General features: G+C 39.3%; 11 protein-coding genes and 2 pseudogenes across 57 annotated transcripts; 9 read left to right on the top strand and 4 right to left on the bottom strand.

Annotated features, from left to right (window-relative positions):
- Positions 1-8929: 8929 nt before the first annotated feature.
- Positions 8930-154937, top strand: LOC146406408 (uncharacterized). Of its 4 annotated transcripts, none has more exons than XR_014814573.1 (8): positions 8930-9030; positions 37935-38103; positions 113774-114016; positions 128010-128218; positions 143815-143928; positions 148104-148279; positions 150813-151196; positions 152683-154937. XR_014814573.1 is itself a non-coding variant. In XM_084975174.1 (4 exons), exons 2-4 carry the CDS (start codon positions 37951-37953, stop codon positions 128085-128087), a joined length of 474 nt encoding a protein of 157 aa, XP_084831300.1. In that variant the 5' UTR covers positions 8930-9030; positions 37935-37950; the 3' UTR covers positions 128088-135628. The 4 variants fall into 4 exon arrangements, 1 of the variants encoding a protein (XP_084831300.1); XR_014814575.1 differs by having other exon boundaries at positions 151073-151196; XR_014814578.1 differs by lacking the exons at positions 148104-148279; positions 150813-151196; positions 152683-154937 and having other exon boundaries at positions 143815-144589.
- On the bottom strand, positions 68148-341913 carry LOC102166069 (uncharacterized). 18 transcript variants are annotated; one of them, XR_014814629.1, is made up of 4 exons: positions 341643-341881; positions 340328-340399; positions 152611-152688; positions 68148-70286 (listed from the first exon to the last, which is right to left on the bottom strand). XR_014814629.1 is itself a non-coding variant. In XM_084975198.1 (4 exons), exons 1-4 carry the CDS (start codon positions 341892-341894, stop codon positions 70279-70281), a joined length of 252 nt encoding a protein of 83 aa, XP_084831324.1. In that variant the 5' UTR covers positions 341895-341913; the 3' UTR covers positions 70154-70278. The 18 variants fall into 18 exon arrangements, 4 of the variants coding, with proteins under 4 accessions (XP_084831324.1, XP_084831320.1, XP_084831314.1 ...); XM_084975198.1 differs by having other exon boundaries at positions 70154-70286; positions 341801-341913; XR_014814621.1 differs by lacking the exons at positions 68148-70286; positions 152611-152688 and adding exons at positions 167231-169245; positions 207590-207653.
- On the top strand, positions 322727-325877 carry LOC100514264 (RNA-binding protein 3 pseudogene; annotated as a pseudogene). The gene has a single exon (XR_014814568.1). The product of XR_014814568.1 is annotated as an RNA-binding protein 3 pseudogene (transcript).
- Positions 341914-341924: 11 nt separating the features above from the next.
- On the top strand, positions 341925-350660 carry ZNF770 (zinc finger protein 770). Of its 4 annotated transcripts, XM_003121632.6 has the most exons (4): positions 341925-342025; positions 343595-343771; positions 344533-344645; positions 346414-350660. In XM_003121632.6, the coding sequence occupies exon 4, from the start codon at positions 346470-346472 to the stop codon at positions 348549-348551; it is 2082 nt and encodes a 693-aa protein (XP_003121680.3). In that variant the 5' UTR covers positions 341925-342025; positions 343595-343771; positions 344533-344645; positions 346414-346469; the 3' UTR covers positions 348552-350660. The 4 variants fall into 4 exon arrangements, with proteins under 4 accessions (XP_003121680.3, XP_013848661.1, XP_013848660.1 ...); XM_013993207.3 differs by lacking the exon at positions 343595-343771; XM_013993206.3 differs by lacking the exons at positions 343595-343771; positions 344533-344645.
- A 6057-nt stretch (positions 350661-356717) lies between these two features.
- On the top strand, positions 356718-454646 carry AQR (aquarius intron-binding spliceosomal factor). 5 transcript variants are annotated; one of them, XM_084975059.1, is made up of 35 exons: positions 356718-356977; positions 359551-359716; positions 362003-362097; positions 364898-364933; positions 369826-369946; positions 371669-371809; positions 372610-372678; positions 374009-374109; positions 377929-378005; positions 379665-379729; positions 380815-380931; positions 382328-382441; positions 385042-385145; positions 390179-390281; positions 393026-393146; positions 396419-396560; positions 400301-400479; positions 404181-404348; positions 405703-405872; positions 408734-408975; positions 411284-411430; positions 412194-412263; positions 416308-416418; positions 420047-420156; positions 424642-424777; positions 426621-426830; positions 428562-428699; positions 433028-433099; positions 434517-434704; positions 435622-435793; positions 437765-437935; positions 441736-441821; positions 446989-447163; positions 450356-450469; positions 454021-454646. In XM_084975059.1, exons 4-35 carry the CDS (start codon positions 364917-364919, stop codon positions 454354-454356), a joined length of 4287 nt encoding a protein of 1428 aa, XP_084831185.1. In that variant the 5' UTR covers positions 356718-356977; positions 359551-359716; positions 362003-362097; positions 364898-364916; the 3' UTR covers positions 454357-454646. The 5 variants fall into 5 exon arrangements, 3 of the variants coding, with proteins under 3 accessions (XP_084831185.1, XP_084831180.1, XP_020953930.1); XM_084975054.1 differs by having other exon boundaries at positions 359551-359644; positions 362017-362097; XM_021098271.2 differs by having other exon boundaries at positions 359551-359607; positions 362057-362097.
- Positions 454647-466993: 12347 nt separating this feature from the next.
- On the bottom strand, positions 466994-497477 carry LOC146406409 (uncharacterized). The gene is made up of 6 exons (XM_084975181.1): positions 497285-497477; positions 479240-479379; positions 471610-474760; positions 470382-470556; positions 467584-467734; positions 466994-467301 (listed from the first exon to the last, which is right to left on the bottom strand). Exons 3-6 carry the CDS (start codon positions 471633-471635, stop codon positions 467222-467224), a joined length of 432 nt encoding a protein of 143 aa, XP_084831307.1. The 5' UTR covers positions 471636-474760; positions 479240-479379; positions 497285-497477; the 3' UTR covers positions 466994-467221.
- A 4467-nt stretch (positions 497478-501944) lies between these two features.
- ACTC1 (actin alpha cardiac muscle 1) lies at positions 501945-507378 on the top strand. Its single transcript, NM_001170517.2, has 7 exons — positions 501945-502170; positions 502718-502868; positions 504031-504355; positions 505005-505166; positions 505351-505542; positions 506322-506503; positions 507058-507378. The coding sequence occupies exons 2-7, from the start codon at positions 502740-502742 to the stop codon at positions 507199-507201; spliced, it is 1134 nt and encodes a 377-aa protein (NP_001163988.1). The 5' UTR covers positions 501945-502170; positions 502718-502739; the 3' UTR covers positions 507202-507378.
- Positions 507379-511304: 3926 nt separating this feature from the next.
- GJD2 (gap junction protein delta 2) lies at positions 511305-548900 on the top strand. 5 transcript variants are annotated; one of them, XM_084975109.1, is made up of 7 exons: positions 511305-511459; positions 512288-512380; positions 515924-516057; positions 535459-535556; positions 540589-540679; positions 545129-545301; positions 546292-547320. In XM_084975109.1, the coding sequence occupies exons 5-7, from the start codon at positions 540662-540664 to the stop codon at positions 547184-547186; spliced, it is 1086 nt and encodes a 361-aa protein (XP_084831235.1). In that variant the 5' UTR covers positions 511305-511459; positions 512288-512380; positions 515924-516057; positions 535459-535556; positions 540589-540661; the 3' UTR covers positions 547187-547320. The 5 variants fall into 5 exon arrangements, with proteins under 5 accessions (XP_084831235.1, XP_084831246.1, XP_084831252.1 ...); XM_084975120.1 differs by lacking the exons at positions 511305-511459; positions 512288-512380; positions 515924-516057 and adding exons at positions 531674-531765; positions 543354-543565; positions 544209-544361 and having other exon boundaries at positions 546292-548900; XM_084975126.1 differs by lacking the exons at positions 511305-511459; positions 512288-512380; positions 515924-516057 and adding exons at positions 531674-531765; positions 543354-543373; positions 544209-544361 and having other exon boundaries at positions 546292-548583.
- A 50085-nt stretch (positions 548901-598985) lies between these two features.
- Positions 598986-743197, top strand: ARHGAP11A (Rho GTPase activating protein 11A). Of its 12 annotated transcripts, XM_084975354.1 has the most exons (17): positions 598986-599107; positions 666809-666884; positions 668023-668231; positions 686239-686261; positions 688601-688918; positions 697833-698022; positions 723577-723647; positions 725753-725849; positions 726576-726829; positions 727574-727737; positions 727897-728043; positions 735421-735495; positions 736289-736450; positions 737171-737300; positions 737919-738027; positions 740148-740286; positions 740682-743197. In XM_084975354.1, exons 6-17 carry the CDS (start codon positions 697990-697992, stop codon positions 742259-742261), a joined length of 2961 nt encoding a protein of 986 aa, XP_084831480.1. In that variant the 5' UTR covers positions 598986-599107; positions 666809-666884; positions 668023-668231; positions 686239-686261; positions 688601-688918; positions 697833-697989; the 3' UTR covers positions 742262-743197. The 12 variants fall into 12 exon arrangements, with proteins under 12 accessions (XP_084831480.1, XP_084831444.1, XP_084831474.1 ...); XM_084975318.1 differs by lacking the exons at positions 666809-666884; positions 668023-668231; positions 686239-686261 and adding an exon at positions 600404-600471 and having other exon boundaries at positions 598986-599143; XM_084975348.1 differs by lacking the exons at positions 666809-666884; positions 668023-668231 and having other exon boundaries at positions 598986-599143; positions 686235-686347.
- On the bottom strand, positions 717219-719019 carry LOC110256993 (uncharacterized). The gene is made up of 3 exons (XM_085020655.1): positions 718855-719019; positions 718149-718556; positions 717219-718015 (listed from the first exon to the last, which is right to left on the bottom strand). The coding sequence occupies exons 1-3, from the start codon at positions 719017-719019 to the stop codon at positions 717920-717922; spliced, it is 669 nt and encodes a 222-aa protein (XP_084876781.1). The 3' UTR covers positions 717219-717919.
- Positions 743198-746845: 3648 nt separating the features above from the next.
- SCG5 (secretogranin V) lies at positions 746846-814429 on the top strand. Of its 2 annotated transcripts, none has more exons than XM_021082727.2 (6): positions 746846-746906; positions 748639-748871; positions 794353-794502; positions 798999-799108; positions 806209-806262; positions 810275-814429. In XM_021082727.2, the coding sequence occupies exons 2-6, from the start codon at positions 748646-748648 to the stop codon at positions 810368-810370; spliced, it is 636 nt and encodes a 211-aa protein (XP_020938386.1). In that variant the 5' UTR covers positions 746846-746906; positions 748639-748645; the 3' UTR covers positions 810371-814429. The 2 variants fall into 2 exon arrangements, with proteins under 2 accessions (XP_020938386.1, NP_001098757.1); NM_001105287.1 differs by having other exon boundaries at positions 746870-746906; positions 798996-799108; positions 810275-810487.
- Positions 814430-837928: 23499 nt separating this feature from the next.
- On the top strand, positions 837929-850137 carry GREM1 (gremlin 1, DAN family BMP antagonist). 3 transcript variants are annotated; one of them, XM_021098305.2, is made up of 3 exons: positions 837948-838107; positions 842792-842852; positions 846486-850137. In XM_021098305.2, the coding sequence occupies exon 3, from the start codon at positions 846487-846489 to the stop codon at positions 847039-847041; it is 555 nt and encodes a 184-aa protein (XP_020953964.1). In that variant the 5' UTR covers positions 837948-838107; positions 842792-842852; position 846486; the 3' UTR covers positions 847042-850137. The 3 variants fall into 3 exon arrangements, with proteins under 3 accessions (XP_020953969.1, XP_020953964.1, XP_084831495.1); XM_084975369.1 differs by lacking the exon at positions 837948-838107 and adding an exon at positions 838222-838785; XM_021098310.2 differs by lacking the exon at positions 842792-842852 and having other exon boundaries at positions 837929-838107.
- Positions 850138-876279: 26142 nt separating this feature from the next.
- On the bottom strand, positions 876280-876603 carry LOC110256994 (non-histone chromosomal protein HMG-14 pseudogene; annotated as a pseudogene).
- Between the last annotated feature and the right edge of the window lie 48973 nt (positions 876604-925576).

The raw sequence follows: 925576 nt of genomic DNA on the forward strand, positions 1-925576 counted from the left end.
TATATGACCCAGCAGTACCACTCTTGGGCATATATCCAGACAAAACTTTCCTTGAAAAAGACACATGCCCCTGCATATTCATTGCAGCACTATTCACAATAGCCAAGACATGGAAACAACGCAAATGTCCATTGACAGATGATTGGATTAGGAATGTGTGGTATATATACACTATGGAATACTACTCAACCATCAAAAAGAAAAAATAATGCCATTTCCAGCAACATGGATGGAACTAGAGACTCTCATACTAAATGAAGTAAGTCAGAAAGAGAAAGCCAAATATCATATGATATCACTTATATCTGGAATCTGATATAAGGCACAAATGAAACTTTCCATAGAAAAGAAAATCATGGACTTGGAGAATAGACTTGTGGTTGCCAAGGGGAACAGGAGGGAGTACGATGGATGGGGTGCTTGAGGATAATAGAAGCAGACTATTGCCTTAGGAATGGATTAGCAATGAGATACTGCTGTGTCGCACTGGGAACTATGTCTGATCGCATTATGATGGAGCATGATAATATGAGAAAAAAGAATGTACACTTGTATGTGTAACTGGGTCACCACAGTGTACAGTAGAAAATCGATGAACACTGTAAACCAGCTATAATGGAAAAAAATAAAAATATATATAAAAAAAGAAAGAACACAAAAAAAGGGGAAAAAACCCTATTGGTTTGGCCTCAAAAAAAAAAAAATACAAACCATATGGCATCTTAAAGAACTCCAGTTCCCCAAGCAATCTTGAGAATGCAAAACAGTGATGGAGGCTTTACACATCCCAATTTCAAAACATATTACAAAGCTGCAGCAATTAAAACAGTGTGGTGCTGACATAAGGACAGACATGTAAACCAATGAAACAGAACAGAAAGCCTAGAAATAAACACTTATGTACATGGCCAAATGATCTTTAACGAAATACCAAGGCTACTCAATGGGGACAGCAAGGTATTTTTGCCAAATGGTGCTAGAAAAACTGGATATCCATGTGCCAGAAAGTGAATTTATACCCTCAATTTACATATGTAAAGATTAACTAAAGATGGATTAAATACCTAAACATAAGACCTGAAACTATAAAACTCCTAGAAGAAAACAGAGGGGAAAAGTTTCATGATACTGCATTTGGCAGTGATTTCTTGGATATGATATCTAAAGCAAGGTAACAAAAGCAAGGATATGAACATGGGACAAATAGGACAATATCAAACATAAAAACTTCCACACAGGAATGGAATCAATCACTAGAATACAATCTACAGAACGGGGGAAATTTTTGCAAACTGTATTAGTATTCAGAATATATAAAGAATACCTACTACTCAACAGCAAGAATAATCCAATTTAAAAATGGGCAAAAGAGTTGAATAGACATCTCTCCAAAGATGATCTACATATGGCAAGCAGGCATTGAATAAAATTCTCATCATCACTAATTATCAGGGATATGCAAACAAAAACTGCAATGAGATATCAATTCATATCCTTTAGGACAGCCATTATCAAAAACAAACAAAAACAAAACAAACAAAAAAAAAACAAAAATATCGTGTTGCTAAAAATATAAATAATTTGTAATGTTTGTGCATTCTTGCTGGGAATGTAAAGTGATGCAACAACTATGGAAGAAAGTGTGAGGTTGACTCAGTATTAAAAATAGAACTACCATATGATCCAGGAATCCTGCATCTGGGTATTTATCCAAAATAATTGAAATTGGGATCTTAGAAATTTTTACTCCTGCATTCATTGCATCTTTATTCACAATAGGTGAGATGTGGAAACAAGTTCATCAACAGATGAATAGAAAATGATATGTAGTATATACCTGTGATGGAATATTATTAATTCTTAAAAAAAAAAAAAAGAAGGGGAGTTCCCATCGCGGCACAGTGCTTAACAAATCCGACTAGGAACCATGAGATTGTGGGTTCGGTCCCTGGCCTTGCTCAGTGGGTTAAGGATCTGGCGTTGCCATGAGCTGTGGTGTAAGTTGCAGATGCAGCTTGGATCCCACATTGCTGTGGCTCTGGCGTAGGCCGGTGGCTACAGATCGGATTTGACCACTAGCCTGGGAACCCCCATATACCATGGGAGTGGCCCTAGAAAAGGCAAAAAGACCAGAAGAAAAAAAAAGGGAAATTCTATCATATGTAACAACATGGATGAAACTTGAAAACTTTATACTGTATGAAATAAGCTAGTTACAAAAAGACAAATGCTGCATGATTCCACATATATGAGCTATTTAAAGTACACAAATTTATAGAAACAAAAAGTGGATGCTGGTTGTCAGGGAATGGGGGGAGTTGTTCAATGGGTATGGAGTTTCAGTTTTGCAAGGCAAAAAGGTTGTAGAGATTTGTTGCACAATAAGGTGCATATATTTAACATTACCATTCTACAGTAGTGACCAAGATGGTAAATTTTATATGTCTTTAACCACAATTTAAAAATTGCCAGAAAATCTTCAATTATTTGGAAATTAAACAAATTTCTAAGTAATTCATGGTGCAAAGAATAAACCCCAAGGGATATTAGAATGTTTTAAACAAATTGCTAATGAAAAATTTAGTATACCAAAACTGTGAAATAACATTAAAGCAGTATTTCCAATGAAATGTATAGCTTCATATATGTGTGTGTGTGTATATATGTACATATATATATATATATGGAGAATTGCTGAAAATCCATGAGATAAGCAATAACCAACCATAAGTTACATTAAAAAATATAAGTTTAAGCCAAAGAAACAAAGTTCAAAAAGAAATTAATTAAATAGAATATAAACATAAGACAGAGTTCACCAAAGCCAATAGTGGTTCTCAGAAATGACTAAAGTTGATCAATCTCTGGCAACATTAAATGAAATAAAAAGACACAAATAATCAGTCCCAGAAATCTTAAAAGGAAGATGTTATAATTCCTTTATACAGAAACCTTTCAAGAAACAGAAGAGGACCCTCATTTTTATGAGGTTAGCATCTATATTCTATTACATATAGTTAACGTTTCTTTTGAAAATGTTTTTGTAAGGATGATTGACTGCATGTCCTTTCAGTGTTATTCTGGCGTATTGTTGAAAAGCCTACTCAGGGAATATTTACTTCTCTGGGAAATAAACTTTATTTTCATTTACTGTTTACTGATTGAAGCCTAGACTCTACGAAGATACTAAATAATATATAGATTTTTGTCCAGTAGGGATGTAAATGATTTCTGTGAAGTAGAAAAAGAGAACCACAAAAGTTACATTATTGTCTTTTAGGACATTAACCATTTTTGGTATTTGAATTATTATTCAATCTATGTTTGCATTTGATTCAAGATTCTATTTTTTAATATGCTTGGTAATAATAAAATCCAGTAATGAAATTAAGAAATAGGAAAATTGTGATTTCATCTCACTCATGAATATAAGTTTAAAAATCCTTCACAAGATATTATCAGATTAAACTTGTGATATATAAAATGATAATACACCATGACCACATTGGGTTATTTCAGGAATGCAAGGCTGATTTAACAGCTGAAAATCAGTTAATGAATTCACCATATTAACAGAAAACAAAGGCAAAAATATATGATCATCTGCAGTAGGTATAGCAAACATCATATCAAAAGTATGAAATCATGAAATCGTTTCATTTGCATTTAAGAACCAGATAAGGGTGATTTAAATCACCACTTCTATTCAAACAATGGAGAAGGCAAGAAAAATAAATGTATAAGTTAGGGAAATGAAGAAATAACGCTACTGCTATTTGCAAATTATGACTGTATAAGTAAAAAATGTAGAACAGACCTACAGACATATCCTTGGAATTAATACTGAGTGTTATAAGGTTTCCTGACTCAAGGTTAATTTGGAAAAATGGTTTCATTTATGTATAACAAGAAATAGTTAAAGTGAACCAAGCTGCCTTCTACTTTTATGTTGAGTGACTCTGAGCAAATTTTCGAAACTCTCTACTGTCATGTTCTTCTATAAAATAGGGGTGATAATACTGTATCTTAGTGATTCTATGACACACATTTTCCCATATTTTAACCCCTATGAAATTTTGATGTTTTAAAGTGATATTGTCTTAGAGTTGATGAAGTATGGTATCATATATCTTATAATGTGATTTTGAAGGTTAAAATAGTAAATACAGTACATTTAAAGTATTTACAGTAATGCATGGCACTTAAATGTTCTATAAATGTTAGATATAATTATGATTTTCTTCTATTATGTTTTCTACCAAGTTATTGTTTGCATAATGAAAGCTTCTGTTTTTATAGCTTCTTTTCGTAGAACTAGCTTATTAAGAATTTTATTATTTCTAGTATCTTTTTAAATTGCTTCCCTTGGATTTCATAAGAATTTACACATTTCAATTTCAGTATTTTTATATCTCAATTTATTCTTTTCATTTTTCAGTACAAGTTTCATCATATCAATTTAATTTCAATATTTCTATAGCTCAAATTCATTTAAGTACGTTTCATTTTTTCAGAACAATTACAATTACAATAATAATAGCATGATAATAATAACGAAAGCCAACACTAAGTAGAACTTACTCTTGTAAGTGTTTGTATGGACATCCTTGCCCTTTTTTTTTTTTGTAATAGCAGTAGTTAAATTATAGCACATCAACTCATTGAATACTATACATCCATTGATAGTACTCATTTAACAGGGTATACAATATTGATAATTGCATATTACATACCTTTAAGTGATAAAGGCACAACTGTGCCTATAGTGTGATTGTAGATATGTAAAATTTATGCATCTGAGAAAAAGACAATAAGAAACATGAAAAATAATTTATTAGGAAGGAGTTCTAGATTTTTTTTTTGCGTCTAAATTTTTATTACTGCTGAAATTAGGTAACAATCTTTTAAGAATGTTTATAATGTTTATAATCTCAGGATACTTCCACGTTAAAGGTAAGGTGAAACTTCTCAGTCTGTCGCAAATACAGAAATGTTGTGAGAAACAGAAGAATGTTTTTTTCAATATGATGCCTTTATTGTTAAAAACGGCCTTTTTAATTTATTAAAAGTGGGATGAGGGATTAAAGTTCTTCTAAGCAGTAAAGTAGTTATGGACAGAATAGAAAAAACATATATCTCAAGAAGAAATAATGATTAATGCAATATCTCCTAGAAATAGCTTAGTTTCAAATATTAGAAATTAGCTGCTATTTAATAATGGAAATATTATTAAACAATCATAATAATATGTAATATCTATTCATTAGAAAGTGGCTAATATAATCATAGAAAATGTTTAAATTGTCATGTTATTTGAGTATTTTCACTATGAATGTTAGCAATGTGTGGGGTGTCACATTATATCACGAAATCTATCCTTCTTGAGCAAATATAATCTGGTATGATACTTTGCAGCTACATATTTGACATTCTCTGTTGCTCTATTGTGTGAGTTCATGGATTGTTGATCCAAGTCAATCATGTAAAAAACATTTTCTTCTCAAAAATTACTTTTTTTGTAATAGTTTATTAAAGACAAAAGATCAAAGTCACTTTAAAAAAATAAGATTCTTAACTATTTTAAAAGTAATTCCCTTGGATTAGGTCCCAAGGCAGTTCAAGTTCAGTTTGTAGGAAGTTAGGAACTGATATCTGCTTATATTTTTTCACTTTCTTTAACTGTGACATAATGTAAACAAAGTTCATAATGAAATTATATACTCCAGTAATCTAATTCTTATTTGTTTATAATTTAGACCATAGTGCATGTGTAAGAAAATATAATATTATATACTATCTAATTGCTTCTTTTTTTACTTAGGTTGATTTCTATCACTTGGTCATGATTTGTCATTTATTTGCCTAAATGAGTGAATATCTAATGAGGGAATATAAAATCTTTCAGGAATCTAGTGTCTTCTTAACTTCCTTTTCAGCCTTTCCTGAATTATGTTTCCTAAAAGAATGCGAGGTAGTAATTGAGTCTCCTGAGAACTTTCAAACATAGAGCTTCACTTAACTGGAGACTTTCTTTCCTTATTCATGTCAAATATTTATGTGTATTTTGAATTTCTGGTTTAGACTTTTGACCCAATCCTAGTACAAGCTAAGGGTCAGTTCCATTGCATATAATGGACCCTTTAGCTTATAACAAATATTTTTGTAAAGAGAGAGAACATTTTTTAATGGACTTAGGATTGGCAGTTCACATGTCATCTTTGTGCTTAGTGTATGTCCTTCCAATCCTTCTTTCCAGTCTGCTTCTCTTTCTCATCCGTGGTAATAATAAACCTCTGAAAAGAAAGCTATGTAATAGTAAAACATAGACTGGATTTCAAACTTAGTTAATTACCTCAGGTTTAATTACAAGTTGTTCAACCCACCGTAAACACAGCTAACTGTTATTAAACATGAAAAGCAATAAATGCCTTATCCAAAAAATAACCCAGGTTAATCAGTTTAGTCCCCTTCCTGTTAATCGGATGGCCTCCTATATGCAAAGTTTTCCACCTCTCATCATCTCTTTTTGTTAGTGATATCATTTTCCACATGAGAAACAAATGCTTTTAGAGATTTTTAAAAAATACTGCATTTCCTAAATTTAGAAATAGGTTATATGGGTATTGCTTTTGCATATTTTTACAGTTTTCCCTCTAGACTAGATTATATATAAACTTGATGAGAGAGGAGCTCATGTCTCGCCTATTGACTGCCAACATAATAGTACATATAACATCATGGAGCTTGGCATTTATTAGGCATTTAGTAAAGATTTACTAAGTTGAAATGAATTAGCCAATTTTTTAATTTATCAAGGGATGACAAAGTAGTCTAGGGCCTTACCTATTTATTGCTGCTGTAGATAGAGTAGTTGTTGGAACATGAAGCAGTATATGATAGAAAATGAAGCAGCAATATAATTAGAAAGACATCATGTACTTTTAGTGTAGTGACCATAGAAATAGCATTGTCCCTTTTCAGTTTTGTGCATGTGCAAGGAAAATTTAGAGTGATTATTCACAGAAAAACATGAGCACATTGAAGATAACTCATTGGCAAGTACTGACTCTTAAAGTCAAAGTCCTTCTGTATTGCTTAGTGGCAGTTTTGATTTAAATAATAATGTATACTTAAGAACTTTACCTAATTCATATGAAAACAACATTCAATTAGAAATTAAGACACATGTACAGATTAGGTGTGGATTTTGCTTTGGCCATTTGTTCTACTTGTTAATATAGCATACATTTTGTTGTATTTCATCAAATTTTGATGAGAACATTGACAAAATAATTGATGGTATTAAGTAATTTTTTTTAGGTGTGATAATTGTATTGTGGTTGTATTCACAGAGAAAAAAAAGAGTTCTCTCTCTTCACTTACTGAAATACATACAGATGAGATGTTATAATATCTGGGATTTTCTTCAATATAATCACAGTAAGAATAAGAAGTGGGTGAAAATATAGATGAAGAAGATTAGCCTTGAGTAGATAAATGTTAAAACTGGGTGGCAGGAATACTACTCATTTGACTGTATCCGAAAGAAGGAAATCAAGTAACTGAATTACTGAACCTCCATTTAATGTTACTGAGAATAACAGGCTTGATGAGCATGAATTAGTTATCTTTGACTTTTTCTAAAATTTATTGATTAGTTTTACAGGAAAACATTCAACATTTTTTTTCAGGTTCATAATATGAAAGCCCATATAATAAGAACACAATGTTTTTATGTGAAAACCCAGTTTGAAAAACCACTTCCCAACCACTTTTGAAAACTGGGGGCAAATTGCTTTATTTTCTATCATGATATAGACATTTACTTTCAACATATATATTATGTATGTCTCCCTATTTTAAGCCAAACTTTATTAGAAATTCAGTACATAGTCTGGTGAAATTAATTGATGAAAGTTGTTCTTTCGGGTAACCTTAGTTCTCATCTTTCAAAAAAAGTGATATTTCTTTTAGAGCTACAATTGTAGTATCTCAAAAAAATGTCCTTTTCTGTTCTACTTTTAAATTCAAAATTAGGAAACTTTGAAGGAGACTATTTGGTGCCCATTATATACATGCAGTAATTCCAATCCATTGTGCCAATATGCAATAACAAATTTCTTCCAGATTGAACATAAATTTAGTTTCTACAGGTATGCTCAATGCTTTAAATTTGTTTATTTACATTACTTTGTCCTACTTTAGACTATACTATTGGTTTATATGTTAATTTGTTTATTTAATTGAACTTACATAGTGGTGCTAGTGTATGACTTTCTAATGCTGACCTACCACTGCATGATCAAACTTTTTCCCTATTGGAATTTAAATTTTTTTCTAATTTTTTACTGATGCTTTTTTACTTTGTCTCCTTTGCCTTTAATAGCTTTATATTTTTCCCTTTCCTCTGAGCAATTCACAACCTGACTCTGTGCTATTGTAGTATGATGCTTTTGCTCCTTTATATAATTGCAATACACTAAGCAGGAAGTTCCCGTGTGTCACGGCGGGTTAAGGATCCAGCGCTACTACAGCAATGGCTCAGGTAGCAACTGTGGCACGGGTTCAATCCCTAACCTGGGAACTTCCAAATGCTATGGATGTGGCAAAAAAAAATAAGTAATTAAAAATAAAAACAAAGTGTGTAATACACTTGTGTGATTGTAGTCTGTTATTCCACATTGTTCATTGACTACATTGTGTCACCATATCTACTGTTTACAATTTTCAAATATTGCATTTTCCTGTTAATAGAAAACTTCTTGCTTTTCCCTTGGTTTTTTCTTGAGTAGATGTAAATTGTATTTACCGATACAATTTCAGCTTTTTTTAGCTTCCCAATTCATCATTTCTTATTCTACTCACTAATCTTTATTCTTAGTATCTGACATCCTCAGACAACCTGTTTATGGGTAACTGCTCTTGTGAGGTGTATTGTAATGAGGATAACATCCTTGCTCTCACAGGAAGAAGACCAAAATAAAACTCCACCTCTCATCTGGAAATCATTGACTTCCCTTCTACAAAACAGTGAGTTTATGTTTTACTCAGTTATTTTTTATTACTTTGTAGTATAATTGTATATGAATGCACACATAATTACAAACTTGCTATTATGACTTTTTAACCTCCTAATTTTTGCACGTTATTGACAATACATAACAATAATAATCAGTAATGTTACTGAGCATTTATGAGATGGACACTTTTCTGAGGACTTCGTATGTATTGTATAATTTAATCCTAAAGTACCAATCACTGAATATATAACTAAGTCTTGTCATTGTCACTATTTAGCATAGCTGATAAGTTGTAGAGTGAGAACTCAAACATAGGCATCTGACCTCAAGGCCTGAGCAGTTTTAACCACTATGATATATAGCCTTTTTTTTTTTTTTAAAAAAAAAAGCACAGTTAAGACAATGTGTTTGTTCATGATGCTGAAACAGCTAATTGAAGAATGTGAAGTTGATGCAAACCAGATTGTTCTTTATTGAGATTTTTTTAAAGAATAAAACAGATTGAATTGCTTTATTTTCAATTTAAACAGTTTTATAGTATAGAAATAATGTGAAAAATAGTTGTCATCATACCTATTAAATGATACTTTTTCTTTCTCTCTTTTAGTATCATTGGCTTCTTTTTCTTTAAACTTCAAATTTATCCTCTTGCTATTTTACACATGAAATTCTTCTGAAACTACACACATACTCACACCAAAAAAAAAAAGTTAATTGGAAAGGAAATTGTATCGGTTACAGCAACACATAAGCTATTTTTAAAAATTAGATTGTCTTCAGATTTTTAAAATTAGGAATAATACTGTATTTTAAAATGCAAAAACTTGAGATTTATGAAGTCTTACTAATCTCCATCCTATGAGCTGATTACTTTTGTAGGTGACCTGGCATCTGAGACACAAGGTTTTGGTGCCCTTGTCACATGCCGTGGAGCACTGCCAAATAATTCTGGGCACACTGACAATGTTCTACCAAAACTCAGGCTGTGCATTTCTCCATTCTTCCACTTCAAGGCTTTCTCTGAAACCAAGGGAGCTTACTTAGCCCTTGTGCCAAGGAAGCTTGGAATATTGAGGGAGATACTGCCACTTGTAGCAACACTCAACCAACGGGAGACAGGATATTGTGAATAAATACAGCAGCCTGAAATTCTTCAGATGAGCGATTCTGGGCCACACTCTCCAGAGTTCCTCAGAGAATTCCCATTAGAATTGATCCTTTGTTTCTCAGATCATTAACTAACTCAACAGCATTGTTGGATTTTCTTTTCCTTTCTTACACCCTATACTTTCTAACACTAAAGTATAGGGTGTAAGAAAGGGATTTACCTCCCAAATAAATTTTTGGGATTTACCTCCCAAATAAGTTAACTTTATCCAAGTTCTCATTCTAGATACTCTTCTAGGACAGTCTAAGCTAAGACAAGGATTTAAAATTGAATGTATAGATAACTTAAAAACAGGTTTTTTTGACTCCTGCATCGTAATTTCAAAATTAAATTAAATTTTGAAATTAAAATGGTACTCTTTAAAAATCTTTTGAGCCCTATGCACAAGTTACAGAGTAGCATGATTTATCTGGTTCAGGAATGATATATTTATGTATACCTGAAATGTACATCTCAGACCTTCAAATCTATATTTAAAAGTAAAAACTTTGGGGAGTACCCTGGTGGCTCAGCAGGTTAGGGATCCAATGTTGTCACTGCTATGGCATGGGTTCAGTCCCTGGCCTGGGAACTTCTGTATACCTTAGTGCAGCCAAAAAAAGAAATACAAGCAAAAAACTTTTGAAATCTTGGAGTTCCCATTGTGGCTCTGTGGTTAACAAATCCGACTAGGAGCCATGATGTTGCGGGTTCGATCCCTGGCCTCGCTCAGTGGGTTAAGGATCTGGTGGTGTAGGTCGCAGGCGTGGCTTGGATCCCGCGTTGCTGTGGCTCTGGCGTAGGCCAGTGGCTGCAGCTCCAATTTGACCCCTAGCCTGGGAACTTCCATATGCCACGGAAGTGGCCTAAAAAAAAACCTTTTGAAATCAGAGTTCCGTTGTGGCTCAACAGAAATGAATCTGACTAGTATCCATGAGGACACAGGTTCAATCCCTGGCCTCACTCAGTGGGTTAAGGATCTGTCATTGCCCTGAGCAGTGGTGTAGGTCTCAGACATGGCTCAGAAACTGCATTGCTGTGGCTGTGGCATTGGCTGGCAGCTACAGCTCCAATTGACCACAATTGACCACTAGCCTGGGAATATCCGTATGCCATGAGTACAGCCCTAAAAACACCACAAAAACAAAAAAACCAAAAAAAAAACCACCAAAAAAAAAAAGCTTTTGAAAATATTTAAAAAGCATTTGTTACTGTATATTTACCTCCTTTAACTATGCATAATTTACTTGTTAAAACCCAATGATAAGAGAGGGGATGTGTTTCTTCAACTTGACATTTTATTCTACAGGATGTTATTTTTTTTTTCCCTAGGAATTCTGTTTTATGGAACTATATAAGGAAAGTGTTGACTTGACATCTGTCATTATAGATTTCATTTATTGCTTTCTTTCTTTCTTTCTTCTTTTTTTTTTTTTCTTTTTTAGGACAAAAATCAGTGTGTTCAGGAAAAGTGAATTAAAAAAGTGTTTTAAGTGTGGCTGCTCAAATCTTTTCTTCTCTCCAAGGTGATAATTTAGTTAGTACTTAGTGAGTAAGGAAACTACTTTATAAAATTCAGAAAAAGAATTAATACCTTTTTTTTTTTAGTTCTAAGCCTTCCCAAAATCTGAATCTGTGAATATCTGATATTAAGTGACCTTTAGTGATGAGTATCAGCTGTCTGATGATATGTATTTATTTGAGAATTCATAAATATCAAGGTGATAAGGGGAAAAAGTAAAACCTATAGATTTGAAATATCTCTGAAATGTTTTCTAAAGATTTATGCGAATAACCGTGGCTTCTTTCTATAGTTACGTCTCTTAGATGCATGTGTGTATGTACGCCGGGTGTGTTGTCTGCTTCCTAAAATGCTTTTGTTAACACCATAATTTTAAATTAAGTTTTTCAGAAAGCTGTTCCTGCTGTACATTTTGGCATCTAAGATTAGGTCAGTAGCCATAAATCTCATTTATGTACTTAATGCAAGGGAGACACTGCTGTCTTGGGACTCATGTGAGCCAGATTTCTTACTCTGCCCCTCTTGTAAGATATTGACATATAAACAAAATGCTCCCATTTTGTCTTGCGTCTTTCTTCATTTAAAACTTTAAATAAAGAATGCTTATGCAAGGTTCTTTTTCATTCATAAAAATGGAAATCACTCCTGGTGACTGCATGAGTAGGCTTGTATTCTTGTTCACGAATTCACATGATAGATCACCCCATAAAATCTTTACGTTTGGCTTGTGCAGCTGAGTTCATGACTGAATACAGAATGATAAAGAAGCCTTAGCATTTTGTGGAAAGAAAAGAAATCATGCCTTCTAGATGGCCCTTAAGCTAGCTTTTAACTGCCTGGAAATCAGCTAGAAATATATAATCAAACATTCCATTAAAGGCACAGTGTTCAGTATAAATCGTTAGGTCATAATCTGTAAATTAATGCAAAAGAATTCTTCAAAATTTATTTGGTTTTCATTATATTTGCATGGAAATTTGCCAATCCAAACGTATATTTATATTTTTTTAACCTTTTTATCCATTAGAAGTTAAAATAGAAATGATGGATTATGTCACTAGCCAGTCCAACAGCCTCTTTCCTTCAACACATTGTAGTGTATTTACTGTTTTAGCTATATTGTTTTCACTTTCTGGCAAAATAGTCAGTTTTTGATCCTGGGTAGAAAATGTCAGTGCTCACATTTCCTGTAGGGTTTTGGCCTTTTTGTGAAAAGGTAGGGGAGAGCTAAATGAATTATGATGCTGTCATCTGAAGAAACCACAGTGTAGTTCTGTGCCAAATTTTTGCAAGAACAGAGCTAATCATCTGCTAGTATAAGCCTTTCTTTGAACCCTACCAGCAGTTCACTCAGGCTTCTGCCTGTTCTTTTTCATGCTGTGAGACTGTAGCCTACCAAAGTCCTTTTAACCTTCCCTTTGCAATGTTAATTGATTTAATAACTCCCAAAGAAGACAAATTTTGCCAGGGGAGTTTAGAAATCTAAATTTAGGAATTTAAAATTTTACAACTGAGCTTAAGTAATATTAAAACTGAGTTGCTTCTTAATAAAATAGTTTATGGATAATGCATTTGTCTTGTATTAATTTCTTTGAAAGCTGACACTCTTCTCATCCTTCACAAATCTGTTTTCCTAGATTTTATAGAATAACCTATATTACCAGATAAAATTTGTGTTATAATCCTTGAAATATGTACATTCTGAATGTGAATATAACTAATGTATATTGTAATCATCTGATAATGTAGTTAGCTATGCTTAAGTGCCTGTCAATGATCATTAATTTATATATTCTAATACCTTTTCCTAACCCCTAAGGAAGTATCCTTGCTTGGACTAATGGCATTTTGTCCTTACCCATTTGGAACAATTCATATAGGGAAAAAAATCTTGATATTAAAGATTGTGATCTATGAGAATTCTTCAATTTAATTTTTCAACAATCAATTTATAACACTGTTTTTAGTTTTAAATGATTTTTCATTTGATTTATCTTTCTTGATAAATAATTTTAAGTCTTTGTTTCCTTTTTTCTACCTTTTCTTCTTTTGGCCAGCCCTATCCTAGGATTCCTTCGTTCTGTAACATGTATTCAGTAAACATGTTTTAGTGCCTATTCTGTGCCAAGTACCATGCTACATGATGAGTTTACTACAAAGAATGAAATACACTTATTCTCTACACTCATCGGATTTAGAGTCTAGTGGAAATAATACTCATAACTCTGCAAGAAAAAAGATAAGGGAAGGAGAGAAGAATACACCTAACCTAGATTTTTTTCCAGGTGTCTAGGGAGATACCAGGTGAAGATAGGAGAAAGTAGGAGAAAAATGCTGCCTGTCAGAGGCAATAAATAGCATTTTGAGGCCTAGAAGCAAGAGAGTATGATGCTAGAGAAGACTTGAAAATAGTGGCATAAAAGGGAGGCAGAAAAAAATTATTAATGTAAGTCGACCTACAAGCATGTATTGAGTGTGTATTATGTGTGGTACTATGATATGCCATTGAGGTACAAGGACAGCTGAGGAACAGGTCCTGCCCTCAAAAGGGCTTATGTGTAATCTTCTGGCAGCAGAGTATTCAGTTTGTATCAAGGGATTAAGATGGAGTATTGTGAGGGCTTGGGGCTTTTTTGTTTTTGTTTTTTGCAAAAATAACTCTGTAGACTATTTCAGGAATTGTACTTTTATTCACGAAGTCTCTCACAGCCATCTTACCTGCCTTAGCTGAAGAGGCAGCTGCTTTCAAACTGTCCTAGATATGTTTCTGCCCCCATCTGACAGCTTCTGCTTTTTCACAATGAGGAAAAAAGGAGCTTTCTTTAAATCATTTTTCATATATATATGTTTTTCTAATTTCATCCTATTGCATGGGAGTTTGATGGTTCTTGTTAACAGTGAAGATGAAAGAACTAACAATAGCAATCTCCTAAATCATAATAGAGTTTATTATAAATAAACAATGTAGAGTCTTAGCATCATGCCCTTATAGCTGAGAAGGTCCATAAAAATCATTTGGTCAGGAGTCAGGCAGATAACTGAGGAGTGAAATGGTCCAGGTATAACATGGTAGGCTTGAGAGGCTAGAGAGTGTATGCTGAGTCTAAAGTTATTCAGAATACTCTGTGCATCTAGCAAAACATGGACTTAAGGCCACTGAATTGACTCACCTGTCTCATTTCATAGAGGAAGAAACTGGGGACTAAAAAAGTTAGAGACCAATATCTCACAGCAAGTTAGCAGCAGAGAAGGGACTAGAGCCTTTGAGTCTCCTGACTTTGAGTCCAGTGACTCATCATTGTTTAAAGAACCTTCTGTAAGGATTTTAGATAGAATGTTTTGTGTAGTGAGATTATATTTGATTTCAGATAGGCAATTTTAGAAAGCTTTTACAGATTAACTAGATCACAATTTCTAAGTGAGAACTAAAATGAATAATGCTTCAAAAACTTGCTTGCAGCTGGAATTGCACTATAGAGTAAATGTATAACCAGAACAGGCAGCTTCCTGACAGATTCTCTTTATACCAACTTTGTTGAGAATTCCATATATATACCACAGGTGTGAACTTTAAAAAAAAAAAACCCAAAGTCAGCAGAAGGAAGAAAATAATAAATATCAAAATGGAAATAAAAGAGGGAACAAAACAAACAAAAGCAGTATAAAAGATCAAAGAAACCAAGAGATACTTTTAAAGATAAAAAAATTGATAAACATTTAGCCAGGCTCACTAAGAAAAAAAGAAATAGGATTCAAATAAACAAAATTAGAAATGAAAAGGGAGAAGTTACAATTGTTATCATGGAAGTACAATCATAATGAGAATACTATGAAAATTATGCACCAAGAAATTGCACAACCTAGAAGAAATGGAGAAATTCCTATAAACACATAGTTTTTCAATACTGAATCAAGAAGAAATAGATCATCTGAACAGATCAATTACTAGTATTAAAATTGAAGAAGTGGAGTTCCCGTCGTGGCGCAGTGGTTAACGAATCCGACTAGGAACCATGAGGTTGCGGGTTCGGTCCCTGCCCTTGCTCAGTGGGTTAACGATCCGGCGTTGCCGTGAGCTGTGGTGTAGGTTGCAGACGGGGCTCGGATCCCGCGCTGCTGTGGCTCTGGCGAAGGCCGGTGGCTACAGCTCCGATTCAACCCCTAGCCTGGGAACCTCCATATGCCGCGGGAGCGGCCCAAGAAATAGCAACAACAACAACAAAAAAAAAAGACAAAAAAAAAAATTGAAGAAGTAATCAAAAAAACTCCCAACAAACAAAAGTCTAGGACTGATTGACTTCACAGGGGAATTCTACTAAAAATTTAAAGAAGAGTTAATACCTATTCTTCTCAAATTATCCCAAAAAAATAGGAAAGAAACAATCCCAAATTTATTCTATAAGGCCAGCACTGTCCTGATACCAAAACCAAAGACACTATAGAAAAAAAAAATTTATAAGACAATATTCCTGATAAACATAAATGCAGAAATCTTCAACTAAATATTAGCAAACCTAGTTCAACAGTGCATAAAAAGAATAATACTCCATGATTAACTGGGATTTATTCCAGGGATACTAGAATGTTTCACTAGTCAAAAAAATCAATCAACATGATAAACCACATTAACAAAACAAAGGATAAAAAGCACATGATTTTACAATAGATGCATAAAAAGCATTTGAGAAAATTCAACATCCATTTCCAACAAGAAACTCTCAACAAAGTTGATATAAGGGAACATATTTCATAATAATAAAAGCCACTTTTGACAAACCCACAGCTAACATATAGCATAATAGCTATATGCTTTTTCTCTAAAATCAGGAACCAGACAAGAATGTCCACTCTTGCCATTTATATTTAACATAGTATTGGTAGTCCTAGCCACAATGAACAGACAGGAAAAGAAATAAAAGGTATCCAAATAGGAGGGGAAGAAGTAAAGCTGTCACTATTTACAGATGGCATATTATATATAGAAAACTCAAAAGGACTAATAAACGAATTCATTAAAGTTGCAGGATACAAGGTCAATGTATGGAAATATCTTGTTTTTCTATACACTAATATGTACTACCAGAAATAGAAAGAAAGAAAAAAAAAAAAAACCCAACCCAATTACCATCACATCAAAATAAATAAAATACCTAGGAATAAACTTCCAAGTGAAAGATCAATACTCAGAAAACTGTAAGACACTAATGAAGGAAATTGAAGATGATACAAATAAATGAAAAGTTATCCTATGTTCATGGATTGGAAGAATTAACATTGTTAAAAGTCATACTACACAAAACAACCTATGGGTTTAATGCAATTCCTATCAGAATACCATAACATTTTTCACAGAACTGGAACAAATAATCCTAAAATTTGTATGGGATTACAAAAACTGTGAATAGCCAAGGAAATCTTAAGGAAAAAGAACAATATTGGAGGTATCACATTCCTTGGCTTCAGAGTATGCTTCAGAGTATACTTCAGAGTATACTACAAAGGTACAATAATCAAAACAGTATGGTACTAGCACAAAAACAGACACATAGCTCAATGGAACAGAGTAGAGAGCCCATAAACAAACATACAAATGTATAGTCAATTAATATACAATTATGACAAAGGAGGCAAGAATATACAATGGAGAAAAATGGTCTCTTCAACAAGTGGTATTAGGAAAACTGGGCATCTACATGTAAATGAATGAAATTAGGACATTTTCACAAATCATCTACAAAAGCAAACTCAAAAGAGATTAAATTTCTAAAAGACCTGAAACCACAAAACTCCTAAGAAAAAGCATAAGCATTACACTCTTTGACATAGATCTTAGCAACAAAATTAAAACAAAAATAAACATATGGATCTAATAAAACTGAAAAGTTTTTGCAAAGTGAAGGAAACCATCAGCAAAAAAGGCAATCTACCAAAGATATTTCCAAGTGGTATCTCTGATAATTGCTTAATATTCAAAATGTAGAAAATACTCATAAAATTCAATATAAAAAAAAACCCCAACCTGATTAAAAAATAAGCAGAGGACCTAAATAGGCATTTTTCAAAGAAGAAATACAGGTGACCAACAGGCACATGAAAAGATGTTCCACCTTAGAGTCATCGGGCAAAGCAAATCAATACCACAATGAGAACACCTTACAACTGTGATAATGGCTATCATTTGTAAGACAAGAAATAACAAGTGTTGCCTAGGATGTGGAAAAAAGGGAACCTTAGTACACTGTTGGTGGGAATATAAATTGTTGCTGCTACTAAGGAAAATAGTATGGAACTTCCTCAACAGTTTAAAAGTAGAACTATCATATGTTCCAGCCCCTGGGTATGCATCAAAAACATAATTTCAAGATCTGTGCACCCTAGTGTTCATAGCAGCATTATTTATGATAGCCCAGGGGAGGTACGATGTTTAGTGACTGAATAAAGCCAGAGAAAGACAAAACTGTGTTTTCACTTATGTGTGGAATCTAAAAAATAAAATGAATGGACAAAATATAACAAAACAGAAACAGACTCATAAATACAGAGAAAAACAACAACAACAAAATGGAGCTCCCTTGGTTGTGCAGTGGTTAACAAACCCAACTAGGAACCATGAGGTTGCGGGTTCGATCCCTGGCCTCGCTTAGCGGGTTAAGGATCCAGCATTGCCGTGAGCAGTGGTGTAGGTCGCAGATGCGGCTCAGATCCCAGGTTGCTGTGGCTCTGGCGTAGGCCAGCAGCTACAGCTCTAATTAGACCCCTAGCCTGGGAACCTTCGTATGCCATGGGTGCGGCCCTAGAAAAGACAAAAAAAAAAAAAAAAATGCAGGGAACAAACTAGTCATTACCAGTAGGAAGAGGGAGGTTGGAGCAAGATAGGGGAAGAGGACTAGGTGTAAAGTAAGTAAGATACAAGGATATAATGTACAACACGGGAAATACAGCCAATATTTTATGACAAATTTATATGGTGTATATTCTATAAAAATATCAAATGTTGTACACCTAAAACTAATATTGTAATTCAACTATATTTATTTCAATAAAAAGTTAAAAATTAAAAAATACTAGTATGGGATGAATAGTAAAAAGAAATGTTCTAGGATTTCCCGTCGTGGTGCAGTGGTTAACGAATCTAAGAACCATGAGATTGAGGGTTCGATCCCTGGCCTTGCTCAGTGGATTAAGGATCCGGCATTGCCATGAGCTGTGTGATGTGGGTCACAGACATGGCTCGGATCCCGCATCGCTGTGGCTCTGATGTAGGCCGGTGGCTACAGCTCCGATTAGACCCCTAGCCTGGGAACTTCCATATGCCACAGGAGCAGCTCAAGAAAAGGCAAAAAGACAGGAAAAAAAAATAAAAAAGAACTGTTCAAAACATCAGCTTGGGAACTGGAAGCTTCAACTGAGGAATTTTTACATAACTCAGTGCAAAATCACAAAGGGGTGAAAAAGTATCGGATTGTTATATTTGATGCCCTTTGTTTCTATTTGGTGGGTTGTAGGTTCCTCAGCTTCATATGATTGCATGTATGTGTTTAATCTTTCGGAGACAGAACACAGGAAATGTTTGAAGTCATAAATGGAATTGTTGGAAAGCTTTGAGAATGACAGAAGTCACAATGAGAAGGAATGGTTTTTAACTAACTGATGCATATATCTTTAGTATATTCTTCATCCTGTTTTTGTTGGATTTAAGGAAAAGTGCTGGTCTGTCTTTCCTTTCATTCCCCTTACTCCCTTAAGTTTCTATTTATAGGTTTTTGGAGGATGATCTGACTTTATACAATAAATACACTTATATCTCTACTGTTGTAGCATCTTCTGAGATTCTTTATAATCTCCTCACTATAAAAAGTGAATAATTAGCTAAATTTTATTTCATATTTATTGTATGCCTGACCCTAACTCATTTATCCTTACCCTGTGAGTTAGATACTGTTATCCCCACTTTACAGATGATGAAACTGGGGTACTTAGAGGTTATCTGGACCAGGTTTATACAAGTAGTCAGTTGGTGGGATACACATAAACAGCTGGCTCTTATGCTTCGGCTTTTAGCATCTATTCTGTATAGCCTCTTCAGTGATACACCTATAATTTAACTCTGTTATTGAAAGGTTAAGTAAATATAAAGGTACTTTTATCTAGCTATGTAGCTTTAAATTTTTAAGTGAGAAATTTAAGTATAGACATTTGTCATAGGTTATAAAATAAATTACTTCCAATGTAATTCTAATAGCAATGGCTTCTCAGTGCTGATGCAAAACAAATACTTACTGGATGAATTCTGTTGGTGAATTTTAATTAGTGATTATGAAAATAATTTCTCACTGTTACTAAAGCAGTTTAGCAGCAGAATCACTTTAGAACAGTAGCTCATAAATAAATTCACCTTGGACAAACAACAACAACAACAACAAAATGGAGCTCCTTTGGTTGCTGGGAACCTCCATATGCCGTGGGTGCGCCCTAGAAAAGAAAAAAAAAAAATGATACCACTTAGGGTGAACAATAGACTTTTGTAAAAGTGTCTAAATGGAGCAGTAACTAAAAAGGTGAGCTGTCAACTTCACTATTTCGGAAAGCCTCTGACTTTGGGAACAAAGCGATGCTGACAAAGTCACCTCTACTATTCAGAAGTGAAAGTTTGATAGCACTCTGTAAGCAACAATATCCCATGAAAAAAAAACAAAATGTTTCCCCACTTTCCCCAAGTTGCACATTTTCTTTGTTTTTGTCCCATAGATATGTCCATTGAAACACAACCAAAAAATGTTTCAACACAGACATAAAACCCAAATCTCTATAAGACAGCTTGTTTAAAGGCATTCATAGGAAAATGGCATGTCTAAAATATGTTATACCTTAATAACATCATCCTTAAGTAGAATGTTTTTTAAATGTCATGTTCAGAAATTGACCTTAACTTTTTACAATTCCAGTTTAATTACTTTATGTATATACTATATAGGATTGAGGAGAGATAGTTTAAAATTCTTCTTAAACTCATTCAGAAGCAGTGTCTTCATTATTTTGCCTTTATTCTTTCATTAACTATGTTTAAATAAACTAATATGTGAGTGAAATTTTTAAAATTTGGTGAAAATTAAGATCTTTCCAAACATTCAAATATATTCATAAATTCATTAAAAAATTATTTAGGAGTTCCCGTCATGGCGCAGTGGTTAACGAATCCGACTAGGAACCATGAGGTTGAGGGTTCGATCCCTGGCTTTGCTCAGTGGGTTAAGGATCCGGCATTGCTGTGAGCTGTGGTGTAGGTTGCAGACGCAGCTCGGATCCTGCGTTGCTGTGGCTCTGGCATAGGCCGGTGTCTACAACTCTAATTCACCCCCTAGCCTGGGAACCTCCATATGCCGAAGGAGCGGCCCAAGAAATGGCAAAAAAAAAAAAAAAAAAAAAATTTGGATTCCTACAAGCAAATATATTTAACCTGAGATTAACATGTTGTCTGTAGGCATATAATATGGTTCAAAGCACAAGTACAAATTAATAATCTGATAATTTTTACTAGTCAAGGATACGTCCCAGAATATATAACAAATATTTTGGAAAATATGGAAGAAAAATTGAGAGATATGGAAGGAAAATCTGGGAGGCCCCCCTTTAAATAAATAGAACAGAAATAGATGGTAGAGCAGAGGTCATTTTTGAAAAATAGAAGACAATTGTTTTTAGTTATTAAGGACAAAATTATTCAGAAAAAAAATCCCACCCAAAGCTATTGGATGGTATCAAGTTACATTCCACCACTCTAGGGCAAAAGAGAAATGAAGTAATACAGAAAGGGCAGTGAGAGAAAATATTAAATAATACAGGTATAATACAACCAAAACTTACTAGAAGATGACATCAATGAAGATTGAGAAGCAGGAAGATATATGTCTGTTCAGAATTGTCTTTTTTTCTGAGAAGTATTCCATTGTATGAATGTACTATAATTTATCCGTTCTATGATGGACATTTAGGTATTTTATAGGTTTACAAATAATATTTCTGTGAATATTCTAGTACAGATCTTTGGTTCATATATGTATGCATTTTTATTGAGTAGAATTCCTGGGTTTTCTAAAGTAGTTAAAACAATTTACACCCCACCAGCAGTGTATTAGAGTTCCATTTATCACATAGCCTCACCAACACTTTGTCTTATCAGTCTTTTTAGTATTTAATATCCTAGTGAGTACATAGTGATATCTCATTGTATTTCTAATCTGTAGTTCTCTGATCATATTTTCTGGCCACTCGGAGGTCTTCTTCTGAAAAGTACCTGTTTAAGTTTCTTGTACATTCTCCTACAGGATTATCTGTCATAATTTTTAATTAATTGGTAAGAATTCTTTTTCTGTTTTAGATGTGAGTTGTCAGATATGGGTGTTGCAAAATCATCTTCTATACTCTGGCTTCCCATTTTAATCTCTTAATGATGTCTTTTGATGAACAATTCATTCCTTTTCTTGTCTTTTAAGGTTAATGCATTCAGTGTCTCATTTAAGAAAAATCTTTCTCTGTTTCAATGTTATGAAGACCATATGGTCTTCCAAAAGCTGTATTTTGTCTTTCACATTACAAATATGGACTATGAACACTTTGTTAAATTACTCTTCAAAATTACTATTCAAAAAGTTTGAACCAATTTATATGCCTACTAAAATGTGTGTAAGAGTTCCAATTTACTCAGACTTGCCAAATCTGGCCCAAACTTCCTATAATTAATATCTTTTATTTCTATCAATATGGCAATTATGATGTAGCTTTTTATTGTTATTGAAATATGAGATATTCAAGACATACAAAAATGTTAAAAAATATTATGTAAAAAACACATTCATGTATCCATAGTCCAGAAATTTTTTTTTGTTATATATAGACTAGTTGAAATAGTTTTCTAAATGCAAGAGATGAAGCACTTTCAGAGTCTTGGTCAACCATCTCTTATTTATAACGTTAGTGTGATAACAGTTTCTAACAAAATTACTGGCAAAGTAAATTTTCACAAATGTCTGTCTCAAATCATTCTGGGGGTGAGAGGTTTACATCTGTATAAATAAACGAAATTTTCACTTATGAATTGATACCTGGTATGAAAATTATGTTTCTATGTGAAAATCACTCAGTTTAAAACTCTTGGCATTAAAATGTCATGAACCTAAATAGTGCGATGGAATCATGGGAAGGATCATCTCCAAAGGATTAAAAAGCAATAGAGTGTCTTAATGGTCCCAAAATAGCATTGCCTAGCACACTTACTCGATATAGACTTGCTCAGAAAAAAAGAGATTGGCCATAGTAATAGATGACGTTCAACTTGTGAACCTTTGGCCCATATCTTGTCTACTGCTGTTTGGGAGTAGCTGTTGGTAACCAGAACACCTCATTTTACCAGAATGATAATACAAAGACATCTGTGTCTCCCAGTCAACATGAGTAGAAGCAGCTCCATTCTAAGGGTATTAAAAGCAAGCAAACCAGCCAGGTGTTGCCAGAAAATGGGTCAGGAAACCCTTAAAACCTGAACATCTTCCTCAAGGAATAGCTCTGGGTTGGGAGCCCCAAGTCGCAAATGTAGACACATTCTGTGTAACATGATTTCAATTCAAAATCTCTCTTCAGCTATTAGACACTTTTTAAACCACAGATGTGAGAGTGGAAAGTTTCTAATTCTCCTTACTACTTCTATACAAGAGAAGTTGTAGAAGAATTCTTAAAATCCTTTGACTATTAGTGGTATCCTCTGTTTCCTGGGTATAAATTATGTTGAGTGTCGTATTTATCAAAGACTTTCAAAACAGACAGGAATAGTAAAAGCTCATCTGGGCCAAATCTTTACTCTTTGGCAAAACTTTACTTGAACTCTGAAAAATAGCAGTCTGTTTTTCTTTGAAATGTACAAAAAAATGAGACTCAAAAATCTTTCTGATAGTCAAATGTTTCATAATTCTTAAAGCAAGAAGTTCCTTATGAATGGGATTTTTTTTCAGATTTTAACACTAAATCTTTAATACTTCCTTAGGGATTTTCCTTTACCTTTTTTTTTTTTTTTTTATCTTTGGTTCACTTTTAAGTATTAACTTGCATGTCAGGCTATAACATTTCAGAATAATTGAAATTCATTTTCTTAGTACTTCAAGAAAGAATGTAGTCAATGTATGTTGAATAAGTAAATTTAGTGGCCCACAAAAGAAATGGATGCAGCATCCCAAGAATGGCTCTTTGCTGGTGCATGAAACAAACTGGTTAATATATTTGACTCAATTTTTCAGTGTAAAAAAATAAAATAATGGTAATTTTATTTTTATTAGAGTAGTTGATTTACAGTGTTTTGTCTATTTCTGCTATACAGCATCGTGTATATGTATGTATGTATACACATTATTTTTTTCATACTATCTTCCATAATGTTCAGTCTCAAGAGATTGGATATAGTTCCCTGTGCTTTACAGTAGGACCTCATTGCTTATCCTTTCTAAATGTAATAGTTTGCATCTACCAATCCCAAACTCCCTGTCCTTCCCACTTCTTCCCCCCTCCCTCTTGGCAATGACAAGACTGTTCTCTAGGTCCTTGAGTCTTTTTCCATTTTGTAGATAGGTTCATTTGTGCCATATTTTAGATTCCACATATAAGTGATATGTGGTATTTGTCTTTCTTTTTCTGACTTGTTTGTTATTATGAGAATCTCTGGTTGCATCCGTGTTGCCACAAATGTCATTATTTTCTTTTTTATGACTGAGTAGTATTCCATTGAATATATGTACCACATCTTCTTAATCTGTTCATCTGTTGATGGACATTTAGTTTGCTTCCATGCCCTGGCTATTGTGAATAATTCTGCAATGACTATAGGGGTTCATGTATCTTTTTGAGTGAAAGTTTTGTCCAGATATATGCCCAGGAGTGGGATTGCTGGATCATATGATACTTCTATATTTAGTTTTCTGAGGTACCTCCATACTGTTTTCTATAGCAGTTGTATCAATTTACATTCCCACTAACAGTGAAGGGGGATTCCCTTTTCTCCACATCTTCTCCAGCCTTTGTTATGTGTGAATTTTTAATGGTGGACATTCTGACAAGTTTGAGGTGGTACCTTATTGTAGTTTTGATTTGAATTCTCTAATAATTAGTGATGTTGAGCATGTTTTCATGTGCCTACTGGTCATCCATGTGTCTCTGTGTCTTTGGAGGAATGTCTATTTAGGTCCTCTGCCCATTTTTCAATTGGGTTGTTTGTCTTTTTTGCTGTTGAGTTGTATGAGTTGTTTGTATGTTTTGGAGATTAGGCCTTTGTCTCTTGCTTTATTTACAACTACTTTCTTCCATTCTGTAAGTTGTCTTTTTGGGGTTTTTTTATGTGTTTCTTTTTCTGTGCAAAAGCTTTAAGTTTAATTAGGCTGCAAGGTTTATTTTAGTTTTTAATTGTCATTATTCTAGGAGGTGGATGAAAGAAGATGTTGCTGTTATTTTTGTCAAAGATCATTCTAGGACTTTTATAGTATATGGCCTTACATTTAGGTCTTCAATTCATTTTGAGTTTATATTTGTGTATGGTGTTAGAGAATATTCTAATTTCATTCTTTTACATGTAGCTGTCCAGTTTTTAAAGCACCTCTTATTGAAGAGACTGTCTTTCCTCCACTGTGTGTTCTTGCCTCCTTTGTCATAGATTAGTTGACCATATGTGCTTGGGTTTATTTCTGGGATTTCTATCCCGTTTCATTAATTTGTATTTCTGTTTTTGTGCCAGTACCATACTCTTTTGATGATTGGAGTTTTGTAGTATAGTCTGAATCCAGGGAGTCTGATTCCTTCAATTCTGTTTTCCTTTTTCAATATTTCTTTGGCTATTCAGCATCTTTTGTATTTTCATACAAATTTTAAAATATTTTGTTCTAGTTCTGTGAAGAAAGCCCTTGGTATGATAGAAATTGCATTGAATCTGTAGATTGCCTTGGGCAGTATAGTCATTTTGACAATATTGATTCTTCCAATCCAAGAGCATAGTATATCTTTCCTTCTGTTCATGTTGTCGTTGATTTCTTTCATCAGTGTCTTATAGTTTTCAGGTCTTTGCCTTTTTAGGTAGGTTTATCCCTAGGTATTTTATGCTTTTTGATGCAATGGTAAATGGGATGGTTTCTCTGATTTCTCTTTCTGATCTTTCATTGTTAGTATATGGAAATGCAATCTATTTCTGTGTATTAAATTTTATATTCTGCAACTTTACCAAATTCTCTGATGAGCTCTAATAGTTTTTTGGTGGAATCTTTAGGATTTTCTATGTTCAGTACCATGTCATCTGTGAACAGTGATGGTTTTACCTCTTTTCCAATTTGGATTCCTTTTATTTCTTTTTCTTCTCTGATTGCCGTAGATAGGACTTCCAAAACTCTTGAATAACAGTGGTGAAAGTGGACATCCTTGTCTTGTTCCTGATCTTAGCAGAAATGCTTTCAGTTTTTTACCATTGGGAATGATGTAAGCTGTGGGTTTATAATATGTAGCTCTTATTATGTTGAGGTGGATACCCTCAGTGCCCACTTTCTGGAAAGTTTTTGTCAGAAATGGGTGTTGAATTTTTTCAAAAGCTTTTTTGCATCTATCAAGATGATCATTTATTTTTCAGTTCGTTGGTGTGGTATATCACACTTAATTGCAGATAAAATAATGTTCATTTTAGGATGAAGAATTCTACTAGTATCCATGAGGATTTGGGTTTGATCCCTGGCCTTGCTCAGTGGTCTAAGGATCCACCATTCCCACAAGCTGTGGTGTAGTTCGCAGAGCTGGCTCAGATCTGGCATTGTAATTGCTATGGCATAGGCCATAGCAGCTCTGATTCAACCCCCAGCCTGGGAACTTCCATATGTCACAGGTGTAGCCCTAAAAAAATAAAATAAAATAATGTTAATTTTGCAAGCAGCTTCAGCACTTCATACAGAATTCTTTGAAGGTTATTTTGTTTTCTATTTTCTTCTATTCAAAATATATAATATATATGTTAAAACCTGCTTCTTTTACCTGCTTTATTGATGATTAGCTCCTCAGCTATCTTCCAAGCATTCTTTGCCTGAAATTCTCAGTTCTAACTGGAATATCCTTCAAGAGAGTACTTTCCCTCACGTTCCTTAATAATTAAGTCCCATAAAGTCACTGATCATCTCCAGGTTCATTTCATCCCAAGAATTTTACTGCTATTTTTCTGTTTTATTCATAATATTCAGTCTCATAAGATGTGATTCTGGCTTCTTCTTTTCCATGTTAAATCCTCTTTGTTTTTTTGTTTGATGAAGATTTATCTCATTTCTAGTTCTGTGGAGAAAGTAAGGGACAGCAGTATGTGGAAACAATCAACAACCTTTAAGAAAATGGTGTTAACATTTCACTGTTTACAATCTTTCATTGACAGTGGATCTGAGAAGTTCCAAATCTCAGATCTATTGTACAGGACACTATAAGCAATTTCAGAGGTCAGAAATTAGATCAAATTTGTTTTAAATGAAATTTGGGTAATGATTTATTTCCTTACTCTGACTATTGTTTGCTGAGAAATAAGCTATTAAAACCATTGAGATTATTCACTGAAATTATTAATTCTGAAATACAAAACAATGGATTGTTTTTTGCATAAAGTTAGCTTTTTAAAGTGTATGCATTGATTTTATCTTATCATAATCATACAGAAAAATGTATACAGGCATTTATATAGAAAAAACCTTGACGAGTTGCTGTAGCTTTTTTCATAAAAATCTAAAGTTTATTTAAGTCACACTTCATAAAAGTGTGACTTTTATAAATGGCCAAATTGTGATAGCTTTAAACTCATTACTGTAGAAATGAGTAAACTAAGACCCACAGACCAAAGACAGCTTGCTAACATTTTGATACCACCTACAAGCTAAGAAGGCTTTTACAAATGAATATTTGCAATGTATTAATGCCAGGGAATACTAACTTTTAATACTTATTAAATGAATTGTTATCCAAAAGAAAAAAAGAACTTCATTTTTCTCATTAGTAAACGTGTAGATTTATAATGTTCTAGGTTATTATCATTATATTCTGAATTTTGTTAATTAAGCAATGTGTTTTCTAAATTTTTTAGATTTTCTATAATTTGCTAAGTTCCATGTGATATACTCAATTTTGCCTCTTGCTTTCAAAGCTTAAAATATTTACTATCTGGTCCTTTACAGAAAAGTTTGCTAACCTCTGCATTATGCCACCTCTAAATACTGAATCACATTAATCCATGATCAAGACCATAAACATTATAAATGGAATATATTTTGCATAATTTTCTTAGCAAAGTTATAATTTTCCCAAACTGATAGATATATCTTTTCTTCTGCAGCTACTATTAAATCTAAGAGATTAGAATTGAAAGGTATTATTCTGGTCCATCTCCATCTGAAAATTGTGAAAGATTTCTCAGTTATTACTTCAGCACATGTGACCACATTTAAGCACTGCTTCCTTCAGGGTATATAACTATTACTGTTATGTGGAGTGAAGGCGGCATGAATGCCTGACACCAGTCACTTCTCTGGTTATCTCCTTTAATCCTCATTCAGAGTTCATGCTCTGATATCCCTGACTCTGAATACTGTTCTTTATCATGCTCTTTCCTATTGGTATGGTGATTATGTTGCTTTTCCTACTGATGTGGCTTTTGTGCTTTCTAGCATGGATTATTATCACAGGTTTCTTTTAATTCCCTTTCTTACCTTTTCTCACCATTTCTTAACAATTGTCAGTAATTTAAAAATGAAGATACACATTCATGGTAAAGCTAGATAAATAAAAGGATTCTGAAATATAAGGCAAGAAAAATTAATATTGGAAAGTGGCATTGGCCATGAGGTAATGAGTGAAACCTCATGGAACTAGTTCACTTTTCCTTTTACTCCCTTTTAGTTTATCTCCACATCTCCGGTCTATGGTCATTTTCATCTGGTCTAATTTGGCCTTGTTTCCTTTATCCTTAAAATAAATTATTTCAGGCATAATCTTAAACAGCAGAACATCAGATGTTTTGTTGTTGTTTTGACTATACAAGACTAACCAGGAAAATTTACTAATATTTGATTATCTTTTCCAAGTATTTTGAAATATATAACCTCCAAATTAAAACGTGAAAGAAAAAATAAAAAGATTTTGATTGTACAATATAAAATGCTTAAAGAAAATTCCAGTAGCTTGACAGAGAAGTCAGTTTTTATAGGAAGTTTTCTAGAAATAAATCTTCATTTAATTTTGGTACAGGACACTATGCTAGGGACATACATTTTGAAAAAAGAGTAAAAAAGGATTTTTCTATGACAAACTTAGGGAAAATTATAAAAATAATCTTTCTATAAAACAACCTAAGTCCCATCAGAAGTAAATAAGCAGAAAAGAATTTTTGGCGAGAGAATGCTCTAATACTTAGTAGACATGGGATACAGGAATAGAGTATTGTGGCATTAACCAGGGAAACTTGTACTTTCTCCAGGATATCTGCCTTGCTCTAGGCCCATTCTGGGTAGCACAGTAAGCAGTATCCAGCCATGAGCAGGCTACCCCATCTGCCCCCAGAAGCAGTGGAGGACAGTGACTCAAGATTTGAGAAGCTCTTTTCCCATCTGGCAGATAAAATTAGAAATGCTCATTTGATGCTCTGCACCTAAGGGCTTAAGTGCCTGACATCTACCAGCCATTTAATATGTAGGGAACCCTAAGATTACACAGACTTCATTGGCTCTGAAACCTAGTTATTTCTGCTTTGTTTCCTAATGAATGGATTAGATCCACCTTTGAGTTCATATTGCTTCCAACACTGTTTTCTCAGGCCTTATCCTGTTTTCCAATGATTCCTTCAAATCTTTGATTAATTTCAAGAAATTAAAAAATCTTTGATACTCCTAATTTTAGAAGCCTCCCCCACTATATGACTCCCTTCAAACTAAGAAGGAATTATCCAGGTGATAGGAAGAAAACCAAATTCAAGTAGGATCATGGAATCCTAGAGAAGATACCTTCAAAGGTAGTCAAGTGTTGAGTAGTAGTCATTACTACTCAACAGATGAAGGCTAAGAAGAGAATATGTTTGTCTTATGCAGGCCTCAGTGGTTTTTTTTATCCTTTTTTTCCTATTGCTGATAAATTTCCATGATCCTTCTCTATCTTCACCATTAGTACCCTTTTCACACAACATTGATGGAATATCCACTATATCACCACCTTCAGACTAGAGTTATTATAGAGGAAGAACAAGGACCACCATATTGTAGGATCGTGGAACTCCAAGGAAGGCTTCCATAGAGTGAGTGTTTGGCAGTGTTTATTGCTGTTTGGGCTTAAAAGTTAGGGAGAGTGCTGTGAAGGATAGGGAGGTGAAATAGAAGAGATATTTTTAGGATTGGGAAGATTTTTTCATCCATTTTAAGAGAAGAGAAGAGCCCACAGGTGAAAGATTGAAGATACAAAAGGAAGGAGTGGGGAAGGGAATGGATATGCTTCTTATGCTGAAGCAAAATTGGGAAAGCAGAGTCCAGATGAATTTACTAAAACATTAGTGGAGAGTTGGAATTAAGATGAATGGCTACCATTCCAGTAAACTAGAAACTTCTATCAGAACATTTGTTTAGAGAGATGTGATTGAGATGGTGGAATAGAAGGACTGGAGCTCAACTTCTCTCCTAAAAACAACAAAATTTACAACCAAATACTGAGAAATCTTCAACCAAATGGACCAGAAACTTTCAAAAAGATATCCTACTCCAGAAGAAAAATAGGAGGCCACATCAAGAGGTAGGAGGGGTGATTACCTGATATAAGCAACCCTATACCTTACAGGTGGGAAGCCCTACAGACTGGAAAGTAACTGGTTCACAGAGACTCACCTACAGGAGTGAGAGTTCTGAGCCCCACATCAAACTCCCACGTGTGGGGATCTGGCACTGGGAGAAAGAGCCCCTGGAGCCTCTGGCATTTAAGGCCAGTGGGGCTTGTGCACAGGAGCTCCATAAGACTGGGGGAAACAGAGACCCATTCTTAAAAGGCTCACACAGACTTTCACGTGGACTGGGTCCCAGGGCAAAGCAAAGTTTCCATAGGAATCTGAGTCAAACCTGACTGCAGTTTTTGGAGGACATCCTAGGAAAATAGGGGTGAATGTGGCTTGTTGTGGGGGAAGAACATTGGAGGCAAAGCTTTTGGGAATATCCATCTGTGTGCCATTCTCTGGAGGTGGCCATTTTGGGAAAATATGGCCCCACCTATCAGCACTCAGAAGTCCCAGGCCAAACAGCAATCCAGGTGGGATCACAGCTCCACCCATCAGTAAACAGGCTGCCTAAAGACCCCCTAGGCACACAACCAGCTAATCTCACCCAGAGACAAAGCCCCATCCACCAGAGGGATAGGTATCAGCTCCACCTACCAGTGGGCAGGCATCAGTCCCTCCCATCAGAAAGCCTAGAACAAGCCCCAGTTCCAACTTCAGTCTCAAGGGGGGAAGATACCAGAAGTAAGAGAGGCTACACTCTATTATCTGTTAAAAGATCACCACACCAAAAACCTATAAAAATGAAAAGACAGAGAACTATAACTCAGATGAGGGAGAAAGGAAAAACCCCAGAAAATCAGCTAAGTGATGAGATTCTCAGCCTCAAGGAAAAAGACTTTAGACTGCTGATGCTGAAGATGATGCAAGACATTGGAAATAAACTGGAGGCAAATATGGATAACTTCGAGGAAACACTGAGCAAAGAGGTACAAGATATAAAACTTATATAACACTTAAACAAGAAGAGATGCAAAATATAATAAGTGAAATTTAAAAAATCACTGGAAGCAGCTAAGAGCAGAATACAGGAGGCAGAATGAATAAGTGAGGTGGAGGACAGATTAGTAGAAATTATGTATGCAGAACAGAAAAGAGAAAGAAGATTGAAAACAAATGAAGAGAGTCTCAGAGAAATCTGGGACAATTGTTAAATGCACCAACATCCCTATTATAGGGGTACCAGAAGAAGAGACCAGAGAAGGGGACAGAAAAAATATTCGAAGAGGTAATAGCCCAAAACTTCCTAAACATGGGAAAGGAACCACTCACTCAAATGCAGAATGTGCAATGAATACCATATAAAATAAACCCAAGGAGGAATACCCCAAGATGCATATAAATCAAACTGACCAAAATTAAAGACAAAGAGAAAATATTGAAGGTAGCTAGGGAAAAGAAACAAATAACATACAAGGGACCCCCAATAAGGTTATCGGCAGATTTTTCAGCAGAAACTCTGCAGGCCAGAAGGGAGTGGGATGATATATTTAATGTGATGAAAGGAAAAAACCTCCAACCAAGATTACTCTGCCCAGCAAGGCTCTCATTCAGATTTGAAGGAGAAATAAAAAGCTTCACAGATAAGCAAAAGCTAAGAGAATTCAGCAACACTAAACCAGCTTTACAACAAGTACTAAAGGAACTTCTCTAGGTAGAAAAGAAAAGGCCACAACCAGAAACAAAAATACCACAAATGACAAGGCTCACCAGTAAAGATATATATACAGTAAAGATACGAAATTATGCCAACAAAATCAGAAATCATAAGAGGAGGGTAAAAATGCAGGACACTGGAGATGCACTTGCAATTAGAGACCAACAACATATAAAATCTCATATATATATAGATTCGTATATCAAAACTTCAGAATAACTGCAAACCAAAAATCTACAATTGATATACAAACAAATAAGAAAAATCAACTCAGATACAACACTAAAGATAGTCATCAAACCACAAGAGGAGAAAAGAAGGGAAGAAAAAACAGCAACAGAAACAAATCCAAAGCAATTAACAAAATGGCAATAAGAACATTCATATCAATAACTATCTTAAATGTTAATGGACTAAACACCCAACACAAAGACATAGATTGGCTGTATGGACACAAAAACAAGACCCATATATATGCTGCCTTCAAGAGACCCACTTCTCTTCTAGGGACACATACAAATTGAAAGTGGGAGGATGGACTAAAATATTCCATGCAAATGGGTATCAAAAGAAAGCTGGAGTAGCAATAGTTATATCAGACAAAATAGACTTTAAAGTGAAGAATATTTTAAGGGACAAAGAAGGACACTACCTAATAATCAAAGGATCAATCCAAGAAGAAGATATAACAATTTTAAATATTTACACACCCAGCCTAGGTTCACCACAATATATAAGGCAACTGCTAATAACCTTAAAAGGAGGAATCGACAATAACACAATAATAGTGGGGGACTTTAACACCCCACTTACAGCAATGGACATATCATCCAGACAGAAAATCAGTAAGGAAACACAGGCCCTGAATGAAGCATTAGACTAGATGGGCTTAACAGATATTTATAAGACATTCCATCCAAAAGCAACAGAATACACATTCTTCTCAAGTGCACATGGAACACTCTCTAAGATTTATCACATCCTGGGCTACAAATCCAACCTCAATCAAAGCTTGGTAACAAGAAAATTGAAATCATATCAAGCATCTTTTCTGACCACAACCCTATAGGAATGGAAATTAACAATGAGAAACAAACTGCAAAAAACACAAACATATGGAGACTAAAATACATGCTACTAAACAACCAATGGATCCCTGAAGAAATCAAAGAGGAAATTAAAAAAATACCTAAAAGCAAATGACAACAAAGATACAACACTCCAAAACCTATGGGATGCATAAAAAGCTGTTCTGAGAGGAAAGTTTATAGCAATACAAGCCCACCTCAGGAAACAAGAAAAAGCTCAAATAAACAAACTAACTTTACATCTAAAGCAGCTAGAGGTAGAACAGACAAGACCCAAAGTTAGCAGAAAGACAGAAATCATAAAGATCAGAGAAGAAATCAATGAAATAGAAATGAAGAAAACCATAGAAAAGATCAATGAAACGAAAAGCTGGTTCTCTGAAAAGATCAACAAAATCAATAAACCCTTAGCCACACTTATAATGAAAAAAAGACAGAGAACTAAAATCAATAATATTAGTAATGAAAAAGGAGAAGTAACAACGGACATCACAGAAGTACAAAGGATCATAAGAGACTACTATATGCAACTATACGCCAATAAAATGGAAAACCTAGAAGAAATGGACAAATTCTTAGAAAAGTACAATCTTCCAAGAGTAAACCAAGATACAATAGAAAAGATGAATGGACCAATCACAAGTACTGAAATTGAAACTATTAAAAAACTTCCAACAAACAAACGTCCAGGACCAGATGGCTTCACAGGCAAATTCTGTCAAACATTTAAAGAAAAGCTAACACCTATTTTATGAAACTTTTCCAAAAAATCACAGAGGAAGGGAAACTCCAAAACTCATTCTGTGAGGCCACCATCACCCTGATACCAAAACCAGACAAAGACACCACAGAAAAAGAAAATGACAGGCCAATTTCACTGGTGAACATACGTGCAAAAATCCTCAAAAAATACTAGCAAACCAAATCCAACAATAACATTAAAAGGATTGCACATTGTGATCAAGTGGGATTTATCCCAGTGATGCAAGGAGTCTTCAATATCCAGAAATCAATCAGTTTGATACACTGCATTAGCAAACTAAAAAATAAAAACCATATGATCCTCTCAATAGATACAGAAAAAGCCTTTGACAATATCCAACACCCATTTCTGATAAAAATCCTTCAGAAAGTGGGCATAGAGGGAACCTACCTCAACATAATAAAGGCTATATATGACAATCCCACAGTGAACATCATTCTCAATGGTGAAAACCTGAAAGAATTCCCGCTGAGATCAGGAACAAGACAAGGATGTCCACTCTTGCCACTACTCTTCAACATAGTTTTGGAAGTCCTACCCACAGCAATCAGAGAAGAAAAAGAAATAAAAGGAATCCAAATTGGAAAGGAAGAAGTAAAACTATCACTATTTGCAGATGACATGATACTATACCTAGAGAATCCTAAAGACTCTACCAGAAAACTGTTAGAGCTCATCCATGAATTTGGCAAAGTTGCAGGATACAAAATTAATACACAGAAATCGATGGCATTTCTATACACTAACAATGAAAGGTCAGAAAGAGAAATTAGGGAAGCAATCCCATTTACTATTGCATCCAAAAGAATAAAATACCTAGGAGTAAACCTACCTAAAGAGACAAAAGAACTATACTCTGAAAACTATAAGACACTGATGAAAGAAATCAAAGATGACACAAATAGGTGGAAAGACATACCATGTTCTTGGATTGGAAGAGTCAATATTATCAAAATGACTATCCTACCCAAGGCAATCTACAGATTTAATGCAATCCCTATCAAATTACCAAGGACATTTTTCACAGAACTCGAACAAAATATTTCAGAGTTTGTTTGGAAGCACAAAAGACCCAGAATATCCAAAGACACCCTGAAAAAGAAAAACGGAGCTGGAGGAATCAGGCTCTCAGACTTCAGATTATACTACAAAGCAACAGTCATCAAAACTGTATGGTACTGGTATAAATATAGAAATATATATCAGTGGAACAGAATAGAAAGCCCAGAATTAAACCCACACACCTACAGTCATCTAATCTATGACAAAGGATGCAAGAACATACAATGGAGAAAAGACAGCCAGTTCAATAAGTGGTGCTGGGAAAACTGGACAGGCACATGTAAAAATGAAATTGGAACACTCCCTAACACCATACACAAAAATAAACTCCAAATGGATTAAATACCTAGATATAAGACCAGATACTATAAAACTCTCAGAGGAAAACATAGGCCAGTCACTCTCCGACTTAAATGACAGCAACATCTTCTCAGATCCACCTCTTAGAGTAATGACAGCAAAAACAAAATAAACAAATGGGACTTAATTAAAGTTTCTGCACAGCAAAGAAAACCCTAGACAGAATGAAAAGACAACCCACAGAATGGGAGAAAATCTTTGCAAATGAAGCAACTGACAAGGGATTAATCTCCAAAATTTATAAACACCTTCTGCAGCTCAATACCAAAAAAACAAACAACCTCATCAAAAAATGGGCAGAAGATCTATCTTGACAGTTCTCCAAAGAAGACATACAGATGGCCAAAAAACTCACGAAAAGATGTTCAACATCACTCATCATTAGAGAAATGCAAAACAAAACCACGATGAGGCACCACCTTACCCCAGCCAGAATGACCACCATCAAAAAGTCTACAAACAATAAGTGCTGGAGAGGGTGCAGAGAAAAAGGAACCCTATTACACTGTTGGTGGGATTGTAAATTGGTGCAACCACCATGGAAAGCAGTATGGAGATTCCTCAGAAAACTAAAAACAGAGCTACCATTTGACCCAGCAATCCCACTCCTGGGCATCTATCCAGAGAAAACCATGACTCACAAAGACACATGTACACCAGTGTTCATTGCAGCACTATTTTCAATAGCCAAGACATGAAAACAAGCTAAATGTCCATTGACAGAGGAGTGGATCCAGAAGATGTGGTACATATACACAATGGAGTATTACTCAGACATTAAAGGGAAGGAAATAACGGCATTTTTAGCAACATGGATGGACCCAGAAATTATCATGCTAAGTGAAGTCAGTCAGGCAATGAGATACCAAAACCAAAAGCTATCACTGACATGTGGAATCTGAAAAAAGGACACGATGAACTTCTTCGCAGAACAGATACTGACTCACAGACTTGAAAAACTTATGGTTTCCAAAGGAGACAGTTTGGGGGGTGGAGAGATGTGCTGGGGTTGTGGGATGGAAATCCTATAAAATTGGGTTGTGATGATCATTGTACAACTATAAATGTAATAAATTCACTGAGTAATTAAAAAAAGATTACATTTGTTTAATTGCTCAGATAATTCAAGTGAATTACCATAGAAATTTATATATTCATTCAATGCACATTTTAACAGCTTATATTTTTCCATCCTACCAAAATTTCATTGAAATGACACATGAAATGAAAAACAATAATAAATCTATAGCAGCTTCAGAAAGCAGGGAAGAGTGCTATTAGACGTGCAAATTTCTGGAAGATATAAAACAAATTGGATAAATTGATGGCATATCTCAACCAAGGGGAGGCTGCAGCGCCACAGAGATAGAAAATATCCTCCCAAAGAAAAGAAACCTATTAATAAACCCAAGATTAAAGGGTGCAGGGAACTGAGAATGGTTATTTTTGGTTGGCAGGATGGTAGAACAGCACCAGTGTCCTGCTGTCAGTGTAGCTGATTCTTCGTACAGGATGAAGCCACAAATCTGGAAATCCAAATATGATCTATTAGAATCCCAAAGGAGATTTTAATGGGATAGGATCTGTCCTGATTGCTGAACCCCAAAAGTCAAGGTAGTGCACCCCACCAAAAGACATGCAGTGTTACACAAGCCGCCCTGACAGTGTGGCCAACACCATGTAGTCATCAACATCCATTGCTTTCAGACTCAGGGAAATGCTGTCACATTAAATACACTCTATGTAACAATGGTCAATAATCCTTGCTTATAAATATGAATAGGTAACCAAGACCAAACATTCAAAAGTAATCCAAGCCCAAAGAGGCATCAAAGTCAACAGCAAAACAATACAAACTTTGAGGAATTTGATTTGGGAAATTATAAAAAAAAACTTTTGGAATTATTTTATTTACTATCTTTAGTGACTTTCAGGTGGATAATGGCTTTTTTAAAAAAAATTGCTGTGAAAATGAAATCATTAGTGATCTTTAAAAATCACACAGGTTAGCAGCCAAAGATCAGCTTAGCGAACTGTTGGAAGGTTGAATGGACTAATTCTCACATAACCTCACGTAAAATGTCAAAGAGGTGAGAAGTATAGGAATTTATTGCACGTAATATCCTTCCTGTTTCCTTTTTGGATTTGCAAATTCTCAACTTTATTGCAAGTCTTTTTTAATTTTCCTTTCCCAATTTTATTTTATACCTTCCATAAATTCGTTCCTGTTCTTGTATGGTAGTAGCACTCTTTTAACTTTGCAGCATTGCTACAAATATATTTTTAGATTTATATTTCTACAGCCACTTCAGTAGAATATGGAAAGGGATAAGAAATAAAAATTTAGATTCTATCAGTTACTTTGAACTACAGTAATTAAGGAAGATCCTTTACACATTGATTTTCTGGATTTTGGTTTTGATTTTTGTTTTACCTTGTATCTTTGAATTTGGTTTATTTTTCAGAATATGTGTAGAAACTATGTTGCCAGAAGAAGTACTTTTCTCAGTAGACTGCCTTGTCCATCAGAGTGATAGGAAGATTGGTTATGGGCTCTCTCATCCTAAAGAGGTTCTGCATGTTCAGAGTATTTCTCATTGGACACCTGCTAGCATTGGACCATCAGTCTATCAGGTTAGTAGACATGCTTAAGATTTTCTTCTCTTTGTGGCAATTAACTAAATATGCGAAGGAAGTTGACAGGTTTGTTCTTTTTTAATAACAAGGTTTTCAATTCAACTATAGTCTTTATCATATTAGTGATCCCAGGTATGTATAGTGACATCTTTAAAAAGGGAAAGTTTTAGAGGGATACATAATTAAGAAAAGCAAGCCTATTTATTATTTCATCTATGAAATGTTAAAACACTATTTAGATTTTTTGGTAATTAACTGAAAATAAATATAAGCATATTCCTATGTCACAGTCTTAGTTTTGAACATGAAACAAAGATTTTTTTATTTTTTTGGCTATTGTTTTCTAGCTTAATTAAATGGTGGTCAGAGAATGTGCTCTAGATGATTTTTGGTCTTTTGCAATTTGTTGAGGCTGGCTTCATGGCCCAGGACATGATCACTTTTGGTAAATGACTCATATGCATATATATTATTTTATTATTTTATGAATTAATATATGCATATTGTATATATGCTAATTACGATAGGTTTATTAAAAGTATTCTTTAATACATGCATCCCAGTGTTCACAGCAGCACTACTTACAGTAGCTGGATATGGAAACAATACAGGAGCCCATCAATGGATGATTGGTTTAAGAAGATGTAGTATATATATTTACACATGTATGTACATATACATATACACACACATATGCACACAATGGAATATTACTCAGCCACAAAGAAGAATGAAATCTTGCCATTTGCAGCAACACAGATGGACGTAGAGAATATTATGCTAAGTGAAATAAGTCAGAGAAAGATAAATAACATATGATACCACTTGTATGTGGAAGCTAAAAAATAATGTAAATGAATCCATATACAAAACAGAAACAGACTTGCAGACATAGAAAACAAACTTATGGTTACCAAAAGGGAGAGGGAGGAGGGACAAATAAAGAATATGGGATTAACATGTACAAACTACAGTACATATAATGGATAAACAACAAGGATTTACTGTATAACACAGGGAATTATATACTATATCTTATAATAACCTAAATGAAATACAATCTGCAAAAAAAAAACCACTAATCACTGTGCTGTATACCTGAAAATAACACAGTATTGTAAATCAACTATACTTTAATTTTTTAAAGTATTCTTTAGATCTTCCATAGCTTTGATTATTTTTTTCTTTCTTTTCTTTACCAGTAATTGAGAGAGGTAGTTTAATGGAGTTGTCTTCTCCTTTAAGTTTTATCAATTTTCGCTCCAGATAATTGAAGGTAAATGAGATCAAGTTTAGAAGTGTTTTATCTTTCTGATGGATATCCCTTTATCATGCATCCACTTTCAATGTAGAATAACTAACTACACTGAACCAAATTTTTGGTTAGTGTTTCCATTGGTATGCATTTTTTCATTCTTTCACTTCCAAATTTTGTCTCTTCTTATAATTAAAGAATATCAACTGTAAGCATCATCTAGCTGTATTTTTAATGCAGTTTGAAACTATTTGCCATAATCGGAGCAATTACTTTTAATGTAATCAGTCATGCATTTGTGTTTATACTTATCATCTATTTTCTCATTTTCTCACTGGATTCATTTTTCTCCTTCTTTACATTATTTAAGCTTGATCATATTTTGTTCATTTTATTCATTCTTTTATATGTTTTATTACAAATCCCAAAGAACACACCATTCAGCTTGTACTTATTGCAACCTAAGGTAATTTCATATATTTAAAACTTCCTGGACAATGCTAGGACTTTAGAATACTTTAAGTCCATACATCACTGTTTTTTATGTTATTGTTGTCATTCATTTTAGTCCTGTTTATCTCTTATTCCTCAGAACACATCATAAGTACTATTTTATCAGTATTCATTTATATTTACCCACATTTTACTGTTCCTCTTGAATTACTGTTTCCTTGGAATCATTTTTCTTTTTCCAGAACTCATTTTGTATTTATCTTAATGACCATATGCTGGCAACAGTTTCACTTACTTCTTCTTTGTTTGCTAATGTCTTTATTTTACTTTCACTTTGGGAGGGTATTTTTAGTGGGTATAAAATCTTAGGATGACAGTTTCCTTTCAGCAGCTTAAAATATCATTCCATTATCTGTCTTTAATTATTATCGTTGAAAAGTCAACTATCATTCTTATTTCTGTATTTTGAAGGTAAAATACAGTTTTCCCTTTCGCTATTTTCAAGGCTTTTTTCCCCCTTTGTCTGTAGTTTTCAGCAGTTTTACTATGATGTGCAGTTTTCTTTGACTTAATCCTTTTAATTTGGAAATTCTTTGCCTTTATTTCTTCAGTTTTTTCCTGTACTGTTTTTTCTCCAAGATGCCAAGTAGGTGTAATTTTTATTCACCAAATTTTAGCCCAAATACTTTATGATATTTCTTCTGGATACCTTATCCTCTTCTCAGCTTCCAATATTCTATTTAACCTACCTATTGAGTTTTTAACTTGTTACTACATTTTCAGTCTTTGAATTTCTATTTGATTTTTTTTTTTAGAATCTGTAAGTTCATGCTATTTATTTTTTGAAGCTATTAATCATAGCTCTTTTTATCCAACCTGATAAATGGATCATCTATTGATCTGGGTTTTTTCTCCTGTCCTATTTTGTGCCATATCTGTTTTCTTGTTTTTTATTAATGCTAAACTGTAGTAACTCTGGATAATGCTATGTTCTCAATGGATCTGTTTGACCAATAAAATGTTGGTAGATTACCTTATTCTAATTCTTGTACTCAATTTCATATTTGGTGATGCTCAATCTACCTTTTGGTTAGCTCTGCTTTTCTAGTATGTGGATACCGGGGTTTCTAATTGAGATCCTGGGGGTTTCAATCAGGATTTCTCCCCCTTGGAAGTGTCTGAATATTTTATATATTTAAAACTTCTTGGACAATGCTAGGACAATGCTATAGTTTTTGTACCCTTTGAACTGTGACACTATAGAAAATCTTACTCGGCCAGATCTTCATTGGCTTTCTTTCCTAGCCTCTTTTTCTCCTGTTTTGCATAATTTCATAATTCAGCAAATGATTTCTTATTCTTTAGTTCATTTATCTTTTGGTGAAATGCACACTTTATTGTTGTACTAAATCTTATAAAATAATTGCATGCATCATAAAGCATGTACTTTTAGAATATACTAACTTGTCTTATCTTAGCTTTAAAAAAAAAAAAAAAAAAAAAAGGCTTCTTAATATAATCTGCTTTCCCTGGAACCTAAGTTAAGTTTATTTGTTTTACTTCACTTTCATTTTCTTAACCAGGCCCCCAGAACTTATATCATTAAAGTAGTTATTCTTGTTTGGAACAGTCATAAGATTACAAAATTTAGCATTGGAAAGAACGTAAGACATCATTTTCTGTTGGCTAATCTCCCACACAGTGCAGAAATGTTTCCTGCAGCATCCTTGGCATATGCTTATCCGGTCTCAATTTGGATATCTTCAGCAAAGGAGCTCATCATTTCCTGAAACAAACCATTCTGTTGGACAACTCTATTTTAAAAATCCTTATGTTGAATTTAAATATGCCTCTTCATAACTTATACTCATTTACTCATTGTTTTAAGTTTCCCTTCTGGAATAAGTCAAAACAAGAGAACATTTCAGATAGCTATATTTAAAGCAGATCTAAGTGCCATTCTTATCTTTTTTATTTTATTTTATTTTTACTTTCTTTTCCCAAAACATTGAACATAATTTGCTAAACTTGGGTAATAATCATAAGGAATGCTATCTGTTTGGTAATAATTTAAAAGCTATCTTTTCATTATATAAGTCCTGACATTTTTGAAGACAAAAATCCTCTTGTAATTATCTTGAACTACATTTTTACATACAAAAAAGAGTAAGAAGACTGCCATTTATTTTCAAAGATGACACTACATGACCTTATGTGAGAATATAGAGAAAACCAATATTCAATTGTAGAGATGTGATTGAAATCTGAGGGAATACATTTTTGTTTCCTTTCCATATGTAAACTATCCTTAAAACCTATTGCTTGTGGGAGTTCCCGTCGTGACGCAGTGGTTAACGAATCCGACTGGGAACCATAAGGTTGTGGGTTCAGTCCCTGCCCTTGCTCAGTGGGTTAATGATCTGGCATTGCCGTGAGCTGTGGTGTAGGTTGCAGACGCTGCTCGGATCCCGCGTTGCTGTGGCTCTGGCGTAGGCCGGTGGCTACAGCTCCGATTCAACCCCTAGCCTGGGAACCTCCATATGCCGCGGGAGCAGCCCAAGAAATAGCAACAACAACAACAACAACAACAACAACAACAAAGACAAAAGACAAAAAAAAAAAAAACCTATTGCTTGTGAATTAATAATAATGACAATAATCTTATAGTAGCTAATAATTGTTGAGTATTTACTATGTCCTTCATGTGTCTCGTCTCTACTTTTAGACAAGATTGGGCATGTTCAGTGTTGTATGGCTGTAGATGATCTTGTCTCTACTTTTAGACTGAGTTCTCTGCTCAGTAAGAACTCTCTAATCCCTTGCAATGTAATTTATGATCCAAACAGAATATTTTGAGAGACAAAGAAGGTAATTACTCTGAGACAATACGTGGTAACCTGGAACTCTCCAGGGAGAGCCGAACTTAAAGTCACTCTTCTTAAAGTTGAATTCCGATTATTCCATTGGCTGACACTTTGCCCAAAAATCTGCACATATATGCCACACTGTTTCATAAAGCTCCAAAAGGCATTTTTAAAACTGTATTATGTCCTGACCTCCTTATGACTTAAGTGCCGCCTAAACCCCACCCTCTCCATCACATTCATGATGTAATTTAATTTTTCTATGTAGAATTTACTACTTTTTTCATTATTTGTCAAAAATGAAAAAAGAATTGTTCTTGTTCCTCTGTCCTTCAGCTAAAATGGAGGAAAGAGTAGAGCTTAGAAGTCTATCCACCTGTCCACCTGTCTACCCATCCTCGGACAGAAACTTATCAGCCCTTAAGATAGTCTCAAGATGAGAGAAGAGGTAGAGTCTGAAGAATCAAAGTTGTTGTGTTGGCAGCACAGCTGAAATGAATCCAACTAGGAACTATGAGGTTGTGGGTCAGATCCCAGGCCTTGCTCGGTGGGTTAAGGATCAGGCATTGCTGTGACCTGTGGTGTAGTTCACAGACGTGGCTTGAATCCAGTGTTGCTGTGCCTCTGGCCTAGGCTGGTGGCTACAGCTCCGATTTGACCCCTAGCCTGTGAACCTCCATATGCTGCAGGTGTGGCCCTAAAATGACAAAAAAAAAAAAAAAAAAAAAAAGAATACAAAGTTGTGTTTATAATCCCGAACTTCCAGACGCAATTAGAAGTCTGGAACAGGAGGAACAATTAGTACTTCCAAATTATTTTGGAAAAATTCTATTTTTGCAAAAGTAATCCCATAATCCCTAAAGAATGCCATCCTCATTCTAAGCAGGGTTCTAAGTCTTGGCTGCATCATCACATGGGACTGGTTCCTGTGTTTTGCTCTGAATTAATTGGTCTGGTGTGGACTTGGGTTTGAGATTTTTTTATATACATCTAAGGTCAAGAACCACTAATCTAAAACTACATAGGGAAAAAAATATTTTTTTTTTCCCTAGGCCCAAGATTTGTAATTCCAAGTGCAGAAGTAAAGTGCATACAGGAAGATCACAGATTGTCCCACCTTAAGATCAATGACTCACTATGAAGCATTCCTTAATTCTAAAGGAAAGTTTCAGAATCTTGCTGGTCAGATTGACTTGCTGGTGGAGGAGATAACTTATTTTTCCCCCCCAAAAATATGTTCTTTTAACCTCAACCTGGAAGAAATCACTTTAAGATCTTCTCTTCATAAACTAAAGAACTTTGTGAGTTAGTTCCTTTCTGTAGTATTGCATACTCTAGAAACTGGATCAAAGCAATGATTGGGTAAACTTTGGGAAAATAGTATATACCCATTTCCTTTTGTTAGTAGAAGAGAAAAACAGTATAGAAATATTTGTTTCCCTCTGTTCTTGCCTTTATGTTCTTTCAAATGGATTCAAGATAGTTACTGTTTATCCTGTCGCTAAGGAACTAAGTCTCATGCAATTAATTTACATTAGGAGCAATATCAGATGATGATCCTACAAAAGTGCCTCCTCTTTTCATGCTGTATTTTCTAGTTCATGCATTGCCACAAGCAGTCAGATTACCTGTACTAGTCTAGGATATGTTGAGGAAAATAATTTTTTTCACTTTAGTATCAAATACTTTTCTCTTAATGTCCTTTGCTCTACTTTTTTAATCTGTTTATAATTTTCTTTCCTGACTAAATTATGTCCAAAAAAAGGTACCTGCTAAATCATGATGTTTGATTAGATATTTCTGATTCTACTTACGAGAATGAAACGAATTTCACATGAGCCAGTGGCTCAGCTCTCACACCACATACTGATCCATAACACTGCCAGAAGGTTGTACAGCAATTAGACTTCAGTTCTGAGAGTTAATAGTTTCCTCACTCTCCTCCCTCTGTCAAGTATATTTAGCTGAGCTTGTGCATATGACTTAAGTTCGTAAAAAGTTTACAAGTGCAGCTGGAATGCTTAGCATTTGATTGTTACATAAATAAGTATTTGAGAACATATGGAAACTTGACAGTGTTAGTACCAGATGTTCCAGTAACACAATAATGTACTTTGAATGTCCTTTCTCACTTTTGGCTTGTTTATTTTGGCAGTCTCTCTTTATCTGTGAAGTTTCAGATTAGTGCATATTAACTCTGTCCGAGTAGTGTTGATCCTCTTATTGTTACATTTGAGTTACATGTATTACATTTAGTGTGTAGAATTACAAATAACATAGACATTAATACACAAAGTCATTTTTTTACACATCTCCGTAAAATACAAATATTTCAGCTCCTAAATGTTTATGGTATTTAAAGAATAAAGAAATCTTCTCTGGGCATATGAATGTACTCTTACCTCTATAGGAATTGCCCTTCCAATTATGAGTTATCCAAGTATTTTCTTTCCCTTTCTGACTACCAGGCACTTCAGTTAAGAGATTTCTTGAATGAATTCTCCTTCCTTCCTCAGGTCTTCTCACCCCCACTCCATAGCTGACTGTATCTTGATATGCAGAAGCTATTGGCATTCTAAAGCACAATTTTTGTTTGTTTGTTTGTTTGTTTGTTTGGCCATACCCATAGCATGCAGAAATTCCTGAGCCAGGGATTGAACCTGAGCCACAGCAGTAACCTGAGCCAGGATAGTGAAAATGCCAAGTACTTAACTGTTAGGCCGTCAGAGAACCCCCAATTTTTTTGTTTCTTTATGGTTTTATTTTGCAGTTATTTCAACCTCCCTGAAGGATTGTGAGAATAGGAACAGGACATAGAATACTCATATATCTTCTAGCCAGATTCACTTATTATTGACAGTTTTCCTCATTTCTCTTTTCAGATGCATATGCTCACTCACTCTCTCTCCCTCTCCCTTTGCATGTGCGTGTGTATAAAATGTATGTATTATGAGTTTATTTATGAATGTGTATATATATATGTGCACACACATTTTTTGAACCTTTTGAAAGTTAGTTGAATGGCCTTTTACTCATATACTTCAGTGTGTATTTTTTCTAAGAATAAGAATATTGGCTTACATATAAGTTTAAAATTGATATGTTTTTCTAATCTTCCATCTGTGTTCCAGTTTTGCTAGGTGACCCAATGGTATCTGTTATAGGAAACCTTGGCCTTACTTCCAGAGTTAGGTTGCACATGTTGGATGTGTTCCCTGTAGGGGCTGTATTGAGGTAGTTACCAGGCTTTGGAAGCTTAGTAGCCCAGCAGTTTACTGAAGGAGGTAACTTAAAGAAAATGTCCAAATATGGTCAAGGATGAAAGCAAAATGTTGAAGCCAAAAATTCAGTTCTAAGCCTCAGAATGAGTGGTCAGGTCCAAAAAGGACAATCAATCATGAGATTAGTTGGGAAAATGTGATACAGTATGTGCGAAGGCAGATGATTTAGAATTAATGCCCTGAGATCAATGGAGGTCTGTCTTTTTGTAACATCTCTAGTAAGGAAGCAAGCTTGACAGCCTAAAAGAGCCAGACACTGCCTTGCTTGGGCTTTGACTGATGGAAGAGTGCAACTCAGTTAGTGGCATGGCTTTTGTGAGATGAGAGTCTCTTGGTGAACCTCTGGAGCAGAACCTAAAATGGCCTTTAGGGATGGAGGAGTCTAGAACCTCCTGGACTGGTTGCCTCTGATCATGAGGGAAGGGGTAGAGCACCATCGAAATAAGAGTAAAAACAGCATGAAGTAGCAGGGAAAAGGAGTAAAGGGCAAGTAAGTACATGATTTCTATTTTTCAAAGTGGACCTAAAGAAACATCCTTCAGGTTTGTAGGATGGATGAATGATACAGGTCTGGAGAGAAGAGAGTCAATGAAGGTCACTGCTTGAATTGTTTCCCTTGAAATGTGTTTTATTTATATGTAATAGTGTAAAAAATATTTTAGAAATACACTATTATAAATTTCAAGTTTGCCTCCAAAATATAGGAACACAAGGAAAATGTGTATGAGGTTAAATAAGAATAGACCTAATTAGCATTCTTATAGAATGAGCTGTAGATTTACTGGAGACTTGCGAAAGGGAAAAATACCAGAGCACCAGACTAGCACATCGATCATTTGAAATTGTCCGACAGTCTTGAAGAGGATATCCTGGCTACAGAAAGCACATAGCTGTCTTAAGGCCTGGCGCCCAGGTCAAAACTTAATAAGAACAAAAGATGAGCAATTTTGAGAGGAACCAGCTGGCTTAAGGTGATCCAAAGTGCACAGATGTTAAAGGCTTACTGTTCCAGCAATACCATTACCTAACACAGGAATAGCAGAATAACCACTAAAAAAATTACAAAACTTGATTTACCATGTTGACCCTTGAGATTTAATAACATATGTGTTTCCATTTCACCATACTAATTTTTAATTTCTACTTTAATGTTATTTTATTTTGTGTTTCCTGGTTGATGGCCATAATAAAGAACAGAATCTCTTATAAAGGTTGAAAAATAAAGTGTAACTGATCTATCTTAGAAATGTATATAGAATCCCACTGATGTGAGATCTTTAAGTAGGTCTTTTAAACGGTCTAAGTATAATAACCTAGAATTTATCATTGCCTCTATGCTTGCATCAAAATTCCTCAAACTCTTAGCACAGGTGGTTTCATGGCAAGTAGAAAGATGGTAGATCTCAAATCAGTTATGAACCTTCTGATGTGGTAATCAGATGTAAAATGGAGTAATCTAAAACATAAAATCTAAATGGTCTGAGTCATGGGAATAATCAGGAACTGAAGACAGAAGTGGTTTGGAAGATGTTCATTTTGCTAGTGCAGTTAAATTCATGAAAGATATTTCTACGTTCTTTAAAACTGTGGTCATTGTCTTCTCTCAGTGATATTGAACACTTTGTGAGTGTAAGGAATGTTACTGATAATTTTATGGAGGCATTACATACCCTAGAAAAGAGTTATTGAGTACCTCTTAAAGACATTTAAAATGAATCACCCACCATGTATAGTAGAATCAACTTTTTGACTCAGAGGTACCCAACTTTATTTATTTAACAGATAATATTAAGTACTTAATAATAATAATAATAACTTTATGCTTATCTCTATGGCATTACTGAGAGCCTGGGTTGACCATATGAAAATTCCTCATTGCAGTTCCATGCCATACAGGAAGACGTCCCCATTTGCTCTTACTTAAAGATGTGACAACAGTAAGACTAAAAGTACTCCTCTGTGACTAGTTGTCTCTGTTTTCAATTCTAGGACATAGTAACTGTATAAATAAGCAGAATTTCAAATTTGATTATCAAATTCTGTAAGTACATCACGTTCATTGTTATTTGTATTCAGAGAATGTGAGAGTGAGACTAATTTAGCTGCAGCTTGCATCCTTAAAAAAAAAAAACTATCAAAATAGCTTCATGGAGATGAGCTTTGAAGAATGGCTTAAACATACTCTTTTTTCCTTTCTCCTCAGGTTAGTGTCACTTCAAAAATAAAAATAAAAATAGGCACTCTTATTGGAACTTTAGAAGTGATGCTGGATATAAACAGGTTTAGAATATACTGAACTGCAGTAATCCTTCCAGACACATATCGAGATGAATTGATAACCGGATTTGGCATTTCAAATATTTTTTACCCAAGGCAAGGGCTTTAAGGTGTTTTCTTGGTATTAGAGAGTTTAGAGATGAAAAAGGTGCCATTTATTATTTTCTCTTCCTGTCAGCTTAGGACTTCTCTTTGCAATCATGTTTATAATACTGGGCCTAACTGTTCTTAAATGTTTTACCTGTCGAGGAATGTTCCATTCCAGTGTGTACCCAAAGTTTTGCCTGAATAATAGTAGGATAAAATCAGATAAGGTAATTTATTGGAAGAGAACTTGGACTTGGAATCACAGGTGAGTTCTAGTCAGGCATCTGCCTACATAATTTGTGTATGATCTTGAGCAGATCACTTCCTGTCTCTCGGTTCCCTATTTTATCATATGAGATGTGAGAGGTTTTGGCTAGACTGCCATATTCCTCCTGTGTGAAATGGATTCCATCAGCTAGGCATCAAATAAAGAAGTCATTTCTCATGCTAACCACATCAACTGATCAGTTCAGTCAAAAATATTTAAACCATTTACAATAAGACTATGAACAATCAGAAAACTACATAGTTATAGCCTGAGAATGTCAATATCTGCTTTCCTAACATTGGCCTACTTTACTAAGTAATAACAATTTTAGAAATCTTCTGCTCAAATATGACAATAGTATATAGCATTTTGCCACAGTATTATCTTCCAGAATATTACCACAGCTTATGATTGCCAGGGCCATAAACTATAAAGGAAAAAAAGGATTAACTTTCACAATCCTACTTTTTCATGGAATTCAAGGAAGAAAATAACTGTCCTCCTTTGAAAAACATGGCTACATATATTCCTATTTTTCCAAAAAGCAGAACATCCAAATGAAAATAGGTAGGTATTAAACCCTTTTTTTAACTTGATAGCTTACTCATTTGAATAATTTTCCCTTTACCAAAACTGATAGAATATTTCATTATATCAATAGATTGTTTCTGACTGCAAAGACATAACCTCACAGTATTTTTAAAATGAAAAAAGCATCTCAAGTCAGGAGATTCAGCTGCAAGACTTTGTTCTATAACCTCTCATATACATATGGATAGGGTGGTTCCTTTAATATCTATGAGCTCAGTCTCCTTATTTTTAATAAGGTGGTATCAGTAATACTTATCTTTGGAGCTGTTGTCTGGATGAAATGAACTAACAAATGTTAATCATAAAGCATTGTTAATATTAACTCTTACAAAAATACTCAAAAATAATTAATTTTTCATAAATTATGTTGTTTCCATCTGACTACATAGATAGTAGTAACATAATACATTTACAGGTAGTATTATTAAAGCTCAAATATTGGAGTTCCCATCATGGTGCAGTGGAAACAAATCCAGCTAGGAACCATGAGGTTGTGGGTTTGATCCCTGGCCTCAAACCCACAGCGGGTTTGAGGGTTAAGGATCTGGCATTGCCAAGAGCTATGGTGTAGGTTGCAGACGCAGCTCGGATCTGGCATTGCTGTGGCTATGATATAGGCCGGCAGCTGTAGCTCCCATTGAATCCCTAGCCTGAGAACTTCCATATACTGCAGGTGTGGCCCTAAAAAGCAAACAAAAACAAAACAAAAAGAAGATAAAAAGACCCTCAAATATTAAAGGTGGAAGAAAGGAGGGGAATGGAGCCGACATTTCTTGAGCATCCTGCTGCAGCATCAAGAAAAGCTAGACAATAGCTTTATTTTCTAACCTCTGTGTTTCAGACAAAGCCTTGCCATGTTATCACTTTCATAAGAGAAGGGAACTAAATACCTTTCTGGGTGCTATAAATTGTGGAACAAAGAGCAGTTGCTCGGATATGGAGAAACTATAGGTTTTCCTCTATCACCTCTCTCCTGTGCCATTCTCCAAATTTTATTTTCTTAATATATAAACCAATCATAAGTATATAGCCTATAAGTCTAATGGATATGGCGACACACCAAGCCAAGAACAGATTTGCTTATCAAAAGATTGCTATTCAAGTTGGAATCCAGGTGGATTTTTAGTTGAAATGCTATGAGAAAAGGAAAAATGAAAAAAGCAAAACCTTCTTCATTATGAATATGAGATAATTACTTTTCAAAAATCATTGCAGCCCTAATCCAAGAAGGGGCCACAAGGTTTAATTGTGGGTGTGCTATTTACAGATTAATTAGGACATTTAACTTCATTTTTTATACCACAGAATTAATCCCATAAAAATTAGTGATCTCGAAGGAGTCAGTTGTCAACTCTGACAGGATCTCTTTGCCATAATCTATTAAAATGCTGCTTTTATCTTGTCTTGCCGGTGTCATATTTTATGGATTTTTTCATAAACACTGCCTATACTTCATAAATGTCTCAATTTTCTAGTCTATTAACATTACTTCAAAAGCAATTGATAAAAGAGTAGGGCATGCATGAAATAATACACCAATAATGTGAAGTGCTGGAGGCAAGAACAGTGGGTAGGATCTGCACAGCTTGTGAGCAGAAACAATGAAAGGATGTTTTATCTACTACAATAAAGAAACAAATGATCATTTTTGATAGTAGAAAAAAGATTGCTAGTAATTGGGCAGATGAAAAATGAGTTACAGAGAAAATACAGCATATTTTGAAAATGAAACTGAAATGAGAAAATAAACATCTCCAAGTATATATTTACATTATGGGGAAACTTTTCCCTTTGGTTACTAAAGATTCAGTATTTGGCTTGATGTAGCTTAAATGTGATAGTTTTGTTCTATTTGTAAACAGTATTTCCTTTGTATGTATATATTTAACAAATCTATTAATATGTATATTTTGTTTTAAAATGTTGCAATTAGTTTTATAAATCTTCATAATTTTATTATTTTGGTTTTTGAAATCTATTTAATTTTTCTTTTGAATGTATAGATAATATGTCTGTAGCATCCTCTTTAAAGCACTAATGTATGACCTAGGCTGATATAAGGAAATTAGTATCTTATCTAGATTTGTATCACAAATTTAATTCACAGGTACATAATCAAACTGACTTTTCAAAACTTAGTTAATATATATTTAAATCAATTAGATGAAATGAAGACAAAGAAGACTAAGTAGATGCAGAATTTCTGATTTTCCTCTTATTTATATTTTTGCCACCTGATTTAGCTAAACAAAGCCATATACTGTTCTGGACTGTCATTCTTAAAATATCATGCTTTATAAAATGAGTGACCATAAGTCACAATATGGGACAGTCTCATTGTTTTTCTGTAATTATCAAAAACTTGTTTCACTCTCAAAAAATGTACTAGCTTGGATGACAAAGTATATATGGTCACCTATTGAACTATGTGGTCAAATTGATATTGGAAGGGATGTTTTAGTAAAACATTTAATTTTAAATTTCTAAAAGTACTATCTGAAAGAATTAGTGTTAAATTCAGTAAAGTCCTTGGTTCTTGGTTCATATTCTTTTTTTAACTTGGAAATAAGACCATTTTGTGGTTTCTCAAGTCAAGAAATAGTCTTGACTAACTCCATTATGGTCATTCAATTCTAACACTTGGAACGTGGATGGTATTTCTCATTTACTAAGAGATAGTGATAGAATAGATTGTTGAATTTTACTAGTGCTACTCTATGAAGCAGGAAATGTTGTTGAATAAAGTACAGGATCCAGCATAATGATAATATGTGTGCCTGTGATCTTACAGAGGCACAGGAGATCATGATCAAGGAGAATCTTTAGTCCTCAGATGTTGAAAAGAATATTTGAGAACCATGGCCCTCAGTACTAACATAAGGGAACAATCACCAGAATTTTGTGCATAATATCCAGACTTACTTGCTTACTTATGTAAGCAACATAACAATTTATTAACCTGCCCCAATTTCCACCCATCTCACAAACTCCTTTCTTTTTCAATCTTTCCCATAGTAGGAAACTTCATAAATATTCACCCAGTTGCCAAAAACTTAAGGATTTTCCATTTCCTCTTTTGTCCATTATATGCATCAATGTATTCTGTCATTTCTACCCTTAGAACCCAGTCAGAGTCTATCTGCTATTTTTTCCCCACCCTTACCAAGCTAGTCCAAGCTACTTTAATCCTCCTTCATGGTTTTACAAAAGCTATGTTATCTGATTTCCCCACTTACCCTCTTGCCTTTTTCCCCACAATTCATTCTCCACATAGTATTTGAAATGACTTTTTAAAAAATGTAAATTGACAAAAAGAGACAAGTGAGATTCACCAAACTAAAAAACTACTATACAGCATAGAAAACAATCAACAGAGTGAAAATGCAAACTATGAAATGGCAGGAAATATTTGCAAGCCATATATCTAATAATGAGTAGATTTCCAAAATATATAAAGACCTCCTACAACTCAGTAGCAAGGAAACTAATAACCCAAATTTTAAAATGGTCTAAAGACTTAAACAGACATTTCTTCAAAGAAGATACACTAATGGCTAACAGGTATGAAAAAATGTTCAATGTCACTAATCATCAGCAGATTGCAACTCAAAACCACGAATTATCACCTCACACTGATGAAGACAGTCATTAAAAAAAAAAAAGGGTTGGAGTTCCCATCGTGGCACAGTGGTTAGCGAATCCGACTAGGAACCATGAGGTTGTGGGTTCGGTCCCTGCCCTTGCTCAGTGGGTTAACGATCCGGCGTTGCCATGAGCTGTGGTGTAGGTTGCAGACGCGGCTGGGATCCTGCGTTGCTGTGGCTCTGGCGTAGGCCAGCGGCTACAGCTCCGATTCGACCCCTAGCCTGGGAACCTCCATAGGCCGCAGGAGCGGCCCAAAGAAATAGCAAAAAGACAAAAAAAAAAAAAAAAAAAAGGCAACAAATGTTGATGAGAACATGGAGTTGAAAACCTTGTACTCTGTCAGTGGGAATGCAAAATGGTGCAGCTGCTATTGTCAACAGTATGAAAGTTTCTTAAAATATTAAAAATAGAACTACCATATGATCAAGCAATCCCACTCCTGGACATTTATCCATAAGAATGGAAATCAGAGTCTTGAAGAGATATTCATTGCAGCACTATTCACAATAATCTAATACTGGAATCAACTTAAATATCCACCGATGGATGAATGAATAACAAACATGTGATGTATACATACAATGGAATATTAATCAGCCTTTTAAAAATAAAGTCCTGTAATATGTGACAAATGTCCTCACTTGAGGACATTAAGTGAAATAAGACATTCACAGAGGGATAAACACTGCATAATTCCAGTTATATGGGCTATCTAAAATAGGCAAACTTGGAATTCCCATTGCAGCTCAGCAGGCTAAGAACTCAACTTAGTGTCTGTGAGGATTCAGGTTAGGTCCCTGGCCTCACTCAGTGGGTTAAGGATCCTATGCAGCATAGGTCACAAAAAATGCAGCTCGGATCCAGTGTTTCCATGGCTGTGGTATAGGTCAGCAGCTGCAGCTCCAATTCATCCCCTAGCCTGGGAACTTCCATGTGCGGCAGGTATGGCCATAAAAATAAAAGAAAAGGAATAAAATAAAATAAAGGTAATAAAATAGTCAAACTCATAGAAGCAGAGAGGAGAATGTTGTTTACTAGAGGCTGAGGGGCAGGTAGAAATGGGGTGTTGCTAATCAACAGATGTAAGGTTTCAGTTATGCATGATAACTTCTATAGATCTGCAGTATAACATCAAGCCTATATATAACAGTACTGTGCTGTACACTTAAAAATATGAGATCTCATGTAAAGTAGTCTTACCACAATATTATAAAAAATTTATGTACATCTGATTACATATATCAGTAAATTTACATTAAATTGAGGATAAAATCCAAGCTCTTCACTGTGGCCTCTGAGCACTACATGATAGAATCCATCTCCCTCATTTCTTACCATTCGCTCCCTTTCCCTTTCTTCTAGCCACACTATCTTTTATTTATGCCCATCCAGCATGCCAAACTTTTTCTTGCTTGACATTGCCACTGCATGTCTGCCTACTCTTTGTCAGCATATTATCTTTTATGAGGCCGTCTCTGACTATCCTACTGAGTACTATTTTAACTCACCTCTCATTCAGTCTCTACCTTCCCTTCTCTAGTTCTAGACCAGTGATGATGACTTGAAGGTAGCTTTGTCATTGACTTTGGCAGATATTATCAGAATAGCTAACATTTACTGAGCACTTGCTATGTATGTGACAGAACTAGTCTAAGGGTTTCGCATGAATTCTGCTTCCTACAATAATCCTATGAGTAGATGCTGTTATTATTTTCTCTTTATAGAAGAGAAAAGCAAAGCACAGAACCGACAAAACCAAAATTTGAACACAGATTTTTCTGGCTCTTTGCACTGTGCTGCTTTCTGTGTAGTAGGGTGAACCGTGTCATGTCGTCAGGAAAGTCTTTGAGGGCTTTGAAGGCTAACATTAGTAGGGAAAAGATCAAACCACTTGAGGACAAAGACCAGAAACAGCATACGTGAATCACCACTACTAATTATGGACAGAGCAAAAGCAGAGCCTGGCACCAGCCAAGATGAAAAATTATGTCACCTGGTAAGCAGTCAAGGAAGTGCAGGTAGGAGGATGAAAGCAGAGGTAGGCATGCAGACTCTAGGCATGCTGAGCTCTTGTTTGTTTGTGAGTTCAGCTCTGGGCCCTCTTTTCATGCTGCACTTCCTTCCTAGATAATATCATCCATACATATGATTTCAGACACCACCTGTATATATGCAAATGACTCACAAATGTATCTCCATAGCTTAGACCATTCCTTAGGGTTCCAGCTTTTATATCTAATGGCCACTTTGTCACCTCTTCACAAACATGTCAAGAGAAATCAAACGTAGCATGCCAAAACCATAGTTCCCTTAAACCTTGGCCTCTCTCAATGTCCTTAGGTCAGCAACACATAAACACAAAACCTAGGGGACATCCTTCAAATATCCCTTTCCCTTACCCTCATTTTTCATATTCAAATGTGATAAGACATCAAATGCTCTTCTTCCTAAATATCTCCGGAATCCATTCATTTCTTGCCATCTCTTCCCAGAGTCTTATTGCAAGCTCCCATCGTCACTTACCCAGATAATGCTGACAGTTTCCTCTATTAGCTTGGTATCAACTTTGGCTCTCCAGGCAAAGTGATGTTGTTTGAAAAGTGTGTATTTGATAGTGTTGATCCCTAGCTAACAGAATTTGCTAATGGTTGGTAAAATAAAGTTAGGAATTAAGGATGATGGCTAGATAGTTGGCTGGACCATCAATGAATGATTGTCCCATAGATTGAGATAGGAAGAGCAGAGGAAACATAAGTTGGTAGGGGTGGGGGTAAGTCAAGTTTTTGTCTTTGTTTTTGTTTTGGCTGGAGTGGGTTGAATTTACAATATCTGGTAGGCATCCAAGTGGCTATTTCAAGCAGGTAAATAAGTGCATGAGTTTGGAACTCAAGGGAGAGGTCAGGGCTATATATATAAAACTGAAAGTCATAGCATGTAGATGGGAATTAAAATCTAGAAACTGAATAAATTGACCTATAGAGAAATGACAGAGAAGCAAATAGGAGAGGGATCAAATCCTGAAACATTCTTAATAAGATCAGTTGATCTCATTTTGTGGATCTCTGTCTATTACAGACAAAAACAAAACCAAGGAAGCATGGTACCTCAGAAGTGAAGAAAGTACTTAAAGATGAGAGAGGAGGAAGTGGGGAAAAAAGAATTACATAGTAGGACAAAAGCTGTTTTAAACAGGAAAAAAAAGAGGATGGGGAACTGACCTCCAGATTTGACAAAATGGGGCTAATTGAGAACTTAGGCAAGACTGAATTCAACAGACTGGTAGAGATAAAAGCCTAATAGGTATTGGTTAAAGTGCAATGGGAGAAGAGACAGGGGATACAAACTATACTTTCAAGGAGTTTTACCATAAAGAGGAACAGAAATATGGCAGTTGCAAATTGGAATCAAGAGATTATTGTTTTAAGATGTAAGTCCCTATAGCATATTGTTCTGTTAATGGGTATAATCCAAATGAGAGGATAAAACTGAACACATAGGACAGATAAATAGTATTTTCAGAATCCAAGCCTTTGTTTTGGCAAGATGGATGGGAAATTTAATTAGAGCGGTTAATCTTAAATAGGAGCACAGATGATTCTATTGTGGTCTAAGGGAAGGTGCAGAATACAGGCTCATCTGTTTGTAGATCTGGTACTGGAAAAAATGAAATAAGAAGCTTGGTGGCACCAATGAACTATCTACAGAAAAGAAACAAATTCATGGATATGGAGAACATACTTGTGGTTGCCATGAGGGAGTGGGAGGGACTGGGAGTTTGGGGTTAGTAGATGCAAACTATTGCATTTGAGATGGATAAGCACCAAGATTCTGCTGTATAGCCCAAGGAACTATATCTGATTACTTGTGATGGAACACAATGGAGGGTAAGGTGAAAAAAAGGATGTACATACATGTATAACTGTGTCATTTTGCTGTACAGCAGAAATTGACAGAACATTTAAATCAACTATAATAAAAAAAATTTTAAAGAAATAAGCTAGGTCATTAGCTTAGAGAAGATGAGATATAAAATAGTTGTTAGTAGAAATGGAAAGTTAAAAATACTAGGGAAATATAGTAGGACTGGGCAACATGAAAGACCTGCTTGAAATTTGTGATCATAAATTTAACATGGTATCTGTCTGCATAGTCATGTGTTTTTCTCCAGTGACATTCAGATCTTGGATAGTGGCGCAAAGTCTTTAGAGAGTTGGGTGTAACTTTTGGGGTTTTGACAAGAAAATCCAAATGAGCATCAAGGGGCAAAGGAGTTAAAGTTATGATTAAAGTGATGGAACCTGGAATCTGAGATAGCCAAGGAAGGATATGATCATATGAAGGGGAAGGTAGGAGTACAGTAAAAAAAAAATGGTGAAGTCAATGGATTGGAAGACTTCTAAAAAAATTTAGAAGGAGAAGACCAGAACAAGTAGGCTCTAAAATGTGGTAGTAACCAAAGAGGATGCTAAAAATCAAGATCCTGGAAGTAATGTGGTTATTGATGATGACGAAGTCAGTCAGTGTTTCTCACACATTTTGGACTGGACACAGTAATATGATTTTTGAACCAACTTAGTGTGCTCATACATGAAAGAAATGTTCATGAAACAGTGTTTACTTAATATGATAAACTGTTATTTTAAAATCTATGTTATACTTAAAAGAAAAAAACTAATTATAACTCATTCAGTCAATTCAAATGTTATTGATTTTTATGGTTACTAATGAACTAAAACTAACACTTTAAAAACACAGCTCTAATGACTCTCAGAATGATTAGTTAAGGTGGGTGGAGTGGTGAAATGGGTGGTTGAAAATGTAAGATTCAGACACCTAAGAGTCCACAGGGCCAGGTGAATTATCTGTCTCCACATGGAAGCCACCAAGGATGATAGGAATAATGGACAGTGGAAGACAGTGAAATAGCCGCTAACTTAGTCCATGAATGAGTTCAATGCCAAGGTGATAGGTGCTCGACAATGTCAAGTAGGGAAGTGGTGATACAATCTGTTGGTGGTCTGTGCTTCTAAGAGGCCATAGGTTTTAAGAAACTAGAGAGGACACAGTAGTCCCAGGTCTTACAACATGTGGTAGGAAAGAAAAAAAGAACTCCCCTTTGAAGGCCTCAGGGGAAGATGCAGACCTGAAATATAACCTGGTTTCACTGTAAGCAATAAGGTGAAGAGACATTTGCAAGAAGAGATTGTGGATATGGGGGATTTTATTGCTATGGGATTGTTTCATTAAGTTTGGGTCTTCTGGGGAGTTCTCGTCATGGCTCAGCAGAAATGAATCCAACTAGGATGCAGGTTCCATCCCTGCTCTCACTCTGTGTTAGGGATCCGACGTTGCCATGAACTATGGTACTAGGCCAACAGCTGTAGCTGTGGCTGTGGTGTAGGCCAACAGCTGTAGCTCTAATTTGACCTCTAGCCTGAGACCTTCCATATGCCATGGGTGTGGCCCTAAAACAGGAAAAGAAAAAAATAAAAACAAAAATAAGTTTGGGTCTTCTGTAGAGCTCAGGGAAAGGCTTTGCGGGGTCAGAGACAGGTAAGAGATGGGATCAAATGAAAATGACTTGAGAGGCTTAGGTGGATCTGATTAGTTTTGATGGTAACATTAGAGAGAAGTGGGTGGTCAGTCCAGATGAGCCTTCTTCACAGACTGTTTCATAACAAGTTTGTAGAGGTGAGATGGTAGCATTTCAGTTGAGAAACTGTGAGCAAGGCAATTCCAGGGACTTCTCTTCAATCCTGACGTAGCTGATGTAGCAATAGGACAGGGTCACCTCTTGTGACTACACTAACTCCTTCAGGCCAAGAGGCCACTGGCCAGCCCTTTGGAGGAACTAATTTGCTAAATTGTGCCTTGTGGCCAGAAAGGCTTAACACATATAAAAGAGAGAGACCATGAATTCCATTTCTCCTCTTCAGAGTGTTGGAAACAATTAGGATTAATTATGTGGTTTTGTGTGGAAGTGATGATATGAATTTCAATGATATAGAAAAAAAAAAGATAAGCCTATTTTTAAGGGAAATAGTTCTAGTTTAGGTCCATTATAGCTACACAATATCACTATGAGATATGAGAAGGAGATAACTAAATTATTCATATTATAATTTTATTTGTATTCTATTCTTTATTTTTCCTGTAAAATGTCCCTATTTGTTATTAAAACTAGCATGTTTTGTGAAGAGATTTATGTTAATTACATAGAAAGACGCCTTAGTCAGAATAGCAAATTCTGTAGTGAATTTCAGGGTTTTTAATGTGTGATCTCTATGGTGTAGAATATTTCTTGCTAATGGTTCATGCCATCTATATATCTAGTGATCTTTGAACCCTATATTCATTATTATGGCTATAGCTGTACCGAAATGGCAACATGTTGTTAAAATATGAAGCACTGATTGAAGAAACTAGATATAATTATGCTTGTAAAGGAAAACAAACCTTCTAGGAGTTTTTAGGAGACAAAATAATACCTTTAAAATGTTATACTCAAGGTAAACACATTACGACAGATGACAAATGCCAGGTTTTCTAAAAAAGGAGAGAGAGACAGAACACAGTATCAAAGGCCCTCTCAAAAAGTCACTCACTTCAATAAACTTTTTTTTTAATAGGAGGTTTCTCAGAATTTTCTTTCGATGGATTTGAACATTCTTATTAAAGAAATGAATAAATATATAAAGTCACTGTTATTTCAGCAAAATCTGAAATCCTACCAATGGGTAGCATCATTCCTCAATTTGGGCTACCAACTTTTATCCCAGTAGGTCTATTTCTGTGTCATGAAGCCTGAGAGCCTAAAAACATAATGAAAACTAGTTCCTGTCACCAGCTGAACCAGTATCATTATCATATTAATCCTAACAATTCAGGGGGGAAATCAGTTATCAAATACTCTCATACTAGGCTGCAGAAATACTCTCACAACAGAGGACCATATATGGAGGGCTGAACTTAAGCTAGCTGTCTTAGAGACTGAACAAGTGTTGATCATTTGTCTATTGAACTTTTCTTGAAGGGGATATATTCATTATTGTTTAGGATCAGGTAGACAATTTATGTTCGTATATTTTCACTGTAATAATAGCTTAATAACACTGCCAGATGTTTGGAAAGTGTGTTTACCTTTGGATACAACTGTAAGAAACACACACACACACACACACACACATATATATATTCCAATACAATAACCTTTTATCTATGTATATTTTTATCAGAAATTATTTATGAAAATGCATTTTAGGATTACACAAACATTTGAGTATTTGTACCTTTAACACTAGTACTCATTTTAGGGCTCAGTTCTGAAAGCTTCTGGAAAAAGGACCAAAAAAGTACTTATATGAGGAAGCAAGCAAGCTGGCAATGAATCAAGTGTTAGGGAAAGGAATGGCAATGTCTACGTTCAGAGAAAAAGAGTGAGGAAGAGGATAGAATAAAATTACAAAAAAAGATGGCAGTGGAATGTAAGATCAGAAATGAAGGGGAAACTGTCTCAGCAGAAAAGTAAAATAAGACCCAGGAAAAAAAATTGTATATATCACAAGAAGTTACCACCCTGACAACATGATTCCCCTTAATCTGTACCCAAACACCTTTCTTCATATCTGTCTGGTCATTCATAAGCAGACAAGGCTGAGCTATCTGCCTTAAGCCCTAAAGTCTCACAACATCATCTTTTGTAGCTGAGATGCTGGAAGTAAATCCTGGAAACTTGGGAAGGGCTGCAAACATTGAGTTTATTAAAAAACAAACAAACTTATGCCATTTACCCTCTAAGTTATTCCAAATAAGTAGAAAATACAAAAGAGCCAAAAATTAACAAATCACAGGATTTATACAGAAAAACAAGAGTGTGATATTGTGAAGTTTTATTATAACATAAAAATCTATAGGCTGAACTGTGTTATAATATCATGCTTCCCTTGTTTACCTGGATTGCTAACCACTGTTTAACATTTCCCCTACTCGTTGTTGATTGTCAAGTCAACAACATGTAGGTTTTTATTTTAAATTACCGTGAAATTATAAAGACAAAAAAAACAATGTCAGTGAGGTGTTTTCTAGAATGCTCCTGATTTCACTTCTGTGAGGAATAGATTAATTTTCTGCTAATGGTTTTGTAGCTAGGTAAGCAACTTCCTGTATTGCCTCTAAGTAACTTACATCGTGGGCATTGTTTCTTTTAGACAAATTTGACTTATGTTGGGAACTGTTAATGACCTGAGAATGGGATGTTTGTTTATTTATTTTGTCTCCTAAAATCTATGGTAATTAATTAGTTTGGATTATGCATGCATAAAGAAACAAACAAAGAAAACCACATTTATTGCATAAACCAAAAGAAAAAAACATCCTAACCTGCTAGCTTCTATTAACAAATACTATAGCAAAGGGCAAATGCATTAGGTGGCAGAGGGAAAGACGGAAGTGGATAATTATTTGTAGCAATGCTTTTACTGTTGTTCGAAGGAGACAGACTAACAGTGGCAGCAGTCATTTTGCTGAATCAAAGTCCATGTTAGTCGCATTATACACTGCCACAAAAGGTTGTTAAGGCTGGTATTAGCATGTACCACTGAGGACACTGGAAGGACTCGGTCTGTCACACTAAATCGCCTTCTTGCCCTCAACCATTGAAGTCTCCAGCTCCTCTGACATGTTCTTTCATTAATGGCCTGGCCTTGACAACTGATCCTAATTGCCTCTGAACCGCACTTCATGTATTATTGGTGTCTGCCTGCCCTGGTTCATGTCAACAAGCCACGGCATGCACACGGTGTGCCCAGTGCCTTTTCGGAAGCCAGGCTCACACTGTCTATTCCTCTGCGGGGCCTGGGTCTCCCTGGGAGTAAAGCAGAAAGCTAAAGATCTTCCTGTCTCTTCTTAGTCATACTTTAATGTCATTTCATGCTGGGTCCCATGAAACTTCTGTGAGGACTCACTCAAATATTCGACCAATAACGTAACATTCTATTAAGGCACAGATACCAATGCTGACTTAAATCTGGCCTTATTTTAGTAACTAGTAAAATGTGTGTTTATTGTAAAATCCTTTTTCAGCTTAAGACAATACGGTTTACATTCTTTTTTCCTTGATTATGTGTGACAATTTCAATTTGATATGTTATAATGGCCAAAAAGGTCCCTAATGTTATGTAGTTTCTAGGTGGAATTACACATTAGACCAGAATTCCCCCAAAAGTAAATTATTAAAGGTTTGAGAGGGATGTTTTACCTCTAACACTTGCCAACAAATTTATATTTACTGCATTTTCTAGAAGTAGTTAAAATAAATTTAGTGCATTGCATGTATTTAAAAGTCTTTGTTCTGACATTTTCAGAAGACATTTGTAATTTAATTTACTCTTCTATAAGGTGAGTTATTTGCTCACAGTGAAATATTTTAAAATCTGAAATATAACATTACAAATGCTCAAGATATTCACCATTTGGGGGGGGGGGCGGAGGCTGTGTATCAGATTTTAAATTTACCTCATTCCTGTGGCAGTTTTTTACAATCACATCACCAAACAATAATATGAGATTCTTTCAATCTTTTCATCCTTTTTTATTTATTGAAGGCAGTTTTCTGGTGAGCTTTTTAAGCATGCAAGTTCTAGCCGTGATCATAAAAAATAAATCATAGAAGCTCTTCCGTGCTAGGTATCATTTAGCCTAATCTAGACAGTGACATTTGGGCCACTAACAGCATAATCATGGTTATTGCTACAAATTGCTCCATGTTTGAGTTTTAATGTTATAAGTAAATTATGCCACCGGATAAAATATATGTTTCTTTGGGAATTAAACATGTTTATTTCAGCAATGTGGCCGTGGAATAGCACGTAGACTTTTGACTTCTTTCATGTAGTAACACTGCCACCTTCTGAAGCACAGAGGGATTGTCCTCAAGGTTAGCTGTCTGACTCTAAAGACTTCTCAGGTGGCCATTTGCTGTGATTCAGCAGGAAAAAACTTCCAGTCAAAAGCATTCAAGTCTAGAAGCAGTCTGGTTTTTATCATATAAATTATGAGTTTGTTCTTAACTCTTCATTTTAAATAGCTAAAAATGAATCTGAGAATCCAACAGTCAGTAAAATATTATTTTCTCTTTTCACTTTACCACCAAATGCCTTTTCATTTTCTGGACTTGAGAACTATCTTGACTGGTGATATGTAGTTTTCCTGTAAGACAACCCAGTTTGATGTGAAGTTAATAATTCTGGTATGGAAGTCACACAGCAAGAGCAGTTGCCTGGCAGAAGTGGGGCAGTGGTGGCCACAGCTGGGGTTGTGAGAAAGGATGGCAAATGCTGTTTTTCTATCATTCAATCAGACAGTATGCCCTTCAGCAGAAGAGCAAGCCCTCCTGATTCTTTAGAATTAGTGAGATTAGCATGAAGCACATAATGCAGGATGATGGAATTTGTCATAATTTGCATTGTCCTGGAAAAATGCGGGTTGATAGAGCGACGCATTTTGGAGCATGTCATGTCCCACGGGCAGGTCACAGGGGAAGCTTGGCAGAAATAATTTTGTGATATGTGCATCAGTTGCAAATGCTTCATAAATGATTTGTCAAAATAAAATAAATAGGAAGAGGTTAGAAAGGTAGAGAAAGTAGGGTCATTGTGGAAGCATCTCAAAGATTTGGATATACCATCCTCTGGTATCACATTTTCAGTGAACAAACAAAAATGCATAGGACACATGATTTCACTCTTTTTTTGGTTTTAAATTGCCAACGCCTTCTGGTAAGTCTAAGAGTCATCTAAGAGTCATATCTTAGAAAATGTATATGTGTTCCTACCAAGTTTATTGATCGAAGCCCCTTACAGAAATGATCAAATACAGCCACATTAGGAAAGGTTTTCTGAGAGATTGCTTCTGACCTTGATAATGTTCCCAAACTGCAGATAGGAAAGGATAATCGGCATGTAGTTGACAAAACGAACATGACAGTGTTACTTATCCGCAGCAGCATTTCTGGAAATGGGCATGTAGAATTCAGACAGGCAAGGAGAGCATGCTTATTTAGCCTAGCACTGAAAGAAGTAAAGGTCCAATGTCAGGAATTGGCCATGGTTTATTTATGGAGGACCTGACAGTGATGCCACTGCCTTTGATATTTAGGAATTTCTTCTACCCAAGAACATTACAACTAGTGTTTGCAGGTTATGTTATTTATCATATACTTCACAGAGACATTCTGCAATGTCCCCTTTATTTGTCTTTCTTTATACATTTCAAACAAAAGATTAATGCTGGCAGTTCAGTAACACTGATCTTTTATGACAGTTGAACATTTGTGGGTTGAGGGTCTAATAAGGAAAAAAATTAAGTAAGGAGTTTAGGGAAAATGAAAAAAATAATCGCTTGTGAGGATCAGGCTTCTAATAAAAACGTTTGTTCTTACTACAGTGTTAGATAAGAAGAAGACTCATTTTCTCAGATGGTTATAATTGTAAAATCAGGTTTTATGAAAACTAAAATTACCTCAGGGCACAGCTCAACATGAATAAATCTTTCAACACCCAGTATCTGGAAACATGATACACATGAAACTAATAATGCCCTACAATTACAAGTAGATCAAGAAGAATTGTGTGAAGTTTTTTAAAAGTATTATTTATTGAGTTCTGTAACATGAAAGTGACTCCAAATAATTGTTAGTTCAGAGCATTTTAAATCATTTGTTGTTTGTAAAATAATAGCCCTCTGTATAAACCTCATATGTTTTAAAACTTGCCCTCCTGTCTGTATTCTTCAAAACTGATTGCTTTCAAACAAACTGTTTTACTAATCAAACATAATAACTGCTTTATGGTGCCAATTGTCAAAAAATGTTTTTTTATGAACATTATTTATCTAATATATCATTTCTTGACTCATATTGATTTCTTTAATGAACCCTATTTGCTGGGTTGCAACATTTCAGCCCAGTTTCAGCATTGTGGCCATAAGTAGATGTCTTATACAACATTTGTTGCATTAAGAATTGGGATTGTAGACTCCATTTTTATTGTCTATGTCACATTTTTGTATTTTTCCATTGTCTTCTTTTCAATGGTGACTACTATGCCAAAAAAAAAAAAAAAAAAAAAAAAAAAGGCACCTGTTGCTTCTGTGAAATTTCTTTCCTTGCAGGAAATGTGCTCGCAGTGCCTGATAGTTTGCCTAGATTAGAAATTTTTTAGCGTTTTTCTCCTAAGTGGCAAAGCAATTGTTAGCTTTCTTTGCAGAAAATTATGAGAAATAATAAAAACATTTTTCAAATATATGTGTCATCACTCACCTCCCAAAATGTTTAATAAAATAAGAGTTTATATTTTCCATATAAAATTTTCTAAGTTAATTAACCAGGGTATTGCAGAAGGTAGAACACATTTTATAGTATCTTTAAGCTTTATTATTCTTGTATTCTATCTAGTGGCCACTAACCTCACAACGCTAATTTCACTCTCTGTGTCTTACGAACTGTTTATTCAGTCCTTTGTTCACTCAATCAGTGTATGCACCTACTATTTATGGTACCTATTCTGTGTCCTGTGAAGGATACCATGCTACTTCCTTTAGTGACAGAGGGAGCAGAGAAGGCCTAATCAGGAAATTTAATCAAAGAGTGTTTATTGGGCAAAGCATCTCATCCAGAGTTAATGGTATTGCCACTCACAAATGAGCCTCAGCAAATGAAGAGGTAGGTAAAGGAATTAGCTTATTAATGTGCTATCATCATACTTGCACTGGGTCCAGTTCTTGGTGCTTGCCTGGAAAATGTATCATCAACATGCATGGTAATCTTCATGTTAACGGAAGGATATCTAATCTATGGTTCTTTGTCCATCTAGTTTGTGATGCAATGCAAATCACCAGTTTATTTAGGAATAAAGTGATATTTTTTGCCCAGTAAAGTTGACTTAAGGAAGAAAGCTATACTTGTTTCACATTCTATTTTCATTGACCCATTTTCTCCAACATACTTAATGCCTTAAAAATTATTACTGGGTTTTGGATACTTTTTCCATTTTGCCCTAGCTTCAATAGCTGCCTCTATAAATTCTGTTATTTTAAGTTGTTCTTTGGAATTCGATATGGTAGGCAAGATGTCTCAAGGGAAAAAAATCAAAGACAAACTGGCAACTGAGTCAGCCAAGAATGTCATTGAGCTAATATAGCTTATGGAAGAATGTTCCATAGGGATATCTATTGTAGACATTTCAAGGTAGACAGGTAACTTCCTTGAGTAAATGAGAATATTAGCTAAGCCACTATCCACAGAATTTAAGGCTAAATATTTTTTCTAAATATAAAGGAAACAAATTAATTAATATTTATTAGAATTTTAACTTGAATGTTATCTTTCAAAGAAAAATATTTGGTTACTATCAATTCTTTGAGAAGTTGTTAGTAATGGAAAATAATTAAAAAGAAATAGAGGCAAGAAATAAAATACACTGATTTTAAATACAGTCTTTTTTCCCATCAGTGTAGATGTCTCTAACACACCTCAACATACATAACTTTTGGAGGATCACTCATGAATTTTCCTTTTGTGTCTGTCATAGGTTGTAATACAAAAGTCACTGTACTAGTTTCTGGCTCAAACTTGCACTATAAGCCTCGATGTCCTTTTACTAAGACTATGGGGGAAAGAAAGTATTTTTTCTCTCACTTATTCTTCCTCTTCCAACCTCACCATTCACTCCTGACCCCCCTAAAAGAGTAGTGGTCCATTGCCTATTACAAAATAATTTGTATAATTATACTATAAAATACTTTTGATGTTATAAAATAAATAAAACAATGCATTCTCTTATTTTTTCTTCATTAATTTTTAAACCACCATTTTTACTGCCCAGACAATTTTTTCAGTCTATTAGTCCATGATGTAGATGAGGCTCCTTGGAGAATTTCGGATAAGAATTTAACAGAATGATAGTCATTTTACCTTAGGGGGAAAAAAAAGCATCACTTCATTTCCTTTACATATATGCTAATTTTATTCCTCACAGATGATTTATAGGCTTTATTCTTGCATATACTACATGGTAAACATATTTGTAAATATGTAGTAAGATCATACTCTACACTTATTGGGGTAGGACGTCATCAAGCTCTCAAAGTTTCTGAAAGTGCATAGCATTTGATGAGTGAGAATTGATGACAAAAGGAAAAAAGCTACTAGTCTTACTATGGAAGGTGATCAGATCACACAACGGACAGCATACCTGTTGGCAGAACAGAGCTGTGTCCAGAAAAGAAACAGTGTTCCTATGTCCTATTGGCACCTCAGAACTGTATTAAAACTAGTGGATTCTAAAATTTATGCATGATGAAAGAATAAAACATCTGAAATTACCACAGCAGAGATAGAGCCAAAAGAATCCTAATGTAACCCTTGGAAAACTAGTTTTCTCCGAAGCATCAATTTATATTGCTGTGGCATATATCTTATATATAGGATGTCAAAACTAGCTTTCCAAGGTACTCAGAGGTCTAAGGCCATGTGCTCACACACATGCATGTACACATGCTGTCTGCCCAATGAGTAGAAGCAGATCTTTCTTGCAAGAAATGGTGGCTATTGGTTTTACTTTAGGTTGATGATGGGTTCTATAGGATCTTTCCCTAGAGCTAGAAGAGATAGACAGACCATATAAGTGATGTGTCATTTAGGAGCCCCAAGAGAAGTGGGGAGAGCTGATCCTGTAAGAGTAAGACACATAAAGCTTGCTTATGGCCAGGAAAGGGAGCTAATGTGATAATGTCAAGGGCAGGGGAAAAGATGACATTCCCCTTCAAGGCCATGTGATTACTGAGAGAGAACATCTAGGAGAATAAGGAGTGAAGAAGCCTGGCTCCACTGAATAGCTGGACCTTTCTTAACTGCAAGTTAGTACAGACCTAATAAAGAAACTGGTTGGGGGCCAGAGGCAAATCTATTGAGACAGTATTATCCTCATCCTAAGATAAGCATTTATCATTTAATCTTCACAGCCATTCTTTCAGTTGAATATTATTGTTCCCATTTTCAGGTATGGAAACTATATTTCAGAGAGGTTGTATAACTTGTCCAGAAGCATACAGCTAGTAACTGAAGGGATAAGGGTGTTAACTTCAATTTTACCTGACTTCAAATCTATGTTATTATTATTATACATTATTTTTCAAGTTTGGGAAGGAAGGAAACCAATAAATATGTAAAGACAAAGCTTCTTTAAAACCTATGTGCAGAAACTGCATCATGCCTTAGGAATAGCAAAAGCAAGGACAGATCTGGAAATCTAGATTATTAGTTTCTTTCTTTTTTTTCCTCTTTTTTTTTTTTTAGAGCCACACCTGTAGCATATGGAAGTTTCCAGGCTATGGGTCGAATCAGAGTTGCAGCTGCCGGCCTATACCACAGCCACAGCAAGGCTAGATCCAAACTGCATCTGTGACCTATGCCAAGCTCATGGCCACACCAGATCCTTAACCCACTGAGTGAGCCCAGAGATAGAACCCACATCCTCATGGATACTAGTCAGGTTCTTAACCTGCTGAGCCACAATGGGAACTCCTGGAACATTAGTTACTTATGAGGAGAGAACAGAAGAATTGAGGATTATCTTGGAGAAGCAAGGACTAATAAGATGAGTTGAATAATATACTTTTGAATATTGTTTATGTTGTCTAAATTGTGAAACATTTTTGTGAGAATAATACCAGGAAATGAATTTAAGTGAAAACGAACAATAAAAAATAATTTTGTTGCATATGAAAATATCTTGACCAAAGGGTATTAAAAGGCTGATGCAGGCTACCCAAAATACCTACAGTATATGTCTCTACTGTGCATTTCTCCTCAAGCTGTACTGGCTCTATGAGATTTTTTACTTAGAATCTTTACCTAACACATACAAGATAATCAGTAAATGACTAAATGAATGCAAAATTTTCCCACCCAGTCTGGGAATTCATGAATGCCTTCCTAAAGGGGATGACACCTGAACAGTGGGCCAATTTTTTGGAAAGGAGAACGGAAATTGAGAGGTCATGACTTTGCTAAAAGCCGTAAAAAGAAAATGACATCCCTGCCTGCCAGCCACCTGCTAGGGTCAAAAGGCATGTCTCCTCTAGGACATTTTAAGTGACACTAAAAAATGTATTATTAGCATATGTTTTCTGAATTTTATAAAATTATTTGGGGTCAAAATATGTTAATTCATATTTAAATGACAATATTAAACCATAGTTTTCAGGCAATGTCTTTCTTGGCTCTTATGAGCTATTGGGGAGAATATACCTGATAATTTTGTTTTAGAATGGATTATCTTTAAAGTTTTCAAAGGAAGAAGTGATGAAATTCATCCTTGAGATCTCCTGTAAGAGTTTGCTTGAGGGAACAAGATTTTGGATGCCCTTTTGAATTTTACAAGATAGTTCACTCAGAATTGTAAATGAAGTGGTACAGATAGGCAATTATTTGTCTATTTTAATGTTGCATTTGAAGAAGCACTCATCAGGAGAAGGCATAAAATTATCTGTCCAACAAAGATCTAGAAGAACTAACAAATTTGCTGCAGTATCTGAGAGAAACTGACCTTTTAAAAACTGATTCTTTGTAATGAGAATTATGAATAAAGCTGAGGGAGTTGCATTCTCACTGAACATAACACAAAAGAGAAAAATAACTTTTACCTTACCTATTTAGTAATACCTTAGGTTTTATTAAAGCATCTAGATATTTAAATTTGAGATTTGTGCCTTTATTTGACATGTTTAAGAAATGTTGGAAAATAGTTCTTCATAGCTTTAAAAAAAAAATCCAATTTTCAAATTCCATATTTGGATTATTACCATTGAGCCTGATGTGTATTGCTGTGGTGTGCATAACACATGCAAGTCTATGCCGTGGTCTCTGTTATCAAGGCATTTTCTCTCTCTCTCTCTCTCTGCCTTTGAAAAGCTTAGCTATTTTTAAGTTCCAGCTTAAATTCCATCTCTTCCATGATACTTTTATCCCAGCCTTGTGCTACAAGTGACTTTTTTTTCCTTAACCTCCAATATCATTTATTCACAACACTCTTTAGTTATCAATTACAAAGGCCTACTTAAGCTATTTCAGCAAACAGGAGAAAATGTATTATAATGCTGCTGTACTATCTCCTAGAACCTCAAGGTAGGAATTGGCTGGCCCTCAGTGAGTCACTAGGATTTAGAACTAGAACAAGGAACTAAAATCAGAAAAATAATGAGAGCAAAGGTTTACCTCAGTTATACTGGTCTGATCAGGCTGCCAGAGAGAGTGGTGGAGACTGGGTGGCTTAAACAACAGAAATTTCTCACAGTTCTGGAGGCTGGGAAGTCCAAGGTTTTAATTCCATTCAGTTTGGTTTCTGGTGAGGTTTCTCTTCCTGGCTTGCAAGCAGCTGCTTTCTCTTTTTGTCCTCACATGGCTTTTCATCAGTATATGTAAATGAAAGAGAGAGGAAGAGAGAGAGGGAATCTTCTTAGAAAACTACCAATACTTTCAGACTAGGACTCCATCCTTATGGCCTCATTTAACCTTAATTACATTATAAAAGCCTTAACTCTAAATATAGTCACATGACGGGGTGGGGGTAAGGCTTCAACATAGGAATTGTACAAGAAGACAAGTCAGTTCATAACATCTTTACTTGTAGATACTAGGCCTTATTATAAACATCTTATATATATTAGGTCATTTAATGCTCACAAGGATTCTATAAAGTAGATACTACTTTATCATTCTTTTATAGATGAGGAAAAGGAAGCAGAAAAAGGTTAAGTAACTTGCCCAAGGTCACATAGCTTATAAATGATGAAGCAAAGCTTAAACGCAGCTGTTTGGCTATAGAGCCTGTACCTTTGATCCCTGAGCTGAACTACCCCTCTAGAAGCCAATAGGTCTCCTTCTGTCATCTCTGCTTCTATTTCAGTGTTTGTTCTACCTTGCAGCATAGCTGCTTCTGCTTCTTCTGTCTGCATAGAGGAGTATAGCCAGCCCTCAGCCCCAGAGTTTCCTTTTTACAGTTCTTTCAGGTCCCATCTCATGTCTGAGCAAGAGCATACTATTTCCAATGTGGATCAGCTTTTCCCTGCATAGTACCTGACAACATTGATTCAAGAAGTGGAAAAATAGTCACTACATGTTACTCTAACTGCTTATACTCAACATGTGTTACGCTAGCAGCCAAAATGGATGAATCATGCTCTTGTTGTGTTCACTCATTTTGTTTTACTGTTGTTCCTCCTGGAAATGGCATCTTGATTCAGATGCTTTCCTTTGAAGCAAGTTTAATTGTTGAGGGTGTTTTCATCAGATCTTTGTTTTATCTTCTTGCCTAAGGAAGTATTTGCAAAAGATATGTTTTCTTCCTGCTTTTATTCAGATTATAAGAAAGGTATCCAGCTGGAAAGAAAAAAACCAGGAAGGATAAGTAATGCTTATTTAACTCAGTGGACATCTTTGAATCCCTCTCTACTAAGGGAACTGTCATCTGGGCAACTTTGTGGGGATAAGGGTTTAGCTTCATGTTGTGAAGAAGTTTGGCTGAACTAACTCTTTTCACGAAGGCCTTATGTTTGGCTGTGAGTTGTTTCATAGGAGTGTTCATACCCTACCTTAACTTACCCTCCTTTATGCTATTTGATTAGACAAAAACTAAAAAATAAGGATTTGTAGGTAGACAATCTTGGCCTCAACTCCCACTTTGGCCATTTTAGAATCAGTGCTACCTTTGACAAGTTTCTGAACTTCTCTGAGTCTGTTTACTGAGCTATAACATGGAAATGATGTTTATATCATAAAACTGCTGTGAGATTTAAATTAAAATGTATCTGAGTACCTTGTCTATGTTAGAAGCTCATTAATAGTGGCTTTGTTTCCTAGTTTCTTTATCAAGAAAAAAATGACCATAATAAAAATATGTGGTAAACTGCATCGTTCTAGGCAATTGCCATTTTCTTCATTTTCTACAAGAGTGTTTTGAAGGAACAGTTAGTACTTCAGGATATCAAAGGGTATTGGAGAAATAACTCAGACTTTTCCTCCATGGCCTTAAAGAAATAAAATAAACAAAATTTCTACTCTTGTAAGCCAAATGCATTAAGTCTAAGAACTGTACAGAAATAACTATTGAAAAATAGCCATGGCTGTATTATCAGCATACTACTATTTGAGGTACAATTTTTTTCTTTTTTTTTTTCCCTTTTTTGTCTTTTTAGGGCTGCACCTGTGGCATATGGAGGTTCCCAGGCTAAGGGTCCAAGCAGAGCTGTAGCTGCCAGCCTACAACACAGCCACAGCAACATGGGATCTGAGTTGCGTCTGCAGCCTACACCATAGCTCCCAGTAACTCCAATTCCTTAACCCACTGAGCAAGGCCAGGGATTGAACCCATGTTCTCATGGATACTAGGCAGGTTTCTTAACCACTGAGCCATGACAGCAACTCCAGAGGTGCAATTTTTGAAGGCTAGGAAAAATTCTTAAGATTCAACCCTGCATACTTCCATCCAAGATATGAAAACCAAAGTCCAGATGTTTCTGTTCACCTTTGAAATTATCTTATCTTTACCTTATAATGCAAATAACAAAATAGCTAACAAGACTAGCAGAACTAGATACATACAATATTGTTGACTGAAAATGACTTTCCACTTCAACATAGCACAGACTGAAGATTATAGAAAGATTTATTTCCATTCTTTCTTTTTATTTCATATTTATTATTTTTCTAATTGTTGCTGGTGAATACTATTCTTTTGATTGCTAACAGCTCTATGGATTTTTACATCTTGTATTTCAGTTGACATTTTTAAGAGTTTAAAAACATACCCTTTGCAACATTGTAAATCATCTATAAAAATAAATTTTAAAATAAAAATAAATAAATAAAAACATACCCTTGATAATGTAGGAAAAATACAGAAAATGAGGTCCTGAAACTCATTGAAATAAGTGTATTCTTACTGACTAATAAGTCTAGACATTTCATTGTGTGGAAAGATTTCAGAGATTGCTTTAGTTCTCCCTAGTCCTATAGCTGTAGAAAGACCCTATAGTCACATATTTTATCCTAGGAACAATCAATAGCTAATAACTATGGAGGAGGTCATAGAATAGCATTGAAGAAAAATAAAGAGTATAGTTCTTAAGGAATTGAAATAGTTTAACTTAGAAAGGAATGACTTCAAGAACAATTAATAGTCTTCCAATATATGAAAGGATTTCATTTAAGTGGTCCTTACCATGTGCTTTCTGCTTTTATAGGCTATAGGGAATGAGTCTAAATAGCAACAAAGGATTTGGGGATTGATAGGGAGAAGTAATTTTAAATGATCCAACAGTATAATTCTTTGCTAAAAGATTTGTATTATCAAAAGGTAGTTTTCAGAGTTCCCCTCATGCCTCAGTGGTAATGAACCTACTAACAACCATGAGAAGGTGGATTAGATCCCTGGCCTTGCTCAGTGGGTTAAGGATCCGGTGTTGCTGTGAGCTGTGGTGTAGGTCTCAGACGCAGCTCAGATCTGGCATTGCTGTGGCTGTGACCTAGGCTGGCAGCTGCTGCTCTGATTTGACCCCTAGCCTAGGAACTTCCATATGCCGTGGGTCTGGCCCTAAAAAGCAAAAAAAAAAAAAAAGTAGTTTTCATAATGAAAACATCTATCTTGACATTGTTTTACATGTAACCTACTTAATATTCCTTGTTTTAATTCCGTATATCATTGTCCTTTAAATAATGGCCTTTCCAGGCTCTCCTCCTACCTTACCAACTTTGTTTCTTCTATCTTCTTCATACGCCCTACCTGTGGTTACTCTCACAAAGTTCAATTCCTGACCCTTTGTTCTTTTTTTACATCTTCTATTCATTTTTTTATACCTTCTATTAATTAGCCTGTCTGTCCTTGTGGTTCTATAGCATGACTTAATGTATGACTTTGTGACTTCTAATCTTATGTTTCAGAAAAATATGATTGTAGAAGATATCCTGTAGTCACCTTACCTTCACTAAGTTTTGTTTTTTTTTTTTTTTTAGCATATCTCTTTTAAAAAAGAAGGGGATAAAAAAAGACCCTCCTTCCCCAATGTTCTCTTTAGTGATATAAAGTCACTAATCTTCCAGGCTTCCAAAATAGGAGCCCTCAAGTCACCTCTGAATATTTCATCACCACACCTATATCGAATTTGTCACCAAGTTCCACCACTTTTTCCTCAATCATCCCTCTCACATCTGTATTCCATTCTCTTCCTTCCATCACCATCCTTATTGCCTTATATCTACATTACCACAATTGTCTTCTCTCTGGTCCACCTGTCTCCATCTCCTTCTTCCAAATTCTTCCTGCAGATATATCTGCAAAATTATTTTATTATTTATACTCTTACTGCTCAAGACCCCTTCAGTTTCTTTTCAAATACTATATCAAGTTCAAATTATTTTGCCTGGCTTCCATTAGCTTATATTGGTAACATTAGGATTCTGTTAGCGCATTGGCCTAAAAGATCCAGGAGTTCCCATATCCTATCTAATCATTCCCACCATGTCCCATAAAGTTCTCAAGGGAGATAAATACACAAATAGCAATGGCAAATGAGAATATGAGTTATATGCAATATTAGCAAGGTGTCTGAAACCTTAAGATTATTCTAGAAAACTGATGAACAATTGGGGATTTAGGCCTAAACACTGTTTCTCCATCCTGCAAAGGCCAGATATTGCTATAAACAAATCATAAAACAAAGCCTGAGATAATAAGAACTCCTGGAAAGCTGAGTGCTGGTAGAATTGGAGAAGACAGAGCCAGACAGACTGAGAGACAAGAATAAGTATCTGTCTTGAGAAGGGCTTATTCTTCAGTCCGATGGGTGAGAAAATAGCAAAGAAGCAGAGAGAGAGGTGCTAGTGGACCCAAGAAGAAGCCCTTAATTCTTTTGCAGATGGAGTTTCAAGGATAGAAGAAAAGCAGCAAAGACCTTCTACTTTTGCATGTGACCTTAAGGCACACACACATAAGTAAAAGTGGTCCAGTTCAGGTCAGGGTATCTCACCCAGTCAGATCGGCATCACCTCCCTGCCCACTCACCAAAGTTTACAAGTCTCTTTGGAGTCACGCTCCTGGCAGCCATATTTTTCAATGTTCTTGGTTTTCTTTTGTTTTCGTTGCACTTTATACTGTCCATGGATATTTCTACTTCCTGGATTGTTAACATTTCATCTTTCCTTTATCCAGATCCTTTCAGTCTTTCAAGACCAGTTTGTGACTGGCCTTTTCATTAGATTTTAATGAAATCACTCTGCCCACAGTGATTATAAATTCCTCTGAATATCTATGATTTTCATAATTGTTTCTACTCAGTTTAGCATTTAACTGTCCTCTAACCATTTTATAAATCTTAGTAAACTCCTGAGTGTGTGAACCTGCTAGGAAATTTTCTCCCTATTTTTCTTGAGTTTTCTTGGCTGATCAAATAATAAACAGACATAGATTCGTGGGAGAAAAAAAGCAAATTTAGTATCTATGGACAGAGGTCTCATAGAAATAAGACCTAAAGGAACAAACAAAACAAGCAGTTTTAGACAAACAATACATTTATGAAAAACTGGTAAGACAAAGAAATTTGGGTTTGAGGTAGTAAATTAGTAAAGAAGTAACAAGCTATGTATATATAGCCTTCTCTGCCCTGAATTCTCCATCTCTTGGTGATAAGGATTCTGCTCTACTTCCTGGTGCAGGGAGGGTACTTTTCACATGGGAGATTTATTTCCTGCTTTTGGAGACAGATATGGGTCACTGGTTATTTCTTAAGTAATTTTAATTCAAAATAATCAATATGCCACTTGGGCATATTTTTAGGGTAGTCTATGCTGAGCCCCAACATTCTAGGTCTTTTCTTGCAAAGCTCTTAGTATAGTACCTATTACATTGTAGAAACATGGAGCTATAAAGGAAAATAGAGAACAGTTATAAAGGATTAGCAGTTGGTTAAATATTCTTTTTGATTTTTAAATTATGTGTATATGGTACTGTAAAATAAAATTATAAATAAAGTATGTAGTCTGGTCTATCTCTTTTTTAAAAAAGACATATATTTATTTCATGGCTTACACCACAGCCATGGCAACACGGGATCAGAGCCACATCTGTGACCTATATCTCACCTTGCAACAATGCCAGATCCTTAACCTGCTGAGTGTGGTCTACCTCTTTTAGATATTTAATACCAACATGGAATAATATTCAAAATATGGTAATCATTACTGAACAGGCACTGACCAACCAGAATGGATTTTGACTGGTGCAGTATCAAATTTATATTAATCAATTAAAAGTGAAAAATCCAGCTAGTTCATAACTAAAATAAACTGTTTCCTGATTTGCCACAGATTAAAGATTGGTATATAGCCATGCTTTATATAATATTAACTGATTTTTTTATTAGATCCATCTATAAACTCAATAAAAGCCAATCAAGCTAATTTAATACTTAATCTAACAATACTTTCTTTTCCCCCTCCTGCTACCTATGTCTTATAGTGTGATTGCCTATTCCATACATTGTCTATTTCAAGCTTTTGTAGAACTATAGGCATCATATTTGGAATGTCATGGTTCGCAGTACATAATAAGTATCTCCATTGACTACTCTCATAACTGAGTGATTAGTACAATAACAAACACCAGTGAATAGCAGTCCATGCCTTTCATGATATAATGAAGTTCTTTTGGATTATTTTTTAATGTAGCGATAACTTTGGGCCTAGATGTTTTTATATTATACTTACTTTTACAAAAATGTATTCCTTACATGTGTCCTTAAATACTTTTATTGAGTCAACCAGTTAAACTATAAACAAAATTGAGTATTGAGGTAGCCATCAATACTCTTCAACATTAACAAAGCAATTTAGGTGTTCTGTTACATTATTTTCAAATACTGATAATGCCACAACTATCTTATGACAGAAACCTAAAAGAAAGACTATGTTGGGGTTTTTTTTTTTTTTTTTTTCAACTTGTCAATTTCCTTTTTTTTTTTTTTTGGTTTGTTTTTTGCATTGGTTCTGTATTTTACCTGTCAAGTGGTGAAAGTTAGTGATTCTAAACTAAACTCTAACATAGTATGTGGATACATGTGTATGTTTTTTAAAGACAATAGACTAGTCTCAATCCAAAAGTAAAAGCTATGTAATTTTTTAAAGACAGAAAGATGTCTTTCTGGGTACTAACACCTTCAGAAGCTATTATCACAGCGTAGCAGAGAAGGACTATCTTGCAGATGGGAGAGAGTAATGTTAAGATTCCCACCAGACCTTGTCCTTCTATGCCTTTTCCCCCTGTGCAAAGGAATCTGTCAGATCTTATTCCTTTCTTTGAAGAAATGCCTAAAGAATGTCACTTCAGTCTGGCTACACTTAGGCATCATGTGGAAGATTGTGGATGCCTTCAAGAAAAAGACACATTCTGAAAAATGTAATTTAATTTAAGGATTACCAAAAGGAAGTTTTTTGGCTTTTTATGACTGGATTGAAAGTTTACTCCTTTTTCATAATAATGGTTTCTTACATTGTATTCTGCTTTTTCCTTTTTAAAGCACTTTAGAATTGGGTATCTTATTTGATTCTCCTTATATTCTACATTTAATTTAAAGTTACCTTATCATGCTTATTGTCAAAAACAGAGCTATTATTTTGTGTTTTCTGATCACTTGAGCCTGTAGCTTATGTTGAATTATTTTTCTAGTAGCCATAATAGATTATTTTTCACCGTGTGGACTACAGACAACATGGTCCAATCTAGAGGGGCATAATTGTTTCTCTTAACAATAATTGTGAACATTGATGTGCAATACACTTTCATTCAGTAATTTCTGAATGTCTAGGAGGATTCTCCAAACCTTTTTTTTTTTTTCATGTTATGTTCATAAGCAGATAATGGAGTCCAAATATCTCATCAAGGAAGTCTTCCCTGACTCCTAACAATGCCTTATGCTCTCAGAACACTTCACACACAGTATTGACACTGTACTGGGGTTCCATTAAGGTCCTGACTATGTTGTATTTATCTCTATGTTCTCAGTACCTAGCTCAGTAAATATTTGTTGAATGAATGCATGTACAAATGAATATGTGTGTTGTGCTGTGTTTTGTTAAACTGATTATCTTGTTTAAAGGCCACTCCATGTGACTATTGCTCCATTCCCACCTACTGAGTCTGAGGATAAGTTCAGCAACATGCCTGGGAAATGCAGAAACTACTTAAGGAATTTCTTTATTAACTACAATTAAAATTAAAAATATAAAACCTTTTTATTTTTCACACAACACTTGTATACCCCTATTGCCTGAGAACAAAAGAGAGTCTCTCTTCTGCTTATGCATAGCTACAGGGTAATATAAAAGAGATATTAAAGTACTGGATTAGGTCAGAGTAGAAACTTTAAATGCTATTTTGAGCAAAGCTTTGAAAATGTTGAAAGAGTGGTATTGCTTATAGTAGAAAAAAGAAATTTAGGTGGAGTGAATGTCAAATGAAATCTAATTTCTAAAGGGCATATACTACTGAAGAAAACAAACAAAACTTTATTCTTTATTTTTATAAAGCATTCAAGAAACACACTGCATAAGTTCATGAAATAGATTTTTCTCCTTGCTCTAGAGGAAAAAAGAAAAGTATAACATTTAAGAAAGACTTATTTTTCCTTTTATCCTGAGGTTTAAAATGAAGCTTGATTCATATGAGTGAAAAGTCAGAATGGAATAGGGAAAAAAAGGTGGTTAAAAAATTATAAACTATTATGTTCCATTTTTTAAAGTTTTTTAATAATGATTTTCATTTTTTCCGTTGTAGCTGGTTTACAGTGTTCTGTCAAGTTTCTACTGCACAGCAAGGTGACCAGTTACCCATACATGTATACAGTCTTTTTTCTTACATTGTCATGCTCCATCATAGGTGACTAGATATAGTTCCCTGTGCTGTATACCAGGATCTCATTGCTTATCCATTCTAAAGGCAATAGTTTGCATCTATTAACCCCAATTTTCCAATCCATCCCACTCCCTCCCCCTCCCCTTTGGCAACCACAAGTCTATTCTCCATGTCCATGATTTTCTTCTCTGTGGAAAGGTTCATTTGTTTTGTATATTAGATTCCAGATATAAGTGATATCATATGGTATTTGTCTTTCTCTTTCTGACTTACCTTACTTAGTATGAGAGTCTCTAGTTCCATCCATGTTGCTGCAAATAGCATTATTTTGTTCTTTTTTCTGGATGAGTAGTATTCCATTGTGTATATATACACCACATCTTATTAATCCAATCATCTGTCGATGGACATTTGGGTTGTTTCCATGTCTTGGCTATTGTGAATAGTGCGCAATAAAAATGTGGGTTCATGTGTCTTTTTCAAGGCAAGTTTTGTCCAAATATATGCCCAGGAGTGGGATAGTAGTTCTATGTATAGTTTTCTACTCCATATTGTTTTCCATAGTGGTTGTACCAATTTTTATGTTCCATTTAAAATAATTTATGGATATTATCCTCTTATTAATTAAGAAAAAAAGATGAAAGAATCTTTCTAGAGTTAATTTTTACTTGTAATATCCCCAGGTACCATTGTCTCACTGGGGGTTTATAAAATGTCTAAGATCTTTGGATAACTTGTGATATATAGAGTATTATTATTAGTTGGTATGATAAACTTGTGAATAAAATATCTTAGTTACAAAAATAGTGAGTTCAAATCCATTAAGATGTCTCTCTTCATTGGAAAGTTTTCATGTCTTTTTTTATTTATCATATCAAATAGAGATCTTACTTATGCACACTGAGCTGAAATTCCCCAAGGCCCAGATATTTTAAAGGAGTAGTCCTTATTTGAAGGCAAAAATTTAATTTTCTAATTATTTGTAAGGGCAAAATTTTGTTTGGTTTCCCATTTTAGTTTTCTACTTTAAGATGTAAGCATGAGAGTTATCTAGTGGCAGACTCTTGGAAAGTAAGATCTTGCTACAGAGATTGCCAAGAAAACAAATATGTATTTATATAATTAATAAGCAAAGAAAATCTTGCATAAATGGCTATTCATCGAGATTTCTAAAAAAAATCATTTAGAAAAAATATTTTTAAAGAGTTAAGAAAAATTATGGGATTTTTTTCTATTAATCTAATTTTTTTTCAAAATTACTATTAATAGGTTATGTTGCCTAAAGGTATTCTGAATCATTATTATATTTAGAAATTTTTATGATATGTGTTTGTCTTATGTTTGAGGCACTTTGGAGATTACACGAAAATATTTGATATCACTTTCAAATAGGAAATTTTAAGAGTATTGACTGAAAAAAAAAAAATACTGCACAACCTGAGAGCTGTGAGTTCAGTTTTATTTGGGGACTTACTGAGGACTATAGGCTGGGAGACAGCCTGTCAGATGACTTTGGGGAATTTGTCCAAAGAGGTAGGGCAGAGGTCAGAATCTGTGTGATTTCACAAAGTGGGTATTTGCAATCAAGCACACGTCTCAGTAGAAAGTTACTGCTAGTCACAAGGAGCAGATGTCTCCAGTAATGATTTTAATGCTCTAGAAAAGACTCAAGAAATTGTTATATTTGGAATGGATGGGTGATGGCCCTACTCTATAGCTCAGGGAACTCTGCGATTAGATCACTTTACTGTACAGCAGAAATTGAAGAAATATTGTAAATCAACTATACTTTAAAAAAAAAAAGAAAAGATGCAAGAAACTGGCTTCATAAGATTTCCTCCTAAAATTATGTACCTAAAGGCCTGTTCTGCTAGTTTATTCCCAGGGTGCAGAGTGCCTCATTCCTCATCTTCATCCGGAATTCCTTTCAGGATTTGTTGGAGTCAGCATCTGTGGTGGCTAGTGACCTAATTCTTATAGAGCCAGATGGCAAGTGACATTCTTTAGTTGGCAAGGGGCTGTCATAACAAATCTAACTTAAATATTTAATGAAATTTAAAAATGGTACAAATGTATATAAACTTATTGGCGCTTATAGAATCTTGAATTATAAATAGTCTTTACAATATATTTATTAGTTGTATTATACAAAATTCCCAGGATAGTGAACACAGAAAAGTGCAAGGGCCATACCCAGTAGTTCTCAAGAGGACCCTTTATTATATGACCCAACATCATCTCATCTTTTATAATAATAGTATTCACTTTATAATGATACTGGTATCACTTTATAATGGTAATCATGTCTCTTTCAGTACAGCAAATTCAGTTAAAACTTTTTATAATCCATGTTTTGTGTTATTGTAACTTAAAATTTTCATTCTTTTCTGAAAAAGAGTTCAAAGCAGAAGTTTTCTTTTTCCACCAACTTTCTAGATTTATATTCCTACTTCATCCTGAAACATCAGTTGACCCAAACCCTTCCATTATATATGTAAAGTTTATGTCTAATAATTTGGAATAATTAAATCTATTTCTGTGACTACATTAATGATCAAGGTGAAACTATTAAATACTGAGAAATTATGGAGTGGCATCTGCAAAATATAGCCAACATGAGAAACAGTCATCATAAAGAGAATTAAGTTCCATTTAAAGACAGGGCGAAAAAGATCTTTAAGAGGAGGATGGTAAAAAATGCTTAAAGCCAATAATATTTCTCAGTAATACCGGATTTCAGACTAGCTGAATGTTTCTGGTTCTGCATGACAGTAAAGAGAGTGCTGTGATTATGGGCACCATGCTTAGAGGCATGCTTTATCACTGAGCTGCATCAGGAAGGATAAAGTTTCTCTATAAAAGCCTAGAGAAACTGCATAAGGAATGTATCTGGGGCATCCCATTAAAGAAGGGGAAAAAAAAAAAAAACCTAACTTATCTGGCTAGGAGATGGGGTAAGAAGTTATGCAGAAATGACTTCCAAGAGGAAATGATTTAATAGAATGTGGGTTTTCATTTCTGAGATTTCTTTTTATAAATCAATAGTTAAGCCGTGAGTAACTATAAGGATGAGCAGGTATTAAAATGCTATATAGAAAATATATAAAGTGAAAAGAATGCCTTAGAGTTCTTCCAGAAAAAATAATGAATATGGCTAAGTAATAATTTTGCTAGAATCCTCTACAGATCATGTTGATATCCTTAGGCCCAGTGTATTCAGAAACAAACGAACAAACAAATATACTTGGAATTGAGAGGCTTTCTCAAATGAATTGCCTGAAGTCAAAGGCTAAAAAATGAGAACCAGAAGATAATCCAGTTGTTGTAAAAGAAATCTCCTTGAGACAGGGAAGGGGGAAAAGGAGCTATGTTAAATAAATGAAAATTCATGTCATCAAAGCAAAAGTGAATTGAGGAACCATTGTGCAGACCACTTCATTTATCCTAAATTCAGAAGAAAAAAATATTATATGTGAGTATTAAGATGACCTATTATTACTTATTTAGACTACATTTAAATATTTTGAGCAAAAAATCATTTAAAAACTTATTTCACTTTACCCTGCATTTAAAAAAGAATACACTGAAGATTTTATTTGTTATTAAAGATTTGTGACCACATGATGAATATTATTTTACTCTAAAGCAGTAATTCTCCCAAAGGCAAATGAGGTTAATAGGCCTTGGGCTTCTGAGCATTTGTACCTGCCTTACATAGTCCTTGTATCTCCTCACTGGCCCCTAGTTGACCTGCTGTTATTTCTCAGTATCATTCATGAGATTGAGCTTAGTGACTCCTCCCTGTTTCTTTCCAATTTGTTGCATATAACTTATTGTGGGCAGAAAAAACAGACAAGAAGTTTAGTGTAACCATAACTAATGTAGAGGGAGTTTTAAAGAGACATCTAAAAACTTACTAGGATTGTATAAACTTATGCATCTGGCTATTTTAGAACAGAGCTTGGCTGCTTAGTGGCCTTATTTTGGAGTGGAAAGAGGGAAGGCTCTTGTTTCAAGGCTCTTGACTACATTCTGCATAGAAAACATCATGACATCACTTATTTCTGTATATCAGCTAACTTGTTTGAAACTGTCCATGTATTCGCTATTGCAAATATAAAAGGGAGCTGTAGAACAGACTCTAGAAGCTGTGCTTCATAATTGAAATCTTTATTATCTATGTTATATTACTTGTGAACAAATACTATTATCATTAATTACAGGAATCTATCCTTTCTTTATATGATATATGCTCTCAATACAGCATCTCCTCATGGGAAGTGTGGTATCCTTGTGTATTATATACAAATAGTTATATTTGTAACAAAATCTCCACTTTGAATAATTCACAGTTAAGCCCACAATCCTCTTCTGTCAGTTGCCACATAGATTTTGAGAGAAGTAGGACAAAAAGTATTGGCTTAAGCTTGCCTCTCCAAAGGTATGATAGGAATTAGAACCATACCTAATAGATTTTAAGAAAGCAGAGGGACAGAGGGATGATCATGTAGGAGGAATCCTAAAGAAAAGAAGAATACTGAGTTCTAGGGGCAGGAAAAACAAGGGAAGGCAAAAGGATTTGGAAGCTAAAGGAAGCGCAAGTGTGTGTATCATCATCTAGTGAAAATTGAGTCTTTGTGAAGCCATGAAAAGGAAAAACATCCAAGTACTGGCACAAGAAAAGAGTAAGCATGTTTCATAGAAGTTGAATTTCTATCTTGATAAAGGTTTATTGCTACATTAGCCTACATAACATGTCTCTAAGCTTCCTGAGACAGTGTGGAGTAGAAGAGACATTAAGCTCTAAGCTCTGTTCTAAAGAACCTTGTGACCTATAACAGACACCCAGACTTTAGTTTTTCTCACTAAAAAGTGAAATGAAAAGTTGATATATAATGAAAAATGACATATTATTTTAATTTTATCCTTCACTATATATATATTTAATGAAAAATTAGAGTATTAGCTTAGAATTTGTATAGCCAACTGATATCACTAGCAAAGAGTCTTCTTTATGATTTATACTAGTCTTAACTTCTTGGAGGCTGCATGTCCCTGAATCCTTTCTAAGAGGAACTGTCCTGTTCATCTCCTTTGTAGAGGAAAACAGTTCCAGATTGCTTCCTGTGTAGTGTATGCTCCCCACCCCCACCTCTCACACTATCAGTTGTTTTTTGTCCAAGGCTCAAGGATAGTCATTCCATCAGTCATCCAATGGCCTTATCAGATGACTTGGAACAAAACTAAAAAGCAGCAAGAATAACATCTGCCCCAAAATATATGGGTTTTGACATCTTCTACACTATTAATTAGTAATGGGGGCCTTTCTGTTTTACGCACACAGGTTCTTTTGCAGATGATTCTATAACTTGCTTTTATTTCTAAATAAACAAAATGTTATATTTTACAAGCAATGAGTGTCCTAAGAAACTTGAAAGATAAAAATGTATTACTTATGAGAATGGTAGTTTCCTTCTGTGATCTTCCTCGCAAAAATCATGAGGAAAATAACGGATAAACTCAAATTGAAGAACAGTTTATAAAATACCTAAGGAGTACTACTCAAAACTGTCAAGGTCATCAAAAACAAGGAAAGTCTGAGGAACTGTCACAGTCAAAGGACTCTGAGGAGTCACATTATGACTAAAAGTGGTATCCTAGATGGACCCTCCAACAGGAAAAGAACATATAGGTGAAAACAAAGGAAATCCCCCCCAAACATGAACTTGACTTAATAGTAATGTATGAATAATTGTCCACTAATTGTGACAAATATATCATGAGAATATAAGATATTAACAATAAGAGGAACTGGACATGGGTTATATAAGAATTTTCTGTACTATCTTTGCAAATTTTCTGAAAATCTAAAATCATTCTAAAATAAAAAGTATATGTATATGTATAATGTATATATGTGTGTGCATTTGTATATATTTATTACATTTATATGTAACAATTTGTATATAAATCATATATGTGTAGTGTATATTACTTTTATGGCATATATATTGTTGCCTAGGTGCACAAAATTCATCCTAGTTAATAGAATGGATTATCTTGTAAGGATAACATTCAATTATTTAGCAGTACCCTCACTTTAATAAACTCATTTTCTCAACTAATTAGCAATAGGCAATAACTTGAAAAGTCAAGAAAAAATTTTAATAGAGGTTTAATGAAGTCAGAGTAAATGGGCACATCCCAAACTCTGAGGACACATTCAGATCCTTCAGGATTACTCAACAAAGTTTGAACAATTCTAGGTGATGTCAAAACAATGATCAGAGAAAAATATCAGAGACAAAGGTAACTTTTACCTCTGTGGGAAACAGCTTTGAAAAAAAACCTGTTAATTCTTGAAGAGGTCATACAAGTATTTGAAAAGAATATTTCCATGCTGATAACCACTGAATTACAGCTCATTTCTCATGAAGCCTTCTGGTAGGCATAATCTTTAGTCCTCATTTATCTTCACTTATACTCTCCCATTGATTCTCCCACTGATGGATGATTGAAGATTTTGAAGTATGGTTTCAGAGCAGCAGGTCTCTTTAAGTAGATTCCAGTAATCTCCAACACGATACTAGCGGTACTAGCGTATAACCTCCTTTTCATTATATTAATGTTTATTTGCTAAATATCTTGTCATAATGGATCATTTGGCTATAACCTGAGGAGGTGTGATACTGTCATGTTTCATATTTCTGTTTTCAAAAACTCCAAATAAGGCAGGAATACTTTTGCATCACCTTTCTATACCTTCTATTTTCTGGAACATCAATGCTTCTAGACTGCAACTGTAAACCATAGTTGCAAATTGGGTTGCAAACAAATTTTGCTTAAGGCACAAACCATAAATTAAAGTAATGATCACTTCAAGATGAAACTTTTTTCTGTCTTTTAAAATCAGAATGAAAGTAGGTCAATGAAATTTAGGATATTTTAGAATATGTACAGTATTGTATTGTTTGCCAGTACCTAATTTACAATTACAGAGCTCCATGAATATTGAAATGATTCAGCTTCCCATTATAAATGTATGTGGCAGTTTGGTTGTTGATCAGTTTATGAAGTTAATGCAAATGGAACTGTCTTCCTGTCAGCATTTGAAATCTATAATGCAGTCATGTTGTATATTCAGGGACAGGCCATTGACAGTCAATTAACAAGTTTGATTGGTATGTCAACTCATTCTTTTGAATTGTTAATAGTATGTTAATAGCATTCATTTCTTTGTGCAGTCCCATTTGCAGCTTCACAGTTACAGCTATTTTTTATAATTCTGAGTAACCTAAAATAGTGCCTTAATAATAGATTATTAAACACCTGTCTAGTGTAGCTTAGGGAGGTTTTTCTAGACTGGGAGTTTGCAGTGGATCCCTTTGATATTCAAATCAACAAATGATAGCCTTTTTATTCAAAACGTAAATTCTTTTGATGGTTAGCTTGTTAAGAAATATTCAGCTCTAGTCTGTCCTGATCTGGTTTCCCATGGAAAAGATCTGATGCTGTTTGAAGGTTCATAAATGGAATGCCAATGACAATTTGTTGTTGACGTTCTGCCGCCTCAGCCCTCAGATGCTGCTGGTTGATGTGCTGCTTTAGCTTCACCAAATAATCCTTGCAGGTAAATGATCTATGGATTGATCAGATAGTTTCAAAGCAAAGAGGGCTCTTCTGTGGTCTGGATTTTTAGGCTTGGAGGGGTACTTAAAACGATGCATCAAAGTTGACAGATGAATCTTAAGGCATCGAATGATGGGAGAAAGCAGAAATGTGGGAATATTTTTAAGTGACTAGCATATTACTTAGAGTTTTGAAAACCTTCAAATGTCGATCAAATCTGTTCCCCATAGCAGATTTATTTCTACCTTGGTTTTTGTTATGGTTGTTTTGTCTGTGTGCACAGGTTTACTCTCACTTTTCTGGGGAAGTTGATGAGACATTAAACGTATTATTCCCGAATGGTGCTTTGGAATAAGGTTGCGAGTTCATTTGCACAGCCATGTTTTATTCATATAGTTCCTGTACACCAGAATATAAGAATCTGCCATTTCTCTAGCCTAAAAAAATTGTCTTTACCAAGGAAGCAGTAAAAATTTTATTCCTTTTACCTCCTGTTCTTCACTCCTTTTGATGATGCTTTCCATGACCTACTATTTATATTTAATTTCGTTGGTAGAAGTTTCTTTATAATATGGAGGAAGTACTTCCACCAATGTAGTCTAGATATTTAGTTAATATTTTTCTGTTCTATGCTTCAGTGAATTTAGAGGAACAATTTGCTTGTATTTGAATTTTAGAATTAGGTGGTAGATTGAGAGATTGCTATTCAAAAATCCTTAATATACAGATAAAGAAACTGAGGCATATAGTAAGGATCTAACAGCTAGTTGTTGCATACCCAAGTCTCTTTATTCCTAACCCTGTATACATCCTGCTTGCTGCCTTTAGAAACACATCGAATCTCAACTGAAGACTAACGTAATTGTAATGTACATTTCTCAACTGGACATAGAAAGTTGCCAAAGTTTTCTAGCTGTAACATAAAAAAACTTTATGCTATAATTTAAGATAACTATATTTAACATCAGTTTTTAAAAATCGTGAAGAGTATATATTTCTTAATATGTAATTAAAGTATCTGCCAATCCCAAGGAAAAAACGAAGACAGAAAATTAACTGCTGTCTTTGATAGTTTATTTGTTTACCTCTGCCCTTAGGCAGAACCACAGAACTTGTGACCTAGCTCGGGACTGAGGGGAGAAGAGGAAAAGAAAGAGGCATGCAAGTATTAATTGATAACAGATTTTATTTTGTCACCTTAAATAACCCTCCAGCAGCGTTTTTCAAAATGTGTTTCATGGATCACTATTTCCACAAGACTCTTGGCCACCAAAAGGTTCTGTGTCTAAAGAATCTGGGCATATATGCCCTTAATGGAATTTCACGTTATCACAATATTTGTTGGCAGAGTAAAGACTGTAAAGTCTGCAATAAAGAATCTTGTTTATCCTTATTTAACACAGAATTTCCAAAAATAATTTGAATACGAAGCCTTTGTCTGTGTGTTTATATGTTGATTTCTTTTAAAACCAGTAAGCATTATTCATAGAAATTTGGGGATGCTTGAATATCCTTGAGCAAATACTTTAATTTCTCTATGGTTTAATTTCCTCTTCTATAAATGTAGCTAATAATAGTACCTATTGGCGTGAGGATTAAAAAGCTAATATAGGTAGAGCAGTTAGAACAGTGTTCGTCACATCATGTTAAACAAGTATTTGTTACTGGTATTATATATCAATTGTAATATTGTTAGTATTACTATTGAGACCAATGCCATAGTTTTATTTGCTTTGGTTACTGGATGTACCTATGTAGTGCACAAGGCACTGGGTTGGAGCTGAAGATTTTGAGTCTAGAGTCAGCTAGAGATGGTAAGTGACAGGAAGGGCCTTGTTGTTTACAAAGAAAACCTGACAACTGAGGCTGGGAGGACTTGAGAGAAGAGAGGCAGGAAAACATGGTGGGAGTCTGGACTGAGGCAGAGGCAATGAGAATTGAGGAGACCTTGACAAATTAAAAAGACATTTCTGAAGTAGAATTGACAGAGTCCATGACTGAAGAATTAGGAGAAGAGGGAGATGAAGTGGAGAAATCAAGGATAAGGCTGGTATGTGTAGTTTGGGAGGTTGAGTTTGAGTCAATTTAATTTTGCAAATAAATAGAGACTGGGGGTTTGGGATAGAATCTCATATTAGGTTATGGTAGTTGTAAAGCTGTAAATATAATAAATTCATTGAATTATTTTAAAAAATAAAATAGAGACACTGTCTTTCAAAATTGGTTTTCAAAAAGAATCTTCCTGTGTGTCCACAGCTTGTCATCAATTTTATAACAGTGACCTTCTTCTCAAGAAGGATTATTAAGTGAATATATATATGGATTGCTTGATACAACTCATGAAAACCATTGGCAACACACAAATCAAAAGTGATTAACTCACTAAGTGTCTTAACTAGAAATATATAGGAATACACATTTAAAAAATAAATGTCAAATGCCATATGCAAAGTTCAAAATCCTAGTGAAAGATTATTTCTTTACCTGTATGATCACAAAATGTTGCACATGACCCAGCTAAAGCAGTTGCACATGACCCAGTTAATACATATAATAAAGCATGCTTTTATTATATGTATTAATTCAATGCTTTCCTCCACTCTCCTCTGCTCCTTTCTCATCCTAAAATCCTGTCTGTGTTTCCAGATTAATCCACAAATGATACATGGTGCTTAATGAAAGGTTTAGTTACATGATACTTGAAACACTGTTACTCTAATTGTATTCTAAAAAGAGAAATGTAAAAATTATTCAGCAATATTAGTTATAAAATATCATGTAAGAACTTTTGCATAATGCGTTTCTTGTAGTTTAAAACCTTGAGATTATGTTGTCATGCAGCGTAAATTTCAGCTGCCATGTTACATGAACATTAATGGAAAAATAAGTCCAAACTCTTAGTTTGATGTTCATTAACTATCAAAAAAACTGACATCTTAAGTCATCTATTTTAACAGTAAGCCTCTCTTCCCTGTGATGGGACTCCTTATTGGCATGGCCTTCTGTTTGAAGACACAGGAAGCTCTAGTCAGCTGGAGATGTTAAGCCATTAGGTTATATTGTATACAATTTTATCAGAAGTTTGTGGACTGCTCCTCCTATCACCTCATGCCATGTTTAGAAGTATTTTAATGTAATTTTATGTTGTGCCATTTGTATTCATTCCCTAACACATCACACACTTAAATAATAGCAGAAAAGACATTATCAGGTCCAAATTCAGAACTAATATCCACTTTTAAAGTTGTTCTTAACACCCAAATTGGGCAACATATTGCTTTCTACTCTTCACTCTGTTTAAGCAGTACCATGGATATAAATCTGTCCTGCAAAGAGGCAAGAAGTAAAAAATAACCAATGTAAAGTCTGTGGAAGGTCTTAAAGTTTTAATAATTATTCATTCTACCATAAAGAATTTTACATAAAATAGTTTTTACATAAAATAATTTATCCATGCCTTCGTTACTGCAGGGAATGTAGATTTATACCATGCATCTTTTTAAGTATGTTTAAGATTTCTTTTTATTTTTAGGAAAGGAATTTAGGCTTTGCAAAGGGAATGTAACCATGAAAAGATTTCTTTTTATTTTTAGGAAAGGAATTTAGGCTTTGCAAAGGGAATGTAACCATGAAAACTTCTCTCACTACCAAACCTCTTTTAACCTAAATACTCCACTTTTTTCAATAAAGATTGTTGTTCTCTAATCACAAGTCTTTTCTAATTCCCTGTAATACGCTAGGTTTTCTCCAGGAAGTGGAGTAGTTTCATCCACAGTAATGAAGATGGTTCACAAGAGGCTGCTTTCCCGAAGAATAAGTTTAGAGACTGTAGTCCCTGCTTTTACATAGGCCATCTTATTGTTCGGTGACAGGAGCACCATTCTAATTTGTTAAGCCACTACATTAACCTTTGTCCTGATATGAACCACTTCTTCAAATGATTATAAAATATTCCAAAGATCTGGAATTTTGTACTATAATTCTACAGTTTCCTGTAGTCTTAAAAACTTACTATCTTTACTCATTGTTAATTCTGATGCTTTGGATATGTTTTCATTAGAGATATTACTAGAGCAAGGAAGAAAAATGATAATGCATAAAAAATTTATGAATTACTTGCCCTTTAATTATATAACCATTATTGGGAATTATATAAACAGCTCCTTTTGACTGGATAAAATTCTAATTGTGTTGGTATATATTGTTTGTGACCCAAAACTCTTGCCATTTAAATAAGTTGGAAATAGTGTGTCACTTGTACAGCATATAGTTATGCATGGATTTCTAATGTATTTTTTTTTTGTATATAAGGATTGTATCATGGACAAACTGATGTGTTATGCCCTTTGCACTATTTATCATTGACTTTTTTACTGTCATCCACACATTTCCCCTTAAAAAATCAGTGAAATTTAACTGTTATACAGTTAACCTAGGTTTCAGATTTGGGTCTATGAATGTATGACCACTAATGCAAAACAGTATATGCAGTGATCAAACCCAGCCCCTTTGAACTCTACCTGGTTTTTACTTCTTGTTTTGATGCAGTTTTTTACTTTTATTATTACTATTTTTTAAACTCGAACAATGAAACCAGTTGAAAGAACCAGAAAGAAGTATGTCACGGGGGCAAAGAAATACAGTAAAGATTTAGAAATCTAATGCATGTTATCTTTGGCAGGAGAATAACTGCAAACTAGAGAAAGAGTAAGAGATCTGCATCTGGGTATTTCCCCTCTTCTCCCCATCAAAGCAGATCTACTGCAGTCCTAAAGTTGCTATCAAATGCTTGGGGCAGAAGAGGTTCATTTTCAGTGAGTTAAGAAATCCAGATTTATTTTGTGACTTGGTAGAAGTTACTTGGTGGCAAGAAAGTGAGTTCCAGTAATGAAAGCTGGCAGGCCAGGATTTGTGCTTCACTCTGTTGGCGTATGAAATTACAGCACATCATTCAAACAAAATCAATAATCCAACTTTTATGTCCTTAGCTAGGTACAGTGAAAATTTTATTATTCTGTGATCATTTTATTCTTCCTGGATTAGGTCATGTGCTGAGGCAGTAAGAAGCATCTTAAGTAGATAGAATATGCAAGATCAAAACTTGTGTTTTTACCCACATACCATAATGATCGTAGAATATTCAAGAAAGGTGCTATAAAAGTCAGCCTCCTATTTCCTTAAATCATCCCTGTAATATCCTGAGTGATAATTAGAGGTTCAGTTTATCTAAAGAAAGGGATTTTGCCCCTCAGTGTGGAATGAGGTTTATAAACTGTGGTATTTCTTAATTGAGGCCAACAGAACAGCAAGAGATAGTTTGTTTCAAATCAGATTTGCTCTACATGAACAAGGGGAGAAAATCTTGATCATATTCTTGCTCCCTTGATTTAGCTGTTTCTGTGTAACTCTTTTTCTACAGAACAAGGGTATTTTTATAGAAAAGACAGATTGTTCTTAGGGACGGTCTACGCAGCCATAAAGCCAGGTAATAAATTTACTTTAAAGCATGGTCTCCTAAAGTATGTTTGCATAGTAAAGTATGGACCAGGCCAAGATCCAGGCTTAAACATTTTCTCCTTGTTATCACCTCGTTAAGCTCCCCATGTCTGAGCCATGCCTCCTACAGTCACAGGTATGGTGCCACTAATTAAGAAGAAGGGGCTCATTACCAATTCTCATTAACATCAATTGGAGTTTTAAAGCCAAATCCCTGGACTGAAAATTTACCCCCTTAATGTTCAACACAGGTGAACGAATAAAATCGTTTAAATGCCTGTATCATGGGGTAGTGCAAATGTGCCCTCCAAGGATGAACAAATTGCTTACTGCAGTCTGGCACTAATCCCATTGCTCAGTGAAAGACAGACAGAGCTTTGAAGAAAAATAGTATTCAAAAGGGAGATTTTGAAGGGAAATGGGTAGAGCATGGTAAGTGATATCGCAATATCCAAATTATCATCTGAATCTGTGTCATCATCTCCAGTAAGGATATTGGATGAACACCTAAGCACTTAGCAAATATTATCTGAATTAATGATTGAAGAAATAAATGTTCACCAGTATGTTTTAACCTGCTAATGAAACTTATTCTCTCTCAGACCCTCTTAGCATTTTCTTCAGAACATGCTGTATGATATTCCTTAAGTCTTCTTATGTGATCGTAATTTCTTATAGATAACACTGTAAGTTATTTTGTTGTGGGAGGCTCTTAAGACATTTCAAAATGCTTAATTTCATGAAAAGTTAAAATGTGTTGATTTGGTTGATTTGAAAGAGCTGTTCTGCAGTTCATTGAAGTGATAAGCCATATGGAAATAAGTCTTCTCGGAAAATAAAAGCAACCTTCTCTTGCATCAAATAAGGCTTTCTCTCCTTTGTAAACTCAAAAGCTAACCAGTTTTTAAACTGAATTTCTCATTTCCTCATATTTTTTCTTCTTTACCATGGTAAACAATGACCCAGAAATATTCGTTAAGATTAATCTTTGCCCCTAAACTATAAGTGGATTGGAGACTTTTCCCCCCTGGTTTTATAGAAGCTTGAGTTATATGAAAGATTATTTCATCAGTCACCTATATTATTCCTGAATGGGCATGTTGGTCATATCCAAATCACAGTAACAATGTGTAGGATGATTAGCCTCCCCCTAAATGTGTACCGACCTTGGTCTAAATTTCTCATGAGTGTTGGATTTCTTCACGCTGTTACTACCTGTCAGTGGCACTTAAGGAATCATAGAACATTATAGCTACATGGAACATTTAGCTCAGTTATCACATTTTACACATAAGGAAGCCGAACTCCAAGAAGTTTAATTTACTTTTCCAAGCTCACAGGCAACAACAGGATCCTAACTGGAATTATGGTCTCCTGACCCCTGTTGTAGCACTGGTATTAATAGCTAACTCAGTCCAAGTATGTAGTAGAAGTCTGTAACTTCCCTTCCCCTTCCCATACTAGCTTCTTTCATAATTCCAAAGTTGTTTTAAATGTGTGATTAATCAGAGTAAAAGAAACCCTTGAGGAATTATTCTTCTGGATATATATGAAGATCAGATATTTTACCTAAGATATGCCTGCCTTATAAGCCTTATAGCCTTATAAGTGTTAACTTTTCATCTTTTCACCTGCTTAAAAATTGAAAGACAGTGATAATGGATGCATAAATGCATCATGGGATGAATAAATTGTGTGAGTTAGAGAAGAGAAAATGAATGTGTTCGTGAAAGAGCGAGCACATCAATCAGTGGTTGCATGGTGTTTGCACCAGTGTGTCCAGGGGACACCTCACCCATCAATCATTCAGGAAGCTCCCTCCAGCTCTCAGAAGGAGAAAAAGATTTCACACTGAAGTGCCATAGAGAAAGCTCAGCATCCAAAGAGGTCATTCTAGGGACTCTTCCAGTTCCCAGAAAGAAGGAAAAAGAGGGTAGGGTACAAAATGCCATAGCAAGTTTATAGTTTGGATTTTTAAAATGCTGATTGTATAATGAATCATTCTCATTTTTCTATTGACTCAAAACACTAATTAAACACGATCTGGTATATTTCACTCTTCTGAGCATAAAAAATTTTTATTTGTTCATAGCTTTTGCTTTCAAGAAGCTTAAAAGCTAAAAAGTGTTTTCTCCTCAAAGCTTTCATGACTGCACTGAATTATAATCCAGTATTGCTGTTTTTCTTGAGCATTAAACATGTAAACATTCATTGGAAATATTTTAGTTTTATCAGCAATTCCTCCAATAATTATTGGTCATGTGCGAGTTAACTACTATCCTGCTGCCTTGAAGTGGTTTACATTGGTAAGGCAAATAATAGTAGTATGTAAATGATTATGATGCCAAATAGAAAGAAATTAAATGACAGAACTGTATAGGCAACATTATCTATTCCCAAATTTCCAAGGAGATAAAGAAAACCACAGAAATATGAACAAGTTTGTCCAAGATAACCTCATTACTTAATTGCAGAGCTGGGAATTTGCTTCCCAAGGAGCTTAGTTCTCAGTAGTATTGGCTCCTTAAGGGGGTGCACCATTTGCATAGCTAATTAAAACAGGAAACATATTGAAATGCCTTAATAAAATGTTGCCTGGTAGTGAGGAAAGGCAACTCTTGCCAATAAAGTGATTTCATAAACAGGAAGTACTTCTTGCCACACAGTCCTGACAGCATTTCCTCATTTACTACTCACAGTCATTCTTTCTAGACTGGCTTTTCAAATCAAACTGCTAGAAATTCAATGTTAGGATTACCATCAAATCATAATTGTAGAAGAAAACTCAAGCAACCCGGCAATGACAAAGTATATCCATTCCAACCCAAGAAAACCAATGCTAATTGTGATGTACAGTATGAAAACTACAGCATCTCAGATAGTGTACAGTGTTTAGGACAGAAGCTGAAAGTATCAACTTGAGCCCTGGACAGAGAGGGTTTGAATTCTGCCTCTTCCATTTGTTAGCTATACAGTCAAAATTTCCATTTCTCATCTGTATTATTATCACAATTAAAGATGGTAGTGGTTGGAGCTCCCTGGTGGCTCAGTGGGTTGAGGATCTGGTATTGCCACTGCTATGGCTCAGGTTGCTGCTATGGCACAGGTTTAGTCCCGGGCCATAGCCAGGAAAAAAAAATATGGTAGTGGTTGTTTCTTTCCTTCATTTCCCTCCCTTATCCTTCTTAGAATAGAGAACAACCATTTATTTAAAAAAATATGAGTACTTATACTTTGGCTCATATTATAGATGCTGTAGTCTCATCTGTTGCCCTGCTTGTAAACTACCTGGGGATAAGAATCTCTTAAATTCTGTTAGTGCCTAGGCAGTACTACACACACAAGAGGCACTGAGAAATGACTATTGATTTGAATTTTATGGATGATGACAAAGAAGCCAACTGTATCTAAGGCCATGTGAACAATCCATAAATCCTTATCAAACATCCCAGTTTGATTAGTATCCCTATAGATCAAGAGTAGTATTCAACCCATAAGTAATTGTCTGATCTCAAGGGTTTTCTGCCACTAACAACAATAACTATCATTTATTGAGAGCCAGTTATAAATCTGGCATTTTCCACTCATTAGCTCACATAGTCCCCACGATCACCCTTCACAGAAGATATTTTAATCCCCTTTTCAATATCAAAATAAGACTTAGCAGGATGTTTAACTAGGTGGTCCAAGGTCACTTGACAGTAGAAAAAATTGGGGAGTTCCCACTGTGGCTCAGCAGATTAAGAACCTGGCATAGTTTCCGGAATGATGCAAGTTTGATCCCTGGCATCACTTAGTGGGTTAAGGATCCAGCATTGCCACAAGCTGCCCCATAGGTCACAGATGGGGCTTGGATCCAGTTTTGCTGTGGCTATGATGTAGGCCAGCAGCTGGAGCTCTGATTCAATTCTAGCCCAGGAACTTCCATATGCCTGCAGCTGCAGCCCTAAAAATAAAAAAAGGAAGAAGAAAAAATTGGATTTTAACTTGTCTTATCCTAAAGGCCTGTGTTTTTTTTTTTTTTCTTATATTCATATTATATTGTCAACATCATGAGTCTTAGGTTGAAAACTTTCCTATGTTTTATTGAAAGTATGATAGCCACTAGTGAAATTGACAAGTGAGTATAATTTTTATACCACTTACAAATAGCATTTTATTTAAATCTCCCTGACTTTTTAACCACTTAACTATTAACTTGAGAATTCTTGGACCCAGTGTCCTCCACAACTCACCAGATGATATAATTTGGGTGAACCACTTATTATTTACCCATTAATTTTTGTCCACTATGAATTTCAAGTAATGTTTACTAAAAAAATACATTGTGTGTCACAGAAAGCTGCATGTAAGAATCTAGCTTTTAAAGATATTGAGTAACTAAATGATTTTCAGGATATATTATTTAATTAAAGCAACTATTCATATTACTGATTATTTATCTAAACTCATCAATTTATACCAGTTTACAGGTAGCAATGTTCTCTGGAAAAGACATCAAAATCATGGTTGGATTACCGTAATAATACATATATGATACATATAAATTGTAGATACCTAAATGTCAACAACTCTTACAGTTTTCTTTTTTTTTTTTTTTTTGGCTGTGCCCACAACATGCAGAAGTTCCCAGGCCAAAGATCTAACTCATCACAGAAGTAACCAACACTTACAGTTTTCTAATCTATGATTATAATAAGGCAGATTCCTTTAAGAGATTCCATGGCTCATAATTATTGCTTTTTTAACCATCCAAACTTATTCCTATTTAAAATCTCACCAAAATCTCACTTAAACCTTTTTACTTTTAGACCACTAATATTGACCTATAAGTCAACTTTGTAAAATGAAATGATTAGTTGTCCATGAATAGTGTAATGCTGAATTAATAAGATACATGGCATCTCATATTTATACAGATAATGAGACTAACAACATAAAACTTAAACTGAAAAACCTTGCTTCTTATAAATAGAAGATTAGAAAGCATGTAGTTTTTTAATTCCGTCTAATCACACATTAAAATCAGCATATGTGCTGGTGTTATTTCAGTAAACTATTAGTCACAGGGTTTTTTTTGGTTGTTTCTTTTTTAACTAAGAAAATATTCATAACACAAATTAAACTTTGAAGGCACCATCAGGAATTTCTAAGTTGGATAGCCTGCAATAGCAGTATATTTTCCTAAAACTCAGACAGCAAATCTCCCACAGTGAATATAGCATACTACGGGAAAGAATAATGTTGCAAGCACTGATTTGGTACATAAGGATATGAGTATTTAAGAAATAACTCTTTATTTTAAAAAGTGAAAATCTGGAATACCATAAGTTTTTACAAATTTGAAGCTTTAAAACATTGTATATTCTGGGGGAATACACACACTCAAAATTGAATTTTCGATAATAAGAGTCTATGAAAGTGCATTGCAGTCAGGCTTTCTCTGTTCTCTCTGGAGCCAACTTAAATTAGGCAAAAGAGGAATTCCCATTGTGGGTCAGTGGTAACAAACCCAACTAGTATCCATGAGGATGCGGGTTTGACCCCCGACCTCCTTCAGTGGGTTAAGAATCTGACTTTGCCCTGAGCTATAGCCGGCAGCTGCAGCTTGGATACAACACCTAGCCTGGGAACTTCCATTCTCCACTGGTGTGGCCCTAAAAAAAAAAAAAAAACCTAAAAAATTAATTAGGCAAAAGAAAAACTTCTCTTATCACGGTTCTAATATTGTTAGTGGTGCGTTTCTACCAGTGATTGACCTTTGCACGCACATTGAAGTGTCTTAGAAACAGACCCTGAGGTAAAAATTTACATGCAATTGATTTAGGAGGGAAGTGCCAGACAGGAAACAAAGGAAGTCTGGCATGATCCAGCCTTAGGGGAACTCTGGAATACACATTATGCTGCAGAGTTGTCCCAACCAAGGCAAGGCAACTGGACTTCCTCACCCCTGGACTACATAGTCATTAGGAAACTCCAAGACTCTCTGCTACTTGTGGGTCAAGTGACTCCAGTAGCCCAAGATAATGTGGATATTACATAAAGGGAGATGAGTGCACAGAAACAGAAACAATAAAGGGATTTTTGAGCAAAGCATTGACATTTTCTGCAGCATGTCGTACCCTAGGCAGTAGAGATGGAAATAGAGCCCAACTTAAGATCTAGGTTTTCCTTCATGTTCATTAAGAATATATTTTTTTTAATTTTTGTTTTTTTTTACTCAAATGAATTTATCACATCTGTAGTTGTATAATGATCATCACAATCCAATTTCACAGGATTTCCATCCCACAACCCAAGCACATCCCCCCACCCCCCAAACTGTCTCCTCTGGAGACCGTAAGTTTTTCAATGTCCATGAGTCAGCATCTGTTCTGCAAAGAAGTTCAGTCTGTCCTTTCTACCAGTGATTGACCTTTGCCACATATTCATTAAGAATATTTTTGACTTTAGGATACATACTGTATAGTAAATCTTTGTTGCTTTTCTATTTTATGTATAATAGTTTGAATCTGTTAATCTTATACTCCTAATTTGTCTTCCCCTCTACCCCTCCCCTTTTGTAACCATAGCTAGTTTTCTATGCCTATAGGTCTGTTTGTTTTGTGTGTAGATTCATTTGCATTATTTTTTAGATTCCACATATAAATTATATCATACAGTAATTTTCTTTCTCTGACTTATTTCACTAAGCATAACATTCTCTAGGTCCATCCATTTTGCTGCAAATGACACTATTTCATTCTTTATAATGGCTGAGTAATATTCTACTGTATACACAAGTACACACACACACGCACACAAAATCTTATTTATCCAATCATCTGTTGATGGGCATATGGGTTGTTTCCACACCTTGACTATTGGAAATACTGCTTCCACATTCGGTGGGTACTGCCAAAAAGAAAGAAGGAAATAATGACTACTGAGGTAGATGTGAAGAAAATGAAAGCTAACATTATGCAGTTATTATATACTGGGGTGGGGCCAGGGGGTGGACAGAATAAATGAAACTCACAAAAATTTAAAGAAAAGTCTCCAGGAGTGAAAAAACTCTTAGAGCTAATAGATCAAAAAAGTTCAGTTTGTTTTAGAACATGCGTATAAAGAATGGCCAATATCAAGGTACATCTTTAAGTTATCAAACTGCAGGGATAAAGAAAGTATTTAAAGAAAGATGTGAAGACACCAGAACATTGTCCATAGAATTTTCAGGTTAAAACTAAATGCATCAGCCAAACCAATACATTGGAAACAAATTATATTCTCCAATGTGTAATGACTCAGTAAATGTATCACCCATATCTGATTTCTCAAAATTGTATTTAAAATATAACCCGACTTCCATTTCCACCAATATGATGGATTAGATTCTAAAGTTGCCAGTTATAGCAAATAAAAATATAGAATGCCCAATCAAATTTAATTTCCAATAGACAAGGAATACTTTTAGTATTAAGTATGGCCCATGCACAATATGGGATATACTAAAAGAGTTTTCCTTATTTATCTGAAATCCACACTTAACTGTGCATCCTGAATTCCTTGCAACCTTAGGTAGTCTGAAAAATATCCCAAAACATAAAATTAAAAATGCTGGATTAAAAATAAAAAACAAAAATATCCTTTAAATTTTGTGACTGAGCTCATAAGAAAGTAAAAAATTATCTCTAGGGAAACAAATGGAAAGGAAATTGGTAAGGTAAACCTGAAATGATAGGAATTTGCTAATCATGATGACCAAAATACTATGAATGACCATTTAGGACAGAAAACAACAATTTGGGACTTTATTGAATTCAGAGTAGTCTCTGAGCCCTCTCTATTAACCTTCATTCTTGGAGGGCTATAATCTCTGAAATGATAATCTAAGAAAACATGCTTACCCACAAAAGCAGACAAGAAACTTGTCTGTCTTGGCTTAGGCTCTGAGTAGAAAACAAAACAATTACTGGAATTCAAACACACAGTTGCCCTTAAATAAATTTGGAGTTGAAACTGCATGATCAATGAGGTCCTGGAGATCCCAACAAAGTAAATTAATTTCAAGTAGTTCCACTTTAAGTAAACTGGTAGTGTGGAGCAGCTGGAAGAATCAGACACAAATTCTTCTGAAGAAATGCACACTGAACCCAGGCTTTACAGGAGTTGCACAGAAAAATCCATGCCAAACATTAGTTCACCATACAAAATAACAGAATCCGTCAAGAAATAAACTACTATAGAGAAGAGTCACCAGAGTCATCAGGACAATAAACAAATGAATCAATAAATAAATTCAAAAGAAAAGACAAAGAGAACAACAGAATTAGAACTCTAGGAACTTTCTACATTAGGATGATTGCATATATAATATGAAGTTTTTGTTAAAAAAAAAAGAGAGACTGCTTAAAGTGGGCAAATGTTTGAAAGAAAAAAAATAGAACCTATAGAAATAAAAACTATAATCATTAAAATTTAAAATTCTGGGAATAAATTAAGCAGAAGATTAGACACAGCTGAAAGAGAAGAGTAATTTGAATACAGAGCTGAGTAATTATCCAGAATGCAGCACAGCAAGACAAAGTATGGATAATATGAAACAGAGGTTAAAAACATGAAAGATTGGAGTTCCCGTCTTGGCGCAGTGGTTAACGAATCCGACTAGGAACCATGAGGTTGTGGGTTCAATCTCTGGCCTCGCTCAGTGGGTTAAGGATCCGGCATTGCTGTGAGCTGTGGTGTAAGTTGCAGATGTGGCTAGGATCCTGCGTCGCTGTGGTGTAGGCTGGCAGCAACAGCTCTGATCGGACCCCTAGCCTGGGAGCCTCCATACGCTGCGGGTGCGGCCCTAAAATGACTAAAGACAAAAAAAAAAAAAGAAAAAGAAAAGAAAGATTGATAAAGGAGTTTAAGATGTCTAATTATGCTCTGGAAGAAGAGAATAGGGGGAATAGGATAAAATCAATACCCAAAAAGATCATGAGTGGGAGATTTAAGAATTGAGGGAAGTCTTCTTATGCAAGACGAGTAAGAAATCCTCAATCATATGGTATTCTAAATTAAAAAACAAATATAATATTTTAACCAAATAGTTTGTTGAAAAGAGTGTGCATTGATCAGCCTTTCCAAAGGACAGTTTAACAATGTTTTTTCACAATCAAAATGTTCATATCCCTTTACCCTGTCATCCTATTCCTAGGAGTTTATGCTAAGGCGATGCTCTGACAACAAGGATGTTGATCTCCATATATTTTATAACAGCAATACTTCAGATGCAAGTTAAATATCCATCACTAGGAAAGCTAATAAATAAATTATACCATAATGGTTCCTTGGGATATTATAGAACATTAGAATGGCTGGTATATGTGTATATCCACATTTATTGATAAGGACAGATCTCCATTCTTATCAATAATAAAGCAGGTAGGTGGTGTAAGTTGCAAATAGCATGTGGCCTCATTTCTGTAAAGTTACATATGCATTTATGTTTATATTTAGGGTCTTAGTATATTGTGTGATATGGGGGGTATATAAATAAAACGAGGTCTAAAATGGACATTGGAATTGTCTAAAAGATAAAAAGTGGTTATCTCTGAGTAGTGGGATTTCAGGGAATTTGAGTTTTCCTTCCTATATATGTCTTCAGTGTTTTATTTTTCTTAAGCATGTTAAACACACAAACACATACACATTTCTTTTTTTTCTTTTTTTTTTTGCCATTTCTTGGGCCACTCCCATGGCATATGGAGGTTCCCAGGCGAGGAGTCCAATCCGAGCTGTAGCCACCGGCCTATGCCAGAGCCACAGTAACGTGGGATCCGAGCCGCGTCTGCAACCTACACCACAGCTCACGGCAACGCCGGATCCTTAACCCACTGAGCAAGGCCAGGGATCGAACCTGCAACCTCATGGTTCCTAGTCGGATTTGTTAACCACTGCGCCATGACGGGAACTCCCAAACACATACACATTTCTTGATTCCCAGGACAGTTTTCTTTCCACAAAGCATAAGACCATTTTGATGATATACCATTTTGACTGGTATTGATAGGCATATCCATATAATTATAATTGTGCCACACTTTTTGATACATTTTTAATGTATATAGGAATCACCCTTCATTACCACCTCCAAATGTAAGGTAATGAATGAACTAGGGGTTTTTTTGTTGTTGTTGGTTGGTTGGTTTTTTATTTTTTTTAGGGCCACACCTGAAACATATAGAAGTTCCCAGGGAATCGGAGCTCCAGCTGCCAGCCTACACCACAGCCACAGCAACCCCAAATCCAAACCGCATTTACGAACTACACTGCAGCTTGCAGCAACACTAGATCCTTAACCCACTGAGCAAGACAGGGATCAAACCCACATCCTTATGGATACTAGTGAGGTTCTTAACCCGCTGAGCCACAGAGGGAATTCTGGGTTACTTCATTTCAGTTTAACATATGTATGTAAAGACAAAAGAAAGATATTCAGAAGTTTAAGGAAAAGGAAAGTACAGAGAATTATACCAAAAGACCATAGTATTTTAACTAAGAAATAAAACAACTACTACCACACTACGCTAATAAAATTGCATAAAACTCAATGGATACATGAACATTTACAACTATTCCTGATGTTTCTGTCATTTTTAATAATTATTTTTTATAAAGGTAACAAAAGACAATATTATTGAGAATAATATATTTTTTTTCCTAAGACCTTAGCTAAAATAGAACAATTAATGGTAGTTTTCTTTTTTTTCCTCAAGTATTTAAATTTAAGAGTTGAATTTTCAAATAGTACTTCTTAATGGTATGCTTTTAGTTTTTAAAAAAAGTCACTGCTGTAAAACCTCAGTGACAATGAGCACACTGGCACCTGGCTGGATCTTGCTTTCTAAATATTCCCCAATACAAAGAACCAGAACTCTTTGAAGAAATGGCTGACTCTGTAACTAAAACAGGAAGGGTGCAAAATAAGCTTGGAGAATCTTACAGAGTCAAAAAGTAAAGAAGTGCTCAAGGGAGTTCCCTGATAGCCTAGCGCTTAAGCATTCAGCATTGCCATTGCTGTGGCTTAGGTTGGATCCCTGACCCAGGAAATTTTGTATGCCACAGCACTGCCAAAAAGAAAAAGGAAGTGCTCAAAAACAAGAGGATGAAGACTTATCAAGTAGACAGGGGAGCCATCCTGAACAAACCTCCAGTTGTCAAAGCTGGAAACATTTTAGCAACAAAGTCCAAAGTACAAAATAAATATGCTCAAGTCCATACCCACATAAATTCCTACCCTCAAGTATGTCCTGGTCTTACTGACTCCCTTCTAGAGAACAGAGTATAAAAGGGAGTATCAGTAACTTTACAGTGAAAAAATCTGGCAAATACTACTTTAATCAAAAGAGCCAGGGAATTGCAATTGTGGCTTAGTGGTAACGAACCCAACGAGTATCCATAAAGATGAGGTTTCGATCCCTGGCCTCACCCAGTGGGTTAAGGATCCACTGTTTCCATAAGCTGCGGTGTAGATTGCAGATGCTGCTCAGGTCCTGTGTTGCTGTGGCTGTGGTGTAAGCCAGAAACTGCAGCTCCGATTTGACCCCTAGTCTGTGAACCTCCACATGCCACATGTGTGGCCCTAAAAAGCAAAAAAAAAAAAAAAAAAAAGTTATGTTCACTGCATATACCCCATTGGATGATGTAATAAGGACACTTCACCTCTGTGATATTCTTTCCAAAAACCCATAACCTCAGTCTAACCCCAAGTAAACATCAGATAAACCCAAATTGAGAGGAATTGTACAAAACATCTGACTGGCGCTCCTCAAAGCTGTCATGGTTATAGAAAACCATAAAAGACTAAGAAACTGTCACTGACTAGAGGAGAGTAAGGAAATAAGATGACTGAATGCAATGTGGTGTCCTGTATGGGATCCTGGAACAAAAGGGTGACCTTAGGGGAAAGACTGATTGAAGTTTAGAGTTTACTTACTAGCAATGTGTCAATGTTGGCATTTTCATTTTGATAACCTGGTAATTTAAGGTGTTGATATTGGGAGACACATTAAGGTATATGCAGGAAGTCTCTGTATTATCTTTGCAACTTTTCTTTTTAGTGCTGAAAAGTATTCACCTAAGGATATCTTGGTGACTTCTAATTTTTAGCAATGATGAATCAAGTGACTGTAGACATCCATGTACAGGTTTTTGTATGAATGTAAATTTTCAGCTCATTTGAGTAAACACTAAGGAGCATGATTGTTGGATCATATGGTAAAAGTATGGTTAGTTTTTAAAGAAACTGCCAAATTATCTTCTGAAGTGGCTGTACCATTTTTGCATTCCTACCGGTAATAAACAAGAGTTCCTTTTGTTCCACATCCTCGCCAGCATTCAGTGTTGTCAGTGTTTTGGATTGAGTTATGCTGATAGTTGTGAAGTGGATTTAATTTTTTTCAAAGCATTTTTATTTTGGGTTAATTTCAGACTTAGAGAAAAGTTGCAAAGATAATACAGAGACTTCCTGCATATACCTTAATGTCTCCCAATATTAACACCTCTGAGCTATCAAGCCACAGGAAGACCTTGACCAACTTTAACTGCATATCACTGAGTATAAAAAGCCAATCTGCAAAGGCTACATACTATATGATTCCAATGATATGACATTCTAGAAAAGGCAAAACTACAAAGATAGTAAAAAGAGAAATAGTATCCAGGACTTCCTAGGGAGGAGGGATGAATAGGCGGAGCAGAGGGTGTTTTCAGGGCAGTGAAACTACCCTGTAAGCTACTATAATGGTGTGTAGTGTCATTATATCTCTGTCAAAATCCATAGAAGGTACAACACCAAGAGTGAATACTAATGTAAACTATAGGTGTTGGTTAATAGTTTGTATCAATTTTGGTTCATTGACTGTGCAAGTATACTACACTAATCCAAAATGTTAATAGAGGAAGCCAGGGAGGAGGGCTTAAGGAGGGCTTTATGGGAACTCTGCACTTTCTGCACAATTTTTCTGTAAATCTAAAACTGCCTCCCAAAAATAAAGTCTATTTTAAAAAAAATACAAGCAGGCCAAGTCTTAAAAAAAAAAAAAGAAAACACGTGGTGGTAGATGGAAAGATATATGATACAGCAAGTATAGTAAAATGTTAATAGTGGTGGTGTATGTGGATGATCAGTATGTAACTCTTTCTACTTTGCCCTGTCTTTGACATTTTTCAAAATAAATATGGGAGGAAAGTCCTTGTGAGTAGTATTAGGAGAAAACTTATCATGGTAACATCAAAATAAGACTTTAATTTAAAGGGTTTTAATTTAACTCCGTTATGGATTTCTCATGATTCCATACAAAATGAATGACTTAATTTAATGACCTGAATTACTAATCTAAATTTCGAAACCTTGCTGGTCCTGTCCTCAAAACCCAGATTCTAGATTAAATTGCCTTACTGTTTGAGAAATACAACTAGATGTTAACTAATTAATATTGTTTGGTAAGTACAGCTAGTTAACATTATCTGAGAAATACAACTAGGTATTAACTGTATCTTGTCACATCAGTAGAGGATAATGAGCTGTGCTTTATAGTTTTTTAAAACAATACTGGTGACATGGTAGTATAATCTGCACAGCTACTCCACTCTCCTGGACCTTGTCAGTGACCGTGTTAGGATTTAGCATCATTATACTTATATGTGTTTGTGTTAACTCACTACAATATGACAATAACAACAATGGCGCATAGTTCTCATTGTGGATCTAAATACACAGAATGTTTGCTTTGCTTTCAGTCACTATACTGTGTAAAAAATGGTGTATTAAAAATAGTATGACACATTTGCGTATTTAACCTGTATTAAAAGCCCCATGAAACAGTTATTGCCGATATACAGCTGTCGCTTTTCCTATATTTTTTTAAAGGAACCGTATCTCTTCTCCTATATAAATTACATACATTTTCAAATATATCATCTAAGCCAAAGGAGTTTCAAAGCTTTAAACAGGAAAACTTATTCAGAGGAGAAGAATGCTAAAGGAGAGGAATTGTAAATTTTTAGCCATTGTGTCTGAATGATAAATTTTTAACCTAAAATGATAAACTTGTTCCTTTGCCAAGTCAGATATTATACACTGTAAACAGAACATAATTCTGGATGCTTCTACAAATTATGGCCTTATTTCAGCATGGAGACTGTTTACAGAGTACATAAAGTGATTTTGCTTTATATTGATTAAGTTAGTAAAGAGAAATCTCCACTCTGTGACTTAAAAGTGACAAATTCTGTTGTAAAGAACTTTTCCTTTTAATAGCATTTCCATATCTTCATAAAAGCCAATAGTAGCATTTTACCTTTTATTTAAAAAAGAAGCTTTGCCCTTGAAATGCCAGCTGTTATCATCGTGTAGTTTCCAGAAAAGAGACCCAAATTGAAAAACAATTCTATCAAATTTCATTGTTTTCTCTATAATATGAATATGTACTCTCGGTTTTATGAAAACATGTATATTCTTTCAACTCTGACCATATTCAGTTGATTAATAACATGAGTTCTCATTTTAGTATCTGAATTACAGGAATTTTTTCTTTAAAGAAGGGCTTTTAAATATAAATAGTTGAATCAAAGACTTTACATTTCATAGTTCAATTTCACCATGTTAGCTAAATAAGAGGGCATTAAAGAAAGGATTATCATATATTAAACCTAAAGTTTGTTACTTTGCAGCCTTAATCCTGTTGAAAAAAAATTATTTCTGTCCAGTTTAATCAGCAAGAAGTCTTTATTGCCTTAAGTATTAATTGATTAGGTTCTCATTAAGGTCAAAAGTACACGTGGCTGCCCAGAGACAGCCAATTAGCACATTGTCAACCATGCTTATTTACATTGATCGAACATAATGGTAGTTATTTGACTGTCAAGTCAGAAGGTCACTGAATCTTTTGTACACTTTGCCCTCCAAAAGGGCAATAGTCATTTAGACACCAGAAAGCATTCATAACAAAGATTTAGTTTATTACTTATTGACTTAAATCACTCTTAGAAACAGGTGTTTCATTCTCCTTGGACAAATGATATATCATTTCTTTGTAAAAAATACTTGAGGTCCAATTGAAATCCTGTGTTTGATTGTGTCTAAAGATTTTTGTTCAGCAAGCAGCTTGCTCTTGAAACTCTAAATAGCTTTTTTAAGGGCAAACTAATCCAATGACTATAACCCTTTGCGACATAGGCTTTTCTCCTTGTAGGTGATTGCAGCCAGTTGGAACAAGTTGGACACACAGGTGCTGAAATGCCCCTGGGGCACCAGTCTCAAAGTTGAAAGTTAGAACCACATTTGACTCTCACCTTAATGAGGACATTGGTGCTTTTTGTCTTTTTTTTTTTTTTTTTTTTTTTTTTTTTTTGTCTTTTTGCTATTTCTTGGGCCGCTCCCGTGGCATATGGCGATCCCAGGCTAGGGGTCCATTCGGAGCTGTAGTCTCCAGCCTATGCCAGAGCCACAGCAACGCGGGATCCGAGCCGCGTCTGCAACCTACACCACAGCTCACTGGCAACGCCGGATCATTAACCCACTGAGCAAGGGCAGGGACAGAACCCGCAACCTCATGGTTCCTAGTCGGATTCGTCAACCACTGGGCCACGACAGGAACTCCTGGTATGCTTTTTGTATACACTGGTGCTGCCATGGTCATTGGACATTTGCTACAGAACAAAAGAAAAAATGAAAATTCAAGGACATTCATGACCCAGGTATCTAAAATATCTGCCTAAAGTGCCAGTGGTTTTTATCCTCATAAATTACTACACCTAATTCATCTGGTGGTGATATAACTAGTTGCATTTGTTAGCACCTTATTTAATTTTTTTCTACTTATCATCTTCAACTTAAATTTAGCATCATTCTTTCTTATGCTTTTCTATTATCGATTGAAATATCACTGATGATTCCATGAGTTAGATTTTAAGGAGAAAGTATTTTTGTTTACCACATCACTTTTACAACTTATGCCTCTGGATCAAACTGGAAATCCATGAGGCAACCTAGACTCTTCCTTTTATACTCTGCCCTCCCCAAATATGTGTCTCATCAAGCATCCCATCCCATATTCAGTTCTAGTTTCTGAATATCATCAATGCATATAAGTACCCTATACTTCAACACACTGCCACTGCCTCAGTTCAGCAACTGTTGTCTCTTGATTAAATTGCTATAATACATTTTTACAGATCTTCTAAATGATTCAATGGCCTTCTCTTGGCATAACCATCTTCCCACTAGACTGGGAGGCCTTCAGAGTAAGATGGTATATTTTCATTGTATCCCCAACAAACAGTGCTTGACACATATAGGCATTCAATAAAAATTAACTGAATAAATGACTGACCACAATTAGCTTTATGCTACATATAAATGTAAATCTTGATAGAGTAATGATTTCTTATGATTTAAGAACTCATTAAATCTGACTTTTCACTGGTATTATATCATTCTTATTTTCTCAGACTCTTATAACAAGCAATAAGTTATCATTCAACCATATGGCTAAACCAACAGCCTAGACTATGAAAACAGAGTGAGGGCCCAAAGGAAAAAACTAATACCATAATTCCTGAGTATTTAGGCTACCAACTATATACAGAAAACAAGTCCATATACTATCAAAACATGTGCCTTATCTGTGATATGATTAGTTACTCTTTATACATTGTGCACTTCTTATACATTATCTCAAGAGTTCCTATTTTGGCGTAATAGAAACGAATCTGACTAGTATCCATGAGGATACAGGATTGATCCCTGGCCTCACTCAGTGGTTAGGGGATCCGGCGTTGCCATGAGCTGTGGTGTAGGTTACAGACATGGCTTAGATCCAGCATTGCTGTGACTGTGGCATAGGCCAGCAGCTGTGGCTCCAATTCAACCCCTAGCCTGGGATCTTTCTATCTATGCCACAGGTATGGCCCTAAAAAGGCAAAAGAATACAAATAGAAATAGAAATTAAACATTGTCTATTGTCCTCTCAAGAACCATGTAGTACAGATATCATAGTCATTTTACAGATAAGAAAACTGGTTTCACAGGATAACTTATCCAAAGGCACATAACCCAGGTCGTGCTGGCTCCAAAAACCCAAGTTCTAGCTACCATAGTAATTACCATAGTAATCTGACTCTAGGTTTGCATCCATCTTTAGAATTTTGGACAACCTATTTTACATTAATTCAAAAACTTTACCAAATGTTGTATAGAAACGTTCCATATCTATTGTTGGTTTGGGGAATGGTGGGTATGGGAGAGATAATCAGTAGAGGCAAAGATAAGAAAAATGGAAGTGGATAAGAAAAGTGGAAATTCAAGATAACATAACTTAGTAGTTAAGACTGCCTGGGCTTTGACATTATGCAGCCCTACATTTGAGTCCCAGGTCTGCTATGTACTATCTGCATGAACTTGAGTGAGTGATTTGACCTCCAAGTTTCAATGCAGTGATCTTTGAAATAGATATAATAATGGTAACTTCCAGTTAATTTGTGAAGATCAAATGAGATTAGGCAAATAAAGTGCTAACCACAGTTTTGACTTAAAACAGTTCTTATTGGAGTTCCTGCTGTGGATCAATGGGATTGGCAGTGTTTTAGGAGCGCTGGGACACAAGTTCAATCCCTGGGCAGGCACAATGGGTTAAAGATCTAGCATTGCCGCAGCAGTGGCATCTTAGGGGGCAAATGTGGGTCAGATCTGATCCCTGACCTGGGAACTCCATATGTCATGGGTGGGGTGACCAAAAATGGAAAAAATTCCATTCCAAGGTTGAGGACCCGAGCTACAGAAGAACATAAGAAGTGTAAAAATTCTACACACTCTGTGCTCCTAATGATTCTATATGACAACTTTATTTATAAAACTCTTTTAACTTCTCTCTTACTCTTTATTATTTAAGAAGTAGAGACAAGACCCAACCAACTTGAAACTTTTAACAGCACTTTGCCTATTCTTGGTAAATTTAAAGTAACTCCATGTAAATCAGTACACGAGCTGTCACTTCTGAGGACACAGCCACCTCTGGTAATTACTGGACAACATACATCAACATGGGAATGTTTGGAATTCACAGAAGAACTGGATGGCCTGGCTCCTGTTTAAGTTTATCATCTGTCTCACCATCTAGGTAAACAAAGATCCAAGACTCCGCCTGTGTTTGGATCTTAGGTGCGGGGCCAGGATGTAGGGGTAGATGTTTCAGTTGATCTCTTGTGATGTAAAGGGTGGTCCAGGCGAGAAATTCCAGGTGAGATGGCTTTAGGGAAGTGAGAACCACTATAAAATATTCAGTCTCAAGTCAAGAGATCAGGCTGACCCTAATAACCAATCAGAAACAAAAAGACTTGCCCCAGGACACTCTGTGTATTTGTCCAGTAACTCAGAAGGCATTCTATCTCTTTTATTTCTGAGTGTTTAGGAAAAGCCTTGCTGTGGCCTTCAAGTACTAACAAGTTTACTGCAGAGGTGGGGGAAAGATGAATAAACGTAAAGAGAAATATGCATAGATGTAAATAAACATAAAAACATATGGCATCACAAAATTCGTATCTACAATGAATTGTCTTTATTATGCTTCTTCCTTTTTTATTTTATGGACTGACTTTACTGTCATTTTAGACAGCTGCTATTGACAGCATCTTATTTGGTAATTTCAAATTTGTTGACATTTTTTTCTAGATTTAGATGACCGTAGAGAAAAACAACTGAAATTCAAATAATTGATCATTTCTCCCAACCCCAAGAAGGTTGGGAACATGGCAAACCTTGAATCAGTCTTGGAAAGAATCATCTAATTCCAAGAAAGTAGAGGAATCTCAGGTCTAATCCTCAGACAGATAAGGACTAGGTGAACATGAAATAACAAACTGTAGCTAACTTTGTTTCCTAAATCAGATTTTCATGACACATTTTCATTTCTTTGAGACAAATGAATTTTTCTAATACTTTATAACATTGTTAAAATTCAATTAAAAAACAAGTCGACAGTCAAATATAAATTATTTTGTTATGTTTAATTTTGGATAATCCTCTTCTCTTTTCTTTGGCATTAGAACAAATTGCAATTACCGAAGTCTGAAGATTATAAAGCACTATTTAAGCATTCATATTAGATATCAAGATTAGAGAAGAATACAAAGACTAACATTAGAGGATAAAGTTTCTGAGATCAGATGGGGCAAGTTTAAAAAGGTTTTAAGGATAAAGTAAAATATTCAATTTTAGAAGGGAAAGAGGGGAGATGACATAGTTTGGCAGTAGCTCAGGCTATTACCACAAAGGACATTATTTTAATTGTCTTCATCGTTGAAAATAATAATACACTTTGCCCCTTTAACATAAAATTCTATTTCCCATACCTCTATGAGTATACGTCTCTGTGGCTAAGCAAACTATTTGTAAAACAGGAATTAAAGAGGGATCATATTATTTTTTAATGTATTTTATTGACATAGTTGATTTATGCTGTGTTAATTTCTATTATATAGCAAAGTGATTCAGTTATACATATCCGTACATACATATATATGTGTGTATATATATATATATGCATATATACACACACACATTCTTTTTTCATATTCTTTCCATTATGGTTTATCACAGGATACTGAATATAGTTCCCTGTGCTTTACCGTAGGACCTTGTTGTTTAGAAGAGGGATCATATTCTGCTAAATGACTTTCCTCAGCCCATTCATCAGAGAGTATGAGTCAGCCTAGAGCACTCAGCCCTGGGTCAGACCCTACCTGCTTGTATTGCTTTGGCTGCAGCACCCAAACCCATAATCCTGAACCAGCATTTAGGAGTCTCATTCCTCCATCTACTCAAGTTGACCTCAAGCAGAATTCTGCCTGTTCTTCTCTCCATTTGTCTGTGAAGAGAGATTTCACTTTAAATTTTTCCAATTTAACAGAGCGAAAAGGTTAAAAAGAAAGTCAACCTCCACCCCCATGCCATTCAAGAAAAAAAAAAAAAAAAAAAAAAAAGTTGTCCACAGTTTCCCACTGAATTGGAGCCAAAAACTCTGCCAATTTTGCTCTCATATCTCCAAGTTGTACCCTGACCCTTCATGTGACCAGCAGGGCTTGTTGCATAAGATCTATCTGGGCGCCTTTCTAAAAGTGCTATCTTCGTTCATATTTCAAAACACTCACAGATATTTTATCATTAATTAGTATTCATATTATGTCTCAAACAATCTGTTCACGAATAGGGGAAGTGAACCAGTTGAACAGCTCTTCTGTTTGTCTAGTGATTAACATGGATAGTGTATATAGAGCCCAAGACCTTTTAAGGGAGAAGGTGGTCAAATGTCGAGTAGGTGACTCCTGGAACGTTTAGAAGCTTACCTATTTTGGAGGCTGGACTTCTCCAGAAAAACTAGACTTGGCAAACAGAGTAGGGAGACACAGACCTCTTTAAAAATAGACCCATGCCTCTTTGATTCACAGCATCCTGGATTTGCTTTTCATCATGTTAACATGCCACTTGGGAGCTGGCTGGACTCCCTTGTTCAGTGACATATATTTCATAGTATTTAAAAAAAAAAAAAAAACCATTTGTTCTTTCAACCACAACATGCTTTGCATTTCTCTTTCAAATTTGAGGGTGTATATATAGATTGATCAAAACAATATTTTTAACATTCCAAACAATTTAGAAAGATAGTGGATGGGTGTCAGTTAATCTATTATGTTCATCTCTTCCTCCTCCCCCTCTTCAGCTGCTAATCTTAGAACTTGTGTGCCAAATTGTGTAAGATATTCTTCCAATAGCTACATGTGTGACTCTTTTGTGAGCTCTACAGACAGTTATGAGGACAGATTTGGAGTTGCATATGGGACTGTCACATGGTTTGATTGCCTTGTCTTCCAGGCACTGAGATTTCTTTTCACTGAGCTTTAATACTGAGGAATTTTTAGTTATGATAAAAGTTCAGCAAAGTCTTTATTAAGGAATTTGCACACCTCAAGAATGAGAAGAAAACAAGGTTTTTACTCATGACCCCTCTGTATTCAGTGTCTATATATACTGAACAGTTCATATGTTTCCTTTTTCCAATAGTGAAGAAAAAATTCACAGAATTTTTGTGAAAATCAGAGAGTTAAAAGCCTTTATCATCCTCCTTGCTCTTTTGGAGCAAGATCTAGTAGATGTCTCAACAGAAAAGAAAGCAGATGCTTTGTTAAAAGGTCTCATATAATTCATATCCAATTATAGAGGATGGTTTTCAGGAAAATGACATTTATCAATTGGTAAGAGCCAAAAATCCTATGTCTTTAGTCTCTGAAACAGTATGGTGCAAATCCATTTTCAACTTTATACACACATACTGAACACCCTCTTTGAGGACCCAAACACCACAGCCACTCATCCCGCTGAACCACAGAGCCATCCTTGAGGGACACACAGTCTTACAACAAGGTCTTTCTCCTTATCTTATTTCAAATGCTTTTCAAGAATAAACAATTTCCTAGTGATATGTGTCCAATGAGTGAAGATATGTAATATTATAAAAGTGTTAATCATATATACTTGTATTAATTGCACCTTATAAAACAAATACGGTGGTTAATTATTCAGTGCTGCACCTTTATTTGGTTCAAAGTTTTAATTCAGAAATATTCATCATGGCTACCCTATATTGATTGCCACTCAGAGCCTAAACTTTATAAAATAGGTATCTTACCCATGTTACTTCTAATCCTCAGAATAACAAACCAATGTAGGTATTATTATTATCTCCTTCCCAGTTGAGTAAGAATTCAGAAACTGCTTGGATGAGGAGAGAATTCTTGTATATTTTCTTGTTTCAGACCTTACTTTCCTTCTCCTGTATTAGGTTGGAGAAGTCATGTACCTTGCTGGGCAAATTGCACTAGTACCTTACACAATGAAACTTGTGAGTGATGGAATACAAACAGAAGCATCCATGTCCTTAAGCCACACCCTGAAAATTCTGGAAGCTACACATAGAGGCGATGGACTTCACTACATTCTCATGACTCACTGTTATGTAACGAGCAGCAAGTTGATTGCAACTGCTCTGGATACCTGGCAGAAGAACTTAAGGACACACAAAAAGGTACCTACAGTATCTATTTTATTTCTAGTCTACAAAAGAGCAATTTCTAAGAGGTTTTCTCCAGACAAATATCAGATCTTTTTCAGTGCACTTCATAAGTGTTTGAACTAAATCCGGCATAATAAACTTTGATTGAGCTGTTATATTCTGCCTCGTAAGTGGCTGTGCACAATTGAGAAAGAAAATTGCTTAATAGAAAGTTATAGTCATCACTAACTTTATCTTAATTCCCCAAAGCAGTAACTTAAAAGTTCTTTAAGAGTTGCCTAGAGTTCTTAGAAAATGCTGAAAAAATACTCTATTTAGAAACATTTCTGCCCATATGTCACACTGTACTTTCTGGGGATGGGCATTTATCATTCTGATATTTTGTTCATTTAGGGTAAGTTTTATATAATTTCTCCAAGCACATTTTTTAAAAAGCCTTATCTATCCATTCTTCTGAAGTATTTAACAGAAATTCTGTTTTTCAGCATGCCATCTGTACCCTGGTTTAGGGTTGTAATTCCTGGTTATCCCACAGACATCAAAAGCTATTTCTGAAATACATTGAATTTAGATCATAACATTATTTGTACAACTGTGTCATCATAAAGTAATGGATTTTTTTAAATGAAAAATAGATTAAGTTGGTGAGTGGAATCTATTCTAGGAAGGACTTAACAAGAATCTATTCTTTTTTAATGTTAAAAGTTATACTGGCAGTATAGTCATCATTTGCAGATGATATTATCTACGTAGTGAACATATGAGACATGTGAACCAGTAAAACTAATAAAAGCTGTAATAAGTTTAGAGTTTAGTAAGATTGAAGAAAATTTCAAAAAATCTTTTGCTTTCTAAAAATCAGCAATTACCTATTTAAAAAGATAATGAAGGGGAAGACAACATGTACGGTAGCATCAAAAACTGTAAGAAATTTTAGGACCTCTATAAAGAAAACCATAAAGATGGTTTAGAGATGAAGCTTTTAAAAATTGGAAAAGTATATTATATTTTTGAATGGAAATAATTTATGTCTGTTATATTTTTGTTTTTGAAATAAATTTAATTTCATTAGAATCAAATCTCATAGGAAATGTACTCAACACAATGATTCTGAAATAGATATAGAAGACTAAAGCAGGCAAAAATAGCCTGGAAATTTTTATCAAAAGAAGAAACTGAAAGAGGAGTCCAGGAAAGAGGAAGAGTAAGAAAGGCTTACATTGCCAGATATTAAATTATAATGTAAAGAGCCAATTTAAATTGTGTAGCATTGGTTCAGTAACACAATAATCAGTGGCTCAAAAACTTGAAGTTTCTCTTAAAATTATGTGCTTTCACATTTGGAGAGATGGGAGCGTTTCCCTGGATCCAACAGAAACACAGAGGTCATGCTGCCTGTTTGCAGATCTGGCAAAGCTTGCTTGGGAGACGCTTTGTCTTCCATTACCGAGCCTGCTCACTGCACTGCCTATCAACACGGTGGAGTTTGCCCACAGGCCCCACCAGTGCCTCTTCCTTTGGTTATGACATTTGGAGTTTCTCTGAACACACTAGGGTCTAAGACTTGCGTATCTGAGAGCCTTTCCACTCCCCATGATTCCTGGAATCTGTAGAATTCTTGTGAAATTTACCTTCTTCAACTGATAGGGACAATATTTCTTGGATTCGTGCTTTATTTTTTCTGTGGCTGAAGGATTTGAATTGGAGCTGTTTCATGGATACCTCCGCCCCCCCTCGCCACCCCAGTGGCTTTATTTGGTATTGAGTGCAACTAAAAATAAAACAATATAAACTTTTAAATTATTTAAGCTAAACTTAAGACTTAAATAGGAGTAAACATATTTATTCATAATGTATTTATTCTCCCTTATCCAGAGATGTGGGTCCCAGTTAGGAGTTTTACCAAGGAAAATTTGTAGAATATTTTCAGTGAAGCTAAGGGGCAAAGTAAATACTGATCATCTTTATAGATTTTGAAAAATAAGGTAATTACCTGATTTTGAAAAATAATTTCTAACCATACCCACCTTACAACTAAATGTAATGCAAATTACCATATCAAAGAGAAAATTTGAGTGTTCCAGTTAGTGGTATTTAGTTTCCTGCTTAGTTAATGTCAATTTAGGTACTGCTTATAGTAATTTGCTACAAAATCATTGTATGTCATTATTTTGCTGTTGTAAGAGAGTACATTTTTAGCAAAAAAGAAAATGAGTTTGGAAAAGATCGTTTTGCTGAGTTGAAATTTATGGCCAGTGTTATAAGGTATAAGAAATGTGTCTAGTTTTGCTTTAAAAATGACTTGCTATCAGAAGTTAAGGGATAATTTTATAATTTTCTATAAAGTGAAAGAAAAGTGTTTTTAATTTAATTACCCATGCCTGAAAGGATTTTTGAGTATATTCTTATTGGAATAATTAATAATTTGAACAAATCATAGCAAGCTGTTAGACTCTTTCCAGATATTTTTTGGTTCTTTGGTTTTCTTTCAAGGTGCTAGGAGAGTACAGACTGACATAATATTATTCAACATGCTGATACTTCTCAGGATCATAATGCTGGTTGTTAAAACTTTACTAAATTGACTTGACAGTTTCAAATTAAGTATCATCTTGTGTTTTTCCTTTTTCCATATCTTTTTAATGACAATGTCATATAATATGATGGTTTTATGAGTGGTTTTGCTATCTCATTCATCAGAGTAATCAATGGGGAAAGAAGCCATATGGGTTGCAGTCCATTTGTATTGGACAGGACAGATGGCATTATTGATAGATGGAAATATTCCAAATATTTATTGTATAATGATATCGCAGGGACTCTGACTTCTGAATTTTAATACTTTACTTTCTACAGTAACTGGCAAATTAAGTAATTTATTCAGTTACCATGTATCCATTTGATCATATCAATGTGTGAATTGTAGCATTAATTACCTTTCACCTAGTACTATATTTTATATGATCAGCATTTCTTTTTATAAGCCTTTGTGTTTACTTCTCTCATTTCTGACCAAGCTATCAGTTTGGTCTTGAGGATTTTAAAGCTAAAAACAATATTTGGAGCCAATTGTATGTGAAGATAGGATGCCAAAAATAATCAAGGTGAGGATTCCATAATGATTCTTTCCCAATATCACCTTTGTCCTATGGGAGGCCAGAGGGAAAGAATCTTTAAGAATCTTTTTTTTTTCTTTTAATGATTGTTATTTTTTTCCATTATAATTGGTTTGAATCTCTACGTTTGTCTCTTGCATAAGTTATTACTCTCAACAGATTTCCTAAAAGTATGTTCTAATATAACTGTGGACATAAGGACATAATCAGGTAATTCAGGTTCTTGTTTATGTTTTTTTTTAAGTAATGATTTTCATTTTTTCCCATTATAGCTGATTTACAGTGTTCTGTCAATTTTCTACTGCACAGCGAGGTGACCCAGTCACGCATACATGTATATACTCTTTTTTCTCACATTATCATGTTCCATCACAAGTGACCAGACATAGTTCCCAGTGCCATACAGCAGGATCCCATTGCTTATCCATTCCAAAGGCAATAGTTTGCATTTCTTAACCCAGGTTCTTGCTGTGTTTTATTTTCTCAATTTGAAACTGAGTTATTCCAGGAAATGTTGCTGCTATTGTAGTATCATTAATACACCATCCTCCCAAATGTTTGACACCATTCCAGAATCATGTTTGCATAACTAGAATTAAATCCAGTGAGAAAGAGAGTTCTTCACTTTTTACTTTGGTGTTTTATATTTTTATATTCTTTAAATGAATACCAAATACATATGGTAATCATGCCTTACTTTTGCAATTGCTAAGTTAAAAATGATAGTTTGAATCATTCTAAAACTTCTGTTGCCAATGTTTTATTTTTAAAATACTATCAACCCTTATTATTGCAGGCCTATTATTTATTTAAACAGTCCTGGGAGCTCTCTGCTATTACCTCCAGGTTACTTACTGTTTTACTTAGGAAGAAAGGTAAATTCCTGAGTAGTGACCTTTTTTTCAAACTAAAAATTAGGGCACATTGTCCAGTGTTTTGTTTTTTAATTGTGAATTTGTTACTGTGAAAAATTTACAAAGGTATTTAAAAACTAAAGGTCTTTTACATTTCAGTTGTAAATGTATCAAGTTACCTTCATTACTGACTGACATTGCTAAATTCCCAGTATATAACTCAAAATTCAGTGTTTGTTGTGATGCTGATAAACAAGGTAGGTAGTGTACATCCACAAAGACAATTGGAAATAAAAAGTTTCGCTGTCTGCTTTCAAAATGTTAGCATGATCCCACTAATGAAATAGCAACTTTATACTGAATTTTGAAAAGATCAATCTTTTGAAAAAGTTCTTGTAGAAATAAACTATGTAATTGTATTGGAAGAGTAAATTGACCATGCTTTATTTAGTCAAAAATATCTAATAGTGTTCACTGGAGCCAGAGGACAAGATAACTTAGACATCCAGAGACATCCCATCCAAATAGACTCTCTATGTATGATTTACAGCAAAAATGCTTGCATTCTTACTGCCCTGCAAGTACAGATGGGCTAAATACACCCTGATGATCCTAGATTTCTCTAGCACTCTAGGACAATTTCAGAAGCATTGATTAAACTGGCGTAGATAATATTCTGATAGAAATCTCGGGACCAAAAATAAACCAAGAGGAAAAGTAACACTAATTGAAGTGATATGGAATTTGAAGTTGTCTACCTACATTTACTGTTTCTTTAAACAAGTCAAAGTCAAAGTAAAATAAATGACTATTTTCTGCCTATTTTGTTGTCAGTAAAGCCTTCCCTTTCCTTTATTTATGGTAAAATATATGAGTGCTTTCCAGTAAAATTTGAGAATAATTTTTAATCTGAACTTTGTATCAGAGTTGCCACTTTTTAACTTTCCCTGATCTTTTCTCAACTTGCTCATTATCAGTGTTTGCCTCTCTCCCTCTCTCTATTCTGCTTTCATACTCTTTCAGGCATTGAGAGACAGAGAAATTAAAGACAGAGAGACAAATCAGCTATTACTTTGAATCACCAGATAGGGAAACTTCCTCTCCGGCAACACTGCAGTGTGGTTATATTGCCATGTGGTCATTGTTATTTTAAGGTTTTATTCCTCTCTTCTTACTTTGTGTTGTATATTTGGAGAAATTTTGTTACATCTTTCCATTGATGGAAAGAAAGAAAAAATATCTAGAACCAAGCAGTTTAATTGCATTTATAGTGGATGAATGACTTTCTTCACTGTATTTTGCTAGAGAATTTTCTCATGAAAGTTCTTATCCAGAGTTTTGGGTATGACCCGCCCTCTCCCCATGCCCCTAAGGAAGCTTATACATTGCTAAAAGTAAGACATGGAGACTAAACCTCAAAATTCAATTTGTGTTCCATTAATTTCATATAGTCCCAAGTTACTTAGAGACAAACAAGAGGTATTACAATTATGGTTTAAATAAGCAAGGCCTGTGTAGAAGCAAATTTTTTAAAATAATATTTTAAGAGCCCAGAATATTTATTCAACGAATCTTCTTTAAAGTTGTAATGCGCTTATAGAGGAAATAAAGTAAAGGTGCTCAATAATAAATTTCTAAATCTAGTCCTGTCGTTCGAACTTTAATTTAATCAAATTTATCAGAAAAAAAATTATCTATAGGCCCCCCACTTAATCTCTGAAGACAGGATGATAGTAACTGATCATGCTAGTGAATAAAGAAAGAAATTTTGGCATACTAAGGCAATATATAAGCTGCAGTTCTTGAACAAAAGCAGCCTGTCAACTACGGTGCATTTAAGTATAAGAAAGATTGATGTTTGCCAAATGTCAAATCAAAGAGAAGAAAAATGTTTTCAAGCTTAGGAGATTGCCAACAATGAAAGGGAAAATAAATAAAAATTTAGATGTACAATATTGTTATACCTTGTCAAGGAAATGTTAATTGAAATCAGGCCTCCTTTTTGAAAAATCTATTTCCACCAAAGACTACTCAAGATCTGACAATGCAAAAGTAGAATTTTAAAAGGTACAGAGGAATGGCTGACATTAACAAAAATTGTGCAGTTAAATTATCAAAAAGCTATGCCCTGTATTTCATTGTCAATGATCTCCTACCGATTAATTAGTGTAATCGGTTGTATTTTAAAAGAAAGCTAGGAGTTTTGAAAAATATCGACATGAACCATGTGAGACTCCATCATCAGTTCAGTAGTTAAAATATGCAGCTTTCTGTTTATTTCTTCTGCGTTATCAGGTTTATGACATTTATTTGGTAGCTAGATATTGTTTTGAATGTGCAATGATTTGAGTTATTAAAATACAGTTCTCTTATGATCCATGTTAAGAGCATGCAATGCATTCAAATAACTGGGTAACATTAGGCCTTTCATCTCAGAGCAGTATGTTTCATTTCCCTAGGGTTAGGATTAAATTGAGATTTTTGTATTCATTTGAAGTATAATTGTAATGAGAATATTTAACATGGGTCAAATGGAGAATAGCGGCACCCTGGAAGTGCTTGGAAATCATTTGCTTTTTTTATACCTTGTTCCACAGTGGGATTGAAAATGATTACCACGCCTTGTTTAACGATGTCATATTGTTCTATTTGTGAACCTAATGAAATCTTTGGCAGAAAAGAGCACAAATTGCTCAAATGAATTTTAGAAAATAAGAAGGCATTTGAATCAAATAATTATACATTTGAAATACATGAGATACTATTAACAGTCTTTACCTACAGAAAATCAGAGATATGTATATATATATATTTCAACTCTTAATGTGTCCTTTTTATTCCCATAATGGAAAGTGGGGGGAAATAGTATTTTATTTGCCCACAGACATGGGAAAGAATTACCCAGCAGAGCTATATACCCACAGCGGATTTCTCCAGACTCCTTTGTCCCCTGAAGCAGTCTTTTTATTTGAGCACCGTAAGTGATTTTCCATCTTTCTCACTGGAATGCTCAGGTATATTAGCACCACTCTCCCTCTCAGGACATTGACTTTGTTAAAGCCAAGAGGAAATAAATTATTTCTTTGTGCTGGTTGTTTGTGAGAGCTAAACTGGATCAGCCTGTGAGATAAAATTGGCCTGCCACTGAATGACCAGCTACTGAAAACCATGTAAAAATTATACTAGTTGGGTAGTATCACAGATCTTAAAGAAAGTTTCTTTATGAAACAATGCAAATGTCAATAAAATTCGTTAAGCTCTACATGATATCCAGAAGCTGTTTTAGCACTAAAACATACCCAGTGATTGCTTAGGGCTAGATTACACAGTCTCTGAAGAAAATGATAAGTTGGGTTCATGTAACAAGCTAAAATAATATAAAATTTTCCTAGAGAATTATGGAGTTTTGCCCCAAGTGGAAATGTATTTATGTTGAGCACATTCTGGGATAGAAGCTTGTTTGAATGGCCTGATATATCCAGTCATTACTTCAGGAAACAAAGAAGTATTGTTTATCCAAGAATTATTAAAGAGGGGAAAGTATTCCTTTTGATACACTCCCTGTGGCAATGTGGAAGCTTCTGTGACCACCATCCTTGGTCTTCCCAATACCACTGGAAGTAAGTTACTATTCATTGTTTATGACTGATGAAGGCTTTTCAGATGTCCTAGAAAACAGCCACTATACTGTACATAGTAGAGGTAATCCACATCAATATCTGGAGTAAAACAAAGATGCCTAGCCATAACATTGTAATTTAAGATTATTCTGGAGGTTCTAGACAATTCAGTAAGGCAATGAACTGATACAAGATTTATTAGAAAAAAAAATGAGAGCAAATTTTTATTTTCATGAAATATATAATTTACATCAAACAAACTAAAATTGCCCAGGGTTTATTCATCCTAAGAAGAACATGATAAATTGGGCTGACATAATATGTCTTTTCTAATACATTTTCAGACTCCTACTTTAAGTAAATGTTTGTTTTGTTTTGTTCTGTTTTTGTTTCTGTTTTGTTTGCTTTTTAGGGCTGCACCGTGGCATATGGATGTTCCCAAGCTAGGGGTTGAATCAGAGTTACAGTGCCAACCTAAACCACAGCCACAGCAACACAGGGTCCGAGCCACATCTGCGACCTACACCACAGCTCAAGGCAACGCCCAATCCTTAACCCACTGAGCAAGGCCAGGGATCAAACCCACAACCTCATGATTACTAGTCAGATTCATTTCTGCTGTGCCACAACGGGAAATCCAGTAAATGGATTTTTATGTCGAGCACATTATAACATGGAGAAACTCACAGGAATCGACTGGAAAACTACTTGAACTAAAAAGAGAAATAATTAAGATAGCAGGATACAAAAATAATATACTTTAAAAATCTTCCATCTATCAAGAATACTTTGATTTGAGGGTAGGAAAGAGGAGAAGTAAATTCATGTTAATAGTAACAGTTATAAAATATCTAGTAATATCCTTAATACAAATTGTGTAAGACCTTTGTTTAGAAGGAATGACAAAACTTTCCTAAGATACAAGACAAATAAATAAAGAATTATGCTTCTGAATGGAACTGTTGTAAAGATGGTAATTAGTGTACAGGTGTAGCTTGAGCACATCAGTCAAAATTCTAGTGGGATTATTTTAGAAACATGAAAAAATTATTCTAAAATGTTTAGGGTTCAGAATAGCAAAGGTATTCATAAGGAGAAATATCATGTATTAAATGAAAATATTTTCTAACACTGTATTTTAAATGACGTAGTATGACTGCAGCCAAAATCTACACTTAGATCAGTAACATGGAACAGATAATATAAAATTAACCCTAACATTTCTATGAACCAAATACAACAGAAGCTCCAAATGATGTAGATAGGATAGATTATTCAGTGAAGGATATTAAGAGATTTGGCCAGAACTGAGAGAGTGAAAAAAGTGACACAATGGAATTCAGACATTAAATATAAGTTTTGAAAATTTTTAATTACATAGGAATGTTCATGAAATGGAAAAATACATGAAAATATTTATTCAATATGAGCCTGATCTGGTAAAATACATAGACACACACATGCAAAATAAATTGATAGGAATTTTACCAAAATGATATATATGGGGAAAAGGTGAGGGGATGCTGCTATGACTGCAGGTGATTATAGTTTTATTCTTTTTTGTATACTTTTTCCCCAACTTTTTCTTTCAATTATTGTACATTACATAATCAGAAAGATGAAAGATTTTGACTTTGGTTTTTAAAGCAGACTTAATGCTATTCAAGTATAATCGTCCCTTGGTGTCCCTGAGGTATTGGTTTGAGGGCCTTCTTCAGATGACAAAATCCAAGGATGCTCAATTCCCTTATGTAAAATGTTGTAATACTGGCATATAACCTGTGAATATCCTCACATATACAGTTGATCTTTGAACAGTTGGGTTTGAATTGCACAGGTCCACTTATACATGAATCTTTTTTAATAAATGTACAATCAGCCCTACACATTTGCAGATTTAAGTAACTGCAGATCCAAATTGTCATTCGTGATTGGTTGAATCTTTGGACGTGAAACCATGGATGTGAAACTGAAGTCATTGTACTGCACCACTTTATATAAGGAACTTGAATATCCATGGATTATGTTACCTGAAAAAGGTGCTGGTTTCGGTCCTTGGTGGAAATCAAGGCACCACTGTACTTTAAATCATCTCTAGATAATTTATAACACCTAATGCAATGTAAATGATATGTAAATAATTGTAAATAACATATGTGTTATGTAAATAGTTGCTGTTGAGACAAATTTATGTTTTGCTTTTTGGACTTTCTGGAAATTTTTTTTTCAAGTTTTTTTTTTTTTTTTTTTTGTCTGCAGTTGGTTGAATCCATGAATGCTGAACCTGCAGATATGGAGGGTCAGTTGTACATAACAATAGTATATATTTTCTAGCATAAAATGCTTACAGATTTTCTTCAAGAAGATACAGTTCTTTTGTTATTTTTTGTCTCTAAAACCAGCAAGCCTTTATTTTCTTTTCCTTTTACAGTGATGGACAGTTAGAATAAGATCTGTAAGCAGAGAACATACAGCAATGCTTATCATTATATTTTCAATAGCTAGCATACTGGCTGACACATACAAGGTGTACAATAAGTATTTGACTAAAGAAATAACTAATCAATACAAAACTCATCTATTTCCAAAAAGTATTAAGAAGTTAATTATTTCAAATAATCTGTTTTAGGAGTTTTTGTTGTGGCTCAGCAGGTTAAGAACCTGACATAATGTCCATGAGGATGTAGGTTCAATCCCTGGCTTCAGTCAGTGAGTTAAGGATCTGGCATTGTCGTGAATTGTGGCATAGGTCACAGATGAGGCTTGGATCCCGTATTGCTGTGACTGTGGCATAGATTAGCAGCTGCAGCTCTGATTCGACCCCTAGCCCAGGAACTTCCATATGCCACAGATGCGGCCCTAAAAAGAAAAAAAAATGTTTAAAAAATAATATTTTTCTAGGTTGTCATTTTTTTAAGGGTACAGTCTAATCAAGAAATGTGAATCATTTGATTATGTAATTTGTACTAATTAAAAATGTTCCCATTTTTATTTAACCTATTTAGATGTGGTATAATACACAAGGCAAGAACTAAGAAGACTAAAGAAACATTTTTTTTAGCTTACATTTTCTTCTATTTCACAGAGTTAAGTACATTTTTCTCTACTTCACCTGAGATAGCAAAGTGTCATATTCACATCTCCTAACTCATGTGTATCAGACCCTCAAACAGAATCTTTGAACTCCATGTCCAATGAGTTCTTTTTTAAAAAAATTTATTATAGTTGACATAGAAAGTTGTGTTTCAGGTGTACAGCAAAGTAAATCAGTTACACATATACATATATCGATTCCTTTTCTGATTCTTTTTAGGTTATCACACAGTATCAAATAAGAATTTCCTGTGCTATACAGTAGGTCCTTGTTATCTATTTTACATATAGCAGTGTGTATGCTAATCTCAACCTCCTATTTTATCTTTCCCCGCCACATTTCTCCTTTGGTTTCAAAGTCTTTGAGCCTGTTTCTGCTTTTAAATGCTTTTGTATCATTTCTTTTATGGGATTCTACGTATTAGTGATTTCATCTGACATTTGTCTTTCTCTGTCTAACTTCGCTTAGTATGATAATTTCTACCAAAGAAACATCTTATCACCATACACTTTGCCCTAAAATTGTGTAATTTTCATGGGGAATCTAACGTATTTCTTTGGGGGAGGCTAAAATTTCTCTCGTGGGAAAAGAGAAACGCTTCTTTTTTTTTTTTTTTTTTTTTTTTTGTCTTTTTGCCTTTTCTAGGGCCGCTTCCGCGGCATATGGAGGTTCCCAGGCTAGGGGTTGAATCAGAGCCGTAGCCAGAGCCAGAGCCAATGCAGGATCCGAGCTGCATCTGCAACCTTCACCACAGCTCACAGCAACACCGGGTCCTTAACCCACTGAGCAAGGCCAGGGATCGAACCCGCAACCTCATGGTTCCTAGTCGGATTCGTTAACCACTGAGCCACAACGGGAACTCCAGAGAAACCCTTCTATCGCACCTCTCCTTTGAAGAGCTCAATATTTAATTCTTAGAGAACCATTTTGCAGTAAAACAACTCCCTGAAATCTACATTATAATGACATCACAACATGGAATCCTTACCTTTCTCCTAGTCCTAGTGTCCTCATCTTGAGATTTTGTTCGTCTTTCTTCTATTATCTACCCACTCTCCTTCTGCCTCCTTCCCTAGAGTCATTTATATTCAGCTACTATGCTGAATTATATTAAGCCATTGTGTTGTAAATGAATTACCCCATGCTTTTTTTAGGACACAAGAACTCTCCATATAAAAGCTAGATAATCTGTCATCTTTGATTTACATTATTTAAAAAAAAATGACATGAAAAATAATTGATCTAGAAGTCAAGAAATTTGAGTTCTAGTTCTTACTGTTTTTCTCTGAGCCACAAGTTAAAATAAATCGCAGTTAAATCAACTGTAGCTTCAACTTTAAAAAAAAAAATCTTAGTTTTTTTAATATATAAAATGATTTTTTTCCATTATACCTGATTTACAGTGTTCTGTCAATTTTCCACTATACAGCATGATGACCCAGTTACACATACATGTATACCTTCTTTTTGCTCACATTATCAGGCTCCATCATAAGTGACCAGACATAGGGAGTTCCCGTTGTGGCGCAGTGGTTAATGAATCCCACTAGGAACCATGAGGTTGAGGGTTCGATCCCTGGCCTTGCTCAGTGGGTTAAGGATCCGGCGTTGCCGTGAGCTGTGGTGTAGGTTGCAGACACAGCTCGGATCCCATGTTGCTGTGGCTCTGGCATAGGCCTGTGGCTATGGCTCCAATTCGACCCCTAGCCTGGGAACCTCCATATGCCGCGGGAGCGGCCCTAGAAAAGGCAAAAAAATAAAATAAAAAAATAAGTGACCAGACATAGTTCCCAGTGCTACACAGCAAGACCTCATTGCTAATCCATTCCAAAGGCAATAGTTGCATCTATTAACCCCAAGTACCCAATCCATCCCACTCACTCACTCCCCTTCCCCTTTGGCAACCACAAGTCTATTCTCCGTGTCCATGATTTTCTTTTAACAGTCTTTGACCATTTCATTCATTTATTTACCCAACCAATGCCATTTATTGAATTCTTACTAATTTCTCAACACTGTGCCAGGTATTTATTTGGCATATAGAAATGATTGAGAATTCTCACCATCATGATACAGTTGCATTGCTTTCTTTATGAAACTATGAAGGAAATGTTTATAACTGAGATGGCAAATCTTAATTTCTGATTGAGCTTCCTAGACAAGGGCTTTTGAAATTAGGGCATTAAATTGTGTGGTATCATTTTATCATGAGGACGGCATGTAATTTTAAAATAATTTCTGTATTTAAAAGCATTGGGAATGTTATTTTGTAAGAATGCATTTATATTTTTATAATCTCTTCCTGGTTGTACTCACAGTACATACTACCTATATTCAACTTTTAAAAATTATTGAGCAGGCAACTTTCTTCCACAACACCTTTTCAGATTAAAAACATGACCCTATTAGGCTTGTTATTATTTTCAAAATATAGGAAGGTATGGTTTTGGTGTCCCTCAAAAAAAACTTACATTTCATTTTTGTTCACCTGAGCAAATTGCTTTTAAAAGAAAATATCCAGATAGTTTTCCAAGATGAGTAGTGCTTCCTGCTTTTCACTTGACTTCAAGGGTGGAATAAATGAATAATTTTGTATGCAAGTTTCTTGGTTTGCTTACAACTTTCTGCTAAGACTCCAGAGACCTTTAAGCAAAAGATTCCACCAATTACATTTGTTGTATGTGTATGTGTGTGTACATTTTTTTCAGAAAGCATATGTTAGTAGGGCTATTAAGCAATTAGCTTCATGCATATAGATAGTTCATTTTGCACCAAACCATATGATGTGATTGGAATTTATAGAAAACCATCTTTCTTGCCAGGAATTGAGGCGAGTTAATTCTCTAGTTTGGAGAAGGGTGGTCTTATGGCTGCAATCTGTACCCTTGAAAATTAGGAGCCTAGAATTCTATATTAAATAGCTTAGAAAGGCATATAAAATATAAGCTTTATTTTTATTAAATGCAGAATTTAGCAAGAGAAAACCTTAGCAAGTAGAGTACCTGATTCATATTGCATGCTCACTACATGTTTAACTTACAATAAGATGAAAGCAGCAGGGGTTGAGATTAGGGTTTGGGGTTTTTTTAATAAAATATGTGCCGTGAGGTCTTATGTCTTTGTCAGATTTGGCTCTGAGCTTTCTAGCAGTCTATGCAAAAAGGGAAATGCAATCAGTGAAGGAATCTGTGATGTCAATGAGATAAAAACAAACTGGCTGCTCAGGAAAAGCCCAACTATTTCTAAAGATTTAATAACTATTTCCAGAGTGAACGAATGATGCTGAAATCTGAGAAACATTTCTCCTATTTGTATTTTTAGGAGGTCGCTTGGCTCTTCACCAACTTTACAGCAAATGGTAGAGAACTTCATCAGACTATTTTTAGGATCAATGTCTAAGAGCTGTTCAGAAAAACTGCTTCTATGGAAGTGAAGCACAGCCACAGCCTGATAATACCCCTTAATTCAAACAATATTCTGAAAAACCTAGAAATCCTGAAGCAGAGGTGGGTCAGTTGTGTACACTTCAGGTATGTGTACGTTTTCCATGTGTAAAGTAAAATTCATTGCCACCTTTTGAAGCTCTAGTTGCACTTTACAAAAAGAGCATGTTACCATCTTGTCTCATTTTTATAGCATTCATATCCCCAGCCACAACCATTAATCAGGTTTTTTTTCCTCTTTTGGGAATGGTGGAGATTATACTAAAAATCCTTGGAATGTCTACTACAGGATGTAAAATTCTACATGATTAGCCTTTTGTAAATATTAAGCAAAACCAGTAAATCAAATGATCAGATTAACATATTTTAGCAGAAGTATCCATATGAAAGGAAATGTTGACATTCTTTATGAAAGCTACTTTTTCCCTTTACTGCTGCCATTTTTATTGTGGATTTCCCTGTTCAGCACTTAGTTCCAATGTTTTAAATGATCCATTTCAACACTAGACAGCAATATTCTTCCAGTCATATGAGTTTTTGGTTGCATTTTATTACGTTAAAAATTTCAGAGCTCTACTGTGAATTACAGTATTAACATTCCCTATATTTTAGAGGACTGTGTTCACAAGAATTAGTATGATTGGATTGGGTCCACGAATTCTTTGTTTGGGTCTTTGATGAGAAAAGTCCAATGCAATTTAGTCTTTGGTAGTAACTAGGCTATGAATTTATTGCACAATTATAAAAAATTTAAAAGTGTAAAAACAATGGATAATTCATTCAAGAAACCCAAAGAAATGTTTGATTTAAAGGAGGCACCCAGTTGAAGATGGTAAAGTATTCAAGTAATAACCAACCCACCTAAATATAGTTTCTCAGGACTTTGTTTATAACTTTGTTTAGCTCAAAATGCAGTTTTCTTAGAAACAATGCTATAAATTCAGGTCCATCCTGAATGGATGTTTCAGTGCCAACACTATATCTACCCTTAAGAACTTGCTTGCTGGTGGTGTGGAAAAAAAGGCAAGGACACAAATAACTCAGCAAACCTCTTTTCAACACATTGTCAAGTGCCTTATAAAGCAAGCTCAAACATGGCAGAAAGCCACCACTGAATTTCAGAGTTGAAGAATGCATAAATTGTTACAAACTTTTTCTATAGATCAACTACCCACAATTTGGGAGGTTTGTTATTCTCAACCCCTTGTTATATCTTCTTCCAGCATAAGTACCTCACTACCCGCTTGCTCCCCAAAATGTAGGGGGCAGGTATAAACCTGTAACACCTAATGTTCCCACTGATATGGTAATTGGAACTTGACAGGATTTCAGAACTTTACCCTTTTTATTAACCTTAGAATCTCTACCAAGGACTCCCCTGTCACTTTAGTAAATGATTAATATTGATCCAAAAAATGACAAATTGACACACTTAGAGATTTCTTTCTATTCACTACAAGTGGTAGAGTTTCTGAACCATAATCTATTATCACTTGTAGTAATTCCATTTTATGATCTATTTAGCATAGTGCATATTCTTGTTAATATTTTGAGCATCGTATATACTGTTTTACCTTAAATTTCTTTCCCTTCTTGTTCCTCCTCCTCTTCTTCTTCCTCTTCTTTTTCTCTTTTTAGGGCTGTACCCACAACATATGGAAGTTCCAGGCCAGGGGTTGAATCACAGCTGCAGCTGCCAGCCTATGCCACAGCCACAGTAAAGCCAGATCTGAGCTATACCTGCCACCTACATCACAGCTCATGGCAACACTGGATCCTTTAACCAACTGAGCAAGGCCAGGGATCAAACCCACATCCTCATAGATACTAGTCAGATTCTAAGCCCACTGAACAGCAACCGGAACTCCAAATTTTTTTTTTAATTGAAATATTGTTGATGTATAATATTATATGTTAACAGGTGTACCATATAATGATTCACAATTTTTAAAGGTTATACTCCATTATAGTTATTAAAAAATATTGGCTGTATTCACCATGTTGTACAATATATTCCTTTTTTTTCTTTTTTGGCCACACCTATGGCATATGGAAGTTCCTGGTCCAGAGATCAAACCTGTCCCAGCAGCAACCCAAGCTGCTGCAGTGACAATGCTGGATCTTTAACACACTGCACCACAAGAGAGCTCCTCTTGTAGCTTATTTTATGCCTAATAGTTTGAACATCCTAATCCCCAACCTTTGTCTTACCCCTCAACCCTTTCCTCTCCCCTCTGGTAACCACTAGTTTGTTCTCTATATCTGTGAGTCTTTACTATATCTTTTCTGTTTTATTCATTAGTTGGGTCTTTTAAATTCCGCATATAAGTGATATTGTACAATATTTGCTTTCTCTGCCTGACTTATTTCACTTAGCATAATGCTCTTCAAGTCCGTCCATGTTGTTGCACATGGCAAAATGCCATTCTTTTTTATGGTTGAATAGAATTTCATAGTACATACATCTACTTTATCCATTTATCCATTGATTAATACTTAGGTTGTTTCCATATCTTGGCCATTATAACTAATGCTGCTATGAACATTAGGACTCCCGTGTCTTTTCAAATTAGTGTTTTTTGTTTTTTTGGATATATACCAAGAATGGTACCATAAATTTCATGTTTGCATTTTGAGAATAGTTTTTCTTTTTCCTGAAGATCCAATTTAAGTGTGATTGTGAGCCCTATCCTGTTAAAGGATGAATACCTCATTTTATCAATACTTACATTTTTCTCCTGGTCTCCCAATCAGAGGTGCTATTTAACATCTATAATAGCACCCACCCCAACCTACCAGCCAGCCCAAACCTCCAGTTCTTCTGTCTCTCCTTGGCTCCCTCAAAGTCAAATTCCTAAGACTGAAGTTCCCGCATTGATAGGGACAAGGAAAAGTGCCAGCTGGCCTGTGAGGATCCCTGTGGGAGTCACCAGCAGTGACCAGGAGACAGACTTTGAGACACTGGCTCAGGCATAATCAGACCAGGTTTCTGGAACCTGGTTAACTGGGCCTAACTCATTAGCTGTTATATGAAGGAGATCCCCGGGTGAGAAGTCAGTGTAGCCAGGGCACTTTTGCCAACCCAGAGAGACCTTTAAAAATATTTTAATAATCTGGAAAATCTGTAGAACCTTACCTATAAATATCATCTGAGATTCAGACCTGCTCACAACCTATCATAAGAAACTGAATCTACAGACTTAAAGCAGTAAGGATAAACAATCACTTCAGTCTGCTATCTAAATGTTTCCTTGTCTTCCATACTTGAATTAGACCTTCTGCTTTGAATGTGGGTTCAATGCCTATAAGACTTTTTTTTTTTTTTTTTGGTCTTTTTTAGGGTCACACCCGCAGTTTCCAGGCTTGGGGTCTAACCAGAAACGTAGCCACTGGCCACAGCCACAGCCACAGCAATGCCAGATCTGATCCATGTCTGCAACCTACACCACAGCTCACAGCAGCACTGCATCCTTAACACACTGAGCGAGGCCAGGGATCGAATCCGCAACCTCAAGGTTACTCTTCGGGTTCGTTAACCACTGAGCCATGACGGGAACTCTCCAATGCCTATGAGACTTTCAATATCTGTTTACCCAAACTTTTTTTTTTAACATTTCACTCAAAACTTAAAAAGATGATAATGTCAACATATTACAAGAGAAAAGTTACAGACTTTCTTTTAATAGTTGACTTAACAATGTTGCATTAGTTTCAGGTGTACAGCAAAGTGAATCATTCACACATATAAATATATCCATTCTTTTTTCCCATATAGGTTTTCACAAACTATTGAGTAGACTTTCCTGTGATATATAGTAGGTTCTTGTTAATCATCTATTTTATACAGTAGTGTATGTATGTTATTCCATCCTCCTAATTCTTCCTTCCCCCCAACAGTTTCACCTATTGTTTACCCAAACTTTTGACTTTTTCCTTTTAAGCCTCAGTTTCCTTTTCTGTAAAATAGTTATATTAATAGCTTTTCAATATACTGTTACCTGAGGTTTAAATGAAACAATGCAAGGCAAATTCCTAGCACAATACTTGGAATATTTTAATGCCAGCTATTATTCACTTTTCACAGGATCTTCAATTAATGAATGTTATAATCCTATATGCAGGTACATAGCTAATTAATATGTTTGGGTACATGAACACATGCTGTGCACTGTGTTAAAATAAAAAGATGACTAGAAAAATAGTTTATTATTGGGTATGAGGCGTTTTCATGCTTTCAGACACTATCGGGCTATTGTGTACTCTGACGGCTTGAAGAAGCCTAGGGTTGCAGAGACTCGTGTCAGCTTGTGGCTTCTGGGCTTTTATCCCTAATGAGGAAGAGGTATTCTCTCTCTCTAGAAAGAAGGAGATCCTTTGTCAAGCTTCAGGTCTCCCTGTACTCATATATTATCTTTTCCTTTGACTTTTGCTCAAAACTGGGGAATAGAGCATATCTTAAAAGCACCAATGTCAGGAAACCCCGGGCCTTTTTGTTTCTGGGCAACATGAATGAGAAGACTGTCATAAAAGATATGGAACCTTAGGAGGCAATAAATAAAAATGAATCCTAGAGGGCAGCATGAAAAACTGCAGAGAAAAACTCTGTTAACAAGTAAATGAGTATTTTTAACGAGGTTTTCTTGTCATCCTCTTAGTCTGGCATCGAGTCTTCATTTGAACCCTGTCATATTAGGTGCTCTGAGCAAAAGTCAATTATATTCTAGAGACCCGATGAAACCTAAACATCAAAATAAAAGTTTGAAGGAAGCACTGTGGCACACCATTTGCTGGGAGCTTCTTTGAACCATGTCTATTTGCTTCCTTTTGCCCCTTGGTGTTTTATCATATTCACGATATGCATTTTTTGTTTTCTGATTGTGCTTCTCGAAAGTCTCATTCACAAGTGGGTGTCATTGTCCCAGTCACTTACTGGTATGGCATGGACTAATTACTGAACTTTCCTGATGTTTTCTTCATCATCCCCGAGGTGGGAAAAAGTCCTCAGATGATATCAAAATCTCTCACCTAATTCTCTAGTGATTTTTAAACCAAAATTCTTTGCATTATTTTAACTATAAAATTTTCTAGCCTGGAAAACACATATATGCTGATGGCCCATCTTTGAAACAGTCTTTTTAAACCACTTTCCTCCTGTTCTTTCCATGCAACTATCTTCATTACTGCCAGTGAACAGCCTCCATGACAATCTAGATTAATCAGTGAAAGACAAAAATAAAGAAAAAAAAATGTAAAGCTGGACTTATATATGAGAAATTATTAAACAATAATTACAGAAGTTAAAGAATAACCAAATACTGTTTATTCAGCTTAGGCTTGCTTGTTTGTTGATAAGATGTTCTTGGTTAAATGAAAAATCCCTGTCTTTTTTGTAAAGTTAAGATCATTTAGCAAAGTCAGATTTAGTGAATGTCCCAATTTCTGTCTTTGCATTGTTCTTAGAAAGAGAAGAGGTCTGTTCTTTTCTTTTAATGATACAATTTATGTAAATATTTTACTATGGGAATATTAATCATAGATATTTTTACTGTCTCAACAGATACATTACATTTGCCCTTGTTACTGGTATTAATTTTGAGTTGGAAGAGGATTTAGTGTTATAAATGTGTGAAACACTCTCTTTGATCTATTAGAACTTTTAATATAACTTAGTATAAGCACATATCATTTTGAGTTACAGCATTAACTTACATCTCTGTTTCTTCCCCCACTTCAAGACAGGTGGTTTCTGGATAACAACACCTTGCCTGCCTTATGTTCATTCCTTATCATCACATAGGTTCTTGGCATGGTGCCTGGCAAATAGTAGGTGCCCAATAAATGCTCTGTCATTAAATAGATGAATGATATCGATGTTAAAGGGGCATGCAGATTGTGTAGGGTTGCTATAAATGTTCAAATTCAGTGTCTTATAAAATAGTGTCAGTTAGTTACCTGCATCTTAGTATACGTCAATAAGTGTCTGAGCACCCTATAAAGGCTGATACTCAAGCTTAATCCCAAGCTGGTAATGTGGCTCCATCTTATGTAGCAAGAAGGATTTGGTCACTGAAAATCTTTCCTTGGAATGGGACTTATAGTTGTTCACACATGTGGGGAAATAACAGTTAACTTTATAGTAATTGTCAATGGGGAAATGTAGAGCTAATCTGATTTCAAATGGGACCACCCCCTTGAAGGAGGCAAATCATGGTCAAAGGGTAGGGTAGAATGAAGAGGGAACTGATACATACGATCTACTTGGTGCCAGCCACTGCGCCAGGGGCTTTACATGTTACTTCCTGTAGTTCACAACAGCACTTAGAATAGGTAGTCTTATTCCTTCTTATTAATGTGGAAACAGATTCCTCACAGCTATCAAATAGGAGTCCTGGAATTTAAACTCAAGCTGTATAATATTTAAAACTCATTTCTTTTTCTTTGCTTTTCCAGGGCCACACCCTCAGCATATGGAAGTTCCCAGGCTAGGGGTTGAATTGGCGCTGTAGCTGCCAGCCTACACAACAGCCACAGCAACACAGGATCTGAGCCATGTCTGCGACCTACACCACAGCTCCCAGCAATGCTGGATCCCCAACCCACTGAGTGAGGCCAGGGATCGAACCCGCATCCTCATTGATACCAGTCAGATTTGTTTCTGTTGCGCCAAAGTGGAAACTCCCTAAAACTCATTTTTCCCCACCATATCAGAGTGCATGATTGTGTTTCACCCTTGTCTTAAATCCTTTCTAGAATAAGGCAGAACACAAATCAATTTTACAAATTATTCCCAACGGCTTTACCAGAAGTCACATCCATCTTAGTAATGCAGAGGGTAAGTGTCAAGGAGGGTCTTCGTAGTGGAAGAGCACAGACTTTGACTTGAAATGAACTTTTATTTGTATCCCTGTTCTGCCTCTTAGTGATCTTGAGAAAGTTTCTTAAGCCATGCTGATTTTTAATTATATCATTTATGAAATGAAGGTATTCATAGAATTCCGAAATGGCAGTGCAATGCCTAAAGCAGAGGACCTTCCAAATGGTGCTTATTCACCCTTCTTTCTGAGGATGCCACTTAAAGAAGGACATGGCCATTAAAGCAGCTCAGAAAAAGGAAAATATTGTCTCTAGGAAGGGCTTAGTTGGTTTTATGACAAAGGGATATCCCTCAAGGTATGCGTCAATTTAATGTAAAATGCCCTTGACACAGAATGAAATATGGCCTATTATAGTGAATTTATATTTTTGCTTGTCATTTGCTTCATCAGAAACTGATTAATGATACATCTTGAGATTCATCAAAATTTAAAACTATTTTTATACACACTACTATATATGAAAATAGACAATCAACAAGGACCTACTGTATAGCACAAGGAAATGTACTCAACACTTTGTAATAACCTATGTGGGAAAAGAATATGAAAAAGAATGTATAATATGTATATGTATAACCAATTCACAAGCACAACACTGTAAATCAACTCTACACCAATAAAATTTTTTAAAAAATTAAGATTACAAAAGTACCTTCAAGGAATTTGCAAATATTCTGTAAATTATAACCAATGCCATAGTAAATGCAAATGGGGATGTCAAAACAGGGAAAGATAACTCCAGGTTTAGAGGATACTTCTAGATTTGGGGTTTTCTGGGTCTTTAATCATTGGAATGCACCTTCGGAAGCTAAAGGAATATGAGAAAAATAGAGAAGGGACACCAAGAAAATTAATTACCTTTGTGGTACAAACATAGGACTAGTGACAGAAAAACTAAAATGTAGTGTGAACAAAAGCTGGTGACAGTGCTCAAACATTTAATCAAGACAAGTCATTTAAGTTCAACTTTTTTTTTTTTTTTTTACTTATTTATTTATTTATTTTTGTCTTTTTGCTATTTCTTTGGGCTGCTCCCACGGCATATGGAGATCCCAGGCTAGGGGTCGAATCGGAGCTGTAGCCGCAGGCCTACGCCAGAGCCACAGCAACGCGGGATCCGAGCCGCGTCTGTGACCTACACCACAGCTCACGGCAACGCCGGATCGTTAACCCACTGAGCAAGGGCAGGGACCGAACCCGCAACCTCATGGTTCCTAGTCGGATTCGTTAACCACTGGGCCACGACGGGAACTCCCTAAACTTAAAATTTAAAACTACTTAGCCACAGAAGCTCAAAACTGAAGCAGATAGCAAAGTTCAACACCACGACGGGAACTCCAAATGCAACTTTTAGAGTGAGAGAACAAAGGAGTGATCATCTCACTGCTTGGAAAGCATACTACAGAGTTCAAAGTTGAAAGAAAAGGTCATCACCATTCACTTTCTAGGCTGTTTCTGTCCTCTCAAACCAGGATGATTTTCAAATTGGAAAAGGAGAACAATAAACCCGCTGATAACAATAGTACTCTATTATTGACACCGGGCTTTTAATGCTTCTTCAAATCCCAGAGCAAATGTTCTCCTGAAGTCAGAGTGGACAGAAATCATGAATTCTAACTTTTACTGGTGAAAAGTAGGATGGTGCCCTTGACACTCTCTTCTTGTAAGCTTCAAATTAAATTAGAATTATGACTACATTTTAAATCAGAAAGTATACTAAATCAAAAATAATAATAAAAAACAGCAGGACATAAGTCATTATTGACCCCCCCACAATAAAAACAGCTAGGCATAAACACTTAACACTAAGGAAATTTAAAGTATTGCATCTGGCAGATATTCGCCAACTTATAAATGGACACCACTAAACAATTCTGTCCAGTCCATTTTCAGCAGTTATATCAATGCATTCGGCTATTGGCAGTACATTTACAACTTAACATAGCTAAACCATTCAGACTGGAATCCCACTCAGAACTAGAACATAGTTAAACAGTGTCCTGTAGTAGAAAGGCTCAGGCTTTAGAAAGACCTGGGTTTGTACACAGTCTTTCCAAATGACTAGCTGTGTAATTATAAAATAAGAGTAGGAGTTCTCATTGTGGCTCAGCAGGTTAAGAATCTGACTAGTATCCATGAGGATGTGGGTTTGATCGCTGGCCTTGGCTTGGTGAGTTAAGAATCTGGTGTGGGTTGCAAACTGCGGCATAGGTCACAGATGCGGCTCAGATACTGCACTGCCATGGATGTGGCATAGGCCAGCAGCTGCAGCTCACAGCAGCCTGTGAACTTCTGTTTGCCCCAGGTTCAGCCCTAAAAAAGGAAAAAAATAAAATAAAATAAAATAAAACAAGGTTAATAGTACCCACTTGTCAGTTGTCATGGTAAATCAATGCAATATTTGAAGAAATTGATATTTATTGATTATCTCCCTTGAGTCAAGTAACTTAATATTTAATATTCTTGGCAACTTAATGAGGTAGATATTATAGAGCCAGGCTTTGAACCCAAGTTTTAGTTCAAATTTCATGTGCCTTCCACACCACATATAAGGTGCCTATTATATACAGTGTTGTACATCAGGTGTTCAGGATTTTTTTCATTTTGCATGGCTAAACTTTATACCCATTGATCAACAACCCCCTCTCTTCTTCTTCTGCCAGCCTTTGACAACTGTCATTCTGCTTTCTGCTTCTAGCAGTTTCACTACCTTGGATATCTCATGTAAGGGAAATCATACAATCTTTGTCCTCATCTGACCGGCTCATTTCACATCACATGATGTCCTCTAGATTCATCCACATTGTATCATACGATAGAATTCTCTTCGGTAGCTAAATAATATTCCATTGTGTATATACACCCCATTTTCTTGATCCATTAATTCCCTGATGGACACTTAGGTTGTTCCCACCTCTTGGCTATTGTGAAAATGATGCCATGAACATGAAAATTCAGGTATCTCTTTGAGATTCTAATTTTAATTCTTTTGGAGAAATACCCCAAAATGGGATTTCTGGATCATACGGTATTCCTCTTTTAACTTTTTGAGGAACCTCCATACAGTTTTCCATAGCAGCCGCACTACTCTACATTCCCATCAACGATGAAAAGGAGTTCCAATTTCACTGTATCCTCACCAGTACTGACAGCATGTTATTAAAAATAGCTCACTTTTGTCAAGCCTGTCCAAAATATTCAACTTAATTTTTATAGAAACAACTCTACTTTGTTTCACATTCATATTCCATAGGAATATTTAATACTAAAGTGAAAGTACAAAATGTCAGTAACAATTGCAACTAGCATGTTCAAGATCATTTGTAAATGCACAACTCAGCTGATTGGGATGAAGTGACGAGAATTCTGGAGAAGAGCTAGCAGTCTAAATAATTCATCCTCCATGAGTGTCAGTGCAGTGTTTTTAAAGAAATGGAAAGGACAACTCATGTGGAGGTGAGTTAAGAGAGAGCCTACTCCTTGAAATGAAAGGATTGGACAAGAGGACCTCTGATGCCCTTCAAGATCAAAATAAGCCTTTGGGGTTGACTAAAAAGCACAGAATTGGATTCGAATTTCATCAGGATCATATATTAAATAATCCTTTGTAGGTGTTAACTGAGTGTACAGATTTCACATCTTGCACACTGACCCCTCCCCAGATTTTCTTTGAAGACATTAGAGGAATTGTACAGGCTTTCTTCTAGTTTAAGAGGTTACACCTCTATTTTAAAGCTGATGCATCTAAAATGCACTGTGAGGATGTGGCTTCAAGTGCTAACTCTGCTTCTGGCTGGTGAGCAAGGCAGATTTTTCTGCAGCTGTTTCCTTTTTACCAAATGAGAAGATGGAAGAGATGATGACTGTGGCTTTGTCCAAACCTACATTTTAGTAAGTCTCTGACTTTTAATACTTTCCATGCTCAGAAGTTCTCATGTGAAAGTTGTCATTTATTTGGTAACAGCTGCCACCAAAAAGGTTTATCACAATTTGCAACTCTGCCTTCTAAGTAGTAATCAGCCTGAAGTTTTTCACTGAATATCAACAACTCCATTCCTTGTAACTACACATCAGGCTACTCTGTCGTAGTCATCCATAGTGAGTACCAGATTGCCCTAGTTTCTGCTTCAGTAGTAATTTAAGAAGTTCCTGCTATGTCACAACAGGAGCAGCAGCATCTCTGCAACACCCCAACCGGCACAGTGGGTTAAAGGGCCTGGCCTAGGTCACAATTGTGGCTTGGCTCTGATCCCCATATGCCACAGGGCAGCCGAAGAAGAAAAGAGAGAGAGAGAGAGAGAGAGAGAGAGAGAGAGGGAGAAAGAAAGAAAGAAAGAAAGAAAGAAAGAAAGAAAGAAAGAAAGAAAGAAAGAAAGAAAGGAAGGAAGGAAGGAAGGAAGGAAGGAAGGAAGGAAGGAAGGAAAAAGGGAAGGAAGGAAGGAAAAAGGGAAGGAAGGAAGAGAAGGAGGGAGGGAGGAAGGAAGGGAGGGAAGGAGGAAGGAAGGAAAAAAAGTATAGTAATTTAAAGCACTTCTCTGTCCACAGTTTGGAAACATGAAAATAGCATATGTTATAAGCTATACTCCAGTTCATTGAGTACCCAGCTGATGTCTCCTCCTCTTTCACGACAAGTCAGCTGATCTGGGTTTTGATGAGCAGCCCTTCAGTCCTGGTGGCCTGGTAGCTTTCAAGGACTTTGTAGTTATTACTCTTTTCTCAACATTTGATTTTTCAGGTGGGATGAAATCATTTCAAAAGTAGATATAATGCCAGCAATTGTTCATGTTTTATACAGCTATTGAACACTAGACAGTGCTGGTTTTTTGTTTGTTTATTTTTGTCATTTGTTGTGGATTGGGTTTTTCTACCACATTAGGGCTGTATTTTCTGTCAAGTTTTCTACATATGTATCTCCCCTGTCAATGCCATCCTATTACTCTTAGTCCATATCTTATGAAAGCTTAAAGCAGAATACCCTGGAGGTTTTCAGTTCCATATTTCCAATGGAGAACCTTAATCTACCCACACGATCAATGCTGGAGATGGCTAAAGGAGCCCAGTTGTGTTTAGAGTTATTGAAACTGCACACCAAAATGCGAATACTACTGTCTGAATACCCTTTAAGAACTCACACAAGTCCATGACTTCAAATGTTACTTACAGCCCTTTGAGTTGAAGAATAAGCTAGGTTTCCAAGGGCATGATCTAACTGGTATAAACTCATGTATCTAAAGATACACAAAAATCTTTTGTATTAAAGGAGACACAGCAGGAAATGCAACTGCCTTCCTTTTCCAGTGGAAAATGGGTCAAGCAATTCAGAGCAATCAGTCAACCTTAGTACATAGGTAACTTTTTTTACATCAATGTTTTCATACTATAATGATCCTCCAGACCTTGCCATTTGAATTTCCATGAAATGCGGGAAGTTTTAATCCTGCTTGTAGGTTCAGATCTGCTCCAGGCTTTGTTGCCAATCCTATTACTTTACAGGATTTTGTGTTTATTTTCATAACCTAGAAGTCTCAGAATATGGATTCCTACTCTCCCAGTTATTGCACTTCTAAGTTTCTTTTTCTTTTTCTGAAAGATTTAGAGTAGCTTTCCTAGAACACTGTTGATGTCATTCTTCTAGAAATATCTTGTCTATCAGACTTGGCAGAATTAATCCACTGCAAAAACTACATCTACACAAACACAACAAATACAGAGCATGAGTATCAGCTTTGAGAATATGCAGATACATTTATTGATTGTTACATTTACATCTGTTACAGTTTGTTTTATTGGAAATTGCATGAATTGGATTCTGCAGCATGTATTTTTTTTGCTGAACCAGTCGTATCCCAACAATCTATCCTTGGCCTCCAGAATCTAGCAGGGGAATTTATGCTGATGATTTGTCTTTCCAGCAATGTTTTTGGCACATCTAAGTACTACTTTTAGCCCCAGGAAAGGATTCTAATATCCAGGAAATATTTGTAAATAAAGCCTTACTAATATTCATCTCTATAGACACCTTAATTTGGTTGATGCTACTGTTTCCTAAAAGATGGTTCTATTGTAATGTTGCACAGGAAGGAAGAAATTCTAGCTTAATAATTTGAGATTGGGTTTTTTCTAACATAATTCATTTGCTTTTAGTTTATATAATAATCAGTGTATTGCTTTGGTCCTTATAGATGTCTTCTGTCAGTTGCATAATCAATTTTTATACTGAACATTAGACAGTGTATGGTATTTCAAAGAAATTTAACTTGAGCAATTACTGATTTGATCCAGACTCTGGAGCCTCTGTTTGTCAAGAAGTTAATATTTTTTTTAAAGATAAAATGACTTTATAATTATTTTCTTATCAATTACAATTTTATAGTCTCCTGATTAGCTGGCTTTTGGTGCTTAACTTTACATTTGAGCTCTGCAGGGTCCTTTTAGACATTATTATTGCAAAGAAAAATCAAAAATCAAAGTGAATTCTTAGTATTATACTTGAAGCAATAAGGTGCAATTGCTGAAACAGCAGCCAAGCATTGTGCTATAGAACTAACTCACAGCTTGGTGCCCAGTCCCTGCTGAGAAGGAAATGTAGGGAACTGGCAGAGTTTTACTACATCTGCTCCCTGCTGCTAATGACCTTTAACCTGTTTCATTCCTATTATGCTTACTGTTTAGATATTTTGCTTGCAAAATTAATTCTTTAGCTGGGAGAATGCATGAAAGAGAATATGGTTTGTAAAGTAGGACTGTTTAAAAATTAAAAGCTATCAGCAAGGGAGATTAAAGGTGATAATGAGTGATATGGTTACTTAATATCAATTCAAGGGGAGAAGCCAGGTTTTAAGGCTGGAATTTTCTCAGTTTCAGTTCTTTCTGTAATGTGGGCTACAGCTTTAGGAGGTGTGGTCCTTGTTTTGCATTGTGCATCCACACCATGCCATATAAAAATATTTTATGTTTACCAAAGAGATGTAACAGTATTTTTTGCTTTGAAAGCTTTGTTGCTCTTCCAAAAGGTGCCAAAGTTTTAGCTATGCGTAGCCTCTGAAAACAGTCAGGTTTCAGCAACAGTATTTTATCATAGCCAAGAACTAATGGACTACCTATGCCCAACTCTTAGAACCTATGCCTGATCACCCAAACAAAATCAACAAGAACTCAAAGAATAAGTTGGCCCTGAGACTATTCTTAACGAAATAATAATGTCATTTCTACAGCTATAGGCTCTTGCTGTTTCAATAATTTTCACACATTTCTTTGTTCCTTGCCTTAACTTTCTAAGACAGTCAAATAGGTGTGGGTTTTTAGCTGTAGAACTGGAAACTTGCAAATGTGAGTTATTTATCATAATTGGACAAAAATTCTCAATGGGTCCTCATAAATCAGTGCACATCCTGTCGATGGGGAGCCAGGTGATCATCTTTAGAATCGCAGAATCATCCTCACCACTTACTCTCTTTGTTGTCTGTCAATAATCATTCACAAAGCCATTCTACTTCCTGAACAGAAGCCAAACATATTAGCTTTTCAGCCAAAATTGCACATTATTTTTGGTAATAACATGATTCGAAACATTCTGCAAGGAAATGCAGGTTATTCTACTACAGCATTTCTCAAATTTTTACTCTAAAAAGAAAAATGCTTGCCAGATATCCAGTTGTAGCCTGCATTCTTTTTAGTATACTGTTACTTTACATATAAAACTATAAAATTAGCAATGAACTCCTTTACCTATAGCTTTTTATCAACTATACAACCAAAACGGACATAAAGGGAAAGAGTTCACATTGTGGCTCAGCAGGTTAAGAACCTGACATAGTGTCTGTGAGGATGCAGGTTCAATCCCTGTCCTTCCTCACTGGGTTAAGGATTTGGCATTGCTGCAAGCTGTAGTATAGGTTGCAGATGTGGCTTGGATCCTGTATTGCTGTGGCTGTGGCATAGGTTGGCAGCTACAGCTCTGATTCAACACCTAGGCCAGAATCTTCCATATGCTGCAGGTGCAGCCCTAAATCACTTTATTGTGACACATGCTCTAATTAATTTAAAAATTATTTTCACAAATATATACATACCTTTATTTAGAAGGACGATCATTTTAATAACCATAATACTGATTAGTAAAGAAATATCACTAAACAAAGATGTCCTATTAGATATCTATTTCTGCATACTGCTAATGAGCTACTGCAAATTAATTCTTAAAAAGTAGGACTCATGATATATGTCTTAACCAAATAAGTGCTGACTCCTATGGTTTGACTTCTTTTCTGGCTGGTATAGCTATACTGCAAAGTGACATGTAAGAACTCATTTCTTCCACTATTTTTCTTTATGTGAACCATTGTAAAACCTTCTTTTGAACAGAATGTCATGGTATCATTTGGCCTCTTCTTCATACAAAGGTGATATTTATATGTTAAGCCTGCCTAAGTTCTTTTCCTGTTAGTATGATACACAAGGTACATTACTGAACTGCAATATAATTTCTTGATGTCAGATCATAATCTCAGTTTATTAAATGTTAGAAAGCTAAAGTTTTATCCTATTAAAATATCTTCAGTGATGCATTTTTACTACAAAGCAGAGTTTTGTCCTTATAACCGAGCAATAATAGTGAACAAGAATGACTGTAATATTCAGTGCCCAAGTTTGTGTATGTTAGTGCCAAATGAACACTTTAACCATTGGTATTTTAAGTGTTTACTGGCATCAACACAAATGCAAGCAAGGTCTTAAATATATGTAGCAGTATCCAAATATTAGGTGATTGTCTAGATGAGCCTAAATGTGCTTATGTTATTCTCATAGTGATGCTGAAATGGGAATTGGTATTATACTCATTGACAAGTGAGGAAATTGAGAAGTTAAGTGACTGTCCTAAGATCACACAGCCAGTAAGTGGCAGAGCCAGGATTCAGTCTGGTGAGTATCAGTGTTCTCATTCATCAGAAGAGACAATTGGGAGCTCCTGTCGCAGCACAGAGGAAACAAATCCGACTAGGAACCATGAGGTTGCAGGTTCGATCCCTGGCCTCGCTCAGTGGGCTAAGGATCCAGCATCGCCGTGAGCTGTGGTGTAGGTCCCAGACGTGGCTCGGATCTGACATTGCTGTGGCTGTGGTATAGGCCAGCAGCAACAGCTCCGACTGGACCCTTAGCCTGGGAACCTCCATGTGCCATGGGTGAGGCCCTAAAAAGGCAAAAAACAAAAAACAAGAAGGGGCAATTGGAAGAACAGTAATGTCAGCATGACTGCATTCATTAGTTGCTTAAATGCACCTGCTTATTTTTGTATGTTCCCCTTTTAAAGGAAAATATATAGAAATAGAATTTTCAAAATTACTTTCAAATGCCTACTTAATTGAGGGCACCGCTAATATATGTTAAATTTTTTACTAAAATAAATATTTCAAAGGGTAAGATCCCTCTTTTTCTTTTTTTAAGAAAATTAAGTAGGCAGATTTATTATTTGACTAATCAGGGAAATAATTAGAGAACTCATTATACAAAAATACACGTGTGTATATATATTTGAAAATCAGGTATCTTATTTCAAAAGCAATAAAAAAAACTGAAAAGAGGATCTGGGATTTCTTATATTTGTCGTAAGTAGAGCAATTTCCGTTTGAGAATATACTTCAAAGTGTTTCTCAAAACTTCTCCTTTTTAGGAGTTTCCTGGTGGCTCAGTGAGTTAAGGATCTGGTGTTGTCACTATTATTGCTCAGGTCACTACTGTGCCACAGAAACTTCTGCATGCCACAGGCACGGCCAAAACAAACAAACTACCACTTTTTGGGGGGTTTTCATTTTTTAAAATTTTATTGAAGTATAGTTTATTTACAGTGTTAATTTCTGCTGTACAACACATAACTACCACTTTTAAAGTCATTCATTCATTGACTTTTTCGCTTATTCCTTCATTTGACATTTTAAAAAAAATTTTTCCTGAAATAATAGTACTGCGTATTCGTTATGAAATTTAGAAAAGCCATTAAAGTACAAACAAGGAAATGAAAATGCCCTTTTCCTTTCTGTACTCAAAGCTAATGACCATTTCCTGTTTGGAGGCATTTTCCTTCATAAAGATATCCTCCCTGTGGTCAGGCCCCTTAGGCAGCCTTGCTTCTTGCTGCTGAGTGTGACTCAGCATTGGTCACCACTCCTCAAAGTAATATCTACCTTTACAAAATATAAGGGAAAAATAAAGAGTGGTTTCCAGGAGAAGGACGCAATATACACTGCCCAGAAAAACATAATAGAGAATCTCCATCAGACACCTGGTCCTTTGCCACACCCCTAATTCCTGTGAACTGCCACACTTCCTTGCCCATCTTTAGTCCTGCCCTTGGCTCCAGCCTCTCTTCCCTCTGCATCCCCACACACAGCTCTTTGTTCAATGAATAAGGACCCATCTTAGCATTCTCTATATTTATAAGCCAGTAGAGTCTTGCAAGAAACTGCATTTGTTGTTGTTGGTTTTTTTCCTCTGATAACAGATCATTTTTTTTCTTTCTCATTCAGATATGTATGCAAATATATATTCACATACATATTATCTATGCATTTTAAAAAATTGTACCTGCTGTTCTTGGAAGGGCTTTTTCTCCCACTCGATGCATTTTATTTTCCCTGACAACGAAGTGTTCTTTGTAAACATGGCTTTTAATAGTTCATCTATGACAAGATTTCATTATCTGATACACTATAATGTATTTGACTAGTACTCTATTGCTGGATATTTTGGTGGTTAATTTTTGCTGTCATATATAACACTACAGTAAACATCCAATGTAGCTCCAATTATTTTCTTGGTGAACATCTCTAATTATTTTATAGATTAAATTTTCAAACTTGGAATTTCAGGGTCAAATTGAATGAGCATTTGGAAATTTGATATTAATTTCCTTCAGAAAAGTGTTAGCATGAAACATTCACTGAGCACTTACTGGTACCAGGCGCCATGTTCCCTGCTGAGGAGTCAAGAATATGTAAAATGTATTCTCTGTTATTGAAGAGCTTGTAGTTGAGTATTTGCTCTAATTGGATAGTAGGCCTCTGCTACTTTCTCTAAAAAGTCTATTTGAATTTGCACTCAATGATATGGTTGAGAAGCTGCTGGCTCTGGGCCTAAATGTATTGCTTAAATATATATATACCACCAAAAAAAAAAAAAAAAAAAAAAAAAAAAAAACCCTCTCTAATTCCTGAAGCCAAATAAGCTTTCATGTACAATGTTTGCCAGCATATAAAACTGTGGGCATATAAAATAGTTCTCATTTTACCCCCAAAATTATATATTTTTAAAAACATATACTACTTTTTATTTATGACTTGAAAATTATTTTAATTTGGTCTTGGAGAGGAAACCATTGTTTTATTCATATAAACATTATATATAAAAGCTACCATTTTAAAACTTGGTTACAAATGAATGGACATCTGCTAAACCCATGGACTTTAACGTTTCAGTAGAAATGTACTTAACACTTGTTTTCTCCTTAAGTCTGGACACAGTAAACATTTACAGACCATTTTCAGGATTATCAGAATGCAAGGGATATGAGGAGGGGTGGACAGAAATGCATTAACCTTCTAGGTAAAGCTGAATAACAGTGATTCCCTAGATTAGTAGAATAGTAATGTAAATTGGCAAATACAATTACATTTAACCCTATGAATAGAACTGTAAGCCAAACAGTCTTCATCGCCAACATTTTTAGGCAGAAGCATGTGTTACATGTTGTCTCCAATTATCTCTTACAAATGCATAGGGACAGTAGTCACATTTACATGTCATCTAAAAAGCATTAGGGTCTGAATTTAGTAGTTAAGATAGACTGTCTTCTGCAGTGGGGACCTTAAAATTCTTGAATGATGGTATGATATAGAACTTTGAAAGGCTAGGAAAGAAGATGGACGGACAATGGCAAAGGTGGGCCTAGCGATAGCCACATTTTTTAGGTGCCCCCTCCCTCCCCTTTTTTCCATTTTAGATGACTAAATAGTCCTCCTTTCTCTAAGTGTGACAGCATTTTCCTTATGCCTAAATGGGGGATAGTTATTTTAAGAGTATCAAAAAACATAGTAGTAAGAGTAAGAATAAACGCAGATTTAATTTTAACAGCTCTACCACAATGGTGTACACAATACCTTACATTTTAAAAGAGCTTACCATACCCAAAAGAAAAGAAGAGAAGCAAGAAATATGTCTTTTGTGTGTACAGTGGCTTACACAGAATGATTATCATTTGCTCTCTGGAAATGAACTCCATCTTGGCCTTAAATTCTTATATTTCTTCACAGACTTGAAATGCCAGTTGAAGGCATTCAGAAATTTAAAGGAACTGATTTAACAACCTTGGACAAAAAGAACATGTCTAAAAGTTTGTCTCAATGTTTGACTTGACCTAGGAGAGTTTCTCTGAGACTTATTTTCTAAACAGTACCCTAGCACCTTGGGCCAGCAAAATGGCCTTTAAGCTTGAATGAACAAGGTATTTCTTTTCCTCTAGTGCAAAGCTTCACTATTTCATCTTTTCAAACTCTTTTACTGCACTCAGTGGGGAATTATATTGACAAGGGTAGAATTTATCTCCTAGAGGAGAATGCTATGCTTCTGTTAAGTGCTAATATAACATTTATGTGTTGGTACCTTAATAACAGCCCCAGCTTACCTAATGAAAGTTGAAAGCAAACAGTACTCTCTGAGATTTTATTATGACTGAAGTGACTGCAATTTGAGGCAAATTATCCCTATTTTTGTTCCCATATCAAAAACAGAGATGCTAAAGCAATTGCTACATGTTTGGTATGGAATTAGGTTCCACTCTCATTAATCTACAAGGAAGAGCATTTTTCATGTAAACAGCTCACGAGGGTCAGAGAGAAGAGCTGTTTCTGTGAAAAATGCTTGTCAATAACTTTGTGAGTGAATTTTGAAATAAAGTGCCTGTAACCTGTCATTATTCCTTCCTCTCAAAGTCAGGAGTGAGTGGATGAAAATTGAGCATGTGAATTGAAAGCAGGGTGAGTGTTATGGCCTTATCGACTTCAGGTAAAATGACTGTTTTAACTTGTTATTATTTTTCCATTCAGAGGTCAGGCAATGTGCAGTATTACCAGCATAGACTGCAGCGTAAGCAAATTGGTATACAAAAAGGCTATTATCCACACTCACAAAGCAGAGGAAAGTATAAGTCACTAATACCAAGTGGACTTGTGATCTCTGCAAAAACGAAACAAACAACAGTGCTTAAAAAAGAGTGGCATAGGTATGTACGTATAAAGTACATAGGAAGCAGAAAATATATACCTGTTTAAATAAAGGTGCATGTGTTTAGAAGGCAATGACCATTTTTAAAAAATCATGTATGATCTTACTTGTTTTGCAAAGGAATTATGGGACCTGGATACTGAATGTTAAGCACCCATCTCTACATCACCTTAAAATTTTTTCCTGCCTACGAGCGTCTCAAAAGTAATTAGCTGCTGGATTTTGAAGTCCATCTGATATGTTCTTAGCAAAAGCAAAATACTACTGTGGTTTTCCTTTTCCCTAGAAAAAAAGGAAATTAGCGAGGCTTCAACTGATCAAAAATCCTTTCCTTGTCTTCTAGATTTTTATTTCTAATTCTGAAGAACAAGTGAAAAATTTAGCATGCCTATTTTATTTTATTATGTTTTTTGGGGGGTGCACCCACAGCATTTGGAAGTTCCAGGGTCAGGGATCAAATCCAAGCCACAGCTGCAACCTATACCACAGCTTTAGCAACACTGGATCCTTAACTCATTGCTCCTGGCCAGGAATGGAACTGGCACCTCTTTAGTGACCCAAGTGGCTGCAGGGACAATGCTGGATCCTTAACTTGCTATAGCACAGTGTCAAAAGTTTGAGTTCTTTTCCTTCTAAACAAGTTTTCCCTGGTTTCAAAATAATTATAATGACCTAAGATAAAAAAGAAATATATTGGCATTTCTTTGCTTTGAATTTGCTCAGTTTATTCATTTCTTTAAACAAATGTTTGCTAGTTGTGACATTGTGCCAACCGTGAGAGCCCTTGCCTTCCTCTAGTGAGAGTCAGGCAAATGGTGAGCTAAGTTGCCATGATAACACTAGAAGAATGAAAGCTCCATGGAGGCAAAGGATCTTTATCCATTTCTGTTTAGCAGCATATCCTAACCACCCAAGCCAGGACCTGACACACAGCAGCCACCTGAGAGATATTTGTTGAATGCTGCATGGATGTAACTAGGGCATAAACACAGGTCTAAGAGGCTATGGGTGGGGCAGACAGAGTTGGATTAAAACCTGAAAAGTCTTATAAGCCATGCCAAGGAATTTGAACTTGGATCAAAAGTGGTTGAATGATATTAAGCATGCAGGGGCTTTCAAAAAAAAAAGGTAGCTATATCTTTAAAAAAGATTCCTCTGGCTGAACTGTAGCTAATGGATTGAAGAAGAAGATGGGAACTGAAGAGGCCATTTAGGAGGCTGCACAAAAATCCAAGCAACACATAAATGACAGTGGCCAAAATTAAAATTAAAGTAAGAGGACAGAAATAAATAGGCATATTTTAAGTGATTTAAGGAGTTAAAATGATAAGACAGTGGCTGCTTAGAATGAACTAGGGGGAAGTCACTAAAAAGACAGAAGAGACAAGGACAAGACTCTGCTTCCCAGCCTTGGACAACAGAGTGGCTAGATGACATTTCCCAAGATGAGGAAAATGTATTTAGTAGGGAAGGTGGCAAGTTTATTTTTGGATATGCTAAGTTGTTTAAAGCATCAATTTGCTATATCCTGGGTTTCATACTGATTCCCTTTTCCTACATCCCCAAACTAGATTTGCACACATCCACTGCAAACAGACAAAACAAACTCAAGTACCTATCATAGTAGTTATGAGTGTACTTTGCTTATATATGACATAAATTGCATGAAAATATTCTTCTTCCCTCATAAAAGCATTTTTGAAATGCAAAGGTATACAAAGAGTAAACTATTTTTGAGTTAATCATTGTAACTATCCTGAGTTGTGCTAGTCAGTGAAAAGCATGATACCACAAACCAAGTCACAATAAATGATGTGCTATGCCCTTAAAGGGTTATTTATAAGTGTATCTGTATAGGTAAATATACTTCAGTATTTTTGCATTTATAGTTGTATGACATGCAGGGATGGAAGTTATAAGTTGAGTTGAATGTATATGTCTACATATGTTTTTGAATATAATATCATTTTAAATTTTTTCTGGTTTTTGGTTCTACAAAAGATATTAAAATAAAGATACAAAACGTACTCAAAATGAAAACATACAGAGTTCCTGTCGTGGCTCAGCAGTAGCCAACCTGACTGATATCCACGAGGAGGCAGGTTTGATCCCTGGATTTGCTCAGTGGGTTAAGGATCCAGCGCTTCTGTGAGCTGCGGTGTAGGTCACAGATGCAGCTCGGATCTGGCATTGCTATGGCTGTGGTGTAGGTTGGCAGCTGCAGCTCCAATTAGGAACCTCCATATGCTTTGGATGTGCCCCCCCCAAAAAAAGCAAACATATGTAAATAGACTCTTACTTTATCTTGGTAATTATGGGCAACAATTATTACTCAATTGATTAAAATTAATTGAGCTAGTAACAGAAATACTTAATATGTCACCTGTATTTCAAACTGTTTCCATTTATTGGATAATTAATCAATTTACTAAATTCTTATTCAAATATGTATATGTAAAGCTAATACAGTTTCTGAAATATAGCCAATCCATGCTGACATCAATGTCCTGATTGTTTTCTTTTATTTCTAGAAAGAACACAAGTGTCATGGCAATGCCAAGGCCACAGGTAGAGTCCAGGGGGTAGTGGCAGTTCCTCAGCTCACTAGAGATGCTGCCTTTGAGTGGCATGTCATTGTGGTGGCAGATGAACCATCTAGAAGGAAGCATTTTGCTTTGAAGAAGAACTCTGAGGGTTTTCAAACTAAATGTGAAGCTATGACTTCCAGTGAGTCTGTGTCCATTACTTTAATGTGGACATCAACATTTTTTTCCTCACCTGACTTAAACAGGACTCTGGAAGACCTGATGACTATGTTTGTGTATGTAAGAAGACTGAAGACAACCAAGCTGCACCATTGTATTTTAGAACATTCTGTGAAAAGTATAGCATTAATGTCCATGTACTACCAGCAGGTAAGAGAGCTATTAGAGAAGTGAATAGTAAGTACAGACTATGGAGTCACATCATATATGCTTCTCAGAGAGAGTTTGAGAGAAAGAATAACAGAAGTAGCATGTAGATATTTGTCCCCAGTCCAGTTAGTGAAAGTGAGCGTGAGACGGGAGATGGGAATCCAGAGTTGCCTCTGTTGATCTCAGCTCTCATGCCTTTGTGTGAACTTCTCACTACCCTACAAATGATTCTAGTGTTTAAAGATATTTTTCCTACTGTATAACCCTCTGTATTATATCCAAACCATGTTGTACACATAAGCACTTAGACATACATATTAGTGAAGAGGTTTGTGTGCACAGTACCATGAATGTTCTGCTTTAAAGACTTATTGGATTTAGAGCAACAGCATGGAAATCTGACTCCATGATATAGGCACATATAAATGGGAGCTGCAATGGGAGCCCCACTACTCGTGTTCCAAAAGCATTTTACTAATATGGCTTTGATACATCCTTCTAAGAGATAGAAACAACAAATGTGCACTTGCCATATTTCAGCAGGTGGCTTAGTTATCAAAACAAGGGGTCTGCATGATGGCAGATAATACAATAAAGGGAATGTATATACACATATATAAATACGGCTGGGTCATTTGCTATACACCAGAAATTGGCACGACATTGTGAATCGACTATACTTTAAAAAAGAGATAATTCTATATATGTCTGACCAGTTTAGGCTTCAGTGGGCATCTATGAATAAAATCTTGAAAATTTTGGGAAAACAAAACAAAATAAAACAAAAACAAGAGGTCTAAACCAAAGGGTACAACTCATTCTCATCAAGCAAGTCATGGTCAAGAGTCAGAATGTGTACTTACCAACTGGTTAATTTCCAGTTTGAGTAGTGGTGAGATCATCTCACTAGTTTTGGTTTTCATTGGACCAGTCTCATGTAAATAGGACTGACTGAATTTGATTCAGAATGATCAATGCCAATTTGATATACTACTGCTTTATTGTATTAGCCTAAATTGTGTGCAAAGCACCTTAGTGGGTTTCCAAATGCAGTTGTACCCCGGGCCTTGCTCTAGGTGAATCTGAATTCAATTATTTGCAAAGTGAATGGTGTTTTGAACATTTTATGGAAGTTAGCTTTTAAAATGCATTGCTTCTTATATCAGATAATTCTTAAGATAACTAACTCTCTGCTCCTTTATTTTTTCTTTAAATACAGATTTAATATATAGAATCTGTTTAAAGCAAGAACCTTTCTGTAGCTAACATCTTCTCTCTAGTCTTTTGGTGATTGTTTCTGGCAGACTGAACAGAATAATAACACTATATCACACTAATAATAACATTATCTTTATAACATGAAGAAGAGACCAAGTCGCAAATGGTTCTGGTTACCATTCCAAGAATTAGTCACCTGGTTCCTTAGTGGCTGGTAAGATGTCCTTGTTATCTGAATTCTGATTCAATGTTCTCTTCACTACTCCAGGGTCTGCTACAAAGAAGAAAGGGGAAATAAGTGTATGGAAAATGGAGAAGTGGCTGCTTCCACATGATATAGGAAAGCCTATTGATGGCTTTAAATTGTCTCATAAAGGGAAACACAGAGACTATACTAATAAACTCAGTGCCTAATGAGCATAACTACATCTTTTTGCAGCCTTGGGATTTTCCACAGTTTAATCTTTTGTGAAATAAAATGCACCATAATGGCTGTAACATACCACCCTTGAACAACTTCAGTTTTGGAGAAATACTTACTACATTTGTCTTCATAAAAATAATTCTGGACATATCTCTTTTACCTGAATGCTAGTATTTAAGGAAAGAGTCTGTTCGCATTTTTATGAATATGAATATGACATGAAATATTGATCTGTTTTAACTTAATAATGTAAAAGATGGTGCTCTAAGGGCCCAGTATCCTATTTTTTCCTACTTAACCTGAAGCAATATTAAGAGGAAATTCAACCTGACATTCTTTAATATACTTAAAACATAAGATAAAGAAAGCAATGAAAATGTAGCAAAGAACAAGCTCCTCTCATTCAGGAACAAAGGAGTAAACAGAGCCTGACAGAATCTGGTGGTTGTTCTACAAGGACTAGTTTTAGGAGAAAAAAAAATCAACCAGGTAAAATGTATTTTCTTACTGCAGCATACCTGCTTGATTGCTGACAATCCGTAATCTCTCGTAAGATTTTCTGAATAAATTATCCTCACTTTGTTTGAAAAAGAAGTTTAACATATATTTAAACAGGGCAGTTTTGTGGTGGAGAGGAACTGTGCTGAGCTATGCGTTATACTAATGGCATTGGGTGTAGAATGAGTCATCATGGTTTTTATTTATTCATTCATCCTTAGATCCTTTTAAAAGTCTCCAAGGCCCTAATGACCATCATCATTATCATCAGTAAAAACTGCTTTCTGGTGAAAAGGCAATAGGCATTAAATTTAGAGGCAGCATTAAATTATCAGTAAAAAGGAATTGAAATAATACTGCATGCTTATTCCAGGACACAATACATCGAAAGTTCACACAGCACAGTCAGGTACTCTTCTTTGGAAAATCTGAGATTAAGTTGTCCTCTTCTCCTTTACAAGGTAATATCATTTGACTCAGGAGAAAATAAAATATAGGACAATTCCTTTCCAGCATTGAATTTTGGAAGTCAAAAGTATCAGTCATAAGAAGGTTCTTAATTAATAATAAAATTTTAAGAATTATCAGTATCAAAACTTTATTTTGATCCTTTCCTCTACCCACTATAGTTCCTCAGATGTATTAAATAAACACTGTCTAGTGAGTGAAAAAAAATCTGTGAGAAGTGTTTTGAACTAAACCTTAAGTACTTTCTGTCTCAGAAGTATTTTAAATATTCCATTGTCATTCAGCAAACATAATAGAGGCTTTACTTCCCTGTGTAATCTCCAGCAAAAGAACTAAAGCTAATTTCAAAGGGTCAAATCCCACTCGTTTGGGGATGAATTTAGTGTGTTATCTGAAAACAGGGAAAGTTACTGCCTAGTGATTAATCCAGAGGGTCGTAATGCTTGGCTGTCCCTATCCATCCCCTTCCTCATAATCCCACCACAATTTGGGCAGTAGATGCAGTTATGAAGTTATCATGAAGAGAGCAGACCAGAGAAGATGACTTCATTCCAACATTGTAGGTGAGTGCAAAGTGTTCTGAATTTGGAGCAAGGCTGTTAGAAATCATTTTCTGCTGTAAATGGACCAGTCCCTTAAACTCTCCATCTAAGCATAGGGTTGTCGGATTTCTGATTTTGAAGCAAGTGGACAGGTATTTGAACTTTCTGCTTTATAAAGACACACAAAACGCCATCAGACATAAAACCCCATTATAAAGCAAAAGAAATAATACCCTGTGATGTAAAATATAACTTTTAGTACAGGCTATTGGTAAATTTTCCATCTCTATGAATATGGCTCTTTTTAATTTGATCAAACAGTTTTTTAATCCAGAGTGACAGAACTGGCAATTTCTTCAAAGCTGCATTCAGTGTCCTTTTTTATAAAATGAAAATGCTAACAAGGTGAACTGAGATGACATATATGAAAGTGTTCTTATTCATTGTTAAGTATTGTACAAATGCAAATTGTCCTTGTGTTTGCTGCTATTCTTCTGAGATTCATAATAGCTCTAAAAAAGATATCACTGGGGTTTCACTCTGTATCACATTCTCTAATAAACAGGATTTTGTTTGCCACTATATTTAAAAGCATAGTTTAAAGACACATTTAGTTTTATTGTTGGTCTTTATAAATGAATTTTCCTAATCCAGGCCTATACTGAAATAGAGGTCCTCAAAGAGAACTGACTTCCATTCACACTCCTAATGGCTCCTTAGTACTTCTAAAAAGACGGAAAATAGGAGTTCGCATTGTGGTTCAGCAGGTTAAGAACACAACATAGTGTCCGTGAGGATGTGGATTCGATCCCTGGCCTCATTCAGTGGGTTAAGGATCCAGCGTTGCCATAAACTGTGGCATAGATCACAGATTCAGCTCAGATGTAGTATTGCTGTGGCTGTGGTGTAGGCCAGCAGCTGTAGCTCTGATTTGACCCCTAGCCCAGGAATTTCCATATGCCATATGCCTCATGCCACACTGTGGCCCTAAGAAGAAAAAAAGAAAAAAAATGGAAAATATTTCCTTCTTTGATTAGAACCTTTCCTTCTATTGCCATTTGCAAAGAGGCTTATTTCCCTTAAACTCCTCTTTCTCATTGCTTGAGAGGGATAGGATTTCCAAGGTCTAGTGGGCCTGGGCTTCTCTTACTAGAGCAGACTGGCCAGTGCCTTTTCCCAGGTAGCAGACTTATGACAGGCTCGCTCTTGGGAAAAGAGACCTGCAATTCGATGTTTTCCAATATTCTTTTCATTGGGATTCTTAACATCAGAATCCCAGCATTTCCTCTTTTTTTTTTTTTTTTAACCCAATGAATGGTATTACATTAAGAGTTGTACAATGATCATCACAACCCAATTTTATAGCATTTCCTTCCCAAACCCCCAGCCTATCCTCCCACCCCCTAACCTGTCTCCTTTGGAAACCATAAGTTTTCAAAGTCTGTGAGTCAGTATCTGTTCTGCAAAGAGGTTCATTGTGTCCTATTTTTAGATTGCACATGTGATAGCACATGATGTTGGTGTCTGTCTAACTTCACTTAGCATGATAATTTCTAGGTCCATCCATGTTGCTGCAAATGCCATAATTTCTTTCCTTTTAATGGCCGAGTAATATTCCATTGTATATATGTACCCCATCTTCTTTATCCACTCCTCTGTCGATAGACTTTTAGGTTGCTTCCATGTCTTGGCTTTTGCATATAGGGCTACAGTGAACACTGGGGTACATGTATCTTTTCAAGTCATGGTTTTCTCTGGAGTGGGATTGCTGGCTCAAATGGTAATTCTATTTTTAGTTTTTTGAGGAATCTCCATAGTGTTTTCCTCAGTGATTGCACCAATTTACAATCCTACCAACAGTGTAAGAGGGTTCCCTTTTCTCAACACTCTCTTCAGCATTTATTGTCTGTAGACTTTTTGATGATGGCCATTCTGGCTGGTGTAAGGTGGTACCGCATAGTAGTTTTGATTTGCATTTTTCTAATAATGAGTGATGTCGAACATCTTTCCTTGTGTTTTTTGGCATTTCCTCATTTTTTTAAAGGAACTTTGAACAAAGTGTAGAGAGGGCTTCTTTCTGCATTCTTCCCCATACACTGGAGTGTTATTATCTTTTTTGTGGTTTTTGTTATGTTTATTGGCATGATTGGGTTTTTCGGGTGCTGAAACCCAGGAATTACCCATTATTGTCTTTTTTAGCTCTATAAAATGTTAATGGGGGCATAAGTGAGATGTATTTCTGTGATTAATGGTTTGGGGCTGGAAAAATTATTCTTAATTACTGATTTCAAATGTGAAATAATGCCCCATTTTGTCATCAATTTTAGTGTGTGTTAAGAATCCAGTCTATAAAAGTCCTCTTAATGATGTTTTGACAGTAATTGGATTATTTTTTTACTATAAGACTCAAAGTTATTTGAGATGAGATGTGTAATAGACTTTGTAGACACATAGAACTTTACTAAACTCTGGAAGTTTCTGAACAGCTCAGAGCTTTCTAAATCTTATATGTGCTTCAGTCTTCTGAAGTAAAATTGCAGTTCTGCAATTTAGGTGTTTCAGAATTTTAGGCTAAGATTAGCTGGCTAGGTAGACTTCAGTCTTCAAATTACTGATCATAGTGACTTAACCAAACATGTTTAAACTAATTAAAGGTTTAAGCTGTGTTTGCAGTTAAAATAACCTCTGAGCTCAGCATTTGGTTTATTTTACCATACTAGGAGCATGGCAAAAGAATCCTCAAAATAGAATGAGTGCTGGCAAATTCAATTTAATTCAGAATCTACAAGTATATGTATATAGAACTGAAATTAATTTGTAGAACAATTTGAGTTTCAATCTCTGTGGTTATGAGACTTGAAACTCTGAAAAACAAAGAGTATTTATTATTATTGATATACTTGAAAAGTTCCCCACTAATCCTACCCTGCTTGGCAGATTTTTACATGGTTTTAAAAAAAGTTCTTCTCTCCAAAATTAATTTTAGTTTCCTATCAGTAAATCAAAGGGTATTTTCTGCCAGAGTGAACCATGTAAGATGAAGTGTTGTTTCAACTGCACAAAACTCAGAATTCAACTTAACAAAATTTACTGTGATACAAAGATTAGTAACCCCTTCCCACTTGTAAGTCTTATGAAAGTGTTAGACTGAGGGTTTAACTCAGTTTGTATGGCTACTGTGTGGGGGCAATACTAGTCATCTTAATACTAATCTGGAAGTTGGCCTATAAAGCATTTATCAACCATTCCTTTACTCATGATGAAAGACAATTCTTATTTTAAGCCCAGATAAGAAAAATTTAAACATAACATTTTTTTCTTTGCCTGTTTGGGCCTCCTCCCTCCCCTGTAATGTGCCCTGTTGTATGGTCAGGCCACTCAAGTTGGCCCTTCTCTTGCTCTCTGCACAGCTCCTGCTTGACCAGGCCCTGCTTCTGATCCTTTTAATCATAGCGCTTAATTAGTAACTGCCTACGTGCTTGCTCTCTGCCCTAGCTGTTGGTTTCCCTGGTAACTGATGAGCCAACCTGAGTTCCCTTCCCCCTATAAATGGTAGCCTCCTCTTCAGAGTAGGGGGGGTTGCGGCTGTGTTCTGTTCTGTGTCGTACATAGCACTATGTCTCTCCAGGACCTTTGCCTCTGACAAGTAAGATCCCCTGTCCATTAAACCATTGAGGTCTCCATCGCTGACTCTAGGATCTTTCTTTGGTCTTGACGCAGGACAACTACAAGACTGGCAGGCCTGCAGGGTGCCGCCCAACAGTTGGCAAGCCAGCTAGGAGGCCAAGAAAGCTCCCATGAGTGCCAGGATGTCAGAAAATAAGAAGGGGAAACAAAGTTGGTGGCCTATGCCCGACCATCCACCAGCGGCTGAATGGGGCCCTGTAGCAGCTGAATATAATGAGAGAAGTCTTTTCTTGTTCATTGTATTGATGATGTTTGTGGCTCATCTGACTGCACAGGGATGGCTGGTCAATACAGACAAAATGCAAGGACCTGGATTATCTATCAAATACTTAGGTGTTATTGGCTTGGGCAAGGCAAGTATACCTCCAACTCACCCCCCTTAAACAATTACAGACACAGGCATTAGGAATATTAACCTGGGGTCAAGCTTGTGAATTGGATGTGGCCAGCTACCAGGAAGGGTTGGGTTGACACCTGTGGCAACAGCAAAGTAATGAGTACCCTTGGGCTTCTGGTGCCAGCTCTGGAAGCGGGCAGAGCCCCAATGCAGCATGATGGACAACAGCTACATGCTGTCTGCAGTGTGTTACAACAGGTGGAAGACATTACCAAAGGCCCACCTGAGTCATTGAGCCACACAAAAAACATGAGCGGCATAAGGGACCCCACCCACTCATGGTGGACATTGATAGCAACCAAGGAACCCGCTTTACCGTCCCTGAAGTTCAGGAATGGGCCAGTAAAAGTGCCACACACTGGTATTTTCACTGGTTCTACAATCGCACTGCTGCCAGGCTCATGGAGAGGATGAATGGACTACTTAGACAATTATGAGATGGGACAGCCCCTGTTCACTCGACGTGTGAACCAGAGTCTAACTCAAGCTCTATCAACTACAACCAAACATCCCAGGAGCAATCATCCCAGTCTCAATCATGTTAACCTAGAGGCAACTAGTCAATGCCAAGTTCAGCTGTTGACCACCGAAGGACTGTTGCTAACTCTCAGAAAGGACAATAACTCACTTTGGGCCTTACTGCAGGATCTACCCTCAGGAGAGCACACTGTAAAATGGCCCTGGGACTGACAGGTAAGTGCCAGGCGGTTTGGGGTTTGCTACCTCATGAGGAATAGGATTAGAAAGGGACTAAGAGTTGTTCCTGTTGTGGCTCAGTGGGTTAAGGACCCAATGTTGTCTCTGTGAGGATGTGGGTACAATCCCTGCCTTAGCTCAGTGGGTTAAGGATCTGGTATTGCTGTGCCTGTGGCATAGGGCAGCAGCTGCAGCTCTGATTCAGCCCTGTTCTTGAAAACTTCCACATGCCATGGGTGTGGCCCTAAAAAGAAAAAAAGAGAGAGAGAAAGAATGAAGGGGACTTAGAGGCCTCGCCTGTCTTCTACCTGCCCCAGCTAAACTACTAAGGTAATTAATCAGGCTCCTATTGGAGAAAGGCACCATTATATTAACCCTGTGTTCTGTTGTTACACTGCCACTCCAGTGTCTGGCACTGGCTGTGGGGACTGGGAGTGGCCAAGTGAGGTGGTACTATGGGCCAGCACAAAACCACAGATGGGGCGGGTATTATCTCACAATGCTGTTACTGCTTGTATTTTGCTTAATGGTCATAATTTTCCTGTATTGCACCTGATAAACACCTTACATGTGGTCTGTAGTCTGTTCATGGCCTGGGTGTCGATGGTGGCGTCACTGGGAAATGAGTCTGACTGTAGAATCTATACAGGGATTCCATGGTTGTGTTCTTCTGGACTCCCATGAAATAAGCGACTGGATAAGCACCTGGCTTACCCTTAATACTCTGTAGCTGCTGGTCTTTGTATTGCATTTGTGGTATTTGGTGGCAGTGCACCTCTATATACCCGACCCACGGTATTGTCGAAGAGGGGCCAGCCAAGGTTATAAGAGTCATGCAGGGTCAGTATGGGGTGGAGTGTATGGCAAGGCCATTCAGTTGGCTGTTCTCTTGTTCCTTGTACATCCCCTGCTCTACGAGGCCCTGCTTCACTCACATGACTATCCAATCCTCTTTAATTACAAGGTTTAATTAGTAACTGCCTACACACTGGCCCCTTGCTGCAGCCGTTGGTTCCCCTAGTAACTAATGAGCCAATAAATGATAGCCTCCTTCTCCTCCAAGTAGCAAAGATTGCTGCCATGTCCTGCCTGCTATCGGCAGTATATGGTAGGGTGTCTCTCCGGGACCTTTTCCTCTGACATGGGGAGGAAGTCTTACAATAAACCATTGATGTCTCTATCACTGTCTTGGGCTCTTTCTTAGGTCTTGAGGCTGGGCAACTACAAGGCTGGCAGGCCTGCAGTGTGCAGCCCAACAGTTGTGCATGTTCATTAGCCAGACCTCACCAATGGCAGAAATAACTGCTCAGCCATAATGATCAATTTATATTTCTGGCACTAGCCATGTAACTCTGTAGAAGATACCATTCCTTTCTCAATCCTATAAGGGGTCATAATGACCTACCACTTGCTTTTGTACATGAATAACTTTATTACAATGCCTATATATTATTTCCTATAAAGATAGTAATTTGTGTGGAACAGACTGGGTCAGACAACCTGGGGAAATACTGGGCTGCACCTAGCAGAAGTTCTTAGCTTAAATACTTATGACCTTATTAATGTTACTAGCTATATCGCTTGTATTCTGCCTATTTTACATTATTGTTTCTTGTATTACCAAATGTGTGACTGAGCCGCCAATACAAACAACGATGACTAGACAACTTGAGACAATTGACTAAATATTTATCTATAAGATCAGTGGTTGTGGAGTTCCCATCGTGGTGCAGTGGTTAATGAATCCGACTAGGAACCATAGGTTGCAGGTTCGATCCCTGCCCTCGCTCAGTGGGTTAAGGATCCGGCGTTGCCGTGCGCTGTGGTATAGGTCGCAGACGCGGCTCCGATTCCGTGTTGCTGTGGCTCTGGTGTAGGCCAGCGGCTACAGCTCCGATTCAACCTCTAGCCTGGGAACCTCCATATGCCACAGGAGTGGCCCCAGAAAAGGCAAAAAAAGACAAAAAAAAAAAAAAAAAAAATCAGCGGTTGTAAGAGTGTAACTCTAGATATGGGAAATAGCAACAAGAGGAAACCATTTCCCAGACCATAAGAGACTAGTAAGACAGGAGATCCAGAGGCTTTGGGCTTCTATCAACAGGGCCTAGTCCAGTAATAGCACAGTGAATGGCTTATCAATGAAATCCTCCCCTGACCTGGGAATGAGCAGTCCTAGTGCTAGGGGACCAATTGATCATGAAATATCTCCCAAATCTTGGTCAAAATTATGATCCAAACGGGAGGGGACTGTAAAATAAAGAATGTTGTCCACCATCCAGTTCTACAAGAATCAAATCATTGGCCACTGCCAGTGCTGACCTATATAGCACACACCCTAGAAAGGAATTCAAGGTGAAGTTCAGGATGAGGCACTTTGTGCTCTGGGAAAACTGGCAGAAATGGCCCTTAAGTCGTTAGGTATTTTCAGGAGAAAATTTTATGAACCCGGTTTGTTGTATCTTCCCATATATAGAAAAGCACTAAAACCATTAACTAAAATGCCTGCTCCCTGTGAATAGCAATAACCAAGACTAGTGCTTGATTGTATAAATCCCTTCACCAAAATCTCATATATACTCTTCTCTCTGCTTACCTCTTCAGGACAGTCCTCAGAGTTCTCTGAAAGACTGTCTCCTGGGTTATAATCCTCAGGTTGGTGTGAGTAAAATTCTGTGTCTTATAAGTTGACCATTAATTTTTCATCAACCCTCACAATTGAGATTGGCCTCTCTTTTTGCAGAAAATGTTATATATGTAAATTTACCAAACAGATAAGGTGGGGGGAGAGGAGGGAAAGGGTAAACTTCCTCCATTATAAAACAGGGAGGTCAAGCTCTTGCCTAAAAATTTTATTGTTAAGATCACTTAAGTAGCAAATGCCTGTGGTGGCATTAGCATAGAATCAATTTTACAAAAATTCAACTTAATTCAATTTTCTAAAAGATGAAGGCTCATAAGAGCAAAGCCTAGAATGGTGATGGTTATAGAGTGAAATTCTGTAATAAGGGGACATCTTTCATAAGACAACATACTTGGTTGGCATTATTAACTCAAACTGGCAATATACCTAATCACCTCAGCCAAAGCTAAAGGATGGCGATAAGACACAGGGCAAAAATATGGCATGTGACCCTTCTAAAATTTGGCTTTTCTTCCCACCCCCTTAAAAAAATATTACATTATGACTGAAAACAGAATATGGGCAATGAACCATTTTTCATACCAAACTGTTAAGATGAAAGCCTTTAAGATTAAAAACTGGAAAACAGTTGCTGATTGCATAAAGGAGGAAATTTCACTGCTGATTCTTAGTTTTTTGTTAAGAAAGCAGTGATTTTGCCAAGTTTCATAGTTCAAGCATCAGAACTCTGCTGCTGTTCCAAAAAATAAAAATAAATAATAACTAGTTAAATTAGTGTTTGGGGAAATGGATTAGATTGTAATGTATGCAAGCAATTAAGCAACACGGACTTGATTCACTGTGATGTCTAAAATGGCATTTTAAAAAATGAAAGTAGCTAAATTTGGCCCTGATAAAATATATAGCAGCAATGGGTTAGGAATTTTGCGGTTTTGCCCAAAGAGTCCAATCAAACAACCCATATATTAGGTGGCTGTTAACATGCTGGCAGCTGAATTTTTTACATCAGTTTCCAAGGTTGCACAGTAATTACATCTACTGTGAGTCATTTTTGCAGCATATTTTATAAAACTTTTACAGGTTTGCTGGGAAGGGATTATTCAAAGTCACCTTTCATAGATTCTGCCATGAATATTAGACAGTTCTTTGAAAATGTTAGTGTTTACCACTTACATTGCTTCTGGTTTAAGCCTAGTAGGCATTTGAGGGTTCAGTATACTATATTAGTGGAGCTTCCTTTTCTGTGTAGACCTTCTGTTGCCTAGCATGGCTAGTTTATGTCTCCACTGAGCTGCCGCCAGAGCAAAATAAATCCAGTTGTCTTTTGCTCAAGGCCAACTTAGTAACTATGGAAAGAATTAGTTCCTCTGAGCACTTGTCCTAGGATGTCATTAGAAGGTAGTGATGTGCAGTTTCATGATCAATACAGTCCACAAAGGGTTTACTCATTTGAACAACTAATTTAGATTTAATATTTTTGTCCTTTCTCTTTATTATTATTCTCAATTATATCCAGTCAGTGCCCAGCGATGTACTGAAGACTGTATTGGATAAACTACTAAGCATAACGTTTAGATCCACTGCTCATTAAATCAATTGTGCTTTAGTTTATACTACTTGCATTAGTACATTTTCACACCTGAGTGAAAAGTTCTGGGTTGTTTATTCAAATTAATATTTTAAACTTATATTACTGTTTTATTTCATGGATGGTGTTGTATGTATTTTAGAATAAAAGGACTGGTAAGAAATGTAATGTTACACCTGATCTTACTGGCAGTACTGGAGTTTAGGATGGAGGAAGATAAATGACAAGGAAGCTGGGGCTCTACAGAAAGCTAAAAGACAAGAGGGAAGGAAGCAAGCTGGTCTTCTCTGCTGGAGTCATTAGCATCCTCAACACAGTCTTCAGAAAAGCTCAAATGAGATGTGATGACTCTAGTTCAAAAGACCTACAGGTGTGGTTGCACAGTAGGACCAACCTCTTTCACTCTGCTGTTCACTCAAGGATCAAAAAATATGTGTACTTTTTGTGACAAAAAAAACACATGTAATTTTGTTTTCTACATTTAACTTTGCATTCTCACAGTTTCTGTGGACATTGCAAATTCTGCTGCTATCTCTACCATTGCCAAATTGAATCTTTTTGTCTGACAAATAACTAGTCCTGGCTATTGTGCCATTTGAATTTTTTTTTTCAATTCAAAGGAGAATACATTTCAAAGGGAAGCATACTAATACATTTCTGAAAATTTCAAACCTTAAAATTCATAATTAGTCATTTCAGTATCTTTGGCAACACATTTGAAAGCTTCATTCAACACATACTTATTCAACACATCTGTTCTTTAGTGGATGTTCTTCCAGGCACTGGGGATTCAGACATAAACAGGACAGAGATCTTGGCCTCATGGAGCTTATATTCTGGTGGAAGAGAAAGTTGATAAAGAAATGTGTAAGTGCAATGGAGGTAAGTAAGTAGAGCAGAGCAAGGGAGAAATACAGGATGGTGACTATTTTAGACATGATGCTCAAGGGAAGCCTTTGGGAAGAGGTGCCACTTGAGCAGAGACCTAAAAGAAATGAGGGCATGAGTGCAGCATAGCTCTGGGAGAAGAGTGTGTCAGAAGGAGTAAGGAGCTCCCACCAAGTCCAAGGCAAGAACGAGATGGGCATACTTGGAAGCAGCAGATTGAGCAAGAAGCAGCAGATGAAGCAAGGGCAAAGCAAATACACAAAAAAAATAGAAGGAAATAAGGATGGAGATGTAAATGGCCAGATTATGGAGAACCTTCAAGGTCACACTTAAGCATGATTTTAAAATCCAACAGATAGGTTGGATTTCATTCTGAACATCTTAAGATAACACAGAATTTTTCATGCAGAGGTAACAGTTTCTGATTTAACTAATATATATATGCCTGTTGTGTGGAGAATATTGGGTTGGTTTGCAGGGTGGAGATATGAAAGAGTGGAAGTAGGAAGATCTGCTGAGAGACGTTGCAATAGTCTATGCTAAAGATGTATATTGGGTGAGGCTGGCAGCAGTTGAGGTGCTAAGAAAAGGTCAAGATTCAGGATATATTTTAAAAGAAGACCTGATAGGATTTGTTGGTGGATTTGGATGAGGAGGGAGAGGAAGAGTTGAGGATGACATCTGCCTCCCTGGCCCAAGCAAGTAGATCCATACTGGTGCTGCTCATGAAAATGGGGCAGGCTGGGGAGGAACAGGTTGGAAGACAAAGGGAAGCATATTAATCAGCACAAACTGCCATAAGAAGATCCTATATACTGAGCTTAAACAGTAGAAAAATATTTCTCATAGTTCAGAGGGCTGGGAAGTTTGGAATGAAGATGCCAGTCACTTTTGGTTTCTGTGATGTGCTCTCTTCCTGGCTAGTAGATGGCCACCTTCTTACTGTGTTCTCACATGGCAGAGAGATAGTGCAAGCTCCCTCATGTCTCTTTTTATAAGGGCACTGATCCTGTCAGAGTAGAGCCTCACCCTCAAGACTTCATTTAGACCTAATTATCTCCAAAAAGCCCATCTCTGAATACAATCACCTTAGGATTTAGGACTTTGACATAGTCATTTTGAGCAGTCATTTGGAGGGGACATGAAAACTCGGTCCTTAAAAGGGAGATTTGGTTTTGGCCATTTTTCTGCTTTTCTTTGCTTCAGATGCTGACATATATATCAGCCATTTAAGTGAAAATGCGTATACATGAGTATGAAACTCAGGGAGAGTTTGAAGCTGGAAATATAAACATGGAAGGCATCAGCATTTAGATTTTAAACCAAAAAAGGGATGAAACATCTAGGGAGTTGAAGGCAAAGGAAACATGTTAAGAACCAGGGCTCCTTTTAGAGGTGAAAGAGTTGAAGATTCATCAAAGGAGGCTAAGAAGGAGAAGTAACAGGAATGCTAGCAATGCATGGTGTCTCAAAAACCAAAGAAAAAAGATACTTTGATAAGTTATCAGATACTGTTGATAAGTAAGATAAGAACTAAGAACTGACCATTGGCTAGAAGGAAAACACTGGAGATGCCAGCAAGGATGGTGTCTGTGAAACACTGGAGAGAAAAGGCTGAATCAAGTAGGTTGAGGAGAAAAGGAAGTAAGGAGCTGGATATAGAGAGTATGGACACAGAAGCCTCTTGAAGTTTTTACGCAAAGAAATGGGATAATGTTTAGAGGTGATGTGGAGCCTAGAGAGAATTATCATTATTATTATTATTATTATTATTATTATTATTATTATTATTTGCTTTTTAGTGCTACACCCATGGCATATAGAGATTTCCAGGCTAGGGGTCGATTCAGAGCTGTAGCTGCAGGCCTGGGCCACAGCCACAGCAACACGGGATCCGAGCCACATCTGCAAATTACACCGCAGCTCACGTCAATGCTGGATCCTTAACCCACTCTGCAAGGCTGGGATCAAACCCACAACCTCATGGTTCCTAGTTGGATTCATTTCTGCTGTGCCACAATGGGAACTCCAAGAGAGAATGGTTTTTTAATAGGGGATGTTACAGCCTATCATTGTGCTGATTAGGAATAACCCAATAGAAAAGTAAAAACTTAGGATGCTATCAAAAACTAGGATAAGTGTAGGAGTGAAGATCTGGAATGATCCAGAGGGAATGTGATCCTTATGCAAATAGAGGGGTCGGGCTCACATTGGAACAAACTTCCCCAATATAAAGGGAGAAAATGCAGGGTACAGGGAGGCAGATTTCATAGTGGGAACATGAAGTAATTCTCTTATTTCTCAATTTTGAATTGAAATCAGTGGTAAGATCACTAGCTGAGAGTAAGAAGAGACAAGTGTTAGAAGTTGGAGGAAAAATGCAAGAGTGTGGGTGTGGCACTGTTAGCTTAGAAAATAGAAGAATAAACTGACTAGGTAAGTATGGCAGGACTGTTGAAGGCCCATTTAAAACCAGTGAATATAAATCTAAGACCTTGAGAATTTCTCTATTTTAAATTAGGTTACCTGTGTTTTTTTCCTAACCACCTTTGCTGTTTGGTATAGGCAGGGGTAGGTAGGAAGTTGAGTTTTAAGAGAATTAAGGTTTTACTAGGTGAATAAGATCGGAGTGGAAAGAATGGATTTTCTTCTTTTATCGTTTCTAGTTGTCTTTTGCTAAAACCAATTTCACTAACTAAACCCACTGTGTATGCTGGTATGTAGGCGTTCGATCTTTTTTCTTAGTCATACCATAACTAAAAATCTCAAAAACTGAAAAATAGCTTTCCCAACATAAGTACTATAATTTTTTTCTCTCTCTCACTTATTTAATTCAAGTTGAGGACTCTATTTTTTAAATTCTTTTTTACCAGTTTTTCTTACATAATACATAACAGCATAAGTCATAGAGAAATAATTATGGATGTTATTAACATTGGTACTTTTGAGTTTCAAAACAACTTGTTAAAAGAATGTTCAGAAAAATATGCTATTCATACAAGGAAGTTTATTTAAAATTATTCAGATTAGACTAAGTGAATTCATCTAACTCCATAATTCCATGAAAACTAGAGTGAATGTAGTTTTATTGAGCATGTGAAGGCAGCAATTCAAAACTGATCAAGCAAATTCAGGGGGTGGGAGTGGGGGAGGGGCTGTGGCTATACAGCCTAACCAAGACATAAAAAGCAGAGATCTTAGTTCATTTGAAATGTGGCCTTTTGGTCTCACCTCTTTTTTTTTCCCCCTCATTCCTGCCCTTCTGTCCCCTCTAGAGAGGGGCCAGGATGCAAACTGGGCACATATAAAGAATTGGATACCAGAGTAATATAAAGACATTTGTTGTCACAATTGGAGCGTAGGCATTGGCAGATATTCCCTTTCCTTCCTGCCTTGTTGGAATATGGTGGTATTTAAGTATTAGGTAGGGATCCTAAGACTCAAAGGGAAAGCTTTTTTAATAGGAAAATCAAAGAGATTATAAATCTAGAACACTTGATAAAGGGTTTTTTGTTGGACAGATTTTGGGTCCTGTTAGTAAGTGCCTTTGACTTTTGATTACTGTAGCTTCATGTCCAGGCCTAAAATTCAGAAAACTGACTTGCTCTAGACTATTAACTTAAGAAGGGGAGTGTAGAAGAAAACTTCCTTTCTTCGTTGTCCAACTAATTCATCAAAAGCAGGAATGACAGTTACAATTCAGGGGGATACCTTATTCAGAATTAAAAAGTAGGCATCCGATAGAAGTAGCCATTCTGTATGTCTCTCATTATTAACTTGATTATGCTTGCATAGAAGCATCAAACCAAGAATGAACCTCAACACTTAGCACAGTGGAGAAGATTGAAAGAAGAGCCAGGAAATAAGGGGAAGGAGTAGCTAAATAGTCTCTAAGAACTTCTGTTTTAATAGTTTCAGGCAAACTTGTCTGCTTATTTATTATCAGTGGTTCTTAACTTCTGGGGGGTAGGGGCAGTCATAGATTCCTCTGAGAATCTAATAAAGGCTATGGTCCACTCATACACAAAATTTTATACATATACGCAAAACTTAATGTCACAAGTTCATGAACCCCAGAGTAGGAATACCTGCATTATGTTCTTAAAAATGCAAATAGCCAGGAGTTCCCATTGTGGCTCAGCGGGTTAACAACCTGACCAGTATCCATGATGATGCGGGTTGGATCCCTGGCCTTGCTCAGTGGGCTAAGGATCCAGTGTTGCTGCAAGCTCCAGCACAGGTCTAAGAGGCAGCTTGGATCTGGTATTGCTGTGGCTGTGGTATAGGCTCCAATTCGACCTCTAGCTTGGAAACTTCCATATGCTGTGGGTCCAAGTCTAAAAAAAAAAAGACTAAAAAAAATGCAAACGGCCAGTAAGTTATTTATGATGTGACATCCTGAATTTAATATGAGGATATAACGATGTCTTGGGTACATGTTTTTGTGAATCACTTTTTTTAATTTGAAAGGTTTATATGCTAAAACAGAAAAATTACAACAATAAGAAACTGAAAAGTTTATAGCAGATAAAAGAATACCATCAGAAACATTCCCAGATAGTCTTAAGTCCTAACAATTTGTATTGCCCTTCTCAGTCCCACCTAATGCTACAGAAACTGTTTTTCTGAAATAGATTGTGTAATAATTCTGGGCAATCAAGATCCAGTCTCCAAACTCAAAATCAGAGTAGTGTCTGTCAAGGACCTCAAAAGATAATGTTTTTTCAAATCTCCAAAACAGAGTTAAAAGGAGCCTTTTCTCCAGTGGAATGGACCTATTCGGGTTCTGTAAACTGTGATATTCAGAAAGTTCCAACTCTGTGACAGACATCTGCCTCACAAATGTTTAAATTAACACCTATCTTCAAAACAAAGCACCTGTAAACTCTATTCTCCGTTCATGGCCCACTGGGGGCTTTCCTGTGCATCAGACTTCAAATAGCGATATGATTGTTGGGACAAAGGGAAAAAGGATAATCAGATCCAGGCAGATGATCCATGTCTGAAAAACAAAACAAATGTATAAACAGCCTTTCTCAAATGACATGAATGAGTTTGCATTTCCTAGTCTTTATACCACCATATAGGCCTCATGTAAATGTGCCTATTCCATCCTGTACCCCTCCCCCCACAGCCTTGCACATTCAGGTAGAAAGTTCAGTAGTGCTGTCTTAACCTTAAACTAAAGAGAAGGTATTATTATTATTACAACTCTTTTCTCACATATCATCTACTTCAAATAAGAGGATTTTTTTTTTTTGGTCTTTTTGGGGCCATACCCACTGCATATGGAGGTTCCCAGGCTAGGGGTTGAATCAGAGCTACAGCTGCTGGCCTACACCACAGCAATGCCAGATCTGAGCCTCATCTGCAACCTACACTACAGCTCACAGCAACACTGAATCCTTAACCCACTAATCGAGGCCAGGGACTGAATCCATGTCCTCATGGATACTAGTTGGGTTCATTAACCACTGAGCCATGATGAGAACTCCCAAATAAGAGGATTTAAATGTTAACATTCCAGAAGTTTAAAAAAAGAAACATTTAGTTTAAGCTTTAGAAATTAATTTTTGTGTTTTTTAATTGTAAAATAAACTTGATATAGGCCATGTATTTCATATTTAATATGAGAAAAATGTCATGGTTTTCTTAAGTCTGGTCTGGGTTTCTGTAAGAGGGAACCAAGGGTCATTAAGCATTCCAGATGCCCTTGACTTCTCAAATGTGAATCTCAATAGAGGTGAAAAAAGATAAAGTCATTTGAATGTTGCCTGTGGAAGGGACCTTAGTCAGACACCAAGTTTGCTCTGTATCTTTAGAAAAGATGGGTGATTCTGTAACAGCTTTCAACATAAATTTTACTTAAACTATTTCAAATGATGCCCAGAAAATATAAACATTTAAAAATTGGTACAGGTCCAAGTAATTCAGTGAAGCAAATACATGATTCCAAGTAACAATAGTAGCATCTCATAAAATAGTGCCTTTCTCATGAAAGAATACATGATTCAAACAAGATTGAACTTCATCTGTACTTACCTTTTTCATAAATATGACCCTCAAGCTGAGTGTCACTTTTACATGCACATTCAAACATGATAAATGTCATCTTGGCATGTGTTTCACATAAGGACAGTCAAGCCCTTGGCTAACCCGTGCAGGCCTAGAGATGTGGTCTCCCTTTGCCCTTTACCCTGGGGATTCCTGGACCAAGACTGGAAAATGTGCTAGAAAAAGCAGTGGACCAAGAGTTGAAAGACCTCATCTGTCCCACCTCAGCACTTTCTAACCACATGAAAGTAGATGAAACCTTTCATCTCTCGGTTTCTATATGCTTCTCTGTAAAATGGAGGTCAGTTACGCCTGCCTGCCTCATAGAGTTGTTACAGGAATCAAATGAGATAATGTAAACAACACATTTTAAAAACTGCAGTCCGCACACATACAAGGTAAAGGAAAATCTGTACTCAAACTTTTATAGTTCTCTGGCTCTTATTTGAGTTATGAGGAGTTTCATAAATCCAGTCCTTTTTTTATGGTTAGCTCTAATACTTTATAATGATGCAAAAAGGATTGGAAATGTGTGCTATTATCATGCAGGAGATCTGGCACTTTTTCTTTTCCATCTCAATTAACCTCTGCTGAAGGTCACAGACAGGCCAGAGCCAAAGGTCTGCTTTCCTTTTTGATCTTGTCACGCCTTGAAATGTAAAGAGAAGTAGCAGCCAGTTGTAGAATGCTCAGTTTTCTGAACTACTCTGAGGGAAAAAAAGAACATTTTCCTCATGTGGCTCCTTTATTCACGTTTTTCTTAAATGAATAGATTTTTTTTCTGCTATCTTCTTTGCCTCTTTATCTCAATCAAACTTGTGAGTGTCTGATTATAGTCATCAATGGTCTGTGATATTTCTGCGTGATATCTTAAAACAGTGTAGGGCCAATGTGTCTCCAGGGCCTCATAGGCTTGATAACGTTAAGGCTACTGTAAGTAAAAGGAACTTACTACTATAATAATCCCAATTTCATAATGGTTCAGGCAATTTGTCTTATTGGTGCTCCTTTCAGTCATAATCAAAATGTAAAAGCGCAGCACTTTTTAAAAAGTATACATTGTTTCACACTGGTTTAACATCTGTCATGGAGAGAAAATTTTTCTAATTTATGTGCAACAAATTCTATTTGAACACCTACTATGTGCTTGACAATATGCTGAGAATGATGAAATCCAAGAGTAATGGTAACAATAATATTAACTTAGTCAACACCCTACTATGTGCCATAATCAGGGCTATAAGCTTTATATGAATGATCTCATTTAATCCTCACAAGTAAATGTTCTTGTCCCCACTTAGCAGCGAAGAAATTAGACTTATCAAAGTTAAATAACTTGTGCAAGCTCACTATTCAACAAGAATTTATTGATCGTACAAGTCAGATATCAGCTGCGCCATCCTTCCCCTGGAGAGCTAGGTGAGACTGTCTTGAACCACTCAATTGTGCAGTTTTTGAATCCCAGTACCTCCACAAACATTCCTACTAATTCCTGTCTTTCTATGCCTCTTGGGTTCCAGCTATGCCTCATCTCAAATAGGAAACCCCATCCTTTCTGGCTTTTCACAACAAAATCCCCTGCATTAAGCACTGATGTCATCTGCTGACTTTTGGCAGGTTTTGAGGACTCTTCTGAAGGGCTGACATTACTCAAAATCTTCCATTCATTCATATTCTCTCTCTTCCTCTCTTCTCTTTTTGCAGATTTTTCTTCCTTTCTTCTACAAAGCTCTATCACTCTCCACAATTCCTGGGTCAAACTTAGATTCTAAACCCACTGTGATGCTCTGCAGAGCCAGAGGTCTTCCATCTTACAAGCTCTGTGCTTCTTCAGAAATATGTTGTAATCACACAAATAACGTGGATTCCTGATGTAAATCATATACAAATACTGATTAAACCCAGAAATAATCATATACAAATACTGATTATACATTTTTTTTTCAGTTCAACAACATTATTAAACAAAAGACAGGGCCAGATTCTACTGATTCTCAGGAAATAAATTGTTTTTAAACTTAAAAACTGGGAGGAAGAAGAAAAATAATATATCAAAAACCCATATGTCCTCCACCTTTTCCTCTTGTTTTTTTTTTTGTTGTTATTGTTCTGTAGGTCCATTATGGAATTAGCACATATTTTTCTGTAAAAGAATAAATAGTAATTTTTTATTGTTTAACTTTCAGGCCATAGTCCCAGTTTCAGTGACTTCTTTCCTACAGTGGCAGCAGCCATAAACAATGCATTGAAAAATGGGTAGGGCTTCAATAAGACTTTACTTATAAACACTGAAATTTGAGTGTCCCATAATTTTCCATGTCATTAAATACCCTTCTTTTGTTTTTTTCCATCCACTTAAGATATGAAAATTTTAACATAAAATTTATTTAAATTTATATTTAAATAAAAGCCATCCTTAGCTTCATACCCCAAAAATGACCATGTGGGCTATTTTGCCAACACCTATATCATAATATCTTTTATAGTTGTGAAAGAAACATACCAACCATTGTTAAATTTTTTTCCTGCCCTGCCCTAGCTAAATCTCAGAAGAGTTCATATACATTCTAGAAAAAAAAATTATACTCTTCCCTCTAAGTACAAGAAGCCCATCATTTTTTACCCCTTCCTCTCATCTCAAAAATGCAATATAATAATTTTTCTCAAGAAATAGATTTTGGAGTAATGGCTTAAAATGGATATACTCTTCTTTGGGCTAGTGTCTTCTAAAGTGTATACCCTAGAACTCATACTCCCCTTGATTTTAATGTGTTACCAAAAAAAGTATGCTATAGTAGTTACCATTTAAGTTAAGTAATGCTCACAGGAGTAAAGCTAAACATGTGTTCTTTTTACAGACCCTTAGGTTTTCCAGAGCTTTTAATATCAATATCAGTTATGACTAATATCAATTATGGCTCTTCAGTAGATGATAGAGTGTTCAGTGATTCCTGACTACTAGCTATAGTACTCCCCTTTCTTGAAGCATTTCAAGGAACTAATATTCTCAAATCTAGATGTCTGATGCTCAAATGTGGTCCATGAACCAGCAGCGCCAGTTATATCTAGGAACTTGTTAAAAATCCTCTCAAGCCACACCCCAGATCTACTGAGTCAGAATCTTCATGTTAATAGGACCCAGGTGGTTTGAATGTACATTAAATGTATAAAACACTGCTATAGACTGTTATTTTGTAAATGGTACTTTAAACTAAAAGAAGGGCAGAGCTCCAGAAGCTAAAACAAATGACAACATGAATTACTAGAAGTTTTGGCTACTATGAACATAAAATCCATTTCCATGGGTTAAAGTTTAGTACTTCAAACTTCTTACTTATTTTTTAACTTTTTTCTTTCTCATCACATGCTAATACATGCTTTTATTTCTTTTTCGTTTTTGTAGGGTTAGAGCAGGAGAGAGAAAAGGCAATTGAAAAATACAACTTAACAAAAGATACAGTAATTGATTCCATGTTCTGAATATCTTCAAAGCCTTAAACAAAAATCATCATCATCTCAGAGCTAGAAATGTAAACTAGAAAGAAGTCTCTGTTTTTGTTTCTGATTCTTAATAGAAACACTAATCATCATCACATCATCATCTTTGATATATCCACAATTCTCTCAAGGAGCATCTAAATCTTTATTATTTGTATTACTTTGAGTGAATACAATGATTTTCCAGGTAAAAGTCCTAACACATGTATTTCAGCACAAGCTTGGGTATGTAGTAGGAGTAGCAGCTAAATTTGCCTATTTACAGAGAGTAAAATTCCAAGGGCCTTGTATAAAATTTACAACACAAGCTCTGCCTTCCAGACATATATCTGTTAAAAACCTCCATGATCCATGGGCAAATAGGTTTCTTATATTTATAAGTGCTTATTATGAATAACAACTGTGAGGTTGTTCTGTGCATCACTATTGGCAGATACGGTTTGGAAACCAAATGAGATTCTTAAATGGATTCATATAAATTCTCATTGTGTACCACTAGTTCAGATAGCTTAAGGAATTTCTCTATTGCTATTCTCAAGACCCCCTTTTGTTAATACTGTTTTTAAATTGTACCACATGATAAGAAATATGTTCCTGATTTTATTTTCCAGTTGTAACTTTGGTTTTGTCATTCCCTCTCTCTCTCTGATACCTAGGAAAAAGTAGTCAGACTTTAAAAGGGGACCTAGGGCACAATTGAAAATACATTCACATTGTCTGTATTTGTGAAAATCTTTCCAATTTCCAATTTGTTGGTCCCTTTTGTAAAAATGGTTCATCACATAAGATTAAAAAGTCCTCTATCTAAGACTCCCAATGGACCATATCCTCATACTCCTTAGAGAAAGTCATTGAGAGTCTTCAGCATTAAAGAGATGCGGGCGATGGAGCAGAATAAGCATCTGGGCCACATATGTACTTAACATGGATAGATATATGTAATAAAAATATGTCTGCATCCACTGTGCAGTAGTAGCACTGAAAAGAACCTAACTCTAGCAATAAGTCTTTTACACAACTCTAGTGCAATGATAGCCTGTGAACAGTTGACCCTGGCTGTGGCCTATTGCAGAATACTAAAGTGAGGCTTGTTCTTGTGTACATTCTCTGATGTTTAAGGTTTTCAGTTATTATAAAGCTCATCTGCTCAAATAAGGTTCCTATAAAACTCGAACCTTTGGATTATATTTGACCATTCTAAAATAGTCAATAACTAGTTGTTCAGGTATCTTAAGGGGGCAAAACTGAATTAAACCTCAAGTTCATAAAGGACAAACATGTGACCCATGCTGATGTTTTTTTTTTTTTATTCAATTTATCTAAACTAGAGAAGAAACAGCTCACCCACTTTTCCTACCCTCCATCCCCCACCTCAGGCAACCACCAATGTCTTCTCTGTATCTGTGACCTTGATATATATGAAGATATATTTTATATTCCACATATAAGGGAGATCATACAGCATTTGTCTTTTTTTATCTGACTGATTTTAGTTAGCACAATGTCCTGGAGGTCCATTACATGTTGTCACAAACAGCAAAATTTCATTTTTTCTATGGCTCAGTAATATTCCATTGTGTGCGTGTGCATATGCACCTGTGCACCCGCACACACCTCACAATTTTTTTACTCATTCATCCATCTCTGGGCATTTGTGTTGCTTCCACATCTTGGCTATTGTAAATTATGCTGCAGTGGACATGGGGGTACATATATCTGTTCAAGTTAGTGTTTTTTTTCTTCAAATAAATACCCAGATGTGGAAATACTGACACATATGGTAGTTCTATTTTGTATTTTTTGAGGAACCTCCATACAGTTTTTGATAGTTCCTGCACCAATTTACATTCCTACCAACAGTGCACAAGCATTCATGTTTCTCCATATCATCACAAACACTTGTTACAGCTAGTCTTTTTGGTAATAGCCATTCTAATGGGTGTGAGATAATAACCTCCTTGTGGTTTTGATTTGCTTTCCCTGATGGTTAATGATGTTGAGCATCTTTTCATGTACCACTTGGCCATCTGTATGTCTTCTTTGGAAAAAAGACTACTCAGATCTTCTGGCCATTTTTTGATTGGATTGTTTAATTTTTTCCCTTTGAGTTGTATGAATTCTTCATGTATTTTGGATATAGCTCTTATCAGCTATCTGATTTGAAAATATTTTCTGCCATTCAGTAGGTTGCCTTCTCATTTCGCTAATGGTTTCCTTGGCTGTGCAGAAGCTTTTTAATTTTATTGGAATATAGTTGACTTACAATGTTATATTAGTTCAGGTGTATAGCAATGTTAATCAGTTACACATTACATATATATAAGGAATATATATATTCTTTTTCCCATACAGGTATTACAAACTATTGAGGCAGAAACTTTTTAGTTTGATGTAGTTCCACTCATTTTTTCCTATTTTTTTGCTTTAACTTTTGGTTTCAGATTCTAAAAATCAATGCCAAAACCTACGTCAAGGAGCTTACTGCCTGTGTTTTCTTCTAGGAGTTTTAGAGGCTTTAGGTCTTAATCCATTTCGAGTTAATTTCTGTAAATGGTGTAAGATAGTCCAATTTCTTTCTTTTCTTTCTTTTCCTCTTTCTCTTTCTTTCTTTCTTTCTTCCTTTCTTTCTTTCTTTCCTTTCCTTTTTTTGCATGTGGTTGCCCAATTTTCCCACCATCATTTATTGAAAAGACTTCCTTTCTCCATTACAATTCTTGGATCCTTTGTCATAAATTGATAATTTTTGTGTGGGTTTATTTCTGGACTCTATTCCATTAATCTATGTCTGTTTTTATGCCAATACCATATGTTTTAATTATTATAGCTTTGAAATATAGTTTGAAATCAAGGAGCGTGATGCCTTTGCCTTTGTTCTTTCTCAAGATTACTTTGGTTATTTGGGGTATTTTATGGTTCCATACAAATTTTAGGATTTTTGTTCTATTTATGTGAAAAATGCCATTGGCATTTTGATAGGGATTGCATTGAATCTAGGTTATTTTGGGTAGTATGGCCATTTTAACAATATTAATTATTCCAATTCATGAGCAAGGAATATCTTTTCATCTATTTTTGTCTTCTTAAACACTTCATTAATCTTATAACTATCAATATACAGATATCTTACCTTCTTGGTTAAATTTATCCCTAGGTATTTTGTTCTTTTTAATACAGTTGCAAATAGGATTTAAAATTTTTTTTCTTTCTGATAGTTCACTATTAGTCTGTAGAAATGCAACATGTTTTGTGTATTGGCTTTTTGTATCCTGCAACTTTACCGAATTCTTTATTCTAACAGTTTTTTGATGGAATCTTTAGAGTTTTCTATACATATATAATACCATGTGATAAGCAAACAGTGACATTTTATCTTTTCTTTTCACTCTGGATGCCTTTTCTTTATTTTTCTTGCCTGGTTCCTCTGGCTAGGACTTCCAGTACTAAATTGAAGAAGCATGATAAAAGTATGCACCCCTCTTTTGTTCCTGATCTCAGAGGTAATGCTTTCAGCTTTTCATCACTGAATATGATGTCAGCTATGGCTCTGTCATATATGGCCTTTATTATGTTGAGGTATATTCCCTCTATACTTTATTTACTGATACTTTTATCATAAATGAATGTTGAATTTTGTCAAATGCTTTTTATGCATCTTTGAGGTGACTGTATAATTTTTATCTTTAATTTTGTCAGTGTTATGTATCACACTATCTGGTTTGTGTATGTTGAACCATCCTTGCATCTCTGGAGTTTATGATCTTTTTAATGCTTACTGTTAAATTCAATTTGCTAATATTTTATTGAGGGTTTGTTATTTTTAATCTGGTTCATCAGGGATATGGGCCTGTAATTTTCTTTTCCTTGTCTGGTTTTGGTAATCAGGGTAATGCTGGCTTTGTAAAATAAGTTTGGAAGAGTTCCTTCATTTTCTGTTTTTTGGAGGAGTTTGAGAAGATTGGTATTCTTTTTTTAATATTTGGTAGAATTCATCACTGAAACTGTCTGGCTCTAGGCTTTCATTTGGGCAAAGGTTTTGATTACTAATTCAGTTTCTTGTAAGTAAGTAATTGATCTGTTCAGATTTTCTGTTGCATCATGAATTAATCTTGGTAGGCTGTGTGATTCTAGCAATGTATCCATTTATTCTAGGTGGTCTAATTTGTTAGCATATAGTTGTTCATAGTAGTCTTTTATTATCCTTTGTATTTCAATAATATCAACTATAATATCCCCTCTTTCATTTCTGAGTCCTCTCTCTTCTTTTCTTGGTGATTCTACATACAGGTTTGTAAATTTGTCTTATTTCTGAGAAACAGCTCTTAGTTTCAATGACCTTTTCTATTGTCTTTTCAGTCTCTATTTCACTTATTTCTGCTCTAAAACTGTTATTTTACTTCCTTCTACTAATATTGGGCTTTTTCTTCTTCTGGTTTCTTGAGGTGTAAAGTAGGTTGTTTGAGATTTTTGTTTCTTGAGGTAGGTGTTAATCACTACGAACTTCCCTCTTAGAACTAATTTTGCTGCATACTACATATTTTGGTATATTACATTTCCATTTTTATTTGTCTCAAGGTTTTTTGTTTCTCTTTGGACTTCTTCTTTGACACACTGGTATTCAGTTACATTATTTAATCTCCACATATATGTAAAGTTTCCAGGTTTTTTTCATGTAATTAATTTCTAGTTCCAAACTGCTGAGGTCAGGAGAGATACTATGATTTAATGCCCTTAAGTTTATTAAGATTTGTTTTGTGGCCGAATGTATGATCTACTTTGGAAATTTTTTCTTGTGCACTTGAAAGAAAAGTTTGTTGTTTGCTTTTGGATGGAATGTTCAGCAAATATCTGTTAAGTCCACCTGGTCTAATGTGTAGCTTAAGCCAGATGTTCCCCTCTTGATTTTTATCTGGATGATTTATCATTGATGTAAGTGGGGTATTAAAGTCCCCTACTATTATTGTAATGCTAGTTCCTCCTTTTGGTCTGTTAAAATTTGCTCTATATATATTAGGTGCACCTATATTGGGTACTTAACTATTTACAAATGCCTCTATATACCTTTTATTACAGTTTTTGTTTTAAAGTATATTTTGTCTGATATAAGTATCAGCTTTTTGTTTTGTTTCTCTTAGCATCAAATACCTTTTTCTTTTTGGTTTGTTTATTTTTATTTATTTATTTATTTATTTGCTTTTTAGGGCCACACCTGCAGCATATGGAGGTTTCCTGGCTAGGGGTCAAATTGGAGCTACAACTGCCAGCCTGCGCCACAGTCACATCAACACCAGATCTGAGCCACATCTGCAGCCTACACCACAGCTCACAGCAATGCCAGATCCTTAACCCACTGAGTGAGGCCAGAGATCAAACCCACAACCTCATGGTTCCTAGTCTGATTTGTTTCCAATGTGTCACAATGGGAACTCCAAATATCTTTTTCCATTCCTTCACTTTCTATCTGTGTGTGACTTTACATCTAAAGTGAGTCTCTAAATACTGTAGGCAACGTATAGATGGGTTTTGTTTTTTATACATTCAGCCACTCTTTGATTGAAAATTTAGTCCATTTAAGTAATTATTGATAGGTATTGCTTATTGCCATTTTGTTCTTGCTTTATGGATGTTTTTATAGTTCCTGTTTCTTTCTTCTTTGCTTGCTCTTTGTAGTTTGATGACCTTCTCTAGTGGTATACTTATTCCTTTCCCTTTTTGCTTTGTGGTTACTATGAGGCTTACATATAACAACTTTTATCTACAACAGTCTGAAGTTAATGACAACTGACGTTCGATCCTATTGTAAAGCTCAATATTATTACTCTCCCCCACAACATTTTGTTCTTATGTCACATTTTACATCTTTTTATCTTGTGTATCTCTTAACTAATTGATGTAATCATGGTTATTTTTTACTGCTTTTGTCTCTTATACTAGCTCTTATACTAGCTTTATAAGTGATTAATCCACTATCTTTACTATATATTTACCTTTACAATAAGATTTATTACAGTGTTCTTGTTACTCATTAGTGTCCTTTCTTTTCAGCTTAAAAAAGTCCCTTCATGACATTTCTTGTAATGCTAGTTTAGTAGTGATGAACTCAGGTTTTTGCTTGTCTGGAATACTATCACTCCTTCTCTTCTAATGATAACTTTGTCAGGTAGGATATTTTTGGTTTGAAGTTTTTTGTTTTTGTTTTTTTTTTTTTTTTGGTATTTTCTAGGGCCACACTTGTGGCATATGGAGGTTCCCAGGTTAGGGATCTAATCAGAGCTGTAGCTGCTGGCCTTTGCCAGAGCCACAGCAATGCCAGATCTGAGCCACATCTGTGACCTACACCACAGCTCATGGCAATGCTGGATCCTTTACCCACTGAGTGAGGCAAGGGATCAAACCTGCAACCTCATCGTTCCTAGTTGGATTTGTTAAGCACTGAGCCATGACAGGAAATTCCCTGAAGATGTTTTCTATAAGCACTTTGAGTATATCATGCTACTCCCTTCTGGCCTGCAAAATTTCTTCTGAAAAATCTGTTGATAGATTTATAGAGGTTCCCTTGTATGTAACAAGCCGTTTTTCTCTTGCTGCTTTTAAGATTCTCATATTCTCTTTAAATTTTGCGTTTGAGTTATAATGTACCTTGCTGTGGGTGTCTTTGAGTTCCTCTTATGTGAACCCTCAGGACTGCCTGGATATGTATATCTGTTTTCTTCCCCAGGTTAGGGAAGTTTTGAGCCATTATTTCTTCAAATAAGATTTCTACTCCTTCCTTTCTGTCTTATTCTTCTGGGAGCCCTATGATGTGAATGTTAAACCATTTGATATTGTCCCATAAGTCCTTTACACTACCTTCACTTTTTTCATTCTTTTTTCTTTTTGCAGTGGGTGAGTTCCACTGCCTTGTCTTCAAGTTAACTGATCCTTCCTCTGTTTCATCTAGTCTACTGTTGAACTTATCTAGTATATTTTTCAGTTAAGTTTTTATATTCTTCAGCTCTGTAACTTCTCTTTGATACTTTCTTAGATTTTCCATCTCTCTGTCGGAGTTGTTCTTCCCAGTTCAGTGAGCATTTTTATGACCATTTCTTTGAATTCTTCATCAGATAAGTTAATTCTCTCTTTCATTAAGATTTTTTTCCTTAGTTTTTTTTTATTTGGAACATACTTCTCTGTTTCTTCATTTTTCTTGACTCTCTGTGTTGGTTTTTATATAGTAGATGAAACAACCACCTCTCCCAGTCTTGAAGGAATGGCCTTGTGCAGGAAATGAAGCTTGACATTCAACCCTGCCTCAAGTCTTGCTTGTATCTCAAACATCTGTGTTTGTCCAAGCAGCCTACTACACCTTTAATAGCTCCCAGTAAGTGAGGATGTGCCAATACCTGTCAGTGCCCCAAAAGGGATAACCTTAGCACATAGATTCAGGCTGACTGGAAGCCAGATCTTTAGACATAAGCTTTTAATAGTATGCAAATATATGCAATCCTGTGGGGCTACAAGTTTTGTAAGTCCCAGTGGCCACCACAGCCAGGCAATCTGGAGGTGCCTGGCAGTAGTCATAGTAACATGTCTTCAAACAAATACAGAATCTCTTTTCAGGGTGATACCAAGCAAGCTGGAGCAACACAGTGGGAAAGCCAAGATGGTGGTGCTCTTGAGAGCACTGAGATGATATCCACAGCCTTCATTCCTTGAGAGCAGTTTGGTAGCCTAAATATATGTCAAATCTGAAGCCTACTCCTCACAATGAATCTCCAAGGCAAGCTAAGAGAAAGACTGTCTGTGCAGGGCCCTAAGGGGGATAGTTAGCCAAGAATTCTGTCTGCCATAGTTGTGAGGGATCCAGGAATATAAACCTCTTCAGCCACTTGAGCCAGGAGATCAAGGAATGTCCCTTGGATAGGAGCTGGAAAAACTGTGGCATCAGACATACAAGCCAGAATACCTAATACATGTAAAGCTTCCCTCCAAGAGACACTGGTGCTCAAGAGCACAGAAGAAGGTGATCACAAAGATAGAACCTGCCCTCTGAGGTCTTTGGAAAGGACTACAGTTGGCCTCAAGATTCAGGTTTAATTAGAAGCCTGCCCCTCAAGCCATATCATGATGATTAGCTAGTAGGCCTCCTTCACAGAAAGACTGAGCTCTTAGTTCTGTTGCCTCTTGATGTGCTCTGGGGGTGGTAGTTGTTTAAAAACACTTTCTCTTCTGATTGTAGTCCTGTGGGTCCCACAAGAGTAAGCCCTGATGACCATCAGAACCTGGTGATATAGAAGCATACCCTGGCAGCAGTCACAAAAATTGCAGCACAAGGCAGGGGTATGAACTCTTTTTTGTGTGGCTCTGATCATTACAACCTATGAGGTCAGTATCACCAGTTTTCCTCGCCTCCAAAGCCAAGCAATCAAGGTATCACTATGTGGCAGCCACAAAAGTTGTAGCATCAGACATATGTAAAAGCTCCCTTCCAGGAGATACTGATGTTCTAAAGAACAGCAGAAAGAGAGAACCAAGATGGTACCCACCAGTCTCCACTCCAAAAGTGTTCCAGTGGGCTCTTAAATGTGTGTGTTAAATAAGATGCTGGCCCCTCAGGCTAATACTTTAATATAAGCAGGAGAGCTTGTTACTTCAAGTCTGGGTGCAGTTGGGTGCCTCAGAGTTGAGCCCTGGTGTGGGTGAGTCCAGGTGAGTGAGCATTTTAAGAGGCATTTCTGAGATCACTACAATTTTTTGGGTCTTGGGATGCAAGCCTTGCTGTTTTTCAGAGTTTCATGTTTTGAAGGCTCATTTTTCAAGTATATGTCTTAGAAGTTTTGATGCCAGACAAGGGGGTTGAATGCTTCACTCCTCAAAGGAGAAGCTCTAAGTTCTCTTCCAGTCATGGGGTGTTGCACTAAGTGTGGGGTTTATGGCAAGATTGTGACCCAGTCTCTCTTACCCACTTTGATGTGCTTTTCTTATCATTTGCCCAATATGTAGTCATCACTCAGCCAGCCTGTGGGGTTTTTTAAGAGGAAATTATTCTGTATGTAGCTATAGACTCTGTGTCCATGGGATGTGAGTTTGGATCTTCCTATGCCTCCACCCAAGCACTTACACCTGGGATACCCTATGTTGACTGAATTAGGACTTAGACAGGATTTTCACCCTTTTACTGACCACCTTACATTTTTTTGGACCTACCTCAGATTCTGCTGTTTCCATTACATTATTTTTACTTCCCCAATCTGATAGCTATTCCTCTTTTGAATCATTAAAATATGTGGTGTCTCTCTCAGTGAACATATAATGGCGTTCTGCCTTGTCCTATGTTTATGTTCATATGGAATTAATAAGAGTACCCAATTCAAATGGTTGTTACAACGATTAAATAATATATGTAAAATTCTTAGAACAGTGTCTTGCACATAGTACTTGCTATGGAAGTATTGGCTTCTAACATCATCAATTGTAATATTTTGGAGATTCTGACATGGCTCAGTGGAAATAAATCTGACTAGTAACCATGAGGATGCAGGTTCAGTCCCTGGCCTTGCTCAGTGGGTTAAAAGATCCAGCACTGCCACGAGCTGTGGTGCAGGCAGCAGATACAGCTCAGATCCCACGTTGCTGTGGCTGTAGCGTAGGCCTGGCTATAGCTCCAAAGCAACCCCTAGCTTGGGAGACTCCACATGCTGCAGGTACAGCCAAAAAATAAAAAATAAAAATAAAAACCCCAAAAAATCATTGATTGTAATATTTAGAAGGCTCTTTATCCTTCAGTTTTGGAAAGGAATTTTCTTTTTTTTCCCTAGAATGCTTTTTAAAAAAATTTTTTATTAGGATGTTTGATCTGTTTTTACATTTAAATATTTGATTCACTTTGTCTTTTGTTCATTGAGTATAAATTTTCTATTTCTCCACACTACCGTTACACAACTTCACAATCATTTATTGTCTTCTGCTTCTCCCCCACTCATCTGAGAAGTCATTTTATATACTAAATTCCTGTAGGTAACCTGAGTCTTTTTCATATGCCAGAATAACACAATTCTTAGTTTATATTGTGTCTGGGAATCTGACAGGTAGAGTCTCCCCATCATTGATCTTCCACTTGTGACCCTTGCAGCAAGTTCACAAATGACTGGAATTAGCTTGTTTAGATTAGGGGGAGGGGAAGAACAACAAAAACTGGTAGAATATTTTAGGTGAGGATATTATTACATTTACAAACATGTTTGTGTCACTGTGCTTCCCTAAGTACATGACTTGTCTGCACATTTGTTTCAAGTGTATGTCTGTTTGCGCACATGGGTCTCTTACATATTTTGTAGTATTTATTCCTAAATGTTTTACCTCTTTGCTACTTTTTTTATTTTTTTAGGGCTGAACCTGAGGCATATGAGTTTCCTAGGCTAGGGGTGGAACTGGAGTTGTAGCCACTGGCCTACACCAAAGCTACAGCAACACCAGATCTAACCTGCATCTATGACTACATCACAGCTCAGGGCAATGCCGAATCCTTAACCCACTGAATAAGGCCAGGGATCAAACCTGCGTCCTCATGGATACTAGTCAGATTGGTTTCTGCTGAGCCACGAGAGGAACATCTTTGTTACTATTTTAATTAGTATTTCCTTTATTTTTATCTTCTAAATGGATATTTGTGTCATGAAGCCTTTTTTTAGTATATCGATTTAACACCAACCATCTTCCTAAACTATCTTATTGTACATTGTGGTTTTTTCAGCCAAGTTTCTTGGGTCTTCCAGGTATATAATCATATCATCTACAAATAGAGAGCTCTGCACCCTCGTTTACAACTTTTACACCTCTTATATGATTTTACGTCTTTCTCTATACAGCTCAATAATATAGTATAATGTAATATTATTATAATCTTATATAACCACCTTCTCTTATACAACCGGGTTGTCTACTATCCCAGGTGACTGTTAAATATTAGTATGATGGTAGGTATCCTTGCCTTGTATCTAACTTTAGGAAGTATCTCCAGCATTTCCCCATTAGGTTAGATGTTGGCTTTGGGCTGAGATATATGCATTTTGTTGTCAGTGAAGTATATTGATGCGTTTTGTATTGAGTGCTTTAAAAAATAGGTGTTTAATTCTGTCAAATGCCTTCTGAGAGTCTTATGGAGATGATGATCATGATTTCCTCCTTAGATTTGTAAGGACGATGAGGATGATAATAAGGATTTATAATAATGAATAATAACTTATTTTCTAATATAGAACCATTCTTGCATATCTGGCCATTATTATTCTTAATCAATACTCAAAGTATCCCATTTTTGGCCAGTGGAAGTTTCTTCGGCTTGGCTTCAGAGCCTTTGATTAGTGTCCCTGCTTTCCTGTGTGTCTAGGTTTCCAGATTCATCTTGTACAATTTTCCTCTTAGAAAAAAAAAAAAAAAAGGAGTTCCCGTCGTGGCGCAGTGGTTAACGAATCCGACTAGGAACCATGAGGTTGCGGGTTCGATCCCTGCCCTTGCTCGGTGGGTCAAGGTTCTGGCATTGCCGTGAACTGTGGTGTAGGTCGCAGACGCGGCTCAGATCCTGCATTGCTGTGGCTCTGGCGTAGGCTGGCAGCTACAACTCCAATTCGACCCCTAGCCTGGGAACCTCCATATGCCGCAGGAGCGGCCCAAGAAATGGCAAAAAGACAAAAAAAAAAAAAACAATTTTCCTCTTAGGCCAGAGCAGCCAGATCTTCTCACTTACCCTTGCTCAGCCATTGGATCTCGTCCTACAAGAGAGGCAGTAATATTTAAATGATGAATTCAAAGCTAGGCGTCATAGGTAATCTTAATAGTCTTTTACATAAGCTATTACTGGTTAGTATTTCAGTGCCTTTTTTCTAATGCTTGCAAGGAACTTGTGTTTATACTATTTTTTATTGCATAGTTACCTACTGAGACATGAGAATGAAAACAAAGCCCTTCTCTAAAAACATTAGAGCAAAAAAAAAAATTGTATATAAATAAAAATAAAAACATCATAGCAGATCAGAGAGGGCTGAACCAGGAATCAGAAAACCCAGGTTCTAGGCTCAGCAGGACCACACAGGCCTCTGGGTCCATAGAAAGGATTAGCCTATATGAATTGTACACATTTAAAAGATGTTTAAGAGATATAATCAAGAGCACATGTTGTTAGATATGAAATGGGACGGGAGAGGTGAAAATCAAGAATGACTTCCAGTTTATAATTTTGAATAACTAGATGGGTGGTAGAAATACTGAAGAGAAAATAATAATACCAGATTATTAGGGTCAATTGAGATAATATATATATTTAATCTATACATAAATTCTCCAAAAGACAGTAATGTTAAGAAACTGATACATACTGTTCACTGAAAATATGAAATATATAGAATAAATTATAATGAGCTAAAATGAGGAGCCAACTATAATACAGTCTTATAGCATGTGAGGTAAGTGGAAGAAAAATGAACTAATCTTACTGTTAACTTAAAAGAGACGGCAGGAATGGATATAGATGATTTCTAATGATTTAAATTTTCCTACATTTTTATTTATTCTCAGGTGCCATTGGTCTTGTTATTTAACTTACCCATTATTTCATCTGAAACAATTGCATCACAGTAAGAGTAGTTAAATACAGCCCTTTAGCACTGTAGATCACTGAAATGTTGGTTGCTTTAAACAGAAAGAAGTATCAAACCAAGTCAGTTTCTAGATTGCTATTCTTCTGGGCACTGGTTCATTGTTCTGGATTGTCAAAGGGTCTTGTCACTTCCAAGCTTCTGTGACATGAAGGACTAATTGTCTGCAGCCCAAGGCATTGCATGTCCCACTTTTAAAGACATCCAGCATCTTCTGAAATATCTGATCACTCTAATTCTTCTGTATTAATGGCACAGTAATGGTGTTTTAAATTCCTTTGTTTTTTCGTTAGTAATTCTCACTCACCTGCTAGGGTTTAATCAAGTACTCACTCTACCCACAGATGATTCAAATTATTTCAAACCATCTGTCAGTGATTTTCAGATGCATTTTTAGGCTATTCATATTTTGGATAACTTTCTTTATAGAGCATAAAAAGCATCTCAATCCTGTGGTCCAAACCTATCAAAAGTTCTGATATATAAAGTATTTCCAAATTTCCCCCTGCCTTTAGTGATCTGGCTACTTTCAAAATCCTAGAGAACTCATCTGAATAATTCCTTTATCACAGCTTCTACTGCCTGGTACTGTTTATAGCTTTACATTGTTTACCCTGTCTAACTAGATTGAAAACATTTAAGGACAGAAAAAAAACTAATACCTTGTTTTTACATCCTTGCACATAGCATAATACTCTATACTCTTTGTATCTTTAAAAATATGACCAATTGGAGTTCCCATCGTGGCGCAGTGGTTAACGAATCCGACTAGGAACCATGAGGTTGCGGGTTCAGTCCCTGCCCTTGCTCAGTGGGTTAACGATCCGGCGTTGCCGTGAGCTGTGGTGTAGGTTGCAAACGCGGCTTGGATCCCGAGTTGCTGTGGCTCCGGCGTAGACCAGTGGCTGTGGCTCCGATTCGACCCCTAGCCTGGGAACCTCCATATGCCTCAGGAGCAGCCCAAAGAAATAGCAAAAAGACAAAAAAATAAAAAAATAAAAAAAGTAAAATAAAATAAAATGTTTAAAAAAATATATATATGACCAAATACTTAACTGATAATATAATACTGTAGGATAGCACTGGGATTGAGAGAAGAGCCTCTGGAAGTCAGCTGTCTGGTATGAAATGCTGCTCTGCTCCGTAGGAGCACCTTGACTTTGGATAAGTTCTCTAAGATTCCTGCTCCTTGGTTTCCTCATCTATTAAACAAGGATTATACTGTACCTATTCATAGGGCTATTAGAGGAAGAAACAAGTTAATATTTAGATCAAATTATTGCCATATACAAGTACCATATAAATGCTTGACAGTGATAATAATCTCTATTTAGCTCTGTTTAATTTTAGAGCTTAATTTATTCAATAATGTGACACCACTATATGTAATATACATTAAGCATTATTTCTTTCAGAAAAAAAAAATAATCAGGAGCATCATACCCACATAAATTTTTCTAGAATTAGCAACAACTGTCCCCAAGACATCTGTGAACAGACTAACATTAAGCTAGATCAGCGGGATAGTCTGATTAGCTGCTTGGAGACATGTTGGATGATAAAGTAATGGTGGACATTCAGCAAATTAACACCATTTTAAACAAAGGAATCTACCCAATTGAGAGGCTTAATATACCACTAATGTATAGACCAAAGCAATGCCAAGACTCTATGATGACAAACACTGTCAAGTTTTTCCAGTTCACCTTTAGCAGCACCATTGGTTGGTCAACATGCTTATTCTAGGAAAGATAGGGAAAGGGGGAAGGAAGAGAAGGGAAAGAAGATATAGAAGGGCAAAGAATGGTAAAAAGGACCCAGACACATGCACGCACACACAAAACCATGTTATATGCATCTAACCTTTATATACATTTTGGTGTTTACCTTAAAGTGCTTTGGGTTTTTGTTTGTTTTTATTTGGGTACACATCTATGAAATATTACACAGATACTACTGCAAAGAGGACTTAAATATGTCATTACGCTATTTGTTTTAAAACCATTCCTTATTTTCAAAAATGAAGCTATTTAAGAGAAGTGGGAGTTCCCATCATGGCTCAGCAGTTAATGAATCTGACTAGTATCCCTGAGGATGCAGTTATGATCCCTGACCTTGCTCAGTGGGTTAAGGATCTGGCATTGCCATGAGCTGTGGTTTATGTCACAGACGTGGCTAAGATCCTGAGTTTCTGTGGCTGTGGCATAGGCTAGCAGCTACAACTCCAATTCTACCCCTAGCCTGGAAATCTCCATATGCCGAAGGTGTGGCCCTAAAACAGCAGGAAAAAAAAAGAGAGAGAGAGAGAAGTATTTTGTACCTCAAAAAAGTACATAGATAGATAGGTGGGTAGATAAAAATATCTCCAGCCATCCCTTTCATAGGGCATAAATAAAATTGTTCTTTGACTGCTGGTTAAGGTCACTTTGGAACTTGAAGCTATTTTCATTTCTGTGTATTCCAGTGCCAACAGTAACTGTTAAGTGTTTGGGACTATCATGCAGCAAAGGGAGAAATGGCAGAAGAATTTTGACAAACTGAAGGGATTTGTCACAAGCAGACAGGAAGAGGGAACATGTGTTTCTGAGAAAGTGTGTCCTGAGGTTTCTAGAGGAGGCTGCCAGCTTGAGAACACAGCAAGAGCTGTCTCCCCAGAACATTCACCTTGTCTGTATCGGCTAGCCAGCTCCCCACACAGGATGTCCACCTTCTAACTCCTCCAAAGGAAAGTAATGTCAATCATTGGTCTTTTAAATACAGGCCAGTTGTTTTATATAGAGAGGAAGTTTAGTTAAGGAACACAAGGAAAGCAAAAAACAAACAAACAAAAACAACAACAAAAAACCCCCACAAAAAACCAAAAAACTAAAACTCACTGCAAGTGTAAAACATATAAAACATAGAACCTCCATGCTATGAAATCTACAATGAGTCACATGGTAATGTAGGCTTGCACCCAAAAGGCTGAAAGGAAACTCACCAAATGTTAAGAGGTTATCTCTATAAAGGTGGAATTAAGATGATTTTGTTTTTTTCTTTATATGTGTCTGTATATCACAGAGAGAACATACTATAACAAAAAGAAGAATTATTTTCATGGATAACCTAGAGAAGAAACAAGATTAAGATGTAATTAACCATAAAGTTCAGGTTACTTCCCCATACTTAGATCTCAACAAAAATCTTTGTCTTGGACTCCTTAAAATTCAGAGTTCTTATCAAGAAAACGAAAAGGAGGAGTTCCCGTTGCGGTGCAGTGGTTAACGAATCCAACTAGGAACCATGAGGTTGCGGGTTCAATCCCTCACCTTGCTCAGTGGGTTAAGGACCTGGCGTTGCCGTGAGCTGTGGTGTAGGTTGCAGACACGGCTCGGATCCTGCGTTGCTGTGGCTCTGGTGTAGACCAGCGGCTATAGCTCCAATTAGACTCCTAGCCTGGGAACCTCCATATGCCGCGAGAGCAGCCCTAGAAAAAGCAAAAAGACAAAAAGGAAAAAGAAAAGGAAAAGGAGAAGCCAAAATTCACTAAAAACAATATACGTTTATTATAGAAAAAGCTTTACTCATTGCTTTTGTTTTATTTATGTTAACCATTTTAGTCAGGTTCTAACTAGGCCAAGAACTCAATTCCTAAAGCCCTTGGTTTGTTGGTTAATATGGCCCACAAGCCCAGATTAACAATTGTGGAAAAATTCCTATTTATTGGCCTTGGTTTGAAATAAATTAAGTTGGATTTCTGAGAAAAAGGAGACAGAGAGGGAAAGTCTAATTCTCAGGGTAAATGAAAAAGATATCTAACAAAAGATAGCTTTCCCATAAAATAATGTGTACTTTACTGGAGGTGATAGAAAGTAAGGCTTTGGGGAATGGCCCCTAAAATAAGAAAATAATTAATATTTTAAATTAAAACTAAAAACCTAAGAACCCTAAGGCAATTTCTAACCTTAAAAATCTTAGGAATTTAACAGCTTCATAAGGTTATTAATAAAACAGATTTCCATTTTTCTTAATAGTTTACACTTAAAAAAAAAAAAGAATCCTGTAGAATATAAGTGATTTTCAACTACGCTAAGCCTCTCAGAGTTAACAGTGAGGGCTTTTCTTTTTTATGTTGTTTTGTTGTTCTTGTTGCTGTTGTTGGTGGTTTTTTTGTTCGTGTTCTGGTCCAGTTTATATCAAATTTAAGTTAAATCAGTTCTTCAGTCATTCTCAAAATGAGCCTTCTTCAAGGAAGAATTGAGGGTAAGACCTAATCACATTCTCCTTGTATTGCTATGATGAGATTTATATTTAGACCAGGTATATTTTAAGTCTAAGTTTATTTAAAGTTGAATGTAGATGGGTTTAGTGGGCCATGAATCAATCCTGGGTGCCTTCATTTTTTTTTTTTTTTATCATTTCTTTATATATATATATATATTTTTTTTTTCCCTCCTTACTGTACAGCATGGTAACCCAGTTACACTTACATGTATACATTCATTTTTCTCACATTATGTGCTCCATCATAAGTGACTAGACAGAGTTCCCAGTGCTACACAGCAGGATCCCATTACTAATCCATCCCAAAGGCAACACTCTGCATCTATTTACCCCAAGCTCCCAGTCCCTCCCCTTAGTTTTGAAATTTCATTTAAAAATCTTCATTTTTGGAGTTCCCGTCGTGGCGCAGTGGTTAACGAATCCGACTAGGAACCATGAGATTGCGGGTTCGGTCCCTGCCCTTGCTCAGTGGGTTAACGATCCGGCGTTGCCGTGAGCTGTGGTGTAGGTTGCAGACGCGGCTCGGATCCTGCGTTGCTGTGGCTCTGGCGTAGGCAGGTGGCTACAGCTCCGATTCAACCCCTAGCCTGGGAACCTCCATGTGCTGCGGGAGCGGCCCAAGAAATAGCAACAACAACAACAACAACAACAGACAAAAAAAAAAGACAAAAAAAAAAAAAAAATCTTCATTTTGCCTGTGAAATGTCACAGTAAGAAAAAATCCCAAGGCTCATACCAACAAAGGGAGGATGGTTAAGTTAGAAGATCCAATATGAAGGTCTTAGATCAGGGTCGGGGGCAGGTGAGGTCCCCAGAGGCAATAAAGGAGATGGTAAGAGGGTCAGGTGGGCCTAGCAGTAGGAGAGAAGAGTCTGTCAGTGTCCACACACTCCCTTACTCTCGGAAATCAGAATTTCCTCCACTCTTTGAAGAATGTAAATTTTTAGAATATAATTTTTAGGGTAGAAATTACATACTTGGTGAAACTATTGTTCTGCTAATCTTCGCAAGGATCACATTGTTCTTGAGAAACCAAGGGAAACTGAATGATTATGAAGTTGCTTGAGAAGTCTGTCCTGAGGTCCCTGAAGCACGCGCTTGGTGGATTTACCCCAACCTTGCTTTCATGTGTCCTCAGTCCTCTCTGCATTTATGCTGTGAGTCCGATTTCCACTTTGCTTCGAGGGTATCAACCCTGAGGGCTTCATGATAGAGACAAGTTGTGTGTACACATGCCCCACACCTTGAGGAAGGGCCCTCCAGTCCCAGCCCTCCCTGAAGAGGGCTGGCTAGCTGAGAAGTGGACACCTCACCAAGCACCTCACTACATCATCTGACCTAGTCTCCCTCCTTATTTCAAGCAGATTTCAGGCATCTCTGTCTGGGTCCCAGTCTCATTTAACTCACACTAGCACTTCAGCAAAACTGTTGTATCTTTAACTTTTAAAATGTAGGGTTTTCAAGGTTTTTATTTCTTTTTTTTTTTAGAGTAGTGCATCTATTGGAAGAGCTATATAGCATTGCCCAGTAATAAATAACTCCTTGGGGGAAAAAAGAGATGCTTAAGATGGATATTCTACAAAACTCCAGAATTATTGTGAAATCACATTTTTATCTGCCATTTTTAGAGCCCATTTGATTTATCCCAGCTCGGTATATTAGAATAGACATGGGGATACAAACAGCCTGATAGTTAAAATTTTGTCTGCATATGAATCTCCTCTGGCTTCCTTCTCTGCCAGGAAAATTTTTCCTGTTGTCAGTCAACTGATCCTAATATCTTCTTGGAACAGAGCAAACATTTTAAAGTGCAAAGAAAAAGTCCTCCCCCCAGCCCTGGAGAGAAAACTTTTTTTCCTTAAGCTGTTGATGTCTTTAAGAGAAATGACTTTAGTTGGTTCAGTCTGATGATAGAGGACACAGCTAACTCCATATAAAGGAAAAATGTTGAATACCAGTACCGCTGATTTCAAGGAAGGTTTATTTGGGCAACACTGTTTAAGAAGATAATCTGAGTCATAAATTGCCCGGGGGCTAAATCCCTCTTAAGCAACAGCAGAAGACCAGTTTTGCTGTAATTTTGAATTTTATATCTATACTTTGAAAAAGTCCCACATTAGTATGTATTTTGAAATAATTCATCAGTTTAGAAAGGAACTCAGTCATTCTGACCAGGGACTGCATTGCTTTAACTGATCATTTTAATTAACTGATCAATTCTTCCTAAGAGTTTTGGTCAGAATTAGTCACTCTGAACCGAAAGAAGAAAATGAAGACAAATTTTTATCTTAAACACGAGTAAAGGGTCATGTTTTAAGGCAGACAAAGCAACTCTTCTCAAGACAACCTTATGGTAATTGATCCAGAGTCTTTGAGCTTATTTCAGCTATTGTCCCAGCACACATTATTTTAACTATTGGCTAAACATAAATTGATAGAAAATAGTCACCAGGGAAAATACTTAAAAACCAAAACATACTAGTCATAGTCACAGAAAAGAAATTTAAACCAAAATAAAACAAAACAAAAACTATGTTTGAATGTCTGTACAGCTCTGCAATGATCTTGTACTTTAGAAACATGAAGTAAGTGTTAGGGATGATTCATGGACTGGACAGAAAAGTGGTGAGGAGCTGGGTGGAGGTGGAGAAAGAAGCTCAGGGGACAGAAATATTGGGTAGAAAGAATAAACTCTTTTTAAAAGTTTTCATCATTAGTTTGAGTTAAAAGGAGTAAAATATTTTTGATTCATTTAAATAAAGCAAGTGAATGGTGCCCAAAATTAGACTATAGAAATTTTTTTAGAAGTAACTAAGGTTATTAGCTCATTTGCAAGATATCTGGGCAATAATATCTATTTAGGCAGGGTTTTCCTGAGGAACAGAACCACTAGGAGATGGATCTATCTATCAATCTATCTACAGAAAGAGAAAGAGATTTTAAAGAACTGACTTAGGTGATTTAAGGGGCTAGAAAGTCTGAAATCCATAGGGCAGGCCAGCAGGCGAGAAACTCAAGTAGGAATTGATGTTGCAGTCTTGAGTCAGAATCTGCAATGCAGGCCAACAGGTGTGGAGCTCAGGCAGTGTTTCTATGCTGCAATAAAGAATTAATTGCTTTTTACTCCAGAAACCTTCGCCTTTGCTCTTAAGGCCTTCAACTAGTTAGATGAGGCCCAACCAGATAATAGAAAATAATCTGCTTTATTCACAGTATACTGATCGTAAATGTTAATTACATCTAAAAACTATTTTGATAACAATATCTACACTGGTGTTGGACCAAATATCTGGGCACCACAGCATAGCCAAGTTTACACATCACAATAGCTTTTAGAGACTAATTTCATACATTTTAGTTTCTTGCAGTGTCTAGGATGAATGAGATGCTGTAGTAAGTACTAAATAGAATGTTAAATAGTATATTATTTCTGAGATTTGGGAGTTTGGTGCACATCTGTGTGTTAAAGTCTGTGTGCTGAAGTTTGTGCTGTATGTTCAAAATTATTAGTGGGTGTCTCTAACTTATACTCTCAAAACAACTATATGCTACCACAGCATTTCTCCTGCAACTTTCCAAAGGAATAGAATCTATATGTTTCAAATATACAGTTGAATATACCTCTAATAATAACATTTAATAAAACTTCACTCCAGATTCTGAATCGTATGGCTAACATCATCGAGGGGGAGGGTACCTAAACATAAAAGAAATAAATGGTCCATTAGAATACATGACTTTAGAAATTGAGACATTGATCTTTTGTCCTTTGTTTTAACATTAGCAAGATGAAAAATATGAGAAGGTTCATTCAAGCCACTTGCATGACTTTTCAAAAGTGCTTATAAACTTTAAATGCTTTGCTTTATTTCATTTTATTTTTTTGTTTTTACTTATGTTTATGTTTGCAGAGTGAGTCATTTGGTTGGTTGAGTGATTGGTTGGTTTGTTTCTAGGCTTGAATTAAATACTTTATCCAGACTAGAAAAAAGGAACCTATGAATATAAATGGGAATTTAGAGAATTATTTTGAAGAAAATGATCATAGATTTTAGTTGGTTTTATTGAAAGTACCATATCTTAATAAGTATAAACAATTTCACTAGCATCCATAAAATAATGCATTTTCTCTCTCCAATATTTACCATTTTGTTAAAACTGGATAAATAGTATATAAAGAAAAACCATCAACAGTAATCATAATACATATGTTAAATAAACCAAACCTATCTTACAATTTATATGATGGAGATAAAGTTTTTAAAAATGCACCAAAAGATCAGAATAATGGGTTTAAATCATTTAAATGATTAATAAAATTAATCACATTAGTAATTTAAGTATCGCTTTAAGTTTGGTACATATATTCAAATCTTTTCTAAGTATTCAGACTTATATCCATCCATATTGTAGTTCAAGCCAACAAATAAAAGTATTGTCTTTCTTTGCTAAGTTTATAAATATTTATTTTACTTGAAAATACATATAAAGAAAATTTTAGCATTATCCTTAGGGATTATTTTATTCCCTTCATACTGTGATAATATTTCTATTTTTTAAGTATATTTTCCATAGCTGTTATAAAAAATTACCTTAAACTTACTGGCTTAAAAAAACATAAACCATAAGTAAGAAATCTGAAATAGACCTTACTAGGCTATGATCAAAGTGTGAACAGGCCTCCGATCTATCAGGACACTGAGGGGAGAATCTGTTTCCTTGCCTTTCTCAGCTTTTCCAGCTCATCAACATTCCTTGGCTCAAGGCCCCGTTTCTCCATCTCCATTCAGAAACATCAGGCTGACACCATCTCACGCGGCCTTCTCTCTGGGTCTCTTACTCCTCTGCTCCCTCTAGCACTTACAAAGATGCATGTGATTAGATTGTTCCCACCTAGAGAATCAGGATAATCTGCCCTATCTCAAGGTCAACTGTAGAGCAACCTTAATTCCATCTGAAACCATAATTCTTGCTTACCTGTGTAACCGAACATACCCACAAGTTCCAGGCCTTAGGACATGGATGTCTTTGTGGAGGGCCTTTATTCTGCCCTTTTAGTTAATAATTCTTGCAGGTGATGGGCACATAGGATTCATTAAACTAATCTATCAGTTTTTAAGGGGTTTAAATTTTCCAAAATAAAAAGGTAACACATAAATAAATTTAGGTTCCTTTATCACCCAAGGAACTGTGTCCAGAAGAGAATTCTAAATTCAGTTACAACCTCATTAGTATTCAGCCTCTTAGTAAATTTCCATATTTATTTCCAGTGAGCTATCTGAAAAAGAGAAAATAATGCACAATTTTAAAACTTAAAAGTATAAAAACATAGGCATGCATTTTGCCTCCAGCAAACAGCCCTTCCTCAGATTTCATGCCAAAAAAAAAAAAAAAATGTTTAAAATAATTTTTTTAAATACTCATTACAGATTCTTAGAACTTTTAAGTTTAGAGAGCTCTTTCATATCATCTGGTCCAAGTATTCTCTGACACATGACTTTTCTGCCAAATGATCATCCACACTTTACTGAATATCTTCAGGGGTGGGAGGTCTGGGAGTCACACCCTCCGAAGTAGTCTAATGGACAAATGCGATTACTAAAATTTTGTCCCACCTATATGGGCTTTGGAAAATAAGTAGTCTACTACTTTTTTTTTTTTTTTTTGCTTTTTAAGGCCACACCTGTGGCATATGGAGGTTCCCAGGCTAGGGGTTGAATCAGAGCTACAGCCACCGGCCTTCGCCACAGCCACAGCAGTGCAGGATCTGAGCCACATCTGTGACCTACACCACAGCTCATACCAATGGTGGATCCTTAACCCACTAGCAAGGCCAAGGATCAAAACTGCATCCTCATGGATCCTAGTCAGGTTTGTTAACTGTTGAGCCATGAAGGGAACTCCTAAGCATGCTACTACTTCTAAACAGTCTACAAATATTTGAAAGTAGCTCATATGACACCCTGAGGCTAAATACCTTTAGGTCCTCTAGGCATTAGTGACAACCTGAAATTGGTAAAGAATGAAGACAGTGTCCTTATGGAACTTCATATTGAAGGGAAATTTGCTATTTAAATAAGAATTCCTCAACAACTCATTGATTTGAGATATTAAGTAACAATAAATTGGGGAAATGTAGAGAAAATTTTACCCATGCTCTACTCCAAAAGCCAGCCCCACAGATTTTCTGGGATTCTTACGTTCCATGGAATGGATATTCCAACTGTGTGGTAAGTAACCACTTTTGTCCTGAGTTAGTCCTGCATATAGCTGCTATAAACATAGATGATTGAATGAAGAGGTCAGAGGAGCCCAAAGTGTGGTATGATAGACTTGAAGGGTTTTCAGCCTTCACGAGGATCTTCATTTAATAAAGACCAACTGAATTTCTGCCCTTGTAACTTGAGAGAGAAGCTGATCTCTTTCCACCAATTAGATGATGTGAAAACCAGAGTTCCCACTGTGGTGCAGTGGAAATGAATCCAATTAGGAACCATGAGGCTGCAGGTTCAATCCCTGGCCTTGTTCAGTGGGTTAAGCATCTGGCATTGCCACGAGCTGTGGTGTAGGTTGAGCTGTGGTGTAGGTCACAGATACAGCTCGGATTTGGTGTTGCTATGGCTGTGGTATAGGCTGGCAGCTGTAGCTCTGATTAGACCCCTGGCCTGGGGACCTCCATATGCCACAGGTGCAGCCCTAAAAAGCTCCCCCCCCCAAAAAAAGATGTGAAAACCAATTTTACCTGAAAAATAAAATTAGACAGAAAATGCAGTAAGATAGCTAGCTTGACAAATTTGTTGAGAAGCTTACAGTAACAAAACTAAAGAGGCCATGGCCTTGCAAAAATTTAAAGCTTCTGAAGTTTAACACACTTTATTATCACAAGAAAGCCCTAGTTCTAATAGAACCTATAGAACTATAGGCAGACCAGAGCCATGCCATTAGATTTCATTAGACAATGCAGATAAATTATAAACAGTTACAGGTATGAAATGAGTGGGGGGAAAATTATGGAGACCCAACTGATAGGTAGGAAGCTCAACTTCTGCTAATCAGGGCCTGATCCTGTACAGCTGATTGAAAATATAAACCAATAAAAGCCCTGGTTAAGACATTTTGCCCTCAAAGCCACTCAACGACTTTTCAGAACTGAGACCTTCCACTTCAATGGCACGTTTTACACGTTTATTGACTCTGGGTACAGTAGCTCCTTGTTTCATTTATTCCATTTTCAGAAAGGATCACATCTGTTCCCCCAAATCATACACAACCCACATGCCTGACCAAGTAGTAGCCTTAGTTACTCAGGCCTTTAAACTTAGCTACAAACAGCTACCATACCATCCTGCCACTTGCCACTGCATGGCAATAGCTACCAGGAGTGTTTTCAGAGTACAAATAAGTACAGCTTTTATCAACTTTTGCCTCTGTGGACATGAATTAGTTAGGAGTCAAAAAACGAGCTCAACATATACCATTTTCCTCACTCTATTCCTATGTTTACACCAAAACAGTCGGATTACTGATACAAGAGTTAGCATTAGTCAGGATGATCTTTTAACACAGCACTTTATTTTTTCAGTTTGTGTTCCCCTCTTCTTTCAAATAAGCTTCTAAACAATCTTAGAAGTATGTCTGGATATACTCCATTAAAACTTCCTTATAACAGAAGCTACTTGGCTGATGCAGTTTAAGTCAGACTAGCCTGAACAGTCAACTGCCCCTGCTGCTAATCACTGTCAAAAGGAAAGATTGCATGTCAGCCATCCTAAAACCAAAGTTAGTGTATTTGTTAGGTGGTGTTTAAAAATAACAAGCCAACAAGTAAGTTAACATATTTATTTGGATTAGTGTAAATGTCAAATTAAGTCATCTTGGCAAATAGGCAGTAGAATTACTAAAGATAGGCATTACATGAGTACTTTCTTAAGATTACGTTTTGGTGAAGGGGATATCTGGTTATAACTCCTTCAAAAAAAAATCTTTTCAGAGTTCCCGTCATGGCACAGCGGAAACGAATCTGACTAGGAACCATGAGGTTGTGGGTTCGATCCCTGGCCTTGCTCAGTGGGTTAAGGATCTGGCGTTGCTGTGAGCTGTGGTGTAGGTCGCAGACACAGCTCAGATCTGGTGTTGCTGTGGCTCTGGTTTAGGCTGATAACAACAGCTCCGATTAGACCCGTAGTCTGGGAACCGCCATATGCCATGGGTGTGGCCGACAAAAGACAAAAAAATATATATTTTCACACAAAAAAATCACATCCACTATCCTGTAAGAAATAGCACATTAGAGCTTCTATCACCCATCTGTCCATCTTTTAAAATGACTCCAAAATCATTATTTTGTAATACCCTGGCTTTTCCAGTGGGTACAATTTCAGCTCACTTGGAAGGGGTTGGGGGTAGCTTGGCTTTCTCTCCTCTTGGCTTTTTAAAGTCCATGCAGAGATGTAAAATAACTCCTGTGTCCACCAAGACTGACCAAAGTCTGCTCAACTAGCCTTATTCTTAACTCCATTATATCATCTCCGTCATCTTTTTCTCTTCTTTCACTCTCATTTTTACTCATTCTATATAAGTTTTCTGTGTGCTGCTAAAAATCTTCTACGTATATATTTAATAAATGCATAGATGCACAGAGGAGTAGATGGAAAAATTTTTCCTGCTTAAGAATGAACCTGAGCCCTCTTCTATAACACAACTTCGTGTTTACTATACACACTCCTGAAGACCTTGCTAATCTCATCTCTGGACATTTTCCACCACAGATTTGCTCAACAACCAGTACAGTGAAGTGGTCACCACCTCATGAACATACCAGTTCTTCTTTAGGACAAGTTTTGTAACTATTTGGGACTTGAGAGTCTATTAGAAAAATGGGATTACACATACCCTTCAGGGTGGTCGTAAAGATTAAAAACAGTAATTTATGAAAAGCTTATAACCTGGTGCCCGGCACATACTAAGTGCCCAACATTGTGATTGTTGCAGTAGTGATGATGATGGTGTTTTTCCCAAATCCATGGTTTTGAACATATTGTTTTCTTCTTCCTAAAATATTTCCTTGTTCACATGGCAAATCTGTATTTTTTCTCAGTGAGGCCCGTCCTAATCCCTATAGGACAAGTTAGGGTCTTCCTTCTCTGTACTCTAAAACGTTTTTATAGACATTGTTGTACTTAACACATTGTACGCTACTGAGGTCTGAGGTCTTCTTTTCCCCACTAGATTGTTAAAGGTGGGGGACATGTCTCTTTAAGTGTCCCTGACACTTAGACTATCAATATAGGGGAAGAACGGAAGGGAATAAAGGGAGGAAGGGGACTGGAAGGGTAGAAGGAAAGGAGGAAGGGAAGGGAGAAAGGAAAAAGAGGAAAGAAGGAGCAAGCAAATACACGAATCCAGTCTTCTGGCAGCTATCCTGTCCTCCATCATTCCTGGAAGATCCCCAACAGTGATGCATTGATCTCATTTACAAATTCTGTCAGTGCGCTGATGAACAGTTCCCAAGTTTATCACTCAGGGCATAAATAACTCTGGTTCTGCAAGATATTAATTCATTTGCAGTGACTAATTTGCCTCCTATTTGATAATAATGCCAACTATTGACTAAGGCAAAATCCCTCAGCTTGCCAAACCCCAAAAATCACTTATTCAGAATATGGCTCGTATAGGAAAGATGCAGCTGCTTTTGAAATTGACAGAAATGAGCCAAAATTTGTTTCTTTAGGAAGAAAATTTTATTCCAATGATTCATTTAGCTACAGTGGTGAGGTTTTGGTAAAAACAAGTAGAAAATGAAGGATAAGGAAGCACGGAGTAAGTAAGCATATCGATTTTCATCATCATTTGCTTTCGCTCCGATGATTTTCCCTGTCTAGGTTTTCTAAGTTACAGATGCAGGGTTCTTATTGATCTAGCTTGTTATAGCAGTGAAATAAACTTCAGTCAGAAAAATGAAATTAATTGTAAACTGGAAACATTTTCTCATAAAGAACAACAGTTTTTTTCCCTTGATGTGATGAAGATCCTCTTTACAAATATCTGGTTTTTGGACACACTCTTCATTGGCAATAGAACACATGAAAGTGTGTAAAATTTTCCCATTTTGTGAACCAATATTTCAAGCTCTGAAAATGCTACAAATTATAAATTTTATCCGATAGCCTATTAGATGATATTAATGGTAATAAAGATTGCCAAATTTTTTCCTATGTTGAAAAGTTGTGTGGTAACTAAAATGTAAATGAGGCTGCACCACACACACACACACATATTCTCTTGCCATCAGTGGTGGGAATGACCAAATGTAGATCACCAGGTCTTCTCTATTCTTTCAGTCCAGGTTCTTTTCCAGGCCAGTTTGTCTGTGGGACCCAAGCATAGCTGGTGAATTGCCACCCTTTGGAGCAGGCTCAGCCCTCCTCTCAGGAGCTTGCTGTACTTGCTCCTTTCTGCTTTCTGCATCCTCGTCTCAGAAATACCAACTAAGGAGCCTTTTATGGTTAGTCCTAGTCCATTATTACTCTTTCATCTTCAAATAAACACTTGTGTTTTCTATCTGTATTTTGTTTGACCTCTTTTCCTAAAAAAACTCTTTTATGATTATTCTTGTGACTTTTAACTATTTCTCTCATATCCTCTTCCTCCTCCCTCCCAGTCTTACTCCCCAAATCCTATTACAGGCATATTATTTCTACCCCTTGTAGCCCATACTATGCATAATGGCATAGTATGTTTCCTAAGTCACAATTCAGAAAAGAGAACAAATTTCTTAACTCTTATTGTAAGCCTTTTGCAGTCTGGCCACAGTAGCCTATCATTTCAGCCACAGCACCCACCTTTTGTACTGCTGATTTCCAACCTCCTCACCCAAACCTTCTCCCTCTCCAGTCTTCTCTAGATCGGTAATGATATGACCAGCCAGCCAGTTACTCAAGTGAAAAAAATCTAGGAATTTTCCTTGAGTCATCTCTTGCACCCCGACCTCCAATCCATTCCCAAGCCCCTTCACACTACCGCCATAACATGCTCACCCTGTTCATTTCTGTCCATTTGCACTATTGTCTATCTAAGCCACCGTCATCATTCAACAGGCCTGTGACAGTATTTCCTATGTGGTCTCTCTTGCCTCTCTACAATCCAGCTCCCAGACAACATCTGAAGAGAGCTTTGTGAAAACAGAAATCGCATCTTCCTCTGTGTCATCTGCCTCATGTGAACCTCTTTGACCCCAGCCTTTGCCACTTTATCTTCTCCTACTTCTCCATCAGCCACACTGGCCTTCTTTACATTCTTCTTATACACATTTTCACTGACAGCCTTGACACTAGCTGTTCCTTCTTCCTGTGATGCTATCCCCCCTAAACTTTGCATGGCCACTTATCCTTGGTATTCAGGCATCAGCTTAAATGTCACTATATTTTTTAACTATCAATACAAAGTAGCTGTTACTGCACTGTCACCATATTCTACATGAAATTTATCTGGTATTTCTTTTTGGTTTTCATTTGTATGCTTATTTTCACTTGTTCACTACTGAATTCCCTCATATCTAGAACAGTGCTTGGCTCTCAATAAATGTGTCTTTAATGAATGCATGAAACTTGCTTTCCCATCTCTATGCCCTGTCCACAACACTGGACAATATTCCTGATGGAGAATAACAGGATTCACAACCAGAGGTGAGTTGAGTTAGTATGGAGACAGTAAAGTTGAGGAAGAGGAAAAGAAAAACAGCCTGACTAGATTAGAGCGTCTTTGTTGAATGACAGTTATGAAACAGGATGAAACTAGGATCTTCAACATCAGATTCAGAAAGTTTGGATCAAATATGATGTTATAGAGGATTCTTCTTAATCCTGAGGAAAGAAAAACTATGAACTCCATGAGGTCAGTGATGTTCGTTTTGATCAATACTATAAGCCCAATTCCTAAAACTGTACTTGACACACATTGGGTGTTCAATAAGTGGTTAAGGACATAAATGAGTAAATGAATGAACATGATCTAATCTTCAGGACTCTTATTTAGAAAGAGTTTATAAGACTCAAAAGAAATAAGACTGTAGAAATTTCTCAAAATCTGGGAAGCGGATTATATTAAAGTGATTTCCTAAAATTCAGTTTGCTGTGCCTTTCCTAAGGCCTACTGTGTCATCTTAGACTGGGATCAAGAGTTGAATATTACGAGTTTCCTGTGTATTTCTTATATGACACTAAAGTTTGCTAATGACTGCCCTAGAAGGGGTAAGATGATGAAATATCCAAAGTAGGATCTATATTTGAGGGAATTAGTGAAAGACAAGTTGCCAGACTTTTGTGAAGTAGGCGAAAGAGTCAAAATGACTATTTTCAACCTGGCAGGCAGAGAGAATTACACCACTATTGGTTAAAACAGAGGAGACTTGTGTATCATTTAAAAAACATATAAGGGCATAGATTTTTACCTTCTGGAATACAATGTAAAGGCATATGTAAAGATGAGCTGTGAGACTAAACAAAGAAAATTATGTGTTCCCAAAACCAAGGGAGTATTGCACTATAGCAAGCAGCAAAGGTACTGCCACTGCGTTCTGTACTGTGAGAGTGCTAAAGACAAATATGTCTCATTTCTTATTGTCAAAACCTTATTAAAGTTATGTTACTCCTGTTTATTTCATAGCAAAAGCACTTCATATGTCTCAGGGAATAGTTCTTTGTGCAATAGATCCTTGAAATTGGCTTCCTCCCAGCTATAACATTGGAGCACTGCTAGAAAGCTGGAAAGGAATGCCAGAGATCTAATTAGAGAAAAGATCTGAGTGCAAATGTCTCCTGTAAATAGTAACATTTTAAAAAGTTGTTCTATTTTCCATAGTTTGGATTTTATTCATAACTTGTAGGCTTCAGAATCTAGAATCCACACTTAGAATCAGATTTTTTTTTTTTTATGTAAAGATTGGCTGAGGCCAGTGAATGTGGCTTATGAGAAGAAATCTTAAAACTTGACTACTTTCAGCACGTTAGCCTCTGTATTTTGTGTTATGAGTAGACAAAAGTATTCTGACATTTAAAACACCTAGTAACTTTAATACCCAAAAGTAAATTAGCTCTTCCCACCATGATGGACAGATGTTCAATATATACTTGCTGAATGATCATCACGAAACTACAAGTTCCTCTTGCTATGTTCCAGTTAATCACTACCATGTGAAAGAAGTAAAAGAAAGGGCAGCTGATAGAGGCAGGGTTGCTCCATAACTTGCACCTACGCTCATGAGACCACTTCCTTTACTGTGACCACTGTGGAGACTGATTTTTTGAGTCTGTTGCAAAAGTAAAGGCAGCATATTAAGAGATTCTATATGAACTGCTCTGTTGTTAAGACTTTCTGGGAGTTCCCATCATGGCGCAGTGGTTAACAAATCCAACTAGGAACCATGAGGTTGTGGGTTCAATCCCTGGCCTTACTCAGTGGGTTAATGACCAGGTGTTGCCGCGAACTGTGGTGTAGCTCGCAGACACGGCTCGGATCCCGCATTGCTGTGGCTCTGGAGTAGGCCATCGGCTACAGTTCTGATTAGACCCCTAGCCTGGGAACCTCCATATGCCGCAGGAGCAGCCCTAGAAAACGCAAAAAGACAAAAAAAAAAAAAAAAAAAAAAGACTTTCTGGGCTTTTTTTTCTCTAACTTAAACAAGAAGTAATGTTGACCCCAATTTAAAAAAAAAAAAATGAGACAACCATAATGTAAAAAAATAAAATCATTAAAATATAAATTAAAAAAATTAAATAGATTTACAAGGAGATCCTGCTGAATAGCATTGAGAACTTTGTCTAGATACTCATGTTGCAACAGAAGAAAGGGTGGGGGAAAAAATGTAATTGTAATGTATGCATGTAAGGATAACCTGACCCCCTTGCTGTACAGTGGGAAAATAAAAAAAATTATTAAAAAAAAAAAAAAAAGACCGAACGAGTGTCTCATCAAAGAGTATTCCCAAACGGCCAGTAAACATTTGAAAAACTAAAAAAAATAAATTAATTAATTAATTAAAAAAATTAAAACAAACAAAGAAACTACTGCTGGAAAATTTATGCCACAAGATTTGGGTCATAGAGTAGTAAGGTGTGGGACACAATAACTAATCACTTCATTGCTACTGTCAAAGTAGCTATGACTGTATCTTGCCAAAAAAAAGCCAAAAGCTACATAAGGCAGTATACCTGACAGTAACAATTCTCCCCCGGCCAACACCCAGTAATATCTGGCGAAATCAACGTATCAATGAAGAGAACATATATTTAAATATAAAAGAGGACCAGAATTTGCTTCATGAAGTTCTTTGCTTCATAGATGACCATTCCTACGGCACCTTTCATATAGGAATTTTAGATCAAGAAACTGACAGCTAATGAAGGAAATTTAGTTCAAACTCTTTTATTTTTTTAAGTTCTGGGTTTTCTTTTTTTATAGGTTTTTATTTTTTCTATTATGGTTGATTTACATTGTTTTGTCAATTTCTGCTGTACAGCAAAGTGACCCAGTCTCTCTCTCTCTCTCTCTCTCACACACACACACACACACATTCTTTTTCTCACATTATCCTCCATCATGTTCCATCACAAGTGTCCAGAATCAGTTCCCTGGGTTATACAGCAGGATCTCATTGCTTAAAGTGTGCTAACAACTACTACTGAACAACATCCATTCAAATACTGAAAGAAGGATCTTGAGGTTATTTATACATGCTGTCAGGAAATATTTGTGTACAACTTTACCTCTGCATGAATATAATTATGTTTCAGTATCAACTATCAGAATCTTACTCAGTTTGATCTGCAAAAACAAGAAAATTACTCCTTGAAGATCCTCAGATCCTTCAGATAGCCTAAACCACTAATCAGCATACAGCCTGGGGCCTCTTTTGCTTGGTTCCCTCAAGTGCCCATGCTATCCAGGGGATGTCCAATGCAAGAGCAGAGGAAGAGGAAGGAAGGGATTCTCATCCAGAGGCTCAGACCATTGGGCATAAGGTTGAGTCAAATGTTTCAAAAGAGAAAGCGCTTCTCTGTGTCCTTGGCTTGTTGTGAAATGGCTAACTTAAAAAATATGATGACTCTCTTCCTTCATATTAATACTATAATCTTCTATCATTTTTATCATTTTCCACCACATGGATAAATATCTAGTCCTACACCAGAAGAAAAAAAGTGTTTTCTTTCTGAAGAGAGATGTTCTCAATGTGTAAAGGACAACTAAACTCAGAAGGCAGAAATTAGATTTATTTAGAGGCAGTTAAATTTATACAAGACTAAATTGTGATATTTTACTTCCCCCAGATTTGGCCTTAAAACCATGCCACTTTGTTTTGAGGTATATTTTTGTATTTATAGATATTATACCTTTTGTGAATGAAAGTTTAATTTTATTAAGTTTATGTATATTTTAATAATTTAGCAATGTGCCAATGGCCAGCTACATTTAGTGAATGAATTTTTTTTTAAACTTCAAAACTTAACTCTTTTTAAATCTGCTGTGTTAGTATTTACATTTGTTCTTCAGAGTGGTTGTGCTACAATTACCTGGAAATCAACAGCCCCCTAACTAATTCTGCCTCATGTCCAGTCCTCCTTTCAACAATACCCAAGCAAATATGTTTAGAAAGTGAAAATTAAAAGTAAATTTCCTTCATTATGCTTGAGAACTAAAAAACGCTTTTTAAAAAAATTTTAGGCAGAAAATTATACTGTTTTTCAAAAGGCATTAAAAAGTACAGTACCAGAGACAAATATAAGAGAAATAAGTCACTTTCAATAATTTAGTTTAACAACAATTAACTTTGGGTAATTTCTCAAAGTCAGCCTTCTAGGTCAGGGAGACACAAAGTAATTTAGAGAAGCATAATACCTTTTGCTAAATATTTCAAACCCAGGACTTCTATCTATATTATAAGTAGGTAGAGAAAGAATTATTTAACAACAGTTCAGGCACTACCAAGCTACGAACACCCATCTTGCACACATCAACCTATGAGTAATGGGGTGTATACTTTCCTCTCCCCACTGCAACAAAGCAAAATTGGTGCTGGCCATGAAAAATTTGTTGCTTGCATCTCTTCTCTATCTGTCCCATTCTTTATCGCCAGGAAGACTGTGCACAGCCAGCTGGTTAGCAGGCTTCTCCAAGGTCGAGAGGTACTCAGAGCCCTTCCGTTTCTTGAGGCTCCCAGTATGTTAAAAATTCAAAATGCATTAAAACGAGGTTACAAAATTTGCAGTATATTTTAAAAGTTCCATCCTGAAAATGAATCTCAGTGACAGTGTGGAAAACCTCATTAGGAGACAACTTCAAGAATCTGAATTTGAGGCCCTCATGCAGATGAGAACAGACCAAATGGCTCTCCAAGCTCTCTCTATAATTAGCCCTGCTATTTACTCCCAGCTTTCCTGCTCTTGCGGTTTTCTAACAGGTTTCCCTGCCACCAGTATTTCACACCTTCAATCCATCCTCCACAGTGCTGCCAGAGTGATCTTTCTCAAATGCTCGTTTGATCGTGTTATCCACTGCTGAAGTCTCTCCTTAGATTTCCAGGCATCTGCAGTATAAATCAAGCTGCTTCACATGGGGACCACAGCCCAGCCTCACTGACTCTCGTTTCCATCTCTCAGCACTCTGCCTTTCTTCTATCCTGCTCAGCCTCTGTACTCTGCACACTTTCATTTGCTCACACTGTTCCCGGAGCCTCCATTGTTCTTGTTCTCTTCTTCTGCCTGCAAAGTCGCCACTCCTCCTTCGGGATTCAAGCACTCCTTTGGGAGGCTCTGGCCACCTTTTCTTTTTTCTGCCCCTTGTAGCCCAGTTACATTTATTACAGTGTGTCATGACTATTGTGCTTTGTTGCTTATGTATTTGACTCACCTTACTGAACTTGAGGTTTCTTGAGGGCAGGGATTGTGTTTATCCATTTTTGTATCCTCAGCATCTGGAGCACAGAGAGTACTATATTAATTCATATTACAATCTTTTCATGTCTGTTGCTACTGCTGTTTATTTGATTTTTCTTTACATGTTTCTTCCTTTTCCTCATTTCACCATTCTATTTTTGAATTTTAAAAAGCACTTTAATCTTGGCTGATAAGAGTTAAAATAGTGTTATTCAAAGGCTTTTTATCATGAAGAAGCAGAATTATGTTTTGAAGGGGAATTCTACATAATTTTTTAAAAGCCATCAGCTTCTAAGCTCCTTGAGAATATAAGCCTCCCTATGATAATTTCCATACATCTCTTCATCTTCTCATACTTAAATCTGCTTGCCTTCAAGCACTGAGAGACAAGAAAATTTTAAGTTTTTATTCGGTTTTATTATTTCTATCTTTAGTTTTATTACTGCAGTATTTTTTTTCCTGCTACTTGTTCATTTCAAATGTATAATGTTTCTGCTACACTATAGATTAAGTGACTTTAATGGGCTGGCCTGCCAACCCCCATACCATTCATTATAGCTTTTCCTGTGAGGAAATATATCTTAAGTTGCAAATAATATGCCTCAAAATTCTCTTGGAATTTAGCACATTGGTAGGTTGTGGATTCTGCACTGAGATTAGAAAACTTGATATGTACTAACTTGTTATTCAGTCAACAAGTATTTATAGATTAACAACATTTGTCAGGATGAACTTTAGGCTCTGAGGATAGTAAATGAGATGAATTAGGTCCCTGCCTTCAAGGGGTTTGCCATCTACCCACAAATTTTGCTAAAAATCAGCCTGCCTCTCCAGTATTTATTGCCCCTGTGAAAACAGATAAATTCTATTTATGATCTTAATGATAGAAAATAGCTATTATGAGAATAATAACAACTTTCATCCTTCTGAGAAACACTTCATAGATACAAGAAATATTTTGTCATGTTTGTTTCCTTAAATACTCAGTTGAGTCATAATCATCCCAGAATGTTTTCCTTTTTAATGAGCTTCCTTTCATCTCAAAGAAATTTGTGATATTTTGTTATTTCATAATATCTACATTGATCCTTTCCTGGATGGATTCCTCAAAGTGTACACTTATTTTTGTAGCCCTCATTTTCCTTGGTCTCAATGGATGGATGCATCTACTATTTAAGGCTCCCGTTTATTGTCTTCTACCAAGAGAAAAAGGATAATGGGTCTGGAGATGTATGTATCTTTAACAATGTACAATCCTAAGCATTTAATATGTGAATTAGTGGTCTTAAATGGTTATCCTTTAATCATATCAGAATTATTCTTGGCAACTAATGGATGTATCTGTAAAATGAACTTTGTTCATTAATGATAGAAAGGTTTCTAAAGATCTTTTAACATCAGATAAATAAAGCAATAGATCAAAAGAAGATAGGTATATTTCATAATAATCACTCTGAAAGAGCTATTTCGAGTAGTAATTACCTACTCAGGAATGATGGGGAATTTTTAATGGCTATAAGAATCACTTACCATGTGGCAAGAAAAACCTGCTATTTCTCCAAGCTTAAAATGGAAACATTCTTTAATGGGGAAATAATGTCTTAATTCACTCTCCTAAAATGTTTTAAATAAATTTTAAAAATGCAGTGTTTTCATCTATACAATTTTACTCATTACTTTCCTAAGGGTAATATTTTTTTAAATTTATCCTCCCAAGAATTAAAACCTGGCAAAATAGTACATGCCTTTTCTGTTTCCATGGAAGCCTTCCTTAAGACATAGCTTACTCCTGATAAACTTTAATCTTTGCAGCTTTTGATAGTCTTTTCCCCTAAATCTTCAGTTTATGTTTTGTGGCTTGTCTAATTGTAGAGACCTCCTTCTCTGCAACTGGTCACAGTACCCAATAAAAAACAAAGAATACAGGTTTTCTGGTGCCTGTCCAGGAGCAACAAAGAGGTCAGCTCCTACTATTAGAGTTGAATAAAGTGAAGGAAAGTAGTGCCATCTTTCTTTATTCATTCAACTAGTATTTACTGAGCATCTATTCTAGATGAATACTATGAGCTCAGGGAACTGAAGTGAAGCCGGGGAATGTTAACACACAAGGAAAAATACCGTACAATACAGGACCAAACACTGTAACTTTATGTGTAGTCTCTATCTTAAGGAGAGAGCACTAAACTTTCACAACACTGTCATAATTATTATTAGTCTTTGTCCACTTACTAGATTCTATTCTTCCTCAGATTTCATGGCTTCTCTTATCAGGGAACTTCTTAATTAAATGAGTTTGTCAAAAGATAGAGCTGATTTCAGAAACACCTTGGAAAACTTCTAAAAATAGCCTTTCATAAGATTTTAAGATCTTCTGTAGATCTACTTTCCACTGTTACCCTATCATTTTTATTGAAATAAAAAAGCATAGTTCCTCAGCAATCATGTATTGAATATAAATGATTTTTACTGTTCTCAGGTGACCTCTGTTATAAGAAATGCACCAAATTCCAAGTATGTATACATATGTTTAAGGCATCCATCGAATGAATCTAGCAACACCCCTTGGAATCTTATACAACTAACTCAAAACCAGACTTGTTTGAAACCAGGTATCTCAGTGTGGGTGTGATGGAACCTGAAAGTTATTAATTGTAAGAAGAGTTAATCTACCTCAATGGGTCAATCAGAAACCTGAATTCAGAACCGTTTCCTATGTGTTGTACTTCCTCGTTTTGCACTACTTCTAGCCCTTGAATTTTGGTCACGAAGACCTTCATACCTGTTCTTAGTGATGTGGCTCCTCCTGGCCTGTCCTGCAATAGACCCAGCTTTGGTATTTTTAGCTCTGATGATCTTTTATATATTGGTTTTGCCATGTAGTTTTAATATGCATTTCTCTGATAATTAGTGATACTGAGCATCTGTTTCGTGTGCCCATTGGCCAGCTGTATGTCTTCTTGGGAGAAATGTCTAGCAAAGCTTAAATTTAAAAAATAATTATCCCCACTACTGATTTAGTAAACTAATTAAAACAAAAGTCACACCCACTCTTTAATGGCTCTTATTTGCTGGTGCAAACATTTTGTGCACATTCCATTGTTTCTAGATGAGGACGTCTATAGCCATATGTATTGTTCTCTGTCTCTCTGGAAGCTGTCCATTGATTTTTCTTGGTGATTCATGGCCTCTGATTCTTAATTATTAACTCCGTTTTGATGACAGAAACCCAAAAGCTGCAGGATTATCTACTGTGAAACTTGTTCATCAGAATTTAGGCTCATATTTTCCTTAGCCTGTAGTTTTTACTTATTTTCTTACATAAGTCAGAAATAAATGACAGCTATGATCATGGTCTGTTAACTTTTGATAGTTTATTTTGCTACGTTTTTCTGTCCACATTTCTAAGGAAATAACTTACTTAAATGATTGGGAATCTTTTTTCTTCCTTTGATTATAGCTCCATCAATTATATCTTCAGTTGGTTTCCTAAGTGTTTAAATGTAACAATACAAATATCATCCATGATAAAGCCTTTTTAGAATCCTTTTAGATCAAAAGCCTTACCCAAATATTCAATATTCACTAAAGTTAAACTTCTGCAGGAAGTAGTTTTTGATCTCAAAGTCTGTTTAGGAATCAAACGTCAGACAAGCTGTTTTTTGTCTCTCATTAACAGCGAAACTGTGGTTTGTTTTAATACAATAATTTTAATGATGAAATATGCAGGGAAAACAAGGAATTAAAATAAAATTTAGTGAAACTTTTTTCCTAACTTATTTTATTTATGGATTTCACTACAGCCAGGTAATGAACCAGATTTCTGTAATATTTACTTCACTCTGAAAATATGTGTAGTATTACATGTTGTGATAGTATAATAAAGTTGGATGTAATATCCTGGGGTCCAAATTTGAAACTTGCTTAACTTTCTTTGCTTCAGTGCCTTAAATCAACTCAGATCTATTAAGTGTGTAGCTTCATTTATTCTGAACCAAATCTAATTTCCTCTTAGGGAGGGAGTGTCTTTAAAAGGCTCATTAATAAAATCCTAATGAGGTATCTTGGACTTAGAATACTCAGGTCATTTTTATAAGTTAGGTATGAAAAGTTCTAAAGTAAAGATAAGATTTCCTATCAAATACACAATGGCAAAATGTTGCTGACAAAGTCAGAATATTCTAAAATAGTTGAAAACTTTCCTAGTGCCTTAAACACCAGAGCAATTATGCTGATACTTTATAAAACAAAAGTCTTATTTTCTCATCAGGACTCGAGTTCAACTTACACACCTTTAGAAAGAGAAAGTGGCACTGTTTTGTATCTGTAGCCCCGATGGCCTTACAACTTTAACTTTGAGGAGATAAGTGCTCTATTTCTAGGACCAGGTAAATACACAAATAAAATGCATGCCAATTTTCAAAATGAAAGGACTAGCTACAGAAATGTAAATACAAAAACATTATTAGGGATCTAAGATTTGTAATAAATTAAGGCTCAAGCCAAAATAATATATATTAGACTATGATAAATAATTGTTGTGAAAAGAGCAGAACTTGAACCCAACAATAAAATTACCAAAGGCTATTAGGTGACATCAAATGGAGGATCAGTGATAATAGGAAACCTAAGAAAGGCATAGCAATTTTGGAGGCTGTTAAAATCATCTAAGGTCAGAACAGTTTATTTAATTTAGTAACAAGTCCATATTCTAACTAGGCTCACACATAGCCTTATGCCCATTGCAGTTTCAGATTGGTATTTTATTATTGGCATCTGAAATACTGATAGAAATAATCACAGAATCATTGATCTGCAAAGACATTATCTGCTCTGCCCCCCTAATCAGGAAGACACCTAAACCATTTAAGACAAAATATCAGTTCTCTAATTTTAGAGGTCTTCATGAGAATTGCAGCTGCTGTTCTTTCTGTTCAAAGGTGATTTAACACATTTACTGGTTTTGCTTTGTGGCCCCTGAGTACAGACCATAAACTACTATTATGTCTAATTAAACCAGCCTGGAAAGTTTTGATTTCTGCAATTTCTCTTTCTTTATTTGATCCTCAAAACTTCTGAGCTGATTTTAATACTAAAAAAAAAAAAAAAAACATACTCTTAGGCTATAACCCTGCATGACGAATTCCAGCCCAGAGCAACATTTTATGATCTAGTGTCAAGTTCTTAAAAAATGAAAAATGAGAGGAAAGAGAGGTTTAACCATAACGTGGATACATTTTGGACTGGATGTTAGCCACTTGAATAAGGTGTGTGTGTTTAATCATAAAAACTGACTATATTTTCCTTTCCTGGTTTGAGCATGCAAAACCTGTTATTTTCGTAATCAGGGCCAAATGTATTTTGTACTCTGAAATTGAACCAGAACTCAAAAGGGGGATGAAAGAGCATTACCCATGCAAGCAGTAGATTTGAGGCAAGTTTTAATTGAAAAGAAAAATCCCACCATCTATTCATTTTTAAAGCATGAGCTGCATTCAACACACAAATCCTTCATTATTCATACATGGAAGTATGTGTTTAATGATTAAGTCTCTAAGGATTTATTTGATAGAATAATCTAAATTTCTTTTTTAAAAAAGAGGCAAATGAAATGTGGTTTTTAATTCTTTAAAGGACAAGTTACAAAGCATGTAAAAATATAACACAGGCTCTTAGTTTTTAAAACTATATCTACAATTTGCCTATCCATTGGTTTGTTCATCTGGATATCAGTAACATACAGACTTGATCTAATAATGGCTAATTATGCAGTTGTTTATCAGCTCATTTGAAACATTTTGAGATTCAGTCTAGCTCAGCAAATTACTGTGCTTAAGGCAGTTCTATATTCTAGAAAATTATAATATCCCCAGAAGGCAAAGAATTAATAAAAATCCTCTTTTGTAAAAGATTATCATTGCAGAGCAAATGGAGCAGATCTTCCCTATCCTACCACATTTAATATTCTCATTTTTTTCCCCTAAAACTTTGATGGAGATGCAATGAGAATATCTCTGTTTTATTAACTTATTAAGAGGCACATTTATAGAATTCATGCACTCTATTGATTCCTAAAGCTGAGGCATTGCTAAGAGCCAATAATCACACAAGAGCAGGATGATTCAATTTGTTATCCTAGAGTGTTTCCAAAAGTCGGTAGAGCCCAAGTTTTCACCCAATTCAGAAAGCCTGTTTTTTTTTAACTTGTGAAAGCCTCACTTTATTTGTCTGTAAAAGAGAGGTAATAGCAAAAGGCAACCTCTGAGTGTTTTGAGGAATAAATGAGACAATGCATGCAATGCACCTAATATAATGTCTGCATATAGTAACTAATGTTCGTTTAGGTCATCATTATGGCGAATGTTATCATTACCTCTTGTGCTTCAGGAATCAAAGATGTATGGATTTAATTTGCCTAAGTATTTATGCAACTTTTCAATATAAACATTTTCACATCATCTTAAAGTTTAACATGAACTTTCTGCTCCAGCACTTTTTAACCCAGAACTGCCTCAACAAGCTAACATCAAACTAGCCTGAATAGGTGAGCTACTACTGTATAAGATTAGTCACCTAGCTGTAGTCTGGAATCATTCCAACCTTGTAGCAGCTGGGCCTGACAACATAGAATTTAAAAAAAAACACTTGATGCTACTCTATTGAACTGTGTGAAGAGTTTTGAACATTTTCTTCATGATTCAGATTTTGTTGTAGATTTTACCACCTCCATTTCTCCCATGTTGGATCACTGCATCATATTTTAAGAAAAAAGCATCTTTAAAAACTATCCAGATACCTTAGCTGAAACATATGAGACTATTTGCTTTATAGCATTATTTGCACAGAATTCATGCACCACTTCATTTATTTTGCCAACTATGACTACTTTTGGACCTCCTGGTAAAATTCAGTGTGCTACCTTTAGTTTATAAATATACATACATATGTATGCATGTGTGTGTGTGTGTGTGTGTGTATACGCAATTTTTAAAACAAACCACACTTTCATTAGTATATTTGAAAAATTCAGTTAATAAGTGCTCCTCAAAAACCAAAAATCCACCCTTAAAGTAAACTTTGGAATTGATGGTGGCCCAGCTTCCTAATTATTGGCTTCTAGATATCTCTGGGTCTCTTTCTTTTAAAGTTTTTTTTTGGCTGTGCCCAAGGCTTGAGGAGGTTCCCAGACCAGCGATCAAACCTGTGCCACAGCAAGTGACCTGGACCACCACAGCAGTGACAACACCAGATCCTGAACCGACTGAATCACCAGGGAACTCCTCTCTGCATCTCTTGGTTCAAGAAAACAACTCAATGTAGGGCATTTCAACTAGTGAACAATGGACACACAATTAAGCTTTTTGCTTAAAAATGTGAAAAATCAGAAAATCCAAACAGCAGGGACTAACTATAGGATTTAGCTGCTTTTTACTCTAATTCCCAGTGTTTGACTTTTTTTGATTTTAAAACATGCAAGCAATTTTTCTTAAATTTTAAAATACCTAGGAATAGCCTCTCCATTATTATTCCTCAAATTTTCCTAGGGAAAGTGGAATCCATTTTAGCTGCCACATATGTAGAAGAGAAAAATGAGACCACACAGATTAAAAATCCATATAGGATGCAGAAGCTAATAGCTGTAAAAAGTGAAGACTTGCTGGAAAGCAGTGACTCTGCAATACATGTTTACTCTGTAGGCTAATGAGACTTCTGCATTGTGGAGGAGAATGTTTTGAGCCCTTTCCATTACTAGAAATTGTTAAACTGGGTTATTGTCACTCTACTTATTAAAGAGGTGGTTTAGGAAAAAGCCAGCCTGGAAAGGGCAGGGTGTCTTTCACCAAAGGTTTCCAGAATCCCAATCAAACCCATTAGCAAGGGACTGTGAAAGCACACCTTTTCATCACTACCATCACAGCTGTGGGTGTGTTGTTGTTATTGTTTCATCTCTCCATGTTCAGCCTGCTATAATCGCCATAATTCACCCTAATGTTATGTGACTAGCAGCCTCAGTCGTGGTGAAAATTAAACACCACTCACATAGCATCTGTGACCTTTCACCCCTCAAGGAATGGGCCAGGGTTGCATTGGCTGAGAGACAAAATGCAGAAACTCACACAGTGCTGCCTGCACTCTCTCAACCTAGGGAATCAATGGAAAATTTCACTTTTCAATCGTATGTGTTGATCCCTCAGCAGCCACACTATGAAAGTTAAATTCCTCCATTTAATTTATTCTCATCCTGGGAAGATTTCAAAAGAATTTTGTAAAGTAGTGCCTTGCACAGAGGCAAAGTGTCATTTTTAATAGAAAGACAAAAGTTCTTAAATTTTATTTACATCACCTGTAGATTAACTGCATGTTGGACATATTAAGAGGTTTGGAGAACTTCATGTTTCTTGGTCTTACACTGAAGTCAGTAGAGACAAGACAAGTCCACTGAATGACAACAATTGGCAAGAATGTACAAATAACTAACCATCATCTTTTTCTAAAAGGAATACATTTCCTTCCATGCTAGAGTCCGAAGTTCTGTGAAGCAATTAAGTTATTATAGGATTCTGTTTTTAATTTACAGAACTTTCAGATTATAGCAGCAATTAGTCAGAATTAGAAAATCATTTCCTGACAACTAATATGACAGGGTGAAAAGGGTAAATTTTTAAATATATGAAAAATTAGGCATTTATAAAATGTTGCTATTTATTACATCCATACTTTTAACCATATTGACAATATGTGGCATGATGAGTTTAATTTTCTTTTTTTTTCTTTTTCTTTTTTCTTTTTTTTTTTTTTTTTTGGCCACATTCATCGCATAGGGAAGTTCCCAGGCCAGGGATCAAACCCAAGCCACAGTAGTGATCCAAGCCATTCCAGTGACAATGCCAGATCCTTAACCCACTAAGCCACCAGGGAATTCCCAAGTTTAATTTTCTATAGCATAGTACAAACTCTGCTTGTTTTTCTAATTACCACTTCCAACTTGTCAGCTCAAATAGGAATAGACTCACTTGGTTCAGCTCAATTTCCACAGCTTGACAGGCATTGGTATCAAAATTAATTCTAAAATGAAACTTCATAAAAGAAAATCCCATTTGACAAAAGAACCACTGGGCTTAAATTGCAGTTGCATTTGCATTGTGAAGTCCCATTTTTACTTTTATTGTACATAAAATAACGCCAAGGGGGAGATTGAATACCCAGAGAGAGTTCATTTGAGGCATCCTGATAGTATCTGCCATATGCAAGTAAAGCAGAAGCCATTTTTATGACATCTTCAGAACTTGAAGACTGAATTACAGTTTTAGTAATCATCAGTTCCCCTTCTCCAGTGTCACTTTTTGGTAATATATTGCACAGGAAAGACTTATGGTTCCAGTTTTATAAGCTTGCAATAAAAATATAACAACTGTTGTATTAAATTATTTAAGTTGTAAACCATTGTGAAAAAGGAGAAAAAGTTTTATCGACATGGAGGCTGAAAAACTGATTATAATGGAGAGCAAAATGTATTGTGCTGATTATTCTCAAGTTTTCCCCTAGTTTAGCATATTGTAAATCTTCAAGATATCTTTTAAATCAGGGTCTCAGTAGATAGGATTCTTTCATTTGTTGCTTACTTAAAACTGGCCATGCCAACAGAAAAACAAAACCTATATACTTCCAGGTACCAATTTATTTTAGCAGAGTTGTAAGTGCAAATAAAGTGAGGGGCGAGAAAGATAATATAAGGAGACTCAAGGTTAAGTAAAAGATGTAACTGAAAGAAACCTAAATATGAAATGACTACCTTTCTCCAGAGCAATATAAACTCAAGGGATTGTCTAGTCTTCCCAGAAAAGTTTATTTTATATTGATTTTATGTTTACTCAGTACCCTCTACTTTCTAGTGTCCTATACTATTTTGCTGCTGTACACAAAAGGTACTAAGCTGTTTCCTTTTCTCCAGAGTGCCTCCATTCCTTTAACAGGTCTTCTCTTCCCATGCTATACTTTTTCTAGAACTTCCTGTCCATAAGATGCTGCCTTTCCCTTGAATTCCTAACCCCCACCTAGGAATACTAGAGCATTCTCTGTCTTGGTCAGGATATTGGCATTCCACATTTTTGCCCTTTCACACTCCACTACTTCTCTGCCTCCACAGTTGCTGGATATTGACACATAGCTTCAATCAGCCACTCATACCCCACCTACCCCTCCACCCCCACCACACACACAAACACAGACACAGACATACACCTCTTGGCCACCTGGAAGGAAAAAGGGATCCCCTTGGCTAAATCAGATTTTATTTCACTAAAGGAAATTAGAATAAGGGAGCTCCATATTTCCACCTAGTAAATCAAGTCAACAGAGAACACACAATAACTATGGATTAATAGATTTTTTAGTCTTATCTGCAACAAATAATTCTGGCACTTTAACCTGCTACTCCGATGTTTTCTCTTTCATCTAGACTCAACAGCAACAAGCTGGCCATATTCTCATTTTGATTGTAACCATAATAATAACAGGAGTTCCCGTTGTGGCTCAGCGGTTAGCAAACCCGACTAGCATCCATGAAGACGCAGGTTCAATCCCTAGCCTCACTCAGTGGATTAAAGATCTGGCGTTGCTGTGAGCTATGGCACAGGTCACAGACAAAGCTCGGATCCCACGTTGCTGTGGCTTGGTATAGGGTGGCGGCTACCGCTCCAATTGGACCCCCAGCCTGGGAACCTCCATATGCCGCAGGGGCAGCCCTAAAAGACAAAAAGACCAAAAAATAAAATAAAATAATAATATAATTTATATGAACCAGGCCCTATATGTTGAATTATTTAATCCTTACAACATCCCAATGAAATGAGTATTATTCTGATTCCAGAGACATTTAAGTCATTTAAGTCTTGCTCAAAATCACATAGCTAAAAAGTGTCTGAATCATGGTTCAAGTTAAGCACATGACATTCCCATGCTTACTAGCTACACTATAGTAATGTGGAACAATTCAGTCTCTAAGCCATCATCATCAAAAGGAAAGAGTATGATAAAAAGAAGTATGAAAGACCTGGTGTTACTCTCTGGTTTCTCCTATCACTCATTGTCATACTTTTTTTTTTTTTTTTTTTTCGGGCCACACCTGCAGCACACTCCAGGCTAGGAATGTTCCCAGGTTAGGGGTCCAATCGGAGCTGTAGCTGCCAGCCTACACCACAGCCACAGCAAGGCCAGATCCAAGCCGCATCTGCAACCCACACCACAGCTCATGACAACGCCTGATCCTTTACCCACTGAGCGAGGTCAGGGATGAATCCATGTCCTCATGGATACTACTCAGGTCTGTTACCTCTAAGCCACAAAAGAAACTCTGCCATACATTTGTTGAGTTCAGGTAATGTGCCAGTCTATCCTTGGTCTGAGAATATAAAGATGTATAACATATGGTTACCACCCTCATTATCCATTTAGAAGGAAATGTAGGTGAACAGCTGTAGTGCAGTATGATGCTGTAATTTAAATGCATACAGGGTGTTATGGGAAGACTGAGAAGAAAATAAAACCCATGGAATTCAATGCTTTTACTATACTTATCTACAGCCTATCTCTAGGAGAAGAGTAGAGATTCTAAGGAAGAATCCAGGATAGCTCTATCCTCAAGAAGTTTATGAAAGCAACTGTCTGCTTTCCCTTCCCTAGACTAAGAAGAAAAAAAAAAACAAAAACAAAACTTAGCTACGTCAGCTCCATTCATTTACTTGAAATCAAATGATTGTTCTTCTTCCTTCCACATCTATAGCTTTATGAACCACGAGGACTCAAATCAATTTGGAGTAATTTCTGTCAGTAATCTGAAATTGGCTACTTCCCTAACATCTGGAATACATGAAGCTCCCCTGCTTGGTTTAATGAGAACCTACACCTTTACTTCCAGTTCCATAGCAATGAGACCTCAAATTAAGTAGCCATGGACCTGTGGATAACTAGTAATTCCCTTGGCCCCTCCAACACATGATCTCTATTTTTGAGACATTCTCCCAAGCTGGCTTCATTATATATGCACAGCCCAGGAGTAGAGAACCAGGCTGTTTCCTCCAAAATACCCAAAGGTTACCATGAGCTTCCTCTGAGAATACTAAAGAAAGCACTAGATACTTCCTATTTTTCATACTATTAAAAACCATGAACTTGAATTCACAGTACAGTAGTCAGTATAGGTACTATCTCTAGCTCAAGTCACTATGTTTAACTTCCTAGATGTATAGCTTCATAGGTGAGCCAGATATTGAAAAACTTTAGCAAAGGAAAGTAGCAAAGCTTCATAAATGATCCAGGATAGTTAAATCTCTTTTCTTTTATCCTGAGTAACCAAAGTTCTTTCTAAATAGCCATTTTAATTATAATAGAAGTCTATTAATTTTTTTTTTTTTTTGCCTTACCTTTGGCATGTGGAAGTTCCTGGGCCATAGATCGAACCCATGCCACAGCACTGACAATGCCGGATCCTTAACTTGCTACACTACAAGGGAACTCCTCTAATAATTTTTCAACCAAGTCAAGAAAGAACAGGGTGTTTGGCCCCTGGCAACAAAATCTATAATACTACAGTTGTAAAAGATCTAGAAAACAAGATTACCTGATTCACCCTGAATAAAGTGAATAGTCTTAGCAACTTCAACCAGGTTGAGGGCTGAAAGAAAGAGCAGTCTTCAGATCTTTGACCTCCTGTGATGAGATCAAAGATCAGGGCCTATGTGCTACCTAGCAGATCACCATGCATGCCCAGGATAAGGTTAAAAGCCTCCCAACCACTAAGAAAGTGAAGGATAATCATCTAACCCAAGAACTGCTAGGAATAGTATTTCTCCAAGGAAGCCATCTATCTGGAGGACATGGACCTGGAGTTTTTATTTAATAAGAAACATAAGAACATTACAACCGGCACCTCAGAAAAGACCTTGAAAGGCAAACAAAGGAGATACACACAAATAATTTCCAGAAAAGAAACATTTCTACAGTTTATTCTGCAAAGGAAAGATTATATAATTGTCTGAGGAGCCAATCAGAGATCAGCTGGTTTCCTTTGCAGGAAAATGTCATACTGAGATAAATATTCAATAATTACATACAGCAGGCCTTAAAGATAACAACTGTTACTGTTTACCATAGGAGATTAGAAATATGAACATATCGATGAATAATAACCAGGACTGCTGATAAGGCAATAATTTTTCACTTTACATAGACTATCAGACAAATAAGTGATAGTGTCTTTGAATATAAGGAACGATGAATCTGTGTGAGGGACTTAGTTGAAAGTACTGGTTTGTTTCACACCAGCTGTCAAATGGGCCTCTCAAAACTCCTTTAAGTATTGAAAACAGTGACCTGGGGGTGAAAGGCTTGTAGCCCAGGAATGGATCCCTTGAGCCACCCAGATCTCAATTCCTAACAATTTTGATTAATCCATGCTGACAAACCAGATTTGGATCAATAGAAATTATCTGTAACAAGAAACTAATTGTGTATTAGTAAATTCAGTGAACTTTTTGGTGGCTTTAAATTTATATGGAAAAGACTTTATTGACTTTTGACATCAAAATTCATACCACATAGGAACATTGCCTTGGGTTATAGTAACATATGGTGTACACTTTTTCTCTTGAGTAGTATGTGGTCTGAAGGCATCTAATCTGTTTACTCATAAACTCTGAATATTCTTTGTTATTTCTGGAGACTTTAGATCTATTTACATAATGTAAAAAAGCACAGAACATGTACCTCTTAACACTACTTTCATACACCGTCCCTGTTTAAATGAAGCCGCAAATCACAGCCAATTTCAAGCCATGCTACAATCTCAGCTCAAATTGTGCAGGGGCTTAGAATAGTAAAAAGATATCCCTAAAGTTGCATCATCTTTAGGAGACAGGAGACCTCAGGTGTTAGAGAGCTGCTGAGAAGCAAAGTGGATGAACCAATGAACCAGTGCTGAATTTATATTGTACTTTTCACACAGGAAGATTATCTAGGCCTCTAGCACACCTACACGTGAATCCATGTGTGACATCTCACTCTTTTCACTTAATTTCCTTATGGACCATTTTTCTGGAAAGGAAGATGGAAAATTTCAGCTAGCCACAAATGGACTGAGACCTGCCAGTATCATTTCACATCGAGCAGGTGTCCCAGACAGGGTTTAAAACTAAGCTACAAAGGTGAAAAAAAAAAAGAAAATACTATTAGAGCTGAACAGATGGCCCTTCTTTAGAGCTATGGCATCAGCTTAAACTGGGTTTGTCTTAGTGTCTAGAATCAAGCCTTGCCTCATATTCTTTGAAATTCAATATTATTAAAAACTTCTTTCTAGCAGAAACTGCTAGCGTATCTAATAGAAAGATCTTACTAATCATTTTTCTCTCAAGGAGGAAAGAAGTCTAAAGGTGAGGGCTTGAGATCACAGGTCTGTGAGGCGATGCTGCAAGGTCTGTATTTATCAAATGCAGGAACCATAAGAAGCCTTCACTTCTTACCCAGATTGCTCTTTTTGTGGCCCCAAACAGAACTGTTCAAACCATTCTTTGTCTTAAATGGATTAAAAAAAAACAAAAACAAAAACAAAAACCTTTGAATATTCACCAGAACCCTTTTGCACACCTGCATTAGTTATAATAAGGATTTTAAGCAGACTATCAGCATTTGTTCTGAATAGCTGCACCCTGTACCAAGCACATGGAGGGCAATAGGTGGAAGGGTAAAGAGCCCTTGTTTATTAGAATTTACATGCTGTGTGAGTCTAAATTGTTTAGCTGCCTGATAGAATTTTTATAAAGCCTAAAATAAATATCCATAAACTTAACAGATATGCAGGAGAACTAAAAAGCTGCTTGTTTTATTTCTTCAAAGGTCACACTTTTTTCCCATGACATAACAGTAAAGAGCATGATAAAATGCCTTCAACATATCATAAATTGTGGAAAATAACCACTGACTTTTCAGGATAGTTTGGGATATAAATACTTGGAGATTAATGTTATAGATGCACTTCAAATATAAGCAAGAAATACTGCCAAACTTATAATTATTCAAATAAATCATAAATGTGATATACATTAAAAATTAGGATATTACCCACACTTAGAAAAATGGTTCTAGAATAGTCCAACTTACTCATGAAATACATTGGGTTGAAATTGTATAAGTTTGAAAACCACTGACAATGGACCCAGGACCATTATTAATATATCTGAAAATCCATTTGATTTTGTCCTCTGGATGTCTCCAGATTATAAATTCCCTGGTTCACTGGCACCACCTAAAGATTCAAGTAATCCCTCAGCCCACTAATGTGTTTACCAACTATCCTAATATCATTTAAAAGAAATAACAGGAGTTCCCGTCGTGGCGCAGTGGTTAACGAATCCGACTAGGAACCATGAGGTCGCGGGTTCGGTCCCTGCCCTTGCTCAGTGGGTTAAGGATCCGGCGTTGCCGTGAGCTGTGGTGTAGGTTGCAGACGCGGCTCGGATCCCACGTTGCTGTGGCTCTGGCGTAGGCCGGTGGCTACAGCTCCGATTCAACCCCTAGCCTGGGAACCTCCATATGCCGCGGGAGCGGCCCAAGAAATAGCAACAACAACAACAACAAAAGACAAAAAAAGACAAAAAAAAAAAAAAAAAAAAGAAAGAAATAACAAAGTAAAAGCAAACTTAGGAAGATATAACAGTAGTATCCTAGGCTCTCTTCAAGAATATTTATCTAAATTCCAATCCACATCTCCAACCCTGACTTGTCATGAAGCCCCATTCCTGTGCATCAACTATGTGTAGCACATTTCCAGTTGAATTTTCCTTAGTATCTCACACATTATAAAACAAGGGTAAGCAATCTATGACCCACAGCCAACTTTGACCAGCAGCCTGTTTTTATAAATGAAGTTTTATTGAATCTCAGCTATACATATTAATTTACATATTGTCTATGGCTTCTTTCACCCCACAATGACACAGTTGAGTAGCAGCAACAGAGACAGCACAGCCCACAAAGCCCTGTACAGAAAAAAAATTTTGGTTAACTTGTTGTAAACACAAAGGAAAACTTAGGATCTTTTTCCCCAACATGTCCCTCTTATCAGTTTCTACTACTATAATTCTAATTTGAGAGCTTACGACATGTTCCGTTTATTACATTGCCTCCATTCTAGTTATACATTGCTGCATAACAGAATTCTCCAAAATTCAGTAACTTACACAACCACCACTGTTTTATATCTCATGATTCTGTGAATCAGAAATTTGAGTGAGATTCTGCTGAGCAATTGTTCTGCTCCATATGGCATTAACAAGAGTCACTCATAGGAATTTATATGATAGCTGACTGATCCAGAGGGCTCAAGCCAGCTTAACTCACATGTCTGGTGCCTTCATGAAGACAGCTGGACAACTGTGTTCAGCTGGGTCCTTTAGCCTGCCCTGTAGTTTCCAGTTTTTGCTCATCTAACACCATTATTTCTTGGTGACTTTCAGGATGTACATCCTTCTGGTTTTTGAGTTTGTTAAGGATGCTTGTACTTGCTTCCTATTCCCCAGAGTTCCCAACACAGTGTCACTTAAGCACTCAAGAAAGGTTGTCCTATTTAATAAGCTTTAACTTATGACCTATTTGCTTCAATAGAATATCTTTCAGGTCTGACTAATTTCTGTTAGGTATCAGGGCTAAAATAATCTATCCTTCAGAACCACACCCTACGTGAATTTAGGAGTGCTTTTCTGTTTAGTGCTACTGTTACCTCTCACAGTCTGGATGAACATGTTGTAACAGAGAAAGACAGTCATGTGGGGTGGGAGTGGAGGAATAAGGATACAGTGTCCTGTATGAAGCGGATACCAAATAAATATTAAATGAAGAGGATCAGCCCACATCATGGCTGATGGATTTGTGCGGAGAAGCCAATGAATGCAACTTTTTAACACAGTCCTTTGGATACTTTTGTTATGTACAGTTAATTCTGGTATTAAAGAGCAAATATAATTTATTTTAAATCTCTTTAAATAAAGTCATAATAAAGGGGAGAAAGTGGCATGGAAAAGAAGTAGATATAATTTGCTAATTTAAGATTGAGTCTCTTAACTACGTCCCACATTTCTTATGCCCTGGATCCATACTTTATTTTGTTTCCCTAGCACCTTAACAGTGCTGGAAACATGAAGGGTATTCAAGAACCATCTTGGTTGTTTAAAGCTGTCTACTTACCATGCTAGTATTCTATCTGCTGTGCAAATAAATGAAATAGATGATGTTCCTGCCATCTAGTTGCAAAACTACCTGAAGAAAGAGACTATTTTAGGCAAAATTGTTCCATTTAGGAGTTATATTTTGCAAAATAATTACAAATAAATTTTTCTACAGATAATACAAAAGAACTTATAAACCAGAAACAAGCTCACAGATTTTGAGTTCAAATTTATGGTTACTATAGGGGAAACCATAGGGGAGGGATAAAGTAGGAGGATGAGAATAACATATACACACTACTACATATAAAGTAGATAACTAACAAAGACCTACTGTACAGCACAGGGAAATCTACTCAATAGTCTGTAATAATCTATATGGGAAAAAAGAATGGATATATGTATATGTATTACTGATTCACTCTGCTACACACTTAAGACTAATACAACTTTGTAAGTCAACTATACTCCAATAAAATGTTTTTTAAAAGTCTGCTGTAATATTTACTGCTTTAGAAACAAACAAATAAGGGATATCTATTTTGTAACAGAATACGGCTCAGTTTGAGTTCTTAAGATCCAGTACTACCACCTTAGCTTCTGGTATTCCAAGACGGCATCAGAAGGAGCCTTGCCTTCTCTTACAGAAAAGCCTAATGGCTAGCTAATTTGGAAAACGAATTTCTTCCCTGCTGCTCTCCTTAACCACAGAGTCATTTGAGTGCTTTACAAAAAAGGCCTCAAGCCTCCTCGTGTTTCACCTTTTCACTGTTCTGCCGATCATTTAGAGGGCAGACTTGTTCCAGACAGCTTTAATTAAACTGTACCAAGGACGCAGATAGATGTCAATGGAAATGATCCATAACATGAGGCTAAGCATGTATTTAACAGTGTTTCGTCCAGTTCAATCACCTTCTAGCATTTCAGTGGCTTTATATTAGCGTAGCAAAGACAATGTGTATATGTGTTTTTTTAATCCATCCCATTAGTGGCCATATGCTTGGGCTTCGATGGATACAAGAACTGTCTGCAATCTGCCAGGGATTTAGGGACATCAATAATTTGTGAATAGTCATGTTGGTACTGGTCGAAGGGTTAAGTGCTCTGCACACCAGGGGCATCTCTTACGGGATTTGAACTCATAGTTGACTATTAGGAACCTTATCCCCTGTGAGGTTTCCGACTACACACTGCTTGTCAGATGCTTCCAGCTGTAGCTGGGAAGCATTATTAGCTCTGGGATGTAAAGATCTGTGTTAAGTACTGATAGAATGGTGTCTTTGAGTTAAAAGGCAGGGAGAGCATGTTGTGGCAAACTCACGGAGGTTTGCATGTTCCACGTGAAGCATACATTCTTTCCTTTTGCTATTCTTTCATACATTCCTCGTGGCTAGATAACACAGCATCCTTTGGAGAAAGAGTGTATATTTAACATTTATTCCCAAAACTTTCGGGTAGATTAGACTATCTCAGCCAAAGTAGAAAGACAAATGTCTCCTCCAAATAAGAGAAATTGTACCATGAAAAACTTTTCTTCCCATTCTCCCACCCAGAGGGTGAGGAACAAGTGACATGAATTAAATTTGAAGTTTGGCCTACAAAAATTTTTGAAGTACTTGTCTTCCATGAGGATTTCTCAAATATGGTTACTTTAAATACTGACAACAACATAGATCACACAAAATCATTTACTTCAGAAGCTAGCCTGTAACTTCATGTACACCTAAGCATTGACTGGCTTTGTATTGTAGCCCCTGAACTTGGCACAGTACCTGGCAGGTAGTACTTAATAAATGCTTGCTGGATGAAAGGATTGGGGGATGGAGGATGAATGGATGGATGCAAGGGAATGGAGGGAGAAAGAAAGAAAGAAACACTTTGGAAAATACTTCTGTAAGTCTGACCTGCATGCAAGTAGTTGCTCTCTAGTATTTTCTAGAAGCTGCTTTGGATATGAAAGTGGCTATTTAGCAATAAAACATGTTTCAACAGTTTTAATGGATTTCAGACCAAACCCACATTATTATGACCTCTTAGTATATAGAGACTTAGTTTCTGGATGGGTAAATGATAGGAATAATTACGTTGTGATGACAGGTTTCCATCAGATTATTTTTTCTACCACATATCTAGATGTGGTTTTGGTTTAATATGACTGAATACTCCCAGAGTAAAGCATATCGCAGTTTTTTAAAGAAAGGTAATGATGATTAAGCAGAGAGATCTTTAGTCTTTCTCTCCTTAAATAGCTAACTGATCTTAGAGATAGTTTGTCTAGTTTGCAGTTGATATTCTGTGTGTTTGTTTCCAGTAATTCCAGGCTTCTTACCCTGAAGGAGTTTTACCCACCCCTTAATTGTCCCTAGCTGATGTCTAAAGGTCTTTTTAAACTTCTTAACTGCAGAATGAGGCCTCAGTGGACACCTAGATTGTGTCTGCTTGGGAAAATGCCAAGCACTAATGAGTATTTTGTTTAATGTAATGGAAACTGAAAGTGCACAGTTTCTTCCTTGAGTGATCAATGCCCACTTCTATTGTATGAATGTATCTATACATTCTGAATTCTAGAAGAAAGGTCGCAGGAGGGCAGACCACTTAGTGTCTACCCAGGAAGGATTTGAAGATTCAGAAGTTGTGACTATATGGGGCTTAGAACAGGCAGAAGGTACTGGAGTTAGTACCTTAGCCCCTCCTCCTCTGTTCAGATATGCTATCCTTTCTTTCAAACCCAAATTCCACATTATCAAACTTCTACATTTTAATTTTTAAAATTTTATGTTAATGTATTCCTTAATTATTATTTTTTTAAATTATGCTGTTGAATTCTAGGCCAAGCAATATATACGTCTACATAATTATCTATTTCATCACTATTTTATTATTATAAAGTATTTGTTATATTTTATATTTACATTACTGTTTGCTTTTTTCAAGTTGAAATCACAGTATGTCCAACACATATTTTAAAGTAAATAATTAAAACACTATTTTGTAGTTACATAAAAAGTGAGATTTGGTGAAAAACGAAGCCTTAAGCAATATGATCAAGCATGTTTGAATAAAAAATAATGATTTCCATGTGCTACTAACGTTCCACACACAACTAAGTGGAAAGTGTGGTGTTTCTGAGATTTCATTGAACCATATCTGGTTGAATAGATACAGAGCTCCCTTTGGTTGTGTTTACAATTTATAGCCTACTTGAATGTGCTAGATAATTTTCAAAAGTAAAGATTTCAAGCCACTTAAAAACTCAAAAGAGATTTACCTCTCATCTAAAGCTTCCTGGGTTTAAAGATTTCATAAAAGGTCTGTGGAGATGTTAAGAAAAGATGGGGTTTGAATCTGGAGAATGGAAATAATTCCTCAACTTTGAGTATAATGACTCACTTTCTTTGTTTATTTCCAAACCATCATCTTGCTTCAATCATCTATCATATGCCTTTGGAGACTGAAAGTATGCCTCCCCAAGCCTCCCTGAATTAGAGTTTATAACAGAAACCTTGCCTGACCCTTAATAATTGTTACTTTACTGAAATACTGTAATACCTATACTAAGTTGCTTATTACACCAAACATGAAGTCCTTTGACCCTGAAGGTTCAACATTGATCAGCCCTACTTCTGTCAATATTCAACTGCAGTGTCAACAATTTTCAATGTGGAATAAATTTAGGAATATTCAGGAACAAATTCATTCTTCTTAATCCACAGAAATTCAAAATATTTAATTCCTATACAGTATAATTTTCATCCCATTAAATAATTTGCCTATTTCTTCCATACTCTGCATAACTGGAGATTGTGTGTGAGTATATCACAGATGTGATTAAAATAAGATAGCTATAAATGATCCTTACATTGGGTACAGGATTCATGTAAATATTTTCCCTGATAAAATGTTACTCCAAAAAAGACTTAAAGCAAATGTATTGCAACTTCGACAAAAATGGTTGAGCTATTTTTTAATCCTCAGATCATGATGGAGGAAATGCTTTTAAAAAGAATATTCAAGTGCTTGCTTTGCCCTTGGATAATGCAATAGCAGGTTCATTTTTTTAAGCTGTCATATTTTTCAGATTGTCAAATGCGTATCAAAGAGCTATTCTCTTGGCAAATTTTATGAATTTCAGTTCCGTTTTCTTGACAATCTAAAATTCAATTATTCCAATTATAACTAAAGGTCATTAGTCTAATGTGGCAACTTCATGACAGTTTTAGTTACAAGAGAATTTCTCAGTTTAGAGAGGAAATTCTGCCATATGAGAAATTTTTATTGTACTAAGAAGTTGGATGATATTTGAAAAGATTTTTGTTTTCCTCTTGTGTTTCTATTATTTAGTAATAAAATACATAACTTAATATTTCTTCCAACTCCATATTTTTAATGTCAGCATCTCATATTTCACTTCCATGATTAACATCATCAAATTAATAGCAAATGTGCCTTCTGATATTGCTGGTTTTATCAGCATTAGATTTGGTCTTAAATGTTTCTTTAAGGTTGCTTTCCTTTTTTTACTTTAAATAACCTTAACCTTAACATCACTTTCAGATCTAGGGAAAGACATTTTCATTTCAATCATGTTAAAAGTAGAATTTCTGTTAAGATGAAGAAATCTGAAAATTTGGAGACCTGGTAAATATTTTAACATTGGTACCATTTGGTATGATAATGGAGATTTCCTTAGGCAAAACATAACACAGAACCACACACAGTGGGTTCTTGGGGTCGGACATGTACAAGATACTAGAGTCTTTATCCCTGTCCTACCCCCAAGGAAACTGACTTTGCAGTGGTAGATAAATGTATTCAGTAGCTATTGACTGTGCACCTGCTCTGTGCAAGGTCAACAGTGAAAACTCATAATTTTTTTTTTTTTTTTTTTTTGCATTTAAAGTTCCAGACATTTGTTAGAGATGGATATGGACAAAATGGCACCTGCACTATTCTGGTACCTGTGAACCCTGTGGCATGCTGGCTTAGCACTTAGGCCACCAGACAAGAACGGCACCACTCTGCTTGAGGAATGAGCTCTTCACACTAACTGTTCACAGCACCATTCTGAAATGTCTTTGTCTGAGGCAAAGCTGCCCTGAGGATGTTAATACTGCAATTCACAGACCTTTTGTTAGGCAATAAGACCCAAAATGACCTTTTCTACCTAGGTAAGAACATGTTTTCCTTCAAGAGTTCAAAAATATTCTCTACCAACACAAACTCTCTGAACTTTCAGCTCCCTGATAGAACTGTGTAAAGTCAGCTGCTTCTGAATCTCTGGTTGAAACTTGTACATGGACTGATTTTTCTTTTTCTTTTTCTTTTTCTTTTTCTTTTCTTTTTTTTTTTTTTTTTTTTTTTTTGTCTTTTTGCTATTTCTTGGGCTGCTCCCGCGGCATATGGAGGTTCCCAGGCTAGGGGTCGAATAGGAGCTGTAGCCACCGGCCTACACCAGAGCCACACCAGAGCCACAGCAACGCAGGATCCGAGCCACGTCTGCAACCTACACCACAGCTCATGGCAACGCTGGATCGTTAACCCACTGAGCAAGGGCAGGGACCGAACCCACAACCTCATGGTTCCTAGTCGGATTCGTTAACCACTGCGCCACGATGGGAACTCCTGATTTTTCTGATATTACGTTTTACCAATTACATCATCATCATTTCTTGTCCACCGATCAGAGAGGTTATAGTTGTACATGACAACTGTATTTGGCATCTAGTATGGTTTCCTTATCAACTCACTTTTGAAGCCCAGCATTTAGCAGAGAATGTTCTTTTCTATATAGCAGATTGTTATTTTCACTAATTATCGTGCTAAGCATGCATTTTACCTCCATCATTTGATTTAATCTTCACAGTGATCTTCTAAGGTACAAAGAGATAAAAATGACTAAAACACATCATTACAAACTGAAGAACTGAGACTTGAACTAGGGTGATCTGACATCAGAGCCCTTATTCTTAACTATGTCATTTATCCTTCTTCTCTAAGAATGGCCTTTCTATAAATGAAATTATATACTGAATTTTAAAAATCTGTTGAAGAATAAATTCTAAAAACATAAAAACTAACTCCATCAAAAAACTTCCAAGTTGGAAGTTTTTTTATTAGTGTAGTGAAGATAGAGAAGCATATACATTTACTTCCAATTTTCACGTTGTTACACAGGAGCAGAAAATGAGATAAAAGACAATTTCTGTCTTTTTAGACATTTAACATGTTCTTCCACCACCTAATTGTTTGGATGCATATTCTGCAGTGTCCTTCAGCTTCCCTACGACAGTCAAAAGGTTCTGTGTAGCTATTTGAGTACATGTGATGAGGTTTATTTTGAATAAAGGGTGAATGTGACCTTCATTTTTCCCTGTGATATATAAACATGAATCAATAAAAATTCCCACTGAAACTTCTCCAAGGAATGGCATGTATCTCCAATTAGTCTCATAACTTGTTTCACACTGTTTGGCATGCTCCATAATTGATAGATGTTATTTTAATTCAGATCCAGAGAGAGAGGGAATGAATAAGCTCAGGCCAGAGAACGGGGTATACATCAACTTTTAGACACATTTTGCTCACCCAGTCAATCAATGTTTCTTGCAACCCAACATACTTTGACTGATCTCTCTGAGTAACTCTTATCGTCAGTTCTTAACAAATTACAAAAATGACTTTCCCTAAAAAATCCATCAAATTCGGTGACAAAACTTGCACAAGGTCTAGGACATCCAGGCCATCAATTACCTTTCAAGGGTCGGGGTAGATGGAAAATCTCTTAAGCCTCTATAAGAGACGGCTTTTAAGGAGCAGTTTGGCTGATGGAAACTGGCAGACTGGGAGAGAGAAGGCACTTGAAATCTGAATAAAGAGGTACAATGGAAGTGAGAAAAACATAAGGGCAGAAAGCAAAGAAATATTGAGATAATAAAAAACAACACGTTTTTCTTCATTGTTGCCTACATGATAGCATCCAGCTCCCTTCACACGGCATTCAAGGCCCTCTACAACTCTCCCATGTGTTTTCCATACTACCAGCACACTGTGTGCTTTTTTCCAGCAATATGGCATACCTCGTGTGTGTCTTTCTGATGTCTTTCCTCCTCTGCCCCCATGTCATCTGCTTGGCAAAGTCTTACCCAGTTTTTGAATCTTTTATTTTTTTATTTTTATTTTTATTTTTTTAGGGCTGCAGCCATGGCATATGGAGGTTCCCAGGCTAGGGGTACATCAGAGCTGTAGCTGCTGGCCTACACCACAGCCACAGCAACACAGGATTCGAGTCATGTCTGCAACCTACACCACAGCTCATGGCCGGATCCTTTAGCTCACTGAGCAAGGCCAGGGATTGAACCTGTGTTCACATGGATGCTAGTCAGATTAGTTTCCACTGAGCCATGACGGAACTCCCCAGTTTCTGAATCTTTAAATGTGCTCTCTTTATGAAAACTCTGCAAGCTCTCCTCTCCCCTACCTCTATTCACCACACTCAGCAAGCTGAAGTAACTGCCCAGGCTTCTTAGTACTTTCAGTACCTTCCTTATCAGGCTGACATTTGCTAGGGGTAAAAAAAAAAAGCCTATCTGATTATCTTGGTACACCTAACACATACTCAACATTCAATACACCCTTATTGATTGTATTGATTTTGTGTGTCCAGGCAGCCTTCCACTCTCCATCTCCTCCATGACACCCCTTCTCCCTCCCTCTTATTTTTAGTATGTTCTTCATAATAAAATGATGATAACTAGCATGTGAATAATACTCTATAAATCACAAGCACTTTCAAATCTGAATTCATCTTCTAGGACTGCCATAACAAAATACCACAGACCGGGTGCCTTAAATGGCAGAAATTTGTTTTCTTATAGTTCTAGAAGCTAGAAGTCTAAGATCAAGGTGTCAGCATGTTGGTTTCCTCTGAGGCCTCTCTCCTCGACTTGCAGATGACCTCCTTCTCACCCCCTCACATAATCTTAATCTGTGTTGTCTGTGTCATCTGTGTCCTAATCGCCTCTTGTTATAAATTAACCAGTCATATTGGATTAGGGTTCACCCATATAACTTTATTTTACCTTAATTACCACTTCAAAGGCCCGGTCTCCAAATCCAGTCACATCATAAGATACTGGAGGTAGGGCATCACCATATCAATTTGGAGGGAATACATCGCAGGCCATAATAATATACACTACCTTGTTTATCCTCACAATTAACAGCTGTAGCCTTTATGTACCTTTACGTTACTTTCATGGTGAGATTCTTTAATATACAGCTTCTATGCCTAACTTCTTCAGGCTTCTATAGTCTAGACCTCAAGTTGAAAAGGGACTTTGTTCCTTAATGAGTAAATAAAGACAATGCTTCCACATTCTAGGGTTTCTTACAGAATTAAAATAGTCAAAAGCCAAGGCCCAATGTCAGTACAAGAAGGAAATGGGGAGTTCCCATTGTGGCACAGTGGCCGACTAGGAACCATGAGGTTGCGGGTTCAATCCCTGGCCTTGCTCAGTGGGTTGAGGATCCGACGTGCCGTGAGCTGTGGTGTAGGTTGCAGAAGCGGCTCAGATCCCGTGTTGCTGTGGCACTGGCTTTGGCCAGCAGCTGCAACTCCTATTCGACCTCTAGCCTGGTAACTTCCATATGCCAGGGGAGTAGCCCTAGAAAAGACAGAAAGACGGAAAGAAGGAAATGGAAAAGCTGCCCCCTTTTTAGCACTGAGAAAACAGGAAAGAAAGGTAATACTTTTTTGAAGGGTCATTAAAAGCTTGAGTAAAGATTTAACGAAGGTACATATATGAACCATTTCAACCAGATAAATGCTGGCAGTTAAGAAGGGTGGCTAGTACTTACCCCAAGAGTATCAGCCTACATTCTGACCCTAGGACCTGTGAAATACCCATTGACATGAATGGCTCCTTTGCCGTGAAGAAAAGTGCTACCTTTTCAAAAGGGTCTCAGTTCTAAGCCAAAGTGGGGAATATTGTATGAACTACAGTATATGACTAAAGCCTCTTGAGAGTTCTCCAAATTTCCCTTGTTTCCATGTTAATCAGGGGTAAGTATGGGACTCTTTGGCAATATGAAGACACTATGTTCTACAAGGATCACCCATTTCTGTCTCCTCCCTTATAAATTACTCTCATACTGGGCTCAGAAAAAGCAAATCACCTGCAATGTGATGCATTTCAGCACTGCATTTGAGCTCCAGGTGGAAGGTGCAGTGGAGGACACATTAATTATGACCTAGATTTGGAGCTGGCCCAACCCTAGGCCTGCCTTGCTTCAGAAGGGGAGTCACTATCCCCTGTTCTCTTTTCACTCAAGTGCTGAAAAGTGGAAAAACAATGCAAAGGTTCAAGACATAATCATAAATGATAACTCCTTCCCAATCAAGATTTATTCCCTTCCTTTTACAAGGTAGGAAAATTTGAAATATCCCTATGAGAAGGATAGTTTTTGAACTGTTTTGGGGCTGCTGATTCTGCCCTTACCAAACCATTTTTTTTCTCTCCCCCTTTCGTCTCCCTTTCATTTCCTCAGGGTTTTAACAGAAACAGTTTCTATCAATATGATGATGGAACTTATATGTGTAAATAAATGCAAACAGTTAATAGGTGTAACTGTCTTTTAGGACAATTTATACTGGTGGATGTTTTTTCATAATTTCCCAGATCTGCTGCTGCCAAAGAGAATGATCCAGAGATCTTTGGAGCAGTGTATGCACTTAGACTATAGTAGCAAGAAATCCAGGATGCTGTATAGAAGGTAACACTTTCCGGATTTGAAATTTAAGAATATTTCCATTAGGTTATAGACTTTCACACTGATATTTAACTAGCAAGGTTTTTATACTGGGATACACAAATATATATGTATATTTGATTTTGAGTTCTGGAATCATCTAAAAATACAAAAGTAGGCCAATTTTATTCTCTTTCCTTGATTATATTAACCATGACCTCTTTTTAGAAGAATTTAGGATTTAGTGATTGTATCAAAGTTAGTCTATGCTGATGACTACTTCAGCATCCAAAATACAAAGCTGTGTTAGAAGACTATCAGTACACAAAGTTACAGGCAGTTATAGGAAAGTAAGCACTTTTTAAACGAGCCTTGATTTCCCTCTTGCTTATATGTATCAGGCTGTGAAAATACCTATTAGAATTTTTTTTTTCAGATCTTTGTTGTATATGTGCATGTCTGCCTAGTGTGTCTCATCCTCCCTCTTATCACTCCTTAGCGTTCTTGCTCTTTTTCTAATCATTGGGTGGTAAGAGAAATGGACACATCAGGCTAAGCAAGTAGAGCTTGGAGAGAGCAGAAACAGATTTACTAACTTTGATGATGGCTTCTAGTGAGTCCTTACCACACACATGGCTGCGTTGCCATAAAGCCAGCTGAGCTGATCACCCTAAATAGATTAAAAGATGACATCGACAGATTTTAAGCAGAAGTGATTTCATTCCTTCCTCTCACCAGTTACATGGTTAGCTGGCTCATGCACTGATTTGTTATACCATATAGGGTTGCCTCACAGTCCCTGCCAGCCTTCTGAAGTCTTGATGGCATCAGAAACTGACTTGTCTCCTGGGAATGTACAAGAAAGGAGACCTGAGCTTCTCTCCTTCAAGGACACTCTCTTCAATCCATTATCTCCTACTCATGTATAATGGTCTACTCTATCAAAATACAGTGATTGAATAAAACTTCTATTTCAGATAATGAATGCATTGATTTAATAACGGATTTATTCTACATGGTATTACAGTTCCCTAAATGAACACTGAAATGCTAAAATGGAAAAACTTATCATTGGTCCAAGTTAAATCATAGCCACTTCTTTTAACTGCACACCCTAATAAGATACCAACCCATCTGATACTTCTTTAAAAATGTGTTATATAAGTGCTTAACATTTTCCAGCTGTTTTAAAGCCAGCTGTTTTTCCTATCATAAGTACATCTGGCATCAGGCAACAGATTATAGCCATGGACAACTGACTAATTTATTATGTTTTTATATTTTCATATTTTTGGCAGACTAATCCAGGTTGATTTATTAGCCTAGCTTTCAGAGATGAATCTTGAAATTGTTTGCTCTTAACAACCCTTTTACCTTTTTCTCTTCAAAATCCTAGAATATTTTTGGTATGTCCTAAAATTTAATTAAGAAACATAGACAGGGAGAATGCATTGAACCTTTATGCCCTGTCCTCTGGTGTCCCTTCTGCAGTTGACTTCCTAGAAAGAATTATGGATTTGTGTACCAATGTTGATTTGAAAGATCTTTGTACTTTTGATCTTTCTCCTTCCTAAATTCATTAGGCATGTGGCACTTGTGTTTGTATCCTATTGTGAGAATTCCATTTTGTCCAAATGCAGTGGGAGTTTTGCAAGGCAAACCCAGCAGGAAAAGAATCTGTTGCCTGCCTTTGCAAAAGAAATATGAAGTTTTAAGCCATAGGGAATAAAGGCAAGGCTATTTTCTGTGGTAATTCTGTTTCTGAACCTTGAGATAGAAAGCCCAAGTCCACTCACCTTCTCAGAGCATCTTTTTAATCTGACATCCCCTAGTGGGCCATCCTTTAGCTATTTATGGGAAATCATAACTGCTGGGTTGAATATGCCATATTCTTCCTTTTACTATCCACCCAAGACCCCAAAGTGATGGACGTGTTTTTAATAAATCTAATATATAAATCATTCATCAGATACAGTTCAAAACAGAGCAGCTATCAGAACACCCTGAAAGATTCATTAGAACATTTTTTTTCTGCAGACATGTCACCAAGTTAAATAAATGTATGTCAACTCAAAACCGAGATGAGAAATGGCAGAGTGCTTTATGGGTTGGGTCAAGAAGGAATTCTAGTCTTGTCTCTACTGCTGACTTGTTTAATGACTGTATTGATGTTTATGACTTATTTCTAACTATTCTTCCTTCTGGCCAAAAAACAGACAATGTCTACAGAAGATTTTGAGCTCCTGAGAGAATGGCCCTAAGTACGTTCAGCAGGCACTAATAAAGCCTGGCCTTTATATGCATGGAGTTGGCTTGCCTGGATTCAAGTCCCAGCCCCACCACAGCTTGATACTCAACCTTGGGTGAATGTTCCACTGAAGTGCACCAGGTGGTCTTCTGCTATTATACATAATACCACAATGAACATCTTTTAACATGTAGAAATGATTATGTACTTATATGATTATATCTGTAGAGAGAATGTCTAAAAGTGAAACTCTTCACTATAAGGTTAGGCAAATTTTAAATGTTCATGTATATTGCTAAACAGCCCTCCCGAGAGGCTATACCAAATTTGTACTCCAGGCAGTATGTGTAGATATTTCTCCACACTTCTTTCTATACTATTCACTGGCAATTTTAATTTTTTAATCTTTATCAGTCTCAAAAGTGAAAGGAGAAATTTGACTTCAATTTGCACTTTAATTTTTTGTAGACACCCATCTTTTCACATGTTAGTAGCCATTCATTAGCTTATGCATACCTCATTCCCCATTTTCTATTGGATACCTGGTGGGTTTTTTTAAATTGATTTATAAAGTACCTGGTAGATTAACATCTTTGTAAAAGCAGATCATTTTGGAAAATAATTCTGATTAATTTCAGCCATGATGAATATTTATAATTTTGAGAATTTTATGGCAATTGGCATTACTAAATGAAAAATGATAAACCCTCCCCAGGGATGAATAGTGAAAGGATATCATCTAAGTTATTACAACAATAATCATTGAAATAATCCAGATTACATGTAAGGCACAATGCAAAGAGGTCCAAGGTGTGATCTCTGCCATGAAGACATTCACAGTAAAGAAGAGATGATGCATTCACATGAATTGATAATAATCTGAGACAATAAAAGAAATGAGTGATATGACCATCAATACTCTAGGAATTGAGGAAAGAAAGCTAATTTTCACTGGTGTGGCTAAAGAATATTACTTGAAAGAGGACACATGCTTGAATAGACAGAGAGAAAGATTTCAAGAGTATAAAAGTGAGAAGCAAAGAGAGGAAAGAGTAAATAGACAAAGGTGAATGGGTTAGAGGCTTGGATGAGGGGACAGGGGAAAGTCTATATGGGGAAAGGTGAATTGGAGTCAAACCACTGAAGGGCTTGGGTATCTGGTTTAGCTTGGATTCTGTGCTATAGGAGCAAATGAATGTTTTTGACAAGAGCACTGAAATAACAAAAATAATTTTTAGGATGATAACTTTGGCCAGTGAAAAATAAATGAAGAAATGAATGAATGGAAAATATTGAGTTGGGACAGGGGATGACTATTGCATTTATACTTTCTGTAAGAGAACCAACAATTTAGAGGAAAAGTGGTTTATATTTTCTTTAATTTATAATACATAAAACTGCTATGGAACTAATGCTACATAATGTTACCTGAGAAAAGAAGACTGATCCATACCCAGAATTCTTTGTGTATATGTTGAAGATTCCAGGGCAGTGCCTTTTTCTAAACCTGTGATTCAGCTTTCATACCCCTCCACTTACTCATTCTAATGACAGTAAGCATTTCTTTGTTGGGTCTGGAATTCATAGCAGTTTTTTCACAGACCTAGAAGTCCCAAACATGCTATTGTCATTACACCTCATCTGTCATCCTAAGGAATGGCTTTATTTATTATTGTGATTTGGAGAAATAAGGTGATTGCAGACGGGGCTTAGAATAATGATAGGAAGGTGTTGGCTTCATAGAACCAGAAATTCCTTTCTTACTTCATTTCCCGTCCATGTTGGTAAGGGATAGGTAATTGATCTGAAAGCCCCCTGTACTGTAAATGCAGCATTCATTCAACAAGTATTTATTAAGCAACTACAATGTGTCAGGCACTGTGCAAAGCACTGGGGAACATATATCACTGACTGGAGGAGAGTTTAAAAAATAGAGCCAGTCTTTGCTGTTACAGTCTGATGGGACAAATATAAACAGAGCCACATTCTATTACTGCTCCTCCTCACAGGTGACAAGGGGCAGAGATCGTCTCTCAAAATTTTCCCACATGTAATAACCCTATTCTGTTGTTAGGGTTCTGAAAAACCCATCTCTAGTTAATTCCATGTATTCCAATGTGTACTGAGGTATAATTCACTTCTGACTGGCCTAAGAGAATAAAGGATTCAAATAATAATATCTGGCAAACACTGCAAAATACCAGACATGCTAGTGGCCATGGGGATCACCAAAGAGTAAAACATGGAACCAAACTATAGAATTGCAGAGATACAGTAAGTGCATTTGAAAAAGTAAACTTTTTAATGTGGGAGATAAGTACTAACTAGATAACACAAACAGTATGTGTTCTGGGAACTTAGAAAAGCAAGCATCACTTTCAGAAGGCACTGTGCCTCAAAGGATGGGTTGGGTTTGAATAGGTAGAGGACTAAGGTGGTGTCTGTGGGAGTTAGTGACAGCCCTTCAAGTATCAAGGAGGAAAGCCCAATACAAATTGACTTCTGCAGAAGGAGTGGTCCTGGGCACCCCAGCATGGCTGCAGTCATGGGGTCTTACAATTTAAATTGGTTTATCTTTATCTCTCCATCTCAAGGTTCTGCTTTCCTCTGCACTAGCTTTAGTCCTGGACTGACTGTCTCTCTGTGGTAGCTGCCAGGCTTACATCTTGTTCCCTTAACCATCCAAAACATAGACAGTTTCTCTTTCCCAAGAGTTCTAAATGAACTCCTGTGATTTACCCTGATTAAACCAACTTATATCATCTTCCCACTGCTGAGTCGATCTCTATAACTAGGCGGGTAGAATTCACAGATTGGCTAGGCCTGGGTTAAGCCTCCACCCCTGGAACACAAGCAGGTGGGGTCAGCCCCATCTAAACCCTACTAGAAGAAGAGCAAGAAAGTGGTAGCACCCCAGAGAAAAAAGTTATGCTGTAATTAGAAAAATAACAACAATCATCATCATTATTGCAAACACTCTATAATAAAAAACTTAGTATGAACTGGGTACTGTTCTAACCAACTTTTGTAGGTTACTTATTTTATCCTAACATCCCTGTGAGGTGGGTAATCTTATCCCATTTTCAGATGGGGAAACTGAAGCATGGAGCTGTTAAGTAATTATCACATAGCTAGTAAAGGGCAGATCAGGGGGGGTGAACACAAGCCATCAGACTGCAAGTCCATGGCCTTACCCACTACAGCATATTAAAATTAATTTCTATACACAGAGAAAACAAGTTATGACTTAAGCTCAAAAATGAACAAAGTATATGAAGAACAATGAGAAGATGGGCAGATCAGAAAGACGGTAATTTTGGTCTACTATCACAGCTATAGAAACAATATCCAGGAAGCTGACAGGTTGTGCCATCTTCATTAAGAGGTCAAGTTCTGACTAGATCCAGGCGATCATCAACTGAACTTCCAAGGGGAATGGAATGGTCACCACAGAAAACTCAACTATTCCCCAAAGGCTATTCCAGCTCAATCTTCTCAACAGCTTGTGGTTCACACTTTTATACAATTTACCAAGGACTGATTTCACATCTACGTCTGACTCTCTCTCTCTCTCCTGCTCTGAAACAGCATTCATGCAACATATATAGATCTTAGTTAAAACTAACAATGCGTCTAAAAACACACACGAAATCAAACAATTGCCATTTGGCACTGAGAAACAGCAGATCCAGGCTTGAGTCTGTTTATTGTGCATTTCCTGATGCAAAGAAAAGCAAGCACAGTCAAGAAAACACCACAAAGCATTATATGGCGACAGCTTGTGTGCTTCAGAAGAGAAATGGATACATTAGGAAAAGTTTTTCTCCCTTTGATGTAGAATATGCTATCTTTTTTTGCATTAAAATGGGAGTTAACTTTAAATAAATAAAATTCAGCCTGTAGGCTTCAGAAAACTAATGCTCTCTTTTGACAGTGTCATTTCTCTGATCCCTGAAAGCATTATGGGAGTTAACCTGGGCCTTCATCATGCTTTTCCTTTATGGTATGGAGAGCACATTATTTTTTCATCTCTCTTTTACTGGTTTCCTCTTACTTCCTCTCACATTTTCTCTTTGCCAGCTGTTACTCTGCCCTTTCTGCTTCTCCAAGCGCTATGAGGGCAGGTAGAGAAGGAGTTTCTCCTGTGTCTTTGTTGCAGGTGGTCCAGGAATGGCTGCCTTAGTGCTCCATCCTCAGAAGAAAACCTCTTCACTGCTTGCTTTAAAATACATATATATTTATGCCAAAGGCCCTAGACCTGCCCTCAAGAAAAGATGAGAATGAGCCTCACATTCCTACGATGAAGCGGTGGAAAAATCTGCAATTTGTACTTAGCACATCTTTAACTGGACTTAACAATGTGCCCCCTCCATTCAGGATACAGCATGCATGAGCCTGGTAGATGATGAAACTGCTGTTTTCTTTTGTGGTTTGTATTTTCCCAAAGAGCCTTGAATAGTCAAATATCAGGTGATTTGAACCCGCTAGAATATGGCAATGAAATGAAGTCTTTTTTCTTTGAAACAAAATTATTTTAGGTAAGTGAGTATGTAGAAATCTCAAATAAGGTGTGGTATTCAACAAAAGAAAAAACACTGATAACAAGTGTTTTTACCCTTGTAATTGTCCATTTTGGTCATTCTTAGTGTTCTAGCAATTGCTTTTAAAAATGAGTGTATTTGAAACATGCAATACTACAACTGGAGAAAGAAAATCCTTTAATATAAAAAGTTGCCACGATTAAAGAGTTTTGCAAAATTTCTTGGTTATTAATAAGATTTGGAAACTTTGAGCTTCCATAGTCTAACTTTTTAAAATGAGAGGTGTTTGTGTGTAAGGAAGGGGGAATTTATGAAACTATATGCAAAACTGTGCATGCATATGCATATGTTTGTGTTCTAGAGAAAGGCTTCTTGGCTTTCATCAGTTCCCAGGAGGGTTTGTGACAGGAACAATTCCCAATGTGCCTGTTTCATTTTTCTTTCCCACACCAATCCTCCCTTTCTTCTTTGCAGTCAATAGTGCTCTATTTTTCCCTTCCCAGATGAACTGCTCTTTTTGTTTTCTGATCAAGTGAGGCTGAGCCAGGGGAGCTCAGGAGCTGGAGCCCTGATGGTGCTGGTGGCAGACAGATGGCAAGGCTGCTAGGAGTTGTGCAGTGAGTGGCCTCTGGATGAGCTGTTAGGAAGATGGACGGTGTCACCTTGACCCACCCTGAATAGCATCTTCCAGAAGGGAAATGGGGCATCCAAGATGCCACCCATGTAGCCAAACTTCCATTACACTGAGGATAGGTCAAATAAGACTGTCAAGGGGAAAAACTGACTTGGACAGTAGTTTTCCCTAAATACTTTACTGTTATCTTTTTTTCATTCAATTTTATTTTCACTTGATGTCTGGATATATTAGTTTTCCCTAAATACTTTACTGTTATTTTTCTTCATTCAATTTTATTTTCATTTGATGTTTGGGGGGATATTTTCCCCATTTTCCTTAGTTTCTATATCCACTGCAACATCCTAACACTCTAATTTGCTTTCTATGAGACAAACAGGAAGTATTGCTTCTGGCAAGATAGGGTTTTCTGTCCTGTTGATTGATGGGTTAATTTTTATTGAGCACAGTGTGCTACCAACAGAACCAAAAATCCAAGACAGAATTCCAGCTCTAGGAATTTATGTTCTAATGAAAAGTAAGACAGACAACACAAGCAATCCTCCCAGTGTATTTTTTAATGAATATTTCCTTCTATTTCTCTCTCTTAAAGTGAGTCTACCTAAGCCAAAAGTACATAATAAGGCAACCATACAGATAAGTTGGGCCCCAAAACATGCTCTTTTTTACAAAAAGAGCCAACTGGATCAGGAAGCCAGAGGTGGGGGGGCAGTTTCATCAAAAGAATTTCACTAATCATATTCGCTGAGTGTTGTTCTGTGTTGGAATTTAAGGGTCAAACATTTCTCTAGATTATTTTGGTTCTATTCTATGTCAAGTTAAATTATGTCAAGTTAGATTAAAGAAAGTTACATTTTTGGACTATGTAAGTAGTTTAACCCCACACAGAAACCCCTTCACTGAAATACAACTCAATACTGTATGGCTTAAATTCATCAAGGAGCTGATGATTTTAAAATAGTTATTTGAACAATGTTTCATTGTCCCTCATTTCTGTGTCTATGATATAAGGATTCATATGATCATGTCTTCAGGAAGTTAGTGGTCCCCAAAAAGAAGTTACCCATTCCACACCATTCTCTTTCCTTTCATCAAGCACTCAAAGCTAAATAATCCAGAGTGTTTTCCAATTTTCTCAGAGCGGATTTCAGTGCTTAAATGAAATGTCTCACCTCTGAATCAGACACAATATTTCTGAGCCACCATTTCCTCATTTATAAAATGAAATGTATTGGAGATGATGATCTTTTAAGATTCATTCCAGCTCTGAACCACCATACACACACACACACACACACACACTCACTCACTCACACACACACACACACACACCCTCTTATATGACTTCTGATCTCATTCATATCTTTATTTAATTGCAACAGAAGCTACATAAGAGCCTGGGCCATGTCTGTCTTGTTCACCCATATATTCCCCTGTTCCTGGCACATAAATGGAGTACACTAAATATATCTTGAATGAATAAATTACCTAATGCTCATAGCAATGTGTTCTGTTGCGAGATGCCTTGAATCCTTCTTTGGAAGGAAGCAAAGTCCATATTATAAATTATCATGACCTATTTGTATATAAATCTTACATCATACTTAACAATCTTACATTTACTCTGCCTGTGTAGCTACAGATAAAATTCTGGCATTTCTTTCTCCTACCTTTTTTTTGTACTGAAGTCATCCTGTTGCATACCTTTTTCATAAAATTTCAGTTTAAAAATAAAGCTAAAACTCAGGACATGAAACTTGCATGCAGGTAACTAGAGCTTGGGCTGCTGGGAAAGACCAGTGAGGCCATGTCTGCTGCCACCAAACCTACCAGCTGACAGCTGGTCCAACAACAACACAAAGGGAACAAGGCTCCTTGCTCCCTAACCTAACAATGTTAAATTGCCCTGCCCCCCAATAATGGGTCTGATCCTAAAGAACTAGGCAGAATGAGCCAACCACAGCCCCAGAGGCCCCCAAAGCTCACACTGCTCATTGAAAGGGTCCATGGTGAGGGGTAGGGTCAAGACACCTCTAACAAGGTTAAATATGCTGGTGTTATTTTTTTCCTAATGTGTCTGAGATTCTTGCCTAAACAGCAATCTTAGCCAGAACACGGACATTGTCTCTAAGTTAGGTGGATGGCAGGGAGTTAAGGGATGGATCATGAGGAAGATAAAGTAGGACTGGAAATAGAGGTGGGAGAGTTAAAGTACCTGTGGAATTCATTTTCTGGCCCTAAACCTCTAATACATTTGATGGGCAATGCTGCTATCTAGTGGCCAAGTGAGATGAGCACAGGTTCCAATTAAATGGCCACACAATTTAGGGGCATTTGTTGTTTGGGATTTCGTGTCTAGTGTTAAGATTATTTTGCTTTTAAATTATAAAATGAAAAAACAGACATTTTGCCCAAGCACATAACTTTGCATAAAAGAATGCTTGTGACTTTTCTCCATTCCTTCACTTTTTCTCCATGATGTCCTTTGAGGCAGTGTAGGGCCTTCCCAGCAAACCCCTTAGTCCTTTTACCTGAAATGGCCTAGGAAAGTTGGCACCTCTCATACCCTTTAGGTGCATCCTTCTTAAGAACCACAGGGGAAGGCGTGGGGTGGCAATGTGCCCTCACTTCTCCCTTCCATTGGAAGACTCTGACCTTATTTCCTCATATGGCTGCTTCCTTCTCATCACTTAGCTCCGTTCAGAGCCCACCTGACTACAGCAGCACCAATCCACCCCCACCTTCCCAGGGTATCAATCCTCGGCACATTAACATTCTTCTGGCTTCATACAGCTCATCGCCTTTCAAAATTGTTTACTTGTTTCTTTATTTTGCGTCTCTCTCTTTCCCATCATAATACAAGCTTTATAACAGCAGGGACCTTATCTGTTTTTTTCACTGATATCTCTCCAAACACTGGGAAATATTGTAAGTGCTTGGCAGACAGCAGACTCTTAATAAATACTTTTGGATGAATGAATGAGTGATTGAGAGAATATCTATCTCCTAAGCCTTTTCCTCCAATAGCAGTATTTTTGGCTAATATCTTACCACTGCTAATGTTAGATAAATGGGATGTGGAGGTGTAGAATTTCACTTGGCAACTGTAAGGTATGAAATCTCTGACTATGCATTGGCAGAGGTAGCAGATTATGATTAAAAACTATTAGTACCAGGTTTAATTTAATTGTTTAAGTCTGATAATTATGTTTATCCCTGTATACTCAGCAAAAAGTCCTATAATATACAGGTACAGTTTTTCTAAAACAATAGAAAAACACAAAAAAGATATACAAAAGAGTAAGAAGATAAAGGAAATTTTCATGGTCTTGTTACGAATCTTGTAAATACATGTCAGTTGGTAGTAGACACAATTTAATTGATTTAAGAAGATTTTTTTAAAGAAAGGAGTTCCCTGGTGGCCTATCGGATTAAGGATCCAGTGTTGTCACTGCTGTGGAATGGGTTCAGTCCCTGGCCTGGGAATTTCCACATGCTGCATGTGCAGCCAAAAAAAAAAAAAAAGAAGAAGAAAAAGATAGACAACTCCACCATCCCAGGACAGTTTTTTAAGAGCACTGTACCCCTTCTTGGTAATACCAGCATATACTATGTTGTAGTCACCACAATATCTGCCTCCATTATATCTTTTAAAGCAAATATTTCAGTTTCCTTACTTAATTGTAGAACCATCTGTATAAGACCTGTTTTGATAGCCCGCTTATATCAGGGCTTTTTGTTTTCTTTTTGTTTCATTTTTCCTTCCTTCTTTTCCTATATAAAACATAATACGCCAGGCCAGTGCACAAAAAAAAATTCTGAGCTGCTCTGGTGAAAGCCATGTTGGGGACACAGAGTCTCACCCAATGGGCCTCTTCCACAATTCTGTTCTCTCTCTCCTACCCTCCTCTCATTATGAAGCCCACTGAATCCCCTCCGTGGGGCTGAAGGATTCCTAAATACAGAAAGAGACCAACAGGAATATATCACACCCATAGTGATCCCAATACTTCTGAAAAATATTTTCATATCGTACTCTTAATTATGGCTAAAGAACATCACTTATTAAACAAGCTAATGTGTGATTTCCATACATTGTTCATTCAGTAGATACTTTATTTGTGGATTCTGTTCTTAGCGTGTGTTGGGCTTTGATAAGTGCAAGGAATACCTGCAAAACAGACAGGGCCTCTGCTTTCACAGAGCTTAGTGTAGTGGGTGATAGTGATAAATTAGCACAGGATTATAATACAAGGTAGCAAGTGTGATGATAGGGAAAATATAGAGGGCAGTATGTATGTGTATATAGAGAGAGAGCATATCCAACAGGAGTTTGAAAGATCAGGAAAAGCTTTTTGGAGGTGGAGATACAGATAAAGGAGGGGAAGAGTCTGAAGAGAAATTTCCACTAAGAGGATAACAAGCATACATAGGCCTGGGGTGAGAAAGAGCCTGGCTCAATCTGAAGAACTGGAAGGAGCTATTTCAGTGGAGCATCAAGTGTGTGGTGAAAGTACAGGAGAGAAGGGAAAGACAAAGCCGGAGAGGTGAGCAGAGTCTACATCATTAAGGGTCTTATAAGTCACTGTAAAAAGGTGAGACTTCAAGAGTTCCCTGGTGGCTCAGAGAGTTAAGGATTAGACGTTGTCACTGATGTGGCTCTGGTTACAGCTGCGGCACAGGTTTGATCCCTGGACTGGGAACTTCCACATGCCATAGGTGTGACAAAAAAAAAAAAAAAAAAAAAGAAAGAAAGAAAGAAAACAGTCTAGACTTTTTCAGTCTAGACTGAAGTATAGACTTGAACTGGAAAGCAATATAAACCTCTTGAAAAGAATATAATCAGGAAAATGAGGTGACCAATTTGGCTGTAGTGTGAAGAATGGCACAAAGACTGATTAATGTGATCAATGAGGGGGATGTTGTAGCAATGTAAATGAAAAATGATGGTGGACTGATTCAAAAAATGACCACTGAGATGGAGAGACAGATAGATTCAAGAGATATTCAAAAGGAAGCCTGCTTGATTGAAGATGGCGGTGGGGTGAAAGTAAAGCAAAGGAAAAGGATAATGCCCAGGTTTCCAGCTTGAGCCACTGAGTGGATGGAGACCCCATCACTAAAATAGGGGAACTAACATGTGAAGAAAAGTAATCAGTTTTATTGGGACATGTTGTGATACATATCCGTGGGACAAGCAAGTAGAAAGAATCAGGATGTAGTTGTGTGTGTGGATTTGAAACTCAGAGAAACTATGGGCTGAAGATAAAGATTCAGGCATCATCAGCGTATATGTCAGGTGGTTCTTGAAGCCATGCAAACACTTAAGACATCCAGAGGATTTTGTAGAGGGAAAAAAAAGAGGGGGGGGCATAGAACTTTGTGGGGAACAATACATGTAAGGGGCAAACAGAAGAGGAGCCCCACATGAAACAGGGAAGGAAGACTAGAAGGTAGAAGGTAAATTTTTGGAAGCCAGAGGAAGAGTGTGTTTCAAGAAGGAGAGAATGGTTGACTATGCTGGATTTTACTGAGATATAACTGAGAAATGTTTTTTTTGGATTTTTTTCACTAAGCGACCTTAGTGAAAACAGTTATCAGTGGAAGTCATAAAAATTAGAAGTCACATTATGATAAAGTCAAAGGAAGAAGAGAAAGTAAAGACAATAGTGAGACAATTCTTAGGAGGTTTAACTATAAGAGATATGGTAGGAGTTCCCATCGTGGCTCAGTGGTTTACAAACCCGACTAGGATCCATGAGGACACAGGTTTGATCCCTGGCCTCGCTCAGTGGGTTAAGGATCCGGCATTGCCATGAGCTGTGGTGTAGGTCACAGATGCAGCTCAGATCTGGCGTTGCTGTGGCTGTGGTGTAGGCTGGCAGCTGCAGCTCGATTGGAGCCATAGCATGGGAAACTCCATATGCCATGAGTGCGGCCCTAAAAGACAAAAAAAAAAAATAGAAGTCACATTGTTATAAAGTCAAAGGAAGATGAGAAAGTAAAGACAATAGTGAGACAACTCTTAGCAGGTTTAACTATAAAAGAGATATGGTAAGAGTTCCCATCATGGCTCAGCGGAAACGAATCTGATTAGTATCCATGATAGTATGCATGAGGATGCAGGTTTGATCCCTGGCCTTGTTCAGTGAGTTAAGGATCCGGCATTGCCCTGAACTGTGGTGTGGGTTGCAGACTCGGCTTGGATCTGGTGTTGCTGCGGCTGTGGTGTAGGCCAGTGGCTATAGCTCCAATTCGACCCCTAGCTGGAAACCTCCATATGCTGTGGGTGTGGCCTTAAAAAGACAAAAATAAAAAATAAAAAAAAAGTAAAAGATATATGTAATAACAAAATAGAAATGTGAGATCAAAGGAGATTGTTTGGTATGGGTTTATGTAGAAATACTGATGGAAAGGAAAGTATTATTTCTATTTTATAGAGAATCAAGGAAGTTAAGCAGTATGTCTAAATTTATATAACTAACAGAGCCAGGATTCAAACCTAGGTCTGCCTGGTTCCAAAGTCCTTGTTCTTAATTATAAAGAGTGTACAACTCAATTCTAGGTGCTGGCTTCCCAAAAGAATTTACTATATTAGAGTCATATTCCAAGTAGTACTATGGGGAAAAGGCATAGATCCGGTACCCCAGCACTAATTTTATAGAGCAGGAAACTACATCTAACAGTGTCTGGCTTAAGCTTACACAGCTCACTGGTGGCAAATCTCAGCTCTGAAGTTCAGTGTTCTTTGTCTTCTTTTATTCTAACTCTCATAGCATTTCCACTTGGTTTAGAAGCACATTTGGAGTTTGGAGAGTAAAGCATAAAGGACCTTGATAAGACAACCGACTGGGTTATGCGATTTAGATTTGCTGTATGAATATCTATGTCACTCTTTGTGAGGCTAAAATGATCTCTAAAAACTCTGCTTAGCATGCTAAGATGTAAATAAGTAGAATTCTGAAGATATATAATGAATCTCCTATATATTTCTAGTAAAATATATCAAAATCACACTTTCAACTCAGTCTTGATTGGTGTTGTTCACTCAACTCTGCAATTATTGCCAAAATTATCCTCAGGGAAACGAGTGTATCAATTTTGCATTCCTTGTTTAATTTACCCAAAAGAGGTATAAATACAGACTGTATAATTAAGGGGGTTTTAAATATGGGAGAATGTAAAACCATAATGAAATAGAAAACAACTATATACAAAATTCTGCAGTAGAGGTGGTAAACCTTTTTGTAACACAAAGCTCTTCGGTTTGTGCATGTATCAGATTCAGCTCAGTGGCACAGTGGTTTAAAACATGTAAATTCATAAGTAGGTAAAGGGTGCCATCCAGACAGGGTAAGCCCTTGATGCCCATCCAAGTGCCTCCTCAGTAAACACAGCTGCACCCCAAGTATAGATTCAGCTTTCAGCCATCAAAACACTATATGTGCTCTGGAATCAAACTGTCTAGTTCAAATGCTAGTCACATATGTACTGATTTTGTGACCTGATGCAAGTCTCAGTTTATTCAGTGGTACATGAAGATATTCACAGTACCGATTTAGGCAACACTGTTCTCCATGAGTCCCTTGTATGTCTACATACCTTGTAAGATACTGACTGCCCTTTGTTCCCGAATAACTTCCCAAGGATTTTGTAAAGCAAGCAACTGTGGACGACAGAAATAGCATCTCCCTCAGAGCAAAAGGCAGGCATATTTACTGCCCATTATACAAGATTTAGGTTTCCCATAAACAAAACAAAAAGACAACCTATGAACTGGGAGCAATATCTACAAACGATGCAACCAAATTTAATTTCCAAAATTTGCAAACAGCTCATACAGTTCAATACCAAAAAGACAAACAACCCAATCAAAAAATAGGCAGAAGCAAAGGAAACCCTAAACAAAACAAAAAGACAACCCACAGAATGGGAGAAAATATTTGCAAATGAAGCAACTGACAAGGGATTAATCTCCAGAATTTATAATCACCCTCTGCAGTTCAATACCAAAAAAAAAAAAAAAAAACACAACCCCATCAAAAAATGGGAAGGAGATCTAAACAGACAATTCTCCAAAGAAGACATACAGATGGCCAAAACACACATGAAAAGATGCTCACCATCACTAATTATTAGAGAAATGTAAATCAATACTACCTTGAGGTACCACCTTACACGTACCAGAATGACCGTCATCAAAAAGTCTAAAAACAGGAGTTCCCATCGTGGCACAGTGGTTAACGAATCCGACTAGGAACCATGAGGTTGCAGGTTCAGTCCCTGCCCTTGCTCAGTGGGCTAACGATCCGGCGTTGCCATGAGCTGTGGTGTAGGTTGCAGACGGGGCTCGGATCCCGCATTGCTGTGGCTCTGGTGTAGGCCGGTGGCTACAGCTCCGATTCGACCCCTAGCCTGGGAACCTCCATATGCCGCGGGAGCGGCCCAAGAAATAGCAAAAAGACAAAAAAAAAAAAAAAAAAAAAAAAAGTCTATAAACAATAAATGCTGGAGAGGGTGTGGAGAAAAGGGACTCCTCCTACACTGTTGGTGGGACTGTAAATTGGTGCAACTACTGTGGAAAACAGTATGGAGATTTCTCAAAAAACTAAAAATAGAATTACCATTTGATCCAGCAATCCCACTCCTAGGCATCTATTCAGAGAAAACTGTGACTCGAAAAGACACGTGTACTGCAGTATTCACTGCAGCACTATATTCAATAGCTAGGACATGGAAACAACCTAAATGTCTATTGGCAGAGGAGTGGGTAAAGAAGATGGGGTATAGATACACAATGGAATATTACTCAGCCATTAAAAAGAAAGAAATAATGGCATTTGCAGCAACATGGATGGACCTAGAAATTATCATGCTAAGTTAGTCAGAGAGTGAGACACTAATGTCACATGGTATCACATGTGGAATCTAATAAAAGGATACAATGAACTTCTTTGCAGAACAGATATGGACTCACTGACTTTGAAAAACTTATGGTTTCCAAATGAGACAGGTTGGAGGGTGAGGGGATACACTGAGGGTTTGGGATGGAAATGCTATAAAATTTGGTTGTGATGATCGTTGTACAACTATAAATGTAATAAAATTAATTGAGTTAAAAAAAAAAGAATGTTCCTTGAAACACTACTACTAGGAAAAAAAGTGCAAAACAACCTAAATGTCAAAAAGGAAGAGATTTATTAAATAAGTTAGCATATTATTAGTAAGGAAGCCTATAAACTATTTTGGGGGGTACATTATCTTTTTATTTAATTTATTTTATTTTAAAATTTTATTAACACATAGTTGATTTATAGTGTTGTATACAAACTATTTCTTTAAAATTAAGTAAATATATGTGCATAAGGAAACATGGAGAAAAGGAGGCTGCATAACAATATGTATACTATGGTTAGATTTTTTAAAATAAAGCCCTACATAGAGATATCAAAAAAAAAAAAAAATAGGCAGAAGGAGTTCCCTTGTGCACAGCAGAGGGTAAGGATCTGACATCACTGCAGTGGCTCAGGTCACTGCTATGGTGCAGGTTCAGTCCTTGGCCCCAGGAACTTCCACATGCTGTGGGTGCAGGGTTGGGGGGATGTGCACAGGAGTTCCCACTGTGGCACAGTGGGATTGGTGGCATCTCTACAGCACCAGGCAGGTTTGATCCCTAGTCTGGGACATGGGTTAAAGGATCCAGTGTTGCCCCAGCTGTGGCATAGGTCACAACTGTAGCTCCTATCTTTCCTGGCCCAGGAACACCATATGCCACAGGGCAGACAAAAAAGAGAAAAAAAAAAAAATGCGGAAGACCTAAACAGACATTTTCCCAAAGAAGACACCCAGGTGACCAACAGGCATGTGAAAAGATGTTCAACCCTGCAAATTATTAGATAAATGCAAACCAAAAGTACAATGAGGTGCCACCTCATACCATTCAGAATGGCCATCATCAAAAAATCTACAAACAACAAATGCCGGAGAGGGTGTGAAGAAAAAAGAACCTTCCTACACTGTTGGCAAGAATGTAAATTGGTACAGCCACCATGGAGAAAGAATGGAAGTTTCTTATAAAACTAAAAATAGTTACCATTGATCCTGCAATCCCATACCTGGGCACATATCCAGAGAAAACTCTGACTTGAAAAGCTACATGCACCCTAATGTTCATAGCAGCACTATTTATAATAGCCAAGACATGGAAACAACCTAAATGTCCATCGACAGATGAATGGATTAAAAAAGATGTGGTACATATATAAAATGGAATATTACTAAGCCATAAAAAATGAAATAATACCACATGCAGCAACATTGATGGACCTAGAGATTATCATACTGTGTGAAGTCAGTCAAAGACAAAGACAAATATCATATATCACCTATATATGGAATCTAAAAAAAATGATACAAATGAACTTACAACAAAACAGATATAGGAGTTCCCCATCGTTGCTCAGTGGTTAACAAACTTGACTAGTACCCATGAAGATGCTGGTTCAATCCCTGGCCTCACTCAGTAGGTTAAGGATCCAGTGTTGCTGTGGGCTGTGGTGTAGGTTGCAGATGCAGCTCGGATCCCGTGTTGCTGTGGCTGTGGTGTAGGCTAGCGGCTACATGTCCAATTTGACCCTGGGCCTAGGAACCTCCATATGCCTTGTGTGTGACCCTAAAAAGACAGAAGACAAAAAACAAACAAAAAAACAAACAAACAAACAAAACCCAGAAATTTACTCACAGACATAGAAAACAAACTTATGATTACCAAAGGCAAAAGTCAGGGGGTATAAATTAGGAGTTTGGAGTGAAGAGATACACACTACTATATATAAAGTAGATAACCAACAAGGTCCTACTGTATAGCACAGGGAACTATATTCAATGTCTTGTAATAAACTATAATGAAAAAGAATCTGATAAAGAACATATATACCTACATATGCATAAATGAATCACTCGGCTATACACCATCAACTAAAATATTGTAAATCAGCTACACTTCAATTTTAAAAAAATAAATTAATTAAAAGATAAGAAAGAAAAGATTGAGGTTTCCTAAGCTCAGGGCTCCTCTCCTATTAACACCACACTATATGCTGCCATGGAACTTCAGGGCCAGAGGAACTATGCACATGCACCGATGCACGTGAGTAATATGAGCTGAGGTATATGGGCTGAGTCATGAGTAATAAAATTCTTTGTCTTTGACCCAGCAGTCTTATGTCTTCTGCCAGCACCCAAAAGCCTATAAATAGATCACAATTTCAAATCCTCTGAGTTCTTGACACCTTATAAAATTTAAAGATGAAATGAGTTTGTTCATTGAAAATGTTTAGCATACTTCTTGGTTCTTGGTAAGCACTCAATAAATGCTAACTCTAATTATATTGTAACCATCAAAATATGAGTATGCCCTTGGGAATGCCATATATGCGCATATGCTTGAAGTCTCCCTACAGAAATTCAAACCTGTGTGTTAAGGCTTTTTATATTTCCAGGTGTATACTTTTATACTTTCCAAGGAGGTGACTTATAGAACACTTTGCCATCAACACCTCAATAACTACCAGTACTCTTTAGCAGAGCCTGGCAGAGGATATCTTAGGACATATTCACTTTATGTGATTAGGAGAGAGATTTTGTACATGAGGTATTGCCCAGGTAAACAGACTTGAGTAGGAGTCAAAGGCTTCATCATGAGAATGCTATCTATCAGAATCTGTCTTGCTTGGTGCTGTATTTCCAATACATAGCATAAGGCCTGATACACTGTAGAGGCTCAGGAAATCTTTGTTGAATGAATGAATGCTATGCAAGAGGAAAGTTGAGGGTGAATTTCCTTGCCATCCAGAAGTAGACTTCTGAGTCACTCAAGTGTTCCTATCCTCAAATTATCCTCACCAAATATGACAACCATTTTACCCACTCAAAGGAACTCCATCAAAAGTCTAAGATAAAAAGAAGCAATTAAATAATAAAGAAAACTTTTGACCTACTTTGTTAGGCAGTGAAAAGCACACTTCCAGCTCTGTGCTATGTAACTGTCATCAGTGCTTCACCTAATAATTTAATGAGCTGAACAAGTGACATCTTGGGTGAACACATGCCTTTTGCGGGTCTTGTTGCTATGCAAAAAAAAAAAAAAAAAAAAAAAAAAAAGCATATAAAAACTGGTCCTTGGTGTTCCCTCATTTTGTTAATGAACCTGACTAGCACCCATAAGGACATGAGTTCAACCACCAGCCTTGCCCAGTGGGTTAAGGATCCAGTGTTGCCAGGAGCTGTGGTGTAGGTTGCAGACGACTACAGCTCTGATTCGACCCCTAGCCTGAGAACCTACATATGCCACAGGTGCAGCTCTAAAAAAAACAAAACAAACAAAAAAACCACTATAATTTCTTAAAACACAGATACATTCCAACAGCCACTTGGATTTATACAAAGATGATTCCTGTCACTCTTCCTCCTTCCTTCTCAACCAGCTCTTCTCGTATTTTCCTTCTCCTCCCTCAGAACTGCTGAGTTGGGTTCTAGATTCCTATGCTGGTTCCTGGATTCAAAGCAGATCCTTCTGAGCCAAGACATGTCTGCCAGGACGGGCAGTACCATTTTTAGCTATGTCTCCCTCCTCTCCTCCCCAACCCCTACCAGAGAAACACTGATACATTTAATGTTCCTTCTTTCCTTTCAGCTGGCAAAGTTTTCTCTGTATCTGATGTTTTTCTCTACTTGCTCCATGCTCTTCTTTTTTCTTTTCTCTTTTTTTTCCCTCTTTCGTGTTCCTCTCTCAGGGAAGGGGTGATTGATAAGAAACTGCAGGAACACCAAGAGGCAATTTTAGAGAAGGAGGGAGCCCAGTAACATGATTCTAAATTGGGAGGGAACAACGGAAAATCGAATATGCTTTAAGCAATGTCGTATTACATTCCTTCTTTGCAGGCCTTTGAAGATAAGTGTTAAAATTCTTCCCATCATAGAGATGGAAAACAAAGGACTGAGAGGTTAAGCCACAATGCCAAATCTAATAGAGTAGCACCAAGATTTGGGCCCAGACAATGTGATTCCAGGGCCTATTCTTACCCTTGTACTTCTCCCTTGAGCTCAGATTTGAGGAATGAATATGAGTTACATAAACAAATAAATAAAGGAGAGTAAGTTCTTCTAGGCAGAGGGCACAACATTATACGGAGGGCTAAAGAAGTGAACCAGCTTAAGAAGTCTGGGGAACCACAATGTCCACAGGGAAGTAACCAGGAAACAAAATACCTTGCCAACTTCAGAGACTCTTTATGACATAGTTTGGGAGTGGTAAAACACCTCATATTTAGGAGACCTGGGTTGGAATGACATCTCCATTGCTGGTTAGTGTGTTACCTAACCCTCCTAAGCCTCTAGCTCCACATCTCTAAAACAAATGACACATATTTCACAGTTTAATAGAAATGATTTTAAAAGACAACACATGAAAAAGCTTGTAAACCATAGTGTTCTATGCATTCTCTCACTCTCTCTCCTTCTGTAATGGAAAGTGGGTCCAGAAGAGGGACTCAGGAAGCAACTGGAGAGTAAAGGACATTCTAGGGCCTGGGAAAATCCTGAAGCAACCTTCAGTCTGGAAGTTATTTTTTTCTAGCCTGAAGTCTGGGAGGTTTATGAGGCCCATCCTAACCCAGCAGTACAGAGAAAATAGTTTGCCAAAGGCATTAGTCAAGCAGTTTTCCATTACAGGAAAGCTGCACCTTTGACCCTCTTCATTTTATGGATTTTATGAAATACGATAGAACAGAAATGACTAAAACAATGAAACAGAAGACTTTATATTTTAAAAACTGAACTTTGAGAAAATATGGAGAAACTCCAAAATTTGTTTATCCACTGTAGTCCTGGTGGAGGAGGCAGGGTCAGGCTGAAACACAGTCTGAGTGACAGCAAGGCTGACTAGAAGGTGACGAAATGACCTATGACAGAAGATGCCAAGCCCAACATAAGAGTCACTTCCCTTGGCCACCACTGGGTTTCAGTACAGGGAATTATTTGGAGCCATTTGCAAGTTGTGCAATACTAGTTGGAGTAAAGGTCAATATGTCAAGTGCTGAGGGCTTTTCTCTATTCCTAAGTTCCACTTCAGGTGCTAAAGAAACAGCAATAAACAAGACAGGCAATGTTATTGCTCTCTTGGAGCCTACATTCTAGGACCAAGTTGGATGGGGGTATAAATGTACTAGAAAATTTCAGATAAAGTACTAAGCAACACATAGGAAGTGCTCAGTGATATCTGTCAACTGAATGGATAGATTAATGAGGCCTAGGATTCTCTCAAAAGATCACCTTTGTGCAGCAAGGCAGTAAAACCACCTTTCTTCACTGGTAATGCCATTGAAAGCAGTCATTCAAATTCATTCAGTCATTCAGCAAACTGTTCTTATGTGTATAGTCCATGCCAGGCACTATTAGGGGCAGTTGGGGATATGAAATATATCCTAGACACTCAATCACCCTTTTATTGAGAAATCTGCTTCTGTTTGTTCTATCTTCTACTAAATTTCCCCACTTTCAGATTCAGCCTGCAAGAACCTCCTTCTAGGAGGGACATAAAAAGCTCAGGGCCTAAACACATGCAGAGCCTGGATGATCCAGGCTTCCCGAACAGGAGAAGTAGGACATTTTCACAAGGCAGGTGGTTCCTCACTGGAGTGTCCCATCATGCTGAAAATCTCATGTTGAACTAGTAGTGACAATGAAAGTTAAAGGTCAGGCAGGGCAGTGGTCAATTCTTTCTCAAGCATGAGCACACATGTCATTTAATTTGTAGGTGGGTCACCCAACCACAGAATGTTCTGGAAGCCTAAGATGTCTAGAAGTCCAGAATGTTCTAGAAGTTTACCTTCTATACAGAAGAGTGGAAAATTATCACGGAGGAAGAGTCTTACTGCTACTATTTCCACAGAGTAGAGTAGAGCAACTACACTCTAAGTCCTCTTACTGCTGGCACTTTCTAGGCCCACAAACATGCATATAGAGACAAATAATTAGGATGGCTTACTATTAATATATAAGATATGTGAGGAAACAAATCCAGCCAATTCTGTAGTGACTTTTCTTCTCTAAACCCCACGATACCTTTGAGAAAAGCCTAATCTTTCTTGCCAAAATATAGAGCCCTCTTCCAGGTGCCTGTTAATCCTTCTTTTTATGATTATTTTTTTTAACCAAAGAAAGTTTATTGAGCTGACAAAACCGTTTAATTTATGATTTCAAAATTTTGACCAGAAAAGGTTAAGATTTTTAGTTGTTTAAAGGTTTGGAATGTGGAAAACAGCCCAGACAAGCAGCCAGAAAAGGCTAAGGAGGAAACACAGGTTCTGAGAGTGGAAAATAATCTACCCCCAGAGACTGGATAGAGAGCAAATGAAAATCACAATTTAGAACAAGAAAGAGCACATGTATCTACCTGTAAATTGTTGTCAATTTCTTCTATCCCCCCAAAAAAGACTTAATATGCAAGAACAAATGTATATGTCAACTGGGATTGCCTTCTGGAAAAAAGTCAATCCATAAATCTAAGACAAAAATAAATAAGCCACCATCTTAGGCAATGTTATTGAAAAACTGATATGGCAAATCTGGGCTTCAAGCTGATAAGCTGAGGTTGGAAAACTGGCCCAGGATTCTGTTTGCTTCCCCCAGATTTGAGAGAGGTCTATAATTGTTGTTCTTCCTAACCTCCACCCCTCCTCTCCCTCCCTCCCAATACAGGTCCCCTGCCCAGAGATTAATGTGACTGCCTTTGTAGCAGGTTGAGATATGCTGAGGTATCATACTGGCCTCCTTGGCCCTGTATTAGTTACAGATCCTAAAAGTCAGCAGTTTGGTTTTTCTAGATAGGCTTTGGTTAGATTTCTTACTATTACTTCACTTCAAGTGGTGGGAAACCGTTTTTCATTTGAAATGTACATACATCATCATAGATCATGAGTGAGAACAGTAACATGACCAGTGTAAATGTTACATCCTAATATTACTAGCCTAGACTTTGATAACTCTGTGGGTTGGTTGTTTTGATTTGTTTTGTTTTGTTTTAGCTACAGAGGAAAACTGATTATGACTTAAGCTTTTCTTCAAGGTGGAAAATTCTATCATGAACCTTAGATTCAGTACTCTGAATGGGAAGTTCAGCCCTTTTTTTTTGGATACTTGGTGGGGTTGATGGATTCCTGGACAGATGGTGGTGGGAGGCCACCACTACCCATTCCTCCAGATCAGTAGCTCTATTTCAGGCTGTAGGTAACAGAACAAACTCATTCGTAGAAGGCTGGTTCTAAAAAATGCAACTGAATATTGTCCTAAGGAATGAATCCTAGAGGGGAACAAGACAGCCCATGAAGGAGAGGGCTATCTTATCTTCAGAACTAAGGGCCTGACATGGAGGAAATGTTCTATAAACAATATTTTGAATAACTTGAAGTACCCTTTTCCTCACTGGTCTATTTATCAAGCATCTGAGAAAACATCAAAAGCTGAAATCACACCTTTGTTCAAATATCTCACCTTCCCTCACTAATGAATATTTTGCTGGCATTCCCAATGGCTAACAGAAAGAACTGACTGAACTCTCCTGTGCTCAAGCTCTCTTTCATCTTTAAAAGCTGAAGGATCCCTCACCTGTAAAACCTGTACTGGCCTTGGCTTGATATTGGTCCTTTTCTGTTCCATCTTTCTGTTTCTTTTCTGATGGTGTTCCATCACCACATCTTTACTTTCTGCAGAAGATCAGTAACGTATCTAAAGGCTGGAAACACAAAGGTCTAGACAATTTACAAACACCCCAGTCATCTTCTGAATAATAAAATGCCCAAGGCAATATATAGGTCAAGGAAGAGGGTGATTTTCTGTTGATCTGTGCTCCATTGCGTGTATGTGGCATTCTTCTTCTTCTTCTTTTTTTTTTTTAAGAATACTCTGTTTGAAATGTGGGTGCTCTACTTTTATCCTACCCAGAAAAGAAGATTTTTTACTTAAAAATATTTGTTTACTTGATAGAAGCAAAAAAAAAAAAAAAAAAAAAAAAAAAAAGGACAAAGCCACTAATAGCTTATGTTCACTTAACAGCCTTCCTAACCCTCTACTCAATTTGTTTCTTTGCAGCTATTAAGTATATTTTGCTTGAGTGTCACCAAGATGGTGAGCACACACTCTGCCCCTCCACACCCGCCTTGAGGCCAGACTTGATATTCCACTGAATGAAAGAAGGAAGGATATAAATTCACAAAGCCCTGAAGATTAGCTTAGACCTTTTGAAGAATGTTCCAAGAATAACACAATAAAATTTCATCAAAACCCACCAACCACCTGGTCTTCCTTTCTATACAATTGTTTTCAAAAATAACTGACTTTGGATTAACTGGGACGGAAACTCAGCTTTCCTAGTTTTAAAAACTCCCCAGGTTATTACAATATGAAGTCAAGATGGAAGACCATGCTAGTCTCTGCAGGTTTAATTTCTTAACAGGTTTAACAATTTAACTCTCCTCTCTCAGAAATTATATCCTCATCCCCTTTATCCCACACCACAAATGAAGATTCCTCACTAAGATCCACCCTCCTTTGAAGGCTATAGGTAAGTGGAAAAATAGTTTTCCCCATGACAAATAATTTCCTTCTGGTCATATGTGGAATCAGTATCTTTTAAAATGAGCAAGGTATGTCTCCTTTTATTGGCTCCAGGAGGCAGAACTTGTACATATAGCAAAGAACTTGGTGTAGCGTTTTACAAAAACATCCTCAGACTAGATGTGAAAGATGCACTCACTGATTCTCAGGCAGAAGGATTTGCACTTGAGTCCTGCTAATAGGCAGCTATATATCCTCTTTGCAAATAATCCAAGAGAAGAGATTTTACATTCCTTCAACAAACTTCTGATAGTGTCAATTTAGTTGGTCTGAGAAGAAAAGAAGCCATCAGATTGGATTCTTTTTTTTTTTTTTTTTTTGCATTCTCTTTTTCTTTGTTACCTTTCTCCTGAATTAATTGCCATATTTCTATACTTAGGAAAGGCAATGAGCTTTAGCAGAAGGGACAAGGGGCCACTCAGAGTTGGGGATTGTAAGACTGCAAAGAACAGAATCCTATTCTGTGGCAGGGACTAGCATGGTCTTCCATTTTGACTTCATATCATAGGATTCTCAACTCTTGTGCAGAAGAAGGCTGGAAGACTCTAAAAACATCCCTGGTGATTTTCATTCCATGGTGTGGGAAGGGGATCCATGCATTCATAGTTTCAAATGCTGCACTACACCTGACCTTCAGTGGCCTCTGGCCTCTCCTTCCTCTTCATGTGCTGTTTTCCTGCCTTACAGAGCTAATTCCTTTGCTGATTTCTATACTATGAATGCTTGTGGCTTTGGTTTGCCAGGGCACCAATTCTGACCCCCACTCTGCAGAACTTTTCAGAACTGTCTCTCAGTTCAAATTACAGAGCAAATATGTCTGCTCACTGTACAACTAATATACTAGTTCTTCTCTGATCTTTGTTCAAATGCTGGCCCCACCACTTCTAGATGTGTGACTTTGACCATGATACTTTGAACAGAAAAACAACTGAACAACAACAAAAAATTCCACTTCATTGGGCTGTTATGCAGATTAAATGCACATTTACATATTGCGACTATCACACTTCTGGCACCTACTAAGTTAGTCTCCTTCTTCCTCCAAAGACAGTGGTAAGCCTAAAAGCATTTGCTATTTCTCACACACACTGACACATGCGTTACCCACCCCCCACCTATAGAATATTTCCACAGACACTCACAATGTGGTCTAATGAGTCTTGTTGCTTCTCCCTTTCGTCACTTTTGGAAACAGCCATTTTTGTAACTTAGTACAGAGATAGAAAAGAAAGTTTCTGAAACTCAGAATAGCTTCACTTACTTTTGTTAGTCTCTCTGGTTGAGAAGAAAATTAAAACTAAAAGCCAAAATGAAATTTTGGTTTTGACTGTCTGGGTATTTTTCTTTTTTTTCTTTTTTTTTTTTTTTTTTGTCTTTTTGTCTTTTTGCTATGTCTTTGGGCCGCTCCCTTGGCATATGGAGGTTCCCAGGCTAGGGTTCGAATCAGTGCTGTAGCCACCAGCCTACACCAGAGCCACAGCAACGCGGGATCCGAGCCGCGTCTGCAACCTACACCACAGCTCACGGCAACGCCGGATCGTTAACCCACTGAGCAAGCGCAGGGACCGAACCCGCAACCTCATGGTTCCTAGTTGGATTCGTTAACCACTGCGCCACGACGGGAACTCCTGTCTGGGTATTTTAATTCATCTATGCTGTGTTAGTTTGGGTACTATAACAAATTACCACCCAGGTAGTACAAACAACAAACATTTATTTCTTACAGTTCTGGAGGCTGAAAGTGGAAGATCTAGGTGCCCATAGATCCAGTATCGATCGGATGAGAACCCATGCCCTGGTTTGCAGATGGCTGCTGTCTTGCTGTGCCCTCCTGTGGCAGAGATCTGGGAGCACAAGCTCTCATGTCACTTCTTATAAAGGCACTAATGCCATTCTTAACGGCTCCACCCTTGTGACCTAATTACCTCCCAAGGACCCCACCTCTAAATGAAATCGTATTGATGGGTTAAGATTTTGTCATATGACTTTGAAGGGGATATTCAGTCCATAACCAGTGCCATCTGTCAGCCCTGTGGCCTTTATTTTTAAAATAGAGACTTTGCATGTATTCTAGGTTTTCATTTTTACTTGTTTTAAGTTTTGTAAGTCTCTGAATGTAGACAAGGTTAAAAATAGGTAATAAGTCTTAAGTTATTTTCCCTCTTTTTTTTTGCTTCATTTCCTGACATGTTTCCTGTCTCTTTGTTGGGTAAAATTAGCATCTTCCCTTAGTTTTTAAGAGCTCCATAAACTCTCAGTCCTCCTCAGCCATACTTTGGGTTAGTTTGTCTTGTTGCTTTTTGCTTTTGGTCAGTGGAGAGACTACAGCTTGTCAGGATATGCCTCTGCAGGATGGAAACTAGAGAGAAAATTCTGACAAGTAGTTTTTATTTGATAAGCTCTCTCATGTTAAGTTGAGTCCTCTCTTTGCCTTATCAGGACAGGAGGTAGAGAAGCTTTTTAGATCTTTTTTCTTCTAGGAAACTTTGCACATCTGGAGCAAAAGCCTCCTTTCTTATATTTTGCCATATTGTTCAAAGCTTTTAAGAAAAAAAAAAAAAAAACAGCAAAGATAAAATCAGTTTTCATCCAGAGATAGCTCCTTTTGGAAGCCCTGGACTGAAGAGAGATTTTCAGGAGGCAGGAGGTCACTTTCTTTTGAAGTCAGACAGCTGTCTCTTTATCATATTGACAATTTCTGGCTGGGAAGAACATCTGAAAAACATATTTCCCAACATGAAAGTTGAGGCAGCTCTTTACCCTGCCACTTCCTGTTCTAGTCTCTACAGGAGTTCCTCCAAACAAACCTCATGTTATAAGAGTGGCAGGCCTACTCTTTCCATCCCATTCTGCTTTACAGCCTTTTAAAGGTCTGCCCTCATCCTCCTCTCTCTCAACCCCACTTCTATAAGTGTTTTGAATTTTATGCTTTAGAGATGAGAGAAAAGTCTAATGTCTCAATGACAGCATTTGAAGGGCATTTTGGCCCCTGCAGAAATAAATAAATCATCAGATCTACTTTGAAACTGGGAACTGAGTGGGACTGTAGACCGTATGAACTTTGCAGACCTTGCTCAGAATCCTCAGTAAGGTTGAGTGATGCTTTAAGAAGGCATTTTACATAGATATGCCATGCTCCTGCTTATGACCTTGAAAGGAACTAGGGACACCATTTTCCCTAGTCAGAAGGCCCAGGGATGGACCTTCTCTGCAAAAAAAGAAAAATAATTTATGGAACAATTATTTAAATAATAACAACAAGCAATTTTATTGAATATCTGCTCTGTAGTGGGTACTATATAAAATGCTTTTATAAGCATTACCTCATTTAATTCTGCCACCAACTCTGTGATTTCTCCATTTACAGATGAAGGAACAGAAATAAGTGAAGCAGAGGCAGACATGTATAAGCATTGTTTGTAGTAGTCATAAATGAAAATGACCTGACTGCTCATTAGAAATATTTAGATATGGTTTTTTAAAAAAGTAATTTGTAATATAATATTGATTTTAAAAGCAACCCTTTTTAAAATAGCTAGATAGAAATGAGAGAAGGACTGAAAGAAATTTGGTTATAATTTAAATTGAACACATAGTATGAACTAGGAAGCCCAATGCCTCTCAAAGAAAACTCCTGCCCAATTCTAGATCAGTCTCTTGGTCCATAAGAAGCTTTTTGTACATGTTTTACTGGACTGTCAAGCATAGCACCCTCTTGTGATGCTGACAGAATGTCTAGTGAGGCAAACACATAGGGTGACGATATAATTTATCATCCAAATCAGGACTCTTTTAAGAGTGAAAGTGGTGCTATCAATAACTACTCTGGACAACAGGCATAACCCCAGGAGTATCCTGAGCAGACCAGGATACATGGTCCAGTCTCATGCACAGGAGACCCTCCAGTGGACAAGTTCCTGTCAATTCCACATATGGCTGTGATTCTGAGTCAAGGTTCCACCCTTCCTTGGCTCCAGGGCTCCATCCTGATTTAACATCCTGCTACTTCATCTCTGTGTTCATGTGTTATATCTTTTTCCTTCTCATTCCCTGACTGACTTCAGGTACCTCTGCCCCAGCAAACTCCCTGGGGTTAATAGCCTCTTTTATGTCTCCAAGGGGATGAGCTCATCCTCCACTGAAGACAACAGAACCACAGACCCTGTTTCACTATCATCCTCTGTAAATCGCAACATGACCACTACCATCTGCACAGATTCATGCAGGGCAAAATAAAGCAGAAGCCTGGACTCCCTGAGGAGAAGGAGGCTGGCTCACAATCTCCTCAGCTTCACTCCAGAAGACCAGACAGTCCTAAGCTCCAGGGAACAAAAGAGAAAACCAAAAGAAAAAAAAAAAAAAAAAAAAAAAAGCTGAGGAAATCCAGAAAGTAAAGCAAATTCTAATTCACTCAAATTGCCTCTCATTTGTCAGGAAGAAAGCACAGAGCCCTGACCCTAAAATAAAAAATCCTCATCCTAGCCTCTTCAAAATGAAACAGAACATAGATGGGAGACTGATCCTCTCCTCTCTTTCCTCTCCCACCACCATCCCATGTCATAGTAGTCACCAAAAGCCTTTGCCTCTGCAGTTACACCCTCATTGCAAGGTTGAGAGTGGACACAGCACAAAGGGTCAAATTTAAGGAAAATCATCCTGTGGTGGGGGATGAAGGAGGTAAGTGGACAGGCAGAGTGATCAGTGCTTTCCCTTCTCACACATCAACCCCTGTGCTTTATGAATAATCACAAACACAAATGGCTGAGCTGTCTTCCATAGCTTCAGCCTTAACTGGGTACAGAGGAAGATTCAGAGACATCTATAGGTCACAGTTGGAACTGGATTAAAATAAAGTGGTATATGCTAATGTGTCAATGCTCTAATTTGGATGATTCCATCAAACACTAAGGTAAATTTATTGGCAGTTAATTGGACTAAATTAACTAGGAAACAATTCGTCATTTGTTAATCAGTGTGCAAATTATTCAGTGTGGGAAGAAAAGACATTGACATTTATTGAGCATTTACTGCATGACAAGCCCTGCACTGATTAACTCTACATTCAGATGCCATTTGATTTCAGAACAGGCCTTGGAGGTAAACTATTAAATTCCATTTTACAGACAACCACAGCTCATAGATGTGTCAAGTAACTCAATAAAGTTCCCACAGGGAAGGAGCCCAATGGAAGAGGCAGGCTCAACCTTAGATCTAATGAGGCTTTCGCCCACTTCCTCTGCATTTCCACTACAGACAGCCAGAAGCTTTCAAACACATGAACTGACTAAAGAGGGCTACCAACAATCATGTCTCCTTACAATGAGGTTGTGGAATTCCCATTGTGGCTCAGCAGATTAAGAACACAACATACTGTCCATGAGGACATGGGTTTGATCCCTGGCCTCATTTAGTGGGTTAAGGATCTGGCATTACTGTGAGCTCTGGTGTAGGTTGCTGATGCAGCTCAGATCTGGCATTGCTATGGCTGTGATGGAGGCTGCAGCTGCAGCTCCGATTAGACTCCTCCCAGGAACTTCCATATATGTCACAGATGTGGCCCAGTTAAAAAAAAAGAAAAGATTAACTATATTATGAGGTTGTAATATACTCTTCTTATCAGATATCAGATGGGTTAAAAAAAAAACACCTGGTAGTTTTAGACAAACAGGTAAACATCTTTGTGAACTCTTAACTGCTGAGTAACAAGAAAAAATAATTAAGGTCTAGTCTGGTATAAAACCTTGATCCCGAGCAACCATTCCGGGTCCCTTTGTTTAATGTTTTGCCTTTCTAGATAAAGGTACTTGGTGATTTCTGTTTTCCACTCCCTTCCTGGCTCCTCTCCAAGATGGCACCTGAACATACAGTATACATGGGGTTGGGTTTTTGTCTCTAAACTTTGCAACTTCGTGGTAGGCAGGTCAGGGGCCTCAAGCATGACATCCCCTTGCTCCCTGGTCTGCAGGTCCTGGTCATTTGTCTACCAAATTGCTGTGGTCCAGCTAAGGTCTGCTGCTTGCAGCTTGTTCTCTGCTTTCTCTTTGGCCAGACCCAGTGATGCCTCCTAGCTACCTAGAAGCCTCACCTCACACTCACTGGAGGGCTTGCTGGAGACCCTGAGTCTTCCTATAAATCTCATTTGAGCTCCATACCAGTGCTGCCCTGAGCCTCTCCAGACATACACACTGACATATATAGACACAAATGTGCCAGGTGCCTCAGCGCCATTGGGATTGTCAGTGTTCCTCCCAGATAAACAGCCACCCCTGGATACCTTCAGCATATCGTGAAAGCTGGGTGAGACCCATGGGGAATTCCGGCCCTCCCGGTATCCCCACTTGAGCCTTGACATCACCTTTACTTTGATGTGGTTGCCCCCTTCCTCCAATATCAGCATAGAATATTCCATCAATTCTTCAGACTTCTGTACCCACTCTTAGGTTTATTCAGAGCCCAGCCAGCCCTGGAAAATATGCTCCTTAATATTTTTATATAAGGCAAAAATGAACATCAAGAGAGGTTTTCTGTGGTGGGAGGAGTAAGGACCTCAAAGATGGCAATCTCTGGTTTGACAGATGACTGGAAGGGGAGACAGGAAAAGCATAATAGGTTATCAAAAGCAGCTGGAGGGAGGGAAGGGCATGCATTGTTTCTACTTAATGTATTAGAGTCGTTTTTCTCTCTCAAAGAAACGTCTATCTTTTTCTTAGTGCCAACAAGAACCCATCACGAGGCTTCAACAATTATCAATTCAGGCTGATTGTATTCATCTATATCCCCACCCACAACTCTTCCTCTTATATTATTTTTAAGAAAACCCCAGACATCATATCATTTAATCTGCAAATTTTTCAAGACCTATTTCCAAACTATAAGGTTAAATTTTTTACATATAAATTCAATACCATTATCACAATTTTAAAATTAACAATTCCTTAAAATCATTACATTTCCAGGAGTTCCCGTCATGGCGCAGTGGTTAACGAATCCGACTAGGAACCATGAGGTTGAGGGTTCGGTCCCTGCCCTTGCTCAATGGGTTAACGATCCGGCGTTGCCGTGAGCTGTGGTGTAGGTTTCAGACGCGGCTCGGATCCCACGTTGCTGTGGCTCTGGCGTAGGCTGGCAGCTACAGCTCCGATTCAACCCCTAGCCTGGGAACCTCCATATGCCGCGGAAGCGGCCCAAGAGATAGCAACAACAACAACAACAACAACAAAAGACAAAAGACAAAAAAAAAAAAAAAAAAAAAAAAAAAATCATTACATTTCCAGAAAGAATTCAAAATTTCCATTGCCTCATGATCATCATAATTTTATTTTATTTGTCTTTTTGTTTTTTAGGGCCGAACCCGCGGCATATGAAAGTTCCCAGCCTAGGGGTCCATTCGGAGCTGTAACCGCTGGCCTACAGCACAGCCACAGCAACTCGGGATCTGAGCCGCATCTACGACCTACACCACAGCTCACTGCAATGCCAGATCCTTAACCCACTGAGTAAGGCCAGGGATCAAACCCATGTCCTCATGGTTCTTAGTTGGATTCATTAACTGCTGAGCCATGACAGGAACTCCCATAATTTTATTTTATAGTGAATTTGTCTGAACTGGAATCCAAATAAAGTCTACATGTCATTATTTATTAGTAAGTCTTTTAAGTGTTTTTTATAGGTTCTCCTCCCTCCTCCCCTCTCTCTCACTCATTTTGCAGTTTGTTTGCTGGATAAACCATTTGTGGTCTGTAGAATTTCCCATGATCTGGATATTATCACTTCTCCGTGGTACAGTTTACCCCATACTTCCTAGTATATAGTAGATAGAGCTAGACACTATTTAGCTTCTTTTAACATCACATTTGCAGCCTACTTCAGTGCTATTTCCACTATGAAATCTTACTATTTCTCATATGTTGCATTTTATCTAACATTAATGTTTTTCAAATCTTACAACTACCATCAAAAGGACTAACCATTTTAAATCAAATATTAAGAAAAATTATTTTAGAACAAAAAACTGATAACTTTTGGCACAAAAGGTATATTCACATTGAGAATAAAAAATGTCCCAAACCTGGTCCAGGGCAGAACTTTTTATGTGATGTAATTTACAGCCTCCTCTGGGATATAATCACTGTTAAAACGCTTGAGCAATTTTCTGATGGATCTAAACAAGATTAAGGGCTTCTGGGAAACCAGGGTTACCCACCCAGCTGACTGGCTAGCCTAATAATCTTTAACCAGACATTATTTTTTCTTGTATTCAGGTCTAACAATTATTAACCATTCACTTTTCTCATAAAATCCCTAAAGGGAATCTTGAATCAGCACATTTAAAGATCTCACCCCTTGTAGCTAGCTTGAAATAAAGTTTTGGCCCAGCCTTATAATCCATTTGTCCATGAAGTTGCTTTAGCATCACTTAGAAAGAAATATTGTATTTTTTTTTTTACTAATTTGTGTGGCTAAGACTTTTCACTGAAAGGAATTAAATGTATATATGAGAATCTTTATGTTTACGGAAAATTGGTTGATTTGACTAAGGGAGGGAAATTTCTTCTGTTGTTTTTTTTTATTGAAGTATAGTTGATTTACAACATTGTGTTACTTTCAAATGTACAGTGAAATGATTCAGATATATATATTACATATATATATATACATATATATATATATAATTTTCAGATTCTTTTCCCTTATGGGTTATTACAAAATATTGAGTATGGTTCCCTGGGCTATACAGTAGGTCCTTGTTGGTTATCTATTTTATATATAGTAGTGTGTATACATTAATTCCAAACTCTTAATTTATCCCTCCTCCTCTTTCCCTTTGGTAACCTTAAGCTTGTTTTCTATGTCTGAGTCTGTTTCTATTTTATAAATAAGTTCATTTTTACCAATTTTTTAGATTCCACATACAAGCAATATATATTTGTCTTTCTCTGCATGGCTTACTCACAGAGTATGATAATCTCTAGGTTCATCCATCTTTCTGCAATGGCATTATTTCATTCTTTTCTATGGCTGAGTAATATTCCACTGTATATTTATACCACATCTTCTTTATTCATTTCTCTGTTGATGGACATTTAGGTTGCTTTTATGACTTGGATATTGTAAACAGTGCTGCTATGAACATAGGGTTGACTATATCTTTTGAATTATGGTTTCTCTCCAGATATATGTTCAAAAGTGGGATTGCAGGATCATAAGGTAACTGTATTTTTAGTTTTTTAAGGAACCTCCATAGTGACTGAACCAATTTACATTCTCACCAACAGTGTAGGTTTCCTTTTCTCCACACCCTCTCCAGTATTTATTTGTTTGTAGATTCTTTGATGATGGCCATTCTGACTGGTGTTGAGGTGATACCTCAATGTAATTTTGATTTGCATTTCTCTAATAATTAGTGATGTTGAGTATTTTTTCATGTGCATCTGTAAGTCCTCTTTAGAGAGATGTCTATGTAGGTCTTCTGCTCATTTGTTATTAAGCTGTTTCATTTTTGATATTAAACTCTATGTGCCATTTTTATATTTTGGAAATTAATCCCTTGTCAGTAGCATCATTTGCAAATATTTTATCCCACTCTATAGGTTGTTTTTTCATTTTGTTTATGGTTTCCTTTACTGTATAAAAGCTTTTAAGTTTAATTTGGTCATATCTGCTTATTTTTGGTTTATTTCTATTACTCTGTGAGGTGGATCAAAAAAGATATTGTTGCGATTAATGTCAAAATGTGTTCTGCCTATGTTTTCCTCTAGGAGTTTTATAGCATCCTGTCTCACATTTAGGTCTTTAATCCATTTTGAGTTTATTTTTGTATATGGTGTTAGAGAATGTCCTAATTTCATTTTTTTACATGTAACTGTCCAGTTTTCCCAGAACCACTTATTGAAGAGACTCTCTTTTCTCCATTGTATATTCTTGCCTCCTTTGATGTAGATTAATTGACCACAGGTTGTGGGTTTACCTCTGGGCTTTTTATGCTGTTCTATTGATCTATATTTCTGTTTTTGTGCCAGTACCATACTGTTCTGATAACTATGGCTTTTTAGTATAGTCTGAAGTTGGGGAGCCTGATTCCTTCAGTTCCATTTTTCCTTCTCAAGATTGCTTTGACTATTCAGGGTCTTTTGTGCTGCCACACAAATTTAAGTTTTTTGTTCTAGTTATGTGAAAAATGCCACTGGTAATTTAATAAGAGATTGCACTGAATGTGTGGATTGCCTTGGGTAGTATAGTCATTTGACAGTCATCCAAGAGCATGGCATATCTTTTTATCTGTTTGTGTCCTCTTAAATTTCTTTCATCAATGTCTTATAGTTTTCAGAGCACAGGTCTTTTGCCTCTTTAGGTAGGTTTATTCCTAGGTATTTTATTCTCTTTGATATGATGGTAAGTGGGATTGTTTTCTCAATATCTCTTGATTGTTCTTTCTTAGTGTATAGGAATGTAGGATATTTATGTGAATTAACATTGCATCTTGCAACTTTACCAAATTCATTGATGAGCTCTAGTAATTTTCTGGTAGCATCTTTTGGATTTTCTATGTATAGTATCATGCCATCTGCAAACAAGGACAGCTTTACTTCTTCCTTTCCCCAATTAACACTCCACTTACATCAATGAACAGGTCATCCAGATAGAAAATCAATAAGGAAGTAAAGGCCTGAAATGACACACTATACCAGACGGACTCAACTGATATTTATAGAGCATTTCATCCAAAAGCAGCAGAATACATATTCTTCTTCTTCTTCTTCTTTTTTTTAAGGGCTGCACCTGCAAAATATGGAAGTTCCTAGGCTAGGGGTAGAATTGGAGCTACAGCTGCCGGCCTTTGCCTAAGCCACAGCAACGTGGGATCCAGGCCACATCTGCGACCTGGACTACAGTTCACAGCAATGCCAGATCCATGGCCCACTGAGTGAGGCCAGGAAGTGAACCCACAACCTCATGGTTACCAGTCAGATTCACTTCTGCTGCACCACAATGGGAACTGCAGAATACATATTTCTTTCAAGTGCACATGGATAGTTGTGGATAGATGACACACTGGGCCACAAAGCAGGCCCTGGTAAACTTAAGAAAACTGAATCATGTCAAGCATCTTTTCCAAACACAATGCTATGAAATTAGAAATCAACTACAAAGAAAAAAAAAACTGTAAAAAACCCACAAATACATGAAGACTAAACAACATACTACTAAACTCACTGAAGAAATCAAATAGGAAATCAAAAAAAAAAAAAAAACCTAGCAATAAATGAAAACAAAAATATGACAGTCAAAAACCTTTGGGACACAGCAAAAGCAGTTCTAAGAGGGAAGTGTATAGCAATACAATCTCACCTCAGGAAACAAGAAAAAGTTCAAATAAACAACCTAAACTTACACCTAAAGCAACTAGAGAAAGAACAAACAAAACACAAAGTTAGTAGAAGGAAAGAAATCATGAGAATGAGAGTAGAAACAAATGAAACAGAGACTGAGAAAATATCAATGAAACTAAAAGCTGAACATCTGCAAGAAAAACAAAATTGATAAACCAGACTAATCAAGAAAAAAGGGGGAGGGCCCAAATCAACAAAATTAGAAATGAAAAAGGAGAAGTTACAACTGACACCACTGAAATGCAAAGGATCATAAGAGACTACTACAAGCAACTATATGCCAATAAAAAGGAAAACCTAGAAGAAATGGACAGATTCTTAGAAAGGTACAAATCTCCCAAGATTGAACCAGAAAGAAATATAAAATACAAACAGACCAATCACAAGCGCTGAAATTGAATCTGTAATATTACAATTCCCATAAGCGGAGTTCCCTTCATGGTTCAGGGGTTAAAGAACCCGACTAGGATCCATGAGGATGCAGGTTCGAACCCTAGTCTCACTCAGTGGGTTAAGGATATGGCGTTGCCATGAGCTGTGGTGTAGGTTGCAGACGTGGCTTGGATCTAACATTGCTGTGGCTGTGGTATAGGCCGGGGGCTGCAGCTCCAATTCGACCCCAGTCTGGGAACTTCCATATGCTGTGGGTGCAGCCCTAAAAAGCAAAAAACAAATAAAAAAGTTAAATTTCTACAAGCAAAGTCCAGGATCAGATGGCTTTACAAGCAAATTCTATCAAACATTTAGAGAAGAGTTAGCACCTGTCATTCTGATACTAATTCAAAAAATTGTTGAAGGAGGAACACTCCAAACTCATTCTATGAGGCCACCAGCACCCTGATACCAAAACCAGACAAAGACACCACAAAAAAAAAAGAAAATCACATGCCAATATCAATGAATATAGACACAAAATTCCTCAAAATATTAGCAAACCAAATCCAACACTACATTAAAAGGATCGTACACCATGACCAAGTGGGAATTGTCCCAGGGATGCAAGCATTTTTTAATATCTACAAATCAATCAGTATGATACGTCATATTATGAAATTGAAGAATAAAAACTATAATGATCATCTCAATGGATGTAGAAAAAGCTTCTGATAAAATTCAACATCAATTTATGTTTAAAAAAAAAAATCTTCAGAAAGTGGGCACAACTATGGAGAACAGTTTGGAGATACCTTAGAAATCTATACATAGAACTTCCATATGACCCTGCAATCCCACTCTTGGGCATCTATCCGGACAAAGCTCTACTTAAAAGAGACACATGCACCCGCATGTTCATTGCAGCACTATTCACAATAGCCAGGACATGGAAACAATCCAAATGTCCATCGACAGAGGATTGGATTCGGAAGATGTGGTATATATACACGATGGAATACTACTCAGCCATTAAAAAGGATGACATCATGCCATTTGCAGCAACATGGATGGAACTAGAGAATCTCATACTGAGTGAAATGAGCCAGAAAGACAAAGACAAATACCATATGACATCACTTATAACTGGAATCTAATATCCAGCACAAATGAACATCTCCTCAGAAAAGAAAATCAATCATGGACTTGGAGAAGAGACTTGTGGTTGCCTGATGGGAGGGGGAGGGAGTGGGAGGGATCGGGAGCTTGGGCTTATCAGTCACAACGTAGAATAGATTTACAAGGAGATCCCGCTGAATAGCATTGAGAACTATGTCTAGATACTCATGTTGCAACAGAAGAAATGGTGGGGGGAAAAACTGTAATTGTAATGTATACATGTAAGGATAACCTGACCCCCTTGCTGTACAGTGGGAAAATAAAATAAAATTTAATAAAAAAAAAAAAAAAAAAAAAGAAAGTGGGCACAGAGGGAACATACCTCAACATAATAAAGGCCATATATGACAAACCCACAGGTGACATCATAGTCAATGGTAAAAAGCTGAAAGCATTTCCTTTAAGGTCAGGAACAAGACAAGGATGCCCACTCTCACCACTTTTGTTTAACATAGTTTTGGAAATCCTAACTGTAACAATCAGAGAAATTTCTTCTTTAGGTAACATAATTCAGACTTAGCTGCTATCATGGAATAAGGAGATCTTCCTTCAGATTCTATGAGTAAATTTGTGCCTTGGACTTGGGATTCAAGTGCCTTGAGCAGACATCTCTTAATAAGTGGAAACTGGCTTACCCCCATGATTTAATTGTTTTATCAAATGCATCATAGATAAAGGTAGACTCTAATGGATCTAACAGGTGAACGCTGAATTGTTAAAAAGTGAACTTTACATCCAATTTTTTAAAAATACATTAACTCATTGGGAAATAAAGACAAATGCTTGGATAAATTTTAAACTTGAATATAAGTAAAAACTGAATGAAAATATAATACAAGGATAGGATGTATATACAAATGTGTATTTTAGAGATTAATTTTTATCATGTCTTTGCAGTAATTTTATTGACATCATCTGGAAACTATTTTAATTACCAAGGAAAAATATAAAAGCTTCCAAATATACATATTACAATGGAGTTGAGCCCATACTCCTATTCCTTTCAGAATGCCTGATTATGCCAATCGGCTTACGATGGCTAAAATTAGACCAGCAGATGGACCTCAAGCTCTGAGCAGGGCCACCAAGAGTAGGTTGAGCCTCACTTGATCCTTCAGACTTGACCAGGTAGAAGTCTTTACACAGAATTTATACTGATACGCAAAACAGCTGCCCCATTTTAGGAGCCAGCCCAGGTAACTGATACTGGCTCATCTGCTTTCATCAGCCCTGAGTTTACACCAAAAGAGAACAGGAATTTTATTATTAAGAACAGGATGAGGGGGAAAATAATTATTGCTTCACAGAATTTTTAAAGGGATTAAAAGCAATACTGTATATAAAGTATTTTGCACAATGTTCAGTGAACACAGCAGGTACTTTTTATTTTTTAATACACTGAATTATTAATAAATGTATCAAAATATTAATGAACAAAGTTAATAGTATTTACTAGATCCTTTTCTTTCCCAAAGTTGAGAGATCCACATGTGCTCAGGATCAGGAATTATCAATGGAAAAAGAATGACATAACCAAAATAATTATGTCTGCCTAGTGCCTTATAGTCCAGAAAAAACTTTAACATGCATTCTTGCACTTGAACCTCAGTTCACCCACAACCACCCAAAGTGCTCTGTGGAACATGAATCCCTGGGAACTGATGAAGAAGGATGTGATGTTGCAGCCACATTCCTAGTGGAAATCTGACCTCTGCAGGTTCTGACTTTCCGGTGTCACACCCACAGTCCAGGCCTCCCTCTACATTTCACAGTCCCAAGATTCCAATGTGGATGACTGAGTAAAGGGATTCCCAGGACACCAGACTTCTAGTGTTAAAACCAGGAAGGTTACAGGCAAACCAAGAAAAGTCAGTCACCCTAATTCGAAGAGAAATGAACACCAAACTCCACAGACCAAGAGTGCACAAAACATTAGTTGTCACAGCCATAGGAAACATGCTGGTTAGCAGATACTGTAGAACTCCAAGGTTACTTGGTGTAAGAACTTTACATGCTGCTCAGTTTAGGAGGACAGCTTCTCAAAGCTCTCAGCTCTCTAAGGGAGGCAGGGAGCAGGCTACAAAACTTTTCTCACCAGGCCGCTGTCAAGGGGTCAGCATTGGTGTTAATCTCCCTCCATGGTTTAATTGCACTCTTTCGGAGGCTTGACCCATGTGTCTCAGCATGAGCTGGGTGATTACCCACCTCAGGCTTCCCCTCACAGAAGTAGATGTCTGCAGCAGGGACAAGCAGCCCTGCTACAGCTCCTTTAGAATAGCTGTGATGAGAAACTGCATCACAGTGTGCCATCTCTAAACTTTCCCTTTTAGAGAAGCCTAAAAATTCCCACTCATGTTCATGCATTAAAAAAAAAAACTGACATCTGGAATTCCCATCATGGCTCAGTGGTTAATGAATCAGACTAAGAACCATGAGGTTGCAGGTTTGATCCCTGGCCTCGCTCAGTGGGTTAAGGGATCTGGCATTGCCGTGAGCTGTGGTGTAGGCTGCAGACGTGGCTCAGATCCCAAGTTGCTGTGGCTGTCGTGTAGGCCAGTGGCTATAGCTCCAATGAGACCCCTAACCTGGGAACCTTCATATGCTGCGGGTGCAGCCCTAGAAAAGACAAAAAAATAAAAATAAAAAAACTGACATCCTTTGCTTTCAATGCTATCCCTGACCCCAATTTTAGAGTCTATTTCTGGAGTTCCCAGTACATTTCTCTGCCCCTTTTGGTGTAGGTGAGTTCACCTAATTAACTCCAGAAGAAATGCTGAATCCTAAAGATGTACAAGCTCAGATGGAGCTTATATATTTAGGTGAGTCTCCTGCCACTCAACTTGGCAACATCTCGGTTCCCATCCAGAGAATCTGCTTCTCTCTCCCAAGATCAAAAAATCCTGTTTTCAAATTCTCCCCAAGCTGGTGTGTGAGTGCAGGTGTGTGTCTGTGTGTACTCTGGTGGGAGGGGGAGTAGAAATCCCTCCAAGGCTTCCTATAATGACTAGGAATGTCTCACAAAAAAGGTTGATCTCTAGTGAAAGAGTGAAGGAGAGGAATTTGGGTAGTGGTCTGATATCCACTGCTGAAAAACAACTGAAAAGGGCATCAAAGAAAAAAGCAGTTCTGTCATCAATGCAGCTACCAGGGGAGCAATTTCTACAAGATGCTGGAGGGTGAAGAGCTATGAGACAAATCTACAAGCCAAAGACCCAGGGAGACCCTAAGGCTGTAGGGAATTTTCTACCTATCATCTTATTAGACTATTTTAGAAAAATATCTATTCACAGGGGGAAAACAGCTATATAAGCTTCTGAGAGACTTCAAGACATATTCTACTCACCAGAGTGAAACCTTCTTACTGTATATAGAAGCAACCTCAGCTGAGGATCAATTACTCAGTTGCCAGACATCTTTAGCATCAGTCCTCCAGGTGCACGTTCCAACCCTCCCCAACCTTCTCTGTCCCATGGGAGGCTGATTTCTGTTCTTTGCATCATCCTAGCTCCCTTCTCCTCTGCCTTCTGGTTGAATTCAGCTGATAGAAGGCATGTGCAAGAGATGGGGAGATGTGAGAATGAGAGGAGAAGGAGGCAGAGTGAGGCCAGAGGTCCTTTCTTGCATGGGCAAAGGTTGGCAGTTGCTCTTTCCCTCCAGAGAAGAACACAGCTCCCATCATCCTACAGCTATGGCTCTCAGAGTTCTCTTACCTTTTCCTTCCTCTGCCTTTACAAGCCTTGGTTGGTGAAGACTCCCAGCTGCTGCTAGCCCTGGGGATATTTCACCATTCTCTGCTGGTTTCCCTTAAAGTTGCAGTCACCCTTACAAATAGCCTCTTTGTTAAACTCCCCTAATAAGCCCCTATGAGTGTGCTGCTGCTTCTTGTTGGGATTTAAATACTCTCAGCATATCAAGGATGGTACTAGTCTGCATGAGGCAATGCATCAAAGTACAAAGGCCAATGCAAGCAAGTGAGAGACAACACAGAGGTACCTTCCTCTTCTTTCCTGCTTTCACTGATCGGCCAATCAATGCATACACTGAAGGGAGAGTTTGGTAATAAACAAGAGCTATAGGGGATCCTTGTGAGATTTTTGTCCCAGGATCCTAAATTCCTGGCCTTAATGACCTCTGAATGAAATGATCCAGAGAAGCTTTTCCAAGTACAGTTAAAAGATTCTTGCATAAATCACCATTTTGAAGACCGTGAGCACAAAGCCCCCAGGCTTCCTGGAGCCTAAGGACTGATAATGTGAACCTCTGTGACACTGCCCTATCACCTCACCATCAGACAATGAAAGAATTGTGCAGGAGCTGATCACTTACCTTGTGACCTCCCCCTCTTTACCTGGCTTTTTAAATTGCTTTACAATTTTGTCCGGGAAGTCCAGGCTTTTTGTGGGGCATGAGCCACCTGCCTCCTTGCATAGCCTGCAATAAACCTTTATCTGCTTAAAAAAAAAAAATCACTTTGCAGACCCTGAAAAAGCTAATTAACCTTCCTCTCTTTTTCCAATAGAGGAGCACATCTGGGTTTCTCTTATTGTCTCAAACATAACTGAGTGGGACAGCCAGACAAACTGAGAAGACTGAAACCATGTGGGGAAAATGGAGACTTTCAGAGATCCACCTAGCAGGTCATCATAGCCAGAAGATGAATGTTTTAAGAAATGAGATGTGAGTCTCAGAAGTGGGCCTGAAACAAAACATCAGCCTAAAGGAGAAGGGACAAAGATGACACAGTGGTAAACTCCTGAGGACTAGAGAGCAGGTAAGCTCAGAGCAGGCAGTTAGCAAAGATCCTCACTACAGGTAAATGGTGGTATCCGTGAAGGCACACAGTCAGCAGCGGGGAGGGCCAACAGCTGATAATATTTCCCTATCAGATACCTACCCTGTGGAAAACATGAGGAAAACAACTAAAGCTCATCCTGGTAGAACCAACAGAGAGGGCCAACTCAGAGACGGCATAGTGCTCCTTACTGACTACCTTTTTTTTTTTTTTCTTTCTTTTTGCCATTATCTTGGCCGCTCTCGCAGCATATGGAGGTTCCCAGGCTAGGGGTCAAATCGGAGCTGTAGCCGTCGGCCTATGCCAGAGCTACAGCGAAGCGAGATCTGAGCCGCATCTGCAACCTACACCACAGCTCAGGGCAACGCCAGATCCTTAACCCACTGAGCAAGGCCAGGGACCAAACCCGCAACCTCATGGTTCCCAGTCGGATTCGTTAACCACTGAGCCACAACGGGAACTCTGTCACTGACTACTTATTAAAGACCACATTAGATCACCATTCCTGAACAAGCAAAGTCCTTAAGTGCAGATTAGGAGCTCAAATGCCAGAGCCAGAGGAATAGAAATAAAGCAAACACTGCAACTAAACTGATGTGCCATAAATAAAGTTAGTGTTGAAATGTATTCTACCCTGCCTAGATAAAAGGCCACAGTACAAAAGTATCCTTTTAGCAGTCTTCACAAAAAGGAAGGGTATTCTTATCTTACTTTCTGCATTTATTTAAGGAAAATGAGATAAAGCCCAACATTTTTCCAAATAATGACATATCAAAGAGCAGAGGAAAGGAATGACTTTCTGCTAGTAATCTAACCAGGTGTTTTCTTCTTTTTGTTTCTAGGACTGCATTTGCAGCATATGGAAGTTCCCAGGCTAGGGGTCTAATTGGAGCTGTAGCTGCCGGCCTACACCACAGCCACAGCAAGGCAGGATCTGAGCTTCATCTGTGACTTACACCACAGCTTATGGCAATGCCAGATCCCTAACCCACTAAGAGAGGCTGGGGATCAAACCCGTATCCTCATGGCTACTAGTCAGGTTCTTAACCTGTTGAGGCACGACGGAACTCCTGACCAGCTATTTTATATGCAACTTAACAGGTGTGAAATCAAGATTCTGAATTCATATTTTCCTGCTGAGGTCAGTTAGCTCTCCTTCCCCCCTCCCCCACCATCCCCACCCTCCAAACTGTCAATCGAATTTAGATAGGATGGTGGTCAGGAGGCAGATGAAGTTGAAGCATCAAGCAGATGAGGAAAATACACATAAAACAAGCATGTGGCACATAACTAACAAGTTAGAAGTATTTACTAATTAAAGATAGAAGATACTATACGATCCTAAATGAGACATGAATTTTAGTCATTTTGGGGAGGAAGAGCAAGAGTGAGAGATCTGAAGAATCTTACTTCTTAAAATGAAAGGAATTTTGGGAATTTGATCTTTCTTAGAAGTCTGACCTTGAATCCTACATCATCATAAGGGGTTGAAACCAGATATAGCCACCTATTATGTATTGGCTTTGTATTAACACAGAGTACTTCTGTTCACAAAAAAAAAAAAAAATTCTTTTCCCTTACATGAAAGACTCTTTCTGGGAATTCTGAAGTCAAACATATATATGTTAAATATATTTTTATATAAAAAATATATAAATGAACACATATCCATACATGTATTTATAATATATAAAATGAATGTCTAAATATCTATACTTCAGCCATTCATTGAAGAGTAATTGGCTATCATGTTCAAAGCCCTGTTTTTGATGTGGGGAATGCAGAGATGAGTAAGACATCTTCTTTATCAATTTAGCTGGAGAAGCTGACTGATTCAATATATCAAATTAAAATCTAATGTTACAAGTGCTATTAGAGAACAATCTAGTTAATAATTAGGTACCCAGTGTCTGCATAATACCATATACATACAATTTTTTTTTACACTAACCACTATAGCATAACACAATGTGGTAAAGTGCTTTTAAATCTTAACCCAGGACATGTGGAAGTTCTCCAAGCCAGAAATCAAGCCCCCACTGCAGTTGTAGCCTGCATCACAGCTGCTACAACACCAGATCTTTAACCTGCTGTGTCACAGGGAACTTCCCATACAAGTATTAAAGCTCATAACACATTACTCAAGACATATGCCTTCAAAGGCTCTCCCTTAGCCTCTCAAAGTAGACGCTGTAAAACTTTTCAACAGGACTACAATACCTATTACAGTGCCCAACAAGTGTCCAGTGTTTTAATAAGAATTAGATAATGCTATGAAAATTCTCCGAAAAATATAACATGTGACATACAGAGAGCTGTAGCTGTTTACTCAGTGGAGTTGAAAATAGAAGAACTGATTTAAACCCATTAAAAGATAAGAGAGCCAACTCATTTTCTTTTTTTAATAATAGCACTGAGAAGAAGATAGGTAATACACTAACCCGCCTAGGCAAAATGAATCAAAATGGACCAAAGTCTACTAGAGACCTGATGATCAGATTTTTAAAAGATCACTCTGTTGAAACCCAACCTCATCCCCAGGAAAACTGTAAAATTTTCATTATTCTAATAATTGTGTTATGGTTTAAAAAATTAAAGAAATCACCACATTCCAGCTTGCCTAACATTGCCACAGTGGAAATAAATGATAATACAGGTTTTACTGAGAATTTCCATTTGTTAAACACAGCAGGAAAGCTGGTGGCAGCTGAGCTTTGCCAATGAGAAACCAATTTGGGTTAGACTGATATGAAAATTACACTACTATAGTGTAACAGAATGTGGTAAAGTGCTTTTAAATCTTAGCCTTAGCAATTTATTGAAAAGAAAGAGATGACTTTTTGGAAAGGAAGTGATGAGAGTAGTGAGAGGAGTTAATGATGAAAGATGGAAGAAACAATGTTGAAACCAACTAATTCCATCCCTCAGTTTTTGCACCTGTGTTTTGCTGCTCTAAAAGGGAGAACACAAAAGCTGGAATTTTTTCTCTTTTTAGGCTTGGGAGAAAGTGAATAAGAGAAAGAGAAATGGTAAGATAGAAAGAATAAGGGAGAGTTGTGAGTAAAAATAAAAGAATTGGTAAAGAGAAGCAAAGAAAAGGCATAGAAATCTGAGAAGTTAAAAAAAAGGAGGGATAAAAGTAAGAAATTGACCAGGAACTAGACAGATTTGGTCCCTCTGTGTGAAATCTTTTTGCCCCTTAAAATTGTGAAACAAGTATCCTGATAAAGGCTTAATATTTTCTTTCTTCTTTTTCTAAGGGTTTTTCTAAAACCCTACTTATTGTTTGAGAATGTTTAACGCTAACCACAATTATCCCCTCCTTCCCACTCTACCCTTTGATATTTTAAGTTTTCTTCAGGCAAAAATTTCAAGATCCATGTAACTTGAAGTTTGGAGCATTGCTGTGTTGGGATTATTTTTTCCAGAACAAGAACATCAATTGAATGTGGTGAGACAGAGCATCAAAAACTGGCAGTGGCCCAAACTGTTGAAGTCTGAATCATCCAAAGATTTTAGAAATGGCATCTTCCCTAAAATTGGGATAAATATAGCTGTAGGGTACAGAGCCTTTCTAAGAATGAAATGAGTTAACATTTATTAAGGCCCCAGCAGGGCTAGACAATTTCAAGAGCTGGACAGTTGGATTCTGAATTTGATTCACTTTAAAATAAGCATTTGTACTTGAATTGTTTCAGTAACTGAAGTATCATAAACCTAAACTTTCAGAGTTCCTGTCATGGTGCAGTGGAAACGAAACTAACTAGGAACCATGAGTTTGAGGGTTCGATACCTGGCCTTGCTCAGTGCGTTAAGGATCTGCCATGAGCTGTGGTGTAGACTGCAGACGCAGCTTGGATCTGGCATTGCTACTGCTGTGGTAGGCCAGTGGCTACAGCTCCAAATAGACCTCTAGCCTGGGAACCACCATGTGCCTTGGGTGTGGCCCTAAAAACAAAACAGAAACAAAAAAACCCTTAAATTTTCTTTAATCCAGAGAAATGTTTATTTTTAATACCTTTTTATCTCATTCCTTAATGCCTTAGAGATGTAAAATTCACAAAATAAAAGCTACTTAATAGAGGTGTTCAAAGAAGGAGTAATGGGAGCTTTTTCCTAATGAAAACCTGGTCCAAAATTTCCTCCTTTTTCAAAGGAAAATCTGCTCTTACACTCATTTTCTGGCATCATGACATTATAATCCTTCCTGTCAAGAAATGATCACCAATCTTATATTTTGTAACACACATTTAAACAGCACAGGCGGAGTTCCCATCGTGGCGCAGTGGTTAACGAATCCGACTAGGAACCATGAGGTTGCGGGTTCGGTCCCTGCCCTTGCTCAGTGGGTTAACGATCCGGCGTTGCCGTGAGCTGTGGTGTAGGTTGCAGACGCAGCTCCGATCGCGCGTTGCTATGGCTCTGGCACGGCTACAGCTCCGATTCGACCCCTAGCCTGGGAACCTCCATATGCCGCAGAAGCGGCCCAAAGAAATAGCAAAAAAAAAAAAAAAAAACAGCACAGGCATGATAGCATCTCTCCAACTCCATCCCAGCTCTCCCCTAAGCAGATAGTGTAGGGAGATGCTTATACATCTAGCTGCCTTGCTGGAGAAGTGCTGTAAAAATTAATTCATGATAGCAATTTCCTCAAAGGAAAGGGTAAAAAAATGTGCCACGTAATTTAATTTTAAAACTGACAGGAAATCAGGAGCTAGTTTGTGAGTAACTCTGGGAAGGCTGAGGATTGCGGTGAAGGCACAGATCCTCCACCACTCTAAATTTGGTAAGGTTGACCCCTGCAAGAGAAAACATGTCAGACCTTTGTAGAGCAGTATCTTACTTTCAGGCCTCTGACTGTCAGTCCTCTGCTCTGGTTAATATCATCAAGGGAATCCTTGCCTGACAGAATGTAATTTAGGATCTATTAAATATGATTACTTGGCCTTGAAAATGATGGATATTGGACAGAATTATAGAATCACTTTACAAAAGAAAGGTCTCTTTTACATCCTTTCTTGTGGAGCCTAAAATGAAGCTTGGGGAAATCCCCCGGTGGGGTTGTGGCATTTATAGGTTGGGTTTATGAAAAAGGGAATTGATATTCATATTAAAAACTGTAAAAATTGTGCAAGGTGAAGATAGTGAGCATGCAGACAGCTGTGACGTGTGTCTGAAGGGTGAGTGGCATGTTGCCCAACTGATTTACTTGCTTTAATTATATTAGTAATGTGAAAGTCACCATGATTCGAAACAAGCTCTTTGAGTTTTTCATTCAAATACTAGCCCCCAGTGACTACATTTTATGGCCTTCCCAATTTCCAATTACTTAAATGTTCATAGCTGAAATACTTTAGAGTTCATTGCTGGGTTTGCTTTGGAGGTGGCCTATGCTTGAGTTTTTATTTAATTACATTTTGCCCATGGTTATAAAAGTAATATATAGTCATTGAAAAACTGCAAAACAAAAAATCACAAAGAAGATATTAAAATCACTATAATTCTGCCACCTAGAGATTGCCATTAACATTTTGCTATATACCTACTAGGCTTTTCTTTAATATGTATGTATATATCTGTATTATATTTTTATTACTTAATTGATACAATGTCATATATACTGTTTTTAAAACCTTTTAACAATATGACATTATGACCAATTTACCATATTTTTAAGTATTATTCCATGATGAGGTATTTCGCAGTTATAAACTACTCATTGTATCTATGCACAATTAATTTTTTTTTTTGGCTGGAAGTTCCTGGGCCAGGGATCAAACTCATGCCGCAGCAGCAACCCAAGCCGCTACAGTGACAGTCCTGGATCCTTAACCTATTGCACCACAAGACAAGTCTGGTTGTACCATTAAGTTTTAAACTGATCTGCAATTAATGAGAATTTAGGATATCTATTTACATTTCTCAATCATTATCAGATAACTCTTTATACACATCCCTAGTTATTTCCTTAGGTTACATTTCTAGAAGAGTTGTTATATCCAGAAATTTTCAAAATATTAAGCCTTCTTACATGTGACTGAACTGCAAATTTCTTCTATCATACAAAGTCTACATCACAGTAGTTTTTCACCAGTTCTTCTGACAGTTTATCTTGACAGGACTAAAACAATGGAAGTTTCAGATAGACTTGAAATGACCACCATTGCATTTCTGGTTGCCAGTAAATTCTGTGTTAGGGATAAGGTGGGAGCAGTATTAGAATTCCAAATTATCTCAAAGTGAGGAAGCAGAAAGGGAGGAATGGGGAGTTATTGTCTAATGGGTACAGAGTTTCAGTTTTGCAAAAGGAAAGGAGTTCTAGTGGTGGATGGTGGTGATGGTTACACAACAATAAGAATGTAGGTAATACTACTGAACTGTACACCTAAAAATGGTAAATTCTATGTTATGTGCATTTTACCACCAAAAAAATGGGGAAGAAAATGAAACAGCACATGGGGAAAAAAAATCTCCACTACTTGTGTTGCAGAGTAGCACACTGGGAAAAAAAGAAATAAGCCCCTCTTATTCCATGGTGTTTTCCTAATGTTATGGTAGAAGAAGCCATAATCATAACATATAACTACATGGTACTTTACAGTTTACAAGTGCTTCTGTGTACATAATTTCATTGCTGTAACAGCCTTGCGAAATACTTGATTGTCCTCATTCTGAATATGAGAACTCTGAGACTAAGGTAAAATAACTGCCCAGAACGATATAGCTGGCAAAGAGTAGAAACAAGACATCATTCCAGGGCCCCAATTCCTTGTTCAAACTGTCTTCTATGAAAAAATACCAAGAAGGCAGCAAGACTCTTGCACCAGCAAAACTATCAAGTGTTTTCACTTGACAAGTCAAATGTTTCATACATAAACTGAAAAGGGCAAACACTTTAAAGTTGCACTTAGAAAAGACTTAGCTTTGGAAAATAACTCCTTTTTGTAACACCTTTAGATTATTTAATAAAATATTAATTTACTAATATTAACAACAAATAATACCCCACTGTTTCAATCCTTGTTTTGAGTTTTTTGCACTTTCAGATATGGATTTAACCAATTTTTCCCTCTTAAACATAACACCCTAAAGGGAGAAACATGTTACATGACTAGTTATTAGTGTAGCCAGGCAAACTGTAGAGAGGAAAACTGAGAAATATACAATTTAGAGTTACTAGTCACCCTCTTAACTACCTCTTATCCTGTTAAAATACAAAAAGTTACATAGTTCCACATTAATTATTAGCATAAATATAGATTTTTAAGTTAGTTTTTCCCTTTTTCCTCATGTTTTCTTTTTTTTTGGTTACAGTAAGTTTTTTTTAATATTTATTTTTTCCATCATAGCTGGTTTACAGTGTTCTGTCAATTTTCTACTGTACAGCAAGGTGGCAAGGGCTTAATATCTAAAATATACAAACAACTTATAGAACTCAACAGCAAAAAAGCCAACAACCCAATAGAAAAAAGGGCAAAAGACGTGAATAGACATTTCTCCAAAGAAGATATAAAGATGCACAACAAGCACATGAAAAAACATCACTGATTATTAGAGAAATGCAAATCAAAACTCCTATGAGGTACCACTTCACTCAAGTCAGAACGGCCATCATTAATAAAAATAAATTATTAATAAATAATAAATGCTGGCGAGGGTGTGGAGAAAAGGGAACCCTTCTACATTGTTGGTGAGGATGTAAACTGGTACAACCAATATGGAAAACAGTATGGAGGGTCCTCAGAAAATTAAATATTGAACTACAATATGACTCAGCAATCCCACTCTTGGGCATATATCCAGACAAAACTTTCCTTGAAAAAGATACATGCACCCATATTTTCACTGCAGCACTATTCATAATAGCCAAGACAAGGAAACAATCTAAATTTCTGTCGACAGATGAATGGATTAAGAAGATGTGGTACATACACACAATGGAATACTACTCAGATATAAAAACAAACAAAATAATGCCATTTGCAGCAACATGGATGGAACTAGAGACTCTCATGCTAAGTGAAGTAAGTCAGAAAGAAAAAGACAAATACCATATGATATGACTTATATCTGGAATCTAATACATGGCACTAATGAACCTTTCCACAGAAAAGAAAATCATGGATTTGAAGAAGAGACTTGTAGTTGCCAAGGGGGAGGGAATGGGATGGACTGGGAATCTGGGGTTAACAGATGCAAACTATTGCCTTTGGAATGGATAACCAATGAGATCACTGGGAACTACATCTAGTCACTTATGATGGAGCATGACAATGTGAGAAAAAAATGTATATATGTATGTGTGACTTCCTCATGTTTTCTTTGCCTATTTTTGGATGCAGAATCTGATCGAAGATTAAAAAGATGTCATTGGCTCATTTCTGTTCAACATCATCTTGAGTTGTAATAGATGATTTATCAGACTTTTCAATATCTTTTAGAATTTTGCCTTTAGATGATTTCCAAATAATTTAATCTGACAAGGAGATGTTTTTGGTAAACAGAAATCTGGTCTGTGAGATTTATTTTGCCTGTCAGCCCATTTATCTTTGGAATTACAAGCATCATACACATGATGAACATTTCTTGCTCTCATATATTGACTAACCATATGCATTCAATATTCATTGCCGTGGACCTGCTATGTGCCTAGTACTGTAAAATAAATAAGACAAAGCACCATATTAATAAAGAAACTAACACATACACAAATTATAAGAATGAAATGGAGTGTAATACTAAAATTATGTGCACATACTCTGGGGGTCACAGAAGTATTATTTTTGTCTTTGTGAGTAAGAAAAAGCTTCACAGAGGAAGAATCATCTGAGTTGGCACCAAAAGGATGAAAAGGTTTTCATAAGGAAAGTGGGAAGGTTTATGCACACATATTACTTTATCCCTTGCTTTACGATTAGATATTTTTTCTTCAGTTATTATTAGTCTGGAGCCACACAATATTGGATGCTCTGACTATCACATTAAAAACCTCTTTAGATTAATAGCCAATTCATCATTCTTTTGTAGAGTCTGCATACTCTTTAAATTCACTAAACTGTCTATCATCTTCCACTAAGCCTGTCATTTAGTGGATTGATAATTTATTTTCGATCAATAAATCTTATGCTTGAGGGTGTAGCAACTACTTTTTTCTCTCAAATGTTTAGACCTAGCTATGAAGTATTAACTGGCAAAAAAAGCCTCGGCAAGTGATGAAAAAGAGAGAACAGGCTGGATGGAGAATGAGGCAGTGAGAAGCCCAAGCCAAAAGATATAAAGACTTCCAGCACATCACCGGGACAGCAAACAGTAAAGGAAAGGTGTTGTTCTGGTGCACAGCTGAGAAGGCATTTTTCTAGGATGAATCATGCCTTGAGTCTCAACCATACCTGTTTTAGATGGTGGAATAGGAGGAATTTCACCTCTTCCCATCAATACCTCAGAAATACATCTACAAATGGAACAATCCTCAGGACATCTACTGAACACTGGCAAAACTCAAACACCTGAAAGGACAAGAGTGATCACCACATAACCAGGTAGGATGAAAAGAAAAAAAAAAAAAAAAGAAGCAGAAGCAGGTCAGGACCTACACCCCAGGGAGGCAGCTGGAGGAGAGGATAAGCCGTGATACCTGGGAGAGTCCCCTTACCAGCAGGGAGACAAACTAGGACAGGAAAGGAGCTTTGGAGGCTTGGAGGAAAGCACAGTAACAGGCCTGTGGCAGGCAGGACAGAATGAAACATAACAGATGGCCTGCACAAGTACCCTATGAGACCCAGCCTGAGATTCGTGTCCCCAATATGGACAAGGGCTGAGTGTTGGATTGTGGAGCTTGGAGAACATACCTAGGGATAGGATGGCTGTTGGCTGTGTGAGACAGCCTGGAGGAGTGGAAGGTTGAAGAGCCACAACTAGGAATATTCAGGGAGGGGCCCACACCACCATAGAGGCAAAGTGACATTGTTAGGTAGTATGCAAGGAGTGTGGCTGCCATTGCAGCCTCCTTCCCCACACAGGGCCCTGCCTCTATAGGCTCTGGAGGAGGCCCCCACCTGGGCTGGACCATGCTTCCCTATCACAGCTCTGCACCCCTCCTGCCAGAAAAGGCTCACTAGAACCCTAATCACTGCCCTGTCACACTGAATAGGCTCTTGGGCACCTGATGTCTCAGGAGAGATTGCCAATGGGTTGCCCACACATAGAGGTGGGGCTGAAGCCACAGCTGAGCCCCAGGGGCCCTGAAACTAAGGAGGAAGAGCTGAAACCTCTCCTCCCAGCTATGTGAACCACCAATTTACATCTCCACTGCCAGCCTTATAAATTTAGCACTGGTAGAATATCTCAATGAGCAACAAATGCTCCCAAAGCTGAATGGGGTCTGGATTTAGCACCTATGGGCTCTGTGGTCACATATACTCAGGGGATGGACTAAGCCAGAGTCTGAGTTGAGCTGCCTCCATAGTTCCCACAGCAGTGCAAGAAAACTGCAGTCCTGGGTCCTGACCTTAGTGGATCTGTGCTGGTAGCCAAGTGAAACCAATGCCTGAGAGACATGAGGGCCAATTACTGACATAACCATGGTTAAAGTGGGGCCAAGAGCAATGCCAACAACAGTGTCCTTTTGAGCCCACACAATGAGTGAAAGGTAACACAACAGCACACTTACAGGTGAACAGCTCCAGCAGAGGAATACTCCATGGTTCCTCTCCCAGTAGGAATGCTACAATCCTGCCTACCTCACACTACAGATCAGAAATAGATCCAGCAACTAGATAGACCCTGTATAGGGCTATGACAACCACAAAGCAAAGAGGAGGCCCCATTCAATACCCAGTGCAGGCTTTGGTCACCACAAAATCATTCACACGTCCTCTCAAGGGCATAATGGCCAGAATACACTGAAGTAAGAGATGGAAAGGATCCAAAGTAAAAACAGCCCAAAAACATATTAAACCCAGGCAGGCTGCCTAAAGTCATACTGAGCTCAGAGCCACCTCTAAATACACCCCTTGACATGACCCTGTGACCAGAGGAACAAGACCCAGCTCCACCCATCATGGGGCAGACACCAAAAGCAAAAGGAACCTTGCAGCCTGTGGAAAGGGGACCACAAACAGAAAGTCGGACAAAATGAAATGACAAAGAAATATGTTTCAGACAAAGGAACAAAATAAAAATACACAAAGCCAACAAAATGAACAGGAAATAGGCAATCTACCTGAAAAAGATTTCAGTGTAATGATAGCAACAATGATCCAAGATCTCACACAAGAACGGAGGCATGGAGAAATTACAAGAAATGTTTAGGAGTTCTCATTATGGCTCAGAGGTAATGAACCTGACTAGTGTCCATGAGGATGTGGGTTTGATCCCTGGCCTCACTGAGTGGGTTAAGGATCTGGCATTGCCATGAGCTGTAGTGTAGATTGCAGACCTGGCTCAGATCCTGCATCAGTATGGCTGTGATATAGGCCAGCAGCTACAGTTCCGATTTGAACCCGTAGCCTGGAAATGTCCATATGTCATAGGTGAGGCCCTAAAAACAAAAAAGAAAAAAAGTTTAACAAAGAGCTAGAAGATTTAAAGAACGAAGACAAACAATACAATATCTGAAATGAAAAATACACTAGAAAGAATCAATAGCAGAATAACTGAAGCAGAAGAATGAATAAGTAAGCTGGAAGACATTGGTAGAAATCACTGCCACAGAAAAGAATAAAGAAAAAATAATGAAAAGAACTGAGGATGAGGACAGACTAAGAGACCTCTGCAACATTAAATGTACCAGCATTTGCATCATCGGAGTCTCAGAAGGAGAAGAGAGAGAGAAAGGGCCTCAGAATATATTTGAAGAGAGTATAACCAAAAAGCTCACTAATATGGGAAAGGAAACACTCAAGTCAAGGAAATGCAGAGTTCCATACAGGATAAACCCAAGGAGGAACATGATAGGACACATATCAATCAAACTGACAAAATTTAAAAAAAAAAAAATAGCATACGAGGAACCTCCCTCCCCCAAGGTTATCAGCTGGTTTTTCAGCAAAAACTCTACAGGCCAGAAGGGAGTGGCATGATATATTTAAAGTGATGGAAGAGAAAAATGTACAACCAAGAATACTCTACCCAGCAAGGCTCTCATTCAGATTCAGTGAAGAAATTAAAAGCTTTACAAACAAGCAAAAGCTAAGCAAATTCAGCACCACTAAATCAATTTCACAATAAATGCTAAAGCACCTTCTCTAGGTTAAAAGTAAAAGGCCACAACTAGAAACAAGAAATTTATGGGAAACTTTCCCACAGAATGGGAAAGCTCACTGATAAAAGCAAACATAAAATGAAAGTAGGAAATCATCCACATACAAATACAAATATGATATCAAAAGCAGCAATTATGAGGAGAGGATGAATGCAAAATATTGAAAATTCATTTGAAACTGAAAGACCAGTAATTTAAAACAATTATATATATATATATATATATAGATAGATAGATAGATAGATAGATAGATAGATACATATGTGTGTGTGTATACGTATATATATATAGTGCTATATCAAACCTCATGGGAGCCACAAATTGGAAAACAATTGATGCACACATAAAAAAGAAAAATCAATCCAAATACAACACTAAAGATAGTCAAAAGAGAAAAGAAAAAGTCCAATAAAAACATAGCCAAAACAGTAAAGAAAATGGCAACAAGTACATATATATTGATAATTACCTTGAATGCAAATGTCTTAAATGCTCCAATCAAAAGACAGAGACTGGCTGAACAGATACAAATACAACACCCATACATATGCTGTCTACAAGGGACCCACTTCAGATCTAGAGACACATGCAGGTTGAAAGTGAGGGAATGGAAGAACATATTCCATTCCATACAGTGGAAATCAAAAGAAAGCTGAAGGAGCAATACTCTTATCAGACAAAATAGACTTTAAAATAAATAATATTATAAGGGAAAAATATGGACCCTACCTAATGATCAAGGGATCAAAGAAGATATAACAATTGTAAATATATATATATATATACACACACCCCAACACAGGAGAACCACAATATATAAGGCAACTGCTAACAACCATAAAAGGTGAAATTGACAGTAACACAATAGTAGTGGGGGACTTTAATATTGAATTTACATCAATACACACGTCATCCAAACAGAATCAACAGAGAAACACAGGCTTTAAATGACACATTACACCATGTAGACTTGATTATTTATAGAACATTCCATCTAAAAACAGCAGAATACATGCTCTTAAGTGCACATGAAACATTCTCCAGTATAAATCACATCTTGGGCCACAAATCAAGCCTCAGTAAACTTAAGAAAACGGAAATCATACCAAGCATTTGTTCGACAATAATACTATGATACTAGATATAAATCACAAGGGAAAAAACTGCGAAACCCCCCCAAATCCATGGAAGCTAAGCAATATGCTACTGAACAACCAATGGATCCCTGAAGAAATGAAAGAGGAAATCAATACCTAGACACAAATAACAATGAAAACACAATGATCCAAACAAAACCTATGGGATTCAGCAAAAGCAGTTCTAAGAGGGAAGTTTATAGCAATACAATCTCACTTTAGGAAACAAATGAACAAACAAAAACAAACAAACATCCTAACCTTACACATAAAGCAACAAGACAAAGAAAAACAAACAAAACCTAAATTTAGTAGAAGGAAAGAAATCATAAAATTTAGAGTAAAAATAAATGAGACAGAGACAACAAAAGCAATTTAAAAAATCAATGAAACCAAAAGCTGATTTCTTTGAAAAGATCAACAAAACTGATAAACCTTTAGCCAGACTCATTGAGAAAAAAAGAGGGAGAGTGCTCAAATCAAAAAAATTAGAAATGAAAAAGGAGAAGTCACAACTGATACCACAGAAATGCAAAGGATGATAAGAGACTACTACAGGCAACTATATGCCAATAAAATGAACAACCTGGAAGAAATGGACAAATTCTGAGAAAGGTACAACCTTCCAAGCCTGAAGCAGGAAGAAACAGAAATTATAAATAGACCAATCACAAGAACTGAAATTGAATCTGTGATTTTTAGAACTTCTAAAAAACAAAAGTCCCAGACCAGATGGCTTCACAGGCAAATTTTATCAAACATTCAGAGAAGAGTTAATACCTATCCTTCTGGAACTATTCTAAATAACTGCAGAGGAAAGAACACTCCCAAGCTCATTTTATGAGGCCACTATCACCTTGATACCAAAACTAGACAAATCACAAAAATGAGAAAATTTCAGGCCAATATCATTGATAAACATAGCTACAAACATCCTCAACATAATACTAGCAAGCCAGATACAACAATACATTAAAATGATCATAAACCATGACCTAGTGGGATTTGTTCCTTCCAGGGATGCAAGGATTCTTCTTCAATATCCACAAATCAATCACTGTGATATACCACATTAAAAAAAACCTGAACCATACGGTTATCTTAATAGAGGCCAAAAAAGACACATTTGACAAAATTCAATATACTTTCATGATAAAAATTCTGCATAAAGTGAGCATAAAAAAAACCTACTTAACATAATAAAGGCCGTATGTGGCAAACCCCCACCTAACATCATTCTCAATGGTGAAAAGCTGAAAGCATTTCTTCTAAGACAAAGATGTCCACTCTCACTTTTTTTTTGGCCACACCCATGCATGAAAAAGTTCCTGGGCCTGGGAATTAACATATGGCATAGCACAACCCAAGCCACAGCAGTGACAACACTGAGCCACCAGGGAACTCCAACTCTCACCACTTTTATGCAACATAGTTTTGGAAGTCCTAGGCGCAGCAATCAGAGACACAAAAGAAATAAAAGGAATCCAAATTGGAAAAGAAGAAGTAAAACTATCACTGTTTGCAGATGACATGACATTATACATAGAAATCATAAAGATACTACTAGAAAACTACTAGAAATCATCAATAAATTTAGTAAAGTTGCAAGATACAAAATTAAGTCACAGAAACTCCTTGCACTCCTATACACTAACAACAAAAGATAAGATAGAAAAATTAAGGAAAACAATCCCATTTACCATTATATTGAAGAGAATAAAATATCTAGGAATAAATCTACTTAAATAGGCAAAATACCTGTACTCTGAAAACTATAAGATACTGATGAAGGACATCAAAGAGGACACAAGCAGATGGGAAGGTATAACATGTTCTTGGACTGGAAGAATCAATACTGACAAAATGACTATAATACCAAGGCAATCTACAGATTCAGTGCAATCCCTATGAATTATCAATGGCAGTTTTCAACGAACTAGAACAAAAAAAAATTTAATTTGTATGGAAATCCAAAAGACCCCAAATAGCCAAACCAATCTTAAGAAAGAAAAGCAGAGCTGGAGGAATCAGCCTCCCCAAATCCAGATTATACTACAAAGCTATAGTAATCAAAACAGTGTGTTACAGGGGGGTAAAAAAAACAGACACATAGATCACTGGAACAGGATAGAAAGCCCAGAAATAAACCCATGCACATATGGCCAATTAATCTATGACAAAAGAGCCAAGAATATACAATGGATTGGAGGGAAATGGATACATATATATAACTGATTCACTGTGCCATAAAGATGATGCTAATACAACATTGTAAATCAACTATACTCTTTTAAAAAAGAGAATGTACAATGGAGAAAAGACAGTCTCTTCAGTAAGTGGTGCTGGGAAAACTGGACAGCTGTGTAAAGAATGAAATTAGAACATTCTCCTATACCATACAAAAAATAAACTCAAAATTGATTAAAGACCTAAATGTAAGGCTAGATACTATAAAACTCTTAAAACATAGGCAGAACACTCTTTGACATAAATCACAGCAAGATCTTTTTGGATCCACCTCCCAGAGTAATGAAAATAAAAACAAGAACAAACAAATGGACCCTGATTAAACTTAAATTCCTTTGCACAGCAAAGGAAACCATAAAAAAAAAAAAAGACAATGCACAAAATGGGGGAAAATCTTTGCGAATGAAAAAACTGACAAAGGACTAATCTCCAAAATATACAAACAGCTCATACAGCTTTATATCTAAAAATCTAATTTAAAAATGGTCAGAAGATCTAAATAGACATTTCTCAAAAAAAGACAGATGGCCAAAAAGCACATGAAAAGCTCAATATCACTAATTATTAGAAATGTAAATCAGGGGAAGAGGTTTAAGATGGTGGAGTAGCAGGACGTGAGGCTCACCTACTCCCACAAAAGCACTGAAAATACAACTACATGTGGAATTATTAGCACAGAAAATTTGTGAAAAACTGACAAAAGACCTCAAGATTGTGACAGAGCAAGAAAAACTTTACAAAACCAGATAGGACAAAAGAAAAAAGAAGAACAAGAGATAAGGGAAAGGAAGTGAGACAGGACCTTCTTTTTCAGGAGGGAGCTGGAAAGAGGAATAGCTCATACGCCCCAGGAAGATCCCCGACCAGTAAGAAGATGAGCCAAGAATGAAGAAGGACCTCTAGACAAACAGTGTGAAGAAGTTAACAAGGAGACAGTCCTCTACAAGCAGTCAGTGGTATGGGCAATGGGCAACTGAAGGAGGGTGCAAGCAGGTATTGGGAACTAAAACTCTGGCCTTAGAGATCAGCCCCAAAGAAGGGGCTGGGGCTGGCTATGTTGGGGGAAAAAAAACCAGAGGTGGCCATGCAGAAACAGCCTGAGGAACTAGAGTATAGGGCAACCACAATGGAGAGCATTTAAACAGAGGCAACCCAGTCAGGCTTAGAGACTAGATACCATTGTTTGGAGGTGCTGGAAAGAAGGGGTAGGATCCACCACTACAGCCTTGTTCCCTGCATGCACCTTCTCAAGCTGCAGGACACTGCCTGCTTCAGCTCGGGGAACCACTTGGCAGCAGTGGCTGCCTAGCAATGGCTAGGAAGCAGCACCACCGTTAGGGCTACAGTCTTCTTTGGAGCAGATGAAGTAACCACCTGAGGGAATAACACAGGTACCCAGTTCCTGCTGGTGGCCCCTGCACTAGTGGACCCAAACCTGCAACAGAAGAGCTACTGACAGTGGTGCACATCCCCCATGAGAGCAGTAATCTGCTCAGTCAGGAAAAACACAGGTGTCTCAGCTCTGCCCAGAGACTCTGCAGGGGCTCACACCAGCAGTGCCTGATCAGCGCCAGAAGAGCCGTCAGCAGCAGCAACCAGTCCTACAAGAAAGGGCCACCAGTACCCGCTCCTTGCCAGAGCTGGGGGTTCCAAACTGGAGAAAAGCACAAGATACAGGGTCCCTGCCAGTGGCTTTGTGCCATGTCAGTGGCACTTGTTTCACACCAAGGGAGTTGGGGGAGCCCCATTAACCCATATTCCAATCCACAATGGCTACAGAGAGCACTCCTACCAGCAGCAAGTCAGGGGAAGGGACTGCCAGAAATACAAGTCCTGCAGCTACAGAGAGAGCCTTTTAGCAACAATCAGAAAGAATCCCCCCACCCCTGGGGCTTTGAAGAGAGATTGCTAGAGTGGCCAAGCAAGGGGGGTTGCTGGCAGAATGTAGCTACAGAGAGCAGTCCCTAGAGCCTTCCTGGCAAAAGGAGGGGCAGCAGAAGAAACTGCTGACATTGCAAGCTACAGAAAATGGCCCTGAAAGCTACCTGCTATCTGGAGGGGATGCAAGAGAAAATACTACCCCCCCCCCAGAACTACAAAAGCAATCCAGTGAATCACTGCCACCTGTCTCACAGATCCTATCACTAGAAGCCACCCAGCTCCGGGAGAAGAAGTGTGATACTGCTGCTCCCAACACATGCTCTGGGTACATGTGAACTGCTACCACCCCTGAGAACACCAGGACTGGGCACTTGTTTCAATATCTACATACCAAACTGTCAAGGGGATGATAAACAGAAAGGTAGATACTATGAGATGACAAAGAAGCAGTTTTCAGACAAATGAATAAGACAAAAACACACAAAAAAAAACCCACTAAATGATGAGGAGATAGGCAATTTACCTGAATTAGAATTCAGAGTGATGATAGTAAAGATGATCCAAGATCTTGGAAAAAGAATGGAGACACAGATCAAGAACTTAAAGGAAATGTTTAACAGAGCTAGAAGATTTACAGAGCAAGGTAAATTACACAATAGCTGAAATGAAAAATAATCTAGAAGGAACCAACAGCCAGTTAACACAGGCAGGAGAATGAATAAGGTGAAAGACTGGTGGAAATCACTGCTGCGGAAAAGAATAAAGAAAAAAGAATGGAAAAAAAAAAACTGAAGAGAGTCTAAGAGACCTCTGCGACAACATTAAATGTAACAACATTCACATCATAGGGGTACCAGAAGGAGGAGAGAGAGAGAGAAAGGGCCAGAGAAAATATGTGAAGAGATTATAACCGAAATTTTCCCAAATATGGGAAAAGAAACACTCACTCCAGTGGAGGAAGCACAGAGAAATCCATACAAAATAAACCCAAGAAGAAACACAGCAAGACATATACTAATCAAACTGACAAAAATTAAATTCAAAGAAAAAATATTAAAAACCACAGGGGAAAAGCAACAGATCACATATAAGGGAACACCCAAAAGGATCACAGCTGATCTTTCAGCAGAAACTCTACAAGCCAGAAGGGAGTGCAAAATATATTTGAGGTAATGAAGAGGGAGAAACTAGAACCAAGAATACTCTACCCAGCAAAGCTCTCATTCAGATTTGATGGAGAGAACAAAAACTTTACAGACAAGCAAGAGCTAAGAGAATTCAGCACCTTCAAACCACCTCTACATCAGCTACTAAAAGAACTTCTCTAGTCAGAAAAGGAAAAGCTGCAGTTAGAAACAAGAATATTACAAATGAAAAAGCTCACTGGTAAAGGCAAAGATAATATAAAAGTAGGAAATCACCCATTGTCAAATATATCTAAACTTGCAAGCATGAGAAGAGGAGAAGACAAATGCAGAACACTGAAAATGCATTTGAAATTAAGATACCAGCAAGCAAAAACAATTCTGCACACATATAGGTGGATATATAAAAAAATAATGAGAACCACAAATCAAATTTAATGGTCACACACATGAAAAAGAAAAAGCAAGCCAAACATAACACTAAAGATAGTCAGCACATCTCAAGCGAAGACAATTAAAAAAAAAGGAAGGGAAAAAAAGACCCAAAATAGCAATCCCAAAAAATTAAGTAAAAATGATAATAATTACATACTTAACCATAATTAATTGAATGTAATGGATTAAATGCTCCAACTAAAAGACTGGCTGATTGGAATCAAAAATAAGACACATATATATATGCTGTCTACAAGAGGCCCACTTCGGATCTAAGGACATATACAGATTTAAAGAGAGGCGATGGAAGAAAATATTACATGCAAATGGAAATTACCAAAAAGCAGTAGTAATGCTTATATCAGACAAAATGTATTTTAAAATAAAGAAGATCAAAAGAGACAAAGAAGGACATTACATAATGATTAAAGGATCAATACAAGAAGAAAAAATAACAATTATAAATATACATGCACCCAACATAGGACAAGCACAATATATAAGTCAACCACTAACAGCCATAAAAAGAGAAACTGACAGTAACACAATAATATTGGTTCACTTTAACACCCTATTTATAGCAATGGACAGATCATCCAAACAGAAAATCAATAAGAAAACACATGCTTTAAATGATACACCAGAACAAATAGACTTAACTGATATCTATACAACTTTTCACTGCAAAGTAGCATTATATACTTTCCTCTCAAGTGAGCATGGAACATTTTCCAGGATAGATCACATCTTCGGCCATAGACCAAGCCCTGGTAAATTTTTAAAAACTGAAATTGTTTCAAGCATTTTCTCTGATCACAATGTTACCAGACTAGAAATCGATTACAGGGAGTTCCTGTCGTGGTGCAGTGGTTAACGAATCCGACTAGGAACCATGAGGCTGCGGGTTCAGTCCCTGCCCTTGCTCAGTGGGTTAACGATCCAGCATTGCCGTGAGCTGTGGTGTAGGTCACAGATGCTGCTCGGGTCCCACGTTGCTATGGCTCTGGCATAGGCCCGCGGCTACAGCTCCGATTCGACCCCTAGCCTGGGAACCTCCATGTGCCGCAGGAGCGGCGCAAAGAAAGAAATCAACTACAAGGAAAAAGACAGCAAAAACCACCAACTCCTGGAAGCTAAACACTATGCTACTAACCAACCAATGGATCATTGAAGAAATCAAAGAGGAAATTAAAAGATAAGTAGAGACAAATGACAATAAAGATACAACAATCCAAAACCTATGGGACACAGCAAAAGCAGTTCTGAAAGAGAAGTTTATAGCAATACAATCTTATCTCAGGAAAAAAGAAAAAATTCAAATAAACAACCTAACCTTACACCTTGAACATCTAGAGAAGAACAGACAAAGCCCAAAATTAGTAGAAGGAAAGAAATCATAAAGATTAGAGCAGAAATTAATAACATAGAGACAAAGAAAACAATTGAGAAGATCAATGAAACCAAAAGTTGGTTCTCTGGAAAGAGCAACAAAATTGATAAACCATTAGCCAGACCCAATAAGAAAAAAAGGGAGTAGTTCCAGTCGCGGCGTAGTGGTTAACGAATCCAACTAGGAACCATGAGGTTGCGGGTTTGATTCTTGGCCTTGCTCAGTGGGTTAACGATCCGGCATTGCCATTGCCGTGAGCTGTGGCATAGGTCGCAGATGTGGCTCTGGCGTACGACAGCTCCAATTAGACTCCTAGCCTGGGAACCTCCATATGTCGCGGGAGCGGCCCAAGAAACAGCAAAAAGATAAAAAAAAAAAAGGAGAGCATTCAATCAATAAAATTAGAAATTAAAAAGGGAAGATAAAACTGACACTGCAAAAATACAAAGGATCATGAGCGACTACTATGAGCAATTGTATGCCAATAAAATGGACAACTAGAAGAAATGGACAGATTTGTACAAAGGTACAACCTACCAATACTGAACCAAGAAGAAATAGAGAAAAAGAATAGACCAATCACAAGTGTTGAAATTGAAAATGTGATTTGCAAACTTCCCAAAACACCACCTCACCCTGTCAGAATGGCCATCATTAGCAATTCAACAACTAAATACTGGAGAGGGTGGTGGAGAAAAGGGAACTCTCCTACACTGTTGGTAGGAATGTAAATTGGTACAACCACTATGGAAAACAGTAGAGAGATACCTCAGAAAATTAAATATACAACTACCATATGACCCAGAAATCCCACTCTTGGGCATATATCCAGACAAAACTTTCCTTGAAAAAGATACATGCACCCATCTTTTCACTGCAGCACTATTCACAATAGCCAAGACATGGAAACAACCTAAATGTCCATCGACGGATGAATGGATTAAGAAGATGTGGTACATACACACAATGGAATACTACTCAGCTATAAAAACAAACAAAATAATGCCATTTGCAGCAACATGGATGGAACTAGAGACTCTCATACTAAGTGAAGTAAGTCAGAAAGAGAAGAACAAATACCATATGATATGACATATCTGGAATCTAATATATGGCACAAATGAATCTTTCTACAGAAAAGAAATGCATGGACTTGGAGAACAGACTCGTCGTGGCCAGAGGGGAGGGGGAAGGAGTGGGATGGACTGGGAGCTTGGGATAATAGATGCAAACTATTGCATTTGGAGTGGATAAGCAATGAGACCCTGCTGTATAGCACAGGGAGCTGTATCTAGTCACTTGCTTGGTTTTTGGATTTTTTTTTTTTTTTGCCATTTCTAGGGCCACTTCTGCGGCATATGGAGGTACCCAGGCTAGAGGTCTAATTGGAGCTGTGGCCGCCGACCTACACTAGAGCCACAGCAACGCGGGATCGGAGCCGCGTCTGCAATCTACACCACAGCTCACGGCAGTGCCGGATCCTCACTCCACTGAACAAGGCCAAGGATCAAACCCACAATCTCATGGTTCCTAGTCAGATTCGTTAACCACTGAGCCACGACGAGAACTCCCTGTATCTAGTCAGTTGTGATGGAACATGATGGAGGATAATGTGAGAAAAAGAATGTGTAAAAATGTGTGACTGGGTCACTTTGCTGTACAGTGGAAAATTTAAAGAACACTGTAAACCAAGTATAATGGAAAAAATAAAAATCATTAAACAATAAATAAATAAATAAATATAAAAACTTCTGAAAAACAAAAGTCCAGGATCTGATGGCGTCTCAGCTGAGGTCTACCAAACATTCAGAGAAGAGTTAACACCTCTTCTTCTGAAACTTTTCCAGAAAACTGCAGAGGAAGGAACACTCCCAAGCTCATTCTATGAAGCCATCATTACCCTGATACCAAAACCAGACAAAGATACGACGAAAAAAGAAAATTACAGGCCAATATCACTGATGAACATAGATGCAAAATCCTCAACAAAATATTAGCAAACCACATACAAATATATATTAAAAAGATCACATATCATGACCAAGTAGGATTTATCCCAGGGATGCAAGGATTCTTCAATATCTGGATCAATGAGATACACCACATCAAAAACTGAAAAATAAAAATTATATGATCATCTCAATAGATGCAGAAAAAGCTTCTGAAAAAAATCAATACCCATTCCTGATAAAAACTCTCCAGAGAGCAGGCATAGAGGGGAACTACCTCAATATAATAAAAGCCATTATGACAAACCCACAGCTAACATCATTTTGAATGGTGAAAAACTGAAAGCATTTCCACCAAGGTCAGTAACAAGGCAAAGATGTACTCTTCACCAATGTTATTCAGCATAGTTTTGGAACTCCTAGCCATGGCAATCAGAGAAGAAAAAGAAATAAAAAGAATCCAGATTGGAAAAGAAGTAAAACCATCACTGTTTGCAGATGACATGATACTATACTATACCTAGAAAATTCTAAAGACACTACCAGAAAACTATTAGAGCTTATCAATGAATTTGGTAAAGTCACAGGATACAAAATTAATACACAGAAATCAATTGCATTTCTTTATACTAATAACGAAAGATCAAAAATAGAAGTTAGGGAAACCATCCCACTTACCATCACATCAAAAAGAATAACATACCTAGGAATACACCTGCCTAAAGAGACAAAAGACTTGTACTCTGAAAACTATAAGACGCTGATGAAAAAAGTCAAAGAAGACACAAATAGATGGGAAAATATACCTTGCTTTTGGATTGGAAGAAACAATACAGTCAAAATGAAAATACTACCTAAGGCAATCTATAGATTCAATGCAATTCCTATTAAATTATCAATGACATTCTTTACAGAACTAAAACAAAATATTTTAAAATTTTTATGGAAACAAAAGACCTCAAATAGCCAAAGCAATATTGAAAAGAAAAAATGTAACTGGAGGAATCAGGCTCCTTGACTTCAGACTCTACTACAAAGCTACAGTCATCAAAACAGCATGGTAGTGGCACAAAAACAGAAATATAGATCAATGGAACAGGATAGAGAGCCCAGAAATAAACCCAAGCACCTATGGTCAACTAATCTATGATAAAGGAGGCAAGAACATACAGTGGAGGAAAGAAAGTCTCTTTAAAAAATGGTACTAGGAAAACTGGACAACCACATGTAAGAGAATGAAATTAGAATATTTTCTAATGCCATACACAAAAATAAACTCAAAATGGATTAAAGACCTAAATATAAGGCAAGATGCCTTAAAACTCCTAGGGAGTTCCTGTCGTGGCTCAGCAGAAAACAATCCAACCAGTACCCATGAGGATGCAGGTTCGATCCCTGGCCTTACTCAGTGGGTTAAGGATCCAGCATTGCTGTCAGCTGTGGTGCAGGTTGCAGATGCAGCCTGGAGCCCAGGTTGCTGTGGCTGTGGCATAGGCCAGCAGCTGCAGCTCCAATTTGACTTCTAGCCTGGGAACTTCCATACGCCATGGGTGTGGCCCTAAAAAGCAAAAACAAACAAAAAACTCCTAGAGGAAAACATAGGCAGAATGAATGCTCTTTGACATAAATCACAGCAACATCTTGTTTGACCCACCTCCCATTCTACAAATAGAAACAGATCTTGGACAAGGAAGACAGACTTGTGTTTAACTGGGGGGAGGAGGAGGGAGTGCGATGGATTGGGAGTCTAGGGTTAGTAGATGCAAACCATTGCATTTGGAGTGGATAAGCAATGAGATTCTACTCTATAGCACAGGGAACTATATCCAATCACTTGTGATGGAACGGATGGAGGATAATGTGAGAAAAAGAATGTATATATATGTAGAACTGGGTCACTTTGCTGTACAGCAGAAATTGGCAGAACATTGTAAATCACCTATAATTTTAAAAAAAGAAATGCAAGTCAAAACTACAATGAGATATCACCTCAATCAGAATGGCCATCTTCTAAAAGTCTACAAACAGTAAGTGCTGGAGAGGGCATGGAGAAACAGGAACCCTCCTACACTGTTAGTGGGAATGTAAATAGTACAACTACTTTGGAGAACAGCAGGGAGGTTTATTAAAAAAAAAATGTAGAATGTATACATGTATGTATAACTGGGTCACCATGCTGTACAGTGGAAGATTGACAGAACACTGTAAACCAGCTATAATGGAAAAAATAAAAATCATTATATTAAATAAATAAATGAAGAACTACCATAAGATCCAGCAATCCCCCTGGGCACACATCTGGAGAAACCCATATTTCAAAAAGATGCACGCACCCCAATGTTTATTGAAACACTATTTACAATAGCCAAGAAATGGAAGCAACCTAAATATCCATCAACAGAGGAATGGATAAAGAAGATGTGGTACACATATACAATGGACTACTACTCAGCCAGAAAAAAAGAATGAAATAATGCCATTTGCAGCAACATGGATGGAACTAGAGATTCTCATACTAAGAGAAGTAAGTTAGACAAAAACAAATATCCTATGAAATCACTAATATGTGGAATCTAATAAAATGATACAAAAGAACTTATTCACAAAATAGAAACAAACTCAAAGATTTTGAAACCAAATTTATGGTTCCTAAAGGTGAAACATTGGAGGGAGGGACAAATTAGGAGGTTGGGATTAACGGATACACACTACTATATATAAGACAGAGAAGTTACAAGGACCTACTGTATAGCACAGGGAAATCTACTCAATATTATGTAATAACCTATATGGAAAAAGAATCTGAAAAGGAATTGATATTTGTATATGTACAACCTATTCACTTTGCTGTATACCAGAAACTAACACATTGTAAAGTAACTACACTCCAATAAAATTTTAAAAAATGAAAACAATATATGAGGCAAATAAGTAAATATTAAGCTTAACTATTAACTTCTTGATTTACCACCACACTGGTAGTGTCAGGACACCCAGCTCCAGATGACACCACTTATGTGAACACTATCTATGGGGGCCCTGAGCAGTCCTGTGCACATCTATTTCATTCAAGGCATTTATCTCCATCTTCCTTGTACACGATTCTGCTTTAACTATTGCATTTTCTCTTCCAGTTGAGCTATACTTAGAGCAGAATTTTAAGAAAATGAAAATTGCTACTGATTATTTATGCTGAACATTTGTCCAGTTATTTTGGCTGAATAGAATTTTTAGAACAGTAGCAATGACTTTCTAAGATACTGTATCATTCATTACCTGCCATAACCTCTTACTGGAGTTGATATAACATGGATCACTGGACAAGAAGAGTCTCTATTGTGTAGTTGATATTGATGTTTCTAGTCAATTGATATACACCAGATTTGTTCAGAAATCATGCCAGAAAAGAAAAAAAAATAGAGTTCCCATGTGGCTCAGTGGTAACGAGCCCAACTAGTAGCCATGAGGACACAGGTTTGATCTCTGGTCCCACTCAGTGGGTTAAGGATCCGGCATTGCAGTGAGCTGTGGTATAGGTGGCAGATATGGCTCGAATCCTGCACTACTGTGGCTGTAGCATAGGCCAGAGGCTACAGCTCCAATTTGACCCCTAGCCTGGGAACTTTCATATGCTGCAGGAGCAGCCCTAAAAAGATGAAAAAAAAAGAAATCATGCCAGTTTTGAAATTCCTGATCAACTATGCTAAGTACTCTCTTTTAACCATTAATTAAATTTTGGAAAGGAATTTGATACATCTCTAACTTCTGATGGCAAATCCCAGGCCATAAAATATTATTATGTAAAATCCTGAATAGCATTTACCTTTCTTGTTCTTTGCTAATAAATATTTCAGGTAATTTTAAGCTATGGCTGATTTGGAGTTTTGTTATATTTTTCTACATATTTGAAACAAATGGATAACAGACGAATACTTAGATGGTTTTTCTGTACAACCTTACTTCGTTTTACAAAGTTTTATTTTAAATACCCTCTATACCATTAGGTTCCTTTAATTCTGATGTGTCTTCCTGGGAAGAGCTTTAAATAATAATATTTTCCCTGATTTAGGTTTTTGTCCATCAGAGGCTATGAACTTTTTCTAAGAAAAAGAAATTAATGTGAAGAGAGTGGTTTGAACACTGAATATTCACTTATAAGAATGAGTTCTGCAGGATTTTCCAGCTCCAGGATACTGTTTTGTATAATGACAGAGTGAAAACAACAAATTGTAATTGTAGGAATGTTATCTGTATTATGTCAAGGAGAAAAACATCAAATTTATCCTGACTCAGATCAAAAAGAACAGTCCACAGAATTCTGACAGAGGTGAAAACTTAATCAATTACTTGAATTGTGAATTATAACTTTCATTGTTTAGACACCACTGAAATGTCTTACTGTGGGGCACATCAGTTTTGAGGTGTTTGTGCAGAGCCATGTGTAATCGCCCCACTGTAATGCCTCTGAATGGGGTCCTTCACACAGTGACCTGTGCCCTGAAGAATCAGGAAGTCAAAAACTGATGATTCTTACATGACTTCAAACAGAGGATAACAGATTTTTCTGTCAATAGATCAGCCTCTTTCCAAATTTTGGAGGAGAGTTTCCCTGCAAGTTATTTAGCAACAAATGAAGCACTTAGTCATCGCAAAATGAAATCAATCATGGAATTATTTTTTTTAAGTCAGTAAAGGAGTGGCTTTTTTCCTCCACCCAGGAAAATATGTCCATTTTCCTGTTATTTATTATGCAACTACATGGAGTGCCTAGAGTTTCATTCGCAACACACAGTAATGTTATAACACTACAGGACCAATAACCCACCTAATACCAACTTGTTCTCTTCTCAAGACGATCTAAGGATGAACAATAAGAATAATAATATCTTTTTTTGTTTTTTTTGTTTTGTTTTGTTTTTGCTTTTTTGCTTTTTGAGGCCGCACCAGCGGCATATGCAGGTTCTCAGGCTAGGGGTTGAATTGGCGCTATAGCTGCCTGCCTATACCACCAGCACAACAGTGTGGGATCGGGAGCCGCGTCTGCGACCTACACCACAGCTCACAGCAATGCCAGATTCTTAATCTATTGAGCAAGGCCAGGGATCAAACCCACAACCTCATGGTTCCTAGTCAGATTCACTTCTGCTGCACCGCAACGGGAACTCCAGAATAATAATATCTGAAAAATAAAACTTTTTATTGATATCAGGTTGATGACTAGCTCACAGCCATGGCTTCTTCGATACCTCTCAGCAAATGCCAAATCTCACCTGAGTTGCCTGTTCTTTTCAGATGTTTCTCTAATGTTGATGGACTCATTAAATTTCTTATCTAACAATAATAAAAGCTAGCTCTTGTTGAGCAATCAATATGTATAGTCCCAAACACATGTATGTATTATCTCAATTAATCTTCAGTACAATTCTATGAGGCAAGTACTATTAACAATCCATTTTACAGATGAGTAAAGTTACATTGAGGCACAAAGTAGCTTGGTGACAGCTTGGGGTTACACAACCAATAAGTAGTAGAGAATGTGTTTAAAGTCAGATTGTCTGAGATTACTGATACTCAGCATCACACACACAAAAATCTAGTCTTATAAAACAGAAAGAAAATTAAAGAGTTTTCCTAGTGCCATATGAGGATCATATTGGAATTTTTCCTAAAATATTTTATTTTAGAAAGCAGATGATGCACCATCAAATTATATATGCTAAATTGGGGAGAAAAAATTCCCCCAGGCAGTGACCTTTATTACTGAGATTTGATTTGGAAGCCAACTTTTATAGCTCAGTTAAAAACTGCTAAACCCAGGCACTTACATAATAGAAATGCTGACATGACCTTAATTCCAGAGGTGCAAATGGTATAATTAAATTTAAGAACAATGTATCTCCTCCACTCAGTCATTAAATAGATTGTAATAATCTGACACATTTGGTAAGTACTACATGAAAGTGGTTAACAATGGTATGCAAATAAAATGAGCTTGCGCTATTAGCTATTGCACTTTGGTTATGTTTGCCAAATATTAAATTAAATTACAATACAGTCATTTAGGAAATATTATGGCAATATATTTTAAATGTTCCTGAACATGATGCCAACATACAGAGAGGAAATGCTAGAACATATAGGATATTGCCAAGTGCTTATGCGTAATTTAGATAAGTTATATTTACTGTTGGTAGAATTAAACTTAGTCAGAAATACATTCTTTTGACCCAAACTTCTAGAGTTGCCCCCGCGGTGTAGTGCATCTGGTCTAACAGCATATATAAGGATGCCAATTAAATGCCAAAATCAGAACATTCCTCCATACAGATGTATATCTAGCATTGTTGAGAAAAAAAATCCATATGTTTGGCATTATGCAACTAAATGCATAAATCCAAGTGAAATCATGAGTTAAATATACATACAGGGAATTTAATCGATGTAGACAATCCAGTTGGACTCATTCTAGTTTAAACAAAACAAAGCTAAAACCGCTCTCTTCTTTCTCAAGGGCAGGGCTAGAGACCTGGATTTTCAATTTATATTGTCAAAAATCTTCATTTAATCTGATTGCCTATAGAACCAATAATGAAGTGTGCTAGTCATTTAGGTACAACAGAGAATCCAGTAACACAAAACATAATTTCAACAATTATTTTAACTAGTCCTTCCGTTGTTTTATTTCCTTATATGCTAATATAGCAAATAAGAGTTAATAAATAAGAATGTATCTAAAAGATTTTCCAATTAACAGTTGGTCACAATAACTGCAAATATATTCTTTTTTTTCTTTTTCCTTTTTGTCTTTTTAGGGCTGCACCCACAGCATATGGAGGTTCCCAGAGGTCTAATTGGAGCTACAGCCGCCGGCCTATTCCAGAGCCACAGCAATGCCAGACCAGAGCTGCATCTGCAAAACTACACCACAGCTCAAGGCAACACCAGATCCTTAACCCACTGAGCGAGGCCAGGGATCGAACCAGCAACCTCATGGTTCCTAGTTGGATTTGGTTCTGCTGCACCACGATGGGAATTCCCGTAACTGCAGATATTTTCAAATGTCTTAAGTTTATACACAGGCAACAAGCCATGAATATGAACATGTGTACTTATGTAAGAGATATAGTACAATGCTGTAAAAATTGAAAATCACTGCCATCATGAGATAGATAAAAACAATCAAGGGTTTAAATTGCATAAATTCAGCGGGATAGATATTAGAAAAATGGCTCCAATTTCCCCCCACTCCTAGTGATGTCTCTATACAGCTCCCCCCATCACAATGTGACATTTATTTGTCCCATACTCCCACCCCTTGAATTAGGCTTTGCAACTTGCTTTGGCTTCTAAAATGTGGTGTATCTGATGACGTGTCATATTCCACTGAGGCCTTAGAGTTGTGACGTACACTCACTCCCTCTCTTGCTTCTTCTTTTGCCATGAGAAAAACTCTGGCCTGGTCTGCTGAGGAATGAGAGACCCTGTGGAAGAGAGCCAAACTGTCCCAGATGGAGCCATCCTAGACCAGCTAGCCCCCAGGTGGCCCACCAGCTAAACACAGATGCACAAGCAAGTCCAAGAACAGCTGAGCCTGACACAGACCAGCAGAACCCACTCAGCTGATCTGTAGGCTTATGAGAAATAATAAATGGTTGTTTTAGGCCAATAAGTTTTGAGGTAGTTTCTTATGCATTAATTCAAAACTGATACAATTAGTGCCAGATATTTTTATATCAAAACAATGCATATATCTACAAATAGTAATAACTCTTGAGATTATAGACATTTAATATTTTTGATGTACTGTCACAGACATGGCTTGTGTGATAGGTTAGACAAACATGATTATCCTCATTTTTAATTGAGATGCAGAAAAATTAAATCATACAGCCAGCTACTGCTGAGGAAAGGACTAAGGGTAAGATAAAGAGGAGAATTCAGGTCTTTTCTCTCTAAATTCACATCAATTTCCAATGATCCTTATGATCTTAACTGGCTTCATTGTGATTTTGACTTCAGGATTAAAAATATCAGCAGTCTAGTACCCCAGCTAAAACAGCAAGTTCTATCATCACTATTAGGAAAACTAGGGTATCACTGACTCCAATAAACCTGCTAAAACAAAAAATTAGGAGATCCAAAAAACCTGCACATAATTTAATATTAATTGTTGTTGTTGTTGCTGTTGTTGTTGTTGTTGAATATCTTAGGCTTCCATGTTACCCTTCACTGGAAGAAAAAGGAACACAGGGAAAATTCACCCCTTTCTTTGGTGTCAACTTTTGGACCACTTAATAAACCAATTACATTAAAGATTCAGAAGTGTACCAATCTTCACACTGAGATAACCACTGAGCAATCAATGATAATTAAAAAAATCAATGAGTCTTCTGTAGTAATTAAATTTGTCCACTTAGATATAATTGATATTGTTCGCAACTAATTATCCAAGTGAAAGCTCTGAGGGACTTTTAGAGACTAAGGATTGAGCCAAAGATTCTTCCTAATTTGAAATTGGACTGAATGCCATGTTTTCTCAAAAAGTGATTAAGTCTTCCCTGGAAACACAGTATTGAACACATTTAAATACAGTCAGGAAATCAGTATTTCATTAGAAGCAGTTTAGCATACTCTTCAGTACTCTGTTAATCACTTAACCCCTGTTTTTTTGGTGCCCTTGATGCCGGAAAGATGTTACTGGAATCTGGGTTTTTGTTCACGCAGTCAAAGAATGAACTCCACGAACACACAGGCAGCAAGCAGGCAAAGTCTTTATTACAGGAAAGCAAATAGCTCCCAGGGCTGCTGGGAGGGGGGAGAAGAGCCCCAACTCTCTATTGTCCTATAGGGGTTTTTATCCCTTAAAGATGGGGGTGTACCAATGTGGGGTCCAGAAAGATGTGGTTTTCTCCCATTGGCCTTGCCCAGTTACCTCTATCAGTCCTTGTCCAATAAGGGTTTAAGGGGTGGAAACGTCCCATAAATTTTATGATTTCTTTGCCTTCTCTTCCCTTAGACTGAGTCACCATTCCTCTCATTCCTTTTCTATCAGTTGGGGAGTGGGTTAGAGATTAAGGTCCATGTGGGGGAAGGCTCACTTCCCATAGTAAACAATGCCTGTGGGGAAGGCACACTTCCTATAATAAAACAGGCCTGTGAGGAATTACTCTCTGGAGCCCTTAAACCACAAATGCTAATCAATGGCCGTATCAAGGAATGTATCGAAGCCCATTCTCCTACACGGACTACCTGGGTTTGTATTCTGCCTCACCCTCATCCATAAAACCGAGATAATAACAGTATCTCCCTCATGAAGCTGCTGTAAGCATTAACTTTCGATTAGTAAAGTTCAAAACGTGAGTACTGTATTAATAATCTTGTCTCTTGGAACTTTTTTTTTAGACAGAATGGAAAAATAGTCACCATGTACAAGTTTATTCCATTGTTTTACTCTCACTTGCACCTAATTCCTGGAGGCATTTTGCATTCAAGGGTTATGACAGCCCTTTCCCATGTCTTGAGATTCAGTTGTTCTTCTTGGGATAAACAATGACTGAAATAGGGAAATAGGAATTCACATTTGCTGTGTGGTAGATCTGATTACAAGTTATTAAGCCAATCCTCCCTTCCCTCTCATAAGCAATTCATTTCTCAGCACCAGAGGGGAGGAATAATAATAAAATAAAGCACGGGATGATCTTATCACTGATGCTTAGCATTTGTATATTCACTTAAAAAGGTGGCAGAGCAATTTACTACAGCCCTCAGGCGGCCTAAATGACATGTTAGCAAGTTATATAGATATGCTATTACCTATTTATTCTGATATTCAATGCAAAAATGTCAGGGAGATCCCTACTTAAGTACACTAAATTACTGACTCCTGGGGCTGGAAAGTACACTGAGAAGCTATTAGCTATTGAACCCATCCCCCAGATAAGAATTTATGGCCCGTATACACGCAAACCTTTCCAAATTCTAGAGAAAGCTATTAAACTATCTTCTACATTATGATCCTCACTCTTTCAGGAAATTCTTTCCAAGGTATTCTGGCTTCAGCTTAAGTACATGTGCATTTGTTCTATCATCTGAGGGAATAAAACAGCTGGTGACCCTTCTGACCTATGCAGCGTTTCCCTGAATTCTCTCCTTCATCCCAGATCTGCATTTCCCAGTACCAGCAGAAGAGCTTTAGCTGAATGTCATTCATTTATCCTATAAACTGTCATCCCATGTGAGATTAAATTTAAAATATCCTATGCACTCTGATTCTGAAAATACAAGAATCATAACCAGAGCTTTGCAGTTTAGATATGCCTTCTCCAACCTTCTGAAATAACCATCAGCCAAATCAGGGTTAAGGAAAAAGAAGAGCCACATGGTCAAATACTTCTCTGTTGTTATTGCTAATAGTAAGTTAAGCTATCTGGCCAAGGATCAAAAGTTGAGCCAGAAGTACAGCAACAACAGATCATATCAGCACAGCTTATGGCATACTGTAGTTCCTAAGTAAATGTATAATTGAAAAAAAAGGAGATGTATAAATGTAATAAAATTAAAAACAAGCTCTTGGGTTTCTAAATATACTTCTAAATTAAGAAATTCTGGCTTTAAACAACTGGAAATAACCTGATGTTTCATGTGAAGAAAAACAAGATTTTTTATTTTTGATCATACTAAGAAGGCTTTATAAAGCATCTGTTTCAAAATGGAAGACTGAGACAGCATCTACCTCCATTTCTTTTCAATGTCATTAAAATTTCTATTTATTAAAACACATACCGTGCTAGAAAACAAAGATCCAGTATCAGGCCAGAAAGTTTCAAGAAATACTAGAGGAAAAAGTAGGATAAACAGAGAAAATAGAATGGGGAAATCTATAACCCAAATCCTCAAAAGATTAAAAAAAAAAAAAAATCATTTTCTCCCATGTTGCTGCAGCTGCGTCATAAGTCACAGGTGTGGTTTGGATTCAGTACCTGGCTGGGGAACTTCCATATGCCATGGGTGAAGCAAGCAAGCAAGCAAGGAAGAAAGGAAGGAAGACTTTCCTAGGAAGCCCTGAAGCAGGCCCAATTCAGGAATGAATTAATAAGGCTTGAGATACTGGTCAAGGCCATTAATTTACAAACTTCATCAGAAAAAACAAGGCAGGTTGGATTTCTGCTCTTTGTCTTTCCCCATTTTCTTGTAAGCAGCAGACAGAAAGCCAGAATCTGGTTTTTGTTCAAGAAGAAAACCCTAAACTTTTAAGAGTTCATTTTAGCTTTCAAAAAGTAGAAAGATAATTCAGGCAACAAAAAAATGTTTTAAAAAATTCTAATCAGAAGGTGATAATGTAAGGTCTACACATATGAAAACCCGCACAGAGCTACACACACGCACAAGTGATTATAATCTGAGCAAACCGTAGGATGTCTGTTTTCGGTTTTGATATTGACAGGGATCAGAATATGCCACCACAAAATAAACCATTTTGGCATACTGACTATTTTGAGGTGAAGGCACTTGAGAAATAGCAGACGCACGAAGGACACTCTAACATCCCCCTTTCTATCTAAAAGCAAGTTATAACATTTCCCATGAGAAAGGTGCCCTCCCTATATAAAGAAGAGAACATTCTACCACCAGAGATTAGGAATCAACCTGTACAAACAAACCTACTAAGATAACTCTTATCTTCCGTTAGTTTCTCCATTATATTTCCTATTCACTTTCCCAAAATTTACCACCCTTTGGAAGCTTAGCTCTCTTTTCCTTTGTCTGGTCACTTTTTCACAAGTTTATTATTATTTGTTAAAATGATACATAAATTCTCAGGTTTATCCCTTTCTTTTTTATTTCTTTTCATTGAATCTATTAAACAAGAAATTTTTTTAAAAAAACAGTAATTAAAGAATAATAACACAGAGTGTCAAAAAATCAGAAATACGATTTTTGAAATTAAAAAATTCAAGTTCTGAAAATATCTAACAAAATAAAAATGAATTGGACATTAATGAAAAGACAATACAAAGAATAAACTAGACAGCACTAAAGAGCAAATGAACAATAACGAAGGTAAATGCAAGGAAATTTTCTATTATGTGAAATAGAGAATATGAGACAAAGTTGAGAGGCAAATGAGATATGGGGAAAGGATCAAGGAATTTTAAGATCTTTTGGCCCAGAGATAATAGTAGGGAAAAGAAGAGAAGAGAAAGAAGAGGAGGAAAAGAAGGAGGAGGAAATTTTTCTGACCTCAAGAAAAATATGAGTCTTCAGGATAAAGATACCTACTGAGGTAACTGGATAAGCACAAGGAAAAAATAAAATGGATCCACTTTTCACACAAAGGAAAAATCCAAATAGAGATTAAAATTAAGTGAAACCATATTAAATACTAGATGAAAATATGAATAAATTCCTCCATAACCTAGGACTGAGGGAAATTTTTCCTAACTATAACCCCAAATCCAGAAGCATTAAAAGAAAAGACAGATAATTTTGATTACATACAAATTTTAAATAATGTGTGTTTGTATGGTTTGGGAGGGTGGTTTTTGTTTTGTTATGGCCAAAAAATATACCACAAACAAAGTAAAGGTCAAAGGACACATGGAGAAAAAAAAAAAAATCTGCAACTTATATCACACAGGGTTAAAATTTAAATGGTTAAAATTCCACAACTTATATTACTCACAATTAAAATTCCTAATAAATAAAGAGCTTCTAAAAATATTTTTGATCCTGCTGTACAGCACTGGGAACTATATCTAGTCATTTATGATGGTGCATAATAATGTGAGAAAAAGAATGTACAAATGTATGTGTGACTAGGTCACCTTGCTGTACAGTAGAAAATTGAAAGAACACTGAAAACCAGCTATGATGGAAAAAATAAAAATCATTAAAAATAAAAATTTTTTAAAAATAAAAATATTTTTTGAGAAGATATAAACCAATGATCCTGCTAAAAGAAAAGAAGGAATAGAGATATGAACACACATTTCACAGGAAATAAAATGAAAATTGTTTTTAACCATCTGAAAGGATAGTAAACAACACATTATAAAACAAATACAAATTAAAACTACAGTGAGATACCATTCTGACCTTTGCTCTTGGCAAAAATTCAAATGAAAATTCAAATCTTTAACAACACTTTAGGAAAAGTTGTGGGAAAACAGGTACTCATAAATATTGTTGATTGAAATTTAAAAAATGATACTATCCTCTGTAGAGAGAAATTTGGCAATACCTAGCAAAAATACATTCATTTACCCTCTAACTCAGCAATCTCATTTCTATGACTCTATTCAAAATACACACTCTCAAAAAGACAAAAAAAGTAATGTATTCCCAAGGCTATTCATTGCACCATTATCTGTAACAGCAGAAGACTGGAAACAACCCAAATGTCCATCAATGAGTTGATTAATTAAAGCAAACATCCGAACAACAGAGTACTATGCACGTGCAAAAAGGAGAGAAGACTATCTCTGTATGTATTATTATAGAAAGAACTCCAAATTATAATATCAGGTTAAAAAAAAAGCAAAGTAAAAAAAAAATACTATTTATCTAATAAAGAGGGGAAATTGGAGTTCCCATCGTGGCTCAGTAGTTAACGAATCCGACAAGGAACCATGGGGTTGCACGTTTGATCTCTGGCCTCACTCAGTGGCTTAAGGATCCAGCATTGTCCTGCGCTGTGGTGTAGGTCACAGACTCAGCTTGGATGCTGTGTTGCTGTGGCTCCAGCATAGGCCAGCAGCTATAGCTCCGATTAGACCCCTAGCCTGGGAAACTCCATGTGCCGTGGGTGCGGCCCTAGAAAAAAAGACAAAAAAAAAAAAAAAGAGGTGGAATACAAATATATATTTTTGTATTTGCTTAACTAAAAACAAAATTAATGGAAGTACAAACCATAAAGAAATGCTAATTTATTGGGGGAAAGAAGAAAAAAATAATAAAAGAACAGGGATAGAAGCTAAATTTCTCTAAATATACCTGTTTAACAGATCCGACTTTGGAATCATGGAAAAGACTTGTATAGTTGACACCAGCCAGTTTCCTCAGTCCCAGTCTCACCATAACAAAGCATTGGATGTATTACAAATTTATTAAAGTGAAAGCACATTTTCAGACAGGGAGGACCCGTGTGTGCCAGTTAAAAAGAGGACATGACTCACTCTGCAATAGTATTTATACCCCACAATTCAACCTGAGTGGAGACCCAATTTGCTCTTCTGATTGGTGTTGGGCAGGATACCTTATTTGCAGGGGGAACAGGATATATGGTGGCTGGATGAGGAATGGGCCACATTCCTTCTCTAGCAGGGAGTAAGCAGCCCAGGCTGGTCAAGGTGGGGGAAGGGGCAGTACAATGAGACATGGCCAGAGCCTTTTGGGTTTAATCTCCTTGAAGGGGCCTTGAAGCCAATGACATAGATAGTAATGACAAAGTCAGGTAAAAAAAATTTAAAGGTATTTCTAACACTTAAAAACAAAATGATAAAATTGAACCTAACTGTATATCAAGTTGGTGACTTAATGCAGAGAAAACATATCTCAAATGACTTTAAAACACGGTAATTTGACTCTGTATCCCTGGTGAGAGCTGATGGGGGGGTGTAAAATCTTCAAAAATTCTAAACTTTTCTCAGTAATTACATTGTTAATATTATAATTCAGGAACTAATATACATATACAGAAAGAAGGACAAAGTGAGTAAATGATCATATTAAAGTCTGAAGTACAAGAATATCTGAGGAGAAAAGAAATATGAACTAAAATAGGTTTCATAAATCCCTGAAATTTAAAATTCAAGCTAGAAACACCAGTGAGGAGTTCGTGATGTATTTCTCTTTTTAGAAATGTGTGTGCTTCCTAGCTCCTTAAACACAAAAGGCTGAGTAATAACCAACTCCCTAACAGTGAAGACCACTTGTAATCAGACTGCGGCCTCTAAATATGATATCTCCTTAAAGTTGCCAGGAGTCCTTGGAGAAAAAGCAATTTGCTAATCCTGGACAAAAAGTGAATTGGTAAGAGCCTGGATATTCTGTCATTAAGAAAGCAAGAAGGCTATCAAAAACTATTGGGGATCATGCCAAAGGGTTCATGGGCTAACCTGAGGAGGTTTCCCCTACCTAGGGACAGAAAAAGGAATAATTACTGTGGCAGAGTGCTAATACAACAAATATGTTGAAATCTATGAGTTGATGATAAAACAAAACAAAACAAAACAAAACAAAAAAACCCTCACTGCTAACTTCTGGAGAATGCTAAGGAGCCAGCTCATAATTCTAAAATCTGGTAAATAAAGAACCAAGCATTTAACCTGACTTTTTGTGTTAGATACTTCAGTGCACCACCCAGATCCCCCTTTACAACAGAGACACTCATTCAGCTGCCAGAAGTATCCCCAGGAGTTGTCTTTGGGTAAAGGAAACTATCTTACCTAAAGTTACATCCTCAACCCAAGGGCAGCCCACAAAAAAGCCAACATGATGGTGGGAGGGGACATAAAGGCATAACCTCCACTCTGCAGGGCTACCCCAGCTTCAAGCTCCCTGTGGGACTGAGTGAGTACTCCTTTGGAACTCCATCACAGTTCAACTCTTCCCTCACTCTCTGGCAGGAGCTATTCCCTGGTGTTCTGCTTTTTAAGCCTCTGACGTGCAGTCTTCATCTCGGAATTTGTTTCCCAGGGAACTGACCTATGATACTTTCCCCTAAGAAATACAGCCCAGGGTAACAAAGTAGTTAATGACGTAATAGCACAAAAAGAGAGATTAAATGGGTCCGACAGAAATACACACTACAATGTATGAGTATTCTTGCAAAAAAAATTTTTTTAACCTAAATTAGACTAAATCTCTAGATCCAAATATCAGTTTATTAAAAAATACAGAGACAGAGGGTCACATTAAATGATACCATGGGGATGAGGACACAATTAAAAAAAAAAAATCCAGAATGTAGGACTCAACTGGATAACTAAGTTTCTTCAATAAATATTTTGCAGGGGAGAAAAAAAAGGAGAAACATATCAATAAATTACAACAAAGGGACTTTATTTGGTCAGGTTTCTGATTTAAAAAAAAAAAACATAAACATTATGAATATAATCAGGGAATTTTGAAATCTCATTTGATATTTGATAATATTAAAGAAATGCTAGAGTTTTTCAAGTGTGATCTTGATATTGTGATATTGTGAGTAGCTTTTAAAAGATTTTTTATCTTTTTAGAGGTATTATAATGAAATATTTACCAATGAAATGATTTGATGTCTGGGACTTGCTTTAAAATAACAGAAGTGGTGGTGGCAAGGAAGAATGGATAGAGGTACGGATAAAACAATATTGGCTGTGAGATGATAATTATTGATGATAGTTGATGATACATGGAGATACATAATAATATTCTTTCCACTTTTATATACACTCGAAAATTTCAGTACACTATAAAATATTATAGAACAGAATGAATGAAATGCAGTGCCCAAGATTCTCCACTGTGTACAGTGATGATTTCTGTTACGTGCCTTCAAATAATACATAGTAATATGTGGTATTGAACTATAATATAATAAAAAAAGGCATAGTGATAAAAATCCTTATTGACTTAAGGTTAAAACACAGATCACAGAAATACACGGAATAATTGAAAGGTAAATTAACCCTAATGTCCTATATAAAAAGATGAATAAAAAACAATGGCCATTTTGAAGGGAAACATAATTTTAAAGACACTGAATGAGCTGCAAAATGAATATTTCAACAGAACATTTTATTTTTTCACTATGGAATAATTAGAATAGAGCTACAGAAAAAAAGGAAGGCCTTCCATGAAAGGATAGCTGATAATATACAGTCTACCCAATTAAATTTGTTTATTTATTAAATAATTCTTTAGTGTAACTATGTCGCAAATATTTTTATTTGCTAAATCTGCTACTTCTCTTTACCTTGTTTTTTTCTAGCCTTATTGAGATATAATTGACATATGATATTGTGTAAGATTAAGGTGTAAAACTTGATGATTTGGCATACACATATATTGTGAAATGCTTTCACTTGTTTTTATAGTTGATTTTTTTTCTTTCCTATCACCATTTGACTGCCCGTCCTAAAATGTTATCCAGGAGTTCCCGTCGTGGCGCAGTGGTTAACGAATCCGACTAGGAACCATGAGGTTGTGGGTTCGATCCCTGCCCTTGCTCAGTGGGTTAACGATCCGGCGTTGCCGTGAGCTGTGGTGTAGGTTGCAGACGCGGCTCGGATCCCGAGTTGCTGTGGCTCTGGCGTAGGCCGGTGGCTACAGCTCCGATTCAACCCCTAGCCTGGGAATCTCCATATGCCGCGGGAGCGGCCCAAGAAATAGCAACAACAACAACAACAAAAAAAAAAAAAAAAAAAGACAAAAAAAAAAAAAAAAAAAAAAAAAAAAAAAAAAAATAAAATGTTATCCATATGGTACTTCATTAAAGCAACTATTATTTAAAACCTCTCATGAGAAGCCAAGGGGGATTTCTAGCACTATCACCTTGAAGATGGCAGTTCTGGTACAAGCATTTAATTTTAAAATATCAGCAGAAAAATTACCCCCTAGAGAATGAGGAATCTGGAAAGTGTTTTTGACAATCCACTATATTCTTATACCAGCACATGCTGCCACTTGATTCACTCTCCTCCTCTGCTTTTTTCACAGTAACCCACAAACTGTATTAATCAACCAGATAATGGCGGTGGTGAGTGGGGGTTGATGAGGGCTCCACTGTACTGACCGCACTAACTATACTAGATATGGTTTGAGGTGGGAAAAATGGGAACCAGAACACAGTCCCTCAGTCCCAACCATAGCCTTTTAAAGATGATCCCATCTCTTCTATGTCTCTACTACTACGGACTCCTATTGTTTCCAAAGAACTTTTCCTACACTTTCTTTGCCACTCAGAAAAGCTCTGAAAGATAAAGACGTTAGGCAACTGGCTAAAAGTCACACACCTGGGTGAAACCTGTAGTCGTGATTTTCATCATGGGATTAATCATAGCATAATTTGGATAAGGCTGGGGTTTGGTAGAGTTGAGGATTCTCTCCTCTGGAATTCCTGTGACTTGATTGCAGTTCCAGTCCCAGCCTTTGATCCTTCTAAGAGAGGGGCTCACTATGCACACAGCCTCAGACTCTCCTCAACACATACTTAATGAACACTGGGCTAGCTATGAGTAAACTGTGGTGGACAACAGAGAAATGGTTCTTGTGTTTGTCGAACACACAGTTTATGGGGCAGTAGGCAATTAGATATGTGATAACAATGAAATGTGATGAGTACTATGGCAGAGAGCTGTCAGAACATAGTCTAAGAGCCTCTAACCTCCACATTGGGGTAGACTCCCTGAGAAAGGGATGCTTATGATGAGATCCACAAGACTAATAAAAATAGTATAAGTGAAGGGAAAGAGGGTGAGAGAGAACAGAAAAGTATTCCAAACAATGAGATTAGATGTGCAAAGACCTGGAGGAGAGAGGAGGTGATGGGGAATGGGATAGTAGGAGAAACAGGGCAGGAATAAAACATGGGGACGCATGAACCAGGTCAGCAATTTTGTACTTTTTCAAGACAATATTGTCAATATATTTTTTATGTATTTATTTAAGAAAGAAGTTGACTAGCACAGAAAAAAAAGGAAGGAGTGGACCCTCTGGTACCTCCCTGTGGTCCTAAACATGAACATGCTTCGGCCCCAAACCTGCAAAGCCTCTCAACCAAATAAAAGGCATGCACCCAGCAAGACCTGCCCTCCTCAGAAGCAGTTTAATGACCATCTATTGTTACTGAAGCAAACTTCTTGGGAGGCTGGTCCCTCTTCCCACTCACTACCTCAATAGGTTTCTTCTTCTCAATTTAAAAAAAAATTCAGGTCTAAGTGAAGAGTTCTGCTAAGAACAATCTCCTCTATCTTGGTACATTTACATGTTTTGTCTTAGCAATATTTTCAATCGGCTGGCTTTCACCAATTCTGACCTTGTGAGAGAGACATAGGAAACTGAAGAATTGGCTGGGGGCCAGAAGTGGAGGGTTTTGTGCAGGGTGTGCAGGTCACATTATTTCCTTGGCACAGCTCACTCACTGGGTGAAGTCTAGGTCCATGCACAAGAACACGTCATGCCTCATAGCTGATACGGAAAGGAATAGCAATGTGGACTGGAACAACAGTCCTCCAACCTCCCTGACCAGCAAATCAATGAGGCTTTGAAAAACATGGATTCCTTGGTTCCATTCCTGACCCATGAAATCATCAGAATTTAAAGGGATAGGACTTAGGAATTTGTATTTCCAAAATTCTCCTTGCACCTAGTGTTAAAACAATTTTGGGAATCACTGGACTTTATTGCAAAAAGCACAAATTTCAGAGCCAGTAAAACTTGAAGTCAAACTCCAACTGTAGCATTTGTTAGCTGTGTGGTCTTGCACAAGATTTTTTTTCCTTCTCTGAGCTTCAGTTCTCTGGTTTAAAAAAGAAGGAGAAGGAGAAGAGGAAGAAGCAAAGAAGGAAGGAAGGGAAAGAAGAAGAGGAGGAGGAAGAGGAAAAAGAAATAACATGATTCACCTCTTACTTCAGAGGACTGAATGAGATGGTGACGTAAAAGTACTTGACACAGTAGTCCATAAATGGTAGTAGTCACCTACCTTACCTTGTTTTGACCTTACCAGGATACCAAGCTAATTCTGGTCCCAGCCCAATTTGCAGCTCTTCTTTCTGCCTTTGTGTATTTCCTAAGAACCTATTTTAGCCTCTTCCTACAGACAAACAGCTTCTATGGGGAATGACATGAGTTAACAATGGTCATTGCCTGCTGAGAAGAAGAGCTGAGGCTGAAGCCTCAGAAAACAAGTCTGTCTGAACACTTCCTATCTCAGGCACAAAGACTCCCAAAGAGCCTTCCTTCCTGATGACTAGATAAAGTTGCTATATAATAACCAATATATTTGACTTTTCTTGGACACCAAGGTCAGCATACAAAACTACTTCTCAAGTGTCAGTGGCTATACCTGTGCCCCTCAAATGAGCAGGAGAATGACTTCCAGGCCCCTCCACTCATAATTAAGAAAAAAAAAGCTATACATGAAGACATACATCAAAATTTTCCCTTAACATAAGTACTTGGATTGTTTAGCACATGTCTGATAGAACTCAATTTTTAAATTTACATGATTTAACTTTCTTCATAATATCTTCATGAATTAAGCTAAAGCACACTTTTTTATTAAAAACAACATCTTTTCCTAATGGTAAAATTAGCATTAAACACAATTTGGAAAGTAGTGAAAACACTATATAAAGAAGAAAATTAAAACTCATCTCTAATTACCACCTAGAGATAATAAAATTAACATTCTGATATATTTGTTTCATGTTTTATATAATCATCTTTTTTAAATTGCCATAACTCAATATATATAATTTCTGAATCATGCTCTTCTGCTCAACATTAAATTGTGAATACTTAATATACTGCTAAAATTTTTCAAAACTGGCATGTTTAATATTAACAATATTGTAGCATATAAATATTCCATAATTTCCTGTTGTTGACATTTGGGTTGCCCCTCTCATTTTTTTTTTCTGTCATAAATATTAACAGCTAACTTTCTTATTTGCAGTGTACCTTTGGGAAAGCCAATGTACAAAGGTTAAATGGCTTGCTGCAAGGTGAGGTCTGGAATACAAATTCTATATTCCAGTCTTATTCTTTTTCTCATAGACCACAAGTATTAATTTGTTTTAACACTATCAATCAATGCTTACACCATACTTATCACTTCAATACATTTTATTTCCTGCTATTCATTTTTAAAACAAATATTACTGACAGTGTAGGAGGGTATGAATGACACTGAAATAGAGTCCCAAAGGGGGGGGGCAAACAGGAGTGAGGGACTAACTCAGACACCCTACAGCTCCCATCTTCATTTCTACCTTTTCTCATTGTATCAACTTCGCCAAGTGAATTATCTAATGATGACATCACTTCTTGGTTTTGACTCATAAAAAGAAATAAAGCTTCTCTGATGCTCAGTATCCCTACCAAGACATGGGTCCCTGTATTTCAGTGCCTCCCCTCTTCTTCTTTACCAGATTTTCCATCTCTTTCTCTGTCTTTCTCATACACACACACACACACACACACACACACACACACACACACAGTCTGACTGGTTTTTGATTTCTGTAGAAACCGTTGGTATTTTCCATGCTGTTTGGTCACACTGCTGAAAAGGGCTGCTTACAGTGTAAGAGCTCCCTGTGGCCATTCTTCTTCCATGTTGCTTCAAGTTAAGTTTAAAGGAATTCAGCATAGGATTGTGGGGAAAAAAAACCCAGTCCTGAGAACCTGGAAACCCAAGTTCTAAGTTTTTGGTTGAGGTCTTTTACTAACTTGCAGTCTGAACCTGGGCAAGTTGCCTCTCTTTGTAGTCTCAGGTCATGTTTATTAGATGATCTTGAAGATTCCTTTCAGTCCTCACATGACATACTTTTGAACAGTTTTATCCTTTTAGATGTTTTTTCTTTTTTTTTTTTTTTTTTTTCTTTTTGTTGTTGTTGTTGTTGTTGCTATTTCTTGGGCCGCTCCCTCGGCATATGGAGGTTCCCAGGCTAGGGGTCTAATCGGAGCTGTAGCCACCGGCCTACGCCAGAGCCACAGCAACGCGGGATCCGAGCCACGTCTGCAACCTACACCACAGCTCACGGCAACGCCGGATCGTTAACCCACTGAGCAAGGGCAGGGACCGAACCCGCAATCTCATGGTTCCTAGTCGGATTCGTTAACCACTGCGCCACGACGGGAACTCCCCTAGATGTTTTTTCAATCTCAAACCTTCCCTCCTTAAAAAAAAAAAAATGACTTGTTAAAGGTGGCTTCTTTCTGGCCATCAAACAACTTTGATTCCATTCTTTGTATAGGAACAACCCAAGACAATGTCTATAGGAGGGTTCCACCCCAGAGTTTTTGTTTGGTTTTGGGTTTTTTTTTGCTCTTGATCCAATCAACCAGAACTTCTCTCCTGGGTCCCATGCATTAGAAGGCCCTATACTGGCCTTCCTCCTCCACACACGAATGATGGTGATGGGTCTGTGAGGCCAAGGCTATTTGACCACCTGTAACCTTCTTTCCCTCTTCTAGACCAACCTGTCCCTAACCAGGATGTCAAGAATGTCCTGCTTATGAAGCTCTGAGCCTGCTTCCAGGGCCTACCTGGGCTCCTGCTACTTTCTGTGCCATTAAGGGCATACCACCTTGACTGAAGTGTACTTAGGAGATAACTGTTTGTGTAATTTGTGTTTGGAATTGTAGACAGAGCTTAGATATCTAGGCTGAAGTCTGCACATATATACATAAATTTCTTTGAGGTCAATATGAATAGAAGAGTAGGTGGCCCATTTAGTGGTAGGGGATGTGTGGAAAAGCCATTTGTGCATTCACCTCAGGCTCACAAATGTTAGGGATGGGCCTGCTTGTGGATACACTATCTTGTAAAGAGAGGCACAGAGCAGTCAATAAGAGTGGTTCTTCAAAGATTCTGTGAGTTATTTGTGGCTACACAAACTCACTAACTGGAATGAGTGGGCAGTAGAAAGAAAAGGGAAGCCACAGACTTTTCATCTTTAGCTCTACCCAGACACAAGTTCTGGACATAAAGGTAATTTATAACTTCTTACTGGTCTCTACATTGCCAACTACAGTTAGGATCCTGTGGGCACAAATTGTGATATTATATTAATAGTGAGGCGCGAAGGTGGTCCCCCAAAATGGCTGTCTCGCTGAGCCAGCCCGGCAGATTCCCACCTTTTTGGCTTTTTTTCTTTTCTTTACTTTTTTTTTTTTTTTTTTTTTTTTTGTCTCCTTATTTAGTCCTTTTTGTCTATTCTCCATTCTCTCTTTTCGTCCCTTCTCAAAACTCCAATCTTTTCTTTCATCTCTACTGTCTATATCCTCTCCAAAGGACTCAGTTTATTGACATGTCCTCTGAAGAAGGGAAGCTCTTCGTGGGAGGGCTCAACTTCAACTCAGATAAGCAGGCTCTGGAAGACCACATCAGCAGTTTCAGACCTATTTCTGAGGTGGTCATTGTCAAGGACCGGGAGACTCAGCGATCCCGGGGTTTTGGCTTCATTACCTTCACCAATCCAGAGCATGCTTCAAATGTAATGAGAGCCATGAATGGAGAGTCTCTGGATGGTCGCCAGATCCATGTGGACCACGCTGGCAAGTCGGCCCAGGGAACAAGAAGGGGTGCCTTTGGGGCCCGTGGTCGTGGCTACTCTAGAGGTGGAGGGGAGCAGGGCTCTGGAAATGGCAGATATGACAGTCGACCTGGAGGATATGTCTACGGATATGGATATGGAAAGTCCAGAGACTATGGCAGCAGAAGCCAGGGTAGTTATGACAGCTATTCAGGAGGAAATTGCAGGGACAATTACGACAACTGAGATGAAGCAAGTGCACCTAATGTAGATACACAGGAATAAAACCTCTGATCCAGGACCATCCTTCCAAATGGCTGTTTGTAAAGAAACATCTATTCTAGTACATCAACCTGTTTTTTTGAAGTGAGCTCCCAAAGTAGCTTGTTAAAGATGTTCAAAAAAGCTCCATGTTTAGAAAAAATTTTTCCCCCGTTTAAAGACAAATTGAGACATTCATAGGGTCTGGGTAATTTTTTTCCCCCTTTTTACCAGTTTTCTAATTTGGGCTCTCAGGATTATTGGTTCTGGCAAAAAAAATGTTTGGCCAGACCGATAGATTTTTTTTTTTTTAATACGCATCTAGGAACATTTTTAAAACCTATACACAATGTTTAATCATGGTTAGGAAGCAATTTCTGACTGTAAGTGTAAGAAATCTAGAATAGGATTACTTACAGGTGTTTTTTTCCTCCAGATCTCTGCCTTGATTATACAGAAGTTTCTAAAAATATTTATGTATGTATGTCACTTTTCTGATACTGGAAGAAAAAATATTCAGTTGTGTCTAATGTAGTGTTTAGGATGTCCTTGACAGAGTCGATTAAAAAGATAAAACCTGAAAACAAACCAAAAAAATAGTAATGACAATAGATTATTGAGCCTAAGCTGATTCCTATGTTGACATTTCTCTATTTTTGTTGGTTCATTTTTTTAACTCCCTCCCTTGCCAAAATAAAGGTCATTAACTAAAGCAAAGGAATCTCTTTGGGCTAACCTAGCCAACCCTCAGTTAACTCATACACCTGAGATCAGAGTTGTAAGAAATGGCCTATTAAAAAGCAAGTTAATGGAGAAGAGACTTATGGATGCGAAGGAGGAGGAGGAGGGAGTGGGATGGATTGGGAATTTTCGGTTAACAGATGCAAACTATTGCCTTTGGAATGGATAAGCAGTGAGATCCTGCTGTATAGCACTGGGAACTATATCTAGTCACTTATGATGGAGCCTGATAATGTGAGAAAAAAGAATGTACACATGTATGTGTAACTGGGTCACCATGCTGTACAGTATAAAATTGACAGGGAGTTCCCGTCGTGGCGCAGTGGTTAACGAATCCGACTAGGAACCATGAGGTTGCGGGTTCGGTCCCTGCCCTTGCTCAGTGGGTTAACAATCTGGCGTTGCCATGAGCTGTGGTGTAGGTTGCAGACGCGGCTCAGATCCCGCGTTGCTGTGGCTCTGGCGTAGGCCGGTGGCTACAGCTCCAATTCAACCCCTAGCCTGGGAACCTCCATATGCCGCGGGAACGGCCCAAGAAATAGCAACAACAACAACAACAAAAAGACAAAAAAAAAAAAAAAATTGACAGAACACTGTAAACCAGCTGTAACAGCAAAAATAAAAATCATTATAAAGGAAAAAAAAAAAGAAAAATAAGGCGAACAAAAGATTGCAAATTTGTGACCAATAAAAAAAAATTTTTAATTAAAAAAATAAAATAAAAGCATGTTAAATCCAAACCAATTTAACTATTTCTCACATCACAGTGTTTTTCAGAATTAGTAGTCATGATTATATAAATTTGATAGTGTAAATTATATTCATATGATATTTCAAAAGGCCCAAGATGAAAATGTATGTTGTCTCTAAAATGGTTTTAGTTGTATGTCTACCCAAGCCAAAAAAAATAGCTTGGGAAAACTCTACCCAGTTTACAAATTAGCTGGATGACATCGAACAAGTCATTTATCCTCTTGGGGACTCAGTTTCTTTAACTATAAAATAAGGAGGTTAGATTAAATGCTTTCTAAGGTTTCTTAAAAATCTAAGGTTTTATGTTTGCCTATGATTTTATAAGCAGTTATTCCTAGAGCTATTTAGCAGAGAAAATTGCAAAATGTTAAAACCTTTAGGACTTAGTAAATAAAAAGACCATTCATCAGGAAATGGGGTCAAGTTAGAGAGCCAAGAGTGCAGTCGCCTGAGTGGCTCTAGTTTTAAAAGAAATTATTAGAATTAAACACAGACTTATGCAGGCCAAGGAGAAAGAAAAGAAACAAGAGCTCCATCTTCTCCTGTTGTTATCCTGGAAGAGGAATCAGATGATAAAAGAAACTAACACATATAATACTGAAGTATAAGACGGCTATGGTTGTATCTGCAACAGCTTCTTTCCTAGTATTTTAACCAAGTCTAAAAGTTTGAATGCCAACGCTCCATGGGTATTTCCAAGGATACTCACTGCATACTAATTTTCCCTCCCTTTCAGTATCAGAAATCCCTTCCAAAATCATACAAGTATGATTCTATGCTGAAGCTGGCATTAAAACTTGATGTCAAGTCCCCAGATCCTGTTAGGATAATATGAAGAAGTCAGACATTCAGCTTTGTTATGAAACTAAACTATAATATATCAGACATCAGACAAGAGTATAAAACTACTTGATCAGAGGGTTCAGCCCAAGGTTACAGTCAACCACTACAGAGAATACAGAGGCCCCCAGAAGGAGAAGTCCTTACATCCTGTTTCTTCCCAATAAAGAGGAAGTCAAACACTACACAGTTTGCCTTGGAAGTCTAATCATATTAAGAGAAACATCTCATACCTGACTTCCCATACCTTGTAACTGATCAAAATGCAGGAAATTGCAGGGGCAGGATGGGAAGAAAAGAGTAATGAAAAGACCTGTAAAATCTCATTATCTGGCTAACCAGCTCTTGATTAAATAAAAACTGGGTGTATTTATAATAGTTATATTAAAATTTGAAAATGTGGGTTATGGGAGTTCCCATTGTGGCTCAGCAGGATAAGGACCCAATGCTGTCTCTGCGAAGATGCCAGTTCAATCCCTGGCCTCACTCAGTGGGTTAGGGATCCAGCATTGCTGCAAGCTGTGGCATAGGCTGCAGTTGTGGCTTGGACCCAGTGTTGCTGTGGTTGTGGCATAGGCTGCAGCTACAGGTCCAATTCAACCCCTGGCCCAGGAACCTCCATATGCCACAGGTGCAGCCATAAAAAGAAAAAAGAAAATGTGGGTTATAAATATATATTGTCAATGAATTTTCTATTATTTTCTTATGTTCAGAAAGTTATGTTTCCTAAGAATCTAATTTGTTTTGTACTTATATTTCGGAAAATCTGACTCAATTTCTTCTATTGAAATCTCCTGAACACAAAAAATGTTCTAACAACTGTGAAGAAATAGACACTCAATATCTGCCCATTTTTAACCTGCTTTTTTTTAACCTAAATAAAAATGCCATTTCTCATTAGAAGTTTAGACATCCAGCACAAACCACTGAAATACAGGGCTCCTGTGAGCACTGAATAGAGAAACTTATACAGTGAAGGGCTGATAAGGAGGAGAAGGGAGGTTTTTCACATGACATTTTGAGCAACTTCGGTTATATTTGAGCTTTGGGAAAGTTTCACAAACAGTTGCTTCTTCAGGAGCCTTCATGGTGCATATAACATTGTGTATTATATCTCACAAACAATTATATAGTGCTTATTATGTGCCATGCCCTGTAAATGCTTTACAAATATTAATCTTTGATTTTTCACAACAACCCTATCATCATGATCATCTTACCACACCCACTACCACCACTACCATCATCCCTGCTTTAACAGATGAGGAAACTGAAGCATAGGTAGAATAAGTCACTTGCTTCAGGCCCACAGCAATTGAGCACATGTGTCCATGCTCCTAGCCACCATGTTCCGCTCCTCTCCGAATAGCTCATTATTTGAGGCAAAGGTGGAAGCAGAGTTAGAAAATGCCCTGGGTGCCAGAGCATGTCACTTCCCTACAGTGGAAACACTGCTTTAACTTCTAGCAACTACCACCTCTTTAACCTGGCAAATCTTTATCAGATCTGTACCTATTAGATGTCCTTAAAAGATATGATGAAGTAAACACTAGAGAAGAATTTTAAGAGTAATCTCCAGAATGACCTTGTTTAAGAAATAGATTACTCAACAGAACAAAGGGTGGGGGAAAAATGTAATTGTAATGTACACATGTAAGGATAACTTGATCCCCTTGCTGTACAGTGGGAAAAAAGAAAAAAGAAACAGATTACTGAGCTAAAGGAAAAAACCATAAAATATTAATGGTTTCTACAGGACCCATACCCTCTTATCACTTTTGTCACTTTTGCCTAAAAATCAACAAAATGGTTTTGTTATTACTGTATTCATAGGATAATATGAATGACTTCTAAGAGAAGATATGAGGAAAAAGAAGTTGTCAGTTCCTACAAAATATATACTTTGGCCACGGACCTTAGGAAGCAAGGTCTTCAACTACAGCTAAGCAGTACAAAGATTTTAATCTGAAGGATTATTGTCATAATAAAAACTTTGAGCCTATTCACCATCAACTAGAGAATGGTTAAATTAAAGAATATCCATTAAATAGAACACAAAGCAATAAAACATATTAAGTGAAAAAAGCAATTTGTAGAACACTCTTATAGTATTATGCCATTTTTGTGGGAAAACAATATAAGAAACATTGATATATTTGCATAAAATACAGACAGGTTTGGATATAAATCTGAAAGAATATATGCACATCTCTTAAGAATGGTTACCCCTGAGTAAGTGCTGAAGGGGGAGGGGAGGAGGGTGGTGAAAAGGAGATAAATCTGTATTTTATAGATTTCCACTGATTTATATGAGGGGAGATTCACCAAGTGCACATGAATTAAAGCACAAGCAACCATATGGAAACCATTAAACTAGAGAAAGATTAAAGAAATAATCACTTATAAATAAGCTGTGTAATAAGTTTGACAAACTGATTCATGAGGTATAATCATATAATCACTTTACGCACCAGTTCTTCCATAATTATGTAGAAATTACTAGGCTAGCTTTACCAGATTTTTACTTCACTTAATGCTATGGATTTTAACGTTTCATTTTCACTAAAACTTAAAGAGGAAAAATTATCCCTTACAAAGACTGATAAGTCAGGAGTTAATGTACTCGTCTTTTATTTTCTTTCAGAAACTTGAATACACCTTTACATGGACCATCACCATATTTCAGACTGATTGGATGACAGTGTGGTATGATAAAAACAATATAGCACAGAGGTAGAAGACCAGTCCAGATTCTAGCACAGACTCACTGGGTAATTACTGCCACTTTTAACACCTATGAGTCCCTATTTGTTCCTCTTTAAAAGAATCCGTGATTCAAAAAAACAAGAGAATGGTACCTCTCTTTGCTGACAAGAAATGAAATACATCTCCAATGCTGGCAAAAGCCTTGTGAAGCAGCTTACTAAGCAGTGCTGAACATGACATCTGCAACTGTTATAGCATCCTCTTCTGGTCCCCAGAACTTGTTTCTTGTTCCTTCCATGTTCTGTTCAAGTGTCATCTGTGCAGTTAGGAGAATCACAAGAGTTGGCCTGTCACCCCACTCTGCCTCCCTTCCCTGCTCCTTCTCTACTCTGAGGTATGAGAGAAATGCCAAACCTAAACCATCCTGTGCTTTGCTACCCAGGACAATCCAACCCAACCTGCGCATTATGGCCAGAGTGACCTTTGTAAACACATGTCTAACAATGTCATCCCCTTTAAAAGTCTTAATACAGATTCCCACCATTTACAACCAAATTCACACTCTTGGCCTGACTAAAAGCCCTTTACTCTCATGTCTCCAGTCCATGATGGCCCCAGTTCACTTTTCCAGCCTCCTCTCCTGCCTTCTAACTCCCACCTGATATCCACATACAGTATCTTCTAGTCATATGGAAATGTCTCCAGTTTACTGTTTATAGGTATTCTCTTAACAGAAACCCTAGAGACCACGAGTGTTTCAGAATTCAAAACTTTTTAGATTTTCAACAGGAAATTGCATGCTTTTATGCATACATATGCTGTATTACATCCCAAAGGGTCTAAGGCTTCAACTAGTATCAAAAACATAAATATCTCTGCAGCAAACCTAGACCATTCACATTAAGTGTGATAAGGTCATAAATGATCTCAGTCAATTCAGGTTGGGCTTTGCCACTGGGCCACTTCCCTTGTCTCCTCCAGATCTGCAATTGCCCTTTTCCACTTGCTCTGTGCCCGGGACACTGACCCACCTGAGCTTCAGTGCCCCTACTCCACTGCTCCCAGGCTTCTGATGGGATACAGCCAATCCAGGGGCCTGGGATGTTTTGTCTCCTAGAGACAGTCATCTGTAGGCTCTTTGGGCAATCTTCTTGCCATGATTTCTTTCTTCTGGCCTCAAAGAACTATTCTCTCCTCTTGTCTCCTAGGGACACGTGTCTCAGGATCCTAACAGCCCTATTGTCCCACTACCACACTCCTATCCCTTGTGCCAGCACTCCCACACAACCCTTGTAAGTGGTCTCAATTAAATCCTCTTCAAAAGATCCCAGTGTGAGAACATCATTTGTTTCCTCATGGATCCCTGACAAACACAGCACCAATGGGTGCAGACTGAGTCAGGTTTTCCTGACTATAAGATAAAGAAAGAGCTTTCAGCTTTTACAGCATTTTGAATTTTGGAATTATGTAAACTGTTGTGAACTCATACACTCTACTGTTTCTTTCTTCTGTTTAATATATACTGTTCCTTCTACCTGGAATGCCCTTCTGTTCCTGTCCAATTGCCTAATTTCAATTTAGTCTTTAAATACTAAACTGCAGTGGTGAACAATTCCACTGACCAATCCCCTGTCAACAATTCCTCATCTAATAGTCCTGGACACTTATAAAGTCTCTGGAAGAGCTCTGGAAAACTTATGTGAGTATGGGGCTTGAAGGGAAAACCCCACCCAAGCAAGTGATGGAATCACAAGTACTATTACTGTAACATATGTTTAGTATATGTTAATGAAAGGTTTAACATTTCTTAATATTGCTGTATAATTGAAGAAACACAGGGTGAGTGAAGACATAAATAAAATCTAGTGCTTTTTTTTTTTTTTTTTTTTTTTGCTTTTGTTTTAAAAAAATTTTTTTTAGGGCTGCACTTGCAGCAAATGGAAGTTCCCAAGCTAGGGGTTGAATCGGAGTTGCAACTGTCAGCCTGGGCCACAGTCACAGCAATGCCGCATCCAAGCTGCATCTTCAACCTACATCACAATTTACAGCAATGCCAATCCTTAACCCACTAAGCAAGGCCAGGGATCAAACCTGCATCCTCATGGATACTAGTCACACTTTAAACCCACTGAGTCACAATAGGAACTCCTAAAACCTAACACTCTGAAATTTCATTTATTTACCCTCTTGTGCAAAGACTCACAGATAAAACAGAAACAGAAAGTTTTGAAAAATACTCATCCTGGAGTTCCCATCGTGGCGCAGTGGTTAACGAATCCGACTAGGAACCATGAGGTTGCGGGTTCGGTCCCTGCCCTTGCTCAGTGGGTTAACGATCCGGCGTTGCCGTGAGCTGTGGTGTAGGTTGCAGACGCGGCTCAGATCCCGCGTTGCTGTGGCTCTGGCGTAGGCCGGTGGCTACAGCTCCGATTCGACCCCTAGCCTGGGAACCTCCATATGCCGAGGGAGCGGCCCAAGAAATAGCAACAACAACAACAACAACAACAAAAGACAAAAAAAGACAAAAAAAAAAAAAAGACAAAAAAAAAAAAAAAGAAAAGAAAAATACTCATCCTTAGTGTGTGCAATGCACTCTGGCATTTCCTAGCTTACTGTAGTCAGTATTGCTTTTTAAGAATACTGATCACACTTTAGAAATGGGTCATGCAATGCACAGTGTGAAAGACTAAACGACGTCCATGACAAATACTTCCAGGCTTTGTCAAACAAAGAATCATTTTTTGCCATTTAAACTTTCAAGTTGTTTCCCCCCATTTTCAGTGACTTGCTGTCCTGGGCAGGGGCAGGAATTCCTGTCCTAAAATTGGATGACATCTGGCTAGAACCACAGGACGTGTGCTGAGACAGAAACCAGAGTAGCTGGCAATCTGGGAGTTAGGACTGTCTTAGCCAATTTTGGATATTTGGTCACCTTATCTAAGATTACAAGTAAACTCACTTTTTTCAGTCTCTCAGAAGGCAGCTTTTATTGTGTCATTTTAAAAGAATTTTTTCTGCGTTGTTTAATTATTTGGGTTAATTTTAAAACAAGGGTTTATGAAATGTGAGCTAGTGCCAGGAAAATGTGGATCAATTGTTGCCTCCCTAGAGAAAATAGCGGTGCTTTTAATAATAGATCCTAGTACAGTATCTATAACTCTTCTAGGACTTAAAAGGCAAGCAAATATGGGTTGGATAGAGAGGTTTTTTGGTGTGTATGCCTACAATATTACATAAAGCCTAAGAAAAAAAAATGTTCTAATTAGACTCTGATTTGTACCGAGCAGGCATTCATTTAGATGCCCCTGAAAGAAAAGGAGTTAATTATACAGATACTGTATCATTTAGGATTAACACTGGCTACATGTGACAGAAATCAAAATTAATGGTGGATAATAACCTTATCTTAAATAAGACAGTTCTTGTCTCTCTCGTAAAAGACAAGTAGGCAGTCCAGAATCGGCATGGATTAATGATGTCAAAGGACCAGGATTCTTTCTTGCTGGGATTCTTATCAATGAATATAAACTCTAGACAGCCAGGAGGAGGAAGGGAAGAGCAATGGCATGCCTCCTTTCTTTAAGGTCATGTCCAGCAAATTACACAGACCCATTAAACAGAATATCACCATATGGCTGTACTTAGCTGCATGGAAGGTAAGGAGGTGCAGAGTTTCTAAGAGAAGCCCAGCTAACAAAGGAGGAGGAAGGTGGCAAAGACAGATGTTGGGGAAAACAGATTTCCCCCCACAAGTATACACGTCCTAAAATTGATAAAACTTTAGGCTTGATTTCTGTAGCCTTTGCTCTCCTTCTCAAATAGTCAGTTTTCTCCTTATTCTAGGGTAAACAGGAATTTCAAAATAGTTTACTGAGCTTAGTTGATTATTTTGCCTCTATATGGCAAAGCCTGCCATGTCAGGGCAGTGTGTGGATGGCTGGAACTAGAGCCAATCAAACCCTAACCACAAGGCTGTAAAACTAGGTCTAACTAGGAAAAAGAAGAGGGAAATGAATGCCGGGCAAGAAAAACAAACATCTTACCACAATGTCTAAGAGGTGGCTCTATGTTAACATGTTCAAATCAAAATTCTTTCTCTCTCAAATTCCACCTCCAATGTACCACCATCTGACCAGCTATTTTTTTTTTTTTTTTGTCTTTTGTCTTTTTTGTTGTTGTTGTTGCTATTTCTTGGGCCACTCCCGCGGCATATGGAGGTTCCCAGGCTAGGGGTCTAATCGGAGCTGTAGCCACCGGCCTACGCCAGAGCCACAGCAACACGGGATCCGAGCCACGTCTGCAACCTACACCACAGCTCACAGCAACGCCGGATCGTTAACCCACTGAGCAAGGGCAGGGACCGAACCCGCAACCTCATGGTTCCTAGTCGGATTCGTTAACCACTGCGCCACGACGGGAACTCCTGACCAGCTATTTAACGCAAGAAAACAAGTGTACTCCTTGAGCCTTTTTCCCCTCACTCCACACATCCAATCAGGACCAGCTACATAATATGTGGGGTCCAATGAAAAATGAAAATGCTGGTCCTCTTGATGAAAAATCATTAAGAATTTCAAAATAGCAACAGCAAAGCATTAAACCAAACTGTGTAGACCTTCTACATATGGGGCCTGCTGCAACTGTGCATGAAGCCAGACCTGCATCCCACATATATCCATACATTTTGTAAGTTCTACCTCTGTGATATTAATTTTATGTGTCTACTTGACTAGGCCACAGGGTGCCCAGACATTTGGGTGAACAATATTCTGGGTGTGTCTGCGAGGATACTTCTGGATGAGGTTAACATTTGAATCAGCAGACTGAGTAAAAAGCAGATTGCCCTTCCTAATGCTGGGGGGGCCTCCTTTAATCAACTCAGGGGCTGAACAGAACTAAAAAGAAGAAGAGAGAAGTCCTTCTATCTGTTTGAGGTGGGACATCAGTTTCTGTCTGCCTTTATTTATTTATTTATTTACTTGCCTTTTCAGGGCTGCACTCGTGGCATATGGAGGCTCCCAGACTAGGGGTCCAATCGGAGCTATAGCAGCCAGCCTACACCAGAGCCACAGCAATGCCAGAACCGAGCCACGTCTGTGACCTACACCACAGCTCATGGCAACGCCGGATCCCTAACCCACTGAGCGAGGCCAGGGATCGAACCTGCAACCTCACGGTTCTTAGTTGGATTTATTTCTGCTGCACCACCATGGGAACTCCTCTGCCTGCCTTTAGACTCAAACTGAAACACAGGCTCCTCCTGGGTCTTGAGCCTGCCAGCTTTCCACTGGAACTTATACCATCAGCTCTCCTGGGTCTCCAGTTTGCCCACTGCAGATATTGGGACTTCTCAGCCTCCATAATTACATGAGCCAATGCCTTAAAATAGATTTATTTATTTTTCTATCTCTATATACATCTTATCAGTTCTGCTTCTCTAAAGAACCCTAATATGACCTCCAAAACAATTCTTAAATTGGACACCTCTCTCCATCTCCATGATGACATATCTGGATTTCTGGCTCTGGACTAAATGGTACTGGCCTCTTAAGTGTGCCTGCTTTCACTTTTGCCCCCATTTTAGTGGCGTTTAATCAGAGAAACAAAACTACAAGGATGGATACACACACAGACACACAAAATATCTGTATGCAAAATTTCTATGTAATAAATATTTAAATATAAAATATAATATTTAAATGCACAACATATAAATATAATAAATAAAATGTTTAAATATGTAAAATTATAAGTTTCTAATAAAACGTATTTATATAAATATTAATAGTATATAAATACACTATATAAATGTTTATATAACTATAAACATTTATATAAATATATAAAATATATAACACACATACATACATGAATTTGTTTTAGGTCTTTGACCTTACACAACTGTGACAGCTGATTAAATAGGCTCTGGCTGGGACATCAGTTTCTGTCTGCCTTTATTTATTTATTTATATAAAGAGACATGAAGTTCAAATGAAACCTGTGAGGGCAGACTTGAACCTACAAAGATGGACTTGGAATACTGTCAGTCTCTCATCACCTCTGAGCCTCCAACTCTGATAAGGGTATGTGTCCCACAAAAGAAGCTGATGCCCTTAGTCATGGAGCTAAATACGCTCCTGGCCTGGGACTTAGAGCGACTGAAGAAGAAAACCTGGCAGGAGTTGAAGGTCTTGTGGGCCAGATGTTGTCTGAGGCCAGTAAGGTACGCCAGCAGATTACAGCAACATGGGTGCATTGCAGTTGGGCCATGTGCCCTGTTCTGACCTTCCAAGTGTAAAAGCAATAGGCTAGTGCTTCCTTTCTCCTTTCCAAATAGCATACAAAATGCTCCTTGAGAAGCTCATCAACGCTGAGTCATGCAGGGAAGGAAATTCTGGGAAACATAACTTGGGTTTAGTCAAATTGACACCATACAAATCCTCCACAGCCCTTCAATTAATTCCAATATGGTAGCAACAGATAACATTTAAAAATCAAAATCAGACCATTTTTTTCTTCTTTTAAATCTTTCAAATGCTTTCCCCTGCATATAGAATAAAATCCAAACCCATAATCATGGTTTACAAGGCTGCCTGTTCTCTGAACTCATTTCATTTTATACCATTTTATACCACTTCCATTCCTGAGCTAGTAAGCCATCTACATGATCTTCAAACACATGAAGGTCATTCCTATCTCTGTCTTCACATGGCCTTCTTCTGTGTGTCTGTGTCACTTGGGGTCCTTTCCTTTTCTTATAAGGCCAACCATCACTGGATTTAGGGTTTACCTTAAACCCAGGATAATCTCATATCAAAATAATTCATCTGCGAAGACTCTATTTCCAAATAAAGTCCTATTCACAGGTTCCCCGGGTAAGGAAATGAACATATCTTTTGGGTGGACACAGTGCAACTCATTACAGGGCTAACGAAAGTTTCCTATTATGCCTACTTCTTCTACTGAAACAGGGTCACTCAGAGATCTGAACTTGGAACTATTAATTAGGGCCCCTAGCAAACGCTATATGCCACAAGAAATACAGACATCATCAGGTAATACAGAAAGGAGGATCCTTACATTCCCTGAACTATTGAGGAATGACAGTTGGGATGCAGACAAGAATTAACTCAAAGTTTGCAGGATCCAGAATTAGGAGTTTGTGTGATCACAAGGCTTCCAATGCATCCCCTGAGGTATAGTGGGTAGCTGACTGCTTAACAATACTCAACAATGTGGTAAATTGCCTGGATTTGTAAGTCAAATTTTGACAAGGTAATAGCTGGAAGGAGAAATGATCTTTGCAGTTGTCTTAAAACTTTAGCAGCTTTTGGAGTTCCCGTAGTGGCGCAGTGGTTAACGAATCTGACTAGGAACCATGAGGTTGCGGGTTCGATCCCTGCCCTTGCTCAGTGGGTTAACGATCTGGTGTTGCCGTGAGCTGTGGTATAAGTTGCAGACACAGCTTGGATCCTGTGTTGCTGTGGCCCTGGCATAGGCTGGTGGCTACAGCTCCGATTAGACCCCTAGCCTGGGAACCTCCATATGCCGAGGGAGCGGCCCAAGAAATGCCAAAAAGACAAAAAACAAACAAACAAACAAAAAAAAAAAACCTCAGCAGCTTTTGCCTCAAAGCACTCCATGATGTTATCAGAAACAGTTTGGGAAAAGCTGCCTTGTTGGAGAAAAGTTGCTATAGTAGGATTTTAAAGCAAAGCACTACAGGAGAAGCTCAGAACTTCCTATGAAAAACAGGAATTATCCTTCCCACTCCTTGCTCTCAAAGAAGTTATTCAAAGGGAGGATACCTTCAGGGTTAGAAATAAAGGTACGAATCCATCCATGCAGGTTGTGGAGTTCAGACACCCAAGTTCAGATTTCTAACTACCAAAGCTCCCTGACTAAAGGGTAAGTGACTTCCTCACTTTGGGTCAGGAAACACACTAGAAAAAGCCCTTGGCCTTAAACACAAAGCATGACTACTGTATTTTTACCTAGTTGGGAAGACAGGTCCTAAATAAAAGATCAGTAATATCTCACATATTTGTTCCTAGAATCTAGCAGCCACTGGAGACAGATTTAACATCCACAGCGCCACGTGGGGGTGGCTAAGAAGAGAAATACCTCCATATATTTTGGCTCTTGGGAAGACAGTCATTTTTTGATAGAATGTGCCTGTGAAAATCTATTACTGTCCTCCAGAAATTAAGATCCAGAAACAGGAAAGATGTCACAGTGTCAAGCTCTCCTGACCCTGTAAACAAAAAAGCTTGGTAGATAGCACAGATCTGCCCTCCCTCCTTGGTTAGCCTAGACCCTGGTATTAAATTAGTTGGGAGTTACCATTGTGGCTCAGTGGTAACAAACCCAACTAGTATCCATGAGGACGTGGGTTTGATCCCTGACCTCAGTGGGTTAAGGATCCAGCATTGCCGTGAGCTGTTGTGTAGGTCTCAGACACGGCTCGGATCCTGCGTTGCTGTGGCTGCGTGGGTAGCTGCAGCTCCTATTCGACCCCTAGCCTGGGGATTTCTATACGCTGTGGATGCAGCCCTTAAAAAAAGAAGAAGGAGAAGAAGGAGGAGGAGGAGGAGAAGAAGAAGATAAAAACTAAAAAAGTAGTTGGAGGGAGAGTTTTTCCACAATGACCCCCAAATCTTCAGTAAAGTATTTAGACACACACACAGACATAAAAACTCACAATTGAGTGTGAATGAGTGTTTTTCTAGAAAATTATGAAGAAGTTCTATGTTCAGTGTGTTACTGCTAAAAAGAAGATAGATAGCTCTACAGGTTAAGGACTACAGAGGACAGACCCTACCAGGAGCAGCTATGAGAACTCAAAGGTGTCATGGAGAACTGGGTTTTCATCCTGGTTAACCAGATGTTCAAGGAGTAGGAAGCCTCCAGCTGACAGCATGGCTATTTTTTTTTTTTTTTTTTTTTTTTTTGGTCTTTTTGCCTTTGTTGTTGCTGCTATTTCTTGGGCCGCTCCAGCGGCATATGGAGGTTCCCAGGCTAGGGGTCTAATCGGAGCTGTAGCCACCGGCCTACACCAGAGCCACAGCAACGCGGGATCCGAGCCGCATCTGCAACCTACACCACAGCTCAGGGCAACACCGGATCATTAACCCACTGAGCAAGGGCAGGGACCGAACCCGCAACCTCATGGTTCCTAGTCGGATTCATTAACCACTGCGCCACAACAGGAACTCCAGCATGGCTATTCTAATTTTTCTTCCTCCATTTCATTATCCAATTAACTTCTGAGCGAGCTTTCTAAGACACAGACAGATCTAAGGATGCCATACCTGTGATCAAGATTCTTCAATAATTTCCCATTGCTTACTAGATTAAAAAGGAGAGGGAAAGAAAATCTTTGCAAGTCATTTAAGGCCTTTCCCAGCTTCCCAAAGTACCTGGTAAGCAATGAGTGCTTTAAACATGGGGCATGAATGAACAGGATGGGCTCCCTCTTTTCTATCAGGCCTCCACGCAAAAATCACAGAACTTCTCAGAAAAGTCACCCCTGGCCATCTACTAGAACTCCAACAAGGTCTTTCCCCCAAATTTTCATAGCCTCCTTTATGCTTATCTTCCCTCCTCAGTTCTTATCAATATCTAACATATTATATATTTTACTTATTTAACTTACTGTCTTTCTCCCTCAGTAGGCATACATATTTATATATAATATCAACTATAATCTCTACATATTTATATATAATGTCAATTAGAATCTTTAAGTACGTGGAGATTTTTGATTTTTTAATGTGTCCACTACTTTGTCTCTAGTATTTAGAACAAGGCTTGGCACATAGCAAGCACTTAATAAAATACATATAGGGTGGATGGGTGGGTGAATCATTAAAACCTCAGCACAGAGACCATTTCCACCTGAAGCCTTCAGGAAGATTTAGATAATCCTACCTCCCACTCTTTCCCTGTGCATGTCTTCTCTTACCATATTGTACTTCTTTGTATGTTGAGTTGGAAGTCAAGGACCTCACTGTTTCATTTCCATATACTTAGAAGTGAGTCCTTTGTGCTTGGTACATGACGCGTCATTGAATAAATGAATGATTGATTATATCCCTATTTTACTTTATTTATTTATCTATCACTTGTTAGGGCTGCACCCACAGCATATGGAAATTCCCAGGCTAGGGGTCAAATTGGAGCTGCCAGCCTATGCCACAGCCAGAGCAACTCAGGATCCGAGCCCTGTTTCCAACATACACCACAGCTCATGGCAATGCCAGATCCTTAACCCACTGAATAAGACCAGGGAAGGAACCCGCATCCTCATGGATACTAGTAGGATTCATTTCCACTGCACCACAACAAGAACTCCTATACTCTTATTTTATTTTTTAATTTTTTACTTTTTTTTTTTTTTTTTTTTGCTTTTTAGGGCCAGACCCACAGCATATGGAGGTTCCCAGGCTAGGGGTTGAATCGGAGCTACAGCTGCCAGACTGTGCCACTGCCACAGCAACGTGGGATCTGAGCTGTGTTTGTGACCTACATCACAGCTCACAGCAACACGGGATCCTTAACCCACTGAGCGAGGCCAGGGATCGAACCTGCAACCTCATGGTTCCTACTCATTTCATTTCCATTGAGCCACGACAGGAACTCCGTATTTTCTTATTTTATTTTATTTATTTTTTATTACTCAATGAATTTATTACTTTTGTAGTTGTACAATGATCATCACAATCCAATTTTATAGTATTTCCATCCCACAACCCCAGTGCATCCCCCCACCCCCAAACCGTATTTTCTTATTCTAAAGATGAGGAAACTAGGACTTAGAATGGTTAAATAACTTTTAAGGACACTGGTAAACTGCAGAGCTAAGATACTAACTCAAACATGTCAAGCCATTCCTTTCTTTTTTCTTGTCACCACTACCATCTCTCCCTATAGTGGTCTATCTTGTCCCACACTTTTCTTTTTTGTTTTTATTTTCCTTTTTTGTCTTTTTAGGGCTGCACCCGTGGCATATGGAGGTTCCCAGGTTGGGGATCGAATTGGAGCTGTAGCCGCTGGCCTACACAAAAGCAACACCAGATTCAAGCCAAGTCTTCGACGTACAACACAACTCATGGCAATGCCGGATCCTTAACCACTGAGGGAGGCCAGGGATCAAACTTGCATCCTCATGGATGCTAGTCAGGTTCGTTTCCACTGAGCCACAGTGGGAACCCCCCTGTTCCATGTTTTTCTATTATTCTTATTGAACCCATTACTAAGTCCCTGTTCAAATCCCACTTATTTAGTGAAATCTTCCAGACGATTCACAGTAATTTCTACCCCACCTCCCCCTCACTTTTTTTAATGGAACATTCCTGAGATAGCCCTCAGGGTAAACGGGGGAGGTTATGAGATTGGGTATGTGGCCTTGAAGAAAGGCTTATCCATATCCCATTTCCACACTTCATAGTCAGGCCCTTGGTGGAAAGGGCTATTCATTTTGCAGGTAATGCACCTCAACCTCGGGTAATAGTCTATCATGATCTACAAATCTCTCCTAAGATTTATGTAGCTGGTAAGGGATGCAATTGTTTGCATGGTTTGACTGAGCTAAGCTTCCAAGAGGAGCCACAGAATGAAGCAAATCTAAGCAAACAGCATCCCCATCCTGGGATTAACACTCAGGATCCCCAAAGCTTTCCCCCTCCCCCTCTGTCTCTGCTTCATTGGAAGTAGGGGCTTCAGAAACCTTCCCCAAATGTGCCTCCTCCCTCATTGCTTCATGAGAAGCAAAATCTTGTTTCCTATTAGCCATTTCTTCATGTTACCGCATCAAAAATAGAGACTTTTCATTGGCCCAACTTCTCCCTTTTTAAATAGAGGTGCTTATACCAATTAGAAATAACAATTTTTGTTGTCAACAGTCCTTGAAAAGTAATGTAAAAAGATACTTACAGGTGTAAAAAATGTGCTTGTTACTTGTTCTCAGGTCCTCATCTCTTAAGCTGAAACAGCTACAATCAGAACCTGCAAAAATCCACAATAAATTCTTCTCTGATAACTTGGGGGTATACTTAAAACCTTCAGTACCCAAACATCTTATTCAGTAATAACGTGCCATCCTAGTTTGTAACTGTATTACAACATTTAACCCTTAATTGTGTTTACATACAATGTTGAGATAACTACAACTGAGGAAGTAGTAAGAATTAAAAGAGCAGGACTACCTGTGGTCATACCCCACCTCCATCAGCTGGATGACATTAAGCTTCTTACCATCTCAATCTCGTTTTTCCTCATTTTAAAATGTGGGCTTATCACTTCATAAGGTTGTTATATTTACTATAAAACAGTAATTAATAAATGATAATAGCTCTTTGTGGGCTTAATACGCACAGGGCATTATGCTGAGCACTTTACATCTATTTCATCTGTTAGAGCTAACTGAAGCAACCAGGAAGCACAGGGCTTTGTGTTTTGTAGGTGAGAAATAAAATATTGCCTCCTATATCAGTAAACAAAAAATTGCCCAAACATCCCTGTAGGTAGCCACCTCCAAGGCTGAGCTGGTGATCCCCAAGGGAACTCAGGAAGGAAACAAAGGAACCTGCCATCTAGCAGCCATCAAAATGCAACTACTCCTAAGAGTGAGCCCTGAGGAAACTCAGGATGTGAAAACATAGGATCCTGGCCCCAAGGAGCTGAGCCACATATCAAAAAAATGATTTCAGCAAGCCCAGACCTTGCATCTTCCCAAAGAAAAGCGCTAAATTTCTTAACTTGAGATATTTGGCTTTCTGTTACTAGCACCAATCTTTTGTTCTTACAACCTGCCCTTTGTTGCAAAACTTCTATATGCCCTGGCTCCCCCCTCGCATCCTTGGAAAGGTTTTTTTCAGGGTTGCTTCTGATGCTGCCTCCCTGGCTTAACTTCTTAGTTTTGTCCACCGTTTAAAACTTAATTCTCAGCTTTTAGGTTATGCATATTTTTTTTAGTTAACATAGACAACCAAGATAACCAAGATAAATCAAATGAACGCAACTCAGAAAAGAAGCTAAGAAAGTCTGCTGCTTTCTTAGGATATTGATAGAGCAGGGAGTGGAGCTCAGGTACATGACGGAAAAGCCCAGATCCCTGACCCCTGTCCTGTGTTCAGGAGAGTGTTGACACTGAAAGGCCCTGATACATGACTGATACATGATATTCTGTTTATCACAGGTCCTCTGAGTTAGAAATGAACAGAAGAGTGGACTTTAAACAGCGGCTCACCAATTTTCAGCAGAGCTTTGAGGCCCACTGGTCAAGGCAAGGTGGTTTCCCTAGCTGAGGTTTAAGGTTAAATGGAAAATGCAACCTTCTTCACCCCTCCACTCTCTTCCTCCCTCAAGTGCTGAGAGGGGTAACCGACGCTGGACTATGGGACGCACCTCTGGAACCTCTTTTCTCCCTGAATTTCACAGGCCAAGCAGAAGCGACTGCGGCCCTAGGAGGCGGAGGAGGCTGTTTCCAGCCGGACCGCATCCCCGAGCGGCTCCCGGACGCTGCGCCTGCGCACTCAGCCCGTCGCCGCGCCGGCCTGAGGACGTGCGCACGTTTCCTTCGCGGCTCCCGGGCACTGAGATGCGCGGCACCAGGGCCCGTGCCAGCTCCAGGTGCGTGAGGAGGAGTTCAGGAACCCGGGTGTGAGAAGGAGCGACCCCTGGAAAGGGTCGGCCCTGCCTCGGTCCTTCCCAGGTGCCCGGGGCCCCAGAAAGGGGGCCCCACGACCTCAGCTCCTTTGCCTTTCCCTCTTCTCGGCCTCCAGACTGGGGAGCAGGAATCTCTGAGAAGAAGGCACAGAAATTATACTTTCCCTGCAGTGGATCGTATCACATGTGGCATTTTCCCTCTCGCTGTAGCCAAAGCAGTTTTCACCCTTGCCTTTCCTTTCCTGGTGTGGGATTTTCCAGTCTCTGGATTCTGGCTCGATTCCTAGGTGCTTACCAGTTGTGGAAGATTGGGGCGACGACCAGTTGTCAGGGTCCCGTGTCTTTTGCAGACGCCCATGGGAACAAAAGGTCAGGGTTCAGGGCCAAGAGAGTGGGCCGACTGGGGAAAGTGGGGCAGAAGAAGCTACGGAGAGGGAAAGGCTGTGATAAATGTCGCCAGAGATCATTCTCTATCTGAAAGTTACCTAAGTTTCTCTCAGTTCTTGCGTTTCTTGCTCATTTATTTTTGTGCCATCCTCACTTCATTTTAATGATGTTCGTTAGGAGCGGTAAACCAACAGGCTTTCAGACCTGACGGATCCTTGGAATTTTTTGAGCTCAGTTTTTACAGTCTTACAACAGTGTATCTTGCTGTTAGGGTAATCTTGGGATTGAACCGTTGAGATTTACTATTTTTCGTTTTCACTTTAACATAGGAAAAAATGACAATTTTTTTAATACTACCGACAAAAAAAAAAAGTCATTTGAGAACACAGAATCAGTTGAAGTGGCATTTGGTGCTCTATCAAATTAACATGCATGTGTTTAAGTACATGTGGGACCACACTTGGAGCTTGGGAATCCCTGAGCTGTCACTTATAAATAGCTGGTGAGATCACTGCTTATCACCAATTGTTCTAACAATATAGGGCTTCTAGTAGGTGCTTTCCCACATGGTGTGGACCCAAGTGACAATAGTAGCCAGTCTTAGTGCTGGTATTAGGTGATAAGCCCTAGTCTCATTTTGGCACAGTAACTGTAGGTAGTAGTTACCTGTTAAAATCAGAGACGGTTGTCATGTGTGCTGTTCTAGTGCAGGATTTTTTTTTTTTTTTTCAAGAGTGTTCCGTAGAAACTTTAAAGAGAAGAAGAAATACACAATAGGACTTGAGAAGCTTTGCTCCAGGCCAAAATCCTGTGTGTGATCTTTCAGGCCTGACCATAGACAATTACATGGCTTTGCCTGGCTGGCCTCATAGGGGGAAGCTGTTCTGCCCACACCAGACTGGTACATGGCCAGTGCATGGCAGTTTTCTGGAGGGAGTCAAAGTCAAGGACTCACCCCTTCCCTCCCACTAGCTGTGCTCATACTGTATTGCATTTCTGGCTCAGACACTTGTCTTGCAAGGGCCTTGGCCAAGGTACTTCCCAGGTGCCTCTACCAATACCTCCTATTGCAAGGAGAGGCAAGGGGGAGGGGGCATCCTTGACTATACTTTTCTCCATGTTGACTCACATTCTTTCCACTCACAGCCCTTCCTTCCTGCTCCCCTGGCCCACAGATCCATAAAGCAGCAGAAGCCTTTTGTTCCAGCCTCCTCTGCAGGGAGATGATTGTGTGCATTGAATCCACCTAACTCTCACCTAGTGTTCTGATTAATGGACCACTGGGGAACCAATACTTTTTTGCCTCTTACTTGCACTGTGGCAGTAAGTGAATAGAGCCTTAATTATTACTTTCAGTTTGACTCATTGTCCTAATTGATCACCTCAGCACCTGACCTCCTGACAGGAATTAACTAAATTGCCAAGTTCTTAGTAATTCACTTAATTTTAATCCTCATAGCTATGTTAGCATTTTCAGGATCTGGAGACTCTTCACCTGTAACTTCTCTAACTCAGTGTTGTGAAAATGCGTATTAATAGCATCAATAGCTGATTGTTGCTAACATGGACATCTGGACTTACAGTATATTTTATAAATTAATATAGTGGCTTGTAGTCAGATTATTTCTGAGGCATATTACCTTTGGCCTGTAATTAGATCGTTTTGATAAATATTTTGGGCTTATATAGGCCAATTGAGAAAAATTAGTAATCCTTAGTAATCCGGTTTCATCCTGTGGGCCCCAATCTTACCTAATAGATTACTTGGCCACTTTGAATAAAGTGATTGATTTGTTGTGGGTTCCTGTCTTAGTGTTGTGTGAAGAGATATGTGAAGAACAGGTTTCACAAATTTTTTAGTTCTTCCTACAGAAGTTTCCCAAAACAGTATTTATCCTTATTGTATAGGTTATGCAATCTGATATGTTATACTCTGTTAAACAAAAATGCTGATCATGACCGCTAAATTGATGCTACAATCCATTAGTAGGTAGTGGCATACAGTTTGAAAAACACTGTGATAAAACAACTAGTAGAAGATAATGTGCTCAATAAATGATTTTTTTTTTCTGTTTTTCAATCAGATTGCTGAAGAGAACCACAATGGGTGTATTTGTGATTTTTGTGTTTATAGTGTCTTCTAGGAGAAAACAGTAAATAACAAACAGCGCATATTGGATATTCATCAAATCAGCTGGTAAAAGAACACTGTTTCTGGTAGAGTTATCAACTTTGATCTCAATTAGGAGATACAGCATTAGAATGAGAGAGCTAAACAGCTCTGTTAAATCTCTGCCTCCATTATTTAAGGTAATGCAGTGATAGAAGGATGAGAAAAAAATTGGCTTCTCTGCTAGGAGAATATGTGGTATAAAATGGGTGTGAAATTTCCTGGTAAATTTTGCTTGTGTCCTACAGAAGTGTATGAGGGAAAGTATCCTTATATTAACTCTGAGACCAAAATGACCTTTTTTTTATATTGCCTAAAAAGTAAACCACACTCAACTTTCAATTACTTAGCCATAGATAAGTATATAAGTAGCCAACCTGTCAACCTCATTGCCTCTGTACTTGGCTTTTGGAATTTTACAACAAATTGGAAAAGAGAACTAGAACTGTAAATTTAGTTAGTTTGTTTATCTCTTAGTTAGAAACCCTAAAATGATATTAAGTAGATAAGGATAAAGTTTTAAATTTTAATTAGTATTTAGCTAAGCATTATCTTACATTTATATAACACTTCCAACTTCCAACACGTTCAGATGGTTTATCTCCATTGATCTCACCCCTTGATATAGTTGGTGGGCCAGGAAGCACTTTCCCCAATTTAGAAATGAGGGATCTGTAGTTCCTTCTTGCCACCAAGATCACTTTGTGGCAAATCCAGGACTAGAATTTCTGAGACATTTTCTCCCACTTGTCCATATTATCTTTGTTGGTCCAAAGAAACAGTAAACTGAGAGTAAACAGTGTAAATGATGTGACTAAGAACTTTGATAACCTAAACATTCCATTCTCAAATCATGTCCATGGTATGCTTTAATTGAACACAAATATATCTTATTTTTAGTATTATATTTTATTTCTTATTCTCTTAACCTTTCTGGCCCAATTTTTGAAAAATGACAAAAATAAATAGGAGTTCCCGTCATGGCGCAGTGGTTAACGAATCCGACTAGGAACCATGAGGTTGTGGGTTCGGTCCCTGCCCTTGCTCAGTGAGTTAACAATCCAGCGTTGCTGTGAGCTGTGGTGTATGTTGCAGACACGGCTCGGATCCCTCGTTTCTGTGGCTCTGGCGTAGGCCGGTGGCTACAGCTCCTATTAGACCCCTAGCCTGGGAACCTCCATATGCCGCGGGAGCGGCCCAAAGAAATAGCAAAAAAAAAAGACAAATAAATAAATAAATAAATACGACAAATCTACTTAAGAGCAAACTAGGAAAGTTGGAATTAAAAAGTCTACTTAATTTTAAGAAATTCAACTCAGTCCTCCCGCTTTTGTTTGTTTGGTTTTTTTTTTTTTTTTTTTTTTTTTTTTGATTGTACACGCAGTATATTGAAGTCCCCAGGTCAGGGATCAAATCCAAGCTGCAAATTATATAGATTTTTAAGTATTTCTTTTAAAGATTCATCATTTCTCTGTATTTATGAAATTAGTTTAATGATTCTATGGTGTTTAAAACAGTCATTAACTTACTTTACTTTTTTTGGCTCTATCCATGGCATGTGAAAATTCCCAGGCCAGGAATTGAAACTGCATCACAGCAGTGACCCAAGCTACAGCAGTGACAACACCAGGTCCTTAACCCTCTAGTCCACCAGGGAACTCCTTAACTTTTTAAAAAGGAAAAGTCCAGGTTTCCTATTACCCTTGCTATCTTTGGCCAAAAGACAATTTATATTATTTCTTTTTATACGAATAAGTAATTTTTAAATTAATACATTTTTATCTTTAATTTTTAGACATCTGTGGAGTTTAAGAACACTATGGAGCTCATCAGAGTATATCACTGAAGAATATGATGGCTGAAAACAATTTTAAAATGCTAAAAATTCAACAGTGTGTAGTAGCCAACAAACTACCTAGAAACAGGCCTTATATTTGCAATATTTGCTTCAAGCATTTTGAAACACCATCAAAATTAGCCAGGCATTATCTCATTCACACTGGCCAGAAGCCATTTGAATGTGATGTGTGTCATAAAACCTTTAGGCAACTAGTTCATCTGGAGAGACATCAACTAACTCATAATCTGCCTTTTAAATGTAGTATTTGTCAACACCACTTTAAGAATCTGAAGACATTTGTGAAGCACCAACAGCTTCACAATGAAACTTACCAGAATGATGTTAAACAGGTCAGAAGATTGTTGGATGCCAAGCAAGAAAAACCAGTATATGGAATGTATCATAGTTTTACCACAGAAGAGAGATGGGCATTGCACCCACACTCCAAGTCCGATCCCACATACAGCCCTACAAAGAAAAAAAAGAATATTCACGCATGTACAATCTGTGGCAAGATGTTTCCGTCACAGTCAAAACTTGATAGGCATGCACTTATTCATACTGGTCAGAGGCCTTTTAAATGTGTCCTGTGCAATAAATCTTTTCGACAGTCAACTCACTTAAAAATCCACCAACTCACACATTCAGAAGACAGACCTTTCCAATGTTGTTTTTGTCAAAAAGGATTTAAGATTCAGAGTAAACTTCTGAAGCATAAACAAATCCATACCAGGAATAAAAGTTTTCCAACTCTGTCATTAAACGTGAAGAGTGCAGAATCATGCCCCCTACCTAATAAATTAAATGCAAAGCAGGATGGTTCTGAAAATGGTGATATAGGTGAAACTGAGGAGAATAACCAACTCGATGTCCACTCTATTTATATTGTCCCTTTTCAATGTCCAGAGTGTGAAGAGTGTTTTGAATCAGAGCAAATTCTCAAGGGACACAAGTGTTTTCCTGCCAGAAGTGGCAAAATTCCAAGCAGGCTCAAAAGGAGCTACAACTATAAAACCATTGTTAAAAAAATCTTGGCTAAATTTAAACATGCTGGAGGTAAGAAATTTGATAATTTTCGATCTGAGAAAAAAATATTTAAGAATAGTTTCTTGAAAAAGTGTGATCTTATTTCTGATGAGCAGAGCTCTGAACAAACCCAGAAAACATTTATGGGTTCTCTTGGCAAACGTGGGACATACAAGACAGCTGTCAATAAAAGGAAGAAAACCTTGGCTTTGCCATTTTCTTGGCAAAAGCACTTCCAGAGCCAAAATATGGGGAAAAATTTTAAAGGTATCCTTACACCAGAAAATGTGTTAACTATGGATAATTCTGTGATTAATAAAGACATATCTACCTATGGGTCATCAGGTGAGGAATTCTTTGATAACTGTGAAGTGCTTCAGTGTGGTTTTTCGGTTCCAAGTGAAAACATACATACTGGACATAAGATATGTCCTTGTGACAAATGTGAGAAAGTGTTTCCTTCTGTATCTAAACTACAAAGACACTATCTAATTCATACTGGACAGAGGCCTTTTGACTGTAATGTGTGTGGGAAATCTTTTAGACAGTCAGCTCACTTGAAAAGGCATAAATTAACTCATATTGATAAGATTCCATATAGAAAATCTCTTTGCCAAGTAGAATTTGTTCAAGAAAACTTGAACAAACTTTTTGTTCATCAGGGTGATAATGTTAACTATAATGCTTCCCAGCAATGTCAGACTCTTGGTTTTCAAAAATATGAGGTCTCAGAGTCAGATCAAATATCAGAAGTTAAGGCAGAATCAGAGGATTTCATTGTTGGTCCCCCCTATAGGAACAGGCAACCCTATCTCTCCAGTGTGCTTCTGGAATCAGAGCAGAGTTGTCATAATCATTGTTGTAGTTATTCAGGGCGTACTGAGAGGAATGATGGCCTTCTTTACCAATGCAGTGTTTGTTCTAAAAGTTTTAGGTCCCCATCTAAACTGGAAAGACACTATCTAATTCATGCAGGGCAGAAGCCATTTGAATGTTCAGTTTGTGGCAAAACTTTCAGACAGGCTCCTCACTGGAAGAGACATCAACTTACTCACTTTAAGGAATGATCACAGGAGAAAATGGTTGACCTTGTTCTTTAGCCTGTTAATCGTTTAAAATACATATTTTTATCAGCAGGCCTGCATTAGATTGAACGATTTCATAGGCAGTTGTTTGTCCTGCATGGTAAGAGGTAAGATACAGAAATTTAATGCAATGTTTTAGAAACAACCAGATTAATTATTAGAGGGAAGAGCATGATTTGATGCCATAAAGCAAGCATTTATTTTATTTTAATATATACTTTGGCTCTATTAAAAATGTTGAAGTCCATGATATGGTACAAACAATTCAGCCTCATTTTTAAAGGAATTATTACTTAAGATCTGCCATCTCCTTTTATATTATACTCAGAAGACTGAGAGGCAAAAATTGGTTTTGGGCCACAGCCCCACTGTATTTCGTGTATTTTATACCTATGGCTCAAATTCCATTGCAAGATTTTTTTTTATAAGTTTAAAAAACAAAGACAATAAAAATGAAAATGGATGAGAAAACTGTAGCATTATTTTCATTGGTCTTTTCTAAGCTATTTATTCTTAGGACTCTAGTAGCTTCACCTCCTGTTCTACAAGTGATTCAAATTGGTTTTTTTTTTTTTGCCCAGCTTGCTGTTGTATTTCCCCCAAAGGTTAAAAGTAGGAGAGAGGGTAGGCGTTTACCATGTTTACTTATCAAGAATATTGTCCAAGTGCCATCATCTTTTTGATGATATGTGTGCAGTGTTATCTTTTCCAAGGAATAAATGCAATTCATCTACTTGCTTATCAGTGACTGATAGCAGTAACTGAAGATTTAAGACTCACCTGTTCCTCTGAATCTCCGTAAAGACTTTTACATTGACCTTAGTAAAACTTTCTTTTAATAAACCTTTAACTGAGTTGTCCTATGACTTAACTAAATCTAAGTTTGATCAAATAGCAGTGACTAGATCCACTTCTAGTTTTTATTCCTCTGTTTTTTGCGAGACTCTGATGCTGCAGTGAGTTACTTGGACTGTTAGTAAATTGTTATTTTAATTCATAAAGTAATCCTATATAGGAATAAGATACTTATAGAATTGGGGGAGTCATTCTAAACAATATTGTCATGATTTGGGAGATATTTAATCTTAAACTGCAAAAGATTTATAATCACAAATTGTCCTTCATACTTGCCTTTTTAAATAAAATTCTTAAGAATGATAGTTCCTAATGATAAGGGAAAATGTTATCTTTCTAAGGTAAAAAGAACAGCGGATAGTTGTACTAGCACACTTAGATATACATAGTGACAAGCCCCCTATTGAGAATGAATAAATAAACAATTTTAAGTTTTACGTCATACGTTAAAAACTGTCTTTCTGTGGAGAAAGAGGGAAGGAGAAGTTGGTCTGCTTATTTTACAAGTGAATTTTGAAAAACTTGGGTTGAATTTCTAGAGATTAAACATAAAAGTACAGATAAAATCCCAATGAAGTACAATGTGCAGGAGAGTCATGTTTTAAAGAATAATTTCTCTTAGGTTTCCTTGAGGTATGTTCCTCCAGGGCAAACAAGGTGACGGTTTACAGAATTTTCTTTACACAAAACATTTCAAGAACATACCCATTACATAAAAGCAAGGAATAACTAGTTCATGTTTTCCAAGAGTAAAGGTTCAAGGTTTTTTCCTTTAATAGCTCTGTAATTATGTATTTGGGGATTTTCCTAAGCTATTTATGTAATTTTATTTGAAGTAAATGTCTCAAATACTCCTTTCCCAACCCAAACAGGGAGAATTCTGTTGATGTTGTGCTTGTATGATTATTAAACTTTATTTGCCTGATACTACTGCATTTTTTTGGCCCATGCCTTTTTAAGCTGTTTCATATTGAAAGTTGGAATATTGTAAAAATTTTGTCAAAGATGTACCATAGTGCTATTTGAAGTACCCGTAACAAAGTACTTATTTACTTTTACTATCACTGCAAGCTTCTTGTGGACACTTTATAGGAATGAAAATAAACTATACATACATCCATGATAAGATTAAACATTAGATGTTAAATGATGATTTGCTGCATGCTAGAACTGTTGTTATTGTTGAATCAATTACTTTGGTTTTCTCAAGAAAATAAACTTTTAAATATCTTTCAAGAGAATTAGAAGAATTTTTCATCTGGGGAATTCCAGGCTATAGCATGATTATTTAGTAACAGAGTTTAATTAAGTTAGTGGGATTATTGTTTCTGTTTTGTACAGCAATAGGGCCTATAATTTTAGTACAAAATAATGTGTTGAAGGAAAGTAGATGGTAGTAAAGATTCTTGAAAAATTCAAATTTCAGAATATTTTTAAAATAAAGTTTCAAATTACACAGTTTGGACTTGTTTTAAAGGGAAAATCACATAATACTGGAACGAGGTACTGATTGCCAAATGCTTTCCTGAGCCTACTCCAATCTACCATCTACAATGAATTTTCTAACATGGATCATTTATTTCCTTGTTCATACTGTTTGTTCCATAGCTCCTTATCACCTACAAAAGGATATGTCAACTTCCTTGCATGTCACATGATCTATCTGCTTATCCACTTATCATCCTCTTGGTTTTCCTCTCTAGAATTGTATTAAACATACAGTCAGTACCTCTAGTGCATAGTCCTATTATAGTTTCCTCCATCCTGTCCACCTAGTATTTAAATTAGATACAGACTCATACCCTATTCGAAGAAGAGATTTGGTCGAAACAGGTTTTATTTGTTTTTCTTCCAGGACTTTTGGTCGAAACAGGTTTTATTTGTTTTTCTTCCAGGACTATGAAAGAAAACTGAAGTGTTTTAACTTGTGGAAAACAAATTTAAACTTATATTATGTAAGATGAGCAATCAGAAGTATAGACATTTTTCAAGGATAGCAAGTCTTTGAAGTCTGTTTATAAGAATCCTTTGTTAGAAGTAACAGTGGCAGGACTGTTTCATGATGCAAAATATCTGCTCCTTAGAAAGAGTGAAAGGAAGCATTGGTTTCCTTTCTTGTTGAGAATTTTCCTATTGCCAGGTAGAAGGGCTTGGAATTTCAGAGTTAATTGTTGGAATTCTATTAGCACTGTTCTTTTAGAGAATAGAGTTCTATTAGAGAAAAGAGAGGGAACAGAACGGTAGGACAATAGTATTATTAATCAGAATATGGAACATGTCATATTTTGCATCTATATCAGCTAACTTCTGTTCATTCTCTGAAGTTTGAACTTAAACAGTACTTCCTCTGGAAGCCTTTTTTATTTATCCAAGCACTCCAGCCCCTGTGTTCCCAGTGCTTTTTGTTCATAACCTCTGTTACTCATTAGTGTTGGTTAGTGGTTTTCAAACTTTAGTGTGCAGTGGAATCATCTAGAGGTCTTATTAAAAGCATAGATTGCTGAGCTGCACCCTCAAGTTTCTGATTCAGTATCTGGGGCTGGGCTTGAAAATTGCATTTATACAAATTAGCTGTTGCTCAATTGACACTACACTTTGAGAACCATTGAGCTAAACCACATACTTCTGGAAAGCAAGGAATGCATCTTTTTATATTTCATAGTACAGTATAAAATAATGTTTTTACATCCTCGAAATATTCTGAATATATGAAGGAAGAAGTGAATGGAGTCATTATTACAAATGTAACATTCCCTGTTAATCTGTCACTTCACTTAGAGCCTTTCATTTACTCTTGAAATGAGTTTGCCTTCTAATGTGAGATCAAAGCCAATCCAGTAGTCTCTAAACTTCCCTCCTCCTTCCTCAAAAACATCTATCTTTACTTCTGTTTCTCATCATAGATCTCTTAACGATGTTCCTCCACCTTTCTGATGTTAGTTTTCCTTGTTCTCTTGCCTCTTCTGGAAATTTCATCAATAGTCCCTCATTCTTTTTCTGACATTTTTAGTTTTTCCCTCTCATTAGTTCCTTCCCCTCTGCCTAAAAAAGTAAAATTTCATGTGTTCCCTATTCAGTTATGGTTTTGGCTGAAAGTGGAAGAATGCCTGACTCAAACTGCTTTTTGCATTAGTGACCTTTATTGGCTCACATGACTTGAAGTCCAGCAACTAAACTCCAGGGTTTTTTTGTTTGTTTGTTATTTGTCTTTTAGGGCTGCACCTGTGGCATATGGAGGTTCCCAGGCTAGAGATCTAATCGGAACTGTTGCTGCCGGCCTACACCAGAGCCATAGCAATGCTGGATCTGAGCCGCATCTGTGACCTACACCACAGCTCACAGCAACACCAGATCCTTACCCCACTGAGCAAGGCCAGGGATCGAACCTTCGACCTCATGGTTCCTAGTCAGATTCATTTCCGCTGCGACACGTCAGGGACTCCTCCAGGGTTTTTAAATCATAGTTGAACTGACTTGTTCCTTCCATCTGCTCTGCCTTTCACAGTGACAAGGCTATTTCCCTTGTGGGTTTAGGATGCTTTGCAATTGGGGCTGTATGATTCCTTCATGGGGGGCGGAGGTGGGGCAGGGAGTGAGTGAGAGATCCAGAAACTCCCCCAAAAGCAAGGAATGACTTTCCTAGAAGTCGAAGTGAAACATACCTCTTCTCACCTGTCAGAATTACTTCACAGGGATATTCTTGAACCAACAACTGACAAGGGAGATCTGGAGCTGAACCTGGGGCTTAGCCTCCTTCTTTGAAGCACAAGTTTGCCTGAGGATAGTACAGAAAATTGTCAAATTTGAAGCCATGTTTGGAAAGAAGGGAGGAGTGGATAGGCAACAATTTCCACTGCACTTGGCTTAAAAAGAGAGGACAGTTGAGAGAAACAATTTTAGTTTTGCCTATCATTTTTATTTCACCTATTATCATTTCAGTTTGTGCCTTTTATGTTCAGAATTGAAAACCCATTTTACACCTACTTCCTCCACTGCCTCTTCGTTCACTAGCTCTTAGCCCTTTGTACCTAGTGTTTCCTCACCACCTCTTGGGAGTTGTTCTACACATGACCATTGTAGAGGGCATTATTAGTTTCAACCACAACATCCCCTCTCACGTATATCAGTCAGGTGGTCTGGGTAAGATTGACTTTAACTGCAGCTCCAGCTATGGTTATGATTGTCCTATCAGAATATTCATATCTCTCTTTCCACCATGACTGTAAAGGGGTGAATAACCCAAGTCTAAGCCAGTGAATGCATTAACAAGCACTACCTTGGCCAGAGTAATTGGTTTGGAAGCAAGTACTGACCTAAGTTGATCTGATCAGATTGAAGCCTTATTTCAGAGATGGAGGAAGGAGGAGTGTGGAGAAGCTTTCTACATTTTGGTACCTTGAAGAATGACTGTTTAGTGATGAAGTCAGAACACAGAGCAGGGCAGGGTGAGAGGGGTAGGTGGAGCAGTGCCAAAAGAACGGAACTAGAAGCCTGATCAAACTGTCTGAAGCCTAATTTATTTCTAGTCTTAATTTTTTATACCTATAGATTTCCTTTACTTTAAAATAAATTTGAGTTAAATTTTTCTTCTTCATATAATAACAAAAAAATCCCAACTATAATGGTCACCAGTGGTCTCCTAATTGCCAAACCCATGGACTTGTTGAAGTTCCATTCCTTTTAGATTTCTTTGAAACACTTGACACTATTGACAATCTTAGCTTTTGAAAGTCCTTCTTAATTGCCTGGTTTGTTTTCTTCCTTCCTTATTTACAAAGTATTATAGAAAGCTTTTGAAAGAAAAGGAAAATTATAAAATGAATACATTATAACTTTAGAAGGTCTAATACCATCATTCAAAAACTTGGCTAAGAGAAGTGATATGAAAAGAGAGAGAGGGAATAAGAGAGGGAGAGTTAGAGGAAAAGATTATGAGATTGCATTTTGTCATAAACCTACTTGGCATTACAAATCAGAATTTTCACATAGATCACTAGAAAGCTACATATGAGCTGGAGCTTATTAGCTTAATATCCTCTTGGCCACAAAATCATAAGTTATAAATTTAAATATATAAATTGGCAGAAGTTCCTGTTATAGCTCAGTGGGTTAAGGACACAAAATTGTCTCTGTGAGCATGTGGGTTTGATCCCTGCCCTCACTCAGTGGGTTAAGGATCTGGCATTGCCACAATCGCAGTGTAGGTAACAGGTGAGGCTCAGATTTGGGGTTGCTGAAGCTATGGCACAGGCCAGCAGTTGTGGCTCCAGTACAACCCTTAGCCCAGGAACTTTCATATGCTACAGATATATATTTTCTTAAAAAGGCAAATAAATTGCTCATCACCACCTGGAACTTCTTCTCCTGCCACTTCAGGCTGTCTATCTAATGGAATCCTCTTTTAAAACCTACTCCATCTCCTGTCTGCTCTATTGTTGCAGAGTCCCACTATCCTTTTATTTACTTAGGATGAATTTCTCTTTACTTTTTCAGTGTCCTCCATGTCTATTCCTTCCTCTTCGATTTTACTGCCAGATCCCAAATTTAGGCATTGCTTTTGCCTTAGATTTGCAATAGTCCTCCAAGTGGCCTTCCCATCCCTGTGTTACCTACTCCAATCCATCTAATAAACTACTGAAAAGTCATCTCCCAAAAGTAGACTTCCAATCAGTGGTTTCCCATTGCCTTCTACAATAAACAGTCTCCTTTCCCTAGCTTGTAAGGTTTTGACATGTTAAGCTTTATAACTAACTCCCAACATTCTCCCAACATGACCTGCTTTCATGGCTTTCTCTGTGCTGACTATATTAGAAATATTGTCCTTGGTTTTGCTTGTCAAAAATTTATATACTAGTCAAGATTTGACATAAAACTATTCGGAAAATCTTATTTTAACCTCTTGTTTTATAGACCATATAACCCAGATATTCCACTCCTAGGTTTTTACTTAAGAGAAAGAGAGCAAGTTCCTACTAGGGCTCAGTGGGTAAAGAACCCAACATAGTGTCTGTGAGGATGGAGGTTCTATCCCTGGCCTCGCTCAGTGGGTTAAGGATCCATCATTGCCACAAGCTGCAGCATAGGTCACAGATGTGGCTCAGATCTCGTGTTGCTGTGGCCGTGGCATAGACTGGCAGCTGCAGCTCTGATTCGGAACTTCCATACGCCACAGGTGCAGCTGTAAAAAGAAAAAAAGGGGGATTACATATCTGCATTAAGACACATATACATGAAAGCTCATAGCAGCATTATTTATAATAGTCAAAAACTGAAACAATTCAAATGTTCATCTATAGATGAGTAGATGAACAAACTTGGGTATGGCCATAAGATGGAATACTACTCAGCAAAAAAGGAATGAACTACAAGTACGTGCATCAACATGAATGGATCTCAAAATCATTATGTTGAGTGCAAAATGAAAGAAAAAGTGTTCATACTGTATGTATTATTTCATTTTTATAAAATTCTGTAAAAGTATACTAGGCTGTACATATATAGCGAAAGAAAACAGATCAATGATTGCATGAGAATGAGGGTAGAAGTGGGATAGGGATGGATTGCAAAAGGGAACAAGGAAACTTTTAGTGGCATTGAATATACTTATGACTTTGGTGATGTTTTCACAGGTGTATGACTATGAAAAAAATCAAATTTTACAATAGAAATATGTGCAGTTCATTGTATGTCAATCTGTGTCTCCATGATTCTGCTAAAAACAGTTAAAACCAAACCTCAAATTCCCTGTTTGTTTTTCTTCACTACTGCTTTTTTTAATGTATTTTAAATTTTTTAAAAATTTTTTATTATTTTTTTTTTTTGCTTTTTAGGGTCGCTCCCGCAGCATATGGAGGTTCCCAGGCTAGGGGTCTAATCAAAGCTACAGCTGCTGGCCTACACCACAGTCACAGCAACGTAGGATCCAAGACCCGTGGGCGACCCACACCACGGCCCAAGGCAACACAGAATCCCTAAGCCCTACTGAGCAAGGCCAGGGATTGAACCTGCAACCTCATGGTTCCTAGTCATATTCGTTTCTGCCGCACCGCGACTGGAACTTCTGCTGCTTTTTAAAATTTATTTTATTTTATTTTTTAGACTGGAAAGGAACTTCACGTCTCCGCTTTGCCGCCAACCCTACCATCTGGTCGCTGAGACATCAATTCTGTCTCGCAGGGTGTTTTCTCTCAGCTTCCCGTTAGAGGGCAGAAGCGGAGGAGGTCAAAGCCCTTACCTCTCTAGCTCAGAGCCAACGCCTGCACGCATTTCCGGCCCTGTGCTGTTCCGCTTCCCGAAGTCTGTACGACCTGCTGTGTGCATTCTTTGTGGAACTGTAAGGTTTGAGGATAGTCTGGTCTGCGGGTTGTTACATCTCAGAGTTAGCAGCCACAGCCGCCTTTTAGGGGAAGTGCGTCGGGTTCACCGCTGCTCGGGGCGGTCTTTTTTTTACCCCACTGGAGCGGAGGGACAGTGCTGCCATGACGGCCCCTGCCCAGCCCAAGAAAATCGTGGCCCCCACGGTTTCCCAGATAAACGCGGAGTTCGTGACGCAGGTGAGCCCTGGTGGATCTGGTGGGGGATGAGGATGTTGAGGCTTCAAGACCAGGGGGATGAGATTTTCCTTGGGAACGGGAGCATCCAGGAGGCATTCGTTCAAGTCATTCACTCAAGTCTTTTTATTAAAGACTGTCAACTGTGCCCCGGCCACTGTGCTGGGTGGTAGGGACACCTTGGTGGAAGAGGCTTTACCCTGAGGAGTTCACGTACCAAGGAGAACAGACACATAAAAAGAAAGCTATTTTAAGAGCTTTGCTGTATTAGTTTGTCACAGGAGCGATGGGTTCACAGAAGGAACACCCCTTCTACCCCGGTCTACCTGAGGCTGGCAAGATTTCGTAGCGGAAGTCATGTTGAACTAGGGTTGAGGGAGGGAAAGGCTTATTCTTAGCTTTAGGGTAACTTAGGTCTTTGAGCAGAGTGACAAGAATCTGACAGAACATTTTCTCCAAATAAATGCATCTGCGAAGAAAGCAATCCTGTTGTCGGAGAGGATTCCTTTAGCACCCGTTAACTGTGTTGGATTGTGAACCTTGGTTGAATACGGAAACCCGACCCTGTAGCTCTCAGCAACGTTCCTGATCCTTGTTTTTTTGTTGCTTTGGATGTTGGATAAGAGTGCAGAACTTGTTATTCACCTGTGTTTTCTCTCAGCAGATTTGGCAAGGCAGAAGCCTAGGAGTCATTTTGAGTCCTTCTTTTTCTAACTTCCACATTTCTGCATTCTAAGTAGCTCTTAAATCTGCCTGCTTCTCTGTGCCCTAAGCCAGGTTGCCCTTGTTTTCTTCCTGGACCTAGACATCCTAACCTGTGTTCTTGTCTTTCCTTTTTGCTCTCCTCAAACTCATTCTTCACATTGTTGTCAGAGGGATTTTACATAAGCGCAAATCTGATCATGTCACTTATCTTTTAAAAGTCTTCTAATAGTTCTAATTGCCGTTAGGATAATGACCAGAATCCTTCAAAGTGTCTTGTGATCTGGTCTGTGCTTATATCGAGTTTCCTCTTTTTTCTCTACTTTTCTAACTGTGCTTTAGCCATACTGAACTGAAGTATTTGTGCCTTGCTGTCTTTCATCTCCCGGCCCTTCAGCATTGTTCCCACTACTTAGAATACTCATCCCCCCCCCCACCTGTCTTTATAAACTCCAATTCCTTGTCATCCGTCTATATTAATTTAAAGAGGTTTTTCCAGACAACTTAAACTGGATTAGAATTTCCTTTTCCCATACACTTAAATTTGTTGATAAAAGTCATGTGTTAGTTTCCCCTCCCCTCAGGGAGCTTGCGTTTTTAGAGGGGTTAGTCAGGCAATGACCAGTATAGTTTCAGACAGTGATTATTGTTGTCAGGAAAATGAAACAAGGCGTTGTGGTAGACTAGGTGAGGTGTATGAAAAGCAGTCAGGAAAGCCCTCTCTAAGGTGATATTTAAGCTAAGACCTGAATGCAAAAAAGGAGACAGTTTGGGGAAGAGCGGAGAAACAGTCCAGGGATTAGCAGGTGCACATAGCTTACAGTGTAAATGTACAGAAGCCAGGATAGTGACCTTAAGAAGTGAGAGGTGGTGGAATCAAAGGAGATGAGGATAAAGTATGTGGGGCGCCTACCATTTCCCTGCCCCTCCTCCTTCCCTTCCTTCATTATTTCTGAACACCTGGCACACCTGACCAGAGAAAGTGCTTTTTAATTATTATTGAATGAATGAGATTAAAATTTACTTTTAAGACGATCAGATATCTGAACTTTGTGGTCTCACTTTTTTTATGATGATTAACATTTTTTACCAATCATGTGTTCATTTAAGTGTGTACATTGGTTTTTTTTTAGATGTAATGTTATTGCACACTTAATAGACTGCAGTATAATGTATATATATATGTTATGTGCACTGGGAAACCAAAAAATTCATGTGGCTTGCTTTATTGAGATAGTTACTTTATTGTGGTGGTCTGGTACCAAACCTGCAATGTCTATGTATTTAAAATTCACAGTTTTCAGGTTAAAACCTGATGCTGAAATATGACAAACTATTTTATTCTCTGTAATAATCCACTGGGAAACTACTTTTTTTTTTTAGGATTTATTTAGGTGTGCCTGAATGTGTAGTAATCGCTTAAATATCTTTTGTTTCACAAATCAACATTCCTGAAGATTTTGAATCTGATTTTTAGCACTGGCTTACCTGTTAACTAATGGTAGTCTTGAATAGCTCACTTAATCTTTCTGGATTTAGGTTTCCTTATCTCTGCTGAAAATATTTGACTGTAAATGTTAACTTCACTCTATTGTTTCCCTAGGGATAGTTAGAAAAGTGTGTTTTGTTTTTTTAAAATAGCAGTGGCAAGGTGCCATGCAGGGCATTACTGGCATTCAGGTGGTCAGGGACAAGGATGCTCACTAGTCTGCAAGCCTGTATAGTCCCCTTAATTGAATGAATTACTCTTATCTCCCCACCCCCCTACCAGTAGTGCCTTGTTAAGAAACAACTTGTCACTGAATGATCTTAGTCTTTTAGCTCTGCAATGGTACGAATGTGTGACTTACTATTGATACTATTTACTTTTGCAGTTAGCTTGTAAATACTGGGCTCCGCATATCAAGAAAAAATCACCTTTTGATATAAAGGTAAGTATCTTTGGTTTGCAGAATACTTTTTGAATAGGTATGCTCTTGTTATCTCTTTTTCAAGAGCTAATTTAACAAAAGTTTTCAGTATTTTTTCAAATTCAAAATCGTTTTCTAATTATCAAAATAATTACTCATAATAGAAAATTTGAGAACTCCAGAAGCTGAATAGGAGAAAATAAAAATCCCTAGCCAGAGAAAACCTTTATTATCATTTGCTCTATTTCCTTTAAGTGTTTTAAAAAATGTGTGTGGATTTTCCTGTTTCTTAGATTGTTTATTAGATTCTTAGATTGTTTTTGATTTATCATTATTATGGATGACCATGTAATTACTATCTTTGTAAATATAGAGAAAATTTCCTACAGTTTTTTGACAGTTCATTTAGGATAGAATCTGTTATTTTCTCTTCTATTTTTAGGTTGATGAACTGAGATAAAAATCCATAATAATGGTGGAAGAGGCAGAAGTTGTTGAGTGTAGAGGATTAGATGATTAAGGACCAGTCATATTCAGTTAGGGAATGGGCTTATGATTCAGGTGACACAGTTTAGAATAAATGAAAGGAAAATTCTTAAATGTTGGATTAATTCTCATTAAAATAGATTCTTAAAAAGAGGTCTTTAAAGGAATAGAGCTGACATATTGCATGCCATTTAACAAGTATTGAAGACTCATTTTCAACCCTGCCATTATAAATTGAATTGTGATACTTTAGGCACTCTTAGTAAACCTGAACTTAATCCCAAATTTCTTAAATTATTTGAGCTTAAATGTTTTATTTAAAGTATATTTTTGTTTTGCTGAAAGTTCCATTTTGTTTATCGGTAGGTTATTCACAGACTTGGTATACATTAGTTATTCCTAATTATTAACAGGATTGCTTTATCTTACTATATGCTGTTTGTATATATTTATGCTTGTGTATGTTGAGTCTGGGGGTTCCTTGGGTCATTTTTCATTAATAGCAAAAATACCATGATGACACTACTATATTGAGTCGAACCTAATTAATTAGAGTAATGGGTCTTTTAAGAGATAAAATTTATATCCACATCATTCTGGTTAACACTAGCAATAATTCCACACGAAGTTTAGAAAAATTTTATTTTAGGTTGGTATTTAAAGATGGTTATGCCCTTCATTTTATTATTTAATTTGGATTTTGATAAAAATAAATACAATAACAATTTTACTTAATTCTCAGCAAGACTTGCTTGCCTCATTGTCTTCCTCCCTTTTCCACCCACGAATATTTATTTGACAAATATATTTTTAATGTTAAAAAAGATTATAGTTGCCTTAAAATAAAATTATATTATACCAGCAAGAAATGTTTGTCAAATGAAAAAAAAAAATAATGTTATACCATGTTAAAGCACTTTATAGTTTTACAGTAATTTTTTTTTTTTTTTTTTTTAAGGCCGAACCTGTGGCATATGGAAGTTCCCAGGCTAGGGGTTGAATCAGAGCTGCATCTGCTGGCCTGTGCCACAACCACAGCAATGCAGAATCCAAGATGCATCTGGGACCTACTCCACAGCTCACGGCAACACCAGATCCTTAACCCACTGAGCGAAGCCAGGGATACCCACATCCTCATGGATACTAGTTGAGTTCATTACCACTGAGCTACAATGGGAACTCCTACAGTAATTTTTTTAACTGCTCTAATTACTAATGCTGCTATTACTTCTGCTACTGATAACTCCTGTTAAAGGCTTACCATGTGCCAGGAATTGTTCTGAATTCTTTATGTATTGTCTTAAAGCAACCCCTGGGGTACTTTTATTATTAGATCCTTTTTGTTGATTGGGAAACTGAACCTTAAAACAGTCAGGCACTTGTAAGAGTTGAAGCCATCAGCAGTGAAGGTGGATGGTGCGAACCTGGATTCCAACTCCAGAACCTGAATTAGTACATATTTATACTATCTTACCCACCCTAATCCAGATAAATAGGAATTCTGAGGCTTTGTCATATGCATTTGGAAAACAGGATGTAGTGATTAGCATTTGCTTCTATTATGTCTTTGCACTTCTAGTTTACTTTCTGGCTTTTGAAAGTATATTGTTAAAACTCTTAGATGGTGTCTGATAACATTGTATACCTTATTAAAATTAAGCTTTAAAAAAATGCTGATATTGTGAATTTTTATTTTCCCTAAAAATAAAATGAATATATCATTTTAACAATTCTTTCTAGATTATTTTACGTAGGTATATCTTATTACTTATTTTTTCCTACTACTTTGCTTTCTGTTATTTCACATTTTGAGGAATGTAATGGGATTATAAAAAAATCTCAAGTATTATTTCAGTAGCAGTAGTATGGGATGGCTTTCCTAAACCAGATTATTTTGTTTAATCACAGTAAGTGAAAACTCTCACTTTAGAGTCTGAAAAAAAGCTGTTTAATATACTAAATATTTTTATATTTTTAATAACAGGTGATTGAAGATATATATGAGAAAGAGATTGTCAAATCAAGGTAGGAATTAATTTTCATACATAGGAATTAGATGGGACTGACTTGGATCTCATCTGAACTTATAAACTAAATGTAATCATAGACTTAGAATTTTCTTTTCTTTTTTTGATTTGATCATTGAGGCCAGGTGGCTAGAAAAACTATTATCTAACTTTATACTAAAGAGTCATAAGATATTTCTTTGCCTTCTGATTTCTTTCGCAGATTAGAGGGATTAAATTCCTTAGGGTTTATTTTGTTTTTGAAGGAATGTGAGGAAGAGTCAATACAGAGATTTCAAAATTTCAATTCAACAATTACTACTTCTCATTATTTTCTGATAAATCTTTTTTTGTATGATTTTTATTTTTTCCATTATAGCTGGTTTACAGTGTTCTGTCAATTTTCTACTATACAGCAAGGTAACCCAGTCACACATACACATACACATTCTTTATTTTCTTTCTTTTCTTTTTTTTTTTTTTTGTATTTTTGCTATTTTCTTGGGTCGCTCCAGTGGCATATGGGGGTCAAATCGGAGCTGTAGCCGCCAGCCTATGTCAGAGCCACAGCAACTCGGGATCCGAGCCGCATCTGCATCCTACACCACAGCTCACAGCAACACCAGATCGTTAACCCTCTGAGCAAGGCCAGGGATTGAACCCGCAACCTCATGGTTCCTAGTCGGATTCGTTAACCACTGAGTCACGACAGGAACTCCACATTCTTTATTTTGATAAATCTTTTAAAAAATATTTTAAAATTATAAAAGTAAAACATGTAGTAATAATGAAATACAAAATAATAAAAGGGGAGTTCCCATCATGGCGCAGCGGAAATGAATCCCACTAGGAACCTTGAGCTTGTGGATTCAAACCCTGGCCTCGCTCAGTGGGTTAAGGATCTGGCGTTGCCATGAGCTGTGGTGTAAGTTGCAGATGCAGCTTGGATCTGGCATTGCTGTGGCTGTGGCGTAGGTCAGCAACTATAGCCTTGATTAGACCCCTAGCCTGGGAACTTCCATATGCTACAGGTGCAGCCCTAAAAAGACAAAAAAAATTAAAAAAAAAAATTACTGGCTCTCTCTGTATGGTTGCAGAAGAGCTGCTATAGCTCTAGACCTCATGTTTCACACAAACGCATTCCAAGACAGGAAGCAAAAGGCAATTATAGCAGCAAAGAAACTCCCTTTTGCATACTTCTCCCCACTTTTTTCAAAAAATCAAATTTAATGACCTAGTTAACAATACAATTAATAAACCCAATTTATTGTGCATAAATTATCCAGCTTTGGGAAGATTTAATGAAAAGCCTGATAAACCCTTTATACAGGGTCAGGCTTTACAAAGCCCACTCTCAGTAAATACTGGTAACTTAATAAAATAACCATTTCCAAATCCTTGGTTTATATTTGTTATTTTTACTTGCAACTTTTCATCCTTATCTTTAAAGGTTTTCTGCATGATGTCTAGTCCCTAGACTCATTTGTATATCTTATATATATACTTTGTTAAGCTCTTCATAGTTTCTCTGCTTTATGTTGACCTATCAAAACTGATTTTTCACTTATCTAGTTATCCCAAAAAGGGGTGGGGGGGATACTCCACCTCTTTTCTGCCTGAGGAAACTGAGTCCCAAAATGTTTTAAGATGTTGCCAAGGTAACGATGAATCATGGCTACAGTACTGATCTATCTTGTGAGTCCAGATTTTCTTTCTTTTCATCAATGAAGTCCTATTTGTGGCTGGAGAAATTGAGTGTGAAAGTATTTGCATAGTGGGCTCTGAGTTCTGTTGTCCAACATGCATTTAAAGTGAAATGCCAAAAAAAAGTAATTAAAAAAATAAAATTTAAAAAAAATGCAAAAAAATAAAAATAAACTGAAATGCCCGCAGCTGGAGATCTGGGGTCTGCCACACCAGCTGTTGTGTCCTCTCAGTGGCCTGGTTGGCTGTAGAAGCCAGTACCTTGGCAATGTTCTGTCTCTGTGGTATTGCACAGTTAAAACTTTCATTTCTTTCTCATCAAAGTTCTATGACATTGCTTGCTCAGTAAAACTATTTAAGAAATCAGAAATCAGTGAAATTGAATTTTCACAGGATAATGGTCTCTTCAGCATTATAAATTCATAATGCATATGCATTTAATTTTCAAGGCTGAAGGCTAATATCCGGTGGCATGGTTCTGGTCTGGCTACTTTATTTCCAATATACAAAATGACAAAACTAAATCAGTGGACACTTGAACCTACCTTTTAAAAGTAGATATAAAGGGATATCTGATATTCCTTCCACAATTTTCTCATATTTTAGACTTAATGACAAGACCACAAAATGTGAAAAGTCTGATTTCCATGTTTGCAGTATAGATACATGTGTCCCTGGTGCTTTTGGGAGGTCATGACTTCAGCAGACTGTTTCCATTTGATTGCTAAATGAAAAAATGTTAGGGCTTAAGAAATTGAGACGGGCTAGTTTTTGGCAGTTATGTTCCAATGTTATGAATATCTTGAACATTTGTCTCTTGATTAAAACTATTGGGCTTATTGATCTGTTTTTTTATATCCTTGTATATCATAGTACTGATTGCGTTTGTTATATGGGTAAGGTATAACTAACTGTTCATAGACAATTTTAAAAAATAAACTATCCTAGAACAAAATACAAACAAAAATATAAAAGCAATATTCACTTCCTTTAATGCATAAATACAGTTACTCTGACATATCAATATTAAAACATGATTCCAAAATGTATCTGCATTAGTATCTCGGAAATGTTTATATTCTCTATTTAAATATTTTTACTATTTATTTTTTTAGGTTTGCCATCAGAAAGATAATGCTCTTGGAATTTAGGTGAGTTAAAAGACTACTTTGATGAAATTCAGGACGACAAGGTGGCTTGACTTTTAGCTAAGTTTTCTGTACATTTCTGTGAGTGGATAAGGAAATCATTATAAATTTTTGAAGATTGATATTTTGACAATTACCTTATTTTGGAATACATGTATGATACCCTTTGTTTTCAGAGATTGTCAGTGTAACTTCTATTTTGAGTCATTTCTCACTAATTAAGATAGTGTGTGCTGAGGAGTTCCTATCGTGGCTTAGCAGAAACGAATCTGAATAGCATCCATAAGGACACAGGTTCAATCCCTGGCCTCACTCAGTGGGTTAAGGATCCAGTGTTGCTGTGAGCTGTGGTGGAGGCTACAGACTCGGCTCGGATCTGTCGTTGCTGTGGCTGTAGTGTAGACTGGCAGCTACAGCTCCAATTTAACCCCTATCCTGGGAACTTCCATATACTATAGGTATGGCCCTAAAAAGACCCCCCAAAAAAAAAAAAAAAAGATAGTGTGTGCCAAGCAATTTTTTAACTCTCATATGGTTTCCTCTAGTGATCAGTGACAGTAAATTGCAGTTCATTCTGTAGCCATTTTTTTGCCTTCCGGTTAACGTTTTATTACCAAGACAGCTTTGTTCTAACCTAAGCCATTTATAAATATTTCTGATAGAAGAGAATTATAATTTTTAGATTTTAGGACAAACAGGTGTGGCCAGTAGGCTGGAACTAAAAGCCAAGGTTGTTGTTGATAATAGTAATATGCGCCATGTATTGAACCTTGTGCTGGGCACATTGTTAAGCATTTTACATACAGATCACTTAAAGCAACCCTACAAGTCAATATTATATTCTCTTTTTAGCAAAGAAAGAAACTGAGATCAGGGCAGTTAAGTAATTTGTTCATGTAATGCATTTAAGTAATTGGCAGAGCTGGGATGCCAATGTTTGATGCCAAAGCTCGTGGTTTTTTTGCTTCTCCACAATCTCTAGTGGTCTCGTCTGCATCAGAAGTCATTCTCTGTATTAACAGCTGTTTACTCCCTACATACACTGATTTGATCCTCACCAAAAAAAATAGCATAAAGTAGGTGTTCTTATTTTTATTTATTTATTTGCTTTTTTTAAGGGCCACACCTGCGGCATACGGCATACGGAGGTCCCCAGGCTAGGGGTTGAATCGGAGCTGCAGCCGCTAGCATGCACCACAGCCACAGCAATGCGGGATCCGAGCCGAATCTGACCTACACCACAACACAGCAATGTTGGATTCTTTAACCCATGAGCAAGGCTAGGTGTCGAACCCACAACCTCATGGTTACTAGTTGGATTTGTTTCTGCTGCGCCACATGGGGAATTCCTTTATCATTTTTAAAGGAAGAAACTGAAATTTATAGTTATAAATTAATTTGTAAGTGGAGTGCCTACTTTATCCTAAGAACTGTATTATTATTGAATACTTAATCGAATTTAACCCTTACAATAATCCAAGTAAGATCATCTTTTTTTTTTTTTTTTTTTTTTGTCTTTTGTCTTTTTGTTGTTGTTGTTGTTGCTATTTCTTGGGCCGCTCCCGCGGCATATGGAGGTTCCCAGGCCAGGGGTTGAATCAGAGCTGTAGCCACCGGCCTACACCAGAGCCACAGCAACGCGGGATCCAAGCTGCGTCTGCAACCTACACCACAGCTCACGGCAACGCCGGATCGTTAACCCACTGAGCAAGGGCAGGGACCGAACCCGCAACCTCATGGTTCCTAGTCGGATTCGTTAACCACTGCACCACGACGGGAACTCCCATCTTTATTTTATAAAGAACACTGAGGCTTGAAATTGGATCTGTCTGGCCCTTAGATTAATATGCTGTTTTCATCATATCATGCCATCCTTCAAGAAGATAAATAAAAATCAAGAGGATGCTGGTATACAATTAGGATAAAACCAGAATTCCACGATCCTGGCAAATATCAGATACCAAGAAAATTATAGGAATTGAAGGAGAAATCAACAGAACAGACCGAAGGCACAAGTGACAGTGAAAGAGTTTTAGTAACTAAAAAAGTGGGTTGTTACCTTCCAGGAACTCTTAGGTCATTTCTGTTTGGAAATGCCATTTTCTCTTTGCCAGCCTCCAGACATAAATGAGTCTAAAGTTGTAGTAGAGGTATGCCTGCTGTGGTACAGTGGATTAATGATCTAGCTTGTCTCTGTGGAGGCACCAGTTTGATCTGCAGCCAAGAACAGTTGGTTAAGGCACCAGCGTTGCTGCAGCTGTGGCGTAGATGACTGCAGCTTAGGCTTCTTGGCCTGGGAACTTCCATATGCCATGGGTGGCCAGCAAAGAAAATAAATAAGTGAATAAAGTTTGTGGTAGAGATAATTGATGGTCTTGCTGGAATGGAAAGTAAGGTGACATGGAGGAAGGGGCTAGATGCAGGAGAGTGAACTGAGTCTTTGATGAAACTCATCAGAGGGACATATTATCATACAGATTATATTTGCTGCAACTACCAGGATAGGATCAGAGAATTATTGATCAAACCTAAAGTTTGGATTAAGAGAGGTAGTTTAGAATGAGTTCTGTATCATCTGTGTGTCATGTTGATAACTGCATCATCCTGGGCAAGTCATTGACTCTCATAGTCTCAGATTCCTCTTCTGAAAAATGTAAAGATAGGTTTGGAATTTGCTGCATTGTCAGGTAATGGCCAAGACATTACTGGTAAAGACTGTTACAAGCCAGTGATATCCCTGGAGTATCTTGGTGAAACAAATTATGAAGATACTCTGAAAGGATAATGTATTCTAACCATACCAAAAAAAATTTCTATAGATAAAACTCTGATAAAGGTGAATTCAAACTTCCAAATTGCAAAGCACATTAAAGTAAGATTCAGTTGAAACAACATAGAATTAGAACCCCCCTCCCAGAAAACCCCAGGTAATTAAATAATTGATATGCACTGTCAAATCATTTTGTTTAAAGTTATTATGGATAGATAAGATCAAATATCATATGTGAACAAGGAACAAGACAACAAAAATGGGAAGGTTTGGAGGAAAGTGGAAATAAAGGTCACTGAAGTTAAAAAAACTCAATGGATGAATTATATAGCAGATTAGACACAACTAAAGAGGGAGTGGGGATTTAGAGCTGAGGAAATTAACAAATAATAGCAAGACAAAATAGAGGTGGAAAATATACAGGACATTTAAGAGATATGGAGGCTAAAATGAGGTCCATTAGGAGCTTCAGAAGAGATTTAGAGAAAATGAGGGAAGAGCAGTTTTGAAGAGATGATAAAGAATTTTCTGCAGTTGAAACGTATAACTCTTAGATTCAGGAAGTGTATATAGCAAGTGGTGAATAGAGCAACAGAGAGAGTGAAGATCTTAAAATCTGTTAGAGAAAAGAAGATTACTCAGAGGAGAGAGAACAAATAGAATGATTGTAGACTTGTCAAGTGTAATAAGACGATAGTACAATGAGACTAATACATAGGAAAATATAACTATCAACCTAGGAAGAAATCTATCACCAGCTAAACTGTCATGAAATAAAGAGATTTCAGATAGATTCATACCAACAAACTTGCTAACAGAAGTTCTAAAGGGCATGATTCAGGGAAAAGGAATTTAAACTTGTAAGAAATGAATGCTATAAAGTTTACTGCATCTTATTTATGAAAGTATAGTTTCTAACTTGGAGCCTGTGGGCCATTATTTTGGATAAAATACTCTTTACTAATTTTCAGGTTCTTGCTAATTAAGCAGGATGGAGTGCTAAAGATAGACCTGTGGAAATACCAACATGATCTGACCTTTGAAGCATAAGAGGAAGTAGAAAAATTATATGCTAGAGCAGAATCTAAAATGCCTAACTGTGTGTGTGCACGTGTGTGCATGCATGCATATATAAGTGATCGAAAGGTTATGCATGTGGAGTGATGTAAGATAGGTACAAAAAGTCTTTTTTTTTTTTTTTTTTTTTTGCATTAGTGCTTGAGAGTATTTTACAGCCCAGTACAATAACTGGTTTATAACTACCCTGAATAAGGAATAGTTAAGCTTTGTTTTAGAAATCAGAAATATTTTGTTTAGGAGTATTCAAGAATTTTGGTATTTTGACAGGAAAATGTTAGTTACCCTGAAAACTGACTTATGTTAAATACCTTGTAAATTAAGAAACAAAGCCTCTTTTTAAGTCTTTGTCTTAGTTTCTGGAAATCATTTGGTCCAGATACAAGTGTGTGAATTTCTCAGATAAATTTATCTGTGAAGCTGCCCATCATATTATTTTGTTTTAGAGCTGATATTTATCAGATATTTTTGCTTTTTACTCTACAAAGAGCCTTAGATAAGGGAATATCCAGTGTCTTAGTGGTGATAATTATGTATATCAGTAACATTTTGTGTCTTCCTACTTGAAAGTATGAGCCTCTCACTCTTTTTTTTTTTTTTTTTTTTTTGTCTTTTTGCTATTTCTTTGGGCCGCTCCCGCAGCATATGGAGGTTCCCAGGCTAGGGGTCGAATCGGAGCTGTAGCCACTGGCCTACGCCAGAGCCACAGCAACTCGGGATCCGAGCAGCGTCTGCAACCTACACCACAGCTCATGGCAATGCCGGACCTTAACCCACTGAGCCAGGCCAGGGACCGAACCCGCAACCTCATGGTTCCTAGTCAGATTCCACGATGGGAACTCTGAGCCTCTCACTCTTAAAGCTACATTTGCTATGTATGTTTGTGGTAGGTAGCACTAATCTACATTATAGGTAAATTTGTGAAGAATTCTCTAACTATAAATATAGATTTTCAAAATGTTTTCAGAAAGTTGTAAATGATTAGCCATTTTCAGAGGAATGAAATATTCATGAAATATTCTGTGTTTTTTTTTTTCACTTTTCTCAGCCAGTATCTTGAAAATTACCTGTGGATGAATTATTCTCCAGAAGTGTCCAGCAAAGCTTATTTAATGTCAATCTGCTGTATGGTGAATGAGAAGTTCAGAGAAAATGTCCCTGCATGGGAGGTAACAGATTTAAATTACTTCAAGCTTTCTTACTGTGCTCACTTAAGCCATTACAAAGTAGCAAATTTTTTACTGATAATAAATAATGTTTTTAGAACAGAACTTTATTCAGTAATAAAGTAAATGTTGAGGAAAAAAGTGAATGTATGAAAAGCACTATTAGATTTCTTTCAGTATCAGTGCTTTCTTTATTAGGAATTGGAAAATTATGAACATGGAGTTACGGAGTTATTTTTCTGCTTCATGCTTGAAACAAAGAACGACATAGTTTTGTGGATTATAAAGACTTTTACATCAGATAGAGTAAAATTTATATTAAGAGGCACATATAGATAATGCCCAAATGAGGTAGTATTTTTCAGTGCCTTGTTTCACAACAGGAGTATATATTTGTAAGTTTCACATGCATAAAGTAGTATTTCCAAAATTAAGAGCGAAGTTCATATTGTAATTTCAGTTTTCTCTTTGATCTGAAATCTGTTTTCCCTTTTTGAAATTTCTAATTGACTGACATTTTCTCTTTGTGCTAGTGTAATAGAGGCTTGATCAGCTAATAGAGGTCCAAAATCTAGGTTTTCTTTAGCCACCACAAAATGTTCAGCTCATCAAGAGTTTCTTTCCCTCCCTTTTTTAAGTGAAGGAAATGCATGGATACATGTCATCTCTTTTGAGGGGATGGTCTCCAAAATGAAAAAGTGTTAAACACTCTTTAAGGTAAAACCGTGGACACTTGGCTCAGATAATCATTAAGTAACTACCATCTTATGGCAGATTAGAGCCCAAAGAAAACTAAGGTTCTTCTGTTTCATTGAGAGATCTTAGGGATTTCTTAAAGTTGATTTAAACTACCATAGGAAGCACGAGGGAAGCTAGAGAATGACTTGATCAGTTTGCATGTTTTAAGGACCACTTTAGTGATTAGAGCTTGAAAGAGAGACATGACAGATCAGATTAAAACAAGAGGTTACACAGATTTGGAAAGTAGAATTGATTGGATTTGTTAATTGAAGTAGCTTTAGGGAAGGGTATTATTTTCAAGAAGGAAGCTAGAACCTTTGAACATTGTGGGGTAAAATAACAAAGGAAGAGGAGCCTTCAGCACACTGTAAAGGAGTTGAGGGTTAGTAATGGTCCTTTTGACTTGACAACTGTAACAGCTTCCAGGTAGTGCTATGGGTAGAAGCTTGTTTTAGAGAAGTGAAAACAACTAGTGCAGACCATACATTTGGACCACTTGCCTATGAAAGAAGAGAATGGTAACAGAAACTAGGTGGGGAGGTAGATATTTACTTTTTTTTTTTTTTTTTTTACATTATTTACATGTTAAGAGTAAAAGGATAATATAAAGAAAAGGCTGTTCTTGAGATTAATTAGACTGGGAAGACTAGTTTTTGAAGATGTTTCTTTTAAGTTGGAAGAGTTTAAACACTTCGGATCTTTAGTAAGAAAACAAAGCCTGGGCTAATTACTGGCATAATCCTTGAAGAAATAATAAAGGAATTGAAGCCATTATTTTATTAGCTGATGGTTTCTGCAACTCTCACATAGTCCTGCAGAAACCTATATTTGCCTTGCTACCGTTAATTATAAGTAAGCAGATAATCTTTTGGTGATTATTAGGTTTTGTTAATAGACTCCTAAAAAGTCTTCATTGTTTGCTTAAAGAAGAAAAAGAGGTGAGCAAGCCATTTCAAAATGAATTTTTATTCTTTCTGTTTTCAGACTTTTAAGAAGAAGCCAGATCACTTCCCATTCTTCTTCAAGTGTATCTTGAAAGCGGCATTAGCTGAAACCGATGGTGAATTTTCACTCCATGAACAGACAGTCTTACTGCTCTTTCTTGATCATTGCTTCAATAGTTTGGTAATTCCACTTCATCTTTCAGGGGAATGTTCAAGTCCTCTTGTTCTTTTAAGTTGAATGTAGATGAGATTACCTCTGTAGCCAACTTCTTCATCCACAGTAGTTGGGAATGAAGGATAATGCACACAGCTTGATTTTAGCCCCTTCTCGGTGAAATCATTTTATAAGATCTGTTTACTTTTTAATAGATTTGTTCTTGATCTCTCCTTTTTTCTATCTAGCCTCTAAGTGAACTGATAATAAGAACTGAAATTCTCCAAATGTAGAGCAGCAAAGAGTCTATTAGTATGTACATTGAGTAATGAGATCTGTGTTGTAAACTCTACACAAAGACATAGTTTTATTACTTTTCAGTCATACTTCATGCATAAGCTGGCAGGTCAGCTGGAGAGTTATGTTTTGAGTTGACTGTTTTGGGGTGGTTGTGAATGATCTTTGAAAATCTCTTGGCTATGTATGATAAATTTTTCATTCTTCATAAGATTATCTCCAAGAAATAAATATTTAAATATTTGTAGTAATTAACATTTCATTTGTGCTTCTCTACTGTGGTTATCTGAAAGGAGAGTGGAGTTTGGGGTTACGAAAACATTTCTGCAAGTGGATGGAGTCTGTAAATCGTGAGGCTTGACTATATCTTTTTTAAAAAGTATTGAACATCTTAATAATAAAATATTAATTTAAAAGTATTGATAGCATGTTTTCCCCCCAGGACTTAAAAAGGCAGATGCTCCTTATATAAAGATTTAGGTTAAAATGATGGTGTGTTTATAAACTTTGTTTCTTCATGCTTTAAACAGGAAGTAGACTTGATACGGAGTCAAGTACAGCAGCTTATCTCGCTCCCAATGTGGATGGGCTTACAGCCTGTAAGTATCTAATCTCAGAAACTTATGTCTATTTATAAGGGAAATGTGGTTTTAGACTGTAGCTTTCATATGGATATAAAATGGTAACTAAAAATCCCCACTTTTGCTCACAAAATTTATCTAATTTACTATGCATTAACTTATCAGAGATGTAGTTTTTTTCAGTTTTAAGGTTTTTATGTGTAAGCTAATATGTGTTTCACCTAACTTCATTATTGTAAAATAAAATAAGGTAATGTCTGTTGAACTTATAGAGAAGAGGACTTAATGTAGTAAAATATTATTCATATGTATGTCATTGGGTGAAACTAAATACAGACTTGAATTTTTAATTTCCCTTGATTAGAATGTACATACAGCTATAGGAGAAGATCTGAATGATGTTTAATATTAACAGCTTCATTTTTTTATCAAATTCTTATTGAATAATATGTGCCAATATCAAAGTCAGATTAACAGATCTTAGTAAAGTTAAAACTGTCAAATTTCAGTATAATAGTATATTTAGAATTCCATTTCCTGCATATGGGTGGTTTTACAGACATTTAGATATGCAAGCTCATTCATAGTTACCAGTTGTTAGGGATAAAAACAGGAACATATAAAAATAATTAATACTAAGTTAAAAATGGATAAGTGCCTTAAGAAAGAATGGTGGTGGTATGGACATTTCCTTGTTCACTTGTGATAGCTGTTTTACGTTGTTTCAGACTGATTTTTTGAATTTTTGGGAGGGAGGGGTCTTTTTAGGGCTGCACCCACAGCATGTGGAAGTTACCAGGCTAGGTGTTGAATTGGAGTTATAGCTGCTGGCCTATGACACAGCTACAGCAATGCGGAATCTGAGCCACGTCTGTGACCTATACCACAGCTCATGGCAACAACTCTGGCTCCATAACCCACTGAGCAAGGCCAGGGATTGAATCTGCATCCTCATGGATATTAGTAGGGTTCGTTACTGCTGAGCCACAATGGGAACTCCCTAATTTCTTGAACTTTAACGATTATGTTCACAAATGTTAATACTTATGTTTTTCAAACTGAAGTGCTTAGTTTTAGAAATAAGAAACTTATTATTAAGCTTAAAATCTTGACTAGAAAAGGCAGTTTCTTTTGTCTTTTTTTTTTCTAGTAAGTGTCAGAATTGAATAGTTTTTAAAAATACATCTCTTTGTTTCTTAATTTTCAGTTTTAGTTATGCTGCTTTCTGGTTTTATCCCATTGCTCTCTATTATATCCATACATTAGAAAACTAGCTAATAGTTGATCTAGTTTTTATCCTTGTAAGCTTTAGAGTTACTGGTGATTTAATGTCACATCACTTTTTCAGGCACGTTTGGAGTTAGAATTAAAAAAGACACCTAAACTAAGAAAATTCTGGAACTTGATTAAAAAGAATGATGAAAAGATGGATCCAGAAGCAAGAGAACAGTATGTTGCAAAAGTTTTGTTCCATGCTGATTCATTATGCTGGGTTGTGGGTCTTAGATGATGTTGACTGATTTGTTATTTCCTTTACATAGGGCTGAACCAAATAAAAGATTAAGTGCTTTTACTTGAACTGTCATAGGAATATTTTTCACAAAGGCCTAAAGGGGAAGCCAGAATATCACCATGTTTTTCTCCTTTCCTTTATCTCTGCTTCAGTAATAAGTGTATCACTGCTCTTCTCCCTGCCTATTGTCCATCATAGTCTGTCTGTCCTAGATGGTTCTCAATTTTCTCTAGTCTTGAAGCTATCAATCCAACTTTCCTTTCTTTTTTAACTCTCTCTCTTAACAGTGACTTTTTTTTAATTACTTAATGAATTTTATTATATTTATAGATGTACAACAATTATCACAACCAAATTTTTACAGTATTTCCATTCCAAACCCTCAGTGCCTCCCCCTCCCCGCCCCCCCGCCAAACCTGTCTCCTTTGGACACTGTAAGTTTTTCAAAGTCTGTGTCAGTTTCTGTTCTGCAAAGAAGTTCATTGTGTCCTTTTATTAGATTCCACATGTAAGTGATAGCATTTGATGCTGGTGTCTCATTGACTGACTTCACTTAGCATAATAATTTCTAGGTCCATCCATGTTACTGCAAATGCCATATTTCTTTCAATAGCTGAGTAATATTCCATTGTGTATATGTACCACATCTTCTTTATCCACTCCTCTGTTGATGGACATTTAGGTTGTTTCCATGTCTTGGCTATTGCAAATAGTGCTGCAATGAACATTGGAGTACATGTGTCTTGTTGAGTCATGGTTTTCTCTGGATAGATGCCCAGGAGTGGGATTGCTGGATCAAATGATAATTCTATTTTTAGTTTTCTGAGGAATCTCCATCCTGTTTTCCACAGTGGTTGCACTAATTTACATTCCCACCAATAGTGTAACGGGGTTCCTTTTTCTCCGCAACTTCTCCAGCACTTATTGTTTGTACTTTTTGATGAAAGCCATTCTGGCCGGGGTAAGGTGGCGCCTCATAGTGATTTCGATTTGCATTTCTCTAGTGATGAGTGATGTTGAACATCTTTTCATGTGTTTTTTGGCCATCTGTATGTCTTTGGAGAATTGCCTGTTTAGATCTTCTGCCCATTTTTTGATGGGGTTGTTTGTTTTTTTGGTATTGAGCTGTAGGAAGTGTTTATAAATTTTGGAGCTTAATCCCTTGTCGGTCGGTTCATTTGCAAATATTTTCTCCCATTCTTTGGGTTGTCTTTTTGTTTTTTAATGGTGACTTTTATACAGTCCTTTCATTCAACAAGTATTCAGTGTTTATTATTTTGCTGGGTACTGTTGTAGGTACAGGGGATATATCATAGAACAACACAGAAAATAAGTCCTGTTCTGTGGAGCTTACATTCTAGTTGAGGAAGACAGCAATAAAGAGATGAATTATATGGTATCTTAAATGGTGGTCCATGCTAAGGAGAAAAATAAATCAAGTATAAGGATTAAAGAAGCAGATGAGGGTTTTGGATTATTATCATTTGGATAAATGTCTGGTAGCAAGCATTTATTTCATCAAAGTGCTGTTGGTGGAACGCAGGACAGGAGTCTGTATGCCCTAAGAGGTTCCTTCTCTGTCTGAGGCTGACTGGACTTCCTGTGTCCTCTTGCTTTGTTTACTCCATGACTATTTTAGCAGTGATCCTTTTTCCTGCTCCATCTTTTAAGTGTTCTTTTCTACTCACTTTTTTTTCCCTCTGCTTACATATATGTGCCTCAGACTCACTTCCCTTGGGCCTATGATAACTTCTTTTGACTATCTTATTTTTTCATCCACTTAGGAGAGTTCTCTATACTCATCTACAGATAGTAATTGAAGACATGAGTATTAGTGAGATTATTTAGTAAGGTATGTAAACCATGAAAAGAGGGTGGAGGACAAAAATAAGTGAACCTTGGAGTTAGTCTGGTGGTTACTGAAAATGAGAAGAACTGAAAAAAGCTGGATGTTAGAGGAATGAGTTTGGGAATAAGTGTGAGCCCTAAGGACAGGATATTAGGGTCAGAGTAGGACTATCCTTTCTTTGAACTCCAGTTTGTCTCTTTCATGATATCTTTCTATCTAGTAGCCTCTTGATTGGACTAATTACTAGTTATCTTTTCATTATTTGGCTATGTTTTAAAATTTTTTTTTGTTTGTTTTAAAATTTTAAACACTGTCTTCCCATTACCTCGATATGACTTAATTCCATATCAATCAAGTATTCCTTGTTTCTTTAACATTTCTCTCCTAACTACCCTTTTCACTCCACTCCACTTAATGAAGGTTAACCTTCTAAACATTCTTCTAGACCAATTACTTTAGGCCACAGTGCTTTCTTCTCCTGAACTCCTTAAACACATTGTGTGTTTTTATTGAAACACTGACTCTTTTTGTAATTATTAGACTGCTTATAATTGCTTAGAGTACAGGTTCTACAATTAGAGTTAACTAGGCTTCACACTCATCCATCGTGCAACTTGGGGCAAGTTAACTCACCTCTTCGAGCCCCAGTGTGAAATCAGGACAGTAGCACCTGTTTCATAGAACAACAGTCAATATTCAGTGAGATTACTTTTTTTTCTTTTGTCTTTTGTCTTTTTTTTTTTTTTTTTTTTAGGGCCACACGTACGGCATATGGAGGCTCCCGGGCTAGGGGTCTAACTGGAGCTAAAGCTGCCGGCCTGCAGCACAGCCACAGCAACGCCAGATCCGAGCCGTGTCTGCGTCCTACACCACAGCTCACGGCAACACCGGATTCTTAACCCACTAAGCAAGGCCAGGGATCCAACCTGCAACCTCATGGTTCCTAGTCAGATTCGTTGCTGCTGCGCCACAACGGGGAACTCCTTGCTGATTTTCAAAGCCAGGTTCCCAGGCTAGAGGTCTAATCGGAGCTGTAGCTGCCAGCCTAAGCCAGAGCCACAGTAACGCGGGATCTGAGCCTTGTCTGCGACCTACACCACAGATCATGGCAATGTCGGATCGTTAATCCTCTGAGCAAGGGCAGGGATCGAACCCGCAACCTCATGGTTCCTAGTTGGTTTCATTAACCACTGCGCCACGACAGGAACTCCTCAGTGAGATTACTTATATGAAGTACTCAACAACTCAGATCCTGAGTAAGTGCTCAATTAATGTCAGCCAGTTTTATTAATGAATACTGGTTTGAGTTACTAATTATATGATTTGGCATTTCAAGTGTATTTTAGTCCCTCCCCTCCCCATCGTTTGTATTTCCAGTGGGACGAAATAATTAATTTGTAGCTGTTTAATAACTAATGATTCTTTTTTGATTAGTGGTAACTAATGCACCTTAAATTAGTAATGGGTAAAAAAAATTGTTTTTTAACTAACATTTAATTTTTAGACATTGTAATACTCTATTATAGGTAATAGTTTAAACATATTACAGTACGAAATTGCTTATCTCGTTCTAAGTAACATTAGACTTTTAATGTTAAGGGAAGACTATAAGTGAAATTTTGAAAACTCATTTCTAGTCCTGACTTTGAAAACACAAGTAAGAACTTCTAAGTAAGAAGAGGTGCTTTCTTAGCAGGTTTATTAGGCCAGTAATGCAGCTCTTCATGTAGCACTGTACTTATAGACAAAGAAGAATCTATTTGTTCAAATTGTAATACTGATTTCAGAAAGAAATGAAACATTTTGAAAAATGTAAGACAGGCTGTTTCTTTACACATTTAAATTTTACATTTCAAATAATTATTTCTCAAAAATAATTTGCCTACTGTTATCTTTATGTTTTTAGAGCCTATCAAGAAAGAAAATTTCTTTCACAACTAATCCAGAAGTTTATCTCTGTGCTGAAATCAGTCCCACTTTCTGGTAACTATCTTCCCTTTTCCAGCTTATTTGTGAAATTACCATTTAGATGCCTGTATAGTATTTACTAATCCTTAGTCTAAAAACTGCTCTTAGAAGGATTTTAAATTATATTGACAAAAGGTATATATCCTTCCCTTTTCAGATGTGTTACCAGTCTGAGTATTGTGACTACCTTAGAAATTCACACAATTTAAAGGCACCAGTATGGTTATTAAAAAATTCCTTTATTTAGCAAATATTTTTTGAGCTTGCTTGTAAGACACAGGTCCTGAACAAGGGTCTGGGACATGGTGAACAAAACAGTTACAGACGCTGTCCACATGCAGCACCATTCTTTCTCAAGATTGCCTTGGCTATTTGGAAGTCTTTTGTGTTTCCATACAAATTAAAAAACTTTTGTTCTAGTTCTGTGAAAAATGCCAATGGTAATTTGAAAGAGGTTGCATTGAATCTATAGATTTGCCTTGGGTAGTACGGTCATTTTAACCACACTGGTTCTTCCAGTCCTTTCTCCACATAAAGCCTTCTATTTTCCTGTAAACTACAAATAAATAAGTGGATTTATTTAAGCATTTGTAGGGTGCGTTCTCTAGGTCTGGCACTGAGTTACTCACTGCTGGGAGTCCTTAGACTAGGAACCCTGAAATTATCTCCTTTTCAATTGCAGCAGCCTTGGCAGGGTGGTTTCAGCTGAGAAAATAGTAGAACATCTTCTGGCATGAAAAAAAAGAGATTTGTACTCTAAAAGTATGTTATGTCACAAGGTTGTAATTATTTTAAAAACAAAAGTAAATGTTTTTAAAAATAGTATATTACTCATGAATAATATAAGATAGTGATATAAAGAATATTTTATTGCTTTATTTGTCATTGGCATTTTAATGTCAGAGTTAATACAAAGTGAGGAGTTCCTACTGTGGCGCAGTGGGTTAAGAATCCAACTGCAGCAACTTGGGTCCCTGCAGAGGCACAGGTTTGATTCCTGGCCCAGCGCAGTGGATTAAAGGATCTGGCATTACTGCAGCTGCGGCATAGGTCACAGCTGTGATTTGGACTCAATCCCTGGCCCAGGAACTTTCAAATGCTGTGGTGAGGCCATTTAAAAAAAAAGTTAATACAAAGTGAAAAAAAGTCACAAAATTGTCCCTTTAATTAATTTGTTGTATGTCTTTCCCACACATTTTTTGTGCATTCTAAAGATACATATGTATCTTTGTATGAGTGTAGGTACGCGTACGTGTATATATTTTTGCACATGAAAGAAGTTCTAGATGTTTAGTCTGAAGAAAATAAGTAAGAACTGAGATACAATTGCCTTTCTGATTTTTCTGTCTCCAAGTTTTTTTTTGAAATCTAACCATTCAGTACAGATTTTTTAAAATTAACATGTTAAAAATATTTTTGGAGATAATGATTTTTAAAATATGTTTCTGATCCAAGCTAGGTTTTTCATTTCCTAATATTTAAAGAGCTTAATATGAGGTTAAGGCCTGCCTTTTTCAAAATATATGTGAGTTCTGTACTCTGAATCACAGTCCAGTCCTGATGAATAAGACAAATAACCTTGTTTAAGTAACTAAATAACTGCTAATTTTAAGATATAGTACCATAGAATGACTTAGTGAGAAAATTCTAACATATATTCTCTGTTATGTGTAGATCCTGTCACTATGGACAAAGTTCATTACTGTGAAAGATTCATTGAACTTATGATTGATCTAGAGGTAAGAGGTATACAGTGACTTTTCAGTTGTATAATCATTAAGGAGGCTAAGATAAGCATATGACGTTACATGAAATGTTTATTGCCTCAAGGTTACTCACAGAGAAGAAAGTCAAAAGCAGTTGACCCTTGAAGTTTCAGATGACTGTCAAATAGCTGCTGTTTATATACAAAAAATTATTTAGTGAAGTTACTAAACAAGAGTCCGCCAATGACAATTTATTTTCTGTCACATTTTATTGTCCCTTTAGAGTTTTAAGTAGGGGCTGAAGTTGCAGGTTTATGGCCATTACTTTAATAATCTAGTGTTTCTAAGTGTACCTGATATTGTTGATGAGGAAAGATATAGCCGCTTGCTTTAAAATTAAGATTCTTAAAAACGATTTCATACTATTAGATGCAAAATTTTGATGCAGAAGTTCAGATGCAGAGTTGGAGCAGTTCAGACTGAATTCATTTCCTTTGCTGTCCTCTCCCTCTTATAATGCAGGAAATTGAAAGAAAATGCAGTCTATTGGTCCCTTATCAGGAGAGTGGGGTTTGTTTCCAGACATGAGGGTTAGAAACTGGAACTAGCAGTCCTTCATGAGCTCTTCACTCAGATTCCAACTCTGCCAATAACTAACCTCTGAGGACCTCAGTAGCCTCCTCTTTAAAATGAGGTTATTTGACTAGATTACTGGTTTCCAAGCTGTGATTGTCACAGTTTCTCAGCATCATCTTACTGGCTATCACAGGGTGGGTGTGGGAAGAGGAAACAGAAAAAGGAATCTCCACTTAGGGGTTTCCTCTCCCCTTTCTCCATTTTAAACCTCCACACAGTACATACCGGGATTTCATACAGGATTTTGTTTGAAAACTACTGGCCAAGATATCTGAGATTTCTTCCACTTCCAATGCTGGAGTTTATTTAGAAGCATACTGGAGTTCTTTATAACATAGACCAGACCCCTTGCTTTATGCCCAGAGTCTCTGCAGGGCTGAGGGTACTTTGTAGGTGACTAACTTCTGAGCTAAGTATCAGTAGACTTCCCCTCTAGCTGGAAGAACAGGCAGACTTATTTCTATGGTGTTTATTTTCTCTAGGCCCTACTCCCTACAAGACGCTGGTTTAATACCATCCTGGATGACTCCCACCTTTTGGTTCACTGTTACCTTTCCAATCTTGTTCACAGAGAAGAGGATGGCCACCTTTTTTCCCAGGTGAGCACTGATATATCTGAACATACTTAATTGTTTTCATTTCTAAATTGATCTCGTCTTTCTTTGCCATGCAACTGGGAATATGGGGCATGGCATAAAGTAAATTTTGCTTAATATTTAATTAAATGATGTAAATTAGTCATTTTAAAGTTAAACCAAGTCTTAATATACAAAAAGAATGCATTCTTGTGTAAATGGCCTCTAGTAATTTTAACCTTTATTATATTATATATAATATAATAATTATATATAATTATATAATAAATAATTATAACTAGTATTATAACCTTTTGTTAATCATATGTTATTTTGTTATTGGACTAAATTATGTGCAGTGTAGTCTCACATACTCATATTTTGATTTTATGTCAGTAACTACTGTGCAGTATAATGGATGATGAACATTAATTGTGAGCAAACTGTGCCCTAATACCATGGCTGTATTTCCATAATTTGATGGTGACAGAGGCAGTTGATAGTGTGGAAGTACGTGTATGCACTTGGTCTGCTGCCTTCAGTCAGAACGCAAATGCACTTTGTTTATTGCCTTGGGTAGGAAGACAAAGTATTAGGATTTCCCATAACCTGTAGTGCCATCCAGAGGAAAAGTCTTTAACAGACTTCTTACACTTGCCTTTCAATGAGGGCGTAGTTGGAGATACAATTTGTGTGTGGGTTTGCATACTCTTAAGTTCTTTTATCTTGTACCTTTGAGCATTCATTTTTCCCCCATTCTCTTATTAAATCTCTATCCAGTGATTTTTCACATGTATTCAGATCCTAGTATCTGATCTGCCATAGATTAGAATGAAGAGTAATAAAAATATGGGGTGAATGTAGTTCCAAGTTCTGTTGATGCTGCCACCACAGTAGGAAGGCAGGTCTTCATTAGCAGCAGGAACTAAGCCAAAGAAAGGACTTGATGGCCATGGAGACTGAAGAGAGGAATGAATAACCTATCCTTTCCCACCTTGCTGTTTTTCCTAATAGAAACACAGAGCGAACTGTGAAACCCTCATTCAGAAAATCTAACTGGCCTAAGTAAAACACCTTAGGAGTTCCCTCTAGTGGTATCATTCTGTAAATTGCAGTGATACAATTTTTTTTCCCATTAAAATGATGGACTTCCTTTGATTAGATCCATAATACCTCTTTAGTATTGAAATATGTAGTTTTCTATAAATAGACTTAATTTATTCACAAGGCACATATTTTATTATCACACAAATAAAACGTGTTTGTGTATGTTCTGAAATGTTTGTCAATTTTTACATTCCAAAGCTTTTCAGTGCCTCTGAGAAGGTATATGAACTTGCTTATTATTTTTAATAGTGTTTGTTCATGCTTTCTTGCTCTTGTGTTTACACAGTTTATTAATTTAAATGTATCCTTTCAGCTTTTGGACATGCTTAAGTTCTATACTGGTTTTGAGATTAATGACCAGACTGGAAATGCTCTGACAGAGAATGAGATGACTACAATTCACTATGATAGAATTACTTCTCTACAGGTAATTGAAATGTTATTATAGCTTTTGCTTCTGCTTCATGAAGATGGATTGTAAATAATTTAGGGTTTGTGTAATACAAGTAGGAAAAGATACTAATTTAATGGTGTGTTCTTCTTGAATTTTTAAAATATTGCTAATTCTGATGAATTCATGAAAAAGAAGGCTTTCTGTTATAGTCCTCCATCTTGAGAATCAATATACTGATACTCAGAAGTATTAGTTACTGGGCCAGTTTGCTTCGTTTAACCATGGGCATTTGTTTGTTTTAATGGCTGTGCCTGAAGCATATGGAAGTTCCTGGGCCACAGATTGAATCCAAGCTGCAGCAGTGGCAGTGCTGGATCCTCCAACCTACTGTGCTAGACCAAGGATCAAACAGCTGTCTCCCTCAGGGACCTGAGCCAGTGCAGTCAGATTCTTAACCCTCTGTGGGAATTCTTAAATATGTTTTATTTTATGAAAGAATATTTCAGCTTGACAAAGTACGGTTCAGTATTTTGTACATTTTATAGATAAACATGTACAATAGGACTGAAATTTACCAGTCTGGCTTAGGTTACCCCCAAAGTACCTTTATTTGTTTTTATCACTCATCTTATTTTGTTCTTAACCTCAGTTTTGTCTGGTGGCAGAAAGAAGCTGTGTTTTTGTTTTTGTTTTTGTTTTTGTCTTTTGTCTTTTTAGGGCCGCACCTGTGCATATAGAGGTTCTAATCTAATCTGGCTAGGGGGTCTAATCTGAGCTGTAGCCGCCGGCCTGCACCACAGCCACAGCAACAGCAACGCCAGATCCGAGCTGCATCTGTGACCTACACCACAGCTCACGGCAACGCTGGATCTTCAACCCACTGAGTGAGGCCAGGGATCGAACCTGCAATATCATGGTTCCTAGTCGGATTTGTTTCCGCTGTGCCACAACAGGAACTCTGAAGTTTTTATTAAACCTTAATTTTAAATGATTTTAAAGAGTCTTTTTTTGACTAATGACCCAGTTAAACTTAAGTTCAAATTGTCTTTCATAATCAGTTCCACTATCTCTCAAGGGGTCTCTGCTTTACCTCTTCTTTCTCAAAATGGCATCTGGGGAGGTGGAGACACTGAGATAGCCTCCTTGTTTGGAAGAGGAGTGATTTACATACTGTCCCAGCTCAGACATCTTCCTGCTTTTTGCAGGGTATCAGCATTTTTGTGCTTCCGCCTCTGCCGTTGAAGTGACCATGGCTGGTGTAGTGTGTCATTCTCTTGGCACCAGTAAGACATGATGACCTACTGATGAGGCCCAGCCTTGTTCTTTTTTTTTTTTTTTTTTTTGTCTTTTTTGTTGTTGTTGTTGTTGCTATTTCTTGGGCCGCTCCCGCGGCATATGGAGGTTCCCAGGCTAGGGGTCCAATCGGAGCTGTAGCCACCAGCCTACGCCAGAGCCACAGCAACGCGGGATCCGAGCCGCGTCTGCAACCTACACCACAGCTCACGGCAACGCCGGATCGTTAACCCACTGAGCAAGATCAGGGACCGAACCCGCAACCTCATGGTTCCTAGTCGGATTCGTTAACCACTGTGCCATGACGGGAACTCCCAGCCTTGTTCTTGATGGTGCTGGAGTCCTCTTGAGAGCTGACTTGGCTTCATTTCCAAACTTAGGTCACTTTCAGGCTTGGACTGCAGTGTTGCTTTGCCATTGCCTGTACTAATTTCATGGCAGACTCATCCATCACCTTGGCAACCTTTTGTGTCATCCACTATGGAGCACTTGAAAATTTTGGTTCATCTTTTGTACCACATTGGCATTAAGGAAGTCTAGGATGTTATCTCACACACACTTAACCAAATCAGCACCATGCTTCTTTTCGTGTTTTATAGCAGCTCACCCCATGTTGGTTGGAGGTGTTACTTACCCTTTGAGGTTCTCTCTTCCCAGAGTTCCACAGTAAAGCACACTATGTTGTTGGCCTCTCCCTCAAGATACCTCTTGGGTAAGAATTGCCCTTGGGACTTTCTTTTAGTTTTGTTAGGCCAATTGTTTTTTTTTTAGGGCTACAGGTACAGCAAATGGAAGTTCCTAGGTTAGGGGTCAAGTCACATCTACAGCTGCTGGCCTATGCCACAGCCGCAGCAACGTAGGATCCGAGCTACATCTGCGACCTGCACCACAGCTCACAGCAACACCAGATCCTTAACCCACTGGGTGGGGCCAGGTTCAAACCCACATCTTCATGGATACTTGTCCTGTTCATTTCCACTGAGCCACAATGCGAACTCCAGGCCAATTCTTGGTAATAAAGTGCTTTGTTTGGTTTTTCTCTTCTACTGTCAGTGAAGCTGGCCTTTATGGCTACTTTCATGTATGTTCAAAATACAATTTTAGAAAGCAAAAACTAAATGTTGAACTCTTTGTTTTTATACTCCTACTAGAACAGTTCTGTTTTTTTTCCCATTGTATCTGTTGCTTTTGGATAAGGCATAGTTCACATATGAAAAGCATATAAGAAACAGAAGTGCCTGTGTTTTTTAAAAAATATTTTCCATTATACAGTATATAGGTTGCAATTTACTATATTAATATGTAGACATTAATTTTTTTTTTTGGCTGTTCTTTTCTAGAGAGCTGCTTTTGCGCATTTCCCTGAACTCTATGATTTCGCCCTCTCAAATGTGGCAGAAGTAGATACCCGGGAATCGTTGGTCAAATTTTTTGGACCTCTTAGGTAAGGCAATATGAAGGGACAGCCAAATTTTAATGTTCTTTTTTGCTCTTAGTTATTTTTGCAGTGCTTAAGTGATGTTACTTGTTGCATGAGTGTTATTGACAGCTAGAACTAGTGCTTCTCTCTAGCATTTGTTATCGTTGATTCATTTAAATATAATTATGCATCTCTTTTTTTGGTAAAAAGTTTTTTTTGGGGAACTTACACATTTTTCTTAGTTAAATTTTTTAGAGTAGAAAATAAAGTTGGTATCCGTCATTCATAAACAATATACAGCAGAAACTGGTAAATTTCATCATATGTGATATCAGAGGCAAGACATAGGAAAGTTTTTACATGTTTAAAATTTATTAACTTGGGAGTTCCCGTCGTGGCGCAGTGGTTAACGAATCCGACTAGGAACCATGAGGTTGCGGGTTCGATCCCTGCCCTTGCTCAGTGGGTTAACGATCCGGCATTGCTGTGAGCTGTGGTGTAGGTTGCAGACGCGGCTCGGATCCCGCGTTGCTGTGGCTCTGGCGTAGGCTGGTGGCTACAGCTCCGATTGGACCCCTAGCCTGGGAACCTCCATATGCCGCAGGAGCGGCCCAAGAAATAGCAACAACAACAACAAAAAAAGACAAAAGACAAAATTTATTAACTTGTTAATATTCTCTGACATCTCTGTCTACTAATAAACTTTTTTGAAAATAGCAGTGATAGCATATATTTATTTATTTTGTGGTAGGTACTCTACTGGTATGTAAATAATACTCTGAACATTCATGTGGGAGGAGTAGGTACCATTTTACATATGAAGTAACTGAGGTACAGAATAGTTAAGTACTTTGCCTGAGTCACACAGCAACAGCAATAAGTGGCAGAGATAGGATTTGAACCGAAGTAGTCTAATTTCTGAGCCCTAATACTTTATATATATAGTTACAAGGTATAGTTGACATAAAACATTCTATTAGTTTCAGGTGTACAGCATAATGATTTAATACTTGTATTTATTTTGTGAAATTGGTCACCACGAGTCCAGGTAACGTTCATCTCCATAAATATGGAACTTTCTTGGTCTTATGGTGAGAATTTATAAGATATACTTTCTAAGCAACTTCCAGATAGGCAATACAGTATTACTGATTACAGTCACTGTGCTGTACATTACATCATTTATTTTATTTTATAATTGGAATTTTGTGCCTTTTGATCTCCTTCATTATTTTGCCTACCCTCCACCTTGGGCAAGCACCAGTCTGTTCTCTGTTTCCGTGAACTTGGTTTTAGGGCTTTTTTTTTTGTTGTTGTTTTGTTTTGTTTTGTTTTTATTAAATTTTGGTTATAATTGAGATTATGCAATATTTCTCTTTCTCTTTCTGACTTTATTTCACTTAACATATTGGTCCCAGGATCCATCGATGTTGTTGCAAATGGCAAAATGCATTCTTTTTTATTCAGAGCCCTAACTTTTGACCACTGTGTTCTGTTATCTCCCTGTTTTCCTTAACTCTAGGGAGAATTTATGTTTAGTTAATTGGCTGTTTATTTGAACTGAACTGAAATTGGTTTGGTTGTTGATTTTCATATGAGGGTATAATAACTTATAATATAAAGGCATTGAGTTCCATTGAACAGGCCCACAATGCTATTTTTTTAGTCACTCTCTTTTGATGATCTTTAATTTTTTTTTTTTTTTTTTTTTTTTTTTTGGTCTTTTTGTCGTTGTTGTTGTTGCTATTTCTTGGGCCGCTCCCGCGGCATATGGAGGTTCCCAGGCTAGGGGTTGAATTGGAGCTGTAGCCACCGGCCTACGCCAGAGCCACAGCAACGCAGGATCCGAGCCGCGTCTGCAACCTACACCACAGCTCACGGCAACGCCGGATCGTTAACCCACTGAGCAAGAGCAGGGACCGAACCCGCAACCTCATGGTTCCTAGTCGGATTCGTTAACCACTGCGCCACGACGGGAACTCCCGATCTTTAATTCTTAATTTTTTTTTTTTTTTTTTTTTTTGTCTTTTGTCTTGTCTGTGACATGTGGAGGTTCCCAGGCTAGGGGTCTAATCAGAGTTGTAGCCACTGGCCTACGCCACAGCCACAGCAATGACAGATCCAAGCTGCATCTGCGACCTACACTACAGCTCACAACAATGGCAGATCCTTAACCCACTGAGCGAGGCCGCAACCTCATGGTTCCTAATCTGATGCGTTTCCACTGAGCCATGACAGGAACTCCTAATTCTTAGTTTTGGCTATAATCAATAATGAACATTCTTTTTACTTATATTTAAAAACTTTTAATACTGATTCTTGGAAGCAGATGACCGACTCAGAAGGGCTATGTGTTTAAAATTTGTTATATATCACACAATTATCTTTCAAAAATTGCCACTTACAGACTTAAATCAACAGTGTATGAGGATTTATTTCTCTCCCTACCAACACTAGGTAAACTAGTCTTTCATTTTTGCCAATCCAAGGATAGAAAAATTCTCATTGTTTTACTTTGCATTCTTTGATTATATGTAGTTTTTTGGTTGTTAGCCTTTTCTATTTTATATTCCATTGTTTGTCATTTTATTGTTTGTTTGTTTTTAAAATAAGGAACCTTTATGGATTCTGGATACTAATGTTTTGTTTCATTTGTGTTGCAGTTATTTTCTCTTAGTTCTCATTTAACTTTTAAACTTTGTTTATGGTATATTTTGTCATTACACATATCTTACTTTTCAGTCACATCTTGGAATCGTCTTTTCTTTCTTTCTTTTTTTTTTTTCTTTTTCTGCTGCACCCACAGCATATGGATGTTTCCAGGTCAGGGACTGAATACAGGCCCAAGCTGCAACCTATGCCTCAGCTGCAGCAATGTGAGATTCTTAACCCACTTTATAGGGCTAGGGATCAAACCAGCGCCTCCACAGAGTAAGCTGTGTTGTTAATCCACTGTGCCCCAGCAGGAACTTCTCAATCTTCTTTTTAATAACAATAACAAATACTTTATTTAGAAGACCTTCTTCACCAAAAGATTACAATAATAGTATATTTTTAAAGCATTTTTGTAGGGTTTTTTTAACATTTAATTTAGCTGTATAATCTATCTGAGGAATTCAGAGAGCTCCTTTACATGCTTACAAATTACTGGGTATCTCAACTTTTTTTAATGTGGATTATAGCCATTATATTTACTGTACTAGAAATTAAAACTGAAGAAACTTTAAATAGTTATTTAAAAAATCAATTAAAATCCATTTTATATTAGCATACCTATTGTTAATGAAAAATATATTCTCCAAAATGAAGAAAGTACATAATAAGAGTAGCAGTGTTTTACATTTTTGCAAATCTCTTTATTGTCTGCATTAATTAAAGACACTTGGATTTGCAGGTCTGCTGCTGGATTCAGTGTTGTAAGGTGTTATTTTGACTAAAATAAATGAAGAAAATCCAGTCTTACACAGAGGGAAGTGTATTTTAATAGCTTTTACAAGTCATTAGGAATATTACTCTTTGATAAATATCAAAACTTAACAGTTGTAGTTTCTTAAAAGTTAGTTTCATTGTGGTATCTGAAACCATATCAAGGAAGAGTCATTGCAATGAAAGTTAATTGATTTTAAAAATGGGGAGATATAAGATATATATTTCGTGGATGAGAAGACTCAGTGAAGGTGTGAATTCTGCCCGATTGATCTATAGATATAGTTCAGTTTTAGTCAGAATCTCAGCAGGATATTTTATAGGAACTGACAGGCTTATTCTTAAACTACTATGAAAAGTTAAAGGAATTAGAATAGTCAAAACCATTTTGGAAAAGAGCAGCGTTGGAAGTTTCCACTACCTAATTTCAAGACTTACTGTAAAGTTACAGTAATCAAGACATTGTGGTTTTTAAAACAGGGTAGACATATAGATCACTGAGACAGGGTCAAGTTCAGAAATAGACCACATATGTATGTTAGTTGGTTTTTTGACTAAGCTGCGAAGGCAACTCAATGGAAAAAGGATAATTTCAACAGTGGTGCCAGAACAATCGGACATCTATATGCAAAGTATGAAACAACCCATTCCTCACATCATATACACACATTAACTCAAAGTGAATCATGGACCTAAATATCAAAATTAAAGCTTATATTTAGAAAATGTAGGGGAAAATCTTGTGATTGCACTTTGCAGAAAGATTTCTTTAGACACCAAGGCATAGTCCATTAAAGGAAAAAAAAAACTGGTAAATTGGACTTCATTAAAATTTGAAATTTCTGTTTATAAGACATTGTTAAGAGAATGAAGAAAAATCCCAAACTCGGAGAAAATATTACGTACGTATTTGATAATGCACTGGTATCCAGAAGTCTGGGATCTCAGTAATAAGAAAACAATTTAATTAAAAAATGACTGTAGATTTGAATAGATACTTCACCAAAGATGATATATAGATTTCAGTAAGCCTATAGAAAGATACCTAGCTAGCATCATTAGGCATCATTTGTAATTAGGGAAAAGCAAGTTTAAATGATAATGACATCCCTTACATTTTGCACTATCACTGTTCATGTTAAAACAGTGAAAATAAAAAACCTAAATAATGTCTTGAGATTAGTAGGAAAAAGTGCTGTCTTTGCAGACTCCCCGAAACCATCTTGGGGACCACAAGAGGTTTACAGAAGATACTTTGAGAATGCTGTACTACGGGTTTAACTTTCACTGCTGATTTCATGTATTTGTTGTTCATGTCACAGGCTTATATTTTCTAGGCAAAACTTTTTAAACAACCTATAAAACTATGTTTCAAAAATGAAGTATGTTGAGAGTTCCCACTCTGGCACAGTGGGTTCAGAAGCTGACTGCAGCAGTTTGGGTCATGGGTTCCATCCCTGGCCCTGTGCAGTGGGTGAAGGGATCCATTGTTGCCACAGTTTTGTTTTAAGTTGGAGTTGCGGTTCAGATTCAATCCCTGGCCTGAGAATTTTCCTATGTTGCGGATGTAGCCATTAAAAAAAAAAAATCAAGAACAAAATATTCTGATCTGAATATTCTTTATTCTGCAGTTCAAATACACTGCACCAGGTGGCATCATACCTCTGCTTGTTACCAACGCTTCCTAAAGCTGAAGACACAACTTTTGATAAAGAATTTCTTCTAGAATTGTTGGTAAATATTAATGCTCTTTGCATTTTACATGTGGTGTTTCCTCCTTTATGAATCATTCTTAAGGAGGTAGGTTGTACAGATAGATTTTGGGAGATGCTGAAAATTAGTAGGTAATTCCTTCTCGTTTTGTATTTATATCATCATTTGATTTTTATCACTTTTTTTCATCTCTTAGATTTCTTTTTTCAGGTCTCTTACCTCTTAAAACTGCTTTATGGCATGGATTCATTCTATGCAAATATTTATGAGCAATGTCTGCGCCAGAAACTGGATTCAGGCACAGAGATAACTGGTACCATTCCTGCCTTTCAGAGATCGCAGTTATACCTACACACACACACACACACAAGATAATACATATGTATTTGTGTCTATTTATTTTTACAGTTATTATTTAAATATAGTACCTTGAATATTAAACCATACTTGTATCACTAAAGAACTCAGGAATGTTTAGAAATAGTAAAAGTTTTCACTAAGTGGCTTAGGAATTCTAAGGAATTTCCCAATCATTTTGAGAAATGAGTATTAGTCTGAGCATTAACTCTCAAACTAAAACATTTTTGGTTTTTGGGGGGTTTTTGTTGTTGTTTGTTTTTTAGGGCTGCAGGTGTAGTGTATGGAAGTTTTCAGGCTAGGGGTTGAATCAGAGCTACAGCTGCTGGCCTACGCCACAGCCATAGCAGCATGGGATCAGAGCCTCATCTACAGCCTACACCATAGCTCATGGCAAAGCTGGATCCCTGACCCACTGAGCGAGGCCAGGGGTCGAACCCACATCCTCATGAATACTAGTAGGATTCGTTTCCACTGTGCCACAATAGGAACTCCAAGTTTTTGTTTTTGTTTTTGTTTTTGTTTTTAGTGCAGTTTTAGGTTCACAGCAAAATTGAGGGGAAGGAATATACCTTATTTTTTTAAACTTCCATAAAATATTTTACAAAGTGAATGAGTGTTTAACCATACCCCACTGTAAATATCTAAGTTGTTTGCAATTGTCACTATTACAAATAATGATACAACCTTTATACATGCCTCTTTGAGCCCGTGTGTGGACATTTAGAAGAAGTACCTAGAAGTGAAATTATTTGATTAAAGCATTTATAAAAAGATAAAAGATACAGCCTAACTATCCTGCAAAAGCTCTATATTCCCATCAACAGTGTATTAAAGTATGTCTCCTAAGCTTTTATCAGCCTTGGATGCTATGAGTTGTCCCAATCTTGTCAGTCTCATGGGTTTAAAAAAGTAACTTGTTTTAATTTTTGGTTACCTGACTGCTATAAGGTTGACTTGTCTTTTAGGTGTTTCAAACTATTTTTATACCTATACAAGCATACACTGCATAGTTGTGTATATACATTTTTTTTTTACACATACAATAATGGACATATGGTTTTGTGATATTTCAAGCTAGTACTTCTAATATAGGGTGTAAAATACAGTTCCTTGCTGTAGAGAGGAAGATGATATGCTTGTTTTGGAGTAGTAACAGGAGCAATTTGTAGCAGGTGTTTTAAGCCTGGGGACAGATGTTTAAGTACCATTTGGAGAGAAATCTTTGGGAAGGGTTTTAAATTAACTCAAGTATGGAAAATACTTTTTTACTGATATATTTACTTGCATGAAATGTATGTCTTGCCTCTCTTCTTACAAATCACTTTTCATTGTCTCTGACTGCAAGTGCTTTCTAAAAATTCCTTGTCCTATTTTCTGACAATGTAAAATCTTCTCTGGTAGGTCAGCTTTTGGAGATTAATAATAAATCCTTACTATAGAAAGAAATGAGGGTTTTTTTTTTAGGAACCTTTCTAATGGAAAATGGGTTTGAGTATAAAGTTGATCCTACCTATGCTTTTTAGGGTCTAATAGTTAAGATTTCATCCTTAAAATTTATATAATTATGTCCAAAGAAAACAGTTTTAAAAATTTATAGCACCTACAGCATTATCTTTCCTCCCCTCTCTTAAAGGATTTTCTCAGGCTTTAGAGTCTTATAATATCCAACCAAATTTTGATTAAAGAGTTGAAATATGCATGTTGTTTAGATGATACCACACAATCTTCTTTGCTAAAACAGTGCTATCTCTACTGAAAAGAATGTGACATGTTTCTCAAATATATCATTATTTTAGCACCTCTTAATTAGGTAACAAACATTTCTGTGTCCCTATGAAATTAACAATGGAGGGGGTACATAGAGATCATCAAGTCCAACTCTCAGTGTTCAAAGAAAACTGTAACAAGTTCTTAATTAAACTTACCTGGATCTTATATAGTTTTAATAAAAACCGTAATCTAGGACCTAGGGCTCCTATTTTTCCTTTACATTGGTGAATGCTCTGTGCTGTGGTTTCTAAGGTGCCCGGCACTTTGACACCATTTTACAGTGTTCCATTTCATTTTCATAAGAAACCTAGGAAGAGGATGGCATTCTAATCTGTTCTACTGAAGGGGAAACACAGACTGGGGAGGTTGAAGTAACTTGTCCAGCTTTCACATAGCTCCTAAGTAGAGGTGCTGGGAGTTGAATTCAGATCTGTCTGATTTCCAAATCTGTCACAATCAGTACTTTCGTCTTTGATTTATGGAGAAAATAGAAAGGGAGGGGGAGAATCTCTTGTTAAGTGCAACAGTAACTGAAAGACACGAAACTTCTCATTCTATGCTTATGGTGAATGTCTCCATAAATTATTTTGATTAAGAAAAAGATGCTTCTAACTCTCTAAATCTGTTTCTTTTAGGTATCTCGTCATGAACGTCGAATTTCCCAGATTCAGCAGTTGAACCAGATGCCTTTGTATCCAACTGAGAAAATCATATGGGATGAGAATATTGTTCCGACTGAGTATTATTCTGGGGAAGGTATGATAAAGAAGTACAGTATTCAGATGTGATAGGAAACTTAGTTTAGAATTCAGCATATGTAGCAGAACATACTCCTATTTGCTATATACAATAAGGTGATTTTCTGGTACCCTCAAGTTCAGTTTTGGAAGCTAGAAACTATTCAGTATTTAAAATGCTTAGGATTAACATTTTTATTAAATTTAACCATCCCCTAATAATTGTGTGTGTGTGTATTATCCTGTATAAAATATTATACATTTTAAAAGACCTAATAATACAAAAAGTATAGCCTTCATTATGTTACTGTAATAGGTTTTGTTTGGTAGTGTTTTATTTTTCAAAGCCTTTTTAGAGGCTCTTGAATTTCTTGTAGAGTCAGCTAATGACCACCAAAATAAACACATTGTCATTACTTAATATAAACCCTTAGTTTTGATCCAAAATGATGTTACCTAGTATATTCACCTACCTCTTTCAACAGATATGTTTCAAAATGTTTTCACTAATTCTCTGATGGTGATGATTTGCCACAATTTAGTATGTGCCAAAGTGCATTCTGACACATTTTGAAGGTGTATTTCAAAAAATTTTCAGGCAGTTTTCTTAACGACAGTATTGTTATTAGAAGAGATAGGGCCGTTTTAAAAACATCACCAGTATAAGTATTGGTATATTTATTTAAAAGAAAATTGTTAACTTCAGAATCATGTGCTGGAGCAATAATTCCTATAAACCCCATGCATGAAAATTGTCCTGGATTTCAGAAGTCAATCTTCGTATCTTTTCATGTTCTGACAGTGGTGAATGTATTGTTTTCTCACTTTTTTAATTTGTTCATACTAAAAGCATTTATGACCATATATGTATGAATCTAATCCTTTGACTAATCAGTCCCTAAAAGGCGAATAACACTTAAGGATATTTTGCTTTTTAATAAAAAGTTTGTGTCCTTAAAAATATAAACAGTCTCATATCTAGCTTTTGGTACTATTCAATGATGCTGGCCTGCATTTAAAACGTATTTTGCTTAGTATAAAGTGTTCCTTTTCTTTTCTTTCATCTTTTTAGGACCACACATGCGGCACATGGAGGTTCCCAGGCTAGGGGTCTCATGGGAGCTGTTGATGCCGGCCTACGCCAGAGCCACAGCAACACCAGCTCCGAGCTACATCTGCAACCTACACCACAGCTCATGGCAATGCTGGATCCTTAACCCACTGATCGAGGCCTCATGGTTCCTAGTCAGATTCACTTCCACTGCGCCACGACAGGAACTCCTGACTTGGCTAAGTCTTGAATATTTGGCCCACAAACTCAAGTTTCCGTTGACCAGGAAACTGTATTTTTGGTCCCAGTGTTCTGTGCTATGAAACAGGCAAGATCAAAGCTAATACTGCAGACTCCCTCCAACTCCAAAGCAGAGAATGTTAGTGTAAAATTGGGATAGATTTAAAAAAAAAAAAAACAAAGCAGAAGACATGTAAAGAAAGTCTTTGCAAAGTGTTGCCTTAAAAAAAAAAACAAAAAACCTTTTATTATAAAATAAACACAAGTATGGGAAGCCCCACAAAATATAGATAGCGTAACATAACACAAATTATGTTAAGGGAAATCCCATAAAGCCTTTGTAATTACCTTGTCAGCTATTCCAGAACCCTCCCATGTGCCCCTTCCTTGTTATTGCTTCCTCCCTCCACTTGAAAGCAACTATTTATTGACTGTTACAGCAATTACTGTCTCACATTTCTTCATAGTTTCATCACCCATGTGTTCATCCCTAGACATTGTAGTCAGTCTTGTACATTTTTAAATGTCTTTTACTTACAGGTACCCCTTCTATCCCTTTCTTTTCTTTCTGTTCAAGTATCTGACTTGTTTGATCTCTGTAGTTTTCCACGGTCTGTATTTTCTCTGACTCCTCACAGTACTGTTCAGCATGTCTCCTTTTCTCCTTACTTTTCCTGCATATTGCCTTGATCAGGCTAGTCGCTGTATGGCAAGATCCCTGGTGGTGGTGTATTCTTTCATCAGGAGGCCCATAATGTCTGGTTGTCTCTCTTTTTGTGATATTAGTAGCCGTCAGTGATTAATGCCTAGATTGTTGATTCATTGAAGGTTACAAAAGAGTGATGTTTTAATTTTTTTAATGAAAGTATGTCATCAAAAGAGACCCATGAACTTTTCCTCAGCTCTGGCTTGAAAGAAATTGAATTAGATTATAAGTCGGAGTTTACTAACATTAATGATATGGAATTTTTGTGCATTCATGTTTCTTGCTTTTAGGTGCATTATTTCTTTGGTAAATATGGGTAGGTATGATGAAAATAATACAATTTGCTAATAAAATGTGTTTTGGGGTTCTTCTTTTTTCAAATTTTTGGTATTTCTGCTGAGAGCATGGTTACTTACTATCCAAGGGAAATAATGTTAGTGAAGATAATGGAAAGAATATTGTTTGTTAATGTTGTCAGAGAAGGGAAGTAACTCGAGCCAACATTTTATCCTTAAAGTCTAGCAAAAAGGCAAAGGTTCAGAGCATTGAAAATCATTAAAGATGGTGTTGTGTAATGTAATATACTAATTCAGTTTCCACAGTAAATTTGATCATGGGCTATGTTTATGGTAGCATTATTTACTTTGAGATTTGTTGGATTTAAATTAAGCGGTAAAGTAAGAATTTGAAACTGTTAGGTTGTTTTTTTTTTAATGATTTTTATTTTTTTCTGTTATAGCTGGTTTGCAGTGTTCTGTCAATTTTCTACTGTACAGCAAAGTGACCCAGTCACACATACATTTATACATTCTTTTTCTCACATTATCCTCCACCTGAAACTGTTAGTTTTAAGTATCTTTAAATACTTTTAGAAGCACTGTTTGCCTATGAATCATTAGTATGCAGGTTACATGTATTAATTAAATGCATTCTTTATTCCTAACCTTTTTTTTTTTTTTTTTTTTTTGCAACACCTGTGGCATGTGGAAGTTCATGGGCCACAGATTGAATACGCGTCACAGAAGCAACCTGAGCTGCTACAGTGGCAACACCAGATCCTTAACCCACTGTACCACTAGGGAACTCCTATTCCCAATCTTAATAGATGGCATATATTAAGTTGGTTTCAGTTTCTACGTGGAAATAAAAAGACCTTATCAAATATGCTATATTTTAGACACCATTAAATTCGATTCTTACCAATCTGTGGTGCTTTTTAATATATGCGTATATATATGAAATCAGATGTTTGATTAAACAAATAAATCAAATTTGAATTTTTTTTCCTTTTCAGGTTGTCTTGCTCTTCCCAAATTGAATTTGCAGTTTTTGACTCTTCATGATTACCTCCTAAGGAACTTTAATCTCTTCCGCTTAGAATCAACTTACGAAATTAGGCAAGACATCGAGGATAGTGTCAGCAGAATGAAGCCATGGTTAGTAAATTGGTTCCACTTGCAATGAATAGATGCAAATAGGATTGACATACTTCTGTCAGAAACTTCACGGGTGTATCTAGAAATAATATATGTGGTATAAAGAGGCCCTTTAAGAGATAAGATATTTACTCTTTGAAAAATTCTTTAATATGAGTTAGATATATGCAGAGTGTTAAAATAGAAAATATGTATCTGGGTACTAGAAAGTGGGGCTGAGGGTAAGGGAAGAGGGGTCGTTGTTCTGTGGGGTGGGGTGGGAGGGAGAAATGTAGCAGGGAGTAGGTTGGGCATTAGTAGAAGGGTAAAGAGGGAAGAGTGTGGCTGTCCAGTAGACCTGTGTGAGGGCAAGGCAGTTTCAGTCCTGGGAGCAGCTTATGATAAAGGGGTACTCTTTTACCCCAACTGCCCTTGTGGCTGTCACCACCAGTCTCAGTCAGCCTCTCTAAAGGACCTGGCAGGAGATGAGGGGCATAGTTGAACATCGCACAGAGAGGAACATTAGAAGAACTGGCCGTCCATCTGTAGATTGCCTAGATTGCCTCGAAGAGACTAAATCATGAGCATTTACTTTTAAGGCTTGTTGAGTAGGTTTTGTTATTTGGGGAACTTTTAAACTCTCTGCCTGCCAATTTATGTTTGGAACTCCTTCGGCTAAGAAAAGACTCTCACGTTGTTGTAGGCAGCTCTGCATCATAAGATTTGTGAAGGTTTGGGAGTTCCCATCGTGGCGCAGTGGTTAACAAATCTGACTAGGAACCATGAGATTGCGGGTTCGATCCCTCAGTGGGTTAAAGGATCCGGCGTTGCCGTGAGCTGCGGTGTGGGTCTCAGACGCGGCTCTGATCCCTCGTTGCTGTGGCTCTGGCGTAGGCTGGTGGCTACAGCTCCGATTAGACCCCTAGCCTGGGAACCTCCATATGCCTCAGGAGCAGCTCAAGAAAAGGCAAAAAGACAAAAAAAAAGATCTGTGAAGGTTTATGCTTTTTAGATATGACTGACTTTGGGTAAATGCCCATCATTCACTCTTTCATTCTAAGTATGAAATTAGTAGACATAAGTTATATGTGACAAGTGACTATAAATGAGTAAAATAATTCTGTAAAATTATTTTACATTATTGTCACACCATACATACATATGTACTTGTACTGCATTCTGTGTGAAAAGCTTAATGTATTTTGAGTGTGAACAGATTCAGGTGCCTTCCAGGCTTCTCTCCTTACTAATTACAGAGAGCTACATGGACATTGTGATTATGATCTGTTTTTTTCACTTCCATATTTTATTTCATACAGAGTTCTATTTTTTTAATTAATTATTATGTGAAAAGTTATTCTGGGTGAGACTGTAAAACACAACATAAAGTATTTTTGACTTAATAATCAGTTGAGTCAGTAGGCAGGCCAGCCCTGTGGAATTTGTATACCCACTGGCTGATCATCCCTGCCCACAGCTTTGCTAAAATTATTGCCCATTGTTTGGGCCCCGGGGGAGTGCTTGATCAGAAAGCTGCCTTACAATTTATGGTTACCTTGCATTTATATGCTCCGATTCTGGACCTAATTTTGGTCATTTTGCAAAGTAGGGACTTAGTAACTAGGAATTCATCAAATAGGATTCACTTATATTATAGTTAAATGCCAGATGAAGCAATAATAATTAGAGTTCTATGGTTTATTAATAAAGTAAATTTTTTTAACTTATATTATTTTCTGATAGGGGAAGAAAATACTACTTTTTGGAGATAATAAATTTTTTCTTACTTTTCAGAGTTTCCTTGGTGTCTGAGCAGGTTAAGGATTTAACGTTGTCATGGCTGTGGCTTACGTTGCAGCTGTGGCAGGGGTTCCATCCCTGGCCTGGAACTTCTTCATGTTGTGGGCGTAGCCAAAAAAAAAAAAGCCTAACTTTTCATTCCTAATTGCCTGTCATTGAAAACTATTAAAAGTAATGAGATCTAAAAGGAGTGTGGCTTTGATTCACATCTTGAAGCTGGAAAAGTAGCAGAGGCATTTTTACCCATTGCATAGTTCTAATGTTTTCAGGCTGCTGAAACTGCTGAGCAGTATAAGAGAGGATGTGCGTATGAGGGTCAGAAATCTAACGGTACAGAGTATTAGTGGGCCTATATATATACTTATAGAATTTAATATGAATAACAGATTTTTTAATCATTTGAAACACAAAACAAAAAGGAAACAGAATTATCTTATGATCTTAAGATAAAAATTATGTTATTGATGTTCAGAATGATATGCTCGCCAATTTCCTCCTCCTTTTCCTCCCCTCTGCCGACCCTTAGCAGACCTAAAATTTACATGTAAATACAAAGAGATGAGGATGGCCAAAATAATGTTGAAAATGAAGAACAAAATTGGAGGACTTATATTCCCAGATTTTAAAACTTAACTTTAAAGCTGCAGTAATCAAAGGAGTGTTTTATTAGCTTGTGAACGGAAATATAGATCAACGCAATAGAGAGAAAGTCCAGAAATAACCCCTGATATTTATGATCAGTTGGCTTTTGACAGAGGTTCCACAGCACTTCAATGGGGAAAATAATGAAAATGATGTTCTTAACACTTGGTATCAAGATAATTGGATATCCGTATGCAAATAATAAACTTTGACCTTTACCTCACACCGTACACTAAAATTAACTCAAAATGGATCATTGACCTTAAAAAAAAAAAAGAAAGAAATCTAGACTTAGTAAGGCCTCATGTTGCAGATAGATTTTATAAACAGGGAAAAGAGTAGATTGGTTGCTTGAGAATAGGAACAGGGGTTGACTGCAAGTGGATGAGAGGGATCTTTTCAAACTATGATGAAAATGTTTGAAATTGGATTGTGGTGATGGATGCACAACTTAAAGTTTTTGAACGGTATATTTACAATGAATGAATTTAATGGTCTGTCAACTGTATTGTAGTAAAGTTGTAAAAATGGGAGAGGTGATAGAAAGTTATTACAAAAGCTTTTTTAGACATAGGGTAATGCCTTTTAAAAATTGTTTTAGCACTTAACCAAGTCATCTGATTGCAGAACTTTTAAATTAGTTTTACTCTTAGATGTTATAAAGTGTTACAATTTTTTGTTATTTACAAAAGCCTTTGCTTAGAATATAGTTTATCTATGTGAGCATGTCATTTTTGACAGTACTTTACAATTTTGAAGTATTGTTGTAGTTGTTATGTTACAGACTTCCCAAATATGCTATTTAATACAAAAGCTAAACCACCAATATAAGAAGGAAGAATGCCCCTAATCATGGCAGCATATTTTTGGAGATTTAAATATTATGCCCTAAAGAAAGCATTTGCATTGATACTATCATTTGCTTTTTTAAAAATTTTTTAAATTCTAGCTTATTCCAAAATATTTTTACAACAGCTTACATAAATACTTATAATACATAGGGTAAAATTAAACAGTTGAGACTGTCTTGATAAAGAGGGGGAAGTTAAGAATATAAAATAAAACTGTGCTGGATTATTTCATTCTTTGACAAAATGGCTCAGCTCTTACATACATGGAGTTATCTATTTTTCTGGGAATGTATGAGGGATATTTCTCTACTTCCCTTTCTTTTCTGGACCATGTTGTCCTGTTTCATCCTCTTATTAGGGCTTAAGTACTAGCTAAACATGTATTCTTAGTTACTACTGTAACTTGTCCAAAAGTTGGGGAAAAGTTATTTTTTTGTTTGAGTAATCATCCATTTTTTTGATTTCCAGGCAGTCTGAATATGGTGGTGTAGTATTTGGTGGTTGGGCACGAATGGCCCAGCCCATTGTGGCTTTTACTGTGGTTGAGGTTGCAAAACCCAACATAGGTGAAAACTGGCCAACCCGAGTTCGTGCAGATGTTACCATCAACCTGAATGTCAGAGATCACATCAAAGATGAATGGGAAGGTAATTTTAAATTTCAAGAAGTGGTTACCTTTTGCCTTTTTAATTTATAGACTTGCACTTAGAGCATTAGCAAAGCAGTCTTCCTAAGTACTATCCCTTTGAACTTATTAAATGTTATGTTTAAAATCTGGCTTAAAAAATGACAATTGAAGTTCCCATCGTGGCTCAGTGGTTAAAGAACCCAACTAGTAACCATGAGGTTGCAGGTTCGATCCCTGGCCTCGTTCAACGGGTTAAGGATCCGGCATTGCCGTGAGCTGTGGTATAGGTCACAGATGTGGCTCAGATCTTGCATTTCCGTGGCTCTCGCATAGGCTGGCGGCTACAGCTCCGATTCGACCCCTAGCCTGGGAACCTCCATATGCCTCTGGTGCAGCCCTCAAAAGACTAAAAATAAAAGTAAAGAATACTCTGTCTCCTAATTTAGGAAAAAAAAAAAAAAAAAAAGACATTTGATTTATAATTATTACTAGTAAAAAATACCAGGAATCATACAAGAATAATCAAATACCTTAGTACTTTTATTAAAAGCATGAAGAGTTCCCGTCATGACGCAGTGGTTAATGAATCCAACTAGGAACCACGAGGTTGCAGGTTCGATCCCTGGCCTTGCTCAGTGGCTTAAGGATCTGGCATTGCCATGAGCTGTGGTGTAGGTCACAGACGCGGCTCGGATCTGGCGTTGCTGTGGCTGTGGCGTAGGCTGACGGCTATAGCTCCAATTAGACCCCTAGCCTGGGAATCTCCATGTGCCGTGGGAAGTGGCCCTAGAAAAGGCAAAAAGACAAAAATAAAATAAAATAAAAACATGAAAAAGCATTCCTATCAAAGTGTTTTGAAAGTTGCAGTTGGAGGACATTTTAAATCTTAAAACTCAGGAAGAAAGTGTTTATGCATTTATAGGATCAATATAAAAAGAATAAAGTACTTGTGTTCACTAAAAAAGGGGACAGACCTACATATAACTTGCACACTTGCAAAGCAAGTGAGGAAAATTGGTATCTTTTAAAGATAAAAGCAACCAAAGTAGAATAGGGATGCATACAGTTTGTGGAAAATAAAGATACAAAATCAAAATTAGACAAACTCAGAAGGACATTAGAGGTAGTTAATACAGCACCCCAGAAAGAAATAATAGTTTATTTGTACCAAAAAGAGGAAGTTTATTTGTACCAAAGAGAGAAAGTCAGATGAAAATATCAGTGAAATCAAATGTAGTCAAGAATAAATAATAAATACAGGGAAATTAAATGAGCTTATTTTCTCTGTTCTTACTTAAACAAGAGTTTAGGGATGGGAGTTCAGTGTCACAATTAATTTTACTTAGAAGCGTGCATGTTCAAAGTTACTAAGCCAAATGAAGTTAAAATGTCTATAACACCTGTGCTAGAAATAGCATGTAGAACTGATTTTGAGTTGGCACAGTTATATTTTTCTCCCAGCTGTTTATGAGAATACTTGCTGCCCTGTTGTGAGAAACAGGAGCTGGTAGATTTTATCTCCTTCTGTTTTCTTGGCATGCCAGAAGGAAAAGGATAGTCCCTTAATGGATCAATTTTCAGAAATTATTGCTCTCAATATAGCTGTTATAACCATAGTAGCTATGTGATATATTTATCAAAAATTCTGAAGGAATCCAGCAACAAAGCTGGCTACATGTTTAACAAATGGCCACCATAGCGGGTATAGCTTTTGACAGATTGTTTTTGTGACTCCTGTGTCCTTCAAAATTGTTCCAATCAGGTGGAATAATATGTAACTTTATTATTGTTAAATCTTAAAAAAGACATTAAGTTGCTGAAGAAGGTCTTATATGTATTGCCCCTTGGAGTTTAAGGAGGTATTAAACTTTATTTTACATGATGGGTCATAACCTGGAGTAACTTATTGGCTGGCCCTAGAAGTAGTGATGACTAGAAATAAAACTTGAAAAAATAAAAAAAAAAAAAACTTTTATGGAAATGTATAAATGACAGATGACAAACCTCCATTATGGAAAAGAAAGTTGCATTACCCAGAGTTGCTTACCTCCATTACTTTGGAGACTGCTAATCAGAAAACCATCAAGTAGTCTTTTTTTTTTTTTTTTCCTTAAACATGGTAGATGAGAAATAGAATGGGTAAATTTTGATGGACAGGGATAGAGAACAGTAGGATATTGTGTGACAAGTAATCCATTGGGGCATGATGGGAAGAAAAGTGTGTTCTGGGAGGCCAGAGCCAAAATTCAGCCCCCCTTTTGGATCCCAGATAGAGTAACCAAATAAAAAATGAGAGGGAGGTTCTGTAAACAGTAGCAAATATTGTCCTATAAAAATAGAAGAGTTTTGAAGAGTTTAAGATGAGTACTTTCTTGTCCCTTTAAGAACGTGTGAAACTCAGGTGCTTATCTCCTCCATTACCCTATTTAAAATAAAAGAAGCAGCATTAATGAAACAAATGTTAGCTCCTGCTCTCGAGGCACAGCCAGAATGGAGTAAATATGGATGGTTGAAAGGACAATTGAGCTTAGGGTAATATAGGTATTTTTAATGTGGATCCAAGACATCCCACAGTATCCCTCTGTGATACCAAAAAGTGACATGGGTAGGGACTAAATTACTTTTCAGGGCCATTCCTTTGGCTCTAAGACTTAGAAATTTTAATGCATTATACAGATCAGAAGTCATAAAGGAAGTTCAGCTCACAAAGTAGATCATTTACCCTTAGTTTTCATTCCTCTCTTGCTTATTAGCATAGAATTTGTTGGGAAACAAACAATCAATTCATTATTTTTTATTACTTTTAGCGACTTGAACCCCATTCCATATTGAAACAAACCAGAATGGTGCTAATACCATTAGCCCCACACTCACACGGCTAATTTCATTTAGTTATGTCTCTTGTTACCAAGGTTATCAGCAAGCAAATTGTTTAAACTTGCATTTATACTATACAATTACTAACAAAAATGAGTTGGGGAAAAATGAACATTAAGTGGGATAACATTACATGCTGTATGGTCTCATTTTATGTCCCTTACCTTCCAGTGTGTCTACTTTTAAGAGAGCTGGGAATCCATTTCAACCCATTATTTGACCTAATGACTGAAAATTGTGAATTTTGGCATAAATTTCCTATCCCTTGACATTCACTTTTTAAAATGTCAGTATTTGCCAACTGCAACTATATGTATTCAGCTGTCTTCTTAAGATGCTATCTGTAAATAATGTTTTTATGCCTTGATGAATTATTCTAGAGTTGACCTCTTCTGATGAAATACAGTTAGACTGTTTTGAAATGACACTGATGGACAGTTTTTAAACTGATGTTAGAAATTTGCTAAATAGGATATAGATGGATTATATGCCAAGCATATTTTTGGTTACTTATTAAGAATGTTAAAAATAAGAGTGATGATGAGCATCCAGTTTTGGAGCTGTAGCATGATCTGGAGGATTTAGTAAGTATTCATGGCATAAAAGTTTCTAATTTTAATGTAAAGAGAAATTTTCATTGAATTATTGCTATCAAACTTTGACTAATAAAGATTATAGGAAAACCTGTAGTTGTATTATAAAGCAAGTATAATCATTGATAACATCTGATATTTTAAATGTTTTTAATATCTCATTTCCGAAGATAGGAGGATGAGAATTTGCCAACAGAAGACTGAAAGCAACCTCATTCTAAGAAGTGAAAATGTCTTTGTGTTTTACTAGGACTCCGGAAGCATGATGTATGCTTTTTAATTACTGTGCGCCCCACAAAACCTTATGGTACCAAGTTTGACCGGAGGAGACCTTTTATTGAGCAGGTTGGCCTGGTTTATGTCAGAGGCTGTGAAATCCAGGGCATGCTGGATGATAAAGGGCGTGTCATTGAAGACGGTATGGTGATCTATATTTTTGAAAGTGTGTGTACATAATGATAAATTTCCTTGCCTTTTTTCCTTTTTGTGCCCTGGGTAAATTTTTTTAGTTTTATATACTGCATTGACAGAAAGGTTTACATATAAAAGTGTGTAGGGTACCTACTACCTAGTTTCAAAAATAAATAACATGGTTTCTAAACTTCCGTATTAGATATTGGACAGGCTCTAGTGAAACTGCCTATGTTTAAAACTTTTCCATTCATACTTTACAGTACTGCTTTTAAAAATCTTGAAATATCTCTTACTGTTGTTCAAGGATATATATTCTCAACTTTTCCTTTTTAAGTTTTATTGATTTGATTCATGATATTGATTTCAGTGATTCTCAATTGAAAACAACCCTACCCTCTGTTTTAAAATACATGGTGATATTTATGCTGTCATATGACTGGGGTAGAGGAAGGGGATGGTGAGCTCTTGGTGTTTGATGGATGTGGGCCAAGGATGCTAAGCACCTAAGCAGAACTCTCTCCTAGAAGGAATTGTCCTGTCCACAGTGCCAGCATTATTCCATTTAGAAACACTTTCTAACAAAGTTGGTTAGCAGTTTGATTTCTTAGGCTTAACTGTTTTTGGAAATTCTTTTTTCGTCCTTTATTGGTAATACTTACTATTAAATTATAACTGCATCTATGTCCAGTTCTTATTTTACACTTCGTGAGAATTCTCTCAGAACTTAAATCAGCTTCTATCTGTGATTTTACAAATCAAATCATTGATAAGGTGTTAAAATTAGGCTACACTTATCACTAGAATAAAAAAAATAGGAAAAGAGAATGGAGAACAGGTAGAATAACCATAAGACCACATAATGGGACTAGAGTTGAAGGTTTGAGACCCAAAAAATGAGGGTACAGGAGCAAGAAAAAGCCTCTAAGCTTTCAGCCACTAGTATATGCAGTTTCCTGTTATCCTCACCATATTAAGTATGGAATATGGAAGGACAAAAAGAATGGCTGAGTCCTTACTCTTTGTAAAGCAGTAGTAGGAGCTATGAGTAACTGACACAAGTAAAATTCTTTGACTTCTAAGGCTCCTGTTCCAGTTGAGGGGATCCACAAATCATTGCACTTCATGGCATTGCATCATAAACATCTCGTATCTGTTCTAGGAAGAAGTGATAAGTATTTAGAGGAGAAAATATTTTCAGCTAAGAATTCACAGTGGATGACAGGAAGACATTCTAGTGGGTGGAATGGCTAGAGTTAAGTCTGGACACTCTATCATTTCTAGAAAAGGAATACTACTAACTTACTTTGATATTTAAAAATTAATGTATTTCATTTAACATACTTAAAACATATTTCTAGGACCTGAGCCCAGACCCAATCTTAGAGGAGAATCAAGGACATTTAGAGTGTTTTTGGATCCAAACCAGTATCAACAAGATATGACCAATACTATACAAAATGGAGCAGAAGATGTGTATGAAACTTTCAATATAATAATGAGGAGGAAACCAAAGGAAAATAACTTTAAGGTAATTTTGTGTTTATACTTATTAGTGGAAAAAAGGAAGACTAGAGGGTTTTACTTTTATAATAACTTTATGGAGAGTAGTTTTAGTCAAGGAAGAATTTGAAATTATTGTTTGAAACTATATTGTAAAACTTAAACATGGAGCAATTCAACCATTTGATAACACTAGCTTTTGCACAAGTGCCTTTCTCTTCTTTGTCCTCCTCTAAGCAGTGCTTCTTATATATTATCAATTTATTACCTTTTTTAACCCATTTTTGTGATTTAAAAAAAAAAGACTCACACATAAAGGCTTTTATTATTCATCTCACCCTGTTGCTAGAGACGGAACGGTAGAAGTTTTCTTCATTTCTCTGTCTCACCTTTCACATCCAATCCATCAGTCTGATTAGCTCACCACCTGTATTGATGCCATGCTCAGGACACCTTCATCTCTCACATCTCTGCTTTCACTTTCACTGTTGTCCACATAGTGCTGAATGTGAATTGTACCTTGATATCCCTGCTCACGCTCTGTAACAGTCTCCTATCACAGTAGAAAGTTGTGACCATAATCCAAAAATCCCTTTATCATCTGTCCTCTGGCTGCCTCTCCAACATCATTTGTCATCTGTCCTCTGGCTGCCTCTCCAACATCATTTCCTAACACTTTTTCCTTTTTCCTCCATACCAGTCATACTGACCTTTTTGCTTCTGTTTAATAACCCAAGCGTGTGTACATGGTGTTTCTGCTACCTACTCAGTTAGGTATCTAGATGGTTTGTTCTCACTTTACGTGGGCAACTCTGTTTAAATGTCACTTCCCATGAGAAGTCCTGTCTGACAACCTTATCTGAAGTAGCATCTCCCTTTCTCATCATTCTTTATCTAGTTACCTTTCTTTTTCCTCACAGCTTTTATTATACCTGATGATTATTTGTTATTTATCTGACTTTAAAAGGACTTTATATTTGTTATTTCTCTGGCATTAGAATTAAATTTGTGAAGGTGGGGCCTCTGTTTTGTCTGTCTCTCTTTTTTCTCAGTAATGAATAAATTTCACTTAGTTCACTAAAAAAAATAGTTCCTTTCTTAAATTCATTTCTCTTGCCTTTTTATTCAATGCCCCTTGTGTGTCTGGTATTGTGCTAAGTTAATATAGAGCTAGTAAAGGTGAGTAAGACACCGCTTACACCTTTAGGGAGCTTAGACTACTAAGAAGCAAAGTTGGAAATATAAACAAGTAACAACTGTGAAAGATTAGAAGGTACCAAAAGCCATAAGAAAGATACATGGAAGTTCAAAAGAGGCTTTGGGGTTCTGACTCGAGAAAGAGGGGGAATGATGAACTTGCCTGTGTTTGGAAAAGGAAGAACACTCTTTAAGTATCTTTGGTATTTTACTATTTAGTTGGGCAGCATCCCTCATCTGCTTCCTTTTCTTTTTCTGTTAGTGCAACTTGTCTTCATCTGGATACTTTACCTCTTGCCTAAGTAATTGCATTAAATAGCAACTGTCTCTACCCCTGTTTCCCTCATAGTTAGTCACCTATTTTATATACACTTCCACGAATCATTTCGTTCTGCTTATCAAAACATTTCTGTGACTTTACATTAATGATGAAATAAAGCTTTCTCACACATGTTTTACTCAAGCTAAACTGAAATGCCACTTTTTCCTTGAAACCCTTCCTAATGTCAAAAGCCTCCCCTACATCCATTTCTCACTCACCTTGAGCTGTTTTCCAGTTGTACTTGTAATATTCTTTACTATTTGCCATATTCTGCTCTTCGTATCTTTGTTAAGGACATGGTTTATCTCCCTACCAGAGTCGTAGTTACCTTAGGAAGTAGAGCCCTCATCTTATCCACGATTACATGAACATACTTATCTGTCCATCTATCCATTTTCCTGTCCCATTGCTAAGCTGTTGTAGATCCCTGCTCTCATTGGAAATTGTATTCTGATGGGGATTAGACAAATGCTAAGCAAGTAACCAAGTATGCAGTTAGGAGAATGATAGGTAGAAGTAAGCCCAAGAAAATAAAACAAGTCAATACAAGTGTGATTAACATACATTATCCTGTTATTTTGTTATCCTGTTAAATGTTTAGCATTTATGATATAAATATGGTTGGTTTGGTTATTTTATTCTTTAAAATTAATAGCATAGTCTTCTCATTTCCAGATGTGGGATAGATCACTTCATCAAAATAATTATTGGAAAGTCTAAAATTTGCCTTGGTTCTTAGTAATAACTTTTCACAATGTATATATTAACTACTATAATGACTTTTTGTTGTAGTCCTAATTCTTTTGTTCTGAAATTTTGACATTTCATTTTTATCATTATTCACTTTATTTTTTATTTCTTATTTCTAACAATGCTAATTATAGTATTCTAAATTTTGGTGTGTTTTACCATCGAGGCATACATTAATGTGCTTATGGTTGTGTGTGATCTTAGCATTGAGGAACTATGGATTGTAAAGAGGAGGAAACTCCAGTAGTTTATAAGAGGCAGCATTTTTTTTAAAAGGTTTGTTCTGTAATGTTTTCTTACTCTTGTGTAGACCTGATCAGATTTCCATCCTATTCAACAGAAGTTAAGTGGTAAACTCACTTATGACATTCTGTCTAAATGAACTCCTAATGGATAAACTGTTCTTGCTAAGTTTGGTCTTTTGTTTAACTCAGTGTATGGTATCAGCTGAAAATATAGCTGTTGATTCAGTCTAGCCAAGCACCTGTCAGCGGAAAATAGCTTCTTACCCTGAAACACTTGGGAATTCTGGATTAGCTCAGCCAGCTCTGCATAGCATGGAAGTGCAAATGCTTGAGATGTCTTCTTAACAAAATCTGTTTTTGTCCTCTTACTGACAGGCGGTGCTAGAGACTATTCGGAACCTGATGAATACCGATTGTGTGGTACCTGACTGGCTGCATGACATCATTTTAGGCTATGGGGATCCAAGCAGTGCACATTATTCCAAAATGCCCAATCAGATCGCCACCCTTGATTTCAATGATACATTTCTCTCCATTGAGCATTTAAAAGCCAGCTTTCCTGGTCATAATGTTAAAGTAACTGTGGATGACCCAGCTCTGCAGATACCCCCTTTCAGGTAACGTCACAACTGGATATATTCCTTTTCATGCTTTCTGTAGTCATTCTGAGGCCATCAGGATTGTAACTAATACTGTGTCATATCTGGGTATTGTTTGACAGTCTGTACCTTCACCATAAAATCATCTGGATGAATTTGACTCTATTTCCAATTCTTTGTATAGTACCTATTTTAAAATCACAGTAAAAGTAGCCTCTTCTCTTACAGTAATTGCTTTTTGTCTGAAGAGTACTATCTAAATATATTTGCAGCATTTGACTGAAGAAATAATGTCTTGGCCAATTATACACAGTCTGGTGTATTCCCTAATTAATACACATAGCCAGGTGATTTTGAACTTTCTTTGGTTTTTAGGAAAAAAATTCTCTTCTTTTAACTCTGCTAGGTTTCACAGATTTTAAGTATTTGTATTATAGTTACACTCAAAGGAGCTTTGGTTTTGAGTAGGAAAAAAACCACAAAGTACCTTAAGCACTGATTGCTTCGTGAATTCCATCCTCTGGATTGATGGCAAAGCACTAAGTGTACCTACAATGGTGGCAAAGGACTTACTTTCTCAGTTGCAAATTAGAACAGACAGCTTTTAATGGGCTATTAAATATAATTAAATATAAATATAATAATTCTACATATAAAAAACATGTATCCTTTATAACTCCCAAACCCAGTCTTCCTTCATACTTTCCTAATCTTATTAATGGTGAAAGCTTCTTGAAATCTCAGCATTATTTTTAATCTTTTTATTCTCATAACTCCTGCTGTCTTACAGATTCTGCCTTAAAGGATGCATTTTTTTCCCCTTACATCAGTCCTGACTGCTGTCTTCCTAGGCCCTCAACACCTTCAGTCTTTGTAATGACAGTGTCCTTCCTCCCTCTCTCCCTGCTTAAACCTATTACATGCCTTACTGCTAGAGTCATTCCATTGTCTAACTGAAAATTTTTATTTCTCCTGTTGCTCTTCAAAATAAGGACTGACCTCCTAGCTTTTTTGGTTCTTAGCTTTTTTTTTTTCTTTCCTTTTTTTGGTATTACCTGTTTTTCAGAGTGTGAACAAAGACTGGACAAAGTGCAGATAGAGAATTAATTTTTTAGCTTAATTTTAGGATGTTTGTTGACTTCCTCCGGTACCAATGGGAGTTGCCTTCTGAGGTATCCCTGACCCCAGACTGAGAACTTCTGCCTTAAAAGCTTGATCCCAAAGGTGTTATAACAAGGCTCCAGCCTTTATCTCTTTCCGTATTTTCTCTTTTGTATTCTGCACTCCAGCAAAATGGGCTACTTGTACTTGAGTCCCTGCTATTAATTCTTTCTTTCTGAAATGTCTTCCCTCCCATGTTTGTATGTCTAAATCCATTGAAATTTATTTTATTTGCCATCTTTTCCATAGTGTTTTCTGATTACAAGGACAATGTGTATAGCACTTTACAGTGCATGTGCCATAAGAATATAATTTTTTTTTTATAAACATTATGCTAAGGAAAGATAGGAGACAGAAGAGAATAAATGCTGTATGATTCCATTTACTTGAAATATCCAGACTAGGCCAATATAAAGACAGAAGATAGATTATTGGTTGCTAGAGGATGGATTTAGGTTGGAATAATGGAGTAATTGCTTAATTGGCATGGGGTTTCCTTGTGATAATGAAAATATTCTGGCATTAGAGAGTAGTGATGACTATATAATTTGTGAATCTACTAAACTTTAAAATGGTGAAATCTATGTTATGTGAATATTACTCTGATTAAAATAGAGTAGTTAGGAGTTCTTGTCTTGGCTCAGTGGAAATGAATCTGACTAGCATCCATGAGGACACAGGTTTGATTCCTGGCCTAGCTCAGTGGGTTAAGGATCTGGTGTTGCCGTGAGCTGTGGTGTAGGTCGCAGACACATCTTGAATCCTGCATTGCTGTGGCTATGGTGCAGGCCGGCAAATGTAACTCCAATTCAACCCCTAGCCTGGGAATCTCCATATGCCTTGAGTGTGGCCCTGAAAAGACTAAATAAATAAATAAATAAATAAATTGAAATAAAATCATTAATTATTTCCCCTAAAAAACTAATTAAATGTTTCTTCTTTGATTCACCCTTAGTCAGATGACTTTCTGGATCTCAACACCTTTAACATACATTTTAGTGCTTTTAAATTTACTTTTGTCCAAAATTTGTATACAGATATTAAGTTCCTTTAAACCTTAAATGTTTATTACTCATCTGAGTATCCTCTCTATGATGTCATGCATAGGATTGGTGCTTAGTAAATTGTTGTTTACTAAAAATGAACAAAGACTTTGGTCTTGTAGGATAACTTTTCCAGTAAGAAGTGGAAAAGGGAAGAAAAGGAAAGATGCAGATGGGGAAGATGAAGACACTGAAGAAGCAAAAACCTTAATTGTTGAACCTCATGTTATTCCTAATAGAGGTCCTTATCCTTACAACCAACCCAAACGGTACTTTCACTATCTCTGCTAATTGTAATAATGAATAATAATAGTTTGATATTTCAAATGAATTAGAAGTATTCAAAAATTTTTTCTGATTCTTTAAAAATTTTAGGAAATATATTTCTGGATCCTCTTCTATTCTGTCAGTTGACTAAATAGTTCATACATTTTTGGCCATTCTGTAATAATAATTCAAAAAGAAAGATTTCAGGTACAATGATAAATAAATATTAGAGGGCTATCTTAATATAATTACGGGGTTCTTACTTCATGACCATTTGTTACATTTAGCAGCTACCCTTGTGCATATGTGCCATGACTGAAAAGTGGTATTATATTTGATATTAGACTGGAAACTAGAACTTTGACACTTCACACGAGGTCTGGGCCTGGCTAAATATATTGAGAAATAACGGTAGTCTTTTCTTTCCACAATATCCATTCAGTCTTAATTCGTCTGTGTTGGGTCAGAGGTGAGGAGAGTCATTAGAAGACTTTGGGTCAGTCACTAGAAATCTGCCATTCAACATTGTGCTTATAGTTAACAATGTGCTGTAATGTACATTTAAAATTTGTTGAGAGGGTAGATCTTGTTTTATGTACTTTTTATTGTACACAAAGCCACAGAAAGGGCTGCATGGGAGGAAGTAGAGATTGGGAGACCAGGGGCAAATAATAGAGTAGACATTTAGCCCTCTTGTCATTGTTGTCTAAATTTTTACTAATGTCATTCATCTTTATTTTTAACCAACTTGATTTTTATTTGCAGTAATACAATTCAGTTCACTCATACACAGATAGAGGCCATCCGTGCTGGAATGCAGCCTGGGCTGACTATGGTAAGAGAATTATTGTTCTACACATTCTTAAATGGATTTAGACTAGACGTAAGCATCAGATTATCAGAGTATGTTCTATTTTAAGCACAAAACCCCCACTGAATTAAGTGTTTATAAGTATTTGTGGCATCTTATATGTGTCGACCCTACTCATACCAGTACTCATAAGTTTTATTAGAACTAGTTAGGCCATTTGTTTATATATTGCCTCTAGCCATTTTTGTGCTGCGGTAGCATAGCAGAGATTGTATGGGCCACAAAGCCTAAAATGTTTACCTGCTGGCTTTTTACAGAAAAAGTCTGTTGACACGCATATGGAAGTATCTTTAATTTCCAAGTATTTGGAGATTTTCCTGTTATCTTGCAGATCCTGATTTCTGGTCTAAGTCCATTATGGTCACAGAACATGCTTTCTATGACATCAGTTTTCTTAAATTTGTTAAGGTTCATTTTGTGGCCTAGGACACCAGTGAATATTCCATGTGCACTTGAAAAGAATGTGGTGTTCTATTGTTTTCAGGTGGAGTGTCCTATTTATGTCAGTGAGATCCATTATGTTGAAGTATTGATCAGTACTTCTCTGTCCTTGGTATTCTACCTACTATTCCTGTTGATAACGAGAGAGGAATATTAATGTCTCCAACTATAATTGTGAATGTGTTTGTCCTTCCAGTTCTTTCAATTTTTGCTTCTTGTATTTTAAAACTTTATAAAGAATGTATATATCTTATACATTCACTTTTAGCATTGCTATGTCTTCTTGGTGAACTGATGCTTTCATCATATGTAATGTCTGACATCATCACTGGTAATTTTCTTTGCTCTAAAGTCTACTTGGATATTAATATAGCCACTGCAGCTTTCTGTTATATCTTTTCCCATCATTTTACTTCTAACCTACCTATATTTGAAGTTTCTTATAGACAGCATATAGTTGGGGCATTTTTTTAAATCTATTCTGACAGTTCCTGCTTTTAATTGGTGTGTTTAGTTCATTTACATTTAATGTACTTATTAATGTGTTTGGATTTAGGCCTACCATTTTATTATTTGTTTTATGTTTGTTCCCTTTTTTTGTGTGTTCTTGTTTCCCTTTTCCTCTTGCTTTCTGAGTTATTTGAACAGTTTTTAGTGTTTCTTTTTTTTTTCCCCCGCTCTACAGCATGGGGACCAAGTTACTCTTACATGTTTACATTTTCCCCCGCTTTGTTCTGTTGCAATATAAGTATCTAGACATAGTTCTTGATGCTACACAGCAGGATCTCCATGTAAATCCATTCCAAGTTGTATCTGATAACCCCAAGCTCCCGATCCCTCCCACTCCCTCCCTCTCCCGTTGGGCAGCCACAGGTCTATTCTCCAAGTCCATGATTTTCTTTTCTGTGGAAAGGTTCATTTGTGCTATATATTAGATTCCAGTTATAAGTGATATCATATTTGTCTTTGTCCTTCTGACTCATTTCACTCAGTACGAGAGTCTCTAGTTCCATCCATGTTGCTGCAAATGGCATTATGTCATTCTTTTTTTATGGCTGAGTAGTGTTCCATTGTATATATATACCACATCTTCCGAATCCAATCATCTGTTGATGGACATTTGGATTGTTTCCATGTCTTGGCTATTGTGAATAGTGCTGCAGTGAACATGAGGGTACATGTGTCTCTTTTAAGTAGAGTTTTGTCCAGATATATGCCAAAGAGTGGGATTGCGGGGTCATATGGAAGTTCTGTGTATAGATTTCTAAGGTATCTCCAAACTGTTCTCCATAGTGGCTATACCAGTTTACATTCCCACCAGCAGTGTAGGAGAGTTCCCTCTTCTCCACACCCCCTCCAGCACTTGTTATTTGTGGACTTATTAATGATGGCCATTCTGACTGAGGTGAGGTGGTATCTCATGGTAGTTTTGATTTGCATTTCTCTAATAATCAGTGATGTTGAGCATTTTTTCATGTGTTTGTTGGCCATCTGTATATCTTCCTTGGAAAACAGTCTATACAGGTCTTTTGCCCATTTTTCCATTGATTGATTGGCTTTTTTGCTCTTGAGTTGTGTAAGTTGCTTATATATTCTAGAGATTAAGCCCTTGTCCGTTGCATCATTTGAAACTATTTTCTCCCATTCTGTAAGTTGTCTTTATGTTTTCTTTTGGGTTTTCTTTGCTGTGCAAAAAATTTTCAGTTTGATTAGGTCCCATGGGTTTATTTTTGCTCTAATTTCTATTGCTTTGGGAGACTGACCTGAGAAAATATTCATGATGTTGATGTCAGAGAGTGTTTTGCCTATGTTCTCTTCTAGGAGTTTGATGGTGTCTTGTCTTATATTTAAGTCTTTCAGCCATTTTGAGTTTATATTTGTGCATGGTGTGAGGGTGTGTTCTAATTTTTTTTTTTTTTTGCTATTTCTTGGGCCGCTCCTGTGGCACATGGAGGTTCCCAGGCTAGGGGTTGAATCGGAGCTGCAGCCACCAGCCTACACCAGAGCCACAGCAACGCTGGATCTGAGCCACGTCTGCAACCTACACCACAGCTCACGGCAACACCGGATTGTTAACCCACTGAGCCAAGGGCAGGGACCGAACCCGCAACCTCATGGTTCCTAGTCGGATTCGTCAACCACTGTGCCACGGTGGGAACTCTGGTGTGTTCTAATTTCATTACTTTGCATGCGTCTGTCCAGGTTTCCCAGCAATGCTTGCTGAATAGACTTTCTTTTCCCCATTTTATGTTCTTGCCTCCCTTGTCAAAGATTAATTGACCATAGGTGTCAGGGTTTATTTCTGGGTTCTCTATTCTGTTCCATTGGTCGGTCTGTCTGTTTTGATACCAGTACCGCACTGTTTTGATGACTGTGGCTTTGTAGTATTTCTTGAAATCTGGGAGAGTTATGCCCCTTGCTTGGTTTTTGTTTCTCAGGATTGCTTTGGCAATTCTGGGTCTTTTGTTGTTCCATATAAATTTTTGGATTGTTTGTTCTAGTTCTGTGAAAAATGTCATGGGTAATTTGATAGGGATTGCATTGAATCTATAGATTGCTTTGGGTAGTATGGCCCTTTTTACAATATTGATTTTTCCAATCCATGAACATGGAATATCTTTACATTTCTTTACGTCTTCTTTAATTTCTTTGATTAAAGTTTTATAGTTCTCGGCATATAACTCCTTGGTCAGGTGTATTCCGAGGTATTTGATTTTTTTTGAGGTGTAATTTTAAAAGGTATTATATTTTTGTATTCCTTTTCTAATATTTCATTGCTGGTATACAGAAATGCGACTGACTTCTGAATGTTAATGTTATAGCCTGCTACTTTGCTGAACATATTAATCAGTTCAAGTAGTTTTTGGGTTGAGTCCTTACAGTTTTCTATGTATAATATCATGTCATCTGCATACAGCGACAGTTTTAGCTCTTCTCTTCCTATTTGTATGCCTTTTATTTCTTAGTGTTTCATTTTTATTTATTCGTTTTGTTGTTTTACTATATCTCTTGTACAGTTTTCTTCCTAATGGCTGCTCTAGAGAATTACAATATACATACTTTTCACAGTCTACTTAGAATCAGTATTTTGTCTCTTAAGTTGAATGGAGTATCCTTGCTTTCATGTAGGTCCATTAATCTTCCCCTTTTGTGTTGTTGTTTTCTTACTATTATGTATAAATACCTTGAAAATACCATCAGGCAGTACTAGAACTTCTTGCAAACATCAAATATATTTTAAAGAATTCTAGGGAAAAATAGTCTATTATATTTAATATTTATCCTTTATTCCTGGTATCTGTCTATCCAGAACTTCAGTGATATGTTAAGTCTTTTAATATTGCCCCATGGAGTCACAAGGCTGTGTTTATTATTCTTTTAAATTTTTTTTTTTCCTATTTGTTGTTTGGATTGGGTGATGTGTATTGATTTGTCATCAAGCTCACGACTCTGTCTTGTCCATTCTGCAGTGAACTCATCCAGCAAATTTTTTAATTTATTTGATCTTTCAGTTTTAAAATTTCAGTTTTAACTTAGTACTGTGCTATGTGTTCATTGCCTTTTTAGGTTGTGGGACCACCAGGTACAGGAAAAACAGATGTGGCAGTCCAAATCATATCCAATATCTATCACAATTTCCCAGAGCAGAGGACTCTGATTGTTACTCATTCCAATCAGGTGAGAGAGAGAAAGAGAGTGAGTGTGTGGGTGTGGGTGTGGGTGTAAGAAGTAGACATGTAAGAAGTATCTGTATGTAAGGAATGGACATGCATGTATGGAGCAGGAGATGCTTAAAAGCACAATGGAGATTTCTTCTTATATGATAACCTGATTATGGGCACACAAAATACCAGGAAAGGCTAATGAGCATAGTGTTTATTATTGATTTAATCTTGGATTATCACTGGTCATGACCAGACCATATTGAGAAAAATATAAAAACAATCTTTTATTTCAAATGGAGGCAGTCCAAATGTGGAAAACCTAAGTATATTTGGATAGTTGGTAATTGCCCTTTTCCCCCTTTCCCCATCTTCCATGCTAAGCTAGACCTTTTACTTTGAGATCAAAAGCATTACCCCTTACTAGTAGTATTTCTCTACTAGTAGAATAGATATTCCTCAAAGACTAAACGTAGATCATATTAAGACTGGATTGAATTTTAAATCCTTATAAAATATACATATAAATATGTATATTACACAGAAGGACTATTGTTATGTTGCAGATCCAATACATAAGGTTTTTATAAATAGCTAAAACAAAGAAAAACAAGCTCCTTTCTTGTAAATACTGGCTGAAAAAATGATCTTTATATATGTATGTGTTCTGAGGAATTCCGAAGCTGTCACTGTCATAGAAATGAGGAAGAACAAGTAATATTTACTAACTCTCATGTGAAATGTGACAGGCAGCGCTCAGAATATTTTGAAACATGTTATGAAACTTGCACGGTAATCTAAACCTCCAAAGGTACTTAATTTCTCTGATTGCGTATTAACAATAGTGTCTGCAACCTAGAATAGATTTACAAGGAGATCCTGCTGAATAGCATTGAGAACTATGTCTAGATACTCATGTTGCAACAGAAGAAAGGGTGGGGGAAAAATGTAATTGTAATGTATACATGTAAGGATAACCTGACCCCCTTGCTGTACAGTGGGAAAATAAAAAAAAAAAAAAAAGAATAAAAAAAATTAAAAAAATAAAAAGACATATGAAGAAAATTAAAAAAAAAAAAATAGTGTCTGTGGTTAACCAGTCCTTTAAAAAAGTTAGTCTACAAAGAAACACTGGGTTTTTAGAATGCTAAATGTCATTTACTCTGTTATTCGTCAAATTTTAATCTCACGATTTTAAAAGTAATACTGGAGTTCCCGTCGTGGCGCAGTGGTTAACGAATCCGACTAGGAACCATGAGGTTGCGGGTTCGGTCCCTGCCCTTGCTCAGTGGGTTAACGATCCGGCGTTGCCGTGAGCTGTGGTGTAGGTTGCAGACGCGGCTCGGATCCCGCGTTGCTGTGGCTCTGGCGTAGGCCGGTGGCTACAGCTCTGATTAGACCCCTAGCCTGGGAACCTCCATATGCCGTGGGAGCGGCCCAAAGAAATAGCAAAAAAGCAAAAAAAAAAAAAAAAAAAGTAATACTATCCAATTCATGCATTTATGTTTTTATATCTTTAAAGTTTATAACAGGGTTAGAGTTCCCGTCATGGCACAGAGGAAACAAATCCAACTGGGAGCCATGAGGTTGTGGGTTCGATCCCTGGCCTTGCTCAGTGGGTTAAGGATCTGGCGTTGCCGTGCTCTGGGGTGTAGGTTGCAGACACAGCTCGGATCTGGCGTTGCTGTGGCTGTGGCATAGGCCGGCAGCTACAACTCTGATTAGATTCCTAGCCTGGGAACCTCCATATGCTACGGGTGCAGCCCTAAAAAGACTAAATAAATAAATAAATAAAGTTTATAAGGAAAAATGGCCTGGTGTATTAAAATCGTACAGGGGAAAAAGTTGAGACTTTATTTTTTTAAGGGCTGCCATGTGGCTCAGTAGGGGTCAGTAGGGGTCAAGTAGCAGCTGCAGCTGCCAGCCTACACCACAGCCACAACAATGCCAGATCTGAGCCACGTCTGTGACCTACACCACAGCTGAACCACAACAGGAACTCTGAGATTTTATCTTGTTAAAAGGAGCAAACTATGTAAAGACTTTTTTTTCCTATTTAATAAATTTAGTCTCTAATAATTTTATCAATATATATTGAAGATTCTTAGAATGATTAAAGAGTTATTCATGTATTGTTTTAACATAATATTTTTTAGTAAAATTTGTCAAAGTTTAATAATGACTTTCTGTAGTATCCCCTGCTTATGGCTGACTTGTGTAGCACAATTGTAGAGAAGGTTATTTTGCAAAAACAGCCAAAGAGTTAATTGTTTGCTAATGGCCTTTCTTGTTCCTTTGACAATCAAATCATCCTCTTCAATGCAAACTGTTTCTTTTCCTTTTTCCTTTTTCTTTCTTTTTTTTTTTTTTTTTTTTTTTTTTTTCTTTTGGTCCACACTCAACAGTATATGGAAGTTCCCAGGCCAGGGATTGAACCCATGCCACCACAAGTGTGGCAAGACCAGATCCTTAGTCCACTGTGCCATAAGGGAACTTTCTAATGCAAATTGTTGGTTTTTCACAACTGTTTTGTTTGCCAGGTCTTGGCTCACATATATAATTTAAACAGTTCTCCAATATCACTTTAATTCAGAATGAAGTTTTGCAGTTTTTTCTGAGATTGTAATATGTGAGTATTTTTTGCCCCTTAAATCTATGTGGTTCATGAATTTGGACAGGGAAGGTTTGGATAGTGAGTAATGCCATAGAGTCTGATTTAATGGGTCTCAAGTTTGGGATGTAGATTATCAAGAATTGGGATAGTGTGAATTTTTTTTTCTGAAAATTTGTTTATCTCTTCAGTTTTTGAGATCTAATTGCTAGAATTTTGATAACAAAAGATATTTGTATACTCTATATAGCCTGGATGTTTACAAGTCTCGATATTGGCTTCATGGGCAGGTTTAGACTAATGGTAAATTAGGAGAAATGCTTGAGTGGGAGCTAATTTTTAAATGTCATCTTTTCTTGTGTATCTTTCCATGCAGTGAAACTTTTGCCTTTCTGCAAACCCTTGTAACTGCATATTCTCAGATAATAAATACTAGGATATCAGGGAGCCCTAAATAGGAACACTTTGTGGGCAAATGGCTTTCATCAGGATAGTCTGCGATGAGTACCTTGCTCATGGTTGTATACAGAACTAATTTGGATTTTTAGCTTAAGATTGGAATGATGCAGTTTACCATTCCTCTCTGTAGTCCTCTTGATGTATTCTACCCAGACACCTCCTAAGAGGCCTTACACAACTAGAGAAACTCAGTTTTTTGCAACTCATGGAAATTGTTGAATAAAATGAAACTTGATGTGGTTATTATTTAAATAATTATTACCACTTGAGGGAAGTAGAAACTGAGCCAAAGCCTTCTCTTTTCATAAATAAGCAGAAATGTAATTGCTGGTTTTTATGATTTCCAGTTATTAATTTGACAAAGTATACACATGTAGCAATATCAGAAATCAATAGAAATACTATTTTGTTTAAACGGCCTAATGTAAGATGTTTCTTCTGTGTTTTGACTTTGATTATCTGACTAGGCAATGCTCATTCTTTTCTGTCCATCTGATTTTTAGTTGTTGCAACTTTTAAAAGGAGCCTCCTGATTCTTTAAAACTTACTATCATCCTTTTTTTTATTCTTCCAGGCCCTGAACCAGTTGTTTGAGAAAATCATGGCTTTAGACATTGATGAGCGCCACCTCCTGCGTCTTGGTCATGGAGAAGAAGAGCTGGAGACAGAGAAAGATTTCAGTAGGTGAGCAAATGGGGATGAGTTTTGAAACAGTATATGAGTTTGTAAAGAGTTTTTAACCTTCTCTTATTGATTCCTTTTTTTTTTTTTTTTTTTTTTTTTTTTTGTCTTTTTGCCTTTTTAGGGCCACACCTGAGGCATGTGGAGGTTCCAAGTCTAGGGGTCCAATCCGAGCTACAACTGCTGGTTGATCTACACCAGAGCCACAGCAGTGCAGGATCTGAGCCTCGTCTATGACTTGTACACAGCTTATGGCAACACTGGATCCTTAACCCACTGAGCGAGGCCAGAGATCGAACCCATGTACTTATGGATGCTAGTCAGGTTTGTTAACCACTGAGCCATGACAGGAACTTCCTCTTATTGTTTCTTGAATGAAGAAACATTAGAAGAGAGCAGTGAATAATCTAACTGAATTCTGAAGGGTTCTACCATAACCTTCATAGTCTATACTCAGTTGACCCCAAGCCTGGTCATGATCTCCTTCAGCTTCAGTTCTACGTGTTTATGCCATTTTACCTCAAATGTACAGTTACTTCGGTGAAGAGAGTTACCTTGTTCATTCTTTTTTAAATTGAAGATTTCCATTTGCTTTCTATTTATCAAAATAATTAATGTTGCCAAACCAAAACTGCACAGCCTAATGCAATTCCTTTTCATGTTTCATCCTTTTAATTTGTATATGTTTTAGATACCAATTAAGTGGTTCATTTAACAAAATGCAATTGGAGATTAATGATAGTATAAGCTTTGAAGTTATAAGTATTATTTCAGTATGCCAGTTTAGCTGGACTTTATATTTAGTATTATATAAAGTGATTAAAGTTTTTACAAATCAGATTTCTTCTGCTGTTAGTATTTTGGTGTTTTCCTTCAAAATTGCTTTATAATAGTTCATTACATTTATACTTAAATTCATTTTTCAGCACAGTTTCAAACAATAGGCATAATTAACAAGCTGTACATATTTAATATAGTTTTTGACTATTGAACATTACTTGTAACTAATGATAGACATCAAAAGACTAAAAGAGTATTAAATTATTGTGTTGCATTTATTTTGGGGTTATTGTATTAAAGAGCTCACCAAACATTTTTAAGCTTCTAAAAAAAAAGTCAGGGGGCAGGATCAACTCTGATTAAGTTATTGGGGCTCTAGGTTTTTCATTTTGGATCGGCCAGTAATGCTGTCCATGTGTACTTTTTTTTTTTTTTTCCTTTTTAGGGCCACACCCATGGCATATGGAAGTTCCCAGGCTAGGGGTCCAATCAGAACTGCAGCTGCTGGCTTATGCCACAGCCATAGAAATGCCAGATCCGAGCTACATCTGCAACCTATACGGTTAACCTACACAGTTATCCAGCAATGCCGGATCCTTAACTCATGGAGAAGGCCAGGGATTGAACCTGCATCCTCATGGATACTAGTCAGGTTCATAACCCACTGAACCACAACAGGAACTCCCATGTGTACTTCTTATTAATCCTGACTTACACAAGTGGGCTGAACTTTAAAATCTAATAATGCAAAATTCAGTCAATGTATAGGTGCTGATGGAATGCTTTAAATTTTGTAATTATAGTCGTATTATAGTAAAGTTTATAGTTTTTAAATATAGTAGAATTTTTTAAAGTGATTTCAGGTACTACCAACTTTCTCAAGAAAAAAATACTTTTTGCTTTCAGATACAGAAGTCAAGCCCCAGGTCTTAGTAATGTGTGTTTGTGCATATTATTTCATTTCTCTCTGTTTGTTATAGTTAAAAAGAAAAATAGTGACTTTCGTTTCACAATAAAAGTACTATCACTTTTCCTAAAGGAAAATTTGTATATCTAGTAAGATAGTAAAGAGGAAGTGATCATTCATAATCCTGCCTCTCCAAAATAATTTTTTGTTAGTCTCTTCCAATAATCTGCTGTAATTACGCCATCATTTATAATTGTGTACAGGCATACCTCAGAAATACTGCAGATTCAGTTTCAGACCACCATAGTCAAATGAATATCACATTCCCATAGTTTAACTAAAAAATACTTGATTGCTAGAGTTCCTCTTGTGGCTTAGCAGGTTAAGGACCCAGCATTTGCTCCTGGCCTCACTCACTGGGTTAAGGATCCAGCATTGCTACAAGCTTCAGTGTAGGTCATGGATGCAAGCTCAAATCCAGTGGCTGTGGCACAGGCTTCAGCTGCAGCTCTGATTCAACCCTTAGCCTGGGAACTTCCATATGCTTCAGGTGCAGCCGTAAAAAGAGGGAAAAATAACTTTTTGCTAAAACATGTTAACCACATCTAAGCCTTAAGTAAGTTATAATCTTTTTGTTGGTGGAGGGCCTACCTTGATGTTGATGGCTGCTGACTGATAAGGGTAGTGGTTGCTAAAGGTTGGGTGGTTATGGCAACTTATTAAAATGAGACAACACTGATGTTTGCCAAATGAATTGAATCTTCCTTTCATGAAGGATTTCTCTATAGCAGGCAATGGTGCTTGGTAGTATTTTACCCACAGTAGAACTTCTTTCAAAATTAGAGTCACTTCTTTCAAACCCTGCCATTGCTTTATCAACTAAGTTTATGTAAGAATCTGAATACTTTGTTGTCATTTCAACAGTCTTCATAGCATCTTCACCAGGAATAGATTCCATCTGAAGAAACTACCTTCTTTGCTCCTCCATAAGAAACAACTCCTCACCTGTTAAACTTTTATCATGAGATTGCAACAATTCAGTCGCATCTTTTTTTTTTTTTTTTTCAGGAAGGCAGGGGACCCGTGTGAAGAGAACTACAAAACCACAGGCCCCTCCTTCCTTTTTTTTTTTTTTTTTTTTTTTTTGGTCTTTTTTGTCTTTGTTGTTGTTGCTATTTCTTGGGCCGCTTCCGCGGCATATGGAGGTTCCCAGGCTAGGGGTCGAATCGGAGCTGTAGCCACCGGCCTATGCCAGAGCCACAGCAACGCGGGATCCAACCCGCATCTGCAACCTACACCACAGCTCACGGCAACGCCGGATCGTTAACCCACTGAGCCAGGGCAGGGACCGAACCCGCAACCTCATGGTTCCTAGTCGGATTCGTTAACCACTGCGCCACAACAGGAACTCCTCAGTCGCATCTTTAGGGCCTAGTTTCCTTGCTACTTCTATGACAACTACAGTTTGTTTTCCTTTACTGAAGTCTTAAAACCCCTCAAAGTCACCCAGGAAGGTTAGGATTGACTTCTTCCAAACTCCTGTTAATTTTGATACTTTGACCTTTTCTAGTGATTCACGAATGTTCTTTCTTTCCTTTTTCTTTTTTTCTCTTGATGGCTGTACTCATGGCAAATGGAAGTTCCCACGCCAGAGATTGAATCTGAGCTGCAGATATGATCTACACCACAGCTGTAGCAATGCTGCATCCTTTAACCCACTGTGCCAGGGCCAGGGATTGAACCCTCACCGCTTCAGTGACCTGAGCCACTGCAGTCTTAACCTACTGTGCCAAAGCAGTAGCTCCAAATCATGAGTGTTCTTAATGGCCTCTAAAATGGTGAATCCTTTCCAGAAGATTGTCAGTTTACTTTTGTCCAGAACCATCAGAGGAATCACTGTCTGTGGCAGCTATAGCCTTTCAAAATGTATTTCTTAAAGGATAAGACTTGAAAGTCAAAATGACTCCTTGATCCATGGGCTACAGAATGGATATTGTGTTAGCAGGCATGAAAGCAACATGAATATTGTTGTACATCCCCGTCAGAGCTCTTGGGTGTGTTGTCAGTGAGCAATGATATTTTAAAAGGAATCTTCTTTTCTGAGCAGTAGGTCCAAACTGTAGGCTTAAAATATTTAGTAAGCCATCTTGTAAATAGCCAGGCTTTGTTCCATTAACAGAGCACAAGTAGATTCAGCATAATTCTTAAAGAATTTCCTAGGATTTCTGGAATGGTGAATGAGCATTGTCTTCAACTTATAGTCACCAGCCTCATTAACCCCTATCAAGAGAGTCATCCTGTCCTTTGAGGTGAGGTATTGACTTCTCTCTAGTTATGGAAGTCCAGGATGGCATCTTCTACCAATAGAAAACAGTTGGTTTTTTTTTTTTTCTACATTGAAAGTCTATTCTTTAGTGTAGCCACCTTCATTATCTTAGTAAGATCTTTTTAGGGCCACACCCACGGTATATGGAGTTCCAAGGCTAGGGGTCAAATCCGAGCTATAACTGCCGGCCTACACCACAGCCACAGCAATGCCAGATCCGAGCTGCGTCTGCAGCCTACACTACAGCTCACGGTAACACTGGGTCCTTAAACCACTGAGTGAAGCCAAGGGAGCAAACCCCCAACCTCATGGTTCCTAGTTGGATTTGTTTCTGCTGTGCCTCAACGGGAACTCCCAGCAAGATCTTTTGTATAACTTAGTTTCTGTTAAGATTTTCTTAAATATTTTACAGACAGTTTCTTTGAAAGTCTCTTCATTATGTAATTTTGCCTTTTTACTTAATTGAAATTTTTAGATATGGAAGAGTTAATTATGTCCTAGCTCGAAGAATAGAACTTTTAGAAGAAGTCAAAAGATTACAGAAGAGTCTGGGGGTTCCAGGAGATGCTTCATATACTTGTGAAACTGCAGGCTATTTCTTCTTATATCAGGTAAGAGATTAAGGGTTTTTTTAAATAATGCTTTATTATAGTATGGTCTCATCTGGGAACTGGTATGGGCTCTTAGTTCCTTCTTGAAAGCTTATTTTTCTTTGAGTAGACTAAAATGTTTGCTATTGCCAGCGCTATATTTGTGAATGTTAAGCGTTTGTGTTTCCTGTTACCTTCAATTTTCTTTACTAAATAACTTTGCTTGATGACTCATTCAGTGAAAGGCCAGTGCTACTACTTTTAATTTTTTTCCCTCTTTTTCTAATCTCTTTTTTTTCATTACGGTAGAAATATAACTAAATAGCCTAGGTACCCAACAATAAGAAATGCAGTTCTCTAACTTACCTTTAATATGCATATTAATCAACTAATGAGGGAAAACATGTTCTTTTTAAATTTCCAGAAATACATTTTTTTTTTTAAGAATTCATTTCAAAGTAGGACTTTAAGTTAAAACATTGTTTGACTTCAGTTTATAGAGATATGTTTTTGCTTTTGTTAGGGTTAATATTTGGGATATGAAAATCAATGAGAAATAGAAAGCCAAGTAAAATGAATAAAAATAAATTTTAATAGTCGGTTTACAGATAATTTTTAAATGGATTAAACATAAATAATGAAGTTTTTTATAACTATATTCTCTTTGTACTATTTGTATATTTTAGGTATAAATTATAACATTGAAATTTTAAAATGTTTATTAAAAAAAGAGTTTATGCTTGTTATAGGCAGATAGACAAACCACTTGAGTCCATTCAAAATGAGCAGGTTTCATAGGTTCTTGTAAAAACACAGAGCATATGCTAGGTCTTACAAAGTTGTATACATTAGACCCAGACTGTTTAGAAGTTTGAATAATGGAGTAAAGATCATGCTTAAGTGCATATTTGTCACAAAATAAGTCTCTAGGCTCTTAATGAAAACTGCTTTTTAAAAGTAGTAGAAGTAATATATAAATCGCAAAGGCTTAGGTAATTTGGGAAATATGAACTTGAGGCCTTATGGTGTGGATCAACATGCAGTAATCACATTGGGGAAGTTGTTTAAAAAGGAAATTCTCAATCTCAATCCCCAGCGACTTTCTCTCCATAAGGGATGGCATCTAGGAATCTTCATTTTTATTTAGCTTCTCAGATATTCTGCCTGAGGACCACACTTTGAGAAACACTGCAGTTATAACAAATTTTGAGAGAATTACAGAAATTGAGATTAAATACGAACTGAGCAGAGGTGTAGTTAATATTTATACCAAGATGTAATTAAACTAGCTATCTTAGAGAAGTTATAAAAGGAGCTTTCAAATATATGCTTAACTTAACCAGAAGTTCTTTGTAAATGTATTAAAGTGAATTGGAAGAATTATGAAGGTCCAGAAGAAGGGTTGACAAGTGTTAAATTGACTAAAAACTGCTAGAGCTGGACCTAACCATATATGGAGAAATACCAAGATAGTGAAAAAATAAGGAATTTCTTTGACCAAAGAGGGTTTTGTTTTTTTTTTTTTTTTTTGATCATCAATAATAAACTGTTTTAATATATGTGGAAAATCTAAGTATTTGAATCAAAGTCCTATGAGATGATCCTTAGTTTTTTCTCCATCTGTACATTTTTGATTAAAGACTTTTTTTTTTCTTAGACTCTTAAAAATTACTTTTATAAAAGAAAGGCAGTCTTTCAGTAACTTGGATAAGAAATAGTTCCTATTGAGTAAAAGATTGCTTTTCTTTTCCTTTTCCTTTACCTACCAAATCTTATTTTTACTTGATGTCTTTTTAATTTTTTTTATTTTATTATTTAGACATAATAGCTGATAAATTTAACCTAAAGTCGCTTTTTCTTACAGGTAATGTCTCGTTGGGAAGAGTATATAAGCAAAGTGAAAAATAAAGGTAACACATTGCCAAATGTTACCGAAGTTTCCACTTTCTTCCCTTTTCATGAGTACTTTGCAAATGCCCCTCAACCCATTTTTAAAGGCCGATCTTATGAGGAAGACATGGAAATTGCTGAAGGATGTTTCAGGCATATCAAGAAAATCTTTACTCAGCTCGAGGTAAGGATTCTCAAGTTCGTTTAACTTTGCTTTAAAGGTTTTAAGCTTAATTGGTTTTCTTTTATTAAATGTGGTAAATAGAATATTCACACCTAACAAACCAATGTAATACTTTTAAGTGAGATTATTGGAAACATTTATTGTTGTAGTTGAAGAAATAAGTGAAAATTAAGATACATATTGAATCCCCATTATCCTGGCTTTTCTGGTGTGAAAGTCTTAGTATTTACAAAAGAAATGCTTCCATTAGTAGATTTAATAATGGTTCTTTGATTTGGAATTTGGCCATTCTAGGTTCTTTATGCCTTAGACCAGCGGGCAAAAAATGAGATTTCTGTTTTAACCAGGATGATTGTTCCTGCTTATTAAGGTGAAATAAGAATCACCACTATACAAAGGGGACAGAGAATAATATGTTTGGAACCCAGGGGCCCACTGGGATGCTTCCCTAGTTTTCTCATTCCTTATGGGAAACATCACTGGAATACTACAGCCATCCCGGAAAAGGATCACAGTCAGGCTCAGATTCCTCAGTAAGAAGGTTTAGGATTACTTCCAGTAAGAAGGACAAAGACTGTGTCTTTGTACCTTTTAGATATGATTATATCCCTACTTCCTACAACAATGTCTAGAACATAGTAGATGTTCAGTAAACAATGATACATGGTGTGGGTAAGTGGATAGAAATGGATGGATGGCAGGTATAGAAAAATAAATACACATATACATATTAGTATATGTATAATAATGATAAATTTAAAAACCTGCAAAACAGTATTATATTTATGATTATGTAAATAGAATATAAAAGGATTAAAACATAGGATTTATAATAATAGCTGCTTGGCCTGGGAGATAGGGGGGGAGATATATACACAAGATAGCTCTGCCTGTACCTGTAGTGCTTTAATTACTTAAAAAAACAAAACAAAAAATGTTTAAAAGTCAGAAGCGAGTATGATACAATGATCAGATTTGGTAAAACTTGACATTAGATATTGTTTGGGCTGGCTCGCCCCTCATATCCATCTATTGTCTACTCTCCTACTTCACTCTGTGGAGGATCCTCTGCTGCAGCAGGGCTAAGGCTGGTCCTTGGAGGATTAATTTCCCAGCCTCTTATGCAGCTGACTTCTGGCAGGGTTTAGCCAATGAGAAATTTGGCAGAAATAGAAGAAAGGGAGAAGCCAGGATATGTCCTCACCAGCTCCCTCTACCTCCATCTCTTCCGTAGGTCCAGTTTCTGCTGGCCTGGCCATTGTGGTTCCAACTTATTCTGGTACCCCAGTTTCTGGGCTCTGATAACACTTCCTCCCCTTTTTATACTTCTTAGCCTAGGAATGGCCATAATTTCCTACTGTTGCCAGTCTCTGTGTTAACTTCGCCTTTCCCTGGTTGGCTTTTCTGCTCCTCCAGCCTGTATAACCAGTTCCCTGCAATAAATTCCCTTTGGTCAGAATGCATGTGGTAGTGTCCATTTTCCTGGATTGCCCTTGAGTAATATAGGTACCATGGTAATTAATATTCAATATTCTCATTGATATTATCTTGGATATCAGCTATTATATGAACTCAATTAGTACCTTAATAGTGGACAGAATTATGATTCTTTAGGCTTATTTTGAGATCTTTATATTAATTTCTCACATTGTCTCATGAACTGGATTGTATGAATGCATGAACTTTTTAAAATTCCTAAAATAGTTTCTCATTATTCTCTTACTCTCATAGGAATTCAGAGCCTCTGAACTACTTCGAAGTGGGCTTGACAGATCTAAATACCTTTTGGTGAAAGAAGCCAAAATCATTGCTATGACCTGTACTCATGCAGCCCTAAAACGACATGATTTAGTAAAGTTAGGTTTCAAGGTAAAGGCTTAGATTTTAATTCCTTAATTCATCATCTATGCAGCTATTTGTTCTGTTCTGTTCCCTTCTCATCTTTTCTCATACTAGGTCATTTCCTTTGGATATAGCTACTTACTAAAGTTTACATTTATACTTACTTTAAGTGTCTTTTTTTTTTTTTTTTGGTCTTTTTGCCATTTCTTGGGCCACTCCCATGGCATATGGAGGTTCCCAGGCTAGGGGTCGAATCGCAGCTGTAGCCACCGGCCTACGCCAGAGCCACAGCAATGTGGGATCCAAGCCGCGTCTGCGACCTACACCACAGCTCACGGCAACGCCGGATCGTTAACCCACTGAGCAAGGGCAGGGACCGAACCTGCAACCTCATGGTTCCTAGTCGGATTTATTAACCACTGCACCACAACGGGAACTCCTAAGTGTCTCTTTTAAAAGTGATGATAACCTCCCATGTTTATAGGATTAGTAAGCTCAAAATCTTATTTTTCTAAATTTAGTTATCAGACTTACGTCTTTTAAAGTAATATTATAATCATATAATTATCTAACCAGTTTCTCATACTTGCTTGGTAAGGTAGGATTAATTTATTTTTTCCACGTTAAAAAAAATCTCCAGAACTAACAACTTTATAAAAACAACATTTGACAGTGGTTTTTTGCCTGTTAGACATCTATAAGCTTGCATTGTTTACCTTTTAAGCACAAATCCACTTCCAGTCATCTGTTCATTCATTAAATGAAAAGCCTTCTATGTGAGGATATGGAGTCTGCTTATTTATTTAAACTGTCAAAGGAGATATTTAAATGACTTCATCCTTTGATAAGGACTAGAGAGCTAAAGGGCAAGACAACCTGTTACTTGTGACTCAGTTGAAATGGAATCTAATAATTGAGCAGTAAATTTGAATTTACAGGCTCTTTGACTTTGCTAGTGCTACTGACCTAAACTCAGATTGTAGTGCAAATCATTTAACTTACCTGCCACTGGGTTTATCTGTTATTTATAATAATGTTTGTGTACTTGTTTGAATTCAGAGTTTACCAAAGCTTTTGTTAATGAAAATAACTGACAATTTTAAATGTTATGAGCTAACTGAAAGATAAGTGCTAAATAAATTCAAGGTGATAGAATTGTTGTTATCTTGGATTAAAGTTTCCTCAGCTGCAAGGTAGGAGAAATACAACAATTTATTAAAAGATAGTGTGAACTTACCCTAGTGGTGAGAACTTACCTTTTGCAAATTATTAGTGCGAATTTTTCACCTAAATATTTTGTTCTTAGGGCTGACTTTGATATTAAATCATATATGCATAATAACAAGGGGAAATGATGCAGCCTAAATTGAGTATTTATGCTTTCATGCAGCTGTTCACTTGCATACTCTAAAAAACAGTACTTGTAAAAAAAAAAAAAACAAAACAGTACTTATAGCTTATCACATTTTCATTAATCATTTTCTTACACTGTGCTATACATCTAAAGATAGTTAATGGACTTCCCGTCATCGCACAGTGGAGACAAATCCTACTGAGAACCATGAGGTTGTGGGTTTGACCCCTGGCCTTGCTCAGTGGGTTAAGGATCCGGCATTGCCGTGAGCTATGATGTAGGTCGCAGACGCAGCTTGGATCTAGTGTTGCTGTGGCTGTGGCATAGGCCTGCGGCTACAGCTCTGATTAGACCCCTAGCCTGGGAACCTACATATGCTGTGGGTGTGGCTCTGAAAAGACAAAAGACAAAGATAAATAAATAAAGATAGTTAAGATGAGTGCTGATGGTATCCCTCATATATTTTTATATTTTTAATTTTGAAGTTTTATTTTTATCAAACTTATACATGTATCTGATTTAGAGCTTTGTCCTTCTCACTTATATCAATAAAGAATATTACATTTCCATTTTATTTTATTTTTATTGTTTTCATTTTTTTGGCCATGCTTGTGGCATGTGGAAGTTCCCAGGCCGGGGATCAAACCTGAGCCACAGCAGTAACAACACCAGATCCTTAACCCAGTGGAACTCTTAAGGGAACTCCTTAGGCATTGTCTTTTGATTCTGTGTTGTCCCGGAAGAGACATGCAAGCACATTCATGTACATTTTTTCCTTTCTTAATACTTTCTTGATATAGTTATGTCATAATTTTGCTTTGTGACTAAAATCTCATTTTTAACAATCTATAGATATATTTTTATAGGTTAAATTGCATTAGATTTTCAGTTATTTCTCAGAAAGCAGGTTCTTTAAGCTGTTTTCTTTGAGCCGCTCCGCTCTGTTTTGCACATCTATCCTGCTGTTATCTTGAGAGTCCACAGGGGAACTTCTGAGAAAATATGGCTCCTTGAACCCTCTTTCTCTTAGGTTCCCACCAAGATGACCTAATTAACCATTGTAATAGGGAAATTTAGCATCACGTAGAGCTAAAGAAGACACCCCTCCATATGCCTAAAATTTCAGGTAGTTTCAATAAGAAACAGTGCAGAATTGAACCTTAACTTTCATCATGTCTAGTGGAAATCCAGCCTGGCTACCAATCTTGGACAAATGTAGATAGAAGCAAAAACATATTTTGGTAAAAATGAGTAGCATAGAAATTATAGGATGTATGAGCAATTAGTTTAAAAGAAAAGAGTTAATTAAGCATTAAGAGTAAATATGCTCCTCCTACTTTCCACTTTCCTGGAAAATAAAATAATCAGAGAAAACTTTAAAAATAGAAAACAGAGGAACTCTAATTTATGCTTAGTGGCATTCTCAAATAAGGTATTTTACCAGTAAAACAAGGAATAGGATATCATACTAAGTACCAATCCAAAATGGAAGGGAAAGGTAAAGCATGTTGAGAATAAATCTAGAGGAAAGGCAGATAAAAGAGAAGATACTACATGAAAGAAAGAATGAAGTTTCCTTAGGTTGGAGAAATACTTAATTTTTCATTATTTTTCAAACATGCAGTCCCTACCATTCCTGGAAACTGGGCTAGCAGGAAGGTACAGGCATTAAACAAGTATGTGACTATACAGATAGAATTGTAGATTGTAATGTGCTATGAGACAGAAGAAGAGAGTACTGTGCAAGCTGTCTTAGATTGAGAGGTCAGAGAAGGCCTGGGTAAAGTGGGCTTTAAGCTGATATTTCAAGAATGAGAAAGAGCCACTCAGACAAAAAAAGTGAAGAGAGAATAGCAGGTGCTGAGGGCCTGAGGCAGAAATGGTTTTATTTACCATTTCTGAGAAAATGAAATAGGTCAACATATTTGAAGCTTTAGAAAGTAAGGAGAAAGGTGACATATAAAGCAGAAGAGGAAGGCAGGGGCCAAATTGAATATAGGTCCCAATTAATACCTCTTTTGCGGTCCACACTAAGGGTCCTTTTTTCCTAAGACTATTGGAGGCCAATGAAGGGTTAGAAACCAGGTGATGTGATGTGATGACTATCATGTGAGTGGTTTAGAGGAGGCAAGACAGGAAGGGGTGGGACGAGTAAAGAGGTTGCTGGCAGTAGTCAGATCCTGGATTAGAGTGGTGGTGGTAGTAGAAATGGAGAAAAATGAATGGATTTTGAAATTTTGATGGTAAAATTGACGTGTTTTGGTGATGCACTGAATGCTGATGGCAGGGAAACAAAAGGGGATTGTTGAGTGCCAAGTAGTATTCATAACAATTACTGCAAAATACTACCCAGGGTAAGGGTACCAATGGAAATGACCACATATATAGGTGGATTTTTACTTATATGGAACTTAAAGAATTCGATTGAAAATAGCTAAGTTGGAGTTCCCATCGTGGCTCAGCGGTTAACGAATCTGACTAGGAACCATGAGGTTGCGGGTTCCATCCCTGGCCTTGCTCATCGGGTTAAGAATCTGGCGTTGCCGTGAGCTATGATGTAGGTGAGCTATGATGTAGGTCGCAGATGCGGCTCGGATCTAGCGTTGCTGTGGCTGTGGTGCAGGCCAGCAAGCTACAGCTCCAATTTGACCCCTAGCCTGGGAACCTCCATATGCTATAGGTGAAGTTCTAAAAAGACAAAAGACAAAAAAAAGAAAGAAAGAAAATAGCTAAGTTGATATTGCATTCCAAGAAATGATAAGCAAGATCTCCTCAATGCAGAGAGTTCCATAGTTAGAGGGCTTCTCTGAAGTTAAAGACTTGAATTGGAGAAGCAGCAGAATAATGGTAAATGAGATCATGAATTTTCCGTTTGAATAATTTGTGTGTTATTTTTGCCTGAAATTATTTGGGGTTATTTTGGACGGTTGTTACCGTTGTGATAGTTGTGTGGCTCTTAAGCAGTCTTTTTGACAAGGTTTCCCTTTTCTCCCTTTCTCAGTATGACAACATTTTAATGGAAGAGGCTGCTCAAATCCTAGAGATAGAAACTTTTATACCTCTTCTTCTACAGGTAAGATATTGAGTCTGAAGCAAAGAAAATAGAGTTTTAAGAATTAGGGTGGGGGCAGCATCAGAAAATTACATAGTTTTGGGGTGCTAATTGCCATAATTATATATTCTTCTTAACTTCATTACGTTTGATATTCTATTTTAAGATTGTAAACTTCCTTTAATCTATTCACTGGTTATTTAGTGTTTTGTATTGTATCAGGGGTACTATTTAAAAATTCATACTTTATCTCAACAAAAAGAGTAATTTTAATCAAGAAAATTAAATTGTTATTAAGTTCGGAGAGAAGACGGGTTATTTTTTGCATTTCTTTTGTTAGAGCTGTTTCTAGAATTGCTTATGATCTTGGTTACATTGCTTTTCTTTATTTTATGCCTGAATTTTTGAGTTAAATGTTGATGTTTAAAAATATTTTCTTACTGTACAGTAGCCTTTACTATTTATGGAAACATAAACAAAGTATGGAATTTTCAATTGCATAGAAGCTACTCTAACTTATAGGTAAATTGGGTTGCAAAGTTGTTTTATAAGCCAAATTATTTGGACCTTGGAATGTATTTTATCAGGATGTTTTTCAAGGAACAGGGAGACATGTAGAGTAGGAAACTGAAGTAGAATATAGGAAATTGAAGAAGGTACAATTATTACTTCTTTGAGGGTTCCAGACAGGCTCTTGGAGTAATTGTGATACAAGTACTTGAACATCTTTCCAGTTCCCTGCTTGGGTATCTGGTTTTTTTTGTGCACTCTTTGGCTGATTCTTTTTTTTTTTTTTTTTTTTTAAGGGAAAAAAATTGTATTACTAGAGTTGATTTACAATATTGTGCCAATTTCTGCTGTACAGCAAAGTGACATTCTCTTTCTTATATTATCTTCCATCATGGCCTATCTTAAGAGACTGTATTTAGTTTCCTGGGCTATACAGTAGGACCTCATTGCTCATCCATTCTAAATGTAATAGTTTTCATGTACTAACCCCAAACATCCATTCCACTCCCTCCCACCCCCCTCAGCAACCACAAGTCTCTTCTCTTTGTCCACGAGTCTGTTTCTATTTTGTAGATAGGTTCGTTTGTGCCATATTTTAGAGTCCACACATCCCTTTGCCTAATTCTAACCTAAGTGTCCCAGACCTCTTTGGGTTACCCTACCTGTTAAAGTGGGATAATTCTGTGCTTGTCTTCTCAATCCCTTGATCCTTTCCCAAACACTGGCAGTCAAGAGCAATTGTACCCATACAGGTGACTATAAATTTTCCAGATTCCTCTCTGTGGAGCTGGTGAGTAACAAGAATTAGTAAACTAATATAGCTGTTTTGTGAATAGCAAGAATCTTGTGTAGTCAATTGGAAATCAACAAGCCAATTTGTTAATTGGGGTATTTTGCCATTTCCACATTTTCTTTTGTTTGTTTCTAGAACCCTCAGGATGGTTTTAGCCGACTAAAACGATGGATTATGATTGGTGATCATCACCAGTTACCTCCAGTCATTAAGAACATGGCCTTTCAGAAGTATTCAAACATGGAACAATCTCTGTTCACTCGCTTTGTCCGTGTTGGAGTTCCCACTGTGGACCTTGATGCCCAGGGGAGGGCCAGAGCAAGGTAAAGAAGACAGGGGTAGGCCGGGGCTTGGTAGTAGGGATAGAATTCCTGTTAAGGACATCAGTTCCATGATCCAAGTATTTGATAGCATTTTTTTTTTTTTTTTTTTTTTTTGGCTGCACTCACAGCATATGGAATTTCCCAGCCCAGAAACAGAATCTGAGCTGTAGCTGCAACTACACAACTGTGGCAACACCAGATCCTTAACCCATTTTGCCAGGCCAGGGATCAAACCCACACGGACTCAGAGACAGTGCTGGATCCTTAACCCCCTGTGCCACAGCAGAAACTCTGACAGCATTTTTTTCATGTAGATGTTTAGCATTCCCTGCTATCCAGGAGTTTGGCTGGTGACAAAACTACAGGTTGGAAATTATCTTTATTGTCTTCATCATGGTGTATGAATTGACCAAATTATTTCCTTCATTTTACTCGTTGAGATTAATTTAAGTGAATTACAACTAAGGGGCTTCTTTTCACTGTCACTTCCCTTCATGCCCCCCAAAGATGTATGATTAATATCATTTTGAAATCTAAAGCTAAAAATGAACAAGAGGAGGACACATCAGTTCTTACTCACTTTGTAAAATGTATCCATTTCATAGTTACCTCAAAAATTTTCTTACGTTACAGACTCCTCCCAGATTTTTTTTAATTTAGGGAGTAAAGATAGCATCTACCTCAGAGAACACTGTGGATCTGTCATTTCTGTAACATTATCAATCTTTTATGATTTGGTTACCTGTTGGGGGGCGAAGTTTGAAAAAGCATTGTTGATAAAAAATGAGCATAAAATGAGTAATATGAAAATTAAAAGGACGAGCACAGTTCTTTAGAAACCCAAACCCCCTTATGTGTAGTAAAATGGATTTTGCCTTGCTAATATTTCCTGCTTGGGGGGAATTTGTCTTTGAAAGCTTATGCAACCTCTACAACTGGCGATACAAGAATCTAGGAAACTTACCCCATGTGCAGCTTTTGCCAGAGTTTAGTACAGCAAATGCTGGCTTGCTCTATGACTTCCAGCTTATTAATGTTGAAGATTTTCAGGGAGTTGGAGAATCTGAGCCTAATCCTTACTTTTATCAGGTAAGAAAAACATGAAACTTTTATTTTGCATTTGCCTGATTGAGTTACTTCATAACTCAGTGTTACTAAACCATTTGGCAAGCCATTGAATAAAGGAAAGTTAGATCTCCACTGCACACACAACACACAGATTTCTATTTCAGATGGGTTAAAGATACATACATCAAAGAAAAGAAACTATAACCATACTAGAAAGAATAAAATATTGAGGAATATACAATGTCAGGGTGAGAAAGGTCTTTTTAAGCTTGTTATCAAAATGAAAAACGATAAAGAAAAATATCGAATGACTTGAGCAAAATTTATTTTAAGCATTTAACAAACAATGGGTTGAAATCTGACTGAATCTGAATGTACATAGAACTCTTATAAATTGCTAAAAATATGTATAACAAACATCAACAGAAAAATCTGATAAGAAGAAGAGTATGCAGTTCACCAAAAAAAGATAGATTTATAGCAAATATAAAAAACTGGATGTATTTTTACCTCTGATAATACTCCTTTGGGGTAGGTTTGGGGAAATTCTATACTCATACAGTACGAATAGGAAAGTAATTTGGTGCACAAGTAAATTGTTAGTATGTATTAAAAGCAGGGTTCTCACTTCAAGGAATTTATCCTTAAAAAGAATGGGTAAATTTGCAAAAATTTATGTGGTAAAATGTTTACCACATCTTTTTCTTTTACTGGAGATTATTTTGAAAAGAAGAAACAACCTGAATGTCTTATCAATAGGAATTAATTACATGATTATTCCCTAAAATGAAACACTGAATAGCTACTAAGAGTGCTAATCCCATCATAACTTGGTTTACTTTCAGGAAAAATGTTTATGCTATGTTAAATGGAAAAAAAAAAAATCCAGTTACAGAATATATCTATAGTGTTCCACTTTATTTTTAGAAAGGAACAGCAAAACATATATATAGAAATATGTACAAATTATAGCAAAAAATCTGACAGCACGTCCCCCAAAATTGTTCTTTTATCTGTATTAGAGTTGATGCTTAGATAAATGTAGTTTGCTTTCAGTTTAGAAAATAGATTTACACTGGCATAAGGTTCCTGTCTTCTGAAGAACTAGAAAATTTAAATGAAGAGATAACTCAAGCTGTGTGTCACTGTGTCACCAGAATATAAATGATTTTTCTGAAGGTCCTTCTGTAATTTTCCTATTGCCTTTACGTGAAATCCCACTTTTTGTCTCTTTTTTGATTTTCATATTAAGTTTACTTTCTCAATTTGCTTTCTTCTCTCATCTGTTACTTCAGTTTAATCTCTACGAACTGGACAAAACAGTCTTGTATATGCTTCCTCACTTTCAAGTTAAGCCTTGGTTTTAAACCCCTCTCCGTCAGTCTTTAACTAGAGTCTCTACATTTCCAGTAAGCCAGGATGATTTATTTGAGGCCACATCCTCTTCACACCTAAAGTGGTCTGGTAGAGATGGCAACTATCAGTAAGAGAACAAGCACAAAACATACAAAAAGTACTAAGATGTATGAGGAAGAAGGAAAGACATTGTGTAAAAGTAGAGGAGTACAGTACTGCTCGATGTATATGCTATTAGACTTGATTTTCTACTGGCTTCTAAGATAGTTACATTGCTTCTTGGTGTTAATTTTTTTTCCCGTAACTGTAGTTGCAGTATGCTGTAGCAGAGCACTCTTGATCTGCATTATAGCTGTTGTGCTCTCAGAAATATTAAGCCTTTAAGTGGGTAACTTTTATTTTATGATTGTTCCATATATAGCAGATATCAAAGGGAAGTAATTACCACATACTGTTTTTTTATTTATCAGTGTTAACCTAGGGTAAGTTACTTCTCAGTTTTATGAAAGGTGTTCACTTGTCCAAGTTATTAACTTTTTACTTCTTGAGATGTGATAAATGAACAAATTGTGCTAGTTAACTATTTTCTCTATAAATGGAAATAAATACACAATCTGGTTAATGTTTGCATTACAGAATCTTGGAGAGGCAGAATATGTAGTGGCACTTTTTATGTACATGTGTTTACTTGGTTACCCTGCTGACAAAATCAGTATTCTAACCACATATAATGGGCAAAAGCATCTTATTCGGGACATCATCAACAGACGATGTGGGAGCAATCCATTGATTGGAAGACCAAATAAGGTAATTTTATAAGTATAGTATGTTCTTTTCTTCATTTTGTTGACAAGATGGAAAGATTTATATGTCTGTTCTACTTGGTTTCTTTGCTATCTCCTTTTAAGATATGTGAGAAAATCAAATAATAGAAACTCTATAAATTACAAATTCTCTGGGAATTAAGTCTGACAGTCATTGGTTTGCCATGAATGTCTATCTCAACTATCACACTGAAGATTTTTGTTGATGGGAATCAGAATAAATGTTTCCAAAACTTTTTGTTGGTGAAGTGTCTAATGAAACTGTTTATATACTGTTATAGTAGAAACAGTATTATAGCATTTTTTATTTTCTTTTTTTTACAAAGGTATAATTTTTACTGCTTCTTATTGTATATAGGAAAGTGTTTTTTCTTGGGGATAAAGAAAAATCATAAAGGAAGGTCCCGTGTGGCACAGCCAGTTAAGGATCCAACATTGCCATGGCTGTGGCACAGGTCGCAACTGCAGCGCAGGTTCAGTGCCTGGCCAGGGAACTTCCACATGCCGCAGGTGCAGCCAAAACAAAGGGGGGGGGGGGTAATAATAAAGTACATTCATACTTTAGGAACTTTTTTCATACTTTTAAAATTTTTTATGTGATAAGATAGATTAATATGAATAAAAATGAGAATGCTGGATTTATCAATAAAGGTTTGAAAAATGAGAAAGAATAACAAAATATAAGTATTAGTAATGATGAAATTAGGACTTTGGTTGTGAACATGGCTGTATAAAAGCTCTTTCAGGGAGTTCCCTTTGCGACACAGCAGAAACAAATCTGACTAGTATCCATGACGATGCAGGTTCAATCCCTGGCCTCGCGCAGTGGGTTAAGGATCAGGCGTTGCCATGAGTGTGGTGTAAGTCACAGATGTGACTCGGATCTGGAGTGGCTGTGGCTGTGGCGTAGGCTAGCAGCTGTAGTTCTGATTCAACCCCTAGCCTGGGAACCTCCATATGCTGTGGGTGTGGCCCTAAAAAGCAAAAAATAAAAATAAAAAATAAAAGCTCTTTCACCTTTTCCTTTTTTTTTGGTCTTTTCTAGGGCTGCTCCCGAGGCATGTGGAGGTTCCCAGGCTAGGGGTCCAATTGGAGCTGTAGCTGCCGGCCTACACCACAGCCACAGCAACACGGGATCCGAGCCTCATCTGTGACCTACACCACAGCTCATGGCAATGCCAGATCCTTAACCCGCTGAGCAAGGCCAGGGATCGAACCCACAACGTCATGGTTCCTAGTCAGACTCGTTAACCACTGCACCACGACGGGAACTCCTCTTTCACCTTTTCTTGGAAATCATCCACAAGTAAGAGGAAAATGAGAGGAGGAGAAAACAAATCCCATTTTTAGTGAAATGATGCAGGTCAGGTGACTAAGATCAGGAAGAAAATGTGGGAAGAAGAAAATGTAGGGGACCAGTCTTCAAAGTGCCAGCAACAAAAACATACTTCCTTAAAGTGAGGGCATACTTTGAAATATAAGAGCCACATCCCTTTTATGCAACAACAGATGCAGGAATTGGGGTGAGCAGAAGCCTTCCTGGTCCCAGATTGGTTCTGAGAAGACTACAAATGAGCTCTATTTGAAAAAAAATAGACTGTCTCTATAGTAGCAGTGGAAAGGAGAACCATCTGTTGTGAAAATCACCAAGTCTTTAAAAAATAGTCCTCTTCACCCCAGCTTAACCTTTTGCATGTTGCTAACCTAAGAAACCCAGGTATGCAGTAGTGAAATAGAGGGGAAAAGGAAATTAGCACAAACTCAATTTATAAATGAGTGACAGAGCATCAGCATATATTATTTGATGAGATAATATGCTTCAGAAAACATGTCAGCCTAGAACAGATGGAAATTTTGAAGGCACATTTGGTATGAATTTTAAAATAATGAAGTACCCATTTCTGTGAGGGAAGGCTGCAAAGCAGAGAAAGCGAAGAACCCAAGAGAGGCAAAATGTGAGCAGGAAGAAAATAAAACAAAATTAAAGAAATGAAGACAAAACTAAAAGGAATATGGGGAGGAACAGACACTGTAGAACTATCATAAAGGATAGTGAAGATGAGAAACCAATAGCCTTGAAATTTTGAAAGTTTAGGTAGAAGAACCTAAGTGTCTGAGTCCTTTTATTTATAAGTAACAGAAAAACAAAACTCAAACAATAAGAAAAGTTACTCTCTCTCATAACAAGAAGATGAAAGTACCGTTCGTGGCTCCAGGGTTGGGTTACAAAGCAACTCAATGATGTCATCAAAGACCAAGGTTCATTTCATCCTTCTGCTCTGACATTCTCAGTGTATGAGCCCAGCCCTCAGACAAGCTCTCCACCTGGTCAGGATGGTAGCAGGACTTCCAGGTTATAATATCAACACATATGAACAAAAGGACTTATACCCAGAATATATCAACTCCTATAAAAGTCATTGTAAAACATGGGTATCCCAGTACAAAATTGGCAAGTGAATTGGACAGATACTTCATACAAGAAGACATATAGACTATTTATTGCCTTTGGAATGGATTAGCAATGAGATCCTGCTGTGTAGCACTGGGAACTATGTTTGGTCACTTACAATGGAACATGATAATGTGAGAAAAAAGAATGCATACATGTATGTGTAACTGGGTCACCATGCTGTACAGTGAAAATTGACAGAACACTGTAAACCAGCTATCATGGAAAAAAATTAAAATCATTATATATAAAAACGACGTACAAATGGGCAATAAGCACATGAAAAAATGCTTACTGTCACTAGTTGTCAAGGAAATGTAAATTAAACTTACAGTGAGGTTCTGCCACATACCGATAGAATGGCTAAAATTATAAAGACTGATAGTATACCAAGTGTTGGCAAGGATGTGGAGCAGCTAGAACTCTGAAACTGGAACATTGCTGGTAAATGTGTAAAGTGGTACAGCAACTTTGGAGAACAGTTCGACAGTTTTCTTATAAAGCTAAACACTTACCACATAGTTCAGCAGTTTTATCCCCAGGTATTTATCCAAGAACAGTAAAAACATGTATTAAAAAAATTTATACATGAATGTACATTGCAGCTTTATTCACAATAGCCCCAAACTAGAGACAACCCAAATGCCATAAGCAGATGAGTGAATATATTCATTCAGTGGAATACTATTCAACAGTGAGAAGGTATGAACTTTTAATGTGTGTAACCCATGGATGACTCTCAGAAGCATTAATGTTGAGTGAAAGAAGCCAGACAAGAAAGAGCACATACTTTATGATTCCATTTTTATAGAATCCTAGAGTTGGCAAAAAAACTATCTGTTGTGACAGAAAGCACATCAGTGGTTATATGGGGCCAGAGGATACAGATTTGATGACAAAAGGGACTAAGGTGATGGAAATTTTGATTGTGATGGCAGTTATGTGGTTGTATATATTGTCATATTTTATCAAATTGTGCACTTAAAATGCTGCTGGGCATCAAATTGGGATCCTAGGTATACAATTAGCTAAACACAGTTCCTGCTTTCATGGAGCTGAGTAATCTAATAGGGAGAAGACTGTTAACTCCACGAATAGGTGTTTAGTTATCCAGAGGAGTGCTGTAAGTATGAATAACATAGGAACATAGGCTAATCTGGTTATCATGGTTTATTTCATAATGTTCATTAACTTGTTCTTTCAATTCCAAGTATATGATAGTTGTGTTCTTTTGGGAGAGTAAGATTTTTATTTCTAGAACATTATTTAAATCATCCCTCTAGAGCTTTTACTTTTAAAAATACACCGTATTTTCCCTTTTATCCCCCCAGGTGACAACTGTTGACAGATTTCAAGGTCAACAGAATGATTATATTCTTCTCTCTCTAGTACGAACCAGGGCAGTGGGCCATCTGAGGTATGTAAGGAAAAATTTTCATAGTGGTGTTGAACTTTGCTATCTGCTTCAGTTTTGAGCTTCTGTGGCTAAGTAGTTTTAAATTTTAAGTTTAAAATACGGTTAATTCTTATGGCAACTTTTGGTGCTTTTTCTTGGAATATAAATAGTATGAAGTTCTTCGTGTAGTTAGTTAATCATTGCCATTGCTTCCAAATTTTTTGAATCTTAAATGTTTTGGTAATTTTAACTTTTTTACTCTTCAGGAACATTCAGAGATAGCATTTAATCATAAAGTCTTAATATATATATAAATATATGTATTTATCGCATAGTTGTTGGAATGCCAGAAATTAATGGAGGTGAAGTTATAAAAAGTCTTGAGACTTTTAAGAGTCATCAGTTTGTCATTGCACAAGATTTCTGACTTTCCCCCATACAGTCTTTTAGCTTCAGTGTTAGAGGATAAAGGAACCATTTGTTCTCCCAGGATTAAGGATTGTCAAAACAAACAGTAATCTATTTTTATCATTTATTGTGATGTATTTATGTGCTAGAGATTTATGGAAATAATATCTTCTTATTACAGAGCAGCCATTTAGTTTTATACAAAACTTTGTCTCACATATCTTACTAGAAAACTCTTAAGAGTTCATTTTATTTTATTTGGTGGATATAAAAAGAAAATTCTGTAAGCCCTCATAATGTTGTCATTAAGTCAAGATCTATTGGGTGCTTAACCCAGAGTGATTAGGTTCCGTTAGACTGATAACTTTTATGTAAAAGTAAACAAAGTTGTAATGTTTCAAGAAATTGTTTCAAGACTACAGCATTCTGGAATATAGTATATTTTTGCTTAAGTGTCAGATGTGTTTTTGGGAGACTTTTCTAAAAAGCAGTTCCATTTCTGCATTGAAATTTATAGCTGCTGTCTGAAGAGGGCATCATTATGATTTACATAATTAAAATCTCTCAACCAGACTTGGTGTGAATATGTGAATACTGCTTCCTCTCCTCTTTTTTTCTTACTCTGTAATGCTTGTGTCTTTTTCACATTCCCATGACTTTATTCCCATGCTGTTCTTTGACTAACTTCTCTGGAAACTTAGATGACAATGATAAAATGCTTATAAATGAAGGCTTAAAAAAGAACCTGACTTCATTGTTGACTTACATATGCAAATTTTCTTTATGCAGATAAATTAATCTGCTTTGTATTGGCAAGCATTTGTTTTGGAAGTCTAGCTGCTTCTTTGAAGGATGCTGGATAGTGTAATATTCTTAAAGTATAAAGGGGAAATGTCAGTTTACCCATTATTTATGATTCAGCTATCCAGATAGCTTAGGTATCTTAGCTAGAATTTTATCAACTTCTTCATAGAATTTTTTTGCTTTGTAGATAGCATCATCTTTCGTATCTTTCTTTTTCCAAGAAGTAGTAAAATATTTTGTTTTTCAAGTTTCAAGAGACCAAGGGAATCAATTTTCTTCCGTCTCTCTCTCTTAATAACAGCTTTATTGAGATATAATTCACATACCACATAATTCCCCTATTTTAAGTGTACAGTTTAGTGATTTGTAATATTCATAGAATTATGCAGCTATTATCACAATTTTAGAACATTTTCATCACCCTAACAAGAAACTACTTATCACCTTTCCCTCAAGCCCTTGGCAAGCACTGTTCTGCTCTATGCCTATAGATCTGCCTATTCTGGACACTTCATATAAAAAAAATAAAATCACTTAGCATGATATGTTCAAGATTTATCCATGTTGTAGCATGTGTCAGTATTTCATTCCTTTTAATTTCCAGATAGTATTTCATCGTGTGAATACATTACTTTTTATTCATTCATTCATTAGTTAATGGATACTTGGGTTGGGCTTCCACGTTTCGGCTATTAGGACATGAACATTCATGAACAAGTTTTTCTGTAGAACTATGTTTTCCTTTCTCCTGGGCATGGACCTAGGAGTTGAACTGCTGGGTCACATGGTAACTCTTAAGTTTAACCCTTTAAGAAGTTGCTAAGCTGTTTTTCAAGTGCCTACCATATTTATTTTACCCAAATCTTTCTTTCAACCAGGGTAGACTAATCAGGCTATTGTTTAGGAGCCAGGCTATTCAGCCTCAGTTCCAGAGACCTGTTTTAGGATACTGTGGAGCTGTTTAGATGCTAGAACAGTGAGACATTTCTAGTCTCTTTTCCAGCATTCATTGTTCTTGTCCCTGCTGACTTGAATAGCCCAGCTACAAATAGAAAGGCTTGTGGCTGCTTCAGAGCTAAGTGGTAAAACTGTAACTTTGCTGTGTTGTCTTTTCATAGGGTTCTATCAGAGTGGTGGCTTATTGTTTAACAGTGCTGTTTCTATCCAACCACCTTCTGGGGGCTGTGAAAGAAGCTGGTAGTTCTCATTGCCCTGGTTTCAAGACAGAGCTCTAAGGAACCTTAGAGCTGTCATACTTTACTGTTTTGCCTGGTAGTTTATGATGTGTGTAGTGTTTGGACATTCATTTAAGCAATTTTCTCAGATCCATCTCTTTGGTGAAACTAGCAATGTGCAGGATTCTTTATAAATAGTAGTAAATCATTATCTCTGCCCCATGGAGCTTAGAAACCAGTGGGGGAGACATTAAACCTATCCTTGGAAAATACCTACATTTGAATCCGCAGAAGATTTTAGTCTAATTCGCCTCATGTACGGTGGAGATCAAGCTTACTAGAGCTGTTTCACTGCATTGCAGCACTGAGGACTAGAGGGAAAATTTTCCTCAGAGGAGCAGGTTCATTGTCACTGCAGCAACACTGTGTCTGTGTTCCGCCTAGGGATAGAGCCTTCTGGATGAAAAGGGGAGAACTGAATATCATTATATAGGGGTTACCATGAAAACAACAGTTTGGGTCACCTCCTTCCACCACACCCCCGCCCCTGACAACATGGTTTTAACCATGATTTCCTTTATAATTGTGTGAGAACTCATGCTAAGTATTTCTAGCATTGTACATCCAGTTACTCATTTTGGAACCACCCACCTATAGCAGGACCCCTTGGGTTTCTAAGGGATGTAGAGGAAATAAAAAATGACTTGCAGTAACCTAGAAGATAACATTTTCTTTGTGAATCCTCTGTGTGACAAATGTAGAAATTCTTCAAAGCTTCTGCAGAAGGGTATGTTTTCTCCTTTTTAACTAAGTGAACATCTCTTAGTTTGGGTTGGTGGGGGGTAGGGATATCCCCCCAACAAAGCTGCGATCACGTACTGATGTTGCACAGTCCCTCCTGATAAGGGACAATAGATCCTTATCAAGGCCATAAAACACAATAGAAAATGAGGCTGAATTAGAGATATTCCCCAGATATCTCACAATATGCAGAGACAAAGAAAAGTGATTTGATAAATATTCCAATTCCCAGTTCTCTGTCAGGTTATTTTATGATCTCTGTAACATTTGATCTAACACTCTTTAACACTTTCTTTTAGGAATTAGGAATGATTGTACCAGATTTTATTATTACTCATGAAAGTCTTCTCTTTAGTAGAATAATTACAAATTTAAATAGCCATCTAAGGAGTTCCCGTTGTGGCTTAGTGGTTGGCGAATCCAACTAGGAACCATAAGGTTGCAAGTTCGATCCCTGGCCTCACTCAGTGGGTTAAGGATCTGGCGTTGCCGTGAGCTGTAGTGTGGGTCACAGACGCGGCTTGGATCCTGCATTGCTATGGCTGCGGCGTAGGCCGGCGGCTACAGCTCTGATTAGACCCCTGGCCTGGGAACTTCCATAGCCTCAGGAGTGGCCCTAGAAGAGGCAAAAAGACCAAAAAAAACAGAACAAAGGGTGGGGGAAAAAATGTAATTGTAATGTATACATGTAAGGATAACCTGACCCCCTTGCTGTACAGTGGGAAAATAATAATAATAAAAAAAAAAAGCAATCTAAGAGCATTTAGAAAAAACAACTTGCCCTCTGTATTTGAAACCGAAACTAGCTTTTCCACAGAAACACGGTCTAAGTAATAGTGAGGTGAAATTAGACTAACATAGTCACTCTTGTATAAATCTATTTGATTCAAATACATTCAGATAAAGGGTTTTTGTGGATTTTTTGTTGTTGTTGTTTTGCCTTCCCGCGGCACATAGAGTTCCCAGGCCAGGGATTAGATCAAGCCATAGTTGCAACCTACGCCGCAGTTGTAGCAACACTGGATCCTTCAACCCACTGTGCTGGGCTAGGGATTGAACCTGTACCCTGGCATTGCAGAGATGCCACTGATCCATTGTAGGATCCCACTGATCCCATAGCAGCAACTCCAGATAAAGTTTTAAGAACATATTCTTTTTAAAAGATAAAGAAAACTGCCATCATTCATCATATAGCCAGCTACATGTATAGTTGGATCATTCATTTTGGCATTTTTATATGTGAACCTTGAATCTTATGGGCCAGACATTGGGTCTAGGTACTAGAGTAAATGCATGAATAAAACATGGTATTATTATGTTACATCATGTCATCATTACTATATTTCTGTTTGTATTTGTAATTATTACTATAAATAGTATAGTATGGTAAAAAAGCTATCTAGGAAGTAAAATTTGACCTTTTAAACTTGACATGGCCTGGGAATTTGGAAAGGACTGGTTCAGATAGCCTCAGTGGTAGTGATTTAGTAAGTTGGTAATTGACAGATGAACTATACCATAATACTTAATATAGCTACTTAAACATTTTTAATCATTGCATTGTTTTTTGTGTGTGTGATATTCTCCTCCCCTCTCCCTGTTTAAAAAAAAAAAACCAATATAGAGTTTAGCAATAAAGCAATAACTTATTGATTTACTAGAAACATTGTGTTGATTAACTTAACTGTTTATTCCGTTAAGTTTTTTGGTTTTTGTTGTTGTTCTTGTTTTGGTGTGTGTGTGTGTGTTTGGCCACACTTGGAACATGTGAAAGTTCCTAGGCCAGGGATCAAACCCATGCTATAGTTACAGCCTGCACCACAGCCATAGCAACACCAGATCCTTAACCAGCTGTGTCACAAGGGAACTCCTGTTCTGTTAAGTTTTTATCAGACTTAACTTTTTATTGCCACAGCTCAACAGGAATATTTAGTGGAATTATTTTTAAGGCTGCATAAATATTAATCTTGAAATATGTTAATTTTGTTTGTTTCTCAAAGGGATGTTCGTCGCTTAGTAGTGGCCATGTCTAGAGCCAGACTTGGACTTTATATCTTCGCCAGAGTATCCCTCTTCCAAAATTGTTTTGAACTAACTCCAGCCTTCAGCCAGCTTACAGCCCGCCCACTTCATTTGCATATCATTCCAACAGAACCTTTCCCAACCAGTAGAAAGGTAAGACTTCTTTGTTCATTGTAGAGGGCAGCATTTCTCAGAGGAGACCATGGTTAGCAAGAAACATCATCACGTAGATCATCCAGTCCCTGGTTTAGAATGCTCCTTACACTAAGGAACTAAATTAGATCGTCTATGTAGAAATAGTAACACCAGCTAACATTTGTTGAGTACCCACCACTGCATATCAGACAACTTGTCTGATCTATCCTGCTGTACATAGCACAGGGAACTATATCTAGTCACTTATGATGAAACATGATGGAGGGTAAGGTGAGAAAAAGAATGTGTACATATGTGTGACTGGGTCACTTTGCTGTACATTAGAAATTGACAGAACACTGTAAACCAACTATAATGGAAAAAATAAAAATCAATTTAAAAAAAATTCTCTGATCCTGTTTCAAACATATGGAAAATGGGGTTAATAAGAAAACCTATTGAATAAGTTACTGTGATGAAACAAGGTAGTGTATGTAAAAACTACTCAATAAATGTTGTATTACATAGGTTTTCTTTTTTCATCTCAGTAACAGCCCTTTTCAGTAGGTTTTCTTATTAACTTCACTCTCCACACGTTGTAAACTTGGATCAGAGAAGTAAAGTAGTTTGGCTATACCACTAGTAGGTGTAGAAATCAAGATTTAAAAACCTAGGCAGGGGTTTCCAATGTGGCACAGCAGGTAAAGGATGCAGTGTTGTTGCAGCTGTGGCATTAGGTCCATAGGTTGAAGCTACAGCTTGAATTTGAGCCCTAGCCAGGAAACTTCACTATGTTCCCTATGCTCGGGGTGTAGCCAAAAAAAAAAGAGCCCATGCAGTCTGACTCCAGAGTCCATGTGCTGTAATCATTGTACTATATTGCCTCTCTTCAGCTTTGTGAGAAGAACTTAATTGACTACTTGATAACAGAATATAAATTAATTAGCTTTTAGAGAACCCATAAGAAGCTTACATTGTGGGAAAGGGTGGGAGGGGGACAGCACATAAACTTAACAAAAAAACTTACTCAGAGAAGTTCCATGCTCTCCTCATTCCTGCTGCCCTTTCCTATCCCCTCCTACTCTCCCCTTTCCCACCACCACTTCCCAACTCCAGTAACTTATCTCTTGAGTTTTTGCCTCATCTTTGTTTTCCTTTTGCACAAAGGAGCAGATGCCTCTTTATTTCCTTATATTGTTTTCTTTCCTACATAAAGGTCAGCATACTATAGACTTTTGAGTTTTGTGTTTTTCATTTAATGAAATGTCTTGAAGGTCCGTTGAGTATTAAACAAAACTGTCTTAAATGTTCACAGTATACGTCTTTTCCTTACCCTTCTTTAAACAGACAAACAAAAAAAGGTAAAATTCTTTGTTTTATAATGCTATGGACTTTTAAAAATTTTTTATTATTTTTTCAAGAAATGCTGCTGCAGAGAAATTCACGTATAGCCTCACGTGTCAGGCTGGCGTTCTCAGTCTTCCATGGACTGACTGTTAAACAGGCACAGTCCTGGTGAGAGGTCTGAGGCAGAGCTTCAGGGTCTTCAGGTTTAACACACTCTCCAGGTGCTTCCTAGCCAAGGGTTGTAGATATACCTAGAGTCACCAAGGAACAGAAGGCTTGGAAACTGGTGCTCCAGACAGTACTATAGACTCAAGTCCTGTGGGACTGAGAGCTAAGAGCATCTTATGGTCCTCTGCTCCAGAGAGTGTGAGTGGGAGGAGAGCTGAGCAGCACTGCATCTCGGCAGAGTCGGCTCTCAGCAAAGCCACCAGAAAATAAGCAAACAAATAAAAACAAAAAGCCTTCCATACTTTGAAGACAGTATTTCATCATTGCAACAGTGTGGCAGTCTTTACACACAGAAGTTGTGACCATTGCAGAAAGTGACCATTATCAAGAGAACACCTGATCACATGCAGTATTGCCATCCTGCTTAATTCTGAGAAATGCTGTTTAGTGAACTAAATATTTCTGATTTTATGTACTTTAAATAACTTGTCACTTTAAGGTAAAATCTTTTTTCTTGATACAGTTTTTTACCTTTCTGGTTTTCTGAATTGTTCCTACATTAAGAAAGGGTGAGACTTTGTAAAAAATTTTATAATCGACTTTAAAAGTTCTTAATCATTATTCTAGGGTGGTTTCAGAAGTGCAAATTTTGTGTTTTCTTCATTTTCTTTACCACTTTACCTACACCAGTAGAGTGGTGTTTTTCAGATTGTTACCAGAAACTTCTCCTTCAGAATCACCTCATTTTTGTTTCAGATCTACTAAATCCTAACCTCTGGGTCTTAGAGTCCAAACCTCTGTGATTTAACATTCTCCTCACATGGTTGTGATGGATATCACAAACTTTACACCTTGAACTACTATTTGCCAACATTTTTGACTATAGACATTATTAGTAAAAAACAAACCAAAAAAACCTTGGCAAATATTCACCTTTGTTACTGATATTCTACATATTAAATAATAATAGGAGTTCCCATCGTGGCTCAGTGGAAACAAATCTGACGAGCAGCCATGAGGATGCAGGTTCGATCCCTGACCTCGTTCAGTGGGTTAAGGATCCGGCATTGCCTTGAGCTGTGGTGTAGGTCGCAGATGTGGTTCAGATCTGGCATTGCTGTGGCTGTGGCATGGGCCAGCGGCTGTAGCTCTGATTCGACCCCTCGCCTGGGAACCTCCATATGCTGCGGGTTCGGCCCTAAAAGGACAGATAAATAAATAAATAAATAACAAATGTTAGCTTCTTAATTTTTAGAAAACCATAAATGAGAAGAAGAATTTTAACATTTTATTTCTGGATAACCTTGAGAATTTCCTTTGGAGCATATATGGTATTGGACCACTACTTTAGACCATGTTGGTTTTTCTTTCTATTCAAATAATTGCCTGTTTCTTATTAATTCTTCCACATGAGTTAGTAGACCAAAACTGATGTTTTACTTACCAGCCTTAAATTATTTTAAAAGCTGGCGACTCTTAGCTCTCTCCTAATCTTTGCTAGGTTTAAGTTGAATCATTCCTCTTCATGAAATCCTTATTGGACTCTATCATTTACATCTCAATGTCCTCTGACTATTTTCTGTCCTTTGAGCCCTGATAGTGTTCATACATAAGATGGAGACATAAGCTTCTGTTGAAATGTTAGCTTTCAGCATTTTTCACTCTATACTTAACTTTCTTTTTGCCTTCTTCTAGAATGGAGAAAGACCATCTCACGAAGTACAGATAATAAAGAATATGCCTCAGATGGCAAATTTTGTATACAACATGTATATGCATTTGATACAGACCACACATCATTATCATCAGGTGAGTTTTCTCAAAATTGACTCATGTTTTTCTTGCTGAAGAATGTTCTCTGTTGCAGAATACATCTTTAAAGTATTTGATTCCTTGTGGGAAACCAACAAAACCAAAGTAAATTGTTACTGTTCATGTGACAGTCTCCTTTTTTTGGCTGTGGCATGCAATGGCTTGATGTGAAATCTCAGTTCCCAGACCAGGGATTGAACCCGGGCTGCAGTGGTAAAAGCCCGGAATCCTAACTACTAGACCACCAGGAAACTCCGCCACATCCCTATTTTAAAAACAGCTTTTTTAGATATAATTTGACATACAATAAATTCTACGAATTTAAAGTATACAATTTAATAATTCTGATTTTGTCTATATCCATGAACCCATCCCCACAATCAAGGTAATGAACATGGAGTTCCTATTGTGGCTCAGCAGGTTAAGAACCCAGTGTAGTCTCTATGAGGACACAGGTTTGATCCCTGGCCTTGCTCAATGGTTTGGAAATCTGATGTTGCTGCAAGCCGTGGCATAGGTTGCAGATTGGGCTCAGATCTGGCATGGCTGTGGCTGTGGCGTAGGCCTGCGGCTACAACTCCAATTCACTCCTAGCTCAGGAACTTCCATATGCCACAGGTGCAGCAATTAAAAAAAAAAAAAAAACCAAGAAAATGAACGTATCTGTTATCGCCAAAAGTTTTCCTCACGCACCTTGATAATCCCTCTTGTCCTCACCAATTCCTTTTCCACCTTCTCCAGGAAACCAAGGATCTACTTTCTGTCATGATAGATTAGCCTTCATTTTTAAGACATTTATATACATAGACTCATTTAGTATGAACCCTTTTTATTCCCCGCTACCTACAGTTACTCAGCATAATTATTTTGAGATTCATTTATGTTTTGGAATGTATGGGTATTCCTTTCCTTTCTATTGCTGAGTGAGTAGTCTATTATATGGATGGGCTAAGTTTACCCATTCTTCTGTTGCTGGACATTTGGGTTGCTTCCAGTTTTAGCTATTACAAATAGAGTTGCCGTGGACAATCTCGTACACGTTTTTGTACTTAGGTAAATTTCTAGGAGTGGAGTGGTTGGATAGTATGGTAAATACGTATTCAGTTCTTTAAGAAACTGCCCACTTGTCTTACAAAATGGTTGTACCATTTTGTATTCCCACCAGTAGTGTATGAGAGCCCACACACTCTAATTATGGTTGGGTTTCTTTTAATTTACATTTCTCTAATAGCTTTTGATGTTGAGCATCTTTTCATATGGTTATTTGCCGTCTGTATCTTTGAGGATGTGTCTGTTCAGGCCTCTCGCTCATTTCAGGAGGCTGTTTTATTGTTACTGAGTTTTGTGAGTTTTAAAATTTATTCTGACTACAGTTTCCTTTTCAGATGTTTGTTTTATGAATATTTTATCTTAGTCTATGACTTGTGTTTTCATTTGTTAAGTGTCTTTCAAAGAACCGGAGTTTTAAATTTTGACAGTCCCAGTATATCAAGCTGTTCTTTTGTGATTCATGCTTTTTATGTCCTAAAAGAACTTACCCTGACCCTAAGTTACAGAGGTTTTTTTTTTAATGTTTTCTTCTAGAAGTTTTATAGTTTTGACATTTAGGGATATGATATGTTGTGAGATGGATGGTATAAAGTAGGGTTGAATTTTACTCATTTCCATTTGGATATTCAGTTGTTTCAGCACTGTTTCCTTAAATAGGGTGTTTTCCCCCTCTGTTGAATTGCCTTGTCTTTTTTTTGGAGATTAAAAAGCAGTTTTAAAAACTGAGATAAAATTGACATAAAACTTTTTATTAGTTTCACATATATAAAATAATGACAATGAAGTTCCTGTCGTGGCTCAGTGGTTAACGAATCCGACTAGGAACCATGAGGTTGCGGGTTCGATCCCTGCGCTTGCTCAATGGGTTAATGATCCGGCATTGCCGTGAGCTGTGGTGTAGGTTGCAGACGCGGCTCGGATCCTGCGTTGCTGTGGCTCTGGTGTAGGCCGGTGGCTACAGCTCTGATTCGACCCCGAGCCTGGGAACCTCCATATGCCGCGGAAGCGGCCCAAGAAATAGCAAAAAGACCAAAAAAATTAAAAAAAAAATAAAATAAGATAAAATAATGACAATATCTCTATATATTGCAGAATGATCACCACCATAAATCTGATTAACATCCATCACCACACATAGTTACATTTTTTTTTTTATCTTGAGTACTTTTAAGATCTTACTTGTTGTCTTAGTTAAAAAAAGAAAAATTAATTGGCTGTGGATGTGAGAGTCTATTTCTGGACTTTCTATTCTATTCTATTGATCTCTGGTATCTCCTTTTGCCATTACCTCACTACCATTATTAGAGTTTCTTTATAGTAAATCTTCAAATTAGATAATGTGAATCCTTCAGTTTTATTCTTTTTCAAAATGTTTTTGGCTATTCTAGTTCCTTTGCTTTTCTTTATACATTTTAGAACCAACTTGCCTGTTTCAACCCCCGAGAAAAGCTTGTTGAGGTTTTGATTAGGATCTTTGAGTATTATTGTTTAGGATCAGTTTGGGAAGATTAACATCTTAACAATATTGAGGCTTGCTTTCCATGAATATGATCTCTCTCTCCACTTACTGAGGTCTTTGAATTCTCTCCTCAGTGTTTGTTAGTTTTCAGAATTTAAGGTTTATACATTTGTTACTAGTTTTTGCTTGTTTGTTTTTGCTTTTTAGGGTCCCATCCACAGCATATGGAAGTTCCCAGCCTAGGCGTTGAATCAGAGCTGCAGCTGTCGGCCTACACCACAGCAACTCAGGATCTGAGCTGCCTCTGTGACCTATACCACAGCTCACGGCAATGCTGGATCCCCAACCCACTGAGCGAGGTCGGGGATCAAACCTGCATCCTCATGGATACCAGTTGAATTCGTTTCCACTGCGCCACAACGGGAACTCCCCATTTGTTATTAGTTTTATTGCTAAGTATTTCATACTTTGTACAGTTGTTGTGAATACTGCTTTTAAAATTTTTTGTTTACAACAAGAGAAGTAATTCCTGAGGAGAAAAGCCATGCCTTGGCTGCAGACTACCATCAGTAACAGGGAAGCCAGACATGAGAGGTCTCCAGTGTTCTTGCTGAGTGTGCTCTGCTGCTCCTTCCATGCCATGGCCTTGTCTCAAGGCTTGTTTCCTCCTCACGCCTCTCAGGGCCCCTTGATTGAGCTGGGGTGGCAGTCAGTCCTAACCGGCCACTGTTTTCCCAGAACATTACAATAAATTTCTTTGCTAAAAAATTTAATAGCTTTTTCTATTTTTCTCCCTGAAGATTTAATATGTACTCTGGTCTTATTATCTGATTCCTACATGGACATATTCCATAGAGTCAGCAAAACCTAGGCCATTGTCATCAGAATTATTTCATCTGTAATATAAAATGCCCAGCAGCATCTTGGAGAATTCTAAAGTTGACAGTATCTTTTAGGAAGATAATGTTAATGAGACAGCTTAGCTTTGTAAACCATTGTTTTTGCACTGGTGTTCATTGGTGTTTTTTGTTTTCATTAGACTTTATTACAGCTACCACCTGCTATGGTAGAAGAAGGTGAGGAAGTTCAAAGTCAGGATACAGAATTGGAAACAGAAGAAGAGGCCATGCCTGCTCCAGCTGACATCATGCCTACTCTAATGGATGCCAGCTCCAGTCAAGAAGCCTCAGCCTCTCAGACTGAACCCACCTCCAATGAGACTGAGACCACCTCCAGTCAGACAGGAGCTGATTCCAATCCAGAAGCCACCCCTGCCGAATCTAAGATCACTGCTACTGCGGCAGGACCTGTAGCTACACCAGCAGAGAATAACACCCCTCCTGATGCCACATCTGCCCCTGGAGAAACCAAGTAGCCAAACTGTAGCCCTTCTTAGGGAGGACATTTCATTTATAAAGTCTAGGTAAAGTTACTTTTTGCTTTTTTGTATATGCGTCTGCCATTTTAATGGTACTAATTAATACTAAGTTGTTTTTGGTAGCTGATCTCAATGTTTATCTTCTTGGATATATTTTTTAAAATGTGTTTGTATGAACAACTCCAATTTTATTTGTTCAGCCAGAAAGTAAATAACCATCTCTTTTATATTTTGATCATTGAGTGACTATATCTGTAAGCATACCTGCATTAAAAGAGTTTTCTGGAGTTCCCATTGTGGCTCAGTGGTTAACGAATCTGACTAGGAACCATGAGTTTGCGGGTTCAATCCCTAGCCCCGCTCAGTGGGTTAAGGATCCAGCGTTGCCATGAGCTGTGGTGTAGGTTGCATACTAAGCTGTGGTGTAGGTCACAGATGTGGCTCGGATCCTGAGTTGCTGTGGCTCTGACATAGGCCGGCAACTACAGCTCCAATTAGATCCCTAGCCTGGGAACCTCCATATGCTGCAGGTGCAGCCCTAGATAAGACAAAAAAAAAAAAAGAAAGAAAGAAAAAAGAGTTTTCTATAGAATAATTGTTCACATTTTTAGTAAACTTCTCTAAAGAAAAGGACAAAATATACTGGAATTAACTATAAATGACCTTAAGCAAATGTCCGTATTGGGGAGGAAATCATTTCTTCTAGCATAGTATAAGGTGCTCAAGTAATTTTTTTTTTTTTTTTAGGGCCACACCCGCAGCATATGGAGGTTCCCATGCTAGGGGTCAAATCGGACCTGTAGCTGCTGGCCTATGCCACAGCCACAGCAATGCAGGATTCGAGCTGTGTCTGCAACCTACTCCATAGCTCATGGCAATACTGGGTCCTTAACCCACTGAGCAAGGCCAGGGATCAAATCCGCAACCTCATGGTTCCTAGTCAGATTTGATTCCTCTGTGCCATGATGGAAACTCCCAGTAATTTTTTTAATTCCTCCTTTCTTTGCTGTCTTCCTTGATGGAAAGGCGTTAACACCATTGGAAATACATGTTCCAGTCCATCAAAAATGTTACATGTATTTCCCTCCCCCAAATCTCAGAATGGGTTAGAATGATCTAGAATAACTATTTATTCTTGGGGCCGGTCCAGACCTAATGAATCAGAACCCAGGAACTTGCATTTTTGCAGGTGCTACACCAGTGTTTGAGTTACTGGCCAAGTGGAATCAGATAAGGCTGCCAAGTGAGGCTGAGCCAAGATATGTCATTCAGCTACGCAAGAAGAATCTGGCAGATCCATCTAGGCAGGAACAAAGATCCAGATTTTGGGCAGTGAGAATCTGTGAGCTTAATTAACTCCAGTGTACATGATGGATCTCTCCCTGTGCAGAGGTTCTGAGTTTTCTGCCCTGTTTAGTTCTCTTCTCTCCCTGTCCTAGTTCTCAGCTGCAAGGAGACCTGAAGGTAAAATGTGTTCCAGGTTTGGGAAGGTGATGGTACTAGGACCTTGCTACTCAAGTGTGGTTTGCAAATCAGCAGCAACATCACAGCTTTGAAACTTGTTAGAAATGCAGAAGTTTGGGCTCTACCCCTGACCTGTTAAATCTGAATCTATTTCATCAAAGTCTTCAGGTGATTCATATTACTTTGTAGTTTGAGAAGCATTGTACCGAGATGACCATGCTGTCCTCATGTCAGTGAGAAGTAGAATGATGATTCTGTGATCGTAGAATTGACAGTGAGTGTGACTGATGTTTTCTGACAAGGGATCTCTGCTTATAAGTCCCAGAGCGTGGTGACCAGAGAAGAGGTAGATATGTCTATGTGGGGAGGGTGAAATTGCCCAGTAGTTGTCTCTTCACCATTCTCACATCTGCTAGAGTGGCTAAGAAGGGAGCATTTCCCCAAATTGTCTCCTCTACTGCATCTACCTCTAGGCTTGACCATGTCCAATGAAGCTTTGAAGAATTAAATGAGAATTGCACACTGCCAGTGAAACACTTCTGGTCTTGACATTTTGAAGGAATGATGAATTCATGAGGAAATTAAACCCAGGATGTCAAGTCAATGATATTTTTGAGTGACCAGTATTTGCTTAACTTTTACCAGACTGTGGTGGGTATGATTCTGACTCTTAGCTTACAGTGCATCTTGCTGCATCAGAACACTTGAGTATAGGAGTTCCCATCGCGGCACAGAGAAAACGAACCCAACTAAGAACCATGAGGTTGTGGGTGCGTTCGATCCCTGGCCTCACTCAGTGGGTTAAGGATCAGGTGTTGCCGTGAGCTATGGTGTAAGTCAGACGTGGCTCGGATCTGGCGTTGTTGTGGCAGTGGTGTAGGCTGGCAGCAACAGCTCCGATTCAACCCCCAGCCTGGGAACCTCCATGTGCCTCGGGTGTGGCCCGAAAAAGCCCAAAAAAAAAAGAACACTTGGGTATAAATGTTGGGTGGGGACAGAGAAAATGAAAGTGATGGGTTAACAAGCTGAGTAAAATGCCAAGGAAGCTAACCTGTTTGTTATCAGAGTCACAATGGAGCCAAATAGTCAGTTACATAATGTCTCTGATTATAAGAATTTGAAAGCAGGTGTTGTGGCATCTGTATGAGGACTAGCACTCACAGAATTATTTTCATTTGTGGATATGTAGTATCAGGCTAAGCAAGAGGGAAAGAAGCTTTACGGTTTTACTGTCTTTCCTGGAAAAGATTGATTTTTTTCTCTCTACCCTTTAGAGGATATGAATCATGATACCTGCCACCAAAATAAGCAAACTGTTGGTGCTGCTTTCTCCTTAAATAAACCATTTTCCTAACACCATGTATCATTTTGTCTGGTTGGGTAACTGAACTTTTATCTTTGCTGCTTGATTTTCTTTCACACTAAAAAGAAAATTTAACCTGAAGATGAGTAAGTCTTTTGCCTTTGTCAGATTTAAAAAGGGGTAATGAAAATGGGACTTGAATTATTTTAAATTGTGTATTCACTGAAAAGGCCAGTAGAACTGCAGTTGACTATAGAGTTGTGGAATTTTTAAAGCAATTTAAGAGCTCTCTTCTTATTTTGAATAATGAGGAAAGTGAATCTGAGAGTCTTAACCGGGACGGTAACTGTAGGAGAGTGGGGTAGAAACCAACCTGTAGTATTAGGGCAGTTTTTTTGCTTATTTTTTCTTTTAATCAACTGCACATGGGTGATTTCTTCATAAATTCAAGAGTTTTCTGTTTAATTTGGGATTATGACAGAGACAGGTACTCTAGCCATTTCAGATTAGTGTTCCCATTGCTCTCATCCTGTTTTTCATATCTGAATATGTCATGATTTTGGAGTTTATTTTTAAAAGCAAACCAAAAAGATGCATACCAAGAGAAAGAGCATGAAATGAAGCAATTGAAGTATTTTGACTTTTTTTTTCCCTGCAAAATGCTGAGTTAAGAAAGTTCATTACCAGCAGTTGAGAATAAATAGCGCCATTGATTTCGGCAAATGAATGAGAAGATCTAAATATTATCAGGTCTCTTGAAGTTAGTGTGATGATACAAGTTGAGATGTTTCTCTAGATACTGAGAGAAATGGTATAAATAGACCATCTATGCTTCTATAAAAAATGTTTTTTTATGATCAATAGACAGCATGATATTATTGTAAAACAGACTTTGGACTCATCCATATCTGACTTGGATTTTACCTAGTTTGTTCATCAGCATTACGTTTGACATTGGACAAGTGTTATAACTTCTCAAAGTCACACTTTTATCTTCAAAATGGGAGGAAGATCTGTTTGTTTGCTAATGGGGTAATGTTTATGAAAATATCTGGCACCTGGGTGCTCGGTAAATACCAGTCCCCCTCTTTCTTTCTCCCCAAATCTTTGAGACAGTGTAGGATACTGCCAGCCAGTCTTCTGACTTAGACACTTAGCTATGCCCCTATCCCGGGAGCCTGGAGGATGATGAAGAAGGTGACACATGGTGACAGTTGACCTTCGAGGATGAAGGATCAAACCTGTGGATTGGGAACCTTTACATCAGTCCATGGCAACACTAAGGATGGTCTCTGATGAAATTAAAATTTTAGCAGAACGGCATAACCAGATGAAGACATTAGGTACCGTTTTGCTTGTCATCTATCGATAACATCAATTTTGTGTCCTATACTCCCCACCCCAAGATCATCTATATTATCGCACTCATCTAGCTTTGTGGCTTGCATGTGCTTTCTCCTTTTTAACTTGCAGTCACTCATTTGGTATTTTTAGAGATGTTTCTTCAATTAAAATAAGATTAAAAAAAGATTTTAAAAATGCTGACCCTTTTGCATGCACCAGAAGAGCAGTTAAAAACAAGCAGTGCCTTGCTTCCTGTGAAAAATGCTTGGCAGTTAGCCTTTGTAATTATGAAGCAATCATGTTAATAGATGTTTAAGAATAATGCAACTAGAGCTGTACTGAGCCAAGGATAGAAATGAACACATGAGACCATTTTTTCTCTATCCATTGGTACTATTCAGTGCCCAAGAAGGGGTTTAAATTCGGTAGTATCCAGAAGCTCTGAACGCTCATTTTTCTTCGCAGGGACAAACCTGCACTCAGTCTCCTTGAGCGTGGCTCAGAATGCAGCACAGTTACTGCTGACTGACACTGTGCCAGCTTTCTTGCTAGCTCTCTACCTTTTTGCTTATACTTATTTCATTGGCTACTTAAACTTGTGCACTTATATATAAAGACAGCTAATCCCAGTATTTCACAACATATATTACAGAAACCACTAGACTTGAAAAGTACTTTGAAAAATATGTTCTATGATCAAATAAACTTGAGGAACACGATTATTTATTATTCCCCATTTTCAGAGTGACAATGCATTGTTAGCTAATTAAGGGTTCTTTTCTGCTAGAAAACATCGTGTCAACTTTGGCCATGGGATGCTTTCTTTCTTTCTTTCTTTTTTAAAAAAAAAAAAATAAGACGTCTTAGGGAACTGGCTCCTCATAACAGTTTGGGAACCAGTATCTTTACATTTAGCAACTGAACTTTAATTCCCTCTTAGAAAAAACAAGGGGATCAGAATATACTAGCCCCAAATATGCTCCTTTGGCATAAGGATTATTTTGAGCTGAAGGCAATTTAGAAGCAACACATAAAGGAATACTCTGTCTTGCTTCTGCCTGAAGGCAGGGCATAAATTTCCTTTGTAAAGGTGTCCCCTTTCTCCTGTACCAGGAAGAAGACAATCCTTATCACTGACACAGGTGGCACTGAAACGAGTCTGCATAAACAAACCTTATTAAAATAACCCTTATCGTCAATTAATTTCCCCATATATTTACTTTCCTGCAATTTACCACCCTTAAGAGCCCAAACTACATTTTTCTTTGCCAAATGTATTACCCTTTGTTAAAATGGTATATAAGTTTCCAAGCCTACTTGCTTTGGGGGGAATTTTCTTTTTTCTGTATAGCCTCCTTAGAAGTAAAAGTTTAAAACATCAGTTAAGTATATATGCTTTTTCTCTTTTTAATCTGTCTTTTTTCAGTTTAATTCACAGGGCTTAGGTACAGAACCTAAGAAGGTAGCGGAAAATTTTTCCTGACTCTACAAAAATAAGGCTGTAATACAATGTTTTTCTGTAAGTAACCAGAGGCTAGAGTAACACAGCTGAAGAAGAATCTAGAGGTGAAGTGATTCATATAAAGTGTAATTTGTTGAGTGTTGTGAGGTATTAATAACAGCATCCTAAAATGCAAGTGAATAAAAATTTGATCAGTGTACCATGACGTTCCTTCATGTGAGCCTTCTAAGAAAAGGCCACTGAGCATTCTGTTTACATTTTAATTTTAGACTCCAGCATTTCACACTAGCCTTTTCTCATTTCTTACTATGCAGTAAAAGAACAGTCCACATTTCCAATATGTCTCGTTTTCTCAGTTCTTTAAATGTTTGTTTTTATTTTAAAGTTTTAAGTTTCAAAAAGAGGAAGAGATTTAGCATGTTCAATAGAGGTGGACCAGAAATAATAGAAGAAAACTTAGGCAAATTAAAAAAATGAAGAAAATTTCCCTTCAGAAGAATGTTTAAGATAGAGGACCCTATAAGTTATCTTGTCAGACATGTTGAATTCTCTCTTGGTTGACCTCCAGAGAAGACTGCCCCCACCACCCCCTTTCTCTCCATCTTTGACTTAGATTGTATGTTCCCCGACACTTACCTCTTCTTGCAGTAAATTTAGGTGCAAGAACCTCAGTGATAGCTGCTTCTCCTTGGAAGATGCCTGGTTTAATATAAATAGCTCTTTTGAGAAACTGATTCTCTTGACATTTTTCAAAAAGTTGGGAGTTGTTGATAGGAAGTGGTCTTATAAAATACATCTTTCTACTCTAGTTCATTGGTTCATTGTGAAAGGTTTCTTTCTTCTGGATTTTAGTTCAGCTGTTTACAGTAAATGTGGTTACAGTATAACCATGCTTTCATTACCCCTTTGCTTCTAGTAGACCTTCCAGTGCTGATTTCTTCTAATTTCAGACTTCATCAAGAATAGTAGTGTAACAAGAATAGACCTAGTTACTTTGCGTTTATTTTGCTGACTGACTGCTTTTCACAGAAGTAAGTTGAATGAGATATGGTAAAAATTTGGAATGTATCTCTGAAATTATCAAATTCTTGTGCATTCATTGAGTTCCTCCTATGTGACAGGCAGTAATGCCATAAATAACCCCATTAGTTCATAGATAAGAACACGGAGGTATTCGGTGATTTGCCTAGGACAACACAGTTGAACTGGAACCAGAACCACCATCTGACATTCAGGAAACATCTCTTACCTTGCCATCCTTTTTTGGGGGCCACATTTGCGGCCACATCTGCAACCTACACCACAGCTCATGGCAACATCTGGATCATAAACCACTGATGGAGGCCAGGGATCAAACCCATGTCCTCATGGATACTAGTCAGATTCGTTTACACTGAGCCACAACAGGAACTCCCTACCTTGTTGTTCTTCAAACTTAATTGCTGAAACAGAGTCTAAGGAGCAACACTTATACTTCACAGATGATTAAGGCCAGCCTACTAAAAAATTCCTCTCAGCCTTTGAATACCAGAGAGGAGACTAGGTTGCCAGAATCAGGACAGGAAATAAAAGGTCTGTAGAAAGTATGCATCAGTATTTACAGTGTTTACACTTATGGGTGGAAGCCAAATTAATACCTGTTTTGGATTGAAAAAGGCATGAGAAACATATGATGGTAAGGGACTCTATTAAGTAGTGTTTAATCTCTGAAATGCTAGTTAATAATCCTAAACCTATTTTTAAGCAAAGTTAGAACAGGTTAAATAACAGTTTTAAAAGAATGTAATATATTGGACTTCCCATTGTGGCTCAGCAGTAATGAACCCAACTAGTGTCCATGAGGACACAGATTTGATCCCCGGCCTTGTTCAGTGGGTTAAGGATCCGGCATTGCTGTGTGCTACAGTGTAGGTTACAGATGCAGCTCAGATCTGGCATTGCTGTGGCTGTGGCATAGGCCGGCAGCTGCAGCTCCAATTCGACCCCTAGCCTGGGAACTTCCATATGCTGCGAGTGTGGCCCTTAAAAAAAAAAAAAAAAAAGAATGTAATATGTGATGAGGGGAAAAATAGAATATACCAAGACCTACACTTTAAGTTACCATTTCAGGCATACCTCAGAGATACTGTGGGTTCATTCCAGACCACCATAATAAATTGAGTATCGGAGTAAGCAATGATTTTTCGGTTTCCCAATGCATAATAAAAGTTATGTTTATACTATACTGTAGTCAATTAAGTATGCTGGATGGCATTATGTCTTTTAAAAAAGTACCTTAATTTAAAAACGCTTTATTGCAAAAAAAAGAAATGCTAACCGTCATCATCAATACATCTTGAGTGTATTGTAATCTTGCAGTAGTAACATCAAAGATCACTAATCACAGATCACCATTGTAAATGTAATAATAATAGAAAAGCTTGAAATATTGTTAAATGTCACCAAAGTGTGATACAGAGACACAAAGTGAGCAAGTGTTGTTAGAAAAATGGCACCAATAGACTTGCTTAACACAAGGTTGCCACAGATCTTCAATTTGTCCAAACAAAAACCATTGAGTATCTGGAAGTTCTCCTGTGGCACAGCGGGTTAAGGATCTGGCATTGCCATAGCTGTGGCATAGGTTGCAACTGCAGCATGACTTTGATCCCTGGCCCAGGAATTTCCACATGCCATGGGTGTGGCCATAAAGCAAAGCGCAATAAAATGAGGTATGCCTGTATATGTGAACTTGGTCAGCCTTCCGGTATAACTGTACCCACCACAAACCCAGCATTATTAGCACATTTGGGAGCTGAAAAGAGCATCTATATGAATTAAAGTTCCTAGGAGTAAAAGTCTATTTTTAAAACAACAAGATGCTCTTATTACTATTAGAGAAATTAATTATGGCAAAAATTTTTAGAGGCTGCCACTGCAACTCTTAGTCTAATTAGACTCATATTAAATGAATAGGCTCACCTGAGCAAGTAGAGAATGTGTTTCCTCTGCAGAAATACAGTGCTAGCTTTGGTGAAGAGAGTCATGAATGTCAGCTGTCACTGATACTTAGAAATTAAATTGGGCAAGTGGTTCTCTTAAACTGATGTAGTACTATTAATATTGCACATGGGTAGTTTTGCCTGTTTTTTGATCTATATATAAATGAATCATACAAATATACTTTTTTGTGTCTGCCTTCTCTCATAGATTTCTCTGTAAGACATGAGGTGTAGGGATCAAGATTAACTGAGTACTGTTTACTAGAAAATCACTCTTTGCCTCAATGCATTGTACTGTAATCTTTGTCATAAATCAAGTAATTGTGTATGTGTGGGTCTGTTTCTGGAGTTGTTTTCATGGGTGTATTTTCCTTGTGCCAGCATTTCACTATTTTAATTACTGTAGCTTTATAGTGAATCTTGACATCTGATTGCTATATTCTTTAGTTATATTCTTTAAGACATTGGCCACTCTTAGTCTTTGTATAAACTGTAGAAACATGTCAATTCCAAAAAAAAAATTTGCTTAGATTTTTATTGGGATTGCCTTGACTCAATAGATCAATTTAGAAGAACATTGACATCTTTACAGTCTAGGAATATGACATCTCTTCCCATTTACTTAAGCCTTCTTTCATTTCAATAATGTTTTCTAATTTTCTGTATAAGGGTTATGACCATCTTTTGTTAAATATATTCCTATTTGATTTTTTATGCTATTGTAAATTGTACTTTCAAAACTATATTTTATTGTTACTATTATTTTTTGTTTGTTTTTTCATCTTTTTAGGGCCGCATCTGTGGCATATGGAGGTTCCCAGGCTAGGGATCTAATTGGAGCTATACTGATGGCCTACACCACAGCCACAGCAACACCAGGTCCGAGCAACATCTGCGACCTACACCACAACTCACAGCAACACTGGCTCCTTGACCCACTGAGCAAGGCCAGGAATCAAACCCACAATTTCATGGTTCCTAGTCAGATTCATTACCGCTGCGCCATGATGGGAACTCCTATTTTATTATGTTTTGTCCTTGTTTGTTACTTGTATATAAAAATACAGCGTATTTCTTATATGTTGACCTGGTACATAGTGATCTTGATGAATTCACTTATTTCTTATAGTTTGACTGTCGATTATTTTGGGTTATCTACATACATAATTATATCATCTGTGAATAATGATAGTTTTATTTCTTCTTCTTCAATCTTTATACTTTCTATTTCCTTTTTAATCTCTTGCCTTTTATTTCCCTTTTTGCCTTATTAACCTCCAGTACAGGCTTGAGTAGAGGCAGTCAAAACAAGATCTTCGTTTCCCTCCCAATCTTAGGGACAAAGCTCTCAGTATTTCACCATTAAATATGGTGTTTGCTATAGGTCTTTGTGACGCTCTTTATCAGATTTTAAGAGTTACCTTCTATTCTAGTTTGCCAAGTATGTTTTTTTTTAAAAAAAGGAATTATTTGAATTCTCACAAATACTTTTTCTGTATCCATCAACATGATTATATACTTTTTCTCCTTTATTCTGTTAATGGAGTGAATTACATTGATTTATTTTTCTATTGATTTTTTTTCTTCTGGTCATGAGCCAAAATTGCTGCTTTACATGCCTAATAATATTTTGTTGAATACTGGAAATCACAAATGCTATCTTGTGGAATGTTTGCATTTTGTTATCTTCCTTTAAAGACTACTGAAGTTGGTTTTGGCAGGCAGTAACTTGTGGATATTTGGTCAGTCTTTTTGATGTTTGCCTTTACACAGGTGTAGAGTAACTTTACCCATTTTTTTAGTTTGGTTTTTTTGGCTGTCCCCATGGCATGTGGAAATTCTTAGGCCAGGAATCTAACCTGAGCTCAGCAGTGACAATGCCAGATCCTTAACCCACTAGGCCACCAGGGAACTCCTAATTAAATGTAGCTTTTAAATTTGTATACACTTTGGACCCACCAAAACCCATATGCTCTGAGCCCAGTGGCCAGCAGGGGTGACCTGAAGCTGTGGATCATGGGGCTAGCTTTGTGTGTCTTACTTCACCTTTCCCAAGATTGGTCAGAGATCAGGAATAAGACTACACCTGAAGGTGGGGTCTAGATATTCCTTGATGAAAAGAAGAGCCAGTGGTATCAGGAATGAGCCTGAGTCTGACCAAGCTGAGAATTAATGGTAATTCTACAGGCTTAGAGATCAGTAAGGGAGATGGGACCTTACAAGACAGGCACAGTGAGGTATTAAATCATCATCTTTCAAATGTAGTCCAGTCCAGCTATGATGGAACAGCCTGATCAATACTCATCAAAAACAACTAAAAATGCTGGATAAAAATAGAAGGAAAAAATCTGTTTGAAAGCAGATTTTTTTCCCTGTTGAGCTAGCCAGGGAAGGGTATTTACAGAGGCGATCCAGTGTTTTTGCACACTACTTTACCCCTGGGGACATGCCGTGGACTGAATGGGTATCCTCCCAAAATTCTTATGTTGAACACAAAATTAGGTGTAAGGTTTTGGAAGGGGCCATTCGAGAGAAGTCTTGAAACGTGACCTTCATTAGCTTCATATTAACTCTGTCTCTGGCTTGGTTTTAAATTTTTGGCCTGAGCTTTGTTTCCTCACCCTGTTTAAACCCCTGTCCTAAGGAGCAACAACTCTAGAACAGTTTCTTTTGCACAAGGCTTAGGGTAATGACATGGAGTTGGGTTCTAATTCTATTCCTGGCCTAACTGTATCCCCACAAGTGGCTGATGAGAAGGAATGTCCTAAGATCCTTTGAAAGAAAGTCCACGGAGCCAGGAAAAGGAGGCTTAGAATCAGTGAGAGATACTGAAGACAGACTTTCAGACCAAATATTAAAGATATTTACTGAGTATATACTCTTTGCCCAGTACCATGCTTTCACATGTTTTCTCTCATTTAATCTCAGTAACTCCAAGACTGAGGTATTTACTTTCAAATAGCCACTGTACAGAGGAGAAAACTTCTCTTTTGGCCTGATTTGTCCAAAGTCACAAAATTTATAAGAGAACTGGGATTGGAACTTTGACTCCAAAGTCCATCATTCTCTAAACTGCTTCAAAATATAACTGTTTTGGAGTTCCCGTCGTGGCGCAGTGGTTAACGAATCCGACTAGGAACCATGAGGTTGCGGGTTCGGTCCGCGCCCTTGCTCATTGGGTTAACGATCCAGCGTTGCCATGAGCTGTGGTGTAGGTTGCAGACGCGGCTCGGATCCCGCGTTGCTGTGGCTCTGGTGTAGGCCGGTGGCTACATCTCCGATTGGACCCCTAGCCTGGGAACCTCCATATGCTGCAGGAGTGGCCCAAGAAATAGCAAAAAGACAAAAAAAAAAAAAATATATATATATATATATATATATATATATATATATATATATATATATATAACTGTTTTGTTATTTTGACCTCTAGAGGCCTGGCTCAGAGATAGGTTATATTGTCTGTGATGATATTGGAAAAGTTGCTATATGGTGTTTGTAGGTCATAAATCTGCATTTCTCTCTACCAGCTGGAGATGGTAATGTTTTGCTTGTAACAGCCATAGAGTTTGCTTTAGGAAGGTCCTCTTTGGTTCAAGTCACCATGGTTATGAATTTATTCACATCTGTCTTATTCGAGCATTTTTTAGTTACTTTTGAATCCAGTGTCAGAAATCTCTGTTGGGATGTATTCCTAATTTGTACCATAGTGTATTTAATTTGAAATCTTATAGGGCTATAGGCTCATGATCATTTCATTTTTACAAGAAGAATCGGTATTCCTCCAGCACCAGAAGAGAAACCAAACAGACGCTATTTCATCTAAGCAGGATCTGGAGTTGTACTGTTGCCTTTTGTGGAGTTGTACTGTTGCCTTTTGTGGAGTTGTACTGTTGCCTTTTGTCAGCTCTGCTTATGTAATTCAGAAGCAGGGCACTTACCACTGTTTAACAGACTTTTTCTCAGAGAGGGCCTGGCTGTGCAGCACCCTGCCAAGTTTCCCATTAGTTATAGAGAAAAGCCATTTGTATTCTGAAATTGCAAATCAGCCAGGCAATCACCACACAGAAATAGCCCCCATGAAAATAAAGCAGTGCTATATTTGAAACCTTAATCATGTATATTTATAGACCTGAGTTTAGTGCTATTTGGAAATTTTCACATTATACAGTAACATTGTGATTACCAACACGCTCAGAGGGGGAGGGGAGGGGATGTTTGCGCCACTTAAATTTTCTGAGTAATGAGGAGTTTAGTCACAAAGAATTTTTCTGTCTATCCTTTGCTGAATGCCTGTCAAAAAATGGCTCATATGGAGATCAGAAAGCCACATATGAGGTGTGTAGAGATGGGAGGAGTGGGGCAGTGTGTCTTCACCAGATTTGGCACTGAAATATAAAAATCCACCATTAGAGATTCAGTCTTAGGGCGTAGGACCTGTTCCCACATTAAGAAGAAAAGTACTAGGGTTGGCTATTGCATTGCACAAATTAGTGTTTTAGAACTCGCAGGTTTATCAGGACATATCCTGAGAGATTTGAAAAGATGCAGGGAACCTGAGGGCCTTGGGTACCTGGAGTTAGAGAGCAGCTCCCCTGTTTCCAAATGCTGCCCAGGGCCAGGCCTCTTGGCTATAGACTGCCCCTCTTCTGGGAACACTCACCACTGACCTGTATGACTCAGCATTTGTTGGCCCCTCAGACTTGCACACGCAAAGTGACTCAGTAGCTTCTGCACCCTCGCACCTGCTTCTGTGACAGTCACTGTCTCCTTGTCTCCTAGGCACTTGTGCTGGTGAGGGAAGGCCCCATTGAGCAAAGGCTGGAAGGAGGTGAGGCAGAGAGACATTTGATACCTAGAGAGGAGTATTCCAGGCAGAGAGAACAGTAACAGAAGGCACTTGACTCAGGATGTGGCACAGGTGTTTAAGACTATGAGGCTTAGGCTTTTGGAGACGGGTGGACCTAAATTAGAAGTCACTAAAGGAGCTTCACTGCTGCTTGTTCGCTGGGTAACCCTGAACAACAGAGCTTTATTTGCCTCATCTGCATAATTGGGGTAATAATACCTTCCTTGAAGAGTTGTTATATGGATTAAGTATGCTGAAATTTGTGAATTAACTAGTATAATGCTAGACACACAGTAGGAATTCAGTAAATAGTAGCCGTTGTTGACTAAAAAAATATATGCACAACATAAAAGTTGAGAGTTAAGTTTTTTTTGATGGACAAAACTAAGGACTTAAGCCTGGGAGGCAGTATCTCAAGTAACCCTGAGAAAACTGCTCCCAGGAGGCAAGGGGGAGCTAGGATACATAAAAGTTTTGCAATGAAGGGCAGGTTGTAGGAACACAAGGTTACTGTTAACAAGAGAAAACCAGATATCTCAAGTTAAGGAACTTAGCACTTTTCTGGGAAGCGCAGGGGAAGATGCAGGGGTCTGGGCTCACTCATAACGTTCCTTTGATATGCACCTCAGCTGTCTGGGGCTGGGATCCTGTGTTTTCACATCCTGAGTTTACTCAGGGCTCATGGTTAGGAGTGGCTGCAGTCTGATGGCTGCTAGATGGCAGGTATTCTTCGTTTCCTTCTTGAGTTCCTTCAGGGCTCACCAGCTCAGAGGTGGCAACAATCACTGATGACTATGACAGCCTTTGTTTACTGATATGGCAGGCAGTATGTTATTTCTCACTGTCATTACCATTGTTATCTATCTGAATAATGATGCTCCTACATGATGCCACAGTTCCTCGTTTACGAGTCCTCTCTCTCACACTAGATTGGATTCCAGAAGGGCTTTCCTGTTTGAAGCAGGTTAGAAGCCACCTGGTATAAAGAAGGAACATGTGACTTGGTTTGCTAAGGAACATTTATTAGTTTCAGGGGTCATTTCTTTGGCTAAAAATGTTTAGGGCAGCCTTAGAGTGCAGCAGCATCCTTCCATCAAACCAATAGTATAATATGTACATCCAAACCTGCTTTGCATGGTTTAAAATATTTGAAAAGATCTGGTCAAGAATGTTCCTTCTTAGTCCTGGCATTGTTCAAACCCTCTGCTTTCTGCATACCTTGGTTTAGCAGAAAGATGTCAGAGAGCAGCACGTGCGTAACAGGGCTGCTGTTGTCTAGCTCTCTAACACAGAGCAGGCATAACCTGAGTGGGGAAGAGGTCTGAGATGAGGACTGTGACGATGATGGTGTTCATTGAGCATTTGTACATCAGGTAGTCCAATGTGTATTATACACAGGTGATTACATTCGATTCTCACAGTGACCCCAGAGTAATAGGGGTCATTACTCTGTTTTGTAGATGAGGAAATTAAAGCTTAGAGAAATTAAGAAACCTATTCAAGGGGTTCCTTACGGCCTAGTGGTTTAGGATTTGGCTTTATCACTACTGTGGCTCAGGTTCAGTCCCTGGCCTGGGAATTGACACATGCCATGGGTGCAGCAGAAAGAAAGAAAGAAAGGGAGAGAGAGAGAAGGGAGGAAGGAGAGAGAAAGAGAAAGGGAGGGAGGGAGGAAGGAGAAAGAAAGAGAGAAAGGAAAGAAGGAAGAATGAAAGAAAGAAGAGAGGGAGGGAGGGAGGAAACCCATTCAAAGTTTACACAGCCAACAAGTGGTGGAACCAGGATTTGACCCATGCCTATACCTGTGACTGGTTCATTCATGGAGGTGCTACCCAAGGGTGGACCCAGATTTTGGGAAAGGGGAGGAGTTCTCTACCACCAGGAGACAAGGTGGAGGCCTGGGGATTTGGAGAAGGGCCTGCTGAGACCCAGGTGGCACAGTCCATTTTTACCTGTTCATGAAGTATATAGGTAGTAAGTGAGCGGAGCACCACCTGAAATTATTTCCGGTAGGGATAGTGCACTGACAGAACCTCACGTGCTGCCGCTGGACAAACCAAACCTGTCCTTTGGCACCATGGGCAGCATCGCCAACAGACAAAATGTATTCCAGGAGCATTCACTCCTCAACCCCACACTGCTCTTAAGATGTGATTGCTTTTCTTAGTAAAACACATAATGGGTCCACTCACATCCGTTCCAAAGGGGAAAAAAGCCAGCTCCTCCTCAGTCATTTTTCTTTTTTCAGAAATGACTGGAGACTTGGCTTCCAAAAAGGATGAATGACTGCCCGACACTGACTCACCGCTCAGCTGTGGCTGCCCGGCCGAGCTGGAGAGGGAGGCCACAGGCATCCAAGTAGCGGGAGGCAGGTGCTGCTTAAAGCCCTCTCTTCTGCTTCTGGCTCACAGCCCAGGCTCTTGCCTGGGTCCCTTTCTGCTCCTCCTCATCACCATTTGCTGCAACCTCCCAGCATCAGAGGTCTTGAACCCCTCACTGAGCTCCTCAGATCCATATTCGTCACCCGTCCTCACCAGCCCATTTCCCCCCCCACTGAGCCTCCACTCCTGCATGGGGCAGGGAGCCATCACTCACTTCCCTTTTCCTTCCCACTCCCACCTCAGCCCAGCTGCAGTGTTCTCTTCCTCCTTCCTCTGCTGTGGTAGAGAAGGTGTCCAATGGCATTTTAGATGGAGAAGTCCTAAAGCTCAAGTCTAATCCCAGTGGCCGGGCTTTGAGTAGACCTCTAAGGGCCATTCCAGCCCTGAGCTGCTTGACTAAACACTGCCTGGAGCTGCAAAACAAAGAAGACCTTTGCCATTAGGGACTAACTAAAATATCGAGCATTTGAGCCCTGGGAGGAAAGTGGTACACAAATTGACAGAATTGTTCATGAGGGGAAGGGGGCTGTAAGAAAGCACATCGGCTGAGGTCACCTGTTTGGCCTGTGGGCTGAGCTTTGCTAGGATGTAATTGCCTGAATTTCCATGAGCTTCCCAAGCCTGGGAAGCTAGCACAGCCCCATTTAACAACTCATCAAGGACAGTTTACTGATCACGTGCCCATTTGTTTGGTGCATCAGAAGGGTGCCAGCCATCCTGCAGTGTTATAGTTGCCCAGGGTCAGCATCAGTCATGACCTTGTGGGTCCCAGATGCTCACTCTCCTGAAAGCAGTGATGTGCTAACAAAATCTTGAAGTGGTAGAATTTACAGTATCTTAACTTCTCCCCAGTCATCTTAAAAAATTCATTCTGGTGTTTCCTGGTAGCCTAGCACTTAAGGATTCAAAGTTGTCACTGCTGTGACTCTGGTCACTACTGTGGCTCAGGACACTGCTGTGGCTTGGGTTTGATCCCTGGCTGGAGAACTTCCATAGGCTGCGGGTGTGACCAAAAAAAAAAAAAAAAGAAAATCATTCATTCGTTCCCTATCCATTCATTCCCATACCTGGGGAGCCAAAGAAATGCCATAATATTTCTGGGCATCACTAGATTTCACTCTCATCACCACCTTTAGAAAGGATGAAGGGAGACCAGTCAAGGATCCCTCTCATAACCCCTCACTACTCCAGACTGCTTGCACTGTATATAATCTGCACAGTTTTGGTAATGAGTTAAATAGAAGTTCTGTGCTATTGTTGATTGGAGGAAGCCTCACAGTTTTGCACAAAAGCCTCTTCAAATAGAAAGAGACTTGTATAAGGAAACCAGTAGGAAAGTCTTCCCATATCTTTGTCCAGGAAAACAGCTCATCTCCAGCTCCAGAGAAATTGAAGACCCATCATGCCCCTGTTAGAAACGTGAAGCAGCAGGACTTACTCAGGTTAACAGAATGCTAACAACTTACTGCTTGAAGACCGTCTGTAAGTGCATCCTGTGGAGACCAAATTTGGAAACTGATCCTTGAAGAAGAAGAAGAAGTCAGCATTTTCGCACAGTTCCATGTCTACATGACAGAACTTGTAGCATAAAGATGGGATCAATCAGAGGCCTTTCCTTATCCACACTGGTTAAGGGTTACCAAGAGCTTCTTAATGAGGCAGAACATGAGATTAATACCAGGAGCCTTTGTATTCACTTCACAGTACCATAGAATGTGGGTTGAAATTCTCAGAAAATACCCTTTGTCGTTATCATTTTTGTCATTAAATTTCATCAGAGGTAAACAACGTTTTTAGGCACAGTTATTTTTAGATACTTGGATATTTCTACTCCACTGTTGAAAGAAGCCTTACATAAAAGAGTACATACATTATGATTCCATTTATATAAAATTCAAAAGCATAGCAATAGGAATTTACAGTGATAGAAATCAGAACAGTGATCACTTGTGCTTATAGAGATTGACTAAAAGGAGGCCTAAGAAAACTGGGGTGATGGAGACATTCTGTATCTTGGCGTATTAGTTACATGGATGTATACATTTTGTAAACTCATCAAGCTACACACTATAATGTATGCATATCAAATTTGTAATTCTAACATAAAATTTAAGAATTTTAAGTCAACCCAAAAGGAAAAAAAAATGACTCAAGCCCTTTGGTTACTATAATGGATAGATAGCATTTTCTAGAATAGCCCTTTCATCAGAAAAAATTCTTACCTCTCAGGTTTTCATTTCCCTCTTCCTTTCTAGCATCTGGAGATTTTCTTTTTTTACAAAGATCTAACTCTTATTTAAAAAAAAAAAAATGTTCCCATATTTTATCCAGCATTTCTAGTTGTTTGCCATGGGTTAGTTTAAGTTTATCTTAATACACTATCTTCTGGAACCAGAAGTCCTTACGTTCAGTAATGACTTTTTCTCTAGTATCTTTTGCTTTGCATTTGAAATATATAGATATTTTTATGTGTATATGTGTAATGTATTTATATAATATGTATATTGTGTGTGTGCATGTGTAAAAAGTCTCTCTTTAGTAGCTTTGAGAGTCTTATCTTGGATTAAAACATGTGCTTTTAAACCACTGTCCAAAATCTGCTAGTGGACAAGCCAGGCTATATATCAAGGATACCCAGGAGTTCTCTGGTAGCCTAACAGGTTAAGGACCTGGTGTTATCACTGCTGTGGCTCTGGTCGCGGATGTGGCTAGTGCTTGATCCCTTCAATCTCTAGCCCAGGGAACTTCCACATGCCATGGGCGTGGCCAAAAAAATGAATAAAAGGGGAATACCTAAAGGCAGTTACCTATTATCAGTAGTGTTCATCTCTCTCCTATGCCTGAATGTCAATAGCTGAGCAGCATGCTGCTGGATAAAGCATTAAAAAAGAAAACAGAAAACACCCTCATGAAAACCAAAGTCTCCTTTGGGAGCTGACAGATGGCTATGTCATCTTCTATTCTTGTTTATCTTTTCTCCTTTGCCTTATGTTTTTCTCCTGTGGTTAGGAGCCATGTCTAATTCCCCCCACCTACTTTCCCCTGCAAATGTCACATCTAACCTTTTTATTGAGTTTTAGAAAGTGATCTGTCCTAAATAATTAAGATTATATAAATCAGATCACAAATGGATTTGATTTATATGATTTTCCATTTGTGATTTGATTTAAATGCCTCTAAACACAATGAAAATTGCCATTGGGATCACCTTTGCTGTTTATACTTAGCCTTCACGTGCACATGTGATGTTTAGAAGTTCTTCATCTACTTTGGGAATTTCCTGACTGCCGTGAATTTAAACTTGCCATGATATCATCAAACTGAAATTCTCATTTGCACTACAATATCTAAAGAAGGGAGATGGCACCCAAACTGTGAAAATTGCTTCACTTATGTGAGAAGTGTGCTTGTAGTGATGGCATCTGTTAATCAGGATGTGAGATTGAAATATATTTACTGTGATGTTGGAGGTTTTCCCACATAGATAATGATGATGATGGGGTGTGTGTGTTTGAGAAAGAGGGAGAGATATTAAAATATATATAGGTATGCTTATGAGAAAAAGTACATATTAGATATGTATATATATGTATGTTTACAAGAGCATTATGTTACCTGTATTCTAAGATGTACCTTTCTATTTTGGCATTTATAACCATATGTACCTTTTATAGAGTGGCCTCTTTTTTCCAGAGTATCTATTGTTGAAAGGATGGTGCATTTACAATCAGTAGCCTCCTAGTCACGGGAGCACTGTTTGCACAGCTGGAAAATTGAGACTTTTGGTAGAAAAGGTGGCATGCTAGCATGCATTTCATAAACACCCAGATGCTCATACCTACTCAACAAGTGGGAACGTCACATAATCAACAATTTCTGTTTGTCAGGTTGTGCTTTCTGGGGACTACTTTGAACATGCTTTCCAGATCATTCAAGCCCCCCAAAATACCGCACTTAAGAAATATTTAATTTTTAAAAAAGGTGAATTGGTTTGGCTAGCATTTCTTCAAAGTTGTGGCCCCTTACTTCTTCCACTTTAGTTAGAAAGGACTAATAAGCTACCGAAATCATGAGCAATATTGTTTTTCAATACAAACTTCCTAAATTGATTCAGTAAAGTGATAATAGGATGATAGAAAATAACAGTGATTAAAATAAAGTGTGGGCAGTTTGAAAACACTAACTCTCAGTGGGAAATATAACTATAGTAGAGTGTAGGTGCTGGCTTTTTTTATTTCAACTTTTATCCCTAACTGCCCACAATATCTACTGAGATTAGCATATCAGAAATAAGACCCTATGCTAAAATAATGTAATGTAACTTCAGACCTCACTGCTTTATATGTACTCTTAGCTGTAATGCTGAATAGAAGAAAAAAAAATAGGCTGATAAATTTCCAACAGTGAAGCAATTACAAGACTCTTAAAAAACTCGCCCAAGATCCAGCCATCTTTCCTAGTCTGTTGCTTGCAAAACTGTGCATTATCCAGTTCATTCCATTCGGTTCAATTAATTTCATTCCTCCCGTATTTTTGAAACTTTCTAGGGAGATTGTTAGCTTTGGCTTCTCTTCCGATTCCACACAATCTTGTTGGTTTTGTGGTTTTGTTTTATTCCTGAAACATTAACAAGGCAAGTTAGATATGCATCTCATCTGCTATTTTGGAAGGAATTATGTTTCTAGCAGACATTTTATAGTCACCTCTTTTACTCAAATTTATCTTTTTGCCAGTTTTATAATCTATTTCATGACAGTATTACCCTTATCTTTATTCTGTCTTGATTGTCTATAGCATATCCTGCAGAAACAGCAGGCCACTGCTATGGCCTGTTGTTATATCTGTGGTTCAGGTTTGACCTTTGGCCTGGGAACTTCTCCATGCCACAGGTGAGGCCGAATAAATAAATAAAATTTTAAAGTTGCAGTTCTATTCCCCTCAGATTACCTTCAGTGTGTTCTTATTATGAGTTTTATTCCACAAAGTTTGTGATACCTTTGGAGACACATTCCAAGTTTATTTTCCACTTGTGTGGAAATAAAGAACACCCAAATGAGAACAAATGGTGGCTAATTATTCAGAGCTGTCTCTAGCAAGAGATACAGCCATCTTCACTGGTGTTTGGCAGAGAGTCTAAGGCAGATAGGGGAGTGGAAAAGCTTCATAGTGCAAAAAGGAGAAGGCATTAGGTAGCTCTGGTTGGAGGCTGTTGACCTGGGGAAGCTGGGGGCAAGCTGACTAGAAGCAGGGAATCTTATGTTATTAGCTTGGAGAGCATATTTGACTTTCCCTGGTTGGTCCTGCATTGGAAGCAGGGATCAAACACAGGGAAGCTGGCAGTCATTGACCAAGTGCTGATTATCCTGGGCTGAATGCCACAGAGGTTGAGGTTGGGCTTCCCGGATTGGTTGCTGCTGTGGCTCAGAGTTCTATTGTCATGTATATGGCCTTACTTTACCAGCATCTGTGATCTGTGTACCTTTTCAGTCTCAAGTGTCAGTATTCTGGCTTAGTAGCTGTTTGGACCAGACCCAGGAATGGTTGGTACTGTTACCAATCCGGACGCTAAGGTTCCCAGCCAGAACCCAGGCACTATTTATAGAAAAGGCTATGAGGTCCTGCCTGATGCTGAACTACTCTAAATTCCTTGTGATTAGAAACTGCATGGGCCCCCAACCACTTTATGTGAAACGGGCTGCCTGCCCAGCACACACCGTCTCTCCTTGTCTCCTTTCCAGACTCTTCCACCAGATCCCCAGTTCCCCCAAACCTCTTATTCAAATGCCTCATCGCCCCATCTCCTCTCCTTTCTCCCTGAGCTCTTCTGACACTGGCCCATCAGAGGGGCATGTACCCCTCCTCTCACAGTCCACCCACCCCAATCGTCTTTTCCCACTAGTCGCCATTGCTGCCTTTCTCTTGTAACAAGCCTCCTTCTTTGAAACTTTTTTATAGCATCCTCTTCCTTCCTCTAAATCCTTCTGTATCTTCTAATTTCTCTTAAGATAAAGACCAACATCCTTGGAGTTCTTGCCGTGGCACAGAGGGTTAAGAATCTGACTACAGCAGCTTGGTTCACTGCGGAGGCAAGTTCAATCCCTGGCCCAGCACAGTGGATTAAAAGGATCCAGCACTGCCACAGATGCAGTTCGGATTCAGTCCCTGGCCCAAGAACTTCCATATGCTGCAGGTGTGGCCATTAGAAAAAAAAAAAAAAAAAAAGTCCTTAACAAGGCCACCTAAGGCCCTAAGTGAGCTGGCCCCTGCCAGCAGCATTGACTGAGGATGAATAAGTTCCCATGATGCATATGAATTTATGCAGTGAGTTTATCTTTAACCTAAATGAACATGATCCCTATCTCTGGGTATAGAGATCTCCACCTTAAATTCTGGGGCCATACATCCATTCATCCAACAAATCTTTATCAAGTGTTTACCTGACACCACACTGAAGCAGACATTGAGAATATAGTATTTAAAAAAGAAAGAAAGAAAGAAAGGAATTCCCTGATGGTCTAATGGTTAGGATTTGATACCTTCACCACAGCAGCCCAGGTTCCAGGCTAGTCTGGAAGCTGACATACCCAGCAAGCAACTGCACCCCATGTGCAAATAAATAAATTTTTAAAATAAAAATAAACGTTTTATTTAAAAAATAAATAAAGGCAGATGTGATCCTTGCCTCTCAAGGAGTTAAGACTCTAGCCCATTAGCTCTTAAACTTCATTGTGTATCAGAATCACACTGAAGGCTGATTAAAAGCCAAAATGCTGGGCCCCACCCCCAGAGTTTCTGATTCAGTAGGTCTGGAGTGCAGTTGGAAGGATTGATTTCCTAATAAGTTACCAATGATGCAGATGCTATTGGTCCACAGGCAACACTTTGAGAGCTCCTGCTCTACCAAGGCATATAGGCAAAACACAGTTTATTACACAATCCTTTATTTACTGACAATAGATGCTGAGGAGAAGCGTAGAGTACTATAGTCTAGGTTAGCCAAGGCTTCTTTGAGAAATCATTGAGCTGAGCCTTGAGAATGAGCTAGAATGGGATGGATGAAAAAAAGAGAAGGGGTAAGATCATTCCAGGCAGAGGTCTCTGTGAAGGTTTGGTGCATTTGGAGAATTGAAAGAAGGCTTTGGCCGGAGGTCAGAACAAGACTGAGAGAAGGCCCTCTGATGGAGCTGGACTCTTACCTTCCTTTACTAATCTGCTTAACAGGTTGTGTTTACTGTTGGTCAACTAACAGAGCACATCACCCAGGATGCACATTGGAATCACCCGAGGAACTTATAAAACTACTAATGCCCCGAAATTCTGACTGAATTAGTCTAGGATGGGACCTGGATTTCATTTTTAAAATCTCCGCAAGTGGGAGTTCCCATCATGGTGCAGTGGAAATGAATCCGACTAGGAGCCATGAGGTTGCAGGTTTGATCCCTGGCCTCTCGGGGGTTGAGGATCCAGCATTGCTGTGGGCTGTGGTGTAGGTTGCAGACAAGGCTCGGATCCTGTGTTGCTGTGGCTGTGGCTGTGGCATAGGCCGGCAGCTGTAAGTCCAATTCAGCCCCTTGCCTGGGAACCTCCATACGCCACAGGCAGCCCTGAAAAGCAAAAAAAAAAAAAAAAAAATCTCCCCAAGAGATTCTACTTTGCAATTAGGGTTGAGAATTTAAAAAGATTACAGGAGTTCCCTGGTAGCCTACCGGTTAAGGATTTGGCATTGTCACTGCTGTGGCTTGTTGTCACTGCTGTGGTTCAGGTTCAATCCCATTTTCAGGTGTGGCCCCCCAAAAAAAGAAGATTGCAAATTAATTTCCATCTTTTGTATCCCTTCTCTAGAGTACCTCTTATTATTTTTCTTTTTTTCCAGTGAGTTAACATATTCCCACATACTAATTCTTCACCCTTCCCTCTAAAATATATCCTCTGGGATCTATTGTAAGATGAGAGAAAGCAACACAAAATTCACTAGCAGTTTCTCCTGTTAAGCAGTCATCAAAGTAAACATTGAAGCAGGAGAGAAAGAGAAAGACTGATTTTAATCAGCTGGGAATCTTAAGTTGGAGCCGTTGCTGTTTAGGCCATTGAATTTGTTTGAGGTTAAATTTTTCCACAATGTATCTTAAAATAAGATTTTTTTTGAAAAATTCTTTTTTGGTGACATTATAAGCATCTAGAGAGAAGGGCTGTGTCTTATAGAGTCAGATATTTCCCTTAGAGCCTGGTTTCCAGTGACTGCATAAAGAATGAATGTAGAGGTGGTCATTATTTTATATTTTACCCCGTTTGCCTGGAGGCTCATGATTTCCCCCATTATATCCCTTTAAGAGAGACCAAGAATATTATTCCCCTCACATCGTCGCCGGAGTCAGTGGATGCTTACTAAGGGAAAGAAGAGGAGGAAGGAAGCCTAGGAGAATGGGAGCAGGGGGAGGAGGAAAAAAGCACCAAGAGCAAACCTGACCTCAGGAGTCACCCAGATGGCAGGAAACGAGAAGCAAGGGGGGCCTCTGCGGGTGGTGTGTTGAGGTGGCATTCCACACACACTGCTTCATTTTATCCTCACAAATACCTTGTACCGTGGGTGCTATTATTTTTTTGGCCACAAAGAGATAGAGAGGTCACATAACTTCCTTTTTTTAATGGATGAAATACTAATTTATTTTTTTAATTAAAGTATAGTTGATTTACAATGTTGCGTCATTTTCTGCTATACAGCAAAGTAACCTAGTCACACATACATATACATTCCCTTTCTTATATCATCTTCCTTCATGGTCTATCGCAAGAGACTGGCTATAGTTCCCTGTGCGGTACAGCAAGACCTCATTGCTTATCCATTCTAAATATAATAGTTTGTATCCACTAGCCCCAAACTCCCCTGTCCATCCTACTCTCTCCCCACTCCCTCTTGGAAGCATACATAACTTTTCTAAGGTCACAGCTTTTTACTCCATGCCAGATGCTGTGATAAGTATGTTCCATGAATTCTTTTCTCAAACCCTTAACGACTGCTAGAATTTAGCACCGCTATCCTCTTTTTACAGAGAAGCTGTTGGAGACAGGCAAAATCACCTACCTGATCATACATACCTATGAAGAAGTGAAAGTCGGACTTGAGCTCAGGTGGGACCAGCTCACCCCAGTTCTGGGCTCTTCATACTCTGTTACTTTACATGCTGAAGCTGGGTTCTCTACAACGCAAATTCCTTGGCTTTTTCAGTGCTACCCCACTGCAGAGGAAAAATAGGTTTGCAGCATAGAGAAAGGAGGGTCAGGCAAGGAAACTTAGGACCAGGGAAGGTGAGACAGAACTATCAACTGACACTGGTTGACGCTTAATGAATAGTCTCTCTGGGACCACTTATGTGGAGCTCCATACCTGGCTTGGAGCAGAAGTAAAAAGGTAGAAAAGTCCTGCCTTCTGTTCTTGAAGACTCGAAAGAGGATGGAAATGGATATTATGTGCATAAGAATACAAATGGAAAAGTGACATCATATAAATTAAAAAAAAAAGCCAATTAAAAACACATACGTGCTAAGGACACTGCTAAAACTGGACCAAGGATCTGGAGCCAGGGAGTGTTAGCTGGGGAAATGAGTGTGAGCTGGAAAGGAGGTGGGTTGCTGGGAAAGAAGGGGTAGGCAGGAGAAATGCTTTGAATTTGGCTGTGTGAGGAGCAGAGGATGTGGGCTTTGCCAGTAGGGGATACAGCGGAGATGTGAGCCGAGATGTGGCAAAAGTGACCTCACCAGACTTCTTAGAACTGTTGAGTGTCAATGAAGAGCCCCATACAGCAGGCAGAGGGTCAAGATTCTGCATGGGGTGCACAACTAACCAAAGTTGGATAGGATCTTAGAGGTCATCTGGTCTGATGCTACTCAGAGTGTGGTCCTTGGAGCTTGTTAAAATGCAAGTTCTCAGTGTGCTCCCTATTCCTGAATTAGGATCTACATTTTAACAAGATGTCCAGGCAGGAGCTTGTTATGGCTCAGCTGTAACAAACTCAACTAGTACCCATGAGGATAGAGGTTCCATCCCTCGCCTCCCTCAGCGGGTTAAGGATCCGGTGTTGCTGTGACCTGTGGTGTAGGTCGCACATGTGGCTTGGATCTCGTGTTGCTGTGGCTGTGGTGTAGGCTGGCAGATGCAGCTCGGATTCGACCCTTAGCCTGAGAACTTCCATATGCCTTGGGTATGACCCTAAAAATAAAAAAAAGGAAAGAAAAGATCCCCAGGCGATCATATACACATTGAAGTGTTATCAAGCCCTGAAGTAGATAGAATGCATAAGGGATAAGAGTTCTCGCCTTTGGTCAGCATGCAAAAGAACTATTCCTGGCATGCTAAGGAACCAGAAGATCATTGAAGAAGAAAGAGGCTTAATGCTTCTTGTTTAATGCTTCCCTAACATTACCTGGTCCTGCTAGAATACTCAACTTCATGAGGGATGAAAGGTGAGTCCGAAGCTGTGGGACAGTAGAAGACATGGCTTAGCATCCTACAGCTCCAGTGTCAGTGATTTCAGAATACTTCAGCCAGCTGATCCTGGTGGCTATGACCCTATTGTCAAGCCCAAAACCCCTACAAAGGCCAGCAGGTAAAGGCTCCTGGGAAGAGTTGTCTGAGGAATGAGAAGGGGGCCCAGTGTCATGCAGGCAACCCAGAGAGCCAGACCCAGCTCACAGGCCCTGCCTGTCAAATATTTCAAACTGGTGGTAGACTGAGATCAACTATGGTGGGGTCTTTCCACCACAGAAATCAACAAACTACAAATTCAGGCTTTGTTTTTGTTTGTTTGTTTGTTTTGTTTTTGTTTGTTTGTTTGTTTTGTTTTTTTCAGAGATCCAGTTTAGCAGCAAACTGTGGAAAAGTACAGGTCAGAGAGAAAGCCTTAGGAATAGTATGTGTGAAGTGAGGAGGGAAGAATTAAGGAAAGAAAATAAGTGAAGTCCTAGGAAATGATGCTACTAGAGGGCCCTCATTCCAGACTCCTAGTAACAATGGGAATTTATCTACTAGCCTCCTTTCTAAAAGTCCCTTTCAGAGTTCTCACTGTGGCACAGCAAGTTAAGGACCCAGCATTGTCTCTATGAGGATTCGGGTTTGGTACCTGGCCTCACTCACTGACCTAAGGATTCAGTGCTGCTGTGGCTGTGCCATAGACCTGCAGCTGCAGCTCCAATTTGACCCCTGGCCCAGAAATGTCCATATACGGCAGGTGTGGCCATAAAAAGAGAATAAAAATAAAAAAATAAAAGTACTTTTCATGGGCCTGTCTCAAGAGTGGAAATTCATTAAGGAAGAAAAAATTATGAGCTAATGTGGAGATTAAAGTCATGAACTGACTAGAAAAACATAAAGATGACTGCTGTTGCTCTGTGGGGTGAATGTCCCAGTAAGCTTTCATCTGCCGGGGTATAAGCCTGGAGAAGATGCATGGCGGCTTCATCTAGGGTGGGGGCTTTTTGTCAGTCACATGGGTTTGTGTTTAATTCTCATTATATTTGCATCCAAACCAGCCTTTTCTGATGACTTAGATTTACCCTTGTGCTTCTGATATTATCATTACCGCTGATTAAGAAACAAGTTTCTGGAGAATCCAGCATTGTCATTGTCAATCCCTGGCTGGAGAACTTCCCATGCCACGAGTGCAGCCAAAAAAAAGTTTCTAATAAAGAAGCATGTCACTGGAATGCCTCTCTTCTCTCCTTTTAACTAAACTGTCAAATACATTTAATAAACTCTATATTGCACACATCTCTTGTTGGCTAGACCACTGGCCTTAGTTTCCACTGAAAATGTCTTGCATTTTCCCACCTCTATGGTGTGGCTTTTTTTACACCTCTTATTTTGGATGCCTCTCCTTTTCCAGTCCTCCTGGTCAACTCTACTCAAATTTTAAGACCAAATATTAGCTCCTCCAGGAAGTCTTCCAAGATCACTCTAGTCTGTGGTAATCTCTCCAACACTGATTGTCTGGACAAAGTCCTTGGGGATTGCTTCTTGTAGTTTTTCAAATGAATATTAGAGGCATGGTCTATCCGGTTCAGAGTTCCAGCTATAGAGATTTATGACAGTCAACAGTTGCTGCAGAAGGGCACTTGATAAAAATAATATATATTTTTAACCTCCACAAATCTTCTCTCCACTGTAAAGTTCTTCAGTAGTCTTCTAAGTATGCCTCCCTTGTGCCAGTTAGCATGCTTCTCCATCCCTTTGTTGTTCTAAAACTAGACATTGTGACAATACCAATGGCACCATCATCCCTCCTTTCATCATACCAGCCAGCCCAAGCCATTACAAAGGATCAGTTGACTTTGGTCCCAATCTAAATCTTTACTTGTAGATGATCAAATTGCATAAAACCTAATTTAAATGAGCAACAATAAGGTATTTGTAATACAATAAGCTTACCTTTACTGGGGCAAAGAAAAAGAAAATTACCTTGATAATCCCAAATGAGTGTCTAATAAACAGAAAGAGATACAGTTTTGAAAACTGGAGGAAGGGGGCAGGGCAAATATCCCCAGACCCCTTCCTTGGCAGTGTGGGACACCCATGACAGCACAGGCAGGTGGTAGGGTGGCCTGATGGTGTGGGCGTCTTTCTTACATGAACAGGGCTTTTTCCTTGAAGAGAGGATTTTGTATTTTTTTCGCCTCCTGATGCCTCATGAAATGCTCAGACTATATTGTATCACACATGGACGTGACTAGATCTCTGGAAGAGCTTCTAATTATAAACATGGTGTTTATTTTCCTGGCCTTGTGTCATCTGATTTTCTTTTCATTTATATGAAATAGGAGACACCAGCTTTGAAGACTTGCTGACACTTTAATGAAAGAACTTTGGTTGCTTTTTATTTCTGTTTCCATGTAGTCCTTAAATTGAATATCTCAAATTCACTTTGGAGGTGAGATTAACATCCTACTTTCTACCAGAGAAAATCCATAAATTATCACAGGATAGGGATCTGGCTCTGACTCCAAAGGCGGGGCAGAGTGACAGGTCCGGCATAGGTCTCTGATACACTTGTGATTTTCCCCACCATTTTTGGGCCAAGATTAAACTGTTCTCCTTTATATTGACACGATGTTAAATGTAAGCACCCAGGTTATACACCCTTTCCTTGCCTTCTCTCAACTTAAACCTTAATTTTTTTTCAATGTAACACAATAGAATCTAGAGATAATTTATCACAGGATAAGAATTCTTTCTTAGTTCATTCCTCAGAAAATGTAAAATGATTTCAATGTTTTCCAAGACCATCAAAGAAGTAGAAAATAAGCAATAACAAAGACAATTAAATTTTTAAATTGTTGTTTGTTTGTTTTTTTCCACATCCAAATGTCCTCAAGAGTCAAAATATAGACTAAAACTCTCTTGGAGTTCCTACTATGGCACAACAAAATCAGCAGTGTCTCTGCAGCACTAGGACACAGGTCCATTCTCCAGCCCAGCACAATGGGCTGAAGGATCTGGTGTTGCCGTAGCTGCAGCTCCGGTCTTATCCCTGGCCCTGGAACTTCATGTGCCACAGGGCAGCCAAAAAGGAAAAAGAAATTGCCACTTTGTAGATCAGAAATTATCACATATTTTCAATTTCATATGCTTCAATCTAAAAAGAAAATAATGAAACTGGTTTTGTTTTGGTTTGTTTTTTTTTTTAGGGCCACAGCCGTTCCCAGGCTAGGGATCTAATCAGAGCTGTTGCCGCCAGCCCATACCATAGCAACACCAGATCCGAGCCGTGCTGCGACCTACACTACAGCTCACGACAACGCCCAATCCTTAACTCACTAAGCAAGGCCAGGAATCAAACCCACAACTCATGGTTCCTAGTCAGATTTTTTTTCCGCTGCACCACGACGGGAACTCCCTGAAACTTTCTTTTTAAAACAGATAAAAATCAGGAGTTTCCTGGTGGTCTAGTTGTTATGACTTGGTGCTTTCACTGCTGCAACCCTAGTTCCGTCCCTGGTCTGGAAACTGAGACCCCACATCTAAGTGCTGCATGCTGCAACAACAACAGCAAAGTAAAACAGATAAAAATAACCTAAAAACCATTGTATTTTTCTTAGCTTCATTCAATCAAAACTCTAAATCTGGGAGTTCCCGATTGTGGCTCAGCAGTAACCAACCCAACTAGTATCCATGAGGATGTGGGGTCTATTCCTGACCTCACTGAGTGGGTTAAGAATCCTGCATTGCTGTGAGTTGTGGTGTAGATCACAGATATATCCTATGTTGCCGTGGCTGTGGCATAGGCTGGCAGCTATAGCTCTGATTAGACCCCTAGTCTGAAAACTTCCATATGCAGTAGATGCTCCCCCCCACCCGCAAAAAAAAAGTTTTCTTCCTATTCTTTGTTTACTAAGAGCTTTTATTATGAACAAGTAGTAACTTTTTTTTTTTTTTTTTTTTTTTTTGTTATGGCTACACTTTCGGCATATGGAAGTTCCCAGGCCAGGGGCCAAACCTAGCCACAGCTGTGACCTATGCGACAGCTGCAGCAAACACTGGATCCTTAACCCACCATGCCATAGTGGAAACTCCAGGTAAGTTTTAACTTTTATTAACTGTGTTTTCTGCATATATTGTATGGATCATATTATTATTCTTCTGTATTCTGTTAATGTGTTGAATTCCATGAACTCATTTTTAAATGTTCAACTAACCTTGCATTCATTTGTTCTCTTTGCTTTAGTCTGAATATATTTTACTGACTTACCCTAAAGCTCATTAATCCCCTCTTCAACTTTGTCAGTCTCCTTTTAAATTTATTCCAGTTATTATTATACTTATTATGGTTTTTTTTTTTTTTTTTTTTTTTTTTGTCTTTTTGTCTTTTTGCCTTTTCTTGAGCCACTCCCGCAGCATATGGAGGTTCCCAGGCTAGGGGTCGAATCAGAGCTGTAGCCACCAGCCTACACCAGAGCCACAGCAGCGCGGGATCCGAGCCACCTCTGCAACCTACACCACAGTTCACAGCAACGCCGAATCCTCAACCCACTGAGAAACGGCAGGGATCGAACCTGCAACCTCATGGTTCCTAGTCGGATTCGTTAACCACTGAACTCCCTATACTTATTATGTTTTTTAGCTTTACAACTTCACGTGATTCTTTTTCATGGATTCTCATTCTTTGATGAAATTCTCAATTTTGCCATTTATTTTCCTGAACATATTAGTCAGTTTTTTAAAAAATACATTTAATATATATGTCAGATAACTTCAGTGTCTGCTTCTCTTGATGTTCTCTTTCCATTATCTATTTTTGCCTTGTGAGTTTTTAATTATTTGATCTTGCCAGGTGCTCTTTTATTAGCTATCAGACATTATGTATGAAAAATTGTGGTGATAATTCAAAGCTCTATGGGATATCATCCTCCAGAGGGTATTTACTTTTGATTTTGTCAGATAAGGTAAGGCCAATCACTTTATCCTGATATTGAGCTGACGCAGTCTGTTTACAGTCAATCCGTCTTACTCCTGAGGTGTAACACTCTGTGGGTCTCAGCTGAGGCCTGGATTGTCCACCTGGGCCCGTCCTCCTCAGCAGACCCTATACTCCAGCTGTGCCTCTCCCCGCACCCCAGCCCACGAGACTGTTTACATCTCTGCTCAGTTCTCGGCTTCTGCTCTCGCTGCCACCCCCAACTCCTTACAAGTTGGCAAGTGCCTCAAGGAGGAAAGAAGCAGCAAATATTGAGCTCAAGTCTTTATTTCACTTGTCTCTGAGATCTTGGCCCCTAAATTCTTCCCTGCCTTGAAGTTCTTCCGTGCCTTCAAAGAAATGTTTTTTGGTTTTTTTTGGGGGGGTTGTGTGTGTGTGTGTGTGTGTCTTTTTAGGGTTGCACTCGCAGCATATGGAAGTTCCCGGGCTAGAGGTCATATTGGAGCTGTAGCCTCTGGCCTACACCACAACCACAGCAATGCCAGATCCCTAACCCACTGAGTGAGGCCAAGGATTGAACCCGTATCCTCATGGATGCTAGTCAGGTTCGTTAACCACTGAGCCATGACAGGAACTCCAAAAAAAAATGTTTTTTAAGATGATTTTTCCAACTTTCTTAGTTGTTCTGGATGGAATCATGCTAGTCCAGTTCAACCAGAGTGGTGGTTTATGTAATTCACAATTAGGTGCTCACTGACAACATAGAAGCAGAGGAATTGTTCAGGTGAGAATAGTTTTCTGTGAATTGTCACTGGGTCAATAAATCTTATGTTAAAAAGTCTTAACTACTCAGCTGCTTAAATTGAGGAAATACAACAGGGAGGTCAGAAATGTAGCTATACTGTTTTTTCCCCTCTAAAAATGAAATGATGTGCCTATTTTATTTGTCGAGATGGGTTCTCAAGCTATTGTGGATGTAATGGTCTAGTTTTTAAACCAAATATTTCAGATATTATTTTCTTAGCATACTTATGAAAGCTTGAATGATGGACTTCATATTTTTCTCAAACTGTAGACCATTCTACTTGAGCTGCTCCAAATAATGTATTATAAATTCATTTAAGGAGTTCCCATCATGGCTCAGTGGTTAATGGATCCAACTAGGAACCATGAGGTTGCAGGTTCGATCCCTGGCCTCTCTCAGTGGGTTAACGATCCAGTGTTGCTGTGAGCTGTGGTGTAGGTCGCAGATGCAGCTCCGATCTGGCATTGCTGTGGCTGTGGCGTAGGCCTGCGGCTACAGCTCTGATTCAACCCCTAGCCAGGGAACCTCCATATGCCACAGGGGTGCGGCCCTAGAAAAGACCAAAAAAAAAAAAAAAAAATTCATTTAAAAGTAGTTTTGACAGGAACATGAGATCAGTCTAAGAAATAAGACCGGAATAATTACAAAATATTTTCAGTTTAAAGCATGTGATGGAGTTCCCGTCATGGCACAGTGGTTAATGAATCCGACTAGGAACCATGAGGTTTCGGGTTCGGTCCCTGCCCTTGCTCAGTGGGTTAACGATCCGGCGTTGCCGTGAGCTGTGGTGTAGGTTGCAGACGCGGCTCAGATCCCGCGTTGCTGTGGCTCTGGCGTAGGCCAGTGGCTACAGCTCCGATTCGACAACTAGCCTGGGAACCTCAATATGCCGCGGGAGCGGCCCAAAGAAATAGCAAAAAGACAAAAAGTAAAATAAAATAAAATAAAAATAAATAAAGCATGTGACTCAGACCTCTGTCTCCAAGAGAGCATGATTCCATAGATTTAAGGTAGGAAATTTCCAGATGTTTCCTTTGCAGGTAATCAGAAGATATACTTTGAGAAACACTAGTATATAGATTTAATCCGAGCAGGTCCCAATATCCACTGCTACTGAACTGTGTTATGTTTGTGTTTCATGAAAACCAGAAACTGTCTTTTTGGAGTTCCGTTTAATTATTAATGTAATAAGTATCCAAAATAGTATTTGTTGCAGTAGTATAATACTTAAGTGTATGAGTTTTGGAGTCAGCTTGCCTAATGTTCAAATTCTAATCCCATCCTCATTAGCTGTGTGATTTTGGACAAGTAACTTCTCTGAACGCTAGTTGGGCATTAAATTGCTACAATGTATGTAATGTATTTATTAGTGATGAAAAACACTTTTAAAATACTAATTACTGCAACAACCTTATGAGTAGATTTTTCTTGCTTTTCTGATGGGGAAGTTTAAGTCTGGAACATTTGAGGAAGCTATTTAAGATCACATAGTTAATGAGTGTCAGAGGCAGCCATGAGGCACAGGTCTTTGTGAGCCTACTCATTCGCTTTTATACTAACCACTTCTTCCCACTAGCCAGTTCTCCAGCACTCACACCACCTGGTGGGTATAAATGTTATCTCAATAAATATTTATCCTAGGCCAGAGCCACTTAGAGTGTGTTCCTTCAGCATGAGCACCATGCAGGAGTATTTTAGGAAAGCAAATTCTCATGCACCACCTCAGACCTACTGACTCAGAAACTTTAGGGATGGGGCCCAGCAATCTGAGGTTTATCAAGTTTTCAGGTGATTCTGGTGTAAGTTTAAGTTTGAGAAGCACACAGTTAGGTCAAGGTTCTCACCTTTGGCTAAACATTAGGATTACCGGGGGACCTAAAAGAAAAAAAAAAAAAATGCCCAAATGCCAGTGCAGCCAGACCAATTAAATCAAAATCTATGGAGGCAAGACAGCTGTCAGCTCCTCCGTTGATTCTCTGCATGGCCAAGATTGAGAACAACTGGCCAAGACTTGTGTCTGCTTAATAGCCCCATCTGCAAAACCGATGGTTCCCTTCCCCATCCCTCATACACTCCTGCCTTTTTCAGGTTTCCACCTCTTCTACATTTCCAAGAGTCCCTAGGAGTATCTCATAGATGTTCAGGGTAGAGTGGGGACTATGACCTCTGGCTGCTGCCAAGCCTCGTCCACTCTGGCCATCGTTTGCACAGCCTGTGCCACTTGCTCCTGGCTGCCAACACCCTGGCTTCAGAGATGCCTCCTCCTGGTGCTGCGTCTCAGGCCAAACATCATTCCCTGCTCCGCTGTGGGTATAGACCAGAGTGAGACACTGGCTCTCCATCCTCTAAGTTCTGTTCTTTCACTGTGGGGTGGCTCTCTTTGCAAAATTGGTCTTTCAGTTCAAGGTATTCACCCGCCCTTGGAACAACTCAGCTGGGATGTTTAAATAGCTACCCTGCTATGAATCAGGAGTGTCACTCCTCTCCATCTTTAGGCCCTTTGCCGAGTCTGCTCATTGTGACAGATTCCACCTTAAATAGGTATAAACCCTCCTTCTGGGGCCTTTCATCACACTAGGGTTTGCTGCTGTCATCAGCACCTGATTCATCAGACATGCCCACGGCCACTGGAACCTTTTCAGCCTCAATGGCGCCTAACTGCACCTGCCAGATCTAAACTGGGCCAGCCAGTACTCTTGCTATAAATATAGAGAATGTGATATATTTAGTGCAACTAGTATTTGAAATTTCATAGCTATGGTAAATTGACCATAGGAACCAATACATTCAGAATCTAAACCGAATGAAAAACTGAAAGAAAAAAAAAAAACCTGGATTTGGGGGCATGTACCTTATATTTTATTTTCAATCCTTTTATACTTTGAGGTAATTATAGGTTCATATGCATTTATAAAAGATAACCCAGAGATTCCCTCCATCCAGTTTCCCCCATTGGTAATGTCTTGTATAATCGTGGAACCATATCACAGCTAGGAAACTGGCACTGATACAATCTGTTAACAGCATTCGGATATGACCAGTTTTACTTTTACATGCACTCTCACATGTGCATCTGTATGCATATTTAGTGCTATGTGATATTATCACACATGGATTCATATGGCCACCAAAATAACAAAACAGTTCCATCACAAGGATCCCTCAGTCACCACCAGTTCCAACAGGCAGGAAACATTAAGATCAGCCCCTGGACCAGTGTCACCAACACCACTGGGTAAGAGAATCGGAGCAGCACCATCTGACTTTGGGGACAGGGGTGGGGAGGAAGATTGGCTCCCCGTTTTGCCCCATTGACATGAGAGGGGAGCAGGACGCAGTTTTCCCATTCGTGTTTTGTTAGAGGAGGGCAGATATTGCCAAAAAGGCTTTCCACTGTGAGGCCACTCTTTCATTGGAACAGACTTTTCTAAGAGCTTACCTTATCTATGCCTATTGGCAGTTCCATGGTGGAGGCCACCACAGGTCCTGTCTGGGATATATGAAAGACAAAAAGAAAACCTGAGAACTCATCACTGTGTTGTTTCTCAAGTACCACAGTCCCTAGAAGTCCAACTTCTTCTCTCCTCTCTTCAGTTTTCCTCTGTGTTTTGCTATGTCCACAGTTGTAAGAAGGAGGACCTGGGCCAGATAGGATGCTCCATCTATACTTTTTTTTTTTTCATGCCCACGGCATGTGAAAGTTCCCCAGCCAGGGACTGAACCCAAACCATAGCAGTGAATCCCCAAGGCACAGCAGCAGTTATTCCACAAGTGAATTCCTTATACTTGATTTTTAAGAGGAATAATTAGATAAAGGTATGTTGAACATGCATACAACTAATACAAAAAATTAATTCACATAGCAGCTTTTCAGGATACTTTTAGTTTAGGTCAATAGTCTGCATCTGTCATATATATTATGCCATCGTATGAGACAAGAATTCATTTTCAAAATGAGACTATTCTATAAATAACTCCTGAAACATCAAAGAAAATTAAATTATCCTTTCTGTAGTCTTGTGTGGGCATACCTAGATGAGTTGAATACTCTAAACTACTATTTTCCACTTAACAAGAAACCCAATGCCACCTAACCAATTTGGCTAAAAGAGATGTTATTGCACATGGAAAACTGGGAGCAGGGTTTTAAAATAGCACCGCTGGAGAAAAAGATCCTAAATAACACTCCAACACTCAGAGATGCAATGTCTTTCTTCAAGTTTGTAGAGGTTATTGTGCAGAAATCTCTACTGGCTAAGCAAGACAAAAGGACTGATTGAATAAACCACATCTTGATTGCAAGGGAACCCCATTTAGCCACAAAATTGGATTCTTCCTCTTGTTCATATCGACATTTGCAAAATAAGCATCACTGTTTTGATTCTGTTTAGTTAGAAATAATGAGTTTTCAAATCGGCGAGTTTATTCATTTAAAATATTTTGCTAAGTGGTTTGTAAAATGAGCAACTAAGAACACATTTGAGTTTCCACATAGGTGAAAGCAAGCCTGAACCTCCCAGAGAAATTATTTCAAACCCTGTGTTCAAAATCAGTCACTGAGAACTGAATATCTTCTTGGTTGATGCTGAGAATTTAGATAATGTTCAGAGAGACTAGGAGGGTTAAATGTACTTTATTGGAAATGACACAAGCTCTGACAACAGGATATTGTGTTTTCCTAGCATGATGCTTTTTTTTTTTTATGGTAAAAAGTATATTGGTACACATCACAGTCTTAAGATGGTGACATTATGAAATGTTATCTAGACCTTCTACTCCCACAACTATCTGAGTCAATGAAGAGCATCCATCCATTCTTAGCCTCTGTCCAACACCAACTTTTTAAAAACCCTGTCCCCTGTTGCATTATTTGCAAAGATTTTCTGCCATTCTATGGTTTTTCATTTTTTAAATGGTTTCCTTTGCTATGCAAAAGCTTTTGAGTTTAATTAGGTCCCATTAGTTTATTTGTGTCTTTATTGTAACTATTCTAGGAAGTGAATCAAACAAGATGTTGCTCTGATTTATGTCAAAGAGTGTTCTGCCTATGTTTTCCTCTAGTTTCATAGCATCTGGCCTTATATTTAGGCCTTTAATCCATTTTGAGTTTATTTTTGTGTATGATGTTAGTGTTCTAATTTCATTCTTTTATGTGTAGTTGTCCAGTTTTCCCAGAACCATTTATTGAAAAGACTGTCTTTCTTCCATTGTATGTTCTTATCTCCTTTGTCATAGGTTAGTTGACCATAGGTGCCTGGGTTTGTTTGTTTTTGTTTTTGTTTTTGTTTTTTAGGCTTTCAATACTGTTCCATTGATCTATACTTCTATTTTTGTGCCAGTACCATGTTTTTTGTTTGTTTGTTTGTTTGTTTGTTTTTAGGGCTGCATGTGTGGCATATGGAAGTTCCCAGGCTGGGGATGAATCAGAGCTACAGCTGCTATCCTACACCACAGCCACAGCAATGTGGAATCTGAGCTACATCTGCAACCTATACCATAGCTCATGGCATCACCAGATCCTTAACCCACTGAGCAAGGCCAGGGATCAAACTCGCATCCTCATGGATGCTAGTCGGGTTCGTTACCACTAAGCCACAATGGGATCTCGATAATTGTAGCTTTGTAGCATTGTCTGAAGTCAGGAAGCTTGATTTCTCCATTTTCTTTTTCAACACTGCTTTGGCTATTCAGGGTCTCTTGTGTTTCCATACAAATTTTAAAATATTTTGTTCTAGTTCTGTGAAGAATGTCCTTGGTAATTTGATAGGAATTGCATTGAATCTGTAGACTGCTGTGGGTAGTATAGTCATTTTGACAATATTGATTCTTCCAATCCAAGAGCATGGTATATCTTTCCATCTGTTTGTGTTGTCTTTGATTTCTTTCATCAGCATCTTATAGTTTTCAGAATATAGGTCTTTAAATAGGTTATTCTTTTTGATGTGATGGTGAATGGGATGGTTCCTCTGATTTCTCTTTCTGACCTTTCATTGTTAGTATATAGAAGTGCAATTGATTTCTGTGTATTAGGCCTAATCTCCAAAATATACACGCAACTCATACAACTCAAAAAACAAACAAAAAAACAAAATAATTGAAAATGGCCAGAAGACCTAAGGTGACAATTCTCCAAAGAAGACATATGGATGGCCAACATGCTCATGAAATAATGCTCAACATCTCTGATTATAAGAGAAATGCAAATCAAAACTACAATGAGGTACAACCCACCAGTCAGAATGGCCACCATTAACAAATCAGCAAATAACAAATGCTGGAGAGGGTGTGGAGAAAAGGGTACTCTCCTACACTGTTGGTGGGAATGTAAATTGGTACAACCACTATGGAAAACAGTATGAAGGCACCTCAGAAAACTAAATATAGAACTACCATATGATCCAGCAATCCCACTCCTGGGCATATATCTGAACAAAACTTTCATTGAAAAAGATACATACACCCCTATGTTCATTGCAGCACTATTCACAATAGCCAAGATGTGGAAACAACCTAAATGTCCAGAAACAGATGACTGGATTAAGAAGATGTACATATATACAATGGAATACTACTCAGCCATTAAAAAGAACAAAATAATGCCATTAGAAGCAACATGGATGCAACTAGAGATTCTCATACTAAGTGAAGTTAGCCAGAAAGAGAAAGACAAATACCATATGATATCACTTATTTGTGGAATCTAGAATATGGCACAGATGATCCTGTCTACAAAATAGGAAGATATCATGGCCAAGGAGAACAGACCTGTGGTTCCCAAGGGGGTTTTGTTCAGAGAGTGGGATGGTTGAACAGTTCGGGGTTTTTGTAAAGCTGTTTTATTTGGAATGGATGGGCAGTGGGGCCCTAACATGCAACACAGGGAACTGTGTGTGTTTGGGTCACTTTGCTGTACAACAGAAATTGAAGAAACGTAAATCAACTATAATAAAAAGAGAGAATGCAAACATCACACACACACACACACACACACAACAAATTAACAACAAGAACAACAACAACCCTGTCTCCGTGATTGTGAGTGAATCAGATACTTTGGGAAGGTGTGCTTGATCTCTCACATGACCTCCCTATGAAATAGTGGAAACAGAAGTAATAAAACTCAAGTTGGATTTTCTCAGATTTATACAAACATAGTCCAAGTGAGAAAGTAGGTAAGCTTAACACTTAAGTTTTCATATTTAGTCAGAATGAAGGTTAGTTTCCAGATAGATGAAAGCGAACTCTGATGACACAAAGATATAAACTGTGGAACAATATTTTAGGGTTTGGCCTGGGGTGTGGGAACTCCCAGAATACTTGAGTGTCTCTCAGAAACAAGATTTTCTGCCTCTTGGGATCGGTTTTGCCATTTCCATTCACCATTTGGGGGTCCACAATTGGACAAAATGAGTGCGGTTTACCTAAAATTTTCCATTGCCTGGGGTGGAAACAAAGCCTTAGCCCCTGCACCAGCATCTACCTGTATTTCCAATTTATCAGTTTCAGTTTTCTATTCAACTAGAAACTCGTAGGAAGGATGGAGGGGATGTAGGTCTGTCCCATCACTATCTCCTTCCTGCTTTCCTCATTTTCACTCACCACCCTGTGCCAGCAGTTTAGTGGTGCCATCCTTGAGTGAACACAGAAGGGACCAATTGCCCCCTTTAAAGGCACCCTTTCTGCATCCTCAGAAGTACACCTCTGGACAGAGGATACAGAGAGAAGATGGCTTATACCCATTGGTGGAGAGAGAAGCCAGCATGACTCTTTTGTGACAGTCACAAATATGAAGCTATAATATTAAACAGCAATGGAACTTCCCACTGGCAAATATCATACTTAACTGAGTTTGCAAAAGGGTTAAATGGACAGAGGACACCATTCCTGTTCACCCACAGAGAATGTTCTCACTCGAGGATCACCCAGTCCTTGCGGGTATTTCTTTGGTGAGATAATACTTTATGCAGTTACATCCTTTGGGTCATGCTCAAGATTGTTCTGATCATTTTTCAAAGCCACCTTGTGACAGATTCTTTTCTCTTCTCGGCTCCTCAAAGCCTGGCTTGTCTCTCTGAAAAGCCATATGCACAGAAACCCACTTATTTCTGTGACCACCAGCATGCTCACTCAAGTAACAGACTTTCCAGTTGTTTCATTGTGGAGGGACAATCTCTGTTTCCTGCCTCTGGTTTAACTCAGGTGATGAGTTTTAGGCAAAGCCTTTATTTGTATTACTTTTTAACTTATGAAATTAAGTTAGAGGCTGTAAAGGTAAAAGGAATTGGTTATACGCAGTCCTAACCAAGAGGAGTTTGGAAATACTGATCATAAAATAGCTGCATAGACCCTAAAGTATGTTCCCTGAAACAAAAGCCTTCAGACTCCCCACATAAAGACAAAGCCTTCAGCAAAATACGTATGTGCTTTAGTTTTATGTTTGTGATAGATTCTTCTCTGTAGACTGCAGTTTTTGAAAGAGTTCGACAGCTGAGTTGGCAACTAAAACCCATCCTCTAGAATACATGAGATGTGGATGCTGTCATCCTAAGGGCAGAGCCTGTTCCTGGTTGGGCATTCTTTGGTTCCAGCTGTTGACTAGAGATCATTTAGATTATAATAGTAAAACCCCAAAATGCTTTTAATGCAAATTCCTTGCATTGTATGTCTCTCTTTAAAGAGCCAGTGGACATTCTTGCAAAAAATGACCAAAATAGGAGGCTATTTGTCTTTTCTCAGCCCAGTGGCTGTAAGTAGATAGGAAAGCCAAGGCCTCATGAATTTTATATCACATTTCATTTTATTTAAGGGAGGTTAAAATAGAGGACTTTAAAGACTCAACCAGACATGTCATTTTTTCTTTGTCCTTTTCTGTTTAGTGTCTCCTAGTTTGCCACAATAAACACATATTAGTTTTATAGTGAGGGAAAGATTATTTTAGATTGCCAATTATACTTAACATGATATCCAGAGGAAAATTCAAATGATACAGTCCTTTATAGGCAAAGGATGTTTTCATTAAGCAATACAGGCTTACCTTGGGATGGAAGAAAACTTCAGACATATGCAAGACATTTTGGACTCTTGGCTTCTTGTACAGTGATTGCCACAACTTTAATGTCAAATATTCCCTCCATTGTCCCCATAAGTTCATTTTTATTTATCCATCTACCCATTGTTTTCTTACAAAATATGAGTGGCAGCTTACAAAGATGAATAGACAAATAAAATTTAGTGATTTTTTAAAAAATTATAGTTGATTTACAAAGTTGTGCCAATTTCTACTGTACAGCAAAGTGATCCAGTCATACATATATACATTTCTTTTCTTTTTTTTTTTTTTTTTTTTTTTTTTTTTTTTTTTTTTTTTTTTTTTTTTTGTCTTTTGTCTTTTTGTCTTTTTGTTGTTGTTGTTGTTGCTATTTCTTGGGCCGCTCCCGCGGCATATGGAGATTCCCAGGCTAGGGGTCGAATCGGAGCTGTAGCCACCGGCCTACGCCAGAACCACAGCAACGCAGGATCCGAGCCGCGTCTGCAACCTACACCACAGCTCACGGCAACGCCGGATCGTTAACCCACTGAGCAAGGGCAGGGACCGAACCCGCAACCTCATGGTTCCTAGTCGGATTCGTTAACCACTGCGCCACGACGGGAACTCCCATTTCTTTTCTTATATTATCTTCCATCATGGTCTATCCCAAGAGATGGGAGGTAATTCCCTGTACTATACAGTAGGACTTCATTGCTTATCCATTCTAAATGTCACTTAAATTTAAAAGGAGAAGAAAAAGAATGATGAAAACTAGTGGTGAGTGTGTAAGATAGATCATAATGATTTGTAATCATGTAAACAACTGGGCCACAAATGTAATTTTCTTTTCTTTTTTTTAGGGCCGCACTTGTGGCATATGGAAGTTCCAGGGCTAGGGATGGAATTGGAGCTGCAGCTGCCGGCCTACACCACAGCCACAGCAACATCTGCATCTGCAACCTATGCCACAGCTTTCGGCAGTGCAAGATCTTAACCCACTAACCGAAGCCAGGGATCAAACCTGCATCCTCACAGAGACTATGTCAGGTTGTTAATCCACTGAGTCTCAATGGGAACTCCACAAGTGTAGTTTCCTAGGGTTTCTCTTGGCCACCACCAAAAGAAAAACCTAGTTGGTCACTGGATTCACGACCTCCGGGACCAAAACAAACCAGTTACTTGGTGGAAGTTTACTGTTTTGCGTACAAGAACCAGTCAGGAAATTCTTCTAAGAGGCCCATAAGGAAGACTGTATCTATGATGAACACTAGTAACAAAATCCTTGCAATAGAGGTGGTGACCTACTTCTTACACAGCCCCTCCCTCTAGGCTTGGCAACATCATACCAAGGAGCAATTCTGTAAAAACAGATTTTGCAGCCAGCAGTCAGTCTAGCTTCACCTAGAAGGTGATGTGTGGACCCTGTGCACGTATGAAGTCTCAGGCTAGTGCGTGGTCCCCAGTAGGTACTTCATGTTAGCAATTAGTATTACTGCTACTACTGGTGTGTGTCAGTTGGGTATCTGCCTACTTTTTGAAGGGGAAAAGGGGGCTCCACATGCACAGCTGAATGAATGTGGCCGCCGGGGGCATCTCTGAGCTCCCACCTCCCATCTCGCACGCAGTCCCCCTAGTAGTTGTGGATGTGCGAAATGCAGCCAGGCTCTGGTTGGACCACATGGCATTTGGGCTCTCCAGGGAAGAGAGGCTTGCTCCAGGTCACACTGGAAAAGCCGAAACTCTGTAAATAGTTACTGCCAGGGCGGAGCAAACCAAATCTGGGCTAAGAGGAATACCTTCCAAGCAGAAACCTGCGAACTTCAGCACTTCATTCCTAAAGGACAAACTCCCTTTAAGGAACTAAAAAGACGATTAGAAATTTTTTATGATTTCCCCGGGCTCACCCCAGTATAGAAGAGAGTGAAGATTCGGCCTTTCCATCACTGGGCCCAGGTGACTCATACATCCAGAAGGTTCTCCCTTCTACATTTTGCTGCCCTTCCTTCCGGCACCCTTCTTGTCTTGCCCTCCTTTTCTAAATCTTATTAAATGGTTCATCACAGTTGGTCCTATCAGGTCAGAAGGCGGCGACTGCCAGAATCTGCCCAGAACAGAACCCATTTGGAGTTGAAATACCCTCCCCCAGGGTTAATCTCTCGGTGGTTGCATGTAAAACACGGGGTAGCATGTGGCGGAGATTAGGCACGCCTGGGTATTGAATTCCGAGTGCCAGGATGTGTGGGGGCCTCTGCATCCCTCACAGTCACGTCACTTTCTTCTTTTAATGAAAACTGAAACCCAGCTCCTGCCAGAGGGCAGGGGGAGTGAATAAACGTGTAGGGAAAGAAGAGAGAAATGTTTCCGAAGGCTGGCTCCCCGATGCCGGGTCTGGGCTGGAAACAGCGTCTCCACCCCCAGCCTGGGGAATGCAGGATGGGCTGCGAGCGGAGCCTGGAGGGCTCCCGGGGAGGAATTAAGTGCGGCTTGGTCTCTTTCTGGCTTCTCTGTAAATACTGCGACACCTCCGAATGGAGGAACAGCTGAGATAAGTGACTGCTAATCCCCCAGTGCCGGGAGGAGGCTGGCCGCTCCCTCCCAGATCCCAGCAGATGGTGGATGAAACAGCCTTCCCTCGAGGCAAGGGCAGTGAGAACTGGCCCGCCGTCTGTTCCTTCAGCTAGCCCTGCACATCTCCCTTGCGGCTTGGCCCTGCCCAGAAGGGCCTCGCTGTCCCTCGAGAGCCCTGGAGACACCTCGGCTTTGGCTCTTGCCATCCCGCTGAGATGCTCAAGGTCAGCCAAGCTGGACTTGGGCCAGCACTGGCAGCTCGGGACAGCCTTCTGCAAAGTTCCCAGGGCCTGGGGAAGAACAGCCAGGCAGGGCCGCCAAGCTTCTCCCTCCGTGAATCACCTTGGGAAGAGAGGTAGTGAGTTATCTAAAAGGCAGATTTACTCTTCCAGGATGTAACCTGGGAATCTGAATTTCCCTTAGGCAGCCCAGAGGATTTGGCTGCAAGTGGTTCTGGCATTCCACTGGGAGAAACAGCAGTCCTGGCAGACTGGAAGGCATGTGGGGGAGTGGTTAGGAACAGGGCGTGGTCAGGTGTGGGGATTTTAAGCCTCAGTCTTTCATTTGCTCATGCCTGTGACCTTGGGCAAAACAGGCACAACTGTTCCCTGTCTCATGGGATACAAACCAGTCTTTCTCAAGTTGCAGGGCGCAGCCATTCCTGGGGTTTGAAATCAATTTAGTCACAACTAGCGTCAAAAAAAAGAAAAAAAAAAAAAAGACAAGTAACTCTGTCCAGTCTCTTGGGATAGACCATAATGGAAGAAAATATAAAAAAGGGAATATATATATTCCCTTTTTGAATGGGTCACTTTCTGTACAGCAGAAATTGGCACAACATTGTAAATCAACTATACTTTTTAAAAAAAGCCTCAAAAGGGAGTTCCCATTGTGGCTCAGTGGAAATGAATCTGACTAGTATCCATGAGGATGCTGGTTTGATCCCTGGCCTCACTCAGTGGGTTAAGGATCCTGTGTTGCTGTGAGCTGTGGTGTGGGCTGCAGATGTGGCTCGGATCTGGCGTTGCTGTGGCTGTAGCATAGGTGGTGGCTACAGCTCCAATTGGACCCCTAGCCTGGGAACCTCAATATGTTGTGAGTGCTCCCCTAAAAAGACCAAAAAAAAAAAAAAAAGGCATTTAAAAAAGTAATTGGGAGGTTGGCTGCTCAGGAGTGTGAATTACTTAACACTACTGAATTTTAAGTGGTTAAGATGGAAAATTTGTTATGTATATTTTACCACAATTTTTAAAAAGGGAATATGTAGAATGCACCACAGAGGATAAGTAATTTTTATATACTTAAGTGGATCCATTAAAACCAGCAAATGAAAATCAGTCATTGAATCTCATTTTCCCATTTACTTATATTTTAAAATATATAAAAAGAGGGTTTAGGAGTTCCCACCGTGGCGCAGTGGTAAACGAATCCGACTAGGAACCATGAGGTTGCGGGTTTGATCCCTGCCCTTGCTCAGTGGGTTAATGATCCTGCGTTGCCGTGAACTGTGGTGTAGGTCACAGATGCGGCTCAGATCCCGTGTTGCTGTGGCTCTGGTGTAGGCCGGTGGCTACAGCTATGATTTGACCCCTAGCCTGGGAACCTCCATATGCCGCAGGAGCGGCCCAAGAAATGGCAAAAAAAGACAAAAAAAAAAAAAAAAAAAAAAGAGGGTTTAGAGTTTTAAAATGTGGCCATTGAGCTGTATTACAGTGAACAAATATCAAACCATCATAGATCTGTCAGGGAAAAATTATTACCATAAATATAATGCATAAGAAAATATATTTTGTTCTAAGTGGGAAAAGGTGGAATTGTTTTTAAACATTTTGAGGGTGAAGATTAATTCACGAACCTGGTCTCATTACTCCACTGGACTAACTCCCCACTACTACCCTTCAGGGCCTATATATCCCTAGGTGGGTGGGCTGGAATTAGCCCCTGAGCCCTGGAATTAGTTTCAAAGGATTCAGGGAATAACCACGGTGTTCAGGGATCTGCTAGACTTCCCAGGAGTTCCCCTTACACATATGGCAGTGAATGTGGAAATCTGCCATCAGCCACTCCCAAGGAGAAGAAACTCTTTCACACAAGTGTTTGTGAATTTCAGCCCTACTCTACTTTAAAAATATGAAATAATTCCTCAAAAAGGCTTTCTCTGAACCCTCTTTTGAATCCCTTTTTTGTGACTGTCCCAGTGGTTCCCTCCTTGTCCTTCCCAGCATGTACCATAACTCCCCCTGACTTGTCTGTAATTGCTTTGTTATGTTGATCACCGTCACTCACACAGTTCTTGTCCCATAAATACTTGCTGAATCAATAATCGCTGAGTCCTTTCACAAGTGAGAGTCACAGCTCCCTTCAAAAGAATCACTATGACTGAACTGTAATAGATACAGTTTGCTTTGTATCTTCTATGTGGCTTATATCACTTGTCTGCAATTATTATAGTAACTAATAGTCCCTGCCTGAAAAGAGTTACTGTGTCCTTTTTTTTCAGAGGAGAAAATTGGAGCTTAGGAAGTTGAAGGGACTTGCCTAAAAGCAAATGGGTAGTAAGTGATGGAGGCAGGATTCAAACCCAGGATCAGTCCCACCAGTCCTATTTCTCCTTTTTCTTGGTCTTCTGCATCTGTCTGAGCCAAAGTAGCCCTGCTCTTTGCATCCTGTCAAAGGGTATTCTCATTAAAAAAAAAAAAAAAAAAAAGCCTACGATGTGGTGGAGTGTGATCCCACCCTCACCTGGCTCTGTCCCTCAACTGCCCCCACATGTTCTTCTCCAGATCAACCCAAACATGGTTGGGGAGCTTTGAGGGGAGGACCCAGCATTCCCCAGTCTGCACAAGTATCTAATCAGCAGGCCTCCTTAGCACATCAATCCAAGACCACTCCAGAGATGGATGCCTGTGCCCAGTTTTCTATTTTTAACTGGTGTGAACAGGAGGAAAAAACACAAGCATTAAAAATCCAAGTGCCAGTCAAGAACTGAGAATACAGGGCACCCCAGGCAAACCAGTGATCTGTGTCCTTCTTATGTCTCTCTGTTCCTTTCTCCTCTCCTTGATTCATATCATCTTTTCATCCCTTTCTCCCAAGTCCCAAGATCCTTCAAAATCTGTTTCCACAAAGCAGCTGATATCATTTTTACCAATGAAGCTTCTCACACATCCATGCACATCAGCTGAGCATCTTGCTAAAATGCAGATTCTGACTCAGTAGTTCTGGGATGAGGCCTGAGACTCTGCTCTTCCAACTCAATTCTGGTTAAGACCATACTGTGCAGCCATGTGATCTGTTCATACAGTTGAAGTTGCTATTATCTTCTTGACAAGAATATTTCTCTTTGTCTTTTCTCCACCTGGAATAAAGGCTTTTGCCCCAGTTTATGGATGTTGTCCACCAGCAAGTGGACAAGCCAATTTTGGCATTTGTTCCTTCATTCACTTTAGCCACAGGTGATCCTTTTCTGGACTAAAGACAGGAGTTGTGCATAAATTGGGGACCAAGGTGGCCTTGGTTAATCTCAGCTTCCCTGCTCTAGAGGAGCACAGCATCCAGGTTGGTGAGGGCTACAACAGGAGGGTGCTCTGTCCCCAATGCCCCTTTTTTGGCTGCCCACATGTACTGCTGTGGTGCCCTTTGGGCCCCAGAGGACTGCCAGTGCTTTGCTCCTCCAGCTCCCAGTCTGGGAAGATGAGAAGCTGCTGTCACTCCCCTGCTGCCTTAGCCCAGCTGTCAGGACCCCTCAGCAGAGGGCAGGGCGCCAAGCCTTCCCACTCGTGTGGGGCTTATTGTTTCTGAGGCTGGCGGGGCTGCGCAGGAAACTAGTCCACAGCACACCCAGGGAGCACCCCCACCCAGGAAGGGGGAGGGGTGGGCTGGCGTCACTTAGTCTTCCCCTAGCCCCTACCCTTCCCCGCCTGCCCCTCCCTGGGTCCCTATTTGGCCATCCCCCAGGCTGCCCCCTCCCCTTCCTTACATGGTCTGGGGGCCCCCCGGCTGATCCTCTCCCCTGCCCTTGGCTCCATGAATGGCCTCGGCGCTCCTCAGTGGCGCGAAGGCGACCAAATAAGGCAAGGTGGCCGACCGGGCCCCCCACCCCTGCCCCCGGCCGCTCCAACTGACCCCGTCCATCAGCGCGCTATAAAGCGGCGCGCCCCGCGCGGGGCACCAGCGCCTGCCGCCGCCCGAGCCCAGCCGAGCCCAGCGCGTCCCGCGGACGGTGAGTCGCACCGCCGGCCCGCGCCCGGAGCCCTTCCTCTCGTTCCTGTCCCTCCGTCACTTCTTTAAGACCAAACTTTCCATTTAGTTCTAACTTATTTTGTCCTGACTCTAGGTCCTCGCAGAAGGGGGGGGGGGGCTTGGAAGGGGAGTCTTGGGCCCCAGTGGGGGCATTTGGGGTCCCTACCCTGTGCTTTTCCCTCCAACTGGAGCTCAAGCCTGAATGGGGTGTGAATGGGACAGAAGTGGGTTCCCGGTTTGTGACAAGGCGAAGATGTAAAGGGCTGAGGAGCACCTGCTAAGGGGTGACCGCCCCTTTTGAACCAGAGCAGGGGCTGAGCCTTCTGCGGGGGAGCCGGAAGGTTCCTCTCCTCCCCGCAGCTTCTTCCCATCCTTCTTTCCTGCCCGAAGGAGAAGGGAGGTGGCAGGCGTCGCCCACTCCCTTCCCTGCCCGCGGATCCCCCGCCCCGTCCCCTCCTCTCCGGGGCGCGGACGAGGCCAGTTCCGCATCACTGAACGTGGGCCACCTTGCTATCCTCCCCCTGCAGACCCTGCCAAAGCTGTACAAAGATGTGCGACGACGAGGAGACCACCGCCCTGGTGTGCGACAACGGCTCCGGGCTGGTAAAGGCTGGCTTCGCAGGCGACGACGCTCCCCGCGCGGTCTTCCCTTCCATCGTAGGCCGCCCGCGCCACCAGGTAAACTTGGCCCCCCTCCCGACCTGCCCTCCCCCCAGCCATCTCCACAACCCCTCCTGGCACGTCTTCAGCGAGGAAATCTCTCACTTGACCTTCCTGCGTCATGACCTCTTTAGGTCAAAAAGGAAAAAATGGATTCGCTTCCAATCGGAGCCAAGGCAAAGCAATACTCACACTCTCCAACACACCAGGAAATGTGCGTTTTCCCCAGTCGGCTTCAGGCTTCAGGCTTCAGGGACTCAGCACAGCAAGGGTCCATTTCCCTGGTATAAAAAGGCAGCAGCTTCTCTCTTCTGCTCCTGACCTGAATCTTTAGTCCTGTGTCTTCTCTACCTCTCAGACTCTTCACTTTACCCCTTGGCTTCCCTTTTCAGTACTGTTCAAAACTCATAATAATACACTTATTATTAATACCAACCAACCCAGGGCCAAGCCACATTGCTCCCTCTTGTTCACAGCTAGTTCAGAGGACTCCCAAAAGATGTCATCCATCTGCTTCCTAGCTGTTGCATTTTTAGAAGCCAGGCGTGACAGAGGCAGTAAGTGCCATGGTGATAGTTACATACCACCTTATTTATTAAAAGAAATACCACCGTCTCGGGCTTTGCCACAATGCCTGGCCAGACAGAGTGCCAGGAAGGAGAGTGGCATTCCTAAATGTGGATGGATGATGGGTACTCCAGGGCCGCTCTGGGCGGGCTGGATTTCAGTGACAGGGTGATAATGGCATATCAGTCCATCTTTTTATGTTCACTTGATGGATGTCAAAATCTTTTCTTAGGACAAATACAATGGGTCATTAATTCAGTCATTCCACAGTGTAGTCATTCATATTCCAGTTGACATGGGTGATGAGCTTAATAATTTAATGGAGGCATTATAATATTTTAAAAACGAGGTGAGGCTCTGCTCCTTCAGTGAAATAGCTTCATTCCTTCCCATCCCCAGTTGTATTCGAAACAATAGAATAATACTTGGAATGGGGAGAAGGCAGAGGGCTGATTTTAAGTGATATTTCTGAATGGGAGTGAAATCCATATTGTTTATTATTTCTGCTCTCCATAAGATGTCCCTTGACTTTGGCAGGTAGGTATAATTGATAAGGCATCGATTATTTTCCTGACACTGTGGAAGCTGATTTTCTCATCTTTCTTCTTGTTAGGGGGTCATGGTGGGTATGGGTCAGAAGGATTCCTACGTGGGTGACGAGGCCCAGAGCAAGCGAGGTATTCTGACCCTCAAGTATCCCATTGAGCATGGCATCATCACCAACTGGGATGACATGGAGAAGATCTGGCACCACACCTTCTACAACGAGCTCCGTGTAGCCCCCGAGGAGCACCCTACTCTGCTCACTGAGGCCCCCCTGAACCCCAAGGCCAACCGCGAGAAGATGACCCAGATCATGTTTGAAACCTTCAATGTCCCTGCCATGTATGTGGCCATCCAGGCGGTGCTGTCCCTCTATGCTTCTGGCCGTACCACAGGTACGTTTGGATGGTGGGAGAGTCCCTGCTTAGTTGTACTCCCAAGTCATCGACCTTGCTGTGACTCACTTCCCCCAACACAAAAGGAATGGTCCCCGGAAAGGTGTCTGTGCTGAGAGAGGTAGCAGTAGTACCCTGAGGTTGGTTTCAGAGTACACTTATTTGTAGGAGTGGAAATACAAGAACATGGAGTTAGATCCTTCCCTTGCCCAAAGTATATAATGTCCCATATGGAGGCTCCATATAACCTATCAACCTGGAATAATCACAGCCTCTGGGCAAATATCCCCAAAGAGAACCCACATTCCCTACAGGGTTGGAGTCAAAAAAGAGAGACGTATAAGTTAGATGGGAGGAAAGAAAAACATGCCTGGACACTTGCAGAATGTACTAATGTTTCAGTAAGAGGGACAGGCATTTGAAAGTATCCTGTTTTCTACTACAGTATTTAAAAGGATGAACTGGTGTTGACTTCAGATTTAGTGTCCATGATGCTCATTTTTATTCTTCATGTGTAAGAGATCTAATTTTATCTGGATCCTTGCCCTGTACTAGTATCTCTTGGCCAAGATTGGAGATCGGCTTGGCCATGGCCAAAGCAATGGTGTCCTCAGAGATTTACATTGTTCTGGTCTCTTTCCTCTGACAGGCATTGTTCTAGACTCTGGGGATGGCGTAACCCACAACGTCCCCATTTACGAGGGCTATGCCTTGCCACATGCCATCATGCGTCTGGATCTGGCTGGTCGGGATCTCACTGACTACCTCATGAAGATCCTCACTGAGCGTGGCTACTCCTTTGTCACCACTGGTAAGTGTGTGTATGTGTGAGTGTGTGTATGTGTGAGTGTGTGTGTGTGTGAGTGTGTGTGTGTATACCTCATCTGTCATGGCGTGTGTCTGCTTTTTGTCTCCACCAGCGAATCCACCTGCCTCCCTAAGTTTGACTTCATTCCTCAGAGGTTAATTGTGACCCTCTCCCCCATTGTTTGCAGCTGAGCGTGAAATTGTTCGTGACATTAAAGAGAAGCTGTGCTATGTTGCCCTGGATTTTGAGAATGAGATGGCTACAGCTGCTTCTTCCTCCTCCTTGGAGAAGAGCTATGAACTGCCTGATGGCCAGGTCATCACTATTGGCAATGAGCGCTTCCGCTGCCCTGAGACGCTCTTCCAGCCCTCCTTCATTGGTGAGTTGTAGGGTCTAGTGCAGAAACACAGCTTGGGGGCTCCCAGAGTAAAACCTATTATGATCAACAACGATTATGGGGCCCTCACAGTAAAAGAAGTCATAGCTTGGAGTCCCACACAGTTTGCTTCGGGTCTCGATGCCTCATTACAGGACTGGCTGTCACTGCTCTGCAGCAATTATATAATAAAGGATGACACATTAGCTTCATCTCAGAACAAAGAATGAGGCAGAGTGGTAACTGATTAATCCATCTCTGTAAGGAAGAGATGATGACTCAAGAGTGCTGCCTTGTTCCAACAGGTTCCATCACCAAATAGCTGGACTTTACTTTCAAGTTACTCATTATTAAGTGTAACAACAATCCTACTGACAATAATAAATGGACACTTGTGTGTCACTGAATGTCTTTCCTAAGGAATGATTTCCAAGAGGAAGCTTGTCAGGGTCTTATTTTAATCCATAAATATGAATCGCATTAATTAATTTAATGGAAATGTGTGTCTTATCCTCTTCTAATACACTTCCATGCATTTGATGGGTACAGCAAACAGGTGTTAAACAGGTGTTAAACACAGTTGTGTGTTTCTTGGCAGTCTGCTATTGATTTACTCTCAGACATCTGTTCCACAAAACCCTGCAGTGTGTCTTATAGAGGAACATATGTTTCAGAGACAAATGGTGACAGTTCACCAACACAGAGGAGTCCTGTTCTCTTTCCTCCACCCTGGTCCCCTGGCCTAAGTGCACTGTGACTTTTTTTCCTTAACTTGTTCCTAGGTATGGAATCTGCTGGCATCCATGAAACGACTTACAACAGCATCATGAAATGTGACATTGATATTCGCAAGGACCTGTATGCTAACAATGTCTTATCTGGAGGTACCACCATGTACCCAGGTATTGCTGATCGCATGCAAAAGGAAATCACTGCCCTGGCTCCCAGCACCATGAAGATCAAGGTAAAGAACTTTGTGGGTGGGGTGTGTTGGGGGGTGGGGGCAAGGCAGGTCTTCATATTCCAAGCAGAATTCCTAACTTCTTTCCCCTCACACTTAGTTTCCTGTCTTACCTTGTAGTTTTTCTAGCACTATTTCTAACACTTTTTCTGATTTTTCTAGCACTTTTCCCAAGATAGGAGATTTGAAAACACTTCCAAGTAGTGGATAAAAATAAATCTTTAAAGAAAAAAAAAAAAACCTAAATCTTTGAACACATTTTGAAAGTCCCCAACTTTCAATCTAGCCTCTACCATGTACCAAGCTTATTGTCACATTACACCTTGGTTCAAAGAAATGGGGAAGTTCTGTTTTACAGAGACTTTGATTATGGGAATGGTGAAATAGAGGAAAATGCATTAAATTTCCCTCAGCCATATTCATTTGTGATAATGAAATATCACATTACAGTGAATTGATCATGAATATATTTTTTGTGAATCTCCCTAACAACATGTTGGTTGCTTTGTTGCTTGGAACTTCAGAGTTCACTGGAGGATTTTGGTTTTGTTCTGCAGATTATTGCTCCCCCTGAGCGTAAGTACTCTGTCTGGATTGGGGGCTCCATCCTGGCATCCTTGTCCACCTTCCAACAGATGTGGATTAGCAAGCAAGAGTATGATGAGGCAGGCCCATCCATCGTCCACCGCAAATGCTTCTAAGGTGCCTTGTCTCTTAGTCTACTTTACGTTCAGGATGACAGGTTAATGCTTCCAACCCACCCTTCTTTATCTCTTATCCATCATTGTACAGTTTGTTTACACACGTGCCATTTATTTGTGCTTCTAATATTTATTGCTTTATAAATAAACCAGACCAGGACTTGCAACCTCCCAAAACAAGCCTCTCATTTCATTTGGGGGTTTGGGGTGGGGGTGGGAGTGGGGTGGGGCCAATGTTTGCTTACTCAGTGTATGAGCACATCGATTGGTGGCTTTGAAAACCACATGCATTGTAGTATCACAGCACTACCAAGTTCATCAGATGAGTTAGTGTGACTTTTAGCTGGGAGTTACAAGATTAAATTTTGATTTTACCCTTTGGGACAGAATCATGAACATATTTCATATCTGAAAAGCAGATTAGGTTTAGCTCCACATAAGCAAGAAATGGAGTTGGATGACACAATTCCATAAGATTAGTTTCTATGGATGACACTGGAAATTGTTTTAGCACAAGGTCCAGCTGTTTATGTAACTTTGCAGAAACCACATAGATATTGGTAATGAAAAAATCAAAGACTATTTTAAATAAATTAGTTCACATTCTCAATTCTTGTTCTCTTCAGTTGTCTTCCTGAGGGCCATGCTTGTTAATGGTGAAACACTGAGGCCAGCTGACAGATGAGCCCAGCTGGCTTCCATTCCAAATACTCCCTAAACCAATCAAGACCATTGTGCATGTTCAAAACAAATGTGAAGAAACAGGCACCATTTACCTCTGCCTAATCAGCAACTGACTTGTGGGACAGAGGTCTTTGAAATCTTGGGATCTTGGGTTTTTTGAAATCTTGGGATCTTGGGTTCTTTGAAATCTTGGGATCTTGGGTTGAGTGGAATGAAGGCAATGAAGTCCCAAGGGAATAAGGGGAGCAAAAACCCATGATATTCCTTTTACTCTGTGCTGGGCTCTTTACAAAGTATGATGGCAATGCATCTAAAAGAATTTACTGTGCTCTGTCCTTGAGGAGCTCACATACACACTACTCATAAACCCCCAGGCTTCAAGGAGATGGACCTGAATCTGGGTCTTGAAGAATGGTTAAGAATTAGAGTGGTGAGGAGTTCCCTGGTGGTGCCATGGGTTAGGGATCTGGCATTGTCACTGCAGTGGCTCGGGTCGCTGCTATGGCACAGGTTAAGTCCCTGGTCTGGAAACTTCCACATGCCACAAACACATCCAAAAAATAAAAAGAACAAGAATCAGAGAGATGAGCTGAGCCTGGAGGAAATCTTAGCAGAAAGAAAGGAGGCAGAAGCCATCATATAAAGCACAGGGCAGGCTTGTGGGAGCTGATGAATTTTAGGAAATGAATTTGGAAAGGCAGATTTCAACCTGACTGCAGAAGCTTAAAAATTTGCACTTTCAAATTAATTGTTCATGAACTGTTACAGAATTTACATGGACCTAATTAAACTAATTAAACTTGCATGGACCTCATCTATTGCATGGACCTCATCTATTGATGAAGGAATCAAGACAGAAATTAAGCAACTGGTACAATGTTCTGCAGCTTGTTTGTGGAATACCCAAGACAAGTAGGCAGATTTTTTTTTTTTTTTCTTTTTAGGGCCATAACCAAAGCATATGGAGGCTCCCAGGCTAGGGATTGAATTGGAGCTGCAGCCGCCGGCCTACGCTACAGCCATAGCAACGCAGGATCCAAGCCAAGTCTTGCAAATATGCCACAGCTCACGACAACATTGATCAAGGCCAGGGATCGAACCTGCAACCTCATGGTTACTAGTCTGATTCGTTTCCACTGAGCCATAATGGGAACCCCCAGGAATGCAGATTTTTTTGACATCTAAACTAACGATGCTTCTAAAAGAATCTTTTCTAACTTTGTTATAGTTTATCAAGAGTAACCCCATTTTATCACATTCTCCTTTGAGAGTCTGGATTCAAAATGTAGAGTACTTTAAACTTATCAGACAGCTTTAATAAGTTGCCAATGTCATTATCATTCAAGGTAGTAATTGTGTTCAATTATTCATAAAACATCTCTTGATCCCGGATCCTGGCCCAGGCATAGTAGTAGGTGTGGAGCATGCAGAGGTGGATCAAGCACATTTTCTGTGCTTACAGAGTTCAAAGTTTAGAGCTCCATATTCAGCACAGCTGGGTAGAAGTCTTTCTCTGCATTAAGGGTTAAAGAATGAATTAATGAAGTTTTCTTTAGATAAGATATAAACTTTATTGTAGATGTTCCTTTTTCTCCCCCCCAACTGTATCATGTAGCACAGATAGACTGATTTAAAAGGTAAGTATCAGCCAAAGACAGATTTGGAGCATATATGGGGAGATATGATCTAGTCAGTCTCTGTGTCTTTTTTCTCACCTCTCAAATTGAATATATTAAATGCTATGAATTTTATCCTCTGAATACAATATTAATACTTTAAGTTTAGATAACTGGCTGGGTATTCTGTGAGTGAGTGTAACTGGAATGGGTATTGTTATCTCTACTTGAAAGAAGAAACTTTCATAATCAGCTTCTGGTATTTGTATCAGAAGTGATCAGACTCTTGTTGAATTCTGAGATTTTCTCATCTCTGCATGATGATAGAGTGTAAAATACTAGAGCAACTGACTCTTCTAATAATTGTGCTTAAGAAAGGCACTAAGGTAATAGAGTTTTCTTTTTCTTCTTTTTTTCTTTTCTCTTTCCCTCTCTCTCTCTTTCTTTCTTTTGTGCTTTTTAGGGCCACACCTGCAGCATATGGAATTTCCCAGTCAGGGGCTGAATTGGAGCTTCAGCTGCTGGCCTATGCCACAGCCACAGGATGGTAGATCTGAGCCACATCTTCGACCTACAGCACAGCTCATGGCAATGCTGAATCCTTTAACCCACTGACTGGGGCCAGGGATCGAACCCACATCCTCAGGGATACTAATCGGGTTCATTACTACTGAGCCACAATGGGAACTCCCATTTTTTTTGAAACAGAGTTTTTCTTTTCTTTTCTTTTTCTTTTTTTTTTTTTGTCTTTTTGGCATTTCTTGGGTCGCTTTCGCGGCATATGGAGGTTCTCAGGCTAGGGGTCGAATCGGAGCTGTAGCCACCGGCCTACACCAGAGCCACAGCAACACGGGATCTGAGCCGAGTCTGCAAACTGCACCCCAGCTCACGGCAACACCGGATCCTTAACGCACTGAGCAAGGCCGGGGATCGAACCTGCAACCTCATGGTTCCTAGTCGGATTCGTTAACCACTGCGCCACAACGGGAACTCCAAAACAGAGTTTTTCTTAAGGCTGCCTTCACATGTGTAAAATAATTGAGATACCAACATATATCCTTGGTTAAAATGCAATGTAAAAAAACTTATATAGGTCATGTTATTTCTTCTCAGTGTATAATAAAAAGTGTTTTTATTTATTTATCACATCCCCAAACGCAATTTCTTCATTTTCCTCCACAATGGTCACTTCTTAACAATGGTTGTTATGTAGAGGTGTTTAAATAAACAAGAGAGTAGAGTTAGAAAAAGAAAATAACTGAAAAAAATGAAATATTTAGAGGGGTATGATTGGTTTACTATACTCAGGGCCTAAAATGAAGTCACTGGGTCTCCACCTTTCTCTCCATTTTCTCCTATGGAATCTGTTATGGACTAAATTATGTCCCCTAAAATTCATATGTTAAAATTCCAACCCCCAATGTGACTGTATTTGGAGATAGGGCCTTCCAGGAGGTAATTAAGATTAAATGAGGTCATGAATACAAGGTTTGTCCCCCTCTTGGATATGATGGCTCAAGATTCACAGTCTGAATTCGTCAGCCTCTGGAACAAAAAGAGCATCTTCCCATGTAGTTTGACAAAAACTTCAGGGAGTCTCAGGCCAGGCTGGAGAACTGAGTCGTACCATTCCCACCAGGAGAGCCACAGTTATCTTGAGCTGGGGAGGGGTAATTCTCCAAAGGAAGGAACCAAACACTATTCCCAACGAGCTTGGGCAGGAGAAAAATTATTGTAGTTGGTTGGGGAGGAACGGTTAGAGGGCTCTAGCTTCTAATTCAGGGTTTTTATTTGACTAAACAGGCCCTGAGAAGGACTCGGGAAAAGCAATGACTTCATTCAAACACACAGGGGGCAAGACTGAGAAGACTATGTGATTGATCAGAGTTTTTCCAGATGATGCAGTGGCCCCAGGGACCCAGAAACCCGACCATCTCTATACGACCAGATGTTGCAAAGTAAATAACAATTCAGTTTTGCTTTGTGATTAAAGTGATAGAAATACTATAAATATTTCCAAAGAACTAATAGGGAAGAAATTCCAAGTCCTTTAGGCCTTAAACTGCAAAGGTTGTCTATATTCAACTAGAGGTCTTCCAGGCTCATTATATAAGAAATCTCTCCTTCAGGCAGAGCTTGAATGTTGCTATAGCAACCAGGCTCACACTAGGAAGACAGAGGGAAAGGCTCTTGGGAGAAAGCAAAGGATACCTTTGGTCGCTGGTGAGCCTGATGCTAGATGTTCCCTGAAGTTCACTCATCAGCTCTGTGTGCAAGAGATGCAAACAAGATTGACTAGGAGCATAAAGAGCTTGGGTTCAAGCCTGGCTCTCTGCGTCCTTGTGGTTCTGGGCCCTCTCTTCTGCTCAGTGAAGGGGAGCTGAGTCCGCTGAGAGGTAGGCAGGGGTGGTCTGCATGTCCCTCAGCAGCATCCTTCGCTTATTGCTCTTCATTATTTTACTGCAGCTTCCGTGGGAATCAGGGTTGGGAGGAGAGATAGAAAAGAGATCCAAGAGAAGATTTCAGTAAAGCTGCACTGAAATGTGGCATCCATTGTCGATGAGAAGTGGACTCTAGAGTCAAGAGTAAGCAAGAAATTCAGTCAATGGGTTGAGGGCCGAACACAGAAAAATGACCTGAAGAACTTTGTAAATACTATTGGATGGGGATGTCATGTAGGTTAGGATATGAGAAAGCAGACAAATGCGGGAAATTTAAAAGCAAATATTGAAATTTTCCCAGGGCATCTTTAACTCTAGCATCCACCCTTTGGACTTCTTTTCCAGGATCTTCCATACAGTGCCCACTACCCAGGATGGTCTTCCCATCTTGATGACACCAGCCTGTCCTCGACTTGCATTCCTTAAGAGCTCATTAAGGTAGTAGTTACCTAGTCTATGTTCCAGAGGAAAAGTCAGAACATATTTTCCCACTAGAGAACACATTCATAATTTAACAATAATTTTTCTGTATCTGGATAATTTTTTCATTTTATGGACCTGAAGGATAGATGCTGCATGGGCTTTTAGTCAAAAAGGTTTGAGTGCAGATAGTTCTCGATGACTCAGTGGGTTGAGGATCCAGAGTTGTCACTGAAGCAGCTCAGGTCACTGCTATGGCACTGGTTAGATCCCTGGTCCTGGAGCTCCCACCTGCTGCAGGTGTGACCAAAAAAAAAAAAAAAAAAAAAAAAAAAAATCCTAGTTCTGCTGTTGACTAGTTGAGTGGACTTCAAGTAATTAGCCTCTCTGAACCTCAGAATAGAAGGGCTAATTAAAATCATGGTCCCAGAGCTATCTCAAGAATATGAAGACATCATGCATTTAAGACACTTGAGCTCCAGATAAACGTCAACAAAGGTTACTTCTCTCCTCTCCCCCTTTCTTTCTGTCTAGTACAGACTTTGAAGACTGGCTTGGGAAGGGTGGGTGGAGGGGGAGGTGAACTGTAAATGCCTCTTTACACTGCAGTGGTTTCTCTATAATCCTGAGTTTTTCTTGAGCCAAAGAAATAGAATAGGAAGAAATGAAGGAATAGAAAGCACAGGAGTTCCCATCGTGGCTCAGTGGAAACGAATCTGACTAGCATCCATGAGGACGTAGGTTCCATCCCTGGCCTCGCTTAGTAGGTTAAAGATCTAGCATTGAAGTGAGCTGTGGTGTTGGTCACAGACATGGTGCGGATCTGATGTGGCTGTGGCTGTGGTGGAGGCCAGCAGCTATAGCTCTAATTCAACCCCTAGCCTGGGAACCTCCATATGCGGAAGGTACAGCCCTAAAAAGATAAAAATAATAATAATAATAATAAAGCATGGGAAGGAGAAAACATTTAAAGAGGATTTTTATGAGGAAGTGAAGGAAGGCAAAGAGGGAACCAAGCTTCTTCTCTGGAGAATTGGAAGACAAAGTACAGAGAGATGGGGTAGGGGTAGGAAGAGCAGAGGCTGTGTGTGTATGCACGTGCACGCATGTTGTTGCATGTGTGTACGTGTGTGTGCCCTCATAGGGAACACACATGAAAGCAATCACCAGAGTGCTAGGCTGTTCGCCATGGCCATGGGAAGAGGATTTCCTTTTTGTTCTGGGTTCAACTCCCACCATTCTCCTTACCCTTTCTTTTCATCTCCATTCAAGAGCCTAGGTTTCCATCCTTCACTTTGCAGCTATAGAATCAAACAGATGGACAAACAGATGCACAGTTTTATCAAGAAAAGTTGACATGAGAGAATTTGGTCCCACAAGCCTGGTCTTCCAGCTAACTCCTTTCCTGCCAACCAGACCCATGCAGAGGTGGGCACTTGGGAAGAAACTTTGTCCCCATCCCACCCCCACTCAGCTTCCTGGCTCTGTGCCAGGTGTCAGCATCACCATGTTTCTCATTTCTCTAGGACTTTGGATTCTATTCTTTGGCTCCAGCTTCTGGTCAATGCCCTTCTATCCTCAAGGAACAGAACCTTCCTTAAACTAGCTGAAGTTAGGAAGTTTATTAAAAATACATAGAGGAACTCAGAGTTCCTGTTGTGGCTCAGCAGTAATGAACTCGACTAGTATCCATGAGGACTAAGGTTCGATCCCTGGATTTGTTCAGTGGGCTAGAGATCCAGCATTGCTGTGAGCTGTGGTATAGTTGACAGACCCGACTCAGATCTGGCATTGCTGTGGCTGTGGTGTAGGCCAGCAGCTGCAGCTCCAATTCGACCCCTAGCCTGGAAACTTCCATATGCCATAGGTGAGGCCCTAAAAAGCCCATCTATCTATAGGAATTCCTAGAACATAAAGGCATCATAGGAAATGGGCACTTAGAACTAAAAAGCCATCAGGAACTGAGGGCATTCTCTATCCCTTCAGTACCAATTCTCCATGAACTTGACCTATCTCTCACAAACTCCTCCCAAAGGGATGGCCCTCGGCAGACAGGTGTGTGTCACATATGGCCCCCAAGTCCAGCAGGATGGGAGGGGTACATCTGACATGAAGACTTATACATCTAAGGGCCGGCAGCCCACCAGACATTTTTTTTCTCTCTCTCTCTAGTTTGAAGAGGCCAGACGGTGCTGTCAGTTATCTGTGGTTTTCAGAACTGACAATGAGTAAGTGGTGGCCAAGATGGATTGAGAAAGCTAAAACGTACGGAGAGGAGTGAGAAAACGGAGCTGTTGTAGCTCAGGGAACAAACACGACTACTTTAACACATCTCTTGTGTTTAGGGGTTGTGTGTATGTATGGGTAAGGTGGTTTCTTTATTACAATGGAGTTTGGGTGGAATAACACCCACATAGGTCTTAAGTCCATGTCAAAGATTTAGCTCAAGAAAGGATTAGAAAGATATTCCCACTAAAATCTGAATCAAAGTCACTCATGCTGTCACCCTTCCTGGAGGAACAATACATACTCCAAGTCAATAAAACAAGACAAGTTAAGCAAGAGGGAAAAATTAGAAAACAGGGTAAATGGTGGGCAGGGCATCTAAAAAGTATTTTATTTCTCAGTAAGTCTCACTCAATTTTTTTTCCTTTTTTTTTAAATTAAAATATACCTGATTTACAATGTTGTACCAATTTCTGCTGTACAGCAGTGCCCAGTCATACATATATATACATACATACACACACACACACGCACACACACGCATTCCTTTTCTTATTTTATCTTCCATCATGTTCTATCCCAAGAGACTGGATATAGTTCCCTGTGCTATACAGTAGGGCCTCACTGCTTATCCATTCTGTGTGTGTGTGTGTGTGTGTTTTAAGGCCACGTAGATAGCATATAGAAATTGAATCGGAGCTGCAACTGGCAGCCTATACCACAGCCACAGCAATGCCAGATCCAAGCTGCATCTATGACCTACACCACAGCTCACTGCGATGCCTGATCCTTAACCCACTGTGCGAGGCCAGGGGTTGAACCCTTATCCTCATGGATACTAGCTGGGTTCTTAACCCACTGAACCACAGCAGGAACTCCTGCTTATCCATTTTAAATACAATAGTTTGCACCTACTAACCCCAAACTCCCAGTTCATCCCACTCCCCGCCCCTTCACTCAATATTTTAACTCTATTACTTAGAGCTTTACTTCATTCCTGCCCTCCAGACTAGCTTCTAGATCTGTAAAACTCAGACCCTAAATTGCCCAGATGCTCATTTACCCACTTTTGAAACACATCATCTGTCATAGAGAAGGTATAGGTGTCAGAGGTATCACTTCTGTGTCCCCACAATCTGACTCTGTCAAGCACTCACCTCATGTGACTGTAACATTAATGGCCTTATGAATCTCCTTAGACTATGAACTTTGCGGTGGTGGGTGGACAGAGGTCTATGTTATTCATACAAGTACACAATACTGTGTGCTCAAAGAAGGGTTGGTGATGGTGAGACATTGAAATTATCTCTCTTTTTTTTTTTGCCATACTCACAGCATGTGGAAGTTCCGGGGCCAGGTATCAAATCTGCACCATGGCAGCAACCCAAGCCACTGCACTGACAACACTGGATCCTTAACCTACTAGGCTACCAGAGAACTTCGGAAGTTATTTTCATTAATGTTCAAAGGTGCTTTTACACATTACTCTGAGCTGCTCAGCCTAATTAACCAAAATAGTGAAGATATTTTCTTTTTTATAGCCAACCATGAACTTGGCTCTGTGCCCCCATCTTTGCCTTTGGGTAAGTTACTCCATTCACAGAGCTTACTGAGAGGCTGGCCAGACATTTTTGCCCCATGGACAATTACAAATATAAAGCAAGAGGGGTCAGTCGTTGGCAGGGTGATAGGGGTTTGAGTGTCCTTTGACCCCAGCCCTTTGGGGAAATATTTTCATTTCTAGTGTCAGGTACTTGGTGTATTTTCCTCCTTTATTCCTCCCCACTTACTGGTTCCCATAAACTACAAGAACAGAGCCAGAGTGGAGGAACTTTCAAGGCAGCTTCAAGTCTCTTTTTAACCCCCCCGCCCCGACCCCAAACAGATGCTTGTACACACACTTCCTATAGCCGGATGATGTACTTATCAGCAAGAAAAGCTAGTATACGGGATATACTTATATTTTGTCCAACCAAGTTGGGTTAGAAACAAAATGCTCATGTAGAGAGAATCCTTCTGCTTCCTGGAGTAAAGGAAACATTGCTTCTTCTTTTAGGTGTTTACTTTTGATCTTGGTGTTTTTCATATTGGCTGCCTTAGACTGGAGGAGACTGAACTCACCAATGGGCTGGGTACCTAAAATAATGATTATGATGCTAATACCATTATTTACCAATGAATGAGTATTTACTATGACCCCCCACTGTACTAAGACCTTCAGATATATTATCTGATTTAACAAAACAGGGAAATACTACCCACCTCCTTTGGTGAAAACTAGGATCTGAAGAGCCTATTTGCCTTAGGCTGCTAGTAAACGGCAGACCCCAGAGTCAGCACTCTTGGGGCATCTCCACCAGCAGCCCAGTGGGTCTCAGTGTCAGCAAGGAGAACTGGAAACCAGAGGACATTCTTTTACCATGTATTCAAACCATCAGCCCAGTAAGGAGTTTCTGAGTCCCTGTCATACTCTCCATGTGCAGATAGAGGCTTTAAGGGAGTTCCCATTGTGGCTCAGCGGGTTAAGAACCCAAGAGGATGCAGGTTCAATCCCTGGCCTTGGTCACTGAGTTAAAGCATCTGGCATTGCCATGTGCTGCAGTGTGTATCGCAAATGCAGCTCAGATCTGGTGTTGCTGTGGCTGTGGCATAGGCCAGCAGCTGCAACTCTGATTCAGCCCCTAGCCTGGGAACTTCCATATGCTGCAGGTGCAGCTCTAAAAGGAAAAAAGGGGGGTGGGAGCTTTAAGGAGAAGAAAAACAAAAAAACAAACAAAAAACAATGAACCTATCAAAGAATTTAAATCTGTTTTGGGGAATGGATTGTTTGTTTGACTAATGGATTAAACCAGTGCATACTTACTGAGATCTTTCTTCTGGGGGCTGAGGACAAAACAGACATGGTCACGGTACTCACGTGGCCTCTAGTCCAGTAGTCCAGTGCACATGTGCATGTGTATATGTGCTGTGGTGGGCGGGCAGCAGATGAGCAGCAGCCAAATCTACAAGCAAGAGAGAGAGGGTGATCTCAGCCCATGGACATGATAAGAGGGCAGTGAAAGGAGATTCCAGTGGAGAGGAGGATTCTACTTAGACAAGGCTGTCAGCAAAAGCCTGTTTGAAAGGTAACATTAAGTCTGGGACCTGCAGAAGGGAAAAAGCAGGCAGTGAAAATAGCATCCACAAAGACAGGAATGTAGGAGACTGTCTCAAGTTTAAAGACTTAAGAGGCCCCAAGTGGATGGACAGCACTGGGGGAGCTGAGGAGGAGTAGAGTAAGGGATGGTGGAGAGGTGGTCAGAACACACATCACACAGGGCCTTTAGAATGGGGTTAAAAGTGTAGATTCTATTCCAAGTGTATCAAAGGGATGCTAAAGGCTTTAAAACATGGAAATATGAAATCTGTGTGTGTATTTTTTTTGGTGGGGGGTACTGCCCACCACAGCAGTGACCTGAGCCATGCTGGATCCTTAACCCACTGAGCCACCAGGGAACTCTGAAAACATTTATTTTTTATTGTTTTATTTATTTTCTTTTTTTGTTGCACCTGTGGCATATGGAGTGCCTAGCCAGGCATTGAATCTGGCCAGAGTTTTGACCTATGCCGCAGCTGCAGCAATGCTGGATCCTTAACTCACTGCAGCAGATGGGGGATCAAACCCTTGTCCCTGCTGCTGCAGAGACACCATCAATCCTGTTGCGCCACAGTAGGAACTCCCAATGACATATATTTTAAAAGCTCATTCTAAGTGCCATGTGGAGACTGGGCTAGAGTAGCAAGAGTGGAGGCTCTTATGTTGATGCAGGTAGGAGACCGTGGTGATTGGACCCAGAGGAAACTGTGAAGACGGAACAAAGTGCAGACTGAGTCCAGATGAGTCTCATAAGCAGCAATGACAGGATGTGGTGGTGGGCTGGAGAGGGCCTGGCAAGAAGGGGAGGGGCCAGGGAGGCTGCCCAGATCGCTGGCTTGAGTGGACTGTGTGTTTTCAAGGAATTGAAAATGTTAAGATCATTCAAATGCAGCTTCAGTCCAGCACTGGAGAAAAAGGTTTTACTCTCTCAAACCTCAAAAATGCGGATTACTCTGGGTCTTGGAAAGTGCTTTCTGGAAGAAAGGAAGGGAGGCTGAAAGAGCAGAGAGTGGTTTTGGGGACAGGAGGGTGGTGGGCAGAGCTGACTGGAGCAGGAGTGTGGGCTGAGAAGCAGCAGTCAGGTGGATAGGGACCTGGTACTGTGAGGGCCAGAGTGTGGGTTTTGGAGACACAGGTGGACTCTGTTCTTGCCAATAAAACACAAATGATGATAGTACTGCCCCGGTGGCTCAGTGGGTTAAAGGATCTAGCATTGTTACTGCTGTGGCTCAGGTTGCTGCTGAGGTGTGGGTTCAATCCCTGGTCCTGCAATGTCCACATGCTGTGGGTGCTGGAAAGAAAGAAGAATGAATTGCCCTTTGAAGTTGCTGTGAGGATAAAATGAGATAAAGTCGATACTATGCTCAGGTCTTGGCACATAGCATTACCTTAAGTAATGCTCTACAATCATTATTGTTAATTGTAATATTTATATATAGCATATATAATATGTATTCTACATTAAACACACATCTGTGTTTTCGTGTATTGTGGAAAGATTGAAAGACAAATGTGGGAATTTGGATTTGATATGAAAGAATATGTGGGTTTTGCTGATGACACTTCCTCAGAGAAGTGGTTCATTGAATTGTTAACAAACCAAACCTGGGTCTGCTCACCCATGTGCAGTGAAGCCAATCTACTGACTGGGTTGAGGTGAAGCAAAGTGCAGCATTTACTGCAAGGCCAAGCAAGGAGTACCTGCGGCTCGTGCGCAAAAGGCCTGAACTCCCCGAGGGCTTTCAGGGAAAGGGTGAGGGAGAGGGTTGCAGGGTGCCTGGTCAGCTTGTGGACATTCTTCTGACTAACCAGGTGTCAGCATCATCAACCTTCTGGTTCCACCCAGGCTGGGGTCTACTGCTTGTAGGCAGCATACAGTTAACTTCTTCCATCTGGTTGGAGTTTCAGTATTTGCACAACAGCTTGAAGGATATAGCTCAGAATATTATCAATAGCCCTTGAGGAGGAACTAAATGTCCCTGACTTTGTTGAATGGCTAAACTATTATTACTTTGTCTGGCTTGTTTTCCTTTCTTTCTGCATTTTCATACTTCTCTGATTAAGTTTACTCCTTGGCACTCAGGAAGGGCCTAGAATAGGTTAAAGTTTTTCTGTAAACAAGAGGCAGGTGGAGGCCATGGGGGAGGGGGTCTGTTCTGGGAGGGCCCCCAGAGGGTCCTGCTCAGTTACAGAATGATATTTAAAGAAGGTCAATTCCACCATCTGGGTCCAGACGGTCTAGTGAGCAGAGATCCTTACTGAACGACCCACTAGTCAAGAGCAGCTAAAGAATTTAGGGAGCACATACTCCAAAGGGCAAGACTGCATAGCTAGAGTCTCTTTCATCTGCCAAAGCAGAGACTGACCTAAATAGCTTCAAGAAGTGAGGGCTAGTATGGCTTCATGATACAGGGTTTAAAAAGTTTGATTAATAATCACCATGGCCTGGAGTTCCCGTCGTGGTGCAGTGGTTAACGAATCTGACTAGGAACCAAGAGGTTGCAGGTTCGGTCCCTGCCCTTGCTCAGTGGGTTAACGACCCGGCGTTGCTGTGAGCTGTGGTGTAGGTTGCAGACGCGGCTCGGATCCCGCGTTGTTGTGGCTCTGGCGTAGGCCGGTGGCTACAGCTCCAATTCGACCCCTAGCCTGGGAACCTCCATATGCCGCGGAAGCGGCCCAAAGAAATAGCAAAAAGACAAAAAAAAAAAATAATAATCACCATGGCCCTACATTACAGGGACTATTAAGAAAGTCTAAACTGGCTTCCTGAATTCGCAGTGTAGGAAGCACTTTTATACTACTTTGAGCCTCCTCTCATGTTGAAACAATTTATTTTAAAACTGTTTAAATCCTACAGCAAAGGGTAGCCATATTCTTTTATGCCCATTACCCTGGAGTGTCAATTCCATTGTGTTATAATAACGGGTTTGATTTTAATACATAAAAGGAAGCTCTGTCACTGAAATGTAGTATGAGGATTCCAGTTTTTAAAAAGAAAACCGTAGGTTGGTAGGCATAAGAGGTTCAGCAGGAGGAATCTGATGAGTGTTTACTCCAAATATAAATCTTAATTGGGAGGCTATAAAATAGAAAATATGTATCCACACTCTAAGAGAGTGAAATATACAAGGAATTAAAAATCTACTCCAGGAGTTCCTGTTGTGGCTCAGTGGTAACAAAACCTTCTGGTATCCATGAGGATGAGGGTTCAATCCCTAGCCTCTCTTAGTAGGTTAGGGATCCAGTGTTGCCATGAGCTGTGGTGTAGGTCGCAGATGTGGCTCAGATCTGGCATTACTGTGACAGTGGTGTAGGTCGGTGACTACAGCTCTCATTTGACCCCTAGCCTGGGAACTTCTTTATGCCATGCGTGTGGCCAAAAAAAAAATCTACTCCACTGCTCACACGTTGAATTGAGGCCTCCATCAGCCTGGGTCCCCACAAGATTATAATGAGCAGCGACCCCTGCAGACAAAAAGCATGAATGAGGAATAAACTGTTAAGTAACCAAAGAGATTGTGTTTATTACCATGGCAAAACTTAGCTGATTCATATTGTCATAACTGGCTTTGGACACTCAACTCCACAGGATTTCACCTTACTTTAGGGCTCTGAGGAAGTTTCATGCCAGCTGAATAATAATTTCAAACAATAAACGTAATCCAGAATTTTTGTTATTTCAGTTGGGACAGTTGTTCAGGATATCCAAACTGCCACACTGTCAGAAATGAAAGTTTAGTACTGGGTAATTTCATTTCATTTTTGGAGGGGAGGGCATGGAATTTTGTTTTTCTTTGCCATTTGAATGAAACAAAATACTCTCTGACTAGTTACCCCAGATACATCTTTCTGGTTCAACATGTGAGTTTTACTAAGTAAAAATGAAGGGTTTCATCCAGGTTACGTTGCTTAAGTCTATATTTAACTTTTGCACCTGAACTGGCCTCATCATGGAATTTTATCACCTTATTTTTTTAAGCTTCAAGATATAATTCACATGTACTCATTCAGAGTATATAATTCAACTGGGTTTTTTTAATAGATTGATAGATAATGTGCCATCATCGCCACAGCCAATTTTAGAATATTTTCATCACCTTTAAAAAAAAGAAGCTTCCGTCCTAAAAGAAGGAGGAAGAGGAGGGGGAGGGGGGAGGAGAAAGAGAAGGAGGAAGAAGAGGAAGAAGAGGAAGGGGGAGGGGGAAGCGGGGGAGGAGGACGAGGAGGAGAAACCTCAGACTCTTTAGTTCTTACTTCTCTGTTAGAAGGAATTGGTGGGATGATCTGGTTGTGCTTACCCTCTCCAGGCAAGAGTAAAATTAGGAGTTCTGTCTTAATCAAGTCCTTTATTGCAAGAAACATAAAGAGAGCAATCAGGGCCTTTGCTGGTGTCATTCCTTCTGCACCAGCCTCTTTCCTGCTTGTAGCCGAGAGAGAGCCTCATCTATAGAGAAGACTTTATGAGACACTCATCTCAGCTGGACTCCCACCTCATTCTACTTTTGGCTTCTTTCTTTCATACCCCATGTGACATTACTTTTTCCTTCCACTTAACTTGATTGATTCGTAATTTAAATACAATAAAATGTGCCCATTTTAAGCATGCAAGTCATATACTGGGTTATACCCAATAACCACCACCCTGAGCAAAACATAGCACCCTCCATCTCCCCCCAGATCCCCTTCTGCTGCTGCAGACTTCACCCTCTTCAACTTAACTCCAGACAACCCTTTTTGTTGCTATAGATTAGTTTTGTCTGTTCTCAAATTTCATAATAACCATAGTTTAAATTGTTTGCCTATTTCTTTTCTGTTTCTACTACTAGACTTTATTTTTAACCCTGATTTTCTAGCATAGAGGGTCTAGCACAGGGCCAGGCAGCATCAGAATGTGTAAAGCCCAAATCATTCTATTTATCAGCTTTAACTTAAAAAAATTGAAGCATCTAAATATTTGATGGTAACAGGATTTTATTGCGAGGGTTAACAAACAAGAATTTCTTATATATATCTTTGTTGCTTTCTTGCTTCCCTGCCCCCATTTTCATTTCAGCAATGGCAAAGTTAGTCTGGAATTGGGAGAGAAAGCTGTGATAGAAGTCACATTCCTCTGCCTTTGGGCAAAATGTATTATCATTTTGAAGGAACAGTCTCATTTTTTTTGTAACTTTCAACTTTGAGCTTTCAACATCCTTGGTGATTTTTTTTTTTTTTTTTTTTTTTTTTTTTTTTTTTTTGCAGCACCTGTGGCATATGGAAGTTCCTGTGCCAGGGATTGAATCTAAGCTGCAGCTGTGGTAGCACCAGCTCCTTTAACCCACTGTGCTGGGCCAGGGATGGAACGCATGCCTCCGCAGCAACCGGAGCTGCTGTAGTTGGATTCTTAAGCCGTTGTGCCACAGTGGGAACTCCTGTTGAAGACATTTTGAGGGCATTTTACAAATCCATGGCTTTGATAACAACGTATGAGATCCACTTGAACCACATCTCTATTTCTGAAAATACACCCAAGATTTGTGATCTCCCATGGAAGCTCTGTTAACTTTTGACAAAAGATTTCTTTTGCTATAATGCAATCAAACCTCCAATCACACACTTGTGAACTGGCCGCTCTCATTCAGGCAGAAGGAAGGAAGGGCACCTCTACCTTATAGAGGGAGGAGCTAAAGTGCAGACCCTTTCTTGGGCTGCTTCTCGCTTCCTTTGCATGCCTTCATTTCCGGTTTGGAGTGTGTGCATCCCCTTTAGCCCAAGTTCTAAATCTCTTTCTTGCTCACTATCTAGGACACATGAGAATTAACCTACTCACGTAGATTACAGGGCCCCAGCCCTCATTAACCTTAATATTGAAAGAAATACAGCGTTTGCGGGAGAAGTGGAAATGCCCTTCCATTCGGCACAAAAAGCCATGTGGGCATGAACCAAGGAGATGGGCTTTTGAGGAGGGAATCTGTCCAATAAAAATTTTGTTTCCAGATGATATTCCTGGATTTGTGGACCCCTTTGGGCAGCATTGTAAAATTGTATCCCTGAGGCTGTTATTTTAGAGCAGATCCAAGGTGCTATCTACTGTGTATTTTATTGACGACCTTTGAATTAATGACTCTGTCCTGAAATTCTTGTTGTCCTTCCCAATGGGTATCTGTTGAACTGCTACTGTTGAAGCACTGAACAGGTGACATCTCTTTCTGAAATACAGTAGTGAATGTACCCTTGACCTCCTTATTTCCAGACATCAGGTGCTCTGCCTGGTCCCTGTTTGCTGGGACCTTTGCTTTAATGAGATTTAAGTGCTGAGTAGATCTCAGCCATGACCTCGTCTCTCCTCTTTGGAAGAGGTTGCTTTTGTCGATGACACTGAGTTTGGCGGGGCGGGGTGGGCAAGGTGGGAAGACAATCTCCATTTGGGAATGGAGAAAGGGGGAAGAAGGGAAAGGACATAAATTCGTAACCTGGGCAAATTGGAGGAATGCTAAGAATAGGCAAAACCAGGAGACAGAGGAAAGAGAAGCTGCTTAGAGCAGCCCAGGCCATGACCTCTGGCTAGTTTCTAGAAGCAGGTAAACCTGGGTAAGAAGAGTTTGAGAATGGGCGCAGGTACAGAGACGTGGCAGCAGGTGATGCTCTCTCCTTTTGCTAAACCTGGTGACACCTCTTGCCAGATGAGAACCAGGCTTTTCCAAGAAGGCTGGGCAAATTTCCATTCATTCTATTCCATTCCTTCCCAAATAGTCACTGCTCTTCTCTTGATCCAGGACAATAGGCAAATATTTAATTGCTCGCCACAGTGATCTGATGCTGTTTACAGCTGTGTTTTTCAAACTGTAGGTCATGATCCACACTAAATGGGTCTTGAATCGTTGAGTAGGTTCCAGCTAGCATAAGAAAACAAAAAACAAAAAACCCCACAAAACAAAAACCAAAACAAAGCAAAAAACAAGCAGGGCAGAGAATAGAAAATATTTGAGTGGGAGTTCCCTTCGTGGCTCAGTGGTTAACGAACCTAATATCCATGAGGATGTAGGTTCGATCCCTGGCCTTGCTCAGTGGGTTAAGGATCCAACGTTGCTGTGACTGGCTGGTGGCCTCAGCTCTGATTCGACCCCTACCTGGGAACTTTCCTATGCTGCGGGTGTAGCCCTAAAAAACAAAAAAAAGGAAGAAGCCAGAAACAAAAAACATCAGACTATACTGTATAGTGAGGGTAAGTAATGTTTCATGGGACTTTGTTTTAGTCTCTATGTATGTGTACCAGGTTGCAATATAATTTTTTTTTTTTTTTTTTTTTTTTTTTGTGGATCATGGTGAGAGAAAGTTTGATTTACAACAGTCCATCTGCAGATTTTTTCTTTCTTTTTTTTTTTTGCCACACCCAGGGCATACAGAAGTTCCCAGGTCAGGAATCCAACCCAAGCCATATTAATGACAATGCTGGATCCCTAAGCACTAAGTACCAGGAAATTTCAGATATTCTTTAACAATTTTTTTATTAGGAAAAATTTCACATATGCATAAAATAGCAATAATAATAAGCTAGACCCCATATATCCTCATCTAGTTTCTAAATTATCTTTTGTTGGTAGTACGATCCTATTTATTTCCTTCAGTAATTTCTTTCTTTTTTCCATCCTACCATATGCAGGGGTGATTTCAGTAGAATTGAAGTAATCCTTCCTAATGGTTCAAGCTATGAATATTTCAGGTCAATTGGGAGCCTTTTGTGGCTACAGGAAACCACTGGAAAGAACAAGATTGGAAGAAAAACTGAGGCAAACCTTACAGATGCTGCTTTAGACCCAGATGCTGTGCTATTTCTGGAAGAGACAGTCATGCCACCTGTTTAGTTCAAAATTCTCTCTTTATCCCATCACCCTTACAGAATTGAGAAAGGTAGAGCTGCGTGCAATCTGGGAACACTTAGTCCAGCTTTTTAGTTTTACAGATGAAGAAACTGAACTCTAAGAGTGGGACTGGGTTACCCAAGAAAGCCTCTCATCTAATGCTGTCTCTCACAGCCCAGCTGATGCCAGGAGCCTGTATATTTCAGACACAATGAAAGTTTATTTATACTCATCCTCAACCCCCTTCTCTGTTTTTCCTTCCTTCTTCTGAAATGGGTGCCTGTTCTTCTAATCCACAAGTCTGTATTTTTTATACATTTACCAAGTATCCCTACATCTATTCGGTAGCCACATGGAAAACATAGGCTATTGTTTCCCGTGTTTAACATGCATACAAATGGAGTTATATTCTACTTATTATTCTGTATCTTGGTTTTTGAGGTCTACCCTTATTGATATATAGATATATAAATTTCATTCATTTCACTTATATATATATAAATTTCATTTATTTTCACTTCTAGGTATTATGCCATCAAATGAATAAATTGCATTTTGATACTTCAACCATTGAATTTTGTGTTTTTCACTTATTGTACTTTTTGTTTTGTTTGTTTTCTTCCTTTACTGACAGTCATGGACTGACTATATCCTCCCAAAATTCATATGTTGAAGTCCTAAACCTTAATATGATAGTATTTGGGGTTGGGCCTTTGTGAGTAATTAGAGTTAGGTGAGATTATGAGGGTGGGGCCCTCATGATGGGATTAGCGCCCTTATAAGAAGAGACACCAGAAAGCTGGCTTGCTTGCTTTCTGCTCTGAGGACACAGCAAGTAGATGGCCAGCTACAATTCAAAAAAAGGGCCTTCACTAGGAATGGGCTGACATCCTGTTCTTAGATTTCCAAAGAACAGTGAGAAAATTAATTTCTCTTGTTTGAGACCCCAGTCTGTGGTATTTTGTTATGACAGTTGGAGCAGACTAAGACACTGATTTCTAATGAACTGATTTTTTCTCTACTGGTCTGGAAGTTTTATGTTCCATGTTTATTCTTTTTTTATTTGCTTTAAAGCTTTTAAAACATATTTAAACACAACTTAATTTCTATGCTACTCTTGGTATGGTTGCTTTGTTTTTTATACCCACTCTGCTTACATAAAGTATTTACAGTAGATACTTACTTTCACACACAAGACTATCTTTTTCATAATTTTTTCTCACATACCACTCTGGGTTTGACTTCTTTCTTGATTGATCATTCTGTGTAATTCTTCTATAATTCAGTCGCAGTCTATACACAGGGCACCCTTTCATTCTTTGTCTCAAAAAATATTTTTCTCTCCCTCTTTAATGTAGTTGGGCATGTAGACATAGAAAAACAACTGCAAGGCAATGCTTACATCTGAATGGAAAAAACTACTGGTAGTTTTTTTAGTTACAGATTCTAATTTTTCTATACTGAATATTATTTGTGTAATTTCTCAAAAGTTAAAAAATACCCAACAAAATGCAGTAAGACATGAAACACTTTGATCACTGGCTCATCGAATCACTGCCAAATCTTCATGTATTCTGGTCCTGTTTCTGCAAGATTTTCTTCAGGAGAACCATTGAAGGTGATGCTGTTGCCATGGCACCATACAACTAGTCCCCTTAGATATTAAAATGGAGGAGTCACATCATTCTAGGCTCAGGTTTCAGCTGCTCTGGGCTGCTTTCATTTGCACAACTTCAATGCAAATGTGCCTTTAATCCTGCTTTCTACTTGACATTAGAAATTCTTCAGTGAGGGGATGGAAGTTCTGTTTTCATGAAAGACTTGAAGCTGGAGTATGAAAGAATCGCGGTACCTGGGAAGTGTTGCTATATCCCCTCCCTGCTTTCAAAGCAGCTTGTTTTTTTTAAATGCAAATAATGTTCCAGTTGGCCTCAAGAGCAGTATCTGTGCTTGAGATGGAAATCCAGAGCACCATCCAGGTCCCCTCCAAAGTCACCAAATTTCAAAGGACAACAGTAAAAATTAGATTTCTAGAGAGAGAGAGAGATCACAGACAGTGACAATGAGCTAACATCATTTTTCCCAGCTGCTTGTGAAGTTGGTCAGCCGGAGAAATCTGAATTTTTTTCACACAGAACTTCAGTTAGTCACTTAGTCCACACTGCTATTTTATTTTTAGCAGATTATGTTTGGATTCTTGTTTTCTCGTGGGTTTAGATTTTTCTTGAAAAAAAATGTTTTTTCCTGGCTCCCATCATACTGCATCCTGCAGATTAAATGGGCTCTAAATTAGCTTCTCTTCATATTTGTAGCCAGTGGATTTATTTAAGAAAAACACTTGACATCAAAATACATTTAATGGAGTTCCCACTGTGGCATAGCAGGTTAAGGATCTGGCATTGTCTCGGATGCTCCCTGGATTTGATTCCTGGCCCTGTGCAGTGGGTTATGGATCCAGCACTGGCGTAGCTGTGACATAGGTTGCAGCTGTGGCTCAGATTTGATCCCTGGCCCAGGAACTTCCATATGCCATGTGTGATACCAAAAAAGAAAATCAAAATCAAAATCCATTTAGTAATATGCACCTCCAAACTGTCCATGAGAGATTCAACATTTACCTGGTATTCAGTACAGATACATTGTTTCCAGGATTCCCTTAATGGAGAATACCAATGAATGAGTCAGCACAAAAAATAAAATTGTGGGACCTGCACATAACAGACGTAGGCTTACATGCATTTACACTCATTTTCATTCCCTCACTAATAAGACAGTAAAAGGATTTTTTTTTTTTTTTTTTTTTTTTTGTCTTTTTGCCATTTCTTGGGCTGCTCCTGCAGCGTATAGAGGTTCCCAGGCTAGGGATCAAATCACAGCTGTAGCCGCCGGCCTACGCCAGAGCCACAGCAACGCAAGATCCGAGCTGCGTCTGCAACCTACACCACAGCTCAAGGCAACGCTGGATCCTTAACCCACTGAACAAGGCCAGGGATCGAAACCGCAACCTCATGGTTCCCAGTCAGATTTGTTAACAACTGCGCCACAACGGGAACTCCATTAAAAGGATTTTTAAGACATAATCTATAAAGGCAAAGAGAATAGAAAAGTGGAAAGCTGATAGATGACTGATATAATCAAGGTCTGCTGTAGAAAAAGCTGAGCAGTAACTATTTTATTCTGCTGAAACTCACCTGATGGGAATGAAGAGAAGGTAAGAATGTAGCTAAAATCAGGGTGATTGTTCAGAAATCTATTTAAGAAGAAATAAAAATGCTCTATTTCTGTTCCCATTCCATCCAGTCAAATCACTGCCTTTTCTTCACCCTGGCAGAAAACTGCATGTTTAGCCACTGGAGGGGGTCTCAGGGTTAGAGGAACGTAGCTACAGTTGATGGTGGGGAGGCAGTACTACTATTCAACAGAATGGTTAAGTGACATTTGCCCATTGACTGTTAAAACCACCAGCCCACTGGGTTAGGCCCCACCCTAACCCTAACTCCTAACCCTAACCCTACTCCTGGCTTTCAGATTATTGGAAGACAGAGCTGTACCCACGAGGCAGGAGCCTGGTACAAACCTGTCTGCAGAATCTGACTAGCCCAAGAGATTTTTTTTAAAAATCAGAAATTTCCTAACTATACAGCCCAATGAGATAGTCTATACCAGGATTTCTCAACCAAAACTACAAACCTTTTGGGCAGGATGACTTGTCATGGGGCTGTGCTGTGCATTGCAGGATATTCAGCAGCATCCCTGGCCTCTACCCACCAGATGCCAGGGGCACTGCTCTACACTGAAGCACACAGTCAGCAGGCCCCACTCATGCACTTGGAGTTTCCAATCATTCACTCTCAAAGGTGAACTGTCAGCCAAAAATCAGAAGGCTCTGTCTTGTGGGTACAGAGATGAAAGATACAATCCTTGATTTCAAATCCAAGAAGAGAGGCACACAAGGAAGCTGATGGAGTGTGTGACTGAGAGAGCACAAAGGGGGAATCCATTCTAACATTTACTGAACACTTCCTATGTGCCAGGTAATGCATCATGTAATGTTCCCAGCAACCCAGTGATACTACAGACAGTTGGCAGTGGAGGAAATCAGTGCTCAAGGTTAACTGCACCTGAGTATTACAGCTAGAAACTAGCTGCAGAGCAAGAGTTAGGCCCAAATCTTTCATCCTCCCATGTCATTCTCTCTTCAAAAACCTGTGCTGCTTAAGAGCACTGAGCTTAGACAAGGAAAAGGTTAAAGTCAGAAAGGCTTCCTGGAGAGGGTGGTTGCAGAAGGGAGGGTGGATGAATGGATTCTGCTGGCCATGGGAAAACCTGGATGCTAAATCTTTCACTCCTGGACCAGTATCCTATGGGTAATTCTATTTATGAAGCTTCACTTAGCATATATTTGAGTGCCTATTATTTTTCATGGACTGTGCTAGGTACACGGATTTAAAGGTCAAAGCAAAGCAAACAAACACAGTTCCTGTTCTGGATAAGCTTGCTGTCTGTTTACGAGGATAATTAGAATATAACATGACAAAAAAAATTTTTTTTTCTTTTTTGGCCACGTTATGGCATATGGAGTTCCTGGGCCCAAGATCAGATCCAAGCTGCAGTTGTGACCTTAGCTGTGGCAACACCAGATCCTTAACCCACAGTGCTGGGCTAGGGATTGAACCTGTCTCCCAGAGCTCTAGAGATGCCAATGATCATGTTGTGCCATAGCAGGAACTCAAAAAGAAGAAAAAACTTTTTTTTTTTTTTAAATAAAAGGAGTTCCCTTGTGGCTTGGTGGTTAAAGGATCTGGCTGTGTCACTGCTGTGGCTTGGGTTTGACCCCTGCCCTGGGAACTTTATGTCACAGATGTGGCCAAAAACAAAGAAACAAACAAACAAACAAACAACTGGCGAAAGTGCAACTAGTTTAGTCTGGCTGGAGCTGAGGATTTAAGGAGGAGTTGTAAAAGATGAAGTTAAAGAGATAAACCAAAGCTAGTTCACTGATGGCCTCATGTACCATGCTGAAGACTCTGGACATTTAAAAAACTTTATATGACTATGTAGCAATGGGAACTCTATCCAATCTCTTGTGATAGAACATGATAGAAGATAATATGAGAAAAATAATATATGTATATGTATGACTGGGTTACTCTGCTATACTGGAGAAATTGACACCACACTGTAATTCAACTATAATAAAAAACTTTATATTAATATTGAACATTAGATAGGAGAGCAAGAATCAGACTGCAAAGTAGGAAGATCCCTCTGGAGGCAGAATAAAGGGTGAATTAGAGAGGAGTAAGACTGAGGGCAGGTAGTACAGTGAGGACTAGTGAATGATTCAGGGAAGAATGGGTTAGAGGCCTGCACTAGGGGAGTGACAAAGAGATGAGAAAGGCAGATGCATCTGAGAGCATAGAGAGGCATTTAGCTGCCAAGGATGCTCATCCGAGGGCTGCATAACATTTCTGCCCAAATCCCCCTCACAGGAGCTGGTCTGGAACCTGTGAGAGCAGGGAAGACCTATCTGCAGCACCGTTTTGTCCATTATGAGCTCTGATTCCTGCCAGAGCACCCCTCTGAGGTTACAGCTGGGAGGGAGGTCTGGGGCCAAGGAGTTAGAGCCAACCAGTGGGCAAGGGGAGGCCTTCTCAGCAGAGACTAGCACCTGTAAAAGCAAGGATATGTGGGAGGGGATGGTGCAATGGGGAACTGCATGGGGATCTGGGTGACTGGAGGGTAGGCAGTGTGTGGGAAGAGGACAGGCCATTAAACTAGAGAGGTAGGTACAGGCCAGATCTAAGGAGCTCTCCTTAGGGGCCTGGGTCTGCTCAGGCCACTCATGATGACTGTTCTCTGGCTCCTTCGCCTGCACCCTACTCAGCTGACCAAGTTTGCCCCCAGCCCCAGCTAATGATCATTAGTCCTGAGGCCAGAACAAGCTCCCTCTGCTGGATCATTGAAGGGAAAAATCTGCCCTCGAGAAGGTGGTTAACCTGAGGGGCTGTGCGGGGATATGTCCCAGCTGCTGGTTTCCCTGGTAACTGATGATCCCACCTGACATCAGCGTCAGCTCTCCTATAGATGGTAGCCTCCTCCAGTAGCAGTGAAGGTTGTTGCCACGTCCTGCGGTCCTGCTCGCCACTGCCAGTTGCCACGTACGATGGAGAGTTGCTCCAGGACTCTGTTTTAGACTTGTAAGATACCTTTTCTGATTCACCATTGATATCTCTGTCGCTGTTTCTGGGGCCTCTCTTTGGACTCCAGGCTGGGCAATTTCTGGGCTCGCAGGCCTGCTGAGTGCAGCCCAATAGCTTGCTAATGTCTGGCCTGACCAGAAGGCCATAGAAACCACTGAAAAACTGTCAGTAGGTTGGGTTATTATTGTAATCATATTCCGGGGAAATGCACTTTGAGTAAAAGATGAAGCTATCCTGTGTGACCTATGCATTTATCCAAAATACTATGTTGGACTCTCACCCCCATCCTATCAACACACACACTCAGTACTGACCACACTGTGTATTTCAAAGTAGCTCCTCCTGTGTACCACCTGGAAGGTTCCATGTGTGCATTACAGCCTACCGCCAGTGCATAGGACATTTTAGGAACTCACTTGTGTCCTGGGGCTGGCAAATATGCATGCGAATATATTCAGTGATGGCAAACCCACTCTTCGAAGGGGAGTTTGTTTTGTAAATAGTCAGAAGTCATTGGATTTTTTTTTTTTTTTTTTTTTAATGGCTGCATGTGGTATATGGAAGGACCAGAGCCAGAGCTTATGCTGGATCCTCTAACCCACTGCACCAGGTTTGGGATCAAACCTGAGCCTCTACAGTGACTCAAGCTGCTGCAGTGGGATGATTTTTTTTTTTTTTTTTTTTTTTTTTTTTTTTTTGTCTTTTTGCCATTTCTTGGGCCACTCCCACGGCATATGGAGGTTCCCAGGCTAGGGGTCCAATTGGAGCTGTAGCTGCCAGCCTACGCCAGAGCCACAGCATGCGGGATCCGAGCCGCGTCTGCAACCTACACCACAGCTCACGGCAATGCCGGATCCTTAACCCACTGAGCAAGCGCAGGGGTCAAACCCGCAACCTCATGGTTCCTAGTCGGATTCGTTAACAACTGTGCCACGACGGGAACTCCTGCAGTGGGATTCTTAACCCATTGCGCCACAGTGAGAACTCCAGAAGCCTTTGCATATTAATGGACAACACATGGAAACCTTCCTACTTGAATGCTGGAGAAGCAAGAGGAACTCGGATCCCAGCTCAAAATTGCCATGAAAGAATGTGATGCAGGTGAACATCATTTTGTCTCCCTCTTTTAAATTCAGACTCATGAAAGTATGTATTACCAGAAGCCACCAATGAAAATAAATTGGGTAATCAAGGTGGCTCATGCAACTCAAAGTAAAAAGCAAGGTGCAAGTTTTCAAGCAATGAGGGTTTTCTTACCTGTTAACAAGGGGCTCTGAAGAGCCTTGGAACTTGAGTTAGGGCACTAAATTTGGAGTAAATTAATATTCTAGGGAGAGAATTTTCATTTATGTCCTCTTTCCAGGGTTCAATTATCAACAGCAGTTTTGATCTCCCTTGTCCTATTTGATAGTTTTACTGTCTTTAAACACTGCTATTTAAAATGAATGGAAAAAAAAATGAATGGGCAAATATCTTTGGAAATGCTTAAATATTAATGTCTCAACATGTTCTTCTTCCTGCAAAGAACCCCACCCTCTACCTGGACTTTGCTGTAGCTCCTGGTGAACTGTAGAACTCAGGCAAAACCTGGATTTCTTTCTTTTTTTTTTTTTTTTTTTTTTGTTTGGCTGCGGTGGTGGCATATGGAAATTCCTGGGCCAGGGGCCGAATCTGGGCCACAGCTGCGGTGACACCAGATCCTTAACCCACTGACTGGGCCAGAGAGCGAAAACGAGCAGTGATCTGAGCCACTGCAGTGGCAATACCAGGTTCTTAACCTACTTTGCCACAGTGGGAACTCCAAAATGTGGATTTCAAAGGCAAAAAAAGAGAGCCCTGGCCTCCCTGATTAGAGGACCCACTCTTGCCATTTCTTTAACGTTGCTAGTTTCCTGGAGTTCCCTGGTGGCCTAGTGGGTTAAGTATCCAGCATTGTTACTGCTGTGGCACAGGTTCGATCCCTGGCCTGGGAACTTTCACATGCTATGGGCATGGCCAAAAATAATAAAGTTGCTATGTTCCAAGGGGCTGTCCACTACAATTTGTTTACCATGCCTAAAGATGGGCATTTTGAAATGGACATCAAAATTTGTAATTCAACTAATCATGGAGGTATTATGTTGACCAGGGCCCATTTATTTCCTAACTAAAGATTACGAGTTTGGTATGGTTCCTGAGGAGGTCTCTAGTTCATTTCCCTGAGAGCAGACAGGGTGGAACACTAGAGATGGTTCGTTGGTGGGGCCACACAGTCCCCAAGGGAAGGAAGTTATTACTGAGTGGAACCCGTTAGCAGTGGCAGTGTTGTTTCTAGTTTCCCTCCAACCACTCTTGTCCAGCCCCTTCAAATGATTCTCTTCATCATGCAAAGAAATTGAGCTTCAAAAAAGCCCAGGAGTTCCCATGGTGGCTCAGCAGAAATGAACCCTAATATCCATGAGGATGCAGTTTCTATCCCTGTTTGATCCCTTGCCTTGCTCAGTGGGTTAAGGATCCAGTGTTGCTGTGAGCTGTGGTGTAGGTCACAGAGGCAGTTTGGATCTGACATTGCTGTGGCTGTGGTGTAGGCCAGTGGCTACATCTCCAATTCGACCCCTAGCCTGGGAACCTCCATATGCCATGGGTGCGGCCCTAATGTATTTTAGAAGCCTTCAAAAGCTACACATTAGTTTCAGGGGAAAAGCCACCACCTTTGGTCTGTAAGGCTTCAAAAGCTACACATTAGTTTCAGGGGATGCTTAAACAGACCCCAGCATCCCCTCCTTGCTCAGTGAACCACCTGTGGAGACCTTGCAGTTCTCTGTGCTAATTTCTCCAGTCTCAGGGTCTGCTTACTCCTGTTCCCCCAGCTCAGAAGTTCTTCTTTCCCCCCTTTCCCTGGTTTACTACTATTCTTCTTTTGGATCTCTGCTAAAGAATGTCTTTTACCCCCAGCCCTTCCCCACCAAGTAGTCCAGCCCCTTCCTGCCGCATTCTATACGCAGCTCTGAGAGAGATCTCTAGCCATGTCTACTGATTGCACTTAGCCTGGTTTTAAGGTTAAATATTAGTCCTTGAGATTTGATTAATTAGTATGTCTCTCCCACTTTAAATTCCATGAGGTCAAGGACCATATTGTTTTTCTCACACTTGTATCACCCTGGCCCAGAGCAGGAAATGAATAAATCTTCACTGAACAAACAAATAAATGAGAGGGCCAAGAACTCATATGTACAAAGATGAAATCTAATGGGTTGGTGGAATGTGGTTGTAGAAATGCATATATATACACATGGTAGATAGATGGGCATCTCTGTTGATTTTTAAAAATGTATGTTATAGGAGTTGCTGCTGTGGCTCAGCAAGTTAAGAACCCGAAACTTACTCTCTGAGGATGCAGGTTTGATCCCTGGCCTTGCTCAGTGGGTTAAGGATTCAGATTGTGGCAAGCTGTGGCATAGGGTGCAGATGCAACTTGGATCTGATGTTGCTGTGGCTGTGGTATAGGCTAGCAACTGCAGTTCCAATTCAACCCCTGGCCTGGGAACTTCCATATGCTGCAGGTGCTGCCATAAAAAGAAAAAAATAAAAACAAAGATAAAAATGTATGTTCTGGGAAAGTAAAGGGGTAGGAGAGGACATGACTAGTTAATAATAAAGCATGAGTAGCATGTTATTTATCCATCCTTCTTTCATTTTTTGTTCTTTCAGATGTCACAAGACAGAAAAACTCTATTTTTATTTGAACCGTGGGCACTATAATTTCCCTTGGAAGAACAGTCTTGACTGCAACAACACAGAAGACTATGGTAAGTATTCAAGTTAAGAAATGGGTCCCCTTCCCTCCTCTGCTTCTCTACTCCACCAAGAAAGGGCAGAAAAGTATAGAATAGGCAGGTAGCTTTCTGACCATCTGACCTATTGCAGAGATAAAGCCTAGTGAAATTAAGAAAAAAGTGATTAACTTAGCTCTTAAGTGCTCTTAGGTAATCCTTCCTGTATACCAATTGGTTATTAATGTGAACTATGTGATGAACATTTAAAAATGGAAACCATGCATGTAACTATAGATTATCATAGTAAATGAAGTAAGAAAGAGAAGGACAAATACCATATGATATTACTTATATGTGGAATCTAAAATATGGCATAAATGAACCTATCTACAAAATAGAAACAGACTCAGACATGGAGAATACAAAATATAGTGACTTGTGATTGCCAAGGGGGAGCAGGAAGGAAGGGAGATGAACAGGAAGTTTGGGGTTAGTAGATGCAAACTATTCCATTTAGAATGGATAAGCAATGAGGTCCTACTGTGTGGCACAGGTAACTATATCTGGTCTGGGATAGACCATGATGGAAAAGAATATGAGAAAAGGAATGTACATATATGTATGCCTGGCTCACTTTGCTGTACAGCAGAAATTGGCACAACATTGTAATCGGCTATATTTTAATTTGAAAAAATAAAAATGGAGACCAGTAACAAATGCCTTATGCTCGTCACTGAAACATCTGTATTATATGAAACAAACAGCATAATTGAAGTTTATTGAAAGCAACAGCATATTTGATTTATACTCTCACCTTCATGGAAGACCATCCCAGCTCTGTAGGAAATAGAAAGAATGACTTAATTATTGACATCATATCAGAAATGGTGATGCTGGAAAAAATACACAGACTGTTCTTGTGCTCTGAATAAAAGATGTAATCAGATGCAATCATTTCATTAATACACACATGGCCCTGTAATGGGAATACAGAGGACCAGATGGCCAGGAGTGGACTGAGATGAAATGAGATGGGTGTTTGCAGTTTAGCAACTAACTACTTAGCCTGTATGGATTAAGTACTTACAGAACCACAGGAACACATTTTCAGAATGAAATTCTGGCTTTGTGTCCAGAAGCACCATTCCCAGCACAAGGAGAAAGCCTATTTGACTGGAGTTCTACGGGGCTGTTGTGTCTAAGTAGCTGATAGGGAGTATAACTGCACTTGTGCTCAAATGTGACTGCATATTGAAATCACTTGGAGAGTTTTGTTTTGTTTTAAATACCAATACATGGGGCTCATCTCCAGAAATGCTGGTTTAATTGGTCTGGGTTATAGCATAGGCATAGGGATTTTTCAAAATCCCTCAGGTGATTCTAAAGTGCAGTAAAATTTAAGAACCACTGCATTAGTGCAACTCCTGGATTTCTACAAGTAGGCCCACTTTATAGATCAATAAAAGAAGCACATAGAAGCGTGTGTGGTGTGATTTTGGAGGGCTCCTTGCCCTCCAATAGCTCTTCTCTCCTGTGTCGTGTTTGCAAAACTACCTAGAAAAATTCATTTCTTTGAATGAAGGCTTTGCAACTTAAATGAGGATAATTCCTCTGAGAAGGATAATACATTAAGTGGTTATCAGTTATTAACACCCTGGTGTGCCTGTTTATCGGATTACTTCCTTTATGGTGGTGGATTGAGGGGTGGTGAGTGGGTGAAGCCCAATGATGGGAGGGCCAGAGGTCAACAGGATGTAGATTCAAGGTGAGTTCCAGGGGTGGGAGATGTGACCAAAGGCAGTCTGTAGTCAAGGTGAAAGGATGAGTTTATATCAGAATGAAAAATATTGGTTTGGAGTTCCTGTCTTGGCTCAGAGGATTATGAATCTGACTAACATCCCTGAGGACCCAGGTTCGATCCCTGGCCTTGTTCAGTGGGTTAAGGATCCAGCATTGCCATGAGCTGTGGTGTCGGTGGCAGACACGGCTCGGATCCTGTGTTGCTGTGGCTGTGGCACAGGTCAGCAGCTACAGCTCCGATTAGACCCCTAGCCTGGGAACCTCCATATGCAGCAGGTGCAGCCCTAAAAACCGAAAAAAAAAAAATTGGATAGGGTCCTGAAAGTCCAAGAAGATTGTGAACCAGAACCAAACCCTCATCTGACTGTCAAAATACTGTACCCAGGGAGCTGTACACATGGTGAGTGACAAGTGAGGGGTGGCCCCTTTCCAGTTCCAGAAATAGGAGGCTCTCTGGACCAGATTTGGATGTTGGTGTCCAAGAGAGATCAGAAGGCAGGTAGATGGACAAGAACTGGAAAATCACAGAAGATTTTGGGTTAACAATGCCTGATTTGATAGTCCTGATAAAAAACAGGAACTGGCTAAATTTCAAGAGGTCAAGATACTAGACAACCAAAACATCCCTGTATGATTATGAGAGCAAGGAAGAGCCTTGAAAATCAGCTCCAGATCTCAAAGGAGGTTCCTCTGGGGACGAATGTTATCTTGGCTGTAGATATGAAACAACAGGATGGATTCAACTTTTAGCAGCACACTCTGATGTAGGAAAAGTACAGGAAGGGTGCATATGGGAACTAACATATTCTCCCAGCTAGCAGTTCTGTCAAGGGCAGGTCCTACCCATGTGCATTTCCCCTGCAATTTCAGCTCTTTTATGCAGATTGGAAATAGACACAGCAGGAAGCCCAGTTATATCCCGCCTGGCTGGGACTCTGGCTGGGACTCTGGCTGGACGGTGACAATGAGAGTGTGAAGAGGAGGGTGCCCAGACCTCAGGCAGGTTCTCCCTGCACTGGAGCTGGGTAACTCTGAATAGTGTTGACTTAAATCTCTTTCTGCATGTTTAATGAGCCCCCCTGGGAAGCTCCTGATGTGAATGGGAATCACAACTTGACATAAACATGAAAGATTATGTGTCAGCAGGGCTGATTTGATTCTTAATGAGTGTTAATTTATTTGCTGTGATTTCACACATCTGCTCTGGCCACAATGTCATATTATGTTAATCCCTGAGATATTACTACACACACATATATTCTCTATGTACAAGGTGGGGAATGGGGAATTTGTGTATGTGATTTTTTTTTTTAAAGGGATACATACCCTTTTATTCAAAAAATTGGAAGGCAGATGTAGATTTCCCTGCTATTTGGATATATAGTCTCTTGAGGCCAAAACATAACTTGGCATTTGTGTCCATGACACTGCAGAACAGGGTTTGTTTCATTGGTCTGTTTTTTTCAGACTAGTTTTGGAGGTAACAGGCTCAGGAGAGTCCTAGGCCACACAGCAAACCACCATATTTAGGGCTACTCATAACTGGCGAGTTGGACAGCTCTGCTCCTGTATGGAATACTGGAATATCACTCTCTAAATTCTGTCTGGACAATGCAAACAAAAAGTATTTCCCTAAACATTTAAGCTGGGGCTTAAACATAGGGAAGGAAACATGTACATGCACAGAAAAAGAAAAATCAGTTTGCAGCAAAAAGGAGTAAATTTCATCTGCCACTTACATTCTTTCAAGTCTCTTAAGACAGGTTGGGTTTGCCCTGTCAAAGGACAATTTGATGGTTTCATTAGGAAACAGATGTATGTAGGCCACTGGGGGAGATAAAGCTTAGTTAATCCTAGCTGCTTGTGAATGAAATGTGGAGGACTTTAACACAGAGACCAATCCCAAACCAAATGCAGTCCCCCTCAAGCCACACAAATCTCAGAGGCTACAGATGCTGGTGCTTCCTTGAGCCGGTGTATCCAGGGCTGTGATCAGCTTTCCGAGGGTGCCTCTCTGGTGCTGCAGCCCAAACTTTGCATGCTCAGCAGCATTCTCCAGGTTAGCTCAGCAGGCCTTCAGACCACAGTGAGTGAGAGGAGCACAAAGTGAGAGCAGGGGGCTGGATGTCAGCAACAAGGCTAGCTAGTGAGGGGTCCAGCTGCCCCAAATGCATAGGGACTTTCACTTAGCAAAGGGAACCTTTTCTTTTCTCGGTCTAAATGTAATTTATGGTCGTGGGGGAGCCAGGACCCACCTATACTCAAAGAACACACAGCTTTCCCAGGTTGAGGAAAAACCTCACTCCTTCAACAAACTAAAAGCTTCCACAATGCTAAAGACACTAAGTGTGTGTATGGAAAGCACTGTGTATAAGGCATGCCTTCTGCTCCCCAAGAGTTTATGGTCCAATAGAAGAGAGGTCAGTGGATTCAGTTTCATTTTTACACCTTAACAAAACTCTTAGAGGGGTTCATTTACCAAATATTTGAAGCTACTAAGCTAACAGGTTCACCTGGGAATCTGATTGAAAAGAGAATCAAAAGGTACAAACCTCCAGTTAGAAGATAAATAAGCACTAGGGATGTAATGTACAACATGATAAATATAATTAACACTGCCAGATGTTATACATGCAAGTTAAGAGAATATGTCCTCAGAGTTCCCGTTGTGGCACAGTGGTTAATGAATCCGACTAGGAACCATGAGGTTGCAGGTTTGGTCCCTGCCCTTGCTCAGTGGGTTAACCATCCGGCGTTGCCATGAGCTATGGTGTGGGTTGCAGATGCGGCTCGGATCCCGCGTTGCTGTGGCTCTGGCGTAGGCCGGTGGCTACAGCTCCGATTCGACCCCTAGCCTGGGAACCTCCATATGCCGCGGGAGCGGCCCAAAGAAATAGCAAAAAGACCAAAAAAAAAAAAAAAAAAGAATATGTCCACAGAGTCCTCATCACCAGAAAACATTTTTTTTCTATTTCCTTTATCTTGTATCTATATGAGACGATGGATGTTCATAAACTTATTGTGATAACTATTTCATGATGTATGTAAGTCAAATCATTATGCTATACACCTTATATGGTGCTGTATGTCAGTTATATCTTAGTAAAACTAGCAGAAATAAAAAGAGAGTACCAAATTTTAAGCACACATAAGGATAAGAGCAAACCCAGATGTAGCTGTGTAGAAAATTGGATTATTCTTGGTAATTCTCCATTCCTTCCCTGTATTAGAATATTTAACTATGTCCTTTGCTATGTGCTTTTAGTTTTTTCCATTTGACATGGAGAATATCTTCCTGATCTGTCAACGGAAATTCCTGTGTGGTGAGACCTGGCTTCATGAAGTCAATAGTCCAGGTATTATTTTCCTTTAGATGCTTTCAGATAGTTCTCTCTCTATCATCCACATCACCTTAATTCCTCCTTCCTTCCTTAAAGGTCACATTTTCCATCTTTTAAAATTACTTGGTCCTCTTCTCCAGGGCTCTTAATAGAATTTTCTTCATAGATTTTTTTTCCTTAGCTACTTGCATGACTTTAGGCACTTAATCTTTGGGCCAATTTTAACATCTGAAACAAGGGGATAGGATTTCCTGATTTCCAGGATTACTTCCAATCTTAATACACATAGAAGTAAATGTTTTCAACTTTTTTATTTTATTAGATCCACTGGTGAGAACTGAATAAAAATGCAGGTACTTAAACCTCACTTCTACAGATTTTAATTTAGATCTGTATCATCTGTATCATACCTGGCATCTGTATTTGCAATGAGCATCCCCAGATGGGCTAATGTACACCAAAGTTTATTCTATGATTTCCATTTTTTTTTAATCCAAAACTATTACTTTAGTAGAGTAGAATGAGTTTTAAATAAAAGTTAAAGAATTTCCCTTTTGGCTAAAATGGGGATCTTTAATCAGAGGGCAATTGAGAGAGTCAGAATCTAGCTGGTTGAGACAATGTGCTGAGGAAACTCAGAGATGCCCAGCTCTACACAGAACCTTTTCAAATTGTTACAGCACTGTTGGGGCAATTAATTAATTGAAAGTGACTGGCCCTCAAGAAAAGGAAATACATAAAAAAGAATGAAATGTTGCCATTCGCAGCAACATAGATGGACTTGGAGAGCATTATGCTAAGTGAAATAAGTCAGACAAAGACAGATACTGTATGATATCACTTATATTGGAATCTAAAAAATATGACAAGCCAGTGACTATAACAAGAAAGAAGCAGACTCACATAGAGAAGAAACTGGTGGTTACCAGTAGGGAGAGGGAATTGGAGGGCAACATGGGACAGGGGATTAAGAGGTACAAGCTAGTAGGTAAGCTACAAGGATATATTGTACAATACAGGGAATATAGTCAATAGTTTATAATAACTATAAGTGGAGTATAACCTTTAAAAATTATAGATCATTTTATTGTATACCCATAACTTATATAATAGTGTATATCAACTCTAGTTCAATGAAAAATGTTTAAAAAGATAGAGGAAACAATGTAGTGAAATAAAATAACTTATGAATGATTAAAAAAATAAAAACAGGAGTTCCTGTTGTGGTTCAGTGGTTAACGAATCCGACTAGGAACCATGAGGTTGCGGGTTCGATCCCTGGCCTTGCTCAGTGGGTTAAAGATCCAGCCTTGCCGTGAGCTGTGGTGTAGGTTGCAGATGTGGCTCGGATCCTGCGTTGCTGTGGCTGTGGTGTAGGTTGGCTACAGCTCGGATTAGACCCCTAGCCTGGGAACGTCCATATGCCGCAGGAGCAGCCCAAGAAATGGCAAAAATAAATAAATAAATAAAAATAAAAACAGTTCATTGTTTTCAAAGGGTAGTAGTAAGAATAAAGTTTTTAATATAAAAACAGACTACCAAATCTAATGAGTTTTAAAATATAATTTCTATATAGGTATTTTGTGTGTTTACACATGTGTTGTATACACAGGTGTTCATATGTTGAATTTTTGTCATGTTAATGTATATTTTAAAATAGTAAACTAGGAGTTCCCATTGTGATGCAGTGGTTAACGAATCTGACTAGGAACCACGAGGTTGTGGGTTCGGTCCCTGGCCTTGCTCAGTGGGTTAAGGATCTGGTGTTGCCATGAGCTGTGGTGTAGGTTGCAGACCAGCTCAGATCTAGCGTTGCTATGGCTGTGGTGTAGGCCGGCGGCTACAGCTCTGATTAGACCCCTAGCCTGGGAACCCCCATATGCCGAGGGAGCGGCCCTAGAAAAGGCAAAAAGACAATAAAATAAAATAAAATAGTAAACTAATGATCAATAATTTAGTTATAGCCTAATGCCTCAAAATTGCGCTGTGAGAACATTCAAAATGACTTTCCTGCAATCTGTGTCCTTAAGACCACCATCTTTAAGGGTTTGGGAAAGCCACATAATGAGTTTGAATCGTGCAGTCTATTTTGGGATATTTAAATATGTGAAACAGATTTCTCTTGGGACTTTCTCTTTCATTCACTCCTTGTCTGAAATCCTTCACTTCAAAGAATCTACCAGAGAAGGAGGGAAAATAGGGAGCCAGGGCCTAAGGGAGCAGGCAGCAAGTTTGAGAAAACATGCCAAGTCTGAGTTGGGGGATCACCATCTGGAGGTGGATTTTTTTTTTTTTTTTTTTAAAAGGGCCTCATCCGAGGCATATGGAGGTTCCCAGGCTAGGGGTCCAATCAGAGCTGTAGCCACCAGCCTACACCACAGCTATAGCAATGCCAGATCCAAGCTGAGTCTGTGACCTACACCATAGCTCACAGCAATGCCAGATCCTTAACCACTGAGCAAGGCCAGGGATCGAACCTGCTTCCTTAGGGATACTAGTCAGATTTGTTTCTGCTGAGCCACGACAGGAACTCCTGGAGGTGGATTAGATCACAGGATATCCAACTATTCCCATTTTTGCACCCCCTCTCTACCCAGCAGGAAATATGGAGCACCTGCCATAGCCCTAATGTTCCCTTTACACCCTATATCTTTCTCTATTTTCAATGGACTCTTTTGCTCCTTTGCAGGGAGAAACTGCTTCCTTGGGGTAAGGGTGTCAGGGATCTCACTGACCCCACTTCTCTCTCACTCTCATTGAAGCTTGAGTTGTGCCTTTAAACGTATTTTATGCAGAGGTGCATGGTGAGTGGACTCAAGCCTCTGCTCTGTAACCCTCTTCCCAGTCCCCGTGTCACCAGCTACCCACCCATCTTGGGTCTAGAACTGAAGGACCATTAAGGTATGGCTTGTGTATGTGCTATGATCCCTGTGGATAATTAAGGCTACATTACCTGTCTAGAATAAGTCAGCAACTCTTTCATAGTTGTATTTTTTAAAGGGTGGGAACCCCTTAACCATTGTGCTTTGGGTACATATATATGATACACTCCCAACTATTGTGTTTCCTAATATCTGTCCCTTGAGCTAATCGGCAGCCTGGTGTGATTGTTTCAATTTTCTAGCGACCAGTTAAGCAGTTGCTCTCCATAGAACTGACAGCAAAATGTAAATTTAAAAACAGAAAGCAGAATCTGCTGGTTGAGGGGGGAGAATTCTGAGGCCAAAAAAACCAGGTGGGGTGAGATTGTGAATTCTAGCTAGTTGAGTAATTGGCCTCCTTAAATTCAGATTAGATCACGGTTTACTTGAGAAGTAAATACCCCTAAATAAATAAATAAATACGCGATAGACATTAAGAACAGCACATCGTCTGGTTTGCGCTGGGGAAGCGAATCTTAACCATGGCCACTCGCTCGCTCACGTTAGGCACCTTTTTAGTACAGTCTTGTGCTCAGACCCCAGTCCTTAGAGGCAGCTTCATACCTACATTTAAGTTTCAGTCTAAATGGACTCTCATCAATCTTTCCTCACCTCTTCATCAGATCCATAGAGGCAAAGACCGCAGACTCACTCTTAGTCCTCTCCAAGGGATATGGAAAAGCGTCTTACAGTTGCCCCCATTCTCCTCCCACCCAACCAGCATCTCCGTTTAAAGAGGGCTTTTCAGTAGTACCCCCAAAGACAAAAAGGAAAAGGTGAGGGATGCAGCGACAGACGCTAAACTACCTGCTCACGCCCCTCCCCACTCTCCCACGCGTCTGCTCCCGGCTGCCCCTTCTCCTGCCCGGGGCTAGTGGTCAGGTGAGGTTACCTGCGCGTCCGGAGAAGCCCCGAGGGGCGCTGTGATCCATCCTCTCGAAGTCGCCCCACTCCCCGCCAGGGCCCCAGGACTCTTGCCCCCCTCTCTCCCAGCGCGCGTCCCCTGCCCCTCGGGCCCCGGCACGCAGCGACAGCCGCACGCCGCGCTCGTCTCCCCTCCGCCGACCTGGCGTGACGCAGGCGGAGACTACTTAAGGCCGGATTAGAGGCGGCGGCCGAGGATTCCCGAGCCCTGCAGCCAGCTCCGCGCGCTCCGCCCCGGCTTCGCAGGCGGCAGCGCGGGAGCGCCCGGTGCCTGCTGAAGTGCTAGGCGCGGGGGCTTGTGCCCGGACCCTTCCTCGGCTCCCAACCCCCCGGGGGGTGAGTGCAGCCCAAAGACCTCCCCCGGGCGGGCGAGAGCTAGCGGACCTGCACGCGGCCACCCCCGTTCCGCTCCGCCCCGTCCCTTGCCCGGGCATCCATGGGCTCCAGACCTGACCCCCGGACGGCGCGAGAGGTTCGTGCCTGATATCCAGACTGCGCCAGCTGCCCATCAGTCGGGCGCGCTTGGGTTTCCTTCACCATCTCCCTCTTTTAAGTACGATAAAAGGGAGAGGGGAATAGTGGAATTTTTAAATTTTTTGTTTGATTCTTTCATTGGGAGGCAATTCGCTCCTACTTGGGTGGTGCGGCCCGGGGAGGGGCCAGGAGCGGGAACGTGCCCTGCGCTGCCCAGTCTTTGTCTGCTGCCTCCGGATGCACAGCGATGGGGGAATGGACCATCTTGGAGAGGCTGCTGGAAGCCGCGGTGCAGCAGCACTCCACTATGATCGGGAGGTAAGGGCGCCGAGCCGGCTGTCAGCGGGACCCGTCGGGCGGTCCCCGGGAGTCCTTTCTAACGTCCAGACAGAGCCCCAGCAGCCCCCAGACCACCCTCTGCCTCCTTCCCGTCATCCTTGGTCCACGCGCTTGTGTTCCTGTCATTTAGGGATTGCCTAATGCCCAGTGATGTTCCCCTCCTCCAGCTGCTCCTCATCAGCTATCCATCCCTCCCCTATGAAACATTACCAGGGGAATCACTCTTCTCCTATTAGCAAAAGAGTTACTGGCTCAGTCGTGGTTCCCCCACTCTCCGCAGTCAGAGCCAATCTTCATCGGATTCCCTAAATAGAATCTACAAAGAAGGCAGGGTTGTGTTTGGACAGAGAAGGACAAATGGGGAGATGGATTTGCTCTTCGGAGCAGATGTATCTTTTCCCAACAAATATTTATTAAGCTAGACTGATTTGCCTGTTAAAACTGTGCTAGCAACCCACACGTGCAACTGATAACTGTCTTCATATATATTCACATATATATGTGTATATATATTCATAGCTATCTGTCTATATAAAACATTAAGTTCAATTTCATATTGAGAAACTAAATATACACTTGGAGTAGTTATATACATATTATGTGTGTAGACTATGAAACATGTGCTCTCTGTGTTCAGCTCTTCTGGATGCATTTGCCATATCCAGAGTGAAGGTGTGTTTTGTGCCTCTGTACATTCCATATACAGATGAAATTGATCTGTTGCAAATACACCATGTCCAGTGTATGGAGTTGCACATACTTGAGATCCATGTAAAATGAAGTGTTCCCAGTCTACCAACAACCAGCAGAGAGGAAAGAGTCAAAAAGGCTTGCTGGATTCCTAGTTCAGTACCACTTAGAATGGATAGCTCCCCAGTCAATGTCAGAGCTGGGAAGGGAGGAGCGGGGTTTCTTAAGTCAGTGACTCAGCCCCTGAGAACCTCTCTTCCTCCCTTTTCCCCTGCTCAGGATCCTGTTGACTGTGGTGGTGATCTTCCGGATCCTCATTGTGGCCATTGTGGGGGAGACGGTGTACGATGATGAGCAGACCATGTTTGTGTGCAACACCCTGCAGCCCGGCTGTAACCAGGCCTGCTATGACCGCGCCTTTCCCATCTCCCACATACGTTACTGGGTCTTCCAGATCATAATGGTGTGTACCCCCAGTCTCTGCTTCATCACTTACTCTGTGCACCAGTCTGCCAAGCAGCGAGAACGCCGCTACTCTACTGTCTTCCTGGCCCTGGACAGAGACCCCCCTGAATCCATGGGGGGTCCTGGAGGAACTGGGGGTGGGGGCAGTGGTGGTGGCAAACGAGAAGATAAGAAGTTGCAAAATGCTATTGTCAATGGGGTGCTGCAGAACACAGAGAACACCAGCAAGGAGACGGAGCCAGATTGTTTAGAGGTTAAGGAGCTGACCCCACACCCATCAGGGCTGCGCACTGCAGCTCGATCCAAGCTCCGAAGGCAGGAAGGCATCTCCCGCTTCTACATTATCCAAGTGGTATTCCGAAATGCCCTGGAGATTGGGTTTCTGGTGGGCCAATACTTTCTCTATGGCTTCAGTGTTCCAGGGTTGTATGAGTGTGACCGCTACCCCTGCATCAAGGAGGTGGAATGTTATGTGTCCCGGCCTACCGAGAAGACTGTCTTTCTAGTGTTTATGTTTGCTGTGAGCGGCATCTGTGTTGTACTCAACCTGGCTGAACTCAACCACCTGGGATGGCGCAAGATAAAGCTGGCCGTGAGAGGGGCCCAGGCCAAGAGGAAGTCAGTCTATGAGATCCGCAATAAGGACCTGCCCCGGGTCAGTGTTCCCAATTTTGGCAGGACTCAGTCCAGTGACTCTGCCTATGTGTGAAGGGGCAAGTTTAGGGAAGGCCTGGGGGATGACAAGCAGCCCCAAGGCAGATGATTGCTTGGGAGTGTCTCTATCTGCTCTTATTTATGTGACAGTCATCACTGAGATGTAGAGTGTGGTTGGTTAAGAGAAGATCTTGCATCAGTGGGAGAGGAGAGAAAGTAGAACCATTACCACATCATGTCGCTGGTTCCAGAGACAGTTGGGTAGAGTGATGTGATGGATGCATTGGACTTCATTGGGACCTTTTCTTTTGTGGTTCAGTTTGATCCTGATCATAGTGGACTTGCACAGCTACCAAGTAGACTTAGCTCTGCTAAGCTCTGTATTCTGGTGAATGGCATGAGTCAAATATTTCATTGGTACAAAATTTACGACCTTTCTCAACACATCCCATCATCCTGGGCTGCAGGACAAACATTCCTGAGGCATCCTTCAAGGACCTCCCTCATCAGCATGTCCCTCTCCCTCAACCCAAGATAGCATGCCAGCTTTTTTCTCAATCTGGCCTTATGGTAGACCTAATATGGTTTATCTGAAAGCAAGAGGGTTCCATGGGGTGCTTTTCGAAGAATGGCCAGGGCAGAAGTTTGCATCATAGCCCCATCTGACCGGCCCTTATTCATTATGAAAACCTTCGGAATGTCTCAATATTTCCAGTTTTTTAACTCAAACTGCACTGGTGCTGTTTATTAGGGGCAGGGGATGGGTGGGTGGGAGGGAATTGCAATATGCAACTACAACACTCCTGTGGGTTGGTTGTTGCACTGTTAGGCATGTGGTTATGAGCTTTGGGATATTTCTGCCTTGCAGCTTGTGGACTTTGGACAGCATTAAAAATATTTTTGTTGTTGTTAATATCAAGGGTGTCTACCCGAGCCACAGAATTTCTAACTGGTGTATTTCACTTGTTTTCTTGTATGGTTTTGTTGCACAACACAGCTGCACTTCATTTTGCCATGGTTTGAATTTACCTGTGTGCTCACACCAGAGACCTTAATCAGCCCATGTCAATCCTGATTTATTATTTTATCAGTTATTTTTGAAACACACATAATCACCGGCTAAGAAATCTGAAAATAAACACTATTGGCTAACATGTGTTTACGGATGCTTATTTGAGACATATACCAAAGGTTCAAAAACCTATTGCTTTGGACTGTGAATATATTTCCTTCTCTTTGCTCTTATTTATTTAAGTGCCATACTGTACCTTTCATATCCACTGTGTATTTAGTTAAAGCATTGGCCAAGAGTAGTATTTGGATAATGTGCTTTTATGAAGCTTTCTGTTTCCTTTGCATCATCATTATGATTTTTTTTTTGGTTTAGATATGGATATGGTGTAATACAAACCTAAAGATTTGTTTAAAATAAAGTTCTTGCCTTTTTTTTAATGGGGAGAGTCTGCAATTTTCTATTTTTTATTGGGGTTCTGTTTATTTAAATATATGTTTAAAATGTTTTGTTATATATTCAAAAAACCAGAACTTTGGGGCAGGAAGTTAGGGATGGATGAATATTATTTGAGGGATGACTGATAAAATCCAGCCACCAGCAGATAAGAAGAGGCTGGTACATTTTGTGAATGTTTTGAAGAGTGTGAAGAGGTATTCAAATAGTAGTATTTACTAACTCATTTTCATTTTAGCACAAGATTTCTCTGCCTGTCTAAGGATGTTTCTTACAATAAAATGTCAATGCTGTAACATAATAGTTTATTCCAAGAGTGGAGTTATTTTTTTTCCCTTTCCACCTTACTTTCCTTCTATCAGCTGTCATTTTTGGCAGCATGTTGTGCTCTGTTTCATCTCTTTAAGGCCTCATGTTTAAGTGATGTTAACCCAGTAGTCAAACAGAACCCTCTAAACCAACACCGTCCGATATAACTTTGTATAATGATGGAAACTTCCACTATGTTTCCTGCTCAATATGGCAATGACTGTTGAGCTCTTAAAAAGTGGCTATTGCCACATTAGAAGAACTGAATTTCTAATTTTATTTAATTTTAATTAATTTAAATAGCAAGTTATGGTTAATTGCTACTGTACCATACAGCATAATTCCAGACTTTTAATCAAGCATTTCTTAGTGAATTCTTTCAAAGAAGACTGATCCTTTGCTTATACATCATACAATATTACTTTTCAGCCACACATTTTACTATCATTTTTGGCATTTTCTGTCTACAGGTGGTCCCAGTAGTTCAGGAGACTAATGCTTTTCCTCACTTCTTAAATGCTAGTCACCTTTTCATTCCAGTGCACACTTAGTCTGAATATTGCAAAGCAAGGTGGAATTTCCTGCATGACAGTTTTTCAAACACAGTTGTTGCATCCTTTAACTATGGCAGTGCAGATGCCAATTTTAGAGTGAAAATATCTTTATTTCAATCTATAGGTTTCCATCCGAAGTATAAATAGGCAGTTGAAAATGATTCTTCTTGAGTAAAGAAGCAGATCCTCCACTGTCTTGTGTTTGGTGAGCTAAAAATGTTTTAAGGCACCTTCCAGAGTTGGAGGAAGAGTGTTGCTTGAGAGCTCTTAGCATATGCTTGGGTGTGAAACAAGTAGGAATCTGTGTGGAAAACAAGGGCTGTTGTATTTATGCCATGAAGTGAGATTGGAAGAACGATAGTGTTTCCTGGTAGAAATGCATCTCATAACAGTGGGGCTGATCTATTTCAGTCCTTCGATGTTTCCAAACACCCACAAATGGCAAGATTATTAATTCACATGTCGATAGTGGAGAAGGGAACACTCCTTCCTCTTGGCACAGAGAGTCAGCCTTTAGAATGACTGATATGTGTCAGTCTGATTCCTTTGCTTTCTATGGAATGAAGGAAATACTGATGATTTGATGGTTTGTATAGCTATGTGGTGGATGTGACCTTAATCTGTACTTTGCGAGAAGATAGCACCAGTCTATTCTCTTACCTTTTAGAGACTCTTGGTGAACTTCAGGTCCTTTTGGCCTGTGTGTGCCTGTGTGGGTGTGTGCATGTGTGCACATGCACATTGCACACCATGGGGTGTGGGCTATTAATGTGTGAACTGGCTTTAAATATTTGAAGAATATCCTGGAGAGACAAGTTAAAGCTGAAAGTACAGAATATGTCATTTTTTAAGTCCTCAAATATTTAAATTTAAAGAGTTAATAAATATAAGAGATAACAGTTGTACTCTCTAATCTCTTAGAACAGAGGAAAAGGTCTGGATTTAAAATCAAGGGTGTGGGAGGTTAAGAAAGCACTGTTGTGGTCCATGTGCAGGTTGGAAAAGAATTCCCAGACTCAGAGCAGGGTGATGAATAGATCAGTTTTATTGAGACAAGAAACACTGCTATCACAGCAGGCTGACTTCCTGCTGATCAGGGAGAGCTGACCCCTGAGCATATGGTTGTGTCTGTTTTTATAGCCCAAGGACGAAGGAGAGAGAGGAGAGGTCTTGCCGGCTGACCTTCTGATTAGGTGGGGAAAGAGGGGTCTTCCTATACACTGGCTGGTTAGGGTGTATGATGCCCCTATGTGGGCAGGGTAAGGAGTGAGCCAAATACCTTTCCTCATAGGAGTCAGGAAGGAGTAGGCCAGGTTGCTCAAGGGAGAAGGGGAGGGGGCATTACAATGAGACAGGTGGGATGATAAGGGTCTGATCATTTTTAACCCAGCCAGAGGCTTTTTGAGTTTTTTCTCATTGGAGAGGACTTGAAGTCCCACAGGCACCAGGGAGGGCATGGTTTCCCTTTATTTCTTCCTTCCTTCCTTCCTTCCTTCCTTCCTTCCTTCCTTCCTTCCTTTCTTTCTTTCTTTCTTTCTTTCTTTCTTTCTTTCTTATCTTTTTTAGCTGGAAGTTCCCAGGCTAGAGGCCGAATTGAAGGTTCAGCTGCTGGCCTATGCCACAGCTATTGCAACGTGGGATCAGAGGTTCATCCTCAACGTACACCACAGCTCACAGCAATGCTATATCCTTAACCCGCTGAACAAAGGCAGGGATCGAACCCAAATCCTCATGGATACTGGTCGGATTCATTACCTCTGAGTCACGATGGGAACTGTTTTTTTTTTGTTGTTGTTGTTGTTTTTAATGCTAGTCCTTCTGTTTGAAATACCTGTCCCACCACCTCCTTTCACTGGGAGTGTTCCTCTTCACTCACTAAAAATTAGTTTGGCTGTCTGTTCACACAGGAACCTATTCTAAATGCTTTTCTAGGCTGACTTAATGCACCTGAGCTGAGCCTCTGTAGAAGTCACCCTGTCCTTTGATGCATGGAGATGAGACATTTCTAGATCCATGTGTGACTCCTTGAGGATAGGAACCATGTCTTACCCATTGTAACCGTATGTGACATTTATTTGCACCATCTTATCTACTACCAGAGAGATGGGTGCCTCAGTTTTCCAGCTGGCAACAGTCTCACAGACTCAGAATATATGGAAGCTAAACACATCTTGTGAAGACATTAAGTCAAGCTCTTTAACGTATGGTTGAGGATACCGAAGGATTTAATATCAGAACAGTAGGTTTCTTGGAAACGGTGTAAGCATTCATCTTGAAGGATTGGAATATTTAGGAAACAAAATTTATATTGGATTTACTTTATATTTTACCAAATGTTGTTAGTCTGCTTGGGCTGCCATGACAAAATTATCACAACTGGGCGACTTGAACAGCAGAAAGTGTTTTCTCACAGTTCTGGAAGCTGGAAGTCCAAGAGCAAGGTGTTGGCAGGATTAGTTCCTTCTGAGGCCCTCTCCTTGCTTTGCAGATGGTCACCTTCTCTCTGTGTCCTCACATGGTCATTCCATGTGTATCCCTAGTGTCTCTCTGTTTGTCCTAATCTCCTCTTCTTATGAGGACACGAGTCAGATTGAATTAGGGCCGACCCTCATGGCCTCATCTTAACTTAATCACCTCTTTAAAGGCCCTATCTTTAAATACAGTCTGACCTAGGGGGACACAATTTAGCCCTCAGTACTAAGTATTTTTGAACCTTTAGTACACTTACATTTTGGGGGAAGCTATGTAATTTATTATACAAAACAGGATAGTTCTGAGGATGAAAGGGGCAGGATTGCTAATTGAGTGGAACAAAGGAAGAATGGGTGTAAATTGGATCTGTCCTGAGTGAAACAAGTTGTGTGGCTACTTTACTTAAGACAATAAACAGCCATTGAGCTCCTGCTCCAGGGCCTGGAACCCTGGAGATAATAACACCTAAATCTCAGCTCTTGAGAAGGGCTGTCAAAGCTGCTTCTCAGAGAGATGAAAATTTATTTCAGTAATAGTGGGAAAATAATAATAAAAATAATAATGCCTTTGGGCTACTCCAGAAAACCTAAATTAGAATCTCTGGTGCTATATCTAGTCTTCTTGGATCTGTATTTTATTTTCCCATTTCTAGGGGATGTCAACTAAAAAAATGCATGACTTCCAAGCTGAGAGGTATATTTTATTTGGTGGACATTCTGAGGACTTCAAGCTTGGGACACCGCATCTCAGATAATGCGGAGAAACTATTCTGAAGAGCTGAGGCGGGGAGCCAGGACATATAGGAGTTTTTGCAACAAAAGCCAGGTAGTCAGAACATCAAACGGTTATTGTTAATTAAAGAAAACCGGACATCTCAAGTTAATGAGATTAGTGCTTTTTTAGGTATGGGAAGATGCAAAGCCTGGGCTCATTGATTTACACCTCGACTATCTGGGGCCAGTATCCTGTGTTTTGTCATCCTGAGTCTTCTTAGGGTGCACATTGGGCAGGGGTTGGGCAGTGGCTGCAGCAGCAGTTGACTGCATCCTTTTTCCATCCTGAGTCCCCTCAGGGCTCACCTTTGGGGAGGCAGTAATGTGATGGCTTGATGGCTGCAACCTCCTTTGTTTACCTATATGCGGGCGATATTTTCACAGGGATAAAATGTACAGTCCCGATAGAGGAAAACTGAGTCAGAGATATTAGCATGCAATTACAAGAATCAGATATTCAGAGGAGTAATTGAAACGGGGAGGAGGGAAGCACGAGGTTCTCTCCACAGAGCTGCTTTCATTTACATCACACGTGAGGTCAGCAATAATACCAGAAAGAGAATGTATATATCTGTATGACTGGGTCACAACGCTTACAACAGAAATTGACATAGCACTGTAAATCAACTATACTGTAATAATAATAATAATAAAAGAAAATGTAGATGGAAGACTTACAATTCTTAGGGCTTTAATAGTAGAAGCAGTGACCTGGAGGGGAGAGGGGCTGACCAAGGATAGAACCTGGAGTGGACAGAGGAGGAAAGGCTCAGGATGGGGGCTGAAAAGGTAAGTTGCAAAGTAGTTTCATAAAGTTCAGGGAGGTGGAGTCTCAGGAAGAAGGTCTGTTATGAGTATTGAACTTAGTGAGCCTTCAGCTAGATAAAATAGCTAAATATAAGCTAGCTACAAGCCTCAAAAACCATCCACTAGACTTGGCGATTGAGTGGGAAGTGAGAAAGCAGAAACAGTGAGCGCAGACCATCCTTTGCCTTTGATTCTTGCAGACTTCCTACAGGTTCCCTGGAAGAAATGAAAATAAGCGCAGGCAAAGGGGAAATTATCCATCTTATCCCAGCCAAGGCTCTGATAATCAATCAACTATGGCCAACTTTGTGACCACCCAAAAGTTATGTTCATTTAGGAGATGGTTACACACCAGATAGATTGTATGTTAGCTCAAGCAGACCTGGTAGAACCCAGCCTAAATGAGTAGTTGTAGCTAAAATGTGCTCAGTGGCTCTTGTCATCTTGGGGTCTTGAGGGTTGTTAAGCAAGGACATTGTAAAAATATAGAGGCCTCTGAGAAGACATTGGTGCCAAATATCAGTGCACCCCTTGCTGTTTTGAATCAGATCAGTGGATTACCCAGAGCAGTGTTTTGTGTCTCTAGCAGCTGCAGCAGACACAGTTCTGAGGAACTTATCTCTGACTCCAAAGACTAGATGGCCTCTAAAACATGTTTGTTTAACTTAATAGGGAGTTCCCGGTGTGGCTCAGCAGGTTTAGAACCTGACTCACATCCATATGGATTCAATCCCTGGCCTCACTCAGTGGCTTAAGAATCCGGCGTTGCCACAAGCTGTAGCTCAGATCTGGTGTTGCTGTGGCTGTGGTGTAGGCCTTTGATCTGATTCCTAGCGTAGCAACTTCCATATGCCATAGGTGTGTCCCTAAAAAGAAAAAATAAAATAAAAAAGAATTTTTAAAAAGCAATTTCAAATATTATTTTTAAAACTTAATAAATAAAGGACCTATCTTCTGTAACTACACCCCAGGTCCCCAATCCCCAACTGCTCCCTTGAAAGTCCCAATCTCCAAAAACATCAAGCAAAAGAAAGTCATTCAGTTTAAATCTCTGCTTTCTTGGGCTTCGATGGTGGGCAAGGTCTTGGACTATGTGTTAAAGGAAATAATACAGAGACTGGTGTGATGCCTTCCCTACCCTCCCAGGGCCTATAGTCTATCTGAGGGGAATAAGATGACTTCATAGGGCAGAGTGTGTACTGTGCCATGCTCAAGGCTCCAAGTGTTCTGAGACCTAAAGAAGAAGCCATCACATCCAGTGTGCATGTGTGTGTATTGAAGGCGAGGGGAGGCCAGATACAGAAAAACATCACCAGCAAGGCAGTGTTGAGATGCATCTCCTTGGAAAATAAAGAAGGAGGTAATATAAACTTTCACCTCCAGCAGAGAGCCTGGGACCTAGTAGAGAACTAGGGGCTTTGTTTTGCCTGGAGTTCACAGAGAGACATTGTGGGATGTGAGTTTGGAAAGTGGGTGGTGTGGACTGCTCTGTGCATCAGGTGAAGGGAACTGTGCTGAATTGGGTAGAACTGTGAAGACATCCCTGTCAACAAAGCTCCTTACTGCCATTGTTTTGGGTACGTTCAGGTTCCTGTGCCTCAGCCATACTGTCCCTTTCTGACCACGTAGAGATTCCATCGCAGGATCAGACTTGATCTGGAAAACACATTTCAATCTCAACAGTAAGGGATTGAAACAAATATCCAGGGTGAAGGTTGGGGATTTGGCAGCAAGGCCCCATTAACATTAGTGGGAGTTAGTCTGCTAAATCCCAGACACTGAGCGGAATCCTCATGTTTATTCATCACTATGACCTTTCTGCTGTAAATTGATACAATATTTCAGCATCACTTAGAACCCATTAAGCTTTGTAGCATCTCTCCCTCCCTCTCTTTTTGAAAATTACTGCTCTGTGCTCTGAAATATCTGTATTTGTGGGCAACTCTGGCCAGTAGGAACATATGGGCACCTAAATATAGAATTGGTGAATTTTGATACCTCTGAGACATTTGATCTGGGGAACTTTATCTGTTGTACCTGTTTCCAGGTAGGGGGCCAAGCTTTTTGCAAATGATTGCTTTCTCCATCAAAAAAAAAAAAAAAAAAAAAAAAAAAAAAAAGAAACAAAACAAAGAAAATCTTTTCCCTTTTGCATAATTTTCTATTTTCCTCCCTCCGTATTTTTTAGTTACCCAAATTTAATAAAAGAAAAATATTCTTGAAGCCTTTTTATATGAAGTCAGAATATTCTAAGATTTCTATCTATGATCTCAATAACAGCAAATACACAGTAAACAGTTCCCCCTTAACCTTCACAAAGGCCCTGGAAGAAGAGTGCTAAGTATGATAACAACCACTTTTCAAATGAGGAAACCAAAGTATGTAGATGATAAATCAACATGCCTAGGTCATACAGCTCATCCAAGGCTGTGTCCAGACTTTAGCCCATTCCATGTGATGTTGAAGCCTATTTCGAACACTTCATGAAAGTGACCTTCGAGAAAACTCTGCTAGATGAGGTCTCAGGACCTGGTGTATTGGTCTGCGGTCTTGCTCTCAGTTCATCCTTCACTGGGACATTTCTCTTCTGCCTCCTCCCTAATAAAGTTTCTTTTCTTGGTGTGTCTTGGTGAAGCATGAAACTGTGAGGTTTTTCCAAGGCATTGCCACATCATAGTCACCTTTGTTTCTGCAGTTCCCAGTTATAGACAGAGCAAGGATTCACAAATGTCTATTGGTTAAATAAGTAAATATAAACTAAAAACTCACAGGACATAGGAAAAGGTCATCCCTTTCACTCCTTCATTCTGTAGATACATCTTAGGTCCAGAGTAGTAAGTCCGGATAAAGAGCTCCAGGTTATATGGAAGTTGAGAGAGGGTGGGATTAAGAATGTAGTTTGTCTGGTTGTCAGGAAAAGATGGCCTGGGTGGACAAAGGTTGCTAGCAGTGGCTGGCAAAGTCAGAAGCCCTCCAACTCCTAGCCAAGATATCTCCAAGCATAGGTCATGAGAATCATGAGTTGGCCACAGTGTTGGAGAGAAAGAGATCTTGTTTTGGTTAAGCACATGACCCATCCAGCTCTGAGGCACCATATTCCTGGACTTGGTCTGGGTCAGAGGATTAATGTAAGATCACAGACCTGCAGCCCGGGCCCCCATTTGTGTAGGTGGTGAGTGTCTATCTCTGGGAGCACTTTGGACATTTCTATATCCCCTACTCTGAGAAACCATGTCCTTGAACGTTTCTTCCAGAACCCCTGGTCACTATGGTGGGTGGGGCGAGGGGATTCCAGATAGAGCTCAGGCTCCCCTAGGCTGGCCCTGAAGAAGACCTCTGACTCCCACCCAGCCTGACTGTTGCTTCTCTGCAGGCTTTTCTTACTTTCTTCCAGGAGCCCCTGGATGACCTGTGCTGAATTCTCATTGGCCAGTGTTCCCCAGTGCTGTTTAGAAGCTTCTCTCCTTGTCCCATATTTTCCCATCACTGTGCTTTGCTTAAAAGGTACTCAGAAAATTCCTTTATTATTTTTGCTCATCTATATGGAATACAGTACTTATACATGTTCAGCTCTGAGCTTGGCACTAAGGACACTGAAGTCCTATTGGAGAAAACCGAAGAAAGCCACTCGGAGCTGGTCCTTCTTTACCAGGAAAAAAGGCAGAGGTGAGAGACAGCCAATCACAGATGGAAAGGTGCATGAGCAATAGAGTTTCAGGGCATTCCTTCAGAGAAGCTAGCATATTATATGCACCTGATACCATAAGGCAAGTCTTTTCTTTTATAAAAATGTATAAGTGTGTAACCTCAATTTATGCTGTAGGCCAAAGATAACTTGGTGACCTGGACATGGGGATATTATTTCTCCCTGAAAAAGAAACTAAAATCAAATTTTAATCTTAGCTACTGGTTTCTTCAGTTATAAGAGCTGTAATAGTGACAGTAATAACCATGATAACAATCATGATAGTGATAGTAAACATTTGAGTAGATGCTTTTTCTCACCTTTTCCCTGCGTATTATCTTATATAATTTTTTAACATCCTGAACTACTACTGTATTATCTTATTTGGGCTTTGCAACCTCTGTCAGGAGTGGGCAGACTATAGAATGGGTGATTTTTTTTTCCCTTAGGGCAGCAAAACCTCAAAGCTTTACCTTTGGTGGCTTGTCCAAAGCCATGGTTATTTTTTTTCCTTTTCTCTTTTTGGCTGCACCCACGGCATGTGGAAGTTCCTAGACCAGGGATCGAACTCATGTCACAGCAGTGACCCGAGACACAGCAGTGACAATGCTGGATCTTTAACCCACTGGATCTTAAAAGCCATTAGTTTTAAGACAGGTGAGACAGAACCCAATTCTCTGACTTACAGTCTTTCCATCTTGACTTGTTAAATGCTAAGCTTTAGATTAACAAGAGAGACACCTAGAAAAGTTAGGAGAAAAATGAATATATTCTCATAATGTGGTTTCCTATATTTCCAAAGAGATCGCAAAGAAATGTGGCTGGCCAGTCTTTTAGGGAAGGATATCAGTCTTGGTCTCTTGGGAACTGTGATTTGTTGAGAAGAGAACAGTGTTCGTTCACCTGGACCACAGACCTCAGGAAGCTAATGTGAGCATCCTGGCAAGGTAACTGGGTCTGACATGGGATCATCCTCTTAGCCGTTTTCCATAATTTCAAAGATGAAGAGGAAATAAAAAGCAGCACTTTTTCTTTTCCAAAACCCTCATCATTTATTTCCCCTAATTGCAAAGTAGTACATAATCAGGGCAGAGAAAAGCACAACAAAAAAATTCTGTCACTCAAAGAGAACCATTGCTACCTGGGTCTGTTCTTTGGTGTGCACCCATGTACGATGTCTACTTATTAGAGAGATGGGTACACATAGGACCACAGATGTGGGGTACCTGGAGGTAACATCACAGTGTCCATGCTGTTTTGTAGGCTTTTTTCCACTTGAAATAGGTCAATATTTTCCACATCAATAAAAACCTTTACAATGTGTTTTTGTTTGTTTGTTTTTTTGTTTGTTTTGTTTTTTAGGGCCAAACTCCCAGCATATGGAGGTTCCCAGACTAGAGGTCGAATCAGAGCTGTAGCCGCTGGCCTATACCACAGCCATAGCAATGCAGGATCCGAGCCATGTCTGTGACCTACACCACAGCTCATGGCAGTGCCGGATCCTTAACCTACTGAGCAAGGCCAGGGATCGAACCTTCAACCTCATGGTTCCTAGTCAGATTCGTTTCCACTACGCCACCACGGAAACTCCAGAACATGTTTTTAATTAGTAGATATATGTTCTATAATACGAAGGAACCACAGTTTATTTGAACAATTCCCTAGTTTGGGATATGTGGGATGTTAACCAGCTGTTACTGTCAGGCACAATAGTGAGGTGAACATATTTGCACACTTTTTAGATTCCTGCTTCAGGAAAACTGGGTTACAGTGCAGGCACTTAACGTTTATTGATGCATTTTGCAAAATTTTCAGAAGAGGAATATGAAGATATGAGTAGATGTTTGTAGTTAACGAGAAAGTTCAAGAAGCAGATAATTTCTGAAATTCTGGCAAAACTAGCTTATAAGACAGGAAGATACAGAAAGTCCCCTCAAATTTGATTTTGAGGAAAAAGGTAAATGAAAAAAATATTTTTTAAGGTTCATTTTTAAAAAAATTGAAAACAGCAAATGTGTGTGTGTGTGTGAGTGTGTGTGTGCATGTGGGTTTGTTTATAATGTGTAGGTGTGTATGTGTAGGTCTGTTAACTAACCCCCCAAATATAAGATAGCAACACTGAAACACTGGCTGGCTGTGACTCCTGAATCTGAGACAAAAATTTTGGTCCAAGTGTTGAGAATGAGCATAATGCAAAACCAGGTCAGGGAAGCAGCCTGAAGTATCCATAAAAGGATGGCAAAGTTGTGAGTGAGAAAACAAATGGATATAATTTAATCCTGAAGGCCAACTCATGCATTAGGTCATGAAGCAGTCTTGGCTAAAGGAATCATATGGTTGTAACCAACACTGAGTGATCAAAACCCAGTTGGTGAATCACAGTGAAGACGTGAAACTCCAAATCCTGGTCACAGAGAGGGCACTCCATTTAGCCACAAAGTTGTTTTTTTTTGGCTTTTGTCTTTTTAGGACCACACCTGAGGCATATGGAGGCTCCCTGGCTAGGGGCCCAATCAGAGCTGTAGCCACTGGCCTACACCATAGCCACAGCAATGAGGGATCTGAGCCACATCTGTAACCTACACCACAGCTCATGGCAATGCCAGATTCTTTTTTTTTTTTTCTTTGTCTTTTTGCTATTTCTTGGGCCACTCCCACAGCATATGGAGGTTCCCAGGCTAGGGGTCAAATCGGAGCTGTAGCCACCGGCCTATGCCAGAGCCACAGCAACGCGGGATCCGAGCCGCGTCTACAACCTACACCACAGCTCACGGCAACACCGGATCGTTAACCCACTGAGCAAGGGAAGGGACCGAACCCGAAACCTCATGGTTTCTAGTTGGATTCGTTAACCACTGTGCCATGACGGGAACTCTGGCAATGCCAGATCCTTAACCCACTGAGCAAGGCCAGGGGTTGAACCTGTGTCCTCATGGATACCAGTCGGGTTCATTAGCCACTGAGCCACAATGGGAACTCCCACAAAGCTTTTACATACACTCTTTTTCTAAAAAAAAAATTCTTTTCCATTATGGTTTATCATAGGACATTGAATATAATTCTCAGTGCTATCCAGGAGGACCTTGTTGTTTATCCCCTCTGTATATAATAGCTTACATCTGCTAACCCCAACCTCCCACTCCACCCCCTCTCCCCTCCCCCTTGGCAACTATATATCTGTTCTCCTTGTCTGTGAGTCTGTTTCTGTTACATAGGTAGGTTTATTTGTGTCCTATTTTAAATTCCACATGTAAATGATATCATATGGTATTACGTTATTTGTCTTTCTCTTTCTGACTTACTTCACTTAGTATGGGAATCTCTAGTTGCATCCATGTTGCTTCTAATGGCATTATTTTGTTCTTTTTAATGGCTGAGTAGTATTCCATTGAATATATGTACCACATCTTCTCAATCCATTCATCTGTCAATGGACATTTAGGTTGCTTCCATGTCTTAGCTATTTTGAATAGTGCTGCTATGAACATAGGGGTGCACATAACTTTTTGAATTACAGTTTTGTTTGGATATATGCCCAGGTGTTGAATTTTGGCTACAAAGCTTTTAATATTTCCTGTCAGGCCTATGTGGGGACTAGAACCCCAAGGCAAGTAATTGAGATGGAGATTTCATAAGGAAACAAATGTAAAACCTTACGCACTATATATTTGGAGATAAAAACCAGGCTAGAAAGAGTACATAAGATAACCAGTCCTTAATAGAAGGAACATATATTTCCAAAGGAACCCTTTTTCTATCAAGTTACTCGGAAATTTATTTAAATGAAAGTTCATTTGATAAAAATAGCAGATTCCTTCTCTGTGCCTGGGTGCTAATGAGCTTGGCAGGCATTGATTCCTCACTTTGATATATTTGCTCTCCTTACCACACCTCTCTCTGGCACTCCTAGGGTCTCAGGGTGTTGAAATGAGGGTGGCTTTTACATAAAAAGACTTTCCTAGGTGAGAAAATACAATGACCTAATGATTTCTTTTTTAAGGAATGAGGGAAAAAGGGAGGTGAGGGGTGGGTAGAAAAAATATTGTTTCAAGAAAATTGGAAGACTAACTTCATTTGTCTGCATACTTTGTGGGGGGCATGCAGATTTCATATCTAGCCTGTTCTTGGGAGGTCTCTGGGGTCAAAGGCATTAGCTGAGGACTACAGAAGAATGACAGGTAGCTGGAGAGTAGCTGCAAGCATAGGCTTTAGAATAAAATGCCCTATAAAAACAATAGTGCTCAGGAGTTCCCTGGTAGCTCAGTGGGTTAAGGATCTGGCATTGTCACTGCTGTGGCTCAGACCACTGAAGTGGTGCAGGTTTGATCCCTGGCCTGGTAACTTCTACATGCCATGGGCACCACCGAAAATAATAATATTATAATAGTAATCTGTAATATTGTAGTGTCTGGTGATCATCTCTGAGTAGTATTGATGCATTCATTCCACAAGACTTAACTGAAACTCAGTGGTGGGTTAGACACTGAATTAGCTTCTTGACTTCTTTCACTTTCTAGTTGTGTGATCTGGGCAGTTATTGGACCTTGCTAAACCTCAGTTTCCAGATCTGTGAAATGGAAATAATAAAACCATCTATCTCATCAGGTTGTTGGAAGCTGCGAATTTGATTATGAACTCTTCATGTTGCTTGATACTTACTAAGTGTTCAATGCGTGTTATTGATGTTTTATAATAATGATTATCACTATTAATGAGACTCTAGATGATTGGAGGTAGTCAATGGTACATTGAGTTTATCACGGCCCTGTCTGCAAAAGGAGGAGTTACAGGAAGAGGCATGTGGCAAGGACATCAGCTTTTTCTCATTCCACAATTTGTCTCAGACCCTTGCCCTGACTCTGAGGGTCCGTTTGACAGGAGGACCAGGTGATGTATAGGGAGCACAGGATAGAATCCAGCTTGGACACCAGAGAAGGTGGACTGGGAAGCCAGGAAGTTGGGCTCCTTGCTGAAGGAGTAGTAAGGAAAGAGTTATGGAGGAGTTGGAAATACATTTTTTTTTTTCTTTTTACAGCCATGCCTGCAGCATATGGAAGTTCCTGGGCCAGGGGTCAAATCAGAGCTGCAGCTGCCAGCCTACGTCACAGCCACATCTGCAGACTGTTGCAGGTTGCAGCAACATCGGATCCTTAACCCACTGAACAAGGCCAGAGATCTAACTCAGCCTCACCGCACTATGATGGGTTCTTAATCTGATAAACCACAATGGGAACTTTGGAAATCCCTTTGTATTTACCCAGAACTTGGCTCTGCTGCAAGATCAAAATAAACTAATTCCATTTGTGTAGACTTTTATGTTGTCCAGCAAGATACTGTCATCCACATTCTCCAGTGATCCTCCCTCAGGAAACTTGTAGGACAATAGGAAACAGCCCCATCTTTTGGATGAGGAAATGAAATTTAGAGACACTTGTTCTTCAAAACCAAACAGTGAGGCACAGAGTCAGGATTGAAACAAACCTCCAGTTACTAGAATGTTCTACTGCTCCTAATACTGACCCCTCTGCAGTTCATGTGAATATCTGTGCTCTCCAGAGGGCTTTTCTGGACAGAGGGAAGCTTATTTTAACCTTGGCCAGGCCAAAACATGATGAAATAAAACTTTTGGAGACATTGCAAAGCACATAGAACAGATTCTAAAACCACAGAGAAATTTAAATATTATTTTTGTTTATTATCCATGACTCTGATCTTGGCTCTTGTTGAGGCACCGCTAACGGACTCTTTTTTTTTTTTTTTGTCTTTTTGCTATTTCTTTGGGCCGGGCCGCTTCCGCGGCATATGGAGGTTCCCAGGCTAGGGGTCTAATCGGAGCTGTAGCCACTGGCCTACACCAGAGCCACAGCAACGCAGGATGCAGGATTCGAGCCGCGTCTGCAACCTACACCACAGCTCACGGCAACGCCGGATGGTTAACCCACTGAGCAAGGGCAGGGACCGAACCCGCAACCTCATGGTTCCTAGTCGGGTTCGTTAACCACTGCGCCACGACGGGAACTCCCGGGCTCATTTACTGAACTAATAGATGTGTAGCTCTTAGAGACAATGTCTAGTATAGAGTATGTCCTCAATGAACTCCTGTATTGTTGAGTAAAAAACAAATAATTTTATTTATTAAGCACTTAGTAAGAGTTTTAAGTGTAATAATACATTTGGTAGTCACAACAACCCTTGGGGCCCATTTTAGAAAAGAGGAAGCTGAGGGAGTTGCCACTGTGGCTCAGTAGGTTAAGGACCAGATGTAGTCTTCATAAGGATGTCGGGTTGATCCCTGACCTTGCTCAATGGGTTAAGGATCTGGAGTTGCTGCAAGCTGTGACAGAAGTCACAGATGTGGTGGATCCGGCATTGCTGTGGTTGTGGTGTATGCTGGCAGGTGTGGCTCCAATTTGACCTCTATCTTGAGAACTTCCATGTCCTGTGGGTGTAGAGATAAAAAGGAAAAAAAAAAAAAAGGGAAAGAGGAAGCCAAATACCGGAGAGGTTACAGAGCACTAAGTGTGGTTTGAACTTATTTTTGACTGTATGTATTTGCACATGTAGGGAAATCTGCAAGGAATATACCTGTCCCTGAGTGGTAGGGAAATTGGGGAAATTTAATTCAACCTATGGATTTTCCACAAAAAAAATTTGTCATACTTAAATATGATATAATCATAATGTATTTAATTTTGCAATCTTCAAGAATTTTAACTTACCACATTTAGAGGAAAGTGTAAAATTATCCGCTCATACCGTACTAATGTAGTATTCTTGTGAGGGAGGTATTTTTAGACCCAGTTTATAGGTGGAAAAACAGAGGTAAGCAGCAAGCTTGCCCAAGGCAGCAAGGAGAGAATGCCTAATTACAAGGTCTTTTGCTAATTTTGTCTTTATCAGAATCTTATAATTGGCTTAAGGGAGCAGGAGGTGGCAGGGCAGAGATAAGAACTCACAGACATGTAAAGAGGAGAAAGCTCTTGGTTGAATTTTCCCTCCCCATTGATGATCTTAGAATTCTAAAAATGTGTTCCAGGAAGCTGGGTGGAGTAAGAGGGAAGGTGGGGGAGGCAGTAGGTAGATATAGAAGCAGAATCTCTAGGAGATTGGCAGGGTAAAATTGCTTGTTGATTGGCATGTTGGGGAGGAAATACTTGTAAGACATACTCCAGAAATATTTGAGAAATTCTAAAGATGTCTCAACCCTTGTCAGACTTGGTTCCAAATAATTGTGGGGTGGACAAACTTTTTCATAGGGTGGGCTGGCTTTCTTTCTTTCTTTCTTTCTTTCTTTCTTTCTTTCTTTCTTTCTCTCTCTCTCTCTCTCTCTCTCTTTCTTTCGCACCTGTGGCATGTGGAAGTTCCTGGGCCAGGGATCAGACCCATGCCACAGCACTGCCAATGCCAGATCCTTTACCCACTGAGCCATGAGGGAACTCCATCTTTTTTTCTTCCTCTCCCTCTCTCTCTCTCTCTCTCTTTCTCTTTCTTTCTTTCTTTCTTTCTTTCTTTCTTTCTTTCTTTCTTTCTTTCTTTCTTTCTTTCTTTCTTTCTTTCTTTCTTTCTTTCTTTCTTTCTTTCCTTTTCTTTCTTTGCCTCTTCTTGGACATTTGAATTCCCTCTGAGTCCTTTCCCAGTGGCTGCTCACATGTGCTGGTGAGAAACTGGTTCTCTACAAGAGGGTCCACTCTCTGTTCTGGCAGCTCTGATTGCTTGAAAGTTCTTCCTTATGTTGAGCTGAAATCTCCTCCCTGGAGCTGAGGTACATTTCAAACAAGAGCCCAGTAGAAAAGGTATATATATATTTTTTCTTTCCATTCAGATTCACCCATGTGGTTTGTGGCCTGAAGTGGAGTTAATGGCCACATGCTTTCCCTGGAGAAAACTGTTACTGCTGTGATGCCTGATGCAATGTGCTCAGGAAGGAAGAAAGACTTTTGGAGTTGAGGGTTTGGAACTGGAAAACGCAAGGCATAGAGATGTGTTGGAATGTCATAGGACATACACACTAGTTTCAATGGTTTTCCCTCTTTGCCAGTATAGTCAGGCCACTCAAGATGGCTGTTCTCTCGCTCTAGGTACCTCCCATTTGACCAGTGCCTGCTTCATCTACATCCCATTCACATGACTGACCTTCTTCCATACTGGCCCCTAGGCCCCAGCTAATGATTATTCTTATCAAAGAGAAGGTGAGGGTATGCCCCTCTGCTAGTTTTCCTGGCAACTGCCCAGCCAAGCTGATGTCAGTTCCTCCTAGTCGCCATCTCCTGCCCACTGACCACCAAACATGGTGGGGTACCACTCCAGAACTTTGCTTCAGATGTGTGAAATTCTTCATCCATTAAACCACTAATGTCTCTGTCACTGACTCCAGGCTCTTTCTGCTGGACCGTTTCGGGCTTTGCAGGCCTGAAGGATGTTGCCCAACATACAGGAATAAAAACTTCATTCTGAAAAACTAGAGATGATAAAATTCAAGTAGCAAGAGCATTATTGACTCCCCACAAAAGCAATAATACTTGTAACCAGGTTCACATTTGGAAAAATAGACCCATTTGTTTGTTCATTCAGATCAAGTGGGTATCAAATAACCAGAAATTCCATATGTTGCTTTTTCTGTTTTGGTTGCTAGGCACAAGGAATTCATGGGGAGCTTACTCAATATGTTTGACACATTTTCACATGTGAATTATAAATATTGGTGGATTCTTTTCAGGAGCAGCTGTCATTCAGAAATAGATCCAGAATGGAGCTTTCCTCCTCAAGATAAAGACCTGGATTTGGGGCTGAAAGAAAGCCTGACTGAGTGTGGGAGGCAGGTTCCCCCTGGTATGATGTAAGAGTGGTAGAAATGTGAGTTCTTTACAATTGCCTGGCATTTTGCAGTTAAGAAATGCCTCCCCATTCGGAGTTCCCATTGTGGCTCAGGGGAAACAAAACTGACCAGTATCCATGAGGATTCAGGTTCAATCCCTGGCCTTGCTCAGAGGATTAAGGATCTGGTGCTCCTGTGAGCTCTGGTGTAGGGTCTCAGATATGGCTCAGATCCTGCATTACTGTGGCTATGGCATAGGCTGGCACCTACAGCTCTGATTTGACCCCTAGCCTGGGAACTTCCATATGCCATAGGTGCGGCCCTAAAAAGTGGGGAAAAAAAGTTTCCCCATTCATAGTCTTATTTCATCTTCCAGCTCCCCTGTGAGGTAGGCATTAGGGCTGGCAGCTGCCTCTATCCTAGAAATAAAGTCGTGGGCACCCAAGGCCATGGTGGGAGGAGAAACCCCCAGCACAGGGATCTCCTAAGAATGACTCTAGCTCATCTTGGCAGTTCTGGGACTGTGCCTCTTCAATGTGGGAAAATGCCCTCCACTACCCTGCTGAGTCCAGCCATTTCATTTCTTATCTTGATTTACTCAGTACCAAGCCAGTAGTGCTTACATAAATGTCCTTCTGGCGTGAGGGAGAGAGAGAAAGAGGAGAGAGAGAGAGAGAGAGAGAGAGAGAAGGGAAACAGCAGCTGTCAGCAGAGTGTCAGGCTGGGGACCTGCCATCTCGTTGAACAGAGCTCTGGTCAGCTCCAACAGTGTCCTGGGTACAGCTCTAATCATGAGTGATGGGATTGTCCCCCAGGCTCAGGATAACTTCCTGCCCTTACAGAGAACAGGGAGAGAGGGTCCTTTAGCTGTTACCTAGGTGTCACTTGTAAATCATTAACCAGGACAGAGAGGAACCAGTGCAAGGTCAAAACAAATGAGTCCTGACACTGAGACCTCTCAAGACCATATCTCATTGGTAACACCTGAGCATTAATCTTACTTGGTTATTACAAACAGGTAATATGTTTGGATGGGAGGGTGGGAGCTGTATTTCATATTTCTTTTAACTCCGAAGAGTCTTCCAATATTTATCATTTTCCAGCAGGGCTAGAAATGCTCCATCTTGGGTGATCCAACCTCTATTCCCACCTCTGATAGCACTGTAGACTCTTGGCCTCCAGTGCCTCTTCTTTTTCTGCAGTTTGCCATGAAGGATCACTGAGCAAACATCTTACAGACTCACTCTTAGGCCCCAAACCCTATGGACTTTTCTTTTCTCTCTGAGGGCCCACAGTTTAAAAGGCTATCCAGAAACAAGAGTGGTGCGTTCCCTTGTGGCACAATGGGTTAAGGATCCAGTGTTGTCACTGCTGTGGCCCGGGAACTTCCACATGCTGTGGATGTGGCCATTAAAAGGGAAAGAGTAGGAGTTCCTGTTGTGGCACAGCAGAAACGAATCTGACTAGGAACCATGAGGTTGCGGGTTCAATCCCTGGCCTTGCTCAGTGGGTTAAGGATCTGGTGTTGCTGTGGCTGTGGCGTAGGCTGGCAGGTACAGCTCCGATTAGACCCCTGGCCTGGGAACCTCCATATGCTATGGGTGCGGCCCTAAAAATTCAAAAGACCAAAAACAAAATTGAAACCGAGAACTCCAAGAACATCAGGACCATGCTTGGGTTCATGTCTCTGTGTCTCTCTGTGATTATTCTACTTTTCACTTTGCTGCAGACCACCTTCCTATTTGCCAGTCTACACAGCTGAAAACATGGTCACTGACAGCAGCTGCCACATTTACAATATCTCAATAGCACAGGTAGGCTGAGTTTGGATCCCCTGGTCTGGATACCAAGTTTTCTGGGGCTGGTCTTTTGTCTAGCTTGAAGAAGTTTACCCCTAGACCCAACAATGAAGGCTGGAGCTGAGATCATGCTGTATTAAAGTGGTGGCCGTTGTGGCCATATGGATGGAGTTGGCTGGGAGAAGTTCCCAGAGGCAGAGAGAGCAGTTTCCAAAAAAATAGTTGGTGGTGGTGGTACTGGCAGACAGCGTGATGAGAGTCAAAATGCCAAATACTCAGAGCATAGCAGTTTATAGATACAAATTAGCTCCTACACTTTTGAATTAACCTATCTTCATCTCTCAGGGCAAAGTCTTAGGTTAGCCCATCTAACAAGACAGGAGGAAAACTATAGTATCCATACATGCCTTCATTCCTGCATGCCTACTCTGTGCCAGACAAAGAGGATACAGCAGGGAAAAAAGACAAAAGTCTCTGTCCTCTTGGAATTTATAACAGGGTGATACAATTACAAAAATTTAAAGCTATCAGATGATGCATCTCCAAGGAAAAATTGAACAGGAAAGTGAGATAGGAGATACTGGGGGCTATAATTAAAAACAGGGTGGACAAGAAAGTGATATCTGAACAACAGCTTGAGGAAGGTGAAGAAGTGAGCCACAAGGCTCTCTGAGAGATGCATGGTCCAGGTAGAGGGACTAGCAGGTGACAAAACCCTAAGTCAGAGGGAAGAGCAGGAAGCCTAGTGCAGCTGGAGTAGAGTGAGAGAGAGGAAGCATATGGGATGTACAAAAGCAATGACTTCACCAGGGTCTTGAGGATTTTCTATGTGGGGAAGAAGAGGGGAGATGTGGTAAAATACTGATGCTGGTGGACACAGAATCAGTCTCATCCATTTCTTTTTTTTTTTTTTTTAATTTTTGTCTTTTTAGGGGCACATATATGGCATATAGATGTTCCCACGCTAGGGGTCAAATCGGAGCTAGAGCTGTCAGCCTACACCACAGCCACAACGATGCAGTATCTGAGCCACATCTGTGACCTACACCACAGCTCATGGCAACACTGGATCCTTAACCCAGTGAGCAAGGCCAGGGATCAAACCCACATCCTCATGGATGTCAGTTGGATTAGTTTCTGCTGTGCCACAATAGGAACTCCCGAAATCATCCATTTCTAATGGTAGATAAACTATAGTAAGTTTCTCACACTTTAAGAAAAGCAGGAAATTACAGAGTCACAATGTTCTTTATCAAGCAACTGAGATAGTTTCATGGTGCTGGTGGGAGAACTGAGGTTTTGGTGAAGGGGGAATGTCCTTTTGCACCCAGATGGCCAGTGAAGGACGAAAATGGAAGGCTAGGATTTCTGGTGAGAAAGAAACCTAATGACCACATCTAATAGATGCCAACATAGTAAGTTTCTCAGTGCCTTTTAATCCTGAATATTAATCAAGAGATGATCCAAGTAGCACCAGAGGAGAAAGCCCCTGTTATGTGATTGTGTTCCACAGCCCTTTTGGCAATGATCACAGCTGAATATTTTGAGGGACCACATTAGCTAACGAATAGCCAGGAGGAACTGGAAAGGGAGAGCCAGAGAGCAGCCCTTTCCTGCTCCCAGGAAATCAGTATCAACCCAAAGCCCACACTGATGTGCTTTTCTCTGAAAGCCATGTTTTATACAGTACAGGGGCGATCTGTACTCTTGAACAAAATGTCTTTTGCTTCTGAGCCTCAGGTGACCACACGCAAGAAAGAACATGTGACTGTCTGGGGAGGGATTCCAGAAGTTAAGCACCTGTCAAACATCTGGGCAGAATGAAAGAGGGCCATGAAATTTAAACAGAGGAAATTAATTATAAAGGAGAAGCACAGTGTACCCAATCCTCCTATAGCAGGTGGCCTAAGAAAAGGGAGGAGGGGTACAGAATAAGCCTCTTAACTGACCTAGATTAGTCATGATATTCCCCCCTCCCCGCCTTTAATAACCGATTCTGATGGTCAGGATGGGGAACATCTCTCTGTAGTTTAGAGTAGGTGGTGTTTCAAAGAAGAACCATGTCTAACAGGTAATTTGCATCTATCTTAAAACTCATGTGACAAAATATATGTGCAAGCTACACAAAAATATTGTTTACAATGAGGAATAAAATGAGGCAAGGCAGAGGAAGTAGGACATTCTTTCTTTGTCTTTTTTTACATGTTCGCTTTGGTACGTTGACCCAGCATGTGCATTTGGTTTTCTGATTATGATAAGGATTATAATAACTACCATTTCTTCCTCCTGGGCATTTTGATGCCAAGAGCAGAGGATTGGGGAGAGGGTAAAATATGCCAGATCACACTATATCACAGAGCATATCATTGTTAAAATGTGGGTTGGTCTATCATCTATCTATCTATCTACCTATCTATCTATCTATCTATCTATTTATCTATCTATCTATCTATCTATCTATCTATCTATCTATCTATCACCTATCTATCTACCTAATAAGCGATAAAAATAAATGGTACAAAATTAAAAGTTATATATTCTTTCTCCCACTCTATAGTCAGTCGCTATCCCTAGAGACATGAGGCATTATAGACATTCTTTGTTTAATGGTACCATATTGCCACGAGACATGTTTTTACACTGTTTTCTTAGCCTTTTTGCTGAAAACTCCATCTTGTCCTGCTTTACTTTACCCCATCTTCCTGCGTGGAAAACAGTCGCAGTGCTGGTAAAGGACTTAAGCTTAAGAACAAAGACCTAAAGGCATAAGTTATTCATAGGGTCAGCTGAATGAGGACTTAATGCGTTGGTCTAGGCACGCCGGACCTGTGCAGATTGGCACACCCGTTTGCACAGCACGATATGTCCTCTTAAGAATAAAAGAAAGAGGAGCCTCATGGCCCCAAGGTGTTTATGAGGGGTGGTTAGCAGGATCTGCATTAGCAAGGAGAGGTGCAAACCTAGGCACGCTGGTTGCTGCAGATAGGCATGCAGTCTGCAGAAGCACAATGGTGATTCTCTAGATGCTATGCATAGATAGCTGAAGCCAAGCTTCCTCAAATGCTAATGATTGTTCAATGCCTAAAGGTCAGAATAAAAGCTTAATCAGCAACCGGCTATGTGACTTTTAAAATAACTTAAAAAAACCTATATCCTGCACCTACAACCCCCTTCTCACTTGACATAATCCTAAAGAACACAATAAAAGCAGTGTGGTTTCGGGAGGCGGTGCTCTTGGTCCCTGAGACCTTGAGTCCCCCTGTTCCTACCTTTACTTAAGATAACTGTCTCTGTGTCTTGTTTTATGTTAACTTTTTTTCCTTAAGTTTCACAGCACCCATTCTTCAGCCCCATCCTGCTGAGCTGGTCTCAGCACCATATACACTCTTCTCACATTGTCCTCCCCTCCCCCCTTTATTTTACTTTTTAGGGTCACAAGTGTGGCATATTGAAGTTCCCAGGCTAGGGATCGAATCCAAGCTACAGCTGCCAACCTACACCAGCCACAGGGGATACAAGCCGTGTCTGTGACCTACATTGCAGCTCACGGCAACGCTGGATTCTTAATAGACTGAGTGAGGCCAGGGATCAAACCCACAACCTCATGGTTCCTAGTCAGATTCGTTTCCACTGTGCCACAATGGTAGCTCCTTACATTGCCCTACTAACTTAACAGAATAGCATTGGGATGGCTCCACATTAGTATATGCCTCATTTTTTCCCAAAAGCTGCATAGTGTTCCATTGCATGTTGGCTCCCTAATTTATTTAACCAAGCCTTTAGTTTCCAAGTTTTTGTTGCTGCAAATAATATTCTACTTTGGGATGTTAGGCATTAGGTAAGACAGCCAGTTGAGAAACTCCTTGGTTTTTTTTGATAAATAATGCTTCACAGTTGAACTGAAAAAGTGGGCTGGCAGTCCTGAGACTCAGCTTGATATGATGGGGAGAACAAACTATTATTTTCTACCATCAATTGCCACAAGGTAAATGAACAGTGTCAGGAGGGAAGAAGTGAAATATTCTTGATTATTTTTAAATCAATTTTTAATCTTTTATCCATCGGGACAGGCAGAAGAGGATGGGTAAGTGCTTTCTCTATTCTGATTTAGAGAACCCTTTTAATGCCTTTACTTAAACTAAGTCTAGACATTAGTAGGAAGATAGAAAGGTGACACAACATGCTAGGTAGTGCTATTTCAGCTTGGGTTATGCTGATAACTACATGGTCCAGAGTTAGAATTGGTCAAAGAAGAAACTTGTGTGAGATTTGGAAGATGGAAGCAAAGAAAATCATGAAGGTTGAGTGGTTGTAATATGGTGACAGACAAAAGCAAGGTATCCAGCAGGTTCCAGTTTGTCCCTGCTCTCCTCTGCTTTGCTTCCCAGTCATCTTCTCTCTCTCCCTCTCTTTTAATGGCCACACCTGTGGTGTATGGAAGTTCTTGGGCAAGGGGTCTAATTGGAGCTGCAGCTGCTAGCTTACACCACAACCACCGCAACACCAGATCTGAGCCACATCTGTGACCTACACCACAGCCTGCAGCAATGCCAGACCCTTAACCCATTGAGCAAAGCCAGGGATTGAACCTGCATCCTCACCGACACTGCATTGGGTCCTTAACCTGCTGAGCCAAAACAGGAACTCCCCCAGGCATCTTCTTAACCTCTGATTTTGCTGAACAACAGTGACACAAAGCCCTCCATGGTGCTTTGTTATGTCTCTAGAGAGCTGCACAGAGGTGCCACCTCCCTAAGAACACCCATGGTTTTCTTCTTAAGGTCCTACTTTGTCAGCTAGACAAGCTTGGCTCCTCAGATTTCCCTGATGGGTTCAACATGTCTGTTCATGTCAATTCTTCAGCTGAACTGGTTGGTGACTGATGTTTTATCCTCTGACTCTTCCTTCTAGACCTTTCCAACTTCTCCCATATTAGTGACGGTCTCAATCCTATAATGAATCCCTGTTGTCACAATCATCTTGGCATTGCTTTCCTTCCTGAACTCTGACTGCTACCTACGGGAAATGCACCATTTGTTATAGCCTTCCTAAGATGCCTTATTCATTTCTGGGCTCTGTGTTGTGAGACATGGATGGGAAGCTTGACGGTGACAACAGATCATGATGGCTTCCCATTTAGTTCCAATTAGGTAGGAAAAAAAGGAGCAGTTTTAAGCTCTCACTTGGAGATGTGTATGAAATAGGCAAGGGATTTTGGAGGTCTTTAAGAAGAATGTAAGTTCTCAGCTTGAGGGGGCTTAATTGCCATTCTGCTTCAAGTCAAAGGGATGAATAAATGGCCATGAGAGTTCTTTCTAGTACTCATGTCATACCATAGCCACATAAGACTCAAGAAATGCCACATTAAGTCAGTTCACTGGTCCCATCATTCTTTTTCTCCCCATGGACCCAAGAGACATTTGTAGGAGGATAGGGCTATACTTCAGTATATCACTTAAAGGTGAAGGATGCCCTCCAGCCACCTTTCCCAAATTCTATTGACATCCTTTCCTCTGCCTCCTATTTAATGCCTTTGGATATTATTTCACTGCTGTTGCTGGGGGGACGCCCTTGTTTCCCTAGCATATGTTACTTGTCAAAATCAAAGTCCAGAATTTTAATGTTTTCTATATGACTTTGCTGAGCCAAATACCTGGGTTAAACTTAGCTGTTGACCTCTCCCAAAGTGTGTTGTTTTTCTTTTGAGTGAACTGGCTTACCCAATTTTTTTTTCTTATTATGATAAAAATATGTGTAACATAAAAATTGCCATTTTAATAATTTTTAAGTGTAAGATTTAGTGGCATTGATTACATTCATGATGTTGTGCAACCATCACCACTATCTATTTCCCAAACTTTTTCATCTTCCCCTACCCCCACAAACAGAAACCCTGTAACCATTAAGCAATCCTCCCTATTCCTTCCTCTCCTCAGTTCCCAGGAAGCTAGGATCTATTTTCTTCTTTTTTTAAAAAAAAAAAAAAAAAGGGAGTTCCCGTCGTGGCGCAGTGGTTAACGAATCCGACTAGGAACCATGAGGTTGCGGGTTCGGTCCCTGCCCTTGCTCAGTGGGTTGACGATCCGGCGTTGCCGTGAGCTGTGGTGTAGGTTGCAGACGCGGCTCGGATCCCGCGTTGCTGTGGCTCTGGCGTAGGCCGGCGGCTACAGCTCCGATTCGACCCCTAGCCTGGGAACCTCCATATGCCGCGGAAGCGGCCCAAAGAAATAGCAAAAAGACAAAAAAAAAAAAAAAAAAAAAATGTATTGGATTTCCTGTCGTGGCTCAGTGGAAACGAATCTGACCAGTATCTATGAGGGTGCAAGTTCGATCCCTGGCCTTCCTCAGTGGGTTAAGGATCCAGCGTTGCCGTGAGCCCTGGTACAGGTTGCAGATGCAGCTCAGATCTAGCTTTGCTGTGGCTGTGGTGTAGACTGGTAGCTGTAGCTCTGATTCTGCCCCTAGCCTGGGAACCTCCATATGCTGTGGGTGCGGCCCTCAAAGACAAAAAAAAATTTATTAGTGTATAGTTTACTCACAATACTGTATTATTATCAAGTGTATTACAAAGTGAATCAGTTATACATGTACATATATCCATTCTTTTTTCCCATATAGGTTATTACAAACTATTGAGTAGATTTCCCTGTGCTATACAGTATGTTCTTATTAATTATTTGTTTTATACAGTAGTGTCTATATGTTATTCCCATCCTCCTAATTCCTCCCTTCCCACCAGTTTCCCCATGGTAACCACAAAGTTTGGTTTCAAAATCTGTGAGATTGTTTGTTTTATACATAAGTTCTTGTATGTAATTTTTAAATATATTCTACCTCTAAGTGATATTATATGATATTTGTCTTTATCTGTCTGACTTACTTCACTTAGTATGACAATCTCTAGGTCCATCCATGTGGCCACAAATAGTGTTATTTTGTTCTTTTTTAGGACTGGGTAATGTTCCATTGTATATATGTACCACATCTTCTTTATCCACTCCTCTGTCAATGGACATGTAGGTTGTTTCCACATCCTGGCTATTGTAAATAGTGCTGCCATGAACATTGGGGTGCGTGTACCTTTTTGAATTATAGTTTTCTCTGAATATGTTCCCAGGAGTGGGATTGCTAGATCATATGATAGCTCTATATTTAGTTTTTTAAGGCAACTTTATGCTGTTCTCCACAGTGGTTGCACCAACTTACATTCCCACCAACAATGTAAGAGTTGTCTCTTTTTTCCACATCCTCTCCAGCATTTATTGTTTGCAGATTTTTTGATGATGGCCATTCTGACTGGTGTGAAGTGATACCTCACTACAGTTTTGATCTGCATTTCTCTAATAATTAGTGGTACTGAACATTTTTCATGTGCTTTTTGGCCATCTGTCTTCAGAGAAATTGTGTATTTAGATCTTCTGTCAATTTTTTAGATTGAGCTGTTTGTTTCTTATTGTTTTTGATATAAAGCTATATGAGATATATGTATAATTTGGAAATTAATTCTTTTTCTATTTTTTCTTTTTTTTATTATAGTTGATTTACAATGTTCTGTAAATTTCTGCTATACAGCAAAGTGACCCAGTTTACACACACACACACATACACTTTCTTTTTCTCATATTATCTTCTATCATGTTCTGTCACAAGTGATTGGATATGTTTTCCTGTGCTATACAATGGGACCACATTATTTATCCATTCTAAATGTAATAATTTGCATCAACTAACCCCAAACTTCCAGTCCATCCCACTGCCTTCCCCTCCCCCTTGGCAAACACAAGTAAGTTCCTTGAGTTTGTTTCTGTTCTGTAGATAGGTTCATTTGTGCCACAGTTTAGATTCTACATATAAGTGATATCATATGATATTTGTCTTTTTTCTTTCTGACTTACCTTATTTAGTATGAGAACCTCTAGTCCCATCCATGTTGCTGCGAAAGGCATTATTTGTTCTTTTTCATGGCTGAGTATTATTCCATTGTGTATATGTACCACATCTTCTTAATCCATTCATCTGTCGGTGGACATTAGGTTGTTTCCATGTCTTGTGAATAGTGCTGCAATGAACATAGAGTGCACATATCTTTTTCAGTGAAAATTTTGTCTGGATATATGTCAAGGAATGGGATTGCTGGATAACATGGTAGTCTTATGTTTAGTTTTCTGAGGTACCGCCACAGTTTTCCATAGTGGTTGTACCAATTTACATTCCCATCAACAGTGTAGGAGGGTTCCCTTTTCTCCATACTCTCTCTAGAATTTGTTATAATTCCTTTTTGGTTGCTTCATTCACAAAGATTTTTTTCCCATTCTGTGGGTTGTCTTTTTTGCATCTATTTTCTATCTCTAAGAGTTTGCCTATTCTAAGTATTTCATGTAATTTGAACAATACAATATTTGTCCTTTTGTGTCTGGCTTACTTCATTTAGCATAATGTTTTGGGGTTACTCAATTCTTAAGATCCAAGACTCCTGTTTGGAAGTTTCCCTTCTCCTCCTGTTTTGAGAATCTTCTTATGATTTCATTTTAATCTTGATTTCTTAATTGTCATGATAGGAAGAATAAATTGACCCAAATATATAAGGCCTTCTTCAAATGTGGTGTTTTAAAAACATGAAATGATAAAGAAATAAATTTGACAACATTAAGATAATTCTTTTACAAGTCTTAATACCCTTAAAAACAACTATCATTTAGATGAAATATCAATAAAATATTTCCTTCTATCTTTGTACCCTTGAGGCCATTAAGCTACTTACATAAACATTATTTCAAAACTGCCAAGCCCCTGACTATCTCATGATGGTCTACAAGTATTTAAGCACAACCTAGTCCTTCGATATATGAGAGGGATAACATGTCCATGCATCTTTAATGCATGATTAATCTTTTTTGACATTTCTCTTCAGTGCCAAGGAAGATGGTTGAATTTGCTTGTGGCTGCATTGACAATAACTTATCTCTTCCTCTCTCATTCCTGAAGGGAAATGTCATAACGAGAACCCACCATTAAATAAAGCATGTACATCACAGGGTTTTTTTTTTTTTAAATATCTGAAAAATAAAAGAGGCTGACCTCAGAGTCAGAATGAATTTATATTGAGCAAAGAAAAAGTGAGACCTAAATATAGAATCTGGTTTGTTTTAGCATTTGCTGTTTTTCCTGTAGCAAGAAAATTATTCCACAGTATAAAGCAACAGGAAAGTAGCTACTGCCCAGCTATGTAAGTAGATTATAAAATTACCTACCCGTAGAAATATCAGCACTGTAACATGTATAGTGTATGGTTTGGTTCATGCGATTACTTATTCATACTTTCAGCAACTAAACGTTACAGAGTGTCTACTTCGTGCAAAGTGTAGGCATTATCTGCTCTGGTCAATATGGTAGCCACTAGCCACTTTGGACTTTGTAATGTAAACTCCATGAGTTAAATTAAGTACAAATAATCAGTTCCTTTGTTGTACTAGCCATTTTTCAAGTACTCAACATGCATATGTAGCTAGTGGCTACCATCTTGGGCGACACAGAGGGTAGACCGTTTTCATCACAGCAGAAAGTTCTATTGAGGAGCATTGTTACAGAGTATAAAAAAGTATAATACAAAGTTATTTCTTTAAAAGATTCTGCAATTTAGTTGAGACCGCAAATATGAAGAAAAAGAGTATAATTCTTTTTTCATTCTGCAATCCATGATACCAACAAAATAGTGGGCACTGCCTTCTGGGGGTATGTATAATGTGCCAAGTAGTGCTAAATTCTTTATAATGTGGCAGAACTAAAAGAACATGTGAGTGTCTGGTCTTTTCCTTATGTTTGTTGGCTTTTCCCCCTTCCTCAAGCTCCAAGTGTGTGTGTGTGAAAATACACACTTTTGTCATACCTGACTATATTTTTCATACAGAGTCACAAGAATGGAGAGACAGATACAGGACTGGAAGGGAGAGAGGAAAGGGGTGGGAATAAGATGCAAAGTTCTTATGGTCTAAAACTGGGAGAGGAGTTCATTGAAAGTTATGAAAAGAAGAATTCAGAGCAGCTATGGGGTATAAGAGAAGTGTATAGGAAAAGAAAGTGAATTATAAAGGGTTTGTTGTGGGTCATATAGTCCTTCTAGGTACAGAGTAATGTGAGTAAAAATTTGAACTATTTTGAGGCTAATATTTGAAAAAAAATTTTTTTTCTTTTTATGGCCACACCCATGGCATATGGAAGTTCTCAGGCTAAGGGGTAAATCAGACCTGGAGATGCTGGTCTATACCACAGCCACAGCAATGTCAGATCCAAGCCACATCTGCAACGTACACCACAGCTCACGGCAATGCTAGATCCTTAGCCCACTGAGCAAGGCTAGGGATTGAACCTGCGTTCATGGATGCTAGTCAGATTAGTTTCCGCTGAGACATGATGGGAACTCATAAGGCTAACATTTTTTAATTGGACTGTGTTCTTTGATCACCACACTCTAAGACCATGAGTCATGTATAAAATAAGGTTATACAATTATTATTCCCTTTAATTATTCCCTTTTCTACTACTGTGCAAAGTAGGCCATTATTATTCTTATTTTATCAAAGCACAGCCTGAAGTTCAGAGAAGTTAAATACTTGCCCATGGTCACACAGCCAATAAGTGTCAGTGTCAGATTTGAACCTAGGTGTATTTGACTCAAATTTCCATGCCTTTAATAATTCTGGCTTACTGCCTCAATGCAAGACGAATCAGGTAGTATGTGACAAAGTGCCAAGAAAGCCATATGCACAGTACTATCGGCTGCGAGATCCAAAGAAACAGAAGTCATTGTGAGCTAGAGTGACTAGTACATGCTTCATAAAGAGGGTGCAATATAAGTTGCCCTTGGAGAATGACAGGACTTAGATGGGGGGTAGCAAGAGGTAATGAAGGCAGGCATATACAGGATGTGAACAACAACCATGGGTTCTGGTTGCAACAGGGGGCTTATGGTGTTTTGATGATGATATTCTAGAAGCTGGACCAAATTAGACCCAATAAATAAATAAATACTTTTTGATAGAATTGCCATTGGGGAATATTTGCAGATAATGTCTAAAATAGTACTTAAATTTCAGCTTAGTTGCAAGTTGTTCAGTCCTTCCTAGCAGGCTCTCTTGAGGGATAGTAAATAGTGGAGCCAGCTCCAAATCCTCTTTTTCTTTTTCCTTCCTTCCTTCCTTCCTTCCTTCCTTCCTTCCTTCCTTCCTTCCTTCCTTTCTCTCTCTCTCTCTTTCTTTCTGCCACACCTGTGGCATGCCAAAGTTCCTGGGCTATGGATCAAACCTGAGCCGCAGCAGTGAAAATGCTGGATCCTTAACCATTTGGCCACCAGGGAACTCCTCCAAATCCTCTTTTGATGAGACTGTGATATGATGTTAAATTTTATGTGTCAAATTGTTTGGGCCATGGGGTACTCAGATGTTTGGTTAAAAAAATTACCCTGGGTGTTTTTGTGAGGGTATTTCTGAATGAGATTGATATTGGAATTGGTAGACTGAGTGAATCAGGTTGGCTTCTCCTTTATGGGTGGACCTCATCCAATCCTTTGGAGGTCTGAACAAAATAGAATTTTTAGTAAGGGAAAAGTCATTCATGCTTTCTCTGCTTGCCTGTTTTTGAGCCAGGACATCAGTTTCTCCTGATTTCAGACCCAGACTGGAGCCACACCATAACTCTCCAGGGTGTCCAGCTTGCTGACTCCAGGTCTTAGGATTTAGCCTCCATAATCACTTAAATCAACTCTTTTTTTCCCTTTTTTTCTTTTGGCTTCCCTACAGCATATGGAGTTCCTAGACCAGTGATCATATCTGAACTATAGTTGTGACCTATGCTGCAGTGACAATGCTGGATTCTTTAACACTCTACCAGGTGTGGATTGAACCTGCATCCCGGAGCCGCAGAGACATCCCTGATCCTGTTGCAATACAATGGGAACTCAAAATCAACTCTTCATTGTAAATCTCTTGTACACCTATATATTCTATAGGTTCTGTTTCTCTGGAGAACCCCAATATAGATGGTTCCTGAGGGTTGATCATGATGAAACAACAAATCAGGAAGTTCACCTAGCTCCATACTACCCCACTGTGTAGCCCCTCAGGGCATGAATTCAGAGCAAGGAGTAAACACTTCTGCCATATTAAACCTCTATGTCTGGTCTGGAATGTGAGGGACTTGTATAAATCTGGATCAACAAGAAGATCTGGGTGGAGTTTTCTGGTGGTGCAGCAGGTTATGGACCTGGCATGGTTTCTGCTATGGCATGTATTTGATCACTGGTCTGGGAACTTCCACATGCCATGGGCATGGCGAAAAAAAACCCCAAAAAACCCAAGAAGATCTGGAGGTCAAGGATTAGGTCCGAGTGATGTTTCTTTGGCCAAAGTCTCCCTAGACTTCTAAGGGAAACTTTGTCAAATAGCATGACTCTTGGTAACAAATAAAACAAGAAAGGGAAAAATAGACTGAAGAGGGGCAAGGACATTTTGTCACCAGACTTGGGCTGGGGACGTTTTGTTCTGGGCCTACCTGGTATCACTCTGAAAATCATCTACAAGTAGAGCTCAGCAACCCCCAAATAGCAAAATGACCAAGCTTCAGTTCCTCAGCTAAGTAGGGCAACTTGTGCTGTTGAGTCAGACTCTGGGGTGAACCCTGTTCCAGACAGAGTATGGACTTCTTTGTCCAGAGTAGGCTTTGCCACACAGAACAGTTAGACCAAGGGTTCTCAACTGGGAGAGATGAAAACCAACAACAAACTTGGAGCTAGGGACCTACCTCCAGTATTAAGATTTAATTCTTTGGATGGAAATCCAGCATGAAGAAATTTTCAACATGCTAGTGATTCTAAAAGCACATATCTAGACCATTCTGTAGCAATAACCAAGGACCAAGACATCCCTAGAGGAGCCCACATATTCTGAGTAGAATTAGAACCTTGCAATTCTCTTACATGTAATTTTGCCAGAATAAAGCAAAGCCCACTTCTTTCCCTTCCTACATTCCCTATTTTATAGCCACTCAGGAGTGTCTTTGAAGGGCCTGCTTTCCCTGTACTTCCTCCATATTCATCTAATCCTTACCACCCTCTTCTTTCTTAAGCCTTTGCTACTTGAATTATGGTCCTCAGATAAGCTGCAGCGTCATTACCTGCTTGATAGAAATGCAGAATCCCAGGCCCTACCTAATGAGTTGAAATCTGCATTTTAATAAGATCCCAAGGTGATTTCTGTGCACTTTTACAATTTAGGACTCACTGCTCTACACCACCTGTAAATGGAGGCCTGGGATAAATGTCCTAATGAGGCCCTGACGTTAGACATTTATTGTGCAGAAAGGATGGTACACTGTTTCTTCTTTCATCTCCTAAGAAATGAGGTGATTTGTTCCCTCCTTAAAGCCTATTTTTTCATGTTAGTCGCTAGGTGAAATTCATCTGTACTCAGAATGAATATATATATTGGAGAGGGAGAGGGGCCACCAGTTGTCTCTGCAGTTGGCCAGACAACTGGCTAATGGAGGGTTGAGTGTGGGAAGGAGGAGAGGTATCGGAATGCAAAAGCTCAGCACTCAGTTATGTACTCAATGCACAACAGCTGAATGTGTGGCTATTTCGATGCCATATGTAGTTCTCAAGTCTCTTGTTTTCTCCTTAATTTGGCTGGGGTCGCTCTTAGATTGTGTCAGGTGGGATCTCTTTCCTTTATGGCTTAGTGATGCAGGGCAAGCACTGGCAGCTGGGTCTGAGCAATGCCTTAGGCATTTGACTAATTCAATAGGACATGCCAAGGGACAGCTGGCTCCAAAATAAATCTCTGGTGTACACATTGCTCTTCATCTCCTAATTTTCAGTTGAGGAAGGAGTCTCTTGGTACTGAGCATAGAAGCCCAGATAAGTTTAAGTAAGATGAGGTTCCTAGATTCCCTCGTGGTTCAGTGGGTTAAGACCCGGCGGTTTCTCTGTGAAGACATGGGTTCGATCCCTGGCCTTGCTCAGTGGGTTAAGGATCTGGTGTTATTGTGGACGTAGCTCTGATTCAACCCCTGGCCCAGGAACTTGCATGTGCTGAAGATGAGACCATTAAAAAAAAAAATGAGGTTCCTTTCTTCTCATGCTCTCCAACTTGATGACCTCCATTTAGCGAGTTCTTTGCCTGGTTCCAGTGAGGGCAGCATAACAATATATAGCTTTGGAGTTCCTATTATGGCTCAGTGGGTTAAGAACCCAACTAGTATCCATGAAGATGTGGGTTCGATCCCTGGCCTCGCTCAGTGGGTTAAGGATCCAGTGTGGCCATGAGCTTTGAATAGTTTGCAGATGCAGCTCAGATCCAACATTGCTGTGGCTGTGGTGAAGGCTGCCAGTTGCAGCTCGGATTTGACCCCTAGCCTGGAAACTTCCATATGCCACAGGTGTGGCCCTAAAAAGGCAAACACACGTGCACACACACACACACACACACACACACACACATTTATATAGCTCTGAGATTAAGAATATGGTTTTTGAAGTCAGATAATTTTTGCCTGAATCCCACTTCTGCCACATCTAAGCTTTGACCTTGAATGTGCTTCTTCTCGTGCCAAATATACAGTACAGGGAGTTCCTATTGTGGCTCAGAGGGTTAAGAATCTGACGAGTGTGCATGAGGATGCAGGTTTGATCCCTGGCTTTGCTCAGTGGGTTAAGGATCCAGCATTGCCACAAGCTGCGATATGGATTGCAGAAATGGCTTGGATCCTGTGTTGCTATAGCTATGGCTGTGGCTGGCAGCTGCAGCTGCTATTTGACCCCTAGCCTGGGAGCTTCCATATGCACAGGTGTGGCTGTAAAAGAGAAAAAAAGAAACAAAGTATGGTACATAGCATTTCATTGGGTACATGGAAGATCTCCATAAATAGTACTTTTAGGATCATCACTATTATCATGCTTTGAGTCATATTCATTAGCAACCACTAGTTCCAGGAGGGAATTCCCTTGGAAACTGTAGTTTTTTTTTTTAAGTAAAATATAGTTCATGTGCAATATTACATAAGTTACAGGTGTGCAATATAATGATTCACAATTTTTAAAGGCTTTACTCCATTTATATTATTATAAATATTGGCTATATTCCCCATGTTGTACAGTATATCTTTGTAGCCTATTTTATACCTAATAGTTTGTATCTCTCAATCCCCCATCCCTATATTGCCCCACCCCCGCTTCTTTCTCCCCACTGGGAACCAATAGTTTGGTCTCTATATCTGTGAGTCTCCTTTTTTGTTATATTCACTAATTTACTATATCGTATCTTTAGATTCCAAACATAAGTGATATTATAGAGTATTTGTCTTGTATAATGCCCTCCACATCCATTCATGTTGCTGAAAATGACAAAATTTCATTCTTTTTTATGGCTGAGCTGTATTCTGTTTTATACTACTTCTACTTTATCCATTCATCTGTTGTTGGACACCTAGGTTGCTTTCATATCTTGGTTATTGTAAATAAATGCTGCTTTGAACAGTGGAACACATATATCTTTTTGAACTAGTGGGTTTTTTGTTTTTTTTGTTTTTTGTTTTTTGATATATACCCAGGGGTGGGATTGCTGGGTTATATGGTAGCTCTCTTAGTTTCTGAGAAAACTCCATGCTATTTTCCATAGTGGTTGCACCAATTCACATTCCCACCAACAGTGTGCCAGGGATCCCTTTAGTATACACAGTGTTCCGTGTGAGTTGCTTTCAGAGTAAGGAACATAGGCATTGCCCTCCAAAAAATAGCAGATATATTTAATAATACACAGGCATCTAGGCTGTTTCTGAAGAAAAATGTACAAGCTGAAGCAGATTTGGGTGTCTTATGAATGCATGAGTATACAGAAACAAAATTCAAGTCCTAATACAAAAGGATTTAGCACTGGGCATATTTGTTTAAAGAAAGCTGACACCATGGTTTATTCATTGCGATCACTTTTGAGCCACACTCTAGTTTCAACCAAGTGCCAGACTACGTTTACTGTCCTCAGTCAGCTGAGCTTCCCTGTGACAGCTCCACCTCAGCCTTTATAGGAATGCAGAGCTTTAATGCAAAGCATTTGAATTTTCCAATGCCAGGTTACTCTTGGCAATAATCCACCTTGCCTGGGAGGGAGACGTGAGGCTCTGTCCTCATTGTTTGGGGCTGGAACCAGGAGAGATCTCTTCCACTAGGAGTAACACAGGAGTGGGAATCCCACTTGGGCACACCCGGGGGTCCCCTTGTGAATAACAAAAGGGTAGAATGGAATCACTTTTTAAATCATATAGAATCCTTCATCACACAATGAAGTAGCCCAATACCTAAAACAGATAACAGTCTTTCTGGTTGATAAATATGTCTTCTCACATAAGGGACTTTTAGAACCTCTATTTTTCCTGATACAGTCAACCTTCCACATCCATGGCTTCCGCAGGCACAGTTTTGACCAACCGGGCATCAGTTTGTTGAATCAGGGAATCAGTTTGTTGAACAAGCCGATGTTGAACCCAAGGATGCGGAGGCCCCCCCCCTTACGTACTACGCCCTTTTTTATAAGAGACTGGAGCATCCCAGGATACTGGTATCCTCGCTGGTCCAAGAACCAGTCCCCTGCCACACCAAGGGACGATTGTACTTCCTTCTGTGAGTATTTGCTCACTCATACGGGTACGCATACTCAGTGGCCTCCGTTGCTTGCCATTGAGGAATCCAAAGGCTCCTTGAACTGTTTAAAAATCGCTTCAGTAAACTGGTCTCTAAGGCACAGTCAACTCTGGTTTTCTGTTATACCAATGAATTAAATATAGTTTCGGGGGTATAAGAAAGGATTCCACGTGCTGGGGTGGAGATGGGCGGATAGTCGGTAAGAAAAGCCAGAGCTAAGAGAGCGAGGCTGGGGCTGACTCAGAGTCGGCAAAGGGCCAAGGGAAGGGCTGAGTGTTAGTGGTACAGGTGAGCAGCATTTTAAAAGCAAATGAGGCAGGAGGGGATTATTTCTGTGTTCTCATGCATGAAACACATGCCATTAGCTCTCCTTAGGCAGTGTTTGTCATCCATTCAGGCCCCGAATTGTTCATGTGCCATGAAAGTAGCAAATAGCCTTCCTGCGCCCAGCTCGGGTAAGACGTCCCTCCTCTCTGGTCTGTTTCCTTTATGGGCCAGCGGAACCGGGAGGCCAGGAGGTTGGCAGAAGGCAGAGGGTAGCAAGAGGTCCAAGTTTCCATGCACAAAAGTCCAGCTAGTACCCCAAATCTCTGGTCCTCTTGAGGTATTTATCATTCATTCCTATAAAGTGTGTGCTTGAGAGCATTTTAAGAAGCTTCTTATACTTACTCCCTACCCTGAGATCTGTAAGATATAAGTCTGACATTTGGCCAAAGAGCCTCACTGACTAATTTTTAGAAAGATTCTTATCTGATTGTAGTGGCTAGGTCTCTGTGGAGGTGCAGGTTAGATCCCTGGCCCAGTGCACCGTTGCCACAGCTGTGGTGTGGGTCATAGCTATGGCTCGGGAACTTTCATATGCAGCAGATGTGGCCATAAAACTTAAAAAAAGAAAAGAAAGAGTTTTAGAGAAATGGGTGGTCTAGGTAGAAACAGGGAAAACATGAAGTAGTAATTGGCTTAGGCAAATACACTGGAAGAATTAGAAAATTTACAGAGAAAGAATCCCAACTGACTTAAAAAAAAATTGAAGTATAGTTAATTTACAATATTGTGTTAGTTTCAAGTTATACAAGCCAAAAATACCACAAAACCAGGGACAACCCTTTCCCCCTCTAAATAGTGTGCTAACTTCCATTTTAGATATTTAGATATTTAAAGCTTTACATTTGTAAAACTCTCTCCTAGAATCTCAAAAAAAAAAAAAACCAAAAAAAGCAAACAAAAAAAACCCACAAAAAATGAAAAACCCAAAAAACAAAAAACCGAAAACCACCACCAACAAAAAAAGCCACAGTTAAAATCCTCCTCTCCATGATTCCAAATATACTTCCTCTGCCTGGGAGGGACTGAAACCTACAAAGGAGTTATCAAGCCACCAAGATTGATTTCCAAGGCAATTTCATTTCAAAATTGGGCTTTCTAACTGCAAGTGCCCAACCACTGTTTTTCTCTCCCCACCCCCAAACCTATCTTGGGAGTATAACCACTGAAGGAATCACTGGGCCCCTCTGTCCAGTTCAATGTAAACAGGGAAATAAATGGTCAAAGGTGAGGCCAAAAAAATGTTTGTGTGTGTGTGTGTGTGTGTGTGTGTGTGTGTGTGTGTGTGTATTTAGGAGTTCCTGTTGTGGCTCAGTGGTGACAAACCCAACTAGTATCCACAAGGATGAGGGTTCGATCCCTGGCTTTGCTCGGTGGATTAAGGATCCGGCATTGCCATGAGCTGCAGTAAAGGTTGCACATAGATGCATCTTGGATCCCACGTGGCTGTGGCTGTGGTGTAGGTTGGCAACTGCAGACCTAATTCAACCCCTAGTCTGGGAACTTCCATATGACTCAGATGTGGCCCTAAATACATATATGTATTTAATGATGGGAGGGAAGAGGCAGAAGGACATACTCGCCATAGCCAAAAGTGCTGCTCCACATCAAAAAGTAGGCTTCAGGCCACTGAAATGCCCTGAGAAGGGACTGCCTGGGGGTGGCAGCAGCATTTTGATTTCCTTTTTCTAATTTAAAGGCTGGGGTGGTGATGTACACCCAGGCATCAGTTCCACCCTGGAGTCTGGACTTGGGGAGGCTCCTGTGGGGATTTAGGAGAAAAATCCACTGTGATGGGAGTGGAAGTAGAGTGGCAGGGAGGCAGGAGGGTGGATCAGGAGGTAGGGAGTGGGTTGGATTTGTAAGGAAAGAGAGGCAATGGAGATGGTCTCTATGGATTCTAAACATAGTCAAGGAAAGAGATGTGGGTTTCTCAAAAGGGCCCACCTAGGAAAGTCCACTGGCGCCCACAAGTCTGGTTTTGATAGTCCTGAGGCTTCAACAGGGAACCGGCTGCCTCTGTCCATCCCCTTTCTCCTCATCAGGCAGCAGAAGGGAGTCGTGGGCCCCTCCCTGTGCACGCTGCCCCCACGATGGATGTGCAGGCACCAGGCATCTGCTCCTGCCGCCTGCCCAGAATAGAACGTCTATTTTGTGATGGATTAGTCCTTTGGCTCGGATCCTGCCTGGGTCACCAGCTCAGCCTGCGAGGTGCGCTGGGAGGGTGGTAGGGTGGGGACGGGGGCACTTAACTCATTCAGCACATTGCCTCTTCTCTGCAGTGGGAGTGCTCTGTCCAGGTGCTCAGACCTTCTGGAGGATCAGAGATGGGGTTGGCAGGTGTTCAGACATACCTCCAGCAAGAGGGTCATTTGCTTGAAGGGCCTCGTGGACCCTTGGGGACAGAGAACCAAATTAAAGGAGATCCTTCCTTTCTCTCAGAACATTTTCTCCCTCTCCCTAAACCTATTTATATTTCAATTTCTTTGTCTGTAAAATGGGATAATCATTTTACTTACCTTATAGAACTAGTATTATGATTAAACGAGTTAGTTTAATAAAGTGCTTAACTTCGCAAAAGGACAGAGACTGAAGAAGTCCAGTTACCTGAGGTACCTAGAATAGTCAAGTTCACAGAGAGAAAAAGTCAGAAAGTAGATGGGTGGTTGCCAGGGGTGGAGGAGAGGGGGCAATGCAGGTTATTTAATGGGTACAGAGTTTTGGTTTGGAAAAGTGAAAAAGTCCTGGAGGTGGATGGTGGTGATGGTTGCACAAAATGTGAATGGATTTAATGACACTAGATGCTACCCTTAAATATGGCTTAAATGGTAAATTTTCTGAGTGTTTTACCACAACAAAACACACACAGACAAACTTTCCCAGATATATAGAAGCTATGTAATTCTGGCTTTTATTTATGATTATTATTATCTTCCTACTTCATTTTACACACACTGATGTATATTTTTTACTCTAAGAAAAAGCCTCTCCCTCATATATAAGTGCCCCTGTCACCTCTCTTATAGACAGCTTCAATTTACCTACACAGAATGAAAGAATATGTTTTGGGCCAGAAAATAGAATATCCCCCAAATAAACTCTGGGACCCTTAACCTCCTGACTTCAGAGAAGATAATGTTTTCTACCAGTGGTAAGCCTGAAGGGAGCCCAAACAAGTCACTTGGAAAGGCTGCAACGGAGTGATGGCTGGTACTGGTTCTGTAGTTTAGTTGGTGAATTAGTTCTGAAGTTTAGGAAAAATCAGGGTTAACCTGTGAGAGCTCCTCAGGGACCTACCTCAGGTCATCCTATGTTTGGAAGACTATTCGGAGATAGAGTCAGGAGGGCAGGTACTCCAAAGTTTTCAGTTCAGCCTCGGGTAAACGTGAGGCTCCATTCAAGAGTCACTGATGCCAATCTCCCCTTAAGCAACCAGCCTTCGGAGGAAGAGGTTGAGCTGTGTATCCTGCCACTCACTGTAAATACACCCTTTCAGAGGGGTGTGCTCTCATCTTTTTGACCACCTTACCACCCATCCAGAGTCAATGAGGAAAAAGAGCCAGTGTGTAGTTTTTAGTAAGTGTTCCAAACCAGTTGTGAGTCTTAGGAGACATTGTTAAAAAAAAAAAAAAAAAAAAAAAAAAAAAAAAAAAAACCTTCACCTCAGAAAATTCTTTGGAAAGGTCCAGAAACCATGGATTACATCTTGTAAGCTTGGAGGAGAACTAGAGGGGAGTGATTTGGGGCTGAGGACGTGAAAACTCTTGAGTCTCACACAGTGAGCATGAGGCTATTTTTGTGTGGAATATTTTCACAGGCTCGTTGGGGGTGTGAGGCTTCATCAGAAAACAGCAGTTCACCTTGTGGGAGACTAAAGTGAATCTCCAAGGACCTTAAACAACCTTTGGCCTTGGCTCAGGAGGCTGGGGAAGGAGTTGAGTGACACTGGGCAACAGAAATGAAAAGCTACAAGGCCAATGATTAAAATGGTGGCTGAAAAGGGCAGTAGAGCGCGATGAGCCAAAGGCTTGAAGATTATGAGCGCGCATCAGATGCCGCTGGAAAAAGTTTAGGCTTTGGCCCCAGCCCTCCCACTGACGTGAGTGGTTTCTGCCCCAGACTGACCTCCAGTTTCACACACTTTGGGCTTCTAAAGCGGATTTTGCTTAAATTCCCTGTTAGCTAGAGATTACAGATGAGTCACTGTGCATAAAGTGTTGTACCCTCTGTGCCACCTTGGGAAGGCACATTCTGCTGAGTAGGTCCAAACGCAGCGGGTGACAAGTCGATTCCTTGTCAGCCAAAGCCTTGCTTTTGAAGCCTCCCCAGGGGGCCTCTGCAGGGACAAGGGCAGGGCAGCTCCTAGGAAGCAGCTGGGGAATGGGAACCAGATCTCAGCTGCGTGACTTCTGCTGCTTTGTATAGGACCATATATAAAGATGCTACCCTCACAGGGATCCTGGACACATTTAGGGTCCAGGATCAGCTTGATGTACATCCACACCACTCGTGTGTGCTGGGACCAGCTTCTGAAGCCAGGCCCGGGGCCCCGTAGAGCCCTGTTCCAGAAGGGGCTGGAACTGCCTGCTAGAAATAGCAAGCTGCTGCTTTCAGCCATGGAGCTGAGAGATACAGTCCCCGTGTGCACTTTGCACTCAGACACAAACCCCAAATAAAAATGGATTCAACTAAAAACATTTGACATTTGTGCTCAATGAGGAGAGGCAGTGCCCAGAGAATCCAGAAGTGTAGTTTCTAAATCCAACTCTGCTGTTGGTGACCTTGAGCAAATAATTTAACCTCTTTGTTTCTTGATATCTCCAAATGTAAATCAGGGACTGTGAGTCTGATCACTTATTCAGCTACACAAAGAATAATTGGTGTGGCAGTGAGGTGGGAGAGAGAAAATGTTAGTAAAATTCCTTGGCTGTGTACAAAAGCAAGAAGTGTGGAGGAGTGCAGTCAAGCCTTTAGAGGTACATTTGGATACACATGTTGTAATTTCATGTCTCCATTTCATATCTTTGGGCTAAGTTTTTTCACTGATTCAGGCTGAGATATATTCACCTTCATGGCTGAGCACCCCATAGGCACTGCCTCCCCCAGTGATGACAGACAGTGTAATGAAGTAGCTCGCACAGCCTCACACCTTATACCCTTTCCTGCCAACTGATCAGGTGAGTCTTTGTAAGAGCCCAGGATTATCATTCATAGACATCTGTACTTGAGGCTTCTTGTTGGCTCAGGTTTCTTAGAGATTTAGCTCTCTCCATATTTCCACCACTCTAGTCTTGATGTAAAAATGAATATGTTGTCATTTTATTAAGTTAAATTTATCTAAGAGCTGACCACTTTGGGATTTGGATATGGACATTTTCAATTATTCTGCACTTGTCTGAAGCAGAAATTATGGTTTCTCTTGAGGGTCATATTGTGTTCAACAGGATGGTGAATTACAAACTAGTCTTTATTCATTCTGACAAAATTACATCTGCTATGAACCTCTTCTTAATGGTTTATGTATTTGGATCTCAGGGGGATGGATTAAGAGCTACAGACTGAAGAATATCTATAGGACCTTAGAGTTCCGTCATGGATTGATGGATTAAGGAACCAGTGTTGTCACTGCTGTGGCTCAGGTTCAACCTCTGGCCTGGGAATTTCTGCATGCTGTGGGTACAACCAATTAAAAAAAATTATATGAAAAAAGAATATGTATAAGATCTATAGCCTTCTGTCAAGGAATGGGGTAATGGATGTTACTGATGTAAATATTTCACCTATGTCTGATAGCCAGTTTAAGACAGTGAGACCTAGCCTTTTTGCTCAGTCCATTATGGAGCGATAAATCTGATATACTCCTGTTTTACTTAGAGTCCATGATCCAAAAATAAACCGTTAGTTGCTTTGAAGTGAAATGAATTAATTTCTCTTTAGCCAGTGCAATTATTCTCATTGACTTGAATATTCGGCATGTCTGTGTTGTCTGCAGCATTTCAATATAAATGTCTTAACAAGGTGACCAGAAATAATAAGCTCTTGACATTTTCCTCCCCCTCTCCAACAGAACCTAATTATTCCCTGACACCAACCTTACTTGTCAGAAGAGTCCCACAGAGCCTAGAAGCAAGGACATTTTAGACTTTACAGATTAGCGGAGCTGAGGAATTTGTATGTGTAGCTTTAAAATAGCTGAGGTGTCAAACAGGGGTCAGTTTTCACATAGGACATTTATGGTGAAGAGTCTGGTAAGTAACACATTGCTTAGCATATTTATTTATAGTAAATTAACTCTTGCCAAGCTTAGCCCCGTTTATTTCAGGGGCTGTGGAGAAGTGTACACACACACACACACACACACACACACACACACACACACACACACACGAGATATAGACCTCATTGAAACACCAGTTCTTTGAGTTTATTCTACGTTCTAATAACACTTTAGAGAAATTTAGAGGAATTGTCAGAATCAAGTATTCAAAGACTTGCTGTGAAAACAAGGCCTTGTACTTACAAAGGGGCATTTCATTAGCTGGTTTTGGGGATTCATGTGTGTTTTAGCTTGGGACTGCCTTGCATGGAGCAGGGACTGCTGTTCCCAGTTCCCTTTCTGGGGCTTTTGTCCCCCTTCACTTATCCTAACCATCACCCTTTTCCAAAGACCCAGAGCTCTGCTCTGGAATCAGGACTGAAAGCAGGCTGAGAAGGTCATGACCAGTAAGATATTAAGAGTTGCAGGGGACCCCTTTAAAGGTCCTTACATGCTGAAGGAGAAGCCTGGAAAAGGTGAAACTTGGAAGAACTCCATCTCTAATGCTGGAATAGTGGGGTCTTGGGATGGGGATGGGGGAAGAGGGGTGTGATTGTTCTGAAAAGGGGGGCACTTTCCTGTGACCTTGAAAATGCCATAACTGTCATATGCTAGTCTCATCACTTACAAAGCCACTGCTTGGCCATCCTAATGAAATTTGGTGTTTTCACAAACTAGATTCAGGTCCATATTGCTTTATTCTTTCCCAAGTGATGTTTGCACAACTCTGAACATGTTTATTGGTAAATATTGGACATACTTTTAGGAACAAGCTGTCTGATAAACCTTTTCAGGGTTTCTGGCACATCTGTTCTGTGTACCCCATTTCTGTTCTTTTTAAACTCTTTCCTAATAGGAAAATTCACCTAGTCCTGCCTGTCCTGTTACTGTTGTTCCTGGTCTGTCTAAAGCAAATGGTTCAACATGCCACATTCAAGGGGAGACGTGTGTAGGTCCACTGCTCACAGCGACCTGCACATGAGGACAGCAGACGTGATGTGCCAGGTCTGCGGGGTTCCTGCCTGAGGAGCAGCAGGGTCTTGTTCTGAAAGACAGGGGATAGTGTGGTCACCAGGGAGAGCTGAAGGGCAGGAAACACCATGTACTTTCCAGTCTCTGTCCAAGCCATCCTGGCAGCTGGACAGGGCAGAGATGGCTGGAGGCAGCGAGGGCACGTCTGTTCACCAGCTCTGCGCCTCTCAAGCTGCAGAAACAGTTCAGTCGTGAGGAAACATGTGCTGGTTCATACACATGGCTCCCCTCCCCCCACCCCCGCCCATGCACAAAGAGCACAGTCCTCAGAAACGATCATCATGCATTTCTAGCTTTTCAGGTTAGAGCTGGTTTTTATTTTTATTTTTTACCTATTTATTTATTTATTCATTTTGCTATACCCACAGCATGCAAAAGTTCCCAGCCCAGGGATTGAATCCACACCACAGCAGTGACCAGAGTCACAGCAGTGACAGTCCTGGATTCTTAACACACTGAGCCACCAGGGAACTCCTAGAGCTGATTTTTATACTCGGCCAAAGCCAGGGGAGGGTCTTAAGATACTGGGCAACAAAATTTAAGGGAGGAGTTCATTTGTGTTACTGAACATGTTTTATTCAGTGTTGGTCTAAAAACCACCAAGTTCCTTGGAGACATTTTGGTGGATGCAGCCTTTACCACCTTCTCTGCAATTTAATTCAAATTCCTTTGCCCCAGAGTTTTTGGAATGAGCTCACACAATGACGGATTCTTTTTGGTAGATGGATGCTGTCTGGTTAACTTGACTGTCCTTCACTTTCCTTCCCATATAATTGATATTTCTCTAACATTGCTGAGATGGCGGAACTTGAGAAGCATTGATTGCTATTATTATCTACGTCTTGGCTGGAAACCATTTTCATGGAGTCCCCTATGATGCAGCTCACAAAGCTCGAATGCTGGTTGGGACTCTGTCCTTCTATACCACTTGAGAAAACCTCTTCCACTTTTCTGTCTGGTTCCCCCATGTCTGAGATGAGTGGTTTTTGTTTTGTTTTGTTTTTGTTTTTGTTTTTTTCAGTCGCCCCTCTCAGGGATGCTGTCGGGTAGGGAGAGAATAAAGTGCCAAGACTTTGACACTGAGGCCTTCCAAGAAGGTGACATGGGTTGCCAGGGGAACGTTACTTCAGCTGGGAGACATGGCCATACCTTTAATGCCACCTCTGCAGCTACTGCTAAGGTAGGGGGGATCAAGCAGCCTGGAGTTGGGTGTGGTGTGAAGTAGTCTTAGATTTGCAAGCTGTACTGCAGGTGTGTGTACTCTGTGTTGCTTTCTTTCACTGGGACCTCAGCTCCTGGAAGAAGTTCAACAAGTACTTGTTGAATAAATGAACGAGTGGCTGAATGAAAATAGCTTTTGCAGGACTTCATAGGTAGTGCCCTATATCACCTGCCACTCAGGAAGTGCTTGGTTGATCACGTTATTATATTTCAACTCCTTGTATGTACAGATCTTAGAGACTGGCATTGGCTGCTTTGGGATTGTATCAATCCTTTTTTTTTTTTTAACCACTTGAAATTTTATTTATTTAATTAAAGTATAGTTGATTTACAATGTATTTTTTTTCTTTTTATGGCAGTACCTCAGCAGTATGGAAATTCCTGGGCAAGTGGTCGAATCGGAGCTGCAGCTGCCAGCCTAAGCCCCAGCCATAGCCACAGTGACAACACAGAATCCAAGCTGCATCTGTGACCGACACCAAAGCTTGAGGCAACACTGGATCCTTAACCCACTGAGAGGCCAGAAGTCGAACTCGCATCCTCACAGACACCATGTTGGATTCTTAACCTGCTGAGCCACAATCGAAACTCCTTGATTTACAATGTTGTGCCAATTTATGCTGTAGAGCAAAGTGACTCAGTCATACATACATACATATATATTTGTGTGTGTGTGTGTATACATTCTTTTTTAAAAATATTATCTTCCATCATGGTCTATCACAGGAGATTGGATATAGCTCCCTGTGCTATACAGCAGGACCTTATTGTCTATCCATTCTGAATTTAAGTTTGTATCTATTAACTTCAAACTCCCAGTCCACCCCATCCCCTTCTCCCTTGGGAACCACAAGTCTGTTTTCCATGTCTGTGTGTCTGTTTCTGTTTTGTAGATAGGTTCATTTGTGCCGTATTGTAGATTCTACATATAAATGATATCTTATGGTATTTGTCTTTCTCTTTCTGACTTCACTTAGTATGAGTTGGATCCATGTTGCTGCAAATGATATTATTTCATTCTTTTTTTTTTTTCTTTTTTGGTCACCCCACAGCATATGGAGTTCCCGGGCCAGGGATCAGATCCGAGAGGCAGTTGCGACCTAAGGCATAGCTGCAGCAATGCCAGATCCTTAACCCACTCTGCCAGGCTGGGAGTTGAACCTGCATTGCTGTGCTCCCACTGCACCATAGCAGGAACTCCTATTTCATTCTTTTTTGTGGCTGAATATTATTCCATTATGTATATGTACATCTTCTTAATCCGTTCATCTGTTGATGGACATTTAGGCTTGTTTCCATGTCTTGGCTGTTGTGGATGGTGCTGCAATGAACAGAGGGGTGCATTTATCTTTTTGAATTATAGTTTTGTCCAATATATGCCCAGCAGTGGGATTACTGGATCATATGGTAGCTCTATATTTAGTTTTGTGAGAAACTTTCATATGTTTTCCATGGTGGTTGTATCACTTTACATTCCCACCAACAGTATATGATGGTTCTCTTTTCTCTACACCCTCTCCAGCATTTGTTATTTGTAGACTTATTAATGATGGTCATTCTGACTGGTGTGAGGTGGTACCTCATTAGGTATCATTCTTAAATGGATAAAGGGTGGTGCTCAGGGCCACCCATACTAGCACCCTCTTAGCAACGAGGGTGCAGATAGCACTGCAGTGCGGTGAGAGGCAGTGCAATTCTCTGGCTTCACTTGGGAAACCCAAGCTGTCAGGAAGTTGCTAGGAAGTCACTGTTGGTTCTAAGGAACAAACAGATCCATTCTTTCAGCTTGTTGAGCAAAACAGCTGGAGATAGCCATATCTAGCTACACCTAGCTAACACCCTCGCTGAGCTCCTGCTCTTTGGTATTTATCCAGAAAACCCAGAACTGTATTTACATTTCTTTCTAGGTCCTTATCCTGGTTGCACAGTAAGTAAGCCCATCTTACTTACGGCACAGCTTGGGTCCCCCAGCACCTGCATGGCAGAAGGTGCAGGTTCAGACACTGCTCACATGCTTCCCCAGGTGAGTGCTGTGTCTGGTCCTGTCTCATGTGCAATTGTCATATGAACGTGGTCAAGACAGTGCATCAAGGAATACCTTTTACTTGGACACCTCATGTCCATGTGTGGTTGCAAGTATAGCCGTGCTGTTTTTGTTTGACGAAGTTTATTAAGCATTAAATGGGTATTAATTGAGTATGAAAGAGGTAATTATTCTGGTTGCCAACAAATTCACAGGCTTAGTATTTGTTACTGTAAATGACAACTGGTCATAGACGTAAGGAATGGAGTAAACAGAAAAGACATTGGAGGCTTTCCCGTCGTGGTGCAGCAGAAACGAATCAGACTAAGAACCATGAGGTTACGGGTTCCATCTCTGGCCTCACTCAGTGGGTTAAGGATCTGGCATTGCCATGAGCTGTGGTGTAGGCTGCAGATGAGGCTCGGATCTGATGTTGCCGTGGCTGGGGTGTAGGCCAGCAGCTGTAGCTGTTTCGACCCTTAGCCTGGGAACTTCCATATGCCGCAGGTGCGGCCCTGGGGGAAAAAAAAAGGCATTGGAGTAAACAGAAAAGACACTAGGTTTCAGGACTTTATCATGAAGTGAAGTGGGAAAATAATAGTGAAATTGGGATGGAAGGCAATGGGAAATTGCAGCTGGATTCACATAATGTGACATGAACGTGAATGTGATGATTTTTGAAAAGCTTAGGCATTTTAGTTTTAACCAGTAGTGCATTGCAATATATATTTTATAATCTCTGAGTGAGGCTGCATGAAGGCCATGACTCTTTCCAGCGAGGAGAGCACAGCTTGTCTGCATCTCCGAGTTGTGATGTGTATGGAGTCTAGCTTGTAAATGCTTCATAGGAACAATTAATATCAAACTACCGCAATAACAGTGAGTTTTCCAAAATCCCCTCCCACCTCCTCTGCTTCCATCTGCTGAATGTGCCAGAGGCCTTGCACGGTTCATCGTTTAGAACACTCTAGCCATCGAGGGCAAATTGTCCTTCCCCCAGGTTGGAGCACTTGATGCTGTGACCCAGTGAGGACATTCCCTTCAGATCTGAAAGACAGGACCCCTGTCTCTTCTGATGTTTTCATGTCACCTGAACAGCTTGGCTCCCACCCCTGTGCGTCCTTCCACATAGTCTGGTCCATCAGCAATTGAGTGATGCATGCTTTTCACCTGTGCCTGCACCATAAGGAGGGTACTTTTGTACCTGCATCTGAAAGTCAGTCTCATCCTTATTGTTATGTGATATGCTGCTGTCAAACTGAGAGACTTTACAGTTTCCAAATACAGATTCTCCTTTCCCAGTCCACACTCACCCAATTTCCCAACTCCTTGTTTATCTTCTGAAGTCCGCCCTAGCTTCAAAGGTAAGTTCATGTCTCCTTTTCTCACAAAGCTTTCCTCATTGCTCCAGCTATAAGAAAGCACGTTCAAATTCTTTGGTTTTGTTTTTATTTAGTTATTTATTTATTATAGTTGATTTACATTGTTCTGTCAGTTTCTGCTGTACAGCAAAGTGACCCAGGCATACATCTATACACACTCTCTTTCTTATATTATCTTTCATCATGTTCCATCACAGCATGTTCTATACAGCAGGACCTCATTGTCTGTTTCCATTTTTAAATTTGAGCTTGAAAACACGCTTGTGGGAGTTCCTTGGTGGCTCAAAGGGCTAAAGATCTGGTATTGCCACTGCTGTAGCATGGGTTTGATCTCTGGCCTGGTAACTTCTGCCTGAGGTGGGTGTGGCCACCCCCCCCCCCCAAAAAAAAACCAAACATAATTTGCGCAAGGATTACATATTCATTGTAGACCAACTTTTATTTATTTATTTATTTATTTAGTCTTTTTGCCTTTTCTCGGGCCGCTCCCGTGGCACACGGAGGTTCCCAAGCTAGGAGCAGAATCAGACCTGTAGCCACTGGCCTACGCCACAGCCGTAGCAATGTGCGATCCGAGCCATGTCTGCCACCCACACCACAGCTCACAGAAACACTGGATCCCCAACCCACTGAGCAAGGCCAGGGATCAAACCCGTAACCTCATGGTTCCTAGTCGGATTCGTTAACCACTGAGCCATGACAGGAACTCCAGACAAACTTTTAAAATAGAAACATAAAATAAAAATTATTCATACCCTTATTTCCAAAAGATAATTTCATCTCAGTAGAACATTTTGCTGTTTCCACTTCCAGATGTTTTCCACACACATATATACACATACTTCTCACACTTTCTATATCACCTAACTGGTCTTGCTTAGGTATTGTTTTGAATGGTAGATGTGCATTATTTACAATGCAGTGTACTTGTAGTTTGTATAATTATACAACAAAGTGCTTACAGTGTGATGTGGCATATACTAGATTGTGGAGCTCACAGTGTGATATAGTCTGTACTAGACTGGTTTCCCCGTATGCTGTGATTCTTTTTATTCCCCCAGTGCCAGTACAGAGGTGTACTGATTACAGTGATGTACATGCCTGTTGAAAGCCAGAATGAATTAATACACTTCCCTGAACACCTGGGGGAACTCTCAATAAACATTATCCAGCGGCAATTAAAGAGCTGTCATAAAATGTTTATTTCTTTTATTCTATGAACTACTTCTATTAGTTAATTGTGCTAAGATGTTTAAGTTTTGGACCCTGTAAAGTCACAGGGAGCCAACAAGCTAAGGCAAGCAATAGTCTGAGTTGATTTCTGGGTACCTAGTAGATTCATAGGCGCCCATCTTACCTTTTTTTTTTTTTTTTTTTTTTAAGGGCTGTACCTGTGGCACATGGAGATTCCCAGGCTAGGGGTCCAATCAGAGCTGTAGCCACCAGCCTACGCAATAGCCGTGGCAACATGGGGTCTGAGCTGTGTCTGTGGCCTACACCACAGCTCAAGGTAACACCGGATCCTTAACCCACTGAGCTAGGCCAGGAATCAAACTCACGTCCTCATGGATACTAGTCAGGTTTGTTAACTGCTGAGCCACTACAGGAACTCATCTTACCTTCTTAACAGAAGTGGGAAAGATGTAGGAAATGTGGGTCCTGGGTGGGAGCATGTTCTGAAAACTCTGCTCCTAGGCCAGCTTTTTAATGTCCTAAGTAAGGACAAAAGTTCCCATCTCCAGACCTTCCATCTTTCCTGGGCAATATGTGATTCTCAATGCTCCTTATTTTTTTATTTTTTTTGCCTTTTAGGGCTGCACATGCGGCATATGGAAGTTCCCAGGCTAGAGGTCAAATTGGAGCTGCAGCTGCCAGCTTACACCACAACCACAGCAATGCCAGATCCAAGCCTTGTTTGCGACCTACACCACAGCTCATGGCAATGCCAGATCCTTAACCCACTGAGCAAGGCCAGGGATCAAACCTGCATCCTTGTGGATACTAGTCGGGTTTGTTACTGCTGAGCACAACACAACCCCCTCATTGCTCACGTTTTTAAAGTATCTACCTGACGTTAGAACTGCCTTCTTCCTGGGCCTTCTAAAGCCATCCCTTACCCTGCTCTCAAGGAAATGCCTGTGTCTCATTTTTCAGCTGAGGCTCATGTGGATGCTGAATGCTTATTCAGAAAATATCTTCACATGTGTGGAACGGCTATTCAAGGATGGAGCTGCCCGGTTCAATTTTTCTGATGATTCCCGTGGCGAGAGCTGAATTGACCTGAGGGAGCCGGCCCTGCTGCAAGGCTGGTAGGTGAGGCACTGCCCTGGCATTGGTTTGGATAGGTGAGTCCACGCTGTCACATCCCTTTTTTTAGGAGCTGTGGAAAGGGAAAGAAATGTGGCTCCCAGAGTCACTCCAAGCATTTCACAGGAAGGGGGAGAGGATTCTAAAATGGGGTTGCTTGGAGTCTGCCAATGTGGATTGAAAAGGAAGGGCTGAGACTCATGAACTGTGAAGATACTGATGGTATGTTTTATCGTCCTTGTTGTTGTGATCATGTTTATTTGTTTCAGAAATAATACTTTTTAAAAACCAATTCCAAGTAAAGTGCAGGGGAAAAAAAGAGCAATTCTGACTTATTTGGAGAAAATGTGTGCTTCTGGCAAGGAAGAGGGAGAAGGCATGTCTCATTATTTTACAGACATTCAGAGACATTTTTTATTCTGGAAGTATTAAGCAAAGTTCAAAATAAACACATGGGGAATGCCCAGTTATCTGGGGAGACACATTACAAGAATTGTAATGATAATTTCTTGGTCAAATTCAAGTAGATCTAAGTGAATCTCAGTTGCTGGGACTGGGCTGCTATTTTGTTCTGAGAAGTTCTGCAAAGATAGACGTATGTGGCAGGAAATCACAACTGATGCGTTTGCACTGGTGAGTCAGTGCCTGTCAAGGAACAGTGCCTCTTCCTTCAGGAGAGGAAGGTGAGAAGATGTCTCCAGGATGAGCATTTTCTCCTCGGAGGCAATATAGGTAGCTTGCTGTGTTCCATAGAGACGAGTTCACAAAAATGAATCCTTCTGTTTTCACTCGTAAGTTTCCTAAAATTAAGAGAGGGATGTAATATTCCTAATATTAAGAGAGAGCTGGGAGTTCCCATGGTGGCTCAGTGGTAATGAAATTGACTAGGATCCACAAAGATGCAGATTCTGTTCCTGGCCCTGCTCAGTGGGTTAAGGATCTGGCGTTGCCATGGGCTGTGGTGTAGGTCACAGATGAGGCTCAGATCTGATGTTGCTGTGGCTGTGGTATAGGCCGGCAGCTATAGCTCCAATTCAACCCTAGCCTGGGAACTTCCATATGCCTTGGGTTTGGCCCTAAAAAAAAAAGAGAGCTGCTCTCAGTAAGACCCCATACCTGGTGTTATCATCACCCGTGTCTTGAGTGAAAACCATTCTCATGGGGTCCCCTATGATGTAGCTCACGAAGCCCATAATGCTGCTTTGGCCCTTGTTCCCTTTTAAGCTCCGTGAGAAAACCTCTTGCGCTCTTCTGTGTCAGTTCCCCCGTGACTGAGATAAGGGTTTTCTTTCTCTCAGGGACACTGTCACGCAGGGAGAGAAGCAAGGGAGGAGGTGCTGAGGCTGTGACATTAAGATGCTTCAAGGTAACATGGGTTGCCAGGGGAAAGTTACTTTGGCTGGGAGACATGGCCATAGCTCCAGTCCCACTTCCGCAGCCTCTTCTAAGTCAGGAGGGATCAAGCAGCCCAGAATTGGTCTTTTTACATGAGCTATACTGCAGGTTTACGCCATTGTTGTTTTCTTCTTCACTGGGACCTCAGCACCTGTGAGAAGTTGAACAAGTACTTGTTGAGTAATTGAATGACTGGCTGAGTGAAAGTACACTTTTTTGGACTTGAAGTGAATGCAGTGCCCTGTGAGCCTGGACATTGAAGTGCTTGGTGGATGATAAGCTATTACATTTAAACCCACTATACGTACATCATTCAGAGCCTGCTCTTGACTGCTTCAGCATTTTGTCATCTTTAAGATGAAAAAGAAATTGACACAACGCTATAAATCAACTATGCTTTAATTTTAAAAAAATGGATACATGAGATGAATGAGGGGTGGTGCTTAGAATACACCAGCACCCTATTAGCAATAAGGGTACAGGTACTTATGTTGTGAAAAGTAGTGGCGTTCTGTGGCTTCATTTGGGAAGGGAAAAGCTTAGTTGTTGGTATTTCTTCCACTTCCCTGGGTTTAGGGCTTGGGCTTTGCAATGAAGAGTTCTGCTGAAACGCTAGTAGCTAGGAGACAGTCACACTTAAGAAGTCCTGTTGAGATCTGCTAGGATTCTGCATCATAATGACCATGTTCACATGATGACAAAGGAGCCCCCTTAGATAAGAGCCAATGGCTCTGAGCAAATGAGTTAATTACCGGGTGAGCAGCACAGTTGGAGGAGAGATGGAAAAGTCTGACGCCTAGTGGTCATCAGGAAGGGCCTGGGAACTAACCACGCAGGATTCAAGGAGTAGAATGTCAAAAGAGCATCTCTGAATCTCAGGTCTGGAAGAGACTTAAAGGGAGCCATTTTCATCTTAAGTTTTTGTTTGTTTCAAGACACTGGGTCTGAGATCCTGTCTGTACGCTAACTCCTGGTGAGATGATACATAGTGAGGTGGGCTAGAATTGTGGTAGAAAGGACTGATGACCACGAAAATAGACACACTTTTTAAATTTTATTTTTTTTATATAATGATTTTTATTTTTTCCCATTATATCTGGTTTACAGTGGTCTATCAATTTTCTACTATACATCAAGGTGACTCAGCTACACATACATGTATACATTCTTTTTTCTCATATTATCATGCTCCATCATAAGTGACTAGCTATAGTTCCCAGTGCTGTACAGCAGGATCTCACTGCTAATCCATTCCAAAGGCAGTAGTTTGCACCTATTAACCTCAAATTCCCAGTCCATCCCACTCCCTCCCCCCTCCCCCTCGGCAACCATAAGTCTGTTCTCCATGTGCGTGATTTTCTTTTCTGTGAAAAGGCTCATTTGTGCCACATATTAGATTCCAGATATAAGTGATATCATATGGTATGTCTTTCTCTTTCTGACTTACTTCACTTAGTATGAGAGTCTCTAGTTCCATCCATGTTGCTGCAAATGGCATGGTTTTGTTCTTTTTTTGTGGCTGAGTAATATTCCATTGTGTATATATACCACATCTTCTTAATCCATTCATCTGTTGATGGACATTTAGATGGTTTCCATGTCTTGGCTATTGTGAATAGTGCTTCAGTGAACATACAGGTGCATGTGAGACCCTTTTTAAAAAGAATCTAGAGCTTGCAGCACTGGAAGGGCAGGATGGCTCTGTGTCAAGCTGCAGACACCACTCTCCAACTCAAGGAAGGACTGAAGAGAGAAGCTCTTTAATTCAGAAAGCACACACCTTCCTTATGGAACGATTAGCCATTGGTAACCTGCTGTATAACACAGGGAACTCTGTCCAGTGTTCTGTGATCATCTATATAGGAAAAGAATCTGAAAAAGGACGGATGTGTGTATATGTATAACCAAATCACTTTGCTGTACAGTGGGAATCACAATGTTGTAAATTAACTGTACTTTTATAAAACTTAAAAAAAGCAGTTACACAACTTCCTTCCTCAACTTGCCTATAACAAAGTAGACTTAGATGAAGTGATTTCAGTAGCTATCTTCAGCTCTAAAACATCACAGTTACATTTTTAACAAATGGATATGCTGGTACCTCAGTGAGTAATTGAACTGTCCTCAGAAAGCCTTTGCATCTCTCTATGTCACAGTTCATGAAAAAGTGAAAAGTAATTTCATTCCCTAAAAACCTTTCTGGAAGGGAACTTAGCTGTAGTTAACACAGGAGTTCAAAAGTGCAAAAACCTTTTAATCCAGAATCTTGGAATACATCCTAAGAAAATAATCAAACAAGTGATGAAAGATGAATAGATGAGTAATTTATTGTAAAAAATGTTAAAAACAGTCTCAGTGTCCATCAGTAAAGAACTGGTTAAAGTAATTCAGGTACTTTTATATTGTGGAATACTATAAAGAAATTTTTTAAAAGATTAAAGTAGGTCCATATGTTCTAATGTTGTAAGATGTTAAGGATATCTTTTTTCAGTTGCATTTTCTTTTTACATTTTAAAAATTATAGTTGATTAAGGATATCCTGATAAAAGGAGGCAATAAGACATGATGATCATTTTTTGAGTATGTTAAAACAGATACGGAAATACTTGAAAATTTCAATACTGAACAGTGGATTATTTCTATGTTCTTTTAACTCTTTGTGCTCTATTGAATTATCTGATTTATTTTTGGCAATGAGTCTGTATAACTTCACAACAACAAAACAACAATAAAACATCTCTAATTTTTTGTTCCTATCCTTTTATCACCAAGATGAAAGGATAAGAAAAGACAATATCTCTGAAAACTGTTAAGCCTTATTCTAAGGCACATGACCTCTGGTAAGGTACTTTTACCTATTTATGTTATTTTTTCTTAATAATGAAATTTCTTGTAGATTTCAAAAAGTATTTTACCAAGACAAGCAAGGCAAGCCACAAGATATGTCTACCTGTGATAGGTGAATAGACCCAACACTGATTTCAACAGTATCTGCTCTGCTTTTGAAGGTCTGTCTTCAGGGAAGTAGTGATCCTGTTCCTGCATTGAGCAGATAACCACAAGCCAACTGTAAACTTTGGAAGAGGAAATAGAAAAATGTCCCCCACCAAAACCAAGTAGACTTAGTCTTTCCCAGTAGTCTTCCAGTTGGCCACTGCACACTACAGATAACGTGGTTCCTATAGTAGCCCCTCTGCTCCACCCAGCAGGACCATGCTGTCTTTTATTTGTACTTTACGCCCAGGCAGAACTTTGGTCCCTGAGTTCACTAGGAAATAGCCACCAGTCTTAAGTGGGGTACCAAGGAGTTCCCATTGTGGCTCAGCAGGTTAAGAACCCGACCAGTATCTTTGAGGATGTGGGTTCGATTCCTGGCCTCACTCAGTGGGTTAAGGATCCAGCATTGTCACAGGCTTTGGCATAGTTCACATGTGGCTGTAGCATAGGCTGGCAGCTGCAGCTCCAATTTGACCCCTAGCCTGGGAACTTCCATATATATGCTGCAGGTGCGGCCCTAAAAAGAAAAAAAAAAAAAAAAAGTGGAGCACCAAGGAATTGTCCCTTGTTCTTCTGCCTTTGGGTGGAGGTGCTAAGGAAGAGAGGAGAAGTGAACTTCAGTCCCACTGTGAGGGAAGGGGGTCTGTGTATGAGCATGCCACCCAGAAGAGGTTGGCTGAGTGTCATAGCATGGAAAGTGACACAGTGGCAGGAAGAGGGGTGATGGAGCTGTGGCTGACACCAGGTATGGACCAGCTCAAGGAAATAGAAGTAAGAGTCTAAAAATTGCCACCTAGACTACATTAGAGGAGAAGCAAGGTCCAGAGAGCTCTTTCCTTACAAAGAATGGGTCCACAGAACTGAACTGTCTCCAGATGACTTCTCTGAGCCCCCTGTGCCATATCCTCTTCCATGTGTGGGGCATGAGGAGGGACAAACACTGATGTGCAGCTCGCCTCAACCTTTGCCTTTGAAGCTCTTCTGGGCTGATTACTTGCTGTTCGGAGGCAGCCCAAAGCCAAAATCTCTCAGGTTGCAGAGATTTTGTTAATTTCCTCTTTTTCTTTTTTGTTTATACATGAAAATCATATTTGTTTACCCAGAGTTCCCATCATGGCTCAGTTGTTAACAAATCCAAGTAGGAACCATGAGGTTTCGGGTTCGATCCCTGGCCTTGCTCAGTGGGTTAAGGATCTGGCATTGCTGTGCGCTGTGGGTGTAGATCGCAGAAGCAGCTTGGATCTGAAGTTGCTGTGGCTGTGGCTGTGGCCGGCAGCTACAGCTCTGATTCAACCCCTAGCCTGGAAACCTCCATATGCTGCAGGTGCAGCCCTAGGAAAAAAAAAAAAAAAAAAAAAAAAGGAAAAAAAAAAAGATTTGTTCACCAAAAATCATCACTAAAGAAAACCAAATTCTCTCTCTCTCTCTCTCTCTTTTTTTTTTTTTTTTTTTTTTTTTTTTTTTTTTTTTTTTTGTCTTTTTAGGGCTGCACTGGCAGCTTATGGAGGTTCCCAGGCTACAGCTGCCGGCCTACACCACAGCCACAGCAACGCAGGATCTGAGCTGCATCTGCAGCCTACACCACAGCTCACAGCAACGCCATATCCTTAACCACTGAGAGAGGCCAGAGATCGAACCTGCAACCTCATGGTTCCTAGTTGGATTCGTTTCTGCTGCGCCATGATGGGAACTCCAAGGCAACCAAATTCTTTGAGTCTCTGTAAACTTTGGGTCATGATCTGCCTGTTTTTATAGGCGTTGTTGGTAGTGATACTGATGATTATAATTCCCAGGCAGCTTGCTAAGTGCTTTTCATAGCCATCTGTTTTTATTTTATTTTATTTTATGGCTGCACCTGAGGCATATGGAAGGGATTGAATCTGAGCCATAGCTGTGACCTACGCTGTAGCTGTGGCAATGCCAGATTCTTTAAGCCACTGCACTGGGCCAGGGATTGAATTCTTATCTCTGTAGCAACCTGAGCAACTGCTGTAGGATTCTTAACCCACTGCAGCACAACGGGAACTCCCATAACAATCTGTTTTAACCCTTACACAAACCTGAGGCATAGATAAAACCGTTTTTCAGATGAAGAAACCAAGGCTCCAAGAGGGTTACCATAACTTCTCTAAAATAGCATTTGTCTCTTCTCACCCACGTTCTACACCTGAATATATTATAGACTTCTCTAGAGGAAGGCCTATATCCTATTCATCCTTCAACCTTTGGGCCCAGGTACTTCAAAATCACTACTGCAAAATCTAGGCCAACTTTCGAGCTTATGTCATGAGTTAGTTAACACTAGTAACAACCTTAGCAGATAATGTTATTGGACAAAATGAAGGGCAGTTCAGCAGAGTAGTAATGAGTTTGGCTTCTGAAATAAGAATTCTGGCTCTAGCACTTACTAGCTGTCCAGATGGGCACAAATTACCTAAGCTCTCTGTCTCTGGTTTCCTCAGTTGCTAAGTATGGAATGGAATCCACACAGGGTTGTTAGGGGGAGTCAGGGACTTAGTGTCTGGAAAGTGCTCAACAGAGGGTAGTACACATCAATAAACATGAGTCATCTTTATTATCATCATTACTATGTTCTTAATGCTTAGTGTTTTGCACGCATCATCTCCTTGAACCCTTTTCAATAAGTCTGTTCAGATAGGAAACGAAAGTTCGGGAGGTTAAATAACCTGCCACAGAGGGACTAACCAGTGAAAGGGTTGGGATTCCAACTGAGATCTGATTCCAAAGCCCACCCTCTGCTGCCTGCCTGCTTGCCCATGTTGCTCATCTGACCAAGACCGTGACAAAATATCACAGACCAGGGAGGACTGTTGAATTTACTCTCTGTGTTATAACAGGAAGGTTTGTTTCAGAGTCCTTTCACACAAGAAAATATTCCTTTGTTCCTGAGGCTAGAACTATGTGATATATTTTTAAAATGTCTTTATAAGTCAGAACTTTTTCAGTGGAAGTGACAGCAGCCAGTTTATTGGCTGACTAAATGAAATGCTTGAGGATAGATCTCCCCTGTTTTCAGATGTGACTTGATCCAAGTGTCAAATGATGCCAACAGGAACATTTGTCTCTCCATTTATCAGCTATATTTCCCTCTACTGGTTTCCTCTTAGAGGCAAGATGAGGGCTCTGAGCTATATCTTAATAGTCACCTTTACTGAACAAGGGCTTGTCTTTCCAATTGGTCCAGCAAAATCTCGGATGACATCTCATTAAGCTCGAGGCACATGCCCCTCCCTGAAGGAAACCTAGTGACCAGGATCAAATGCTCTGATTGCCCACGCTTTGGTTAAGTGACACTCCCTCGCTCCCCCCCAAATAAAGTGAGGCACGTGGACTAAGAGTGGGGGTCAGGAGTTCTCATTGTGGCTCAGCAGTAATGAACCCAACTAGGATCCATGAGGATGCAGGTTTGCTCCCCAGTCTCAGTGGGTTAAGGACCCAGCATTGCCATGAGCTGTGGTGTGGGTCGCAGACATGGCTCAGATCTGGCATTGCTGTGGCTGTGGCATAGGCCAGCAGCTGCAGCTCCAATTTAACCCCTAGCCTGGGAACTTCTGCATGCTGCAGGTGTGGCCCTAAAAAAAAAAAAAAAAAAAAAAATAGTGGGGATTAGATGACTTTCCAAAAAGAAATCTTAATCTGCTGTTACAAGAAGGAGGAATGGATGCTGTTTAGTCAGAAAGGGTCTGTGTCCACTACACCACCATGCTGTTCACTGGTGGAAGATGGCATCTTGGACTGGAATGAGGAGATGAGTCCATTGCTGACTACCTGGGGAAACATACAAACCCCTTAACCTCTCACAGCTTCAGTTCTCATATTTGTAATGCCACCTAACATAAACATCTAGCCCCATTTACTTCTTATAATAACCCAGGACTATAAATACTTTCATTAGTCTATAACTTTCATTTTATAGTTCAAAAGAAGTACAGACAAATAAATCACTTGGTCAGGGTCACACAACTAGAAAGTGTCTGAGCCAGAATTTGAACTTGGTTAGGCTAACTCCTGAGCCTCCATTCTTAACTACTACGCTTTGTTGCTATTTATCTGTATAATAAAGATAGTGGACAAGATGAGCTTATATCTTAAAAGTCACCTTTTTTTCCCCCCTCAGTCAAGAAGGGGAAGAATAATTAATAATAGAATGGAAACTCCCCAAAGACCCATTTTACAATAAATGCTCATTTAGAGGGACAATTTAGACCTGGTTTCTTGGTTTCATGCGTTCTTTTTTTTTTTTTTTTTTTTTTTTTAATTTTACTCAAGCATAGGTGATGTACAATGTTGTGCTAATCATGCATTCTTTAGTGGATGTTCTCTGAATCTTTTAACAGGAAAACAGTGGCTCTGTCATTTCCAAATGAATTTGGGGTATCTCTTTTATAACACCAAGGGCTTTACTCATTGTCAGTTTAGTTGCAAAAATATAATTATTTCTTAATGCAATTGTGTAAAACACACTACTTAATGAAAACTTAATAGCTGAATATGACAATGAAGAGGATATATTTCTGCCCAACAGTAACTTCCATTTTATTGTTTCCTTTGAATGAATTATTGAGTAAACATCAAGCTGACTTAAATATCCTCCTGCTTTAAGCTGCTTATCTTCAAAATCTACTTCTGGAACAGTGCTTTGTCACCAGATGACTTAAGGTAAAAGCAGCCTATAAATTAGTAACTTACATCAAAGTGAAAAGTAGCTACTTAATGTTGAATAATGAATAGGGCATAGCCTCTTCAGGTTGGCAATTCATGGTTAAATAAATAAAAATAGTCATGTAATGTGAAAAGTTATTTTAGATGGTTCGATAGTATGTAAGATTAAGCTATAGACTTTGTTATAAAAATTTCAACATTAAATATATATTACATTCATTTTTTAACTTGTCTAGCAAAAGAATACTTACCTTAAACTTCTTGGCATCTTGAAGAGATTTTTAAGTTTATAGATTGCTCTGATGGTGAGGTATATGTTCCAAATTGTCTTTTTCTTATTTGGGATTATTTGATCAAGAGTTTAAAGAGGTTATTGCTGGTATCATGATTATCATTTTCTATGTGATAGTCATGTGACTTGTTCAGTACTACGAAAAATTAAGCAACCATAAATAATAGTTTTCTTCTGATTTCCCTTCCTAAAAATGAAGAAGGTATATATAATAATAACTACAAATACAGCATCAGCAACAACTACTATTATGTAGCACTTTCACTGGGCCAGTCTTTGTGCTAAAATATTTTACTTACATTCAGTCATGTCATCCTAACAAGTCTATAAAGTGGATATTACTGGAGTTCCCACTGTGGTACAGTGAGTTAAGAATCCATCTGCAGTGGCTCGGGTTGCTGCAAGGTTGCAGGTTCAATCCCTGGCCCATTGCAATGGGTTAAAGGATGCAGCATTGCCCCAGCTGTCGCGTAAATGGCAGCTGCAGCTTGGATTCAATCCCTGGCCCAGGAAGTTCCGTGTGCTGTGGTGGGCCATAAACAATAAAAAATGAAGTGGATATTACTGTACTTTTTTTCTTTCTTTCTTTCTTTTTTTTTTTTTTTTTTTTTTTTTTTTTTTTTTTTTTAACAGTGAAGGTAAGAGAAGTTAAGTAAAACCACCCAAGCCACACAGCTAGTAAGTGGTAGACTTAGGATTTAAACTTTCTTAAAATCCTATTCTGAGGCTAACATCTCTTTCACAAGTTTAGATAAATTTAAATTTTGGACTTTAAGGCAGGCCCTGTATAAAATATCCCCTTGCCAGTTTCTTAAGAGCTGAAGAGTTCCTGAGTAGAGAAGAATTTCTCTTTCATGGCTCCCCAAGGACTCATTCTATAGACTATTTTGTCAGATTAGTCTTGAGGGTGAAAAAAGGTGACCATGAATTGGATCCCACACAGATCATATGTCATATTGAAACTGTGCTTGAATCACTGGGAAATTTTGCTCTTTAAGCCACTGGCATTGATTTTTTTAGCGCAAAACACCACATGTATTATGCTGTCAGCAGAGCCATCCTCGGTGATAATTGCAACATGCCAGCAATGCAAACACCCAGCGCTGGCTCCCATGGCCTACTTTTGAAAGGAACTGCATGGCTTTACAATTATCACTCAGACTGGCAGGGAGAAGGGGAGGGTGGGAGAGCAGCAGGAGAAGAAATCTTTTCAATCTGGATGAACAGATCAGCTGCCTTGGACCCCATGCTGTTCTGGCCAAGCCAGGGTTCCTGTGACATCATGCCCCACTCTTATACTGTCAGCAAAATTCCCTCAGAACAACAGCTGCCGCTGCCTACAAACGAGGGTTTCTGCTCACTCCATTCAAGAATGAATGCCAGTTCCTCCTTCCCATGAGGCTGCTCATCTCCTTTCCACTCCCCGAAAATGCTGAGTTCAGTGAGGATGCTGGAAGAACACGTTTTCCCAATAGTTAGGGAACCACAGGCAAGGGGGCCCCAATCTGGCCACCTCCAGAGCTTCCCTATCAGGTGCCAAGGATAGGTCTGAGGTGAGCATAGATACAGATCTCTTTTACCATTGATCCAGCAAGAAGAGGCACCAGGAGACCAGAGCCCCAGCAACTTCCTCCGTTTTTTCAGGATGTCATTCACAGATCACTAGTTACCATTCGTGCCAGGATGTGCAAGAGTCTGGGAAGTCCTGATAAAATGATGAGGCAACACTCAACATTTACCTGTTGATATTTATCAGATATCTGTCTGTCTGTCTGTCTTTCTATCCTATCTATCTATAAAACAGTATAAAAGTACAAAGAATCTTATTCTCATTTCCTGGAAAATAGGGAAAGCATGTCAGATATCTAAATTCTACCTCTTAATTATTCACTTTGTGATCTATGTTAAGACTGTAATTATGTCCAAAGAACCAGAAGATGCAAATATCCAGGTTTTACTGGCTCAAAGCAAAGGTTCTAAGGCATAATCCTGGAGTGTGGTGGAATTCTTAAGGCCTCTGGATTATTAAAGGCTAAGGTGTTTCCTGTCATTACTGGGTATTTGTAGTCTAATGTATCACAAAATTGTAATCCATTAATGATGTGACATTAAAATATTTTACAGGTTTATCCCTATAAATTTAGCTCTTCTGAAGTACTTTGATTGTGATTAAGGTAATCTGCCCAAATCCTCAATAATGAAACAATGATTAGGCCCTGGTCACAGAGTCATGACTTTATCATGTAGATTTCCTAACTTTCTCACTTTGTCAACCAGGTTAGTGGAGAGAGTGCCTTTGTCTTCTACTCAATGGTCATTACTTTTTCTTAAAACCAAGTATGGAAAATTTAAACATGCAATATTTCCAAAGGATGATGCCTAAGGAGAAAGATATAAAAAAATCAAGACATATTATCTATTAATCCACAGCTTCTGGCTATTAGGGCTTTTAAGTCCATCATTGTCTCCACAGTGGATTTTTTAAAAAATTTATTTTATTGAGGGAGTTCCCGTCGTGGCTCAGTGGTTAACGAATCCGACTAGGAACCATGAGTTTGCAGGTTCGATCCCTGGCCTTGTTCAGTGGGTTAAGGATCCGGTGTTGCCATGAGCTGTGGTGTAGGTTGCAGATGCTGCTCGGATCCCGCATTGCTGTGGCTGTGGCATAGGCTGGCGGCTACAGGTCTGATTCGACCCCTAGCCTGGGAACCTCCATATGCCATGGGAGTGGCCCAAGGAAATGGCAAAAAGACAAAAAAAAAAAATTATTTTATTGAAGTGTGGTTGGTTTACAATACCGTGTTGATTAATTTCTGCTGTATAGAAGTGATTCAGCTATGTATATAAATGTATATATGTGTGTGTGTGTACATATATATGTATACTTTTTCATATTTTTTCCATTATGGTTTATTACAAGATATTGAATGTAGTTTACTATAATATACAGTAGGATCTTGTTATTTATCCATTCTCTATATAATAGTTTGCATCCGCTAATCCCAAACTTGCAATCCATCCCTCCCTCCCCCTTGGCAACCACAAGTCTGTTCTCTATGTCTGTGAGTCGGTACCTGTTTCACAGATAAGTTCATTTGTGTCATGCTTTAAATTCCACATGTAAGTGATACCATGTGGTATTTGTCTCTCTTTCTGACTTAACTTCACTTAGTATGAAAATCTCTAGCTGCACCCCTGTTGCTGCAAATGGCATTATTTCATATGGTTTTTTTTTTTTTTTTAGATTTATTTTTTTACTTTTTGTCTTTTTAGGGCCACACCTGTGGCATATGGAAGCTCCCAGGCTAGGGGTCATATTGGAGCTGTAGCTACTGGCCTACGCCACAGCAATGCGGGATCCTAGCTGTGTCTGTGGCCTGCACTACAGCTCATGGTAATAATGGATCCTTAACCCACTGAGCAAGGCCAGGGATTGAACCTGCATCCTCATGAATACTAGTCAGATTTGTAACTGCTGAGCCATGATAGGAACTCCCTATTTCATCCTTTTTAATGGTCAAGTAGTATTCCATTATAGAGACCACAGTGAATTTTTTTCCTTCACTCTAAAAACAAATCATTCCTGGGAATTTATCCATAGATTCCTAGGATTCTGGACCAATTTGGTATCAAAAGTATCTGGGAAGATTTTCCCAGACAATGAATAACCCACCATTGTCCACACTTGACTGCTGTTTCTAAACCACTGCTCTTGTCATCCTCTGAGGTTCCACCCATCTTCCTGTTATATACTTAACTGCAAATGTCAAGACAGACTGTCATATTAATATGATTTCTATATGTAATATTCACCACTGTTATCTCTTTAAATCAAGATTTCAGAGTTCCCATTGTGGCTCAGTGGTTAACGAATCCGACTAGGAACCATGAGGTTGCGGGTTCGATCCCTGGCCTTGCTCAGGGTTGCCCTGAGCTGTGGTGTAGATCACAGACGCGGCTCGGATCTAGCGTTGCTGTGACTCTGGCATAGGCCAGTGGCTACAGCTCCAATTCGATCCCTAGCCTGGGAACTTCCGTATGTCGCAGGAGCAGCCCAAGAAATGGTAAATAGACAAAAAAATAAGATTTCTTCTACTCAATTTTCAAATAAAATTTCTTCTCCAACTCTTCCTTTTGTATTCAAGAATCTAGTTTCTAAATTATGTTTACTAATACTTTGTATATGCTTATGTCCTAAGTAACTGACGTCTTGCCCATGACAAAACATTTGTTACGCTTGTTTAACAAAACCTTAATTTACACTAGAGACTTTTCTAAAAATGCTAATGTTTGAAAAAATAGCTAAACACAGATTTTAAAACACCTCATATCATAGGTACTGCTTAATACTAAATTACATATATACAATTTATTTGATATTTATTTTGCTCTCAATAAAAATTTATTAAATTGTAGCCTCTGCACTCTAGGAAAATGGTGAAGTATAAATATTTACTGAATTGTCAATGAGTTGGTAAAAACCAGTGAGGCTGGAGTTCCCATTGTGGCTCAGTGGGATAAGAACCTGACATAGTGTCTGTGAGGATGCAGGTTCAATCCCTGGCCTGGCTTAGTAGGTTAAGGATCCAGATTAGCCACAAGCTGCAGTGTAGGTCACAAATGTGACTCAAATCCAGTGGCTGTGGCATAGGCCTCAGTTGCAACTCTGATTTGACCCCTAGCCTGAAACTTCCATATGCTGCAGGTGCAGCCATAAAAAGAAAAAAGAAAAACAAACAAAAAAAACCCAACAGTGGGTCAACAATAAAGAATACAAAATAGGAGTTCCCTTGTGGCCTGGCAGTTAGGGATCCAGTGTTGTCACTGCTGTGGTTTGGGTCAGTGCTGTGGTTCGATCCCTGGCCTGGGAATTTCTGTATGTTGCGGACATGGCCAAAAAAAATAAAAAATAAAAAAGAATACAAAATAGTTTAGAGTCAGCTGCTGAATGTGTGGCAGAGACTGTACATATTGCAGAATGTGGAAGCATGGCCAGCTTTCTGAGACCTGGAGCAAGTGGTCAAGTACAGACTTGAAGGAAGATGGATGGGCCCAGGAGAATCTCAGACACAGGGAAGAAGAAAATGAAAGCAGAAGGGCAAGAGCACATACAAAACCCACCACAGATCTTAACCATTTTCAATAAATTTGGGCTAAATTAATTGAAGTCAACTAAAAAGTGACATATTACTTGATTAGAAATGACTTTGAGGAGTTCCTGTCATGACTCAGTGGTAACGGACCTAACTTGTATCCATGAGGATGTGGGGTCAATCCCTGGCCTCGCTCATTGGGTTAAGGATCTGGTGTTGCCATGAGCTTGTGGTGTAGGTTGCAGATGTGACTTGAATCCCAAGTTGCTCTGGCTGTGGTATAGGCTGCTAGTTGCAGCTTCAATTTGACCCCTAGCCTTGGAACTTCCATGTGCCTCAGGTGCGGCACTAAAAAGACAAAAAGAAAGGAAGGAAAGAAAGAAAGAAAGGAAGGAAGAAAGAAATGACTTTGAAAGGCTGGGTAGTACACCCTCCTGTCTTCTGATATGTCGTTTCTTAGCCTACTTCCAGGCAAATACAAAGTAGAGCTATTTTTAAAGACTTAAAGTAAGGCTATTTCGCAAACTTCTTGGGTGACTTGGCCTGTTTGAGACCTTGTTAAGAAGTAAGCTCGCCTGTGACAAAAGTGTTACAGTCCTGCTACCCAGTAAGCTGGCTTCTTGTTCTATCCTCTGTGATGTTGCACAGATATGCCAATGGCTCCTCTTTTGGTTGAAAGCCCTTTGTGTGATTCAGACTCCCCTTGGTTTTTTTCTTCCTCACTCCTAAACTATTTCTGAGTTCAAGCATCCCCTTTCCTTTCCTGCATGGTTTTCCCTTGTTCATTCTGACGGTGGCAGGGAGAGGCCCACATTCCCTCCATTCCCTGAGGGTCTAGTAAGGAGTGAGACCTGCCTGAGTGAGGACCATCCACTCAGGTCACACCGTGCCCACCCCCACAGGCACCTGGGACAAGCAGCAGCTGAAGCAGGCAGTCCAGTCTCTAGCAGAGGCTAGGAAAGGAATAGATTATAGCTGCATCTCATTATCGGCCTTGGGAACATCAAGCAAACCACATCATCATAATCTAGAGAGGAGGGTTACAGAGAAAATGAGAGCTATGAAAGCAGAGAGAATTGCCTTCCCGTTTCTGTGCTGTGCATCTAGGCCACAGGGATGTTCATTTTCGATTTTTTTTTTTTTTTTTTTTTTTTGTCTTTTTGCTATTTCTTTGAGCCGCTCCCGCGGCATATGGAGGTTCCCAGGCTAGGGGTTGAATCGGAGCTGTAGCCACCGGCCTACGCCAGAGCCACAGCAACGCGGGATCCGAGCTGCGTCTGCAACCTACACCACAGCTCACGGCAACGCCGGATCGTTAACCCACTGAGCAAGAGCAGGGACCGAACCCGCAACCTCATGGTTCTTAGTCGGATTCGTTAACCACTGCGCCACGACGGGAACTCCTCATTTTCGATTCTAATTGGATATCTTTGTCTTCATTAGATTGTCTGTATAATGGGAAGGAAGTTTATCTTTCACTAGTGATAACTCTGGTTTCTTCTTTTTTTTTTTTTTTTTTTTTCCTTTGGACATACCTGCAGCATATGGACATTCCCGGGCCAAGGATTGAATCCAAGCTGCAGCTATGACATATGCTACATCCTTAACCCACTGCACCCCAGCAGGAACTCCAACCACTGGTTTTCTTATGCTAAAGAAACTCTGTTCTTCACAGTGTCCCCTGGCTCAGGGTCATGACAATGGCTGTCTCTTGCCTGTTGTACCGACTTGGAATTCCTCTGCCTGATTTTGAAGGCATCCAGTAACCTGATCTGGTCTACCTTTTCAGCCACTTTCTCATGATTTTTCTGGAGAAAATTTTTTGCTCCACTGGAAAGATCTGTCCACCCAATCTAGCCTAAGCCACTATTGTTCCTACTGGTATCCTTCATTAACAAGGTAAGGAAAGCTGTCCTTTCTGGTCTCTCTGAAGAGTCCCATGAATTCTTCCAGACCCACTTCCATTTCCTCTTGGACTTACCAATTCTCACAGCTGGAAGGGATCTCTGAGGTTATCCAATCCAGCACCTAGCTTATAACAGAAACAGACATTTTGTAAATATGCAAATACTTACATTTTTTAAATATACAAGATATGCATTTTGTAAATAGAGTAGGCTGCAGTTCCCCTAGAAACCCCAGCTGAAAAGTATATTTTACATCTATTCAAAAGATATCATGAATCAGAACTAAGGCTAATTAGACTCTCCCAAACAACTCACCCTGAAAACTTCAGTTCTACTTTTCACAGATCTGGGAAATGCAATTTGATGGCTTGTATTGATAATTATAATTCATTGCAATTATGAAAATGTGCTACGATTACTTCATATGGTTAAAATGGACCATGGAGGGTGCCTTGGCTCAATGAGGTCTCCGTCACTATTTTAGGAAGTTTAGACCAGGGACCTTTGTTAGGGACATTTAGTCCTGGTAATTCATTCTCTTATGTTGCTACAAAGGGAGGATAGATAAGGTGAGGGATGCCAGCCATGGATGTGACTGAATAGACACCATCTCATCTTTTAGAGAAGACATGCCAGAGTCGGAGGAGATATTGGAGTTTCCTCATATGTAAAATGAGAAAAATAGCAGCACGTGGTAAAAAAAAAACCTACTTGTTTTGGGGAAGGGAAACAATGACAAGTAAAAGGAGAAGAGTAGGTGTTCCCATCATGGCTCAGTGGTAACAAACCTGACTAGTACCTGTGAGGATGCAGGTTTGATCCCTGGCCTCACTCAGTGGCTTAAGGATCTGATGTTGCCATGAGCTGTGGCGTAGTTTGCAGACGTGGCTTGGATCTGGTGTTGCTGTGGCTGTGGTGTAGGCCGGCAGCTGAGGTTCCAGTTCGACCCGTAGCCTGGGAACTTCCATATGTTGGGGGGGTGTCCCTAAAAAGACAAAAAAAAAAAAAATATAGAGAGAAAAGTAGTTCTTCCACTTTCTGAAATCACTCATCTTATTGGCAGGGACAGGGAGCAAGGCTCAGGAAAAGAAATAAGTATTTTTCCAGGGGGAATGGTGATTATGAATTAAAGATTTTGTGGATCAGGAGACATGAGTTCATGTGAAATAGTGTGATGTAGCCTTAAACTGAAAGCTCAGTGTTGTGTAAATAATATGGAAGGTTATGGGTGTGAAGTTAGTAAAAAGTAAGAATAGGTCCCTTGGGGGCTGGGGCTGAGGATTCCAGCAGAACAGTTGCAAAAAGGGACAATTCCTGAGTATGAGAATACGAAGGGGAGGAAAATCAAGTTTTTTATAGACTAGTGGCCAAAACGCTTGAGGTGGAATCCTCTCAGTGACCATTGTATTGGCCCAGCGTAAATACTTAACCCTCCTGAAAGTAGTCCATAGAGGAGATGGGGCAAAGGAATGTGCATTGAAGCCAGGTGGAAGAGGCGTGTGGTCAGGAGGCTGGCTCAGTCCCACTGGTTTAGGGACCTGAGCTATTGTAATGCTCTTCTGTGAAGGTTTGATGTTTGGAAAATGGCGTCTCAGGGAAGCAGTGGCCCCAGGGAAGTCCAGTATGGATGGAATTCACCTCCCCTACTCTATAGATGTGTTCCTCCTAGGGCCTGCCCCAGGTCACTGCAGGAGTTCTGAGCAAGGCATATATGCCTAGGTTCATGTTGGGTGACTCACACACTGAAGTCACTGACACCTATTGGTCCATCTTTGCCCTCGAGAAAAGATTTTGCATTGCAAACTCTGCTTGGACTGTTCCCCGAGAAACCAGAAGATCGACGGGTGTCAACGTCGACTCCTTGAGAGAGGTCACTTTGCTTGGTGAGAGACTATAAGTAAAAATAGAAGCCCCACTGTAGCCTCTTGGGCAAATGACTTATTCATGGGTTCTAAATTATTGAGGTCATTGAAGAGAGTGCTATTTTTAATCTGGGAGAGAGGGGGAAAATGGGGTGAACTGGGTTTTAAGAAAGGCTATGTCTTCATAGGGCAAAAGGGTGGATGATGCAAAGAGCGGCTGAAAGGAGAGGGGTGGTGTCCCACCTGTGGTGGGCATGTACTCCTTGGGTGACCCTCAGAAGCCAGGTGTCTGTAGACCAGTCTGCCTCATCCGTGGCCCTTGCAGAGCCAGACTGGCAGGCAGGCACTTGAGCTAGAGCGATTTTACAGAATGATAGGAGGAGCTCTCTGCCACCATGTACTGTACCTACCTTGTGTCACTCCACCAGAACTTGAAGGCTTTGTTTTCATCTTGAAATGGAAATGTGTCCTCAGGAACTGTACATGTTGATGATTGGTTTAGCAGCTACATTATCAGCTCCATTATTGGTGAACACCTTTGGAAAAAAAAAAGTTAATGTTGATTAAGAGCAATAGCAGAATGTGGAATATTCCTTGAGCTGAGGGGAGGGGAGGAGGGTTGCTGTAGGTGCAGGGCCTAGCATGTAGGAACATAGAAACAAGGACCCAGAAAAAGGGGGAGAAATTGACAAAGGCAACCTTGTGTTTGAAAACATGGTATTTCCCTGGCACTATCCCCAAGCTCCTTAAGGAATTCCAAGTGATTTTCTCTTCTCTTCATTTTTCATCCTCTTATGACAACTTCTCACCCATATTGATCTATAAGTACTGTAGAGAGCCTACAACCTGTCAAGTCTATGTGTGGATTTGCTGATTCTTTTCATTCAATATTCCTATAATCCTTCTTTCTTGGTACCCAATGCCCATTTAGCATTCCTTCTGACTTCCCACTGAATTTCATTTCCAAAATGGAGAAAGCCCCAAATCTGTGAGGCAGAGCTTACCTCCCACCATAAAATCTCCCTTGCAGCAATGACAGGAGCCCTCATCTACCCAGCCCCAAACATGAGTTCCCGACTGAGGCATGGAATTGGAGAATGATGGCCCAAGAAAGAAGGATCCTATAGAGTCTTCTCTGGGGAGAATGGAGGCTACCTGCAGTTTTCAGGGGCAGCATCCTGGGTCCAGCATTGTGGCATCAACAACCTGCAGTGTCTTTGCCCCTTCACGCCTGTCCTGTCTTCATGGGACAGCTCTGTGGCCTGCCCATCTATTCCTCCCAGACATTCTACGAGCTGGCCAGTACCCTCTGAATAAAGTCCACATCTGCTCAAATTGACAAGGATTGGTATTTGTTGTGTGCAACATAGAGTTCTGATTTTCTATTTATCTAACACATACAAATTTTTCTATGAACCAGCACTTTACAAATATGAGCTCATTCAAATCACTTAACTCTTTAGTCCTGATACTAAGGAGGGACAATTATTATCCCCATTTTGTACCTATGGAAATCAAGATACAGAGAGGACACTTAATTTACCTTAGATAATGCAGTAGAGCTGGGATTCAAACACAAGTTGGGAACCACTATGTTCCCCTGCCTCCACAGCAGATCTTTATTCTTTGTGTTCCTTTTAATTTTTAATCCTTTTTAGAAAGAAGAAATATTGCTGTCAGTTAAGAGCAAGATTCAAAGTGATTCTTGATATTTAAGCCAATTTATGAGACCTTTTCCTGTGTGCAATAGCTTATGATGAAATTTTGAATAAAGTAGGTTAATTCTATGTAGGATGTTGAAGAAAGTAGGTTATTACTATGTAGGATAATATCAATGCTGTTTCTGATGGTGTTTTGATTTTCTTTTCTCATTGTCTTTGTCTTTCTCTTTCCAAGCCTTCTGACTTCCTATTAGTTTGCTCATGATCCTGAGCAAAGCACTAACTGGCATCTCAGGGTACAGGTTTTTCATTGGACAGGGAGCCATCCAAGAGCACTATGGTCCCAAGGACCTGTCAGTACTCTGTTGTCAAAGCCTCCTAACAACTTGATTCCTTATGCTGGCTTTTGTTTAAGTGTTCGTCATTCCCTCTTTTTTTTTTTTTTTTTTTTTAGGGCTGCACTTGTGGCACATGGAAGTTCCCAGGCTAGGGGTCAAATTGGAGCTGTAGCTGCTGGCCACAGACACAGCCACAGCAACACCAGATCTGACCAACATCTGTGACCTACACCACAGCTCATGGCAACACCAGATCCTTAACCCACTCAGCAAGGCCAGGGTTTGAACCAGAATCCTCATGGATCCTAGTTGGGTTCGTTTCCACTGCACCACAGTGGGAACTCCCCACTATTCCCTTTGAAGAGGATAAAAACCAACCCCTCTGTGGTGATGTTGAAGGAGATGAGATATTGGAACACAAGGAAGAAGAGAGAATGAGCACTGTGTAGACAAACAGTGTGTACTGGGACCACCTTGTGCAGGCTTATAAAAGCCAACTGTTAGATTCCGAAATTTTGAATACTGGTGGGTTAACACAGTCATTATAAAAATTGAATTATAGGAGTTCCCTGGTGGCTCAGTGGGTTAAGGATCTGGTGTTATCACTGCTGTGGCACAAGTTTGATCCCTGGCTCATAAGCTTATACATGCTGTGGGCATGGCCAAAAAAAAAACCCCCAAAAAACAAAAAAAACAAATAAAAATTAATTAATAGTTCTGTTGTGGCTCAGTGGTAACAAACCTGAGTAGGATACAAGAGGATGCATGTTCAATCCCTGGCCTTGCTCAGCAGGTTAAGGATCCAGTGTTGCTTTGGCTGTGGTGTAGGCCAGCAGCTATGACTCCAGTTCAAGCCCTAGCCTGGGAACCTCCATATGCCACAGGTAAGGCCCTAAAAAGTGAACAAAAATTGAATTATGTATTTTTACAATTAGAAAATGTTGAAGCAAATGTAATAAATATTCAAAAGTCATCACTTGCTGATCACTTTTACTACATCATACTCTTATCTGTGCTTCTGATGTTATTTACAGCTGTGCATCTGTATGGAGGAAGTACTATATAATTGGGTATCGTTCCCAGCCCTGCATTCAGTAACATCATGTTGGCCATTTGAAAAGGGCTGCGGTTACAAGTATTCCACCATGTAAATAGTCAAATGGTACAAATCAGGGCTTGATTTATTGTTTTGCTGATTATCTAGATTGAAGAAAGTGACAGAGAGAATGTTACTACTGAGGATTAAATTTATTTATTTATTTCTAATTTTTTTACTTAATGAGTTTTATTACTTTTATAGGTGTACAACAATCATCACGACCAAATTTTACAGCATTTCCATCCCAAACCGTCAGTGCATCCCCCCACTCCCAACCTGTCCTCTTTGGAAACCATAAGTTTTTCAAAGTCTGTGAGTCAGTATCTGTTCTGCAAAGAAGTTCATCGTGTCCTTTTTTCAGATTCCACATGTCAGTGATAGCATTTGATGTTGGTGTCTAATTTTCTGACTTCACTTAGCATGATAATTTCTAGGTCCATCCATGTTGCTACAATTGCCGTTATTTCTTTCCTTTTAATGGCTGAGTAATATTCCATTGTGGATATGTACCACATCTTCTTTAGCCACTCCTCTGTTGATGGACGTTTAGGTTGTTTCCATGTCTTGGCTGCTGCAAGTAGTGCTGCAATGAACGTTGGGGTACATGTGTCTTTTTGAGTCATGGTTTTCTCTGAATAGATGCCCAGGAGTAGGATTGCTGTATCAAATGGTAGTTCTAGTTTTAGTTTTCTGTGGAATATCCATACTGTTTTCCATAGTGGTGCACCAATTTACACTCCCACCAACAGTGTAATAGGGTTCCTTTTTCTCCACACCCTCTCCAGCACTTCTTGTTTGTAGACGTTTTGATGACGGCCATTCTGGCTGGTGTAAGGTGGCACCTCATAGTGGTTTTGATTTGCATTTCTCTAATAATGAGTGATATTGAACATCTTTTCATGTGTTTTTTGGCCATCCATATGTCTTCTTTAGAGACTTGTCTGTTTAGATCTTCTGCCCATTTTATGATGGGGTTGTTTGTTTGGTTTTTTTTTTTTTTTTTTTTTTTTTGGTATTGAGCGGTAGGAAGTGTTTATAAATTTTGGAGATTAATCCCTTGTCAGTCGATTCATTTGCAAAGATTTGCTCCCCTTCTGTGGGTTCTCTTTTCGTTTTGTTTAGGGTTTCCTTTGCTATGAAGGAACTTTTAAGTTTAATTAAGTCCCACGTGTTTATTTTTATTTTTACTGTCATCACTCTAAGAGGTGGATCTGAGAAGATGTTACTGTCGTTTACGTCAGAGTGTTTGGCCTATGTTTTCCTCTAAGAGTTTTATAGTGTCTGGTCTTATATCTAGGTCTTTAATCCATTTGGAGTTTCTTTTTGTGTATGGTGTTAGGAAATGTTTTAATTTCATTCTTTTACATGGGGCTGTCCAGTTTTCCCAGCACCACTTATTGAACAGGTTGTCTTTTCTCCATTGTATATTCTTGCTTCCTTTGTCATAGATTAGATGACTGTAGGTGCATGGGTTTAATTCTGGGCTTTCTATCCTATTCCACTGATCTATATTTCTGTCTTTATGCCAGTACCATACAGTTTTGATGATTATTGCTTTGTAATATAGTCTGAAGTCCAGGAGCCTGATTCGTCCAGCTCCATTTTTCTTTTTCAGGATGTCTTTGGCTATTCTGGGTCTTTTGTGCCTCCAAGCAAACTTTAAAATATTTTTTTCTAGTTCTGTGAAAAATGTCTTTGGTAATTTGATAGGGATTGCACTGAATCTGTAGATTGCCTTAGGTAGTACAGTCATTTTGATAATATTAACTCTTCCAATCCAAGAGCATGGTATGTCTTTCCATCTGTTTGTGTCATCTTTGACTTCTTTCATCAGCATTTATAGTTTTCTGAGTTCAGGTCTTTTGTCTCTTTAGGTAGGTTTACTCCTAGATATTTTACTCTTTTGGATGTGATGGTAAACAGGATTGGTTCACTAATTTATCTTTCTGATCTTTCATTGTTAGTATAGAGAAATGCAGTTGATTTCTGTGTATTAATTTTGTAACCTGCGACTTTGCCAAATTCGTGGATGAGCTCTAACAGTTTTCTGGTAGAGTCTTTAGGATTCTCTAGGTATAATAGCATGTCATCTGCAAATAGTGATAGTTTTACTTCTTCCTTTCCAATTTGGATGCCTTTTATTTCTTTTACTTCTCTGATTGCCGTGGTTAGGACTTCCAAAACTATATTGAAGTGTAGTGGTGAGAGCAGACATCCTTGTCTTGTTCCTGATCTCAGTGGGAATTCTTTCAGGTTTTCACCATTGAGAATGATGTTTGTTGTGGGTTTGTCGTATATGGCTTTTATTATGTTGAAGTAGGTTCCCTCTATGCCCACTTTCTGAAGGGTTTTTATCAGAAATGGGCGCTGGATATTGTCAAAGCCTTTTTCTGTGCTGAAGATTAAATTTAAAAGTGTGTTTGTAGCCACTTTATTGTCAATAGCACAAAATACTAAAGAAGTAACATTCCAGTTTTCAAAAGCAGTCACTTGAACCAACAGTTATTTACATTGACAAATGAGTGAAGTTGTGACATGTGTATCTTTTTTGTTTCATTTTCATATTACTGAGTGACGTCTACCATCTTTCAGATGAGAATTACACTCCTTTATTATTTGCAATCATAAAATGGTTATAAGAGATCCTGTCATGGTTCAGTGGTAACAAACCCGGCTAGTTTCCATGAGGACTTGGGTTCCATTCCTGGCCTCACTCAGTGGGTTAAGAATCTGGCTTTGCTATGAGCTGTGGTGTAAGTTGCAGATGTGGCTCGATTCTGGCATTGCTGTGGCTGTGGTGTAGGCTGGCAGCTGCAGTTCTGATTCAACCACTAGGCTAGGAACTTCCATATGCCTAAAAAAAAGACAAAAATAGGAGTTCCTGTCATGGTGCAGCAAAAATGCGTCTGACTAGGAACCATGAGGTTGCAGGTTTGATCCCTGGCCTTGCTCAGTGGGTTGAGGATCTAGTGTTGCCGTGAACTGTGGTGTAGGTCACAGACATGCCTCTGATCTGGCGTTGCTGTGGCTGTGGTGTAGGCTGGTGACTACAGCTCTGACTTGACCTCTAGCCAGGGAACCTCCATTTTTTTAGGGTGTGGCCCTAAAAAGACAAAAAGACACACTCACACACACACACACATACACAAACACAAGATTGTTAATACAAGAGTTCAGAAAAAAAAATCAACAAGAACATACTGTGAGAATCAATTGGTTTTATGGAATTTTCAATGAAAAGTATTATGTACTTTATTCTTATTTATAAATTGTATGTTGTACATCTTTTATATTGGTAAAATTTATAACTTATGTAAATACTCATCTATATAGCATAATACTATGTATAGCATGTATACCTGTGTGTGTGTGTATCCCCCTGAAAGCCTGTTATTACACATTTACCAGGACAACACTAGGGCTATCAATACATTTAAAATCTATAACATCCTCAATGACCAGCCAACTCTAGTTAATTTTGTTTGGGTGCCATTTAGAAAATATATAAATCTAATTTTAGATTTTCTCAGTAGGTTAAGAGAGGCATTCAAAATGGTTCACTAAGCTTATATTTGTGGAGGTTAGAGTTTGAGTGGACAAGTCTGTTTTGATTTAGTTTGCTGGTGATTTCAGCGGATCAGTGAGGTTTATTTCCCTATTGGGTCCGTAGTTTGAATCAATTCAAGTTTCTGACAAAGAGATTTACTGTAATCACATTATTCTCTCTTATCATGATGAATCCTTCAGGACATGGCCTGTCTAGGCATTTTGACACCCACTAAGCCAGTGCTCAGCTCTGAGCTTATACCACGGGAAGCAAACAACATTCATAGAGTGTTTCTGCCTCCTTTTGACTTGCTTTTTTCCTGGAGAACAGATTAGCCTTCACTTGGCTGTTCAATACCTTTATCATGTTACCCAGTGATGGGAGGAAAGAAGAGGTTTTGACTCCTTGGAAATGCACATTGATTTGAGTCTCTTGTCAGGCCAGACATGACTTGAATATATGCCCTCTTTGGGGAAGTTGCCCTCTGTGCTTTATTCTTGAGAGATGGTTTCTCTTCTCAGAAAAATTTCAGCAGTTGCATTTGTGTAATATTCACCAAAAATGCACATTGGGACATTCTTACTTTAAGTTTGACCATTTGCTAATGAGTTGAATGGGTATTTTTTTTTAATGCACTTTCAGTGTCTTTTCAAGTCTACAAAGGTCAGGAGAAGCCAGATCAATAAGTGCTTAGGGACACTTCCTGATGACCTAGTGACTCTCTGTATCCACGGGGCAGAGGTCCTCTGTTTCATTGGTTTCTTGATATTTGAAAATCAGAGAAAGTAGGCTGACTCTGGGAACTTCCTGGTGGTCTAGTGGTTAAGATTTGGCACTTCCACTGCTGCAACCTAGGTTTGATCCTTGGTCTGGGAGCTAAGATCCCACAGGTACAGCCAGGGGGGAAAAAAAAAATAGGCTGACCTCAATCTCTTAAAATATGCCATAAAGAATTTTTTCATTGTGTAGGTATAAAGCTGTGGAGGTCCAGCAACTCCAGAAAGGAAATGTGCTCCTGCCTAAGGAAACTAGTTTTCCTGGTGGAATCTCAGCTTTCAGGTCAGAAAAGGAATGCATTAGGTGTAAGGCCAACCAGATGAGGAGCAGGCAACCTTTCAACAAGATGATCCTGTACTGGTTACAGAATATCCTTTTAATTCCTTCATCACGTAATCAGAAGAAATTTAAAAGGCCAAAGTGCTGGCATACAATTGTGGCGATTCCTGGCACCCGCAATCAAGTGGCATGATGCCTCCAAAGAGAGAGGCTGTCACTGGCATGCTTTTACTTCCATGGATTACTTCTAAACATCAGAGTCAAAATCAGACGGAGATGCTTTATATCATAACAGTTGAGATGCTCCACAGTCATTACAGGTCAGGACAAGTTGGTCCAAATTTATAAGCTCAACACAGTCCTCAGACACACAGGTAGGTTCAGCCCCATCCAAGAAGCTTCTCTCCTGGAGTTCCTGTTGTGGCTCAGTGGTTAAGGAATCCAACTAGGAACCATGAGGTTGCGGGTTCGATCCCTGGCCTTGCTCAGTGGGTTAAGATTCCAGCGTTGCCCTGAGCTGTGGTGTAGATCACAGACATGGCTCGGATCTAGCATTGCTGTGGCTCTGGCATAGGCCGGTGGCTACAGCTCCAATTCGACCCCTAGCCTGGGAACCTCCATATGCCACAGGAGCAGCCCAAGAAATGGTAAATAGACACATACACACAAAAAAAGAAGATCCTCTCCAGCCCCAATCAAATCACTGAAGTGAGCAGTCAAGACAGCCCCAAATGTGTAAGCTTTTCAGTTTTACAAAATAAAAATTCAGGATGCCCGCTAAATTTGAATTGAAGATAAACCATTATGAATTCTTTTATTATTGTAAATAATTCAGGAGTTCCCGTCATGGCTCAGCGGTAACGAACCCGACTAGTATCCAGGAGGACGTGGATTCCATCCCTGGCCTTGTTCAGTGGGTTAAGGAACCGGCATTGCTGTAAGCTGTGGTGTAGGTCCATGGACGTGGTTCAGATCCTGTGTTGCTACGGCTGTGGTGTAGGCCGGTGGCTACAGCTCTGATTTAACCCCTATCCTAGGAACTTCCCTATGCCATGGGTATGGCCCTGAAAAAAAAAAAGGATAAATATTTCATGGGACATATTTATGCTAAAAGAAATTACTGTTCATCTGAAATTTTTTCTAACAGCATATATTTTTCGGTCAGCTCTCCTACGTTCCTCAAAATTTTGATCCTTCAGGGCTTGGACACTAAGTGGTAAGTTAAACTTTGCTCTTCCTGAAACAGTTAAAGATACACTGGATTTATATAGTAAACTCTTCTCAACTATAATTTGAGACTTTGAAAGTCAGCCCTGACCGATCTTATGCAACCTTATTTTTTTTGGCACATTTTTGCTACAGAAGCACAGATCAAAATAATTTCCCAACTGTGGAAAAATGAGAAACTCTGTTCTCAGTGAGAGACAAGAGAACTGTGAAATGTCACTGTTGGGCTTTAAGTTGGGATTCAGTGTAGAACGTGTGTGTTGGGAAAAGAAGCTCTGTAAGTGGCTGCCGGGAAGCAGTAGCTGGTGGAGGAGAGAATCATGGCTTGAAAAGGCTTGGGTCGCTGGAGTGAATACGAGAGAGTATGTCTCAATTTTAGACCCTGACCTACAGTGAGAAATACATTTCCCATAGTGACCCAAAATTCACCTCTATATATATGTGATTGAACCAAAGGCTTTGTGAACCACTCACTACTACATGTGTAATTACAGTGTGTAACACACACTGATATTTTCTACTATAATATGTTTGATTTTTTTAAAGAGATAATCACACTCAGTTGATTTCACAACCAACTGATGGATCACAAAGTGTGGTTTGTTTTCTTTATTTAAAAAAATTTTTTTTGGCCACATTCATGGCATGCAGAAGTTCCTGGGCCAGAGGTTGAACCTGTACCATAGCAGTGACCTGAGCCACCACAGTGACAACTCCGGATCCTTAACCCATTGAGCCACCAGAGAATTCCCAGTGTGGTTTAAAAACCACTGCATGAAATGAATGCTACTGAAAGGAACTGCTCAGGGCACAGATTCTGTTGGTCTCCAGTAGAAAAGGAGCTTGTATCAAAGGTAAATCAATGAGCTGCTTTCTTCATTGAGAAAATCTTTCTCTGAAAACGATGGCAGCTGAAGAGCACACTGAGGGACTGTTGGGTCTGGTATGAGGTCCTTGTCCTGTCACAGTGGGTAGCAACAGTTTGCAGGTGAGGGACCGTCCTCGGGTGACCCTTTGAGAATCATTGTGAGCTAGAATGTGACACAAAAGAGATGTGTTGAAGTCATGGAGCAGGGGTTCAAAGGAGCCCCGAGTGAATGCAGTCTAGAGTCTGCAGAATATCCATGAGTACATGTCATTGAGACCAAGGAACTTGCTTTGGAGAAGGGAGGACCCGTTTCCCAGGATGCCATCCAAAAAAGAGAACGTCCTTTTCAGACAACTGGCCCAACAACAGAAATTTTAATTCCTGCCTTCAGAGGAATGGGTTGGAGAACATGTGAAGATTTCACTGTCAAAACCAAGATTGGTTTCTCTTTACCCTGAAAAAACATAAACCTCATCTCTCACTCTCTCTAGCATCTATGCCAGACCCTCTCCTTAATCCTGGAATCACCCACACTTTCATCTGGTCCCCCTCCCTCTAACTTAAGGACCTTTCTTTATGTTTCGTAGAGAAATTGGAAGCCCACATAAAGGAATTCTTTCATATATATTTTTCTCCACTAAACCTACCACTCTACCAGCACTGCTCTCAGTCTGCCTTCCCAAGGAATGTCCTGCCTGGTGACATGAAGAATTATGAGAACGTTTATGATCCCCATGACAATGGGAGTCTGTACTCTTCGAGCCCAGTATTCAAACCCTAGATTATGTTGCTGTGTTCATTAACAGGGAAGAAGACTGGATGATTAACACTTAAGAAAATAGATCCAGGAGTTCCCATCATGGCGCAGCGGAAATGAATCTGACTAGGAACCATGAGGTTGCAGGTTAGATCCCTGGCCTCGATCAGCGGGTTAAGGATCCAGCATTGTGGTGAGCTGTGGTATAGGTCACAGACATGGCTGGGATCTGGCGTGTTGCTGTGGCTGTGGCGTAAGCCGGCAGCAACAGCTCCAATTAGACCCCTAGCCTGGGAACCTCCATATGCCACAGGTGCAGCCCTAAAAAAAAAAAAGAAATATATGAAATAAAAACAGATCCATTCTGGTTGCCAGACAGCTTTATTCTCATTGCATTCAATGTCTCTGAATTTGAGAAAAAAATAGCATGGAACCCCAACGCCCATTTCTCTTTAGGTACCAAAATATGTTTACCACACCTTTGGGAAATTGTCTCTGTGTCATCTCAGTTGGGAGAACTCTATCAAATGCTAATCCTTCCATCTGTGATCAGATCTGGTCCCATCTGACCTTTCAGGCCCTTGCACTGATGATTACCTTCTCTCTTTTGCATCTTCTATCATTCCCTCTCTACCAGATCCTTCCCCAAGCACTCAGCATATTCCATCTTCTAAAATATGCCTCCATTTGTTCCATGTCCTCCTTCAGTGACTTCACTCTCTCTCTCCTCTACTTCACAGATGATTTTCTCTAAAGAGCTGCCATTTCCATTTATTTACTTTTGTTAATCGGCCTTCGGCACCTACCACTTCACCAAAAATACTTTTGCTATGAAAGTCACTGGTGACTCCTCTATTGCTAAATCTGACAGAGACTTTTCAATTCTCACTTTCCTCAACATTTTAGTAGCTTTAGACACAGCTCCAGCTCCCTTCTTGAAAAACTCTGATCTTGGTTTCCCTAATAACATACCTACTCCCCCAACTTTTCCTTCTGTCATTCGGTCATCTTTTCTTTACTGGCTTATTCAACTTTAATTGATCTTTGCTTGTGGGGAGATCTCCTACCATCAATAGAAAGATATTCCTTGGAGTTCCCTGGTGGCTCAGTGGGTTAAGGATCTGGTGTTGTCACTGCCTGAGGCTAGGATCACTGCTGTGATGTGGGTTCAGTCCCTGGTCTGAGAACCTCTGTATGCCATGGGTGTGGCCAAAAAAAAATAAAAGAAAAAGGTACTCCCTTTGTATTCCTCACCCAAGTAAATGGCAACTCCATTCGTATATTTGCTCCCTAAAACAAGCCTTCTTGATTCCACCTCCAATATATATGTCAGGTCTGTTCACTTTATTCTGTTTCTGTTGCTCCTCCTCCAGATAAAGCCACCATCATGCTTCACCCTGCAATAATTTCTTTCTTGGTCTCCCTCTGTCTACTTTTGCCCCCATCCCCAGCAATCTGTTTCCCATGTAACAATCATAGTAACATTTCTAAAACATAAATCAAGTTATGTCGGTTCCCTGTTTGGAAATAATAAATCATTTCCCACTGAACTTCAAATAGAATCCAGGCTCTTGCACATGGTCTACAAGGATACAGCCCTTGCCCACTTCTCCAGCCTACCTCCTTCCTCTTCCCCTTCCCTTACTGCTCTCCTGCCAGGCAGCCCTTTTGGTTTCTTATAGGATCAAGATCTTTCCTGCTGCAGGTTCTTTGTACACACTGTCCCCTCCTCTGGCATAGCCACCTTCCTCCACTTTACCTGCCGCTCTCCTGCTAACTCAGGCTCATCTGTCCTTCAGGTGGAAGTGGAAACATTAATTCTAGAGAGAAATCTCTCCTGAGTCACTCACTCCCACCTCATCATCAATCTGAATTAAGTTCCCTTGATTATACTCTTTTAGCTTCCTGTATTTTCTTCATAACATACACTATGATTTATAATTAAACCATTAGTTCTGTGCTGTTTTGTTTGTTTTGCTCATTTAACATAGGTCCCATAAGGCTAGTGCCTAGAACCGTACCTAAAACATTAGTAAATGCTCAACAATTTTTAATCTTTTTTTTTTTTTTTTTTTTTTTTTTTTTTTTTTTTTTTTTGCTATTTCTTGGGCCGCTCCCGCAGCATATGGAGGTTTCCAGGCTAGGGGTCTAATCGGAGCTGCAGTCACCGGCCTATGCCAGAGCCACAGCAAAACCAGATCTGAGCCGCATCTGCAACCTACACCACAGCTCACGACAACACCGGATCGTTAACCCTCTGAGCAAGGCCAGGGATGGAACCCGCAAACTCATGGTTCCTAGTTGGATTCATTAACCACTGCGCCACGACGGGAACTCCTCAACAATTTTTTAAATGAACAAATGAGGAATATAGAGACTAATATTTTAAATATACGCTGAACTCTGACCAACTGTATCTCTTTCAACCCCAAGGTTTCTGGCAAACGTGCTTTACACAGAAGGTGTATAACGGGTCAGACACTTGTTTATTACTATCTATCCTTGGTCTGCTGGAGCAGGCATGTGTAGGCATCCCCCCCCCCACACATCCATGGCATGCAGAGGTTCTAAGACCAGGCATCAAACCCAAGCTATACCAGAAATCTGAGCCACTGCAGTGACGATGCTAGATCCTTAACCTGCTGCACCACAAGACAACCCCTTGTGTAGGATTAAGAGAGCCAGGTCTGGGTATGTTTCTTCTCATCTTCACATTTAGTAGCCATAATAAGAACACATAGACCACAGAGTTCCTATTGTGTGGCTCATCAGGTTAAGAACCTGTCTGGTTCCCATGAGGATGCAGGTACAATCCCTGGCCTTGCTCAGTGGGTTAAGGATCCTATGTTGCTGCAAGCTGTGGTGCAGGTCACAGATGTGGCTTGGATCTGGCATTGTTGTGGCTGTGGTGTAAGCTGGCAGCTGCCTGTCCAATTCACGCTCTAGCCTGGGAACTTCCGTATGGCATAAGTACAGCCATAAGAAACAAATAGAGAAAAACAAAAACAGGAGTTCCCGTCATGGCGCAGCAGAAACAAATCTGACTAGCATCCATGAGGATGCAGGTTCAATCCCTGGCCTTTCTCAGTGGGTTAAGGATCTGGCATTGCTGTGAGCTGTGGTATAGGTCACAGATGCTGCTTGGATCCTTTGTTGCTGTGGCTGTGGTCTATATCTGCAGCCATAGGTCCGATTCAACCCCTAGCCTGGGAACCTACATATGCCACAGCCCTAAAAAGACAAAAAACAAAAAACAAAACCAACAGAAAACAAAACAGAGCACATAAACCACAAAAATCAGCAGATCTTGGTTTCCCTTGGAAAACCAGTTTACTGGCCCACCAATTGTGTCTCTATATATCCAAGATGGTAGGTTTTATGGAGCTACCATTTAAAATAAGTCATAGTCCCCGACCACCAATAGTTTTTAGTCTTATCTAGGGAGTGTAACATACTCAGGAATCAAGGAGATTTAGGGTACAGCTGTTCTCTGTGAGTGCATCTGTGGTCAGAAAAGGATGAGATCAGCAGGAGTTGGAGTAAGTACCAGTGGATATCCAGGAGGTGGAACCAACACTGAAACTGGTGGATGGAGAGCATATCTATGTAGCTGAACAGGACCACAGATGGTAATCCCAGTGGAGGAGCTGTCAGGGCTGCTCATGAGCCAGGGAAATGTAATTGGAGTGGGAGTAGGAAGAAGTAGAAAAGATTGTCTTAGTTGCAAAGAGTTTCTCTCGAAATTTCTTTTTCAATGTAATTCTGGTAAATCAGATAGTATTTTTTATATGAGGAATCCAGATGTTATAGAATTCTTAAGGCGAATCTGTTTTTTTGTTTTTGTTTTTTTTTAAGTTAAACATAAGGACTCTACCTTCCTTTATTTATTTATTTATTTATTTAGGGCCACACCTAGAGCATATGGAGGTTCCCAGGCTAGGGGTTGAATAGGAGCTACAGCTGCCAGCGTTCCCACAGTCACAGCAATGCCGGATCCAAGCCACATCTACCACCTACACCACTGCTGTAACAATACTGGATCCTTAACCCTGAGTGAGGTCAGGGATCTAACCCATGTCCTCACAGATACTAGTTGGATTTGTTACTGCTGAGGCACAATGGGAACTCAGAATCTTCCTTTATTTTTCAGATTTAGGTTTTGCTGGAAAAATTTTTCCTTGAAGCCATGCACGTCTCTGCCACATACTCCCAATCACATCTCCAACCTGCTGGATGCTCTGGCAGGTGGGGGACTTCCCCTGTATTGGCCCTCAGTTCCTTTTCTGTGAAATGAAATGGCACAACTCAATTGTCTCTCAGGCCCTTTATAGCTCAGAAACACTGCATTGTTCTAAATGATTAGACATGTAAACCATGTTTATAAATGAGTCTAAGAAAAAGGCCAGGAAAACCCCATTCTAAAAGGTCCTTTCCTGGAGTTTCCTGGTGGCCTTGCAGTTAAGAATTTGGTGTTGTCACTGCTGTGGCTCAGGTTCAGTCCCTGGACTGGGAACTTCTGCATGCGAAAGAAAGAAAGAAAAGAAATGTCCTTTCCTGTGACTAAATGACACTCAGGGATTCCATTTGGAGATAAAATGGTAAAGTAACATGACCCTCTTGCTACAGAGTTAGGTCAGTTTTCTTTTAACTGAAGATTTTTGGCATCTAAGGATGGCAGAAGATCTCATGGGTTTTCCCCGTGAGCATCATCAGGCAAATCCAGTGACCATTTGACAGGAAAATAGAGCCACCATTTTTAAATCAACAGGAAAAGGACAGAATGGCAAGAGAGAAAGATGATTTATCCTGTGGCCAGAAGTGCACAAAATTGACTGGAGAAACTAATCGAATCAGACTTGATAAAGCTGATGCTGCCTTATATCCCTGGTGCCTAGAAGCCTTGTCGGAGCAAGCCTGCCATGGAGCCTGATTTAGGGTATAGGCTGACTCATTCACCTCTTCTGAGTAATAGTTCAGCTGCATGCATTTCAAGTATTGGGTTTTTAAAATTACTGTGAAATATAATGCGAGGCTTTGTTGATGCTACATAGCAGCAAAGGCTGTTGTGTGTTGAAGGGACGTGTTTCCAGGTGCCCGTGGAATCCCCAGATAGGGCTGGTTCTGGGCTTCCAAGGCCCTCTTTTCCCTCTCCCTCTCTGCCTCCTCATCCCTAGGGCAAGAACAGCTGCTGCCAGTTTACTTAGTTCAGCCCACTCATCTCAAGTCGCCCTGAAGCTGCAGGACAGCAGGAAGCCGGAGTGATGCGTATTCCCCATCAGCACAGCCAGGCTGTGGCTCTGAGCTGCTGCAGGCAGCCATGTGGACATCTGGCTCAGAAAGAAGGAAGGCTGAAGTATTTTCAGCCTGTATTTACCCTACCCAGATGGCTGTAGCCCTGGCAGAAAATGCAGGGCTGGGCTCAGCTACCCCAGAGGGCTACTAAACATTTGTTTGGGCCTAAACCTTTGGATCTTTCCAGTTGGAGGATGAAGACAGTAAAGATCTGGTGCTCAGAATGGTTCACTTCACCATTGATTTAATAGGTGTTTGCACCCAGGGTAGACAGATGAGTACTGTGGGCCAAGAGGAATAAGGACACCATTTCTGCATTTGAAGAGGTCACAGTCTCATGTGTGACATTTTACATGAACCACTGCTTTCGATGAAACAGGCTAAGTGCAAAGATAAACATATGCACAGGTTGCTATGGGATCCCAGAGGAAGGACCTTAGACCAAAAGGAGCTGGCACCTGAGCTGTGTTGTGAAAGAAGAGGAAGAGTCATTTAAAGCAAGTTAGAAAGAGAGTTCCAGGCAGAGGGAAATGCATAAAGCATTAACAGCATGCTCGGTTGGAAACTCACAGGCAGTTTGGTGTAGGAAGGGTGTAAAGTGGAAGGTAGGGCTTGAAAGACACAGCTAAGGAGGGAGCCTGCAGCCAGGTAAGGGTGAGACTTGAGAGCCTTGGTAAGGAAACTGAACTCTATTCTGTAGGAGTATGGGCCATCAAAGGACATCTAGTCAAAAAGTTATATGATCTGTTGCATGGTCAGATCCCTCTGCATGGAGAGGATGGATTTAAAGAGAGTGATGCAAAAGGCAGGCAGATCCACTAGGTTCGTGCAAAGGTATCAGTGTGCCTCGGCAGTCATGGCAGAGATAGAAAGGAGTGGGTGAGTCTGAGAAGTATTGAGATCAGAAGAACTTGATGATGGACTGAATGTCTTGGGTGGGTTGATGGGAAGAAGGGATTTGCCTAGGATGGCTGCCAGGTTTCTTACATGGGTGATGTGGGTAGATCTGCATTTTTCAAAGTATGTGACTTGTAACACCAGCTCTATTGGATATAAAAAGGTATTATGTCAAAAGTGGCTACATCCTCAAATAAATTTGAGAAATGCGGGCTTAAAAGTAAACCAGATCTCCTTACTCTCAGACTTCCCAGAGCCTTCAATATGCTATTACTGCTGCAGATCATAATAGCTACCATTATTAAGTACTTACATGAGTTCTACTTATTATGTCTTTGAACAATTTAGAAAGTCCTGAGAGGAGTTCCCTTTGTGGCGCAGTAGTTAATGAATCCGACTAGGAACCATGAGTTCGCGGGTTTGATCCCTGCCCTTGCTCAGTGGGTTAAAGATCCGGCGTTGCTGTGAGCTGTGGTGTAGGCTGCAGACGCGGCTCAGATCCCGCGTTGCTATGGCTCTGGCGTAGGCCGGGGGCTGCAGCTCTGATTCGACCCCTAGCCTGGGAACCTCCATATGCCACGGGAGCAGCCCAAAGAAATAGCAAAAAAAAAAAAAAAAAAAAAAAAAGAAAGTCCTGAGAAAACTCTTGTGAAACTTGACAACAATTTGTGAGCAAGAACACAAACTAATAATGTAGTGATTTTGGTCACCAAGTGAGAAGCTTCTAGTACAGGTGGTAGGAGCCAAAGGCATTGTGGGGCATGGCCAGGTACAAGAGTAAATATTTGATACATGTATTTCAGGTTCCCATAGCAAAACTCTGAGGTATGTATTTTGTACTTATTTTACATGTGGGGAAAGTGGGCCTCATAAGGATTAAATAACTAACCAAAGATTAACACACATTTAGTAAAGAGTAGACTCTGACCCTTAACAATTATATCATATCATTTCTATGTGCTAACGTATAAAAAGGATCTGCAAGGAAGGGAAGTGTACGGCCTACTGTGTCTCTTCTTGAGCTAAAACAGTAAAATCTCCAGGTAATTTACCGGCAAATGGGTTTATTCATGGAGTTCCTTGGTGGTGCAGTGGGTTAAGGATCCAGCATTGTCACTGCTGTGGCATATGTTTGATCCCTGACCCAGGAATCATGCTGTGGGTGCTGCCAAAAAAATAAATGAGTTTATTCAGTTACAGCAGAGAGTTGCAATTCAGGACTTGCGATCTATAGAAATCACTGGCAAACCTGGAAAACAAAGGAGAGGAACATATTTTAGTAGAAGAGAAGGGGCTGTTATAAAGAGACTCTGTTGCAGGAAACTGGGAGTTCAAAGTGTAATAGCTTTTCAGTGGTTGAGGTGTGAGAGTTTCTCACTGGCTGGACTGTTGCCAGGCAAGGAGAAATTCCTTCTTCCTCCTGCTGAATAGTAAAGTAGTAACCTTCTTCCTGTTGGAGGTACAAAGGTACAGCTCTTCCTGTTGGCTCCACAATAGATGTTGCATGGTAGGGCGTCAGAGCGCCCCCTTCTGGCCTCCTGACTGCATTTTATTTTTTTATTTATTTAATTTATTTATTTGTTTTTTATTTTTTTGTCTTTTTGCCATTTCTTGGGCCGCTACCGTGGCATATGGAGGTTCCCAGGCTAGGGGTCAAATTCGGAGCTGTAGCCGCGGGCCTACACCAGGGCCACAGCAACATGGGATCCGAGCCGCGTCTGCAACCTACACCACAGCTCACGGCAACGCCGGATCATTAAACCAATGAGCAAGGTCAGGGATCGAACCCGCAACCTCATTGTTCCTAATCGGATTCGTTAACCACTGTGCCACGATGGGAACTCCCCTGACTGCATTTTAAATGAGCCTTCATTTTATTAATTTTCGTACTCCCAAACTTGTAACCCCAGAACCCTATTGTCTGTGGAATGTCTCACAGGATTGGTGACACTTGCAGACCATTTTGTGGAGAATAATGCTGTTAACTAAGATCAGAAGTACAGACTGATAAGAGGGAGATTATATTTATGTAAGTCATAGTAGTATAAGGCTGAAACTTGCCATAATGGAAATATAGATAAAATGTTGTAGAAATTCAAAGTGGTCTGAGATTATTTCCAATATTAATGTTGAGGGAAAATTTTCAGTTAAAATGTTATCAGTTTTGGAGTTCCTGGTGTGGCTCAGCAGGTTAAGGACCCAATGTTGTCTCTGTGAGGATGCCTGTTTGATTCCTGGCCTTGCTCAGTGGGTTAAGGATCCCAAGTTGCCACAAGCTATGGAGTAGGTCACAGCTGCACCTCCGATTCGACCCCTGGCCTGGGAACTTCCATATGCCGCAGGTACAGCCATTAAAAAAAAAAAAAAAAGTTATCAGTTTCAAGTAGCAGAAAACCCAACTAAAATGGCTAAACAAACAAATTTATTAAAGCATATAACAAAAGTCCAGAAGTAAAACAATCCACTATTGGTTAATTCAGTGGTTTAACATCATTAAAGATGAAAGGTTTTTGGGTTGGGTTTTTTTTTTTTTTTCTGTTTTTCTGCCTTGCCATTTTCAATATGTTAGATGGTCCTCCGAGGCTCCCAGGTGGCTGGCACTGTTCCAGGTGTTGGTTGGATGCCAACAGCAGCACAGGATGTCAGGACTGATATAAGAGGACCAAGATTGCACATCAGGCTCTCAGAAAGAGTGATGATATTAAGTGATGCTACTGAGAAAATATCTCCTTATACTCCAAGAAGAAAGTGATGTTTCCTGCTAAAAAGCATTTCAATCATCTTTTGAGTCCATTGCATACGCGGACTGAACTGGGCACAGTGCACCCAGACACAGGGCACTGGGAGGGAGAAAGACAAGTTGCCTTGAGCAATCAGGCAGCCAGTGCTCCTGGGTGAGTACTGCTCTGAAAGCTGATGGTGAGTCAATGACAACTGATAACTTTGAAATCAGGGTCTTCCCAACGCAGGAAGCATCCTGCTGCAGATGGCCTGGGCCAGAGATACAGAGATGGTCGAAGTTCATTAACAGTTCCCAGTAGATTGTCACACAGGGCCTCAGACAGGGGGTCTGTAAAGAGTGTGTCAGTTCTCAAAAGTCCTATTGTTATCTTCATAACCATGTGATCAAAACACTTCAGAGTTTGTTATCTGAGGCATCCAGACTTGGTGAGTCCTATCTCTGGCTCAGATTCATTCTAAGAATTAAGGGGAGCACAATATAAGAATTCTGGGACGAGTTCCCATTGTGGCTCAGCAGTAACAAACCTGAGCAATATCCATGAGGTTGCAGATTTGATCCTGGCCTCGCTCAGTGGGTTAAGGTTTTACTGTTGCCATGAGCTGTGGTGTAGGTCACAGACTCGGCTTGGATCCTGAGTTACTATGGCTATGGCTAGGCCAGCAGCTGCAGCTTGGATTAGAGCCCTAGCCTGGGAACTTCCATATGCTGCAGGTGCAGAAGACCTAAAAAAAAAAAAAAAAAAAAAAAAAAGGAAAGAATTCTGGGAGTGCTGCTATGTTGCAGATTAGATCCCTGGCCCGGGAAATTCCACGGGCTGAGGGCATGGCCAAAAAAAAAAAAAAAAAAAAAAAAAGAGAACTCTGTGCTGTGGAGGTTTATTTCTGAATTACAAGAGGGCTTGGTAAACTGTAAGCCCCCTTCCCTATTATTAGGAAGCATATTGAATGAGATCTTGGCATGCACTTTGGAAACAAGAAAATGCACAAAAATGGGGGGAGGGAGATTTAAAAATAAAAGAAAAAAAAAAGTAAATGTGGAGTAATCTAAATGATAGAAAACAGAAGAAATCTAAGAGCACATCCTGGTGTCAGTTTTCTCGTAGATTATTTCTGTTTTTCAGTAGCATCAGTGACATGATAGAACTGACGGGCTTTTTTTTTTTTTTTTTTTTTTTTTTTTTTTTACGATGCACCAATCACAATGTAATGGAGTGTCAGGGCAAAAACTTTCAGAAGGCATCTCACACTGCAGCCTCTGGAACAGCTCTATCATCTTGTAGTTTGGAGTTTCAAGTTTTAAGGCAGGGGATGACAGTAAAATGTACCCAGTTCATATTTCATCTGCAAGTGTTGAAGAGGGGTGAGAAAGGAGTGCTATGTTGAAGAGCCAAATTTGCAAAAACAAAACAGCTCAACCTACAAAGTGGTATTGGAAAGAAGTTGCAAGAGGGGCATGCCGAAGGCCAAGGACCTAAAAAAGGAAAAGCAGACATGGGGGAATGGGGCTGGGGCAGCAACAGACGTTTGTGGGCATGCAGCTGCTCTGCTAAGTGCTTTCACATGTCAGAGCATTTATTCAGGAAGGTATCATTTCAAGGGCATATCAAGTAACATTTAGGCTTATAAAACAGAATTTATGTTGCAGTCTAAAAGCAATATCAAGTTCTGGAGGAAGTGACACAATGTCTGCCCAAGAGACAGATGTGGGAAAAACATGGCAACAGTTTGTCTCAGAATGACCCATAATAACCAATCACTGGCCAAAGTTATCAGGAAAGCAGTGGATATGCTGTGTTTGGAAGGAAAGACATTTTGGCAATCTTATTAAGAAGCAGGTGGGAGTTCCCATTGTGGCTCAGTGGTTAACGAATCCAACTAGGAACCATGAGGTTTCGGGTTTGATCCCTGGCCTTGCTCACTGGGTTAAGGATCCAGCATTACCATGAGCTGTGGTGTAGGTGTAGTTTGTAGACTCGGCTTGGATCCCACATTGCTGTGGCTCTGGTGTAGGCCGGTGGCTACGGCTCCGATTGGACCCCTAGCCTGGGAACCTCCATATGCTGCAGGAGCGGCCCTAGAAAAGGCAATAAGATTAAAAAAAAAAAAAAAGAAAGAAAGAAAGAAAGAAAGAAAACAAAAAGAAGAAGCAGGTGATGGAGTCCCTGGTGGCCTAGCCACTAAGGACTTCCATGGCTTGGGTTTGATACCTGCATGCTGAGGGTGTAGTCAAAAAAAAGCAGCTATTGTGGCTTCTGAAGAGATTTCTTTTTCCTGGTTTCATTACTAGTGGAGGGAGCTAAAGCTTTTTATCTCATCTATCCCTCCCTATCTTCTTCAAGAAAGGAGGAGTAGCTGCTGTACATGATGAGCTTGGGAGAAGCTAAAACTGCTTGTCTCAGCCCTGTTTTCCTTCCTCTTTGGGGATCTGTCACCCAGCAGGGAGCACACACCCAACTCTGCTCCTCTCTGGTGCCCACAGGGGAGACCTGGGGACCTGGCACTGCTGTGACTGATTGAGGAGTTAAATCTGAATTAGGGAAGCGCATTGAGGAATCCTTTGTTGCTGCACTTAAAAAACCATGTCCTCCAAGTCCAGCCAACCCTGTAGCAGAAATATAGGTGAGATTTTTATTGCCACCTGTCTGATTCCTACAGCTATTTCTCAGTTGTTTCTAAACTAAGACTAGGAAGGAGTACCATTTCTGACCTCCTCAAACCCCAGCATCCAGAACTGAGGAAGAAGAACCAGAATCGAATTTTTTTTTTGTCTTTTTTTAGGGCCACAACCAAAGCATATGGAGGTTCCCAGGCTAGGGGTCAAATTGGAGCTGTAGCTGATGGCCTACGCCACAGTCACAGCAATGCCAGATCCGAGCCACGTCTGTGACCTACACCACAGCTCACGGCAACCCTGGATCCTTAACCTACTGAGTGAGGCCAGGGGTGGAACCTGTGTCCTCATGGATGCTAGTCAGATTTGTTTCCACTGAGCCATGGCAGGAACTCCAGAATCAAAACTTTTAAGAATACAACCAAGGAGTTCTCTTGTGGCACAGCAGTTTTCACTGCAATGGCTCAGGTTGCTGCTATGGTTCTGGTTTGATCCCTCACGAAGGAACTTCCACATGTCATGGGCGTGACCAAAAAAAAAAAAAAAAAAAAAAAGCAAACAATCAAATGTAGTGATTTTAACTTATTTTACTAAATAAAGTCCTGACTGTATTGCCTAGCATTCAAGGCTCTTTATGATCCAATGCTATAAACAGATAGGGTAGGAGGTCCCCAGAGAAGGAGAACCAGATATGGTTTTCTTAACATAAGAGCAGCCATTTTTGCTTTAAGTCATTTTGTGATCTAAGCCTGGCCACAATGCTTGACCTTGATCAGGTTTCAGTAGTAATGATCTTAAGGGAACAAAAGGACAAGCTTATTAGCAGGCAAGAGATGTAACAATAGCAGAGACAACAAATCTGTTGTAAAGACCCTCAGTTCTGCTTCAATGATAAAGACTAACCTGAAGCACCATCTTCAGCTCTGGCAGAATTTAAATCCCCCTCAGGCATTCAACCACCAGATCAATTGTAACCTAAGGGCTGATGATAACCTTTTCTGACTCCTGCCTTCCATCATCTAAAGCTTGGACTCTTTTAACCACCCTAGCCCCTTCATGAATATGCATGTACCCTTAGCTTAAAACTTCCACAATTTTGCTATTCAAGGAGACACTGCTTTGGGAAAGTTCCCAGGTGTTTTTCTAACTTGCAGCAATTAATGAATCTTTCCTCTACCTATCTTTGACTTTGTTGTATTTTTTGCTTGATACCCACCAAGAGGTTAACCCACTTTTCCAGGTAACAATGCCAATGCATCCTTGGAGTAATCTAACACTGCTTCCCTGTACACACACCACTGTCTAATAATAGTAGGCACTTTTCTGTCTCTGTGCCTTCTCTCGGGGTGTTCCCTCCAAATGGAAAGCCCTTTTGCCCATTTTTTAAATCTCTTTAGTGGACCTATTCTTCAAGACATGGCCCAAGTATCACCAAATCCATAGGTGCTTCTGTAGCAGATTCTATGTAGAGGTTCCCTCCCCGTCACCCCCACTTTCTGCTTTTCCACAGAATTCCAGTTTGTTGTTGTTTTTTCTTCAGTTCGTAAATGCTATATGCTTCAGATGAGGCAGCACCCATGACTGCCTGGTTCAACGACGTAGTGCCATTCTCCTTGCTAATGACTGGTTTAGGGATGAACATGTGACTCCGGTTTTGGACATGAGACTTTTAGAGAGAAATCCAAGGTTGGGAAGACATTTTCCACCTGACTCTTGGTACTATGAAAACATTCTTATCAAAACTCTTTCAATACTGGAAGTTTCTCTTTTAGCAGCATTTTAACCTTCCTTTTCCTGTTGGTAAGCTTGCTACCACCCTTTCAACTTTCCTTTTCTTATATTCTTAGGGACATTCCATTTTAAATCTTGAATGTGATGAATGATTAAATTGCAGTTTCTCTAAAGTCATCCTCTAAATTTAGCAGATAATATTCCATGAAAGTTCAGATAAACAGAAACAAGTTAATTTCCTTTTGCTATTAGGTCTTTCTGACTTTTAAAATTAACTATTCTATTTTGAATAGACGATCTTTTAAGTGTCCCCATATCCTAAAATAGAAAACACTTATTGTTTTAGAAAAATGTAATAAAAATTGAATATTGTTGATTTTAAAAAAGAGGAGGAGGGGGACATTCCATTTGATTTTTCCTTGTCCTTCCCTGACTTTCTTTTCTCAAAACTTTGACTCCTGTTTTTGTACCTGTTTTCTTTTTGTTTTGCCTACTCACTTACCCCTCACCCCTCACCCGTTAAGTGTGTTGCAGGGAATCCTCTCCCAGAAATGTCTATTTTGGTTTGTAAAGCCTTTGGCTCTACTCTTCTCCTTGAGAGATTTCTATGTATCACAAGTCCATATGTTCCACCTCTTGGATACTTTTTAATGTATTTTATTTGCTCTCCTTTACAGAAGAAGTGTGCTGCTGATTTCAGACAGGGTTCCTTTGCTTTTCCAGGCCCTTATCCTTTTATTTACCACTGACAGTCTCTTATCTTCCTTGCATATGAATTGTTATCAGTTTACCTCCTTACTCCCTTTTTTGTTTTATTGAAATATAGTTAATTTACAATGTTGTAATAATTTCTGCTGTACATCCTTACTCCCCTTTTTATTTTTAAATTTTTCTTTCTTTCTTTTTTTTTTTTTTTTTTGCTTTTTAAGGGTCTCACTTGTGGATATGGAAATTCCCAGGTTAGGGGTCAAATCAGAGTTGTAGCTGCCAGCCTACGCCATAGCCACGCAATGGCAAATCCGAGTTATGTCTGCAACCTACACTGCAGCTCACAGCAACTCGGGATCTTTTAACCCATTGAGTGAGGCCAGGGATTGAGCCTGCAGCCTCATGGATACTAGCTGGGTTCTTAACCCCCTGAGCCACAACAGGAGCTCCCCTTACTCTCTTTTTAATGTAAAGTACAAATGGCCAAACCACAATAAACGAGTAACCTTTAATCTTGTTCTTTAATATCCCAATTCTAAATATTTGGTTTCATGGGCCACTTTGTTACTTCCATTACTTTTGCTACCAGTCTTCTCCAGTCAGTCCTCACCAAGGGTCCTTCTGCCCAGTGTTGCTTGTGCCAATAGAATGACACCGAATTTGGTTCAGAAACAAAGGAGACCTTTATTCTTGGATCAAAGAATGGAGAGGTGCAAGCCTGTGCTATAGAGGACAGGCTTCGGGTGGGACTTCTTTATAGGATTCCTCTTGGGGGGAGGTGGCGGGGGCTCTGCACACGGCCTGCCGCCATCTTGACTCCGCAGAGTCCTGAGCAGCTTCTGCTCACAGCCCAAGTGAGCTGAGGTGTCTGAAGCAAAGGGCATGAAGCCTCTGCACGGGGGACCCTGTGAGCAAGTGACGCTAGACTCAGCACAAAGGAAAGGAAGAAGAAAATAGGTTGGACTGTATTTTTTTATCCAGGTTCTATTTTTATTTCCCAGGAATTGTAAATGGGCTCTGCCAGTGACACTTTTGCTTTTGCCCAAGGTTAAGTTTAAAATTTTGTCCTCAAAGCACCTTCCTGGTCTCAGTAGGAATGTCTCCCAAACCTTAAGAACCTGAGATCATTTTCTCTTTCAGATTCCCTTACAGGTTGTGGACAGAGATGTTTCTTCCTAATTCAAATTGCAATCCTGTGTTCTCACAGTGGGGGAATGAACAGATCTGTTAGTACTGGTATCATGCCAGCTTTCCTGTACCATTCTCCCCTCCCCTGCCAGGACTAGGTAAAGGAGAATGTGCAAGCTTTCTTTCCCTAAAATAGAGAATACTGAGAGCTGAGAGCCCCTCGTAAAAGCTGGAGAAAGGGGTGAGAACATAGCAGAAAACTAAGGTGAATCATAGAGTGAAAATCTGGCTGAGGAGGAGAGAAGACTTGAAGAATAAGCCAAAGGGGAGGAGGAGCAGGGCAGGGGAGAAAGAGAAAAATGTGTGTTTGATAGGCTGTAGGACATCTTCCCTCATAACAAAACTAGGGATGGAGAGGAGAGCTTTTGAGAAGTTCCTAGGAAGAAATTGCCAGGAGTGGAGTTCCCATTGTGGCACAGCAGAAACGAGTCCGACTAGGAACCATGAGGTTGCGGGTTCAATCCCTGGCCTTGCTCAGTGGATTAAGGATCTGGCGTTGCCGTGGGCTCTGTTGTAGGCCACAGATGTGGTTTGGATCCAGCATTACTGTGGCTGTGGCATAGGTTGGCAGCTGTAGCTCCTATTGGACCCCTAGCCTGGGAACTTCATATGCCATGCATAAAAAAAAAAAAAAAAAGAAAAAGAAAGAAAGAAAAGAAAGAAAAAGAAATTGCCAGGAGTGTAAGCCCATGAGAGGTCAATCCTTGGTATGATCTTTCCATTAGCTTCACTTAAAAGTGAAAAGAGTTCCCTCGTGGTGCAGTGGATTAAGTATCTGGCATTGTCACTGCTGTGGCTGGGGTCCCTGCTGTGGTGCGAGTTGGATCCCAGATCCCAGAACTTCTGTGTATTGCAGGTGCAGCCAAAAAAAAGTAAAAAAACAGTGGAGATCTAATCAGAGCAGAAAGCTGTTGGCCCCCCAAATCCTAAATTTGCATGAATGTGTGAGATTCACGTTCGTTATTTTTAACAATGAAACTTGTCCTTAGTATGTAAAGTGCCTTCAGGGATTTGCTGATGTCATCGTGGCTACCTCAAGGTTAAAAATATTTCATCTTTAACTCATCCCTTCAATGTGTTTGATTTAAAACGAGTGGAGTAAATTAATATAGGAAAACATACATGTGATTTAAGAAGAAAATATAGGAGTTCCCTTTGTGGCTCAGCGAATAACAAACCTGACTAGGATCCCTAGGATGCGGGTTCCATCCCTGGCCTCATTCCATGGGTTAAGGATCCAGCATTGCCATGAGTTGTGGTGTTGGTGCAGACATGGCTCTGATACCGTATTGCTGTAGTTGTGGTGTAGGCCAGCAACTACAGCTCTGATTCGACCCCTAGCTTGGGAACTTCCATATGCTGAGGGTGCTGCCCTAAGAAAAAAAAAGGAAAGAAAAAAGGAAATATAAGTATATTTGGTGGGCAGATGCACAAATCGTTTTATTGATGGGGTTCATAGTCAGTTTATATATTTATGTGTTTATTTATCTGGCCATGTCCACAGCATGCACAAGGTTCCCAGTCTGGAGATCAAACCCAAGCCACAGCAGTAATAACAGCAAGTCCTTAATCGCTAGGCCACAGAGAACTCCACAGTCAAAATTATTTAAAGGTCACTCCTTTATATTCTACCAGTGGTTGTAGGTCCAGTCTCCACTGTGTGGCCGGGACTTTTCAGGCCCTTTTCTCTCTGAAAAAGAAGTGGCATGAAGAGAGAGAGATAATAAGAGGCGATGAATCCTGAAGTGACGCTTCCCTGACCCTCCTATTTAAAGTAGTAACATGTGCTGTTCTCTATGCCTTTCCTAATTTTCTTCTACACTGTTTATTGCTTATCATATTCTATTAAATTCCCTTACTCATTCCATTTATTATCTGTCTTCCTCCCACTAATCTCCTTCGAGGCTGGTTTTTTGCTTGTTTGTTGTTTTGTTTTGTTTTGTTAATTGCTGTATTCCTGGTGCCTGGAACATGGCCTGGCATATAGCTGACCCTCAATTAATGTTGGCTTAATAAAATCATAAAATATCCTTTCATCTCTGAGAAGCAATTCCAAGAACAAAAAGACTAAGTAGATCAGCAGTGTTGAGCCACTGAGTCTTCAGCTGGGTTGGCCTTAAAGTTGTCCAGATGGGAAGTCTTCTCTGGCATATTTCTGTCTGTGTGGTGTGCCTTCTTATAATACTCTCTGGCTGTCAAGAGGGGGTGTCATGCTTCCCCACACCCCATTCGGGTGCTCAGTGTGCTGTATTTCCATTTCTCCTCCCTATCCCGATTCACACGCACCTTAGATTTCTGTTTTGAATATCATTTCTAAATGAATTAATGTGCTGTACTGGGCCATGGCCATACCTACATCATGACCTGTCACTGATGAAGCAAGACTGCAGCTGGGGAGTCTCACTGATGTGAGCATTTCAGGAGAGTGCATAATCCAGAGCAGAGAGATCCTTGGTAATTTAGGGTTTCTTCAAATCGTCCTCTTTGGGCAGCTGCCCTAGTGTCAACCTTGACCCTCAGTGGTATACAGCCCACCTTTTCTGACTGCTCCTGGGTTTTCAGGAATTGCTGAGTTGAGAAATGGGCTGATGATGATGACCAGTGGGCTCTGGGGGCTGTGGGGCAGAGGTATTTTCCCTACAGAGTATCTTTAAACAAAGGGCCTGAGGCTGAGATTCAAATTTTTTTGTGTTCTGGGTGTTTGGTATCAAAAGAGGCAGAGAAAGAAGCTCTTGCTGTGTGTCCTTCCGCTCTACTTGGTACCGAGCGCTGCAGACACTAACCAGGACTGAGCATGGTGCTCCCTAAGTCAAATTTTATGGGGAAAGGCATTTGAAATCTCCACATGCCTGAAAACCAGAGACTTGTTTTTCTGGCACGTGTTTGGTTTCTAAATAAAGCAACAGATGTTTTGTTTTTGCTTCTTTCTGTTCATGGCTCCTATCGTAGGTGATATTAACTAAGTGTGACAGGTTTCATGTTTTTATTTATAGCGGCGGAAAACGGTTTTCATGTATTTGCAGAGTTTTGGGACTCTGAGGCTGTCTTTCTATAGCCTTAGCCTAAAATTCTGAAGGTTGGGAGTGCAAGAAGCTTGAAGGTTCTAGAAGTTTGGAGTTGCATTCCAGAGGAGGAAGAGAGCATGAAGAAGCTGAGGGAAATTCCTCATCCTTCCACTAAGGCAAGATACATAATGGCTGGCTTAGCTGGAAATGTGGGGCTTATAATTACAAAAAGCTTTACATCATCATAGTAGAAGGCCTCATATCTGATACCATTAAAACTGCTAGCAAGACTGAAAAATTATTAAATTGGGGAATCAATATGATGCCTACCTTAAACATTTTATTTTAGGTCACATAAATATACATATTCATTTAGCAGTTATTTGATACACAGCCAAAGCCTTTTACTTTGAGACGAATCTGCTGGTTATAGTTCTATTTATCTTTCTTAAATAAACCACCGTAGATGGTTGAAATAGATATTACCAAATGCTATATATACTATGTCATACACACACACAGACACACAGACACACACACACACACCTAACTATGGTAAAGTTTAACTTATAAATTAGATACAGTAAGAGATTATCTGAATTGCAAGCATCACTACTTGTACTTTGGTGCCATTATTCACTAAAATAAAGGTTACTTGGACACAAGCACTGTGATACCATTGTAGTAGGTCTGATAGCTAAGACTACAGCTAAGTGACTAAAGGACGGGTAGCATCTATATGGTGCATATACTGTACAAAGGGAAGATTCACATCCCAGGCGGGATGGAGCAGGACAGGGTGAGATTTCATCACCCTCCCCAGAAAGGGTATGCAATTTAAAACATGAATTGTTTACTTCTGGAACTTTTCATTTAATATTTTGTATTGCAGTAGACTGCAGGTAACTGAAACTATAGAAAGCAAAACTGTGGATAAGGAGGGTTTACTGGGAGTTCCTGTCATGGCACAGCGAAAGTGAATCTGACTGGCAACCATGAGGTTGTGGGTTTGATCCCTGGCCTCGATCAGTGGATTAAGGATCCAGAGTTGCCATGAGCTGTGGTGTAGGTCGCAGATGTGGCTGGGATCTGGCATTGCTGTGGCTGTGGTGTAGGCTGGCGGCAAACAGCTCCAGTGTGACCCCTAGCCTGGGAACTTCCATATGCCTCGGATGCAGCCCTAAAAAGACAAAAGACAAAAAAACAAAAACAAAAAAAATCTAATATTGAAGTTCCTCAGCACCAATCCCAGGTGCTTTGCTCTTCTCTCCCTTCACTCTTTCTCTAGGCAAGCTCATCTAGTCCCAATGAAGCTGATGATGTCCAATTTTTTATCTCAAACTCAGTTCTTCATCTAAATTGAAATGTACATACCCATATCGTCTACTCATTTCCTCCATCTGGCTGTCTCATTGTCATCTCAAACTCAGCACATCCAAAACTAAATGCTGATTTCCAGCCTTCTCTTACAAACCTGTCCTCCTTAGCCTACTCTACCTTGGTAGCTGATACAACTACTACCAATCCATGCAGATGCTCATCCAATTTGATAGTGCTTCTGATCCAGTCTATTTCCAACGTATCTTAAATTTGTCTTCTCATTTTTATTATTATTATCTTTTAGGGCCAAACCTGAAACATATGGAAATTCCCAGACTAGGGGTCAAATTGGAGCTGCAGCTGCCAGCCTACACCACAGCAGCCTCAGCAATGCTGGATCAGGGTTTGATCAAAGGCGAGGGATCAAACCCTCATCTTCATGAATGCTAGTTCGGTTCGTTTTTGCTGAGCCACAATGGGAACTCCTAATTTGTCTACTTCTTAATCTCCACAGATCTCTTAGTCTAAACCACATTTGTGTCTCTAACACTACTCAATGCCTTTTTAAAAAGTTGAAATAGGAGTTCCTGTTGTGGCTCAGTGGTTAACGAATCCGACTAGGAACCATGAGGTTTCGGGTTCAATCCCTGGCCTTGCTCAGTGGGTTAAGGATCCAGCATAGCATTGCTGTGATCTGTGGTGTAGGATGCAGACATGGCTTGGATCCCACATTGCTGTGGCTTGGGCTTAGACTATAGCTCCAGATTAGACACCTAGCCTGGGAACCTCCATATGCCACAGGTGTGGCTCTAGAAAAGATAAAAAAAATAAATTAATTAAAAAGTTGAAATATAATTGATTTACAATGCTATTACTTTTGACAAAGTGATTCACTTATACACACACCCATATATTATGTGCATGTTCATTTTCAGATTCTTTTCCATTATAGGTTATTACAAGATATTGAATATTGTTCCCTGTGCTATACAGTAGCTTTTTGTTGTTTACCTATTTAATGTATAGTAGTATGTATCTGTTAATCCCAATCTCCTAATTTATCCCTCCCCTCCTTTCCCCTTTGATAACCATAAGTTTGTTTTCTATATGGGTTTGCTTCTGTTTTATAAATAAGTTCATTTGTGTCTTTTTTTTAAGATTCCACATAAAAGTGATATGATATTTGTCTTCGTCTGAATGACTTCACTTAATATAATACTCTTTAGGTTCATCCCTATTGCTGCAAATGGCATTATTTCATTATTTTTTATGGCTAAGTAATATTCATATATATATATATATATATATATATATATATATATATATCACATCTTCTTCATCCATTCATTTGTCAGTGGTTTTTTAGGTTGCTTCTATATCGTGTCCATTGTAAATAGTGCTGCTATGAACATTGGGGTGCATGTATATTTTTGAATTATAGTTTTCTCTAGATATATGCCAAGGAGTAGGATTCCTGGATCTTATGGTAACTCTCTTTTTAGTTTTTTAAAGGTACCTCTATACTCTTCTCAATAGTGGCTGCACTAATTTACATTCCCACCAACAGTGTAAGGGGGTCCCTTTTACTCCACACTGCCTCTAGCATTTGTTGTTTGTAGACTTTTTGATCATGGCCATTCTGACTCCACTCAGTGACCTTTAATGTGCAGTCATCATCCAACGCCTCTTCTCTGAAGCCTTCCCTGACTCCTCCTTCCTAGTTTGGGTTAGGTGTATGTCCTTTATACTTTCATGCTACTTTGTTTTTATAAGTAGCATTGTCCCTATTATACTACTGCATTATACTTTTATATTTACTTGTTTGTCCATCCTGGGAAACTGTGCTCCTTAAGAGCAGAAAAATGATTTTTAAATTTTTGTTCCTAGTGTCTAGCATGATGCCTGGCAAGGAATATGTAATCTATATATATTTGTTGAAAGTTCAGTAAATGAAGCACAGACTATTGCCATGTCCTGCCTACTGCCATCTGCCACACACAGTGGGGTGTTGCTACAGGACCTTGCTTCAGATGTGTAAGATCCCCCATCCATTAAACCATTGGTGTCAAAGAAAGCTCAGTGAATGAATGAATAGCATAGCATATTTGGAACTTGTTGCTACTTCATGTGGCTTCAAAGATTTCTATTTTCCATATCTTTCTGAACATCTATAAAAATGAAATTCCTTTAGCACTCTTTATCCAAGATGTATAAATTCTCAGACTATGATTCATTCCCTAGGCAAGACACCTTATTTTTTGAGACTTAACTTTTACCTCTTAAAGTTCAGTCATAGGGGTGTCCTCTGAGCTGTTTCTATGCAGTTACTAGAGTGTCCTTTTCTCTTTTTTTTTTGGTCTTTTTGCCTTTTCTAAGGCCGCTCCCATGGCATATGGAAGTTCCCAGGCTAGGGGTCGAATCGGAGCTGTAGCCGCCGCCCTAGGCCAGAGCCACAGCAACTCAGGATCCAAGCCATGTCTGCGACGCCGGATCATTAACCCACTGAGCAAGGGCAGGGATCGAACCCACAACCTCATGGTTCCTAGTCGGATTTGTTAACCACTGAGCCACGACAGGAACTCCAAGAGTGTCCTTTTCTTTCTTGATGAAACATAGAAATATGACTTAGAACACAAGGAGAAAAGTCAGGACACATTTTTTTTTTTTTTCTGTTTCGCAGGCTACCCATGTTGATGAGATTTTCTGCTTTAGAGTCATTCTGTTGTTCTGTTAAATATGTTCTCTTGCCTGGGGCAGTATTCCTGAGAAGGGGAAACTTGCCTAAAATCTCCTTAGCAAGTTGTAGAATCTTGAGCAACAAGTACTTCTTCCTGCCTGACCCTCATTATGTATACATACCCTCTGCAAGTGCGTAATCTCCACATATTTTATTTCAGGTATTCAGGCAGAGCAATTACACTTTTCAAGGATTCAAACAAAATGACAATTCAATTTCCAAATCTTAGTCTCCATTATGTCTCAGTATTTGGTTATTAGTGATTTTTATCTGCATTGGACCAACTTTATTAAGCTTTGCAGAATGAGTAGCAGCTACTAAAGCGGTACCAGTTGATGTCGGGAGACTGGGACAGAATGGCTGAGTGGGAAATTGCAGAGCCTGAGAGCAACTGTGGCAGTTAAGGAAGCAGAATGCAGGCACTAGAGAGTGTTAAAGGGTAATTGTTAAAAGAGGATCTGATCATGATTCTCACAGAAATATGACATAAACATGTATCAAAGATTCTATTTAACTCACTAATTAAGGCAGGAACTAGTAAGATGTTATAGTAGGCTCAAATGAGGATTTGACTTAGAGAGATTTATATTCTTTTTTAGAAAAAAGTCCATTTGCTTTGCCACATACAGAAATCATAAGAATGAGATATATTTGCATTATTATTGGTTTTCTACAACTTCTCTCTCTAAAGAGCTGTGAAATAAGCCTTGTTAAGGACAACCAAAGACCCAGATGGATGAACTAGACAGGACATCAACTAACCTTTTGTTGCCCAATTCAAAGTCTTTCATAATTTTTCTTAGGAGAAGAATTATAAGCATATGGACAAATGGTAGGCTCCTAAGGAGAGACCAGAGGATGTTGGAATAATATTATTCTTAATGGATACTTCATTTATTATCTACCAAGAACTGTTCTAGGCCCTTTGCTTATACTGTTTCATGTTCCTTAAACAAGCTAGTAAGGAAAGTATTACAGGTAGGACAATGAGGCTCGTTGATATTGGGTACCACGATCAAGGGCAATGGTGGAGTCAGGACTGAAACTCACATCATCACACTGGATTATAGAAAACCTAACATCCCTCTCCCCAACTGTAGCTTTTATATTAAGAGTAACAAAAAAGCTGTCATTTTCAGGGTTGCAAGTCTCCGAGCCCAGAACTCTTCTGACTCACCATTTTGCCTCTTAGATCTGTTGATGAAAGAAGCAGATTAGTGCACAGGAGAGATAGTTCTACCCTCTTTATCTAGCTGTGTGGTCTTGGGCAAATCAGTTAGCTATTGAGGTGTTATTTCAATTTTGAAATGGGGGGAAATGTCAAACCTACCCAGGTCATAAGATTCTTTGAAACTCAACTGAAAAAAAATGTGTGTGAACTTTGAAAATATAACATCCTGGGTGGGTGTTATTCTTCCCTATTATTTGGCTTTGAAAGTGAAGGTAAATGCTGGAAGTGGGATATTTAGTGGAAATAGGCCATAGAAATCATTAAAACAGAAAGATATATATATATATATTTCTCCCCATCCCTTGGTATATAGCCAGTAACTTCTGAAAAAAAGAGAGAGTATCTGAAAACCAAAAGACCCTATAGGAATGCTGACAATGCCTCAGAACTCTTCAATCCAAATGAAGGATGCAAAAGTAAGGTTGATAAATGTAAGTAGGTGCCCACACTTGGGGTCCCTATTTTTAATTCATGGTTCATGGTACTCTCTGGGAAAACCTCTCTCCTTTTTTTTTTTTCTTCTTAGGGCTGCACCTGCAGCATATGGAAGTTCCCAGGCTAGGACTCAAATCAGAGCTGCATATATTGTACACAGGCACAGCAACGTGGGATCTGAGCTGCATCTGCAACCTGTACTGCAGCTTGTGGCAATGCTGGATCCTTAATCCACTGAGTGAGGCCAGGGTTTGAACCCATGTCCTCATGGATACCAATCGGGTTCTTAACCTGCTGAGCCACTTTGAGGACTCCTCTGGGAAAACTTCTGATTCTGATCCAGTTACCTCCCCATGGAACTCATTGGCTCAGCGATAGACTCAACCAGCGGCTACAGAGGAGCCCTCAGGGAGCCCTCAGCCCTCAAATTAGATGGCAGGGTTGTACCTGGGGGTCACAGGAAGATTCTATAAGGTGTTGACCCAAATGAAGCAGAGAGAACTTTAATAGGCATCTTATCCATCTAAGCACGGAAGGTTCTGGCTTAACTCTTCACAGACCTTCAGTACTTTCCATCCCTCTAAGCAAGAAAATTCTGTACTACTTGATCTGGTGGGATTGCTGATTCTGTGTTAGTACCCATACATTGTACACGATGAATATAAAAGGGATTCATTTTTTCCTGATGAAAGAGCCATTTATTCTTACATTAGAGAACCATAATTTTTAGTAAAAAGTGTAAATTCAAATTGTTTTCCTTAAATGCTTTTGGATTTAAGTGAAAGACGCCATGGTGTGCTGTGGTGCAGTAGGTTAAGAATCCAACTGCAGTGGTTTGGGTTGCTGTGGAGACGTGGGGGTTTGATCTCCCACCTAGCCAGTGGGTTAAAGGTTCTGGCATTGCCACAGCTGTGGCTCAGATTCAGTCCCTGTTCTGGGGACTCCCACATGCTGTGGGTACAGCCATTTAAAAAAAAAAAAGAAAGAAAGAAAGAAACAGGAAAGTGGGTTCAATTCCACCCTAGCACCTAGTAGTGAACTGTGTGATTAGAAAAAGCACCCACTTCAGGCGACAAATTGTAAAAGGGTGCCCCCACCAGACATGGCAATTCGACCAGAGCTTGTGGCCTGGTCCAAGGGCAGAGGTGGGATTCAGTCCCTATCCCTTCCTTCTTACCTACTGGCAGGAACCCAAGCAGCACAATCTAGCCCTGTATGCTAAACAGTATTTCTTAACACTCAACCTTCTTATATGGTCAAGAATGGGAGATGAAGAGCTATATAAATAAAGAATATCCTTTCTTCCTGTCTCAATGCTATGACTAGCACAACTGCAAATGCTGAAGAATAATAACAGGAATGATGATAGTGTACCCTGAGGAGGAGGGATGGGTGAGAGAGGTGTCAGAGGGCTGCAGGTTGAGTCAACCTCACGGGGAAAGGGATGTGGACTCTGAAATGAGTTTTAGTGAAGGGGGGCAGCAGGAAGAGAGGTGGTTCTATGAGCTATTTGGATAAAAGCTCAGAAGTGATGAAGAGAAGAAGGTCAGATTGACTGGGAAGGAGACGAGCTGCACTTAACAATGGAGAGGGGGAAGGCTAGACAGCATGTGCCTTGAAAAGATGGCCAGGTCTTCTTCAATCTAACATCCCCATTGCTTAGCATGGAGCCTGGTTCAATATACTTACTGAAAGGACTGATTTGTTAATAGATTTTTAAGCAATGTCAGATTAACCTGGAGGGCCTACTGCACAGCAGGTGAAGTCATGCCCTACCCTTTGTCGCTGGCTCAGCCAGTCCCCTCTGCATTCACTCTGCATTAGTCACATCTGTCTGTGACAGCTGCACATCCAGAACCCTCTGCTTCAGTTCAGCCATTTCAGCCAGGGGTCATAAAAACTGAGTAACCCCTGGAACACTCAGGAAGCATTTACCAGTACAGCTCCTGGGCCCCCAGATGCTTCTCATCATCAGCCAGGTTGAGCAACCATTAAGTTAACCAATAACTGGAGAGAGGAGAAATCAGAGACCTGCAGCTGAGGGAGTAGCATAGAGGGAGCTCGCCAGCCTCAGGCTCTGAGAGCATATTCCCTCCTTAGGCCCTCCCCCTGCACATCTCAGTTTCGTGTACACGCTCCAGCAGCATCTGGGCTACTTCAGGTTGACAACCTTCAGGGCCACAGCATCATGTCAGCTGTCACTTTGAATTCACCGTAGGTCGTCAGAGTAATTGTGCAGAAAGGCAGCAGAATGCTCAAGACCCAGCCCCTCATACATTTCCATCTTCCAGTCTTCCTTATTCAAAATTCAGCCTCTGAGCTGAATAGCTATTTCCTCCCACTTCCCAAGTCCATCCCTGATCTTCGATTCCACTCTGAAAATCTTCCTTCCTGAACTGCATGATTGTTATATCTCTAAATTATTAGATAGAATATTACATATTCCAAAAATTCCTATGTTGGAATTCCTTAGGAACTGAAAGCACATTTCCCAGAAAAATGATGTCTGACATTCCTTTTTTTTCTTTTTAGGCCCACACCTGCAGCATATGGAAGTTCTCAGGCTAGGGGTCGAATTGCAGCTGCAGCTACACCGCAACCACAGCAGCACCAGATGTGAGCCACATCTGCGGCCTACACCACAGCTCACAGCAATGCCAGATCCTTAACCCACTGAGCAGGGCTAGGGAGGATCGAGCCTGTATCCCCATGGATCCTAGTTGGGTTTGTTACCACTGAGCCACAATGGGAACTCTGATTGACAGATTCTTAAATCACCCGTAAAGTTCTGATTAATTCATGACATTTTATTCTCTATGGTTGCTACTGATTTCAGTGATGAGTAAACCAAGGCCCAGTGAAAGTGATGCTCAACCCAAGGTTGGAGTGAGGACAGGGAATGCTTGGTGGTTGTGTGACAGGCGGCTTTGATGGACTGGAGCTCAGACAGTGGAGAGCAGGCTAGAGACAGGGTTGTATGGACAGATTTGAAAGGCATCAGAGAAAAGGGGCTGGGTGGCCGCCTGGATTCAGTAACCAGAGAGAGTACTACTTGCACAGTATGGTGATCACTCCTCTCCCCTGACCTCTAACTCCATTCTTCTCATATTTATAATAACAGGTCATAACACAAGCTCACTTGTGTTTGCAGAGTTTTCATTGTGCTGCGAAGTTGCTATCCCCACTTTACAGATGAGAAAAGTGAGGTATAGAAGGTTTCAGTAAATAGTCAAGATTGCAGCTTATGGTTGATGGCACCAGGAGGACTCTTTAACAACCACAAAATTTGCCCTGTTTGTATGTGGCTGATCTGTATTAATCTTGGCTAAACAGTTTTCCATAAAGATCTGGAAATCTGTTGACAAAATGCACTGTCAGGGGTGAGGTAAAAAAAGGAAAAGCCTTTTCAGTGATTCAGAATAGGGCATTCTTCTGAAGCATGGAAACCTGGAATCTGTCACTAATTATGAAACCTAAAACAAACCATTCCACTTCTCCAAGTGCCAGTTTCTCCATCTGTTCAAGAAAGGCATTGAATGAGATGATCACTTCCAGCTCTAAAATACTGTGATTCCAATTTACATGAAAAATAGGGTGTAGACAGGCTCTCATGCCTGTCTGAATGTAAATACTACATTTGTCTCTCTACAAAGAGAGCTCCAAGCCTCAGTTTTCTCATCTGTAAAATGGGAGTACCAATAATATTTATGTCTTAGGGTTATCGAGAAGGTTACATAAGAAAACAAATGTAATGCCTTTCATAATGTGATTTCACTTTAGCTATGTGATTAGCACATAGCATGTGTTCAAGAATTGTTCCCTTTATCATCACCACCATCATTATCACCTTATACTATGTAGGTGCTACTTATCTAGGTGCTCCAATTCTAAAGCCCTGCACACTGAAGATACAACAAAGAGTTGGAAAATTCTCAGAGTTGGCAAATTTGGAACCAAGTACATTATGGCTATCTTCGTTTTACATTTTAAAAAAATTTTGTTTTTATTTGGCCTGCACTTTTAGAACTGATATTTTCGAGGCTGGGTAAAGTGATCATCTGAAATCAGTTCCCTTGAATTACCTTTTCGTGTATCTTTTGCACAGTCCATGGAAAAGGAAAGAATTTATGAGCATTTCTAGGAATGTCCCTGATCATAATCCTCAGCCTCCAACCCCAAATAATAAGTCACAACTCTTCAACAATGAATTAAAGGAAGGCAGACTCCCTTTTTCCTTTTTCAGAAATTCTCTATGCTCTTTGGTATTTCTATCTTATCTTAAAAAAGACACTGAGCTAGAAACTCAAGTTCTAATCTCTTGTTTTCCACTAAGTAGCTCTGTGACCTCAAGCAAGTCATTTCCCCTTTCTGTGTCCATTTTGCATTCTCAAAATGCTGCTAGACCATCTATCTCTTCCAAATCCAAGAGTTCTTATTTGAGGAATTCCCGTTGTGGCTCAGCAGTAGTGAACCTGACTAGTATCCATAAGGTTGTGGGTTGGATCCCTGGCCTCACTCAGTGGATTAAGGATCCAGCATTGACATGAGCTATGGTGTAGTTCGTACACACAGCTCAGATCTGGCGCTGCTGTGGCTGTGGTGTAAGATGGCACCTGTAACTCCAATTCAAACCCTAGCCTGGGAACTTACATATTGCTACAGGTGCAGCCCTAAAAAGACCAAAAAAAAAAAAAAAAAGTGAGGGGGAGGAATAAATTAGGAATTGAGGATTAATTATATAAATTAATGTATATATACTACTATACTTATTTTTTAAAAAAGGTTTAGTTGATCCCTCATCAGGTAATTTTATCATTCTTATGACAGTGTTCTCTTGCTCTCTTTCCCCCAGATCAGGGTGAATCTAAGTGCCTAAATCTATACTCAGGGCCCAGTTCATGTAGCAGCCATAGGCCATCCACTAGAGGGGTTTCTGGCTATTACAACTTGGAACCTGAATGTCAGTGTCATTGGGGCCAAGATCTCTGACCTAGAGAATCTATAAGAATGCATAGAATTTCAACACTGAATTTCACAAGCTTTATTCCCCAATAAAGACATAAAAAGACCTAAAGAATGCAGATCCAGTATGTAGAAAATGTCATGGCAACTCACACGAGGGTCATAACATTACAGGAAAGCAAGCATCTGAGAGCTGCATCACCCTGTCCTCTGACTCTGTATCAGGGCACTGGGTGACTGCTTCAGGAGAATAAGAGGGCAGCAGTCGATACAATCTCAACAAATGTCTCCCCTTCTTCCCTACCCACCCACACCACCTCCTAGTCAGTCAGAAATATCTCACAGTGGGGCCTTCCGAGACTGATCATCACCCTCCTTTGTGGGAGGAGGTAGTTTCCCATTCTTGCCCTGACTCATGCCTAATGTGTAAGTGTCCAGAAAGCTGGAAGGCCCTGAGTGTGTAGTCACACCGTAGTCATCAGGACAACTGCAACACTGGAGGAGAAAGAGGCTGGGGAACGTACTTGCACCCAGGAAGAAGTGGTATAGTGAATACAGATGTATGTATATACATACTTCCCTCATTTCTTTAAATTGGGGTGGGCAAACTACAACCCACAGGTCAAAAGCTAGTGTTTTTTTAACTGAAGTTTTATTTGAACACAATCACCCCCAGTCATTCACACACTGTCTGTGGCTGCTGTTGCCCTACAATGGCAGAGTTGAGAAATTGCAGCAGAGATGTAGGATTGGCCAAACCTAGAATATTTTCTATGTGCCCCTTAACAAGGTTGCTGACCCCTGTTTTAACTGACTACCTAATGTACTGTGTATAAAGGGTCATAATTTATTTTAATAGTCTCCTAGTAAAAGGCACTTCAGTTTTTTTCTAATCTTTTGTTATAAATACAGCTGTAATTGACATATTAACATTTGTGTTATTCTCAAATATGTGAGTATATCTGTATAAGTATCCAGGAGTGGGATTACTGGGCAAAAAATGTCATAGGTTTTTTATGAATATACATTAATGATGTAAAGGAAGGCTAAGGCTAGAAAATAGACCAATATCAAGAGTCATTTGAGACTGTGCTGCAGGAGATGAAACGAAGAACACTGTTTCAAAGGAGAATAAATGGTGATTGCTTTCAGTTGTACCCCTAGAATGGGACTGTGGGAATCTGATGGATGGAGAAAGTATGTATCTCCATTCAGATAGATCTTCTGATGTATCACAATTGTGGAAATCAATGCAAGAGCATTCACTCCTGGGAAGGTCACTCTGTCCTAATTGCATGCTCCTCCCCACCTCCCTCCCTGTTCTCATTCCCCAAAAAAGAGCTGCATCAGAGCCTTGGAGGCAAACATGTACACATTTGACTGTCAGAGCTGCTGCTTTTGGGGACAGCTGTGTAGATCATTGGGGTCAGAGTTTGACTTTGTGTGAACAGGCTTGCTTGACTTTGACTTTGTGAGACCAAACGGGTCTTGGCCATCGGGCTCTGGGTTTCTTGGTCCTGGGAGGCCAGTTGAGCTTATCCTTAGAAGGAGGAATCTAGAGTCAATAAGCTTTGGGAAGAAAATCATTCCAGGAGACTCTGAAGACTCAGATCTTCTCTGTTGGGAATAAGAGGTGGATCCAAGAACCAGGAGCAGTTCAGGCCTCTGCTTTCACCCACTAATGCCCTGCTACCTGCCAGGCCCTATGTGAAGGGTGAGTGTGTAGGGATAAAGAAGAGAATTTGGCTGCCTGTCAAAGGTCTCACAGCCTAGTGGAGGGAAATAGACCTGCAGTTCCCAAACTGTGTGCACCTGCTAAATTTTCAAGTAAAGCACAATCAGTGCTTGACATCTGTCAGACATGGCACAAACAGCTAACTCAAAATAGTTCTCAGCTTCAACATTAGATTGACACACTCCTTTCAATAATGCCATATCTTTTCAAAGCTAGATTTTTAGCTAAAAGGCAAGTATTACATAAAACTCAACATGGAAGAGAAAATGAGGGTGGTGGTACCCAGTTTGACTCCAAGTTTGAGAAGCTGTACCTGCCAAAGAGTACACATATCCCACTAGTAAGTGACTGTGGTAAGAATGAAATAAAACATGTTTTTTTGTTTGTTTTTTTGGGGGTTTTTTGGGTTTCGTTTTGTTTTTGGTTTTCTTTATTTGCTTTTCAGGGCCGCACCCACAGCATATGGAAGATACCAGGCTAGGGGTCCAATTGGAGCTACAGCTGCCAGCCTACACCACAGCCACACAATGCCAGATCAAGCCGCATCTGAGACCTATACCAACCACAGCTCATAGCAATGCCGGATCCTTAACCCACTGAATGAGGCCAGGGATCAAACCCGCAACCTCATGGTTCCTAGTCAGATTCGTTTCCGCTGCGCCACAATGGGAACTCCAGAACATGGTATTTTTCTGTCCCAATTTATATGTGTTGTTTTTAAAATGACTACTAATTTGTCACAATAGAAATATAAATAAATGGAACTGTTAGTTTTCTTTTGGCCTTTGTGCACTGTGAAAAAAATTAATTAAACACTAGGGCACTATGAACTGAAGAACATGTAACACTGGTTCCAGCATTGTGGCTTTTGGAAAGTTAACACTCTAAGCTCAGCCACCAGTAACTCAACTGTAAAATGGAGATAATAAAACTAAATACCTTGGGGGCTATTGTGAAAGTTAAATGAGATAACACAAGTAAAGAATTTAGCACAGGGCTTGGCACATTGGAAATGATCAATATACACTGGCAAATATAAATATACAGAACCTTGGGTACCATGAGAAAAGTAGATTTTAGCCCTAACTGCATCAGCTTCAAATTAATTTTTAAGCCTTCAACTTCTCAAATCAAGTGCTGTTGCCATGGTAACTGTTGTAAGGTCTGTAGTATCTGGTGTCAACTAAGTCATTCTGAAAGCAGGAAATTAACAATCCCCTTGAGATTTGTCTTGGCTTCCTGTGAATGATTTCACTGTCGGTCTTCCATTAGGGCTTTCCTCCCTACATTAGTTCACAGATTGCTGATTCTGCTTGATAAATCTAAGGCTCCTTTAAGAAGCAAATTTAAGATAAATTGCATCAGAATTATTCTCTGGTGTCTCTGAAATATTTGTTTCAAAAAGCTCTCCAGGTTTGACTATGGTACAGTTTTATTGTGGTTTATATTTTTGAAAAAACTAATTTTGTATCTAATATCTTATTTCCCTCCAAAAGATAAATTTATGGTAAGATTTAAGATACCTCATTTTTTTTTTTTTTTTTTTTTTTTTTTTTGCTTTTTAGGGCTGTACCCGTGGCATATGGAGGTTCCCAGGCTAGGCATCTAATCACTGGATCCTTAACCCACTGAATGAAGCCAGGGATCGAACCTGCAACCTCATGGTTCCTAGTCGGATTATTTCCACTGAGCCACGACGGGAACTTCTAAGACACCTCATTTTAAAGAAGAAACAAACACAAATCCTTCCATTTTGGATGCTACCCTAATTCCAAAGCATCCAGGAAGATGGCTATTTCTATCATTAAACAGAGTCACCCTGAGTTCCCATTGTGGCTCAGCGGAAACAAACCTGACTAATATTCATGAGGATGCCAGTTCAATCCCTGGTCCTGCTCAGAGGGTTAAGTATCCCGTGTTGCTGTAGCTGTGGTTTAGGCTGGCAGCTGTAACTCAGATTCGACCCCTCACTTGGAAACTTCCATATGTGGCACCTGCAGCCCTAAAAAGCAAAACAAAACAGAGCCACCCAGACCTTTCAGCAAAGCTGTTAACTTTTCTGCTAGTTCCTTATGAGTTTTAAGACTCATTAGGCTGGTTAATTTTAGGAAAGATAGATCAGATTAAATAAAAGAAAAGAGAAAATCCACATTCTAATTGTCTAAATCAATGATTCTCAAATGAGGGGTGGTGGGGGAGGGTGTTTAAAAACTAGGAGACCTTTGGCAATGCCAGGAGACATTTTTGGTTGTCACAACATGGGGGTCAAGAGAGCAGGGAGGTGGCATTACAAATGGCCTAGAAGCCAGGGATGCTGCTGAGGTTCTTACAGTGCACACAGGGAAGCCCCCACAACAAAGACTTATCTGACCTCAAATGTGAAGATTACTGAAGTGGAGAAACCCAAGCTAGTATTGATATTCCTTTTCTTCACTGAATCACACTTTTTTGGTTCTTCCTTCTAATACCTCTTCTCTTGACCTTATGGATTCTTTCGAACAATTAGCTTCTGAAATTAGGTTACAGTAGCTGCAGAAAAATACCAGATTTTTCTCCAAATCAGTGGTCCTTAACATTTCTGCACATTATATCACCTCAGGGAACTTTCAAACTATGTCAATGTCTGGAATCCAACCTTGACCAATTAAATCCAAATCTCCACAATTAAGACCTAATTGCAGTATGTTTCAAAAGTTTCCCAAATGATCCTAATGGGCAACCAGGGTTGAGCACCATGAATCTAAACAAATAGATTATTTACAACACTAATCATACACTCACAAAGAGAGAACTCAGTTGCAGGAGGGGGAGATAGTGATGTTTCTATCAGTGTAGAAATACTTTCCCCCACCCCAGGGGTCATGTTGACTATTTGAATCAAGGGTGATTTGAGATTTTATTCATGTGGATTAACCACCTGTGATATTTCACTTTTTGTGGCTGTTTTATGCAAGACCAAAATTTTATGTACCTGTAAGTTCTCAAGGGTTTCTTTAATCTTTCAAAAAATTACAAATAAAAGAGAACTATAGCCCTCCTCCAGTGCCCCAAAAGTTGACTTTCACCTTTACTTGAGTCTAGAGAAGACAGGACTATTTCTTATTTGGATCTCATGCACCAAAGGAACCCAGATGCCACTTAGCCTCCTGAATGGCCAAAGGAAGCTTTTCTAGTTTACTTTTTCTCTGTCCCTTTCACCCTCACTCCCAATCCCCTCAGCAAATACCACTTGAGCAGATGGTTTTGGTGTGATGCCCCCAGAGGTTAACAGATGTGAATTCTGGTAGAAAAACAAGAGGACAGAACTCTTCCATTGCCACATTCAAACTAAACTAACAGTTCTTCCTCCACTAACAAATGGTGCTTTGGATGACCGACTTTAAAAATCCAAGCCAGGGTCAAAGACTTCTCAATAAGAAGAGAAATAGAAGTCAGTAAGAGAGAACTGATTTCAGCATCACAAGAAAGGAACTTTTTTTTTTTTTTAGTGGACAATCTATTTCTCATTTCCCAAGGGTTATGTATTAACATAAGGAGACTGGAGATTCAAAAAAATGGAAGGTTCAACCCTCCATGTTCACTGCCACCTTCTGGCCCTGTCCAATGCCCACCTGAAGGATGCCAGATGTTCAGGGAAACAGGCCTCTTTCTCTTGATGGACTGTGAGAAACTGAAAGTGCTTTATCAAAATGAGGCATAGCCCCACAGATATATCCTCAGGGATTTAAGAGTTTTCTTTTAATGAATATTTTATTTTATTTTATTTTTTGTCTTTTGTCTTTTTAGGGCCACACCTACGGCAGATGGAAGTTCCCGGGCCAGGGGTCCATTCGGAGCTGTAGCTGCTGGCCTGCACCACAGACACTGCAACACAGGATCTGAGCCACGTCTGTGACATATACCACAATTCACAGCAATGCTGGATCCTTAACCCACTGACTGAAGCCAGGGATCAAACCCGTGTCCTCATGGTTACTAGTTAACTGCTGAGCCATGACGGGATCTCTTAATGAATGTCTTAAATATTATGCTGTCTTGCCATTCTAAACAGTATGTTTAAGACAATTCTGGTCATCTGAATAACTACCTTAAAATTAAGATGCAGCGCGCTGATAAGCGCCGGAAATTACGTTTGTGTTTATGTTCAAACCCTGCAAAGGGTCAAGGATGTTGCTGAGTGCTTTGCTAAAGCTTTGGTTGTAGTTTGACTGCAAAAAGATGGCAGAATGGTGTCATCACATGGCATATAGCATAGCAATCCTAAATATTTGTTTTGTGAATGGATACACTGCACAGATAACCTTTGTAAACATACTCCCTTGAGACGACAGGTGATTGACAGTGAGAAGAGTGATATAATATCTTCTTATGAAAAACCAACACTTGCTGCCTTTTTTTTTTTTAGCCACCCAGTGGCATATGGGGCTTCCGGACCAGGAATCAGATCTGAGCTGCAGTTGCAGGCTAAGCTACAGCTACAGCGGGAATGCTGGATCCTTAACCCACTGTGCCAGGCCAGGGATCAAACCTGCATCCTAGTGCTCCTAAGACACCCCTGATCCCATTGCACCACAACAGAAATTCCAACATTTGCTGCTTTAATGCTTTTTTTTGGAATATAAAAATTACTAAATCTGGAATTGTACCAGAGGCTACTTCTTTCTAGCATTAAAACCAAAATTGAGAGTTCCCTCGTGGTCCAGTGGTTAGGACTCACTGCTGTCACTGCTGTGGGCCAGGTTCAACCCCTGGTCTGGGAACTAAGATCCCACATTAAGCTGCTGTGTGCTGAGGCAAGAAAATAAGCAAAAAACAAAAACAAAACCTAAATCATCTGTTTTGCTTCTGCAAATCATTACATATCATATTTAATTGATATTTTAAATTTAGTTTTCATTAGTCTTCATTTATTTTATTTGTACTTAATGTATGAATTTTGGGTTTGTATTTACAGAAGATCAATAAGCATATACATGTTTATACTTAAGTAACATTAAAAATGTTAGTTTGTGGAATTCCCTAGTGGCTCAGCAGGTTAAGGATTTGGCGTTGTCACTGCTATGGCTCGAGTTGCTGCTGTGGTGTGGGTTTGATCCTTGACCTGAGAACTTGTGCATGCTGCAAGTGTGGCCAAAAAAAAAAAGAAAAGGTTATTTTGTGCTGGAATTCTGTGAGCATTTATTTTTTCCTTTAAGAAAGATTCACACATTGGTCAATTTTGAGAAATGCAGGAATAAAAGATTTCTTTTGAAAAAAAAATAAATAAAATTTCAGATTAGCAATGAGGTCCTGCAGTATAGCACAGGGAACTATATCCAATCATTTATGATAGAACATGATGGAAGATAGTATGAGAAAAAGAGTGTGTGTGTGTGCGTATATGTGTGTGTATATATATATGTATACACACACACACACATATGACTTGGGTCACTTTACTATATAGCAGAAATTGACAAAACATGGTAAATCAACTATAATAGAAAAAAGAAAAATCTTTGAAAAAAAAGAAAAATCAAGCTGGTTGAAATCTCAGATTTAGACTAGATCTGAGCTTGGAGGCTAGCTGAGCCATCTTAGATTTACATTTTCCACGCCGTTGAAAGGATATTTACCCAATTTCTCCTGCTTTCAGTAGGCGAATAGTCATATTTTCTTCCATTCCAGGTAGACTTGCTAAATACTTTCTCAATTATAAAGAGAAAGAAGTAAAAAACAAACAAACAAACAAAACTGACAAATCTGAAAATAAGATTACAAACAGGAAGAATACAGATTGTAAACTTTACTTCCCATTGGTATAATTTCAAAACTAATACCCATAATCCTTTTATCTAAAATCTGCTGTAACCTATTTCACTGCATGATCTCGACCCCCAGCAAAGTCCTAACCAAATATTTCAGAGTGTTCTCAGTCTCACAGATGCTCGGAAACGCATCTGGTCAGTTATCATGGGCTCGCTGTTCATGGCTTCTTTCCCTGCCCCTCCTGGTTGTTCAGTAGCAACTGGTCCTCCTGTCACAGTTACCACTTTGCTGGACACTGCCCTGATGCTCTGTGCTCTTGAGTTCAAAGCATTGGGAATGGCTCTCACCTCTTTTTTATGTAACATTTTATTAGCAGGATGCCAAAGCCCTTATGTTTAGTGTCTTATAGATTTTCCATTTAAAGGAAAAGAAAAAAAATTACAGTTTTTACCTACAATGCTCTTTCCCTGGAATCAAGAAGTAGAAATAAGCTATAATTGAAATAAATAATGATAAATTTAAAAAAAGAAATAGAATTATTAGCACAAAGATGGAAGGGAGAAGACAATTATCTGTAAGGCAAGGAGAGAGTCCTCAGAAGATGCCAGGTCCACTGACACCTTGATCTTAGATTTCCAGCCTCCAGAATTGTGAGAAGTAGATTTCTGCTTAAGGCACCCTGTCTGTGGTACTTTGTTGTTGCAGCCTTAGCAAACTAGCCCAGGAAGAAAGAGCTTGGGACTTTCTGAAATCCCCAGGTACTATTGGGGGACCTACTATGTGGTGTCAATCTTACTGTTCTTCAAAATTCTGTGTAACCAAATGACTCATCAATAGCTTTACTTAGTACCTAGTGAGACATTACTTCCCACCATTTCCACCCCAAGCTCTAAGTGTTCTCCGAGTTCCCATGGGTGTCTTACTTGTATCTTTATTATAAAACTGTGTCCTGTGTTTAAACTCTTTCAACCATTATCTGTTTCTCCAACCTTTTTTCTCCCTGAAAAAAAAGGGACTGTGGCTGTATTTCAGTCTTATTTGTATGTCTTGTACCTAGTACATAGTAGGTGCTCAGCAAATGTTTATGGAACAAATGACTTAATGAATACATTAGTTGAAAAAAGCCTCCTTTATCTAAAAGATAACTTGAAGGCATTCCCCGCCCCAGGAGATTTGGACATAACAAGTTAAAATTATTTATGCAGCCCTTAAGTCAAAATGGTGGTGGCAGCCGGGCACCAGAGTACCACTTTTTGGAAGCCACCCAAAAGCCATTGCACACTGGCCCGCCTGTGGATGAGATCACCTACCCCCTGCCTTAGCAAGTATTTTGCAGGGAAGATGCCCCTAGGTCCACTGCCCTGGGATATCTACAGCCTTCTATGTCTGGGGATTAAATATATGCTAACAAGGGTGAAGCTAACTGAAGTAAAAGCTTTCCTCACATTTGTTATTTAAAGGGTATATGGTTCCCCTTCTGAACTGCTTTCTTCTTGGAGCTACTTGCTTGCTGCTGAACAGTTTACTTAAAGGGGTGGCAAACATTTTCTGTAAAGAGCCATATAGTAAACGCTTTCGGCTGTGTGGACCAGGCAAATATTCCACATGTGAATATTTCTAGAAAGTAATGGACCTTCTCATTAGTTATTTCCAGCTCAGTAGGAATGAGTAAATTTCAAGGCCTTCCCTCAAAGGCTGGGAGAAAATTAAAATTAAATATACTCAAAAAGAAAGAAGATAGGAGTTTCCATTGTGGCTCAGTGAGTTAAGAACCTGACATAGTCTCCGTGAGGATGTGGGTTGGATCCCTTGCCTCACGCAGTGGGTTAAAAATCCAGCATCGCCACAAGCTGCTGCATAGGTCACCATTGTGGTTCAGATCTGGTGTTGCCATGGCTGTGGCTTAGGCCCCAGCTGCAGCTCCAATTTGCCCCCTAGCCTGGAAACTTCCATATGCCACAGGTGCATCCCCTAAAAAAAAAAGAAAAGGAAGAAAGAAAGAAAGAAGATAAAGCCAAGTTTAACACAACAAAGCCTTCCGTGCCACCCTTAAAACAGAGTTCATGGAGTTCCCTTGCGGCTCAGTGGCTTAAGGATCCAGCATTGTCACTGCCGTAGCTGTGGTTACTACTGTGGTACAAGGTTCTATCCCTGGCCCAGAACTTCTGCATGCTGTGGGCCAAAACGAAAACAAACAAAACCAAAAAAACTGAGCTTGCCTTGATTCCTGTTCAAGTCAAGGTGATTTTTCAATGAAAAAAATGAGCTAATTTCTGTCATCAGAATAAATGCTCGCATTTCAGATCAACCAAGGAAATGGGCGATGTTGTCTTGGGCTGCACACTTCTACGTGTGTGACTCACTGACCTCAGGTTCAGTGAGTGCTGGTGAGGGGTAGGTCTGGGCCTTGGTGTGAAGGAAGGAGGACTCACAGCTGATATGACCTGGTATTGTGCCAGTCTGTGCAGAATTAGAAGATGGATTATTGTGGATTTGTTTTCCTTTAGGAATTAGGGTTGGCACTGGCTTAGCTTCAGTGCAGCTGAGGTATTAACTGAAATGCATTTCTATCTTAACAGCCACATCCCATTTAGCCACAGTGACTTTGGGGTGACTTCCAAAGCAATCTCATCAGAACGAGTCGGCAGATTAAGGGTAACTTTCATGTCAGAACTGTAGGCAAAGAGAAATGAAATGTACTACATGAAACCTCCTCCCTCTGCCAAAAAAAAAAAAAAAAATGAAGCTGAACTCTGTGAGAAGGGCTAATGAATATTGGTTGAACTTTCAAATGGATCTCTGTTAGTCAGTGAGCTCCAAGAAGATTCAAAGCAATGTAACACATTCACAACAAATGTGCCACTATGTCTGACCTATGCTGGGGGGGACTCTCTTGGTTCCATGTCAGTTTTGATTTGAAGTCTTTCCCCTGTCTCCTCACCTATTTGGTAAATTCCCTAAGCTCAGTGGAAGCAAAGGTGTCATGTGGACTGAGGTTGGCTCCCTCTTGATGGCCCTTCCCTTCACTGAGAAGTCGCCTAACTCTGGGAGCTTCAGTTTCCTCAGCTGCAAAATGATACTTAACATCTACATCTCAGGAGTGCCACAAGGATTACATGAGAATACATGTGAAAGTGGCTTATAAACTCTACAAATACCAGCTTTTTCTTACCCTCTCTCCTTGCCTAGAAATTGTTGGAGGCTTGCCAGATATGCATGTATACAGGCCATAGTGAATCCAAGAAACTAGATGGCGCTTGAAGAATGACGCTAATCTAGGCTTGCAAAATATATAAGACTTTTCCAGACCTCTCAGGGAAAGGGAGTGAGATGGGAAATGTACATTGTATGAGTGGCTGCTTGAAAGCAAGTTGCCAAATACTGCAGATGTCGTTGCTGGAAAGCCATTGACATTCTTGTTCTCATGACCAAAACCCTAAGGGAGTTGGAGGAAGGGGCATGATAGCCTTAAGCATAAACAATATAATCTTTGGAGGGTTAATCATTTATAGCTTCTATGAATACAAAGGGTCTGTGCCTTGTATATCTGTAGCCTTGATCAGTAACATTGTAAATGCTATATGTGATCCTGTACATACAAGGAAGTAGAAAATAGCAAATAAAAATCATGACTTGGCTCAGAGGGTTGCTCTTGCCTCTCGAAAGCGGTAGCCCCCTGATCACCACTCATTTCTTTGTCTCTTCATTCTTAATTCTGTGACACTGCTGAATTTGAGACCTGGGTTGACAAGCAGGTCTCGTCAAGAAATAAAACAGAATATGTTCTCTTCAGCTGCTTAGAAACTGGGGAATGGTTAACTGAGTCAGCAACCCAAAGAAGAGTGACTCTCTGGTGGTCTTCTTGCCTTTTGCCTCCATCGGTCAGCAGTTATCAAAAGGACATATGCATAAAAGCAGGAGATATTTGACTTGAAAATCATTGACAGAAAGATGGACTTCTTGAAGACAAATCCATTGGCAGAAGCGTGGATTTCTTGAAGGGTCAGTGCTGAAAATATTTTTTTCCACACAATTCAATTTGTTGGTGTCCCCTCATCTTTACCTGCCCATCCCTGCCAAACTACTGCCCAGATCTATCCTTTAAACACACATAGAATAACCCCAATCTGCTAACATGCAAATAAGCACCACATACATGCAGAATCCACCTGGCAAGTAGACAGCTAGGTGATAACCTCTATTCTTGTAGTATAGGAATGCCAATAAGGTTTCTCTGCTATGAAATGCCTCTCTGCTAACTTGGGATGTACACCCAAAATGCCGCTATTAAGGAGTTGTTCATATAAACCATGGAATTACTCCTTTGCAAATACAAATATTTCTCAGAAAGGTAACATTTTGTTATGGCCACATATAACAAATTCATGTAAATATATCTTTTCTAAAGTAGGCAGCCACAGAGTTCCCATTGTGCTTCAGAGGGTTAAGAACCCAACTAGTATCCATGAGGATGTGGGTTTGATCCTTCGCCTTGCTCAGTGGGTTAAGGATCTGGCATTGCCGTGAGCTGCAGCATAGGTCACAGATGAGGTTCAGATCTGGCATTGCTGTGGCTGTGGCATAGGCACAGCTCCAATTTGACCCCTAGCCTGGGCACATCCATATGCTGCAGGTGCAGCCCTAAAAATAAAAATAAAAAAGTAGGCAACCAGGGGCTCCTTTGAAGCCAGTAGAATGAGAAGGATGGCTGGGGGCACAGAGATGGAGGTAGGACATATCAAAGAAAGGAGGACTACCAGAAAGATCCAGCATCCATACTTCCCTTCAGATTTTGTCTTGGACTATCTCTAGATACCCATATATAAAGTACCATGTATAAAAGGATTTTTTTTTTTGGTCGTCTTTTTCAGGGCTGCACCCATGGCATATGGAGGTTCCCAGCCTAGGAATCTAATCAGAGCTGTAGTCGCCAGCCTATGCCACAGCCACAGCAACGCCAGATTCAAGCCACGTCTGTGACCTACACCACAGCTCATGGCAACACTGAATCCTTAACCCACTGAGGAGGGCCAGGGATCAAACCCTCAACTTCATGGTTCCTAGTCGGATTCTTTAACCACTGAGACACAATGGGAACTCCTATAAAAGGATTTTTGGTTGTAAACAATGCATCAGGCAGAGTTAAACCTAAGAGGAATTAATTAAAGGGATATTGGATGACTCACAGCATCACCCGAAGGCTAGAGAAAAGGACTGAGAAACAGGAAAGAGTAAGGAAGACCCAAGTATATCCAGGGCCACTTCTGAAAAAATTATATCATAAAACCAGCTCTGAAGGGAACACTGGCCTACTGAACCCTTGGAGCCATCTTTTGTTGGCTCCGCCACTGCTTTCCTGCTGTTCTGCAGAATGTTCCAGTGGATGCTTGGCTAACTCCGCAGTTTTGTGTCAAGTGCACCCTGGGGAGTGTTCCTTTGATTGGTCAACCCCAGGCCTCATGCCCATACCCTATCTGCAAAGCCGAGGCTATAAAATTGACAGAGGTTTTGCTTCTTGAGTGGGAGGTGTATTCTGTCTTCAACTGTTAAAAAGCAGAATTCTACTGAATAAACTTTAAAGATCTTACTGGCTCTATTTAGCAACTCCTGAATCAGGCAGCATTCAATCTAGCAGAGAGAAAGGCATTCTAAAGAGTTGTGCAAGGTGAGAGATTGTTATAGGCCAAAGTGAGCAGGAACAAAGAAGTTATCCTGGGCATTTGCTGGTTAGTTAAAGCAGGGTTAGTTTCCTTATATGGAGCAAAGGGAAATCTTAGAGCCAGGTCATGTAACTTGTGCTGGGTAGGGGAGAGCTGACTGGCTGACCTAGGCTTGCCTTTTCTGGGAGCATTGAGCATACAGTCTTAGTTAAGTTTGGGTTTGCTGATGCAGGGCTTAGCACGAGTGACTTCATCGTGGGCCCAATCTGATTGTTTAACAGCATCAAGACTCATAAAATGAATAAATCCCCCCCCCCAATTTAGAAAGAAAGTGAAATGGTAGACAGTTTCCAAAATGACAGATGTTCTCTCCTCACCTGTAAGGGATCAAGAACTCTGCTTGAGTCCGGGGATAAGACACAACCATTGTCCTCAAGGAACTGATAGTAAATTGGGAGAGACAGACACATCAGGGGATAGCTTCACTGTTGTGTGCATTACAACAGCACTTAATACAGTATGAATAGCTAGATGCAAACTATTGCATTTGGAGTGGATAAGCAAGGAGATCCTGCTGTATAGCACAGGGAGCTATATGGAGTCACTTATGATGGAACATGATAGAGAATAATGTGAGAAAAAGAATATTTGTATATGTGTGTGAATGGGTCACTCTGCTGTACGGTAGAAATTGACAGAACACTATGAACCAACTATAATAGAAAACATAAAAATCATTATAAAAAATAAATAAAACCAAAAAAATATATATCATGCAAATAGTGCTGTTGGATCCCACTGCAGGGAGTAACTAACCCAGAAAATAGGAAAAGGCCACAGTAAGGAAATAGCATTTGAAATGAGTCTTGAATGATCAGTGGGATTTGCCTCCTGAAGACAAAGAGAGGTAATTACCTTTCTTGTGTGGGGGGAGGAAAGCTTGTACAAACATATCAGGTCGGGAAAAATAAACCACTCAGAATTCTTTGCTTCCACTGATTCTGGCCCACTTAATTTGAAAAGGAATTCCTGAGCTGCATGGTTGATAGCTCAGAGTCAACAGAAAGTCTGGGAACTGAGGCTGGAAAACTGGCAGGAATCAAGGGATTAGAACTAATGAGCTAGATTGTACCCTGGGAGCAGCCTGTGGAGACCCCAGTGTCACTGGACCAGGCCCCCAGTGCTGCCCTTGCACGCAGAATGCCACTGCCCCTGCCACCAGCAGAATGCATTATCAGTGGCCTCTGCATCTTTCAAAATCCTGGCCTAAAACGCTCAAGTGACCCACCTTAGAGTACACCTGTGCTCTCACTGCTCCCAGTGAGAAAGCCTAGGACCACCATCCAGACTCACCCCTTGGGATTCTCCCCAAATAGTAAAGAGATTCATAAACTGAGCAGCCAACAAATAAATAAATAAAGCTGACATTCTCAGCAAAGGGTATGGCCTAATCTGAGAATATTCAGAAATTCTACTTGTTAGATCCTAGTGTGTATGGAGCAGAGTGATGCTAGAAGAGGTTGGAGAGAGCAGAAACCAAATTTTTGAAGACTTGCATGACCACTTTATTCATCTGAGCTTTCTCCTATACTCAGTGAGGGTCAGCAGAGGTAGCAACAGCCAAATGACTATGTGTGCATTCTTTTTTCAGAAAGATAATGTTGCTGGCAATGTGGACAGAGAATAGGAGTGGAGAGTCCTGGGGATCTGGCGTCAGCCAGGGCTTGTTGGTGTATTACAAATGAGATACACGCAGAGCTTGGGCTAAGGCAGTGGTTGGGCTGGAACTGAATTACAATCGATGGGATTTCATCAACTTGAGGTTTCACAGATTTTATCAGCCTCACTTCCCTGCTCAGGGACTTCACCCTGAAGCATAGTGGAGGGTCAGGAGAAGCTGGGGATAAAGAAGCCTTATCTTCCACTTATCTATGCCCACTCCAGGAACAGGAAGATGTACTTGTGGTTAAAGTCAGAGAGGAGATATTATTAAGGCAGGAGCCTGTATTCTGAGGCTCCTCGAACACTCAGCTGGTGAGCCTTACTGGCCTACAAGCACTGAGGGTATGGCATTGCCCTGGTACCCTGCTGAGAACTCCATGCCTGCTCCACAGCCAGCTTGTTTTAGATGAGTGAACAGCCTTTGGTTCTCACCAATCTCTGTCTGTCTTCCAGCTTCCCATTAGGGTGGAAGCTAAAAGTGTCAGGCAGATGGGGCTTATAAGCCCCCAGGAGCTGAGGGAGGAGGAGGCTCTAGGACCTCAGGGTCCAGCTATTTCCCTTATCCATGCATTCATAAACATTAATTAAGTTTCCACTACCAGTGGAGCTCTGCACTAAATTCTATGGGGGGTATCAAAAGCATGTAAGACACAAGCATCCCTCTAAAGAAAACTGCGGGAGGAGACAAGTCACGAAGTCAAGTCAACAAGTGTCTGTTAACTGTGTGTTGTGTTCCTGGCACACTAGAGAATAATTACAGGGCTCCATATGACATTGTGTGCTAGCAGTGCATGGCTAACTGCTAAGGATGCACAAAAAAATTAAAAAATAATAAAAAAATAAGGAGGATATTGGGCAAGGTAACTCAGAGAAGTCTTCTTGGAGAAACTTATTCTTACTCAGGACCTCAAAAGAAATGCAGGATATAGGTTCCTTAGTAGAGAAGAAAGGAGGAGTATTCCAATATGGAGAACCCTCCAGGGCAAAGGCACTAAAGGGAAGTGAACAGGCAATGGACAAGAGATGGTTCGGAGACTGGCTTCACTCTACCTAGGTGTCTCCGCAATAGGAAGACAAGAGGCTGGAAAAGGCAGTGGGCCCAGCCCTGAAGAACTTCCATTTTCTGGCTAAGGGATTTCTGATGCAGCACCTCTGAGAGTTCCTAGGTGGGTGAATCTCATGTCAAATGATATTCAAAAAGAGTTAATTGTGGAATGAATTTGCAGCACATCCCAGACAAGAAAAATTCAAGATCTAACTGCTTGAGGAATGGTGTAGTAATTTGGGTATGAGTGACCAAGGACCTTTCTAGGTTTGGGGTATAGAAATGAAAAGAGAAAAGTCTGAAAAACACAGAGTTCCTACTGTGGCACTGTGGGTTCAGGGGCATCTCTGCACACAAGGATGAAGTTTCCGTCTTTGGACCCTGGCCCAGCACAGTGGATTAAAGGATTTGGCATTGATACAGGTGTAGCATAGGTCCAAACTGTGGCCATATCTGATCCCTGGGGGGGACTTCCATATGCCATGGGGCAGCCAAAACAAAATCTGAACACATTGAAGAAAGAGCAAATATTCCTGATAGGATCAGGGTTTGGAGAATAATAACACTGATCTGGGAGGGAAGGGAAAACTAGGCATTTTGATATGTCCTACCTGGAAATAAGGAACTACTTCTTCCTCTCCTCCCCCTCCTCCTCCTACTTGTTAATTTCTACTGTACAGCAAAGTGATTCAGTTTTATACACACACACACACACACACACCACACACATTCTTTTTCATATTCTTTTCCATTACAGTTTTTCACAGGATATTGAATATAGTCCCCTGTGCTATACATGAAGACCTTGTTGTTTATCCATTCTCTATATAAGAGTTTGCAGGAGTTCCCGTTGTGGCTCAGTGGTTAATGAATCCAACTAGGAACCATGAGGTTGTGGGTTCGATCCCTGGCCTCGCTCGGTGGGTTGGGGATACAGCATTGCCGTGAGCTGTGGTGTGGGTTGCAGAGGCAGCTCAGATCCCACGTTGCTGTGGCTCTAGCATAGGCCGGCAGCTGCAGCTCCAATTAGACCCCTAGCCTGGGAACCTCCACATGCCGCAGGAGTGGCCCTAGAAATGGCAAAAAAAAAAAAAAAAAAAAGAGTTTGCATCTGCTAATCCCAAACTCCCTGTCCATTCCTCCCTCACCCCATCCCACAACCTCGGCAACCACAAGTCAGTTCTCTGTGTCTGTGAATTTATTTCTGTTTTGTAGCTATGTTCGTTTGTGCCATATTTTAGATTCCATGTATAAGCAATATATGGTATTTGTCTTTCTCCTTCTCACTTAAATTAGTATGATGATCTCTAGATCTATCCATGTTGCTGCAAATGGCATTATTTCATTCAGCTGAGTAGTATTCCACTTTGTGTGTGTATGTGTGTGTGTATGCATAACACACACATCCATTTTCTTTATCCATTCATCTGTTGATTGACATTTAGGTTGTTTCCATGTCTTGGCTATTGTATCCAGTGCTGCTATGAACACTAGCATGTATCTTTTTAAATCATAATTTTCTCTGGGTATATGCTCAGGAGTGGGATTTTGGGATCAAATGGCAACTCTATTTTTAGTTTTTTGATGAATTTCCTTATTATTCTCCATAGTGGCTGTGCCAGTTTACATTCCCCCCAGTGGTGTAGGAGGGTTCCCTCTTATACAAACCCTCTTCAGCATTTATTATTTGTAAACCTTTTTTTTTTTCCCCTTTCTTGTTAGGGCTGTACATGCAGCATATGGAGGCTCCCAGGCTAGGGAGAATCAGAGCTACAGCTGCCACTCTACACCACAGCTCATGGCAACGCTGGATCCCCCACCCTCTGAGCAAGCCTAGGGATTGAACCCTCCTCCTCATGGATATTAGCCAGATTCATTCTCACTGCACCATGACAGGAACTCCTATAGACTTTTTAATAATGGCCATTCTGGAGTTCTTATTGTGGTGCAGCAGAAATGAATCTGACTAGTATCCATGAGGATATGGATTCGATCGCTGGCCTTGCTCAGTGGGTTAAGGATCCAGCATTGCTGTGAGCTATGGTGTAGGTGGCAGATGTGGCTTGGATCTGGCATTGCTGTGGCTGTGGCGTATACTGGCAGCTACAGCTCCAATTAGACCCCTAGCCTGGGAACCTCCACATGCTGCAGGTGTGGCCTGACCAAAAAAAAATAGAAAAAAAAAGACAACAACAACAAAAATAATAATGGCCATTCTGACTGGTGTGAGGTGGTACCTCATTGTAGTTTTGATTTGCATTTCTCTAATAATTAGTGATATTGAGCATCCGGCAGTTTTCATATGCCTGCTGGCCATCTGTCTTCTTTGGAGAAATGTCTACTTAGGTTTTCTGCTCATTTTGTTGTTGAGTTGTAGGAGCTGTTTGTATATTTTAGAAATTAAGCCCTGTTGCATCATTGCAAATACTTTCTCCCAGTTCATAGGCTGTCTTTTCATTTTGTTTATGGTTTCCTTTGCTGTTCAAAAGCTTGTTAGTTTGATCGGGTCCCATTTGATAAGCACCTCTTCCATCTGACCTGGTCATGTCACCTCTGAAGACAGCAAGTGGTTCTCTTCTAACTATGGAGAAAAGAATAATAATCATTTTCATGCTTACATTTTCAAAGATGAAACCCTAAAATATTTAGACCACACATTTCAACCTATACACTATCCCATCATTTCTTGTAAATCTTTTGCATTTGTGACCCACTTTATAATTTTTTTAAATTCCCTCATATTATTTCCTGTGAGTTTATAATAGCTCTGTGAAATAAACAGGACAGGAACCACTGTTGGAACCAAAATGACATAACTAAAAAACACTGATCTATTGATTTCTGGTGTTGTGTTTTTACCACTAACTCAGGTTGCTTTCCTCCTATGGCAAAATGGTACTAATCATTATCTTATGATATAGCATTTCTAAGAGTCTAGTGTGGGCTGGCTGCAATGCTAAGCCCTTTATATACACTAGCTCATTTCATTCTCCTACCAGCCCTGCAAAGGTTTAATGAATCTTTACAACAACACTTTGAGGTAAATACTATTATACCCATTTTATGGGTGAGGAAAACAAGGTTCATAGGAATTCGATCACATGCACAATGTCATGAATCTAAAAAGAGGCGGAGCTGGGATTTGAACTAGGACATTCTGGTTTCTAAGGCTGTAGTTTTCCGTTATTTGACATCGCTTCTAAATTAGTAGCTAAGAGATGATTTTAAAAATTAGTCTGCATCACATAGTGTTATATTGTCAAATGGAGCTGGATTCTGGAGGCTGTGCCTGGTGTGCTCTGTAACCAAAGTGCTGGTGATATTGGAGGATTTTTTTTCTGTGATGGGGAAAATGGTTTTAATTTTCCTCTTCCACTGTTGAAGGCTACAGATCAGTTCAGGATACTCCTACTACTGTTCTCTTCCTTTCACTCTTTCTTTCTTTTTCTTTTTTTTTTTTTTTTTTTTTTTTTTTGTCTTTTTGCCATTTCTAGGGCCACTCCTGTGGCATATGGATGTTCCCAAGGCTAGGGGTCTAATCGGAGCTGTAGCCACTGGCCTACACCAGAGCCACAGCAACTCGGGATCCGAGCTACGTCTGCAAACTACACCACAGCTTACCGCAATGCCGGATCCTTAACTCACTGAGCAAGGCCAGGGATCGAACCCACAACCTCATGGTTCCTAGTTGGATTCATTAACCACTGAGCCACGATGGGAACTCCCTCACTCTTTCTTTTTCTACTCCCTCCCCCAAACTAAAGCAAAAATGCTCACCTGCAATGATTTTATCCTCTAAATTAAAAAAGGAAATAGAAATGTCATAGATGACTTCCTTGGTCATTGTGTACCTGGCATCCAAGATCCTTGTTTCAAGAGATCACCCTGAAAGGATATGAAGGTCCTCATAGCTTGGAGACTTTTCTAATACCATAGATCTTGTTGCAATAATCGCCTCCCCTCAGAATCTCTGTTTCAAGAATCACGGTCCATCACCATCACCTCCTGTCCTTTGAGTGAGAGCCTTCACAGGGTCCACATCCTTTACTCTGTTCTCTCTGATGCAAAAGCATAACTAGCCTAGAGAACTGACCATGTGAGCCTTCCTGCCACAGCATGGCGGCCTCTCTGCTTCTGCTACTTACTGGTCAAATTACTTCACCTCAGAGAGCTTCCAAATGGTATCATGATAGAACCTACATAACAGGTCCATGTGTGAGTTAAATGTTTTGCATAATGCAAACCACTAGAAAACATTCATTAAATGATTCTTACGCTAAGAAAACATCAAAAAATAGTCCCTGGGACATGGGGCAAATGGCTTTGGGAATCATCTGCCCCAATGCTGAGCCTTGGTGGATGTAGGCTTTTAGAAGTCAGAATCTACAGCTAGATCTGTAGTGAACAGTCCCCATTTAAGCTCTACTATCCTGGGGGGCTGAGTTCATATGCATACCCCAGCTGCATCCCCTTTTCTTGGAGCACAGCACGTTGGGCACTTCTAGAGGCAGCCCAGTGCCAGGCTTGATCGAGGAGACCAAGGGTGCAGCAGCTCTGCAGCTCAGGCAACTCGGCCTGCCTCAGATTGCACAGAGGCTGCAGAGACTGCCACCAAGCCCACACTTCCACCCTGACATCTGCTGAAACAAGTGGAGGGAAGGCCAAAGGCAAAACTGGGGGCAACAGGGAAGTGTTTGATTTTTCAGTCAGATTTAGAGAAACCGCAGAGCAGGAGTTATTTATTTATTTATTTTTATTTTTAGGGTGACACCCTCAGCATATGGAGATTCCCAGGCCAGGGTTAATTGGAGCTGTAGTTGCTGGCCCACACCACAGCCACAGCAACACCAGATCCTTAACCCACTAAGCAAGGCTGGGGATCAAACTCATATCCTCATGGCTACTAGTCGGGTTTGTTAACCGCTGAGCTATGACGGGAACTCCAGGAGGTTTTTTTTTTTTTTTCCCAAATAATTTTGAAATATCTTGCTGTATCATGAGTGAAGTTAATAGGGCCTCCATCCCTGCCTCAAAAGATGTCAGTTTCTCTGTTGACAGACTCCCCCATGAGGAGCTTAATGCCTCTATTTAAGGCCTGACTCAGCCCCAGGAAGCAACCCCAGTGCTTCCCTAGGACCTGTGAGGAGACACTACAAGGTGGGGACAGGGGTGTGATAGCTGTCTTCCAGTGTTCAGGAGGCAGTCCCATGAGACACAGAGTGGATTGTGTGGTTCCAACAGGCAGGACAAGGACCATGTGTTAAAATTACAGGACAGGCTTTTTTCTGTCTTTTTCCTTTCTTCCTTCCTTCCTTTCTTTGGTTTTTAGGGCCACACCTGTGGCATATGGAGATTTCCAGGCTAGGGGTCAAATCTGAGCTATAGCTGCTGGCCTACACCACAGCCACAGCAACACAGGATCCAAGCCACACATCTGCGACCTACACTACAGCTCATGGCAATACCAGGTCCTTAACCCACTGAGCGAAGCCAGGGATTGAACCTGCAACGTCATGGTTCCTAGTTGGATTCGTTTCCGCTGCGCCACCATGGGAACTCCCCAGACTTCTTTCTTTTAACCTAATAAAGATCTTAGAAAATCTGCCACAATTGAGCAATTGACAGGCGGTATTGTGATAGAAAGAATGCCTGCATGAGGCTTTCTAATTCTAATCTTCTGTAAGTCAGGATGGACTTGACTCTCTTGAATAGAGGAGAAGGAGTCTGCACACCAAAAGCTCAGAAGTCAAATAAATGTTTCATGCTTTTTAAAGTATGTCCAAAGTGTTCTGTGAGAGCAGGACACACCTCGGGAACCTGGGATAGCCATGAATTAAAGACCTCGGAAACACAGCCTCTGCTGGAGCCCCATATGGAAGGCTCCCTGATGTGTAACTGCCTGGCTTGAGCACATTCTCTAGCCCCTCTGCCTGTCACCTGTGTGATCAGCCTGTTTCTGCTACATCTGGAACTTATCTGTACCTGCCTGGCTCTGCATTCTACAACGTCTAACCTGACTTTTCAAATAGCCCCTGTCCTAATTCCCTCGCTCCCAACCTAGTCCAGAGCAGTGGTTAAATCTGGTCTAAAGTGAGTGTGTGTTGGGGAGGGAAGAGGGGCAGATAAGGAGGGAATAGCCCCTGACATTCAGAAGTGACCTGGTACTCACACATAAGTCATGTTTTTCTCCTCTTAGGTATAAACATCTTATAGACCACCGACTTCAGACACGGTCACTCTAAGAGCATGATGAATAGGGCCATGCCATAATTCTGTCTAAGCACAGACAAAAACAAGGTCACCATGCCAACTGCCAGATACCCCTCTTTCAGCCAAAATGAGTGACCATGACCCTTTTACCAATGACAGCTTTATATTCATTGCAGTCTCCCTCCCTCTATGTAAGACTTACTGAGATACCTAATCATAGAATTGCCACCACTGAAACCATCCAACCTAGAGTAAACCTTCTGTTGGCCTAGACCCTCCCCTGACCCAACCAAAGCCCAAATCCCAAAACAGGTTCTTTCTACACCCTCTTACTGAGCTGCCCTAAGGCTCTCTGGGGTGTGTGTGTGTGGTCCTTATTACTGCAATGAATAGTAAGTCCAACTTGTTCAATTGCAGGTGTCTTCCTGGTATTCTTTGGTTAGAGTGTATTAACAACTCACCCTTTGTCTGAAGAATGAGTGCCAAACCTCCTGGTCACCATTATATTTTGTTTTAAATTTATAGGTGGCTTCATAGGACTGTGTCACCACACAGCAGACTTAAAACCATCATATTTGCACTTACTGATCTCCTCCAGGTTGCCCATTTCCACAGCTGGCCTTTCCCTCGTCATGATTCCCCCATTTGCTGGACCCACTCTCCTAAAGTCCCTCTGCCATCAAGACCTGCAGGAGGTGATGACACTCTCACAGAGCTCTCTTTCAGTCATGATGAAGAGGATCAGAACCAATATTTCCAAATCCTTAACTATTGTCTCATTATTGACCGCTGTTGTCACTTCACCGCCATCGGTCCTCCAAACTGTGACTGATTTGGGGATTTTTTTTCTCTCTCCCACAGAATGGGAGTCATTAAGGCTTCTCAGGGTCCCGAGGTAACATAGAAAGAGAAAGGTTTCTTTCTTTCTTTCTTTTTTTTTTTTTTTTTGTCTTTTTAGGGTAGCACCATGGCATATGGAACTTGCGTGGCATATGGAAGTTCCCAGGCTGGGGGTCAAACTGGAGTTGCAGCTGCCAGCCTACACCACAGCCACAGCAACACAGGATCTCAGCCATGTCTGCGACCTACACTACAGTTCAGAGCAACACCAGATCCTTAACCCACTGAGCAAGGCCAGAGATCAAACCCTCGTCGTCATCCTCATCCAATACTAGTCATGTTTGTTACCACTGAGCCACAGTGGGAACTCCTGCTTTCAAATTTTAATCATTTCTAGTATGGGGGCAAAGCATGAATGTCTCCCTCCTTGCTCAAAGGGGAATACTTTGACTAAGGTTTATATAAATCACCAGAGCCCTTCTCTGGTTGCAAAAATTCCTAATTCCTTACCAGTTTAAACTTTTCCAATACCCCAACTGCCTGTGTACCAAGCAGAGCAGCAGGGGAAACAGCAAATGAAAAAGACAGAGTCAGCCTAGCAATACACAGTTTGCCACTAATTTGGAGATGTTTGTTTTCACATATCCTTCCCCTTGGGAACCCTCAGCATCTTATGACATTAATTTGTGGATCCCTCAGCCTAACTCACCTTCTGCCACCAAAGTTATATCCTCTATCCCCCCCAGTGCCCAGCTCCAGCAGATTAGAGAAATGCAAACTTTACCTAAATGCTAAGTATTAACTAGCCAGAAGCCAAAGGCAAATTATTCTAAGAAAAAGGAGGCAAAACCAGACAATTTACTTTGTTGAGCAGATAAGGAAGTGCAGAATGATATATGGATGTAAATATGATTAATGCTGGAGAACAAATAGAAGAAACATTAACCTGCAGTGTTAGCTTCAGCCCCGTGAGCTTAATTGAGGAGCCCAGTGTAGACTTCCCAGTTCTATCTGAAGAATATTCAACACAAGCAAATGCCCACTCTTCGTTATAGATCAGCAGTTTGGTTCCAGTTCCTCCAAACTCACAAAAGCTCCTTGTCTAAAACAGAGGAAATGCAAGTGGTTGGTTTCTTGATTCTTTTCCTGAGTCTGTTGTAATCTCTTCTCTTAATATTTGTACTCCGTGGGCTTCGGGTATAGAAATTAGAGTCTTCTTCTTAAGAACAGACCACAAAGGCCCCCTTTCCTTTGGACCCACCCTGGTCCTTCTAGGCCTCCCAGGATGGAGGGCAGGACTCCCCCAAAAAGGTACAGGAACCTCTGCAATAGTTTACATTAATTGAGTACTTATCAGATGCCAAGCACTATTTTTTTTTTTTTTTTTTTTTTTTTTTTTTTTTTGTCGTTCTAGGTCTGCACCCACTGCATATGGAGGTTAGGGGTCCAGTCAGAGCTGTAACTGTTGGCCTACACCAGAGCCACAGCAACGTGGGATCTGAGCCACGTTGGTGACCTACACCACAGCTCACGGCAACGCCGGATCCTTAACCCACTGAGCAAGGCCAGGAATGGAACCCACGTCCTCATGGACACTAGTCAGATTCGTTTCCACTGCTCCACAACAGGAACTCCTGGATGACGTATTCTTTAGAAAATAAATGTTTCCAATTCTTTGATTTCAACTAACTGTAGCAGCTCTTAGAGCTGATAGATCATTGAAAATTATTGATGATACTGGAGCACTACATGACTTTTGGCATGTAATTCAAGAGTTCAAGAATGGAATACATTGTTAACAAAAAAACTCTTCAGATGTGTATGTGTGCAAGATTATTTATGCTTATATCTGTTAAATTGGAACTAGGAATATAATTTTACCTTCATTTGTATTATTCATCCATGCATATGTAGTACTGTCCATCCACAGATCTATGACTAATGGGGGAAGGTGGCACCCATTATATATGTGTATCCAAAATTTTTTACTCCCCTATCTTTAATAATCATCAAGGTTTAGGAGTTCCCGTCATGGCTCATCAGAAACGAATCCGACTAGGAACTATGAGATTGCAGGTTCGATCCCTGACCTCACTCAGTGGATTAAGGATCCGGCGTTGCTGTGAGCTGTGGCATAGGCTGGTGGCTACAGCTCTGATTCAACCCGTAGCCTGGGAACCTCCATATGCTGTGGGTTCGGCTCTAAAAAAAAATATATATATATCAAGGTTTATAATATAATTATATTGTCTTGACGTATTATATGCTAATAATCATTTTGATAATATCTCAATCTAGAAGACTGTTTTTAACAATTAGACCAAAGGTTCTCAAATTTTCTTGTTTCACAGCACCTTTGATGAACCAGTATTTCCACTGTGTCCCCAGCCCAAAAGAATTACCTATTAGTTCCATTTATTAACTGCCTATATCCCAAGTTAATAGGTATTTATAGCTTAACAACATAGTACCCATTTGCAAAAATAAAACATATAAAGTGAAAGGAAAAATATTTTGATTTCATTCTTAAGTAAACACAATTACTTACTAATGAGATGTATGCACCTGATGTATGCAGCATAGCTTCTCAAACCTGGGAATCAGGTTAGACACCACCCCCTCACTTCCAGTTCCATACTGACTTGTGCTGACGTGTTTTCGAATCACAGCAACTGCCAAAATAACAGTTTTTCAAAAATATAATGTCATCAAAGGAATGTAGTTTGATCTAATATAGAAGCTTCGAACTACTTCTAAATTGGCAGTTGATTCTGTGTTTCCCTTGCAAATTTAAAACATCCCACAGTTCTCCTGTGAATTCACTGAGGAGCCCCTGGTGCACCTGAGTAAACAGTCTGGGCATATCAGACTTAGAGCCTTAGATTCATGAAAGTAATTTTCTTAATTTCAATTTATGTATTTCTTTTGTTGCAGACAAAAATAGTTGTGTAATAAGTAAAACTTACAAGCATAAACTATATTACACTGGAATAATATTCCATGGAGGAAGTGGAATGGAACTACCCTTTTTCATTTTATCTTTTTTTTTTTTTTTTTTGTCTGATCAGGGCTGCGCCCACGGCATATGGAGGTTCCTAGGCTAGGGGTCTAATCAGAGTTCTAGCCACCAGCGTACGCCAGAGCCACAGCAACACCAGATCCGAGCCACGTCTACGACTTACACCACAGCTCACGGCAATGCTGGATCCTCAACCCACTGACTGAGGCCAGGGATTGAACCCAAAACCTCATGATTCCTAGTCAGATTCGTTTCCGCTGCGCCAAGGTGGGAACTCCTTTCATGTATCTTTTTTAAAAAAGATATGTTGATATCTATCTGATAGCATGTTTAAATATCATTGGATACAAGAATGATATGACTTTTAAATGTATTTATTTTTTAAAAATCACAATTAATGATATACCAGACATTGCATCTTTTGCTGCTGTTTAAACTTAGAATGAAGTATTTTACTTATCAACCTATGTGAATGGGTCAGATTTTTTCAGAATTCTTAGGGCAGGGCTTCTCAACTTCAGCACTATTGGCATTTGGGGCTGGGTGCATCTTTGCTGTGAAAGGAGGCCCTATATAGCAGGATGCTTATTAGTAGCAGCCCTGGCCTCTTTCCACTAATGCCTATAGTATTTCCCCCCCTCCCCATTGTGACAACCAGAAGTATCTCTAGATATTGCCAAATATCTAGGAGTGGGGGTGAGGGTAACAAAAGCACCCCCAGCTGAGAACCATTGTTTTAGGGGTGTTTAAGCAAAAGGTTTAAAGACCAAGCTAGACTTGACTTCTGTGAGAAGCAATAAAGCATAATCCTTAGGAATTCAGGTTTCAGAACTTCTGATCCTAAAGTTACTAGCCTTGGGCAAGATAGCTAATTTCTCTAAGCCCATCTCCTTCATCTGTAACTGGGAATACATTTTACTAGCTCTCCAGAGAGTTGTGGAGCCTTGGATAAGACTATTCATCTGAGAGCCTTGGCAGAACCTGACATACAGTAATCTGGTAATAGATCTTAGGCATTATTAAATAGTCGTTCCCAAACTTCTTCAGAATGTACTTCGCTACTCCTTGTCTATAGCATCATCTGCCTGAACCCCTGTGTCTGATATTCAGATCTTTTTTAATCTGTCCCCACACTGTCTAGCTAGCCTTATGCCCTAGTAAGAAAGGCATTGCAGGAGGCTCAGCAGAAAAGAATCTGATTAGTGTCCATGAGGACGCAGGTTCGATCTCTGGTCTTTCTCAGTGGGTGAAGGATCTAGCGTTACTGTGAGCTGTGGTATAGATCGCAGATGAAGCTTGGATCCTGAGTTGCTGTGGCTGTGGCTGTGGCTGGCAGCTATAGCTCCGACTCAACCCCTAGCCCGGGAACCTCCATATGCTTGGGTGTAGCCCTAAAAAGACCAAAAAAAAAAAAAAAAAAAAAAAGACAAGAAAAAGAAAGAAAAGTCTTGCACACTGGACTCAAAATTATGCAGTTTAATTTCTTGTCTGTGTTTAATTTTTGATTCTGTCACCAAAAACTTGTGTGAGCCTCTTGGCTTATCTCCTGGTATGTGTGTGTCTGCATGCGTGTGTGAATGCGTGTGTGTTGAGAGGTGTGTGGCAAAACTTGGTAATCTCAAATTCTCTCTCTCTCTCTCTTTTTTTTGTCTTTTCTAGGGCCGAACCCATAGCATATGGAGGTTCCCAGACTAGGGGTCTAATTGGAGCTGTAGCTGCCAGCCTATGCCACAGCCACAGCAATGAGGGGTCTGAGCTGCATCTGTGACCTACACCACAGCTCACAGCAACACCAGATCTTTAACCCACTGAGCGAGGCCAGAGATCGAACCCACAACCTCACGGTTCCTAGTCGGACTCATTAACCACTGAGCCACAACGGGAACTCCTCAAATTCTCTCTTTAAACTTTAGAAAGAGAAGGGGGAAAAGGAAAAGAAGAGGAAGAAGAAGAAGAAGAAGAAGGAAGGAGAATTCTGTAGACCTAGGCATGAAATTCTTTTCTAAAGGGGACCCTCAGTTTGTTCTCTCATAAGCCAGCCTTCTCTGTCTTTATCCGGGCTGTCCCCGCTCCTCTCTGCTATTGTCATTCTCTCGGGCCCAGCTTAGATTCCACTCTCCTAAACCGGCTCTGCTCACCCAGCTCACCCAGCAGTCTCTCACGTCTCTAGGCTTCCTTAGCACTTATGATCTGTACCATGCGGTATAGCACTTAATTATATACCATCAGGTCATAATGGTCTTCACTCCTTTCTTGTGTCTGTCATATGGCCCCACTGAGATGATGACTTCTTTAGGACAGAGAGTTGCTTTTTTAGTATATGTGTATGATGCTCACATCACATCGCACAGTGTTGCATCAATACTGGTTAAGCAGCTACTTGTCTAGATCATTATGTTTTGGTATATACTACACATGACATCCATGTCCTAAAAAAGTTTATTCAGAAATTATCATGGGGGAATTCCCTTTGTGGCTTAGTGAGTAACAAACCCATGAGGATCCATGAGGATGCAAGTTCAATCCCTGGTCTTGCTCAGTGGGTTAAGCATCCCTTGTTGCTGTGGCTGTGGCTGTGTCATAGGCTGGCAGCTGTAGTTCTGCTTGACCCCTAGCCTGGGAACTTCCATGTGCCGCAGGTATGGCCCTAAAAAGCAAAAAAAAAAAGAAAAGAAAAAAGAAAAAAGAAATTATCATGGGGTTTGGAAATAAATAGCCACTCAGTTTTGTACAGGCATAATCGGAGAGGGCTCTGTTGTGGAAATTCCCCAGTTGTTTCACATTTAATATGTCCTACCGTGACTGAGCAGTGATGGGAAGGACAGGGAACATTAGACACCCACGCTACTCTTGTTCATGTACTTTGACAGTCTCTAAGAGTGCTCTCCTAAGTAATTCCCTCAACTGTGGTTCATTAACAGCTGTTAGCAATCCCCTTCTGGCCTTAATTAATTACCTTGCTTTGGAGTTAAGGAGGGAGAATGGTTGTCAAGGGCATTATTTGCTCAATTACCCAAAAGCCATAGATAATGTGTGGTAATGAATTGAAAGATGGAATACTCAGCCCTTCTCCAATCCCACAACTGTACAACCTTGTTCTGCACTTTAAGGTGTGTGACATCAGCTCTTAGAAAGCACTGAGATTCAGGGAGACCCTAAATGGGATAAGAAGGTGGAATGGCTTTGTTTTCCTTCTAGCAGAAATGCTAAAATTCCACATTAATGACAAGGTTCAGCTTTTTAGATGATCCCAGGACCAATTACCAAGGCATCTTGCTTTTCTTTCGTTGTTTCCTCCTCCTCATGGTCTGCGTTTTGGCTGTGTTATGGCTATTTTATAGCTGACTTCATCCATAGGCTAATTATATTCTGTGTGGTGTAATTAGACCTCTGCTTGCAGGGGCTTCTGTTCTAAAACTACATTTTACTTTTGTTTGCTTTTTAAAAGCATGTTCTATTAGGCTTGAATTTGTTTTACTGGAAAAGGAATGCTTTCTTCTTTTTTAAAGATAGAAGTCATCTTCATCAGACCAGAGGTAATTGATCCTTGTTGAGATGGTTGCTAAGGAGAGACTTGGTGTCATGTTGAAAATAACAAAGCTTCGGGGGATAAAGAGCCAAGGTGAAGAGCAGTAAATCAGAGGCCAAGCACCTCTTCTCTAACAGGAAAGTGAAGTCATGACATTTTCCTTCTCTCAAAGGAAAATGATATACTTGTTTATGTGCTGGAGATCTTTCTCTTTTTACTTGAACCAAGGAACTGGAAAACAAATTTTTTCTGATTAAATCATGAGTTGTCAGTAGTTTGCAGCTTCCTTCTGCTCACCTGTAACAGATTTTGAACTGACATTGGCTTGGATCCTAAAAATTATTACAGATCCAGGGTCAGTAGAAGTGGGTAAGTGGGGATGGGGTTAGATGAAGCAGTGGTTACAGACCACTTTGGAAGTTGCACCACTTGAAATATTCTAATTGTGTATAATTTTTAATATAATTATAAGGAAATTGTTGTTTAAACTTGTATTATATGTGTAACAGTAGAAGTGTGTCAACTTGCATGGCTAACACTGAGGAAAGAATTTTTCATGTGTGTGACATGTGAGGATGTATGTGTGTATGTGAAAGCTTCACTCAGAAGGTGACTTGAGCTGAGTCTCCAGGGATGAGTGTTTCAGGTGGATAAGAACGGCGGGGCCCTTCAGTCAGAATAAACAGCACTTCATCAGTAGAGAGGCATTGAAAACAAAGAAGCTTGTCTCCCCAGACCTGGGCAAAATATGACACTTGAGAAAAAGGCAGCAAGTTTGATCACTGATCCAACAGCTATTAAACTGGCCATGTGGAGCTTACCCTTCTGTGCTTAGGCTTGGCCTGGCTGCTCCTTGTTCATGACCTTGGGTTCCCTGATCCTCAGGAGCTGACCAAATCCACCTTGTTTATACTCACGGGATTCAAACTTTGGCCTGTTACTGCCTCTTTGGCAGACACTTGAGTCTCTGCCTCCAGCTCTCCAACTCTGAACCTGTTTCTTTTTAGCAGAAAGGCACATCTGGATCCCTCCTTAAAATGAAGACTTCCAGGGAGTTCCCATTGTGGTTCAGTGGGTTACAACCCAAATAGTATCCATGAGGATATGGGTTGGATCCCTGACCTCGCTCAGTGGGTTAAGTATCTGGGTTTGCTGTGGCTGTGATGTAGGCTGACATCTGTATTCCCGATTCGACTCCTAGCTGGGAACTTCCTTATGCCGCAGGTGCAGTCCTAAAAAGCAAAAAAAAAAAAAAAAAAAAAAAAAAAAAAATATATATATATATATATATATATATACACACACAGAGATTTCCAGATCATTCCTTTTGTGCATAGCTCATTTCTGTGTCTTTCATACCCACCTCTCCAACCTGGTGTTTATTTTGGACATTCTTTTCAGCCCATAACACAAACTTCAAATAACTCTGCTTATCTGTTTGAATAAAAGTTTGTTTTGTTTTATCCTAAAGGAAAATAGACTGGAAAACTATATGCCATCCCTTTCCCACTGTGGTACAATAAGAGATACATTTGATCTTTGTCCCCAGTTTCCTTGCACAAAGCTCCCCAAACGTGTGGGATTTCCTGAGTGATACAAGGGTCTTTTGTCACTCACCTGGAACCCCTTTTGAGCCCACCTGAGTTTATGCTAAGGAGATGACTTAGATGCCCACAGCTAGTCACAGAAAACCTGAAAGATTAGAGGGCTGGAATTTTTTGGTCCCACCCACCAACTTCTGGGAACTAGAAGTGAGTGGCTACAGATTAAGCCCTATAAAATCTCTTGAACAAGAGTTGATAGGCTTCTGTGTTGGTGAAGGTATTCCGTGCTGGTAGGGTGGTGCACCCCTATTGTGTGTGATCGGAAACTCCTGTGTGGGATCTTGAACCTCACCCTTTGTACCTCTTCATCTGGCTGTTCATTTGTATCTTTTATAATATCCTTTATAATAAACTGATAAAAGTAAGTAAATGTTTATCCAACTTTTATGAGCTGCTCTAGCAAATCATTTGAATCCAAGGAGGGGCCATGGGAACTAGCAATTTATAGCTGGTAGGTCAGAAGCACATGTAACAGCTTGCTCTTGTGAATGCCATCGAAAGTGGGATAGAATTGAATTAAATTTGGAGACTTGGTGATGTAAGAAACATATATCAAACCCACTGATCTATTACATTTGGCCATTTAGGCCCAAAAATCTCATCATCAATGATCCCCCATCCTTCATCAGTCATGGTTTGGCACAGTCCTTTTTTTATTTTTTTGATTGTTGATACATTGTTATGCCTTGCAAATTTCCAGCAGCATAAGATTCACAGTTTTTTTTTTTTCATTCTTTTTCAGATTATTTTCTCACAGTGTGGCACAGTCCTTGAAGACAGAAAAGCAAATTTGGAACATATAAAAGTTCTTCTAGTTCTCGTGGCTTCATGGTTTTACCCTAAGATTTAATTATCTGCAGCCCATAAATTCTAATAACAAAAGCTAAATAATACTTTTGCATTATTTCTTTTCAAATTTCTGATCCTTGTGGATCACTTTTCTGTGTCGGAGGAAACCATGTTGACCCTCTTTCCTGTAGAAAGAATGAAATGTCACCAAGAGTTCCCCTGCTGCCACCCCCTGAGGATGATGAGTGCTGATGCACCAACTAGCATCAAGGTACCATCAGTCTGCAATGCTTGCAGGGGGCTCCCTCATTCTGGGTTATAATGAAAAGAGATTTTCTGATTTCATTAGGTGCTCGACATCCAAGAAACTTTTTTTTGGAGGGGTGCACTGCACCCAGGCATGCAGAAGTTCCCAGGGATCAAACCCGTGCCACAGTGTGACCTGAACTACAGCAGTGACAATGCCAGATCCCAAACTCACTGAGCCACCAGGGAACTCCCCCCCAAGAAACTGGACTATAGTCTTGTGAGATGATTTTTGTCTCCCAGTTCAAATGTTATCACATCTTAACACCTGGTTCAGCTCTGATAGTGTCACCATTATTACTGGAGGCCTGGCACAACACCTTGGCACCTCATCCAGATTTCTCAGTAAATCCACGTGTTTGCAGTTTGCAAAATGATCAGATCTTGTCTTAGTCATTCAGGCTACCATAACAGAAATACAATAGACTAGGGGGACCTAACAACAAACATTTATTTCTCAGTCTAGAGGCTGAGAAGTCCAAGGCCATGGTACCAGCAGAAATGGGGTCTGGTGAGTCCTCTGCCTAGTTTGTAAATGAATGCCTTACTACCATGTCCTCCCATGACGAAAAGTGAGATTGAGAAGAGACAGTATTATAGGCTGAATTGTTCTCAACCCCCCTCCCCCAATTCATATGTTGAAGCCCCTTCCCCCAGTACCTCAGAATGACCATATTTGGAGATAGGGTCTTTAAGGAGTGATTAAATTGAGGACTGTAGGGTCAGCTCTAATCCAATCTGCTTGATGTCCTCAAAGAAGAGGAGATTAGGACACACAGAGAGACACTGGGATGCACTTGGAATGACCATATGAGGACACAGAGAGAAGGTGACCTTCTCCAGAGGCAAGGAGAGGACTTAGAAGATGCTAATATCCTGCCAACATCCTGATCTTGTACTTCTAGCCTCCAGAAATGTGAGACAATCAATTTCTGTTTTTTAAGCTCCCAGTCTATGGTATTTTGTATGGTAGCCTGTATGGTCGGGCCATTCACGATGGCTGTTCTCTTGCTCCCTATACATTCCCTGCTTGATGAATCCATGCTTCACTCACCTGACTATCCAATCCTCTTAATTATAGGGGTTTAATTAGTAACTGCCTACGTGCTTGCTCCCTGCCCCAGCCACTGGTTTCCTTGGTAACTGATGAGCCAACCTGACATTAATGCCTCCTGTAGATGGTAGCCTCCTTCCCTGAGTAGCCAAGGTTGCTGCAGTATCCTGCCTGATGTCTGCTGTTCACAGTGGGGTGTCGCCGCAGGACCTTTAGCTTCAGACTTGTAAGATTCCCTACCCAACAAATCATGAATGTCTCTACTGCTTGGTCTCATGGCTGGGCAATTGGAAGGCTTGCAGGCCTGCAGGGTGCAGTCCAACACAGCCCTAGCAAATGCATACATAGAGTAATAGACAATTGTTAATAAGCATTTAAACAAATAAAATAATACTTCTTTTGGGGGCTACAGTGTGAAGCAGAAATAGAATGACCCAATGATCTTACAGTTTCACCCCTGTTTCCAGGGTATTTGGAGGATAAAAGCATTGCCCATGAGCCCTCTGAGTAACTGAATTGGGCTGATTCCAGATCTGGATTACTGCTGCTACCCAGGTGCCTTAGCAGTAAACTATTGACCATATGTCCCAGTTTTCACCTATCCTAGGTCAGTTACTGTCTCTTCTTTTGAGTGCCCATTTTGACTTTGAAATATGTCCTGATTTATATGAGAAGTGATATAGGTAATTCGGAGTAATGTGCCTCTCTATATAAGAAACCTCTTTGAGCTGGGGTCAGAAAAGCAAGCAGTATCCTCCCTGGATGATTTTCTGAAGGAAAAAAGGAGCCAAGTGTCAGCAGCAATGTGGGAAGTCCATACCTCAAAACAATGAGCAAGCTAACAAAGAAAACGCAAGATTTAGTACATTGTCATAGACCTCTATACCATACACAAACACACACACAGCATCAGCCTAGAAACCCTCCACCATCCCCAAGTCCAAGTGCATGGGGTTGCATTGCACCTGATCTCTCTTCCTCCATATTCTTTCAAAGGGTTTCCAAAGTTTTGGTGATTTCTCCCATTAAACCTGCTTGTTAAAGGAATTCAGTTTTACTTGCTCTATCAGCATAAGTACATGTGGGCCTATGGAGGAGATCCTACAGTATAACAGACCAGCCCACCTCCATTTTCTGCTTCTGTGCAGAGGAGGGAATGATATTTCATGTAAGTAAATTTGCTTACAGGGAGAAGTGGATGCAAATGAAATTTTAAAAGAGTAGCTGCTTAGAGAGTAGATCCTAAATGTTCTCAGTACACACACACCAATTATAATTATGTGCAGTGGATGTGTTAACTTTAGTGTGGCAAGCATTTTGCGGTATATACATGTATCAAACCATCCCCTTGTACACCTTAAATTTGCACAATGTTATATGTCAATTATATCTCAATAAAGCTGGAAAAAGAAAAGCAGCTGTAATGAGGAAGATGGCTAGCAAGCAACAGTAGCTTAAGGAAAAACAAAATCTTTATATGAAATAACAGCAACCTAGGGAAGTGGCCTCCTAGATGCTATTTTTGTTTTCAGCATTTCAGGTTAACACAGATTGAGTTAATGATGTTTTCCTATAGCTCCCAGGCAACTCAGAAACGGCAGGGCTCAGACTAGCAGAGATGCACTTCATGCAGATTTGGAGGGAATGAGAAGCCAGGCCCAGGGGTTGTGCTGAGTCTCCAGTCTGCAGATACAGAGGAAAGTAGTATTATATCAGGGATTCTCTACTGTACCCTAGACACGTGGCAATTTTCACAGGTCTTCTCCTTGTCAGTTTAACCAGTTTGAATCAGCTACCCAATTTCAGTGGCTAACAGGCTTCTTTATTAAAGTAACCCCAGAGGTTCAATGATGGAAAATGAGCCATATTAAAGTAGAGGATCATTTAAGAATCCTGACTTCCATTTCACCCCTGGTGTTTATGTTTTCCGGGGGAGAGATAAAAATGTGTAGATTCAGAAAAAGGAAATTTCTGAAACCCTAATGGGAAAGTTTGAGATGTTTCCTGCTGCTAACAAATTGTTAAAGACTAAAACATCAGCTCAAACTGAGGTCCACTTTTTGGATGACTGGTGATTGCTACCTGGAGACTTTATGTCAGCCCATTTAAGTAAATGAAAATTGTTAGAGACATTTCAAAGTTCCAGCTCCATTTTTTCTTTAGAAACATTTTCTTATCCTATGCCTTTTTTTCAAATCATTTGTTTTCTCAACATTATTATTAAAAAACCTGATTCATGAATGCTTCATGAACCTCAGTAAGTGTTGTATACGTGTGTACATGTGCATGTGTGCACATGTGTGCTCACATGCACATGTGTATATTTTCCTGTGTACCTTTTGGACAACTCTCTGAGTTTTGTAAATAATTATCTGCATTGGGGTCGTATTCTTTGCATCATAAGCTCCAGGAGGACTCTTCCTAGGTCTATGAATATTGAATTCTATTACTATATGATGCTTAAAATGTAAGCATTATAGAGATGGTGTAAGATAGAGGACTGTTCCTGAAAAGAAAATTGGAATTTTTTGGTTATTCATATTATATTATAATTCATATTATCAATGCACGGTGCCATATTTTGTTATTATCTTAAAATATTGTGGGTTTTTTTCCCTTAGTATAGCCTTTTTTTTTTTTTAACCAAAAACAATTGCATTCAAGTTAGATAAGATAAAGACATTCAGCCTGATATAAAAGCAGAAGTCATGAATGTTTGGTCTTCCTGTCAAACCTTTGGCCTCCAGGCAGCATCTATTTCATGCCAAATGCACTGCGTGTTGTGTTTTTTTGTTAATTTGTTTTATTGTAGCAAAAAGCACATAAGATAAAATTTACTGTGTTTACCATTTTAAAGTGTACAGTTTAGTAGGGTTAAGTATATTTCCACTGTTGTGCAATGGATTGATGGAAATTTTTCATCATGTAGAACTGAAACTTAATACCCATTAAATAACAACTCCCCCAGTCCTCTTTTCCTCAGCCCCTGGTAACCACCATTCTGCTTTCTATTTCTAAGAATTTGACTACCTTAGATATCTCATATAAGTGGAAGTGTGTGGTATTTGTCTTTTGATGACCGATTTATTTCATTTAACATAATGTTCTCAAAGTCCATCCATCTCATAGCTTCTGAGAGAAAGTCCTTCCTTTTCAAAGGTTGAATAATATTCCACTGCATGCATACCTCACATTTTGTTTATCCACTCATGCATTGATGGACATTTGAGTTGCTTCTATCTCTTGGCTATTGTAAATAGTGCTGCTATGAACATAGACATGCAGAAATCTCTTTGAAATCATCATATCAATTCTTTTGAATATATACCCAGAAGTGAGAATGCTGGATCATACTGTAGTTATATTTTAAATTAAAAAAATTTTTTTTTCTTTTTACAGCTGTACCTGGTGGCATATAGAAGTTCTTGGGCTAGGAGTCTAATTGGAACTGCAGCTGCTGGCCCATGCCACAGCCATTACAATGCCAGATCTGAGCTGCATCTGTGACCTATGCCACACCTTGTAGCAATGCTGGATTCTTAAACTACTTAGCAAGGCCAGGGATCGAACCCAAATCCTCGCTGACACTGCCTTGGGTTCTTAACTCCCTGAGAACTCCGTATTTTTAATTTTTTGAAGAATCACCATACTGTTTTCTGTAGTGGTTTACAGTCTATTTTATAGAACCTTTTTATAGTCCTACTAACAGTGCATAAATCTCCAACTTCTCCACATCCTGATTAACACTTGTTACTTTCTGTTTTTCTGATAGTAGCCATCCTAAAGGGTATGAGTCTTACTGAGTTTTGACTAACAGTTTCCACAACTTCTATAAGGTTCTATTCCAGTGTCCTATCATCTTCACTATTGAAATAACTTAGGTTATGTTTGTTCACTCAGCCTTTATGTAGCACTTACTTTGTGCTAGGAATAAGTGAATAAAAGACTATTTAAAAAGACATCTTGCATGCCATCAAAGAGCCAAAAGTCTCATCAGGGACAGGCCTGTAAATACATAATCGTGTATTTACATATGATACAACATGTCACATTTATATCACATAAGCAATGTGGTTAAGTGTCAAAATGCACCCAGGTACAATGTTGCAGGGCTACAGGGCAGTGCTAAGGAGGGAGTACTTAACTGCTTGGGGAGAGAACTCCAAGGAGATGATGACTAAGCTAATTCTTGAAGCATAGGGTTCCTAAGACAGAGAAGGAGAAAAGAAAGGCCGAGGGGAGTTTGCATGAGAAGAGGTATGAAGGAATGGAAGAATCTTCAAGTTTAGGAAATCACCAGTTTTTTTCTATGGATATGGTCAGAGCATAGGATATATGCTGCAGTGTGACAAAGGAAATGGCAGAGTTCATGCCAAAGTGTAGGCAAGAACCAGATGGGAAGAGTCTTGTGAGTCATGCTCTAGAAGAGGCTCTCACGTCCATGATCAGGAAATTGGCATGGATGCAAAAATGTAATGGGGTTGGGGGAGGGGAGAGAACAAGAAATTCAGACATTTCAATTGTCCTTTACAGGTTAAATTAAATAGAGATGTTAATGTAAGACCAGATTCAAAAGATCCTTAGGGGTTGTATATATGGGCTCTGATGAGTCTTTTGCTGTGGTACATAATGGAAGGTGAAGAATCCAGGATGGCTCAGATTTCTGATTTGGGTGGTTGCTGATGGCATTGACTGAGATGAGAAAATAGAAAGAAGAACAAGCAGGCTGTTGGTGTTTGTTGGTGGGGGCAGGGGAGGGGGAGAGATGCCAGGAGGTTGACAAGGAGAAAGAAAGAGAAGAGGTACCTGTTAGATAGAGAGAGATATTTAAAATTGGAAAAATGAGCCCGGAGTACCAGAACAAGGTCTGAGCCAGAACAACATAGATTTAGAAGTCACACTGATAAATTAGTAAAGGCATGAGGGAAGGGGTGACATTACCCAGACAGACCACGCAGAACAGGAGAAAGCTGGCTACAAAATTCTGGGGAGCCCAGCATTCCCGGGGTGAGAGATATAGGAGAAGGTTAGAAGAGCCAGAAGAAAGGGACTCCCTGGTTGACCAGAGAAGTGAGATAACTGAAAATTGTTCAGTGAATTTGGCAACCAGATTATTGTCACTTTGGCAAGAGTACTTTCAGTGAATTAAAGGCCAGAGGACTCAGATCACAGTGATCTAAGGGAGGTGAGGAACTGAAATCCATAAATATAGAATACCATTTCAAGGTTTTTGTAAAGAGAGGAAGAGACTAGGAGGGGATAGCTGGAGACCCAAAGGAAAGTTTTTCTTTTTCTTTCCTTCCTTCCTTCCTTCCTTCCTTCTTTTCTTTCCTTCTTTCCTTCTTTCCTTTCTTTCTTTCTTTCTTTCTTTCTTTCTTTCTTTCTTTCTTTCTTTCTTTCTTTCTTTCTTTCTTTCTCTTTCTTTCTTTCTTTCTTTCTTTCTTTCTTTCTTTCTTTCTTTCTTTCTTTCTTTCTTTCTTTCTTTCTACTGGTTGTTTTTCTGAGATGAGTATGTTTTTAGTATTAGAGAAAGGAACCAGTGGAGAAGGAAAAACTGGAAATGGAAGAGAAGGGGGGCAATTGATGGAACAAGATCCTGAAGTAAAAAGCTGGATGAGGAGTTCCCGTCGTGGCGCAGTGGTTAACGAATCCGACTAGGAACCATGAGGTTGCGGGTTCGGTCCCTGCCCTTGCTCAGTGGGTTAACGATCCGGCGTTGCCGTGAGCTGTGGTGTAGGTTGCAGACACGGCTCGGATCTGGCGTTGCTGTGGCTCTGGCGAAGGCCGGTGGCTACAGCTCCGATTCAACCCCTAGCCTGGGAACCTCCATATGCCGCGGGAGCGGCCCAAGAAATAGCAACAACAACAAAAAGACAAAAAAAAAAAAAAAAAAAAAAGCTGGATGGGCTCAAAGTGCAAGTGAAGACATTAGCATTGGAGGGGTCCCTTCTTCCTCAAGAAGATAAAAACAGATGTTCTGGGGCACACATCTCTATGTGTAAGTGGGATCATTCCTTTTTTTTTTTTTTTTTTGAGGGTGGGGGGATCATTTCTTTTTATTCTTGACAGCAAGTCTTAATTCTCAACAAAGATGGAAAATGGATAAACCTCTTTCTCCATTATTAAAACCACAGAAATATAAATCCTACTGTCTTGAGTTTCCCCTCCTCTTTTAGTTATTTGAACTCCAATTAAATCTGTAAAAGTCACCTTTGTTGGAAGGATCCAAACAGCTGGAATCTCCTAGGCATTTCTCCTTAGGATTTCCCAGCCAAAAAAAAAAAAAAAAAAGGATCCCCAGTTTATTGATGGCAGGGTTGCTAAGCAACCATGTCACTATCCAACATTATTTACCAAAATGGCCTGACACAGAAAATAACCTGTCTTTAAGTGCAAATATAACTCCCAATTTCATTTTGCTCTCTCCTCTTTCCCCATAAATTTGGCAGTCTTTATTCAAATGGAATATTTGCCATAAAACACAAAAAATATTTGTTTCCTTAACACTGGAATTTAAGTCATTTAGCCCATTATGCAAAAATTTAGCCTATATCCATTCCAGAACAGAAACCAGGGAAATTCTTAAGAGTTGTGTGACTTCATTTAGAAACAGTCCCATCCATTATGCAGTTGCATCAAGCTAGAGAAAAATAGAAAAGATTTGCCATAGAGAATTATAAATAGGACTTAAGAATGAACATTTTTATAAGCTTCGAGGTACTCGTTTCTTGAGTATAAAGCATCCTTGTGTGATGGAAAAATATAATATTTATTATTATTTTGCTTTTTATGGCTGCACCCACAGCACATGGAGGTTCCCAGGCTGGGGGTTGAATCGGAGCTACAGCTGCTGGCCTACCCCACAGCCACAGCAACTCGGGATCCGAGCTGCATCTACCACCCACACCACAGCTCACAGCAACACTGGATCCTTACCCCACTGAGCGAGGCCAGGGATCAAACCCTCGACCTCATGGTTCCTAGCCAGATTTGTTTCCTCTGTGCCACGACAGGAACTCCTATAATATTTATTATTTATGCTTATATTTAGCATTAAAATTCGTGATGATAATGTACTTTGCCTGATACCGTGATTTATAACATTTAATGCTTACCAACTTTCATTTTGGGGGCAAAATTTTATTTCTGAGATAATTATGATGACTGGGGGAATGGAGAGGGAGCTAATATTGATTAGGTCCAACTGTACACTGGGAACCTTGCACACATAATCTCACTTACCTCCCAAACCCATGAAATAGTTCTTATCTTTATCTACTTACCTACTGGAGTTGCTCCCAGGTGTGTAAAATGTTAGATCCAGGACAGTCTCCTCTCTTTCTTCCAGGTTTTCTAGTGCAGCATCACTTCAACTCAGGAAGACTAAGTGAACACTACTAGTTGAGCTTTCTCATACTCATCTTTTTTTTTTTTCTGCTTTTTTTTTTTTTTTTTTTAGGGCCGCACCTGTGGCATATGGAGGTTCCCAGGCTAGAGGTCAAATTGGAGCTACAGCTGCTGGCCTTTCCCATAGCCACAGCAACTCAGGATCCAAGCCATGTCTGGCACTTACACCACAGTTCAGAGGGAGGCCAGGGATCGAACCCTCATCCTCATGGATACTAGTTGGATTCATTTCCGCTGCACCACAATGGGAACTCCAAACTCATCATTTTAAAAAAGAGCTTATTAGGCACTATCTGGTATATAACCAGTTTCTTAGTTACCAAGCACTCTCTCCTCACTGGACTGATTTTTTATTCCCCCTTTAATGTCTTATTTTTACTTTATCTTTGAAGCTCACTATCATTCCATTTCTTATCAGGCCCTCTCCAAAAGTCCCAGAATCCCTTGATTGCCTGGCCTTCACTAACAAGTCTAGCCTATCTTATCAACTGATAATGCATTCTGAAACTATGGTGGGTCAATAAAGAAGATATAAAGTCTATCGAGATGATGTTCTGGGACTGGAAAACATCAATATGAATAGAAGACCTTCCAAGTTGCTAAACCAAGTAAGTAACAATGTATGCAATATATTCATTAAAGGAAAGAAAATAGTATTAATCCTAGATCCTGTATAAAAAGCCAATGAAGATGAAATTGATGAGTGGACATTTCATGAAACGAAATCTGAAGCTAACATTTCCAGAGTTCCTTGGTGGCTCCACAGGTTAAGAATCTGGTGCTGTCACTGCTGTGGCTTGGGTCACTACTATGTTGTAGGTTCAATCCCTGCTCTGGGAATTTCTGTGTGCTTCAGGTGCAGCCATAAAATTAAAAAAAAAACAAAAAACATATATGTCTGAGGTATGGTCTTTGAGAGTCACATTTCCATCCACAATGACATAGAGCTGCTTTAAAATACATTTCACTGAAATTTCATTCTACGTGAGTATTCAAAACTAGCCATGCAAAATTAAGAAAGAAAATCAATTTCAGTATAGTAAAATAGACTTTACCATCGTTCCAAGAAATTTGGAAAATAGAACTTCACACTTGGTACACTCTTGGCCATAAAAAAATGCACTAAGGTGGTTTATTCATCTTATCAACCATACATTTTAATCAAAAGTCAGTGGCTTTGTGACATAGAGATCTGTTTGTTTGCCTCTGCCAGAGACTGGACTGTTCATAAAATTTAATGTGTTCACGTGGATCCATTGGCTAATAAAAAAAAAAAAAGTGTGGATTTGAGGATTATGCTGCCCTGTTTATGCAGGAAAATTATCCTAAACTGAAGATGTTTTGTGTTCCTTTACTACCCTCTACTGGTACGTTCTAAGGTAGTGCTTAATTTTTAGGAAGTTGATAGAAACCTCAATTGTGTTTTTAAAACTATAAGAAAATATATTGAAAATTGTGAACAGTGTATTCAGTATTTTTCTACAGTGCAATTCTTTCAGCTTGAAATATTTAACATTATTTTCTAGAATAAATCATTGGTCTATATAGTTTGTTTTTAGTGTCCACATACAATTTTTTCCACCCACTTATATTTGATGCGTGGCCCAGAGAATGGAGCCACGTGAAATAGGAAGAATGCATTTTGCCATAAGACTGAGTTCATTTACAAATTGAAATAGTACCACACCTGTTTGTATTAAGCCATTTATATTATAAAATATTCTCCTGTCTGTATAGCGTGAGATAGGTATGCCCATTCTAAAATATAGAGCTTACTCTTCCTAAAAAGCAAAAAGGATGTCTGGGGTCAGCCACAGGTAAAATTCTGAAATAGATTCATGTACTTGGCTCCTCCAGCTGTTCTCTTTTTTGCCATTTCCTCTATAAACCCCTCTGTCTCTTCCCCAGGTGACCCAATGTTCTAATGCTATCAAAGTCTTCCTTTAGGAAATCAAGTGTCTGAAACAGAAAGTGTCTTGTCTGTCAGCATAATTTGCATTTTAAAAGAAAGTCGGAAGGAAAGTCACAGCCATCAGCCCCTAAGAGGAAATTACAGAGACTAGTGAGGGTGACATTTTTAGATAGAAAGATTTTCAGTTGCCACTCAAATCAAGAGGTGGTGACTTTGAAATCAAGACTGCTCCCAAGTTCACCAGCATCCCCCACAGGAAGCAGGTTGTAAGCGTGTTGTGTGTGTGTTAGACTGAGCATGGATTTTGGAGACAGGTAGATCCACCTTGGAATCAGCTCTGCCATTATTAAAGTTTAGGACCTTGTACAATCTTCTAACCTTTCTAAGCCTCAGTTTTCTCATCTGTAAAATAGGGACAATACCTACTTCATAGGGCTGCCATGAAGATTAACGCCTGGCACATCATATACAATAAATGCCAGTTCCCTCTGCCCCTTCCCTTGATGGAGCTTCTCAGATGTCAGAGTATTTAAGCTTTGCAGAAGGTTAGAAACACCACTAAGAATTTCAAGTATTAGGTGGTCCGGGTAGATAAGATCTTTCCTAGAAATTTTTCATAAGAAATATTGCCTAGAAATAGTTACAAATCAGGCTTCAGAGCTGCTTCACCCAGAATTCCTGTGCGTATCATGGGCTCTCATCTGGATGTGAGATATCCACAGAGCTTCATGTTTCTTTCTGTACACTCCTTTGGGGCTGCAGAAGCACTATTGATATGCCATCTCAGACTCCCCGGTCCCTGTCTCACTGTACCAAAGCCTTGGAACGGGGGATGTTTTCAAATTTATTAAAGCAAAAGTACATTTTCAGAGAGGGAGAGGGAACTCAGGTGTGTGCAGGTTAAAAAGAGGACATGACTCACTCTGCAGTAGTATTTATACCCAAGAGTGCGACCAGAGTGGAGCCCCAATTTGCTCTTCTGATTGGTGTTGGGCAGGATACCTTATTTGCCTGGGGAACAGGATATATGGTGGCCAGGTGGGGAATGGGCCACATTCCTTCTCTAGCAGGGAGTGAGCAGCCCGGGCTGGTCAAGGTGGAGGAAGGAGCAGTACAATGAGACATGGCCAGAGCCTTTTGGGTTTAATCTCCTTGAAGGGGACTTGAAGCCTATAATACTGTCTTTAGTTAACAACTACTTCTGCTTGGTGTGGTACAGAGGGGCAGCATGCATGTGGAGCTGTCCCTGCTGCAGTTCAGTGGAAGAAAGGGTCATGCATTTAGGTCAGACAGCATCATAGACCCAGGGGGTTAGGTGCCCAGTACCCTTCAGAAACCATCAGCTCCCCCTTAACCATCATCCTCAAAGGTGTGAAGATGTCTCACCAACTGGTCCTATTATCACTCATTTCTTATCTCACATTTTGCCTTCAGGGAAAGTTCTAAAGCAATTAAGCTCCCCATTATATTAAGTTCCATAGAGACAGAATTCTATGAACATGCAAGGTGGTTCAATGAATTTAAGTCTGCTGGCAGGGGTTAAGCGAATCTACCCCTCTTTTAATTTTGGCCATAAAAGTGCACTGAGGTAGTTCATTCTTCCTATCTCCAATAAATTCTGATCAAAAGTCCAGGCATTAGAATTTTAACACCTCATATATTCTGTGGATTATAGTGATGTACTTTACTGCCATGACCTTTTCAATATTCTGTAATTTGCTTGACTGAGCCTGGAGGCATTATTGACCTCTGCCCAAGGCATATGGAATAAATAGATAAACACATTAAACTCTTCAAGGGAAACTTGCAAAGGGGAAGGAAGCCTCACACCAGCCATGTCAGTCTATCAGGGAAATGGGAGTGTCTTTCTTTCCCCTTCCTTAAGCATTTGGAAGTGAATGCCTTTGTTCTAAGGTGCAAGGAAAAAGGATCATATTAGAAAGATGCTGGAGAAGAGTTCTACACACAGGATGGCACAACATGCAGTGTAAGGATTTCTGTCTTTTAGCATTTTCTCCAGCTGTCGGAATTCCCTGAGAGCTGAGGCTTCTGAGATGTCTACACTGCAAGTACCTATAATAACAATAGTTAACATTTATAGAGGTCTTCAATGCACTAGGCAAAAATACTAAGACTTTCATCTGAGTCATGTTAGTCTCATAAAAACTCACTGAGGTGGATACTTCAATGATTTCCATTTGATAGAGGAGGAATGTGGGGCTCAGACAAGTTAGATAACTTTCCCATAATGAAGTGGTCGAGCTGGAATTCAAACCCTGGTCATCTGACTTCACTCTCCCTGGTGGTCCTAAATATTCAGCTCTCAGGAGTTCCTGTTGTAGCCCAGTGGTTAACAAACTTGGCTAGTATCCAGAAGGGTGAGGGTTCAACTCCTGGCCTCGCTCAGTCAGTTAAGGATCCAGCCTTGCCATGAGCTGTGTTGTAGGTTGCAGACATGGCTCAGATCCTGCATTTCGGTGGCTGTTGTGTAGGCCAGCAGCTGCAACTCCAATTGGACCCTAGCCTGGGAACATCCATGTGCCATGGGTGCAGCCCTAAAAAGCCAAAGGAAAAAAAAAAAAAAAGAAATTTCTCAGATTTTCTGCTGGGAGGAGGTTAGCTGAGGAACAGCCCGTGGCACTGGCCCTCTGGATCCACCACAGCTTTTACACCTGGGCTGCTCCTAGCCAATGACTGAGGGTTACAAGAGCAGGCCCATTCCTATGGGGTACCAGACTCTTATAACATGTGACTTTGAGTGAGGAATTCCCAACTGCCTGACCAAAATTTCTCAGAGCTGTGCTGCAGTTGGAGGTTCTTCTTCTCCATTTCTCTTTCCTGGCCTTCCTCACTCACAGGTGTCAGAACTGCACCAGGACCTAAAGGTTCTCTCTGCCTACTCTGGCTTCCTCTCCTTTATCTTTCACAGAACATCCCCCATAAATCTCTTGTATGTCTAATCAGGTCTTGGCATTGGCTTCTTAAACACTACCCTTGCTTTGTTCTGAAGAGTGGCATAAACCTCCCTATCTTTGTCTTCTTCCTTCAAGAGTCAGGTAAGAATTGCCAGTGATATTTTGGCTTGATAGAATGTCTGTCTTTCAGACTATTTTCCTCACACACACACACACACACACACACACTTTTCCCCTTCTTTTAATGAGTAATGTATGTTGTCTGCAATTATGTGCAAACTTTTTCCTCTTTTTTTTTTTTTGTCTTTTTAGGGCCATACCCATGGCATATGGAAGTTCCCAGGCTAGAGGTTGAATTGGAGCTGCAGGCCTACACCACAGCCACAGCAACAGCACATCTGAGGCATGTCTGTGACCTGCACTACAGCTCATGGCAACACCAGATCCTTAACCCACTGAGGGAGGCCAGGGATAGAACCTGCGTCTTCATGGATACTAGTTGGGTTTGTTACTGCTGAGCCACGATGGGAAATCTTGTCCAAACTTCTTAGATCCGAGAGACCATATAAACATTTGACTGAAGGTTGGAGACACAGTGTGAATGCAGAGAGGAAAGCCCACCAAGTACAAGAAGAGCATTGCTGAAGGGTGTTCTCCATGGGTTTACATGAACACAGTACACAGTGCGCCAAAGCCCGCTTGGACACCAACCACAGTGTGCTTTGAAATAATGAGAGAAAATATAACTTCACAGTCAAATATTAAGAAGGCAGTCCATTTCCTCTAAGTACACTTAAAAACCTGTATCATCATGTAAACAAAACCTGTATTAATATTTATGGATGTTTTAATGTATATAGATGTAATCTTCCTGAAGTCAAAAGCATAAAGATTGCAGTGCGTGGCATGTGTTACTCTGTTTTACTTTCAATGAAGAAATTTTTGTTCAAAATAAATTGAAAAATATAAGAATTAAAAAAAAAAAAAGAAGGCAGTCCACTTCCCTCCTCTCATTGCAGAGTCCCAACATACAATAGTGTATTAAAGACCCTAAACCATATCCTTGGGGAAACTGGTTTAAATCCCCACATTTATTTGACGGGAGATCTGCTTTTTTAACACTCCACGCAACTAGAGATCTGGAGTCTGTGCCCATAGACATGTTGGCCTGTAGGTTCCCCTGCCTTTCTCTCTTCCCAAAACTAGAGTCTTTCAATTTTCTTCCTGCAGGTGTTTTCTTTGCCTTTGTTTGTTTATCCTACTCCATAAGAGTGGGAGTTAAAGCATTCTTGCTAATAGGAAGTCCTCATTCAGTAATTCAAAAGATCTTTGATTGAGATCTTTATTCAAAGTTTATGGCTCCACTTCGTGGGCAGTGAACATGAACCCGACCCCTGCCCTCTTAAGGGACTTAGATCTGGAGGAGGAAAGGCAATATGTGCAAGTAGATCACTCACCAAAAGCTGCTCCCAACAAGGGTTCTAGCACTGACTTTCAGAACCGTCAGGGAAGGTTTTGTGGGAGAAATCAACTTTGTGCTAGCTGACAAGTGTCATCTTCTTTTGTACTGATTATAGTTTCATTTAATTTTCAAAATGGAAATGACTTTACTTTTCAAAGACTTCTAGTAACACATGTGTGTTTGTTCTCTAGGACTACCTTAACAAAGTACACAAACTAGGTGGCTTCAAACAACAGAAATTAGTTTTCTCACAATTCTTGAAACTAGAAGTCAAGGTTGGCAGGGCAGAGCTCCCTCTGAAACCTGTAGGAGGGAACTCCTCCTCACCTCTTCCTAGCTTCTGGTAGTGGCCATCAATCTTTGGTGTTTCTTGGCGTGCACATGCAGTGCTCCAGTCTCTTTCTCCATCATCACACAGCATTCTCATCTCACGTGGCTGTGTCTCTCTTCTTCTTATGAGGATACTAGTGATATTGGATTAAGGGGCCACCTTACTCTGGTATGACCTTATCTTAACTAGGTACATCTGCTAATAAGGTCACATTTTGAGATACCGAGGGTTAAGACATCAACATATCTTTTGGGGGGAACAGTTCAACCTCTAACAATATACCCATTATAACATAATTCAAATATCAATAGCAGAAAAGCACAAGGAAGAATGCAAAAGTCACTTGTGATGTTACTACTCAAAACTGCTGTTAATATCTTTCTATTTTTCTTTGCATATACATGTGTAAAGCACAATAATCATATTATATGTAAGTCTTTGTGACTTACAGAGTTCCCATCATGGCTCAGTGGAAAGGAATCTGACTAGCATCCATGAGGACACAGGTTTCATCCCTGGCCTTGCTCAGTGGGTTAAGGATCTGGCCTTGCTGTGGCTGTGGCATAGGCTGGCAGCTATAGCTCTGATTTGACCCCTAGCCTGGGAACTTCCACATGCTGCAGGTGCGGCCCTAAAATAAACACACACACACACACACACACACACACACACACACACACACACACACACACCACTTTGTGACGTGCTTTTTCCCAAATAATATCCTGGAAACCCTCCAAATCAATAAATATGTATCATCTGTGTAATTGATGCACAATAACTTACCCAACCAAGTGTGTGCTATGGTTGAAGACACCATTAAACTGCCTATTTCATAGTTTTGTAAAAGAAAATTTCTTAAGGCTTTATATACTCAATAGTTCTTCTTTAATTATTTTGCTTTATCTATCATTATCTTTTTCTGTCTCATTTTTCCTACCTTCCCCCATGCACCCCCAAAGCAGCTTGAATTTCTTGCTCTAGAATAGAATCAAAGTTTCTATGTCTTTTCTACTCACAAGTCTTAGAAGGTTATTATTCTATGTTTGACATTTTTGTTAGTCATTTCAGAGTTGACACAAGTCTTGGATGGTTCTTTTGGATGTTCTTTTGGGTATCGGAACAGCACACAACCTCAAAGGTAAAAGAAAATCCTGTGACCCAAGAGATTAAGGCACCTATTCAAATGATGACATTTACACCCTGGATGCTCTCTACTTTTATTTATTTAATTTGCAAAATATAAAGTATAACGAAATATTTTGTTTGGTTTTCCCACATAATAACTCAGAGTAAGAAACATTTTTGAATTGTCCTTTAAACGTTTTTGTTTGTTTTTGTTTTGCTACACCCATGGCATGTGGAGGTTCCTAGGGCAGAGATCAAACTTGTGCAACAGTAGTTACAATCCAGATCCTTAACCTGCTGAGCCACCAGCAAACTTCAAGACCATTGAGTGTGAGTCTAGCCCAGAAATTCTTAAACTTAAAAAAAAAAAAACTATTTATTTATTGGCTTTAAACTCAGTGAATTTTATTATATTTATAATTGTACAACAATCACCACAACCCAATTTTACAGCATTTCCATCCCAATCCCCCAGCCCATCCCTCCCCACCCAACCTGTCTCCTTTGGAAATAAGTTCAAAGTCTGTGAGTCAGAATCTGTTGTGCAGGTAAATTCACTGTATCCTTTTTTTAGATTCCACATATAAGCGATAGCACATGACGCCTGTGTCTCACTGTCTGATGAACTTCACTTAGCATGGTAATTTCTATGTCCATCCGTGTTGGTACAAATGCCATTATTTCATTCCTTTTTGTGGCTGAGTAATATTCCATTTCATGTATGTACCACATCTTCTTTATCCACTCCTCTGTCAGTGGACATTTAGGTTGCTTACATGTCTTGGCTATTTTATTAGTGCTGCAATGAACATTGGAGTAACTGCTTCTTTTCGAGCCATGGTTTTCTCTGCATAGACGACCAGGAGTGGGATTTCTTGATAAAATGGTAATTCTATTTTTAGATTTTTGAGGAATCTTCATACTGTTTTCCATAGTGGTGGCAATAATTTACATTCCCACCAACAGTATAAGAGGGTTCCCTTTTCTCCACACCCCCTCCAGCTTTTATTATTTCTAGATGTTTTGATGATGGTCATTCTGTCTGGTATAAGATATAGTAGTTTTGATTCACATTTTTCTAATAAGTAGTGATGTTGAAGTGTTTTTTTTACCATCCATATGTCTGCTTTGGCGAAGTGTCTGGATCTTCTGCCCATTTTTTTGATGGGGTTGTTTGGCTTTTTTGGTATTGAGCTGGAGGTGGTGTTTATATATTTTAGCAATTAATCCCTTGTCAGTTCATTTGCAAATATTTTCTCCTATTCTGTGGGTTTTCATTTTGTTTAGGGTTCCCTTTGCTGTGCAAAAACTTCTAAGTTTAATTATGTCCCATTTGTTTATTTCTGTTTTTATTATTACTCTAGGAGGTGGAGCTGAGAAGATATTGCTATGGTTTATGTCAGACAGTGTTTGGCCTTTGTTTTCCTCAAATAATTTTATAGTATTTGGTCTTATATAGAGGTCTTTAATCCACTTTGAGTTTATATTTGTATATGGTGTTAGGGAATGTTCTAATTTCATTCTTTTACATGTAGCTGTCCAGTTATCCCAGCACCACTATTGAAGGGACTGTCTTTTCTCTGTTGTGTATTCTTGCCTCCTTTGTCATAGACTAGTTGACCATAGGTGTGTGGGTTTAATCCTGGGCTGTATCCTGATCCACTGATCTATATTTGTGTTTTAGTGTCAGTACCATGCTGCTTTGATGACTATAGCTTTTTAGTATAGTCTGAAGTCAGGGAGTCTGATACCTCCAGCTCCATTTTTCTTTCTCAGGATGGCTTTGGCTATTCTGGGTCTTTAGTGATTCCAAACAAACTTTAAATATTTCATGGTAGTTCTGAGAAAAATGTCCTTGGTAATTTGATAGGGATTGCATTGAATCTGTAGGTTGCCTTGGGTAGTATAGTCATTTTGACAATATTGATTCTTCCAATCCAAGAACATGGTATATCTTTCTATCTGTTTCATCTTTGATTTCTTTCATCAGTATATTATAGTTTTCAGAGTATAGGTCTTCTGTCTCTTTAGGTAGGCTTATTCCTAGGTATTTTATTCTTTTCAATGTGATGGTAAATGGAATTGTTTCCCTAATTTCTCTTTCTGATTTTTCATTGTTAGTACATAGAAATGAAGTCAATTTCTGTGTATTATTTTTTTACTTTGGGGTTTTTCCAGATATAATATCATGTCATCTGCAAACAATGATAGTTTTACTTCTTCCTTTCCAATTTGGATGCCTTTTATTTCTTTTTCTTCCCTGATTACCATGGCTAGGACTTCCAAAACTATGTTGAATAGTAGTGGCGAGAGCAGACATCCTTGTCTTGTTCCTGATCTTAGTGGGAATTCTTTCAGCTTTTCAACATTGAAATGATGGTTGTTGTGGGTTTGTCATAGATGGCCTTTATTATGTTGAGGCACTTTCCCTCTATGCCCACTTTCTGAAGAGTTTCTCATCAGAAATGAGTGTTAGATTTTGTCAAAAACCTTTTCTGCACCTATTGAGAGTATCACATGGATTTTATTCTTCAGTTTTTTAATGTGGTGTATCACACTGATGCATTCACGTATATTGAAAAATCCTTGTATCCCTGGGATAAATCCCACTTCATCACTATGTACAATCCTTTTAATATATTGCTGGATTCAGTTTGCTAGTATTTTGTTGAGGATTTTTGCATCTATGTTCATCAATGATATTAGCTTGTAATTTTCTTTTCTTTACTTTTTTTTTTTGTGTGGTATCTTTGCCTGGTTTTGGTATCAGAGTGATGGTGGCCACATAGAATGAGTTTGGAAGTGTTCCTTCCTCTGCAGTTTTTTGGAATAATTTCAGAAGGACAGATGTTATCTCTTCTCTAAATGTTTGATATAATTTGCCTGTGAAGCTATCTGATCCTGGACTTTTGTTTGTTGGAAGTTTTTTTTTTTTTTTAATTTTTTTTTTGTCTTTTTTTTGCTATTTCTTGGGCCGCTCCCACGGCATATGGAGGTTCCCAGGCTAGGGGTCCAATCGGAGCTGTAGCCACCAGCCTACGCCAGAGCCACAGCAATGCCAGATCCGAGCTGCGTCTGCAACCTACACCACAGCTCACGGCAACGCCGGATCGTTAACCCACTGAGCAAGGGCATGGACCGAACCCGCAACCTCATGGTTCCTAGTCAGATTCGTTAACCACTGCGCCACGATGGGAACTCCTGTTGGAAGTTTTTAAATCAGTTTTAATTTCCGTACTTGTGATTGGTCCATTCATCTTTTCTATTTTGTCTTGGTTTAGTCTTGGAAGATTGTACTTTTCAAAGAATTTGTCCATTTATTCTATGTTATCCATTTTATTGGCAAATAGTTGCTTGTAGTAGTCTTTATGATCCTTTGTATTTCTGAGATGTCCATTGTAACTTCTCCTTTTTCATTTCTAATTTTATTGAGTCCTTTCTCTTTTTTTCTTGATGAGTCTAAGTGTTTATCAATTTTGTTAATTTTTTAAAGAACCAGCTTTTTGTTTCATTGATCTTTTCTATGGTTTTCTTTGTTTCTATTTTATTTATTTCTGCTCTGATCTTTATGATTTCTTGCTCTCTGTTAACTTTGTGTTTTGTCTGTTCTTCTCTCTCTAGTTCCTTTAGGTGTAAAGTTAGTTTGTTAATTTGAGCTTTCTCTTGTTTCCTGAGGTAGTCTTGTATTGCTATGAATTTCCCTATTAGAACTGCTTTCACTGCATCCCCTAGGTTTTGGATTGTTGTGTCTATGCTGTCATTTGCCTCTAGGTATATTTTTAAATTTCCTCCTTGATCCATTGGTTGTTTAGTAGCATGTTGTTTAGCCTCCATGTGTTTGTGTTTTTTGCAGTTTTTTCCTTATTGTTGATTTCCAGTCATGTAGTGTTGTGGTCAGAAAAGATGCTTGGTATGATTTCAGTTTTCTTCAGTTTACCGAGGCTTGAATTGTGGCTCAGAATATAATCTGTCCTAGAGAATGTTCCATGTGCACTTGAGAAGAATGTGTATTCTGCTGCTTTTGGATGGAATATTCTGTAAATATCTATTAAGTCCATCTGGTCTAATGCATCATTTAAGGCCTGTGCTTCCTTGTTGATTTTCTGTCTGGATTATCTGTCCATTATTGTAAGGGGGGGTGTTACAGTCCCCTGCTATTATTGTTTACTGCAATTTCTCCTTTTAAGGTTGTTAGCAGTTGCCTTATATATTGAGGTGATCCTATGTTGCGTGCATATATATTTACAATTGTTGTATCTTTTTCTTGGATTGATACTTTAATCATTATGTAATATACTTCTTTGTTTCTTATACTGTTCTTTATTTTAAGGTCTATTTTGTCTGATATAAGTATTGCTACTCCAGCTTTCTTTTGATCTCTATTTGCATGGAATATTTTCTTCTATCTTCTTACTTTCAGTGAGTAAATATCCCTAGAACTGAAATGGGTCTCTTAAAGACAGCATTCAGCCAGTCTATGTCTTTTGGTTGGGGTAATTTGTCCATTTATATTTAAGATAATTATTTATATGTATGTTCTTATTGCAATTTTATTAACTGCTTTGGATTTTTTTTTTTTTTTTGGTCTTTTTAGGGCCACACTCATGGCACATGGAGGTTCCCAGGCTAGGGGTTGAATTGGAGCTGTAGCTGCTGGCCTACACCACAGCCACAACAATGCGGGATCCAAGTGTGTCTGCAACCTACACCTTGGCTTTGGCAATCCTAGATCCTTAACCCACTGAGCAAGGCCAGGGAATGAACCTGCATCCTCATGGATGCTAGTCAGATTCGTTTCCTCTGAGCCACAATAGGAACTCCCTGGACTTGTTTTTGTTGGTCTTTTTTCTTCTCTTGATCTCTTCTCTTGTGGTTTGATGACTGTCTTTAGCGTTGTGTTTGATTGCTTTTTCTTCTTCTTTTTTTTAATCTATTGTAGATTTTTGGTTTGCAGTTACCATGAAGTCTATGTGTGTGTGTGTGTGTGTGTGTGAAGTCTCTCTATATATATGAAGTCCATATATATATATATATATGAAGTCTATATATATATATATATATATATAGGAGTCTATATATACAAGATTGGTTTAAGTTATTGGTATCTTATTGCAAGTGCATCTCCAGTGCCCTGTATTTGTACCCTCCTCTCCTCAGGATTTTTGGTTTTGGTAGCATATTTGTGTGTGGATGATTTTCTACTTTTACTGGTGATCCTAGTCATTTGTAATATTTTTGTCTCTAGTTGTGGCCTTTTTTTTTTTTTTTTTTTTTTCTACCTAGGGAAGTTCCTTTAAAATTCGTTGTGAAGCTGGTTTAGTGGTGCTGAATTCTCTTAGTTTTTGCTTGTCTGTAAAGCTTTTGACTTCTCCTTCAAATCTGAATGAGAGCCTTGCTGGGTAGAGTAATCCTGGTTGGAAGTTTTTTCCTTTCATCACATTAAGTATATCATGCCACTCCCTTCAGGCCTGCAGTTTCTACTGAAAAATCTGCTGATAACCTTCTCGGGGTTCCCTTGGATGTTATTTCTTTTCCCTAGCTGCTTTTGGTGTTTTCTCTTTGTCTTTAATTTTGATCAGTTTGATTAATATGTGTCTCAGAGTGTTCCTCCTTGGGTTTATTTTATGTGGTACTCATTGTACTTTCTGGATTTGAATAAGTGATTCCTTCCCTATATTAGGGAAATTTTCAGCTATTATCTCTTTAAGTATTTTCTCTGGCCCTTTCTCTCTCTCTTCTTCTTCTGACACCCATATAATACAGATGTTGGTGTGTTCAACGTTGTCCCAGAGTTCTCTTAAACTGTTTTCATTTCTTTTCAATCTTTTTTCAATTTTCTGTTCAGCATCAGTGGTTTCCACTAGTCTGTTCTCTACCTCACTTATTCATTCTTCTGCCTCCTGTATTCTGCTATTGATTCCTTCTATTTAATTTTTTATTTCAGTTATCGTATTTTGCATCTCTGCTTGCTTAATCCTTAAATCTTGTATTTCTTTGCTCAGTGTTTCTTGTAATGCATCAATCTTTGCCTCCAGTTTATTTTCAGTGTCTTGAATCATCTTTACAATCATCAGTCTAAAGTCTTTTTCATGGAGGTTGATAATCTCCAGTTCACTTAGCTGGTTTTCTGGTTTTTTTCTTGCTCCCTCATGTGAGTCATAATTCTCTGCCTTTTCATTTTGTATAGATTTTTAGTGATCTCCTTTTTGCAGGATATAAGGTTGTAGCCTCTCTTGCTTCTGATATCTGGCCACCTTGTGGCTGAAGTTGGTACAGAGGCTTGCTACAGGCTTCCTGTTGGGGGGGACTGGTGCCCGTCCACTGGCAGTGGAGATGATTCTCATCCCTCTGTTTGGTGGGGCTTTGCCTTTGAGTGAGATTTGAGGTGGCTCTGTGCTTGGTGGGTCTTTAGGCAGTCTGTTTGTTGATGGATGGGGCTGTGTTCCCACCCAAATAATTGGCTTGGGGCTTCTCATCCTTGATGGGTGGGGCCAGATTTTTCCAAAATGGCTACCTCCAGAGAAACACACAGTGATGATTAGTCCCAAGCATTTTGCCTCCAATATCCTTCCCCCCACAACAAGCCACAATCACCCCCTGTTTTCCCAGGAGATCCTCCAAGAACCACAGTGAGGTCTAGCCCAGATTCCTGTGGATTCTCTGCTTTGGCCTGGGACCCAGTGCACATGAAAGCCTGTGTGCACCTTTCAACAATGGAGTCTCCATTTGCCCCAGTCCCATGGAGATCCCACGCACAAGTCCTGCTGGCCCTTAACGCTAAATGCTCTGGGGGCTCCTCCTCCCAACGCTAGATCCCTAAGCTTGTGAACCTGACATGGGGCTCAGAACTCTCACTCCCGAGGGTGATACAGTTACTTTCCAGTCTATGGGCCACCCGCCTGGTGGATGTGGGGTTGCTTATATCATGTAGTCACCCCTCCTACCATCTTGATGTGGCCTCCTCTTTGTCTTCTGGAGTAAGATATCTTTTATGATAGTTTGTAGTCTATTTGGTTGAATGCTGTTCAGCAGTTTTTTGTAATTTTGTTGCTTTTATGAGAGAAGGTGGCTCTGGTTCTTCTACTCCACCATCTTAATCCTGTCCCCCAAACTCCAGAAATTCTTTTATTTATTTACTTATATATATATATTTTTGTCTTTTTGCCTTTTCCAGGGCCACACCCATGGCATATGGAGGTTCCCAGGCTAGGATCTATCAGAGCTGTAGCCACCGGCCTATGCCACAGCTACAGCAATGCCAGATCTGAGTCATGTCTGAGACCTACACCACAGCTCATGGCAATGCTGGATCCTTAACCCACTGAGCAAGGCCAGGGTCAAACCCGCAACCTCATGGTTCCTAGTCAGATTCTTTTACCACTGAGCCACCACAGGAACTCCAGAAATTCTTAAACTTTAATGTACAGACAAATCATCTGGGAACCTTATAAAAAGGCATATTATGATTCAGTAGGTCTTGAGTGAGGCCTGAGTTATTCTTTTCTAATGTTTCCAGATTGACACCAATGCTGCTGGTCCATGGACCGCACTTTGATGGCAAGGCTCTGGTTGAGAGCGAGGTCAGGAATTGAACCTGTGTCTTCACGGACATAGTCAGAATTGTTTCCACTGAGCCACAAGAGGAACTCCAACCCTGTATCTTAACTGATTAATAGACACTGAGATGGAGATTTTTGAGCAGGAGGTATGTTGGGTCTTGCAATAGCAAGAGTAAAAGAGTAAAGAAAGCAGAATTGGACTGATGGGAAGGCAGAGCTGTGATATATTTGCCACATCATCCTAAGTCCATTCCTCAGAAAGCTCTGAAGCTGAAAGGCCCTTCAGCTGTACTGAATTGAGGCCAGGGGCAAGGCCTCTGTATCCATGCATGGCCCAGATGCGGCATGAGCACTGGAGTTTGCCCTCAGGAGGAGGCGGCATTTGGGCTGAGGCAGCTCCCTTCTCTGGGAGCAGTTCTCAGTTCTCAGGCTGTCTGTAGCCAACACTGCTGTGAGCAGGGAGAGCAAGCATCTCAGCCCTGGTGGGGGTCTAGATGAAGCATCGCCCAGTCAATTATTCTGCAGAGAGCTCCAGTGACCTGAGAAAATCATTGTATTAATTTCTACTTTGGCCAAATCTGAACTTCAGACATTTCCCCAAATGTTTTTTGTTTTATTAATGAATGAATAAAATCCATAATGTCTCCAATATGCCAGGCCTAGGAGGCAGTAATTTCAAGGACAATCATTTTGGCTTTACAGAGAAAATCTCTGGATCTAATATGAAAAGCTACCCAGGTCACCTTTTCTTGGATGCAAGAGGAAAATTTAGGGAGGAACTTTGGCAGACACTTATGGATTTCATAGAAAAGAAAGTGAAGTATCTAAAGAAAAAGATAGGTGCCATCTAGTGGCATTAACTAAAAGCAAAGTCTACTGTTCCTGTAAAAGTGATATTCCTTTACTTAGTCAAGGTGCTCTATGGGCTCTCAGTAGCAGTGTAAAAGTCCTGGAGTTCCCTCAGGTTAGAGATCTGGCATTGTCAGTGCTGTGGCTTGGGTCACTATTGTGGTACTGGTTTGATCCCCAGGAACTTCCGAATGCTGCTGGTGTGGCCAAAAGAAAAAAGAAAATAAAAAAGGAAAAGTGCAATAAAGGTTACTTTTTAAAAGTGAAACCTACATCACATAGGGCTAATATATAAAAAGTTTCTAATTTTTTTTAGAAGTCTATATTCATGGAAAATAGGTAATGAATGCCTTTTTCAAATACAAAGAAATAAAATTCAAATAAAAAGAAACAGATGAGGAGTTCTCGATGTGGCTCAGCAGTAACAAACCTGACTAGTATCCCTGAGGAAGCGGGTTAGAACCTGGTGTCATTCAGTGGGTTAAGGATCTGGCATTGCCCCGCCCTACCATTTGTAGGTCACAGATGCGGCTTGGATCCTGCGTTGCTGTTGCTCTGTTGTAGGCCAGGAGCTACAGCTCCGATTCAATGCCTAGCCTTTCATATACTGCAGGTGCAGCCTTAAAAAAAATAAAAAAAAGAAGAAGAAGAAAAACAGAAACAGATGAAGAATTCCTGTTGTGGCTCAGTGGTAACAAATCCAACTAGTATCAGTGAGGATGTTGGTTTGATCCCTGGCCTCCCTCAGTGGGTTAAGGATCCAGCGTTGCCTTGAGCTGTGGTATAGCCTGGCAGTTGCCACTCTGATTTGACCCCTAGCTTGGAAACTTCCACACGTGCAGAGTGTGGCCCTAAAAACCAAAAAAAAAAAAAAAAAAAGGGAAGAAAGAAAGAGAGAAACAGATGAAAAGTTTGATTCATTTACTTCAGTTTGTTTTCCATTTTATTTATTTTATCTTTTTATTTTTTGTCTTTTTAGAGTCTCACTTTTGGCATATGGAGATGCCCAGGCTAGGGTTTGAATCAGAGCTGTAGGTGCCAACTTTCACCACAGCCACAGCAACTCAGGATCCGAGCTGCGTCTGTGACCTACACCACAGCTCATGGCAATGCCAGATCCTTAACCCACTGAGCAAGGCCAGGGATTAAACCCATGTCCTCATGGATATTGGTTGGGTTTATTAACCACTGAGCCACGTTGGGAACTCCATTGTTTTCCATGTTAGAGGTTGCTTTTAAATTTTAATTTGTATTTTAAATATGTTAATCACTTACATGGTTCTAAGGTCAAACTCTAAAACAAAATCTATTCAGAGGTCTAGCTTTCATTCCTCTCACCTCCCTCCCCTTTTTCTTCCTCAATGGTTACCATTTTTGTTATTTATTTTATTTTTTGTCTTTTTAGGGCTGCACCAGTGGCATATGGAGATTCCCAGGCTAGGGGTCCAATTGGAGCTATAGCTGCCGGCACACGCCACAGCCACAGTGACTTAGGATCTGAGTTGCTTCTGCGACCCACACTATAGCTCATGGCAATGCAGGATCCTAAACCCACTGAGCAAGACCAGGGATTGAACCTGCATCCTCATGGATACTAGTTGGGTTCACTAACCGCTGAGCCACAACAGGAACTCCGATTTTTGTTATATTTTTTATTTACCTTTCAGTTGTTTATTTTTTTAAATATAATCAAACTTGCATTTGCATATATATTTCTACCCCTCCTTTCACACATACTAAAGTCTTCTGTGCCTTGCTCTTTCCACTCTACTTCACAGCTATGTATCTTTCATATTCCTTAACAGATTCATCCTTACACTTCATCATATGCATTCACTATATGCACACACCATTAAGAAAATACTCCATCTCATTCATAAAAGATAAACGCAAAACTATACAGAGATACCATTTCCCACCTATCAAATTAGCAAATATCTAGGAGTTTGACAGTTCATTCTATGGGAGGGGCTGTGGGGAAATAGGAACACTCATACAATTTTACTATGAATACAGAATCATACAACTCCTATAAAGGTGAACTTGGTGATAATAAGCAAAATAATATTTTCTTTTACTCTTTAACCTAGCAATCCCATTTGTCCCAATCTCTGCTAAATATCTATTAGCAAAAGTCTATTATATGTGCACAAAGACCTTTTTGTAATAGCAAAAGTCTGGAGATAGCCCATGTATCCGTCAATAGGGGTCTGGTTGAATAAACTACAGGTACATCCACAATGAGCAAAAAGATGTATGTCCAGTTCATTTAAAACAGAGTATGTTGTCTGTACATTTCCAATGCGATATAATATGAAGGAGGAAAATAAGCCACACAAATATAAATTTCATTCAGCCATCTTATGTTAGCAATATTGTCATTCTGTTTTATATATATATGTATATATGTATACATATTTATATGTGTATATAATTATATATGGATAAAGCAAATAAGTAACTATGATAGTATTATTAAAAACTAATATTGTCATCTTAAGAGAAAGGAGATAAAACACAAAATCAAAGAGCTCAGCTTTAAAAAAACATTAAGAAGAATTCCCTTGGGGCTCAGCAGGTTAGGGATCTGGTGTTGTCACTGCTGTGGTGTGAGTTTGATGCCTGGTCTAGGAACTTCTGCAAGCCACAAGCACAGCCAAAAATTTTTTTTTGATTAAAAAAATTAAAAAGCATTAAGACAGAAGAATTAATATTCAGGAGACAAAGTGGGTCCTAAAACCCATAATAATGTGAAGTTTGGGGAAAGTAGGAGGGTAAAGACAATACAAGTAATTTAATTAATTAATTTATTTATTTATTTAGCTCTTCAGGGCCGCACTCACAGCATATGGAAGTTCCCAGGCTAGGGGTCTAATTAGAGCTACAGCTGCTGGCCTACACCACAGCCAGAGCAACATGGGACCCAAGCCATGTCTGTGACCTACACCACAGCTCACAGCAATGACGGATCCTTAACCCACTGTGTGAGGCCAGGGATTGAACACTCATCCTCATGGATGCTAGTTGAGTTTGTTAACCACCGAGCCATGAAGGGAACTTCAAGACAACATAAGTAATTTCTTATAGTTATGTCTGAAGCAGGAAGAGAGGAGACATAGGTTCAATATAGCCTCTGATGCACTGGTTCCTGCTAAAATTGTTTTTTTCTGCAGTGCCTTTGTCTCTTGAATGCTGGTCCCACTCCACCATCCCACCTTTACTTTTTACTAGTTAATTTCTCCTGATTCTTCAGATAAGTTAATTGATATAATGCCCCTCCCTGATCAAGGCTCTTCCATCATACTCTTATCATAGAATAATATTCTTTTCCTTAGTGCACTTCTTGCTGTTAATAATTATGCCCCCATTAATATAACTCCTTGGTTAATATTTGGCTTTTGCTCATTATCCTCTACCATACTACATAGGAGGGGCACAATAAACAATTGTTAAAATAAAGCAAAATGCTTAACTTCCATTTTGTTCTCACTTCTTCAGGAGAATCTTTAGACTGCGGAGGGTAGAACACCTAAGGACCTGAGCTCCAAAAGGAGCAAAATGATCTAAGGAAACTGTTCCCCACTTAAATCCCTTCATTCAGCAAATATCAGTTGGCCTCTGGCACACAAACAGAGAAGGCAGACAAAGTTCTGTTGCTACTTTGTTTTATTTTTAAATTATTTTTTTAGTTGAAGTACAGTTGATTTACAGTGTCATCATTTAGTTTCAGGTGTATAGCACAGTGATTCAGTTGATACATAGAGAGAGAGACAGAGAGCTATATATGGTTATATATGTGTATATATGTATTCTTTTTCTGATTCTTATCCCTCATAGGTTATTACAAAATAATGAGTGTAGTTCTCCGAGGTATACAATGTTGCTATTCCTACCAAGCTTGCATGGGGGTGAGGCAGGGTGATAGTAAATGTATGCTATATTGTCTGCAGTATTTGAGTGCCCAGCCTTAAATGAACTACATCCCAGAAAACAAAACACCCTGATGGGATTGCTGGTGTTTGAGAGTGGAAAAGGCCCGGGGACTACGGCTGGGTTGGTGAAGTCTTATCTAGCAACAAGTTAACAAGACAAACCAGGCTCTGCAGTGTGTGGCCCCAGAGCCGCACTTCTCCTGGGTCAGCCAAGTGCAAATCCCAAAGAAAGAAGCTTGCGCAGCTGCCGCCTTCCGCGGAGTTCGGACTTCTCCCGCATTCTACTTTCTCACGACATGTCTTTTCTGTTGTATTTAACTACCTAAGTGCTAACTTTTGGCCGTCACCATCAGTCTCCCAAGTATGGGACCAGTTCCTATAGCCGAAGTCCCCACCAAACGCCCTGTTTTAGAGTTACTAAAATAGCGTTTGTGCATCCTGACCCAAATTGTCTCCGCTCCGGTTCCGTAGAACCGGTTTCTTCGTAAAAGGGCCTCGGGCCTCGGCCAAGTTCTGAAAAAAATGAGAATAAGGTGTCTATTACATTTCCCAAATATATTGTCTCAAAGTGCCAGGTGTTTTAAAATACACAACAAACAGTATTTTCCTCCAAAAATATGGCTAAGAAGGAGTAAGTGGAACTTACGTTTCTCTTTGTGTTTCTTAGTTTTGCCCGCCACCCCCTTTGTGGTCTCCTCTTCTCCCTCACCTCGTTAGACAGGCATCTTCTGGCCACCCTCCGGGGTCCTGATTTTGAAAAGAGGAGCGGACCAATCAGAGTGCGGAGCGCTGTTTGGCGCTGCCTTTCGAGCCTGGCTTGGAACTGAGGGAGTACGGGCCCGCAGAGGCTGCGGGTATCTAAAGAGGCGGTGGGAGCGGAGGCATGAGAAGAGACGCTTGACTTCAGTGAGGGCGCAATGATGTGCTGGTCGCGGGTCGCAGGAAGGCTGATGGAGGGAAGGAGCAGCCTGTGAAACGGGGTGACGGCGGCGACCAGCCCGGGCGGGGACCGGGACTGGAGGAGGCCCCCAAGCCGGCTGGTCCGGCGGCTGGGCTAGGGTTGGGGGGAGCGGGGCCAAAGGGACGGACGCCCAGCCGAGCCTGCTGGGGTAGAAGGGGCAAGAAGGGTCGTTTTTACAGCTCAGAGATAGAAAAGGGCAAAGGAAGGCTTGGAGGAAAGTAGCCGGAAGTAGTGAGAAGCTGGTAACAGGCGTGGTACTAGGAGCCGAAAGGATTAGGGAGAAAGGAGCGAGGTCTCTGTAAGTAGCTGAAAGGGTCGAGTGACAAGAAAGAAGGCCGGTGTAAGTGAGGGAAAGGTGAGGTGTGGCTAGGTCAAAGGGCTGGGAGAAGACCGTCGGTGGAAGTGTGTAAAGGATCAAGGAAGAAGCCGTGGAAGTGGCTGGGGTCCGGGACCGGAAGAGTGCCAGACGTGGCCGGGAGGCAGCGGAGCTGAGAGCAAAACTGAGAGGGTTTGGAAATTGGAAGACTTGGTGGCGAGCGAGGGTCAGGCCTGACATCCCGCCTCGGAGAGTGGGCGACGTGTTCGGGATGTGGGATCAGAAGCTGGTGCGGTTGGCGGTGGTACAGCAGCTTCGGGCTGTCTATGGTATTAAAGTCAAGGGTGGCCGTGGACAGTGCGATCGGAGGAGGCAGGAAGCAGCATCCACGGAAAAAGTGGTAAGTAAGCCATGGAAATGATAGTACATGGGGAAAGAGGTTTAGGTTTTTTAAAAAAGGCACATTATGTACCATCATTTATTACTAGGTCATACCAGTTCATGCTTCATGGATCTAAAAAAGAATGTGTTTAAATGTGTCAACCTCATCAACTTTAACATTTTGAAGTAGGTAATTCATTGAGGGGTGTTGGGATTAGCTGTCCTGTATCCTAGGATGTTTTGCAGCATCTTTGGCTTCTACCTACTAGATACCAGTAGCATGTCCCAGTTGTGACAATTTAAAATGTCTACAAATATTGCCAATTTATTGTTTTTTGAACAAGTTATACATTTGAAGGGAGAAAAACACTACCCCCATCATCACTGTTTTAGAATAAGATTTGGAGACAAGGGGTGCCAGTACATTTTCTAAATGAATTAATAGATGAGGGGCTGTGACTGCATTGAAATAGGCTTCAGATAATAACTTTATATTCACCAATTTGGAAAAAAAAACATGCCTGCTTCTTGGCTGTATCATAAAGCTTTTTTTTTTTTTTTTTTTTTTTTTTATAATGAGTAAATTGAGAAACCATACTGGAATGATTCAAAAGCTGTTGATTTTGGGGTGGTCAAGGTAAGGGGATTTTGAATGAGATTTTAAAAATATGTGAAAAATATGTTGAATATAAATCTTTTATTTCAGATTTATTTGTCTAATTATATGGTGCTTTCTTTCCTTTTTCTTTTTGTCATTTTAGGGCTGCATCCACTGTATATGGAGGTTCCCAGTCTAGGGGTCGAATCAGAGCTGTAGCAGCTGGCTTACACCACACCCACAGCAACGCCAGATCTGAGCTGTGTCTGACCTACACCACAGCTCACAACAATGCCATATCCTTAACCCACTGAGGGAGGCCAGGGATCAAACCTGAGTCCTCATGGATACTAGTCAGATTTGTTTCCACTGAGCCATGACGGGAACTCCATGTGTTGTGCTTTCTAAATACTTAGTGATTACAACTAAAATTAATTTGCATTTCTAGTCTTAATAGTCTATAGTTTCTGAAAGAAAATAAGTTATTGGAACAGAAAATTTATCAAAAAGCTTAAATACCTCTTAATAGCTTATACATTCTGGAGAAGTTGTTTTTGTGGTTTGCAACTTAATGGCAACATATTTGTTTATATTTGTTTTTTTAAAAACTAAGTGATTTCTTCTGATTGTAAAACTGGCTTTCCATGATCTCAAGTATAATAGGTTTTATAAGTACATGAAATAATTTGTATTGAGATTTTCTTAACACTCAAAGAAAGCTGACACTTGGCCTTTGAAGTCAGATCTGAGTTTGAATTCTGCTGTCTCTTTTCAAAGTGTGGTCTTGTTTAAGCAGCTTAGGCTGCTTGTCCTAAGCTTCAGTTTCCTGTTCTATAAAATGGGAATTATGGTGACTTTTCTTGGGTTGTTTAGGGGATTTAAAGAATGGTAAGATCTACAGGTAGGACTAGTACAATGCCTGTCACATGTCACTTATTCAACTAAGATAGTTGTTATGATAATCAGTGGTCTACATCCTAATTCAGAAACCCTAATAAAAATATTCTTTTTTGGGGGGGCGGCACCTGCAGCATATGGAGGTTCTCAGGCTGGGGTCCAATTTGAGCTGTAGCCACTGGCCTACACCACAGCTACAGCAACATCGGATGCTTAACCCACTGAGCCAGGCCAGGGATTTAACCAAGTCCTCATGGATACTAGTTGGGTTTGTTAACCGTTGAGCCACAACGGGAACTCCAATAAAAATATTCTAATAAAGAAATACAGAAGATCATTGTGTTTCAGGAATGAGATCTGTTACTTGAAGACTAGATTTCTTTAGCTCTTTGGTGTTTGTTATCTAATGATCTAATGATAATTTTAAGCTCTTTAAGAAAAGTGTTAGAAGTCTTTTAAAGATGATATTGTAGTGATGTTCTAATACATAAAATTTTAAAAGCATGTTATTAGTTTTATAAGATTAAATTATAGCACCTGTTAGTAATGAGACTTAAAAAAAGCCCTCTGAATGCTAGTTATGTATGACATTTGTAAACTTTAATCAGCTCAGCATCTGACTTACTTTTACATTTTGTTTGGTCGGACAGTATCAAGTAAATTCTGATGTGCCCAAATAAGGGGCTGTCCATGCTAACTTTTTAAAAATAGCTCTCCTTGAAATGATAATTGTAACAGCAGCAGATACTCGTTCGGATGCTTGTTCTGTCAGACACCAGTGTTTTAGATTTTTTAAAAAAAAATTTTATTGGACTATAGTTGATTTACAAAGTTGTGTTACTTTCAGGTGTACGGCAAAGTGGATTCAGTTATTAAATATATATTATTTCTTTTTTAGATTCTTTTCCATTTAGGTTAAAACAAGATATTGAGTATAGTTCCCTGTGCTGTACAATATGTCCTTGTTGGTTATCTATTTTGTATGTAGTAGTTTGAATATGTTAATCCCAAACTCATAATTTACACCCCCACCATGTTTTCCATCACTTAATTCATTAAATTCTCTCTACAACTCCATGACTTAGTTCTTATGTAAGGATACTGGGGCAGTTGATTCACTCAGCTGATAAGTGGTGGGAGAGCTAAGATTTAAAACCTAGCAGTCCTTTCTCTTAGTAGCCTGGTCTAAAAGCACCACAGTCTTTTCTATATTTGTCAGTTAAATTGAGCCAGATACTTGGAAGAGGACTAGTGAGATTTTGTCAAATCATTAAGAATACTGAATGATTTCTTATTGTAAATAGAAGGTTAAATAATATGCTCTTAAAACATAAGTGCCTCAGGAGTTCCCAGCGTGGTGCAGTGGTTAACCAATCCAACTAGGAACCCCGAGGTTGTGGGTTCAATCCCTGGCCTTGTTCAGTCGGTTAAGGATCTGGCATTGCCGTGAGTTGTGGTGTAGGTTGCCGACGTGGCTCGGATCCCACATTGCTGTGGCTCTGGCGTAGGCCGGTGCTACAGCTCCAATTAGACCCCTAGCCTGGGAACCTCCATATGCCGCGTGAGTGGCCCTAGAAAAGGCAAAAAGACAAAAAAAAAAAAAAAAAAAAAAAAACACGAAAAACATAACTGCTTCAAGATCTTGCAGTTCCTGTCTTGGCTCAGCAAAAACGAATGTTACTAGCATCCATAAGGATACAGGTTCGATCCCTGGCCTTGCTCAGTGGGTTAAGGATCTGGTGTTGCTGTGAGCTGTGGTGTAGGTCGAAGATGAGCCTTGGATCCAGTGTCCCTGTGGCTGTGATGGTAGACCAGCAGTTACAGCTCCCATTCAGCCTGTGGCTTGATCTTCCATGTGCCATGGGTGTGGTCCTAAAAAGACAAAAAAAAAAAAAAAGATCATGCTTGGAGAGCAGATGCTTCTAAGCTAAATTAACATATGTAAGATAAGGTATGTCCACTCATCTAATTTTATATAAGCAGACATGTACAGTCTTGAGTTTATTTTTAAGTCCAAAGCCAAAACCTTAATCACTGACTAATTTTAATAAGTTTGAACATATGCTCAAAGATACTGGCAAATTTTTCATTCTGAGGTGTGTATTAAAAACTCAAGTTATCCAGCATGCAAGTGTACTCTTGGTATCTTAAGATGTATTAAAATTTGCATGTAACACATTCAAATGTGACTTTTTAAAAAGTTTTCAAAGTATGAAATGCAATTTGAATTAATCCCTTCCTTGAGTACCTCAGAACAGTTTGACTAGTACTCTCCCATAGAGTGTGGAAAAGATAATCAGGTCTAAAAGTAACCACCCTGATATAATTTTAGGAAGTACTTAATGAGTGACAGGAATTACCTGTTATTAGTCAGTTTAGCCTTTTGTTCAAGTTAATGTTTATAAGGTAGCAGACAAAAAATTTAAGGTTATATATAATTTGTAATATATATTTATATAATTTTTATAAATGTATAGTTATGTGAATTTTATAAATATATATAGAATTTGTAGCATATATTTATATAATTTTTATAAATGTATATAGTTACTGAAGGAACCTGTAGTATTTTTCCAGAAATGTTAATATTTGGGGCCAGATTCTGTTTAAAAATTTCCTGACTCAACACTAAATGGATTGATTTTCCCATTATGGGATTGGAAACTGACAGAATTTTCTGCATTGCTTAAGGGGAATGACTTTTTATCTTGACCATTTTTGAACTCCCAGCGCCTAGCATAATGTCTAGTATATAGTTACTTTTTAACAAATGTACTTGATATAGTTATTTTCTGTCTTGATTGATAGTTTATTTCTGCTATCTTGTTTTATTTTTTGAGGTTTTTACTTTGCCTAATGGTTAAGAAGACTTATATTGAGCCTACTATTTGTATTAGAGTAACTCCAATTTGTCATTTTAGGGTAAAATATTCGGAGTACCTTTTAATACATTGCCCCAGTCTCTTGTACCAGAATATGGACATATTCCAAGGTAAGCAAAGTTTGAAATGCAGAAGAAATATTTCAAACTGGTATATGAATGTTTAAAAGGAGATAGTTGATTGAAACATACAATCAGTTGGAACTAGCAACTGATTTTGTTTCTCAGCATTAACTAATGTAAAACTTGTTTTTTGTTTTTGTTTTTGTCTTTCTGCCCTTTCTAGGGCCGCACCCGCGGCATATGGGGGTTCCCAGGCTAGGGATTGAATTGGAGCTGTAGCCGCTGGCCTACTGGCCACAGCCACAGCAACGTGGGGTCTGAGCCACATCTGCGACTTACACCACAGCTCAAGGCAACGTTGTATCCTTAACCCACTGAACAAGGCCAGGGATCGAACCCGCAACCTCATGGTTCCTAGTTGGATTCGTTAACCACTGCGCCACAATGGGAACTCCTGTAAAACTTGTTTTTAAACTTTTACATATTTTAACTTTTTAATTTGTACTTATTTTCAGAATTGAATTTTAAGGTTCAGTGATGACTAAGTGTTGGAAAGCAAATTATTTTTGTTCTATTAAGTTAGAGTTTTCAGTTCTGTAGCATTTTTTTTCCATCGCAGTTCTGATTATACTCAGCAATATACTAAACTACCAATTCAGATATAATTTTCATATTTTTTGTTTTAGAAATGTTGGATAAAAGAGTATTTAAGCTAAAATATTGATGTCTTTGTGAATATAAATTGTGTAACACTTGAATTTCTCTGTGTCACTATTTGTAAATAACCTGGACTAACTACCTCAGAAATTACTAGGGAAGTTTACGTATTAAGAGAATAGTTTTCAAATACATATAAAGAAACTATTTTAGCTCTTACTAATTCCTGTCCCTCAATCCAAAGTAGGGTTCATCTGGCTATAACCTAGTCTAATAACTTAGGTTTTTAATTGATGCATTGTCCGAAAGTATTTATTGAATACCTTGTTGCCTTAGAAAAGTTTTCCCTAACTCACCCTGTAGGTACAGATTCATTGTCTTTCATGAGGTAACCACTTACTATTTTGCTTTTCAAATGGCTAATAAAAATTTTTAATGATGGTTTTCAACATTTAGAATTGCAGAGTCATAGCCCTAGTAATAAAGACTATTTGTTGTAATTTCTTTGCCTGCTTCTTAAAAAAGCAGACTTTTCTGTCAGTTACCCTCTGCAACATTCATCCACTTTGCATCAGTACAGGGCTTTCATTTGCTTGCAGTTGATGTCCATTCAAATTTGTTGTTAACAGCTGTTAACTAAGCCTTTAGAGCCAGTATTGATTGTTAAAAATTGTTCGGTATAAAGAAATTGAGCACACACCTCTAAACGTGGGAAGGATTCTGAGGACGGGGATACATTTGACTTTCTGAGAAGTAATGTTGGTGAGGGAAAAAACCTTGCCTTATTTTTGGGCAAATGTAGTAGTAGATGGCAGGTTTTTAAGCTGTGTGTGCTGTGCAAGATCACTTGAGAGAGAGAATAGCTAAGGAAGAGGAGAAGGCCTTAGAGCACCGGCTGATCCTAGGATGTTAAAGTCTGGCAGAAAAAGAGGAGCCAGAAAAGTTTGAGAAGGAGCATTCAGGGAGACAGCAGGAAAACCAGAAGTGTAAGGAAAAAGCATTTTCGAGAGCTTCAAGGAGTGGTCTGGTATGTCAAATACTTGGTAGGGTAAGCAAGATGAAGACAGTAGGTTGACTGTGGATTTGGCAAGGCACTGGCCATGAGTGACCTTGATGGAGTAATGGTGTTGAGTCTGATTGCAGAGGGTTGAGCAACAACTGGCATGTGAGGAAGTGAAGGCAGCAAAAAAAAAAAGAAGAAAAAAAAGATAAATCTTATACTCTGAACAGAAGCCGAGAAATGGATTAAGATTGACAAGGATGTAGGATTGAATGGGCTCATTGAAGTTGTGTGGGTAAAATGACGGCCTTTAGAGGATTAAATTTAGGAAGCAAGAAGGAAAACTTAAAGTAGCCTTTTATCAGAGATTATAGGAATTTGTAGCATCAGAGCTTCTGAAAGGTATGTAGTACTCCATCTGCTCCTGTATCTTGGCAGGAGAATAGGATTTAGTGAGATGTGTGTCTCACCACCTGAAAAGAGTTCTCTCTTTCAGTTTTCTTGTTGATGCTTGCACCTCTTTAGAAGAGCATATTCATACAGAAGGGCTTTTTAGGAAATCAGGATCTGTTATTCGTCTAAAAGCACTAAAGGTAAGAATATCTTGAACTATACTTTTTCATTTGTACTGCTTTTTGATTTGGTTTTTAGAATTGAAATATTTAGACTTCTTACATGAAGAACCGTTGACAGAAAATGAGTTTGCAAATACCTTTTTTGTTTTTAATGGTGGAAGAAATTTTTTCTAAAACATGTATCATTAGCTTTTTTAAGAAATTGAGATATAATTAACAAATGCATTTAAGGTGTGTAACTTGATGTTTTGATATACAGTATGAAATGATAGTCACAATCAAGCTATTTATATAATTCTTTAAAAGTTTAAAGGTTCCCAGGCTAGGGGTCTAATCAGAGCTGTAGCCATTGGCCTACGCCAGAGCCACAGCAACAGCCACATGGGATCCGAGCTGTGTCTGAGGCCTACATCCCAGCTCACGGCAACACCGGATCTCCAACCCACTGGGCAAAGCCAGGGATCGAACCCATAACCTCACGGTTCCTAGTCAGATTCATTAACCACTGCGCCATGACGGGAACTCCTACAGAGTACTTTCAAATGCATGGTCCTTGTTTCTGTAGTGTACTATATGAAATGAAAAATTTTTTAAAATTTTGTTTAGCCTTCTAAGAAAGAGTGATCTATATACTAAAACAAGTTAAGTTTATTAAAGAAAGCTCTTTAGAGTATAAGAAAGGATACTTTATTTGCAATAAACCCTTAAGCCCCTGAATGCTCAAGATTATTATATTTATTTCAGAATAAACTGGATCATGGTGAAAGATGCCTATCTTCTGCACCACCTTGTGATATTGCAGGACTTCTTAAGCAGTTTTTTAGGGAATTGCCAGAGCCCATTCTTCCAGGTGATTTGCATGAAGCACTTTTCAAAGCTCAACAGTTAAGAACAGAGGAGAAGAATACAGCTACATTATTGCTCTCCTGTCTTCTGGCTGACCACACAATTGATTTATTAAGATACTTCTTTAACTTTCTCAGGAAAGTTTCTCTTAGGTGAGTAGCCTTGGGAGATGATAGTTATATTTCTCAGCTAGCTAGATTTACCTTTATGATAATAAATTTCATTTGGAATGGAAATAAAAATATTATATTTTTCCTTACTATAAAAAGTATACCCTTCTCATTATGAATACTTTAATGGCTAATGGGTATTTATAGGATTCTTAGACCAGTGAATGGCTTTGGATTACTGTGTTTTTAAAATATTTGTCTCCCCCCTCTTCTTTTAAAATATTAGTCCCCTAGCCCCACCCCCCTGTGGCATGTAGAAGTTCCTGGGCCAGGGGTTGAACCATCGACTTGAGACACTGAAATGACAATGCTGAATCCTTAACCTGCTGCGCCACAAAAGAACTCCAAAATATTTGTGTTTTGCTATTCAAATTTGTCCCTTCTCTCTGCTGTCATTGAGCCTCCTTGTTTAGACATATTTGCTGCCTTCAGTACTTTGATATTCTCTTGTGAGTTTGAAAATCAAAGAAACATGTGCAATTTGTATGGAAAAACAAAGTGTGTACTGTGTGGGTAACAATGTTTTTATCACATCTAGGTACTCAGAAGCTGTGTATTTCTGATTCTGTGTTATTTCAAGTCTTTCGTGTAGATGGGTAGATGAAGGATAACTGTATCTTGTGTTTAATTGATAAAGTAAGAAGTTTCCAATGTATACTCAATGTGTTATTTTAATTTTATATTTTTATCTTTGGCTCCATCTCCTAAAACCTTTTTTCATTTAAGGTCCAGTGAGAATAAGATGGATAGCAGCAATCTTGCTGTAATATTTGCACCAAATCTTCTTCAGACAAGTGAAGGACATGAAAAGATGTCTGCTAACACAGAAAAAAAGCTGCGATTACAGGCTGCAGTAGTACAAACTCTTATTGATTATGCATCAGATATTGGTATGATGTCACATTATTAAGTAATGGGATTTGTTTAAATGAGGGAGATCCCCACTTCTAAGTGAACTCTGAAGGAAACTGTTAGAAAGTGGCTATATACTATTTGAACAATTTTGGGGGCGGGTAGAGGAAAGATCTTAATTGTGAACAATTTTTTAGGGCATGTTCCAGATATTATCCTAGAAAAGATACCAGGTATGTTGGGTATTGATGGTCTCTGTGCTACTCCATCGCTAGAAGGCTTCGAAGAAGGTGATTACGAAACTCCTGGTGACTATAAGAGAAAGCGAAGACAAAGTGTAGGAGGTAAGTGGTCATGACAGTCCCATTTGTGGGGGTGTAGCAGTTTGTTTTTTCCTGAAATGTGTTTGAACATAAAAAAGCATAAGCTATGGTGTATGCCTTTTTGGTCCTTATAGCATAATTGAAAAGACATGATACATGCACTGGAAAATAAAAAGGACACCACAGTCTTAACATGCTCGATCTTTAGCACAAACATAAAAGGAGAAAAGTTCCCTGGTTGTAATGACCAGGGACTCTTCAAGAGGAGATTAGACTGAACCTTCTTGAAGAATAGGTAAAATGTAGGAGAACTGGGTGGAGGGTCATAGTATTTGTGTCCTATTTATTCTAGGATATCATGAAGAAAGATTTGTGTAAGGTAGAAGTAATCAATGTCTGTATCTGTAAATAGACCAGCATGATGTGAGTGGTTCACCCTAGGGATTAAGATGATATTGTGGTAAGCTTGATATCAAGCTAAAGAATTAGAATGTTAAACTGGGTATTGAAGATCCATTCAAAGTTTGAGGAGAGGCATAACATGATTCAACTATTTTAGAAAGTAATCTGGTTTGGAGAATTGAGGCTTACAGAAGTAGGGGAAATAGTCAGAAATGTGTGGCAATAATCCAGGTGTGAGATCATGATTTGAAATAGTGATATGAGAGGTCCTGTGGTGGCTCAGTGAGTTAAGAACTTGACGTAGTGTCTGTGAGGATGCTGGTTCAATCCCTGGTCTCGCTCAGTGGGTTAAGGATCCAGAAAGATACTGTTAAGACTAATGTCACGTCGCTTACTGCCTGTTTTCTTCTGGGAATTTAATGGTTTCAGATCTTATATAAGTCTTTAATCAATTTTGGGTTGATTTTTGTGTGTGGTATAAGATAGTCTAGTTTCATTCTCTTTCATGTGTCTGTCCAGTTTTCTCAACACAATTTATTGAAGAGATTATCGTTTCTCCATTTTATGTTCTTTGTTCCCATGTCATAAATTAATTGTCCATGTATGTGTGGGTTTATTTTTGGATTCTCAATTTTGTTCCATTGATATGTATCTGTTTTTCTGCCAATACCAGGCTGTTTTGAGTACTATATAGCTTTGTAATCCAATTTAAAGTCTGGGAAGGTGATACCTCCAGCTGTTTTCTTTTTTCTCACATTGCTTTGGCTTTTCAGAGTCTTTTGTGATTCCATATAAATTTTAGGAATTTTTTTTTAATTCTGTGTACATAAAAAATGTCTTTGAGATTTTGATAGGGACTGCATTGTCTATAGATTGCTTTAGGTAATATGGACATTTTAACAATGTTCATTCTTTTTAAAATTTTTAAAAAATTTTATTGACATACAGTTCATTTATAGTGTTGTATTCCTGCTCTACAGCAAAGTGACTCAGTTGTACATATGTACATTCTTTTACATGTTCTTTTCCTTATGGTTTATTACAGGATTTTGAATATAGTTCCTTGAGCTATTATATAGTAGAAACATGTTGTTTATCCATTCTCTGTATAATAGTTTGCATCTGCTAACCTCAAACTCCCAATCCTTACCTCCTCTGTTCATCCCCTCCCTGCAACCACAAGTCTGTTTCCTATATCTGTGAATCTATTTCTGTTTTATAGATAAATCCTTTTGTTTCATTTTAATTAGATTCTATGTATAAGTGATATCATATGGTGTTGTCTTTCTGCTTTCACTTAGTATGGTAATCTCAGCGTCTATCCATGTTGCTGCAAATGGCATCATTTTGTTCTTTTTAATGGCTGAGTAATGTTTCTTTGTATATATATACTACATCTTATCCATTCATCTGTTGATGGACATTTAGTTTGTTTCCATGTCTTGGCTATTGTGAATAGTGCTGCTATGAACATTGGGGGTGCATGTATCTTTTTGGATCATAGTTTTGTCTGGGTGTATGCCCAGGGGTGGGATTGCTGGATAATATGGCAACTCTTATTTCTAGTTTTTTTGAGGAATCTCCATATTGTTCTTCATAGTGGTTGCACAGTTTATATCCCTACCGACTGTGGAAGAGGGTTCCCTTTTCTCTACATCCTCTCAAACATTAATTTTTTTATGGACTTTTTAATAATGGCCATTCTGATGGGTGTTAGGTGTACCTTATTGTAGTTTCAATTTGCATTTTTCTAATAATTAGTGAAGATAAGCATCTTTTACTTGCCTGTTGGCCATCTGTATGTCCTCTTTGGATAAATGTCTATTTAGGTCTTTGGATCATTTTTTGATTGAGTTGTTTGATTTTTTTGTTGAATTGTATGAGTTTATTTATGTGTTTTAGAAATTAAGCCCTTTTTGGTCACATCATTTGCAAGTATTTTCTCCCAGTCCATAGGTTGTATTTTTGTTTTGTTTATGGTTTTCTTTGCTGTGGAAAACCTTATAAAACTTAGAAGTTAGCTTAAGTTCCATTTGTTTGTTTTTGCTTTTTTTTTTTTTTTTTGTATTTTTGCCTTTTCTAGGGCTGCACCAGTGGCACATGGAGATTCCCAGGCTAGGGGTCCAATCGGATCTACAGCTGCTAGCCTATACCACAGCCACAGCAATGCCAGATCCAAGCCACGTCCAAGACCTACACCACAGCCCACAGCAACGCTGGATCCCCAGCTCACTGAGCAAGGCCAGGGATCGAACCTGCAACCTCATGGTTCCCAGTCGGATTCGTTAACCACTGAGCCATGACGGGAACTCCCGTTTTTGCTTTTGTTTCAATTGTCTTTGGGAGACTTACCTAAGAAAACATTGATATGATTTATGTCAGAATGTTTTTCCTATGTTCTTTCTTTTTTTTTTCTTTTTGGGGCCAGACCCACAGTATATGGAGGTTCCCAGGCTAGGGGTTGAATCAGAGCTGTAAGTGCCAGCCTACACCACAGCCACAGCAATGTGGGATCCTAGCTGTATCTGTGACCTACACCACCGCTCATGGCAACGCCAGAACCTTAATCCACTGAGTGAGACCAGGGATTGAACCTGCATCCTCATGGATGCTAGTCAGATTCGTTTTCACTGAGCTATGATGGGAACACCTCATGTTTCATCTTATATTTGAGTCTTTAAGCCATTTTGAGTTTTATTTTTGTGTGTGGTGTGAAGGTGTGTTCTAACATCACTGATTTACATGCGGCTGTCCAGCTGCTTGCTGAAGAGACTGTCTTTTCCCCATTGTATATTCTTGCCTCCTTTGTTGAAGATTAACAATGTTAAATTATTTATTTATTTATTTTGGCCACACCTGCAGCATATGGAGGGGTCAAATCAGAGCTGCAGCTTCTAGCCAATATTCTGTTGAGGATTTTTGGATCTATTTTCATCAGAAATACCGGCCTGTAATTTTCTTTTTTTTTTTTTTTTTTTTTTTTTGCATTGTCATGTTTGGCTTTGGTATCAAGGTAATTTGGCCTCATAAAATGAGTTAGCAAGTGTTCCTTCCTCTTCAGTCTTTAAGAAGCATTTAAGAATAGGTATTAAATCTTTGACTGTTTTGTAGGATTTACCTGGTTTTTTTCTCCTTTGATTTCTTCATTGACCCAATAGTTTTTTGGTTTTTTTGTGTGGTTTTTTTGTTTTGTTTTTTTTTTAGGGCCGCACCTGTGACATGGAGGTTCCCAGGCTAGGGGTCTAATTGGAGCTACAGCTGCCAGCCTACACCAGAGCCACAGCAACGCCAGATCCAAGCCACGTTTTCAAACTACACCACAGCTCACAGGAACGCCAGATCCTTAACCCACTGAGCAAGGCCAGGGATCAAATCCACAACCGCGTGGTTCCTAGTCAGATTTGTTTCTGCTGCACCATGACTTGAACTCCCAATGGTTGTTTCATCTTCACATTTGTAATTTTTCTAGCTTCCTTATAGTTGATTTCTAGTTTCATACTATTATGATTGGAAAAGATTCTTGGTATAATTTCAGTCGTAAATTTATTGAGACTTGTTTTGTGTTCCAAGTTATGGTCTATCCTTGAGAATGTTCCATGTGCAAATCTATTAAGTTCATCTGGTCTAATGTTTCATTTAAGACTGCTATTTCTTTGTTGACTTTCTTTTTAAATTAACTATCCATTTATGTAAGTGAAGTGTTAAAGTCCCCTACTGTTACTGTGTTTCTGTCAATTTCTCCCTTTAGTTCTGTTAATAATTACTTCATATATTTGGTTTTCATATGTTAAGTGCATACGTATTAATAACTCTTGTTTCTTCTTGCTGAATTATCCCCTTTATCATTATACAGTGTCCATCTTTGTCTCTTGTTACCTTTTTGGCTTGAAATTTGTTTTTTTCTTTTTTGTCTTTTTAGGGCCACACCTGCAGCATATGGAGGTTTCCAGGCTCGGGGTTGAACCAGAGCTATAGTTGTCAGCCTATGCCATAGCCACAGCATCGTGGGATCTGAGCTGCATCTGTGACTTCCACCACAGCTCACACAATGCCGGATCCTTAACCCACTGAGCAAGGCCAGGGATCGAATCTGTATCCTCAGGGATACTAGTTGGATTTGTTGACCACTGAGCCACCACAGGAACTCCCAAAATATTTTTTTTATCTAAAATGAGTATGGCTATACCCACTTTCTTTTGACTATCTTTTGATTGGAATAGCATCTTACATATCTTCACTTTGAGCCTGTTTTGTCTTTAAAGCTGAAGTGAGTCTCCTGGAGACAGCATATAGTTGGGTCCTGACTTTTAATCCATCCAGCTACTCTGTGTCTTTTGATTGGTGAAGTCAGTCCATTTACATCTAGGATGACTATTGGTGGAGAAAGACTTAGTACTGCCATTTTATCTTTTTTTCTGGTTGTTTTATATCTCCATTTTTTTTTTTCTGTGTTTCTATCTGCCATTTTAGTTGGGTGGCTTTCTATATGTTTTATTCCTCAGTTTTCTTTATTTTATATCTCTGTTGTTTTATATTTTGTGGTTACTATGAGGTTTGTATAAATTGTCTTATAGGAGTTCCCATTGTGGTGCAGCGGAAACGAATCTGACTAGAAACCATGAGGTTGCAGGTTCAATCCCTGGCCTTGCTCAGTAGGTTAAGGATCCAGTGTTGCTGTGAACTGTGGTGTAGGTCTCAGACACAGCTCAGATCTGGCATTTCTGCAGCTCTGGTGTAGACTGGCAGCCACAGCTCCGATTAGACCCCTAGCCTGGGAACCTCCATATGCTGTGGGTGTGGCTCTAAAAAATAAATAAATAAATAAATAAATAAATAAATAAATAAAAATTGTCTTGTAGATAAAGTAGTCCTTTTTCTGCCAGTAGCATCTTGTCTTCATTTTGCCTATAGGAGTTTCATCCTTTTCCGCTTTTATGTTTTTGTTGTCTCAGTCTCAAATTATTTCTTTATGTTTTGAGTTCTCTACCAAATTGAAGTAGCTAGGATTGGTTTTACTGCTTTTTTTCCTTTAACCTTTATTTTTTGTTTGTTTATTTTTTTAATTTTATTTTTGGTGTTTTTTTGTCTTTTTAGGGCCCTACCCATGGCATATGGAGGTTCCCAGGCTAGGGGTCCAGTTGGAGCTGTAGCTGCTACCCTACTCCAGAGCCACAGCAATGCAGGATCTGAGCCGCGTCTGTGACCTACACCACAGCTCATGGCAATGCCGGATCCCCAACCCACTGAGTGAGGCCAGGGATGGAACTCAGGTCCTCATGGATACTCACTAACCTCTGAGATGGGACAGGAACTCCTTAACCTTTATTATATAATTGTTTGACAACTTGTTTTGGTATAGAGTTGCAGTTTTCTGATTCTGTCTATTGATCATCTTACTCAAAGTTTTGTGTACTTTTGCCTTTTTGTTTCTGGTAGAATAGCTCTCTTCCACATTTCTTGTAAGGCAGGTCTAGCACTGATGAACTCCCTCAGCTTCTGTTTGTCAGGGAAAGCCTTCATTTCTCCTCCATAGCTGAATGATAGGGCTGATAGTTTTTATCTTTCAATATTTTGAGTATGTCATTCCACTCTCTCCTGGCCTGTAGAACTTCTTTAGGTGGCACCATTGTCTACTTGGTCATCAAAGTCAGAATTTCTGATGTCCTATCTGCTCTTTCCTCATTCCTATATCCCGCTGTCCACCAAGTCTTATCACTTTGATCTCTTAAATGCCTTTATTCCTGCCGTCTTTTCCGTAGCTCCTACCTCAGTTCAGACCTTCATCTTTTGCCTGGCTAATACCCACTCTTCCTTCAGGTTTCAACTTAAATATCATTTCCTCAGGAAAATCTCTCACTCTTCAATCTAAGTCTGTTGTTATATTTGTACTTCACACTACCCATTTGACAGTAGGTATTTAATTCCTTAGTATATTTAGTGTTTATTTCCTCCATTGGAATGTTTCATGCAGGCAAAACCATGTCTTTTTGGTCACTGTTGTATCTTCATTGTGCCTAACACGCAATAGGTAGAAGATAAATATTTGTTGAATGGCTGAATAGCATACTTAGAAGAGCCTTTACCTAGCTTGCCTGTCTCCAAATCTGTCACTGCTACCAAAGTGATTTTTCTAAAGTGCAGAAATAATTTTGCTCCTTTTTGCCTTTGGTGAAGTTCAGGTTCTTCAAAATGATATATAGGAGTTCCTGCTATGGTGCAGTGGGTTAAGAATCAGACTGCAGTGGTTTGGGATGCTGTGGAGGTGCGGGTTTGATCTCCGGCCCAGTGCAGTAGGTTAAAGGATCTGGCATTTCCACAGCTGAAGCTCAGATTCCATATCTGGCTCAGAAGCTTCCATATGCTAAGGTTACGGCCATAAAATGAGGGGGAAAAAATGATATACAGCTCTGTTCTGCCTAATATACAAGACTTAGCTCTTCCCATATCTACTCTTCACTATTCTCTCTAGCAGTATCAAATTCCTGGTTTCTAGTATATGTAAATTCTGCTTTTCTTACATGCCTTTGGATATGCAAGTCACCTTGTCTGCGTTTTACTTTCCTACCTAGTCAACACCTACAAATCCCTCAGGACACTCTCCAGGCTTTTCTTTCCCTTGTGAAAGTTATTTCTCTTGATGCCATTTCTTCTTCCCTTCCTCAAAAAATAATGATTTCTTCTTCCACACTCATTCTATACATACATATACATACTTGTTTTACAATTCATTCTGTATTGTATGTCTTCTTATTTACTAATTTATTTTTTTGAGAGATTTAGGAGTATAAGTGGAGAACAGAATAAAAATGTATCCTTCAGTTTTTTTTCCTATTTTAAAATAATTCCTTTTAAATAACTTTAAGTGACTTTAAAATATATATGTTGATATAAACTTAGGTGCTAGAAGACCAAAAATAGCAACATGAATTATTGGTGAAAGATAGATAAATGTTAAGTTATAATTGATTATGTGATTATACATGCCTTGCATTTCAGATTTTGTAAGTGGAGCATTAAATAAACTTAAATCTAGCAGAACACCTTCTATTACACCTCAACAGGAAAGAACTGGTAGGTATTATATGAAGTTATTTAAATAGACATTTCTATGTATTATATAGAAATTAATTACTGTGCTAAGTACCTAACTTGTTTAATTGATTTCAAATATAATTTTCAGTGAAGCTATTATACTATAATATAACATTGGATATATAAATGTGTAATTATATATAACATATAATTACATTGGATATAATGAACCTAAAATTATGAGTAAGAATTTATTTCAGTCTATTATATCTTTAATCTTCTAAATCATATCCTGTTTGTAAATTGGATGCTGTTGGACATGTGAAAATAACTCAATCTCTTTTATTTTAGAATCAGAAAGTTATCACTGTATGTTCATTTTTTATTTTGGTTTGCTTGTGGCTAAATAATTCAACCCAACAACAGAAAACATGATTATTTGTTTTGTTTTACAGATTGAAGACATTAACTGGTTGATAGTCATGATGAAAAGCAATAATATTTAGATCAGTTTTTGTTTAACACCTTGATTATAATTTTTTTTTCCTGTTGAATACTCTTTACTGTGTATTATATGCATCTTTTAGTCTATTTGGTGTTTAAGTTATACTGTTGTTAAGAGTCTTGCCACTTTGCCAGTTCACTATTTTTAAGTAATTGCATAGTGTTAATTTAGTCATATAATCTATATTTCATAATGTTAATGTGAACATATCCCGCCCCCAAGATAGGTTAGTGCTAAGTAATAGCTTTATAAGAAGAAATTATATAAAGTGTTTGTATTTTATCGATTCTGTGGGAGAAACAACAAATCACTGTCATTTTTTTTCAGCCCAGCTATCCGAATCACCGATTCTTACACCAAATGCTAAGCGTAAACTGCCAGTAGATTCTCATGGTTTCTCAAGTAAGAAAAGGAGGTCCATCAAGCACAATTTTAACTTTGAGTTGTTGCCAAGTAATCTCTTCAGCAGCAGTTCTACGCCAGTATCAGGTAGCAAATAGAATTTATATAATTGAGTCATAACCATTAACATGAGTGCCTCTTCTGGGCAAGGTGCTGTTTCATATTAATACCAACCTTTGGGAGCCAGAGTTTTATTCTCCGTTTTGTCAAATCTCTCAATTTTTATAAAGTCCCCTAACTTAAAATAGACAGTGGTTCAGTATAATTAATGTGTGTGTGTGTGTGTGTGTCTGTTTTACTGCCATACCTCTTGAAACTTATGGGTCATTGTGGATAGCACTGGTGCTCAGATTTTATGTGATTGAACACCTTGAATTCTTCTTTAGTTACTTCTGGATTTCAAGCTGTGGCTGGATTGCTGTCTTCTGTTGATTTTTTTTTTTTTTTTTCTTTTGTCTTTTTAGGGCTGCACCTGCAGCATATGGAGGTTCCCAGGCTAGGGGTTGAATCAGAGCTGCAGCCCCTGCCCTATACCACAGCCACAGCAATGCCAGATCCGAGCAGTGTCTGCTACCCACACTGATAATGTTTAATGTTTAATCTTTAATTGGCAACTAAAAGTAAGAAATTGATACTTTTTAAAGTTGAGTTGGGTTATTTGACCCCTAAATATTCTAACCAGAAATTACGGGATTTTGTCATTGTTTAGGGGTAGAAATTAAGACTTTAAATCTAATTGTTTTAATATTTTATACTTTGAAAAGAAAGTAAGTATGCATAATCTCTTACATGTGGTTATTTTTATAGTTCACTTTGATACAAGCCCAGAAGGGTCATCTCAGGGTTCACTCTCTCCTGTAGCCATCAGTGGAAACCATTTGATCAGTACAGGCATGCTAAGGCGAAGTAAAAGGATTGCAAGCAAAAAAGTTTGCAGGTAATTATCCAGGACATTTATTTTGTTTTCACTGGATAAAAATTTGGTATATATAGTTAATAAAATATTTTGTGTCTTCCTATTGAGAGTCATATTTGAGTCATAATTTTAAAAAAACTCCTTTGCCTTTATAGTTCTTATTAATCAAGTGCATATTCTCCAGGGAAAGATTCCTACTTTGAGTCCATTTTACTTGTCCAAAATCCTATTTTGGAAGTTCCCGTGTGGCGCAGTGGGTTGAGGAACCATTGCTTCAGTTATGGTGCAGGTCACAACTGCAGCTTGAGTTCAGTCCCTGGCCCCAGAACTTCCACATGCTGACAGTGCTGCTAAAATAAAAAAATCCTGTTTTATGATGATGTGTGTAATTTTTAAATTTCCTATTAATGTAAAAAACTAGTGTATTCTAACCTGATTTATATGTGACTAAACTCTTAACAGGAAAGATCATTTTTATATGCAAATACAACATACATATATGGTATCTTAAACCTAGAAAATTATTACTCTGTTCAACTGCTAACAATGTGATTGGCTCTGGACTTCCAGTTTTTATTGTGTAGAAATTCCTTCAGTTCTTATGCTGTGAATTGATGTTTTTAATCCCATTCTTTCTAGGGTGGAATCAGGAAAAGCAGGCTGTTTCTCTCCTAAAATCAGCCGTAAAGAAAAGGTTCGAAGATCTCTTCGTTTGAAATTTAGTCTGGGGAAAAGTAGCAAAGATGGAGTAAGTGTCTTCACCATTTCATTGATATTTATATTAGCAAACGCTGAAGACCTGATGCTAAAAGACTCTCACCCCTGCCTCTCCTCCATTTACTGTCCCATTCTCTACTCCTCTTTATACCAAACTTTTACACTTGTGTTATCTCCAGTTCCTCCTTTTCTATTCTGCCTAAATCAGTTCATGTAGCTTCCATCTCCAGCACTCACTGAGACACTTCTCACAAGATCCCTCATGGATTGCTCAGATAGGTGAACAGATATCAGCCCTTGTTAGACTTGATCTGTCAGCAGCATGTAATGCGGCTGGTGACTTGCTCCTCTTTGGCATGCTTTCTTTCCTTGCTGCAGGGACACTTTAGTCTCATGGTTTTCTTCTTCACCAGTTAATTTTCCAATTCCCTTACATTGGAAGTCCAAAGCTTTGCCCTTGGATTTCTCCTTTCTTGACCCACTCTCAAGGTGATCATAAGCTTTAAAGGTCATGTATCACTTAATGTGTCAAGTTTATATCTCTAGTCCAAAATGTTCTCCTGAACAACGTGACTGTTTAACATCTACCCATTTGATCTCCTTACTTGGATGTTGATCCATTAGACATCTCAAGTGTAACCTACTCCAAATGGAGCTCCTGAGATGCATTTCTTCACTGCTGCTCTTTTTCCATTCCCCCACCCCCACTTTTACCTACAGTCTTTACCAATTCATTCTTCCAATCACTTGGTCCAAAAAACCATGCAGGCATTCTTGCCCCCTCACTTTCTCTCACATGCACTGTCTGAGCCATTGGGGAATCCTGTCTCACTTCTGCTTTCAGAGTCTATCCAGACTAACCATTTATCACTGGTTCTACATTTCTAATCTTCTCTAAGGTATGTCATTTGGAACTCAGATAACTACAGAAAGTTCCTGCTGGTAGGTCTACCTGCTACTGCCTTGATGCGGTACTAGAGCCAAAATTATTCTCTAAAAACCAGAGTTAAGTCATGTCAGTTCTTTGCTCAGAACCCTCCAGTCACTTGTTGCTTCACTCTGAGGGGGAAAAAAAGCCAAAGTCCTTACATTGACCTGCAGTGCTCCACATGATCTGTTCCTGGCCTCCCTCTCAGGGCTCTCCTGTTGCCACTTTCCCTTGCTCACTTAGCTTCATTCACGTTTGCCTCCTGCAGTTTCTTAAATGTGCCAGGCCTTGCTTCATCCCTAGAGACTGAATTGGCGTTTTCTTCTCCCTGTAATGTTCTTTCCCTTTTATACCTTCATGACTCTCTCTCTTGTTTTTCTCTACTCACAGATCATCTTCTGATCACTGTGGGTTTTGTTTTGTATTTTGTTTCTTTAATTTTTTTTTTTTTTTAAGGGCCGCATTGGTGGCATATGGAAGTTCCCAGGCTAGGGGTCAAATCGGAGCTACAGCCTCAGCCTACACCACAGCCATAGCAATGCCAGATCCAAGCCAAGTCTGCAACCTACACCACAGCTCATGTCAATGCCGGATCCTTAACCCACTGAGCAGGGCCAGGGATCAAACCCATGTCCTCATGGATATTAGTTGGGTTCTTTGTCACTGAGCCATAATAGGAACTCCTGATCACTGTTTAAAATTACATCCCCATCTTTCATCATTCCAAATGCTTACCTTGTTTGACTTTTCTCCATAGCACTTTTCATCTTATGTATTGTATAGTCTGCATTTATAAAATCTAAATCTAAATCTCCCTATTGAGAATATAAATTCCACGAGGGTAGAATTTTGGTCTGGTTTTTGCTTTTTCTTTTGTTTTTTGCTTTCTTTCATTCTTGTGAACAGGCCCTGGCACAGAGTCATCACAAAAAAAATTTTTTTAAGTTAATGTGTGAGGTTTTTATTTTAGATAGTAAAATATCCACTAATAGTCAAATCAAATGTTTACACTTTAATCAGCACGCATGCAAGTATATTGTGTTTGCTATAAAATTGTTCCGAAATTATATCTACCTATCCATCTAGCTATATACTTTTTAAATTAGCGATAGAGGATTTTGATAACTCCAAAATTTTACTTTGTCTTAATATTTTGAATTGACTAGGTTTAATTAACTATAGGCTAACCAAAACTTTTTCTTTTGCTTTTTTTTTCTGTACAGAATGCATGTTCTGGTGTCGATAGATCTGAAAATGTTGGTCGACGACTTGCAAGTCAACAAAGTTTAAAAAACAGGATTGAATCTGTAAAAACAGGTCTGCTTTTTAGCCCAGATATTGATGAAAGATTAACAAAAAAAGGTACATTTAATGGTATTGTTGGAGTTTCACCCCAAAAGACTAGTGTAGTTGTTTTTTAAAACTTTTCTTCCTGTTTTATTGATATAATTGACATATAACCTTTCGTTGCTTTCTTAATGATAAAATAAATATTAAGTAATTTGTTCTAGAAATTGAAAATTTGTGTTTGAGTAGTGAAAATATTTGAATTGGCAGTGTATTTTTTTATGAACCAATGGAGTATTTTTGTAAATGTAAATATAAAAATGTTCGACATTTATATATAAAAATTATTTATTTTAACAAATCTTCAATTCATCAGAATTAAATGCTTAGTATTTAATTTTTCATATATTTGAATAACATTTCAAAACTGGGTTAAATATAAATGATTAAAAACAACTGCTTTATTTTAGGTTCAAAAAAGATCAGTAAGTCTGAGGAAAACTTATTAACTCCAGAGCGGCCAGGTGGGAAAAGTTACCGGATGTCTTGGACAGGACCTAGTGGTTCAAGTTTTCAAGAAATAGATGGAAATGAAACTTCTCCAAAAGATGGAACTCTTGAGGTGGAAAACTCTTCTTTGGAGCCTGATATAATGCTTGAAAAGTCACCTGTTAGTGCCTATGAGCCCACCCCTTCTAATGTACACAATAAGCATAATAACAGCATAACTGGAAGCTCTCTTAGTGGGGATGAAAATAACTTGACAACAGAGACTGTGATGAAAATTCAGAAAGCATTTTCTGAATCTGGTAGTAATCTTCATGCATTGATAAATCATGGGCAGTCATCATTAACTAATGTGGAGAAAGTAAAATTCAATGAAACATCTTCTATTGAATATAGCCCAGAGAAAAATCTATTTGAAACTAATAATTTGACTGTGATAGAATCAAATGAACATCACACATATAAAGATGAAAATAGTTTTTCAGAAGGAGACTTATCACTACATCAAATGCAGAAATTGGATAGCGAAATCACTATAAAATGTTACTCAACTCAGATGAAGATAGAGCTAGAAAGCAGCATTCATTCACATATACCAAAAGATGACGTAAGCAAGCAAGAATTGCCCAGCGATGAACAAATAAAGCAAGAGTCCCCAGGGGATACACTAAATACGAAATTGAAGGAGAATGAAAATGTGATTGAATTACTGAAAAGCGCAGCTTCTAGGGAGGATGTGGCTAGCACCTCTTCCTCAGGGCAGCTTACATGTAACAACGCAAACGTGTCAAAGCCTAGGCCTGTGAGAATCGCTAAACAGCAGTCATTGGTGGAAACATGTGCTAAAACGGTTTCTGAACGTTTACAAATGACAGAGCATGGAAAGGTTTCTGACCATATACAGTGGTTTAACAAGCTTTCTTTAAATGAACCAAATCAAACAAAAGTTAAGTCACCTCTTAAGTTTCAGCGTACACCTGTCCGTCAGTCTGTCAGAAGAATTAATTCTTTGTTGGAGTATGGTGGACAACCTCCAAGGCATAAATTAGCAAGTCTTGGTGACACTGCTTCTCCTCTGGTTAAGTCAGTGAGCTGTGATAGTGCTCTTCCCTCTCATATAGAAAGTACTTCAAAAGACTCGTCTATTCCACGTACCAAATCAGGTCCAAAAGAACAGAAGTCTACATCATGCAAACAGACAAACACGGACATGATTTCAAAATCAAGCATGGAGTTAACTTGTACATCTTTCTCACAAATGAAGAGACACCCACACTCTGTGAATGCTTCTGTTAGATCTACCAGAGTTTGTAAACAGGAAGTGATATCTAATGGTCAAATTAAGGTTCCCTTGGATGATCTGACGAATCATGATATATCAAAATCTGTTGTAAATAATGATATGGGCTTTTCCATTGGCATAAATAATAACAAGATCCTTAGAAAACCTTCAGAAAAAGAGAGGGTCTGGTATAAAGGTTCCCCAAAAAATCCTATTGGAAAAGCTCAACTACTACCATCAAGTAAACCTGTAGACTTGTAATTGGTAAATGTTACACCTGTCATTAATGTAAATAAAATTAGCAGTTGATGATATGACTTGCAAGGTAATCTACACATTAGTTTGTAGCTCAGAATGATTGTTATGTTATAGATTTTAATTTCATTGCACAAACAACTTGAATTCTTAAGCTTGTATAAATGATGACTTTGTTATTCTTAATTATGGCAATATTTGAGCTTTTTAATTTTTTTGTGATCTCTTAAAGCAGAGGTTACACTTTTTTAAAGAAATTGTTGAATGGGTTTATAAGAAATTAATATTTGAAAATTGCATGAACTTTATTTTTTAACTTGTGATAGGAAGAATAGAATGAGTTGTGCCTATTACCTGTTACTCCTAAGGCAGACGGGGTTTCCCCAAGAAATTTCTAACACAGAGATGAGCCCTGCAAATCTAATTTCTCGAATTCCATTGATGTTTATTGTCTTCATAAAAATCCCTAGAAATGCATTTGCTTCAATAGCATCTTAATCCTTTATTCCTTTTGGGGACAGAGTGCTTAGGTTTATATTGTCTATAGTTGTGTATGCTGTGTTCACTTGAAGTAAGAATAATGGCTAATGCAGAATGATGAAAAGTATGCCCATATAGTATGATGCTGCAGAAGTAACTGATGACTTTTTAAGCCATACTGTATTGTTAAAGTTAATTTGCACAAGAGATACATTTGTATCTCTTTTGTTCAACAAAGAACTTAAAATTATTTAAGGAGGAGTAATTAAGCTTGGAAGATTTTAATCAAGGTGATTGCTTACCTGCAGATGCTTGATTTTAGAATTTGAAGTGGTTGATACCCCTCTGTACATATACTTTAGATTTTAACACTTTGGATTCTTTCAGGAGCCTGTGATGGTTTTGTCTTGTGTGTAAATGTTATTTATTTAGTAGAGACATTAAAGATAACATTCTGGAAAATGACTTGCCTGAGATTCTAGTAAGATTTTCAAGTACCTTTTAGAATTTGACCCAAATTGTCAAGCAAATCTATATAAATTTACATTTTAAATTATTAGAAATAAATCTTTAAGGAAAGAATACTATCAACAGTAGAGATAGTATTGTCAAGCAATACTATATAAATTTACATTTTAAATTATTAGAAATAAATCTTTAAGGAAAGAATACTATCAACTGTGGCTAAGTGGAAATGAATCAGACTAGCATCCATGAGGACGCAGGTTCAATCCCTGGCCTTGCTCAGTGGATTAAAGATCCAGCGTTGCTGTGAGCTGTGGTGTAGGTCACAGATGTGGCTTGGATATGGCATTGCTGTGGCTGTGGTGTAGGCCAGGGACTACAGCTCCAATTCGACCCCTAACCTGGGAACCTCCATATGCTGCAGATGCGGCCCTAAAAAGACAAAAACAAACAAAACAAAACAAAAACAACCCAGTAGACCATATTCTCCAAGTTTTAGAGGAAGGAATATGCATGCAGAATCAACCACTAAAGATAGTTTTGCTGGCCAGTTGGTAGAATACCACATTCAAAGGTTAGGGCAGCTTGGGCTGTCGGATGGAAATCCTGTGAAGTCAGATTGTTATGATCAGTATACAACTATAGATGTGATAAATTCATTTGAGTAATAAAAAAAAAAAGTTTAGGGCAAAAGAGAACCATGTTTCACACCACGCAGCAACCAGGCAGCGTGTGTGTGATGTGTTAGGAATTTAAAGTCCTCAGAGGATTGTTTTAGTAAGCTCTCCTTGATAGAAGTACATATATGTTATTTCAAAGCTATTTCCTATTTCTATATTCATTAACTAGGAACTGACCCGTTCTCAGAACTAACAATTATTTACTTATATAAAGACTGTAAAAATCAATAGATATAAACATCATGTTTATCTGACATCAGAATAGGTTTTTTTAATATAGAATGGGTATGCATTTCAGATGGTTTTGGTATATTTCTAATAGTGGATATAGAAAATATTCAAATCCTGAGATGTTTATTGTCTAATTCAAAGCAGTTTTTTTAACTATAAAAAGTGTATTAATACCCTTTTATGTCCACTGGTGTGAGTGAAATGTTGAAAGACTAATTCAGTAAGAAGGCATAATGAAATTAGCTGTACAAATCACCTGAATTAGTGGCTTTTCTGAGGGATTAATCAGTAATCAATAATGGAAGATATTTATAAAAACTTTCACACATCATTCCCATTTTTTGTTAGCTGAAAGCTGTAATTTGGGTAAAGGATCATGAAGGTGAAAAACTTGCAGTTACGGTAATTGGAGAGTCAGGAAATTTTAGTTTTAGCCTTGATTTAATACCCCTATTTTTCTTTTTATTTTTCTTTTTTTTTTTTTTTTTTGCTTTTTAGGGCCGCACTTGTCCCATATGGAGTTTCCCAGGCTAGGGGTCAAATCAGAGCTACCGCCTCTGGCCTATGTCACAGCCACAGCAATTCGGGATCCCAGCCGTGTCTGTGACCTACACCACAGCTCACGGCAAGGACAGATCCTTAACCCACTGAGCAAAGCCAGGGATCGAACCTGTGTCCTCATGGATCCCAGTCAAATTCATTTCTGCTGCGCCATGGCTGCAACTCCCTGACAACCTATAGCCTCTTAACCAGAAGGCTGGGTACCAGGTTTCCAGAATCCTCTAATATTTATAGGCTTGAAGTCTAGTTGGCCCCCTACTGATTTCATTCCATAACTGCAAGAAGTCCTTCCCGTTTCTCAATAGATTGCCGGACAAAAGGCACAAACCTTGCACTCTGGTGATCAGTAACACTTTATTTTGCTCAGCACATTATTCTTGGCGAAAACCTCTAGGTAGTTTTTTTTGTTTTTTCCTTCTTTTTAGGGCCACACCCTCAGCATATGCAGGTTCCCAGGCTAGGGGTCCAATTGGAGCTGCAGTTGCCAACCTACACCACAGCCACAGCAACACAAGATCCAGGCCTTGTCTGTGACCTACACCACAGCTCACGGCAATGTCAGATCCTTAACCCACTGAGCAAGGCCAGGGATCAAACCTGAAACATGGTTCCCAGTCAGATTTATTTCTACTGCACCATGACAGGAACGCCAATATCCTTATTTTCATTTTTTCCATATACAAAATAGAGATAATTTTACTAATCTCATGGGGATACTTGATCAAATGATATACAAACAACAAAGTTAGTGTCTGGACATGTGCAGAAACTTCAAGGACTATTTTCACTTAGTTCTTACAGGTAAAGATCTAATATTAATTTGATTATTATGAGCAACAAATTATATATAGAACTTAATAGACTGCTTGGCAACATTCTAGTCGGATTCGATAACCACTGAGCCATGACGGGAACTCCATGGCAACATTCTACAATCACTAAAAATTTAATATAGGATTTTGAAAATCACCAGGCCCAGGCCCAGATGTCACATGAAGCATAAACATTTTAGTGTATTTCTGTCAACTTTCCATTCCACACAAAGGCAATAAATTGTAATGGATTCTCCATTTTTCCAAGCACAGAATGAAGAAACAAGTAACATAAGGTAAAATTCAGAATTGAAAAAAAAAAAAACTCAGGATGTGTGAATAAAAAATATATTAAACCCCAGCATGGTCTTTGAGCCTAGAAGCAATAGACAGTACTTGTCCTACTGACTTAGCATGCACTGAAACAAAAGCTGGAAATGGAAGAGCACCCATGGAAGAAAAGGTGGTAGGAAGGAGGCTGGCTTCAAACCAAAAGACCACAGTGTCTCATAAATGAATTCTGCAGGTGCCTCTTCACTGCATAAAATAACTGTAGATGATAATGGATTTGGGGACTAGAGCCAGGTACAGAGTTCAGGATTCAAGATACTTATTCTTGGACCTCCAGGTACTTTACTCATCCCCAGTCTTGAAAGAGATACTATGTTCACGGTATGGTTTTACACTTCGATTCCTGTGTTTGAACAAAACTCAAGTGTTCAAAATTTTCCAGTATTTTAACAAGGAGCATTCTGGATCTACCTGGATATATTTCTGCCATGTGCAGGGAGTATGGCTTCTCTTGAGGCCAAAGAAATTCTCCTTGATAGTTGGAGTGGAAGTTGGAAAATAACACTCAAAATTAATATTCTTAGAGGTTTTCACATGGTTTTGATTTATCATTTAACAGGAATTTCTAGCATCTTGTATTAAATGTCCCCCTAGTTTTTCTGCTCAATGAAAAGTCTTTAGAAAGCACTCCCAGTAAATTCTCAGGGCCTTTAATTCTTGTCTCCCCTGTCATTGCCACATGGCCTCTTTTCAAGCTAAAAGACTTTAAAACAACATAAAAAGGCTGGAAGACGACACAATTAAGTACTCTATTGAGGGCAAAGGGCAGAAGTGGCCAGGCGATCTGGGCACACTGTTTAGATACCTGCTAGAGAAAATGTTAATTTCCGTAGGGGTCGGTAGCGGGAGAGGGTCTCCAGGAGGTGTACTTAGAACCCGTGGGTGGATGGAACAAGCATCTCGGTTGCTTTCTGAGCAGTGCTGGCCAGGCGGCCTCCACCTGCTGGAGGAGGGGCTGGGGCGGGGCTAAGATGAGAAAAGAGGTGACGCAGGAGCTACCCAGATTACCCGACTTCCCGCCCGACCCCTACTGAGGCACAGACCGTTGTGGGTTCCTCCAGCTGCCACTCGGTAAGTCCTGCGCTGAGGTCGGCTTGACCTCCTGCCGCCTCTCCGCCCCCAAGAAATGGGTTTTTCTCCGCGATCCGGAGTGGGGGAGGGCGTCCTGATGGAATCCTGGAGCTGAAGGCTGGGGGCAGACAAAGGATGGGTGAGGGAATTGGAGGTTCGGCTGTAGATAAGAGAGAAAGAGGAAGAAGATTGGCTAGCTCAGCAGATCAGAAAGATGTTGGCTGGGGGGTGTTAATGAAACAAAGATATCCTGCATTAAGGGTGGAGGAGGGGAAGATGAAGATGGCTGGAGAAGCTGGTGTCTGCCTCCGGCCTTTTTGTCAGAATTGCAGGCTTTGCTCTCAGCTCTTTGGGGGACAAGGTTTTCTATCTAGTAGTGGCTTTTAAATAAGACTTTTCCTCTGCAGAAATTGAAATTGGGGTTATCAATATTGCCATTTCGGGGAAGAAATGCATGCCACCACCACCTCTCCCTTCTCTCATAGAAGAATGGTCAAAAGAGAGTCTGCCTGCCCCCCTGCCCACCCTGCCTGAAGTGTCCACCCTCAGGCTCAGCAGCTGCAGAGGGAAGCTGAGTGAATATTTGTCCTCAGTTTCCAGCAGACTTCTGCCTCCATAGAAGCCAACATGCAGGGCAGGTTGACTACCCTGACTAGTTTTTCTCTCTCCTTCACCCATTCTTTCTCACCACCTTCAGTCCCCCAAATTCTAACCTCCAGAACAGCAAGGCAATATTGCTAACATGACAATAGCAGTTGAGGGGGCTTTGTGCCTGGCATTGCGCTGTTACATGTGCTCCCACATGTACCTTCACAGTAACCCTCTAAGACAGACGCTTTCTCCTCCCTTTTTGCAGAGAGCTGAGGCATTTGCCCAAGCTCCTCCGGCCAGCATCCCTTATCTCCCGCACCAGAGGCCTGAGCTATGTGTATTCTCAGCCCCCCTCAGGATCTCAAAAGTGTTAGCTGTTGGCTCAGATGTTCCCCTCCACCACTCCTAAGCTTTCTGTGCTTCCTTACCATTTGGTCTTCCAACTGCTTCCCGTGAATCTTTTCTTCCTCGAGACGAGAAAAGTCAAGATGTCACTTTCCCTGCCTCTTTCTCAAAATTAAAGCAAATGTTTGTTGTTGTTTGCTTTAGTAAGAGAGGGAGCGAGTGGCAGGGAAGGGGAAATGCAGAACTTCCAGGGAGCTACAAGGACAGTAAGAAATGAATGAGAACTGCCTTTCCAGTCTAGTCTTCCTGAGAATGAGACAACAGAGGGAACTGGCCATCTTGGACTGTTCTTTTTTCCTTTTTGTTAAAGACTTTTATTTTTTTCTATGCTAGTTGATTTACAATGTTCTGTCAATATCTGCTGCACAGCAGTGACTCAGTCATATATATATATATATATATGCATGTGTGTGTATATATATATTTATACACATACATACATTATTTTTCTCACATTGTCCTCCGTCATATTCCATCACAAGTGACTAGATAGAGTTCCCTGTGGCTGACTGTTCTGTTCTGTTTCTTTAATACCTTCTCACAGCAGATGTCCTGGCTAAAGTGGGCACCTAAAAGGCCTAAGCAAACTCTTAAGGATTTTTCACTGCAGTCCCATTCTGGGTGGTCCTTGAATCACTTCCTGGAATGACTGTGTGATTGCATCATCACAGTTGCCAATTGTGGCCAATTGATATATGTTTGGTCTTTTTTTTTTTTTTTTTTTTCTTCCCTGCAGGTTAAAAATGGTCTCCAGGATGGTTTCTACCATGCTGTCTGGCCTAGTGTTGTGGCTGACATTTGGATGGACTCCAGCATTGGCTTATAGCCCGAGGACCCCTGACCGGGTCTCAGAAACAGATATCCAGAGGCTGCTCCATGGCGTGATGGAGCAGCTGGGCATTGCCAGGCCACGGGTAGAGTATCCAGCTCACCAGGCCATGAATCTTGTGGGCCCACAGAGCATCGAAGGTATTTACTGTATTCTGCCAGTTTGCAGTTTCCATTAGCAGTGAAATAATAGCTAGTACAGAATCTCTACTTTCTCCCTCTGTTTTCCCTTTTCTTCTTTACTGCGCAGTATATACATACAGCCATCCACGTGAGAATATAAGTCCTGTGAGAGCAGGAGCCTTGTCTAATTCACAGCTATAGCCCAGCATCTAGCACAAAGTCTGGTATATTGACACTTATGAAGTGAATGAAGGAGCATCTAGTGTTATCACTAAAAAAGACTAGAACCCAGACCCCACGTCTTTTCCTAAACTGATCTCTGGCAAGTTGTGCCCTTAGCTGGCTACCCAAGTGATCTGTATTTGTAAAAGATCCTCGAAATACAAAGATCTTAAAGGATCTGATTTGATTCATAGGGACGACATCAGATAAACCCAAAAGGAGCCAGAAGAGGTACTGACGTTGAATTGATGTTGGAGTTCCCAGGTGGAGCAGTGGGTTAAGGATCCAGCATTGTCACTGCTGTGGTTCTGGTTGCTGCTGTGGTGTGGGTTCAGTCCCTGGCCCTGGAACTTCTGCATGCCAAGAGCATAGCCAAAAAAAAGTTTATGTTAAAAAGTTTTAAAAATATTATTTAAAAATGTAATAAATATTAATGTAATTGTTTTAGGATAGTAAGACCACTTTCCCCCTGAAGTTTTCTAAGTTTCTGGCAATGTGGTTGTAATACTTTTATTAGAAAGTAGTACTCTTTTGTTTAGTGGTTTATTTATAGAGAGAATCTGAGTCTAGTTCTTATGAAGTGGTAATGAGCAGCTTTTAAGAGCAGATGCCTTATTTCCATGCCTTGCTTTGTATCGCTCTGATTCTGAACACACCTTTTCCACCGAGGTGGAGCCCTAAAGCAGTAGCATGATTAGTTTAAACACAAGCGAGTACCTCAAGTGTTTGCTCACAGGAGTGGGTCCTAAGGAAAAAGTTGAATTATTTCTCTGAGCCTTGTCAAAACACACACCCAGCAAATGCTATTTGATTTTGCATAATTTTGCCTGAGCCCATAATTTCCTAAACAGCTCTCTGCCTTTGAGTCCTGGGAATGCCATGAATATTATGGATGTATGATTCTCACTTCTGTCTTGTTACCTAAAGTGTTAAGACATCAAGTAACACTAACTCTGTGGGATTGTTGTCTGTTTAGGCTGACATTTGATTTCAGGAATGGATTAACACAGATGATTTGAATCAGAAGCCTGCAAACCTAGCACAGGTCTTGAAGCAAAACAAATCAGACAGAGCTACACACCATCCCTTCTGGGAAGAATTTATATCCTTTCCAGCACCTGCTACCACCTAGGGCTTCAAGTTCACCTGCCCATTTCAGACCAGCTCTTTCGAGACAGTAAATATCTGCCCTTTTAACAGTGTTTGTTTAGTCATCCAGTTGTTGCCATGGTGATGGCTTTCCGAGGTTCCCATTAATACTGGAGGCCTGATTATCTGTGTGGAAAAAAACCCCAGAAATTCTCTGGGCATCCAGAGCCACATTTTCTTCACTCAGTGGCCAGCTCTTCAGCATCGGCTCTATGCCAGCTCCTGTATAGGATACTGGGGTGCTTCTGCCCCAAAAGAATCTCACTCTGGGGTGCAAGGGGTGAGAGGTTATTACAGTGCCTCATGGTCAGTGTTTTGATAGATCATAGGCAAGCTGCTGCCATGGAAGAGAAGAAAAGAGGAATTTATTCTGCTCAGGAGTGGTGGGGGTAAGGAAATACTTCTTTGAAGAAGCAACATTTTGGAGTTCCTGTTGTGGCTCAGTGTTTAATTAACTGACTGGCATCCCTGAGAACTCAGGTTCGCTCCCTGGCCTCGCTCAGTGGGTTGGGGATCCGGCATTGCTGTGAGCTGTGGTGTAGGTTGCAGACGTGGCTTGGATCCTGCATTGCTGTGGCTGTGGTGTAGGCTGGCAGCTACAGCTCCAATTTGACCCCTAGCATGGGAACCATATGTTGGGGTGCAGCCCAAAAAGGAAAAAAAAAAAAAAAGAAGAAGACGAAGGAATGGCAAGTGAAAAGGCATAGAGGTCTGAACAGGCATAACAGGCATGATTTAGAACAATTCTGAATTTAAAACTGTTTTCATTATTACCCTTGGGCTAATGTGACATCATGTTTGGTCTCCTCTAACAGTGTCTAGAAGGGATGGACATTGGCTTTTGTTTTAATATTCTGTTACTGTGTCAAAATGTCCATATATTTCATAGCTTAACACAATACCCACTTACTGTCTCACAGTTTCCTTTGGTCTGGAGTTGGACAAGGATTACCTGGGCCCTTTGCTCAGTCTCCTCAGGCTGACATCACAGTATTGACAAGAGAGGCAGTGTTGGCTGGAGCTTGGGGTTTTCTTCCAATGTCATTAACGTTGTTGCAGAATTCAGCTTTTTTGCTCTTGGGGCACCAAGGTCCCCTTTTTCTTACTGACTTTGAGCGGGGTCCCTTTCAGCTCTTGGAGGCCACCTTCAGGTTGGTTGTAAGCCACTGGCCCTTTTGCAACATGGCACTTTATTTCCTCAAAGAGAGAGGGAGAAGATCCTTTCAGTCTGCTAACCGAAATATAGTATAATTATGGGAGCGACCACCCCACTGCCTTGTGTCATTTATCAAGGGAGTGGTAGCCCACTGTAGGCACAGGGCCTCCCCGTGCTCAAAGGCAGAGGATTCTAGTACACAAATAAGTGAGGATCTTGGGAGTCATCTTAAAATTCTGCCTATGACAGCTTGAGTGCAAGCCAACAAAGAAACTAGTCCAAAGACATGAGGGGAAAAGGAAACAAGAAGCCCAGGTTTTTTTCCCCAGTCCTGGACTTTGGTATTTAATGTATGGGGTGGTCTGCTTCTTGTTCATGTGAATGTAGGATTGCTTCAAATCATCCATTTATTTGCATTGTCTCTGCTCAGAAATTCGGTCATGCTCATGCCCAGTTGTCTGACGGATGCAAGTAATATCTTCTATATCCCTTCACTGCTGTTGTTTTGAGGATTTTATTATGAAGGACAAAGTGAGAAACGTTTTTCTAATTTTTATAGAAAGAATACACATAATAAGAGTTCCCATTGTTGCTCAGTGGTAACCAACATGACTAGGATCCATGAGGATGCGGGTTCAATCCCTGGCCTCGCTCAGTGGGTTAAGAATCTTGTGTTGCCGTGAGCTGTGATGTAGGTCGCAGGCACTGCTGGGATCCCACGTTGCTGTGGCTGTGGTGTAGGCTGACAGCTGTAGCTCTGATTCAACCTAGTCTGGGAACTTTCCATAGGCTTTGGGTGTGGCCCTAAAAAGACCAAAAAAAAAAAAAAAAAGAATACACATAATAGGCATCATGTGTATTCTGGCATGAATTTTAACACACATGTAATATCAACTCTTCCCAAAGATACCTGGATTTAAATGTCAGCTCCATCATTTATTAGTAATGTAACCTTGAGCAAATTACTTAACTTCATTAAGCTTCTGTTTAGCTGGGGGGGGGAATAGGATTTATTTACTTATTTATTTTCATTTCTTAAAATCTTACTGAAATATAGTTGATTTATGTTATTGTGATAATTTCTGCCTTATGACAAAGTGATTCAGTTATATACATCCACATATCCATTCTTTTTCAGATTCTTTTCCCATATAGGTTATCACAGAATATTGGCTATACAGCAGGTCCCCACTGGCCAGTCATTCCATATACCTCAGTGTGCATATGCTAATACCAAACCCCCAGTCCATCCCTTCCCCCACCTGTCCCTTTTGGTAACCATAAGTTTGTTTTCAAAGTCTGTGAGTCTGTTTCTGTTCTGCAGATAAGATCATTTGTATTTTTTTAAGATACCTCATATAAGTAATATCATGTAATATTTATCTTTCCACTGTCTGACTTACTTCACTTAGTATGATAATCCTTAGGTTCATCCATGTTACTGCAAATGGCATTATTTCATTCTTTTTATGGCTGAGTAATATTCCATTGTATATATGTACTACATCTTCTTTTTCCATTCCTCTGTTAGTGAACATTTCGGTTGTTTCCATGCCCTGGCTATTGTAAATAGTGCTGCAGTGAACATCAGGGTGCATGTATCTTTTCAAATTATGGTTTTCTCCAGATATGGGAGATAGGATTTAAATTTACTCACCAGCAAGCAGGTAACATTCCAGTTCAGAGGAACAAGAGTAAAGTTTTAGCCGACCTGACTACACTGCCACGAGATCATTTCTAAATGAATCCTCATCATCATTTTAGGTGACTTACTGGACTTTTAAGTTACTTGCATTCAGGGCTGTTCATTGTCTAATACCTGACACATAAAAGATAATTTTCTCTTATTGCGCCTACTCTGATTAATTGTGTAATTCTTAGACTAATCTCGTTATTGAAGTTGATAGGATTGGAAACTAACCTTTTAATATAGGATGTAGTATAAATCACTGTGAGGTCCTTGAAGTTATAGAGCCCATTTTATTTTATTTTATTTTTTATTTTTTTGTCTTTTTGCCATTTCTAGGGCCGCTCCTGCGGCATATGGAGGTTCCCAGGCTCCGGGTCAAATCAGAGCTGTAGCCACCGGCCTACACCAGAGCCACAGCAACGCAGGATCCAAGCCACGTCTGTGACCTACACCACAGCTCATGGCAATGCTGGATCCTTAACCCACTGAGCAAGGGCAGGGATCGAACCCAAAACCTCATTGTTCTTAGTCGGATTCGTTAACCACTGAGCTACGACAGGAACTCCCCTAGAGACCATTTAAAAAAATTCTCTCCTTTGATCCCATATCTCTTCTCATTACTTTCGCGGTAACCTTTTCACACATGCTGATAAACTTCCTCACCTCCCGTAATCAGCTATTCCTACCACTCATTTGTCAAGTCAACAAGTATTTTTTGAGTGCCAGGCACTGTTTTAGGTACTGAGGAAATGAACATGAACCTGAAAGATTGTCAGGGCAGGGGAGGTGTAGTCATTATATAAACAAGTAAATATGTCATAAGTGCTATAAAAATATAAAGCAGAAAAAGGGTGGGTTCCCTGGTGGCCTAGCAGTTAAGGACTTGGCATTGTCACTGCTGTGGCCCAGGTCACTGCCATGGCATGGGTTTAATCCTTGGCCCAGGAACATGTGCAGGTGCAGACTCAGAAGGGGGGGTGAAGGAAACAAAAACAAAACATTACATCACTGTGATGGTAAGCACAGCTTTGAGAGCTGAGAGAGTGAGCCGTTTGATCTCTGAGGACCTCTCAGAAAGGCTGCAACTGCAGAAGCCATAAAGGCCTGGAGGCTAGTGTGGCTACAGCCAAGGGCAGGAGGAGATGAGACTCGGGGAAGGGTGGGGTGGGAGGGCGATGGGAGGTGGTGTGTGGGGCCAGATCTCAGCCCAGGGTCTTGCAGTCCTACAGTGACTTTAGCTTTTCTCTGAGTATGTATCTGAAACCACTGGAAACCTTGGGCAGTGATGTGATCATCTTTTTTTTTTTTTTTTTTTTTGCTTTTTTTAGGGCTGTGCCTGTGGCATATGAAAGTTCCCAGGCTACAGGTCAAATTGGAGCTGCAGTTGCTGGCCTACACCACACCCACAGCAACTCAGGATCCAAGCTGCATCTATGAACTATACCATGGCTCATGGCAATGCTGGATCCTTAACCCACTGAGTGAGGCCAGGGATTAAACTGAGTCCCCAGGGATACTGGTTGGCTTCGTTACCACTGAGCCACGGTGGGAACTCCCAGCTGAAAATATTCTGGAGGGAGGGAGGACTGCAGTTGGGGAGATGCGTTAGGAGACTTCTCCTAAGAGAAATGCAAACAGAGGCTTTTCAGAGGAAGATCTCAAGTTCAGTTGTGCACATGTTAATTTTGAGATGCCTTTTATTTATTTATTTTTTTTGGTTGCAGCATGCAGCACCAAATTGACTTGGGATCTCAGTTCCCAGACCATGGATTGAACCGAATCCTGAACCTAGGATTAGTGAAAGTGCCGAATCCTAACCACTAGACCACCAGGGAGCTCCCTGGACATGCCTCTTAGACTGTGCTTGTCAAGGCCAGCTTCCTTGCCAATTTCCCTGCTGTCTGCCTCCATCCTTCCCAGCCTCCTTGCAGTCCCTCGGCTGCACCAGTGTCTTCCCTTCGCTCTCACACCACTTGCTGTTCCCACTCTGCATAGCCCTGTCTTCCTCTACAGGGCTTGCTTCGAGGTCATCTTCACAGAGAGGCCTGCCCTGGCTCATCTATCTGAATAGCCCCACATTCTCTGCCACAGTACCCCTCCCCCCTTCTTTAGGGCCGCACCCATGGCACATTCCCAGGCTAGGGGTCAAAGTGGAGCCGCAGCAGCTAGCCTGTGCCACAGTCACAGCAATTGCCAGGTCCAAGCCGTGTCTGTGACCTATACCACAGTTCACAGCAACGCCAGATCTTTAACCCACTGAGCAGGGCCAAGGATCAAACCAGTGTCCTCATGGATACTAGTCGGGTTCATTACCGCTGAGCTACAATGGGAACTCCGGCTTCTCCTTTTGTTTTTGTAAACTCCATAGCATTTAAAAAATTTATAAGGAGGCTTTCCCTAGTGGCCTTGCAGTTAAAGATCCAGCATTGTCACTGCTTATGGCACAGGTTTGATCCCTGGCCTGGGAACTTATCCATGCCATGGGTGCAACAACAACAACAAAATTTTTAATGAATGTTTGTTTCCTTGCTTATTGTCTATCTACCCACTGGAATGTCAGCTCCACAAAGCTTTATTTGTTTTATTTGCTGCTTTGTACCCAAACACATAGTAGACACTTGGTAAATATTTGAAGAATGGATGTGTATTTGAATAAATATTTGAAAACTAAATATATCTGGTGACAATAAGTATATAAATACTATTTGTTCATTTTTTTAATTTATTTTTTGTCTTTTTGCCTTTTCTAGGGCCGCTCCTGCGGCATATGGAGGTTCCCAAGCTAGGGATCAAATCGGAGCTGTAGCTGCTAGCCTACACCACAGCCACAGCAACTTGGGATCTGAGCTGCATCTGCGACCTACACCACAGCTCACGGCAACACCAGATCCTTAACCCACTGACCAGGCCAGGGATCGAACCCGCAACCTCATGGTTCTTAGTCAGATTCGTTAACCACTGAGCCACGACGGGAGCTCCTATAAGTACCATTTGATATCCAGATCTTCTGAGACTTTTTTCCTTTCAGCTCAAGGCAAAAAAAAAAAAAAAAAAAAAAAAAAAAAAAAAAAAAAAATTCTACTTGGAGGTTTTCACCAAGAACTAGGAGATAATGTGCTGAACAAAAGTTAAGTGTTTGAATATGACTGATCACCAGAGTGCAAGGTTTGTGCCTTTTGTCCTGCAATCTATTGAGAAAGGAGAAGGACTTCTTGCAGTTATGGAATGAAACCAGCAGGGGGCCAAATAGATGTCAAGCCTATAAATATTAGAGGATTCTGGAAACTTGGTACCCAGCCTTCTGGTTAAGAGGCTACAGATTGTCAAGGAGTTGCAGCCATGGCGAAGCGGAAATGAATCTGACTAGGATCCATGAGGACACAGGTTCGATCCCTGGCTTTGCTCAGTGGGTTAAGGATCTGTCCTTGCCGTGAGCTGTGGTTGTAGGTCGAAGACATATCTCCGATCCCGAATTGCTGTGGCTGTGGTGTAGGCCAACAGCTATAGCTCTGATTTGACCTCTACCCTGGGAACCACCATATGCTGGGGGTGCGGCCCTAAAAAAGCAAAAGCAGGAAGGAAAAGGGGGGTGGGTTGCAGGTTGTTAAGCCAGCCTCCTGGCTGACCTGCTCTAAATGGTCAGTGGGGAGGAAGCATTTGCTCAAAACATCCAAAGAGGATGGGGGAGGTTATTTTTCTCTTCTCTCTAGACCCTTTAAACATGACTTGGTAAGGAGCATCTTTCAAAGGTGTACATTCTTAACCCAAATCAAATCGAAAACACAAAGGAAAAGCAAATGGGCACCAACTTGTTTTATAGGGAAGAAAACTTCCTTGCATAGATGGCAGGGAAGACCGGGCTTGAGCCTTCACCGTGCTGTTGACTAGCTGCACGTGATCTTGGCAACTTTTCTGAAACTTGGTTTTCTCACACATGATGTGGGGTTTCAGTCCACTCTCTCACATGCAGAGAGGGGCTGCTGTTAGTCACTGCATTCTCTCACTTTGTGTTTTCCTCTTTCAGTGGCTTTTCTGGATGTTGTCTTTGATGACTCATCCAATTGGCAATACAGGTCACCTGTGCTTCAGTGCACCTTGTGTCTTAGCAGTGCCCACTTTCCCCCAAGCTCAGGTGGCTCATCTGTCCCCATGACATAGCTAAATGGCTACTGTTGCCACCTGAAACAAGGAAAGCCACCTGCTGTCCAAGGGATGGATTCAGAGAGCCATTAACTGTGGGACAGAGACCCTTGGGAGTCAGAAGTGGCTCTGCCAGCTGACACTAATGTTAGCTCTCGATGACTCCAACCAGAAAATGTGCTTCTGTCTTCAGAATAACAGCCTCAGGTAAAAGAGGGTCTCCTCAGGTTCATGGGTGTATTTTCCCTACCACTCTAGGCCACCTGGTACTAGCCTTGTGATGCCACAAGATATAGAACTACTGAGAAATTTATAAATACTGGCACTTTATGGATCCCTGATAAATTTATACCAATGTTGCCAGACATAAAAATACCAAAATTCTTTTTTTATGATACTGAAATTTTTTTTTGTTATGACACTGAATTTTGGACTTCAGATTTTTAAAGAGAACTGACTTCAGATTTTTAATTTTAAAGAGAACCAAGATTTTTTTTCTTAATAAATACCAGGTGGAGAATCTGTAAGATAAGGTCAATTTAAAGGGGCAGATCCTAAGGAAACGCTACTTGGCTGGCCCTTGGCCTCCTAAAGGAGCTGCAGTGCCTCCACTTCGCCACATGGTGGCAACAGTTGCTTCCCTATTGAAGGTTGGAGGGCAGAGCCTTAAGCATTGAACACCCTCACCTGGGCCTCCCTAAGTTTCAGTCTAGCCTCTCTCTGATTTGGAGGAAGCAGTGGGGCTGATTCTTGACCCAGGTATTGTAATTAAAATCGGTTCCTGTGTTATCCTCATCCTGGGAGAGCCAGTGAGAACCATGGGTTTGAGGGTTGCCTTTGACTGGATAAGGGCCTCCAATTTGGCCCATGTCCTTTGGGGTTTCTGCTGAGCCCACCCTGAACCCTAATCTTTAAAATTTCCCTGGATGATTTCCAGTTTATTTCTTCTTAAAAAAAAAAATTGCACAGATAGTGATAAGAAGTGGAAAAGCAGTAAGGGGAGGGGGGTGTTGTTACCGGTGGATGGGAATGAGAATGATGACTTATTTTACTGTTGGGTTTAAGGTGTCCTGGGGCGTCCAGGTGCCGGTGTCCAGAAGGCACTTGGATGTCTTTGACCCAGGAGTGATGTCTGGGTGAGGGAAGGGATTTGGGAGTCGTTCCCATATTAGTGGTGGCTGATGCCCTAGAAATGGATGTGGGGAGTTCCCGTCATGGCTCAGTGGTTAACGAATCCGACTAGGAACCATGAGGTTGCGGGTTCGGTCCCTGCCCTTGCTCAGTGGGTTAATGATCTGGCGTTGCCGTGAGCTGTGGTGTAGGTTGCAGACGCGGCTCGGATCCCGCGTTGCTGTGGCTCTGGCGTAGGCCGGTGGCTACAGCTCCGATTCAACCCCCTAGCCTGGGAACCTCCATATGCCGCGGGAGCGGCCCAAGAAATAGCAACAACAACAACAACAACAACAACAACAAAAAAAGACAAAAAAAAAAAAAAAAAAAAGAAATGGATGTGGTTTCCTGGGTAAGTATCAGGTAAGAAGAGCAGAGCATCTGAGAGAAGGCCTGGAAACCTTAGTCCACAGGGCCAGGTAGAAGACTCTGTAGTGAAAACAGAAAGATCGGGTATTAAGGAGAACCAGGAAAGTGCCGTGTAAATAAGGAAAAGAGTATTTCAAGAAGGGGCAGAGGTCCCCACTGTCAGAATAAGCAGGGAGGTCATGTGAAATAAGGATGGTTGGGTGTAAAGTGTTCTCTGAGTGTAGCAACACCAAGGTTCCTGGGGACTTTGGGCTGAACAGGTTCTGCGGAGTAGTGGGGACAGAAACCACAATGCAGTAAACATGAAAGGAAACATGCTGTAAAAATCTGTTCCAGCACATCGGGCTGTAGGGAGAAGACTGAGTCATGGTTGTGAAAGGACAGGGGCCATTGGTGATGTAGAGATGAGGAAGGTTTTTGTTAGGTTGTTGTCTTAGAGATTTGAGCTTGTTTAAGTACTAATTGGCAAGAACCAATGGGGAGAGAGTTAAAGATGTGGGATGAAGAGCAGATGACTGAAGGGTTCATTTCAACTGAGGAGGTGGGGGCTGGGGGGGAGACCAAAAGCTCAGCTGGAGCCCTGGGTTTAAATCTTTCCTCAGCTCAGAAAAAAAAAGAGACCAGGCAGAGGTATATCAGAGATGCAGTGAAGTTTGGAGGTTTTGGCCTCAGTGTTTTCAGATACTCGGTACTATTTCAAGCCACTCACTCAGAAATACAAATGAAATGAAGTCAGCTTCCAGAACCTCCCTTCCTTTTTATACATCTCACCTACATCACATATATATATGTGTGTGTGTGTATATATATATATGTATGTATATATATTTTTTGTCTTTTCCAGGGTCACACCTGAGACATATGGAGATTCCCAGGCTAGGGGTCTAATCGGATCTGTAGCTGCCAGCCTATGCCAGAACCATAGCAGCGCCAGATCTGAGCCACATCTGTGACCTACACCACAGCTCAAGGCAACGCCGGATCCTTAACCCACTGAGCAAGGCCAGGAATCGAACCTGCAACCTCATGGTTTCTAGTCAGATTCGTTAACCACTGAGCCATGACCGGAACTCCACCTATATGCTTTTTGATATTTTAAAATTTCATGGAGTTCTCTTGTGGCTCAGCAGGTTAAGGGCCTGATATTTTCTCTGGGAGGATGCGGGTTTGATCCCTGGCTTTGCTCAGTGGGTTAAGGATCCACAAGCTTCAGATCAAGGTCACAGATGTGGCTCAGATCCAGTGTTGCCATGGCTGTGGTGTTGACCATAGCTGCAGCTCTGATTCGACCTCTGGCCTGGGAACTTCATATGCCACAGGTATGGCCGTAAAAAGAAAAAAAAATTCAGACAAGTGGTTTTCACTTTTTATGCATATCATTTAACTACTAGTTCTTTACCAATTATATTAGAAACCTTTTCTGTTTACATAATGTAACTCCTAGGTAGCTTGTAAAATATAACCCAAGGTCAGAAGATCTAGAGAATATCATTTTTGTCTTGTTTCTTTTTTGCTTAAGGTAATAAATGTTTTACCAAAGCACAAATCAAGAACAAAAATGTAAAATAATCTTAATGGTCTGTTGAGGTGCTGTGTGTGCTTTTATGTGACTTAGCAAAACTAGGAGATAAAAAACTGAGTCCAGGAGTTCCTGTGGTGGCGCAGTGGTTAATGAATCTGACTAGGAACCATGATGTTTTGTGTTCGATCCCTGGCCTGACTCAGTGGGTTAAGGTCTGGCGTTGCCGTGAGCTGTGGTGTAGGTTGCAGACGCAGTTCGGATCCCACGCTGCTGTGCCTCTGGCGTAGGCCGTTGGCTACAGCTCCGATTAAACCCCTAGCCTGGGAACCTCCATATGCCGCAGGAGCGGCCCTAGAAAAGGCAAAAAGCCAAAAAAACAAAAAAACAAAAAAAAAACAAAAAACTGAGTCCAGTCTCACTGCATATACAGAATGTGGGGTCATATGAATGCCCACCAAGCAATAATTTGTCAAGAATCACCGTTTCAAAGAAATAAGCTTAGTAATTGTAAAGAATGCCTACTGCATTTTAGCTGAATAGCAGAAAAAGTCATCATCCTTGGGCAGGATTGTTCTCAAATTATGTGAATTTTGAATCATGTGAGATTCAGTTCCTTCCTTCAACAAAAGTGACTGCCTTATAAAGGCAAAGAGGTGCATGGAAAACCAGCACAACTACAAAAATTAAGTTTACTGTTTTAACAGCTGCTAACTGCTGTGTCAGGTTGGCATATGACTCTGGAACCACTGTTGTGAATGCTCACTTCCATATACATTAGAGCCTGGGTGAGTCTGAGCCTCGGTGTGTTTTCATGGAATCAGTAGAACACAGATGTATTAGGGTTCTCCAGAGAAGCTGGAAAAATTAAATATATGTATGTATTTTTACTTATATATACACACATATACACATACATACATATATATATATATCTAATATCTAAAACTGAATATTTGTCTTTTTAGGGCCACACCCGTGGCATAGGGAAGTTCCCAGGCTAGGGGTCAAACTGGAGCTGCAGCTGCCAGTCTACACCACAGCCACAGCCACACATGAGCCAAGCCTCTTCTACAACCTATACTACAGCTCACGGCAGTGCCAGATCCTTAAGTCAGGGATCAAATCTGCATCCTCATGGATACCAGTCGTGTTCATAACTTGCTGAGATACAAGTGGAACCCCCTATTTATGATTTATTTGTAAATAGATTTTTTTTCTGTCTCTCTGATGTGTATGTACACACACAAACACACATCTAGTTCTGTATAGCCTAAGGTGTGTATATATGTATATGTACAATAACTGACATGTTCAAAACTGGATGTATGCATAATTTATCAAGGTGTCTAAAAATCATGACGTTTATCACTCTCCAGGAGTGGAGGTAAAAGCAAATTGGGAGCTCCTCAGAGTTTCTTTTCAGTTCACCATGACATCACCAAAATGAATGCTGTAATGTTACAGGGCTTTCAAGTTTGTAAAAACACAAGCCTAAATTTTACTGATATCAGGTATGAGTAGAGTATCTATAAAATATCACATGATCTCAAAAATATTGAACTGCTGTTTGGGAACTGGATATTTACTGCATAATTTTCTTCTACTGTCCCATATCATTATGGAGAGAGAGCTTTAATGAGATTTGAAATGTGCAGGTGTCTAAATAAGACACAAATAGAAGTCTGCTGGTGGCCTGGAAGTTAAGGATAGGTGATGTCACTGCTGTGGCTCAGGTTGCTGCCGTGGTGCAGGTTTGATCCCTGGCTCAGGAACTTCCTCATGGGCGTGGCCAGGAAAAGATGCAAATAAATTATGATTAAGGTAAAAAAAGAGAGAGAAAGAGAGACAGAGATTTATTTTATATATTTAACTGACTCATTCAGTCGTGGGTAGGGGCCGTAAAGTCTGAAATCTGCAGGGTTGACCAGCAGGCTGGAGACCCAGGAAAGAATTGATGTTGCGATTTTTTTCTTTAAGGTGTAATTCCTTCCCATCCAAGGAGACCGCAGTCTTTTTTCTTAAGGCCTCCAACTAATTGGGTAAATCTCACACGCATGATGGAAGGTACTGTCTTTTACTCGCTACTGATTTCAGTGTTAATTGCACTGAAAAAAATACCTTCACAGCAACATCTAGACTGGTGTCTGAGCAGACAACTGGATTATAGCCTGGCTAAGCTGACATACACAAATAATCGTCACAGCAGGAGAGATGGTCAACACAGCGATAGTGGCCATTGAGCCCTGATTTTCTAGGGAAAGTGATTATAGTCCTTAGAAAGACAATACTGTGCCTTTGAGAACTTCCTTACAGATTCTGGCTCAGACTCTCTCCACATGCAGTGTCTTGCTTACCCCTCACCATCGCTTCCTTGATGCAGGCAAAGAAGGCAGGTGTTCTTTGCCGAATTTTACACTTATGGAACAAGAGACGGTCAGAGATCTTACTTCTGCAGGGATTCAGCTGGTGTTTGTATGGGGTTCACCTGTGCTGGATGCTGGGGGACCCTTTTGTTCTGTCCCACAGAGCACGCTGCTCCTGAGGCTAGTTGGTTAATAGTATGATTGAACACAGGCTTGATCCTGGACCAACCTGGGAAATAGGTTTATCTTTGCAGGTGATCCTTGCTCCCAGGCTCCTTGTTGATCTTTGCATTTGCTGCTTGGGTAGAGACTGCCTATGAATTGGCATTTACGCGGAAGCGCTGCTTGCTGTCCTTGCTAGACAGCAAGGTCCATAGGAGCAGATACAGCGTCGGCCCTGCTTTTTGTACCCACCAGGCTTGGACAGGCCCAGGCGCGTAATAGATGTTCATGAAATATCTGTTGCAATAACCTCGCTGTATTTATTTGCTTCTTGGAAACAACATTGATCTCCCAAGATGCCCGCAGATGAAACTAGTGTTATTTTATCCAGTTCGTGCCTGCAGATGAAACTAGTGTTATTTTATCCAGTTCGTACTGCTGTAGCATTGTAGCATCGTAGTAGCAACCTACTACTACACAGTACTACATAGTAGTACTATTACCTATGCAGTAGTACTACTTAGTAACATTGTGGTAGCAACCTTTCGAGCATTTTAATCCTAATAATCCAAAATTCACTGGCTTTTCTCTTCTCACACCTACTCACTCAGGACCTCAGCTTCTGCAAAGTGCCCTAGAGCCATGGATGATCCTGAACACAGTGACTCAGTCCCTCTCGTGGGGCACTTCCCGTGTTCCCTTCTTCCTACCGCTTGTCCCCTTCAGCTGAGCACCACCTCAAACTCCAAGACTCCAGCCACTGAACCCAAAGCCTTTGCAACCTCAGGGAGTCTGTTGTAAAGTATTGGGTGCTGAGGGCGGGGGGAGACCCCTAAATGCCCCTAAACTTAGCCCAGAGAGTTTTAGGAAAGCAGAGCTTTCCATTTTCTTTCTCACTATTCCCAACAAGCCTTCCATCCCTGATGCTGTGCTTTCCATGGGTTCACAAGAGAGGCTGGACAGGGAGAAAAACCTCACTAAGCCTCAGCCACAGCAGGGGTTAACAATCCGCCCCCACCCCCACTAACCACGAAGGCTAGGACATATCCAGCTAGACTCCTCCTCCCTTTAGTTTAAGCTTTTTCCCAGGAGGCATCTCAGCGGCTCCTGCAAATAGGCTTCTGGTAGGTGTTCTCCCAGACGCGCTGTCCTATGGGAAGCAGGTTGAAGCTGGGACCTTGTTCCACGTTGCCTGAGACCTGCCCTCTGGAGAAAGGGAGCACCGTGTCACCACAGGGCATGATTTTCCACAGATAATTAATTGACCCACGCGGATCATGCACCTGTGGGGGAATGCAATAGCGGTAACGGAATCTTATACAATTCTTTTTGGTTTGCAAAAATACTTTCCTGAACCCTGTCTCATTTGATGCAAGCTTTCTAACAGTTTTTTTTTAAAGTGTCATGTTGCCCACCGTCCCACAGCTTTAGCGTTAGTTGGCAAGCCAGCTGTGTTAGGTTTGACTGCCTCTCTCCAACCAGCTGTCTTCTATCCCCATAGACGCATATAATCCTGTGATACTTAGCTGAGAAGCTGTAATGATGCCGGGAGTCGTGGTAAACCACAGGCGGATTTGGGCAGATGGTGTGTCAGGGACATGAAGCTTCAGTGAGCCAATTTTCTGACAAACTGCCCTCTTGGAACAAATTGGTGCCAATACTTTGGGCACCACGGTTCGTAAAGAAAGCTATTAAAGCTGGCTGGAAGGGTTTAGCAGACCACGGCTTGGCACCACAATGAAAACTCAGCATGACTTTTGAGCGTGGCATACTGTGGGGTTGGAGGAGCAGAAGGGGCATGCGGTGTGCCTGATGGGGCATGGTGGTCATTGTGTGGTGTGGCCGGAAGAGTGCCAATGCCCAAAGCCCAGGCTCAGACCAGCCTTGTGGCACTAAGCAAGTCCTTTGAACTCTATGAAGTTGAGTTCCCCAGTCTGAAAATGGAGGTGAGCTACCCAGACCTTCTCATGGGATTGATGTAGCAGTCAAGTTAAATAATGTATAGACAAGTGTTTTGGGCAGCCTGAAATGTTACTCATCTGGGATGCATCATTGTCACTGTCATTCCCTCTTCCATCCTACCACATATATATCTCCAGATGTGAATGGCTTCAGGGCTGGAAGATGGTCATATCTATGGTCATGTCCTATGTTCCTTGTTCCTTTTCCCCCGTGTCCTCCTAGGCTTGACTTGGGTAAACTGCCTACAAGAGTTGCATGCTAAACTTTGGAGGAACTAGTTCTCTCCCTGCCTAACCCCCACCACCTGACAAAGTGCTCTGCTGCCTATCAGTGTTGACCTTAAGAGTTCAGAACCTTTAGAGTTCCTGTTGTGGCTCAGTGGTTAATGAACCCAACTATATCCATGAGGACACAGGTGTGATCTCTGACCTTCCTCAGTGGATTAAGGATCCGGTGTTGCCATGACCTGTGGAGTAGGTCACAGACTCAGCTTGAGTCCCACATCACTGTGGCTGTGGTGTAGGCCACCAGCTACAGCTCCAATTTGACCCCTAGCCTGGGAACCTCCATATGCCATGGGAGCAGCCCCCAAAAGACAAAATAAATAAATAAATAGAGAGTTCAGAACCTCAGACTGTAGTGAGGATGGATGTTTCCTGAAAAACAGTAAGTGGCAACTTCTCCAAACTCAACCATGCTATTGTTTTTTGACCATGACATTGGTATAGAAGTATCTTCAAAGTCAAGAAGACAATTTAGTCAGTTGCCAAGCCAAGAGCAAAGCTTGGTCGTGTCCACATAAGAGATGTTGGCCTAAGGGTGGTGTGTGGATGGGTTGGAAAGCGTGTTCTCAGTGGCTTGAGAGCCGGCTGTCCACGTGCTGGTGTGTCTGGCAGGTCATGATTAGTGCACTTACCGTGAGCCATGCATCCTATCAAAATATCATCTTTTCATTTCCATTTTTACTCAATAAATAATTATAAAATGCCTACCACATGCCAGGAACTGTGGCCTTGATACATTTGAAAAACAGCCAGCACACATCTAACTTATTTGCTTGGGATCTTTGTGAAATAGGTAAGAGAGTCAGGCTTCATCTTCTTTTAACCTATAGTAAAGGTTAAACTGACCCAAGGAATTGAGTGGTTTTACTGAGTCGGGGACAGAGCAGGATTGAACTGCCTTTCTTCTCACTTCTCCATCCCTGGATGCCTTTTCCATTGGTGCTTCAGTCTCAAGGCCTCTAGAGTTGTTTGAAGGTGAAAACACAGCAAGGTCAGGAACCAGGTGTCACACACCCCTCACTCCAGGGGTGGGTCGGCTGAATGGGTGTGATACAAACAGGGACCAGGAGATGCAAAGAGGAGTAGCAGGGCCCATGTTCTCTTATTGTGATTAGAGCCTCCCTTGTTTAAGGAGCTTAGGTCTTGGGAGTTCCCTGGTGGCTCAGTGGGTTAAGGATCTGGTGTTGGCACTGCTGTGCCTCAGGTTCAGTCCCTAGTCCAGGAACTTCCTCATGCCCATGCCATAGGTGCAGTGCAGTCCAAAAAAAAAAAAAAAAAAAAAGATGTAAGGGAAAAGGGACAGATATAAATGTTGAAAGACACACGTACAGCATGCCAAGATAGAAGCTGTGAGCCCAGGTTGTGGTTGAGATAGTCACCATGACAGGAGCTCTGGAGGGAAGTAAGGCTCTGGCCTCAGGGAAGCCTTCTCAGGTCAAGTGGAGTTTAGCTGCATGCCCTTGAGGAGGTGGTCACGTGGATCATGGGGGCTTAGTTTCAGGCATGAAGAGGTGGGAGGAAATAGACTCGTTATCTAGAATGTGTTGAGTGCAGAGTGGTTGGGGATCAAATAGAGGGTGGCAAGAAGGCTGGACACTTTTAAGATTGTCGCCACATTTCTCTACTTAAGAGTATCTGGGGGGAGTTCCCCGGTGGCCTAGTGGTTGAGGATTCGGTGTTGTCACTGGTGTGGCACGGGTTTGATCCCTGACCTGGGAACTTATGCATGCTGCAGGTGTGGCAAAAAAAAAAAAAAAAAAGAGTATCTAAGGACAGGAGCCCATTGTCCATGTCAGTTGGGACTCTAAGTTCCTGCCTCACACAGCCTGTCCCCTTGTCTGCAGAGTGTTCCATGCAGATAAAAAGGCTGCCCCACATCTGCAGATGCCTTTGACGGCAGCCGAGGTAGCAGGTGGGAGTGGGACTTGGGTAGTTCTTTTGGTTTTGGTCAAATACATTTGCAGTTAGGCACCAACACCATTGGGACTTCCGGGGATGGGGCAGGTGTTTCTTCAGTCACAAAGTATGTATGGATGTCACAGGGGGACTGGAGCAGACACGCCTCCTGCCATGCTCAGCATGTGCTGGATGGTCCCTAGACCAGCTCCTTCTACTAGCTGCTCCACTTTCCCTGTGGGGTTATTTATTTATTTATTTATTTTTAGTATTAGATGACGATTTTATTATTTTTTTAAATTTTTTGATTTTCATTTTTTTAAGTTTTATTGAAGTATAATTAATTTACAAGGCTGTGATCATTTCTGCTGTGCAACAAAGTGACCCAGTCATATGTATACACACATTCATTCTCTTTCAGATTCTTTTCCCACATGGATTATCACAAGATATTGGGTAGAGTTCCCTGTGCCATACAGCAGGTCCCCATGGGCCAGTCATTCCATATACCTCAGTGTGCATATGCCAATCCCCAACCCCCAGTCCTTCCCTCTCACCCGCGTCTGTGGGGTTATTTGTTTGGACACACTGACTCGGAAGCTCCCAGGGGGCCAGACACTGACCCCTCCCAGTACTGTGGGGAACACTGGTCCCACCGGGGGGTGCAGAGTACATGGCATTCGGTCTGATCAGGATGGAGTGACACTCACCCAGGGCCCTTCCAAGCAGGGATCGGGGGCCGGCTCGGGGCCCTCCTGGTTGTCGCCCCCACTAGCCTGTCAGAGTTTATCTTTGCATGAGACAGATTGTGGTGAAGGAGACAGTCAGTCCAGGAGACTGGCCTGCCCTGAGGAGGCTCAAGGGACCTTCCTGGTGCCATCTTCCTGGTACGCGAGAGCTCGGCAGCCTGTGTCAACAAGCCCAGCCCTGTTTGGACAAGATGTGGTTGACTAACGTTTTCCTCTTGGGCAGTAGGAGTGGACGGGCCTGCTGGGAGGAGCCCCTTTGCTGTAAACTACAGAGATGCCTGTCTTCTGAACCGAACCAGCGGGTCACTTCTGCCTCATTTTTTTTTTTTTTTTCCAATCCTTCAGCAGATGATGGGAGACACCATTTGTTGAGTTTGTGCAGACTCTAAATACTCCTTGGTCACTGGACTGTGCAAAAATATGGCAACAATGCAGGTGCTATGGCCTAGAAATGTTTCCGAAGGCAAGGGAGGAAAAAGCAGTTCTTCTGACAGTAAATGATACATTATACTAATATCAGAAGAATTTTTTTTTGCATGTGTGGTCAGTGAAGAGAATTTTTGGCAGTTGGTTCTCATTGAAGGAGGTCTGTATACAGCACGCTGGAGCCTGGTCAGCGCCTCTGGCTTTTTTTTTTTTTTTTTTTTTTTTTTTTTTTCACATGCAGAGCTGTGGTGCCTAGGGGTCTGGGCTGTGACAGCAAGACGTGACTGCAGGCAGGGAGTGGTCAGCTTGCGCTCAGCATTCCAGATCCTGGCTGTGAGCAGAGTAAGTTGCTGGTATCCACACAGCTTTCTCCCCAGCGCCCCTCCCCAGCCAGGCCTCCCAGCCTTGCTTCAGTGTGTTCATCTGTGGTCCAAGACAAGTCACATCTCTAACCCCCCAGTTACAGCAGCCAGGAGAGCATGTGGATGCCCATCAGCCTTGCTCCAATTTAAGCAGAGGAGTTGAGCGGCAACCAATGGGATCTCCATTGCCGCAAGTGGTACCAAGGCTCTTTTGATGCAGAAGCAGTAGGAATATAGGTTTAGACTTCTGCTATTTCCAGATAATTTTTAATTTCTCCAAGCATATTTATAAATAGAGCTCAAATCATTCATTGGAGAGGGGAAAAGTGCAAGAAAATCAAATGCATTCACCTGTTGCTTTGTTCGATAAGAGATGCACACACAACATCTGTGTGTCCTTTGGTGCCTGGTGTCCTCCTCTGGGCCCAGCCTTTTGGTCCCAGGTGGACCCAGTGGGCAGTGCCAGGACAGGACATCAACTTCTCACTTGCATTAGCCCTGGTACTTAGAACATTTGCCTCTATGAGTTTTGGATAGACCCACATTTTCACCCTGCCAATCTGATTGTAAAGCTCTAGAATCCAGGGAGAGCACAGCACCTCGAAACTGGCTTGACTCCCAAAGTCAAGTACCCTTTGAAAGAGGGCAATTTAGTTTAATTAAAGGTTAGGAAGCACTCTCTTTTGATACCTACAGAAGGAAACACAAAATGGAATATGTGATCATGTTCTTTCTTTAAATGTGGTTCTAGGAGGACAACCAATAATTTATTTTGTGCCTTCTATGTACCAGACACTCCATATGTAGTTATTTTTTAACTAAGAAATCCTGTGCTTCCCCCTCACAAGGGTAGGTTGGGGTGTAGAGTGGGTGAGACCTTGGCCAGGACTGACCATCTGATGTGGCTGAGGGTCTGGATTCACATCATGATTTTGACTCCAGAGCATGGCTTTCACTCTCAGCACCCATGACATTGGGCCATGGAATTCTTGGTTGTGGGGCCTGCATCCCTGACATCTGCCCCCTCCATGCCTCCAGAACACCAGCATCGCCAACCCATAATAATGTCCCCTGCCACTTGTGACAACCCGCAATAATATTATCCCCTGCCAACCAACATCACCCTTTGTGGAGAACCAGTTCTCTGTGGGCTTTATTTTTTCCTGCTGCAGTGCATTCAGAAGGCAATTTGTGGTACCTTTAAAGACTCTCTGTGGCTGGCTTACTTATGTTTATATTAATTGTTTGTATTATAAAATTGATAAAGGCCATTGTGGATGATTCAGAAAATAAATTATTGACAATCTTACCACTTAGAAATACCTACTTTCAACGTTTGGTGCATTTCTTTCCAGGCTCTCTTTCTATGTGTATATATATATATGTGTGTGTGTGTGTAGTAAAAAAAATCATACTGTAGGAGTTCCCTGGTGGCCTAGTGGTTAAGGACGATGTGTTGTCACTGTTGTGGCTCAGGTCACTGCTGTAGCATGGGTTCAATTTCTGGCCAGGGAACTTCTGCATGCCTCAGTTGTAACTCCCCAAGAAAACATACTATAAATATTTTAACGTGGATTTTTATACCTAATATGTTGTCAAGACCATTTTCATACATTAAAAGCATTGCTGTAATTATTTTTACTAATTGGATTATATCCTATGTTTATCCCACAGTTTAGTTAGGCATTCCACAAATATTGGACATTTAGTTTTTCCAATTTGTCCCCAGCAAAAGCTTTGCTTCAGTGGACATATTTGCACATGAATCTTTGTGTAGATTCCTGATAAATTCTCTAGGGTATATATTTCTATGAAAAGAAAAAGTGGGTCATGTTCCATGCATATTTTTAGACTCTGTTTCCTACATACTGTCAAATTGATTTCTGTTAATGTTGGGCTCTCTCTTCCTCTGTTTGTAGGAATCTCAGCCGGCTTGTTAACTATGAGCATTACCTTTTTAAATCTTTTGACCGGCAAAAATGACATCTCATTGTTTTAGTTTGTATTTATTTGATTACCAACCACATAGACCACCCTTCTATTATATAACTATTTGCTTTTATTATTCTCCAAGACATTTGTTAATGAGTTGCATTGTTAGTAGATTAATTAGTAGACTTAATTGTGTCTAAGATTTACTGCTTGCCTTTTTCACAAGGCAGACTTGTAACTGAAATTCCTTAAGTTTTTAGCAGCAATAGAGGGGTTGAACTCTGGGCAAGGATTGGGAGAAGAGGTGGAAAGGAATTCTTGTGTATAAATTGGAGATTACCTAAATTAGAATTAACTGAACCCTGAATTTGGCAGAAGAAAAGAGAATAGCTTATGCCTGAGGTCCTCCAATGGTGAGAGAGATGTTCAGAAATACCTGGTCCGAGAGTTCCTGTGATGGCCACCAGGTGGTGCCATTGGCCCAGGACCATTTGCTATCTGGTGCAGGAAGGGTGGGGGGGTGGGGTGGGCAGAGAAGGTGTTAACAAGTGAGTGAGGTGATAAGCTGCTGAGTGCTGGTCAAACTCTAGGACATTCACTCATTGAGTATTTGTAAGTAAACTGCTTGTGATCCCGTGTTGGCATGGTACGTGTGTGTCTGCGTCTGTGTGTGTTTATGTGTGTGTGCAGAGGAGGAAGGGAAGGTTAGGGCTGGTTATTTACTTGTTTATTTACTAATTGAGACATAATTCACATACCATACAATTCACCCATTTAAAGCATACACTTTATTGGTTTTCAGCATAGTCACATCACCACAACCAACTTTAGAACATTTTTATCACCTTCCAAAGAAAGGCCATTCCCCTTAGCCATCACCCTATCCCCATCTCTGCCCCCTCTCCTGCTCCCTTCACTTCCTATTCCCCTTTCCCAGCCCCTGGCCTCAACTAATCTCCTTTCTGTCCCTCTAGATTTGTCCACTCTGGACCCTTCCTGTAAGGGAGTCTTCAGTGGGTAGGCTTTGGTGATAGGGCTGTTCTTGGGCTGGTATTACTTGCCCCAGCTGACACTGTCCCAGCTGACTTTGTAACAAGAGGCATCAGGGCAGCTAGATAGACTGTTTCAAGTACTGTGGCATTACCAGGCCTGTTAGGCTAGAGAAAGCTACCTAGAAAGCAGTTTTCTCACCTGATGGATAACCAGAATCTCCTGAGAAGCTTTTATGTTATTTATTTTTTGGTCTTTTTAGGGCCACACCTGAGGCATATGGAAGTTCCCTGATCAGAGCTACAGCTGCCAGCCTACACCACAGCCACAGCAACATGGGCTCCTAGCCGCATCTGAGACCTACACCACAGGTCATTGCAACGCCGGATTCTTAACCCACTGAGTGAGGCCAGGGATCGAACCCATGTCCTAAAGGATACTAGCTGTGACCTACACCATAGCTGAGGCAACACCATATCCTTAACCCACTGCACTGGGCTGGGGATCAAACCCATGCATCTTCAGTGACCTGAGCTGCTGCAGTCAGTTTCTTAACCCACTGTGCCACAGTGGGAACTCTGAGAGGTTCTGAGTCTTGTTTCATTCATTTCACTGTAAATTCACTTCTAGGAACAGTTATTGCAAGATCCCTAGTCATGTGTGTTCTGCTAGAATTTTTTATTTATATAAATAACACATGACCTGCTGAGAACCGTTTAGTCACCTCCAGTCTCACAGAATGTTTTGAGTGTCTGCGTACGTGAAAAATACTGAAGGGGCCCAAGAAAGGTAAGGAGGCTACAGTGTCATTAAATAGGGCTCCAATGCATAATAAATCCTGAGGAAGGTCCCTGGTGGTTCCAACATTGTAGCTGCTGTGGCATGGGTTCGATCCCTGGACTGGGAACTTCTGCATGCCATGGGTGCAGCCAAAAAACAAAAACCAAAACCAAAACCCAAAAAAGTTTAAAAAATCTGAATAAAATAAAATAAATTGTGAGACTAGTCTCTCTTCCCAACTGTGATCTGGGCCAGGGATGTCAAAGGGAACCCAGTGTCTATTTGTCTTTCTGGTTTTGGTCTCAGAGGATCGTCTCCCTCGAGAGTCATTCTTCTCTGCCTATCAAATGGGAGATGGACATCAACATGAGTAAAACCCTTGGAGTTCTTGGGTGAAAAGCTTTTCACAGTGTAAATGACATTTCTGTGGTTGTGCACCCCTCCCCCACCCAAGAGTCCCTTAAATATCAAATCACTGCCTTGAATTGAAGTAGAAGTAGAAGTACATTTATTCATCAGGGCTTCTTTCCTCCAAAATGTGCCTGATGCCACTGCAATAATTAGGATAACATGAGTGTCCTGAATAATCTCTCTGCAGATTCTCAGGTTATTTACTTTATTTTGGTAAGACTATCTTTTTACCCACTTCTGTTTATGTTTATTTAAATAATCATATCAGCATTAGCTCCTGTATTAAAAAGAGTTGCTTCTGCCATTGTTTTTTTTTTTTGGACGCACCCACAGCGTGTGGAAGTTCTGGGCTAGGGATTGAACCTGCATCCCAGCAGCCACCCCAGCCACAGCAGTGACAATGCTGGATGCTTAACCCACTGTGCCACAAGAAAACTCTGTCACTTTCTGAAAGATAGAACATGGCTACAGAGAGAAATTTAGGGTCAAGAGGGAACCTAGGTTATTGGAGGGTCTTTTTGTGCTGTTGGTTTTATTTCATTTTTATTGTTACATTTGTTTTATTGAATTCCTTGGTGAAGTGGGGAGTCAGAGTTGTGAATTGTAAAACCAAGTAGGGATGGTGTCTTAATGAAATTTGCTTTTGCATTGATGGGAGAAGTGGCTGAGCCCTTGGTATCATCCATGGCTCCTTTTGTTTTTCATGGAGGTCCTATTATTCAAAACTAAGCCTTCTGGAACGTTAAAGCACGAAGGGGCAGTCAAACCTTGGACTGGTTTACAACATCTCCTTGAAGTACAGGGTGGAGGGTTCCCAAGCCCTGCGGTGAGGAATGGCCAGTTCCTTCTGGTGTCATAACCAATCCCGTCACTCTGGTGACCCTCCCGGTTTGAATCATGGGTTTCAAACATTCTCAAAAGCTCTTCTCCGGTAATTCCAAAACTCTTAACAAATCAATCCTAAAAAAAAAAAATAAACAAATACACAGACGAGCAGAAGGATATTTAAGATATGGTTTTAATTAAAATCTTAAAGCTTTCCATCTCAAAATCTTGTATAAGCCATTAAATATGAAAAAACAAACCTTGGAGTAGGAGAGCAGTCAAGGCCATTACCATTAAATATTTTGAATTATATAATAAACCAATAGTTTGTTTTTCTTCTTATTAACACCAGGAGGATCAAGTCATGCTATAGTTTTAAAATCTGGAATGCCTGTGTGTTGAATTGGGCATATTCAGGGATGCATTGAATAAGATTTAAATCCATCGTCCATCAGCCTGTGAAACTATATGCCTGCTTGCTCTTAGCTTCTAGCAGAGGGACTGCAAAAGAAACCCGTCTCATGGCACTCTCAAACTGCCTGAGTGAAGTAGGGTGGAGTGCAGCACAATGACCTTGTGACATCCAGTTTGCCAATTACCTGGCTCATTTACCTCTGTTCCTGCTCTGCTGGCCCTTTGGCTGTTTCTGTTTGTTGACGCCTGAATTCAAGGGGCAAGCAATTTATTAAGTGCTATATTTGTACCAGTTAATCTTCTCAATGAAGTATTATTATCACCTCTGTTTTACAGAAAAGGAAAATGAATATTGAAAGAGGTAAGATAATTTTTCCAGGATGACATAAGTTTTTAAGGATAGAGTTCATGCATTGTAAAATGACAGCCACTTAATATTTGCCTGAATCCATGCAAAAAACACCTTCCAAAGTCTATTTTATTTTATTTATTTTTAAAATTTATTTGTTTCATTTTTATATTTTTTATCATTTTACTTATATATTAAAATTTTTAATTTAATTTAATTTTTTAAATTTTTATTATTTAATTTATTTCATTTTATTTATTTTTAAATTTTTAAAATTAAAAAATAATTTTATTTTATTTTTTATTCAATTTTATTTTATTTTAGCCTCATACCAACCCCTTACTTGCACCCTCATTTTACAGATGAGGTGATAAAGCTAGTGTGATGGAGCCAAGATTCAAACTTCAGCAGTCAGACTACAGAGCTCCCAGACCAGCTCTATGAACCTGAGCTGTCCACACAGAGCCTAGCCACAAGTGGCTACTGCACCCTTGAAATATGGTGATGAGGATTGCAATGTACTCTAAGTAAAACTGCATGTCAGATTTTGAAGGTAGTACCAAAAAAAAAAAAGCAAAGTATCTCATCTGTCATTTTTTGATATCAATTATATGTGGAAATGATAGCAATTTGGATATATTAGGATATATTTCAAAAATTACTGAATTTAATTTCATCTGTACCTCTTTCCTTTTGGAAATGAGGTTACTAGGCAATTTGAAATTACCTCTATGACTTTCAGCTTTCATTGTGTATATATAGGATAGAGCTGCTATATACTCTTGCAAGTAAAGAGACTGTAATTTTTATTTATTTATCGTCTGTAGTTCTAGTTAAAATTTTGGTTGGTAGAATGGGTGGGGAGGTTGAAGCCATTTAAAATTTTTAAAAAATAAGTTTAAAGCTATTTTTTATTTAAAAAAATTTTTATTGGAGTATTGTTGACCTACAATGTTGTGTTAGTTTCAGGTATACATATACATGTATAGATTCTTTTTCAGATTCTTTTCCCACATAGGTTATTACAGAGTATTGAGTAGATTTCCCTGTGCTATACAGTAGCTCCTTGTTAACTGTTTTATATGTAGTAGTGCATATATGTTAATCCCAAGCTCCTAATTTATGCCTCCCCCCTATGTTTTCCCTTTGGCAACCATAAGTTTGATTTTGAAATCTTTGTTTCTGTTTTGTAAATAAGTTTTTTTTGTATCATTTTTATTAGATTCCACATATTAGTGATCTCATGTGATATTTGTCTTTGTTTAACTTACTTCACTTAGTATGACAATCTCCATATCCATCCATGTAGCCGCATATGGCATTATTTTGTTCTTTTATGGCTGAGTAATATTCCCAGGTAAATATATGTACCACTCTTCTTTATCCATTCATCTGACATGGGACACTTAGGTTGCTCCCATGTTTTGGCTATTGTAAATAGTGCTTCTATGAACATTGGGGTGCATGTGCCTTTTTGAATTATGATTTTCTCCAGAGAGGTACCCCAGGAGTGGGATTATGGGATCATGTGGTAGTTTTATATTTAGTTTTTTAGGAAAACTCCATACTGTTCTCCATTGCGGTTGTACCAATTTACATTCCCTTTTCTCCACACTGTCTCCATCACTTACTGTTTGCAGATTTTTGATGATGGACTTTATGATTGGTGTGAGGTGTTACCTCATTGTGGTTTTGATTTACAGTTACCAATAATTAGTGATGTTGAACATCTTTTCACGTGCTTTTCGGCCATCTGTCTTATTTGGAGAAATGTCTGTTTGGACCTTCTGACCATTTTTTTGATTGGGAAGACAATTTTTAAATGCAAGTCTGGATTTATGAATACATTTAAATTATGCTTTCTTCACTCCCATTACCATTTATGAGCAAGAAGGATTGATATTTTTAAGGTTCTGAAGAAACACACATGTTATAATTTCAGTGTTAGGAGTGCTTCAGCTATCTGAGTATGTTTTACCAGACATCCCTCTTCTGTACCCATAGTTGGAGCTGCTTTCATTTTCTACACAGCTTTGTGACAACCATCTTTGTGTCTCCTCCAGTATGCCAGGGGGTCCCAGCTCCAGGTATGGCACCTGGCACTTAGTTTACTCAATAAGTAGCTAAGCATTTTTTGTTAGTTTTGATGTCTTTTTCTTTTTCTTTATAAATTGATGGACATTTAGTTTATTTCCATTTTTTTTTGTTATTATGAATAACGTTGCTATGAACATTGAGTTCAAGTTTTTGTGTGGTAATATGTTTTAATTTCTCTTGGTTATATATCTAGACATGTGCTGGTTCAACTGTTTGAGGAACTGCCCGATTGTTTCCCAAAGCAGATGCAACCTTGTACATTCCCATTAGCAGTGTGGGAGGATATTGTTTTATTCTTAGTAACTGTTGCCAGGCAGAGATCCCATGGATATGAAAGGAAGAAGTTGGTAGCATCCTGATGCTACTGACAAGGGATTAATTTCCAAAATATACAAACAGCTCATGTAGTTCAATATCAAAAAAAACAAACAACCCAATCAAAAAATGAGCAGAAGACCTAAATAGGCATTTCTCTAAAGAAGATATACAGATGGCCAAAAGGCACTTGTAAAGATACTCAGCATCACTAATTATTAGATAAATGCAAGTCAAAACTACAATGAGCTATCACTTCACACCAGTCAGAATGGCCATCATCAAAAAGTCTACAAAAAATAAAAATGCTGAAAAGGGTGTGGAGAAAAGGGAAGCCTCCTACACTGTTGGTGGGAATGTCTATTGATGCAGGCACTATGGAAAATAGTATGAAAGGTCCTTAAAAAACTGAAAATAGGAGTTCCCGTTGTGGCTCAGAGGTAATGAACCCGACTAGTATCCATGAGGATACAGGTTTGATCCCTGGCCTTGCTCAGTGGGTTAAGGATCTGGCGTTGCCATGAGCTGTGATGTAGGTCACAGACGAGGGCTTGGATCTTGTGTTGCTGTGGCTCTGATATAGGCCAGCAGATGTAGCTTGGATTCGACCCCAGCCTAGGAACTTCCATATGCCATAGGTGTGACCCTAAAAAGCGAAAAAAAAAAAAAAAAACAATAAAAAACCCTAAAAATAGTTTTACCATATGATACTGCATTCATACTCCTGGGCATAAACCTGGAGGAAACTATAATTAGAAAAGATACATGCACCCCGATGTTCATAGCAGCACTATTCACAATAGGTAAGACATGGAAGCAACCTAAGTATCCAACCCAAGATGAATAGAGAAAGAAGATGTGGTACATATACACAATGGAACACGACTCAGCCATTAAAAAGAATGAAATAATGCCATCTGCAGCAGCATGGATAGACCTAGAAATTATGATATTAAGTCAGAGAAAGACAAATATCATATGGTATCACTTATATGTAGAATCTAAAAAAAATGATACAAATAAACTTACTAACAAAACAGAATTAGATTCACAGACATAGAACACAAACTATGGCTACCAAAGGGGACAGCAGCGGGTAGGGGGAAATAAATTAGGAGTTTGGAATTAGCATATACACACTACAGTATATAAAAGGGATAACCCACAAGGGCCAAGTGTAGAACACAGTGAACTCTACTCAATATCTTGTAACAAACTATAAAGGAAAAGAATCTGAGGAAAAAAAAGTATATGTATAACTGAATATATATGCATATATATGTATAACTGAATTACTTTGCTGTACACTTGAAACTGACACGTTGTAAATTAACTATGCTTCAATTTAAGGAAAAAACAAAAGAGAAGTCGGGACTATCTGTGTGTGATGGGAAAACTACGGGTCAGAAAAACTATACTAAACATTTGCAAAAGATTTAGCCCCAGGGCCCCCCCCACCGCCCCCCGCTCCAGTACACACACCCACCTGCCCTCTCCTCCTGAGACTGGAATTAAAAAGTAAAAAAGAAAGAGAAAAGATACTAACTGCCAGAATCTTAGAAAAGAACATCCTATAAGCAGATCACTGTCCAAAACAAATATTTATGCTAGCTCTTTATAAAAGATGCTTAGTTGCTTACAGAGGATTTTGATGGAGAAAGGGAAATAGGGGATTGAAAATGCAGGTACCAATTTGTAAAGCCAAGTGGGAACTTTTTTTTTTTTTTTGCCTGCTCCTGTGTCATGAAGTTCCTGGGCCAGAGATGGAACCCAGGCCACAGGAGCCAGAGCAATGACAATATCAAATCCTTAACTCCTGAGCCACCAGGGAACTCCTCAAGTGGGACTATTCTTTGTCATACCCCAGAGGCCTTCCCTGACCCAAATTTACTCCCCTTGTCTTAATCTATAGATGAGGGAACTGCTATGTGAGATGACTGCCTTCCTGAGCCACGTACCTTCTGGGCCAGGATTCTGCTCCCCTGGCCACTGTAGAACCTCAGAAAGGAGACTCTTGACACCAAGCACAAGATTGCCAAGCCCTGCCCCCTCCCATCTTCATCCCATCCAGAATGAACCTGTCATGGCTTCTGCTACCCCTTATCCACGTGTTCCCAGTGACCTGCTTCCCCTGTAAAACTCAAGCTGCTGAGAAGGAAGCCATCAGAGAACTTTATGTCTGGGGCAGAAGACTACTTCCATGATCATGATGGCTTGGTGTCACTGTCACCTAGCAGCTCACCCTCTCATTGCTTCCCTATTTCCTGTGCTTCTGCAGGCCTCCTTCACTTTCTTTTGTGTCGGAAGCTATTTCTTTGGATGCTTGATCACTAATTATGAACCTTGTGGCCATTTGTTTGGCTTTGGCTTGGCCTCTGATGTCCTACTTATGTGGCTTTCTGGCAGCATACCAGGACTATCACTGCCTTTCTGCCGACCTAAGAAACTGACATAGCCTTTAGCTGGTCCACCAGCAGGCCCGGAACTCCTGTTGGTAAAGTTGTGATTTTAAGTTAAAATAATTAATCCCAGGAATTCTCTAAGGTGCAAATATATTATGCAAGAGCAGAGGGCCATATGTGAGATCTCACTTACCTTGTTAGAGAACTTCACCCACTGGAATGACACATAGGACTTGGCATGTCTTTGAGAGCAGCGAGGTGGGGCCCAGGCTCTGGACAGAGGATGTCATCAGTAAAGTTGCAGAAAGGAAGATGCAGTCGGGGCCTTTGAATCAGTGGAGGCAGCAGGACTCTAGATGGAAACAGGCGCTAGAGGGTCCAAGTTCATAGTTGGACTTTTTGATGGTCTTGTCCATGTCCTCACCTAATACCACCAAAATTTTATTTATATGTTTTGTTTCTATGTCCCATTAGTTTTTCAACAGTGGTTGATACTTCAACTTAAGCTCCACTCTGCCTCCCGGTTAAGTCACATAATTTCAGCAAGAATCCCAGACTACAGATTATAAAGGACTCCAAGTCAGCCTTAACCTCAGTACAAAAACATACCTGGTCTCCATACAAATTGCCAAGTAGAGACTTCACTGCAGGCAGCAAATAAAGTTACATGAAGCGACTGAAAGTGCCACTGCAGTTTACCTATTAAAACAATTTTTTCGAAAGCCACAAAATTCACAGCTATCCCCCAAATGCTTCATTTTTCAAATTAATGTATTTTACTTTAATTTGGGGGCTTGGGTGTATGTGTTGGAGGAGGCGGGGGCGGGGCTTGTGGTGGCTACGGGAAAATGAGTTAAATCCACAGACTAGAATTTGAACTTTTGCAAATGAGTAAACAGCCAAAACAAACACCACTTTGGAAAAAAATACACATTTTCTCCTTTCGAAAAGCAAGCAATGCCTAAGCAAAATACCTTAAAAGTGAACTAAAAAGCTTTGCTAAAATAAACAACTTGGCTTGTGATCCTAAATTGGAACCATATGGAGATGTGAAAGCTACAAATGCAGCACACTTTGATTCTGAGTTTCTGCCTTCACTGTTTTCAAGCTTCGGAATAGATGATAATAATGTTGCCTTTGGTCCCAGAGGAGCCTGAGTTTTTTTAGATCCTAGGATGAAGGGGAGAGGCAGAAAAAGAATGAAAAGAAATGCCTTTCAAGACAAAACATCTGAACAGTGAGTTTTATTTTTGCTTATTGGCCAGCAGGCGCAACTCTATTCAGAACTCAACAAATGTATAGGATGATGCATTTGCCAATGATGCAGGCTACATGGGGAAGTCCCGGTTGAGGGACCAGGCTTGCACTCAGAGCACTAGGATAGCGCTAGCAAGCCTCCTGGACCAGCCCCCTGCCCTGGGGTAAATCAATGAATAAGCCAATTCAGCACAGATAGAATCATTCCTTTGTTTTTCTCAATTACCAAATGTTGTGTGCTTTGGGGTCACTCGTCATGAGTTTCAAGAATGTGGATATTGCAACATACGTCCTCCCCATTCTAAATAGCTTAAACTAAACTGTGTGCCTAGGGAGGAGGAGAGTGGAGGACATAGCGCCCATCTCTAACCGTACACCGTCATACGCTCACTTTCTCATTCTAGGTTACAGATTTCTTTTCCCCCCCAGAGCATGTGGTCTCTTCTGTGAAACTGGCCCTTCCATTAGGTTTGTGTTTTGTCCCCTGTAACTGGACAGCAAATCCTTGAGAAGGAGATTATGCCACCTGCATAATGGGGGTTGGGGATGGAGGATGCTTATGCTAAAAAAAAAAAGAATAGGATGAATTCAAGCATTAATTAGTTTTAAGTGGATGAGGAGGCACTGCTGTTAATAAAAAGTGCAACTGTTTTGGAGCCTCTCTTGCTCACTGCCAAGTACAGAACTATGGGCATCGGAATTAAAAAATGTGTAGGATCATTCATTTGGGTTCTGTTCATTGTGCTATTAGGAAATACCGGTTGGAATATGAAAGTAGTTAACATTTATTGAGCACTTACTACCTTCCAGGCACTCAGCTGCTCACTGAGCATATTATCACCAAGTTAAAAAGGAATTTTTTTTTTTTTTTTTTTTGTCTCTTTAGGGCCACACCCATGGCACATAGAAGTTCCCAGGCTGGGGATTGAATTGGAGCTACAGGTACCAGCCTACACCACAGCCACAGCAATGAGGGATCCAAGCCGCATCTGCAGCCTACACTACAGCTCATGGCAACGCTGGATCCCTAACCCACTGAGCGAGGCCACGGATTGAACCCAAGTCCTCATGGGTACTAGTGGGTTTCATTACTGCTGAGCCACAAGGGGAACACCAAAAGGGGGAAATTTAAGTCCAAAGAGTTTTAGATGTTATCAGATGTGTGCCACAATGTGAACTTGAACCCAAGATCCAAACAAAGGGAAGCTCTAAAGGTTCTTATGAAAGGTGGTCTCTTGTCTGTGAAAGCATCCCAGGAAATGAAAATCAGTTGCTTCTCATTGCTAGGTTTGAATTTTAGGACTCTTATTTTTCACCAGGAATCAAGACCAAAAAGGCCTTAGTGCATGGAGTTAATTTTGAGAATGGACATGTGTGAAAACTAGTCTTAATTCTTTCCATTTCTTCCTTGTAGCTCACTTAAATCATTGGGCTTGAAGGAAGAAGAAACATAGATATTAGACATCAAAAATGTAAAAATCCCACCCGTTAAATTGGCCATTGCTTTCAGGTGCTTTTCCGCATTAATAAGAACTACGTTGTCTTTTTCTGGTCCTTTCTCCTGGCTCTGTCTTCTTTGCTACAGTATAGAGAGTCATGTGCAGTGAAACCGCCTGAATGCTGTACTAAGGAGAAACCCAGGCATGCTTGTACAGCAGGTGACAGATGATAGGCATATCTCCTTTTATTGTACTGCACAGATGTTGCATTTTTTTTTTTTTTAACAAACTGAACATTTGAGGGAACTGTGCATCAAGTCTATTGGCACATTTTTCCAAAAGTTTTTGCTCACTTTGTGTCTCTGTGTCATGTTTGGTAATTCTCACGATATTTTGAACTTTTCCATCACTATTATATTATGGTGACCTGCAATCAGTGATCTCTGATGTGACTCCTACAACTCGCTGAAGGCTCAGATGATTATTAGCATTTTGTAGCAAGAAAATATATATATTTTTTCTTTTTTGGCTGGACCCACAGCATATGGAAGTTCTTGGGCCAGGGACTGAATCCAAGCTGCAGGTGTGACCCACACCACAGCTGCAGCAAAGCCAGATCCTTAACCCATTGTGCTGGGCTGGGGATTGAACCTGTGCCTCTCCAGAGACAAGCTGGATTATTAATCCACTGGGCCACAGTGGGAACTCCAAGAAAATATTTTTAAATGAAGGTATGTGCCTTGTGTTTTTAGACACAGTGCTGTTGCGCACTTAACAGACCACAGTGGGAACATCACTTTTGCACGTGCTGGGAAACGAACTTTCATGTGACTGACTTTATTGTGAAACTCTTGATTGCGGTGGTCTGGAACCCACCCCGCCACATCCCCAAGGCCTGCTTGTAGTCCTGCAAGCTCTGAGAAGTGATTTTGCTTTTTGCAAAAATGTGTTTACCTCAAGTTGTGAGGCAACCTCCCCTCCCCCCAACCTTTTGGGGCCAGCCAGCCCTTCCTCCTTAAGGGCCTCACTGTCCCCTCGCCTCCAGCCAGAGCTGCCTCTTCACCACCCACACCTGTCCTGCCACCTCCGAGCCCATGTTGGGTACCCTCCTGCTCAGCCCTGCCCAGGGACCTTTTCCCTCTGTCCCCTTTCCTCTCTCTCAGGTGCCCCCTCCTGTGTGCCCTCAGCTGTCAGGTGTGGAAGGGAGAAACCAAAGGAAGTGAGACTTCATTCGAGTCTAATAGTTAGAATTCGTTAGAATCACCTATCTGACTGCTTCAGTCTCCCAGAATGTTAACAAAAGGAGAGCTGGTCATCGCTTTATAAATGATGTATGGGGACACGCCAGAGGCATGAAGGCCCAGACCGCAGTGTATTTTTAGTGTCTGCTGTTTGTGGTAACATAAGTGAAAACTGCTGGCTCCTTTCCCTTCAGCTGAATGGCTGGTATTCAGACGAGTGTGCCCGCTGCCTGCCAGCCTCTCCTTACGGAACTCCCTCTTTATGAGGTGGGTGACTGGCTCCTTGGCACCAGGCTGCCCCACCACAATTCTCCTTTATTGCCTGGTTGCATGGTTCCCCAGGCGGCCCCAGCATGGGGCTGTGGGTGAGACCACTGGCTGCGAGCTTGTCAGGGTGTTACCAGATTGTGGGGCCATGTCTGGATGCGCTAAACCTTCTGGCATGAGGCTGGCACCCAGACCCGAAGGAACCGTGCTGATGAGGCCCACGGCTGGCGCCCCATCTCAGAGTCACCCTGTGGGTGCCTGGCTGGCCTGGGGATGTGCCCCCTCCCCCCTCAAGTCACTGACACCTTGGAGCCTCAGTGTGAGCTAGAGTGAGAGAGGAAAGGCATCTATTATGCTGATAGGTTATTCTACCAACTCTTGCTCTGGTGCTCAAGCTGATCTCTGGCTGATGGATACCACTGGAAAGGATGGGGATGGGCTGCATGAGGCTCCTTGGGGCTCTCCTGGGTCTGGAAACAGTGCTAAGATCCCAGGCTCCAAAGAGCACCTACTTGCTGGGCAGCTGGAGGCAAGTAACGATGTCCCAGGATGTACTTTCTCACAGTTACGAGCAATGACTTTTGTCCTACTGACCTCATGAAAATGTTTTTAATAAGGATATTAGAGTACTTTGAAGCCTCTGAAACTGTAGTATTACAAAAAGGTAGGGAGTGGTGCAGACCTCTGTTTCTTTTCTTCATTTCTGATCAACCTGGACTTCTACCAAAACTATCCTCCTCAGCAGCAACCAGAATTGGCCCTTGAGTGAGACCTTCAGTCCTGCGGAGGAGAAAGTCACTTAAACTTCGAGAATGTACCTTCCTGAGCAAGCGCTTTACTTCCGGTCCCCAAGAGAAAGTAGTTTGAATGAGAAAGGGGACGGGGGTGGGGTGCGGGTAGGGCTCCTTTTCTTGTGGAATGAGAGGCAGTGCTTCTATAATTAGAATGAAACCTTAAATAAAGGGACTTCAGCTGTAGCTACAACTCCCTTATCTGAAACTTCAAGCGGCTTTTTAAAAGCCTCTCAGCACCAACACTGAAGGTCACCAAGTGCTAATTTCATCTTACTTTGCATATAATTTGAATAGATTTGGCTCACGCATTGTCTAGCCCTTGCTACTGAAAGTGTGATTTATGTATGGGCCAGTTGCATCAGCATCATCTGGGAAGCTTGTAAGGATTGCAGTCAGGTCCACCTCTCCTGTGTTGATCAGAATCTGCATTTTTTTTGAGGTCTTCATGCAATTCATGTGTGTAGTAAAGCAAATAAGAAGACAAGCCTTGCAGGGCCTAGGCCCACTCTCTATTTATGCACTGTTCTTGATTATGAAAAAGATTGAGGATGACTAAGATTAATAGCTTGCAAAGAGGGAGGAGACAAGGAATTTTAAAAGCCATAGCAGCTGGGGCCATTTAATATAGTTGTGTCATTGTATACACTTGCATGCTCTGAGAACACACTGCTATGACACTATATAGTCATGGATATTCCCAATAATAATCCCAAATTATCAGGAAAAAGTCAAATCATATTCCAAAGCTGCTGTTTAAAGTATTTACCTAGAGGAGTTCCCTTGTGGTTTAGCAGATAAAGAACCTGGCATTGTCACTGCTTGTGGCTCAGGTCACTGCTGTGGTGTGTTTGATCCTTGGCCCTAGGAACTTCCGCATGCTGCAGATATGGGGAAGAAAAAAAGATAAAAATAAAGTATTTACCCAGAAATCCTAGTGACATTTCCCCCTTAAAATGGTTAAATAAATGAATATTCATATCAATAGGGATATTTCAGGGACCTGGATAACTATGTGGAAAACCACATTCTCAAGTAAAGAGATAAGTGAGATGTTACTATAATTGGAAACCTCAGTTCACTCAGATTTTGTTTTTTATGAACTACATTTAGGAGAGTTAAATGACATCAAGATAAGGTGTGATACCAGAGATTTACTCTATAACTAAACAACTAAAAAATGCAGCCATTATAACCAAAAACTCATGACTCTGTGGAGCTGGATAAAATTTTGGGGGTCAGAAGGTAGTATCCAGTGTTCATATTTTCACTTACTTGATGATGGCAACTGATCATCAGAAGCACTATATTAGGAAAATGAGTTTGAAATTGGAGTTTTTAATTAACTGGAAAAGAGAGTGCCTTTTTCTGAATAGCTGATTATTGGAGATGCTAGGCCTTGGCTGGTGGTCCACTGGAGTCTGGCTGGGAGCTGCCATGTTGAGACCGACCAAGTCTGTGGGAGGCAAAGCATGGTGTTCAGGTTGACCAGATAGCTATATGAAACCAACAAGCTCAACTACCCAGCAGAACTGCCAACTTAAAAGGGCATGTAGAAGAAGGAGAGGCCCAGCACGAAGCAGGGATGGGAATGCCGAAATGAGCTGAAAGACAATGGAGAAATTCCACAAGGTATAGCAAGAGCCTTGAGAAGTTTTTATGGGGCTCCAGTGTAGGCCAAGAACAAGATTTAAGGGCCCTAGCCTAGATCAGAAAACCCAAGTCTCTGTCCTTTCTTCCCACTCCATGCCCTCCCTTGCCTCTGAACATCACGACTGATTGGCACTTTATTGCTATAACCATGCAAGGAAAACCCACCAATGATTTGATATCTAGAGTTTGAAAGTACACAGCTGTATGGTACCCATTTTATTATAGAAAGCAAGGTTTATATAAACAAAATGGCTCAAAACTTCTTTGGCAAGAATTAAATATTTCTGTCTATTCTAGAGATATTTCTGGAATGCTGTGGTTGTGATGGAAACAGATACACAGAGCATCATCACAGGATAGGATTAATTAATCACCTGAAATAATTTAAAAGCTGTAGCGAAAGACACTGTCTTTACCAATGGCCTTATTTCTCCGAATCAGGGGGCCTCTAGACTTTGCAAGCCTCATGGACCCTTGACTCATCTCTCCCTTGAGCACTATTTGAAATTTCTCTTATTTCTACTTAAGTGGTGGGGCCACCCTAAGGCCAATCCTTATCACTTCTCCCCTGAGTTTCTGCAGTAGCCTTGTAGCAGGCCTCCTTAACTCCCTTTGAATCTTCCTTTGTACAGTGGTCTTCAGAAGGGTGCTTGGGTACAGTGGATCTGATGTAAGGGGCACTGGAATTTTAAAATACTCCACAAGTGATTCTGACGTATACCCCTAGGTAGGAAGAAGGGCTTTAAACTGTTGCTAAAATAATGTTCTACACAACATCCAATTTTTTTTTTTTTGCTTTTTAGGGCCACACTTGCAGCATATGGAAGTTCCCAGGCTAGGGGTCCAATCGGAGCTACAGCTGCCAGCCTACACCACAACCACAGCCACAGCCACGTGGGATCTGAGCTGCGTCTACAACCTACACCACAGCTCACGGCAATGCCAGATCCTTAACCCACTGAACAAGGCCAGGGGTCGAACCCGAAACCTCATGGTTCCTAGTCAGATTCGTTTCCGCTGAACCACAACAGGAACTCCAAGAGAATATATCTTATCACATACCACTAGCTTATTGTGTTGAACAACCAACTAGAATGAAGAATGAAGAGAACAGGAACCATGTTATCTTCACAGCACTGACTGCAATCATTGGTACATTGCTTCCTGCAGGGAGTCCTCCACTTCCTAGGTCTGGGTTAGATGTTTCTTCTCTACACACCTGTGGTATCTTGCTGTATCTCCGTTACATTACAAGTGAGTTACAGCTCTGCATCTTAAATACATTTCTTGACTTAGCTCTTACACACTGTAAGCTCTGTGAGAGAAAGGCTCCCATTTATTTGCTTCATTGATCCTCTAGTCCAGGTCTTGGTATGTAGTAATGTTCAATACATATATTTTCTTTCTTCTTTTTAATTGACGTATAGTTGATTTACAATGTAGTAGTAATTTTCAGATGTATAGCAAAGTGATTCAATTATACATATACGTACATATATATGTACTTTTTCAGATTCTTATAAGGTTATTGTAAAATATTGAGTTGGTTCCCTTTGCTATACAATAGGTTCTTGTTGTTTATTTATTTTATATGTAGTAGTTTGTATCTGTTAATCCCAGGCTCCTAATTATCCCCCCTCACTTTCTCATTTGTTAACTATAAGTTTCTTTTCTTCTTTTCTTTTTTCTTTTCTTTTTAGGGCCACGTCCATGGTATATGGAAATCCCAGGCTAGGGGTTGAATCAGAGCTGCAGCTGTCAGCCTATGCAGCAGCCACAGCAATGCCAGATCTGAGCCATGTCTGTAACCTACACCACAGCCCATAGCAATGCTGTATCCTTAACCCACTGAGTGGGGCCAGGGATCAAACCTGGCCTCATGGAATTAGTTGGGTTTGTTACCACTGAGCTACAATGGGAACTCCAGAAGTTTGTTTTCTACGCCTGTGAATCTGTTTCTTTTTCTTTCTCTTTTTCTTTTTGGTCTTTTTAGGGACACACCCATGGCATGTGGAAGTTCCCAGGTTATGGGTTGAGTCAGAGCTGAAGCAGCTGGCCTACATCACAGCCACAGCCACAGCCACACTAGATTTTAGATCCCAGCCATGTCTGCAACCTACACCACAGCTCACAGCAATGCCAGATACTTAACCCATTGAGCTAGGCCAGGAATCAAACTTGTCTCTTCATGGATGCTACTGAGATTCATTTCTGCTGAGCTACGATGGGAACTCCTATTTCTATTTTGTAAATAAGTTCATTTGTGTCATCTTTTAAGATTCCACATATAAGCGATATCATGCTATTTGTCTTTCTCTGTCTGACTTACTTAGTAAGATAATCTACATCTATCCATGTTGCTACGAATGGCATTATTTCATTCTTTTTGTGGCTGAGTAATACTCCATTGTATATATGGTACCATGTCTTCTGTATCTGTTCCTCTGCTGATGGACATTTAAGTTTCTTCCATGTCTTGGCCATTGTGAATAGGGCTGCATTGAATATTAGGTTGCATGTGTCTTTTTGAATTATGGTTTTCTGTATTATATGCCCAGAAGTGGGATTGCAGGATCATATGGTAGCTCTATTTTTAGTTTTTTAAGGACCCTCCATACTGTTCTCCAGAGTGGTTGTACCATTTAACATTCCCACCAACTGTGTAAGAGGGCTCCCTTTCCAGCATTTATTGTTTGTAGACTTTTTGATGGTGGCCATTCTGACGGGTGGTGTGAGGTCAGTACAGATTTTTAAGCTGATGAATAATGATTTTTAAGTGTATGTTTTATTGAGAGTGAGGCTAATAGACCAGATCGCATCCATGGGTTCAAAGCAGTTTGTTTGACTTGTTTTCAGGTACGAAATAGATCAGCATACTCTAAACATTATACTGAACCAAATAACTGGCATTAGGTTGTATCCTCAATCATATCCTCTCTGATTATTTTCTATATATGGTTACTGTGCTTGTCTATAAAAGTCAAGCTCCTGGAGAGCAAAGAATTGCATTTTTTCACTTCCATTTCTTCCATAGTTCCTACCTCAGTGCATTTTTCTTGATTTGATGTCATTAAATATAGTTTTAAAAGAGCTTGTGTTATAATGTATCTGCCTGGTGCTAAACATCTGTTGCTGCCTAACAAGTGCTCCATTCATTCTAATGGCACTGGTGCACAGAGGTAAACAGAGCCCTGGCAGGCCTTCCATAAAGGAAACTGTGTTTGCTTCCTTCATTAATTACCAATGGAGCATTAAGACATGCATTCTCCCTTAAGCCAAGTTGGATAATTCCTGGCACTTAAGGCTAGGGTGCTTTCAAAAGTTGAGACATGTATTGACACACCAGAAGGCATGCCCTATAGCAAGCATGGCGGTGGCTCTAATGCCAAGATTGTACAAAGCTTCATATATATCAATGCCAAGTGTATCTGTCTCTGTAAGCTTTTGCAGGTCTTGTGTTAATGTGGGATAACAAATATGAATTTCTTGAATGTCTCTCAAGGCAGACACTTCAATATGAATTGGGAAGATCTTTGGAAAGGTACATAAAAGTTAAAAGAATGATCAAAGGTTTATCAAACAAAACAATACTGTAATACTAATAGAAGAAACATGACTCAAGATATGATCGGTCAGGAGTTCCCTGGTGACCTAGCAGTTAAGGATCCAGTGTTGTCATTGCTGTGGCATAGGTTCAGTCCCTGTCCCAGGAACTTTTGTATGCCACAGGCACAGCCTCTCCACCCCCCAAAAAGAAATATGATTGGTCAATTAATCATTTAACTTAATCAATTAATAACACAATTAAAATGTAGAATTTATACTCTTGGGCATGCCAATTAGCATAGCATCAAAATGCTAAAGCAGAGTTCCCGTTGTGGCACAGGGGAAATTAATTCGACTAGTATCTATAAGGATGTGGGTTCAATCCCTGGCCTTACTCAGTGGATTGGGGACCCAGCTTTGCTGTGAGCTGTGGTATAGGTCACAGACATGGCTCAGATCCTTTGTGGCTATGGCTGTGACCAGCAGATGTATCTTGGATCTGATCCCTAGCCTGGGAACTTCCATATGTTGCAGGTGCGGCCCTACAAAAACAGTAAGAAATAAAAAATACTGACAGACAGTTATTGGTAGTAATAGATTTTAGTACATAGCCTTCAGATCATGATAAAGAGATGAAATATGAATGAGGACATAAAAGACTATGATTAAGAAAGTTGAATAATTAGCTCTATTTAAATGTTTATGGGTTATATAAAAATACGTCGTATTTAAATATTCACATGGACAATTTACAAAAACAATACCTTTTTTTAAATGCAGAAGTTTTGCAGGCTACTCACTCACAAAGCCATGAACTATATTATAAATGTAAACCAAACAACCCAGTCCCTTGGTGGTATCTATATTTGGAAGCCAGCGGAATTTGGAATTAAAGGAGGTACAGTGATCCTTTTGAGGATAAACATTAATCAAATATAATAAATTAAGACAAGTACGCAAAGTCACTTGAAAGAGACAATATGATTCCAAGGACATGAAGATCTAGCCACGATCCTACTGAATATATTAATATTTCCAAACAAAATAATGTGTCAATCCAAAGGGGAGCTGGTTCAACCAAAAAAGAGGAGAAAAAGCAAGTGTCCAAGGCTATACCTTGGCACAGCTCATCCAGGGCTGAAGGGACCCTTACTCAGCTAGACTTAAGTAATAGAACCTGTCATCAAGACCATTCTTCCCAGGAAGGTGGAAGTATGGTTATTTTAGCTTGATTTTGGTTCTAATTTCATGCACATGAAAGTCCAGAAATTGACATGCATTATATGTAAGTAAAACAAGTTATACAACATAAGTTTTTCTTCTTCACTGCTGTGCCTTGGTGCTCAGATCAGGTTTTGGTATCTCTGGGGCACTTAAATATTTGTTGAAGGAATGACATAAATGGGGAAAAGACAGAAATACTTAAATGCTGATGGAACAATTCATTAATTACTTACATGCACTAAAACATATAGAATATAGGTTAAAGAATTAATTTTTTGAAGTATAGTTGACTTATAGTATTATATGTTTTAGGTGCACAGCATAGTGATTCAATATTTTTATAGATTGCATACTATACAAATTTATTATAATATTGTTGACTGTATTCCCTGTGCTGTACATTACATCCCTGTGACCTATTTATTTTATATTTGCAAATGTGTGCCTCTTAATCCCCTTCACCTGTTTCACCCCAAACCCCCTATTCCCCTCTGGCAACCACTAGTTTGTTCTCTGTATCTGTGAGTCTGTTTATGTCTTATTATATTTATTTATTTTGTCTCTTAGATTCAATACGTAAGTGAAAAATACAGTATTTCACTTAGTATAATACCCTCCAGATCCATCCATGTTGTCATAAATCATGAATGGCAAGATGTCATTCTTTTTTATGGCTGAGTAATATTCCATTGACTATATATATAATCTTGCATCTTCTTTATCCATTCCTCTGTTGATGGACACTTAGGTTACTTCCATATTTTGGCTATTGTAAATAGTGCTTCAGTGAATATTGGGCAGCACGTATCTTTTCGAATTAGTGGTTTTCTTTTTCTCTGGATAAATACCCAGGATTGGAATTGTTGGATTGTATGGTAGTTCTAATTTTTATTTTTTAAGGAACCTCGACACTGTTTTCATAGTGTGGCTGCACCAAAGAACTGATTTTAAAAATAAAATTTGGCTGCACTGAAAGAAATATCTAAATGTTATGGTTCTTTTGAAGAGGCAGTAGTTTTGTAAGTTCAGAAAGTGAAAATAAATCACAAAAGATAGTAACAACAAATCTTACTACATAAATATTAAAAGCTTATGTTAACTAACCTATGACAAAGGAGGCAAGAATATACAATGGAGAAAAGACAGCCTGTTCAATAAATGGTACTGGGAAAACTGGACAGCCACATGGAAAAGAATGAACTTAGAACACTTCCTAGCACCATACACAAAAATAACTCAAAATGGATTAAAGACCTAGATATAAGACCAGATACTATAACACTCTTAGAGGAAAACATAGGCCAAACACTCTCTGACAAATGACAGCAGCATCTTCTCATATCCACCTCTTGAGAGTAAAGATGGTAAAAACAAAAATAAACAAGTGGGACTTAATTCAACTTAAAAGTTTCTGCACAGCAAAGGAAACCCTAAACAAAACAAAAAGACAACCCACAGAATGGGAGAAAATCTTTGCAAATGCATCGACTGACAAGGGATTAATCTCCAAAATTTATAAACTCCTCCTACAGCTTAATACCAAAAAAACAAACAACCCCATCCAAAAATGGGCAGAAGATCTAAACAGACAAGTCTCCAAAGAAGACATATGGATGGCCAAAAAACACATGAAAAGATGTTCAACATCACTCATTATTACAGAAATGCAAATCAAAACCACTATGAGGTATCAGGTACCACCTTACACCAGCCAGAAGGCCATCATCAGAAAGTCTACAGACAATAAGTGTTGGAGAGGGTGTGGAGAAAAAGGAACCCTATTACACTGTTGGTGAGAATGTAAATTGGTACAACCACTGTGGAAAACAGTGTGGAGATTCCTTGGAAAACTAAAAATAGGACTACCATTTGATCCAGCAATCCCACTCCTGGGTATCTATCTAGAGAAAACCACAACTCGCAAAGACATATGTACTCCAATGTTCATTGCATCACTATTTGCAATGGCCAAAACATGGAAACAACCTAAATGTCCATCGATAGAGGAGTGGATAAAGAAGATGTGGTACATATACAATGGAACATTACTCAGCCATTAAAAGGAAAGAGCAGCATTTGTAGCAACGTGGTTGGACCTTGAAATTATCATGCTAAGTGAAGTCAGTCAGACAATGAGACACCAACATCAAATGCTATAACTGACATGTGGAATCTAAAAAGACACAATGAACTTCTTTGCAGAACAGATACCAACTCACAGACTTGACTAAACTTATGGTTTCCAATTGAGATAGGTTGGGGGGTGGGGAGATGCACTGAGGGTTTGGGATGGACATGCTATAAAATTTGGTTGTAATGATTGTTGTACACCTATAAATGTAATAAAATTCATTAAGTATAAAAAAATAAAAGCCTATGTTAGCAAGCTATTACAGTAATGACCAGAATTCAGTCAGACAACCTGGGAAAATGTTTGCAGGAAGTGCAACATTCAAAGGCTTCATGTGTTAATTTTGTCAAATGTTCATGAAAACTGATAGGAGAAACACTAAAGAGCATAAACAGACAACTCACAGAAAAAAAATTAAAGCTTGTAAATAAACATGCGAAAAATATTTGGCTGTGCTAGTAATCAAAGACATTCAAAATAAAACAGTAATTTTTTTCTGTTTTTCTAGGGCCGCTTCCCGCTGCATATGGAGCTTCCCAGGCTAGGGGTCTGATCAGAGCTGTAGCTGCCAGCCTACACCACAGCCACAGCAATGCCAGATCCTTAACCCACTGAGCAAGGCCAGGGATCGAACCCACAACCTCATGGCTCCTAGTTGGATTCATTAACCACTGCTCCACGACGGCAACTCCCTAAAACAGTAATTTTTCTAAAAACCTTTTAAATTAGCAAAGAAAACATAAAACTTTATCTTTATAAAACCCAGTGCTGGTTAGGATGTTATAAAAATGGTATTCTCAGATTTTGTTGATGATATTTTCTTTTTGGAAAACAGTTTGGCAATATAATATAAAGAGCCATAAAAATATTTATAGCTTTTGACCCAGTAATTTCACTTCTGGGAATTTCTCCTTGTGAAAATTAATCCAAAATATGGAAAAAATTAAATGCCCAAGAGTAAATTGGGAAACACTAAATGTCCTGCAATGAGGGAATGATTAATATGTTGTGATAGAGCCCCTGGGTAGAAGATTGCATAGTCATTTGTAATCATGAGAACAGAGACCATGCAGCCACATGCTATAATAGAAAGTAAAATAATGAGTATACACAGATATAAAAAGATATGCTGTGAAGAAGGGATCGAAGTAAATACACCTGATTTTAAGCGGTTGTTCTAGAATTTCAGGAGGACAGAGACTGCTTCATCTCCCTTTTTATCGTAATTGGTTGCTGTTCAGCCTGTTCTTTCCCCTGGATGCCAACAGCCTCCTTTTCTCTTCCCCAAGGTCCACATCCAGCTTCCAAAGCCCTCCCCATCTGTGTCAATGCCACTCAATCTCTAGCTTATCCAAGAAGCCCTCCCCATTCTATCAGTCAGATGAAACTCTCCTTTATTCTACTCCCATTGCTATATTTAATTTTTTTATTTTAAAATGTATTGTATTTTTTTGTCTGCGCCTGCAGCCCATGGAAGTTCCCAGGACAGGGATTGAACATATGCCACAGCAGTGACCCAGGCCGCAGCAGTGACAGCATTGGATCCTTACCTGCTGAGCCACCAGGAAATTCCACTACTAGATTTTAACATGTCTATTATAGCACATACAGTGTGCCCTGTGTGGAAATGATATATGTGCCTCGTGTCTCCATGACGAAATTTTTAGCCCCCTCAAGGGCGGCAACTGTTGTATCTCTTTTCCTCTCTCCAGAGCAAGGAGCACGGTGCTTTTTCTGTATGGTTTGCCTGAATAAAGATTAGTTGAAGTGAATGTCATGGGCCTGAAAGGAACTACTTCTGATTCCCCGGCAGGTGGAGCTCATGAGGGGCTACAGCACTTGGGACCCTTTGGCAACATCCCAAACATCGTGGCAGAGTTGACTGGTGACAACATTCCTAAAGACTTCAGTGAAGACCAGGGCTACCCGGACCCTCCAAATCCCTGTCCCATTGGAAAAACAGGTAATGGGCATGCCCTTGGGTTCCCATGGGAAGTACAGTTAAACATTCTAACACAGGGTGCACATACTCAGAGAAATAGTACTCCTAGTCAGATGAGCCCCCGTGTAATAGTGTGTAGCTTGGGAAGGGCAGTTGATTCAGTTGTTCAGATTGTCCGACAGAGGACTCCCTTGAAGAGGCTTTATCTTCTGCCTCTCTCCCTCTTTGGGAACTGATGCTTTTTTTCTGCACCTGCTCCACTTTTCTTTTTTGTTTTTTAATTTTTAATTTTTTTTTCTTTTTAAAGCCACACGTGCAGCATATGGAAGTTTCTGGGCCAGGGGTCGAATCAGAGCTGCAGCTGCAGGTCTATACCACAGCCACGGCAATGTGGGATCCTTAACCCACTGAATGAGGCCAGGGATCAAACCTGCATCCTCACAGAGACTATGTTGGGTTCTTAACCTGCTGAGTCACAATGGGAACTCCTAATTTTTAAAATTTTTTAACACCTTTTAAAAAATTATTTTTAACCCCCTTGGTTCAGGCCAGGGATTGAACCCAAGCCACAGCAGTTTTCGGCAAGGTGGAATCCTTAACTACTAGGTCACCAGGGAACTTGCTGCACCTGCTCCACTTTTAATAAAAAGAGAGAAGGATTTTTCTCTTTTGGCCTCTTCTGTGATACAATTGCTGCCCATTTTTAAGTCTTCAGAACTAATATTTGTGGATGATCCATGCCCAATTGTTTTCCTTCCTTCTCTAGACAATGGATGTTTCAACTATGTCATAACCAGTGAGAATCTATCCTGAAATATTTCTTGGGGGTTGGGGGCGGCATGAGAGAGAGAGGACCCAGGAAGGTAGGAGGGTGATTAAGGAAGAAGGTGGACACTTTCCTTGCTACTCAGGGATCCCTTTCACTTTCCTACCCCTAGTGCCAAAGAGAATGAATGGACAGTGGACTACACAACATGCTGGGCTTCGAGCAGTTTACCTCAGTAGTTAAGGGTCATGGTGAACAAGGCATGTGATCTTGAACAAGTTAATGAACTGCTTGCAACTGTTTCCTTATTTGCAAAATGGGGTTTGTTGTGGGGATTAAATGAAATTATCCATATTAAGCCCATGGCACACCACCTAGAACTGAGTAAGGGCTCATGAAATGGCATCCTGGTTATAAATAGCTTTGCCACTAGGAAGCAATGCATTTCTTTCCTGGGCTTGTACTAACTTCCAGCATCAGAATAGTCTTTCCCTGCCAGCCCAGTAATAATAATGTTAGTATTTTTTTTCCATTTTTTTAAATTACTCAGATGAATTTATCACATCTGTAGTTGTATAATGATCATAACAATCTGATTTCACAGGATTTCCATCCCACAGCCCAGGATGTGGAATGTTAGTATTTTTTATCCCTCCTTTACATATAAGGAGAATGAAGCTTAGAAAGTAAGCTGCCCAAGGTTATACATGTAGCAAGTAGCTGAGCCAAGACTCAACCCCAGGTCTTCCTGATTCAGGACTGTTCACCCAACCGCCATGACATACTGCCTTGCTCTGAAAATTCTGACAATATTGGCCTCTCAACTTTTTTTGGGGGGTGGGGGGCACACCTGCAGCATATGGAAGTTTCCAGGCTAGGGGTTGAAACGGAGATACAGCTGCCAGCCTACATTACAGCCACAGCAACATGGAACTAGCCTTGCCTGTGACCTATACCACAGCTCATGACAACGCTGGATCCTTAACCCACTTAACCCAGTGAAGCTAGGGATCGAACTTGTATCCTCACAGATACTGGTCGGTTTTGCTACTGCGGAGCCATGATGGGAACTCTGGCCCCTCAACTTTTTGTGAACATAATCCAAGCTTTCTCTGATAGAGGCTCTCTCTGAAAGAGAGTCCTCTTTTCATTTAGGGTGAGGTCTCTGTTTTCCATGGGGGACAGAGATTGCATCCTGGGATGGGACAACCAGAGTAGATGTGACCAAGCCAGTGCAGGAAAATCTGAATCATTGCACAGAAGCAACTGCTTTAGCCACCTTTCACTTGCTTGTGGGGCTTTGGATGGGTAGGAAGAAAGGCCAGTTCAAAGTCTGAAGTGTAAACAGTCTCTATGGGGACTTGGTTGAATTGATCAGCTATAACATAATACAGTGGTTCTCAAGGTATAGTTCCAGCAGCATGAACATACCTGGAAAGTTATTAGAAATGCCGATTTTCAGACCCTACTCCAGACCTGCTAAATCAGAAACTCTGAAGGTGGAGCCCAGGAAGAGATGCGTGGAATCAAGCACTAATGTTGTATCCTTAGGAGCTCTGGGACAAGCTGGTAGAGCTGGCTTGAAACCTGGCTCCCAGACCCTTTCTTATCTGAAATTATCTGCCATCTCCTCTCCTGTCTTTTCATTAAGCTACTGCCCTTCTTTGTTCTACCATAATCTGCATTCTAAAAAGGAACTCAGAGTTCCTACTGTGGCTCAGCGGGGTAAGAACCTGACAGTGTCCGTGAGGATGTGGGTTCGATCCCTGGCCTCACTTAGTTGGTTAAGAATCTGGCGTTGCCTTGAGCTGTGGTGTAGGCCGGCAGCTGCAGCTCCGCATCAACCCCAGCCCGGGAACGTCCATATGCTAAAGGTGTGGCCTTAAAAAGACAAAAAAAGAACTTACTTGCTAAATTTAGCCATTATTTGTAAGAAATTGCTGGAGACACACCTCACTGAGAATCAGGACACCACACCATCTTGCAATCCAAGAAGAGAATCTTGATTTCCCCTCCCAAGCTGTACCCGCCTCTGAATCATGGCCCTTCCACCCCTGCAGAGCAGCAGTCAGAATTTAGAGGGTCTGTCCTCATCCTCGTCTTCAGGGATGGGATGTGAATTCCAGGGCATGTGTTTAGGCCCAGATACCTTTGATTCCCAGAGCAGGGCTTTATCTCTATATCTTGGTCTGGGCCCACTCAGAGGTACTTGAGAAACAATTAGGAAAAGGTTGTAAAGCTGCCATATGCAGCCTGCCTGACTTCTGTTGCTTTGCACTTCCTTTCCTGCATGTTCATTGCTGTAGATGAAGTGAGATAAATAGTTCAGTAAGAAGTGAGGAATCACGTTAGAACCACATCAGGGATTTCATCTGAATGCTCATGCCATCCACATGAGCTTCATGCTGCTAAGTACTGAGAGACTGGATGCTTAACACTGATGGAAGGTGTCAGAACTGTCTCTAGAGACCAGACTACCTGAGTGTACCAGGCCCCCTTTGGCCTTGACTTTGCTGCCTCACTATCTCTTTGAAAGGAAGTCTCTTCCATTCTCCTGGTCCTGTACAAAATTCACAATCTCTCCCCTCTCTTTTAAAATGTACTGTCGTCGAAAGCACATTAGAGATAGAAAAAAAATGGCTCTTCTTTTCCGAGCATTGTGTCCAGTGATGACAGGGCTTAGGAATAAAGCACTAGCCCAAAGGAATAAAGTTTCTTGGATTTGAATGGAAGACATGCTTTATTTCAAAGGGCATTGATAATTCGAACTGTCATTTAAAAAGAGATGGTGAGGAGGGAACTAAAACATAGAGGAAACCTATTATGTGATCATCTCTATTCCTCACAGCTACCCTGTAGGGTAAGGCCATGATCATTCCCATCTCCTTGATGAATAAATACATGGACTTAGGGGGTCTAGGTTAACGTTCCCAAGGATCTAAACCCATCTGTCACTTATGAACTAGGATTTAAACCCTGAGCTCAGGTCTGTCTGTCTGACTCCAAACTTACTGTTACCACTACAACACATACATCAAGTACTGTCTAATTAAAGTATTGTTCTTATATAATGAATTTTCTCCAAGAAGCCAAAATCATTTCTAAACAGCTTGCCCCAGAGAAAACTGAGTGAGTCATATGGATTGAAAGCATATTCGTGAAGGAAATGTTTGCTGTTATGACAGATAAAAGATGATAGTGGCTTAACATGGTAGAGGTAGTTCATTTCTCATCCATGTGAGGTCCTGCCAGAGGTAGGTGAGTGTGTGGTGGGGGGTGGGGGCATTCGGCAACCCAGGCTGCTGACTACTGTTTTAACACTTGACATCCACAGTTGTCCCAGTCAGCAAACAGACCAATAGGTGGTGGGGTGAGGAGGGAGGTTAGGAGGAAAAGGAGAGGGGCTCATATTGAAGGCTTTTATGGGCCAGGCCTGGAAGTGAGGTACATCACGTCTGCACACATTCCACTGGCCCAAACCCAGGCACATGACTCCACCTGACTGCAGAGCAAAGTTGGGAAGTTAGCCATATGCCGATGGGGATTGGGAAGTGGTTTTGGTGAGTAGCCAACCAGCCTCTGCCATGGGTGGGAGTCTGGGATGAGCAAATCCCTGCAGGAAAGTGACTGAGAGTAACTGATGTGAATAGATTTTGACCTTTGGGTGTCTGATTGTTTTTAATCAGTTAACTCTTAGAATAACAATAGATGCCTTGGCTGTTTCTCAGAAACCTTCTGTTGTTTGCAGTAGATGATGGATGTCTAGAAAACACCCCTGACACAGCGGAGTTCAGTCGAGAATTCCAGTTACACCAGCACCTTTTTGATCCAGAACATGACTATCCAGGCTTGGGCAAGTGGGTAAGTCCAATCTTAATTGCTGGTAGGTCTTATACACTGGTACTCTGAAGGTACTGATGGCAGAGGTGAGCAGTATGGCTGGGCAGAGACAAGAAAATTTGTTTAGAAGCTGATTTTTTTAGCAATCTCTTGTTGAGAGGGACCTTGAATAATTATCATTCCAAACCACACTCAGTGTCTTGGGCGAAATACACCAACTCATCTGAAGTGTTAGTGAACTGAATCAATCTCATCTTCTCTGGTTTCCAGAGGCTTATTCTAGTTTGGTCTACACCACAGCCTATGTAATAACACATCCTAAGATCTCACCAGTGTTTCACAAGCTCTTTTAGGAAGTACATGATTTTTTTCTCTTTAAAAAAAAAAAGATACCAAGAAAATTTGCAAATTTTATCTCTAGACTGAAGAAGATGCAGAACTAAGGGAAAACCATACTAGAAGCTTAGAGACAGACATTCAATTCTGCTTTATAAACAGAGAAGAAAAATTCCAAAATGGGTAGCAGTGAACTTGCTGTCAATACCAGGCAAGAATCTATAACTGCCGGTTAAGGAAATTGTTTATAAGCACTTGGAAAGAGCACTCATGACCATTTGGCACAGGTTTGATAAAAACAAGTTTTGTCAATCTAATTGTAGCCTTCTACTTGCCAGCATTATTCATTGACTTGCCAGCTTGGTGAGGGAAATGAAGTGAGTGTGGTGCATTTGGACTTGATTGAAGTATTTGATGAGCTCTCTTCTAGTCTCCTGTTGGAAGAGGTGGAGAGATACAGCTCAGGCAGGAGAACAGCACCAGAAGGGAGCTTGTTAAAGAGTCCATATTAAGAGGGTGAATTCACATGGTATCCTGCGTGTCTTAGTGCTATCCCACTCCACCTTTTTATAAATGTTTGTAATAGAAAGTATAGAACATGTACTTATCAGATTCTCAAAGGATGACACAACATTGGACAGGCTAGCCCTGGATGACAGAATCAAGGAGATTCCAACAGGCTGGAACAATGAATTGAACCAGATCACAACTGAATGTTTGTGAATCTATCGATCTATCTTCCTGTGGTTTGGCTGATGTAATCAAATGCTGAAGCCACGTGAGAAAAGTGGAAAAATACTCAAGAATGTTCGTTCACATATACATAGGTGGTCAGTACATCCGTGGAAGGAGTGAGTGAATGAGGGATGAGCAGAGACTCTTGACTGGCTAAGCCTGTTTAGACCTATAGGTCTCTTCTCAGCTCCCAACTGACAGCCCATCTGACTCCCTACTTTACTAGGAATACTGTGGTCTCGGGACTAAACTCTGTCTCTTCCTTATTCATTGTTTCAGAGACAGAGGACCCTCCTCATTAATAACCACTTTCTTTTCCATCATCTTTTCCATCACCCAAGCACTGAGTTGACGCCCTCAACTGTCAATGTGCACGTTTCCTGTCTTAAAGCAACAATACCCTTTTATAAGTTAATTTTGCTTCCTCTACTATGCGTTGTTCTATTTCTCTTTCCTTTCATAAACAGTTCTGTTAGGGAGAAGTTGTAGCGCCACTATGAAACCTACTAGTAGAGCTTAACGTGTTGCGTTACATAGGCAAACATCTATAGGTTTTTGAATAAGAGACTGAAATCATGAAAGTCTTCTATAAAAGAGTTATTCTGGTGACTTATGAGAAGATGAACTATGGAGAGAAGCCACTAAAGGCAGGAAAAAATAGAAGAAGTAATCCCAGGTACGAAGGCTGTAAATGTAGAGAATTTAAGTGACTCTCACCAACATAATGAGAATCTAAGACATTTCAAAGGGGACCAGAGAACTGATGAGAATTGACACATGGCATAAACAGAACACCAGGAAGGGAAAAAAAGCACTATGTCAGGATTATATGAAATGGAAGGTATGAACTTTTCCTCTGAGGAAATTTTTTTTTTTTAAAAAGGGGGTATTCCCTTCATTCTTCAGCAGTTAATGAACCCAACTAGGATCCATGAGGATGCAGGTTTGATGCCTGGCCTAACTCAGTGGGTTAAAGACCTACTGTTTCCATAAGCTGTGGTGTAGGTTGCAAATGAAGCTTGGATCCCATGTTGCAGTGGCTGTGGTGTAGGCCAGCAGCTGTAGCTCCCATTGGACCCCTAGCCTGGGAACTTCCATATGCTGCAGGCAAGTGTGGACCTAGAAAGCAAAAAAATAAAATAAAATAAAATAAAATAAAATAAAATAAAATAAAATAAAGGAAGAAGACAGAGAGGTAAGAAGGATAGAAGAGAGCAGAGAGAAAGAGTAGGAAAAAAGTAGACCCCAGTGGAGCACTGGGAAGGAATCCACAAGAGATGGGCAAGAGTATTGCCAAACAGAAGCAGGTGGCAAGATGCTTTGTTGCAGGCCTTGGTGCTCCATATAAAGTGTCATCAACATGATCTTCTGTGAGCTTACCATCTTGTGGTGGAGATGAATTGCACGAAAATAAAATGGAACCTACCTTAGCACTGTTCAGCTTCAAGATCTAGCTATACTGTGAGTACAAGGTGCAATTACTGGGGAAGGTGGAAAGGAAGGGTGGAAGAGGACCCAGAACTGAGCACTCACATGGCCAATTGGATAGTAACCCTTGAGGGTGTCAAAGGCACTGAAAAGGGCAGCATTGAAGTCTAAGGTGACAGGTCTACCTCACGTGACCGTTAGGCTGGAAATGAGAAAAAGGAAGCAAGGGGAAGAAGAACAGCCTGAGTGAGGACACAGAGCCCAACTGAGGAAGAGGAGAGATGGAAACTTCTCTTTTGCCAACATTCCTCACTTCTTCTTGAAAACCTTTACAGATATCTCTTACTAAGCTCTGCCCACTCTAGGAAGAGGGCAGCTGCCATCTCCATTCTCTTTGCTTCCTTCTCTAAATCCTGAGTAGTTTTCTCTCAGTCACTCCCTGACCATATCAGAGCCAAAGACTAGAAATTAGGATTCTTAGAGATCAGTGACCAGGAACAATGTTTACACACCTTTTACCATCTGTAATTATGTGCATGTTTAAACATGGATTTCCTTTCTTTACTTTCTCATTACCACCTAGGAGTCAAACATGACTTGCTTGATCTTCACATGGAAGTGTAAATTGAGTATGTCTTGCTTTTCTGAGTCCCCAAGCCTGCCTTAGTGTTTGTAAAGAATGATGAGCTTAAGCTTGTCTTAAGCTCCACCATCCTTTAACTAAGGAGTTATCTTTCATCAGAGAACTGCACCCAAGACCCTGATTCCTTATTTGCTAATAAGGTTTCCCTCTCTTAGATATTAGCTGGAGCTCAGCTGGGTCTTGAGCAATGATTCATATATTCTAAATATCAGCATCTGTCTGACTTCCTGCATTTCTCTCTCTTTGTTAATGCATCAAGACACATGAACAAAATGCACGTCATGTGTCTTCCAGGCCCTGTATTGGGTGATGAGAATACAAAGATGATAGTAATAGTCATTGTATGTTATAATAGGTAGTAAATGGTCATATTTGTCGAGCATGTACTGTGTGCCAGACACCATGCTGAATACTTTACATGAATTATTTCATTCAGTCTGCCCTTCCCTATCATGCTCGTTTTACAGATGAGAAAATACAGGCTTCGGGAGTTTGAATAACCTTCCCAGAGCTGGGATTTGAACCAGACCATCCAACCCTACAGGTTCTGTGAAAACTGGATAAATTCCTTATCTTTTCATGGCTCATCACTCAGAGTATGTCCTGTATAGCGGTCCTGTCGAGTCCTATCTAGGACTGGTTGTCTTTCAGACAGTGTATCCACAGCATTGAGCAGCCACAGCATTGAGGCTGGCTACCGTAGTGTCAGTCACTCCCTCCTTCGCACATTAATTGCTGAACGTTACTTAGAAAAGTGAGGATGCAGCTGAACCTGAGCCATGGGAGAAATGAAAGACAGGACCTTCTATCTTTCTATCTCTCGTGCCCCTGACATATCTGCAGAGTCAAATGCTCTTCAGTTTGGATTTCTCTTGTGTTTTTATGTGGTTAAACATGAGCTATGCCTTTCTTTCTTTTTTGGGGGGGTGCACCTGTGGCATGCAGAAGTTACCAGCCTAGGGACTGAACCCATGCCACAGCAGTAACAGCCACAGCAGTGACAATGCCAGATCTTTAACCCGCTGAGCCACCAGGGAACTCCTGAGCTATGACTTTCTGTTATGTTCTTCTTAGTGTTTCATCTCAGGAGGCACATGTCCCAGAATTGGTGGTGACTTGGTCAAAGTGTTGTCTGCCAGGTTTCTCCAGAGTGAAATTACTGTTTTTTACTTTGAAATTAATAATTAATCTGTGGTGATTTACTTCAAGATTGTACAAATATTCTGTCCGCATTTCCCTTTCAACTAACAATTTTAGTATCCATTGATGATATTTGCTCTGAATCGGTTATAACTATGATAGTGGTAAATGGTGATTTTTTAAAAAAAACTCTATGATCCTTGCACTTATTTGTTGGCATTCTCTTCTAAGCAAGAGTTTCCCCTGCTCCCCTATTTATTTATTTATTTTTATTAATTTTTTTTTTTTTTTTTTTTTTTTTGGCTACACCCATGGCATGTGGAATTTCCTGGGCCAGGGATCAAACCCATGCCACAGCAGCAACCTGAGCCACTGCAGTGACTATGCTGGATCCTTAACCTGCTATACCACAAAGGAACTACTATTCAAATATTTTAAATTTTGTTTACTGATTATCAGTGTGGATTTACTGATTGCTGTTATTTATTTTGCGTTCAAACCGTTCCCAATTTAGCCAGTGGGAGTCTCTGCAAGCTGGCTCTTCTTTCCTTTCAACACATCTCATCACTTTTTGAGTACTTCCTTACTTTTCTGGTGCAATTAGGTATCCCAACTTCATTCATCCTTGTACTTTCCCAGCCTTTGCCCTGGAATTAGACATTTTTCCAAGAAGCCTCCCTGGTTCCATTTAGGAATGGAATTTGAAACCAAGATCTGGGCAATTGTCCAAAATCTTGATGGCACAATGGAAAGCCCTCTTTATGAACTCAAACCTGCTACTCATATGGAAAACAGGCTCCCCCTCTCCCCTCCCCACCCCATCTCTGAGGAATGCATGTCAGGAGAGGGGCTGGCTTCTCATTCATTCTGTGTACTTCTTTTACCTACACTAGACCTGCCAATTCCTGCCTTTATATCTATGCAATAGCAGGGCTGGTCAGGAACGCCACAGCCACTGTCAGGCAAGGATGGGAAAACACCCTGCTGTGATCCCAACCTGAGCTGTTAGGGAAACCCAAGGACCAGCTTTGAGAAGGAGACTTACCAGACCTTTGCATTTCTTTTTGAATAAAGGCTCTTATGGGCCTAACCTACCCCATGACCTTCTAAAGGTGAGGAAGTGAAATGCTGCTGCCTTTACCCGGCTGGTGGCAGAGTGGACCTCTGCCATGACTGATTGGCTTCCCACCCTTTGGCACCAGCTGGCAGGCCCTGTGCACTCCCTTCCATGCAGGCAGCTGATTCTGATGATGCACAGGGAGAAGCATGTTTCCTGGCTGCCATCTCCCAGCCCCCCAGCACAAACTCCCAGGATGTTCTCTGTGCATCAGAAATTGTTACATTCACAGAAAGGCAAGTGCAGATGACAGGAATGAACTTCACTGTGACATCTTCATTCCTCAAGTGAATGATCTGCCCGTCTGCCTTTTCTCCCTTCTGAGAGTCACTTGATTGGTTCTCTAAGTGAGTATGAGATGGAGGCCAGACCAGCCTTTGGGACTTTGGATGCTCCTTGATTCCCTGGCATGGGCTCTGTGCATAGTTGAAGTTGGGCAAGAGATAACACATTGTAAATTGTGGGTGGAGTAGTTTTTAATGAACACGAAAACTATGCAGCTTGTTCTTGGCATTTGTCATTTTCATTTCCAAATCTACCATTAAAAAAAAAAAACAACTTGATACAAGTGTTATAAACTTGCTCCTTACCAAAACTCTATCTCCTTAAAAAAAAAAGTCAATGTCAGGGTATTTGATTTAGAGTAAAATGACTCACCTCTTTTATATATTATCTTCCATCTGATTAAAAAATCAAATAGGAGTTTCTACTGTGGCACAGTGGGTTAAGAATCTAACTGCAGTGGCTCGGGTTGCTGTGGAGGCACGGGTTTGATCCCTGGCCCAGCACAGTGGGTTAAGGATCTGGTGTTGCTGCAGCTGTGGCTCAGATTCAATCCCTGGCCCAGGAACTTTCATATGCTGTGGATGCAGCCAATAAAAAAAGAAAAAAAAATCAAATTAAAAAAAAAAGAAAACACAAATAAAGCCCCCATTTCCCTGTCTTTTTCGGCCTTCAGGCTGACTATTCTGTCTCTTATAATCACAACAGAAGGGACATCTATTCAACATGCATCTGATATTCTAGAGCTCATTCAAGTCCACTGTGTGCTGGGAATCCAGCATTATGTGGAAACACTTACACAAACTGTGGTAACAGAGCCTGTTTTTCCCCCCACCCCACCCCCACCCAACATAACTTCCCTTATGCCAAGAAGTTTTTTTGGCAGTTTTTAAAAGGTTCACTCTATTAAAAATGTTATAGACCAAATGATTTTCTGATTGTCTTGACTAGGGGCACAGACTTAAGCCCCAAGAGGAAGGGTTACAGGAGTCAGATGTCTCGTTTATTTACATAGAGGATTGTTACTAATAGTCAGATGCTACTCTAGAGAACAGTTGAGGTGTATAGCTCATAAAAGGGGAGTTAGATCCCAAAGTAAAATAAGACAAAATTTGTTTGTTTGAAACAAAGGCCGTTCACAATGAAGAGATGGGTCTCGGGGGTTCCTTGTATGTTAGAATGTCGTATTTTCTTTTTTTATGTGATGGTCGATGATGCTGGTGTGCCTCGGGGCCTTGCAGATAACTCTATTAAAAGCTGCCCAACCACCAGCTTTTCTCTTGTGGTCTGTCTTGCCGACACGACATTCCTTTCATCTAGTTTCGTTTCCAAAATATGTGTATGCATACGTATCCAGGGGGATGCACCGATTATAAAATAGATGTTGACCAAGTGCGATCCATGCTTCTGCATTTGTGTTTTCTTTTCTCCCCATTCTAGAACAAGAAACTCCTGTATGAGAAGATGAAGGGAGGACAGAGACGCAAGCGGAGGGTAATGTCTGGCAAGCTGTTACCCCTAGTTGTTGGGAAGTAGCTGAATCCTTTAATGTGTAGTCCTGGGAGGGCTCAACTGTGGGCCAGAGTGACAAGGGCCAGGCCTGGAAAGTCTGCCCTTGGTTTCTGGGATGTCTTCCCCAAGCTTTGGCAACATGATTTTCTGAGGAGCACCAGGTTTTGTGACTTTTCCACCACCTCCATCACATTCATGAAATGCCTGTTGTGTCCCTCCCATGGGTCTAGGGATGCAGGGAGTACGTATTTCCTCAAAGGGTCTGGAGGCCACTGGGGGAAACTGCTCACACATCTGCATTATACAGACACGAGACAGGAACCAGAAAGTGTTGAATTCTTTGCTATAGGCGGTAATTTTGAAGGAATGTGGGGGCAAAAGATGAGATGAACAATCCTCATTCCTTCTACATACCTTCATACCTTTTTTCCTTGGCCTAACCAGATTGATGTGAAAAAATCCACTAGATCCATTGCATTTGTTTGCTGACTGGTGAAGTACCTGCAGGCTTAGTTATGAACCGTCTCAGGGCTGCCCAAGGTGGTCCGGACCCGGGCTGGGTGCTGTTCATTTAGCCATTATAGTGATACCTCTTATAAAGCTGAGGACAGTTTTCTTTGGATGTTCAGTGCAATTTATGGTGTTGAAACTGAACAAGTGGTCAGTGTCCATTCTTCTCATCCATTGGTGCCTTACTACCTGCCTGGCCACCTGCCTTTTTTTTTTTTTTTCCTGATCAGATGGAAGAAAAAAGTCAAAGTCCTGCCATTACATAGCAAAGTGCTACCAGATAGTAACCCTTTGAGTTAGAATATACAAACCAAACAGTGTACCCCAGGCCACTGGCTGTTTATGTAGACCAGCAAGTGCCTAGATACTGGCAAAATTTGGGAATCTGGACGGTGGTCATTGTGGCCATTCTGAATGGTTTTAGCCAGTCTGGGCAGCGAATGTTTTAAGAGGTGTGGGTTTTCTGGACTCAGCATTCATTCCTCAGGCCCCCCAAAAGGCAAGTTCCCAGCCCCTGTGCTGCCTGACAAAATACAGAAGACCCATGACCAGTTTTCTCTTCGAGAAGCCAAGTTTTGCTTTGGAAACAGACTATCGTCAGAGAGTTAATGGGGTTATTAGGGCTTTTTCTTGGGTGATTACAGTTTTCAATGGCAGATGGTAGAAGGAAGAGTCCGAAGGTTGTCCTGTGATCCTGTGAGAGAGAACATCAAGAAATTCTCTTCCAGGAGCTCAGAATACACATAATTTACCAGGAAGATGGTTTGAATAGTTTTCTGTGGCATGACAAGGACATTTCCAAATGAGACCAACAACCACACCACAGTGAGGAACTTAGTGTAAAGCTTTCATTGTCCCTACTCCTGGCTCACTGTTCCTTCTGCCCTGACTCGGTTAATGACCATGGGTCATGCTTTAGGTCATGTTTCCATGAGACCAGTGATTACCAAAACTCAGGATTCTGGCTAGGGCACATTTTATAAAGGATTTTCTTTTGGCCTCAACTTCTTCCACATAGGAAAAGCTTAGAATTTAGGAAAACAAAGGTCACTTTGACCCAAGGGTATCAAGTTCTTCCTATTCTCAGGCATCTACAATGATCCATGCTCAGGCTGTAAACCACGGGCCTCTCAGGGCTGATGGAGAGACAGAACTTGCCTCCCCTGCCGTCAGATGGTGTTCTCATTTTGATTGAAGACTTCAGCCACTCCCTCAAGGGTGTGGATTGGTAGAAAGAAATTCTGCCCTGCTTTTGTGAAAAAAATCAAAGCTTTCTCCAGTGAGGTCCAGCAGGGATCCCATCCCAGTGGTTCAGCCAGTTGTGAAATGGTAGTAACATTCCCTGTATAACCTAGCCAGTCTCTCACCCAAGGGAGAAGATAAATATCTAAGTGCCTTGAGTTCTTCAGAGGATAATTAAAACCAAGTATCATCATTATCATTACTCTTATGTGTAAGATTCAATACTCATAGACATTTATCAAAAAAGTTCAAGTGGGAGTTCGCATCATGGCTTGGTGGTGAACGAACCCATCTAGTATCCATGAGGCCGAGGGTTCGATCCCTGGCCTTGCTCAGTGGGTTGGGGATCCCGCGTTGCCATGAGCTGTGGTTCAGGTCGCAGGTGCAGCTTGGATCCTGAACTGCTGTGGCTGTGGCATAGGCCAGCAGCTGTATCTCTAATTTGACCCCTAGCTGGGAACTTCCATATGCAAGTTCGACCCTAGAAAGAAAAAAAAAGTTCAAGTGATTTCTCCTTTTACTTCCTCATTAATTTCCTTCCTCTCCTTCCCACTTAACATTTGGCATGTCCTGGGTCTGAGCAGAAGGGTTTCCTCCCATCAAATCCCCTACCAAGAAGAATTCTCCCCAGAATTACAACAGAGCCCATGTGGTTTTATGTAATTTTCTATACTTGCTCAAATCCAATTGGATTCTTAGTTGCTTAGCGAATAAAGGGTCCATTCACTTTTAAATGACTTTGCAAATTTTCTAACTCTTAAGATATATCTTGTTAATATTTGAGATCTACTATTTCTTGCATTTATAGAGTTTATCAACTCTTTATTCCCATATTTGAGAAATATGAAAATCTCATATCGGTTTAACATATATTGGGATTATTTTCAGGAAATATACTGACTAAAAATCAAAATATTTATAATACAAAAGACACTTTTTCAGTCCACAGTTGCTCCACGTAGCCAGAGATTCTGAGTGATTGACTCCCTGGGGAAGGCCAGGCCATTCTCCTTGACAATTCCTGATATAAAAAGTACTTTAGTTACTTAAAATATTTTAAAGATGCTTCCCAGAAATACTATTATTTGGCGACATAGCACTTTTCAGCTATATGAGAGCATTGCACACTTTATAACTCTCAGCCTGTTTGTGATGCATTTTTGCAAGATGAGAGGGCCTTTCATCATTCATGCTTTTACCTATCAGAATGTGGAAGGGCATTTATAAATACTAACCTCAGATTCCAGGCCTTCTCTTGGAGAATGTCTGTTCATCCTTTGAAAGTCATGGTAACAATGTCCTATAGACAAGAGAGACCCCTGTGAAATGCCTCCATTTATCCCTGGGCACTAGGCGTGCCATGGGATTGCTGGCCATTTGAAACTACAGTTCCTCTTATATTTTTGTTCAGTTATTGGAAGGCAACTTCAATAAATATCTTCCAAAACTTTTGAATGTTTTTCTGCTTGCGAAATACTATGTTGTAAAGCTCCAATTACTAGTTCACATCCAAACCTCAAAAAAAAAAAAAAAAAAAAAAAAAAAAGGTATGTATTAGACAAGGAATGGAAAAACCTTGACTCATTCAGAATACCATCAGATGAACAGGATTTCAGATGATGGAGTCCTGAGTCAAAAATAAAGGAGCTTTCTATATGCTTTCCTTCTTTTCTTAGGCTCATGAATTTGACTGAGGGAAGGTGAAAATAATTGCCAGGGGCCCCTGATGAGTCCTCTTTAAGTAGGATACTGTTTTGCAAGAATCAATCACAGCAACAGGTGATCTGTGACCAGTCTGCAGATGCTAATTCCCATTTGGCCTTGCTCTGTCATCTTCTTTAGAATATTCTTGTAAAATAATTTAGTACATTTTGTTCTCTCTCGCCCCCTAAATGGGGCCACAAGATAATAATTTCTCTTTCATATGGGGCTTTGTATCTAAGTTAATAGGAAGAGTTTATCAGCTTGTTCACTTCAAATCTTTATGCCAAAAAAGGGGGTGGGGCCATTATTACATCCAATACTAGTCGTGTGAAAGACCTAATTAGACACATCTGTCAGTGTTTCTCCAGTCACTGGGGTACTGATTAGTACGTAATCATTTGGTAGGTGGTAGGTACCACTGTTACCTTTTAACCCAGGGGGCAGAAATGATTCTTGTTCTCCTCTTCTGTGAGACGTCTGTATCTGATGCTTGCATGGGATACCAAACCTTGTTTTTTTTTTTTTTTTTTTTTTTCAGAGTGTCAATCCATATTTACAAGGACAGAGACTGGACAACGTTGTTGCAAAGAAGTCAGTCCCCCACTTTTCAGATGAGGATAAGGACCCGGAATAAAGTGACGATGCTGGTGGAAACCCCCACGACCCCTTGGTTCTCCTTTGGTATTGCTTATGCGCACGTGTCTCTAGAGGCCATGTGAATGGCAGCCTGTTTCTAATTTAAACAAGTATGGTTGCACAGCAGCTGTAGTTTGATATCGTGTTGTCCTTCACTCTCATAGCTCTGCTTACTGCTAATTTGGGGTAAGCGCTTTTCTTTTCTTTTCTTTTTTTTTAATGTGAGTCTGCAATGAGCATTAAAATTGAAGTGTATATGTCAACAACTATAAAAAGCCAATGAATGAAATGTCCTCCAATTTCTTGCAGCTTAAAGTGGTGTTTAGGGCGGCACTGTTGTGGCCAAGTCTGTAAGAAGCTGGCGTTTGATTTTGATTATGTAGTTCCTCCAGCCCTTGGGCGTTGTTACACACCAATAAAGGAGATCTTGCCCCAGAGGAGGAGCGGACACATTTCACTTGGCTGCATCTCAATAAATGTGTATGCAAGCATGTGTGTGTGAAGTTTTTTAATTTAGAGCATCATGAAAACAATTTCCTTGCTTACTAGAACAAACTCACAAATATGGTTGTATCTGATCTTAATAATACTGTGAAGTAAATGGGAGGGTGGTATTACTATTCCCATTTTACAGAGAATAGGACTGAGTTTCCATGAGAAGCTGAAAGTGGCACAATCAACACATAGGGACCAAGGTTATTAGTCTCTGAGTTATTTTATTCATTCAGCAAACATTGGGTTTCTACCATGTGCCAGGCACAGGTCCGGGCTCTAGGGGCACACTGGGGACTCAGATTAACACAAACAAACTCCTCAAGCAGCAAAGCACCCAATCTGTGAGCTCCAAGTAGGTCATTCAGCCCCATGCTGCCTTTTTTTTTTTTTTTTTTTTTTCCTTTCTGTCTTTTTGCCTTTTCTAGGGCCGCTCCTGCGGCATATGGAGGTTCCCAGGCTAGGGGTCTAATCGGAGCTGTAGCCACTGGCCTTTGCCAGAGCCACAGCAACGCAGGATCCGAGCCGCATCTACACCACAGCTGATGGGCAACTCCAGATCCTTAACCCACTGAGCGAGGCCAGGGATCGAACCTGCAACCTCATGGTTCCTAGTCAGATTCGTTAACCACTGCGCCACGACAGGAACTCCAGCCCATGCTGCTTTTAAAGCTTTGGGTGAGAAAGCACTTGGCGAAAAAGATCATCCTTGATTTTCATTTTTATCAGTGCACATTAAATCTAGCTGTCATTGACTTGTCTGAGAGGAATAACTTGACTGAATTCGGTTAGCATGTGAGTCTGTTGTTATCAACTTGGATAAATCAAGAAAAGTATTGGCACCTGTTTCATAGCAGGAGGTGGTTTTCCTAGAGGGCTTCCACAGGCAGTTTTTTTCACAACCTGCAGCATGATTTCAGAAGTGCCAATGCCACCTGATTCCAAAAGACACTTCCTTCATGTTCTGGAGACTTACAGAGTTGGGAGGGTCTACCCTATGGATTCTGTGTCTTACAAGCATTTTAATTACATTTCATACCAGTTCCAGCTCTCTTGGAAAAACCAAAGCATGTCTCTTTCTCTGAGATTGGACAGAAGGAAGGAAAAATGGCTCAGGTCATGTTCTGAGGTTATGATGAAGGACATACAGGTGAAGCAGGAGGAGAAAGTGAGGTCCCTGTGCCTGTGTTTGGCTTGTTTGCCTTCAGATGCCTTTTCTGCCCTCCCTTGTTCTCCAAGGCTCCCTTGTCAGCTGACTTCTATCTGGGGTTAACGTGAAGTCACGGAGGGCCGAGCAGAAGGTGAGCAAAGGGAAGAAAACAGGTAATTCATTTTTTTCTCCCAGCAACTGCATCTTCTTTGAGGCTCCATCTCCTGCCAGGTAAGCCTGGTCTCTGGGACCCCAGTCATGCTGCCTCTTTCCCTGGCCCCTGCAGCCTAAGGAGGCCATGGTTTCTGTCATATGGTTCATCTCATGGTTATCTCACCAACTCCTGTTTGACTTCCTGGCCCTTCCATCACTATGTAACCAATTTTCTTTACTGACTTCTTTCATTCTGAAATCAGAGTGTTTTCTCTTTCCCTGCTTAGACCCTGGCTGATTGATACATGTGGGAATCAAGAATTAAGTATTGTGCAGTTCCTGTTGTGGCTCAGTGGGTTAAAAACCTGACATAGTGTCCATGAGGATGTCAGTTCAATCCCTGGCCTTGCTCAGTGCGTTAAGGATTCGACATTGCCATGAGCTGCAGAACAGGTTGCAGATGTAGCTCGGATCCGGCGTTGCTGTGGCCTAGTAGCTGTAGCTCTAATCCGACTCCTGGCCCAGGAACTTGTGCATGCTGCAGGTGTGCCATAAAAAGAAAGTTTAAAAAAAAGTTCTGTGAGAAAAATTTAGAACAACTTTTTGTGAGGAACAGATAGGACAGTGCTTAATTTTTAATGTGGATATGATTCACTTGAGGATATTGTTAAAAATGCACAGTCTATTACAATAGTTCCAGGAAGGGCCTTAGATTTTGCTTTTAAGTTCACAGTGATGTTGATGCCATTGGCCCATGGACAACGTCTTGAGTAGCACAGAAACAGAGAATTAGGAAAAGATGAATGAAAGTGCATGAACTCTTCTGAGAGACCAGTGTAGTAACTTAGTCTGAATTTGTAAGGACCCTGCCAACATTATTTATTAACCTTATCCAGCCCCTTTTTGTGCCCTGGGAGGAAAAGCAAGGCAGACACGAGAGTGAGCACCACAAGTTGGCACATGGGTAGGACATCAAGGAATCAAGATTCTAAAACATGAGGGAAAGTGACACTGAGGTACCCATTCTAACCATGGGTCAGACTGGACTAGTGATCTGAGAAAGATCAAAAGGATTGCGGAAATGATGTTGACCAAAATAAGCTTCAACAGGTACAAAGGAAAATGAGAGGGAAAGGTAAATGGGTTGGCAACCAGAGGGAAGCTGAGTTTGGATTCACAGCAAAAGAAAAGTTTCAAGAGATAGTGAAAGACAACTTTGTGGTGACAACTACAGGAATCAGAGTTGAGAGGAGGTAAAGATCAAAGGACTTGAGGAAATAGAAAAATTGTAAGGTCAAGGAACAAAAGACAGAGTCACTAACATGAGCGGTAGTCTTGGAGTTAGAGTGTGAGGTCAGGGCAGCAAGGTTCTGTACAAGGTCAAAGTTGCCCTCGACCATATAAGGGTGAAGGCTGAATCTGAAGTCCAAAAGCCTGTGATGCTCAGTGGAATTCTGTGTGTCTATGCATATGTTGTGGGTTGGGTTTTTTTTTTTTTTTCTTATGAAATTTCAGATTCTCAAGGGGATCTGTGATCCCCAAAAGGTTAGAAAATTACTGCTGAGGATGGTAATGTGAGCGATGTTGGCCATCACTGAGGAATAGAAAGGTTTGTCATGAGAGGCCTTTGAGAAAGAAAGAAGAGGTTAGAGTGACTTAAGTGGCTATCACGAGGAAATTGTCATGGCCAGTAATCAATAGCTTCTAATCACCAGGTGAAAGACCAAGGGCTTAATTGCTAATAGATTGGTCAGGCCGGCAGCACCTGAATCCACTGGTCAATGAGATCAAACAGACAGATATTTTGTACCTCCTGGTGTGATCAGTATGAAGCACTGTCAGCAAAATGTTCTTGCCCAATCTTATGTGGACCTCTAGATTTAACTCCCTCCTAACAGAAATGGGTTAAACACACCATTGGGAAGCAATCGCAAAAATCTAGGTTAAAAGAGACTCTACAGGACAAGTGACCTAGAGTTTTTCAGCAAATAGCAGGAATAAAAAAAAAAAGATGGAGAACAGTTATTATAGAAAGACTTAAATGTATAAACCAAATATAGTAATATGTGAGTCATATTTGTATCCTGATTCAAATCAAATGAAAAAGACATTGATCAGATAATGGGAGAAATTTGAGTTGTGACTGGATATTTGCTGATATTTAGTTGTTATGCGGTTTTTGTGGCTAGATTTTTTTTAATTTATTTTATTGAAGTATATATGATTTATGATTTATAATAAATGTATATATTTTCTTTCCCAGATTCTTTTCTGTTATAAGTTATTACAAGGTATTGAGTATGGTTCCCTGTGCTATATTTTAGGACCTTGTTGTTTATCTACTTTATATGTAATAGTGTATATCTGTTAATCCCAAACTCCTAATTTATCCTTCCCCTGCTTTCCTCTTTGGGAACGATAAGTTTGTTTTCAAAATCTGTGAGTCTGTTTCTGTTTTGTAAATAAGTTCATTTGGATCATTTTTTAGATTCCACATATATGTGATATCACATGATATTTATCTTTGATTTACTTAGTATGATAATGTCTAGTGCCATTGCTGCAAATGGCACTACCTTATTCTTTTTATGGCTGAGTAATATTCCACTGTGTGTATATGCGTGTGTGTGTGTATGGTATCATGTCTTATATTTGCCTTTAAGCCATTTTGAGTTTATTTTTGTGTATGGTGTGAAGATGTGTTCTAACTTCCTTGATTTACATGTGGCTGTCCAACTTCCCCAGCACCACTTATTGAAGAAACTGTCTTTTCTCCATTGTATATTCTTGCCTCCTTTGTCATAGATTAATTGACCATAGGTGTGTGGGTTTATTTCTAGGCTCTCTATTCAGTTCCATTGAGCCATATGTCTGTTTTTGTGTATGGCTATATTTTTTAAAACAGTCCTCCCACTTAGAGATAAATATTGAATTATTTACCAATGGAATAATATCTTGCAGTGGTAGTGATATGAGGGAGGGAATTGGAGGGTATAGATGAATCAAGACTGGCCATAAATTATAATTGTTGAAGCTGGCTCATGGGTACATGGGGGTTCATTGAACCTCTGTCTCTACATTGGAAATTCCACAATAAAACCACAATTAATAGTTTATGAATAAGAGTAAATTAAGGTAAGCACTGACATAGAAACAACAATGTAGGACAAGGTATGAAGCTTTACTGGGTAAGGCTGTGGAAAATGTGAGGAAGCACAAAGGGAGACTGATCAAGAGAATTTCCCTGGGGGGCTGTGAAAGGAGATAGCAGAGGGTTTCACGGGAGGCAGAATCCACTGGTGGCAGTGAGCTGGATGGTGAGGGTCAGGGTCCTTGGCAGGAGCAGGGGTTCTCCTGGAGAGAGGAAAATGACTTGAGGCAGGAAAGAAAGAGGACTTTTATGAGACCAACAGGACTCAAAAAGGCCATTTCTTTCTGATGGAGTCTGGGTTCCATCTACAGCAGAAACACACGAAATTACTGGGTGCCAGAAGGGGCATCACCTCACCTCTGGGGTCCTATCCGTTTTTCCACAATGCTTCAGCCAAGGATGGTTGAAACCAGGAAGATCGTTGTAGATCCCTGCACCATCCCCCAACACACACACACACACACACACACACACGGAGAGCAAAAGAAGACTGTGCTGGGCACAGTGACCTGAGCATAGAGTGTAAGGTGCCAGCACCATCAGCTATCAATCCTGATTGGATTCCCACTGTGGGCATGGCCAGCTGGAGGTCCCTAGGGAGCAGTTAACCCAGCGGGGGGTGGGGGGAGGGGTGGCCACAGCCCTTGGCCCTGGAGGAGTTTATGGTGGGGCCATTACAGATGAGAATTTCCCCCATTCTCACTGTGGGGGGGTGGGGGGGCGGGGAAGCCAGAGAAACTTTCCTGTCTACCCAGCTAGACACAAGGGCACAGTGATCCTTCTTCTTTTCCTCTTTCTTGAACATTTTCAGAGACACTCAGCTTCACTGAGAAATGGCACAGATATCAGCTATAGCAGGGGTTGGGCACCAGAAGTCTTCAGGCCCTCAGGGTGATCTCTGGGTGCCACACCTTGGCCCAGGGGGATTTGGGAACCAGAAGGCCAGGAATGTTTATTTAAAGTAGCAGACATCAGCTAGATCATCAGCTAGAGGAAGTCAGTCCTCCAGCAGGGCTGTGGGGCTGCTGTTGTTCATCCTTATACCCTCTACCTGGCCCTTGATCTGGCACCAGTGAGAGTGAGACACCCACGAGGTGTGGGTTGCAAAAGATTGAGAAGCCTTGTTTCTGGGGATTCTGCATTAAATGACTTAGAGGGAGTACTGACCTAGGTATTATATCATCTGTGTTGGGGGGGTGGGGGGAGAGGAAAGTAGCAGCAGTAAAGCAAAAGCCATAAAGCTGATGCACAGTGCAAAGGCACACAAGGGTTTACAAGCCCACACCCACATTTCAGGGCTGGCATTGTGAGGTCAAATGGAATTGTGAATATAGATGATAGAGTCTTGGATTTGGGGGTGGGGGTGTGCAGGGAGCAGGGTCAGGGAGGACAGAATGCTGTAGCAGCTCCAGTTTAGAACCTAGTTAATTCCACATCTGCAAAAGCCCTCGCTTTTAGGCTTGAGTCATCTTATGATTACCATAAAATTAAAGCAAAACAAAAGAGATACTGCATGGGGTCTGACACCCAAGAACTGCATCTTCTCAGCCACATCTCACCTGGAGCCCTTTGGGAGTCAGTGAACACATTTTTTTTTTTTTTTTTTTTTTTTTTGGCCACGTCTGCGGCACGCAGAAGTTCCTCAGCTAGGGATCGAACCCACGCCACAGCAGTGATGAAGATCCTTAACCGCTAGGCAACCAGGGAACTCCCAGTGAACACCTATTTAAGGCTAGAAGATACTCCATCAGAGATCAGAATTGCAACAGTTCCCCACCACAGTGCAATCACCATCAACTCTTCATCAACTCAAGAGTTCTTTCATACATTCAGTGATCAATCAAGCACATACCTGGCAAGTGGTCTAGAATCTCCTTCCTCAGGACCTCTCCAAATAACAGTTTAAGAACCCAGGGCACTTCCTCAGTCTGAAGTGGGGTGGGATCTGGATCTTTGTCAGCCACCTCAGGCATCTTGCTACCACACAACATTTTTGGTAAAGCTTGGTTTACCTAACGCCATACCAGGCTCAGGCCAAGGGCAGCTGATGTGGGGCCCATGACTGGGCTATAAAGTTAAAATATCAATTCACAGTCATAGCTGCTTTCTAGAGCACAGGGCAGCTCACAGAGCAGGCGGAGCTGCTCCCATACCTGCCACCTTCCTACCTCTCCCCTCAAGGGCCACGCTCACACAGAGGAGGTCCAGCTAACACCCTTCCCCAGAACACTTCTACAGTCACAAAGAGCCTGTGGCCCCTCTCCTCAGAATAGTTCTCATCTTCTGTCTCTGCTCCATGTGGGCTTCACACTTCCCTGCTAAATACAGAAGAGGCTGGCATTTGAAGCAGCCCTTTCATTAGACACTTGGTTTAGTTTCGGCACAGGGCATTCCTGCACCTCCGAGTAGTAGGATGGCTGAGAGTCTAAGGTCCTGTGATTCTGTCACAAACATGTGATGAGTTAGGACCGGCCGAGCCAGGTGGGGAGACAGGCATGATTTAGGAGCCCAAGGAATTCACTGTGTAGAGAGGCTGATAGGGTGACAGCCGTCGTGGCAAAATCCGTGCAGGTGTAAAGAGGTGGCGGAAGTGGGGGGGGGTGTGTGGCAGCTGACCCAGAGGGAAAGGATCTGGAAAGGAAGCCACAAGGTCATTCCTGAGCTGAGTCTCAAGAGAGTTCCTCAAACCCACAATGGAGGATGGAAGGCAGAGTGTTTTAGGCAAAGGGGTTGCATGTTCAAAACTACAAAGGACGGAAAGAAGCAATAACTTGTGGGAGAGCCTAGTCTGATGAGAGCTTTTTTTGTTTGTTTGTTTGTTTTTAGGGTTAAACCTGCAGATGGAAGTTCCCAGGGTAGGGGTCACATCAGAGCTACAGCTGCCAGCCTACACAACAGCCACAGCAACAGGGGATCCGAGCCATGTCTGTGACTTAACACCACAGCTCACAGCACTGCCGGTTCCCTGACCCACTGAGTGAGGCCAGAGATTGAACCCACATCCTCATGGATCCGAGTTGGCTTCGTTTCTGCTGCACCACAGCAGGAACTCTCTGGTGATAGTTTTAAGGGTAACATAGGAGGGAGAGTCAAGAGGGAAGTCTGGTGAGAGAGGAAGAGACTGGCATGAAGACCTAAAGTGGATGGATTTTGTCCTGGAAGATGATAAGTCCCAAGAGGATTTCCTAAGAGGCAAGGATGTTATCAAGTTCACTAAAATGTCACTGGTGATAGTGGATAGACCAGGCCAAAGGCTGTTCAAGTTTATAATCTAGACAAGAAAAAAAATAGGCAAAGGGGGAAAGGGAACTAGAAATACCGAAATGTCAGGGCACATAGAAATTCCAGGTCTTATGTGCCCTGGGAGATATTTGTAAAGCAAGGTGGACTCAGGGCTGGACAAGCCTGTCATCTCCATCTCATCATGTCAGAGGGCCAAGGCTAATTCTAAGACAATGTGAACCCCAACATATTGGGTAGATGTTCTTCCCAGCAACTTTCACTTGGACATACGGTCAAGTCAGAGGTCACTCTTTCCCTCAACATCAGGTAGTGTTGACACTTTCATAACTCTTTGTGTTCCTAGGAGACCTCACACATACTTCTCCGCAGTCCCTGTAACAGGACATGGTAATAGGAGTCACTATATAAGTGGTTATGTATACTTGGTTCATTTAATTCTCCCTCCTGACATTTTCTAGATGAAGCAATTGAGGATACATAACTTAACCAAGAGTCCACAACTAGTAAGTGACAGAGTTGGAACTTGAATTTTGGTCTCTTGAGCTTCACAAGTTAATACTGTGGTATCGCAATATCTAAATACAGTGCGTTTAGGTATCACACTGTTGCCTAAAATCTTTATTTGCTTATTATGTGTCTGTCTTACTCTACTGGGTTATAAACTCCTTGAGGCCATGGACTGTGTCTTATTTTTCATTCTGTTCTAGTACTTACATAGGACCTGACAAATGCAATAAGTGCTGAATGGATGAACACTATGGAATGTTTTAAAGAAGTAATATAACGTGGATTATCTTAGACTATATGTTAAGAAGGAAGGGTGGAATTACCTCTTATGTTGTGCTGGATTGACAGATTGAATTTAAGTTGTGGATATGTTCTTTTAAAATCAGCCAGTAGGGAGTTCCACTGTAGCTCAGCAGACTAGGATCCAGGAGGATTCGGGTTCGATCCCTATCCTTGCTCAGTGGGTTGAGGATCCAGTGTTGCCCTGAGCTGTGGTACAGGCAACAGATGTGGCTTGGATCTGGCATTGCTGTGGCTATGGAGTAGGCCAGCAGCTGCAAGCTGCAGCTTCGATTTTACCCCTAGCCCGGGAACGTCCATGTGCTCCAGGTGTGACCCTAAAAGCAAAAAAAAAAAATCAGGCAGTAGAACTGCTCCTTGCTTCCGTGAATCACCACCTAGATGTCAGAAGTCAAGAAGTATCAAGACACAGAGTTCTGGCCACATGCCTCCATTTACTGAACTCAGACAATAGCTGTGCATGACTGACTCATCAGGGAAATAGAACAGACCACCATAGTGGTCCTGCTTACCACAAAGGCAGATCTCTGGGTAGCCTCAGCCTCAGGTTAAGCCATGGCTGTTCATCTGTCAGTGCTCCTTTGATCAGGGGAATGTCTAGTAGCCATGTGGGCAGCACACAGGGCATATGCCAGTCTTTACATCAAATGCTATGGCAACTGCTTTGGAGGTTAGAACTGTGAGCCTGGGGAAGCATTGGCCAATCCATGAGGAGCTTGCTCAGAGCACAGAGGAGCCCCTGGGAGAAGCCAGTAGGGTGGGTCAGTTCCCTCACCTCTCAAAGGCAACTCCCAGGACATTAATCATGAGAAGTATTAAAAGCCAGACCTACTTAAAGAGACTATATTTGGAGAATGTAACATTCCTTGAAGCTTTGGTTTTACCAAGAGCCTAAGCAGAGCAGGAACCAGAGTGCTTGCTCATCATATACATGACTTCCTAGTTTAAAAAAAAAAAAGATAATTCCCTGGTGGCCTGGTGTTAAGGATCCAGTGTTGTCACTTCTGTGGCTCAGGTCACTGCTATGGCGCAGGCTTGATCCCTGACTCAGGAACTCAGGAACTTCCACTTGTCATGGGCACAGCACCCACATCCAAAAAAAAAAAAAAAAAAAGAGTCTTCCAGGACTTTTTGGCTGTCAGGTTGCTCTTCCTAGTTTGGTTACTTTACTGTAGAGGTATCAGAAACAGATGGATCAAATTTCCTCCTAAAATACACATGGGCTTGGCAATTAAAAGAAAATGTGTGGAATATAGTAGATCTGTAGATCTGGTAACTCCTAGCCCTGTGAGAAGGCAGGGGCCACTGAAAATTGTCATAACTATTTAGTGAAAGAAAACATGATTGCTAATAGACACAGAGGAAACCATGGAGAAAACCAGCAAGAGACTTGTGGTTGTCACACCTTGGCTTCTGAAGTTCATAAGCAGGCAAGGTGTTTGCAAAGATTCTAGTAGAAACATGTCCTTGAATTTGTGTTTAGAAACCTTACTTGTAAGTTGTAAAGCAAGAATATCTTAGGAGTTCCCATTGTGGCTCAGCAGTTTAAGAACCAGACTAGTCCCCATGAGGATGTGGGTTCAATTCCTGGCCTTGCTCAGTGGGTTAATGTTCTGGCATTTCTGTGAGCTGTGGTGTAGGTCTCAGATGCCACTCAGATACAGCATGGCTGTGGCTGTGGCTGTGGCATAGGCTGGCAGCTGTAGCTCCAATTTAACCCCTAGCCCAGGAACTTCCTTATGCCTCAGGTGTGGCTCTAAAAAGAAAAAAAATAGAAAGAAAGAAACAGGAGTTCCTGTCGTGGCGCAGTGGAAACGAATCCGACTAGGAACCATGAGGTTGCGTGTTTGATCCCTGGCCTCACTCAGTGGGTTGAGGGTCTGGCTTTGCCATGAGCTGTGGTGTAGGTGGCAGGCATGGCTCAGATCTAGCATTGCTGTGGCTCTGGCGTAGGCCGTCGGCAACAGCTCTGATTAGACCCCTAGCCTGGGAACCTCCATATGCCATGGATTCGGTCCTAAAAGGACAAAAAAAAAAAAAAAAAAAAAAAAAAGAAAGAAAGAAAGAGAGAGAAAGAAAGAGTGTTTTGGAAAAAAAGGCACTAAAACAATGGGATAAGATAAATAGACCTAAAATCCATCCTAACAGACTGAATCTTCTCATGTTTGATGACTTTGATGAGGCAGGAGAACTTGTCAATAAGCTATTCCTCCCCACAGAAAACAAAAATACACACAAAGGAAACAAAAATATTTGTAATAGCTCTTAGTAGAAGCAATAGAACACTTGAGAAGTGAGAAACATCTTAATAAAATCAGTTTGACAACTTAATTAAATCACAAGCAGGCCAGCATATGAGTTATCATCTTTCAGTGTCACTTTCCTTGGTGGGACTTGTCACAAGACCATTCATTTATTCTTTCAGCAGTAACTTATCAAGGACCTATTCTAGGTGCTAAATACTGAGCCACCCCCATGGGATTTGGGAGTCTTGTACAAAGATGTACAAGATTTAAATGATTCCTTCATGTGTTTTATAGCAAAATCCATCCATCCATCCATAATAAATAAATCTTCAGCTATTTGTACATAATTATTATGTATCTGATCCCAAGCTATCAGAGTCCCTCAAAGTAGTTAGGCACCAAAACTTTGTAATTAGACTGGCATTTGACCTTGTCTTCTGCTACTTACAAATTGAGTGACCTTAAGTTATTTTGTCTCACTAAATTTTAATTCTTTCATCTGACAAATGGGAAAAGGTAATACTTAACTCATTAAATTGATAGGAGGACAAATTCTCTGTAATACAACACCTGCATTAAACCTTGATTTGGATGCCAAATTCAGAATTAGATTATAGTGCAAGAATCAAATTCTTTACCCTGGATATTTCCAGGTGAAAGCAATTTAATGCAAAGCATTAGGAGCTTACAAAATTATTTGAAGATGTGGAAGAGCAGGCAGGAACCCATGGCTGGGCTTAAAAAGTTCAAGGTCATCAGCATAACTTGAATTCAGAGGTTCAGAAGTGGTAACTAATGTCCTTGCCATCACAACCCTGCTAAGGCTGATGATGGCATCCTCCTCCCCCAAGCCATTGTCTTGACACAGGTGAGCCAAGTTTGCCTGCAGCAACTGTTTCTCAGCAGAAACAGCAGCAGAAGAATAGTTTTTTCTTTTTTCTCTTCCAAATCTTGTGGGAACCCATTTATCTGATGTTCTATTTTATTTTTGTTTAATTTTTAAAAATTTTATTGGGGTAAGGTTGATTTATAATGTCGTGTTGGCATAATGTTTACAGCAAAATGGATGTTATACATAAATACATATATCCATCCTTCCCCCACCCCAAACAGGTTATTACAGAACACTGAGTAAACCTCCCTGCATGGTATAGTAAGTCCTGTTATTTATCTAATATAATAGTGTGTGTATGTTAATCTCATCTTCCCAATTTATCTCTCTCCTCCTGCCATGGTTTCCCTTTGGTAATCCTAAACTTAATTTTTAAATCTTTGAGTTTGCTTCTGTTTTATCAATAAGTTCTTTTGTGTCATTTTATTAGATTTCACATATAAATGATATTATATGATATTAATCTTTGTCTGGCCTTCTTCTCTTGGTATGATAATCTCAAGGTCCATCCATATTGCTGCAAATGGCATTATCTTGTTCTTTTTTGTGGCTAATATTCTGTTTTATATATGTGTGTGTCGTGTGGATATATATATATATATCCACACGACACACACATACTAAATCTTCTTTATCCAGTTCTCTGTTGATGGACATTTAGTGTTCTATTTTGCTTCCAGAATATTCTCTGCTAATGAGTTAGCTAATGCAATTTTTGGCTTTCCAGTCCTTGCTATGCAAGAAGGCACATGGAAGGTGATGGGAATAAATACTGTGTGCCAGTTGACCATATCCAACATTTAAGCTACTTAGCACGGAGTTAACATTATATGATCTCAAAAGTTAATTATCATTATTAATAGATATACAAATTTAAGCCAGTATTCATAAGCCATTATTCTTAGAAGTGGAGCTAGTCTGTATCATCATTCCCTGCTCTACTCTGTCAACTAAATCATCAGGAAATCTGTATTTTCCATCTAGGAGCAGTCGAAGCCCAGGTCAGTTGAAGGCTCCATCAAAGGTCAGAGTAAGATCTGTTGGCCTGATCTCAGTTTAGCCTTCCATTTACCATTTTATAATAGATCCATGGGGAAAAGTGTGGCCAAATGGTAGATTGTGGAGTTTTAGACCACTTTTTTTTCTTTTTATGGCTGCACCTGTGGCATATGGAAATTCCCCAGGCTAGGGGTAAAATCAGAGCTGAAACTGCCTGCCCAGACCGCAGCCAAGGCCACGCTGGGTCCTTAAGCCACTGAGCGAGGCTAGATATTGAATCCGCATCCTCACAGAGACTACGTCGGGTTCTTAATGTGCTGAGTCACAACGGGAACTCCCTAGACCACTTTTTAAAAAAATTCTTGGGGAGTTCTTGTCGGGGCTCAGCAGAAACGAATATGACTAACATCCATGAAGACGCAGGTTTGATCGATCCTTGGCCTCACTCAGTGGGTTAAGGATCTGGTAATGCCATGGGCTGTGATGTAGGTCACAGATGCAGCTCAGCCTATGTTGCTGTTGGGTAGGCCAGCAGCTACAGCTCCAATGCAGCCCCAGCCTTGGAACCTCCACATGTCGTGGGTGCAGCCCAAATAAATAAATAAATAAATACATAAAAAAATTCTTGAGAGTTCCTGCAGTGGCTGTGGTAACCATGAGGATGCGGGGTTGATCCCTGGCCTTGCTCAGTGGGTTAAAGGATCTGGTATTGCTGTGGCTGTGGTGTAGGCTGGCAGCTAGCTGCAGCTCCGATTGCACCCCTAACCTGGGAACTTTCACATTCTGCGGGCATGGCCCTAAAATGACAAAAAAATTCTTATTTGATAAAATTAAAAAATGTATTCAAAAATAAAAATCATTATCCAAAAAAAGAGAAAGAAATGTATTCTAAGGAAAATGAATCATTGAAGAAAAAAATGTAATTGAACTCAAGCTTAATCATTGATATTGACCTGGGAAGCCATTCCACTCTCCCCTCCAGATGTAAAATGGCATGGACAAAGAAAAAGGTGAAGATGGAGGTGTTTTGGTTTTTCTTTTCATTTTTCACTATACTTTGACATTTTTTGGTTAAGGTTTGGATTGGGCCGTTAGCTTATTTATCCTCCGTAGCTTCTGTAAGTTTCCTGATTGGCTGATGCTATTTTTGAGGGTCTGATGGGGAATCATCATCCTATCTAGGTGGTACCCATTATCTAAAAAATTCAGATTACTTTTCTACTAGTCATCCATACCCCCAGAAAACTCTGAGAGAGTGACATTGGAGAAGGGGAGTTCTTTTTATTGTTAACAGTGAATGAACTTAGAGAGTGAGAGGGGCTGATGGAAAAACCAGAAAGAGTATGGAGAGATGCCCCAAGGTTCTATTCCCATTTCCCCTCCCCACCCCGACCCATAACCCAGAAAAATTTCCAAATCACTTTTTATGTATGCCTTGACTGTTGATTCAACAAAGCTGTTTTCAATAGATTTACAACTCAAACCACACTGCAGAATTTTACTTTAAATAAAGAGGAAAATTGGACATATGAATAGAGTATTTCTTTTATTTTTACAAATGGATGTGTTCAATACAAAACACTGTCAGCGGCTAATACTCCCCTTGTTAATATGCTCAGATCAACTCTGAGTGCACATTCCCACATGAAATATGATCAGATGCTTCCACATGCAGTTTGCCTTCTTCTCTCACATTATAAGAGGAAAGGGCTTGCTTATTTATTTATTTATTTATTTATCTTTTTTAGAGCTGCACCTCCAGCATATGGAAGTTCCCAGGCTCGGGGTCTAATCAGAGCTGTTGCTTGCTGCTGGCCTATGCCAGAGCCACAGCAATGCGATCCAAGCTGCGTCTGCAACCTACACCACAGCTCACAGCAACGCCGGATCCTTAACCCATTGATCGAGGCCAGGGATCGAACCCACAACCTCATGGTTCCTAGTCGGATTCATTTCCACTGTGCCATGACGGGAACTCCAGGAAAGGGCTTTTTTAGATACATTTTGTCAACGCTGAACAGTCTTAACAGCTTTCTTCAAGAGGCTAGAGTGTTTTCCTCCTGATTCATTGTGAATGCCTACCAGAGTATTTCCTTTTAAGTTAAAGCATTTTATAAATTCTTCCTAATGAATCAATTTACATACTTTTCTCATCCCTATTTTTAATAAGTAATTATCTTACTGAAAATTCATTTCATTTTGTCCCAACCTTTTCTGTGATGCTTGGAAGAAAAGAAACAGAGTTCATTTAAAACACTTTTGTTTATGATTGAGAAAACCACAATTTTTTTGTGATGTTAACCCACTCACAGAAAGAGAATCTGAACTTCAGAATATTTTGTGTTTGGAGAGAAGGCATACCAAGGAGAATGGGCTCCTTTGAATTCAATGTATTACAGGAAGGAAAAGATCAAGGAAGAACTGGTCTTAAAACTGTCAAAATATGAGAATTTGATGGGAAGAAAGAAGGAAAACAGAGCAGTTGGAAATGCAAAGATAAAAGAGTTGGATCCAGACATGTCTATGTAATTTCCCAGAAATGGAAACTGTACTGGCAATTTGGAAACAGATATCGAGAAACAATATGCATTAAATGTTGAGCATTTCTTGCAGCAATGAACTTGGAAGGCTCTTAGAACACATGGTATGATGGTCTTCTGATTCATCTGCATATGGCCTTATTCTTAGTGACTGACAAAAGGAGGAATGAAGTTTCATAAGGAATTAAACACAGAAGAGGAAGCTAAACACTATTTCATAAAAGAGATTCTGGGAAGCCTCTAGGTCACCAGCAGAGTATTAACTAACTTGACTTATTAAATACACATAGGATGAGATCACAGATGTCATTTCCTTTAATTCTGCAGCATCAGTCTTCTGTAGGTGTCATTTCTTCTGTTTTCCTGATAGTTCAAGAGGTGACTTGTCTAAAGTTGGTTAGATTGTTGGTGGTTGAGCTTCAGTGCAAATAATTCTTTCTAATATGTCAATGACCCCCAAACTTGGCTACCTGTCAGAGTCATCCAAAGAATATTGTGAAAATAAAGATTCTTGGGCCCTAGCTCAGGAAACTTTGATTCAGTAGTCTAGAGCAAGAAAAGAAATGAATAAATTGGTAAGTCCCTCCAGTGACTTCGATGGATGGTCCCTTTGGGGAAACAGTGCCCACCACAACAACCAGAGATAGTGTGAGGATGGGTGAAGAGGCCAGGCGAGGAACCGACAGAATATAGGCACCCTGCTGCTGTGTGAGTAGCCTGCAAATCTACACCCAGCCACAATCAGCCTCATACCATTCTGCTATATCTGAAAAACATGCCTTGGCCTCACTTGAATATATTTCTGAGACCCCAGACCTTCCTAATCAGCTCGCCTCCTTCCAGGTAGCCATCAGGTACTCCCGTGGTTCAGAATTGTACCTTTAGAAGCCGCAACAGGAGTTCCTGTCATAGCGCAGTGGTTAACAAATTCAACTAGGAACCATGAGGTTGCGGGTTCAAGCCCTGGCCTTGCTCAGTGGGTTAAGGGTGCGGCGTTGCTGTGACCTGTGGTGTAGGTTGCAGACGAGGCTCAGATCCCGCATTGCTGTGGCTCTGGTGTAGGCCAGCAGCTACAGCTCCAATTCGACCCCTAGCCTGAGAACCTTCATATGCCACGGAAGCAGCCCAAGAAATGGCAAAAAGACAAAAAAAGACAAAAAAAAAAAAAAAAAAAGCCACAACAATCATAATAAAATGCTGTTGCCCCGCCCTGTCTCCTCAAGATGAATTAGAATTAGAAATGTAGGTCTACATCTATAAATAGTAAAGGAAGAGGCCTTTGGAAATATGGATGCCCCGCTTCAAAAAAAGAAATAAGTAAAAAATAAAATCAGTGGCAAAACATGCATCATTCTTGGCCACATAGGCAAATGTTCTCTCATTCAACATCACTTCTTCTGGACTTCCTGTGTGGCTCACAACAATATCACTTCTCCTCCTCCTTCTTCTTCTTTGTAAGCTGTGCCCACAGCATGTGGAAATTCCCAGGCTAGGGATTGAATCCGCACCATAGCAGCACCCCAATCCACTGCAATGAAAATGCTTAACCTGACGCCCCACAGAAGAACTCCTCACTCTCCTCTTTTGTACCCTATTTCATCAGGCTAAGAAAATGAATGTATCCACAGACAGTAAATCTTTATTAAGGTTTCCCCAAACACAAACAGAACAGCACATTATTAATTTCTCATAAGACTTTACCATGATATTTATTTATTTATTTATGGTCTTTTCAGGGCCACACCTGAGGCATATGGAGGTTCCCAGGCTAGGGGGTCCAATCAGAGCTGTAGCCGCCACTACGTGGGATCTGAGCCACATCTGCAACCTACACCACAGCTCACAGCAATGCCAGATCCTTAACCCATAGAACCTGCATCCTCATGGATGCTAGCTGGGATTGTTAACCGCTGAGCCACGATGGGAACTCCTACCATGATATTTAAAGTGGAGTGGATGCTGTCCTATCTGGCAGGTAATGAAACTTACTCACTTCTCTGGGGTCTTAGGAATGTTGTCTCAGGATTGGCTTTACAAGGGAAGTGTGAATGCAATTGAAGTGCCCAGAATAAGCCTGAGCCATCATTGCTGGCTGTCCTTAGTGTGTGGGACACACACACAGCACAGAGATGTGCTCTCTGATTCCACAACAAAACTAAGAACTGAGGTTCCACTGGAAAGCTCAGATCCAGAGCCATACCATGCTCCTCCGTTCATTGAATTCCAGGCAAAGTATAGAAACCAGGAAAACAGGAGGTGGAGCGAGGCTTCTAATGTCAGGGAGAATGATAACAACTCTGCACTTTTTAATCTTGTCCTTCAACACATGTCCGTGAGGCTCTATTATATTCCATGCACCGTGCAAGAGCCTGGGGAAACATAGAACCCGACGGAGATGGTTGCCCCATGGAGCTCGTAGAAGAGAGAGACAGAAATGAGGCAAAATAAGCTGAATCATTTAAAAGTTTGGCAAGAGCTAGGGAGAAGAAGGGCTTTAAGGCAAGGGAAGGACATGATCTCCTGTGTGATTTAATTTGACTCCAGCAGCTGTGTGTCAACGGCAATGGAAATGAAGACAGCAGTCAGTAAAGAGGCAGGGCATGCGTGCGGATGAGAAATGAATGTGACGTCAACTGGGGCGGTGGTGGCAAAGTGATGGGATGGATTCAAACTCAATACCTGCTACCAAGTTTGGATGAACGCTTCTGATCCAGTTCCCATAGGTGATGGGATAAAACAGGAGACTGAAATAATGAGATTTGGGGTATTTTTATTACAATTCAACTCAGCCTCCTTTAAGTGAAATCCTTGCCTCAGGTTCAACAGACATCTGCTGAATGAGTGTCATCTTTGCTTAGGACGCAGCCCTAGACCTATAAGGAACTCAAGGATGAGGAAAGAAAGGGCGCCAGACCTCATGGAGTCTGCAGTACTTTGATGAAAGTGATGTCAAGTAGACATGCAACTAAGACAAAGTAAAAATCCAATCAGAACCACAAAAAATGCTAAAGCATCTGAAAAGAGCCTTGAAGTAGAGGCAGGAATTGCAAAGAAGGAGGTGAGGGTAGGAAATCCTAAGTGGAGGGGGCAGCAAAAACAACAGCCTGGAAGTGGGGATCTGGAGATGTGCTCAGGGACCAGTCTGTGGTCTACTTTGGCTTGAGTGTTGGCTGTGCAGAAAGTGAGACTGAGTGCCTCCCCTTTGTGTTCAGCCTCTGGCTCTTATGCCATCCTCAGCTGTATTTGTGCAACTTTGTAACAAATGTTTGTATCAAAAACAAACTTTAACTCTGAAATTCCTCTTCCTGATGGCAAGATTCTTCTCCCTAGATTGACAGCACAGAGCTCACATAGAAATAATTGCTATTAAAATAGACTCTTAGAAACACAGAGCCAGAATTTCCCCATGGCTCAGTGGGTTAAGGATCCAGTATTGTCACTGCTGTGGCTCAGGTCGCTGCTGTGATGTGGGTTCGATGCCTGGCCTGGGAGAACTTCCACATGTCAAAAAAAAAAACCCCAAAAACAAAACAAAAATAAAAGGCAAAGTTTACGTACCAATTAAGGGAAGCTATTGTTTTCCAAAAATAATTTGTCTTTCTTATTTAAAAAGAATGCTCCCTTCCCTTCCTCCTTCCTTTTCACCCTTTCAAGGAATATTGGAAACATAACTAGAGGCTTAGGCTAGTGTCCTGAGGCTTTGGCTAGGCAGGCTTTTTGAGGTTGCTAGTGTTGAGAGGTGGCCTTAGAGATTTGCCTAGGGAAAGTATATCCTAATCTGTCCATGGACACTCATGGATTGCTCTGACTAGCAGTGTAGCTGCTGCTGGAACCATGCTGATTGCTTTTCAGAACGTTTTTCTCCTTTGGCTCTATGTGACTGTGACTAAGAACCCTGCTTTACAGTCTTCGAGAGCCTGGGCTCAGCCCTGCATGTGTCTACAACACAGTAGGCATGTGGGCAGGTGGACGCCTGCTCCTGGGAGATCCTAGGGTCCCCTCACCACTCAGGCTGATGGGGATTATCAGTCACTGGTATTCCCCTGGGAGATCATCAGAAAGCCAGTATGTGGGGATGTATGGCCATGTCATCCAATCCAAAGTATGACCTCTGTATTTCTCTTTCTTTTCACACAGAGAAGTAACATATAATCTAGAAACAAACATTCCAGGCCAGGTTACCTAGTCTCTTTGGAAATTTCCTCCTCCTGCCATGGTCTTCAGCATAGGGGGAAATGCAGTTTGATGCTCATCTTGGAGATTTCCTTTCACATTCGGGATATGCCTATAAAGGAATTTCTCTTCTCATTGGTTTCTCCTTCCTCTGATCCTCTTTCCAAAGATACCACATTTCTCTAGAGAGTGTGTCCCAAATGCCTTATGTCTAAGAAGCTCTTTACAAACATTAATAGACAAATGGTTAGTTTATATAAAGCACACATGTATTGCTCTGACATAAGCAGCGAGGAGCCCACAGTTTACATTTTTTGTCTTTCTTTTAAAAAGGAATGAGAACTCATATTCCAGATGATCCAACCTTTTAAGCTAGGGAGGGAATGCATGAAAAGGAACCAAGACTTAAAAGAGATTTAAATTTGGACTCTTTGTAAGCCAAGTGCAAATTGACATAGGCACTCCTGTTGATCTTTAGGAGAGAAAATAAGTCTTGAATTTACTTTCTCACCTTCAGCTCTGCACTTCTCTGCCCTGAGCAGAGCCCCTAAACACTGAGCTTACTTATGAGCTCCTATTTTTTTTTTTTTTTTTGGCCATGCCCCTGGCATGTGGAAGTTCCTGGGGCAGGGAATGAACCTGTGCCGTAGCAGCGACCTGAGCTACTGCAGTGACAATGCCAGATTCTTAACCCGCTGCACCATAAGGGAATTCCAATGAGCTCCTAGTTTTAAAAAGGGACAGATACTATCTGTCGCTAATAACATTTGCAATAGCAGGAAAGTGGTTTTTATACAAAACCCCAAAACACAGAGCATATCTGAGTTTTCACTGACCACATGTTAAGAATTTTTTATAAGTAAAGTCATGTACAATCCAAAACTCACATTTCTCATGCATATGTTCATATCTTATACAACCATATGTCTTAACAATACCCAAGCTCTTGCATCATTTACATCACTCGGCATTTAGGATGCTTTTTTGTGGGTGTGATCATGGTGTTCGAATCCCAGCTGTAAGACAGTGTGCAAGGTAGACTCTACGCAGTGTATGGTGTAGAAGTTAAGTTGGAAGCGGCCTAGGTATTAGCTGGCCATGAATATTTCCTCTGCCTTATATGGCTGTGTGCCCTTGAGACATTTTGATAAAGATTAAGTTCAGTAATGTATGTAAAGCCTAGTGTTTGGTACATATTAAGTAGGTAGTAAAAGTCAGCTTTAAGATATATACACACACTTTCTATAACTGGAAGGAAGTTCGTATATGGATATATGTATCGTGTGTGTGTTATAGATGTATAAGCAAGTAGTGGTAATTTGGGGGTTGTGGGATGATGAAAAAATTTTATTTTTTTGTATTTTCTCTGTTTTCCAAGTTTTCTATGATGAGTTTATAATATTTTTACAATGTTATACATTCTTTATCAAATATATAAAGTGACTTAGTAGGAGTTATAACAAGAGCGAAATCACATATGCACTTCCATGCCTTAAAGGACAAAAAAGCTGAAAAAGTAAATCTCAAAACATGGCTCCTAGTAAATAGCAAAATCTCAAGGGAATAAAGATTGTAAGTGAATTAAATGAGTAAAAAAGTAAAAGAACATGGCAGCCAAAGAGAAAGGGGTAAAGCCCAAAGACCTTCAGTTTAATAAACACCTTGGGTGGGCTTTCTCCAGGGCACTGGAATTTAAAATTTGCAGTAGAGGAGTACCCTGGTAGCACAGTGGGTTAAGGATCCAGTGTTGTCACTGCTGTGGCTCAGGCCACTGTGGTGGCATGGTTTCCATCCCCAGCCCTGAAATTTCCAGAGACCACAAGTAAGGCCAAAAATTAAATAAATAAAATGAAATTTGCAGTAAAATGAGCTTTTCTTGAAAAAGATTTAAAAACGAAGACCCACAGCAGCCCAAGCACTAAGGGAAAGCAAAAAAAAAAAAAAAAAAAAAAAAAAATCAATCACTGATGAACATCCCATTCCATTTTTTCCAAGAGCGAGGTCACGTCACAGAGCTCAAACAAAGGGAAACTTTTCAGGCTTCACGAGTCACCCAGGCTGCACACAAAGCTGGGAGCCTCCTTTCCAGCAGGTTCTGTTATATTCTGGCACTGGGGATGTGACTTTTTGGTGAGAGATACATTTCTGTCTCTGCCTTTGTCCTATTTCCCTCCCATGTCTCTGCCGGCAGACGGCCTCTAGCTCTATGGTCAGGCATCTTCTGGCCTCTTTTCCTCAAGTTCTGTTACTGCAGTGAAAACATCCTGAGGATTGTCAGTTTGGGTTAAAGTGATTCTGATGACATAGTCAGAAGACAGCCAGAAGAGTCTGCTGTTTTGCCTGTGCCCTTCTGTGGGGGATTTATACCATTCACTGGTTTTACCAAAAATAGAAGTTGTTGTGCCATTTACTGGAATGGGATGGCTTCTTTTCGTTTCCGTTCTCTTTTTTTCTCTCTCTCTCCCTCCCTTGCTCTTTTCCTTTCTCCCTTTCTTCCTGCCTCCCTCTTTCCCTTTCTCCCTCCCTCTTGTTCTTCCATTCCCCTTTGCAAGGATCCATTTAGTAGCTTCATCTACCACCTATGATGTGGCATCCAATGTGCCATGCACGGTGAAGTTAAGATACGTCAGACACCACCCATGCTAATCTTATACTTTCATTGTATTGTTTTAGCTCCCAGTTGAACTCCAATATCCAAGCAGACACCACTGCTTACTAGGCATCTATTGCATGTATCTTATTTTACTAACTTCCATCATCCACCCAGAGAGGGGTATTATTACCATTCCTATAAGTCATGATTGAATTTAGGTTTAGGGGGTTTAAATATCCAATTCAGGGGCACTCAGTTCCTTTGAGGAGTTAAGAATTCATTCTGATTTTTCTGACTCCAAATTCAGTGCCTTTCCCAGTGTGCCTACATATTGACTGTGAAGGATTTTTTTTTATTTTTTATTTCTTTTGGCCACACCCATGGCATGTGGAAGTTCCCAAACCAGGCACTGAACCTGTACCACGGCAGCAACTCAAGCTGTAGCAGTGACAATGCTTGATCCTTAACCCACTGCACCACCAGGGAACTCTCAGGACTTTTATCCTTTTGTCTATACTTTCATGCTTTCACTTTTTCTATACTGCACTGCACAGTTATTAGGCACAATAAATACTTGCATAGAATTAGGTCCAAATTGTATTAAAATTTGCATGATTGAGCCTTTCATATGCTTGTATTTGGCAGCATTGTTCAGAAATTTCACATACACATGCATTCTTTTTATACAAAAAACTGGTGAAGGTTTTACTGCTAATGTGTAAAGAGTAGGGTGACTAGCTAGGAGTCAATGCTCAGACAGATCTGCAGACATATACATACATACCAGCAAGGGCTTGTATGTGTTCTGAAAGCCTGCCTGCCTTGATTGGACTTGTTTACAGAGGATGCCCAGGAAGGAAAAATCCTCAGTGTCCAAAATAACTCCAGAAAGCATGATATAAAGATCAGGTTTTGTTTGTTTGTTTGTTTGTTTTTTTAATGCTGGGAAGTTTTTACACATTACCAAAATGTAAAGGGAATAATCTAACAAATATCCACATACCCACACCCAGAAATTGAAGTTGTCAACGTTTTGTCATATATTAGTTTCAAGATTTTTTTTTTTTTGTCTTTTCTAGGGCCGTACTCGTGGCATATGGAGATTCCCAGGCTAGGGGTCTAATCGAAGCTGTAGCTGCAGGCCTACAACACAGCCACAGCAACGCCAGATCCGAGCCGCACATGTGACCTATGCCACAGCTCACAGCAACGCTTGATCCTTAACCCACTGATTGAGGCCAAGGATCGAAACCACATCCTCATGGTTCCTAGTTGGATTCGTTTCCGCTGCGCCACAACGGGAACTCCAATCTCAAGATTTTTAAAAAATAAAAATTTAAAAAGCAATTGTAAAGTTGCAATCTCTTTTGTCTTTTATCTTCAATCCTACTCCCTTCCCCCCAACTCTATTCTGGTGGGCACCTTCAGGGGTCTGGTTCCCAAGCCACTGTTTATATATTTACATGAACACATATGTTTCCATAAACAATTTATACTTTTGTTTTATATGTTTATTATAAAATATGCATAATGGTGTCAAACTACTTGTATCATTTTACAACTTGCTTTTTTTCCCCCAAACATCACTAAGTTTTTGAGCTCTGTGTTGAGATAGAAAAATCTAGTCCATTCCTTTTAGTAATTGCATAGCCTTTTGTTATACAACTAAAATAATTTCTTATGCCTTTCCTACTGCTGTTAATGGGCATTAAGATGGTTATCAATAAACCACAATAGAAATGCTCACCCAAGTTTCTATGCCTTATACATGTCACTCAAGTTCTAAGGTGTTTACCTAGAAGTGGAATGGTTGAGTGGTACACTAGTTGTATGTTTAATTTTATCACATACTGAAAATTTACCCTCTGACATGGTTGTACCAATTTACAGTGCCACTGGCAATACATTTAAGTACTTGCTTCTCCGTACTTTTTTCAGTGCTGGATACAAACAGACGTAAGTCTTTGCTAATGTGCCTGCTAAGCAAGGGAAACTTCCTACTTCAGTTTGCATTTCACAGTTGTATAATCTAGCATCTTTTCACTTTTATTGGTTGTTCAGGTTTCTCCTTTTGTGAAATGCCTGGTCATGTGCTTTGCCAACTCCTATTGAGTTATTTGTCCTCATTAATTTATAAAAGAAATCTTTTATGGATATGATCATTGCAAATATCTTTTTCTTTAACCCTCATCAAGTTCATTATCACATTTTTTAGGAGAGGTATATAAGGTCAATTCCAAAAGGATAAAGGGCTTTATTCTTTTTTTAAGCCAATGCAAGATGATATACATGGTCTCTGCAATTAGGGGAACAGGCATAAACAGCTTTTGCAGATCTAAGCAAAAACTTCCCTACAGAGGCCTTCAAATTTCTCCCCCAAATCTAGAGAGTAGCCCCCTCTTAACATTTTGTGAATTAGATGGACAGAATCACGTTTTATATATAGGTAAGCAAAACAAGAGAAATGGACTTAATTTTTACAAACCAGTAGCTGAGGGCATCTACATGTCTCCCAACAGCCTCAGATTAATTTGAAAGTGGTTTCTGTAAGTGAAATGTATCATTTAGTGATCATTGTTTTGGCATCTTAGATTTCAAATTTTAAGTTTGCCTACATGGAGTCAGTCTACTCTCTCTTACTAAGAGCAGGTTCCAATTATGTAATTATGGTTAAAGAGGTCTGAAGAGTTTTTACTCTTGTGCCTTCATCCTGATTGGATAATGGTTTGCAATGACTGGTTGAGAGTTTTGGAAACACAAATATGAGGCAGAAAGTTTGGCTCTCTGTATAAATATTTACCAACATACTAGATTATAAACTCTGTGAGGCAAGGGCCGGTCTTTATCATAGGCGTGATGGTTAGAGCCTCAGCACTGGCCCAACTGCTAATCCTACTCAGTGGGCATGTGCTGAACATTCCACTCCATAGCTGTTTATTGAATCCCAATTCTGTGTTAGACACTCTGTATTTTATAGGCTTCATGCAATCAAAGTGACTAAGACAAAATACCCACCCTCATGGTGCTTACATTCCCATGGCAGAGACACTTTAGTGACAACGAAGAAAAATGATGCAGTGCAATGTGGCAGAGAGCTGTGGGGTGGTGGGTGGTGAGATGGGGGTGGCAGTGTTTCTAAAGAGTGTGGTTGGAGAAGCCTCTTTAGGAGGGACCTCAGTGATTAATTTACTAATGATAGAAATAGATTGAGATATGTAAAATCACGGTGTCCGGGCTCTAAAACAATGACTTCCAAAGTAGCAGGTAAGCTCTGTCTCTTTGTATTTGCAGCTGTTTAATTGAGTTTTGGAAAAAAAATAACATGACTAAAGTGTTGATTTTAGATCAGAAAGAGTTAATGAATTTGTAAAATATGCTTCCTTTTCTTTAGAGGAATAGTTTACACACTGAGAGAGAATAGGGGTTCTTACAGCTTGATGATAGGCTTTGACTGGACAGTTAATTGCCTAAGTATTTTGTGTATTTCTGACCATATATTTCTTCTGCAGCCCACTTGTCCAAGATAATGTCTTTGAGCCCTGCTGAACGTCTGCATCTTGCTGGCAACTACAAAACTATGGCTCACAAGGATGATTTAACAACAACAAAAAAATTAATGAAAACATTTGAAGTGCAGCACTGCATTCATGAGTAGTATGTCGTTTACACAAAGAAAACATTCAGATGATGAAGATTCCCTAGATACTGATTTAATGCAGACTTCCTTCTTGTTTCATTTACTTTGTAAACTCGATTTCAAGTTCCTAACATTATCTATTAGGCATTCAACAGTTCTTGCCATTCCCCACACCCCCTAACTAAAGGAAAAAAACCATGCTGCTTGGGGGTTTTGATTTGTTTTCTTAGCCCAGTACTTAAATCACGAATGTTCCATAAGCACCTTTTGATGGGCTTCACCGTTTTGTTTATTTTGCTGTAGTCAGTACAAACACCTTCAGATTTCCTTCTGTAACAAATGTTTTTAGAAGTCATCATCTGATGGAGCTGACAAGCCGTCTGCAGACCATGCAGCCGGCTTGATTTTTTACACGGGCTCTAACCTCGACACACAAAACTTTATGGCCTCTTTGAGGAACCAATTTTCAAGTTAAGAGAACAAATGAAAGTGTTCGTTCATCTTAAAAATAAAAAAAATTCTGCGCTTGGTATGTTCGCCACGATTCATCAGGTTCTCAGTAATGAATTACAGAATGTGACATCGGTTCTTCACATCCGTAGGTTTTTTTTGTCTTCCATTCCTGGGAAGTTATTTTCCTCGTCTGAGGTTTTATTTTCCCGATTTATTAATCTTTAACATGCTACAGAAAACCTCTTCGAGCGACTGTTCTCCCCCTTTTAAAAATGACTTAGCAACGAAGACTTTGACTTTCCATTTTAGATTTTTAGGGTCCTTTTAGGATTATTCTGTCCCCCGTTTCTCCCTTCTGTACACTCACAGCCGAGGAGGCCAGCATCTGAGCTGAAAGAACCCGTGGCGGGCGAGGAGCGGAGGGTGTCATGTTGGCGACAGGCTCCTGCTGGCAGCCGGCGAGCCCGATGGGTTTAACTGGGGTGCCGGGGTCAGCGCCCTCGAAGTTGGGGGCCTTGGGCGGAACCGCACCAGAGCCGCGGAGACCGCTCAACCAGAGCGCCCTGCAGTCCCGCTTCCTCCACGGGGAAAGAATCGCCTAATCTGTCGCGGAGATCTTGATGTTCCCAGTGCAGTCTCAGCGACCTAGCGCGTCGCGGGGCCGACGCGGGCGGAGGGGAGCCGGCGAAAGGAAAAGCCCTGGCCTGGGGCGGAGGAGGAATGAGGGGCCGGGAGCCGGGGGGATTTCCTCCCGCGCTTCCCCCTCCAACGGGAGCGGAAAATGTGATTTGCTGTGCATTCCAGGCGCGGTTCCCTGGGGTGACCTCTCCCAGCCGGCCTGGGCGGGGGGAGCAGACAAAGAGGCGAGGCAGGAGGAGAGGGGACCCCGCGGGGAGGCAGGAGGGGTGCAGGGGGCGGGGGCAGTACCGGGAAAGGGGGCGGATAGCGGGTCCTGCGGCGGCGGCGGCGCCTGGCCAATGAAGAGGCGCGGCCCCGGGCGCCGCGCTCCGCCGCCGGCATTTAAACGGGAGACGGCGCGATGCCCTGCACTCGGTGCGCCCTTCGCGGACCGGGCGACCCAGTGTGTGGAGAGAGTGGTACTCTCTGTCCCGCTGAACCCGCGCCGAGCCCAGGCGGCTCGGGCCGCGGCCGCGCACACCGCCACGCGTCGAGAGCGCAGGCCCCGAAGGCTCGCCGCACTGACAGGTGAGCGCGGAAGCGCGGGTGTGTGTGTGTAGGTGGTTGTGTGTGTGTGTGTGTGTGCGCGCGCGCGTGTGTGTGTGTAGGGTTCGGCTAACCACTCTTGCATCTCGCCTGGTTCAGACGTGCGGCAGCCCTCAGTGCTCACAGGTCAAGCGCCCACTTTCCCCAGGGTGAACCCTGAAGACCCATGGCGGGGTCCTTCGTGCCAAGGTCTTGGCTGCCGTGACCTCACCTTGCGCTGTCTGGAGGGAAAGACTGGGAAAGAGGATGTCAAGAGCCAGAGCCCCACATCCCATTTCCACCTCCCAGAGTTCCGCTAATGCGCTCCTGGTGCGCGTAGCAGCCTCTCTGGCCAGCGGCGCCCGCTGGATGAGGGCGCGGAGTCTGGGAGTCGAGAGCTCAGGAGCAGAGGGACGGTGAGCTAGAGCAGCGGGGTCCTTCGGCTCCGCCGCAGACGCTGGGGCAAGTTGCATTGAGGCGTTCCTCTGTGTTTGAGGCGGGTCTCTAGGTCTGGAGATTTCGAGGGACGCCAGACAGAGGGCTGTGAGTGAGTCTGCCTCGGGGTGAAGGATTCCGAGAATCAGCGATGCATCCTTTTGCCCATCTGCAAAGTGAAATGGAGACTCGTGAAACTCGGGAGCCGCTGAGTTCGGCCGTGGCGGAAACCCGAGGGTCAGTCAGGTAACCGGACAGATGAAGTGCGGGCGCGCGGTTCCTGGACCCCGAGTCCAGCGAGCCCGCGGTGCTCACACTTAAAATACCGAGTATGCTGGCTGCACACTCATGGGCGTTGGGTGCCCTTTTCTTGGATTCTCCCTACCCCATGGGCGTCTTGACTGAACGGCGGACGCTCAGGAGACGCGCAGTGACAACCAGTCGTCTCCCACTTCCTCGAGTACTCAATTTGAGTCGGAGATGCCCTCGCCTCGCCTCGCTGCGCCTTCCTAGCGACTGACAACGCGGGACTGACGGCAGGAGGCTAGTCCCCGGCTTGAACGTCCAGGTCTTCCCTCGTCCTCTCCGGCCACTTTCCTGACCCTTCTGCAGCTCAGGAGCAAGGCCGGGGGTAGGGGGGAGGGTGGGCGCTGTGGGTTGTCGAGACTGTCATTTTTCTGGCTGTAGTTATCTATAGATTTCAGGCTTGGGAAGAACAGACATGTCACCACTCCGGCTTGCATTGTCTTCAGATCCCACCTCCGCCTTAGGGGCCCTTCAGCCTGGCATTTCCCCGCACCAGGTTCTGGCGACAGTCTTCCAGGCGAGGCGCGAGGCAGACAGGAGCCTCTCCAGTGAAGCCAGTCCAGCGCGCCTAGAGCGTGCCTGAAGGAGCTCCCGGGCCAAATCTGGCTGCTGCCTTCTTTTCCCATGCCGACTCTTAATCCTGGATCCTTTAGACAGAAATATAGCCTTGAAGTTAGGGGTTAAAAATCTCTTCTTAAATGGTAGAAAGGCAGAGAGGCGACCATGGGTAGGTAACTGGATCTCCCACTGGAAAGAGCAGATCCGAGAGAGGTGCCCTCGTCTGTTTATGTTCCCCTTCGAGATGGTGCCCGGACACGAGTTGACTAAAACAATCTATTGTGTTAAGTGGGTCACCAGGGATTTAAGCTGTCGCAGGGACCCCAGAGTAGTGGCTTCCTTCTGGCTGTACACACAAGTTAAATAAATAGCGGAGAAGAGGTTAAGATAACCCGATTCCAAGGCCAGGAGTCTTCTTTCACCCCAGGGCTTTCCAGCCCTCCCCTTTCCTTCTTTCTTTTTTCTTTTTTTCCTTTTTTTTTTTTGGCGGGGGTGGGGGGAGGAAGGGAGCTCATGGGGAACTTGAAAGGACAGACTTTTCAGAGCAAGGAGGGAAAGATCTTTTAAAAAAAACCTGCATTCTCACCTCCTCCTATGCACACTCCAGTCGACAAGAGTAGGTGGTTTGATTACCATCACTGGATAAATTTGCACGCTTCAAATTGTTAGTATTAACTAGTTATTTAAGGGTTCTTTAGAACTTAGTTGCTGTGTGTGTGTGTGTGTGTGTGTTTAACCCCCAGGTCATTGTAGGAATTAAAGTGTTTTGTAAACTTTGTAACTTCACAGGTTTCCTATTTTCTTAAAGGTTCATTTTGAGTGAAATGTTTTGGTAACCCATACGCTTTCTATAGAACATCCAAGCTGGCTAGCATAATCTTTATATAAATGGCAACTTAGAGGAAAAAAGAACCCTGTTACATCTTGCATCTCTGAATGAGAGCAGCCTGCCTGGTCTTCTAAACTGAAGCCCTTTATCTTAAGATTTAAGTGTTAAAAGTGATGTTATGCCAAGAAATATTATTCCACAAACCTCTCTCCCAAGAAAAGCTTGTCAGCAGCAAAGCTGTGGAGCAGCAAAGCTGAGAGTAGAGGACAACCCCGGAAAACTTAAACCTTTCATGTAAAGGGAGTGGGGGAGGAAGGGGAGGTGACTGTAGCTTCCAGCTGAAAGGAACAGATCAGGTCAGCGTTATCAGCCTATGTCTTACATCTGCAAGGAATTGTCTTTAGTTTTACATATGCTCTTAGAAATGCAAAGTACAACAGTTATTCCTGGGATGAGAAAGTTTTCTTTGACTGTGAACAAAATTGAGAATTGAGTTAATATTATTCTTCAAACTTCACTGCATTAGAAACAAGTCCATGTGTCCCTTATTAAATACCATCCTGAGTATCCATAGAATAGTGGGTAAGGACATGTGTTTGGGGACTTCGCAGAATGGGCCCCTAACCTTGGCTTTCCCACAGAGGAGCTGTGTGACCTTGGACAAATTCCTAACCCTTTAGAGTCTGGATCCCTTGACTTGTAAAAGGAAGATATTATCTACCCTGTATTTTGTTGCAAAAAATGATTCTAAAATTTGATCAGAATTGAGCATAATGCCTATTGAGCATAGGGTTTGAAAATACAGATAGCTCTGATTATTACTGGTGGTATTGGGAGAGGCAGTAGCGTTATGTGGCATCAGGGCATACCACAAGGTTGTTCTGAAATTAAATCCCAAATTCTACTCACACAGGGATTAACACACATCTTTCACTACAATACAGAACCTTTGACTTGGCTGTCTCTCAAGAGTGCTGCTGTCCAGTGAACATTTAACATTTACTACTTTCTTACTTGTTTCTTGTTGACCACAAGAATTGTATGCAGTTATTAACTTCACCAAAAAATCTTCCAATGAGCTTGGAGAGCCCCTCAGATCCTTAACTACCAGGTGGTCTCCTGCCTGCCTTATATGATGTTGGGCCTCAGCCTGATTTAGCCTGAATGGTCTTCAGAATAGGGAGGTGGCGGTGACAGTACCTGTGATATATACAGGATGAAACTTTATCCTCTGCTAGTTTGTCAACCATTAACTCTTATCTTGATGCAAATTGTCTGAAAAAAAAAAAAAATCAACCCAGTATATTTTTAAGAAATTCTCTGCTCCATCTAAAAGTTGACTATCTTTAAAAAAAAAAAATAGAGATCAAATTAAAAACAATCTTTGCCCTTCTCAAAGATTTAGCCCTGAGAAAAAGGAATAGATGAGTCTACTACCTGGCCCACACTTAGAGCATTTGCTATCACTTCCATTATGTTTTCATGCGAAGGAAGCATTTGATGTCCTGCCTGTTAAATATCTTTTAAACTTAATTCATTAGGAGGAAGTGATCAGATATTCAGCCCCAGGCATGTTGTCTCCTCACTGTTAATCCCACTCGATACTCCCTTTAACTGATTCTAAGCAGGTTGCTTAGCTAAAATGAAAAAATACGGCAAGAAGAGTGCCAAAAGGAGGTGGCCTAAACTTTCCAAACACATCAAGAATATTGAAAACAGGATACACATAGCACTTTTATTTCTGATTCTCCAGAATTAGATGATTGGTTCTTATGGCCTTGCAAAAATTGGAATCAATCACCATGACCTGCACAGGACAGAGGTGGCCAGTGTGACTTTGTGAAGATCACTAGGGGAACCTGAAAGAAATCGCCAGGTAGAGAAGACATGCTCTGGGAGTATTTATGTCCCTTGGGACATGTGGATTAGAGGGGAAGACAGTGGTAAAGGAAAAAATGGTAGGGGTAGGTGGGGCTTGCTGGTGGGAAACTGGGGCAGAGAAAGCTCACTATGAAAGTATGAGAAGCAGAAATGCATTAAGGGGAAATTGAGGCAGCATTTGAAATAAGAATATTGTCTGTAAAGGAGGATAAAGGGAGGTCCTCGTGGGCATATGATGGCCTCTGGGTCCATGAGATGCAGCCTTCATTTGATAATATGAGTGGATCATTTCATGAATGCAAATTTTCAGAAATCTTTTTCAGCTCATGGTTGGACATGGGTGATAATTCACAAGAATCTAAATCTGGATTAGCATTCAGATTGGTTTTTGATAGTAGGGCACTCTGCTAGATGTCTACATGAAAAAGAAGTATCCTCAAGGAATTTGCATTTTCTTGGTTTCCTGCATGCCCATGATATTTACGAAGTACAAATTATTTGGGGGCAATACAGATGGGATTTTAAGAACAAAAATTGTCCGATTTCCTTCACTGAATGACCCACACCATTTTGGTATGGGGAGAGGTTGGGTGGTTGACCACAATGACTTGCCAGAGCCCTGGTTCTAGAACTAATTAGTATTCTCATCCCTCATTCTTCCTCTTGTGGAATATGCAGGGTCCTGCGGAGAGAGCACAGCTGTTCTCCAAGAAGCTGAGTCTCTATTGAGATTCCTAAGGTTGGTTGTTTTCTTCCCTCCAAATAACTAGTTATAAAATTTAAGAATTCAAGGAATTCCCTGGTGGCTCAGAGGGTTAAGGATCCAGCATTGTCACTGCTGTGGCTTGGGTCACTGCTGTGTTGCTGGTTTGATCCCTGACCCAGGAACTTCTGCATGCCATGGGTGTGGCCCCCCCCCCAAAAAAAGATTTAAGAGCTCAAAAGCTGAAGATCTTTAAAGAATAGCCTTTTAGAAAGTAAAAAGGCATTTCTTTTTCACACCTAATAAATCTTATTTTGAGAAAATTTTCTTCTCTTAAAAACAAACAAACAGCCTGTTACTCTTGACCCCTTTTTCTTCTGGGGTTTGCACACTCCCCTAGAAACAGTTAGCTGGTCCACATTAAAAGGGAAAACCACAGTTGACTAATTTTGAATTTACTGCTTTAGTGTTGGTTTCTGCCATAATGAATACAATGGCTTCAATTAGAAAATAAACCCCGCAGTGTCCTCCATGGGACCAGATAAAAAGTAGTGGGTATTTGGAGTTTTCCTAGAAACAGGACAAGAAGGATTAAGAAGCTCCCTGGGCTAGAAGGGGTTTCCTATACTGAGGGTCAGAAATGCAAAGAATTGCAAGTCATTGCTGCAGATCATCAGCACACAAGAAGGTATTTTAAATGCAGAGAACAGAAACTCTGTTGGTCCATGTGGTCCATGGTAATCATTCATTGAACAAAAGAGCATCTCCTCTTCCTGGTACTGAGGATGAATTGATAAATAAGCCCTCGTGACTCTCAGTCTAGGTGTTTACTTAATGTCAGATGGGAAAATGCCAGATAGGGAAAGTTGCGTATAAAGAGGGTCCCACGTGGTGTCAAGAAGAAAAATTGCAAGTTTTTGGACAGATTTGTGGGAAGGTCTGGCCCCATGATATGAAGCTGTCCATGCAGGCAATATACACACTTTCTGGTCAAGTCTCAGATTGGCCTCTGTGATGTTGGCTCTGAAAGTTTTGCTCTGGGAGGGTCAGTTTGTACTGAGGCCATTTTTAGGAGGGATGGGAGAGGATGACGGGTGGAAGCCTAGGGCTGTCCTAAGTGTTCCTCTTGGAAATGGGCAGAGGCTGAATTTTAGTTTAGATCCTGGCCCTGAACTGAATAAAGAACAGAAACTTATGAAAGCTTCTCATATTCACGATATATTTGTCCTGGAGACTGAACTGTCATGGCTCAAGTTATCCTGGTCTCTGGAGAAAATCAGCAGTGTTTTATAACTGGACTTTCCTCATGAGTGATTTTTTTTTTTTAAAGAGAAAACAAGGAAATTAATTTTTTGTTGTTGTTGAGGCAGAAAGGGCTCTGTTTAAAGAACAAAGATGTTGTAACATAAACTGACAAAAGCCAGGAAGTCCACAGTCAGAGCAGGAGAGAAATGTCACATTATCAGCTCCAAACTGGAACTTGCCCCAGAATATTAGGTTAAGGTTTAAAAGGGGATGCCATATAAGGAGAGTTTGAATTTAATATTTAATTATCTTAATTTGACGTTATCCCTAGGGCTGCATGCTCGTCACTTACAGGGGCTGCCCCTTTAAAACTTCCCCCTGCCTTTTTCTTTGAAAGATAATTATTCCAGAGGATAATCCCAATTCATCCAGTTCCTTGGGGGGTGGGGGGGAAGGCATGGCAAATTGCACTTGGTGGATATGACGTGCCACAATGGCGGAAGAAGAGGGAAGGGTGTTTCACAGTTGTGACCTTGGGTTCAGAACCATGGTTGGGGTGGGAGGCAGGAGGAGCCTCAGGCTTCAGGTTCCATGTGTGTGATGGCCTGAGCAGGAAGGCTGTGAATTTGAAACCACACTCACTGAAAAGACAACTTTTCACATGTTTCACAACTCCCTCCGTGGCTGCCAGTGCTGCCACCCTTGATGCTCAAAGCATGTTAGAAAGGCAGGCATGGTGAATTTGAACCCACATGTTAACAATATCCCAAGGATTGTCTGCACAGGCAGGTATGAGAAGCACTGTCTCAGGAGAATCTTAGCTCTCTGATGCTTCTCCCTCACATCCTTCTTTTGAAAAAATATGCTTCTGCTTCTCTTCCTCCTCTATCTGCCCCACCTTCCCTGAACACTTCACCTTAGAACAGTCCTCCTTTCTCTGATTTACAGTTCCCACTCTATGTATTATTTTCTCTCTCCATTCTTGCTTTCTTGGTTTTTTGGATCAATTTTCCCTTTGTCCCCCCCCACCTTTAATTTTTTTGGTCATTGTTCATATGTCATTGTTCCTACTGACCCACATCTAACTCCAGACCTATCCATAATAATTCACTATCAATAACTTATTAAGCATGTTTGTGGCACTTACTAATGTAAATATTTGCACATACCTGTTCTCTTGTGCCCATTTTCTACCCTCTAAATTTTATACATACATACATATATAGTGAAAGACATTTCATTGTTTAAAAGTAGAAAAACGTGTTTCTTGGTGTAAAGGAAGTGATATAATGAATATCTGTGTACAGTTTAAAAATGGGAATGAAAGATCCAGGAATCTTATCTTTCTGATAAACTAATTTGTTCTGTCTGCAGTACTGTCATATATTCAGTTAGTTCTCAAATTGCTTTCATTTTTACATCAAATTTGAACCTATCTGGGGAGGTGAGGTATTTGCATCTTTGCTTAAGTAAAGTCACTTATTGAGAAGTAAAGTGACTTTCTCAAGGTTGGATAACAAACTGTTGCCCTAGGACTTTGATCAGAAGCTCAGTCTTGACTTTTTGCCTTGTGCTACTCCTGTGAAGGATTCTCCTCCCTCTCTCTGGTCTCTGTGTATCTCCTTTCAAAGCCTGATAACAGTGAGCATCTTCTAAGCATCCAACCAACCCAATTCAGGAAGAGCCCAGGCTAGTCAGGGAGAAAAGACTGGGACCCCTTCCTGGCCGATGAGCCCTCTGGACAGCAAGTCTAGTTCACCTTGCCACAAAACAAGATGGAAAATAAGTTTCCCCCCAAGAGATTCAAAGGCATCCTAGCACTGACATAGTAGCGACTGACTAAATATTGTCAGGTACAAGAATGAATAACTATATGTAAAATAGATAAATAGCAAGGGCTGTATGGCACAGGAAACTATATTCAGTATCTTGCAATAACCTATAAGGGAAAATAATATGAAAAAGAATATATATATATATATATATGTTATAATATATATTTTAAAAACTGAATCACTTTGGTGTATACCTGAAACCAACACAACACTGTAAATCAACTATACTTTGATTAAAAAAAAGAAGGCTGAATACAGTTAAGTGACCATAATACAAAGTTAAACTTAGGTTGTGCCAGAAGCCAGGAGGAAATTCCCCTGGGAATATAAGTGGCCAAGACATAGGCCTGGTTGGGTTCACATCTTGTCTTATTCACTGTAAACCCGGCAAGCTACTCCCTGGCCTGATGGTCCAGAGGGTGAAAAGAAAAACAGTCCCGAATTGGTGATGCTATTGTGAAAGTAAATGAAATCAATTACAGCAAATGTTTAGCAAGCACCTGATAAAACAGTAGCTGTTTCATTAACGTTTTCCTTAACTCACGTTTCCATTTTTCACGTCGCCCCTCTCTGTGTCTCCTCCCTTTAGCATGAGCCGCACGGCCTACACTGTGGGAGCTCTGCTTCTCCTCTTGGGGACCCTGCTGCCAGCTGCTGAAGGGAAAAAGAAGGGGTCCCAAGGGGCCATCCCCCCGCCAGACAAGGCCCAGCACAACGACTCTGAGCAGACTCAATCTCCCCAGCAGCCCGGCTCCAGGAACCGGGGGCGGGGCCAGGGGCGGGGCACCGCCATGCCCGGGGAGGAGGTCCTGGAGTCCAGCCAGGAGGCCCTGCACGTGACGGAGCGCAAATACCTGAAGCGAGACTGGTGCAAAACCCAGCCGCTGAAGCAGACGATCCACGAGGAGGGCTGCAACAGTCGCACCATCATCAACCGCTTCTGCTACGGCCAGTGCAACTCATTCTACATCCCCAGGCACATCCGGAAGGAGGAAGGCTCTTTTCAGTCCTGCTCCTTCTGCAAGCCCAAGAAATTCACCACCATGATGGTCACGCTCAACTGCCCCGAACTCCAGCCACCCACCAAGAAGAAGAGAGTCACGCGCGTCAAGCAGTGTCGTTGCATATCCATCGATTTGGATTAAGCCCAACACACTCAGCCTGTACTCGGGACGCAGCCCCGGGCGGGCAGAGCCATACCTAAAGCAACCCAATTCTTACTTGGCTTAAACCCAGAGGCGAGAAGAACCACCAGCTGCCTCTTGCCGGGAGCCTGCTAGTGCGTAGTTTGTGTGCGTGAGTGTGTGTGGGTGCCTGTGGGTGCTTGCAGACACCAGAGGAAACACAGTCTCTGCTAGAGGCCACTTCCTAGTATGTAAACGTATCTGCTTCCATGCAGGGTGGCACAGAAAGGCACATTCGGGGGGGCAGGTCTGTGGTCTGGTTCTGCCTTGGTCTCCTCCCCTCCTGGGGGCCAGAACCCCCAAACGTGGCCAACCCCAAACGTGGTGGGACCCATGCTTTAGCAGATCTTTTCCTGGTATTTAAAAAACCCAAGGGAACAGAGGAGAAATGAAATTGCCCCCCCGCCCCAGGCGCCCACCAAATCACTAACTTTGGCAGTCACTGTGACTGTTGAAATTAGCTGTAACCCATTAGCAAAATTAAAACAAGCATTGACCCCCTCCTATTTTCAGAACCAAGTAAGTGAAGGAAAGCAAAACAACCCCTCCTGCTTTGTCCCTTAGGTGGACAGAAGATGTAGTTCAGAAACACCACCACAGCAATAGGAAAAAGATAAAACCCTCATAAGCATAAGGTCCTATTATCTCTCCTTTTGCCTTGGTTATAAAACCTTTTTCCTGGTTCATTATTTCTGTGTAATGCTTCTTGAGAGCCACAACCCTGTATTATATTCTGCCTCTGCTGAATGCACCTGCCAGTGAAGGACCAGGCTACAATAAGAGAGTTTAGGGCAAACTTCTGTTTAGCTTGAAGTAACACTGGGGTCTTTTTGTTTTAGCCTTTGATAGCTGGAGAGCCAAGGGGTGGAGGAAAGGAGAGGAGGGAGATTGTCTCTGGCTAAGGGGTGGTTAAAAGGCAAGGAGGAAATGCAAGGGTATGACCTGCCCTTCTTCCTTTGCCTTCTGAGGGTCTAATGGGAAGCCCTTAGTTAAGAAATCAGAGCCTTAGCTGTCCTTCTGCTGGTAGGATTTATGTAACATTGTAGCCATTTAGAACCTATTGGCTGAGGTTGTTCTCTGATTAAACTTGGGCTGCTCTCACTGCCTATTTAGGATTTATCTACTGGCCAGAGCTCAGGATTGGGCGGACCTTCCTGCCATTTTGGATTTGGCTAGCCTGCTCTTTTCAAGCCTGAAGTTTCATAAGTAAACCCCAACCCCCACCCCGATGCTCTTTTTGCCTTTGCATCTTCTCAGCCTCACCAGCCAAATCATGTGTAACATGGGAAACAAACTCTGTAGGCTTGCATTTCAGTTGCCCATCAAGGCTCCAGCATTCAAAGAACTATTGCAACTAAAGAGGCTGCTTTTATTTTATTTTTGTTTTGGTCCAGTGCTCTCCCAACTAACAACTAAATAGGAACCATGCTTGGAGGCAGAAGTCATCTTCAACACTCAAAATATTGGGTCTAATTTTAAAACTTTTAAACTCACTACTGATGATTCTATACCAGGCGAATTTGTGCAAACACAAGAGTCTGTGCTTTTCATATACACTGTACCCCCTTGCCCTAAATCCTTCGATCATCTGCATCCTCCAACAATAAAGCACAGAATGGATTTAATTAAGCATGCAAATCCTACGCCAGAATTTTGAGGGTGGGGGAGAGGAAAAGAAAGGGGAAGGAGCTGAAAATATAAAACCACACTAGAGAGGAAAAATGACATTCAGAAACCAACAGACAGTAAATCTCTGTTGTTGTTCTAACTCTGCCACAAGCATGCAGTTTTGTTAAAAAGAGATGACTTAAGTTGGCAACAGGAATCTTCTTTTAGTAGCTTGTACCACAGTCTTGCATGTAAGTCAGATTTGGCTTAAGTAAAGAGACTTTCCTCAAAATGAACTTCACTGGGATAATCAGCAGCATAACTGCCCTAAAAGCACAGCACTAGCCAAAGAAGGAAATGTCTGCTTTTCTTATTGTGCCTATATTAAGACCAGCACAAGTACCGTGTGTTTTCCAACATTTATTGAACATGCCATATCTGTTACATATTGTATTGGAGTCACCGATGATGTAATGATATGTTTTTCTCATTACTATAGTAGAAATCTTTTAATGGCAAGATATTTGTGATCTAGATCTTTCCTATTAAAATAATGCCAAACACCAAATATGAATTTTATCATGTACACTTTGTGCTTGGCATTAAAAGAGAAAAACACACATCCTGAAAGTCTTTTAAGTTTTTTTTTGTTGTTGTTGTTGTAATTGTAGTTCTTCAAAGTTAAAGATATAAGCAAAAAAGTCTGGAGGAAAGGATAATTTCCACTGTGTGGAATGTGAATAGTTAAACAAAAAGTTATGGTTATTTAATGTAATTATTAACTCAGATCCTTTGGTCACTGTGATTTTAAGCATTTTTTTTTTTCTCCTTTATATGACTTCCTCTGAGTTGAGCAAAGAAGAGGCTGGCATATTGTATGTTGTTGGAGGCTTTTATCAGGTCAGAGGGAAACAATAAAATCTTGATACATCTGAATAGAGTCAAGATCTGAGCTTTAATTTTTTTAATTGAATGTTCCTTAAAGATTAACATTTCTGAGGCAATTTAACGAAGATTTTAAGTGTTATTTTGGAAGAATTAAGATGTGTGTGTACAAACAAATAGCAGATAATAATGAGTAGTTCACCAGTCCTTTTAAGGAGAAAATCTAAAATAAAAATTGTTATGTACAGAACATTTATAAATGACCAGCTAATACTTAAGAGTGAAAGTAGTTCTACTGATTTGTCATTCTCAAAATATTTAATATCGATTGCATTATGTATTATGTTTACTTTAATCATGTAAGGACAACAGAGAATTCTAAAGACTATGATTGGGGTCCTTTGCTGTGTGAGAGAATGAGAGGGGATTTGGTAGTCTTATAAAAGCTAATTTGGTTTAAGCAAAGTTTTATAAATCTGTAACTAGAATTTAATTTCACCCCAATAGTGTTCTATATAACCTTTCCCAAAGAGCAATCAATAAATTGAACCTCTTTTCTCTGTGTGTGCGTGTGTGTGTGTGTGTGTGTGTGTGTTTAACTGGTATTGCTCACAGGGTAGGGCTGGGGCAGGGATTCACTTGTCATGGGAGGGGAGGTAGAAAAGAGATCATGAGATCTCTTGTGATCTTAAAGGGAATTTATTTCCTCCACCCAGAACTTCCATATCCCACTTCACTTCAGGAGGATACCTCAGGCCATGGCAGTGGGAGGCAGGGGAAAGCTGGTAGCAACCTCTTCCCAAGAGCTAGAAAGAAGAGTTAGTAGGCTCATGAGAAGCCTTCAGATAGTGGAAGAATTGTCGCACTGAAATGATAATGGCTTTATTTTGAAGAGTTCAAGGGAAAAGGGGGAGAAAGATTTGGAACTTAGCAGGAGAAAGCTTGCTAATGATGAGAGTGGTTCAGCAAGGCAATGAACTACCTTTGAGAGGATAAACTCCCTGTCCTTAGAAATATAAGAGCATATGCTAGATATCATTTGTTAGGAATTTGAGGCATTGTGAGTTATTGCCCTTGTTGTACAATTGAATAGGTGGATTTCTGAGATCCCTTCCTACTCAAATGTACAATGAAGGATTTCTACTAGGTATTGGTGCTCTGACAGTGATAATGAAAATGCCAGCAACTATGTATGGAGTATTCATGCTAGATGCTGTCAAAGATTTTATTTTAATTGTTTTCCATTTGATCTTCATAGGCTCCCAACAATGTGCATACCATTATCATCACTGCTAGGAGGCAGTGAACTCCTAAGTCTTACTGCAGCACCTGTGCCCTTAAACACCTTGGAAAATTGTGAGATTTTCAACTCATCAGTTTGTGCTTTTTTGAGGACAGAACACAGAACCCAACAAATCGATCCAACTCTTGATTATTTGTATCTAATGATTAAGGCCACCTTGAGTTTGCACATGGCATCATCAGGAGCCTAGCTCTGAGGCATTCAAAGCCTATTAGCCCCTTCTCTTTTTGTCATGGCCTTCTTGGACTTGGAGGGCAAAGAAGGAAACAAATACCAAGGAGACAGTGTCCTCAGAAAAGTGACATTCACACATGGGAGGTAAAATCCGGACAGGATTTGAAGGGGTAGTGGGACTGGAAACAGGCATTCCAGGTTTCCAAAAAAAGAGTATGTGACAGAACATCAGCAAAAATGTTGGGATAAGGAGTTTTGAAAATTCTTTCCTCCATAAAAGCAATGAGAAACCTGCAAAAATACAAGCAAATTTTTAGAACTCTGGAAATTAACCTAAGGCTTTCAGAAGTCAGGAGCATTTATTGAAGAAAAAGACTAAATCTCTATGAGAACAGTGAACATTGTGATATTGTAACTTGCCCCCTATTCTTATCTCCCTCTCCAGTTCCAAAGAAGCCTTGAAAACCAACAGCCTGCAATTATGGTGAACACCAGCAGTCTAGCAGCCACTGGAGGAGGTAGAATGGGACTGGAGTTCTTTCAAAGCCAAATACCCAGAGAATTCTAATTATTTGACTGGTCTTTCAGGCCCTGGAGCCCCACTTGCAAATCTATCTTTACTTGACCTAATTGGAAGCTGTCCAGTGTGAAAAGCTCTGTTGAAAACAATTAGAGGCAATTGGTTATTTTTGTGGCTGCCCCAAGTGGATACCAGTTGGGGCAAGCAATAGGCTAAACAAAAAGCTTAAAAGGAGACTGCAGAATGAGATTTTGGGGACTTTGAAAAGCTCTAACATATTCCTGGGAATCTAGAAAGCCAAATCACATATAGGACTGTGTGCATGCCCAGGGCTGTGAACATGTTTAGGAAGAATATGAGAAAGCCCTAAGCTCTTACCTCAGGCTAATTTTGAGGCTCTCCATGGGCAGAAAGCAAAGGCTAAGGCAGAATTGTCAACTCTCTGGTGGAGTGTTGCAGGTGTGCCCCAACATTCACATAGAGCCCCTCAGCAAAAACTGGAAGACTTATCTGTTCCGAGTGTTTAAGAAAATTGCTGTTCAACTATTAGATGACCACTAAGCTAACCAAGCAGAGACTTCAGTGGCTATATACAAGAAAAAATATAGACTTTACATTACTAGTTCAGAAAACTTGCTAAACAAAGAAACAATAGCAAAAAAACAGCAGCAACAACAAATCCTGGGGAAGGGGAGAGACATTTATTTTCAAGAGTTACCACATCATATTACCTAAAACACCTACTTTTCAACCAAAAAATATGAGAAATGCAAAACAAAAACAACTCAAGAAAGTATCACCCATACACAGGGAAAAAACAAAGAAACTGTCCTCTAGGAAGCCCAGACATTAGACTTATTAGACAAAAACTTCAAATCAGCTCTTTAAATATGTTAAAAAACAAAGAAAATCAATTTCTAAGTAACTTAAGGAAAATAAGAGAATGGATTCTCACCAAATTCTATCAATAAAGAGGTAGAAATTATAAAAGAAGAACCAAATAGAAAATTTGAAGTTAAAAGTATAGTAAGTGAAATAAAAATTGTATGAGGGGGTCTGAACATCAGATTTAAATAGGCAGAAGAAAATTGAGAAATCTTTACTTAGACTGATGAATGAGCCAGAGACAGAGAAGAGGGAGAGAAGACCTTGTTAAAATCAGGAATAAAAGAGGAGTTCCTGTCGTGGTTAACGAATCCAACTAGGAACCATGAGGTTGCAGGTTCAGTCCCTGCCCTTGCTCAGTGGGTTAACGATCCGGCGTTGCCTTGAGCTGTGGTGTAGGTTGCAGACGCGGCTCGGATCCAGCGTTGCTGTGGCTCTGGCATAGGCTGGCGGCTACAGCTCCAATTCGACCCATAGCCTGGGAACCTCCTACAGCTCCAATTCGACCCCTAGCCTGGGAACCTCCATATGCCGCGTGAGCGGCCCAAGAAATAGCAAAAAGACACACACACACACACACACACACACACACACACACACACACACACACACACACACACAGAATCAGGAATAAAAGAGGGAACAGTACTGCAAAACTTACAAAAATAAAAAAGGAAATTAAGGGAATACCATAAACATTGTATGCCAACAAATTAAATGAAATGGACAAATTCATAATGTAGGAAAGTCTGGTTCCACTTTTTTGATGTTTGACTGCTAATGTCTTTTAGGCCTCAATCCTTCTTCCCCTTCTGCCCCAGAGCTGGGCACGCTAAGAAAGTCAAGGTTTTTTCATTAGGCACTGATTAGATGATTAAACAATACAAAAGCCCATCTCCTCCAGGTGGGAACCCTCATCCCAGCCTCTTTCTTTAACTATTATAAAAATTCCAAGTCAGTTTCCTTTCCCTGCTCTTTCAAGCCATTTTCCGAACAGGTTGGAAGACCTGTCCTCCTCTCCACAAAAAGCCTCCTCAAGTGAGTAATAACTCTTTTTATACACTCTTGGGGGGTGTGTGGTGTCACTGGTCTGAATCAAACTTTGAGTAAGGGTCTACTCTGTTCAGGTATGTGTCCATAACACCTAGACACACACAAACTCTTGCAACTGACTCAAGAAGAAACATATATTTGAGTAGAACTATCACAAACAGATTGAATTTGCAATAAAAAAAAACTTTGCCTAAAGAAAAGCCCAAGACCATATGGCTTCACTGGTGAATTTTACCAAATATTTAAAGAAATATTGCCAATTCTTTATAACCTCTGCTTAAAAAATAGAACAGGAAACATGTTCTACCTCATCCTATGAGACCAATATTACTATGATGATCAAAACCAAACAAAACATCATAAAAGAAAACTATAGACAAATACCTCTTATAAATATAGATGCAAAAATCCTCAGCAGAATACTAAGTAACTGAATCCAGCAGCATATAAAAAGGATTATACACTATAATCAAATGAGATTTGCTCAGGAATGTTAGGTTGATTTAATCATCAATGTAATTGCTACATATTGATAGAATAAAGGAAAAAACACAACCATACAGAAAAAAACACTTGACAAAATCCATCACCCTTTCACGATAAAATCTTTCAACATACTAGGACTGTAAATGAATTTCCACCACCCAAAAAAGGCATCCATGGAAAACCCACAACTGACATTACTTAAAGGTTAAACAAAGACTAAAATCTTTCCTCATTTAGATATCTTTACCACCTCTTTTCAGTATTGTAATGAAGGTTCTAGCCAGGGTAATTAGGCAAGTAAGGGGGAAAAATCATCCAGATTGGAAAGGGACAAGTAAAATTATTTTTACTTTCAGATGACATGATTTTGTATGTAGAAATTCTAAGGAAGCCACAAAAAGAGTATTAGCACTGTCTTAGTCCATTCACGCTCCTCTAACAAAAGTACACAGACTAGGTTGCTTATAAATATCAAACATTTATTTCTTTGCATTTGGGAGGCTGAAAGTCCAAGATCAGGGTGCTACTATGGTCAGGTGAGGGCTTACTTTCAGGTCCCACACTTCTATGTATTTATATGGTGAAAGTGTCCAGGGATATTTCTGGAACCTCTTTTATAAGGCACTAATCTGTCTTATGAGGGTTATACTGTCATGAATTAAGCACCTCCAAAAGACCTGACCTACGCATACCATTATCTTTGGGGGTTAGGATTTCAACATACAAATTTTTTTTAATGATATTCATTTTTTTTCCATTATAGTTGCTTTACAGCATTCTGTCAATTTTCTACTATACAGAAAAGTGACCCAGTCACACATGCACACACACATATTCTTTTTCTCACATTATCCTCCATCATGCTCCATCACAAGTGACTAGATATAGTTCCCACTGCTATACAGCAGGATCTCATTGCTTATCCACTCCAAATGCAATAGTTTGCATCTATTAACCCCAAACTCCCAGTCCATCCCACTCTCTCCCCCTCACCCTTGGCAACCACAAGTCTGTTCTCCAAGTCCATGAGTTTCTTTTCTGTGGAAAGGTTCATTTGTGCCATATATTAGATTCCAGATATATTATATCATATGGTATTTGTCTTTCTCTTTCTGACCTTCTTCACTTAGTATGAGAGTCTCTATTTCCATCCATGTTGCTGCAAAAGACATTGTTTTGTTCTTTTTAAAGGTTGAGTAGTATTCCATTGTGTATATATACCACATCTTCTTAATCCATTCATCTGTCAATGGACATTTAGATTGTTTCCATGTCTTGGCTATTGTGAATACTGCTGCCATGAACATGCAGGCACATCAACATACGAATTCTGAGGGGACAAAAACATTCAAACAATAGCCAAAGTTAGTAAATGAGTTTATCAAGGTTGTAGGATCAAGATCAATATACAAAAATTAATTGTATTCTATACAATAGCAATGCAAAATCTGGAAGCAAATTTTCAAAAATAATTCCATTTGCAATAGCATCAAAAATACGTATGAATAAATTTGACAAAGGAAGTACAAGAAAACTATAAAACATTATTTAAAGAATTTAAAGAACACCTAAATAAATGGAAAGACACCCTGTGTTCATGAATTAGAAGAATTAATATTTCTCTACAGATTTTACACAATCTCTATCAGAATCCAACGGGCTTTTTTGCAGAAATTAACAGGCTAATCCTAAAATTTATATGAAAAATGCAAGGGACCCAGAATAGCCAAAACATTCTTTAAAAAGAATGCAGTTAAAAGACTCATACTTCGAAATTTAGAACCAAGGGATGTTATAAGGAGAACACTCTTTCAACTGCCATTAGGTTAAGAAGATAATTTTTCCAGTCTCTCCAGAAGCTCTCCTAATATGCTCCAGCTCAATTTTTACACTTTTTCACACCATAATAATAATCACTCTCCAAACCTTCGTAGTAATTTCTTCTTTGCATATCCTTAGTTTTATTGCCAAATTGTGCATCCCTAGGTTCTACTAGTCTGGTTGCAAACATTTTAAGCAGGAAAAGGTAAAATCCTGGATTACAGGAGTGTTAAAGCCCTTACTACAATCTTGATGGTGATTACCAAGTAGAGGATTACCAGTGTTCATGCCCTCCTTGCACCAATTTTACTGGGCCAAAGGTCAAAATAATTGGTTATATCAAAGTATTTAAAAATATTTTTGTTAACCCTGTTCCTATTGTCATAAAAACAGGACTTAGATTCTGATGCGCACCAAAGGACACTACCATCCTCAATGTTTATGATCAAAACCACTTTCTCTCTCTTATTTATCATTTATACATGTAACACGACTCCCCTGGAAACAAGCTTCACTGCCTTCTAGACAATCCATTCCATAACTGCCAATAGTGATTCCTTGAATGCAGAAGTTTATTCCTATGTGCGATGACAGCAGCCTACAGTTAAATATGGGAATGGCTTCTGAGTAGATACTTTATTTTTTTTTTTAACTTCTTTCATCTTTTTTTTCCTTAATTTTTTTTTGTCTTTTTGCTATTTCTTGGGCTGCTCCTGTGGCATATGGAGGTTCCCAGGCTAGGGGTCGAATCGGAGCTGTAGCCACTGGCCTATGCAAGAGCCACAGCAACGCGGGATCCGAGCAGCATCTGCAACCTACACCACAGCTCTTGGCAATGCCGAATCGTCAACCCACCAAGCAAGGGCAGGGATCGAACCCGCAACCTCATGGTTCCTAGTTGGATTCGTTAACCACTGTGCCACGAAGGGAACTCCGATTTTTTCCTTAATTTTTTATAGACCTACCCTTCCCTCATCTCATGTGGTGTCATCTAGGCATCTAATCACTGTGTCTTTTGTCCCTGCTCCCTCTCTTGGCACAGGGGTGACATAAAACCACAGCAGAAAATTAGAATCCTCATTTCACTTGACCACCATGATTGGCTTTAGAAATGGCCTTGAAACTCAAACTGAATCCATAGAATCTTCCTTAAGATTTGAATATGAAGGCTGGAAGAAAAAAGATCTATTTCCTCCTCTAAGATTACAAGTCACAATAAGCCTATAGAACAAAATCTGTTGACAGTCATTTTTCCAAAGTGTATGGATAAAACTTTCTGAAGAATGAAGCTTCTACACAAAAAAGTAGAGCCAAAAGATGAAGCGAAAATCTTGATGACAGAATTTCCCCCCCTGGATCAAGCTATGATGGAAGGCAGGCCAACCTCTGAGTCATCTCATATTAGTTATACATTTCTCTGTAACAAATTATGCCAAAGCTTAGTAGCTTAAAACAACAAACATTTATTATCTCACACATGTTCGGATAGGGATCTGGGAGCAACTAAACTGGATGGATCTGGCTCCAAATCTTTCATGAGTTTGCAGTCAAGGTATCAGCAGGGACTATGAACATCTAAAGGCTGACTAGGGCTAAAGAACCCACTTGCAATACAGTTCACCCACATGGCTGTTGGCTGAAGGCCTCAGCTCCCCACGATGCAGACCTCCCCTCACCACATGGGAAACTGCTTCCTCCAGGGTAAGTAATCCAGGAGAGAGCAAAGAGGACGCCACATACCTTCCATGACTTAGTTTCCGCAGTCACATACTTTTACTTTATCCTATTAGGCAGAAGCAAATCACTAAGTTTGCCCACATTCAAGAGGAGGGTTCTTAGGTTTCAGCTCTATTTTTTTTAAAATTTTACTTTATGGCTGCACTTGCAGTATATGGAAGTTCCCAGGCCAGGGATTGAATCTCAGCCACAGCTGTGGCAGCACTGGATCCTTTAACCTGCTGTGCTGGGCTGGGATCCAACCTGCACATCCATAGTGACACAAGCTGCTGCAATTGGATTCTTAACCCACTGCACCACAACAGGAACTCCCTAAGTTTTAATTCTTAAAGGGAGACTTATCAAAGGATTTTAAGACCAGCACACTTGCACATGACCAAGTTCCACTTTTTGGCTTAGTTTGTATTGGACTTATGTCACTTAAAACCAAAAGGGTCTTGACCATCATCTATATGTGAGGCACTAAGAAAGTTTTATATATTATAAGCTATTGCTTCTACTCTAGTGAATTGATCTTTCATGATCTAATCAGGCAAAGCAGTATTAATTTCTCTCTCTTGTACCTGTATTGTCAGTAGCACCCAAACTGGTCTAAGGTAGTTGAAACCTGAACATATAGCAGAGGTAATGTGTCTTCTGGAAGGCTCAGAGCATGGCTTGGTAGATAGGAACTAACATTCAGTGCTATGGAGGAACCTGTTACATTGCCTTCCAATAGCTTCTGCAAATCCCAAATTGAGGCATCCTCTTCACAAATCAAAAGTTTTGAATCTGGAGTTCCTGTCGTTCCTCAGTGGAAATGAACCCGACTAGTATCCATGAGGATGTGGATTTGATCCCTGGCCTCTCTCAGTGGGTTAAGGATCCGGCATTGCCTTGAGCTGTGGTGTAGGTTGCAGATGTGGCTCAGATCTGGCACTGCTTTGGCTGTGGTATAGGTCAGTGGCAACAGCTCCGATTCAACCCCTAGCCTGGGAACTTCCATATGCCCCAGGTCCAGCCCTAAAAAGGAAGAAAAAAAATTTTTTTGAATCAATTTTTATTTACAGGAAGAAAAGTCCTAATCAGCACTTCACCTTAAAGCTTTCAATTTAAGGGCCCGGAAAGAGGATATTAATATTGAAGTATAATTTTATATTGAAATGTTAATTCTCTTGAAAGAGAATATTTAAAGTTGAAGATTCTATATACCACATTTTTAAAAATTTATTCCAGAAGAGCAAAGGATGCTTTGAATGGAAGGGATCATAAACCATGGAAAAGAAATTATCCCTTGAACTACATTTGTAAACTAGTTTACTAGAAAATTATTACAAATTTTAAAAATTCTTGTTTTTATTAAATATATCAGTGGGTGTTCTTGGTTATAAATAAAAGATCAACTCTCGGTAGTTTAATCAGAAAAAAAGTATATTAAAACTTATTCGGTAGCTCACAGAATTTCTTGAGGTGGGGAGTAGAGAGGAGGCAAGGATCTTGTTTGGATGCTATATAAGAATATAAAATTCAGAAATGAGCTAGCCATGGACAATATTCAATACACCATGGGTCTGTTGTAGGAAAACCCCACCATTTTGCCCACTATTCACATTTATGTCCCTAGGGAACTACTACAGAAACTGTAACCCAGCTGCCCAAGAACCCAATGACTCCTGTTCCATACTTGATAGAAACTATGAGTGTCTATGAATGGTGGCTGGCTCAGGTTGGTTGCTTCTGCCTACAAGCCTTGTGTTGTAATATGCTCATTGGGAACTAGCACAAATTATTAACTTCATGAGAGTCTAGGAAGTATAACTGTTTAGCTTTCTAGCTCTATAGACAGGCAGTGATCTAAAAGGATATTGGAATAGATGTCAAAGTCATTTGTAAAGACAGGGGTGGGGAAAAAACAACAACAATGGGTTTTAAAGGCTTATAATGAACGACTCTTGTCCCATCTCTTCTACCTGACTTTACTCAGTCTCATTTCTCAAGGTCAACTGTTTCCAATTCTTTTCTCTGTTCTTTTCTGCCATTGCATCCATCTTTTCTGTTTCTCATTTTGTAATTGAAATAGAGTTGATTTACAATGTCGTATTAGTTTCAGGTATACAGCACAGTGATTCAGTTATGCATATATCTGTTTCTTATTTTTAACTTTACATATTGCCTGTCAACAAAGTGTTATGGGAAAGAATCCTTAGCTCATTTCATTTTTCCACTTAGCTCACACTATCTGACTAATACAATTATATCACAAATTTTGCTTACATCCGTAATCACAGTTCACGTTGTTATGACAATTTATTATTTACTGCTGAATTTCTTTTATTTGTTCAACTTTTGTGTGTGTGTGTGTCTTTTTAGGGCTGCACCCGTGGTGCATGGAGGTTCCCGGCTAGGGGTCCAATCAGAGCTGTAGCTGCTGGCCTACGCCACAGCCATAGCAACACAGGATCCGAGCTGCGTCTGCAACCTACACCACAGCTCACGGCAACACCAGATCCTTACCCACTGAACAAGGCCAGGGATCAAACCCCATCCTCATGGATACTAGTTGGGTTTGTTAACCACTGAGCCACAACAGGAACCCCATGTTCAATTTTTTGATCCTAGAATTATTTGATGTTTTTTCACCCACTTTCTTTTTTATATACTCCATTAGTTTTTCATATGTCTATGATACTGATTTTTGGTGTTCAACTATTCCATAGAATATACTAGTTCCATTTTGATCACTGAACTCCCTTTCAGGACCCTCTACTAACCTGCTTCTGTGTTTACTGGTTGTTCTTTACTTAAGAGTCTGAGTCCTTGTACCTTTTAAAATATCTCTGGTTTCTCTTCACCTGAGTTATGAGCATAGAATTTTAAAGCCCTCAGAATTTTCAAGGCATTCCTCCACTGTGTTCCATGTTCTGCCACACTTCTAAGAAGTTCAATGGAATTCTAATTTTTCTTTCTGGAAAACAAAAGAAGTTTTATCCCTTGTGTGTAAAAATTCACAATGATGTGCTTTGATGTTGAGTTTCTTCTTAATTTCGATAAGGACTCAATGAATTCTCTTAATCTATAAAATCATGTCCTTCCATTCTGGGATATTTTCCTGTATTATTTCTTCCTAAATTTCTTCTCCACATTTTTTTCCCTCTGGTTTCTCTTTCTAGACATACTATTAGATAGATATTAATTTATGTATAATATATATATATTAGACATCCTAGACCACTCCTCTTAGTTTCTTATATTTTCACTTCTATTTCCATAACTTTTTCTTTTTCAGTGATTTCCTTAATGAAATATTACCACTATTCTGTGGCAAAACAGATTTGTGAGTGACTGCCACAGTGATTTTTGTTGTGGGGGGCTGTGCCCACAGCATGTAGAAGTTTCTAGGCCAGTAACCACACCAAGCAGTAACCAAAGCCTCAGCAGTGACACCAGGTCCTTAACCCACTAAGCCACCAGGGAATTCCACCCCCCCCCCACACACACACTGCCCCTATATTTTAAGTCATTCCTCCAGGAATACCATTTCCTGATATTCAATATTTGCATGCTGCCCTTCCCTTCAGAGTGGCTGGGTCCTGGTTCTTTCTTCTAATCATTGGAATGTGAAAAGGGGAATAAGATCCATGTGATCATCACATGAGTGTGATTTCATAATAGTGTTACTCTCATCTTCCTAGGTTCTTTCTCTCTCCTCATTGTTGATTTTGAAAAGGCAAGCTGCCATGAATCCTATAGCTACAAGGTAATGCATTTTGCAAACTATTTGAAGGAGCTTAAAATTAGATCTTTCCCCAGTCAAGCTTCTGGTAAGAACTTAGTTCTGGCTGATACATTGATTGTAGCCATGTGAAACCCTTAGCAGAGGATACAGCTAAGCTGTGCCCAGACACATGACCCACAGAAACTGTGACTTAATAAATGTGTGTTGTTTCAAGCTGTCAAGTTTGTGGTAATTTGTTTTGCAGCATATAAAATATATTTTTTCCTATGAATTTTAAATTTGGGGTGTTATGTTTATCCTTCCAAAGGCTCTCTTGCTGGTTGTCCTTCTCTCTCTTTCTTAAAGTAATATCCTATTCTTGTTTCATGGATATGACATCTTTTTTTTTCAATTTTTTTCTTGTTCTTTCTGTTATCTCTGTTTACCTCTGGCTCTCTGGGATGTGTGTGTGTGTGTGTGTGTGTGTGTGTGTTTAGTTTCTGGCTTTCCTAAGATGTCCGTGATCCTTAGCAGTATGTTGTATTTGAGTGACACTCTAATGAGCTGATGAGACGATCTGTTGTGTGGGAAGGGTCATTAAATTGGTATCCTTTTCTCTAAAATAGTATCTGTGGAGGCAACTTTTTCATTGGGGGAACTCCCAGATGTCAGTATTTAATGATTTTTTTCTGGGGACATTCAGTTTCATAAAAGAAGGCTCTATTATTATTATTATTATTTTTTTTTTTAGGGCCACATACATGGCATATGGAAGTACCTGGGCTAGTGGTCAAATTGGAGCCATAAATGCTAGCCTACGTCACAGCCACAGCAATTTCATATCTGAGCAATGTCTGCGACCTACACCAAAGCTCATAGCAACACCAGATCCTTAACCCAATAAGCAAAGCCAGGGATCAAACCTGCATCCTCATGGATACTAGTCAGGTTCATTACCACTGAGCCACATGGGAACTCTCTCTCTCTCTCTCTCTCTCTCTTTTTTTTGGAAGTACTAGTCTCCTGTGAAGATGGGAGAAAAAGGATGAGTGAGTTCTTTGTTTAGTGTCAAGACTTCCATTTATTTCACTTTTTAACACCATGGCTCATTCCAGTCTTTAGATGGTCTAGTTGCCCTGAATTCAGAGGTTATTTTCTTAAAATAATCAACCTTTTCAATGGTTAAGTTAGGTGACATGAGGTTGCTGTTGCCTGGTGTAATCTGGTGTTCCAGTTATCTTCTGTTGCAGGAAAAACCACCTAAAACTTAGTGGCTTACTTTTAAAACTTATTATCCCTCATGGTTCTGTGAGTTGACTGAACTCAGCTGATTCATTCTTAACTCAGGGTAGGGGTTTCTCATGCTGGGGCAGTCAGATCGCATTTGGGGCTGGAATCATCTGAAGGCTCAACTGGGGTAAATATTCCATAAATAATTCACTCAGATATTTGGCAGTGGATACTGGCTCCAGCTGGAGGTTTAGTTTCAAGCGATCCCTTTATGGGTCTTAGGCTTCTGAGAGCAGAGTGGTTGAGTTCCAAGAGCAAATGCTGTAAGAAAAATGTGAACACTGCTAGTTTCTCAAGGCTGAGCCTTAAAATCTATACGGTATCACTCCCATCATATTTGATTGGTCAAAGCAGACTAGCCTTTACCAGATTCAAGCAAGGAGCAGTCCCTACCTCTTGATGAAAGAAGTGTCAAATAATTTGTGACTATCTTTAACCTATCATATCTGACTCTACTGGCTGGGGAGGGACATCGGAGATCAGCCGTCCTGCATACAGAAGACAAAATCTTCTTGTGTTTGGCCCTGCAACTCTCTGTGATAGCTCTCTTCTGCTGCATCTTGCTTTGAAGCCTTGATTCTCTTAGGAGTTTTAATTCAGTTTGAAGCTTCTTCTCTGGTACTGTCAATGTTCACTCTCTTGTCTGCCTTCCATTTCCTAAATTTTTTAATTTACTGAAATCACTCAATTTCTGTTGTTTCTTATTCTTTGTCCTGGTATGTTCATACTCTTCAGTTTTTATTTTCATTTTAGTGGAGCTCCACAAAAAGAAAAAATAAAGTCATGTGGTGCAATTTTCTGAGTCCAACAATAATTTATATCTATTGTTATATGATAACAACTCGACTGTGTAGAGTGCTTTAAAATTTAAAAATCCACTTTGGCACACATCATTTTGTTTGATCCTCATTAATTTTGAAAGAAATGTAGGACAATCGTGATCCCTATTTTAGAGGTGAACAAGCTGAAATCAGAGACACAAAATGAATTGAACAATGTTGCTCATGGGATTTGCTTTCATTTAAATCCTTCAGGGAAATGTTCTGGAATTAAGTCTAAAGGACAGGGACAAGTCAAAGAAAATAAAACTTTTTTTTCTTTTTATTTGAGGAGGAGGAGGCGGTGAGGAGGTGGAGTTCAGCAAAACTAGAATTTGTGTAGCACTGATGTGGCCAGGCTGAAGTCTGGGGTTTTTATGTAAATAGGTAGCTGTGGTGGGGTGGATCAGGAACCTATTTGTTACATAGCAGGAAGACTTTAGTGACCTCGCTCAGCTTCCTACTTTAGGCACACTGGTGATTCTGTTCACTTGATCCACATGCTGGGATGTGAGAGGTCTTTTTTTTCCCCACATCCCTTTGCAGGAGCCCATTTTGGCTGTTCTTAGGGTAGTGACTGAGTTTCAAAGAGGAAGAACCTATAATGTCTCCCAGGCATACTACAAAGGAAATATAAGTCATCAGACAGTTGGATCTGGATCTGGGCCAGGATAACTCAACTCTTCTTGTAGAAGGTGCCATGGGATCTATAGTGATGGCAGGTGATGGAAGAAGTGGGTCCCCTCAGCTTTATGTCTTGTCTGAAAGATGATAACCATGCTAATAAATTTAGTGCCACATTCTTTACAGTGTGCTCATCCGACCCCTAGAATAAGGCCATAAACCATAATGGGGTCCATGATGCTTTCAATTATTAGACATTCATTTCTGCTCTTCATTTTTTCCCTCTGCTGCCCAAATTTGGCTTTACTGATGTGCTTTCTGGAGGCATGGGAGATGGCAGGGTTTGAAAAAGAGGTCCACTTTTTAGAAACCTGAGAAAAATCATATGCCTATCAAAATAAATCCTATGCTCCCTAATGGAGGAAGAGATAACACTGTGTCATTGTATCCACAATAAATTCAAAGGCATATCATAATGAACAGAACCTATTTGCAGGCATTTCTGGGTCTTTTCAGAGCCATAGGCTATGTTATGTTATTGACATCCTAATTAAGAGAAGCATTGAATTTTTCTTTTGGTAGATAGTAGTTAGGGTTTGTATAACCTTACCATTTTCAGGCTTTTTTGAGAACAGGAAAGCACCCAGAAAAGAGCTTTATGGGATGTGGCACTGAGCCCCAGAGAGAGAGTGAGTTTGTAAGCAAAAGAGGGGAGAAGAATAGAATTTGGTGTTACAAGAAGATATGTTATTTGGGTTTCTTGCCCTGATACTGAACAATAAAAAATTGCCTTTCCAGTTGTTTGAAGCAAGGCTGGAAAGGCTAGTTTCTTTCCTGCTGGTCTTTCCCTCTACATTTTATTAAATATTTCAACTCTTTCCTGCGTTTCCAGACACACTGTCAAAACTTGAATACCAGAACAATACTAAAATCTCACCTCTGATGCTTGCTTTTGATTCCAGGGAAGCTGGACAGTACACTCAAAAGAGAATTAAAGAACCATTAATGTTAATGAAATACTAAATGTGAAAATTGTATTTCTGACTCCCTCAAGAAACTGAAGACTCTTAGATATCCTACTCTGAGACCTGACATAAAATTAAAACTTCCCCATTCATTCTTACCCAACATTCTGTCACGAATGACAGTCTTTCACCAGCAACAAAATGGAATACTTAGTGAAAAAATGAAGGAAAACAACAGAAGAGAATTACATCTCTTTGAGAAGACTATCAGGCTAGGATTATGCCAAATCTCTTGGTGATTTTTTTAACATTATTTTTTTTATTAAAGTATAATTGATTTACAATGTTGTGCCAATTTCTGCTGTATAGGACTACTTCCAGCTCCCTGCATACATTGTGCTAGTTCACCCTTCTTTTTGATGGTTTTGTGCTTCCTTAAGGTTCTGTTACATATTTATAATAATATTCATGCCATTTGTATCTGTCTCCTTCAGACTCTAATTCCTTGAAAATTATATATATATATATATATATATATATATATATATATATATGCTCAATGCAAGTTCGATGACTAAAGCATGTCAAGATCATATATAAATAAACAAGACAGAAAGAAAATAGACAAAAGTGAAATTCATGGTCACATTAGATTTTATTTTATTTTATTTATTTTGCTTTTTAGGGCTGTGCCCATGTCATATGGATTCCCAGGCTAGGGGTCGAATTGAGCTACGGCTGCCAGCCTATACCACAGCCACAGCAATGAGGGATCTGAGCCATGTCCACAACCTACACCACAGTTCATGGCAATGCCAGATCCTTAGCCCACTGAACAAGGTCAGGGACTAAACCCACGTCCTAACTGATCCTTGTGTTAATTTATGCTGAGCCCAAACGGGAACTTTCACATTAGATTTTTTAATGTTTCAAATGATTAAACATTTAAAAAAATTTTTTTATAATTTTGTGGTTGTTGTTGCTGTTGTTGTTGTTGTCTTTTTAGGGCCATACCCATGGCATATGGAGGTTCCCAGGCTAGGGGTCCAATCAGAGCTACAGCTGCTTGCCTATACCACAGCCACAGTAACACAGGATCTGAGCTGTGTCTGTGACCTACACCACAGCTCACGACAACACCAGATCCTTAAACCACTGAGCAAGGCCAGGGATCAAACCTGCAACCTCATGGTTTGTAGTTGGATTTGTTTCCACTGAGCCACTACGGGAATGCCAGTAATTTTCTTTTTTTAATAGCAAGGTTGTAGGTGGAATATTTTTAAGTATATTTTTAATGGTTCAACCTTCAATTACTTCTTTTTTATTTATTTATTTTTGTCTTTTTGCTATTTCTTTGGGCCGCTCCTGCGGCACATGGAGGTTCCCAGGCTAGGGGTCGAATCGGAGCTGTAGCCACCGGCCTACGCCAGAGCCACAGCAATGCAGGATCCGAGCCACGTCTGTGACCTACACCACAGCTCACGGCAACGCCGGATCATCAACCCACTGAGCAAGGGCAGGGACCGAACCCGCAACCTCATGGTTCCTAGTCGGATTCGCTAACCACTGCGCCACGACGGGAAACTCCCTCTTTTTTAAAATTACAGTTGATTATAATGTTGTGCCAGTTACACTTCTGCAAAGTGACCTAATCGTATACACACACACACACACACACACACACACACACACACACACACGTCTTTTCTTATATTGTCTTCCATCATATTCTATCCCAAGAGAATGGATGTAGTTTTCTGTGATATACAGTAGGATCTCATTGCTTATCCATTTTGAATGTAATAGTTTGCATCTACTAACCCACAAACTCCCAGTCTATCTCACTTCCTCTCCCTTCCCCTTGTCATCCACAAGTCTGTTCTCTATGTTTGTGAGTTTGTTTCTATTCTGTAGATAGGTTCATTTGTGCTATGTTTTATTTTTTTATTTTTTATTTGTCTTTTTGTCTTTTTATGGCCACACCCATGGCATAGGGAGGTTCCCAGGCTAGGGGTTGAATTGGAGCTGTAGCTGCCGGCCTGTGCAGCAGCCATAGCAATGCTACATACAAGCTGTGTCTGCGACCTACACCACAGCCCACAGCAATGCCAGATCCTTAACCCACTGAGCGAGGCCAGGGATCAAACCTGCATCCTCATGGATGCTAATCAGATTCATTTCTGCTGAGCCATGACAAGAACTCCCCATTTGTGCCATATTTTAAATTCCACATATAAGTGATTTCATATGGTGTTTGTCTTAATTTTTCTGACTTACTTTGCTTAGTATGATAATCTCTAGTTGCATCCATGTTGCTGAAAATGGCATTATTTCATTCTTTTTTATGGCTGAGTAACATTCCATTGTATATATGTACCATATCTACTTTTATCCATTCCACTGTGGATGGATATTTAGGTTATTTCCATGTCTTGGCTATTGTGCTAAAGTGAATCTAGGGGTGCATGTATCTTTTTGAATTATAGTTTTGTCCAGATAGATGCCCAGGAGTGGGATTCCTGGACCACATGGTAGTTCTGTATTTAGTTTTCTGAGGAACCTCCATACTGTTTTCCATAGTGATTTTACCAATTTACATTCCCTTGGTGATTTTTTTTTTTAATTTTTGCTTGGCCAAGAAAGACTGAGGTAGAGGAGGATAGATGAGGAGAAGAGAAGGCTTAGGTAATAAGTGAAGTCAGAAAATTTTGGTTTGCTTTGTAAGTTTCCAGAAGGGCTTTAATGGAGAGGACCAAAATCAGTAGAAGGAAACTGTGGTCAAGGGAAGCCTGCAAACGACTGAGTAATATCAAGCAATCTGTGGGAAACCTTTAATAGAAAACTTGTCTATTATATTGGAAAATGAGTTAACTATATTAGTAATTGAAAATTCCTGGAGTTCCCGTCGTGGCGCAGTGGTTGACGAATCTGACTAGGAACCGTGAGGTTGCAGGTTCAATCCCTGCCCTTGCTCAGTGGGTTAATGATCCAGTGTTGCCGTGAGCTGTGGTGTAGGTTGCAGATGCGGCTCGGATCCCGCGTTGCTGTGGCTCTGGCGTAGGCCGGTGGCTACAGCTCTGATTCGACCCCTAGCCCGGGAACCTCCATATGCCGCGGGAGCGGCCCAAGAAATGGCAAAAAGACAAAAAAAAAAAAAAAAAGAAAAAAAGAAAAAAAAGAAAATTCTTGCTGGGAGCTTTGTACAATATCTCAAGTACAGAATTCCTATTGCCATTTTCTGCAGTCCTCTCTAGACTATGAGGGTGAGGGACAGGTGAATGGAAAGAGGGTGGTATTGAGGCTGGGTAACTGGAAAATGTTCTTAATTATGGTGCTTACTTCTCATAGGGATGGGGTAGGCACAGGTAGTTTTAGAAGTCCCAATAAAGGACAACAGATAACTTTGGGGACATTGGGAGATCACTGTAAGTAAATAAATTGCTCAAAAAAGCCATCAGAACAAGGCAGGCTTGTTTGACTAGTGGAAGTGCAAGAATTGCTTCAGGTTATTGGTTGGGGAAGGGATGAGGCGTGCATTCAGATTCAGACCTGGGGCAAAAGTTTGAGGACTGCCCTTCTGCTGATTTGAATACACACCTCACCAGACACCAAGGAGGAGCTACTACTCCCAGAAAGGAAGAGGCAGGCTTTTCCATCCCCGACTCCCCTTGGAGGATAAAACTGTAGCCCATCAGTTCCTCGGGGCAGAGCTTCATTGCCTGCCTGCTTGCATCTCTCACACAAGCCTCCTATCCTAATAAAGCTGTTTCTTGCCTATCACTTTGTCTCTCAATGAATTCCTTCTGCTCAGAGACATGAAGAACCTGAACCTCAGTGAGTCCAGACACAGGGTGAGCGTTTCTAATTTAAAACCATGGGTTTAAGTCCCAATTTGGGTTTAGGCTGGGTTTGAGTCCCGGCACGTGGGTTCAAGTCCCAATCTGTGTTCTGGCTAGGTTCAGGCCATCAGTGCTGTTGGTTTCACTTCTTTGCTTGTTCTTCTCTGAAACAATCTGGGGTGAAAAACAGCCTGTATTTGTGCTATTTGCTCATGATGACAAATGAAATCAGAGCCATGTACTGACTGCAGAGTGAACAGATCCTAGTTTTGAATACTAATGATGGTCTTAAAATCACTGTAAATTCTTGATCAACGCTACAAGGGAGTTTTGTTTTGTTTCGTTTTGTTTTGCTTTTGCTTTTGCTTGTGGTTTATGGAAGTTCCAGGCTAGGGGTTGAATCAGAGCTGCAGTTGCTGACCTATACCACAGCTCCCTGCAATGCCGGATCCTTAACCCACTGAATGACGCCAGGGATAGAACCTTCATCCTCATGGATACTAGTGGGATTTGTTTCCACTGTGCCACAATGGGAACTCCAAGGGAGATCTTATTCATCTAATTTAGAACTGACTTGTGTATGGAATTTGTACAGACACTAAGTAAGTTGCTAGTGTAGCTGAACTTTATTTCAAAACTGTCATTATGAAAAATGTACACTAAGATAAATCTATGCTTTTATAACCAAAATGGAGGAAAATAAGCACATACATTTTCAACTAAACATTCTGTGACTCGGTTCTAAACTGTGATTTGAGCAAAGTGTTTCAAATAATCTAACATGGATATACATCCTCGATTATGAACTTAGCTTTGCAAACCCCAAAGTTCTAGCTTTGCGGAAGGGGGCTGGAGAAGAGTGGTCAGAGGACCAGGCCATGTGATGACAACGTGGCCGTGGCTTTGAGCTCTTGAAGACCTCAGGCTTGAAGGCCTCACGTATGACCAGAGAGGCATAGGGTTGAACTCACCAATACATTTTTTAATAGGCTCCTGTGGCACTTGTTTCATTTCAAAAGTATCAGGAGGTTTGACTGATTCACCCAATATGCTTCCCTGGGAGCTAAAAAAGCCCAGTTCTCTAGACCCCGAAATGGAGAGAGTGGATGAATCTAGTGATTGGTAGGTAATGTGATCTGCCTTTTGTAGCAAGCCAGAAGCCAGATGTCCCCTCCCCTTTGATCTGAATAACACTTTAGGCTGCAGACAATAAGATTGGTTTTAAATTTATTGTCTCTTTGATTTCTGCATTCTAATGCTTTTTAAATTCTTTACACAAGACAGGGCTATATATAGGCAATGGGGGTGGTTCAATGGAGGCCAAAAAAATGCCAGTAGCTTTTGAGTGGTGCCTGGGAGAGCCTCATGCATATTTCTCTGCAAAGAAACAAAGACAACTTACTTGAGTGACAGGAACATTTTTCTTTTGCAGTCGTTTTACTCCAAAAGGAAGTTTCCCACCCCTGGTCCCAGCCAGGTTTGCCAGAAAGTTCCTTGCAGAACCCTCCTCTTTGCAAAGCACTAAAGCAGAAGAATCCAGTTGAAGTGAAGGAAACCTAAATTGGGATTTCTTCCTTCTCTAAGCCCTCTTATAAACTTCACCCCAGTTAATGTTTCATTCCTGTCCTTGGTGCTGCAGCCTGTGTGAGGCAGTCAGCTGAGGCCATGAGCTTGATTTCATTGGTCTTGTTGATGGTAAAGATGCTTATCTCTGATTTCAACCTCACCCCCTGAGAGACTTAAATGACATTTGGGAATCTCCTTCAGGTAAGATTAGGAGGACAAACAGACTTGGCACTCAGTCAAACAGGTAAAAACACTTGGTCTGCTTCCTGCCCTCAACTGGATCACACCACCAACAACTGCCCCAAGAATTCAACCTGTTCTGGGAAGAACACTAGAAGGAAGGCAGGTAAAGGGGTTAATGGCTCCACATGCTTGCATTGCACTGTGTAACCGTGAATGGGTTATGGCTTATCTTCATCTCTATTTTCTGTCCTGCAATATTAGGTAACTCATACAGACCTAGCATTTTATTAGATTAAATAGCTTTTTTTTTTTTTTGACAGGATCTTACTTGAGCCTAAAAACCACCCTGTGAAATAGCTAGGCAGTACTGTCCATAGTTTAGAATGAGGAAGCTAATCTAAAGGGATGGAAGCGTTCCTACAAACCTCGTTAGTAGTCTGAGATGCAGGTGAGACTAGGATTCAGATCTCGCGATACTTCTCCAGCACTCCGTTTGCCTAGTAAGATTTCCCCTGCCCCTCTGCCTGTGTGTTGTGAAGACTATAGCGCATTTTGTCTGTAAGAAGGCTTTGCAAGTGGATACAGTGATTGCAGCAAAATTCTTATCCTTCTCTGCAAGAATCTTCTCCAGGAAGAAAGGACAAGCCATGCAAACACCCAGTGAGGTGAGGAATAAGAAAATATCAAACTCTGGTTTTTCCTCTGTTCTGTGATGCCACTCACCTTTGCAGCATGGGAGCAGAGTCCCAGACGCTCCCATTTGTGTCAACACACCCATTAGGTTTTCTAGGAAGTCTTCAATCAATTCCTTAGATTTCAAATATTGGGCTGGGAAAGCACTTTGTGAAGTCAGCAACTAAGGATTATATCCAATTAGGTATACCTGGAGATAGACTCAGGGCCAGATGCTGAACTGTTGAAGTGGCTGGAGTCACTCCTATTGTAAGATGTCTCTTAAAGTGAATGCTTCAAGGTGTTGTTTCAGACCTAGAGTCCACTGCCTCTTCTTTACACTTTCATCCTTTTTCAAAAAAACTAGAATTCATCCTCCCTTAATGAAGATTTCCAAATTGTTGAATGAATGCCAAGTGGGTTCTAACCATATGATCAAATTACTTTAGATGGCCTGAGAAAGAACTGTATAGGGACTGTGGGACTTTATCACAAAGGACCAGAACCTCAATTTGTACTTGATTCCTGAAAGTGAGCCCCAGTTCACTCAGTTTTTAGTTCAGAGGATGTAGGCTTTCCCTCTGACTCCTAGTCTGGCAGGTGGAATTGGGTGCTTTTGGCGATGAGGTCCGGTTTGCAGGTGATAGCATGCTGTGGGCAGGGAAGCAGGGTGCTATTTTTGGATTCTGCATGAGGGAGAGGTCACATCTGGGAACTGAGGTTTATAGTTCAGTATGGCCTATCCACTCTTAGAATTCAAATGCACATGAGATTGCAGAGGAGCCTGGAAATTACATCACCATACCTGTCCTAGCTCCAATAAAAACCTGAGGAAGGTCACCAGATGGCAGCCTTTAAATTGAGATCACTTGATATATGTAGATAGCACTGGGGGATATTTAAACATGAGATTTAAAGGGTAAAGAATATTCCAGTTCTGGGGTTCCCTTGTGGTGCAGTGGGTTAAGGATCCAGTGTATAGTCATTGCAGTGACTCAGGTTGCTGCTGTGGTGTGACTTTGATCCTGGTCAGGGAACTTCCACATGCCACAGGCCCAGCCAAAAAAAAAAAAAAGAATTCCGTTGTGGCTCAGCAGTAACCAATCCGACTAGAATCCATGAGGACACAGGTTTGATCCCTGGCCTTGGTCAGTGGGTTAATGATACCACATTGCTGTGGCTGTAGTGTAGGCCGGCAGCTGCAGCTCCAACTCAACTCCTAGCCTGGAAACTTCTATATGCCATGGGTATGGCCCTAAAAAAGAGGAAAAAAAATTTAAAAAAAAGAATATTCCAGTTCTACCATTTTCTAAAGTGCTATATCTGATATCATTTGATTCTCATAACTTCGTGAGTTAGGGAGGTGACCACACTCAGCAGATTGAAAGATCAAGGTTCTAAAAGGTGACTTGCCTAAAATCACTTGTCGTGTTAGGAACCCAGACTCACAATGCCTACCTAGTCTAGCGCTTTTTAACATTTTTACTAGCTTATTTTTGCCACATAGTCAGATCTGTTTTAGTCTCCAAGGGTCCCTGGATTAGAATGAAATTGTGGCTTCTGCGTTTTGCTTTATTTGATCCTATTAAAGATTCTCTTTATCATATGGACAGAAACGCGCACACACACACAGAAGTTAAGTTTATTGAATCTTTAGAAAACAAAGTCCTTTATCATACCCTGGAACACCCTGGGGGCTGTTTGCCAATGTTACCTGGGCGGCTGCATGGGTGTAAGTCAGGATCCTGGGCTTAGCGAACCTCCACACTTGGCTGAATGCTACGCTCTCACAGTTTTGAAATTCTTGAAAATTTGTGAATAAGGTACCCTATATTTTCATTTTGCACTGGGCCTGTAAATTATGTGTCTGGTCATGCTCCTACCCAGTCATGCCCTCCTCCTTCAACGGAACCATTATCCTAACTTTTTTTTTTTTTTTTTTTTTTGGTCTTTTTGTCTTTTCTAGGGCCACTCCTGCAGCACATAGAGATTCCCAGGCTAGGGGTCTAATTGGAGCTGTAGCCACCAGCCTACACCAGAGCCACAGCAACACCAATTGGAGCCACATCTGCAACCTACACCACAGCTCAAGGCAATGCCGGATCCTTAACCCATTAAGCAAGGCCAGGGATCGAACCCACAACCTCATGGTTCCTCGTTGGATTTGTTGACCACTGTGCCACGACAGGAACTCCACCATTATCTTAACTTTGATAGCGTAACTCCTCTCTATAGTTTTTTTACCACAGTATGCATATATAAACATTATGGTTTATTTTACTTGCTTTTGAATTTATATAAATGTAATAGTATGGCCTATTATTTTTTATGTATGGCTTCTTTCAGTCAACCTCATTTATAGGTCTTATCCACGTCATTATTTGTAGCTGTGGTTCATTCAGTCTCATTGCTATATAATATCCTAGTATATTTCACAATTTTTGATTTATTCTATTTGTGATGGAAGTTGAGCTGTTTCCAGTTTTGGCTATGATGAATAAGGCTGCTCTAAACATTGCTGTGGGTGTATCTTCATACAAAAGTACATTTGCGTCTGTTGAGCATTTACCTAAGATGAAATTCCTAGGTCAGAAAGTATGTTTGCTCAGCTGTGGCAGGTAATGCCAAACTTTTTCTAAAGTAATTGTCTCAATTTACATTCTTTCCAACATATAAGAGAATTTCCTTCTGCAACATCATCAGCAGTGGGTATTGTCTGTCTTTTTAATTTCAACCATTCTGGTGACTGTGTTAAATCACAGCGATAGGAGCTCAATGTGATTTTAATTTGGACTTCCTAATCAGTAATGAGGTTTAGTATCTTTTCAAAAATGTATGCCAATTTAGATATCCTGTTTTGTCTAGTTTCCTGCTGATTCTTTAATTGTATCATTTCGGATCTTTTCACATGAATTTATTACAGGCAGTCATTACGTATTCTGGATGGGAGTCTTTTATCAGCAAAAATATACTTCACATATCTTCTCCCAGTCTCTGCCTTAAAGATACTGAAATCGTGGGTCAAATCCATTTCACCTGCCTTCGCTAATCAAGGTAATTTTAAAGACTTGCATGTCCTCCAAGAAGCACTTAGCCTAAGTAAGATGTTTGCCTGCATTATTTTCTAGGAACTTGGAGTCTCTGCTGCATCTAGTTCTAGCTTAGCTAGTTAAGACTGGATGGGGCCAGCCACCCTCCAAATGGGCATGGCCTGTTTGTAGTGTCTGCTTGGTGACCTTTTGCACGTGTAGATGCCTGTAGCTTAGTTACACGTGGGCAGAATGGATAATTATCACACCTTTTTCTAATCACCTTTCCCCAAACTCCCCCTGCTTCAGATTGCTCTGCTTCCTTATTGGTTATCCCATAAATACCCCAGCACCTTGCCTTTGGGGAAGTAGATTTGAGATGTTTTCCTGTTTCCTCACTTGATGGCTTTGCTAACAATCCCTCTCTTTGTTGGGAACCTCTGTGCCTCAGCATTTTGGCTTGCTATGCATCAGGAAAGATGAACCTGGTTCAGTAAAAAATTTGGCAAGTCGCCAGGAGGTAGTCCAGATGGACATTTTGCCTGTTGTCTGTCAGCTCTTTGCCCATATGGTGAGTCTATGGATGAGTCTAAGAAAACCATCTGATCTGTTCCAGGGACTGTCCCCTGGATTTTCCCAGTGAGTTGGCTCTGGCCTTGGGTGCTTAGTTTCATTTTGCAGCAGAGATATGGTTTTTAGGTTTCTGGGTTTGGAAGATGCCTTAAGGTGAGTTAACTTTGGTTTTTAAAAACAAACAATCCATACCTGAGCCTAGATTGTCTTTTCAGTCCTAATCAGTTTGTGTGTTGGAGGCCCACTTGGTGGGATTTTTGGCAGACTATATTAAAGGTTACTTATGAGGTACTTTATACCTGGGTTAAAGGCCTGGGGCTGTGGTTTTTGCTTTATTTATTTATTTATTTTTGGTCTTGTTTGTCCATGTCTCCGTATGTCTGATTATATTAATTGTTAAGAATTGGCTATTGGGGATATAGCTTCTTAGAGCCTGGAGCAAGGACCCTTAGAAAGATTTCAGAGCTGTGACCACCCGGAAGCAAACCCCTTCAAATCGGGAAATGTTCATTTAATTCCCCCTTGCAGCCCTATAGGCTGCATTTTCCAAAATTGGGTGACTTTTAGTTAAGAAACTATGAAAATAAAGAGATCGTATTTTTTTTTTTTAATCACCACATGGTCACAGTATCATTTAGACTCTTGAGCAATATGGCCTGAGTATGTACCCTTAAATTACAATACCATTTTGCAACTAGGTGTATTTTGTAAATGAGAAGAAAAATGGGATGAAATAGTATATGAACAGTCTTTTATGTTATTAGAATAAGTCTATATTGCTTGAGTTGTGATTCTTAAGTTATTCTAGTGACTTTACAGATTAAAATTTGGAGGCAAATTTTCCTTAGCAGGATATCAAGTACCAATATTTTCAAATGTTGATATGTTGTTATAAGTCCCACTAATTTACTCTTTAATATAATGTACACTATATATTCAAATTTTCAATTTTTCACAGCACATTAACAAAATTACTAGGAAAACTGGACTACCATGAATACAGATGTTACCAAGTGCACAAAATTCTGGCAAGGAGAGCCAAGATCAAGGAGTGGTGTGCTTTAGGAAACAGTTCTACCAAAAACAAATTGGGAAGAGAAGTAATTTAAAGTATTCAAGATGTTAAATGCACAACTGACTCCAAATTGCTGTTTAGTATGCTTTGTACTATGGAATATAAAAGCTACCCCATCTATGGAATGTTAAGCTAACAACCAAGACAATCAAAGCTTCCCATATTCAATATCCCACTATTTTCTGGTTGTACCAAAAAATAAACAACCAGCAAATGATTTCACCTCTTTAAAAAAGCATTTTACACTTAAAAAAATGGGATGAGGTGCGATACCTTCCTTCTTAAAAATGTTTCTAGAGTTACTAAAAAACTTGCATTTGCAAAATAGTTGATAAAAATATCCCTCTGGATTGTACAAGAAGGGAGACAGGGACCACTGACAGGACAGGGCGTGTGGTGTTAATCAGACTTGGCTTCTTTCTCTCCTACTTCATCAAAGGCTGGGTTCTCGTTTTTAGTTTCTCTGTTTTCTGCAAGCAAATCTTTAGTCTCTTGGTTAGTCACTTCGACCTGTTTTTTTCCCTTTGGTCCTCTTTTCCCTTCTGTTTGCACTTTTTTGCCTTAAGATTTATCCTTTCCTGCCACCTTTTTTGGCTTCGTTTCCACTTTGGCAGGAGCAGGTTTAGCTGACAACCTCGCCTATCTCCTCTTGGGCCCCTCCGTCCCCGCCCCCTTGGCGGAGATGACTTGCCTTTTGGGCAGCTTGGCGCGGGGAGGGCGCATGCCCAGTGCCTGTGGGCCACAGCTCGCCAAGAGCTTTGTCAAAGCTGGGCTCCCTGGCCGCTGCCACTCCTCCCACCTCCTGAGCTATGGGACCTGCAGAGGGGGTGGTGGGAGAACCGGATGGAACCAGATTTGGGAGCCTGACCCCTCTCTGGGAGTTTTTCATTTTGTTGAGGGCTTCCTTTACTGTACAAAAATTTTAAGTTTAATTAGGTCTAATTAGGTAATTAGAAAAGAGCTGATAGCTTTTTGGATTTCCCTTGCAAATGATTCCTATTCTCTTGCTGCCATTAGGATCCTCTAGCCTTAAGTCTTGCTATTTATAATATGTCTTGTATGGGTCTGATAGGGTTCGTTTTGTTTGAAACTCTCTGCTTCCTGTACCTGGATATTTGTTTCCTTCTTTGGATTTGGAAAGGTTTTAAGCCATAATTTCTTCAAATATATTGTCGATCCCCTTCTCTCTTCTTCTGGAACTCCAATTATCTGTAGGTTGACACATTTTATATTCTCCTGTAAAACTCTTATGTTGGTTTTTTCTCATTTGCCTGTCTGATGTTCTGATTAGGCAATTTCCGTTTTACTATCTTCCTAATCACTCATATATTCTTTTATATCATTTAGTCAGCTATTCATGGCTTCTAGATGGCTTTTTATCTCAAATTGAATTATCTATTTTTGATTGGGCCTACTTCATAATTTCTAGTTCCTTGTTAAAATGGTCTTTGTTTATTTCTATACTCTGTTTTAATTCAGTTGGCATTTTTATTACCAACATTTTTAACGCAGTGTCTGGAAGCCTTTTCAGTTTTCTCTTGCTTATGCAGTTGAGAGTGGCTCTTCTGCCTTTTCAATATACTTAGCTTTCTCTATCTCTATGAGTATAGGTGAAACAGTTACCTCTTGTGGGCACTGAAGATTTTTTTGTTTGTTTTAATGTGGGAGCTTTCCTAGATACTGTCCCACTTGAAACACTCCACATCCTCAGGACTCCTCTACGTCCCTAGATGGAGTCTTTTCCTAGGACCTATCTGTACCAAATCCAGCAGAAAGCTGTGGCATGGGGTGAATGGGGGCAGATTGTTAGCTCTGTTGACCCCCACTGAGGTTGTGTCTTAACAAGTAAATGAAATTACTTTTTCAGTGGCTAGAATAGAGCTGTAACTATTATCCTGGTATGTATGTAGGTATTAATACTGGAATATTATTCAGCCTTTAATAAATGGAAAGAAATTCTGACATGCTGCAACATGGATGAATGCTGAAGCCAAGGTGCTAAATGTTCTTCAGTACAGAAAAACATATTATATGGTTCTAGTTAGGTGAAATACATATAGAGTTTAAATTCATAGAGAAAGTGTAGAATGATGGTTACCAGGGGCTGTGGGGGAGGGGAATGACAGTAGTTGATTAATGGATATATGGAATCTTAGTTTGGGAGACAGAAACATTCTGGAGATGAAAGGTAAAAATAGTTCAACTGTATGAATGTACTTTTTTTTTTGAAATGGGGCTTACTTGATTTTTTAATGTTATAGGCCAAATGTATTCTATTAGCATCACATTTTTTGATGTGTATTTTATTTACAACAGAAGTATCAGAGGAAATGGAAAATATGTTACTTTATCATTTTTTTGCATTTCTTTTTTTTAATTCAATGAATTTTATTATATTTATAGTTGTACAACCATCGTAACAACATAATTTTAGAATATCTCCATTCCAGATTCCCAGTCCATCCCTTGTCCCCCAACCTGTCTCCTTTGGTAACCATAAGTTTTTCAAAGTCTGTGAGTCTGTTTCTGGTCTGCAAATAGGTTCATTGTATCCTTTTTTAGATTTCACATTAAAGTGATGGCATATGTTGTTTATGTCTCATTGTCGGACTAACTTGACTTAGAATGATATCTTCTAGGTCCATCCATGTTGCTGCAAAGTCATCATTTCATTCTTTTTATGGCTAAGTAATATTCCATTGTGTATATGTGCCACATCTTCTTGATACACTCCTCTGTCAGTGGACATCTATGTCGCTTCCATGTTTAGGCTATTGTATACAGTCCTGCAGTGAACATTGGGGTACATGTAAGTTTTCAAGTCATGGTTTTCTCTGGATAGATGCCCAGAAGTGGGATTGCTGAATCATATGATAATTCTATTTTTAGTTTTCCGAGGAATCTCCATACTGTTTTCCATAGTGGTTGCACCAATTTGCAATCCCACCAACAGTATAAGAGGGTTCCCTTTTCTCCACACCTCTTCAGCATCTATTTGCAGACTTTTTGATGATGGCCATTCTGGCATGGAAGGTGGCACCTCATAGTAGTTTTGATTTGCATTTCCCTAATAATTAGTAATGTTGAACATCTTTTCATGTGTTTTTTGGCCATCTGTAGGTCTTTGGAGAATTATCTGTTTGGATCTTCTGACCATTTTTTTGAATTTATTTTTTATTTATTTATTTTTTTTGGTATTGCGCTGCAGGAGGTGTTTGTATATTTTGGAGATTAATCCCTTGTCAGTCACTTCATTTGGAAATATTTTCTCTCATTCTGTGGGTTGTTTTTTGATTTGTTTAGGGTTTCCTTTTCTGTGCAAAACTTTTAAGATTAATTAGGTTGCATTTGTTTAATTTTCTTTTTATTTTCATTACTCTAGGAGAAAGAACTGAAAAGATATTGCTGTGGTTTATGTCAAAGAGTGTTCAGCCTATGATTTCCTCTATCATTTTTATAGTATCCAGTCTTATATTTAGGTCTTTAATCCATTTTGAGTTTATTTTTGAATATGGTGTTAGGGAGGGTTCCAATTTCATTCTTTTACATGTAGCCATACAGTTTTCCCAGCACCATTTCTTGAAGGGACTGTCTTTTCTCCATTGTACATCCTTGCCTCCTTTGTCATAGATTAGTTGACCTAGGGGTGTGTGGGTTTAATTCTAGGCTTTCTATCCTGTTCCACTGATCCATATTTCTGGTTTTGTGCCAGTACCATACTTGTTTTGATGACTTTAGCTTTGTAGTATAGCCTGAAGTCAGGGAGTATGATTCCTCCAGCTCTATTTTTCTTTCTCAGGATTGCTTTGGCTATTCTGGGTCTTTTGTGCTTTCATACAATTAAAACATTTTGTTCTAGCTCTGTGAAAAATGCTATTGGTAATTTGTTAAGGATTGCATTGAGTCTATAGATTGCCTTGGGTAGTATAGTTATTTTAACAATATTGATTCTTCCAGTCTATGAGCATGATATATATTTTCATCCGTTTGTGTCATCTTTGATTTCTTTCATCAGTGTCATAGTTTTCAGAGTACAGGTCTTTTGTCTCTTTAAGTAGATTTATTCCTAGGTATTGTATTTTTATTGATACAATGGTAAATGGAATTGTTTACCTAATTTCTGATCTTTCATAGTTAGTATATAGAAATACAATTTCTGTGTATTAATTTTGTATTCTTCAACTTTACTACATTCATTGATGAGCTCTAACAGTTTTCTAGTAGCATCTTTAGGATTTTCTAGGTGTAGCATCATATGGTCTGCAAACAGTGATAGTTTTACTTCTTCCTTTGCAATTTGGATTCATTTTATTTCTTCTTTGATTGCTGTGGATAGGACTTCCAAGACTATGTTGAATAGTAGTGGCGAGAGCCAACATCCTTGTCTTGTTCCTGATCTTAGCAGGAATTCTTTCAGCTTTTCACCATTGGGAATGATGTTAGTTGTGGGTTTGTCATATATGGTCTTTATTATGTTGAGGTATGTTCCCTCTGCCCACTATCTGGAGGGTTTTATCAGAAATGAGTGTTGAATTTTGTCAAAAGCTCTTTCTGCAACTATTGAGAGGATCATCTGGTTTTTATTCTTTAGTTCGTTAATGTGGTGTATCACACTGATTGATTTACAGATATTGAAAAATCCTTGCATCTCTGGGATAAGTCCCACTTGATCATGCTGTATGATCTTTTTAATGTATTGCTGGGTTCAGTTCAATAGTATTTTGTTGAGGATTTCTGCATCTATTTTCTTTCTTTATTCCTTTCTTTCTTTCCTTCTTTCTTTCCTTCTTTCTTTCTTCTTTCTTTCCTTCTTTCTTTCTTTCTCTTTCCCCAATGATATTGGCTTGTGATTTTCTTTTTTTGTGGTATCTTTGTTTTTGGCCTCATAGAATGAATTTGGGAGTATTCCTTCTTCTGCAGTTTTTTGGGAATATTTTCAGAAAAAATAGGTGTTAACGCTTCTCTAAATGTTTGATAAAATTCACCTGTGAAGCTATGTGGTCCTGGGTTTTTGTTTTAAGAAGTATATATATATATATATTTTTTTTTTTTTTGGTCTTTTTGCTATTTCTTTGGGCCGCTTCTGCGGCATATGGAGGTTCCCAGGCTAGGGGTCTAATCGGAGCTGTAGCCACCGGCCTACACCAGAGCCACAGCAACGCATGATCCGAGCCGTGTCTGCAACCTACACCACAGCTCACGGCAACGCCAGATCGTTAACCCACTGAGCAAGGGCAGGGACTGAACCCTCAACCTCATGGTTCCTAGTCAGATTCGTTAACCACTGCGCCACGACGGGAACTCCTTAAGAAGTATTTTAATCACAGTTTCAATTTCAGTACTTGTGATTGGTCCATTCTTTTTTCTATTTCAACTTGGTTTAGTCTTGGAAGATTGTACTTTTCTAAGAATGTATCCATTTCTTCTAGGTTGTCCATTTTATTGTGTACAGTTGCTTGTAGTAGTCTCTTATGATCCTTTGTATTTCTGTGCTGTCTGTTGTAATTTCTTTTTCATTTCTAATTTTATTGATTTGAGTCCTCTCTCTTTTTATCTTGATGAGTCTGGCTAAGGGTTTATCAATTTTGTTCATCTTTTTAAAGAACCAGGTTTTAGTTTCATGATATTTTCTATGGTTTTCTTCATTTCTATTTGATTTATTTCTGCTCTGATCTTTATGATTTCTTTTCTGCTGCTAACTTGGGTTTTGTCTGTTCTTTCTTTAGTTGCTTTTAGGTGTAAAGATAGGGTTTTTTTGTTTTTGTTTTTTGGTTTTTTTGTCTTTTTGCCATTTCTTGGGCTGCTTCCACAGCATATGGAGATTCCCAGGCTAGGGGTCGAATCAGAGCCACAGCAACACGAAATCCGAGCAGCGTCTGCAACCTACACCACAGCTCACAGCAACACTGTATCCTTAACCCACTGAGCAAGGCCAGGGATTGAACCCGCAACCTCATGGTTCTTAGTTGGATTTGTTAACCACTGAGCCATGATGGGAACCCCAAGATAGGTTTTTTATTTTAGATTTTTCTTGTTTCCTGAGGTAGGGTTTGATTTGCTATAAACTTCCCTCTTAGAACTACTTTTGCCGCATCCCATATGTTTTGAATTGTGTCTTTGTTGTCATTTGCTTCTAGGTATTTTTTAATTTCCTCTTTGATTTCTTCACCAGTCCATTGGTTGTTCTAGCAGCATGTTATTTAGTCTCCACATGTTGGTATTTTTTTTTTTTTTGCAGTTTTTTTGTGTTGTTGATTTCTAGTCTTATAGTACTGTGGTCAGAAAAGATGCTTGATATGATTCCAGTTTTCTTTTTCTTTCTTTCTTTTTTTCTTTTTTTTTTTTTGGAGGTTCCCAGGCTAGGAGTCCATTCTGAGTTGTAGCTACTGGGCTACACCAGAGCCACAGCAATGCAGGATCCAACCTACACCACAGCTCATAGCAACACTGGATCCTTAACCCACTGAGCAAGGCCAGGGATTGAACCCTCAACCTCATGGTTCCTAGTTGGATTTGTTAACCACTGAGCCATGAGAGGAACTCCTGATTTCAGTTTTCATAAATTTACCAAGGCTTGATTTGTGGTCCTGAACATGATCTATCCTAGAGAATGTTCCATGTGCACTTGAGAAGAATGCATATTCTGCTGCTTTTGGATGGAATATTCTATAAATATCCATTAAGCCCATCTGGCCTAATGCATCATTTAAGGGCTGTGTTTCCTTGTTGATTTTCTGTTTGGATGATCTGTCAATTGCTATAAGTGGGATGTCACAGACCCCCTGCTATTGTGTTGTTGTCAATTTCTCCTTTTAAGGTTGTTGGCAGTTGCCTCATATACTGGGATGATCCTATGTTGGGTGCATATATATTTATAATTGTTATATCTTTTTCTTGGATTGATCATTTGTTTCTTATGTAATGTCCTTTTTCTTCTTAATATTATTTACTTTTAGGTCTATTTTGTCTGATATGAGTATTGCTACTCCAGCTCCCTTTGACTTCTGTTTGCATGGAATATTTTCTTCCATCTTTTCACTATCAGTTTGTATGTTTCTGTAGAACAGAAGTGGGTCTCTTGAAGACAGGATATATGGGTCTTGTTTTTGTATCCATTGAGTCAGTCTATGTTTTTTGGTTCGGGCATTTAGTCCATTTACATTTAAGGTAATTATTGATGTGTATGTTCTTATTGATATTTTATTAATGGTTTTGCATTTGTTGTTGGTGGTCTTTTTTTCCTTCCCTTCTCTTGTTCTCTTCTCTTGTGGTTTGTTGACTATCTTTAGTGTTGTGTTTGGATTGCTTTTTCTTTTTTTGTGTGTGTTTGTGTGTGTATCTGTTGTAGGTTTTTGGTTTGCAGTTACCATGATGTTTTGATATAGGAGTTTACATGTATACAAGATTGTTTTAAGTTGTTAGTGGCTTAATTACAAATGCATCTATGGAATCCTGCATTTGTACCCTCCTGATGTAGGTTTTTGGTTTGCAGTTACTATGATGTTTTGATATAGGAGTTTACATGTATACAAGATTGTTTTAAGTTGTTAGTGGCTTAATTACAAATGCATCTATGGAATCCTGCATTTGTACCCTCCTCATGATACCCTCCTCATGATTTGATAGCATATTTGTGAATGGAGGATTTCCTACTTTTCTATATGTATGCATTTATTGGGTGAGCCTTGTCATTTGTAATATTTTTGTTTCTAGTTATGGCCTTTTCATTTCCAACTAGTGAGGTTCCTATAGTATTTGTTGTAAATCTGGTTTAGTGTTGCTGAATTCGCTTAGCTTTTGCTTGTCTATAAAGCTTTTGACTTCTCTTTCAAATCTGAATGAGAGCCTTGCTGGGTAGAGTAATCTTGGTTGGAGGTTTTTTCCTTTCATCACTTAAGTATATCATGCCACTCTCTTCTGGCCTGCAGGGTTTCTGTTGAAAAATCAGCTGATAACCTTATCAAGTTTCCTTGTATGTTATTTGTTTCTTTTCCTTAGCTACTTCCAGTATTTTCTTTTTGTCTTTAATTTTGGTCAGTTTGATTAATATGTATCTCAGAGTGTTCCTCCTTGGGTTTATTCTATGTTGTATGTGTTGTACTTCCTGGATTTGAGTGAGTGATTCCTTCCCCATGTTAGGGAAATTTTCAGCTATTATCTTTTCAAATATTTTCTCTGGCCCTTTCTCTCTCTCTTCTCCTTATGGCACCGATATAATACCAATGTTGGTGAGTTTAACATTGTCCCAGAGTTGTCTTGGCCTGTCATCTTTTCTTTTCAATCTTTTTTTTTCTTTTCTGTTCTGAGCATGATTAGAGGTGGCTGATTTCCACCAGTCTGTCTTCCACCTTGCTTTTTCCTTCTTCTGCCTCCTGTATTCTGCTATTGGCTCCTTCTAGTGAATTTTTTCATTTCAGTTATTGTATTTTGCATCTCTGCTTGCTTAATCCTTAAATCTTCTATTTCTTTGCTTGATGTTTCTTGTAATTCATCGATCTTTGCCTCCAGTTTATTTCCAAGATCTTGAATCATCTTCATTATCATTAGTCTCAAGTCTTTCATGGAGGTTGGTAATCTCCAGTTCACTTAGATGTTTTCTGTCCCCCCTGCCTCGGTCTTTTATCTGACTCATAATTCTCTGCCTTTTCATTTTGTATAGATGTTTATTATGGTCTCCTTTTTGCAGATAAAAGGGTTGTAGCCTCTCTTGCTTATTATGTCTGCCCCCATTGTGGCTGAGGTTGGTATGGGGGATTACTGCAGGCTTCCTGATGGGAGGGACTGGTGCCTGCCCACTGGTAGGTAGGTGGAGCTGGTTCTTATCCCCTGGTGAGTGGTGCTTTGTCTCTGGGTGTGATTATAAGTGGCTGTGCACCTGGAGGTCTTTAGGCAGCCTGTTTGCTGATGGGTAGGGTTATGCTCCTACCCAGTTTGTTGCTTGGCCTGCAGCTTCTCAGCCCTGATGGGTGGAGCCATATTTTCCCAAAATGGCCACTTCTAGAGGAGTTCACATTGATGATTATTCCCAAGACCTTTGCCTCCAATGTCCCCCCACAACGAGCCACGTTCACTCCGTTTTCTCAGGAGATCCTTTAAGAACTGCTGGCAGGTCTGGTTTGACTCAAATTCCTGTGGAGTCTCTGCTTTTCCCTGGGACCCAATGCACTCAAAGCCTGCATGCGCCTTTCAAGAGTGGAGTCTCCATATCCCCAAGTCCCATGGAGCTCCTCTGTCTAAGCCCCACTGGCCCTCAATGCTACATGCTACAGGGGCTCCTCCTCCCAATGCCAGATCCTTAGGTGTGGGAACCTGATGTGGGGCTTGGAACTCTCACCCCTGTGGGTGAATCTCTGCAATACACTTACTTTCCAGTCTGTGGGATTCCCATGGAGTGGGTATGGGGTTTCTTATATTGCATAGTTGTCCCAGCTATCGTCTGGATGTGGCTTCCTCTTTGTTTTTTGGAGTAGGATATCTTTTTTGATAGTTTCCAGTCTATTTGGTTGAAGGTTGTCCAGCAGTTGGTTATGATTTCATTGTTTTCATGAGAGAAGGTGAGCTCCAGTCCTTCCCTTTTTCAACTTTGGATTTAAATAATTAGAAGTACAATATGATGATTTAAACAGATGACCCACAGAGAATGGAAAACATTTTTTTTCATTGATTTTTGCAACCTATAACCCAATCTGGGCATATGTTCAGAATTCATGAATACCCTCCTCACTTCAGAAGAATGTAGAATGGTCCTGGATAAAGCTAGGGAGGAAGCAGATCAGCTTTATATACCAAAACCCCTGGCAACCCAGTATGGGCTGCTGCAGTGTAGCTATACCAAAGCATATCTTAATGGGGATGTAATGCTGGGAATATGCCAAAACTTAAGCATAATTGAGATTGCATTCTCTTGGAAGTGGGAAGGACACAAAAACAGAAGTTTTAATAAAGTATAGGTAGTAAAACAGAATTAGGATCCTTAAGAATTTCTATACAGGGTCTTAAAGCCTATAGGCTATATACAGTTATAGACACTGAGGCCCCAGAGAATTTAAAGATGGTTTATGACTTTTATTGGTCAGAGCACTCCCCACCCCCATACACAGAAGAAAATGCAAAAGGTCAAGGGGGCTTTAAGAATGCCTCTATCTCAACTTGTTGAAATTGCCTTCAAAGTTTCTAATGGGAGGGGAGTTCCCACTGTAGTGCAGTGGATTCATGATCAGGCTTGTCTCTGTGGAGGCACTGATTCAGTCCTCAGCCTGGTGCAGTGGTATAGGATCTGATGTTGCTGTAGCTTTGGTGTAGGTTGCAGCTCTGGCTCGGATTCTGTCTCTGGCCCAGGAACTTCCCTATGTTGCAGGTGTGGCTGAAAAAGAAATAAAAAAGTTTTTAATGGCAAGGACCATGTTCAGGATAAAAGGAAAGAACAGAAGAACAGAACAATAAGCCTCTCTGCTGGTGGCTTCCTCAACACAAGGAAAAGCCAGACCAAATCAAGGACCCCCATTAGGGGTTCAGCCAAAGGTAGGAGGCCCCAAGCCCTAAACTTCCCCTCTAATAGAGCTGGATAGTGGGACCCACCAAAGTACATATTAAAAACAGAGGAATGCTGGAAAAGAGACTGTCCCGAGTAAGACTCTTGAAGGTAAACAAGTGGTACATCAGATGTCTGAGTGAAGCATGACAGTGACCTCTCAGTCATTCTTAGGACAGGGCCCAGGGACTCCTCTAAACAGTGGGAAATCAACTTTCAGATTTTCTGGTCGATATGGGGGCCATTTACTAGGTTTTAGATGCCTGGCTTTCTAAACTTTGAGATGGTGTTAGTAACTAGAGTGTCTGGAGAGACCTGGAAAAAACCCTTTTGTCCAGCTGCTAGACTGTCAGATAGTGAAAACCCATAGGAAGCATATCCTTCTATATGATGCCTCATTCCCTTTCTGGATTGAGAATTCTAACTAAATTCAGAGTTCCCGTCATGGCTCAATGGTTAATGAATCCGACTAGGAATGATGAGGTGGCGGATTCGATCACTAGCCTTGCTCAGTGGGTTAAGAATCTGGCATTGCTGTGAGCTGTGGTGTAGGTCGCAGACACGGCTCAGATCCCGAGTTGCTGTGGCTCTGGTGTAGGCTGGTGGCTACAGCTCCAATTAGATCCCTAGCCTGGGAACCTCCATATGCCACAGATGTGGCCCCAGAAAAGACAAAAAAGAAAAAAAGAGAATTACCAACTAAATTCAATGCCAGGGTTACCTTTGCACTTGAACAAAATGGACATTCAAGTACTAACGGGGCAGGCTCTATTGCTCCAAACTCAAAAAGAAGAGCTGGCAACCATTCTGAAAGAAATACTATAGTAAGTGAGGTATGGGAAGGTGGTATGGGCAGGTGATAGGGGCAGGTGGAGGCTGGGAATAGCAAACATGGCTGAGCTTAGAGAGGTGAAGCACTGCCTTAAGAGGGTTTGTACACGACTTACGAACAATTGTTCCAATAGTAGAAGATAAGATATTCATTCAGTAGTCCCTAATCCATGCACTCTGCTCATGACTCTGTCCTGAGATTTTTGTTGGTTTACCATATTGGATTTGATGTCTTTTTTGTGTACTCTTGAGTTTTGAATCCAAAAAGCTATTACTTTTGAGTGTGAATGTCTAGATACTGATTAAACAGTACTGCAGACCAGTACTGCCTCAGGGATTTAAATGTTTCCCCACAATATTTGAGAAATCCTGGCAAAAGATTTTTTTTTTTCTTTTTATGGCCGCACCTGCAGCATATGGAAGTTCTCCAGCTAAGGGTTGAATTGGAGCTGCAGCTGAAGCCTACACCACAACCATAGCAACACAGGATCCAACTCCAATCTGTGACCTGTGCCTCAGCTCGTGGCAATGCTAGATCCTTAACCCACTGAGTGATGGAACATGAACACTATGTCAGGTTCTTACCCCAATGAGCCACAATGGGAACTCCGGCAGATTTTTTTTTTTCGTCTTTTTTTTTTTGCCTTTTCTAGAGCCACTCCCATGACATATGGAGGTTCCCAGGATAGGGGTCGAATTGGAGCTGTAGCTGTCGGCCTACACCAGAACCACAGCAACTCGGAATCCGAGCCGTGTCTGCGACCTACAGCTGCGACCACAGCTCACGGCAACGCCGGATCCTTAACGCACTGAGCAAGGTCAGGGATCAAACCCGCAACCTCATGGTTCCTAGTCGGATTCGTTAACCACTGAGCCACGACGGGAACTCCCAGATTTTTTTTTTTAATGGCTGCACCCACAGCATATGGAGGTTCCCAGGCCAGGGACTGAATCAGAGATGCATGCTGGGTGCCTTAACTCACTGCACTGGATGGGGATCAAACCTGCACCTCTGCAGTGACCCAAGCCACTGCAGTCAGATTCTTAACCCATTGTGCCATGCCAAGAACTCCTAGTAAAATATTTGAGGGGCCCTGAACCAGGCAAGGGAGGTGTGGTCCATATGTAGGTAGATGATACTCTGATCACCAGTGGAACAAAGGACACCTCTGACCAATATATGGTTTGACTCAGAACTTTTGGCTGAAGGAGGCTTCAAGGTGTCCAAGAAGACTATTTGGATTTTTAACTCCCTCAAGGACAGAGACTAGCTCCCTGAGGGAAGGGAAGCTCTAACCAGTGTTGTAGTTTCACTACAGAGAAAAAAATTGTGGTTTTTTTTTTTGTTTTGTTTTGTTTTTTGTTTTTTTCTGGATTGCGGCTGGATTCTACTACATTGGGATTGCCAACTATGGACTCATAGAAAAACCCCTGTCAGAAGCTCTTAAAGCAAGAGACAGTGAACCTCTAGTATGAAGTCATGGAAAGATAAACACCCAAAAGACCAGCTCCATCCTGTTGAACCTGACCTTATGAGGAACACGATGGAAAATGAAATCCATGCTGCAGAAAAACCATGCCTGAGAGCATCCAAATGTTGGGCTGGTTCCAGAACCCCAAAACTAACTTGTCCAAAAGGGCAAGTGAGCATCTAAGAAATACTAAGCTGCTTTTCAGAAAGGAGCCATGAGAAAGAAACTAAGGTAAGTGGAACTGATGCAATGTTTGCTTTGGTAAAGTAAATTTCCCCAGAAGGCAATTCGAATAACTTACTTGGCTACCAGAACAGTTTCTTCTGTGAAGCTTTGTTTCTAACTCCCCATGTTTGGAAGGACAACCCCATAACTAGGATTTCTCACATTTTGGCAAGAGCAAGTAATCTCTCTAGCTGTGGGAGATGTCATCCAAAACCTTTCTCTGTATTTGATCATGGAACCCCCTTGATTGTGACTTTCATTAATTTGGTGGCCATTCCTTACTTGACTGTGACTTCCGATGTAACATATTGGGTTAGCCTAATCAATAGAATTGCCTGTCCCCTATTTTTTCTTCACTAAGCAGAAATTTGGTTCTCTCCTTGGGTCCTTAAATAAAACAATAATCCTGGTAGGTATTGTGTCAAGGTCCTACTTGGTCAGGATATTGTAGAAACCATAGCTAGACTGGGGAAATGACATCCCTTCCATATTTAACACCTAAGTGTTTCAGCTAACATTGTGGTGGACATACTCCAATATATAAATAGGTAAAAATGCTGATCCCTGGCTGGATCATGCAAAGTTTAACAATATGTCCTGCATTCTCTGTGCCCCCTCAGGGTTCATCTTTGTCTGCAGTTTCAATTACCAATCTTGGGCCTAAGAATGCCTTGACAGCTGGCACAAAGGTGGTATTTATTTATTGGAATCAAAACGTGAACTTGAAACTGGGAACAAGAGAATATTTTCAAATGAGTGCTAAATAGTTCCATTCCTCAAGTCCTGCTAGGTCTATGCCCCTATGTCCAGAGCAGTTGCCCCTCTTTCCTCAATATTGAGGACTGAGCAAAAGATAGGTGGTACTAAGACAGTGGGTCAAATCTGTTTTCACCTGTCTTCTCTAGTCAAGCTAGTTTTAAGACTTGCATGTCCTCCAAGCAGCATGTAGCCTATACAATAAGATGCTCGTCTGAGTTATTGTCCAGGAACTTGGAGTCTCAGCTGCATCTAGTTCAAACTTAGCTGGTTAATCCTGGAGAGGACCACTGACCCTCTAAGTGGGCATGCTGGAGTGACCTTTTGAATGTGCAGAGGGCTGTAGCTTAGTTAATGCCTGTGTAGAATGACAAATACTGCATTTTTTTTTCATTTTTTAAAGTTTTATTAAAGTAGAATTGATTTATAATGTTGTGATAATTTCTGCTGTACAATAAAGGGATTCAGTTATACATGTGAACACATCCATTCCCTTTTGGATTCTTTTCCTACATAGATTATCACAGAATATTGGGTAGAGTTCCCTGTGCTCTACAGCAGGTCCCCATTGGCCAATCATTCCATATACCTCAGTGTGTATATGCCAGTCCCAAACCCTCAGTTCATCCCTCCCCCCACCTGTCCCCTTTGGTAACCATAAATTTGTTTTCGAAGTCTGTGAGTCTGTTTCTGTTCTGCAAATAAGTTCATTTGTATCCTTTTTAGATTTGACATCTAAAAGATAGCACATGAAGTTTGGCTTTCACTACTGCACATTTTTCTATTCACCTTTCCCCACACTTCCCATGCTTCAGACTGCCCTGTTTTGTTACTCTTTACCCTATAAATACGCTGAGTCACTTGCCTTCAGAGAGGTGGATTTGGGATTTGTTTTTTTTCCTTGCTTGGCCACGTTGCGAATAAACCCTCCTTGCTGCAAACCTTCGTATTCTCAGCATTTTGGCTTACTATGTGTTGGGTAAGACAAACCTGGTTCAGTAACAGTACCTTTTGATGAACAGAAGCTCTTAGCTTGATTTAATTAACTAATTTATTTGGCCATGCCTGCAGCACATGAAAGTTCTTGGGCCAGGGATTGAACTTGCGCCATAGCAGTAACCAGAGCTACAGCAGTGACAATGAGGATCTTTAACTTGCTGAACCACCAGGGAACTCCAGCTCTTTGTTTTAATGTAGTAAAATTTATCAGTCTTGATGCTTGGGAATTTTTTGTGCACTGTTTAAAAATCGTTCCCTTTGCCCAAATCATGAAGCTAGACTTCTAAAAGCTTGACTGCTTTGCCTTTCACATTTAGATCCACAAAAGTCCTGCAACTGATACTTGTGTATAATATTAGCAAAAGATCAAGTTCTTTTCCTGCATAAATACACGACTATCTCAGCATCCTTTATCACTAGTATCCTTTTCCCACTTCTTTGGAGTGCTACCTGGGGTTCTGTTCTACTTTTCTATTTATCCTTGCACCAATCCCATACTGCTATGATAGCTAAGGTTTCAAATTTTTATATCCAAGGACACTTCCTTTTACCTTCTCTTCAAAAGATGCTTGGCTGTTTCATGACATTCTGTTTTCACCTTCATGTGTTAGAATCAACTTTCCAAGTTTCACAGTGGAATTGTGTTGAATCCGTTCATTTATGAATGAATGAACACCCTAAAATATTCAATGCATAAATATGCTTCCTTCTACTTGTTTAGATCTTTACTCTCAGTAGTAATAATCTGTCATTGTACAGATATTTTGTTAGATTTGTTCCTTGGTACTTGGTATTTTTGTTATGTTATTGCAAGTGTTATCTTTTAAAATTGTGTATTTATCAGCAACAAATTTTATATATTTACCTTCTATTGTATCCAACAACTTTTATATGCTTAGTCTAAAGATAACTCGTTTAAAGATTACTTTGGATTATATGTGTACATAATATATGTAAATTTTATTCCATTCTAGTTTCTGTAATTTTCATGCTTTGATTCTCTTACATTATTTATTTTTTTTTTAAAAGAAAGTTTCTTATTTTTTTTTGCTATTTCTTGGGCCGCTCCCGCGGCATATGGAGGTTCCCAGGCTAGGGGTCGAATCGGAGCTGTAGCCACCAGCCTACGCCAGAGCCACAGCAACGCAGGGTCTGAGCCGCGTCTGCAACCTACACCACAGCTCACGGCAACGCCAGGTCGTTAACCCACTGAGCAAGGGCAGGGACCGAACCTGCAACCTCATGGTTCCTAGTCAGATTCGTTAACCACTGTGCCACGACGGGAACTCCTGATTCTCTTACATTATTGCACTGCTTAGGTTCTTCACCCAAAATAAACATGATTAGAAATGAAAGTAGCATTCTTGTCTTGTTCTCAGTCTCAAAGAGGAAAGCTTTCAACATTTTACCATTGAGTATTTTTGTTAGATTTTTAAAAATATTCAGATATTTATCAGATTTAGGAAGTCCTATTATATTCCACTTGTGTTAGAATTTTTAAATTTGAATTTCATCAAATGCTTTTGGGGAGCATCAATTGAAATGATCATTATTCTATTACTGTGGTGAATTAATCTGCTTGACTCCCCCCACACACCTCCCCCTATATTAAATAACTACAGCATTCCTAGAGTAAACCCAATTTAGTCATGATACATTTTTATATATTAGTTGGATCCAAGTTGCAAAAATTGTTTAGGATTTTTATTTTTATTTTTTTTGTCTTTATAGGGCCACACCCACCATATATGGAGGTTCCCGGGCTACAGGTCCAGTTGGAGCTGTAGCCACCAGCCTATGCCAGAGCCACAGCAACTGGGGATCCAAGCCGCGTCTGTGACCTACACCACAGCTCACGGCAACACCGGATCCTTAACCCGCTCAGCGAGGCCAGGGATCGAACCCACATCCTCATGGATACTAGTCGGGTTTGTTAACCACTCAGCTATGACAGGAACTCCTGTTTAGGATTTTTAGATAAAAGTTCCTGCCTGAGAGTCACCTGTAATTTTCCTTTATAATGCCTTTATTAGATTTGAGTATCAAGTTCATTTTGTCATTTATTTTGCATTTTCTTTTGAGGCACAGTTGATTTACAATAATGTATAAACTTCATTGAGGTGCAGTTGATTTACAATAAGGTATAAACCTAACATTAGTCATTGATGTATAAATGTATAATGTATAAAACGTATATAACAGTGATTCACAATTTTGAAAAATTGTATTCCATTTATACTTATCATAAAACTTTGGCTATATTCTTTGTGGTGTACAATACATCCTTATAGCTTATATACGCCTTGTGTACCCCTAATCCCCTACCCTGCCTCTCCCGCTTCCTTCTCCCCACTGGTAAACACTACTTCCTATATCTGTCTTCTTTTTGTTGTACTCACTAATCTTTTAGATTGATCATGGGGCTAATTCATTTCATTAGGCATATTCTCTAGGTCCATCCATGTTGCTGCCAATGGTGGTATTTAACTTTTATGGCTGTGAGGTATTCCATTATACATACACACGCACCCCTTTACACATTCATCTGTTGAGGAACACTTAGGTTGCTTCCATATCTTGGCTATTATAAATAATACTGCTAAGAACATTAGGGTGCATGTATCTATATGATTTAGTGTTTCCGTTTTTTCTGGGATATATACCCAGAAGTGGAATTGCTGGATTGAGAGATCTCCAAACTTTTTTCCACAGTGGCTGTACCCGCTTATATTTTGACTAGTGTATAAGGGTTCTTGTTTCTCCACATGTTCAACATTTCTCATTTGGGGTCTTTTTGATAGCCATTCTGACAGGTATGAGATGATATCTCATCATGGTTTTGATTTACGTTTCTCTGATTAGCAATGTTGAGCATCTTTTCATGTGCTGTCGGCCATCTGTATGTCTTCTGTTGAAAAACGCATATTCAGATCTTCTGCCCATTGTTTTCTTCATGTTGTTCTTTTGATTTTGAGTTGTATGAGCTGTTGATGAATTTTGGACATTGAACTGTTATAGTTTATATCATTTGTAAATATTTTCTCCCAGTCAGTAGATTGTCTTCTCATTTCGTCGCTGGTTTCTTTTGCTACGCAAAAGCTATTAAATTTAATTAGGTCCCTTTTGGTGTGTTCAGACAGATGCAAAAAGATGTTGCTATGATTTATGTCAGACTGTTCTGCCTATGTTCACTTCAAGGAGTTTTGTGGTTTCCAATCCCTAAGACTTTAATCCATTTTGAGTTTATTTTTGTATATGCTATGAAGGAATGTTCTAATTTCATTCTTCTCTATGTGGCTATTCAGTCTTCCTAGCACCACTTATCGAAGAGACTCTTTTCTCCATTGTACATTCTCACCTCCTTTGTCATAGATTGACTACTAGTGTGTAGATTTATTTATGGACTCTGTTGTTACATTGATCTGTGCATCTTTGTGCAAATACCACAGTTTTGATTACAGTAGCTTTGTAGTATACCCTGAAGTCTGGGAGCATAACTCCAGTCTGTTCTACCTCAAAATTGTTTTGGCTATTTGGGGTCTTTTGTGTTTCCATAAAAATTTAAAAATTCTTTGTTCTAGTTCTGGAAAAATGTTATTGGCATTTTGACAGGTATTGCACTGAATCTGTAGACTGCCTTGGGTAGTATGGTCATTTGAACACTATTTTTGCAAACCATGAACAGAGTATCTTTTCATCTTTTTTTTTGTTTGTTTTGTCTTTCTGCCATTTCTTGGGCCGCTCCTGTGGCATATGGAGGTTCCCAGGATAGAGGTCTAATCGGAGCTGTTGCTGCTGGCCTATGCCAGTGCCACAGCAATGCGGGATCCGAGCCGCATCTGCAACCTACACCACAGCTCACGGCAATGCCGGATCCTTAACTCACTGAGCAAGGCCAGGGATCAAACCCATAACCTCATGGTTCCAAGTCGGATTCGTTAACCACTGTGCCACGATGGGAATTCCTCTTTTCATCTGTTTAAAGGTGACACAATTTTTTATCAGTGTCTTAGTTTTCTGACTACAGATATTTTGCCTCATTAGGTTTATTCCTATGTATGTTCTTTTTGATGTAATGGTAAATGGGACTGCTTCCTTAACTTCTTTCAGATACTTCGTCATTAGTGTATAGAGATATAACAGATTTTATATCCCGCAAATTTACCAAATTTATCAGGATCTAGTAAAGTTTGTTTTTGGTAGCATCATGGGGATTCTCTACAGTATTATGTCATCTGCAAACAGTGACAGTTTTACTTCTTTCCTTTTCAATTTCTGTTATTTTTCTTGAATGATAGCTGCAGTAGAATTTTGTTGAATAAAATACCGTGTTGAATAAAAGTGGCAAGAGTAGACATCCTTGTATTGATCCTAATATTAGAAAAAATCATTTCAGCTTTTCACTGAGTATGATGTTAAGCTGTGGGCTGGTCATATATGGCCTTTATTGTATTGAGGTATATTCCCTCTATGCCTACTTTTCTAGAGAAAATTTTTAAATCATAAATGGATGTTGAATTTTGTCAAAAGTGTCACTTATTGAGATCATATGGTTTTTATTCAATTTAAATGGTATATCACATTGACTGGCAGATAGCAAACCATCCTAGCATCCCTGGGAAAAAAATCCCTCTTGATTGTGGTGTATATATTCTTCTCAATGAATTCTGTTTTGTCTACTAGCATTTTGTTGGCAATTTTTGTATCTGTGTTCATCAGTGATACTAGCCTGTAGTTTTCTTCCTTTGTGATATCTTTATTTGGTTTTGGAATTGGGGTGCTGCTGGCTTTAAAGAACAAGTTTGAAAGAATTCTTTCCTCTGCAGTGCTTTGGAATATTTTCTCTTACATGTTTGGTAGAATTCACCTGTGAGGCCATTTGATCCTGGGCTTTGTTGGAGCATTTTAAAATTACTGTTTCAATTACTGGTGAGTAATTTCAGTTTCTCTACTTTTCATATTTTTTAGTTCTACTTGGTTCAGTCTTGGGAGATTATACATTTCTGGAATTTGTCCATTTCTTCTAGGCTGTCAATTTTATTGGCGTATGGTTGTTCCTAGTAATCTCTTAAGGTCCTTTGTATTTTTGTGGTGTGGGTTGTAACTTTTTCATTCCTGACTTTACTGATTTGAGCCCTCTTTTTCTCCATGTCTCTAGCTAAAGGGTTATCAATTTTATTTGCCTTTTCAAAGAAACAGCTTAGTTTGATTTTTCTATTTTTTAGTCTCTGTTTTCCCCTTCTCTGATCTTTCACGATTTCCTTCTAACTTTGAGTTGTTTCTTTCCAATTCTTTTAGGTGTAAATTAGGTTAGTTTGAGATTTTTGTTTTGTGCAGTAAGCTTGTGTCACTATAAACTTCTCTTTTGGAATGGATTTGCTATGCTCCATAGATTTTTGGATTGTTGTGTTTTTTCATTTTCTTCTGTTTCCAGGTATTTTCTGGTTTCATCTGACTTCTTCAGTGATTCATTGGTAGTTTAGTAGCATATTGTTTAGCCTCCAAGTGTTTGTGTTTTGCAGTTGTTTCTCTGTAGCTGATTTCTAATCTAATAGCCTTGTGGTCAGAAAAGATGATTGATATGATTTCAGTTTCCTTAAATTTACTACTGAGGTTTGCGTTGTGGCCTAAAATGTGATCAGTCTTGGAGAATGTTCCATGTGCATTTGAAAACAGTGGGTATTCTTCTGACTTTGGATGAAATGTTCTATACATCTTTTAAGTCTATCTGGTCTAATGAGTCATTTAGGATTAGTGCCTCCTTTCTTATTTTTCTATCTGGATGATCTGTCCATTGATGTAAATGGGGAGTTGAAGTCCCCTATTCTTATGTTACTGTCAATTTCTCTCTTTTTATGTCTGTTAATATTTCCTTTATGTATTAAGGTGCTTTTTTAGGTGCATATGTATTTTATCCCTTGATCATTATGCAGTGTCCTTCTTTGCCTCTTATAACAGTCTTAAAGTCTACTTTGTCTAAGTATTACTTGCCTTGTTTTCTTGGGATTTCCATGAGCATGGTATACCTTTTTTTTTTTTTTTTCTATTCTCTCACTTTCAGTCTGTTTTTAAATCTGAAGGGAGTCTCTTATAGGCAGCATATATATGGGCCTTGTTTTTATATCCATTCAGCTACTCTATGTCTTTGGTTAGAGCATTTAATCCATTTACATTTAAAATGATGTGTATGTTCTTTTTCTTCCCCCTTGTCTTTTCTAGGGCTGCTCCCGCAGCATATGGAGGTTCCCAGGATAGGGATCTAATTGGAGCTGTAGCCGCCCACCCACACCACAGCCACAGCAATGCGGGATTCAAGCCGTGTCCGCAACCTACACCACAGCTCATAGCAACACCAGATCCTCAACCCACTGAACAAGGTCAGGGATAGAACCTGCAACCTCATGGTTCCTAGTTGGATTCATTAACCACTGCACCACCATGGGAACTCCAATGTGTATGTTCTTATTGCCATTTTGTTAATTGTTTTGTGGTTGTTTCTTGTAGTGTTTTCATTTCTTCTGCTCTCTTCCCTTGTGACTTGGTGACTCTTCAGTGTTCAGATTTCTTTCTCTTTCATGTTTATCATAGGTTGTTGGTTTGTGGTTATATAAAACTGTGTATGTGATGTAAGTCGCTGATCTCTTAATATGTGTTTGAAATTAGTAACCTTGCCTTTGTATTCTTCCTCTATGATTACTGTTTTGACATCATATTTTACATCTAACTGTTCCATGTATTCCTTAACTGCTTACTGTAGATAGAGATGATTTTTTCTATTTTAAAACTTCCTACGTCATTGGCTTTTCTGCCTTTACTGTGTACTTACCTTCATCAGTTGAGCTTTTTCCTTTTATAATTCTCATGTTTCTAGTCGTGGTCTCTTTTTTTGCTTAGAGAAGTCCCTTTAACCTTTCTTGCAAAGCCAGTTTGGTGGTGTTGGATTCAGCTTTGCTTGTCTGTAAAAATTTCTCTCTCCATCAAATTTGAATGAGAGCCTTGCCAAATATTTTCCTTTTCATCACTAAATACATCATGCCCCTTCTCTCTGGCTTGTAGAGTTTCTGCTGAAAAGTCGTCTGATAACCTATGGGAGTCCCCTTGTTATATATGTTGTTGATTTTCCCTCACTGCTTTTAATATTCTTTGACTTTTGCCATTTTAATTATGATGTGTCTTGATGTAATCTACACAAGATCAATCCTCTTGGACTGATCTTGTGTAGATTTTCTGTGCTTCCTGGATCTTGATGTCTGTTTCCTTTCTCAGGTTAGAGAAGTATTCAGCTGTTAGGTCTTTAAATACATTCTCTGCCCTCTTCCTTTATCTCTTCTTCTGTGACCCCTATAATGCAAACATAAGTATGACTGATGTTATTCCAGGGGTCTCTTAAACTGTCCTCAATTCTTTTCAGCACCACTGATTTCCAAGCTGATTTCCAGCTTGGTGATACAAAAGAATGTATACCTTCTAGTCTGTCAATACCTTCTAGTGTATTTTTTCATATGTTATTCTTCCTCTGGTTCTTCATATTTTTCAACAGTTTAAGAGTTTATAATGTTTTGATCTGCTTCTAGTCTCTTGAGTTTTTTGATAATCTTTCTTCTTTTAGGGTTATCTCTTGTTCCTTTGTTTGTAACATATTCCTGTGTTTCATTTTTTTGCAGTTTTCTCTCTTTATTTCTAGCATCTGGTAGTTTACATTTCCCAACCTTACAGGGAATGTCCTTTGTAGGAGGTGGCCTTTGCAGGAGATGACCTACATGTCTCAGTGCTCACTCTCCTCTCATCACTATAGCCCCTCTGCTTGGGCCCTTCTGCTATGGTGGGCCAATTAACTATGGTCAGTCTGGTAGATTTGGTTGGCCCCTGGTACAGTTGATTGCCATGCCTTAAATTTAGAAGAGGATGCTGGCCACTGGTTGGGAGGGCTGGGGTCATAAGGTGGCTGGCTATAGTGCCCAGGGGGTCCCAGGGCTAGAGCTGGTTCATGGAGGAGCAGTGTTGGAGTTCTGGAGAGCGTGGGACCAGTGTCCACCTACCAGTGACTAAAGTGAGGTCCTAGGGCCTCATGTGTGGCCACTGGCAAGCACAATTGGGTCTTGGGGTCTAGCTGTAGGGCTTTGGGGAACTCAGAGCTGGTGTTGTGCTGCTACTGGGTAGAGCTATTTCATGACAAAGCTGGCTGCATGGTTCAGGGTGTTCTGAAGCTTGTGTTGATTTGCTGGTGGATGGTTCCAGGGCTGATGCTGGCTTGCTGTTGGGTGGGTTGTGTCTGAAGACTGTAAGGCTATTTTTTCCTGGAGGTGGCCCCCTACCCTTGTGCTTACAGGCTGTGGGAGGGGTTGGGGCTGTGTTCTGAGGCTAATAAGCTAGAGGGAGGATTCCAAAAAGGTGCTTGCTAGCACCAATGTCCATGTAATAGAACTGGCTCCCCCAAATGGCTGCCACAGTGTCTGTGCCCCAGGGGGTGTACTCCATTTGGCTCCTGCCTCTCTAGGAGAATCTCAAAGGTCAGCAGGTTGGTCTAATTCAGGCTCACTTCAAATTACTACTACTTTCCTGGGTCCCTAAATGTGTGAGATTTTTATGTGTACCCTTTAAGAGTGGAGTCTATTACCTTTAGCCCCCTGGGATTCCTGGAGTAAGCCCCATTGGTCTTCAAAGACAAACATTATGGGGGCTTGTCTTCCTGGTCCAGGATCCCTGGGCTGGGGAGCTTGATGTGGGGCTCAGATCACTTGTTCCTTGGGGGAGAACCTCTGTAATTGTAACTCTTCTGTTTATGGGTCACCCACCTGAGTGTACAGTATTTGACAATTTTGTGATCTGGCTCTTCTTACTTTTTTTTTTTTTTTTTTGGTTCTTTATATCTCTAGTTGAAGATCTTTTCTGACAGGTTCTAGTCTTTTTCATGGATGGTTGTTCTGAAAATAGCTATAATTTTGGTGTGTCATAGAGGTGAGCTCAGGGTCTATTACTCTGTTGGCCAATCTCAGTTCTCTCTCTCTCTCCCCATGCCTGTAGCATGAAGAAGTTCCTGGACTAGGGTTTGAACCTGAGTCACAGGTGTAACCAGAGCCATAGCAGTGACAGTGCTGGATCCTTAACTAAATTACCAAGCTACTGGGAACTCGTTGGTCCTCTTTTTTAATTCTCTGGAAGATTGATATTCTTTTCCTTACTATTTTTTTTAATTTTAGACTTCTAATTATGTTCAATTTCTTTAATTTAAAAAATTCAGGGAGTTCTGTCATGGTGCAGTGGTTAACAAATCCAACTAGGAACCATGAGGTTGCAGGTTCAATCCCTGGCCTTACTCAGTGGGTTAAGGATCCGGCATTGCCGTGAGCTGTGGTGTGGGTTGCACATGAGGCTTGGATCCCTTGTTGCTGTGGCTCTGGTGTAGGCCAGCAGCAAGAGCTCCAATTAGACCCCTAGCCTGGCAAACTCCATATGCTGTGGGAGCAGCCCTAGAAAAGGCAAAAAGACAAAATAAAATTAAAAAAATAAAAATTAAGAATTCAGTAGTTCCCCTCACATTTCAGTGGTAATGAACCTGACTAGTATCCATGAGGATGCAGATTCAATCCCAGGCCTCACTCAGTAGGTTAAGGATCCGGTGTTGCCTTGATCTGTGGTGTAGTTTGCAGACACAGCTTAGATCCTGCGTGACTGTGACTGTGGTGTAGGCCGGCAGCTATAGCTCCAATTTGACCTCTAGCCTGGGAACTCCCATATGCCAAGGATGCAGCCCTCGAAAGACCAAAAAAAAAAAAAATTCAGATACTCTATTCTTAGTTTTGGTTAATTGCATATTAAATTTTCCCTTTTACTTTATGATTTAAAATATGTTGGTATACAGTTTGCAAATAATTCTCAATTTAGCCTCTGTAGCGATATCCCATGTTCCTTTTTTCATTCTTGATGTTGTTTACTCTTCTGCTCTCTCAATTTGATTCAGTGTTGTCAAAAGTTTAAACAGTTGATTAGACATTTTTAGGAATCAAATTTTGGCTTTAATATTTTAATCCATTAAATTTTATTCACTGTTTTCTAATTTCTTGAATATTAGCTCATTAATATTTATCTGTCTCATTAATATTCATCTGTATTTTGTATTTAGAAGTTGAAATCTTAAATGTATACATACTAATTTTTGTTACATTTCACAAGTTTTTTCATGAAATATTCTGTTCAAAATATTTTCTAATTTCCATCATGATTTTTACTTGCTGGTTATTTAAAAGTGAATTTCCACATTGATGGAAATAAATATTCTAGCTTAGTTATTTTGTTTATTTGAATTTTTACAAATCATACTCAATAGCTTCAATTGAGATTTCCTTTATGGCCCAATACATAAGATTTGAACAAAACATGTTCAAAAGTTATTTTTTCCTATGTTTTATCAGTTACTCATACAATGTGAATTCATCTTTCTCCTCATGGTTCTGTCATTAGGGGAATAGAATTTAAAATTATTTTCCTGGTAAGTCAGTCAAGCCTCTTATCATTGTGAGGTGTTTTAATCTACAGTAATGCTTTTCACCTTCAAATATACTTTAACTGATAACTAATATAGCCGCATCAACTTTAGGGCAGGCTTTCCAGTGACAAATTCTTGGGTTTTTTTTTTTTTTTTTTGACTACTGAATTATATATGCCCTTATTTTCTAATATCATGGTTTTGCTTGAGAAATTAGCTGTCAGTCTAACTTCAAAAACTTTAAATGATATATTTGTACACTTTATTGTCCTTTGACTTTTACCCTTTTGGAATCTTTTCAATAACGATAACAGCTTTTTTTTTTTTTTTTTCTCTCAAGAAATTCGGCTGACGGAATTTAATTGGGGTAAATCTATTTGCCTAATACAATTACTGATGAGAATTTAAATTTAGTCATACTCCCTTGTTTGTGCTTACTTTTTCCATGATTTCAGTTACCCATAGCACACCATGGTCAGAAAATATTAAATAGAAAATTATAGAAATAAATCATAAGTTTTAAATTTGGCACTGTTCTGAGTAGTGAAGAAATCCCATACCACCCAGTTGTGTTTTGCTCAGCATCTCCAACCATTGACACTGTCATGGATCAATGATCCACGATCACCTGAAACAGATGATACTGCCTTTGACTTTTCACCTCACTTCATCTGATCTCATCATGAAGGCCCTGTATCATCTCACATCACCACAAAAAGGTAAGTATGGTACAATGAGATATTTTGAGGGACAAAGGACCACATTCACATAATTTTTACCTCAGGATATTAATACTTCTCTATTTTGTTACATAACTACTCATAACTGTGTCTAATTCATAAATTTTATTACAGGTATGTATAGGAGAAAACATCATGTATATATAGGGTTCGACACTATCTGTGGTTTCAGGAATCACCGGGGGTCTTGGAACATATTCCTTGCTAATAAGGGGGGACTATTGTGCCATCCTGCTATGATGACCCTTTGGTTTTAATATCTTTTTTCCTCTGGATGCTTTTTTTTTCCGTCTTTTTTAGGGCTGCACCCGTGGCATATGGAGGTTCCCAGGCTAGGGGTCAAATCAGAGCTGTAGCCTCCGGCCTATGCCACAGCCACAGTAATGCTGGGTCCAAGCCGTGACTGTGACTTACACCACAGCTCATGGCCAGATCCTTAACCCACTGAGCAAGGGCAGGGACCGAACCTGCAACCTCATGGTTCCTAGTCAGATTCGTTAACCACTGTGCCACGACGGGAACTCCTGATTCTCTTACATTATTGCACTGCTTAGGTTCTTCACCCAAAATAAACATGATTAGAAATGAAAGTAGCATTCTTGTCTTGTTCTCAGTCTCAAAGAGGAAAGCTTTCAACATTTTACCATTGAGTATTTTTGTTAGATTTTTAAAAATATTCAGATATTTATCAGATTTAGGAAGTCCTATTATATTCCACTTGTGTTAGAATTTTTAAATTTGAATTTCATCAAATGCTTTTGGGGAGCATCAATTGAAATGATCATTATTCTATTACTGTGGTGAATTAATCTGCTTGACTCCCCCCACACACCTCCCCCTATATTAAATAACTACAGCATTCCTAGAGTAAACCCAATTTAGTCATGATACATTTTTATATATTAGTTGGATCCAAGTTGCAAAAATTGTTTAGGATTTTTATTTTTATTTTTTTTGTCTTTATAGGGCCACACCCACCATATATGGAGGTTCCCGGGCTACAGGTCCAGTTGGAGCTGTAGCCACCAGCCTATGCCAGAGCCACAGCAACTGGGGATCCAAGCCGCGTCTGTGACCTACACCACAGCTCACGGCAACACCGGATCCTTAACCCGCTCAGCGAGGCCAGGGATCGAACCCACATCCTCATGGATACTAGTCGGGTTTGTTAACCACTCAGCTATGACAGGAACTCCTGTTTAGGATTTTTAGATAAAAGTTCCTGCCTGAGAGTCACCTGTAATTTTCCTTTATAATGCCTTTATTAGATTTGAGTATCAAGTTCATTTTGTCATTTATTTTGCATTTTCTTTTGAGGCACAGTTGATTTACAATAATGTATAAACTTCATTGAGGTGCAGTTGATTTACAATAAGGTATAAACCTAACATTAGTCATTGATGTATAAATGTATAATGTATAAAACGTATATAACAGTGATTCACAATTTTGAAAAATTGTATTCCATTTATACTTATCATAAAACTTTGGCTATATTCTTTGTGGTGTACAATACATCCTTATAGCTTATATACGCCTTGTGTACCCCTAATCCCCTACCCTGCCTCTCCCGCTTCCTTCTCCCCACTGGTAAACACTACTTCCTATATCTGTCTTCTTTTTGTTGTACTCACTAATCTTTTAGATTGATCATGGGGCTAATTCATTTCATTAGGCATATTCTCTAGGTCCATCCATGTTGCTGCCAATGGTGGTATTTAACTTTTATGGCTGTGAGGTATTCCATTATACATACACACGCACCCCTTTACACATTCATCTGTTGAGGAACACTTAGGTTGCTTCCATATCTTGGCTATTATAAATAATACTGCTAAGAACATTAGGGTGCATGTATCTATATGATTTAGTGTTTCCGTTTTTTCTGGGATATATACCCAGAAGTGGAATTGCTGGATTGAGAGATCTCCAAACTTTTTTCCACAGTGGCTGTACCCGCTTATATTTTGACTAGTGTATAAGGGTTCTTGTTTCTCCACATGTTCAACATTTCTCATTTGGGGTCTTTTTGATAGCCATTCTGACAGGTATGAGATGATATCTCATCATGGTTTTGATTTACGTTTCTCTGATTAGCAATGTTGAGCATCTTTTCATGTGCTGTCGGCCATCTGTATGTCTTCTGTTGAAAAACGCATATTCAGATCTTCTGCCCATTGTTTTCTTCATGTTGTTCTTTTGATTTTGAGTTGTATGAGCTGTTGATGAATTTTGGACATTGAACTGTTATAGTTTATATCATTTGTAAATATTTTCTCCCAGTCAGTAGATTGTCTTCTCATTTCGTCGCTGGTTTCTTTTGCTACGCAAAAGCTATTAAATTTAATTAGGTCCCTTTTGGTGTGTTCAGACAGATGCAAAAAGATGTTGCTATGATTTATGTCAGACTGTTCTGCCTATGTTCACTTCAAGGAGTTTTGTGGTTTCCAATCCCTAAGACTTTAATCCATTTTGAGTTTATTTTTGTATATGCTATGAAGGAATGTTCTAATTTCATTCTTCTCTATGTGGCTATTCAGTCTTCCTAGCACCACTTATCGAAGAGACTCTTTTCTCCATTGTACATTCTCACCTCCTTTGTCATAGATTGACTACTAGTGTGTAGATTTATTTATGGACTCTGTTGTTACATTGATCTGTGCATCTTTGTGCAAATACCACAGTTTTGATTACAGTAGCTTTGTAGTATACCCTGAAGTCTGGGAGCATAACTCCAGTCTGTTCTACCTCAAAATTGTTTTGGCTATTTGGGGTCTTTTGTGTTTCCATAAAAATTTAAAAATTCTTTGTTCTAGTTCTGGAAAAATGTTATTGGCATTTTGACAGGTATTGCACTGAATCTGTAGACTGCCTTGGGTAGTATGGTCATTTGAACACTATTTTTGCAAACCATGAACAGAGTATCTTTTCATCTTTTTTTTTGTTTGTTTTGTCTTTCTGCCATTTCTTGGGCCGCTCCTGTGGCATATGGAGGTTCCCAGGATAGAGGTCTAATCGGAGCTGTTGCTGCTGGCCTATGCCAGTGCCACAGCAATGCGGGATCCGAGCCGCATCTGCAACCTACACCACAGCTCACGGCAATGCCGGATCCTTAACTCACTGAGCAAGGCCAGGGATCAAACCCATAACCTCATGGTTCCAAGTCGGATTCGTTAACCACTGTGCCACGATGGGAATTCCTCTTTTCATCTGTTTAAAGGTGACACAATTTTTTATCAGTGTCTTAGTTTTCTGACTACAGATATTTTGCCTCATTAGGTTTATTCCTATGTATGTTCTTTTTGATGTAATGGTAAATGGGACTGCTTCCTTAACTTCTTTCAGATACTTCGTCATTAGTGTATAGAGATATAACAGATTTTATATCCCGCAAATTTACCAAATTTATCAGGATCTAGTAAAGTTTGTTTTTGGTAGCATCATGGGGATTCTCTACAGTATTATGTCATCTGCAAACAGTGACAGTTTTACTTCTTTCCTTTTCAATTTCTGTTATTTTTCTTGAATGATAGCTGCAGTAGAATTTTGTTGAATAAAATACCGTGTTGAATAAAAGTGGCAAGAGTAGACATCCTTGTATTGATCCTAATATTAGAAAAAATCATTTCAGCTTTTCACTGAGTATGATGTTAAGCTGTGGGCTGGTCATATATGGCCTTTATTGTATTGAGGTATATTCCCTCTATGCCTACTTTTCTAGAGAAAATTTTTAAATCATAAATGGATGTTGAATTTTGTCAAAAGTGTCACTTATTGAGATCATATGGTTTTTATTCAATTTAAATGGTATATCACATTGACTGGCAGATAGCAAACCATCCTAGCATCCCTGGGAAAAAAATCCCTCTTGATTGTGGTGTATATATTCTTCTCAATGAATTCTGTTTTGTCTACTAGCATTTTGTTGGCAATTTTTGTATCTGTGTTCATCAGTGATACTAGCCTGTAGTTTTCTTCCTTTGTGATATCTTTATTTGGTTTTGGAATTGGGGTGCTGCTGGCTTTAAAGAACAAGTTTGAAAGAATTCTTTCCTCTGCAGTGCTTTGGAATATTTTCTCTTACATGTTTGGTAGAATTCACCTGTGAGGCCATTTGATCCTGGGCTTTGTTGGAGCATTTTAAAATTACTGTTTCAATTACTGGTGAGTAATTTCAGTTTCTCTACTTTTCATATTTTTTAGTTCTACTTGGTTCAGTCTTGGGAGATTATACATTTCTGGAATTTGTCCATTTCTTCTAGGCTGTCAATTTTATTGGCGTATGGTTGTTCCTAGTAATCTCTTAAGGTCCTTTGTATTTTTGTGGTGTGGGTTGTAACTTTTTCATTCCTGACTTTACTGATTTGAGCCCTCTTTTTCTCCATGTCTCTAGCTAAAGGGTTATCAATTTTATTTGCCTTTTCAAAGAAACAGCTTAGTTTGATTTTTCTATTTTTTAGTCTCTGTTTTCCCCTTCTCTGATCTTTCACGATTTCCTTCTAACTTTGAGTTGTTTCTTTCCAATTCTTTTAGGTGTAAATTAGGTTAGTTTGAGATTTTTGTTTTGTGCAGTAAGCTTGTGTCACTATAAACTTCTCTTTTGGAATGGATTTGCTATGCTCCATAGATTTTTGGATTGTTGTGTTTTTTCATTTTCTTCTGTTTCCAGGTATTTTCTGGTTTCATCTGACTTCTTCAGTGATTCATTGGTAGTTTAGTAGCATATTGTTTAGCCTCCAAGTGTTTGTGTTTTGCAGTTGTTTCTCTGTAGCTGATTTCTAATCTAATAGCCTTGTGGTCAGAAAAGATGATTGATATGATTTCAGTTTCCTTAAATTTACTACTGAGGTTTGCGTTGTGGCCTAAAATGTGATCAGTCTTGGAGAATGTTCCATGTGCATTTGAAAACAGTGGGTATTCTTCTGACTTTGGATGAAATGTTCTATACATCTTTTAAGTCTATCTGGTCTAATGAGTCATTTAGGATTAGTGCCTCCTTTCTTATTTTTCTATCTGGATGATCTGTCCATTGATGTAAATGGGGAGTTGAAGTCCCCTATTCTTATGTTACTGTCAATTTCTCTCTTTTTATGTCTGTTAATATTTCCTTTATGTATTAAGGTGCTTTTTTAGGTGCATATGTATTTTATCCCTTGATCATTATGCAGTGTCCTTCTTTGCCTCTTATAACAGTCTTAAAGTCTACTTTGTCTAAGTATTACTTGCCTTGTTTTCTTGGGATTTCCATGAGCATGGTATACCTTTTTTTTTTTTTTTTCTATTCTCTCACTTTCAGTCTGTTTTTAAATCTGAAGGGAGTCTCTTATAGGCAGCATATATATGGGCCTTGTTTTTATATCCATTCAGCTACTCTATGTCTTTGGTTAGAGCATTTAATCCATTTACATTTAAAATGATGTGTATGTTCTTTTTCTTCCCCCTTGTCTTTTCTAGGGCTGCTCCCGCAGCATATGGAGGTTCCCAGGATAGGGATCTAATTGGAGCTGTAGCCGCCCACCCACACCACAGCCACAGCAATGCGGGATTCAAGCCGTGTCCGCAACCTACACCACAGCTCATAGCAACACCAGATCCTCAACCCACTGAACAAGGTCAGGGATAGAACCTGCAACCTCATGGTTCCTAGTTGGATTCATTAACCACTGCACCACCATGGGAACTCCAATGTGTATGTTCTTATTGCCATTTTGTTAATTGTTTTGTGGTTGTTTCTTGTAGTGTTTTCATTTCTTCTGCTCTCTTCCCTTGTGACTTGGTGACTCTTCAGTGTTCAGATTTCTTTCTCTTTCATGTTTATCATAGGTTGTTGGTTTGTGGTTATATAAAACTGTGTATGTGATGTAAGTCGCTGATCTCTTAATATGTGTTTGAAATTAGTAACCTTGCCTTTGTATTCTTCCTCTATGATTACTGTTTTGACATCATATTTTACATCTAACTGTTCCATGTATTCCTTAACTGCTTACTGTAGATAGAGATGATTTTTTCTATTTTAAAACTTCCTACGTCATTGGCTTTTCTGCCTTTACTGTGTACTTACCTTCATCAGTTGAGCTTTTTCCTTTTATAATTCTCATGTTTCTAGTCGTGGTCTCTTTTTTTGCTTAGAGAAGTCCCTTTAACCTTTCTTGCAAAGCCAGTTTGGTGGTGTTGGATTCAGCTTTGCTTGTCTGTAAAAATTTCTCTCTCCATCAAATTTGAATGAGAGCCTTGCCAAATATTTTCCTTTTCATCACTAAATACATCATGCCCCTTCTCTCTGGCTTGTAGAGTTTCTGCTGAAAAGTCGTCTGATAACCTATGGGAGTCCCCTTGTTATATATGTTGTTGATTTTCCCTCACTGCTTTTAATATTCTTTGACTTTTGCCATTTTAATTATGATGTGTCTTGATGTAATCTACACAAGATCAATCCTCTTGGACTGATCTTGTGTAGATTTTCTGTGCTTCCTGGATCTTGATGTCTGTTTCCTTTCTCAGGTTAGAGAAGTATTCAGCTGTTAGGTCTTTAAATACATTCTCTGCCCTCTTCCTTTATCTCTTCTTCTGTGACCCCTATAATGCAAACATAAGTATGACTGATGTTATTCCAGGGGTCTCTTAAACTGTCCTCAATTCTTTTCAGCACCACTGATTTCCAAGCTGATTTCCAGCTTGGTGATACAAAAGAATGTATACCTTCTAGTCTGTCAATACCTTCTAGTGTATTTTTTCATATGTTATTCTTCCTCTGGTTCTTCATATTTTTCAACAGTTTAAGAGTTTATAATGTTTTGATCTGCTTCTAGTCTCTTGAGTTTTTTGATAATCTTTCTTCTTTTAGGGTTATCTCTTGTTCCTTTGTTTGTAACATATTCCTGTGTTTCATTTTTTTGCAGTTTTCTCTCTTTATTTCTAGCATCTGGTAGTTTACATTTCCCAACCTTACAGGGAATGTCCTTTGTAGGAGGTGGCCTTTGCAGGAGATGACCTACATGTCTCAGTGCTCACTCTCCTCTCATCACTATAGCCCCTCTGCTTGGGCCCTTCTGCTATGGTGGGCCAATTAACTATGGTCAGTCTGGTAGATTTGGTTGGCCCCTGGTACAGTTGATTGCCATGCCTTAAATTTAGAAGAGGATGCTGGCCACTGGTTGGGAGGGCTGGGGTCATAAGGTGGCTGGCTATAGTGCCCAGGGGGTCCCAGGGCTAGAGCTGGTTCATGGAGGAGCAGTGTTGGAGTTCTGGAGAGCGTGGGACCAGTGTCCACCTACCAGTGACTAAAGTGAGGTCCTAGGGCCTCATGTGTGGCCACTGGCAAGCACAATTGGGTCTTGGGGTCTAGCTGTAGGGCTTTGGGGAACTCAGAGCTGGTGTTGTGCTGCTACTGGGTAGAGCTATTTCATGACAAAGCTGGCTGCATGGTTCAGGGTGTTCTGAAGCTTGTGTTGATTTGCTGGTGGATGGTTCCAGGGCTGATGCTGGCTTGCTGTTGGGTGGGTTGTGTCTGAAGACTGTAAGGCTATTTTTTCCTGGAGGTGGCCCCCTACCCTTGTGCTTACAGGCTGTGGGAGGGGTTGGGGCTGTGTTCTGAGGCTAATAAGCTAGAGGGAGGATTCCAAAAAGGTGCTTGCTAGCACCAATGTCCATGTAATAGAACTGGCTCCCCCAAATGGCTGCCACAGTGTCTGTGCCCCAGGGGGTGTACTCCATTTGGCTCCTGCCTCTCTAGGAGAATCTCAAAGGTCAGCAGGTTGGTCTAATTCAGGCTCACTTCAAATTACTACTACTTTCCTGGGTCCCTAAATGTGTGAGATTTTTATGTGTACCCTTTAAGAGTGGAGTCTATTACCTTTAGCCCCCTGGGATTCCTGGAGTAAGCCCCATTGGTCTTCAAAGACAAACATTATGGGGGCTTGTCTTCCTGGTCCAGGATCCCTGGGCTGGGGAGCTTGATGTGGGGCTCAGATCACTTGTTCCTTGGGGGAGAACCTCTGTAATTGTAACTCTTCTGTTTATGGGTCACCCACCTGAGTGTACAGTATTTGACAATTTTGTGATCTGGCTCTTCTTACTTTTTTTTTTTTTTTTTGGTTCTTTATATCTCTAGTTGAAGATCTTTTCTGACAGGTTCTAGTCTTTTTCATGGATGGTTGTTCTGAAAATAGCTATAATTTTGGTGTGTCATAGAGGTGAGCTCAGGGTCTATTACTCTGTTGGCCAATCTCAGTTCTCTCTCTCTCTCCCCATGCCTGTAGCATGAAGAAGTTCCTGGACTAGGGTTTGAACCTGAGTCACAGGTGTAACCAGAGCCATAGCAGTGACAGTGCTGGATCCTTAACTAAATTACCAAGCTACTGGGAACTCGTTGGTCCTCTTTTTTAATTCTCTGGAAGATTGATATTCTTTTCCTTACTATTTTTTTTAATTTTAGACTTCTAATTATGTTCAATTTCTTTAATTTAAAAAATTCAGGGAGTTCTGTCATGGTGCAGTGGTTAACAAATCCAACTAGGAACCATGAGGTTGCAGGTTCAATCCCTGGCCTTACTCAGTGGGTTAAGGATCCGGCATTGCCGTGAGCTGTGGTGTGGGTTGCACATGAGGCTTGGATCCCTTGTTGCTGTGGCTCTGGTGTAGGCCAGCAGCAAGAGCTCCAATTAGACCCCTAGCCTGGCAAACTCCATATGCTGTGGGAGCAGCCCTAGAAAAGGCAAAAAGACAAAATAAAATTAAAAAAATAAAAATTAAGAATTCAGTAGTTCCCCTCACATTTCAGTGGTAATGAACCTGACTAGTATCCATGAGGATGCAGATTCAATCCCAGGCCTCACTCAGTAGGTTAAGGATCCGGTGTTGCCTTGATCTGTGGTGTAGTTTGCAGACACAGCTTAGATCCTGCGTGACTGTGACTGTGGTGTAGGCCGGCAGCTATAGCTCCAATTTGACCTCTAGCCTGGGAACTCCCATATGCCAAGGATGCAGCCCTCGAAAGACCAAAAAAAAAAAAAATTCAGATACTCTATTCTTAGTTTTGGTTAATTGCATATTAAATTTTCCCTTTTACTTTATGATTTAAAATATGTTGGTATACAGTTTGCAAATAATTCTCAATTTAGCCTCTGTAGCGATATCCCATGTTCCTTTTTTCATTCTTGATGTTGTTTACTCTTCTGCTCTCTCAATTTGATTCAGTGTTGTCAAAAGTTTAAACAGTTGATTAGACATTTTTAGGAATCAAATTTTGGCTTTAATATTTTAATCCATTAAATTTTATTCACTGTTTTCTAATTTCTTGAATATTAGCTCATTAATATTTATCTGTCTCATTAATATTCATCTGTATTTTGTATTTAGAAGTTGAAATCTTAAATGTATACATACTAATTTTTGTTACATTTCACAAGTTTTTTCATGAAATATTCTGTTCAAAATATTTTCTAATTTCCATCATGATTTTTACTTGCTGGTTATTTAAAAGTGAATTTCCACATTGATGGAAATAAATATTCTAGCTTAGTTATTTTGTTTATTTGAATTTTTACAAATCATACTCAATAGCTTCAATTGAGATTTCCTTTATGGCCCAATACATAAGATTTGAACAAAACATGTTCAAAAGTTATTTTTTCCTATGTTTTATCAGTTACTCATACAATGTGAATTCATCTTTCTCCTCATGGTTCTGTCATTAGGGGAATAGAATTTAAAATTATTTTCCTGGTAAGTCAGTCAAGCCTCTTATCATTGTGAGGTGTTTTAATCTACAGTAATGCTTTTCACCTTCAAATATACTTTAACTGATAACTAATATAGCCGCATCAACTTTAGGGCAGGCTTTCCAGTGACAAATTCTTGGGTTTTTTTTTTTTTTTTTTGACTACTGAATTATATATGCCCTTATTTTCTAATATCATGGTTTTGCTTGAGAAATTAGCTGTCAGTCTAACTTCAAAAACTTTAAATGATATATTTGTACACTTTATTGTCCTTTGACTTTTACCCTTTTGGAATCTTTTCAATAACGATAACAGCTTTTTTTTTTTTTTTTTCTCTCAAGAAATTCGGCTGACGGAATTTAATTGGGGTAAATCTATTTGCCTAATACAATTACTGATGAGAATTTAAATTTAGTCATACTCCCTTGTTTGTGCTTACTTTTTCCATGATTTCAGTTACCCATAGCACACCATGGTCAGAAAATATTAAATAGAAAATTATAGAAATAAATCATAAGTTTTAAATTTGGCACTGTTCTGAGTAGTGAAGAAATCCCATACCACCCAGTTGTGTTTTGCTCAGCATCTCCAACCATTGACACTGTCATGGATCAATGATCCACGATCACCTGAAACAGATGATACTGCCTTTGACTTTTCACCTCACTTCATCTGATCTCATCATGAAGGCCCTGTATCATCTCACATCACCACAAAAAGGTAAGTATGGTACAATGAGATATTTTGAGGGACAAAGGACCACATTCACATAATTTTTACCTCAGGATATTAATACTTCTCTATTTTGTTACATAACTACTCATAACTGTGTCTAATTCATAAATTTTATTACAGGTATGTATAGGAGAAAACATCATGTATATATAGGGTTCGACACTATCTGTGGTTTCAGGAATCACCGGGGGTCTTGGAACATATTCCTTGCTAATAAGGGGGGACTATTGTGCCATCCTGCTATGATGACCCTTTGGTTTTAATATCTTTTTTCCTCTGGATGCTTTTTTTTTCCGTCTTTTTTAGGGCTGCACCCGTGGCATATGGAGGTTCCCAGGCTAGGGGTCAAATCAGAGCTGTAGCCTCCGGCCTATGCCACAGCCACAGTAATGCTGGGTCCAAGCCGTGACTGTGACTTACACCACAGCTCATGGCCAGATCCTTAACCCACTGAGCAAGGAAAGGGATCGAACCTGCAACCTCATGGTTCCTAGTCGGATTTGTTAACCACCGAGCCATGATGGGAACTCTCTGGATGCTTTTAAGATTTTAAACATGTTCCTGAAGTTTAATTAGGTATGTCTATGAATAAATTCCTTTTAATTTATATTGCTTTGGTTTCTTAGATCTGGTGGTTCTTAGATCTGGACCTTAGATCTGGTGGTTCATGACTTAGGTTTGAAAAATTCTGTCATTAAATCCAATATTGCTTTGTTATGTCTGTTCTGTGTCATCTACTTTTACTTAGCTTCTTGTCAGTGCTTCACCTCTGAATTCCATTTTGAATATTTCCTTTTGACCTGCCTTCTAGTTCACCAGTTCTCTATTAAAGTATTTCTAATTTGCTATTAAACCCATCCATTGCATTCTTAATTGGGATTATTGTATTTTTCGATTCCAGCAGTTTTTTCTCCACCAAACTTGCTCTGTAATTTTCATGGCTTCCAGTTCTTTGGAAATGTTGGCAATCTTACTTTTACTTCTTGAACATGGTAAGCTTATAGTTCCAATATCTGGAGCCCCTGCATGTTTGCTTCTGTCGACATTTTTGTGATCCTCATGCATGATTATCTCCTCATAAGCTTGTTTATCTTTGTGTGACAATACTTTATTTTTAAAATGGATTGGCTGCTATAAATCTAGGATGATAGTCTTAGAACCTCTTGCAGGCACCCGAGAGCACTAGCAATCTGATACTATCTTACCCTGGGCACTACTGACATTTCAAGATAGATGATTCTTTATTCTGAGAGTATGTCCAGTGTTTCACAGGATGTTTATTAGGATCTCAGCCTCTTCCCACTAGATACCCATAATACTTCTTTCCAGTAAAAAGGCCTCCAGATATTGCCAAATATCCCCTGGTACTTAAATAGTTGTCTTAAATAGTTCTGCTTTTCTAGTTGTCCCCAGTGGAGACTAGATGCAAATTTGACTGGGCATGTATATGCACACACACATTCCTACTGCCTGGAGAACACCTTGTCATATCTTTGGAATCCCTATATCCACAGTTGCAGGTAAGTCCTGTCTATATGGAATGGGTCTTAAATGGGGCATTGTACCACATGGTAGAGGATCTTTCTCTTTGCCACACCAGGACCCTTTGTGCTATTGACACATCTGCCTTGAATGTTTTAAGAACCAGTCTTTAGTTCTAAACTTCAGTGACCCAGTCTCATAGATTGAGTGTTGACTATAAATGCCTGTCCATTTTCATTCATGGAGTGCTTCCTTCTTGGTGTATTGTGTGTTTTGAAGACAAGAACTTATAGGTTGCTTTCTATATATAATAGCTGCTCAGAGAATCCTAAACTCTCTGGGACTTAGAACTGGGAATCCTAAAAAGCACCTAGTCTAAATGGGTATGGAAAGTGCCATAGGTCTGTGTAGCAAGACCTTTGTGGGATAACTAGAACTGAAGAAAGGTATTCCTTTCCTCTAGAGAAATGAGAAGGGCCAAAATAAATCCACTCAAATGCAAAAGAGGTAATACACTGGCAAGGCTTGGGGTAAGGAGATAGGACAGTTCTTTCTCATTGTGAAGTTCAAGAAGGGATGGTCCCAAGAGAGGTAAAAGCAATGCTGATCCTTCTTATAAGAAGGAAGTATTTATTTTAGATCAAGAATTTCTGCATTATTTCATTTTTCTTTTTTTTCCATGGCATGCAGAAGTTCCCAGTCTCCTTTTACTCTCTTTTTATTGTTATAGTTGATTTACAATGTTGTGGAAATTTCTGCTGTACAGCAAAATGACCCAGTCACACACACACGTGTGTATGTACCCAGTATGATTGGGTCACATACATAAATGTATGTATATACATTCTTTTTCTCATATTATCTCCTATCATGGTATATCCTAAAAGATTAGATATAGTTCCCTGTGCTATACAGGAGCTCATCGCTTATCCATTCTAAATATAATAGTTTGAATCTCCTATCCCCAAACTCCTGGTTCATCCCACTCTCTCCCCTTCCCCTTGCCAACCAAAATCTGTTCTCTGAGTCTGTTTCTGTTTTGTAGATAGGTTCATTTGTGCTATATTCTAGATTCCACATATTAGTGATATCATATGGTCTCTTCACTTACTATGATAATCTCGAGTTGCATCCATGATGCTGCAAATGGCATTATTTCATTCTTTTTTATGGCTGAGTATTATTCCATTGTATGTACATCCCACATCTTCTTAATTCATTCCCCTGTCTGGGGACATTTAGGTTGTTTCCATGTCTTGGCTATTGTAAGTAGTGCTGCAGTGAACACAGCACTACTTACAATAGCTTTCAATTATACTTTCAATTATAGCTTTATCCAGATGTATGCTCAGGAGTAGGATTGCTGTATCATATGGCAGTTCTATATTTAGTTTTCCATAGCGATTGTACCAATTCACATTCCCACCAACAGTGTAGGAGGGTTCCCTTTTCTTCACACCCTCTCTAGCATTTGCTATCTACAGACTTATTAATGATAGCCATTCTAACTGGTTTGAGGTGGTACTTTATTGTAGTTTTGATTTGCATTTCTCTAACAATTAGCAAGGTTGAGCATCTTTTCTTATGCCTATTGGCCATCTGTATGTCTTTGAAGAAATGTCTATTTAGGTCTCCTGCCCATTTTTCAGTTGGGTTGTTTGTACACTTTGGAGATTAAGCCCTTGTTGGTTGCATCAGGTACAAAGATTTTCTCCCATTCTGTGGGTTGTCTTCTTTCTTTTTATAGTTTCCTTTGCTGTACAAGAGCTTTTGAGTTTAATTAGGTCTCATTGATTTATTTTTGGTTTTTATTGTCATTATTCTAGGAGGTGGATCAAACAAGATACTGCTGTGATTTATCTCAAAGCGTTCTGCCCATGTTTTCCTCTAGGAGTTTTACAGTTATGTTTGTTTAGGTCTTTAATCCATTTTGATTTTTGTGTATGGTATTAGAGAATGTTCTAATTTCATTCTTTTGCATGTAGCTGTCTAGTTTTCCCAGCACTACTTATTGAAGAAACTGTCTTTCTTCCACTGTATGTTCTTGCATCTCATCTTATTCTTGACAACCTTATGCGGTCAGGGATTTTTTTTTTTAATTTCCATTTTTTAGCTGAGGATCTAAGGTTTAGCATGCTGTTAACTTGCTTCAGGTCATCATGTTAATACGTGGCAGAGCTGGGATAGAAGGTGGAGTCTAACCTTAAAGCCAATGACATTTTTTTCTTATGCTTTGCTGTCTCTACAGTTCTCTTAGGGTCATGACCTCTCATTCAAGGGCATGGAGATTAAAATATACATTAAAAGATAATCTAAATTACCTTTGAGTCTTAGGTGAGGATCCAGTGGAGAGAGGTACTCCTATCAGAACGTGCCTCTTTGCTGAGATTGTATGATGGCCACCGGGAGAGCCTTGGTGGGGTCAGTGTTCTCTTACCTGTCACACAAAACCTGAAGTAAAAGCTGACTTAAGGTTTTATACTCTGACTTTCTAGGTTAGCATGCTCTCTACTTCTTAGACCCATGTTCTTCATCTCTGGGACATGTCTTCCTAAATTCAATAATCTCTTACAGGGGCTAAACCCTTCTATTATTTGGAACAAGGCTGCAAGTCGTGGAAGATGAGGCAAAGAAATGGATGACTTGTGAATTCTTGATGTCTTCTAGAACCTAAAGCATGAGTTAGGGCATTTTCTTTCTACTTCTGGCCAGCATGAAAAAACTAAATATAATTATTTTTTCATTAGGCGTTCTTTATAACAAAAAAAAAAAGAAACCCTCTCTGAACATAAGGATTTAATTTCAATAGCAAATGTCTTCAACATGACTCCAAATGAGGTCCAATTTGGTCTCAATTTAGCCTCAAATCAAGCAATGGGCACACCACAGTACTGCTAGCAGGGTCTCGGAAATTCTAGCACTAAATGATCCAGTTTGTTTAAACAGTTGTTTCTGTGGCTGGGACACTTGTACCTTGTCAGATATATTTCCAGATCGGTTGATTACAAGGTTACTTTAGGGTAACTACTCAGAGGAGGTTAGATGGCTGCTTTTCTTGTCATACTGTATTCCTCATCTGGTTCTCACTGATACCAATTCATTTTGGAGTTGTGATATACCCTACTTCATCTAATATACAGAATAAAGAAAATCCAAGAAGGTGCATATTAGCAGTTTCTTGAAGGAGATTATATGTGTGTGTGTGTGTGTGTGTATATACATACACATTCAGTTTGTTTTTTTGGCTTTTACAGAAATATTGTTGGCTGCAATATTCTTAAGTGAGATACTTTACTGTACTTTTTTGTCAGGTTCGAAAGAGCAACAATATATTACAATCTCTCTCTATTCTCTTTCTCCTGAGTCAGCTACTTCTCTCTGATTTTAGAGACAGGATAATGGCTGATACAGTTTTTCTGGAGATGTCTGAATTATGGTTTCTCCACTTACCAGTTACACAGGAAAGTGAATAGCTTCTCTAAGCATCCATGTAGTGTTTCCACAAAACACTAAATATAACACCTGGAATATAAGACACCCTTAATTCATACAATTAGTTTTTTAATAATTGTAAAATGTACATTAGTTTTTTAGTAATAGTAAAATGTACATAAAAAACAACATTTTAACCACTTTTATTTTTTGTCTTTTTGCCATTTCTTGGGCCGCTCCTGCAGCATGTGGAGGTTCCCAGGTTAGGGGTCCAATCAGAGCTGTAGCCACTGGCCTACGCCAGAGCCACAGCAACACGGGATCCGAGCCGCGTCTGCGACCTACGCTATAGCTCACGGCAACGCTGGATCCTTAACCCACTGAGCAAGGGCAGGGATCGAACCTTCAACCTCATGGTTCCTAGTCGGATTTGTTAACCACTGCGCCACGACGGGAACTCCCATTTTAACCACTTTTAACTGTACGGTTCTGTGGCATTCAGTACATTCATACAGAGATGGGATTAAGAGAAGAAGGACTGGAGCTCAGCTTCTCTCATAAAAACAATGAAATCATAACCAACTGCTGAACAACCTTCAAGAAAATGACTGGAAACTACCAAAAAAGATATCCTACACCAAAAGACAAAGAGATGGCCACACTGAGATGGTAGAAGGGGTGATTATTTGACATAAGCAAATCCCTACCCACCTGGCGGGTGGCCCAAAGGTTAGAAAGTAACTATATTGCAGAGACTCACTCACAGGAGTAGGAGTTCTGAGCCCCACATTAGGTTCCCATGCCTGAGGGTCTGGCATTGGGAGGAGATGCATGCACCCAAAGCATTTGGCAATAACGGCCAGTGGATCTTGTGTACAAGGGCTCCACTCTTGAAAGGTGCACACAAGCTTGCATATGCAATGGGCTGCAGGGCAAAGCACTGACTCCACAGGAATCTGGATCAGACCTGCCTTCAGATCTTAGAGGATCTCCTGGGAAAACAGGGCACAACTGTGGAGTGGGGACAGGACATTGGAAGCAAAGGTCTTGGGAATAATCACTAGTGTCAACTCCCCTGGAGGTGGCCATTTGGGAAAATGTGGCCATTCAGGGTTGAGAAGCCACAGGCCAAACAGCAAACTGGGGGGGAACACAGTCCCACCCATCAGAAAACAGGCTGCCTAAAGACCTCCCAGGCAAACCTCTAATCATGCCTAGAGACAAAGCCCAACCCAACAGAGGGATAAGAATCAGCTCTACCTACCAGAAGGCAGGTACCAGTCCCTCTCTTCAGGAAGCCTACAGCAAGCCTCTGTACCAACTTTAGCCAAAAGTGAGCAGACATCAGAAGCAAGAGAAGCAATGACCCTATTGCCTGCAAAAGGACTACACAAAAATCTATACAAAATGAAAAGGCAGAGAATTATGACTCAGGTAAAGGAACAGGAAAAAAACCCCAGAAAAACAGCTAAGTGATGCGGAGATTACCAACTTTCATGAAAAAGACTTTGGACTAATGATTATAAAGATGATTCAATATCTTGGAAATAAAGTGGAGGCAGAGATTGATAAATTACAAGAAACACTGAAAAAATAAATAGAAGATTTAAAAATCAAGCAGAGATGCAAAATACAATAACTGAAGTGAAAAAATTCACTAGAAGGAAACTACAGTAAAATACAGGAGGCAGAAGAATGAATAAGCAAGGTGGAAGGCAGATGGGTGGAAATCAGCCACCTCTAATCATGCCCAGAACAGAAGACAAAAAAAGGTTGAAAATAAGACAGTATAAAGAGAATTCTGGGACAACTTTAAATGCACCAACATTCATATTATATGGTGGCCAGAAGGATAAGAACGGGCCTGAGAAAATATTTGAAGAGATAATAGCTGAAACTTCCCTAATATGGGAAGGGAATCACTCACTCAAAGTGAAGGAAGCACAATGAATACCATATAAAATAAACCAAAAGAGGAATACCCCAAGACACATCTTAATCTGACCAAAATTAAAGAGAAAACACTGAAAGCAGCTAGGGAAAAGAAATAAATAACATACAAGGAAACCTTGATAGGTTATCAGGTGATTTTTTCAGCAGAAACCCTGCAGGCCAAAAGGGAGTGGCATGATATACCTAAAGTGATGAAAGGAAAAAATCTCCAACCAAGAGCAGCAAGGCTCTCATTCAGATTTGAAGGAGAAATCAAAAGCTTTGTAGATAAGCAAAAGCTAAGAGATTCAGCCACACTAAACCAGATTTACAACAAACACTAAATGACCTTCTCTAGGTGGAAAAGAAAAGGCCACAAACTAGAAACAAAAAATATTATAAATGACAGGGCTCACCAGTAAAAGTACACATGAAGGTATTTGTGAGAAGAGGAGGGTACGAATGCAGGATACTGGACATGCATTTGCAATTAAGAGACCAGAAACTTAAAAACAATCTTTTATACATGTAGACTCCTATATCAAAACTTCATGGTGATTGCAAACCAAAAACCTACAACAGATACACACGCAAATTATAAAAAGCAATCCAAACACAACACTAAAGATAATCATGAAACCACAAGAGAAGAAAAAATACCAACAACAACAAATCCAAAACAGTTAATAAAATAGCAATAAGAACATACACATCAATAATTATCTTAAACGTAAATGGACTAAATGCCCCAACCAAAAGACACAGACTGGCTGAATGGATAAGGGAGCCACACATATGCTGTCTTCAAGAGAGCCACTTCAATTCTAGGGACATATACAAACTGAAAGTGAGAAGATGGAAGAAAATATTCCATGCAAATGGAAATCAAAGCTGGAGTAGCAATACTCATAGCAGACAAAATAGACATTAAAATAAAGAATATTATAAGAGACAAACAAAGACATTTCATAATGATCAAAGGATCAATATGAGAATATACAACAATTGTAAATATACATGCACCCAATAGAGCTACATTTCAACATATGAGGCAACTGCTAACAGCCAAAAAGTAAAAATTGACAGTAACATAGTAATAGTGGAGGACCCTACTTACAGCAATGGACAGATCATCGATACAGAAAATCAACAAGGAAACACAGGCCTTAAATGATACATTAGACCAGATGGACTTAATCGATACAAAAGCAACAGAATACACATTCTTCTCAAGTGCACATGGAACATTCTCTAGGATAGATCATATTCAGGGCCATAAATTAAGCCTTGGTAAATTTATGAAAACTGAAATTATATCAAGCATCTCTTCTGACCACAACAGTATAAGACTAAAAATCAACAAGAAAAAAAAAAAAAACTGGCAAAAAGACCAACATGTGGAGACTAAACAACATGCTACTAAACAACCAATGGACCACTGAAGAAATCAGAGTGGAAATTAAAAAATATCTAGAAGCAAAGCAAATGACAACAAAGTCACAATTCAAAACCTGTGGGATGTAGCAAAAGTTGTTCTAAGAAGGAAGTTTATAGTAATATGAGCCCTACCTCAGGAAACAAGAAAAATCCCAAATAAACAACCTAATTTTACACCTAAAGCAACTAGAGGAAGAAGAACTGACAAAACCCAAAGTTAGCAGTAGGAAAGAAATCATAAAGATCAGAGCAGAAATGAAGAAAACCATAGAAAGATCATGAAACTAAAAGCTGGTTCTTTGAAAAGATCAACAAAATTGATAAACCATTAGCCAGACTCGTCAAGAAAAAAGGAGAGGACTCAAATCAATAAAATTAGAAATGAAAGATAAAAAGTTACAGTGGATATCACAGAAATACAAAGGATCATAAGAGACTACTACAAGCAACTACATGCCAATAAAATGGACAATCTAGAAAAAATGGACAAATTTCTAAATCACAGAACCTGTCAAGACTGAGTCAAGAAGAAACAACCTGAACAGACTGATCACTAGAAGTGAAAGAGAATCTGTAATAAAAATAACTCCCTGGAAACAAAAGTTCAGGATTAGATGGCTTCACTGGGGAAATCTACCAAACATATAAAGAAAAACTAATACCTATCCTCAAGCTGTTCCAAAAAACTGAAGAGGAACAGGAACACTCCCAAATTCCTTCCTTCTTCTTCTTCTTTTTTTCTTTTTTCTTTTTTTTTTTTTTTTGCTTTTTGCTTTTTAGGGCTAGGGGTCAAATTGGAGCTCAGCTGCCCACCCATGCCACAGCCACATCAATGCTGCGGTCCAAGCTGCATCTGTGAGCTGTGCTGCAGCTTGTGGCAACACCAGATCCTTAATCCACTGATCCACAACAGGAACTCCCCAAATTCATTCTAAGAGGCTACAGTTACCCTGAGAGCAAAGCCAAATCACTACAAAAAAAAAAAAAATTAAAGGTCAACATCTTTGATGAATATAGATGCAAAAATCCTCAGTGAAGTATTAGCAAACCAAATCCAACAATACATAAAATGGATCATACACCATGATCAAGCTGGATTTATTCCAGGATCTCAATGATGGTTCAGTATACACAAATCAATCAATGTGATACATGACATTAACAAAAGGCAGGACAAAAACAGTCATCCTAATAGATGCAGAAAAAGCATTTGACAAAATTCAATATCCATTCATGTTAAAAAAAAACTCATCAAAGTGTGTACAGAGGGACTATATCTCAATAAAGGCCATTTATGACAAACTGACAGCAAATATCATAATAGTCAAAAGCTGAAAGTCTTCCTGATTAATTGAGGAACAAGACAAGGATACCCATTCTTGTCATTTCTATTTAACATAGTATTGGAAACCCTAGTCACAGTAATCAGACAAAAAAAAAAAAACAAAAAACAAAAAACAAAATAAAAGGTATCCAAATTGGAAGAGAAGAGGTAAAACTGTCACTATTCACAGATGATATCATACTCTCTATAGACACATCCTTACAGTCTCCACTCCAAAAGTATTAGAATAAATGAATTCAGCAAGGTTGCAGAATACAAGGTTAATATACAGAAATCTGTCACATTTCTACAATACTAATAATGAACTATCAGAGAGTTAAAAATCCCATTTAAAATCACATCAATAAAACAGAATTCCTAGGAATAAACTTAGCCAAGGAAGTGAAAGACATATGCTGAAAACTATAAAACATTAATGAAGAAAACTGAATGTGATTCAAAGAAATAGAAAAAAATAGAAAAATATTCTGTGCTCTTTGACTGCAAAAATTACCATTATTAAAATAGCCATACACAGAGTTCCTGTTGTGGCTCAGTGGTACTGACCTGACTAGTATCCATGAGGACTCAGGTTTGATCCCTGGCCTCACTCAGTGGGTTAAAGATCCAGTGCTCTCTTCAGCTGTGGTGTAGGTCACAGACAGGGCTCAGATCCTGCACTGCTGTGGCTGTGGCTGGTGGCTACAGCTCCAATTTGACTCCTGGACTGGGAAATTCCATATGCCATGGGTGCAGCCCTAAAAAGGAAAAAAAACAAAAAGACGGAGAGAGAGAGAGACTATATAGCCATACTACCCAAGGCAATCTACAGATTTAATGCAATACCTATCAAAATATCCAGGACATTTTTCACAGAACTAGAGAAAATAATCCTAAAACTTGTATGGAGCAAGAAACCCTGAACTGCTAGAGCACTTTTGTGAAATAAGAACAGAGCCGAAGGGATAACCCTCCCAGACTTTAGACTGCACTATAAATCTACAATAATCAGAACAGTGTAGAATTGGCACAAAAACAGGTACATAGATCAGTGGGACAGAATATCATAGAAATAAAACCCCAAACCTATAGTCAATCTATTACAAAAGAGGCAAGAATATACAAGGGAGAAAGGACAGTCTCTTCAACAAGTGGTGCTGGGAAAACAGCCACATGTAAACAATGAAATTAGAACATTTGCTCACACCATATACAAAAATAAACTCAAAATGGATTAAAGCCTAAATGGAGACCTAAACCATAAAACTCCTAGAAGACAATATAGGCTAAGCCATCTTTGACATAAACCACAGCAATATTTTCTTGCCTTAGTCTCCCAAGTCAAAAGAAATAAAGCAAAAATAAACAAATGGACCTAATTACACCTAAAAGCTTTTGTACAGCAAAGGAAACCTTCAGTAAAATGAAAATACAACCCATAGAATGGAGAAAATATTTGCAAATGATGCAGTTGACAAGGGTTTGAAATCTATAATATATAAAACAGCTCATAACCTCTCTCTCTCCATATATAATCATATATATAATATATATATAATCATATATATAATCATATATATATATATATAATCAAAAAATGGGCATAAAAAAGGGAACCCTCCTGCATTGTTGGTGGGAATGTAAGCTGGTATAGCCACTATGGAGAACAGTTTGGAGATACCTTAGAAAACTATACATAGAACTACCCTATGACCCCGCAATCCCACTCTTGGGCATATATCCGGACAAAAGTTTCCTTAAAAAAGACACATGCACTGCATGTTCATTGCAGCACTATTCACAATAGCCAAGACATGGAAACAACCCAAATGTCCAGTGACAGATGATTGGATTAGGAAGATGTGTTATATATACACACAATGGAATACTACTCAGCCATTAAAAAGAATGACATAATGCCATTTGCAGCAACATGGATGGAACTAGAGACTTTCATACTGAGTGAAATAAGCCAGAAAGACAAAGACAAATACCATATGATATCACATAACTGGAATCTAATATAGAGCACAAATGAACATTTCCACAGAAAAGAAAATCATGGACTTGGAGAATAGACTTGTGGCTGCTGGGGGGGAGAGGGAGGGAGTGGGAGGGATCAGAAGCTTGGGGTTATTGGATGCAAACTATTGCTCTTGGAATGGATTTACAATGAGATCCTGCTGTGTAGCATTGAGAACTATGTCTAGATACTTACATTGCAACAGAACAATGGGAGGAAAAAAAATGTATACATGTATGTGTAACTTGGTCCCCATGCTGTACAGCAGAAAAAATAATTTAAATAAATAAATTTTTAAAAATGGACATAACACTTGAATATTTTTCCAAAGAAGACATACAGATGGTTAATTGGGCACATGAAAACATGCTCATCATTGTTAATTATGGGAGAAAGGCAAATCAAAACAACAATATACCACTTCACACTAGTCAGAATGGCTATCATCAAAAAATCTACAGATGAACCTTCCCACAGAAAAGAAAATCATGGACTTGGAGAATAGACTTGTGGTTGCCGAGGGGGAGGGAGTGGGATGGAATGGGAGCTTGGGGTTAATAGATGCAGACTATTGCCTTTGGAAATGGATTAGCAATGAGATCCTGCTGTGGAGCACTGGGGACTATGTCTGGTCACTTATGATGGAACATGATAATGTGAGAAAAAATAATGTATACATATATGTGTAACTGGGTCACCATGCTGTACAGTAGAAAAAATAAAAGGTAAAAAGAATTCTACAAATAACAAATGCTGAGGAGGATGTGGAGTAAAGGGAACCTTTGTATACTGTTTGTGGGAATGTAATTGGTGCAGCCACTATGGGAAATAGTATGGAGTCTCCTTAAAAAACTAAAAATAGAACTATCATATGATTCAGCAATTCCATTCCCAGGTATATATTTGAAAAAAAAGAAAACTCTAATTTGAAAATCTTCATAGACCCCAATGTTCACAGCAGCACTATTTATAACAGCCAAGACATGGAAGCAACCCAAGTACCCATCCACAGACATTTGGATTTAAAAAATGTGTACACACACACACACACAGAGGAATATTACTTGGCCATAAAAAGAATAAAATATTGCCATTTGTACCAATGTGAATGGACCTAGAGAATATTTTTCCTAGTGAAATAAAGACAAATATTGTATAATTTCATATATATGTGGAATCTAAAAAACAAACGATTGTATATACAAAACAGAAACAGATTCAAAGATACTGAAAACAAACTTGTGGTTTCCAAAGGGAAGAGGGAGTGGGAGGGACAAATTAGGGGTATACAATGAACAGGTATTAACTATTATGTATAAAATGAATAAACAACAAGGATTTAAGGTATAACGCATTATCTTGTAATAAGCCATGATGGAATATAATCTGCAAAAATACTAATCACTATCCTGTATACCTGAAACAAACGTGAAATTGTAAAACAAATATACTTCAATAATAATAAAAAAGAATGCCCACATTCAGAGGAACAAGACAAACACTTCTGTACTCTGATATGCAGGCAGAGGGAAGGAAGATTTGGGGAAAACAGGCAAATTTTTGAAAAAAAAA

The sequence above is a fragment of the Sus scrofa genome, chromosome 1 (assembly GCF_054392235.1).
Source record: "Sus scrofa isolate SSC_HxYL_T2T_F1_AM1 chromosome 1, Sscrofa_HxYL_maternal_Yorkshire_Landrace_v2.0, whole genome shotgun sequence".
Taxonomy (NCBI): Eukaryota; Metazoa; Chordata; class Mammalia; order Artiodactyla; family Suidae; genus Sus; species Sus scrofa.

Bases quoted from the DNA above. Each gene is read 5' to 3' on its own strand.
- LOC146406408 (XM_084975174.1), top strand. From the start codon at position 37,951: ATGTTGCCAGAAGAAGTACTTTTCTCAGTAGACTGCCTTGTCCATCAG. The intron at 38,104-113,773 runs GTTAGTAGACAT...CTCCTGTATTAG, and splicing joins TTGGACCATCAGTCTATCAG to GTTGGAGAAGTCATGTACCT. The intron at 114,017-128,009 runs GTACCTACAGTA...TTGTATTTTTAG, and splicing joins ACTTAAGGACACACAAAAAG to GAGGTCGCTTGGCTCTTCAC.
- LOC102166069 (XM_084975188.1), bottom strand. From the start codon at position 341,894: ATGCGGTCCGGCTGGAAACAGCCTCCTCCGCCTCCTAGGGCCGCAGTC. The intron at 207,654-340,327 runs GTAAGTATCTTT...TCTGTGCTCCAG, and splicing joins CAAGCACATTTTTTACACCT to ATGCTGAGGATACAAAAATG. The intron at 172,166-207,589 runs GTGAGTCAAATA...GATTTACATCAG, and splicing joins GAAACCTCAAGTTCAGTAAG to GAATCCACGTTATTTGTGTG.
- ZNF770 (XM_003121632.6), top strand. From the start codon at position 346,470: ATGATGGCTGAAAACAATTTTAAAATGCTAAAAATTCAACAGTGTGTA.
- AQR (XM_021098271.2), top strand. From the start codon at position 356,903: ATGACGGCCCCTGCCCAGCCCAAGAAAATCGTGGCCCCCACGGTTTCC. The intron at 374,110-377,928 runs GTATGTTGCAAA...TTATGTTTTTAG, and splicing joins GATCCAGAAGCAAGAGAACA to AGCCTATCAAGAAAGAAAAT. The intron at 408,976-411,283 runs GTAACGTCACAA...TTGGTCTTGTAG, and splicing joins CTGCAGATACCCCCTTTCAG to GATAACTTTTCCAGTAAGAA.
- LOC146406409 (XM_084975181.1), bottom strand. From the start codon at position 471,635: ATGCACTTACAGACGGTCTTCAAGCA. The intron at 467,735-470,381 runs GTGGGAGTGGGA...ACCTCCTTCCAG, and splicing joins AACACTGCAGCTGGGCTGAG to CCTTTGCTCAATGGGGCCTT. The intron at 467,302-467,583 runs GTCAGTGGTGAG...TTTATATTTCAG, and splicing joins ACAAATGCTGAGTCATACAG to TGCCAAATCTGGTGAAGACA.
- ACTC1 (NM_001170517.2), top strand. From the start codon at position 502,740: ATGTGCGACGACGAGGAGACCACCGCCCTGGTGTGCGACAACGGCTCC. The intron at 504,356-505,004 runs GTACGTTTGGAT...TTCCTCTGACAG, and splicing joins TGCTTCTGGCCGTACCACAG to GCATTGTTCTAGACTCTGGG. The intron at 506,504-507,057 runs GTAAAGAACTTT...TTTGTTCTGCAG, and splicing joins CCAGCACCATGAAGATCAAG to ATTATTGCTCCCCCTGAGCG.
- GJD2 (XM_084975109.1), top strand. The intron at 545,302-546,291 runs GTAAGGGCGCCG...TCCCCTGCTCAG, and splicing joins CACTCCACTATGATCGGGAG to GATCCTGTTGACTGTGGTGG.
- LOC110256993 (XM_085020655.1), bottom strand. From the start codon at position 719,019: ATGTCAGGCCTGACCCTCGCTCGCCACCAAGTCTTCCAATTTCCAAAC. The intron at 718,557-718,854 runs GTCTTCTCCCAG...CCCCAACCCTAG, and splicing joins TTTACACACTTCCACCGACG to CCCAGCCGCCGGACCAGCCG. The intron at 718,016-718,148 runs GTAAGTTCCACT...CATTTTTTTCAG, and splicing joins TAAGAAACACAAAGAGAAAC to AACTTGGCCGAGGCCCGAGG.
- ARHGAP11A (XM_021098302.2), top strand. From the start codon at position 719,051: ATGTGGGATCAGAAGCTGGTGCGGTTGGCGGTGGTACAGCAGCTTCGG. The intron at 723,648-725,752 runs GTAAGCAAAGTT...TCTCTCTTTCAG, and splicing joins GAATATGGACATATTCCAAG to TTTTCTTGTTGATGCTTGCA. The intron at 728,044-735,420 runs GTAAGTGGTCAT...CTTGCATTTCAG, and splicing joins GCGAAGACAAAGTGTAGGAG to ATTTTGTAAGTGGAGCATTA.
- SCG5 (NM_001105287.1), top strand. From the start codon at position 748,646: ATGGTCTCCAGGATGGTTTCTACCATGCTGTCTGGCCTAGTGTTGTGG. The intron at 794,503-798,995 runs GTAATGGGCATG...TGTTGTTTGCAG, and splicing joins CTGTCCCATTGGAAAAACAG to TAGATGATGGATGTCTAGAA. The intron at 799,109-806,208 runs GTAAGTCCAATC...TCCCCATTCTAG, and splicing joins ATCCAGGCTTGGGCAAGTGG to AACAAGAAACTCCTGTATGA.
- GREM1 (XM_021098310.2), top strand. From the start codon at position 837,941: ATGCCCTGCACTCGGTGCGCCCTTCGCGGACCGGGCGACCCAGTGTGT. The intron at 838,108-846,485 runs GTGAGCGCGGAA...TCCTCCCTTTAG, and splicing joins AAGGCTCGCCGCACTGACAG to CATGAGCCGCACGGCCTACA.